Source organism: Sus scrofa, chromosome 8, assembly GCF_000003025.6.
Source record: "Sus scrofa isolate TJ Tabasco breed Duroc chromosome 8, Sscrofa11.1, whole genome shotgun sequence".
NCBI classification, from domain to species: Eukaryota; Metazoa; Chordata; class Mammalia; order Artiodactyla; family Suidae; genus Sus; species Sus scrofa.
In genome coordinates, this window is record NC_010450.4 from 37,973,178 (window position 1) to 39,104,363 (window position 1,131,186).

At 41.9% G+C, this 1,131,186-nt stretch overlaps 10 protein-coding genes, 3 long non-coding RNA genes and 1 other non-coding gene across 54 annotated transcripts; 7 read left to right on the forward strand and 7 right to left on the reverse strand.

The window, feature by feature from the left end:
- TXK (TXK tyrosine kinase) lies at positions 4,045 to 74,699 on the reverse strand. Of its 2 annotated transcripts, XM_013978653.2 has the most exons (15): positions 73,660 to 74,699; positions 53,162 to 53,216; positions 51,666 to 51,768; positions 50,403 to 50,608; positions 45,343 to 45,408; positions 41,904 to 41,958; positions 33,925 to 34,004; positions 32,854 to 32,981; positions 27,085 to 27,159; positions 23,690 to 23,861; positions 20,269 to 20,485; positions 16,784 to 16,848; positions 12,957 to 13,075; positions 10,763 to 10,920; positions 5,043 to 7,548 (listed from the first exon to the last, which is right to left on the reverse strand). In XM_013978653.2, exons 1-15 carry the CDS (start codon positions 73,745 to 73,747, stop codon positions 7,480 to 7,482), a joined length of 1,656 nt encoding a protein of 551 aa, XP_013834107.1. In that variant the 5' UTR covers positions 73,748 to 74,699; the 3' UTR covers positions 5,043 to 7,479. The 2 variants fall into 2 exon arrangements, with proteins under 2 accessions (XP_003129007.3, XP_013834107.1); XM_003128959.6 differs by lacking the exon at positions 73,660 to 74,699 and having other exon boundaries at positions 4,045 to 7,548; positions 53,162 to 53,803.
- On the reverse strand, positions 77,876 to 209,082 carry TEC (tec protein tyrosine kinase). 5 transcript variants are annotated; one of them, XM_021101172.1, is made up of 18 exons: positions 178,371 to 178,694; positions 160,608 to 160,793; positions 114,368 to 114,472; positions 111,223 to 111,304; positions 110,431 to 110,559; positions 106,850 to 106,896; positions 105,745 to 105,917; positions 103,562 to 103,627; positions 97,494 to 97,548; positions 94,412 to 94,491; positions 92,904 to 93,037; positions 87,391 to 87,465; positions 86,490 to 86,661; positions 86,148 to 86,364; positions 83,263 to 83,327; positions 80,449 to 80,567; positions 80,195 to 80,352; positions 77,876 to 78,546 (listed from the first exon to the last, which is right to left on the reverse strand). In XM_021101172.1, exons 1-18 carry the CDS (start codon positions 178,371 to 178,373, stop codon positions 78,463 to 78,465), a joined length of 1,950 nt encoding a protein of 649 aa, XP_020956831.1. In that variant the 5' UTR covers positions 178,374 to 178,694; the 3' UTR covers positions 77,876 to 78,462. The 5 variants fall into 5 exon arrangements, with proteins under 5 accessions (XP_020956831.1, XP_013834111.1, XP_003129008.1 ...); XM_013978657.2 differs by lacking the exon at positions 178,371 to 178,694 and adding an exon at positions 208,803 to 209,082 and having other exon boundaries at positions 78,252 to 78,546; XM_003128960.5 differs by lacking the exon at positions 178,371 to 178,694 and adding an exon at positions 208,621 to 208,693 and having other exon boundaries at positions 78,252 to 78,546.
- SLAIN2 (SLAIN motif family member 2) lies at positions 268,320 to 347,486 on the forward strand. Of its 2 annotated transcripts, XM_005666635.3 has the most exons (9): positions 268,320 to 269,071; positions 300,412 to 300,560; positions 306,671 to 306,835; positions 309,303 to 309,464; positions 313,029 to 313,388; positions 314,068 to 314,205; positions 322,877 to 322,954; positions 342,565 to 342,883; positions 344,485 to 347,486. In XM_005666635.3, exons 1-9 carry the CDS (start codon positions 268,683 to 268,685, stop codon positions 344,549 to 344,551), a joined length of 1,827 nt encoding a protein of 608 aa, XP_005666692.1. In that variant the 5' UTR covers positions 268,320 to 268,682; the 3' UTR covers positions 344,552 to 347,486. The 2 variants fall into 2 exon arrangements, with proteins under 2 accessions (XP_005666692.1, XP_003356965.2); XM_003356917.5 differs by lacking the exon at positions 322,877 to 322,954 and having other exon boundaries at positions 268,324 to 269,071.
- Positions 405,701 to 412,571, forward strand: SLC10A4 (solute carrier family 10 member 4). The gene is made up of 3 exons (XM_013978660.2): positions 405,701 to 406,543; positions 407,332 to 407,542; positions 411,558 to 412,571. Exons 1-3 carry the CDS (start codon positions 405,873 to 405,875, stop codon positions 412,068 to 412,070), a joined length of 1,395 nt encoding a protein of 464 aa, XP_013834114.1. The 5' UTR covers positions 405,701 to 405,872; the 3' UTR covers positions 412,071 to 412,571.
- Positions 413,343 to 418,441, forward strand: ZAR1 (zygote arrest 1). 2 transcript variants are annotated; one of them, XM_021100512.1, is made up of 4 exons: positions 413,343 to 414,317; positions 415,778 to 415,870; positions 415,934 to 416,026; positions 418,124 to 418,441. In XM_021100512.1, exons 1-4 carry the CDS (start codon positions 413,466 to 413,468, stop codon positions 418,265 to 418,267), a joined length of 1,182 nt encoding a protein of 393 aa, XP_020956171.1. In that variant the 5' UTR covers positions 413,343 to 413,465; the 3' UTR covers positions 418,268 to 418,441.
- FRYL (FRY like transcription coactivator) lies at positions 422,603 to 772,661 on the reverse strand. 14 transcript variants are annotated; one of them, XM_021101186.1, is made up of 66 exons: positions 772,532 to 772,661; positions 679,883 to 680,058; positions 651,428 to 651,558; positions 586,381 to 586,580; positions 577,980 to 578,033; positions 574,497 to 574,636; positions 573,306 to 573,402; positions 562,615 to 562,694; positions 562,152 to 562,232; positions 558,374 to 558,542; positions 557,993 to 558,085; positions 549,891 to 549,989; positions 548,551 to 548,652; positions 545,174 to 545,218; positions 542,715 to 542,818; positions 542,213 to 542,321; positions 539,710 to 539,796; positions 536,541 to 536,712; positions 535,873 to 536,005; positions 532,163 to 532,270; positions 528,163 to 528,400; positions 526,589 to 526,774; positions 525,493 to 525,579; positions 523,891 to 524,159; positions 519,246 to 519,441; positions 518,195 to 518,319; positions 516,391 to 516,448; positions 512,831 to 512,922; positions 509,321 to 509,493; positions 507,441 to 507,601; positions 506,802 to 506,912; positions 505,249 to 505,403; positions 504,294 to 504,393; positions 503,060 to 503,228; positions 501,647 to 501,906; positions 500,582 to 500,722; positions 496,978 to 497,146; positions 494,345 to 494,429; positions 493,427 to 493,539; positions 492,199 to 492,349; positions 491,148 to 491,251; positions 489,072 to 489,257; positions 487,101 to 487,305; positions 485,773 to 485,894; positions 484,435 to 484,625; positions 482,739 to 482,833; positions 480,806 to 481,413; positions 480,410 to 480,507; positions 475,514 to 475,684; positions 472,371 to 472,511; positions 469,354 to 469,551; positions 465,896 to 466,057; positions 465,710 to 465,784; positions 464,916 to 465,092; positions 461,192 to 461,200; positions 460,601 to 460,804; positions 459,357 to 459,524; positions 452,092 to 452,342; positions 448,539 to 448,746; positions 446,078 to 446,227; positions 444,656 to 444,754; positions 430,204 to 430,272; positions 427,194 to 427,211; positions 426,283 to 426,393; positions 425,098 to 425,288; positions 422,603 to 424,768 (listed from the first exon to the last, which is right to left on the reverse strand). In XM_021101186.1, the coding sequence occupies exons 4-66, from the start codon at positions 586,498 to 586,500 to the stop codon at positions 424,510 to 424,512; spliced, it is 9,102 nt and encodes a 3,033-aa protein (XP_020956845.1). In that variant the 5' UTR covers positions 586,501 to 586,580; positions 651,428 to 651,558; positions 679,883 to 680,058; positions 772,532 to 772,661; the 3' UTR covers positions 422,603 to 424,509. The 14 variants fall into 14 exon arrangements, with proteins under 14 accessions (XP_020956845.1, XP_020956844.1, XP_020956846.1 ...); XM_021101185.1 differs by lacking the exon at positions 772,532 to 772,661 and adding an exon at positions 723,858 to 724,085; XM_021101187.1 differs by lacking the exons at positions 545,174 to 545,218; positions 772,532 to 772,661 and adding an exon at positions 723,858 to 724,085.
- OCIAD1 (OCIA domain containing 1) lies at positions 772,238 to 796,078 on the forward strand. 12 transcript variants are annotated; one of them, XM_021101189.1, is made up of 9 exons: positions 772,239 to 772,260; positions 774,053 to 774,115; positions 774,568 to 774,648; positions 779,755 to 779,808; positions 785,937 to 785,984; positions 787,839 to 787,974; positions 788,797 to 788,972; positions 792,579 to 792,731; positions 795,337 to 796,078. In XM_021101189.1, exons 2-9 carry the CDS (start codon positions 774,058 to 774,060, stop codon positions 795,372 to 795,374), a joined length of 744 nt encoding a protein of 247 aa, XP_020956848.1. In that variant the 5' UTR covers positions 772,239 to 772,260; positions 774,053 to 774,057; the 3' UTR covers positions 795,375 to 796,078. The 12 variants fall into 12 exon arrangements, 11 of the variants coding, with proteins under 11 accessions (XP_020956850.1, XP_020956849.1, XP_020956848.1 ...); XM_021101192.1 differs by having other exon boundaries at positions 772,252 to 772,478; XR_002346628.1 differs by lacking the exon at positions 772,239 to 772,260 and adding an exon at positions 772,279 to 772,478 and having other exon boundaries at positions 787,716 to 787,974.
- Positions 798,104 to 820,334, reverse strand: OCIAD2 (OCIA domain containing 2). 3 transcript variants are annotated; one of them, XM_005666641.3, is made up of 7 exons: positions 820,187 to 820,334; positions 816,405 to 816,532; positions 807,399 to 807,495; positions 804,698 to 804,751; positions 803,139 to 803,186; positions 801,881 to 801,998; positions 798,104 to 800,349 (listed from the first exon to the last, which is right to left on the reverse strand). In XM_005666641.3, exons 2-7 carry the CDS (start codon positions 816,468 to 816,470, stop codon positions 800,268 to 800,270), a joined length of 465 nt encoding a protein of 154 aa, XP_005666698.1. In that variant the 5' UTR covers positions 816,471 to 816,532; positions 820,187 to 820,334; the 3' UTR covers positions 798,104 to 800,267. The 3 variants fall into 3 exon arrangements, with proteins under 3 accessions (XP_005666698.1, XP_005666697.1, XP_013834120.1); XM_005666640.2 differs by having other exon boundaries at positions 819,968 to 820,193; XM_013978666.2 differs by lacking the exons at positions 807,399 to 807,495; positions 820,187 to 820,334 and having other exon boundaries at positions 799,896 to 800,349.
- Positions 819,437 to 854,166, forward strand: LOC110262085. The gene is made up of 3 exons (XR_002346630.1): positions 819,437 to 819,874; positions 841,476 to 841,643; positions 854,117 to 854,166. It is a non-coding gene; the product is annotated as an uncharacterized LOC110262085 (long non-coding RNA).
- LOC110262084 lies at positions 834,947 to 895,839 on the reverse strand. The gene is made up of 3 exons (XR_002346629.1): positions 895,069 to 895,839; positions 891,518 to 891,714; positions 834,947 to 835,441 (listed from the first exon to the last, which is right to left on the reverse strand). It is a non-coding gene; the product is annotated as an uncharacterized LOC110262084 (long non-coding RNA).
- CWH43 (cell wall biogenesis 43 C-terminal homolog) lies at positions 895,979 to 971,668 on the forward strand. 2 transcript variants are annotated; one of them, XM_013978667.2, is made up of 16 exons: positions 895,979 to 896,098; positions 900,221 to 900,412; positions 906,185 to 906,305; positions 906,959 to 907,113; positions 910,104 to 910,305; positions 916,418 to 916,506; positions 922,960 to 923,217; positions 927,181 to 927,306; positions 931,295 to 931,374; positions 935,919 to 936,024; positions 938,201 to 938,336; positions 941,215 to 941,364; positions 955,071 to 955,215; positions 959,162 to 959,223; positions 967,269 to 967,424; positions 971,001 to 971,668. In XM_013978667.2, the coding sequence occupies exons 1-16, from the start codon at positions 896,056 to 896,058 to the stop codon at positions 971,374 to 971,376; spliced, it is 2,397 nt and encodes a 798-aa protein (XP_013834121.1). In that variant the 5' UTR covers positions 895,979 to 896,055; the 3' UTR covers positions 971,377 to 971,668. The 2 variants fall into 2 exon arrangements, with proteins under 2 accessions (XP_013834121.1, XP_003129016.3); XM_003128968.5 differs by lacking the exon at positions 971,001 to 971,668 and adding an exon at positions 970,228 to 970,496 and having other exon boundaries at positions 896,056 to 896,098.
- TRNAE-UUC lies at positions 918,719 to 918,790 on the reverse strand. Its single transcript has one exon. It is a non-coding gene; the product is annotated as a tRNA-Glu (tRNA).
- On the reverse strand, positions 991,701 to 1,009,432 carry LOC102159502. The gene is made up of 4 exons (XR_304839.3): positions 1,008,920 to 1,009,432; positions 996,411 to 996,468; positions 996,056 to 996,174; positions 991,701 to 994,717 (listed from the first exon to the last, which is right to left on the reverse strand). It is a non-coding gene; the product is annotated as an uncharacterized LOC102159502 (long non-coding RNA).
- DCUN1D4 (defective in cullin neddylation 1 domain containing 4) lies at positions 1,009,508 to 1,087,542 on the forward strand. 7 transcript variants are annotated; one of them, XM_005666642.3, is made up of 11 exons: positions 1,009,508 to 1,009,682; positions 1,035,320 to 1,035,390; positions 1,035,567 to 1,035,606; positions 1,045,035 to 1,045,149; positions 1,048,219 to 1,048,310; positions 1,053,810 to 1,053,880; positions 1,059,565 to 1,059,656; positions 1,067,325 to 1,067,433; positions 1,081,321 to 1,081,425; positions 1,084,048 to 1,084,150; positions 1,084,258 to 1,087,542. In XM_005666642.3, exons 1-11 carry the CDS (start codon positions 1,009,658 to 1,009,660, stop codon positions 1,084,311 to 1,084,313), a joined length of 879 nt encoding a protein of 292 aa, XP_005666699.1. In that variant the 5' UTR covers positions 1,009,508 to 1,009,657; the 3' UTR covers positions 1,084,314 to 1,087,542. The 7 variants fall into 7 exon arrangements, with proteins under 7 accessions (XP_005666699.1, XP_020956860.1, XP_020956859.1 ...); XM_021101204.1 differs by lacking the exon at positions 1,009,508 to 1,009,682 and adding an exon at positions 1,010,052 to 1,010,148; XM_021101205.1 differs by lacking the exon at positions 1,009,508 to 1,009,682 and adding an exon at positions 1,011,237 to 1,011,466.

A 1,131,186-nucleotide genomic window follows, 5' to 3' on the forward strand; every position in this document is an offset into this window, starting at 1 on the left:
CAAATCAGCCCCCAGCCCAAATGGCATCCTCATGGGGCTCCTTTTAAGGCAATATAAGCATATAGTTGTCAGGGAACCATTGGCTGAAATTGCCCATGTTGGCCAGGCATGAGAATAGCCACTTGCATGAGTTGTCTCACAACAGGAGGCCCTAATAAGGAACATAGTGCTTCCCTGAAGACCAACAAGGAAATTTTAGGAGGGGCCAATGGGTGGGAGGAGACATCCAACCTCCCAGAATCCTTGGCGCTGGAATCCATCTTGTCTGAGAGATGCATGTACCACCAAGAAAGACCCTGAGCCAGACCAAGTAGGGAACCAGCAAGACAATTGGCCAGAAACAACCCAGAAACTAACCCCATTCCCATAAAACCGATACTGCAAGCCACATAGCAGAGCAGTTCTCCTAGATTCCCTTACCCTGCCGCTCTCCACACAGGCACCCCTTCCCAATAAAGTCTTTTGTTTTGTCAGCACGTGTGTCTCCTTGGACAATTTATTTCTGAGTGTTAGATAAGAGCCCATTCTTGGGCCCTGGAAGGGGTCCTCCTTCCTGCAGTATAATCACTGTGGCCCAGCAGAGACAGACTTTTCCAAATGCAGAAACTCTGTTCAATCCAGGAGTTCTTAGTTAGATTATGCTATGAATCTAGTGGAAATCTAGTGAAGCCTTTATACTCCTTCTCAGCATAATCTTTGGAAATCTAATGAAGCCTTTGTACTCCTTCTTAGCATAATCTTTGGAAATCTAGTGAAGCCTTTATACTCCTTCTCAGCATAATGTTTTTAAATGAATAAAATAAAAATGCTCACAACTAATAAGATAACCAATTACATTGAAAGAAATCTAGTGAAGCCTTTGTACTCCTTCTCAGCATAATGTTTTTAAATGAATAAAATAAAAATTCACACAACTAATAAGATAACCAATTACACTGAAAGAAAGTTATCAAAATATTTTAAAAGCGTGTGTTCCTTAGTAACCTGTTTTATTAAGTGACAAGATCTAGTGGCAGTTCTAAAAGCTGAGATTTTGAAGTAGTGATGAATTCAAATTCTTTCTCAAGAAAGCAGAAAAAACTCCCGCATGATATTTAAAAAACAGTTTTTCACATTATGACAAAGTCACAGATGTTGCTAATATAAGGTATGGCAGTTGTCTGGGGGCGGGGGGGGGCTGGTTCTTTTTGGGGGATATCTACATTTAGAATTACAGGAGATTAAAGACTAGTAAAAATTTTTTTTCCCCTTTCAAGTTCAAGAATCTCTTTAATCTCAGGTCAAAATCCTTTTATAACTACATCAGTGGTTCTCAACCAAGGGTGACTTGCTCCCCAGGGAGGTTTCAACAATGTTCTAAAGACATTTTTGATCATCACCACTAGGGGGAGTGGGATGTGCTGTTAGTGTCTAGTGAGTAGAGGCCAAAGATGTGCTAAATATCCTACAACACAGAGCACATTCTTCTGCAGCAAAGAAATAGGCAGCCTGAAATGTCAGTAGCACTGAGATTGAGAAGCCCCAAACCAGAGGAAGATACCTGGAAAAACTAGAGTCAAGATGCAGAAGTTTCTCTAAAGGGAGTTGGGAAGTCTACACCTTGCCCAAACCACATATTCAGTCCTTAGGAAGCCTGAAAAAAATATCATCCCCTACCCTCACCCTAAGTGCTGCAGAGCTTGGAAGATGCTTCCAAGGGAACACAATTTGGGGCAGACACAAGGAAAGAGCAGAAGACAATACAGGCAAGGGAACAGGCTGAGCTCTTAAAAGGAAAGCAAGCATCTAACTGGTAAAAAGGCATTTGTGCTTTGGTTTTATTTTGGTTGTTTTCCCATAGGAACTTCATCAAGAAATAATAAAATTTTTTCCTTCCACACTCTCGTTCCAGGAGAAAGAGATAGGATTGTGATTCTAAAGGTGTGTGTTCCTTAGGACACCCAAACTTCCCAGGATGGAAGTGAATAGCATTTGAGGTTTAGATCCAGTGAGGACAATTATGTTAGATGACGCAAGAGGAGAGAAGGTAGAGGCCAGGGCTTAGAGTTGATGATGTATAGAAACAGACTGCAGACTGATCTAGGGCAAGAGGCTGGCTTCCCTGAGGCTGGCAGCTAATGTGATGGGTGGTGACAGACAGTCCCTTCTTAACCACATGTTAGTCAGGCACCTTCAAGTCCTGTTCTTGACTACACCTCATCCTCAGGACCACCCTTGGCTTGCCTTTAGCAAGAATCCCCCTAACCCCTTGATAGCTCCTCTTAGGAGCTGTCCACCTACTGGCACCCTTGCTCTGTCTATATATCCCCAGCTATCTTTTATTCAGAGCTAAGTTCAGTCTCTCTCCCATGCTGCAATAGTCTTGAATAAAATCTTCCCCACTGTTTTAACAAGTGTCAAAGTAATTTTCGCTAGCAATGAGGGCCCAAGCTTTGCAACACTGAGGATGGGAAAACGGCCATAGGGAGACTGAGCATGAATGGCAATGGCCTTGTAGAGAGTGGAACTGAGGCTCGCTATGGCTAAGCCCACTGTTAGCAGGGAAAACTCCCACATGGGGAACATCTATGCCTGACAGAAGCAGAAACCAGGAATAGTTTCATCCTGAAAGAGAACGAGCCACAGAACATAGAGAGCCTAGGATAGCCCTCCCTCCATGCCCACCCTCATCTGTCCTTTCCATGTGTCACATAAACTTCCAGGATTCTTATACCTCCTTAAAGAGTCAGGCATTTCCTCACAAAAAGCATTTCTCACCAAAGAGAGTAAGGGAGAGACACAGACCACATTTAATTTGATTCAGAAAAATAATGTTACACTTGTTACACTGAATGTTGGACAGTGAATTTACACTGGCTACATGTGTGTATCTGTGTCATGTGGTTCTCTGCAAAACTGAGGAAACTTTTCTCTGGGTGTAGCTCAGGGAAATGGATACACTCTGGTCTGATAAATGCTTTTCTTATTTCATTGCATCACTGGTTAATGCTCTTCTATTATATATTCTCTTCTGCATCTCATATCATTTGTGTTTGAGTTTTTTTTACTAATGCAACTATCGTCCAAATGTGAACTCCTTGATTCTGCCAGTTATCTAGGTTTCCGGGAAATGAAACATGGGTAACCTAGACATTAGATGAGGATTTTTATATTCTCAAAATCAAGTTAAATTGGGAGTTCCCTGGTGATCTAGTGGTTAGGATTCAGGGCTTTCAGCACTGTGGCCTCGGTTCAATCCCGGTCTGGGAACTGAGACCCCCACATCAAGCTGTGGCATGCAACAGCCAAAAAAAGAGTCAAATTAAATTAGCTGAAACAACCTCCACCCCATGCTGAGTGTAGCAGATTCAGACAAATTCTCAGGGGGTTTATGTGCTTATAGCTTCTTCTGTCTCCCAGGCTTCTGCATGTTTTCTATGGTCTCTGCCCTAAACCATGTAGAACCAGATGTGAAATATACACTGTACACTCCCCTCACACACAATGAAATCCACTCAAACACAGCATTCGTGAGCCCAACTGACCTTACTGAACAGCTAGAGGTATTGGTGACACAGTGGGATGGTCTCATCATTGGTAACATAACAGACATCCCTACATCCCCAAGTCTTTTACTGCCATCAGACAATGTCCTTCCTTCAGCTCTTTTATCTGCTTCTCTCCTCCCCCTACCCTTTTCTAGTTTCTCTATAAGTCAAGCAATGCATTTGTCTCCAAGGCCAATCCCCAACTTTCTCAGCCAGATCCATCAAATTTCTCATCAAATCACAGCTTTCTGTTTAAGAAAACCCCCACTACTTGGAAAGAAATTAGAGACACAAATCGTTGTGTGTGTGCACACGTGTGTGTCCATTCCACATATGATGAGAAAACTTCATCTTTCATAACATCTCCAGATTCAAGCTTTTGCTTCTGTCAAATTCCCTGTCTCTGCTCTGAATATTACATTTTTAATGTTTTCCTTTCGTATCACCCCAAATCACTTCAAACCTCTCAAAGATCATTTATGTTCACTTGTGACAACAAAGAGGTGGGTAGCACAGCTCAACAAACAACTTCAGTTTAATATGAGACATGTTTGCCCATAAAAATCCTTTGGCGGTTGTAACAGTAAAGACAATGCTAAATGCTGCTGGGGAGGGAAGCAACTGGAACGCTCTTACACTGCTGCTGGTTGTGTCCTTGGTTATGTCTGCTTGGGAACAATGGCACTATTTATCAAAAAATGAATATAAACATATATTTTGGCTCTGAATTCCACCCCTAGGCTTATACCTAACAAAAATGCATACATATTTTCACCAAAAATGTTCATAGCAGCATTCATCTTAAAAGCCCCAAACTGGAAATAACCCAAGTGTCCATGAAGAGTAGAATAGGTAAATAATTTATAATATAAATAAACAGTAGAAGGCTACACAGAAATAAGAACGAATGAAATACAACTATATACCACATGGTATATACGATCAAACTAACATATTAAGTGAAAGAAGCCAGGCACTAAAGAATACGTATCATAGGATTCCAGTTATAGAAAGTTCAAAAATAGCTCATACTAATTCATGGTGTTAGAAATCAGGATACTGATTATTATCCGTTTAATGACTTAAATAGAAATGAGAACGGATTTTGAAATTCTAGAATGCAGCATTTCTTCTTTCATTTCTTTCTTTATTTTTATTTATTTTTTTTTTTTTTTGCTTTTTAGGGCCATACCCATGGCATATGGAGGTTCCCAGGCTAGGGATCTAATCAGAGCTATAGCCACTGGCTCACACCACAGCCACAGCAACGCAGCATCCAAACCACTTCTGTGACCTATACCACAGCTCGTGGCCACGCTGGATCCTTAGCCCACTGAGCAAGGCCAGGGATAGAACCTGTATCCGCGAGGATACTAGTCAGATTTGTTTCTGCTGCACCACAATGAGAACTCCTGTGTGACTATTTCTTAAGGCAATTATTTTCTTCTGCTAGGCACAGAATGCTCAATCTCTGTCCATAGACATTCCAAATTCACACATTATACAGAGGCTCAATTACTTATATGACAGCTCCATTTATTCCTTTCCTAATTTGGTATCTCAAACTTTCCTGAATTATTAAAACAAAAGGAATAGTGCTGCCTTGCCACCACTAATATACACCCATAAAAATGCCAGCTGCTGCCATATGACCCCCTGCATAACTCTTTGCTCTGTTCTGCCTCCCTGCACCACATCTACAGTGACGGCAGATGCTCTGTGGTAAGTTCTAGCTTTTCAGCATTTGGGTTCATGTTTTTTGGTTGTTGTTGTTTAGTTTTTTTGGTTTGGGTTTTTTTGGCTTCGCCTGAAGCAGGCAGAAGTTCCCAAGCTATGAAACTTCAAACCCAAGCCACAGCAGTGACAATGCAAGATCCTTAACCCACTAGGAACTCCACTGGGAGGGGTTGAGGGGGAAAGCAAAACCTGAGAAAGATACCTTCCCGCCTGTATTGGTACTTCATTTCCTATATCATAACATTAATCTCCCCTCCCTTGGCTTTTGCTGTCAAATAGTCTCAACGCCTTCTGGAGCTAGACTCTCACATGTCTTACTTGAACTAAGGTCTCAGTAGAAGGAGCCCTCGTTCTAAGCTCCTCATAGCAGAAGTCATAGGAGAAGGAGTCTGCCAGCTTCAGAAATGGTGCCGTATCTCACGCAGAGTTCTGAGGCCACCACTTGGATGATCAGGATTGATAACTCTTGTGCCTGATGCTCATCATTTCAATGTACCCTGATTTCATCCCACTGATATTCAAAGATATCATTCCTGGGGTGGGGAAACATGACTTAAAATCACAACTACTAGAAGCCAGCACCTTTGACTCTCATCAGAATCACAAAACATGTTCTCCCAGAACCATGATGAAGGGTGGGACAACCCACAAATAAAAGGCTCCAACCTTAAACCCCAGGGTAATGACTCCTGCTTTTTGCAGACCCTTCTCCCTGTTTGTTTCTTTCTCCCTTCCTTCCTTTTTTTTTTTTTTTTTTTTTTTTTTTTGGTCTTTTTAGGACCACACCTGCAGCATGTGGAAGTTCCCAGGCTAGTGGGTCAAATCGGAGCTACAGCTGCCAGCCTACACCACAGCCACAGCAACACCAGCACCAGATCCGAACCATGTCTGCAACCTACACCACAGCTTGCAGGAATACCAGATCCTTAGCCCACTGAGTGAGGCGAGGGATTGAACCTTTGTCCTCACGGATACTAGTTGGGTTTTTTTCTGCCGAGTCACAATGGGAACTCCTCTCCCTGTGTATTTCTGAATCACTCAGGATGATAAAGATTGATACCCAATCATTCCTAAAAACAGTACATGAGAAATTAAGATAATTGTAATTACTAGTTATTGCATCTTGAATCCAAAACCTTGGGCTTCAGAAATAATGGAACTTGATATAATAGTTGGATATCTTTTTTTTTTTCTGTTCTTGTGAAAAAAAAGTCATCTTCTAGAAAGGTACAGGAGGTATTTCTATGACAGAATGCGGCTTCTTAAATTGTGCGATTTGACATGTACAAAGTGTGAAATCTTAAAACTGAGATTCGGGTTCTGAATTGTCCCAGACAATGACTATCACTGGAAATAGAAACATCACCAGGACCAAAGGAGAACTCACTCCTATAACAGAGTTCCATACTGGAAGCTGTCTACCAAATAATCAGATATGTGCAAAAATAACTCATTCAATAACATAGTGAAGATTATGAAAGACGGTTCCAAAATACGCATGTTCATGTGGTTTGTAAAGGTGTGCTTTTTCATAAAAATCTGTACAGCTCAAAAGCAGGAAATTCTGCAGAAGAGACTCCTTTATTCCAGGAGTTGGCAGGATTTGTTTTCATTTTCTATGCAGGGACCACCGCAGGGAAGAATTTTCCTTGGAGTTTCCACTGTGGCACAATGGGATTGGCAGCATCGTGGAGCACTGGGACACAGGTTCAATCCCAGCCCAACACAGTGGGTTAAAGGATCCAGTGTTGCCACAGCTGTGGCATAGGTCACAACTGCAGCTTGGATCTGATACCTAGCGCAGGAACTCCATATGCCTCAGGACAGCCAAAAAGAAAAAAGAAAAAAAAAAAAAGTTCCTCCTCTTCAGGCTCTTCCTTAGAAAAAGATCAGGTTTTCACACATCCCTGGGGACCCTCAGGCTCTTCTCATGAAGAGCAGCCACCGTGAAGACCACTATGCAGCATTTTTCCCTTCGTCACATATGGGACATGCAGAAGATGACCAGATGACCGAGAAATCAGCGTTTAGAAGTCTCTCTCAAATGCTCATGTAGAAAAATTGTCAGAATAGCCTTAAACTCTCAAAAGTTTGAAAAGCCTGTGATCTTTGCACTGTTCCCGAGAGTCGGCGACTCTCTTGGAAGATATTCACCATCGGTGATCTTCCGTGACAGTCTTGCATGATGATCCCCTGGGTTGGCATTCGCTTCGGGTCACCAGGTTTCTGCAATTTCCGTGAGAATCTGCAGCAGCTCAGCAAACGTCGGGCGGCCTTTGGGTTTCTGGAAAGGGAAGTGGAAGAGGTCAGCTCAGTTGAATACGTGCTTGTGTAGCTGGAGACAGACGGGTCCCAGGCTGAGCAACTGTAACCTGTTCCCTGTGGATGGATGGGATAAAAGCTGTGTGCTGCCTCAATAAAAGACAGAGAGCATCTATTTCTCACTCTTGAGGTCAAAGAGACCTCCGGAACCACATACTGGAAGAAAGGTGCCTCGGGGGTCAGAGAAAGGTGGGGCACCAGACCATAGTACTTCCTGTCAACTTCCCAGAGACCCTTGTGCTAGAGTCCATCCTGGCTAAAATAGGCTGCGCCCAGGGGAGGGCCCTGAGTCAGGCCAAAGCCAGATGAAGCAAGATGATTGGCCAGAGGAAGCCTGGAAGGATGCGCCCGTTCAAGAGCATCCTTGTCTCTTTCTTCCTCTCTTGCTCTTTCTGTTTCTCTCTCTCCCTCTCTAGCTCCAATCCCAGCCCACCTAAGCTTTCTCCACACCATCTTCTCTCTTTTCTCTCTTAAGAAACATTTATTTGCCTTATTACCCTCAGTCTCTTTGCAGAATTCTTTCTCCAAAGGGACAGGTGGTTAGGGTTCAGCATTCTCACCCCACAGCCACCCAAGAGCACTTGTACAGCAGCTCTGGGACTGGCTGGCAGATCCAGGCTAGTTCACCACAAACCGAAGAGAAAGATATCTTAGCTGATAGGGCATGAATGGCAGTTGATCGAGGCAAGAGTGTGAAAATATAAGGGTAGAGAGCCCTGCCAAAACAAAATGGCCAGAGATGCAAACACTAGACCCATGTGGCTGTTTAAATTAATTACAATTAAATCGATTTTAAAATTCAGTTCTCAGTCACGCTAGCCACTTTTCAATTCTTCACTAGCCGGATGTGGTTACCATAGTGTAAAGGGTAAACTTAGCACATGTCCATTATCGCAGAAAGTTCCACGGGACAGTTTTGCCCTAGAGATCATTTGGAGAAAAGGAAGCCTTGATATGCAGGGAGGAAAGGAATTGCTGGGAAAGGGGGGGTTCTAGAGTACCAAGCTCCCAAGTTCAGCCTCAGTTACTCACCACACCCGACTCCCTGTAGAAAGAATTTTAGTCGGAAAGCAAAAGTCATGTTTTCATGAGGGACTTGGCTGTTCTTAGGGCAGAGGCTGTTTTAAGGCTCAGTCCACAAAATCGCCAACCATGAAGCCAATGACTGGAGCATTTTTCCTATTTCACCATGGGCAGTGATTTGACTTTGGCTCCATGAGGAAGCTCCATGGCATGTTTGAAATCCAAGGGAAATGGGGAGTTCCCATCGTGGTGCAGCAGAAATGAATCCAACTAGTGTCCATGAGGATGCGGGTTCAATCCCTGGCCTTGCTCAGTGGGTTAAGGATCTGGCATTGCTGTGAGCTGTAGTGTAGGTCGCAGATGCTGCTGCGATCACATGTTGCTGTGGCTGTGACGTAGGACAGCAGCTGTAGCTCTGATTTGACCCCTAGCCTGGGAACCTCCATGTGCTGCTGGGGAGGCCCTAAAAAAAAAAGCAGAAAAAGAAAGAAAGAAAAAAGAAATTCCAGGGAAATGGAAATACTCATGGCAGCCTCATTCTCACAGAAGTCATTGGCAGCAGGGTTAGGGGGGAGACACACCACCCTTAGTGGCTTGTAAACAGAGGGCATCAATAAAAGGACAGAGGAGGAGGATATGTGAGCACACGTGAGAGTCCTCCTTGAGATTTCAAGAATAAATAGTGGAGCTTTTGGCTGGTGCTGAGGTTGTGCAGGTAGTAGAGCCTATGAAACGTGCTGATAAAATCATGTTTGAATCCAGAGGGGCCTAAGCACCTCATTTACTTGGTCTTCTTGTTAGCATCTTACTTATTCTTTTCTCTCTCTCTCCACAGACATGTAAAATCTCCATTAAGCACTATACTGTTTGCACGCTACAAGTATATTGCTTGATATACAATCTATACTCCTGAGCTATTTGCGCTGTTAGTGCAAAGATGCTCTTAAGACATGTTTGCTACTAACAGCTTACTTAACATTCTTTATGTCTTTCAGGATTCCTTGCAGAGCAGTTAATCATATGCAAAGTAGTGTCATATACCGGGGATCCTTAGAAAATGAATATATTTCTGGAATGGGAACAACCATGTCGCTCTTGAGATATTCAATTTTTTAGTGTTTGTGAATCGGGAGTCAGGTGATTTCTTTTTCAGCCGGGAGGAAACGCCTCATCCAGCTGTTGCTTTTCTGGGCTGAAACTGTCAGCTGGAAAGAGAGAGGAGCTGTCAAAAAACACAGAGGAGTCTGGTGAAGGGGGAAGGGGGTTGAGTCAGCACCTAGCAAAGACGGAGGAAGAATATAAACCCTTCTGGCTTTCTTGTTAAGCTTGGCATTTCAAGAAAAAGAGAAACTGGGCTCCTAAGAGATCATTTTCTGAGCGGAAATTCCTGGCACACTTTCTGCCTTCATTCCTCTTTGGGTTTAATCTATCAGGTGTCTTGAGTGCCACAGGAGAGAGGAAACCCATTACCTTCAGCCTTGGAAAAGCAAGACAAATAAGTAGGATGAAGTAAATAAAAACACCATTCTTCTCTTTCAATGGAGAAGCTCAACAGCCTAATTTTCTCCTTAGTTTCCACCCAGCCGATCTTAACAGGAGTAAAATATCTCATTCCTTAGGCTTTAGTAACATCAAGAGGTTCTGTAGGAATCAACCTCAGGAAAATAAGACTTGGAAAATGCACAGAATTGCTCAGATGAAAGGCCATTGCTAAAAAATGAAGTGGATAAGGGAGTTCCCCTCGTGGCTCAGCAGAAATGATTCTGACTAGCAACCATAAGGACACAGGTTCGATCCCTGGCCTCGCTCAGTGGTGTTGCCGTGAGCTGTGGTGTAGGTCACAGATGTGGTTCAGATCCCATGTTGCTGTGGCTGTGGCTGTGGTGTAGGCTGGTGGCGGCTACAGCTCCAATTTGACCCCGAGCCTGGGAACCTCCATATGGCGTGGGAACGGCCCTAAAAAGCCTAAATAAATAAATAAATAAAGTGGATTAATGATCTTGTACTGGGAATACTTCCTGTTCTCAGGGATGTTCACCAAGAAACAGACACCTTCTCCTGCCACAATGGAGTCCCAGGGTCATGTGGAATAAGCAGGTCCACCCTCAGATGCTGGACCAGCCAACCTCTGCAGGAAAGTAAGGGACACTCACCTCATGCCAGCAGCTGTACATGACTTCATATATGGCCATTGGTGCCAGCTGAGGCCGGTAGAGCCTGAAGCCTTTAGAAATAGCTTCTACAACTTGCAAATTTGACTTATTTTCAAAAGGCATTTTTCCTTCTGTAAAAACTTCCCACATCAAAACTCCTGCAAACAAAATGAAAACACGAAGTTAGAGGAAAATGGTTACCTGGAACTAAAACAGCTATTTCAAACTATAAGGCATTATTTTCCTCCTCCAGCCATTGGTACAATCATCCAGAATAACAGGAAACAGACACTGTGCATCTTAGTTTGAAGAGGCCTCTGAACTGAATATATTCCAGGTGAAAACAATGCCTTTCCTTTGCCATTGGTCTTGGCTGCCTCTTTATTAGAAGAAAATGCTGGCAGCATCTTCATTTTAAAGTACTGCTCGTGTCTCCAGACCCTGAAATCAATGCACCTTTGTGCTATTCCGTAGAAAATGTCAGCATTGTATGCTCCCCACTGCCTGCTAAGGCCAAGAGTTTACCAGCCAGTAGATGGTATACATTCCTCTCTTCCCACTGCAAGACAGACCGCTGGGTAGAGCCCCAGAAAATCTGGCCAGGGCTCTCCTTGTAAGTAGGTACTGAAAAATCATTGATGGATTGATTGGTAAATCTCCTTCAAGGCTCCCAGTTTGAGTTCATTTAATTAGTCGTTTATTCTACACATATGTATTAGGTGTTGATCAGAGGTCAGGTCTTTGCTAGAGCCAGAGGATTCTTAGGACTGAACACATGCTCCAAAGCTCACTGTCAGTGAGGAAGAAAGACAAGTGGTCACGTAAAACTCAAGGAGTTCTCGTTGTTCTGCAGCCACCTGATGAGATCCTTATGTGGCTCTCTATTGGTCTCACAGTGTATCTACTTTCCAGTAGAGCTTAAAACTCTGCCAAGACTACCACATGTTGGCAGAGAGCTAATGAGATCAGTGGTACAAACTTGACCTTATTGTGGGCAACAATATGTTCATACCCTTTGAGGGTACAGATGTCTCTCCAAACCCCAATAAGCCACCCAGCAAAGTCTAGGTGAAAGAGAATAGATTATTATACAGTTGTTGCCAATTTTTTTTCCTTTTATGGCCACATTTGCAGCACATGGAAGTTCCTGGGCTAGGGGTCAAATCAGAGCTGCAGCTGCAGGCTTACACCACAGCCGCAGTAACACCAAATCCGAGCCATGTCTGCACCCTACTCTGCAGCTTGCAGCAATGCCAGATCCTTAACCCACCGAGTGAGCTGGGATTGAACCCGAATCCTCACGGACACAATGTCTGGATCTTGACCTGCTGAGCCACAACTGAAACTCCTGTTGCCAATTTTGGAAAATCAACTTAAAGAACAAACTCCATTGGACCTGGTCTACAGTATCTCTTTCCTTTTTTTTGCCAGGGGGTGGGGCGGGTGCAGTTAGAAGAGTAGCTTTTATTGCTTTGCCAGGTAAAGGAAGCCACAGCAGGCTAATGCCCTAAAGACTGTGCCTCCACTTTGGGGAAAATAGGAAGGGGTCTTATAATTTGGGAGTGGAAAATAAGACCACAGATAAGGATCATGATAGACCCAAGCTTGCAGTCTTCTTCCAAGCTGACATTCAAAGGTCCCAGGACAGGTTCTGGTGGTCCTTGAGGCTATTGCACAGTGACCTTCTTTCTGGAATGAAGAAGCCTTCGTCAAGTAGTTCCATAGTATCTCGTCCTCAGTGAAGAATATCGTTCCTCAATATAAATAGCAACTGACAAATCCCAAGGAGGCCTATGTCTAATTTCACAAAATATGAAGGCAATAATGTAAACAAGATGGCATTGCTTGTAGTCAGACAGTGAAGTTCATTAATCACACTCAAAATTCAATGATGCTGTTAAGAACAGTTTTCCTTGCCAGTCTCTGTGGTGTGGAAAAGCTGGCTGGGCTTGTTTCCTAGATCAATCGACTTCATTATGGTTTTGCAGCAAGTGCTTCAATGGGAAAGGAAAAGATCCAAAAGGCAGACTTATGTAAGAAGGCGTATGACACCAGTTGCCAAAGACAACCTGTTGTGTTTAGAATATCGTTCTAAGAAGACGTTTAGCTACATCTTACCAAGAAATCAAAGTTAAACGAGATTAGCCCATTGTACTAAATTAAGCCCCAACTTATAAACATCAAACTCACTCACCAAATGACCAGACATCAGATTTGCTGCTATACTTGTTGAAATGGAAAACTTCAGGAGGGGACCACTTGACTGGGAACTTGGCTCCAGAAGAACTGATATATTCATCGTCCAAAACATACCTAAGGCCATTGGATTTCAGAGCACATTGTGTTAATTACCTACCTCTAAGTTCTGTTTATTTCAAATCCTTTTAGTTAACTCTGATTTCTAAAATACAAAGTACTTTACGTCAGAAAGGTTCTCTATACCTTCCAATCTTTCTTTGTTTTTTGTTTTTTGTTTTTTTTTTTGCCATGCCCACAGCACGTGGAAGTTCCCAGTCTGGGAATCGAACCTGCACCATAGCAGTGACTAAGCTGCTGCAGTCACAATGCTGGGTGTTTAATCCATTGTACCAAAAGGGAACTCCCTTCTCATCTTTTTTTTTTTTTTTTTTTTTTTTTTTTTGTCTTTTTAGGGCTTTACCCATGGCATATGGAGGTTCCCAGACTAGGGGTCAAATAGGAGCTGTAGCTGCTGGCCTACGCCACAGCGACAGCAACCCAGATCCGAGCTGAGTCTGCAACCTACACCACAGCTCACAGCAATGCCAGATCCTTAACTTACTGAGAGAGGCCAGGGATCGAACCTGCGTCCTCATAGATGCTAGTCAGATTCGTTTCTCCTGAGAAGGAACTCCCCCTTCTCATCTTTCTATCAAAGTGGGAAAGTATCCCTTAGAGAGTTTCCTTCCCAAACCATGCCTCAGTTGTGTTTCTTTGGGGTTCAGAAAACCACAGCAATTGCTCAATCTAAAATATGCTCCACTGATTAGGCAGTTATGATAAATTCTTAACTTCGCAAAGAAGCATGCAGATTGAGCTAAAAACCAAAGTTATTTTTAAAAAAGATAAATATATGTGAAAGAATAAATTTAGAGTTGGATGTCTTATTTTTTTTCTTTATACATATATTTTTTGGTAGGGCAGGGAAGGGAAAAAATAAAAGTATTTGGATGAAACGCATTTGATGCGTAAAATTTCTAATGCCTTTATTCAAACGGAAAGAAATCACGAATAACTGTCATCTCCTTTAGAAAATAACAACAACGGGTGTTTCCATTTTTGCTCAGTGGTTTAAGAGCAACACGGTGTCCATGAGGATGCGGGTTCAACCCCTGGCCTGACTCAGTGGGTTAAGGATCCGGCATTGCCTCAAGTTGTGGTGTAGGTCGCAGATGTGGCTCGGATCCCATGTTGCTATGGCTGTGGAGCAGGCCAGCAGCTGCAGCTCCAATTCACCCCTAGCCTGGGAACTTCCATATGCTGTAGGTGTGGCTATAAAAAGAAAAAATAATAATAATAAAACCTCTCTCTTTTTTGAGAATTGTATGCAGGAACATGATGTGTAGGAATCTGAAGAAAAGAGAAGATAGCTGACTTGTGCTATGTAGCCCCTTGAGTATGCCATCTAGCTTTGGGGTCTTTCTTTCTTTCTTTCTTTCATCTTTTTAGGGCTGCACCTGAGGCATATGGATGTTCCTAGGCTAGGGGTTCAATTGAAGGTAGAGCTGCCAGCCTACACCACAGCCACAGCAACGCAGGATCCGAGTCATGGCTGCAACCTACACCACAGTTCATGGCAACACCGGATCCTTAACCCACTGAGCAAGGCCAGGGATTGAACCCACAACCTCATGGTTCCTAGTTGGATTCATTAACCACTGAGCCATGATGGGAGATCCCACAATCAAGTATCTTTGAGGGATTTATTAATGCTTCTCCAACGCACCTGCTCATTTTCCCACATACCTTACCTTACCCCACCTTTAAGCCCTTTATTGAGCTTGAGGTCTTTCTACTCGGGGAAAGAATGAATTACAGAAAACAAAAAGAAAAAAGTCATTTTAAAAAAAAATAGCTTTTGAGTTTCAAAAGTCTAGACTTTTCCAGAGAAGGAGAAAACATTGGGGAGAATGGCTCATGAAGACGAGTGACATCTCCCTACCAGCACCAGCCATTCTGCTAGAGAAAGATTACCTTGCGCCGGGAGGTGGGAGAGAAGGAAAGGGAAGGAGTGTGGGACACTAGTGGGTGGCCGAGGAAGGGCCCTGTACCCTGCACTCTACAAGGTGCCCTGGTCACACAACAGAGAAAGACGGCCCCACTTCCCTACAATCAGTTCATGGAATGCAAGAGCAAAACTGCACCCATACCCGCTTTTCCAGGCCAAGCCCAGTAAAGGCAGAATGATTCCAGAGAACAAAAGGTGGTGGCTGAGCCCAGCTAAATGGAGCCTTAGCCCCATGGAGTGTTCTGGTCATAGAGAAGACCAGAAAGGAATTTTGCAGACAGAAATTCAAGACCAGTCGGCAACCCCTGGTGTGGATGGCCAGCCCAGGACAAGACAGGACGATGGTAGTGGCAGGGAAGCCATGTCAATGGGTAAGAGGGACCAGACAGGCCATCTCCAGTATGTGGTCCCATGAGACACACACAACTTGGATCTGGACCCTGAAGAGGGTCAGGGAGAAACCCTGAAATCACTGGGATTAAATTTCTAGCAACCTTGGAATTCCTGTTGTGGCTCAGCGGTAATGAACCTGCCGAGGATCCATGAGGACGTGGATTCAACCCCTAGCCTCGCTCCCTGAGTTAAGGATCCGGCATTGCCATGAGCTGTGGGGTAGGTCAAAGATGCGGCTTGGATTTGGGTTGCTGTGGCTGTGATGTAGTCCAGCAGCTACAGCTCTGATTCGACCCCTAGCCTGGGAACTTCCATATGCTGCCGGCATGGCCCTGAAAAGACAAAAAAAAAAAAAAAAATTTCTAGCAACCTGAAGGAAAGGGACTCAAAATGTAGACTGCACTGAGTTATTAAAAATAAGGTGAGACAATTCACACACTTGTGTTATAGACTTAGAGTCAGCTACTACACCTGATAATAGAAATGCATGATAGTGACAGAAAAATCAGAGCTGAGCAATTGAATTTATTCTTTTTCTCTTTCAGAAATATATATAAGGAAGGATTTTCTCTTAAATTTATATATATGATGAGTAGACTGAGAAAATTCTTTTCTTTTCTTTTTTTCTTTTTTTTTTTTTTTTTTTTTTGCTCTTTAGGACCACACTTGTGGCACATGGAAATCCCCAGGCTAAGGGTCAAATTAGAGCTACAGCCACTGGCCTACGCCAGAGCCACAGCAACGCAGGATCCAAGTCATGTCTGTGACCTACACCACAGCTCACAGCAATGCCAGATCCTTAACCCACGGAGCGAGGCCAGGGATCAAACCAGAGTCTTCATGGATAGTCATCAGGTTCATTACTGCTGAGCCATGATGGGAACTCCAAGAAATCCTTTTTAATTTTAAGATATGACATAGTTTTATCAATAATGCCCTGAAAGAAGAACAGAAGAATCACCCACAGTCCCCACTTCCCTCCAAGCCAACATCGGTACATGTCCTAAATTTCAAAGTCGGTCAGCAGACTATACGACCATAGCAGCACTTCCCTCAGAGAAAAAAAAGCTAAGCCAGTAACATCTTCAGTTTGTCTGTAAACGAATGCAAGTTTCCCTCTTATGAGTAAACAAAGAAAAAAGAATATATACTATATATAAACTAGATGGGCAACAAGTTTCCACTGTGTATCACAGGGTAATTAATCTACTCAATACGGTGTAATAACCTATACGGGAAAAGAATCTGAAAAAGAATGGCTCTATGTATATGGATAATTGATTTATTTTGCTGTCCCCCTGAAACTAATGCAACTTTCCAAGTCAACTCTACTCCAATAAAATCTATTTTAAAAAGAAAAAGAAAAAAGAATTATTATGTACCTCGTCATTCCAAAGTCCGAAATTTTTACTATGCTTGTAGAACTGACCAAACAATTCCTGGCCGCCTGTAGAAAGAAGGAAAGGATTCAGGTTTGAACACAAGTGTTTCTTTCAAACTTTTGCACCCTCCTTTTCCTTAGTTTCTTTGGGCCCAGGCACAGCTTCTCTGTGTGAGCAGCCGTGTTATTTTTATGGTGATTCCCGTCTATATGATTCAACACACCTGCCCTCATGCGATGGATTTTAATGATTCTTCAAAGAAATTTTAGAAATGAAAATAAATGTTAATACTTTCCTTTTCCAGGAGTTCCCATTGTGGCACAGTGGAAACAAATCTGACTAGGAACCATGAGGAAGTAGGTTTGATCCCTGGCCTCCCTCAGTGGGTTAAGGATCCGGCGTTGCCGTGAGCTGTGGTGTAGAGTGAAGATGCGGCTCGAATCCTGTGTTGCTGTGGCTGTAGCATAGGCCAGCAGCTATAGCTCTGATTCTAACCCTAGCCTGGGTTCTTCCATATGCCACAAGTATAGCCCTAAAAAGAGAAAGGGACTGTCACTGTGCTGTACAACAGAAATTGGTACAACACGGTAAATCAACTACACTTTAAAAATATGTATTTTAAAATTTATCTTCATACATAAAAAGAGGAAAGTCCAATATGCATGAAAAATATGGGGCAGTCATTATATATCTTTGGGATCCATAATTGCTAATAAAAATTACAAAATTGTCCTCTAAAACATATTTCCTTAAATGTAACTATTTACAACGATAATTTCACCTTTCTTAAATTATCGCAGTAAACCAAACATGGTGCGATATGATGCAGAGACTCTGTGAGGCCAAAACAATCCATTTTCAGTCAGTTTAGGAAAATCATGGATTTGGGTAGTTGGCCTCATGTGGGTCAATGATTTGATAGAATTGTTCTCTTTTGAGCGAATTTGTGGTCTAATGAGTCCCCAAAACAAAAGTAAACCACTTGAAATAGAGAGCCGAAGGAGCCAGCTTGGAAGATGCTGAGAGACGCCAGCAATGATCTCAAGGCCAAACCACAAGGCAAGCCCTGGACAAGGAAAAGACTCAGTGTTCGCGAGTGTACTTTAAGTGGCCTGTAGGGGGAGAAAGCAGAACACAAAAGAAAGCAATGCAGGCAGAAACCAAGGCTAGCAGCGGTCTGCAAGAAGCCACCGGGAGCAAAGAGACTGACCAGAACTGTCACCAAACTGAATTCTGAATTCTCATCCTTATCGGGAGGGCCAAACTGCAGAGACTTAGCAAAGTGAGCTAGGTGGAACTGATACCAAATCCATCGATTCAAAAATGTACTCAGTGGCTACTCTGGGCTGGACACTGGGGGATGTGCCCTGAGGCATGAGAAACAACGGTCGAGCTGTGCGCTACTTGCCAGGCATTGTTTTAAGTGCTTACACATATTAATTCATACTCTTCCCAGCAAGTCTATAGGAAGGAGGTGCTATAATTAATACCCCTTCTCTAGTTAACTACCTTACCCCAAATCACACAGCTAGTAAAAAAAATAAAGGCAAGATTTCAACTAGCTCTTGAACAGGGGTCTCAATTCTTGCTTCTTTTTTTTTTTTTTTCCTTTGTATTTTTGGTTTTTTTAGGGCCACACCAATAGCATATGGAGGTTCCCAGGCTAGGGGTCCAATCAGAGCTATAGCTGCCAGCCTACTCCAGATCCACAGCAACGTGGGATCCAAGCTGCGTCTGCGAACTACACACAGCTCACAGCAACGCCGGATCCTTAACCCACTGAGCGAGGGCATGGATCAAACCTGCATCCTCATGGATGCTAGTCAGGTTCGTTAACTGCTGAGCCACGACCAGAACTCCAGGGTTCTCAATCTTAACTGTACAGTGGACTCACTAGGGAAATTTTCAAAAAAAAAAAAGTTTCTGGCTAGTTTCTATCCCCAGAGATTCTGATTTCATTGGTCTGGGGTATGCGCTGGGTGCTATGATGTTTTAAAAAGCTCCCAGGTGATTCTGATGCATAGTGAGTTTGAGAACCATTGCTCTGCATTCTCATCACCCTGCAGTGCAGCTCAGGAGTCTAGACCTCAAGTCAAGGAGTCAAGAATCTAACTTTTGTGTAAACAATGTAAACTTATACAGGAAGTAGTAAATAACAAATGCCATGAGAGTTCTAAGTCACGTGTAGAACAAGCAATGGTGTGCTGAAGCCAATGAAATTATGCCTCCTTTCTCTTCCCAAAGTATTCCAGCCTGGAGTTCCCCTTGTGGCTCATCGGGTTAAGAACCCAACATAGTGTCCATGAGGATGCACGTTTGATACCTGGCCTTGCTCAGTGGGTTAAGGATCCAGTGTTGCCACAAGCTACAGTGTAGGTTGCAGGTGTGGCTCAGATCTCGTGTTGCTGTGGCGTAGGCTGGCAGCTGCAGCTCCAATTCGATCCCTAGCCTGGGAACTTCCATATGCCAGGAGTACAGCTCTAAAAAGAAAAGAAAATTCTCATTGGTGTTAATTTTGGGGACTTAGAAATGAGACATGGAAGGACACAGAAGGAGTAGTGTGATTATCACGAATAAATGTGGATCAGGTAGAAAATGTCCTTCAAGAGGAGGCAGCAAGGCAGGGAAGCAGAGCTATTTGCTTTTGAAGCAAGACAAGCATTGATTACTTTTGTTTGCTGGGAGGGCTGTTCGGAGCATTACAGAACAGAATGGTTTATCATTTCCAGTTCTTCTCAATAATGCCTGTAAGGCTGCTGGGATTAGAACAGTTCTGTTAGAACCAAACCACCTCCCCCGGGAGGCAGTCTCACCCCTAGGTGAGAACCGCTGGGGCTGGTTCTTCACAACTGTGCTCCAGAGCCTGGCAGAGTGCTTGGCATACACTAGGCATTCAATACATCTTTGGTTATCGGTTGAAAGAAAGGCAGAAGGAAGAGAAGGAAGAAGAAAGGGATGAAGAAGAAAGAAAAGTAAATTAGTTCCAATGAGTTGATTAGTGTGGTGATTCATTGGTTCAAGGCATATTTAGAGTAATACCTTACTTGGCATAGCATCAATGGGCAATTGAAAATAAAGTGATGGGGAGTTCCTGTCATGGCGAAGCAGAAACAAATCCGACTAAGAACCATGAGGTTGCAGGTTCGATCCCTGGCCTCGCTCAGTGGGTTAAGGATCCGGCATGGCCGTGAGCTGTGGTGTAGGTTGCAGACGCGGCTCGGATCCCGTGTTGCTGTGGCTGTGCTATAGGCCGGCAGCTGTAGCTTCGATTCAACCCCTAGCCTGGGAACCTCCATAGGTCGCAGGTGTGGCCCTAAAAAGACAAAAGACCAAAAAAAAAAAAAAATTACCTTTCCCAGAAGGGTACATGAATAGGAAAATGTTTAAAAACTGAATTGACAATTCAATGCATTAAAAGTCCTAAACTGTCATGCCCTTCTGAGTATAATATTGTAAAATCATCAGCGCATCTGCCCTGCACTTACTAAATCCCTGTGGATGAAGCAGTTTCTCTCCAGATACTCCATCCCTTCACAGATATCTTGGCACACACTGAGCAGCATCTCCTTCTTCAGCTTTCCTTTCCTCTCTCTGAGGTAGTTAAGCAGGCAGCCGTGTTCCATAAACTCCGTCACAATGTAAAGGGGCTTCCGCTGTATACATACTCCATAGAGCTGAACGAGCCTTGAGTGAGATAACTTCCTGTCGAAGACAAACACAGACCCATTGCAGAACTGTTTTGGCAGGTTACCGTGTCTGAATTCAACTGGTGATTTCTTGCCATCCCCAGATAATGTTCATCATCAGTACAAAGGAACCCAACCACAGAGAACGCAGAGCAGTTTCCTTTCTACTTTATGTGCTGAGAAAGTGGGGTCAAGAGTTTACCCAGTGCTTTCTAAGTCATAGACACCACAGGGTACATGCCCTATATTTGATTTTTCTCTTTTCCATTTTGTAAGTCTTTTGTCTCCTCGTTCCTTCTACTTCATACCCAGTTTCTGTTTCCTTTTTTTTTTTTTTTTTTTTTTTTTTTGCCATTTCTTGGGCCGCTTTCTGCGGCATATAGGGGTTCCCAGGCTAGGGGTCGAATCAGAGCTGTAGCCACCAGCCTACACCACAGCTCACAGCAACGCCGGATCCTTAACCCACTGAGCAAGGCCAGGGATCGAACCCGCAACCTCATGGTTCCTAGTCGGACTCGTTAACCACTGCGCCATGATGGGAACACCCCAGTTTCTGTTTCTTGAGCTTCAACTTCCCAACGGCAGCTGCTTAGAAAATTCTGGATGGACAAGAGGGAGGAAAGAGTGATTGATGTGTATGAAAAAGTCAAGTCTAAAGAATAAGGACATTTCAAGGAAAGTTTTAAGATTAAGGTGAAGACTGAAAAACATTTACCAACATGAGACACTGCTCTGTATTTAGTAATTACACACATAGACCCAGATACACACACACACACACACACACACACACACACACATGCACATATACAAGGCCTTGAATATTGTGTATTAAAATTCACATGGAACTTTTTAGTCATCTACACTTCAAAAGTTTATTGTTTTTTTCTGTTTTTTTTTTTGTAATACCCAGTCCCTAAAGGCCTTTTATGCCAACGAGTTAGCTTGAACATGAAAAATACATTCAAATTAGTGTTCATAATTTTAGAAGATTGTATAATAAGCCAATTTTTTGTTAGTCAAATGTAACTTGAAGAGTTCCTGTTGTGGCTCAGCAGAAACAAATCTGACTAGTATCCATGAAGACAAAGGTTTGATCCCTGGCTTTGCTCAGTGGGTTAAGGATTTGGTGTTGCTGTGAGCTGTGGTATAGGCCGCATATGCGGCTCAGATCCCACATTGCTGTGGCTGTGGTGTAGGTCGGCAGCTAACGCTCTGATTTGACTGCTAGCCTGGAAACTTCCCTATGCCATGGGTGAGGCCCTAAAAAGCGGAAAAAAAAAGTAACTTGAAATGTTACCTCTTTTCAGTCATAAAGGTAAAATAAAGCCAATGACTCAGGGAGATGGATTACCTTAAAACAGTGTATACGAGTGATGAATTGATACGTTTCCATATAATTAGCAAACAAAAACACTCCAGTTAGTGGGAGAAAGATAGAAAGGAAATTATACATGATTTTGATTTATGTATATATGTATTTATATACCCACATACACATAATATGTGTAGATTGTCTGATTTACCTAATTCATAAAGGGTACTTCCATTTAAGGGATGCAGCTTACATGTGTGCAGAATAATGGCAAGAAAGCAACTCTTGAAATAGAATATTAATTTGCCATGAGGTAGCCACCAAGTTGATACCCTGCATGTACACATTTGAAAACTGGAATGTTACACTGCATTTGCTTAGCAAAATCTCTAGCAAAAATCTATCAGAAAAAAAGGAAATAAGCTTTATTGGAAATAAGGCAAAAGCAAATGAATTCGACCCTTCCATGGGTAGTTTGGTCTAACAAACCCGACATATATTTCTCAAGGGCAGAGAAAAATGCAAACAGAAAAAGTTCATTGCCCTTTGCTGTAATTTTAGGACCTATTGATACACATATTTTTCTCACTGAAGACAAATGCACATGATTCATTGTAGAGTAACCATGTCATAGATATGTAAATTTGTTATTTAAATATTTTTAGATTGGCAGATTCTTCCTTTTTTTTTCTTTTTATGGATGTGGGCATGTGGAAGCTCCCAGGCTAGGGGTCAAATCGGAGCTGCAGCTGCCAGCTACAGCCACAACCACAGCAACACTAGATCTGAACCACATTTGTGACCTACATCACAGCTTATGGCAATGCCAGATCCTTAACCCACTGAGCAAGGCCAGGGACTGAACCTGCGTCCTCACGGATACTAGTTGGATTCGTTTTAGCTGAGCCACAATGGGAACTCCTCTCCTTTTCTAATTGTCCTTTTTCCCTAGGTGACCACATCACGTTTCAGGGTTGTAAATGTCATCTGCGGTGACCGCCCTAACCTCTCTTCTGAACTCTAGACTCACTTAGGTGCTTGCCTCTTGGTCACCCTTGGCTACCTAACACGTCTCTCAAATTCAACACATCCAAAGTAGAATCCCTAATTTCCCCCCAAAATTATTCCACAAAATGCTAAACTGGGAAATCCCAGAAGTTAAGAGCAGCATCCAATGATCGACCAAGAGCCACTTCTGTTAGAGCTCAAGATTCTTAAATTCTCTGAAAGCAAATATTTTATCTTTATATTACCATTTAAACAGAAGCAACATTTTTGCTTCTGGGAGAAGGGAAAGAAATGTACTCATTCATTAGGCACCTATTATTGAGCTGAAAAGAATGCACATCTGGTCACTTTCATGGATTATCTCATTCAGTTCACATGTTGGTTGAGTGAGTTAGGTATTGTTAACCCCATTTTGTTTTTTATTTTTATTTTTGTGTCTTTTTTTTTGGTATTTATAGGGCCTCACCACAGCATATGGAGGCTCCCAGGCTAGGGGTCGAATCGGAGCTGTAGCCGCTGGCCTACACCACAACCACAGCAATGTGGGATCCAAGTCACGTATTCGACCTACACCACAGCTCATAGCAATGCCAGATCTTAACCCACTGAGCAAGGCCAGGGATCGAACCTGGATCCTCATGGATACAAGTCTGGTTCGTTATCCACTGAGCCACAATGGGAACTCCTGTTAACTCCATTTTAGAGGTGAGGAAATGGAGGCATGGAAAAGTGGAATAACTGGCCCAAGTCACACAGAGGTCAAATAATTTGCCAGGTCCCAAAACCAGCTTGGGCAGAATTTAACACAAATCCATATGTGACTGACTCCAAAATCTGTGTTTGTCCCATGACACTAGGAGGTCATATGATACTTATCTGGGTATCATATATACTTACGTCATCACTTTAGCCTCTTCAATGAAATCCTCTTCAGACATGGAACCTTCGTTGATGGCCTTGATGGCAACTTGGACGTGTGCTCGCCACTGGCCTAAATAGACCACTCCAAACTGACCGCTTCCAATCTCCTTCACAAAAGCCAACTCAGATGGATCTATCTCCCACTTTTCTGGAAAAGTAAAACATCCATGAAGTTCCCGTTGTGGCTCAGAGGGTAACAAATATGACTAACATCCATAAGGACGCAGGTTTGATCCCTGGCTCGCTCCGTGGGTTGAGGATCCGGTGTTGCTGTGGCTGTGGTGTAGGCCAGCAGCTATAGCTCTGATTTGACCCCTAACCTGAGAACTTTCATATGCCACCAGTGTGGGCCTAAAAAAAAAAATCCATGTCACGAGTAAAGACAAACATGTTAAAACATTAGCGTTAAAAAAGATTTAGGAATTACCTCAACCTAATTTCTTCTTTTTATGGAGAGGTTCAGAAAACTTAAAAATGAGTAGGGAGTTCCCATTGTGGCACAGCGGAAGCAGGTTCCATTCCTGGCCTTGCTCAGTGGGTTGGGGATCCAGTGTTGCCATGAGCTGTGGTGTAGGTCGCAGACACAGCTCAGATCTGGCATTGCTGTGGCTGTGGTGTAGGCGGACAGGTGTAGCTCCGATTTGACCCCTAGCCTGGGAACGTCCATATGCCACAGGTGAGGCCCTAAAAAACAAAAACAAAAAATTATAAATGAGTAGAAAGGACCTATAACCATTTTGAATGCTCTCATTGTGGCTTTAAAAGGTAATTCCAGAATTCCAGTTTAAAAATACAAACTCTCCTTACTTGGAGAGGAATTATGGATTTGGAAACATATTTTTCTTTCCAGAGAGACCCAGGATGAAACATAGTTCAGTGCCTTTCTAAATTAAACCTACCAAAAGCAGACCTGAGACCTCAATATGCATGTCCTCGGTCTGTTTTTGTCCTGGTGAGTAAAGGCTGGGGCAGATAAAAATGTGGGCTCCCCCTATTTCTTGTACTGTTGCTCGCCCATTCCCACCCCTAAAGGGCCTTCCTGCCCTTTGTCCTTTGCGGGGAGTCTAATCAAGTCATCTAATAAAAATTTTCGGTATTAAGATTGACCCACATCTAAGTATATGTTTGAAAGGAGATTGGCATTACTGAATATTCCTTATTCTAAAGAAGCAAGTTAGGAGAAAAAGAACTGTTTTTAAAATAACCCTCCGGAAAACTCAGAATCAAATCTTAACTTTTCAGTATCTCCTTTTATATAGCAATATCACCATCTCCTGGAACTTTATAATAATGCATTTAAAAGAATTGCAGGGCGTTCTCGTCGTGGCTCAGTGGTAACAAACCCAACTAGTATCCATGAGGACACAGGTTCGCTCCCTGGCCTTGCTCAGTGGGTTAAGGAATTGCAAGGGCTGATGGCCTCTCATAACAGGTTTGCAAGGCATCTTCCTTCCCAATAGTAGGGCTGTTTTAAAAGTAACATAAGAGAATATATTCATGACTTTGGGATTGGCATAGAATTATTCAATAGAATATAACCATAAAGGAAAATACTGATAAATTATACTTTGTAAAATTCCTATTTATCAAAACACCATTAAGAAAATGAAAAGGTAAGCCACAGACTGGAAGAAGTTGTTTGTTAAAATGCGTAACCGAAAAGAATTCCTATGCAAAATAAGAACAAATTGCAGTTCCTGCTGTGGCGCAGTGGGTTAAGAATCCAAAAGCAGTGGCTGGAGTCCCAGGTTCAATCCTGGCCTGGTGCAGTGGGTTAAAGGATCCCTAAGGGTTAAAATAACTGAAAGAGTATTTTCTCACAAGAGAGAAAAACCAGAAGGCCATTGAACTTCTGAAAATTTGATCAACATAATTAGTCCTCAGAGAAATGCATGTCTAAACCAAAATGAGATACTGCTACACACATACCAGATCGGCTGAAATGAAAACCAAAATCAAACAAAAACCAAAAGAATATAAAATATTGGCAAGAGCAAAGATGTGGTGCAGCTGAAACTCCCATACACATTAATTTGACATAAGCGCCTTAGAAAATTGACTAAACCTGAGTGCATGTATACTCTGTGATCCAGCAGTTCTACTTGTAAGTATATGTCCCACATTGTCAGGGCACAAGTGTATATTAAATGTTGGCAAAAGACACACAAGAATGTTTATAATGCTATTATTTCAAAGAGCCAAAAACTGGTTACAACCCAAAAGGGCTTCTGAAAAAGTTTGGGCAAATCAACTGCAGGAGATCCATGCACTGCAACCTCAGACAAAACAACCACACCCAACACCATGGGAGAATTCACATGTGGAAGCATAAGAGAAAGAAACCAGACACAGATACAGTGTCTGATTGCATTTATAGAAAGCAGTCAAGGAGTTCCCATTGTGGCTCAGCTGTAATGAACCTGACTAGTATCCATGAGGATGCAGGTTCGATCCCTGGCCTTGCTCAGTGGGTTGAGGATCTGGCATTGCTGTGGCACAAGCCTGCAGCTCTGGCTCCGATTCGACCCTTAGCCTAGGAATTTCCATATGCCTCAGGTGTGGCCCTAAAAAGGGGGAAAAAGAAAAAAAAGGAGTCTAAACCAGGCAAAATTAATTGGGCTCTAGATATGAATATTAAAAAACTGAAAATGTATTTTTTTAACTTAAGAGGACCATGTTTAACTTAGATAAGATGCTAATGGTAGAATATTTTAATATATAGTAATGATGGGGCACCTATAACACCCTGCAATCACCTTTCCATCCCAATTCACAGAGGTAACCCTGGGTCCTGATTATCTGCTACACAATCATTTTGTTATTTTTTTTTTCATTATGTTTAAAATCCCCCCAATGAGAGAAATATAAGGAAATAAAGTGTCGCCAAGTTAGAAAATACAATTCTCTGGCTCTTACTTATCCTCAGAGATTGGCTCTTACTTATTCTACCACATTCACTAGAAAATAGTTCAAATCACACTTTGTCCAAGTTCTATTCAAAAAAGGTAAAGAGGGCACTTTTAGTAGCTCATTTTAGCAAGTTCTCTTGGGGAGCAGTCATTTCCCAGCCACCCTCATAACCAGAGGACGACAATCCAAATATGCACATAAAAAGAATTGTAATTTATCAGAAGGGTTCCTAACACTTTACAACAAAATTTGAAGAAAAAGTGAAACATGGTCCCCCAAAGTTTAAACGCCCTTCTGAGATGCTTGTATTTAAACATCTCAGAAGAGAGATTCAAACTTGGAGCAGAAATGTAGCTAGACAGATATCTCAAAAGAATCTGAGACGATAAGAACACAGAGGGGAAAAGAGGTAGATTCTTTACTGGATTTCATTTTCACTTGAGCACATGTGCATACTTTACCATAGCTAAAACCAGCCGTGGCTGGTAAACAGCTGCCCATCAGCCCAACTGGGTAACGGAGACGAGACATGAGCCCTAGGGAGAAAGAGAAGTCAGCATTTCCAGCCTAGTTACTAACACAACAACAACACAAATATACTAGAAAATAGTGCCATTCCTTAAATAGTTTAGCCAAAAAAGCATCCTACAGTGAGTCTCTTTGCTTATTTTCCCCATTAGAAACACACTTTTCATAAAGTAATATATATGCTCTTTGAACACAAAGAATCCAAGAAAACATAAAATGAAATTAAAGTCTCTTAACAAAATCTGAGCACCAAAGATACATTGTTATCATTCTGGTGAACATCTTTGCAAATATTTTCATATGTGTATTTGAAAGTATATACACATTTCACATGTTTCACAGAAATTTAAATGTTTTGCTATAAGCTTTTTTTTTTTTAACCTTGATTGGTTTTATTGGAAAATCCTTCTGAGGAGAGTAGCCAAATGGTGGAGGAGGAAGACTCTGAGCTCAACTCCTCTCAGGGGCACCCTCAAATTCCAACCATGCACAGACCAAATAATGATGAGAAAGACCAGAAGGCCAGCAGAAAAGATCTACAACGAAATATATAAGGAAAGAACCACAGCCACAATGAGAGGGGTAGAAGAAGCAGAGAAGCGATATAATCACAACGAATAACACTGAGCAAGCAACCCACAAACAGAAGATGATTACAATTGCAGAGATTCTACATAAGAAGTAAGGGCTCTGAGCCCCACATCAGGCTTCCCAGCCCAGGGCCCAACAGCAGGAAGATGAACCCCAAGAATGTTGGGCTTTTTTGAAAAATTAGAGTATAGTTGATTTACAGTGTTGTGTCAATTTCTGCTGTGCAACATAGTGACCCAGCCATACAATATATACATTCTTTTTCTCATAACAAATGCTGGAAAGGGTGTGGAGAAAAGGAAACCCTCCTGCACTGTTGGTGGGAATGCAAATTGGTACAACCACTATGGAAAACAGTATGGAGGTACCTCGGAAAACTAAATATAGAATTACCATATGATCCAGCAATCCCACCCTTGGGCATATATCTGGACAAAACTTTCCTTGAAAAAGACACATGTACCTGCATGTTCATTGCAGCACTACTCACAATAGCCAAGGCATGGAAACAACCTAAATGTCCATCGACAGATGAATGGATTAAGAAGATGTGGTATATGTACACAATGGAATACCACCCATCTATAAAAAGGAACAAAATAATGCCATTTGCAGCAACATGGATGGAACTAGAGAAGTTCATACTAAGTGAAGTAAGTCAGAAAGAGAAAGACAAATACCATATGATATCACTTATATGTGGAATCTAATATATGGCACAAATGAACCTTTCCACAGAAAAGAAATGCATGGCTTGGAGAACAGACTTGTGGTTGCCAAGGGGGAGGGGAGGGAGTGGGAGGACTGGGAGTTTGGGGTTAATAGATGCAGACCATTGCCTTTGGAATGGATAAGCAATGAGATCCTGCTGTATAGCACTGGGAACCATATCTAGTCACTTATGATGGAGCAGGATAATGTGAGAAAAAAAATGTATACATGTTTGTGTGACTGGGTCACCTTTCTATATACTAGAAAATTGACAGAACATGGTAAACCAGCGATAATGACAAAAATAAAAATCATTATTAAAAAAGTAAAAAATAAAATACACTCTTTTTCTCATACTATCTTCCATCATGCTTTAACACCAGAAAGCATCACCATAGGGTCAACATGGGGTCATTGGTAAAACTAAGATGATGGAGGCTGAAGCCAGGTTGCAGATGTTTAAAAAGCAATGGAAGGTGAGCAAGTGGAGAAAGTAGACGTGGACATGTTTTCCCCAAAGTGTGATTTAAATGAGCAATGTCTAAAGGAAGAGAGGGCCAAGGGAGGGCTTTGGTTTTTCATCTTTTGAATAAGAGAAACTTAAGTATGTTTATAGGCTAAAAGGAGAAGGTCAGAGGAAGTAGAATAAACACAGGAAAGAAAGGAAGAGAGGATGGTGGGTGGTCCCAAGAGAAGTGGAGTGGTGGGAACAAGACCATAGGCATCACCGCTACCAGAGGGAGGAAGGGGGGGTGAGAGCACCCATGAGATGGAGATAGCGCATGTCTGGTGACTTCAATTTATTTTAAAATTACATTAAATTTAAGTTAACTTTTTTTTTTTTTTTTGGCCACCCCTGGAGTCTGCAGAAGTTCTCAGGCCAAGGATCAAACCCAAGCTATGGCAGTAACCTGAGCCACAGCAGAGACAATGCTGAGTCCTTAGGGCTTAGCCGCTAAGCCACCAGGGAACTCCTGATTTAACTTTTAATTGAAGTATACTTGAGGTACAATATTATGTAAGTTACAGGTGTACAGGGAGAGACTGGGAGACTGGGCTTAGGAGATGCAAGCTGCTACATTTAGAATGGATAAGTAATGAGGTCCTACTGTACAGCCCAGGGAACTATATCCAATCTCTAGGGACAGAACATGATGGAAGATAATATAGAAAAAGAATGTATATATATATGTATGACCGGGTTACTTTGTTACATTGTAAATCAACTATTCTTTAAAAAAAAGCTGCAGGTGTACAAGAGTGTTTCACAATTTTTAAAGGTTATAGTCCATTTATAGTTATTATAAAATATGGTTATATTCTGTTTTACAATATATCATTGTAGCTAATTTTATACATAATAGTTTGTATCTCTTAGCCTTTGATTTTTCGAATAAAGAAGACATAGGCAATTTGCTGATGGGCAGTAGATAATTCTGGAAAGGAGGTCTTGAGGAGAATCATAGAAGTTTGAACAGAAAACAGGAGAGGATGCTTACCAGTGACTCTGAAGACCTACTTGGGGTTAGTTCCCTCATGGAGTTGGGACTTTATAACACATGATCGAAATAAATAAAGAACATAACTTCTTATGACCCTAACACTTTCTTCTAACTTCAAAGTTTTTGTTTACCAAAGATTTTTATTCTGTAATTATCTCTAATAGGAAAAAAAAAAAAGTCTGTCACTCCTGTTGCATTGTCCTTCCTTCTGCTAAGGAGATGGATTGTCATGAGCTAAACTAACCAGAAGTCAAAAAGTAGACAGATAGAGGAATTCCTGTGGTGGGTGGCTTAGTGGTAATGAACCTGACTGGTATCCATGAGGACATATGTTCAACCCCTGGCCCCCCTCAGTGGGTTACAAATCTGGCGTTGCCACGAGCTGTGGTGTAGTTTGTAGTTGTGGCTCAGACCCCACGTTGCTGTGGCTGTGGTGTAGGCTGGCAGCTACAGCTCTAATTTGACTCCTGGCCTGGGAACCTCCACATGCCACGGGTACAGTCCTAAAAACAAAACAAAACAAAAAAAAAAAAAGGTAGACCGATAGGTATCAGCTTCAATTCATAGCCTCTTCTACACTGGACCTTTCCATGATATAATTTGTCTCTTTCTGGAGGAAATGGCAGTCATTAAACACAGATGCTGGAGCTGGTGGGTTCCATGGCTCCAGGGGTTTCAAAGATTTCTGTGAGTTAAATCTCGCTGCAAATGCTTATGAATGGTGTGACCCTGAGCACAACTCATGCCCCAGGTTCGTCATCTGTAGGATGGAGAAATCAACCTCATCTACCCCATAGGACCTCTCTGAGGATTAAATAAATGAGTATCCATAAAAGCACTAAGAATAGGGTCTTGCCCAAAGTCAGCCTTCGATAAATATCAGCTATTTGTGGGTCTTGTGCTGTTCCTCTTAGCGTCTTTGTTTCTCTTTTTCTTACTTCTTTTCTGTCTTCTTTCTTCCCTGATGAACAGCAACCATCGTTATAAGTTTTCAACCCCCGTTTTTCATTTTTTCACTGTTTGGTCCAGCTTTAATTTTAAAAGTCATCTGTGTGATAGTTTACACATTCTGCGAATAATTTATACACACTGTTATTTTTAAAAACCCTAGGGTGATCTAAAAACAGGAAGTATGTTTTCCTCATCCCCATTCTCATTCCGCAGAGATAAACATTATCGGTTTGCAGTCTGTTATAATCTTTTCATTTTTTCTTTTTGTGGGCCATACCCAAAGCATATGGAGATTCCCTGGCTAGGGGTCAAATTGGAGCTTCAGCTGCTGGCCTATGCAGCAGCTTGTGAAAGAGCCAGGTCCTTAGCCCATTGAGAGAGTCCAGGGATGGAACCTACATCCTCACAGGGACATCATGTTCTTATCTTGTTGAGCTACAACAGTAATCCTATAATATAATTTTTTTTTTTTTTTGGCTGTGCCCATGGCATGCAGAAGTTCCCAGGCCAGGGATCAAACCCATGCCACAGCAGTGACAATGCCAGATTCTTAACCTGCTGAACCACCAGGGACCTCCTACTCTGTTATAATTTTTTTGGCCATGCCCATAGCATGCAGAAGTTCTGGGGCCAGGTAGAATCTTAAAGTTAGTTTTAAAATTATTATCTAAACTTTAATAAAATTTTCCTATGCACACATGCATGTGTGAACGTGACTACTCATTTTACAAAAGTGGGACTATAAAGATACTGTTTTGCACCTTTTTAAAAAACTGAAAAATTTATCACTAACATCTTTTCATGTCAGCACATCCTGATCTGCCAGAGTATTTTGTTGAACCTCACCACCATAACCACTCCATTTCTTAAATTTTTTCTTTGAAAGAAAAGGCAAGAAGACTGTGAAGAAGAAAACTCAGACCTGGTCTCCTAACTCTGAGGGTTTCTATCTCTAACCATAAATACATCCTCACTCTCCCCAGTCAGACACATTGCCACTTCCTCTCTAACCAGACACCCAGGAGCCATCAGGAATGTCCATGTGGACCCATCCCATAAATGGATAAAGATTTTCCCTGGATTTATTCCTGATATTTAGAACCAATGTCATGGAAAAGTGGCCACTTTCCAAAAGGGGTTTTTGGTTTGTTTATTTTTTGGTTTTTTGGTTAACACAACTCTTCATGAGAAAAATCTGAAAAAGTACTGTCTAGAAGTCAAAACAATACGAAAGTTACAGTGGGTTCCAAATGCTATAATGCTGAGCTAGAGAGAGTACCCCATGGGCTCAGAGAAGTCCAGTACAGGTTGGATGAGGGCTGAAAGGCCAGAGCTGTGATTGCAATTGTGGGGAACCTTCTGGAATCCTATTTCATTCCATAGATGATAGGCTAGTGAAAATAGCCATTATTGAAAACCACAGCTGGGGAAGGGGATTAAATATGTGTCTTGTGTATTCAAGTCAAATTGAAACTGTGAAAGGCTGTGTCCTGTGGAACTTTTTCTGTTCTCCAAACAAGAAAGAACAGAGAGTGAGAGATTGAAGGGTGATCTTTTACGGTCGGTTATTGTCTAAAGTAGAGAGCACATGTGTAGGGGCAAAGAGAAGGAAGCATGGTTCTTTAGGACCATCTGAAATTTTATTACATTTTACTCCATGAAAATTTCAAGAACGAGTGCATAATGATTAAATGGGCTTTTGCTTCTTTGTCATCTCCCACTTTTCTAACTTGGCAGAAATGTAAAAAGTCCACCTCCCCCACCCCCGACTAGAAAAACATAAAAAGCTCAATGTGGAGGAGAATTGTTCAGAAGACAGGCTATATTTCAAGCTCTTAAACATGTCTACAGGGATACTTGTTCCTGTTAACTGTCTGACTGACCAAAAATGCACTGCCGGCCTGAGGCCTGACTCCCAGCAATCCTAGCCTGAACTTTCCAACTTACCGGCTGCATTGTGCTGGTGATACCAGATCAGCTCAGGGATTGATTGAAAGAGGTGCCTTTCAGCCACGTACCACTGTCCTGAGTCATTCCTTTTAATCTGATAATGTTTGATGGTAGCCTCCATATTTCTACAATCAATAAAATGTGACTTCGTAAACATGCAAAAGATCATTCTGCAACCAAGTCAGTCCTTTAAGCAACAAGACTCCACCTCTGAGACTTGTATCCTCTCAGCACTTCACCCGGAAGAGCAGATAGGATTAAACCGAACCAGTGCCTCACTATTCCGGGGATGTTCCTCAGCTGTGGCCTTGGGGTCTTAGATTCAAACATAACTTCAGCCAAGGTTGTCTAGGTGACAGGTCTAGGGTCCAAAGAAGTAGAGCTTGTAATGGATACTTATGAGTATTTATTGAATCAATTATCAGTTCAATGAATGAACAGATGCACTGTGAGAGATGTGAGGAGGTGTGGGACAAAGAAGTGGGGAAACCAGTCTAGGGTGTATCGATGAGCAGGTCTGCTATGGGCAACTGGGGCTTAATCCACTTGGAAATGGATGAGAGACAGTGGGAAACACCTCAGAGTGGTCCCACTAAAGTGCAAAGGAGCTGAAGGGCTTCTCCTCTACTCCTTATGGGTGGAGGGTCACTCCTAGGATGCTAATGACCAGGCATTTCCGGTCCACCCCTGGGGACCACAAGAACCCACAGCTAGCGAACATCCTCAGGCAGAAAGAAACAGAAAGCTTTCTGAGTACAAGAGAGCTCTCGGCAGATAAACCCTGGGGTAAACCAAGAGTTACAAGGAAAGCACAGCAGTGTCTGCCACAACTAACGAAATCTCCTCACCTGATGGGTGAGACAAGGAGACAAGAGTGTCTCAGTAACTTATCCAATGTCACACAAGAGATTGTTAGGGACACCACTTTACCAATGAGCTACCCAGCTTCCAAGCCAGTAATTTTCTATGTTTGGCTCTCCCTTATATTCTCTGTGTGATGTGGTTTCCATAACAATGGCTCTTCCAAGGGTTGTTATTTCTAAAGTGACCAAAATCACAGTTGCTTACCTCTTAGCTTTTATAAACACAGAAATGGTGTAGGATCCCAAATGTCTTGAATCTCTGACAATAAATGCACCTTCTTTAGACTGCAAAACAATTCATTCATTGAACAAGTTTATTCCTTATTAGGAAGAAAGACAAACCTACATCTCAATAACAAAAGCCAAAGCTCTTCAGGTTTATGACAAAAGGATGATACTGTTTTACAAATGCAACATTATCTCTTAAAACCTTATAGGTTTAGGTGTCATACCTATAAAACAAAATATAATTGGGATAAGAATTTGTAACATGTGACTATGTAAAAACTTTGCTCCTGATTTTCCTAAGAAGAATTCTGCCATCAACAATGTGGTGCCCATTTTGTTGTTATTTTTGTTATACTGATAAAGCTAATAGAGACAAATAGCTGATAAATTAAGAACCCTGACAGGATTGTACTTTAGAGGAAAAGAAACATCATGGAAAGTAGGGGTGTGGGAAGCAGGGAGAAATATATCTGGAAAGATGAGAAGTGGGGAAAGAGACCAGGGTTCAGGATATGGATGGAATGAGAACAAACTTGGGGGAGTCTGGTGAGAAGAGTGAGGAGAGCCGTTTTGCTTGCTCAATGTGTAGAGGAGAGGCCGAAAGAGAAATGGCAAGAGGGAGGGAGGAATATTCTAATAAAGTTGATCTTAAGTTATAAGTTGTGTCCCCACTGACAGTCTTTGAGAAACTCCAATAATGTTGTGAATTGCTTTCAAATAAACTTGAAGGTTGGACTGTTTGTTTGACACTATCAAGTTTCACCTGTATTACATGTGCTTATATCCATGAAGAGGAAAATATCTGAGAATCTTGTCAAACCCATGAAGTGTTGGTAGGTTGCTTAAGGACAGCATGACCCAAAGACCGTGATGGGATCCTCAAGATGAACACAAAATATCTTCTTTTTCTCCTTCCAGATGCTTACCAAGAGATCAGTCTCATTTTTTGGTCAAACTTTTAACCAATGGAACAGAATGGAGAGCCCCCAAATAAACCCACATTTAAACAGTCAAATCATCTGCAACAAGAATATACAATGGGGGAGTTCCTTGTGGGGCAGTGGGTTAAGGATTGAACGTTGTCACTGCGCAGCTCAAGGTGTTGCTATGGCACACATTCAAGCCCTGGCCTGGGAACATCCATGTGCCATGGGTGTAGTCAAAAAAAAAAAAAGAAAAGAAAAAGATAGCCTCTTCAATAAATGGTGGTGGGAAAGATGGACAGCTACATGCAAAAGAATCAAGCTGGACTACTTTCTCATACCACATGCAAAAATAAACCCAAAATAGATTAAAAACTTTAATGTAACGAAACCCTAAAACTCCTAGAAGAAAACTTGGGTGGTAAGCTCTTTGACATTAGTCTTAGCAATATTCTTTTGGATCTGCCTTCTCAGGCAAGGGAAACAAAAGCAAAAATAAACAAATAGGACTACCCTAAACTAAAAAGCTCCTGCACAGTGAAGGAAACCATCAACAAAATGAAAAGGGGAGTTCCCATCGTGGCTCAGTGGTTAACAAATCTGACTAGGAACCATGAGGTTGAAGGTTCGATCCCTGGCCCCGCCCAGTGGGTTAAGGATCTGACGTTGCCATGAGCTGTGGTGTAGGTCGCAGACTCAGATCGGATCATGTGTGGCTGTGGCTACAGCTCCTATTCAACCCCTAGCCTGGGAACCTCCATATGCTGCAGGAACGGCCCTCAAAAGACAAAAAAAGAGAAAGAAAGAAAAGGCAGCCTACTGAATGACGTGTATATTTACAAAAGATATATCTAATGAGGGGTTAATACCCAAAATATACAAAGAACTCATCCAACTCAACATCAAAAAACCCCAAATGATTCTATTAAAAAATAGGCAGAGAACCTGAAGTTAAACCGATGCCCAAAAGATACTTGAGGAGTTCCCACTGTGGTGCAGTGGAAACAAATCCAACTAGGAACCATGAAGTCACAGGTTCGATCCCTGGCCTCACTCAGTGGGTTAAGGATCCAGCATTGCCCTGAGCTGTGGTGTAGGTCACAGACACAGCTTAGATCCTGTTGTTGCTGTGGCTGTGGTGTAGGCCAGCAGCTACAGCTCTGATTAGACCCCTAGCTGGGAACCTCCATATGCTGCATATGCGGCCCTAAAAAGCTAAATAAATAAATAAATAAATAAAAATTTTTAAAAAGATACCTGAAAAGGTGCTCACTATCACTAATTAGGGAAATGCAAATCAGAACCACCGTAACATACTGCCTTATATCTGTCAAAAGGGCCACCACCAAAAAGACAAGAAATAACAAGTGTTGGCAAGGATGTGGAGAAGAGGGAACACTTGCGTACTGTTGGTGGGATTATAAATTGGTGCAGCCACATGGAAAACAGTATGGAGAGTCTTCAAGAGATTTAAATAGAACTACCATATGATGTAGCAATTCCACTCCTAGGTATTTACCCAAAGAAAACAAAAATGGTTTGAAAGTCACAAGGATCTAGAAAAAATTAAAGCATGTTCTTGACTCTATACAATACATTCGAAAACTTGAGTAAAATGGATAATGAGCTAGCAAAACATGAAATTTATCAAAATTGATTCCACGAGAGCTAGAAACCTTAATCTACCTATCGAACTGAAAATTTGATAAAGTTTTAAAAGGGCTATAACATTAAAAAGCACTACAGTTACACACTGTGATGTTATTAAATCTTAAAGAAATGATAGATCAATTAAGTAATTCCAGAGCATGTGAAAAGAAGAAAAATTTCTAAATTATACCAAGTGAGCCTAACATCAACACTAACAACACAGCAAAGATTGTGCACAAAAGGGAAAATGACTAACCAGTCTTTTCTCATATCAATACAAAAATCCTTACTAAATATTAGCCGAATCCAGTAGCACAGTGAGAGAATAATATACCGTGACCAAGAGGGATTACACACAGGAATGCAAAAGGAATTTAACACTGGGGATTTTATTACTCTGATTCAGCACATTAATAGATCCGAGGAGAAAACATCTACAAACATCTCCATAGATCCTGAAAGAGCATTTGACAAATTTCAACCTCTAGGATCAGTTTTTTTCAAATTCTTTATAAGATGGGACTATATGTGTACTTCCTTAACACAATAATCGTTATGTACTTGAGTTCCAAGTCCAGCATCAAGCTTTATATAGAAACTATTCCAATTAAAATCAGGAAGAAAGACATACCCACTGTCAGCAATGGTATTTAACACCACTCTGAGATACTAGGCAATGCATTTAAATGAGAGGCAGGAATGAGGAACACTGAATTCAAAGTGTAAAAGAGGGTTGACATAATCACTATTTGCTATAGAGAAGATTATGTACCCAAAACCCAAGAGAATCCGTCGAAAAACTATTACAAACAAGTACTTGGATTTACCCATGTCATCAGTTACAAAATTAATTCACAGAAGTCAAGAGCTTTCGAAAGTAAAAATAATAAGTTATAACTATTTATAATAGCAACAAAGAGGTATTTTATCAAATACCTTAACCTTAAAAATACACGTGCAAGAACTAAATGAAGAAAGGCTTGAAATGCTCCTGCAACTTTGCTTTTTCTTAGGTCTTCAGTCCATCTAAGATTTACTTTTGCTTGAGGCAGGAATCTAATTTTAATTTTGTTCTATATAAGTAATTATTATATGGATCATGGAAAAAATTGGTCCCTAAACTCCACTAGTTTGTAATGCATTGTTCATTTGTAATGAGCAACCTTCTCTAAAATGATCTGTAGGAATTCCCGTTGTGGCTCAGCAGGTTAAGACCCTGACTAGTATCTATGAGGATGCAGGTTCGATCCCTGGCCTTGCTCAGTGGGTTAAGGATCGAATGCTGTCACTGCACAGCTCAAGTTGTTGCTGTGGCACACATTCAAGCCCTGGCCTGGGAACTTCCATGTGCCATGGGTGTAGCAAAAAAAGAAAAAGAAAAAGAGACAGCCTCTTCAATAAATGGTGGTGGGAAAGCTGGACAGCTACATGCAAAAGAATCAAGCCGACTACTTTCTCATACATACCACATACAAAAATAAACCCAAAATAGATTAAAACCTTTAATGTAAGACCTGAAACCCTAAAACTCCTAGAAGAAAACATAGGTGGTAAGCTCTTTGGCATTGGTCTTAGCAATATTCTTTTGGATCTGTCTCCTCAGGCAAGGGAAGCAAAAGCAAAAATAAATAAATAGAACTACATTAAGAACCTGACTAGTATCTATGAGGATGTAGGTTCAATCCCTGGCCTCACACAGTGGGTTAAGGATCTGGCGTTGCCGTGAGCTGTGGTGTAGGTCAGATGCGGCTTGTATCCCATGTTGTTGTGGCTGTGATGTAGGCCAGCAGCTGTAGCTCCAATTCAACCCCTAGCTTGGGAACTTCCATATGCCACAGGTGTGGTCAAAAAAAAAAAAAAAAAAAAAAAACTGTAAATTTAATGCAACCAACAGGAAGTTTTTTTAAAAACAAGGCAAAGTAATTCTGAAGTTCATATGGACAAAATATATACCTCCAGAATGTTTCTGAGAAAGAAGAGAGGCTGCCGTAAAAGACAAAGCTCTAGCATTTAAAATGTACAATAGCAGAACATGAATAGGCAGGCTGATCAATGAAAGCAAGTAGTAGGTCCAGATACTGTTTTTTATGTTTATGTTGAAAGTGACACCTGAAATTGATGCAGAAGAGGTCACTTGGTAAAGAAAAAAAATTAACTTGGATCCAAACCTCACTCAAATAACAGGTAAACTTATAAATGGAACAAACATGTATAAGTAAAAAAAAAACCCACTGAAGTAATAAAAAAAATGGGGGAAAAAATTTTATAATCTTGGAGTGGATGGGCAATTCTAATTGGACCCAAAATCTAAAGTCTTACAAAACTTTTGTCTTAAAAATTCAGGAGTTCCTGGCATGGCACAGTGGAAACAAATCTGACTAGGAACCATGAAGTTGTGGGTTTGATCCCTGGCCTCTCTCAGTGGGTTAAGGATCCGGCATTGCAGTGAGTTGTGGTGTAGGTTGAAGATGAGGCTCAGATCCCAAGTTGCTGTGGCTGTGGCGTAGACCAGTGGCTATAGCTCCAATTAGATCCCTAGGCTGGGAACCTCCACATGCTGCGGAAGCGGCCCTAGAAAAGGCAAAAAAAAAAAAAAAAAAATTTGCCTTAAAAATTCAAATATGTAAAATTCAAATATTATCCATGTTAAAAAAAATTAAGAGGATTCCAGAATTGGGAAAAGTATTGCCACATATCATGAAGAGCTAATTTCCTTAATATAGCTATATACAGGTCCTACAAATTGTGAGAAAAGCATGAAAAAACAGCAGAAATTATCACAACATTGTAAATCAATTATACTTCAATAAAACTTTAAAAAATGAAAAAGAAAACCATAGAAAATTTTACAAAGGTTATGAACAGCTACAGAAAAGGAAATAGAAATGTATAGACTTTGCGTGTGAGTCTTTTTAGGGCCACACCTGCAGCATATGGAAGTCCCCAGGCTTAGGGTCAAATTGGAGCTGTAGCTGCTGACCTACACCACAGCCACAGCAACACCAGAATTAAGTCACATCTGTGACCTAACCACAACTCACGGCAATACCAGATCCTCAACCCACTGAGTGAGGCCAGGGATCGAACCTACATCCTCATGGATACTAGTCGGAGTCATTTCTACTGCACCATAATGGGATCTCCCACCTAGACTTTTTAAATTGACTTTAATATAGAAAAAGTTGCTTAACATTCCCAGAGTAAGAGATAAATCCACACTGAGATGAGATGTCAGGGAGCAAAGTTCTAAATGTTTCATTAAAACACTTGCTGAGGGAGTTCCCGTCGTGGCGCAGTGGTTAAGGAATCTGACTAGGAACCATGAGGTTGCAGGTTTGGTCCCTGCCCTTGCTCAGTGGGTTAACGATCCAGCGTTGCCTTGAGCTGTGGTGTAGGTTGCAGACGTAGCTCGGATCCTGCATTGCTGTGGCTCTGGTGTAGGCTGGTGGCTACAGCTCTGATTAGATCCCTAGCCTGGGAACCTCCGTATGCTGTGGAAGCGGCCCTAGAAAAGGCAAAAAGACAAAAAAAAAAAAAAAAAAAAAACCAAAAAAACAAAAAACCTTGCTGAAAATGTTATAGGAAAATAAGCACTCTTTTACATGTCTAGTGGGTATATAAATTGATACAATTCTTATAGAGGGCATTTTAATATCTATCAAAATTAGAAATGTGCATTCCCTTTGACCCAGAATTTCCACTTTTGCGGACTTACCCTACAAATATTGTCACATTAAATAAGATGTATGTGCGGGATACCTATGGCAGCACTGTTTTAATAGCAAAGGAGAATATACTACTTAAATTTCTACAGTGAAGGATTGGTTAAATAAATTGTGATACACCCACACTAAAAATTACTATGCCGGTAACACATGACAACATTTTCTGTATAATGATGTGGAAAGATTCCTAATAGGTACTATTAAGCGGAAAAAGAAATATACTGAGAGGTACAATCATTGTTACACTTTGTGTAAAAATAACACAATATATGGTACTTGTTTGTGTACATATTAAACATCTCTGAAAGGACACAAAATAAACTAATAATAGTTTGCCTATGGAGAGAATGGATGGGTTGGGGCAAGGATGAAATGAACTTGAAAAACCTTTTGATTTTTGATCTGTTTGACCCATTAACTATTGAAATATGAAATAAAATAAGATACTTTGATAAATCATCAATGCAATAAATTCAAAAAAATAAAATAGGCAATTCTCTAGGTAAGTATAAATTATCTCCAAAAAAAAAAAAAAAATCTCACAAAGAAACGGAAATTAAATCAGTAGTCCTGGCCTCACCTCCATCCCCACCACTGGCTGAGGCTGGGTCTGTGCCCCTCACACTCAGCCTTCCCCCAGCTTTTAACAGGACTACTCCTGGGCCTTAAGCCATTACTGGCACCTAGCTTTTATTACAGAACTGATTCTTTCTCACCCATATTTCTAGATTTCCTCAACATCCGACATCAGGTCATAATGACACACGTACTTCTTACCTAGTTTCTAGTTCTGACTGTAAGCTCAACCAACAGTTGATATTTACCGTCAGCTGGAAACTTGAACTCTGTATAGCTGTGTTTTGTTTTGACCTAAGTGAGCAGTTTTGATCTGAGTTTGATATTTTGGCTATTCCACTCTTCCTTTTGTTCCCAAAGAATGAAAGTGCAGCCCTGTGTATTTTTCTGTATCTGTATCTTTAATGAGTCCAAGCCAACCTCAGAGGATAGGGCGTATGTTGGGTTGGCATTGTTGCAAAGGTGCAGGGGCAATTCAAATACAGACCCTTGGAGTCCCCCGTCGGGGTGCAGAGGAAACAAATCCGACTAGGAACCGTGAGGTTGCAGGTTGGATCCCTGGCCTTGCTCAGTGGGTTAAGGATCCAGCGTTGCCCTGAGCTGTGGTGTAGGTTGCAGACGAGGCTCGGATCTGGCGTTGCTGTGGCTGTGGTGTAGGCCGGCAGCTGTAGCTCTGATTTGACCCCTAGCCTGGGACCCTCCATATGCCATGGGTGTGGCCCTAAAAGGTCAAACGCCAAAAAAAAAAAAAAAAAAAAAAAAAAAAAAAAAAACAGAAGCACAGACTCTTCTGGGAGAATACACTTTGGAGTGAATGAAGGGGTTTTAGGACGTTAAAGTTGAAATCATTTCAAGAGAAAGACATTTCTGAAATTGTGGTGAAAATCAATGGAAAGTGATCTGATACAAACACATCTAGTTTGCCACTTACTAGAAAGTGTATAGTAAAGTTGTAATAATATTTCAGAACTAAAAAAAAAAAAGGAAGTAATACAACTTTTTAGTTGGGTAGCCTTTATACTGAACGTCTCTCAGAAATTTTGAAAATATTCACAAATTTATTCATGAATAAATTGACTTACCTCTTGTCTCAAAAGATGTTCTGCCTGATTTCTGGTAATATTTCTATGGTACCACCTGTAAAAGCAAGAAAAATAATTTTTAAATCTTATATTCCATTTCTTTCTAGAAAAAAAACACTTCCATTTCCTTCATTTTGAAGAACTTTCTCTAAAACTGATTTTAGAAAATGGAGTCATTTATAATTCAGATAAATAATAATGTACTATCATGTATAAATTAATATGCTTTAACAGTTTTATTAACTGCAAACCAATATCTTGTTTATTCTATCCTATTTCAATTCAATTTTCTGACACATGCTTAGTATATAATTTTGAATGACTTCACCTCCTGAAAATTTTCATGACAGATATATGATTATAAGAAGCCTACATCTTCAGTAAACACTGTCCTGAGCTTTGCTTAAACAAACTAAAAAAAATCCATTTCTTTTCTCTCAGGAACATCTCATTTGCATGCTTTTATATGTGCTGTGTTACTTTTCCAAACTTAAAACTCACAGTAACTTACTTGATGCTCCTACATATGCTACATTGTGGTAAAGTTAGTAGTTTAGTTGAATATATGAAACAACCAAATATAAATACTCTGCTCCACAGCCATATAGGCCTCATCTTTTTCCTCCTTCCCTCCTTGCTCACTAAGCTTTGGCCACATGGGGATTTTTTTGCTGGCTCAAATTCACCAAGCGCTTTTCTGCCTCCAGTCTTGCTGTTACCGCTGCAGGAAACAGAACATTCAATGACTTTAACATACCCAAACTCTAGAGTTCCTGCTGTGGTGCAGTAGGTTAAGAATCCAACTGCAGCAGCTTGGGTCCCTGCAGAGGCACAGGTTTGATTCCCAGCCCTGCATGGTGGGTTAAAGGATCCAGCATTGCTGCAGCTGTGACTTAGGCCACAGCTTCAGCTTGAATTCCATCCCTGGCCCAGGAATTTCCATATGCCATGGTGCAGCCATTCAAAAAAGAAAAGGAAAAAAAAAACCATAGCTCCACACAGGAATCATAATTAAATAACACTGCAATTTAAACATATGGTTTGGTAGAATACCTAATCGGTAAGCAAAGGTATGGGAAAGGGAGTGGAAACAGAAGAACAAAGGAGAAAGAAAGAAAAATGGAAATGCTTTCATTTCAAAACAAGATTTTAAAAAGGAGTTAACCTAATATTACCAGAAATACTATTTTTGTGGACAGCCAGAAGGAAGGGTGCAAATTTCACCATGCATTGAGTCAAGTGGGTGGGCCAGATGGTGGCTAAATGAAACTCATACTTGACTTTGAGGACGGAAGCTGTCTTATCATGTGGACTTCCCCTAACCATCCTCAGTCGAAAGCAGCCATTGAATTAAAATGGCCAGGTTTGAAAAAGACTAACGCCTTCAAATTGAAGGTGGGCTTTTAAAGAGATGAACCACAGAGGATAGGGGATGATGACAGTGGATTCAAGACAGAGTAATGTAACTATGGATCACTGGTGGGAACAAGAGTAACTAGGATATTAAACTGTGACTGTCACTCGGTACTTCTTAATGAATATTCATATTGCGGGAAGGGATTTCAAGATGAGTCTGAGACCTCTTGTTATAGAAAGAAGAAATTCTTTCAAAATAAATGAGGCAGGCAGAGTTACAGGGAACCAGTCAAAATACCCCCCCCCATCATTTAGCCACACACACTGGCTAAATGGTGAAATCCGGGTGCTAAAAGGAGAATGATTATGATTCACAGAAATACACTGAAGCTATGAAAAGCCAAGACTGCAAAATGATCCTGAACGAGGGGAAAGTTAACCTAAATTGAGTTTTTTTCTAAGTAAGTTTTTCACCTGCTCTCATGGTGGTATTCATTTTGTTGCTTTGTACTTAATTATCATAGTAATAAATAAGTAAATATATTACTTCTGTTTAAATGGAAGTTAAAAAATCCATCCATGTGGAAATCATACTTAGAATGACTTCAAAGTGGTATCAAAAGACCCAGTTGGAAGTTCGTGATGCGTAAGATCCTTTAAAATAATGCAGAATTCCATCTGCATTACAGTAATATATCTAAGGCAGGAAAAGATAGGATGAAAGCAACTTAGAGGAGGTTGAGACATGATATTTCAGAATTTCATCTGTTTGAATCAGATAGTAAAAGTTAGAAAACCTTTTTGTTTTGTTTTTTCAAACAGGTTAAGACTGTGACTCTTTACAGAAACAACACTGATAATAAAACTGATACAGAATGATGTAACGCAGGATTGGGGTAGGACTTTTACTAACATATTAAAAAAAAAAATTCAAGTATGAGGGAGTTCCCATTATGGCTCAGTGGTAGTGAACTCCACTAGTCCAAGAGGACACGGGTTCAATCCATGATCTTGCTACTCAATGTGCTAAGGATCCAGTGTTGCAGTGAGCTATGGTATAGGTCACAACACAGATCAGATCCCTCATTGCTGTTGTTGCGACAGCTCCAATTAGACCCCTAGCCTGGGAACTTCCCTGTGCTGTGGGTGCAGCCCTGAAAAGACAAAAAAAAAAAAAAAAAGAAAAACAAAAAAGAGAAAAATCCAGTATGTCCAACCATGGTTAAGTACAATTATCTTATATAATATGTAAGCCTCGAATCCCATGTTCCAGTCTTGGATTTCTGATCAATAAGTCACAGAATTGTGGTCTTGAGTTTTAGACCTAGAAGCCCTATTCTATATAAGAAAGTAAAGCTGCTTCTCTTAGTAAGTGACTTCATTTTTTTTTCTTTTTTTTTGGGGCAACCTTGCAGTTGATTTTTATTTTCTTTTAAAAAAAATTTATTGGCATTCCTATCATGGCTCAGTGGTTAACGAATCTGACTAGGAATTATGAGGTTGCAGGTTCCAACCCTGGCCTTGCTCAGTGGGTTAAGGATCCGGCGTTGCCATGACCTCTGGTGTAGGTTGCAGATGCAGCTCAGATCCCGAGTTGCTGTGGCTGTAGTGTAGGCCGGAGGCTACAGCTCCAATTGGACCCCTAGCCTGGGAAACTCCATATGCCGTGGGTGCGGCCCTAGAAAAAGGACAAAAGACCAAAAAAAAAAAAAAAAAAGTCAAAATATAGTATTGTGTCTATCTAGTAAGTCCAATTTACTACTCATAGAACAATTGTCATTTTAAAAATAATAACTTTCCATTTGGAACATGAAGTAAAACCAGTACGAGATGAGTGTTTGGTTTCATGCTGTCACTTTTAAGAATTTTTTAAAGTGGCCATACAAAACAAAACAAAAATAATTTTAAGAAAAAGAAGTTTCTGAAGCAACCATTATAAGGATCAAAGATTTCTTAAGCTAAAGCTGCAAAATGTGTTACTTTATTTTCCTTTTACAGACCAAAACAATATCTATACTTATAAGCTGCCCAAACATACCTGATTTTACAGATTACAATTGAACCTATTTCAGAGAACACTTACTCATATATTTCTAAATTGGTTGGTTTGTTTTCAGTCACATAGTTGCTTGGAATTAAGCCTTCATTCCTAAAACAAAAGACAAAGCAAAAGTCAAAATGCTTGGCAGATTTGTGAAATTCTTGTGGAAACAACCCTTTCAAAAACCTCAAGGATGTAGAGGAAAATCAAATTCATTTGGCTATTTAAATTGTTGAGGGAGCGCCCTGGTGGCCTAGTGGTTAAGGATCTGGCATTGTCACTGCTGTGGCTCAGGTACTATCCCTGCCCTGGGAAGGAACTTCTGTGTGACTTGGGCATAGCCAAAAAAAAGGTTGAAAGAAGAAAAAAGGGTTTTTTTATTTCAACATTCAATGAAAATCCCTGCATGATAAATATTGTTTCTGTCTTACTAATATAATTTAATATTTTTGGCCATGTCCACAGAATGTAGACGTTCCTGGGCCAGAGACTGCACTCACAGCATAGCAGGAATCCAAGCCACAGCAGTGTCAACTCCGGTTCCCTAACCACTAGGCCACTAGGGAACTCTAAGATATTTATTGACATGAAAATCTTTGCAAAGAGTAAAGGGGGCAGTTAACATGATCCCTGGGACATCATAGTGACTAGATTGAAAACACACAATTACAAAGATACTGACTTAATTCTTTTTATTTATTTATTTATTTATTTATTTTGCTATTTCTTGGGCCACTCCCCCGGCATATGGAGATTCCATATCCAGGCTAGGGGTTGAATTGGAGCTGCAGCCACTGGCCTATGCCAGAGCCACAGCAACGCTGGATCTCAGCCGCGTCTGCAACCTACACCACAGCTCATGGCAACACCAGATCCTTAACCCACTGAGCAAGAGCAGGGACCGAACCCGCAACCTCATGGTTCCTAGTCGGATTCGTTAACCACTGCGCCACGATGGGAACTCCTTAATTCTTTTTTTAAAAAAAAATTGTATTATTTATTTTGCTTTTAGGGCCATACCTGTGACATACAGAAGTTCCCAGAACTGGAGCTGCAGCTGCCAGCCTATACCACAGCCACAGCAATGTGGGATCCGAGCTGTGTCTGCAACCTATACCACAGCTCACAACAACGCTGGATCCTTAACCCACTGAGCGAGGCCAGGGATCAAACCCACATCTTTATGGACACTAGTTGGGTTCATTACCGCTGAACCACGGAGGGAACGCCTGACTTAATTCTTTTTAATTGCTACAGAGTATTCCATGGAATATATATTCTAGTTTAGCCACATCCCTATTACAGCAATGCTGTACGTACTTAAACATGCCTTCCATATCCCGCAGGGGCAGCCCCCAAAAGCAAAAAATAAATGAATATATATAAAAAATACATTTTATATCACAATACAACAAACACACATGTATATAATATGTACACCTATATGTAAGTGTATACCTATATACAAAATACAAGTAAGAGTATTTCTAAGATAGATACTAAGCAGGAAAATTTCTGGGTCGCTGAATATATGTATCCTTCAAGAGATACAGCAAATCGCTATTGAAGGGAAATATACCAATTTACATACTCATTGGCAGGGGAGGGGTATCTCTTCTCCTATACCTTCACCAATGAAATCTGAAATTTGAAATTATGAAGAGATCTTCAAGATATGTTACTGAGGAATATAAGCAAGCGGCGGAGCAGTGCATAAAGTATGGTAAGATTTATGTAAATTAAATCTTCAGAGAATACCAGGTATATCAGTATGTGCATGAAAGTGCATTGAAATTTATTTGGAGGAGTTCCTGTTGTGGCGCAGTGGTTAACAAATCCGACTAGGAATGATGAGGTTGCAGGTTCGATCCCTGGCCTTGCTCAGTGGGTTAGGGATCTGGCATTACCGTGAGCTGTGGTGTAGCTTGCAGACATGGCTCGGATCCTGCGTTGCTGTGGTTCTGGTGTAGGCTAGAAGCTACAGCTCCAACTCGACCCCTAGCCTGGGAATCTCCATATGCTGTGGAAGCAGCCCTAGAAAAGGCAAAAAGACCAAAAAAAAAAAAAATTATTTGGAGGGGTACTCACTAAATGAGTAATGGTGCTCCCTTTTGAGAAAAAAAGACTGGCTTTGACTCAGGATAGACTTTATTGGTTAAACCTTTGTTTCACTTACATATAGGTATACATTTTATATGTGTGTGTGTGTCTGTTGGATTGTGACATAAAATGTATTTTTATATTTATTTATTTATTTTTTGCTTTTTAGGGCCAAACCTGTGGCATATGGAAGTTTTCAGGCTAGAAGTCGAATCAGAGCTGCAGCTGCCGGGCTACACCACAGCCACAGCAACACAGGATCCAAATTGCACCTGCGACCTACGCCATAGCTCTCGGCAACACTGGATCCTTAACGCACTGAGCAAGGCCAGAGATCAAACCTGTATCCTCGTGGATACTAGTCAGATTTGTTTCCACGGAGCCACAACAGAAACTCCTAAACTGTATTTTTTAGATCAAAAAATTTGCAAGCCTATATTTATATTAGCAATGAACAGTACAAATTAACCAAAAATAAAATAAAATCTGGGTTTGGAGATGTGGCAAAGCAAAATTTTGATATGACTTATCATGTTTGAATATTATAAAAGGCTATTTTCATTTATGAACTTTGAAGTTAAAAATTGTATTTTCCTTAAACCTGAGTCATGGCAATAGGCCACCTGCAGGAGTAGCTACTTACACAGTCCTGAACCTACTGACACCTCTTTTCTTACCAGTCTCCACATGCTGCATCTCAACCAAAAACTGGTGAAATGCTAAATTATCAGGAAAAGAGAAGGAAAGAGCTATGTATGTACTTCTCATGCTTAGATATTTAGAATCTCCAAATATTGCCAGGGATCAGAAACCAATACCAGATCTTTCTCCCAAGAAAGCACAGATATTCCTCAGAATTCTTCTTTACCCAGGACTCCAGTCTGGTATTAATGATCAATTGCAACTGACAAGATCAAGTCTCTTTGTATCCCATTCCAGAGTCTTTTTTTCTTCCCAGTTTAATTCAGCAACTGTTGTAACATTTGCTTCCAAAACTAGTCATTGTAGAAATATGGAAATGAGTAAGATACAAGATACAGTTCTGTTTCAATCTTAGAGCTTAACAGGAAAAAAAATCAAATTCCTGAAGAAAGCATAAATCAGAATAAGAATCTGTATGGTAGGAATTATTTCCATTTTACAGATAAACAAAAACTCTTTAAAAATAGAACTCCCAGGAGTTCCCATCACGGGACAGTGGAAACGAATCCAGCTAGGAACCATGAAGTTGTGGTTCAATCCCCGGCCTCACTTGGTGGGTTAAGGATCTGGCATTGCCGGGAACTGTGGTGTAGGTCACAGATTCGGCTTGGATCTGGCGTTGCTGTGGCTGTGGCGTAGGTCGCAGACGCAGCTCAGATTTTGCATTGCTGTGGCTATGGTACAGGCCAGCAGCTACAGTTCCGATTGGACCCCCAGCCTGGGAACCTCCATGTGACTCTGGTGCAGCCCTAAAAAGGATAAAAGACAAATAAAAAAAAAAAATAGAACTACCAAATGATCCAGCAATTCCACTTCTGGGTATTTATCTGATGAATATGAAAACACAAACTCAAAAAGATACATGCATCTCCATGTTCATTGAAGCATTATTTATAATAACCAAGATATGGTAATAACCTGTGTCCACTGATAGATGAGTAGATAAAGAAAATGTGGTATGTATCTCTACATTGGAATATATTTCAGCCATAAAAAGAATGAAATCTTGTCACTGTGAAAACATAGAGGGACCTTGAGGGCATTATGCTAAATGACATAAGTCAGACAGAGAAAGACAAATCCCACGTGGTCTCATTTATATGTAAAATCTTAAATAAAAAAAAAAAGAAAAGAAAAGAAAAATTGCAGTTTAAAAAAAAAAAAAGCTTGGGAGTTCCTGTCGTGGCGCAGTGGTTAACGAATCCGACTAGGAACCATGAGGTTGCGGGTTTGGTCCCTGCCCTTGCTCAGTGGGTTAACGATCCGGCGTTGCCGTGAGCTGTAGTGTAGGTTGCAGACGCGGCTCGGATCCCGCCTTGCTGTGGCTCTGGTATAGGCTGGTGGCTACAGCTCCAATTCGACCCCTAGCCTGGGAACCTCCATGTGCCGTGGGAGCGGCCCAAGAAATAGCAACAACAACAACAACAACAAAAGACAAAAAAGACAAAAAAAAAAAAAAAAAAAAAAAAGCTCATGGATAGAAAGAACAGATTGGTGGTTGCCAGAGGCAGGGGATGGGGGTGAAATGGACGAACTAGATTAAAAGGTATGAACTTCCAGTTACAAAATAAATGTCTTGCCATAATCTACAGCATGGTGACTAGAGTTCAGCAGTACCGTATTACATGTTTGAAAGTTGCTGAGAGTAAATCTTAAAAGTTCTCACCATGAGAAGAAAAAATTTGTACCTATATATGAGGACACATATTAACTAGACTTGTGATTATTTCACTCTTTATAAGTATTGATTCATTGTTATACACTTGAAACTAATGCAATGTTATATGTCAATTTTACTTGAGTTTAGAAAGAACGAGACAGAGGAAAGAAGAAGGTAGGAGAGAAAGAGGAAGAGAGGGAGAGTGGGAAATGAAAGAGAGAAAGAAAAGAAAGAAAGAAAGAAAGAAAGAAAGAAAGAAAGAAAGAAAGAAAAAGAAAGAGAGAAATAAGGAAGGAAGGAAGGAAGAAAAAAGAAAGAAAGAAAGAAAGAAAGAAAGAAAGGAAAGAAAGAAAGAGGAAGGGAGGGAGCTCAGAGAGGGTTAGCGACTTGCCCAAGGACACACAACAGTATGCAGCAGCATGGGGATATAAAGCCATGTGTATCTAGTTCTGAGAGTCTACCTGAAACCATGGGCTGCAGTGTTCTCATACAGATGGGGAGGTGTGGGGAGCAGTTCCATTTCATTTACTAGGAAGTTATAAACTTGGAGAAAATGAGCCACTAAACAGAGTCTATGCTTCAGAAGTCTTTAGAGATTAAAAGAGGAGAGACTTGGTAAAGATCAAGCCATCAGTCTTACCCTAAGCGGTCTCTTGCCTTCCACCAATGAGGATTATACTTCTCCAATATCAGGTACTCTTCAGCTCTCTTCAATGCTAAGTCATAGGGCTCTCGGGGCAGGAAATCATATAATGCCTTGACTTTGATCTTCTCTTCCACAAACTCAGAGGGTGGAAGGGGAGGCAGCGGCTTGCGTTTTGATGGTTGCACACGGCCCCTGTTGGACTGTAAAAACTAAGGAGTGAGTGGTTGTACTATTGTCTTAGTAATCTGGACTAAAAATGTGTAGAGGAGTTCCCTTGTGGCACAGAGGGTTGAGGGTCTGGTGTTGCTACTGCAGAAGCCGGGGTTGCTGCTGTGGCACAAGTTCAATCCCTGTCCCTGGGGGTATCCATTAGCCACAGGTGCAGCCAAAAAGAAAAAAAATAAAAATAAAAAAGAAAGTATAGGGGAGGTCCCGTCGTGACTCAGCAGTAATGAACCTGACTAGGATCCATGAGGTTGTGGGTTCAGTCCCTGGCCTCGCTCAGTGGGTTTAGGATCCGGCATTGCCGTGAGCTGTGGTGTAGGTCACAGACACAGCTCTGATTCAACCCCTAGCCTGAGAACTTCCATTTGCCATGGATGCAGCCCTAAAAAGCAAACAACAACAATAACAACCCTCTAAAAAATGAAAGTGTAGGCGATAGAGCATATTTGCCTGCTGCCTGCCTCACCTTGAGCCACCTGCACCAAAGCAGAAGCCAGGGTGGGATAAACTTAGGAAATGACTCACCGTAAAACATTCAGATTCAGCAACACACTATCATTTTATAAATTCTCAGGATCACAAATTCTCTTGCCAGTAGTGCCCTGAATTTTTTCATGTCACAATTCTGAAAATTTTACTTTTTAATAGTTTCACTTGAAAAATTTTTCTCTCTCGGAAAAAGAAAAACAGCTTCCTCCTTTCATGTGCTATAAGCCTGTGTTTGGGTTTATCACACTTCCGAAGAAAACTGCTTCTCCAATGCTGAACTGAAAATTAGGACAATAGCCAGAATACATTTCTTCCCAATTTCAAGTTCTGCCAAAATATGGCAGAGTGGCTATTTTAATTGGTCTTTTTTTTTTTTCTTTCACTTTCCTCTAGGACATTGATTCGCTAAATGTTTATAGAGAACTTATTATGTGCCAAACATGATACTAGGCTCTGTGCATGGCAGCAAACAGCACCCCGTGAAGCACAGACCCTAAGAGTGCCACCTTCTTCTACCCCTTTTCCCATCAAAATGATACTCACATGCTTCTTAATTGGCAGTTCACTGAACCACGGTCTGCGACGCTGCGTGTATTTTTCTGAAAGTTCTTCATCACTGCTTAGGCTTATTTGTGTCCGTACTTGTCTGACATTGAAAAATAATCATGTTACAAATGATTATTTGTACTCAAGTTATCTATCAATCCCTTAGATTATCATAACCTCATAGAAATTGCTCCTTTCTACTGCTTTTTTATCCAAAAGAGGTCTCAACTCCAATTCCTCAGACAAGGTACTGCCTCTCAGAACTTCATTTTTCTTATCTGGGAACTGGAGATGCTAAGAGCACATAGAGTTGTTAATCAAATAAAATTTTTTTTAAAACTGGAGTTCCCATGTGGTGCAGGGGAAATGAATCCTACTAGGAACCATGAGGTTGCGGATTCGATCCCTGGCCTCACTCAGTGGGTTAAGGATCCTGTGTTGCCATGAGCTGTGATGTAGGTCCGAATTGACCCCTAGCCTGGGAACCTCCATATGCTGAAGGTGCGGCCCTAAAAAGACAAAAGACAAAAAAAAAAAAAAAGTATGTCAAAATAAAATTAAAAACAAAACGAAATGAAACATGTCACATGCCCAGTATAGAGTCTGGAGCATGTTAGGAGCATACAATTATAATCATAATCATGATGACCTTACTCTGTTTGTCGGGCACAATGTTTATCGTTTTACATGCATCACCTCATTCGATGGCAGCTGTTGTTGTAAGTATACATGGTATGTGATTAAGAACCCGTCTCCGGCTGTACCACCCTGAATGCGCCCAATCTTGCCTGATCTTGGAAGCTAAGCAGGGTCAGGCCTAGTTAGTACCTGGATAGGAGTTTGAATCCTAAGATCTACCACTTCATAAGGTGCCCTTGGGTAAGTGATGTAACCTCTCTAAGCCTCAATTTCCTCATCTGTATAATGAGTATTGTTTAAAAAGAAAAGAAAAGAAAAAAGGTGGTTTTGAGAGTTAATTGCAATAATAATAATAAAAAAAAAACCCACAAGCTTCTTATCCCAATCTGACATATAGGACAGTCCCATCCAGGGCTGGCTGTTACCATGGTCATGGTGCCTTGGATTTTAGCCTCACACAGCATTTGCTGAGCACCAAAGTGTAATCCACACGGGTAGTACGGGAGAGATACTCAAATAAATAACACAGAATTCTTGCCCTCAAGGGGTAAAAATTACAGCGTGAAACACAGACATATAAACAGCATATATGAAATCAACATTAAATAGAGAACCACGCTGCCTGCTCTGGGAACACAATGGAAGGAGCAATTAAACTCAACAGGATCAAAGAAGAATCACCGACCTGATGTTGGACCTATAACTGGCTTTCTACGAATGGGCATTCAACAGGGAGAGACTGGGAGAAGGGTTTCCCAAGTGGAGAAAACAACAGATACAAAGATGTGGAGACTCAACAGACAAGACACTGAGTAAAGGCATTTCTAAGAAATTGCCCTCGGAAGAAGACTTACCGCTTCTGAACGGAACAGCAGCAGCAGCAGCAGAAAATCGACTGGATGGTGTTATCTGAAAAGCAGATCATTCTCAACTGTTAGAAAGCCTTAATCCATGCTCTTGGAGAGATGAGGCTGGAGATGCTATTCCAAAGCAGGAAATCCGAGGGCAGGGGTGATAGAAAGGGTTACGAAGCACAGGCAAAGCCTTGACCTGCCCTTGTTCACTAGTAGAAGAGGATAAATTGTCAGTAACACAAAAACAAGTCACTGGCACCCTGGCCACTGTGGTTTCCCTTCTCAGGCTCTTGTCCCCAGGTCTGGTTTCAAGCATTTCCTCACTCTGTAAATGATAAATGACCATTATTGTCTATGCCATGTTGATCAGAGCGAATATCAGCAAATCAATGTGCAAAAGAATATGATTCCAAAAAGAGGGTTCTCCTAGGAATCGGTTAGCAGGGCTTTTGGGTTAGATCCATCATATTTCTTCAAAAATATTTGATTATAAGTATAATAAAATTCATTGAATTATTTTAAAAAATGCTTTACAAAAATCATTTGGGGAGCTCAGGGTTTGGGGAAGCATGAACCACACGTCTCCTTGCATGGCCCTGCCATATACATTTCTCAGCTCCAAAAACTATACATATTTTAATATATAATTTATATGTACATAAAATAATATAAATATATTAAAATGTGTAATATATTTATATCTTATATAATGTATTATATTATGCTTTAATATTTATTTCATTTTAATATTTTATGCATTAAAACTTTTTTGACTCTCAAATTTTCTATGGATTAGGTCCAAACATAAGGTATTTAAAGAAAGTATTACCTGGCTAGTAACTTTGGGTCATGCTTACACTTTTATTGTCAAAATTAGTCTTTCAGTTAGATCATTTGCCCACAGGCCTTGTTTACTGTAGGGAGGGTACCTATGCCCAGATGGACAATAATCTCTAACCCCCTGTGACCCAATCTATGGGAAGAGAAGGGCAAAGAAGCCATGAGACTCACAGGACATTTCCACCCCTAAGACTCCTATTGGACAAGGACTGATATAGGTAACTGAGCAAGGCCAATGGGAGAAAACCACAGCCTTCTGGACCCCATGTTGGTAACCACCCCCATTTTTAAGGGTAAAAACCCCTATAGGACAACAGAGAGCGGGGTCTCGTCTTCCCCCTCCCAGCTGTCCTGGGAGCTGTTTGCTTTCCTGGAATAAAGACTTTGCTTGCTTGGGGGAGGGGGGGAAGGTTAGATCATTTGCCTTGTTTTTTGGGGGGCTGCCCCATGGCTTATGGAGTTCCTAGGCCAGGGATCAGATCAAAGCTGCAGTTGCAACCTATGCCAAGGCTGCAGCAACACAGGATCCTTAATCCACTGAGCGAGGCCAAGGATAAAACCCACATCCTCATGGATACTATGTTGGGTTCTTAACCCGCTGAGCCACAAGGGGAACTCCAGGATTCTTAAGTAAGGTAGAGAAGGAAAGGAGGAGAAGGGTAACTGAGAACAGAGCTGCTCAATTCCCACCTCTATGGCTGTCCTGAGTCCTACATTGGTCAAAAATGCCCTTTGTCACCATCTATTCCTCTTTGCCCCTTGCCTCTGCCAACTCTTTGGCTGAAGGAGGTGCTGCATCTGACGGAACCAACCAAATGTTCATTCCTGTGGGATCTGGGTTCTTAGTTAGTCTTGTCTTAATGGAGTTGTTACAATTTTCTGCTGATTAGGACTAGTATGAATATGAAGAAATGAAGCCAGTGGATCCCCTGACTTTCAAAGTCCTCTTTGTCCTCATGGTGAAGAATGAGCCCAGTTCCTTCCTGGTATCAGGATACTCATCCCAGCTACATGGAGACCCTTCCTGTGCCTATCAAGTCACTGATGCAAGGGATCTCAAAATGGTTAAAGGGCTGTCTCAACTTCCCAAACTCACAGAGGAAAGGACTCTTCTCTTGAGCACTGGAATCTCCAAACTCACCAACCAAAGTCACAGGGAAAGAGAAAAACAACATTCCAGTGGGTTAAAAGATGGTGAGAGGGGCCCCTCCCATCTCTACTCCTTATGTCCCAGACTCATGCATCCTGGGTTAGGGTTAGGGTTAGGGTTAGGGTTAGGGTTAGGGAAACACCCTATCTGCTGCTGGCTTAAGACATTTATTGTATCCTCTAGAACACCAACCCAACTTGGCAAGATGCTGTCTCTGAGATGTCACAGGACTTAAGCCTTTAGCAGGCCATTCCCCTGTCCTATTAAGCCAGCTGCTCCTGAATACGACATGGTTAGAATGTTCAGAGAACCACTGAGCCACCACCAATGAAACTAAGCAGATGGGTCATCTTATAGCCCTTTGCTGACATCTTCTCATTCTGTCCCAATTCCAAGAGTTTCCACCACATTCCTCTCCCCGAGATCATTCCCCCAATCTCCCGATCTTATTCTTTCCAGGTTCCTGGCTAGCAGGCCAATTTTTTCTTTTGCCATTGGCTATGAGTCAACGTCGATCAATGCCCACACTAACTTTCCCTAATGAAGAGAACAAACTGATGTACTTCTTGAGGTTCAGGGGAGATTTTATTTCAACACTATTTTTCAGGCTGCCTCTGAACAGGGCTGTAGCACGATGGCTATTTATTTCCTGTTCATGTAGGCTCAGGAATCAGGCCTGCTGGGAAATTCCTCTTGAGGTCTCTGGTGTGAGTTGAAAGAGAAACAGAAAGAACAGGAACTGTCGGACTATGTCACCTGCTCAAGAAATTTTCTTGAGCCTTCTGGATCTATTGGAGCCCCCTTTTATATATACCATACATTATGATGGATTACTTCTACGCATGCCAAATTGTTTTGGTTCAGTGAATCAGATAACACTCAGCTCGTGACAGGCAGTTTGGACTGCATAGATATTTCATGGTCCACGGTTCAGCCTTCAGTCTTTACCAGTAGAAGGAAATACTTTTCAAATAAAAAGGTAGTTATCAGCACAGGGTCAAGTCATTATGCCACATTCCTGGGGGTTTGTGCTGTGATTCTCATATTGGGACTCTTCAGAAGCTTCATAGAGCCAACATTTTGCTCTTCCTTCCAGAAAATCACCCATGATAATTTGAGTAATTGATCATTACTCCCAGCAACAGAGCTAACCCTGGACCTCTAAATATACGACCGAATAAATCCCAGATCCAACATTGATTCTGTTTTCTAGAGTCACTTTTTTTTTTTTTTTTTTTTTTTTTTAGGGCTGCACCTGAGGCATATGGAGGTTCCCAGGCTAGGGGTCTAATCAGAGCTGTAGCTGCTGGGCTACACCACAGCCACAGCAATGCAGGATCTGAGCTGCGTCTGCGCCCTACACCACAGCTCATGGCAATGCCAGATCCTTAACCCACTGAGCAGGGCCAGGGATGCATCCTCATAGATACGTGTCGGGTTCATTACCGCTGAGCGGCAACGGGAACTCCCCCTGGAGCCACTTCCGATACCAATTACTGAACCTGTCAGAGTTCTAATATGAAACACGACGCACTTAAATTGGAAAAATTTTATAAGAGTTTACATACAAGGGACTAATTACAAACGTGTAGAAAGGGGTAAGGGGATTATAAAGAATGTGCTGGAACCTGGGTCCATCAGTGGAACTGTCAGCATCCCCAGGTCCCAAGGCCCAGGAAAGTGAGAGAGAGTTAAGGAGAGCAGAGGCCACTTTATAAAGCAATGATCTGCTGTCGAGGGACACAGTCAGCTCAAGGCAACCTCACCACAACTTCCTCCCAGGGCTTCCCATGGGTGTGACGCAACCAGAAGCCACAGGGCTTGGAAGCATATTGAACCAAGGCCTACAGATGACTTTTCCTGGCTAGAAGGCAAGGTGGAGAAGAATGGACACCAAGAGCCGCCACGGAGGCTGGCTTCCACTTTAATCCCTACAGGTCATCCTTCCAGGGCAGAGTAGGGTGGATAAGAATAAAGGTATCCAGCACCATAATCAACATACATGGGTTCCTTTTCCTCTCACCTTCAAACCCTAGATTCAGGCATCAGTTACTTGCCTTCCTCTGATTTAGACACGGCCATCACTCAATCTTTGGAACACAGACACATTGGCGATCCATTGGTAAATATCTCATTTCTACCCTGGAGATGAAATTCTAGCCCATGGGAGTTCCCGTCATAGCTCAGTGGTTAACGAATCCAACTAGGAACCGTGAGGCTGCAGGTTCGATCCCTGACCTTGCTCAGTGGGTTAAGGATCCGGCGTTGCTGTGAGCTGTGTTGTAGGTCACAGATGCAGCTCAGATCCCGAGTTGCTATGGCTCTGGCCTAGGCCATAGGCCAGCAACTACAGCTCCGAGTAGACCCCTAGCCTGGGAACCTCCATATGCCACAGGTGTGGCCCTAGAAAAGACAAAAAAAAAAAAAAAAAAAAAAAAAAAAAAAAAAGCCAAAGAAATTCTAGTCCAAGCCCAGGCAAGGATTCTTCTTTGCTCCCATGTTGCATCCCTCACGCGTGGTTGCATAACTTTTTGCCTTAGCCTGAACCAAGAAAACACCATTTTCCATCCTAAAGTTGATTTCTGCAGGTGAAGATAGAGTCCCCCAAATCTTCACTATGTTGTGTATTATTAGGTGTTTGGATCTCATGGCTTCTGACTGTCACTTTTCATCTGTTGGCCTCTGCATGAGCAAGATGCCGAAAACGCTTCCCAGAAAGAGGTATGTCGGTACCTGGGGCTCTTTCTACCTTGTTAGGAGTGTGTCTAATTTACCCTCTTACCAGCCTACTCCAGCATTGTTTCAGAGCCCCACATAGACATACCTCTATGCAGACCAAGATGCAAAGTCAAATGTAGGTTACACAGTGGGGTGAAGCAGGCCGGCGGATGGTGTCAATTGTGGCCAAATGCTGTGCCTATGCCCCGTGGAGAGGTACTCGAACTCAAATGTTTAAAATGCTCCTTCCCTCTCCAAATCACCATTTCCCCCTCTCTACTGGATCATTCCCAGGAGCACAGACATGTACTGCTACACCCATTCAAAATAAAACAAAGACAAAACTATTCTTGATCTTATTTCTTCCATCCGCTTTGCACCCCATTTACAGTAAAATCTAGAAATGAGTCATCTTTATTTGCTGTCTCCCATTCTTCCCTCCCACTTTCTCTAACCCATTCCAGTCAAGCTTTTGTCCCTATTACTTCCCCAAACTGCCCTTTTTACTGTCACCAATGTCCCATGCATTTCTAAAAACGATGGTCCCTTCTAAGGCTTCATCTTACCTGACCTTTCAGAAGCATTTGACATTTATGTCCTCCTGGTTTTCCTTCTTCTCAGTCTCCTTGGCTGCTTTTTTTTTTTTTTTTTTTTTTTTTTTTTTTTTTTTTTTTAGGGCCAGACCCACGGCATATGGAGGTTCCCAGGCTAGGGGTTGAATCTGAGCTGCAGCTGCTGGCCTACACCACAGCCACAGCAACTCGGGTCCAAGCTGCATCTGTAACCTACACCACAGCTCACAGAAACACCGGATCCTTAACCCACTGAGCAAGGCCAAGGATCAAACATGCATCCTCATGGATGCTAGTCATATATATATATATATATATATTTTGTCTTGTCTTTTTAGAGCTTCACCCGCAGCATATGGAGGTTCCCAGGCTAAGGGTTTAATCGGAGCTGTTGCTGCTGGCCTACGCCATGGCCACAGCAATGCAGGATCCGAGCTGCTTCTGTGACCTACACTACAGTTCACGGCAACCCTGAGTGAGGCCAGGGATCAAACCCACAACCTCATGGTTATTAGTCGGGTTCATTAACCACTGAGCCACGATGGGAACTCCTCCTTGGCTGCTTGCTTGTCTTACTCCTTAACCTCTTGGCTGACCCAGAGCTTCTGATTTCTTCTCTTCTTTTCTCTCATTCATTCCCTTGATTATCTCATTCCTTCTTGTGTCTTAAAAACTGTCTATCTGCTGGAGTTCCCATCGTGGCTCAATGGTTAATGAACCCAACTAGCATCCATGAGGACACGAGTTCGATCCCTGGCTTCAGTCAGTGGGTTAAGGATCCAGCGTTGCCATGAGCTGTGGTGTAGGTCACAGATGCAGCTCGGATCTGGCATTGCTGTGGCTGTGGTGTAGGTCAGTAGATATAGCTCTGATTCGACCCCTAGCCTGGGAACCTCCATATGCCTCGGGTGTGGCCCTAAAAAGACAAAAGACAAAAAAAAAAAAATCTATCTGCTGATGACACCCGGAGGGACACCTCTAGCCCAGTTCCAATGAATTTCAGACTCGCGTATCCAAATGCATTCTCAAATCCTCCACTTGGGTGTCTCCTGGACACTTCAAATTAACATGAAGAAATCTGAATGCCTTTCTTTCTTCCTCTGCAAAGCTGCTCTACCCATTCTTCTCTATCTTGTCAAAAGTAACTCCATTTGTCCAGTGGCTCAGGCCAATAATCTTGGAGTCATCTTGACTCCTCTGTCTCGCTCTCTCACTGCAGTCTAACCCATCAGGAAATCATGCTGACTCTTCCTTAAAGATATATCCAAGAGTTTCAGATTGAGATGACAAAAATTTTGGGAGGTGGATGGTGGTGATGATGGTATGATAATGTGCATGAACTTGGTGCCACTAGACTGTACACTTGTAAATGGTTAAAATGCTAAATTTTGGAGTTCCCTGGTGGCTCAGCAGGTTAGGGATCCAGCGGTTGTCACTGCTTTGGCTCGAGTCACTGCTATAGCACAGGTTCAATCCCTGGCCCAGCAACTTCTGTAGGCATGGCCAAAAAAATAATAATAATAATAATAATAAAGTAAACTTTATATTAGTTATATTTCACAATTAAAAACACCAGCACGTGTGTGCACACACAGAATCTCACTGCCCTTCCCCATCCTTCTGTTACTCCCAAGGTCTGTCTCCATCATCTTGTCTGGATTATACTGATTATACCGACATCTCATCTGGATTATTACAGCCTTCTAATTTCCTGCTTCGACCCTTAACTCCCCCTCTGGTTTATTTGCAGTGGCCAGAATAATTCACTTAAGACTTAGGTCAGATCATGTGTTCCTTTCTCAAAAACCCACAATGGCTCTCCAGGTCACTGGGCGTGACAGCCAATTTTTTCATAATAGTCTATAAAACTCTCCACGATCTGGCCTCCCCGTGCCCCTCATCTTTTCTCCAATGAGCACGTGCTCCCTTCACCCCAGCCACGCTGCCCCTGCCCTGTTTCTGGGTCAGGTCTGCTCGCACCAAAGCTTGTTCTGCTGGGATCATGCTTTCCCAGGCAGCAGCCTTCTTCCCTCGCTCCACTCCTTCAGGTCTGCTCAGATTGAGGAGCACCTGACCCTCTTACCATCACTTCCTGCTCTCCACTCCCTAACTTTAGGACTCCTGACTTTGCTGTATTCTTCCTTTTTTTTTTTCTTTTTTTTTTGGGTGGGGGGCTACATCCATGGCATGCAGAAATTCAGGGCCAAAGAGTGAACACATGCCACAGCAGTGACCTGAGGCACAGCCATGACAATGCTGGATCCTTAACCCACTGAGCCACTAGGAAAATTTTCTTTTTTTAATAGCATTTCTTTTTTTTTTTCTTTCATCTTTTGTCTTTTTAGGGCCACACCCACTGCATATGGAGGTTCCCAGGCTAGGCGTCCAATCGGAGCTGTGGCTGCCAGCCTACGCCAGAGCCACAGCAACACGGGATCCGAGCCGTGTCTGCAACCCACACCACAGCTCACGGCAATGCCGGATCCTTAACCAGCTGAGCAAGGCCAGGGATTGAACCCACAATCTCATGGTTCCTAGTCGGATTCATTTCTGCTGCGCCACGATGGGAACTCCCAATAGCATTTCTTACCTTCTGACACACTATGCAATCTATTATTACTTTTTTTTTTTTCTGCTGCCTCTCCTACTACAATATAAACAGGTATCTTTGCCTATTTTTTTCGTAGTTTTATCCCAAGAGATTAGAATAGTTTCTGATATCTAATATGTTCTCAACAAGCATGTGTTGAGCGAATAAGAATATAGGAATGAATTGGTTTGATGGAGCATCAAATTATCACCTTTTCAGAGCACCCACCTGTCTTAATTCGGTCCTAATAGGAAAATGAAAACTGAATCTGGGGACAGAATAAACAGACAGAACAGAATAAGCCAGAGAATAAGTAGTATAACAGTAAGAGTGAGGATGTAGGATTAGATTATGAAAGTCTTTGAAATAAGGGAAGATAGGATCTCGACTGTGTAGGTAGAAGGGAGTCTTATTAAACACCAAAGGTGAGAACAACTTGGCCACAGGCTACAGCAGAGTAACCCCTGTGCTCAGCCTTTGTAAGATGGGCCAGCAAAGTGAGCTATGACCATCTATGGCCACAGGTTTTGTTTGTTTGTTTGTTTGTTTGTTTTGCTATTTCTTGGGCCGCTCCCACGGCATATGGAGGTTCCCAGGCTGGGGGTCGAATCAGAGCTGTAGCCGCCAGCCTACGCCAGAGCCACAGCAACGCGGGATCCGAGCCTCATCTGTGACCTACACCGCAGCTCATGGCAACGCCAGATCGTTAACCCACTGAGCAAGAGCAGGGACCAAACCCGCAACCTCATGGTCCCTAGTCGGATTCGTTAACCACTGCGCCACGACGGGAACTCCTGTGGCCACAGGCTTTAGTATCAACTAAAAACGTTTCATATCATCAAAGCTAAGTACCTATAATGGTCACTTTACTCCTTGAAGAACCACTGGCATGTTATATTATTGTCTAGATTCTTCTATATGATCAAAATGCTTCAAAGCTAAAATGTATACATTAAACAAAAAAGAAAAATCCAGAAGATCAGGTAGGTCTGTGACTAGACAGGTGCCTAGTCTAGGATTGCACACTATTTATATGTACATGAGTTTTAGTGATAAATGTAAAAGACTTTTTATTTCTTTAATTCAGCCAATTGTCTCACCTTTTACCCAATCAGAATCATCATCTTCCTTTGCAGTAGCCCTAATTAGAAAACTATTCTATCGGTTCTCCTTCCTAATTTTCCTCTGTCGGTCTATAAGTCCATCATAGAAATCTTGGATTCTTCCTGAGCCCTGTCCTTTATATTCAATGTGTTCAATTGTTTGGCTTTTTCTTCCTGTCTCCTCTTCCACCAACCCAGTCCAAGCTGGCATCAGCCCACCCCTGTATTTCTCCTTTAGTTTATTTAATCTTCACAATGACCCCAGGAAGGAGAGGCCACTTTATAGAAAAGGAACCTAAGCCATAAAGAGGATCTTTTGCTGTGACCTCAAGGACTTACAAAGGGAGAGTCAGGATAGGAACCCCAGGCTGGCTGACTCCAGAGTCTCTGCCCTTAACTCTGGGCACCAAGTGCTGGTTGAGTGACTGAATGAACTGGCCAAATTCCTCACCTCTGAGCCCTGCCTCTGAGCCCTCTCCCCCTCAATCTGTTCTATATACTCCTTTTCTTAAAGGCTATCTCAGGAGTTCCCATCGTGGCACAGTGATTGACAAATCTGACTAGGAACCATGAGGTTGCGGGTTCGATCCCTGGCCTTGCACAGTGGGTTAAGGATCCGGTGTTGCTGTGAGCTGCAGTGTAGCTTGCAGACACGGCTCAGTTCCTGCGTTGCTGTGGCTCTGGTGTAGGCTAGTGCCTGCAGCTCCGATTCGACCCCTAGCCTGGGAACCTCCATAGGCCGTGGGAGCGGCCCAAGAAAAAGGCAAAAAGTCAAAAAGTCAAAAAAAAAAGGCTATCTCAGCCAACTGATCTCCATCTTCAGGGCCTAAAAAAGACTCCCTGGTGAGCAGAGTTAATAACCCTGTATTGCATATTTGAAACTTGCAGAGAGAGTAGATGTTAAAATGCCCTATTGCACACATAGTTACTTATAACTGTGTGTGATGTCTGATTTAACTAGGCTCGCTTTGCAATGACTCACTGAATCGCTATGTTGCACAGCTGATACGATTCTAATGTTATGTCAATTATACCTCACTAAAAATTAAATTAAATAGACTCTCACATATGGCATCAAGATGCTATCTTTGCTTATTTCTGAGGCCTTCCAGGACCTAGCTAGTGCCCCTCCGACGAGTAGTGTTCACCAATTCCTATTACTCCAGCTTCTTCTTTTCCTCTAGTCTCTAGTCTCAGAGACACCTGGCATATTTCTGTCTCCAGCCTGAAAAAGGCTTCCATGGCGATCCATTTGCATCTAATGTTCCTCCACGCTCCCAAAGCACTGGGATCTGTCTGGCCCTGTGTCTCTTAATTGGGCACCTTCTTTGATGGTCATTTACATTTCTTTGCATAGCCTTCATCTCTCACAGAGCTTCTGAATCGCGCCACTATTGACAGCTTAGACTGATTTTGTGGGTCTTTGTTGCGGGGAGCTAGCTAACCCATGTGTCTTAGGATGTTTCGCAGCATCCCCGGCCTCTGTGCATTAGGTGCCAGCAGCCACAGCCCTGTCACCCTCTCTTCCCCTGTCCCCTTCCCAGGCATGAAAACCAAAATGTTTCCAGGCATTGTCAGATGTCCCCTGTGGGCAAAAATCACCCAGTGTTAAAAACCACTGTGCTGGGTTTTAAGCTTTTCACTTTCAGGGTCCAAGTCTTATATTACTTTTGTCTCGTAAGTAGCATCCACCACCAGATCCTGGTACATAACAAAAACCCAATAGATGGCTGTTAAATTAACACCTCCCCGATATCTATACCATCGCACTTACGACGAGGCTCTATGCCGTAACCCCTCGGTTCTGCCACATGGTATCTCATAGCTCGATGCTGGCCGCAGAGAAAGCGAGGTTGACCACGACCTTTCAACTAAGTGGAACAGCAAAGTTGAAGAACACAGCTTCCGGAGCTTCTTAGTAGGTCATAAGTCTAACCTTTTGTTCCAGATATATATATATATGAAAAAAAAAATAAATTAAAGAGGAGAAGAAGGAGCAGCAGGAGGAGAGCAGGGAAGAGAAGAAGAAAAAGCAGTGGCAACTTCTCCCAAATCAAGCATCAATCCATGAGATGCTAAATGAAATGATTACAATCCGATGTTCAATTTTTTTTTTTTTTCTGCATTAGCACAGCATGTGGGGTTGAGGAGTCAGGGGACAGAGTAACCTGAAGTCAAATCATGGCTCCACTTTGTTGTAGCAACAATAAGATTTGAGGAGCCTCATCTGGAAAATGTTGGCAATAAAACCTGCCTTCTAGGAGAGGCCAGTTCCCCACTCCTATCGACAAAGCATTTACCCTATGCGGGCACGACAGTAAGAGCTTACTATGCTATACCAACTCACTGCCATCGCACGGAAACAAGGGTTGTTATTATCCCCCATTTTACAGACAAAGAAACTGAGTAGCAGAGATGTGCAGTTGTTTATTCAAAGTCACATACCTAAAAAGAGCTGGGCCAGAATTCTCTCTCTCTCTCTCATCTCAGAGAGCTTGGCTGAGTCCATGAACATAGTAACGAGACTATCTTTGTGGATGAGAAGATGACATAGCAGAAATGGAGTTCCCGCTGTAGCACAATGGGATCAGTAGCATCTCTGAAGCGTCAGGATGCAGGTTTGATCCCTGGCCCAGCACCGTGGGGGTTAAAGGATCTAGCATTGCTGCGGCACGACTGTAGCTCAGATCTGATCCCTGGCCCAGGAACTCTGTATGCTAAGACAGGAAAAAAAAAAAAAAAAAAAAAAAAGAGCAGTGATGAAATGCCTAGAACATAGCAGTCACGCATTTTACCTCCAATTGTTTCCCTCACTCAGTTCCCTAGAACTCATTCAGCAAGTACATACTGTGTATTCACAGGACAGATTTAAGGTAAAAACAGAAGCAGATGTGGTTTTCCCTCTGAAGACAAAACAGGAAGAAGTAAACCAAAGTTGAGCTTCAGCCCCCAACTCCTCCGTTCTGAGCTCATTCTTTACCCCCGTTCACTTCATTCAGGTCCCTGATCCTTTTTTTTTTTTTTCTTTTTGCCTTTTCTAGGGCCACTCCCATGGCACATGGAGGTTCCCAGGCTAGGGGTCTAATCAGAGCTGTAGCCGCTGGCCTACACCAGAGCCACAGCAACGCCAGATCCGAGCCGCGTCTGCAACCTACACCACAGCTCAAGGCAACACCGGATCCTTAACCCACTGAGCAAGGCCAGGGATCGAACCCGCAACCTCATGGTTCCTAGTCGGATTTGTTAACCCCTGAGCCACGACAGGAACTCCCAGGTCTCTAATCTAATGGCCTCTCTCCCTGCTATCCGCTCAGCTCTCTGTGTCGAGAGCTCAGAAGCTTGTTCTTGATAAGAGATGAAATGCCTAGAACATCTCTGCTACTTGGTATGAGAGTAACCTGATACAACAGTAAGCGCTTACTGCAGTGCATCTTTTAAAGGCATTCTCGTTTGTAGCTATGACACCTGTACATATGAGGGTGATCAGAGAGAGAGAAATTGATTGAAGGAAATGGTTCACACAATTGTGAGGGCTGGCAGGCTGGACTCAGGGAAGAGCTGAGGTCTGAGTCCAAAGGCAATCGGCTGGCCAAATTTTTTCTTGCTTACTGGAGGTCAGTCTTTGGTCTAAGAAGGCCTTCAACTGATTAGATGAGGCCCACCCATATTGTGTAGGGTTATCTGCTTTCCTCAGAATCCATTGACGTAAATGTTAATCTCACCCAAAAAATACCTTTACTGAAACACCTAGAATAATGTTTAACCAAATACCTGGGCACTGTGGCCCAGCCATTTGACCCATAAAATTAACCATTATTAGAACTTAAATTTAAATACATAGAACTTTCAAAGAGAAAGTATGCATGAGCAGGAATGATATCTGGGGACTAGAAAAAGGCCTCCCTCTGCTCACTGAACCCACAATGCATGACTACAAACTAGCCGAGTGGATTATGAACCCAACAATAAGGTCTTGTTATCTCTACTCTGTTCTGCAGCCTGGAATTTAGGAGAAAGTTTTTCTCAAAAATACTTACTTGTCCTGATTCAGAGTTCCCATCCTGGCTCAGCAGTTAACAAATCCAACTAGCATCCAGGAGAATGTAGGTTCGATCCCTGGCCTCGCTCAGTGGGGTAAGGATCCAGCGTTGCTGTGAGCTGTGGTGTAGGCTGGCAGCTGCAGCTCCGATTTGACCCCTAGCCTGGGAACCTCCATATGCCACAGGTGTGGCCCTAAAAAGACAAAAAGCCAACAAACAAACAAACAACAACAACAAACTTACGTGTCCTGATTCAATAGTGAAAACAACTGCCTTCCAATAAAGGTATAGCCTCATCTGCCATGCATTATGATAAGTATTTTGTTCTATCTCCCCCGAAGACCAAGAACAACTGTTAGCAAGAGGTCCATTCTCTGCCTTGCTTATGATTCCTGTTGTACAGCACCATTCTTAACAACTAGTTGCTGCCCAAGAAATAATTGTGGAGTGAGTGAAAAACAAGTTGTGACAGCCAAGCAGCTTCCTGGTGTTCTCTGCTTGGCATGACTCTGCAAGACACTAGGCATCTTTATTTACAGACCGAAGTATTGATTTGGTCCAAAGCAGACAACAATGATGAATAGCTTGACAGTCATTTTCTGTCAACAGCATCAAAGATTTTCCAGGTGAGTGGGTACATGGAGAGTCAGGGAGAAAGGCCTACTATGATTACAGAAGCCATTCTTTGAATTCTTTTGCTCATTAATCTGCAGAGAGAAAGCTCTTTTGCACCACTGGAAAAATTCCCAGTTTAGCAGAAACTCATGCATAGCTGGCCTTTGCAAAGACAATCTAAAATGCCCGAGAGATCGACAGTGACTATTTGCCTGCTGGAAGGTTATATTCAGGGTTGAGGATTATTGCAGGAGGGAGCTGGAGCTTCCTCCCACAGGTGTACATCTGCGCTGTTCTTTTCGTCTGTTTCTTATTCCCCAGCAAATATCTTTAATTATATATCCTGCACCAGCAAATCAGGAAAAGGGCATCGCATCCCGCCCTAATCTCTGTGACCTTTAAGAGTCCACATGTCTCTCATGGGTAAGGTGGTCAAACCTCTCATTTTATTTGGTATTCGACATCTTTCCTGGGAAGGCCTGCTCCCCCTTCTCCCACCCCCACAAGGCTTCTATTAGCATCCTTTCCTGGCCTGGCTTGTGTGCGCAGCTGCTGCAGGGCTTGGCTTGGGAGGTGGTTTCCACCAGGGGGCGCTGAAGTGAGCCAATGGGAGAAGTACCACTTAAAGCAGTTCCAGGGCGGCTCTCAGCCCAACAGGTGTACCGCAGATGAAGAGCTGTTGGGCCTCAGCCGTCTAGGAAGTAAAGCTGGTGGCCTTTCATCCATTTCTAATGTCTTCAGGTTTATATCTGCGTAACCTTGAGTACATCCCCTGGCATTTCCGATGGCAAAGTTTCATTTTGAATCAGTACCTCGAGTGAAATTCATTACTCCTGAGTTTGGTCAAAATAACTGGCCATTGGCTGTGATTTTTATTTGAACAAGAGCTGCCTGAACCAAAGACCAGACTAATCAGCCAACCCACACCACCCAGGTTGTGGTTTTAGGACGAGGAATTCTAGTGCAGCTGCACTCACAGCTGAAGGGCTCGAGGAAAAGCCTGGAAAACCCATGACTTCAGAAAAATGCCTTTGGGCCATTAAAGTTGATCCTCTAAGGTCACAGCAAGATGCACCTCATCTTTCCAGAAATTTACAGAAAGGCCAAAGCTTCTCATGACTAATATATTCCCCACCACTAGACCGCTTTCTTTTGTTTTTTGTCTTTTTGCCTTTTCTAGGGCCACTCCCACGGCATATGGAGGTTCCGAGGCTAGGGGTCTAATTGGAGCTGTAGCTGCCGGCCTGCGCCAGAGCCACAGCCACCCAGGATCCAAGCCGAGTCTGTGACCTACACCACAGCTCATGGCGACGCCGGATCCTTAATCCACTAAGCAAGGTCAGGGATTGAACCCGCAACCTCATGGTTCCTAGTTGGATTTGTTAACCATTGTGCCACGATGGGAACTCCACTAGACCTCTTTCTTAAGGGATTTTCGAAGACAGACATTGTAATGAACTTAACCCGTGTCTTCTGGAAGGTGTGACACATAGCTTGCTTCTTTTTTAGCCTGGATTTCTACCTCTGAGCAGACACCAAAAAAGGCTTTCTCTATCTATGCCAGACTGAGAACCCATACCACTGAAGGAAAGAAAGAAAAGAAAAAGAGAGAGGGAGAGGATGATAGGGGAGGGACAGAGGGAGGAAAGATGGATAGTTTTTCACAGAAACATTCAATTTAGAGTTATCCTTTACTTTCAGTTTGTGCTCTTTATATACTTGAAGCATTAAATTATCCTTGTTGTGTGTGTGTGCGCGCATGCACACGTGCCTCCTCTAATACTAAAAGGACACTCCTTTCAACAAAACTGCAGAAAGAACACTATTTCCTTTTGATATTAAAATGCCTGTTCTTCTAAGAAACGATAGCCACAAGAGATGAGTTTTTGAATATAATGACAAAATAGGTTCGCAAACCCACTGTGTTTTTTTGTTTTGTTTTGTTTTGTTTTTGACAGTATCCTGTCTGGCAAAGCTTCAAGTGAGGGGAACAGGTCCATTAGGGGATTCATTGGCCACTGACATTAGGAGATTTGCTGGTTCCTAACAGAAAACCGGCCACAAGCTTATGGGACAGTAACTGGTAAATCTGGGTGGAGGAGAACGGTGCTGGCCTCACTGGACCTCCAGGGTGCCGTTGGGGAGAGGGTACGGAGACCCTGGGAACCCGGCGAGCTGCATGGGGCACTAGGCACCAGGGGAGACAGCATCCCGGGAGCAAAGATGCTGAAGGGAAAGGCAGAACCTCCCTAAAGCCTGATGGCTCTGTTACAGCTTCCTTCCGAAGCCCCGGGCCCCTAGCATCCCAGCATGGAAGCCCTTGCTGGCTCTTCACAGTATTGCATTTCCTCCTGGTCCTGAGCTGGTGTGAGGGGTTAGGGTTAGGGTTAGGGTTGCAGGCATCGTGCACACAAGTCCGCCACCCCCAGGTCTCAGAGCGGTGTTTCATAGAAGACGGTGGTGTGTGAGCTCCAAGTTCAAGAGGACCTCGAAGACATCACACCACGACCTCAGGCCAGCTTGGGACATGCGTGCTCAGCCACCAGACCTACTGGCAGCCAGCAAGCACTGTGCTGAGCTCCCCCGCCCCACCCCTGAGGACAAGAAGGTGACAGATGTGGGCTGGCGGGCTTCGTTATGCAAAAAAGACTTCTGCAGGTCAAACAGAGAGGCGGGGCGGTGCAGTTCTAGACGTAATGGCAGTTAGCATGACTGCTCCAGGTTTTCGGCAGTTGCAGGATCAAAATGAAGTGATTTAGAAACAAAAGGAAAGACACACACCTTAGTGTCCATAGTAACACTGAACCTACTTTGGAGAAAGAGGACCAACTCCAGCCTGAGGCAAAGCAGTGGGAAACGTGGCCACGTCTGTTTTTGGCCCGTGGCTCACCTGGTTTTGCCGTGGAATCAGGTACCTAGAGTGGGAAACAAATTTGCTCCAAACCTAGAGGCAGAAAATATTTACGATCTCACAGTTTCTGTGGGTCTGGAGTCCAAGCCCAGCTCAGTCAGGCGCCTCTGAATCCAGCTGAGAGGTTTGTGAAACTCATGAAATTATAGTCCAGCTGAGTCAGCCTGACCGGGAGAGTCCACTTCCAAGTTCATGGGCACTGGCCTCGCTGCTGAGATTTCCTTGTGATGGGCTCCTCCGCAGGCTGCCTGAGAAGGAATGCTCGTGGCAAGGCCGCAGGTTACCCAAGGCAGGGGGCCTGGGAGCACTGAGACAGAAGCCATGGACTGTGGTCCCCTAATCTCCAGGTCACACTCCATGCATCCCTTTACCATGTTCCGTTCATACTCAAGGAGAGGGTTGTGTAGGGCTGTGAACAGCAGGAGGGGGACAATACCAGGGCCACCTTTGAGAAAGGTGGCTCAGCCACCTCCTTATCTTCATCTTCATTGTAAAAGAAGTAACAGAAGGAGTTCCCATTGTGGCTCAGCGGAAACGAATCTGACTAGCATCCATGAGGACACAGGCTCGATCCCTGGCCTCACTCAGTGGGTTGAGGATCTGGCGTTGCCGTGAAAAAACTGTGGTGTAGGTCACAGATGCGGCTCAGATCTGATGTTGCTTCAGCTGAGGCATAGGCCAGCGGCTACAGCTCCGATTTGACCCCTAGCCTGGGAACCTCCATATGCCTCGGGTGTGGCCCTAAAACAAACAAACAGAAGAGGTTGGTGTGGAACTCAAACACAATAAGGAAGAAGAGGAGGCTTTGAAAGCAGAGGCCCGAGAAGGCAGTGTGGTCAAGGGATCTGTAGACTGGAGTTTGGCACCTGCCGTCTGCCGCTACATGGATTCATGAGCCACTACAGCTGCTGACCCCTGTAGGTCCCCCTGAGTAGAGGAGCTCAGGGTGGAGACCAGGAGTGAGGTACTCTGTGCGCTTGGGAAACTGGAAAAACAGGTCTTCAGATAGTTAGATATTTGCAGGAGAAGATTTTATGAGCCCAAGTCTTACATCTCTTCATATCTAGAAAAACACTACAATTATTCACGGTGATGGCTGCTCCTTGTGCGTAGTAGGAACCTTCATGAGTCCAGCAGCAAACTTTTGAAAAACGTGTGCACGGCTCTACATACCTCCCCCTTCACCTTTATCACACACATCCTGATATTTCCTCCTTTCCTCTTTGAGGGGGTATTGCGGAGTGGTCTGATATACCACCGCCAGGCTGTAGTAAAATCAACAAAACAAAGGATCTTAGATCATCTGAGAACGTAGCCATCTCCAAGGGCGAGCCCGCGAGTCCTGAGAGAACTCGGGGAAAGAAATAAGAATACTTGTCATCTAGCAGCTATCAGACTGCAGCCACTCCGAGCACTGAGCCCTGAGCAAACTCAGGCTGTGAAAACGCAAGAGACGGGCCCTGAGGACTGAAGTGCATGTCAAAGGAATGACTTCAGTGAGCCAGAGCTTTGCATCTTCCCATAGAAAGGTGCTGAATTCCTTAATTCAGGAAGCTGGCTTTCTGTTTGCAGCAGGAACTCTTTTGTTCCCAGTACCTGCCCTTTGTTGCAAAACTCCTAGAAATCCTAACAACTCACTCACCTCCCCCATCTCCTCCTCCTCCTCTTCCTCCTCCTCGGAGTGGTTTTCTCAGGGTAATCTGAGATGCTGTCTCCCAGCCCTAAACCCTAATTTTATCTTTTTTTTTTTTAAGGCTATACCCAAGGCATATGGAGGTTCCCAGGCTAGAGGTTGAATCGGAGCTACAGCTGCCGGTCTACGCCACAGCCACAGCCACAGCCACAGGGGATCTGAGCCGGGTCTGTGACCTACCTCACAGCTCACAGCAATGCAGGGTCCCAGCCGTGTCTGTGACATACACCACAGCTCATGGCAATGCCAGATCCTTAACCCACTGAGCGAAGCCAGGGATCAAACTCAAGTCCTCATGGACACTAGTTGGGTTTCTTAACCACTGAGCCACGACGAGAACTTCCTAAGTCCAAATTTTGCCCCAAATAAAACTTAGCTCTCAACTTTTAGGCTGTGCATTCTTAGCTTACCTTCCAGACCCAGTGATGGAGATGAGTCCAAAAAACTGCATTTTAACAGTATCCTAGCCACGCTTCGGGCACACTAAGACTTACAAGCCAGTTAATTATTATTTGTCCTTCTACTTCATTCATTGGGAAGAAACGATGGAGAAATCAGGAGGGGAGGGAGGTGGTCAGCTTTTCGAGCCCCCCAGCACTTCTCCCTGGGCCCCATCCCCTAAATGATTCTCCCAGGTGGGGTCTGTTCTCAGAGCAGCTGTAAGTTGGGAGAGATGACCAGTTGTGTTTCACAACCTGACCTTCCCTGGAGCAGTCCCCTGGCACCTCCCACAGGCTCTGCCCACCAGTCAGTACCATCAACATCTCACATGCCACAGTGATCTCCTCCTGCCTTGCCACAGCCTGCGAGGCCAGACTTCTATGACAGCCCTTACAACAACCAAGGTATTTCCCAAATGACTCTAGCTGGGCAAACACCTATAAATGTTTTTGCATTAATGCACCGTGGGGCACCTCCTGGCTTTCTCTTGTCAACAGTAAACACTCACTGTTTCACCCAGAAGGAAACGGAGCCACATCTAAGTGCAATTTATGGCAGAAAGCAAACGAGTGATACTTAGCACTGAGTCAAATTATCAGAAGCTGGAAGGGACAGTGAGAGTTCATTAAGCCCCCACCCTTCCGGGCCAGAGAGAATGATGCTCAAAATCTCCCCACTAAGAGGTGGTCTCTTATTCAGTTCTTTGGGCAATCTAATCCTTGTCTCAATCCTCACCTTTACTTATTTTATATATAGCTGAATCCTTCCTGTCATCATTTACAGCCTTTTCTCTAGCTCTGACCTCAGGAGTTGGCTTTTCATGGAAAGGTTCTTATTATTAAGTCACTGCTCATCTTTGTTCTTATTAAGTCCTGCTGTTGGAGTATGGGCGGACAGGGCTTGCTGTGTCTTAGCTCTTTCTGCTCGGTTTGCCTTATATTTCTGTTTACAGGCAGCCCTATCTTTATTCATGTGTGGATCCAGAGTGTAAGCTCTAATTCAGGCAAGTACAAGTGGAAGAGCCTGCTTTATTTTTTGCAATAAATAAAAATTGGGTCTGATGAGGTGGTGAGGCTTAAACAGATGACATTTAAAAATTGCAATAAATTTTCCCTAACGCCACTTAAAAATCAGAACTGCAAAAACTTTTCTCAGCTGGCCTTGATGGCTTTAGTCTGACATGACTGAGCTTTGATGAAGCTTGGTCCCAGCGAGTCATTCAGAATTAGAATCAGTCTTTTTCTTCCCAATTTTAACTTATTTGCACGATAAAGCTCTCTGAATCACAGAGGTACACTGATAAGCATTTCTAAAAATTGTACAGGTGACTGAAGAGTCTTCCAAAGCAGCTCCAAAATTAAGCTCATGAAGGACCTGTCATGTTTAACGCATTGTTTCTCTATAAGATCTTGCTGCTGGGTTGGCCAAAAGAGTCCCCATTGTGCAGGTGGGGACCTGCTATAAAAGAAGTCACCAAAGGTGACCCACTAAGGTCGCAGCACATTCCCAACGAGAACTTGGTCTCCAAGACTTCCGCCCTCAGTTCTTTATATGAAATATTCTAAATACAAATCTTTTCCGATAGATCGCATTTCTATATACAAGTAGATTTAAGGGCACTATATCTCATTGTATCGTGCGTTCTTAATGCTGACCCTTTTCTAAAAGGACATCCCCACTATGTATGGTTCTTTCAATAACAATCAAAACCCTGTCGCAACATCTGGGGAAATGATCTTCCAAGTTTCATCATTTCTGGCATTCAAGAGTCAGCGCTGTGCCCAGAAGAAGCCCAGAAGATCAAGCACGGGGCCGCCTTACTTACAGGTGGAGAGAATCATGGCTGCACTTGCGCGGGGAGCAGACAGAACAGCCCTCAGGTCTTCGGCGGCGCTCCCGTCACAAAAACACATCTTTTAACTGAAATCATAGCTCGCCCAAGATGTTTCTCATGGGCCAAGTTAACCCCACCTATTTTCCTGTTCTGAAAACCTCAGAGAAGTGTGTGAATGGCAGCCCGATGGCCTATTTAAGAGGTAAACGCAGTAATCTCCATCCAGATCTCTGAAGGCAGCAGCTAGCAGGCTCCTCATTCCCAACTGTGTGGGTGACTCCAGCAACACCGTTTTCAAGAAATCACCAGATTTTGGTCAAAAGGGACCTTAAAAAAAAGAGCATGAATTCAAAGTGCTCTCTCTGGACCGAGAAGGAAACGGAGGCACAGATAGGTTAAGAGACGCAGTTAGCGGCAGAGACAGAAGTCGATGCTAGGTTTGGAATCGGCAAGTCTAGAATGCTCTGTCTTCCCACCCTCCTGTCCCCCCACCCAGCAGTAACACTTTAGGCATCATAGGAGAAAAGTTTGCTGGGGAGGGCGGGGAGGAGGGAGGACCAATCCATCCCCAGGTGACAGGGGCGTGGCCGAGAAATACAAAACATTATCAACAATAAAAATACACATAGGAGTTTCACTTCATCCCACTGAAAAATAACCAGAAAGTAACGAAAACTAAAGGCAACAGCTGTACTGAAGACACAGCAGATTCACAGTGCCCTTCCTACTTCCTGCCTTATTGATTAAGATCTCTTTTAAGCACTCTGGGTGGATACTATTTTTACTTCTCCTTTTGCCATAGCAATGGTTTTATACAAACACTTTTTTTCAGGTCCCAGTGAAATATTTGAAGATGTTTGAAGAAAATGTTTCCAAACATTGCCAGGAAACATCTGATCTTGTTTTCCCATCAAAAGTATATATAACTGGACTTGCCTGGTGGTCTAGCGGTTAACAATCCAACTTTGTCACTGCTGTGGCTCACGTTGCTGCTGTGGTGCGAGTACGATCCTTGGCCTAGAACTCCCACAGGCTATGGGGGGTGTCCAAAAAAAAAAAAAAAAAGTATAGGTAGGAGTTCCTGTTGTGGCTCAGCAGTGATGAACCCGACTCGTATCCCATGAGGATGTGGGTTCCATCCCTGGCCTCGTTCAGTGGGTTAAGGATCCGGCATTGCTGCCAGCTGTGGTGTAATTTGCAGATTCGGGTGGGATCTGGCGTTGCCATGAGCTGAGGCATAGGCCAGCAGCTGCAGCTCCAATTCAACCCCTAGCCTGGGAACTTCCATGTGCTGTAGGTGCAGCCCTAAGAAGCAAAAAAAAAAAAAAAAAAAAAAAATTAAAGGTAACTGTTAGGTCAAGGGCTATGCTTTCTCCTCTCTCTTCAAAGCCTCCAGCACTTTAAACAGGGTCCCAAGGTTGGAAGGGAAGGATGGTTGGAGGAGCGGGAGGCGTCAAGGTGATGGAGGGAGGGAAGGAGAAAAGTAGGACAATGACAGCAGGACACAGCTCGCACAGGGCCAGCTCCTTGAATGAGCAGCAATTCAGTGAGAAGGTGGGCATGTTTTTGTGATGGGGGTACACTTCAACAGGAAGACGAGGAGGAAGGTGACAGACTGTGACAAGACTTAGGATACATTTTTTTTTTTTTTTCTACTGCAAGGGGGGACAGGGAAGGACAGAAGACAGCCTTCAGGGGATGAACTGACCAGAATGGAAAGATGATTTTCCACAGTCATGTGAAGGTCCTGCTCGAAAGAGCCAGCCACAGCTTGTGTTCCTCAAAAGGTTTTGATTTTCTATAAATGCAGCATGTATACTTTTTTTTTTTTTTTTTTTTTTTTTTTTTTTGGCCATTTAAGCATTGATTGAAGGAAATGGCTCTGGTAGCACTGCTCCAGTATTCAGGCCAATGCAATCAACAAAAGAGGTAGATGGTCATTCACCTTGACGTTGCCTGCCCTCACCTCTAAATCCTCAGTGTAAACTAAGGAAAAGGACCGAGTTCCTGTCGTGGCGCAGCAGAAACGAATCCGACTAGGAACCATGAGGTTGCGGATTCGATGCCTGGCCTTGCTCAGTGGGTTAAGGATCTGGTGTTGCCGTGAGCTGTGGTGTGCATCACAAATGTGGCTCAGATCTGGCGTTGCTGTGGCTCTGGTGTAGGCTGGTGGCTACAGCTCCGATTGGACCCCTAGCCTGGGAACCTCCATATGCCATGGGTGCGGCCTTAAAAAGGGCAAAAAAAAAAAAAAAAAAGACGGAAAAAAAAAAAGGAAAAGGGAACGTCACCCTAGAGGACATGCTGTCTGCGTCCCAACAACCTGGTGTGTAACAGAGGAACCCCTCCCTTGTTAATGAGGCTTGAAGATGGTACAGGAAGTGGCCTTGAGTATGTCACATAAAAAAAAGGAAATCCAGTGTGGAGGCCTCAGTTCATTCTTGGAAAGCAAGAGCTGTAATAAATCCTGTGGGATCAAGTCCTGCTGTACCCAGCTTTCTTTGGGTCCCACATAAATGGATAAGACTCTCAGTGCTTCAAACACAGCCCACAGAGCTGCCTTTTTGATGTACTAAGGCCTGCAGGGAGTCTTGGAGGAAATAGGCAGCCAGGGAATAGTATTTGTGCTACCCTGAGGCCAGGCACCCATGTTCTGGCTTGTTCCTTGCTGGGGAGCCAGGGGGTTAAATTCCTGAACCCAGCTTTGCCCCCCTGTGGGCTGTTTCCTTGGCGCACTGTGGTTTAGCCACCTTAGCTGTTCCTGGGGGATGCTCGGTAGGATGCTGTTGACCAAAACAACCTGCTACTGGTCATTAAGTAGCTTTTTCACCTAAGAACTACTTATGGTGTTCACACAACACCCCACAGCGTGGCCGGGGAGGGGGGTTCATGGCCTCCAGAGCAAATGAACTTTTAGGGAAAAGTCCCATGTCTTCCTGGGCTTTCTACACCCACAAAACCAACAATACCGTGTGGCCCAATACGAGGCCTTGCTTTCCTGATGGAGATTGTGTGTCTTCGTCTGAGCTCATGAGTAAATGAAAGCTCTACCGCAGATGGCATCTCGGTCAGAAAGCACAAGGGTCAAAACCCACTCTAGTAAACTCGATTGCGGGATCTACTATGAAGCTACCATAGACAATCTCTCTGAGGCAGGAACCCAAGTCCAACACCATCTGGGAGTTGACTCAATCTGCCACGCTCTCCATTTTTCCTGGTTGCTTCCTGGACGAGGCCAGAACTTGGCTTGCTCCTGGGTCCCTCTTGCAGTGGGAGTAGCCCTTGTGTTGAATATCAGCTGATCCTTCTGCTCCAGAGCCCCACACACCTCCACTTATGCATCTGTGTCCAGGGACAGATTTTGGGACGGGGGGGCTTTTTAGGTCTGCACCCCCAGCATACAGAAGTTCCCAGGCTAGGGGTCGAATAGGAGCTGTAGCTGCTGGCCTCTACCATAGCCACAGCAGCGCAGAAACAGAGCCATGTCTGCAACCTACACCATGGCTCATGGCAACACCAGATCCTTAACCCACTGAGCAAGGCCAGGGATCGCACCCACGTCCTCACGGATACTAGTTGGATTTGTTACCGCTGAGCCACAACAGGAACTCCTGGGACAGATTCTTAAGATGTAAAACTGATGGACTGCCCCTAGTTCAACTTTCCATCCAATTCCAATTAGTTGTGGATACCTCGGGCAGAATCACTTGGCCCAAACATAGGCCCTGTTGGGGGCTTAAGCTGGATAGGCAGCCACAAACATGTCTGCTAACTGAGGAGAGAGCAGTAGCCACTGAAGGGTCCAGACATTTTTCTCTTCAGTAGGAAAAATTTGATCCTCAGGGGAAAAGGAGTTGAAAGCTATAAGGTACAACCTCTAGTTCTGAGAAGGCTGGCTCATATATTACAGAATTAAGCATTTCAGTTAAAAGACAGCTCATGCTTCTGGAATTTCCACTGTGCCTCAGCAGGTTAAGAACCCGACTAGTACCCATGAGGATGCATGTTCAATCCCTGGCCTCTCTCAGTGGGTTACGGATCCAGCGTTGCCGTGAGCAGTGGTGTAGGTCACAAATGGGGATCAGATTCCAAGTTGCTGTGGCTATGGTGTAGTCCTCAGCTGCAGCTCCAATTTGACCCCTAGCCTGGGAACTTCCATATGCCATGGGTTCGGCCCTAAAAAAACAACAAAAAAAGACAACTCATGTTTCATATAAATATATATAACTTTATATATTATATATATTTACAATATACACAGCATACAAATATGTTTTCATGTAATACTAATGGCAGTCTTGAAAGAGAGGTTTCAAAAAAAGTTGGGTACTTATCTGAGGTGGGTTCCTGAGTCATCCAGAACCCACCCACTAGACAATGCCCCAGCCCAGATTTCTGTAGAAGTCACAGGGAAGAGAGAGGTGGCTGAAATGTGGCTCTGCTATCCCCCCTCAACTACCCTGGCCTTCCACCGGCACCAACATGCATGAGCCCACCCCTAAAATGAGCAGACCCTGGGGCCTGGGCACAGTGCCAGCATGCAGTAGGCACTCCAGTACTTTCAGAATGAATAGAAGTGGGTGTCTTTATCCACCACGTCTAAGGCAGCATTTCCATAATCCAGAAGATCCAGTCACAGAGCTCAGGCTGGTCTAGAATCAAAGGCTTCAGGTGTTTCTACATTATAAGTAAAACAATCTGCAGGTCCAAGCACTAAATAAATTAAGGGTTTGCCGCAAAGTGCCATTTCTTGCTTGTGCTTTGGAATCGGGAAGCTGCCGGTTGCAGCAGCACTTATCTTCCAAGAGTTTCTTCGCATTCGACTAGCTCATCTATGGTGCGCAGCAGGTCTTCAAAGGAAGGCCTTCCCTCTGGTTTCTAGAAGTCAAAATCAGAGAGAAGCTGTGGGTTCCAGAATCCATCCCGAAGATCATTCCTCGCTGTTCAACTCTGAGGGCAGGGCACACTGGAGCAAGGGACTCCCTGCTTTGGGACTGGGACACGCAGGCATCTCCAAACACATTTCATGCACCCTGCCTCGGCTGCTGCGACGCCAGCCTCCCTGCCACGTAGTTTCTGCATCCCAAGAACCTAAGGGAAACTCTCATTCCCTGCAGAATCAAGTCCTGCTTCTCTGCAGGGCCCTCTAGCACCTGTTACTCCCCATTTCCTCATTACCCAGTTTTACTGCCCATGAAAACCCCCACATGGGTGCTATGCTCAATCAGAACAATTTCCACCTGTGGGTACACACCCCAAGGTCATTACCAGCAGCTTATCTTTTTTTTTTTTTCTCTTTAAGACTGTACCTGCAGCACATGGAAGTTCTCAAATCAGAGCTGCAGCTGAGGTCTACACCACAGCTGCTGCAATGCTGGATCCAAGCCACATCTGTGACCTATGTCGCAGTTTCGGCAACTCTGGATCCTTAACCCACTGAGTTAAGGGATCGAACCCGCATCCTCGCAGACACTATGTTGGACACTTAACCCTTGAGCCACAAAGGGAATTCCCACCACCTTACCTTGGCTCACACTGTCCTCTCTCCCCCTAGGGCACCACTCCTTGGCCATGAGGCCTCTGCCCATCCCAGTCAATGCTCTTGAGCAGGCACCGTAGCCAGTGGCCGGGAGCATGGGCTCTGGAGTCGGACGGGACTCTGCTTCTCTGTAGCTAAGTGGCCTTGGGCCATCATCACCTGGGTTTTCTCATCCACAGAGTGGTCACAGTAAAAGTTTCCACACTTCAAAGGGTTATTTCGAGAACTAAACGGAAAGCACTTAGCACAGAGCCTAGCGCCTAGTACCTGTGAGCTAATGTTATTATTTTCTGTCAAAAGTCATTTTGGTGTCTGATCTCTTCTACGAGGGGACATTTCAACACGTGGAGAAGGAAGACTCCCAAAGACGGTGAATAACGAGATCTGAGGAAGGTGAGGTTCGGAAAAAGAACCCCTCTCTGGTGAAAGAAAAATACTTTCACAACACGAGGCCCACTGAACAAAGAGCTGCTTCTCTGTGCTTCTTCGCTGAGTCCCCAGTGCAGGCAACTGCGGCAGGATCCCCACTTGGGAATTTACTAGCTTAATTATCAGTGTTTTCTACTTCTTTGCATCTTCTTCCCATTATTCAGACTGAGCTGAGAAGAGTGGTTTCCTACTTAGAATCTGAAATCACATACAACATGCACCCATCCTCTAGGCTATAAAGACTACACGCTTTTGAGAGTTCCCGTTGTGGTGCAGTGGAAACAAATCCGACTAGTATCCATGAGGATGGTGGTTCGATCCCTGACCTCGCTCAGTGGGTCAGGGATCTGGGGTTGCCGTGGCTGTGGTGTAGGCTGGCAGCTGGAGCTCCGATTCAACCCCTAGCCTGGGAACGTCCATATGCTGTGAGTGTGGCTCTAAAAAGCCAAAAAAAAAGAAAGAGAAAGAAAGAAAAAGACTATACGTTTGTAATCTCCCCTGTCCAGGCCTCTGAGTACTTGAGAGCCTCAGGAAGAAAGCACACAGAAGATGTTTTACCTCCTGCCAACATCTCAGCATCACTTCATATACGTATTTGGACGCCAGCTTCGGCTGGTGGAGTCGGTGGCCGCGAGTAACCATGGTTACCACTTCATAGTTGGTGTTTTTCTCAAAGGGCATCCTGCCTTCAGTGAATACTTCCCACATTAAAACACCTGGAAGGGTGGCAGGGGAGAAATACGGGTTGCCAAAGGATGCACCCCCCCTCCTCTTCAGAGCAGAGCTGAGGGAGAGGGGAGTCGGAGTCTTACCAAATGACCAGACATCTGATTTGCTGCTGAAACGGCTGTAATTAAACACCTCGGGTGGACACCACTTCACAGGAAATTTAGCACCGGAAGAACTCGTGTACTGATCATCCAGAACATACCTGGCGTGAGACACTGAGTTACGATCTGTATTTTGCGTATGTTCCTTTCATTTTTCCCCCCCTTAGGATCAAAGACACCGTTGACTCAAGGCCAACAGGCAGCCAGCTGAGGCGAGATGTTTGCCTCCGTGGCCACGCCTGGTTGGTGCCACCTCCCCCAAGGGCTTGAGATGGATGCGTGGGAACGTTCGAGCTGCACTTTCACTTTTCTGTTTTTCTTTGAGCAGGCAGTGGAGGCAGGATACAATAAAAGGGTTTTGCAAACTTTTTTTTATTTCTGGTAACCAATTTTATTCTTTTGACAAAATCTTACCCAAAGGCCCCACATGAAAAACATCTAAAAAGCAAAGCTGCTCTAAAGGAAGTGGTGCAAAGTGTTTGGAACCCACGTGCTTTATTTCACCCCCCATGTGTCCACAGAGCACGACTTGAAACGACAGCAAATAAAAAGAGCCAAGTGCAAAATGACGTATGCAGACGGTGGAGACTATATATGTATACACACCATGCCGTCCCCCCCACCACCACACACACACTCAAAACAACACCACATCATTTTCCTCTGGGAGCATATTTATGTCCTTCTGGAAGGACACACACCAACTGGTAACGCTGGTTACCCTGAAGGAGGATCCTTAACTGCGGGGGTAAATATGGGTTCCTCAGCCCTTTATGTAATGTGTTCAGTATGTATTTACGAGAGGAATATGTTTACGTATTATAGGAACCTATAAAGTCATTTTCCAAAAGCTCCATGAGAAAATATTCAAGTAAGTACACGAACTTCCTTTGCTGCCTAGACAAAGGTGGTGGCAATGCCACCATGGGCGTCTGTCCGTCTGAAATGAGCCTATAGTGAATACTTTAGAAGGGCCGACGCAAAAGCACAGGTTTTTTTAAAAACCCAGCCTGTGAAAGTCAAATGTGAAATTGGAGGCCTGCCGGTGAGACACAAAACATCTTCATAGACAGCAAACAAGGGCACTGGGTCTTTGCTGCCCTGAGGGCCAGCAGTTCTGGTCCCATTTTTGACAAATGGCTTTTCTTTTTTTTTTAAAGATCTTTTTTTTTTTTTTTTTTTTTGGTCTTTTTTAGGGCTGCACCTATGGCATATGGGCATATGGATGTTCCCAGGCTAGGGGTTGAATCAGACCTGTAGCTGCCAGTCTACACCACAGCCACAGCAATGACGGATCCAAGTTGCATCTGCAACCTACACCACAGCTCACAGCAATGCCAGATCCTTAACCTGCTGAGCGAGGCCAGGGATCAAACCCAGGTCCTCATGGATACTAGTCAGGTTCATTACCACTGAGCCATGACAGGAACTCCCACATGGCATTTTAAAAAGTTTTTTCCCAAATTAAAAAAGGTGAGCACCCCGTTTGGCTCACAGTCAGTACAGAGGTGGTGAATCAGATGTGGCCCAGGGACTGTGTTTACTGACCCCTGTTCCATCCCCTCACTCCGGGATTGCCCCTCTTAGCAGTTCTCAGGGCTTATGTTTCACTCTTCTGCTGAATTTAAGCTGCATGTGGGCAGGGTCTCCAATGCCTTATCCTCTGTTAGGGTTTAATCTCTAATGCTATGCACATAGCAGGCACCTATTTTTTTATGGATGGATGTACAGATGAATGAACGGACAGAGGAAGGAGAGAAAAAAAGGACAAATGAAATACCTTTTTTTTTTTTTTTTTTTGCTTTTTAGGGCCACACCCATGGCATCTGGAGGTTCCCAGGCTGGGGGTCGAATCAGAGCTACAGCCCCCGGCCTACACCAGAGCCACAGCAACGTGGGATCTGAGCTGCATCTGCAACCTACACCACAGCTCACGGCAATGCCGGATCCTTAACCCACTGAGCAAGGCCAGGGACTGAACCCGCAACCTCATGGTTCCTGCTCAGATTCATTCTGCTGCACCATGATGGGAACTCCACGAAATACTTTTTAAAGGTCTTTTCTAACACCCTATTAAAATTATAAAAATTAAGAGAATAAGAACATGACAGATTTGTGTATTCCAAAACCTTTACCCCAAACACATTTCTATCAAAAAAAGTCTAGAAATTTAATCCCCACCAGGGAGAAAAGGGAGCAGTGTATTTAACAGGCTATACTGCCACCTAGTGGAAAGAATGATTTATAACAAGACAATGTATATTGTTATTTTCATATATTTATTTTCTTTCTGGTTTTTTTTTTTTAATTTATTTTCTTTCTGAATGGCTAACACGATTTCCTTTCTGTTTCATCAGTGCAGATTATTTCCATGCTTATCAATTCTATGAGCGAATGCACACATCAACTGAAGTCACATAATAAAGCATTAAGTAGTCATAATTGCTCAAGAGTTTACCTGAGAAAAAGCCAAAGCTAACAGGAAAAAGGCAAATCCAGCAAAGAAACCTTTCAAAATATAGATGATCTAATTTTATGTCCTAACTTTATATCAAAACCACTAAGAAGCAGAAATAATTAGTTCACCTATACAAATATGATGGGTACTACTACTGCTTTGTTAATAGAATAAAAGATGACTCAAAACAGCTCTTAAAGAAGCTTCAGAGGAAGAAGCTGACACAGCTAGACTGCCAAGCAATAGTCAGGCTTTCTTTACCCTGAAGGGAAAGGTTACAGTTTTATATTAATTTAATCCAAAATTTATAGAAAATATTCACATTTACTTAGCCTTACCTGGCCATTCCAAAATCAGATACTTTCACAATTCCTGCTTCATTTACTAGACAATTTCTGGCAGCCTGGAAAACAACATTAAAATGGTATATTAGTTACAAAGTTCCATGATAAAAGTAGAAAAGCCTAAGTTATGTTTATATTAAATTTAGTGTAATCCAGTCACCATTTGCAGAGACGTCGCTTTATAAAATCCCCCCCCCCCCCGCCATGGGACTATCATCAACATTTACTTTAAAGAATGGGTAAAAATACATAAATAAATAAAGAAGGAATGGGTAAAAAGACAGGTAAAGCAAAGGAGGCAACAAAGGCACAGGTGACAAACACCAAAGCACAGGCAACAAAGGCAAAAATAAGTAACTAGGGCCATGCCAGCCAAAAAAAGTCTTTTCAAAGGAAACAAAATGAAAAAGCAAACTATAGAATGGGAAAAAAATGCTTGTAAGCCAGACACCTGAAAAAGGGTTAATATCTAAAATATATAAGGAATTCCTTCAACTCAACAGCACAAAAGCAAATAAGCCGACTGAAAAATGAGCAGAGGATCTGAATACACATTGTATCAAGGAAGACATACAAATAGCCAACAGATACTTGAAGAGGGGCTCAACATCACTAATCATCAGGGAAATGCAAATCAAAACCACAATGAGCCACAAAACCTCACACCTGTTAGAATGGCTACCAACAAAAAAACACAAGACGACAAACGACAAACGTCGTCAAGAAAGCAAAGGTAGAGAAAAAGGAACTCTTGTATACTGTTGGTGGAAATGTAAATTAGTATAGCTACTCTGGGAAAGAGTTTGGAGGTTCCCCAAGAAATTAAAAACAGAACTATCATATGATCCGGCCGTCCCACTTCTGAGTATATATTTGGGAAGGAAACAAAATCAGTATCTTAAAAAATATCTGCACTTCCATATTCATAGCAGCATTATTCACAACAGTCAAGATATAGAAACAACGTAAGTGTCCATCGATGCGTGAACGAATAAAGCCCATGTGGTGTATATAAACCATAGATTATTACTCAACATAATAAAAAGAAAATCCTGGAGTTCCCATGGATTAACGAATCCGACTAGGAACCATGAGGTTGCGGGTTCGATCCCTGGCCTTGCTCAATGGGTTAAGGATCCGATGTTGCCATGAGCTGTGGTGTGGGTTGCAGATGCGGCTCGGATCCTGCGTTGCTGTGGCTCTGGCGTAGACCGGAAGCTACAGCTCCGATTAGACTCCAAGCCTGGGAACCTCCATATGCCGCAGGAGCTGCCCTAGAAAGGGCAAAAAGACCAAAAAAAAAAAAAAAAAAAATCCTATCAGTTGCAACAGCATGGATGAACATTATGCTAAGTGAAATAAGCCAGACAGAGAAAGACAAATACTGTATGGTATCACTTATATATGGACTCTAAGGAGAAAAAACATAGAAGTTATAGAAAGAGCGAGTATACTGGTATACTGGTGGTTGCCAGGGGCTGGGGGATAGGCAATGGAGAGATGTGGTCAAAGGGTACAAACTTTCAGTTACAGCACAAGTTCTAAGGATCTAAGGCATGGCATGATAATTATAATTAATGATAGTCCGTGGTATCCTTACACAGGACTGATGGTCTAGGAACGTACTGAAAACAGACACATTTGGGAAGCTCAGAGAAGAAAAAAAGAATGGAGGAGAAAGGGAGACAGAGTTAAGAGAGAGGAAAAATTAAGAAGTGCCTCCATGACAATAATTTAAAACAGGTAATAGAGGATTGCTTTTTCTGGTATTTTCCAGAGTTAACATGAGCCTCCATCTCTTCCCAGTGATTTGAGACTTAAAGAATAGGAAACAGAGGATTTCCCTTATAGTGTCTGCTTATAGCGTGTGAAATGGAAAAGAGGTTGGGTCAAAGGATGAATCACTTCCCCATTTGACACCACATGCAAGTCATTTTACTTTCTGATGCAATTTTCTTCTCTATTAAGGCTATGGTGGTCAGAAAATCTGTTATGACTCGCTATCTCATGGCATTCTGATAAAGGTCAAATATTCGTGTATGGTGACTTACCGGTGTAACTATTACCTATATAAGTATGCATTATTGATGTGGGTGCCTATGTAATTATATATTATAGGCATTAGATTCAATAAAGATCGTTCTGTTAAAATTCTGGGGCAAGTTAATTTTTTTTCTAAATAAATTTATTTTTTAAATAATTTTTTTTTTCTTTTTGCCTTTTTGTCTTTTTAGGGCCATACCTGCAGCATATGGAAGTTCCCAGGCTAGGGGTCAAATCAGAGCTGCAGCTACCTGCCTATGCCACAGATACAGCAATGCCAGCTCCAAGGTGCATCTATGACCTACACCACAACTTGCAGCAATGCCAGATCTTTATTCCACTGAGTGAGGCCAGGGATTGAACCCACATCCTCATGGATACTAGTCAGGTTCTTAACCTGCTGAGCCACAGCAGGAACTCCAAGGGACAAGTTAAATTTGCCACGTTTAAAAATAATGGTGGAGTTCCCGTCATGGCTCAGTGGAAACGAATCCGATTAGGAACCATGAGGTTGCAGGTTCGATCCCTGGCCTTGCTCAGTGGGTTAAGGATCCAGCGATGCTGTGAGCTGTGGTGTAGGTCGCAGACACGGCTCGGATCTGGCATTGCTTTGGCTCTGGTGTAAGTCGGCAGCTGTAGCTCCACGTGACCCTTAGCCTGGGAACCTCCATGTGCCACGGGTGTGGCTCTAGAAAGACAAGAATAAATAAATAAATAATGGTGAAATGTTGTTGAGAACAAAAACTGGGTATGAACACATCATGGCTCATTTGCTGATGACCCGGATTACAAAGGAATCGGGCTAGTGAATGGGAATGCAGGTGGCGTGCGATTACCAGGTCCCTGTGGATGAAGCTGTTTCTCTCCAGGTACTCCATCCCCTCACACACATCTTGACACATGCTCAGCAACACATCTCTACTAAAATGGCCTTGTCTCTGTCGGAGGAAATTCAGAAGGCAGCCCCTTTCCATGAACTCGGTCACGATGTAAATGGGTCGCTGCTGGGTGCATACACCATAAAGTTGTACCAGCTTCGGGTGTGTCAGTTTCCTGGGAGGGAAGTCATGCAGACACACAGTTACTGCAGGGAAAGAAACTGCCCGGGGTATGAGCAGGTTGAGGGGCCAGTGTTTAATACAAAAAGGGGAACTGAAAAAAAAAATGCAGAAACTTACATCATCACTTTAGCTTCTTCTATAAAGTCTTCCTCACACATGGCGCCTTCCCTAATAGCTTTGATGGCTACTTTGTACTGAGCTCGCCACTTGCCCAGCCTCACCACTCCAAACAGTCCACTCCCCAGCTCCCTCATAAAGGTCAGCTCTGAAGGGTTAATCTCCCATTTTTCTGTGAGACAGAGGAGGGAAGTGATAGCATGTAATCAGGAGAACAGGGCACTGGTCCGGTGGGAAACAAAGACACTCCAACTCGGGTCAATCTCAAAGTTCCAAGATAATACAAATACTGGTAACCACAGAGCAGACTTGCAACCTGGGTGTAAACTATACAAGGTGGCTTTCCACCCTTTCTCAGCCGGCAAAAAAAAAAAAACGAAGGGAACTGAAGAAGGCAAGAAGATGCTATGTAACAGGCTAATGATAACGGAGCTTGAACAATAAAGGTACTTAAAAAAACAACAAAAAAAACTTCCTCCTTTACCAATCTTCCCTCTTAGGTTTTTTTTCTGTTTCAATTCCATCAAGTTGGAAAGAGTTTAACCTGTTTAAAGGCTGTAGCACAAAGACAATCAAGTCGGGTGCCTGCCCTATTACCTCCATCTTTATCTCAAGTGAGGTACCAACTGAGCCGGTGAGAACCAGGAAAGGCTTTGATTCATTTTAGAAGTAACAAGGCAATGTTCATTTTTCACTGACAGTTTTCTGCCAAATAATGAACAACGATGAATATGGAAAACTTAGGGTTACTACAGCTGTAAGTATAATCATATGACAACTCACACTGTAAATTTATAAAAGAAAACAGTTCCACCCACTGGAATTCTACCCCGCTAAACTGGTCTTGTGATCATGGGCTCCTTTCAAGGAAAATTAACCAGGCAACAACAAAAGGAGTTACCGTAGCTGAATCCTGCAGTGGTTGGTGCATTCTTCTCCTTTGCACTCACTGGGTACCGCAGCCTTGTGACAAGTCCTAGAAACCAAAGAGGGTATTGCAGTTGAATTCATGCTTAAATCATTCTGCATGGTAAAGTGCTAAACTAGAAACTCACTTGTCAAATACGTTCATTTATTCACTTAGTGCTCGTGCTCAGTGGGCACACACAGCTCGGTGCTGCATGCCAGCGAAAAACAAAAAGAGAGGAGGGCAGCAAGGAAGATGATCCCAGCGTTGTCAAACCCAAGTCCATGTGCTTAAGGCATGGTGAGCCCAAACAAACCAAAATGCCAGAGTTTGGAGCAGAGAAAGGTTTACTGCTGGACCAAGCAAGGAGAATGGGTGGCTTGTATTCAAAAGACTCGAACTCCCCCATGGCTTTCCAAAAGGGGTTTTAGAGACAGTGTTGGAGTTCCTGTCATGGCTTAGTAGTAATGAACCCGACTAGTATCCATGAAGATGCTGGTTCGATCCCTGGCCCCTCTCAGTGGGTTAAGGATCCGGCAGTGCCACAAGCTGTGATGTAGGTTGCAGACTCAGCTCGGATCCCGCATTCCTGTGGCTGTGGTGTAGGCCGGGAGCTATGGCTCCGATTTGACCCCAAGCCTGGGAACTTAATATGCTGTGGGCGTGGCCCTAAAAGGACAATAATAATAATAATAATAATAATAATAATAATAAAACAGTGTTAAGGGAGAGGATCATAGGATGAGTGATCAGCCTGTGGACCATCTTTTGATTGGCTGGTGGGAGTTAATAGTGATATTTCAGGGATCTTAATCATCAGCTTTTTGGTTCCAAACACCTGGGGTCTACATGCTTGTGGTCAGCACATGGTCACCAACCTCCACCTGGATGGGGTCTTAGTTTCTGCAGAGCAACTCAAAGACAGGCATCCAACTGGTATCTATGTCCCTTCAGGAGGAATTAGGGGTCCTGCGACTCTAATTGCTCACTGCCTGAGCCTGCTCTGTGGGACTCGAGGGAGGCCTGAAAGACTAAAGCCTTTGCAGTGGGGAACTCAGTTTCACTACTCTCTGAGTTGACAATTCCATATTTTATATAGCTTTTATAGACATATGCTTTTATTCACTAACACTATTTTTTTTAAAAAAGTGTATAACTATTTATACAATGTTGATTATTTCTGCTGTACAACAAAGTGAGGCAGGTATACATATACACAATTCCATTCTTTTTCAGATTCTTTTCCCTTACAGATTATCACATAATATTGGGTAAAGTTCTGTGTCTAGCACACACACAAAGGAAATACAGTGTTTCTCAGGTACCATGCTAGCATATTGTCTTTGCAAACTCTTTAAAGGATGTTCAAAGGTTTCCAACAATTATTATTAATTACTATATCCTATTCTTTTCCAGCATGAGATTTGTTCTGTTTCGTTTTGTTTTTGTCTGTTTGAGGACTGCACCCATGGCATATGGAGATTCTCAGACTAGGGGTCCAATCGGAGCTATAGCTGCTGGCCTTCGCCACAGCCACAGCAACACCAAATCTGAGCCGTATCTGTGACCCACGCCACAGCTCACGGCAATGCCGGATTCTTAACCCACTGAGCGAGGCCAGGGAAGGAACCTGAAACCTCATGGTTCCTACCTGGATTCATTTCCTCTGCGCCACAAGGAACTCCATGATTTGAATTATAAGGTGGAATTATAGTAGTCTACTAAAATTAAAGTGATTCACCTGACGTGACTCAGTATTTGTAATCTTAGCATAAAAACTGAGCTCTAGGATATTTACTGGCAATACCATCTACTGGAAATCAGTGAGATATATTAAATCCTTTAACTTAAGTTGCTTACAGCACTAAATATGAAATCCCAGGTATCTCTCCTATAAACACCCATAGCACGGTATATTTCCTCTCCTACAGCATATCACATAGTAATTTTTTTAATGGCCACACCCACAACATATGGAAGTTTCTGGGCCAGGGACTGAATCTGAGCCACAGCTGTGACCTAGGTCACAGCTATGGCAATGCGGGATCCTTTAACCTATGGCCCAGGGCTAGGAATCAAACCCGCACCTCCACGGTGACAGCTATAGTTGGATTCTTAACCCACTGCACCATAGCAGAAACTCCTATATCTCATAGTAATTTAATGTTATGTACTCCTCTGTCTCTCCCACCAGATGGTAAAATCTGGGAGAGAGCGATCAATAACCACAGAGGTCACCACAGTCTCCTTGAGCCTGATGCAGTTCCTGGCATGCAGTAGGCACTTAATACATGTTTCTTAAATGAATGAACTGAGGTAATGGTGAAGAACGCACACAAGAACAACAACAACAAAAAGATTTAGGGGAATGTGAACACTAAAAAAGAACAGAATAAGAGATAAGAAAAGGTTCTTTGGGGGATAAATTGATGATACTAGTTCCTCAAAGGTTAAACACAGAGCTCCTATATGATCCAGCAAAACCACTCTGAGGTTAAGTACCCAAGAGAAACAAAACTTGTTTCCATGCAAAAGCTTGTACACAAATGTTCACAGCAGCTTTACTCATAATAGCCACAATGTGGAAGCAGCCCAAATGTCCATCAACTGATGAATGACACAAAATGGATAAACGAAATCCACACAATGGGTTATTATTCATCAGTAAAAAGGAAGGAGTACTTATACAGGCTACAACATAGAGGAATGTAAAAAAATATTATGCTCAAAGAAACTAGTCACAAAAGACCACATATTGTATGACTCCATTTACATGAAACATCCAGGAGAGGTAAATCTGTAGAGACAGAAAGGAGATTAGTGGTTGCCTAAGGCTGGACTGCCCTAGTGGGTTAGTGGGTGATTGCTCTCTATACGTTCAAGATTTCTTTGAAGAGATGGTGAAAATTATCTTAGATTATGGTGATGGTTGGCACAACTCTGTAACTATACTAATTTACAGACCACTGAGTTGCACACATCAAATGGGTGAACTTTATGGTGTGTAAATTATATCTCAACAACTGTTCTTCTTATTATCTGAGAAAAGTGAAGAGTCACAAACAGCAACAGATTCAGCAAAAGCATTCGATAAAATTTCAAAAGTTAATTTTCCATAAATTGGGTTGGACACTTGGCCAACCCCTGCTGAGTTACATCTTTGAAGTCAAAGGCTAGAAATCTTTCTGTTTCACCCTGTGGAGCCTCAATTGGCATAAACGTGGTTTCTGGTTTTGGTTTTGGTGTTTGGTTTACTCCCACTCTGGTGGTAAGTGTAGTGGAGGTTTGGAAAGATAGACAACTTGTCTGGGACACTATTACTCTAGTCTTTGGAAGCCTATAACATAGGCTTAAACCTAAGCTGCTCGTCTGGCAGCATCTGTGACAAGTCTGACAAAGATATGGGTTGGATTTTTCAATGACACTTTTTTTTTTTTTTAACTATGCCTATGGCATGTGGAAGTTCCCAGGCCAAGGACTGAACCTGTGCCACAGCAGTGACCTAAGCTGCTGCAGGAACAACGTGGGATGCTTAACCCACTGCGCCACAGGATAACTCAATAACAACACTTCCAAAGATGGTTCAATAGGCAAAACATTCTCCGATATCAACCACACAAATGTTTTTTAGGTTAGTCTCCCAAGACAACAGAAATAAAAATAAAACAAACAAAATGAGACCTAATCTAACTTACAAGCTTTTGCATAGCAAACAAAACCTCAAAAAAACAAAAAGACAACCTACAGAGTGGGAGAAAATAGTTGCAACTGACAATGACTTAATCTCCAAAACTACAAACAATGCATAGAACTTAAACAGCAAACAAACAAACAACCCAATTAAGAAATGGGCAGAAACCTAAACAGACATTTCTCCAAAGAAGGCATATGGATGGCCAACAGGCACATGAAAAAATGCTCAACATCACTGATTATTAGAGAAATGCAAATCAAAACTACTATGAGGTACCACCTCACACCAGTGAGAATGGTCATCATTAATAAGTCTATAAATAACAAATGCTGGAGAGGGTGCAGAGAAAAGGGAACCCTCCTACACTGTTTGTGGGAATGTGGGAATGTAAGTTGGTGCAACCACTATGGAAAACAGTATGGAGGTACCTCAAAAAACTAATACAGAACTATCGTATGATCTAGCAATCCCACTCTTGGGCATATATCCTGACAAAACTTTCATTCAAAAAGATACATGCACCCCTATGTTCACTGTAGCACTTTCAGGATAGCCAAGACATGGAAACAACATAGATGTCCATCGACAGATGAATAGATTAAAAAGATGTGGTGTAATACACACACACACACACATACACACACAATGGAATACTACTCAGCTATAAAAAGAACAAAATAATGCCATTTGCAGCAACATGAATGTAACTGGAGATTATCATACTAAGTGAAGTAAGTCAGAAGGAGAAAGACAAATACGGTATGATATCATTTCTATGTGGAATCTAAACTGTGGCACAGATGAACCTATCTAGAGAACAGAAACAGACACACAGACATGGAGAACAGATTAGTGGTCACCAAGGAGGAAGGAGAAGGAGTGGAATGGACTGGGAGTTCAGGGTTAGTAGCTGCAAACTATTACATTGACAATGGATAACCAATGAGGTCCTGCTGTATAGCATAGGGAACTACATCCAATCACTTGTGACAGAACATGATAGAAGATAATAGAAGAAAAACTATGTATATATATGCATGACTGGTCACTTTGCTATACAGCAGAAATTGACAGAACACAGTAAATCAACCGTAATAAAATTTTTTTAAATAAATAAAGATGGTTCAGCAGACTTTATTCAGGACCACTGTGGTACGTATTGGGACCACTGCAATAGGATGTTAGCGTAGGGTAAAGAGATGGGCTCAACTCCAAATACAGCACAAGCAAGTTGGAATTTACAGCCAAGGAGAAGGGTGGGGATGAGAGGATGGAACATTACTAAAGGGAAAAATCACACAGGGATCGGGGGTGGGGGTGGGGGTTCTGGCTAAACCAATCTGACAAGGTTCTTGCTGAAGACAAACCAGAGTGACCAGACATCACCTGGATGGTGCAAGATGAGGAACCTGATCAGATGCTGAGGGTGTTCAGATGTCAGATGTCCTGTAAGGGGTCCTGGTTAAACTGACTCAGCAGGGTTCTAGCGAAAACCGGATTTTACAGGAAAGTACACAGATGGATCAAGGAGACGGTTCACAATCTTTGTCAGTACCAAGGATATAAACCACAGAAACGTGAACATTTGCCATATACAGTAAGAATAACTCATGTCTTAAGGTCAAGACAGAGCTTCTTTCAAGTTATCATTTCTGATTTTTCTTTGTCTATACTATTTCCTTAATAGGCAATAATTTTAAATCACATTCTACAATTAACTACAATACTAACCTGCTCGAGGAAGAATTTATCACAATGCTAATCATTTTAATCACTACTTTCTATTTGAAACAGGTTGTAACAGCTTACTTACCTGCTGCATTGTGCTTATGATATTCGATAATCTCAGGAATTGAAGGAAACGCATGTTTTTCTGCCAGATAATACTTCTTTGGGGATGTCATTGTTTCTTTTATGTGGTAATGCCTGAAACCTGATGAACCTTCTCTGTAACAAAAATCAAAATGTGTTAGAAACAACGTAACTTCGCTCTTAAAGTGTTTTCCACATATGGTCCCCTCTATTCTCTGCACATATTTTCTTTTTCCCCACGTTCTTCTTAGCTTCGCCTTTCAAATTAACAGATGGAAGTTATTAAATTGTCACTGATAACATACTTGGGCCCCCGCAGGCGACTGTGAAAGAGAACATTTACCAACTTCATTTACCAACAGTTAAAAGTCTCAAAATAACTATTAACTGATGACTTCTTTTGGTCCCTGCTGTTGATGTAAACATGCAAATGTCTAGAGGACCTCGAAAAGTGAAGAAACAAGACTCAAAAAACATGTGCAAATTCTATTTTAGACATCTTTCTAGAACACAGTTCATCTCAAGTCATCTCTTGCTAAAAACCCTTTGAAGCAAACTCTTGCTGCTGTTAAGATAAAGCTCAGACTCTTTGACTTCGATGTGACCTGCCCTCCACTTTCATCTCGGCAGCTTCTCTCTCCTCCCCACCCCGACCCTGCCCCTCACATTCTACAAGCCAGCCACGATACACTTTCACCAGTTCACCAAATGCTCCCTTACTTCTGGGTCCAGGTGATTTCCTGTGTCAGAAACCCTCTTTCCCCTTCCTCCAACTTCTGCCTGCCTCACCCGTCGGGTCTCAGAGCGGATGTCACTAGGCAGCATTAACGCCTAACTCAGATGTGTCTGGGATATGTATCTCCCATCCTCATTCACACACACACACACACACACACACACACACACACACACACACGCACGTGCGCATGCACACACACACTCCTCCCCAGAGAGCACCTACATACATCATCACTGCCTGTTTGCTTGTCTGAAAGAAGCCCCGCTAACCTACTGCAGGGCTGGGTCAGTGTCTCCTCGGCTCATTATGATATCCTTGGTGTTTAGCACAGTGCAGAGTAATTATCTCCTGAATGTTGCTTAAGGCTCTGTAGCCATTCTCAACAAATACATATATATATATATACATATATATATATATTTTCTCAACAAATATAAATATATATTTATATTTTATATACATAATATAATACTATATTCCATCACATCCTATAATACATAAATTATATTATAATATTATATTCTATTATAACATACATATTAAAATACATATAAATATATATTTCCATATATATGGAAAACTATGAGGAAAATTACTAGATATTAATATAACAAGAGTATAGACTTTAGAAATCAAGTACAGATTTTTTAACGCCAAATCACAGTTTATCTTTTAAAATTTAGGAATCTATACAAGCTATATAAGAACTTCGTACAAAGCTCTGAATTTCTTAAAATAAAAAGAGAATAAGAGAGACAGAGATTACTTACCCTCCAAACTTTGTATAAAGAGAGACCGTATACATGCCTGGTTGACTGGAATCCCTTACCATAAAACCACCTTCTTTATCCTAAAATTCAAGTTAAGGAAATTTTTTTTCAATTCAATAACAGATATCAATGCCCATAGTGAAGATCCCAAAACCCAATCTTATGATTTTGTGATTATGAGCCTTTGCCTAGAAAATCTGCTTTGGAAAAATCACAACTTACCAACAGGTAAGCCATACCCATGACTTTCTCCCATTCACGTGACCTTACACTCCTCATTACTGGGCCAAGGGACTAGTTCAAGAATGCACACTTGAAATTCCCCACAATCAAAATCTTCACACACACTAGTATGAGACATTTCAACAAAATATCTCTCAGGGCCCTGTCAGAACTAACAGACAAGGAATTCCCTTCGTGGCTCGGTGGTTAACGAATCTGACTAGTATCCATGAGGACACAGGTTCAATCCCTGACCTTGCTCAGTGGGTTAAGGATCCAGTGTTGCCGTGAGCTGTGGTGTAGATCACAAATGAGGCTCAGATCCCAAGTTGCTGTGGCTGTGGTGTCGGCCAGTGGCTACAGCTCCAATTTGACCCCTAGCCTAGGAACCTCCACATGCCATGGGTTCAGCCCTAAAAGGACTGGGAAAAAAAAAAAGAACTAACAGACAAGATTTTGTAATTCCTTATGTCCCGGCCATGGGGGGAAACAGTTACTAAAAAAAAAAATGTATTTCTTAAGAACTGAGTTTCATTTCATACATTTTTCATGTTTGCTATAAGCTCTGAATTAATATCATCTTCTATCCACACAGTATTTTTCTGGTAAGTTCAGTGCTCTTTATAAAGAACATTTTAAAAAATCCTTAATTCCCCTGGAAATTGATGTTAAATATCACTCTTTACAAGAGAAGATATGGAGGCCAAAGACACTTAAGCAGAGAAAAGCACACTGCAACATCACTGAATGACCAAAAGATAAATCCCTAGCAGGCTGGAAGCCAAAGATCGAGAAACAGAACCTCAAACACGTCTCCACCAATAACCCCACAGTCAACATCTAGCCCTGAAAATGCTTTAAAATGCAAGTGTGTGTGTGTGTGTGTGTGTGTGTTTTGGCTGTTCCCACAGCATGCAAAAGTTCCTGGGCCAGGGATCAAACCTGAGCCACAGCAGTGACAATGCTGTATCCTTTAACTGCTAGGCTACCAGGGAACTCTTAAAAGGGTGTTTAACAGATGAAAATAAAATAAATTTTCTTCCTATTCCTAGGGAAGACAATGGCATGAAAGCCTCACAAATAAATCTGATCAGAACAATTAGCGACAATGATCATAACCGTTGATCAGTCAGTAAAACACATATTGATGGAAAACTTATTCTGCCTGAATATGTTCTAACATGTGGATTTACTCAGTGCCCAAAACAGTCCTGCAAAGCAGGTACCTTCAGTATCCCCTTACCTGCTTACAGGTAAGGAAATGGGACAGAGAATGGTTGGAAACATACCCCAGGCCAAATAGCTAGTAAGCAGCAGAGCCAAGACTTGGACCCCAGGCCTTCTAGCTACCACCTCTCACTGAGGGGTCACCAGGGAGGCACGTAAGAATCCTGGGGAGTCGAGGATTTGAGTCAAGCAAAGTCACCTCGTATTGCTCTCTTAACATAAATTACAGAAATAAGTGCCCAACTAAATAGAACTCGACTGGGGCTAACAAGCAGGAGATTAAATGAGAAAGTACCGGTGTCACAGACTGGGAACTAAGACCAAATAGAATTACTAGATCCTGGGAATTCCCGTTGTTGTTCAGCAGAAATGAACCTGACTAGCATCCATGAGAACACAGGTTCGATCCCTGGCCTCACCCAGTGGGTTAAGGATTCAGCGTTGCCATGAGCTGTAGTGTAGGTTGCAGACGTGGCTCAGATCTGGTGTGGCCAGCAGCTGCAGCTCCAATTCAACCCCTAGCCTGGGAACTTGCATATGCCGCAGGCGTGGCCCTAAAAAGAAAGAAAGAAAGAAAGAAAAAGATTAACTAGATCCTAAATGCAGAGAACTGTAGAGATCATATTCTAATCCAAACTCCCTGTTTTACAGGCGTGAGAAGCAGGCTAGAAAAGTCACAGCTCGACTCGGGTGGGTCTCTTATCCAGTCCCCTGGGTTCCCTCTACACTCGAATTCATCCTTTTTTACTTCATTTCCTTCTAAAGTGTAAGAATTTGAGCACATTTCTAAAGGCAACTAAATATTTTGTTAAAACATCATGTATAAAAGATGGCACATAACATTGACATAAACTATTTAACAACTATCAACTCCAAGCAAAAGGAAAAAGCACATATAAGTACTAACATCAAGGTAGCAAATGATAAATCAGTGAAGAGAGTAGAGAAAATGTTACCCGTGTATAGCTATTACCTATGGTTATGGATTTGTTTTCCCCTCAAAATAGATACACTGGAGTCTTAACCTCAAGTATCCCAGAAGGTGACAGAGCTTCTATGGAGATTTTCAGAAGGAATCAAGTGAAAATGGGGTTACTAGGGTTGGCCCTAACCCAATATGACTGGACTCCACAGAAAAGGGAAATTTGGGAGTTCCCTGGTGGCTCAATGGAGTGAAGGATCTGATCTTCTCAATGCTGTGGCTCAGGGTCAATCCCTAACCTGGGAATTTCCATATGCAGTGGGGGTGGCCAAAAAAGGGGGGGGGATTTGGACATGGAGCCAGACATGCACAGAGGGAAAAACACAGGGACAAAGGGAGAGAAGCCTGAAACAGACCCCTCTCTAACAGCCCCCAAAGGAGCCAAGCCTGCTGGCATCTGGATTTCAGGCTTCTAACCTCCAGAGCCATGACACAATAAACTCCCATTGTTTAAGCCACCGGTTTGGGGTGGCTTTGTTACAGCAGCCCCAGGAAAATAACACACCAATCTCTACTCTGATTTAAAAAAAACCCAAACTTGTGGTTATTTTTTAGGCTTTCGAAACAGAAGTATGTGAAATTGCTAATCGGGGATTCATTACAATTCATCTGTGCTGAAACCAAACCCTCAAAACAAGTACAAACACTTACTTCACTTCTGAGGAGTTGCTCTGCTTTGCTTCTATTCATATTTCTGCAATACCATCTGAAAAGAAAAAAAAATAAGTTTAAAGCCTAAGGTTTTCAAAATATTCCTTTTTTTTTTTTTTAGGATTAGCAAGGTAATACCAGCCATCAGGAACAAATACAATAAATAAGAACATCATTCATAATCTCAACAACACAGAAACACACTATCAACATTTGTACTACCTACTTCCAGACTTTTTCTACCCATATTTTTATGAAGACACATACGCATGTCAATATTCTTTTTTAAAAAATTAAAGTGGGATCAAACTATACTTGCTACATTATAATCTGAGTTTTTCATATACTAGTACATGATAAACATCTTTTTGCAAAGCAATCTAGTTCTATGCATTATGGCCTGGATTGCCATAATTTAAGCTAGTCTTCATTATTTCACATAAAAATCATTTCCAATTTTTCACTATTATAACAGCAAGAATGAACTTTACCCCATAGGCTCGCATATGTAGGAAATGTCACTTTACATTATTGTCTTTAATTCAAGTTAAATCTCAAGCCCCCATCCAACCAAGAGGCAGTAGATTCATCTCAGGTCATTACAAAGGTTCCCCCATGAAGGTCCCAAGTGTTGAAAGAAACAGAGCAAATCAGAAGAGCTCATGGGTCTTCCAGACTTACTGGTTCTAGCACCACCCCAACCCCTGGCAGCCATTGGAAGGTCTATGGTGGAAAGTCCACCAAGGCCACTGGTTAAGCAGTGGCACCTGTGTTCCCACTGAGTCTGTGCCACCACTCTGTGCCAAGCCCCTGCATATCGGTGCCCCTTCTTTTTTTTTTTTTTTGTCTTTTTCTATTTCTTTGGGCTGCTCCTGTGGCATATGGAGGTTCCCAGGCTAGGGGTCGGATCGGAGCTGTAGCTGCCGACCTACACCAGAGCCACAGCAACGTGGGATCCGAGCGGCGTCTGCAACCTACACCACAGCTCACGGTAACGCTGGATCCTTAACCCACTGAGTGAGGCCAGGGATCGAACCCGCAACCCTATGGTTCCTAGTCGGATTTGTTAACCACTGCGCCACGATGGGAACTCCTCTTTTTTTTTTTTATTTTTTATTTTATTTTTTTGGTGCACCTTCTTAACCCTTGGGACATCTTTCTTAAGGAAAGATGGATACTGCCATCTCCCACAGCATCCTCAGAGCACGCCCCTATCCCTACTGCCCCCAGACCAATCTCTCCATGGGATTAGAAGCAAGCTGGCCAATAAAGATGGACTCAGACTGTCAGCTTTATTTTTTTTATTATTTTTATTTTTTATTTTTTTGTCTTTTTAGGGCCGCACCCACAGCATATGGAGGTTCCCAGGTTAGGGGTCTAATCAACACTGTAGCTGCCAGCCTACACCACAGCCACAGCAAAGTGGGATCCGAGCCGTGTCTGCGACCTACACCACAGCTCACAGCAACACCGAATCCTTAATCCACTGAACAAGGCCAGGGACCAAACCTGCAACCTCATGGTTCTTGTCAGATTTGTTAACCACTGCGCCACAATGGGAACTCAAGACTGTCAGATTTAATCTTGGGTTTTTGTTTGTTTTGTTTTATTTCAGATGGCCTTTAACGGGAGGCGAACCCTCTACCACAGTCACATTTCCTGAGGAGTCCAGTGTTATGAAACCAGCTTCTTTCCCACAGCACATGCTCTGGTCCTCTCCTCCCCCGTCTGTGACCTGGGTGCAGGGGCGGAACCAGGGCACGGACCGCCCTGGGAGCTGCAGGCTGGCAGTCCTGAGCCGAACCTAGTGGACCCTGAGCCCCACCTGGGCCTCTAAACATGCAAGTTTTCCACCATTGCTTTAGCCGTTTATAAAAACAAACAAACACAAAAAAAACAAACAGCAATGGCTTTTGGCCTAGCAAACACACAGGCTTTCCCTGACTGAGGAAGGGAAAAATACAAAGAACAAAATACAAGATCTTTGTTTAGTCTGGATTTTTTTACGCAGTTGTACTGGCCAAACACAAATTATAATCCCAATACCAGCTGATAACTGTTATTTTAATTGGACCCTGAAGTGATTAACCAGGTTTCAGGATTGTGGGTATTGAGATCTCACTGCTATGGTCCCCATTTTATAAACAGAGACCAAGTTTAACAAAGCTGCAGTTTTTTGGTTTTTTTTTTTTTTTTTTTTTGTCTTTTGTCTTGTGTTTTTAGGGCTGCATACACAGCATGTGGGGTCGAATTAGAGCTACGGCTGCTGGCCTACACCGCAGCCACAGCAATGCAGGATCTCAGCCACGTCTGCGACATACACCACAGCTCATGGCAACGCCAGATCCTTAACCTACTAAGCAAGGCTAGGGATTGAACCTGCATCCTCATGGATACTAGCTGGGTTTGTTAACCACTAAGCCACAACGGGAACTCCAAAAGTGCAGTTCTGATCAATCAATCACTTTCTTTCTTTTACTTTTATTTTCTTTTCTGGCTGTATCTGTGGCATGCAGAAGTTCTCAGGTCAAGGACTGAACCCAAGCCACAGTGACAATGCTGAGTCCTTAACCATTAAGCCACCAGAGAACTCGCTGATGAATCAACTTCTGAATGCAGTTGAGAAATAAAATAAATAAGGACAACAGGATGGACTCTATCCCCAAATCCTTTTCACTGATACAAGCACTATCTGTCAGGATACCAAAAAACCATCATAAAAATTAATTAGGAGAGGTAACTGGAGCTCTCATTATACATTATAAACCAACAGGACCTGAAAGACTGAAGAAAAAAAACTATTAATAACAGGTGATCCAAGCCCACATCTTCACAGTAAGAGTAAGGAATGGTGGTTTAGTCTCACGTTCACGTACAGCTAGACGGTGGCTCTCAAGAGGAGTTAGTTGTAAGATACTCAGAGAAAGAATAAGATCCTTTCCTCACTTGGTATATTCAAGCTCCTGGGAAGGGATAAAGCAAATAAGGGAAGAAGAGGAATCCATGGCACAAACCCTATTCTGAGTGGTCATTTTTATGGCTTTTGCAGGTTCCTCAGAAAGGATGCTCTCCCCTCTCTAGGAAATACACTCAGACCCTGAGGGGTAGGATACAGGAAGGAAAGAAGGAAGGCGGGAGAGACAAAGAGAAGATGAATCGACTTGTGCTATTTCCCAATGGTTCTCTGTGGCCTCTCTTGCTCTTCTACGATACTGACCACTGACCAAGGGGAAAAGACAAGAGCGGCTCTGCTGAATGCATCCTTCGGGAAGAAGACTCGCTGGGGTGAGATGGAGGGAGAACGTGGTGAGCAGGAGAGCTGTGGTCCAGATGCCAGCCCGTGTGCACCTCTCCTGAGCCCACCAGAGAAATGCCTGTTGGGGTCAGCTAGCCCCATGATGAAGGAACTATATACCTCTAGAAAGAATGCCTCGATTTGCAGGTAATTTGTCATTCTGTTCTTAGCTATCAAAACCCTCATGTGGGTGAGGCTTTCAGATTGGCTTGTCACTCCAAACACTCCAGAGGGACAGGACTTCAGAGCGGTGTCTGAACAGAGGGATAAAAGAGATTTGGGGACACTGAGTCCTTTCTAGAAAGAATGGATCCTGGCCAAACTTCCTAGGGAAGGTGGGTTGGGCAAATCCTGAAAAGGAGACGTCAGGTAAAAATGAATGAAAACTAGAAACGAACCAACCAACCCATGAGCTACAAATCTTCACTGGTTCTCAATCTAGCCCCTGCCTCCTGGATCACTCACTCAAAGCCTCATTCTAGACACTTCCTGTTCTAAGGGGCCCTGCACTGTCACCTTCTCCCTTTATCATGGTTCCACCAAGGACATCTGACTGCTCCCCACACTGAGCCCACTTCTTTCCCAAAGCACTTGCTCTGGTCCTCCCCCCTTCACTGTGACCTGGGTCAGAACCAGGGTACTGCCCATCCTGGGAGCTGCAGGCTGGCAGTCCTGAGCCCCACCCGGTGGACCCTGAGCCCCGCTTGCTGGGACTCCTTCTGCTCCCAAAACACACAGCAGAAGGGCTCTCGACTGAGCAGCTAGCAAAAGACTTTTCAACCCTGGAGACGTTTAAGATGTGTTGTAGGATTGTTAGCAAAATCCCACATGAACCAGGAACCACGGAGCATGAAGCAACAAAAGAAGGGAGGTGGCGGGGGGTGGGAGTGGGGGTGCTCTGAGGGCAGCACTGAGAACAGGTACCCCCCCACCGCCCCCGCCACTCTCATCCAGCCAGGCCTGGCACCACACCCTGTGGAATCCCCAACTCCTGGGCAGACCCCTGAGGGGACTCACATGGCCAAGTTCAAGTTCACTTAGTCACCCAGAGGTGGAGCCAGGCACCCATATGCACGGCAATGAATCACAAACTTCCTAAAACCCTTGTTTGTAATCCCTTGAGTCACAAGGGGAGTTCTCACATTGAGGTAAGGACTACCTAGTTTCCAAGCACCTCCGTCCTCAAATGACCAGTTAGTTCTCAGATCACTTTAAAATCAGGTCCACGTTTTCACTTGCTAGCCTCTTCCCAAATTCTAAGGATTTGCTATATTTTCCCAAAATGTATTTCAGGGCAGAAGCTACTTTAGTTACACATTTTTTACATCCTCACCTACTTTGAAAACAACTCTGAGGGGTCACACCACTGGCTGTTATGACTTCCGAAACTATTCACTCTTTTCCAGACGTTTAAGGTGCCCTCACATCACAGGAAGCGACATAGAGGAAATAGCTCTGTGTTGGTGGCAGTGGTGGTGACGGTGTTATTTTTAAAGAAGTGAATGGAGCATCAATACACCACCTCAGAATGACCACAAAAGAGCTTCTAAAACCTGGCCACACACTGCTAGTGAGCATTAGACAGTAGCCCCTTGCTTCCTCTGAAAAGTAACCTGACAGCACGCATTAGGATCTTAAGAAGTTCATAACTTTAGCCCAGTACATAGATTCTTAAAGATGTAGTTTACAGCAATACGTAGGAAGAGGTATCCCAGTACTTTGATGTCGTAAAGATGCCTAAATGAAATAATGGCACACAAAGAAGGAAATGATGGTATAAATTATTGCAGATCTATCCATGGGCCATATGCCTCGCTGTGCCTCCTAAGGCCCAGCATAGTGCCTGATGCCTGCTCAGGTCTCAGTGAGTGGCTAAAGACTTTAGGGCTGAATAAAATATAGTGCAGTTATGAAAGTATTTTTAAAGAATATTTAATGGCATGAGGAAATACACTCAGAATATACTGCTAAGTGAATTAAATAGGATATGAAACAGTATATAAAGCATAATTCTGTTTTTTGTTTTTGCTTTTTAGGGCCATATTCGCAGCATGTGGAAGTTCCCAGGCTAAGGGTCGAATCGAAGCTGTAGCTGCTGGCTTACACCACAGCCACAGCAATGCCAGATCCAAACTGCATCTGCAACCTACACCACAGCTCATGGCAATGTCAGATCCTTAAGCCACTGAGCGAGACCAGGGGTCGAACCTGCCACCTCATGGTTCCTAGTCAGACTCGTTTCCACTGCACTGCAACAGGAACTCCAATTCTATTTTTTTAAATAGTAAAAAAAGATTGAAAGAAATACAGTTGACAGAGGTCAACTCTAGTTAATTTATGAATAATTTCTCTTATTAACATTTTTCATATTTTCAAACAATTTTAAAACAGTAATCAGTCATGTGTTATTACTGTAATTAGAAAAAAAGAAACAATCAATTTTTTTAACGGCCACCCAGAAAGTGTATTCTGATTTCTAGAATGAATGAACAATGATCTGTATTTCAAAGGCATAAGCTGCAATTTGTTTAAAACCAGTTCAATTGTATTCGCTTCCATAACTCTATTCACACCTAGCACCTTCAGGTAAAGTGTATTGTACAAACTAATTCTCACATCTTTTACCACCCTAGACCACTGAGTTAAGGATAAGGTTGTATCACCTTTTAAAGAAAATGAAAGATTACCATTGATCTCCAAAATGTCTTACATAATCAGGAAAATAAAAACATTTTTTTGATTCTCCACATTCACCAAATAACCTTTTACTTACTCATATTGATCTAAGTTGTTGGATTTCTTTTCTGTCACATAATTACTTGGGATATATCCTTCACTCCTACAAATAAGAAAAATACATTAGGTAAACTGAAATTATTTTACTGAGAGCTTATTAAAAGAAAAATCACTGCCTTTCTGAAATAAAGTATAATATCACCTAAAGCTTATAAAAAAGACTGGCTGATCCCCAATAATTTAATATATCCATAGCATTTGATACTTTGCAAAGTATTTCCTCATTTGATCCTACAAAAAATCTGAGACAGGCAGGCATTATTGTGCTCACTGTGTAGTGAGGAAACCAAAGCTTAGAAAGGTTAAGAGACTTTCTCAAGGTCTCAGAGCCAATCAGCATCAGGGCCAGAACTCAGACTTTGAACTTGTGACTAAGTTCAGAGCCCTTCCTAATAGTCTATGATGCTTTTCTTGAATTTACAATTTCTCGGGATGTTTTAAAGAAAACACTACTGCAGAAAAGTTGAAGTGTGGGGTAAAAATACCCATCACTCCAATACCCCAACAATCTTTGCAGTACATTGTTTCAGAGAGGTTTCTGACTTCTACATCAGTGTCACCAGGAACACTTGTTAAAAAGGCAAATGCCAGGGTCATGCCCCAAGAGATCTGAATTGAGAAGGCCTATGTGGGGCCAAGGAATTTTTGGTTTTACCCCAAATGAGTCCTATGCCCATTAGAGTTTAAGGAGCCCTCACAGTAGGTAGAATCTTGGTTGGAGCCAAGAATTTTAGCATAAAGGAGATAAATGTACCAAATTTCTAAGTTGAGTAAAAACCCTGTAATCTTAAATGTGAATTTGAACTATTAGTAAGAACTCATAATACACACACACACACACACACACACACACACACACACACAGCGAGTGCATATATATAGCTCTACTGCACTGAGAAAGGCCCAGAAGCAAGGACAATCCAGCAGCAATTAGAATCCTAGCATCCCTACTGTTGTCTCTAAATAATATTTCTAACCAAAAAGGAGCCAGTACTCCTTGGCAAAATGGAAAATTCCAAGTTTGGCCAGGAAAAATACAGGAGGAACTTGAGCCATTTTATTTTATTTAGAAAGCAGGGAAGCCGAGAAAGAAGGATAAAAGGGGTCCCCAATCAAAAATAGCTACTACTTATCCCTGCAATTTCTTAAGATGGGGATTTATTCCCCTAAGATCCTTACATACTGGAATTATACTCTATAAATGATATTGAAATGTTGAACCAAATTAGCATGTAGAATCATTTCTATTTTGATAAAAATTTCATATAACATCCTAAAAAAAAAAAAAAAGCTACCACTGACCCAAGATAGAATGATTCAACCAAAAAGAATAATGACTGCAACTGACTAAAACCAAATCTATGAGCATCCATAGTAACACATTAAAAATTTACTGGTTACCACAGTTGTCAATAGAGAAAGCTCAGTCATCAATTCGTTATTCTAAACAATGGTAAAAGGAAAGAATCCAAAATTTATCTTGCCTTTCCTTCATGAACTAAAATAAACTGATTCATGAGGCAGTTCTTTAGAGAATCAACACATGCAGGTGGCATGGCAGAATTAGAAAATCACCATTTTGCAGCCCCTAATGAAATCATGGATTTAAGCAATAATCATCACGGATGCCAAAATCATTAGGTGAAGAACTTTATGATGGAGGAATAAGGTTGACACCTGAAGCACTGAGTAACCTTGGCATCATTACAAGTGGGACAACCAGATACTGACTTAATGTGATCAAGCCTATAGATTACAGTCTATAGGAAATACGGAACAAAGATACACATTGCAGGACATCGTGTGGAAGCAATTAGCTTCATCTAGATTGTGGATAATTTCATAGGGTAAATGATCTGGTTCCATCAATAAATCTCAGGAGGGAAAAATGTAAAATTTAATTTCTCCCTAGAGTGAAATAACCCAATTTAAATATGTAATGGATGAGAAAGAGACCAGTGGAATGGATTCGAATTTCTAGAAAGAAGTGGTTGATCCATTTACATTTACTGAGTAGGTACTAAGAATACAGTGTGTTATGGGAGAGTAATAATGTGTGCTTTCACTTACGGCTGCTGAACCCGATCTCATGACACAACAGTCACAGTATTGAACTCTGGGCCATCCACTGTGTACCATCCACAGAGAGGGAATACTCACCCATATTTATCTCTTGCTCTCCACCAGTGAACATCATTCTTTTCTAGGATGATATACTCCTGGCCTCTCTCTAATCTGAGATCATGTGCTTCCGTTGCTTGGAAGTCATACATGGCTACCACGATTTCTTCACTATTATCTTCTTCGGGTGGAATTGGTGGGGGAGGCCTTCGCTAAGGATAGGAGATACCATGTGAGAATTTAGTCTTCTGTTTGAAATCAGATGCGAGGTAAAACACTAACTGATATGCACATCACCAGAGAATCGAGTCTAAGACAATCTGGTGAATCCCCCCCCCCCCCCCCAATGAGTTAAATGATGTTGATGCTACTGGGCTGCTCATGGGTTTCAGAATATAGGACAAGGGCAAAAGCTGTCTTTAAACATCAGGAGGCTTCTGCTCAGTGTCAGGGCAGGTTTTCCAGGGAGAGGCAAGGGTAACATGTGACTACAAACTGGGAGGACTCAAGGCAACCCCAGCATTTAATGGCCAGAGCTGGGGAAAGGGGCACTATGGCATAGTCTTGCATCAGGTCTCCTCCTGCACAAAGGGATTTTCACTTCTTTGCACCTACTATGTGCAAGGTACACTCTTAGTACCTAGCACACTTTTTCTCATTTACTCTCAATTCCGATCCCATGAGGTAGAGTATGCAACTCTCACTTTACAACGGAAAAAACAGTGGTTTAAGTAACCTACCCAAAGTCACTCATATCAGATTTACATTGAACCAGCTTCTCTCTGAGTCCAAAGCACATGTGTTTTCCACGATAGCTCACTATTCAAAGGGACATCATTAAATCACTGACTGCACTCCCTTGTCATAATACTGTGGTCTTAAGATTGAAATATTCCTTTAAAGTCCCACACATCTTATGCAACTCTTGAATCTAAGATACAATCAAACTGTCAGATGATAAGAGGGCCCCCAATGATAATATCTGATTCAATTAAATGATATAGTTTGACATCAAGATAAAAATCAAGTAAGCCACAGTCTATCCATTTCTGATACGATCTTTGCAGAGGGGCAGCATCACACAAATGAATATAAATGTTCTTAATCAACTGCAAATGCTTCTGAACATTAAAGACCACTTTACCTTCTTTTTTTCTGGTGCTGGTGCTGGAGGTAGTGCTTTTCTTATACCTGAAAATAATAATTAAGATCAAAAAATGTCAAAACGCCACCTACCAATAATTGAAAGTCTTAAGGAAAAGTAAATGTGAACCCAAAACAAGAGGTCCACGTTGCACTATTTTCGAACAGAATCTTTTTTTTCCTTTTTTTTTTTTTTTTTTCCTTTTTGCTTTTTAGGGCTGTACCCATGGCATATGGAAGTTCCCAGGCTAAGGGTGGAATCAGAATTGCAGCTGTTGGCCTATACCACAGCCATAGTAACACCGGATCCAAGTCACATCTGCAACCTACACCACAGCTCACAGCAATGCTGGATCCTTAACCCACTGAGCAAGGCTGGGGATCAAAGTGTTATCCTCATGGATACTAGTTGGATTTGTTTCCACTGCACCACAATGGGAACTCCCCAGAATCTTAAAATACTACTAAAATCGGTTTGTATTTCTGCCTTCTTGAACAGATTATAAATACCATAGGGACTGAGGCCATGTCTTATTCATTACAAACCAATGGGACTACATCAAACCAAAGAGCTTCTGCTACGTAAAGGAAACCATCGACAAAATGAAAAGACAGCCTATAGAAAGGGAGAAAATGTTTGCAAACCTTATCTATATCTGATAAGAGGTTAATATCCAAAATATACAAGGAACTTGTACAACTCAACAGTAAAACAAACAACTCAAAAAAGGACAAAGGACCTAAACACACGCTTTTTAAAAGAAGACGTACAGATGGCCAACAGGTACATTAAAAAGTGCTCGACATCACTAATCACAGGGAAATGCAAATCAAAACTACAAAAAGATATCACCTCATTTGTATTAGGATGATGCTTATAAAAAACACACATGATAACAAATGCCAGTGAGCATGTGGAGAAAAGGGAACCCTTGTTCACTGTTGGTAGGAATGTAAATTGGTGCAACCACTACATAAAATAATAGGGAGGTTCCTCTAAAAATTAAAAATAGAACCACCGTATGATTTAGCAATGTCTGGGTATACACACAATGGAAGTGAAATCAGTAGCTTAAAGAGCTATCTGCAATCCCATGTTCACTGCAGCACTCTTCACAATAGCCAAGGTATGGACACAACCTACGCGTCCATCAACAGATAAACAGAGAAGATGTGGTACATATATACAACAGAATACTAGCCTTAGAAAAAGAAGGAAATAATTCAAAAAGATACATGTACCCCAAAATTCATTGCAGTGCTATTTACAAGAGCCAAGACATGGAAGCAACCTAAATGTCCATCAACAGAGAAACGGATAAAGAAGATGTGGTACATATATACTACGGAATATTATTCAGCCATAAAAAAGAAAGAAATAATGCCATTTGCAGCAACATGGATGGTCCTAGAAACCATCAGACTAAATGAAGTTAGTCAGACAGTAAAAGACAAACATCACATGATATCACCTATATGTGGAATCTTTAAAAAAGGATACAAATGAGGGCGTTTCCATCGTGGCTCAGTGGTTAACGAAACTACCTAGTATACATGACGACTTGGGTTTGAGCCCTGGCCTCTCTCAATGGGTTAAGAATCTGGTGTTGCTGTGAGCTGTGGTGTAGATCGCAGACGAGGCTCGGGTCCCAAGTTGCTGTGGCTGTGGCGTAGGCCAGTGGCTACAGCTCCAATTCGACCCTTAGCCTGGGAACCTCCATATGCCTTGGGTGCAGCCCTAAAAATGGGCCAAAAAAAAAAAAAAAGATACAAGTGAACTTATTTGCAGAACAGAAAGAGATGATGCACAGACTTTGAAAAACTTATGGTTAGCAAAGAGAACAGGTTGGGGGGTGGGAGGGATGGACTGGGGGTTTGGGATGGGCATAGGCACACTGAGGTCTATGGAATGATTAGCCAACGGGGACCTGTTGCATGGCCCAGAGAACTCTAGCCAGTATTCTGTGATAATCTATGTGGGAAAAGAATGTGAGAGAGAATGGATATGTGTATATGTATAGAACTGGGTCACTTTGTTGTACAGCAGAAGTGAAGTGTTGTATGCTTTACTTTATAAATTAACTATACTTCAATAAAACTTTAAAAAATTAAAAATAAAATAAAAGCAGGAGTTCCCATTGTGGCGCAGCGGTTAATGAATCCGACTAGGAACCATGAGGTTGCAGGTTCGATCCCTGCCCTTGCTCAGTGGGTTAAGGAGCCGGCGTTGCCGTGAGCTGTGGTGTAGGTTGCAGATGCGGCTCAGATCCCGAGTTGCTGTGGCTCTAGCGTAGGCCGGCGGCTATGGCTCTGATTAGAACCCTAGCCTGGGAACCTCCATATGCCGTGGAAGCGGCCCAAAGAAATAGCAAAAAATAAAATAAAATAAAATAAAATAAAATAAAAGCAGCTTCTACCCTAAAAGAAGAAGAGGAAGAAAGAGAAGAAGAGGAAAGAGGATGTGGTACATATATACAATGGAATACTACTCAGCCTTAGAAAAGGGAAATCCTGTTGTTTGCCACAACATGGATGAAGTTGGAGAGCATCATGCTAAATGAAATAAGCCAGAGGGAGAAGGACAGATGCCATATGGTATCACTTAGAAGCATAACCTTAAAAAAAAAAATTCAAATTCATAGAAACAGAGAATAGAAAAACGGTTGCCAAGGGCTGGGGTAAGAGAAATAGAAATGTCAGCAAACAGGTACAAACTTTCAGTTGTAAGATGAACAGCATAGGTTAATTATAACTCAATTCAAACTATATATAGCAGGAAAAAAAAAAAAGATAAATAAGATCTGAGGATCGAACGTATAATGTGGTGACCACAGCTGCTAAATAACACTCCTCTGTATAACTGAGTTTTTCAAGACAGAAAAACTTAAATGTTCCCATGTACAGATACACACACACAAGATAAACATGCAAGGTGACAGATGTGTGAATTAATTCAATGGGAGGAATCCTTTCCAATGGGTAAGTATATCCAACCATCTCACTGTAAAATTTAAGGATCTTAAAATTTTATCAACTACCTTAGTAAAACCAAAAAAAAAAAAAAAAAAAAAAAGAAGTAGAAGAAGAGAAAAGCTGCTGATGGTGTCACATTAGGGCCATGCTTTAAATACAGTGCTTTTTTTTTTTCTTCTCCATTATGATTTATTACAGGATATTGAACAAGGTTCCCTGTGTGATACTGAAGGACCTTGTTGTTTATCCATTCGATATATAATAGTTTGCCTCTGCTAATCCCCAACTCCCACTCCATCCCTCCCCGCTCCCCTCTCCTTTGGCAACCACAAATCTGTTCTCCATGTCTGTGAGTCTAATACAGTCACTTTTAGCAGGCTTTCATGTTGTCATAAATCAGATCGCTCTTCTGATTCCATGAGATGGCCCCACCGCTAACGAACTAAAATTATTCTCACAAAATGCACCTACCCTACATTTACCCTGTGCTACAAAGTGTGAAGGCCATACTGAGCCACCATAAAAATCAAAACCATGTCCCTTTCTCGCTATACCAATACCATAGACAGCCTGAGCACACTATAATTACAGAATAAAATGAATACTTACTACTCTCAAAAAGATTATATTTTTCACATCCAGGAGCTAGTTTTTCAGTTTGTCTGCAACACTGATAGCATCCGTCTGCCCAAAATTTAGGATGATACTTAATCATAATATTATTGTTGTTCTTTATTTCTGTAATTCATAGACACATTAAATGATTAGTGAAATAAAAGAGATGACAGTGTTTTGTTCAGTAACACTGCTGGTCATTTTTTCTTTCTCAGATATCATGTTTACCATCAGGATACCCTCATAACATCATCTAACTCAGCATTCAGAGAATCCACATGGTTTTCTTTCACTTCCTTTTTTCGGCGAGGCACCCTTGTTGGCAGAAGTGACCTCTGCTACACCATGATGGATAAACACTAAAGGCAGCCCACCACCATCTCGCTCTGCAGAAGAAGCGACGGGGATGGTGTGGGACAAATCACCGACTAACACACTTTATGCACAAGTCAATTCATCCACATCAGATGCTGATTAGACAGGCAATTTCTTAGAAAAGATCAAACCCTGTTATCATAGAAGCCCAGTGTTTAGTCATCTCCAAATGTATTACACATTAAATGAGAGCATGTTTTTCTTAGAAACTATGTATGCGCTACTTGAAGGAACCAGCTTATAAAACAGAAGTTATCTTCAATATGTGGCACTTACAGCGACACAACGTCCTTAGAGAAACGTTTATTGTAGATTGAGTTTATAAATGTAAGATATACTAACTGTATTTATGTTTCAGCAAGAACAATTTGAAATTATGTATAGATTAATACTTCACTATACGAGTTTTACCTTCTTTTAACTTCTTCACCCATCGGTCCCTGCTTTGTGCACTAGGTGCAAAAATGTAAAGTGTATTAGCATCATGCACCACCTGAAATAAAACAAAAGATGGAACAGGTGAGAAATGCTTAGCCACAGCACTTCTGCCTGGCACAGAGCCCTTGAGCTCTAAAAGACTGAGCAGAAGTCAACTACTTGCAATTCAAAGAAGCGAGATTCCCTTCTTAGAAAAGCACATTCATTTCTTCATGTCTACACTGGGATACACAGTTTGCAAAGGACTGTGATTTTACAGAAGAAAAAATTATATACAGAGGCCAGGATGCTTTGCCAATCTCATTATTTCTTATGATCTAATTAACTAAAGCTCCTTAAGTAAACTTGGTGTAGCAGGGATTATTCCAACCTGAATAACATTTTAGATGAAAGGACTGGTCTTTCAACATCACTCCTCTACCTTCCTTTTGCCACTGTAAATAACTGCAGCAGCCAGCTTTATTCAGCACTGACTAGCCCAACTCTATACTATGTGCTTTGCAGACATTACTGAATGAATCCTACCATCAAGGCATCAGTGTTTCCATTTTACAGAGGAGGAGACTGAGGCAGATCCACAGACCCTCCACTCCTACATGACTCCCGCAGGCACCATTCACTCAGGAGGCACTGCAAATGGTGCCCCGACTTCACCTGCCCATCGGCATCTGGCTGCACATCCAGAAAGCCAGGATCCTGGCTCCAGGGCCCCACCTTTCAACCACAGTACTCCTCTTAGAAATTAGATAGTCTATATTACACTTTTCCTTTTTAAGTTTTTTTTTAATTATAGTTGATTTACAATGTTCTGTCAATTTCTGCTGTACAACAAAGTGACCCAACCATCCATCCATATATATATATATATATATATATATATATATATATATGTATATCTATATATGCATACACATATATATACATATATACACACACACATTGTTTTTCTCACATTATACACCATCATGTTCCATCACAAGTGGCTAGGTATATAGTTCCCCATGCTATACAGCAGGATCTCATTGCTTATCCACTCTAGGCAATCTTATTCTTACTATTTTTAATATTAATTATACAATTAAGCATGGGAAACTAATCCAAGAATTTTGTCTCAGATCTGTCACTTTACCCTCAATGGTTGATCACAAGGCAGAAACACTTTGATGACTAAAAAGGTTTCTAGCTTGAAACCTCCCTTTACCACGTCAACAACCACGAGATTGAACACAAATAGCTCTCTCATGGATAAATGGCTGTTCCCGACCATATTCAATAGATAATCCCTTCCCATTTTTTTTTTTTTCTTTTTAGAGCCGCACCCACAACATATGGAGGTTCCCAGGCTAGGGGCTGAATCGGAACTGCAGCCTCTGGCCTACGCCACAGCCACAGCAATGCCAGATCTGAACCACGTCTGCAAGCTACACTGCAGCCTGAGGCAACACCGGATCCTTAACCCGCTGAACGAGGCCTGGGATCGAACCCACATCCTCATGGAGACAATGCCAGGTCCTTAACCTGCTGAGTGCCAATAGGAACTCCCCCCACTTATTTTAATCAAATAAATGCAGTTGCCAGCACAGAACAAACACTACTATATTCTACTCATTGATTAATTCATCCAACTAGCACTTTGCTGGGACTACATAAGATACAAAAATACTTGAATGAAATACTTTATTACAAGACAGAAAGTGAGACATGATAGAGAGGTAAAGATAAAGAGTTAAGAAGGATGTCGGGGTATATGTACCTCATTTGGCTCGTGATTTTCACAACTGTGATACTGTGGTTTACAAAAAGATGTATCTATTTGGTCTCTGTCCTGGTTCTTGGCACAGAGTTCCTAAGCCCTTGGGATTTCCTGTGCTGAGAATGACAAAGGTGTCTTCTATTCTGCTAATGAAGTGACATTTGAGAACATCTAGAAACAGAGGCCTGTTGCCAATGAAGCCAACCCTGGGATGAGAAGATTGGAACTTTCAGTCTCACTACCCTTCACCTCCAGGAAGGGAAGAAGAGCTGCAGACTGAGTTCAATCATCAATGGCCAATGATGCAATCGATCGTGCCTATGTAATGAAGACTCTCTGAAATCCCCAGGAGAGGGTTCTGAGAGCCTCTGGGTTGGTGAACCCATGGAGATGTCCACAGAGAGATAAACAGATAAAGACTATATCTATATCTATCTGTCTATCTACCTATCTATCTATCTATATACATATACAAGGATTTTGTTCAACTTTAAAAAAGAAGAAAATCCTGCCATGTGGGACAACATGGATGAATCTGAAGGACATCATGCGAAGTGAGATAAACCAAATACAGAAAGATAAACATTGCATGATCTTAGACATGGAATTTTAAACAAACTCAGAGAAGCGGAGAGCAAAAAAATGTGGCTGCCAGGTGCAGGTAGGAGGGGGAAATGGGGAGATGCTGGTCAAAAGGTACAATGTTTTAGTGATGGGAGATGCATGAGCTCTGGAGATCTAAAGAACAGCACGCCGGAGTGCCTGTTGTGGCTCAGTGGTAACAAACCTGACAAGGATCCATAAGGTCGTGGGTTCAAGCCCTGGCCTTGCTCAGTGGGTTAAGGACCCAGCATTGCCATAGGTGTGGTGTAGGTCGCAGACATGGCTCAGATCTGGCATTGCTGTGGCTGTGACCCCTAGTCTGGGAACTTTCAGATGCCATGGGTGTGGCCCTAAAAAAGACAAAAAATAAAAAATAAAACAATTAAGCACAGCATGCTGACTAGAGTTAACAATACTGTACCGGTGAAATTTGCTAAGAAAGTGAATCTCAAGTGTTCTCACCACTGCCCCCACCAAAAAAAAAGAAAAAAAAAAAAAAAAAAGGAAGAAAGAAAATGGTAAACTATGTGAAGTGATGGATATGTTAATTGGCTTAATGGTGGCAATCACTTCTCAATGTCTACATAAATCAAAACTTCAAAGTATATACCATAAATATATAAAATTCTTATGTGTCAATTATACTTCGACAAAGCTGAAGGAAAGCAACCAACAAAGCAATGACAGGAAACGCTGCTGTCAAAGAGTAAAGCACGACTAAAAGCCCAGAATTTTACTGTCATAAAAAATATGCCAGCTCACCTGAAATGGATATTTATTTTGACAGGGAATAACACCATCATCATTCTTCACTATTTCCACACACTTGATTTTTGACACATCAATAAATCCCTTTCTGTACTTTTTCTGTTAAAAGAAAAAAAAGGGAGGGAGGAGAACCATTACAATCACAAGCTAAAGGATAAAGTGTTAAGAATAATATATTTGTTTTAAAAAATCACCAATGGAAAACATTACAATTTCCTTAATAATTATCTAAATCATGTCTCCTTTCATTGTTAATGCTAACACCATGATGAATGTAATCAAAGGAATTAAGTCTTGGGGTTCCCTCTGGTGCAGTGGGTTAAGGATCCAGCATCACTGCAGCAGCTCAGGTCACTGCTCTGGCATGGATTTGATCCTTGGCCCTGGAACTTCCATATGCCTCAGGTATGGCAAAAAAAAAAAATTAAGTCCTTTAAGCCGCACTTGCAGCATATGGAGGTTCCCAGACTAGGGGTCCAATGGAAGCTGTAGCCACTGGCCTACACCACAAGACACGCAATGTCAGATCCGAGCTGCGTCTGCAACCTACACCACAGCTCATGGCAACACCGATCCTTAACCCACTGAGCAAGGGCAGGGTTTGAACCCTCAACCTCATGGTTCCTAGTCAGATTCTTTTCTGCTGCGCCACAATGGGAACTCCTAGTCCTTTAATTTCTAAAGAGGAAATTGCTCTGTTCTTGCCCTCCCCTCAAAAGCTGTGGAATTGAGAAAGAGACTCCTTTTGATTCTGTCTTCTCAGATATACAACTTTTTCATGACAGCTAACCCCCACGCAAAAAAAAAAAAAAAAAAAAAAAAAAAGGAGAAAGAGAGAAAGAGAAAGTATTGGAAACCAAACCAGGCAAAAGTCCATGCATTCAACATCAGCCAGTATCACCCTCCACTCCCGTGCACTGAACTAAGGAGGATAAGAAGTAGACACAGGCATTCACAGAAAGCCTCCATTAGACTCCATTATTGAATTTTCCTATTTTTTTTTCTTCCCCAGTGCCCTCCTTCCCTACTCACTGCAAATCTCCCTACGGGGAGTAACTAACAACATACCAAGATACACCCCTCCAAATCATTCATACCCTTGAGCACCATAATCCAAAAAGGAAAATCCAAAAGAATACAAAGTACTATGTACAAAGACAATTTGATACAGTCTATCCATTAAAAAATATTGCAAATACAATGTAGACATTTTAAAAAATTACTGAATAATATTAACTGATACATCCCACACAAAAATTTATATAAGGACTAAGGTTACTTTAGGGGCTGGAGAGAGGTGACCCAGCCATTCCCTGGCCCTGGGCATTCAAGTTTCCTTCATCTAAAACTGTGAAACTGGACTTTCTGTTGTGGCTCAGCGGAAACAATCTGACTAGCATCCATGAGGATGCAGGTTTGATCCCTGGCCTCACTCAGTGGGTTAAGGATCCAGCATAGCTGTGAGCTGTGATACAGGTGGCAGACGCGGCTCAGATCCCCCGTTGCTGTGGCTGTAGCTCCAATTGGACCCCTAGCCTGGGAACCTCCATGTGCTGTGAGTGAGGCCCTAAAAAGACCAAAAAAAAAAAAAAAAAAAAAAAAACCAAAAACTGCAAAACTCCGCTCTGGCCACAACCTTTGGGACCCCTATCTTGCTCCCAGTAACTAGCTCTGCATCCTCACTGTCATCATGTGACTTTCAGGCCTGCCAACCCTCGTAGGCCATCAGCTCCCATCTGACATCTGACTAGACTCTTCTGGCTGTCCTTTTACCAGTGCATCCTCTCTCTGTCCCTCTGTCTGTCTGCCTGTCTGTCTCTCTCTTGGCTCACATACACACAGAGGAATCCCTATACCTCCCTGCCATTTCTGCCAGTCCCCAGCTCCATCCACACTTTTTCCCACTCCTGCATGCCTAGCTGCAGAAGGTCACAAAACAGTCCTAACTATCCTCTCTGTGTCCCCTCCGGCCTTCACTGCTGTCCTTGGTTCTTTCGCATATCTCTAGCAGAAAGAACCTGGTGGCCTCCGTGGAGACCCTCAGCCGCATCAGAATTACAAGCTCTTCCCACTCCCCTCACCCTGTGGACATCTTCCCTTACTTCGCAGTGAAGACAGGAGCCGCCCCAGGGCCACACCCCAACTTCTTCCTTCTGCAGGTCAAACGTACCTTCAGATTTACTCTTTGTGCTTCCCTCTCCACCTGTTTCTACGAGAAGATTAAAAGGACCCAACAGTTAAGGACTCTGCCGTTGGTTGGCACTTAACAGATGTCATTTCTTTCGATGCTCACAAACTCCTCCTCATTTTACAGATGAGGAAACTGCAGCTCAGACAGGTGAAATACATGACCCAAGGATCCCAACCGACCCTAAAGCCCCTGATGCTTAGATACCCCGGCTGGAAAGGATGACAGAAGGCACGGGGCTAAGTCCCCGAGGGGTCAACATAGATTCTGAGCACGGCCGGGCTCTTCTCAGGCTTTTACTTCTCCTGCCAATAGACACACGCGGGCCTCCACCATCTCTACTAAGAACCTTCATCTGGCCCTGCAACTGCCCCAACGCTGCTCTGCTCTTTGTGAAAGAGAGAGGGTTACACCCTCAGCCTTCATTTCCTTCCCACCCACTCTTCCTCAACCACTTGCGATCTGCCCCCACCACCGCCCCAGCTGCAAAAGCTATTCTCAAAAACACCACCAATGACCAAACCCAACGGCCTTGACTCAGCTGTCTTCTGCTCTGGCCGTTCCAGGCATCTGGGGGATGCTGTCACTCTCTTCTTCCTCAGGAGCCCTGACTTTGCATCACCCCAGTTTTCCTTCTGTCCCTTCTCCTCCATTTCCCCCAGGACAACACCTGTCTTGTGCCAGCAACTGGGTCAAGGAATGCGCCATGTCTAGATGGGGGCAGTTCATTTCCTGAGCACGGAGTCCAAAGGTTGTGCCATTTATTCCTCACAGCTCCTCTGTGAGACAAGTGTTATCAGATACATCTTACAGAAGGTAGGAATGAAAATTAATTTACATAAGTTTATCTGTGGGAGAGACATATGCAGTAACTATCTATTATACAATGTAGTAAGTACCAGATATAAAAAAGACACTAAGAGAACACAGGAGAACCAAGGCTTGTATGATAATTTCAGAACAGAAATTCTGATAATACGATAGGGAATAAATAGCACATGAGAAGAAAAGAACATTTCAGACTAACTTCAGCTGTCTCCTCTATAAAATGGGAATAATAACAGTATCTACTTCAGAGAGCTCCCATTGTGGCACAGTGGAAACAAATCCGACTAGTATTCATGAGGATGCAGGTTAGATCCTTGGCCTTGCTCAGTGGGTTAGGGATCCAGCATCGCTGTGAGATGAGGTGTAGGTTGCAGACGTGGCTTGGATCCTGTATTGCTGTAGCTGTGGTGTAGGCTGGCAGCTGAAGCTCTGATTAGACCCCTAGCCTGGGAACTTCCATATGCCATGAGTGCTGCCCTAAAAAGCAAAACAAGGAGTTCTCGTTGTGACACAATGGAAACAAATTTAACTAGGAACCATGAGGTTGTGGGTTTGATCCCTGGCCTTGCTCAGTGGGTTAAGGAACCGGCATTGCCGTGAGCTGTGGTGTAGATCACAGATGCGGCTCAGATCCCGCGTGCTGTGGCTCTGGCGTAGGCTGGTGGCTACAGCTCCGATTAGACCCCTAGTCTGGGAACCTCCATTTGCCTTGGTGTGGCCCTAAAAAGACAGGAAAAAAAAAAAGGCAAAACAAAACAGTATTGGAGTTCCCATTGTGGTGCAGCAGAAATGAATCTGACTAGGAAACATGAGGTTGTGGGTTCTATTCCTGACCTCGCTCAGTGGGTTAAGGATCTGGCATTGCTGTGATATGTGATGTGGGTCGCAGATGTGGCTTGGATCTGGCGTGCTGTGGCTGTGGTGTAGGCCAGCAGTAACAGCTCCAATTAGACCCCTAGTCTGGGAACCTCCATATGCTGCAGGTGCGACCCTAAAAAAGACAATAACCCCCCCAAAAAAAACCAACAGTATCTACTTCATAGATACTATTAGATAGTTCTGAGAGTTCAATGAGTTAGTGTTTGCAAAGTGCTCAGAATGTTTGACTTGACTTGCAATATGATATCTGTCACTGTTTGCTACATACAATAAATGAGTAGCAAAAAAAAAGGTTGGTGTGGCTGAAGCACAGGGTACATGAGGCAGCATGGAAAGGTGAGCAGGGGCCAGCTTGTAAAGAACCTGGTACACAGTGCCAAGGGGTCTAGTCAGACAGGTCCACCCACCCTGCTCCTGGGCCAGTTAGTAGGCAGAAGAAACTGCCAGAGTGTCCCCCTTCTATTAATAAGCCACATGTGTTCATCACAGAAACCTTACAAAACACTAACAGCACAAAGAAAATCAAATGACCCTTAATCCACCACCCAACCCTGGATAAAATGACTGTTGACATCATGGAGTTTTTCCAGACTCTGCTCTGGGGTCATTTATCACCTGCCAGACCTCTTAGCCCCGGAGCAGCAGACTGGAGTCAGCTTCTAAGACACTCATCTCCACTCGCCACCTGCCTCTGCCACTAAAAGCAGTTGTCAGATGCCAGTCAACCTACACGGGAAAATGTAGGATGACGTGTATACTGGGTTGGTTTATGCTCCCTAAATGCATGTTCCATGTTACAGAATATGTTCATGGCCTATATTAATATCTGGGATTATTCATCCAAATACTTTGCTAAGAAGTTTGAGGATAAAATTTCACCTTTAAGTTGCCCATTCATTATTTCATCTATCTTGCCAGCAAACACTGACCATAGAACAAGCACAGAGCCATGTGCTGCAGCTTCGACATTAAGGAAGGAGGTTGAGGGTTCCCTCGAGTGGAGATCATGATGATAGGGTAGGCGGAAGGGGAAGAGATGAGTGATTTGTAATCAAATAAAGCTGAAATCTTGTGTGCACATAGTATACGATGGCGTGGAACACTGACTGGGCCCGGAGAAGCTGGGGAAGTTTCAGGGAGGAAGTAACATTTCGATTTGGTTTTTAAAGATTAAGCAGGAGTTTTCCTATAGAGCAAGTGGAGAAGAGAATTCAGGGGGCAAAAACAGCAAAGCACTGTTTTAGGGAACAGAAAGAAATTCACGGTGGCTAAAGTTCAGGGTGGGTCAGGGGGAAGTGTAAGGAAAGGACCCCAAAATGTCCTTATTTGAGACCAAATTTGGAAGAGGCTGATACACCAGACTTAGGAGTTTGGATTTATTCCAGGTCGTTTTAAGTGGGGAATGTGAGTGGCTGGGTTGAGGCATGTCTGTGGCAGTGTGAGGCGTGGGTGGAGACAGGACACTGCTCAAAGCTCAGGTGAGGCTGTGAACACAGCCAAGGGCAGTCAGCAAGGTGAGGACAGAAGGGATGCCAGAGTTTTTGAGATTGAGTCCACACAGCCTTGGGACCAATGAGATGTGGGGACTCGGAGAGCAGAAGTTCGGGAGCCACAGGGACTTGGAGTCTGAGTGGCCAGTAAGCACCCATCCCAGAAGCAATGATAAGGAACAGGAGGACCACCAGGCTGGGAAATGCTTGAGTTGCCAAGTGGATGACCAGTTGGAAATGTTTGGAGGGAGGTGAAAATACGGGGCTCAAACTCAGAAATACTTAGCACTTTCTTTATAGATAAAGAGAATTCTAACACATGCGTGTGTCAGAAAAGCAGGGCAACCCTGGGAGATTAGAAAAGGCCAAGAGAAGGTTTGGAAGGATTGAGAGACTTACTGCAGGGAAGCTAAGAGTTAATGAAAGAGCCATGTGCCCTCTTAACACCTGGTGTTTTAGCACCTGCTTTTCACACTCTGATTAACCAGAAGAGACATATATAGTTTGTTGTCCTCCATTTAGGCTATTTAGAATCTCTTCAATAAGAAAATTACTTGATGATTACTCAAGAATGCTATATATTATTGCTAATATTGTAGCCCCCAAAAGAAATAACTAAGGTCATTACCCTTTTCATGTGCAGTTTCCACTGCCTTCATGCTGCCCGCTAGACTAAAAAACATGATTAAGGTAACACCCCTTCTTATTCATCTTTGAATCCTCCAAGCTGAAAAAACTGCGTGGCTCTTAGTAGTTGCTCAGAGAGTCGGTAAAGAAGTATAAGCGACACTGTGTGTGTGGGTGTGGGTTGTGTGTACCCTCTCTTGTGCATCCACTGTATATTTCACATCTCTTGACAATGAAGTAATGGTCATTTCACCATATGTAAATCAAATCAAATGGAGAGACTAGACAGAGAGATGAAATGTAACTAACTTAAAATCACACATCAACTGAATGACAGAACTGGGAATGAGATGAAAGAGATTTTGCCTCCAGCACGTCTTACAAGGTACACGGCTTTCCTCTAATTTCCAGAACACTTTCTCCCTTCTAAAATATCAAATCATAACACTACATTAATTTTTTTGTTTTTTAATTTTTTTATTAGCGTATAGTCAATTTACAATGCTGTCTCTACTTCCACTGTACAGCATAGGAACCTAGTCATACACTTATACTCTTTTTCTCGTACAATCTTCCATCATCTTCTACCCCAAGAGACTGGCAATAGTTCCCTGTGCTGTAGAGGAGGATCTCATTGCTTATCCATTCTAAATGTAATAATTTGCATCTACCAACCCCAAACTCCCCGTCCATCCCACTCCTCCCCATCCCACTCCTTCCCCCTCCCCCCAGCAACCATTAAGTCTGCTCTCCACATCCAAGACCTCTTTCTGTTTTGCAGACAGGATCTTTTGTGCAATATTTTAGATTCCACATATAACTGATATCATATGGTATTTGTCTTTCTCTTTCTGGGTTGCTTCACTTAGTATGAGAATCTCTAGTTGCATCCATGTTGCTGCAAATAGCATTATTTTATCCTTTTTTTATGGCTGAGTAGTATTACATTGTATGTATGTACCACATTTTTAATAAATTTATACAAACATCCAGGGCTGGCTACTGGTGAATTTGAGAAGCCAGCCATTTATCTTAAGAACACCGACAGTACGGCAGGATATGTTAATCAGGAGAGACAAGGAAAAGCTCAGGATGGATATAGCATTTTTCTTGTGGATGCTGGGAATAATTTTGATAGAGACCTTTTTGGGATTGGGAGAAATAGAATAAATAAATGAAGTCATTTCCAACTTGGTGATTCTATGATGAAATGTCCCCTCTTTACCAAGTACAAAATTCTAGTGAAAAATAGAAGAAAGCAAAAACGAAACCTTGGCACCCTAATATTTGTCACTTACATTTTGTTACTTAAAGCTGCCTTCCTCCACCACCTGGCCTGCCTGGTGTATCTCCTACTTCATGAGTTAAGAGTACTCTGGGATTACTGACTTACACGAGACAAGAGTTGATCCAAAGGTATACATTTAGCTAGAACCCCATGGACCTAACACATAATGATTTGCAGCCACCTTTCCCCAGAGACAACTGTTTCTGCACAAACCCCAAGTGCCTACTTGTTCCCACCCCTACCAGGCAGGTTTCAATATTCCTTACTGATAAGATTCAGAAAATATAAATACAGAAACTGGATTTTTAGAGCAACATTTGGCTTCTGTACCTGGATATATTCCCTGCCTAGAGTAGGGAAGCATTTTACTGGGAATTAAGAACTTATAAGAAATTCAGTGTGGGGATTTGGGCTCTGAATCTTGCAGCATAAGTATAAAATGATGAGACTCCCTGGCATGGACTTAAATATACTAAATCAGAGCACTTACTTTAACCCCTATTTGAATAATAAACATAATAATAGGTAACACTCATGCATCACCGTGTGCCAAATACTGTCCCGTGGGTTTTCACAGATTAACTCACTGAAGCCTTCCAATAACCACTATGCCACCCCACTTCTCCAAAAATATCAGAAGCAAAAACACCAGTAGGAAATTTGAAACTGGGTCACAGTGGCAGAAAGGGCTCCCACACGCAGATCTGAGGACAGTCCCTGGCCAATATCTAGTATGTGAAATGCCTACTGTACACTTGGCACACCAAGCTAGACAGACATCATGGAAAATCAGGATGTTTCCCACCACTACATGCATTAATAGTTAGGTCTGCAAGCGCAATACCATGAAAATACGTCATTTCTCTTAAGTACTGTCCTATAATTTGAGTAGGTCTGTGGATATCTGGAGCTTTGTTTCATAGAGTCTAGAATGCTAGCTGAGTGTTTATTACATTGCTGCATAAACATTTCAGGTTTTTTTTTAACATAAATTAATACCACTAATTGCCACACCCAAGCACTAAGCCCTGGAACAGAAGGCCAGAGAGTCACATTCTATGCTAGATTATGATGGATGTGTCACCCCCAGATTAATAAAGCTCTCTTACTCTCACATGTCACTCAAATGTTCTTCTTAGGTTCATTTGGAAAAACAAATTTTTTTTTCTCTTTTTAGGGCTGCACCCACAGCAGCCTAGGGGTCTAATTGGAGCTGCAGCCGCCAGCCTACACCACAGCCACAGCAACACCAGATCCTTAACCCATTGAGCAAGGCTAGGGATCGAACCTGCAACCTCATGGTTCCTAGTCGGATTTGTTAACCACTGAGCCACAATGGGAACTCCATCATTTGGAAATTTTACTGAGAGACAAATTCCTACATAACTTCAAAATTTTAAGCTAATGTGATATCAGAAACCTCTTCAACAAGAACTAAAGAAATATGGGATACTACTCAGCCATAAAAAAAGAACAAAGGAGTTTCCGTCGTGGCTCAGTGGCTAACGAATCCGACTAGGAACCATGAAGTTGCAGGTTCGATTCCTGGCCTTGCTCCAGCGTTGCCGTGAGCTGTGGTGTAGGTCGCAGACGCGGCTTGGATCTGGCGTTGCTGTGTCTGTGGCGAAGGCCGGTGGCTACAGTTCTGATTAGACCCCTAGCCTGGGAACCTCCCTATGCCGTGGTTGTGGCCCTAGAAAAGGCAAAAAGACAAAACTAAACAAAATAATGCCACTTGCAGCAACATGAATGGAGCTAGAGACTCTCAGGCTAAGTGAAGTAAGTCAGAAAGAAAAAGACAAATACCATATGATATCACTTACATCTGGAATCTAATACATGGAACAAATGAACCTTTCCACAAAAAAGAAACTGATGGACCTGGAGAACAGACTTGTGGTTGCCAAGGGGGAGGCAGTGGGATGGACTGGGAATCCGGGGTTCATAGATGCAAACTATTGCCTTTGGAGTGGAAGAGCAATGAGATGGATAAGCTGTGTAGCACTGGGAACTATCTCTAGTCACTTATGATGGAGGATAATGTGAGAAAAAGAATGTATACATATGTGTGACTGCATCACTTTGTTGTATAGTAGAAAATTGACAGAACTCTGTATACTAACTATAATAGAAAAAAATAAAAATATTAAGACATGCAAAAAAAAAATAAATATGGGATATACTTCTTATCTGCAGAAATCTTGTAATCAAGGCAAGAAATAAGACACATGCACCAACCACTTTGATGCCCTAAGAGGACAAATGACAGTTCCCAGTCAATAGTTATTTTAAGTTTCTGGCAAGAAATAGAAAAGCAATCACAGACAAAGCATTATCTTGGGCCTGATGGATCAACAGGGTGCCAAACAGCCACAAATTCGAGAGACAATGGGGAGCAATTCCACTGTACAAGATAAAAAGGACTGGCTATTTCAATCCACCTAAGAGCATTGCCAACCCTGGTGATGGGAGAGAATAAAAAGTGACTTTAAATATAAAGTCAGTTGATTAACGTTTAGAAAAATATGTGTATATAATGTGTACAATCAACTAGACTCTCTTTACCTACATGGACTTTTTTTTTTTTAATTTTTTTTTTGTTTCATTTTTATTTTTTTGTCTTTTGTCATTTCAGGCCCGCACCCGCAACATATGGAGGTTCCCAGGCCAGGGGTCAAATCGGAGCTATAGCCACCGGCCTACACCACAGCCACAGCAACAGCAACACCAGATCCAAGCTGCGTCTGCAACCCACACCACAGCTCACGGCAATGTCGGATCCTTAACCCACTGAGCGAGGCCAGGGATCGAACCCGCAACCTCATGGTTCCCCGTCGGATTTGTTTCCACTGCGCCACGATGGAAACTCCCCTACATGGACTTTTAAAAAATGTATTGAATGCACCACAATACTTTGAGTATTATTTAATATTTTAACACAGCAGAGTCAAGAGGTCTCAACAGCTGAGAGTACACCTTCAATCCTCACACAGACCTGCACTGAAATGCCAGCTCTGAGGGCATATGCAAATTAATTAACCTCATTTAGTCTCCATTTCTTCATTTGTAAAATGGGATATTAAAATAACCTTTCTCCTAGATTATTAAGAGGTTTAATTTTTTTTTCTTCTTCTTCTTTTTTTTTTTTTTTGCTTTTTAGGGCCACACCCATGGCATGTGAAAGTTCCCAGGCTAGGAGTCGAATCAGAGCTACAGCTACCAGCCTACACCAGAGCCACAGCAAAGCCAGATCCAAGCCTCCACTATGACCTACACACCACAGTTCATGGCAACGCTGGATCCTGAACCCACTGAGCCAGGGATCAAAACTGCATCCTCATGGATCCTAGTCAGGTTTGTTAAACCCTGAGCCACAAAGGGAACTCCAAGGATTAATTCTGATATGCTCATAAAGCACTCAGCATAATAATGTCTGGCCCATTGCAATCACTAACATGTTACTTAGTATAATTTTTTTGGCCTTTACATAAAAGAGTTCTAAAATGTTTCAGCATTTCAATTCTTATTTCCCAAAAATAGATCCTTAATTTTTTTTCAACCACATAATTTCTAATTGTTATAGAATTCATCAAGAACAAAGGATTTAATAGAGACCTTTTACAAATTTTACTGGCTTTTACCTTGTGTCTTCAGGTAACATTACAACACTCTCTGAATTTCTCTAGATGAATAATCCAAGAAATCAAAAAATAAAAGCATAGATAAATTAAGCTTAACTGTAGTGCATAAAATACCACAGAACAAACTAGGGAAACACAATAGTAACCAAAGCACTCTTTCTCTTGAAACACAACAAAATTTTAAGACACTGTTTTTTAAAATAATTAGGTCCTATCTATCAATTATCACAGAAGTGCAGGAAAAGTCCAGTGACCACATAGGGCAATATTTGCTGAGTATGCACAACATGCTAACAAAAGTGCTAAGCACAGGAGATGCGGAGATTTTAAAACCTGGCCACTGTGTTTACCCAAGAGAAATGAAAGCATCTGACCACACAAAGATTTGTACAAGAATGTTCAGAGCAGCTTTATTTGTATTAGCTGAAAACTGGAAACTCAAACAGGTGAACGATGAAACTCACAGCAATAAAACAAAATGCAATATTGATACAAAAATGGATGTATTTCAAAATAATATGCCAGGTGAAAGAAGCAAGTTTTTTAAAAAGGGGGAGTACATGTAGTGTGAGTTTATTCTAAAACTCTCATCCATGCAAACTAATCTACGGTGTCAAAAAAATCAGATCAGTGATAACCTGGGGATAGTGGGAATGAAAGAGGAGGCATGAATTCCCAAAAGGGCTTGAGGAAACTTTGAGAGGGTAATTGATATGTTCATTATTTTATTATAGTGATGGTTTCACAAGTGTACACATATGTCAAAACTCCTCAAGTAGTATAATTCAAATATATGCAGTTTACTATATCTTCATTATAACCTCAATAGAGATAATATGTATAATACATAATATAATCATATATAATATATATTATATACCTTGATTATAATCTCAATAGAGCTAATAAATATAATATATACTATATACATATATAGTATATAATATAAACAACACAAATATATAATAAAATAATATGTATATTTTATTAACAGATAATATAATATAATATTGTATATTATATTATATATTTATATTGTAATTATACATATATATATGGCACCTGCCTTCAGGGACCACTAAGAAATTTTTGGAAACTAAGAAACAATTTAGTGTTCTAAATCATAGACTTAAAAAAGAAAAACCAACAACAACAAAAGAATAAAATAGGTATAAAAATTAAGCAAAATACCCTCAGTTTAAAATGGGCCGGAAGGAGGCAATCAAGCAGCTCTCATTTAAGTGAAGGCTCTCACTTAGGTTTAGAAACAACTCATCCAGCCACCCCATTCATCCAGTACTAAAGAATTGCTGGTTAATAAATACAATTAATTTAATACCTTCCCCCCAAGCTGGGACCCTCCTCTTTCTTCCTTTCTTCTCACTCTCTTCTTCAAGGCATGAATGGTAAAGGTCACCAAACAGAAGGTCAGTGAAGACACACCCACCTCCTCCCTGGCACCTGGGGCATGGCAGACGTGCAGTGACTTTTTAAATAAGTGCATGAATGAATGAGGACATGAGTGAACAGGAGGGGATGCCGCTTAGTGGAGAGGAGTATTTTCTTAGGTCTAATTTCATAACAGCCAGTCAGAGCCACCACTTTTTTGTGACTATGCTGTTTCAGAGAAAAGTTCCAGCTAGCTTTCTTTCTGCTGCTGCTCTCTCAGACATATGACACCCTAGGTGGGCACACAAATGCCACAATTCACCAGGACCTAAGACGTCCTTGTTCAATCAAAGTGTTTTGTTGCTTGTGTGAATACCAATGAAGAGAGCAGCTGTCACGTTACCATCCTCAGAGACACACACAACTGTGTCAAGGGACGCCCTCCTCAACCACAGAGATGATAATCACGAGATACGTCTCTGCAAATCTCTGCCATTTGTTTGACTGGTTACATAGCAAAAGAGAAGGGAAGAGGGAAAAGAAAAAGAAGGAAGGTCTCAGTTCTTGGGTTTCTATGGTTAAGAGGGACTAGTAGAACTTTGCTTCTATACCAGGGACTGTGTGTGCGTGTGTGGGTGTGTGTGTGTGCGTGTGTGTACAGTTCTGAGGCTTCCCAGTGGGCACTTTGTGTGCTCAGGTTTGTTTTTTTTTTTTTAATGACACTTGACATCTTTATGAAAGTGGAAATAACCAGAATCACACAAAGATGATTTCTTGTCAAAAGGAACTTGGGGATGATAAGCTTTGTGAATTTCTGGTGGGGGAGCGTTACAGATAGCAAACAGGGCAAAACGGAAAATTCAGTTACCAGGATAGGTAGTGGGTGACAGGGGCAGCTGGTAACGCAACCATACAAGGCAAACTCTGTGGCTTTTACACGTGGTGTGAACCTCCAACCGCAGCATAAGTAGGGGCACAATTTCCACCCCTAGGCCCAGTATCCCCGTCATGGCCAAATTGATTGATGAAGTGATAATCCAGAGAAATGACAGCCTGGGGAGTGAGAAAACCCTGTGGCAAGTGCCCCACAGCTTCACCTTTGGAGGCTGACCTGTGACTTAGAGGCAGGACTGGGTTTCCAGGCAAGGGAAAACTTGGGAGGCTCACACCTTCTTGCAAACGTCACCTCCACACTGTCCACAGCCGACCGGGTCCTCCACTAAGAAAAAACTCTCCTCTCTGTTTATCTGATGTCAGAGGGCTGCAAAGGTGTTTGCATACAAGTATGATTTGGAGATAACGATTTCTTTGAAAATGAACCGAGCTTTGCTAGCTAGGGTCCTGCAAAATCAGAGCATTAACCTGGTCTTTAAATAAGCTTCCGCTGGACCCTCTACAATATTTCTCTAGTTCTCTCCAGTGTTAAGGGAATCACCCTGCTGTTTGTTTTCTAAATACCTTTAAAATATTCAACTGCATGTTACGGCAGCTTCCCCAGACTGCTGGCTGCCCCTGAACATGAAACATCCCTCTTTCCCTGCCCCCACTAAAAATAACCAGTTGTGCTGGGAAAAATTCCTTCCTTTTGCCTCTAGTGGGACCTGTGGGAGTCAGGGTGAAGAAGGAGGGGGTGGGGGAGGACATGGAAAGAAGGAATCACCATGAAAACACTAGTAAGAAAGAGAAAAAGAACATATCTTAGAGCAAGGGCTCTCATAAGAGAAGATGAACGGCCCATCAATTCTGCCCACAGTAAGTTATTCAAAGAGAAATGTGCAGAACTGCCTAGTTCCATGGGTTTCTGGGTGCCAATCACTGCTTCTACTGTGGTTTCTATAGGAATATTCACTTTATGGTACAATGAATCAACTTACAAAAAACTCTGGTAGCACAACCTCTTATCTGGGAACATTCTGCAGATAAAATTATTTTTAAAATGTCTTCCACTAACCAGATATGCTTGATGATATCAACAAAGTTCTGCTGATATGTTTTGAGATGTGGTGACGGTATTAAGGTGAGGACTCTGTGTCAAATGATGTGATTTCTACAAGATAATGCGAGTGGGGCAGATGCTACAAGGCAGTGGAGATTGAGGGGGAGAATGACTCAGGATTATTTGGCTGAGTGCTGCATACATGGGGGTCACTGTACTATTCCTTCTACTCCAGTATGTTTACAACTTTCCATAATAAGAGTTTAAAAAATACCTCTTCCCATCCCATTTTTTTCAAAGTCCTACTTTATTATTATTGTTATTTTTTAATTTTTGTCTTTTGTGTTTTCAGGGCTACACCCACAGCATATGGAGGTTCCCAGGCTAGGGGTCGAATCGGAGCTGTTGCTGCCAGCCTACACCACAGCCACAGCAACACAGGATCCGAGCCGTGTCTGCAATCTACACCACAGCTCACAGCAACGGCAGATCCTTAACCCACTGAGCAAGGCCAGGGATCAAACCCGAAACCTCGTGGTTCCTAGTCGGATTTGTTTCCACGGCACCATGATGGGAACGCCCCCATCTCATTTTTTAAAAATCCTGAACAAAGTTGTAGTTGGATCCACTTGGAAAAAATTGGAGAGAGACTACAAGAAGGGCTTATTATAAACTGGCACAAGGTAGAGATGGGCACATTACTTAACTGCTACTAATCAAGCTGTAACTACCCTTATTTGGCAACGTGTACACTGGATTCAGCAGAAGAATACTGCACCATCCCTGATGTTCATACGGTGCTCTTAGAGGCCATGTTTACACAGCTCCCCGCATCCATCAATCTCCAGGTGCTCCGTAATTATAGAACTACTGATTCTGAAGGACTGAGTTATTTAGCATTTGCATTTTATAACTGGGTAAATGGGGAACTGACGTTAAAGCAACTGACCAAGGGCGAATGAAGAAGATACAGAACTCTAGGCTGCAATACACTTTATTGTCTCTCACAGCTGGGGGCCATAATTAAATCACTCATCCCTTCTTAGTCTGCTGTTGCTAATGCCATTAACTCTCAAGTAGTCTAGTTAAAAAAGAATCCATGTTAAAAAATAAAAAAATAAAATGTTTAAAAAAATAAAATAGGAGTTCCCGTCGTGGCGCAGTGGTTAACGAATCCGACTAGGAACCATGAGGTTGTGGGTTCGGTCCCTGCCCTTGCTCAGTGGGTTAACGATCCGGCGTAGCCGTGAGCTGTGGTGTAGGTTGCAGACGCGGCTCGGATCCCGCCTTGCTGTGGCTCTGGCGTAGGCTGGAGGCTACAGCTCCGATTCAACCCCTAGCCTGGGAACCTCCATATGCCTCGTGAGCGGCCCAAAGAAATAGCAAAAATCCAAAAAAAATAATAATAATAATAATCCATGTTGCAGAATATAAGGCCATTCCAAGAGATGCTCCCCAATGCCATATACAAGATCCCCACAGCCCAAAAGCCAGGCTATACTCACCACAAGCCCACCAGCACCTGTGACGGGGGCCTTCTCTGTTCAATTTTCCTTCCTTACCTCCCCCCATCCCTTCCGTATGGATCAGAACCACATCGCACCACATAGACAGCAAGTTGCCTTGGGAGGCTTTCAAGGAACTTGTAGGAGTTACTGTAGCAACTTCAGTGAGTATATCTGAAACCTCCATATTACCAAGCATGGGCTTTTAAGTGGATTCAGAAAGAGAGGTGGCTTTTTTCATCAACTCACTAAGGTAATAGTAGGTCAAACCAGAAGCTTTTGCCATTTTTGTAAGCAGAAATGATCAAATACTGGTAATTTCAGATGGCTCAATTTAATACCTTTTGTACCTTTAGAACATGTTGGTCCTGCTCATATACCTCACACTCTGAAATAAAGGCAGCCGGTACTCTTTCTAACTTTTATAATTATAAATGCAGTTATTATTTGTGAGACTCTTGTTGGATACCTGACACCTATAACAGGCAGAGGAACAGTGTCCCTTGGGCGTGATCACCACTAGCACCCAGCTCGGTGGGAACTCAATCAATATTTGGTGTAGAATTAGATGTAACTAAGCAAATTAAAACATCAGCCAGTTAACCTAGAAAAATAGCAATTAACAGCAATTCTTTTTTTCCTGCTTTTTAGGGTCACACTCAAGGCATATGGAAGATTCCAGGCTAGAGGTCAAATCAGAGAGCTACAGTTGCCGGCCTACACCACAGTCACAGCAACATGGGATCCATGCCACACCTGTGACCTACACCACAACTCACAGCAATGCCAGATCCTTGACCCCTTGAAGCCAACGATCAAACCCGCATCCTCACAGACACTAGTTGGGTTCATTCCAGCAATTCTTTTAAGTTATACTATTTCCATTGCCAAGTTGATAGTTGTTTCACTGTTGCACATTTCATGGATATCATGATTGTAAACTCTGCCCTTTGTAAATTTTTCATCCCTTGTTATGGAAGGAAATAGGTCACACTGAATAGTGTACATCCCCAAATCAAAAAGTCTTACCCTCCATCCAGAGAATATTAAACAATGTCTGGAATTAACTCACAGGTCCTTGTACCTTTCCATTCCCTCCTCCTCACCCCTCCAGCTCTTAAAGTCAACATTTAGGTAGCACCTGCTCCTGTTCTCAGGAGTTTCCAGCTGGCTAGGGAGAGATGATTATTCCTAAGGCAGTGTGGAAAGTTCTTTCTGGAAGAAAATGCAGTGGGATGCAAAGGAAGAAGTTAATTCTTCTAGAAGAAGAGACGGAGAAGGCTGCAGGGAGGAAGTGCCTCTCTGAGCTAAGCCCTGAATCACGAATAAGAGTTTTCCAAGAAAGGAGAAAAGAGAATGACCGACCACCAGAACATCATAAGCCAAGGTGTGTGGTCAAAAAAAGAGCATGGCAGCCAGGGAAGTCAGGGAACCAGCGTGTTCAGATGTACTGAGCAGGACAGGTGCAAGAGGCAGGAGAGGAGGCGGTGAGGGTAAGAAGGGACCATATTACGAAGGGGTCTGAACATAAGGCTAAGAAGTTGCATTTAATCTTCAAGGCAATGAGGAACCATGGCCTTAAATGATTATATTTTGGCATGTAAGGGCCCAGGCTGTTAAAAACAAAAAACGCAGCCAGGCTCTGTTCCTTGGTGTGCTATTCTTCTTTGGAGGAAGAAACCTGGGTAGCTTTTGGAAAATAAAAGGACAAACCATTTTCACTTTTTTTATATATCTTACATCTCATTAGACTAAAAAACAGCAGGACTCTTCAGAGAGCTGATTACTTAAGAGCAATGACTCGGGAGCCAGAACACCTGCATTCTAATCCCGGCTCTACCACTTAACGTGCTGCGTCTCCTTGGACAAGGTACTGAACCTCTCTGAGCTTCAGCTTCTTCAGCTACATTATGGGATGAATAAGAGCACTGCAACTTCCTAAGTTTGTTGTAGGAATTAAAGCGTCAATTTATATTTCACTCTTGGAAACATGACAAATGGTAAATGCTCCATAAATTTAGCTATCAATATTACTTTTTAAACAATATTAGTCCTTTGGGAAAATAAAAAACAAGCCCTTAGCTCTAGTAATGGAAAGACCCTCATACCTACCTTCTTGACTCCAAGAAAAATCTTCTGAGAACTGATGTCAAATTTGACTGTGCTGGGGAATTCCCTTTGTGGCTCAGAAGTTAAGGAACCTGACTAGGATCCATGAGGTTGTGGATTCAATCCCTGGCTTCCATCAGTGGGTTAAGGAGCCAGTGTTGCCATGAGATGTGGTGTAGATCGCAGGCGTGGATTGGATCCCTCGTTGCTGTGGCTGTGGCACAGGCGGCAGCTGTAGCTCCGACTCAACCCCTAGCCTGGGAACCTCCATATACCACGGGTCCCGCCCTAAAAAGCAAAAAAAAAAAAATTTGACTGTGTCAGAAGTTCCTGTCGCAGCTCAGCGGAAACAAATCTGACTAGTATCCATAAGGATGACGGTTCGATCCCTGGCCTTGCTCAGCAGGTTAAGGATCCGGCGTTGCTGTGACCTGTGGTATAGGTCGAAGACGCAGCTTGGATCCTGGGTTGCTGTGGCTGTGGTGTAGGCTGGCGGCTATAGCTCCAATTAGACCCCTAGCCTGGTAACTCCATATGTTGGGTGCATACCTAAAAAGACAAAAAAAAAAAAAAGAAAGAAAGAAAAGAAAAAAATGGACTGTGTCTTTGAACATAAAATGGCTTGAATGAGATTCTTCCTTGGGTCATGACAAATATTGGTTCCCTAAAATTACAGGTGGATATAACAGAAATGCTAGTATCTACCAAAATTCACTCTTTTCACCCCCCAAAAAGATTAACCTTTACTTCATGGGTCTGATAATTCTGTTGTTAAAAAAGATGGTTGATGCTTCATGTGACTGTACTATTTTTGCCCTTTGCGGCTATTTTAGCTCTGTCTTACAGTATAAAACCAATACTGAATCAGCAAGCAACTATATTAGCACTTCCTTTTTACGTTACAAAGAGTTGATCTCTGGTAACCCACAGCCTCAACACACAACAGCAGAGAGCACCTTGGCAAAAAATTTCTCTCCCTTCAAAGTATAAGAGTAGCATTACCAAGACACACTTTTACCAATTTCTTAGACTTTCTTTATGGCTAATTCTTGTTCTAAAATTACTGTCAGTCTGATCCTTACGCATGAATCAGATGGCCTCGGCTAGATTCCTGGCTCTGCCTTGCCCTGGCTCTACAACCTTGGATGAGGTACTCAACCTCCCTGTCCTCCAGTTTCCCCATTTATAAAATGGGAATGATAACTGCAGCTACCTGATAAAACTCAAAGGATTGAAGTTAATACTTGCAAAGTACATAAGACCATGACAGACAGTAAGCACTATAGAAGTATTTGGTAAATTAAAACATAACAACAACCTACCAAAACATCCCAAAGCCCTCTTTTCCTAAGTCCAGATGGCAATCTTTATTTTCACTGTACAAAAGGATGTGCATTCAGGATGACCAGGAAATGATAAAAAGGATAATGTTTTCCATGGTTTCTGGGGTTTTTGGCCACGCCCATGGCATGCGGAATTTCCTGAGCCAGAGATCAAACCCATACTGCAGCAGTAATCCACACCGCAGCAGTGACAATGCCAGATCCTTAACTGCTGGGTCACCAGGGAACTCCACTGTCTCTTTTTCAAGTAGAAGTATCTTCTTTCTTAAAGTGTTTTTTGGATCAAACAGAAGACTGAAATACTCTGTATTCATACAAATGGTCTTGCAGGGTAGGTATTTTGTCCATTTACAGATTAAAGAAACTAAGACTCAGAGTTTTATCCACTGCTCAATGTCAGAGCTGGGAAATGACAGGTTCAGGATTCCGAGAGGATCCATCTGGCTTCCAAGCCTGCTGCGTGTCCCCTCAGGAAGCTACCTCCTTTTAGAATAAACAGCGTTAAATGGATTAGCTCTGATGGTCTCAAATTTACTTCTCCAGTCAGTCCCCACTTCCCACTTGTGTCTGATTCAGTACCTCTGACTACCAAGCACAACACTTTTCTTTATGTCTTTTAGTTACATCTCTTTAATACGATTCAGAATAAATCCATCATATCCATCACTGAACATGGATCCCATTCACTCATTCAACAACCGCACATTATCTGCCACTGCTCAAGTATTGGCCTGAGAAATGCCTTCACCTGCCTTGTGACAGATTAGTTAAGAGAGACAGAAAAAAACAATTGTCCTAGGGGATCATTTACTTGACAGAGACAGGTGGTACGAAGTAAAAGCAAGGGATGAGATTATACAGGGAAAACTAGTCTAATCAGGACAATCAGAGAGGTTGTACTGAGGAAGTGATATTAGCCAGTCAAGGGAGGGGAGACACGATTCTAGACAGAGGATGCAGCTAAAGTACCTGCTCCAAGGTGAAAAGCAGCCAGGCGCCTTTAAGGAACACAAAACCTGCTGAGCTGGAAGGTTAGAAGTGAGGAAAAGAAGGAACTACAAATAAATGTAGACAGATGGGCAGGATGCTGGACCAAAGGTCTGTTGAGGACGTTTGAGATTTAAATTGGGAATAATAAGCTGCTCAAAGTTTTTAAGCAGGGGAGGAACACGGTTGTATTTGCGTTTTTAAGAGACCACAGTGGCGATTATACACCACAGACTGAAAAGGGCAAGAGTGGGAAGAGGTGCCTTTTAGGCTATGGAAGAGATCCCTAGCTGTCTATGCATAACATCCACTTCTTCTTCTTCTTCTTTTTTTTTTTTTGTTTTTTTTTGTTTTTTGTTTTTTGTCTTTTTGCCTTTTCTAGGGCCACTCCCGAGGCATATGGAGGTTCCCAGGCTAGGGGTCCAATCGGAGGTATAGCCGCCGACCTACACCAGAGCCACAGCAACACCAGATCCAAGATGCATCTGCGACCTTCACCACAACTCACGGCAACGCCGGATCCTTAACCCACTGAGCGAGGCCAGGGATCCAACCCGCAATCTCATAGTTCCTGGTTGGATTCGTTAACCACTCAGCCATGATGGGAACTCCAACATCCACTTCTTATCAATAAAAGAAGCCCTATTCCTCAGCTCCCTTTGCAGCTAAGTATAGCCATGTGGCTAAGTTCCGAGTAAGGGAAGGCTGTTAAGGGAAACTGACTCAGGCGGGAGAAATACCTTCCTGCTTTTTATCTTTCTTCTTCCAACCTGCAATTCTGAAAAGATGGCTGGAGCATCAATAACCATCTTGGGCTAAAATAAAAGATATAAGGAGTTCCTGTTGTGGTGCAGTGGAAACAAATCCGACTAGGAGCCATGAGGTTGCAGGTTTGATCCCTGGCCTCGCTCAGTGGGTTAAGGATCCGGCGTTGCTGTGAGCTGTGGTATAGGTTGCAGATGCGGCTCGGATCCCACATTGCTGTGGCTCTGGCATAGGCTGGCAGCTGTAGCTCCAATTAGACCCTTGGGAACCTCCATATGCTGCGGGTGTGACCCTAAAAAGACAAAAGACAAAAAATAAATAAATAAGAATTAAAAGATATAAGCTAGGATGACAGAAGAGTAAGACAGGATCCAAGATCCTTGGGTGGGATCCATCATATCAGTTCAGGACAGCCTGCCTCCAATTTTTGTGTTTTTTTCCACATTGAAAGAGAAAAAAATTCTAATGCATCAAGGGGTTTTGTGTGATAAATAGGCTAGCTCAGCTCTAACTGATCCAGAGGCACTGCATTCACCCAAGAAGAGGCAGGGGTGGTTTGGATCATAGTGGTGAGAGAGATGGGGGAAGTGGCCGGACTGAGGTATACTCAGAAGATCGAATCAACAAAACCTGCTGAGAGTCCAGACGTGAAAGAGGATGAGGGAGGTAGTAAGGTCAGACAGACGTCCAGGTTTCTGGCACAAGCAGCTGGGTAGATCATGGTACAATTACTGGGGCAGAGATGGTCAGGACATCGAGTTTCCCTCCAGACATTTTGAATTTGAGATGCTTATAGAAACTCTTAGACCTGGGACTAGACAGACATCAGGCTGGGAAAGGCAGAGGGGATGCCAGCAGCACTTCGATGCTAGCCCAGAGCCACTGGAGTGATGTCTCCTGAGCAAAGTGCACAGTGAGGAGCGAGGCCCCAGACAGAACCCTGAGGAACACAGACACTGAAGGAGACAAGAACGAGTAGCCAGAAAGGAAGCAGGAAAGCCGCGGCGTTCACACAAGGAGATAAGGGCCATTACTCATCGTATGAACAGGAAAGGCTGGGGCTGTCAAAGAGGCAGGGAGATCACTTCCGGCTGATGTTGCAAGAATGAGGAAGCGGGATCTAAGAGGCACAGATGGACCAGGGGGAGAAGGAAAGAGGAGAAAGGGACAGGGGAACCAGAATGTTCTGAGAGTCTGGCACAGAGGGAGGAAGCTTGGGGACTGCTTCGAGGCTCTGGAGATGCCTACATTCCAGGCAGAGGAGGAGACACCATCCCCGTGCCCCTCCCTCCCACCCCAGCCCCACCCTGAAAACCAAAAGCTCAGTTAGTGGCTCCAGGGCCCAGAGGTCAGAGTCACTGGTGGAGCTGCCTCCCTGATTCCCATGCACCAAGGCTTCTTTCACCGCATGGGAACTCCTCTCAGAAAATTATCTTAAATTTTCCATGGTGAGTTAAAGTTTTAAAGGAGTGTGAGGTAGAGGGTCAGGAATTTTATTTACTCAAATCAACACGAGCAGTTAAAAAGAATGATTTTTATACACCGAGGGTTAGTTACTGCAAGGTAACTAACTTTTCTTCAAGGCTCACTATACTACAGATTGCAGGGTTTGTTTTTTGGGTTCTTTTCATTGTTGTTGTTGTTGTTTTTGTCTTTTTAGGGCCGCATCCGCACCAATGCAAGTTCCCAGTCTTGGGGTCAAATTGGAGCTACAGCTTTCAGCCTACACCACAGGCACAGCAACACCAGGTCCAAGCCTTGTCTTCGACCTACACCACAGCTCATGGCAATGCCAGATCCTTAACCCACTGAGTGAGGCCAGGGATCGAACCCATGTCCTCGTGGATACTAGTCAGGTTCATTATCACTGAGCCACGTTGGGAACTCCCAGCAGATTGTGTTTTAATTCATTTAGCGCATTTTTTTTTTGAGGAATTCTCTCAATGATTCCCAGAACAGCCTTGTGAGGTAGGAACTGTTACCATCCCCATTTCACAGATGAGGAAACTGAGGCACAGAGTAGTTAAGTTCACTCGTCCAGGGTCACAGGAGGGAGTGAGGGACAGAGCCTGGCCATCTGACATTGGAACCAATATTTCTTGCTTTAGATAGAAAATTTGCTTTTCTCTTGCATTTTCTTTTCCTTTTCTGGCCACGCCCACAGCATATGGAAGTTCCCGGGCTAGGGATCGAATCCAAGCCAGAGGGGCAACAGCTGGGGCAACGCTAGATTCTTAACCCACTGCACTGAGCCGGGGATTGAACCAGCACCTCCACAGGGACAAACCAGGTCATTAACCCACTGCAGCACAGTAGCAACTCTGAAAATTTGCTTTTCTTAACTCCAAAAAGAGAACATTTGCAGCCATGACATTAAGGTAATTAGTGGAAAATAATGATGGAAAGCCATAGACAGGAAGAGAACTCTACTTCACCTGACAGCTGAGGGAAATGGTCAAAAAAAGGTAAGTTGTTGTCTTTCTCGGGCTGGTCTGTCTGGTGACTCAGAATGCAAGGAGTCGGGCTTTCGTCCGCTTGTGGCAGCCTGGTCTGCTGTCTCCCACAACTCTCCCTCTATGGCAGAATGCCCTTGAACGTGCTTGTGATAACTGGTTCCAGCGCAGATATTTCGGTCAGTATGTGCCCAGAAGAACAAAAGAAGGTGTGACACGCCCCCACCCCAACATGTGACCAAGACACGGAGGAAGTCAGGTGGAGGAAACCGTTCCACTTTTAGTCAAAGTTCACAGAAGTAAAAGTGAGTCTTCGGCAAGGTGTCCAGGGCACTGGAACAAAAGAACCAATATTTCCACTGGAGACACAAATAGCAGACCTGCGTGTTGCAAAGGAAGGCCTTGCAAGCGAGAAGGGTCACTGAGATGTGTGGGCTAAGTGGTCCTAATTAATCATGATCTGAAGGTTCTGGCTGGACCCAGAGAACCTCTCAAGCACAGAGGCCTTACAGAGACAGTACAGACACACACACACACACACACACACACACACACACAGGGGCTGAGTATCAAGGAGGATTTGCATAACTCAGTACACCACTATTAGAAACCCAGCTCATATCAAGTTCTTTGCAGGCGCTGGGGCGGGGAGGGGGATGTCATGATAAGCAGACATGGTCTCTGCCCTTTCTCGACTTTCTTTCCTATTTTTGCATTTGGTTAACGTGTAAAAAAGAGTTAACACAGCAGGCTCGAGGCTGCTCTTCTTAGAAAGGCCTACTTGCCCTTCTCTAGTTGGCCTGGCTGGCATCTAGGAACTTGGACTTTGGGAAGGTCCCATCCTTCCCAGCACTGGTAAGAATGGCTCACTGGACCTCCACTGTGTGTACAAACAATATGGTTTATGCTGAACACCTGCTATTCCTTCTGGGGTCTGGGGTTTTGGCTCATGGAGGCAGAGGGTGCCCATATAACCAACCAGTCCCCTTGTGAGTCTCTAAAGAGCTTCCTGGTAGGCGATAGCTCACAAGTGTCATCAACTCCTTGCTGGAGGTTTAAGCACATTCTACTATGTGTCTCCAGTGCGACAGGACTCTTGCCAGCTCATGCCTGGTTTCCTCTGGACTTCACCCCACGTGCCTTTTCCCTTTGCTGATTTCACTTTGGAGCCTTCTGCTGTAATAAATGACAGTCATGAATATGATAATATGCTGACTCCTGTGAGTCCCCCCGGCAGTTAAGCAAATCTCGCGGGGTTTTTGGAGCTCCCGCCACCTCTCCAAGAGAGCTGGTAAACTGGAATGAGCTTTAGAGTAAGAAAGACCTGACTTAAATCCCGACTTGGACGCTTAGTAGCTGTGAATCACTGAGTCAAACTTCCCTAAGCCTTGGAATTCTCTGAAAATAAGACAGTAAAACCTGCCTCAGAAGACTGTCGTGATGATTAATTATGTGGCAGACACTCAATAAATATTATATGCTTTTCTTTTTATTTATTTTTTGGTTTTTTGTTTTGTTTTGGTAACTTTTCGTATGCTTTTCTTTTTAGACTAACATGTGAATGGTACCCCTACAGTGCAGGGCCCAGCCTTTACAACACGGGGCAGCCCCACTGAGGTTCATTTACCGATTCCTCCCTTCCACTGATGTGCTGGAGTCAGCTCAGGCCCGCTCGTGAGAAACTACTACACACACTATTTCCCTGCTCCATTTTCAGTGTCATCTTGGTGGCTAGAAATCTGCCACAGTAAGAGTATTTAAACCATGGAAATAAGCAAACATTAAAAATAGGGCTTCTCAGAGTTCCTGTCATGGCTCAGCGGTTAACCAATCTAACTAGCATCCATGAGGACATGGGTTCAATCCCTGGCTCTGCTCAGGGAGCAAAGCATTGCCGTGAGCTATAGTGTAGGTCACAGATGCAACTCGGAGCCCACATTGCTGTGGCTGTGCCGTAGGCCAGTGGCTACAACTCCAATGGGACCCCTAGCCTGGGAACCTCCATATGCCACAGGTGTGGCCCTAAAAAGACAAAAAGGCAAAAAAAAAAAAAATAGGGCTTCTCCCTTGACCCCCAGTTGCTAAACATTTACATTTATAAACATGGATATTCACAGCAGCTCCATTCACAATAGCCACAAGGTAGAAATCAAATTTACATCAACAGATAAGTGATTAAACAAAAAGTGGTATTCCCTGTAATGTTATTTAGTTATAAAAAGGAGTGAGGCCTGGGTATATATCTGAAAAAAAAAAAAACAAAAATACTAATTCGAAAATACATGCATCCCAGTGTTCACAGCAGCACTATTTACAATAGTCAAGATATGGAAACAACTTAAATGTCCATCAACAGAGGAATGGATAAGGAAGATGTGGTACAGACACACAATGGAATACTGCTCCACCATAGAAAAAGAATGCAGTTTTCTCATTTGTAGCAACATGGATAGACTCGAAGGGCACTATGCTAAGGGAAATAATTCAGACAAAGATGAATACTATATGGTATCACTTCTATGTGGAACCTATAAAATACAACAAACAAGTGAACACAATAAAAAAGAAGCAGACTCAGAGTTCCCATTGTGCCTCAGCGGGTTAAGAATCCAACAAGTGGAATTCCTGTCATGGCTCAGCAGAAACAAATCTGACTAGCATCTGTGAGGACACAGGTTTGATCCCTGGCCTTGCTCAGTGGGTTAAGGATCCAATGTTGCCGTGAGCTGTGGTATAGGTCACTGATGCAGCTCGGATCTGGCATTGCTGTGGCTGTGGCATAAGCTGGCGGCTACAGCTCCGATTCAGCCCCTAGCCTGGGAACCTTCATATGCCAAGGGTGCAGCCCTTAAAAAAAAAAAAAAAGATTCTGACTAGTATCCATGAGGATACAGGTTCGATTCCTGGTCTCTCTGAGTGTGTTAAAGGATCTAGCATTGCCATGAGCTGCAGTATGGGTAGGATATGCAGCTCAGACCTGGCATGGCTGTGGCTATGGCATAGGCTGACATCTGTAGCTCGGATTCGACCCCTAGCCTGGAAACTTCCATATGCTGCAGGTCCAGCACTTTTTTAAAAAAAAGTAGAAGCAGACTCACAGATATAGAGAACAAACTAGGGGTTACTAGCGGGAGGTAATATAGGGATAAGGAAGGGAGAGATAGAAACTACTGGACGTAAGAGAGGCTCAACGATGTATTGTACAATATGGGGGAATATTGCCAATGTTATGCAATCACTGTAAATGGAAAGTAACTTTTAAAAACTGTCTAAAAATTGAAAAACATTTTAAAAGGAATGAGGAACTGATTCGTGCTACAACATAAATGAACTCTGAAAACATTATGCTAAGTGAAAGCAAGACACATGAAAAAAGAGGCAACACACTGTATGATTCTATTCATGTGAAATACCCAGAGCAAGCAAATCCGTGGAGACAGGACGCAGATGAACGGTTGCCAGAGGCTAGGAGGAGAGGGGATGGGGACTGACTGCTTAATGAGAACAAGGGTTGTTGGCTGGTTGGTTGGTTGGTTGGTTGGTTGGTTGGTTGGTTGGATGGTTGGTTGGTTGGTTGGTTGGTTGGTTTTAAAGACACATTGCTGGAGTTCCCGTCGTGGCGCAGTGGTTAACGAATCCGACTAGGAACCATGAGGTTGCGGGTTCGATCTCTGCCCTTGTTCAGTGGGTTAACGATCCGGCGTTGCCATGAACTGTGGTGTAGGTTGCAGATGCGGCTTGGATCCCGAGTTGCTGTGGCTCTGGCGTAGGCCGGTGGCTACAGCTCCGATTAGACCCATAGCCTGAGAACCTCCATATGCCGCGGGAGCGGCCCAAGAAATGGCAAAAAGACAAAAAATAAATAAATAAATAAAAAATAAAGACACATTGCTTTCCTCTCCTGGTTTTCCTTGTATCAGTCTTTAGGATTCTATAATGTTTATTCTATTCCTTTACGCTGGAAGTTTTGCCTTTGAATATTTTAACGACGCCCTCTTGATAGTTTCCAGCTATTTCCCAGGGTTTTTTTTTTTTTTTTTTTTTTTTGTCTTGAGGAATGACTAAAACTCCATGCAGTTTTTCAGATGTTAATTATATAATTTTGTGCCTCTGGATTTATATGACCTCATAGATTAGGACTTTTCAAACGACTTATGACAATCAATTCAGCATCATATAATGATGGCCATTTTTTTAAAAAAATGCAAAATGTTTTCACTACCAGTTTTTCATTAGATGTTCGCAAGTGTATGAAATAGCTAAGACAGATACTACTCCCCCTGCCCAAGATCTACCTTTTTTATACACAAGATTATTGAAGTTCAGAATAATTATGTGACTCCCTGGTCCCACAGAACAAATAAACACTAGATCCTGGGTGTAATGACTCCCCATTCTTATTTGATAATTTTATAGACTATTAAAAGTTAGAAGTGCAGGATATTATGTGTAGAGTTAATTAATTTAAATTCATAGACTAAAAGCTATTAGCAAAGAATCAAATTAAACTTCCTTCTAAATAAAAAACAAAACAAAAAATATTTCTGGTGGTATGCCAGTGTCCTTATAGAGGAAATGAAAGCTACAAACTGGATGTATGAAGTCAGCTTCATTTAGGTTTCTTTTGTGTAATGTTTGTGAAACATTAGTGTAGATTGTAATTTAGGAACCAATGGGTTATCCCAGACTGGATGAGAAGTAGCTCACTTGTACTTTCAAAAAAAGCTTTAATGAATTTTTTATGTAAAATAAGGGAAACTGTGTATTCTAAGTTTTATTTTAATTTTTTTTGCTATTATTATTTTAGATTTATTTAAGAAAGATCACACATGCACACCATATGTCACAGCAATATCTTCTTGGATCCACCTCCTAGAGGTGAATGAAAAAAATAAATAAATAAATAAATGGGACCTAATTAAATTTAAAAGCTTTTGCACAGCAAAGAAAACCATAAACAAAATGAACAGACAACCTACAGAATGGGAGAAAATATTTGCAAATGATGCCACAGACAAGGGAATGATCTCCAAAATACACAAACAGCTCATACAGCTCAATATCAAAAAAAAAAAAAAAAACCAAACCACCCAATCAAAAAATGGGCAGATGATCTCAAGAGACATTTTCCCAAAGAAGACATACAGATGGCTAAACAGCACATGGAAAGATGACCAACATGGGAGTTCCCATCGTGGCTCAGCAGTAATGAACCCGACTAGGATCCATGAGGTCATGGATTAGATCCCTGGCCTCACTCAGTGTGTTAAGGATCAAGCATTGCCATGAGCTGCGGTGCAGGTCACAGACGCAGCTCAGATCTGACATTGCTGTGACTGTGGCGTAAGCGGGCAGCTGTAGCTCAGATTCGAGCCCTAGACTGGGAACGTCCATATGCTGCAGGTGCAGCCCTAAAAAGCAAAAAATAAATTAAAAAAAAAAGATGCCCAATATTGCTGATTATTAGAGAAATGTAAATCAAAATTACAGTGAGATATCACCTTACACCAGTCAAAATGGCCATCATCAAAAAGTCTACAAACAATAAAGGCTGGAGAGGGTATAGAAAAAAAGGAACCCTCCTACACTGTTGGTGGGAATGTAAATTGGTGCAGCCACTATGGAGAACAGTATGGAGGCTCCTTAAAAAACTACAAATAGAACTACCATATGATCCAGAAATCCCAATCCTGGCATATATCCAGAGAAAACCATAATTCAAAAAGATACATGCACCCCAATGTTCACTGCAGCACTATTACAATAGCCAAGACATGGAAGCAACCTAAATGTCCATCAACAAAGGAATGGATAAAGAAGATGTGGTACACAAAGTAATAGTCCTCATTCATAAAAAAAGAATGAAATAATGCCATTTGCAGCAACATGGGTAGACCTACAGATTATCATACTAAGTGAAGTCAGAAAATCAAATACCATATGATATCACTTATATGTGGAATCTTAAAAAATGATACAAATGAACTTATTTACAAAACAGAAACAGACTCCCAGACATAGAAAACAAATCTATGGTTACCAAAGGGGACGAGGCAGGGGAAGGGAGAGGGATGGACTAGGGATTTGGGATAAGCACACTATTGTATATGGAATGGATGGTTAATGGGGACCTGCTCTATAGCAGAGGACACTCTACTCAATATTCTGTGATGACTTACATGGGAAAAGAATCTGAAAAAGAATGGATATATATATTTGCGTAACTGAATCACTTTGCTGTACGACAGAAATTATCACATTGTAAATCAATGATATACTTCAATAAAACTTTTAAAAATGAAAAAAAAATATGTACCCAACATAGGAGGACCTAAATATATAAAGGGAATATTAACCAACCTAAAGGGAGGAATTGCAATGTGATCATAGTAGGAGACTTTGACACTCTGCTTACATCAATGGATAGATCATCCAGACAGAAAATCAATGAGGAACCATCTGCCTTAAATGATACATAAATACAAGATGTACTTAACAAATACATATTGGTCATTACATCCAAAAAAGCAATAGAACACACATCCCTCTCCAGTGTACCCAGAACAGTGTCAGTCTGTGTTTGGAATGATTAAAAAAAAAAAAAAAAAGTTTTGGAACTAAATAGTGGTGGTTGTTGCACAACATTATTAATATACTTAATGCCACTGAATTGTGCACTTTAAAATGGTTACAAGGAGTTCCCTGGTGGCCTAGTGGTTAAGGATCTGGTGTTGTCACTGCTGTGGCTCGAGTTCGATCTTGGGCCTGGGAATTCCACATGCCATGGGTGCAGCCAATCAATTAATAATTAATTAAATGGTTACAATGGTAACTTTTACATCGTGTGCATCTGCCACAATGAGAAAAAAAAGATACCATTAAGAGAGTTAAGCCACAAACAAGTCTTTGCAATACAGATAGTGGGTTTGATCCAGAATACATATTTTATATCTTTTAAAAATAAATTTTAAAAGGCTGAAAATCTAACAGGAAAAAAAGGGGGGAAGAAAATATCTAAATGAGCATTTCGGAGTTCCCGTCGTGGCTCAGTGGTTAACAAATCTGACTAGGGACCATGAGGTTGAGGGTTGGATCCCTGGCCTTGCTCAGTGGGTTAAGGATCGGCATTGCCGTGAGCTGTGGTGTAGGTTGCAGGCGCGGCTCGGATCTGGCTTTTCCGTGGCTCTGGCATAGGCCTGCAGCTACAGCTCTGATTGGACCCATAGCCTGGGAACGTGCCTTGGGAGCAGCCCTAGAAATGGCAAAAGGACCATAAAAAAAAAAAAATGAGCATTTCAACAGACAGTAAATGCCAAGAGACATGAAAATAGGGAGACTTGCTCATCCTCTTTAGGAACCAGAGAAATGCCGGCTGAAAAAAACAGTGAAACACCATTATGCACACATCAGAACCCGGCTTCCCAGAGGCCCAGGTGAAGTTTCCAACTGAGAACAGGGAAGGTCCAAGCCTGAACAGAAAGTGGGGAAGGCGGGGGCAGGTCTCCTATTCTAGTCCACGCAGCCACCAACCACTGTCAATTCATGTTGCATTATCAATAACTAATTTACAATTTGACCATCATATTTAGCCATGAAAGGGATTCTAGGGATCACACAATCCAGTCTCCTCATTTTAGGGCAGAAACTGAGGCACTGCCTGCTGGCTGCCGTCCCCCAGATCATACCCACCAGTAGAGCTGGAACTAAATCTCACACCCTTTAATTGCCAATTCATTTTCCACTGTGCCCGGGGGTCTTGATACACATGAACATAAGGGGCAAAGTTTGTCACTTGCCATTCCTCACCCTCCAAAACCTTCCTATTACATTAAAAAAAAAAGGAACAAAATCCCAAGTCTTCCATGGCCCACAATGATCCATGTATGATCTTGCCTAGGTCTCCGTCCACCACCCCATGCCTCACCCCACTCCATTTCAGCCCCTCAGCCCCTCTGCTATTCCCGAAGGCAAGAAGTGCCCCTGCCACCCCTGCTCTGTAGGGACCTTGCAGTCCTAGATTCCTCTGCTCCTCTGCTGTAACATCCTCCTCCCGGCTTCCCCATGGCCTTCTTCATATTCCTGCTTATGATTTAAAATGCTTTTCTTTTTCTTAAAAGGTTTTCTAAAATTATTTTCTTCTCAGAATTTGGATTAAATTAAGTAGAAAATAACCCTTTACTGCAAAGTTGGTAAAAGAAAGTTGTTCCCCTAGGTAATATTTAGAAATAGCACAGTGGGAGTTCCCATCATGGTGCAGTGGAAACGAATCTGACTGGGAACTGTGAGGTTGTAGGTTCAATCCCTGGCCTTGCTCAGTGGGTTAAGGTTGTGGTGTTGCTGTGAGAGGTGGTGTAGGTTGCAGATACGGCTTGGATCTTGCATTGCTGTGGCTGTGGCGTAGGCCTCTGGCAGCTGTAGCTCCAATTCAACCCCTAGCCTGGGAACCTCCATATGCTGCGGGTGCAGCTCTAAAAAGTGAAAAAAAAAAAAAAAAGAAATAGCATAGTATACTGGTTGCTTGGTTGGTTGGTTACAAAATAGATATATAAACATCAAGAGCTTGATGATATATCGACAATATCTGATATATCGACAATATCTAACTACAACATACCATGAAAATTCACCTGCTTGCAAGGGTAACTAAAGCCATAAAATACTCAGGAATACATTTCGCAAGAAAAGTATGAGACGAAAACAACTCTTAGGAGTTCAATTGTGGCTCACTGGGCGAAGGACCCAACATTGCATTTGTGAGGATGCAGGTTGAAGCCCTGGCCTTGCTCAGTGGGGTAAGGATTTGGTGTTGCTGCAAGCTGCTGTGTAGGCTGCACATGTAGCTCAGAGCCAGTGTGTTGCTGTGGCTGCGGCTGTGGCTGTGGTGTGGTGTAGGCCGGCAGCTGCAGCTCTGATTCGACCCCTAGCCTGGGAACCTCCGTATGCCGCAAGTGTGGACATAAAAATAAAAATTAAATAAAAATTAAAAACAAATTTTTATTAAAGGAAAATTAACAGATTAAATAGATATTCTACTTTGTTCCTGAAAGGAAAACTTTTAAGAACATAAATAATTTATCAATGTGCTTCTCTTTTACCTCTTTTACACTGGAGGTGCCTGGGAGTATTTCACTGGCAGAATGTGTAGATGTTATCTAATTATCAGATATTGGAACAAATAAAGTCATACAAGCTCTGCAGAGGTAAGCAGATCCAGGTTTTGAGTGGCCTGAGGCTTACATACTTTGAGGAGAAGACTCGTTTTTTTTTGTTGTTGTTGTTTGTTTGTTTTTTGGTGCAAAATTATGAATGTGAAAGTGCTAGGGCACTTCCAGGAACCTTAGAAAGGGCTATGGAATTGAAAGCTTTAATGCTTACTTCTCCTAAACTTCCTGGAAGCCCCACCTCTGGTGTTATGAAATATAAAACTGAAGCAACACCCATTTATCAGAGCCAGCATGCTGACATGTGTCCCATGGACAAACATTCAGAAACATCCACAGCAGATCCAATGTGAATGACACCAACACAGGCTCAGAGGTGCCAAGAATGAGAACCAGCCCTACCCTGAGGTATGCGTTTCCACCAGCTACTAGAACTCCACAATGTAAAATGGACTGTAAGCAATGGCCATCCATTTGAAGAATAAATCACCTGGGATTAGTGGCGTACCAGGAGAATGAAAGGGTTATGCTTATTGCAAAAATGTCTGTATCTGGGAACAGCCGGATGCAAGAGCTGAAAATATGAAACATGTCATACAAAAAAGACAGAAGTGGGTGACAATGCAACCTACTGATACTGACAACCACTGTTACTTACAATGGCACTTCCTATATGCTGAACTGTCTTAACTTCACATAAGGGATCCATTTACTCCTCATAAAAACCTGTGAGGGAAGTAGTATTACTCGCCCCAGTAACTTGCCCAAGGTCATATAGCTAATAAGTAACAAATTTAGGATTTGTACCCAGGAAATCTGACTCCAGAGTCCATAGTCCACTCCCTAAATCAAAGAAATTCTAATAACTCAGAGATGGACCTTAGAGCACAGCAGCTGTTCCCCATAATGAAGGAAGAGAAAACTGCTGAAAAACTCATTCTAGAACATCGAGAAATGCATCATCTCATCCTGTGAATGTTGGTTTTGTTTCCTGCAGATATTTTAGTCACAATACCTGTCCTTAGAAAGTGATTGTGACGTTTGAAATAAAAGAATGACCCTGTTTCTAAAAAAAAAAAAAAAAATTCTGAATTACATATTTGATTTTTAGCATCAAGCTACTCAGCTTTTTCCAAGAAAATTCAAGTCTCTATCGTTTATTTGATATTGTACTATAATCAATGCCAGTAAGAACTGAATTAACCTAAGAACCAGCTTATGTTACTATTTTAAAAAGTGTTAGGGAGTTCTCTTGTGGCACAGTGGGTTAAAGATCCAGCATTATCACTACTGTGGCTCAGGGAGCTGCTGTGGCATGGGTTTGATCCCCAGCCTGGGAATTTCCGAATGTCATGGGGTGTGGAAATTATGAAGTATTTAACTTATTTACTATTTTAAGAAAGTGTTTATTTAATGTGGTCGATTTTAGGGGTTCTCTTCAGCTGTGACATTGTTCTCTACTTGGTGGATAGATTATGAACATGAAAAAATTCATCTTTTTAAAAAATGTTATTATAGTTGATTTACAATGTTCTGTCAATTTCTGCTGTACAGCAAAATGACTCAGTTATACATATATATATTCTTTTTTTCACATTATCCTCTATCATGTTTCATCACAAGTTATTAGATATAGTTCCCTGTGCTGTACTGCAGGATCTCACTGCTTATCTACTCCAAATGCAATAGTTTGCATCTACTAACTCCAAACTCCCAGTCCATCCCACTCTCTCCCTCTCTCTCTTGGCAACCATAAGTCTGTTCTCCATGTCCGTGAGTTTGTTTCTTTTCTGTAGATAGGTTCATTTGGGATGTATATTTGATTCCAGATATAAGTGATATCATATGGTATTTGTCTTTCTCTTTCTGACTTACCTGACTTAGTATGACAATCTCTAGTTCCATTCCATTCATGTTGCCACAAATGGCAGTAATTTGTTCTTTTTTATGTAAATTCATCTTTGAGTTACCTATGAATTTTCTCTAAGAAAAATCATTAAAAGTATTTATGGGAGTTCCCGTCGTGGCTCAGTGGTTAAGGAATCTGACTAGGAACCATGAGATTTCGGGTTCGATCCTTGGCCTCACTCAGTGGGTTAAGGATCTGGCATTGCCATGAGCTGTTGTGTAGGTCGCAGATGTGGCTTGGATCCCGCGTTGCTGTGGCTCTGGTGTAGGCAGTGGCTACAGCTCCAATTAGACCCCTAGCCTGGGAATCTCCATGTGCCATGGGTGTGGCCCTAGAAAAGACAAAAAAAAAAAAAAAAAAAAAGTATTTATGAAATGAACTATTTAACCAAACCCATTTTAGAGTTCTTAAGAGTGACAACTTCAGTATAACCCTTTCAACTTCTTTCATCTAAGCATCCACAGGGCTATGTTCTTTCTGTGGGTCTCTTTTCTGTATAACTCTCATTTACTGAAATGCATAGCTCGCTGGGGTTCAGTGAGGAAAAGACAAACGCAAAAAGAACAGCCTTTTTAAGGTCTGACATGAAGCCAAAGAAGGGAAGGAGGAAGGAAACGTGTGTATAGAGGTGGTCAGTGAACTTACTTGTTTAGGGAAGTCCCCTGGATAGGAAGTAGCACTGTGTGGTTTAACAGCACGCTAGCCAGAAAGATAAGACATCTTGGTTCACCTAATCAAAAGGGATGTCACTTCAGAGAAGGTATCGGACTTGGTCTTTGTCCCCCAGGGTCTTCACTTGTGAAGCAGATGGTGGACAAATGCATGGGTTACCTACAGATACGCTTTATGGAGATGCTGCAGAGAACAGAGGATTGCAAGTATGTACACAAAACCCCTGTACCTTTGTGAAATCTATGCCAGGCAAATTTTAAAAGAAGGAAATCCAAAGGCCAGGGAAGTTAAGAGTCACAGGTAATCCAGAAATGCATGGGCGAGTGCAAACAACAGCAGCACACAAGGAGAAGAACTCTAGGTCTCAAGGTCCCCTTCGAAATAGACTGGACGCAGTTTAGGAAAGTCTGCCATGATGAACCCAGAAAAGTAGAATTATAACCTAATCAAATCAGAATCATTTGTCTTTCAGTTCTTCCCCCCTACTATACTATGCATAATCACTAAATTTATACAAGTGATGAATAAACAAAAACAAGTGAGCTGAGCCCACATAACAAATAGGTTATGGACCCTCTTCTGATAGGAAGTATATAGATATAATAAACATATGAATATTATATATATATACCACACATATATATTCCCCTGAAAGGAGAAACATTCATGAGCACAGAATTACACTTTTCCATGTTACTTTTTGCAGTGGAAAATGAAATGAAGGAATAGCTATACCTATGTGATCACTTGGAATAAAGAGAGAATTTTTTCCAAAAGTCTTATATAACCAGGATGATCAGGAGGAGATTCCTTTCCTAAAATCGATTAAAAATTACTAGAGATTTCATCTAAGTCTCTTGCTTACTACTTTCAATTTATTCAACAACTATATGCCACACAATTTGTGCAATGTTTCATGCCAGGTGTTTATCAACATGGAATCACGCAAATATTATAGGCAGTTCTCTAAAACTAAAGAGAAAAAAAGGTAAACGAAGAGCTTTGGTGAGACAACTTTAATAATGGCTTTAATCTTCTGAAGGAGTATGCATCAGACTTGAATATTGATCTCAGAAGTACAGTACATCCACTAAACCCCAAAGCTAACAATGTTCGGTGTTCTCCTAAGAGAGCCATGAAATTAATGACTGAATAACACAAGTGTTTCTAAGTGCCCTTCTATAGTCATTTTCTCTGTGTACTTGACCAGCTGCAACCAGTGGCTAAACCATATGCTAAACAGTTTTAGAAACAACTCAAAGTGTAGTTTCACTTTCTCAAATGGCCATGTGCTTTCTTCTGACAGTTCATACTCTGGTTGATGATAGTAACGTCCACATTTTAGTTTGGGGGAGGGATTAATATTAATAAATACTGAAGCAAAATTTTGATTCTACATTTAAATAATGCAGCTCCTAAACAATGAAAATGGAACAAAACTGCATGGGAAATAACTATCACGGTGACTCCATAGATCTATTTGCTTACTTGAAATAACTACTGATCAGCACTACTGTAATTATTACCAACAAAAACCTTTTTTTGTCCCTTTTTTTTTTTTTTTTTTTTTTTAAGGACCACACCTGTGGCATGTGGAAGTTCCCAGGCTAGAGATCAAATAGGAGCTGCAGCTGCCGGCCTACACCACAACCACAGCAACACGGGATCCGAGCTGTGTCTGCAACCTACACCACAGCTCACGGCAATGCCGGATCCTGAGCCCACTGAGCGAGGCCAGGGATCAAACCTGTGTCCTCATGGAAACTAGTCAGATTCTTAACCCACTGAGCCACAACATGAACTCCCCAACAGAAACTTCTTTGAGCCTAATGGGTGCAAGATATTGTGTGATATGTTGAAATTATGAAGCAACAACCTCTGCCCTCAAGGCGATTATTATGTAGCTGATGATTTTAAAACGGCAATAATAATAATAATACATAAAAGCTTAAGAGTAATTCTGAAAGGGCTGGCATTTACAACCAGAGGGGTGGGGAAGTGAATAAGATCTCTCACTTAAGTCAGACAGAGAGAGACAAATATCATATGACATCACTTATATGTGGAATCTAAAAAAAAAATGATACAAACGAACTCACAAAACAGAAACAGACAAACACAGAAAACAAATTTATGGCTACCAAAAGGAAATGTGGTGGCTTCAGGGGGGAGGATAAATTATAAATTAGGAGCTTGGAATTAACAGATACACACTATTTATATAAAATAATAAACAACAAGGTCCTACTATATAGCACAGGGAACTATAGTCAGTATCTTATAATAGCCTATATTGGAAAAAGAATTTGAAAAAGAATATATGAATCACTTTGCGGGATACCACAAACTAACACAACACTGGAAATCAACTGTACTTCAATTAAATGAAAAATTAAATTTTTTGAAGTTTAAAAAAAAAAAAAGAAGGCTTGAGATGGGACTTGGATAAACAGAAAGAAGAGTGTTAGGCAAAGCAAGAGCAAAGCTTCAAAGGCAGAAAAGTGCCAAGGATTTTTAAGCAAAAGGGTCTGAAGAGTCACTAAATGGAGTCCATTCTGTGAATAACCGCATTATGTAAACTGCATAAGTGCCCTCACCTACCTGGGCAACCCACACACATCCTTTCCAGAACTAAGGCAGTGCAATCAGAGAGGCCGATCTGAGTTTTGGTCCAGGCCTAACAATCAGCTGACTTGGGTGAACTGGAGCAATCATCTCCTTATCTTCAGTTTCCACAAACGAAAAACCTGGGGGTTATTTTTTAAAGTTCCTTCAAGCTCTAAAATTGTATGATTCTTCTTCATTACAAACAAATAATCATCCCTTTGGATGGAGAAGTATCAGTCTATAAATCTATACCGGTCTAAATCAAAGCATTTCCACAAACACACCAAGCCCTCTTCTACCCCAGGGCCCTTGCACATGATTTCTCCGTATGAATGGGCTTTTTCTGCCCACCATTGCTCATGCTCCAACCCCTGGCCTTCCTCAATCCCTTCCCAACCTCACCAAAAACTTATAGAGTCTATACTTTAACCACTAAAGCTGTCTCCACTCATGAGTCTCTTTTTTAACTGTTCCTCAGGATAAGTGCTATCATACCCATCCTTAACAACAAGCACTCAAAAGAAACTACTAATTACAGAACTACCTTCAAAAAATTTTCAAGAATCCCCAGCCCAGCAGTTCAGGATGCAGAAAAAAACAAAACTCGGCTTACAAAAATCATGATGTCAAATACACAGTTCTTTAAAAAAAAAAAAACAAAAAACAAAAAACTACAACCAGTTACAACATACTTCCTATTAGGACAAGCTTCTTTGAAGATAGGCAGGTGGGCAAAGGGGGTGGGGAGAAGCTGTTTAGTTCAACTACGCTGCCATTGCCCCAACATGCTGGGAATCGTTCTTGTCGTAACCGCCTTCAGTGCTTACAGCACAGTCTTTTGAATATATGCAGTGCTAAAATAGCTATATACAACTTTGATGGAAATTTGACTTTTTGATGACACTAAAAATTACTGAAAGCTAAGTCTTATGAATAAAAGTAGGTAATACCATGTCTGAACAGAAACGCTGGTTTTTCTCTTACAGCCTTTGTCTCTCTCATCATGATACAAACAATCAGTGAACAAACCACAACTATCATAGCCAGATCCAAAAGGTTTTTTTGAGACCTAGCATCCTTTTTATTATTTCTACTTTTAAGTAGCACAAGGATCCAATCTTTGATTAAACACCCCCTTCATTTAGTCATTACTCCTACTGTACTGTTCTCCATAAAATGTTCTATATGCCTAATACCTGTTTAACACAGAAAAATAAAAAGTCAAAATTGAAGTGGGGGAGAGAGAAAGGGAAACAGGAATAAGTGACTCGCACTCGTCCTAAAAAGAACTTATTTTGTGGGAAGTGATCATCAGCTCCTAATGATGACCATGAGAACAGGAGAAGGAGGACAATTAGAAAGGTTTTCAAATCCAACATTATATTTGTGGACTCATACGCCCTAAGTATTCATGATATAGTTGGCATTTTCCAACAGCAAAGGACAAAGGATAGTCTTTCTTCCATACATTTCTCTTCCTTGCATCATGGACATTTACAAACTTTATGTCCTGACCTACTAAATGCAACTTGTGATCGATCAAGGATTAGATTCTGGATTTGGGCGAGGAGAGGAGGTTGAGAAATGGCTATGAAGACATCTGTGCAATGAGGAGTGAAATATGACTATGGACCACGGACCAGAAAACAGTGTTGTATCAGTGTTACGTGTCTTGATTTTGATCATTGTACTGTGGTTCTAAAAGAGAACCTTATTTTTAGACGATACACAACAACCTATTTAGTGGGAAAGAGGGCACTGTCTACAGTTTAGTTTCCAATGATTCAGAAAACAGCATGCATATAAAGAGAGAAAGAGACAAAGGCAGAGACCTAGAGAGTGACAAAGCAGATGACTGGATTAAGAAGATGTGGTGTATATATACACAATGGAATACTACTCAGCCATAAAAAAGAACAAAATAATGCCACTTGCAGCAACATGGATGGAACTAGAGACTCTCATAAGCCAGAAAGAAAAAGCCAAATACCATGTGATATCACTTATATCTGGAATCTACTATATGGCACAAATGAACATTTCCACAGAAAAGAAACTCATGGACTTGGAACAGACTTGTGGTTGCCAAGGGGGAGGTGGAAGGAATGGGATAGACTGGGAATTTGGGGTTAATAGATGCAAACTATTGCCTTTGGAATGGATAAGCAATGAGATCCTGCTATATAGCACAGGGAACTGTATCTAGTTATTTATGATGGAGGATAATGTGAGAAAAAGAATGTATATATATATGTGTGTGATTGGGTCACTTTGCTATACAGCAGAAAATTGACAGAACACTGTAAACCAGCTATAATAGAAAAAAATAAAAATCATTGAAAAAATAAAATAAACAAATAAAACTGTGGGTTTAAGTCCCAATCTAGGTTTAGGCTGGGTTCGAGTCCCGGCATGTGAGTTCAAGCCCCAGTCTGGGTTCTGGCTAGGTTCAGACCATTAGTACTGTCAGTTTCAGAGAGAGATACTGCTCCTGGCAGGCAGGCAGAGGAACATATCACCCCAAGTTGATAGAACAATATTAACAAAGGCACAAACAATGTGAAAGAGCAACTGCAGGTAGAAGCCAAGCTGCGGGTGGCGGAAAGAGAGAGGGAAGACAAGGAAAAATGGCATCAAGTACCTTATATCCCAAGCTAAGGAGCTGTAACTTGATCCCAGAGCATATGCAAGACTACAGGTTTTAAGTGTCTCTATGAATGCTGCAGAGCTGAAAGATGAGGGTCCAAGAGGAGAATCAACGAGGGCAGTGATCCACCAAGAGAATGGAGTTGGGAGCTTCAATAAGGTTGTAAGGAGGGAAGGAGAATTCATGGGAACTAGGTAACAGACCAGATGTGTGTTGAGTTGAAACAGTGAGGCAAAGGAGAAGTTAAAGATGTAAAGAGATAGGGGAGTTTCGGTTGTGACTCAGCAGAAATGAATCTGACTTGTATCCATGAGGACGCAGGTTCGATCCCTGGCCTTGCTCAGTGGGTTAAGGATCCAGTGTTGCTGTGAGCTGTGGTGTAGGTTGCAAACACGGCTCAGATCTGGTGTTGCTGGGGCTGTGGCGTAGGCCAGTGGCTCCAGTTCCTATTTTACCACTAGTCTGGGAACCTTCATATGCTGAGGTGCGGCCCTAAAAAAACACGACAAAGAAGACCAAAAAAAAAAAAAAAAAAAAAAAAAATATATATATATATATATATATATGTAAAGAGAGAGATAATATGTACAAAAGTAATTTCTAAACTATAAAAACAATTGAAGAACATTGTTTTATAAGGTCCAATTAGACAGTAGCAGAGCCAGGACAAAAACCCTATCTAGTGTGTTACTTTTTAATAATTAATAGTTAGTGCTACTTTTCTTCTACCACAAAGTAAATTTCTTTTTGGTCTTTATGGGGCCGCACCTGCAGCATATGGAAGTTCCCAGGCTATGTTCAAATCGGAGCTACAGCTGTCAGCCTACACTACGGCCACAGCAATTGCCAGATCTGAGCCGCATCCATGACCTACACTACTGCTCACAGCAATGCTGGATTCTTAACCCACTGAGTGGGGCCAGGGATCAAACCCTCGTCCTCATGGATACTAGTTGGGTTTGTTATCACTGAGCCATAATGGGAACTCTGTATCACAAAGCAACTTTTAAAAAAATAAGTTCCAGAGTTTCCATCATGGCTCAGTGGTTAACAAATCTAACTAGAAACCATGAGGTTTCGGGTTCGATCCCTGGCTTTGCTCAGTGGGTTAAGGATCCGGTGTTGTCATGAACAATGGTGCAGGTCACAGACGCAGCTTGGATCCCGTGTTACTGTGGGTGTGGTGTAGGCCGGCAGCTACAGCTCAGATTAGACCCCTAGCCTGGAAACCTCTATATGCCGAGGGGTGTGGCCCTAGAGAACACAAAAGGACAAAGAAAAAAATAATAAGTTCCCTGGTGGCTCAACAGCTTAAGGATCTAGTGTTGTCACTGCTGTGGCTCAGGTTCAATCCCTGGCCTGGGAACGTCCACATGCCATGGGTGTAGCCAAAAAATACAAATAAAAATCATAACTAAAAGTAACAAATAAAAATATATTCAAAAGGTTTAAAATAGGAGTTCCCATCGTGGCGCAGTGGTTAACAAATCTGACTAGAAACCATGGGGTTGCGGGTTTGATCCCTGGCCTTGTTCAGTGGGTTAAGGATCCCGTGTTGCTGTGGCTCTGGTGTAGGCTGGTGGCTACAGCTCTGATTAGACTCCTACCCTCGGAACCTCCATATGCCACAGGAGCAGCCTTAGAAAAGGCAAAAAAAAAAAAAAAAGGTTTAAAATAAAACTTGAGTATCTGTATTATGGAGAGATTTAATATTTTTTAATTTAATTTTTTTTTTCTAATTTCCCCTGGAGTTGTTTCAAAATGGGCTTTGAAGAAATAGCCCTGCAATTTATTAGCATTTGACCTCACTAAGTATCAAAACTTTCTGAGCCTCGTGTCACTCATTTTTGAAATGGGGAGTTCTAATAAGACTTTATATAGCATTGTTTTGAGGAATACAGAAAATAATACACGTACTTAAGCACAGTGCCTGGCCTGCATGTGGTACTCAATAATTTGTATCATAATTACTACCATAAAGAAAATGTTAACATAAGAGGCCTAAGGGACTGAAAAAGGTCTGCTTACAAGGTTGGTCCTTGGCTGGCATTTGGGAATTTAGACTTTTGGCAGGGTGGGGTAAGGGGGGGGGGGTTCCTATAGTCCCAGTGCTGATAAGAATAGCTCATGGTGCTTAACCTGTTTGTGCAAACACTGTGATTTATGCTGAACACCTGCTTTCCTCTCCAGTCTAGAATTCTGATACAGGCTTAAGGATGCCATTGTGACCAGCCTCCAACAAAAAAACCTTGCAGGTTTTTTGAGTGAGGGTCCCAGTTAGAAAACATTTCACTACTGTCATGATTCGATGCTGGAGGAATTATACACCCCATTTGGGGCTCCACTGAGAAAGGATTTTTGCAAGCTGGTGCCTGGTTTCCTCCAGACTTGCCCCGTGCACCGTTTCCCTTGCTAATTTGCTTTTCCTCCTTTCACTGAAATAAATCATAGCTCTGAGCTCAACAATATGCAGAGTTTCATGAGTTCTGGTGAATCATGGAACCAGGCGGTGGCCTTGGGGATCCCTGACACAACTAGTCTCCCTACTCCTCAACCTCATAAACTATTTGCCAGTTTCTATACCTGAGGAGTATTACCAGACAACAAGCCAACCAAGCTGACAATACCAAAGGCCAATTATTAAAATCCCCTGCTTTCTTAGCTAACAACAATTACAGATTTACATATGGCTTGACATATTTCTGTTTAACATTTAAACAGAGAAATCTGTCCATTGCTTGTTTTCTCACCATTATTCAATAGGTCTTTTTCGGGGGGGAGGCATATGGAAGTTCCCAGGCTAGGGGTCGAATCGGAGCTACAGCTGCTGGCCTACACCACAGCCACAGCAACTCGGGATCCGAGCCGTGTCTTCGACCTACACTACAGCTCATGGCAACGCCGGATCCTTAACCCACTGAGCAAGGCCAGGGATCAAAACCACACCCTCATGGTTCCTAGTCGGATTCGTTAACCCCTGAGCCATGATGGGAGCTCCAGGTCTTTTTTTTCTAATTAAACTTCAGCCCTACTCTTCCCTGGATTCCAGCTCAAAACGACGTGGAGGCTCCAGAGGAATGTCAGGTGGCCTAACCCATGTGTCATTTAGTTCCCTGACCAGAAAGCAAGACCACAGTTTCCTTTGTTCTCTGTTATTATGAGTTAGAGCAGAGCCTATAATTGTCAGGGAAATCTTTTCTCATTTCACTAGAAGATGCAGCAACACGAGCTAATTGGGAAAGAGCAGAGGCCCACAGTGGAAACTGAAACACAACTTTCCAACTTCAAACTTGGAAGAAACAGCTTGACTGAATTTATCATCATCTAGAACAGAATTCCTCAGCACACTTTAACAGGTACAATCAACTGTACTTAATAGGAAATTTTGCAATAAAAGCTTGTGGCCATGATACTGCAGGAGCTGGAGTCCAGGGAACCAGGAAAAGATTGATATCTGACTCATGCTGTGATTAACTGGCAATCTGAATAAAGGATAAGTATCACTTAATTGTTACAAAGAAACGAGGAATCGAGGAATCGTAGCTGCTAGATCAATCAGTAGCCTACCCACTGCTTTTCTTTTAAAAACAGAACTGTGAGCAACTAAAATAATTATCTTTGGGGCTACCCTAGAATGGCCCCATGGTTTTTCTAATTCACTTAGAGTCCTATATTTTTTTTTCGTCTTTTTTGTATTTTGAGGGCCGCACCTGCAGCATATGGGGGTTCCCAGGCTAAGGGTCCAATTGGAGCTGTAGCCGCCAGCCTACACCACAGCCACAGCAACCCGGGATACAAACTGTGTCTGTGACCTACACCACAGCTCACAGCAACGCTGGATCCTTAACCCACTAAGTGAGGCCAGGGATAGAACCCGCAACCTCATGGTTCCTAGTCGGATTTGTTTCCGCTTCGCCACGACGGGAACTCCTAGAGTCCTATATTTTTACGAAAATGTTATTTTAAAAATACCTATTGATTTTTATGGGTTACCCATATCACAGCACTTCTTGGATCACAGCTTCAAGGGAGAGGGAGATGGAAACAAGAACATTCCCTCATGGAAAACAAAGAAATGGGCCCATTAACCACCGGGAAGAAATACAATACAGGGAGGTGCTACTGGGCTTATTACCTAGAAGCCAAGCTGAGAGTTGTCACAAAGGAATTCAGGCCAGTATTGTCAGAACTTATATTTTCTCGAGAATTCATTCTTATTTTAAAATTCCTAACTTTGAGCATTCCCTGTTGGCCAAGCAGTTAAGGACTTGGTGTTGTCACTGCTGTGGCTCAGGTTCGATCCCTGGCCCAGGAACGTATGCATGCCATGAGTGCAGCTCCCCCCCCCCATTCCTAACTTTTTAATATGGTAACTATTTGGGGTGGGGGGAGCATGGCTGCAGCATGTTGAAATTCCCAGGCCAGGGATCAAACGTGAGCCACAGCAGTAACCCCAGCTGCTGCAGTGACAACGTTGGATCCTTAACCCACTGTATCACAAGAGAACCCCATAGGTAACTATTTATTTTTAACTGTGGCAGGCAAACAAATCTGCAGTCATATTTCCAACTGAAGGTCATAAGTATGTCAATGAACATCGGTCCCTGAGAAAAGAACCCAGGAAGGATCAAAATGTCCAGCCCAGGGAGTCCCCGTCATGGCCTAGTGGTTAACGAATCTGACTAGGAACCATGAGGTTGCGGGTTCAGTCCCTGGCCTTGCTCAGTGGGTCCAGGATCCGGTGTTGCCATGAGCTATGGTGTAGGTCGCAGACATGGCTGGGATCCCGAGTTACTGTGGCTCTGGCGTAGACCACAGATAGTTGTAACTCCGATTAGACGCCTGGCCTGGGAACCTCCATATGCCACAGGTGTGGCCCTAGAAAAGACAAAAAGACAAAAAAAAAAAAAAAAAATGTCCAGCCCATAGGAGGAGTCAGGGTTCCGGGCAGGAGTAGCTAATGGAACTAGGCTTCCTGGGCTAGTCATCAGTAGCCAGAACGGAGATGGATTCTTTTTTTTTTTTTTTTAACATTGAAATATACTTGATTTACAGTCTTGTGTTAGTTTCAGGTGTACAGTACAGTGATTTGGGTTTTTTGTAGATTAGATTCCACTATAGGTCATTATAAGATATTGGTTATAATTCCCTGTGCTATACAGTAAAGTGATGCTAAGCAATAGAGGCTGGGTTTCACATATTATGACAACCTCCTCATTCTGTCCTTTCTGTTTCTCATAGTGGCTGAAGCTGCTTCCAGGAAAAACAGTGTGTCAGGTTCTGCGTAAGCAAAAGCAATTAGGGAACTTTCAACTTTGTATCATCTTTGCAGTATCATTTATCTTCTTCAAAGTGTCTAAAGATTGCCACCTATGTCAACTGTATCAGTCCATATTTCTAGGCAGATTAAGGTTAGGTTAGGATATTTATATAAAGTGATGGACACAGACAAAGTTTGTGCTACAAAAGACTTTGACACATAATATGGCAGTTTATGGGCAAGAGTGATAAACACAATGTACTTAAATTCTAGAAGGATCTAAAACTAATGTAGGAATTTGTTTTCTCTAACAGATTTAGTACACTGACATAAAGTGTACACCCATATATACTAAACCCATATTTCAGACTCGTGAATAATTTTTATCCATATCCTAATCGCCATCTTTCGAATGGAAATAATAACAAATCACTCCCTTAGCTTCATTAACCTAAAGCTTATTCCATAGAATTCAGGGGTGTGGGGATTGTCAGTATCACAAAAGAGTATCAACATAGAAAGCAGCAAAGTAAATTTTGATGTCGCCTACCTCTGCTCGACCCTCATAGTAGGTTAACATGGACTTTGTTAGCACAAAAAGTCTCTCTTTGTAGTTTAAGGGTGATGTCTTCTTTTTCTGCTGTGACCTTTTAATAAGAATCTCTTCTAGAATAGTGTGAAAATTCATCTCGGTCTTCTGATCACTGTTTCTCCTGCCATTGACGATTCCAGTATTCTAAAGTGAGAAAACAAACAGTTGAAATAAAATGCAACATGGTAATTATCCAAGGATGCTGTCATTCCAAATAACCAAAGCAGACGTAACTCTGACCACAGCGGGTGCTGCTGAACGTCACTTTACACACCCGGGCTGAAAGGCTGAAAATGCCCGGAGCCTGAAAGCTCAGCTTCTCTTCTTTGCCCGCCCCATCCTGTTCCTCCAAGTGCCAGCATTTCACCGGAAAATCTAGTCAAGGTTTGCCACGATGATGATTCACTCCTTGGTCCCTCCCCGTCCTCCCCTAGCTTACTGGCACCCTCTTCTGCTATCTGATTGCAGAGAAACAAACATCTCAGATGGAAAGGTAGACTTCACGGCGAGCATGGCTGATTTAGACTGATATTTAAATTGCCTCAGGATCTTGGTCCACAAAACAGACAAGCACATAGGCACAGAGAACGAAATGAATTACCACAGTGTGGAAATGATTTAATCTCCAGCTTGAAAAAGGATGTAATCTTATTTTTTTTTTTTCCTGCATGTGTGGCATGTGGAAGTTTCCAAGCCAGGGATTAAACCCAAGCCACAGTGGCAATGGCATCATAGCTGCGGCAACACCGGATCCTTAACCTGCTGTGCCACAAGGGAACTTCCAATAAGGATGTAATCCTGATCGAGCATCCTGGTCACCAGAGCCACAAGGATGATCTCTGACAACTACACGACCACGCTCCACAGTTCTCTTCCCTACGGCTCCTGTCTCAGCCAGGAGAGGAAAGGAAACCCACCCAGTTACAGCTAACCCTGCTAGCTAACCTACCCTATGCAGCTGGTCCTCAGCTAACCCTGTATCACCCTACTGACTCCCAACCCAGATCATGTGTATAAGGTCTTCAGCCCCACATCTGAAGCCCCCGCTTGCAGCTCTCCATGCCTAGAATAACAGGCCTTCTAAAGTTCAACAAAACTGAACGCTCTGAAAACCAAAGATCCTCAGAAAAGGCCTGAAGATTCTTACCTGAGACAAGCTGAGTGACGACAGCCCTTTCTTCCCTTCCCTGCACCACACCCTTACAAGAAATCATTGCACATCCGACCATAGTGGCAACAGGAGTCACGTGAAAATCATAAGTGGTTATCAGAGAGGACAGCCAGGAACTTGACACTGACTTTGCCGGGGAGGAATTCCACCACCTTCACACCCAACCTGACACCTTGGAAACACTCCTGCAATTCCCTATGACTGATCTGTCACCATCCAATCAGACCCTTCATTTTCTGTAAGATTACTTTACAACAGCTGGACATCTGCTTCCTTCATTCATAAACATGGAGGTAAATACCACAAGGTCATTGCGAGGATTAAGGAGATGTGGGAGACAACTTACTTTTTATGAAAACATACGCAAATGTTTATTATTATTTTTTTAATTGCGATGCTCTTTTCCTAGGTCAAAGAATTACGATCTGGGCCACGACTGTAGCTTTCCAATTGGCTTTCTTTTCACCCCCAGCTCTGGCCTCATTTTATTCAAACTACATGCCTCTTATTCCCAGTGGAGCAACCTTCAATGATACTGCTTTCCTCATGCCATTTCGTTCGTCGGAAATCTTCAATGCCTCCCCAAAGTCCTCCCACCACCTGCAGGATCAAGTCAAAACTCCTAAGCCAAAACACTGGAGATTGTTCACAATCTGGCTGCAGCCTAACATCTGATCTTTACTTCCACTGCTCCCCAAACACTCCACCCCTAAGTCAAAACAGTGTTCATTCCCTGGCCTAGAAGACCCCCTCTCTCCACTACGAAAACTCCACTAGCTCAAAACTTACCTCCCTAATGAAACCTTTCCTGATGATTCCAGTTAAAACCTTTCTAATAATTGGACCCATGATCTCTGTTATCACCCACTGAAGAGCTCATCCTTGTCTTCCATGTTCCACAGAAGTTGATGTATGTATTCTAACTTCTCACCTAGATTTTGAGCTCCTACAGGATTAGTTCCCTATCCTAAGTACATATTAGAACCATGCAGGTAGTTTTGTTCTGTTTTGTTTTTTAAAGAATGCAGACATCCTAGGATTTCCTGTTGAGGCTCAGTGGTTAACAAACCCGATTAGCATCCATGAGGACGTGAGTTCAATCCCTGGCCTCGCTCTGTGGGTTAAGGATCTGGCATTGCCATGAGCTGTGATATAGGTCAAAGATGCGGCTCAGATCCCATGTTGCTGTGGCTGTGGCGTAGGCCAGTGGCTACAGCTTCAATTCAACCCCTAGCCTGGGAACCTCTATATGCTGCCAGTGCGGCCCTAAGAGACAAAAAGATGAAAAAAAAAAAGAATTCAGACATCAGAACCCACACCAAGATATTTTGAATTGGTCTAGGGTAGGGCCCAGGGCACCAGGATTTAATATGCAGGCAGATTTGAAAGCCACTATCTTTTGTGGGGGATGGGGGCCACACCCTCAGCATATGGAAGTTCCCAGGCTAGGAGTTCAATCGGAGCTGCAACTGCCAGCCTACACCACAGCCAGAGCAACATGGGACCCAAGCCACATCTGTGACCTACACCACAGCTCATGGCAACACTGGATCCTTAACCCACTGAGCAAGGCCAGGGATCAAACTCGAGTTCTCATGGACACTAGTCTGGTTCATTACCATTGAGCCACAGCAGGACATCCTGAAACCCACTATTTTAAATGAAGAGAAATTAGGCCCTTATACTCTTGGCATTTATGGCAGCCTCTCAATAAGCAGGAGGATAAGATATCTAAGCTGCTGTTAATGCTTAATGCTGTTAAGCTGACCCATTAACCAAAGCTGAGAAGTCAGAAAAAAGCTTTTGTTCCTCTGCATCTAAGTTGGTCTTCCTTATTGTAAATTAAAATTTTAGTACTCTTTTTGTTCCTAAGAAACTTGATGTGTGATATACAAATACCGCTTATGTGAAAATCATCTTTCCTTCTTTGTGCAACATATTTTGAATGTGGGGTAATAAAGATGATGGCTTCCAAGAACAGTGTGTTAGGGGAAAGCAGACCACGCCCTGGAAAACAGGCCATATGCAAATACGTAGTAGTTCCCAGCCCAGGGGGCAATACCATAGTTACCAAATGGAAGGGAGACTTTTGGCAAGCCCAGGAGGGTAAGTGGGGCTCGGCTCACCTGCGGTGTTAGAAGCAAAACGCCTCAACACCAGGGGCAGGGGGGATATACTTCATGTTGAATGCGCTGGGGAAAATAATGCAATAAAAAACACCACATCCGATTTGTATGAAAGATAAATAGTCTTCTACAGAATCATACCATTTGAGTCAAAAGGAATCTTAGCCACCACTTAATCTACCACGCTCATCACAAATTAAAGAAGCTGTGGTTTAGAAAGTTTAGTGCCTTGCCCAAGGTCACACAAACCAAGAGTGGAAAAGAAATTTCCTAGTTCCAAGTGAAGGGCTCTCTCCAGCATTCTGTACAGTACAACTAAAAGTTCATTGTTGGAGTTCCCGTCGTGGTGCAGCGGAAACGAATCCGACTAGGAACCATGAGGTTGTGGATTTGATCCCTGGCCTTGCTTAGTGGGTTAAGGATCCAGTGTTGCTGTGAGCTGTGGTGTAGGTCACAGACGTGGCTCTGATCCCCTGTTGCTGTGGCTGTGGGGTAGGCCGGTGGCTGTAGCTCCAATTGGACCTCTAGCCTGGGAACTTCCATATGCTGTGGATGTGGCCCTAAAAAGACAAAGAGACAAAAAAAAAAAAAAAATTCATTGCTGTTTTAATAATCTGTTGTCAAAGGGAAATCCTGGCCAAAGAACTTTTTTTTGGGGGGGTATACCCATGGTATGTGCAAGTTCCTGGGCCTGGGATTGAACCCACACCACAGCATTAACGACGCTGAATCCTTAACCACTAGGTCACCAGGGAATTCCCAAAGAATACTATTAAAGTTTATATAAATGAAGGAAAATTCTCTTCGTGAAGATTTCTAGTTAAAGATGGAGGGCTGAACATACACGTTAGCCTAGGCTCCCTCCTAAACTCCCGTTATATTTGTGGTTGACGCTATCAGTGTCATTAAGAAACTGACTCTCAAGGACAAAGAAAACAGGACAGGAAATAATGTAATTTTGGAACCTGGAAAGCAAATAAACATGCAGTCCAGCTGGGAAAAAGCCTGGAAACAACCAGTTCATGCTGCAAAACCTCCAAAGAGATAGAACTAGAGACTCTCATACTAAGTGAAGTAAGTCAGAAAGAGAAATACCATATGATACCGCTTATGTCTGTACTCTAATGGCCAAATGAGCCCATCTGCAGAAAAGAAAGGAACTCATGGACATGGAGAACAGACTTGTGGTTGCCAAGGGGGAGGGAGTGGGATGGACTGGGAGTTTGGGGTTAGTTAATGCAATTAGAATGGATAAGCAATGAAATTCTGCTGTATACCATAGGGAACGATATCCAATCACTTATGATGGAACATGATGGAAGATAATATAACTGGGTCACTTTGCTGTATAGTAGAAATTGACAGAACATTGTAAATCAGCTATAATAAAAACATTTGTTTAAAAGAAACCTCCAAAGAGCTCAGGAATCAGCAGAACCTGGTATCTCCAAAAGTGGTGAAGGACTTAAAAGAGTTGTTGGTGGGTCTGTTTAAGAGGCTCTCCAAACCTCCACTCCCACGTTCCCATGCTGTATAGCCAGGGGACTAACCCTCCCCAAACCTGGAAGAAAACTGGAGATTTTTCTCAAGGCCATAAAACAGAAGGTCTCTTTGATGCCTGGCTCAGGAACTTCTGCACGCCACAGGTGTGGCCAACAAATAAAATAAAATAAGACAAAATAGAAGGTCTCTGTACTGGGAGAAACTACAAACAGTTAAGGCTGGGAGTCCCATACCAGAAAGGGGGCCTTAAGAGAAACTCTGCAAGTGTATAGACTCAGTGTTGAGACCACTGCCACCCAACTCCACAATATCAGAGAAGGTCTATACTATGAGAAAAGACCTGAAGAAACTGACAGAGGAGAGCTCTCCAGCAGAAATGGCCCAGCCAGATCATCTTATAGGAAAGCCTGTAGTCAGCAAGTTCATCCAATGCATGAAGCTACCAACTGACTTTTTAGAGCCCCACTCCTGCATGATAAAGAATCAAGGATCAAGGACAACTAAGGAAAGACTCCATCATGAATTCAAACATGGGAAACCAATGAGGGGAAAAGCAACTTAGAGGAAACAAGACCGTGCAGAGAAAAGACAATGCTTTTTAAAAAAAAGACCAAAAACTCAGTAAAGTCAGAGTTAAGAAAAGATATTGCACCCATGAAACAAGGTCAAGGTACAACCAAAATAAAGAACAAAAAAGTCAAAAAAGAGGACAGAGAGAGTTCCCCTTGTGGCTCAGCCGTAACGAACCCGACTAGTATCCATGAGGATGCAGGTTAGATCCCTGGCCTCGCTCAGTGAGTTAAGGATCCAGCACTGCCATGAGCTCCAGGGTAGGTCACAGATGTAGCTTGGAACTGTTGCTGTGGCTGTGGCTGTGGCATATGCCAGCAGCTATAGATCCAATTCAACCCCTAGCCTGGGAACTTCCATGTGCTGCAGGTGCAGCCCTAGGGGAAAAAAAAAGAAAAAAAGAGGAGCATTGGAAAAATAAAATAGAAAGGAAAAGCTCAATAGAAGTGTTAGAATATAAAGTTGAGGAAATTTCCCCCAAAATAAAGCAAAAGATGACAAAAATTAAAAGTTGTAGAGGGAATATAAATTTTCTAGACCCATTCAGAAAATTTAGCATCTGAAAAATAGGAGTTCCACGAAGAAAAAGCAAAAAACAAACAAACAAACAAACAAAAACTGAGAGAGAGAGAGGAGAGAGGGAAACCAATCCAAGAAGAAATTTAGGAAAAATACCCTAAATCAAAGATTTTTCCAAGATTGAAATAGAACCAAATCAAGGCTGATCTCATAAAATTTCAAAATCATAGGGACAAGCAGGAGATCCAGAAAGCTTCAAAATAGGTTTCACAGAAAGGATCAAAATTCACAATAGCAATCATCAAAGGCAATACTAGAAGCTAGAAGATAATGGAGAAAATTTTTGAAGAAACTGATTTCTAACTTATAATTCTATACTCCACCAAACGATCAATGCAATGACAAGAAAATAAAGACATTTTTCAAATACGCAAGGCTTTAAAATTTTTATCTCCTATTCACCCTTCTCAAATAGCTACTTGAGGACATAGTCTATCTAAATAAAGAAGTAAACCACAAAATACATGGAATCCAGGAACATGGGTTTCAAAGCAAAAGCAGTAAGGAGATGCTCCCAGATGAGGTGACAGGAAATCCTAAGATGACACTGAGGAGCAGGCCGAGAGCAACCAGGTAAAATTTGACCAGGGGAGAAGGCTGGAGGGAATTCTTCCAGGAGATGAACCTGAAGGTGCTGGGAGAGGACTGATAATAAATTAGTTAATGGAGTTCCCGTTGTGGTGCAGTGGAAATGAATCCGACTAGGAACCATGAGGTTGTGGGTTCAATCCCTGGACTCACTCAGTGGGTTGAGGATCCGGCGTTGCGGTGAGCTGTGGTGTAGGTCGCAGCTACAGCTCTGATTAGACCCCTAACCTGGGAACCTCCATATGCTGTGGGTGCGGCCCTAAAAGCAAAAATAATAATAATAATTAGTTAAAATGTAGCAAACCTAGAAATAACACACCAGTTCCAAAGAAAACAAACAAAAAAGAAAAGTGTGGAAAAGGAAAAATAATCACAGTATGCTACAGAGTTCAGCTATAACTAACACCTAGAACATCAAAATAAGATAAACAATGAATAATAATCTTATGACCAGCATTAAAATCCTAGGGATAAGTGAGTTCAGGCAATGTGCTTGTGCGTGAATCAGAAAATGGGTTGTGAAAGAGAACCATACATACCCTCCTCGGTACTAGAAGTCATGAAAATTAACAAAGCAAGAAGTGACAACATAAGTAGGTGACTTAGTGACTGACAACACTAACCTGTTGTTTTCAAAAATAAAAGTGGTTGCCTCTGAGAATCAGAAAATTACTGGAAGATGGCAGTGGAAAGGTATATATTCTCTACTCTTCCCCCCACCAAAACTCTATGCAAGCAATAAAACACGAAAATCAGAGAAAGATAATCCCATCTTCCAGCGAACAAATGATAGCCTTGAACCCCAGGCTACAAACATGAAACATGTATGTGCTGAATACAATGAAAAGTAGATCATGGAAATTCCCGTTGTGGCTCAGCAGAAACGAATATGACTAGAATCCATGAGAACACAGGTTCGATCTCTGGCCCCACTCAATGGATTCAGGATCTGACATTGCTGTGAGCTATGGTGTAGGTTGAAAACGTGGCTCGGATCCGGCTGTTGCTGTGTTGTAAGCCAGCAGCCATGGCTCCGATTGGACCCCTAGCCTGGGAACCTCCATATGCCATAGGTGCAGCCCTAAAAAAGATTTAAAAAAAAAAAAAAAAGTAGACCAATAAGGTAGGAGGTGGAGTATCTTTCCCTTATAGCAAACATCATTGTCCTAAAAGGTTAATCCAATGACCTTTGGATAAGATCAAAAACTCCAGAGGGATAAGCAGACCACAGGAGAATCAGGGAGTCTCTCCAGGAAGTTACTATTTATACAGAAAAGTAATAAAAATTATCACTGTCATTTTCAAGTTTTTACTATTTTGCTCTGCACTAAGCACTTCAGAGGTAGGAAACCATTCAACAAACCTTCTGAAGTAGGTACTATTACCTACATAGTATGGATAAGAACCAGGGTTTAATACAGTGTAAGCACAGAGGCTGCACTATTAACCACGATTAACCACTACACATACAGCCTCTCCAGGGGAAAGGAAGGGGGAACTGAAGGAAAAAAACCAATGATGTGCCATGTTCAGCTTCCTATTTATAAAGGGAGATTGCCAAAAGCAACAGGACTCAATCTCCGGATTTCAGCAGAGATCATCTGTGATTCCAAGGCATCACTAAGAGGGATGCCACCCTCTCAGTATCAAAAACTGAAGGGAGGAGTTCCCATTGTGGTGCAGTGGGCTACGAACCAACAACAGTGGCTTGGGTTGCTGCCAAGGAGTGGGTTCAATCCCCAGCCCTGCCCAGTGGGTTAAAGGCTCCCATGTTGCTACAGCTGCAGTGGTGTAAGTAGCAGCTATAGCTCAGATTCAGTCCCTGACTTGAGAACGCTCATATGCTATGGGTGTGGCATAAAATTTTTTAAAAAAGTAAAAAACTGAAGGGAGATGGTCTCTCTGAATGAAAGAATAGGTTTGATTCTCTAATTTAGAAAACAAAGAGGAAAACAAAATTCTGGAGTCCTCCAGCTCACTCTCCCAGCCATTTTCCACACCACAAGGAGCTAACCCATTCAGAAATAAGAATCACAATAGAACCAAATATCTTTTTAAAATAAAACTCAGAGCTTCAACTTAAACCCCTTTCCTCTGTGTCTCCTTGGAGTTGAACACAAGAACGCTCTTTTCTTTACACTGTCTGCTATTACTAAGAGTGTGAAAAACATAACACCTTAGCCTTTGAACACAAATATCTTTTTTTTTAAGTCAAGTATAGTTGATTTACAATATTGTGTAGTTTCAGGTGTACAGCAAAGTGATTTAGTTATATATATTTTCTCAGATTATTTTCCATTGCAGATTATCACAAAATATTGACTAGAGTTTCCTGTGCTATAGAGTAGGTCCTTGTTGCTTATCTTGAACACCAATATTCTCAAGTAGGTAATGGGCACTGTTCACTGTCTCACCAATGAGAAACCTAAACCACCAAGCAGTTTCATTCTCTGTCCAGTGTTGCAAATCTGAGTACCAGATAATGGTTCTCAGTTTCATGGTTTCATGGTCTAGCAATTTTATACAAAAAGATCTAAGAACTCTTTTTCAACATAAAAGGTCCTGCCTGGGGAAGGGAGGGAGGGGTATATACATATAGGTGTGTGTGTGTGTGTATGTATATACATATGTGTGTGTATATGTATATACTTGTACATATATAGCTATCCAGCCTACCCTATACACCCTTTCATAACATTTTCGGTTTTATGTTTATTTTTGCTTTTTAGGGCCACACCCATGGCACATGGATGTTCCCAGGCTAGGGGTCAAATCGGAGCTGTAGCTGCCGGCCTACACCACAGCCATAGCAACACAAGACCCGAGCCCCATCTGCGACCTATACCACAGCTCACGGCAACGCCGGGTTCTTTAACTCACTATGTCCTCAAGGATGCTAGTCAGATTCATTTCCACTGAGCCACAACGGGAACTGCTCCTAACATTTTTAACCAAGGGAACAGAGGTTATTACGAGTTGCCAGATGACAGGATGGTAGAGGGTATAGTAAATAAGCAATAACCTAGTTATCAGGGTAGAGAAAGGATGAACTCCTTACAGGAAGGAGCAAAAAGTGATTTAAAACAAGAAATTCTCATCTTACTAGGTCAAGCCGTATGAAATTGACAACGTTTGGCAATATTTTACCTACAAAGCCAGCAATATTATCTAATCCAATCTATCTGTAGATTTTTTTAAGTTCAAAAGTACCTGAACTAGGTGGCTGCTATAAAGGAACAAATCTTACCATGCTCTCTTCTGCCACATGTACACCCTCAGCTTAAGCCCCAATTTCCTTTTGTAAAAGGGGAACTGAGTGGAAGAAACACAAACAAAAGAGGGAAAAAATGCTAGGCTAACTTCCCCACCAAAATAAAGGGTACTAGAGTTTCCTTGCGGTGCAGCAGGTTAAGGGTTCAGCATTGTCCCTGCAGCAGCTTGGGCCGCTGTTGTGGCATGGGTTCGATCCCTGGCCCAAGGAATTTTCACATGCCGTGGGCATGGCCATAATAGAGAGAGAGAGTACATTTTAGTCTCCCCACTTTTTTTTTGGCCCAAGCTGCTGCAGGGACAATGCCGGATCCTTGATGCACTGTGACACAAGAGAATTCATAGGCTCCCCATTTAACATCATGACTTGGAGCTGTTCTAAGCAGCTCTGTGGCTCTCAGATGAGAGTAAAACTTTATCCCTCAGGCCTTCCTCACCTATTAAACAAAGGCACCCACAGATAACCTATATTTTTTTAAAGGCCTCCTTTCAGCCAGTTGATATGTAACAGATTACAAAGTTTTCAGGATCTGTCTGTTGACCTATTGAACCTAGGTCTAGATAAGAGAGGAGAAGGTCAAATGGCAAAAGTTACAGAGGCCTCCTGGCTTACCTCATCTCTCCTGGTAATGCAGTCCCCACCCAGCCCACTGCCATAAAGTGGGGGTGATTATGGTGTTGGACTGGGAGGTGACCTGGAAACAGACCAGGCGGGGCTGCACTGAAGACAGTTGTTTCTTATTATCCATGTGATACAGGTATATGCATTGATTTAACGTGCGCTTTAAGACAAGTTTGGGTTGCAGACTAAAGGTCCCCACTGTGGTCCTTGGCTGTCTGTGACTGAGGTTGAGGGTTTCTTGGCTGGTAAAAAGAAGAGGAGGGAGTTCCCATTGTGGCTCAGCAGAAACGAATCTGACTAGTGTCCATGAGGACACAGGTTCAATCCCTGGCCTCACTCAGTGGGTTAAGGAGCTGGGGTTGCCAAGAGCTGTGGTGTAGGTCACAAATGCAGCTCAGATGCCACCTTGCTGTGGTTATGGCATAGCCTGGCAGTGATAGTTCCAACTGGACTCCTAGACTGGGAACTTCCCAATGTCACCATGCAGCCCTAAAAACAACAGAAGGGGGGGGGACAAAAAAGATATAAAAATAACAATAGATGGAGAAAAAAAGTTTTGAGAGAAGAAACCATGTGCAACACTGCTGCCTGAAAACTGGGTTCACCTCTTAGTGGGAGTCAAGGCAAAAGACACAACCAAGCCAAAGAGCAGAAGGAAGGATTTTTTATCTATAGCAAGTGAGGAAGACAACAGGGATATTTCCCAAAGCAGTGTGTCCCTGACCAGCAAGACTGGGGCTGGAGCAGAGAGAATTCAGCATAGAATTGGGGCAAATGTTGCCAGAGTCCAGGCACCAATGGATTGAAGTCAGGAGGGTCAGCAAAGGTCACCATCAGCATTCCTTAGGTTTCAGTTGATCAGATGGTTGAGCCCTGCAGGGAGTTTGCATTCAGCAAAACAGCTCAAGAATGTGCTCCAGGCTAATCCTTACCTTTGAAATAGTACCAGTGAAATATTATGGTTATCTCCCCGGCCTGGTCACAGCTCTTTGTTTTTACCTTTTTTTGCTCCCTTAAAATCATTAACTAACTGAGACCTGTTCTACTGCAAGGGCAAGCAAGCGTTGTGGCCTAGCTTGGATCAGAAATTAGCTTAGGCCTAAAATGGCTTCTCTTATGTCAAAAAGTTATGTCTGGTTCTCTACCTGCTTATAATACCTCAAAGCGCAAACAAATATATTTGCTCTACAGGAGATTCATAGTTAAGAGTAGCAAAAGTTGTCGTAACATAAAAACTAAAAATGACTCACTAATCATCTGACCACGTGGGTCCCAATCAAATATTCCTTCCACATTACTAGGTTTTGTTTCCTTGCTGGTCATTCTTTCCCGTTGATTAAAAGAACACAATACTCAACAAAACTAAATATTCAAAAGATGAAGCGTTTTTAAAAGTCCTGGTTAAACTTATTAATAAGCACAATATTGGAGAACTGCTGCCCTCATACTCAATGCCACTGGCAAGTGACCTCACAGAGAGCTGGTAAAAACAAAATAAAAAATAACACAAGTGTCGGAGATGACTTACGCTTAAAATGCTAAAACACACTATGGTGCCAGGCTGCTTTGCTCCCTACGCCTCACATAACCCCCAGCCCCATCCATTCTCCCCTTCTTCCTGGATGTCTGTGCTGGAGGTGATATTTCCCAGCATTCTTTGCAGTAAGATGGGGTCACCTAGGTTAAAGCTAAAGGGATGCACACAGAAGTGATACGTGGGCCATCTTCAACTTAAAGACAAGCTACTTGCCCTGGATTTACAGTATTTCCAACTCCCCAACAGCTGCAAAGTGCACACACAGACTCAACTTTCCTTACACATTCCAGACATCACCATAGAGAGCAGAGGAGGAACACAAGGGAATCTCATCCCTGAGTGACTCTTGACCCTGAGCAATCTCACAGAGCAGAGCTGCCCCCCCCACCCTCAAGCCTAGACTGACTACCTTAATATGTGAGATTAACATACCTTTTTTTTTTTTTTTTTTTTTTTTTTGGCTTTTTAGGGCCATATCCGCCCTAAAGACCAGGGATTGAACCTATGTCCTCATGGATACTAGCTGGATTTGTTACAGATGAGCCACAAGGGGAACTCCCCTTCTATCTTATTTACAAAGACTACTGGTTTCTTTGTTACAGTGGCTTCACCTTTATTCCACCTTACTGATACACCTTTGCAAAAATTGATAAAGCTTTCTAACAATGCTCTTGGGGAAAAAAAAAAATGGCCCTCTTTAGATCGGTGCTGACACATTCAAATATCAACTGAAGTCAAAATATTTTATCATGCATTTTCATTAAAAAAAAAATCTCAAGAAAGCAACTAATAATTGATTCCATCTTTGTTCTAAAAGTTAACCACTATAATCTAAATGGGGCCATATAAGAGATAAAATAAACATGTTTTCAATTTATTTTTCAGCATAAAGTCTGAATCATAAGGATTTTTTTTTTTACTACTTACTATGAAATGTAAGTGGATTCACTTCAAGTGACAATATTCTGGCACTAAGTCTCCTCCCATCAGGGAATTTCTGACACACAGCACACATTTCTCTGCTTCTTGCTAATTCAGAAGGAAACACTAACCAGGGAAAAATAAGTCATGACTAACAAGTATCTCAAATAAGTAAAGAGATTTTCAGCAACTTTTACTAGGAGAAAACATGAAAGTCATTTGGAAATTATATATAAAATAATCTAATGCCATTATGTGTTCCTTGACTACATTAATCTAAGATTTGTTTGGGTTTTTTTGTTTTTTAATTTTTTTTTTTTTTTTTTTTTTTTTTTTTTGCCTTGTAGGGTTGTGCCTTTTAGGCATATGGAGGTTCCCAGGCTAGCAGTGGAATCAGAGCTACAGCTGCCAGCCACAGCCACAGCCACAGCCACGCAGGATGTGAGCCGAGTCTGCAACCTACACCATAGCTCACGGCAACACCAGATCCTTAACCCAATGAGTGAGGCCAGGCATCGAACCAGCGTCCTCATGGATGCTAGTCAGATTTGTTTCCACTGAGCCATGAAGGGAACTCCCTGATGACTGTATTTTTAAGAGTTGTTACTTTTTAGAGATGCATAGTGAAAAATTTACAGATAAAATAATGTCTGTGATTTGCTTCATAATCTGGAAAGGGGGGTGCAGAGGTACTGACAAAATAAAATCATTCATGAGTTAATAACTGTCAAAACTGAATGAGGCCCACTGGAGTTGATCATACTTTCTTATTTTTGTTTGTGTTTGGAATTTTATGTAATAAAAATTTTTGGAAGTATGTCTAAGGGAATAACATGGTTCTCCATGTCCCTGTCATCCAAGACTGTGGAACTGGTAAGAAAAAGAATAGAAAAGAGATGAAAGTAGGAAACGGGTGGGGGAGAAATACCCAAGACCACCAAGTTCCTGCTGTGGCTCAGCAGTAACAAACCCAACTAGTATCCATGAGGACTCAGGTTCAATCCCCAGCCCCGCTCAGTGGGTTAAGGATCCGGTGTTGCCGTGAGCTATGGTATCGGTCACAGATATAGCTCAGATCTGGTGTTCCTTGGCTGTGGTACAGGCTGTCAGCTGCAGCACCGATTCAACCCCTAGCCTGAGAACTTCCATTTGCTGCAGGTGAGGCCCTAAAAAGACAAATGAATCAATAAATAAAAGTAAGAAGGTGGGTGGGCTCTCATTCCTCAAGGATATTATTTCCACACTACCCAGCTAATCATGAAAGCACTTCCAACGATCCCAAAGATTCCTTGAGTCAGCAGAGTTTCATGATCATGTAATGTGATACCATTTCTTTCCAGACAAATAGGAACATGTGGTTTCCAGAGCCGACAATAAAACCACAGTCTATGCAACATATGTCCTTGTTATATCTCCTCTTGTTCTGTTTCCTTTCTTTCCTCTGCTCAACTTTCATGAAAGCAGAGGTCAGCTTTTCAAGCCTACGGCAAAGGAATAGGAAAATTCTGTACAAATTAAGAAAGTACCAAAGCATAGCGGGCAGTCAAGTAAAGTGAGCAAACCCCAATTTCAGCCTTTTTTTAATAAAAGAATCATTAGAAAGCTCACCAAAGGTAAGCATCACAACTGAAACTACAGAGCATACTAAAACAGGAAGGCAGAGTCCCCATTGTGGCTCAGTGGAAAAGAACCCAACTAGTATCCATGAGGACACGGGTTCAATCCATGGCCTTGCTCAGAGGGTTAAGGATCCAGCATTGTTGTGACCTGTGGTATAGGTCGCAAACGTGGCTTGGATCCTGCATGGCTGTGGCTGTGGCTGTGGCATAGGCTGGCAGCTGTAGCTTCAATTCGACCCCTGGCCTGGGAACTTCCATATCCCTCACCTGCAGGCATAATTAATAAATACATAAATAAATAACAGGAAGGCAAATTTGATCAGAGTGACTTATTTACCCTTACTTCTAAGGCTTGGGGGACACAATTAATGAAGAATTTCCAAAACTGAAATACTAGTAGTTATATACCTGATCTCTAAAAGAATAAGAATAAACTTATAAAAATTATAAACTACATTCAAAAAGTATCATGAATATAAGCCATGATTTAATTACTGTTTGAAAAATGTCCAGTAGCTTTTTCTTTTTCTTTTTTTTAGGGCCACACCGAGGCATATGGAGGTTCCCAGGGGTCCAATCGGAGCTGTAACCTCCCGCCTACACCACAGCTGCAGCAACGCAGGATCCGAGCTGTGTCTGCGACCTACACCACAGCTCAGGGCAATGCTGGATCCTTAACCCGCTGAGCAAGGCCAGGGATGCTAGTCAGGTTCGTTAACCGCTGAGCCACAATGGGAACTCCTCCAGTGACCTTTTCTATGGGATTATAATTAGCATACAATATTATACTAGTTTCAGGTATACAAAATAGTGATTCAATATTTTTATACCTTAATGAAATGATCAATTACAAAAGTCTAGTTACTATTGTTAGCATACTAAGTTATTACGGTATTGCTATGTTCCTTATGTTATGTTTACTATATTCTTTATGATGTATGTTATTTTTCCAAATATTATTTCTTATACAGCTAGAAGTTTATACCTTTTAATCCAATTCACCTTTTTCGTCCATCCTCCCACCTGCCTCCCCGCTGGCAACCACCAGTTTGTTCTCTGCATCTGTGGGTTTGTTTGTTTTGTTTTTGTTTGCCCATTCGTCTTGTTTTTTAGATTCCACATACACGAAAAATCACATAGTATTTGTTTTTCTCTTTCTGACTCATTTCACTTAGCATAGTACCCTGTAGGTCCATCTATATTGCTGCAAATGGCAAGATTTCATTTTTTTATGGCCAAGTAGTATTCTACTGTGTGTATACACTGTATCTTCTTTATCCATTCATCTATCAATGAACACTTAAGTTATCTGCATATCTTGGGTACTGTAATCAGAGCTGCAATGAACAGAGGTATATATGTATGTGTGTATATGTGTGTGTGTGTGTGTGTGTGTGTGTGTGTGTGTGTATAATTTTGAATTAGTGTTTTCATTTTCTTCAGATAAATACCCAGAAATTGAATTGCTGGATTATACAGTAGTTCTAGTTTTAGCTTTTTGAGGAAGCTTTTTATTTTTCCATTGTGGTTGCACCAATTTACATTCCCATTGACAATGCACAAGGGTTTCCTTTCCTCCACATCCTTGTCAATATTTGTTGTTTCTTGTCTTTTCAATAAAAGCCATTCTAACAGGCATAAGGCGATACGTCATTGGGGTTCTGATTTGCCTTTCCCTGATGATTAGTGATATTGAACATCTTTTCCTGTGCCTGTTTGTATGTATTCTTTGGGAAAATGTCTATTCGGGTCCTCGGCCCATTTTTGAATCAGGCTGTTTTTGATACTGAGTAGCAGGAGTTCTTTGAATATTAACCCCTCTTCAAATATATCATTTGCAAATGTCTTCTCACATTCAGTGGTTGTTGTTTTCGTTTGTTGGCTGTTTCCTTCACTGTGCAAGGGCTTAGTTTGATGTAGTCCCATTTGTTTATTTCTGCTTTGGGGGCCCCTTTGCCGGAAGAAACATATCCAAAAAAATATTACTAAGACTGATGTCAAAGAGATTACTGCCTGTGTGTTTATGGTTTCAGGCCTTTCATTCAAGTCTTTAAATTCATTTTAACTTTGTTTTTGAATGCAGTGTAAGAAAAGTAATATAGAGGCGTTCCTGTTGTGCTCAGTGGTTAACGAATCCAACTAGGAACTATGAGGTTGCGGGTTCAATCCCTGGCCTTGCTCAGTGGGTTAAGGATCTGGTGTTGCCATGAGCTGTGGTGTAGGTTGCAGCCGCGGCTTGGATCCCGCGCTGCTGTGGCTCTGGTGTAGGCCGGCAGCTGTGTCTCTGATTAGACCCCTAGCCTGGGAACCTCCATATGCCGTGGGAAGCGGCCCTAGAAAAGGCAAAAAGACAAAAAGAAGAAAGAAAGAAAAGAAAAGTAATATATATAAGTCTGCTGCATTTCTATATTCTAACAAACTATCAGAACGAGAAATGAAGAAAACAATCCCACGTACAACTGGAATAAATTTAACCAATGAGATGAAAGACCTATACTTGGAAAATCCAGACACTGAGGAAAGAAACTGAAGATAAACAAATAAAGGGAAAGATACACCATGCTTATGGACTGGAAGACTCAATAGCATTAAGTTATCTATACTACCCAAAGCAATCTACAGATTCAATGCAATCCCTATCAAAATACCAATGGCATTTTTCACAGAACTAGAACAAATAATCCTGAAATTTGTATGGAACTACAAATGACCCCAAATAGCCAAAACAATTTTAAAGGAGAAGAACAAACCTGGAGGTATCACACTCTGATATCAAACTCTACTACAAACCTATGGTAATCAAAATTGGCACTGGCTCAAAAACAGACACATAGAACAATGGAACAGAATAGAGAGCCTCAAAATAAGCCTATACTCATACAGTCAATTAAGAGGCAAGAGTATTCAATAAAGGAAAAGACAGTCTCTTCAATAAATGGTGTTGGAAAAACTGGACAGCTACATACAAAAGAATGGAGCTGGACTTTTTTATATGCCCTATCCCTAATGAAGTAAACTGATAATGTATTTCCCTGTTCTTTACAAATTGAGAATGTACTTCCCTGTTCTTTGCTCTACCATCAATGTCATTATCTGGACCATTTATGATATGCAATGCTGTTTTTAAAACTAGATCAAATTCACTGACACTCCTCCCCTTGAATCTGAGTGGGCTTTCGACTCCTTTGACTAATACACTACAACAGAAAGCATACCATGCAATGCTAGGCCAGAAAAGGCCAAGGAGCTCCTGCTTGGTCTTCTGGACTTCTCATTCTTTGGACAGTCCCTCTTGGAACCTAGCCACCACACTGGGAGAAGCTCCTGCCAAATGAGGAAGCCACATATAGGTGTTCTAGCACAGGACCCAGGCTTCAAATCATCCCAGCCAAGGACCCAGACATATGAGTGAGAAAACCCTCAGATGATCCCAGGCTGAAGTTGTCCAAGTACTCCCAACTATCGAGTTTTCCAAGATAAAGGAGTTCCTATCGTGGCTCAGTGGAAATAAATCTGACTAGCTTCCATGAGGATGCAGGTTCAATCCCTGGACTCGCTCAGTGGGTTAAGGACCCAGCGTTGCCATGAGCTGTGGTGTAGGTTGCACACACAGCTTGGATCCCGCATGGCTGTGGCTGTGGTATAGGCTGGCAGCTGCAGCTCTGATTCCACCCCTAGCCTGGGAACTTCCATATGCCATGGGTGCAACCCTTAAAAAAAAAAAAAAAAAGTTTTCCAAGATATAGAGCATAGATATTGTGGAACAGACATTCCCACTGTTCCCTACCCAATTTTAAGCCCACAGAATCCATGAGTGTGATAAAATGGTTGTTGCTGTGTGCCCATAAGTTTAAGATGATTTCTTAAATAGCAATAGATAATTGGAAAGTATAATGAACACAGTATATCATTCTTGACCACCTCATTCTCATTAGATTCATCTCTAATCCCTCTCAACCCACTTCCTTCCCTTAAATGTTTCCTCTTTTTCACTCATCCATCTTTTCGCCATGTTCGGTTCATGAACTAATCTGTCCACAGGAATAGTTTCAGACATTCATATATAATCATTCTGGCATTTATTGCAATAACATGATGTATGAGGAACTGTGCATGAGGCCACTGAGGTGATTACAAAGATGAGCAAGACAGAATCTTTGCTCTAGGGAGGGACAGAAAAAAGGGACTTAAAAACAAAGAGCTACGGTAAATCTGTTGAGGGCTATAAAAGTGATACAGATAAGGTGTTTTGGAATACTAATGGCCCCAAGAAATCACTGATACATGATCACTAAAGAGGAAGTAATTACCCTTCTTCAGAATACGGTGGACCACTTGTGACAGATGAAAAGAATTTTGACAAATGGCTGGAGATACACCAACACATGAGTAAGAGTAGATATTAATGTTCTGGTCCGTATGAGCACTTCCACGTACAATATATATGAAAACTTTTTCTTGAAAGTTGCTTGATTTTCGTCAGAATCATAAACAGGAAATAAAAATTTTAAATGGCATGTGTTCACTCTGTCATTTTTGGAAATTGTATACTGGCTCTCCACCATAAGTGTTAATTATACGTATTTTTATTAGTGTAGAAAAGAAGTTAAACAGAAAGGCAATAGTCTTAGTTCCCGAAGAACGACTATTTTAACTACATACAGTCTTCATGTTACAGACCAGATGCATTCCAAGTATAGGGCTGAAATTAAAATAAATTTTAACTAGAATAATTTATCTTTGGCTTCAATTAAAGAATTAAAAATACATTCCCATGGGAATAAACATTTATTCAATACACACGGTACAAGTCTTTGGAAAGAGACAAGGCCCTTCTGTGTGTTAAGGAATTGAGATGTGGTTTCATAAAACCAGAATTTGCCAACAGCTTGCACTGAAACCTAGTATTTTACAGAACTTTCACTTCACCATCACTACTTTCAACTCCCTTCTCCAAAACAGCTGTTTCCCACTGGGAAGCATAACCTAACCATACAAAGATTTTGAAGCTTGACACTTCTCCTTTTGGGGTGATAGCCAAGCATTAAATCTCAACATCATGTCTTACCAACAGAGCACATATTTCAGTGCACCTGAAAATTCCATTTGAAAATCATGTTCTCTAAAATTAATGGATGCCCACTTTGTCCCAGTGCTGTGTGAAATTATGAAAATCAACTTCACATAAATGAGCAATACTGATACTTAGACAGGCACAACAGAATACATTTATTTATATGTTAATACACATGTGTGTATTCCCATGTTATACAAACATGTAAATCTCCACTCCATCCCAAAGCAATTTCTCAAATTGCATATTTCCAAGTATTTTCCTGCTCTGAACATTCTGTCTTACACAAATCAAGCAAAAGACAGTATAATTATTTGGCAGGATCTAGCAACCAGTACATTGACTACTTGAAACACAATAGGTATTTATTCCATTACTTAATGACTTCACTTTATTTAAGCCTCAGTGGCATTTACAGTAGAAGCCGAATCTGAAAAGTAATGGAAGCATCTACTTCGGACCCTTCACCACTTGGAGTTTCCCTTATGGTCACTGGACAGACTTAAAAGAAAAATCTCCTTCCAAAGCATATCCATCTGCATTTTAAGCCAACAGAGTCTTTAAATCATACATTAGCATTAGTTTATAGGATCATTTAGTCCTCTGAGCTGTTCCGGAGGATTAATTCTGCCCTGGGCAAGAAGTTCTTTGACGGGGCTGGCAGCTCAGAGCTTTCTCGCTGCAGAGGCCAGGCCAGAGGCTCACACATCCCTGATGTGGAAAATGCCCATGTTTCCCCCAAGCTCTCTTTAATGTGACAGGTCTTTGGTGGCCACTCTTCCGAATCCCCAGTTAATATGCAACAGTGAGCCGCATGGTACAAAAGAACCTTCTGTGCCCTTAACTGACAACGCAAGTGAAAGCAAAACTCACAAACTGCGAGGCCCTGTGATGTCATCACTAAGATTCATGCACTCAAAGTGGTGAGCTCCAACGCAGTCCTCAGCCCTAAAATTCCATGTAGGTCAACAATCTAGAAACCCACTTGTTCTCTTTTTTTTACCACTGTATCAGATGGAGAAAATTCAACCGTCTAGAACGGAGGCCTATACATTTTGATGCTAACTCAAAATTTTAACATGCCCCTCAAAGAGCTGGAGAAAACATGAACAATGGTTCTTTCAACAGTATCCTAAAGATTTCTCTCCATATGTCATCCTCCGTTATCTTATTTCATCAGATACTTACACTGGAACTTCTGGCTAAACAGCACGATTTAACAGAAGGAACCTGAACTTTTGAATCTAGCAAAACTGGCTCTAACTCTCAGCTTTGCCATTTATTAGCTGTATAACTTCATTCAAGTTACTGAACTCCTTTAAGACTATTTCCTTACTTATAAAACCAAGATAACAGTACCAACCTAAAAGGAGTATCATGAGGCATAAATCAGACAATGCACATAGGTTCTTACATACAGCAAATGCTCGGAAAAGCTACTGGTCAGTTGGCTTTGCCATATCTTTGTTCCAAACTGAAACACATCTACATATTCGGTAATGGTTAACTGAGCATCTGCTAAGTCCCAGACATGCGATCATGTCTGCGACACAAAATAAAGCATAAGAAACAGACAGTAAGGTACCCTCAGCCCAGGAGAAAGGATATATATGACAGAAGCTAACGACATCATTAGCCGTGTGCTAAGTGCTGCACCACAGATGGATGCAAGCTTCAGCTCTGCCCAAAGTTGGGAAGAGGGAAAATAAACAGAGAAGATGATGTCTGAGCTGGGCTAAAGGCTGAATTAGTTGTCATCCACGGAACTTGGTGGGGCAGGGGCTCATCACAGACCAAGGGCTCAGCCTCACAAAACGCAAGATGAGCTTGAAGAAAAACAAACATTAAAAACAGCTTCTATTAATGTAAGCATATTCTATTTCAATAATCCTCCCTCTTCCCTATTCCCACCTAAAAGCACACATATACTCCCAAAAAGAGAATGCTATCTCTACTATTAAAAAGAAATCAAGAAGCTCTCTGGTGGTTCAGCAGGTTAAGGATCTAGTGCTGTCACCACTGTGGCTCTAGTTACTGCTGTGGTTCGGGTTTGATCCCTGGCCCGGGAACTTGTGCATGTCACAGGTGTGGCCAAAAAAAACAAAACAAAACAAATACAAAAAAGCAAACAGGGAGTTCCCATCGTGGCGCAGTGGTTAGCGAATCCGACTAGGAACCGTGAGGTTGCAGGTTCGATCCCTGGCCTTGCTCAGTGGGTTAAGGATCCAGCGTTGCCGTGAGCTGTGGTGTAGGTTGCAGACATGGCTCGGATCCCGCGCTGCTGTGGCTCTGGCATAGGCCGGTGGCTACAGCTCTGATTCGATTCGACCCCTAGCCTGGGAACCTCCATATGCCTCGGGAGCAGCCCAAGAAATGACAAAAAGACAAAAAGACAAAAAAAAAAAAAAAAGGGCAAACAGGAGTTTCCGTCGTGGCTCAGCAAAAACAAATCTGACTAGCATCCATGAGGAAGCAGCTTCAATCCCTGGCCTCGCTCAGTGGTTTAAGGATCTGGCATCACGGTGAGCTGTGTGGTATAGGTCACAGACGAGGCTCAGATCCAGCGTTGCTGTGGCTGTGGTGGGGGTCAGCAGCTACAGCTCCAATTAGACCCCTGGCCTGGGAACCTCTATATGTTGTGGGTGCAGCCCTAAAAAGACCAAAAAAAAAAAGAGGAAAAAAAAAAAAAAAAACACCAAAACCCAAAATGATTCCTTTCTAGCCCTGTGTTTGTTTATTCATTTTTCAACCAACCAATGTTTATTTAAAATCAACTCAATATCAGGCACTGTGACAGGGATACTACAGTGCAATGGAAAACCCAGGTCTTAGCTTACACTCCAGTGGGGTTTCGATCTAATGCCTTAGAGAGCCTTCGTCTACAACATCCTTCTCAAATGCCACACAGAGGACTGGGATATACTGTACCTGGGTTATCTGATTACAGACAGTGAGGGCTGGGTACTCCAATAACCAGAAATCACTGAGTCCAAGTCTCTCAACAGAGATAAAAATATTCAAGTCCCATCGTGGGGCAGTGGAAACGAATCCAACTAGGAACCATGAGGTTTCACATTCAATCCCTGGCCTTGCTCAGTGGGTTAAGGATCCAGCGTTGCCATGAGCTACAGTGTAAGTCACAGACACAGCTCAGATCTGGCGTTGCTGTGGCTGTGTTGCAGACATGTGCTGTGGCGTTGCTAGGCTGGCAGCTATAGCTCCCATTCGACCCCTAGCCTGGGAACCTCCATATGCTGCAGGGTGTGGCCCTAAATAGCAAAAAAAAAAAAAAAAAAAATTCAAGTCCAAAAAAACTGAGTTGACAGACACTTACTTTTCTCGCTTTGTTCATTAATACAATTATTAGTATCTTAATTTTTAAAAACTACTCACCATTGCTATTCTTTAAGAACTCCAGGTTAAAATTAGTTTCTTGGAGTTCCTGTCGTGGCTCAGTGGTTAACGAATCCGACTAGGAACCATGAGATTCTGGGTTCGATCCCTGGCCTCACTCAGTGGATTAAGGATCTGGCGTTGCCATGAGCTGTGGTGTAGGTCACAGATGTGGCTTGGATCCCGTGTTGCTGTGGCTGTGGTATAGGCCAGCGGCTACAGCTCTTATTAGACCCCTAGTCTGAGAACCTCCATATGCTGCGGGAGCGGCCCAAGAAATGGCAAAAAGCCAAAAAATAAATAAATAAAATTAGTTTCTTTTATTTATTTATTTTTATTTAATTTTTAATCATTTATTTATATATTTTTTTTTCTACTGCATAGCATGGTGACCCAGTTACACATACATGTATACATTCTTTTTTCTCACATTATGTGTTCCATCATAAGTGACCGGTTTCTTTTAAATGTCATTCAAAAGGTAAGGTTTCACACACACACTCATACACAATCACACAGTCCTTTAACTTTTAAAATTGCACCCCACTCGGTATTTAATTTCATTAAATGAGTTAATATACATAAAGCACGCAGAAGAGTATACAGCACATAAGTGCCCTGTGTTTGCTATCAGTCTTATCACTGTAATTTAGTTTTCATAGTGTCACTATTAATCACTAAGAAATTAAAATGTGCAAGAGTCCCTTAGCAAGTACTACTTCATAAATGAATAAATAAAAGCAAAGAGAACATAACCAATACAATAATAATAATTATAGTAATAATGATAATGATAATAATAATAATAATACCTTTGAGACTAGAAATCCAGTGCCCCTACTCCCAGACTTCTATAGTAAAGTTACTATACATTACTCTACATTAAATGGCTGAAAAGCAACATTAAAAATTTATTTTGGGGAGTCCCCATTGTGGCTCAGCAGAAACAAATCTGACTAGTATCCATAAGGACGAAGGTTTGATCCCTGGCCTCCCTCAGTGGGTTAAGGACCTGGCATTGCCATGAGCTGTGGCGTATGTTGAAGACACGGCTTGGACCCCACGTTGCTGTGGCTGTGGTGTAGGCTGGCAGCTATAGCCCCAATTTGACCCCTCTCCTGGGAACCTCCATATGCCATGGTTGTGGCCCTAAAAAGACAAAAAATTTAAAAAACTTTTTTTAAATTGAGTTCTTTGGAGTTCCCATCTTGACTCAGTGGTAATGAACCCAACTAGTATCCATGAGGACACAGGTTCGATCCCTGGCTTTGCTCCGTGGGTTAAGGATGCAGTATTGCTGTGGCTGTGGCGTAGGCTGGCAGCTGCAGCTCAGATTTGACCCCTAGCCTGGAAACTTCCATATGCCGCAAGTGCAGCCCTAAAAAAACCAAAAAAAACATTTATTTTTGATTTACTAGTATAAAGTATTTACACTTTATGTATATCCAGAGAAAAATTGAGATACCTTTCAATAAAAATACATGAACAGAATTTAACCAAGGAAGTGTGAGACTTTGCACTAAAAACTAAAACATACTATTGAAAGAAATTAAAGATTCAGGTTCATTGACTGAAATTTTTTCTATTGCTAAAATCACAATATTTTCCAAATGGCTCAACAGATTCAATAAAATCTTTTTCAAAATTCTAATTGCCTTTTTTTTTTTTGCATAAATGGACAAGCAGATCCTAAAACTCATACAGTCATGTTGACTAGCCAAGTCGACCTTGAAAAAACAAGGTCAGAGGACTGACATTCTCAATTTCAAAACTTACTACAATATTACAGTAATCCAAACAGTGTGGGGCTACATAAACATAGATGCACAGACAAACAATACAGAATTGAGAGTCCAGAAAGAAACCCATACATTTATGGTCAACTGATTTTTGACAAGGGTGCCAAGACCATTCCACGGACAAAGAATAGTCTTTTCAACAAATGGTGCCGGGACACAGCTATAACATTTCATGAGTTTTAGATGAGGCAATGTTTTCTTAAATATGACACTAAGAGCATAAGCAACGAAAGAAAAATAAATACTGGACTTCAACTTAAAAATTTCCATAAATCTAAGGTCACCATCAAAGAAGTAAAAAGACAACCCATAGAAAAGGAGAAAATATTTACAAATGACCTACCTGGTAAGAGTCTAGTATACAGAATACATAAAGAACATTTACAATTGAATAATGTAAAAATAAGTCCAAGTTTAAAATGGGTAAAAGACTTCAATAGACATTTTTCCAATAATGTACAAACAGCCAATAAATACATGGAAAGATGCTCAACATCATTAGTTACTAGGAAAATGTAAATCAAAACCATAGTGAGATCCTACTACACACACACTGGGATGGCCATAATAAAAGAAAGAAAGAAAGAAAAGAAAAGGGAAAGGAAAGGAAAGGAAAGGAAAGGAAAGGAAAGGAAAGGAAAGGAAAGGAAAGGAAAAGAAAAGAAAAGAAAAGAAAAGAAAAGAAAAGAAAAGAAAAGAAAAGAAAAGAAAAGAAAAGAAAAAGGAAAGTAAGAAGCATTGGTGGAAGAACATAGGTGGAGAAACAGAAACCTTCACATATTGCTGGTGAGAATGTAAAACAGAACAGCCACTATAAAAAAGTTTTGCAGTCCCTCAAAAGTTAAGCATAGAGTTAAGCTATGACCCAATATTTCCACTCTTAAGTACATACCCATGAGAACTGAAAACATATTCATGCAAAAACTTGTATACTTTTTTTTTTTTTTTTTTTTTTTTTTTTTTGCTTTTTAGGGCCATACCCATGGCATATGGGAGTTCCCAGGCTAAGAGTCAAATCAGAGTGGCAGCCTATACTATAGCCACAGCAATGTCAGATCAGAGCTGCATCTGCAACCTACTCTGCAGCTCATGGCAACACCGGATCCTTAACCCACCAACAGGGATTGAACCAGCATCCTCATGGGTCCTAGTTGGGTTCATTGCTGATGAACCACAAAGGGAACTCCCTTTCTTTTTCTTAATGGCCACACCCATAGCATATGGAAGTTCCTGGGGCCAGGGACTGAATCTGAGCCTCAGCTGCAACCTACACCACAACTGCAGCAAGAGCGGATCCTTTAACCCACTGCACTGGGCTGGAGATTGAACCCCTGCCTCCACAGCGACTCAAGCCACTGCAGTTAGATTCTTAACTCACTGCACCATAGCAGGAACTCCACAAAAGCTGGTATACTAAAGTTCATAGTGGTATTAGAAGAGCCAAAAAGTGGAAACAACCCAAATGTATATACATTGATAAACAGAATACAATGAAATGCTATTCCCATAAAAAAGAATGAAGTACTGATTCATAACACAACATGACTGAGCTCTGAAAACGCTATACTAAGGAAAAGAAGCCAGACACAAAAGGCCACATGTTGTGTTGATTCCATTTATATGAACTGTCTAGAATGGGCATATCCATAGAGAAAGTAGATTACTGTTTGGGTGATATGAAAGGAGAACTGAGGGTGGAGAGGGTTGTATGGTTTCTTTTTTGAGGGATAGAAATCTTCTGGAATTAGGTAGTGGTTATGATTGCACGACATTATAAATATACTAAAAACAACTGGATTTTATTCTTTAAAGTGGTATAAATGGTGGATTTTATATTACCTGGATTTATTCTCAATAAAAGAAATTTAAAACAATACATGTACAACATGTAAACAATATACAGATGAAAATTAAAAGTAAAAGGAGAAATTAGAAACCAAAAGGAAGGAAAAAACCAGAACGGAACCAAAGCTTATGTGGGGGCTGGTTCTCATGTCAGCACATTTGGCAAAAACTGGAATATAATCAAAATAAGCCTTGAAATTTCCACCAAAGACACAGCCACGCTGTCTCTGGATATGTCCAACACAGCATCAGCAGAAATGTCTATTAGCCCTAGAAGTTATATCAATGGGCTTTTGATGAGAATAACCACCACCAAAAAAAACCCTTTCCATAATTACCAGCATAAAAACAATAAAAATGTATTATTTCTCATGATTCTGTCAGGTGGGCAGTTCCGGCCTAGAAGCCTGGGGTGGCCTCACTCACATTTCTAGCACTTGCAGGCTATGAGCCAGCGCACCTCAGATCCCTTCCACGTGGCCTCTTGAACATGAAAACTTAGGTGTATATACGTTGCCCTCAAGGCTGCAAGAGCAGTAAGAGAGAGCAAGACCCAGTGCACAACACATTTCCCGCCTCTGAAGGATTTACTTCTGCTATTATCTCATTGGCCAAAGCAAGTCACATGGCCAGGACCAGGTTCAGAATGGGAGGTGATTCCTTAAAGGTGGAGCAGATACAGGGAAAGGAATTATGGAGGCCTTTTTGCAAACCATCTAACAATCTAGCAGAGAGAAGAACAGATTTTTGGTTACTTGGGTTAGCACCAGATAAAGTAGTTGGCTTGGACTCAAGGAATAGTTTGTAGGAAAAACTTATCTTTAACCACTGAGATCACATTCAGCACCATGAGATGCTCAGGGAGGAACCTTGGCCGACGAAGACACACAAGCAAGTGGGAGGTTCATGCATCTCCAATGCACACACTCTCTGGTGCATATGCTCCCAGAGTGGAATGGTGAATAGAAGCACCTTACTCCTTAAATTAGTATTTCTTTCTCTCTTTTTTTTGGAGATGAATTCCTCTAAGTGAAATGCTATTATACAGTGATAACCAGAGCATTCAATTCAGAGCTTTTCAAAATCCAGGGATCAAAGGATTGCTTCACAGGATAGTAATTTTTTATCATAAAGTACACGACAATTGATCTAAAGAAAAACTTTCCCTGTCATTAAATTCCAGGGACAAACTAGCTTATGGGCTCATAAAAGACTGTGGAAGACATTACATGATGCATCTTCAATAGAAGTTTAGGCAGAAACTATAAAGCCCTTCCTCACCTGGCTATTTTTTATATTAACACTTGATAACAGCTTGGTCCACAATACCTTATGAAAGCATTTCTATGTGGGCTGAGCTAGATAGATTATTTTTTTCCCTCAAGAAATAGGAATAAAGGGAGTTCCTGTTGTGGCTCAGTGGTTAAGGAACAGGACCAGTATCCATGAGGATGAAGGTTCAACTCAGGTTGCAGGTTCACTCAGTGGGTTAAGGATCTGGCATTGCCATGAGCTGTGGTGTAGGTCGCAGATGCAGTTCGGATCCCACGTTGCTGTGGCTGTGGCGTGGGCTACAGCTCAGGTTTGACCCCTAGCCTGAGAACTTCCATATGCCACAGGTATGGCCCTAAAAAGACCAAAAAAAAAAAAAAAAGAACTAGGAATAAAATACAGAAAGAGGTCTGCAGATAATATGATCCTTGCTCTCTATCTGTTGAGTACTCTCTTACATTCATTTTTGACAAAAGCTGAATGAAATTCAGTTTAAGACTTCCTCTCCAATAAAGAAATGTAAATATTACTTTAATAATATAATAATCAATATATTTGCTGAAAAAAAAAACATTTTGAAGGCTAATAGGTAGGCCAAGTATTTCCAGATATACCCACCTGAAAGATTTAATGTAACTGAAAACACAGCAGTCCCAAAGAACAACTTCACACTAGAAGCACTTACATTTTGAGATTCCAACTCCTTCTGCCTTACACCTTCCTTCTTGACTTCACGATATTTGTGCTTTGAACTTACAGTCCTCAGATGGCTATATATAAGTCTACTGAGACCATAGCAGATGTCCTTTTCAGTTTTATTTCCACCAAATCAGAAAGCTATAAAAGGCAGGGTGGCGACAGACACAGTTCTCAGCACACAGTATGAACTGCACGAGCAGACCGTAACACTTTAGAGTGAAACAACAATGCAGATGCACAGCAATTGAACAAAAATCTTCCAAGGCCGAGAAGACCCTTTAAGACAGGATGATGCATTTTTTTTTTTACACCACCATCCTCACCCACCACGCACAGAGCAGAGACCCCAGGAAGGCTGATGAAAACAGCTGCTTAAATACCACCAAATGTACACTTGAACTTACATTTTAAATTACTAGTTATTTAATACATTTGCTTTACAGGATACTTTCAAATTGTAGTTACAATGGCTTAAAAAAGCACAGAAGGCAAAACTGCCATCTCTCAGCTGGAATTCCAGAACACATGCCTGGCCTGGGATCCTACTAACTTTCATTAGCCAATCACCCTAAAGTCTGCTGGTCTCTGAATAAATGTAATTCCTACGCTGCTGGATGCAAGTGGTACTTTATATTGATCAAAACACCAGGTCATCCTGGTATAAGAACCTGGACAAGATAGTGGCACAGTAGTTCACATTCCCTTCTTAGCTCTGCCCAGGACCTTCCCAACTTACTTACCCATATCAAAATCTAAAATGGGAGTTCCCCATGTGGTTCAGGGGAAATGAGCCTGACTAGTATCCATGAGGATGTGGGTTTGATCCCTGGCCTCACTCAGTGGGTTAAGGATCCAGCACTGCCATAAGCTGTTGTGTAGGTCACAGACTCGACATGGATCTGGCATTGCTGTGGCCGTGGCATAGGCCAGCAGCTGCAGCTCCAATTTGACCCCCTCACCTGGGAACTTTCATATATATGCCTCAAGCATGGCCCTAAAAAGAAAAAAGAAATCTAAAACTATTGCCACATCTGTAACTTACATTACATTGTACATCAACAATACTTTTTTTTTTTAAATATAAGAAACTGATTTCTCAGCTTTCCTATCATCTTAAGAAACACTAAGCACCACCTACAGAGACAATTAATTCCAAAGAGCCCTCCTCTACAATGGTAGCCGAGTTAGCCTAACCCAGATTCATTCAATCTGCCCAGTGTTACAACAGAACTCATATTCTTCCCTACCTTGGCTGATGGCTAAAACTGGGCCAATGGCAAATATTCCCCTTTAATCCAAAATCATAATTAAAACATAGCACCCAAATACTCCTGAAGAAGGTAACATACTAAGTTTAGTCTAAATTCTCAGTCCCATCCTCTCTTGCCATCTCAGTCCTTCCTTCTCTTGAGCACACCTGATCCCTCTCTACCGGGTCACCCCTTTTAGTACAGCAGCATCACTTTTATTCCCAGACACGAACCATTCCCTTGACCCACATTCACCTCCAACTCCCACAGCACTTCTTTTTCTTTTTTTTTTTTTTCCAGGGCCGCACCTGCGGCACATGGAGGTTCACAGACAAGGGGTCCAATCGGAGCTGTAGCCAACCGGCCTACACCACAATCACAGCAATGCCAGAGCTGAGCCTCATCTAAGACCTACACCACAGCCCACGGCAACGCCGGATCCTTAATCCACTGAGCGAGGCCAGGGATTGAACCTGCGTCCTCATGGATACTAGTCAAATTCATTTTCACTGAGCCACAACGGGAACTCCTACCATAGCACATCTGATCCCCTTACAGTAAAAGCTCCCTAAAGACAGGATTAGGGTTGCTGTCTCTGCTTCTCAGTTCATGTGCTTTCCTCAGACTGCTCCTGCTGGGCTTCTGTCTCCAGCATTCCACTAAGACTGCAATATCTCCAGGTCCCCAAAGACAGCCTTGTTACCAGACCCTGTGGTCACTTCTCAGTCCTTATCTCACGCAACCTCCCAGCAGAGTTCAACACAGCTGACCAGTCTCTCCTTGAAATGTTTAGTTTCTCTAGGTCCTCTGTGACAAGTCCCCTGGATTTTCCTCCAATCTTAGAGGCTGCCCCTTCTCTGCCTCCCTGTCTGGCTTCTATTGCTCTGCTTTACCTCTCAACACCAGGGCTCTATCCTGGGCTTGCTTTGCTCCTTCATCTATATGTTGTCCGCAAAGGTGGCCTCATCCAGTTCCATGGCTTGAAATGCCATCTATATGATGCTAACTCTAAAATCTACATCTTTAGCTCTGTCCCCAAGAACCTCAGATTTATATATCCAATTGCAAATCTGACATCTTTATTTGAATATCTAACAGGTACCTCAAACATAGCAGGGCTAAAACAGAATGCCAGATATTCCCCTAAAATTTGCTCTTTACTTAGTCTTTGCCATCTGAGCAAACAGCCTCACCACCTTCCCAGCTACTCAGCTAAAAATCTAAGAGCTATCTTTGATTCATTCCCCTCTTCTCAATTCTAACTCATCAGCATGGTCCCTGGACTGTACCTCCCCAAAATATTCTAAACCTCGGAGTTCCCGTCATGGTGCAGTAGAAATGAATCTGACTAGGAAGCATAAGGTTGTGGGTTCAATCCCTGGCCTTACTCAGTGGGTTAAGGATCCGGCGTTGCCTTGAGCTGTGGTGTAGGTCGAAGATGAAGCTTGGATCTGGCATTGCTGTGGCATAAGCCTGCAGCTGTAGCTCTGATTAGACCCCTAGCCTGGGAACCTCCATATGCTGCGAGGATAGCCCTAAAAAAGCAAAAAATAAAAATAAAAAATAAAAAAATAATATTCTAAACCTGAGTATTCAAGTCTCTGACTCATTCTTCTCTAGACTGATCGCACTAAATGGCCTTGATTTTTCCTACCTCTCTGCATCTTTTCACACCTCTCCGTATCCCCGCTCCTTGGCAACACCATCCCCTTCTCTAACTGTGGGTGCACTCATGTAACTTACCTTGACCAGTGGGACAACAGCAAATTTGATACAAGCTAAGGCTTAAAAATCTGCTTGCTCATCTCTACTTCCTTTATTGCTTCTTTGTGATCACCATGAGACTATGACTGGCCAGCCTGAGAAAAAGCCCAGGATAGCCTACTAGAGGGATGTAACAAACAGAGGAGAGCAGAGCTATGCCAGCCATCTCAGCTGAGGTATCCTAGACAGTCAGTAGCCAGCTGGCTCTCCCAAACATATCAGAGAACCCAGGCAATGTGGCAGAGCTGCATACCTGACCCACAGCGGATCACAGACACAGGCAAGCCCAGCCAAGATCAGCTGAGCCTAACCCAGAACAGAACTCCCCAGCCATCCTACTGACTCATGAGCAAAAATAAATCCTATTCCTGTATGCCACCAAGTTGATGCAGATGTGTGCTACTTGGCATTGGGACTATCGCAACATCCTCTTGTTAGGTCTCGCCACATCCTTCCTTAAAATCCTTCCTCCATTCATCCATCAACACAAACTTTTAAAAGCATAAACCAGCTCATGCTCTCATTCCTGCTTACAGCCTCTGATGGCTTCCCTGCCCTTAGACTAAAACCCAGTCTCTTAACCTAGTACACCTTCTTGTCCAACCTCACCTAGGACCCCTCTCTCCCTGGCCCATGATGTGTCAACCACACCAGCCTTCTTCCTGTCCTTCCCATGTGCACACCCATGGCACAGGCAGCTCTTTGCAAATCATGTTCCCTCTGGCTAGAAAATCATTCCACCTGTCCTCACTTGCTCCCCTCTAATCAATAACTTCTTATAACTCAAATTTCAGCCTCAATGCCACTTTCACGAAAAGGCCTTCCCTTGAAGACACAATCCAGCCACTCTCGGATCCCTGTTTTAATTCTTTGCATGATACTTATGACTATGAGGCATTTTTTATTGATTCTTTTTAATTGTGCAAGCCCCTCCCTCCCCCAGTTGTAAATTCTACACGAGCAGGAACCTAGTCTGTATATTCACCACTGGATTCTCAGCTCCTTACACAGGTCCTTCACATAGCGGGTACTCATTAAATTTGAGGAGTGCTCCCTGCCTTACAGAATAAATAAACCACCAGATCCTGAGATTAGGGTTTTACAAAGAGGAGGAGCGAGCATGCTGAAATGGCAAGGGAGAAAAGACAGACCAATTCGGAGAGAGAATTTGAGAAGCAAAGAAAAAAAAAACTCACCTAATATAAAATCAAGTTAAACATGTGGACTCAGAAAACAGCCTAGAATGGAAGCTTGGCTTTGCTCCTTCCCAGCTGTGTAAACACGGACACACCACTGACCTCTCTGAGCTTATCTCCTCATCTATAAAATGGGGTAGTAAGTACAACTTCACAGAGTTGTTGTAAAAATTAAATATATATAAAGTGCTTCACCCAGTACATGGATCATAGTAATTACTCAGCATTAGCGATGACAGCAATGGTGGCGGTGGTGCTATTTCCATCAATCCTGCTATTACTGATTAAATTGGTATAATCTACAGTATCGAACTCAACCTGTTGAGCCTACCTAATATTTTTCCCCAATTTTTAGACATTCAAGATTGTCCCTTCTCACCAAGAATGGAACGAGCATAGATCTAGAGCTCGAAGAGCTGGGTTCTGGCTCTGATTCTACCACTAACTAGCTCAGTGACCTTGGGCAAGTCGTCAACTTCCTAGACCTAAAAGTTCCTCATCACCTGCTCTGTCCACCCCCAAGGCAGGAGGTGCAAAAAACATTCTGTGAAGAAGCGGAGATACTGGTATAACGCACAGTTTGAGAAACATCTTAGGCTTATATCATTTAAGTCACTTTCGCCACCATGAAATAAACAGCTTACTCTTCATGCATAAGGTAATTAAAAGGCCAACTAACTTGATTCACATCTAATATGCAGCTATTTTCTCCCAGCATCTTACACTATCAAATGGTCCATCACCAGGCAGGGCCTCAATCTCTCCCATCTCCCAAGCAGCAGATGCTCTGCCTGGTTTCTCTGCTCCATGCTCTGCTTTCTCATAACCAGTCTGCTCTGCAAATCCTCCCATCTTTTCTTTCACAATCTCCTCTCTCTATATCCTTAGTCTTGTTACTCAACCCCTAGGCTGGGAACTTCCATACGCCATGGGTGCAGCCCTAAAAAGACAGCCAGACAGAAAGAAAGGAAAAACGAAGTTTCTTTAATTAATCCTCTTCTCCTTTTATACTCCACCCAACAGAGTTTCAATCCTGTAATTTACAATATCATCCCATGCCTTAAAACTTCTTTTTTTTTTTTTTTTTTTTTTTTGTCTTTTTGCCATTTCTTGGGCCGCTCCCGCGGCATATGGAGGTTCCCAGGCTAGGGGTCTAATCGGAACTGTAGCTGCCAGCCTACGCCAGAGCCACAGCAACGCAGGATCCGAGCCGCATCTGCAACCCTACACCACAGCTCATGGCAACGCCAGATCGTTAACCCACTGAGCAAGGCCAGGGATCGAACCCGCAACCTCATGGTTCCTAGTCGGATTCGTTAACCACTGCGCCATGACAGGAACTCCCCACGCCTTAAAACTTTAAAGCACTTCTCCCTTTTGAAATAAAGGCTGGTCCTTCTCTTGCCTTCTCCACATTAGACCCTCCTTAGGGTTATCCCTGAACTTTAAGTAAATATAATCACGGCAAATCCCATCTGGGTTCCTTCTTCCCATCCTACCATTTATTTCCGAGAGCTCAAAGCCAGTACATATTGTCATATCCCCATGGTTTTGCTTGACTTGTTCTCTCTGCCTAGAAGAGCATCTGTTGAAATCCTATTCATTTTTGAAGGTCCTCATCATGGGTAATCTCTTAGGAATTCTGCCTCCTATTGCACTGGAGAGGTGATTAGCCACTCCTTTTTCACCTCAAGGCAACTGCACAAGGTATCACAGCCATGGAAAGGTATCTGTATACATGAATGCAGAGATGGAAGAGCATGAACCAGCAGTCTATCAGGGAGAATAATGAAAAGGTTGGTGACAAAAAGGGGAAACCAGGAGGGTATCTGCATGAAAGGTTTGAACTCCAAAAGAGAAAGGGTTGGGCAAGACCTAGAAGCAGCACAGGGAAGCAGGAGAAGGCTAAAGCAGAGAGCTGCAGAGAAGGGGAGTCTTCTCACTCCTGAGGTGGCTGGGGTGTGGGAATGCTGATTCACAATGAACAATGCCCTCAGAGGGCCAACAGAAAGATTTGGGAAGGAAGCCAGGAGAAGGATGGAAGCTCAGAATCCCAGCGGAGTTGAGAGTACATAAGAAGATAGCTGATCAGAAAGGCTGGGAGCCAAGGAAATGGGATAAGAGGCAGAGCTTTGGCCTCATCTGGCAGAGGTCCCAGTGTCAGAGGCCAGAGGAGTTAAGCGTTCAACAGTCTTTGATCAACATTCAAAAGGAGGTTGATGAGTAATTTTCCTCAGGTCTACAAGGCACAGATTTCCCTAATGTTCCACTCACTACCCAATCCTTATCCCTGTGTGTGGCCTGTGCTGTGGGGGTAGCGGGTAGGGGTGAGTTCTGAGGAGGGGCTGGGTGTGGTATCTCCTTTCATTAGGGCAGGGCTCATAGTCCTAAAAGGGAAGAAGCAAACTGGCTGTTTACAGAGTCTACAGGGATCAAAGAGGAGGCACAAAGGCCCAAGAAGCAGTGAGCTCATCCAAAGGGTAGAGAATAGCAGTGGAGAATCCAAAATAAAAATATCTATCTACCAAAGAGTGATTATGCCTTCATGACATTATTTTGGAGGGAGGAGAGGTTGACTAAAGCTGCTTCCCTACTTTCAGCCACAGGCTGTGGGCCTGGGAAAGTCAGTATATACGGCAGGGTTTTCAATTGCAAATAACTACATTTAAGCACACAACAACAAAAAGGAATGTATTAGCTCAAATAACCAAGAAACCCTAGGATGCCTCAGGCACACGGGAATCCTAGAGTTCAAACGACGCTGTCTGTGCTCTCACCACCACTCAGTGCTACTCCTCACTGCCTGCCAGCCTCCTTCGTTCTCCCCTACTTCAAATAGCTTCCTCCATCTAGTGGAGCCACCAGGAGCTCCAGGTTACCTCACTCCAGCAGTCAAAAAACCCTGGAGGAGGAGTTCCTGTAGTGGTTCAGCAGAAACAAATCTGACTAGCATCCATGAGGACAGAGGTTCGATCCCCAGCTCGCTCAGTGGGTTAAGGATCTGGTGTTGCCGTGAGCTGTGGTGTAGGTCACAGACACAGCTCAGATCCCACATTGCTGTGGCTGTGGTGTAGACTGGCGGCTACAGCTCCAATTAGACCCCTAGCCTGGGAACCCCCATATGCCACGGGTGTGGCCCTAAAACACACACTCACATACACACACAGAGGAAAAGAATACCCCCTTTCCTAAACTGAGGCAGAAAAGGAGCCTGACGGAGCGAGCCAGGATTATGTGCTGCCTCTGAACCAATCACAGAGCCAGGCGGAGGAGGCACTACTCGGATTGGCCAAAGCTGAGTCACATGACCATCCCTGGTTTTGATGTCGATCCCACCCAAACCACATGAATTATGGACAGAGAAGTGCCCCAAAGGAAGGAAGTCCGGGCAAACAAATAAGTCCACTGTAAACAGTGTGGTCACTCATCAGGCCCCAGATACCAAAAGAGAAGCCCAGTCTTGTTCCTTAAAGCATAGAAGGGCTTTGAAGTCAGAACTGGTTTTAAATTTCAGCTTTGATACTTACTAGCTGTGTGACCTCAGGTAAATTAATTTCTCAGTGCCTGTTTCCTCCTTATAAAACAGGATACTACTTTTTAGAGATGTTTGAAAAGATTAAATGAAATGATGCACATCAAAGGGTTAAGCACAATGTGTGACATCAAGCGATCAATAAATGGCAGCTATTATGAGTAATGGTAACAAGCGTGATGATTATTTGGAACAAGGGTACCCCATGAAGGGTGAGCTGTGAGCTGGTGGAAAAGAGAGCCAGGTCAGCACGTGGATAAATCAACAATCAGTCAAGATTCATCAAAAGGCAACTCAGGATACAATAGAGGGGCTCTGGGTGAACTCTGAGATGACAATTCCAATCAACCCATGTTCTGAGCACCTAGTATGTGACAGGCACTGGGGATACAATGAGGAATAAGGCACATGGCTCCAAGGTAAACTACCGAAGTGAGACTATGGCTTTGTGATATTATTTTGGGGGGAGGAGAGGTTGGCTGAAGCTGCTTCCTTACTTTCAGCCATAGGCTGTGGGCCTGGGAACATGCTGAGCATATAAGAGAACAATGCCTGGGCCCCAAACGCTAGGACGATACAGAAGGACTGCAATCACCCCCCAAAAATGCCTTTGCATGAATTGGTAGGGGGAAGGGTCTTTTCCTTTAAAAACTTTACTTCCATCTTCCAAAAAACTCACGCTAAACAGATCTACTAGATCTTCCATGTGAATGACAGCCCAGAAGTGCTTTTTTTTTTTTTACTTGTAAATATTTCTTTTACTTGTTCATTTATTTTTTTAATTATAGTTGACTTACAATGTTGTGCTAATTTCGGCTGTACAGCAAAGTGACCCAGTCATACATAAACATTCCTTTTCTTATGCCAAAGGTTTGAAGTGTATAACCTGCACAATGTGGTGGCCCTGGCATAGGCAAGGAAGATGACACGGGGGCTGAGAAGGGTCAAAGGATGGGTGCAGATGGAGTAGCTGGGAGTCCCCAGGCCTTTGGGGACAGAGAATAACTTTTGGTCTAGAGCTGCACCATTCATTCCAGTAGCCACTCACCACAAACAGCTATGAAGCACTTGCTATGTGGCTGGTACAATTGAGGAGCTAATTTTTCTTTCATTTTAATTAATTTTAATGTAAAAATTTTAAACTGAAGCCGTTTAAATATATTTCCATGGACTTTGGCAGGGCTACATTTTACTTTGGATTTTGAATTGCATTGCATCATATTACATTGCAATGTATTGTTTTTTATTGTATCCTATCAAGCTCTTAAGTTGTTTCTGGTATTTCATTAATAATTTTTATATGATTACATAATGAAATTATAATATCTTTATACCTTGGCTTACACAAAATACACTATTAAGATTTACATTCTATTAAGATCAATTAAAGCTTACTTTTTTAATGTGGCTATTAGAAACTTAAATGACATGTGCGGCTCATAGAATATTTCTATTCAACAATGTTGCTATGAAGACATCCTAGGATTGATAGCATTAAGGGGCTCTCCTTTCTCATCTATAAGATGGACATGATACAGATGCCCTGTGCTAAACAGAGCAAACCATCTCATTATTCATGAATGTGTATAAAACACTCCCAGAAAAGCTCAAAGTCCTTTACAAGCATTAGGCCATGAATCTTTCTGAAATGGACTGTTAATTAGGTGTCATTATGCTTTGTTTAGTAGACGGAAAACCTGAGGCATGGGAACAGAATACCAGTTAATAGCTGACTTAGGAATCTAGCCCAGGCTTTAAACATTAAAGAGAAAGATGTGGGAAATCAGAAGAGGAATCCACTCTGCTCTAGTTCTTTACCAAGAAGCTATATTAATGCAAAATTCTCTCCTGTTACCGGCCACCCAGCCCCTCCTACTTCCCCATGCAGTCCAAGAATGGGGAAATGGGTGGAAGGGCTGGAATTCCCTACTGAATGTATCATGCCTTTCCCCAGCTTACAGGAAAGGTTCATGAACCCTAGACCAGGTTAAGGGCAAATATAGTTTCACAGAGAGCACAGCAACCTCTCCACCTTTTGTAATTAATCCATGGGCAATTTTCCTACCAGACATCCAATAAAATAAAATGAGGCTATAGACATTTACCAACAAGGACAAATGAACCTGCAAATGAACCTGTCAGATTACTCAGCTTTATTATCTGACCTACAACTGGATACACAGCATGGCCTCAGTAACCTCGGAGGAGATGCTGCAGATCCAAAAAGCTAAGAAAGAGGTACTGGAAACTTGATATAAATTTATACAGCCAGTGAGATTTTTCAAGTTATAATTTTGTGTTCTTCCTACAATGATTAACAAAAACGAGAGATCCTTTAATCCCAGAGTGGTATTTTGAAAAATACTTCCCAAGGAAACAATCCCCCCCAAGGGAAAATGATATAGCAATTCTACTTACTTAAAAACAAACAAGCAAAACAAACAAACAAAAAGAACACATGTCCAACAGTTAATTTTATATTAACATGACAGACTGTCACCTAGCTATTAAAAACGATCATCTGGAATTCCAGTCGTGGCACAGAAGAAACAAATCCAACTAGGAACCATGAGGTTTTGGGCTCGATCCCTGGCCTGGCTCAGTGGGTTGAGGATCTGGCGTTGCTGTTGAGCTGTGGTGTAGGTCGAAGACACGGCTCAGATCTGGCATTGCTGTGGCTGTGGTGTAGGCCAGCAGCTGTAGCTCCGATTCGACCCCTTGCCTGGGAACCTCCATATGCCACAGATGTGGCCCTAAAAAGACAAAAGACAAAAAAAAAAAAAAAAAAAAATCATCATTCCTACAAGAAAACGCCTGTTTGAAATAGTTACCCAAAGAACATTATGCCTGAACTAATTAAAACTTCATAAAGTAGGTGCATATATATGTATATATGGATGTGCACAAATATATCTAAATATAAAGATTATAGAATTTGGAGTTACATAAACAGTTGTACACAATATTCCTTAGGTTAATTATTTTCTAAAAAGTTGCTAAAGATTTTTAAAAAGTCATATGATGATCAAGATGACTGAGGTAGGTTCACCAAGATTGTCTCTGGAATAGTTTTGGGGTCATTTTTAATCTCTTTCTTGGAAGCTTCAGTACTGATTACATTTTTAAAAAATGAATCTATATAATGACCTTTTTTCTTTTTTTAATGATGGCAGGGAGAGTCCAAAGAGCACCCTAGAAGTTGGGGTTCTCAATGGCACGCAGAGTTCTGTCCTTGGCCTGGGGGAGGAAAGGGGATGTGTCACCAGCTCTGAACCCAAAAAACCTTCAGCTATGACTCCAGAGCCTATGAATAAGAATTCTTTGGAGTTCCCACTGTGGCTCAGTGAAACAAATCTGACTAGCATCCATAAGGACACAGGTTTGATCCCTGGCCTCGCTCCATAGGTTAAGGATCCGGCGTTGCCTTGAGCTATGGTGTAGGTCACAGATGTGACTGAGATCTGGCGTGGCTGTGGCTGTGGTGTGGGCCAGTGGCTGCAGCTCCAATTTGCCCCCTAGCCTAGGATCCTCCACATGCAGTGGGTGCAACCCTAAAAAGACCAAAAAAAAAAGAATTATTTGATTCACTGCTTCTATTACTACTTTAAATGTGTGACAAGTAAGTTGACAATCCTTTAAAAATACTAAAAAGTATTCATACCTAAACTTATATAGCTAACAGCATTCATAAGCTCAATTAAATTGTATTTCTGGGAAGTTCCCGTTGTGGCTTGGCGGGTTACAAACCCAACTAGTACCCTTGAGGATTGGGTTCAATCCCTGGCCTCACTCAGTGGGTTAAGGATCCAGCGTTGCTGTGAGCTGTAGTGTGGGTGACAGACTCAGCTCAGATTCTGCATTGCTGTGGCTGTGGTGTAGGCCAGCAGGTGCTGCTCTGATTCGACCTGTAGCCTGGGAACCTCCATATGCTGCAAGTGTGGCCCTAAAAAGCAAAAAAAAAAAAAAAAAAAAAAAATCATATTTCTGTTTCTCTGCATGGTAAAGGAGCAAGCATTTTTATCACCAAAAGCAAGAAAATAAAATAGAAAGCCAACTGCCTTCTATGAAACAAAAATAACCCTAATGGTAAAAACTAACTTTACTGAATGCTTAAATTATACTTGCAGAAAAATAAACATTGACATCACCCCTTTGTAGGAAAAAGAAAAGCCACAATTTGGGGGGGGGTAGTCATATGGAGATCCCACAAGTGGTGGTTGAAACCTAATATCGGGGGAAACATGAGGATGTGACGGTTTCTAAGGAAACAGTAACAGAAAGAAGTTGCTGGAACTCTATTCAGGATAAAGAGAAACCATTAAACATTGTTCCTATTAAATCAGGATGGAACTTCACAAAAATTAAAGATAAAGGGAATAGGAGATTTGACAGGGAGGTCTACATTATAAGTTATTTCATATAATATATAGCAATTTATAGTTCTCATTTTGATACTCTGCAGCTAAGCATTTCCAAAGCTCTTAACCTTAAAAAACAAACGGCAGCAACAAGGTCATACTGTATCATACAGGGAACTGAATCACTTTCTGCATAGCAGAAATTAACACAACACTGTAAATCAATATAATAAAATAAATTTTAAAAAAATACATGGCAGGTACTTACAAAAGAAAAAATAATTAAACTGCTGAAAAAAGAAATTATACTGCTGAAATCCAAAGAGATCTTTTTCTTTCAGAGACATGAAACTTACCAGACTAGACAATGTAATCAGCACACACTTTCCTCCCTCCTCCAAAACCACTCTTCTTAGCCATAAAAACCAAGACAACCACAACACTGTTAAAAAATAAATATTTGGGGGGAGTTCCCTTCGTGGCATAGCCAAAACAAACCTGACTAGCAACCATGAGGATGCAGGTTCGATCCCTGGCCTCACTGGGTGGGTTAAGGATCCAGAATTGCTGTGAGCTGTGGGGTGGGTCACAGACATGGCTCGGATCTGGTGTTGCTGTGGCTGTGGTTTAGGCCAGCAGCTGCAGCTCCGATTGGACCCCTAGCCTGGGAACCTCCACATGCCATGAGTGCAGCCCTAAAAAGACAACAAAAAAAGAAAGAAAGAAAGAAAGAAAGAAAGAAAGAAGGAAAGAGAGAGAAGAAAAGAAATATTTGGGTGGTCACAACATTGTAAATCAACTGCCCTTTAATACAATTTTTAAAAATGAAAAAATAAAACATAAAGAAATATGTGAGTGGGAAATAATAATAAATAATGTCCTTTCAAGAACATTTTGAAGAAGGATTATTTCTGAATAATATGAAAAATATTCTTGGGAAAATTTGAAAACTCTGTGGCTTCAGTCTACTCAGCCAAAAAGAAGTGAAAGTCTAATTCAAGAATTTAATGAATTTAGACTATTGGTTACAACTTGGATAATGAGCACCAAATATATGCATTTTTGTAACTTCCATATGCCCCCAATTATCTGGTACACTGATCTAGCATTTATTAGGCATGTGTTCTTCCTTAGGAGAGTTTACAATCCAGCTGAGAAGACAAAGGAACTTATATGAATCACTCAGCACGATAGAGAAAAACTATAGTGCTTGGGAAAAGAGATTGCAGTGGCTCCAAAGGTTCTGTTTAGAAAAGGGAAGGATGCGGGTGGAAGCAGAGGGAGGAATGAGCACAGCAGGTATTCCCATTGGCCAAGCTTTCATTTACAATGGTATCTGGTGGGTTCTAGCTGAATGAGTGTTTTCTAACCATCCTTCAGAAAGCAAGTCATTACTGTACCTGCTCCACTACAGCAATTGCCAGCACTGGTGTCTTCTGTATTCCCGATGCCTAGTCATCATCGTGGGAGTACAGAGCTTTGCAAATACAATAGCGTGGGAACAACACACCTCCTACTTCGGTGGAAGCTGATTCTTTTTTTTTTTTTTTTTTTTTTTTCCGTCTTTTTGCCTTTTCTTGAGCTACTCCCATGGCATATGGAGGTTCCCAGGCTAGGGGTCGAATCAGAGCTGTAGCCGCTGGCCTACACCAGAGTCACAGTAACGTGGGATCCGAGCTGCGTCTGCAAACCACCCCACAGCTCATGGCAACGCCGGATCTTTAACCCACTGAGTGAGGCCAGGGATCGAACCCACAACCTCATGGTTCCTAGGTGGATTCGTTAACCACTGCGCCACGACGGGAACTCCAGAAGCTGATTCTTGTCATCATTCCTCGGTGTACAAGCATAAAGTCTTATGGATGTTGTCAAGCCACCAGGACAGAAGGCTGGAAGGTCACACTGCACTAAGGGAGCCTGAGGAATGACTCAACTGGTTAAACAGGGTTGGAAAAGCTGTGATCACCCACGAGGAGCAGCAGGTCAGTCATCTGTGCTCAGCCCAGCCAGAAACAGGAACTTGGTGCACATTCCAAGAAAGGCATGAGCTTTGAAACAGGAAGAGGGGATGCCACGGCTGGGAAGGCAGCTGTGTGATAAACTGGCTTCCAAAGGAAATAATAATAATAGCCTGAGGCCACAGAGCCGCTGGGCCCACCTTTCGGAATAAAACATTAGGCTTACAGAAGCCAGGCTTCACTGAAAGGTAAACTATTTAGAGGCCAAGGTGACAGAATGAGCCCTCCTAGACAAAGCGAATTTGACAAGTAGGAACCAGGGCTCTCTGACCAGGAAGCAATACACGACTCAAGGAAAGGCTAGAGAGAGGTTTGGCCTCCCATGACCACTGTGATCATTTGGGGGTGGATGCTTAGCATACGAAGGAATCAGGGAGGAGTTTCTGTTGTGGCTCAGAGGTAACAACCTAACTAGTATCTATGAGGACACAGGTTGGATCCCTGGGCCCTGCTCCGTGAGTTAAGGATCCCGAGTTGCTGTGGCTGTGGCTACAGCTATGACTCAACCCCTAGCCTGGGAACTTCCATATGCCATGGGCACAGCCTAAAAAGACCAAATAAATAAACAGGAAGGAATCAGGGGCTTTAATTGGGCTAGGTGAGAGAATATACCCAGGCTGGTTAGAAAACATTCACTGTGGGAGTTCCCATTGTGGCTCAGTGGTTAACGAATCCGACTAGGAACCATGAGGTTGCAGGTTCGATCCCTGGCCTTGCTCAGTGGGTAAAGGATCTGGCGTTGCCGTAAGCTGTGGTGTTCGTAGGTCGCAGACGCGGCTCAGATCCCATGTTGCTGTGGCTGTGGTATAGGCCAGCAGCTACAGCTCTGGTTGGACCCCTAGCCTGGGATCCTCCATATGCCACGGGTGTGGCCCTAGAAAAGACAAAAAAAGAACAAGCAGGGAAAATGGCAGCACACTGCTGTGGCCGAACTACACTAGCCTCTCAGCAGAGGTTAGTAAGGAAAGCTACACTCCAGGCACTAAAGGCAGCTGGAACAAAACGTACTTCCTCTCCCTCCTGAAAGCCCAGTAACATGACAAGAAAGGGATAAACCCACAAGGATGGGGAAAATAAGAGGCAACAGTACAAACACTTGGGTGGGTTGAGGGGAAGCCAAGAAACAACCTGATATACGCCACAGAATCTCAAAATGCTAATTAATTAAAGGCGCTGACCCTCTGTGGGGGGAGGGCGAGCTAAAATAAAAATCGAAAGCCTCCTTGAAAAGCAATTGCATCTCCCAGGTCCCTCCAGCCACTCTGAGCAATTAGGGAAGTGCCCCTTCTCTACCCCATGGAAAACACCTGGAATTTCTTTCCTACCTCCTCCGCCCGGGGAGTTACAGGACCATATAACTACCCCAGAGAGGGTGAAAAAGATAAGGTCTCCGGGCTGGAGTATGTCAGGCACAGCCCAGGTGTTTTAGTGGAAATATCAAAGGGGTAAGACTCACCCAGATCACCCAATGGTGAAGGTCTCGGTCAAGAAGCCCTCACATCTTCAGCTTTATTTTTTGTCTTTTTGCCTTTCCTAGGGCCGCACCTGCGGTATATGGAGGTTCCCAGGCTAGGGGTCTAATCAGAGCTGTAGCCACCGGCCTATACCACAGCCACAGCAACGTGGGATCCATGCCAAGTCTGCCACCTTAACCACAGCTCATGGCAACGCCCGATCCTTAACCCACTGAGCAAGGCCAGGGATCGAACCTGCAACCTCATGGTTTCTAGTCGGATTCATTAACTACTGAGCCACGGCGGGAACTCCATCTTCAGCTTTTTAATCCCCCCCCTCACATGTGAGCACACAATCAAGAGTATGAAACACAAAGAAAGCCTCTAATTAAAAGGCAGAGACCTGGGAATTCCCATCACCGCTCAGCGGTAACAAACCTGACTAGCTTCCATGAGGATGTGGGTTCAATTCCTGGCCTCACTCAGTGGGTTAAGGATCTGACATTGCCATGAGCTGTGGTGTAGATGGCAGACCAGCTCAGATCTGGTGTTGCTGTGGCTGTTGTGTAGGCCAGCAGCTGCCCAACCTGGGAACTTCCACATGCCGCGGGTACAGCCCTAAAAGGGAAAAAAACAAAACAAAACAAAATATCAATTGTCAGTGGCAGACAGATATTTTTGTGTACTTACTATAAAATGAATAGACAAAATACAAACAGATAAAATAAAGAAAGATAAAAATAGACATTTACCAGGAAGCTCCTTAAGGATGGGCTATACCAAAATGAGGAAATCTACAAAGCAAAGACATACGCTATGGGTAAGAGAAGATCTAATACAGGAGAAAAATAATAGGGATCCCCAGGATGACAAAGAGAGGTCCTCAGGGTGACATCTGTGCCCCATATGTTGAGGGCAACCAGTCCAGACTAGAGCAAGCCAGGAGGCTCAGGGACAGCTTCTTCAGGGAATATGAAATTAACAGAATACCTGATGCATCTGACTTAGAAAACTAGCCCAAAGTTTGGGGTTGAATTAATGGTGAGTACATAAAAAAAACTAAGCCAATGCACAAAGCAATTACTGACTCCAAGGAAAAGAAAAAGTTGTGCTTGACTTAGCTACGAATATTGGTCTAACCAAAATTACTGTTTAACCAAGGATGGGAAAATAGGGAAGCTGTGGTTAGGTTGGGGGTTAGAAGGAAAAAGAGAGCCAAGTCATCATCTTCCACAGCGGGGAGTCGACAGATAATGCTTCAAACTGAAAAATGCAACTACAAGTATCCACTAGGAGCAATGAATGCCAAAATAACCCACTCAAAGAATCACAAGTGTTTGTTTCTGGAGACAGAGAACTGTAATTTGGATGAAAAGTCTAAAAAACAAACAGAACTAAACGAAAAATCTATTTGCTTCTATGCCCATTTTTACGTGCTTTTGCTTTGTTTCCCTAATAACAACTTGGGAAAATTCCATCTTTGTTTCCCCCAACAAAAGAGAACATCATTTTCTACATCTAGTTCACTGTAGTGGTAGTCATCTGAGCTCTAAGCGGTCAAATGCAGTGGGAAAGTTAATAGTTATAATCCAATCCAAGGAAGAACTGGTTGAGCTAGGGCCCAGACACAAAGGCAAGCCCAGATGGAGGCAGGTTTGAAGGCGGAGGCAACTTCTCAGCCTCTCTCCTCTGAAGTTCTTTTCAAAGCTATTCTCACAGCACAGTTACACAGGACAGGGAAATTTTAAGAACTGCAAATGACCATGGACTAATTTCACTCCTTTCTAACAGACTCCGATGCCCAATTTATGACCCTAATCCAACCAAGGCAACTAGCCCCCAAAGTGGTTGATCTGGGTTCAACCTCAATTACTCCACGTTGCCTGTGTAGACTGGATAAAAGGCGTGCACAGGAAGGGCTCCGAAACAAGTGACACTGTCACCAACAGACATTTACTGAGCATCCATGCACCAGGCTGAAGGGCAACAGCCCTGTCAACTCTGGGGAGCAAGTGTCCTGCCCTGCACAATGAGATGATTCTCCCCAGGGGTGGGAACCCAGGGAGGGGTGGAGTAGGGTGGAAGTCAAGGAGCTGGAAGAGCTGGGGTGGGGAAGGGAGGCACCAACCGGGTCAACCTGGAAGAACCTGTAGGCAAGAGGTGTGCTTGGAGGCCCAAGGCCCAGGCCCTCAGCGCTCTGCATACACAAAGGAAGGTGGGGAGACCAGGATTCTTCCCCATGCAACGAGTGGCCAGACACTGCCCACAACCCCACCAGCCACCTTATTAAAGGGTCAACTTAGAGAGCAAAGGTCACTATTCTCCGATACAACTGTAAACAGGTTGATAGTTTGATAAGCTATCTTGATAACAGGTGGACAGTGCTAGAGCATATAGTAACATTATTCTTTCCTATTTGGAAAGATGTGAAAATTCTAGTTCAAGGACCAATGTGGGGCAAACGTCTTGCCAACTAGAGCACTGCACAGATTTGCATGTGTTTGCAACACTTACCCTATAGGGCTCTATACGGTCCCACAAACCAAAAAGTACACACCCCATGGGAAGAATCAAGATCATTAACATAAACACAATGCAGTAATCATCTAAAGCTGGCGAGAGAAGCAATACATTGATCAGATTAATTGGAGTATTGGGAAAGTATAGGTCTTGCCTAAACAATGAAAATGTACCTTAAACTAAAAACTATTCTCAAATACGTAATGAGAAAATTACACACACTTCTTTTCTCCACAGAAATCATGACACTCCAAACTACATGTGACTCTCGCCAGCTGAGCTACTAGCGTCACACACTAACCTGCTAAATCCTAAACTTATCTGGGAAACCTACTGTTTGGTTGGGGCTGTTTTTTCCTATCCAGCTCTTTAGGGGAGAATCATCTAGAAGAGAATAAATTCTCAGAATTTCCTAACAGGAAAAATGGGCACTCTCTGGAAAAACACAGGGTATATGCTGAAAACACTTAACTATTTTGGACCAGCTTCAAACCCACTTAGCCACCAGTCATCCTGTTGTTCCGACTTAACATTGAGACCCAAGCTTCTAATCAAATATTCCAGTCTCCAAAGAATGGCAATAGATGAGGCTGTTTCTGAACCTGATACACAGCAACGTGTTATTCTTCCATGAAAACGAAACAAACAAAAAAATCAAACCAAAAGGAAATTTAGGATCCGAGGGAAAGCTCACGCTGCCGCCGCCCCCCCCACACACACCGAGTCAAGGCCCTAGCTTTTCCAATATATTTATTCACCAGACCCCTTTTTTCAAGGTTCAAACACAATTTCCCAGATGAAAAACGTAAGGCTAGTAATGTGAGGCACTTAGGATACGTGCAACTCTGGAAAGTCTCGGTGGATTCTGCCAAGCCTCGGCGGATTCAATCAAGCTGAGAGAAGGAATCAACCCCGCGGCGCAGCTGAGAAGCGAACCCAATGCCGAATTTGCCGAGGGGCGGCCTTGGTCCAGAGACCCAAGGGGAAAGGGGCGGGTGTTCCTCGGTAGAGGCCAGTGCCCGAGCCCGAGAGGCGGAGAGGCGGCGGCCGCCGGAAGGCGCGGCTACGCTGGGACGTGCACCTGTCCCTTCCTGGACCGCAGGAGCAGGGGTCCTCACCTGCCGCGGCACGTCCCCACTCACAGCGGCACAGAAGAGAGAAAATCGTTTTTAGTTCCACGTCTCTGGGTTTGTAGAAGACTCCTCTTGGCGCGTGCATCTCCGTCCCCACCCTTCCCCGCCCAGAGTCGCCCAGTCCCCGGGCCGCCCTCGTCGGTCCTCGGCGCCCTTACCTGGCTGGAGTGCGCCGGCTGCGCCGAGCCCGGGAGACGTGAGGTCTGCCAGCGCCACGGAGTCCCGAGTCCCCCCCGCCCCTGCTCTCCGACCCCGCCCCTGATATCCAGCCACGCCCCTGCCCTCCGGCCCCGCCCCTGCGCTCCCCGCCCCGCCTCTCTACCGCCCCGCCCCCGCTCACCGAGACCGGCGGCGACCTGTTCCCACCGCCCTACTGCGGGTCTGAAACAAATGGCCAGAGTGGGTCGGATACGCGCCAGGGCTCCCGCGACCCAACTGGAGTATGGGGAGAGTCGAAGAAACTTCCCTGGTGTTTCGGACGGCGCGCTGGGCCTCCTCCCCCAACCCCAGAACCGCGGTGCGAGGATGAGGACACCCCCAGGCCGGGAGAACCCCGCGCAGTGCCACCTGTGGGTGACCCGGGGCTCTGTCGGAATTAGGTACCGCACCTCCCCTTCAGCTAACTCGTGGCAAGCCAGGTGGGTGATGCGGTGCGGTGGAGCGAAGCAACAAGTTTTACTAAAAGAATAAGTCTTTTTACTGTCAAACCTGAAGCAGCAGAGCGTATCTGAAACACTTACAGGGTCACGTGGCCTCACTATTGTAGTTACACTTTATTCACTCACTGAAGGATAACAACTGCCCTTATATAAGACTTAACTTTGTGCCAGGCACTCTTCTAAATGTATTACCCGCATTAACATGTCTAATAAATTTATGTTTTATCAGAATCGCCCATTATACATAGGCTGAAAATGAGGCACAGAGAGTTAACCTGCCTAATGTCAGCTAACCAGTAAATTGAAAAGCTGGGATTCACATCCCAGAAGCCCTCCTCCTGATTCCAGGCTCTGAACCACTGCTCTCCTGACTCACCAAAATTTGAGTGTCCATCTGTCCCATGAGCTGTTAGAAGCCCGCAATAATACAAGACGAGGTCTCGGCCCTGTGGCATATGGGAGTTCCCAGGCTAGGGCTCAAATAGGAGCTGTAGCTGCCAGCCTAAGCCACAGCAACACCAGATCTAAACCGCATCTGTGACCTACATCCCAGCTGGTGGCAATGCTGGATCTTTAACCCACCGAGTGAGGCTAGGCATGGAACCCACATCCTCATGGATACTAGTCAGATTCTTAACCCACTGAGTTGCAATGGGAACTCCTGCCTTGGACGAGCTTTTAGACTAGTGGTGGGGGGGTAGTCAATCAGTCATCAATAAGCAGGTAAAAGTGAAGCCATTGCACACCTGAGAAGCATCCTGACTAATTTAAAGCAGGGTGATAGAATTGAGAGTGATGAGGAAGGAGAGATGGCTCAGAGGAGGTGACACTGTAGCTGAGAGCTAAATGGTAGGGCAAGCCGAAAGCCTGAAGATGAAGCAAAGGGAAAGGCACATACATTAAGCATCATTGTGCCTTGTGCTTACTGGAGACCTAGAATCATGTCTTCCTATGTTATCTCTCGTTTGATCATTCAGTAACCCTTAGAAGAGGTCTGATAAGATTCCATTTTCCAGAGGGGGAAAAAAAAATCTAATGAATAATGATTTGCCTAAAGTCATACAATGCATTAGAGAAAGGATTAGGGGGTAGGGGAGGGGTGGGAAGAGGGCACAGGTTTGAACCAAGGCTTTTTGATTCCAAAATCCTCTTCCACTGAGGTGAGGGCCTCAAGTATGATGACCTATCAGAATAAATCCTGTAAAATGTCCCTTTTGTGATCTTCTTTCCTCCCTGCCCCAGTCTCTTCTGCCTTCTGTTGACTAGTTGATATAATTTCCCTCAGGGCAGGTGTTCTTTGAGGGAACAGAGGTTAGGAACTTTTTTCCAAAGGTGCAAAAAATTGTGTGTGTGTGTAGAGGGGAAGAGTTGTAATCATATAATTATGGTAATAAAGTTGGTTTTCTCCCTAGACAAAATGCTCACACACATATATATGTGTAAGTGAGAGGACTTAGAATTTTCATCAAATTGACTGATCCAGAAAAGGTAAGGGAGTTCCTGTTGTGGCTCAGTGGGTTAAGAACCCAACTAGTGGATATGAGTTTGATCCCTGGCCTCTCACTTAGTGGGTTAAGGATCCCGTGTTGCCACAAGCTGCAGTGTAGGTCACAGATGTGGCTTGGATCCTGTGGCTGTGGCTGTGCTGTAGGCCAGCAGCTGCACCTCGGATGCGACCCCTAGCCTGGGAACTTCCATAAGCCACAGGTGCGGCCCTAAAAAGTAAAATAAAATAAAAGAGAGAAAGAGAGAGGAGTCTGTTTTGTCATTCTTAGTTCTCAAGAAAACCAGAGAGGACTGATGTGTGAACGAAACATCTAGATCAGCATAACTCTTTATCAGTGATAATTGAGGTAGTTTCCACAGTGCTATACTGTTTCCTGGTGAAAGCAGTCTCTGTAGTGCCAATCAAATAGTATAATTAGGTGGTTAGTACTGGTTTAATCATCTCCGAAGCCTGTGATGGAGAGTGTTGGCATTGGTTTTCAGCAGTGTTGTTAGAGAGACTGTAAGGGAGCTTGAGCTACATTGACAGAAAGGTGTAAAACTGAACTCAGGATGTGGTAGGCTAAAAAAAAGTTTCATCTCTACCATTTCCTATATGAAATGGACAATAGCTTTCATGGAAAACAGAATGCAACGTTTAGGCTTATGTAATGAAAACTTTTATGTTGAGCCCGTTCACAAGAAGGAATCTGGTGGTGGACCTAAAAAGATTTCTCCCTCTTTCTCCAAAGAGAAGATTCAAACAGTATTATTGCTGCTCTCCTTTTTTAATAAAATTGAGATACAGAAGGAAAGGGGCATTTATGACTTAATAAAATTGAGGTACAGAATAAAAGGGGCATTGATAACTTTATGATGAAGAAAGACAAGGATTCCTTTCTTATCAGATATGCACATGGCTGCTATAAAATTTGTATGTTTAGGAGTTCCCACTGTGGTGCAGCGGGTTAAGGAGGTGGCATTGTCTCTGCAGCAGCTAGGGTTGCTACTGAGGCACAGGTTCAACCCGGCCCAGCAGTGTGGGTTAATAAGGATCCAGCATTGGCACAGCTGTTGGGTAGGTTGTAGCTGCAGCTCAGATTTGATCTCTGGCCAGGGAACTTCCATATGCCTCAGGGGCAGACACCCCCAAAAGTTATATGTTTAAGTAAGCAATACCAGGTTGACATAATTTTAGTTCCTTGAGAAAAGAAAATACATCTTTTTAACTTGCACATACATTCCACACCGTGCATAAGAAGACACAGAGTCAATGTGAGAAGTTTGTAAATAAAGTGGTGTTTGGTATTTGGAGCTTCTCCTACTCTTTTTTGTACATCTCTGGCTTCCTTTTGTAACTTTCTTCCCACCCATGGACCAAGCCCATCCTAGATGAATGGATAGTAAATGTTTGTTGAATGAATGAATGATGACAACAATGATGCTAATAATGCAGGCATCAGTCTTATAATGAATCTGTTCCTACGTGAAGATTACTACTTCACTGTAGTGGTATGATGTATGTCTGCCTCTCTTTCCATCATGTAGATGAAAGTAGTTGCTTCTTTTGAACTAAATGGAAGAAAAGAGTTTGGGATGCAAAATGTTGGACACAAAATCAAAAATTATACTCTTGGGAACAATTGTGAAATAAATCATGCAAAAGCAAGAAAAAGCATCATATGCAAAGTACGTGTATAAGATCATCACTCTTAATAATAAAATAGAGGGTAACTCTTCTTCCCCCTCCCAGCTGTCCTGAAAGCTATTTGCTTTCCTGTAATAAAGACTTTGCTTGCAAAAATAATCATCATAATAATAATATAATTAAATCTCCAATAATAGGGAAGTGTTTAAAATATATCAGTAGTATGGAATGTCAGACTGTTGTTAAAAATGGTATCTATGGTAATAAAGTAGAAATGTGGAGGAAAACATTAAATTTTTTAAAAAGAAAAAAAATTAAAATTAAAAAAAGGAGCTCCCATCGTGGTGCAGCAGAAATGAATCCAACTAGAAACCCGGAGGTTGCAGGTTCGATCCCTGGCCTCACTCAGTGGGTTAAGGATCCAGAGTTGCCGTGAGCTGTGGTGAAGGTTGCAGATGTGGCTCAGATCCCACGTTGCTGTGGCTGTGGTGTAGGCCGGCAGCTGTAGCTCTGATTGGACTCAGCCTGGGAACCTCCATATGCCGCAGGTGTAGGCTTAAAAAAGCAAAAATATAAAAAAAAATTTTTTTAAAATATACAATGCTTTACATATCCTATCATTGTAACTAAAAATTTTATGGGAATAGAATTGATGTGTTGAAAATAAGAATTATGAACAGTTATTGAGGGAGTTCCTATGTGCCAGACTGTTTTAAGTACATTAGATTAATTCATCTAATTCGCACAACTGCCTGAGGTGCAATAGCTTTAATAGAAAACTGCACACAGTTCTTATTTTCATTTTACAGATGAGGGAATTGAGGCAGAGGTCTAAGTAATTTGCCCAAAGCCACACAGCCAGGATGTGGATATAAGAGTGTGACTCCAGAGTTTGCCGTCTTAACCATGCAAAACTATTAGATAAAATAATGTGTGACTTGTGGATTATGGGGGGTTTTTTTAAAAGTGCTTTCTTCTATTTTTGCTGTGTTAATATTTTAATATTAATTTAATAGTAAATAAAAAATATATTAAATTCCAGAGTTAGAAAACAAAGGCACAGAGATAAAACTAGATTACACGCTGAAGAAGAGACGGATGAAAAGGTTAAATGGGGAACATATTGAGTGAAACCGTATGGGTTTGGACAATTTATATTTTGGATTAGGATCTATGGAGTTCCCGTCGTGGCGCAGTGGTTAACGAATCCGACTAGGAACCATGAGGTTGCGGGTTCAGTCCCTGCCCTTTTTCAGTGGGTTAACGATCCGGCATTGCCGTGAGCTGTGGTGTAGGTTGCAGACGCGGCTCGGATCCCGCGTTGCTGTGGCTCTGGTGTGGGCCGGTGGCTACAGCTCCGATTCAACCCCTAGCCTGGGAACCTCCATATGCCGCGGGAGCGGCCCAAGAAATAGCAAAAGAGACAAAAAAAAAAAAAAAAAAAAAAAAAAAAGATCTAAATAGTGTTTCAAATGGGTCCAATATGTCAACAAATTTACAGTTTATGAGGATTGAGTTAAAATGAGCTGTGTCACATAGAATGTTACATTCAGTATGATTAGTATGACTGAAAGTATATTCTGACCTGATGGCTTTTACTTGCTGTTTTTTTCTACCTTGAATGCTCTATCTCGAGAAGGTCTTAAAGAACCTTCCCAATGGTGGCTGTTGGAAAAATGTGACCATCACTGCATTCGCAGGAAACTGAGAAAATAGTGGTGAACAGTTCAACAAGCTCCCCGTTACGGTGGAGCTTAAGTTCCGGTGGAAAGGTCAGTCACTTAAAAATAGGTTTAGCTAGGAGTTCCCACTGTGGCTCAGGGGGATCAGTGGCATCGCTGGAGTGCTGGGATGCAGGTTTTTCCCTCAACCCCACCTAGTGGGTTAAAGATCTGGCATTGCTGCAGCTGTGGCTTAAGTCTGATCCTTGGCCCAGGAACTCTGTATGCCGTGGGGCAGCCAAAAAAGAAAAAACAATTTAAATTTAAAAATTAAAAAAATAGGGGAGTTCCTTTTGTGGCGCAGCAGAAGTGAATCAGACTAATAACCATAAGGTTGTGGGTTAAATCCCTGGCCTCGCTTAGTGGGTTAAGGATCTGGTGTTGCTGTGAGCTGCAGTGTAGGTCACAGACAAGATTTGGATCCTGCGTTGCTGTGCCTGTGGTGTAGGCCAGCGGCTGTAGCTCCTATTTGACTCCTATCCTGGGAACCTCCATATGCCGTGGGTGCCTAAAAAGCAATAAAAAAATTTTTTTTAATTAAAAAAAATAAAAATAGATTTAGCTACAAGTAATGACATCCCCTCATGGAAGTCTGAATAAAGCCCTTCAAAGATTTTTATATCTTAAATCTCTGGAACTTATGAATATGTTAACTTATATAGCAAACAGGACTTTGTAGATTAAGTGAAGGATCTTGGGGAAAATATCCTGGCCTATCCAGGTGAGCTCAGTATAGTCATGGGAGTCTTATAAGGGAGGCAGGAGATTCAGAGTCAGAAAAAGAGTTGTGCTTAGAATTGCAGAGGACAGACAGAGAGTAGCAAAGATCTGAGCAAGCTACACAACTGCTTTGTAGATGAAGGGAGGGGTCACAAGCCAGGGAATGCTGGCGGCTTCTAGAAAAAGACAGGGAGCAGATCCTCCCCTAGAGTCTCCAGAATGAACCAGCCCTACTGACACCTGGATTTCAGCCCATTAAAATTGATTTTGGACTTCTGACCTCCAGAACTGTAAAATAAGACATTTGTGTTGTTGTTAAGACAATAAGTTTGTGGTAGCATGTTTAGGAGCAATAGCAAACTAACAGAACCCTTTAAAAAAATTGTCTTCGTTTGGATTTCCCACTATGATGCAGTGGTATCAGTGGCATCTTGGGAGCGCAGGAAGCAGCTTTGATTCTCCACCTGGCCCAGTGGGTTAAGAATCCAGAGTTACCGAAGTTTCAGCTTAGGACACCACTACGGCTCAGGTCTGATCCCGGCTCAGGAACTCCATATGCCACAGGGTGGCCAAAAAATAATTTATTTTCTTAGTATAAGAAGTCAGTGTCAGACTGAAATGATGTTCCATGGTGTCAGGACCTTAGCTTCTTCTATATTTTCATGTAAGTGGGACCTGGAGGGAAATATGAGTATCTCCAGGGACTCATGATGTGGGTATCAGGCCATGTCAGTAGTTCTCAAACTTGAGTAAAGTATAAAACCCTTTCAAACAAGAGGATTTTACCATACACACACACACACACACAAACACACACACACACACACGTATAGTTTTTTATGTATATGTATAAAACTAGTTCTGCATCATTTATGTCCATATCATTTTAAACATATTTAAAACCAAAATAAGTTTGTAAAAGAAATTCAGATAAGACTGCAAAACCAGTTATTGAGGCCATGTACATCCTCGCACCATGGTGTCACTGGAGGCCACTTCAGGAGCAGTAACAAGACATTCCTGGAGTTTCCTGGTGGCTTAGAGGTTAAGGACTAGATATTATTACTGCTGTGGCTTAGGTTCAAGCCCTGGGCTGGGAACTTCCACATACTGCAGGCATGGCCAAAAAAAAAAAAGACATTTCTATCCCTTCCAGCCAGTGAAGAAGTATCATTGGAGGCCAAGTGGGGAGCTGAAACTCCCAACCCCACCTGTCAGTATGAGGTCACCTCTGCTTGATTGAAAGTAGGGCATGGGACACCTGAATTTCTAACCCACTCTTGTGGAAGGTGGTGAAGATGGTGCCCCCACCTCCCCTGCCATAGCAGTGTCAGAAGAATCCAATTAAAACAGGATTCTTGGAGTTCCCTTTGTGGCGCAGTGGAAACAAATCTGACTAGGAACCATGAGGTTGCAGGTTTGATCCCTGGCCTCCCTCAGTGGGTTAAGGATCCAGTGTTGCCATGAGCTGTAGTGTAGGTCACAGGTGCGGCTTGGGGCCCACATTGCTGTGGCTGTGGTATAGGCCAGCAGCTGCAGCTCTGATTCAACTTCATATGGAAACTTCCATATGCTGCAGGTGCAGCCCTAAAAAGTGAAAAAAAAAAAAAATTCTTCAGAGTTCCCATTGTAAATCAGGTTAAGGATCCAGCACTGTCACTGCCGTTGCTGGAGTCACTGCTGTGGCACAGGTTCAATCCCTGGTCCAAAAACTTCCATATGCTGTGGGCACAGCCAAAAAGAAAACAACAGAATTCTTAAATAAAATGCAAATTTTGTAACATAATACCCCACATGTTCTGATTTCAATAGGAAATAACTCTCTATTCCAAGAAACAAGAAGATCTCAAACTAAGTAAAAAAAGATAATAGATGCCAACACCAAGATGTCTGGGATGTGAGAGTTACATGAGAAAGAATTTAAAGTAGCTGTCACAAAGCTGATTCAATGAGCAGTTACAAACATACTTGAAACAAATTTTAAAGAAAAATCTCCAGAAAGAAATAGAAGGTATCAGTAAATAAATAGAAGATGTAAAAATGAATCAAATGGAAATTTTAGAACTGTAAATTTTAAATATGTAGAATAATAACTATATATTTAAAACTACATGGAACACAACATTATAAATCAACCATACTTCAATTAAAAATTAAGAAATAAAACAAAACTACATGGATAGGCTTTAAACAGAGTAGATGGGATAGAGGAAAAAAAATCAGTGACCTTAATAGAGCAATACGAGTTACTCAATCTGGACCATTAATAGTCCTGTGGGACTATAACAAAAGATCTACCATTTGCATTATCAGTCTCAGGAAGGGAGAAAGAGACCCAGGCTAAAGTGCTCCAAGACATAATAGAAAAACACTCTCCACATTTGCAAAATCTATGAACCTGCAGATCAAAAAGTTAAGCCAACTGTGTAGAGGATAAAGGCAAAGAATTCCACAGTAAGACACACCATAAACTTCTTAAAACTAAAAAACAAACAAAAACCTTTTTTAAAAAAGAGAGAGCCATGACTCCTTACCTATGGGGGAAAACAATTGCAAAGATAGCTGATTTCCTATCAGAAATCATCCAGAAGGAATTAGCATGACAGTTTTTGAGTGCTGAAATAAAATAACTTTCCCCAGCCCACAATACTATACCCAGTGAAAAATATCCTTTAAAAAATAAAGGGAAATTCCAAGTAGGAATAAAAATTAATATATAAAAAATAAAGGGAAATCAAGTCCTTCTCAAGTAAAGGAAAATTAAGATAATTTGTCATCACCAGTCTGCCCTAGAAGAATGACTAAAGGAAGATCTCTGAACAGGAATCAATGATAGAAGGAATCTTGGAATATCCAGAAGGAAAAAAATACACAATAAGCAAAAATATTGGTAATATGATAGACTTTCCTTCTCCTATTGCTTTTTCAATGATAGTGGGTAGTTGAAGCAGAAATTGTAACATCGTTGGAGTTAATGAACCCAACTAGTATCCATGAGGACAAGGGTTCAATCCCTGGCCTCGCTCAGTGGGTTAAAGATCTAGCATTGCCATGAGCTGTGGTGTAGGTTGCAGACCTGGCTCGGGTTCCACATTGCTATGGCATAGCCCCACAGCTACAGCTCCAAATGGACCCCTAGCCTGGGAACCTCCATATACCTAGGGTGCGGCCCTAAAAAGACAAAAAGATTTTTTTAAAAATTGTAACATTGTCCAAGTGGTTCTAAAAGTATGTGAAGAAAATATTTAGGACAGTTATAAATATGGCAGAAAGTAAAGCTATGTAAAGTTTCCTTCAAACTGGTAAAATGATGACACCAGGAGAAGTATTTATGATGTAAGTATATGTAATGTGTATGCAGTGTAAATCACTAAACCACTAAAAGCTATACACTAACCACTAAAAAAGCTATACCAACAGATATACACGAAAACACTGTATTTAAAATGAAATAAAATTCTAAAACTATCCCTCAAATGTTTATGGAGCATATACCAAGATAATGATATCCTGGGCCATAAACAAACCACAACAAATTTTAAATAATTGAAATCATGCAGCATGTATTCTCAGATCACAGTGAAGTCAAACCAGACATCAATAACGATTTCCAGCAAAACTCCAAAATGCTTGAAAAATAAGCAGCTTACTCATAACTAATACATGGATCAAAGAGGAACTCATAAGGGAACCCAAAAAATATTCTGAATGGAATAAAAGCAAAAATCCAACATCTAAAAATTTGTGCACACAGCCAAATAATGTTGAGAGAAATGCATAGCAGTAAATGCATCCATTAGAAAAGAGGAAGCATCTCAAATCAAAAATCTAAGGTCCCACTGCCAAGAACTTGGAAAAAGAAAAGCAACATAAATCTAAACAGAATGATGGAACTAATAAAGATAAAAGCAAAAATCAATGTAATTCCAAACAGAAAAAAATAGAGAAAATCAGTGAAAGAGCTGATTCTTTGAAAAGATCAGTGAAATTGTCAAAAACACGGACAAAGACTGTTAAAGATAAGAGAAGACTCAAATTACCAGTTTCAGGAATGAACAGGGGAACATCATAAAAGACCATTCAGACACCAAAAAGGTATTAAAGGACTACTACAAACAACTCTGCACACTTAAATTGGACGATTTAAATGAAATAGGCCAATTCCTTAAAAAGTACTAATTATCAGGAGTTCCTTAATGGTCTAGTAGTTAAGATTCAGTGGTTTTACCACTGTGGTCTGGATTCAAACGCTGGTCTGGGAACTGAGGTCCCACATCAAGCTGCTGCACAATGTGGCAAAAATATATATTTTTTAAAGTAATAATTATCATATTTCATCCAATATGAAATAAATACATGAAAAAGCCCTATTACTATTAAGGAACATAAGATGTAATTTTAAAACTCCTCAAATAGAAATCCTCAGACCTAGAGTTCTCATCATGGCTCAGTGGAAATGAATCTGACCAGCAAACATGAGGAGGCAGGTTCGATCCCTGGCCTCTCTCAGTGGCTTAAGGATCCGGCATTGCCATGAGCCGTGATGTAGGTCGCAGACTTGGCTGGGATCTAGCATTGCTGTGGTCACAGTGTAGGCCGGCGGCTCCAGCTCCAATTTGACCCTTTGCCTGGGAACCTCCATATGCCTTGGGTTCGGTCCTTTAAAAAATAAATAAATAAAATAAAAAAAAAAACTTCAGACCCAGATAGTTTCAGTAGAGAATCCTACCAAACATTTATAAGAATGAATACTAAGTCTTCACAATCTTTTACAGAAAACAGAAGAGGGAAAGAACCTTTCCAATTCATTTTATGAAGCTAGTGTTACCCTATGCCAAAAGTAGAAAAAGACAGTACCAATAAAGAAAACTACAGACCAGTATCCCTCCTGAGTGTAGATGTAACTATCCTTAACAAAATATTAGCAAATAGAATTTAGTATTATATAAAAAGAATTATTTACTATGACCAAGTGAGGTTAATTCCAGGAATGTAAGATGGTGCAGTATTTGGGGAAAAAAAAGCAAAAACTTTTGCACTGTGGGAAATATTTTGCAGTTCCTCAAAAGTTAAACATAGAATTACCATATGACCCAGCAAGTAGATCTAGGTATGTTCCCAAAAGAACTAAGAACAAGTACTCAAACAAATACTTGTCCACAAATAGTCAAAGCACCATTGTTCAAATAGCTATAAAGTGGAAACCACCCAAATGTCCAGCAGCTGATGAATGGATAAACAAAATAGGTTATATCCATACAACCAAATATTATTTCACATTACAAGGAAAGAACTCCTGATCCATGCTACAACGTGGATGAACCCTGAAAACAATACACTAAGTGAAAGAAGCCAGACACAAAAAGCCATGTGTTATATTCATTTAATTTATATGAAATTTCCAGCATAGGAAAATTCATAGAGACAGAAAAGTAGATTACTCATTGCCAAGATTTTGAGGTGGGAGGAAATTTAAGACCAACTGCTAATGTGTACAGGGTTTCTTTTGGAGGGAATGGAAATGTGGGATTAAGCAGTAGTGATGGTTACACAACATAGTGATTATAATTTAAAAAAAAACCCACTGAAGTGTACACTTTACAATGGGGAATTTTATGTTACGTGAATATATATGTCAATTAAATAATATTTTTTCTTTGCAAAAGACACTGTTAAGAGAATGAAAAAGACAAGCTACAGACTGGAAATAAATATTTGCAAACTGCATATCTGACAGAGAACTAGTGGTTAGACTGTATAAAGAGCTCTCACAACTCAACAGTAAACTAACAATTCAGGAGTTCCCATTGTGGCTCAGCAGGTTAAGAATCCAACTAGTATCCATGAGTTTACAGGTTCAATCCCTGGCCTTGCTCAGTGGATTAAAGGATCAGGTGTTGCCACAAGCTGCTGTGTTGGTCTCAGATGCAGCTCGGATTCCCAGTTGCTGTGACTGTGGCGCAGGCCGGCAGCTGCAGCTCCGATTCAACCCCTAGTCTGGGAACTTCATGTGCTTCAGGTTAGGCCCTAAAAATAAAACAAACAATTCAATTAGAAAATGAGCAAAAGATATGAAGAGACATTTCACCAAAGTGCATGCAAATAGAAAATAAGCGCGTGAAAAAATCTTCAAGATGATTAAGTATTTGATAAATGCAGATTTAAATCACAGTGAGGTATCACTATACAACTATCAGAATTACTAAAACAAAACAGTGACAACATCAAGCACAGGTGAGGATGTAGAGAAATTAGGTCACTTATATTGCTGGTGGGAATGTAAAATGGCACAGCTACTTAGGGAAATGGTTTGGCAGTTTCTTAAAAAAACTATACATGTCACTATCTTATGACCAGAAATTGCACTTAGGCATTTGTGCCAGAGATATGAAAACTTAAGTTCACCCAAACGCCTGTACCCAAAGTTTATAGTAGCTTTCTTCCTAATATTCAAAACCTAGGAAAACCCATATGTCCTTCAACAGGTGACAAGTTAAACTGTAGTGTATCATACTAAGGAATACTACTCAGCAGTGAAAAATAAATAAAACTATTGAAACAACAGCTAGACAAATCTCTGGAAAATTATGCTGAGTGAAAAAAGCCAATAAAAGTAGTTACATACTATGTGATTCCACTTATATAATATTCTTGAAATTATAGAAATGGAGAACAATTAGTGGTTGCCAGGTGTTAAAAAGGGAGTGGGGGGCTGAACAAAGTGGGTACAGCTGTAAATGGGCAGTAGGCAGGATCCTTATGGGGATGGAAATGTTGTGTGTCTTTCCTGTATCAGTATCAGCATCCTGGCTGTGATACTGTACTATAATTTTGCAAGATATTACCAGTGAGGGAAGCTAGAAATATGAGAACTCTATTTTTTCATACCTCTACATTTGAATCTATAATTAGCTCAAAGTTAAAAGTTTAATTAAAATTTTAATTAACAGCTGATAATGACAGTAGCCCACAATTTTCGAATACTTGATGCTAAGAATGGTTCTAAGTACATGATTCATTTAATCTTCTCAACAACCCTACAGTATAGGTATAGCCTAAGGATCGGAAAATAGATAAGTGGAGTTCCCTTCGTGGTTCAGTGATTAACGAAGCAGACTAGGATCCTTGAGGGTGTGGGTTTGATCCCTGGCCTCGCTCAGTGGGTTAAGGATCCAGCGTTGCTGTGAGCTGTGGTGTAGGTTGCAGACGTGGTTCAGATCTGGCATCTGGCTGTGGCTGTGGCTGGCAGCTGTAACTCCGATTAGACTCCTAGCGTGGGACCTTCCATATGCTTCAGGTGTGGCCCTAAAAAACAAACAAACAAAACAAGAAAACTTGCCAAGTTAATTATTGCTAAGAGCTATGATTGAAATTCAGCATGAGCCTATGATCTAAACCACCATGTTGATAACCAGGCAATTTCACATCCTCAGGCTTCTTAGCTTTCCTTGAAGCCTGTATCAAGAGAGTTCCCTAGTGATCTAGTGGTCACCGCTGCAGTCTAGGTTCAGTCCCTGGTCTGGGAACTGAGACTGAGATCCCACCCACATTCAGGTGCTGCACATTTCAGAGGAAAAAAAAAAAAAAATCTGTTATCAACATTCCTACCCTGCAAGTTACCTAAGAATCAGTAGCTGCTGCCCTCTCCAGGCTGGGCATCGTTATACATTTATCAAAGTTTTCAATGGAGTCTTTTTTTTTTTTTTTTTTTTTTGCTGCATCCATGGCATGTGGAAGTTCCCAGGTCAGGGATCAGACCTGCCCAAGAGCAGTAACCTGAGCCACAGCAGTGACACCACCAGATCCACGGGGCCACCAGGGAACTCCAATGGAGTTTATTTTATTACTCCCAGTTCACTTCATTCATTGATGTTACCCACCAGGTGCTGTAGACCTTAAAAGTTTTTAGACCCTGGCAAACGACATTACCTTGTGCCTGCAAAATGAAAAAGTCATGGAGAAGAAAAAAAAATTAAAACTACATTGATTTCAACCAAACAAAGAAGAACATTAGAATCAATATAAAGTCTGAATTGTAGGATATTTTATTTGTTTGTTTTTAATGTTTTGTTTTTTTCGGGCGTGCTGCATATAGAAGTTACAAGACAGTGTGTGGAAGTTTGTAGGCCAGGGGTCGAATCAGAGCTGCAGCTGCCAGCCTACACCACAGCCACAGCAATGCCAGATCCAAGCCGTGTCTGTGATCTACACCACAGCTCATGGCAACACAGAATCCCTAACCCACTGAGCAAGGCCAGGGATTGAATTTTCATCCTCACGGGTACTGGTCAGGTTTGTTACCACTGAGCCACAATGGGAGCTCTTGAATTGTAGAATATTTTAAAAGTAACTGTACTCAAGCAAATGCAAGTAGGTACTGCTAATACTTGCAGCAGATTTGCAGATTTTTTTGAAAAATGACATCTTCCTATGGACCAGTTCTTCTCAAACTATCACTTCCTTTGTTCATCCCTCTTCCAAACTACCTGCTATTACTCTCCTTTCCCTGCCTCACCACAGTAGCTATCAGTGTTCCTCATGTATCCCCTTGGCATTTACCTTTTCCTTAGATGCACAGGTCACCCTCAGGCAACTTCTGCCTGAGAGCTTTCCCTTATGGGAAACAGGCCAGAAATGCCAGAAGAGTTAACATCTCCAGGGAACTGCCACCAGCCAATGACAGATGAAGACTGGAAGATAAATACCCTAGTTTCTCTGTCCTTGGGTGGGACAGCTCTGAAGCATATGCTCATGGATTGAGGGCTAGTTGCTCTCAGTGATAACCTGCTCACTAATACACCTTTCATTCATTCCTTTCTTTTCTTTGATCCACTCCCAAATAAACCATTTTCATTAAAATCCTTGTCTTAGGAGTTCCCGTTGTGGCTCAGCAGAAACAAACCCAACTAGTATCCATGAGGATGCAGGTTCGATCCCTGGCCTTGCTCAGTGGGTTAAGGATCCAGTGTTGCTGTGAACTGCAGTGTAGGTTGCAGATATGGCTCAGATCCTGAATTGCTGTGGCTGTGGCATAGGCTGGCACCTGCAGCTCTGATTAGACCCCTGGCCTGGGAACTTCCGTATACCTCAGGTTGCGGCCCTGAAAAATAAGCAAAAATAAAATAAAATAAAATCCTTGTCTTAGGTCTGATGAACACCCTTCCTAGCCCAAAACACTCATCCCAGGAAAAAAAGACCAGTATGTTATCTTTAAAAACATAGCTTCACCCAGAAGGAAAGTAAACATTGGCTGTGTTTCTAGTCCATTGAAAAGGATTGACCTGGCTGGTTTTAGATAGATAAGGACTAGTTTTGAACTGGGAAGGGAAAAGGTGAAGCAGAAGCATCTGAAATCCCAATTCATATTCTTTCCTCCTCACCTCTGAATTTATCCAAGTCTGAATTTCCTAGTGGTTCTGTTAATTCCTGCAAAGGCAACTGTTATGGACTGAATTGTGGCACCACTACCCCTGCCAAATTTATAGTTTTAAGCTCTAATCCCCAGTGTGACTGTATTTGGAGTTAGGGCCTTTCAGAAGGTAATTATGGTTAAATGAAGTCATAAGGGTGGGCCTTAGTCCTATAGGACTGCTGTCCATATGAGAAGAAGAAACACCAGGAGGAGTTCCTGCTGTGGCACAGTGGGTTAAGAGTCTGACTACCCCTTGGGTCACTGTGGAGGTGTGGGTTCGATCTCCACACAGTGGGTTAAAGGATCCAGTGTTGCTGCAGCTGAGGCTGGAATTCAAAACAGACCTGGGAAACTTCCATGTGCTGCAAGTGAGGCCATTAAAAACAAAACAAAACAAAACAAAAAACACCACCAAGAGTACCTGTGCACAAAGAAAAGGACAAGTGAGGACATAGCATGCAAGCCAAGCCAAAGAGAGAGACTTCAGGAGAAGCCAGACCTGCCCACATCTTGGTCTTAAACTTCCAGGCTCCATATGTTTGAGAAAATTAATTTCTGTCAAATTGAGCCACCCAGTCTGTGCAATTTTGTTATGGCATTACAGGCAAACTAATACACCAACCCTAGACAAGTAGGTGACAATAACTGATGTATGTATGAATTTTTCCATCTCCCATGCTTTGGGCAGACAGTTCTGGAAGGCCTTAGTATGCTGCTCAAAAGGTTTTAGCCAAATCAAAGCCCTGATGCCCCAAGCGTTGACCTCCAAAATAGACCCTTGTATTAGCTTTCCCTCCTCTACTTCATTCTCCCACTTCCTTAATCCTAATTTCTCAGTCATTCTAAGTATACTGCCTACATAAAAGTGCTCATCGCAGTTCTGCTCTTGCAGTAACCCAAGCTAAGACAGGGCCTGCCCCCAGACGCAAAGTAGGATCTGGTCCCAGGAATGGCAGCTCTCAGGGTCCTATTCACGTGCTGCACTCAGGGTGGGCATTGTAGCTCCTCCAAGTAAACTCAGGGATGCACCAACCAGAGGTCTACTTCATTCACCACAGTCTTGCCCACCAAGACTGAAGGTACCAGGGATCTGTACCTACAGAAGAAACAATGGAAGAAAAGTCAATATCCATCCAAGGACTAAGCATGGGCCTCTTGCCAAAGTTCCTGAGCCAATGTAAGAGATTGCGATTCTTGATAGGATTCCATGGAGGGAGGAAAAGCAGTTGATTAATAACTTCAGATTTGATTTCCTGCCATTTGAACAGATGAGGGCTCAACTCTGATGGCATTTGTTTCAGAAAAATAAGAACTATGATATATGTTATGACCTGGTGTTACGGCCTCATTAATAGCTGTGATTGGAGTTCCTGTTGTGGCTCAGCAGTAATGATCCTGACTAGTATCCATGAGGACGTGGGTTCAATCCCTGGCCTTGCTCAGTGGGTTAAGGATCCAGTGTTGTCATGAGCTGTGGTGTAGGTCACAGACACAGTTTGGATCCCACGTTGCTGTGGCTGTGGTGTAGGCCGGCAGCTGCAGTTCCAGTTAGACCCCTAGCCTGGGAACTTCCACATGCTGCAGGTGGGGCCCTAAGAAGAAAAAGAAATTTTTAAAAAAGCTGCAATTGGTGGCATTAGAAACCAAGATTGGGAGTTCCCATTGTGGCACAACGGAAACGAATCTGACTGGTATCCATAAGGATGCAGGTTCGATGCCTGGCCTCGCTCAATGGGTTAAGGATCATTGCCATGAGCTGTGGTGTAGGTCACAGACGCCGCTCAGATCTGGTGTTGCTGTGGCTGTGGCGTAGCTACAGCTCAATTTGACCCCTAGCCTGGGAACTTCCGTACACCGAGGGTGCAGCCCTAAAAAAAAACAAAAAAAGAAAGAAACTGAGATCAAGACATGTTCTACATCATCTCCCAGAGGTCCCCACCCAGAGGTGCTCCGCCAAATTAATTCCAAATTAAGGAGATTATGTACTACATGTATTTGTAAAATGGAAGAAACATTTTGGCCTCTTCTGTTCCCTTTTCCCTCAGGAATAATTTAAATACAAAAGAAATAAAGTTACAAAGAACTCCCTTTCCTGTGCTTATTTTTCTAACTTTGCACGTTATTTCTTAGCATTGATAGCACAATATGATGACCAAAAACAAGTAAGGCTTCCTTAGTTCAACTTAATGCTTGGCTTCTAAACAATAGTGGGAACGAAGCCCATTAGAAAATTTGGCCAGCCTAGACACATTGTTGTTAGGGAGCCTGCTAGAACAGAGGGTAGGCTTCTCAGTCTTTTTCAGGAGGTAAAAAATTAACATCTTTCTCTTTTTAAAAAGGAATTTCTTCCACGCTTCTCAAGTTTGCATATCTGTACTAGAAATGGTCCTCTGTGAGATTTCTTAACTGCCTGCCAGATTTCATGAAATTAGCACCTACTGTATACCTTCCCCTTGCCCCTAGCTGGGAGACTCTCATCAAATTGCCAGACGGGGGACTAAATAAATTTCTCTTTGTAAAAGAAGATGGTTAATGAGCTCAATTTCTACGTGCAAAACTGCTTTCATTCTCAGGCTATTTTTCTGCTCTTTTTTAATTTCCTGCATTATTAACTTTAATAGGAAAAAAATGTCTTCAGTAGAACTCTTGTATCCTGTTTAAACAGAATTCTTGGACATCCTCCATAATAATACAACTCTAGTCCTCAAGGGTTGATAGAAACATTCAAAAGGACAGCTTAACATATTACCAACTCCTCTCATGGGTCCTAACTGGAGGTCCTTGAAGTGTCAGTAGCAATGTAGAAAATGACCACTGCATGTATAAATAGAGAAGAAACTGTGTAGGGCAGAGAAGTTAGCTTCTCTTCTTCTTTGAATGGCCCAAAGTTAGCTATCTCTTGATATAATGGAGAAAATGAACCCTGTGTTATATTTAGTATAAAACAAAAAACTTGAGGATTCACAATAAAACCCAGAAAATCCTACTGTCATATACACATATCAATAGTTGTAGTCAAATAATCGTAAGGAAACCATCACCTTGAAGTATAAAACAAACTTCAATTGCCATATTTATGTATCTACAGATGCACCTGTTCTAATATATTTTTAAATTTACTCGCTTTTTTCCCCTACTTAAATAAATCTACTTAATAAGGAAACTCCAGGAAACCGAAAGTGCAAAGATCGGTTATTTCCTCCCTCGACCTCTTCCTCCTTCAGCCCCAGACTCAACCCCAGCACAGAGCTTCCAACACAGCCCCCTGCTGTTGGCCGTCAGATAAATCCTCCTGCTCCCCTGAGGCAGAGCCTTCTCTAGTGACCGAAGGTGTAACTCCCAGCATGCCCTGCGAGCCGAGTGCTGGGACGAATCAGAACTCTTCCCATTGGTGTCTGTCCAGGGCAGCACCATCCAGCCAAAATACAGCGTGTGCCACAAATGCAGGTCACACATATTATCAAAAATATTCTAATAGGGAGTTCCGTCGTGGTTCAGCGAAAACGAATCTGACTAGCATCCATGAGGACGCGGGTTTGATCCCTGGCCTCACTCAGTGGGTTAAGGATCTGGCATTGCTGTGAGCTGTGGTGTAAGTCACAGACACAGCCCGGATTTGGCATTGCTGTGGCTGTGGTGTAGACTGGTGGCTACAGCTCTGATTTGACCCCTAGCCTGGGACCCTAGCTTCGGGTGCGGCCCTAAAAAGATATACACAAAAAAAGTTCTAATAGCCACATTGAAAAAAGTAAAATGAAACAGGCAAAATGAATGTTAATGTCTTAACCCAATTTATTCAAACTATGATTTTTTCGATATATGATTCATACAAAAAATTATTAGTGAGATTTTACATTCGTTTTTCCTACTAAACTTGCAGAATTGGGTGGGTATTTTACACTTACAGCACATTTTAATTTGGATTAGCCACTTTCAAGTGTTCAGTAGCTGTTTGTGCCTGGTGGCCCCAGCATGGGTCCAGAGCGTACATTCACAGAGGGGCAGGCAAGGAAAAATGGTACTGCCTGCAATACCTCAGGTATCACACTTTGGGAAATGCTGCCATTAGAGATCCCACAGTCTGAGTTCACGATGTTAAGGGGTCCCTAGTCATCTTATACTGAAGTCATTCCTTGGTTAATCCTAAAACTGCCCACAGTCTCCTCCAGACAGTTTCAGGGACCCCCAGACTAGGGATTCATTAGCCCACCTTAACATAAAAAAATAAAAAGGCTCATCAGGATTCACTTTTGTCTGAATTACTACTACTTTGTGCCATTGCGGAAGCTGTACACAATTCTGGACCAGCAGCGGAAGAGCACCTTGTTAGTTAGTGGGGTTTATTTTTTTACCTTTCTCCAGGCAATTTCTGTGATTTTACAACTGAAGCTTTCAAAGCTGTTGATTGTCCATGAACTTGTCTCTGTAGTATTTCTGCTGTTCTCTAGTACTGTTTTATTTCGGGCCATGTGCATAGTCAACATGGAGTGTGAAAAAGACTGTATAAAGTGTAGAGCCATTTTAAAAATCTATCCTCATTACATGTAAAAATAGCCTAACTTCTGTCTTCTTGAGGGAGAATTTTTTTTTTTTTTTTTTTTTTTTTTTTTTGTCTTTTTGCCTTTTCTAGGACCGCATCCACGGCATATGGAGGTTCCCAGGCTAGGGGTCAAATCAGAGCTGTAGCCACCAGCCTATGCCAGAGCCACAGCAACGCGGGATCCGAGCCGCGTCTGCAACCTACACCACAGCTCACGGCAACGCCCGATCCTTAACCCACTGAGCAAGGCCAGGGATCAAACCCACAACCTCATGGTTCCTAGTTGGATTCATTAACCACTGAGCCACGACAGAAACTCCGAGGGAGAATTGTTTAGACCAGTCACGCAGTTCGGCTGTAAGAACCCACTAGACTAGATCAGCACTCTGTTTCCATTGACAATACAAGTCTGGCCTAAATATGCCAGATATAGATGTAGGTATAGATATAGGTATAGATATAGATATCATTTCCTAAAATAAATGAAACAATTTTAATATTAAAAAAAAACCTAGTTTTGAATTTCTTGGCATTTGTAAGCCAATGAATCATAAATTCATAGACTTACATACCTTTGTAGAGGGTGCAAGGGTTAGTCAGAGGTCCTGCAGGCAAAACCTCTTATATTTTAGATAAAGATAGTTAAAAAAAAAAAAAAAAAAAAAAGTGAGTTCCTGTTGTGGCGCAGTGGTTAACGAATCCAACTAGGAACCATGAGGACGTGGGTTCGATCCCTGGCCTTGCTCAGTGGGTTAACAATCCGGCGTTGCTGTGTGCTGTAGTATAGGTTGCAGACATGGCTCAGATCCCGTGTTGCTATGGTTCTGGCGTAGGCTGGCAGCTACAGCTCCGATTCGACCCCTAGCCTGGGAACCTCCATATGCCGCAGGAGCGGCCCAAGAAATGGCAAAAAGACAAAAAGCCAAAAAAAATAAACCAAAAACTAGGAGTTCCCATTGTGGCTCAGCAGAAACAAATCTGACTAGCATCCATGAGGATGCAGGTTCGATTCCTAGCCTCGCTTGGAGGTTTAAGGATCCGGTGTTTTCGTGAGCTGTGGTGTAGGTCACAGACATGGCTGGGATCTGACATGGCTGTGGCTGTGACATAGACCGGCAGCTGTACCTCAGATTCACCCCTAGCCTGGGAACTTCCATGTGCCATGGGTGCGGCCCTAAAAAGACAACAAAAATCAAGACATTTCAAATCACTTATCTTCTTAAGAAATGATCATATATATATATGTGTGTGTGTGTGTGTGTGTGTGTGTGTGTGTATATATATATATATTTTTTTTTTTTTTTTTTTTTTTTTGCTTTTTAGGGCTGCACTGCAGCATATGGAAGTTCCCGGGCCAGGGATCAAATTGAAGCCACAGTTGCTAGCCTATGTCTCAGCCGCAGCAACTCAGGATCCAAGCAGTGTCTTCAAACTACACTGCAGCTCACAGCAATACCAGATATTTAACCCACTGAGCAGGGCCAGGAAGTGAACTGGTGTCCTCGTGGATACTAGTCAGTTTCATTACCCCTGAGCCACAATGGGAACTACATCATAATTTTTAAAATCACAAAGTTTAATGTACTTAATAATCATTTATTGGAAGTCTCTCATATGCTAAGGCATTTGTAGATAAAAACAAATTATTTTATCCCTGTTTATAGTAAATATGATATATTATGATGGACTTTTATGTAATTTGTAATGCTTTCAATAAATATCTAATAGTTTAGCTAACATTATTGTTATTTATTATATATATTATTATTCTTTGTGGTTAACCACACTGATAACATTGGTTAAATAACAGACTAAAACTTTGGCCAGAGACATAAGAAACATGATAATATAGCAGAAGATATTTAATGACAGAGAGAAGACTTCCTGCCCAAGATTGTTTAAAGCGCTAAAATGGTTTACCACAGGTTAACGGGATCATTATTTATAAATGTAGGTTGTTTCTTCATTATTCAAGGCCTGTTTAAGAAAATGCACCTGCAAGCAATGAAAGACAAATTCTCCTTTTGTTTTGGTAAATTCATTTTTCTCTTAGTCATGAACGTAATCGCCAGCATTTTGGAAAACAGAGATAAAATCTCACCATGATCCTACTGTTTTAATGTAAACAAGATTAGCAATTTAGTATTCCTCATCCCTGTCTTATTTTCTATACAGATGTTTTCATATCGTATAGCTTTAATCAAGGTATAATAACGTTGTCCCTCTTAATTTCACTTATTACAACATAGCCATTTCTTTGTGTAAAACATAGCATTCATGAGATATGTAATAGGATGATTCTGTGGTGTATTAATCCATGTGTTTTGTTCCCTGAACATAGGATCATCTCTCCCCTTTGGTCTGCAAGACAAGAGACCACCATCTGGGTAGGGTTAGGACAGAGGTTAGTTCTGGGTGTGAAAAATAAAGACACTGAATTCCAGCTTTCTAAAAAGAATGTCTAGATGTAAGGCCATTTAAAAAATATATATTTTGAGGAGTTCCCATTGTGGCTTAGCAGAAATGAACCTGGCCAGTATCCGTGATGACCCGGATTCCATCCCTGGCCTTGCTCAGTGGGCTAAGAATCCGGTGTTGCCATGAGCTGTGGCAAAGGTCGGAGAGGCAGCTTGGATCCCGAGTTGGTGTAGCTGTGGTGTAGGTTAGTGACTGCAGCTCCTTTTTGGCTTCTAGCCTGGGGACTTCCATATGCCATGGGTGTTGTCCTAAAAAGCCAAAAAAAAAAAAAGAAAGAGAAATGAGATATATATATAAAATAACCCAGCCCTGAGAGATAGCATATATAAACATAAGGATATTTTAGGTATAATGATGTTTTATTTTATTTTATTTATTTATTTATTTATTGTCTTTTTGTCTTTTCTAGGGCCACACCTGTGGCATATGGAGGTTCCCAGGCTAGGGGTCCAATCAGAGTTGTAGCCGCTGGCCTATGCCAGAGCCACAGTAACGCCAGATCCGAGCCACGTCTGCAACCTACACTCCTGCTCACGGCAACGCCGGATCCTTAGCCCACTGAGCGATGCCAGGGATCAAACCCACAACCCCATGGTTCCTAGTCGGATTCATTAGCCACTGAGCCACGACGGGAACTCCCAGATATAATGATGTTTTAGAAGAATGTTTAGTGATACAGTAAAATGTTATGCCAAAAAAGCTTCAATGAAAAATAAACTTGTAAAATAGATGGATTTTATGATCTTATCTTTGGTTAAAATACATGGATCTATGCATAGAAAAAGATAATTGATATTTTAAAATGTTAATAATTATTACCTCTGGGTGTTTGCTTATAGATTTTTTGGGGGGGTAACACCTGAGGAAGTTCCCAGGCCAGGAATCAAACCTTCACTGCAGTTGTAGCCTGCGCCACAGCTGCAACAACACCAGATCCCTAACCCACTGTGCCACAAGGAAACTTCCTGCTCATAGATTTTTATGTTCTTTATTTTTATGTATTTTTAATATTTTCAACAATTAATATCTTTTCTTTCTATGATTTTTTCAAAGTTATTATCTTGAAAAAACTCTTCTTGTTAACAGTAACAGTTTTCCTGAACTTTAGTGATTTTTAATAAAAGTTCAGGAGTTTCCATCGTGGCTCAGTGGTTAGTGAATCTGACTAGGAACCATGATGCTGCGGGTTCGATCCCTGGCCTTGCTCAGTGGGTTAAGGATCTGACGTTGCTGTGAGCTGTGGTGTGGGTCGCAGATGTCGCTCGCATCTAGTGTTGCTGTGGCTGTGGCATAGGCTGGCGGCTACAGCTCCGATTAGACCCCTAGCCTGGGAACCTCCATATGCCTCGAGTGCAGCCCTAGAAGAAACAGAAAGGCAAAAAAAAAAAAAAAAAATTCAATAGGTTAAAAAAAAATGTCATTAATACAGGCTAGGGAATTTGTCATGAAAAATGAAGAAAGCCTCATGTATAAACATAAAAGAAAGCGTTAAAAAGAAGTGATCATTTGAAACAGTTTTCTCTACACTCCACCCTTCTGGAAGAAAAGCCTAGCTATGGAGAATCAGTGAAGTTGTGGTATAATTTTTAGTATTAGTAATGACTAATAGGTTGGGTTTTGGGGGTTTTTTTTTTTTTTTTTTTTTCTTTTAGGGCTGCACCCACAGCATATGGAGGTTCCCAGGCTAGAGGATGAATTGGAGCTATAGCCACCGGCCTAGGCCACAGCCACAGCAACGCCAGATTGGAGCTGTGTCTGCGACCTACACAACAACTCAGGGCAACACTGGATCCTTAACCCACTGAGTGAGGCCAGGGATCGAACCACAACCTCATGGTTACTGATCGGATTTGTTTCTGCAGCCCCACAACAGGAACTCCAATAAGGTGTTCTTTAATTTCGCTTTCTTTATTTATTTACCTTTTGTTTGTTTTTTTGTTTGTTTGTTTGTTTTTTGGCCACGCCTGTTACCTGCAGAAGTTTCTGGAACAGGGATTGAAGCCACACCACAGCTGTGACCCAAGCCACAGCAGTGACAATGCCAGATCCTGAACACACTGAGCCCCAGGGAACTCCTTCAATTTTGCTTTAAAAGAATTTTCATAATAAGGAAAATTCACCAAGGATTTTAAAGCTTCAGTTGCTCAGCTAGGTAGTCTTAGGTGGGGAAGTAACTTTTCTAGTTCTCATAGTCATTAAAAAGGAAGCTGTGTACTACTTTTTTTCTTCCTGGTAGAAGCAAAATAAGCATTATAATCAGCTTTGTATGCATCCTACTATTCAGACATTCAGCAAAGCAGAACTGGATGTGAGCTCTTTCATATGGATATGAAAAATGGCCACCCATCCAATCTTTCCAGGAAAGAAATTTCGGAGCAAATGGCAGAGCATTAGAAGTCAGTGTTACACAACCCCAGCTGTCATCCACAGAACTAGCAGGATGCTATGAGAAATAGCCTGGCAACTCTTATCCAGTAATATGACTTAAGACATGACATTTGGAGTTCCCTGGTGGCCATATGGTTAGGATTTGGCACTTTCACTGCTGCAGCCTGGGTTCAGTCCCTGGTCTGGAACTGAGATCCTCCTTCAAGCTGATATATGCAGAGGCCACACACACACACACACACACAATTTTTTTTTTCACCTGCACCTGCGGCTTATGGAAGTTTCCAGGCCAGGGATCAAATCTGAGTCACAGCTGCAAACCATACCACAGCTGTGGCAACACTGGGCCCTTAACCTGCTGTACCATAGCAGGAACTCCAGGGTTAGACTTTCTTCCTTATGTATCTGCGACCGCCGTGGGAACTCCTCTTTTCTTCAAAGAGTAGCGTATATCAGATTATTAATACCCCTCATTAAGAATAATGTGGGAGTTCCCGTCGTGGCACAGTGGAAATCTGACTAGGAACCATGGAGTTGCAGGTTTGATCCCTGGCCTCGGTCAGTGGGTTAAAGGATCCGGTGTTGCCATGAGCTGTGGTGTAGGTCGCAGACGCAGATCAGATCCTGCATTGCTTTGACTGTAGCATAGGCTGGCAGCTGTAGCTCCTATTGGACCCCTAGCCTAGAAACCTCCATATGCCTTGGGTGCGGCCCTAAAAAGCAAAAAAAAAAAAAAAAAAAGAAAAGAAAAGAAGAGAAGAGAAGAGAAAAGAATAATGTGGCTATTGAGTATTCTCTTGTGGCATATTGAATTAAGGATCCTATGTTGTCATTGCAGCAGCTTGGGTCGCTGATGTGGCTCAGGTTTAATCCTTGGTGCGGGAACTTCCACATGCTGCAGGTGCAGCCAAAAAGAAATAAACTTTTTTTTAAATGGAAGTTAAAAAAAAAAAAAAAAAAGAATGTGGATATTGACAGTTGTTAAGAAACAAAAGCTTATTTACCTGGTTTAATCTCTGTCTTCCCCAAAACAAAACAAAACAAAAACTGATATTAAAACTGGAATTTGTGAGGATCTCCCCCATTTACCCCAGGAAAACACTTGTCTGAAGGGCAACTTCTTATGGCCAGTAAGATTCCCAACAATGTTCAACCTCTAAGAATTTGTCTCAGTTTCTTCTGCTTCCATAGGCATTAGTAGGGATATAGAACTAGAAAATGTTTAGCACAGAGAACTAGGTCTCATCCAGGTATATTAATGCTAATATACATTAATTCTAAGTAATGCTGATTTTCTGGTCTTCAACACAAAACACATGAAACTATATGTAGCTAAATCTTAGCTACATTTAATTTAGAATGTGCAGGCAAAGAAGTATGAACAACATGACCAAATTACAGGTGGGAGAAAGTGCAAGGCATAGAACAAAGGATTAAAATCCATAATAATGATCTCTTTCAAATGAATAAGAAAATGATAAATAAATTAAAATGGGCAAAGGACATAAACAGATATATTATACAGAAAGAAAATCCTATAGCAAAAACATGAAAAGAAGCTCTGCCTACTACTACTTACAAATTCAAATTTAAGCAAAATTGAAAAGGATATAATAATTCACATACTTCTGGTTGGAAACAAAGTAGAAAGTCTGATGAAACCAAGTACAGAAGAGGATGTGAGTTGTTGATGAGAAAAACTGGTGCAACCATTTGGAAAACGCTTTGGCAATACTTAGTAAAACTGAAGCTGTGGTTATAACATGACTCAGTTTTTTTTTAAACTCCAGAGAAACTTGCCCACATGTACTAAGGAGGAATGTACAAGAATATTTATTATGTCATCCTTTGAGGCAGAAGTAAATAAAATAAAAATATTCTAACTTTCCATCAGTTGGGAAATTCACACAATAGATTTCCATATAGTAGTTAAAACCAGTAAATCATGTACATGTATCAAGATGGATAATTCAAAAATATTATATTAGGAAAAAACGAAAGTAAGTAGTAATAGAGGGAGTTCCTGTTGTGGCTCAGTGGAAACAAATCCTACTAGTACCCATGAGGATGTGGGTTCGATCCCTGGCCTCACTCAGTGGGTCAGCAATCCAGTATTGCCATGAGCTGTGGTGCAGTTTGCAGATTCGGCTTGGATCCTGTGTTGCTGCGGCTGTGGCATAGCCCGACATTTGCAGCTCCAACTTGACCCCTAGACTGGGAACTTCCATGTGCCCTAAAAAAAAAAAATAATAGAATACATTCAATATGATACAATTTATATCCAATATAATCTAATTGTATATGCATAAAGCAATGTTATATAGATTATATATATGGAGTGAAATATACATATATATATTTAAAGCATAAACTCATGATGATAGGTAATGGCTGACCTTGGGGAGAGAAAGAAAAGAGATGGAAGTTTGGCTATAGGTATATCCATAATATTTTATATATGTAGGGAAAAATATTCTGAATCAAAGATAGCAAAATGTAAACCTCGTTTAAATTCAAGTAGTGGGGAGATCCTGTCTGGCTCAGTTGTTGACGAATTTGACTAGGAACTATGAGGTTGCAGGTTCCATCCCTCGCCTCGCTCAATGGGTTGGGGATCCAGCGTTGCCATGAGCTATGGTGTAGGTCGCAGACGCAGCCCGGATCCCAAGTTGCTATGGCTCTGGTATAGGCCAGTGGCTATAGCTCCAATTAGACGCCTAGCCTGGGAAACTCCATATGCCACGGGTGCGGCCCTAGAAAAATACCAAAAAAAAATTTTTTTTTAAGTTCAAATAGTGGGTAAATGATTGTCTCTAGTACTAGTACAGAAGTATGTTTGACATATTTAATAATTAAAATAATTAACAAGGAGAACACATTATGTTTTTTGTATTTGGAGAAATACAAAAGCAAACATAGATCTTATGAGACTCAAATTCATTAATAGAGTTAATTTCATCCCTATGATAAATTCGTGATATGACAGTCTGCTCCAATTAATCCCATGAAAACGAAAAATATTTTAAGCCCTATATTGGGTAAGGGATCATTTTTATTTATCTCCCAAGAGAGGTGTGACAAAGAAAACTTAAAGGGTTCCCAAACTTTATTTGACCTTACATATATAGGTCAAAACATGATGACTGTATGGTGTTTTTGGAAGTTGCAAAGAAAGTAGATCCTAAAAGTTCTCATCATACAAGAGAAAACACTTCTTTTTATTCTTCTTTGGTTTCTTTGATTTCATTGTATCTAGGTGAGATGATGGGTGTTAACTAAACTTATTATGGTAACAATTTCATGATATATGTTAAGTCAAACCATTACGCTGTACACCACAAATGTAGACAGTGCTGTATGTCAATTATATCTTGATAAAACTGTAAGGAAAAAAGATATAGGAGTGAGAGACTTGCTCATTCGCACCTTTAATAAGTTTTTGTTGTTTATGTAGATTGCTTGACTTTGTCATTCCACATCTTTGGGTTGCTGATTTGAGCGGCACTCTTTACATTTTGTAGACATGCAAACAAACGCATTTTAAGGAAATCCAAACTAAGTGTATCTTTAGGCCACCATTTAGTAACCATCACAATAATTACTGACTCAGTCAAGAATCATCAATGGGGAGTTCCCTGATGGCCTAGCAGATTAAGGATCTAGCATCTTCACTGCTGTGGCTCAGATCACTGCTGTAGTTCAGGTTCAGTCTCTGGCCCAGAAACTTCTACATGCTAGGGGCACAGGCCAAAAAGCTACAAAAACAAACAAACAAAAAACAAACATCAATGGATGCTAAAAGTGGTGGGTGAAATTTTGATGACAAACAGGATATAGTCTAAAAGTATCTCCCCACAAATTGATTTTTAATTATAAAGGGAGAAAATAGTGACCTTACAATGGAGAGATCAAGCAGGTTATCTCTTTAACACAAGTAATCAAAGGACACATCACGGCTTCTGGGACACGTCGGCATCATGTGAACTGATGTGTCTGACGCAGGCGCTAAGAATATAGCACTGCTTCTGTATTAGTCCTGTTTCAAATGCACAACTTGAGGCTAAGCATGAGGCACCACCAGACAAACCAAAACTGAGAGACATTCTACAAAGGGACTGGCCTGATGCTCCAAAAACATCAAAGTCATGAGAAATAAAGCCTGAGGAACTGTTCCAGATGAAAGAAGACTAAAGCAACATGGCCATGAAATGCAGTATGTAACACTGGATTGGATTGGATGAGGCCCTGAACCAAAAAATTATTTTTCTTTTGTTATGAAGGACACCATTGGAAAATTAATGATTTTGAGTTGGATAATTGATGATTTTGGACTTGTGGCTTTTATTAAGGAGGCTTAGGACTTCCCTAGTGGCTCAGCCAGGTTAAGGATCCAGCATTGTCATGGGTGAGGCATAGGTCATTGCTCAGGCAGAGATTCCGTCATTGACCTGGGAACATGCCACAGATGTGGCAAAATATATATATATATATTCTTCAGAATGCAAATTTTTAATATATTCCTATAAATATATATATATATATATACACATATATACTCTCTTTCAGATTCTTTTCCCATATAGGTTATTACAAAATATTGAGTGTAGTTCCCTGTGCTACATATTAGATCCTTGTTGGTTTTCTATAGAATGCAAATTTAATATAAAATACTTTGTCTGCACCTTTTGATGAGAATAAAACTGTAAAAATTTGCAATCTCATCTTGCTACTCCATAAGAATGGCCCAATAAAAAAAGATAGTTCTCCATATTTTGCTTTCAAAGATTACAAACAATTCTATCATAGCGAGAAAGAAGAATTTCTAATATACATAGGCCTCGTCTATAGAGTCCATATCATAAATTTGGAAACTATTGGCAGAGGGTCATTAGCAGCTCTATTCAACTGTAACGTTGAAAAAGGATAAAGATGTTGAATAAGGCTGCCAGAACCAAGTGACATTGGGTTTCAGAGCTCACATCAACTTCCAGAATTGTACTTAAGAAACACAGCCACAGTCAGTTGAGTGCATTGAGTTTGATGCAGTTCATCAAATTTAAACTCATTAAATTGTTAATGAAGATGAGTGTTATGCCTTCTAGTTTTTGGATAGTATTCTTCATAATTTTTATGCAGTGACTGCACTGTTTTAGCTTCGGTTACAAGTGAGCTTATTTTTCATTAACCGTGTAACTTGAAGTTAATTACTTCCCTTCTTTGAACCCAAGAGTTTTAATTTGTTAAATAAGGTCAGACTTTCTTATGGCTGAGATGCTTTTAAATCCTAGCTGTGGATTGTTCTAGTTTTTAATCAATAGTTAGATTATCAATATAAGTAGTATATTTCTTCTAAGACTGAAATAGAAAACCTATCATTTATTTTTGTCTTTTTAGGGCTGCACCTGAAGCATATGGAAATTCCCAGGCTAGGGGTCTAATCCAAGCTGTAGCTGCTGGCCTATGCCACAGCCACAGCAATATAGGATCCAAGCTGCATCTGCAGCCTACACCACAGCTCACCACTGCTGGATCCTTAACCCACTGAGAGAGGCTAGTTTTCGAATCCACATCTTCATGGATGCCAGTCAGGTTCATTAACAGCTGAGCCTCAACAGAACTCTGAAAACCTATCTTCTTTAAAAGCAATTCCTTATACAGGGAAGCAGGCATTTTCATACATTGCTGATGGGAATGCAGAAATGGTATCAGGAGAATTTGGCAATATCTAGCAAAATTATAAATGCATTTAACCTTGGACATTATAATCACTTTTCTATAAAATGTATCTGGGGAGTTCCCGCCATGTCTCAGCAGTAACAAACCCAGCTAGTATCCAGGAGGATGTGGGTTTGATCCCTGGCCTCGTTCAGTGGGTTAAGGATCCGGTGTTGCCACGAGCTGTGGTGTAAGTCACAGATGAGGCTCAGATCCCATGTTGCTGTGGCTGAGGGGTAGGTCGGCAGCTGTAGCTCCGATTCAACCCCTACCCTGGGAACTTCCATATGCTGCAGGTACAGCCCTAAAAAGACAAAAAAAACTAAAAATTAAAAATAAAATGTGTTTTGGAGTTCCCGTTGTGGCACAGTGGTTAAGGAATCTGACTAGGAACCATGAAGCTGCAGTTCGATCCCTGGCCTTGCTTAGTGGGTTAAGGACCCGGTGTTGCCATGAGCTGTGGTGTAGGTTGCAGACTTGGCTCTGATCTCGCATTGCTGTGGCTCTGGTGTAGGCCGGTGGCTACGGCTCCAATTAGACCCCTAGCTTGGGAGTCTACGTATGCCACCAGAGCAGCCCTAGAAAAGGCAAAAAGACAAAAAAAAACCATAAAATAAACTAAAAATAAAATGTGTTTCAAAGATATGCAGGCAGAAATATAAGATGATATATGCACAAGGCTGTTCCTTGTTCTCTACCTTCTGTGCAGTATGCTACCTTCGATGTAAGCAAGGGGACTATAAATATAAGTGGGTATGTGTATTTTTTAAAATAACAATAGAAAAATAAACCAAAAGCCAATAAAAGATAACCTACAGTGGAAGGAAAAAACAAGGGATGAAGCAAGGGATGGTAAATAAGCATATGAAAATATGCTCAACATGGTACATCATTCGGGAATTGCCAATCAAAACAACAAGATACCAATACACAATGGCTGAAATCCAAAACAATGGCAACACCAAATGCTGGGGAGGATGGTGTGACAGGAACTCACTCATTTCTAATGGGAATGCAAACTGCTACTGCCGCTTTGGAAAACAATTGGCAGTTTCTTATAAAACCAAGCATGTTCTTACCATGTGACCCAGAAATTACATCCTTTGGCATTTACCTAAATGAGCTAAAGACTTATGTCCACATGAAAATCTCCGTACAGATGTTTATAGCAGCTTTATTCATAATTGCCAGCACTTGGAGGTAACTGAGCTGTCCTGCAGTAGGTGAACGGGTAAATAAAATGCGGTTTATCCAGACAATGAACAGTATTCAGCAATAAAAAGAAATGAACTATCAAGCCACAAAGAGACATGAAGGAAACTTAAATGCATGTTGTTAGGTTAAAAAGCAAATATGAAAAGGCTACATACTGCGTGATTCCAGTTATATGACCTTATGGAAAAGGCAAAACTATAGAGACAGTAAAAAGATCAGTAGTTGCCAGATGTCTTTGGGGAAGAAGAGTTTAGGGATGGAAAGTGAAGCATAGGTAACTAACATCAATGGTTGCTAAAATCATTAGGTGATACATTGATGAGGGACGCTATTATTAAATGTATTGATGGATCAGATTAACTACATTTGAACCTACTGGTTGAAAACTGGCATTGCTTTTTTTTTTTTTTTTTTTTCCCCTGAGCCCCTGGCATGTGGAAATTCCCCAGGCCAGGGATGGAACTCTTACCACAGCAGCAACCCGAGCCCCTGTAGTGACAATGCCAAATCCTTAACCAGCACCAGAGTTGCCTAGGCAATAAGTAGGAAGTATGTGGCAGTAGGGAGCATGTGGCAGTAGGAAGCATGTAGCAGTAGGGAGTATGTGGCAGTAGGGAGCATATGGCAATAGGAAGCATATGGCAGTAGGAAGTTGGTGGCACTGTGAAGTATCTTCTCCCAAGTAAATCTGAATCTAAACCAAGCCTCTAAAGCTACCCACATATTTATAGGAAATACCATTCCATATTCATCAGAATGATAACACTTGACAAGTCTGACCTTGGCAACCCAGTGAAGATGGGAAACTGCCAACTGTCACACACTCTGTTGGTAGGCGTGCAAATGGGCCCAAGTGGTTTGAATCTGACAATCCTTAAACTATGGGGGAAATCACCTTCTTGCCACTAGATGGTGCTTATTGGCTTTTAAGTCATTTATTGTCTTCTATTACATTGCTGCTTTCTCTAATTACTCCCCATGGTCACCGGAGAAAGGAACGAGGCACCAGCACCAGAAGAGTTGTAATCCAGGCCCCGGCAGCCGTATCTGCTTTCTGCCTGTCACCCGTGTTGGCACTGAGGACACACCTGAAGTTTGCTCTCTCCCCAAGCCACTTATTTTACTCAGTTCCTTGGCAATATCTATTTCGAATACTGTGTCAAGGGTGGTTTTTTTCAATATTCAATAGCTTCATTCCTATTTTAATTTTTGTTTTAGTTTGAGATCTGCGTTATAGAAAAAGGTACAAAGAAATTCTATATACTGTTCACCCAGACCCAGATTCCCTACTTATTAATATTTCACCATTCTCTCTCCTTTTCTCTCTCTCTCTTTCCCTCCCCTTCTCATTATCTCACATGTATAAAATATATGAGGTATCAATTATGTATAATTTTATTTTATTTATTTTTTTGTCTTTTTAGGGCTGCGCCAGCAGCATATGAAAATTCCCAGGCTAGGGGTCCAATCATAGCTGCAGCCACCAGCCTACGCCAGTGCCACAGCAACTCAGGATCCAAGCCGCGTCTGCAACCTACACCGCAGGTCACAGCAACACCATATCCTTAACCCACTGAGCAAGGTCAGGGATCGAACCTGAGTCCTCATGATACTAGTCGGGTTCATTAACCACTAAGCCATGACAGGAACTCCATCAATTATGTATAATTTTCTAAACCATTTAAGAGGAAGTTGCAGACGTGATGCCCCATTGGGTCTTATAAACAAGGGTACCTAGTCTTCAAAATAACAGCATATCTGTCAAAATCAGGACTTTTCTTGTCTTTTGTAATCCTGGTATTTTTTGAGGGGCAGGTACTTTGTATGACCTTCACTTTGGGTTTGGTTGTTGTTTCCTCATGATTTGATACAAGTCATGATTTGGGGGGCAGGAATATGACAAGTGCGATGTGTTCTCCGTGCACCCAATCAACAGGCACACAGTGTCCTTGTGTCTCCTTACTGGTAATAGTAACTTTTCTCACTTTGTTTCTCCACCTAGAGCTAATGAATACATATAGTGTAGTTATTAATTAACATCTAATTTATAAACATTTTGTGGGAAAATATTTTGGGACCATATAAATATCCTTTTTCTCATCAAACTTTCACCTGCTCTTTTGCCTGAATCAATTACTACTATGGTTGTTACTAAACATTGATTTTCCAATTCCATTATTCCCTCTACGTTAATTAGCTGGCATTCTATCATAAAGTGGAGCTTTCCATTTTATTTATTCATTTCTTTATACCAGTATAGACTCATGGATTCTTTTTAGTCTTTTTATAATCCATTATTAGTAGCATTTATTTCTGATGCTCAAATCCAGTAGGAGCCACTTCAGGTTAAACCCTGTGTTCTTTAACTTGTTCCCAATATACGTTGGGAGAGTCTTTATTTTCTGCAGCAAGATGTTCCAGACTCTATTTTTCTTGACCACAGCCCTAGTACTGGCAACTTAGCCAATGAACTCTGGTTCCTTTTAGTAACGTATGAACCAGGGATGGGCACTTGCCAGCTGCCTCTACACAGATTGAATCATGAACCACTGCAGCTCCCGACCCTCACCCCCTGAAAGGAGTGCAGGGTGGAGATCAGGAGTGAGGCACTCTGTGCTCTGGGACAACCAGCAGAACAGGTCTTCAGGCAGATTCTTCAGAAGATTTTACGAGCCCATTTCTTGCATCTCCTCTATCTAGAAAAGCACTAAAATCCTCCATGGTAACATCAGCTCCTTGTGACAAGCAGCTTCTGTAAAATGTGTGCTTAGTTGCATGTACCTCCCCCTTCACCAAAACCACATGTATACTGACATTTCCTCCTGCCTCTTTTTTTTTTTTTTTTTTTTTTTGTCTTTTGTCTTGTCTTTTTAGGGCAGTACCCATGGCACATAGAGATTCCCAGGCTAGGGGTTGAATCAGAGCTGCAGCTGCTGGCCTGCACCACAGTCACAGCCACATGGGATCCAAGCTGCATCTGCAATCTGCAGCGCAGGTCATGGCAACGCCGGATCCTTAACCTACTGAGTGGGGCCAGGGATCGAACACATGTCCTCATGGATACTAGTTGGGTTCACTAACCACTGAGCCACGACAGGAATTCCCTCCTCCTGCCTCTTTGGAGCAGTATCACAGAGCTATTTGACATGCTGCCTCCCAGGCTATAGTCCTCATTTTGCCCCAAATAAAAACTTAACTCTCAACTCTCAGCTTCTAAGTTGTGTGTATTTTTTAAGGTATTTAGAAACCAGAACCTAGGTGTCATTGCTTACAGGTCTCTTAACAAAAAGAGCCAGGATTACTTCTTTTTTTTTTTTTTTTTTTTGTCTTTTGTCTTTTGTCTTTTTTTAGGGCCACACCCAATGCATATGGAATTTCCCAGGCTAGGAGGCCAGTTGGAGCTGCAGGCGTCAGCCTATGCCAGAGCCACAGCAATGCAGCATCCGGCCCGTCTGCAACCTACATCACAGCTCACGGCAACACTGGATCCTTAACCCACTGAGCGAGGCCAGGGATCGAATTCCTAGTCGGATTCGTTAACCACTGAGCCACCACGGGAACTCCGAGCCAGGATTACTTCTATATATATCTATCTATTCTAACATTCTCTCTCTCTCTCATTTATTTATATAAACAACTCGAGTTCATAGCAATATCTACAATTCCAATCCAATACCTCGAAGTTTATTCTAGCCTTACCCCTTTCCATATTTGTTCCCTCTTCTCCCGCAAGAACATTGCCTCCTGTTATCATTAATGTATTTGTTTTCTCTATAAGTAACCAATATTCAGATTAAGTGAGCCATCTCCTCCATCTCCTTGACTGGCATTACCAAATCAAATCCACGATTACCCCCCAGCCTTGGTCCTGCCGGATACACCAGTTTAGTTCCTTTGACCCCAAATGGTCCCCCATCATTTATGATTCCTCCCTTCTTCTTGCTGTGCACATATGATAAACCACCAAGCTCTGACTGTCCTACCTCCTAAATATTTCTTGGATCTGTCTATTTCTCTTCAGTCTTTATGTGTGAGTGTATGACTGGGAAAACTATACCAACTGCCTAGCAAATTGTCAATGTAATTGAGGGAGCTAGTGCATCCTCTCTCTCTCTCCTTCCAAAGACTTTTTGGGGTTTTTGTTGTTGTTTTGTTTTGTTTTTTAAGGTTGCATCTGAGACACATGGAAGTTCTCAGCCTAGGGGTCCAATTAGAGCTGCTTCTGCTGGCCTACACTGTGGTCACAGCTACACCAGATCTGAGCCACATCCTTAACCCACAAAGTGAGGCCAGGGATTGAACCTGCATCCTTGTGGATACTAGTTGAGTTCGTTACTGCTGAGCCACAATGGGAACTCCCAGAACAGTCATTTCTTTTTTTAATGTATTACTTTAGTATTATAATTATACTAAATTATATTAATTATATTATAATATAATTATATAATATAATTATACTAATTATATTATAATTTTTAGTGATTTTTATTTCTTCCATTATAGCTGGTTTACAGTGTTCTGTCAATTTCTACTGTACCACAAAGTGACCCAGTCACAAACATGTATACATTCTTTTTCTCACATTATCCTCCATCACATTCCATCATAAGTGACTAGATATAGTTCCCTGTGCTATACAGCAGGATCTCATTGCTTATCCATTCAAAGGCAATAGTTTGTATCTATTAACCCAAATTCCAAGTCCATCCCAAACCCTTCCCCTCCCCCTTGGCAACCACGAGTCTGTTCTCCAAGTCCATCAGTTTCTTTTCTGTGGAAAAGTTCATTTGTGCCAAATATTAGATTCCAGATATAAGTGATATCATATGGTATTTGGCTTTCTCTTTCTGACTTACTTGGTATGGGAGTCTCTAGTTCCATCCATGTTGCTGCAAATGGCATTATTTTGTTCTTTTTTATGGCTTAGCAGTATTCCATTGTGTATATATACCACATCTTCCTAATCCATTCATCTGCCGATGGACATTTAGGTTGTTCCCATGTCTTGGCTATTGTGAATAGTGCTTCAATGAACATATGGGTGCATGTGTCTTTTTCAAGGCAAGTTTTGTCTGGATATATGCCCAAGAGTGGGATTGTTGGGTCATGTGGTAGTTCTATATTTAGTTTTCTGAGGTACCTCCATACTGTTTTCCATAGTGGTTGTAGAAGAGTCATTTCTAACTTCCGTCTTTTTATGCTAGGATATGATAGTGATGGTTTAGCCTTTTTGATTTTCTTGGGAGATTTTAGCTCTGTCTGAGGTACACATCTAGGAAAACAAAAGATCCTAAATTCTAAGATACTTTGGTGATATTGGACATTCAGCTCTATCTTTTGGTAGGAAGATGAAGGAAATTGAATGGCCCAGGCTGGACACCTTGGAGCATCCTCCATGCCCACTTTTCTCTCATCCTTCACATCTGATCCATCAACAAGTCCAGCCATTCTGCCTTCTATCTGTCATCACCACTTCACTTCCATTAGCTTCTCTAGTTCAGGCTGTTATTCTTCACTTGAATAAATGCAACAGCCTCCTAACAGATCCTTCTCCCTCCAATCATCCTTTACATAGAGTAGTCTGTCGAAAGCACAAATCTAGCCATCTCATATCCCTGTTTGAAAACCCTCAAGGGAAGTTCCTGCTGTGGCCCATTGGGATTGGTATCATCTCTGCAGTGCCAAGACCCAGGTTTGATCCCCAGCTTGGCATAGTGGGCTAAAGGATCCAACATTGCCACAGCTGCAGCATAGATAGCAACTGCAGCTCAGATCTGATCCCCGGCCCAGGAACTTCCTATACCACAGGCAGTCAAAAAAGAAAACAAAAATGAAAACCACAAAAAACAAACAAGCAAAAAAACCACAAACCCTCAAGCATGACTCATTGCCTACAGAATAAGGATCAAGCCCTTTATCCTGAAGGCAAGGGTCTGCGGACCTCTTCTCCACCTGCCACCACTATTTCCTCTCTTATTTTCTCCTGCCCTGAGCCTTTCACTTCATTAATAGCAAGCTATTTATAGCTATTAACCAAACGCCATTCTGTTTCTTGTCTCCAATAGGCTCAATCCTAACTAGCATCCCTTCCCCTCCTCCCTGATAATGGCCTTAATTCTTTTTCAAAAATAGTAATTTCCCCTCCTTGGTGGTAATGTCATACTTCCATATCCTACAAACATCAGGTTTGGCCACATGATTTGTTCAGGCTAGGAATATGTGAGCACAAGTTGTATCTGCTACTTCCAAGCATAAGCTTTAAGAGTCAGAGCATGGCTTGATGCACTCCCCCACCCCCACCTCCTGCTGTAAGATCCACAATGTTTCCAGGCAAAGGCTGCTTTACCAGCCTGAGTCCTCAACTGAGGATGATGTGGATAATCTGCAATGGACCTAAGTGAGAAGTGAACCTTTGCTGCTATAAATCGTGGAGATTCCGGAGTTAATTGTGACTGCAGCATGAAGAATCCAGAATCCTAACCTGAAGTTCCCATCGTGGATCAGTGGTAACGAACCCAACTAGTATCTGTGAGGGTGCATGTTCCATCCCTGTCCTTGCTCAGGGGGTTAATGATCTCGAGTTGCTGTGGCTGTTTCATAGGCTGGCAGCTGCAGCTCTGATTCAACCTCTAGTCTGGAAATTTCCATATGCCGGCAGGGGTGCAGCCCTAAAAAGACAACAACAAAAAAATCCTAACCTGGCTGATATCCTGGCCATCTCCTGATCTTCCTTTCCCACAGGGTACTGCCTCCACTGAGGTTTTATAGTAGTTGCGTAGCAGATGTGTGGCTGCCCAACACTTGATGCAAACCTCCTTTCTGGAGAAGCTGCCATTGCGTGAGTTTTGGCAGGAGGCAGTTTCTGCCTCCCACTGGGGAAGCCAAGAAGAACAGATCCTTGTTCTCCTAGATGCCTCACAGCTAAGGAATAGGCATGTGACTGAAGGTCAGCCGTTTGGAAACTCCACTCAGGACTTTGACACAAAGAAGCGAGAACAGTATATTACAGCATTATTTCTGCTGCTAGTGGCAGCAGCCAGAGTCTGATGGAGTGACAGCAGTGAGAGTGGAGTCCAAGAGTGTAACAGTGAATGTCCAGTAGTGACAAGATAAACAGACTGTTCCCGTGGCGGGAGCTGGCTGTCTTCCAGACTGTCAAGTCTCCACATTTCTGCTCATGGTTTGAGACTGCTTTTCCAATTTTCCTAACAATTCTTTGCTGTACCTAATATTCCTCCAATCAATCCATGTTCTTCTTAAATTACCCAGAGTTGTTTCTATTGTCTGCAACCCAAAATCTTATTCCTACTAATTCCAAGGACTCTAAGTGGTCTGATCTCCACACGGAGTCACATGTTAAATGCCCAGTCCTGCCTTCGAAAAGAACTTGAGGAATTCCCTGATGGCTCAGCAAGTTAAGGGTCCAGCATTGTCACTTCTGTGGCTCCGATCACTGCTATGGCTCGGGTTCCATCCCTGGCCCCAGGAAATGTCCACGTGTCATGGATGCAGACAAAAAAAAGAAAAAAAAAAACTTTAAAGTCCAAATCTCTATCTAATTTATCTGAAGAACATTAGAAGGGTTTCTCCCCCCCGCCCCACCTCGGCCTTTTTTTTCCTTTGGGCCACACCTTCAGCACATGGAGGTTCCCCAGCCAGGGATCAAACCCAAGCCATTGCAGTGACAACATCAGATCCTTAACTCACTATGCCACAAGGGAACTCCCATTATTATTCTTTTTTCTTTTTAGGGCCACACCTGTTGCATATGCAAGTTCCCAGGCTAGGGGTCGAATCTGAGCTTTAGCTGCTGGTCTACACCAGAGCCACAGCAACACCAGATCCTTAACCCACTGAGTGAGGCCAAGGATCGAAGTCTCATCTTCCTGGACACTAGTTGGGTTCTTATCCTGCTGAGCCAAAATGGGAACTCCTAATTTTTTGTTATTAAAATCCTTATGCTTTTGTGTGTGACTGAACTTTTTCATGATAAATTTTAAATCTCATGAATAAAGTTTTCTTTAATAACTATACACACAGTATAACCAAATTTCAAAAAAAAAGGAAAATAGAAGACAATTCACCCCAAATTACACCCTTAACCCACAATTTAAACAATCTAGTAATTCTTTCAACATCTGATTAAGGCTAGTGAATAAGAATGTTGTTTCTGCAGCATTATTCATAATAGCCAAAATCAACCCAAATAGCCATGAGCAAGCAAAAGAATAAACAAAATGTTGTGTATCCATACAATGGAAGGAAATTCAGCAATAAAAAGTAATGAAATGTGGATATACGCTACAACTTGGATGAAATTCAAAAACATTAGGCTCAGTAAAAGGAGCCAGACACAAAAGACCACATATTGTATGATTTCATTTATATGAAATGTCTAGAAAAGGCCAAAAAAGTGCTGAAAATAGATGAGTGGTTGCCTAGAGACACAGGGGAGGAAACAAAGAGTGGCTGCAAATGAGCACAGGATTTTTCAGGGGTGATGGAATTATTCCCCAACTGAGTGATGATGATGGCTGCACAACTTTGTATATTACTTTTTATGTTACTAAAATTCATTGAATTCTACATCTAAAATGGGTGACTGTTATGGTATGTAACTTACATGTCCAAAAAAGCTGTTTTAAAAAACAGGCTTTGGGGAGTTCCCACTGTGGCACAGCAGAAACAAATCCAACTGGTATCCATGAGGATCGGGTTCAATCCCTGGCCTCCCTCAGTGGGGTGGGGATCTGTGTTGCCCTGAGCTGTGGTGTAGGTTGCAGACATGGCTCGGATCCAGAGTTGCTGTGGCTGTGGCTGTAGCATAGGCTGGCAGCTGTAGCTATGATTAGACCCCTAGCCTGGGAACCTCTATATGCTGCGGGTGTGGCCCTGAAAAATGAGTAAGTAAATGAACAACAAACAAATAAATAAATGACAGTCTTTAAAGAAGAAACACTTATGCCTGGAGAAGGGGGAGGGAATGTTATTTTAGTTTACAGACACAAACATGGATGAGTATAAATCTGAGAAAGGACCCAGAACTCTACCCTCTTAGTACAAACCCTCAGGGTAGGTTGAGGTGGAGGCTAAAAGCAAAGACACCTTTCTATCTGGGTCTCTGAGAAGAGGCGACCTTGTAGGAAGTCCAATGCCAACCTGGAACGTCCATAGTAGGAAAAAATAGTAATGATGGCACCATTAGGAGGAGAGGAATCCGGAGATGGTGCTCCTGGTTCTTCATGTTTTGTGGGTGGTTGGCAGGAAATTCACACAAGTTCCTGCATGCCCCCATTTGGGGGGTTGTGGGCACCAAGGCCTAAGAAAGAGCATGAACTGAAAGAAGCCTGGACATTATGATTCTGGGACCAAATACCCGTGTATGTTGATGACCCTCAAATATCTAACTTAGACCTCACATCTGATTCAGATCCAATCTCCAGTGGCCAACTTGATATATTTCCTTGGGTATCACAGAGAAATAGCCACCCAAATATAGCCCCAAATGGCAATCTTGATTTCTATAGCCCCAACCACCTCCCCACTCCACCACTCTCCCAGGTTGCCACCCCACCCACATCCACTTTCTCCTCAGTGCACATAATCCATTAATCCACTTTCTCTGTCTCCACAGCCATCGTCATTTCTCTCCCAGACAAAGCAACAACTTCTTCCCTGGCCTTTCTGCTTTTACTTTTGCTTTTTTCCAGCCCATCCTCCACATAACAAGAAAACTTTTTTCCCTTTTTTTTTTTTTTTGCACCTGCTGCATGCAGAAGTTCCCAGGCCAGGGACTGAACACCTACCACAGCTATAACCAGAGCCACAGCAGTGACAACACCAGATCCTTAGCTCACCGAGCCACGAGGGAACTCCAAAACTTGTTTTCTTAAATGTAAACTGGGTCCTTTCATTTAAGTGCTTAGAATTCTCCAGTAGCTTCCCATTGTACACAGAGTAAATCCCTTCATAATCTGGCTCCTGCCTAAATCCCCACCTGGCATTCTTCCCATTATTCAAGGCATTTATTCACAGGTGCTGTTCTCTCAGTTTTCACATTTCCTAAGCTCTTCCCATCTCAAGGTCTTGGCACTTACTGTTCCTTCAATTTGTGCCCATCTTTTGCCCTCTTATCCTTCACATTTCAGCTGAAATACACTTCTCTCAAGGTCACCTTCTCCAATCACTCTTTGTAAAGCTGCATCTGTTTTTATTCTCTTCCTTCATCTCCTTTTTGTTTTCTTCACAACACTTCTCCCAGTTGGCAACTATTATGAGTTGCTTTACTTATATTTTAGGCTGCTTCTTTTATGAGAATTGAAACTCTATGAATCATATACTATTTGCTATTGTAGCCCCAGCATCCAGCATAATACCTGGGACAGCTCAACAAAGATTTGTTGAAAGAAAGCGCTTAGAAAACCACTTGACTATTTCCCCTGATTGTTCAATATTCAGAAAAAAAAATTCTAGGCAGTATCAGGACTATTTTGATTGCTAGTAATGGAAGCCTATTTAAATGTTAATAAAAGGGAGATTTATTATGCAGACACAGGGTTCTCTCAGGAATCTGAAGGGAAGAGCAAAGGTACAGAGTCTTAGGAAAGAGCTCAACACAGGAACTGGGGTACCGTAAGGAATCCAGGGGTTTCACCCTACTCGCATGCTAAAAGTTAGCCTGCCACGGTTTCATTCTGGCAGAAGACAGAGGTTACCTGGGTCAGAGACAAAGAACAATAAATATATCATTCATATCCACAGCAGTAGCCACAGTATCAGCATTTGCACGGGTTCTGAGCTCCAATTCCCACAGGGTGACCTGAAGAGAGCCAGGCGGCTCTTACACACCCATTGGGTTGTGTTACTGGGGAGAAAACCCAATTTCAGGGAACCCAAATCTTTTATAATGGGCAGAATGCATGCCCGAACTTGGCCCTGGGGGAAAACATGGTTTTTATTGTATTGGAGAGTAAACAAACTTGCTCTTTGCTACAGGGAGGCATTATCTCTATATTCCCAGGCTGTTTGTTGGATAAACATCCTTGGAAAGGTACTCCAGAACTAGGACAACCGGGCCTCACTCACAAGATATGCAGAAATACAAGAGATCCAGGAAGAAGCGTCTCCCACAAGGAAGGCAAGGGGGAAAGGATGAGCTAAGCAGAAAAAATAGCAGACACCCACCATGTTTATATCTCTGGATCATGGTAGCTTTTAGAATAGTTCTGGGGATAAGTTTGGCACCTTTTACAAATGAATTCAGGGAAAATTTACTAAGTTGTGTCTTATAAACTCTCACCATTAGACTTTGTTTTCCTTTTTAAAATTTTTTTTCTCTCTTCCCAAAAGGTACAGAATATTCTGAAAACAGTATTAATGTGTTTTCATAACCATTAGTATGGAGGAGAACAACTAAAATGTCTGGCAACAATGCATTTGAAACAAGTCTTTAAAAATAATTTCTCTCTTTTAAATTTGCTTTTTCTGGAAGTTCCCCTTGTGGCTTAGTAGTAATGAATCCAACTAGTATCCATGAGGACCTAGGTTTGATCCCTGGCCTCGCTCAGTGGGTTGAAGACCTGGCAGAATCTGAACTATTCTGATTCTGGATGAATAAAAACAAAACTTGAAATACCAATATATTTAGAAGAAATCCAGGAGTTCCCATCGTGGCGCAGTGGTTAACGAATCCGACTAGGAACCACGAGGTGGAGGGTTCCGTCCCTGGCCTTGCTCAGTGGGTTAAAGATCCGGCGTTGCCCTGAGCTGTGGTGTAGGTTGCAGACGCAGCTCGGATCCTGTGTTGCTGTGGCTGTGGTGTAGGCCGGTGGCTACAGCTCCGATTCAACCCCTAGCCTGGGAACCTCCATATGCCGTGGAAGTGGCCCAAGAAATGGCAAAAAGACACACAAAAAAGAAGAAATCCAAGGCAGTACTAAGGTACTGCCCTCATTTAATTCCCCACCATCATTTCAGATTTTAAAAATTACGTTTGTACATGAATTCGAAAATCTAGTTACCCAGAATTCTATGGATGAAGAAAGTCATATAACCTTAGGGAATCAGTAATTAAAGGTTACTTCTATCAGAGTAAACTTATTCTATTATTTCTCTCAGAACAGTAATAATAGAATGGTAGTTTGTAAACAAATCAATGATTTATTTGTTTCCTTAGCTATACTTATTGATACATTTGTCTTGGATGATGAAACCATAAAATACTTGGCTTCAATCAATCTAATTCACTTTATAGGGAACTTAGCATCGAATGGAGAGCTTACATACTTGCTAAATTAAGAAAATGGGGGAGTTTGTGTTATGGTTCAGTGGTTAATGAATCCGACTAGGAACCATGACAAAAATCCGACTAGGAACAGACCAAAAAAAGAAAAGAAAAGAAAATGGGGAGCTCCCGACATGGCGCAGCAGAAATGAACCTGACTAGGACCCATGAGGAAGTGGGTTTGATCTCTGGCCTCGCTCAGCAGGTTAAGGATGTGGCATTGCTATGAGCTGTGGTGTAGGTTGCAGACACAACTCTCAGGTCTGGCATTGCTGTGGCTGTGGTGTAGGACGGCAGCTATAGATCTGATTCAACCCCTGGCCTGGGTACCTCCATATACCTCAGGTGCAGCCCTAAAATGCAAAAAAAAAAAAAAAAAAAAAAGAAAATTGCTGACAAATCAATTACAGGACAAATATTTGCATTCTTTTTCTTCTTTTTTTTTTTTTTTCTTTTTTTAAGGTCACACCTAATGCAGATCTGAGCCCTGTCTGTGACCTATACCACAGCTCAAGGCAACGCTGGATTCTTAATCCACTGAGCCAGGCTGGGGGATTGAATCTACATCCTCACAGATACCAGTTGGGTTTGTTTCCTCTGAGCCACAAAGGGAACTCCCATGATTTGCGTGCTTAATGAAAGGTGACTTTTTTTTTTTTTTTGCCTGCGCCCATACATGCAGAAATTCCTGAGCCAGGGATCCAACCAGAGCCACAGCAGTGACAATGCCCAAAACTTCTAGGCCTCCAAGGAGCTCCAAAACTTGACTATTTAGAAACACCATTCCCTCTAATTCAGTGTTAGTATTTTTTGTTGTCTATATCTCAAGAAAATATATTTCCTTTTCCCCCTGGTTTCTCCCATTTCTAACCCAGGAGAAAATAGAACCTGTTTCAGCTATATTTAGCAGTAGAGTTCATCTGTAATAGCAAATTTAAGTAGAACAAATTACACATTGTTTTTCATAAAATTAACTATGATCTTAAACTAGAGAAATATTTCAATCAACAAAGATTCCTTAGAAGCTACATGCAGGACACTAAGCTTATTTACAGAGAAGAATGAGAAAAGTGAAAACTACATGAACGATACAACTCATATTTTTCAATATGCATTTAAAATATGAAATACCATTAATCTGCCATCACTATTGTAAAATTTAGCTACTACTTAGATAAATGATGTTTAGTACCGGGCTATTTAAAGCATGGAACTATTTGCAACTGGTGCGTGATAAAAACAGAAATTGAGACAAAGCATCTAGAAACGTTATCGTAATTTGTGTAATTTTCTGTCTGTTAAATCTACGTAATAACAATTAGGCTTTAACTTTATGTATCTTAAATTTAATTTTTCTAGGAATTCACTTTTATAAAAGTCTAATTCTCCAACAGATTGGAAATAAATAAGAAAAGTAGTCTTTGCCACAGATAGTTTAGGGAGCACTATTTTAGTATAAGACATTAGAAAGTCACTTGTTATTTCTATTTCTCTTAAGTCCTTACTCAGCACTCCAGCAATCTGATAGGATTATAGGCTGTTTACTAAATATGCTAGATTACTGACTGTTATGTATATTTTGAAAATGCCAAATATTTGAGGTACCTGATGAAGTTGATTTTTTAACCATTGCCTTTCTGCCCATATTTCTTCCTGGAAATGTTCTAGGATTCTGTTCACCTCTGCCCCAGGCTCAGCTTGTTTTCCCACGGTGGACTAATCTTAGTTAGCCTAATAATATGTGAGTCTAATATTATGTCACCCAAGAATCTGGAACTGAGACACTGAGAGACTGAGTGATTAGGTCACAGTAGGCACCCAAACTGAAATGTCAACAGTTGTTACAACACCAAAGGAAAAGCCACATGGAAACTGATGTTATGAAGGGAACACAGAAGCCATGAGTAAGCAGAAGTTTTGAGAGAGAATAAGCAGAATGGAGCGACTGGCAAACACACAAGAAGCAGAGAAGAGAGGGCACTTGTTAAAATGTATATCAGGTCGTGTCATTCTTCTGCTCAGTATCCTCCCTTTTCTTCTCATTTTAGTTAGAGTAAAAGCCAAAGTCTTTATAGGTGCCTTGTAGCCCTTCGAGAATCTTTCCTCTGTCCCTCTGACTTCCATCGCCTGTGACTCTCCCCCTGACTCACTCCAGTTTAGCCACATAGACTTTGCTTATCCTTGAAACCAGGTGCATTACTGCCTCAGGGCCTTTGCACTTGCTGTTCTGTGGGCATACTCTTCCCAAGTTACCTGCATGTCTAGCTCTCTTGCCTTCTTCAAACCTTTGCTCAAATGGCATCTTTTCTGCTGTGCTTTCCCTAACCACGCTATTGAAAATTGCAATCTCCCCCCACCACACACACACACACACACACACACACACACACACACACACACACACACTCCTTATCCTCTTAGCTAATTTATCTTTCTCACTATCATATGGCGTACTCAACATTTCACTTATGGGTTCAGTGACTGTCAGCCATCACTGAAATGTAAGCTCTGTGAATTCAGGTCTTTTCCTCTGTTTGATTCTTTGTTATAGGCCCAATTCCTGGTACATAGTATATACTCCCTAAATACGTTGAATAAATAAGTGAATGAATCACTAAAGGAAATAGAGGCCTTGCCTTGGTTTCTAACTTTGTAGTTCTGTTCCTCAGTGGCCTGGCCACACTGTATTACCTATCATCAGATGTTATAATACAACTTTTTAATAGCTCCCCTTTTTTACTTTCTGATTTTTTTTTTCTTTTGGGGGCTGCACCTGCAGCATATGGAAATTCCCAGGCTAGGGATCGAATCAGAGCTCAGCTGCTAGTCTACACCACAGCTCACAGCGAGGCTGGATCCTTAACCCACTGAGCAAGGCCATGGAGCAAACCCACATCCTCATGGATACTGGTCGGTTTCCTTTCTACTGAGCCAATCAGGAACTCCATAATTTTTGCTTTTTAAGCAAATTGAAAATTGAAATTATGTTTCAAGATAAACTCAAGATCAGTTATCTTTCATTGATGAAAAATTAATCAATCTAAAGAAGAAACGGAAAATTTTATTCAAGCCGAATTGAGGGCTATAACCCAGGACCAGCCCCTCAGAAATCTTCAAGAACTGTTCCACCTGCTCGAAGTCAAAGCCACAGTTATACAAAATGTTTTATATAGAAGACTGTGCATTAAATGATGTATTATGGACAGTTTACACAATCCAGATCTGCAAGTATGAAGTAGTGGGATTGAGAACCATTTACAAGATTAAGAAGGAATGTTATCTTTAAAGGAGTTGTCTTGTTGATGCTGGGAGAATGCTGCTCTTTATGGTTGAGCAGGTATTTCTGCTGTTGGCATAATGCAGATACACAGTGCACAGTAGAGAGGAGAGGAGGCCAAAAGACAGAATTCTTGTCATGTTTAAATTTTTCTTGTCTTGACATAAAATATGAATTTTATTTCACAATGTCTATACCATTCACTCTGTTTGCTCTTTCCCCATTGGGTCACCATTTTTTTTAAAATTGATTTTTGGAATAGACTTCCATTGTTTCTTTAAAATATAAGCATGTATGTATATATTTTATATCCCTCCCTGCTGTTAATCCTAAATACTATTCTGAACCAGTTATCTTGGAGCCCTATGGAGATCTTTCATTTTTTCTTTTTTTTTTTTTTTTTTCTTTTTGGCTTTTTAGGGCCTCATCCACGGCATAAGGAAATTCCCAGGCTAGGGGTCACATCAGAGCTACAGCTATTGGCCTACACCACAGCCACAGCAACATCACATCCAAGCCCCATCTGCCACCTACACTACAGCTCACAGCAACACTGGATCCTTAACCCACTGAGTGAGGCCAGGGATTGAGCCCACAACCTCATGGTTCCTAGTCAGATTTGTTTCGGAAGCGGCACGACAGGAACTTCTCACTTCCTTTTTTTGAGGCATAGTTCTCCATTGTGTGGATGCTTCAGGCTTTTCTTAACTAGTCCTGTATTGATAACTTTTGGTTTGCTCTCAGTCTTTAGCTATTACAAATAATGGCATACAAATAGCAAACTGCCTTGTGCAGATTTCTGTTCACACTTTTTTCCAATTTATTTTTAGAATAGATTCTTATAAATGAGATGAATGAATTACACTCCCCCCCTTTTTTAATGGCTGCACCCACGGCATATTGGAAGTTTCCCTGGGCCAGGGATTGAATCCAAACTGCAGCTGCAAGATATGCTGCAGCTGTGGCAATGCCAGATTTTTTTAACCCACTGCATCAGGCCAGGGATCAAATCCTTACCTCTGCAGCAAACCAAGTCACTGCAGTCAGATTCTTAACCCACTACACCACAACAACAACTCAGTCCACACACACACACACACACACACACACACACACACACACCTTTCTTTCCCTTTTCTTTTTTAGCCACCCTAGGACACATGGAGTTCCTGGGCCAGGGATAAGACCCAAGCTACAGTTTTGACCTGTGCAGAAGCTGCAACAATACCAGGTCCTTTAACCCACTATGTCAGGATTGAACCTGCATCCTGGAGCTGCAGAGACATCAACAATCCACTTAGGCCACAGTGGGAACTCCTCTAACCCCCTTTTTAATTGAGATGATTCAAGTGGTTTTCTGTTCATTAGAACTAACAAGTCAAGATTAAGATAGCAGATATCCTTTTTCTTTCTTTCTTTCTTTCTTTCCTTTTTTTTTTTTTTTTTTTGCTTTTAGGGCCGCACCCACGGCATATGGAAATTTCCAGGCTAAGGGTCAAATCAGAGCTGTAGCCGCTGGCCTACACCACAGCCACAGCAACAACAGATTGGAGCCACATCTGCCAACTACACCGCAGCTCACAGCAATGCCAGATCCTTAACCCACTGAGCAAGACCAGGGATCAAACCCACAACCTCATGGTTCCTAGTCGGATTTGTTTCCGCTGCACCACAGCTGGAACTCTGATAGCTACCTACCCTTGGAGGCCCATCTTAAATGATAATACTTTTGGGGAAACTCTATTTATCTCAGGCAGAAGGAATCTACTTCTCTTTCCTTAATACTCTCTCAAAAAAAAAAAAAATCGTAGGAAAAACAAACACACAAAAATGCCCTGTCTTCTTTCAAGTCCATGTGGCTCACATGATGCTTTTCACATGGTTCTTTTTATGCGTAGTTAACTGTGTATATTTCATCCCCTTAATTAGACAATAAGCTGCAGCAGAGCAAGGATCACTCTCCTTATAATCCTCATCATTCTCATCCCTTAACAGTACACCTTGAACTAGTAGCAATGACCTCAAGGCTATATAGAGTATAACCCAGCTTATGACAGGGTCCCATTTGAACCGTCCATTTAGAATGACACCTCCCAACCCACCAGAATAAATCCCATGTGAACAGAAGAGTTGAATGTAAAAATTCTAAGAAACTGTAAGAAAAATAGAAGTGATGTTTATCATTCGTTTGGAGGTCAGGGAGAGGACTGTCTGAACTTTGTGGCTTTAAGCTAGACCAGCCCCATAAAAATGAGCCTGAGCCCTCTAGCCCATTTGGGATCCTCTCACAGAGCCCCTGTCCATATTCTCTGCTTGCAGTACTAGTCTTGGCTGCTTCACTGCTGGGCTGACTCTTCAAGGGATGATGAAATGTTCTTGCCCACATCTAAGGCTCCAGAGCCAAGCCCAATTGCTACAGTCATGTGGAAACTCTGGCAACTACTTTACTGTGCGCAGGGAGCACATCAGCTTCTGTGTGGAGGTGGTGGCCTTTGTTAGCCTTTTGACTAAGTGGAGGAGGAGGAGATTTTTTTCTTCTGCCTGGACTCTACTAGGCTTCGCCCACTCTTAGAGGGGACCTTCTGCAACATTGTGATGTAGGTCTGAATGCATCCGAGGTGCGGACATAAAAAAGCATCTCTCTCTCTCTCTGGTATGTAATTAATTAATTTTTTGGCTGTGTCTGCAGCATACAAAAGTTCCCAGGCCACCATGCCACAGCAGTGAACTGAGTCATAGCAGTAACACTGCCAGATCCTTTAACTGCTAGACCACCAGGGAACGCCTATTTTATTTTTATTGAAGTACAGTTAATTTACAATACTGTGTTAGTTTCAAGTGTATAACAAAGTGATTGGGTTATATGCATATATATAAATATTCCTTTTCAGATTCTTTTCCATATAGGTTATTAGAAGTTATTGAGTAGAGTTCCCTGTGCTCTACAGTGGGTTCTTGTTGTTTACCTATTTTATATGTAGTAGTGTATGTATGTTAACCCCAAACTCCTAATTTATATCTCCGCCTCACCCCTGCTATCTCTTTTGGTAACTGGGAGTTTGTTTTCTATGTTTATGATTCTATTTCTGTTTTATAAGTAAGTTCATTTTTTTGTTTGTTTGCTTTGTTTTTTTGTTTGTTTGTTTGTTTTATTTTTTGGCTGCCCTGTGGCACATGGAGCTCCCTTGGCCAGGAATCAAATCTGAGCCATAGTTGTGACCTAAGCCGCAGCTGCAGCAACACCAGATCCTTAACCCACTGTGTCGGTCTGGGGATCGTACCTGCATCTCAGTGCTCTCAAGACTCCACCGATCCTGGTTGCACCACAGTAAGAACTCCATTAAGTTCATCTGAATAATTTTTTAATTAAAATTTTTTTTAATTTTCTGGCCACACCCACAGCATGCATAAGTTCATGGGCCAGGGGTTGAACCTGTGCCATAGCAGTGACCCAAGTCACTGCACTGACAATGCTGGATCCTTAACCTACTGAGCCACCAGGGAACTCCCTGGATCATTTTTTAACATTCCATATGTAAGTAATATATGATATTTGTCTCGAAAAACATTTCTTTTATCCCACCTGCTGGAGAGGTTGGAGAAATTCATTGCCTTCCACGCAGCCTGTAGTCACATCTTTGGACGCAACACACTGTCCTGCTGTCCAGTAATATGCATGCCCTCTCCCTGCCAGGATACCATCAACACCACGATCTTTCCTGCTGCCAGTGCACAGCAGAATTTTGGTGGCTTTCTCAAGAGCTGTTTACAAAGACACCAAGTCATAATTTAGATCCAATATTCAAGGGCTCAGAGGATGCTTAATCAGAAGTGCTGATAGGAGTTCCCATCATGGCTCAGCAGAAATGAATCTGACTATTATCCATGAGGATGCAGTTTTGATCCCTGGCCTCACTCAGTGGGTTAAGGATCCAGCCTTGCTGTGAGCTACGGTGTAGGTCATAGATGCAGCTCGGATCTGGCATTGCCATGAGCTGTGGTGTAGGTCGAAGATGAAGCTCGGATCCCGTGTTGCTGTGGCTGTGGTGTAGACCAGCAGCTGTAGCTCCAGTTTGACTCCTAGCCCAGGAACCTCCATGTGCCATAGGTGTGGCCCTAAAAAGACACCCCCCTCCCCAAAAAAAGAAGTGCTGACAGTTGTGTGTGACTGAAGATTGCCTAAATAGCTGGCCACACCTCCGGATCAACTGAGGAGGGTGGAAGTGGAACCAAGAGTAGGCAGTAGGAAAAGCACAGTTTGAGAGATGGTGATGGTAGAACAGGAGATGTAAGTCTTCTGGGAGTTCCTGTCGGGGCGCAGCAGAAACGAATCCAACTAGGAACCATGAGGTCGCAGGCTCGATCCCTGGCCTCGCTCAGTGGGTTAAGGATCGGGCATTGCCATGAGCTGGGGTGTAGGTTGCAGACGCGGCTTCGGATCTGGCATTGCTGCGGCTATGGTGTAGGCCAGCAGCTATAGCTCCAATTAAACCCCTAGCCTGGGAACCTGCATGTGCCGAGGGTGCGGCTCTAAAAAGACAAAAAAAAAAAGGTCTTCCAGTAATGCTAGCGGAGACAACCATGCCGACAGACAGAACAGCTCTTGGGAACTGAGAGCCACCTCTTCTCTTCGTGTGCAGGTGCCCCCTCTGAGGTAAACCATACCCACTGATAACAGGGGAACCACCTGTGCCATGCCCTATCACTCATCTCTTCCCTGCCCAACACCCTACCCTCATTTCTCTAGACTAGAGCGCAGATGTGAGATGAGGGCTATCTGGTTTCCAGGAACTTCGGGGAGATGGAATCTCTTTACAGATGATGGTGGACTCTTGTATATCAGCGAGCTCTGCCGAGTGGGCTCTAGTCCAGCATATCTGGTTACTAATGTTTCCCAAGGCTATAAACTCACAACCCAGCCAGACAACAGCATCACTGGCCCTTTATTTGTTTGTTTGTGTGTTTTTTCTTTTTAGGGCCTTACCTGCAGCATATGGAAGCTCCCAAGCTAGGGTTGAATCAGAGCTGCAGCTGCCCGCCACAGCCACAGCAACTCGGAATCCGAGCTATGTCTGTGACCTATGTCAAAGCTCATAGCAACACTGGATCCTTAACCCATGGAGCGAAGCCAGGGATCGAACCCACATCTTCATGGACACTATGTCAGGTTCTTAACCCAATGAGCCACAACGGGAACTCCCCCACTGGCCCTTTAAATGCAACTGTTCCTCCCACACCACCTGCTACAAAGCCTGCAGTGACTGGTTTTGCTAGTCATGTAATGACTGGTTTTAGCCCAGAGTTACCTTCTCATCTACTTTTGAGACCCCTCCTCCTGCTCTCCTCTGTTTCCCTGGCTCTATACTTTGTCTTTTGAGAGCTATTTTGTATCCTTTATTTCAGGACCCATTCAAAATTTCCTTCTCTCTGGAGTTCCTGTCGTGGTACAGTGGTTAACAAATCCGAGTAGGAACCATGAGGTTGCAGGTTCGATCCCCGGCCTTGCTCAGTGGGTTAACGATCCGGCGTTGCCGTGAGCTGTGGTGTAGGTTGCAGACGCAGCTCGGACCCGTGTTGCTGTGGTTCTGGCGTAGGTCAGCAGCTACAGCTCCGATTTGCCCCCTAGCCTGGGAACCTCCATATGCTGTGGGAGCGGCCCAAGAAATGGCAAAAAGACCAAAAAAAAAAAAAAATTTCCTTCTCTCATGTATAGGCCTAGGACTCTTGCCATTAAATTCCGACTCTTAAATCTTCATACTTTGTTGATTTGGGTGGTGGTATTATTGCCCTAGATAAAAGAATCCCTCTATCAACTTCTTCTCCACTAAACTCCTACAGGCTGGACTTAACCTACCAGCCTTTCCAGGAAGAAGCTCAGATGCTGAAGCTTCATCTTAGCAAACCGTTGACTGAAGCAGGCGTGGGTAAACTTCAGGACTCCTCCACTAACCTCTCAGTATCTGGAGTACTGAGTACACGGCCTACAAGAAAGTGTTTTGAGCAAGAGATAGAGGACTTGCCTCCTTCTCCAAGGAATAGATTGTTTCAATGAGTTGCACCCCAGAGGTGCTGAGATTTCAACCCTGGCAAGCTTGCTCTTAGAGCAAAGGGATTGTGTTGTTGGGTATCATAAAAGCAGTAACCCTTACTCCCAATCCTCACCCCAGGTGGTGACTGACTGAGGGATTGATATTCTTGTAAGGAAAACAATGGAGAATTCATCTTGGTCATGAATTACTGGAGGTTATGAGTACAGATTCTGAAGTCAGATCACCTGGGTTTAAAACCAGCTCTATTACTTCCTGGCGATGCGATCTTGGGAAATTATTTAATATTTGTCTCAGTATCCTTATGCATAAAATGGAGGTGATGATACTAATAGCTGATGTCTCAAAGGACAATTGTGAATTTTAAATGAATTATTACATAGCATAAAAGTGGTGAGCAGAAGTTCTTGTTAAGAACCTGACTAGTATCTGTGAGGATGTGGGTCCAATCTCTGGCCCCACTCAGTGGGTTAAAGGATACAGCATTGCTGCGAGATGTGGCATAGGTCAAGGATGCGGCTCAGATCTGGCATTGCTGTGGCGGTGGCCGTAGGCCAGCAGCTGCAGCTCTCATTCTTCCCCTAGCCTGGGAACCTCCATGTGGTGAGGGTGCAGCCTTAAAAAGATTAAAAAAAAAAAAAAAGTGGTCAGTAATTGTTAGCTACTATTATTATTGGACTAATTCAAAAAGACCTAGATATTTACAGAATTACACTTCCAAGGTACGTGTAACTTTGTTTACATGAGGATGATGATGAATAAGAAAGTAACTTCTAGATGTGCTTGGGCAAATTGGATAGTTGATGGTATTTTTCTGTTTGTGTTAGATTTCAGGAATATCCCAAAGACTCAGGAATGGAATTATCTACAACTTCTGAGATAGGAGAGTAACTGTATAAATATCTCTAGGACAGCTTACTTCACTTTAGCCTAATTCAACCCTCTATTCATAGTCTACTATCTCTGTAGCATCTCTAAGTCAATATTCAGAATAATGTAATTTACTTTTTAAAAAGTTATTTATTTATGTCTTTTTAGGGCTCTATCTGTGGCGTATGGAAGTTCCCAGGCTAAGGTTTGAATCAGAATGTAGCTTCCAGCCTACACCAGATCCAAGCTGCATCCGTGACCTACACCTCAATTCATGGCAACGCCAAATCCTTAACCGACTGAGCAAGTCCAGGAACAGACCCTCCATTCTCATGGACCCTATGAGAATGGGTCGTAACTGCTGAGCCACAATGGGAACTCCCAGAATGATGTATTTTAAATCCTAGATCAGATTACTGGCACTTGTATCAACTTGGATATTTGGATAATTCTTAGTAAATTTTCCCCTGCCTTTGAATGGTAGGTTCTTTAGAACATCATGCATATTCAGAAGTGGTTCATATGCTACTTTTCCAGCTTCACTGTTCTGTTGATATATTCCTTAAAAAGCGGGGGAAATAATACATTTTATTTTACAATCTTATCTTCCCTCTTGCTACCACAAAAAGAGTGGGAGATTAGATATTGTTTCAGATGGGGCTAAGACAGGAGCTTCCTAAAAGTTTGACAGCCTGCTCGCCTCTGCCCTGTTCTCATCTTTATATCAGTGTTACACATGGCCACCCTAACCGTGTGATGGGGACCACTGTTGGCCAGAGGACCTTCTTAAGGAAGTGATGCCTGCCATTGTGGTCACTTTTGAGGCATCCGATAACTGTAAGATCTGACCAATGCTGGTTGGAAAAATTTTAGGTTCAAATCCTGGGCTCCTTTTTGTCCCCAAGATTTCAATTCAGAATCACTTATACGCATAGCTTTTAAAGTTCATGGGATTCCTTCTTAAGTTTGCATGTGCCAAGACAGTAGAGAGGCCCCTGATAGACTAAAGGGAGGTAGATCTCAGGGAAAAATGCTGGTAAGGAATAGGTGAGAGAGAATGTGTAGGAAATGATTATTGCAGTGTGTGCCTGTGAAGATAAAATGGATATACTGGATAATAAAGGTTTCTTCGAAGAATATGAACTTTTTTTTTTTTTTTGCTTTTTAGGGCCGCATCTGTGGCATATGGAGGTTCCCAGGCTAGGGGTCAAATTGAAGCTACAGCTACCTGCCTATACCACAGCCACAGCAACGCAGAATCTGAGCTTCATCTGCAACCTACACCACAACTCATGGCAAGGCCACTGAGCTTGCCATGGATCCTTAACCCACTGAGCAAGGCCAGGGATCAAACCCGAAACCTCATGGTTCCTAGTTGGAGTCATTTCTGCTGTGCCACAACGGGAACTCCTGGGCATTTTTTAAACAAATGCAAATATTTCCGTAAATGCCTAGCAATTTCCAAACTCCTTTTGGGCATGTGTTTATGTGTGAGCATGCACACACACAAACACCTATTTTGGTTTAGGATTTTGGGACTACTAAATACCTTTCAGCCAACCGAGTAATAGTTTTTTACCCAAATATTTTCAGTGGTTTGTAATATTTTCCCCTTTGTCAGGCGTTTCACCAAAGCTAACATGCAAGTAGAAACAAGTTATGGGAGGGGCCACACCAGCTTAGAAAAGAAGCAACTCCTTCAGTGAGGAACAAAGCAAGCTTATCATTAAAAGACAACACCTGCAAGGCTAGTTGGAGTAACTATGATGCATACAGCAGACATTACCCAGCTTTACTCCTCTTATCTACACGAGAGTCACTTTTAGAGTAACTTTTAAAAATATGCTCCACCACTTCTGAGTCACCAGAGAAAACAGTATTGTAGTTAACCTGAAAGAGAAAGATAAGTCTGGGATAGAATGGAAATATTTCTGTCCTCAGTGAGAACCTAAGACTTTCCTGAGCAATTATTAATGGCTGTTGGCAGTCAGGATGTAGAAAATGACCTAGTTTTGAAGATGATATACGTAGAGTGACATGTTGCTCTTTTGAAAGAAGAAAGTATAATTAAGAAAATTAGCCATTCAACAGTGTTAGGAATCTCCACTGTAATGATTTAAGACATAACAAAGACGTTTATCTGAAATTCATCTGACCTAAATCTGTCCATTCATCCCACATTTCTCAAACACCTACCATATAATAGGTACTGTTCTAGGTACCAGGGATATATCAGTGAAACCTGTTTTCACATAATTCACATTTTACTGGGGAGAGATAGGCAGTAAACAAAGGAAGAAATAGACGATGTGACCGAAATGAAAATGCAGCAGGCTGAGAAGATGGGGAATGATAGGATGCTATCTTACGAGGGTCATAATAATGAGGATAATAAACGTAGGTGGCGATATTTGAACTGAGACCTGAACAAATGGAGTTAGTAATATGACAGTGTGAAAGAAGAAGCGATCCTAGATAGAGGGAATAGCAAGTGCAAAGTTCCTAAGGTAAAAGCATGATTGGCAGGTTTGAAGAACATCAAAAGGGTCAGTGTGGCTGGAGTAGAGTCATGGAGAGGAAGAATAGGGTAGTTAACGAGAAACCCCCAGAACTTGCCAAGTATTTCGTCTTGTTTTCCCCCGCTGCCTTGTATTTTTAGGGTCGTATCCACGCTGCCTTGTATTTTTAGGGTCGTATCCACGGCATATGGAGATTCCCAGGCTAGGGGTCAAATCGGAGCCGTAGCTGCCAGCCAACACCACAGCCACAGCGAAGCAGGATCCGAGCTGTGCCTGCAATCTACACCATAGCTCACAGCAAGGCTGGATCCTTAACCCACCGAGTGAGGCCAGGGATCGAACCTTCATCCTCATGAATACTATCAGATTTGTTTCCGTTGAGCCATGATGGGAATGCCCAAATCTTATAGGTCAAGGAAAGGACTTGGAATTTTAAGTTTGTTGGGATCAAGTGAAGGATCCCCAGCAAAGGAGGGACCTGACCTGACTTACACAAAGGCTCATCTGGTTGCTGTGTGCCATCACAAAGTGAACAGCCCATTAAGAGAGTATAACAGCAAGCTAGACAAGAAAAGATGGCAACTTGAACTAGAGTTGTACTAGTGGAGGTGCTAGGAAGTAGTCAGACTTTTTTTTTTTTTTTTTTTGGCCAGCATTTGGAAATTTCTTGGCCCAGGGATCGAACCTGTGCCACAGCATTGACCCCAACTGCTGCAGTAACAAGGCCAGATCCTTAACCTGCTGCACCACATGGGAACACCCAGACGTCTTTTGAAAATAGAGCCCTTGTGGACTGCGTGAGGATCAGAGATTGAGGTCAAGTACCACATTTGTGGTATAGCTGGAATCTGCCACCGGTCCTTCTGATGCTTCACTCATTTCTCCACATTACAGCAACCTCTCCTTCCTCCATGAATGTCATACGTTATACGAGCTATTCTTTTCAAGGAATATATTTGGAATATTCTTGTTCCAGAAGCGGGCTAGCTGGGGTCTATTTCACAAACTATTGAATCCAAGTGAAAAATGCCATGTGAAGCAGCTGTGTTGCTGAACTCTCTGGTGACCAGTTCAAATGTGTCAGAGACAGCAGTGATACTTAGATGTGCATTGTATAGATGATACATACTGCTTAACAATTATTGTGAAGCAAAGACATCCTTTGATGAGGTGTGAATAACTAGGAAAATATTTACAGTCAGCAAACATTGAAAACAGTATTTTTTTTTTTTGCTATGAATAAATATCTGGTCCTTGACCTGTCAGAATTTACATTCTTTTTTTATTCTTTTTTATTTTTTGCTTTTTAGTGCCACACCTGTGGCATATGGAAGTTCCCAGGCTAGGGGTTGAATTGGAGCTGCAGCTGCTGGCCTACGCCACAGCCACTGCAATTCGGGATCTGAGCCATGTTTTCAACCTACACCACAGCTCACAGCAAAGCCGGATCCCTGACCCGTTGAGCAAGGCCAGGGATCAAACTGAGTCCTTATGGATCCTAGTTAGATGCGTTTCCACTGCACTACAACAGGAACTCCCAGAGCTTACATTCTTCATAACTTTCAACAGAGCAGATTTTGAATGTCCACTGTGTCAGACACTCTACTAGACATGGAAAACAAAAATGAATGGTCTCTTTTCATCAGGTGTATAGACAAAAACAACTGAAAGCAACTGAGAAAAAAAGCAAATTTTTAAAAAGTGCAAACACCTGTTGAAAACTATTGCTCAGGTAACGTTAAACAGAACAACTAGATCTTTGTGGAATTGTGGGGAAAAGTTTTCCTAGATGGATGAGCACGCGTTTTCAAAAACAGAATCAGATTTGGTAGGTAAAATATTCTAAGTAAGGAAAACACATCACAGGAAGTTTAAAAGGTACAAGCAAGTAGGACTTGGCATATGAGTCCACACCCAAGTGTAATAGCACTGGATCATTATTAGCAAAGGGTGGAGGAGGCAATTAGAGGAAAGCTGCAAACACAAACCAGTCGTTCACAATTTGCTCTCTGAAGAGCGGTGAATGTGATCAAAACAAAGAATTTAGTATTTTTGTTTTCTTTTTGCAGCAAGAGTACGAATTATACAGGGGTGCCATTGAATACACATTTTTACATCTCTCAGCATTCATCAGTTTTTTTTGTCAAAATGTTTAAGTGCTTTCAATACACAACTTTTTAAAAAGACACACTATGAAAAAGTTTTTCAGAAGAAAACGATCTGAAGAACAAATTATGCCTCAATTAACATACAAAGTTTAGGCGAGAGAAGCGTTTTTCTATTCCCTGCTTCCATACAAGTGTGCAGTAAGCTGCAGTAAAGTCGAGAAAACTGATCTAATCAACGAGATAATCCCTGTAAAATGCAGTGTTTGGCCCGTAGTAAGCAAGCACTCAACAATTTACGGTTATTATTTTGACCTTAGACCTCTCTTAACAATTTGGGATTCTGTTTTCTCATTTTCAGAGAAAAACGCGTCACAGATGGTCTGAGGCTCCTGCCAGCCCGGACAATCTACTATTTTCAAGGAGGCATCTAATAAATATTTGCTGAACAAACAGATGAAATTAATTGTCTCTCCAAGGGGCCCAGCTGAGCGCCCACCCGAGAACCAGCAGAGAAGGAGGATTGGACCGGGCGCCGGTCCCACCAGCCGGTACACATCCACTGCCAATAGTCGGTGCTAAGGGAGCGCCTCTGAGAGCAACCTTAGCCCCACCCACCGCCAAGTCCACACTCCCCTCCGCTCTGCCTGAGACCGGAATCGCTCTGCCCAGCCTGAGGGGCAGCCGCCCACCTCCGCTGACGCATAGGCACCGCCCCTTCCGGTGTAAGGCCCGCCCCACTCGGGCCCTCCCCACCGGCCTCGCCCATGGCCCCGCCCCTCCACGAGATCTGCGCCAGGTCCTCTCAGCGTCCGCCCGCTGCCTGTCCACCCTCGACGCTCTGAGGTCACCGACGGGGCCGGGCTGAGGGGGGCGGAGGGACGGAGGGAAGATGGCGGCTGAGGCCGGATATTGGCGCCGCCTCCCCCAATCCTGGAGCCGGCGCAGATGAGGCGGCACGGCTGGGGCCAGCGGCGCTTCGGAACCGAAGCAGAGGGGACCCTGGCGGTGGGGCCTGGCCCTGCTATATGCCGGCGCGTCGGCTAGAGTGAGCGGCGGCGGCACCTTTTTCCTCCGGCTTTTTCCCTGTCGCTGTGAGTCCAAGCGGGTGGCGGGCGACAGAGGCGGCGGAGCCGGGATGGAGGACGTTAACTCCAACGTGAACGCGGACCAGGAGGTGCGGAAGCTGCAGGAGCTGGTGAAGAAGCTGGAGAAGCAGAATGAGCAGCTGAGGAGCCGCTCCGGGGCCGTGCAGGGCGCCGGCTCCCTCGGGCCTGGCAGCCCGGTTCGGACCGGTGGGTCCACTCCCTCCTCCGGTACGGCCTCCCCTCGGGGCTTCCCCTTGGGCCTCAGCGCCAAGTCGGGCAGCGGGGCCGGGACGGGCCCGAGGCGGACGAGTAGCGAGGAGCTGCGGGACGCCACCTCCTTGCTGGCGGCAGGCGAGGGTGGCTTGCTGGACGAGGTGGAGCCGCTGCGGCCCGAGGAGCTGGAGCGCCTGTCAGGCTGGGAGGAGGAGGAGGAGAGCTGGTGAGCGCGGGGCTCCGGGCCGGGCCGGGGCTGGGCGGGGATGGGCCTGGGGGCGGAGAGCGTCTTCCGAGGGTCCTCTGGTTAAGACACCTCGCTTTTGTGTGGCGGGATCCGCTCTCTGACGGGGGACTCGTGGTTTTGATTGGGTTGCAGAAAGGTCGGTGAGAGTTGAGGGTTCGAGGCTTGCAAAGGGAGCAGGGTTTGTAGCTAGTTCTCTTCTGGGTTGAGGACCCTCTGGGCTTTGGACCCCGTTGGGGTCTAGAGGCTGGCACAGCATAGGAAGGGCTGTTTGCTGTGGGAGGAGTCGGAGATGGGAAACCGCTTTGAAGAAAGAGCTCCTGCTTTGTGTGACATACTGGCTTTGGGATGGTGGTCTGGGCGTTTTGGATGTTGGGGAGGGGTCAGCCGATGTAGTATAACCCAGTGCGGGAAGCAGACCAGAGTGGCCCAAGTCCGTGCAGTGGTCAGTGTTTTGGATCAGTGGGAGATGGGTACCTTTCTGGCGGCGATGGGGAGATCTTATGAATCAGCACTCCCGGTTGGGTAGTGGGGTAAAGCTTGCTTTGTGTGAAGAGGGCAGGGGATGGTGCTGCTTTGTGTGAAGAGTCACGGGTGGAAACAAGAGCCCTGGCTCTCATTTTTAAAAACAAGAGTTGGGTCTGGCATTTTTTCGGAGCTGTGAAGTGACAGTTAATCCACCTTTCATTTCCATGTCATCCTAGAGGCAGAGAAAAAGAGCCCTCTTTAAAAATCTGAACCGAACTGTATTGTCAAAAGACACTTCTTTGTAAAATTGTGACCCACACTCTGATATCACTTCCATATATATGAAGGACGGGGGAGGCAGTTTCCCCCGAGTTTTATTGCAACCGCACGAAGATGTCAGTGGGAAATTCTTAATTTGTCTTCATTTATCCTGTTTTGAAATTTTAATTTTTAGCTGAAATAACTCTGCTCTTTGTTGAAACTTCTGGCTTGGTGCAGTTGAAATCATGGACGCTGGTATTGCAGGGCTGTAACTTTACAGAACTTAACTGAGGTAATTAGGTAGGAGCTTTGCTTGGATTCAAGCCCTGGCTCAGATACTTTGTAGCTGTTAAGACCTTGGGCAAGTTACTCTGAGCCTCACTTTCTTGCTCTGTTTGATGGAGAAAATAATAGTTCTTATATAGAGTTACAAAGATTATGAGATAATCCATGTATGCTTTTAGCATGAGCCTGGCGTATGAACTCTCCAAGACTAGCTGCTATAACTCTTAAGCCTTATTGTTTAAATCAAGAGATATTTAGTGAATGCTTTCAGGATCTTGAGATTCATAAATGTTGATCCCTGTTCATTAAGGCAGTTACAGTCTTACTGGGAGCCAAGTTTTATGCAGGAGTAAAATAAGCTAGGAAATACACCTTGAGTTGCTTAAAAAAAAAAAAAGAGTAATAGGGACAAAAAGTACTGAGAGTGCCCAGAAATTGGGAAGAAAATAATAGTCTAAAGTAGTTGGGGAGTTTCTGTTGTGGCTTAGTGGGTTATGAACCCGACTAGTACTCATGAGGATGCGGGTTTGATCCCTGGCCTCACTCAGTGGGTTAAGGATCCTGTGTTTCTGTGAGCTGTGGCGTAGGTTGCAGACTCGGCTTGGATCTGACGTTGCTGTGGCTGTGCTGTAGGCCAGCAAGCTACAGCTCTGATTTGACCCCTAGCCTGGTAACTTCCATATGCCACAGGTGCAGCCCTAAAAAAACAATAAATAAATTAATGAATAAATAAATAAAGTAGTTGGGGTAAACTTTGAGGAGAGGTGACTTTGGAGTCTGAGGGTGGGTAAGAAGTGGGAAGGGCATTTTATGCCTGACTACTGCTGGAGCAGAGTCAGGTATTTGTAAGTCCCAATTAGAAAGGTTTGAATTACAGCAATACTCTTGGTTGTATGATGTCAAGACTTTATTTTATTGCCAAGTGACACCAAATATTATTAGAACTGACTGTGGTAGTGACAGTTTTTCATATTACTGTGAAATCACGTCCTTGCAAAGGAATCCTAGGCATCTATACACTTTAAAAGAAACCAGAATCATCTAAATATCATCACATGCCTCTTCCAAGTGATGATGATAATGATTCTCTTAATAATAATGAGGATTAGCTGCACTCATCAGCCCATTTTAGATTATGTATTCTTAGAACACATTGACTCCACTTGGAGAAGCCGATTAAGTCTTTCGCTGCTTTAGTTTCTGAGCAGAGGGTTTATTTGTTCAGGTAGAGCACGTTTTAAATACTATGGCAGAAGTTTCTTTTGACTAGATGGTACCTGCTTATCACTACTCTGATCCTGATTACATATCAATATTATAGATGTCCTACACTTTTTCTGAAAAGATTTATGTGAATTAAAAGTTTGAAAATCATATTTAAAGTGCTTTGGAATATGTGTTTGGAGTATGTTAGGAGGGGTGGTGAGTTTTAGTGGAAGTTAGAGCAGGATTCACAGTCAGGAGTTTTTTCTTTGCAAGCAAGAAATCTACTTTATGTAACTTATACCCATTTCTTTCTCTTTCATCTAGAGAAATGTTTTTCCCCAAATGTATACCATGAAATGCTAGTACTGAAGGTGTTAATAGATATTATGTGAAAAAATAATTATGGGTCTGAGATCAAATATGGGAAAAACAAGGTTCAGCAACAACAGAAAAAACAGGTTTCTTTAATGCTGGACTTTTCGATGCCAATATGTTTTGAATATAATCTCTAATACTGTATGGTTTGGTTCCTAAATTTATTATATTGTGCTCCCAAGGAACTAAGATATGTAGAACACATTTAGAAAGTAGGGTTGTTCTTTGAGTAGTGGCTTTCACAGCTTTTTTTTTTTTTTTTCCGGACCCCGCTTCATGATAATTACATTTTATGCTATAGCGTAGTGCACAGGTATATGAATAATTGAAACAAAAGTTTCACAAAACTCTACTTAGTACCTGTGGTAAGCACTAATATTTTCTGTTCTGTTCTGTTTCTTTAGAAAAAAATGCTAGTTACAAACCACTGCTGAGCTGATATGCTAATCCATTAATGGGTGGTTCTCAGTTTGAAAAACACCCTTATAGAACAACTTGGAAAAGTCTAGAGAAGAGAACTAACATTTTGCATCACAGTGTGACAGGCTATGCCAGGCAGCTTATAAACATTTTTAACTTAATTGTGTTTAATTTTTTATTCATTTATGAGTTAGGTATCATTTTCCAGGTAAGGAAATTTAATCTCTTTCTAAGCATCAAATAATATATGGTAAATAATAGAGCCAGTATTTGAATCCAGGTCTTTATGACATCATAGCTTATGCTGTTCCCACTATATTTTGCTTTCTCCAAGTATAATTCCTTTTCCACATAAATGGCCCCTTATACTACTTGAATACTACTGTCATGACCCTGCTAACTTTTTTCCCACCACACACTCTGAGCATTCTCATCTCTTCTTCAGAGTAAAACAATCCCCATTTATTTAATCATTCCTTAGATAATGGTAATTCTCTGATCTTTCAGCCGTGGTCATTTTTCTCTTAATGAATTCTAGTTGTTTCTTGTCATTAAACATTGTACTCAGAACTGTACTCAGCATTTTAGATGATATTTGAGCAGACAGTGTGTGGTAGATATGTCTTGCTTGAGCTAAATGCTGTTATTTTGAAACCAAATATTTCATCAACAGTTTTAACTTTTGTTACTTATGCTTAATATGAGCCGTGTCAGTTACACTCCGTATCTTTTATACATAGGTTGTTAAACCAAGTCTCCCTAACCCTAATTTTCTGTAATGAATTTTTTGAGCTTAAATATTTTACGCTTTTACATTTCATTTTGTTAGTGATGGTTAAGGCATTTAATACTATCTACTTCCAGTTTTTTTGGTCGTTTTTATATTTGGTAGGCATACCTACTGGTTCTTCATTTAGGTTGTTGGTAAAAATATTAAAATGACAGAGTAGATGGCTCTGAATTGTGTAGCTCAACTAGATTCCCTACAGATTATCATTAGTCACCATACATTGTGGTTGTTGAGTAACTATTAGTTCTACTTATTATTATCAAGTCCATGTGCCATTTTGCCTGTATGGACATCATGGTAGATTTTGCCAAATGGCTTGCTATAATTAAGCTATATGGTGCTTAAAGAGCGCTTACCTGCAGTGAAGTAAATGTATCAAAATAGAAATTGCAGTAATTTGGTTTGGCTTGTTCATGGTGAATCCTCTGGCTTTTTCCTTTTCTAACTTTACAAACATTTTATTTTAGCTAGTTTTGAATTTTGCAAGGAATCCATCCGGTCTGAAATTTCTAGAAAGGCTTTTGACTCTGCCATAATATTTTGGATTGACAGCTTTTGGGTCAACAATAATTTGGTGATAAAATTTGTTATTTTCATTGTTTGGAAGGGTAGACCTAAGCCTGTTTCAAGCTACCTTTTGGTTTACTGTCTATCACCTTGCCTCGTCTGAACTTCAGTTTCCTCAATTTAGCCTCCCAACAATTCCAGATTTATAGTGCAGTAGTGTCAACTACTTTCACATTGTTGTACAGCAAATCCCCAGAACCCTCCCATCCTGCATGACTGAAGCTCTCCCCCCACAGAATAGCAGCTCTTTACCTCTCCTTCCTCCAGTTCCTGGCAACTGAGTCTATGAGTTTGACTACTTTAGATACCTGTAAGTAGAATAATGTTGACTTTGTCTTTTTGTGACCAGTTTTTTTTTTTTTTTTTTTTTTTTTTTAATGGCCACACGGGCAGCTTATGGAAGTTCCTTGGCGAGGGATTGACAAGGCTGCTGCTTCAGTCTCTGCCACAGCTGTGGTAATGCTGGATCTGTAACCCACTGCGCCTAGCCGGGGATCAAACTTACACCTTCACAGTGATCCAAGCCACTGCAGTGAGATTCTTAACCCACTGCTCCACAGCAGGAATTCCTTGTGCCCAGCTTATTTCACTTAGCATAATGTCCTTAAGGTTCATCCGTGTTGTAGCATATGATATAGTTCCCTTCTTTTCTAAGACTGGATAATATTCTATTTATTGTATGTATATGACACATTTTCTTTATCCATTCATCTCTTAGTGGACACTTGGATTGCTTCCATTTCTTAGCTGTTGTAAATAATGCTGCTATGAATGTGGGCTTATAAATATCTGCTCAAGGCCTTGCTTTCACTTCTTGTGGATATATACCCAGAAGTAGAATTGCTTGTTCAAATGGTAATTCTGATTTAATTTCTTGAGGAGCCACCTTATTGTTTTATACAGCAGCTGCACCATTTTTCATTCCAGCCTGGCATTATACAAGGGTTCCAGTTTTTCTCCATCCTTGGCAAAACACTTCTTTGATTCACTCTGAGTTTTAATGTGGTGTGAGTTAGGGGGCCAAATTCATTCTTTTTGCATATGGATATCTAGTTGTTCCCATACAATTTGTTGAGAAGACTTTTCTCTTCCCATTAAATTGTCTTGACAGCTTTGTCAAAAATCAGTTGCCCTTTAGAGTTCCTGTTGTGGCTCAGAGGTAACCAACCCAACTAGTACCCTAGAGGGCATAGGTTCAATTCCAGGCCTCACTCAGCAGGTTAGGTGTCCCGCATTGCCATGAGCTGTGGTGTGGGTCACAGATGCAGCTCAGATCCTGTGTTGCTGTGACTGTTGTATAGGCTGGCAGCTCCTGCTCTGATTCAACCCCTAGCCTGGGAACATCCGTATGTAGCATATGTGGCCCTAAAAAGCAAAAAAAAAAAAAAAAAAATCAGTTGCCCATAAAATATGGGTTTATTATTTTTGAACTCTCAATTCTGTTCCACTGATCTTTGATTGTCCTTAGGCCAGTACTACACATTCATGATTACTGTAGCTTTTTAGTAAGTTTTGAAATTAGAAAGTGTGAATCCTCCAGTTTTATTTTTTTTCAAAGTTGTTTTAGCCATTCGGAGACCCTTGTATTTCCATATGAATTTTGAGATCAGCTTGTAAATTTCACCAAAAAAAAAAAAAAAAGGCATTGTATTGAAAGGGGAAAGGGATTATATTGAATCTGTAGATCAATTAGGGATCTTAACAATACTGATTCTTTTTTCAGTCCATAGCCATTAGATGTCTCTCCATTCACTTAAGTCTTCTTTAATTTCTTTGACTGTGTTTTATAGTTTTCAGTGTATACGTCTTACATTTCTTTTGTTCATTTTATTTTTAGTCATTTTGTTCTTTTTTGATGCCACTGCAAATGGAATTATTTTTCTTTCATTTTTGGATTGTTCACTGCTAGTGTGTAGAAATACAGTTGACCTTTGTATGTTGATGTCATTGTCTCCTGCAATCTTGCCAAAGTAATTTATCAGCTGTAATTTTTTTTTTTTTGATGTGGATTTCTTTATGTATAAGATCATGTCATCTGCTGGTAGAGGTCATTTTATTGCTTTTCCAATCTGGATAACTTTTATTTCATCTTCTTGCCTAATTGCTCTGGCTGGAACATCAAGTGTGGTGTTGGGTAAAAGTGGACATCTTTCAATGTGACTTTTATTGTTTTTTATTTTTAATAATCACTAACAATTATTTGTTGCATTAACACGGGGCGTAATCTGTTAAGTACTTTATGATATACAGTATTTCATCTTAATAACCCAGTATGGTTAAACTATTATTAAACCCCATTTTAAAGATGAGGAAAATAAAGCTTAGGTTAAATAATTTGCTTCTAGTCACTCAACTTTGTGGCCAAGCTAAGGTTGGAACCTAGTTAGTCTATCAAATTGTCTGTATTTTTTATGTTATTCTTCATAAATTTATACTGTTATTCACATTTGGCTATTATATGTCCCCCAAATTCTGTGTTTTGATCATTTGTCTTTAACAACCTGGGTCCCGTGTACATTTCAATTAATTTCTTTATCTGAGGACCTCTTTTTGTGCTCATTATTCTTGTGTGGAAGGCCTTTGGAGCCCCTGGGAGTCAGATGCTAAGAGTCATGACTCTGGAACTGGATAGCCTGAGTTCAAATCCCTGCTCCCTCCTTTGTCAACTCTGTGACCTTGTCAACCACCTTCTCTCTGTGCTTGAGATTCATAATTATCTTTAAAATGGTTAGTTCTTGTACCAACCATATAGTTTAAATATAATATATGTAAAGTGTTTAAACAGTTCTTGGCACAAGTTAAATATATGTTAGCTTTCATCATTGTCGTCATCATCACTATCTTATTTTAGTTCTAGACTGGCCTATCTTTGCAGTGAACTTTAAAAAGAAAAACTATGAAAAATTTCAAACATGTATAAAAGTATAGTGAACAGCAAAATGCACCTCCACTTAATTCATCACCCAGCTTTAACACTTAGCAACTAATGCCATTCTTATTTCATTTATATCACTGTATCATTAAAACCTCAAACTCTCTGGACTAATTTGAAGCAAATTCCATCTCAAACATTATACCTTTTAATTATTAGATATAGTAGTAGAAGAGGAGGACTCTTTTTAAACATAACTACAGTACCAGTTTACCCCCCCCCACCCCAAATAAAAATAATTCTTTTGCATTTACAGCAACATGGATGGACCTAGAAATTATCGTACTAAGTGAAGTTAGTCTATACGGTGAAAGACAAACATTCTGCGATATCACTTAAATGTGGAATCTGAAAAAAAAAAGATATAAATGAACTTCATTGAAGAACAGAAAGAGACTCACAGACTTTGAAAAACTTATGGTTACCAAAGGGAACAGGTTGGGGGGTGGGAGAGATGGACTAGGGATTTGGGATTGGCATATGCACACTCAGGTATATATGGAATGATTGGCCAACAGGGACATGTTGTATATAGCACAGAGAACTCTATGCAGTATTCTGCGAGAATCTATGTGGGAAAAGAAGCTGAAAGAGAATGGATGTGTGTACATGTATAGCTGAATCACTTTGTTGTTCAGTAGAAGTTACCACAACCTTGTATATGAACTGTACTTCAATAAAATTTAAAAGAACTAAAAAAAACTTCTTTATATCATCAAATGTGCTCTGAATGTTTTTAGATCAAATTTTCTGAAAATTAGTTTGCATATTAATGTTTTGAATTTTTTTTATATTTTATTATAAACTGCAAAGTGAAACAACCTCTTCCAGTATTTTGATCATTTTGGTATCCCCAGTTTATTTGTTGATCATGAAACAGGTCCAGTTCTTTTCATTCCTTCTCCAGCCTTGTGAGAAATTAATTGTTGAGGCAAATCAAGAATTTCTTAGGTGATCTGTGTACAAGATAAGGTTTTCAGAAGATGTCTAAATATTTTAAGTGGTCTCACCACTATTACATCTTTTCTTTTATTAGAATTGAAATTTGTTTTAGATAAGTAACATCATTCTTATCTTCCTTTGACCTGCAGGCCTGCAGTAACTCCTGTAATACCATCCTTATTTATAGTTACCTAACATTTTTAGTTAAATTTAATTTTAGCATTGTTGTACCTTAATTTTAGTGTTGCTGTACATTTCTTCCATGTACTTGTACTTTTAGGCTCCCATGTTTTTGTAAAACAGAATACTCTAATTTTCCATAAATCTGCATTTTCTACATTAAATTTACCTAAAACATGTATACTTTTTACTGATGAAAGAAAGAGTCTTGATTTTCAAAGAAGGGACGCTTTTATTTTATTTCATTTTTGGTTGTGCCCTGTGGCATGCAGAAGTTCCCGTGCCACAGCAGTGACCCGAGCCAGAGCAGTGACAACTCGGGATGCCACCAGAGACCTTCCAAAAGAACCCTTTTATTTATTTATTTATTTATATTCTTTTTAGGGCCGCACCTGAGGCACATGGAAGTTTCCAGGCTAGGGGTCTAATCGGAGTTAGAGCTGCCAGCCTACGCCTCGGTAGTGCAGGCCAAGCCACATCTGTGACCTACACCACAGCTCACGGCAACACCAGATCCTTAACCCACTGAGCAAGGCCAGGGGTCGAAGCCGTGTCCTCATGGATACTAGTCGTATTAATTTCCACTGTGCCACAATGGGAACTCCCAAAAGGACCCTTTTAAAATGGTCTTTATGAAAATTTATTAAGGGCCTCATGTAAAAGAATGAAAAAGTGTATATAATTCATAAAAATCTTTATGTTACTATTTAAAATATTCATTATTGAGAGGGAGGCCTAGGAACTGATTCCTCCATCTTCTCTTCAAGTCCCCATATTGTTTTCTCCATTCCTACTGTGACTTGTGCTGATTGAAAAGGAATTTACGTGTGGGCAAAAGACAGACGTATGTGTAAAATACTTTCTAAATGAGTTTTAGATTGTTTATTTATCTACTCTGCTGCACCGTTGTAGACGAGAGTTTAGTATTGCATGTATATGCGTAAAGACTATATTATCTAATCAGTACTTGTTAAAATTATTTGTCAGTATCCAGAAATTTGTTGCTTTATTATTTTTGTTCCTTTTTCTTTGAGAGATTCACTATTGCTGACAAAACCTCCGTATATCTGTAGAGGAGACAACAGATTGAGAATAAAGATGTTAGAGAAAATTGAAATGAGTTGTCAGGCTCTTCGTGAGGCCCTTAGGAACTTTTGCAGACCATGAAATCATAAAAATATGGTAATGATTTCTCTTTTTCTTAAAAATTTTTGGGATTTGGGAGTTCCCGTTGTGGCTCAGTGGTAGTATTCATGAGGATTCAGGTTTGATCCCTGGCCTGCCTCAGTAGGTGAAAGATCCGGTGTTGCCATGAGCTGTGGTGTAGGTCCCAGATACAACTCAGATCTGGCATTGCTGTGGCTGTGGTGTAGGCTGGTAGCTGTAGCTCCGATTCTGCCCTTAGCCTGGCAACTTCGTATGCCATAGGTGCAACCCTAAAAAGACACACACACACACACAATGGGGGGTATTTGAAATCTGTTAAGTTCCTCAGATATCTTGTTAAATCCATTTACTGTAAATCAATTTTCTTTTATGTTTATGAAGACACTTTAAACTCAGATTGACTTCTTATCAGTAAATGTTATTGGTGTCTGCCCTAACTCAGAGATAGATAGGTATGTGGTTTTTTACTTACCATGTTTTTCACTCGTAACCCTTTTTTTTTTTTTTTTTTGTAATCAGCTCCTGTAATATCATCCTTATTTTTACATTTACAGCGACTTAATATTTTTAGTTAAATTTTTTTTTTTATGCATGTACCGGTACTTTTAGGCTCCCATGTTTTTGTAAAACAGAATACTTTTAACCTAGTTTTCTGTAAATCTTCATTTTCTTTGTTAAATTCACCTAAAACAACTATACTTTTTACCGAAGGAAGGAACTGTCTTTATTTTTGGCTGTGCCTGTGGCACGCAGAAATTCCAGGGCCAGGGATCAATCCACAGCTTCAACCCAAGCAGTACCAGTGATGGCGTGGGTCCTTAACCTGCTACACTACCAGAGAACTCATAGCCTTTCACTTCTGAAAATGGACTTTATTACCTGACCTCTTTGTTTTGTGTATGCTTTTTGTAGGGGGCCATTGGTAGAATTTGCCAATATGGTAAGGTTAATAAAGCATTCAGTTTGTGTAATCACCAATATTTATCTTATAATTTGGCAATCATTCACTGATTAACACTTTGGAGTTTTGTTTTCTAGACTCTTCTGTACCAAGGAGATGGTACTTTAAAGTAATATGGTTCGGGCGTGTTTTTAAATGAATCAGAAGTTATACATCTTAGATGAGCATTCCTTTTTAGCAGTGGTTTTCCCAGTGATTCTCACATGGCTTTACACTTTTTTTCTTTAGTGGAACAAATATTTAGAGCCCCTGTGTGTGAGCAGTGCAATGTCAGGAATACTGAGAGAAATGATAATACATTTTCTTGCCTTCTTAAAAAATGGAATTTGGCTAAGAAGGACCACATGATTGATAAAATATATTACAATCATTATTGTTTGAGAATGTTCTATATGCCAAGTATCGTATAAGGCATTTTGTGCATGTTAAATCATTTAATTGCTCAATTTTGAATTATAGTTAGTGTTATCCCTATCTTTAAAAATGGGGATAAAATATACAAAACAAAAAATAAGCATTTTAACCATTTTTAAGTGTACTGTTCAATGGCATATTAGATGCATTTACATTGTCCTGCAGTCATCACCATCCATTAGCAGAACTTTTTTGTCTTTATAAACTGAAACTCTGGATAAATAGTAACTCTTCATTCCCCTGTTCTTCCTGCCCCAGTCCCTGGCAACTTTTGTGTATATGAATTTGACTACACTAGGTACCTCATATAAATAGAATCATATAGTATTTGTCCTTTAGTGTCTGGCTTATTTATTTATTGTTGTCTTCAGAATTCATCTTTGTTCTAGCAGGTGTCATGTAATCCCCATTTTACAGGTAAGGAAACTAAACTCAGAGTCACCTAGCTAATATAGTGCTTTGAAATTCATACCAAGACTGAATGGTTGCCTGATAAAAAAAATATATGATCTTGATTTATTTAACCTGTAGATAGATTGATTGTTTAGACTTACTCTGTATAACTCTGGAGATCACTGCTAGGACAATAGGTATACATTAGAGGTAGGCAAATATTTATTTACTATAAGGAAGAGTTTTCTAATACAATTGTTCCTAGAAGAAATGGACTGCCTTGACAAGGTGTTGTGAATAACCTTCAGCAGTAAAGACTGCTTAATGGTCTTATAGCAAGGGATGTTGCAAAGAAGGAAAAAGTTGAATTAGGTCACTTCTACGAGTTCTTCTAAACTCTGTTCTGTGATTAAAATGTTGTAGTCTACTTGGGAGCATAAGATACCTTCAAGACAAAGGGCTAAGTAGGTATATGTAGCTAAGATCTTTAGCAATGTTAAAAACATTGTGGGAGTTACCATCGTGGCTCAGTGGTTAATGAACCCAACTAGCATCCATTAGAACATGGGTTCAATCCCTGGCCTTGCTTAGTGGGTTAAGGATCCGGCGTTGCCCTGAGCTGTGGGCTGTGCGGTAGGTCACAGACACAGCTGGATCCTGTGTTGCTGTGGCTGTGGTATAGGCTGGCAGCTGTAGCTCCGTTCGACTCCTAGCCTGGGAACTTCCATATGCTGCAGGTGCAGCCCTAAAAAGAGAAAAGACCAAAAAAAAAAAAAAAAAAAAAAAGCATTGTGGGTTTTTTTTTCCCCCTAACTCTATGACACATTTCTCTGAATGTCCTCAGTATTGGCTGATTCTTTCCTTTTTGAGGAGAGGTTTGAGTTTTGAAAACTGTTAGGTCGTTATTATGCCTAGTGAATAAAAATGAGTGAGATATTTGAAGTTCTCAGCAGTCCAACTCCACCTCACCTTTTCCCTAGATTTACTTGCTGTTGTCAGAAAACGTCATGAATATTCATGCTTATTACCTTTTAATGTTTGTTCCGCATGGAGTACCTTTTTTCTCTCCTTTGTGAAATTCTAAATTTCCCATTTGGTTTACTTCCTCTTCAACATTACCTGTCAATGTTTATATATGTTTTTAGAGTATGTGTAACACCGAAACCTTGTACTTTGGTTTATATAGTCCAGATGGTGAGCGTTTTTTTTTTGTTTTTTTTTTTTGCTATTTCTTTGGGCCGCTCCCACAGCATATGGAGGTTCCCAGGCTAGGGGTCGAATCGGAGCTGCAGCCGCCGGCCTACGCCAGAGCCACAGCAACGCAGGATCCGAGCCGTGTCTGCAACCTACACCACAGCTCACGGCAACGCCGGATCGTTAACCCACTGAGCAAGGGCAGGGACCGAACCCGCAACCTCATGGTTCCTAGTCGGGTTCGTTAACCACTGCGCCACGACGGGAACTCCGGTGAGCGTTTTTAAGAAGAGGGGACAGTTGTGTCCATCTTTTTGTGTCTGAACAGACTTTCAGTATCTTGTGTGTAGTAAGAGTTCAATTATATTAAATTAAATTGAATCAGTCCAATTGTCAGTGATGTTAAGTTGAAATGAGGTGAAGCTGTAAAATAATGAGACCAAATTTCTTGCATGACTTGTATGACCCCTATGCCAGTTACAAAGGAGGAATTTCACACGTGCTTTGCCTAATGGCAGTATTGAAACTGTACTTTTCCGTGAATGAATTAATGAAAATACTGTCTATATATAGTGTCTGATGTTAAAAATCATTTTTTGTGGGTGGTTTTTGTTTTTGTATTTTGTTTTATCTTTTTTGGCTGTCCTGTGGCATATGGAGTTCCAGGCCAAGGATCAGATCTGAGCTGCAATTATGACTTATACTGCAGCTGCGGCCACCCTGGATCCTTAACCCATTGTGCCAGACTGGGGATGGAACCGCTGTCCCAGCATTCCAGACACAGTGCCGATCCTTATGTGCCATGGTGGGAACTCCAAAAACCAGTTTTAAAATTCCCTTTGGGGAGCTCCCATTGTGGTCAGTGGTTAACGAACCTGACTAGCATCCATGAGGACACGGGCTCAATCCCTGGCCTCACTCAGTGGGTTAAGGATCTGGTGTTGCCATCAGCTGTGGTGTAGGTCACAGGCGTGGCTCAGATCTGGCATTGCTGTGGCTGTGGTGTAGGCCGGCAGCTGCAGCTCCAGTTCGATCCCTAGGCTGGGAAACTTCGATATGCCACAGTGTGGCCCTGGAAAGAGAAAAGACAAAAAAATAAATTAATTAAAACAATAAAATTCCCTTTGGTAGGATAACAGTTACACTTTGTTTTAAACTTCTTTGTACTTTCTATCCTAAATTTTCTGTTGTGAACATAAATTGATTTTATCGTTTTAAAAAAAAAATCCTGCTGATTTAAGTCACTTTCGTTACTCTGTGGTCGCATGGGGTGGGGATCATAATACAACATATACATTAAAAAGCCATTGATGTTATTATGTATTACAGATGAAAATTTTGGTTCCAGTAAGTTTATTTTTAAATTTTTCTTATTTTTTCTTTTTATGGCCACACCTGTGGCATATGGAAGTTCCTGAGCCAAGGTTTGAGTCAGAGCTGCAGCTGTGGTCTATACCACAGCCACAGCAATGTGGGTTACAAGCCAGGTTTGCAACCTACACCGCAGCTCACTCAACGCTGGGTCCTTAATCCACTGAGCGAGGCCAGGGATCGAACCCACACCTTCATGGATCCTAGTCGGGTTCTTACCACTGAGCCATGACAGAGAACTCCTTAATTTAGTGTTTTAAAAATGAAATTCCAAAAAAAAAATAAATAAAAATGGAATTCTACAAGTCTGAACAAGTTTATCAGATATTACCTGAAGTATGTAGTCCGTTTTTGTAGAGGAGAAAAAAAAAAAAAATCAGACTTCTGGAGTTCCTGCTGTAGCATTGTGGGTTAAGGATCTGACATTGCTGCAGCTGTGGTGTAGTTCGCAGCTGCGGCTCAGATTTGATCCCTGGCCCAGAAACTTCCGTATGCTGCATGTGTGCCCCCCACCCCCAAATCAAACTTCTTAATCTTCCAGGAATGTCAGATGAGAACTTCCACAGTCTGTATGTAGCTCATATTCTGTGAGCCCTGTGTGTCACTGATGTTACTGGTCTCCTCAGACATGTTTTGGGAACTACTCTGCATGCAGATCTTTATGTTACACTTTACAGGGTAACTGGTGGTGCTGATGCCCTGGTAGCCCAGAAGGGCTCCTTCTCTTCTTCACTTACCCAGATGTCTGCCTTCTTGCCCTCCTGCTAGGAACATTATCTATAACTATATCTGTAAATTAGTTTAATTTTGACATGGTTTTAAAAGTAGACAATTTGGAGTACCCTTGTGGCTCAGGGTTAAGGATCTGGTATTGTCACTGCTGAGGCTCTGGTTACAACTGGGGCATAAATTCAATCCCTGACCTGGGAATTTTCATATGCTATGGCAAAAAAAAAAAAGGAGTTTGGCATTAAGTAGTGTCATAATGTAAATGGATTGAATTATAATAATGTACTGTTCCTTAGAGTAATAACTTGAACTAATGAAAGCATACTACATGTTGTCATAGTTCAGTAGCAAAAATGAACTTGTGAAAGCGTTTAGGTTTTAAGGCTTTCAGTAATACATGTTCTTTTTTCTTTCTTTCTTTTTTTGACTGTACCTGGGGCATGTGGAAGTTCCTGGGCCAGGGATTGAACCTACGCCACTGCACTGACAATGCTGGATCTTTTACCTGCGGTGTCATCAGGGAATTCCTATATGTTCTTATTTCGCTTGAGCTATTTACTCAAAATCATATCTGCTGGGATCTTTGATTTAGGAATCTAAGTTATGGAGGAAATGGACCCCTTTGAGAACAAACTAGCTTGTTTAAGATGAAGGTTCAAAAAATATAAAATGTACAGGCTGCTTTGATCTTGGAAAAGGCTCACTCTAGAATAAATTTGAAATTTCTTGAGGATGTTAAAGGATTATAGAGAGGAAAAAAAGGTGATTGTATCTCCTTGAAATGTGAAATAGTAGAAGCAAGCTAATATAGTACTATAATATCTGATAAGAAATTTATGAAAATGTTTGGAAAGACAAGGGAGTTCCCGTCGTGGCTCAGTGGTTAACAAACCCCACTAGCTTTCATGAGGACCTGGGTTTGATCCCTGACCTTGTTCAGTGGGTTAAGGATCCTGCATTGCTGTGTCTGTGGTGTAGGCCAGCAGCTACAGATCCAATTGGACCCCTAGCCTGGGGACCTCCCCATATACCATGGGCGGAGCCCTAAAAAGACCAAAAAAAAAAAAAAAAAAAAAAAAAGACAACATTTGGAAAGATGAAGAGAGGAGAGAGTGTTTATTTAAAAATAGAGGTTTAGATTTCATGAGGATGAATCAAACTATCTCCCACTTCTACAGTTTACTAGAAGGAAATCCCTCCCACACACAGCCCTCCCACTGCTCCATTTTAGAGCTTCTGCTCATCTGCCTGTGAGAGAATCAAAAACATAGCACCATGTGTAGCTGCTAAAGGTGTTTGGTTGAAAAGTGTGAATAAGAAGCAGGGGTGGGCCAGACTAAGTTTGCAAATGACCTGTGAGTCTGATAAGTTTGAGGAATGGAATTTAATAGATGCTATCAAGTTAGGAGGTTTTTAAATATATGCATTTAATGCCTTATTAGTACTGTATTTTGTAATTATAGAGATTATGTCTTTATTAATAACTAGTAGATATAGAAAGAGTACTTTAATTTGGTAATTTTATTTTATTTTATTTTTTGTCTTTTTGCTATTTCTTGGGCCGCTCCCACAGCATATGGAGGTTCCCAGGCTAGGGGTCGAGTTGGAGCTGTAGCTGCCAGCCTATGCCAGAGCCACAGCAACGCGGGATCCGAGCTGAGTCTGCGACTTACACCACAGCTCACGGCAATGCCGGATCGTTAACCCGCTGAGCAAGACCAGGGATCGAACCTGTAACCTCACAATTCCTAGTCAGATTCAGTAATCACTGAGCCACGACAGGAACTCCTAATTTGGTAATTTTAGAATGTGGATATCTTTTGTGTAAGCCTGCTAATTTCCCCTCTAAGAGGGAGATAATGGGTCTTGTGTTGACTTATTGTAGTGAAACTTGTGTTTGCCATTGGTAGTTTTTAGCTAGAGCTGATCTGGAGAGGATTAAAAAATGAAAAAAAACTGATGGGGGAGGGAATTCCTGCTGTGGTACAGTGGGTTAATGATCTGGCTTGTCTCAGCGGTCTGGCTTGTCTCTGTAGTGTTACTGGTTCGATCCCTGGCCTGGTGCAATAGGTTAGGGATCCAGTGTTGCCACTGCAGCCAAAAAAAGGAAAAAAAAATAAAGTAAAAAATAAGGTTATAAAAAAACCCCCAAAACTGATGGGGAGTTCCTGTTGTGGCTTAGCAGTAATGAACCCAGCTAGTATCCATAAGGATGCGGGTTCAATCCCTGACCTTGCTCATTGGGTTAAGAATCTGGCATTGCCGTGACTGTGGCTTAGGTCAGCAGCTGCAGCTCCCATTGGACCCCTAGCCTGGGAATTTCCATATGCCAGGGGTGCAGCCCTAAAAAGACCAAAAAAAAAAACAAAAAAAAACAAAAAACCCAAAACAAAACTGATGAATTCTAGAAACCTGAATCTGCAGGTTGGCAACTGGATGAGCAGGCACTGTAGGGTTCAGTGGTAGTACAGCCTGTGACTGAGAGCTAACAACCATCACTATATGAGGTATAATCATTTAGTTTTGTCTTAACTCCTCTTTGAATTTCTGTCTAGCACTGTGTTTGGCCACTGGTAGCTGCTACACAATCATTTGTAATCATAATCATAAGTATAATAATCTGTGGCTTGATACTAAACCTTCAAGGTGGTTAAAGTTTAGCTTGGAGACAGAATAAACACAGAATTCCATTCTCTCTGAAATCAACAATAAGAGTTCATAGAAAAAAAGTTTATTTAGACTTGAATGTGAGAGTCAGGACTTAGAATTTAGGTACAGATGGAAAGGTATTTCTTGCTGTTTTGTCAGAATCAAAAAGTACAGGGAAAAGAATGAATCCTTCATTTGAGTAGGGTAAAGAGAAGCCTGTGAAAATAGTGGTTTGTTACAGAACGAGTGAGAAAGTTGAATCATTGGGTCAGAGACCATGCTGTGGATGGCTTATGAAATCTAGGAGGATATTTTTTAGTGTTAACAAAATGGTGGGGGGTGTTTTTGTTTTGTTATTTTTTTGTTTTGTCTCTTTGCCTTTTCTAGGGCCACTCCCATGGTATATGGAGGTTCCCAGGCTAGGGGTCGAATCGGAGCTGTAGCCACCTGCCTAACCAGAGCCACAGCAACGCGGAATCCGAGCCGCATCTGCAACCTACACCACAGCTCATGGCAACACCAGATCCTTAACCCACTGAGCAAGGCCAGGGATCGAACCCGCAACCTCATGGTTCCTAGTCAGATTCATTAACCACTGAGCCACAACGAGAACTCCAACAAAATGGTGTTTTGGGAAGATTAGTGTGGGGGTAGTGCATAGGTGGGAAAGAAAGTGTAGCTACTTTTGTGGGCTAGAAAGCTGAGCCTCTGGGATTTACCAGCATTTTATGCCCAGATGCACATAGCAAAACTGTAATTCAAACCAAAGCATTAAATCCATAGTTATAGTCTTTCCATTTCATCTTAACCACTTACAAGTGATTGCATAAAAACAATCATATGAAGCTAAATGATTAAAGATCAGATTTGTTTAGTTCCTCTTATAAAACATCTACATTATTTAAAAATATCATTTTGACCTTAGTAACTGTTATGTGAAAGTATTGACATTTTGTGTCAGATAATTATTTGTTGTGGAGGCTGTCCTGTGTATTGTAGAATGTTTAGCAACATCCCTGACCAAACAAAAATGTCACACATCGCCGGATGTTCCCTGGAGAGACAAAATCACCCCAAGTATTGTCTTAAGGTATACTTACGGTATGGTGTCTACTTAACCAGAAATATTTAGTGCTGTATTGCAGGAATAAGTGTCTTATGCCAGTAACTTTGCTCCATTTATGTTTCTAAGTCATAAATAATAATGTTCTGAAAATTAGGAAAAACTAAAGTGTGTGATCTTTTGTACAAACCCAGATGTTATTTGAGAGTCAAGGAAGTGCTGAGATGCTGAAACAGCAGGTTTAAATAAGGACCCGGGCAAACTGGGTTGAAGGATCACCCCAGGAATAATCAGACATTATTGAGTACCTGCTGTGAATAGAGCACTATGTTAAGATGATAAAGAGTAGTCAAAGAACTGTGGCAGTTGGAAAACCTCATGAAAAAGGAAGTCTTGAATTGGTCTTGAAGTAAGGCTTAGATTAGGAAAATGGAAAAGAAGTTATCCCCCCCCCCAATACTAAAAAGAGCTATAAACAAAAACATCTGTGGTTTAACTATCTATGGTGCATGAAGTGAATATTTATTTGGCCAGTTTGGCTGGACAAGAGGGTTTTTTACTGGAGTACTTGGAAGAGAAGATCAAGATCAAAGAATCTACATTGGATTGAATAACATAGGATCTTGAAAAATTAAGCTAGGGACTGTATCCAGTGGGAATGTTATTGAGCTGTGAAACAGTGTTTATTCTGACTTGTGTTTTAGAGAGCTAAGTGATATAGGATAGATTGGAGGGTTGAAAGTCTGGTAGGTGTGGGAAACCAGTTTAGTGAATTGATAGGATGTGTTGATTGAATATATGAAGAGAGAAAACAGTTGAGATTAGTATAAAAATTTTTCATTTCTGGATTGGAAAAAATAATGGTGCCATTTTAAGTTTTATTTGGGGATGTTTGATTTTGAGAGTATGTCTATAGTTAGCACTTATGGCTCTGACTGACACCTAGGAGAAAGATTAGGACTAAAACTATTAGGAAATTCATATGTCCAAAAAATGATGATTGGTTATGATAATCAAACAAAAGCCTTCTTCAAATTAAAATAAGTTTCTGAGAAGTTCCTGTTATGGTTCAGGAGATTAAGAACCCTACATAGGGAGTTCCCGTCGTGGCACAGTGGTTAACGAATCTGACTAGGAACCATGAGGTTGCAGGTTCGATCCCTGCCTTTGCTCAGTGGGTTAACGATCCGGCGTTGCCATGAACTGTGGTGTAGGTTGCAGATGCGGCTCGGATTCCGCATTGCTGTGGCTCTGGCGTAGGCCGGTGGCTACAGCTCCGATTCAACCCCTAGCCTGGGAACCTCCATATGCCATGGGAGCGGCCCAAGAAATAGCAAAAAGACAAAAAAACAAAAAAAAAAAAAACCCTACATAGTGTCCATGAGGATGCAGGTTCAATCCCTGACTTCGCTCAGTGGGTTAAGGATCCGTCATTGGCACTAGCTGCGGTGTAGTCACAGATGAAGCTTGGAAGTGGTGGTGCTATGGCTGTGATGTAGGCCTTGGCTGCAGCTCTGATTTGACCCCTAGCCCAGGAACTTCCATATGCCACAGGTGTGGCCATAATCATTTTTTAAAAATAAAAAAATTCTGATAAATATGGAATAAAATAGTAGGAAGCAACACTGTTTTATCCTGTGAGGCAGCAGTTGATAAAATAATAAAAATCATGTGATATAGGAAGTGTATGAAGAGCTCAGTTTTTATATTTACAATGTGTGTATTCAGATCCTCCCATCATCATTTCTAGCTTTGGTAATTAAACTTTAATAAGTGATAAGAAAAAAAGCTAATAGGAAAGGGAAGAAAGTTAGACTGAAAGAGAGTGGGTTAAATTTAACTTCTTAAAGACGCCAGGATAATTTATAATTACTGTCATTTGGGAGAGATGCTGGTTAGTTACAGGTATTTTGAAAGGAACAAATAGGGTAGAAATGGATATGAATTAAGTAGGAAAAGTTTAGTTCTGCTATTACAAGTGGAATAACCAGATGATACAGTTAAGAATACCTAAGAATTTCCATGATAGTAATTTTTCAAGAAAAAAATACAGTACTCTATTATGAATTCTTTATAGTTGTTTCCTTCATTCACTCTGTTTGTTTTCTGCTACGTGCCAGGCAGCTTTCTTTATGGGTGAGGGTGGGGCATAAGAGATAACGTGAAATATTCTTATTCCTGCCCCAAGGTGGAGTTCCATATGAGAGCTAAATAATTATATATAAATTATATATACATACAACTACAGACTTGAACAGTGGAGGACTAGATTGAGTTTTCTCTCCATAACAGTGCTAGTTCTCTAAATACTTTTCTTCATCCCTCCCAAATGTACTTTACACATTCTAACCATCTCAATATATAATATACTTTAATAATAAGGAATCCTGACATACTCACTCTTAGCTTTCTGTGTAACTCAAAAGAAAAAGAGAAGAGAAGATTTGGGCTGGTGTTAATAATAACCTTAATTCTAAAAGCAGAGTATAGTGTATTCCTGGCTCTTTCTACTCCAGCTTGTAACATAGAGATAATTGCCGGATTTTCTTTAGCACTTCAGTTACCTGAAATTTTAGGCTAACCTAGTTTTGAGGGTATATAATATATTTGAATAATGTATATTTAAATACATGTGTTTAGGTTTCTTCTGTTTTTATTTGGTTCATATTTTCACAAAGTAGACAAAATAATTTTATAATAATTCAAGAAACTAATTTCAGAACCTGTAGGAATATTGCAAATAGAAGTTTTTTGAGAGGACAGTTATTTAGTCTTTATTGTGTTGCTAAATTCTGTTTCCAGTGTTTAGTGAATTCTATCTTATGCTTTCACATCTTTTCTCAGATATTTTTGCAGAAACCTTCTCAACACTAAGAAAAATAAAAATTTTAAAAACCTTAGTTGACAGACCATTAAAAGTCAATATGCATTATTATTATTTGTGCTTTGAAGGTCATATTTATCATTTGCTACAAGTTATGACTTTTTAGGCCTAAGAATGGTTTCTACAGCCAAGTTCCTGTTTAAGGCATTTCAAAGATATAGTTTGCTGTTAACAAGCAAGATACTCTAAGAGAATCAATATGGATCATACACACATTACATATAATATGTGTAATACATCTATATGTATGTATCTGTATATGTGTTTGTATTTCACACAGACACACACATCCATGTATTCTGTGGACTAAAAATTCTATTAGTATTAATTGCTATCTATATATGCGATTGTGGCTGAGCAGATATGTTTTAATCGATATACATTGACCATCTCTTGCTTTGTAACAGTTGCTACAATTTGCAGAGTATGGTATAGTTTGAGACTTCCAGTCTTCCCAAAGCCCTTGCTCAAAAAGAAACAACTCGTTTTTTCATTGCTACACTCCTAGTTGGTCTCACTGTGACTATTGTTTCCTAGCAGTTCATGATTATGCGTCAGCACTAGATGTTTGTCTTTTTAAAGAAGGACTTTCCAACCTCCGTTTTGTGGCATCCCAAGGAATATCAGAATTGTTTTGATTTTCCTAAAATTAAAAAACCCGTGCTATTCCAGAACGATAATCAGTAGAGTCATAAACTGAAAATCAAAGCATAGGGTATTACTGTCTAAAGTTTACTGCTTTTTTTTTGGTCTTTTCTACGGTCACTCCCGCAGCATATGGAGGTTCCCAGGCTAGGGGTTGAATTGGAGCTATAGCCACCAGCCTACGCCAGAGCCACAGCAACACCACAGCTCACGCCAGATCCTTAACCCACTGAGCAAGGCCAGGGATCGAACCTGCAACCTTATGGTTCCTAGTCAGATTCGTTACCCACTGAGCCACGACGGGAACTCCAATTCAAGGTATTTTCTAATTTCCCTTGTGATGTATTCTTTGACCTGTGGTTATTTATAAGTATGTTATTTAATTTCCAAATAATTGGGATTTACGAAATTTCTTTCTATTGTGGTTTTTTGTTGTTTTTGTTTTTTTGTTTTTTTTTGTTTTTTTTTTTTTTGCTTTTTAGGGCTGCACCCATGGCATATGGAGGTTCCCAGGCTAGAGGTGTAATCAGAGCTACAGCTGCCAGCCTATAGCACAGCCACGGCAACACCAGATCTGAGCCGTGTCTGCGACCTACGCCACAGCTCACGGCAAGGCCAGGGATCAAACCCACATCCTCATGGGTACTGGTCAGATTCATTACCGTTGAGCTACAGTGAAACTCCAAAGATACTTTTATTAATGAAAGTTTAAAAACACATAAAATATAAATATAGAAACAAAATTACAATCTCAGAACCACTTTGATCTTAACTTTATAATATTTCTTTTTATCTTTTTTCATATACATTTTAAAAACTTTGTAATCATGGTTGTTTTGCTCAGTGTTCATTCAGATGCAAATACTTAATAACCTGTAACAGTCACTTACTATTGAAGGGAATATATATTGAGCTTTGTGAAGACAGAGGCACTCTTTTGCCTTGAATATGCTTTACTCAGTAAATAGAGAAGGATGGTTTTGAGGTATTAAGATTTCATGAATTTCCTCGGCCTGTAAAAGGTTTCCACACCAATCTAAAGCAGTTTATTTCATCAAATACTCTGTGCATTTGAGATTCCCTGAGAGTACACAGTGATACAAAGAGTGTAAGCTCATCTCATTTACATATTTCTAGCTAGAAGGCTTTACCAGTATTCCAAATAGTATAGTAATTTCAATGTAGTTTACATCATCCTTGGATAGAAAAAATAAAGCAATGATTGAGACATGCTTTAAAAAAAGCAATTTACTATAAATACAATTTATTTTTTAAAATATTTTTGGCTGCAGCATTCAGCATTTCTCAGACCAGGGGTTGAAACTGGCCACAGTGCTGAAAGCATTGGATCCTAACGACTAGGCCACCAGGGAACTCCCAAGAATAATTTTAATATTTTTATCTTTATTTTTAAATAAAATTAAATCCTTATTATTCTTAGCTTCATTGGCCTACTTTCAGTTCACTATGCCATGTGTAGTGATTACTGTGGTTACCATATATTCAGTCTCCCGTGCTATCTCCATCTTTTAATTATATGTCTGCTATGTATATACAGAAGTCAAGAGAGACGTAATTGGTAGGGGAGGGAGGTTGTTATCACTCTTTACCTTTATACATTTCTGTGTTACTAAAGTCGTTACTTTTGTTTTTTTAATTCAATGAATTTTGTCATATTTATAGTCATACAACCATCGTCTCAACCTAATTTTAGAACATTTTCATCCCAAACCCCCAGTCCCTCCCTCCGCCCCACCAACCTGTTTCTTTTGGTAACCATAAGTTTTTCAAAGTCTGTGAGTCTGTTTCTGTTCTGCAAATAAGTTCATTGTATCCTTTTTTTTTTTAGATTCCATATATAAGTGATACCATATAATGTCTGCCTCTTACTGTCTGACTTCACTTAGCATGATAATTTCTAGGTCCACCCATGTTGCTGAAAATGCCATTATTTAATTCCTTTTTATGGGTAAGTAATATTCCATTGTGTATATGTATCATATATCTTTATCCACTCCTCTGTTGAATGACATTTAGGCCGCTTCCATGTCTTAGCTATTGTATATAGTGCTGCACTTTGGGGCGCATGTACCTTTTCAAATTATGGTTTTCTCTGAATATATGCCCAGGAGTGGGATTACTTCTTATGGTAATTCTATTTTTAGTTTTTTGAGGACTCTCCATACTGTTTTCCATAGTGGTTTAAATTTACTTTCCCACCTTTCCTCCATACCCTCTCCAACATTTATTGTTGGTAGACTTCTTGATGATGCCCATTCTAGCTGGTTAAAGTTGTTACTTTTAAAGACTAGTTATATTCATGGTTTTTTTTTTTTAATCACCAGACATATTATATAGATATGTGTGATATATAGGACAAAATATGATTTGTAATGATCATTTCACAATATTGATATTCTTTTGGGGGGGGTCTTTTTTTGTCTTTTTAGGGCCACATTCGAGGCATATGGGGGTTCCCAGGCTAGGGGTCCAGTCGGAGCTGTAGCCACTGGCCTATCCCAGAACCACAGCAGCTCAGAATCCGAGCCACATCTGTGACCTGCACCACAGCTCACAGCAGTTCCTGATCCTTAACCCACTGAGTGAGGCCAGGGATTGAACCCAAGTCTTCCTGGATGCTCATCAGGTTCAATAACTGCTGAGCCATGATGGGAATTCCAATATTGATATTCTTGATTACATCCTTACTAGTACTTAGCAATATACATCATTTTTATTTTTTATTTTTATGTTTTTGGCCACCCCACAGCATATGGAGTTCCCCATCCAAGATGCAGTTGTGACTTATGATGCACCTGTGGCAACATTGGATCCTTAACTCATTGCGTCAGGGATCAACCATACATCCCAGCACTCCAGAGATGGCCCCGATCCCTTTTTGCCACAATGGGAACTCCTACATAAATCATATTTATTGTTGTTTAATTCCTTTGTAATTTTTTTCTAAGGGAAAAAGCAATATCTTGAAAGGCTAATTATGTCCAACAAATTTTTAACAGTTTTATTGAGATAGAATTTATTTATGTAAAATAAAATTCACCTGTTTTAAGTATGAGTGATTTCTAGTATATTTTATAGAACAGTACATCCATGACCATAATCTTTTTTTTCTCTCTCCTTTTTTCAGGCCATACCTGCAACATATGGGAAGTTCCCAGGCTAGGGGTCGAATCAAAGCTACAGTTGCTGGCCTGTACCACAGCTACAGCAATGAGGGATCCGAGCTGCAGCTTGCAGCAGTGCTGGACCCCTAACCCACTGAGTGAGGTTGGGGATGAAACCTGCATCCTCATGGATACTAGTTGGATTCATTTCCACTGTACCACAACGGGAACTCCACCTCATGGATACTATCGGGTTCAAAATCCCCTGAGCCACAGCAGTAATGCCCCATGACCACAGTCTTGATTTAGAATATTTTCAGTATCCCTAAAAGAAACCTTATACCCACTAGTGGTTACTTCTCATTTCTCTCTCCCCATCCCCTCTCCATTCCTAGGCAACCACTAATCTACTGTCTGTCTCATATATTTGCCTCTTCTAGACATTCCATATGAATGGTATCATCTAGTATGTGGTCTTTTGTGGCTGACCTCTTTTACTTAGCTTAATAGTTGTTTTTTGTTTTTTGTGGTTTTTTTTTTTTTTTTTTGCGTTTTTTTAGGGCCACACTTGTGGCATATGAAAGTTCCCAGGCTAGGGGTTGAATCAGAGCTGCAGCTGCCGGCCAACGCCATAGCCGTAGCAACGCAAGATCTGAGCCGAGTTTATGACCTACACCACAGCTCATGGCAACACTGGGTCCTTAACCCACTGAGCTGAGTGAGGTCAGGGATTGAACCAGCATCCTTATGGATCCTACCCGTGTTTGTTACTGCCGAGCCACGACAGGAACTCCTAGCTTAATGTTTTTGAAGTTCATCCATATTGTAACATTTTTATTGCCCCAACACATTTTTTTAATGTCTCTTTTCAACGTAGAAATACCAATTTTAAAACTTCAAACAGGACAAAAATGAATAAAGTTTCTTATAATTAGAAGAGGGTTAGAGGTGGAATTTCTTTTTTGATGGGGCATATTTAAGTGGCTGCTAAGAAGCTTTGTTAAAACATCTTGCTTTACTATGTAGTACACAGTGGGGGCACCTAATACAGTCTTATGATAGGCACTTAAGGAAAGTTTCCCTGAAGAAGTGACATTTAAGCTGCGACTTGGTAGATAGTAGGAATGGGCTGGCTGAAGTTGGACAGGGGAGGGTGAGGTAAGCAAGAAGTAGAATTGAGCTTGTTTAAGGCAAGGAGAACAGCGTGCACAAATGACCTAGAAGCAAAAGTGTTTGGCTTTCCATGAATAGAAATTAGTACCATATGGCTGTGATTTAGATTTGAGTGGTGAAGGAGGGTGAGAAATGTAACTTAAAAAAAGAAGCTCTGCAACAGTTAGATCATTGCTGTGTCTCAGGGGCCATGGGGTCTGGACTTTGGAATAGACCATCCTAAGGGAAAAGGTAACTGGCATAGAATCTTTAGCAGAGGAATATTTGTTTTTTTAGGTTTCATTTGTTTGTTTGTTTGGGACACATGTATGACAAGTTCCCAGGCCAGGGATTGAACCTGTGCTACAGTAGCAACCCAAGCTGCTATAGTGATGACGCTGGATCCTTAACCCACTGCGCCACCATGAAACTCCTGGCAGAGGAATGTTAATGGTCAGATTCATATTTTAGAAAACAATTTGGCTGCATTATATAGAATGATTGGAAGGCAGCAAGATCAGAGATTCTGAAATTTAAAAAAAAAAAAAAGACTTTTCTTCTTCCAAGTTGTTTTGGGCATTCTTTGTCTTTACATTTTCATTTATCTTTTAGAATCAGGTCCTCAGTTTCTGTAGAAATGCATGCTGAGATTTTTTTTTCAGGACTATATAATGTTGATCAATTTGGAAGAATTGACATCTTGACAATATTGAGTCTTCAGAACTGTGAACATGGTACATTTACTTAAGTCTTTTTAAATTTCTCTCAGCAATATTTTGTTTTCAGTGTATAGCTCTTAGATTTCATTTGTTAAATTTATTCGTAAGTATTTTTGATGCTGTTGTTAATGGAATTGTTATATTTATTTCATATTTGAATTGATGATATATGGAAATAAAATTGATCTTTTTTTTTTTTTTTTTTTTTGCCTGTTCTTATATCCCATGACCTTGCTAAACATAATAATTAAGTCTAGTTGATTTTGTTAGTTTACTTTTGGTAGATTCCTACAAAGGATTTTCTGTATGTAGGATCATATTATCTGTGAATAAAGACAGTTTTACCTCTTTCTTTCCAACATGGATGCATTTAGTTTCTTTTTCTTGCCTTACTGCATTGGCTAGACACTCCAGTACCACACTGAATAGAAATAATGAAGTATACATGCTTAACTTTACTTCCAGTCTTAGAAGCATTCAGCCTTTCACCATTAGCTCTGTTTTTTCTGAAAGAGTCTGTATAGTATTGGCATTATTTTCCTTAGTATTGATAAAATTAATAAGTAAAGGCTTTTGGGCATGGGCTTTTTCTTTGTTGGAAGATTTCTCATTACTAGTTCAATTCCTTTTTTTATCTCTTCAAAGTCTGTATTTCTTCTTGAGTCCCATTTGATAACTTGAGTCTTTTTAGGAAGTTGTCTGTTCTGTCGTCATAAAACTGTTCATAGTATTTCTTACAATTCTTTTAGTATTGGTAGTGTTTGTAGCAATGCTCACTTTTTCTTGGCATTTTCTCTCCTTTTTGTCTGGGTATATCTGACTAAAGTGTTTTTTTGTTTTGTTTTGTTTTAAGTATTTTCAGGAGTTCCCATTGTGACTTACCAGTAACGAACCTGACTAGCATCCATGAGGATGCAGGTTTGGATCCCTGGCCCTGCTCAGTGGTTAAGATCCAGTGTGAGCTGTGGAGTAGGTCGCAGACAGGGCTCAAATCTGGTGTCGCTGTGGATATGGCTGGCCCCAGTTCGACCCCTAGCCTGAGAACTTCCACATGCCACGGGTACAGCCCTAAAAAGACAAAAAATAAATAAAATAAAATTCAAAGAACCAACTTCTTTTAAACCTTTTTTTCATTGAGTTCTACTAGTATTTATCATTTCCTTTCTTCTGACTGCCTTGATTTTAATTTCCTCTTTTTTTTTTAATGCTTAGATTGTTGATTTGAAGCTTCTTTTCTTTATTAATGTGGGTTGAAAATGATAAATTTTCCTCTAAGTACTTAATTAGCTTCATTACATAGTTATTGGTACTGTGTTATATTTTTGTTTTTATCCAATTCAAGGTATTTTCTTTTTTCTTTCTTTTTTTTGGTCTTTTTGCCATTTCTTGGGCCACTTCCTCGGCATATGGGGTTCCCAGGCTAGGGGTCCAACCAGAGCTGTACTTGCTGGCCTACTCCAAATCCACAGCAACGTGGGATCCGAGCCGTGTCTGCGACCTACACCACAGCTCATGGCAATGCCAGATCCTTAACCCACTGAGCAAGGCCAGGGATCGAACCCGCAACTTCATGGTTCCTAGTCAGATTCGTTAACCACTGAGCCACGATGGGAACTCCAATTCAAGGTATTTTCTAATTTCCCTTGTGATGTATTCTTTGACCTGTGGTTATTTATAAGTATGTTATTTTTTTTTTTTTTTTTTTAGGGCTGCACCCATGGCACATGGAGTTTCCCAGGCTAGAGGTCTAATCAGAGCTACAGCTGCCAGCCTATACTACAGCCACGGCAACACCAGATCTGAGCCGTGTCTGTGACCTACGCCATAGCTCACGGCAACGCCAGATCCTTAACCCACTGAGTGAGGCCAGGGATCAAGCCCACAACCTCATGGTTCCTAGTCGGATTTGTTTCCACTACACCACAATCGGAACTCCTGTTGTTGATTTCTAATTTAATTCCACTGTGGTCAGAGGAGACTTTGAAGAATTTCAATTCTTTTAAATTCAGAAAGACTTTTTAATGGCCTAGATGATGACCTGTCCTAGAGAATGTTCTGTGTGCACTTAAGAAGAATGTATATTCTTTTTTTTTTTTTTCTTTTTAGTGCTGCATCTGCGGCATGTAGCAGTTCCCGGGCTAGGGGCCGAATTGGAGCCGTAGCTGCTGGCCTGCAGCCACAGCATCACAGAATCTGAGCTGCATCTGCGACCTATGCCACACCTCATGGCAATGCCAGATCCTTAAGCTACTGAGTGAGGCCAAGGATCGAACCCACATCTTCAATATGTCAGGTTCTTAACCCAGTGAGCCACAACGAGAACTCCTATTATTTTTGAGTGGAATGTCCCTTAAATGTCAGTTAATTAAAGTTAATTGATAGTGTTGTTCGTCTTCTGTGTCCTTATTGATTTTTCCCTGTCTTTTTTTTTTTTTTCTTTCAGTTACTCAGAAGGGGCTATTGAAAACTCCAAAAAAATTTCTGAATTGTCTTTTTTTTTTTAATTCTATTATTGTTATTAGGTGATACCTTCCTGATGATATGCTATATCCCTCTTTGTCTCTAGTAGTATAAACTCTAGCTCTCTTATAGTTATTGTTTTCATATCCTTTTACTTTCAGCCTATTTGTGACTTTGAGTCTAAGGTGCTTTCTTTTGTAGACAATATATAGTTGAGTCTTTTTTTAAATTTCAGTCTGACTTTTGAGTTAGGGTACTCAGTCCATTCACATTTAAAGTAATGATTTGTATGACTGGTTTTATGTCTGCCATTTTGCTGTTTGCAGTTTGACTCAATTGTTTCTGGTTTTTTTCCCCCTTCTTTAAAGTATGTTCTTGGAGTGATGAGTGATTTCCATTCATATCCTGGACGTTATGGGTGTTATGTCATGAGACTCATAATCTCTATCGTGATCAGAGCTAAGTAATTGGTATGAGTGACCAACCTAAGTCATGAATAGGGGAGATGAGAAAAGGGATGGAAAATGTACATATTGCCACTAGAAAGCAGCTTATCAGTTCCAGTACAGATGAGATATATTTAAATATTTATACCAGAACATACTTCATTTTACTTCTCTAACTCGATTAATGTGAAGTATGAAATTATTAACTCCTTGCCTTATTGAGACATTTAACTATGTAGATATATCAAAGCATAATTGTCATAATTTGGAAACTACTCTGGTTAGAATTCAAGAGACATAACATTTTTCATATAGAGTCACATTTGAAATAAATTAATACAGTTGATATCTGAGGAAAAACAAATGAAGTAGGAAATTTAAGTACACCCCTCTCCTATCTTCTCACCTTCTTGTTTTTATATGTGTTCCCCAGGAACTTATAAAATACTTTCTTCTTTACTGAGAGTAAAGTAATTTCATAAATTGATTCATATTGTTATTAAGGATTTTTTAAAATATTGCTTTTCTCTGATGTACCATTGTTTGAAAATAGGGCTACAGAGTGGGTACAGCTTAGCTAAAAGGAATGAATTACTAATGGTAGATTTTTGTGTGGTTTGTGGTGGGAAGGGAATTAAGAGTTGGAAAGCAAACTATTTATCTGCCTTCTATACAATACTTAAATGATAGGAGTTCACATTGTGGCACAGCAGAAACAAGTTTGACTAGAACCATGAGGTAGCGGGTTCAATCCCTGGCCTTACTCATTGGGTTAAGGATCCGGCATTGCCGTGAGCTGTGGTGTAGGTCGCAGAGGTGGCTTGGATCCTGTATTGCTATGGCTGTGGCGTAGGCTGGCAGCTGTAGCTCCGATTGGACCCCTAGCCTGGGAACCTCCATATGCTTCGGGTGTGGCCCCTAAAAAGACAAAAAGACAAAACAAACAAAACAAAAACAAAAAACAATGCTTAATGATATATTAGAGAGTTAATCAAGAACTGTCATAGAGACATGTTTCCTCATAGTTTTTGGAATGAAAGTAAAAGAGAAAAGGAGTTCCCATGGTGGCTCAGCAGGTTAAGAACCCGACTACTATCCACTTGAGAATGCAGGTTCAATTCCTGGCCTTGCTTAGTGGGTTAAAGATTCTGCGTTGCCGTGAACTGTCGTGTAGGCCAGCAGCTGCAGCTCCAATTCAACCCGTAGCCTGGAAACTTCCATGTGCTGTGGGTTTAGTCCTAAAAAGAAAAAAAAAAGAAAGAGAGGGACGACATCTTTTAGGACTGACATTTGGCCTTATTTGGGTTCATTTAATAATTGAGATTTGGGTTTGTATTGATGGTTATAGTATCATTTTCTTTTTGTGCAAAAAGTAAATGTGGATGATTTTAAACCTACTCCCATCATTTTTAGTCCCCATCTCTCAATTTACACCTGTTCAAAAGAATCTTTCTTATAACCTTGTGCTTAATAATTCATGCTACCCTTTTGTTTTTGTTTTTTTGTTTGTTTGTTTTCTTCTAGGCTGTATTCATCACCAAAGAAAAAACTTACACCAATGCAGAAATCGGTTAGTCCATTAGTTTGGTGCAGGCAAGTTTTGGATTACCCAAGTCCTGATGTTGAATGTGCTAAAAAGTCTCTTATCCACAAACTTGATCAAACTATGTCAGGTATGTCTGTAATTTTTCTTGTAAATTCACCTTTGTTTGCTTTAATCAAAAAACATAAATGTTGAGTGGTATTTTTTAGGAAGGCAGTTCTTTGCTTGCAGTGTTTTTCAAATCACATTGTGCGTGGTGTTGTGAGTTTTTTCCATATGCACCTAGCCCTGTTCTGTTATTTACTTAATAGATTTTCCCCCAATCTCTTTATTTTTATTTAACTTTGTCCTAAAAAATAATATCCATGAAATAATGGCTTTTGTGTGGGACTATTTCTTTTAATGCAAGCTGAAACAGATAATTACCAAAAAAATATTTTGTCTGATATCATCAGAAATCATCTCACCAGCCTCAGGGAAATTCTGATGTGGTAGAAGGGTACAGGTGGAGGACCAAATAGACCTCAATCTCAATATGTCACTGCAAATTATTTAATTCTTGTGCGTTCACTTTCCTTGTACGAATTATGAACCCTGTACGATTATTTAAGGAATACATGATAATGTTTGTGAAAGAGCCCAGTGTGTTTTTCTGGCTTATTGTGGTGTTTGATAAATGTATTCCTTGTCCTTTTTGTTTTTTAACTTGATGCTTTAAGCTTAAATTGCTTTTATGCTCTTTTATTTAATAGCATTAACAAAACTGACAAAATGTATGTGTCACTATTTATAATGTTCAGTGCAGCATGCTGTAGTCTTAGAAATGTAGGGAAAATATTATTGACTCTTTTTTGGAATTACTCTCAATCTTTTAAGAGTATCAATTTCCTGAAATATTCATGTAGTAAAAGATTAATGCATGATTAGTAATCGTAAATAGGTTTTTGTTTTTTGCTTTGTGTTTATTAACAGCTTTGTCCTTAAAATTGCTTATTTTGGCTTTGATCTTAAAATATGTACTCAACTTGTTAGAGTGTAAGCTACAGATGGTCAGAGGCGAGAGGGGGGCCTACGTAGTTAATATGGATAGTAAAGTGTAGTTTGACCGTAAAGAGAAATGGTTAGTATTTTTTTTAAATGTGCAGAATGGGCATGGGGAAGAAAATCAAAGCTGTTGCACTTCAAAAATAGCAATTGGAGTGAGCAGCTTTTTGCTTTATTATAGCAAAGATATTACAAATAGGGGAGCATTTATAGGAAGCGGTTACTATTGAACCAAAACTAGGCATAATCAAGTACTGGATCTGCTTAACAATGTTTAGATTTCATAGCTATGTGCATGGAATAACAGCTCTAGCTACAAATATATATATATATATATATATATTTTTTTTAAAGAAAGAAAATTTGGCTATTGTAAGTTTGAACCTTGTAGTCCTAAACCCTTCTTTTCCCAATTTGGAGGGGAGTGACGGTTTTTTTAAATGTATTTTTTGATAAGGCAAAGCTTTCTAGCTTCTGTATTCTAGCAGGACTGTTTCTGCTCCATCACACCTAGCTGCTCTGCAGTGTACTACCACATGTTCCTAAGATGTTCTTCTCTTGTGTTTTATGATAGTGCATTATTTTTTTTACCCTGTCTTTCTCTCCCTGCATTCTTCTTTAAAGGTTCTCCCTTCTCTGACCATCTTTTTTGGGTGTGGGTGTGGGGGTGGGGGTGTGTAAAGATTGGTATAAAATTTACCACTCTATTTTACAATACATAGGTTTTTTTTTTAAAAAAAAAAAAAAAGGAGTTTCCGTCATGGCTTAGTGGTTAACGAACCCGACTAGTATCTGTGAGGACACAGGTTCAATCCCTGGCCTTACTTAGTGGGTTAAAGGATCTGGCATTGCCATGAGTTGTGGTGTAGGTTGCAGACATGGCTTGGATCCCATGTTGCTGTGGTTGTGGCACAGGCTGGCAACTACAGCTTCAATTCTACCCCTAACCTGGGAACCTCCGTATGCCATAGGTATGGCTCTCAAAAGACAAAAGTATATAGTTCAGTGACATTAAGTACATTCACATTGCCATCATCACTGTCTATCTCCAGAACTTTTTTGTCATCCCATAGTAAGATTATGTATTCATTAAACTTCTCATTCCTCCTGCCCTCCGTCTGCCTAGGCCTCCCTTTGCCCCATTTCTCTGTTTTGATGATTTCCTCCAGCCATGTGATGTCCAGTATCATCTCTATTCCTTATTCATGCATATATTCCTTTACTATTTATTTATTTATTTTCCTTTTTAAGGCTGCTCCCATGTATATGGAGGTTCCCGGGCTAGGGGTTGAATCAGAGCCACTGCTGCCGGCCTATGCCACAGCAACATGAGATCCACGCTGTGTTTGTGACCTACACCACAGCTCAGGGCAACATCAGATTCCTGGAAGCCAGGGATTGAACCCACATCCTCAGGGATATTAGTTGGATTCTTTTCTGCTGTGTCACAATGGGAACTCCCCATAATATTTATTGAGAGCTTGTTATGTATCAGGGGTTGGGGAAAGGGTAGAGGATACATGATGAATAAAGACTAACACTGTACCTGCACTCCTGGAGTTTTATCATCTAGTGGAGGAAATATATCAATATAAATAATTCTTATAACTGGTGACAAGTAATAAAAGAATGATCTTTGAGCTTGGAGAAATTAGAATTTTACTTTAAAGTGTTGTTTGGCCTAAGTCTTAAAGATTCAGGAAAATTTAAGTGGGCTAAAGGGGGAGGCGAGAAAGGGAGTACAATGTTCCGGAGGAGAGAACAGCATGTACAAAGACTCTGTGAGAGGCCCGTGGGAGCGAGTTTGGCATATGTAAGGAACTGGAACAAGATGGATTGGAGGAGAGTAAGGAAGGAAAAATCTGAGATAAGGCCAGAAAGATATATAGGAGCCAGACTCTGTGGGGCCTTAGAGACAATTGTAAAGGTTTGGGACTTTATTTTTTTAAAAAATATATGGGCAGAGGACCAGATGGCCAGCAGGCACATGAAAAAGTGTTCAACATCACTAATTATTAGAAAAATGCAAATCAAAATTGTAGTGAGGTATCACCACACACCAGTCAGAATGGCAGTCGTCAAAAAGTCTACAAATAATAAACACTGGAGAGGGTGTGGAGAACAGAAAACGCTTATACAGTGTTGGTGGGAATGTAAATTGGTGCAATCACTGTGGAGAACAGTATGAGGTTCCTTAAAAGACTAAATATAGAGTTACCATGTGATCCAACAAGTCCACTCCTGGGTATATATCCAGAGAAAAACATAGTTTGAAAAGATACCTGCACCCCAGTGTTCACTGCAGCACTATTTGCAATAACCAAAACATGGAAACAACCTAAAGCAGATGTGGTACATACATACAGTGGAATATTACTCAGCCATAAAAAAAGAATGAAATAATGCCATTTACAGCAACATGGATGGACCTAGAGATTATCACGCTAAGTGAAGTAAGACAGATAAGTACAAATCTCATATATCACTTATATGTGGAATCTAAAAAAAAGATACAAATGAACTTATTTATAGAAGAGAAATAGACCCACAGACTATTTATTTATGGTTATCAAAGGGGGAGGAGGGCTGAATTAGGAGCTGGGATCAGCATATACCCACTACTGTATATATAAAGTAGATAACCAACAAGGACCTACTGTACAGCACAGGGAACTATATTTAATATTTTGTAATAACCTGTAAAGTAAGGAAATCTAAAAAGTATACACACACACACGCATATCCCACTACCTCAAACTAACATGAAATTGTAAGTCAGCTATATTTCCAAAAAACAAAGAAAAGAAAAAGAACCTGTATCACCTGAGCTACCAAAAAAATAAATAAAAACAATGGGAAGATATTGAAGGGTTTTATTCAAGGGTGTAGTGTGTGTGGGCAGGAAGAAATGAATGGATTTGCACTTTGATAAGGTCATGCTTAGCTGTAGTATGGAGAGGAGGTTGGAGAGAGCTAAATATGGGATGCTTTTGAGGAGGGTTGATAGCTGAGGTGTGTGTCTTGAGAGGAAAGGGTCACAGTAGAGATGAAAATGTGTGGAAGGAAAAAGGAATGAACCAGATATGAAGGAATGAGGGAGAAGAAAGTATCAAGAGTGATTTCTAGATTTACAGCTTTTGTGATAGGATGAAAGTTATTCTGAAATAGAGACCCCAGGAAGAGAATTTGTTTCAGGACAAAAATTACAAATTTGGATATGGACATGTTGGCTCTGGAATGTGTTTGCCATATCCTCAGGGGATACATTAAATGGACAGCCTATATGGGATAGACTAAAGCTCAGGAAAACTTAGGCCTAGAAATATAAATATGAGGATTTGGGGGAATATAGACAGTAACCAGTGTTGTGGGTATGAAAAAGGTTTCTTAGGAAAAAGAATATGGTTTGAAGTGAGAAGATAAAGAGTTGAGGACTTGAAATGCTACTGATTAAATAAATAACCAAATAGAGAATACTCTTCAAAGGAGATCAAATTATAAAGAGATAGGAAGGAATGAACACCCCATTTTTGCTCAGGTTGATATCTCTGAGATCTGCTACATACTAAATATGTTCAAGTGTATCTTGTCTCATGGTGTGAATAAGTATAAAACTATCCTGTCCAACTTACTCTGCACTGGCCAACTAAATAGAAAAACTGAACCGAAAACATGTGTTCCTCTTCCCCAAACCAGTGCTCTGCACTGGTAGGCAAACCAGAAACTTCAGAACCATTTTATTTTATTTTTTCCATTTAGTAATCCCTTCTAGCTTTTAATACTCTTCTCCTTCTTCTACTTCTTTCTTCTTCAGTCACCTTTATTGCCTAGTTCAGTCTAATCTATTTAACATCAGAATTTCCATCAGTTCTTTTTTTTCCCTAAGCTGATTAGAACATATCATTCTTGCTTAGAAGTCCCTGATAGTGTTAGCATTGTTACTGAACAAAATTCAGACTCCTATGCATAGTATTAGGGTTCCAGGCCTCCTGTCACCTGGCCCCAGCTGGTTTTCTTATTTTGTCCCTCATCCTGGCTTTACCTTTCTAGATACTCACTCTCATTCCCTGGACATCCTATGCATTTTCAAGACACTGCTTTTGTTTATGTTATAAACACAGATGAAAACTGTTTCTGGCCTTTTCAGTGGCCTGTCAGATTCTACTCATCCTCACAAGACTGCTCCAGTGCCTCTCCTTCCAAAAAGCCGTACCTAGTTTCTCTCAGTTGTAATGAATCACTCCTTTACATCATTTCCATTAGTCCCTTTGCACCTTTATGATAGTACTCATTTCATTCTGCCTTGAAATCACTGGGTTTTTTTCTGCCTGCACTACTTGGCTATAGGCCTCTTGAGAAACAGTGCCATGTCACATTTATGTATGTATTCTGTATGGTACTTTGCTGATGGTCATAAATATTGAATAAGCTGTGGATTTTAGAATATGGTAGAGGAAAGAAAAATACTTTGTGTTAATTTTTGTATGTAATTGCATGTGATATTTTAGCCTTACTTTTGCACTATTTTTATGATCTTATATGCATAGCGTAAAATTTTTTCCTTCTTTTGACAGTATTCTCCCTGGCCCAGAAAACTAGGAGGAGGTGGAGGGGAGAGAAAGGCTTTTTCTCTTTTTTAAAAAGAGGATTCTTGTATATTTGATCCTAACCTGGCCTAAATAATCAATATTGCTTTATTTTTTTCAAAAATCCAAACTTTGGAGAGGCTATTTTTAAAACTCATTATTTCAGTTTTTTGCTGTTGTTGTTTTAATTAGCAATATGTATTTGTTATAGAAAAATGAGAAAGCACAAATATGCTTTTATATTCATTTTATTTTTATCTGTCTATTTATTTATTTATTTTTGACCATCGTATGCATTGGCTAACTTTAGGATCTCAGTTCCTAGAACAGGGAACTTATTTAGTTTAGTGGCTAATAATTTATTGAGGAGATACTCTTGCTATGATACTGTTACTGTTTGGTTTGGCTACTCTTTTATTTGCATAACAAAACTTAAGAATGGAAATACTTTGTTGGCATTATTAAAGTGATATATTTTCCCCACTACTATAGAAATGTTTCTGTATTTAAATTTAGATAGATTATGACTTAATGGATTTACTAATAGGAAAATTTTTGGAATATTATTAACCTTTTCTTCTATTTGATTTTCCCCTTGTCATTAATGCAGCTCTCAAGAGGCAGAATTTGTACAATAATCCTTTCAACTCCATGAGTTACACAAGTCCTTACAGTCCAAATGCCAGTAGTCCATATAGCAGTGGTTTCAATTCTCCATCCTCAACCCCAGTGAGACCTCCTATAGTCAAACAGCTAATACTTCCTGGAAATTCAGGTAAGGAGAAAATGATACAAAGTAATTAAGAAATAGTTTTTAACTTACTGCTCTGCATCAGAACATAACTTATTCATTCGTAGTTCAAGTTCTTTTATTTATGAAACCTGCAACTGATTAAGAAGATATCATTGAGAAGCTATTTAGTACCAGATAGTACTGTACTAGGCATCAGGGATACAGATAAAGCAGGTTACATCCATAAAGTTTTCTTTGGTGTGTATGTAAAAGTTTTTTAGTCTGGCTTGATTAAATAGGGTCACAAGCTTGATTCTTTTAAGCAAGAGATGCTTATTGAGTATCTTGTTTGGGTTATAAAAGCTACAGAGTTAAAACTGTTTTAGCGGGAATTTTAATAAGCTTTGATATTGTATTTAGTAGTAAAAGATTGTGTATGAATGTACCTAAATGATATGGAAGGAGGGATAGATTGCTATAAATTGAGGGAAGAGTGTTCTACTGTGGTTCTGTAACTGAGACTGTTACTCTGTAGTTTACTGTTCTTTAGAATTCACCCATTCAGTTATTCTTATTCCCACTATAGTTACAATGAATTATTATAACTTACTAAAAAGTTAAAGTATCGGGAGTTCCCGTCATGGCTCAGCGGTTAATGAATCCAACTAGTATCCTTGAGCACACGAGTTCAATCTCTGGCTTCACTCAGTGGGTTAAGGATCTGGTGTTGCTGTGAGCTGTGGTATAGGTCGCAGATGTGGCTCGGATCCAGCGTTGCTGTGGTATAGGCCAGCAGCAACAGCTCTGATTCAACCCCTAGTCTGGGGACCTCCCCGTACCTCAGGTGCGGCCCAAAGTTAAAAGTACTGTTAACTACCTTAAACTTTTGAGGTGCTTACTCCCTAGTCTATTCAGTTTATTGACCTTGATGTTGCTTTGTACATAGGTTGTTACTCTTTTTTTTAAGGATTTTTATTTTTTCTATTATAATTGATTTACAGTGTTCTGTCAATTTTTGCTATACAGCAAAATGGCCCAGTCATTCATATATACATATATATATGTACACACACACACACATTCTTTTTCTCACATTATCCTCCATAGTATTCCATCACAAATGGTTAAATATAGTTTCCTGTGCTATACAGCAGGATCTCATTGCTTATCCACTCCAAATGCAGTAGTTTGCCTGCTTTCTACTTATTTCACCCATGTCTGTCAAACTCAAAAGTTTGATATGCCATATTTGTTTAATATAAAGAATTTTATTCGGGTACTTTTCAAGACTGATCTTATAGTACTTTTCCTATCATGTGTACTATGCTCTTTTTGATAATATTAACTATTTTGTATTCTTCTTGCTCTTCTTACATGCCTTTCATGTTGGAGCTGACTCTTACGGTGGAGAATTCTAGAAAGCAAGATTTCAAATAGATCTGCATTAGAAATATTAGTGACAGTTTTGGATTTTTAAATTTTTTGCTAGAAGTTGATGATCTGATGAAAGCATTTCCTTAGAAGAAAGTTAGACTCTTTTGGATCTGTATTATCCTTTATTCCTCTGACCTGTCTTCTTTCCACTTTTTGGTTTAGAGTTATGAAATGTATTTTGTTTTGTTTTTAAGTCAGTCATTTTCTTCATCCCATCTTTGTGCTTCACCACTAAACTTCAGAGAACTCCTTAGATCCCTATTACTAGTTTAACAAGAGATTTCATAAACATGGTGTAATGTAGGAGAAATGAGCTTAGTGTTCCTTTTTGGTTTCTTCGTAAGTCTCTAAGCAATCTTGGTTTTCCTCAAGTTATGATTTTCTTGTTTAGGAAAAGTAGATGCTTTTATTCAAGGGAAAAGATGATGGTTTTTGCTAATGGTTGAATTGGGGAGGAGGAAACACCACATTATAGAGCAGTTTCATTGGCTACCTTATACAAGTTGAAATCTTCTAGAATGTATTATTATTGAACATTAATTACTTACCAGATACTGTATTGAAAAGTTAATTGTTAATTGTTTCATAGGAATATAGATAAGCTATAGATAGAAAAAAACGTGTTTTGTATTTGTCATTGTATATGACGAAGGAGTTTCTTTAGCTCTCTTTATTCTTAATCAAGTCAAGTTTTAATTTCAATATTTGGGAATTTTATGAACAGAAAAGGCAGAATAACATGAACCAATACTACACTTGATCTTAGCCAAGAGGCTGAGTTATTGCCTTTGGAATGGATAAGCAGTGGGATTTTGCTGTATAGCACTGGGAACTCTAACTAGTCACTTATGATGGAACATGATAATGTGAGAAAAAGAATGTATATATGTATGTGTGACTGGGTCACCTTATTGTACAATAGAAAATTGACAACACTGTAAACCAGCTATGATGGAAAAAAATAAAAGTCATTAAAAAAAAAAACAATGAACTGAATCTAAAGCTGTAATATCAAGTTAATTGCAACAGTGTTTATTCAGTTTTGTTTCACCAAAGTTTGAATTATTTTTTTAAGGTAATTTGAAAAGTTCATCAGACAGAAATCCTCCACTCAGTCCTCAGTCCTCTATAGACAGTGAGTTAAGTGCTTCAGAATTAGATGAAGATTCAATTGGATCCAATTATAAGCTAAATGATGTAACTGATGTGCAGATTCTAGCTCGGATGCAAGAAGAAAGTAAGTATTTAATTGTTAAAGTTCATGTCTTTACTGCATAATTTTGTTGTGGTTATTAAATATGTCTTAAACAGTGTTGTTGAATAGTAATGTAAGAGTAGAAATGTTGAAATTTCAGAGGCTTATTTAACATGTGGACTGGTTTGTGCATTAACTTGTTTTTACGGTCCATTTTATGTAGAGCAGTTTGCTGTGTGAGGAGCAAAGAAAAGCAGGCTATGATGCTATGCTTCCGTGACTGGTGATCATACGCTCCATGTTACTCTGCACCGTAACTCACTACTGTAATCATTACTCTAGTGCTCTCTCTTTCCTGAGTGTAGACCAGGGTTTCTCAATTGTTCCTTCATTATTGCCCTCCTAAGGAGCCTATCTAGACATTTTCTTCCTTTTTACCTACCCCCACTCCCATTAAATTTTAATACCACAGATGATATATGCTCTATATATCTCTTTGTGCACTGTAACAGGCACAAACTATTACAATAGCTAAGATTTTTCACACACCCCCAAAACCACTTTTTTCTCCTTGGGGCGAATATCATCTTTCTTAAAATGTATGGTATAGTCTATATAAAGGACCTTTACGAGAAAATTGAAATTGTGACATAAATAAAGCATGTGGTATGCTTTGCGAAGTGGTCCTTGTAACTTTTTGGGTCACAGATACCTTTGAGAATCTGATAAAAGTGCTGTCCCCTGTCATTCACAAAATACGCATATGCACAAATTTTTTCATGCTATTTCAAGGGCTCATCAGTGCCCTGGCTCTCTTCAGAATGTGAGATAATGGTGATAGTATTATTTTTGCCTGTACATTTTATTGTAAAATGCCATAGGCTTAACGTGAAGGAAGCAGTCTCTCTAAAAATGGGAATTTTTAGGAGTTCCCACTTGGGTGCAGAGGATTACGGATCTGGCATTGTCTCTGTGGTCTGGGCCTGGCACAGTGAGTTAAAGATCTAACGTTGCCACAGATATGCAGTTGGTTGCAGCTGCAGCTCAGATTCGATGCCTGGCCTGGTAACTTCCACATGCTAAGGATGTGGCCAAAAAAAGAAGAAAAAAAAATGATCCCTTTTATCTTTACAATGAAAAGATCCTTAAGCACAGATTTTAGAATTTTGACAGTTGACTGAGGTAATGGAGCAGTGCTATAATTGAGTTGAAAAATTGTCTGTTTAGGCTCTTTTTAAAATTAAATATGTAGTAAGTCTTATCTAACTATAACATTAAGAAGTTACAGAATGTTTCTTACTCTGCTAATTTATTTCCCATTTTCACACAGCTTCCCTTAGAAAGATAGAAGGGCTTGGTGCTTATTTTGTCTTTAGCCCTAAAAACTAACATGTTACCGTTTTCTTCTATAACTTCGTGCAGATAACTCCTCATAGGAAGTACGGCATTGTCAGCTAGTGAGAGGCTAGTTATTGTTATGGATATGAAAAAAGAATAAAGTATGCTGCCTAATTATCACTTTGAGTAAACTCATTCACTTCTTTTAACCCTGACTTTTTAGACTGTGGTATTTTGTTGGAAATTAACTAGCTATGTGCTGTAGTTTTCATATTGTGTGCTGGTAACATAATAGAAATTTTAGCCTTATTTCAGTAATCCTTTTTAAGCCATCCACATACACACATATTTCTTTTCCTGACAAATTAAAAAAAAAAAGATGCTAAAAATGTGATACCTCCTTGAAAACACCAGTTTTTTTTTTTTTAAGAGAATGATTTTCCTTTTTACAATGTTGTTTCTCCAGTTTTTTTGATAGCAAAAATGGAGAGTAACAGATTTGAACTATTGCCTAGTTAAGCCCCCTCAATTTTCTTGGGGGGAGGGGGGCACACCCACAGCATGCGGAAGTTCCCAGGCCAGGGATCAGACACCACAGCAGCAACCTGAGCTGCTGCAGTGACAGCACCGGATCCTTAAACTGCTGCACCACAAGAGAACTCATTTCTTTCCTTCCTTCTTTTTTTTTTTTTTTTCTTTGTAGGGCCACACCTATGGCATATGGAAGTTCCCAGGTTAGGACTACAGCTGCAGGCTTACGCCACAGCAATGACATTGCAGAATCTGAGCTACATCTGTGACCTCTGCTACACCTTGCAGCAACGCTGAATCGTTAACCCACAGAGCATGGCCAGGGATCGAACCCACATCCTCATGGACACTATGTCAGGTTTCTAACCTACTGAGACACAATGAGGACTCCCAAAGAAGTCCTCATTTCTAAGATGTCAAACACAGCCTCATGATAGACGTGACTTCCCTAAGATCCCCTCGTTAGTGGAGAGCCTGCAGCAGGATCCAGATTTTTCTTTTCTAAAACAGTGCTCTTCTCACTGGGTGACTTAGGGCCATGTTTGCTGTATCGCGATACTAAGTAACTTGTCATTTACTACAGTGCTCCCCAAACCTGACTGAAGGGCTAGATGGGCCAAGGAATCTGTAGTTTTACAGATACCGTGGTATGATTCTCATCCACTACTTTGGGAACCTTATACCACTGTCATTAAACTTCCAATAGTTGGCAGGAGTTCCTCAAAATATTATCTATATTCTGTACTTTTTCAGTTGTAATTTTTTTCCTCATTGAATATGTATCAACATTTTTTTTTTTTCCCATTCTGGAAGTTTTTATACTGTTTGAAGGGCTCCTAAGGTTGCTTGGGTGTTTCTGGAGGTATCAAGATAAATAAGGGACGCCTTTGAAAATTCTTACTTGATGGCTTATAATGTAAGCCTTTTTTTTGAAGTCTCTTGGGTTATAAAGCAACTGAAATCATGTTTGTTCCCAAGTATTGAATTCCTGAGTGGAATAGAAGTTTCCTTTATTATCTTCGTAAGATTAATCCAAGGACTTTAGTATTCAAGGAGTTAATTTACTCACTGCTTTATTCTTTTTTTCTCTCATTTTTAAAAGTTTTATTGAAGTATAGTTTATTTACAATGTTGTGAAAATTTCTACTCTACAACAAAGAAATTCACGTCATACATGTGCACACATCCATTCTTTTTCAGATTCTTTTCCCATGTAGATCCTCACTGTTTTAGTCTTTACCCTGTTGGACAGCAGTTGTTTTCCTCCAGTTTACCTTTAATAGTAATCTCAAATTTAGGTTATTGTCTTTTGGAGTGGAAATATTTTTAAACTAATGGTTCTATTTTTAATATAAATTTTGGATTCAAGAAGAAATGTTGAAATTGGGCAGACACGTATGAATTTAATGCAATTTAAAAATAGCCTTTTAGGGAGTTCCCTGGTGGTTCAGCAGAGCAAGTTAAGGATCCAGCGTTGTCACTGCTGTGGCTCAGGTTTGATCCCTGGCCCAGGGACTTCCACATGCTGTTATTTAAGGGACACAACCAAAAAAAAGCCTTTTAGCTGTGATGTATGCATCTTTATCTGTGGGGAGGTCCAAGATAAAGGGGGTTTTCCTTTTACTTTATATCCTATTTGAATTTCTCAGTGATAATCTTTTGCTTTTAAACCTTAAAAATACTTAAATGTTTAAAAATATAACTAAAGAAATAAAATAACACGTTCATTATTATCAGGTCTCCGGCAAGAATATGCAGCCACCACGTCTCGGCGCAGTTCTGGTTCATCTTGCAATTCTACAAGACGGGGTACTTTTAGTGATCAAGAACTTGATGCACAAAGTTTAGATGATGAAGATGACAATATGCATCATGCAGTATACCCTGCTGTTAACAGGTTTTCACCATCACCACGCAATTCACCTCGACCCTCACCTAAGCAGTCACCCCGAAATTCACCTCGTTCTCGATCTCCTGCTCGGGGAATAGAATATAGTCGAGTGTCCCCACAACCTATGATTAGCCGCTTACAGCAACCTCGCCTTTCACTTCAAGGCCACCCCACAGATTTACAGACAACCAATGTTAAAAACGAAGGTAACTCTAATGTCTGGAAGAAAGTTGTTCTTCATATTTCAATATAAAAAAATTTTTTAACCAAGGTTTTGTATTTCAGATATGTAGATCAGGAATTTAGTAATACTGAGTTTTAGTAATACTGAGTCAGTTCAAAAGTAAAGGAGAAAGTAAATTTAATTGTACTCGATTATGTTAGCTTTGCTTTGTTACATTTGTAAAGTGATCTGTGTATAGATTTTGATTTAAATAATTTATGATTCTTTTTTTATTTCTTTTTGTAGGGCCGCACCCACGGCATACAGAAGTTCCCAGGCTAGGGGTCACATCGGAGCTGTAGCTGCCGGCCTGTCCCACAGCCACAGCAACATCAGATCAAAGCTAGACCTATACAGCAACGCCATATCCCTAACCTATGAGGGAGGCCAGGAATTGAACCGGCATCATCATGGACACTAGTTGGGTTCGTAACCTGCTGAGCCACAACAGGAACACCTATGGTTCTTTTTAAAGGTTCTCCTCATTTATAGAATCTGTATTGAGTTGTTTTTTTTTTTAATAAGACATGTACTTCCTGTTAGCTCTTTTAAAATATGCAGAACACTTAGAGAATTTGACTTTTGAATGTTAATATTTTAATTCTTTCTCCATCTGAAAGAATGTTTTGATTTTTTTTTTAATTAAAATTCTGTTGTCATAGAAAAACTAAGACGCAGTCTTCCAAACCTATCCCGGACATCTAATACACAAGTTGACTCAGTGAAAAGCAGCAGAAGTGACTCAAATTTTCAAGTGCCAAATGGAGGAATACCTCGCATGCAACCTCAGGCTTCAGCCAGTAAGTATCTTTCATGTATCAGTTATTTAAAGAAAAATGAAAATTATTTAATTTTGTGTTGAATAGCTATATTAAACTGTAGTAAAATGTTGTGATTATTAGTTAATATAAGATATTCATAGCTATATTAAAATATAAAATTTGTCCTTATAAAATACACAGTTGTTTCACTGCTTTACTTCTGTATGAAACAGTGGTCTCTCTAGAATTTTATTTTTTTATTTTTACTTTTTTTTGCTTTTTAGGGCCGCACATGCAGCATATGCAAGTTCCCAGTCCAGGGGTCGAATCAGAGCTGCGCCTGCCAGCCTATGCCACAGCCATAGCAACACAGGATCCAAGCCACATCTGTGACCTACACCACAGCTCATGTCAATGCTGGATCCTTAACCCACTGAGCGAGGCCAGGGATCAAACTCACATCCTCATATTAGTTGGGTTCATGACTGCTGAGCCACAACAGGAAAGCCTTCTCTAGAATTTTAAAATAAACAAGTTCTAGCTGTCTAATATTTAAATATATATGCCTTAAAAACCTCATAATCTGCAGTACTGCACATTAAAAATGACAGAATTTGGGGGAGAAATAGTCCTGAAACAGACCACTTAAAACCCAAGCAGCATTTTGGGGTTAGCAGATATAAGGTATTATACATAGAGGGGGTAAACAAAAGATTCCTACTGTATAGCACAGAGAACTATATTCAGTGTCCTCTGATAAACCATCATGGAAAGAAATATTTTTTTTAAAAGTGTGTATACATATATATGTATTGTATATCTTATACATTATACATGTATATATGTATAACTGAGTCACTTTGCTGTATAGGAGAAATTAACACAACATCGTAAATCAGCTGTACTTAAATTTAAAAAAAAAAATCAGTAGAATATTAATAAGAAAATAATGATCCTATAAAAAATCCTAGCACATTAAAGGCATTTATTTCATTTCTTAATGAAATAAATACTCCAGCAAATGTAGAATTTTATTTGTTTTTTTTTTAAAGCTGAAGGTAACAGTGGGAAGGAAGGGTTGAGACTATTGAACTAAGGAGATGTATGCAACATAAACAAAGACCAGAGAGAATCATGCAGAAGGAACTTCTAAGACAGAGTGGCCAAACTGAGCCAAGAAGTGATGTGGGAATAGGTAGGCGCTTTGTACTTTACTGTACAAAGTGATTAAAAAGGAATTGAGCACTTCCCCAAAAGTATTGCTTATTATCTAGGATAGATATGAGCATGCAGTCAAACTAATTTTGAACAAGCCATCAGAGTTATTTCTGCCGTCTTAGAAAGGCTTAATATGCGTGCCTTCTGTCGCACAGTTCACATCAGTTTTGTAGTCTGATGCATTCAGTTCCTGTATAGCATATTTACTGTCAGTGGTTAAAATGGTCACAGTGATGTGTTCCTCTGTTTCCTCAAAGCCATGAGGAAGAAGTGATACAAACATGAAGTTATTGACTGTTCATTTATAACTTGTTTATTGAGTAACACAACTTTGAAAAGCATTTCAACACTTTTCAAATTCCCTTATACTCTTCTTTGGCTCCCTTATGTGTAGCTGACTTTGTGTTAAGCTGCTGTTACTCAGTGGCTCAAAAATCTGTAGACCGGGGAGTTCTTGTTATGGTGCAGCAGAAACGAATCCGACTAGTATCCATGAGAATGTGGGTTCAACCCCTGGCCTTGCTTAGTGGGTCGGGGATCGAGCATTGCTATGAGCTGTGGTGTAGGTCGCAGATGCTGCCTGGATTTGGTGTTGCTGTGGCTGTGGTGTAGGCTGGCAGCAGTAGCTGCAATTTGACCCTGAGCCTGGGAACTTGCATATGCTGTGGAAATTGAGGTTTTGAAAGGTTATATAACTTATCAATGATCATACTATATAGCTTGTAAGTAGCAAGTTGGGATTCAAACACACGTTGATCCTGCTTGAAAGCCAAATTCCACTTAGAAAGATTTATCACGTCAGTGGTTTAGTACTAAAATAGAAAAATTATACAGAAATATCATTTGCCTTTTTCTAAGATAAACTCTAAAAATTTAAGGCCCTGGGGAAAATCGTTACCTGGAGATTTCATTTCTTTAGATAGATACATGCAAAAACATGTTTTTGCACCAAATTGAATTTTAAATTTAGTATTCTAGGTCTTGTGAACTGTGTGTTTAAGAGTACCATTATGATACTCATATGAATAGGGATTCACAAAACTTGAATAATGAAAATGAAGATGTAGTTTAAAACTCTTAATTAGCCCTGAAGTAGTGAGCGATAGGTTTTGTACCTTTAAGCCTGCAAATTAAGTTGATTTGATTTAAGACTATGTTGTTTCTAGGGTTTTCTTCCCCCTTGGGAAGAGTAGTCCACAATATTAAATATCATTCTAATACAATAGAAAAGAAAATTTTATGTCACTAAGATTAAATAACAAAACTCATGAATATTATAAGCTACAGTTTTACAGCCTACGCACAGATAATCCAAAACACCATTCATACTTGGCTTTCCAGAGGTGCTTTAATACTTAGTTTGAATTGTTAAATTCTCAAAACTTTACATAATATATCTCCAGACAGCTTCCCAGTACTTGGATGAAACCAGCTATAGCTATATCCTTTTTACCTCATTCCATTTTTCTCAGTACCAACTGTTTACTCAGGGCTGTCCTCTTAGGCCTTTGTACATGCTCTTTATTCATTTAAACTATTCTAAAATCTCAAAGCAGTATGGAAATGAAAAATAATTCTTCACAAAAAAAAGAAAAGAACAGGTTGAAAACCTAGGATAAAAATGTTAGTAATAGGAAAATGTATTGACCGTATCTTAAACTTTATGATAATTACTTGTTTTCTCTAGTACTATAATTACCATTGTATAATCACCTGCTGATTCTCTAGACTTTTTTTCTCCGTAGGTGAATTATTTTTCCTCCCCCAGAAGTTGATAATTTAGGAAAATATATAAAGAAACAATGAGAGTCTAATCACTAATTTACTTTTAAGTGGAAAATATATAGTTTCGTAATGGTTATATTTCAATATTTGTATAATGTATAGACAGGAGAAAAAGTATTGTCTTTTTTAAAAATTGCATTTACTTGTTTATTTTTATATTTGTAGCTCTAGTGAACCTTATTTTTGATGAAAAGGTCACAAATATTTAGTTTAGTGTACATTATTCACAAAAATGTATTTGGAAAGTAGTAAATCCAGAATATTAGGTTTAAAACTTAATAAAGTTTATTTTATAAACATATTTAAACTTTTTGTTTAGAGTTTATATATTATGAAGCAAAATGTTACCTATTTTTCCTAAAATTTTATATTTATCTTTGATACATAATGTACATATACATGTTCTTTTAATTAATGTGCATATAGATATACTGTTTTCATAATTGCCCTTTTATTTTGGTAGATAATTATGTATGGCAAGTTTTATGTTCTGTATGTGAACTAGCATTTTAATATTTTGTATAAACCAGTTTATATATTTGCTGCATTTTGTTTACTTTTAAGTACTTTTTCAGCTCTTAAGTGGTAAAGCTTTGATTCTTACTTGCTGGTTTGCATGAACTTAACTTTGCAAGGTTGCTGTTATTTCCACTTAAGGGGCCACTTCTTTTGCCTTGTCACTATGCCAATTACTATTTTTATATGCTTATTTGCTATGGCTGCATTATTGTGGATGCTGGCATTCAAATATGAACACTATGAGAGTTCTAATATATTCTCATTTTGATAGCTGTTACCAATTTTTCACTTTTATATTTGAAAAAATGTAACTTAAAAAGTTTAAGAAAACCAGAGCAGAAATCATAGATATATGTGATTTTCCCAGTTTCTCCAGTTAAAAAGGAAGGAATGTTTGTCAGGGACAGAGTTTTCAAAAGTCTAGTGCATTGCTTTCTAAGATAACTAAAGCACAGGTTTGGTAGAAAATTCAGTTTCCAGAAAAATAAAGGAATTACTGGTTCAGAAATAAGGAAAAGGAAGGGAGAAAAATTCAAGACAATCTACTGGTTAAATAAAAGTAATAACACTCAAACTTTAGTTAGTTTTTTTTTTTTTTTTTTTTTTTTTTATTTTTAGGTTCTCACACACGGCAAATGGAAGTTCCCAGGCTAGGGGTGGAATTGGAGCTGTAGCTGCTGGCCTACATCACGGCCACAGCAACACCAGATCCAAGCCATATCTGCGACCTACACCACAGCTCACAGCAACACGGGATCCTTAACCCACTGAGCAAGGCCAGGGATTGAGCCAGAGTCCTCATGGCTGCTAGTCAGATTTGTTTCCGCTGAGGCACGATGGGAACTCCAAGTTAGTATTTTTAAATGTTTTCTTTCACATGTATTATCTCATTTGAACCTCACAACACCCTATGTTTAATTTTTATAGAGAGGAGCAGAGATCCACATAACTTATAGGTGCAATGTCCTATAACTAGAAAAGTGCCAAAACTAAGCCAAATTTCTCCTCCCTGAGTCTCCTGATTTCTTCCCAGTAATTGTTTGGATTACATCATGCTGATCTAACTGCAAATGAGTAGGCATCTTGGAAAATATCCTTAGATGATTCTATTGGAACATGACTTGAGAGTAAACTATAAATACTTTGTGAATTACCACGGAAGAGTAAAATAGGTCAGTGTAACATTTATCCATTTGCTTGCATTTAACTAAGTGGAAGAATATTTTCACATAGGATACAGAGTATACTCTCAGAGAAGAGATGTATAGGATTAGTGTTCTACTCTAGGCCTCTCACTGAAGAGGGAGTGTACAAGGCAGTTGTCAGTTTATTTGCAGCCAGACTGCACTTAAGCCCAGGAGGAAGGAATTCTCATCCAGATTTCAGTTGTAACCAAAACACTAAAAGGTCACACTTGAATTTTACATAATCATGAAATGTAAACTGGAATAAATTAAGTTATGATAAATCTCTGTAATGGGCTAATCTAAGAATGAGTGCAATTACTTCAACTTTGGTTTAAGGAGAAGTAATACGATAATGTTGAGTCAGTTATAACAAAGAAATTTTATAAATGTAGTTTTTTCTGGCCTTTGCTTCCGGAAATTTTGATTGAATACATCTGGGATGGGGACCAGGAACTATTTTCTTAGAAATGTATCAGCTAACTCTGGGGCGTATTTAAGTTAGAGAACCACTGAATCAGACCTCAACTGGGGAGGATCTTGAATATTTAAATTTCTGGATTTCATCCGGCAGTCGGTCTCTTATGTGTTTCTTAATTATTTTAACAGGTATTTGATGGGGTTTGTTATATTCTAAGCACTGGGGACATAAATGTGAATGACACAGCTCATGCCCCTCAGTAGCATGATGTGAAAACAGGAGAGTTAATGCTTGGAGTATGAAGAGGTTTTCAAGAAAGGTATATTGAAGGGTATCTCAGCCAGCTCTGGAGGAGTTGTCAGATGAGGAAAGGAAGTATAGTTTTTCCCAACAATGGGATCAGTTACAAAGTCTTAAGAATGGCACCCTAATTATAGTGGTTTTATTTAACTAAAGTATAGGTCACAGGGTAGTTAGGTGGGTGCGGGGACCAAAGATGAGAGAATTAGGTGGGGGGTGGATTATGGGAATTTTTAAATACCATATTAAGGAGTTTGGATTTCATCCCGTAAGCATGGTGAACCATCATAGGCAGGATTACTTCTTAAGAAATTCAGGGAGTTCCCATCGTGGCGCAGTGGTTAATGAATCCGACTAGGAACCATGAGGTTGCGGGTTCGGTCCCTGCCCTGGCCAGTGGGTTAACGATCCAGAGTTGCCGTGAGCTGTGGTGTAGGTTGCAGACGCGGCTCGGATCCCGTGTTGCTGTGGCTCTGGCGTAGGCCGGTGGCTACAGCTCCGATTCGACCACTAGCCTGGGAACCTCCATATGCCGCAGGAGCGGCCCAAAGAAATAGCAAAAAGACAAAATAAATAAATAAATAAAAGATAGTTATTTCTTTAAAAAAAAAAAGAAATTCAGTCTGGTAGCAATGTGGAGAATGGATTAAAGTTCTAGAAGGGTTTGGAGACCTTCAGTTTGACTACTACAGATTTATTATTTAAGAAGTGATTTTGGAGTTCCCGTCATGGCGCAGTGGTTAACAAATCCGACTAGGAACCATGAGGTTGCTGGTTCGGTCCCTGCCCTGGCCAGTGGGTTAACGATCCGGTGTTGCCGTGAGCTGTGGTGTAGGTTGCGGACGCGGCTCGGATCCCGCATTGCTGTGGCTCTGGCGTAGGCCGGTGGCTACAGCTCCAATTCGACCCCTAGCCTGGGAACCTCCATATGCCGCGGGAGCGGCCCAAGAAATAGCAAAAAGACAAAAAAAAAAAAAAAAAAAGAAGTGATTTTGTCATTAGAAAACTGATCAAATTAAGATTGATAATTTATGGGTTAAGGATCTGGTGTTTTCTCTGCAGCAGTTTGGATCACTGCTGAGGTGGGGGTTCGATTTCTGGGCCAGGAACTACTGTATGCTGTGGGTGCAGCCAAAAAGTTTAAAATTTTAAAAAAATTTTTAATTTTAAAAGATTGATAATTCAGATAAAAATTTAGTTTTCTTATTTGGGAAACTCTATATGTTGTATCTTATGAAGATCATTTTGTCTGTATTAGGCAAATTTAGAGTATCTGTCTATCCTATTTGCAGTCTGACTCTTTGATTACTATGTAGTTTTCACTTGTCCACAGATGCTGTTCTTGTAACATCATCATTTATGAAACTTGAGGGATAGATATAAGGTCTATTGGAGTCATTGTAGTGATGAATTTAAATAAGATCGTTCCAGAACAGTTGATTATAGGTGATATTTTATATTAAACTTGTGTTTAAAAAAATTTAATGGTTAATAGATATAGTGGATTGCCAGTGTATATACAGTTAGTTGGTTATTTTGCCTTCATTTACTCCACTCTAATTACAGTGGCCTAATTTCTGTTCTTAAGATATTCTAGGCATACTCCTACCTCACATCCTTATCACTGCTTTTCCTTCTGTCTAGGATGCATTCCCTATTCTACATGGCCCACTGCCTCTCTTCCTTCAGATCTTTGGGCAGATGTCATCTCAGGGAAATATTTCCTGATCACCTTATTTATAATCACAACTTAAATCTCCTACTTCTTGTCCCCCTTTCCTACTTAATTTTCTTCTTAGCAGCTGTTACCATCTGGCAGGCCATGTATTTTACTCATTGTTTATTGTCTGTTTCCCCTTCTGTAGAATCTTAGTTCCATGAAAGTAGGAACTTGGTCTAGCTAGTTGGTTACAGAATCCATTATTCCTGAAACAGTACCTGGAATAAAGTAGATACTACTCAACTTTTGAAAGAATGAAAGAAAGTAGGAATGAATGAGTGAGTGAATGGCCAAAAATATCAATAATAGAAAACATATGTTAATAAATATGCAAATGAAGAATATTCAGTTATATTCTAGCATCCTGTATTTCTGTGAGATAGATATGAGGTAATACATTATAAAATTGGGGGTTTTTTTAGGCTTGGAGAATTTTTGGCTAGTCTGCCTACAATATAGTTAATCTAAATGGGTATATAATATTATTTAGCTGTAGTAATGTGTAGAGTGCTCTAGAATTTGAAATCAAATACATTTGATACTTAAAATGTTTACCATCAGGTAGTCAATCAATAGAGGGAAAGAGAAATTCTCATTAACTCTTTTTGGTGATAAATCAAGTAATTCATTTATCAACCCAATTGTTTTTTAAATTCTGGCTAGATTGATGGTTCTGAGATTTCTTTTTTGGTGGTGGAGGGGGAACATATCCTAGAGGTATATGAAGTCCAACTTTCAAGACAGTAGAATGACATTTTAGAATGACTTAAATAGGTGACTGTACTGGTTGGTGCGGAACTCATCAGTTCATTGGAGCCATAGTGAGCTTTAACTCTGGATGGCTCAGAACTGCTGCTTGCATACCAGTTTTGAGAGTGTCATTGCAGTTAATAGATTAGGAGTTTTGAAGAAAGCTTAGAACTCATTACTGATCATACCCCATATGCATATGTGCACAGCCCAGATGCGCTGCTACTCAAAGTCTAAAGTGCAATTAGTTGCATTCTCTAGCAAGATGATGTTAGACATATTAAAGCCACTAGATTGTGACTTCTTGAGGACCTGCCTGATTCTGAGTTTTCTTCTCCTTTTTGAGTATGGGGACTACTATATCATGTTAGAGCAATTCATCTAACAATAACTGCTTTGCCAAAGTCTGCTTTTTTGCACTGAACAAGTACTACATTTTTTTTTTTCTGTACTGTGTGCTTGTGTTCATCACTTTTACTTATTAGCTTTGTATTCTTTGCATCTTGTAGCATGTTTGCTGGTGGTTTGTTTTCTCTTTGATATTTGATTAGTTTACATACTGTAGCTTTTCTCATCTGTAAGAAATGATTTCTGAAAGTATGCACTTTGCACTGAGTTCCATTCCCTTTCTTTTCCAACTTAATGCACTAAGCATCACTTTAAGATTCCTCTGCTTCTAGGATTCTAATGTATTTTCACCTTATCTGTTCCTTGATAAAGTTTTCATTTGTATTAAAATATTCAAGTTTACGCAAGCTATAGCCTTTATCTTGTCCTTTCAGGCAAATATTACAGTTCCTTATTTTTCAACAGCTTCGCAAAGGCTGAAAAATTTGCCTCGTACTTCCCTCAAAGCCAAACAGTTGCTTCAAACTTCATCTACAAAAAGAGGTAACTACAACCTCTTACTAAGTTTTAAATTTCAGCAAATGCTCAAGTTAGTTATTTAACCTTTTGGCATACTGAGTCAGTGATGTCTTCAGGGAATTTTTTTTTTAATAATAATAAAACAGTGTGGATTCATTTTCCATTACTTGGATAAATCCAGAAGAAACTCATTTTCTACAGAGGTATGTATTGGATTTCAATTCTGAAAGGAATAAATAATATGTGGCATTTAATATTAGAGAATTTATCATTTTTCTTACTAACCTAAAACTGAAAGTTATTGCTTTAACTTGTTAAATAAACTAATAAAAGCTACCAAATGCTAGACATTCTGTATGTAATATTTTTTCTTGAGACTTTGGTTTTTAGCTTTAGTTATCTCTAAGATGAAATAGGAATGTTTTCACTTGAGAAATTGATTGACATTAAATCGGTGTTGCGGTTAATTGATGTTTGGAATATTTATGGAGTAGGGACTTTCATAAGAACTGACAGTTGAAAAAAATATGTAAAGGTTGGACACCAAAGCTGTCATATTGTTTCCAGAGATTGAATATATGGGCAGCCAAAAAGAAGTAGAATTGGGACAAACACTGTGGGATTGGATAGACCAGCAGTAATAAGAATGAATAGGAGTTCCCATTGTGGCTTAGCAGGTTAAGAACCTGACATAGTGTCCTTGAGGATGCAGATTCAATCTCTGGTTCAGTGAGTTAAGAATTTGGTGTTACTGTAGGTTGAGGCATAAGTCACAGATACAGCTTGGATCTGGTGTTCCTGTGGCTGTAGTTGAGGCTGGCAGCTACAGCTCTGATTCAAACCATAGCCTGAGAACTTGCATATGTCACAGGTGCAGCCCTAAAAAAAGAAAAAAGAATAGAAGCCTCAGAGGAAATGGGACAGAATACATACAAATGATAAGGAAAAATATTTCCGCTATCCAGGACTTGTAGATTTCCTGCTAGCTTCCAAACTCAATAAATAACAAAGATATATAAGAAAAAAGCACTAAAGGGCATTATGTGGAAAGAGGCGTTTTGAGATTTTTTTTTTCCCCCGGCTGTACAGCATGGGGACCAAGTTACACTTACATGTATACATTTTTTTTCCACCCTTTGTTCTATTGTGATATAAGTATCTAGACATAGTTCTCAATGCTACTCAGTAGGATCTCATTGTAAATCCATTCCAAGTTGCATCCGATAACCCCAAGCTCCCGATCCCTCCCACTCCCTGCCTCTCCCCCCAGGCAGCCACAAGTCTATCCTCCAATCCATGATTTTCTTTTCTATGGAAATGTTCGTTTGTGCTGTATATTAGACTCCAGTTATAACTGATATCCTTTGTATTTCTGACTTATTTCACTCAGTATGAGAGTCTCTAGTTCCATCCATGTTGCTGTAAATGGCATTATGTCGTTCTTTTTTATGGCTGAGTAGTATTCTGTTGTGTATATATACCACTTCTTCCTAATCCATCATCTGTCGACAAACATTTGGGTTATTTCCATGTCTTGGCTATTAGTGCTGCAGTGAACATGCGAGTGCATGTGTCTTTTTCAAGGAAAGTTTTGTCCAGATATATGCCCAAGAGTGGGATTGCTGGGTCATATGGTAGTTCTGTGTATAGATTTCTAAGGTATCTCCAAACTGTTCTTCATAGTGGCTATACCAGCTTACATTCCCAACCACAGTGCAGGAGGGTTCCCTTTACTCCACAATCCCTCTAGCAGTTGTTATTTGTGGACTTACTAATGATGGCCATTCTGACTGGTGTGAGGTGGTATCTCATGGTAGTTTTGATTTGCATTTCTCTTATAATCAGAGATGTTGAGCATTTTTTCATGTGCTTGTTGGTTATCTGTATATCTTCCTTGGAGAACAGTGAGTTTTGAGATTTGATTATTTGAAGGAAAAAAAAGGGTTTGGTTAATATGGTTTAAAAAAGTACTGAAATAGGGAGTTCCCGTCGTGGCGCAGTGGTTAACGAATCCGACTAGGAACCATGAGGTTGCGGGTTCGGTCCCTGCCCTTGCTCAGTGGGTTAACGATCCGGCGTTGCCGTGAGCTGTGGTGTAGGTTGCAGACGCGGCTCGGAACTTGAGTTGCTGTGGCTCTGGCGTAGGCCGGTGGCTACAGCTCCGATTGGACCTCTAGCCTGGGAACCTCCATATGCCGCAGGAGCGGCCCAAAGAAATAGCAACAACAACAACAACAAAAAAAAAAAAAAAAAAAAAAGTACTGAAATAGATATTTTTATTTATTTATTTTTGTCTTTTGTCTTTTCAGGGCTGCAACTGCGGCATATGGAAGTTCCCAGGCTACAGGTCTAATCGGAGCTGTAGCCACCAGCCTATGCCAGAGCCACAGCAACGCCAGATCTGAGCCGTGTCTTCAACCTACACAGCTCACAGCAACACCGGATCCTTAACCCACTGAGGCCAGGGATCGAACCCGCAACTCCACGGTTTCTAGTCGGATTCGCTTCTGCTGCGCCACGACGGGAACTCCGAAATAGATATTTTAGCAAATGCATTAATGCAGATGTTTTAGCAGTGATTTGGTAGTTTAAGGGAATAGTTTTAGATGACAGAATCCAAAGAAAACGAAACAGTCAAATAGAAAAGTAGAATGTGTGGATTTTTGTGTTTTGGATGTCAGAAGTTGATCATAGGCTTCCAATAGAAATGTCTTGTGGTGCCACAGTGAGAAATAGTAGACTGGATAGATTATGTTCTTCTGAAAAGGAGATGACTTAATAAAAAAGGATCATTATAGAGAGAAAATAATTTAAAGAAATTACTAGAAGGCCTTAGGCTTCCTTTTTGAGGCTTCCAGACATTTCTGAGTATTTCTAGAGGTAGGAGGTGGGTGAAAAAAGATAACCATAAAAGTATTTAGTGTCTATAGCAAGGTAAAGGATAATTTTTAAAAAGAGAATTTTAAATTTATATAAATTTTACTTTTTGTATTCTGTAAGGTGCTTAATAATTTTAGGAGGTGGTTAAGTAGGTTTAAATAATTAAAAATTTCTAATTAAAAGATTTTATGATACTCTTTATTAGATTGAGAAGATCATGCCTTCTGGCTTTCTTTTTTTTTTTTCTTTTTTTTTTTTTTGCCTACATTACATTATTTTTATGGAGGTTACAGGACATTGCTTACATGGAGGTTACATTATTTTTATGACTCTGAGCTACTAAACTGCCTACCCTCCATGATAAGATGATAGGAAAACCCAGAATCATAATTCTTGGTACCTCTATCTGTATAGTTGACATCTTAAAGGGAGAGAAGTTTGTGTCTGTGTGAATTTGGTTTTTTGTCCCATTTTGTTTAATCTCTTAGTTTTCTTAATCTGGACTCCCATATTTTCCAGTTGGTATTATGGCTTAGTAATTATCATTTTACATTACAAGTTCTGAACCAATTGAAAAATGGATAGTATATGATAGGATTAAAATACTAGTTTAATTACTGATAAAGCTGAATTGGAGAGTCCTCTTAGAGCCAAGACCAAAATGGAGGAGTTCCCTGCTGCCCTAGTGGTAAAGAATTTGGTGTTGTCACTGCTGTGGTTCAGGTTACTGCTGTGGCTACGGTTGGATCCCTGGTCCAGGAATTTTCACATGCCAAGGTCATGGCCAAACAAAAAAGACCACAATGGATTTTCTAATTTCCCCTACTATCTAGACTTTGAGAGAAAGAGGTCTGCATTGAACTATGATTCTCTGTCCTTACAGGACATGAAGCAGACAGGATTCAGACACCACATGTTCATGGCTGTCTTTTTATATTAAGCCTGTCCGGTAGAGAAACATGGGCTAGATAGTAGGTTGTCATAATAAATCGCTTGTCCCTCATCCTGGGGATAAGCCCATAACATTTCCTAGAAAGCTTATGTACTTACTTTAAGGGCTTATAGAGGCAAGAGGAAGAAGATGGTTTGACTGTTGAAAAAAATGGTCACTTGGATCCTAACTGGAGTTTGAAGATGAGAAGGAAAGTAAAACTGTTCCCTGACACAAAAAACACACCATAAACATTCCTAAATGAACACAGTAATACGAGTAACTTAAGAAAAGCAGAAGAACACAACCTCTTTGCATTTTCTTCTTGCAAAGTTTTTGTGCTTCTTCAGCCCATTTTTCTCTTTGAGGAAAAGAATTTTATTGTATGTTTTTAAGACTTAATAGAAAATAACTGCTTAAGCTGCTTTGATAAAAGTGTATTTTATTTATTCCCAGTTGTTGGGAACTTGGGGAAGTAGAAATAAACAGGGTAGAGACCTCACCAAGTCAGGGGAAGAAAATGAAGACTTATTAGAAAAGTGAATGCAGGAGTTCCCGTCGTGGTGCAGCGGAAATGAATCTAACTAGGAACCACAAGGTTGTGGGTTCGATCCCTGGCCTTGCTCAGTGGATTAAGGATCCGGCGTTGCCATGAGCTGTAGTATAGGTTGCAGATGAGGCTCGGATCTGGCTTTGCTGTGGCTGTGGTGTAGGCCGGCGGCTACAGCTCCGATTAGACCCCTAGCCTGGGAACCTCCATATGCCACAGATACAGCCCTAAAAGAACAAAAGACAAAAAAAAAAAAAAAAAAGAAAAGAAAAGAAAACTGAATGCAGAGATCAGGAGAAATTTAAATGTAGAAATATATCTCTATTTAGAAGGAAAGAAGCAACTAAGGAGAAGTTGGTGATGTTGGTGGTCTAATATTGCTTTAATTCACTATATGTCAAGGTAAGAGAAGATATTTAAGGTGAGACAAGCAATGTTTATTAGAGGATTTATTAATATGAATTAAATATATAGAGCCCAGGAATTTTGTCATTCCCTTGATCCAGAGTTTAAAATTTCTTTTGTTCCCTTTCTATCAACTAACAAGTATTTGTTGATTATTATAAATGCATTATATATCCTTTCCTCTTTTTTTCCTTTGTTGTAGCTCCTCTACTTTTTCCTCTATTATAGTTGTGATCAAAGCCAGGCTCTGCCATATACAGTTTTTAGATACAACTATGGGGAATTGCTCTCTCTCCTATGACTTTATTATGTGAAATTTGAGAGAATAAGAAAGGAGAAAGCATGCAGGCTGTTCTTGGGACTCCCTCCAAACACATAAATTTCTGTTAGACCATTTCATGCTCTTTTTGGAATGATTAATGAGATAGATTTTATTTAAATTTAGACTTGTTAAGGCTTTTATGATTTTCTAAGATTCTTTTTTCCTCTTTAGTTAAATCATGACTGCATCTGTTTATTTCATTTGCTGAGCAAGTCCTAGATCAAAATTTTCTCTGAAACTTGTGCCTTGATTTTCCTGATTAAATACTGACTACATTTTAGAATGTTAAAGACCTTTAACATTCTGTCCGCTTAGAAGATCACCTGATTCTAGCTGACTTCATATTTTTTTTCCTCCCTAGCCCCTAAATTTATAGATAAGACAAAATGCTGCAATCATTAGAGAAAACTTTTTTTTTTACAGTAATAAAACTATAACTTAGCGCACTTCTTATATCCTTTGCCTCAATTTATATGTTAACCTTGTTAAGGTATTTCCATGTCTTGAGATCATAGGACTTTTTTTTTTGCCACACCCACAGCTTGGGGAAGTTCCTGGGCCAAGGATCGAACCCGTGCCACAGCAGTGACAACACGTGATCTTTTACCCACTGAGCCATCAGGGAACCCTGAGATTATAGAACTTTTTGACTTGTTCTTTTATAAGCTCTAGTGCATTTATCTAAGAAGTTAAGGATTAATAAATTTAAAAGGATTTCTAATTTATAAATCTGTTTTTTTAATCTTTGTTATTTAAAAACACAATACAGGAGTTTTGTTGTGGTTCAGGTAACGAACCCAGCTGGTATCTGTAAGGATGCAGGTTCGATCCCTGGCCTCACTCAGTGGGTTAAAGGATCCAGTGTTGCTGGGAGCTGTATGTAGGTCACAGACATGGCTCAGATCCAGAGTTGCTATGGCTCTTTCATGGGCCAGCAGCTACAGCTCTGATTTGACCCCTGGCCTGGGAACTCCCATATGCTGCAGATGCAGCCCTAAAAAGACCAAAAAAAGTGTGTATGTGTGCATATATATATATACATATATATATACACACACACACACACACACATATATAGGAATGTGTATATACACATTTTATACATATATATGTATAAAATACAAATTACATATCTAAAATACAAATTCAGAAAATGATGTAGTACATAGAAAGCTTAATGAATTCTTATAAGGCAATCGTCTTATAACCACCATTGGTAACTGGAGGTTAGAACTTAACTACCCTAGATGCTCTATACCACCCGCTTCCAAACCCAATTGTGTCTTGACCCCCCTCCCCCAAGAATAGCTGGATCCTTAACCACAGAACTCCCCAGATTTTATAGCAGTCGCTTCCTTCTCTGTATAATATTTTTTCTTCTGAGAAGTGAATGTATAGTTTTGCCTCAATATATGTCTTTTTAAGTTTCTCTTAATTTGTAATTTTCCTCCAACTCTTTTATCCCCTCTCCCCCATTGTTTGTTTGAAGAAACTACTGTATCACTTGTCCTATAGATGTTCTCGCAGACTGGATTTCTCATGGTGTCATTTATCAGGTTCCTCTGTGTTTCCTGTAAATTGGTGGTTGTCTACATGCTTAATTTGATTCCATTTTGTTGTTTTGGCAAGACTACTTCATAGGTGGTGGTACTTTAACCAAAGGTGCATAAAGTTGGGTTGCCTCTTTTATGTGATGTTAGCAGTCATTGGCATGTAATGCCTGTATCTTTATTAGGTACTGCAGAATTAGGTTATTTCAATTCTAACATTCTTTCATTATCAAAAACCTTGTATATAAAAAAATAAATGCTGGAGAGGGTGTGGAGAAAAGGGAACCCTCCCGCACTGTTGGTGGGAATATAAATTGGTGCAACCACTGTGGAGGTTCCTTAAAAAGCTAAATGTAGGAGTTCCTGTAGTGGTGCAACAGGATCATCAGTGTCTCTGGAGCACTGGGACACAGGTTTGATTCCTGGCCCAGCACAATGGGTCAAAGATTCACTGTTGCCAGAGCTGCAGCATAGGTCGCAGCTGTGGCTTGGATCTTATCCCTGGCCTAGGAACTCTAAATGCTGTGGGGGAGGCCAAAAAACAAACACAAAAACCCCTGAATTTGGAACTACCATATGATCCAGCAATCCCACTCCCAGGCATATCCAGAGAAAACCATAATTTGAAAATATAAATGTACCCCAATTTCATTACAGCACTATTTACAATAGCCAAGACATGGAAGCAACCTAAGTGTCCATTGACAGAGAATGGATTAAGATGTGGTACATACATACAATGGAATATTACTTGGCCTTAAAAAAGAACAACATAATGCCATTTGCAGCAGCATGGGTGCAACTAGAGATTCTCGTACTAAGTGAAGTAAGTCAGAAAAAGAAAGACAAATACCACATGATATCACTTATATGTGGAAGTTAAAATGTGGCACAGATGAACCTATTTATAGAACAGAAACAAACTCACAGACATAAAGAACAGACTTTTGGTAGCTGAGGGGGAAGAAGTGGGATGTACTGGGAGTTTGGGGTTAGTAGATGCAAACCATTACATTTAGAAAGGATTAGCAAAGAGGTCCTGCTGTATAGCCTGGAAATTATATCCAGTCTCTTGTGATAGAACATGATGGAAGATAACATGAGAATGTGTGTGTGTGACTGGTTCACTTTGCTGTGCAGCAGAAATTGACACAATGTTGTAAATCAGCTATGCTTTAATAAAAAATAATTTTTAAAATAATAAATAATGCCATTTGCAGCAGCATGGATGGACCTAGAGATTATACTAAGTGAAGTCAGATAGAGAAAGACAAATATATGGTAACACTTACATGTGGAATCTGATTTTTAAAATGATACAAAAGAACTTTTATAAAACAAACTTATTTTCAAAATCAAATTTAGGCTTATCATAGAGGAAACCATGGACAGGAGGGATAAATTGGGAAGATGGAAGTAACATATACACACTATTGTATATAAAATAGATAATTAATAAGGACCTACCATATAGCACAAGAAGGTCTATTCAATGTTCTGTAATAACCTATATGGGAAAAAATAATGGATATATGTGTAACTGATTCACTGTGCTGTACATCTGAAACTAACGCTGTAAATCAACTAAACACCAATAAAATTTTTCAGTACCACGCTCTAACCAACTGAGCTAACTAGCCAGCTGACTACTCTAAAAAAATGGGGGTGGGGGGAGCTTGTATAAAGAGAAATTTTTCCTTATTCTTTGGTTACCCAGCAGTGAAATTTTATTTCAGTGCTTGTTTTTTCCCTTTATTTACCAGTATATAAAATAAGAAACTGGTGATCTAGTATCCTTCAAAAGTGACCAATGTTTTTCTTAAATATGTGTGTGTTTATTATATATTGTTATATATATCATATATAATTATAAATTTAGAGATTTAAACATACTTTTACGTGTTTTGATCTAGTCTGGGCATTTTCTCAACTTTAGTAGAAGCTTCTTCAAATTGACTTTCAAGTCTTTTTGACACAACCCTAGTAGTCTTTGATAATGCACTAATAATAAGTGATAGATTGGCTTATCTTACGCATTTTTTTGTCACAGACCCAGGTTTAGTCATTTCTCCAAAAGGTCATGGTTTATTTTGGTAGTAAATGGAATTTCAGAACCAAAGTCTGAGTTTTCAGTTATGCTCTTCGGTCATTGTTTCTAGGTCTTTTCAGTTACTAGAACTTTGTATGTGTAGACTTGTATATGTGTATTTTTTTAAGATTGAATGCCTTAATGGGTTCATGCTGATACTTCCTATTCAAATTCAGGGCTTGAGGGTAATTATTTAACTTCTAACTTAAATCTGTCTTAATCCTATCATCAACGCATAGAATTAGACTATCATTTAATAATTTGTTTTTTGTTTTTTAGGGCCGCACCTGCAGCGTATGTTAGTTCCTAGGCTAGGGGTTGAGTCAGAGCTACAGCTGCCAGCCACAGCCGCGCCAGATCCGAGTCATGTCTGCAACCTACACCACAGCTTACGGCAATGCTGGATCCTTAACCCACTGAGCAAGGCCCAGGATCAATCCTGCGTCCTCATGTATAATAGTCATCCTCATGGATGATAGATTCCTTTCCACTGCACCACAACAGGAACTCGTAATAATTTGTTTTATCCCGTGTTATACACAGAGTCTTTTGGGAATAACATTAGCATAATACTATAAAATATGGTTACTTAAAATCAGTTTATGAAACTTTTTCCATAAATAACTATTACATGCTGTCCTTTATGCCTCATTTAATCTTAATTCTGCATTTAAATAGTTTTTGATGCTTATCACCAGTCTGTTATTGTATCACCAGTTATTTTCTTGGTCGAATCTTATTCTGTAGTAAATTCCTTAAGGAGGAGTTAGGGGAACAATATCCCTTCCCTCAATTTTTACATATTGATGACAGTTTGTCTGCTGGGTTTTTGGGTTTTGTTGTTGCTGTTGTTGTTGTTGTTTGATTTTTAGGGTGACACGTGCAGCATGTGGAAGTTTCCAGGCTAGAGGTCAATTTGGAGCTGCAGCTGCTGGCCTAAGCCACAGCCAAAGCAACACTGGATCCAAGCCACGTCTGCAACCTACACCACAGCTTATGGCAACACCAGATCTTTAAGCCACTGAGCGAGGCCAGGGATTGAACCCACATCCTCAGGGATACTAATTGGGTTCTTTACCACTGAGCCACAATGGGAACTCCCCTGTCTGCTGTTTTTATGTTTGAAAGTCATTAGCTAGATATGAAATGTTTGGCTCACATTTTTTTCCTTGAGTATCTTAAACATATTATTCCCTTTTTTTGGGGGGGGGGGCTGCCCCACAGCATATGGAGTTCCTGGGCCAGGGATCATATGCAAGCCACAGTTGTGACCCGTGCCACAGCTTGGCAGCACTGGATGCCTAAACCACTGTGCCAGGCCAGGGATCAAACTTGCATCCCAGTGCCCCAGAGACACTGCTGAACCTGCTGTGCCACAGCAGGGACTCCCATTACTCTGTTTTTGTCAACAATAAAGAGTCGTTCTTGTTACAGTCACTTGGTCTTTTTGTCTGGATGTCCAAAGGAGGTTTTCTTCTTTCAAGTAGTCGTTATGAGTTGATTGCCCCCAGATTGTGGCATGTTCAGTTTGAAGCTGCAAAGTTTCAAAAATTTTAGACAAGTTCTTTTGAATTACAGTTTTTAGTATTGTGTTCTTTTGCTTTGGTTTTCTTTTTTTGTGGGGTCTCTTATACACATGTTGATGTTCTTTGCCTTTCTTCTATATTTGTTGCCTTCACTTGAATCCTCTTCATCTTTCTTAATTTCTTCTTGTTCTATAAAAGTTTCTTTTCATTGTTTTCTTAAAACAATGTTTATTGTGTATGGTAACTCTGTATTAGACTTCATTTTGAAGTGACTTTATGTCTGATTCTTTTCTCTGTTCCTTTACCTCACTTTTGAGTGTTTTTCATTCTGGTTATGTTCTTATAATTTTCATCTTTTTGTGTGTGTGCATGCTAGACAGTTTTTAGCAAATTTTCGCCATTAGTAGAAATATTATTCCATTTCTTACTCCTCTTTTCTTACAGCTGTGTGGGATTTGTTCTCTTTTTTGCTCATTTTTCTGTGAAATTGGTTTTTTTTAAACATTTAGAAATGGAGTTCTGGGAGTTCCCATTGTGGCACAGTGGGTTAAGAACCTGATTGGTATCCATGAGGATGTGGTTTGCTCCCTGACCTCTATCAATGGGTTAAAGATCCGGCATTGCTGCAAGTTGCAGTTTAGGTTTCAGATGCAGCTTGAATCTGGTGTTGCCATAGCTGTGGCAAAGGCTGGCAGATGCAGCTCTGATTCGACCCCTAGCCCGGAAACTTCCATATGCCACAGGTGCAGCCCTAAAAAGCAATAAAAAAAAAAAAAATAAAGCAAAGAAAAAGAAAGGGAGTTTTAAGATTTTCTAATTTATGGCTCTAGTGCTCCCTCTTCCTGTTGTTTTAGGGAACTATTCAGAAATATGGTAACTTTCTGAATTCTTGCTTTTATTCCCCTGTCCTGTTTTAAAATCCATCCTTTTAAAGTGTACAAATTAGTGTACATTTTAATTTATACACTCTCAGAGGTGTTTTTCTTTAGGTTCTCAGTAAATTGAGACACTTGGATTCAAGTCCTGACTTTCCCGTTCATTTGCTCAATTGATCCTTGTGGTTGTGGAAATTTTCCTTCTCCGAGTCCCTGTTGTGGCACAGCGGAAACAAATCCGACTAGTAACCATGAGGCTGTGGGTTCGATCCTTGGCCTCGCTCAGTTGGTTAAAGATCCGGTGTTGCTGTGAGCTGTGATGTAGGTCAAAGATGCGACTTGGATCCTGCATTGCTGTGGCTATGATGTCGGGTCGGCAGCTGTAGCTCTGATTTGACCCCTAGCCTGGGAACTTCTATGTGCCGTGGGTTCGGCGCTAAAAAGCAAAAAAAAAAAAAAAGGAAGGAAGGAAAGAAATGTTCCTTTTCTGTAAAATGGAAGGGTTCAAGTAGATATTTTTGATATTCCAGGGTCCCATCTTTTTATCATTTTCTTTCTGTTTACAGAAGTTGTTTAGCTGTTTTGGGGGTAGGGTAGGTCTGCTGGCCACAAATTGTCTTAGTTCTGTCAGAAATGTCTTGCTTTTCCCTTAATTCTTGCAAGATATTTTCCCTGGATATAGAGAGTCTAAAGTGACATTTCTTTTTCCTTCAACTCTTGAAAAATATTGTGCTACTTTTCAGCCTCTATGGGCAACGATGAGAAATCCATTGTTAGAATTCATTTTCCTCTATAGCTTAGGTGTTATTTCTTAATCTCATTTCAAGGTTTTTCCTTGTGTTTAGTTTTCAGAAGTTTGACTGTGATGTGTCTTGCCTTGAATTGCTTTGGGTTTTTCTAGTTTGGTGTTCTCTTGGTTTTTCGAATCTGTAGGTTTTATGTCCTTTGCCAAACATGGGAAGTTTTCCCCCAAAGAGAGGACAAAATGTTTGTCTAACTTTTTGTTAAGGACAAGAATTTTGTCTTCTCTTCGTCCTTTCCTCTCAGTACTCCAGTGACATGCAAATGTTAGATCTTTTCTTGTAGTTCCACAGGTCTCTGAAAGCTCTCTTTCTTTTTTCTTTTTTTTCCCCCAGTCTTTCTCTGTGCTGTTTAGATTGGGTGATTTTTTTTGTTGTTGTTCTATCTTGTAGTTCACCAATTTTGTTTTTCCCTCTCTTTCCTCTCCATTCTGCTGTTGAGCTCATCCACCAAGTTTTTTATTTTGGTTAATGCATTTTTTCAGTTTTAAAATGTATATTTGATTCTCATTTCTTTTATGACTTCTATTTATTTGCCAAGAGTTTCTATTTTTGCATATTTTAAGTGTGCAAAATTACTCCAAGCAATTTTATGATACCTGCTTTAAAATCTTTGTCAGGTAATTCTAACATCTCTGTCATCTTGTTGTTGATATCTCTTGATTATCTTTTTTAGTCAGCTTAAGATCTTCCTGGTTCTTGTCATGATGAATTGGGATTTTTTTTTATTGAAATCTAGACACTTTAGGGTTATGAGAGGCTAGGTTTTATTTAAGTCTACCTTTTATATCCTTTTATATGTCTCTCTCTGACAGCACTCAGGAATTCGGGGCAGGGGCATTTCATTACTACTAGGTGGGAATAGAAGCCAGTCCCTGTTGACACCCAAGGGGGAAGAACCATCTGGGTAGAGGTAGGAATTCTGGCCCCCAAAACATCTCCACTCCAAGGATGATGGGGGTACTCTTGTTACCAGTAGGCAACATGAAAGTCCTAACTCTCCATTAGGGCTCCTCTGACACCAACTCAAGAGGAGGGAAAAGAGCACCTTTTTACTGCCCTTTCTCTCACCTCCCTGGAGAAGGTGTTTGTGGGCCTTGTTATAAGCCTCCAAAGGTCCAGGCTCTACACTGGCCTTTGCTAGCCTGGGCGAGAGGAGTGCCACACATTTTTCTGTGATGTTTGGCTAGAGCAGGGTAGTTATAATGCAAAAGTTTTCTCTCCTAGTCCTTTGGCTAGAAAGAGAGCAGACTGTTTTTTGGTCTCTCATACCCAAAGGCCATTCTAGGTCGCTAGCTTCTTCGGCTTTAATCTGAGATATGTGATGCCATATAAAATCCTGGGAATTCATTGCCATATCATCCTTCAGGTGTCAGAGTTCCTTGACTGTCAGTCTTCTTCTCTCCATGTTTCAGAGTTTTCTTTCTTCTTTTTTAATTTTTTTAATATTTTTATTTTTTCTATTATAGTTGTTTTACAACAGAGTCTTCTTATGTCCTGTTATACATAGGGTTTTAAATTATACCTAGTGGGAGAAGTGGGGGAAAATTCATCTATTCCCTTTTCCCAGTGGAAGTCTGAGATTCACATCAAAAAATTTTTTTTGCAGTGTACAACCATTTCACTGTCCTAACAATTAATAGTTAATGGTTATGGGTGTTCCCTGGTAGTCTAGTGGTTAGGACTTGGTGCTTTCACCACTGCGGCCCAAATTCAGTCCCTGGTTTGGGAACTGAGATCCCACATCAAGCAGCCGCGTGCTGTGTCCTCCTCCACCCCCCAACAAAAAAAGTTTAAAAGGTGGCGAGAAGTTTTTCCCACATGAGCTCTTCAGAAAGCCTATTTTCAAGATAAAATTGGAGAAGACATTCAAAATGTTATAGATATATTCTAGTATTTATAAGGCTAGGCTGTAGAAATGAAACACTCCCAGCCTTATCAATGTATTCTGCCAAATTTCACCATACTCTCTACATCAGTCACCATAAGAAATAAGCTTAGGACTCCTTGGTCATCGCTCATCTACCCGATTGTCATTCATAATGTCTTAGTGAATCTCTCTCTCTCTCTCTATCTTTTCTTTTTCTTTTTTTTTTGTCCTTTTTTGTCTTTTTAGGACCACACATGGAGATTCCCAGGCTAGGAGTCAAATCAGAGCTGTAACTGCTGTCCTACTCCACAGCCACAGCAACATGGGATCCAAGCGGCGTCTGTGACCTACATCACAGCTCATGGCAACACCGGGTCCTTAACCCACTGAGTGAGGCCAGGAATCGAACCTGCATCCTCATAGACGCTGGTTACATTCATTTCTGCTGACATGACAGGAACTCCCATCTTAGTGAATCTCTTAATCTGACCTCCCTTCCATCTATCTACAGCTCTCCAGACTTTTCCAGTGCTCTTCAGAACTCAGTGATCTTCCTCTGGACTTAATTATTCTTGCTCCTATCTGAAACCTGCATCCTCACCAAAACAAAACCCTGGTCCAAAAGCTCCCTAGGATGCGTAGGCCTGAAGATGGCTTTACTGAAAGAAGCAGGTCCAGGCCCCACCTTTATGTAGTGGTTAGAAAAATTAGAGACGTGGAGCCTCAGTTATCCAACGAGCTTCTAGAATGACAGTGAAATAAATTGGGAGAGACTGGTCCAGCAAGGGAGACAAAGGTGGGACTGCACAGAGTGAAAGTGAGAAAACATTTTTATAGTCACCTATAGAAAGGGGCAGCTGGATTATGTAAAATAAAAAAAAATCTGTAAGATCATGGAATTTGCAATTCAGGGGCACTTGGGCCTTGTGGACCCTTTTTTTATTTTTTTGGAATTTTCTATTGGAAGAGACTCTGTAACTATTTGTTGGATTCGAGAACCATTATTCTTAATTATGGCTCTACTTTAGAGTCCCTTGTGGAGGTTTTTTCCTTTTCTTTTTTGGACGCCCCGCAGCATATGGAATTCCAGGGTGGCTTCGGCAACACCGGGGATCAAGCCTGCCTCCCGTCACTGTAGAGATGCCACTGATCCCATTGCACCACAGTGGGGACTCCATGGAGTTTCTTTTTTTTTTTAAACAGCTTTATTCAGGTGGAATTTTAAATGCACAGTTTTAATTACAGCAAGAATATACATTCATGCAGCCTCTAGCACAATATAATCAGAATATTTATATCATCCCCCAGAGTTTCTTGTATTTCCTCTCAGTCACTTCTCCTAACCTCAAGCAAATATCTGATTTGCTTTTAGTTACCATAAGTTAGATTTACCTGACTTTTGAGAATCATTCTTGCTGTATCAGCAGTTTTCTCCTCTTTATTGCTGAGTGGTATTCTTTTGTAAGGATATACCATAATTTGTTTACCCATTCACCACTGATGGACATTTGAGCTATGTCCAGTTGAATGGAGTGATTTTTTTTTTTTTTTTTTTGCTTTTTAGGACCTCACTCACGGCATATGGAGGTTCCCAGGCTAGGGGTCGAATCATAGCTACAGCTTCTGGCCACAGCAATGGCAGATCCTAGCTTTGTCTGTGACCTACACCACAGCTCATGTTAACTCTGGATCCTTAACCCACTGAGTGAGGCCAGGGATCGAACCTGCAACCTCATGGTACCTAGTAGGATTTGTTTCTGCTGCGCCACAATGGGAACTCTGAGTGGAGTGTTCTTTAAACATCAGGCCAACTTAATTAATGGTGTTCATGTCTTCCATGTCCTTTCTGATTTCTTACCTATTTGTTTCATCTATTACTGAGAAAGGGGTGTTGAAACATCTAATTAATTCAGAACTTTTTCTGTTCCCACCTTTCAGTTACATCAGTTTGTTTCATGTGTTTTGTGTATCTGTTTTGGGGGTATCCATAGTTAGGATTCTTATGTCCTCTTGGTGAATTGACTCCTTTAACATTGTGAACTGTATTCTGATGGTAATTTTTCTTTTCATGTTATTACAAACACTCCAACTTTTTCATGATCAGTTTTGTATGGAGTATTTTTTTTATCTTTTTACTTCTAACCTTTGTCTTTATATGTAAAGTGTGTTTCTTTTAGAAAGCATATTGTTGTTGCTTTTTTGTCCATACTGGCAATATTAACCTTTCAGTTGGAGTGATTACTATTCCCCTTTAATGCAGTTATTAATATAGTTGGCCTAAAATTTATCTCACAATTTATTTTCTCTTCATATTTTTTTTGCTTTCATTCTTCTGTAATATGGAAATATGGATTAGTTGGATTCTTTGTAAGAGGGATCAACTAATATTTTCTTAAAGGATTGGATGGTAAATATTTTAGGATTGTAGGTGATATTGATCTCAGTTGTAACTACAACTACTCCTGTAGCCGGAAAGCAGCCATAGACAATATATAAACACATAAGGATTGTCATATTCTAATAAAACTTTATTTACAAAAATTTTGATCTTCCCATGGGTGGTAGATTGCTGACCCCTGATTTAGTGGTTTGTTTTTAAGTTTTATTAGAGTAGATTTAGAATAGCTTTATTCTAGGAGCAGTTTATTCCTTTTGGGGTGTCTTCTGATTGCCCTGGATGTTTGACAAAGATTCTCTGCTCTAACTGGTTGGAACTCAGATGTTTCCTAGTCCTTTATGAGCTTTGGAAACTGTTCAGTTTCTAGTGTTCCAGTCCTCCTTTGCCCAGTCTCATGGAGCTTGGTGCACACACAGCTTAATATTCAAGCAAAGAGTCAAGTTGACCCCCAAGCTGAGTTACAGAGGTTTTCTGGAACACCTCCCTCCTTTTAAGGTACTTTGCCCCTCAGTTTCCAGTTTTTGTCTTCTCAACTCAGCAAGATAACTGAACTGCTCTGGATCTCCTCCTTGCTCTATAGTCCAAAAAAAAAAAAAAAGTCTCCCTTCTCATCCTCACACCCCCCAAAAGCTAGGATGCCAGTAGAAGTCACCACATTTATTTTCCTTCTCTCAGGAATTGCAGTCCTGTCCTGCCTGTTGCCCAATATTTGAAAACTATTATGTGTATTTTATCTGGTTTTATAGTTGTTTAACATGGAGGAGGTTAACATGGTTGGCAGCTTCTATGGTGGCTTTAAAATAAATATTTTGAGTCCCATTCCAGACTGGATTCTCTGGGGGGGTTATGCCTGGGCTTCCTTTGTTTGTTTTTAAGTTCCTTGGGCCTCTGATACAAAGTCAAGTTTGAGAATCATGGCATTGGGGTTTTGGAGCCAAGAAGAAATAATTTGAACACATCAAGCACTGGGCCTAGTATATCTTATGTATGGGGGTGCTGACATTTGAGACTTTGATCAGACAAAAGGCAAGGAAGATCAACTGGGAAGGAAAAAGGCTATGTACAAAAATGTTACTTAAAGAAAGGTAGGAGATGAATTTTCCCTCTTTGGGAGTTTTGAAGCTAAGGCTTATTCTCTCTTCTTTCTCCTAATCACCAGATAAAAATAGTTGCCAGAGTCATCCATTCTTTCCTCTCCCATCCAGTACCTTGGTATACCCTACTGTTACTTATATTCTTAGACAGATTAGTAGCAGTGAGGAGAATGAAGTTGTGTGTATCAATCCATTTCTGTGGTCTTAGGACCAAGTCCCTGGCCCAAGATTTCCCCCTCTTCCTGTCCTTGACAAACGAATGGAGGTTGAGAGAATAGGGTGAGTGAGATCCCTTTTTCCCCTTCCCTGCCCCTTTCTTGCCTTCCTCTTTCCCCTCATGCACTCTGAACTCCACCCCAGCATTCCCTGATAGGTAAAGCACATTAAGGTAATATTTTTTATTTACATTGTTATGTAGCCATCCATGGGCATTTGAAGAAGCTAAAATTGATGCCCTTTCAGAGGTGATTTATCTACATAGAATACTAACAGGGGGAGTTCCCGTCGTGGCGCAGTGGTTAACGAATCTGACTAGGAACCATGAGGTTGCGGGTTCGGTCCCTGCCCTTGCTCAGTGGGTTAACAATCCGGCGTTGCCGTGAGCTGTGGTGTATGTTGCAGACGCGGCTCGGATCCCGCGTTGCTGTGGCTCTGGCGTAGGCCGGTGGCTACAGCTCCGATTCGACCCCTAGCCTGGGAACCTCCATATGCCGCGGGAGCGGCCCAAGAAATAGCAACAACAACAACAAAAAGACAAAAAGACAAAAAAAAAAAAAAAAAAAAATACTACTAACAGGAAAGGATGAATGTATCCCCCAGGAGATCTGAACTTTTAATGACTAGGGACCACTGCAATGATAAAAATTTATTTGGAGGGAGTTCCCATTGTGGCACAATGGTTAACGAATCCGACTAGGAACCATGAGGCTGTGGGTTCGGTCCCTGGCCTTGCTCAGTGGGTTGAGGATCCAGCATTACCGTGAGCTGTGGTGTAGGTTGCAGACTCAGCTTGGATCTCGTGTTGCTGTGGCTCTGGCGTAGGCCACCAACTACAGTTCCGATTCAACCCCTAGCCTGGGAACCTCCATATGCCATGGGTGCAGCCTTAGAAAAGCCAACACACACACACACACAATTATTTGGAGTCTTATTTTGGCTTAAAATATGCAAATTGTACTTTTAATTCTTTATGTATCATTTGTTTTAATATAAGTGTCTTAACTAACCCCTTAATATAATTGACATTTCAGGAGTTCCCGTCGTGGCGCAGTGGTTAACGAATCTGACTAGGAACCATGAGGCTTCAGGTTCAATCCCTGGCCTTGATCAGTGGGATAAGGATCCGGCGTTGCCGTGAGCTGTGGTGTAGTTCGCAGACGCGACTCGGATCCCGAGTTATTCTGGCTACATCTCCAATTAGACCCCTAGCCTGGGAACCTCCGTATGCCGCGGGAGCAGCCCTAGAAATGGCAAAAAGACAACAACAACAAAAAAGAATTGACGTTTCAGCAAAATGTCTTTTTTTTTTTTTTTTTTTTTTTTTGCTTTTGCTTTTTAGGGCCTCACCTATGGCATATGGAAGTTTCCAGGCTAGGATTCCAATCAGAGCTGCACCTGCTGGCCTACACCACAGCCGCGGCAACGTGAGATCCAAGCCACACCTGTGACCAACACCACAGCTCACAGCATCACCAGATCCTTAACCCACTGAGTGAGGCCAGGGATCAAACCCATGTCCTCATGGATACTAGTCAGGTTTGTTATCACTGAGCCACTACGGGAAGTCCAGAATGTACCATCTTTATCCTGTGACTTCTTATATCTCTTGATATGCCCCCTAGGTTTATAACTTTCCTACTTGGTAAAGCAAAACAGTAGAAGCAGGTTTAGTTTCTGAATTTTAAGTTACACTGTGGATGATACAGTACTTGGAAGTATACCCACCAGGGACTTGATACATGTTTACATGAATGTTTCTTTGAGGGGAAAGTGTGTTTCAAATTCTAGACAACTATCTAGTAGTTAGCTTTTTTTTTTTCACCTCTAGAATATGGCTTAGGTTGGTTGCCACAATAAAACAGGATGCTACAGTGCCTTTTCTGGTATTGTGGATTCCTAGCTGACATAATGTTTTAACACTGTTGTTAAGGAACGTTGCAATCCTCTGAGTAAGTACTTGGTTATTTAAGACCTATTAGTGATCTTTTTTAAATATGTATATTCCCAGAAATATTCTTTATTTTTTGCATTTCTGTAGATGAATTTTCATGAATACAGACCAGTCATCAAGTGTAATATAAAGCAGTGGTTTTACTTACACTTGATTTTCTCTGCCATCCTACAGTACCTTCTCCAGGCAAATTCCGCTCCCCTGCAGCACCATCTCCTTTGGCTCTCCGACAGCCAGTAAAGGCATTTAGCAACCATGGCTCTGGTTCTCCTAGTAGCCAAGAAACAGTACAACTCATGCAAACCACCTCCTCCCCTGGGCCTCCCATGGTTCAGAACACAGTCCCAGCAAATCCTTCTAGCAATATCAACAGCACTACCCTAACCAGACCTGCAGGGACAACCATGATGAGAAGTGGCTTGCCCAGACCCAGTGCCCCTTCTGCTGGGGGTATACCAGTGCCTCGCAGCAAACTTGCACAGCCTGTTCGAAGGTAAGTGGCAAATGTTCTGTTTCAACATTCTTGAGCATAGGGAAGTGGTAGACTGCAATGACCTGCATGTCTGCATATGACAGTGAAGATCAAGGGTTCTGGTGGGCTCCCACTAGAATCTTAGTACAATTTTTTTTCTTTATCTTTTTGCCTTTTCTAGGGCCACCTCCTCGGCATATGGAGGTTCCCAGGCTAGGGGTCTAATTGCAGCTGTATTGGGTGGCCTACATCAGAGCCACAGCAACACAGGATCCAAGCCACGTCTGTGACCTATACCACAGCTCACAGCAATGCTGGATCCTTAACCCACTGAGCAAGACCAGGGATCGAACCCGAAACCTCATCGTTCCTAGTCGGATTCGTTAACCACTGAGCCACGACGGGAACTCCTCTTAATACAATTTGAATAAAACTTTACTGTCTTCAGAAATTCTCACTTGAGACATTAGGGTATCATATTGCTTTGGTTCAGATTAAATTTGCCCAGATACCTAACATGATTAAGCTCCTAGAAAAAAATTGTTAGAACCACTCCATTTGGTTGTGATATTTGTTTATTTTGAATATAATGTTATTCATTGAAGATAGTAAAAGCATATTAGAACCTAGAGGGAGATTTAAGATAAAGCTTCTAGCTAACAAGTCTGAATATATAATCTAGGAAGATGGTTTTTTGAACCTTGCCACAATTCAGACTCTTCTGTGGAATTTATCTAAATATACAGACCTAAGTTTTACCCACAGAGAGTAGATCTGGTATGAAGCCCCAAATCTGTGGGTATTTTTTTTTTTATTTGTTTGTTAAATCTTCAGGTGATTGTGAGCTTAGGCTGGGAACCATGTGTCTGTAATTTTCATCTACCCTTCAGGAATGTGATTACCATCATCAGTTAACTTAGGTGTCAAATATAATTAAACTTGAAATACTGATTTGTATGGAAAAAAATGCTTTTGTGCTGTAAGGGTTGACACCTAATTACTCTTATTTTTTTATTCTAAGATAAACACATTACATTTCTGAATCCAATAGTAGAGTACAACAGCTTTTGCTGCGTGCTGTGATAACATATATGCTCTTTATTTAATTTTTACAATAGCATTAAATGTGGAGGTACTCTTATACCTTTTTTTCACAGAAGATTAAACTTTAATGAGGTTAGGTAATTGTCTAAGACTTCAACTAGTAAGACCTTGTGTTCCAAGTGTGTCTGACTTCAGAGTCCTAAAAGCATTCTTCCATTATGCCTCTCTAGTGATGGTGACAGCACACCTCTAATATCACATCTATTTGCCACGCAAGTAAACAAAGTAAATAATAATTTTGGTGATCCATTCAGTTGGAAAAGATGAGACAGTCTTTTCTCTTACGCTAGTAGCTGTGTGTTAACAAAAAGAGGTTAGTGAAGTCACCTAATACTCAGTAAAACTTGAAAGTTGTGAGCATGCTGAGCATGGGATAATTTTATTAAGAGTTTTGATCTTAGTAGTCTCCTAGAACATTGGATCATGGTGCCACCTGCAAAGTGATCAGTATATGGAAGATAACATGGTAATGTTCCATAAAACCTTGCAAATCACTTTATAAAATTGCTTTATTTCAGATCCTTGCCAGCTCCTAAAACCTATGGTAGCATGAAAGATGACAGTTGGAAAGATGGCTGTTATTGACCAGCGGAAACAAGAATGCAGAGGTCCACAGCTTCATGGATACCCCTTCACCAGGCTAAAAGACAACTTTTATATGCAGACTGTTCAGATAAGACTCGGGATTTATAAAATCCCAACCCTCTCTGTCTTAATTAGCACAAACTGACAGAGATGATCAAGCAGCACTTTAATGACATTTAACATCAGACGTGTTTGGTAATCATACAATCACTCTCCATGAAATCACTTTTAGTTTTGTTTAATAGAAACTAGGTTGATTTTTAATAGTTGACAGAGGCCAATATCTGGGCAAAAAACTAATGGATGCCAAAGAGAAACGCCCATTTGTAAATGAGAGAATACCTTTGTGCACAAGAAAATGGTGAATTCAAGCTCTCCAAAACTTCACGTTCAACCTAATTTACTGTATAAATAGTATCAATAAATATTTGTGTTAATGACAACTAATATTCTGACTAATGATCTAAAATATTTCACTAGTGTTTCTCTAGTACTCCAAGAACTTAGACTGAGATGGAAGGGAGCAGGGTGGGAAGAAATCTGGGCTAGAGATTTAAAACACAATAGCTAAATTTAGGAGAATTCTATACTTTTTTTTAGATTCATTAGAGAAATTGTCATTTCATTTAATCTTAAGTTTTGGTTGTAGCTCACATATCACCACCACCAGACAGTGTCACAGAGTGCATCCATCATGTTGCATTGACACATCGAACTTCTGTGTGTTTGTTTTGATTGCCAAAAGGGCTCAATATCAGTTGTACAATCTTTCTAAACTTTATAGCTCTTGGCTCAGGAAAGATAGCCTTTGCTATTGAAGCCAACTTCTTCACGTGTTACAGAACTAAGAAATCTTGCTTTTATTAGCAGATTTCCATGATGGGAAAGAGCGAGTAGTATGTGTCTTTATTCTTGATATAAATAACACCACCGCAGTGCTTACAACCTGGAACAAAACCATACAAATAAGAAAGAGGGGGGAAAAGAAATCTATGCACTTCACTTACAAAATCTCTGGTAATGACAGTTACATTGTTGCTATTAATTGACCCAATGGTCTATTATGTGGTGGGAAATTACAGTCTGCTGAATTCTACTTCATTTGATCCACTTTCAGCTGAGTAACTGTATGAAACATCCTTTGAAAAAAAACTGTCCCTTTTGATTTAGATTCTGCCTGACATCAGTTTTTGCATTTTTGGTAACAAATGAAACCTACTACATATGACTCTAACCTGTTAAATACTTGCTCTGCCATGGCCCTTATGTGTATCCTGGAAATCACTTATTTTGATTTTATTCAACTATTATGCAGATTAAAACTTTCTGCAGCAGGCTTCTCTTTTTTTCCTGGGAGGTCTGTTTTTGAACAGCTCTAAAATATTGGTAGCCAGGTCACTAAAGGATTTTAGATATTTGAAGTTCATTTCCTGTTAGTCAAAGACATTCTGTAAGTTGGCAAAAGAAATTGAGAGGGAAATGGGAAGCTTAATGTTCAGGATAGCATTGAGGTTGATAGCTTGAAAGAATGATAAAACTTTTAAAACCAAGACCTCCGTTATGCCATGACTGACAGCATGGTAGCTTAGTCAGTAGGGAGTCATTCACTTAGCACAGGCAGCCAGAGATTGAAACTGCCAGTGCAAATGTATTTTGGTGTATGATGCAAGGAAGAAATTTTATCCTTGAATTTGAGGGTGATGGGGATAGGTCAGGAAAGGATGGCGCCAGAATTCCACATGATGATGAGCTGAAAAACTGTTGCTTTTCAGAGGAAGATAAAGCAGCTATTTTGGGTAGGGGGGTATCTCGTGTAAAAATCTAAGTAAGTAAAAGAAAGAACTAGCCACTGTCTCTTCTTTAAACCACACATACAAAAGAAAATAAGTCTCAGTTTTCAGTGCAACATTGCAAAAAAATATGCTGCAATCTAATAATTAAAAGGAATTTAACTCTATTATGAAACACCCATTACATTTTTAACTTAGATTATCAGTTGCAAAAGGAATATTCAGGTTATTTAACTTTGTTTTTAAATGGCTGCATCAGAAAAAAATGTCTATTTTTTTTTATTAAAATATTTCATCACTTGTTAAAAATGTATTTGGATCTGAGTTGGGTAAAGTGTTATTTTACCTGCTGTTGCACTACCACAGACTATTGGCTTTTAGTTTCTTAAAGAGAAAAATTGCCTTTTTACTAGAAAGCCTTTGTGTATTGCCAATTTTTCTCTTTGGGAAAATCTAAAGATTCACTGTGGTTAGTCTTACAGATGAAATGTGGATTTGATAAACTAGTGCCTATGATTTTAACTTATGTTTGATATATAGTAGTAAGGGTTTTATGAATGTTGATTATTTTTTTGTGCCAACAGCCCAGAATTGTCACTTATATGTAAGCAGAAAGCTATGAGCTCTGCTTCCAAAGTTATTTAATTTTCTCAGTGTTTGAATGTTATTTTTTTCTAAGTGTGTTAATAAAAGTGTAAAGAATTGGAAAAATATAAATATTCTTAACTCAAGCATTTGCTGGATCATTTTTCTACAAAACTTGTTTGTATAATATATAGCACTCTGAAGGGTTGACTTTTTTTGGTTTTCATACCCTGGAAATCACATTTTGTAATAGTGGGGACCATTCATAATTGTCAGGTACTTTTTAAAATTATTATCTCAGTACATCATTTTTATTAAAAAAAAGTTTTCTGAAAGGAAATTAGACACGTGTCCCCAGATGTTTGTATAACTCTAGAATGACCTAGGCTATGTATACTTTTTACTGAATGTACAGGTGTCCATTTTTGACATTACGCATGGTCCTTTTAGATCACATGAAGTTTGATTTGCAAACATTTCTATAGCCAAACTTGTATATGTGGTTGCCTCCTTAATAAACAACCTGACCATAATGTTTATTATTAAATTTATATTTGGTTTTTCAAGTGTTTTATTAATTTCTGGATATGGTAAGGTCGGCCCCCCTCCCCGCAAGTTGCCTACAGTTGTTTATGATAAGTTTCTCAGTTGACTTTTTTTAAAACATAAACCCAAATCATATTCTCCTTTCAGACTTGATCTCCATGAGGTTTGAATATATCATGTTATTTCATATGTGGATTACTTGGTGTAAATTTATAGTTTACTCAAAATTGATACGTTCTTGGAACTTTTTAACCAGCTGTGAATTGACACCTTGTTAGAAAAAGCTAGCATATATAAAACAAGCAGAAAACCATTATATAAGAATATCCAGGAGGGAAAATTAATATATTTTCAAACCAAATATGAATATGTTTTGTTGACCATGTGCATCTTTCCTTTATAGATGCATAGAAAAAAAATGAATTGTACAACGTTGTCTGTATCCCTTTAAAAAATTTTTGCTGTCCTCCATGTTACAGTTAGCCTCTCTGAATCCTAGGGAAATGACACCTTCATGCTTGAATTTTCTTTTCCTTTTTTTTTTTTTTTTTTTTTTTTTTTTGTCTTTTTGCCTTTTCTACGGCTGCTCCCGAGGCATATGGAGGTTCCCAGGCTAGGGGTCTAATCAGAGCTGTAGCAGCTGGCCTATGCCAGAGCCACAGCAATGTGGGATCCGAGCCGCGTCTGAAACCTACACCACAGCTCACAGCAATGCCAGATCTTTAACCCACTGAGCAAGGGCAGGGATCGAACCTGCAACCTCATGGTTCTTGGTCGTTTTCGTTAACCACTGAGCCACGACGGGAACTCCCATGCTTGAATTTTCTTAAAAAGCAACTTGAGAAACGTTTAAGAACCATGTAAAATTAATTGTTATTATACTTGTAAATTAATGAAAAGTTTACATAAACTTGTTACATAACCCAGTGCAACAGTAAAACCTCTATTGTGGTTCTTGTGAATTATTACTATATCAAAGTTTAGCTTTGAGTACAAAAGCAGAATAAATGATAGCGAAAACGAACTTGGAAATAGTGAGCAGTGTGGTCACATCAGCTTGAAGCCAAAGTTATCAACCACTAACATATTTTGAATGATCCCAAGTATAAGTCTGAGTAGATCGAATGTCCCTCTGGTTACTAGTATGAAAATGGAGTAGATTTTACTTATGGACTTTATGTAATACAACTCTGTTAAAACTGTTCACTGCATAGCACTTTCAAACCAGTTCTTTGGGTAACTTTAATGTTTTTAGGGGGAAAAATGGAGTTCCCTGGCGGGTCAGTGGGTTAAGGCTCTAGTATTGACACTGCTGTGGTTCAGGTCACTAGTATGGCGTAGGTTCAATCCCTGGCCCAGAAACTTCCATATGCCACAGGCACAACCAAAATAAATAAAAAGAAGGAAAAAAAAGTTTCATTTCTTCTGATTTTGAAAATAATAGATTCATTACTTTTTTAAAAACCAAAAAGATTGAGAAATATAAAAGGGGAAATGATCCCATACTTCACCTTTGGATCCTGCAATCCCACCATCCAGAAATAATTTTTTTTCTTTTTATGGCCACACCTGCGGCATATGGAAATTTCCGGCCTAGGGAGCAATTCAGAGCTACAGCTGAGGCCTACACGACAGCCATGACAACACCAGATCCCATCCACATCTGCAGCCTATGCCCAGCTTGCGGCAATGCCAGATCCTTAACCCACTGAGCAAGGCCAGGGATTGAACCTGCATCCTTACTGTCACTATGTCAGGTTCTTAACCTGCTGAGCCACAACAGGAACTCTCAGAAATAAATATTTAAGTACTGATCTTACATGGTTATAAAGTACAAGTGTCTCCTGCATTTTGAAGTTTCACTGTATGCCACTTTGCTTTTATCTTTATTTTTACTATTTTTTTTTCCTGGCTACTTAGGGCCACACCTGTGGCATATGGAAGTTCTTAGGCTAGGGATCGAATCGGAGCTACAGCTGCCAGCCTACACCACAGCCACAGCAACAAAGGATCCAAGCCACTTCTTCGACCTACACCACAGCTCATCGCAGTGCCGTATCCTTAACGCACTAAGCAAGAACATGGATCGAACACGCGTCCTCCTAGATACTAGTCAAATTTGTTTCTGCTGTGCCACAACGGGAACTCCTACTTGGCTTTTATGGAAGACTTATTAGTACCTGTTTTTCTAACCAAAAGAAATCCAAAGAGGATTTTTGCTTTTACCAAAAAAGGCGAAAGCAGAAATTGCATTCAGCGTTTGTTTTGCAGGGAACTGTTAAAGAGGCACTGTGCTCCATACCACCAAGCTCTTTCACCAGGAACTACTCAGCATCAAGCCACTGTAGCCGTGTCTGTGAGCGTCTGTGCTTTACCTGGATTTGTTCTGTGCGTCTGTTAGCAAGACGAGTCCGCAGATCATTGCTTCTTCACTTTATACCATTTCAGCTTAGGAAAGTTTTCATGGGAATATGCCTACATGCAGTAGCAGGTGGAAACCTGTATTAAGTGGAAGGGTAAAAAGTCTTCTGTTTAAGATGAGAACATACTTTTCACTTAAAATGCTAATGTGAGTTGCTTTTGAACAGAGGTGTGCATTAACTGCTTATTGAAAGCTTGACACATTTTCTCAATTCCTGATTGCAGATATTCCTTGATTAAAAATATATATTCTTTGTATCTTCATAACATCAGTTTTTATTATGAAAAAATTTATTGTAGAAAACTAGAGAAATAGAGTAAGTTATAAAGAAGAAAAAGCTTGATTCCATAGGTAATTGATCCCTTAAATTTGAGGATATTGTCTTTTTTCTTCCCTAATGAAATTGGGATCGTATTTATGACTTATAGTGTAACATTTTCTTAACTCTGAGATCACTGAGGACTGCCATCATTTTGATCGATTCTGTTACGGGGGGCCTATAAAGAGCAAACAAATATCCCCAAAGTTTACCAAACCTATATTTTCATAGTCCTTTATAGAACATCTTAATTATAGACACTTGAAAGCCGTGCCCCCTGCCAGCCACAGTCTCCCAAGCCATGAGTTGACAGTATTGGTTGAAAACAATTCCTGTTTTAAAACAAAATACCTTTGAAGAAACAGGTACAACTCCCAATAAAGAATCAAGATAGCCTAGATTAGAGTTCTTAAACTTTGGAATCTCTTGACAGGCTGCTAAAATGCAGGTTTCTAAATAGGCACACTACCCCAGGCAGAAATAGAATTCTGGTCTCAATAACAAAAACTCTAGGAATAGGATTCCCCAGCCCAGCTCAGGTGCCTGTTACTGGGCTCATTGACTGTGGCAGGTGTTTGGGGTAAAGTAAAAACCATGTCGCTGCTGTAAAAACCACATGGATGGCATGAGGGAAGACCATTTTCTCTGAAAGTGGTACTCTCCCCAGTAAGTGGACCTAGTCTTGGGCAAACAGAACAATAGGTACACACCTCAAATGTCTTGGTGCATATCATGTAAAATCGTGGTTTCCTGTCAATGGCCATGTTTTCCCGGAGGAAACATTTTGTGTTGAGCGGGGAGGTTCTGATAATGTTTGAGCCCTTGACTCAAATTGTTCATGCAGTCCAGTATCACTTGTGTCCTTGAATTCCATGAAACACCTCAGTGTCCTTTTTATAAATTCCCCTTAGTACACAGGATGATTTAAGCTAAAATTCTGCCATTTGCCACCAGAAGGAAGAGTTAATTTTCAAGTGTTTTTAAAATTGGTACATAAAATATATGTAGAAAAGTATACAAACGTTCAGTTGAATGAATTACTATGACTACATGTGCAAGCACCATGTAGGCAAGAATTATACTGTTCAGAGTACCTCCAAAGCTCGACTAATGCCACCTGCCAATCACTACTTCCTTCTCTGCAAAAATATCTTGACATCTATCTTGACTTCCAACATTATAGTTTTGCCGATTTTTTGTACTTTATCTAAATGGAACCAGACACTTTGTAATTTTTTTTTCCCATCTCATTTTGATTAAAGGCTAAAATAGGGTTTCTCAGACTCAGGCGCTAAACAACAAAGACAATATGAGATTCATCCATGTTGCTGATGTCAGTATAGTCTGTTCATTTTCATTGCCGTATTTTATGCCATTGTGTAAATATATTATAATTTGTCCATTCTAATGCTGAAGGACAGGTTGTTCCAGTTTAGGTCTCTTAAAAATAATGCAGATTTGGATATCAGGGATAATCAAGAAGGAGTAAGCCCTCAAAAGCCTTTCTCTTTCACCTACAACTAAAAATCTTGGGACAAATGCAAAAGGCACCTACCTGAGGACACAGAAAAATAAACAAAAGCAAGTAGGTTGGGAGGAGAGTCAAACCTGGAAAAAAGACCTGTACAGGGATGAGTTTTCCATTTTTCTCCTCTATTATCTCTTGGCCCTGAATTTGGAGAGGGCACTCAACAGAGCTGCCATAATGGCTCCTCTGATAGGTTAAACCAGAGGAAACTCTGAGGGAAAAACCTATGAAAGGAAAACTCCCCCCAAATGAGGGGGCAGGGGGACCTTTTGGAAGCTGGAGCATGGGGGCTTTTATTTTTACTTTTCTTTTATCATGTGTCACTGTTAAGTGCTCCAGCTAAGCCCTGGTGGCAAGCAGTGCCAACAGTTAAAATTGATGGAAAACTCTTTCTTACAGAGGAAATGGGAAAAGAGCCCTTGCAGTCTGGAGAGTGTGAAGATAATACCCATTTTTCTTCTATTTTTCTTACTCTCTTTGTTCTGAAGGTGAGTTGCATTGTGGCAACTGCACAGTAATGGCAATGGAGCTAAAATTCTGAGAGAAATTCCACATATCTGGTCAGAGCACAGAGCAAAGGTACCTTTGGGGGGACAGGGGGAACTAAGAAGAGAGCTGGAGTAGGGAGTCCTTTATTGTATTCTGAGTAGGACAAGCCCCAAGCTTACCCCTGAACTACACATACTCAAACCCAAAGCAGCACAGCAAGGCCTTTTTGAGAACTGAACTAAGTTAAAACACTGAACATGACACAGCCTAACTACTGAGCAGTGCATGTGTGAGATACAGACAACATAGCATAAAGCCTTTGTAAAGTAAACTGACACTGGAACCTCAGCCCACAGAAGGTGGAACAGGGCTTGCATTCTGCATTATATGGGTTGACTGTTTAAACAAAAACCAGCATTGTCCAGAACGTTTTAATGGGATCTAGAATCTAAAGTGTAATATTCAAGGAGTTCCCGTCGTGGCTCAGTGGTGAACGAATCTGACTAGGAACCATGAGGTTGCGGGTTCAATCCGTGGCCTTGCTCAGTGGGTTAAGGATCTGGCGTTGCCAGACATGGCTCGGATCCCGCGTTGCTGTGGCTCTGGCGTAGGCCAGTGGCTACAGCTCCAATTCGACCCCTAGCCTGGGAACCTCCATGTGCCGTGGGAGCAGCCCAAGCAATGCAAAATAATAATAATAAAATAAAGTGTAATATTCAAAATGTCCAGCATATAATCTAAAATTACTCAACATGCAAAGAACCAGGTAAAAGAGATTCTCAAGAAGAAAGACAAGACCAAGATGGTCCAGGTGTTAAAATTATCAGACTTTAAGGTAGCTGTTGTAAGTATAACATGAGATAAAGAAAAACACTCCTGAGATGAATGGAAATATAGATGTCCTCAAGAGAAAGAACCTTTTTTTCCAAAAAAAAATTGGAAGTTTTAAAACTGAAAAGATACATGAAATTTTAAAAACTCACTAGATGGGAGTTCCCGTCGTGGCGCAGTGGTTAACGAATCCGACTAGGAACCATGAGGTTGCGGGTTCGGTCCCTGCCCTTGCTCAGTGGGTTAACGATCCGGTGTTGCCGTGAGCTGTGGTGTAGGTTGCAGAGGCGGCTTGGATCCTGCATTGCTGTGGCTCTGGCGTAGGCTGGTGGCTACAGCTCCGATTCGACCCCTAGCCTGGGAACCTCCATATGCCGAGGGAGCGGCCCAAGAAATAGCAAAAAACAAAAAACAAAAAAAAACAAACTCATTAGATGGATCCAGTAGCTAACTGAAGAGGATAAAAGAGTTGGTGATGTTGAAGAGAGATCAATAGAATTTATTAAATTGGGAGAACAGAGGAACAATAGATTGAGAAAATGAGCAGAGCATCAGGAACCAGAAGCCCAGTATCAAAAGGTCTAACATTTGTTTCATTGAAGTCTAGCGGTAAACTAGCTCTCAAGCCTTTATGTGTAGTGTTTTCCAATGTCCAGAAGTAAATATCCATACCATGGCCATTTTCTAGCTATCAGCATGATGTCACAGAACATATTGTTGGGAAGAGATGTACAAAATCAACTTGTGAGCTGGTACAGGGTTGCTCCAGCATGTTAATGTTGGGAATCCCAGAAAAAGGAGAAAAATAGGTACAGAACAATTATTTGGAGATGTAATGTATAAAACGTCCCAAATTTGATGAAAGACATAAATTTACATGTTCAAGAATTTCAATGAACTGAACCTATCTGGCTTGTAGTAGGATAAATTCAAAGAAACCCACACTAAGACACATCATAAGGAAACTAATTAAACCACCTAACTCAAAGAAAACAGGAAAAACCCAATACAAAGCTACATCATTGTTGAAGTGCTGACAACTAAAGAAAGAATATTCAAAGCAGCTAGATTAAAACATTGTATGTAGTGGAACAACATTTCAAATGATCTCATCGGAAATCTTAGAGGCCAGAAAATAGTGAATAAAGTCTTTAAAGTGATGAAAAAAAAGAAGAATCAACTCAATTTTCTATCCAGTGAAAATTTCTTCAGTAATCAAGGTAAAATAAAGACATTTTCAGGTGAGGGAAAACTATAAATTTGTTGTCTGTAGACTTAAATGTAATGATGCCAGAGGCAAACGTAGAACTGCGAGAATGAAGGAAAAGCAAGATAAATACATAGGTAAACACATTTTTCTAAGTTCTTTTGTATGATGTTTGAAAGCAAAGACTATTAACATTGTCAGAAGTTTTCAGTGCATTTAGCAACAATACATATAAGAAGAGTGAAGAGACCTATATTGTTGTAAGTCTTCTCTATTAAAGCGGCAAATATTGAACTCTAAATACTGTGAAAGCTATGTATATTGTGATCCTTAGTGTGTGTATAGTGCAGTTGCAATTAAGAGAGAGAGAAAAATGGGTAAATTATAATTTAAGTTCAAATTATCCAAAAGAAAAAAGGTGGAACAGAAGAACAAAAATGGAAGACCAGCAGAAAACAAATGTTAAAATGATAGATCTAAATCCAACTATACCAATAATCACAATGACTGTAAACAGTTTAAACACACTAAAGTAAAAGAAATTGTCAGATTGCTTTAAAAAAGCAAGACTCGGGAGTTCCCGTCGTGGCGCAGTGGTTAACGAATCCGACTAGGAACCATGAGGTTTCGGGTTTGGTCCCTGCCCTTGCTCAGTGGGTGGTGTGGCTTGCAGACGCGGCTCGGATCCCGCGTTGCTGTGGCTCTGGCGTAGGCCGGTGGCTACGGCTCCGATTAGACCCCTAGCCTGGGAACCTCCATGTGCCGCGGGAGCGGCCCAAGAAATAGCAAAAAAGACAAAAAAAAACAAAACAAAACTCAACTATATGCTGTTTACAACTATATGCTTTATATAAATATGAAGGTGTAGCTTAATAGTGCAAAGATGAAAAAGATATACAATACACATCAATCAAAAGAAAGCTAGAGTGACTATACTATCAAAATAGACTTCTGAACAAAGATTAACCAGGAATAAATAGGCAAATTACATTATGATAAAAGGTCAGCTCACCAAGAATAGTCGTAAAAATATATGTGGCTAATAAGAGATCTTCAGGAGTTCCTGTCGTGGCTCAGTAGTTGACAAATCCAACTAGGAACCATGAGGTTGCAGGTTCGATCCCTGACCTTGCTCAGTGGGTTAAGGATCTGGCATTGCCGTGAGCTATGGTGTAGGCAAGCGGCTACATCTCCAATTAGACCCCTAGCCTGGGAACCTCCATATGCTGTGGGAGCGGCCCTAGAAAAGGCAAAAAGACCAAAAACAAAAACAAAAAGATCTTCAAATTCACAAGGCAAAAACTGATGGAGCTGAAAGGGGAAACAGACAAATTCACAATTATAATTGATAGAATAAGTAGACAATATTAAGATACAGAGGACTTGAACAATGCTATCAACCAAATTGATTGAATTGACTTTTAAGGAATACTCAATCCAATAACAGCATAATGCATATTATCTTTAAGAACAAATAGAATAGTCACCAAAGTATATATGCTGAATCATAAAACGAAAAGAATAATTTTGACACATTATTCTCTGAATTAAAGTTAAAGCAGAAATCAATTACAGCAAGACAGCTATCTGGAAAATACAACTATCTGGGCATTTTAAAACATGCTTTTAGGAGTTCCCAGCGTGGCGCAGTGGTTAACGAATCCAACTAGGAAAAATGAGGTTGCGGGTTCGATCCCTGCCCTTGCTCAGTGGGTTCAGGATCCGGCGTTGCCATGAGCTGTGATGTAAGTTGCAGACGTGGCTTGGATCCTGCGTTGCTGTGGCTGTGGTGTAGGCTGGTGGCTACAGCTCCGATTCGACCCCTAGCCTGGGAACCTCCATATGCCACGGGAAGCAGCCCTAAAAAAGGTAAAGACAAAAAAATAAAATAAAACATGCTTTTATATAACCCATGCATCAAAGACAAAGTTACCCAAGAAAAAGAAGGAAATATTTTGAGTTAAATGAAAGGGAAGGTATGAAACATTAATATTTGGGGAAAATAGCTGAAGTAACTTGAAGGAAATTTATAGTATTAAATGCATATATTAGGAAAAAATGTGGTTGGCAGAATACTAGCTCTCCCCAAGAAGGCCACATCCTAATCCCAGGAACCTGTGGCTATGTTACTTTACATGGCAAAGGAGCATTAAATTGCAGGTGGAATTCAGATTGTTAATGAGCTGGATTTGAGGTGGGCAATTACCCAGTGGTGTCTCCTGCAAACACAAGGGTCCTTACCTTCAGAGGAAGGAGACAAAAGAGGGAGAAGCAGAGGCACAGCCCTGTGATGAGGACCTAGCTCAACACTGCTGGAGGAATGGAGCCATGACCCACAGAACGCAGGCCATCTCCAGAAGCTGGGAAAGCAAGGTAACAGATTCTCCCTAGAGCCTCCAGAAAGGAGCCAAGCGCTGCCGAGGCCATGCTGTTAGCCCAGTGAGAGTTCTGGCCTCCACAACTGTGTTGTTTTAAGCCACTAAGTTTGTGGTAATTTGTTACAGCAGCAACAGGAAACCAATAAAAAGTCTCAAATCAGTGATCTAAGCTTTTGCCTTAAGAAACTAGGGGGAAAAAAAAAAAAAAAAGCCAAAGGATAGAAATAACAAAGAGCAGAAATCAGTGAAACTGAAAATTGAGGCAATCAATGAAGTCCAAGTACTGCTGCTATGAACTCCTTGTACCTGTGCTCCTCGCCCTTCTGTTGAGTGTATATGAAAGTGGAATTGCTGGCTCAGTGCTGTGCGTATGTTCAGCATCACAGACGTTTTCCAAGCTGTTTTCAAAAGTGTACCCAGTTCCCCTTGTGGCTCATTGGTAACAATCTGACTAGTATCCATGAGGTTGCAGGTTCGATCCCTGGCCTTGCTCAGTGGGTTAAGGATCCGGCATTGCCATGAGCGGTGGTGTAGGTCGCAGAGGTGGCTTGGATCCTGCGTTGCACTGACTGTGGTGTGGGCAGGCAGCTGCAGCTCCCATTCACCTCCTAGCCTGGGAGTTTCCACATGACTCGGGTGTGCCTCTTAAAAGCAAAAAAAAACAAAAACAAAAAGTGATGTCCCAGGTCCCACTCCTACCTACAGTGAACCAATATTCCCATTGCTCCACCTCCCTGCCAGTGTTTGCCATTGATGGGTCCTTTGTACTTCAGTCATTCTAAGTATGTTGTGATATCTTTGTGAATTTAATTTTCATTTGTAATCATTTATGATGGTTGAGTATTTTTCATATGCTTATTGGCTGTTTAAGCATCTTCTTGTGGTGTCTGCATAGCTTGCCTGGTTTTCTACTGAGCTGTCTCTTTGCTTACTGATTGGTAGTTCTATATGTATCCTGGATAAATAAATAGATATAGTTGTAGTAACATTTTCCGTAATTCTTTTTAATGAATGCATAACCTGAAGTGATGTCCCTTTCATTTCCATGTGAGAATATTTGATATTTGAGGATTGACGCATTCCCCACCCCACCCCCGCCTTATCAGTTTCACCAAGAGTTGCTCAATTTTATAATTGCAGCTATGAATTTTATGTGTTCCTTGGTCCACTTCTCTGTCATACTCACTCAGTGGTTCATGGCTTAGAAATCATGACTTGAGTTCCCACTTGGCTCAGCGGTTAACGAATCCGACTAGGAACCATGAGGTTACAGGTTCGATCCCTGGCCTCACTCAGTGGGTTAAGGATCTGGCATTGCTGTGAGCTGTGGTGTAGGTTGCAGATATGGCTCGGACCCTGCGTTGCTGTGGCTGTGGTATAGGTCGGCAGATTTAGCTCTGATTCAACCCCTAGCCTGGGAACCTCCATCTGCTACAAGTGTGGCCCTAAAAAAAAGAAAGAAGGAAGGAAGGAAGGAAGGAGGAAGGAAGGAGGGAGGGAGGGAAGGAAGGAAGGAAGAAAGGAAAGAAAGAAGGAAATCATTACTTAGAAATCCCATCTATGGCTGGGATTCCGACTCATCTCCTGAATTCCAGATTTATACACCTTCTGCTGATTTCAGTATCTTCTTGGATATCCAATAGAAACCTCAGGGCACGCCTGTGCAAAAACAAACTTCTGATCTTGCCAACCTGCTTCATCCATCTTGGCTAATGGCAACAAGCTGAAAACTTTGGAGTCATTCTTTTTTTTTTTTTTTTTTTTTTTCTCATTTTAGGGCTGCACTTGCAGCATATTGAAGTTCCCAGGCTAGGGGTCAAATCGGAGCTACAGCTGTCGCCTACGCCACAGCCACAACGATGATGGATGCAAGCCATGCCTGCGACCTACACCACAGCTCATGTCAATGCCGGATCCTTAACCCACTGAGCGAGGCCAGGAATTGACCCCAACACCTCATGGGTCCTAGTCGGGTTCATTAACCACTGAGCCATGAAGAGAACTCCCTGGAGTCATTCTTGATAACTCTGTCTCTGTCTGTCTGTCTCTCTGTCTGTCTCTCTCTCTCATACACACACACACACACACAGAGACATACACAGACACACACGCGAGATATAAGCTTCACAGGAGCAGAGATCTTTCTTTTGCTTATCATTGTACCTCAAGTGCCTGGCACACTGCAGACACTCAAATACTGAATGAAAGCATTGCTGGTGGGAATCTCTTGAGAGAGCAATTTGTTAACACTTAACAACATGTATAATGTAGATTAAAATGTAGATCCAGTGATTTCCCAGATTTTGTCTTACAGATACACCTGCACGTGTGCTTGTGGACCTGTGAATGATGTGAGCACAGGACAATCTATTATAGAGTTATTTGTGACAAAGGCTGAACTTAAATGACAACCAATAGAACCCTGGTTAAATTATGATTCACTGAAATATCATGCAGCCATAAGGAAGACCAAGATACAATAGCTCTATGTAATGATGTGGAATGACACCCAAGATACCTTGTTAAAAGTGCAAACAAAATGCCAAACAATGCCATTCGTGGAATAAAAAGGCTTGTGTGTGGTATTTGCTTGATAAGCCATGACTGTCTCTGGAGGAAAACAAAAGAAACTGGTGACTCGACACTAGGTTGACAGTAGCGGATTATTTTACCAGAATCTTTTTTGTACTGTTTGAATCCTTTACCATGTGCATAGGCACAGCCACTCGTTTTTTTAAAAAAGTAGAAGAGAAATGTGATCCCTCCTAATTTTCCTACCCCACACCAAACCTCTCTGACTTAGTTAAACGAGTAGAATCTGGCCTGTGGCACTTGCTCTTCTTTGTTTTGGCCTCACTTATGTCGTCTTAAGTTTATACATTTGGGCCACAAAAGGCATTTCCATAAATTTGACTTTCACATTATGCTTTGGGCTTTTTCAAGAGTTTTATGAAGAACAACCACAAAAGCGCCTTCTCTCTGGCGCAAAATTATCCAAAGCATCGCCCATTATGTTGCTCAGCATCCCCCATATAAGGGCCCACGTGAGAAGTCTATTCTTTAGACCAGGGCCCCTCGTGATTGCAAGACCTTTGTGCTTTGTTCTGTTTCCATTCGTCTCCCTGATGCCAGAAAGTGTGGATCTATATGTGATGCTTAATTGTAGTAACTGAATTTACTTTTTTTTTTTCCTTTTTACCACATCACTTGCCGCATATGGGAGTTCCCAGACTAGGAGTCAATTCAGAGCTGCAGCTGCCAGCCTGGGCCTCAGCCACCACAACACTAGATTCATACTCCAGTTTGTGGCAATGCAGGATCCACTGACCAAGGCTGGGGAGGGAACCTTCATCCTCACAGAGAGTATGTTGAGCTCTTAACCTGCTAAGCTACAGGGGAACTCCTCTGAATTTACTTTTTTTTATAGCCTGCTTTGGTCCAGAAAAGTTTGAGGTGGTTTACATAAATACAAGTAGTTTCCTTAGATGGAACATATCAGGAAGCTAAAGAAAATAAGAGAAATCTCATGTGGCCTATTTGCTTCCTCTTCCTTTTCAGAGTACTGATTGAGGTTTATTTTATAATATAACTATTCTCTTAGAGGTAAATGTAAGGGAATAATCCACATTCATATTTTTAACCTACATATTAAATGTTTCCACTTATTTTCATTCTTCAGGGAGCCAGAAAGTCTTCTGTGGGTTTAATTTTTTCCTACACAGCCCTAAGCTGTGAACTGAGAAAAAAGTATATTACCTGTTATGATAATAAAATTTATAATTAAGTAAATTATTTTGGTTTATAGTAAATAAAGGAGACTGATAATTAAATAAATGTAAGCAAAATCTGTTCAAGTCCCTTCCAAAAAGTTTTGCCGGAAGAATTTTTTGTCTTGATTCATTATAAATAACAAGGAAAAGTTTTAATTAGAAAACCTGATTTTCTATGGAAGACATCTTTCTTCTTCTTCTTTTTTTTTTTTTTTTTTAGCTGCACCCATGACATATGGAAGTTCCAAGGCCAGGGATCAAACCTGTGCCACAACAGCTACTGCAGTGATGTGGGATCCTTAGCCCACTGTGCCACAAGGGAACCCCTAGACATCCTTCTTTATTTAATACACACTTTTACAAAGCTGGGGAGAGGGGCGAAGATATGTTTGAGAATTAATAACTTGGCCAGCAGCTACTTAGAGTGGTTACACTTCAAACATCTTTTAGGAGTTCCCATCCTGGCACAGCGGAAATGAAACTGACTAGGAACTATGAGGTTTCGGGTTTGATCCCTGGCCTCTCTCAGTGGGTTAAGGATCTGGCATTGCTGTGAGGTGTGGTGTAGGTCAGAGATGCAGCTTAGATCCTACGTTGCTGTGGCTGTGACAAAGCCTGGCAAATGTGGCTCCAATTTGACTCCTAGCCTGGGAACCTCCATATGCCGTAGGTAAGGCCCTAAAAAGCAAACAAACATCTTTTAGATAAAAGGAAGCACCTATAGGTTATCCTTTTAGAGATGCCACCAAACCAGACAGACTTAGAATTAACTAGAAAGAGTTCTTAGCACTTTCTCTTTTATTTACCTATTTTTAAGTAATTAATTTTTTTTTTTTTTTTTTTTTTTTTTTGCTTTTTAGGTTGGAACCCGTGGCATATGGAGGTTCCCAGGCTAGTTCTCTAATCAGAGCTACAGCTGCCGGCCTATGCCACAGCCACAGCAATGCAGGATCCAAGCCAAATCTGCGAGCTACACCACAGTTCAGGGCAACGCCGGATCCCTTACCCACTGAGCAATGCCAGGGATCAAACCCACAACCTCATGGTTCCTAATCGGATTCGTTTCTGCTGCGCCATGACAGGAACTCCTATTTATCTATTTTTATTTAGAAGTAATTGACATATAGCATTCAGGTGTACAACAAACAATTTGATATTTGCATATATTGCAAAGTGATCACAATTAGTCTCGTTAACATCCATCACTATGCATGGTTACAAAAATAGTTTTCTTATGAAGAAAAGAAAAATCTACTCTCTAAACAACTTTTGAATATACCATACAGCATTATTAACTATTGTCCTCATGTTGTACGTAATATCCTTGTGACATTTCTTTTTTGTGTGTGTGTGACATTTATTTTATAGCTGGGAGTTTGCACTTTTTAACCCTTTCACCCATTTCACTCACCTCCTGCACCCCTTCCCACACCCCCTCCCCATCTCTGGTAACCAGCAATCTGTTCTCTGTGTCCATGAGCTTGGTTTGTTTGTTTTTATTTTGGGTGTGCTTTGTTTTGTATTAGATTCCACATATAAGTGAGATCATATAATGTTTGTCTTTCTTTGATGGACATTTCACTCAGCAAAATGCCCTTGAGGTCCATTTGTACTATTGCAAATGGCAAGATTTCCTTACTTTTTATGGCTTTTAATATGTATACCACATTCTCTTTATCCATTTATCCATTGATGGACACTTAGGTAGCTTCCATAGCCTGGCTATTGTAAATAATGCTGCAAATGGGGGTTCAGGCAGTTCCCATTGTGGCTCAGGGGTAGCGAACCTGACTGGTGTCCATGAGGACACGTGTTCAATCCCTGGCCTTGCTCAGCGCATTGAGGGATCTGGCGTTGCCAATTAGAAAACCTGATTTTCTGCAGTAGACCTCCTCTTTTTCTGAGCTGTGATGTGGATTGCAGATGCGGCTCTGATCCGGCGTTGCCGTGGCTGTGGTGTAGGCCAGCAGCTGTAGCTCCGATTCAACCCCTAGCCTGGGAATTTCCATGTTGCAGTGTGACCCTAAAAAGACAAAAAAAAAAAAAAAAAAAGAAAGAAAGAAAATGGGGGTTCATATATCTTTTCAAATTAGTGTTTGTGTTTCCTTCAGATAAATACCTAGAAGCAGAATTTGTAGATCATATCGTAGTTCTATTTTTAATTTTTTGAGGAATAGCCGTACTGTTTTCCACAGTGGCTGTAACATTCTTTTTTTTTTTTTTTTTTTTTTTTTTTTTTTTTTTGTCTTTTGCCTTTTCTAGGGCTGCTCCTGCGACATACGGAGGTTCCCAGGCTAGGGGTCCAAAAGGAGCTGCAGCCACTGGCCCATGCCAGAGCCACATGCAGCAACGCGGGATCCGAGCCGAGTGTGTGACCTACACCACAGCTCACGGCAACGCCAGATCCTTAATCCACTGAACAAGGCCAGGGATCAAACCCGAAACCTCATGGTTCCTAGTCGGATTCATTAACCACTGAGCCACAACCGGAACTCCCCGATTAACATTCTCATCAACAGTGCACAAGGGTTCCCTCCAAATCCTCGCCAACACTTAATATTTCTCATCGTTTTTGATGACTGTCATTCTAACAGGAGGGGTGGGGGTAATATCTCATTGTGGTTTTGATTTGCATTTCTCTGTTGATTGATTAGTGATTCTGAACCTTTTTATGGGCCTGTTGGAAAAATGTCTCTTCAGATCCTCTGTCCACTTTTTAATAGAATTACTTGGTGTTTGGTATTGAGTCATATGAGTCCTTTACATGTTTTGGCTATTAACCCCTTATCAGATACATGATTTGAAAATAATTTCTCCCATTTTGTAGATTGCCTTTTCATTTTGTTGATTGTTTCCTTTGCTGTGCAGAAGATTTTCAGCTTGATGTGGTCTCACTTGTTTATTTTTGCTTTTGTTGCCTTTGCTTTTGGTGTCAAATCTAAAAAAAAATCATCACCGGAGTTCCCATTGTGACACAGCAGAAATGAACCTGACTAGTGGCTATGAAGTTGTGGGTTTGATCCCTGGCCTCGCTCAGTGGGTTAAGGATCCGGTGTTGCTATGAGCTCTGATGTAGGTAGTAGATGTGGCTCGGATCTGGCATGACTGTGGCTGTGGCGTAGGTCAGCAGCTGCAGCTCAGATTCAGTTCCTAGCCTGAGAACTTCCATATGCCATGGGTACAGCCCTAAAAAGCAAAAAAAAAAAAAAAAAAAAATCATCACTAAGGCTTATGTCAAGGAGTCTGTGACCTATGTTTTCTTATTATAGGGGTGTTATGATTTCAGGTCATGTTCAAATCTTTGATACATTTTGAGTTAATTTTAATGTATGGTGTAAGTTTGTGATTCAGTTTCATTCTCTTTTTTTTTTTGTTTTGTTTTCTTCCTTTTTTTTGTAATACCCATGGCATGCAGAAGTTTCTGGGCCAGGGATCAAACAATGCCGCAGCAGTGACCTGAGCCACATCAGTGGCGCCAGATCCTTAACCTGCTGCACTACCAGGGAACTCCCAGTTTCATTCTTTTGCATGTGACTGTCCAATTTTCCCAAAACCATTTATTGAAGAGACTGCCTTTCCCCATTGTATATTTTTGGATCTGTTGTTGTAAATTAATTGACCATATATGTGTGGATTTTTTTTCATGGCTTTTTATTTTGTTCCATTGATCTATATGCCTGTTTTAATGTCAATTGTATCCTGTTTTGATTAATATAGTTTTGTTATCGTTCGAAACCATGGAGTATAAATGCCTCCAGCTTTGTTCTTTCTCAACATTGCTGTGGCTATTCAGGGTCTTTTATGGGTGCATACAAATTTTAGGATTGTTTTGGGATTGTTCTATTTCTGTGGAAAATGCCATTGGAATTTCATTGCATCTGCATTGACTGCTTTTGGTATATGGACATTTTAACAATATTAATTATTTCACTTCATGAGCATGAAATAGCCTTCCATTTATTTGCCTTCTTCAACTCCCTTCATCAATGTCTTATAGTGTTCAGTGTATAAGTCTTTACCTCCTTGGTTAAATTTATTCCTATGTATGTTAGTCTTTTGATACAATTATAAGTGGAGTTATTTTTTTTAATTTCTCTTTCTGCTAGTTTGTTATTAGTGTATAGAAGTGCAAGAGATTTCTTGTGTTGATTTTATATACTGCAATATTACTTAATTTATTAGTTCTAATAGTTTTTTTACAGTTGGTAGGGTTTTCTCTATACAATATCATGTCATCAGCAAATAGTGAGCTTGATTTCTTCCTTTCTAATTGAATGGCTTTTGTTTCTTGTCTTACCTATGCTCTGACCAAGACTTTCAATACTATATCAGATACAAATGGCAGGAGTGGGCATCCGTATTTTTTCCTGAGCTTAGAAGGAAAACTTTCAATTTTCCAATGTTGAGTATGACATTAGCTGTGGGCTTGTCATATGTGGCCCTTACTGTGTTAAGTTACATACTTCTATACCCACTTTGTTGAAGGTGTTTTTATTTTTTTTAAATCATAAATGGGTATTCATACTTTGACTTTTAAGTCTAAGATGTTTCCATGATAATCTGATACTCAGCAACTAATTTTTACTGAGTAATAGGTTTCTTTCTCATGAAACCTCAAAAGGAAATCTGTGAGTTTCCATGAAAAGACAAAAGTTGCTACCATTTGGAGTTCCCTGGTGGTTCAGTGAGTTAAGGATCTGGCGTTATCACTGCTATGGCATGGGTTAGATCCTTGGCCCAGTAATTTCTGCATGCTGCAGCAGCAACCAAAAAAAAAGTTGCAAGAGAGAGAAAGAGAACATGATTTTTAAATTTCTAAACTGCAGAGTCAGGAGAGAATTATTAAAACACTCATTCATTCAACAAATTACTATTCAGCACCTTCTATGTGCCAGGATCTGTGCTATGTGCAATTTTCATAGAATAAGAACCTCTTACATTATTACATATTAAGTTCACGTCCTAAGTTATTTCGGTTTTTTTTCCCTAATCACAGTCAAATGCTACAATCTCACTAAGGAATTGATTGTAATTAAATCTACCACATTATTTAGCAGCAAATACCACCCACAGTCTCCCTAACCTGAGAGAAGCAAGCCAGTTTTCAGTTATGTTTTATATAAAGGATCATACAATAATGACACTAAAACTCGAATCATATCCTCAAGCCTTGACAATACAGCTTCTCTGAAAACTGACTGGGAGGGTAGCCTTCTTCATAGAAATGTTAAATATCCCTTGACTGATTCATCCTATTGTCAATTTGATAGACATTCTAATTAAACATTGGAGTACATAGATTAATTGGTGATCAACAAAATGAATGGAAAAATCTCAAAGTTAATAATATATCACTTTCCCAAATTTATTTCACATGTTGAGAACATTCTAAGTGTTCTCAGTATAGTCATACAAACAGATTTTCAAATCCATTATAAAGGAGTAATTGTTCTTATATTACAGGACTAAAAGCCACCTGATAATAGAGTAGACATGAGTAAATCATCAGAACTGGTAGGGATAGATAGAATACCTGGATCTTAATAATTTTTTTTTTCTGTCTTTTTAGGGCCTTACTGGCGGCATATGGAGGTTCCCAGGTAGGGGTCTAATCAGAGCTGTAGCCGCCGGCCTACACCACAGCCACAGCAACGAGGAATCCAAGCTGTGTCTGCGACATACACCACAGGTCACGGCAATGCGGGATCCTTGATCTGCTGAGCAAGGCCAGGGATTGAACCTGCAACTTCATGGTTCCTAGTCAGATTTGTTTCCATTGGCCACAATGGGAACTCCTGGATCTCAATAATTCGTTTCTTTTGTTGAAGCATTTGCTCTTGCAGAATTTAGCTACTTAGTAAGGTATGGGGCATGGAAGGGCCCCATGTGTTAGGTGGTGACTAAGTGTGTTCTGGGCATGAACATGCATCATCATCTAATGTAATCTCTCTCTCTCTCTCTCTTTTTTAGGGCCACACCTGTGGCATATGGAAATTCCCAGGCTAGGGTTGAATCAGAGCTGCAGCTGCTGGCCTGCACCATAGCCACAGCAATGCCAGATCCAAGCTGTGTCTTCGACCTAGACACGATCCCAGGTCACGGCAACACCGGATCCTTAACCCACTGAGTGAGGCCAGGGATCCAACCTGTATCCTCATGGATACTAGTCAGATTCATTTCCACTGATCCATGACAGGACCTCCTCGCGTAATCTCAAAACCCTATGAGGGAGTTCCCGTCATGGCTCAGTGGTTAACGAATCTGACTAGGAATCATAAATTGCGGGTTCCACCCCTGGCCTCACTCAGTGGCTTAATGATCCGGCGTTGCCGTGAGCTGTGGTGTAGGTCACAGACGCAGCTTGGATCCTGTGTTGTTGGGCTGTGGTGTAGGCTGGCGGCTACAGCTCCGATTAGACTCCTAGCCTGGGAACCTCCATATGCCGCAGGTGCGGCCCTAGAAAAGGCAAAAAGACCAAAAAAAAAAAAAAAAAAAAGAACCCTCTGAGGTAGATCCTATTATATTTCCCTGCTTTTACTGCCCCCCAAAATGTGGCTTTCTTAGATCAAGGTTCTTGTCCCTCATAGTTGGAAGTTCCAAGCAGAGAATTGATGAAATAAAATGATGGCTAAAATGATGGCAGTTGGCTTGCGGAGGGGGCAGGATGCTAAGACAGAATTTTTTTAATTTTTAATATTTCCTTGCTTTTCGTAGATATTCCAGCAGAGACTTAAGCAGTGATCACCTAGAGTTTCATGTTTAAAAACATGGTTATGATTTTGTAACATCTTATAGTGGTAATTTCAAGTCTACCATCCTTGAGCTATCAATTGCTGATATACAAGGTCATTAACTATAAAAGTTGTACAGCACTAAGATCCTCAGAGTGAAAAATAATGAGCTGGAGTTTCTGTCGTGGTGCAGTGGAAACAAATCTGACGAGGAGCCATGAGGTTGGGGGTTCAATTCCTGACCTCGCTCAGTGAGTTAAGGATCCAGCATTGCCATGAGCTGTGGTGTAGGTGAAGAGCAAAAAAAAAAAAAAAAAAGAGAGAAAAAAAAAGAAAAGAAAAAGAATGAGCTGAGCCTGGGGATATGGTAAATGGAGTGATGAAAAAAAAATTTTTTTCGCCCTAGGAAATCACTGGAAAATAGAAAAACTGGCAGACCAGCCTGTTCAATAAAAATCTAACATTGTAATTCTCATTTTTAAGGGAAGGTTTGGGAAGCTATGAGATGAAAGACATAGAAAACTAGATGATGAAGATAAATGTATGTCCAAAATTATCAATAGTGATCTCCAGCACTGCTGTGGAAATAATACTGAGTGTATGGTGAGTGGATAAAAGCCTCCAGGGTCAGGCCTGTGTTCAATTCTTGCTCTACCACTTAGCCTCTGTGTGACCCCTGGCAGGTCACTCAACTTCATTAAGGCTCAGATCTTACAATCTCTCTCATAAATTCCATGTGCTGAGTGAAAAAGCTGAGGCATATAAAGACACATAGTGCTCGGGCCTCAGTAAACATTAATTACTGTAATTATTAATCCTAAAAATAATATTTCGGAGTAATATTAATTGATCAGTATATATTTGGCTTCCAGTAACAGAAAATTCTATTTTCAGAAGCATATAAAAGTATGCAAGAAGTCCAAATTAGGTTATTACAGATAGCAGTGTTGGTTCAGTATTCACCAACAATTTCAGAGATGCAAGCTCTTTCTAACTTTTTGATCCACAACCTTGGAGTTGAATTGGTCTTCATTCTTGTTGCCTTGTGGTCCTACATGACTTCTGCAGATCCAGCCATAGCATCTTTTTTATTTTATTTTTATTTTTTAATTTTTATTTTATTTTTTGTCTTTCTGTCTTTTTAGGGCTGCACCAGTGGCATGTGGAGGTTCCCAGGCTAGGGGTCCAATCAGAGCCATGGCTGCTGGCCTACGCCACAGCCACAGCAACGCCGGATCCCTAACCCACTGAGCGAGGCCAGGGATCAAACCTGCAACCTCATGGTTCCTAGTCAGATTCGTTTCTGCTGTGCCATGATGGGAACTCCAGCCATCACATCTTTACTCAAGGCAGGAATATGGAGAAAAGAGGCAGTGCCAGGGATATCTATTCCTTTCATCAGAACAAAACCAAAGCTTTGCAGAAGGCCCCACAGATTTCTGCTTGTATCTCATTGGCCAAAAACTGTGTCAAAGCAACTCCTAGCGAAAGGAAGCTGGAAAAGTGAGTATTTAGCTGAGTAGGTTGCCTTCCCAAATAAGTGAATTCTGTTAGTGGAAGAAGAGGGGCAATGGATGTTGGATTAGTAACTAACAAAGTCTGTCACAAACAGATGGATTTTCTAAATAACAGAAACTTAGCTAAGTTCCCAAACCCTTTTTAAATTTTAGTCATTTTTATGTATTTTTCTTTCTTTCTTTCTTTCTTTTTTGTCTTTTCGTCTTTTTAGGGCTGCACCCACCACATATGGAGGTTCCCAGGCTAGGGGTAGAATTGGAGCTGTAGCTGCCGGCCTACACCACAGCCACAGCAACGCCGGATCTGAGCTGCATCTATGATCTACACCACAGCTCATGGCAACACCAGATCCTTAACCCAGTGAGCAAGGCCAGGGATTGAACCTGTGTCCTCATGACCGCTGAGCCACAACGGGAAGTCCAAATTTTAGTCCTTTTTAATGAAAATCTTTTTCTGATGCTTTCATAAACAGAAGATGCTGATTATGATGTGAACATTGCTTAATGCCTTAAGCTCATCTGTAAAATCAATGACTAATCTGTGTTTGTTAGATTTGTTTCTTCTTTGGCTGCCAACTGTCAGTCCTACTGCCAAAAAGCCAGCACGGAAGCCATCCTTACAAAGGTGCTGTCTTTTTTACTGTGGACCCAAATCAAAGTGTCCAAATTATTAGAATTATATATAAGAATGACCAGGACATTCTGAGTTCTTAACTGTAGCTATTTCTACATGGATGCCAAGTTTCTGTTTATCTGTCTCTGAGACAATTATTTCACAGCCTCCTCTGTCTTGTTTCAATTGCTTTCACTATGTTCAAATGTCCAGTAGCCACACATCTGATACCCAATGATTGGGAATGAAGGAAGAGGGAAGGGGGAAAGTGCTGCTCACTCCCGTGTTCATCAAGACTAGTGAGGTAGAGGAGTTCCCCTTGTGGCTCAGTGGTAACAAACCCAACTAGTATCCATGAGGACACAAGTTGGATCCCTGGCCTTCCTCAGTGGGTTAAGGATCCGATGTTGCCGTGAGCTGTGGTGCAGGTTGCAGACGTGGCTCGGATCCTGCGTTGCGGTGGCTGCAGTGTAGGCTGACAGCTCCAGCTCTGATTTGACCCCCTAGCCTAGGAACTTCCATATGCTGCAGGTGCAGCCCTTTAAAAAAAAAAAAAAAAAAGACTAATGAAGTAGACAGACAGCAGAGGAATTGAACACCTTACCTCTTATATTCTTTAATCCTTGTTAATGAATATAAAGGATATAAACCCACAAAAAACTTCTCCCTCAGTCCTCCATCGCCAACTCTGCAGGCTCTTCTTCTTTTTTTTTTTTTTTTTTTCCTTTCACAAGAGTTATTTTTATATCTTAAAGACAATGAAAATTTGAGAAGAATGGTTGTTGCGGTTAAAGTGTGTCCTCAGGATTATAAATTACATTATGCAGTCATGAACTTCTGTATTAATGCCGTTTAACCTTTGGCAATGTTAGTCTAGAGAAGATCTTATGAAGGATGGTACATTAACTTTTAGAAGCGAGAGGCTGTGCTATTCCTGCTGTGATGGTGAATGGCATAGGCTGAGCTTCAGCATGGCCTTCTAAAGGCATAAAATTGTAAATCAGCTATACTTTAATAAAATTACTGTTTTAAAAAAGGCATAAGAGGAGTTCCCGATGTGGCTCAACTGTAATGAACCTGACTAGTATCCATGAGGACGCAGGTTTGATCCCTGACCCAGCTTGTTAGGTTAAGGATCTGGCATTACCGTGAGCTATGGTGTGGGTCGCAGACAGGGCTTGGATCCCACATTGCTGTGGCTGTGGCGTAGGCCAGCAGTTGCAGCCTCTGAGTTGACTCCAAGCCACAGATGTAGCCCTAAAAAAAATACAAAAAAAAAAAAAATAGGAGTTCGCATCGTGGCGCAGTGATTAATGAATCCGACTAGGAACCATGAGGTTGTGGGTTCGATCCCTGGCCTTGCTCAGTGGGTTAATGATCTGGCGTTGCCGTGAGCTGTGGTGTAGGTTGCAGACGCGGCTTGGATCCTGCGTTGCTGTGGCTCTGGCATAGGCCGGCAGCTCCAGCTCCGATTAGACCCCTAGCCTGGGAACCTCCGTATGCCGTGGGAGCAGCCCAAGAAATGGCAAAAAGACAAAAAAAAAAAAAAAAAAAAAAAAAGCCATGATCCCTATGCCAGGTCTGAAATTCCCTCTCTCTTCAAGGACGTTTTGTTGTTGGGGTTGATTGCCATTTTGGTTAGCAATTAACTGAGTGGATCTTTCTGTGGATGATATTTAAACTATGATGTTTATTATTATTTCCAAAAAAACACACTTCTTTCCTTAGGGCCACACGTGGATACCACCAGTCAGGTTCATTACTGCTGAACCACAACAGCAATACCCAAAGCCACACTTTTTAAAGATGGTTTGTATTATTAGCACTACATTGAAAAGGCAAGATGCTATTTTCCACTCTGAACACTAGGAGGGGATCTTGTTTTCTCTTGGAGTCTCTTAAATACCAACTCCCAGTCAGCTAGCTCTGAATTCAATTTATTTTCAGCACAAGTGAATCAGTGTAAGATTTTCATATTTATCAAAATAAAATGATGAGGAGTTCCCACTGTGGCGCCATAGGTTAAGAACCCGACAAAGTCTCCATGAGGATGTGGGTTCAATCCCTGGTCCCGCTCAGTGGGTTGAAGATCTGGTATTGCCACGAGTTGAGGGGTAGGTCACAGACGAAGCTCAGATCCAGTGTTGCTGTGGCTGTGGTGTAGGCTGACAGCTGTAGCTCTGATTCTACCCCTAGCTGGGGACTTCCATATGCGGCAAATGTGGCCCTAAAAAAATAAAATTAAATTAAAATACAATACATGAAATGCAGTGTGGTATCTTGGGTGAGATCCTAGAAAAGAGAAAGGGCATAAGGCAAAAACTAAGGAAATCTGAATAAAGTGTGGACTTTAGTTATTAATAACATCAATATTGGTTCATTAATTGTGAAAAATATACCATATTAAAGTAAGATCTTTTTTTTTTTTTTTTTTTTTTGTCTTTTGTCCTTTGAGGGCCCTACCCACCACATATGGAGGTTCCCAGGCTAGGGGTCAGATCAGAGCTGTAGCTGCTGACCTACTCCACAGCCACGCCAGATTGGAGCCGAGTCCGCCACCTATACCACAGATCGTGGCAACACCGGATCCTTAACCCACTGAGCGAGGCCAGGGATCAAACCCACATCCTCCTGGATACTTGATGGGTTTCTTACTGCTGAGACATGGCGGGAACTCCCAGATACATTTTATAGAAAAATGACCAAAACTCTTAATTGTCATTCTCTTCTACTTCCTTTGAATGTGAAAAAAAATTTTTTCTCTGAAAAAATATTTTCTGTGTTCCAAATCTGTTATTTCATGATTTTTTTTTTTCTTGGTTGGTCTTAAAATGTTGTTCTGGGCCCTTGATGGATCTTTTCAACTTGAAGATTCATGGTCTCCATTTCTAGGGAATGTTCATATGAATATACTTCACTGAATGAGAAGCTTTTTGAAGGCAGGGACCATGTATCTTGCTCATAGTTCATTGACGGTACCTAGTGTAGGGTAGTCCGGGAAACCAATAGCTATTTGAATGAGGGAATGAAGGAATGAATGAAAGCAGAAGGACGTGTATGCTTTGGGAAGAACAGGTTGTGCTGAGTTTTAGACATTTAACTTGAGGTGTAAGCTGTATGTAAGAGCCTAGAGCCCAAGAAAGGTACCAGGGCTATAAATATAACCCTGGGAGTTAACTGAATATATTTGGTAACTGAAGCCCTGCTCTTGAAAGGATTCCCTGGAAAAGTGTATGGAGAAAGATAAGAAAAGAAGGTGGGGGGAGTTCCCGTCACTGCTTAGTGGTTAACGAATCCAACTAGGAACCATGACATTCTGGGTTCGATCCTGGCCTCGCTCAGTGGGTTAAGGATCCGGTATTGCCGTGAGCTCTGGTGTAGGTCACAGATGTGGCTTAGATCCCATGTTACTGTGGCTGTGGTGTAGGCTGGCAGCTATAGCTCTGATTTGACCCCTAGCCTGGGAACCTCCATATGCTGCGGTGGGGCCCTAGAAAAGACCAAAAAAAAAAAAAAAAAAGAAAAAAAAAGAAAAGAAAGAAATGAAGGTGGATAGTAGAAAATTCTAATTCAAATATAGAAAAAACTTTGTTTCCCATATATTCTATACAGAAGTAAAACTTGAAGATGTCCCTTAGCCAATGGTTTTCTATACCTCCCAGCAGAATTTTCACATACTTTGAAAAGCATGGTACTAGAGCAGGCTAATCATTAGGATCTGCCATCAGAACTCACTTCTAGGAGTTCCCATTGTGGCTCAGCAGTTAATGAACCCAACTAGCATCCATGAGGACCCGAGTTTGATCCCTGGCATTGATCAGTGGGTTAAGGATCCAGCATTGCCCTGCTCAGATCCCATGTTGCTGTGACTGTGGCATAGGTGGCAGCTGCAGCTCCGATTCCACTCCTAGCTTGGGAACCTCCATATGCCACAAGTGCAGCCCTAAAAAGAACAAAAAAAAACCAAAAACCAAACTCACTTCTCTTTCTATACACAGTTCAAGTAAGCAGAGAGAAGGAGACCTACACAGGCAGGGAATAGAAATGGCAGGGAGGAAAAGCTGTTGACAGACGAGGTGCCAGAAGAGGAGTACAAAGGAACAGTGCCCGCCCATCAAGCCCTCAACCTCCTCTAACCAATTCAGACCCTCATTCCCAGGCCCTCTGCAACTAAAAACTCGACTGCTAAACAGTGCCCCACAAAGAGCCCCCAGTGATGCACCCCTGATATTAGCAAACATCTCCTGCAGACCCAGCTCTGTTCTCTCATCCACACCCATCCCACGTTTCCACCAAGTCTTACTCCTTCTAAGAAGGCTCAAGGCTCTGGCTTGTTAAGCTTAGCTTTCAGTGAGACCAGGCTCCCCAGTTCTGGCTGAAGGTAGCTCACTCCTCTCATCACTGGATATTGAGAGCCCCTCTACCTGCCTGTATCAGCAGCAAGATCACCTGCTCAGAGCTGACTTACAGTCCTGGTTGTGTCTCTTGCCTGCCCTATTTCTCTTGAAGCCCCACACTGTCTCAGAACGAAGCTCTCAGGGAACTCCCCACCTTGCTTGGTGTCTTCTTGCCATGACATGCTTACAGGCGAGCTCACAATTGAGTTTGTTTGTTTTAATGGTTGGGTTTGGGGCACCTGGGACCCAATTTTAGAAAATATATTATCTGTTGGATAAAATGCTGATGAAGTCCAGATCTAGCCTGCCATTCTAAGATTCTTCACTCCCAGGCTAGCTGACTGGGGAGTGTTAAGAGGAAGTTGAAATGTGGTTTATGGAGTTCCCTTCGTAGCTCAATGGTTAGCAATCCCGACTAGTAACCATGAGGCTGTGGGTTTGATCCCTGGCCTCGATCCCTGGCCTCGATCAGTGGGTTAAGGATCTGGCGTTGCCGTGAGCTGTGGTGTAGGTTGCAGACGCGGCTTGGATCCTGCGTTGCTGTGGCTGTGGTGGAGGCTGGCGTCTATAGCTCTGATTCGACCCCTAGCCTGGGAACCTCCATATGCCACTGGTGTGGTGCTAAAAAGATTAAAAAAAAAACAAACAAACAAGGAGACATAGGTGAATGGTCTATCATGGTAAGAGATTTTGATCACAGATTAGATTCAAAGTTCGCCAGAAGTTTCAAAGAGGCCAATGAGCACTTATGTTTATATGATTAGAAAATGACGAGGACATCTTAGTAACAGTTTTGGAATCAGGGAATAAAGAGTATATTTCACAAGAGACACAAATCATCTTGAGGGAAGGAAATTATGAGAAAATATCAAGGAAAACCTGAGAATTATTAACCCAACTTTGCGCATAGAAAATTTCCATTACATTATTAGAAATAAAAATAGGGATTTCCCATTGTGGTGCAGTGGAAACGACCCTGACCAGTATCCATGAGGACTTGGGTTTGATCCCTGGCCTCACTCAGTGGGTTAAGGATCCGGCATCGCCATGAGCTGCCATGTAGGCTGCAGATGCGGCTTGGATCCCATGTTGCTGTGGCTGTGGGATAGGCCAGCAGCTGCAGCTCTGATTCGACCCCTAGCCTGGGAACTTTTCCTGTGCTGTGGGTGAGGCCCTAAAAGGAAGAAAAAGAAAGAGAGAAAGAAAGAAAGAAAGAAAGAAAGAAAGAAAGAAAGAAAGAAAGAAAGAAAGAAAGAAAGAAAGAAAGAAAAAAACAGTCACAAGAGATAAAACACCCAGAGTGCAGAAACATCGTGATATAAGCTTCTCAAATATGTTTTGCCCAGATGTGTTTTGGATAAAAATAAGGAACTAAATATAGTGTCAAATGATGGCAAATGAAAACCACAGTAACACTCTGCCTTAGCGTCTACACTGGATGAGGCAAAGCCCAGAAAGAGCATGCACCCTGGCTTGAAATTAGCAGCCCTAGGACGTGGGTTCGAGTTCTCTCTTCCTTACCCCCAACGGCCAGTCATCAGCTCTAATGAGCTATGTAGCCTTGGGAAAAGCCCGAGTTCCCTGCCAGTCCATTTCAGCATTCTAAGGGGTTACTACTTATCCTATCTCGCTCACAAAATGATGGTGGCATCAACGTGACTTCCTAGAAACATCAAAATGGACTATGATCATGTCTCCAGTCCAAACAACAAAGAGGTACAGAAGATAAGCTGTTAGAAATTATTATCAATAGTAATTTGTAGAACAATGATGTATATAAGGCACATTTGAAAGTTCCCTGGAAAAATAAAATAAAATAAAATAAAAGTTCCCTGGAAGGGAGTTCCTGTTGTGGCACAGTGGTTAACGAATCCGACTAGGAACCATGAGGTTTTGGGTTCGATCCCTGGCCTTGCTCAGAAGGTTATAGTTCTGGCATTGCTGTGAGCTGTGGTGTAGGTTGCAGACGCAGCTTGGATCCCACGTTGCTGTGGCTCTGGTGTAGGCCAGCGGCTACAGCTCCAATTAGACTCCTAGCCTGGGAACCTCCATATGCTGCAGGAGTGACCCAAGAAACGGCAAAAAAAAAAAAAAAAAAAAAAAAAAGTTCCCTGGAGGGAGTTCTCATTGTGACTCAGAAGGTTAAGAACCTGACTAGTATCCATGAGTATGTGGGTTCAACCCCTGGCCTCACTCAGAGGGTTAAGGATCTGTCATTGGTGTAGGTAACAGACGTGGCTTGGATCTCTCAGATGCCTCTTGGAGCTGGCATTGCTGTGGCTGTGGCATTGGCTGGGACCTGCTGTTCCGATCAGACCCCTAGCCTGGAAACTTCTCTAGGCCATGGATACAGCTCTAAAAAAAAAATTCCCTGGAGACAGACCAAATGGTGTCCTGGGTAAAGTTCATATTGGGGTTTTTGGGGTTTTTTTTCTTTTTTGTCTTTTAGGGCCACACCCATGGCATACAGAGGTTCCCAGACTAGGGGTCGAATAGGAGCTGTAGCCACTGGCCTACACCACAGCTACAGCAATGCTGGATCCAAGCCACATCTGTGATCTACACCACAGCCCTCATGGCAACGCCAGATCCTTAACCCACTGAGCAAGGACAGGGATCAAACCCTCATCCTCATGGATGCTAGTCAGGTTTGTTAACCACTGAGCCACAACAGGAACTCCTGTATTGGGGTTTATAATCTTTCTAGTTCCCCTACAATCCCGCCTCACATCTGAGCACTTATGGACTCCAGAACGTCACATGCGAGAGTTGGCGGAAAGTGAAAGAGAAGCTCTGTGTGATGCAGAAGTGAAAGGCACAGAAGGGGGAGACAGGAGTTCCCGTCGTGGCGCAGTGGTTAACGAATTCGACTAGGAACCATGAGGTTGCGGGTTCGGTCCCTGCCCTTGCTCAGTGGGTTAACGATCCGGCGTTGCTGTGAGCTGTGGTGTAGGTTGCAGACGCGGCTCGGATCCCGCATCGCTGTGGCTCTGGCGTAGGCCGGTGGCTACAGCTCCGATTCGATCCCTAGCCTGGGAACCTCCATATGCTGCAGGTGCGGCCCAAGAAATAGCAACAACAACAACAAAAGACAAAAAAAAGACAAAAAAAAAAAAAAAAGAAGGGGGAGACAGGCAAACGGAGAGAAAGGCAGCCCCCAGGGCAAGCAGGCGTCAAGATCTGCCTGTGTCCATGCTTGGATCGTTCCCATCCCAGACCAGGTGACAGTCTGACCTCCCTCAAGGGTATCCCATTCAACTTCTCTGCCGGCACCAGTGCCACCACCCTGAGCAAGCAGAGACAACTGAGCCATCTTCTCTGGGTACCTCTCTGGGGAGGGGAGGATGAGGATAAAACGTCTCACCATTTGGGGGGATGGGGTGTCTGAGCATCGTGCAAGCCTAGGGGCCATTGCCTGAAGCCAGAGGGGAGGGGAAAGACGAGGAAAGGCAGGGCATGAAAGAGACAAACAGCCTAGGTTCATCTGGGCTTCCCAGCAGGGTCTTGTACCATTTTGGGTTTTGTTTGTTTTTTGTTTTCTGTGTTTTTCTTTTTATGGCCACCTACAGCATATGGAGTTCCCAGGCCAGGGACTGAATCTGAGCCACAGTTAAACTGCGGCTGCAGCAAGCCAGATGCTTTAACCCACTGTGCTGGGCTGGGGATTGAACCCACACTTCCGTAGTGATCCAGGCCACTATAGCTGGGTTCTTAACCCATTGTGTCACAGTGGGAACTCCTTTACTTTTTTTTTTTTTTTTTTTTTTTTTTTTTTTTGTCTTTTGTCTTTTGTTGTTGTTGTTGTTGCTATTTCTTGGGCCGCTCCCGTGGCATATGGAGGTTCCCTGGCTAGGGGTTGAATCGGAGCTGTAGCCACCGGCCTACGCCAGAGGCACAGCAACGCGGGATCCGAGCCGCGTCTGCAACCTACACCACAGCTCACGGCAACGCCGGATCGTTAACCCACTGAGCAAGGGCAGGGACCGAACCCGCAACCTCATGGTTCCTAGTCGGATTCGTTAACCACTGCGCCACGACGGGAACTCCTCCTTTACATTTTTGATTCTTGATACATAACCTACTCCTTGCAATCAACCATGACAGTGAACAGTGCTTCTTATAGGTCACTTACTGCTTTGCAAAAAGTCCTAGTATGGATCTCAAGAATTCTACAAGTTCCCTTTGTGATGATGACAAAAGTAGAGAGGGCCACAGGAAGCAACCTTGTAGACTCAAGGAGAAAACAGTATTGGAGTTCCCATCGTGGCTCAGTGGTTAACAATCCAACTAGGAACCATGAGGTTTCAGGTTCGATCCCTGGCCTTGCTCAGTGGGTTAAGGATTCGGCATTGCCATGAGCCACGGTGTAGGTCACAGACACGGCTCAGATCCTGCGTTGCTGTGGCTCTGGCATAGGGCAGTAGCTACAGCTCTAATTAGACCCCTAGCCTGGAACCTCCATATGTCGAGGGAGAGGCCCAAGAAACGGCAAAAAGACAAAAAAAAAAAAAAAAGAAAAGAAAAGAAAACAGTATTATGTGTGGCCAGAAGACTCTGCAGCAAAATGTGGGCTCCCTCTCTCACAAAAAGAGCAGTGGCATCATTGTGGGGATTTGGCACAAACTGTGAAACCGGTCCCCTGGGAAGTTTCAAAGAGTTATACAGGTTTGAACTGTGGAGAAAGGATAACAAGTCTTGAACTTCTGTCATTTATATTGCTGATTAGGGATCCTAGCAGGTGATCCAATAAACTATCAAACAAAAGATAATAGGAGATCCCCGATGGCACTGAAAACAAACTATGCTTCGTATAGGTTAAGCCACATGAAATTGCTGATATTTGATCATTTGTTACCTGCAAAAACAGTAAGTGTATGTGGTTCAATTCTTTTTAAAAAAAAAATCAGAAAAAAAATGCCTGTAAATTTTTTTTTATTTTTTCCTGATTTTTATTTATTCTCTTATAGTTGATTTACAATGTTCTGTCAATTTCTGCTGTACAGCAAAGTGACCCAGTCATATATATATATACACACATTCTTTTTTCCATAAATATTTTAAAGGGATTGGATGTGGTATATAGTATTTTTTTTTGTAATTTTTTTTTTTTTTTGTCTTTTTGCCTTTTCTAGGGCCGCTCCCACAGCATATGGAGGTTCCCAGGCTAGGGGTCTAATTGGAGCTGTAGCCACCGGCCTACGCCAGAGCCACAGCAGTGCCAGATCCAAGCCGCGTCTGCGACCTACACCACAGCTCATGGCAATGCCGGATCCTTAACCCACTGAGTGAGGACAGGGATCGAACCCTCAACCTCATGGTTCCTAGTTGGATTCGTGAGCCACAATGGGAACTCCTAGTATTTTGAACAGAGAAGAGAAAACCAGGAACCTCAAATAAAAGAGAGGAGAACCTGCCCCGAAGAAAATCTCACATCCAGGATGGTATCTTCCTTCACAGCAATATGTTCCAGGCAATTCATAAACAATTTCCCTAAGTTTAGAGTATATAAATGACATAGAGACACAATAACAAAAAGCCAAAAACAGAGTAATGTTCCTTGCATGTATGTTTGTATATATGTATTTAATGGCCTTTTCAGCAGCATATGGAAGTTCCCAGGCTAGGGGCTGAATCCGAGCCACAGCTGTGGCCTACACCACAGCTGGAGCAATGCCAGATCCTTTAACCCACTGCATCAGGCCAGGGATTGACCCTGAGCCTCCGCAGCAACCCTGGCCACTGCAGTCAGACTCTTAGCCTACTGTGCCACAGTGGAAACTCCAAATGTTCCTTTTTAAAGAAGCGCCATCAGGGAGTTCCCGTCGTGGCGCAGTGGTTAACGAATCCAACTAGGAACCATGAGGTTGTGGGTTCAATCCCTGGACTTGCTCAGTGGGTTAAGGATCCGGCGTTGCTGTGAACTGTGGTGTAGGTTGCAGACGTGGCTTGGATCCCGTGTTGCTGTGGCTCTGGCGTAGGTCTGGCAGAGACAGCTCTGATTTGACTCCTAGCCTGGAAACTTCCATATGCTGCGGGATGGGCCCAAGAAATGGCAAAAAAGACAAAAAAGACCAAAAAAAAAAAAAAAAAAAAGAGCCATCAGAGATCATTTCCAAAGTCATTTGAAACTATTTATTCTTTTCTCATTTGTTCATGTGGGAAAGAGAGACTAGATATTCACCAAATCCATTCATTTCTCTCAGACACACTACCAAGCCCCTTCCCCTGGCCCCTTGCCCCTAAGTAGAACCATGTGCTGTGCTGGTGAACATTTAACATTGGGCTCTCCAGATAGGAAGAGGCTTTGTCTGCAGTATTTGCCTATTTCCATGGTGTGAATCTTCTGCAAAGGCCTATTTCAAGCCACCGAAAGGATGTCGTTGAATGTGGAGCGGAGGGAAAACAAATGCCGGTAAGCAATTTTCAGAATCTAGGACCAGCTGGACACCACGGAGATTGTGACTTGTTCCTACCAAGTAGAGCAGAAGTGACATGTCACTTAACAGGCAAGGACTTAGTTGCAGGTGGCCTTCTGCACTCTAACTCTTTCACTCTCTTGGAACTTGGTGGCCTCCAGAGGAAGATGGTTCGAGATGCAAGAGGGAAGGGGGCTGAATTTTGAGTCTCTTCCTTGAAGGGTACTTCCTCAAAGGCTTAGGAACACCTGCCCCGACATCACAGGAGTGAGAAGTAAACTTCTATTGTATTAAACCATTGATATCTGGGTGTTATTTGTTAAAGCAGTTAGCCTGTCCTGACTAATACACTGCCTTTAGAGAAATTGCAAATGCACTCCAAAACAACAGATTTTCATGGATTTGTGGTTACCAAGGGGGAAGGGGAGGGAGTGGGATGGATTGGGGGTTTGGGGTTAATAGATGCAGACTATTTATTGCCTTTGGAATGGATTAGCAATGAGATCCTGCTGTGTGGCACTGGGAACTATGTGTAGCCACTTATGATGGAGCATGATAATGGGAGAAAATAGAATGTATACATGTATGTGTAACTGGGTCACCATGCTGTACAGAAGAAAATTGACAGAACACTGTAAACCAGCTATAATGGAAAAAAAAAAACTCATTATTTTAAAAAACAATAATAAATAGATTTTTATCAATTGCATGTCTTCCTTCAGCTCAAACTCTGACCAAGCATACAATCATTTAAGTTATATACTTTAGGTGATACTGTGATCTATAAGAAATGTAGATTTGGTTTTGTTCCAGTTTCTGGTGCTGAGTTTCTAAAACCGTTGGACTTTTATTTATTTATTTATTTATTTTTGGTCTTTTTAGGGCAGCACCCATGGCATATGGAAGTTCCGAGGTTGGGGTCATATTGGAGCTATAGCAGCCAGTCTACGCCACAGACACAGCAATGCCAGATCCAATCTGCTGCGTCTGTGACCTACACCACAGCTCAGGACAATGCCAAATCCTTAACCCACTGAGCAAGGCCAGGGATCAAACCCATGGCCTCATGGATATTAGTCAGGTTCATTACTGCTAAGCCATGATGGGAACTCCATTCTTGGATTTCTTGATGCATGTTCACCCCCTGGCTTTGCTCAGTGGGTTAAGGACCCGGCATTGCTGCAAACTGCAGTGTAAGTCACAAATGTGGCTTGGATCTGGTGTTATCGTGGCTGTGACATAGGTCTCAGCTGCAGCCCCAATTTGACCCCTGGCCTGGGAACTTTCATATGCCACAGGTGCAGCTGCAAAAAGAAAAAAAAAAAAACCCTTGGATTTCTCAGGTGATGGGACACAGAAAGGTGTCTTCTGTTATGCTAATGAGGTACCTTTTGGACCCACCTAAGGTTGGGGGCTGGTTAGCAGGGGAACCAACCATGTGATTGGAGGGTTGTAACTTTTAGTTCCACCCCTCACCTCCCACCCCCGGGGGAGGGGAGAAGAGGGCTGAGGGTTGAATCAATTGCCAATGGCCAATGATTTAATCTAGCATGCCTATGTAAATGAAGCCTCTATAAATCCCAAAGGGAAAGGGCTAGGGGAAATTCTTGGTTGGGAAACACATGGGGATTCCGGGAGAGCTGACACCCAGAAGCCATGGAACGTCTGGGCCCTTTTCCTCATACCTTGCCCTGTGCATCTCTTCCATCTTGCTGTTCCTGAGTTACACCTTTTCATAATAACCAGGTAATCTGAGTAAGATGTTTCTGTGAGCTGCTCATGCAAAGTACCTGAACTGGAGGTGGGGGATCGTTTGAACAATGATCAGAAGGTGGGTCAGAAGCCCAGGTAACAACCAGTACTACCTATTTGCATCTGAAATGGAAGATACTCTTGTAGGACTGCACCCTTAACCTGTGCAATCTGATGCTATCTTCAGGAAAATAGCTGGCAGAATTAAATTAAATGGTAGGACCGGCAGGGTCTGAGAATTGCTCGGTGGTGTGGGAGAGCCCCGCCCCCACCCTGCCTCCTCTCCCTCAACGCTGGAATTGGGGATCAGAATGATTACCTTACAATTTCTGATCCTACTTTTTAAAAAAAGTCTCATTTAAAAATAAACTGTTGGAGTTCCCATCGTGGCGCGGTAGTTAACGAATCCGACTAGGAACCATGAGGTTGCGGGTTCGATCCCTGGCCTCGCTCGGTGGGTTAAGGATCCGGCGTTGCCGTGGCTATGGTGTAGGCCAGCAGCTGTAGCTCTGTTTAGGCCCCTAGCCTTGGAACCTCCACATGCCGTGGGTGCAGCCCTAGAAAAAGACTAAAAAAATAAAAAAAAATAAAAGATAAACCGTTATCAGAGTTCCCGTTGTGGCTTGAACCCGACTAGTATCCATGAGGAGGCAGGTTCAATCACAGTAAGGATCTGGCCTTGCTGTGAGCTGTGGTGTAGATGGCAGACTCAGCTTGGATCTGGCATTTCTGTGGCTGTGGCGTAGGCTGGCATTTGCAGCCTGGATTCAACCCCCATCCTGGGAACTTCCATATGCGGCAGGTGAGGCCCTAAAATGACAAAAAACAAAACAAAACAAAAAACAAACAAACAAAAAAAAAAACATTATCATCATCAGGCACTTATTAAATAGCAAAGTGAATGTTTTATAATTTTAATAAAAAGACGTTAAGGAAAACATCAATGAGACATTTTACTTTCAGATTTTAAAATAACCCAATTTTGGGGAAAAAAACAATTTTGAAGCTATTTAAAATAGCTTGGTATTTATTCAACTTGAAATCATGATTCAACTCAGTTATGTAATCACCTTAATACCTGGAATGATATAGACAGAGAACACCAAGGACTTTATTTTCATGGCAAACTCCAACCTAAAGCATAACAATTGTGTGTGTCAGGGTCATATTAATTCATTTAAGACTGCGGGAGAGGAGTTCCCGCTGTGATGCAGGTTTAGAATCCAGTGTTGCTTCGGCGGTAGCATAGGTTGCAGCTGTGGGCTGGAGTCAGTCCCTGACCAGGGAACTTCCATATGATGTGGGTGCGGCTGTTTAAAAAAAAAAAAAAAAAAAAGATCAAGGGAGAATTTCTTGGCAAAATTTCTCCCAATGGTGTGGGTGCTAAAATAAGAAGTATCTGGTGAAATTTATGAGGTAACTGACCCCACCTGGCTTTGAACCACTGCTAAGTGCAGCCAGCCATAAGGAGGGAGTTGAGTGGTTGAGTGGCTGAGACAAGTGTCAGCACAAATTAACGTCATGAATCATATTTCCTGGAACTGCAGGAGAAAATGTCCCGATGAAAAGGTAGAAAGGAGAGGAGTTCCCGCTGTGGCGCAGTGGTTAAGGAATCCAACTAGGAACCATGAGGTTGTGGGTTCAATCCTTGGCCTCGCTCAGTGGGTTAAGGATCTGGCGTTGCTGTGAGCTGTGGTGTAGGTCACAGATGTGGCTCAGATCCCGCGTTGCTGTGGCTCTGGCATTGGCCAGTGGCTACAGCTCCGATTAGACCCCTAGCCTGGGAACCCCCATTTGCCTCGGGTGTGGCCCTAGAAAAGACAAAAAAAAAAGGTAGAAAGGAGAGACCTTGGCCATGATGACTAAGCAAAGTCCAGCCAACTGCCCCAACTACCCCTCCCCAACACATCTGCTTCTATAAACTTGCTTCTGCATCTACCACCTTGCCTGACCTCACTCTGATCCGCCAAGCCAAGCATGGGCCCAGAAGAGCTAGCCCATAAAAACCTTTTGAAACGCTTCTTCCTTCGGGGCTCAGACTCCAGAGAGCTATCTCCTCTGAGCCCACTGGCATAGTAAATCTGAGTTCTCCAACTCTCTGAGTGCTCGCTTTGTTTCTTGCCGGGTAAAAGAGCTGATGTACTGCAGCCACAGAGCTCCTGGAGCTGGTACACAACAGCCACAAGGCCGTCAGTAGAGCTGGTACCCTGCCGCACAGGGCTGCTGGGCAGCTGCCGCAACAGAACTACTTGAATCATCAAATTCTAAGTTGCCTATCAGGCAAGAGGAGGAAAATATCCTTTCAGCTGTATATTTTTTGAAACCTGATGGATACCTTGAATTTCTCAGTAAGCAATCCCCTGCCACTCCCCTCAAGGCAACCTTTATTTTGGATAGTGGAAATTCCCAGGAACAGAGCTGCTGGTAGGCCTTCCCTCCTGCTGAAGCCGGCTTGGCATTCAGCTCGGGGTGACATCACCAAAGGAAGGATTTCCAGGGCACAAGACAGCTGGCAGAGTGTTTCTCTCGTGATGTTTTCCTGCCGGACCACGCCTTGGCTCTCAATACTCTGGCTTCAGAGGGTGCAGCCCCTCAATGCATTTTTCAGCTGAAATGTATAGTGGAAAATTTTGTACTTATGTCCTCAAATCCAAGAGCTTAAATAACATGATACCTAGGTCATCTCCATTTACTTTCCCAAACAACTGGAGGATGGTAGAGTGGCATGAGTGTGGTTTGAAAAGGGCACCATGTGGCTGGGTCTCACAAGTCAAGTGTTGTGACAATCTTATTCATTATAAGGTCTGAATAAGTTCTGGTGAGATTATTATACATCCTTATATGGGTGGGTTACTTACATGTAGGTATGTTGGTGTTTTACTGTTTGATTTTAGAAAATGCACTGAGTTCTGGGAACTTTTAGGAAAAGACTGCATTCTGGAAAATGGATGACTGACCTCAGCTGGAGCATCTGGCAGGGCAGCAGGGCGGAACATGCAGATTGTCATAAAAAATAGTACCAAAGAAAGTGGGATGCCCTGTATTTCCCACTTCTGAGATCAGAGGACCAGCCTCCAGCTCTCAGGAGTAGGTCAAATCACCTGGGAATGAATGAGCTCCTTCCTTGATCCAAGCAACAAACAAAAAGGAGAGAACTGCAATTTTTATAGCAATAGTCAAAAAAGGTATATCTAAGATTATGTATTCATTCTATCATTCTGTCTTCAGGTTGGGAAAAAAAAGAGCGGTGGGATTCTCTTGCGGCACAGCGGGTTAAAGATCCGGTGCTGTCACTGCAGTGGCTTGGGTCACTTCTGTGGTGTGAGTTCGATCCCTGGCCTGGGAACTTTCACATGCCGGGGGGGGGTGCCCCCCCAAAAAAGAGAGGAAAAATAAGAGTAGGATGATGACAGAACTTTTGATGATGACGGCTCTTGATGCGTCTGTTTCTTGAATTTCACTGCTCCAGTAGAGATAGGTTTCCTCTGTGTGTGTTGCATGGGTATCACCCTGGTACTTCCTTTCTTATTTTTCGCTCTTTAGGGCCATACCTGCGGCATATGGATGTTTCCAGGCTAGGGGTCGAATTGGAGCTGTAGCCAATGGCCTGTGCCAGAACCACAGCAACGCCAGATCCGAGCTGTGTCTGTGACCTACACACCACAGCTCATGGCAACACCGGATCCTTAACCCACTGAGTGAGGCCAGGGATGGAACCTGCAATACACACCACAGCTCATGGCAACACGGGATCCTTAACCCACTGAGTGAGGCCAGGGATGGAACCTGCAATCTCGTGGTTCCTAGTTGGATTCATTTCTGCTGTGTCACAACGGGAACTCCCAGTACCTCCTTTCAACATCCTTCTGGAGATTCTCTTTGCTTCCCTCATAGGTGGATCTCCTGTTTTCTGTTTCCCATAACTTCTTGGTCTACGGTTTGATTTTGATGGACAAGACCGTACAGTAACCTCATCAGAAAGGGTGCATGGGAGGTAAAGTTTATTTTAAAGAATATTGCCTGTTGAAATTCTTTTTATTCTAGCCTGCTAACTTTATGAATAGTTTAGCTGGGTAGCGAATTTTAGATTAGCAATCAATTTTCCTTCTCCGTTATGAAGGCTTGACTCTACTGTCTTTTTTCTTTTTTTTTTCACTTCTATAAATTCTCTTTGGTTCCATTTTCAAAACTACTATGTCAGAGTTCCTGTCGTGGCTCAGCAGAAATGAATCTGACTAGTATCCATGAGGACGCAGGTTTGATCCCTGGTCTTGCTCAGTGGGTTAAGGATCAGGTATTGCTAGGAGCTATGGTATAGGCCAGAGGCTACAGCTCCAATTCCACCCTCTAGCCTGGGAATCTCCATACACCACTGGTGCAGCCCTAACAAGTCAGAAAACAAGAACAAAAAAACCTGCTACATCAGTCAAAGGAGTCCTTGTTTCCTGAGGGTGTTTTAAAGTTTAGTTCTTTAGTTCTTTAAAGTTGGTAGGCATAGTTTAAAGTTCATAATGCTCATTCCAACATTGGTTTTCATTCAGGTTTATGTTTGTTTTCCTGTGTGCTTCTGCTACTTGCTGGACATCACCCTAGAAAAATAATTAGTTGTGGTTCTTAGTCCTCAATCAGGTGCACCTTCCTGCAGGGCTTTGTGTGTGTTTCTGCCAAGAGCCTTTGGGCACGGTCAGGAAGGACCACATCGAGATTTGAGACTTCCTGCCCCCGCCCCAGGTTGTAAATATCTTTAAACAATTTCATATGAGGACCAATATGTTGGTACAACCTCCCTAGGACAGCTTCTTTTTCTTTGCCCCCTGCCCTTTTCTCCTCTGCTGCTCCTTAGCCAGCACCAAGACTGTTCTCCACCCCACCCCACCCCCCACCCCCCGGCTCCCCCCCAGGTCCCTGTAGCTCAGGGGATGGAAAGCAAATCCAGCTCAGATTTGCCATTATCACCCTGATATTCTGCTCGCCTCTCTGGCAACAAACTCCAGTCTGAAAAGTGACATTTTCCCCAACTGTCTTTTTATGCATTTACTGTTTTAAGGGTGTTTCTATGTTCATCCATTCAACTAGATTTAGCTGAACCAATGTTATTTAGAATTAGCTCCTATTTATCTGCCTCCAGTCTCTCCCATTTCTATCCATTTTTTGCAAACAAGTTTTTTTTTAATTGAAGTATATTTAGTTTATGATGTTGTATTAATCTTAAGTGTATAGCAAAGTGATTCCATTATATGTGTGTGCATATATATATAAAATGGAATATACATATACACATATATATTATTTTCAGATTCTTTTCCATTATAGGTTATTACAAGATAATTGACTATAATTCCCTGTACTACACAGTAGGTTCATGTTCTTTTCCTGTTTTATGTAGTAGTATATATATGTTAATCCAAAACTCCTCATTTATTTCTCCCCCACTCTGCTGTCCCCTTTGGTAACCATAAGGTTTTGATTTTTTATTTATTTTTTATTTTATTTTTTTTGTCTTTTTGCCTTTTGTAGGGCTGCTCCCACAGCATATGGAGGTTCCCAGGCTGGGGGTCTAATTGGAGCTGTAGTCACCAGCCTACGCCAGAGCCACAGCAACTCAGAATCTGAGCCACATCTGCAACCTACACCACAGCTCACGGCAACGCCTGATCCTTAACCCACTGAGCTAGATCAGGGATCAAACCCGCAACCTCATGGTTCTTAGTCGGATTCGTTAACCACTGAGCCATGACGAGAACTCCCTGATTTTTTATTTTATATCGAATATATTTGATATACAAGTTCATTTACAACGTTTGTTAATTGCAGGTGTACCACAAAGTGATTCAGTTATTCGTATACATATACACATTCCTTTCCAGATTATTTTCCCATATAGGTTATTACAGAATAGAGTAGAGTTCCCTGTCCTTGTTGTTTATGTACTTTCTGTATAGTAGTGTGTATCTGTTAATCCCAAACTCCTAATTTATCCCTCCCCCTGCTTTCCACTTCAGTAACCATTCATTTGTTTTCTATGTCTGTGAATTGATTTCTGTTTTGTAAATAAGTTCATTTGTATCACTTATTTATTTTTTATTTTTTTGCTTTTTAGGGCCGCACCCATGGCATATGGAGGTTCCCAGGCCAAGGGTCCAATTGGAGCTATAGCTGCTGGCCTATGCCACAGCCACCGCAACACGGGATCTGAGCTGTGTCTGCGACCTACACCACAGCTCACAGCAATGCTAGATCCTTAACCCACTGAGCGAGGCCAGGGATCAAACCCATAACCTCTTGGTTCCTAGTTGGATTCGTTTTCACTGAGCCACAACAAAGAACTCCTGTACATTTTTTTAGATTCCACATTTAAGTGATAGCTTTCTCTGTCTGACTTACTTTGCTTAGTATAACAATCTCTATGTCCATCCATGTTGCTGCAAGTGGTATTATTTTATTCTTTTTTTATGGCTGAGTTATATATATGGGTACACACACACACACACACACACACACACACACACACATATGTATATATACACACCACACCTTCTTTATCCATTCCTCTGTTGATGGACACTTAGGTTGCTGCCCGGCTTGGCCATTGTACATAAAGTTGCTGTGAACACTGGGGTATTTCTTCCTTTCAAAATGGAGCAAACCGAAGAAAGCCACCCTGTATTGTAGATCCCATCTTGTTTCCTTTGTTCAAGGTGACACTTGGACATACTCCTTTGAATAAAAATAAAATACAATGTGCCCCGCAGGGGTCCAACTTACCATAAAGATTTTTCAAGTTCTAGTTTTTCTGTATGAATAAGAACGATTTATGTTGATTCCCTAAAGCAGCAGCAGGCACTTTACCATCTCAATCATTTTCCATTTGCATGAGATAACGCACCAGAAATTTCCCTCTCCCGGCGCTAAACCCCGCGGTGCACAGAGCCAGGCTTTTTAAAAAGTAATTCATTAGTTTGGAAATAGGAAGTGACAAGAGGTAATTGATCTGTTTCAATTTGCTCTCGCAGGGGATAGCTTTTATTTCGTTGCCCCATGGCCCCTTTTGATTTAGCGTATGTATTTTCCAGAAAATTCTTAGCGTTTTTTTTCAATTCAATGGGGAGCAAATTTTAGCCTATTTTAAATCATAAATGTAGACCTCCCAGCCTCAATCTTTACTTTCCTCTTACAACTAAATATAGAAATCAGGCAATACCTATGTCTCCCTCCACTGCTTGGCTCCATCTCAGCATTCTGTCCAACCTTCTTTATTCTGTTTTCCCCTCCCCCATAGAGATTTTAATTTTGTTAAAACGTTTTTACTGCGGCTGTGACTCAAGCAGCTCAGCTAGCTGCAGAAACACAATGTCATTTAATATTCCAGCCCACAGCCCAGACAGTTTCACATCAGGTCATTTGGAGCAGAGCTGTTTCGACAGCTTTATGACAATGATTGGCAACCCCCTGCTGCGGAAATCAGCATGAAAACCAACAAGTGTGCTTTGCGTGCTGTATTTCCACTTTCACACCAGACTGCAAATCACAGCCAATTTAACCAAAGTCAGTGTGGTCACCAGATGACAGTAATTACACTGGAGCCACACTCTGGCTTCCCTCTGTGTTGGTTGGATAAGACATAACCATTCAGTAATTCACCCATTCATTCAGCTATATTCAAAGACAGATATTTCAAGATAGGAACCATGCCTGGAGTTCCCTGGTGGCCTAGCACTTAAGGATCCGGCATTGTCACTGCTGTGGCTAGGGCCACTGATCTGGCGAGGGTTGAATCCCTGACCCAGGAATTTCTGCATCCGGATGGTGTGCCCCCTCGCCCCGCCCCCCCCAAAAGATAGGAATAGTGCAAAGACAGTGCTCAGCATGCAGCACAGGGCTGGCACAGCCCCAGCTGCTATAGACCTGTGTCTACTGGAGAAGGTAGACTTCAAGGAAGTATTTACAGGTGGGGGGTGGCCTTGATGGGAATCTGGGGAGCCAAAGACCACGTGGGACTCAGGGAATCCAATGGCAAGTTATAGGACCTCACAGAGGAAGTGAGATTTGAAATATACTTTGAGGGATGAACTGGCTATTACCAGATGAAGAAAAGGAGTAGATGTCTTTCCATCTACATTTTAATGTAAAGGCAAGAGACTGATGATGGCACTGCCATTGAGGCCAGGAAGAGAGGACTGGGTTGAAGAGAATGAATTCTGCTTTATGTCAGGTTTACAATATCTGTGGTGTGATTTAGGGCTCAGCTGAGATTTGGGGGCGGGGTCAATCTCTGTAGTTCATGGCAGGAGAATGAATGAAGTCATCTAAGAGTGTGCAGGGTGAGAGGGAAAAAGAGCCTCTAACTGAATCCTAGGAGCAGCAACACTTAAGGATGTGAATGAGGAGTTCTCATCGTGCTCAGTGGTTAACAAACCTGACTAGTATCTATGAGGACATGGGTTCGATCCCTGGCCTTGCTCAGAGGATTAAGGGTCTGGCACTGCTGTGAGCTGTGGTGTGGGTCGCAGACGTGGCTCAGATCCCGTGTTGCTATGGCTGTGGTGTAGGCCAGCTGCTACAGCTCCAATTAGACTTCTAGCCTGGGATCCTCCTGTGCCGAGGGTGCAGCCCTAAATAGACAAAAGACAAAAAGGAAAAAAAAAAAAAGGACGTGAATGAAAAGACCAGGAACACCCAAGAGGGTCTGAAGAAGAGTATAGAAGGAGTACAAAAACTGACATGTGTGGTAGATGGAGAGAAGGCACCTATTTTTACAGAAGGCATCTTCCTCATGTTTACATGTCTAGTGCCTGACATTCACCCAGATACCTGCCAAATGAATGATCTTGGGTATTATCCAGCTTGATCCTATTTAAAAAATGAGAAAAATGAACCCAAAAGTTATGTAATTAAGATGTTCTTTTGTTCTGCAATTTTGTTAGAATGTGTCTAGGTATGGATTTATTTCTCTTTACCCTTATTGGGACTCCTTATGTTTCTTGAATCTGGAATCAAGTCTTTTTTTCAAGTCTGGAAATTTTTTTTTTTTTTTTTGTCTTTTTGTCTTTTCTAGGACTGCACCCAGGGCACATGGAGGTTCCCAGGCTAGGGGTCCAATCGGAGCTGTAGCCACCAGCCTACGCCACAGCCATAGCAACACGGGATCCGAGCCGCATCTGCAACCTACACCACAGCTCATGGCAACGCCAGATCCTTAACCCACTGAGGGAGGCCAGGGATCAAACACACAACCTCATGGTTCCTAGTCGGATTTGTTTCTGCTGTGCCACGACGGGAACTCTAAGTCTGGAAATTTTTAAACTATTATATTTTGAAATACTACTACTTACGCCCTCATCTCCAGCCCCCGTAAGTCCCTCTGGAATGCCTCTTAGATGTATATGGAGGTTGTCCATTACTCTATTGTGGACTTGTCTGTACCTTTAAAAGGATGTTTGTTTTCTTTCATGCAGCATATCTGGATATTGGTTTGTAAAAGGAGGATTTTCCACTTACTGAATCACTGCTATTATCAGAAAGTGGAGGTGGGTGTACCAGCTGCCCTAAGTCTGACTACATATTTGTGTCTGTTCCCAGTCTTAGGCTGCAGAACTAAAGTTCATTTGCATATTAGACTCAAACTGGACAATCCAAACATCATATACCCAACAAATCTAAAACCTGAGTCACAAACGTGCTACTTTGCCTATGTTCTGTAGCTCAGTTAATATGATTACTATCCATCCAGTGTTCCAAATTAGAACCTAATTTTGCTTCGCATTGTCTCCCTCCCTTGCCACAATTGTATCTTTCCTCAATTTCCATGCTTATTCTCCAGGATAAGCCGTCATTATTTTCCACTGGCATTATCATAATAGCCTCTGAGCCTGATTCTCTCACTGTGCTTTATGCCTCTTCCTGTCTCTTTACCCTCAGCTTCTGGAATTGTGTCTTTTTGAGTCCTGAGTCTGGATATGTCATTTCCCTGCATAGAAAATTTAGCTGACTTTCTGCCGTCCCCAGAATAAAGTTAAGATCTTTACATGGCCATAAAAACCCTGCACAATTTACCTCTCCTACCCACCTTTCCACATCTTGTTTCCTGTCCTTGCCACTTTGTATATTTCCTGTTGTACATTTCCTTTGTATATTTCCTTTCTCTGTTCCTCTGTGGACATAAGGTACTCATGACTTTGTTCAAGCTCTTCTCTTCTGGAATGTCCTTGCCTTTCTTCAGGCATTGGAAGTCTAGTGTGTGTTGGTTAATGAGGCTTAGAGCCACAGCCAGAATGCATCACCCCCCCACCCCCCGTTTCCACTTGAACCTGAATATGTAAAGTTCATCACAATGTGCCCTGCCTTGCAGTTATCTGTGTGCTTAGATGGAGCAGCAAGATATTTGAGAACAGGAACAGATCATATATTCTTCTCTGTCATCCTACTGTCTCAAAAAATGTTGGGAGATTAATACACAGTGAATTGAATTATGTCATTATAATACAATATTACAGAAAAGAACTCTGAAATTTTTGGAATCAATGTTGACCAATTATAGAAAACTCTAAAGTGTCTAGAGTAATAGAAGAAAGCACACACACATATATACATATATATGCACATACTTTACAAATAGATATCACATATATACAGATAATGTGTCATATATATAATAAAATATCAGATTTTTTTTCTTTTCTTTCCTTTTATTTTTTTTTTAAGGGCTGCACCTGAGGCATGTGGAAGTTCCCAGGCTTGGGGTCGAATCAGAGCTGCAGCTGCTGGCCTGCGCCACAGCCACAGCAACGCAGGATCCTTAAGCCACTGAGCAAGGCCAGGGATCGAACCTGCACCCTCATGCATACTAGTCAAGTTCATTACTGTCGAGCCACGATGGGAACTCCTCCTTTTTCTTTGTTTCTTTTTTTTGGTGCGGAGGAGCATGCCCTTTTTCTTTCTTTTTTTGGGGCGGGGGCATGCCCATAACCTGCTGAGCCGCCAGAGAACTCCAAGCTATCAGATTATTTGAAAAGTCATTTATATTTGCCCAGTTAGGAGAGAGTCTAAATACATCAGATAAAAATACTAGTACCAATTTTGACCCCACCCCAATTCCAGCTCCCATAAGTCTTCTCGGCACGATTTTGCAGAAGTTGGGGCGGGGCGGGGGAAGGGGAGAAGTGACCTTATCTACTATCCCCCAATCAATATTCTGGACAAAGACAATGGATAGCAATGACAGATACTGGAAAGCCAGCATCCACAGGTAATAATTTTCAGACCTATTGAATGACCAGACTAATTCAAAATTCCATGTAAGAAAAGTTTCTATGGAGTTCCCGTCATAGCAGTGGAAACAATCCAGCTAGGAACCATGAGGTTGTGGGTTTGATCCCTGGCCTTGCTCAGTGGGTTAGTGATCTGGCATAGCCATGAGCGGTGGTATAGGCTGGCAGCTGTAGCTCTGATTTGACCCCTAGCCTGGGAACCTCCACAAGCTGCTAGTGTGGCCCTAAAAAGCAAAAAAAAAAAAAAAAAAAGAATGTATGAAATATAAAATTATTAACAGACCTCAGTCTCTGCTTAGGATCATATGAAACCAGCATTCATTGTTATTCTACCAACACATAGTGTTACTTATCAAGGTTAAATGAGTAAGAGGTGTATTTATGGTTTGCATCTTGAAAAATGGGCAAGCCATTTTCAATTATTTCAAGAGAAATCCAGCTTTAAAGAATGTTCCAAAATAGCACTTCCTAAACTCAAGTATGTTCATATTTTTTTATACTTTCTATGGAGTGGTGGAAAACATTTTAAAAATGCAAATTGAAAGTAATCAGTGGTATCTAATTTCAATAAAACTTGAAAAAAATCTCACTTTTGCTATTTATTGTGTTCTCTGCTTACTTAACAAGAGGTCATCTTTTCGTTGGGAGACTTGAAAATAGCACTGGAGTTTTTTCATGTTTAGATCAAATAAATTCTCAGTTTAATATCCTGCTAGAGCTTTGTAGATATTGTTTATTTATCATTTTATCAGATGACAAAAGCCTTTTGATACAAGCCTTCATGCCATACAAAGACTGCTATGTGAAGTCTTCCATGCATCACAAACACATGGAAATATGAGCGCTTCAAGAAAGCAACAGATTTCTCACCTTTCAGGTTAGTTGACAGTGATAGGAAGGTTCAGGGATAGGTGACAACAAGGATGGGACTGGTTGGAGGATGGAACATTAGCAGAGAAAAGAAAAGGAAAACAGGAGTTCCTGTCGTGGCTCAGGGGTAACAGAACCCAGCTAAGATCCATGAGGACTCGGGTTTGATCCCTGGCCTTGCTCAGTGGGTTAAGGATCCGGCATTGCCATGAGCTGTGGTGTAGGTCACAGATGTGGCTCGGATCCCGCGTTGCTGCGGCTGCGTTGTAGGCTGGCAGCTGTAGCTCTAATTCGACCCCTAGCCTGGGAACCTCCATGTGCTGCAAGTGTGGCCCTAAAAAGCTAAAAAGCAAAAAAAAAAAAAAAGAAGAAAGGAAAAGAAAACAATCTCTTCATGTAAAGCAAGCCCTTATTGTGAAGTCACCGAGGAGGTGAGTGAAACCCTGAGGGTTCTTCTGGCACAGACTTTGAAAAAAACAAAACGAGGGACTTGGATTAAATCAAATCTCAACTTCTCAACAGATGCCTTCCGTAGGCACTAGGAAGTGCGCACTGAATCATGTGACTGGAGAGCGGATGAGATGGTATTTTTACCAAGATGACTGTTGGATGAGATCTGACGTGTTATCAGGGAGAACAGGATAGGCTGGAAAAAGTCATGCGAGGATACAAGGAATCAAAACCTCAAATAATGTTTGCAGACGGGTTAGAGGCAACAGCTACAAATACACCCATGTCAAGATCCTGAGATCCTTACAACACAGGAGCAGGGATAGGGGTAAGTCACTCTGTCTTCAATAATAGTAAGATCGCCCTTAGGTATAGGAAGCTGATGATACCTCAATGACAAAGTAAGCTATTAACAACTGCTTATTTTAGGGAGTTCGCATTGTGGCTTAGCAGGTTACAAACCCAGCTAGTATCCATGAGGAGTGGGTTTGATCCCTGGGCTTGCTCAGTGGGTTAAGGATCCTGCATTGCTGGGGCTGTGTTGTAGGCTGGCAGCTGCAGCTCCTGTTCAACTCCTAGCCTGGGAGCTTCCCTATGCTGCAAGGGCAGCCTTAAAACAAAACAAAACAAAACAAAAAACCCAAAAAACCCAACTGCTTATTTTGTGCAACAACTTAACACAGCCCATTCTTTCCCTGGCTGCATGACATTGGGCTACAATCCAGGAATCGGACTTACTCGGAAAAGAGCCAGATAAGGAGTTCTCTTGTGGCACAGTGGGTTAAGGATCCCATGTTGTCACTGCAGCAGCTTGGGCTGCTGCTGTGGCGCGGGTCCAACAATAGCTGTTGACTCCCAAATACCACCTGTAAAAATGACTGGATTACTGGTTCCCAATTTTTTTTTCCCTCTTAGAGAAAATGATCTGGACTCCTGCAAGGACTCCTGCAACTTGAACTAGCTTGGGTAAAAGTGAAAGGCAGATTCACCCATGTAACCGGGAAGGTGAGGACTTTGGCTGGAAAAGACCAGAACAGAGACCTCGTGCTGCCTGCCTTTTCTCTCCTCACCTCTCATCTGCTTTATTTGGTCTTTTGCTTTTGGCTTTATTCTCCCAAGCTGGGTGGTTTCACGGAAAGGAATCATGGTTAGTACCAGTTTCGGGGTTCGCAATATCCCAATTTTTTAACAAGTGAGGAAAGGGCTTTTCCCTGTGACTCTCCTTTAAAAAAAAAAAAACAATCATAGGGAAGAAGCCTAATTGACCTGGACCCTAAAGGACCCACCCCCTGGACCAGTCACTGAAGTTAGGCCCTGGGTTTCTGGAGTCACATCACATGCACACTTTAACAAATTCAACTCTGATTGTTAAATGGGGGAAAAATAGGAGGGAGCCCATGGATGTGCCTGGGTGATGCTGCTGACATCTGTCTGGTACAGTGGGTCAGAGCCCAGATACAAGGATCTGCTATGTCCAAGGTCCATCCAGCTCCTGGTGCTTGTCATGGCCTGAGACCCTGGAGCAAGTGCACAGAGAGTCATTTTCACATAACCCGGCCCCGAAATGCAAGCTGGCCACTTTATAAGTGGTACTCAGCTTTAGAAATAGCCATCTAGGGGTTCCTGTCATGGCTCAGTGGTTAATGAATCTGACTAGGAATCATGAGGTTTTGGGTTCGATCCCTGGCCTTGCTCAGTGGGTTAAGGATCTGGCGTTGCCGTGAGCTGTGGTGCAGGTTGAAGAGTGGCTTGGATCTGGCGTTGCTGTGACTGTGGTGTAGGCTGGCAGCTACAGCTCTGTTTCGACCCCTAGCCTGGGACCCTCCACATGCTGCAGGTGTGGCCCTGAAAAAGACAAAAAGACAAAAAAAAAAAAAAAATAGCCATCTATTCCAATAGTGTGGGGACACGTCACCATGGCCTTCTTGAAAAAAAGATAATTATACTGTTATGGGTACTTAAAGGATTTTTTTTTTGTTCTAAATGGCTGCACCCATGGTATATGAAAGTTCCCAGGCTAGGGGTCAAATCAGAGCTATAGACACTGGCCTATGCCACAGCCACAGCAACATGGGATCTGAGCCGCGTCTGTGACTGACACCACAGCTCACAACAGTGCCAGATCCTTAACCCACTGAGCGAGGCCAGGGGTGAGCCTACATCCTCATGGATACTAGTCAGATTCGTTTCTACTGAGCCACGACAGGAACTCCCAGATCATGTTTAATGGGCTCTTCTCTCTTCCTGGAGTCAGGCCAAGGAGAGGGAGGGGAGGAGGGAGGCTTTAGTGTCACCTCCTCACCCTTCTGCAGGCAGCACCCGTGGTCCAAGCCTAGCCTCTCCCCTTTTCTGTTTGGTATTCCCTGAGATTGAAATGTGCTTTCTTACTGCATGGAGCTCTTAGCTCCCCAGGTCTTCACTCCATTTCAGTTTTCTAATCACCATCTTTCTGCAGGGAAGCTTACCTGATAACTCTTTGGGACATCTTTACGCTAAAAAGCTTATTGTTTATCTGAAATTCAAATTTCGCTGGACACCCTAGGTTTTTATTTGCTGCATCTGGCAACTCTGCCAGTAAGTCTTCCATAAATATGACTTCTGCCTGCGGGGTCCAACAGGCCACCCAGACATTCCTGAGCAGGTTTTAAAGTGCCTGCTCTGCACCAGGAATGACAACCCAGGCCCCCCACCGACTTAATGTATTCAGACTTTCAGGCCAATTATATAAATGTAATACAGGGTATTTCCCACTTTTCCAAAGTTCATTTTGCACTCGCTTTTACAAATGGCTTACATCCGTACCTGTTTTCGCCAACTGAAAGAAATCCGAAAAGCATTTTCAATTTTAGACGATGCCAAAAAGCGAAAACAGCATTGTTTTGGGTTTTTTGGTAGCACCCCAAGCTTCAAGAGTGGCCCCCAATCTCCTTTCCTGGGAGCTACACTCAGCATCTCAGCATCTGCCCGCATTGCTTTGAACTGTAACTGAACCTCTGTGCTTTTTTGCCGCTAACTTTGTGCAGCTGTTAGCAATGTGTGCTAAGGTAATTGCTTCTTTACTTTATGCTGTTTGGTTTATCAAAGGTTTCATAGGAACCTCTGTTTTGGGAGATTGTGGAAACCTTTATTGCAGGTCAGCATTTTATTTTATTTGTATTTATTTATTATTATTATTATTATTTTGCTTTTTAGTTCCGCACCTGTTGCATATGGAAGTTCCCAGGTTATGGGTGGAATCGGAGTTATAGCTGCTGACCTACGCAATAGCCATAGCACCACGGTATCTGAGCCGAGTCTGGGACTTATACCACAGCTCCCTGCAACTTGGGATCCCTTGACCCACTGATCAAGGCCAGGGATCAAACCCATATCCTCGTGGATACCGGTTGGATTCTTTTCCATTGCGCCGCAATGGGAACTCCCCAGGTCAGCATTTTGAATGTGCCATGATTTGGGGCACAGAATATAATCCCTGCTTACAGCAGTCATTAATTAGTTATTGAAGTATAAGTAATGCTGGTAGAAATTGACATTTGTCCTGTAAAATAGGCTTAATTATATAAATCAGGCATAATCACTAGAGCAAGTCGCGTTTAGATAATAAACCAGCTGAGAGGACTATTCTAAGCAACTCTCCTGCTTGACAACTCTGTTGAAAATCTCACTTCCTTTCAACCCAAGTGGCCAAATGGTATTGTAATTTAGTTGTTTCAAGGAATTTAGAAAACTTACCTGTTTTATTACTTCAAACACAGTAAATACTATATACTCAATTTTCTTGTTTGACAATTTTGGTTTCTTTGAGGAGATGCTGGTAAGAGCAGGGATAAAGTAAATCATCCATCATCAAATGTATTTTGCATAAATTGGTCCAAGATACCGAATACTGTTCCCTGTGCTATACAGTAGGACCTTGTTTTTTTTTTTTTTTTTTTTTTTTTTTTTTTTTTTTTTGTCTTTTTGCCTTTTCTTGAGCCGCTCCCTCGGCATATGGAGGTTCCCAGGCTAGGGGTTGAATCGGAGCTGCAGCCGCCGGCCTGCGCCAGAGCCACAGCAACCCAGGATCCAAGCTGAGTCTGTGACCTACACCACAGCTCACGGCAACGCCGGATCGTTAACCCACTGAGCAAGGGCAGGGACCGAACCTGCAACCTCATGGTTCCTCGTCGGATTCGTTAACCACTGAGCCATGACGAGAACTCTGGACCTTGTTGTTTATCTATTTTGTATATAGCAGTGTGTATCGGTTAATTCCAAATTCCTGATTTATTCCTCCCTCACCCTTTTCCCCTTTGGTAACCTTAAGTGTTTTTCTATGTCTATGGGTCTATTTCTGTTTTGTAAATAAATTCATTTGTATAATTTTTGTATATTCCACATATAAGTGATATCATATGATATTTGTCTTTCTCTGTCTGACTTATTTCACTTAATACGACAATCTTGTAAGTCCATCCATAGTGCTGCACATGGCATTATTTCAGTCTTTTCATGGCTGAATAATATTCCACTGTGTATACATACTGTATTTTCTTTTTTTAATTTTTAAAAATTTTTTATTGTAGTTGATTTACAATGTTCTGTCAACTTCTGCTGTAGAGCAAAGTGACCGATTTATACATATATATACACTCTTTTTCTCATATTATCTTCTCTCATGTTCTATCACAAGGGATTGGATATATTTCCCTGCACTATAGAGCAGGTCCTCATTGCTTACCTGTTCTAAATGTAATAGTTTGCATCTACTAACCTCAAACTCCCAATCCATCCCACTCCCTCCCCATCCCCCTTGGCAACCATAAGTCTGTTCTCCATGTCCATGAGTTTGTTTCTGTTCTTTAGAGAAGTTCATTTGTGCCGTATTTTAGATTCCACATGTGACAGCATATAGTATTTGTCTTTTTCTTTCTGACTTAATTCACTTACTATGAGAATCTCTAATTCCATCCATGTTGCTGCAAATAGCATTATTTTGTGTTTTTTTTTATGAGTAGTATTCTATTGTATATATGTACTACATCGTCTTAATCCATTCATCTGTTGATGGACATCTAGGTTGTTTCCATGTCTTGGCTATTGTGAGCAGTGCTGCAATGAACATAGGGGTGCATGTATATATATATATATTTTTTTTTTTTGTCTTTTGTCTTTTTTTTTGTCTTTTTGTTGTTGTTGTTGTTGCTATTTCTTGGGCCGCTCCTGCATATGGAGGTTCCCAAGCTAGGGGTCGAATCGGAGCTGTAGCCACAGGCCTACGCCAGAGCCACAGCAACGCAGCAGGATCCGAGTCGCGTCTGCAACCTACACCACAGCTCACGGCAACGCCGGATCGTTAACCCACTGAGCAAGGCCAGGGATCGAACCCGCAACCTCATGGTTCCTAGTCGGATTCGTTGACCACTGCGCCACGACAGGAACTCCCTGCATGTATATTTTTGAATGAAAGTTTTGTCTGGGTATATGCCCAGGAGTAGGATTGCTACATCATCTGGTAGTTCTATATTTAGTTTTCTGAAGACCCTCCATACCGTTTTCCATAGTGGTTGTACTAATTTACATTCCCACCAACAGTATAGGAGGGTTTCTGTTGCCCTTTCCAGCTTTTGTTATTTGCAAGGCGTATTAATGATATACATTCTGACTGGTATGAGGTGGTACTTCACTGTTGTTTTGATTTGCATTTCTCTAATAATTAGTGATGTTGAACATTTTTTCATGTGCCTGTTGGCCATCTGTATATTGAGTTGTATGAATTCTTTGTATATTTTGGAGATGAAGCCCTTGTCAGTTGCATCATTTGCAACTGTTTTCTCCCATTCCGCAGGTCATCTTTTTTTTATGGTTTCCTTTACTCTGCAAAAGCCTGTAAGTTTGATTAGGTCTCATTGGTTTATTTTTGTTTTCATTTCTGTTGCATTGGGAAACTGACCTAAGAAGATGTTTGTGTGGTTGATGTCAGAGAATGTTTTGCCTATGTTCTCTTCTAGGAGTTTGATGATGTCTTATGTTTAAGTCTTTAAGCCCTTCTGAGTTTATTTTTGTGCATGGTGTGAGGGTGTGTTCCAGTTTCAATGATTTACATGCACCTGTCCAGTTTTCCCAGCACCACTTGTTGAAGAGACTATCTTTTTCCCATTTTATATTCTTGCCTCCTTCAAAAACATTAATTGACCGTAGGTGTCCAGGTTTATTTCTGGGTTCTCTATTCTATTCCATTGGTCTGACACACCATGTTTTCTTTATCCACTTCTCTGTCCATGGACACTTATGCTGCTGCCACATCTTTGCCATTGCCAATTGTGCCCCAGTGAACACTGGGGTGCTTATGTCGTTTTGAATTTGAGTTTTCATCTTTTCCAGACTCTATCTGCCCAGGAGTGGGTGGTTGGATCATATGATAACTTTATTTTCATTTTGACTCATATTTAGTGTAACTACAACGTACCCAGTTTAAGAGAACAGACTTTGGGATCCAAAAGCCTGGGTTCAGAGCCTGGTTCTATCCCTACTAGAGGGTGAATTGGCAAATTTGTAACCTAGTTAAGTCTATCAGAAAGATTAAATGAGATGATCCATGATTAAAAGCTTAGTAGATTGCCCCATACATAAGCACTCAATGTAGCACTCTCTTATTTATTTATTTATTTAATATTTATTTGCTTTTTAGGGCCACACCCACAGCATATGGAAATTCCCAGGCTAGAGGTTGAATTGGAGCTGTAACTGCTGGCCTACGCCACAGCCACAGCAATGCACTTAACCCACTGAGCAAGGCCAGGGATCGAACCTACATCCTCATGGATGCTAGTCAGATTCGTTAACCCTGTGCCAGAGGGGAACTTCACTGTCTCTTTTTTAAAATTTCCCTGATGATTTCCTTAGAATAAACACCTAGAGATCGAATCACTGGATCAAAGTAGATGTATGTTTTTAGGACCACAGTCATCTACTACCAAGTTTTTTTCTAGAAAGGCTACATCGCTGGTAGGATGAGGGGGTGGCCAGGTGATAGCATCCTTGCCAACATTGTTAACATAGTATCATTTATGTCAGTCTTTTCCAGTTGTGAAGAAACAGCATCTAATTGGTTCGATTTCATTTCTTTGGTCATTCCTTCTTGTTCTCTTGTGCGTCTATTCATATCATTTGCCTTTTTTTCCTATTGAATTGTTTGTTCTTGTTAGTTTGTGAACCTGTCTTATAAATTAATGACATTAACTCTTGGTTTCATACATGTTGCAAATGTTTCATCTCATTTTGTGATTCACTTTTAATTTTTTTTCTTTTTCTTTTCTGTTTTTGCTATGCCCAAGGCATGTGGAAGATCACCAGACTAGGGATCGAACTCATGCCACAGCAGCAACCCAAGCCTCTGAAGCAACAACACTGGTTCCTTAACCTGTGGCACCACAAGGGAACTCCCACTTTTAATTTTTAATGCTTTTTTATTATACCAAAGTTTAAATTTTTTTTTGTCTTTTTGCTATTTCTTGGGCCGTTCCCGCAGCATATGGAGATTCCCAGGCTAGGGGTCCAGTCGCCAGAGCCACAGCACCACGGGATCCGAGCCACGTCTGCAACCTACACCACAGCTCATGGCAACGCTGGATCGTTAACCCACTGAGCAAGGCTAGGGATCGAACCTGCAACCTCATGGTTCCTAGTCAGATTTGTTAACCACTGCGCCACAACGGAAACTCCAGCAGTTTAAATTTTTTATGTAGCCATGTGTACTCAGCTTCCCATTATAATTTCTTCTGCTATGTTTTTGCTCAGGAAAAATTTCCCTATCCAAAAATGAGATAAATACTAGCTAATATTTTTCTCCAGTATTTGGTTCCATTATTATTAATATTAATACTATTTTTATTATTATCACTATCTTTTTAATCCATCTGGAATTAATTTTGGTATATGGTATGCAAGAAGGCTCTAAATTTATTTTCTCCTAAATGGGTATATTTTCCATCCACCTATGTTGTCATCTCTCCCTTCTATGTGCTATCCCTCTGGTTGAGCCAGACCCTCCTTGGTGGCAGCAAGACTAAAGGCAAGGCATCCACTGTATAGCCCAGGATAATTTACTCAATGCTGAATAATAACCTATATAGGAAAAAATTTGAAAAGAAATGGATATATATGTGTGTGTGTGTGTGTAACTCATTTGCTTTGCTGTAGAGCTGAAACTAACAGGATTATTTATTTATTTATGTATTTGGTCTTTTTAGGGCCCCACCCTCAGCATATGGAGGTTCCCAGGCTAGGGGTCAAATCAGAGCTACAGCTCCCAGCCTACACCACAGCTGCAGCAACACCAGATTCGAGCCTGGTCTGCCACCGACACCACAGCTCACGGCAACTCCAGATCCTTAACCCACTGAGTGGAGCCAGGGATCGAACCCTGGTTCTCATGGATACTAGTCGGGTTCATTACCTCTGAGCCACAACAGCAACTCCAAAACTAACATGACTTTTCTAAGTCAACTCTAAGCCAATAAAATTTATTAAAAAAAAAAAAAAGATTAAAGATAAGGCACTTAAGGAAGCTAAGTGACCTACAGCGCTTGCCAACATCATTGCACCTAGAGAACAAGCTCTGTTTTCCTAATCCTACATGGGGAAGAAGATCAGAAAGAAGGGGGGGGGGCAAGAACATCACTTTCTTTCTTTCTTTTTTTTGAGGGGGGCGGTCTTTTGTCTTTTTTTAGGGCCATACCCTTGGCATATGGATGTTCCCAGTCTAACAGTCGAATTGGAGCTGTAGCTGCCTGGCTACACCACAGCCACAGCAACTTGTGATCTGAGCTGCATCTGCGACCTACACCCCAGCTCATGGGAATGCCAAATCCTTAATCCACTGAGCAAGGCCAGGGATCAAACCTGCATCCTCATGGATACCAGGGGGGTTTGTTAACCACTGAGCCACGACGGGAACACCGGAACATCTATTTTCTTTATATTGACCACACCAGCAGGAGACACCACAGATGTGCAGGCCCCAAGAAGTCCTCGAGGCTGCAGGTTCAGCATGATCCTGCTGATTTACAAGCCCATCTCTTTCTGCTTTTTGCTCTTCACCCACTGTACAAATTGCCTCCCATATCCCTCCCCACGCCCCAAGAGGAGCTGCTTGGATGAGTTGGCCTGCCTCTAATCACTGCTTATTTAATTTGATTGTGGATTTTAATATCATTAACACAAGGAGGGAGCAAATCGGAGTGGTGCCTGCAGAGATGGGCTTCAGCTCATCCTCTGCCATTCGTGTTCTTGGCTTGTCTCATCCTGTGGTTTCAAGAATATAAAGCTTCCGCAGAGCCTCCTCTTTATCTTGTCTGTTTGGCCACATGCCTCCCCTGCATATATTCACTTAGCCAAGGTATTTGGGTAGCATGTTTCATGGTTTATCTGCACCTCTTTCTTTTGCTTACATAAGCCTAAATGAAAATTTGGAATATTTTTGGTCACAGCTCACTTCCTTCAAAGCTTTACAGGTGTTTTTGCATTGTTCTCTCGGGTTTACTCTTTGGGGAAAGTATAAGGGTATATTATTTTCCTAAATGCTTGCAGAAACACTGCCCTTATGGAATTTATGGTCTAATGGAGAAGAAATAAATGATTTAGGAGTTCCCGTCGTGGCGCAGTGGTTAACGAATCCGACTAGGAACCAGGAGGTTGCGGGTTCAATCCCTGGCCTTGCTCAGTGGGTTAAGGATCCGGCATTGCCGTGAGCTGTGGTGTAGGTTGCAGGCGCGGCTCGGATCCCGCGTTGCTGTGGCTCTGGCGTAGGCCAGTGGCTAAAGCTCCGATTCAACCCCTAGCCTGGGAACCTCCATATGCGTGGGAGCGGCCCAAAAAAATAGCAAAAAACCCCCCCCAAAACAAAAAATAAATAAATAAATAAATGATTTACTTGCAACTAAGAGCGCAAGATGCTGTGAATTTAATCGTATTTTTTCACATGTTCTGTTTGGGGAGGAGAAAATACAAACACATGATCTCAGGCCACTGTTGGGAAATGGAAGTCACCCAGGCTCATCTGGTGTCAGAAAGGGGGTAGGGAGAAACTTCCAAGAGGAAGAATTCACTCCAGGATCTTGACTGCACAGAGACCAACTCTGAGCAAGACTTCAGCTTAGAAACTTCTACTGTTGGCTTTCACAGCTCAACTGGCTGTCACTTTATGGTCACTCCAGACAGGCAGATAGATGCCTTCTCCAAGGGCTCTGGGTATGCAGAGGTCCCTTTCCTTTGCAGGTGCACTAAGGGACTGACAGAGGCTTCTAGTTAAGAGTCCCAAGAACACTTCGTTTGATTTGTCTGGGGATAAACCTGTCTGAAGCAGGGAATCTCACTACTTTATTTATTTTCAATCCTTTAATCCTCATGCCAGAGCTATACTCAAAACACTGCATAAATCCACAGCCACCAAAGTATCCTCTACCCATCTGCCAGTAACTTCTAAAACACATTTTTCACGGAGACTTTTTTTTTTTTTTTAAATTAGCAGAGCTCTTCACTGCATGCTTTAACACCACATCCTAGTGCACATTCAGGCAGGCAGGCGCTTGTGGGTTTGACTGATGAGGCCGAGACGTCCCTGGCGCCTCGGTTTCCTCAAGTGGATACATCGAGCTAACGGTATCCCTCCCATGGCTCTGCCGTGAGAAAATCACATGAAATAATGCACACGCACTTGCGCAAGACCTGGCTCAAACCCCATCAGTGTTATCATTACTTTCTGCTTTAATTCTGAGCATAAAAATCTTATTTTAAAATTGTAAATTAAAGCCAGATGTCGAGTGTCTTGCTATCAGAGAGCTGCTGTTATTAAGTTAGGCACCCCTGGCGATGCTCGAAGTTGCAGGCTATTTGAACAGTGTATATGATGTATGTACATGCATAGATGAGCGCGCTCTCTCTCTCTCTCTCTCCCCCTCTCCCTCTCTCTCTCTCCCCCTCCCCCTCATGTGTGTGTCTGGGTCTCCAGATTTCATTATCAAAGAGGCAGAGCCCATCAGAGAACTTGATCAGCAGCCAGGCACGGTTTTTTCTTCTTCTTGTCCTTTGTCAGGTCTTTGTTCCGCCCCTGGCTACTCTCTAACAGAACCACTTACTGGTGATTAAAAGGAGGGGACTTGGCGGCGGGGGCGGGGCCTGCGGGGCGCGGGGGCCCAGCGATTGGGCTCACCCTGCCCGGCTGTGCTTTCTTAAGTGCCAGCCAGCGGGCGTCAGCAGGCCCCCAGCAGAGGACCGATCTGCCGCCCAGGGCGTCAGCGGCGCGCAGCCCAGCCTTGCCACCGACTCTCGTTTGGCGGCTGCGGACCAGCGGACACACAGACCGACGGCAGCAGCCACCGAAGGCGAGGCGCGCGCGGCGGGAGCGCAGGGAAATCTGCAGGGCCGACCCGAGCCAGGGCCGCAGCCTCCGGCCGACAGCGCCATGGACGGAGTCGACAACGCCACCCTGCTCTTCGCCCCGTCCTCTCTGCAGCCGGACAACTACACTCTGCCGCCCAACGCCAGCAGCCTGAGCCCCGTCTCGGACGTCCCCCTCGCTCCTGCCTCCAGCGCGGGCCCCAGCCCGGCGCTCAGTGTAGCGCCCGGGCCCAGCGTCAGTTTCGGCCCCAGCGTCAGTTTCAGCCCCAGCGTCAATTTCAGTCCCAGCGTCAACTTCAGTCCCAGCGTCAGTTTCAGCCCAGGCCCCACTTTCAGCCCTGTCCCGACTTTCAGCCCCGGCCCCACTCCGACCCCGGCGCCGACGGCCGGCAGCTTCGCAGGCGGTGCGACCAGCCCGGGCCCTACCCCGTTCTGGGACACGCCGCTGAACCACGGGCTGAACGTGTTCGTGGGTGCCGCCCTGTGCATCACCATGCTGGGCCTGGGTTGCACGGTGGAGGTGAACCACTTCGGGGCGCACGTCCGCCGGCCGGTGGGCGCGCTCCTGGCCGCGCTCTGCCAGTTCGGCTTCCTGCCGCTGCTGGCCTTCCTGCTGGCGCTCATCTTCTCCCTGGACGGGGTGGCCGCCGTGGCGGTGCTCCTGTGTGGCTGCTGTCCCGGCGGGAATCTCTCCAACCTTATGTCCCTGCTGGTGGACGGCGACATGAACCTCAGGTACGGAGCTGGCCGTCCCGCAGGCATGATTCTTATCCCAGACAACCGCGTTTATGGCGGTGCGTTCAATACCGAGGAGGGAGGAAGGCGAGGCGGTTAGGATGAGGTGTGGAAGAGGTGAGAAGAAAGTGGGGGTGTTGACGCCCGGGCTTTGGAAGTCCAGGCAGACGTGAAGAGGCAAGTGTTGGAGGGGAGAAAATCTAGAGGTGCTCTGAGGGTTTTGGGGCTTTATCCACCGCTCTCTTCTCACCCTCGCTGAGGGTTGGGCTGTCAGTGCAGGTCTGCGGGCACCGGAAGGCAAAGGGAACCGGGACGTCTGAAGCCAGAACTGGAGCGAGATGTCAAAGCAAAATATTGGACTATTGGCGCCAGTATTTTTTAAGTCGTCTCATATATAAGACAGTATAATCGAGCTCAATCCAACAAGTAGTATACAGCAGCTTTACCATGGCTAACAGTGTGCTTAAGAGGAGTGAAAAAGAAAACAAAAAAATGTTCCTAGCTCTCAAAATCATCCAGGCTATAACCAGCTCAATATGCCGTACAAACCACAGGGCAGCAGTCCTGAGATTCTTTTTTTTTTTTTTCCCTCCTGCCTGGGGCTCTTGCTTCAATGCGGCTTAGACAACCTGCTCTCTTTGGTGCTCCCCTCAGATATGAAGCAGGTTCTTCTTTGACTTCAAGCTGGGGGACCTGCCCTTTCCTCCTTTCTCCTCTACCCAATGTGCCCACGCGAAGCTCTTTGGCTCAGCGCCCATTCTGACTTCTGTTCATTCCCTTTTCTGCAGCATCATCATGACCATCTCCTCCACGCTCCTGGCCCTGGTCTTGATGCCCTTGTGCCTGTGGATCTATAGCCGGCCATGGATCAACACCCCTCTGGTGCAATTACTGCCCATAGGGACAGTGACCCTGACTCTCTGCAGCACCCTCATTCCTATTGGGTTGGGTGTCTTCATTCGCTACAAATACAACCGGGTGGCTGACTACATTGTGAAGGTAAGGTCATACCTCCCTTTACACGCTTCTCGTGAGTCGAGTCCTTGGTCTCTGACCCAGGGCTGAAATGGTGAAACTTTGCGAGAGCGGTAAGGAAGGAGAGGACTGGGCACCCATTGCATGGATACATTTTTTTGTTTGTTTATGCCACAAAGACAACTCCATTCCATCCAGTGGAATTTCTAAAGTAGTAGCTTTAATTAAGACACAGGTTAATTAAACACAGCATAAGAGAACTATCAGTAGTCATAGGAGGAAACAGATCATGAGGGAAAAACATGACAGTGCAATTAAACAGCCACATGTTTTCCCCTAACGAATTGTGTATTACTAAAAACCAAAGCTGGTGAAATGAAATTATTTAAATAGGATTTGTGTCGTATTTTAGAAACACATTACTCTAGTTTTGAAAAGTGCAACTCTAATTCTGAGAAACTCTGTGGAAGGTTTCTTTGAAATGTTTTATTAATTTTCTGAAAATAAGTTTATAAATAAATAAGACCATTTAAAAATGACATCGTGGAATATAATAGAATACAAAAAACATTGATTTTAAAGCACAAAACAGGAAATGCTATAACATTTGGTTGTGATGATTGTTGTACAACTCTCAATGTAATAAAATTCATTGAGTAATTAAGAAAAAAAATAACGCACAAAATAAAATTGGGTCCTGGATAAATAACGCAGAATATATTGCCATTCTAAATGTGTGTGTTTTGTTGTCCTTCCCCATTGCAGTATTTCTTATGGTTTTTAAAGCTAGTGAAAGGATGAGATTTCTATTATTTTGTGCAACACTTCCAATATTGCTTTATTTTAAACATTTAAAAAATTTGGAGTTCCCATTATGGCTCAACGGTAATGAACCCGACTAGCAACCATGAGGACAACAATTCCATCCTTGGCCTTGCTCAGTGGGTTGGGGATCCGGCGTTGCATGAGCTGTGGTGTGGTTCACAGACTTGGCTCAGATCTGGTGTGTAGGCCGGCAGCTAATTCATCCCCTAGCCTGGGAACTTCCATATGCCTTGAGTGCAGCCCTAAAAAACCAACAAAACAAAACAACACAAAAAACCTGATGCTGATGTAGCAGTAGAGATTTTCTAATGATTAGAGAAAAAATTTAAATATTTGAAAACTCAAAAAGAGTAGTAAATAGTAAATAAGAGTAAACCATAAACTGGATTCTCATTTGTGGAAGTTAAATAAAATATATAACTAATTACTGTAAAACTTATGTCCAAATTCCTTTAGACCGTGAAGGGAAAATGGGTCATCAGTGTTTCAATTATGTAGCTTTAAAAAGACATATTCTTTTGTGTTTTACTTATTCACTAAAGTAGTCTGATTATACAGATGTATAAATAAAATGTACATGTAAATATGTACAAATAAATATGCACAAGTAAATATTGTGTGTTATAAATAACATATGCATAGCATAATAGATCATCTTGACATCATTAAGAACTTATTAAGTTTGGCCATTAAGGTAATACTATTAGTGTGAAGGCATTAACTATACAGCCTTAGGCCTTCTAAGAGAAAGTCTAATAACCTATTTCTATGCTAAAAACAGAAAAGCATATGTAAATAACAGATAATTCAGTAAGATTGCCTAACTTTGAGCTTAAGCTGAACCTGTTCCTTAACCAGACACTCATAAGATCTGCCCACATAGGGAATTCCCGTCGTGGCACAGTGGTGAATGATATCCGACTAGGAACCATGAGGTTGTGGGTTCGAACCCTGCCCTTGCTCAGTGGGTTGACGAGCTATGGTGTGGGTCGCAGACGTGGCTCGGATCCTGTGTTGCTGTGGCTCTGGCGTAGGCTGGCAGCTACACTGTGATTCGACCCCTAGCCTGGGAACTTCCATATGCCACAGCAGCGGCCCAAGAAATGGCAAAAAGACAAAAAAAAAAAAAAAAAAAAAAAAAAAGATCTGCCCACATAACATTTTTATACTTTAGGAAACACTTTAAAATGAGCATTCAATAATATTGCTCACCCAAATGATTTATAATACTTCAAAAAAAAATGTTAGAGCCAGTATTTTCACAATGAACTTACCAGTTTCCTATCAAAGCTTTTGCTATAAACACACTTTTTTTTTTTTTTTTTTTTTTGTCTTTTTGTCTTTTTGCTATTTCTTGGGCCGCCCCTGCGGCATGTGGAGGTTTCCCAGGCTAGGGGTCGAATCGGAGCCATAGTCACCAGCCTACGCCAGAGCCACAGCAACGTGGGATCCGAGCCGCGTCTGCAACCTACACCACAGCTTACGGCAACGCCGGATCCTTAACCCACTGAGCAAGGGCAGGGACCGAACCCGCAACCTCATGGTTCCTAGTCGGATTCGTTAACCACTACGCCACGACGGGAATTCCTATAAACACACTTTGAAACATAATATAAGAAAAGTTTTGGAGAGTTCCTGTCATGGCACAGCAAAAATGAATCCGACTAGGAACCATGAGGTTTGGGGTTCAATCCCTGGCCTTACTCAGTGGGTTAAGGATCCGGCATTGTGTGAGCTGTGGTGTAGGTCACAGACGTGGCTCGGATCTGGCGTTGCTGTGGCTGTGGTGTAGGCTGGCAGCTATAACTCCAATTTGACCCCTAGCCTGGGAAGTTCCATATGCCCTGGGTGCAGCCTTAAAAAGCAAAAAAAAAAAAAAAAGTTTTGATTTCTAATAGTTTGGTTCCTGCCAATTGTACATTTGTATCACGAGTACCTTATCTAATCATTATTCAGCATCCTTTAGGGTCGACTTTTTGACCAGCCCAGATAATTTTTGGATAAAATTTTAAAGAGTACATTGGAGTTCCCATGTGGTGCAGTGGTTTAAGAACCTGACTACATCAGCTCAGGTTGCTTAGGAGGCACAGGTTCATTCCCCATCCAGGTGCAGTGCTTTCCTGAAGCTGTGGCTCAGATTCAAGTATTGGCTCAAGAACTTCCATATGCCTCAGGTGCGGCCCTAAAATTAAAAAAAAAAAAAAAAGAGTGTAAAGTGTATGCCAATCCCACAGACTCAAATGTGGTTTCCTTCCAGATATCCAGGGAATCAAAAGCAGCACTTAAACAGTTCTGGATCTATAGTCTCCCTCACAAACCCCAACCCCCTCCCCATTAAAAACAAAGCCAAACCAAAAGCAAGGTAACCACCTATTTGAAAGAAAACTAGGAGAAGAAATTTTAGGGTTCCACCGTACTATTTATGAGCCTATCTTACTTGTATGAGTGAAATGTACCAGTCAGACATCAAGTTGACGTACTTTTTAATACAGTCCGTTGTTTTGTATCTAAAATCTATTATATGTAATAATTCCTAAACATCATTAGAGATTTACAGGTGGAAGGTTTCTCATGAACAAATGAAAAAGCAGGGAGTTGCAGAATTACAAGGAATTCCCATACCCTATGTTTACATTGTTTCTTTTCTCTGACCTAATCTAAGAGTTGGCGTTGTCTTGGTACTGCTAACAATTCACTGAGATATTATATATGTTGAAGGTTAAAAACATCAGACACTCGGTTTCATAAATTAGCCTCTTATGTGTAAAACCAGAACTAATTTTTATGGAAAACGTGGGGTCCTGTTCAAGGAAAGCATTGTCTGTTTGTCCATTCTATTCATCAGACCTCTGTGGTGGGTCGGGCTCAATTCGAACTGCTCTGTTTTTTGTTTGTTTTTTTAATTTAATTTATTTATTTATTTTGTCTTTTCTAGGACCGCTCCGGTGGCATATGGAGGTTCCCAGGCTAGGGGTCCAGTCAGAGCTGTAGCTGCTGGCCTACACCAGAGTCACAGCAACGCGGGATCCCAGCCACGTCTGCAACCTACACCACAGCTCACAGCAACGCCAGATCCTTAACCCACTGAGCAAGGCTGGGGATCGAACCCGCAACCTCCTGGTTCCTAGTCGGATGCGTTAACCACTAGGCCGTAACAGGAACTCCTCCACCATCTCATTTTTAATGGCTTGTTTATCCCATTTTCTTTTCCTAGGTTTCCCTGTGGTCTCTGCTAATGACGCTGGTGATCCTTTTCATAATGACTGGTACTATGTTAGGACCCGAACTGCTGGCAAGTATTCACGCACCTGTTTACGTGGTAGCTGTTTTTATGCCTTTGGCAGGTTACGCCTCAGGCTACGGCTTAGCTGCTCTCTTCCACCTTCCACCCAACTGCAAGAGGACTGTGTGCCTGGAAACAGGCAGCCAGAATGTGCAGCTCTGTACCGCCATTCTAAAACTAGTCTTTCCACCACAATACATAGGTAGTATGTACATGTTCCCCCTGCTTTACGCCCTTTTTCAGTCTGCAGAAGCAGGGATTTTTGTCTTAATATATAAAGTGTATGGAGGTGGAATAGGGCACAAGCAAGATCCTCTAGATGAAGATGAAGATACAGATATTTCTTACAAGAAACTAAAAGAAGAGGAAATGGCAGATACTTCCTATGGCACAGTGAAAGCAGATAATTTAATTATGATGGAAACCACTCAGACTTCACTCTAAATAGGAAGATACACAGGAGTATCTCTCTTGCTGAAATATTACTTTGTATCTATGGTCTGTGGTCGTGTCCTATGGTTTACATAAAGAACAATTGGTTTACATTACTATACATGTAACAATTTTGATCTGCCCACCATAAGGTTGCATTGGTATATTAACCGAGCATTTTCATAAATTGCAAATCAATGTCGTAATATAACTTGCACCTGGGACTAAGCGATGCCTGAACAAGTTAAATGTGCTTTTTGGTTTTCACCAATGCCAATTTCTATGACTGTTTCAAACATTAACTCTTAGAAAACAGGGTCTTGGAAATGTAGAATTTTGATGCACTATCTTATATGAGCAAAATCGTGCTATATTTGTAAAGCATAATTGAGTTTAATGTAACTACTGTAAAAAAAGTGTACTCACTAGCTTATAAATACTTGACACTGTTAAAAGTTAACCTATATTCAGAAAAAATCCCCAAACAGGTCAATTAAATGATGAAAGAGAGTATTTTATGGTCAAACCTGTGTCAAATCAGAGAAAAATTAATGTATTTAATTACTTGATCTGATATGTATTGTAATGAACAGCCAACGTTTTTCTGGCAGACAAGGCATTTTCTTTTCAACTGGGTAATGATTTGGTCTTCTGTGCATTTATGTAAACACACCCTAAATCAGTTTATCTTTTGGAGAGATGAGCTGGTTAGGAAAATTTGTAGAATGACTGTACACCCCAGAGAAGAGCAGTAGTCATCAGACCCTCGTGGTACTCAACCCTTAGAGGTCGGGATGGGAGTGGGGGAGGGGGGAGGAAGGAAGTTGTCTGAGGGAGAAAACAATTAGCCTACATACGGATGCCCTAGGGTGCTTTCCCTACGCACTTGGCTGAAAGGGTCCAATGCGCAGATTATCTCACAGCTGCCCTGAGAAATCAAATAAACTCTAATCTGAGATCGTACGTATCAGACCCAAAGCAATTCCCCAAACCTTTGTATTTTTGCTCACTGGCCAGAGGCCGCCAGCCTCAGCTCAGCTTCCCGGGGCAGCGTCTACACCTAGAATAACCAGGGAATGGAGACCACCTGGCTCAGCTAATCCTGGCGATAGTTCTCTTGCTGGAATCCTGCTCACCTGGGGGCAAGTTCACTTACATAGCAGGTTTGCATGGCAAAGAAAGCCTTTGCGGATCCCCACCAAGGGGGTATCTGTGGAACATTTCCACACCCAGGAAGGCCGGGGGGCGCCTCGGCGGGGACGCGGGGATAACCCGCGGGTATCGGGAAGGGTGCAAGGCAGTGGGGGCTGCTCTGCAAGGTCAGCGGGGGTGGGGCGGGCGCCCGGCTGCCCCGGGGAGGCCGCCTATTTAGTGCGCGGCAGCGGCGGGAGCGGCAGAGGTGCGTTGATGGCTGCCCTGGGGGACGAGGTGCTGGACGGTTACATGTACCCAGCTTGCACCCTGTACTCATACCCGTACCCCTACCCGGCCGCCGCCAAGGACAAGCGCGCGGCGGGCGGGGGCGGCTGGCGACACCCGGACGGGGGCTACCCTCCTGTTTCCTCCTCTGACGGCGCGGCCCCGTCGTCTTTCCCGGGCTACGGGCAGCTGGCGGCCGCCGACTACCTCCACAGCTACCAGCGCGCGCAGCTCATGGCCCTCCTGTCGCAGATGGGCCCCGGCCTCGCCCCGCGACCTGGCCGAGTCAGCATTCGAGACGTGGCGGTGCAGGTGAACCCGCGCCGCGATGTCTCGGTGCAGTGCTCGTTGGGGCGGCGCACGCTGCTGCGCAGGGCCCGCGAGCCTGGATCCTGCTCCGAAGGGGCGGCGGGCGCGGGCGGCAGCGGCCTGGTCTCCCCGCAGCAGCCCCGCCGGGGCCCGGAGCAGGGTAGCCCCCCGAACGGCGCCTCGCGGCCCATACGCTTCCCGCGCACAGTCGCCGTGTACTCGCCCATGGCCACCCGCCGCCTCGACACCCTCCAGGAAGGATCCGAGGCCGTGGCGGGCGAGCAGAGGCCGGGGGAGCCGGGGGGAGAGCGAGGGCCAGCATCTGCCAGACCCCGAGGCCCCGAGGCAGGAGAGGAGTCGGCGAGGAAGACGCCCCAACCGCCGCAGTCCGCGGAGGAGGAGGACGAGGCCCAGGCTGCAGTGCGGACGAGCCCGGAGCAGCCCTCTCCCGTGGCCAGGGCCCCCGACGCCGTGGGCGAGGGGTTGTCGCCGCGGAGCCCCCAGCCCGGCAAGGAGCGCCTGCGCTTCCAGGTGAGTCCCGGCTGGGGTACCGGCCAGGGGAGCCCTGGGGCTGCGCGCCCTCTTGACTCGCATCCCGGTCCCGCGGCTGCTCGCGACACGTGGAGGCGCGCGCTCCTTTAGACGCAGACCGGTCTGTGCTCCTCGGTATCGTCCTTTTCCGACAGAAGTAATCGAATGTGGTTTGATTGTTGCTGCGATCGTAAAACGTCGGCTCCACAGGGGTGGCCAAGGAAACGAATAACATTCATATTCCGAGTGTATTTTGCTGTCTAAAGCCCTCTCCGCGGGCGTGTAGTGCTGTGTCAGTCCCTCCTCATTGGATGATCTAGGAGGAGTCTCAGAACGGCAGAAGGTGAATTTCCTGGCAAGGAGAGTTAATCCTGGGGATCCCGCTCACATTTTCGAATTCACTGTGATAGAAGCCGTAACAATCGACTCCTGGGGTCCTCGTCAGATTCTTTCCTCGCTGTTAAGAAGAGCCTCTAATAGAAAACCTAGTAGGACGGCTGGAGCATTTGGGCTGTCATGCATTGCTGTCTGAGAGCAGCTGGCTTGGAGGGCCCCTTGGTACTTGCCTGGACCCTAAAGGGCCGGAACACATTGAGCGAGTTGTGGAAAGGCAGAGATGTAGTAAGAGACCTCGAGGAGCGCTTTGGGGGGGGGGGGGTCTCTCTTCCGGGCTCCCCAGGGGTGTTGAGCGTGGGTGGGGCAAGCGAAGGAAGAGCCCATCCAGAAGTTTATACACAAGCCGGAGTTGCTCCAAACCATGTATGATCTTCAGTCTTGACCTTCCTGGACTTCAGTTTGCTCCCCTGTGAACTTGCTCTGTGATGGCCCCAGTTGCTTCCAATTCTAAAGGCCTAACTTTGAAAACTTGTGTATAGCTGGTTTCTTACTGGAGGGAGGAAAAACTTAAGGTAATAACTACTTTTGTTCGCATGAAGTATGAATTGCAGCTTATCCATACTTTTGATTCCCTCTTAGCACTGTTTGGTGGAAACTTAATTTGCATAGAGAATTTATTTCAAGGTGTTCATGCTAGATCATTCTACGATGCAGCGTCTTATTCCTTTTCATGAGTTTAACCACTTTGTTGGTTTTTGTCTTAAGATCAGACCTATTTCATAGAGAAATCCTCCTAAAACAAACCCAGGTTCAGGAACCCTGGATGTTTGGCTTTCCCCTTGCCTGTATGAGGAAAAACACCTGCTTGGTAATCTGTTAATTTGCTTCATGAACCAAGCCAATCTGGCACCTGAACTTTTGTGGGCCCATGCTTTTCTGCTTGATTAAACCATTAGCATCCCTAATTACTACATTGTAGCGACTAACTTGAACCTGATTCTACTTTCCTCCATGATTTGAAGTGGCCTTGCCAGTTTTAAGGGTCCCCTAGGTCCTTTCCAAGCTTCTGAGGTGAAGGATGATTCAGGGGTCCTGTTGGTTAAACTCTGCTATCCTTTGCTCAGTTCTTAGAGCAGAAATACGGCTACTATCACTGCAAGGACTGCAACATCCGATGGGAAAGTGCCTACGTGTGGTGTGTCCAGGGCACTAACAAGGTAAGAAACACCCTTTAACTGGCATCATTTGGACAAAAGGCTCAGAGGGTTTTGCTTTTTAAGTTTTCTCTCCCGTCACAGGTTTACTACAAGCAGTTTTGCAGAACCTGTCAGAAGTCTTATAACCCTTATCGTGTGGAGGATATCACCTGTCAGGTAAATGGAATGTTTGCATTTTTTGTGTCTTGTGTCTTCACTGGGTAGTGGTCAGAAGGTTTGGGGTATTTTTCTACCTGTAAAAATTTTATTTCTACGTCTGGCATAAATTCCTAGTTGAGATTTCAACAAAGGTATGATGCCAGAGGATGTACCTTATTTTTTTAATATCGAGGTACAGTTGACTTACAATGTGTCAATTTCTGCTGTACAGCAAAGTGATTCAGTTATACATATGTATACTTTTTCATATTTTGTTTCTATTATGGTATTTCTCAGGATAACTGATGATAGTTCTCTGTGCTTTACAGTAGGGTCTTGTTTACCCGTTCTATGTATGATAGTCTGCAATCTGCGAACCCAAACAGCCAGACCATTCCTCTTCCCCACTTTCCACCAACCCCCTGCCCCCGGGGGTAGTTTCTTGAATGTATTTTCTAAAAAGCCTAGGTTCCCAGTGATCTGAGGTTTTGATTGCTTTCTGGGAGGAGTTGTTGGAAACAGGGGCTTTGTGTTTAGTTTCCTCTGCCCTTGCAAACCTTGTTAACCTCTTGTTAGCATCTTTTAGAGACTATGACCTCACTTGCAATATGGAAGGAAGTTTGCTCTATGTGTGACTCAGCCTAATGTAGGAGAAAGCAAACTGGGGCTGGGGGAGGAAAGAATACATTTCTACTAACATGAGGTGGTAAAGATTGATGATTTTAACATGAAAATGCATTTTATGAAGCACATACCCAAGTTAAAGTACTTGGAGCATATTTTTTATTTATTTATTTTTTTTTAGGGCTGCACCAGTGGCATATGGAGGTTTCCAGGCTAGGGGTCTAATTGGAGCCAGAGCTGCCAGCCTACACCACAGCCACAGCAACACAGGATCTGAGCCACATCTGTGATCTACACCACCGCTCACGGCAATGCTGAATTGTTAATTCACTGAGGGAGGCCAGGGATCGAACCTTCAACCTCATGGTTCCTAGTCAGATTTTTTTCTGCTGTGCCATGATGGGAACTCCCTATTTTTTTTTTTTCTTTAAGTTTCCACTTTTGCCTGAGAGTTCAGAATGGAATTTGTTTCAAAGTAAACCTGAGTTGCCCAGCTTTATGGCATTAAGGGATTACATGCTGCTTGTTAACTAAACACTGCACTGTGATGAGATAGTGGAAGAGGGAAGAAGTGACTGAACTTGCCTGTTGGCACACAGCTAGGGGAGCTGGACTTGCTCGCGGAGGCGGCCTAATTGGTGCACTTGACTCAAGCTTGGCACTAGAAGCATGAATGCTGTAGGGTGGTGGAGAGAAACGAAGTATGGACGACTTAGACCAACCCAGATCTTGGCCATAGTAGGGGGTCTGAGATCTAAAAGAGAATGCGCTGCTCTGGGCTCAGCAGTGGCGCCTCTGCTTTCTGCCTCAGCTGGAGGTCCTTAGCAGGTGGAAGGGCCAAGGTCAGCCACGGATGCCAGGTCTGCTCCTGGTCCCTGGCCTCACGCCTTGGCTTTTGCCTCCTGTGTACTTGTTCTCCACCCTTCAAGGGCAGGAAAAGATTTCTTCTTTATTTTTTTATATTAAAAATTTTTCTTTTCTAGGGCTGTACCCCACGGCATATGGGGTTCCCAGGCTGGGGGTCCAATCGGAGCTGTAGCCAGCGGCCTATGCCAGAGCCACAGCAATGCAGGATCTGAGCCACATCTGTGACCTACCCCACAGCTCACGGGAATGCTGGATCCTTAACCCACTGAGCGAGGCCAGGGATCGGACCCACAACCTCATGGTTCCTAGTTGGATTCGTTAACCACTGAGCCATGACAGGAGCTCTCAGTTTCCTCTTTAAATTGTTTCAAATTTCACACTTCAGAACTGAATTCCATGCAACCTGGGACCGGGACTACGTGACGAAATGCCCTATTCCTCCTCTCCCTGTCGTTGCCAGGAAAGGATGCAGCCAGAACAAGATGAGCACAGGACCTGACTTAGCATGCAGTGCAGTCAGTTAGTATTTGAATGAACTAGAAAAACCACTTCAAGTTCCAGGACCTCCACCAAGGGTTTATTTTCTGTGTGTACCTGTAGCTGTGACTTTTTTTTTCTTTTCAGAATTGTAAACTGACTAGATGCTCCTGCCCAGTAAAACTTCGCCACGTGGACCCCAAAAGGCCCCACCGTCAAGATTTGTGTGGGAGATGCAAAGGCAAACGCCTCTCCTGTGACAGCACTTTCAGTTTCAAATATATTATTTAAGCGAAAAGCAACAAACCATAAACCCTGGTCCTACTGATCAGGTGCTAAGGGAGCAGACAAGTGAGCCTTTTTCCATGCTCTTCTCCTTTCTCCCTCTCCCTCCTCTAAATACTTCACGAAAGGCTGTATTTGACAAAGCTGTCAAATAAAAGCATTGCAAAACAATCACACATGTTGTGTATGATCCTTAAACTTCGAGCTTGTGTTGACAGTCTGGGCCTGTCACTTTAATACTTGTCCATTGCATGTGGCACAGCCAAGGCTCCAAACTAAGTCACTTGAGAAGAGAGTCTGGAGGGGCACCCAGATGTGAGGTTTACTGTTTGGGGGGCCGGTAGGGCTGTTGCTTTGAAGTTAATTGAATGAAAAGCCATCTATTAAAATGAGCATTTTTCTAGGGGAGGTGGAGGCAGAGCCAGGCCTTGCTGTCTGAGGAGGCTGGGGGTGGTGAGTAACCGGGTCAGAACCCAGGGTAGGGGTGGGAGGGTGGCTGGCCCGCTGTGGGGAGGCGCTTCCGTATCCACAGGTGACCTTGCTTTAGTAGGTAAGCTGAAGGAGAACTGGGGGCTTGTTAATCAGTGTCACAGATGTGGAATAGGTGGCTAAGGGCAGCTTTAAGATGTTAAATCACTTCAGGAGTTCCCGTCGTGGTTCAGTGGTGAGCGAACCCAACTAGCATCCATGAGGACTCGGGTTCGATCCCTGGCCTCCTGCGTGGGTTAAGGATCCGGCGTTGCTGGGAGCTGTGGTGTAGATCACAGATGCGGCTTGGAGCTGGCATGGCTGTGGCTGTGGCATAGACTGGCCGCTGTAGCTCCGATTGGACCCCTAGCCTGGGAACCTCCATATGCCGCAGGTGCAGCCCTAAAAAGACAAAAATAACAACAACAACAAAAAAAATGGACTTCAGCTGGCAACTCGTTAACAAAAACCCCACAGGCCTCCTAAATACATTAAAGACTGAGACCGCTTTAGCCTTCTTGTGGTTATGGACGTGCAGTTCTGTAAGTGGGAAGAGTTTGGCACCATCTAACACAGGGATTCTCCCCTGTGAATGCACCTAATAGCATCCTCCCAGATTACTGGGAAAACACTGAGATCCCGCACCAGCGCTCTCCTGGGGGTGGGGAGGGGTGTCCTGGGGGTGGGCGTGAGGATGAGGGATCTACTGAAATCAGTTGAGGGCTGTTGGTTTCCAGGTTACAGAAACCACATAATTGGAACCAGTGCTAATGATGCCTCCTTCCAACGTACTAACCCATTTAAGTTAAAATCTTAGGCCCTTACTATATATATATAATATATAGTCTAACATCTTAGAAGCTTGTCTGTAAACAAATTCAGAGAATACATTTGAGGTCTCTAGAACCCTGATAACAAGGGGAAAGGCCCCTATAACCAAATGGACCTCGTAAGGGTTTTGTAAAAATGCATCTTCTCAGGCCCCTATCCCTACTGAATCACTGTCTGGAGGTGAAGCATTTAATAAGCACCTCTGGTATTGCTTATGGAATTGACGTGTGAAAATCTCAGTGGGGTCGCCTTGCACTTAGTGCAAAAAAACCTGGCTCTGGCCTCCACCCTGATAAAACTTTGAGTGTAATGGGTGGCTGGCCTGTAATTCTCGCATAAAAGTTCTTCTATCTGGTATGGAAGAGCTACCTAGGTGCCTGGTAGAAAAAAAGGATCTGATTTGGGGAGGGCAGGGAGGGTTTGCCTAAAAAATGACACTACAGCTGCACTGAGGTTTGGATGAGTTGAATCAGGTGAAGAGGGGAAGGAAGAAAGGACTTTTCCAGATGAAGCTAACATATGCAAAGGCCCAGTGGTAGAGAAAGCCAGGAGGCCATGGAGGTAGGATACTCTGGAAGACAGGGATGGGCATGATGACAGGTGCAACTAGTAGGCTCAGGATGGGAGGACTTGTTGGACCTTATACTTAGGATGGCTGATTTTTTTTTTTTTTAATTTATGCTTTTCAGGGCTGCACCTGTGGCATATGCAAGTTCCCAGGCCAGGGGCCGAATCAAAGCTGCAGCTGCCGGCTACACCACAGCCACAGCAACATGGGATCCAAGCTGAGTCTATGACCTACAGCACAACTCACAGCAACACCAGATCCTTAACCCACTGACGGAGGCCAGGGATCAAACCCCTATCCTCATGGATACAGTCGGGTTTATTGCTGCTGAGCCACAGTGGGAACTCCAGGACGACTGATCTATTCATCAGTAAGAATCCTTTGAAAGGCTTTTTTTCAAGGGCTGAACCTGCAGCATATGGAAGTTCCCAAGCTAGGGGTTGAATTCAGTTGGGGCTGCAGGTGCCGGCCTACACCACAGCCACGGCAATACCAGATCTACGACCTGCACCACAGCTTATGGCAACGCTGGATCCTCAACCACTGGGCAAGGCCAGGGCTGGAACCCAATCCTCATGGATACTATGTCAGGTTCTTAACCTGCTGAGCCACAACAGGCACTTAAAGCTGCGATGGGGCACAGTGACAAACAGATTCACGTTTAAAAAATAATCACTGGCAGTATGGTGGATGCCTGTAAGCCAGTACAGTCTTGCAAAGATCAGGTAAAATGGTGGTGGGGGTAAAGAGAAATGAAGGATAGGAACTCTAGGTGTAGGTAATGGTGATATTTTGTTCCAACATTGTTAACCACTTATTCGGGGGAGGGGTAGGTACAGGGATTGGAAACTGATCTGACCTGCAGGGCACCCAAGTGGTACCTAGTACTCATGGTGATCATTGGCTGAGCGAATGAGGAACAATACAGATAGAACTGCACTGAGTCTTTAAGACCAATTCAATGGTTATTCATATGGCTATTAATCATTTTTACACTTAATTTATCATTAATGTTCCTAATAGAGCAGCTAAGCCTATTTCACAGTTGAGGAAAACAAGAATGAAAGTATGTTGTACTTAGAATCAGTGGCCATTCAGACAATGAAGAAAGTGGTACCGAAGCTCATGATGAGAGTTTGGGTGGGAGTTCCTGTCGTGGCTCTGGTTAACAAACCCGACTAGTGTTTATGAGGACATCCCTGACCTTGCTCAGTGAGTTAAGGATCTGGCGTTGCTGTGAGCTGGGGTGTAGGTTGCACACTCGGGCTCAGAGCCTGCATTGCTTTGGCTGCTGTGGCATAGGCTGGTGGCTATAGCTCCGATACGACTCCTAGCCTTGGAACCTCCTTATGCTGTGGGTGTGGCCCATTCTAGCAATAAGGCACTGTCCACCTGCATGTATAATTGGAAATTTACAAAATGTAATTTTCTGAGAGATCGATCCAGAGATTAGAAGGCAATACCACAGAATACTGAGCTGAGTGTCAGGGGATCCTTGTTTTCTCTTTAGTTCTCACATTTGCTAAAGTGACAGTGGATTACTTTGAAATTTAAAAAGAATGCCATAAAGTAAAATAATAACTTCACTGACTGCGCTTGCCCTTGGTGTAGGGGATGCCAGTGGACAAGCCGTTCCATGGACCCACTGGAGGGATGCTCACTCTGGCTCTGGTGAGTTTGTTCCAAGAAAATGCGTGACTATTTCCTAAATCTTCTATCACTTGAAGCAGAAAACACTTTCTAAATTGTGTGAAAACCCTTTGGCTTTCTGGTTGAGAAGCAGCATGGAGAATCGCTAGATCTCTTTTGCTATTTTGCAAGCTTATTGTACATAAATTTAGTGGGCAAAAGAAAAAGGTATGAGCAAAAACTGGGCCCTGATTGGAACGAAATAAGGTGTTTAAAATTAAGCACCTGGTCTATTTTATTAATAAATGCAAACTTTGGATCCAAAGGACAAGGAGCAGAGAAGCATGGGTTTTAAGAAAATGCGATTGCAGGAGTTCCCCTTGTGGCTCAGGGAAAATGAATCTGACTAGTGATCCATGAGGACTCAGGTTCGATCCCTGGCCTCAGTAGGTTAAGGATCCGGCGTGGCTGTGGCTGTGGTCTAGGCCAGAAGCGACAGCTCTGATTTGACCCCCTGGCCTGGCCTAAGACAAAAAAAAAAAAAAAAAAAAGAAAAAAACAGAAAACAAGAAAATGCAATTGCAAAAGCACAGCCCGAATGACTTTATATCTGCATCTTTCTCCAGATGTATTTGATTTTATTATTAATGGACTTAGTTGAAACTTCCTTTCTCCCATTTGCCTGTAACTATTTGGGAAAGTTTGGTCTGGGTAATTAGTCAACTAAATGTGTTGGCCCCTTTGAAGGAAAATCGTTTTTAAAAATAATGAAGGCAACAATCTTCTAAGGTCCTGAATTATGCATGCTCTAATCATTCGTTCTTTCTCAAAATACAACGCAAACCAACAGCTACAATGCTTTTTATTTTAACAAAAAGGATATAAGGAGGGTGAGAAAAAGAAGGGGTGGTAAGATAGGATGGAAAGGGTGGCGTGTCTCCGGACACCACCCCTCTCTTCCTGCCCCACACCCAGAAGTTATTCAATAATTTAAAGGACACCCTTTACAGTACCAGAACACCAGCAAAATAATTGTTTTTGTTTTTTCTTTTTATCAGGGTCAAAAAATACAGTGATTATGAATGTGCTGTGACCAGTTACAGAGTCTTACAGGTAACGTAGCTCTAGTCAGCAGTCCGACGGCGTGCACAGTGCCCTCATGTAATGCACTTGAGCATAATTACATTTCTGGCAGGGTCCGCACCCCCAAGGGAAGGCAAAGCTAAGCATTTCATGTCTACATTCTAAACTCTGGAACCCCAGAGCCCAGTTTCAGAGAAGAGTCACAGTGGATAAGAGATGCATATAAAAAATACAAGGTGTTCCTTTCAAATCCGAGGAATTGTGGGACTACATTCATTTCTTTTACAAAATGCTATTTTAAAAAAAGGACAGAGGATCCAGTTCATGTTTATGCTACAGGCTTGGACAGTGAATAAGTATATTGCATGTTTTGGTAGTCAGTCTTCAGGCTTCCTTTTTCGTCTTTCCCCCACAGCCCCAGGTTCCTTTAGGGTGAAACATGTCAGTCCTGGATAAACATATAAAAATGCCTTTGCATCTCTCTCCTTGAATTCTGCAGACTCCAGGGCCTGCCAGTCATATGTTCTACCATCAGTGACCACAGTTGTTTCTTTAGCTTTGTCCACCTCTTCTTGTATAACAGTGCATTGCACAAATGTACAAGAAAATACTGGTTTTAATCTATACAGTTTCTATAATAATTATGGAGTAAAATAAGTTAACTTTTCTAATGAGAAGAGCTGACAGGCAGCATACATCTTTATTTTACATTTTTAAAGTCTCTGCAGGCATCTACTTTGGTTAGTTATCAACAATCGTAACATAAGCACTGATCAGAGAACTGAGCAGCATTCCAATAACGTTAACAGATATATTATTTCTTTTCGAAAGGCTGGGAAAGCCCAGTTTTAAAATATTATTAAAATGTCCTAACATTTACACACTATGAAGAGTTAGATCTAATAAAATAAAATTTTTTCAAAAATAATCTTGCAGTGCTCTTTTAGGCATGCTCTGAGACGTTATCACCAAACATCCACACCTTGAAAATAGGACTATCACATATCCACGCATCTCAGCTCATACACACAATTCCTTATACAGACCAAAAAAAAAAAAAAAAAAAAAAAAAAACCCCAAAACACCCACACCCTTATCCCACATGTGGAAAAAAAAAAAATCAATGGTTTTTGCACATAAGTCTGTCTGTGTCTGTCTATCCGACTGGATGTTCTTCATCTAGATGATGAAGCATCCACTGTAGTTTATGCTCGTGACTGCTGGAAACCCAAGCAGCTTTTGCAGGTCTTCAGCCAAAATGAACCAGCCTCGATTTCAGCCTCATTTCACCTGCTTTCCAAAGTCTCCATATTAGAGGCCATTATTGCAGACATTCTTAGACTTCTTTTCTTTTTCCAGAAAGTAACGTATTTATATGCATCACTTTTAGCCCTTTTCTTTTCACGTAGTTAATTAAAAAAATTCTTTCCTCATACAGTTATTGTGGGAGGTATTGGCAGCTGTTAAACAATTAGTTTTTTTCCCCCCTTCAGAGCTCTGATTTTTGATGTTCTTACTTTTTTATCTTCCTAAAGTTTGACATTAGTTTACACGGTGGTTGTGGATGCTGCCAGAAAAAGTCATCAGTGAGTTGCAAGGGTCCATAAAAGGTGCTTCTTAATATTCTTAATCATTTTCGGTTTAGTCTTCCCTAAATTCCTGAAATTTCTCAGAATCCAGTGCTCACCAAACTTCCGATTGGTTTGCCCTGTGCTAGGAGTTGGTATGATTGCACCATGCGGAGAGACTCTCTGATTTCTAGATTGAGTTCCATCAATTTGTAGTTGGCTTCTGACATGTCCAGGTCAGAGCCTATGACCGCAAAGCTGCCTGTCTGGCCCAGCGTCTGGTGATGAAAATAGATGTGTAACAGTGTCTGGACAGGGTCATCTTCACAACTGCCAAAGATGTCATTGGGCCAGAGAGATCTGAAAAATACACAGTGTTTTTTAAGTCCTGAGATGCAAAGCAATTACTACTGAAGATTAACTACCTTTACGTGAATACGTATAAAAACAACAAAATTTCCTTATCAATCACTGAGGATCTGTTTTAACATTTGGGCAAATATTATTGAAGGTATCACCGAGTGTGAACAAACTCTAAAATTGGTGTTACTTCATTGATAACTGTACAAAATAAAGTCATGTTTTCCTTCCACAGACTATTGGAACATCAAATTGAAAACCCAAATCCATTCATTGTAAACTCCCCATTCAGCATAAAGACATCTCCTATAAATGCCTTCACGTTTTACCTGAAAGCTTTGACTTGTGCCACAGCTGATACAAATTCCTTATTTTTCAAAGTTTCAATTAAAGAATGAATGGCAGTTTCTATAGTAGTTTGTGCAGCTTTGGAAATGTCAATTTCTTCATTTTCGGAGGCAGACTCGGCTTCCTTGAGGATACTTTCCAGTTGGGCAAGTTCCTCTGACATGTTGAAGACCTAAAACACAGAAATAGACCTGAAAAGATCGATGTGTACATTCAGAGACAAAAAGAGCATGGACGCGGCTGTGAGGCTACAGCTGATGGTGGTGGTAGTTTCATTTAAAAATGATTTTTAGTTGTTAAACACAGTCTTTATGGGCAGTTAATATTTCAAGTTCTCTATTCAGTTGGAATAATTTCAGCCACTAGATAGTCGTCTTTAAATACGTGTGATAAAACAACAGATTGTCTTAAATATAATGAATGTTAATGGTAATAGGTAAAACAGGTCTCAACCAATGTTTATATTGGTGTTAATATGTGATATATATATATATACACACATGCACTTCATCTTGGATAGTAAAAAATAATTTCCTTTTTTTTTTTGTAACAGTAGGCTTAGAATTGTGGAAGGATCATGAAAAAAATTTTTGACAGTAAGAGAAGTCTTTGTATTATAAAAGATTATTTACCCAGGGTATTTTATATAAACCAGTATATGTATTTTTTTTTAAGTAAATTTAGCCATTTTAGAAAATGATCAACTCAGTGATGGTACCAGTGGTTGACAAGTGGGAAAAAGACTAAAGTCCCTACTTGTAACATGATTTCTAACACTTGAAGGGTTCTTGACCTGTTTATTCTTGTGTTACTAGAACTATAGAAATACTATGTGGCCCTCTAAAGGGGTTTCATAATACAATTTCGTCTTTATTGAAGGGTTGTGCTTTACTCGATTTTTGATTACAGATGATCTATCGCTGCTGCTGTGACCTTTAAGGGCTTGAACCTTTTAAGACTGCTGGATATCTGCTATCAGATTTACTACAAGGTCCTGAAATGGCACACCATTTCAAAAACCAATGAGGGTTAAGTGGAAGAAGAAAAAAAAAAAAAGATTCACCATAAACGACTTTTGATCCAAGCACTCCTACAAAGAAATAAGTATGTATATATTTTAATTTTCTAGACTCAGCTAGTAGTACCTGGTGCAACCGAATATTTACCTCTGCTTCGTTTTTTATTGTGTTTACTTGGTTGATAAGTTTACAGTAGGCTTGAAACAGAAGCAGCAATTGAAAATGCAATTTGTATAACCTTCGGCAGAGCTCCAGTTCCTAGAAATAAATAACGTTGAGTTAAATGTAGGTGTTATTTTCCATACATGACTAGACAACATATTTCCAATAAGAATTTACAAGTAAATAATTATGTTAAATTTTGTCCTGGCATTGGTTCTGCAGTAAGCAAGTTAATATGGTGTGAAGTTGATGAAAGTCAGGTGAAAAGGTGCTCTGAAGACTGGGATTAAAATAAACATTTAAAGATTATTAAAATCATTTTTAGTGTGAAGCACATTTTCATATTAGAGAATTTTTCAGCAGGCAGTAAACAGAATGCTTCAAAAAGGAGTCACGAGAACTTAAAACTTTAAATTCATAATGGAAAGAATTTACAAATGCATACACTCTTGCCACACTGAGATGTACACCTCAGCTGCATTTATCAACAATTGCTTGATAATGCAAAAAGTAAAACGCTAGATAACCTCTCGCCTAAAAAGGAAGAGCACTTTTGTCTTTAAAATGAATTCCTTTTGCTCAAAAAGCCACTTTGTAATCTCATTGGAGCAAGATAATGAAATTAACACACGCACTTGGATTTTTGAAATTAAGAAATCTGAAAGGAGATGAGTTAGAGATGTGCAAAAAGGGAACTGCTAGTTGTACGTGTTAATTGTAAGACCTCATTATCTTTGGAGGACCGAAACGTTTCATGAATCAGGGCTATGCGAAACTGAAGCACACGCTACTTTTAAAGCAGTCCATGACAAAACATTGCTAGGTCACAAATGGCAAATGAAAACCAGTTTGTCTGACACGGATAAGTAGTCTATAAATTAAGACAGGTCACTTACTGCTAGAATTTCCATTTGCTAAGCAAGAAGGTGATCAGGTCACAAAAAATACAAAGGAAGAAAAAGACCAAGAATTAGTGTAAGAAATCATTTTAACTAGGGTCACAGATGTCCCAGGCAAACTGAAGCACATTTAATTTGAAGAACATTTAATTACACCCTCAAGAAAAATGGATGATGCTGTTTCTGGACTCAAACGTTTTAGACATGTACTGTAACAATCCAGGGTGTTTTTAACTCTTTGCCAAATAATAGCTGAATTACATTTTAGGCAATGGTTTTATTTTTTTGTGTGCAGAAGCTACAAGGAATAAAATCAAAGTAGTGGGATTGTTGGAAAGTTGGCTATTGAAAGTGGTCTTCTATTTCGGTTTTTATAGCCTTTCCAGGAAAAAAAAAAGGAGGGGGGGTAAATGTAGTCAATTTCTAAAACTTTTAATTAGAAAATATGAAATGAACTGCAGGAAGGAATTGGCTTATAATTTTATATAATAAGAATTTGCCCAGGAGAGGATTATCTCTAGTGTGACTCATTCTAGGTCTCCTGCCATTTTACTGTCTAATTAAGTCCTACGTTGCCATAATTAGTGCTGAATCAGAAATTATTGAGAGCAGTTGTGTTTTAAATTACATTCCGAGTGTAATTTAGCTCAACCTCAGACATTCAGCCCAACTGGGTTTGAATCTAAGGAGATAATGTAAAATATACAGAGATACATCCAGGTTTCTGGACTATTTAAAAATTGTTTCATTAAAACATCTACTGCAACTTCGGCCTAGTCTCATTAATGGAGAAGAATGACTTCTAATTAAAACAGCAATGGCCATAATGTAAACATTGCTTCGAAGAGTCCTTTCTGAAATCTGCTTTTCTAAATAGGCTCCTCTGAAGAACTGTTTGTATAACGTTTATTCCTATCAATTTAGAAGGGATTTGCTGAGCAAAGGTGAACTTTAGCTCTGCACTGCTTACCATAAACTATGTAGATGGTCATTCTGCGAAGGTTAGTTGAACACAATCCCATGTCAAACATATTAGCATATCTACATTTCTGAGGTTCTACTTCATCCAGTTCTATGTGGAAACTAACAACTAGTTGAGTTTTCAGTACTTTTTTCACTGCTATTAGCATAAATTAAAACTGATTCTGCAGGCATATATCCAGAGCTTCTACTTTGAGGTGTAATGGAAATCACTGATAAAGTTTTATGACCACAACTGTAGGAAATAACACAAACATAATTGATTTCATAGCTCTGAATGATCAGAAATCACGTCAAATGTGCTAACACTGTACACTTAAAAATACTGCTTTTTAAGTGTATTGGAGTTTGCATATATAGTCTTTTATTTTTATTTATTTATTTTTTTTTGTATTTTCTAGGGCTGCACCTGCAGCATTTGGAGGTTCCCAGGCTAGGGGTCTAATTGGAGCTGTAGTCGTTGGCCACAGCCACAGCAAAACGCCAGATCTGAGCCGCGTCTGCGACCTACACCACAGCTCACGGCAACACTGGATCCTTAAGCCACTGATCGAGGCCAGGGATTGAACCTGCAACTTCATGGTTCCTAGTAGGATTCGTTAACCAGTGAGCCAGGACGGGAACTCCTTCACTTATTTTTAAATAGCTATCAGATTGCTTACTATGCAAAAGACTCTAGTGGTACACAAGGACAGAAAGTCCATAATGTGTAAAAAGGGACACCCCACTCTCAAGGAGCTGAGTGTGAAAGAAGAACTAAGTCATAAAAAATAAATGTGCAGGGCTTTTTCAGTTTTCACTTAGTGGAAAGCCTCAAGATATATTAATTGACATGGGCTCCTGCGGGTGGAACTCATTTTCTTCAAGGCAGAAGGGATATAAGAAATCACTTAGTCTAGCCACCTAATTTATATACGAGGAAAGCAGTTTGTTAACCTGCTTAAGCCAGAGTAGCAAAGGCAGAATTGGAACCAAAGGATCTAATTCCAGTCTGGGGTTTTTTCCCTGTCTTGCCTCGTTTCTTTCTTTACACAGATGATTTGACAACGTCTTTGTAAGAAGAGCAGGATTTGGAGTCAGCCCTCCTAGGTTTGAATCTTAATTCTATTTACTTACTGATTTTAGATAAACTAGCTTCTCTGAGCCTCAGTTTGAATTTGCATGTATTTTTAAATATTGATCGATTGCTTATTACTTATCCTCATTTGCATAATGGGAATAATGACAGCATCTACTAGACAGAGTTGCAAGGATAGAGATGATGAATGCGAAATGCTTAGCACAGTGCCCAGCAAATAGTTAACATTTATTGAGAATATATTGTCATTTTCTCAACATTTCAGTTTTGTGAAATTTCCAATTTTTATTACAACAGTACAATAACTTTTATAGTGACTAGAAGTCTTTAGCAATCTGACGCTGAAAGATTAGAATTGTGCTGTCAAATGCAGAGGTTGTTAATTGATTAATGCACCGTCCCCCATTGGAAGTTATGCTTTCTACTAGAGTAAATTTGCTGGTCTTAATTTTATTCTCTCTTAATGGAATGTTATACGTTCAATAATAGAAAAAATACATTTCTATTATTTTTACTGGATTTTATACTAGCAAACTCCATGATATATCCAATCAGAATTTCACCTTTGGAGAGGCTAGTATGAATGTATTTCACATTACTCAGGTCTGCTTTCCTGACCAGACAATTTATCTGTAGAATGAACACAATTTTTAAAGAGGCAGATGCAACTTAAAGTCAACTTGGACTGTCCAGATATCCATCGAGCTTATCTACTGAATGTTATTAAGCTTCAGTCACAAGCTGGCCGTTCATTTTTATTAAAGTGAATTTTTCATTACTAAGCCAATACTTCACTGAACCTAACTTTTAGAGAGATCGTTCTGATAACAAAAATGAAAAGTGTTACAGATATTCTTTATTTCTAGGAATATCAAATAAGGACGTTTGAGCACACACACTATTTCCCCTGATGCAGAGATACAGCAAAACGAAGAATAAGAAACTTACTTGTGCATCTGTGTTTATCCTATACATGTCTTCTTTGGCACCAAAGGTCCTCTTACAATTGTCTAACCACTAAAGAAATAAGTAACAGTAAATTTTAATACAGTACTTTGCCCCAAGCACAACAAAATTGGTGCTATAACAGCCTGAGCTATATAAAACAACAGACTTAAAAGGAAACTTGAATTTCTAGGACTGGCGACAAGCATAGACTTTCATCTCCATTTGAGCTGAATCATTGGTACACAGCAGACCAAAGCCGAGGATGCTGCCTGTGTGACCACACGCACGTACTAATGGAAACACAGCTGGTTGTCTTCTATTCCAGGGACTTGGGGCGCTCCATTTCCGTCAAGAATATTCTTCATTTTGTGGATTTTATTGGAAATCTTCACAACCTATCCCTGACCTTTGTCGAATGTAAGACGGGGAAATGAAAGATGTGCTTCCCCTCTGGTCAATTTAATAAAGGCAACTTCGAAAGAATTAACCAGGTCTGTTTGCTTATCCGAAGTGTCATTCTCAGAAGACTTGTGTCAATTTTAATTAGTGAAACAGAAAAGAAAATCCATTTTCAATCTTATTTTTATTTCTTTTTTCTTTTCAGACAGTCATGAACGACAAACGTGTTCTCTCTAAAGAATACGGGATACAGAAGCCAAATGTGGATTTTCCTTTTCCTGGGGCTATTCCTAAAGATGGATGTTTATTTAAGGTACATTTTCTCTTGTCAAGTAAGAAGAAAATAATAACATTGTGGTTTAGTTGGGAAAAAACAGTGGAGTCATAGAATTTCCAAGCTGATGTGAAAGCTAAGAGCCTTAAAGTTAAGCTCTGAGGTTTTGACAGTTTGATATTAATGTTATCAGTTCATTTGACTTTCTAGCTCTTTTTTTTTGTGTGTGATAAACATAATAAAACTAATACATGTATACATACACACACATATATGTATATATATAAATGAAATCACTAGAACATTTTTCATTAGGACTCTGAGGAAAGCTGCTAGCTACATTGTTTATTCTTTGAAAATATTTCAGTATTCGACACTGGAAATTCTCAACTGGAGCTTAACGTTCTGCATGCAGAGAATGAAAATTAGCCATCTCAGTTATTTCAAAACAATCTCTTTATTTCAAAACAATCTCTCTGACCTTACGTCCCTTTTATCCTGTCCCCTCAGCCTGCACGGGCCCTTAGGCTCTTTGCTTGACAGCATCTTGAAAGAAAAACATAAGCTTTGCTAGTGAGACATACGGCTGCTGGCAGCCATTGTCAAAAGCCACCCACCAGATTCTTCATATCAGTAAGATTCGGTTGACATCTGTTATGGAATTTGTACCTGAATCTTTATTCACTCAAAATGTTGAGATGTCTATACACTTCATCATCACTAATTTGGCCCAATTTGTTCAAGTATACTAATAAATTCAAAAAAAATAATTCCAATTGCTTATTATAATGGCTTATTCTTACAGAATGTAAATTTTTTTGTACTGAATGCCTAGTGACATGGCATTTGGGGGGCACTAGTCAACATAATTAGTTCTCATTTTCATTCTGTTAAAAGGCCGGCCCTAGAGTTCCCATGTGGCGCAGCAGGTTAAGAATCTGGTGTTGTCACTGCTGCGTCTCAGGTTGCTGCTGTGGTGTGGGTTTGATCCCTGGCCCGGGAACTTCTGAATGCTGGGGGTGCAGCCAAAACAAAACAAAAAGCCAGCCCCAACCCTGTTGCCCCATGCCTGCACACTGGCCTAAAAAGTAGAGGTCCACACCTTCCCAGCCAGTGTAGACAGTATACAGAAAACCCCCTAATTCACATGTAATCAGTCTTACTGTCATGATGGTCTTTTTTTTTTTTTTTTTTTTTTAACTCAAGCCTCAAATAAAGGTTAAAATTTAAGAGGAGAGAGTTCCCATTGTGGCACATAGGAGATGAACACGACTAGTATCTGTGAGGATGTGGGTTTGATCCCTGGCCTCGCTAAGTGGGTTAAGGATCCTGCAGTGCTGTGACCTGTGGTATAGGTCGCAGATGTGGCTGGGATTCCCTGTTGCTGTGGCTATGGTGTAGGCCAGTGGCTTTAGCTCTGACATAACTTCCATATGCTGCAAATGCTGCACTAAAAGCAAAAAAAAAAAAAGTACTCAAGGAATAATGAGTTATAACTACAAACTGAATAATGAAAAATACTTGGCTGATACAAAATAAGAGGAAAAAGTAACAGCATAGATGGGATAAGAAACAGTGAGATGGAGGCTTAGGCAGGAGTGAAGTACTTTTCTCTCCCATATAAATATTTATTTGATTCAATAGAATTTGTTGAAAAGAATATTCTTTCCTGGCTGCATTGCAAGAGCACCTTTGCTGTAAATTATGGTTATATGTGTGTGGGTCTCTTATGTTCTATTGGTCTATTTGTCTTCTGCCAGTACTACACTCTTTTGAGAATTTTTTTGCTGCTGAATTATTCTGATTATTTTTAAACATTGAAATAAAGTTGGAGTTCCCATTGTAGCTCACTGGTTAGTGAACCTGACTAGCATCCATGAGGATGTGGGTTTGATCCCTGGCCTCGCACAGCAGGTTAAGGATCTGGCGTTGCTGTAAGCTGTGGTGTAGGTTGCAGAGGCAGCCCAGATCCTGTGTTGCTATGGCTCTGGCAGTAGGCTGGTGGCTATAGCTCTGATTGGACCCCTAACCTGGGAACCTCCATATGCCATGGGTGTGGCCCTAAAAAGACAAAAAAGACCCCCCCCCCAAAATTGAAATATAGTTGATTTACAATTTAATTTCTACTGGACAGCAAACTGATTATTTTATATATATATATATATATAAAATATATATATATATATATATATATACACACACACACACACACACACATATATAGACATTTAAAAATATTTTCATTATGGTTTATCATAGGACATTAAAAATTTTATTAGTCAATTTATAATGTTCTGCCAATTTCTGCTATATAGCAAAGTGTCCTAGTTTTATATATTTTATATATATGTGTGTATATATATACATACACATTATTTTTCTTACATTATATTCCATCATGTTCCATCACAAGTGATTAGACATAGTTCCCTGTGCTATATAGCAGGACCTAATGCTTATCCACTCCAAATGCAATAGTTTGCATCTGCTAACCCTAAACTCCCAGTCCATATCACTCCCTCCCTCTCCTCCTTGGCAACCACAAGTCTGTTCTCCATGTCCATGAGTTTGCTTCTTTTCTGTAGATAGGTTCATTTTTGCTGTATATTAAATTCCAGATATAAGTGATATTTGTCTTTCTCTTTCTGACTTCACTTAGTATGAGTCTCTAGTTCCATTCATGTTGCTGCAAATGGCATTATTTTATTCTTTTTTTATGGCTGAGTAGTATTCCATCGAGTATATATACCACATCTTCTTAATCCATTCATCTGTCAATGGACATTTGGGTTGTTTCCATGTCTTATCTATTGTGAATAGTACTGCAATGAACACAGGGGTGCACGTATCTTTTCGAGTGAAAGTTTTGTCCAGATATATGCCCAGGAGTGGGATTTCTAGATCATATGGTAGTTCTATATTTAGTTTTCTGAAGTACCTCCATACTGTTTTCCATAGTGGTTGTACCAATTTACATTCCCACCAACAGTGTCAGGAGGGTCCCCTTTGCTCCACACCCTCTCCAATATTTGTTATTTGTAGACTTATTGATGGCCATTCTGACCTGTGTGTGGAAGGTACCTCATTGTAGTTTTGATTTGCACTTCTCTAATTAGTGATGTTGAGCATTTTTTTACATACCTATTGGCCATCCATATGTTTCTTTGGAGAGATGTCTATTCAGGTCTTCTGCCCATTTTCCACTTTGTTTTTTTGCTGTTGCATTGTATGAGTTGTTTGTATATTTTGGAGATTAAGCCTTTGTTGGTTATATCATTTCAAACTATTTCCCCCCCTTTTGAAGATTCTCTCTCTCTTTTTTTATGGTTTCCTTTGCTGTGTAATGAGCTTTTAAATTTGGGTAGGTCCCACTGATTTATTTTGCCTTTTTAGGGCCACACCTGCGGCATATGGAGGTTCCCAGGCTAGGGGTAGAACTGGAGCTGCAGCTGCTGGCCTATGCCATGGCAACTGAGGATTTGAGCCATGTCTGCGACCTACACCACAGCTCACAGCAATGCCAGATCCTTAACACACTGAACAAGGCCAGGGATGGCACCTGTGTCCTCAAGGATACTAGTTAGACTGTTTCTACTGAGCCATGATGGCAACTCCCCCATTGGTTTATTTTTGTTTCTATTTCTATTGCTTTCCATTTCTATTGACTAACCTAGGAAAATATTTGTATGGTTATGTCAGAGAATGTTTTGCCTATGTTCTCTTTTAGGAGTTTGATGGTGTCTTGTCTTATATTTAAGTCTTTAAGCCATTTTGAGTTTATTTTTGTGCATGGTGTGATGTGACCTAGTTTCATTGATTTACATGCAGCTGTCCCTTTCCCAGCACCACATGTGGAAGAGACTGTCTTTTTCCTATTTTATATTCTTGGGTTTATTTCTAGGTTCTCTATTCTGTTGCATTGGTCTGTATGTCTGTTTTTTTTTTTTTTTTCCTGTTTGTTTGTTTTGTTTTGTTGATTTTTAGTGCTGTGCTCACAGTATATGGAAGTTCCCAGGATAGGGGTCGAATTCTGCTGGCCTACAACAAAGCCCCAGCAACATGGGATCTGGGCCACATCTGCACCCTACTCCACAGCTCATGGCAATGCTGGGTACCCTACCTGAGGGAGGCAAGGGATTGAACCGCATCCTCATGGATACTAATCGAATTTGTTTCTGCTGTGCCACAATGGGAAGGAACTCCTGTATGTCTGGTTTTGTACCAGTACCACACAGTCTTGATGATTGTAGCTTTGTAATACTGTCTGAAGTCTGGGAGAGTTGTACCTCCTGCTTGGTTTTTGTTCCTCAGGATTGCTTTGGCAATTGTGGGTCTTTTATGGTTCCATATACATTTGTGTATTGTTTGTTCTAGTTCTGTGGAAAATGTTATGGGGAATTTGATAGGGGTTGCATTGAATCTGTAGATGGCTTTGGGTAGTGTGGCCATTTTAACAATATTAATTTTTCTACCCCAGGAGCATGGAAATTCTTTTCTTTCTCTCTTTTTTTTTTACTCAAAGAATTACATTTATAATTGTACAGAATATCTTTCCATTTCTTTGACTCCTCTTTAATTTCCTTGATTGTTTTATAGTTCTTAGCATATAAGTCTTTCACTTTTTTGGTCAGGTTTATTCCTAGGTATTTAATTTTGGGGGGTGCGATTTTTAAAGATATTGTATGTTTATATTCCTTTTCTAATATTTCATTGTTAGTATACAGAAATGCAACCAATTTCTGAATGTTAATCTTGTACCCTGCTACTTTGCTGAATTCATAGATCAGTTTGAGTAGTTTTTGTGTGCAGTCCTTAGGGTTTTCTATATATGGTATCATGTCATCTGCATAGAGTAACAATTTTACTTTTTCTCTTCCAATTTGGACACCTTTCATTCCTTTTGTTTGATAGCTATGGCTAGGACTTCCAATACTATGTTGAATAAAAGTGGTGAGAGTGGGCATCCTTGTCTTGTTCCAGATTTTAGTGGGAAGGTTTTCAGATTTTCTCTATTGAGTATTATATTGGTTGTGGGTTTGTCATAGATGGCTTTTATTATGTTAAGGTATGTTCTCCTCTATACTCACTTTGGTGAGAATTTTTATCATGAATGGATGTTGGATTTTGTCAAATGCTTTTTCTGTGTCTATTGAGATGATCACATGGCTTTTGACTTTTCTTTCTTTTCTTTCTTTTTAAAATCCTTTTGGGGCTGCACCCATGGCATATAGAAGTTCCAAGGCTAGGGGTTGAAGGGAGCTGTGGCTGCCAGCCTACACCACAGCCACAGCAATGTCAGATATGAGTGGCTTTTGCGACCTACACTGCAGCCCAAGGGAACACTGGATCCTTAACCCACCGAGTGAGGCCAGGGATCAAACCCATGTCCTCATGGATATTAGGATTTTTCTGCTGAGCGACAATGAGTTTTGCTATTAGGGTGATGGTGGCTTCATAGAATGTCTTCAGGATTATTCCTTCTTCAACTTTTTGGAAAAGTTGAAGAAGGATGGGTATAAGTTCTTTGTATGTTTTGTAGAATTCACCTGTGAAACCATCTGGTCATGGACGTTTTGTTTGCACAGAATGTTTTTATTACATATTCAGTATCATTTCTAGTGACTGGTCTACTCAGTTGATCTACTTCTTGATTCAGTTTTGGCAGGCTGTATGTCTTTAGAAAGCTGTCTATTGGGGAGTTCCGGTCGTGGCGCAGTGGTTAGCGAATCCGACTAGGAACCATGAGGTTGTGGGTTCGGTCCCTGCCCTTGCTCAGTGGGTTAACGATCCGGTGTTGCCGTGAGCTGTGGTATAGGTTGCGGACGCGGCTCGGATCCCTCGTTGCTGTGGCTCTGGTGTAGGCCAGTGGCTACAGCTCCGATCAGACCCCTAGCCTGGGAACCTCCATATGCTGCAGGAGTGGCCCAAGAAATAGCAAAAAAAAAAAAAAAAAAAAAAAAGCTGTCTATTTCCTCTAGGTTGTCAAATTTGTTGGAATATAATTTTTCACAGTATTCTCTTAGGGTTTTTTGTATTTCTGCAGTATCTGTTGAGATTTCTCCTTTTTCATTTCTGATTTTATTTGAGTTCTTTCTCGCCTATTTTTGGTGAGTCTGGCCAGAGTTCTGTCAATTTTGTTTATACTTCAAGAGAATCAGCTCTTGGTTTTACTGATTTTTTCTTCTGTGTGTTTCCTGAATCTCTATTTTATTGATTTCCTATGTGATCTTTATGATTTCCTTCCTTCTGCTGACTATAGATGTTGAAAAGAATGTATATTCTGATTTTTTTGGATGTAATGTCCTGAAAATGTCAATTAAGTCTAACTTTTCTATTGTGTCATTTAGGATCTCTGCTGCCTTACTGATTTTTGGTCTAGAGGATCTGTCCATCGATGTCAGTGGGGTGTTAAAATCTCCTCCTATTATTATATTTCCATCAGTTTCTCCTTTTATGTCTATATTTGTTGTATGTATCTGAGTGCTCCTTTATTAGGGGCGTATATATTGATGATTATAATATCCTCTTCTTGAAAGGATCCTTTTATCATTAAATAGTGTCTTTCTTTATGGCCTTCATTTTAAAGTCTATTTTTTCTTTTTTTTTTTTTTTTTGTCTTTTTGTCTTTTTTGTTGTTGTTGTTGTTGTTGCTCTGTTGCTATTTTTTCTTTTTTTTTTTTTTTTTGTCTTTTTGTCTTTGTTGTTGTTGTTGTTGTTGTTGCTCTGTTGCTATTTCTTGGGCCGCTCCCACGGCATATGGAGGTTCCCAGGCTAGGGGTTGAATCGGAGCTGCAGCCACCGGCCTACGCCAGAGCCACAGCAACGCGGGATCCGAGCCACGTCTGCAACCTACACCACAGCTCACGGCAACGCCGGATCGTTAACCCACTGAGCAAGGGCAGGGATCGAACCCGCAACCTCATGGTTCCTAGTCGGATTCGTTAACCACTGCGCCACGACGGGAACTCCCTAAAGTCTATTTTTTCTGATCTGAGTATTGCAACTCCTGCTTTTCTGTCTTGTCCATTGGCATGAAATATCTTTTCCCATCCCCTTACTTTCAATTTATAGGTGTCCTTTGCCCTAAGGTGAGTATCTTGTAGACAGCATATTTTAGGCTCTTGCTTTTTACCCAGTTTGCCACTCTATCTTTTGATTGGAGCATTCAGTCTATGCTGCTCCCATGGCAAATGGAGGTTCCCAGGGTAGAGGTCTAATAGGAGTTGTAGCCGCTGGCCTACACCACAGCCACAGCAACTTGGGATTCCAGCCGTGTCTGCGACCTACACCACAGCTCACGGCAATGCCAGATCCTTAACCCACTGAGCAAGGTCAGGGACCAAACCCACAACTTCATGGTTCCTAGTCGGATTCGTTAACCACTGAGCCACGATGGGAACTCCTGGAGCATTCCGTCTATTGACATTTAAGGTAATTATAGATAAATATGTATTTATTGCCATTTTAAAACTTGTTTTCCAGTTGAGTCTCCTTTGTTCCTTTCTTTCTTTGGTTGGATGATTTCCTTTTATTTGATGCTTATGACCTTTTCTTTTTAGTTTTTGTGAATGTAATATTTGGTTTTGATTTGTGGTTGCTCTGTTTTTCAAGTATGTGAACCCCTTCTTATATCTACTTGCTTTAGCCTGGCAGTCATACAGGCTCAAACATACTAGGAAAAAAAAAAAAAAAAAAAAAAAGAGTCTATATTTTCTTACTTTCCTTCCCCACATTCTATGATGATTTTTGAAGTCCTTTTTTTAACATCTTCATGTTTGTTCTTTTACTTTCCTTGTGTTTATAATCACTTTTACAACAGGTTTCTTTTTTTTGTTTCTTTTTTAGATCTGGCTTAAGTGATTGCTTTCCAACTGTGATTTCCTCCATCCTATTTCTTCTTACTTCTTTTTTATTTAGAGAAGCTCTTTCAGTATTTCTTTTAGAATAGGTTTAGTATTGCTGGATTCTTTTTGTTTGTTGGAGAAATTGTTTATTTCCCCTTCTATTTTAAATGATATTCTTGCTGGGTAGAGTATTCTAGGCTGCAATTTTTTCCTTTTTAGAACTTTGAATATATTTTGCCACTCTCTTCTGACCTGTAATGTTTCTGTAGAGAAACAGCTGATAGCCTCATGGGGGTTCTCTTATAATTAACGCTTTGTGTTTCTCTTGCTGCCTTTAGAATCCTCTCTTTAACTTTTTCCATTTCCATTATAATACATCTTGGTGTGAGCCTGTTTGGGTTCAACTTGTTTGGGGCCCTCTGTGCTTCCTGAATCCTGATACCTGTTTCCTTTAGATTTGGAAAGTTTGCAGCCATTGTTTCTTCAAATATATTTTCTTTTTTCTTTTCTTTCTTTCTTTTTATTCTTTTTCTTTCTTTCTTTTTTTTTTTTTTTTGTCATTTTAGGGCTGCACCCATGGCATATGGAGGTTCCCAGGTTAGGGGTCTCATCGGAGCTGTTGCTGCCAGCCTACACCAGAGCCATAGCAATGCCAGATCCGAAACGTGTCTGTGACCTACACCACAGCTCACAGCAATGCCATATCCTTACCCTCTGAGCAAGGCCAGGGATCGAACCTGCAACCTCATGGTTCCTAGTCAGATTCGTTTTCACTGTGCCAAGACGGGAAGTCCTCAAATATATTTTCAATCCCCTTTTCTTTTTCTTCTTCTTCTGGAATCCCTATTATATACATAGATTGGCCTGCTTTATATTATCCTGTAGATCGCTTATATTGCATTCATGTTTTTTCATTTGGCTTTCTGTCTGCTGACCTGATTGGGTGATTTCCATTATTCTATCTTCCAAGTCACTAATTCATTCCTCTGCATTATTTGGTCTGTTCTTCAGTGCCTTTAACTCAGCTTGCATCTTTTCAAATGAATTTTCTAATTTTCCTTGGCTCCTTCTTATATTTTCTAGTTCCTTTCTAAAGGAATCTGCATTACTGTTCATATCTGCTCTTAATTCCTTCAGTATTTTCACTATCTCCTTTTGGAACTCAGTGTCTATTTCATTGTTTGCTCCTTCAGGGGAATTGTCTTGTTCTTTTAACTGGGAATGATTCCTGAAGGTTTTTTTTTTCTTTCTTTCTTTCTTTTTAGGGCCACACCTGCAGCATATGGAGGTTCCCATGCCTAGGGGTTGAATTGGAGCTACAGCTGCTGGCCTACACCACAGCCACAGCAATGCCAGATCCAAGCCATGTCAGCAACCTACGCCACAGCTCACGGCAATGCCAGATCCTTAGTCCACTGAGCGAGGCCAGGGATCGAACCTGTGTCCTCGCCGATGCTAGTCAGATTCATTTCAACTGAGCCACAATGGGAACTCTGATTCCTGGGCTTCTTAATTTTGCTTATATTTTTCTCATTCTGTAAGTTTAGGGCAAACTACTATTGCATTCTTGGAGGGCTGTTTAAATGTGAGAACACCCCTGGGTATTTTGTGAGGGCTTACTATTTATTTACTATTTATTTTTGGCACAAGGGCTGCTTTTTCGGATGCTTACTGTTTCTTCCCTCAGTGTACACAGGCTGTTATTCCCTTGACAGGGTGCTATGTGTGCTTCCAAGGAGATGGAGGCAATGGGCAGGGCTAATAGCCAGTGCCTGGTTGCTGGGACTTTGACAGTGGCGAGGACACATGGGAAAGGTGGTACAGGCCACTCCTAGTTGCCTGGGAAGTGGCAGTGACCCTCAGGCATGTGTAGGCGGCACCGGAGTGGTTGGCAGTGGCAGCAGCAGGGCATGTGCATTCCCAGGGGAGTGAGAACAACAGATGGTGCTAGGTTGCCGTGCCCTCCTCTGTGCCGACCTGTGAGGTAACTGGGGCTATAGGTGGTGTCTATTCATGGATCCCTAGTGGTGGCAGGCCATGCACACCTCTGGAGTCTGAGATGACTGAGTTTGCCACCACCTGTAGACCACCCAAGAGGTGCCATGTTATGCTTAGCCTGTGCAGGAGGTACCACAACTCAGAGCTGGCACAAGAGGCACCTTGTCACTGTAGCCCCACCCTCTGTCAGTCTTCACATGAGAAAAATATTCCTATGGTGACCCATCCCTCCTCTTCTTGCCCTCCCCAAAAAGGTGTCTTGCTTCTCCAGAGGGCCCAGACCTCCTCCTGGGTTCTCTCAGCTATGGTGCTCCGCTCCCCAGCCCTAGGTGCACTGCTCCCTAGCTCCTCAGGCTGTCTCCACATAGCCAACCCTAGTCCTCTTCCAAGAACTGACCTCTGGAGATGGAGTCTCAGCACCCAGCCCCTTTCCTAGTGTCTCAGGCTGTGGTGTCCTGGAAGGTGGTACAGATGGTCTGTGTGGCTCTCCCTCTCTGCTTTGCCCTCCTTAGTCTAGCTACTCTGCCTTTCTCTGAGGCTTTGAGGTCCCTCTGTCTCGGCTGATCTCCCCTTCAGTTAGGTGGCTTCCCAGGGTGCGAGTTCCTTTCCTCTTTCACATCTCCCTCTTGGGTGTGCTAGTCTTATCCTGATTCCTCTCTCTTTTCCCCCCTTTTGTTCTACCCAATTATGTGGAGGCTTTCTGGCCCTTTTTGGAGGCTTTTGGAGGCTTAAGGTCTTTTCTTAAGCCTTTTGGAAGCTTAAGGTCTTCTGCCAGCATGCTAGTAGATGCTCTGTGTGAATTGTTCTACAGGTAGTTTTTTTTTTTAATGTGTTTATGGGAGAAGGTGAATGCCATGTCTTACACCTCTGCCCTCTTGATCCCGCCTCATCATAGGACATATAGCTCTCTGTGCCATACATAGGACCTTTTTGTTTATTCTTTTGAGGTTTTCAATAGGACTTACTGCCTGTAGGTCTAACTCTGTTGCTTAGAGCTTGTTGTTGCTCTTCTTGGACAAAGATTGGAAGATGTTTTTTATCAAGGGCAGACAGTACATATTTTAGGTGTTGCACACCATATATTCTCTGTTTCAATTATTTAACTCTGTGTTGCAGGCAAAAATAGCCGTAGATAATACGTAAACAAATGGAATGGCTGTGTTTCCACAAAGTGTATTTACAAAAACAGGGAGGGGGCCACATATGACCTGAGGGTTGGAGTTTCGAGACCTGTGTTTAAGATTCTAATCAGCCTATCAATTTCTATTAATGTATCATCTTAAATTTTGAATAACTCTACAGATCATTTTGGGGGGAAATGAGTTTTTACACTCTTGAATCTTCTGATTCATGAAGATGGTATAGTCTTCCATTTAATCAGGTGGCCTTTAATTTCTCTCAATAGCATTTGGAATTTTCTGTATGGAGGTTTAGCACATCTTTGACTAGACTTATTTGTAGGTATTTGCTGTTCTCTTATCATAAGCGGTATCTATTGCTAAAGCCAATGTATGTGTTTGCTGGGAGTTTCTTCTGGTCTTGCTTGGGGTCACTCATAAGTCTACAGTCCTAAAATGGCTTAAATGGGGCTGAAGTTCCAAGGTAGCCATCCTCATATGCCTGGCATTCTGGGAGTCAGCTGGGCTCTCATCCTCCAGAAGGTTAGAGATCAAATAGTTTCCCAGTGTTGGTCTCAATTTAAGAGCCTTACGGCATGATGCCAAAAAAAAAAGCTCCAAAAGGCCCCCGAGCACTAGACTCAGAAGTTGCATAGCATCACTTCTAAATCTGATTGCTCAGAGCAAGTCACAAAGCCATCCCAGACCTAAGGAGTGGGAAAATAGACTCCCTTTTCTCTCTTGCTGTCTTTCTGCATGGCTGCATCCAAGGCATATGAAGTTCCTGGGCCAGGGATTGAATCTGAGCCACAAATGCAACTTTTGCTGCAGCTGTAGCAACGCTGGATCCTTTAACCCACTGCACCGGGCTGGAGATCAAACCCAAGCCGCTGTAGTTGGATTCTTAACCCACTGTGCCACAGCGGTTTTCCAGACTCTAACTCTTGATGAGAGGACCAGCAAAGTCATATTGCAAAGAGGTGTGGACCTAGAGGGGCATGATTCATGAGGACTATTATTCCACAGCTTCTGGGGTAGGCAAAGAATTCTGAAGACAGAAGACTGCTTGCCAGACTTTACTGAAGTTGAACATATGTGTACCCTGTGACTCAGCAATTCCACTCCTAGATAGATACCCAAAAGGTACGTGAACATATATACATAAAATATGTACATGCATAAGAATGTACATAGTGACATTATTTGTATGATGACCAGATCTTTTTTTCTTCTCTGTCTTTTTGCCATTTCTAGGGCCGCTCCTGTGGCATATGGACGTTCCCAGGCTAGGGGTCTAATCAGAGCTGGAGCTGCTGGCCTACATCACAGCCACAGCAACGCCAGATCCGAGCCAAGTCTGCGACCTACACCACAGCTCACGGCAACACCGGATCCTTAACCCACTGAGCAAGGCCAGGGATTGAACCCACAACTTCATGGTTCCTAGTCGGATTCGTTAACCACTGTGCCACAACGGGAACTCCCTGATGACCAGATCTTGACTGATACTTTCGTACTGTTGACAGCTCTTTCCTCTTCTCCAATCTGTTACTACTCTTTCAGTCCAGATATAAGATCACTACCCCCTTTATACGAGGAGAAAGCCTTAATAGCTGTTTTCTCATACCATATTCTTCCCCTGGATAATCCACCAATCTGAAATTACCACCTGTCAAAGACTAAGGTTTGTATCTCTATTACAAGAAGTTGCTCTATTATCCAAAAGCGGCCTCTCCTCGGAAATCACAGATTCGGTCTGCAGCCATTCTCTGTGAGACCGACATGATTTTGGGAAGTCTCTTCTATTGCCAGAATCTTTATTTATAGCTATAATTTAAGTAACTCTCTACTTTTGTTACTAATTATTCATGCACAGTATTTGTGCTTCATATACCTAACTAGAACATTGAGGGCATAAGAACCAGGTTTTACACTTCATTTTGCATAGGCCTTACAGGTGAAAGATAAAATAGTGCTTATTTAATTAAAGACCTATCGCCTGTTTTAGGGGAAGGAAAATGCCTGTTATATGCAGTTCATGTGAAAAGGAGAAGTTCTTTTTGCCAATTGAAAACATACTGGATTTACCTTCAGGCTAAGAACTACTGTTAGGCAGTGCTAGACTGGAGTGAAAGAAACATTTCTTTGCAGGTGACATCTATAATCTATGACATGCTTACTTCTTTTGCTTGCCCACATACATACAAATCACGGAAAAAGATCTCAACTTTGACACAGGCTGCAGATTTTCTGGACCACAACATCATTATGCATTTCTCAGAGAAATACTGCCTTTTTTTTTTTTTGTCTTTTTTAGGGCCACACCTGTGGCATATGGAAATTCCCAGGCTAGGGGTTGAATCAGAGCTGCAGCTGCAGGCTTAGGCCACGGCAACTTGGGATCCGAGCCTCATCTGCGACCTACACCACAGCTCACAGCAACGCCAGAGCCTTAACCCACTGAGCAAGGCCAAGGATCGAACCTGCATCCTCATGTTACCACTGAGCCACAATGGAACTCCAAGAAATACTGCTTTTATATCCCCACGTGCAATGTTGACAGCAGCTACACAGTGTCCACACAGAAGCTTTTTTAAGGCCAATGTTCCATTGTGATCTTAGGTTCTAATAGGGCCAATTTCTAAAAGCTGAAGATGGGAATTTATTGGTCAGAGAGCACCGAGGCCCCATTTTCTCAGTATATCCCTGAGGCAAATGCTAGGAGGTTGTTTCTTCCATCTCAGCTGTTCTGCCAGGTTAACAATTCTGGTGTCACTAGCAAACGACTGGTTTTTTTTACATGGTAAAAAGGGACTGACCTGCTCAGCTGCTTCTCTTTTGGCATTGTAGGTATCCAGGTGTTCTTGCAACTCCAAAACACTGAACTTGAGTGTTTCCAGCAAATCACAGGACATCAGCTGTCAAATCAGAAACACATTGATCCAGGTCACCATTTCTAATTTTTTATTTTTTCGGTCTGCACTCAAGGCATATGGAAGTTCCCAGGCTATGGGTCGAATCAGAGCTACCACAGCTGCCGGCCTATACCACAGGCACAGCAATGCAGGATCTGAGCCACGTCTGTGACCTACAGCACAGCTCAAGGCAATGCCGGATCCTTAACCCACTGAGTGAGGCCAGGGATCGAACCTGCATCTTCATGGATACTAGTCAGATTCTTAACCCACTGAGCCACAACGGGAACTTCCCAGGCCACCATTTCTGATCATAATCACACAATGGTTTGCACAATGTTTTGCAAGGTCATTCTCTTGTTGAAACCTTAATTCTTTTGATATTTTAATACATAATCTACAAACGTGCTTGCAGACAGGTGGGGAAGACCAGGGAGTTGTGGGTTCTTCATGGGGGGAGGCCTGGCCCCCTCCTACTTGTTTTTATTCAGCTTATCAGGGAAAAGTGCACATTTCTTTTTTTTTTTTTTTTTTTGTCTTTTTTTTTGCCATTTCTTGGGCTGCTCCCACAGCATATGGAGGTTCCCAGGCTAGGGGTCGAATCGGAGCTGTAGCCACCAGCCTACGCCAGAGCCACAGCAACGTGGGATCCGAGCCGTGTCTGCGACCTACACCACAGCTCACGGCAATGCTGGATCCTTAACCCACTGAGCAAAGCCAGGGATTGAACCCGAAACCTCATGGTTCCTAGTCGGATTCATTAACCACTGTGCCACTACAGGAACTCCGAAAAGTGTACATTTCTACAGCATGACTCTTTAGCTCTCTTATCTAGGGCTCCGTGGAGGGTGAGGCCAGCATCAGAAATAGTCCCAAGTCACTGCGTGTAAAATATAGGAATTGTATTTTTCGCTGGATATGTATAATCAAGTTGAAAATATGAACTTAACACTTTTCTTAAAAACATCTTTTTGTCCTTTTAGGGCTGCACCTACAACATATGGAGGTTCCCAGACTAGGGGTAGAATTGGAGCTGCAGCTGCTGGCCTATGCCACGGCAACTCAGGATCTGAGCCGCATCTGTGACCTACACCACAGCTCACAGCAATGCTGGATCCTTCACCCACTGAGCAAGGCCAGGGATTGAACCTGCAACCTCATGGATCCTAGTCGGGTTCGTGAACCGCTGAGCCATGACAGGAACTCCCTACACTTTAAAATTCTAAATCACCTTTAAAAAAGACCATTGACTGAATGATGCCTTTCCAATTTATAATTTTATAAATTATAAATAATTTTATAATAAGCCCTCATGTAAGAACTTACTGTTTCAGCATCTACAAAGACCGTTGGGCACTCGGAACACATCATCATCACTTCCAAGGAACTTTTAAATTTGGTACCAATGCGTTGCAGACTCTCACCGAGAAAGCTGACTGCCTCGTTAGTTAGGTCCCCAAACTTTCTCTGAATTGACTATGGAGAAAACATAAGAAAAATGTTAGCATTTCATATGTGAGCGTTTTTTTCACCTTTAAGAAAAAAAGCATCATTTATAGTTAAAGCAACTTTTTATTTAAAAACTATTATTGTAGTGACATAGAGAATTCTCTAAACTGATCTGTCAATTCTTGTTTTTAGGTATTTCTTTAGGACACATGGTAATTTCTAAAAATGATGGAAGATTTACCAAACAGTATTCCTGAAAAAAGAAACTAATGATACATGCCATTCATCTTCCCATTCCTGCGATTCTTTTCATTAGGAAGGACAGGGAATACGTGCTCTGTGTTCTTGGAAATATAAAGTCCTCATACATCCTAGGAAGTAAGTACCTCCTCTAAAGTTCTACCTGGGAGTTCCTGTTGTGGCTCAGTGGGTTAAGAACCTGACTAGTATCCATGAGGATATGGGTTCAATCCCTGGCCTCCCTCAGTGGGTTAATGATCTGGCATTGATGTGACCTGTGCTGCAGGTCACAGATGTGGCTTGGATCCCACGTTGCTGTGGCTGTGGCTTAGGCCAGCAACTACAGCTCTTATTCAACCCCTAGCCTGGGAACCTCCATATGCTGCAGGTTCAGCCCTAAAAAAAATAAAATGAAAAAAGGTTTTACCTGGAACAAACTCTCAGTAAAAGCAGTTTACCTTCCTTGGCTATGGGCTGCCATCTGACTTGACTTAAAGCCATCAAAAATGCATTAAGAGTAATATCTTTTCAAAACCCAAGAGTATTCATTCACAAAACAATCAGACATTAACTGACCTATAGTGTGCATGCAGTGAATTAGACTATCGATAGTATAATTACTGTACAAATCCTTAATGTGTACCTACATGTATATATATATGTAGTACTGTTAGGGGGTCATTATGAATAATTAAAAAAAAAAAAAGCATGAGCCACAACCTCAGGGATCAAGAAATTTCTATCTCTGGAAAGAGAAGATAAATAGAAGACAAAGTGACAGTATAAAACCTACAGAATTAAATGTTCCAGTTAATAAGCATTAAAGAACTTCCAGGAGGGAGAGACTGCAGGTGGGAGTGGCGGGGAAAACTTCAGTGAGAATATGTACTTCGCTGGGTCTTCTAAGATGGCAAAATTTGCTCAGGTAGGAAGGAAAGGTGGCAGGTAGTTAAGAAAATAATGACTTAATGATTTCAATGATTTAATTTAGCATTTCTCTCTACCTTGGTTTCCTGGACTACAGAATGCTAAAAATATATCTATGTTACATTCTGTTGTAAGAATTATTTAATGTAAAACATTTAGCTTAGTGCCTAGCATCCAGTGAGGACTCAATACATGTTAGTTCATATTATTATTTTTAGGGTTGGAAGCAACTTTTGCTAAAATTCATACAGGAAAGAAAATGTCCATGAATTTAACACTTTATGATAAGCTGCCTTATGACACTGACTGTAAACTCCTTGAAGGTAGGAATCATGCTTTATATTTCCTTGGTGTCTTAGAAGCTGCTTATTCAGCACAGTGCAGGCAATTTTTCAGATATTGGTTTGAAATTTAATTGCCTTGGGGAGATAGCTGTCCTGGTCATTGTATAATGTACCAGCAGCACTACAATGTCAAAGTGTAAATCTGGGGAGTTCCCATTGTGGCTCAGTGGTTAAAGAATCCAACTAGGAACCATGAGGTTGCCGGTTCGATCCTTGGCCTCGCTCAGTGGGTTAAGGATCCAGCGTTGCCGTGAGCTGTGGTGTAGGTCGCCGACGAGGCTCGGATCCCGCGTTGCTGTGGCTCTGGAGTAGGCTGGTGGCTACAGCTCTGATTAGACCCCTAGCCTGGGAACCTCCATATGCGGCGAGTGTGGTTCAAGAAAAGGCAAATAAGACAAAAACAAACAAACAAAAAACAAAGTGTAAATCTGAGTATCATTATCTTAGGGGAAAAATGTTTTTAAAGGAAATCAGTGGGAATGTTAATTTTTTTTTTTTTTGTCTTTTTAGGGCTGCACCCGAGGCATAGGGAAGTTCCCAGCCTAGGGGTCGAATCAGAGCTATAGCTGCCAGCCTCCACCACAGCCACAACAATGCTAGATCCCAGCCGCATCTGTGGCCCACGCCATAGCTCATGGCGATGCCATATCCTTAACCCACTGAGTGAGGCCAGAGATCTAACCTACATCCTCATGGATGCTAGTCGGGTTCAATACCACTGAGCCACAACAGGAATATTAAAATTTGAGATACTGATTTTAGACAAAAACCTATAACTTTATCAGGGAGCTGTAATAACTCATTCAGAAAGCTTAAACCTCACTGACCTGAAAGAGCCGAGAAAACACGTGAAAAGTAAACACTGCACAGGACCCATCGGTGTCAGACAGCATCTGATTGACGTGGCAGCGCCAGGCTTCTTCTTCGTCATCGTATGCAACTGGCTGAAAAGCGGCGATGATGGCAGAAAGAAACGGTGACGGCAGAGGTGATGTCTGTACTTCTGGGAAACCGTCTTGCTCTTCTTCATCTTGACTGTTAACACAAAGAAAATCATTACAGTGCTATCTTAAGTTCTATTCCCATTATTACTGTGTAAGTAATGCAGTGTATTCTTTTTTAAGTCATCTAATAGATTATTTGTTTGTTTGTTTGTTTTGGTCTTTTTAGGGCTGCACATGCGGCATAGGGAAGTTCCCAGGCTAGGGGTTGAAATGGAGTTGCAGCTGCCGGCCTACCCAACTGCCACAGCAACTTGGGATCTGAGCCTACACCACAGCTCACAGCAATGCCAGATCCTTAGCCCACTGAGCGGGGCCAGGAATCGAACCTGCATCCTCATGGATACGCGTCAGGTTTGTTACAGCTGAGCCACGATGGACACTCCAAGATTATTTTTTAGTTACACACGTTGATTTAGAAAATGTACAACCATTTAAGCTTTGTAAGAAAGCATGAATATGCAGATTTTCGTATTCATTCTTGTTCTATGGAGCATCTTTGGAATTAGAAATCTAATTTCCCATGACTGCCTTAAAACAACCCAAGTCCTACAGCAGGCCAGGCCTATAGAATACTTTCAGTAACTTCTATGAATAATACAGATTAGAATGGTTTCATTTTAAATGGTCAATTTCTATTTGAACAAGCCCAAATTGACAATGATATTATTATTACCATTATTATTATTATTATTTTGTCTTTTTGCCATTTCTTGGGCCGCTCCCGCGGCATATGGAGGTTCCCAGGCTAGGGGTCTAATCGGAGCTGTAGCCACCGGCCTACGCCAGAGCCACAGCAACTCGGGATCCGAGCCGCATCTGCAACCTACACCACAGCTCACGGCAACGCCAGATCCTTAACCCACTGAGCAAGGGCAGGGACCGAACCCGCAACCTCATGGTTCCTAGTCGGATTCGTTAACCACTGCACCTCGACGGGAACTCCGACAATTATATTATTATTTTAAAGATGATTTTTGTCATGTACTTTTGTATCAAAGGCTATATATAGGATGCTTTATGTCTTTTTTTTAGGGCTGCACTCACAGCAGATGGAGGTTCCCAGGCTAGGGGTTGAATCAGAGCTACAGCTGCCAGCCTACACCACAGCCAGAGCAACATGGGATCCAAGCTGTGTCTGTGATCTACACCACAGCCCAAGGCAACCCACTGAAGGAGGCCAGGGATCGAACCTGTGTCCTCATGGATACTAGTCAGATTCGTTTCCACTGAGCCACAATGAGAACTCTTATTTGGTGCTTCATATGGGTTGTTTTCACTCAGTCTTCACAGCAACTCTGTGACAGTTAGGTACTATTAGGACTCTAGTTTTTTCATCAATGAGGAAGGAAAAAAGTTCAGTGAGGTTAAATGATATGCGAGACAGAGCTAGAGTTTGAACCCAGGACCATGGGTCTGTTATAGGCCATGACACATCCCATGTACTTAGCAGTATGGCAGTTAACAGATCTGACTCAAAGAAACACAAGATCTGTCCATTTTCTTTGAAGAATTTCTAATCCCAACAGCCAGATCATATATCCAAAAATGAGACAATGGAAAGAGATGTATTTGGGTTGGGCATCCTTTAAAGACACGTGTGACTCTGGGTCTTAAAGATGAAGAAGTGTTTGGAGTCGGATTTCATAAAAAAATATGTCAGGGTCTTAAAATTGCATGTGTTGGAATTTCTGCTGTGGTGCAGCGGGTTAGAAGAATGCTGTGTTGCTGCAGCTGTGGCTTGGATTCAATCTCTGGCCTGGGAACTTACATATGCTGCTGGTGCTCCCATTAAAAAAAAAAAAAAAAAAAAATTGCATGTTTCATATTACAGGGTGGCTCCACAAGGCTTGACAAAAATTACAGAGCAAGTCACATGGAAGAGAGGGATCTGAGATGACTAGGGGGAAACAATCAAAATGAAGCAGACACTTGAAAACTCACTTTGAATTCTACTTCAAGGAGTTCCCATTGTGGCTCAGTGGTAACGAACCCAACTAGGATCCATGAGGATGTGGGTTTGATCCCTGGCCTCGTTCAGTGGGTTAAGGATCTGGTGTTGCTGTGAGCTGTGGGGTAGGTCGCCGACATGGCTTGGATCTGGTGTGGCTGTGGCTGGCAGCTGTAGCTCCAATTCGAACCCTGGCCTGGGAACCTCCATATGCTGTGGGTTTGGCCCTAAAATAGAAAAAAACAAACCAACCAACCCCAAACTCTATTATCACTTGAAGTATAAATGAAAAGCTTTTACTGTAGGAGTAAAACTCTGATATAGCTGATTACTAAACATTTTTTATATAACAATAATTATCAAAGGGCTTCAAGTTGTTGAATAGGGAAATAGACACACCAATGGAGAGTGCATTAAATGAGATGCCTTTGTAAGGAACATTATTTTGAGCCATAAATATTTATAAAATAATAAAAAAGCAAAACAGTAGGTACAGATATATCATAATCCTAATTATAAAACTGTGGTACGTAAGTTATATAACAGCCATCAACACTTTCACAGTTTTATGTAATAATTATTCAATTTCCTTAGCTCATGAGTGAAAAAAAAGTCCTATTTGAGAATTCTTCATACTTTGTGATAATAAATTTTAAATGTGTGATGCATAAACATTTTAAAGGAGCCTGCTCACATCTGAAGGCTGTGAACATAAGAAATGATCACTTCCGCCCATTTTATAAAGTCAAACTTTAAAATGATAAAATGACCACTGATAACAAAACTATAAAATAATTTTCGGACTATATTCCAGATTTGTTCTCTTATCACAGATGTTCACTCTATTTTTTTTTTTTTTTTTTTTTTGGTAGGGCCACACTCATGACATAAGGAGGTTCACAGGCTAGGGGTCCAATTGAAGCTGCAGCTGCTGGCCTGCACCAGAGCCACAGCAACACAGGATCCAAGCTGCATCTGCAACCTACACATGGCAACGCCGGATCCTTAACCCACTGAGCGAAGTCAGGGATCGAACCCGCAACCTCATGGTTTCTAGTCAGATTCGTTAACCACTGAGCCATGACGAACTCTCAACTCCGTGATTTTGATGCTTGGCTCTGGCCAGGACCCAGTATCAATGGGAACATTTGGCCATTTGGCCTTCACTCAGCATAGGCACTTGGCGTACTTCTAAATGCAGGCTGCCCCTCACTATGCTCTGAGAATGGCCTGTTTGTTTTGTCTTTCAGTGAATTCATACACCCACGGCAGTAACTCACTTTATCTTTAAAGATAACGACATTATGATTATAGACTAGAATACAGAGGAGGGGGAGTCGGGACTCCGGCACAGAGGAGCATACATGTGAGATGACAGGAGAGAACGTGCCATGTCATTATTGAGTCTGTGACACACTGTGTCCTCACCTGGACAGGCCGGAGAAATCCGCTTCCTCCTCTTCACATCGTTCGTCAAGTTCTTTCAAAGCTAAGGTGACGTCTTCTTCGCAGACTGACCCGGGGTAGCTCTCGGGAGCTGGAGGCTCCGGCGTGTCAGTTTCCTCTAAATCAAGAATCCCTTGACACACGAGAGAATCCTGCTGTTCTTGAATAATATACGATCCCTCCTCTTCGAAGGCTGTAAGAACCTGTTCCTCCTTTAATACTGAGCTTGTATCCTGTAAAACAATTGCATTTTTTCCAGACTTTAAAAACATTGAAAAAAGAGAATTTTACCAACACACAATGAATGGCTCTTGGCCCTAATCTGCATCTGTCTTATTAGCCAGTCTTCATTTACACCGTTTAATTCTTGGAATTTTTGGAACCCTGATCATATAAAAATTGTTTTTTACAAAGTAGTTCCTCGACATTATCGAATTAAAATATATATCACCTATTACCAAATAGAAACATCAAGGAGATCTTTATGCCTTAATAGGATTTAGGTGTTTACGTAGAAATATATCCTTTGGTGAACACCCTCTCTCATCTATTTTAAATAGGTGTGGAAGGCTGTGGTGTGCAGCATCTTCATGTGGTATCTCAGTTCCCAGACCAGGGATGGAACCCCAGGCCCAGCGGTGAAAGCACTGAACCCTAACCACTAGACCAACGGGAAACTCCTTCTCATGTATATTCTAATTCTACATAAGTAGAACTTTTTAAGTTTTCTCGTATTTGAGATGTCATTTCCTTCATTACGCTAGACCCTTCTATCCAGGGAATTCTGGATAGAAGGGAGATAATTCAAAATAGTTAACCCAGGGGTCCTTTGTGGCTACCCGTGAATCAAGAGGAGGTCCCGCATTGCTGTGGCTGTGGTGGAGGCCGGCAGCTACAGCTCCACTTTGACCCCTACCCTGGGAACTTCCAAATGCTGCGGGTGCGGCCCTAAAAAGCAAAAAGCAAAAAACCAAACAAAACAAAAAGAGGAAGTCCTGACCAATGAGGAGGTTGCTGAACTGAAACAGGGAGGGCAGCCTTACAAGTACCTGTGAGCTGAACACTTGACGTAAGGTTTGCTCTCAGGTTGTAAGACCACAATGACTCATTCAGGTTTGAGTACTAACAATGCTTCATCACCGAGTCAGGATTCAGAAAACACTGGGAAATTTTAGACTGTTGTACTTCTTCTTATTGTTATTTTTTAAGTTATTTCCCCAATAGAATTTATTTTCTACTGTACAACATGGTGACCCAGTTACACATACGTGTACACATTCTATTTTTGCACATTATCATGCTCCATGTTAAGTGACTAGACATAATTCCTGGTGCTCACAGCAGGACCTCACTGTAAATCCATTCTGAAGGCAATAGTTTCTATCTATTAACCCCAAGCTCCCCAGCCACCCTGCTCCCTCCCTTTCGGCAACCACAAGTCTGTTCTCCAAGTCCATGATTTGTTGTACTTTTCAGAATGAAATGAGCTTCAGACCCATTTATCTAAAAGAATGATTGCATTCTCCTAATCCTTAGCAAATGATGATGGAAATGTGCATTTTAAAGTACACTGGTGGTGTTTCCTGCCTATCCACTGTAACATTACTGAAATAATGTTGCTGTGTGTCTGGCACAGAGTAAAAATTCAACAGATATTGGTTGAATGAAGGAACTACTGCTATTGAAAAAGAAAAATATTTCTGGGTGTATATCATGATGTTATCAGCATCAATGTGAATTTGCATGGACATCAGATTTTAATCTGTTTGAAAATAAGCACAAATGGTCTCAGAGTTTTAGGAATAAAAATCAGCTTCTTTCTGTACTTAGACTTCTTTCTGTTACTACTTCCTTGTACAGTAGTTTCTCTTAATTTTTTTTCTTTTATTAAAGCACAACTGATGGACAATATTTTTTTTTGAGAGTTGCAACGTCTATTTCAGGTTCTCTCTTGTTTTTTTTTTTTTTTGTTTTTTTCTTTTTTGCCACACAGGCAGTATGCGGGAATTCCTGGGCCAGGGATTGAACCTACGCCGCACAGCAGCAACCAGAGCCACAGCGGTGAGAACGCAGGAGCCTCAACCTGCTAGGCCATCAGAGAACTCCCTGATGGACAATATTGTACCAATTTCTGCTGTATAGCAACTTATCTCTTTTTCACGGATTAAAAATAGAATTTTCCTTCTGAGTTATGAAAAGTAAGTGAAATCCAGAGCCCCTGACCTTAGACCAGCCTGGGTCTTAGTTTACTCATCTGTAAAATTCCTGTATAAAATAAAGGATTTTGACCAGATCCTGGCCTGGGGGCGCTGGGATAAATTAATAAGTAACCATAATTGGTGTGCAAACCAATAATGGGGTAGGCCAATGGGCAAATGATAATAATATATAGTAGAGAATGCTAAGTGTAGGGTAAATAGAAGCAAATACAGAGGACTACTGGTTCTCAAAGATGGGAAAGGGGAGTTCCTGTCGTGGCGCAGTGGTTAACAAATCCGACTAGGAACCATGAGGCCAGGGTTCGATCCCTGGCCTCGTTCAGCGGGTTAAAGATCCAGCATTGCTGTGAGCTGTGGTGTAGGTTGCAGACTTGGCTCGGATCCCGCATCGCTGTGGCTCTGGTGTAGGCCGGGAGGCTATAGCTCCGATTTGATTCCTAGCCTGGGAACCTCCATATGCCGTGGGAGCGGCCCTAGAAAAGACAAAAAAAAAAAAAAAAAAAAAAAACAGACAGGAAAGAGCACATCTGGTCAAGGCAATGGAGACTCATCTCTGTGAAGAAAACAGCACATCATGAGGTTTGACAAGGATGGGGGAGCAAGAGTGTTATGGACTGAATGTCCCCTTAAAATTCACATGTTGAAACCCTAACCCTAAGGCCATGGTCTTAGAGGAGGGGCCTTTGAAGGTGTTTAGGTCATGAAGGTAGAGCCTCCACGGATGGGTTTAGTGCCCTTGTAAGAAGAGGCCTGGGAGCTGGCTTGTTCTTTTTCCACCTCCTGAGAACACAGCAAGGAGAGCTAGCAGGAGGAGGGGCCCTCACCAGACAGGGATCTGGCACCTTGGACTTCCTGCCTGCAACTCTGAGACACACATTTCTATTTCTAGCTAAGAAAGACAGGGTTTCGGAGTTCCCGTCATGGCTCAGTGGTTAACGAATCCGACCAGGAACCCTGAGGTTGCAGGATCGATCCCTGGCCTTGGCTCAGTGGGTTAAGGATCCAGCACTGCCGTGAGCTATGGTGTAGGTCACAGAGGAGGCTCGGATCTGGCGTTGCCATGGCTGTGGTGTAGGCCGGAGGCGGCTACAGCTCTGATTAGACCCCTAGCCTGGGAACCTCCATATACCAGGAGTGCGGCCCTAGAAAAGACAAAAAAAAAAAAAAAAAAAAAAAGACAGGGTTTCAGGGGAAAGGACTCAGAAGATATGGAGGGCACAGAGACATGGCAGGAGGACACAATGTGTTCTCAGGGAACACTGGTCTGGAGTCAGTCACCCAGGGAGAGCAGCAAATTCTAAGTCTTCAGAGAATAGTACTTCATAAATAACAAAGTAACCATTCCTTAATCACGCCAATAGCTCATGTCTCCATCGGAATTTTTTCCTTAAGGATTGGGCCAAAAAAAAAAAAAAAAAGATTTGGCCATTAAAGGGGGAAGCGTTAATTAATTATCTGGAAAGACAGTTTGAGTAATAGTGCTCAAGGTATTTCTATGCCTAGAATGTTTATTGGTGTTAGCTTTTCCTTCTACCTCAGTTTGAACATACCGTGTTGAAATAACCCAGACTTCTCAGTTTAATGCCTTCACTTTTCATCAGTGTACACCTGTTTTGTTGTTGAATAATAATCTGAAAACAGATGTTTTACCTAAAATTATGATTTGTAGTTTATGCTGAAATTTTCTAATAACACTTAGATTTCATGACAGCACTTTTTGGCTAATGGAATGGATTCCATTGTTGTATGTGGATTGTTGAAAATCAAATTTTCTTGTACTTTACCTTATTATATAATGACATTCTCTCTCTCTCTCTCACACACACACAATCAAGGGTTCATTTCCTATAAGGAATAATTTCTGTTGTGTCTGAAATGGTATCTAAACTATTATAAATTCGAGAAGAAATCCCTCTGTGGAGGTTTCTTTGATAAACACAAGAACATAAATCCTGCCCAGAGCTCAAAAATATTTCGATATGTTATAGAGAAGGGAGGGACAAACTGAGCTCTGAAGTTTTTGTCATGATGTAGAATGCTTTAGCCTATTCTGTTTTATCTTCCTGATATTAACATAATTTAAAGGAAAAAATTCAAACATTTCTAAGGTTTTTTCCCTATAGTTCAAAAATATTTTGTCTATTAAAATTAATTGTATTCTTCATCTTAAATTGCTTTATAGCAATATATATTATACGAAACTCATATATAACTCTATATAATAGAGTTATGGTTTTATTTCAATATCTCAGTGTTTTCATACTTTTTTTTTCTTCTTTTTTGGCTTCACCCACGGCATAGGTAAGTTTCTAGGCCAGGGACTGAATCTGAGCTGTAGCTTCGGCAATGCTGGATCCTTAACCCACTGTGCCAGGCCAGAGATCAAACCCATGCCTCTGCAGCAACCTGAGTCGCTGCAGTTGAATCCTTAACCCACTGCGCCAGAGCAGGAATTCCTTCATACTTTTTTAAAGGGGCAATTTGAGTCACTTGACACTATTCTACACATTAGGGAAAAGCAAATTAGGCCAACACATCCAATAGATATAAACTTAATTATTCTCTTGTGGATAGCCATTCTTTTACTGTCAATAATAAGAATTTTCATGTCAATGGAACTATTTCTAAATGAAATGATATGTTTTAAGAATATCTCCTTCACTCGCATTTGCCAGTGTCACAAAGTTTAAAGTGATAATGAAATGCACTGCTGTAAAAGAAAAAAAAAAAAACAACATAGTAAATTAAAGTGTTTTTCCTTTACTTAAAGTATCCTTAGGAAGTTTATAGTGCCTTAGAAGTAGGTCCATTAGGTATTGCTAGACGAATGAATGTCTCATCTGAAATACATATGAATTTCCAATTTTATCTCCAATAAATGTGAATGACTTCCAGGAGGTAGTTTACTCACTATTATTACAGCTATTTTAATAACCAAAAATAAAAGATTTCCCTGGGAGTTCTGTCATGGCTCAGTGGTTAAGAACTTGACATCGTGTCCATGAGGATGTGGGTTCGATCCCTGGCCTCGCTCAGTGGGTTGAAGATCTAGGGTTGCCGTGAGCTGTGGTGCAGGTTGCAGATGTGGCTTGGACCCAGCATTGCTGTGACTGTGGCATAGGCTGGCAGCTACAGGTCCAAGTCAACCCCTAGCCTGTGAAATTCCATATGCTACAGGTGTAGCCATAAAAAGAAGGAAAAAGAAAAAAAAGAATTTCCCTGTTGGTTAACTAAATGAAATTAACATATACAACCATTAATCATTCTGCTTTTGTTAAAAGGTATTTCTAGCATCAGTCTGCTGTTTTCTCTTGTTTCTAATGAGACTGTCTTTTTACCCATAACATGCCATAAGCCATACCAGACACAGTAGATTAGATTATTAACTAGTAGCTAATACTCAGGTAACAAGCCTTCCAACCCTGAAAGGAATATATAATCTACTTAAGGTGCAGTTCTAAACACCGTCAGCCCCTCCTGTAAACATTTTCCTCTCTAAGCACTCGGTCAGTTCAGGCCCTTCCTCTCCTGGTAATATTCTTCTGGTTTGTTTCCTCATCTCAGCCTCCTCCAATCCTCCCTCCACACCTTAGTTGGAGGCTTTGCTAAAACAGTTGGACCGAAACCTTCCTGATGACAGATAGTAAGCTCCACGTGCCAGGTATAGGTACCAGAACCAACTTTCCCTTTGCCACAAAAAGAGCAAGATTGAAACACACAAACAAATGAAAAGCACTACTATTATCTTCTCTGTCTCCCTTAAGAGACAGTGGACAGTCTGAAGACAGGGTCACGCCTTAATCATCTTTCTAGCACCTAACGGAATGCCTAGCATCTAGTGAATCTCAATACTCTCTCTGTTGAATTGAATTCTCTAAACATCAGCCATATCAATATGAGCATTTAAAAAACTGCCCAGAAGTTCCCATTGTGGTTCAGTGGGTTAAGAACCCGACCAGTATCCATGAAGATGTGGGTTCAATGCCTGGCCCCGCTCAGTGGGTTAAGGATCCAGCGGTGCCGTGAGCTGTGGTGTAGGTTGCAGACTCAGCTCAGATCCTGTGTTGCTGTGGCTGTGGTGTAGGCCAGCAGCTGTAGCTCCAATTCAAACCCTAGCCTGGGAACTTTCATAGGCTGCAGGTGTGGCCCTAAAAAACGAGAAAAACAAAACAAAACAAAACCTGCACAAATGCCTTCATTTCAAAACACATCTGCTTACTATAAATATGTACACTGTATCATCATCATAACAGGAATGTGAGATTGCAACTTAGATAATAAGATCTAATAACTAGGTTGGTCTAGATCTAATAACTGCATTAATTTGGTTAACAGTGAAAAAATATAGTATTTTCTGAATACCAAGGCATAATAGTACATATGACAGAGCTATAGCATTAGTTTTTTGAAAAGTATCTATAATAAAAAAAATTTTTAAAAAACTAAGAAAACTAATACTTACTTATTTTTGGTCAGTCATTAGCTTGGAATCTGGCTTACTTCTCACAGGCCTTTCCAAAAAACATAATGCTAGTAGTTCCAGAGGCTTTCTAAAAGGTTTCGTTTAACCAACTGCTAACACAGCTGGCCTGAGGTTTTCATCCCAATTACAGCACCAATCACAAAAACCCAAATACAAAGCAAAAAGAGAAGAAAAAAAAACCCACACAAGCGGTCCTTCAAAGAAGGCACAGCACCACAGAAGATGCTCCCCATCCCCAGAGAAGCGCCTGTACATTAACTAAATCACATTCTGCAGCACAAAATGCTCATTACAAACACTCAGGGTTATTTTTAACCTGTAGGTTATTCCTTTAAGCCATCTTTTTTTTTTTTTTTTTTTTTTCCTTCTCAATCATCAGATTTGACTATTGCACTCAGAGCAAGCCAACAGGTTAGAAATACTGGAAACAAATCAAATAAGTAGCATATCAGACAAAAACCCTTTCGAAAGAAACAAGCAAGGGGTGTAACGGATTGCTAAAAAGAGCCAAGATTGGCCATGCACCAGCCCCCACGGCTCCCCACCTCAGGCAGCTGGCTGTTAGCATTATCTAGAGAAGCTTCCAAACTTGGGGTTTCATCTCTGATTTGCAGCACTTCTTCTGTGGAGATGCTGCCAGTGGACTCTTGAGCCTGAAGAAGTAAATCAGGGTGCTCTGGCAGGGTGTCATCTGCAGCAGAATCATTGTTTAACTAAAAGGAGAGATGGTTCAGTAAGGAATTCCTTTATGAGTCAGTGACGGTCACAAAGGTCATAAGAAACATTTTATGTCGTAAGATGCTGGGGCCATAGTTCTAAAGAGCTTCTCTGACTTCCTAAAATGACCTTTCCCCCTCAGTTCAGTCTATGCCAGAATTGGTGCTGTGAATGCAAGCAGCTAACCCAGTGGCAGAAATGAAATAACCATTAACGTGGCTCTGTTTTTCACTTTTTTTTTTTTTTTTGCTTTTTAGGGCTGCACCCACAGCAGTTGGAGGCTCCCAGGCTAGGGGTCCAATCAGAGCTACAGCTGCTGGTCTCCACCACAGCTCATGGCAACACTGGATCCTTAACCCACTGAGTGAGGCCAGGGATTGAACCTGCATCCTTATGGATAATAGTCGGGTTCGTTAACTGCCGAGCCATGATGGAAACCCTCCCGAAGTCCTGTTTTAAAGAAGAGGGTTGGTAATGACCACAACCACACGGCGTGTTGGTGGCATGAAAGGAAATAGTACACACTGTCTAAAGCCACCTTGGCCTGGCCATTCAACAGCACCAGCACTGCCAGCACTTTACCAGCAGACCCAATGCAATTAGCTGGGCCAAACTCAAGAGAGGCAGGTCAAAAGCACTTAGGTAAAAGTAATTGCAGCTGCTGTCTGGTCTTCACTCCGATCAGACCCCTAGCCTGGGAACCTCCATATGCCATGAGTGCAGCCCTTAAAAGCAAAGAAAAAAAAAAAAAATTAAGCAGTGCTGGTGTTTGCACTGATGCAGAAACCTGTGTCATTCAAGGCAGGTTGGGGGTGGGGGGTGGGGTGCTCTAAAAGCGCCCAGCCCAACCCAGCATTACCTGGAGAGAAGCAGCTAAGGAAGCAGCTAACTATCAAATGCTGGTTCTGCTATAAATAATAAAATGCTCCACTGCCACTACAAGTTTGTATTTCTGTTTCAGGGTGTGCATCCTACCCTCACGGAAATGAACATCGGAATATCGAGAAAGTCATTCCTAAGTTGGCGGTAAAGAGAAAGAGGAGACCAACTGTGTAGGAAAAGGTCATGGTACCATCTGCGTGCGTGAGAGTATCTGGCTTGCTGTGAGTGCCGCTTCTTCTTCTGAGGACTCATCCGTGTCCTCCTGGTTTGTTAGGTTCAGGCTAGGGGTGCTGCTGGAACACTGGTACTCCTGGAGCGATGGGGTGTCCCCTTTGTCAATACTGTCCAGTGAGCGCCTGCGGACTCCCCAGTTGAAATTGTCCATACTTTCACCCTGGAAAAGCAAGACATCATTTCTAAGACCTCAAATGCATGCTCATAAATATAGGAAATGTAACTACACCGGGAGAACACACACCAAGATGAAAATTACTTAATGCATCGTCATAAGCAGAGTTTCAATCAGCCCTTCAATTTCTTGAAACGTTTAAAACATCATTCAATAGTCCTAATATTTAAAGAGATCAAAATATTTTGGTTGATGACCTGCTTTAACCAAAGAACTCTCTTGGCTTTCTCTCTTGTATGACTGGGGACCAACTAGAGCTACTACCTAGGCCATTTCTAGGCTAACACACAGACACAGATGAGACCACAAGGGCGACAAATACGTCACAGATGACAACAAATAAACACTCCACAACACCAGGCTGCAACTTACCTGCAGCTCCTGGTTGGCAAAAAGGAAAACACACAGAATTAGAAAGAACGAAGACAAACATTTAAATATACACTACACTTTTGGGGGAAATTCTTTGTGATTTCTCAGACCCAAAGACTGATTCAAGCTCTGGATTAAGCTCTGTGCAGGAAGCCAACACGTGATTCAGCTTACTTTTTTATGCAAGATATATTGTGAAAAAGTCAGAGACAGACACTTAAAACAACATTTCTATGATACATTCTGGCAACACAAACTTTTAAGAAAAGCTCCGAAGTTTACATAGATTTAATACTGGATACAACTGACTTAAAATACCCACATTCAGTTGACGACATATGGGTTCACAATTATTTTAGCCTCTAGGATGGTTCTGGCTAAATCCAATGGTCATTTTTTTTTTGCTACAAAGTACTTTAAAAATCAAGATTATAGTTATCAAAACAACCTTTGCCAGCTGCAAAAGGTCAACAGGAAATATGACAAATTTCAATTCCCTGCCACTTACAGATTTATATAAATTATGTTTCTGCGATTCCAAGATGATCCTCCTTTTGTAAGGATATAATTCTTACACTCTTTCTTAAGCCCTGATGTGACGAATTACAGTGAGTTGGCTAGCAAAATATGACTGACGTGCATTTCTTTCCTCAAGAGGGATTGTCCAGAGTAAGAGGTGTTTAGATCTCTTTTTTTTCTTTAACAAAAGCAGGGAGATACTCAGTTCAAATTAAATTTAAAATAAAATAAATTTAAGATGGCAGTCGACTATGCAAAACCGATGAACAAAATCAGAGTTGCTCTGGTTGGAAAAGCTGGCTAAGAGCTCGGCTCATTGGCCCTTGGATCTTTCCATTTCTCAGGTACTCTAGAAGCCCTAATGCTCTGAAGGTCAGAGTTCTAAAGCCATCTTCCTAAAACATCATTTCAAATGTCATGCTGTAGCATCACACATAATAATGACAACAGCCCTCCATATACACTTGGTGCATGGATAAATGTGCACCCTGGGCTTTCAAGGTTGGGGGATTATTTGAGAAGTTTCACATGATGAACTTCTTTGCAGAACAGATACTGACTCACAGACTTTGAAAAACTTATGGTTTCCAAAGGAGATAGTTTGCGGGGTGGGGGGATGCGCTGGGGGTGTGGGATGGAAATACTATAAAACTGGATTGTGATGATTGTTGTACAACTATAAATGTAATAAATGCATTGAGTAATAAAAAAAAATGCATTATTTAAGGGGAAAAAAAAAGTTTCATCAGCAGTTGTGTTTTGCAGCCAAGTATTTCCTGTTACCATGTTCAAAGCCAGACTATCTTTAGGTTTTAGAAAATCTCTCATTTGATTTGGCCTACTTACGAGGCAAAAATTAGCTTCACCCTCCCCAAATTACTGTGACTTGAAGCAAAGACAGAACTACAATAAACAATTTTCATTTATTCTAAGGTTCTATTCAAAAGCCACATTTATTACTAAGAACACTTTAGAGTACTGGGTGAACTTGAAGGCATTTACAGTGTTCTTAAAATTAAAAAGAAGGCAAACAAAAAGAAAGGACCTGACCATTACACAAAATGTCAAGAGCCTGTCTTTAGAGATTCTAAATTCTGAACTGAAAAAAAAAAGCAAATAACTACAGAAGAATTTATTCGTGGCTCATGCCCATGAGGTAGGGCAGGGAGTTTTTTGAATCCACCGCACTTAACTGTGCAAGTCTGTGCTAGCTCCTACAGCGTGTTTTTTAAATTGTGGGAGTGACAGCAATTTTAGAGCGTGGTGACCTGCTCTTTTTGGGGAAAAAAAAAAACCAAAAACTGAAATGAAAGGAATAGAAAATATCAGTGTGCAGAGCATAGAGGAAGGCTGCCTATTCTTGAAACTTTTATTTTAGAGGTCTCTCTCTCTCTCTGTATATATATAACTGGATGTGATATAAAATGCGTGGGCAATGACCACAGTTAAAAAAAAAAGTTGAAAAGCCACTGCCCTATAAGATGCTGAGTGATACTAGTTCATTGGCTCCTGTGAACTAGACCCGTGGTATCTTCGGGAACATGGACATGGAGAACTATGACACAGAGCCTGTGCTGCGCTTCAGCCAGCAAAAGGGCATCTGCGGGACTGAGGCACACAGTCAGACTGCATGGCTGCAGGGGAGGCTGAAGAAACAGGAGGACCTCCCGAAAAAGGCTTCCTGTCAACAACTAACGGGGTGACGTGGCAGAGGCCATGAACTCTCATGCCTCCACTGCACCTATTTGAGCCCAAGGAAGCGTCCCTGCAGATGAATGGCATGTGCATTATGTGAGCGCATGTAATGTCTTTGCAGAGAGACAGAGCAGCGACATGGAAGGAATCCTTGATAGCAAGGCCTTTGGGGCTCTTGAATATAGATATTTATGACAGTTGTATTTATTTACTTATTTATTGGCCGCCCATGGCTTATGGAGTTCCCGAGTCAGGAACTCTGTCTGAGCCAGAGGTACAACCTATGAGGCAGCTGCAGCAATGCTGGATCCTTTAACCCACTGTGCTGGGCTAGGGATCAAAACTGCATCCTGGCGCTGTAGAGATGCTACTGATCCCACTGCATCATAGCGGAAACTCCTTTTTTTCTTTTTTCTTTATAAAAATTGTAGAATAAATATTTTGTGATCTGTTTGATGTAAACTTTTCCGGTTTAGGACATGGTTGTTTAGCAAACTGATGTATCAGTTGCAGGAACAGGTCTTGAATAGACTAACACACCAGGGCAATGGGCAAGCCTATGCTCTTTGCCACAATGATTGTTCTAGAAACTGGCAAATGTCCCCACTAGGGCCAGTGAAATGTGACAAGAAGTGTGCTGAAGCATTCAGGAAAGGGGCTGCTTCTCTTTCAGGAGAGCATTTTTGGAAGCGACCCTCGCTTCTGCTGAGCACTGCTGTGTGTGGACATAAGCTGACTTGCAGAGAAGAGCAGAGCCTGGACAACTGCAGAGAAACAGTCAGAAACCTCCCCACATCTTACCGAAGCACGCTCTAACTCTGGGCTAGCTCCGCTCTGAGCTAGTAAATCTACGTTTTGAGTTGGATTTTCCATTTAAGAACTATCTAAACGGACACAACTATCAATTTTCTCTAACTGAATCAATGGAAAAGAGACAGCCCTTGGTACTGGCTGAAATGAGGCATCTGAGGGAGCTGGCTTCATCCTAGACAAAGCAATGACCAGTGTCACAGGCAGAATCTCAGCCACAAGAAAGAGATCTAGAGAGCTGAAGCTGCCTTGTCAGTGAGTTTCAGGGCCACCCTCTTTAAAACTGTTTGATAAATTTTAATAGACTTTTTACTGTTCTGCTGCACATTAATGTATATAGCCTGTGCACACATGTGAGTCTAAGCATGCTCAAAGATAAAAAAAAAAAAATACTTTTTTACAGCAGAAATTGACACACCACTGTAAATCAACCATACTCTGATGAAAAGAAATACTCTTGAAAAAAATCCATTTTTACTTCATATTTTTAAAGATGAAAAATTAGACGATTCTTTAATTTCAGACGTCGTCTGCTGGTGACTAACTGTGCTATTCATATTTAGATCCCAAATTCGATTTTTACCTTTGACCTTATGCTGACCTTAACAAGGAAAGATCCTGAGGTTAAATCCTTCATTCGCATGATCCTTAACTATAATGATCCTATACATACTGTAAAAAAAAAAACCCAAATCCTTACCTCTGCATCTTCCAACTCAACATCTAAAAAGTCAAAATCCTTGAAAACGCCAAACTGTTGTTCACTGCTGTTATCTTCCACAGCGACTTCTTCCTCATGAATTATGTCCTCTGTTGCAGAAATGAGGCTAGTCTGCTGGTCACCGACTTCCAAATCCTCGTTAGAAGAAAATACAACCTGACTCCCAGCCAAAGACAAAACAAAACAAGACAAAAGGCCATCCATCAGCTTTGTCACTCTGAATGTGGGCCATCAGTGGCCCCAGAGCCACCCCAGGCCTCATCTGTCCATGGGCTGAGACTCTAACTGGGTCTCAAGTTTAACTGGGTGAATACTGAATTAGCAGAGTGGTCAAATGTCACCAAGACAATAGGTTTTTCATTCTTCGTTAACGCCACTAAGTTTTGGGGAAGTGAGACAAGGCAAGCAAGGAGACAATCATTTCTGTTTCTTTTCTTTCTTTTTTTTTTTTTAATTTTTTTTGGTCTTTTTGCCATTTCTTGGGCCACTCCTGAGGCATATGGAGGTTCCCAGGCTAGGGGTCGAATCGGAGCTGTAGCCGCCAGCCTATGCCAGAGCCACAGCAACGCGGGATCCGAGCCGCGTCTGCAACCTACACCACAGCTCACGGCAATGCTGGGTCTTTAACCCACTGAGCAAGGCCAGGGATCGAACCCGCAACCTCATGGTTTCTAGTCGGATTTGCTAACCACTGGGCCACAATGGGAACTCCTGTTTCTTCATGGTCTAACAGGACTGTTCAAAGCTTCACACAGCTCATCACGATTACTCACTGATGGATTCTTCGGGAGGCCAGATTCTGGACCACAGAGAGAAAGCACATTCATTAGCTTTTCCCTTGTTCTTCGCTAAACAGAAAGAAAAGTCAAACATTAGGGTTACCGATAAAATAAGGCAAAATTCTGAAGTGATCACACGTAGAATAAAACAGATCCTTCTGTTCTATGAACTTTATGTACCTGTGACAACTGTGGCCTCTTCCAGCTCACAGGCACCAAGGCATTGGAGTTAGAACCCGAAGAAGTGGAAGAAGTGCTCCTGGTCACGGCGATCACCTTCGGCTTCCCATTTCTTCCGGCCGCGCTATGCTGATCGCCGTATTTATTCCCAATGATTGGTGTCTACACAGAAATAAAATGCCAGTGTTTGACTCAAATAATTCAATATAAACAAATTAATGGTGTCTCTATAATGCTTTTTTTTTTTTTTTTGCCTTTTAGGGCCACACTCATGGCATATGGAGGTTCCCAGGCTAGGGGTCAAATCAGAGCTACAGCTGCTGGCTTACGCCACAGCCACACGGGATCCAAGTAAGTCTGCGACCTACACCACAGCTCCTTAACCCACTGAGCGAGGCCAGGGATCGAACCCACATTCCTCATGGATACCTGTCAGGCTCGTTCCTGCTGAGCCGTGATGGGAACTCCCAGAATGACATTTTTTTACAACCAACTAACCAACAACAACAACAAAAAAAGCATAAGGAGAAAGATTACTTAGCATAAGGCATATGTTACCAAAAAAAAAAAAAAAAAAAAATCAAAGATAATGATAATGTCTTTTTTTTTTTTAACTCAAAAGTTTTCGCTTTATTGGAAACAGGTCTCTAAGGAGACTATTGGTGAGCTTATTCTTACTTAATTTTTTATTTTTATTTTCTTTTTATGGCTGAACCCATGACATACAAAAAATTCCCAGGCTGGGGGTTGAACTGGAGCTACAGCTGCAGGCCTAAGCCACAGCCACAGCAACACCAGATCAAGCTGTATCTGTGGCCTGTGCCAAAGCTTGCAGCAATGCTGGATCCATAACTCGCTGAGCGAGGCCAGGGATCAAACCTGCGTCCTCACAGTGAGTTGGGTTCTTACTCCTCTGGGCCACCACGGGAACTCACTTATTCCTACTTTAAATATAGATCTGCTTTCTTTAAAAACCACCATCTTCACCTTTCCCCCCATGGCTATACAATATGTCCTCTTGAAAGCTCAGAAAATATAAAAATGATTTAAAAAATCACCTGTCATCTCTCCACTCAGATTTAATGTCTCTTAACATTTTGGTATTTTCAATAAAGTCCTGTAAATATTCCAGCTAAGTTAACAACTTCAAAGAGAAAGATATCTATACAGTGTCTTACTGCAAACCTGATGTGTAATATATCCAAAATGTATTTTGGCAACATACCATGATCTAAAACTTGTGTGTATGTATTTGGTGTTGTGAAGTGTCTTGAATTTGAATATAGGATTTAAGCCCATGTGCATGTCATACAAGGCCCCTTATGATCTGGTTCCTGCTTATCTCCCCAACTTCAGCTTCCACCACTCCCTCCTCAACTTCACACTACATACAGCAAAGCTGAACTTGTTCTCTAGGCAAATGGTGCCTTTATGGACCTATATGTTGTCACCTCCTCTGCATGGAATATACACCAAGCAAACCCCTAATCACTTTGAACACTGCCTCCAGACTTCCAAGGAGGCCTATTATAATACCGCCTGTGATTTGTTTATGTGCCTGCCTCTCCCTGCTCTGCAGGAATCCTTGGACCGTGTGGGATTCATCTCTGTTTCTCTAGGATATCTCCAGTGCCTACACATAGCCGGTAACTAGGGATTTTTGATGAAACAAATAGAAATTAAGTATTTGATATCTATCAAATGTTCTGGGGATGCATATCACGGCTTCAAACAAAATAACAGTTACATCATCAGTTTCTGATTTGGAAGAATAGCAAACCCCAGTTTCTCTGTCATATTCCCATGCTATGTACTCCATGTTAGAAATTCTCAGGTGATATTAACTAAAACATTGGCAGGAAACATACTTTCTATCTAAAAAGAACAAACAACAACAACCAAAAAACTGAGTTCTCTTATGGTGTATCAGCAGGTTAAGGATCTGGCCTCACTGCAGTGGTGCAGGTCTCTGCTGTGGCTTGGGTACAATCCCTGGCCCGAGAATTTCCATATGCTGTGGGCACAGCAAAAGGAAACAAACTATGACAAACAATACATGGGATTTGTATTAATATGTGACATAGGGCTCAGGTTTCCTCTGGGGCTGGCAGGCCCTGCCTCGGTCTAGCCTTAAAACATCAGGCTTCTCAAGTCTAGGTTTATTTTAGCCTTGTTTTTTCCTCCCACAATTTCAACCACCCACCTATGTGACACTGAAAACGCTTAAAATTTTTTCTTCCACTCAAGTTTCCCTTTACTCTCTTCAGCTAATTAGAACCGCTGTCAGTATGTCCCCAGGTCACTTCAGAGCCAATATATCCAAGACTGAACTCATCACACCCTCCTTCCCACTAAGATCTGTGCTTCCTGCATTTCCACTCCCTTTGAAAGGCATCAACTTTCACCAAGTTGTCAAAGCAACTGCCCTTGTCTCTTCCTCACTCAGTACCTCCTCTCCTTTCCATCAAACCCCATCAATTACTTCCTCGGACCTTCTGAAAACCATCCGTTCCCTCCTTGCTTCCTCTGTAATTGCCTAGGGATGGTTATTCTAACAGATTCCTTACTGATCCACTTCCTCCCCAGTTCCCCTGGTCTGTTTTCTGTCCGGTTGCCAGAGTGACCTTCCTAAAATGCAAATCCTGATATTTCCTACTCAAGCTGAAAATCCCTCTAAGAGCTGCTACTGCATCAAGATAAAACCATCCAGTTCCCTGTCAGACAAGATCCCCATGAGCTTGCTGCTCCTATGGCTTCTGATTCTTCTCTCATCACACTCCACCTTTATCCTCTGTACTCCATGCTCAAGGCATGCCATTCTAATTGGAAGTTTCCACGGCACCATGCTTTCTCATGCTTGCAAGCCTTCATTCACAGGCTGCCTTTTCTTAGGTTAATCTTCCCTCCCTAAACTTCCATACCTACCTGTCTAGGGTTACTGACTTCTCAACGTTCAGCTCAGAACAGGTTAGGTACACTTGCTATATACGCCTACAGGGCTTTAAACTTACTTCCAACCAAAGCACTTGTCACAATGTGTTTTTTGGTTGTTGCTTTGTTTTGGCTACCCTGTGGCACATGGAATTCCTGGCTAGGGGTCAGATCCAAGTTGCAGTCCATGACTTAAGCTGCAGCTGTGGCAATGCCAGATCCTGAACCCACTGTGCAGAGCGGGGGATCGAACCTGCGACCTAGCGCTCTCAAGATGTTGCTGATCCCGTTGCGCCACAGCGAGGGAACTTCACCTGTCACGGTGTTTATCTGCACTTCTCTCCAAGATCTCCAAGAAGCTGTAGGTGTCCCGAGAGTGGGCTTTCTCCCTACTCCCACCCCGTTTTGATAGCACAGTGTCTACTGTGGAGTATGAGCTCAATCAATGCTTGTTGAAGGACAGGAAGAATAAATGAACAAATGAAGATTTCTCATAGAGCATTTTTATCAATTCCTGAGCATCTTACCTCTGATATATCAAAATGAAAATCTAAGGTCTTCCCAGGCAGCTCCTTAGAGACATTATTAAAAATTTTCGTGAAGGATATTTCAGGAGAACCTATATCTCCTCCATAGGTCTTGGGGATATCATTGGGCACAACAAGGCTTGCCGAGCGAGACACCACCAGTTTTAAGATGTTAAGGGCTTCCTTCCAATAAGGACTCTGGTTTCAAAAAATAATAAAACACGCACAAGTCACAAATACACATTGAACTAGAACTTAGTGTGCACTGTAGACAGTGAAAATATTATTTCTACAAAAACTCTTGTAAGATTTTCATTTATACTTTGAGGTCCTTAATGGAGGGTCTGAGTTTCAAAAGCAAAGAAAGTTACTATTTGTACCGTTAGATTTATGAGCCATCATACACATAATAAATAATACCACCAACTTAGAATATTTCACATTTTCCCCAATAAGTGCTTTATAAATATTATTTTTTTCCATCAATAAAATGTATTTTTATTATGCCACTATCTCTGGTGGGTTTTTTTCCTCTGCTTTTACTTCAAAGAATACAAAATTAGCATAGTCATCATTTCAAGGAATGGGATAAGGTAGATGCTCAAAGTGAGGATTTTTCCTCCAAAGAATAATCCTCAGTAAGAAAAATATTATTTTTTCTTTTTTTAAAAATGATTTTTATTTTTTCCACTCTAATTAGTTTACTGTGTTCTGTCAATTTTCTACTGTACGGCAAAGTGACCCGGTCACACACACGTATATATGTTCTTTTTCTCACATTATCCTCCATCATGCTCCATCACAAGTGACTAGATATAGTTCCCGTTAAATATTATTAATTGAGGAAGCCTAACACAGTAATCTGGCAGTAGGGGTAATAAACAAAGGGGCTGGATATATGTGAACTTTCTAGATGAATAAAGTATACAGCTTTAGATATTTTAAGTCTTAGAGATAAACAATTTTAATGCATTCTTTAATAGGTATAAAAATATTCACACACTAAAAAATTTAGATTTTTCTTGATGACCTGAACCCCAAATAACAAGCGTGAATACTGTGCTAAAACAGTGCTCTCAGTAATTACTGAGTTGTATAGAATGAGCTTTTCCCCTATACCTGGTGGCTATGTTTTTGAGTTATTTTTCTACTCTTTAGTTTTGTTTTTTGGTTTTTTTGTCTTTTGTCCCTTTAGGGCCGCACCCGTGGCATTTGGAGGTTCCCAGGCTAGGGCTCTAATTGGAGCTGTCGCTGCCAGCCTATGCCACAGCCACAGCCATGCCAGATCCGAGCCGCATCTACGACCTACATCACAGCTCATAGCAACGCCGGATCCTTAACCCACTGAGCGAGGCCAGGGATCGAACCTGCAACCTCATGGATCCTAGTCAGGTTCATTAACCACTGAGCCATGACAGGAACTCCAAAATTAAGGAGATTTTAGAGGAAAACTCTGATTTCCAGCTTCTCTTTATAAATTAGAAAATAAGGAAGTTCTGGCCAGAGTGGATCTGTACTCCAATATGGCAACCATTATAAGAAGCTGAATTGTGCAGTTCCTTTCAGATGGGGAATGTGCAGCCCTCTGACTTAGTCATAAACCTATGCCCTCTCTTGGCTACTTGCTTGCCCTGTGGGCTATAAACTCGAACAAAAGGAAGGTATATTAATTAGGAATTCAATGTGCTATGTATTTCTGCAGGAGATCCAGCAACTCTTTGATGAGTTTGCTTCTTTAAGCTTTAGAAAAAAAAAAGAAAGATGCTCCAGATTGTTAGGCAGTGAAGCCTTACTTATCACTTCCATTTGCAGGTTTTGCTTTAGTGAATGCAAATATAACTAGAGTAGAAACATGCTGTATTGATCTGTTTAGGCTCCCAAAGAGTTTGCTCTCTTTGATCAGTTGTACCCATAATACAGATCTGCTCATCAAGGCCTTTCTTACAGATAGTTCAAAAGTGAAAGTCAGTCCAGTCCAGGTTGACTTGTCATCATTTACCTTTAAACTAAGTCCGATTTTTGGCATTCCTGTCATGGTGCAGTGGAAATGAATCCGATTAGGAACCATGAGGTTGCAGGTTTGATCCCTGGCCTCTCTCAGTGGGTTAAGGATCTGGCATTGCTGTGACCTGTGGTGTAGGTCGTAGACGTGGCTTGGATCCTGAGTTGCTGTAGCTGTGGTGTAGGTTGGCGGCTACAGCTCCAATTAGAGCCCTAGCCTGGGAACCTCCATATGCTGTAGGTGCAGCCCTAAAAAGACCAAAACAAAACAAAACAAAACAAAAACAACCAACAAACAAACTAAGTCTGATTTTTTGCTTCCTAAATATCTGGCACTTTTGCCAGACACAAAAAGTAATTCTAAAATGCAGAGTCTCCAAAGAGTTCTCTGTGTCTAAAAGTAATATTTGTTCATTATTTAAAAATAAAAGGTAGAGTCCCAATCATCTTGCCTGGAAATGGGTAACTGCTGCCATCTGTGTGTACTTTTTTTTTTTTTGGCCTTTTTGTCTTTTTAGGGCCAGATCTGGGGCATATGGAGGTTCCCAGGCTAAGGGTATAATTGGAGCTTCAGCTGCCGGCCTACACCAGAGCCACAGCAACGCCAGATCTGAGCCGAGTCTGCGACCTATACCACAGCTCATGGCAACGCTGGATCCTTAATCCACTGAGCGAGGCCAGGGGTCAAACTTGCAACCTCATGGTTCCTAGTTGGATTTGTTTCTGCTGCGCCATGGCAGGAACTCCCTTGTGTGTACTTCTTCCAGTAACGACTGAAATGTGTATTTATAGATGCGATCGTTAACAATAAAAAATCAGGAATCATACCAGTCCTATCATTTGGACCCTGCCTTTTGTCACCTGCATGGAGAACACCCTTCCATGTTGTAAATATTCCTGAAAACATGATTTATGAACTAACCACATCCCCCATCTTAAACATGTAAGGTGTTTCCGACATTTGATGACTGTAACTTGTTTTGAGGTGAATACTTGTAAGTTCTGTGGTCACTCACCTGTACATATTTGCCAATGATCTTGATGATCTCCAGGTTAAACTGCTTGACTGGGGCAGCGGAGAGGTCGATGTGACTCAGAAGACTATAGATGATCTGTAGTAATGATTGTTGCATACCGGACAAGCCTTTTTCTAACAGCTAAAAGTAGGATTAAAAAGCATACTTTGATCAGGTTAAAGAAAACGTAATAGTATTTACATTAATGATGTTGAAAACCATAACAGATTTAACCTAAGAGTTTATGGCTAGATTATCAGGAATCTAGAGAATATGGAAGGTACAAGCGAATGTCTATTGCTGTTACTTTCCTCACTTCAGAAAGAATTAGGTCATTATTGGAGTTCCTGTTGTGGCACAGTGGTTAACAAATCCGACTAGGAACCATGATGTTGCGGGTTCGATCCCTGGCCTTGCTCAGTGAGTTAAGGATCCAGTGTTGCCTTGAGTTGTGGTGTAGGTCGCAGATGTGGCTCGGATCCTGTGTTGTTGTGGCTCTGGCGTAGGCCAGTGGCTACAGTTCTGATGAGACCCCTAGCCTGGGAACCTCCATATGGCCGCAGGAGCGGGCTAGGAAAATGGCAAAAAGACCAAAAAAAAAAAGAATTAGATCATTCTTCATCTGGTTCTTCTTTCTTTTCCTTCTTCTTTTTCTTCTTCTTCTTCTTTTTTTTTTTTTTGCTTTCTTAGGGCCACACATATTGCATATGGAAGTTTCCCGGCTAGGGGTAGAATCAGAGCTACAGCTGCCAGTCTACACCATAGCCAGAGCAACTCAGGATCCGGCCACATCTGCGACCTACACCACAACTCATAGCAACACTGGATCCTCAACCCAATGAGCCAGGCCAGGGATTGATTCCGCATCCTCATGATTCCTAGTTGGTCGAGTTTGTTAACCGCTGAGCCCTGAAGGGAACTCCCAGTGTTTTCTTTTATATCCTTAACTAATCTAGTCAAACACCCTTTATTTTAGGTTAAGAGAAAAATCGATATATCTCTGTCATCAGAGAATAACTAACTAACCCCAGGTCAATCACACCAGCCACTTCCTACCTATGTGATCTTAGACAAGTTTCTTAACCTTGAGACTTGATTTTTAAAAATAAAACAGTGATACCTCTTTCTTCACAGGGTTTGTAGGAGAAATAAATTATATACATATAATTTTAAATACATGTAACTAATTTTTTTTAATGTTTTTTATTTAATTTTTTTTTTTTTTTGGTCTTTTTGCCGTTTCTTGGACCACTCCCATGGCATATGGAGGTTCCCAGGCTAGGGGTCGAATCAGAGCTGTAGCCACCGGCCTACACCATAGCCACAGCAACGTGGGATCTGAGCCGCGTCTGCAACCTACACCACAGCTCACGGCAACACCAGATCCTTAACCCACTGAGCGAGGCTAGGGATCGAACCCGTAACCTCATGGTTCCTAGTTGGATTTGTTAACCACTGAGCCACGACGGGAACTCCTACATGTAACTAATTTCAGTACTGTTGTTAGCAATAATTTGAGAATTATTAATAATCGTAAAACAAGGATAACTTATACTAATAAGAGTAACGTTTGGCACAAAGCTTTCTCTTTGTAGAGTAAAAATTAATTGCCCACATGCTGTACCAGCAGGCTGTATCGTGCCACTGCCAGACCTTACAATCCCATGAGGGGGTCTTCAGGGAGTACTAGTCTTACTTTAGTGATGAACTTCAGTGGCATAAAAGTGAAAGCTGGTCCAAGGTACTAAAATTCAAAGCCAGGAGTTGCCGTGAGCTGTGGTGTAGGTTGCAGACGCGGCTGGGATCCCATGTTGCTGTGGCTCTGGGGTAGGCCAGCAACTATGGCTCCGGTTCGACCCCTAGTCTGGGAACCTCCATATGCTTCTGGAGCGGCCCAAGAAATGGCAAAAAAAGACACACACACACACACAAAATTCAAAGCCAATGAAGGAGATATGTCTGGCTTTATGTTGCTTCCCCTTGTCCTAAAGGTAGAGGTATAAGATAAACCTAGTGATGTGCATTCATGCAGGTTAGTCAGCTATCAGGCAGAGAGCTCACACTGTCAGCTCATTTAAATATCAAGTTGGTGGCAACAAATGTATCAAAGACAACACCTTTTAAAAATTCCCAGTAGTCCTGAAGCACTGTACGGTGCTCACTATCCAGGACTTAGCTAAGTTAAACAGTATTAGAAGCAATACTTAAAATGTTTATTGAGTTATGAGGTCAACTTTTTCAAAAGGAAAGTATCCCTTTTTCATAAACTGACAAACATTTTTGAAGGTCTCTTTGTGGCTGTCTCCTTCAGTAATTTACTTTTCTAAGCATGAAGTTACCTCTTCAGCAAATAAATACAGTCGATCCTTGAATGACACGGGTTTGAGCTGCATGGGTCCACTTAACATGCAAATTTTTTTCAATAGTAAACACTGGCAGCATCATGTGATCCACAGTTGGTTGAACCCCAGATGTTAGAGGGTTGATGGTAAATTACACGGGATTAGACTGTGCGGAGGGCTGACACACTTAATCTCTGCCTTGTTCAAGGGTCAACTGTATTATCTTTTTGTGCTCTGCTAGGACTGGATTTTAAAATTTCATTTGTCTCCCTCAACTCATATTTTAGATTAGGAAGCAAATATATCATCAAAATAAAAACTTGCCCAGCAGAAATGACTTTGCATGCTGTATTATTATTCTAGAAAAGATTTCAAAGCCAAGAGCTAATTCTGCAGAAAAAAAAAAGGTAACCATTCTCTAGAATCAAGGCCATGAAAAAGCCCATTTTCCAGTTGAAATGAAGTTGAAATTTATAGTATTTTGATTTTTATGTCACTTAAAGACAGTGAACGAGGAAAGACACTCAACCCACTTTCCATTTTAAATAAAGCTGAAGTTTACCTTTAAATTTATATCACTTACAGACAGAAAATGAAGAAATAAATACTGAAAATAAAAAAGTCCTTTATATTTAAACGATATTACCTGTATTTTTCTCTTAAAAAAGATGTTCTCTATATTCCCTGACAAAGATGATTTACAGATTAATTAGTATCAGCACTGCTTCTAGAAATAAATATATCTACTTGAAAATTTTGCCACAGAGCAGTGGAAAAATCCTTTTTGGGGAGTGAATTTACCTCTGCAAGGTAAGTCACAAGACTAAATGTAGCATCTGAGAAGGAGTCATGCAGGTATCTACACACTACATTGATCCAGTTAGCACAGTCTCTGGAGTACGTGTGTGTACTATACAAGCTCATCATGTGAGCCAGGTTGACGAGTGTTGGGCATTTTTCTTCTGCACAAACCTAAAAAGACAAATAAAATAATTTCATTCACTCAAAGACGCTGAAGTTTAAACTTTACATTAAAGGCATTTATGTAATGCAATAACTTAGATATATACGTTGAAGCATTAATGCATTTTATTGCAGTAGAGTAGAGAAGTTAAACAGAAGAGGGACAAAAAGCACAAGACATTCTTAAGAGAATAACTTAGATAACACAGAAAGGTGATTAATATGTCAAGCACTTCTGTGGGTATTAAATGCATGGCTGTTTTGCAGGCTGATGCTCTGTAAAAATGACTTTGGTAAAAACCCAAAGGTTTTTTTAAACCCTATGTATCATTTTGTCACTGTTTTGTAAAACCTATATGTGGTTCAGTGCTTAAGTAACCAACAGGCACTTTCAACCCTGGAGATCATCTGGGAGGTTCAGAGCTGCTGTGCCAAAGAAGAAATGCTTTAGTCTCAAGCTGTTCATGGCATTTCACTAGAACAGTCAACTGAAGGAGCCTCAACACGTGTGACATATTCAAAGGACTTCATTGGCGAGCCAATAAAATTCTTAAGTCCTGCATCTCCAGTGAATGGCAATCTTTAAGGGGGACCCCAAATTACTCGTCAGGAAATCACCTAAAGCTCTTAAGGTCCTTGGCCAATCATTTATAGGATACTACAAAGTGCACTGACTTACTAGGCTTTGCTTGATACAGGACTACAGAATGTGACTCAACAAATGTTTGGGAGAATCTTACTGACCAAGTGCATCTTCTTTGTCTGTTCCCTGAGTTACTGGTGAGGATGGTTCCTTAACCTCTTGCAGGGGACACCTAAAGAACGCAGAACTGAAAAAGGACCATGCAAGTCTTCCATCCTCATCTATCATAAAAGGCGAGCGTCCTTGCAATTTCTTTTAGTTTTCCTTTTTTCATTTTCCTCACTTATTGTTCCATCTTACTGATGTTTTCTATGTATTTTCACAAACTGCCTAGAGCATTTGATAAAGGAGAGTATTACCTTTTCAAATACATATTTTCTCAATTTTCAGATGACTATAACTGATTTTTACTTGGATTCATCATGTGGACATTACCATTGAACAGGCCCAAGATATGAAGGCATGCAAGACTGTGCAGAGACTAATACAGTACTTTGGAAATTATTTTATAAAATCATTAAAAGCAGCTGATTTTCATGCGTTAATTAGCCTTTTACCCATAAAACAGACACCAGGAAGAAAAAAGAAAAAGTTGTTTGATGTTTCTTATTTGTACTTCAAAATATAGTAATTGAGCACACTGTTTTAAAAAAAACACATGATTTTATAATTTCACAATTTGTTATTCTTCAGCAAAAATTATTGTAGTTTAATGTAAATTCTTTAATCTTATCCTGAAGAATGAGACATTCCTAGAAAATTCTTGTAAAGAATATTTTTTGAAAGAGTGATTTTTAAAAACTATTTTTGAAAAGGAAAAAAGTTCTTTGGAACATAGGCTTGCAATTTTTGTAATAAAGCATATGGCTTAGCTTTAATTTTGGAATTACCAAGTTAAAATATGAGTCAAAAAGGGTAGGTTTTATACACTTTTTTAGCATCCTATTTTAGCTGTAATGAATAGCTAAAAGGGATAATATTTGTCCCAAGTGTTGCCTCATTTTGAAATCCTGTGCTCTCCAAGGGCACAGACAGTAGAAATAGCAACATTTGCATAATGAGGAAGCTCATAATGGCAGAAAATTACTCTCCACAGTTTAAGGGAGAGAACAATTAAGGAATCAATTTGGTTCACATCCTGCAGGTTGCTGAAAGCCCACAGAGGGAACTTTTATGTGCTGCTCAACAGGAAGAAGACAGAATTAACAGTTAACGACTTATAAAAAGCCATACATTTGATTTCTCAAAAACACCAAAAAAACAAAACAAAACAAAACCCCTTAAAACACCCAGAGTTCCCTGGTGGCACTGTCACTTTTGTGGCTTGGGCAGATGTTGCGGAGTGGTTCTGATCCCTAGCGGGGAGCTTCTGCATGCTGTGGGAGTGGGGAAAAAAAAAAAAAAAAAACCCACCATAAAAGGTACTTGGGAATTTCCTGTGCTTCACCAGGTTGTGCCAAGCAGAAGCTTGGTGTTGGGGAGCTTCTCTGGCCTTCAGGCTATGCTATGCCCCCACCTGTCCCAGCACTTAGCATGTTACTTGGCCCACTTTAGCTGCCCATCTCAAATATTTCTCCTCCCCTTTATCTGGGGATTTATGCTTCTCATTTTCTTAAAATCTCAAAGTAAGCCAATATATCTTTTCCCCTTATATTTTCTTTCTTACCCCTCATCTAGAAAAAAAAGAAAATCCTTGTTTACATTTTGCTAATGGTGTGTCATTGGCTATTAAAATAGAAGTTATTTTAATAAATTCTTTTAAAATTACTTTCAGACCTCATTAATGCAAACACATGGTTTTTTAAGGCAAACCATCCTTTTCAAAATGAAGATGTGGAGTTCCCGTCGTGGCGCAGTGGTTAACGAATCCGACTAGGAACCATGAGGTTGCGGGTTCGATCCCTGCCCTTGCTCAGTGGGTTAACGATCCAGCGTTGCCGTGAGCTGTGGTGTAGGTTGCAGACGCGGCTCGGATCCTGCGTTGCTGTGGCTCTGGCGTAGGCCGGTGGCTACAGCTCCAATTCGACCCCTAGCCTGGGAACCTCCATATGCCGCGGAAGCGGCCCAAGAAATAGCAACAATAACAACAACAACAAAAAAAGACAAAAGACAAAATGAAGATGTGTTTCCATTAGTTATAATAATAGTTCTTCTGTCTAAATACGTGCTTTTCATTTGGTTAAGAATCTCTCCATATCTGTGGAGAAATTTAAATAGGGATGGATTCAACAACATATTTTGTTAAATATTTCCTTGTCATTTATTAAATGTTACCTATCAAGGTAATGAAAATGTTCTTACTCTTATTACTGTGTATGTGATTAATTGGGTTGGGTTGGTGGTGTTTTTTCCCTACATTGGTGTTTGCTCTTTTCATTTACTGCTGTGCTTCTTGCTAATTGAATCTCAGATTTGAAAAAAATGTGCCTATATGAAAAGCTCTTCCAGAGAATTTTACTTGTTTGTTCCCATCTGTTGCAAATTGCTCTGACTTTTCTCCTAGTACTTTAGCTAGGTCATCTTACTTAGAATGAGTCACCTGCTCCATCCACCTAATTTTCCTGTATGTATCCTGTATATATATTACTTGCATGTTACTGGCAATGAACTATATTCCTGTATGTATCCTGTATGTATATTACTGTATCCCTGTATGTATATAACTGTATACAATATACAGTATGACTGTATATTACTGTATCCTATATGTATATAACTGTATTCCTGTATGTATATTACTTGTATATTGCTTGTAATTAACTCCTTGTAACTGTTTATATATTTTCAGCTTGAAAAGTCTTTTCTCCAGGACTCAAGGTGACCAAAAGCACCCATAAAATAAAATCAAGATTTAACTTTAAGCAGAAGGCAAGGTATTTGTGATTTCTTCATTGTTCTTCAGAGAGGAAATTAGTAAAGTTATAGAATGTCAAAAGTTATATTCTTTCACAATTAAGACTGAGAGCTCGAAAACTTTGTATAAGCAAGTGTTTACAGAATATTTAGAAATAGCTACACATCTGTTTCAGAAATGCACTATAGGAGAGAAAGAACCAAGTAAGGAAGAACTAAGAATGAAGAATGAAGGGAGGAGAGAGAAGAGATGAAGAGACTGTTAAGAGGAAAAAGGCAAACATAAAGGGAGGGGAGAACTTTCAGAATCACAAAATATGTTATGCCCTCTTCTTCCACAGGGCCTTTGCATGTGCTATTTCGACTGCCTAAAAAACTTCTACCCTCAGCCCTGCTCTTGGGTCTTACCCCAGGGATTTTATTTTGGTTACTCCTTTTCAGCCTCAAGTAGGTTTTTTTTTTTTTTTTTTTTTTGTCTTTTTGCCATTTCTTGGACCACTCCCATGGCATATGGAGGTTCCCAGACTAGAGGTCGAATCGGAGCTGTAGCTGCCAGCCTACACCAGGGCCACAGCAATGTGGGATCAGAGCCTTGTCTGCACCACAGCTCATGGCAACACAGGATCCTTAACCCACTGAGCAAGGCCAGCGATCGAACCTGCAACCTCATGGTTGCGAGTCGGATTCGTTAACCACTGAGCCATGACGGGAACTCCAGCCTCAAGTAGTTTAGATGTGACTTCTTCTAGGCTGACTTACTTGATGTGCCCCAAGATTATTTTGCCCTCCCACTGCAAAGTCACCAGACTCCATAGTGATTGTCTACTTTCTTGACCACGCCCCTGCTCTAAGGCCCACAGGGCTAAGTATTCGGTCTCCTTTGACCACCACTGTATTTCCAGAATCTGATCCAGGTTCCAGTATATATTTGGTGGTAAACAAATGAATGACTTGGAAACTAACAGACAGGGAGAGGAAAACGTAGGGAAAGGGAGCAGAAAAAGACTCAGATTCAGAGGAGCGTTACTCTAAACAAGTAATTCTATTCACTGTCACTTGAGCAGTTGTAACTTACATCATTACTATATTATGCCTTCGGATGCATAAAAAACTACAAATTTAGCTGCAAAGTCCACATGGGGAGTGACAGGAAAAGGATTTTTCAGAGATTTCCCCCTTAAGATAAACTCCAGAGAGATTTCTCTCTGGTGCTATCTTTTAGCATACCGTTTACTTACCTTTGCTATTCGACTAGCTGTTTCTTTGCAAAACTGAGTTGGGCTGTCAAAATGCTGGATTAAGTGAGGCAATAAGCAAAGGATGTTAAGAGGAAAGCCTATCAAAAAAAAAAAAAAGCAAACAATAACCAATTTTATTGCACATTATTTTCAAAATTAAAGGTGTTTTTCAAAATGGGTCACAGAAACCATTTTCTTTTTATTTCCTGGAGTACTTGATCTTTAAAAAAAAATTTTTTTTTTTGCTTTTACCAAAGACTTTAAGCTGTCTTCCATATAAAGAAAACCCTAACTGTTGGTGGACAAGCAGAAATTAGTAGATTTCAAAACAAATGATTAGTTTACATCTCATTACATTAAAAAGCAAAGAGTTGGCTGCAATTCTCTTCACATCACCTGACAACTGGGAAGGATCCACCAATGTGTGTTTGGAGACGGCGATGAGTTTACTCAGGAGATGCACTGTCATTTCTTGCGTAGATACTGAGGTAAAACCTTTAAGGAAAAGCTGTTGAAGGCCTGGGAAATTGTTCCACTTCAATTTGCTTTGCACGTTTTCAATCTTCTCTCGACTCTCCGATTTATCCAAAGGCAAGTGGATCAGCAGTTTGTTGAGAAGCCTGAGAGCCAGGAGGTATTCGTATTCATAATCTGATTCTAATAAAGATGCTGCTATCCAAAAAATGGTGGCCATCAAGCTGGCAGGCTCAGTAGTGGACTGCACATCATACATTGCTTTCTCTCGCAGAGAGGAAAGGCTTCGAGTCCTCGCTAAACTACTACTGTGGTTTATCCGTCCATCCATTATATCCAGTGTGTTGCTCCGCCGCCGGTCACCTCTTCGGTCACCAATTAAACTTAACCTCAAAGAGTTACTCCTTGTATTACTGTTATATCCCAAATAACCGCTACTAGTAATTGGACTTGTGCTTAGATTGAGTTGTCCAGTGCTTTTCCTGTTAGCTGCATACTTGTTTCCCATTAGAGGATCATGGTATGAGGTTCTTGGAGGAAAAAAAGAAAGAAAAATAGATGAATCCATGCACAATCACTTCTGTTGCAACATTAGCTGCACTCTTGAAACCACTGAAAAATGGTCACTGTTAGCAGGAAACATCATTTTTCAAGTATACCTGACTGTGCTGAATCAAATTTCAGTTCTTTCCTCCATGCGAAAACAAAATGTTCAACTGTATCTTTTCTGTCACAGCTAATTGTTTCCTTTGAGTTGGATGAGATTTGATTTGATGCGAAACTTCTGCTCTAGTTATCATCCTAACTTTCAGCTCTGGGATTCAGGAAACATTATGTCCAAAGCAGGATTCATTTGGCTCATCCCCAGATCTGAAGGCCCTGTGGCACCTGTTGCTGTTACTTCACACTTTTTCCAAAAGAACCAAGCTCAAAAAATTTATTTTTGATTTTTTCCTTCTCCCTCACATCTACGTATCACCGACTAAAAAATAATCACAAAATACTTTCTACATGTGACAGCAGTATGCAAAATGCTAGGAATATTAACATCCATGTAAATGGATAAATGATGCCCTGTTAGTTACTGTTATTAAAATGCTAAGAAAATACTGTGAGAATGAAGAGGATGGAATGATTAGCATCCCCTGGGGGCAGTTAGAAAGGCTTGGCTAGGAGGGGATATTGAGATGGGACTTGACGGATAAATCAATTGGGGATTTGTAAGGTGGAGAAAGTTTGAAGACAGGTCCAGGAAGAAGGAACAATACGTGGAAGGTGGGAGTCCTGAGGTATGGGGACCACGGATGCTGAATGTGGCAGGAACAGAGTCCATCACTGGGGCTGAAGCCAAGTAGCACAGCTGAAAGGTCTCTGATCAGGATGTCACATGAACAGCATCGCCACTTACTAGCCCTGTGACTTTTCACACATCTTCACTGTCTGAGGCTCATTTTCCCACTAGTCATTCGTCTGAATTCTGGAGTGTTATTCTCACAACTAATATTAGAACAATTTAATGTTACACATATATATATATTTTTTTTCTTTTCCTAGGGCCGCACCCATGGCATATGGAGTTTCCCAGGCTAGGGGGCAAATCAGAGCTACCACTGCCAGCCTACACCACAGCCACAGCAACACCAGATCCGAGCCGTGTCTGCAACCTACACCACAGTTCATGGCAACACCGGATCCTTAACCCACGGAGCAAGGCCAGGGATCGAACTCGAAACCTCATGGTTCCCAGTTGGATTCGTTAACCGCTGCGCCACGAAGGGAACTCCTAATGTTATACATATTTAGCTATTTAGGCTCTATATACATATCTACTGGTTGCCCGGTTTTAAAGTCTTACTGAGAAAGGGCAGAAAGAAGATCATAATGCTTCATGGTTTCAGCCAAAGTATCTATTGCAGATTCCAACGTGAGAAGCAGCTCAATCACAAATCCCTAGGGGAAAAAAGGGCAGATTTTAATTAATTAGGTTCTGGAAAGAAGAAACTGCAATGCACTTCCTGATGAGATTTTAACAGAGGACAAACTCCACATTAATATTACAAAATAATGAAACTCTTGAGCAACATGATCTTGCTGATTGATGAAAATGCATCAAACTAATGGTACAAATTGATTACGACCGCAACACAATTCACTCAAAATTGCTTAAACCAGAAATCTAGGAGCCAGCCCTTTTCCTTACACTCACATCTGAATTGAATCCATTGGCAGGTCTTGAAAAGAATACTTTGAAAATATACCCTTACTCTGGCTTCTTTTTTCTGCCTCCATAGTTTTTCCTGATCTAAATCATCACCATTTTGGCCTGGACTCCTACAAATGACCTCTTAACAGACCTCTCTTACTTTCCTAAGGACTCCACTTAGCCTGCAGGGTGAGGTTTTTTTTTAAATTTAATTTTTAATTTTTTTTTTTTAGGGCCGCAACTGTGCCATATAGAGGTTCCCACGCTAGGGGCTGAATTGGAGCTGTAACTGCCAGCCCACACCACAGTCACAGCAGTGCAGGATCCGAGCCGCGTCTGCAACCTATTTCACAGCTCGTGGCAATGCTGGATCCTTAACCCACTGAGCGAGGCCAGGGATTGAACCTGCATCCTCATGGATGCTAGTCAGATGCGTTTCCGCTGAGCCACGATGGGAACTCCTAGGGTAAGTTTTTAAAAAAGCAAATCATATCATCACCCTCTTTTTTAAACCTATGGGTGGTGTCCCATCAGTTCAGACTAAAATCCCACCTCACCTCTCACCAGAACCTCTCAGACTTCACATGATGAGAACCTGCCAACATCATCAATCTCTTGTTTCTACATGTTCCCATCCAGTATACTCTAGCCACATAGGTTTGCTTGATGTTCCTCTAAAAAGCTTCTGCCTCAGGGCCTTTGCACGTGTTAGTGCTATGTCCCTCTAGCCGCTTTCCTAGGTTATCACAGGGCTCACTTTATTTAAATGGGTTCCAAACTCATCTTCTCCGATGATCATATATAAGACAACCCCCTTCCCCCATCACTGTAATCCTACCTATTTTCACAGCATTCATCACTAAGTAAAAGAGTCCTCTACATTATGGGTGGATTCAAGGCTTGTTTCCCCCAATGAAATATGAGCTCTACAATGCAAGGAACTTTGTCTTGTTCACGATTGTATCCTCAGCGTCTAAAACAGTGTTAAAAAAAATCAGGCGTCTGTACAGACCTACCTAAGTTCTCTTCTGCAGTATTTCCCCTAGTTTCTCTTTAGAAATGAAATTCAAACACTCCGTTTTACATCTAACTTTAATGTCCTCTAGATAATATCTAGGGGCGTGTGTAGAAAGCTGTTTCTCATAGGCTGTTTCTGATAGGCACGATCGAATTCAATTAGTAATATTACATATTCATCACACAATGTTGTAATTTAATTCTTTGTCCACATGTTAGCACCTGACACTAATAATTCTATACGACCACTATCTTGCTCTGCCTGCTGTGATTTATATTGGGCCCTCAGTCCTCAACAACAAGGAACTGCTCAAAGAATTTCATGACCTACCTGTGCATCTTCTCCTGGGTCCCCTACAGTTTCTACAAGCCTGGAGAGAACATCAGAAAGTGTAGTTGCAGAAAGAGGCTGCTTTAGGGCCCTGAAAATCTGAAAGGATCTCCCAGCATAGTGTCGAGAGGAACAAGAAAGTGCCGTCTGCAGGGCAACCTCGCTAAGATGACGTTCCAAATGAATTCCTTCTGGGAAAACAAAGGAAACCAGTAAGTGCTTCTTGTTTTGCAGAATACAGGGGTTAGGATCAGAGACTGTTGACCATTTTATTTTATTTTTCCTCTTATGGCTGCGCCCATGGTATATAGACGTTCCCGGGCCAGGAACGGAAACGGAGCCACATCTGTGACCTATGCCGCAGCTGCAGCAAAGCGAGATCCTTAACCCATTGCAGCAGGCTGGGGATCGAACCAGCATAGCTACAGAGACAAGATGGATCATTAACCCACTGTGCCACAGTGAGAATTCCCGATAGCTCTTTTATTTTTTTTTTTTTTTTATTTTTTTATTTTTTTTGTCTTTTTGCTATTTCTTGGGCTGCTCCCGCGGCATATGGAGGTTCCCAGGCTAGGGGTCTAATCGGAGCTGTAGCTGCCAGCCTATGCCAGAGCCACAGCAACGCGGGATCCGAGCCGTGTCTGCGACCTACACCACAGCTCACGGCAACGCCGGATCGTTAACCCACTGAGCACGGGCAGGGACCGAACCCGCAACCTCATGGTTCCTAGTCGGATTCGTTAACCACTGCGCCACGACGGGAACTCCCCGATAGCTCTTTTAAACCCAGTGTCAATCAGTACAGTATCCAGCACACGGGACAGGCATTAACATTTTATAAGTTATTAAATGCTTTTTCCTTGCCATTAAATTCCATTTGCATTTTATTTATTTATTTTTTTGTCTTTTTAGGGCTGCACCCGTGGCATATGGAGGTTCCCAGGCTAGGGGTCTAATCAGAGCTGTAGCTGCCGGCCTACACCACAGCCACAGCAATGTCAGATCCAAGTTGCATCTGTGACCTACATCACAGCCGGATCCTTAACCCACTAAGTGAGGCCAGGGATCGAACCTGCATCCTCACAGATAGGAGGCTGGGTTCCTAATCTGCTGAGCCACAGCAGGAACTCCAGTATTCTCCTTTTTAAGTAGTAACTTAATTGTGCTTCAACCACATCTGTCCCTAATAAGTTCAAAAAACAAACCTGTCTAAAACTTTTGAACTTAGACATGTCAGCTGTCAACTTTTGGCTAAACATTATCAGAAAGAAGTTTTGACATCACATTAAAATATCTCCCTGAAAGTAAGTATCATCAGAAATGTTTATTAAAAGATACCTGAGCTTGACTGCTTAAAAACAGAAACCACATGTTTCAAAAATGTAGTTAACTGCTCAGCACTCTTTATGCTAGGATTCTTGGCAGAAACATCCTCATGGTTCCAAAGAGGCCCTCTTTTTCTGAAAACAGAGAACAGATTAATTCCCTTGGTTTTTAACAGATATTCAAGTTTTACTCATACTCACCTAACACATGCTTTTGCAATTAGAAAGGACAGCAGTTGAATAAATCAAACAGCATGTCACACAGTCTACGATTATTATGTACCTGGATGTGCAATGAGCTAGAGCAAGCAGAGGAAGATACACGTTACCCATAATTTCAAAGTCTTCCATCACCACAGTCAAACTGTCACAGAGGTAGCAGGAAAAGATGACAGATGTGACCAGGTGAGAAGAGTACTGGTTACTGCTTATGTATTATGGGTCGAGACATTGTAATTTGTGGAGGCTAGACTGTATTTAGACTGTCATGCAAAGAAAAGAATTTATAAGCTGAAACTACAGGAAAAGTTTAGGCCAGAATAACATCCTGTGGATTCTTTCTTTAAAAGATCTTTGTGTTCTCAAGGCCACCACCTTGGTTAAAGAGAGTTAAGCTCATTACCACAGGCCCAAAGTATCCTGAAAAAAATATGGTCACACTGCCTCTAGTCCCTAATGTTTCTAACTTATTATCTACTTTGCTATGAGAATGATTGTTTTCTCAACATATTTATTTAACTGGACCCCCACCCTCTCCATCCAGCTCAAAGATTTTTGATAACATCTCCTTTCTTGAAAGATCTATAACCTTGAAAGATCTATAACCGGGGGCCAGGTTAGGGCCCCCCAGTTTGAATTCTCCCAAGCTTTCTCGTCTAGAAACTCTTCCCTTAGCATCACATTCAGACTGGATTACTCACCATTTCCAAGGACACCTGTATTCTCAACCTTTGGAGATTTTGCTCTTATTGGGGAAATACCAGCCTCTTTCTCCCCATCTATGTTTCATCCTTACTAAGAGTGCTTTGCAAAGAGTAGACCAGAAATATTTGATACTGATGGGTAACACAGCTAATGACAGCAGACTATAATATTTTCATATAATACTGTATTCTCTTTGGCACTCAGTATCCAGACATGACTAAGGCTCTCCTCAGGTACCATTGTGAGCAAACGAAGAAAGTCTCCGGTTGCATCAAGTTTTCTAACTACTGCACGATACAAACTGTCTATTCCAAGTCCAGGACACGTGGGGGAAAAACAAGGTTCGCCGTAGCTGACAAATGAAACGATGCCTTAACACAGACATGTTGCGAGAACAGTGAGAGCCACCAAGATTACCTTGAGGTAATGAATTCCATGAGGGTTTTGACTTTTCCATCCTGCTCTACTGAGAGGTCGACCTCGTTGAGGATGGTGGTGTGCAGATGCGAAATGGCAGCGCTGTTATTTCCTAAGCTGATACTAGAGGAGGTAGAACTTGAGCTGAGCCCTGAGTCGGTCATGGGGGAGGGCTGGTAATCAGGTATAAAATCACTAACACCTGCTGGGAGAGACCCAAGGCTGTGAATGCCCCATGACAGAAAACAAGCTCACGCAATATTTAAAGGTCCCTTAACAGATCCCATGTGACACCTGAGGGAATCTGGAGGTGCTGATGCAGATCCGCGAGCGTGCGCGCGCGCCCTCTGCTGGAGCCTCACAAGCACCAAACTTTATCAACGGAGTTTTTGAGCAACCCCTGTTTTCAGAGCCTCTTATTAAAACTCAAATTACTTAGATTTGCAGTCCTGTGCTGCCATCTGCTGAACCGAGTTGAAACTGGAAGTTTCCCGATATTTGGGCATATTTCTCCAACATCCTAGGTCATTCCCATTTCTATAATGTGACCTGATTTTTAATTTCTTAGGGAAAGGATTTTTATCCTTTCTGCTTCATTTTACTTACAATTTTAAAGTCTATTTGTTAACATTTATGTTATGCTAATTATTAAATAATGCTAAAGGTTATTCCTAATGCCCATACTTATAAAATGGCAAAAGAGGCCCCTAAAAATAAATGACAAATACAAACTATGGAATAGGATAGAAATGCTTTAACATAAAAAAGGCAGCAAACTTTATTCCATTCATCTTGTTTTGTGTGTGTGTGGGGGTGCTATTTTTAGGGCCACACCCATGGCATATGGAGGTTCCCACGCTAGGGGTTGAATCAGAGCTACAGCTGCCAGCCTACGCCACAGCAATGTCAGATCCGAGCGTGTCTGTGACCTATACCACAGCTCACGGCAATGCCAGATCCTTGACCCACTGAGCGAGGCCAGGGGTCGGACCTGAGTCCTCATGGATACTAGTAGGGTTTGTTTCCACTGAGCCACGACAGGAACCCCTATTTCAGTTTTTAAAAACAATTATTTTCTAGATCATCTATTATAAATTGATGATACTGATGAATGAAATACCTAAGTTAGGGCTATTTAGGGAAAAAGACAATATAACTTGAAAAGTAAAAAAATTCACATCCGCAGTGAAATAAATTTTACATTAAATTCATTAATTTGGACCTCACTACTTCAAAACATATAATTTGTAACTCACTAGACTTTAAGATGTATAACATTTGAAATGCCATCAGTATAACTGAGTCGATACAAAATTTTAAATGTCTTCCTTTGTCAATTTTTCAGATCTTGACAGCAGAAGGAATCTAAGACAAGTTCGCCAGCTTTTTCACCACCAGTGCTCACCAAATTGAGCCACTCTTTCATTGTACCTTAAACTGACACGTTGAGAGTTTAACATTTTTATGACGAAGATCTCTAGAAGCAATAGAGATTCAAATTCTCCAAATTTAATGCCTTCTTTTATGGGCTAGTAAATCAAAGTCCATGGTGCTTAGAATAATAAAACTACATTTAGGAGTTCCCGCCGTGGCGCAGTGGTTAACAAATCCAACTAGGAACCATGAGGTTGCGGGTTCGATCCCTGGCCTTGCTCCGTGGGTTAAGGATCTGATGTTGCTGTGAGCTGTGGTGTAGGTCGCAGACGCAGCTCGGATCCCGCGTTGCTGTGGCTGTTGTGTAGGCCGGCGGCTACAGCTCCCATTAGACCCCTAGCCTGGGAACCTCCATATGCCACGGGAACAGCCCTAGAAAAGGCAAAAAGACAAAACAAACAAACAAAAAACAACAACAAAAATTAAACTACATTTAAAATAATGTTCCCTAATGTTTCAACTGTAGTTGACTTTCTCTAATGCAGGACATGAAGGAAGTACGATTCCACTTGCAAACGGTACTTTTAAAGCAAATACCTGTGAAAGTATAATCTAAGTGTGCAATTTGTTTGACTGTAAGCACCCTGGGCTCATTAAACTCCTTGTTCCTGAGAAGGACAGAAGCAACAGTTCGGATGTTACTGTTGGATCCCATCACTATGAGTAAGTGCAGAAGCAGGCGTTTGCAATGTTCATACACCTCAGGGTGGCAGTGGTCAAACCCTAAAAAGAAGAGCAGAAAATCAGCATCAGTAAAGAGAAAGAATGCGTGTTCTTGCTACCATCGCATATGTTAAAAAGAGAAGCAGAAATTACGGAAAACACGTTGGGGAGCATGACACACGGCATCAAGTTTTTTTATCGGCCTCGAGTTTGTGTCCCCTTTTGCGACAGCCTGTGGTCCCATTGGACTGGGGGGAATCAAGACAAGTTTCTCATGCATTTTATGTCTAAAATGTAGTCATCGCTGAGAAACTGTTACTCTGTTACATAACACAAGATGGAACTTTTTAAGGCAAGCCTATTTTTTTTTTCTGCCTAGAATATAACAGAAAGTCAGTAGATGCTTCCTTACTGAAGGAATGAAACAATATATACACAGTACATATCAGGAATTTTTTTTTTTCTTTTTAGGGCCACATCTGTGGCATATGGAGGTTCCCAGGCTAGGGGTCGAATCAGAGCTACAGATGCCAGCCTACACCACAGCCTCAGCAATGCCAGATCTGAGCCACATCTGAGACCTACACCACAGCTCATGGCAATGCCAGATCCTTAACCCACGGAGCGAGGTCAGGGATTGAACCTGTGTCCTCATGGATACTAGTCAGATTTGCTTCTGCTGCGCTATAACGGGAACTACTATATCAGGAAAATTTAAGAGAAGGTAGCCATTTCCTGAAGTCACTTGCTTCAGGAAAGCAATCCTACAAGCGTGGAAAGTGTTGGCAATATAATGGATTCCATGTGTTTGTTTCAAAGGGCACAACAGAGTTTTAGATGTGATAATCAGACTGTCCCCAATCTAAATCTTTTGGGAAACTGACCCCTTTTCAATTATCCATTTACTCTGAAAGTTTCCAGTCCCAGAGGTAAATTAAATTTACTCTTGTTATAGCATTTTTCCTACTGGAGGGTAAGTGTGTTTTTGTGTACAATATGACAGACCATATGATAGGAATAGGAATGGGCATAATAGACTTGTTTGTAGTTAAAGAGAAGCTAGGAATAACTCCCCTCTGGACTGTAAGAATCACAGTAAAAAGTGTCATGGAAATAACATATAAAAAATAGGCAAAGAAACATATTGAAACTTCCTTGAAATTGCATTGTCTTTCCCACTGTGGAAAACAATATGGAAGTTCCTCAAAAAATGAAAAATAGATCTATTATGTGATCCAGCAATTCCACTCCTGGCTATACATCCAAAGAAAACAAAAATACTAGAAAAGATACATGTACCCCAATGTTCACAGCAGCATTATTTACAACAGCGAAGAAATAGAAGCAACCTAAGTGTCCATCAATAGATGAGTGGATAAATAAAATGTGGTGCATACACATACACACAGGAATACTACACAGCCATAAAAAAGAATGAAATAAGGCCATGTGCAACAACATGGTGGACCTGGAGGGAATTATGCTTAGTGAAGTAAGCCAGACAAAAAAAAGACAAATACTCTATGTTATCACTTATGTGTGAAATCTAAAAAACAAAACAAACTAGTGAATACAGCAGAACAGAAGCCAACTCACAGAGATGGAAAACAACCTAGTGGTTTCCAGTGGGGAGAAGGAAGGGAGGAGGGGCAAGATAGGGGTTGGGAACTAAGAGCTACAAACCACCCTGCATAAAATAAATAACTTAAAGGATATACTGTACACCACAGGCAATACAGCCAATATTTGGCAATAAATACGAATGGAGTAGGATCTATAAAAATTTTGAAGCACTATTTATACACTTGAAACTAACACTGTGACTCCACTCTACCCCAACAAAAAATAAGTAAAGAAATGCAACCGGTTCAAACCAAATGAACAAACCACACTGCCTTGCAATTATCCCAAAAATAAAAAATGAAGGAATAAGACCCCCATATTTATTACCTATAAAAATGGCATGAAGCAGAAGATGGAGGTAGCTTCCCCATTCCACCTTCACACTATGATCAATGATCAGATCCGTCAAAAGGATCATGGCTATGTTACACCTGTGACAAACAAGAGCATTATTTTTATTTTTATTATTATTATTATTTTTTGTCTTTTTGCTATTTCTTGGGCCGCTCCCATGGTATATGGAGGTTCCCAGGCTAGGGGTTGAATCGGAGCTGCAGCCACCGGCCTACGCCAGAGCCACAGCAACACGGGATCCGAGGCATGTCTGCAACCTACACCACAGCTCACGGCAATGCCAGATCCTTAACCCACTGAGCAAGGGCAGGGACCGAACCCACAACCTCATGGTTCCTAGTCGGATTCGTTAACCACTGCGCCACGACGGGAACTCCAGCATTATTAATCTTTCACTAGAGGAAACCCAGAGGAAGTCTTGTGCAAATGACTTGAAGATTTTAATATTGTATTTTACAGAAAAATACAACGTTCTCAAGAAAAAAAAAGAAGAAAGAGAAGTACAGCAGAAGAAACCTTGTTAAGTGATAGTTCTAGAAAAAAACGTATCTGCTAAGGGCACCTCAAAATCAAGGGCCATATTTTCTTCATCTTCAGCCCTAATACCTAGCACACTGCTTGCCACATAGTAGGTGTTCGATTCACGTTTGGTACATTAATAAATTTTGAAAGAACACAGTTAACGGTGCGATGGGGATTTTTTTGCTAGGCGGAAGTCAGCTTAATTCCAACTACTAGTGCCTACGCCCAGAACATAGTATTTTGTTCAGATGTAGTAACTGGGTCCCAGAAAGGTCAAGTAACTATGCCAGACACCCAGAAAAGCAGCAGCAGCAGAAATAGATTCCATAATGTTAAGGGTAAACAGAATTTTGAGTTTTTAGATCTCTTAAAATCTAAACACACTGATCGAAGTTGAAAGCAAGAAGGTTGCTCGTACTCTGCGTTGTCAGATAGCGTAAAGAAAGCCGAAAGTGTTAAGCAGATTTGGCTCATATGAAATAGGAATGACGCTGGGGTCCACCTGTGAAGAGGTAATCCAGGTGATGACGTTTCGGGCAAGTAATCCACCAGTGGTGACCAGCAGCCTCCAGCTGGTGGGAAGGGTAGTGGCTCTCCTTGATTATGCTCCATCACTTTCAGGCGCCAATTAGAATAAAGTGGCATTGAATCACCTATCAAAATAAAATGATCTCATTGTCTACACCATCTACGTTCTGCCAATATAAGCAAACTCTAGTAAGACACCAACTATGTATAGCATTGGCAAGTGATACAAAGGATTTCCCACTATGTTGACATACGTTTGCGAGGAAGACCTGGGTACTAGAATATTATCAGAGTAAGCAAATCAGAGCGAGAAGAGAGCTATCCAGTCAGGTTCCATTCTTTATATCAAAACAAAACTCCACGAGCACTTGGTCGTGAGCCCATCACTGATGTCCAAGCTATGAGACCACATTGTAGGTAAAGCTGCCTTGTAACAAGGGCCTTCTGGTCAGTTACTCAGTTCTAAATTTCCTGAAACAGGGCCGATACAAACCCATCTTCAAAGGAAATCTGCTCTACCGCAGTGGGGCTGCAGGGTGCAGTAAAAAAGCCCATCAGGACATGTGAGTTCTGTGTGACGTGGGTAAGTCACTTAACCTCTCTGGACCTCAGTTCCATCACATGCAAAATGAGGAGATTGGACCAGATCATCTTCAGGGTCCCTTCCCAGTCTGAAGGCTTGTTTGTGTTCTTATTCCACCCCACCACAGTGTTACAGTGAGACTCAGATTATTCATTTTGCAACTGCAAGGGAGACATTTTAGTAAAGCATGAATCCGTGGTGAAAGATCATACCTACTCGAAAAAGCAACCTGTTGCCACTGTCTGTTCTATGATTCTTCTCGAGAACTAATTCATTTTTTTGGCCTTACCCACAGTAAGTGGACGTTCCCGGGCCAGGGATTGAATCTGTGCCATGGCAGTGACAATGCCAGATCCTTAACCCACTGAGCCACCAGGGAACTCCTTGACAACGAATTCTTATATGCCTTTTGATTTATTTACAGAGAACCTGTGCTTTGAAAACATATTTCCCCCACTTTCATTGCTTCTTAACATTAAGACATTTCACATTATGTTGGAACACCACTAGTGGCAGTTCAATACTCGTCTTAAAAACAATTAACTGGAAGAATATATTTATTAACATTAATACACCTGGCCATGGTAGGTATAAAAAAGAAACATTTGGAATGTATTACTTTTTTCTTCTTCATAAGATCCTCCAGAGCTGCTACTGTATCGAGATTCTAGTCTGTGATGTTGACGATTTAAATGACTGTTTAGTCCACTGTAGATGTCTAGATGCACATAGCTAGGGGAATGATCGTTGAAGTTAGTCACAGTTCATGGCAAAAGAGTATTTGCACTTTATGGTGCATTTTCTATGTTTAAAAAAGAACAGTACACAAAACACTCAAGTTTACTATGATATATATGAATTTCTACCACCCAATTCAAAACCTTAAGCTTTGAGGGCAAGTATTTCTATGGGATGAGTTTTCTTAAATTGGTGTGCTAATAACATGCTGGTGAAATCTATTTCATATAAAAAAGGCAGAGTAAATATCCACTTTGGAAAGTTTAAAACATGCAGGAGCACAAAAAGCGAGCGATCATACTCATCATTGCTACATTTTAAAAAATCAAGCATGCCAGCATCTTTGATCTTAAGTAGTTAATGGGGACGATTTCTTTTTTTTTCTTTTTTCCTTTTTTTTCTTTTCTTTTTTTTGTCTTTTTAGGGCCGCACCCACAGTATATGGAGGTTCCCAGGCTAGGGGTCGAATCGGAGCGATAGCTGCTGGCCCACACCACAGCCATAGCAACGTGGGATCTGAGCTGCATCTGCAACCTACACCACAGCTCACGGCAATAGTGGATCCTTGACCCACTCACTGAGTGAGGCCAGGGATTGAACCTGCATCCTCATGGATGCTAGTCAGATTTGTTTCTGCTGAGCCACGACGGAAATTCTGACAGTTTCTAACATGGAAATATATTTTGCTAGAATTTCAACACAATGACATATATATTCAAATGTGGAAATGATCATTTATTCTGATGACAATCAATATCTGAGAAACTGAAAGGCTAAGGGAGAGCAGAGAAGTACTTACCTCTCTTCAATATTCTCTTTTATGGGCTTATTATCGGAATTGCCATCCATGGGAGCCACCATTGTATTGCTACTAGAAGTAGTTCCTATAATCAGAAATAAAATCAAATTGGTGAATTTAAAGCCTGAGATAACTCAATAAGAACAAAAGATTTCAAATTGTAAATGTCAAAACTCCTTGAAAATGAGAAGGTGATTTTTTTTTTTCCTTTAAATAGCCATACCTGCAGCATATGGAAGATCATAGGCCAGGAATTGAATCCAAGCTGCAGCTGCTGGCCTATGCCACAGCTGCAGCAATGCGGGATCCTTCACCCACTGTGCCAGGCTGGAGATTGAACCCATGCCTCTGCAGAGACCTGAGCAGCTACAGTGACAATGCTGGATCCTTAACTCACTGCACCACAGTGGAAACTCCCAGAGAAGATGATTTTTAAAAAGAAATGTACTCTGAAGGGCCATGAAGGAAGGATACAGCAACAAATGATGGATGTTGGAAAATAAATGGACAAGAAGTAATCAAGTGCTAAGATGCCTGAATCCAGAGCTCTTAGGGGAAGAAACCAAGAAGCTTCTATATCTATATGGCTGAACCTCCAAAAGGCTCAGGAATTAGCGGCCTCAAGTTCTTCCAGGAAGTAGGGATTGAAGGAGGTGCTAAAAATGTCAGGATTGGTTGAAAATCTATTTCAGAAGTAGCTGGTCCCCAAGACCTACCCCCACGCCTCTTGTAAGTGGCTGTCTTCCCTCTCTTCCAGAAGTCTTTTCTGAGGACAGTAGGTCAGAAGGTTTCTGTACTAGGGCACACCATATACAGGTGAAAGAGGCAGTACTTTATTGAGAATATGAGGACTAAGAAAAAACATACAGACATACTGAAATTTGAGATCAGACCCCCTTGCAACCTTCTTACCCCAATGAGCCACCAAAGGCTTGAGGAATGTGTGTGTGTGTGTATCTATGGATTATATGTAATTGGACACACATCCATACCCCTATATCCTCTACTCTAGGGAGATGACTGCAAGAGTTTTCTCTCAGGAATCTAATCAGTACAAGAGAAAAGACCTATAGACACTTAGATCAATGAAATCATCATGCAACAGAGGACAAAATCAGTAAGTTCCATATATACCTACAGAATATCCAATCAACTTTTCTTTTAAAATGATTTTAATTTTTTCCATTATAATTGGTTTACCAATTATAATTTTCAATGTTTCACTGTTTATGAAAAGATAGGTCTAGAGTTGGTAGGTTTTTGAGGAAAGCTATAATTAAGACAAATCAGGAGTTCCTGTTGTGGCTCAGTGGTAATGAACCCGAATGGTGTCCATGAGGATGCGGATTTGATCCCTGGCCTCACTCAGTGGGTTAAGGATCCGGTGTTATGGTGAGCTGTGGTGGAGGCTGCAGATGCAGCTTGGATCCTGTGTGGCTGTGGCTGTGGCTGTGGTATAGATCGGCAGCTGTAGCTCTGATTTGACCTCCAGCCTGGGAACTTTCATATGCCATGAGTGTGGCCCTAAAAAGCAAAAACAAAAAACAAAAACAAAAAAACAAAAAACAAGACAAATCAAAACAAACAGCAACAAAAGAAAAAAGAACTTTTACTGGGAGAAGGGTAGTTCAACCATGAAAGACGAATGGGACACTACTAAAAAAAAATCTAATTAAAAAAACACTCTCATACTTCAATTTTAAAAACCATAAAAAAGATATAGCATAAAAGATTTCTAATTATAAAACAATGGTATTAACATCACCAAAACATTTAATATAAACTGAATGACAAAAACATTCACAGAAATTTAATCTTTAACAGCTCAGATATCATATCAATTTTCAATGGAAATGATTCCTTAAGGGATGCACTTTCTTCAACTCAAAATACTGCAATAATTATATGTATATACATAAAAGTATATACATTTACATCAATGGATATTTTGTATAATAGATACCCACATAATTATAATATGAAATTACATGGTAATTTCAATAGTGAGCATTTTCTATATTTACATCCTACTTATACTCGTTTTATAAAAGCATTTGTTGTCTAGGGATATATAAATGTATATTCTGGTTCAGAACAAGTATGCAAATATGTTTTCCTCTATCATATCATGAACACTTACATTTGAGGATTTACCAAGTTTTACTCATATGAGGATTTATAAAGTTTTGTCAAGTTAGATGCTTGACTCACATTTGCTTATTTTCTTTATGATGACTTTTCAAGCAAACACTTGCTAAAATGAACAATCATGGAAAACTTTCTCTCTTGATCAAAATTAAACAGTGTGGGGAGTTCCCCTTGTAGCACAGCAGAAACAAATCCGACGAGGAACCATGAGGTTGCTGGTTCGATCCCTGGCCTTGCTCAGTGGGTTAAGGATCTGGCATTGCCCTGAGCTGTGGTGTACGTCACAGATGTGGCTCGGATCTGGCGTTGCTGTGGCTGTGGTGTAGACCAGCAGCCATGGCTCCGATTCAACCCCTAGCCTGGGAACCTCCATAGGCTGAGGGTGCGGCCATAAAAAGCAGGGGGGAAAGAAAAAAGAAAGAAAGAAAAAAAAGAAAAAAAAAAAAAACCAGAAACAAAGCAAACAGTGTGAACCAAGTTCTCACCTGAGGTGACGGAAGGGATTTTGTAACTGGAAGTGATGCGGTAGTAGGGGGGATTATCCATGTGGGTGACGCCCGAACTGACAGGGTCCGTCAGCTGAAGTTCACTCACCAGTTCTTCCAGCAACTGCATTGTTTTGTCTCTACCTAAATAGACAATAACTTTCTTCACCTGTCACAGAAGAAATCGTTTGGAAGAGAAAAAGCACAAGTTTTATCTCACCGACTTGAGACAGATTTTATCAGAGTTCGTTCAACTTTAAGTGGTAGAAGAATAAGCACAATCTCAATGCAAAGAGACATCAATCAGCAATCAGACATGGATCAGCCTTATAAACACTGCTCTGCCCGCCCTCCAATCCTCAACATCTTGATGGGATGACCTGACTGTATTGTTTCATGGTGTCCATAAAGTTAGCTGCTTCCTTTATGTGTTGCTTTTTTTTTTTTTCCTTCGGAAAAGCTAATGTGCCTTTCCTATACATCAGTTTCTTTTTTCAATAGGAAAGCTTTCAATTAAAACCATCCTAAGAGTTTCCTCATATTGTTATTCAGTCAGCCTTGAAGCACAGGATTTTATCTTTTCTTCTGCCGTTGCCATTCTCTGGATTCAACCAGCAATATCAAGCGGTGGTGAAGAGCAAGGGTCTAGAACTAAGCTACAACTCGAATGACAGTCTGGATGGGGGTGTGGATGGCACTTTTACTAGCTATGTGACCTGGGACATTCCCCTCTGTTCTCTCTTCTGCAATTGGGGACAACAGCACCTCCTTCGTACAGTCGTTGGAATGAAATAAATTAAAATCTATAAAGCGCTTAAAAACACCTAGCACCCAGCATGAGTTAATGAAGTGAAAAAAAAATTTCAGCATATACTCTTTAAAAGTCTGTTTTAGTAATGTGTATTATTGAAATAGGTTGATTAGTAAACAGTCTCTTTTTTTTCCCCTCCCTACTTCAATCCTCATTACTCAGAATGTGGTCCTTGTAGAATAGGCTTCATCATCTGGAAACTTCTAGAAATACAGAATCTCAGGCCCTGCTCCTAACTCTAGAATCGGAACCAGAACAAGATCCCCAGATGACTCATGTGCACGCAGATGTATGAGAAGCTCTGCCTTAGATGGCCCCTTGCCAAATCTTAAAACATGCTTTATCATATCATAAAAACCTGATTGCCCTTACCTGATGCTAACCGACTTTCCACAGTCAGCTCTTCATCTACCCAACCCACTGTATTTGCTAATTCTCTGTTCTCAAGTTCAATCCCTTCTGACCAGTTCAGTGCATTTCTGCCTCTGCACCTTTGCCCTAATCGTGTCAAGTCTTCAAGCCCCACGCCCACCCTTAGCTACACTGCCTGCCCAAGAAGAAGCTTCCACTAACTTTTTACCAAACGGGTTGGGTTGGAATTCCAGCTCTATTATAAAGACAGAGCTAAACGGCTGTGTGACTTTGAGGAAATCCCTCTTCCCTCTGCCTTATTTTCTTCATCTATAAAACTGCAGCAATGTTACCAGACTCACAGATTTCTTCTGGAAATCAAATAACACGTACGAAGTGCTTGTACCATGCCTGGCCTATAACAATGATATTTAAGAAGAAATGATAACTAAGAAGTTACTATTTTTATTGTTGTCATTAAGAATAGCTCTTAAACATTTTTGGGGGGTTGCATTCATGGCATGCAGAAGTTCCCAGGCCAGGGCCTGAACCCAAGCCACAGTAGTGACAATGCTGGATCCTCAACTTGCTAGGTCACCAGGAAATTTACTCATTCAACCAATTAAGGGGACTTTCTATGTGTCAGGCATGAGCCCAGGCTCCAGCAAGACGGCAATGAACCAAACGAAAATTACTGCTCTTTAGGAGTGGACTGACTGAGGCAAAAAGCTAACAGATATAATAAGTTTGATGACAAGTGCTAGGAAAATCAATGAAAAGAAGGAAAGGAAAAGAAGAGTGTGGGTGGGGCATTTACAATTTTAGACAAGATGACCAGCAAAGGTGTCAATGAGGACTGACATCCAAGGAAACACGAGAAGGAGGTACAGGAATGAGCCACGTGGCTGTCAGGGGAGAGAGGAGAGTAAGCGCCAAGACCCGTAGGTGGGATGCTTGGTGTGAGGGCAGGGGTCAGTGTGGCTGGGGGTGGGGTGGGGCTGAGGGAGACTATCAGGACGTGGTCAGAGAGGTATTGTGGGGTCCTGCTGATTTGTGCCATACACTCACCTTCCTCTGAAGGCCTCTCCATGAAAAGTAATTCTGTGACATGCCTTCAGAACAATGCTTTCAGGAATCAAGTTAGCTGGGGAAATGCTGGGTAAAGCAAAGCTATATGCTGGTTCAAGTATATGCAAACTAGTAAATCTAGGATGCAAACTAGTATATCTAGGATGGACAAACAAGGTCCTACTGTTGGCACAGGGAACTACATGCATATCCTATGATAAACCACAATGGAAAAGAAAATATATTTGTATAGCTGAATCCCGTTGCTGTACAATAGAAATTAAGACAACATTGTAAATCAGCTATACTTCAATAAAATTAAAAATGAAACAGTAGATGCAAACTACTGCATTTGGAGTGGATAAGCAATGAGATCCTGCTGTATAGCACAGGGAACTGTATCTAATCACTTGTGATGGAACATGATGGAGGATAATGTGAGGAAAAGAACGTGTATATATGTATATATATTTATCTGGGTCCCTTTGCTGTACAGCAGAAATTGACAGAACATTATAAATCAACTATAATAAAAATTTAAAAATGCATAAATAAAAAAATTTTAAAAAGTAAGATCTGCTGAAAGAGCTTGCAGCCATATTCTGTAGAGCTAGTCTTCTGTGGAATATACTTTAAGGAGATGCTACCATGTGAGTGAGAATTCTATCTACACGTATACAATGTGTGTGTTTACATGTATGTATATATATATTCAGTTTAATATTCATGTTTGATAGTTTCATATTGTTCTCTTAACTTGAGCAGATTTAAGTACTGCTTCCCCCCCTAGAAGGCAAAGACTACTCTATTCTTCACTGTTTATCTCCTAGCATGCCTTTCCCTGCTTCCAGAAGCTTTAGGGCATAATTCCACAGGCACTTAACTCTCACTTCCCTTCCTGCTCTAACATCCCAGCGCCAGCTCCTAATAGGGACAATTATTAAAACCCTAAGTTTTGTGGTCTCTACTTCTAGATGGCGTTCTCTCAGTGTCATCTCTAATCTGCCCAGACAGTGGTGGTTCCATGGTTACCCACTCTCGGGACAACTCTGCAATTTTCCTCTGTGGCTCTTATCATGACTGTACTTTCTCACCTTACTGATGTATTCAGGAAATAAATTAGGTACAGGTTCAAAAAAGTCTGCAACAGCCATCAGATTATAAGGCTCAGAACCTAGAAGAGCACCTGGCTTGTAGTAAAGCCAGATGGAATTTGTTAAATGAATCGGTGAATACACCCTTTGCTATTTCCTGACTGTTTTCCTGGTCCTTGCTTTGCCTCTGCTGGTCCACTGCTGCCCAGACTCTGATATCATAAGACACTGGATAAACATATATTTAAAAAAAGAGGAGTAAAGGAACTCAAACACATACGTAAGGCAAAAGGCTTGGTTCACTATTCACTCCGCAAATGCTGATCAGAAAGTGCAGAATTATTTTCAGGTTTTTCGGCCAGCCGTCTGCAAGTGTGGTCCACACATTCTCCACCTCTGACCATGCCAGCTCATCACCATACTGGATGCAGGAAACACAGCACACACTTCAGTAATGACTGTCTATTCACTACCAAACTTGCCACCTCAAGAAATACTAGAAAATCATGTTTTTTGTTTTGTTTTTGGGTTTTTTTTGTCCTTTTTTTTTTGCCATTTCTTGGGCTGCTCTCGTGGCATACAGAGGTTCCCAGGTTAGGGGTCGAATCGGAGCTGGAGCTGCCGGCCTGCACCACAGCCACAGCAACTCAGGATCCGAGCTGTGTCTGCGACCTACACCACAGCTCATGGCACCGCCAGATCCTTAACCCACTGAGTGAGGCCAGGGATTGAACCCACAACCTCATGGTTCCTAGTCGGATTCGTTAACCACTGTGCCATGATGGGAACTCCTAGGAAATCATGTTTTTATAGATAGCTTTAATCTTTAGAGGAAGAATCATGTCTTTCAAAAAATCTGAATGCAAATATCATTAATCACCTATGATTTTAGCTGCTCCTCAGAGAGATATTTTATATCTAATGAGAAGTTTTTTTTTAAAGAAAGGAACTTTTTTATAATTCATGCTTGTTTGGTTATCACAGGATTATCTAACTTCTTCCCCCCCCCCCGTTTTTTTTTCTTTGTCTTTTCTAGGGCTACACCCGTAGCATTTGGAGGTTCCCAGGCTAGGGGTTGAATCAGAGCTGTAGCTGCTGGCTTACACCACAGTCACAGCAACATAGGATCTGAGCCTCGTCTTCAACCTACACCACAGCTCACGGCAATGCCAGATCCTTAACCCACTGAGCGAGGCCAGGGATCAAACCTGTAACCTCATGGTTACCAGTTGGATTCGTTTCCACTGGGCCACAATTATCTAATTTCTTCATCTATTTCTAACCTGTTTCTTCCTCCTAACTCGTTAATTCTGGGCAGCAACTGCTAACACAAAATCCCTTTTACCTTTGCTGTCATGTACATCAGATTATTCAACACCATGGCCGTGGCTTGCGGGGATCCCCAGCCTTCTCCTCGTAACCAGCGCCTGCTAGTCACCATAAGTTCTCGGTCTTTTAAGGAATCATCTTCATCTTCCTCATGTCGCCTTGCTGTGGGCAAAGGTTTTAAGTCCACCAACTCGATGTTGTTCATCCACGGTAACAGATAGTGCAGCATAACTTGCCTCCCAGCAGGATGTGCTGTCTGAATTCTCTGGCTTATCTCTGAAATTATAACCAAGTCAAAGAGGCAATAGCTGATATAACTTTGGTTTCCTTTGATTGGTAATGAATTTAAATTGTAAAGCCTTTTTAATTCTTAAAAAACAGCCACCAGATCTTACTCCTTACACTTGTAAAGATTTAATAAGAAATTGCAGGAGTTCCCGTCGTGGCGCGGTGGTTAACGAATCCGACTAGGAACCATGAGGTTGCGGGTTCGGTCCCTGCCCTTGCTCAGTGGATTAACGATCCGGCGTTGCCGTGAGCTGTGGTGTAGGTTGCAGACGTGGCTCGGATCCCACGTTGCTGTGGCTCTGGCATAGGCCAGTAGCTACAGCTCCGATTCGACCCCTAGCCTGGGAACCTCCATATGCCGCGGGAGCGGCCCAAGAAATAGCAAAAAGACAAAAAAAAAAAAAAAAAAAAAAAAAGAAATTGCAGTATCATGGTAGGTCAGGATTAAGCATTTACATGAGAAGAAAAAAAATTCTAGGAGTTCCCGTCGTGGCTCGGTGGTTAGCAAATTCGACTAGGAACCATGAGGTTGTGGGTTTGATCCCTGGCCTTGCTCAGTGGGTTAAGGATCCGGCATTGCTGTGAGTTGTGGTGTAAGTTGAAGATGCGGCTCGGATCCTGCATTGTTGTGGCTGTGGTGTAGGCTGGCAGCTACAGCTCCGTTTGGATCCCTAGCCTGGGAACCTCCATATGCCTCGGGTTCGGCCCTAAAAAGACAACAACAACAACAACAGAAATTCTATAAAGACATGTTTTGTCTCAATTCAAACTCAAATTTCAGATAGTTAAAATTTCTTGGAATTCCTGTCGTGGCTCAGCGGAAATGAATCCAACTAGTATCCATGAGGATGTGGGTTCGGTCCCTGGCCTCATTCAGTGGGTTAAGGATTTGGTGTTGCCATGAGTTGTGGTGTAGGTCAGAGATGCGGTTCAGATCCTGCGTTGCTGTGGCTGTGGGGTAGGCCGGCAGCTGCAGCTCCGATTCAGCCCCTAGCCTGGTAACCTCCATATGCCACGGGTGCAGCCCTAAAAAGCAAAAATAAATAAAATAAAATACAAAAAAATAAAATAAAATTTCCTAAAAGTAGTTTTTGAGAAATGGTTGCTAAAGAAAAACTACTAACCAGTTCAATGATCCTACCTGAGAATATGGCGAGAGTTAGCTCAGGATATGCCCTTGCCAATTCCTCCGACAACTGATAATATGAGACGGAATACAGATGCGGCAGAGGAGACAGCTGGCTGAGTGCTCCGTCTGTTCTCTGAACCTCCAGTTTGTGAGCGTAGCGAAACATCTTCGGTTCCAGGATCTACAGGAATGTAAGCCATCAACTTAAAATTTTGCGTGGCCTCTAAATTTCAGCTATAACTAAAAACGTACAATCTTCTCGCAAGAAATATTACAGTTTAAAAGTTATGCAGTTATATATATTGTAAAGGTTTTCAGACGCTAATTTCTAAGATTTGTTTGAAAAAGATCTATTTACATTTCTTGTGTTGAATGCCAGTGACATGGGTTAGTAGCACAGTTTGAAAATAATTTCAATTTTCATTGAATTTTAATATACAATTACCCGAAGATTTACCATTTTTCCAGTTCAAATCTATATAACTATATAAAAACATGTACACATGAAAACAATTCTTCAAACCTATCTTGGTTAATCACGGATTACAGATGGAATATAAGCTAAAAATTCTTTTGACATTATACCATATAAAAAGCTACACCATTCAACTTTCTTTTTAATTCATAAAAACATTAGGGTATAATTCCTAAGATGGTCCCTACCAGCCTCAGTACCACTTCAAACCCTTTGGGAAAATCAGCATCTACTTGAATCCCATTCATAACCTTTGGTTAAGAGTAAACACCCACATCCCACCATCAATGGATATAATTGTACATCCATGCGCAGTAAGTTAACTTTTTAGGTTATTTTTCTCAGTCTAAAGAAAAAGTAGAAAAGGTAATCATAAAAGAGCTAAAGACTTTTCACTTGATTCTCAAAAAAAATTTTTTTTGAACTCACATAATTCTTATCCGCTGAACAAAATAATAGTTAAAGGCACACAGAGGCCTGAACCTCTTTTAGAAATATGCACACACACAGAGGCACATACACAGGTGAGTGTTTGGGGGGATATTATACATAACCCCCCAACAATGTACTTCAGAACAGTTTGCATTATTTATAGACTTAAATGACTCATATTATCTTAGTCATCTATTTCTAATGATAATCAGGAATGCATACCATACCCGACTAATGGAAAAAAAGCTGAATATTAGCTTACTTTCAAAGCAAGAATAAGTTGTGTGCTCTATTACATCCTGAGTAAAAAAAGATTTCAATTTACATTTGCTTACAAACCTGTAAAAGCTGCATAGCAACTTCATAGATACTTCGAGAAGAATCAGCGGCTTTAAACAGTATCAGATTGAGAAGCATCACTGTGTCACACTGATAATCCCTAGGGACAAATTTTACATGTCAGGTAAAGGATGATTAGAGGTTTTCACACCAGTTAATAAACACGATACAAAGGGCATGGCTGCAGGCAGGTAGCTGCTGAGCCTATGACTGCTTTTATTTTATTTTTTTTTTTAAGGCAAAAGGTACAACAGATGCCTGGTGATCATTATCCTCATTTGGTTAAATGTTTTCAGAGCTTAAGGAAAGAAAATACTGGTTTCCCACTATTTTTGAGTTCAAAAGGAAACATTTCCTATTTTTTTTTTTTGTCTTTTGTTGTTGTTGTTGCTATTTCTTGGGCTGCTCCCTCGGCATATGGAGGTTCCCAGGCTAGGGGTCGAATCGGAGCTGTAGCCACCAGCCTACGCAGAGCCACAGCAACGCGGGATCCGAGCCGCGTCTGCAACCTACACCACAGCTCACGGCAACGCCGGATCGTTAACCCACTGAGCAAGGGCAGGGACCGAACTCGCAACCTCATGGTTCCTAGTCGGATTCGTTAACCATAGCGCCACGACGGGAACTCCACATTTCCTATTTTTAAATTTACTTTTACTTTTGATTTTAGGGCTGAACCGACAGTATATGGAGGTTCCAAGGCTAGGGGTCCAATCGGAGCTACAGCTGCCAGCCTATGCCCCAGCTACAGCAATGCAGGATCTGAGCCATGTCTGTGACCTACACCACAGTTCACGGCAACACCAGATCCTTAAGCCACTGAGCGAGGTCAGGGATAAAACCTGAATCCTCATGGATGCTAGTCAGATTTGATTCCGCTGAGCCACGATGGGAACTTCTGGTTATGATTTTGAGAAGCTAAATAAAATACGAAAGCATGTCACATCGAGAGTACCTGTTCTGGAATACATTAGCTATGGCTTTAAAGCAGCCAGCTGCCACTCTCTTGGAACCGGTGTAACAGCGATCCACGGCCCAGTACATCAGGTTGCTCTGATCCGGGTTCAGCTCCAGCAGTAACGTGACTGCTTCACAGCCCAACTGATGAACCTACATAAAGGTCACGAAATTGCCCAGGACAGAGAAGAGTGAGATCTTATTTAATTGTCTACTCCTCTACCTTTTTATTAAAATAATACAGTTCATACAATAGTGTATTTCGTCACAAAACTCAAGTCTCCTTTTGTTCAACCCTTTCTTATGTTATTCGGCCAGCAGAAAAAATGACACGGAAAAATTATACGTGGCCTCCTGCTTTTTATGTAAGAGCAGTAGAATTCTCTCCTCCAGCCGAGCCCTGGAGGTGGCTGATGAATATGAACAGTGATTAAGTGCTCTCAGCAAAGTGAGTTATTAACCTCTCCAGTTATTTTTATCAAGCTTTATGCTTATTTTTGATAACCCAACAGAAAATTTATTCTGCAGGGGAAAAAAAGTAGGCCTATTTTAAATAGTGAAATCTGTGTGCATAGAATATGAGAGTAAGGAGGGCAAGAAAGCATGATTAACTGGAGCGTGGTCAAAAAATTAAACATAGCAAACAACATATTTCTTCCTTGGAGCTCAGGGTATTACACACTAATATTCTTGTATTGACTTAGAACCCTACTGTGAGATATACACACACACTGTATTAATCCTATAATATAAAAGGGAAATTAAATTATTCAAATGAGGACCAAATAGGAATTAGAAATGTCTTAGGTTGTTGTATCCTGTTTAATTAATTAATCTTGTCTTTTTAGGGCACACCCATGGCATATGGAGGTTCCCAGGCTAGGGGTCCAATCGAAGCTGCAGCTGCCCGCCTATACCACAGTCACAGCAATGCCAGATCTGAGTCACATCTGCAACCTACACCACAGCTCATGGCAATACTGGATTCTTAATGCACCGAGTGAGGCCAGGGATTGAACCTGTGTCTTCATGGATACTAGTCAGATTTGTTTCCACTGAGCCACGACAGGAACTCCTACCGTATTTAATTTTACACACTATGTTTGTTGCCTATAATTCTAGCCTATCTTATTTTATAATTCTTTTTTTTTTTTTTTTGTCTTTTTGTCTTTTTTTGTCTTTTTTTGTTGTTGTTGTTGTTGTTGTTGCTATTTCTTGGGCCGCTCCCGCGGCATATGGAGGTTCCCAGGCTAGGGGTTGAATCGGAGCTGTAGCCACCGGCCTACGCCAGAGCCACAGCAACGCAGGATCCGAGCCGCGTCTGCAACCTACACCACAGCTCACGGCAACGCCGGATCGTTAACCCACTGAGCAAGGGCAGGGACCGAACCCGAAACCTCATGGTTCCTAGTCGGATTCGTTAACCACTGTGCCACGACGGGAACTCCGCCTATCTTATTTTAAAAAGACATTTTCAATGGGCCATGCAGTAACTTCAAATAATGCAATGGCAATTTACTGTAAATTTTTAAAGGGAATTTTTGTAATTACCTTTTTGTCCAGAGAGTCCAAAATGTTATCCAGCCATTTGTACAAATAGCCATCTGATGAAAGTCCTACATTATCTGCAACAGGGCCACAACATAGTACAGCAGACATAGCCTTCAAACAATAATATTAGAATTACATTTAAAACATTTAAGAGGTTAAATGATGGTTGCTTAACGAGAAGAGGCAGGATATTTTACTCATGCGTAGGTAGCCACAATATCTTTAATTTTTTTCTTTACAAAGAAAGGCATAATAGTAATTTTTGAAACTAAGAAATTTACTAGGAGTAAGAAATAAATATCATGATATCAGAATAAGCATGGAGTCTGAACAGTATTGGAAGAGAAGGAAAAAAAAAAAAAAAAAGACCAAGAGAAAGTACTTAAGTAGAAAAATAGGATTGGGGGATGGAATCCTTAGTTCTTTAACCACATGGCTTCCAATTTTGATAGATTCTGGAACCTTTTTGCATTGCATTTTATATTTTCAAAAAAACTTATAATATGTTTGTATACAGCAGGCAAGTACATGTCTTAATGCGTCTGAAGAAATCCCAATCTTTTTTATAATTCCAGGCACTGAGAGACAAAAAACAAAATTTAACATAAGAAAAAAGAAATCAGATTTCTAAGTAAATACCTTTAGAGCACAGTACTGATGTCTGTTAATTTGCATATTTCTATCACTGTATCTGTCCAAAGGCGTAAACATGATGCTAAAAGGACCAGCCCAGTGACTGAACAGCATAAACAGACTGTGACGAAGGCTTTGTTGAGGAAAAATACTTCTTCTCTGGTGCACTGTAAAGTAAAAATAGGTGGCAAAATTATTTCCATTTCCTTTTTCCTTAGGAGGCATGTCACTTACTTGGTATTGAATATGTAACATTGTTTAAAAAAAAAAAGAAAAAAGAAAGCAAAAGTTTTCATCTTAACCTAGCCCTAACCTCTACAGTAACAGACATTATTTACATATATGCAAATCACAGGAATGAAGTTGCAGACTATATGTCAGCACATAGTGCAGTGCTCTGTGAAATATGGCAAATTGGCAAGCAGAATTTTATGGCACTTACAGTGCTGCCTGGAGGCTGGCATAGAGCTGGGAGTCAGGACCTGCTTCTCCCTGGGGGGTTGCTGGCTGCATGGTTATCTTGGCCACAACATTAACACAACCTACTTGTAGATTGTGGTTCACTGGTAACCACGAGAGGGTTTTGGACTATATATGTTCAGCTATGTAAGAATCATTACACGGAATCTTGAAATACACAACAGACAACAGGGGTGCTGATCTATTTGCAGTGAAGTGTGCAGCCCAGAGTCCAAACCCATTCTGCTGCCTTTGCTGCTGGTTTAGATGATCTCCAAGGATTCTTCCCATTAAAAAAAAAAAATCTATTCTACAAGTTCTCTGCATCAGTCCTTGCTGAAGAAACTCAGTATCATAAAGAACCAATGTGTAAGTTGTTGACAAGTGTTGAATAATGGGGTAAATTATATCTTTAGACCACTGAACTTCAGCTTAGAGAATCTAGAGAAAAAATGTTCTTTCCCTCTACATAGCATCATTTGCCCCTCAAGTTCAAAACAGGGTCCTGGCAGTTGAAACTAATGTACCTGCTATGACTTCAATAGTCAACTATTTGAATATACTTTTTTTTTTTTTGTCTTTTGTCTTTTTAGGGCTGCACCCACAGCATATGGAGGTTCCCAGGCTAGGGGTCTAATCGGAGCTGTAGCCGCCGGCCTTTGCCACAGCCACAGCAACCCCAGATCTAAGCCGCATCTGCAACCTACACCACAGCTCACGGCAACACCGGATCCTTAACCCACTGAATGAGGCCAGGGATCGAACCCACAATCTCATGGTTCCTAGTCGGATTCATTTCTGCTGTGCTATGCCAGGAACTCCTGCATATACTTTTTAAGGTAATGAAATAACTTTAACTCTTTCCCAGAAAGAAAAAGAGACATTTATATTTACATTGTATATCGAAGGCAACAACTACATTTTTATACAGGTAAAGAAAGAATTTCTGACTTTTCAAAAAGCAATTGCATACATTAATCTTCCTGCTGCCTAAACCAGTGCCTGGCATGTAGTATGTGCTCAATAAAAGGTACACTTTGTAAAAGGAATCAGTGAGTCACTGTGGTCCTTATTCATGCCAACACCCTTCTCCCATCAGTCAAAGGTATCTTGTTAGTTCTATTCTCAATTAACACTTGGAGCATTATGCTCTTTGCACAAAGCATCTGGAACAAGTTTGTTCAAAGAGCTTATTCTACTGATTTCTTCAATTTTTTGTTCATGTTTTGGTTATCATTGAAAATCCATGTTGGGTTGCTTTTGGATTTCTAGTCACTGACACTAATTCAAAGATATGTTATGCTGACATACTTTTTCATACGTTCACAAGTTGCTTATCAACTTAGATTACAAAACCCCAAGGGGAGAAAAAAAAATATGATGGTCCCTTAATATTCATGAACAGTTTGAGGCACTGAAAACCATACCTGGAACATTCTGAATGATATTCGCCACTAAGGCACTAAAATGGCATCGTATATCCTTCAGGGTGTCAGAGTCTTTTTCATTTTCTGCTTCCAGGAGTTGTCTAGTTAAATCTACATATTCCAATAAAGTGTTGTTGAGGAAGTGTGTTTCACTATCAAGGCCACCACTTGCACTGAAAATATTGAAGAAAACACATGGTAAAAATAATGTGATTTTAAGTTATAACTTAAGTCAAAATAAATTCCTAATAATCAAAATCAGAGTAATATATATTAAACTCTGCATAGTCAAATTTAATTTAATATGCAAAAAAAAAGAATGAACAGGATTTTGGCTTACTGAAATATAGAAACACACAGTGCTTCATAATTAAGGAACTGCAACTGAATTTGTATTATTCATTTCCATATCCAACTTTAATCACCTATGGTGAGTTGTAAATATTATTCTCTCTCCATCAAAATATAGTGCTTTTTTGAAATAAAGAAATAAGAACACATATAGGAAAGGGAGGATCAGTTTATAAGGTAGAAAGAGGAAAGGCTAATTCTATATATTTGCATAGTTGCCCTGCAAATTCATATTATACTTTTAGCATAATCAATTAAATACCCATTAGGTACTTATTCCCAGCAAGATTCTGGGATAGATATTACTGGGGATACAAAAGTATGAGAATTCAAGTAAGAGTGCTGGTTTAAAAATCTGCCATCTAGAGTTCCCGATGTGGCTCAGCAGGTTACGAACCCAACTAATATCCATGAGGATGTGAGTTCGATCCCTGGCCTCGCTCAGTGGACTAAGGGTCTGGTGTTGCCGAAAGCTGTGGTGTAGGTCAGACATGGCTCGGATCCGGCGCTGCTGTGGCTGTGGCATAGGCCTGCAACTGCACAGCTTAGATTTGACCACTAGCTTGGGAACTTCCATATGCTGCAGGTGCAGCCCTAAAAAACAAAAAACAATAAAATCTGTCTACACCCTGGTACTTGCCTCAAGTACATCTACAATAAGGCTCTCTTTGGAGAATCCTGGTGGCTCCATGGGTTATGGACCCAGCATTGTCACTGCTGTTGCCAAGGATTTGATGCCTAGCCCAGGAACTTGCACATGCCACAGGAATGGTGGGAAAAAACCTCTCTTTGAAGCTGGGCTCCCGGGTCTGGAGCCCAATGACTGCATGAAGGTTATTTGGTTAAGTCACAAGTCTGGGATTCCAGTCTTATTCCATTGGTGAGTAAGCAGGTGTGACCCATAGCTACTTTAGAGCACTTTAGTTATTTGGTTAATTTTTCCTTGTTTTATTTGTAAAGTACCTCTAAAATATATAATTTTTAAAGTAAAAATATTCTTTTAATACCTGTGAATAGTTTTTTATACATATCCTAAATCCATGAGAATAAGAATAAGGGATCACAACGATACAGCATGATAAAAATAATAGTCAAAAATAGGTTGAATGAATTCACAATGAATTTTTTCCTTTATTCCTTAAACAAATGTTTTTAAACTCTGGGTCATGATTTCTTTCTTTCTTTCTTTTTTTTTTTTTTTTTTTTTTGGTCTTTTTGCCATTTCTTGGGCCGCTTCCACGGCATATGGAGGTTCCCAGGCCAGGGGTCTAATTGGAGCTGTAGCCGCCAGCCTTCGCCAGAGCCACAGCAACGCGGGATCTGAGCCGCGTCTGCAACCTACACCACAGCTCACGGCAATGCCGGATCCTTAACCCACTGAGCAAGGCCGGGGATCGAACTCACAACCTCATGGTTCCTAGTCAGATTCATTAACCACTGCGCCACGATGGGAACTCCTGGGTCATGATTTCTTAGTTGGCTGGGAAAACGATTAAATAGACTGTAACAGAACAAAACAGCCACTCATTTAACAAATATTCACTGACTACCTACTATGTATCTGGCACACAGGACCACCTGGGTGAAGAAAAACAAAGACCCCTGCCTTCTTGCCATTCAGAATTCATCCTTTTTTCCTTAACCAAGAAGTACAAAGTCCATAATAGTGATAACTTCATATTGATTTCTCTTGAAAAAGAAAATCCAAAAACAAAACATGCAACTGTGTTCAAAACCATTACTGCTGAAAAGTGAGTCCACCTTTTGTAGTTAAGTTTCAAAATTCAACATCTTGCAGTTCCCCAAACAATAACATTCAGATTCCTCATTCGCTAATATTACATTAGAAGCAGTCAAAAATGGAAAAAAAAAAATTCAGATGTGTATTCGGTTAATTTTTTGCATTGAGCTCACCAAGTGTCAAATTTGCTTTGGCTAACTTCTAGTTTGATTTTTGTGAAGGATTAAAAAAAGTGATGTTTCCTTTTTATTTTCATTTGGTTTTCATTTACTGTAAGAGAATAGTAAATCAAGGGTTTAAATTCTCCTTAAAAGCACTATATTTTGAAAGCACTTTTCAAAAGCATTCTATGCCAATTCTGAAAGATGTTAGGCACACTTGAGAAATAAATGATTGGGACAAATGGCAAAGTAACAATAAATACCACACTTGTTGGATTATTAATACTTTTTCCCCAGGATCTTTTTACAATTACCTTTTTTCAAAATGGTCAGGTTCATTTTTTTTTTTCTTTTTCTTTTTGCTTTGTAGGGCCACACCTGAGGCATATGGAGGTTCCCATGCTAGGGGTCAAATTGGAGCCACAGCTGCCAGCCTACACCACAGCCACAGCAATGACAGATCTGAGCCGTGTGTGCAATCCACACCACAGCTCGCAGCAACGCCGGATCCTTAACCCACTGAGCGAGGCCAGGGATCAAACCTGCAACCTCATGGTTTCTAGTCGGATTCGTTTCCACTGCGCCACAATGGGAACTCCAATGTTTGTTTGTTTCTTTATCGATGGCCAGGCAACATCATTACTTTCCCAGAGAAATAGTTATATCTCAACATAAAGCTGATGAAATTATCCTCAAGGGGCTATTCTTAGTGTTGAGATGCCTTTACTCCAACAGTCATCTTAGGTTCTACATTTTTATTTGTGTAGGGTGGAAACAGTGAGGAATTATGTTTATGGTTTTCATAATTTTCCCCAGCATGATAGATTAACAGTTGATTGAAATAATTTGCAGACTTTATAATGCTTAGCCTTTAAATACATGACTTTAACAACTCCAGAAGCAAAAGATCCTAAGGACAAAGTGAAACATAGTTAACTCAGTCACACACACACACACACACACACACACAGGTTACTATCCACTAGCCAAGATTACAACATCCCAGGAAATAGCAACACCATAGGAACATTATACCCAATTTTTGTCTAAAGCAAAAATCTGTACCAGTGGCAGATCTTCAGTACATTTTTTAGCCAAGGTTTCATGAACCACATGCATCTTTGGTAAACAATGTTTATAGTGGCGCAGGTTTTTGCTGTTGCTAAGGTGTTTCTCTGTTTTTATATTTTTCATAAGAGAAAAAAAACATGTTCTTTAATCATCCCAAAATTTTAAACATCAAAATCCAGTACTGACCTGTGACTGATGACACCAGCATCTGCCAGCAGTTCAAATATTCGTACCAGCTGTACTCGTAAAATATCTCGACGCCTGCGCCGTTTCATGTTCTATCCCAAAGAGACAAAGATGTTAATGAAAGATCTTTTGAGAAAGCTGACAGGAAACTTGCTGGTGGAACTTGTAAAGAATGATGTGAACTGGAGTTCCCGTTGTGGCTCAGCGGTTAACGAATCCGACTAGGAACCATGAGGTTGTGGGTTCGATCCCTGGCCTTGCTCAGTGGGTTAAGGATCCAGCGTTGCCGTGAACTGTGGTGTAGGTGGCAGACGTAGCTCAGATCCCGTGTTGCTGTGGCTCTGTGTAGACGGGTGGCTACAGCTCCGATTCAACCCCTAGGCCTGGGAACCTCCATATGCCAGGGGAGCGGCCCTAGAAAAGGCAAAAAGACAAAAAAAAAAAAAAAAAAAAAAAAAGAATGATGTGAATGTCTTAATTTGAGGGGGGCACTCATTATTTTGCTTAATGGACGGAGATTTCAGGCACTCTGGTGGCTTATCGTGTCAATAAGGTTATGTGTGGATAGTTTGACATTAATGAGCCTAATAAAATCAGATGACATTTTATGCAGGAATAACACTTATGAGGGGAGATGATAAAAGGAACTAAAACATTTTAGGTTAGGTTTGCTAATCCGACAACCTCAGAGGAATTGAAACATTTCCTCTTTGGATGATGAAGGGTCCCTAAGACACTCCTAAGAGTATGACCGAAGAGCAGGGACAATATCACAAAGAAACAGAAACCCCACAGATTTTGCTCAGGCCATGGTTTTTTCATTCAACAGTGAATTCTGACACACAAAAATACAAACAAAACCAAACTTCTTGGAGTTCCCATTGTGGCTCAGCAGGTTAGGGACCAGACATCGTGTCTGTGAAGATGCAGGTTCAATCCCTGACCTTCCTCAGTGGGTTAAGGACCCTGCATTGTGGCAAGCTGCAGCGTAGGTTGCAGATGAGCTCTGATCTGGTGTTGCTGTAGCTGTGGCCTGCAGCTGCAATTCCGATTTGACCTCTGGCCTAGGAACTTCCATATGTTGCAAGTGTGGCAGTTAAAAAAAAAAAAAATCTGTATTTCTTCAATTGTTATGGTAGGAATAAATATGTTTTCTTACTAGGGCCAAAGTACTAATCCTTAGAATAATAGCTGTGACATCTCCACTTGATTCTGCTTCTAACAGGAACTCATATAAAAGTAAGACAGAATTCATCTCTTAAATCCTTTCTTCTGGAACTCATTATTTCACGATATAATTTTCATAACACAAGGCCATTAAAAATTAGTCTTTCACTTTCGTGTCCACAATCCAGTTTTCTGCCTTCGAAAAGCAGGTCAATTTGTGGATAAACCAGTTCATTAAATTTACTGTTTCTTTTAGCTCATGAAGTTTACTGCAATTCATCTTGAATGAAATGGTTCCTCAACAATCTCTGTGGATTTCTCAAAGTTTTGGTTGACCTGTTTTCAGTTTGTCTCCATAGAAAGACTGTGCGTCTAATGCTCTCAAAATAAATTTCACATTTAAGGCATGTCACTGTACACACCTACTCACTTACTATGATGATTTTTCCCCCTAAAATTCACTGCTACTCTAATAAATCATTTTGCACTGTAACCAATATGACAATTCTGAAACAAAAATCTAATCAATTATAAAATGGAGATAACATCAGACTCATTTAAGGTGCTTAAAAAAAAACAAAAACAGATTTCTGGGCTCCACTTCAGAGATTCTCATTTCATCAGGCCCAGAAAACTGTAATTCTTTAGCAAGCTCCCAGCTAATTCTTAGATTCCACTGCCATACAGGGAACACTAGTGTGCTGGATAAAATAAAACCAGGATCCTTTCATGAAACAGTTCCTTTCTTACCTTCCAGCCTAACATTGAATCAGCTTCCCCATAATTACAAATAAAAATTTGCAATGTCCAATTTTTTAAAGTTTGCAAATGCTGTTCCTCTACTTAGACTGTATTTCTCTTGCTTGTCCACTGGGGACGGTGCTTCAAAAATTCACTGCTAGGAGGTCTCACTGTGGCTCAGCAGTTAATGAACCTGACTAGCATCCATGAGGACATGGGTTCGATCCCTGGCCTTGCTCAATGGGTTAAGGATCTGGTTGATCTGATTGCCATGAGCTGTGGTGTAGGTTGCAGACGTGCCTTGGATCCTGTGTTGCTGTGGCTGAGGTGTAGGCCGGCAGCTACAGCTCCGATTGGACCCCTAGCCTGGGAACCTCCCTATGCTGTGGGTGCGGCCCTAAAAAGACAAAAAGGTCAAAAAAAAAAATCACCACAAATGTCAATGCTTCACCTACAAAGTGTTCTCTTACTCCACAGGCAGAATCAGAGGCTTTCTTCGTATACCTTATATAACCCTTTACCTATGACTTTAAATAAATATTTAAATACATGATACATTGTTATAATTATAGTTTATATATCATTTGTCTCACAAGGCCTGTGGTTTCTGAAAGTTGCTCAGAACCAGATGTGTAGATATGGGGATCCAGACCTGGGGTTGGCACAACACAGCCCTTAGGCCAGATCTGGACCACTGCTGCCTGGAATTGCAAAATAGAGCTTTACTGGAATATAGGACCACACCCACTGGCATAGTTGTTTATGCAGCAAAACTGAGTAGTTGCCGTAGAGAAATGATGGCCTGCAAAGCTGGAAGTTCTATTTGGTCATTTACAAAGGTTAACAGACTTCGACCCAGATGCTGAGCATTCTGACCATTCTCACTTCAGCTACATCAATGTAATATCTGTATTGCAGAATGGGTTTCTAAGTAAGACCGCTAATGGGGGGATAAAGAGTTTTATTTGTTTTAATCTTTTTTTTTTTTAACAATGTCTGCCCATTATTCTACTGGGTTGTTCATTTTCTTATTGATTTTATTTTATTTTATTTTTTTTTTTGGCCACACCTGTGGCATGTGGAAGTTCCTGGACCAGTGATTTAACCTGTGCCACAGCAGCAACCTGAGCCACCGCAGTGACAGTGGTGATCCTTAAACCTCTGTGCCACAAGGGAATATTATATATATTTTTAAGTGGAAAATATTTTCAACGTAATATATATTTTTATATATTTATATATTTTTAAATGTTGAAAACTGTACTAGACTTATTTATTTACTTCTGAATGCCTAACTTTTGTTCCTATTATATAGAATATAGAAGCCAATTTTAAGTGTTTGCCAAAAAAAAATTTTTTTTTTTAAATCTTTTTGCCATTTCTTGGGCTGTTCCCGTGGCATATGGAGGTTCCCAGGCTAGGGGTCTAATTGGAGCTGTAACCACTGGCCTAGGCCAGAGTCACAGCAACTCGGGATCCAAGCTGAGTCTGTGACCTAAAACACAGCTCAAGGTAATGCAGTATCCTTAACCCACTGAGCAAGGCCAGGGATCGAACCCGCAACCTCATGGTTCCTAGTCGGATTCATTAACCACTGAGCCACGACGGGAACGCCAAATAAATATTTAATGATAGAAACCTAAACAGCTTACCTCTGGCCTTCGTTCAAGTGCTTCTTTAATTATGGGATGTAATTCTTCTATTAGTTCCCTAGAAGAAAAATGATATACATTCTTTTAATTAACAGCTAAAAAGATATAACCTGACATGTGGGAAATTACATATAAATATTAATATGATGATCTAAACTGACAAGGGTTAACCCTAGTACTACTGTTTTAAACACAATTTTTATTGTTTTGTTTTGGTTGTGAAATAACACATGTACTCTGTAGAGTATCTGGAAAAAAGGAAAAAATGGTATAGGCCACTTACTCTAATTTGAAGAGATAAATACTATCTGTTCAATCATTTTCCAGCCCACATGCATTTTACATGGTTTAAACCTTAACATATATGTCTCCTTTGTTTCCTTAATATTAGCACAATCATTTTCACATGTTAATTAATAATACTCTAGTATTAGGTTGGATGTGATTTCCTAACCATGTCCAGTTATAACTGATTCAATACATTTTATCTAATTTCTGGACTTTCCGACATGGTTCAGTGGTAATGAACACGACTATAATCGTGAGGATGTGGGTTCGATCCCTGGCCTTGCTCAGTAGGTTAAGAATCCAGTGTTGCCATGAGCTGCAGTGTAGGTCGCAGACCCAGCTCGGATGTGGCATTGCTGTGGCTGTGGCATAGGCTGTCAGCTATAGCTCCGATTTGACCCCTAGCCTGGGAACATCCACATGCCACAGGTGCAGCGTAGAAAAGACAAACAACAAAATTTTATCTAATTTTTAAAATTATACATACTGCCCGGTAAACACTTTTGTAAATTAATCTCTGACTTCATTTTTTATTATCTCCTTAGTATTAATTTTTACCAATAAAATTAATGGGTCAAAAGGTATGAACCACATGAAAATAATCCTTCTTTTTTTTTTTTTGGCTTATATCCTGATTTTAGGTTGCAAATGTACTCACTGTACAAAATTTGGAAAATACAAAAAAAAAAAAAAAAAAAAAGAAAAGAAAATCCACCCACAATTTCATCATGTATAGGAATTATTGCAGAAATTCAAAGTATATGCCTCAGAATTGTTTCTATTTATTCTTTATTTTTTTAAAGAAATTGAGATCGTTTATGCATCTCACTTTTTTCTGTTAGCACAAGAGTGTATTTATTTGTCATAAAATAATCTTCTAAAACTTCATTTATAATGAACACCATCCCACACCTATAGACATAGTACAATTCATTGGCCTATTTTCTATTGTACATGTTATTTTGGAAACAAAACATCAAACATCACCTCATATCAATATAGGACAATCTCAAAAGAATAAATTCAGTGTCCAGCAGGCAATAACAAAACAGACCTTCAGGTAAAAATGAAGTATTTGCTTTATGGCTCTCAAAAACATCAAGAATGATATAAAATATGTATATACATTTCTTTTAAGAAAAGACATTTCCTTGAACAAGAAGGGGAAAAACTATAGTTTTAAGCAATACATTAAGATTATAAATTAATAGAACCACTGCATAATCTAAATAAATTGGATAGGAAAAAATTAAAGCTTCCCATGGCATTTTATAATTTCTAGAACAAATTTATGTATAATTATATATTTGACTTTCATAATTGTTCTTTGAAGAAAATAGGGTAAATCTTATTTGCTCAATCAAAATGAGGAAATAAAGGCTCAAATAAAAGAAATGTTTTCCTAAATGTACGTGGCTAATTAACTATCCTAATAATAAGTGCTCTACCTCACCTGCTCTCCTAGTAGCCACATTTACTCCTGGAGCACATAGAGAAGACATAGAAAGATAATTACCTAAACGCTCCTGGGTTGGTCCTGCCAAGACCTAGAACAAGGGATTCTGTGATTTCCATGCTCTCAGAGCGCATCATTGGAACTATGTGCTTAAACAAGGATGAAGGGGATGGGACGCCAATAATCTGGAAAAGATAAATTATATTTTTAGCAGCACTAATGAGAGTACAGCCAACTAAATAATTTGACGTTTTAACAGTATCTGTCAAGGACAATGGATAGATGAGCTTAGAATGAATGGTGCTTCAAGATTTGCCTGTGGTATACATAAGCTAAAAAGGTTATGTGATTTATCCAGTGGTTCTCGCTCACTGCCAGTTTGTTAACAGAACAGGATTTGCAGGTCTCTTAATTTCTTACAGAAACTCACCATTGTTTTATAGGCCACCTCCCTCCATTAATCTGTTTCTTTTGATATGTAAAAATGAGTTAAAAAAAAAAAAAAGCTTCTAAAAGAGTTATCAGTGGAGTTCCCATTGTGCCTTAGTGGTTAACAAACCTGACTAGTATTCAAGAGGATGTGGGTTTGATCCCTGGCCTCGTTCAGTGGGTTAAGGATCTGGTGTTGCCGTGAGCTGTGGTGTAGATCAGACTCAGACCTGGCAGTGCTGTGGCTGTGGTGTAGGCTGGCAGCTGTAGTTCTGATCTGACTCCTTACCTGGGAACTTCCATATGCTGTGGGTGCGGTCCTAAAAAGACAAACAAACAAAAAACCCAGAAAAATTTAAATAAATAAAAGAGTCATCAGTATTAAAGAATTTGTCAATTTCCTTGAACCACCAGGTGATTCTGTGTCATATCATGAAGACTCTATTGCTGTTTTTAATCAACTTATTTGGACCACTACATAATTTGGGGAAATTCTAAAATCAAAACTTTATATACCATTGATTCCAATGAAACCCATAAAGATTGTAATGGGACTTCTTGAACTATAGTCAAAATCAGTCCAAGTAACTAATAAACATTTCAATCAAGTGACTTCGTGGTCCGGTTAACACATGACATTTATAAGGCCATTCAGACTCAGTGGCAGACCTGGAAAACTCACTTTCGAATCAATGCTGTAGCCGCTATCGGGGGTGGACGCCAGCGTCTCGGGAGGAGAACACCTCACAGAACCTGCAGATGCTGAAGATGATGAGGATGTGGCTGCACTGCAGCAAAGAAGCAGGTAGTTTCTCCACAGGCCAATGTATGAGTCACTGCTTGTGGTAGTATTTACTTTCTTAGCATTGATGGGGCTACTGAAAAGAAAAAAAAAAAAAAAAAAAAAAGAAAAACAAGTAGATATAAATAACACAACCCATTTTGAAGTTTGTTTTTTTTTAACTAATGCTAAATTTCTATCCATTTAGGGGAGGTATTAGTTTATAGTTTTTATTATTACTTCTACGAAGTCTTTGTGGAATGAGATACAATGAATAAAATATTGGATTGAAAATTAAAACACATTACAGGATCATTTTGATATAGCTATTATTTCTATCACTACAGTTTAAAATAGTATCTCAGGTTGGGTGAGGGGAGAGGAGTGGGTTGGACTGGGAGTTTGGGGTTGGTAGATGCAAACTATAGCCTTTGGAGTGGCTAAGCAATGAGATTTTGCTCTATAGCACAGGGAACTGTATCTAATCACTTATGATAGAACGTGATGGAGGATAATGTGAGAAAAAGAGTGTGTGTATATATATATGGATAATTGGGTTACTTTTCTGTACAGCGGAAATTGAAAATTGATAGAACATTGTAAATCAACTATGATTAAAAAAAGAAAAAAAGAAAAAAATTTTATCTGGTCACATTTATATTATAAATGCTCAATGTAGGGCAAAAGTGAAAACAAAATGAAAATTACCTTTACCTACATCAAAATAAGCAGTGAATATTCTTCCACACAACTTCAATTTAATACATAAAGGCATGAATCTATCTCATTTAAGTTATAAAAATCTAATCATACTGTTTCTTTAGTTTTGTACCTGCTTTTTATACTTAACATATGCTTTAAATATCGTCCATGTGCTTTAATACCCTTTCATGACATTTTTTTTTTTTTTGGTCTTTTTTTTAGGGCCATACCCACGGCGTATGTAGTTCCCAGGCTAGGGGTCCAATTTGGAGCCGTAGTCTCCAGCCTACACCACAGTCACAGCAATGCAGGATCCAAGCCAAGTGTGTGACCTACACCATAGCTCATGACAACGCTGGATCCTTAACCCACTGAGCAAGGTCAGGGATCCAACCCGCGTCCTCATGTATGCTAGTCGGGTTGGTTACCCGCTGAGATGGGAACTCCATACTGTTTCTTTTGTTTCATACCTGCTTTTTATACTTAACATATGCTTTAAATATCGTCCATGAGCTTTTAATACCCTTTTATGACATCTTTTTTGATGACGGAATGCTATATCACAGAGATTATCATGAGGTATACAGCCACACTTTTAGAGTTGGATATTTTAGCTAATAGAAAATTTTCCATAATACACACAGCACTATGCATTTGAATATATGAAAAATTATAATGAAAGTTTATATTCTTGGGTAAATTCCTGAAACAGGAATTGCAGTCAAAAGAATATCTGTACTTTTAAGGATTCTGTTAGATTTCTGTCTGGAAAGATTAGACCAATAAAATTCTTCAGAACAATTCCATAAATCTTTACAAACACAAAAATTCCATTAGGATCGAGGACTGAGAGCAAACAAAATTATACTAAATTATAATCTCAGTCTTCAATAGATTTATAGTATATTAGGATAAGCAATCCCTACACACCACTTCATTAATTCATCAATAGTCCCTTAAGTATTTTATTTTTTTATTTTTTGTCTTTGTCTTTTTAGGGCTGCACCCGTGGCATATGGAGGTTCCCAGGCTAGGGGTCTAGTCGGAGCTACAGCAACACCAGATCTGAGCTGCGTCTGCAACCTACACCACAGCTCATGACAAATCTGGATCCTTAACCCACTGAGCGAGGCCAGGGATCGAACCCGCAACCTCACGGTTCCTAGTTGGATTCATTTCCACTGCGCCATGACGGGAACTCCATCTCTTAGTATTTTAAAGAGCACAGTGAGAACAGTACAAACAAACCCAAAAACCTATAAAAAAAAAAAAATCACTGTCATCCTGTGTGCTATGGGAGATACATGATACAGAAGTAAAATAATGTCCATGGTATTAGGCTTGATGAAGAAAAATAGAGAAGAAAGGTGATACAGGGAATGGAGGTAGGAAGGGGCTTATAATTTCAAATATGGTAATTAAGGGAAACTAAATAAGTTCATAAGTGTTATGCAAGGTGGTGAATGTTCATTAAAAGTATAGCATCCACAACCCAACTGAAAAGTGGGCAGAAGACCAAGACATTTCTCCAAAGAAGACATACGGATGGCCAAGAGGCACCTGAAAAAATGCTCAACATTGCTAATTACTAGATAAATACAAATCAAAACTACTATGAGGTACCACCTCACACCAGTCAGAATGGCCATTATGAACAAGTCAACAAATAACAAATGCTAGAGAGGGTGTGGAGAAAAGGGAACCCTCCTGCTCTGCTGGTGGGAATATATATTGGTACAACCACTATGGAAAATAGTCTGGAGGTACCTCAGAAAACTAAATATAGAACTACCATATGACCCAGCAATGCCACCCCTGGGCATACTATCTGGACAAAATATTCATTCAAAAAGATACATGCACCCCTATGTTCATTGCAGCACTATTCACAATAGCTAAGACATGGAAACAACCTAAATGTCCATCGATAGATGAAGGGATTAAGAAGATGTGGTATATATACACAATGGAATACTACTCAGCCATAAAAAAGACAAAATAATGCCATTTGCAACAATGTGATTGCAACTAGAGATTCTTATACTATGTGAAGTCAGAAAGACAAAAACAAATACCATATATCACTTACATGTGTAATCTAAAATATGACAAAAATAATCCCATCTATAAAACAGAGACAGACAATGGCAATGGAGAACAGATTTATGGTTGTCAGGGGGAGGGAGTGGGATGGATGGAGAGTTTGGGGGTGGAGGATGCAACCTGTTACATTTGGAATGGATGAGCAATGGGGTCCTACTGTACAGCACAGGGAAATGTGTGTGATTGGGTCACTTTGCTGTACAATGGAAATTGCAGAAACATTATAAATCAACTATAATTTAATTGAAAAAAGCATCCAATACACAATATCTGAGAATCTAAATAGATATATAATTCTGGTTTGGAATTATGAGAAGGGCATAAAAATAAAGTGGAATTTGCAATATGTCAGATGTGGGCATACAGAGGAAAAGGCATTCTAGGTTCATGTGGAAAAAAAGGTCATGGAATAGATGTGGCAGATCACATTTAGTGAATTTTGAGAGGTTTTTGGTTCCAACACAGAGTCTATGGATGTCGATGACAGAAAGTAAGGGGAACAGACTGGAGAAGCCAGGTTTGTGGCACCTTTAACTAATTAATTAATTAATTAAGTCTTTTTAATCCACAGCTATAGCTGCTGGCCTATACCACAGTCACAGCCACAGCAACATGGGACCTGAGCCACGGCTGCGACCTACACTACAGATCATGGCAACGCCAGATCCTTAACCCATTGAGCGAGGCCGGGGATCGAACCTACAACTTCATGGATACTAGTCAGATTCGTTTCTGCTAAGCCATGACAGGAACTCTGTGTGGCACCTTTAATGTGAGCCTAAGATGTTAAGTTTATCCAGATGTTGGGTTTATATGAACAAAGTTATATGATGAGACGACTCATTACACGCCATTAGATCAATGGCATATTGGATAAGGTGAAATCAGGAACCCCAAATCAGGGTCACAAATTCTCGCCTATATTTAAGAGCAAGACAAAACTGCAGCTTATAAAGCCACGGTCAACTCTCCATCACATCACCAGTTACTCTGACTCTTTACCATTAGTCTGAGAACCACAACTGAGTGACATTATCAGCAGATGGCCTTCCTTTCAATGTTGTCATGAAAAGTAAGGTCAACGAGCTTGGTTTGTCTTAACCTCTCACTTTTTTTTTTTTTTTTTTTTTTTTTTGCTTTTTAGGGCCGTACCTGCAGTGTCTGGAGGTTCCCAGGCTAGGGGTCAAATTGGAGCTGCAGCTGCCGGCCTATACCATCACCTCAGCCATAGCAACGCAGGATCTGAGCTGAGTCTGCAGCCCACACCACAGCTCACGGCAACCCCAGATCCTTAACCCACTGAGTGAGGCCAGGGATCAAATCCACATCCTCATGGTTCCTAGTCAGATTCATTTCCACTGCATCACAATGGGAACTCCCTTTACTTCTCACTTTTTAGCTACAAACTTATCTATATCCACATCCATACTCCATATTCCTCTTCAGACCCTTTCCTCATTAATTCTTTCATTAAAAACAGATTCACTGGACACCAACTATGCACCAAGCAGTGCAGCTTTAAGTAAATTAACTATTACAATTTGGTGAGACCACATTACCTAAAAAGAATGGAAGGATTATGATACTATAATCTCTACAAATTTCATCTCACCCCTTTGCACCCCAGTACATTATGGCATGTCATTTATGGGATTCCCAATTTGTAGAACTTATCAAATGCACACAGTAGGAAGGCTGGCAGCCTATACATTTTCGGATTTATGCTAGGAAAATAACTTACTTTATATCAACTTGTGGGGATAATAACTGAAGTCTTGTATAGGCGAACATCCAAGCATAGCTCACAGCTGTAGGGCAGTGTTTTGGAAGATTTTCTTGCTTTAAAAAACTGGAGAGACTTATAATCCATGGGTCTTGGCCTTGGGTCACATGTGCAAATATCCATATGTGTGATGGACTAATCACATCAAACTGGTGGCTAATAGGAGAGGAGTTCCATTCTGCTAATGTCAGTAAATCTATTGAGCTAGGGCAATATAACAAAGTAGTCTATGAAGAGAAAAAAACAAAACAAATCAAAAACAATTAATTATTGCATCATATTTCAACAACTTTCAAAATTTTACCATATAAATTCTTTAAACTATATGTGGCCTATTGGTAGTTTCTAGAACAGAGGGTCTTAAACTGGGGTACTATGAGGGCCAAGGTACATGTAAGGGAGAATTCCTGAAATTGCAAATAAGGTTTGTGCGCACACAGGTACATGCAATTTTCTGGAGATTCCATAGTTTTTATTAGTCTCAAAAAGATGTATAAATCAAAGAAGGTTAAGAACCACCACTTATATAAATCATGTAGGAATATGCAACTTTCATAGCCACACTGAAACCACCAGAGAATTCAAAAATGAACCATTAACTTTCAGGCTGATGTACCCTATCTATGCAGATGTGGAACAGACTGGAAAATGGGAGCCTCCCCAAAGGCACAAATTCTCACTATTTTCTCAATATTCAAAGCTCTTAAGCTAAAGAGATAAAGACGTACTTTCAGAGCAAATTATTAATGATTTAAACAACAGAATGACAATAAAACAACAAAAAATGGAGTCTTAAAGTAAACAGGCCCAATTCACTCAATTATTCAACAAATATTCATAAAGTATCCACTCTGAGCCAGGCACAACTTTAGGTACAACAAGAGAGTCATCCATTTCTCTTCTTGTTGGCCAATTCACAATTAATAACCTAAAACAGAATTCTTCAAATTGCACGGATTTATAACCGTCTCTTAGGTTTATAAAATTCTGTTATTATCTCTCTTGGTCACACATAAGTCAAGAATTGGAAGAGCCAAGTGTTACATGGAAAGCACAGAAACCTCTTGTCCAAGGATTCCAAAACAAGAAGAAAAGTGATTTCAAGTAGTAAAGCTTCTTAGTTATCCTTCCATCACTTTTGCAATCTTTCTTTTTTTTTTTTTTTGGTCTTTGTTTTTTTAGGGCCACACTCACAGCATATGGAGGTTCCCAGGCTAGGGGTTGACTAGGAGCTGTAGCTGCTGGCCTACACTACAGCCACAGCAACATGGGATCTGAGCAGCGTCTGCAACCTACACCACAGCTCAGGGCAACGCCGGATCCTTAACCCACAGAGCGAGGCCAGGGATTGAACCTGAATCCTCATGGATCCTGGGCAGGTTTGTTACCACTGATCCATGATGGGAACTCCTATTTTTTTTTTTTAATCTTTAAAGAACTTTACCATTTTCAAAAATATATTCTAAGGAATGACGTTTGTAAGAAGAAAATTCACATATGTATATACATATGTCTTAGGTTCCAAAACAAGACTGAATAGCATGAAATCCTTATAGTTACCTGATCGGCCCCAGTGAGATGGATGAAGCTCTCAAGAATGGATGGGCTCAGCCTGTCCATCACATCTATGGCTAATTCATCATCACCCTACAAAAAAAGACATCGCATGTCTAAAAAAGTTAGGAATGTTTAAGGAAAAATAATGTCATTTGCAGCAACATGGATGGAACTAGAGATTCTCACACTAAGAGAAGCAAGCCAGAAAGAGAAAGACAAATACCATATGATATCACTTATATGTGGAGTCTAAAATATGGCACAAATGATCTATCTACCAAACAGAAACAGATCATGGACATGAAGGGCAGACCTGGGGGGTAAAGACAGAGAGAAATGGACAGGAAGTTTGGGCTTGGTAAATGCTGACTGTTACATTTACAATGGATGGGTGATGGGGCGCTGATGTACAGCACAGGGAACTATATTTAGTCTCCTGGGTTAGATGATGGAAAATGGAAAAAAAAAAAAAGAAAAAGAATGTATGCATATGGGTGGTGGCTAGGTCACTTTTCTGTATAGTAGAAACTGAAAAAAACACTGTAAATCAACTATACTTTAATACAATTTTTTTAAAATAAAATTTTTTTTTTTTGCCTTTTCTAGGGCTGCTCCTGTGGCATATGGAGGTTCCCAGCCTAGGGGTCGAATTGGACCTGTAGCCGCTGGCCCACCCCAGAGCCACAGCAATACCAGATCCGAGCCACATCTGCAACCTACACCACAGCTCACGGCAATGCCGGATCCTTAACCCACTGAGCAAGGCCAGGGATCAAACCCGCAACCTCCTAGTCGGATTCGTTAACCACTGAGCCACAACGGGAACTCTTAAAAAACATTTTTAAAAATTAAAAAAATTAAAAAAAAAAAACAAAAAAACCAGCACAACCTAGGTAAACATTAAACACTCACTTTAGCCCTATTTTTCTATTTGTTACAAATGGAAATTAGGGCAGGTGGGTTAGCTTAGATACACTATCAAAATGATCTTGTTATAATTAAGTTATACCTGGATAGTAAAAACAGAAACAGAATAAGGGACAAAAGGAGAGAGCTGAAGTGCTTTCGTTAGATAGCTGAATGAAATAGCCAGTCTTACCTTAGGTATTTCCAAAAGTGCAAATAAAGCCCGTATTTCTCGAAGGACGCTGACGGCTAACCTCCTGGTGGCAGGTCGACTGCTACAGAGAGTGACAAGTGCAAACCCTTCGACCACATGGAACACACTGGAGTACGGGCTCCTTTCCAGAGGAGGGGGATGAGACGCTCCATTAACCACACCATGCTTGAAAAAGAAACACAAGTTAAAAAATGACATACGTAGAGACATCCCAGTAGAACAATAAAGATTAAAGCAAATCATCAAAATTATGGCTACAGTTCTACCTCAGCTCAAGCCATTTTTAATTTTTTTTTTCTTTTTAGGGCCGCACCTGCGGTACATGGAGGTTCCCGGGCTAGGGGTCAAATCGGAGCTGCAGCTGCCAGTTTACACCACAGCCAGAGCCACATGGGATCCGAGCTGCATCTGCAACCTACACTGCAACTTGCAGCAACACTGGATCCTTAACCCACTGAGTGAGGCCAGCGATCAAATCGTCACGGATACTAATCAGGTTTTGAACTCGCTGAGCCACAATGGGAATTCCTCAAGCCATGGAAAATGCATTTAATTTATAAAAATGTCATAGTTACACAGTGAAAAAAGCATTTACTTGGCAGTTTAAACAGGAACTCTGTACCTGTTCTATCATTCTCTGGCTACATAAAAGCCTTAAAGCTGACAATTGCCATTGGTCTAACATTTCTAGGTGGAAAATGAAGGGAGTGGATTGTATCTTTTGGATTCAAAGTGTGGACCAGCAGTGTGGCATCACCTAGGAGCTTGTTAAAGAGAGAGAGATTCCCAGGTCCCTGGTGATTTGTAGGCTCATTAAAGGCTGAGAAGCTGGGCTGGCTTAGATGATCCAGTTCTAACAGTCCAAGGTTCTAAGGCTTTACATAACCATAAATCAATTTGAGGATGGTTAAGAAGCACACATACTGTATAAGTGAAACAGGGACTGGTGCCTTTGACAAGACAATCAAATAACTCAACTGGAAGACTACCAAAATTTTTCTATTACATCAGCTTTAAATATACTGGACACAACCTAAATATGAGCTAGAATTGCCTCTACTTTCTAATGTGTATTCAAAATCATAACCAGGAGTTCCCATCGTGGCTCAATGGTTCACGAACCCGACTAGGCTCCATGAGAATACAGGTTCGATCCCTGGCCTCACTCAGTGGGCTTAAGGATCTGGCATGGCCATGAGCTGTGGTATAGGTGGCAGACGTGGCTTGGATCTGGTGGTGGTGTGGCTGTGGCATAGGCCAGCAGCTGTAGCTCTGATTCAACCCCTAGCCTGGGAACCTCCATATGCCCTAAAAAGCAAAAAATGAAACAAAACAATAGAATTGTAACCAAAGCAAGAAGGTAGGAAAGATTAGACACACAAATGCAGTATATTTAATATATAAACTATAGGAAAGTTTAAGGGATTAGGAACACCTTGAAAGGGAATGAAAATTATCAAACTTTCAATTTTCGAGAAAGTCAATCTGTCTTAACATTAGTGGTCACAGACCACTGACCACAGGCAGAGGGACATCATGACGGAGTTTGGTACCTGTGAGTCCTGGGTTTTGTTATGCATTTGGGTTGCTTGTTTCCATTGATTTATTAACTGTACCAACATCTTTACAGCATTATCAAGAAGCGTGGGATGGACATCCGTCACTTCACGAACAATAAAATAAACAAATCCTGAAAGAACATCTTCCCGCCAATCTGGAAAATCAAGCATTAGTGCCTGCAGAGTATTGAAAGCCAGAGCACGCAGTTCTTCATCCATATGAATTGTGAGCCTACCAAGAACAAAATTCCATTAGCGAACCTCAAAAACCTTCCCAATAGTTCTTTACCTAAAACTGAAAACTAAGTCCTTGAAAATATGTCCTCTCAATTGATTTGTAAGAAGTATGAGGATAGGAACCAATGTTCACCTTTGATGCTATATATTCGCCCTTATGCTAGTCCATATTCACTTAATTTCATATATCAATCTATTAATATTATTGCTATTTTTACTATAAATCAGAACATGTTTGATCTTAATTCATATGTACTTTAGAAAACAGAGTGACAAATCAGAACTAAAGAAAATTCTTTAATCCTTAAAGTACTGTTATGTTATCCTAATAATTAATCAAAAATTATATCTAATCATATAATACCTCAGCACTAGCTCACATTTATTTAGTGCTTCACTAACGCTGGATAGGACATGATTTACCTCTATCATTCCTTTCACGCTGCGGAAGTTACAGTTAAATATAAGATGCCTGTCTGATTGTAAAGTGAGAAATACAACACATCAAGATGGCATCAATTTAAAAGAAGTAATTTCTGAAGGTGAGAATGAGGATAAATTTAAGAGAAACATCACAAATGCCGTGAGTTTAGAAAAAAAGGTGGGAAAAAATGTGTTTAACACGTAAGACTTTTAAAAGAGTTTAAATAAATTATAGGAGAGGCCATATGGAATTCCCTTTAAAGACAACAAAAGAGTATGAGGACATGAGCGTAGTATTAGCAAGAGGATTTCAAGAAAATTATAAAAGATGGCTGTGGCGGTGACACTACCAATATAAAATGCTTTGTGAGTAAGAGTTTCTGTTGGGGGCTGAAGAGGATTCTTTTTGTGATTGACCATCAAGACCCATGCATCAGAGTTGGAAACAGCCTGGATGAATAAATAGGTAATATTTAAGATATGCCACAATTACATGCTTGGGCAGCTGGGAAGATAGTGATCCTCAGCGACAGAGGAGGAAACCAGTGATTTAGGTGAGAAGAGCTATCAAAGGCTTCGCCCTGCTGGACTCAGTTCTGGTCTCCACTAAGCCACCCTTCAAGGGACAAGTAGACCAAAGAGAAAAAGTACTATAGCAGACAGACTCGGGAGCAAGCCACGAGGCAGCAGCAAAGAATATCAGAAATATCATATGGGGTCAGTATGATAAGGGTCTCTAGCTCAGTATTCTATCTCTGATAGCGGCATCACGGAAATAATGTGGGAAAGGAGAGTGGCTGACTCCTTGCTGCTGGCTTTATGGGTCATTTCAACATTGCTTAAATCCATGAATTTAAGTGTGGGTCAGGGGATAGAGGCAGGATGAGAACAATAGGGGCTGGCTGATCTAAGGCAGGACAACTAATTAACCTTCCTTAGAGAAAGTAGACAGGTCTGCAAATTTACAATGTATGTTTGCTTGCTTTATTTCTTTTTTTTTTTCCTTTTTTTTCTGAGGTGCTTACAGGTTAGAGGTACTTGAGGAATTCTTTTTTTTTTTTTTTTTTTTTTTTTTTGGTCTTTTTGCCTTTTCTAGGGCCGCTTCCGTGGCATATGGAGATTCCCAGGCTAGGGGTCTAATCGGAGCTGTAGCCACCGGCCTACGCCAGAGCCACAACAACAAGGGATCTGAGCTGCGTCTGCAACCTAGATCACAGGTCAAGGCAATACCGGATCCTTAACCCACTGAGCGAGGCCAGGGATTGAACCTGCAACCTCATGGTTCCTAGTCAGATTCATTAACCACTGCGCCACGACGGGAACTCCTGCTTGCTTTATTTCTAAGTAAAGAAGATTTAGACATCTATCATTTGGAATTGTGATGTGAGTAGGAAGTAGGAGTAGGAAGTGAAATAAGCAGACCCTAGAACCTTTCCTCCTATGGAAATAAATTAATGAGTAGTGAATATCACAGGGGAAATAAGCAAAGTAAAGAGCAAAGCAAACTGCTGATCACTGTTCAGAGGTCTGCTCTTCTCCTAGGCTCCTCCATCCCACGCCTTGGTAGATGCAATTTCATTTTGGTGAGGGATACAGATTGTTACCCACAAAGATGTAGGTGACTTATATGGAGGTGCAGGGAGTAAGAGTAGAACTGAATAATAGTTGTTTCCTGCTTTCCCAAGGAATAGCACTGTAAATAACAACTTATTTTCCCTTCCTAATGCTGCCAAGAAGTTTGTAACCATGCAGTCTAATTTATAGCAAGACTTAAGAGACGGAGTGGAAGGGGATGAACTTATCTCATGGTGCAAAGTTTTAAAGTAACCCCTTTCTTCTCAAAATCCTTAAAGAGACCACTATCATTCAGCCTCTGATTGCAACCTGCAACAGATGAGGATAGGAAGTGTGTGCGAAATGCTAGGTGTTTTCAGGAAGAAGGTGGGAGTTCACGCTGTGGCTCATAGTATCCATGAGGGTGAGGGTTCAATCCCTGGCCCTGCTTAGTGGGTTAAGGATCCAGTGTTGCTGTGAGCTGTGGTGTAGGTCACAGATGCAGCTTGTATCTGGTGTTGATGTGGCTGTGGTGTAGGCTGGTGGCTGCAGCTCGGATTTGATCCCTAGCCTGGGAACGTCCGTATGCCACAAGAGCAGCCATCCAAAGCAAAAAAAAAAAAAAAAAAAGGAGTTGGAAAAGGTTGGTGGTTAACTGTTTATTCATTGTGAATTTAACTGAAGACTTAGTAATAAGTGCCTGGCAAGCTGGAAACATCTTTCAATGTCAAGTATCACTGATCTATAATAGTCTTTGTACTTGGTTTTCCATTTAGGGTGGGGGCCATCATGGCGCAAGGGCCAAATCCAGGCTTCACAGGTAGCTACTTTTTACATCCAGAGATAAGTAGCTGTGACAAAAACCACAGAGCTTGCAAATCTTGAAATATTTACTATCTGGCCCTTTCAGAAAAAAGTGCTAACCTCTTACCTAAAGTGAATCCCCAACTGTATCAACACAGCAGTTTTTCAAAAGGCCATCACTTCAACCTAGAATTAGTTTTGGCAGCTAGTATTTAAGCCTGATGTCATGTTATTTATTCTTTTTTTCTTTTTTCTTTTTGCTTTTTTAAGGGCCGCATTCGTGGCACATGAAGGTTCCCAGGCTAAGGATCGAATCGGAGCTGCAGCTGCTGGCCTACTCTACAGCCACAGCAACAGCAACCCCAGATTGAGCCACATCTGTGACCTACACTGCAGCTTGCGGCAATGCGAGATCCTTAACCCACTAAGTGCAGAGGCCAGGGATCAAACCCCCATCCTTATGGATACTGTTTGGGTTCTTAATCTGCTGAGCCACAATGGGAACTCCAATTTATTCATTTTATAGAGTCTAGCAGAGGAATGAGATAAAGACTTGAACCCTACAGGCTCTATAATAAAAGAAAAAAAGTGAGACCTGGCGACCAAGCTCGGTTCCAAAGAAATGACTGTGGAAGTTAATACAGTAATTAATTGCCTAATGAGTATTATCACATATTGATTATGCTCATACATTAAGGGACATAACGTGTTATATAAATCCCAAGAAACAGTACTAGATGGAAAGGCAAGCGATTTAAAAATGGGATTTGTAGGAGAATCCAGAAGAACTTTAAAAGTTAAGAAATAAGTGGGGAGAATAAAAGACAAAAACAGGAGTTTGGAAAGTAATCAAATAAAGGATTAAAAATGTCTTTATCACTACTTTTTTTGGCGATAATAGTAACAGAGTGTATTAGAAATGGAAAGAGACTGAAAGAAAGAAAAGTTAACATAGTGAACAGGAATTCTCATTTACCTTGCTAACAATTCAATGAGGTCAGTTCTGCTCATACCATCAGGAATCAGCCTTGGAATAGCAGCAATACAAGTTCTAAACAAATCAATTTTGGGTTTTCTTTCCCCCCTAAAAAAAAAAAAAAAAAAACCACAAACAACAAACACACACACATAAGACTCAATTAAGAAGTATCTTACGTACATCAAGACAATGAAAGTAAATGTGAAAAAATTATTACAGAAAGTATGAGCCCACCTCCAAAAGTTTAATGTATTTAGTGTAAAAGGAGCACATATAAATTCAGTAAATAATTATCAGTTTATACATGAAGAAAATGATAGACAGCTAATTCAGGAAAAAAACACAGCTAGCGAGCCAAAAAAAAAAAAGGTTTTCAGTAATTAGAAAAGAAGCGGAACAGCAATTATGTTTAAATAATAAACATTATTTAAGTAAATTATTTATAGTTGTTTCAAATAAAATTACATATAATTTAAAAAGTTAACCTTTGATAATATTTAATTATTAAAAACAAAAATAACATTGCCCTTATTAAATAATCAAATAGTTATTTGGGGGAAACCTCTAAAATTAACAAAAATTTTTCTTTTGTTTAGTATCATCTAGTAACAAGGTCTTAGAAAACAGACATTTTCATATACCACTCCTGACATTGTTTGTTCTTGGATTTTTATTTTAATTCAGAATGCACACACATTCAAATAAGCATTATTTGTATTTTATATGTAATAGAATATGTGAAGTTTTGAAAACCTTGGTTCCTCAGGAGGCTAGATACAATTTAATTCCTCTGTATTTTCAATGATTTTTTTTTTTTTTTTTTTTTTTTTTTTGCTATTTCTTGGGCCGCTCCTGCGGCATATGGAGATTTCCAGGCTAGGGGTCTAATCGGAGCTGTAGCCACCAGCCCACGCCAGAGCCACAGCAACGCGGGATCCGAGGCATGTCAGCTCACAGCAATGCCGGATCCTTAACCCACTGAGCAAGGCCAAGGAGCAAACCCGCAACCTCATGGTTCCTAGTCAGATTTGTTAACCTCTGAGCCACGACGGGAACTCTGATTTTATTATTTATTTAAAATAGCTAACCTTTTATATCCTGGTTTTTATTTTGGTCTCTATTTCAAGATGAAGCTGTTAATTTATTTTTCCCAAATTGGTCTCAGTTGGCCCAAGAAAATATTTCTTATGTAGAGAAGAAATTGGGAGTTCCCGTTGTGGTTCAGTGGTTAGCAAATCCGACTAGCATCCATGAGGACTTGGGTTCAATCCCAGGCCTCGCTCAGTGGGTTAAGGATCCGGTGTTGCCATGAGCTGTGGTGTAGGTCACAGACGTGGCTTGGATCCCCCGTTGCTGTGGCTCTGGTGTAGGCTGGTGGCTACAGCTCCAATTCTACTCCTAGCCTGGGAACCTCCATATGCTGTAAGTGTGGCCCTAAAAGACAAAAAGACAAAAAAAAAAAAAAAAAAAAGAAAAAAGAAAAAAAGAAAAGAATTTGGATGTTCGAAGACTTTGGGGGTGGGTATTCATTATAGTGGCAATGGACTTACTACTTACTTTTAGCGATTTTATATACAGTCAGTCTTCCCTTTGCTTGGTTCCAGAGTGCATGAATTTCGGTTATACAATGTAGCTAAGTAATACCAGGCCCCAACAGTGTGGTGGTTCAGTTTTCTGTTACCACATATTAACTATAAGTAATTGTATAGCCAAGCTTCCCTGTTAGCTTTTCGGTTCACTAATCAGTACATAAATGACAGATGTGCATCATAGCCAGTGATTCAATCACATCAATTTTTTTTCAAAGTCCACAGTGATTGGTCCCTGCACATTTGTTATTCAGTTTACACATACATGGCAAAAGGGTGGAGTTGTGTTCATTCCTTGTCTCCGGTGGTAAACTCGGGTGACATTTGACAAAAGTGGATAATCAAAAGAGGAAATCGGTCCACAAAGATTGAAGTACAGCAAAGATTAAAGTATAGCAAAGAAAGGAATATGGGAAGTGAAATTCACATCAAACAGAAGTCTGGGGTTACAGGAAGAAAGAGCTGACCCCCAGGGAATGCTGCCATGGCTGGCATCGAAGACGCTGCATATGCAGCCAGAGGGACTAGGTGAGGGCAAACTTATGGCATAAACGAGAAAAGTGTGACAAAAAGGATGAAGATTTCCCAGAGGACGTAATGCAGGAGAAAAGCTTCACCGTAGAGAAACTCTCAGAAATAGTAGCAAATACTAGGATATAGTAATTATTAATTAATTGAGGGGTCCAATATCCAATTTGGTAAGCTAAGTCCTATGATTCAGATGTTAATATCATTTACTTATTTATTCATTCATTCATTCTTGTTAGGGCCACACCTGTGGCATCTGGAAGTTCCCAGGCAAGGGGTCAAATCGGGGCTGCAGCTGCCAGCCTACACCACAGCAACACCAGATCTGAGTCATGTCTGTGACCTATGCTGCAGTTCATGGCAATGCCCGATCCTTCACCCAGTGAGTGAGGCCAGGGATCGAACCCACGTCCTCATGGAGACTAGTCAGATTCGTTTCCGCACTGGGAACTCCCAGATGTTAATATCTTTTAAAAAGTCCTCATATAGAGAATATGTCAATGCTTCCTAGCAAATAGAAGAAGTTGTTGACATAAATACACCGTCCTGAGAAGGAAGTGCTTAATGACATGGAAAAAAAAAAAAAAATGGGGGTTGACAAGCAGTTGCTGGGGTGGTGAGGTGGGGATGAGAGGAGGTGATTGCTTCGAAAAAGCTACTCAAACATCATTCCCCTCTGTACCCTTGGTTCTCAGAGATTTTCAGATTTTCTTTCTTTCTTTTTTTTTTTTTTTTTTTGTCTTTTTGCCTTTTCTAGGGCCTTTTCCCACGGCATATGGAGGTTCCCAGGCTAGGGGTCAAATCGGAGCTGTAGCCACTGGCCTACACCAGAGCCACAGCAACGGGGGATCCAAGCCGCGTCTGCGACCTACACTACAGCTCACAGCAATGCCGGATCCTTAACCCACTGAGCAAGGCCAGGGATCGAACCTGCAACCTCACAGTTCCTAGTCAGATTCATTAACCACTGCGCCACGACGGAACTCCAGGTTTTCTTTTTTGTTGAAGAAGGCTCTGGAAATAAGAGCATCTGTTTGACTTAATAAACCAATCCTGTCCACACACATCTGGGGTAACTAGGATTTATCTATCACTCACCAAATAAGTATAAGGCCTTGTCACTGACAACAAACTAGGCGGATCTGGGATGATCTTTGCTATCTATACTGGTTTGACAGTACTTGAGAGAGCAAAACTGAGCATGTGAAAGGAATCACTGTATTAAGAACTGCAGCAGGAGTTCCCGTTGTGGCTCAGCAGGTTAAAACCCAATGTTGTCCCTCTGAGGAGGCAGGTTTGGTGCTTGGCCTGGCTCAGTGGGTTAATGATCTGGCGATGCCATGCAGATGTGCCTTGGATCCAGTGTGGCTGTGGCCGTCAGCTACAGCTCCAGTTTGACCCCTAGCCTGGGAACTTCCATATGCTACAGATGCGGCCATAAAAAGGTGGGAAAAAAAAAAAAAAGAACTGCAGCAGATGGCAATAGGCGAGAACTCCAGAAGAGAAAGTACGAAAACAAGCAAGCAAGACTCAACCCTCTATACTTAGGAAAATGGAAACGGCCGTAAAGAGAAATAATTGACTACATACGTAATCATATCTTCAGGTTCCTTATTGGACATCTGCACACTAGTCATACACATGGGTCTCCCAACTTCTTTGTCCAAATGTCTGAGGATGCTATCTAATGCTTTTCTCACTTGAGGATAGTAAACGGACATTCCTAGGGGGGCAAAAAAACCTCAGCTATAAAATGTCAAAAATTAGGTAAAGACTGGTTACTTCCTGTAAGAAACAAAAGCCCTATCAATCTTTAATTAACATTAACTTTATCATTACCAAAGAAGGAGTTCCAACTTTAATGTACTCTTCTCCCTGATAATGAGCTTCAGAATACTGGAGAAAAGATGTAACAATTATGCACAGAATTGAAGTTAATTTGAAGGAAGGGCAAAATGCAGTGAGGAGTAGCATGTAAGAAGATCTTATTAAAAAAAAAAAAAAACAGCTATAATGAAAAAAATAAAAATCATTATATATATAAAAAAATCTTTTACCGAAAGACTTCTAACATGAAAACTTACAGATACTATTAAAAAAGTATTCATTTTTGCATTTTGTGTGAAATAACCACACAAATATATACATGCATAGATAAATCTATGCAAATATATACATGTTAGATTTGATCCCAAACTTTCAGAGAAGAATATTAAACTGTATCACAAAGCAATTTATTTATTCCAGGTAGCACTAACCTATGACTTTTGCTTCTTCATCTGTCAAGGTTTTATTGAGAAAAATTTTCTTTACACGCAGAGTGTTTCCTGAGGGAAGACTAACGCCTGTTGTTGGCATTGGCGGCTCACCGTCTTTCTGCTGCAAACTGTCCGCTATTACAAGGAAGACTCTGAGGCCTATGTTCATTCTCTTCAGGGAAAAAAGTGGCAAAATAAAGAAGTCAGAGTGTCAGAAAACTCCATTTTTTTTTTTTTTTTTTCCATGTTAGAAACATCTCATCAAGTAACGCTTGGGGTTGGGAGAAAGGAGGACACAAGAAAATCTAACCTGTAAGTCCAACATTTTATTTTATATTTTTTTTATCTTTTTAGGGCAGCACCCGCAGCATATGGAGGTTCCCAGGCTAGGGGTCTAATCGGAGCTGTTGCCACCAGCCTATGCCAGAGCCACAGCAATGCCAGATCTGAGCCATGTCTGTGACCTACATCACAGCTCACAGCAATGCCGGATCCTTGACCCTCTGAGCGAGGCCAGGGATCGAACCTGCAAACTCATGGTTCCTAGTCGGATTTGTTTCTGCTGCGCCACGATGGGAACTCCATGTCCAACATTTTTTAACTAGTCCAGGCACTGGAGTTTAATATCGGATTCTCAAGTGCCACCCATGCACTTCTGAGGTCAACTGGCTCTCCTATTTCCTGGCTTATTTGAAACCTCTCTGTCCCTTCCTCACCTCTCCAACCCTAAGGCCATACCCTCCCTTATCCAAGCAGTTGATGTGTCTCCCACCTCATAGTAAGGAAAAAAACCCATCAACTCTCCTCAATTTCTTACTACCAAACACACTGATCTATTTATATCTGCACCTCTCCTTTGCTCCTGTTACAAGAGAAGGGATGCTGGTATTCCTAGTTGTCAGAATCCCATCTGCTCTTGCATTATCAGAAAATTACACTGTCAATCATTCCTTCTCTTTCTTACATTTTCAACATTTCCCTTTTAACTGAATATGCCTGAGTCTTGTTAACTATACTCAACGATCTTAATGGAATGAGCCATCCCTGTAACACTTCCTTCTTACTCATTAGTGACCATACTGCTCAAAACAGTGGGCATTTTTCCTGGGTATTATTTGACTTTTGATGGGATGCTATCAATATCCCTCCTTCTCTGAAATACTTCCTTCCTTGGACACATCTGTGCCACTGTTGGCAGTGTCATCTCTGTCCACATTTCCGATGTACCCTCCTTTCCCTTGGTATGATATGTTACCGCTTCAAGGCAGGTTCCTAGGCTGCATTTTCCTATCATTATGTATTCCCTCCCGAAATCACTGCATGTATTTACACGGCTTCAATTACCACCCATACCAGATCAACCACAAATTTTATGCCTCACTTCTCCTCTGAACTTGGACTCTCAAACCAGTTTGACACTTTTACTTGGATGTCTAAAAAATGCCTCAGATGTGCCATGTTCAAACCAAATGCACCTCCTCCCCCTAGACTCAGTATCTTCTCAATGTATCTTTTCTCAGTAATTGATCTTCTTTCTACCTGCACTGCACCATCTCCGCCCAAGCTGTCATTATTTGTGACCTATACCAGTGGTCTCTGAAATGGGTATATGCATTCCAGTGGGTGTGAAAGAGTGTTCACTGGAATACAAGGAGAAAATAAAACTTTCATTTATATATATATTTTTTGTCACCTAAAGAAGATCAAAGTTTTAAGCTTTACTCCCATTTATATATTAACATAATAGTGGTGTCCTCTCTTAGTTCAAATAGCAGCTGCTCACCTCACATAGTCATATTAGGCATTTTGAAGGGACTGGGAAAGATCCACAATGTACTGGGGTTTACAGGGGTGTCCTCATTTATTCACTCTTTCAATGTACTGCAATTTGCATAGTTTGATTAAGTGGATTAATGAACAATTTTATCTGGCTTTAACTACACTAGCTCTCACAAGCTTAAAAATTTTTGTGAAAAAAAAGTACAGATTGAAGATAATCCTCAGGTAAGCCTGTAGAAAAACAATTAAACAGCATAATCGACTTTTTTTTTTTTTTTTACTATTAGTATAAGAGTTTCAGTGATGAAAAAACTTAATTTCAGAAATGAACTTGTACAATGGAGAGAATATTTTTGAAAATGGATGATCATGAAAATGTCTTTCATTATGTGATTTCTTTTGGTTGCGGAAAACCATGTTACGTATGTCATCTATAAAAACAATTCATTTCTGCTCACTTAAAAAAAATCTAGAAATAATAACTTATTTTTTGCTTTTTAAGGCTGTACCTGCGGCATATGGAGGTTCCCAGGCTAAGGTCTGAATCAGAGCTGCAGCTGCTGGCCTACATCACAGCTCATAGCAATGCCAGATCCAAGCTGCATCTGTGACCTACACCACAGCTCACAGCAACCCCGGATCCTTAACCCACTGAGCAAGGCCAAGGATCAAACCTGTGTCCTCGTGGATGCTGGTCAGACTCATTAACCGCTGAGCCACAACAGGAACTCCAATAATTAACTTATTTTAAAAAATTTTACAGGAGTTCCCATCGCGGCTCAGTGGTTAACGAATCCAACTAGGAACCATAAGGTTGCAGGTTCGATCCCTAGCCTTGCTCAGTGGGTTAAGGATCTGGCTTTGCCGTTAAGCTGTGGTGTGGGTCGCAGACACGGCTGGGATCCCGCATTGCTGTGGCTCTGGTGTAGGCCGATTGGATCTCTAGCCTGGGAACCTCCATATGCCGTGGGTGCTGCCCTAGAAAAGACAGAAAAAAAAAAATTTTTTTTTACAAATGAAAAGCTTCAATAACTTTCCAACTCATTTGTAAACTATATATCTGAGGATTTTATAAGAAGCAGCACAGTAATTTAAAAAAATTAAGAGAAAACAGAGCAAGTGTTTTGCCTTTTTACATTCTCCAGTACCATTAGATTCTGACAAACAATTAGTTTGCAAAATATTTTTAAAAGATCTGAAAATTTGATGTCTAACGGTTGAGTAGGAGTTTACTAGTGAATAGCAGGGCCAAAGAGGTAGGAAATAACATTTATTTTAATTAGTCTTTAACTAGAGATTTGAGCCTAAGGGTTCTGATTCCAGAAACTGTGCTCTTAAAAAGAAACTTAAATTATACTGTAATAGTATATTACATCATAGTTTTTTTTACCTCTGGATTGATGGTGAAAGTTTTAGCAGATTTTCCAACACTAAGAAGATCAAATATTATTTCTTTCATTGCAAAATCCAAACGTTCCTAGAAAAAAAAATCAATAAATTTTTATAACTTTCTACTACTATGGGCATACTTTGGGGATATTGCAGGTTTCATTACAGACCTCTGGAAAGCAAAATTGCAATGAAGTACGTCACACAAATTTTTCCGGTTTCCCAGTGCATATAAAAGTTATGTTCACACTTACTGTAGTTTATAAGTGTGCAATAGCATTATGGCTAAAAAAAAAAGCCAAAACTGTACAACCTTAACTAAAAAATACTTTATTCCTTAAAAAAAATGCTAACCATCATTTGGCAACACAGGGCTGCCACAAACCTTCTATTTGTTAAAAAAAAAAAAAAAAAAAAAAAGAGCCCTTGATATTTGTAAAGTTCAATAAAGTGAGGTCTGCCTGTATCTGTTGGGTATCACGTTAAGAATTATACAAATAATGGCAAAAACACAGGTCTGTGCCCATAAGAAGTTCATGACTCTCGTTGAACAAAAGGAAAATACACATGAATTAATGTTAAAAATATGATTACAGATGTTTTATTTAATTATCAAATGATGTATTTAATACCCAAACCAACAGGATAGAAGTTTTGAATACTCAAGTAGCCAAAATTGTATTTAAGACCCAAGTGAAAGAATCCCCAGAATAATGGTCAAAGGAGGCCCTGTGACAATAGGTATATGGCAGCATAAGAACAGGTAGTTCATCCTGGGGCAGAAAGAACCGGGCTGCAGGAAGAAAATCTCTAAGAAAAAAAGTTAACTAATAGGAGTAACTGATGCTTGAGAGGGGCTTAGTCCTGGTGGAGTGTTGGTATGAGATGACCAACCCAAGGCAACAGGTACAACCCTAGGACAAGGGGTGCAACCAAATGGCAAAAGTTTTCTGAACACTAGATTAAAGCACAATTCTTCATGGACACATTGATATTTACCTGTCGTTACTTCTGGGCTCCTGGAAACAGAAACATACAATTTTATTTAAATAGCCCTCATGTCTTCACTGTCAAAAATAATTATGTTATGGGTCATCTGTGTTGTCAAAGTTTTGGTTCAAAGAGAACTCAAGGAATATTCTGGAACCAAAGTGTTTTTCCTAAATTGGGAAGGGAAACCCTATCTACGCTTCTCCAGGGCTGATGTCCCAAAAGAGAATGGGACCAACACCATGGATTTGCTTACCGAACCCCCATGAAATGGCTTTCCAATAAACCTCCCTTTACTGCAGAGGTTGGAAAACTAAGATGATACTTCCCAGGATGCCTTTGAGCTCCAGGCTCCAGGATGTGACGCAACCCAGCCAAGGAATACACTGGCAGGAGTCTTTGGGAACTGGGGCAAAGAGGAGGAAGCAGAGAAAGAGGACAGGGAGAAAGGAATCGATTTTGCTAGTGGAGATGGTGGTAGCAGCAAACTTCTGAAGCACCTGTGGGGACTTCCTAATGGGCAGCTTTTTAACTGTGGCAGAGGCAACAGCTTCCTTAGAAGCCCAATGCTGTATGTAGTTCCTGCTGGTGTTGCATTTAGACTAGAATCTGTTTCTCCAGTCCTACTAGTGATTCTATGAACTCTACCTATTCCTTAAAAGACCTCTTTTGGGGGAGTTCCCATCATGGCTCAGGGGTTAATGAACCCAACTAGCATCCATGAGCATGTGGGTTCCATCCCTGGCCTCACTGGGTATGGAGTGGAAGTGGGTTAAGAATCCAGCGTTGCAGTGAGCTGTGGTGTAGGTGGCAAATGCGGCTCTGATCTGGTGTTGCTGTAGCTCTGGCGTAGGTTGGTGGCTACAGCTCCGATTGGCCCCCTAGCCTGGGAACCTCCATATGCCACGAGTGCAGCCCTAAGAAGACACACACACAAAACAGACCTCTTCGGTTCAACTAGCTGTAGTGGATTCTAGTGTTTGTACCTGAGAACCTAGATTAATGCAGGTTATGAAAACAATGTTCCAAAATTCAAGATACTCAGGAATTAATTAATAAATGGATTAAGTATAGGATTATGAGACTCTTTCTTGACCCTTTCTAAAGGAAGTGCTCCCACCTGTGGGCTCCTTTCCTTCTCCAAGTGTGTAGATCAACGATTTAAACTTATTTTGCATGTATACAAAAAATGATCAGCATATCTGTCTTTTACTTTTTAAGCTTATGTTTATTTTTCACTTTTCAACATTAATAAATGTTTTATTATCATGCTTGTATTAATTAATTTTTTTTTTTTTTTGGTTGTGTCAGTAGCTTGATGTGGGATCTCAGTTCCCAGTCCAGGGATTGAACCCAGGGAGGTAGGGGGGTTTGCAGTGAAAGTGCCAAATCCTAACCATTAGACTGCCAGGGAACTCCCTCTTATCATGCTTTTAGATGTGTAACAAATTCCATGACTCTAAATTACTCTCACAACTTACACGCATATATGAATTATGAGGTAAAGTACTCACCTGAGCAATGAACTGAATAATCTTCACAAATATATTGAGAGGTGTATCACGAGGAACCACACTACGTGAACCTTTTGGAAAAAGTGCCGACACTATGCTCATAAGACGACTATCGGGGAAAAAAGATAGAGTCATAGTGAGATAATGAAATCAACAAAACGTTAGTAAAATATCTTTCCCGCTCTTCGACACGTTAAGAGAATTCATATTCTTCCTCAACGTATTTATAATGTGAAATAAAATTGCTTAGTGTGGTATTTTTCACCAAGACGTTATTTTTTGTTGTTGTTTTTTAGGGCCGCACCAAAGCATATGGAAGTTCCCAGGCTAAGCGATCGAATCGGAGCTGCAACTGCCGGCCTGCACCACAGCCACAGCAATGCCAGATCCTTAACCCACTGAGTGAGGCCAGGGATCAAACCTGTGTCCTCATGGATACTAGTCGGGTTCATTTCATCTCTAAGACGTTATTTTAAATACACATTAAAACAAAGGCACTCACCTTTGAGTTACAGTGTTGCTTTCACATTTTATTCTAATTACATAGACCCACAACAATCTGTACAAAGATTCCAGTGCAACTCGAGACATTTTAGGATCTTTATTCTGTTTAGAAACAAAAGAGAATAAAAATAAGCTTATTAAAGTACTTGCAATAATCTAAAATGAATTACATTCTCTGTCAAAACTAAAAGGCCTCTCCATTCCCCTTTTTATTCAATCTAAATGTTACGTATATATTTGTTATAAGTCTAGAGAGCTCAAAAGAACCATAATATAGAAATTCTGAATCATTCCTTATATTCTCAGAAAATAGTAAAATACTAGAACTATATTAATATTTCCAAGAACTCTAAATACACACTTCAACTTACCTGAATGCAACAATATTGACATAATGATGGAAGGATTATTCATCTTTCAGTAACTCACTGCAGTTCATACACCATTAAAATTTAGAACCCCAAATGTCACTACAGATATTTCAACTTATGAAATAATGCAAAATATATTGAGAGGTTATCTTCAAAAGAAGGAATATGGGATAGCGGATTAAGAGCATAAACTCTGAAATCAGGAATGACTGGCAAAACTCCAGCCTTGAGCATTGTTTTATCATTTGGTGACATAATTTCCTCATGTTTAAAATGGAGATAACACAGTACCCACCTCATAGATTAAGGGATTTATTATGTGAAAGAAAGCACTTGCAACATTGCCAAGTGCATGTTAAATGCTCGGCGCCAGGTGTTTACCTTTGATTTTTTATTTACAGTTAGAACATTATTATTTCACATCAGAAGTATCCCATTTCAATCACAGTTTGATCAGCAAACAAACCTTTCCTTCACACTAGCTATTATCAAAAGTGAAATTCTCAAATGACAAGTCATATAATGAGATTTAATTGTAAAATGTGAAAATTAGCTTATAATCACCTTAGGAGAAACTCTGTATGCACCTGTTAATTGTAGGATGCGTTTAGTGCCATAAATTAGCAGTTATTTAATTTAGCTTGAGGGATTTCTTATTATTTAACAATTATTTTACATATAACAATGGGCAAAGGGGAATTTTTAAATACTAAGTAATTTAGCCATTCTATTTTATGTTCTCTTAGATTATAGAATAATAGACATCTACTATGTATGATTAAGGACAATGCAAAAAGGTTACTGGGGATTTTTTTTAAACCCAAAAGTACAATTGTGCACATTTATGTATATGAAGATTTGATATAATTCAGAATGGAATATCAATTACTCAGCTGGTCAGAGCCTCAACATCAATCTCTCTCTCTACTGCCAAATCCACGATTCCAAGTTTCAAATATACTCCCCAACAAGTTTTCCATTAATGTGTTTCTAATATTAGAAAAAGTAACACACAATGTACACTACTAATATAACAAGCTTTTCGTAGTACTTTCTTTCCTAATATATATCTCTCTTTTCTATCGCTTAAATACAAGGTTTCAAATAACAAAATATGAGTCCAATTAGTTTTATGTACACTTCAAAGAATACTTTCACACTGTTAAATTATATTTTCAAAATATGAATTCTACAAATATTTGTAAATTATAGATTAAAAATATTTAAGTCCAATGACACCTGAAATTTCTTCTCATATAGTAGTTAATAAAATATTTGGATTATCTTATCTCATGTGTTGAGGTATCTGGCATGAAATAAAATTTGACTTTCAAACTTTCCAAGATAGACTACTATGTTTTACCAAGCTGACTTATTTCAGGATGAACAATGCTTAAAACCGAGATAAAAAGTGATACAAATAATATTGTTTATTCAGCCACTGAATAAACAATATGTTGCTATACATACCCCAATAATAAAAACATTCTAAAATGATCTGATCCTTAAACACAGATACATAATTCCCTAGTTACAATTTCCATCTACTTGGAATAATTAGATTACGTTAATCAAATCTAGTAATACTAACATATGATAAAGTTTTTGATGTCAATCTCATATACTCTTTGGCAGCATTTTAATGTTTCTTCCCTTTTTTCTTACTGTGAGCAACAACAAAGATTCAAAACTTGCATTGATAGGATTAAAGTTTTAGAGTGTTGCATCAAAATCATACTCAAAATCTGAGCTACCGTCTCCTTACTTTCACTGGAAAATGTTTTTAAAAATTATCATTTATGATAGCTAAAGAAAATTAACAGCATATTTAAAAATTGATCATTTTGGTTAAAAATCAACATTCCACATCACTTCTCTCTCTTAAATTCATCTCCTTGGAGGCACATGAATATTAAACCTTGAGTAAAATGTTCCTGCTGTGTGCTCTTCTTGCACAATACAAGAAGCGGGTTTAAATAAATACCTTGGACATGCGATGCAGCAATGGGTAAAGGGGGAAAAAAAGCCACACTTGAAGGAGATAAAGCAATACTTCACTTTGTCACATCGACACGACACGACTCACCTGGAGTGTTTCTATTTGTTTTCTGATACTGTTGTTAGATGGCATCTAAATAAAGCAATGTGAGACAGCAAACATAAACATGAGATGCAGCACATGCATGTTAGATGAAAATAAGCACAAAACAAGACAGCTCTTCACCAAGGTCTCTATTTAGAAGAAATTTGAAATTTCCAAGACAGTGGCTAGAGACACTGAGGAAAAAAACTTTCTATAATTTCGGCCTCATGGGATACATCTATAACACTCAAACTGTGAGAAAATAGGTGAAATTTTTACTAATTTTTCCTCTAAAAGCACTGCATGTGATTTCAAACAAATTTCTCTCTCTCTCTTTTTGCTTTTTAGTGCCACCCGTGTGGCATTATGGAAGTTCCCAGGCTAGCTCATGGTAACGTCGGATCCTCAACCCACCGAGTGCAGCCAGGGATTGAGCCCACATCCTCATGGACACTAGTCGGGTTTGTTACCGCTGAGACACAACTGGAACTCCACAAATTTCAATTTTTAAAAGGAAATAAGCATAGACTGTAGAAAAAAACCTTCCAAATTATTTTTACATGGCATCTACTCTTACTCTCTTCTCTCTCTTGCTCAATTTTATTCTTCAGAAATTTCAAAATAATTTTTCACAAAATAACCTCAATTGGTATAAAGACAGGGGAATGGGAAACTACCAAACTATGTGCCAAAATTGCAGATTTAACATTTTCAGTGAAAATGCTAAACTGAGGCTCTCTCATGCTGTTTGTGGACCTACAGACTAATGCCCATTTTTCATGGTCATCAACTTCAAAAAAAAAAAAAAGATAATTTTTTAAATTGTGCAACATCTTAAAGTGCCTTGAAAATGTATCATATTTATTTTGATGACTCTGGTGAATAATAACTTTTTAATAACTCAGAATTATAGCCAAAGTATTTTTTGAAATATTCAGTATAGCAACATCCCTTATGGTACATTAGACCAGAAAGAACAAAAGTTATGAAGCTGGATGGATTTAGACGCAAATCCTATCTCTTATCACTTTGGGGCTCCCTAAACATGTGGTACCTATTTTTCTTCTTTTGGCCTCAGTTATAGTAAAAATTATTTAAGATATTGTAATTAGAGAACCTACCCCATAGTAAGTATTAATAAAAATCTATTTTAAGAAGTAGTAGGTCTGATCAATAGAAAAGTGTTATAGATTTTTTTGAAATCAAGAGATTACATGAATCTCAAAACAAAATCAATTTAGATAAGAACTTTATCTTAGACTAATTTTTCCTATATACAAAGTAAATAAATCATACCTTTCACAGTAGATAACTAGCATAATGTTCCCCTGAATACTCAACTCCTTACCACAACTATGCAGCGTAGCCACAGTACCTAAAACTTAATAGGAACCAATTCATAAAATTTCTGCTGAATAGAGCCTTAATGTAAGTTAAGGGTTAATGGTCAAGACAAGTATATTCCAAATATTCATGCTAAGTGGCTCTTATCTCCTTTAGCCTGGCAGATTGACACAGCCATTAATGAAAATAGACAATATGCCAGAGATATTCAACAGGAGGTAAGGGGTCAAAGAAAACAGAGCATTTTAAATGAAAGCCTTAAGACAAAAAAAAGTTAAAGTGCTGCGCAAGAACTGCAAATATGTTAGGTGGAAACGTATATATATAAAAACATTCCAACAAGCAACAGAAAAGTATGAATTGCCATGAAATAAAGCACCCTTCCAGAAACACTTAAATGTGTGTCTTAAAATACTTTAATAAAGTTTGAAGAATCATACTACCCAGAAAATGATCAATTCTCTTTCAGTATCAAAATCTGTATGACTTATCAAACTAAGGACAGAAAATATAATGTATTTAAATAAAACTTATTTTCTGGTTGTATGGCATAAAGAATTTAACCAGCTTATTAGTCCTGGAAATTTTCATAAATAAAGCAAGCAGAACATATCAATTCTCATCCAAATATGAATAATATCAATGTATGTATATATCTAGGAGGAAAGGAGCCAAAAATGTTTTTCAAAGACATAGTTCAGTGTACCTCACTAAGAAATCAAGGTATTTTTCAAAATGATATGTAAAATCTTATTTTTTAAAAAAAGGATATAAAGGGAGTTCCTGCTGTAGTGCAGTGAGTTAAGGATCTGGCATTGTCATGGCTGTGGCACTGGTCACAGGTGCACCTCAGATTCGATCCCTGGCCCAGGAGCTTCCATGTACTGCAGGTGCAGCAAAAAAAAAAAAAAAAAAAAAAAAAAAAAAGATACATAGGATAATGTTGCCCATTGCTGTCCTAGTTCTCACAATATCACAATATCACAGTGAGCTCTTAAGCCAAAGACAAGTCATTTCTCTCTCTCTGCTTTGCTTTCCTTGTCTTTAAAGCACAAGGTTTTCAGACTTTTTCCCTTTGGCTGCACCCATGGCACGTGAAGCTCCCAGATCAGGGATCAAACTCAAGCCACAGCAGTGACAATGCCAGAGCCTTAGCCCACTGAGCCACCAGGGAACTCCTAAGATTCTCAATCTTAACCCTAACTTAGAGGAGTAGCACAAAATGAAATGCCATGTCTGCCATGCATTTCTAACAAAGGGCAAATATTCAAATATATTCATTTGTGTCTCAAAACTATTCAAATCAAGCATTCATGTGACATGCAGATGAGGAATAGCCCCACGTTCTGTGTCAGATATTAACTTCCACAGAAGAACAGGCGATCCTGTTAGATCCTCCCAGCAGAGGGACCTGGGACGATAATGATCCTTCTACCTCAGTTTTGGTTTCAATACTAACAGACTGGACACGGATGTGGCAAATCGTGTTAATAACAATGAATTATCCCTTGATTCAAGTCAGGATCATTCCAGGAGCTTTCACATCCATGTGGACCAAGTACCACACTTCCATATTTGCCTGCGCATACTTACATTAAATGTGCTTTTGGCAATATTTTATTATCAAAGCTTTTTTCATATTATTCAGACTTGAGCCAACATTATTGAATTTTCCCCAAAGAAAACACAAATTAAGTATCTGGAGAGTTTTGTAAGATTAACTAACACTCTGAAATTTTAAAGGAATGTACTCATTAACAAATATTGCTGGATCCAAGATAATATAAACAGTATTATGAAAAATGTATAACTTTGCATTCATTAAGACCAACTAAATTTTAGAGCAAAAGTTTATTCATGTCTACAACATGATTTTCCTATAGAAGGAATAAGTATGTCTAAGAAAAGGAATACGGTGAAGTGTTAATATTCAAAGGAACTATATACTAAGAGTTTTATTATACTGTTCAATGTATATGCATAAGTGAATATACCACAGACAATATTTATAGGTCAGAAATGAGATTAAGTCTTACCTTTAAATGCGACAAACAGTTCTGTAGGAAAATATGCCAGTTATTTAAAAAAAACTGTTTCTGACTGACACATAAAAGGCAGGTAATTAATGGATAGAGAGCCTATAGGAGACAGAAGAAAGAGAAGTATTTTTCATGAAAAAGCACTAGACTTGTCAATTACATTTCATTCATTCTCATAAATAAAAAAATCATTTTAGCAGTCTTCCCGTTTGTGCTAAGAAATAGTCTCGTGGAGGAATCTAACAAAGGATGATAAAGCACAAATTTTTCTATGAAAACAATTTCTTGATCACATTTCCCTGAGTTAGAAATATGTTATTTATTTCTGCATAGAAATAACCAGAACCATGGCCTCAGGATCAGAGGATATGCTGGCATTAATGGCTCCGCTTTCTAGACACTCAATGTGTGACTTCAGGGATGACAAGTGCTTGAAGCTTCACCTTCCTGACATGTAAAGTGGAAAATGGTAACCACACATACATGTTACAGGTTGTGAGATAAAGAATGCAAAGCACGGAGTTCCCGCTGTGGCTCAGCGGAAACAAATCTGACTTGTGTCCACAACATGGACGCAGGTTTGATCCCCGGCCTTGCTCAGCAGGTTAAGGATTCAGCGTTGCTGTGAGCTGTGGTGTAGGTCAAAGATGCAGCTCAGCTCTGTCGTTGCTGTGGCTGTGGCTGTGGCCAGCACTACAGCTGATTTGACCCTAGCCTGCGAACCTCCATATGCTGCTGGTATGGCCCTAAAAAGACAAAAAAAAAAAAAAAAAAAAAAAAAAAGAATGCCAAGCACTCAGCTCAACGCTTGACACAATCAATGTTTATTATTACACCTCTAACTTAAGTGGTCAAGTATTTGTCCAACGCTCCAAACTTTCTCCCAGCTGCCTGCACATTTGTAGAAAAACCCCTCAAAGTTACTGAAGCGGCTAGTTAAATGGGGAAAAAAAATGCCTTAAGTCTCTGAATGGAAAAGATTTAATTAGAGAGATAATAGCTCCTAAATAATTATATGGTTCAGGATATAATTTATTACCATGTAAAATAAAGGAAAAATACACTGAACTTTTCGTCTGGTATATAACTTCTAGCAGCTGTTAATACAGGTAAAGATCTAGAATGAAGTCTGAATAACCCAGCAAATACACAGCTAATAAAATTAAGAATATAAAGTTTCTTAAAAAGCAGGAGAAAATGGGTAAAAATCTGCCCTTGTGTTGAACGCTGGGTATTTTATACTTCCAATTTTTACAATTCTCTTAAAACTACTAAATTCATAAATCAATGACTACAACTCCTATTTAATATGTGAAGGTTTGAAATGGTCTCAATACCAATGAATGCTTCTTTCTGGAACTCAGTTCAAAAGTAGTCTGATAAAGCATCTCCACAAAATTTTTCAAGCAGGGCACATTCACTTCATTTTTAACAGCCTAGGTAAAAAGATGACACACACACAAAAAAAAACAAAGAAAATGGTTACAAACATTAGCTCAAACTACACGAGGATTACAAGATGTTTCTGCAAGGTTTGAAAGTAGTTAATAATTCACTGAGTAGTGGATGGAAAGTACCATAGGGTACCAAATGACCACATGTTAATTCGATGCCATAAACCGCATCCCTGCCCTGGGTGAACAGGCAGAGACTAGAGACAAGTGGATAGGGAGTGAGTCTGCGATGTAAGAGCAGCTGTAGAGGAGATTCTCTGTTCTTAGAGCCCTCAGAAGGGGCTCCTATGCGAAAACCTCCATAAGGAAGCTTCATCCACGCTGAATCCAGCAATACTGAAAGCCTCGCATGGGACCCCTCTGGCCTAATCTTCCACTGCTCTGGCCCCCAGCCCTGGGATCCAGCCACGTTAGTGTCCTTATTACTCTAGGAATACATCCAACAGGCACTGGTTCCTTCCGCCTAAGAAGCTCTTCCCTCCAAACAGGGCATGGTTGACGCTCTCATTTCTTTAGTTTTTGCTCAATTGTTACCATCTCTTTCAAGGTGGCAGTCTCTCCTAATCACTCTATTTAACATTTCAAGTCCCCGATCCACCTTCGGCAATTTGTGTATCTCTACCTTGCTTTATAGTCCTCACCACCACAGGTGGCACACTACGTATTTTACAAAACTGTGAGTTTTCTTCACTAGACGTATAGTAGCCTCTCTAAGAGCAGGGCGCCTTTCCTACTTTGATCACTGTTGAATTCCCTGGGTATAGAAGAGGCCATGACACACAGAAAGCACTCAATACATACAATGAATAAATACATAGTAGAGTCCAACCAGGAAGAGAGGCTGGGGGTTATTAGAGAGGCAAGAATGTTCCTTCAGGGGAGCTCTATGGGCAGAGGCCAGTGGTATGAGCTGAATTGTCCCCAAATTCACATATTGAAGTCCTAACCCCCGCACACCTCATAATGTGACCTTCTATGAAAATAGATCACTGCAGATATAATTAAGTTAGGATGAGGTCCTATTGGAGTTGGGGTGGGGGGCTACTCCGACATGATTGGTGTCCTTAAAAAAGTGGAGAAATTGGAAGATATGCACATAAGGAGAACACCACGGGAAGATGAAGACAGAGATGAGAGTGATACTTCTATAAAGCAAAGACTACCACAGGTTTTCAGTAAACTGCCAGCAAGCAAGAAGCATGGAACGATCTTCCTCATAGCACACAGAAAAAAATCAACCTGCCAACATTCCAATCTCAGACAGCTAACCTCCATAACTGTGAGACAATCAATTTTTGTTGTTTAAGCCACCTAATTTGTGGTACTGTGTTCGGACAACCCTAGTAAACAAACTGGAGAAGCAAATATGGCATAAAAGAAGAATCAGGCAACGCAGTAATAATGGATCATGGTGAAGGGTCTTTCTTCCTACAATCTGCTCCTTTTGATGAATTAACCTTAAAAGCAACATAATGCCAGTTAGGTATCTGGCAAAAACAGATTTTTAGACAAGGGGAGAGCACAAATGACAATTCAGGATGGGTAAGCAATAATTCAAATCATTTCTAGGAAAGAGAAATTGAAGTATATACACTAATGATAATAGACCAAGCTGATAATGGTTTTATAAATGAGGCTATCTATTTTCTTTATGGTAAAATGAACCTATTCACATGGTTAAAAACTGAGGTGGGAGTGGGGGTGGGGGCTCGCTGACCCAAACTCTTTACAAACTGCTATTTCATGACTTCTGTCCTTTTTTTTTTTTAGGGCCACACCTGCGGCATATGGAGGTTCCCAGGCTCGGGGTAGAACTGGAGTTGTCGCTCTGGGCCTACACCACAGCAATGTGGGATCCAAGCTATGTCTTCGACCTACACCACAGCTCATGTGGCAATGCCGGATCCTTAACCCACTGAGTGAGAACAGGGATAGAACCTGCATCCTCAAGGATACTAGTCAGATTCATTTCCACTGGGCCACAATGAGAACACCCATGACTTCTGTTTGTACTCATGTGAAAAACCTCTCAATATTCAACTATAAGTTAATATTCAAAACAGGTTTAAAAACAAAAGCATGCCAATGAGGTCCTGCTGTATAGCATAGGGAACTATATCTAATCACTTGTGATGGAATATGATGGAAGATAATAATAAGAAAAAGATTGTGTATGTGTACATAAATATTTTACATACACATGTATATATATATGAACTGGGTCACTTTGCTGTATAGCAGAAATCAACAGAACACTGTAAATCAAATATAAATAAAAATTTTAATAACAAATAAGTCATAGGGATGCATAGCAAGTGAGTAGTTAATAATACAGTATTGTATATTTGAAAATTGCCAAGAAAATACATCTTAAAGGTTTCAGCAAAAAAAAAGCATGTCAGTCACTATTATTGCTATGCCATTGATATTTTAAATTCTTAACTTTCCTTACAACTCCCTGTACATCTTTTCTAAACATGTTCTAAAGATAGGATCTGAATACCATAAACCAATCCACATGAACGCACAGATCATAAGTCAATTAATTCAATCATTTAAAATGAAAGTCAAACCAGTTAAATCTGATTTTCAATGTGAAAATAAATTTCATTTTAGAATATTTTTATTTATTTTTATTTTTTTATTTTTATTTTTTTAGAATATTTTTAGACTGAAAATATTTTTGAATGAAATTTGAAGTGAATGCTACTTATTTCCATTTCTAGCCATGATGCTGTAAGGGGAGGACTAGATTTATGCCACCAACCAAACCAACCAAAAAATGAACAACATATATGAAATGATGTGCAAAACATCAGACATCAGTCAACAAAAGAAAGTAAGCCCTGAGGAATGGAAAATAAATGACACAAACCCTTCAATGGCCCCAGCTCACTGCTGTGTGAGATTTTTCAGGGAAGAAATGGAAGTATACCATTGCACACAGTTTTTACGCTACACATGAATGGCATAATATCACCTGAGGTAAAAAATGATAAAGATGTATACCATAAACAATGACAAAACAATGAGATATAGCTAATAAACCAACAAAAGAGATAAAAGAATCACAAAAATCTTCAATTAATCAAAAAAAAAAAAAAGGCAGAGAAAGGGAACAAAGAACAGATGGGAAAATAAAAGATATAAGACGACGACGACAGATTTTTCTTTTTTCTTTTTACAACAGCACCTGCAGTATACAGGCGACTCCAGGACAAGGGGTCTTACCAGAGTTGCTAACTCCCAGCCTATGCAACAGCCACAGCAATGCCAGATCCAAGCTTCATCTGCAACCCATGCCACAGCTTGCAGCAATGCTGGGTCCTTAACCCACTAAGCCTGGTCAGGGATAGAACCTGCATCCTCATGGATACTAGTCAGTCAGGTTTTTAACCCACTGAGCCACAATGGGAACTCCCCTACATTGTGTTCTTAACCTGATGAGCCACAATGGGAACTCCAGAAGATGACATATTTAAAATAACTGTATCAACAATCATATTAAATGTATGTGGTCCCCAGTTAAAAAGCAGAGATTGCTAGACTAGATAAAAAAGCAAGGTGAAACCATATCCTGCTTACAAAAACAATATGTACTTTAAATATAAAAACACAAGTAGATTAAAAGTTTAAAAATGGAAAAAAGATATGCTTTACTTACATGATCAAAAGAAAGCAGGAGTGGCTATATCTATATATTTTTTTTGTCTTTTTAGGGCTGCACCCACAGCATATGGAACTTCCCAGGCTAGGGGTTAGTTCGGAGCTGTAGCCACTGGCACAATGACAGCGATGCCAGATCTGAGCCACGTCTGTGACCTACACCACAGCTCAGAGCAACACTGGATCCTTAATCCACTGAGCAAGGCGAGAGATCAAATCTGCTTCCTCATGGATGCTGGTCAGATTCATTTCCACTGAGCCACAATGGGAACTCCCAAGGAGTGGCTATATTAATATCAGGCAAAATTGATTTCAGAACAAAGAATGCTATCTGGGATAAGGAAGGTTATTTCAAAATGATAACGATGTCAACTCAAGGGGATATAACAATCCTAAATGTATGTGTGTGTCATAATAGAGCCTAAACATACACAAAGCAAAAACTGACAGAAACAGAGAAACAGAAAAATCTATACTTAGAGATTTTATTTATTTATTTATTTATTATTTATTTATTTATTTTGGTCTTTTTATTGTCTTTTGAGGGCTGCACCTGCGGCATATAGAGGTTCCCAGGCCTACGCCAGAGCCACAGCAATGCAGGATCCGATCCGCGTCTGCGACCTATACCGTAGCTCATGGCAACGCTGGATCTTTAACCCACTGAGTGAGGCCAGGGATCGAACCCACAACCTCATGGTTCCTAGTCAGATTTGTTTCCGCTGCGCCATGAATGGGAACTCCTATATACTTAGAGATTCAAATACTTCTCTTTCAGTAACTACTAGAACACATAGATAGGAAATCAGTAAAGCTATCACCAGGTTGAAGAATACTATCAACCAATTTTTCCTAATTGATATTTAGAGAGCACTCTATCTGACAGCAACATACACAGTCTTTTCAAGTGCACATAGAACATTCATCAAAATGAATGATATTCTGGTCCAAAAAAACAAATGTCAATGCATCTAAAGGGATTCAAGCATACAAAGTATGTTCATAACCGCTGGAAAATCCCCAAGTGTTTAGAAGCTAAATAAAATGCTTCTAAATGATCTGTGGATTTCACAAAGGACAGCAGACCGTACTGTGAGCTTTATGAAAATAAAACACAAAATATTAAAATCTGGGGGCTGCCACTGTAGAATTACTTAGAGGAAAAGACACAGATTTAAATTTTATATTAGAAGAGAGAAAATGTCTTGATGGGGCCTTCACTCCTACCTTAAGAAAATAGGGTGTGACTGGAGAGAGTAGGTAGAAGAAAAGAAATAATTAAAATCCAAGCAGAAATCAATGAAGTAGAAAAGTGAAAAATGACAACATCAATAAAGTCAAAAGCTAGTTCTTCAAGATCAATAAAATCAATAAACTTCTAGCCAGACAGATGAGGAAGAAAGGAGAAAAGTCACAAACACCAATATTTGGAATGAAAGAGGTCAACTACAAATCTTGTAAGTATTCAAAGAAAATAAAGGAATATTATGACCAACTTCATGCCAATAAATTGGGTAATCCTCAGAAAATGGACAAACTTCTTAGAAAGAAATGAAATCTTACTCAAGAAGAAATAGTCTGAGTAGCCCTATGTCTTCTGAAGAAAATAATCTTAATATTCAAAAAGTATCTCACAAGGAAAATCCCAGGCCAGATGGCTTTGCTGGTAAATTCTACCCAACTCCAAAGGAAGACATGTAGCCAATTCTACACATACGTCTTTGACATTACGCTGTGCCTAAAACAGACATTACAAGAAAAGAAAACCACAAGGCAATAAATAGCCCCCATGAACATAGGGAGATGCAAAAATTCTCAAAAAAATTGTAGGAAATAAAATTTAACAATATTTTTAAAAAACCTAACTGTGATCAAGAGAAGCTTAACCCTAGGAATATAAGGCTGATCCAACATTTGAAAAATCAATTAATAGAATTCACCATATTATTATTAACAAAAAAAAAACTTGTATGATTGTTTCAGTAGACAGAGGAAAAAAGCATTTAACAAAATCATAAGCTGCGAGTGTGGCCCTAAAAAGCAAAAAAAAAGAGAGAAAAGAAAAGAAAATCAATGGTTACCAGAGAAGTGCATGGGGTGGGGTAGGGGAAGGGTTAAAAAGGACCATGAGGAAATTTTTGGAGTATGACAGATATGTCTGTTATCTTCGCTGTGGTGAAGGTTTCACAGGCATATATACAGGTCTAATTGTACACTTTATTTTTTTTTTTAATAATTTTTTTTATTTTCCCACTGCACAGCAAGGGGGTCAGGTTATCCTTACATGTATACATTACAATTACATTTTTTCCCCCACCCTTTCTTCTGTTGCAACATGAGTATCTAGACAAAGTTCTCAATGCTATTCAGCAGGATCTTAATTGTACACTTTAAATATATGTAGTCTATTTATCAATTTTACCTCCACAAGAGAGTATTAAAATGAAATTTTGTATACATATGTAAGGAATATCATTTACACAGCAGGGTGTAGTATCCTGAAAGTGAATAGCATATTGCATACCACAAAACAAAAAGCCAAGAAACAAAAAAATCTAGCATGTCTGAGTATTCTAAAATCCCTGAATCCTATTTATAGAATGCTGGGTACTAGTAACTGCAAAATTATTTTTGAATAACACGATAAATTTACACCAAGAAAAGCTTCTATAAATCTGGCTTCTTGGAGTTCCCGTCATGGCTCAGTGGTTAACGAAACCGACTAGGAACCATGAGGTTGCAGGTTCGATCCCTGGCCTCACCCAGTGGGTTAAGGATCCAGCGGTGCCGTGAGCTGTGGTGTATGTTGCAGATGCAGCTCGGATCTGGTGTGGCTGTGGCTGTGGCGTGGGCCAGCAGCTATAGTTATGATTAGACCCCTAGCCTGGAAACCTCCACATGCCATGGGTGTGGCCATAAAAAGACAAAAAAAAAAAAATCTGGTTTCTTGGAAGTTACTGCAGTCATGCTTATAGCAATCATATTTTCTAAATTATTTAGAATACATATTTTTATTTTTTATATATAATTATTATTTTTTTCATTATAGCTGGTTTACAGTGTTCTGTCGCTTTTCTACTGTACAGCTTGGTGACCCAGTCACACATACATATGTACATTCTTTTTTCTCACATTATCATGCTCCATCATAAGTGACTAGACACAGTTCCTAGTGCTGCACAGTAGGATGGCACTGCTTATCTATTCCAAAGGCAATGGTTGGCATCTATTAAGAATACATATTTTGGGAGTTCCCATCGTGGTGCAGTGGTTAACGAATCCAAAGGAACCATGAGGTTGCGGGTTCGATCCCTGGCCACTCTCAGTGGGTTAAGGATCCTGCGTTGCTGTGAGCTGTGGTGTAGGTTGCAGACTCGGTTCAGATCCTGAGTTGCTGTGGCTGTGGTGTAGGTTGCAGATGCAGCTCGGATCCCAAGTTGCTGTGGCTGTGGCGTAGACCGGTGGCTACAGCTCCGATTCGACCCCTAGCCTGGGAACCTCCATATGCCGCGGGAGTCGCCCAAGAAATGGCAAAAAGACAAAAAAAAAAAAAAAAAAAAAAAAAAAGAATACATGTTTTGACAGGTGTGATGACTGCCACACAGCTACAGAAATGAACATTTAAAATCGAGGCAGTCTTATAAACTCCAGGATATATGTCATAGTATTTTTAAGTTTTTTGGAGGCATTAAAATGGCTGCCATTTTCAGAGGAGTAAATGCCACGAGGAAATGAAGTATTTACATGGAGCTACTTGAGATAAGCATCACTTTTGGGCCGAAAATCCTCCGCCTTCCTAAATGTCTCTAAATCTTACGGGCCTGGGCTTATTTTTTTTGTTTTTGTTTTTTTGTTTTGCTTTTTTCTTTTTGTCTTTTTGCCATTTCTAGGGCCACTCCCACGGCATATGCAGGTTCCCAGGCTAGGGGTCTAATCGAAGCTGTAGTCACCGGCCTACGCCAGAGCCACAGCAATGTGGGATCTGAGCCGCGTCTGCAACCTACACCACAGCTCACGGCAACGCTGGATCCCTAACCCACTGATCAAGGCCAGGGATCGAACCTGCAACCTCATGGTTCCTAGTCGGATTCCTTAACTACTGAGCCACGATGGGCACTCCTGGGCTTGTTTTTTAATTAAAAGACTTATCGATGCTTTTCTGCTATATGTCTAATAACCATTTTCCCCACCCCCACATTACATTCAAAGTTTCCACTTAACTGCCTAGGAATTACCAGAAAGTAAGAATATTTCATGTGGCAATGGCTTTAGTGAAAAAGTACTTTTAAAATAGAACATAAACATAAAAATATACTTACAGCAGCTACAGGGATAAGAATCTCCACAAATAAACCAGCAAGGGCGTGTTTTATATCTTTATCTTTTACTTCCAAGAAATACTGAGCACATTCCTTGAGAGGGAAAAGGTACAGGAGATTTACAACAGAGGAAGATTAAATACATTTTTAACATTGCAATAATTTTGTAAGCACTGTAATTTTATCAGAAAGCTAAGATCAAATCATGCTCAAACGTAACGAGAAAGTTAATTCACACTTGTGACAACAGTTTAACACTTGAAATAAAGAGCTAATAACAATGTCACTACTTTATTTTTGTTTCTTTTAAAAAGTCATGAAAAGCAAAAAACAACTAATGTTGGGCCAATTCTAATTACTGCAGTTGAGATGGTAGATCACCTGCATGAACTGAAATGATGCTTCAAAATCTTCTACAGGATACATTTTCACTCGGAAAAACTTCATTCCCATGATTAAGCTGATGACACTTTGAACCACATGTGGACTTTGTTCCTTTTGTCGCAGTTCCTTTAATTCTGTCACAAACTTCTTCCTCACAGCCTGAAACCTTTAATAGACATGGTACACAAGATGATATGAATTTAAAACACTCATTTCCCACAAGATACTTAAGGCTGAGGGAGTTCCCCCCATGGCTCAGTGGAAACAAACCCGACTAGTATTCATGAGGACGAGGATTTGAACCCTGGCCTTGCTCAATGGGTTAAGGATCCGGCCTTGCTGTGAGCTGTGGTGTAGGTCGCAGCTGCAGCTCAGATCTGGTGTTGCTGTGGCATAAGCCAGCAGCTACGGCTCTGATTCGACACCTAGCCTGGGAACCTCCATATGCCACGAGTGTGGCCCTAAAAACACAAAAATAAAAATAAAGTTGCTGTTCATTTCTTTGTCAAATCAGAAGTTTCCTAAGGAGAAATGAGTTTCTTATTCCGTCAATATAGCAACATTACCATTTAACCGTTGTTAATCAACATAAAAATAAGATCTAATAACCCACCATAAAACATCCACATGTAAATCAGAGAGTGTCTCTAATTTTAAGGCTTTTTTTCTTTTCTTTTCTTTTTCTTTTTTTTATGGTATGCACAAGCTCCCAAGCCAGGGATCAAACTCACACCACAGCAGTGACTAAAGTGACAGCAGACAACATCCGATCCTTATCCTGCTGAGCCATCAGGGCATTTGCAAGGCTCCTTCCCATAAAGTCTGCAATTTGAATTACATGGCAAGCAGGCTGGAGATCTCACATTTGTTCAAAGAAATAAACCAATCAATTGTAAACCACTAATTATCACTTAACATTAATACCTCATTACGCTGTAGAGAAACTGAAGAAGATGAATGAGAGCACAATGGTCTCACGATGTGAAGAAGCTAGAGAATCAAAGCGCTCTCACAATGCAAGAACCATCCTGGATTCAAATGACCACAACTGCTAAGGCTACTAAGTTTTTCTTTGCTTACACTGGAAAAAGATATCTAGGAGTTCCCGTCGTGGTGCAGTGGTTAACGAATCCGACTAGGAACCATGAGGTTGCCAGTTCCATCCCTGCCCTTGTTCAGTGGGTTAAGGATTCAGTGTTGCCATGAGCTGTGATGTGGGTCACAGACACGGCTCGGATCCCAAGTTGCTGTGGCTCTGGCGTAGGCTGGTGGCTACAGCCCTGATTCAACCCCTAGCCTGGGAACCTCCATATGCCTCGGAAATGCAAAAAGACAAAACAAACAAACAAACAAACAAAAAACCAAAAAAGATATCTAATAATCTGTTAATAATAATTCCACATATTATGAAACAATGAAAGATTTTACTGCTAGTGTTATTTGGGGAAACCAGTTCTTAAAAGTTAAAATTGACAAAGCATACTTCCCAATGGTCACTGAGTACATATTAATTAAATATGGACATTTAATCACCTATTAATGGAATAGGGATACATAATAGGACATATAACTTGTCTACTTCCATCTGAGTCTTGAAGAAAACAACAGCATTTTCCATGAAGGTATTTGTTTGTATTTTATAAAGAAATTATGAAGTGGATAAAAATCTTCCCACGGAAGTGTTAGCATTCAAAGGGTTTCTCTTTTGTTAAATTTCCCATGAAATTATTAGTCACTACAATCAAAGGAAATGCACAGACAAGATTCTAAAATACCACTGGCCTTCCTCTCCCCCCGCCTCTTTCCCACCTCACCACCTGTCCTCTGCATGTCAGAGCCATTGGCTTAACCTGATGTGGCTCTATCCACATTTTTTCCCACGCTCACTGTACGTACAGGTGGAAATACCTCAATACTGGTTTGAGTGGCATTTCTCTTACAACTAGATCAGTGAGGCTGAGCATCATTTTCATAAATCCACTGTCTTTCCCATCCTAGATTTAGATTTACTGTCCTTCCCATCCTAGATTTATCTTAGCTATGATGTAGTTTTTTCTGGATCTAACTTGTTAATGTATTATTTAGAATTTCTAACCTATATTCCTGATAGAAAAATCACTTTATTTTTCTTTTCTTTTTTTCTTTTTTCCTTTTGCTTTTTAGGGCTATATCCATGGCATATGTAAGTTCCCAGGCTAGGGTTCAAATCGGAGCTACAGCGGCCAGCCTACGCCACAGCCACAGCAATGCAGGATCCAAGCCACGGCTGTGATCTACACCACACAGCTTATGGCAACGCTGGATCCTTAACCCACTGAGAGTGAAGCCAGGGATCAAACCTGAGTCCTCACGGATATTAGTTGGGTTCGTTACCACCAAGCCACCATGGGAACTCCAGGAATCCATTTTCAGTAAAAATTAAAATAGCCTGAATATATATGTACCATAAAAAATATATCATTGCTCATGTTTTTATATCTATATTTCTGAGACAGAGATTCATTGTTGATTCAATATAAATGCCTTGTTAAAGTATTACTGTCTGAGTCTGTCATTTCAAATAGTCCAACTATGTTCTAAGTTCTATAGCACTGGGTATACCAGGGCCCCTGGTGGATTATAAAGGATAAAAAATAAATAATAATAAATAGATACTAAATACCAAATACTAAATAAGACATATTACTTAATATTAATATCTATACTACCAAACATTAACAATAAATGTGTTTGCTTTCGTAGTATTTAAAAAGATTGTTATATGAGGATTTCAGAGCCAAAGACTGACTCTTTAAATGGAACACAAAAAAAATCTGAATTGATATATATATATTTTTTTTTTCCTTACAAATTTCTCAGAAGCAACAAAGGAAATTCAAAATCTTCCCGAGTCAGAGTTCCCGTCATGGCTCAGAGGAAACGAATCCAACTAGTATCCATGAGGATGCAGGTTTGATCTATGGCCTTGCTCAGTGGGTTAATGATCTGGCATTGCCATGAGCTGTGGTGTAGGTTGCAGACGTAGCTTGGATCTGGTGTTGCTGTGGCTGTGGTGTAGGCCAGCAGCTACAGCTCCGATTTGACCTCTAGCCTGGGAACCTCCATGTGCTGCAGGTGCAGCCCTAAAAAGATAAAAACACACACAAAAAAACCCCCAAATCTTCCAAGGTCTTTAGTGTAAGCACAAGATACTAAAAACAAATGCCCATTTTATTGTTTACTGTAACAACAGTTCAATACAACTCAATGAGGGTAACTCCTAATGAATAACCTCTTTTATGGTATAATCCAGTATCTTTTATCTTCCTTTCTGGTATGTCTTGTACTGATTCAAAACTCGGTTCATTACTAATAAGATGGTTAGAAGGAAGACACTGCATTGCTATCTCAGAAATAAAAGCACTCGACTAGAAAGTATTTAAAGTAACTATTAGCTAAGACGAGTTCTAAAAGAAAGATTTTTAAAAACACTTCTCATCGAAATGTGAAAAATAAGGAATAAGGTAATATTTTGACTATTCTTGGTAATTTCTCACTTCCTCAATTCAGGTTTTATGGAAAACCCCAAACAAATGGAAACAAGTTGTAGAAGTGAAGTATGAGTGTCACTTAAAAATCCTCTAAAGAACAGAGTGTGAAAGAATAAAAGGTGGAGGAGACTGAACAGTAACTCTATGAAAAAAATAGCAGACATAAAATTGTCAGTGTCTATTCTGTTAGTGGTGAAGCTTTCTAAAACATAAAACAAATCAAAATCAGTATCTATAAAACTTACTTTGATTGGGCAAGAACGCCTATCACTTCTGCATATAAATCTGCAATAATATGCACATTCCCAGTGTTGGTTCCTGAATATCTAAAAGAACAAAAAAGAAAATGTATTATTTCACTGCATTGTTCTACAAACTCACTTTCTAAATAAATCTGAAAATTCCCTATCAGGGTATGGCATAAATTTTCTCTGAAGATTCACTTGGAGGATAAAAAAACCACATGAATTTCCATCTATCTTGAGATTTAACTTTGTCAGGAAACTTAACCTGATTCTTAAGAATCCAATCAATGGCTTTAAGAATTAATTTTATAAAATCTTTCTCATAAGCATCTTGTGTGGATTAGAAAAACTAGGGAAGATAATTGCTTTGAATTCTAGAAACAAATGATCCATGAGAGGTTAAATGAACAGTCTAAAACTGGACTGCAGAAAAAAGCAACAATCCTTTAAGTATTTTACTTACCCTTCCTTGTGTTTAAAGTGCTTAAAAGCTAAGTTTAGAACTTCATGAACTAAGGGATCGGGCACAGGATGAACAGGAATCTAGAAGAAAAAAAAAAGATGTGGTATTATATACAATTGAATATTACTCAGCCATGAAAAAGAATCCAATAATGCCATCTGTAGCAACATGGCTCGACCTAGAGATTATCATACTATGTGAAGCCAGACAAAGACAAATATCATATGATATCACTTATATGTGAAATCTTAAAAAATGATAAAATGAACTTATTTATAAAACAGACTCACAGACTTTGAAAACAAACTTATGGTTACCAAAGGAGAAAGGTGTGAGTGAGGGATAGACTGGGGATTTGGGATTGGGCATATGCACACTCTTGTCTATGGAATGGATGGGTCAGCAGGGATCTGCCATAATAGCATAGGAAACTCTACTCAATATTCTGATATAACCTTTACGGGGAAAGAATTTTAAAAAGAATGCATATGTTTACATGTATAACTGAATCACTTCGTTACAGAGGAAAAATTAGGACAACATTGTAAATCAATTATATTTCAATATAATTTTTAAAAATGAAAAAAGACCCCAAACATCAAGTGAATGCTACACAGGTTATGTCTTTAGTGAGTAGTCGCATCATTTCAACCACATCGATAATTAATTTTAATTTTCATGATAGGATCTACTAGTAACCTGTTGATATTCCCCTTTCCTAAGAATGTTATTATTTTTTCTTGAAGAACTTAGTTGAACATCTAAATTTACCAAGCCCTAAATTCAAGAGTATTAGGTTCATAATCACAAAAATCATTGACCTATGGACTATACAGATGAAAAAAATAGTAGCTGTTACTACCATTGTCGCTGTCAGAAAGTTAAAAACAACTCATGTGTAATTCTCTACAACACCTATAGGAAAACAATCTTTGAGCCCAGCACATATTCCATAGAGTTTGATTTTCTATCCTAACAGGATCCAAAAGGGACAGCAACTTTTCCAACTATTTAAAACTACTTATGGCTTTATTAATAAGTATTAGAAACCCGTCACTCAAATATGTTTGTTTTGTTTAGTTCTTTAAAAATTACACACTGGTTCCTAATTCAGAAAACACATCAGAACATTTAAACTAGAAAGTACCTGCCCCATCCCCCACATATAATCACTACTGAGCACTTCCAAGCTGACACACACACACACACACACACACACACACACGGTTTTTTGTTTTTAAATGGCCATACCTGCTGCATATGGACATTCTCAGGCAAAGGACTGAATCTGAGCCACAGTTTTGACCTATGCTGCAGGTGTGGCAACGCTGGATCCTTTAACCCACTCTGCCAGGTGTTCAACTCCACAGGAACCCAAGCCACTGCAGTCCGATTTTTTTCTTTTTAAATATGGAATGCTTGAGAGTTCCCATCATGGCTCAGTGGTTAACGAACCCAACTAGTATCCATGAGGATTCGGGTCTGATTCCTGGCCTTGCTCAGTGGGTTAAGGATCTGGCATTGCCATGAGCTGTGGTGTAAGTCGGAGATGCAGCTTGGATCTGGCATTGCTGTGGCTGTGGCGTAGGCCAGCAGCTACAGTTCTGATTCGAGCCCTAGCCTGGGAACTTCCCTATGCCATGGGTGAGGCCCTAAAAAGAAGAAAAAATAAAAAACAAAATAAAATATGGACTGCTTCACGAATTTGCATGTCATCCTTGAGCAGTGGCTAATTGTCTCTGTATCATTCCAATTTTAGTATACGTGCTGCTGAAGCGAGCACTGTAGTCGGATTCCTAACCCATTGCACCACAGTGGGAACTCCTACACCTTACTTTCACTTATCGGAATGATGCATCCTTCCAGGTCAGTACTTAAGAGCTCCTCCATATGCTATTTAGCAGCCATATAATAGTGTGTGTGTGTGTGTGTGTGTGTGTGTGTGTGTAAATATATGTATGCATATTACATATGTATGTATATAAGTGTATATATATACTTATATGTACATAAAAATTTATACACATATAAAAATTACAGTGTACTTAATAAGCTCCCTATTAATGAACAATTTCATTCCAGATTTTGAAAATTCAATGTATATGTTATGCAATGAACATCTTGTGAATTTATTTACTTTCATAGCTCCATGGAAAAGAGTCCAAAAGGAGGAACTGATGGGTCAAAGATTATACAAGTCACCACAGCTAGAGATTCCAGGTCTAGATGGCTGTGCCTCTCTTTCTGAGTGTTGTATTCTACCACTTTACATATGTCTATATTAAAATCATGCCATCTTAATTATCAGAGCTTACTAACAATTTCTGATGTCTGGCACTGTAAAGTCTTCCCTTTTCCTCAGTGAAAGCTTGGCTACTGTTCTGTCCTATTCAATCTAGAGCCATCTTTTCAGGTTCCATAAAAACTTCAGATATTTACTGGAGTTGCAATAAATCCATAGATCAATTTGGGAATCACTGTGTTCTGACACATTTACATGAGATAGCTTCCCACCTCTTTAAAGGCTTTCAGGGAAGTTTTATAATTTTCTGGTTTTGCACTTTGCCATCCTTATTCCTAGGACAATAAACATGTACGACAAGATGCTTGATGCCACCAGGAATAAGGAGAATGAAAATACACAAGGTATTATTTGATACCTGTTTGGTGAAGAGAAAGATAAGTGTGACGGTATCAACCAGGAGAGGTGATGGGAATAAACGGGGTCTCACATGCGTTGCTGGTGGAAGTCTAAATCCATGTTTCTTACAGCCTGCGACCTAGTGACGAGCAGAGTTTGCCACCACAAAATGTGGCACATTGGCTTTAAGGATCATTTGGAGCTGAAGGCAACTGAAAAACAGCAGATGCAGGAAAAGCCCTCTATCCACTTCCTTTCTCCCTAAAAGTGGTCTCTCCTCCCCTTTCTACACCAAGAAAAGAACAACCATTTTCACTAGAACCACAGTTGGCCCTGAGATGGATCTACAAAGAGAAAACAGCCCTTATCTTCCATCAGTGTTCCCCAGATAATGTACCTTCTCACAGTTTACCACCTCTAGGAACCCACACCCCTTTTCTTTGTCTTGTCACTTCTCCACAACATGTGGCTCTTTGGTAAAATAGGGTCTCGGGTCTAATCCTTCTTTGGGTCTTCACTTTTCGTCTGTGAAGGCCTCCAGATGCGGCCATAAAAAAACCTCATTTCCTGTTACTCTGCCCTCTGTCAGTTTCACTGGCAGAACCCCGGCTACCAAACCTATGAGTGGGGAGCTCGGCTGCCCTAGCAATTACACACATTGTAAGAAAATAATGATGTAGAGCTATACATTTCATTGATTCATCTCAGTAACATAATGTTGAGTGGAAAGGCAAGTCCCAGAAGACAAGAAACAGTATGATACAATTCTTGAGAAAGTTCGAAAACAAGAAAAAACTATTTTTCAGACACATGAACATGTTTTGTAAAGTGAAGGGGATCATTAACATAAAAATCAGTATGATGGTTAGGAAATAGTCAGGGAGTGACCTAGAGAAGATTTACACGATGAGGCTTAAACTTTAGGTAGCAGTCAAGTGCTCAGAGTCTTGGGTGGGAGGCGCACAGGGAGCTGTTCTACTGCAAATGAACAAATACAAGGGAAGTCACGCAGAGATTAATGAATAAGTGCTGTCTTGAAGCAGGATCATGATTTATTCCATTCTGTATACCTGGGTTCAATGAGAACACAATGCACAGGAATTCTACACTTGCTTAAGACGGTTAGCAATATACTTTACAGAACCCCTCAGCAACCGGATGAAATTGTCATAAAAATATTAAATATAATCAAGAAAGCCACCAACTAGACTAGGGAACATACAAGAGAACTATAACTACTCAGAGACGGTCAGAATGCTTTTCTTAAGGATCTGATGAAGGAGAGAGACTTTTATTTAAAATGAAGATAACTTGGAGTTCCCATCGTGGAGCAGCGGAAATGAATTCGACTAGGAACCATGAGGTTGTGGGTTTGATCCCTGGCTTTGCTCTGTGGGTTAAGGATCCCACATTGCTGTGACTGTGGTGTAGGCCGGCAGCTGTAGCTCCATTTGGACCCCTAGCCTGGGAACCACCATATGCCAAGGTGCAGCCCTAAAAAGACAAAAGACAAAATAAATAAATAAATTAGATGGAGATAACATTTCTTACAAAGATTAATCAGGAGCTTATCAGGAAGAGGGCTGAATTTAGGCCTTCATAATTCAGGAACCAGTTCAAAACCAGTGAATGTGAGAGAGACATTAGATAAGAGTAATGATAATGACATTGTAATGAGGAGCAAAGAGATTCAATACCGAACATTTACCTTCACTCATGTCATTGAGAAGGTGACTAGATTCACACAACACTGAGGAGAGGGTACCACTTTTGAAAAAAACAGTCTGAAGTAGAGGGAGGCACATAGCTGACACAGCTTGATGTTTTTATTTATTTATTTATTTATTTTTGGCCTTTTTGCCATTTCTAGGGCCTCACTGGTGGCATATGGAGGTTCCCAGGCTAGGGGTCTAATCGAAGCTGTAGCCACTGGCCTACACCAGAGCCACAGCAACGCGGGATCCAAGCCGCGTCTGCGACCCACACCACAGCTCACGGCAACGCCGGATCCTTAACCTACTGAGCGAGGCCAGGGATCAAACCCGCACCCTCATGATTCCTAGTTGGATTCATTAACCACTGCACCACGATGGGAACTCCAGCTGACACAGCTTTAAAAGGCTCGTGGGGAACCTTTACTCCAGGACTTTTGGCTACAGCCTCATCTTGGTTAAGCGGCTCAGTATTTATTGTGAACCAGAGGAAATCAGAAGGAACATTCGTTTCAGACTTCCTAGAAATTGGGATTGCCCTAAAGGCCTGTATCTGAAATTCATTTAGGAGAAAATGCACGATGAGGGAGATTGCTACACTACCCAATCACGAAATCAAAGAAGGAGTGAGCAGCTGTGATCCAAACTCTTTCTAGGTCTCAGATAATCTTTAAAAAAATAACCCAAGGATACGATGAAGAAATGAAGTTTATGCATCAGTTTATAGAAGCTGAGACTTTTTTTTTTTTTTTTTGGCTGCACTTGCAGCATGTGGAAGTTCCTGGGTCGGGGATCGAACCCACATCACAGCATCGACCCGGGCTACAGCAATGATGCTAGATCCTTAACCCACTGAAACATGAGAGAACTCTGAAGCTGAGATTTTTAAATCCTAGGTTAATAAAAGAGCAAAAATCTGAATTTATTCTACAAAGTAACATTGGAGAATCCAGAGACTCTAGAATAGTCTTAACCTTTGTCCCTGCGTTGGTAAACTGAAACTTTAAACCCAGGATCTCCCAGCAACTAGAGATACTTTTAAGTAGGAATTTTATGATTGACTGCCTAATTATAAGCTTTTCAATCTTTTATAGGCAAACACATCCCATCATTACAAAAGTATAATAATCATAGGAATTCCTGTTGTGGCTCAGCGGAAACAAATCCATGAGGATGCAGGTTCGATCCCTGGCCTCGCTCAGTGGGTTAAGGATCTGGCATTGCTGTGAGCTGTGATGTAGGTCGCAGATGAGGCTCGGATCTGGTGTTGCTGTGGCTGTGGTATAGGGACATATATGGGAGCATTTTGGGGATGCTGGTTTTAGTTTCTTCTTAATATGAGATGAATGGTCTCCTAAAAAGAGGTACTCAAGGTACCACATAAAAGATTGCCAGGCCGTGATGGTGTTTAATTGATCAGCCAATATTCTGAAATTCCTTCATTAGTAAGATGTGATTGTTATACTTTTTTTTTCTTTTTCTTCTTTTTAGGGCTATACCAGCGGCATGTGGAATGTCCCAGGCTAGGGGCTGAACTGGAGCTGCAACTGTTGCCTACACTACAGCAACACCGGATCCAAGCTGCATTCATGGCCTGCACCACAGCTCACAGCAACACCAGATCTTTAACCCAGTGAGCAAGGCCAGGGACCAAACCCGCATTCTCATGGATTCTAGTCGGGTTCTTAGCCTGCTGAGCCACAAACAGGAACATCTAGGACATAACTCTTACCTCTGAGGAGTGTAGGGCTGATAAAGGAACTAGAATATGAGATGGAGATATTTAAGGGCAAGGCTGGTAGGGAAAATGGCAGTGACCCAAAGCCTCCAGACTTGTGGCTGCCAAAGCAGAGAGAGGAGCGAGTGGGATGGACTGGGAGTTTGAAGTTGGTGGATGCAAACTATTACACTTAGAATGGATAAGCAATGAGGTCCTGCTGTACAGCACAGGGAACTATATCCAATCTCTTGGGATAGACTGATGAAAAAGCATATTTAAAAATATGTATATATATACACACATACATATACATATATGTATATATGACTGAGTCACTTTGCTATACAGCAGAAATTGGCACAACATTGTAAACCAACCATACTTTAATTTAAAATATATATATATATTAAAAAAACAAAACTAAAAACAAACATGCAAAAAAAAAAAAAAACAAAAAAAAAAGGAAAAACAAAAAAAAAAACAAGCCAAGAACATGAAGTGGCTCATAAGCCTGTTTTCCCAATCTTGTTGGTTTCAATGAATAAATGTATGGCTAAAATTCAATATAAAAAGAACAGTGCTTCAAACATCCTAAATGCTATAGTGCTGTTTAAGCATGCTTTTATCATGGATTTTAAAGCCTCTGCACTAACAGGCTAATATTTATAGTTGGCCATGACCCCAAAACTAGTCTTCTGACTTTCTTGAAAAAAATAAAAGCAGTCCTTAATCATCTTGAATTAATGTAGTTCCCATAGTGAACCACACTAATTTCATCATATTTACACAAACTCAATTCTAACTTGTTATGATTTAAACTTTAAGTTTACAAGATGCTGGCCATTTCACCTAATTTTGTATCACCAATTTCACCAATAAGAGTAACTTTCTTTAAAAGAGGGAGTTCTTGTTGTGCCACAGTGGGTTAAGAATCCAACTATAGCATATTGGGTGGCTACAGAGGTGTAGGTTCGATCCCTGGCCAGGGTTAAAGGATCTGGCGTAGCTGCAGTTGCAGCATAGGTTGCAGCTACAGCTCAGACTCAATCCCTGGCCTGGGAATTTCCATATGCTGCAAGTGCAGCCATTTAAAAAAGACTTTTTTTAGGGAGTTCCCATTGTGGCATAGCAGAAATGAATTAGACTAGTATCCATGAGGATACAGGTTCGAGCCCCGATCTTGCTCAGTGGGTTAAGGATCCGGTGTTGCTGTGAGCTGTAGTGTAGGTCATAGATGAGGCTTGGATCCTGCACTGCTGTGGTGTAGGCGGGCAGCTGTAGCTCCGATTGAACACCTTGCCTAGGAACCTCCATATTCCGAGGGTGTGGCCTTAAAAAAGAAAAAAAAAAATTTTTTTTTTTTTTAATCAAAAGAGAACTAGCTTTATAATCTTCAGCAAGTCACTACAACTAAGAACATTTATCTATAAGACAAAAACTGTAGACAGCATTTAGTGGGCACTTTCCATGTCTCAGGCATTATTGGATTTAATTCTCATGATTCTATAAAAATGATATCATTATTATTCCTCTTTTACAGAAGGGGAAAGAATTAGCAGATAATAACTTCCCCAAGTTACATAGGAAGTAAAGACACAGCTGGGATTAAAAACACTTGCTGTGCCTAGCTCCCAAAATCTATTGTAATGACCAGCTGGTACCAGGGATACAGAGTTCTTTGTGCATTTTGAAAAGTTCTAAATATGTGATTGTGACACATAACAATGTATGAGAAAGATATGACAAATTATTCAAGCAAACAAATAATTTACAACATATGAGGTCAAGGACTAAGCCATGAGGAATATTTACTCCTCTTTAAGGCTGACTCAACCATGTATTGATATTTCAATATGCCTGGGGCTGTCCATCTCAAGAAAATAAAACTGAATCACATTCTAATATATGTATATTATGTGGGACAAAAGTAAAAGTACTATTAAATTCAAGATATATTACATTGATTACTCTCTGGATCTATTAAAACCCTACATTATTTTGACATGGGAAAAATTGGGTTCGTTTGTCATGATATTTCAGAGAGTTGTATTGATTTTTACTTCATTTTCTGCAGTTTTATTAGTTTTGAAGAGGCTAAAAAGACTTGCCTTTTTACTAGGAAAGAAAAAAGCTATATAGGATTTTAAATAATGTGTGTTGTATTCTTGGTGATATATTTTATTCTTTGATGGATGCATCTGAATGAAAGTCTGAGGCAATGGTACAAGAGAGAAAGGGTAAGTGGAAAGGGAACAGGAGGTCAGAACAATACGGTAACAGAACCAAAACCAAGGATGAGCTATCAGAGCCACTGCATCTCCCTTTTCACCCTCTGAGTCCACAAGAACCATGGATCAGGGAGTTCCCTGGTTTGGTCGTTAATGAATCCGACTAGGAACCATGAGGTTATGGGTTCGATCCCTGGCCTCACTCAGTGGGTTAAGGATCTGGCATTGCTGTGAGCTGTGGTGTAGGTCACAGATGCAGCTCAGGTCCCACGTTGCTGTGGCTCTGGCGTAGGCTGGTGGCTACAGCTCCGATTTGACCCCTAGCCTGGGAACCTCCACATGCCGCAGGATCGGCCCTAGGAAAGGCAAAAAAAAAAAAGCCGCATGAACCATGGATCTGAAAGGATTTTGTGCAGGGACTCAAAAAGAGCCTGGTGAAAGGCTGTTCTTAGAATTTATAAATCCTGATTTTTTTTTTTTTTTCTATTACTATAGCTATGTGGACTTTTTTTTTTTTTTTTTAAGGAATAGGAGGAAAAGGAAGATCAAGACAAAGACAATGGTGGAGTTCCCTTGTGGCTCATAGGTTAAGGATCCAGTGTTGTCACTGCAGTGGCTCAGGTCACTGTTATGGTTTGATCCCTGGCCCAGGACCTTCCACAGGCTGCTGGTGTGGCCAAGGAGGGGGAAAAAAGACAAAGACAGTGGGGAGGGGAAAAGGACAGGAGAGGAGGAGGAAAACCTCCAAGGGGTAGTGTCTGCACTGAAGTTCTGAGACCAGCGCAATTACAAGCAACTTTTAGATAAGAAGAGACACTGGCTGCTAAGTGGAAGAATGTCATGGGAAACACAAGAGAAAAGGCACAACGGAGCCAGATCAGGGAGGGGCCTGAATGTCGGTGCATGGAGCTTGCAATTTCTTTTGCTAGAAGGAGAAACCCTGCTATGATTTAACCAAGTAAAGAAGGGCAAATGCTGATTACGAAACCACTCGCAAGACCTACATTTAGCACATAGGAGACATTAGGGAGCAACCACAATGAGCCGTAGCCCTAGTCCGTTCTTGGTATGGTGTTTCTGGTCCTCGGCTCCTCCCACGTCCCTACTTATTTCAGCCTTAGCACCTTAGGATGCCAGCTACACTGAGAGACCACAGAAAGAAATCTGCCTTTCATTTAGAACAACTTTCAGAGGAAATTTCTTTTCCAACACACACCTACTAAATAAACCTTCATGAAAGGTACAAATTCTAGTGATTTTATCTTTAATTAATGCATCTCTCTATTTCACATATTCACGGTTTTAAACAAAAGAAAATAATTATTTTGATTTGCAGATTTCATATGTTCAGATTTCAACGTCTTTTCACATACACTGTGAAAACAAAGTATAGGAGTTCCCATCATGGCTCAATGGAAGCGATCCAACTAGGAACCATGAGGTTGTGGGTTTGATCCCTAGCCTTGCTCAATGGGTTAAGGATCTGGCGTTGCTGTGAGGTGTGGTGTAGGTCGCAGACACAGCTTGGATCCCATGTTGCAGTGGCTGTGGTGTAGGCCGGCAGCTGTAGCTCCAATTGGACCCCCAGCCTGGTAACCTCCATATGCCACAAGTGCGGCCCTAAAAAGCAAAAAAATAAATAAACAAAAAATAAAAACGAAGTATAAATAATTATGTAATTCAAGTATTTTTATATTGGCTATGTTAAAAAAGACAAATCAATTGCTCTTTATAGCTTACATTTTCTGTTTCCTGTTACATTATATAGTCTATTCCATTTTGTACACAGGAACAAAATTCCCTGCCCAAATATGTCATATGCAAAATATAATTTTTTTTTTCTTTTAGGTGGCCTTTTTTTCCCCCAAAACACTAGAGTGCGCATGGTTGAAAATATATGGACCATCTTTGAATGATGTTTACGTTTTTAAAGATTACAAACTACAAAAACATACTTTTGAATCAGTACAAGTATACATAATACTGATTTTGAATAATAAAAATATATAAGATATCTGACGCTATTAGAAAATCTCATTTCTTTGAAGTGGAAGTAAGAAGGCATTGAAGTAGGTGAATGACAGGTAGACTCTATTTGCTGCTAAAAGCCCATATTTAGCAGTTTCTATCCATCATTTTACTAACATGATTTCATGTCTTATACAGCAAATGATGGTAAAAAGAATGGCTAATGAAAAGTACAGGAAACAAAAGCCTCAGGTAACTGAAAGTATAATTAAGTAACAGGAATTTTGTTACTGTGGGGGAGAATTTTAGATATAACAACCCAAACAAAGTAACTGAAACATGAAGGCAAAAGAAGTCAAAAAAAAAAAAAAAAAACAAAAAAAAAAAAACAATACAGACTTTGCAGAAATAAAAGAGCTTACCTGCTTCAGAACTTCAACTAAAACTAAACAAAATATGAAATCTACTGCTAAGTCTCTCCTTTCAAGAAGATAATCTCTTTCACGTTGTTGTTCATCCCTGAAACGAGAATCCCAAATTAGGATTGCATTAGACTATTCATTTGAAAATAACTCTTGGTCAGCAGTTCATGTTAATTACTGAGGCCTCAGTACATATGGCTTCCACAGCTATTGTTACAAGTTTTTGTAACAATCCAATTACAAGTTCTCATGTTCTTTCTCTTTTTGTACATTAGGAACTGATACACACGTCTCACGATTATGTCTGTCAGAAATTAAACCCCACCTAGAAGAATTAGGAAGAGGGAGAAAAATATCAAACTATAGTATCAGATCACTTTCTCCCAAACCTAAGTTGAAAAATCACAAGTGGCATCTACTGAAGTTCAATTCTAACCACAGACCATCACCTGAACACAAACAGATGCTACTTAGAGCTACAGTCTCGCTGGAAAACCTGAAAGAGGAGAAGACGAATTCTGGGATTTGAACACCGAGAAGTGTCTCTTGGTATAAGAATACAGGATGTTGGCAATTTTTCTGCTTCCCTTCAGAAACCATGTGAGCAGGACTTTAAGTATTTTCGTAAACTTTTGCTAGGACTGTTAAAGCTCCTCACTGACCTACTGAGGTGGCACGCCTGAAATTTCAGTTTTGCACGTCTCGTCCCAGGGGCGACTCCTATATGGCAGCACCTTCCCTTGATTTGCAACTTAAAATATGTCATCACTTCATAACAAAAGTAATTGGTGTTGTTGCGTTTAAAAAAAACCTAAAAGGAGTTCCCGTCGTGGCTTAGTGGTTAACGAATCCGACTAGGAACCATGAGGATGCAGGTTCAATCCCTGGCCTTGTTCAGTGGGTTAAGGATCCAGCGTTGCCGTGAGCTGTGGTATAGGTTGCAGACATGGCTCGGATCCCGCGTTGCTGTGGCTCTGGCGTAGGCCAGTGGCTACAGCTCCAATTTGACCCCTAGCCTGGGAACCTCCATATGCCACCAGTGCGGCCCTAGAAACGGCAAAAAGACAAAAAAAAAAAAAAAAAAAAAAAAAAAAAATCCCAAAAACCTAACAGTAACAATCTTCCATTGATAATACCTTTCCCTGGAGGTGTTTCCATCCCAGGGAGAACAGGAGAAAGCGAGCCACTTACCCTTTAGATTTTGTGCTCGACCGAGGCCTATATTCATAAGATTCATCTTCAGTTCCATTCTGGCGTCTGTACCAGTCGAACAAGGTGCGAAGTAAGGAAGGGAGACAGTGCTCGGCTACTGAGCTCATAGAGCTGATCAACTGAAAGTACAAGATACCACCAGAAGGTCAAATGCATCATCCAAATTCATGCACCTAATTCTATGACACAGAAGAGAGAATTGTGATCACACCATTTGTGACTCACAAGTTCACATATTAGAAATGTGCCACATGCATGTGTTTAAAGCTCAGAATATATAAATGGACAGCATAAGGCTAAATGCAGTGGGATGGACAAGTGCTACTCAATGGAAGGCATCCCTGAAACTCTCTGAATTTGTAGGTGAATTATCGGATTCGTTTGATGAATGAACCCAACTTGCTTGTACTGGTGGTAAGAGGTACACCAGCTACCATTAGTCATCCCTAAAGTAACTCTTTTATCTTGAGGATAGAGAAGAAAAAAAGAGTTCTCTTTATAAGAAATCCTGAATGTGATTGAACCCGTTGCTTGTAAAATTAATATTTTTAGATTAGCATAGAGTAAAACATGCTTCATTTTGTTTTTCTTCACTAAAAAACTATGGGTTGTAGAAATAGTCTTGTTCTGTTCCCAAGACAATAGGGAGTATCAGTTAATGAGGATAAATTGATACCTCTAGGAAGTAAAACATTTTTCTGAAAGTTTATATTCTTTGTATAGCTTCAAAATGTACTTGCATCCAGGAAAACAGAACAGAATGAAACAGTTTATGTGAATGTATGTGCTATTCTTCTCCTTTCATGATCTCAGCCTTCCTTTAATCATGTTTTTATTTATAAATTACCATTGCGTGACAGGTGAATAGCTTCTCATATAAGGAATTAAAGTAAAAGCAAGATTCTAACTTCATTTGACTATTTTTGAAAATATGCATTTAATTAACAATGAACAATATCACCCAAAGGAAATTCCTTTTACTATCTGAAGAAGGAACAAGGAGTTCCCGCTGTAGCTCAGTGGTCAATGAACCCGACTAGTATCCATGAGGATGAGAGTTTGATCCCTGCCCTTGCTCAGTGGGTTAAGGCCCGGGTGTTGCTGTGAGCTCTGATGTAGGTCCCAGACATGGCTCAGATCCTACATTGACATTGCTGTGGTGTAGGCCCGGCAGCTACAGCTCTGATTCGACCCCTAGCCTGGTAACCTCCATATGCCACAGCTACTGCCCTAAAAAAAGACCAAAAAAAAAAAGGAAGAATAAAACACCATCTGCAACTGCAAATATATAATTAAAGCACTTTATCCCACAGATAGTTTTTTATTGCAAAAAAAAATAAGCTATGAGCATAATCATTTATAGTTTATTAATCATTTACATAAGAAAAGAAATGGAAATTGTCCTTAAAATGTTGTTTAATAGGATTTTAAATTCTGGTGGTTTAGTCATCATTAGTAAAGTGGATTTAATATGTCAACAATCTAAATACCTTTAAAAATAATATATTAATAATGCATTAGTAATAATTAATGACTAGTAATAATTGGTATATTTTATAATGGCATGAAGATTTTAAAAGGGTTATATGAGGTGATCTTATTATTATGACAGAAGACTAGTCTTATTTATGGTTTCTTCTTAGACTAGTCGCTATTTACTAAGTAAATGCATCAAAAACACCTCAGGAGCTACTGTGAATTACAGGTGCCAGAGCACCACTCTTGGTGATTCAGAGTCAACAGAACTGCGGTGAGATCCAGAAACACCGTATTTTGGTAAGCCTCCACCAAGTAATTCTAATCAGTCAGCTTTATCTAATAAAAGCAGACTAATCTGAACATTAACTTCCATTTTCTAGATACATAATTATGAGGAGGAGTTCCTATCGTGGCTCAGTGGTTAAATGAACCCATGAGGATGTGGGTTCGATCCCTGACCTTGCTCAGTGGGTTAAGAGCAAGTAGTGTTGCCGTGAGCTGTGGTGTAGGTTGCAGACACGATTCAGATCCAGTATTGCTGTGGCTGTGGTGTAGGTGGGCGACTACAGCTCTGATTGGACCCCCTAGCCTGGGAACCTCCTTATGCTGTGTATGCAGCCCTAAAAAGGCAAATAATAATAATGACGATGATGAGAAAAGTTGCTCAGGAATATTAGATGGCAATAGAAAGCTAATCTGGGATACTGGGTTTTGCAAACAATTCAACATGTAATAAAATAATTCTTGAGCAAACATAATTACGATAAAAATAACACTTCATCAAACATTCAATCTCAGCAAGAGGAAAGAGTTAACAGTAGAATACCACTGAATTTCAGATACTGGTATTCCATATAAAGGTCTTTGGTTTTGTTTTATGTAGGGCAGAGAAGGGAGAGAGTTTGGCCATTGCATATCATCTTTTAAGCTTCTTTGGCTATTTGACATACACAGTCTACTTGGCCGTTGCACAAGCATAGCTAGAAGTACAAGTGTGAGCATGGGACACCTCTTAGGGCAACCCTCAACTACTGGAGAGGGGGAGCTGCAGATTAATGCACCAACCTAGCCTCAACCCCCCCCCATTTTTTAGACAATTAGGGGTGACATTCTGTGTAATACTCAGAATGGGATGAATCCTTCCCCATGCCTAGAGCTGTGATCAGTTCCTCCTTCTCCCGGCTGCACTCTCTCGTCTGCTCCTGGGCTCTTTCCAGGACCAAGTCCTTGTCTCTGGCTCTGCTCTCAGAATAAGGGATGAAAGCTAGATGCAGGCTGGATGCCTCTGTATAAGAGTTCTGATAGAAGTTCCCATCATGGCTCAGCAGTTACGAACTCGATTAGTATCCATGAGGATGTGGGTTTGATCCCTGGCCCCCCTCAGTGGGTTAACAATCCTAAGTTGCCTCAAGCTGCTGTGTAGGTCACAGATGTGGCTTGTATCTGGCATTGTTATGGCTGTGGTGTAGGCCAGCAGCTGGAGTTATGATTTGACCACCTAGCCTGAGAACTACCACAGCTGCAGGTGCAGCCCTGAAAAAAAAAAAGACTAAATAAATACATAAATAAATGTTCTGCTAGCCCCAACAAGAAAAAAAAAAAATGTTAAAAGTTCAAACACTGTCATGTAAAAATTGTGAACGAGGAAAGACGGAGCAACATAATTGGAAACATTTTGAGAAATTTTCAAAGGGCCCAGTAATGAGATTACCAATGGAAACCAAAAAGTTTTAAAATGCTTAATGAACAGAAACCAATCATGTTCACAGCTCATGCTATGAACTTATAAAGTTCACAGTTCATAGCTCATTCTATTTCTTTTGCTAAAAAACAAACTACCAGTTCCAGGCTGTATCTAGCATATAAAGATATACAGGACCACTACACAAAATTAATTTCTTAAAATGGATGTATTTGGATCAAGCTGTTAGGATACACATTTTCCTTTCAGGAAAAATACCCCCCACCCCATAATGGCAATACCTGGTCAAACTGAAGATCTTCACCCCTCTGAAGAGATCTAGACAATGGCTTCTCCTGCAGTTGAAGAAGAAAAAGCAAAAGCACATGTGCAAAATATTAGATGTCTCACTTATGATAAACAGTTGAGATTTAGTGAGCTGGTTTTGGTTATTCTCATTTGTAATTACATTGCTTTAAAGAATGCCTGGAACTCCTGTTGTGGCTCAGTGGTAATGAACCCAATGAGTATCCATGAGGACGTGGGTTCGATCCCCGGCCTCGCTTAGTGGGTAAGGATCTGGCATTACCGTGAGCTGTGGTGTAGGTCACAGATGCAGCTCAGATCTGGCATTGCTGTGGCTGAGGTGAAGGCTGGCAGATGCAGCTCTGATTCGACCCCTAGCCTGGGAACTTCCACATGCCATGGGTGTGGCTCTAAAAAGACAAAAAGAAGGGAAGAAGGAACAAAGGAAGGAAGGCAGGAAGAAGGAAGGCAGGATCTAATCTGCTAATTCAAAAAAATTTACTGTTTAATATAGAGTAGCATACAGAGTGTGTGACCCCCTTTTCCAGGCTACTTGTCTACCTACTTGCTTTGCTGGCTGCCCCGCATATAGTTACCTAACTTACCGAATATGAGAGATATCCTGGATTATGTTCAAATACATGATGACTAATTCTCTGGTTGAGATTTTTTTAGGATGATTTTCTAAACTTTCTACTTAAGCTTTTTATTTTTTTTATTTTTTACTTTTTTTTTGTCTTTTTGCCATTTCTTGGGCCACTCTCGCGGCATATGGAGGTTCCCAGGCCAGGGGTCGAACCGGAGCTGTAGCCACCAGCCTACGCCAGAGCCACAGCAACTCAGGATCCGAGCCGCGTCTGTGACCTACACCACAGCTCATGGCAATGCCGGATCATCGACCCACTGAGTAAGGGCAGGGATCGAACCTGCAACCTCATGGTTCCTAGTCAGATTCGTTAACCACTGTGCCACGACGGCAACTCCCTATTTAAGCTTTTTAATTGAATTTTTATCTGAAATAAATATATATATCATAGAAAAGCAAATGCCATTTTTCTATGAAGAAAACTAAAATCGGAACTCCTATCATGGCGCAGTGGTTAATGAATCCAACTAAGAACCATGAGGTTGTGGGTTTGATCCCTGGCCTTGCTCAGCGGGTTAAGGATCTGGCGTTGCCATGAGCTGTGGTGTGGGTCCCAGACGAGGCTTGGATCCTGTGTTGCTGTGGCTCTGGCGTAGGCCAGTGGCTACAGCTCCGATTAGACCTCTACCATGGGAACCTCCATATGCCGAGGGAGTGGTTCAAGAAAAGGCAAAAAGACCAAAAAAAAAAAAAAAAAAAAAGGAAAGAAAGAAAGAAAACTAAAATTGAGAAATATGTATATTGTGAAGTTTCTCTATCCAACAGAGTCCCAATTTCCTTCTTTCACTTCTGACTAGTCTTCGTGAAAAGAAACTCACAAATGCATTTGCCACTGAAATGTACAACATTCTAATTTATCCAAGAATTATGTTTCTAACTAATTTAATGGGGGTCAGAAAAACCCCTGAATTTCAAAGCACTTGGTTTTCTTAATTGGGATCAGTTTTTGGCATGTCCTTGGCACTTGAGCCCTTACAGGCCAAGCACACTTTGGTGATTATTTTGTAGAAAGGTCTTTTTCTCTAAAACCAACTATCGGACACTAAAAACATGCAACATGATCATGTCCAATAACACATATGCCCAATTACAGAAAACTTAAGTAAAACAGTTGAGTCCCATAGTGAGTCCAATAGAACAATGGTTCTAAAAGTATCTAAAAGTTGGAAAAATACTGAGTAATCCTAATGTGTATTATGCAATTAAAACCTGGGGTGGGGGTGGTGTTAGGGGAGATAATAAGCAGGCTCTTCCATGGAGTTCCCGTTGTGGCGCAGTGGTTAATGAATCTAACTAGGAACCATGAGGTTGCAGGTTCAATCCCTGGCCTTGCCCAGTGGGTTGATGATCCGGTGTTGCCGTGAGCTGTGGTGAAGGTTGCAGACGCGGCTCGGATCCTGCATTGCTGTGGCTCTGGTGTAGGCTGGTGGCTACAGCTCTGATTAGACCCCCTAGCCTGGGAACCTCCATATGTCATGAGAGCGGCCCTAGGAAAGGCAAAAAGACTAAAAAAAAAAAGAAAAAAAAAAGCAGGTTCTTCCCAGCTAATTTCACTTATTTGATTCCCCCCATCTTGACCCTCATTTTCACTGTAATATTAAATTTAAAGATCTTCAGTAATATTTTGAGGGATGTTGATCTAAGTGGTTTATGAATATATTCATATACTGTGTTTATACAATAAAGTAGTGGCAGCAGAATAAGAGAGAGCAATAACCTTTTCATAGACACACTGTTTTCTTTTTCTTTTCCTCTGCCTTTTTGTCTTTCTCCAGGGCCACACCTGCAGCATATGGAGGTTCCCAGGTTAGGGGGTCTAATCTGAGCTGTAGTTCCTGGCCTACACCAGAGCCACAGCAAGGCCAGATCAGAGCTGTGTCTGCGACCTACACTACAGCTCATGGCAACGCCAGATCCCACTGAGCAAGGCCAGGGATCGAACCTGCAACCTCTGGGTTCCTAGTCTGATTCGTTAACCACTGAGCCACGACAGGAACTCCAACACACTGTTTTCTTATACTTAGCACCTTTCATTTCTCAACGAACTCTTGCTTCCTCAAAGATTTCTAAAGATCTGACGTCTTCACAGAGCTTTCCCTAAAGCAAAAAGTAAGGGTGAGCTATTTTTTCTACCATAAGCACTCAGAAAGGATTTTTGAATGCAAAAGAATATTCATGTTACCATTCAGTACAAAAATGTGAAATAAATGTACTGCCCCAAATGACTAATCAAGGACTTTGTATTAATTGCTCAGTTTTGATTGCAGTATGGTTGAGGATGACCTAATCATCACTCAAGCAGATGTACTTTCAATATGAGATTTTAAAAAGATAAAACTGTTTAAAAATAAAACATGTTTATAGCACATGCAACCCATTATCACAACAATTAAAAAGAACACAAATTATTCCCCACATTCACATAAAGATGAATGCAAAGACTTATGTACAGGAATATTTATTTATGGTAGCTTTTTTTTCCCCACTGTAGCTTCAAATTGGGTTATGTGCCAAACTTCCTATCCATAGAGACTGGTAAAACAAACCAAAACAAAAAGCAGTTTATAGCATTTTCTTTTATTGAAATAATATACAACTGTTAGAAGGAATGAGACAAATCTATATGGCTAATAATAGAAAAATCTCCAATTACATTGTTAAAATAAACATATCTAGGTACAGAAAAAATATAGAAACCCCCATTTGTGTGTTTTCTTTTTTTAAAGGTGGAAGGGACCACAGAGATTGATAAATAATAGACATGACAAATGGTAGACCAGGGTGGGTGGAGGAGTGGGATAGACTGGAAGTTTGGGTTAGTAGATGCAAACTATTGCATTTGGAGTGTCTAAGCAATGGGATCCTGCTGTGATATAGGGAACTACATATCTAGTCACTTGTGATGGAACATGATGGAGGATAATGCTAGAAAAAAGAATATATATACATGTATACATATATATGTATAACCGAGTCACTTTGCTGTAAAGCAAAAATTGACAGAACATTGTAAATCAACTATAATAAAAAATAAATTTAGGAGTTCCCGTCGTGGCGGAGTAGTTAACGAATCCGACTAGGAACCATGAGGTTGCAGGTTTGATCCCTGGCCTTGTTCAGTGGGTTAAGGATCTGGCATTGCCGTGAGCTGTGGTATAGGTTGCAGACATGGCTCGGATCCCGAGTTGCTGTGGCTGTGGCGTAAGCCGGCGGCTACAGCTCCGATTGGACCCCTAGCCTGGGAACCTCCATATGCCACAGTTACGGCCCTAGAAAAGACAAAAAAAAAAAAAAAAAAAAAAAAAAAAAAAAAAAAAGACCAAATAAATAACTAAAATACATTGTAAAAAGGAAAAAAAAAAAAGGTAGACCAAAAACTGGACTGGACTGAAAGGTCATTATTTTTATTATATAATCTTTAAAACTATTTTTACTTTTTATAATACTGTTATTTAATAGTAATATTGTAGGTTAATAATGATCCTAAGGCTCACAAGCCTTTACATTCTAATTTATTTTTATTGATTGATTGATTGATTGATTTTTGCTTTTTTTAGGGCCACACCCGTGGCATATGGATGTTCCCAGGCTAGGGGGTGAAATTGGAGCTACAGCTTTCAGCCTACACGGTGGCAATGCCAGATCCCTGACCCACTAAGCAAGGCTGGGGATTGAACCTACACCTTCATGGATGCTAGTCCACACCAGAATGCCCTTTATATTCTAATTTAATTTTTTAACTAGTATCTTTATATAGAGCATAAATACATCAGCAGCATGTCACCTCCCGGGAAAGCAAGAGAGTTTATCAGAAAGATTTTGTTAGCATAAAAATGATACTGAAATAGTTCAATAATTTGCACTTAAAGATGACATTCTCTCCTAAACAATCCTTGCCCTCATACAGCTAAAAGTCTAATGATAGAGCAAAGAAAATATACATTTTCTTAAATAGACTTTTTTTGATTTTAGGGCTGCACCCACGGCATAAGGAAGTTTCTAGGCTAGAGGTCTAATCAGAGCTGCAGCTGCAGGCCTACACCACAGCCACAGCATCATGGGATCTGAGCCACATCTGTGACCTACACTACAGCTCATGGCAACACTGGATCCTTAACCCACTGAATGAGGCCAATGATTGAACCTGTGTCTGCACACTGTGTCTGGTTCTTAACCCACTAAGCCATAACAGGAATTCCTAGTTAGACTTTAGGATAGGAAGGTGCAATGGAGGTTGAGATTTTAGGTGACCAGGAGAAGATTATATCTGAGTCACAGTCAGAGGGGAGTGACTGAGCTTGCCACATAGAGTAAAGAAAAGATAATCTAGTTAGCACCTTGGAACTTCCAGAAGGCCTGAGAATTGGAGAACTTCAATACCCTAATAGTGTAGGGGAAGGTGAAGTTAAAATTAAGAGGGCCATGGAGTTCTGTTGTGGCTCAGCGGTAATGAACCTGACTAGTATCCATGAGGATGCGGCTTTGATCCCAGACCTTGCTCAGTGGGTTAAGATTTCAGCATTGCTGTGAGCTGTGGTGTAGGTCACAGCTGCAGGTCAGATCTGGCGTTGCTGTGGCTGTGGCGTAGGCCGGCAGCTGCACTCCAATTTGACCCCTAGCCTGGGAACTTACATGTGCCTCGAGTGCAGCCCTAAAAAAAAGGGGGGGGGAGGGTGCTGCTTGAATGGTTCTTTAGGAAAGGTTTGGACCTTTCCTCTCATTTTCTTTACCCACTCAACTCAGCAGGTTGGCCGTCCCTCCATCCCACCCTCAGAGCAACAGCCCCTCTTAGGAAACGGCACAGCAGAGACATGTGACAGAGGGACCCTACAGTTAAAGACAAGGTATCCTCTGGAAGACAGGGAGTATAAGTAAAATGTATGTACAAAACATTAAAACCCCCAGTCATCAGACTCCCAAATGATTTTTTTTTCTAGTACTTTCACCAACACTGAATATTACCACTGTGTTTGAATTTCGCCAACTATGACGTCTTTTTATTTTTTATTTTTATTTTTTTATTTATTTGTCTTTTTGCCATTTCTTGGGCCGCTCCCACGGCATATGGAGGTTCCCAGGCTAGGGGTCCAATCGGAGCTGTAGCCGCCGGCCTGTGCCAGAGCCACAGCAACGCGGGATCCGAGCCGTGTCTGCAACCTACACCACAGCTCACGGCAACACCAGATCCTTAACCCACTGAGTGAGGTCAGGGATCGAACCCTCAACCTCATGGTTCCTAGTCAGATTCGTTAACCGCTGTGCCACGAAGGGAACTCATGATGTCTTTTTAAAATTAACTCTCAGTGTGGTTTTAGTGAGCATTTCTTTCAATCTAATGCAGGAGAACATTGTTTCCTATTTTATTTATTATTTGACTTCCTTCTCTTGTGGAGTCATATGAACTGAACTTGTGTTCATACCCTTTATTTTTTTACTGGTGTATGTTTATCTTCTGCATTGACTAACATATGCTCTTTATATAGTAGAACCTTTGTTTTGTGCTTGAAAAAGAACCCCAGTTATCTTCTGCCTCTTGATGCCCAGAATGCTGGCAGACAAGCCTACATCCTCCATTTGGGCTACTGAGGGAACTCTCTCAGGAGACTCTGGCTCCCAGCAAAAAATCTGACATCGAGGGTTCAGTTGTTTACATACTGAAGACCACAGTCAAAAAAGCCCCTACAGGAGTTCCCGTCGTGGCTCAGTGGTTAACGAATCTGACTAGGAACCATGAAGTTGCGGGTTCAATCCCTGGCCTTGCTCAGTGGGTTAAGGATCTGGCATTGCTGTGAGCTGTGGTGTATGTTCCAGACGTGGCTCGGATCCTGCATTGCTGTGGCTCTGGTGGAGGCTGGTGGCTATAGCTCCGATTAGTCACCTAGCCTGGGAACCTCCATATGCCTCGGGAGTGGCCCTAGAAAAGGCAAAAAGACAAAAAAAAAAAAAAAAAAAAAAAACCCTCCATGTACACTGGGCTTCCAATCAGAGCAAATAATATTCAACAGGTTACAATAAACATGTGGGGAGAAGGGGAAACTAACAGAGAAATGAAGTTTGAAGGAAATAAGAGATCAGAAACTCTTTAAAATACGTACATATTTAATATTATCAAGAAATGGTGGATAGTGCAGAGTTGTAAAAATACTGAGCCTAAACCAAATGCATCAAGTATAAATCAGCAGGTGACTGGTTAAAGCCTTTTTTTTTCTGTCTTCCTAATCATCCTGCTAAAAACTCTTCTCAGGCTGTTTAATTTCCAAATCCAATAACCTCTTCAGCTTTCACTGTATTCTGCCTCTCTATATTATTTGACAACAATAATGCTATTCTATACACTCTTTCCCATGCTATTATCATCTGAGCTTCTGGCTTTAATTATTACCCTCATGTAGATGATGCCAAAATCTACATTTCTGGTTACATCTCTTACGAGTTCCCCCACAGAATCTCCAGCTACCAATCAAATAGTTTCACATGGCTAAGATCACCAGTAGCTCAAGCTTAACATACACAAAGGAAAAACTACCTTATTCATCTTTACTACCCAAATAATATTCCTGTGCTTCTTTACCTAAGTGAAAACATTATCTTTGCTAACACTTCAAAAAGTCTTTAGCCCTTCACTTTCACTCAAAATGCCTACTCCTCCTTACTTATGGGTCATGTTCTACTGATTCTGCTTCTGCTATTTTTCTCACTTTTTTCTGCAACTTTTTTCTTCAAACTTCACTGTTAGTGCCCTAGTTCAAGACTCTTTGTTCCAGCCTGAATTGTATACAGCGGCTATGTAGTCTCTGCCTTTCATCTGTCTCCCTCTTCCTGTCCAACCGCTGTATTATCTATCATAATAGCCACCACAATTCTTCAGAATCTGCCCCCAAACACTTGTTTTTGATCTTTCTCTTACTTTTTTCCTCACCATAACCTTGAATCCTCCCACTCTTTAAGTATCCTGCTGTACTACAAGTTCAATGCTGTTCACTTATTTATTATAAGTTTGGCTACTGTCCTATCATCCACTCATAGACTACTCTAGGTTTTCCTTTACTTTCTTTCATGTTTTCTCTGTCTCAACAATTCCGATTGGTGTAACCCATTTTTGTTTTGGGGGACCTGCAGTAAACTTATCAAAATGAATTCTAGAGTCATGACAGCTTTTTAGATCACCACTTTAGTACTGGCCTATCCCATAATTTTTTAAAAGACTTTATTTTTTAGAGCAGTTTTAGGTACACAGCAGAACTGAGCAGAAGGTACAGACTTCCCATCAATAGCCCTTGCCCACATATGCATAGACTCCCCCGCCCCATCAACATTCAGCACCAGAGTGGTGCATTTGTCCTAACTGATGAAACTATACCAAAGCATCCCGGTCATCCAACGTCTACAGATTGCACTATGGTTCACAATGGGTGTCATATATTCTATGGGTTTGGACAAACGTATAATGACATATATCCATCGTTACAGTATCATACAGGACATACTCACTGCCCTGAAAATCCTCTGTGTCTGCCTATTCACTCCACCTCCAAACCTGCCCAATCTCTAGCAATCACAGATCTTATCTTATCTCCACAGCTTTGCCTTTTCCAGAATGTGCAATGGCTGGAATCATACAGTATGTACTCTTTTCTGATTGGCTTCCTTTCCTATTCCTTCAAGTATATTCTTTTCTTTGGAAAATCTGTGATATAATGGTTAATACACGTCAAGAAAATATTTCAGATTAATAGGTCAGCTCTACTCACCAAGGGTTCAGCCATTACAACTTCAATTTTCTTTTCAGCTTGAACAGCAAATTCTGCAAAGAGGCTCTTGATGACATATTCACCAGGCTTGACATCTGGGTCAATTGTAATGCTTGACATGATGATATTCTTTTTCCCCAAAGTGGAATGAAAGTTGGAAGAAGTGCAGCACTTATTCACTTTGCTGACGGGTGCTGAAGCTAAAATGAAAGAAAAAAAAAGGAACTCTAATAATCAATTCAATTAGGCCAACTATAGCCACCTTTTTAAATATACATCCTGCCCCTAAACCCCATCTAGATTACCCAATCTCTATTACCAGCCTCTATATTTTTTGTCCATTGCCTTCTAACTTATTGCTTGATATAACTATAACTTATCTATGTATTATTTTTATCATGTGTTATTTTTCTCTCTATCCAACTATTGCAAATTCTATAAGAGCAGAGATTCTATTCTCTTTTGCCCTTTTTATTGATGAATCCCAAGTGCCAAAAATAATGCCTGGTATACACTAGGTATACAATAAATAGACATTGAATGAATGAATGAATTCTAAACAAAGTTACGTACAACGAAGAAAATAAAACGTGGATAAATGAAACACAAATGAGGTTAAGAGGCCGAAATACACTATTTTGGAGAGAATGCTCAGGAAAGTTCTCACGTGAAGAATGAGGAACAGTGTGGCTGGAGCTCAAGGGAGGGAACAGGGATGGAGGACAATGTGAGATGAGGTGAAAATCATCAGTCAGGGATCGAAGTGTTAGAACTTTGTAAGGAAACCACATTTTACTCTCAACACAATTAAAATTTAGTAGAAAGTAATAAGCAATGAGATCCTGGTGTATAGCACTGGGAACTATATCTAGTCACTTGTGATGTAACATGGTAGAGGATAATGTGAGAAAAAGAATATATACATGTATGGCCGTGTCACTTTGCTATACAGTAGAAACTGACAGAACACGGTAAATCAACTATAATGGAAAAAATAAACATCGTAAAAAAATAAAATAAAATTTAGTAGAAAGTGTTCACTTGGAAAGGGACAGGATCTGGTGCCTCTAGAGAATGGACTGGTCAAGGGCAAATGTAGAATTAGAGAGGTCATTACAGAATCCAGGAGAGACTACTGTGGCCTGGGCTAAGAGGATGGTGATGGCAAAGGGGAGAAGGACAAGGATTTGAGATTTGTCAGACGTCAGCAGACTTGATATCGAGGTGAGGGGAAGGAATTAACGATGACTCATACATCTTTTCTTTGAATCACTCAAAGAAGAGATAGGAATGACATTGTGCCTGGCAAATAGTATGCCGCACCAAGTGTGGCACAAGAAGGGCACACACCACTGCTGGCTGATCTTCACCTCTTCTGTTCTCTGACTGCCTGGGCAGCCCACTTGGCTTTTATCTACAATTTATCCAGTCACCTTGATCTTCTAGGCTGTTGTATAATACAGACCCTTCCATTCTCTAACTTCAGCTTGTGACATGTCCTTTGGCCTAGAATATTCATGGAGAAGCCATAAGAATCTACTTCTCTACCTCAGCCTGACCACTAGATATTGCCCTTTCAATATGTTATCTTACAAATAACTCCCTCCTTGAAACAGGAAGCAGAACACAATTTTTCAAACACTGAATTTCCAACTACGTGTACATGTGTATATAATCGTAGGACAATACATTTATTCTAAATAAATACACTCTCACCCACAGGAAATATAATACTCCATGGAGAAAAGCTGAAAGCCTTCCTACTAAAATCTGGAACAAGAGAAGGATGCCCACTCTCACCACTTTTATTCAACATAGTATTGGAAGTACTACCCACAGCAATCAGGCAAACAAAAGAAATAAAAGGAATCCAAATTGGAAGGGAAGAGGTAAAACTGTCACTGTATGCAGATGACATGATAGCATATTTAGAAAACCCTAAGGACTCAACCCCAAAACTACTCAAACTGATCAACAAATTCAGCAAAGTAGCAGGATACAAGATTAACATTCAGAAATCAGTTGCATTTCTGTATACTAGCAATGAAATATTAGAAGAGGAGTACAAAAACACAATACCTTTTAAAACTGAACCCCAAAAATCAAATACCTGGGAATAAAACTGACCGAGGAGGTGAAAGACTTATATGCTGAGAACTATAAAACAGTAATCAAGGAAATTAAAGAGGATTCAAAGAAATGGAAAGATAGTCCATGCTCCTGGGTTGGAAAAATTAATATTATAAAAATGCCCATACTACCCAAATCAATCTACAGAGTCAATGCAATCCCTATCAAATGACCCATGACATTTTCAATGCAATCCCTATCAAATTACCCATGACATTTTCAATGCAATCCCTATCAAATTACCCATTTTCATAGAACTATTTTCATAGAACTACAACAAATAATCCAAAAATTTATATGGAATCACAAAAGACTCAGAATTGCCAAAGCAATCCTGAGGAAAAAGAACCAAGCAGGAGGCATAACTCTCCCAGACTTCAGGCAATATTACAAAGCTACAGTCATCAAGACAGTGTGGTACTGGTACCAAAAGAGACACACAGACCAATGGAACAGAATAGAGAACCCAGGAATAAACCCAGACACCTATGGTCAATTAATCTTTGACAAAGGAGGCAAGAACATAAAATGGACAAAAGACAGTCTTTTCAGTAAGTGGTGCTGGGAAAACTGGACAGCAGCATGGAAATCAATGAAACTGGAACATACCCTCACACCATGCACAAAAATAAACTCAAAATGGCTTAGACTTAAACATGAGACAAGACACCATCAAACTTCTAGAAGAGAACATAGGCAAACAGTCTCTGATATCAACCTTACAAATGTTTTCATAGGTCAGTCTTCCAGGGCAACAGAAATAAAAGCAAAAATAAACCAATGGGACCTAATCAAACTGACAAGCTTTTGCAGAGCAAAGGAAATCACATATATATATATAAAAAAGACAACTTACAGAACAGGAGAAAATAGTTTCAAATGATGAAACTGACAAGGGCTTAATCTCTAAAATATACAAACAACTTATTCAACTCAATAGCAAAAAAGCCAACAACCCAATGGAAAAATGGGCAGAAGACCTGAATAGACATTTCTCCAAAGAAAATACACAGATGTCCAACAAGTACATGAAAAAATGCTCAATATCACCGATTATTAGAGAAAAGCAAATCAAAACTACTATGAGGTACCACCTCACACCAGTCAGAATGGCCATCATTAACAAGTCAATAAATAGCAAGTGCTGGAGAAGGTGTGGAGAAAAGGAAACACTTCTACACTGTTGGTGGGAATATAAATTGCTACAACCACTATGGAAAACAGTATGGAGGTACTTTAGAAAACTATATATAGAACTGCCATATGACCTGGAATCCCACTCTTGGGCATCTATCCAGACAAAACTTTCCTCGAAAAAGACACCTGCACCTGTATGTTCATTGAAGCACTATTCACAATAGCCAAGACATGGAAACAACCCAAATGTCTATTGACAGACGAATGGATTAAGAAGATGTGGTATATATACTCAATGGAATACTACCCAGCCATAAAAAAGAATAAAATAATGCCATTTGCAGCAACATGAATGGAACTAGAGACTCTCATACTAAGTGAAGTAAGTCAGAAAGAGAAAGACAAATACCATATGATATCACTTATATCTGGAATCTAATAAATGAAGCAAATTAACCTTTTCACAGAAAAGAAACTCATGGGCATGGAGAACAGACTTGTGGTTGCCAAGGGGGAGGGAGAGGGAGTGGGATGGAATGGGAATTTGGGGTTAATAGGTGCAAAATATTGCCTTTGGAATGGATAAGGAATGAGATCCTGCTGTATAGCACTAGGAACTGTATCTAGTCACTTATGATGGAACATGATAATGTGAGAAAAAGGAATGTATATGTGTGTCTTTGACTGGGTCACCCTGCTGTACAGTAGAAAACTGACATAACACTGTAAACCAGCTATAACAGAAAAAAATAAAAATCAATCAATCAATCAATCAATCCACTCTCAGCATATAAGGAATTGTCAACTAAAAATCCCTACTCTACCAAACAAAGTATACTGCAAAATAGTCAGACATGACTGTGATAACTCCAAAAGAAAATTCTAGAAAGGAATACAAAGTCGAGTTGTAGCAGTCACTTCAGAAAAAATAATACGTAAATTTTAAAAATGTGTGAACAAGAGAACTTCCAAAAATCAAAGAATGGCTTCCTTTTATCTCCTACTCATTATGTTTGTTTATTTACTTATTTTGCATAGAATTGAATATTTTCCTCCAAGGTTAAGAGTAAAAATTAGACATACATGATGCTTACACATTTAAAATAATAATAATCATTATTATTTATAGAAGCAATTATTATTGTACCTAAAATAAATATCTTCGTATTACATAAAATTAAAATACAATATGTATTGTATTCTGGAACTAAAATTATGTAATAAGAACAATTCAAAGCAAAAATTCACAGTCCTTTCAACACAGTGCACACTATTTATTTTAAACAATGGACTTGTTTGTTTACTCCGTTTCAAGATCCAACATTGTGTATTATAAAGGAGAGAATGTGTAAACAAGTGTCTTTGTGGAGAAAGGAGATCTTAAATTTAAAAAATGTATTTTGGATCATTAAGTATATTCTATATTTTACACCCACATTATGTTGGATAAGCCTAGTGAATCATAAAATAGTGGAAAAGGCTACTCAGTTTCCAGAATTTTAATTTATATTTTAGAAATAAAAAATGAGGATGAAACATTTTCAAGGTTTTGACTTAATGGTAACGGATACAAAATATATCTTTTCCTTTCATTAAGATTCATAAAATCCTAAGAGAGTTACAAAGTTACTTTGGCTTTAACTTTACAATACAATAAACGTTTTAAACAAGAAACCTATAGCAGACCTTGGTACTTTGATGAGGTATATAAACTTAACGACATTTTGGCCTTGATGGTCTCCTCAAAAAGAAAAAATAAAACCCAACCAAACAACCTTTAATTCAAAAGTCCTTTCAGGAGTTCCTGTCATGGCTCAGTGGTTAACGAATCTCACTAGGAACCATGAGGTTGCGGGTTCGATCCCTGGCCTTGCTCAGTGGGTTAAGGATCCAGCGTTGCTGTGAGCTGCGGTGTAGGTGGCAGACGGGGCTCGGATCTGGCACTGCTGTGGCTCTGGCTGTGGCTGGCGTCTACAGCTCCATTAGACCCTTAGCCTGGGAACCTCCATATGTCGTAGGTGCAGCCTTAGAAAAAACCAAAAAAAAACCAAACAAACAAACAAAAAAAGTCCTTTCAAATAACTCAGCCTTAATATCTTCTAATTCCTAAAAAGCTTAAACGTAAAGTAAATATAAATATTACTAGGTATCATAATTGCATATTTTAAGAAATTTGGCAATAAAGCCAAAAGTTTTAAGAGAACCTGTATTTATCTTCCAAATCTCTAAATCATCTTCAAAAATAAAAACAGCTCAATTTTGAAAAAAATCAATTTTTTTGAAAATTACCTTTTACCTCCAGCCACAAAGCTCTATAAAATCAGTAAGAAAAAGACCTGCATCCCCAAACTGAAAACTGGACAAAGGACATGAAGAAACAAGCTACAAAAGGTAAAACAGAAGAACCAATAATTGTGAAAATAATGTTTAATCTCGATAATATTTTTCAAATAAAAATTAGATAATATATATCTAGTCACTTGTGATAGAACATGATGGAGGATAATGTGAGAAAAAGAATGTGTGTATATACACACACAAACACACACACACGTGTATAACTGGGTCACTTTGCTGTACAGCAGAAATTGACAGAACACTGTAAATCAAATACAATAAAAAAAATTTTTAAATTATATACCATTTTGCAGTTATCAAAGTGGTTTCCCTCAATTGTGTATTTCACTATAATGTTCAGCTTTTGGTGAATTTTTCTCATATTCTGTTAGTAGTTAAGAAAAAGTGACAGTCACTCTAAGCTGGGTAAGAAGGATAGTTTCCACATAACCAGGTTAACTTAATGCCCCCTGACTATTTGAGTTAAATATGTTATAAAGTTAAATAGTACTTTGTCTCTACATGTGATTAAAAATATTTGAAAGTTTTATATAAGCCTATGAGAGAGTAAAGAGTATAATTCATAACACAATCCAGGCATTGAATTACAAGTTGTAAAACCCCAATGTCATATTAAACAACCTTGGAATATAAATCTCTTAAACTCTAAATTATACTACATGCAAGACCTGAATAATTAACATATGTAATTAAAATAAAATATGAAAATTCAAAGCTAGCATGTATACTCTTTCTCTTACATAGGTACAAATGACAAGTAAATATTTTTAGACAGCTCTATATAGCACCACACTTACCATATTTCATAAAACAATTAGCTTTTCATGCCCATAAGACTTCTATACTCTTATGGGATAAATTTTAATGGAGAACAGAAAAGCAAGAAGAGATGCAAAAACCCTAAATTGATGCATGTGGTTCTCAGTGTTTTCTGCCTCCACTATATTCTTTTTTCTTTTTTTTCTTTTTTTGCCTTTTTGCCATTTCTTGGGTTGCTCCCACGGCATATGGAGGTTCCCAGGCTAGATGTCAAATCAGAGCTGTAGCAGCCGGCCGATACCACAGCCACAGCAATGCGGGATCCGAGCCGCATCTGCGACCTACACCACAGCTCATGGCAAATCTGAATCCTTAACCCACTGAGCAAGGCCAGGGATCGAACCCGCAACCTCATGGTTCCTAGTCGGATTCGTTAACCACCGAGCCACGATGGGAACTCCCTGCCTCCACTATATTCTTATCCACAATGCTCTAAACAGTAACATCCCCCCCAAAAAAAACAAAATAAAATAAAAAATAAACAGTAACATCCTTCAAAATTATGCTCAATGTTTTAGATAGATGGATAGGGATTGTGGATGTACTTTAAAAAGACCCCAGCAAAGTCTGTGAAAGATGCCTACAGTACCAAGAGCCCCAGGGACAGGTCTTTAGGGATAAAAATTACATCTCTGTAGTCATAGTCTTATACATACACGCCTATTACATGCATATATTTATGTACAGATTTAGATAACCTAGAAGATAGCAAAATAGCACACAATTGCTTACCTACTATGGCAATCATTATTTACTTATATTGGCTAATAATAAGCATGTTTATGATGAACTGAAAAAGAAAAGGTATAAAGTAAATGGCCTCCGAGCAAGAACAAAAGTCAAAAATATCTCAGAATTTAAAGTTCAAAAGCCAAATTCTCAGTTTAAAAAGGCTGGAATTCCCATCATGGCTCAGTAGTTAACGAATCCGACCAGGAACCTTGAGGGTGTGGGTTTGATCCCTGGCCTCCTCAGTGGGTTGAGGATCCAGTGTTGCCACGAGTTGTGGTGTAGGTGGCAGACACGGCTCCGATCTGGCGTTGCTGTGGCTCTGGCATAGGCCGGTGGCCATAGCTCTGATTAGACCCCTAGCCTGGGAACCTCCATATGCTGAGGGTGTGGCCCTAAAAAGACAAAAAGACCAAAAAAAAAAAAAAAAAAAAAAAAAAAAAAAGGCAAGCCTATCTGGAGTTCCCATTGCAGTGCATTGGAGACGAACCCAACTAGGATGCTAGTTTGATACCTGGCCTCGCTCTGTGGATTAAGGATCTGGTGTTGCTGTGGCACAGGCTGGCAGCTGAAGCTCCAATTCAACCCCTGGCCTGGGAACCTCCATAGGCCTCCGGTGAGGACATAAAAAGCAAAAAAAAAAAAAAAAAAAAAAAAAAGCAAGCCTATCCCAGCAAGTTATTTTCTGACTATCAACAACTGATTCTGAGGTTTATATGAAGAAGCAGACCAGCCACCACGATATTAAAGAAGAAGAACAGAGTTGGAGGACTCAACACTACTCGACTTCAAAATTCACTTTAGGAGTTTCCATTGTGGCTCAGTGGAAACAAATCTGACTAGTATCCATTAGGACACAAGTTCGATCCCTGCTCTCATTCAGTGGGTTAAAGACCCAGCACTGTCATGAGCTGTGGTATAGGTTGCACACATGGCTCAGACCCCATGTTGCTGTGGCTGTGGTGTAGGCAGGATGCTACAGCTCTGATTACACTCCCTAGCCTGGGAATTTCCATATGTTGCAGGTGTGGCCCTGAAAAGCCAAAAAAAAAAAAAAAAAAAAAAAAAAAAAAAGATTTACTTTAAAGCTACAGTAAACAAGACAGTGTGAAACAGGTACAAGAATACATAAGTAGATCAGTGGAACAGAAAAGAGAGCCCAGGAACAGACCCACACAAATGCAGTCAACTGAAACTAAACTTTAACCAAAGAGCAGAAGCAATCAATGGGAAAAGGAGACTTTTCAACAAATGGTGCCAGAATGACTGAACATGTGCATGCAAAAAAAAAAAAAAAAAAATCTAGACCCAGAACCTACACCTTTTACAAAAACTATCTCAAAATGGGTCATAGGCTTAGATGTAAAATGCAAAACTATAAAATTCTTTTTTTTTTTTTTTTTGTCTTTTCTGGGGCCGCACTCAGGGCATACGGAGGTTCCCAGGCTAGGGGTCTAATCTGAGCTGTAGCTCCTGGCCTACACCAGAGCCACAGCAACGCCAGATCCGAGCTGCGTCTGCGACCTACACCACAGTTCACAGCAACGCCGGATCCTTAACCCACTGAGCAAGGCCAGGGATTGAACCCATAACCTCGTGGTTCCTAGTCGGATTCGTTAACCACTAAGCCATGACGGGAACTCCCAAAACTATAAAATTCTATCGCAGAAGGAGAAAATCTAACAGTTCTTGGATTTGGTGATGGATGACTTTATAGATAAAACACCAAAGAAAAACCATGGAAGAAAAATTGATAAACTGAGCTTTATGAAAAATTAGTAACTTCAGCTCTGCAAAAGATATTGTTAAGCGAATGAAAAGACAAAGGCTGGGAGAAAATCTTGGCAAAAGCCACATTTTTTTGATAAAGGACTATTATCCTAAATATATAAACAATCCTTAAAACTCAATAAGAAAGTAAGCAATCCAGTTAAAAAATGGGCAAAACATCTAAAGAGACTCCTCACCAAAGAAACAGATGTCAAGTACACACATGAAAAGATGCTCCACATCATATGTCTTCAGAGAAATGCAAAGACAACAATGAGATACCCCTACGGACGAAAAATGTTGCAGGCCACATCAGTAAACAAAGGATGCTGTAGCTATCAAGCCATAAGCCACTATAGCCACCCCCAACTATGTACTCTAAGAGGATTCAGGATGGAGAAGAACAGGATACTGGCCCTGGAAAGGTAAGGTGCCTATCAAAGGAATGATTTTAATAAGCCCAGACTCTTGCATCTTCTCATACACAGAAAGTCACTAAATGCATTAACTTGAGATGCCAGGTTTTTCTTTAATGTCAGGTTTTTCTTTAATGAACAGTAATCTTTTGATATTCTGACCACCTGGTTTTTGCTGCGAAATTGCTATATATCCTGGCTCCTCTCTTAGCCCTTAGGAGCAGTCCTTCAGATCCATCTGAGAGACGGATCCATGCACGCATGAGAAGGACCAAACTCCTCAACACTGACAACAACAGATGCTGATGAATCTCAGCCATCACTGGTGGGATTGTAAAAGGAAGGCCATTTGAAAGTTTCTTCCACAACTATGTTCTGACCACACAACACAGCAACCGCGCTCTTTGGTATTTACTCAAAGGAGCTGAAAGCATAAACATGCAAAAGCCTGCACAATGCTGTTTATGGCTGCTTTATTCATAACTGCGAAAACTTGAAAGCAACCAAGATATCCTTCAGTATGTGATTGGATAAACACACTGTAGTACATCCAGACAATGGAATATTATTCAGTGCTGAAGTGAAATGAACTATCTAGCCATGAAAAGGCTTGCAGGAAATGTAAATGCATTTAACTAAGTCCAAGAAGCCAATCTGAAAAGGTGACATACTGATTCCAACCATTTGACATTTAAGAAAAGGCAACGCTATGGAGAGTGTAAAACGATGAGTGATTGCTAGGGGCTGGAGGGAGGGAAGTTGGAGCAGGGGGGATTTTTAGGGGCATGATTCAATTCTCTAGGATACCGTAACAGTGGATACATGCCATTATACTTTTGTTAAAACCTGCAGAACGGGGAGTTCCCGTCGTGGCTCAGTGGTTAATGAATCCGATTAGGAACCATGAGGTTGCGGGTTCGATCCCTGGCCTTGATTAGTGGGTTAAGGATTCAGTGTTGCCGTGAGCTGTGGCGTAGGTTGCAGACGTGGCTCGGATCCCGTGTTTGCTGTGGCTCTGGCGTAGGCTGGTGGCTACAGCTCCAATTTGACCCCTAGCCTGGGAACCTCCATATGCCACAGAAGCAGCCCAAGAAAAAGACAAAAAAAAAGAAAAAAAAAAAACCTGCAGAACGCACAATACCAAGAGTGACCATGTTGCAAATGACAGACTTTGGGTAATTATGATGTATCTATGTAAGATCCCCAATTGTAACAAATGTATCACATTAACATAAAATGTCAGTAGACGGGGATATTGGGAGGGAGAGGGCAGGAGAAGGTGGTACATGGGAACTGAACTTGAACTTGCTGTAAACTTGAGACTGAAAGAACAGTTTCTATTAAATTCTATCCATTTTTTTTAAAAAAAGAAAGAAAAGCCTATTCTATTCCTGTCTGTCAGAGCCAACGGTGCCTGGGAAGAGGTGCAATAAACAGCTCGTGCTAAAGCTTAAAACAACAATGTCCTTGGATCAAGCTCAGAAAGAAAACAGCTTATAATTAAAATAAAATGTCAAAAAACACAAATCGAGTTCCATGGTAGACAAACTGAAAGCAGAAACAAAGGTAGCAAAATCAGTATTAGGGAATAAAAGAAAATTTCTGGGGAGGCCAGTTGGGATGCTATAACTTCCAATTAACTATCCAAAGGAAAATTGTGCACTTGAAAAAGCAACTATTTCTGAAGAGGAACAAAGGAAATGTAAGCAATTGCACGTTGCACATGTTGAGAAATACAATATAAAAGCATCATTTGATGGGTTCAGAGCAAAAACACAATTTGCTACACAAGGCAAGGAATACCTCAAACTTCATGAATGTAGGAATTACATACCACACATCATTTATATCTGATGAAAATCAAACACCGTTTAATATTTATTAAGGTATTTTGCATATTTTCTTATTTTATAGTAACAAACCAATTCTTCCCCTTTCTCCTTTGTTTCTTGGCCACCTCGTGGCATATGGAATTCCCAGGCCAGGGATCAGATCTGAACTGCAGTTGCAACCTACTGCTAGATCCTTAACCCACTGTGCCAGGCCAGGAAGCCAACCTGTGTTCCAGCACTGCAGAGATGCCGCCAATCCCACTGCACCTCAGCAAGAACTCCTTAACAAACCAATTCTTATTTCAAGTGATACGCTGCCAAATAACTGTCTTTGGGAGAGGGGGGAAGTGTCCCGATTTGTAGCAATACTTATTTCCATCATGGCTGACTTCAATCCATCTATAACGTAACAACCAGCTGGTAAAATTCCTGCCAGACACTAGATCCAAAACACCACTTCAAGTAATTGTTCATTTACGACAAGGAAACTGGCTTCTAATTAAAGTCAATTGTCAGATGAGAATGGAATGTGAACTCAGGTCCTCAGTTTAAGAACTTTCAGATCAATGGCTTTATTTTCTCCATAACAGACAGATTTTGATATATTTGGGTTTTTTTCCTCCTTAAAAGTCCGTATTATTAACATACTATTTGCTTGGAATAACTATTTCCCAAATGAAATATTTTGGTTGTATCTTCAAATTCATTTACACAAAATGGGCTAACAAGAAAAGGCTTCACCATTTTGATCAGACATAGATTTATCTATATTTTCTTTTAACTCTTTTTTACCTAGTTTTATTTAGTCCATTTACCATCTGTCCAGGAGTTGCCATTGTGGCTCAGTGGGTTAAGAACCCAACATAGAGTTTGTGAGGATGTGGGTTCAATCCCTGGCCTTGCTCAGTGGGTTAAGGATCTGATGTTGCTGTGGCTGTGGTGCAGGCCTGCAGCTGCAGGTCCTATTCGACCCATAGAGCCCAGCAACTTCCCTATGCCACAGATGTGGCCATAAAAACATAAATAAATAAACAAGTAAATATCTCCAGTTGGAATATGGGGTGTTATACAATAAAGATTTTATAATTTTTCCTCAATTCTGAATCAATTCTTCTTGGTATCTTTACTAAAATTTAGTCATTGGTCTTATTTACTATCATAAACTAAATTCATACTCAAATATGTTTTCTATGCTACTCATTAATAATCATTTTTGTATCAATATCATTTTTTAATTATTGTAGCTTTATAATAGATTTTCTTATCTGTTGGTACAAATACTCCTGGGTTTACTCATTATCTTCAGTAATTTCTCATCTACTGTCATTCACTTATACTTCCAAGACTATTCACACCCTCACAAAATAATTAGAAAACTGACATCTTAATTAAAACTTCTTAATCTAGAACCTAGCATATCCTCACTAATTTGTCTTCTTTCAGGTACCCAAAGAAAAATGTACACTTTCCTTTATAAGGGAATCTATCCAATTCTTATTCATTCTATTTCTAAATACTTTTAAGTTTCCATCCTGTGTGAATGTAATCATTTTCCTCACTACCCAGTCCAACTTTTTTCCTTCTGGATGAATTTCAATGGGTAGAAAAATTAAGACTTTTGCTTGTTCTTTGGACAGCTGTTCCTAAAATGTTTATTTATTCTAGTCTAAATTGTTCCCATTGAAAACAATTTCTAAACATAGAAGTCTTATGACATCTTTGGCACATTTCCAATGTTTTTTTTACTTGAAATTCACTACAGAAATATTGCTTATTATAAAGTTAAAGACAAATGACCTATCAAGTAAAATACTCCATCATTCACTCAGCCAGAGTCTCCCTGCGGTTATCATTTTCCTGTGCTCTTTTGAACCCACAGAAGCTCAGCTAAGAAACTATTCTAAGAATTTAGAAATAATGTGGTATTTTAAAAATGGGCAGGGACCCAGGAGTCAGAAGATAAGCGTCTTAGGACTTGATTTGGCTACTTAGCATCATTATACTCTTGGTCAAATTAGTGAACCTCTCCAAGCTTTGCTTCTGCTCCAGAAAATGAACAAGCTATAGCTCAACCATGGGTATGGTATACGAAGCATCAGAAAGGTTGTTTTCATTTCTCTTCTTCATTCTTCTGCCCATAAAAATATTCACTGCCAATGAAAAACCTATGGTGGCAAGCTTTTCTTCTCTGGCCAGACGTGAGCCTGGGTATTAGCTCAGGATCGCCCTAAAGTGAAAATATGACCACCAGAATCCTCCAGCAAACACACCCAGCTGTTTTATCCAGCAAATACACCTAGATCCAGGACCCGGTGGAGGTAAACAACCACATATGGTTGTGTAGCCATTTTTCTTTGACTTCTAAGACAGCCAGCAGAATCTAAGTGGGCTGAGCCCTCTCTACCCCTGAGGCTAAGGTGACGTCAGAAGCCCAAGAGCAAAAGGATTTCCTATTAATATCTTAACTGTTTACTAAGGAGGAGAGGCTCACAGAGGCTGAGCCTGCTTTCCCTTCTATTACTCTTGGGATTACACTTCAAAACTTAAGCTGTATGGCCCACACTTAATGAGGTGGCCAACGAATATAGCTGCATACCTACTGGTCCCAGCAGCCAGAGACAAAGGAAATAAAAATTTACCAAATACCAAGAGCAAATATCATTATAAGTTTCAAAATGCCAAACTTAGTTCAATTAAAGTAGAAACTAAACAGGGAGTTTCCCTGGTGGTCTAGCGGTTAGGACTCAGTGCTTTCATGACCGGGGTCTGAGTTCAATATCTCATTTGGAAACTGAGATCCCACAACAAGCCACTGCACATTGTGGCAAGAAAGGAAGGGAGGGAGGGAGGAAGGGAGGAAGGAAAAAAGGAAAGAAGGAAGGAACTAGAGATTGATTCTTGCCTTATCATTCAACACCATCCTGAAGGTTATGGGATAATATACGTAAATGCAGTAATTCAAGAAATACAAATTATTGTTACAAGTACTGGAAATAAGACATGAAATTTCCTTTTTTTTTTTTGGCTGTGCCCATAGCATGGAGGGACAGGTTTCAAACCCACACCACAGCGGGAACCAGAACCACAGCAGTGACAATGCCAGACCTTTAACCCACTGAACCACCAGGGACCTCCTGAAATTTCTTTGTTAGCTAGCAATTAGCCTGTAGAAATGAAAATGAGTAAAAACCTATTCAGAAATATAAAATAGATAGGAATAACTTTATTTTAAAAGTATTAGGATGTATATAGGGGAAATTGTAAGAACTTCTTAAAGGACGTAAAGCGAAGATATGAATGAAGGGAAGGACATACTTGTAGATAAAAGCACTTGTTATTATGCGTCAGTTCTCACAAAATTAATATATTAATCTGTATAATTTCAATTAAATTTAAATACTATTTCGTTTGGGTTGTACTGGATAAAATTATCTTAGTATATACCTGGAGGAATAAATACCAAAGAACTGCTAAAAAATTTATTTTAGAAGAATACATAGTACAGGAGTTCCCATCGTGGCTCAGTGGTTAACAAATCCGACTAGGAACCATGAGGTTGCGGGTTTGATCCCTGGCCTCGCTCAGTGGGTTAAGGATATGGCGTTGCTGTGGCTGTGGTGTAGGTTGGCAGCTGCAGTTCCGATTCGACCCCTAACCTGGGAACTTCCATATGCCAGGGGTACAGCCCTAGAAAAGACAAAAAGACAAAAAGACAAAAAAAAAAAAAAAATACATGGTACAACCACTACGGAAAAAGTATGGCGGTACCTCAGAAAACTGAATATAGAACTACCATCTGATCCTGGGCATCTATCTGGAAAAAACTTTCATTCAAAAAGATACAGGCTGAATATCAACTATAATAGAGAAAATAAAAATCTTTAAAAAAGGAGTTCCTGTCGGGGCACAGTGGAAATGAATCTGACTAGGAACCATGAGGTTGTGGGTTGGATCCTTGGCCTCGCTCAGTGGGTTAAGGATCTGGCATTGCTGTGAGTTGTGGTAAAGGTTGAAGATGCGTCTAGGATCCTGCGTTGCTGTGGCTGTGGAGTAGGCCAGCAGTTGTAGCTCCAATTAGACCCCTAGCCTGGGAATCTCCATATGCTGTGGGTGTGGCCCTAAAAAACAAAAAAAATAAAAAATTTTAAAAAATAAAAAAAAGAAGACATATGCACCCCTATGTTCATAGCAGCACTATTCACAAAAGCTAAGATATGGAAACAACCTAAATGTCCATCAACAGATGAATGGATTAAGAAGATGTGATACGTATTTATCATGGAATACTACTCAGCCATAAAAAAAGAATTAAGGAACGCCATTTTAGCAACATGGATGGATCTAGAGATTTTTATACTTAGTGAATTAAGTCAGAAGGAGAAAGAGAAATACCATATGGTATCACTTACATGTAGAATCTAATATATGGCATAGATGAATCTATCTGCAGAACAGAAATAGACTCACAGACATGGAGAGCAGACTTGAGGTTGCCAAGGGGGTTGGGGAGGGAGTGGGATCGACTAGGAGTTTGGGGTTAGTAGATGCAAACTATTACATTTAGAATAGATAAGTAATGAGGTCCTGCTATTCAGCACAGGGAACTATATCCACTCACTTGTGACAGCACATGATATAAGATAATATGAGAAAAAGAATGTGTATATATATATATATATATATATATATATATATATATATATAACTGGGTTGCTGCTATACCGAAGAAACTGACAGAACATTGTAAATCAACTATGATAAAAATTTTTTAAAAGAATACAAAGACTATTTTTTTTTGTCTTTCTGTCTTTTCTAGGGCCGCTCTTGAGGCATATGGAGGTTCCCAGGCTAGGGGTCTAATCGGAGCCGTAGCCACCGGCCTATACCACAGCTCACAGCAACGCCAGATCGTTTAACCCACTGAGCAAGGCCAGGGATCAAACCCGCAACCTCATGGCTCCTAGTCGGATTCGTTAACCACTGTGCCACAATAGGAACTCCCAAAGACTATTTTCTAAATCAGAAGATAATATAACTATTATTAGAACAGTTTATAGCTATAATCAAAACTTTATATCAAAATATAATGTATGACATCATTAACCATCAGGAAAATGAAAATCAAAACCACAACAAGGGATCACCTCCCACCTTTCAGAATGGCCATTATCAAAAAGCCTACAAATCACAAATGTTGGCAAGGATGTTGAACAAAGGGAACCATTGTACACTGTTGGTGGGAATGTCAATTGGTGTAGGCACTATGGAGAACAGTATGGAGGTTTCGCAACAAACTAAAAATAGAACTACCATATGACTCCAAAATTCCACTCCTGAGCATAAATCCAAAAAAACCAAAAACACTAATTCAAAAAGATACATGAATCCCAATGTTCACAGCAGCATAATTTATAATTGCCAAGATATGAAAACAACCTAAGTGTCCATCAACGGATGAATGGATAAAGAAAATGTGATACCCACATGAATACCACGCAGCTATTAAAAAAGAAATGTTGCCATTTGCAACAACATGGCTGGATTTGGGAGTGAAATAAGTCAGGCAGGGAAAGACGCACTATATGATATCACTTATATGTGGAATCTAAAACACAACAAACTAATGAATATAACAGAAAAAAAACCAGACTCACATACATAGAGAACCAGTGAAGAGAAGGATGGAGGGAGGGGCAATGTAGGAATAGGAGTTTAAGATGTCAAACTATTACGCATGAATAAGCTACAAATATATATTACACAACACAGAGAATATAGCCAATATTTTATGACTATAAATGGAGTATAATCCTTAAAAATTATGAATTGCTATATTGTACACTTGTAACATATAATATTGTACATCATATACTTCAATTAAAAAAACTCTTGTGGGGGTGGGGAATGGAAGAAGCCTATATGCTTAGATTTTGTACTTCTTAAAAGAAATCTTTCAGTAAATGGGTGTGTGTGTGTGTGTATATAAATATATATGTATAATGACTATATTAGGACATATTATAAAAGTAACTAACCCAGTAAATAGTGTAAATTAGGTTAATTAGGTTAAAGATTAAAGACCCTCCCCCAAACCCCTGAATAAGAATTCCACATAGACAAAGGGAGAGGACAGTGGTGATTTATTCAGTTATAACATTGAAATATCTCACCGTTCATCTGGAGAAAAGTAAATATAACATATTCAAAAACCAAATTCCAGATGGCTATGAAGTTAACTTTTTTAAAAAACTTTGAAAAAAATTTCAAAGTCAACATGCATAATCCAGAGCAAAAGAGACCTTTAGCCAAGAAAGCCCAAAATGATAAAAGAAAGGTCAACCCAACCAAACTTTTAAATATTTGGCAAATGACACCATAAACAAGAAAGGACAAAGCTGAGGGGAAAAACAGAACGTAGATGATAGAAAATATCTATCACCTGCAATATTCAAAGAGCTTTTACAAAAGAAAAAGACAACACCACAGAGAAGAAATGGCAAAAGATGCAATTTGACAATTCCCACAGGAACCGATCTAAAGAGATAACAAACATGAAAGAATATTCGAACTTGGTAATGCCCAGAAAATGCAAATTAAACTGGCAGGGAGCTTTCATTTTATATACAAATAGTACACTTGTAGTAAATATGAAAAAGAATAGGCATTGATCACTGGCAAAATACAGGGAAAGTAACACTTAACACATTGCTGATGGAAATGTAATGTCCACTTACATCCTGTCCAGTAGGGCGAACGAAAAGCGGAGCATTCTGGCCCCTGCAGCAGAGTATCACAGATGTAAATCTCCTTGATCAGTTTAACTTTGTAGGACTTACCCCACAAGGAGGGCAAAGAATGGCCTGCCAGCTCTAGCATTAGCATTAACGTTCATTCCCTTGGCCTATTTCTCACTGTAAATTAGCAAATTGGCAAACATCAAAACTTGTCTCTGTCAGACTGTTTACAGTGATTCCACCCCCGGAAAAAGATTTCATATCCATTCTCAGTATTCTGGCAAAGTCAAGTTTTCTGACCTGATGCTGCTCTTTGTTGGCCTCCTCTCTGGCAATCCCTTAAATCAGAATCAAACACTTTGGAGAGAGGCCCAGGCATCTGTATGTTTTTGAAAACTCCCCAACTTGACTCCGCTGTGCAGCCAGGGCGGAGGACCACTGCCTTCCATCAATCTTCTAAAGCAGAACAGTTGGTTCTACACAATGATTTTATTTAAAACTCATTTTGATGATTAAAAGTTTCAAAACACCATAAATGAGGAAATTCACTTATATGATACAGCAAATAATATCCATCAAGCAATTCAGAGAGGTAAATAAATGCATGTCAGCGACAAGGCTCTAGAAGCGAAGTGTCATTATGAGATAATTCAAGAATCTAATTTTAACAAGGAGTTCTCATGTGACACAGCGGAAATGAATCCTACTAGGAACCATGAGGTTGCGGGTTCAATCCCTGGCCTTGCTCAGTGGGTTAAGGATCCGGTGTTGCTATGAGCTGTGGTGTACGTTGCAGACGTGGCTCGAATCTGGCGTTGCTGTGGCTCTGGCGTAGGCCGGTGGCTACAGCTCCAATTCGACCCCTAGCCTGGGAACTTCCATATGCTACAGGCGCAGCCCTAAAAGAGACAAAAAGCAAAAAAAAAAAAAAAAAAAAAAAAACGAAAAAACAAAACAAAAAAAATCTAATTTTAAAAAGTCGCATATAATTCTCCCAATTCATGCTAGAAATCTTGATGAACTGATTTCTCTCTCAGGGTTTCAGCCACTTCACTCTACTCACTGTCCACGACCCAAACCACACATCTTGGGGCCCAATCAACCTCTGTCTTTCATGATCTATGATTCCAAAGGGGGAATTTTCAATGCCCTCAACTTTAGAACTGTCACTGATTCCTCCCTGTGCCCTATATTCCATTTCTGGTCTAGCTATCAAACCCCATGAGGACTAAAAGTAATGCCCTTTTCCATTTTCTGCCTAATGAAATTTTAATTTCAGGTCCTAATAACAGTCTAGGTAGCCTTCTGAAAAAAATCTTCCTGCCTCACAGTTATCCCTGCCTCTTAGCAGATTTAATATCGACTTCACATAGCAGCCAAAGGGACTACTTTATATCTGAATCATACCAGGCCCTCAGACAGCAAACCATGGCAATCCATTGCCTCTGTACCCTGCATAAAATGCACACTAACCTTACCTTTAAGGCTATTACTAAGGGCACAACAGTGTAATCAACTAGACTTTAATAGTTTAAAAAAAGAGAGAGAAAGATAGAGAGAGGAGCTCCTATCATGGCTCAGCAAAACCAAATCTGACTAGTATCCATGAGGACACAGGTTCGACCCCTGGCTTCGGTCAGTGGGTTAAAAGATCCAGTGTGGCCATGAGCTGAGGTGTAGGTCGCAGATGCAGCTCGGATCCGGCACTGCTGTGGCTGTGGTGTAGGCCAGTGGCTACAGCTCCGATTCGACCCCTAGCCTGGGAGCCTCCATATGCTGTGGGTGTGGCCCTAAAAAGACCAAAACAAAGAAAAAGAGAGAGAATATTACAAAGGCCATTTTGTTGGAATCATCATTTTCTTTTCTTCCGTAGTCTCCCAACAAAAAGAATGACTCATTCATACAATGCTCCAAAATTTTATGCAAATTTTTTCATCTTTGTTCTCAAAACACTTTTTTTTGGGAGCAGTTTTAGGCTCACAGCAAAACGGAGAGGAAGGTACATAGATAGCCCAATATACCTCTGCTCCTACACATGCACAGCTTCCCCCAATACCAACATCACCTAGTACGTCTCTTACAATTCATGGTGAGTGACACCAACACGTCATTACCACCCAAGGCCCATCGTTTACCTTAGGGTTCACTTTCTGTGCTGTAAGTTCTATAGGTCTGAACAAACAGAGCCATTATTACATTATCACAAGAGGAGTTTCATTGCCCTAAAAATTCCTTGTGCTCTGCATACGCACCCCTCCCTCTGCCCAACCTCTGGCAATCATCTTTTCATTGTCTCCATGTATTTGCCTTTTCCAGAATGTCACACAGTAGCCTTTTTTGACCGGCTTCTTTCACGTAATAAGATGCAATTAAGCTTCCTCCATGTCTTTTCATGGCTGGATAGCTCATTGCACTGTAGCACTGGACAATATTCCATAGCCTGGATGTATCACAGTTTATTTATTCATTTACCTACTAAAGAACATTTTGGTTGCTTTGAAATTTGGCAATTATGAATAAAGCGGCTATAAACGTCAGTGATGCTTATTTTAAACAAAAAAGATCCATTCAATGCATCTAATTTAAATCCATATTTATTACGTTACATTGTTACTATATTGCATATTAATGGATATGAATTCATTCTTCATTTTTTATGAACGCCTTTGCCAAGTACTTTCTGTATCCCATGGATCAACAAATATAACTGAAAACAGGGCTTCTAAAACAAGTCTTATGGTTTTCTACTATGAACTACCATCATATGTATTATCTTCTAGTGGAAACACAGCTAACAATTCAAAATTTGGTTTCTATAACCTCCCCCATTCAAAGGGATTTCTCTTTCTGTAAAAACTCTAAAATTTTACTCACTTTAGCAAGGTGTTTTAACATAGCATGCTTAATAAAAATCAGCAAGTAGACCCAAAATAAAATTGTCAGAAATTCCACTGAACAGGCAGTGTCCTGTGACATCATGCCTTAAGCGATTAGGAGGAGGAGATAAGCAATGAGCTCCTGCTGTATGGCACAGAGAACTACATCTAGTCACTTATGATGGAACATGAGGGATGATAATGTGAGAAAAAGACTATATATATATATATATGTATGTATGACTGAGTCACTTTGCTGTACAGTAGAATGACAGAACACTGTAAATCAATCATAATGGAAAAAATAAAAATCATATAAAAAATGAACAAGAGAACACAGCCCATTCCATCCTGCAAAAGGCTAGCAACTATGTCTTTTCAATGTGATAATGAAATTGTAAACATGGTTACCTCGAGGAAAAACAGTCTAAGAGTTTAGGCAGTAATGAAACAGGCCAGAACCCAATGATTTGGGGTCCAGACACTATAACAGGAGTTCCCATCTTGGTGCAGCAGAAACGAATCCGACTAGGAACCTCGAGGTTGCAGGTTTGATCCCTGGCCTCGCTCAGTGGGTTAAGGATCCGGTATTGCAGTGAGCTGTGGTATAGATCACAGATGTGGCTCGGATCTGGCATTGCTGTGGCGTAGACCGGCAGCTATAGCTCTGATTTGACCCCTAGCCTGGGAACCTCCATATGTCATGGGTGTGACCCTGAAAAGACAAAAGACACAAACAAACAAAAAACCCCACTATAACAAGCCAGATACCTGTCATGTTTTAAATAATTAGCAATCAGAACCGAGGGATAGGCAGAATAGCTTCTGGCTATAAATACCAGTCCAGCCTTAAGGATGCATTATAGCTGAGTATCAGCAACATTGAAGGTAAGGAGAAATCTAGTAATGGAGACAGAATGTGGTATCTCAAGAGTCTGATAATGGGTGAAAAGGACGGGGGAGCTCCAAGAAAGAACAACAGATATGGTAGCAAATAGATGCGTAATGCAGAGTCTAAGAATAGGAAATAAGCGTGGCCATGCACCTAGGGAGTCAGTTTAATCATTAAAAGGCCATGTCAGCAGAACTTGATTCTCACTAAGTTTGGCCTTTGTTTTTGGATGAGACCTTCATTCTCTTAGAGGACAAAGCAGGCTCCCATATTTGGAGGAAATGGAGTACCAAACAGATTGACAATGGAAGGTTCAGGAAGGAAGGACCATTAACAGAGGTGGAGGCTTGGAAATAAGAATGGGTAGCAGCCCAGACACAGACACTGATGAACAAAATCAGGACAAAACTCACAGGGAGGTTAGGCTGATGCTGAGTTGTCTAGGCCAGTGAGCCAGGGTTCTCCCAAACAAACTCCCCATCTTAGCATAGGATTTGACCCAGGATCTGATATAAGACTGAGTCTACACGTGACTACAACAGAAGGTACAAAGGAACAAAGGTTGTGACATCAAGGTTTATGGAATAGTGGGTCTGAAACTTACCATAGATATTTCACTGACATTTATGAATACTTTCAGACGCCTATAAATACTGTGACCATCTTTGTAGAGTTTCCCGATTTTGATTTCTCTAATTATTAGACTATGGATCTTTATTCTAATATTTACTAAAGAAGAATTTTTAAATCATGAAGCAAAATGTTTAATGGGTTTGTCAGCTGTACTTCTCACAACGCAAAATGTTTACTCTTAAAGATAAAATATCTCCTTGGGAGTTCCCGTCGTGGCTCAGTGGTTAACGAATCCAACTAGGAACCATGGGGTTGTGGGTTCGATCCCTGGCCTTGCTCGGTGGGTTAAGGAGCCGGCGTTGCCATGAAATGTGGTGTAGGTTGCAGACAGACTCGGATCCCGCGTTGCTGTGGCTCTGGCGTAGGCTGGTGGCTACAGGTCCGATTCGACCCCTAGCCTGGGAATCTCCATATGCCGCAGGAGCAGCCCAAGAAAAGACAGAAAGACAAAAAAAAAAAAACAAAAACAAAAAACAAACAAAAAAACTCCTCTGTCAAATGAGGTAAATCTAGCTCAAAGAGTTAGAATATTTAAAATAAAATCGGAAAAAGCAGGCTCACGATTCCTAAATTCAGTGATATCTGCAGCTAGGAACTCCAAATTCAGGGACCATCACAGAGTCCACACTGTTCCCTTAACAACACAATGAGTTGGCTTCCTTGTCAAGGCTTCATTTTTTAAAGCAGACAGATGTCTCTGAGGGATGAGAGGGTATTTGGCAATAAGCAGTAAAAGATTCTTTCACACTATGGCCAACATTAACTCTCAATGGATACATCTCTGAGGTTAATGTCAATGAGAACATAAATTGCTCTGCCAAATGCACTTTATAAAAGCCAAGTTAAAAATCTCCTTTACCTCCCATATCTAACCCAAGACCTACTGTTCCTACCTCTTAGAGAGGTCCCGCACCCATGATTAAATGAGTTAACATTTTGTAAAGCACTGGAAGAGTACCCACCTACCCATGGGGCAGGCATTAGATACATGTTTGCAAAAGGTGTAACATTTGTTCCCTCCTTCACCCTCCATCTAGATCTGGTCTACTGCAAAAGCAACCTAGTACATCTCCCTATACATGCCGCCCCCCTCTCTCTTCCCCCTTTTCTGTCCCCATCCCATGAAAAAGGGAAGGCTAATGAAATCACCCCCAACCACTGTCACAAAGTCCATCAACAGCTTCCCATATATTTTGAGACCAAAATCCCTAAGATCTTCAAGATTCCACATGGTCTGGCCCCTGCCTACCCTCTCTGGCTCATTCCCATTGCTGCCCCCGTACCTCTCAGATCCTGCCAAACCGCCGTATTTCCTCCCACCCCCAGTACATCATCACATCATCGTATTCTTTCTGCCCACCACTCCTTCCCTGAAACTGTCAACTATTTCTTCCTTCGTATTTTGCTAATGTCTCACTAGATCAGGGAAATCTTTAAACTGAAGTATGAAGAATCAAAAGAAGTGAGTTGGATGAAAAGCTTGGGCATGTGCATTTGGTTTTTGGTTGCGGGGAGCCGTGTTCACTTTAAGTTAGTTCACTTTACCTGAGCCCCAATTTACTCTTCTATAAAAATGGCCATTTTTCAATTGATGGATATATAAATAAAATGTGGTACATCCATACAATGGAATATTATTCACCAGAAAAGTAATGAAATAACAAAATTTGCTATAAATGGATGAACCCTGGAAATACGGTAAGTGAAAGAAGACAGGCACAAAAGAACACCTAGAGTATGATTCCATGTATATTAAATGTCCCGAAGAGGCAAATCCATAGAAATAGAAGTTAGACTATGGGTCTGAGGTTTCCTTTTGGAGTGAGAAAAATGTTCAACAATTAGAAAGGGGTGGATGGTTGTACAACTGTATGAATACACTAAAACTACTGAATTGTATACTTTAAAAGGATAAATTTTATGCTGTGTGAATCATATCACAATAAAGCTGTTATTTTAAAAAAATGGTAATAATAATAGTTGCCCTCAGATTTTCAGGATTACATGAGATTTCATAAAATTATGTATATGTGTGATTATATACACATACATGTGCATATACACATATTTACAATATGTACTTAACATAATCACCAGACCTGTAAATACTTTAATAGATGGTATTATTTTAAGCAAATAACACAGATTTTAACTGAAATTTAGATGAATGCATAATTGTGCTTTTGGGGTTTGGCTTTTACTATTTTTGCAATCCAGGAAAAACATCTGAGCATTAAAAACTCTTTATGAATTTTTTTCCTTTTGAAAAAATCCAAGTAAATTATGCAGATTTAATTTCTTAACACATTGTATCTTATTCACATTTTAATTTATAAAATTGTGGTTAAAATAAGTCAATTTATTTCTTCTATGTCTATGATAAAAGCCAAATTCTTTGAAATACTAGCTATCCTAAGACTGTGTATGCAAAACAAAATCTATAACTATATTTATAAGAAGCCAGTATACTACAATAAATGCACCTGTGACCTTCCATTGAAGATACATAACTAGATAGCTCTCAGTATGGAATCTTGCCTTGTCTCATCAATTTTACGAAATTAAGCCAATCTTTAAAATGATATCCTCACTACACAGCTGGTTTAGCAGAATGTTCCCGATTCCGTTTTTAAAAGAAGTAATGCCTAAAACTGTTGGCGCAAAGACAAAATCCTGAATTTAGGCCATATGAATGTCACTTCATTGTTGTCACTGAAAGAAATAAGCTCAACTATAATCAAACTTCAGCAGCACTGCATCAACATTCTGCCAGCTAAGCAGGCCTTGAAGCCAGAGGGCCGCTAGCAATTAATATAAAATGTAGCCTTTGACATTAATAGAAATCACGGCAACGCACCTTATAAACATGAAACATTATTAAATTTAATGATAAAGCATTATTACACTGCCATTAAGTTATTTTCAATTAAAAAATCATATTTTTCCTTTTCCTTTTTTTTAGATAGGGCAATATCTGAAACATAATTTATTTAATGAAAATTAATTTCCCCCCCTTGTAGCTATTAATAAATCAAGTTTTTCTCAGTTTTTTCCCAGGAAATTCACCAAACAAAATGCTGTTTTTTGTTTTTTGGGGATTTTGTTGGTTTGTTTTTAAATCACTGGAGTATCATTTATGCATTCCTGCTTCAGGAACTGCTCCCCTGAGAGACATCGCTGGTATAATAATAACCACATAGTCTAAGAGGGCCCGTATATTATCCTCCTACCTTCTTTCCTATTATTAATCCACTCCCCCCCAAAAAATGACTGCATCCCTAAGCTTTATTAGTTGCCTGCACAGTTACCAAAAGTTAACTAAGCATTAAGTATACAAAGAACAACAAAACCACAATCAATCTATGCCCTCCAGGAGCTTATATTCAAGTAGCAAAGGAGGAGTTCCCATCGTGGCTCAGTGGTTAACGAATCCGACTAGGAACCATGAGGTTTCGGGTTTGATCCCTGGCCTTGTTCATTGGGTTAAGGATTCAGATTTGCCATGAGCTCTGATGTAGGTCGCAGACGCGGCTGGGATCCCAGGTTGCTGTGGCTCTGGTGTAGGCCGGCAGCAACAGCTCCGACTGGACTCCTAGCCTGGGAACCTCCATATGCCACAGGAGCGGCCCAAGAAAAGGCAAAAATACCACAAAAAAAAAAAAAAAAAAAAAAAAAAATTTTTTTAGAACACTCAAAAAAAAAAAAGGAATTCACCATGAAACAGACTAAGAGGTAAGGTGATAAGAGGTGCATTCTAGGCAAAGGGAGCCACAAACATGAAGGCACAACATGCTCCAGGACCTGGTAAATGCAGCCAGAGAGGAGACTGGGAGGTGAGCAGGGGGCTAGATGACAAAAGGCTTCATCGAAGAGGGGACAGGAAGCCTGTGAGATAAGGAAGGCAGAGATTCTAGGAGCAGACATTTAGAAGGAACCCTTGGCAGCAGCATGAAAGATGCAGGTAGGACCAAAAGGAAGCTATGCAATAATGCCGATGATATTGATGTCTGTACAGAGGCCTGAACTAAGGCAAGGAAAGTGGCTGTGGAAACGGAAGACAGGAGAGACTAGGGACACTTGAGAAGGCAGGATGACAAGTCTTGGCGAATGACTGAAGAGGGTGAGAGAGGGGTTATTGACTCACCCCCGGTTTCTGGCTCAGGGAGACAGTGGATGGCTATACTGCCTACCACCACAGGGAGCATCCCGTCCTTCAAAACTAAAGTCCAATAAACTCCTGTCCTGTTAAGTCTTCTCTGACCCCTGTGGTTCAATACGATTCCTTCTATCCCTGTCCCCCTGAGCCTGTCATTTATAACAGATATTTGGTTAAGTCATAATGCATATACAATGTCTTTCATTTAACTTCATGACTGTGAGCTTTTCATGTGTATATCCTCTCTGTGACTAAACCAGAAGTTCCTGGGAGTTCCCTGGTGGTCTAGGTGTTAGGATTTGGCACTTTCAGCCTTGTGGCTCAGGTTCAACCCCTGGTCTGGGAACTGAGATCCCACATCAAGCCGCTGCATGCTGCAGCAAAAACAAACAAAAAAAACACAAGAACACAAAAAGAGAAATTCCTTATGATCAAACATCACATCTATTGTTTACAGAGCAGGATATGCTCAATACAATGTTGGCTGATTCGAGTGTTTGATATCATGAAAACATCCCTAGGAAGAGACAGATACCTACTGTTGCTCTCTTGAGTCTTAAGAGTATTCTCATCCTCTGTCTCTTAAAAAATATAATAGGGGTAAGTGAAGACAAAAAAAAAAAAAAATGCTGGTGAAATAAAAACATTCTCCCACTTTCCAGGGCTGGAGCTGACATGGTTATGACCTTGATGAACAGTCAGACTTGTCATTTCTTTTCAATACTAATCTACTGTTTAAAACCTTAAAAACACCATCAAGAAATTTGTACTATGAATGCCCAAGGGCAATGGGATGCCCACAAAGTGAATCATTATCTTACTAACAGCTAACGAAGGCTTTGCAAACATCTGTTTTTGGTTCACTCTTGGACTCAGGGAATATGACTAAGTGAGATTTGGCTGTGGCTGGTTACAGGGTTCAGGCAATGACATGGAGAAGTGTTTAAATGGTCACAAAACACAATAGCCACATAGTTTGAAAGTATCTAAGCAAACTAAGTTTTTACAGGACAAGCTGCTGTGATATAATCTAATACACTGTTCCTCTATAAGAAACCATTTTTAGCTTCATTCTCACTATAACAGTGTCTTACTATTTTTAAAAAAGTACATGGTGAGGATGGGGAAGTAGGAAGAAGGAAAAGGAAAAGGAAAAAAGATGATTAGAAACCAGAGTCTAGTTTATTTTAATAAAAATGTATTCTATAGTATCCTTTTAAGGAGTAAAAGTATTCCATTTAAATTAGTAATTATAATTCTCCCAATATTTTAACGATGTATATTCACTGGGAAACTTTTCTCATACTAAGATAATTCTCTGCCATCTGGCACAACAATATCTCCATATGGAAGCATTACTTACAGATCAAAAATAAAAGAAATACAGAGATTGTAAATGCAGTCTGTGTGGCATAATACAAATCTCCTCAAATTATATTCTATAAAAAGTTTTATTTTAAGAGGTGCCCCTCATATCAACATTTGCTCTTTTGTATTATTTGATTACAAAGCAAAACTACACTAAATATTTTGGTTAGAGAGGTAACTGGAAAAAAATTAAATTTAGTCCCTCATATTTTATTCATTAGTTTGCTCAGGCACTGGCAGCACAGTTGGGAGCAAGAACAACTGGGTTCTAATTCCAGTTCTTTGCCACCATATGTATGACCTTGGAAAAGTCACAGTTTTCCTATAGTTCAGTGTTCTTTGGGCAAAACAGACATTGTAGCAGAATCTTTGTTTGCTTCCTTACTTCATTTAGTTTGGTATTGTTTTATTCAGGGTAATTGGCAAAAGAAGAAAAGAAATGGTGATTATAGTAATTATTACTATCATAATATAGCAATTATTTATAGTGATAAATAATTGCCATAACTGCTTTGAGAGCTTCAGAGAGAGATGCTGTTGGAAATTACTGGAAAGACTGAACAAAATCCGTATTTCTGCCAACTCTACATATTAGGTAAGGAGTTAAAATAAGAGCTCGACCGTATAGTTTTATTGACTAACCAGAACTTTGAAGCACAAGCGTATCATCCTGAGCATTCTTTATCAGAAAATTCACGACCTATGAAAATTACTCAATGTAATTTCAATTACCGGACTAGGGGAAAGTTACGATCGGTGTATTACATTGTCTGATGCCTTAAACCAGCTGATGTTGCTTCAAACATTTTGTGCTAATGGAACTGTGGAATAGTACTGGTACCGATAATCCTGCAGACAGAGATCAGAGTCTATTTGTCATCTTTTTCCCCCATTTTTGACCCATGGAGAGAAACTTTGCCAGAATGACACAGATTAACAAGCAAAGCCAAGGCTGGCCAAAGAATATTTAACTACCATTATTACAGCTGCCCAGCGTGTGCATGTCTAGATTTTCTATCTGACTGATAACCATTCGAAGAAAATATCCTTCGTGTTATCTTCAGCAGCTTTAATTCTCTTTGGATTGGGCTAAGGAGTTAGCATGCAAGGAATGGCAATGATCATACCTCAGCATTTCCTCTGTGTAGGCAAATATACTTACAGCTGCTGCTCCAGGACTTTAACAAGGACTTTATGCTAATTTCAAAAAACACAGAATCCTGTAGACTCAACATTGTGTCCCAACTGGCTGCCACAACAGCAGCAGCAGCAGCAGCAGCAGCAGCAACAGCAGCAACGGATGTGTTGATCTCGCTCCGAGCCGCTATCCCTTCTCCTCTCACAGGCAGCAGAGTTTTGGCCCACGGTGCCTCGGCTTCATTACCATGCAGTCTCGCAGTGACGCACAACTATAGTGGAAACGCTGCTGAATGCAGATGAACCATCCAGCTGAATCAAAGCTTACAAGTTTATCGCAAGTGCCTTGAAGGACACCCTCACCTTTCCTGCTGTGGCTATACACGTGGCCACAATTACTGTCCCTGTTTACCTCCCCGGGATCAGTTTCGATGAGCTGTGTCTCCGGCTGCTTTCGGTGCAGTCACTACTGCTAGTAAACAGACAAGGGTAGAGCTCTGCCCTTGGATGCCAACTTTTCTCACTAGCTAAGAGCCTTAGAAATTAAAAAAAAAAAAAAAAAAAAAAAAAAAAAAAAGAAAGAAAGAAAAAAGAATGCCGATGTAGCACAAGATCTTTAAGTCTCTTCCTGAAATAGCTGATGCCCCGCTTCCAAAATAAAAACTAAAAAGCCGTCGGGGGTCTTTAGCCCACTCCAGTGAGTTTTCTTTAGGTGATTTTAGTAGTAAATGCTCTCCACCCCTCTCCACGCCCAGGCAGTAAGCTGGGAATTTCTCAGCACGCTTCTGATGATGCAGAGTCCACTGCCTCACTTAACCCACCGGAGAGCACGCTGGCTAATGCAATGAAAGGATGATGTAATGAACACCGTGGCTGGGCTTCCATCAGCCCTCTAAAAACTGCTCAGCTCAGGACAAAGTTTCCTCTGCTGCAGGCAACTTATTCAAAAGAGAGAGCGCTATTATCATAATGGGATTATTTTAAAACACAGGGTCTTCGATTCCGTAATACAGCCCATAATTCCCCTGAAACCTCTTACAGTCAGAATATCAGTGAATAGCAAGAAATCCTCTGGCCAAATTCAATGCCCATTAAAAAAAAAAAACTTTATTCTACTTTATTCTTTAAGAAGCAATCTTAAAATGGAAAACTAACACTACTGAAAGCCTGACTGTTCTTCAAAATAGCAGGAAAATTCTAAAATCAAAGCCGACCAATAATATTTTCTGTTAATATCAGAAGAAAAATATCTTGGCCTCACAATTAGTTAACTGTGACTTTGAAGGTCGGGGGGGGGGGGCCATATGTTTTTCCATAGGTGGGAATACATTTGTGTTGATCCATCTATACTTTTGTATCCTTTAAATATCACAGGAATAAGTAAATTCAGTGATCCTAGTCATCCCAAATGGATTAATTTATAGCCAAGTGGCTAGGCACTGTATCAAAAGCTATATGAATATCCTTCTCTGCACACGTATCATGTACTAAGGGGGAAAGATAATCATATTCATTAACACATATTCAGTGGTGGAGTTCCTGCTGTGGCCCAGCAGGATCAAGAGCATCTCTGCAGTGCTAGGATACAGGTTCCATCCCTGGCCTGGCACAGTGGGTTAAAAGGATCCCGTGCTGCTACAGCTGCGTGGTAGCTCAAAACTGCAGCTCAAATCTGATCCCTGGCCAGGGAACTCCATTTGCCATGGAGTGGCCAAGAAAGAAAGAAAGAAAGAAAGAAAAAAAGGACATATTCAGTGATAACAGTATTACTGGAAATGTCATTTAAAGCTTGTATTTCTTCAGAAGAGTGCAAGAAATCTGGAATAAGATAGCAGTCATTCCGACTCCTGAACGCGACCAAAATCTAAATTCAAACCAGGACAAGGGCTAACCACAAAGAACCCCAACAGCACAATATCATTGTTCAAGCACATCTTCTTTATTTTTTTATTTTTTCTCTTTTGTCTTTTTAGGGCTGCACCATGGCATACAGAGGTTCCCAGGCTAGGGGTTGAATCGGAGCTACAGCTCTGCTGGCCTATACCACAGCCACAGCCACAGCCACACGAGATCCGAGCCGCATCCACAACCTACACCACAGCTCAGGGCAATACCAGATCCTTAACCCACTGAGCAAGGCCAGGGATCAAACCCTCACCCTCATGGACACTAGTCGTGTTCGTTAAACACTGAGCCACGATGGGAACTCCTCAAGCACGACTCCTTGTTCAGAGATCTCTCAGGATCGGGGAAGATGGAGGTTTCCCCCAGTCCAATGGAACACAAATGCCTCAAGGAGTTGCACGAATAAAGGGTATTCCACAGACCAAATATACTGCAACCTACATCCATCCTAGTACATTAACCATTTAACCATATATGTCAACAAACAAAAGGCTCCTGCTTATACACAAACCCTTTTTACTGTTCTTTTTAATCAAAGTATTCCCCCAAATGACTCGACAATACAATCCCCACTTCAACAAACAGCTCTTAACACATTCAGGGAATAAGCTGATCTTGATCCAACAAATGACACCAGTAAAAGTCAAGATTCAGAACCGAACCATGTCAGCAGATGAGAGGCATACACACGATATATTAGCACATTTTTTCTATCACTACTGAGCTAAGCCTATTAGTATCACCCAAACCATAAAAGCTATTTAACACTGTATGTCCCACCAAAGTAACCAGAGCTCTCTCTCTCTCTCTTTTTTTTTTTTTTTTTTTTTTTTTGCTTTTTAGGGCTGCACCCGGGGCATATGGAGGTGCCCAGGCTAGGGGTCGAATTGGAGCTACAGCTGCCAGCCTATACCACAGCCATGGCAACGCAGGATCCGAGCCGCATCTGCGACCTACACCACAGCTCACAGCAACACCAGATCCTCAACCCACTGAATGAGGCCAGGGATCGAACCCGCAACATCATGGTTCCTAGTCAGATTCATTTCCTCTGCGCCACAACGGGAACTACAGATCAAGGCTCATTCTTAGTAAATCTTTATAAACTAGAACAAGCAAAACTAACTGTCAGACAGAATGTCAGAATAAGATAATTTTTTAGGGGGTGAGGGTTAAACAATAGGTGTTTTTCTCACAACCTTAAAAAAAAAAAAAAAGGAAATTTCTTCTGCTTAAGTTTTGCAGACACCAATCTAAAAGAATAACATAAAATTTCTCTCGCATCCAATTAGTCTGTTTCTATGTAAAAACAGCCAAAGCAAATCAACACTTTCTATGAGACACAGACACAAAAAAATATTTCCGAGCTTCTTTTAGAAGTTCTGATCTACACTAGGACTTCCCTGAGGACAGATGGTGAGTGAAAATGGCATTTTCCATAGTTCAATAGGCCCATGTCAGCAAAGCCTGGGTTCGAGCTTTAGTGTGAAATGTAAAGAATAAAACAAGCAGTATTATTATCCCAACTATTAATCACAGCCTTGTGGTGTTGCCATGCTGTGGCTCAGGTCGCAACTGCAGCACGGGTTAGATCCCTGACCCAGGAACTTCTGTATGCTGTGGGTGCAGCCACAAAAAAAAAAAAAAAAAAAAAAAAAAAAAAAAAAAATCACAACTTCAATAATGGAGTGTTTCCTTTCAAACTCTTCCTGAATGTTCACCACCCAAGTTACTAAAGTATTAATTAACCAGGAAAACTGCATATGTACCCAATAAGCCTTTGTTTTTTTGGCTTTTTGCCTTTTCTAGGGCTGCTACCGTGGCATATGCAGATTCCCAGGCTAGGGGTCCAACTGGAGCTGCAGCCCCTGGCCTACACCAGAGCCACAGCAACGCGGGATCCGAGCCGCATCCACAAACTACACCACAGCTCACGGCAACGTCAGATCCTCAACCACTGAGCAAGGCCAGGGAGCAAACCCGCAACCTCATGGTTCCTAGTTGGATTCGTTAACCACTGAGCCACGATGGGAACTCCAGCAACAAGCCTTTTAGAAGACCAAGGTAGAGTCCTACTGTACTCCAATGCTTCTGCAATCTGTCAATTACTAGTCGATTAAAAACTCCACAAATAATAATATTCCTATCATTCTTCAAGTGAGTTCTCTACTCTTAACCTATCAATTAATCACAGAAACACATAGCCTAGAGCTTCCTATAAGCTTGACAAAAGAGCAGTCAAAATGTCAGTCTTCTATTTTATTCTTTCGATAAATGCGATTCTCCAAGTTGTATCATACATAGATACTTTTTTGTCTCATCACTGTAAAAAGATAGCCGCACAAATCATTTCTCAATGGCATATCCTTGGCAAAGCAGAATAATCTACTTTGGATAATTTCCTTCAACAACTCCTCGCCACCTTTTAGACCATAATATGAAAGAATGCTTTTAAAGTGATAAGATTTAGAATATTTTAAGGAAATTCTCAAGTTCAATAGTATTGGCCTTTGTGGACATCCTCTTGGCACAGGCGAGGTAAAGCACTGGGTACAAAAGGTGACTGTGCCAGTCCTCTTGCCCCTAAGGAATTAGAAAGCAGGTGGCCTTCTTTCTTTTAATCAATTTCCATTTGATTCTATGCCCTTTTCACTGGCATTTTAAGGATTCATGAAATTAGTTACCTGCTTTACATTTCTAAGAAGGAGGTAGGTAGGGGTATACCCTAATAAACCAAAAGAATGTGTACGGGAAAAATTCTCAGTAAATCCTACACAAATACTGCCATTTAGATGGAGGATCCAAACAAAATGTTCTTCAATAAAAAGGGAAGTTTGGATTTAACTGAATCTATCATACTATACAATACAACAGAATTGAATGTCGCACCTACCCCAAAAGAAATAAAAGTCTTCAATTATTAACATCCTTAGGAAGCGTGCAAATATATGATTATTCCTTACGTATTAAAATATCTTAGAAATTATTAAACTGGTATCCAAAACAACCAGAATACAGAAAATATAGAAACTTGGGAAAAATTTCCTATATAAGGTGTCAAATATTCTATTGCTCCACTATAGCCCCCGCAGATTCTAGCTTCTTTAGAAAGTCCTCATCTTTTCTGGGGTTTAGAGAAGAGATCAAAAAGCTTTACGCGGAGTTCCCGTCATAGTGCAGCAGAAATGAATCCGACTAGGAACCATGTGGTTTCGGGTTCGATCCCTGCTCAGTGGGTTAAGGATCTGGCGTTGCTGTGAGCTGTGGTGTAGGTCGCAGACGCAGCTCGGATCTGGCATTGCTTGGCATAGGCCAGGAGCCGTAGTTCCGATTAGACCCCTGGCCGGGGAACCTCCATATGCCACGGGTGAGGCCCTAAAAAGGCAAAAGAGGAAAAAAGAAGAAGAAGCAGCAGAAGCAGAAGCAGCAGCAGCAGAAGAAGAAGCAGAAGAAGAAGCAGAAGCAGAAGAGGCAGAAGCAGAAGAAGAAGGAGAAGAAGAAGCAGAAGCAGAAGAAGAAGGAGAAGCAGAAGAAGCAGCAGAAGAAGCAGAAGAGGCAGAAGAAGAAAAAGAAGAAGAAGCAGAAGAGGCAGAAGAAGAAGCAGCAGCAGCAGCAGAAGAAGAAGAAGCAGAATCAGAAGAAGCAGAAGAAGAAGAAGAAGGAGAAGGAGAAGAAGAAGCAGAAGCAGAATAAGCAGCAGCAGAAGAAGCAAAAGCAGAAGAAGAAGAAGCAAAGCAGAAGAAGCAGAAGCAGAAGAAGGAGCAGAATAAGAAGGAGAAGCAGAAGAAGCAGGAGAAGCAGAAGAAGCAGCAAAAGAAGCAGCAGAAGAAGCAGAAGAGGCAGAAGAAGAAAAAGAAGAAGAAGGAGAAGAAGAAGCAGAAGAGGCAGAAGCAGAAGAAGGAGGAGAAGAAGAAGCAGAAGAAGAAGCAGAAGAAGAAGGAGAAGCAGAAGAAGCAGCAGAAGAAGCAGAAGAGGCAGAAGAAGAAGGAGAAGAAGAAGCAGCAGCAGAAGAAGCAGCAGAAGCAGAAGCAGCAGCAGCAGAAGAAGAAGCAGAAGCAGAAGAAGCAGAAGAAGAAGAAGAAGAAGGAGAAGGAGAAGAAGAAGCAGAAGAAGCAGAATAAGCAGCAGCAGAAGAAGCAAAAGCAGAAGAAGAAGAAGCAGAAGCAAAGCAGAAGAAGCAGAAGCAGAAGAAGGAGCAGAATAAGGAGAAGCAGACGAAGCAGAAGAAGCAGAAGAAGCAGCAAAAGAAGCAGCAGAAGAAGCAGAAGAGGCAGAAGAAGAAAAAGAAGAAGGAGAAGAAGAAGCAGAAGAGGCAGAAGAAGAAGAAGAAGAAGAAAAAGCAGAAGCACAAGAAGCAGAAGAAGAAGAAGAAGAAGCAGAAGAAGAAGAAGAAGCAGAAGAAGGAGCAGAAGAAGAAGAGCTTTACATATGGAAGGAAAGATGCTCTCAAGTCTATCAAGTAATTAACATCATACATGAAATAGAAAAAAAAGCCTATAAAAATCACTTCATATTTTGCTTTGAAACTTCATTAAATAATACAACAAAACATTAACAGTAATTATCTATATCAGTAATTAACATTTACTTTTTAGTACATTGACTTCTACTTTCTTCTTTCAATAGTCCCCCAATTTTTCTACAATGAATTTGTTTTAACATTTTAAAACTTCATTACACCAGTTCCTTTTATGGTGCAGTGGAAATGAATCCGACTGGGAACCATGAGGTTGCGGATTCAATCCCTCTCCTCACTGTGTGGGTTAAGGATCTGGTGTTGCCGTGAGCTGTGGTGTAGGTCGCAGTTCAGGCTCAGATTTGACGTTGCTGTGGTTGTGGTGTAGGCTGGCGGCTATAGCTCCAATTAGACTCCTAGCCTGGGAACCTCCATATGCCACAACTGGGGCCCTAAAAAGCAAACAAAAACAAAAAACCTTCATTACAGAAAGAAAGCAGAGCTCCTTGGAAAAATGGCTGATTCTAGAGCAAGGATGTGGAACACACAAAATAAGCCTGGAATATCTTGTTTAGCCAGAAAGTGGGAAAGGGCTCAAAACACAAAATAATATGAGTATGTCAAAGGGATATGGGAGCCAACTGATAGAGCTGCCAACAGGCAAAACTAACACTCTGAGAAACAAAACAAACAATGCAGTGTTTGAATATAACCCAAAGTGTAAAACAAATATCTATGAGTCTATAACTATATGAATAAATGATTAAGCAAATAATGGAGAAGACACACTGCAAACATGGCACCATAGTCTTTGAAAGGCCTGCTTGCATGATTAGCCCTTAGCTAGCAGTGAAAAACTTAAATTTTAAGAGGGGCCCACCATTCCCAGAGCTGATAGGAGTGGCTCACCGTGCCTAAATTGTTGGTACAAACAATACAGTTTATGCTGAACAACTGCTTCCCCTCAGGAAGTCTGAAGTTGGGGATGTGCCATGTCATCAGCCCCAATAAAAATTCTGGGATCTCAGTGTCTAAGGAGCTTCTTTTTTATGATGAGAAAATAGAAGATATAAAAATAGAGCTTTGAAAGGTAAGATATACAATATCTAAAACAATAAATTTTAATGGGTGGGAGAAAAAGACTATAGATTCTGTGGAAGAAAAGATCAGGAAACTTGGAAAATGGAAATAGTAACTCTCCGAAGTGAAGCCTAGACAATAAAACCAATGGGTAAAGTGCACAAAGCCTCAGTGGCCTTTGGAACAATAGCAATAGTCTAATGCACCTGTTGTTGGAATTTCAGGGATGAACCAAAAGCACTATTTGAAGAAGTAATGGTTAAAAAAAATTTCTAAAATTGATGAAGACTGCAAACCTACAAATCCAAAACACTCATCAAACCTCAAGCAAGAATAAATACACATACCAAAAAACACATGCCAAGGCACAAAATAAGTAAACTGCAGGAGCCAATGACAGAGAGAAAATCTTAAAAGCAGTTGAAGAAAATGTTAAGTTACATACAGAGGAAGAAAGAAAAATGAATACAGATGTTGCATCTAAAACTATGTAAAGCAGAAGTTGGAATGGGATCACTGAAGAGCTTAAAGCATAAAACCGATGACCTATAATTCTATATCCAGTAAAAATATCTTGAAAAAATCAAGCAAAAGCTGGAGTTCCCATCGTGGCTCAGCATGAGGATGCGGGTTCGATCCCTTGCCTCACTCAGTAGGTTAAGGATCTGGCATTGGTGTGAGCTTGTGGTGTAGGTCACAGATGTGGCTTGGATCCCACATTGCTGTGGCATGTGGTGTAGGCTGGCAGCTACAGCTCTGATTCAACCCCTAGCCTGGGAACCTCCACATGCCATGGGTGTATCCCTAAAAAAAAATAAAATAAAAAATAAAAGAGAGGGAAAAAAAAAAAAAATCAAGCAAAACCTTTTCTGAAACAGACCAAAGCTGAAAGAATTTGTCATCAGTAGATCTGCATACAAAAAAATGTTAAAGAAAGTTCTTAAAACAGATAGAAAAGTACACAGGATGAAAACTTAATTACAAATAATACCGTAGAAAACAAATGATGAAAAGTGTCAGAAATGGTATATTTACAGGTAAGGAGAAGAACTTTTATAACTTATCTTAAATTTTATTTACACTAATTGACTGCTTAAAGCTAAAATGGTTAAAAATGTAAGATCAGGTTTATAACATGTATAGACATAAACATTTGACTACAATAGCACTAAGGATGGAGAGAAGAAACATAAGTATAAGCTTTCAAGTTCTTTTTTTTTTTTTTTTTGCTTTGCTTTCTTTTTTTTTAGGGCCGCACCTGCAGCATATGGAGGTTCCCAGGCTAGGGGTCGAATCGGAGCTGCAGTGGCCGGCATACACCACAGCCACAGCAATGCAGGATCCGAGCTGCATTTGTAACCTACATCACAGCTCACGGCAACGCTGGATCATTAACCCACTGAGCAACGTCAGGTATTGAACCTGCATCCTCATGGATGCTAGTCAGATTCGTTAACCACTGAGCCACTATAGGAACTCCATGTTCTTAAATTCTACATGAAATAATTGCTTTTATTGGAAAGTTAACTGTGATTAAGTCTAAAGTGATTTTGTAAACCCCAGGGCAACTAATTTTTAAAAGAGAAAGCCAATAGTAGAATAAATTAAAATACTAAAAAAAAAAATACAATTAATCTAAAAGAAGGAGAGAAGTTCTTTTGTGGCACAGCAGGTTGAAGATACAGCGTTTATCACTACAGCAGCTGAGGTTGCCGTTGTGGCGTGGGTTGGATCCCTGACCCAAGAATTTCTGCATGCTGCAGCTTGGCCACAATAAATAAATAACTGGAAGGCAAGGGAGGAGGGGAAAAGAAAACATAACAGATGAGACAAATAGGAAACAGCAACAAGACAGATTTAAACACAGTCATGTCACTAATTACATTAAGTATAAATGGCCTAAACACTGTGTAGAAGCATCATGCCAGGTGCTAAAAGGATAATTGATGAATAAAACAAATCTTTGTGCAGGGAAGGTTAGGATACAATGGTGGCAATAAAGAGTATGTGGTAGGTGTGGGTGTGTGTCCCCACATACATACATCCAAATGTACAATACACAAAACAACCAGCTGTGAAAGCAATAAAGAGGGTATAGCGACAGAGCAGAGAAAACCAGAGGAGGCCCTAGTGAGACAGAGTGTTCGGGGGTGGCCATGCTGGGGCAACAGGATCAAATGCAAAATCTGTTCTGCAGAGGATCTTCCTTTGAAGAATGGATCTTTGTGCTTAATCCTCAAAAGGAAAACAGAGCAAAATCAAAGTTAACTCTGGCTGACCAGGGTTAGACTACCAGAGTCCTACTCACTTGCCTGAGGAGATTCTCAACCAATCTTTGAAATACCCATAGGGCTCCAAGAAATATTGAGGTCAATAATTAGATACTATAGAAGAGCTCTGGGCAGTAACAAGGTCAGAAAGACCAACCTGACTGGTTAGGTGGACACAATGAAAGTTAACGGGCTATTTAAATTGCTGAAGGTAGAGAAAAGGACTAAAAGATAAGAGTATACACACTTAGAATAATTCAGAAAAGGGCAATAAAGATGGGAATAAGAAGACAGATTCCATTTTTTCCTAATCGATATTTTTTATATATTTGGTAACTGATAGTATCAAACAAACAAACAAAAAAAAAAAAGGTCAAGCTGAAACACTCAAAAATGATGCCTAGGCTTAGGTGACTCGGTGGACAGTGGTACTAAACATGTACTAACCAGGTAGAGTTCACATCTAGTAGTTTTGGAAGCAGAGATCTAAAGTCAAAAGGACAGCAGGGAGTTACTGTTGTGGATTGGAGGAAACAAATCTGACTAGTAACCATGAGGATGCAGGTTTGATCCCTGGCCTCGCTCAGTGGGTTAAGGATCTGGCGTTGCTATGAACGGTGGTGTAGGTTGAAGACACAGCCTGGATATGGTGTTGCTGTGGCTGTGGTGTAGGCCAGTGGCTATAGCTCTGATTTGACCCCTAGCCTGAGAAACTCCATATGCCATGGGTATGGCCCTAGAGAGACAAAAAAAAAAAAAAAAAAAAAAAAAAAATCAGCATGAGATAATAGGACATAGAGACAGAAGGAGACAGACAGCCAACCCACAAGCTCTCCAGCTTCTTCTCCATTTATTAGAGGAGAAAACCGGACTCATTGTTTTTAAGTACATGCTAGCCAACAATAACCACAAATTAATGAATTCAGCTGAAATGAAGAAAAAACAAACAAAAAGAAAAGAATTCAGATATGGCACTGTGAAAGAGCAAATGAAATGAACAACTGAGTAATGATGGGACTCTGCTCCTGAAACACAAAGACCTGAATTCCATTTAGGCTTCTGCAGAAAAAGGTTTCAGGTCCAAATTAACTGCTTATTTCAGAAGTATAAATCAAGTTTCTGAATTAATGGTCATAGCTAAAAAAGGATCTCTAATAAAAATAAGTTTTAGACAAATGTATACATCAATATATTCACAAATTAGCAACATAAAACCAATAAAGAAACACTTTAAGCTCAATAATTTGGGGAGTAGTTACCTAGGCAGCAATTATATCACTTCGCATGCCATCAGGTACAATTACTGTTACCTTCCTGGAACAGGGTATTTATTAATAGTTCAATTTATTCCAAGCTTTTGGTTTAAGTTATTTTTATATATTTCACACGTAAAACAAAAAAAAAAAAATTGCTTCCTCTGCTTAAAATGAAACCGTCCAGACCCTATAATTATACTTTCTTCTTTGCACTCACAGACCATACCCATTTGCTATCATTTAGCCCGGTACTAAGACATCATTATTTCTTGAATGAAAAAAAAGATCTGCTCTTGAATATATTTAAAATTTATTCTTGAGACCTTAAAACTCTAGCCATAAGATTTTTTTTTTTAATTCCTGAAATAGTTTTTGATGATACTGGTGATAAAAATCCAAATACAAATTTTCTGTTCAAAAGGCTAGTTATTGGATTTGTATTTTTACAACACATACAATGTATATTCATTGCCTCCAAAGAACTGTCAACACTAAGATACTTTCACAGTCCATACAGGCTATACAGAGTATATGCATCACAATTGGTCAGTTCTACTGGGAAAGAATAGGTAAAATTCTATGAACCATGAATAAGAGTGGACATAACACACTGTCTAAAGCAGAACTTTTCTGAGTGTGAAAATAAGCATTAACTATTAACAACATGACAGAACAGAGATATAAACCATCCACTGGCCAAGCTCAATGGAGACCAATGTTCAATTTTGTCCATGAAGCGCCATCACAAAGGAAAGGCTCACTACTTCCTCCCAAGGCTTGTCTTTCTGAATTTTTTCTACATTATCAATAGCACAGGCAGTTATTAGTCAACTAGAGGTTTTTATTGTTAGAGCTACCTTTTGTATCACTCTTAGTTTTAAAACAAAGGGGTGAGTTAGCAAGGCTGTAATAAAGTATAAGAGGAAGAGTCTAAGTCAGGAAGGGAAGTGTCAAATGGCAGAGACGACCAAATATAAAGACAAAAATTACACTTAGGAAATAGAGTACCAGCAGTGTTAGGGGAAAAGAAAAGAAAAGAAAAGGATTGCCCAATGCAATTAAATGGGCAAGCCCAAAATGCAGAAAAAAAGTAAATTATGTGGCCAAGCTTAATAATGTATAATAGTAAAACTAATTTGGAAGAAACTACTTTCCTAATCTTAATATTCTTGAAAGTCCCACTCTAAGCCTAGTAAATCAGAACCCTTTTTTTGTTTGTTTGTTTTTAAAAATTTTACTGAAGTATAGTTGATTTACAAAGTTGTGCCCATCTCTGCTGTACAGCAAAGTGATTCGGTTATACATATCCACATATCCATTCCCATATAGGTTAAAGAATGAATATTAAGTAGTTTCCTGTGCTCTACATCAAGTCCCTGTTGACCATCCCTTCCATATTCAGTAGTGGGCATATGCCAGTTCCAAACTCCCAATCTATCCCTCCCAGTCCCTTTCTCCTTTGGTAACAGTAAATTTGTTTACAACTTCTGGAGAATTCACTTCTCTAGAAGATCCACTAGGTCATTCTTAAGCACATTAAAGTTTACGAGCTACTTTTAAATTATACTAAAATATCGCAGGATACAAAATACACAGAAATCGACAGCATTTCTATATACTAACAATGAAAGATCAGAAAGAGAAATTAGGGAAGCAATCCCGTTGACCATCACATCCAAAAGAATGAAATACCTAGGAGTAATCCTACCTAAAGAGACAAAAGACCTGTACTCTGAAAACTATAACACACTGATGAAAGAAATCAAAGATGACACAAATAGATGGAAAGACACACCATGCTCTTAGACTGAAAGAGTCAATATTATCAAAATGACTATACTACCCAAGTAAATCTACAGATTCAATGCAATCCCTATCAAATCACCAAGAATTTTTTTTTTTTTTTTTTTTTTTTTTTGGTCTTTCTGTCTTTTTGCCTTTCTTAGGGCCGCTCCCGTGGCATATAAAGGTTCCCGGGCTAGGGGTCTAATTGGAGCTGTAGCCACCAGCCTACGCCAGAGCCACAGTGACTCAGGATCCGAGCTACATCTGCAACCTATACCACAGCTCATGGCAATGCTAGATCATTTACCCACTGAGCAAGGCCAGGGATCAAACTTGCAACCTCATGGTTCCTAGCTGGATTCGTTAACCACTGCACCACAATGGGAACTCAACTCAGGACACTTTTCACACAACTCAAACAACATATTTTAAAGTTTGTTTGGAAGCACAAAAGACCCAGAATAGCCAAAGACATCCTGAAAAAGAAAAATGGAACTGGAGGAATCAGGCTCCATGACTTCAGACTATACTACAAAGCAACAGTCCTCAAAACTATATGGTACTGGCACAAAGACAGAAATACAGATCAATGGAACAGGATAGAAAGCCCAGAATTAAACCCACACACCTACAGCCAACTAATCAATGATAAAGGAGGCAAGAATATACAATGGAGAAAAGACAACCTGTTCAATAAGTGGTGCTGGGAAAACTGGACAGCCACATGGAAAAGAATGAAAGGAGAACACTCCCTAACACTATACACAAAAGATTAAAGACCTGGATATAAGACTAGATACTATAAAACTCTTAGAGGAAATACTCTCTGACATAAACAACAGCAACATCTTCTCAGATCCACCACTTAGAGTAATGACAGTAAAAACAAACAAATGGGACTTAAAAGTTAAAACTTAAAAGTTTCTGCACAGCAAGGGAAACCCTAAACAAAATGAAAAGACAACCCACAGAATGGGGGAAAATATTGCCAAATGAATCGACTGACAAGGGATTAATCTCCAAAATTTATAAACATCTCCTACCACTCAATACCAAAACAAACAAACCCATCAAAAAATGGGCAGACGATCTAAACAGACAATTCTCCAAAGAAGACATACAGATGGCCAAAAAACATATGAAAAGATGTTCAACATCACTCATCATTAGAGAAATGCAAACCAAAACCACTATGAGGTACCACCTTACACCAGCCAGAATGGCCATCATCAAAAAGTCTACACACAATTAGTGCTGGAGAGGGTGTGGAGAAAAAGGAACTCTATTACACCGTTGGTGGGATTGTAAATTGGTGCAACCACTGTGGAAAACAGTATGGAGATTCCTCAGAAAACTTTAAAAACAGAACTACCATTTGATCCAGCAAACCCACTCCTGGGCATCTACCCAGAGAAAACCATGACTTGAAAAGACAAATGTACTACATTGTTCACTGAAGCACTATTTTCAACAGCCAAGACATGGAAGCAACCTAAATGTCCATCGACAGAGGAGTGGATCAAGATTTAGTACATATGCACAATGGAATATTACTCAGCCATTAAAAGGAATGAAATACCAGCATTTTTAGCAACATGGATGGACCTAGAAACTATCATGCTAAGTGAAGTCAGTCAGACAATGAGACACCAACATCAAATGCTATCACTACATGTGGAATCTGAAAAAAAGACACAATGAACTTTGTTGCAGAAGAGATACTGACTCACAGACTTTGAAAAATTTATGGTTTCCAAAGGAGACAGTTCGGAGGGTGGGGGGATGCGCTGGTGGTGTGGGATGGAAATCCTATAAAACGAATTGTGATAATCATTGTACAACTATAAATGTAATAAATTCATTGAGTCGTAAAAAAATAATAAATTATATTAATATAAAAACTTCGTTATCTTATGTCATTTTTAGCACACATCTGTACTTACTGAAAAATTAGAGATTAGGAAAATCCAGAACATAAAATAATAATAAATTTTCTGCATTCCTTACAAAGAACTTTTCAGAATTTTGTTTTCTTTAAAGTTTCTCCATCATAAATACTAGAAATATATATCAGCTTACACTTCTTGAGAAAAGTATAAAAGCTCATTGGATGGCTTACCTAATCTTAAAAAAAATCTCTCTTCAGAGAGACGGAAAAACCTATCAAAAGAAAAACCTATCAAAATTTCAAGTAAAAAAGATAAGAAATTTAGGTAAAGTGACAATAATTTATATCTGTAATATATAAAATTATTTTGAATTACTGTTTAATAGTTTAAATAAATCAATGATGGAATGTTGGCATTGCTGATACAGCATTTAGAAAAACATAATTCTTTCTGTTTAATTTTTTATTATATTTGATTTATAATGTTCTATCAATTTCTGCTGTACAGCAAAGTGACCCAGTTACACATATATATACATTCTTTTCTCACATGATCCTCCATCATGTTCCATCACAAATGATTAGATATAGTTCCCTGTGCTGTACTGCAGTATCTAATTGCTTATCCACTCCAAAGGCAAGTTTGCAGCTACTAACCACAAACTTCCAGTCCATCCCACTCTCCCCTCTCCCCCTGGGCAACCACAAGTCTATTCTGCATTTGCATAAGTTTGTTTCTTTTAAGTAGATAGGTTCCTTTGTGCCATATATTAGATTCCACATGTGATCTCTGGGATTTGCCTTTCTCTTTCTGACTTACTTCACTTAGTATGAGAATCTCTAGTTCCATCCATGTTGTAGCAAATGGCATCATTTTGTTCTTTTTCATGTCTGAATAGTATTCCATTGTGAATATATACCACATCTTAATCCATTCATCTGTCAATGGTTGTTTGCATGTCTTGGCTATTGTGAATAGTGCTGCAATGAATACAGGGGTGCACATATTTTTTTCCCAATGAAAGTTTTATCTGGATATAGGCTTAGGAGTGGGACTGTTGCATCATATGGTAGTTCTATATTTAGTTTTCTGAGTAACCTCCATACTGTTTCCCATAGAGGTTGTGCCAATTTACAGTCCCACGAAACATATAGGAGCATTCCCTTTGCTCCACACTCTCTCCAGCATTTGCTATTTGTTGACTTATCAATGATAGGCATTCTGACCAGTGTGAGGTGGCACCTCACTGTAGTTTTGATTTGCATTTCTCTAATAATTAGTGATGTTCGACTGTTTTTCATGTGCCTGTTGGCCATCCATAAGTCTTCTTTGGAGAAATGTCTATTCAGGTCTTCTGCCAATTTTTCTGTTGGGTTATTTGGTTTTTGGCTGTTGAGTTGTATGAGTTGTTTATAGATTTTGGAGATTAAGCCCTTGTTGCTTACATTGCTTGAAACTTATTTTCTCCCATTCCATAGGTTGTCTTTGTGGGGGGTTTTTTATGGTTTCCTTTGTTGTGTAAAAGCTTTTAAGTTTGGTTCGGTCCCACTGGTTTATTTTTGTTCTTATTTCTATTGCCTTGGGAGAATGACTTAAGAAAACATTTGTACAGTTGATGTCAGAGAATATTTTGCCTATGTTCTCTTCTAGGAGTTTAATGGTATCTCGTCTTATGTTTAAGTCTTTAAGCCATTTTGAGTTTTTTTTTTTTGTGCATGGTGTGAGGATGTGTTCTAGTTTCACTGATTTACATGCAGTTGTCCAGTTTTCCCAGCACCACTTGGGGAAGAGACTGCCTTTTCCCCATTTTATATTCTAGCCTCCTCTGTGGAAGATTAATTGACCACAGGCGTCTGGGTTTATTTCTGGGTCCTCTATTCTGTTCCATTGGTCTGTATGACTACTTTTGTACCAATACCACACTGTCTTGATTACTGTATCTTTGTAATATTGTCTGAAGTCTGGGAGAGTTATGCCTCCTGCTTGGTTTTTGTTCCTCAGGATTGCTTTGGCAATTCTGGGTCTTTTATGGTTCCATACAAATTTTTGGATTGTTTGTTCTGGTCCTGTGAAAAATGCCATGGGTAATTTGATGAGGATGGCACTGCATCTCTAGATTGCTTGGGTAGTATGACCACTTTAACAATATTAATTTTTCCAACTCAGGAGCATGGACTATCTTTCCATTTCTTTGAATCCTCTTTAATTTCTTTGATTACTGTTTTATAGTTCTCAGCATATAAGTCTTTCACCTCCTTGGTCAGGTTTATTCCTAGGTATTTGTTTGGGGTGTGATTTTAAAAGGTATTACTATTTTATATTCTTTTTCTAATATTATTGTTTATGTACAGATATGCAACCAATTTCTGAATGTTAATCTTGTATCCTGGCACTTTGCTGAATTCATTGATCAGTTTGAGCAGTTTTGTGTTGAATGCTTAGGGTTTTGTATCTATAGTATTATCTCATGTACATACAGTGACAATTTTATCTCTTCTCTTCCCATTTGGATACCTTTTGTTTCCTTTATTTGTCTGACTGCTGTGGCAAAAACTCCCAATGCTATGTTGAATAACAGTGGTGAGAGTGGGCATCCTTGTCTTGTTCCAGATTTCAGCAGGAAGGCTTTCAGCTTTTCTCTGTTGAGTATTATATTGGCTGGGGGTTTGTCATAAATGGCTTTTATTACATTAAGGTGTGTTCCCTCTATACCCACTTTGCTAAGAGTTTTTATCATGAATGGATGTTGGACTTTGTCAAATGCTTTTATGCATCTATTGAGATGATCATGTGGTTTTTGACTTTTGTTAATGTGCTGTATGACGTTGACTGATTTGCATATGATGAACTGTCCTCATGAAAGTGGGATGAATCCCACTTGGTTGTGTTGTACAAACTTTTTTATATATTGTTGGATTCGGTTGACAAAAATTTTGTCGAGAATTTTTACATCCATATTCATCAAAGATACTGGCTTATAATTTCTTTGGTAATTTCTTTATCTGGTTTTGGTATTAGAGTGATGGTGCTTCATAGAATGTCTTTGGGATTATTCCTTCTTCAACTTTTTGGAAAAGTTTAGAAGGATGGGTACAAATTCTTCTTTTGTATGTTTGGTAGCATTCACCCGTGAAGTATTGGTCCTGGACTTTTGTTTTTAGGGAGTGTTTTTATTACATATTCAATTTAATTTCTAGGGATTGGTCTGTTCAACTGATCTATTTTTTCTTGATTCGGTGCCCCAGTATGTGATCAATCCTTGAAAATGTTCCATGTGCATTTGAAAAGAATGTATAGTATGATTTTTTTGTAATGTCGTGAAAATGTCAATTAAGTCTAACTTTTTTATTGTATCATTTAGGATCTGTTGCCTTGACTGTCTAGAGAATCTGTCCATTGATGTGAGTGGAGTGTTAAAGTTTCCTACTATTCTTGTATTCCCATCAATTTCTCCTTTCATCTCTGTTAATATTTGCCGTATGTATTTGGGTGCTCCTGTATTAGGGGCATATATATTGATGAATGTAATATCTTCTTCTTGAATGGATCCTTTTATCATTAAATAGCATCCTTCTCTGTCTTTATGGGCTTTGTTTTGAAGTCTTTTTTGTCTGAGTATTCCCACTCACGCTTTCTTGTCCATTCACATGAAACCTTTTTCCACCCCCTCACTTTCAATTTATATGTGTCCTTTGCCCTAAGGTGAGTGTCTTGTAGGCAGCATACTGTAGGTGCTTTTATTTTTATGCAGTCCGCCACTCTGTCTTTTGATTGCAGCATTCAGTCATTGACATTTAAGGTAATTATTGATAAATATGTATTTATTACCATTTTAAAACTTGTTTTCCAGTTGATTCTATGTTTCTCCTTTGCTCCTTTCTTTTTGTGGTTGGAAGATTTCCTTTTATTTGACGCCCGTGTCCTCTACTTTTTAATTTTGTGAACATATTGTTTGGTTTTGATTTGCGGTTGCCCTGTTTTTCAAGTTTGTTAACCCCTTCCTATATCTGCTTGCTTTAGCCCGATAGTCACATACGTTCAAACACAATCTAAAAAAAAAGTCTAGATTTTTCTACTTTCCTTCCCCACATTTTATGATTTTGATGGCCCTTTTTAACATCTTCATGTATATCCTTTTGCTGTTCCTTGTGTTTATGGTCACTCTTACAGTAGGCTTCTTTTTTTTTTCCTTTTAGATCTGCATACTGGCTTATTTAGATGGTTGCTTTTCAACTGTGATTTCCTCCATCCTATTTCTTCTGACTTTTTTATTTAGAGGAGCCCTCTCAGTATTTCTTTTCGAATGGGTTTAGTATTGCTATACTCTTTTAGTTTTTGTTTGTTGGAGAAATTATTCCTTCTTCTATATTAAATGATATTCTTACCAGGTAGAGCATTCTAGACTGCAAATATTTCCCTTTTAGAACTCTGAATACATCTTGCCACTCTCTTCTGGTCTGCAGTATTTCCGTAGAGAAAGCACCTGATAGCCTTATGGGGTTTCTCTTATAACTAACTCTTTGTTTTTCTCTTGCTGTCTTTAAAATCCTCTTCTTTAACTTTTGCTGTCTTTTTCATAATGTCTTGGTGTGGGCCTGTTTGGATTCAGCTTGTTTGGGACCCTCTGTGCTTCCTGAACCTTGATATATTTTTCCTTTAGATTTGAAAAGGTTTCAGACAAAATTTCGTCAAATAGATCTTCAATCCCCTTTTCCTTTTCTTCTTCTTCTAGAGTACCTATTATGCATAGATTGGCCCACTTTAAATTGTGCCATAGATCTCTTATATTGCTTTCATGTGGTATTCTGTCTGGTGTACTGATGGGGTGATTTTCATTATTCTAACTTGCAAGTCACGAATTCATTCCTTTGCTCTGTTCATTCTGCTCTTCTGTGCCTTGAACTCAGCTTGTGTCTCTGAAAATGAATTTTCTAATTTTTTGTGGCTCCTCCTTTTATTTCTAGTTCCTTTCTAAGGTAATCTGCATTACTGTTCATATCTGCTCTTAATTCCTTCAGTATTTTCACCATCTCCTTTTTGAACTCAGTTTCTATTAGACTGCAGAGGTCTATTTCATTGTTTGCTCCTACAGGGGAATTCTCCTATTATTTTAACTGGGAATGATTCCTGAGCTTCATTTTGCTTACATTTTTCTCATACTGTTAGTTTAGGAAAAACAACTACCATAGTCTTAGAGGAATATTTATATGTGAGAGTGCCCTGGATATTTTGTGAGGGCTTACTATTTATTTTTGGCATGATGGTTGCTTTTGGTTTGGATGCTTGCTGTCACTTTCTTCAGTGTGTGCAGGCTGTTATCCCCTTGATAGTGTGCTGCACGTGCTTCAAGAGAGATGGAAGCAATGGGCAAGGGGAGTAGCCAATGCCTGGTTGCTGAGCCCTTGACAGGGGCAAGGACCCGTGGGAAGGTGGCATAGGCTGTTCCTTGTTGTAGGCACCTCGGAAGTGGCAGTGACCCTCAGGCAATTGTAAGCGGCACCAGGAGCCTTGGCAGTGGGCAGTGGCAGAGCATGTACGTTCCCAGAGGAGTGAAAGCAATAATGGGTGGTGCTTGGTTGCAGTGCCCTTCTATGTGCCAACCTCTGAGGTAACTGGTGCTGCAGAGGGTGCTCTCTGAGAGTCTGCGTGTGTGCAGAGAAAAATATTTCCATGGCAGTCCACCCCTCCTCCTCTTGCCCTCCCCAACAATGGCGCTTTGCTTCTCCTGCAGGCCCAGACCTCCTCCCAGAATCCCTCTGCTGTGGCACTCCACCCCCCAGGCCTTGGGGCACTGCCCCCTAGCCCCACCGGCTGTCACTACACAGCCAACCCTAGTCCTCTCCACAGAAATGAGTCTCAGTGCCCAGCCCCCTTCCAAGAATCTCAGTTTGCGGTGTCCCAGGAGGTAGTACTGATGGTCTATGCGGCTCTTTCTCTGCTTTGCCCTCCTCAGTCCAGCTACTGTGCTTTTTGCCAGGGCTCTGAAGTCTCTCTATCTTGGCTGATCTCCCCGTCAGTTAGGTGGCTTCCCAGGGTATGGGTTTCTTTCCTTTTTTCCCTTTTTGTTTTACCCAGTTATTTGGAGGGTTTCTTGCCCTTTTTGAAGGTTTATGGTCTTCTGCCAACACTCAGTGGATGTTCTGTCTGCATCATTCTACATGTAGGTGGGCTTTTTGTTTTGTTTGTGGGAGAAGGTGAGTGCCATGTCTTACTCCTCTGCCATCTTGACCCCACCTCTCCATTAAAAACATAATTCTAAAAGACAGACTGGGCGTTCCATGGTGGCCTGGCAGTTAAGGATGCAGCATTGTCACTGCTGTGGCATGGCATGGGTTTGATTCCTGGCCTGGGAACCTCCATATGCCATGGGCATGGACAGAAAAATAAATAAAAGGCAGACTGATTCTCATCTGACCGTCATCTTTCTATAAGGAATCATCATCTTTCTACGAAAAAACTCTACAAAGAATTACTTTTAGAGCTAATTTATTCTATTTTTTTTAATGACTAGGCTTAATAAATTTAATGATTAAAGTAAGGCAAAGTGTGTATTCTTTCCACATATATGGCAGGATGGGGCGATAGAAGTGGTGGAAGGTACCAGTCAATATAGGCAGTGGACAATGAGTTCTGTTGCAGAAAGGTGCATAAAACAAAATGATTGATAAAAAGCAACCATGTCAGAATTCCACATTAGGATGCTAAGGGCATACAAGAAATGGGTTAAGTCAACGATCATTATCTTTTTTTGTTGTTGTTGTCTTTTCTAGGGCCGCTTCCACAGCATGTGGAGGTTCCCAGGCTAGGGGTCAAATTGGAGCTGTAGCCGCCGGCCTACGCCACAGCCACAGCAAGGTGGGACCCAAGCCTCATCTGTGACCTATATCACAGCTCACAACAAGGCCGGATCCTTAGCCCACTGAGCAAGGCCAGGGATTGAACCCACAACCCCTGGTTCCTAGTCGGATTCGTTAACCACTGAGCCACGACGGGAATTCCAACAATCATTATCTTTAAAGAATAAACCATCTGGCCTTCCATAGTCAGGGAAGCACAGATTATGTTAACTGGAGAGACTTTAAAGATCATGTAACATAATCCCTTAAATTTTAGATGAGACAGCCGAAGTCCAGAGAGGGTAAGTGATATCGCTGGATCCCAAGTCAAGTTAATATCTACTGAACACATGCTATGGATAAAACACCATTCTAAGAGTTACAGAAGGTAAGTTCAAAGCTTCCATTCCCTATATCCCAGGTAAATTACCTCCATCCACCTCTCTCTGATCTCTGATGTTAGCAATATCCTTTTCTACATTTTAGAAAATTTCTACAACTTGTAGAATTCTACATTCTACATTTCTAGTGGCTGGAACACTTAGGCCCCTCTGGTTCATCACCTGATTTGTATATAAAATTTTACTAAACCTCCTTTTGCTCGATGAAGTCAGAGCTGAGCAGCTGTGGCAGAGACTAACAGTCTACAAACCCTAAAATATTTTCTATCTGGCCCTTGAGAGAAAAAGGTTGTCAACCTCTATTCTTGATCATCTTTTGCTTGATGTGAAGGGTATGTGTTTTGGTTTTCCTTTTCAAACTAATGGAAGCCTGGTTTTGCCACAAAAACCAGTGCCCACTGAGCAATGTGATAGATGATTTTGAAGGAAAAAGTCAGTGGGCTAAATATGGCAACTGGCAGCAGCTCTCTGTAACAAGCAAAAACTTGCTCTGGTCCATAAAGGACAAGAATCAAAGGACAGAAGACTCTAACTGCTTACTAAGTGCCTGCCATTGGGCTGAGCTCTGGGGCTACCCACATAAATAGGACCCACTCAGTTTTCAAAGAGCTCACTATCTGGAGAAAAAGAAACAATACCTTTATATTAAATGGAATAATAGAAGCTAGTGGACAAAAATAGAGAATAATTAACTGAGTTTGGGAGTGAGGCAAACTATTCAACCCCAAGCACAGGCATACAGAAACTTCTACTCCCCCTGCAGAGTTCCAGCTTCAGAAGAGGACCAGGGATTGGAAGCGGAAAACTGTGTATGGCCACTATGTGTAGCTGGGTGGAGTTAATCCCTGGACTGTGTGCTGCTTCCTGAATTCCTTTTACAGTGCCCTTTATTTTTGTTCAACTTTTCTAATATATTCTTTTATTTAAATTACATTAAATGTTTAAATTTACATTCAGCTTTAGTCATCTTAACCTCTTTTCCTGTGCAGTTTTTTTGTTTTTGTTTTTTTGTGGGTTTTATTTATTTATTTATTTGTCTTTTTAGGGTCACACCCACAGCATATGGAGGTTCCTGGGCTAAGGGTCAAGTCAGAGCTGTAGCCACTGGCCTATACCACAGCCACAGCAACGACAGATCCTTAACCCACTAAACGAGGCCAGGGATCAAACCTGCTCCCTCATGGATGCTAGTCAGATTCATTTCCACTGAGCCACGAAGGGAACTCCTACTGTGCATTTTTAAATCATTATTTCTTTTTTTTTTTTTTTTTTTTTTTTTTGTCTTTTTGTCTTTTCTAAGGCCGCTTCCCACAGCATATGGAGGTTCCCAGGCTAGGGGTCAAATCGGAGCTGTAGCTGCCAGCCTATACCACAGCTTACGGCAACACTGGATCCTTAACCCACTGAGGAAGGCCAGGGATCAAACCTGCAACCTCATGGTTCCTAGTCGGATTCGTTAACCACTGTGCCATGATGGGAACTCTGTAAATCATTATGAATTTTTAGAGCCTCCTTTTACAGATATTATCATTTTATTCATCTTTTTCACATTATACTTCAGTATTTTTGTCTAGTATTTATTTATGTGTTTGTATTCTTTCTTATTCCCTTTTGTTTCAATGATTTTATCTTAATAATGCCTTCCTTTTGCTTTTCTAAGTGAGACTAAGCAGGGGTGTTCATCAAAACAGTCAACCACCAGGAAAGCATGGTAACTGAGCGAATTAATAAGCCCAGCCTCAGGGCAGAGGTGGTTCCTAGGGGCCCCAGTGTGCCTAGGACTCACCCTTTAGTTGATGAAACCTGGTGGTGGTCGAAGAGGGTCCTGGGATAGGGCAGGAGGGCTGCCTCAGCAGTAGCTAAATATCAACTGATACGAGAAACTGTTATATTTTAACAACCAGTATCACCATACCAGTACATACTGGATAAATATCAGTTCTATGATGAGGAAATAGCAGAGTAAGTAGGATAGACAGGAAGCTATTCTACGCCTCTTAAAAAAAGGGAGACAGATGCGTCTTTATTTTGATTAAGTTTTTGCAAGTCCTTTTTATTTTTATGGCCATACCCACAGCATAGGGAAGTTCCCAAGCCAAGGACTGAATCCGAGCCATGCCAATGCTAGATCTTTTAATCCACTGCACAGGGCCAGGGATATAACCCATAACTCCACAGCAACCCAAGCAGCTGCAGTTGGATTCTTAACCAACCACCACAACAGGAACTCCCTAACTTTTTTTTTTTTTTTTTGGCTTTTTCAGGGCTGTACCCACAGCATATGGAGGTTCCCAGGCCAGGGGTCAAATCGAAGTTACAGCTGCCAGCCTACACCACAGCAACGCCAGATCTGAGCTGCATTTACAACCTACACCACAGCACATGGCAATGCCGGATCCTTTACCCACTGAGCGAAGCCAGGAATCGAACCTGCAACCTCATGGTCACTAGTCAGATTCGTTTCTGCTGCACCACAACAGGAACTCCCCAACTTTTAAAAATATACATTCATTTAACTTGAGGAGACAATCTAACATGTCCCCTTTTATTTTATTTTATTTTTTTTGTCTTTTCTTGAGCTGCTCTCGCGGAATATGGAGGTTCCCAGGCTAGGGGTCCAATCGGAGCTGTAGCCACCGGCCTACACCACAGTCACAGCAATGCGGGATCCGAGCTGCATCTGCGACCTACACCACAGCTCACAACAACGCCGGATCCTTAACCCACTGAGCAAGGCCAGGGATCGAACCTGCAACCTCATGGTTCCTAGTCGGATTCATTAACCACTGTGCCATGATGGGAACTCCTAACATGTCCCTTCTTAAGAAGGGTTAGACTAACTTCAAAAACAGCCAAGGGAATCCACTAAGAAAATGGTATTGCACTAACTTCTAAAAAGCTTTGTATATGAAGTACGTGACCATTTGGCAGCAGTTATTTGGAAGAGCACATGCTATGGACAAAGAAGGAAAGCACAGGAGAAGGTGTTGCAACTCAAGCTCCCACGAACTGTCATGAGGCTATAAATCACACGCTAAAATGGTCTGGAATTATGCACAATGATTTAGATCCAAATTCCTAGAATGTCTTCTATGATGGAATGCTCCAAAGATAAAGTCTAGTTAAATTTGACTCATTTACCTCCAAGTCAGAACCCAAAACTCTTTGTGAAGGATAATGGCCACTACATATTGAACCATGTATCAATTTTGTTGCCATTTTTGGTAATCTTGAAAGGAATGCTACAAAGAAAATATAATTCAAATTGACAGGTGAGGTCAACTGGCCAAGAGAGATTAAGTGGCCTGTTCAAGGACACATAGCCAGTCACACCAGTGGAGCACAATTCAGTTGGGATCAAAGCCCTGCTCACTCCACTCTGTTCTTGATACTTCACTGCCTTTGTCCCATCACACCTGTAGGTCTTCCAAATATCTATGAGAATTCTCAAAGACTCAGAAAAGACATGAATCTAACCACCCATAAGGCTTCTCCTATACCCAAAGGCCCTCTTAAGTAAGGGATCCTACTTGATTTCAAGACACTATGAAAGCCCAACACTTCCAAATACCATTTGTATAAGCAAGAAGAATTCCTGAACTCTTTCACACATTTACACAATGAGAACAAGGTATCATTTGCATCAAGGTAGAAATCCCATAGCAGACTCTTTATTTATTTATTTATTGCTTTTTAGGGCCACTCTTGTGGCATATGGAGGTTCGCAGGCTATGGGGTCGAATCAGAGCTGTAGCTGCTGGCCTACACCACAGCCACAGCAACTCCAGATCCAAGGCAAGTCTGCAACACACCACAGCACACGGTAATACCGGATCCTTAACCCACTGCGCAAAGCCAGGAATCAAACCTGCAACCTCATGATTACTAGTCAAATTTGCTTCTGCTGAGCCACAACAGGAACGCCCAACTTTTAAAAATATACATCCATTTAAGTTGAAGAGACAATCTAACATGTCCCTTCTTAAGAAGGGTTAGGTTAACTTCAAAAACAGCCAAGAGAAACTACTGAGAAAATGGTGTTGCACTAACTTCTAAAAGGCAATGCCAGATCCTTAACCCACTGAATGAGGCCAGGGATCAAACCTGTGTCTTCATGGATGCTACTCAGATTCATTAAGTGTTGAGCCACACAAAAGGAACTCCCAGACTCGTTATTACTTAGAGCTCAAGTTCTTCCTTGACACTGCCCTACCCAATAACCTTTTAATGACATCTGAATTCCAAAAGATTCTCCATTTCCTTTGGTCTATTATCATTATAAGTATATTATCATTATAAGTATTTAAAATGGCAAAAGAAGCCCCATCGTGGCTCAGTGGCTAAGGAATCCAACTAGGAACCATGAGATTGCGGGTTCAATCCCTGGCCTCGCTCAGTGGGTTAAGGATCTGACGTTGCCGTGAACTGTGGTGTAGGTCACAGATGTGGCTCAGATCTGGCGTGGCTGTGGCTGTGTCTGTGGTGTAGACTGGCGGCTACAGCTCTGATTTGACCCGTAGCCTGGGAACCTCCATATGCTTCAGGTGCAGCCCTAGAAAAGACAAAAGACAAAAACAAAAAACAAAAAAAAAGTCATTTCAGTTTTCTCCTGGGACCTTCTCTCAACCCCCTATTAACCGTCCAGCCTCGGGGGTTTCCTGGTGGCCTAGTGATGAAAGACTCAGCATTGTTACTGCTGTGGCCCAGGTTTAATCCTTGGCTTGGGAAATTCCACATACGTGGGCGTGCTCCCCCTGAAAATAGTCCAGGATCTGATGAACACTTAAATCATTCCTTACTCATCTCATTCCCTTATAAAAAGAAACGCCTGCCCTGCTATTCCTCTACCCAATACAAGGTATACCAAACAAAAATGAGCTATTCAGGAGATACAAAATCTAACCACTTGAGAGCGATGGTTCTGCAAAAACAAAACCGAATGATCACGTATTAAGGAAATCCACTTAGTAACAATTAGCATCCTCCCTCTCTTCCCCAGTCAAATATAGATGGTAGCCTTCAAAACTCAACTGAAAGGCATTTGGAATTTCATGCAACAAAGGCTATGTTTTGGTTTGTCCCTGCTAGTAAGCTTTGCTGAATACCTACCTCAAGAGAGGTATACCAGTATACTCTTTAAATGTTTATATTCCATGGAGTCCTTAATATTTTGTAATGAAATGAAAATTGTATCTTAATGTGAGTCTCAATTGGTTTTGTAAAACTCCTGTGAAACAGCTATTTACTCACTTAATCGACTTTCCCAAACCAGAGTGTTATAAAAATAATTATTAACTGCTCATTAAAGTGCAACACAGGATCTCAAAAGAGATGCGATATATTGGAATTAAAGTGTTTTCCTATTGAAATATAGCTCAATTAAAATGAAAGCACTTCCTCAAAAGGCATATGTTCTTTAATGGAACAATTAAACTAGATAAATACACTAGTCTTTTTAAAAAATATTTTATATATAAAGATTCAAAAGCATCAAACACTGCAATGAGGTGGAGTAAGAGGACAAAATTCCTAACTTTAAAACAGTGGCACGGCTATATCGCTTAGTCGCCACAAAACATCAAATAATTTGGTGAAGTCTCTCTGAACTTTTAAAACTTTGTATTACAACCTATCTCACAGGGTTTTCATGAGGACTTAGATAACATCTGCTCACTTGACCAATATTTATTTAGCAACTATTATGTTCCAAACCCTGAAACAAAATACACATCAGTAGACAGAGCAAAGTCCATGCTGAACTTCTATGCTATTTGAGAAGGAAACAGGACAGCTATGTCCTGCCTAGGAAGACAAATGAGACCTTTAAGTTACTGGCAATTCAAAACAAAACAGTGCCCAGAACGCAGAAGGTGCTCAAAAGTTTCTTCCAACCTTCATGCTGATATATATTTAGTTCTGTTCGATGTATCACTACCTCCGTTCTCAATAAATTATACAAATCAATCATAATATATTTATACCCACTTATTCTTGACTCCGACCAGAATGAAAAACAAAATTAAGGTTGATTCCATCAGAATAAAAATACCAAGGACTTTGCAGCTGTCCCAAAAGAAGCCTGTGGAAACACACTGCCCAATTCTTAGGATCTGACACAAAACTCTCCCTAACATTCATTCTTCTTCAATGGTCAGACAATACTGTAGTATTTTTTTTTTTCTTTCTTTTTAGGGCTGCATATGGAAGTTCCCAGGGTAGGGGTCAGATTGGAGCTGCAGCCCCCACCCACGTCACAGCCACAGCAATGCCAGATCAGAGTCTCATCGACGACCTATACCACAGCTCACAGCAACACCGGTTCCTCAACCCTCCGAATGAGGCCAAGGATCGAACCCACGTTCTCATGGATTCTAGTGAGGTTTGTTACCCACTAAACCACAATGAATCAGTGAAGGGCATTTTCTCTCCACCAACTTTTACGCCTTAAGATAAATATTAGTAGAGTTGGCACAAATAACATCTATCAGTGAAATCGGTCTTTGATCATGTAATTAGGACTATACCAAAAATACATGGATATTTAAGCATTTTAGGAATAAGATGACTTAACATGAACACGTCAACATTTTGATTCCTTTTTTTAAATTAAGAAAGTAGGAATAGCAGATAATTTATTTCTTTAACAAAATTGCAACTATACAACTATATACAGTAGAGTCCCTTCACTGTTAAGTTCTAACAGTTGGTTAATCATTTCATCAAAAAGTTCCATGAAAGTAAGAATGGGGGGGGGGTGAACAATGTTTACTAAAGGTTTTATTTTAAAATATAAAATCCATAAAATCCATGTTTATTCCCTAGCCTCTCCCTCCCATTTTTTTGGCTGCACCTGCAGCATGCACAGGTCTAGGGGTTGAGCTTGCACCAGAGCGGTGACCAAGCCACACCATTGACAATTCCAGATCCTTAACCCACTGAGCCACCAGTGAACTCCTATTCCCTAGTCTTTTGATGTAGTGCCAAGTCCTTGTCTCTTAAGGTAAATTTGCTGATTATACTACTGTCTTTCTCGCCTAAAATCCAGCCCAAGTACATCACCTATGACTTCCAGTTTCACTATCTTTGAAGTGCGGTGGGAAGTTAAAAGTATCTGAGGGTAAAGTCCTTCCAATTTTGTACATTTCTCTGGCCTACATGTAATTTAGAAGAAAACATTTTTAGGAATTCATTTTTAAGGAGTATGACCAAAGTATTCAACATTGTTTTCAGTCTTATACTTTACCAAATTATGTGATACCTAATTTAATTACATGATCACAATTACAAGTATAGCTGGCATAAGCAAGTCTGGTTTAAAACACAGCTAACTCAGAGTTCCCATCATGGCACAGTGGTTAACAAATCCGACGGAACCATGAGGTTGCGGGTTCGATCCCTACCCTTGCTCAGTGGGTTAAGGATCCAGCATTGCTGTGGGTTGTGGTGTAGGTTGCAGACTCGACTCAGATCCCGCATTGCTGTGGCTGTGGCGTAGGCCGGTGGCTACAGCACCCATTTGACTCCTAGCCTGGGAACCTCCATATGCCACGGGAGCGGCCCAAGAAATGGCGAAAAGACAAAAAATAAAAATAAATAAATAAAACACAACAAACTCTTAGTAAGCCCACAACTGAACCTGTTGGGAGCAGAAGCGGTGGCAGGGGATTAACAGTGTGCAGTGTAGTACAGGCATTTGTTAATACATTTTATGGAGAAATAGAAGGTTTCTGGTAAATCCAGTGGGTTAAGAATGTCTATCAAAACTTTAAAACATTGCGTTACCTAATATTTAGAGAAAGTTAAAAAATGAAAAAAAATCATCAAAAGCGGGAAAAAAAATGTTTTCCAAAATATCAACCCTTGCAAATATATCGGAATTCCATGCTTATTTTTGTGAAAGAAACCATAAGCATCTATAAATACTTCTGGAGCTAAATGTAGCAGGTAAATTTCTATATATTGCAAACTTATTCTCAATTTATCCCCACATGAAAGTACAACTATCACTCCATATTACAATCTTGTCCAATCTTGTCTAACATTCCTTAGAAATAATTCTGAATTAACAATTAAAGAAGTTGGAAACAATGAGCCAAGTACAAAGCTATGAGATGACATACTAGTTTTTCTCTGAAAGAATACTTCCTTCTTCGCACTACTGATACTAAATCTCTTCGTACTCTTGATTTCTTCTTTCCTTAAGTGAGCAAAACTGTAACACCCCTTAGAAGAACTATACCCGGTTCTTTTTATGACTTCTTGATAACGACTGCATTATCTCTATCCCAGCACCTCCGGCAAACAGGAAGTAAAATTCGTTCATGCTGAGTTGCAAGTTATTGATATGTAGACTGGTGCAAACCCCATGCAGTTTATATTCTTGTATATAATATAAATTTAGTATCAAAATTTGAGATTCAAGAAAAGGACTTTACCAGTAAATTGAAATTTAAGAAACCAAGTCCCTCTACAGATTTTGCCAAAGAAGTCCCTTAAATTAATTCTAAAAGTCATTCCCTGGATTTTTTTTTTTTTGGTCTTTTTATGCCTGCACTTGGGGCATATGGAAGTTCCCAGGGTGGGGGTTGAATTGGAGCTGCAGCTGCCAGCCTATACCACAGCCATAGCAATGCAGGATCCGATTCATGTCTGCAGCCTACACCACAGCTCACAGCAACGCCAGCTCCTTAACCCACTGAGTGAAGCCAGGGATCAAACCTGCATCCTCATGGATACTAGTTGGGTTCATTACCACTAAGCCACAATGGCAACTCCTGAATTTTACTTTTGAAGAGAAAAATTGGGCAAGAATTATTCCACTAAGAACCTGTAGCCTCTGAAATTTCAAATAACAGATTCTGCTTTCTTTTAACTGATTGGTAAAAAGATATACATTAAATCTTAATCATTAAATTGAGTGCTTATTTGCAAATTAATGTTATAAAATCTCATTATTATACTTTAATAACCTACGCTATGTCCAAAAATATGTAAGGTAGTCTTACAAAAAGAGCTATATTAAACTAATGATGCGCATGGCATATTACATTGAAACACCAAGTCCCTTATCTATGTTATGGTACAATGAAGAAAACAACTAAATGATTCAAGACAAAGTTAAACAGTAAATTTTTAATAACTGAGATAACTGTACATATTAATCTATAGTATTTTTCACCTATGCACATATATATATATATACACTGGTGAACACAAAACTAAATGCTAATTGATTTGCAGAGTTTAAGTGAAATTAAGAAACACTAACCCAGTGTTCCCATCTTGGCGCAGTGGTTAAAGAATCTGACTAGGAACCATGAGGTTGAGGGTTCGATCCCTGTCCTTGCTCAGTGGGTTAAGGATCCAACGTTGCCCTGAGCTGTGGTGCGGGTCGCAGACGTGGCTTGGATCCTGTGTTTCTGTGGCTCTGGCATAGGCTGGCGGCTACAACTCTGATTTGACTCCTAGCCTGGGAACCTCCATATGCCACAGGTGCGACCCTAGAAAAGACAAAAGTCAAAGGAAAAAAAAAAAAAGAAGCACTAACCTCTCAGTGGCCTCACTTCCACTTTATCCACCCAAATGCGTGAAGAGTGTTTAAAAAAGTGACTTCTAATACCAGTACTTTCTAGAGGTTAATATTTATTTCCTTTTAAAGCTTAAAAGCTCCTTCTCCTCTCTTTTACATAACACAGAAAAGTATGGTTTCGTCTAAACATGACCCTATTTTTTAAATTGACAAGACAGAGTGTTAGGGAGAATACAAAGAAATGGGGATACTGCCCTGGAGAGCTTAAATTGAGAAATTTTTGAAAGATAACTTGGCATCGCTATCAAAAATTTTACATGTACACAGAAATTTATACAAAGACGCAATCAAAGTATAAAGTAATACAATAAATGGATAATAAAGTAATAAAATAAATGGATATTACATAATTATTTTTAATAACTAAAAATTAAAATCCCTAAGTGTTTGTCAATAAAGGAACTGACTGAAAAAACTTATACCCACACAATGGAGTGAATTTTAAATGAGAGAAAGATGCTTATGATAAATTAAATTAAAAAGCAGAACAGCTGGATAGTAAATCTCATTTTTAAATTCCATAAATAAGAATGTATATGTACATATTAAAATATGCATAGAAAACAGATATAATATATATCAAAGTTGAAGAGAGTTAACCGAAAATCTCTTCTTTCTACTAAATATTAGTTTATCTGAGCAGTTATATATTCCTTAAAATTTCAAAAAAAAAAAAATCATAAGCACACAGATCGTTTTAACATTTTAAAGTGTTCTAGTCAACATTTTAAAACTTAGGCATTTTTCCATCATCTTCCCAATGGACTTTCCTTTCTTTTAATATTTGCTAGTTACTATACATATAAGTCTGATTTTTCTCCAAACACATAATGGATATGATCCTCATAAACTTTAAAAGGCATCATATTCAACTTGGCAGAATTATGTGAAACAAAGTTACTGTGACACAAACAATCATCATTATTTTTAAAAACATCACTTTTTAAGTATTTCACCCCAAATATTCTCTATCTTTGGAACAAACGAATGGGACTTTTTAAAAACTTTAAGTGATCTCTGTTGTGACAGATAAAACTCTTATCTTATTTTTCACCTACATACCCTACAGGTTGTAACAGTAACATTTTTTTTCAATAAGTGAACCCTTCATCATAAAAATATTTTCCAAGGTTATCAAACTGTTAACTTTATTAATGGCTTTACCTTGATTTATAGCAATCACAATTTCTCCATCTAAACACAAAGAAAAAATTTTGATACTGAAAAATTTAGGCCAACTCCCTATTTCTCATATTTTTAAATTTAATATTTAAACTTAATTTTCAAAATAAAAGCTTTGCTCACTAGAGTTCTTACTTCTAAAAATAATTATACTTTCCTAAAATACTTTTTAGTGGATCGAAAATACACGCTTACTTTACCTAGTTGTTGATGTTGGTGTTTATCATAACGACTAGGGCAGAAATTAATTCCATCTTCCTCATCTATCGTCTTCTCTGATGAAAGCAAACTAAGACGTTTCAACTTCAGTAATCTTAAAGAACTTTCTGGAAAACTCTCTTGAGTGGCCAAAACCCCATCTCCCGAAAGAATGGGAGGAACAACTCTCTTCAAAAAATCCATTTTAGGCTTCTTCTATGTTACTGGACCCACGAGCACACAGAGAGGTGCTTGTGCCAACTTCCTTGGTGAGCAAGTAAGGTGCACTCTTTGTGTCAAAGAGCAGAGAAACGTCATGTGAATTTAGGTGGTGCTAACACCCCCGGGTTGACTGCCAGCTGTTTCGAAGCTGATTTTTAGGACATTTACTGTTCGCGCTGATAACAAACCAAACAGCTATAGGCTATGCAAGTGCCCTTCATGTATATACATTCGCGTATGTGTACAGTGGGTGTTAACTGCAATATGAAGACTATAAAATGCTCAGAATCCACCTAGTTTAACATTTAGACTTTGAAAACCTACACTGTGATAATGGTAAGATAAATTTACTTTGGTCTGAGGTGTGTCTTACTTTTAAATATTCTTAACATGTCAAACAGTAACTTCTATTCAAAAGATAATTCTTATCATTCTGAAAATTCACTAACAGACTGCAGGAACATGAAGTTTTAAAGCATGTGAAAAGGAATAATTTAAAACTATACTGTCTTATGAATATCCCAGTGTACAAACACAGACCAAAAGGAAAAAAAAAAAAAAAAAAACCTCTTCATTATAATCAATTATAAGTATCAACAGGAGCAAAGGAAACCTTAGCATGAATTACAAAAAAAAAAAAAAGATAATTTAAAATACATGAATCTAGGAATATAAAGCTGAAGAGTTTAAAGTATAAATATTTAATTCAATAAACCCAGTCATCGGCCATACATAATTTATTTCCAAATAACTGAGCATTCTACTAAAATCTTAAAATAGCAAAAGCAGCTGATCCTACTGCCATACTGTGATCCAGAAGCATGACAAAATATGCTAGTGAAAAATGCCTACATAAGACTTTGTGAGTTTAAATTAATATCTTCTTCTCTCCCTTCCTTTGCCTGCCCTCTGGCAGGGGTACTAAGTGACCAAGAAAGAAATGGGGGGAAAAAAAAGGAACAGATAAGGTGTAAACTTGCCTAAGTAATCAAAGTGATAATTCTGAAGGATCTACATGTTAATAATAAAAATCTAATTCACTTAGTGAAACACAAATACAATCTCATTCTTCCAACACGCAACATGAAGAAAACAATTTACATATTTTAAAAGATGATGTATAAAACTGTCTACACAGATACTAGGGAAAATTATTGTAAAGACAAGTAAATTTCTGGTCTGAATTGCTGAGTTTTTAATCTTACTCTTCTGCCACATGAATGATAAAGTCAATTATTCTTTATTTCATTCATTTAAAAGATGATAAGTGAAGGTCCTCTACATGTAAAGCATTAATACAGTATTAGGGTTCAGAGAAAATTTAGAGGATTTATTAATGCAAATCCTATCTCATGGAATCCTACAGTAAAAGGGGGGAAAAACAAGGAAGTAAAAGACTTAAATTTTTTGCCTAAAGCTGAACAGAACCAACTAGGAAAACAAACAAACGAACAAACCAACCAACCTTAAAAAAATATCCATTTCAAAAGTAGATTCTCTCTTAACCCTGAAGCAGAAAAGGATAAAATTCGTAACTGATGAACCTACTTCCTACACATAGAAAAAACAAACTAGTTAGCACCATAATCCATATCTGCTATATACAGCCCTGAAGTTATCACTGTATCTTCCAGGGATTTTTGCTTTTTGTTTTCTCCATCTTAACTCATACATTCATCTTGTTAACTCATGTACAATTGACTATTTTTTTGGCTGCACCTGAAGCATACAAAAAGCCCAGGGCCAGGGATTGAACCCACACCACAGCAGTGACAATGTCAGATTCTTAACCCACTGAACCATCAGGGAACTCCTAACTTACAATATTATATTAGTTTTAAGTGTACAACATAGTGGTTCAATATTTTTGTAATTATAAAATGATCACCACAAGTCTAGTCACCACCTGTGACCATACAAAGCTGTTACAATATTGACTATATTTCCTATGCTGTACATTACATTCTCAAAACTTACTTATTTTCTAACTTCAAGTTTGCACCTCTCCTTCACTTATCTCACCCATTTTCCTACCTCCTCCCCTCCCACAAGCACCTATTTTTTCTCTGTTTCTGTTTTATAGATCATCCTCGGTTTTGTTTTTCAGATTCTACATATAAGTGAAATCATGTGATATTTTTTCTTTGTCTGACTTATTTCACTTAGCAATAATACCCTCTAGTTCTGTGTTGGTTTTTTTGTTTGTTTCCTCTTTATGGATATGGTCTCATGTTCTTATGTGTGTGGTTTTCCTCAGGTCCCTTTGCAGGTCTTCCTTATCTGTGGCGCCCAGGAGCACAGTGAGTGGTATGCAACACATGCTGATAATGAAGGGCAAGTTAGTTACCTTTGTGTTTGCTCCTGAGATACAAGACAACCACCTGTGTCACTGTTAACCTCATTGTTGTAAACTGCACTTTTAACTGGGGAAAGGACGGTAAGGATAAGGTGTTATGAGAGACACCACAAGATCTTTCTCAGATTTCCTTCATCCAACAAATATTTGCCAAGCAACGTCTTTAATGACCTGCGCACAAAGGCAAGGATATGCTTCCAACAAGAAGCTTACTTTTATGAAGGAGAAAAAACTCTTGCAACTCAAGACTCCCTGCTGCGGTTGAGCCTGCCTTACACTTCAGTTTCCTCTACCCAATAATCTCTTCTCTCTTTGTAGGTGTTGCTTCCTAATAGACATTCTAGCAGCCCAACTCTTTCGGAGGACTCACTCTGAGATATACAGCAAGGGGCAAAGCTTGGCACTCCACTATCCATTGCTAGGCTCAATCTATAAGGAGGAAATGCCAGAAAGCCTTGTTTGCGTGTTGATATTTCTAAGATCTTTGGTTGACCATCACAGTCTTGAATTCCTGGTCTAACAGTTACAGGATTAAGAAATTATAATCGAAGGTAGTCCCTCAAAGACAGCATTTACAAATCTTTTTAGACCTCACAGTCACTATTTAGCCTTTAGAATACATATCATAATCTTACCGTAGAATTCAAGACAGAAATTCCTTGGTGGTAAATTGGATCATCTAATCCTGGCTGTGGGACTCTTGAGCAGTTTTGAGAATTAAGCATTTAGGTGTTAATCATCCAAGATTCAATAAATGGCTTCAGCTCTAAAGAAAAACAAAATACAGGATTGACATTAGATATGTTTGTCATCTGTGTGTGACTCTATCCACTCTTACAGTTTATATTACAGTATCACCTGGTGCTAGTTCTCCTCTTTTAATTAATGTTGCATTACATTTTTCTACATTTTTATTATGAAAAATTTCAAACCAGTGCAGAATTATTGAGATTAGTATAATAAACTCACCATTATTAACTCATGGCAAAGCATGCTGTAGTTGTATCTCCACCTACCCACCCCCAACACCTAGCCCACCACTCTGGATTATTTTGAAGCAAATTCCAGGCATCATACCACTTTATCTGTAGATAATTCTGTATGTATCTAAGACAAAGATTTGCTTTTCAAACCTAAGGTAATACCATTATAATATCTATAATAAATTCACAATAATTTCTTTATGACATCAACTATCAATCAGCGCTCAAATTTCCCCAACAGTCTTATAAGCATTTTTAAAACAGTTTTTTCTAATCCTAAATCCTTTTCTTTTTTTTTTTTTTTTTTTTGCTATTTAGGGCCACACATGCAGCATAGGGAAGTTCCCAGGCTAGGGGTCAAATTGGAGATGCAGCTGCTCGCTTACGCCTCAGCCACAGAAACACCAGATCAGAGCCATGTCACCACTGAGCCACAAGAGCAACTCCTGAAATCCTTTTTAATCTATAGTTTTTTTCCTTCCTTTCTTGTCTTTGCAGTGACAAGCAATGCTTTTACTAGTCAGTGGTTGAATAAATACATCAATACTTTAACTGTTCAATAATATATTGAATCCATTTTTATTCACTAAAATAATCAGATTTTTAGAATAATCTATATATCCTATCTACTGACAATGTTTAGGATGTATATTTTTCAAAGTTTCATTACAATATTATAATAACTGAGAGGGTCATGGACTGTCAACTACTATACTTTTTTTTTTTTTTTTTTTTGCTATTTCTTGGGCCGCTCCCACGGCATATGGAGGTTCCCAGGCTAAGGGTCGAATCAGAGCTGTAGCCACCAGCCTACGCCAGAGCCACAGCAACACCAGATCCGAGCCGCGTCTGCAACCTACACCACAGCTCACGGCAATGCCGGATCGTTTAACCCACTGAGCAAGGCCAGGGACCGAACCCGCAACCTCATGGTTCCTAGTCGGATTCGTTAACCACTGCACCACGACAGGAACTCCCAACTACTATACTTTATATGCAATAATTTGATGGCTCCTCAGAATGAAACCAGTGACCAGAGTGGGTTATCTTTTTAGCACATAAAAGGCCCCACATGTAATCCTGCACATTTCATATTTTTATTACCATGAAAAGTTTATACATTTTTCAATAAATAGGCCACATTTTTAATTTGTGATTGAAACTCGAATCAATCTTCTCTTATTTACTTACATGGGGGAAGGGAGGGAGCACCTATAGTTTATGGAGTCCCCAGGCCAGGGATCAAACCAGGGCCACCAGAGAGCTGGTTCATGAAACCATAGCAGGAACTCCATTATTTTTTTCAATCTCATTTTAAATCATATTTAGTTTCTTACTATTTTTTGTTTAATGAATGTAATCCCCAACCCAAGAGAAAAAAGCTACTTTTGAAAATACTAATTTTGTACTTAAAAACTTCTTAGTCTGAAATTCCTTTAGCCAAGTGGGAAAAATATAATGATAGGTCATTTATTCACAGGTCTAATCAACTATGTCATGACTAAAATCACATCTTTCAAGCCATAAAACTGGTAAATATGAACAAAATGCTAATTCAGACGTACTTGTTTATAATCCATATCATTCAGATTTATGGAATTTTAGACTGCCCCACCAAATATTTCTGAATCTATTAACAACACAATAGCCACAATTCTGCCACAACTACTACTTCTTCCCCCTTTTTTTTGTTTTGTTTTGTTTTGTTTTACAGCCTCACCTGCAGCATATAGAAGTTCCCAGGTTAGGGGTCAAATGGGAGCCGCACCTACAATCTACGCTGCAGCTTGTGGCAACGCTGGATCCTTAACCCACTAAACAAGGCCAGAGATTGAACCCACATCCTCAAGGACACTATGTCAGGTTCTTAACCCACTGGGCCACAACAGGAATGCCTTGTTTTGCTTCGTTTTTGAATATCCTTCTGTTCAGACACAGCAAGAGCTAATGCTATGCTTTTTACATGGGTTTTCTCTTCTTGTAACCACACTGTCAGAGCCCTGTGTCATTTTCAGCTTTCCCAATGTTTGCCGAGAAGTTTGAATAGCTCTGTAATACAGATACAGCCTTCCCATTTTCCACTTTCACTTCTGATAAAATAAACATATGTCTGTAGTTACCTTGGAAAATATTTGGTTTCTACTTCTCTGGCGTGCTATATAGGTTATAAATATTTTTAGCAAAGATGGGTTTTTGATTTTTGTTTTGTTTTATTTGGGTGTGGTTGGGGGAGTTTTTGCATGTCAATTGCATTTTCATTTTTTCTTCCTATATATTATCTAACATAGAACTCATTTTTACTGCCTTGATGAATTTGTAGAATATTTTATCTCCAAGAAGAGTAATTTTTATTTCTACATTTATACTCTGACCTTTGAGATGGTCAAGGTCAGAGAGGTTAGATAATTGTGGTCATGGTATACACGTGACCAATGCTGTTGTTTCTTATTTTTAAAAAAAGGTCATATAAACAAGAGTGACTTGAAGAGGTCAGCTGGTATTTGACAACACTGAAGAGAAGGCTGTAAATAGTCAAAGAGCATAAGCTTTAAAGGCCCAAGTCTCTAAACCTGCATCAAGACTTAATGATCTAGAAGCTTCCATGTGTGATAAATAAAGAGAAGAGTGGCCTAGCTCTGGCACTTTGGAAGAGTCCCAGATCAAATGAGGTCCTTCAAGGATAACCTTGCTTCGATTTAGTCTAGAAAGTAAAAGAGAAAGTTGAATGGGTGCTCAGATAACACATTAACCTCATTTCCTTTCCGAAGAGAATCACAAGACTAATAAAGAACAAAACAAAAATATCACAAATCGAATGTATCTCAATTGCAGTAGGACATTTGACATATAAGTCTCTGATATACACTGATACAAAAAAATAATAATCTCATGCAGAGCAGAAATGAAGAATAAATGAATCTCAGTGATTTTAATCTTCTGTGACTCTTTTTAACCTTCTACCAAATTTCAACTTTAAGAGTATGCAAACTTATGATGCTGATGTAATCACAGATTATACTAGATCACCTGCTAAAAATGCTGGGTAATAGCAATGAGCTAAAATAATTGGGCTTCATGGCAAAAATCTTAAAATCTTTTGCTGATAAAGCAGTGTTCTCTGCAGGTAGGTTTTTCAACATTTTGTTGATTTTACATTTTTAGCCGCAAGAGCAGTTATTGCCACGCTACTTGGTTTAATGAAAACACTTAACAAACTTTTCCATTGACAAATTTAAGGAGAGATTTTCTTTAACAGTTTCATTTATTGAAATCAAAGAGAACAGCACCATCGCTTCTCAGCCTTTTGGCTAAGATCAGGTGCAAAAAGAACATCACCAAAGTACATTTTCTAATAGACTGATAAAAGTGTATTATTTAGAATAATTTCCCTATTATATTTCTGTAGTATTTCTAACCTATTCTACAGCATTTCTGTTGGCACCCAGGGAAAAGAAAAAAAAAAAGGAATTCAACCACAAAATTATCATACAAATGCCCTATCTACTCATCTAGATTTAACAAGAGAAAAATTTTGGACAAATGTAGAAACAGCCCAGTAAGCTGACAACCTTACTAAATCTGGAATTTTCTCCCTATCCCAATTTCTTTCTTTCTTTTTTTTTTTTTTTTTTGTCTTTTTGCCATTTCTTGGGCCGCTCCCTCGGCATATGGACATTCCCAGGCTGGGGATCGAATTGGAGCTGCAGCTGCCGGCCTACACCAGAGCCACAGCAATGAGGGATTCGAGCCTCGTCTGTGACCTACACCACAGCTCACAGCAACACCAGATCCTTAACCCACTGAGAGACGCCAGGGATCGAACCCGCAACTTCATGGTTCCTAGTCAAATTCGTTAACCACTGAGCCACAATGGGAACTCCCCAATCCCAATTTCTTAAAATCCACTGCTGGAGTTCCCATTCATGGCTCAGCAGGTTAAGAACCCAACACAGTGTCTGTGTGCATGTAGGTTCAATCCTTAGCCTCACTTAGTGAGTTAAGGATTCAGCATTGCCACAAGCTGTGACATAGGTCAAAGATGCGGCTTGGATCCCGCATTTCTGTGACTGTGGCATAGGTTGGCAGCTGCAGCTCCAACTTGACCCCTAGCCCGAAATTTCCACATGCTGCGATTATGGCCCTAAAAAGAAAAAAGAAAAATTTTTTTCTTAATTAAAAAATAAAAATTGGAGTTCCCGTTGTGGCACAGCAGAAACAAATCCAACTAGAAACCATGAGGGTTGCAGGTTCGATCCCTGGCCTCATTCAGTGGGTTAAGAATCTGGCATTGCTGTGAATTGTGGTGTAGTTCGAAGATACGGCTCAGATCCTGAGTTGCTGTGGCTGTGCTATAGGCATAGGCCGGTAGGTATAGCTCCAATTTGACCCCTAGCATGGGAACCTCCATATGCCGTGGGTGCAGCCCTTAAAAAAATAAAAATAAAAACAGAAAAGAAAAATAATCTATTCCTGTAACTGTGCCATGTATAAATTTACAAAAATTATACCTTCGACAAATGTTTACTGCACAGAAATATATGCCAAGAACCAAGGGAGGTGTAAGTGAACAAAACAGACTAAAATCCCTAACCTCATGGAGCTTATTTTCTAGAAGGAGCTTGAATTTTTTGGAGTCGCTCTTTGAGAATCTGAAAAAAGTGTTGGAAGCCTCTCCTTCCAGAATGCACATACACCTTATTTTGCAAGGTTATGAACATTTATATCTGATTAATAATTATGGATATGGGCCCTTGATAAAAATCCTTATGTTTACTTTCTTTTTTGTTTGGTTGTTTGATTTTTTTCTTTTTTAGGGCCACACTCGCAGCATATGGAGGTTCCCAGGCTAGGGGTCTAATTGGAGCCATAGCTGCTGGCCTACACCACAGCCACAGCAACATGGGATCTGAACTGTGTCTACAATCTACACTCACAGTTCATGGCAACGCCGGATCCTTAACCTAGTGAGCGAGGCCAGAGATCGAACCCACGCCTTCATGGGTAATAGTTGGATTTGTTGCCACAGGAACTCCTCATGTTTACTTTCTGTCTCTACCATTTATAGCTGATAGTTTCATAACTGTACTACTCATAGCATAAGGAAGGAGTACAGTATCCAGTGGGTGTTGATCCCAGGAACCCTTGTGGAAACCAAAATCATCAAATGCTTAAGTCCCTTATATATAATTGCATAGTATTTGCATGTAACCCACACGATTCCTCCTATATGCTTTCAATCCTCTTTCGAGTCCTTACAATACCTAATACAATGTAAATGCCATGTAAATAGTTATAAATACAATGTTAATGCTGTGATGAGCTACAAATTCAGTTTAGCTTTTTGGAACTTTCTCAAATTTTTTTTTTTCCTGAAAATTTTGGATCAAAGTTTGGTTAAATCTGTGGATGTGAAAAGTCTCATATATAGAGGACTGACTGTACTTTTTTTCCCATTAAAATATTTAAGGCCTTCAAATATTCAATAGAATGTTTTCTCTTTAATCCATTCGTACCTCTCACAAATTGCTAGACTGTCAGATTACCCTTTATCAATCTTGGCCTTTCCAGAAATAAAAAAAGATCCTAACCTCTTCTGGGAGCTTCACAGGGAACTTTTTGATTTCATTAATTATTCTCTGGACCTTCTTAAGTTAAAACACTCCTCCCCCTGCTCTAGTCGCCAACTGAAACCTCTGCAGAAATAACCCAGTCTCTGGAGAAAGATATATGCTCAAAAGAAAGCAAAATAAAACCTTAACCTTAACAGAAGCCATCAATTGTGCTCAAATTTTTTTCTTACTTTTCACAAAAGGAGAGTAACTCCTTAGAAAAAAGCTTTTTAAAATACAACATCTAAAACACTTTTAGGGTCGGTAACCATCTCTAATCAACATCTTATGCCTTTTATACCTATAATTTTTAAAAATTATATGCTAGAAATTGCTCTAATTATGATCCTGAGGTCCTATAAGATCAAACATCAAAGAAAATTCATGATAATTTTATACATATATTTTATGTTTATATGAAACAAATTACAATAAAAAGGTTGAGGCTAATCTAGATTTTAAGTTAGACAGAAAAATGAATAACTAGCTGTGCAAGGTCTTAGAGCAAGTAATGGCCACAATTTAATCCCCTAAATTTGTCTCTTCTCATTTTCTCTATGTGTATAGTCTCCAGCAATCTTACTAGCCTCACTTTTATAAGAGCAACGATGAAAGCACAAATTCCCACTGACGTTTAGGTGACCTATTTCTCCCAAATGTATAGCATCAAAACAATTTCTCTAAGTTTAAGGAAGAATGATCATTTGTTACCTGAAGTCTCATAATTTGTATCAAAGGCCTTTAAAATGTTTATGCTCGTTGACCCAATAATTCCACTTCTAAGAGTTTTTTCTAGGAAGATAATCAGAAGTGCACATACAGATTTATTCACAAAGATATCATTGTACCATTATTCCTATGAGCAGAAACTGCAGGGGAGGCACAGAACAAAAACAAAGGACCAGTTGAAAAAAATGCATGGTGTATTCACTAGATGAAATGATACCCATCAATTAAAAAATCACTTTTTTTTTTACACTAATATGCCATAATATTCACCATATGTTTTTAAGTAAGAAGTAGAGACAGAAAATGGTATTTATAGTATCTTCCCAATTATTGAAGATAAAACTGCATTTAGAAGCAAAGAATAAACTTAGAAGAATAGACTCAAATTGCCAAGGTATTCAATCTCTCTGTGCCCATTTCCTCATCTATAAAATAAGAACAGAACCTCTTAGGGCTACTATGAGAATTAAAAACACAACAACAATAACAACATGAAAAGTACTTAAATAGTATTTGACATGGTAAGTACTCAAATGTTTACTAACTCATATCACATAGGCTAATAAGACGAAATTGCAGTGTTTCAAAAAAAAAAAAGTAAAAATCACTCATAATTCTAACACCTAAAAATTGCCACTATTAATTCATGTTAATATCTAGATTAATTTCTTACAGGTCTTTTAATATGCGTTTGACGTTTATACATGCTTGACCATTTCTACCAGTTACAAAATATTTCACTATTTTATAAATGTACTATGTGCATTTCATTATTCCACTGGTAGCGAATGCTAATTAAGTACGATTCTTCACTCTATAAAGAATATTGCAGTGAATATCCTGATTGGCAGTCTTTGCACACATCTTTGATTTTTCAGAGTCTAGAAACAGTATTTCTGTTTCAAATGACATGAAACATACTTGGCCTGGAATTCCAATTGTGACTCAGCAGAAACAAACCTGACCAGGATCCATGAGGATGTGGATTCGATCCCCGGCCTCACTCAGTGGGTGTAAGTCTCAGACACAGCTTGGATCTGGCATTGCTGCGGCTCTGGCATAAGCCAACAGCTGCAGCTCAGATATAGATTATATACACATATATATTTGGCCTTACTCCTTACTGAACTATATAGAAAGTAAACATACATCAAGCATTCAACAAAAATGCCAATTTCTCCCTTTTTGCCATGGGTATTTAAAAGCTAAAGCTTTTTCACTGTAACTTTTCTGTTGTTTTTCGGTACAACTGCTTATCAGGCATTTCTCTTCTTCCATTTATTCTACGTAAAAGACCTCACTTTTTCTTTTCATCACTCTAACATCCCAAGCACAATTTGAGTGTTCATTACTTCAGTACATTCCTCAAAAAGATTCCACTTTTTTTTTTTTTTTTTTTTTTTTTTTTGGTGGTGCCCACAGCATTCAGAAGTTCCCAGGCCACAGTAGTAACAACACAGATCCTTAACCCGGTGCACCACCAGGGAAATCCAAGATTCTACCTTTTATGTCTAGAAATGGGAGTCCTTGTCCATCAGAAATGCATCCTGAAATATTTATAGATGACGTGTTATGACAGAGGAACTGCATCAAAATAAGTGGGAACCAGGGAAACGGAAAGGGTAGGAATAACAAAGAGTTGATCAGTACTGAAGCTAAGCATGGCCATGTGAACATTCGTTCCTCTATTCTCTCTGTTTAAATATTTATCATTAAATATTTAAATATTAAATTTAAACATATAATATTTATATAATCTATGAATATATATTTATTCAAATAGATTTCTCCATAAATACAAATATTAAGTATCTTTAGCAGGAGGAAATGTCTACATAAATATTTAAAAGACGTCATTATTAAAATCTATAACACAACTATGGTTAAACAGCTACCGTGATAATTCAATGATTATTTTTAAAAATAACAAGACCAAAAATATTTAAGCCCAATTCAAAAGCAGGGTAAACAACTACAGTATTTAGAAGCTCTCAATTACACTTGCCAGTAATTCCCACAGATAAAAACATACTACAATGCTTTTCTCCAAACCATGGCTTCAGCATACCATGCCGATTCTCCAAAACAATATTAGTATTTATATGGTGAGTCACAAGAATACAATTATGCCTCTGTATGTGCCCACATGAATATGCGATAAGTAGTTTTATTATGCCCTAGTTTTAAATAATCCAAATTCTCTTGGTGCTTAAATCACATCTTGGTACCCAGTTAGGCACATCAGAAATAATACTTACAGATTTAACAGTTAGATCCACCAAAGTGTTTATCTGTACCCAGAGGCATGCCAGCAAGACCAGTGTAATGAAAACCCTCCCAGAATGCACATCACCGTGGGAAAATATCACCTGTGTATATTTCTAACCATGTAGAAAACACTTTATCTTGGAGTCAGGTCATGATGACAAGAGAGCCCAGCAAAAATAACAAGTAACTTAGGGATCAGGGGATCAGTGGCCGTTCCCCAGTTTAAAGCAAGGATGAAAAGGACAGACTAAGAGGAATGTTTTCTAAACTCTTTTCACTGCAGTGAAAAAAAAAAGATTTTACATAAGTGAACTTATAATACATTTTATGTAACAACCCAGTATATACACAGCCACATGATACGTTTGAAATAATCTGCAATACACTTTGATACTCTCCTACCTATTTTTAAGAAGTGTTACATTCTAGCCACTACCCACTATAATGATTTCTTGACTTCAGAGTTTTAAATACCTGAACTAGGAAACTGACCTAGGGGAAAAAAAAAAAAAAAAGAAAAGGGTCAGTATCTCCTCCCGCTTACCAAAGGAGGTGAGTTTCTCTCTACCCTGCATAGAAGTGATATGGTGACATGTCTGGGAGGATGGGGAGCTGGGGACAGGAGACACTGAAGTGGGCTGGATTCAATGGACTGCTGCTTAAGCACACAGACACCCCTAAAAGAAGAATCTCTTAAATCTCTTCCTGCTCTAAGAGTTAGCACGGAAACTGAGTCCCTAAAGAGCAAGAAATTCGTGGCTACCTCTCCCACAGTGCCTAGCAAACCAGATTTCACAAAAATAAAGCACTAAATAAAGATTAAATTAAAGTAATAACATGCAAAATAAATATCAGTGTAAAGGTTTCTGTCCTTTAAATGTATGTTTTACATTTCTCTATTAAATGTAAAATCAATGCAGGGTTCCCGTTGTGGTGCAGTGAAGACGAATCCGACTGGGAACCAAGAGGTTGTGGTTTCGATCCCTGGCCTTGCTCAGTGGGTTAAGGATCCGGTGTTGCTGTGAGCTGTGGTGCCGGTCGAAGACGCGGCTCGGATCTGGCGTTGCTGTGGCTCTGGTGTAGGCGGTGGCTACAGTTCTGATTCGACCCCTAGCCTGGGAACCTCTATATGCCGCAGGTGCTGCCCTAGAAAAGGCAAAAAAAACAAACAAACAAACAAACAACTTCAGTGACATTGAAGATTCTTCCTATATACATTAACTTTCAATCAACTATTATGGTTTAATTGAAGTGAGGCTAAAATGATAAAGGAGTCTATGTAAAAGACTTCTATGAGGTTTTGTTTTTTGCTTTTTAGGGCATGAACGGCATATGTAAGTTCCCGGGCTAGGGGTTGAATTGGAGCTGCAGCTGCTGGCCACAGCTGCGCCATGGCCACAGCAACACTGGATCTGAGCAGCATGTGTGACCTACACCACAGCTCACAGCAACGCCGGATCCTTGACCCAACCCAAGCGAGGCCAGGGATTCAACTCGAATTCTTATAGATACTAGCTGGGTTCTTAACCTGCTGAACCACAATAGGAACTTCAAGACTTCCCCTTTTAAAGCCCAATAAAACCTTTTACAAATATGGAAAATAAGGTCAATTCTTATATATAATGTTATAAAATGCCATATAATGCAATAAAAGACACTTTTCTCACGACAACCTCAAAATTATAACACAACCCTTTCTTTCCATAAGCTTTACCCAAAATTCCCATTTCTCTGCAATTCTGAATTAAATTATTTGGAAAAAAATCTAGAACTTTACCAAAATTAACATAACTACTGATTTTTAAGAGGAAAATGTTTACAAATATGTTTTGGTTACTTAAAAGGCCAATTCCCAATGTCCAGTTCTAGTTAACACTTCCCTCTTTTTTCGGCTTTCTGAATTTAATTAATGCTACCAAAAATTAAACATAGCTTTAAAAAGTTTCATGGAAAAAAAGATGTGAATTGTTCCTTGAAAGAAATAAAGGAAATCAAGAATTTGCATTGGAAGAAGAGAAAAAGAAAAAAAAAAAAAAAAAAAAAGAATGAGAATACAGGATACAGGGCAGAATTAGCCTTTCTAGAGAGAGGTTTTTCATTAAGGAATTGGAGATGACGTCAAACCACATAACTGGACCAGTTAATGTCGAGGCGCCTCCACAAGTCATAGCGAGACATACACTTAACACAGACTGAGGATCAACCCTGAACTCAGAATCTGCACTAAGCGACACTCACACAGACACAACCACCACCAACCAGGAGCTTACAGCCCAGCTGGGAGACACAGGGGACAAATGCTTTTTAGATGCTTTGAGAGACGTTACCTAAACATATTCAGGCTAAGATTGGGTACAAAAGACACGGTCACCAACGTATGTGGCAGGAAAGACCTGCCAAAGAAGTGGTGCTCCAGCACCTACAACTACATGAATGGATTTTTGTCTCTTTGGGGAGCTGGCTGACTGGTGATAGAAGAGCCTTTATTTTCATGACTTTTTTTTTTTGGCTGCAACGGAGGCATGCAGAAGTTCCTGGGTCAGGGATCGAACCTGAGCCACAGCAGAGACAACGCCAGATCCTTAATCGCTAGGCCACTAGGGAACTCTGATAGAAGAACCACTTAAGTGTCATATTAAGGATTAATAAACACGACTAATTTCGCTGCAGGCTTCCGAGCCATGACTTCCCACTGCGACAGGGTCCAGGCCGGGAGCCATCGAATACCCTCTGAATTGCACAGCAGCGCCTGGCTTCATCCCCGGACCTTATCATGGGACTGCGTCCTCCCCTTGTTTATGAAAGAAAGTATTGTGTTGGGTAAGGTTGACACCGATTGACATGTTGCTTCATTTAAGAAGGATAATAAGCAATTTATTCGGATCAACATCCTCTGTACAGCAAGTAACGCATTTCAAAGTTAGTCACAAGACAACATTCCAACTCACTGTGGTCACTATGGATGACCATATAGAACATGCCACAAAGCTTAATCCTTCACATTCCAGAACATCCAGTAACTCTAAAAGGACTTACACACACAAGTCAAAAAGCACCACCCCACCAATAGGCTTTTTTCTTCACAGTGGGTAAGGCAGTCTAAAACTACAAATATGGGAGGGTAGAATTCATAATTGGTTCAGAGCACCCGAAGAAATGGTTGCCTAGGAGTCCAAAAGTCTGGACTTGGAGAACAGACTTGTGGTTGCCAAGGGGGAGGGGGAGGGAGTGGGATGGACTGGGAGTCCAGGGTTAATAGATGCAAACTATTGCATTTGGAATGGATAAGCAATGAGAGCCTGTTGTATAGCATTGGGAACTCTATCTAGTCACTTATGATGGAGCATGATGGACGATAATATAAGAAAAAGAATGTAAGTGTGACTGGGTCACTTTGCTGTACAGGAGAAAATTGACAGAACACTGTAAACCAGTTATAATGGAAAAATGAAAAATCGTTTAGGAAAAAAACCACAAAAATAAGCACAAGGGTGAAAAAAAAAGAAATCTAAAATTAAGTGCCCAATAATAATAAAAATAAAGACCACTAATTACTAAGGGCCTACGTGTGAAAAAACTAGGTAAGGGTGCTTTACACATGTTACTTCATTTTAATCCAAACAAACCCATAATGTCTGTAAATGAACAAGTTTGCAGCTGTGGAAACTGACAAGATTAGTAAATAAACTGAGAACACTGCGCATCTGGTTTCCTTCTATATTTTCAAAGAATAAGCTGTTACATAGAGTTGTAGGAGATCAAGGTCTCAAATTAAAATGCAATTATGATTTCAATGTTTTTATATTAATTCTGAACCTCAAACAAAAGCAAGGGACATATCAAAAAAGGATAATTAATTCACTATCTTAAATATTTCATGAAGAAAGAATACATTCGTCTTATCAAAAGTAATAGTAGGAAAAGCAGAAATCACATTATGGCTAACAAATCAGAGATGCTTATTCAATTCAATCCTCTTCAGTTAATATCTCACTATTTTTTTTTTTTTTTTTTTTTTTTTTTTTTTGCATTTCTTGGGCCACTCCCGCGGCATATGGAGGTTCCCAGGCTAGGGGTCGAATCGGAGCTGCAGCCACGGGCCTACGCCAGAGCCACAGCAACGCAGGATCTGAGCCACGTCTGCAACCTACACCACAGCTCACGGCAACGCCAGATCGTTAACCCACTGAGCAAGGGCAGGGACGGAACCCGCAACCTCATGGTTCCTAGTCGGATTCGTTAACCACTGCGCCACGACGGGAACTCCCAATATCTCACTATTAATTTAAAAGTCCAACAATATGGAATTCCCATTGTGGCTCAATGGTAGGGAACCAAATTAGTAATCATGAGGACACAGGTTCAATCCCTGGCCTCGCTTAGTGGGTTAAGGATCCAGCATTGCTGTGAGCTGTGCTGTAGGCTGCAGACACAGCTTGGATCCCACATTGCTGTGGCTGTGGTATAGGCCAGCAGCTAAGGCTCCAATTCAACCCCTAGCCTGGGAACCCATATGCTGACTATTTGGCCCTAAAAAGCAAAGAAAGGAAGAAAAAAGAAAAGAGAAAAAAAAAAGTCCAAGAACTACACTTTATAAATGACAGTGACATTTCCCTGTTTCAGCTAGAATTCTTACAATAATCTTTAAACTAAAATGTAAGTTTCCCAAAGATGGATGCTGATGGTTTAAATAGTGATAATTCAGTCTGGTGCAAAACTGTGTCCACAGTTTCTACACATCAGGGAAAACCTGACCAATATGCAAACATCAACTACAGTATCTGTGGCTTAACTGAAACTTCCCTCCACCCCACTTAAACGATCCTTTTTCTCCTGGATCCTTGCTTCCCTCTTTTCCTTTATTCCTGCTCCCTGTTGAGAGAATTTTTGTCCCTGGCTCAGTTTAGTGGATTCAAGGTCACTGGAATTACACTTTTTGAATGTTTGACTCCGGACCAACTTTCCAATTCAGGTTATGCTCTTACTGCTAAGAATTTTAATATATGTTAACACATGAATTTTAATTTAGTGTTAGATGTAAACACCAACAGGAAGACGTCAAAGCAAAAAGGCAAAAAAAGAAAAAAAAATCTTTAACTTTTCTAGAAACCTAATACCAGGTACTGTATAATAAATGAAAACAGGCGTTCCCATCGGGGCTCAGCGGTTAATGAACCTCACTAGCAACCATCAGGACGCAGGTTCGATCCCTAGCCTCGCTCAGTGGGTTCAGGATCTGGTGGTGCCATGAGCTGTGGTGTAGGCCGCAGACGCAGCTTGGATCCCAGTTGCTGTGGCTATGGTGTAGGCCGGCAGGTACAGCTCCGATTAGACCCCTGGCCTGGGAACCTCCATAGGCCTCGGGTTCGGCCCTAAATATCTATGCGCATACATAAATAAATACAGACATAATTCTACTACCCTCACTGAGCCCAAATGTACATCAAACTAGGTGGTGAAGAACACAATAAATAAGACCTACACATTAAGTTATTAGAAGTGTGGTATGACTCATCCAGCTTGAGGACCGCCTCTAAACTGTCCTAGGAGGAGAGTGTTCTAGAAAGTTCCAATATGGGAGTTCCCGTCCTGGCGCAGTGGATGACGAATCCGACTAGGAACCATGAGGTTGCGGGTTCCGTCCCTGCCCTTGCTCAGTGGGTTAACGATCTGGCGTTGCCGTGAGCTGTGGTGTAGGTTGCAGACCCAGCTCGGATCCCGCGTTGCTGTGGCTCTGGCGTAGGCCGGTGGCTACAGCTCCGATTCGACCCCTAGCCTGGGAACCTCCATATGCCGCGGGAGCGGCCCAAGAAATAGCAGCAACAACAACAACAACAACAACAACAAAGACAAAAGACAAAAAAAAAAAAAAAAAAAGTTCCAATATGACAATGGAGCTGTTATAAAACAACAAAAGCATATCTTTTAACATAATGGCGTCTGAATTAACGTTGTGATTATATTTGGCACTGTAATATTCATGCAGAATTTTAATGAGAAAGGAAATAAGATGTGGAGAGTGAAAAGGGAGGTGCTGAGTCATTTCTCCGACCTTATCAGGTTTTTTTTTCACCTGCACTTACCAGTTACATAAATCCTATGTGGAATGCAGTATTTCATTTATGACAATTTTATCTTTCAAGCCTTTCATAAACCTGTCACACCATGAGCTACATGAAACAATTTTCATTGCATATATACTTAGTTTTAAAAATACAACTTTCATCACGCCAAACTTAATGCATTATGACTTGATATCAATGCAAATGACTTGATATCAATGCAAATGATAATTTGATTCTTACCTATAAGCACCTGCCCTAGTTAATATTTCAAAGTGATTTTTAAAAAATCATATTTGAGAAACTAAGACTTGAAGTCCTAACTTAATCTTAAGCAAGCTCATTTAAAATCTTCATTAAGTTTTTTTTTTTTTTTTTGCATTTTAGGGCCACACCTGAGGCGTATGGAAATTCTCAAGCTAGGGCTCAAATTGGAGCTGCAGCTGCCAGCCTACACCACAGCCATAGCAACACAGTATCTGAGCCACATCTGCAACCTACACCACAGCTCATGGCAACACCAGATCCTTAACCCAATGAGTAAGGCCAGGGATCGAATCTGCATACTCATGAATACTAGTTGGGTTCATAATCCACTGAGCCTCCATTAAGAGATTTTTACCTGGAGTTCCCGTCATGGCACAGTGGAAATGAATCCTACTAGAAACCATGAGGTTGCGGGTTCAGTCCCTGGCCTCGCTCAGTGAGTTAAGGATCCAGTGCTGCCGTGAGCTGTGGTGTAGGTCACAGATGCAGCTCAGATCTGGTGTTGCTGTGGCTGTGGCATAGGTTGGCAGCTGTAGCTCTGATTGGACCCCTAGCCTGGGAACCTCCATATGCTACAGGTGCAACCCTAAAAAGACAAAAGACCAAAAAAAAAAGATATTTTTACCTTAAGATAATACAACCATAATACTCTCATTGGTTAACATTGCAGAAACACCAAAATTTTAAAATGTGACTTCAGAAAATTTAATTTAAAAATAGGTTTAGGAGTTCCCAACGTGGCTCACGGGTTAACGAATCTGACTAGCATCCATGACGACATAGGTTCGATAGCTGGCCTTGCTCAGTGGGTTAAGGATCCAGTGTTGCCATGAGCTGTGGTGTAAGTCAGAGACATGGCTCAAATCCTGCGTTGTTGTGGCTGTGGCATAGGCTGGCAGCTACAGCTCTGATTCGACCTCTAGCCTAGGAACCTCCATAGGCCGTGGGTGTGGCCCTAAAAAACAAAAAACAAAAGGTTTAAGAAGTTTAGTTTCTACTGCATTTCCAATGACAAAATTAAATCCCATTTGGTATGGAAGCCAAATTGTTACATCCCTTTTATTGCATCAATATGTATTAGGAAACAAAAACAATCATTTAAGTCAAGAGGTGAGCCAAAGAGACTTAAAATTAGATTAATACCCAAAAAGTCACATGCAAGACCAATCTGTATAAACCCTATTTCCACTTTAAGTTCAGAGAAGTGACCTCATATGAGAAGGCAGGACAATGCACCTAGTACAGTTACATAATACTAAGCTATATTAACTTAAAGTGATTTAAACCCATTTATAGGAAGAAAGAGAGAGAGGGAATAAGAGAGGAAAAAAAGAAATGCTGTGAGAATTTTAAAAGCTAGATAGAATACATAAAACCATTTTTGCAAGTGTATCGAATAATGATAGTACACAAAACAAACAGGCTGGCCGGCCCTGACAGACCAATAAAATCACGGGTGAGAATCAAGCATGTGAAACTTAGTCAACATGCAGACCACCTTTTTTTTTTTTTTTTGCTTTTTAGGGCCGCTGGTGCAACATATGGAAGTTCCCAGGCTAGGGGTCTAATTGAATTGAAGCTGCAGCGGCTGGCCTATACCTCAGGCACAGTACTGCAGGATCCAAACCACATCTTCGACCTACACCACAGCTCATGGCAATGCCAGATCCTTGACCCACTGAGCGAGGCCAGGCATCGAACCCGCAACCTCATGGATACTAGTTGGGTTCACTACCACTGCGCCGCAACGGGAACTCCCAGACCACCACATTTAGCCTAGCAAGATACCTGGTCAGAAGAAAATGGCCAAGTGGACAATGAGTCTGCAAGATATCTCAGATAAAAGCAGAGATACACTGAGATATGCCACATATGGTGATTTTATTACTCACTCCCCACCACCATAGAAATTGAGTATTAATGCTCTAAATACCCCCCCAGTAAGTCATAAGAACTCCCTGATGTTGCCATATAAACATATTTTTGCCAAACTCGTGTAGCGAGTTTAAGTATTACCTGATATTCACTGAACGGTAAAGAGTGTCTCAAAAGCCAAGTCAGATGTTACTATCTCTAAATGAGGTCACTCCTGGAAGGTTCAATACAAGATATTTATAAACTTGTACTTGAGACCTGCCTCTTTTATAAGAGGTGACGGTGAGGGATCTAGCACATGGAATGCTCCCTAATCGCCTATAATTCAATAACTAGCTATTGAGTCCTTATCAGTTACAAAAAAGAAATAAACACAATTCTTTGCACTCCAAATAAATACGGTAATATTTCTAATACAACACAGGCTCTGATGACTCTTAGAACTGACCTATCAACAGAGGTTAAAAGTCACCCTGGCTGAAGGGATTTAAGAAGGACTACAGGAATAGTTAGGATCTGAATGGAGACTTTAGAGGAAATAAAAAAAAAAAAAAAAAAGGCAGGGGAGTGGAGGATAGGGTTCAAGAGGCAGAGATGTCATGACAGAGGTGGAGATTAATTAAAGAAAAGAAGTAACAAAATATCTATCTTGGCTGCCTAAAGAAAAGTTGTCTTAGGGAGTTACCGTTATGGCACAGCAGAAATGAACCCAACTAGTATCCATGAGGTTGCAGGTTCAATCCCTGGCCTTGCTCAGTGGGTTAAGGATCCGGCATTGCCCTGAGCTGCAGTGCAGTGCAGGCACGGCTTGGATCTGGCATTGCTACGGCTGTGGCGTGGGCTGGCAGCTGTAGCTCCGATTGGACCCCTAGCCTGGCAACTTCTGTATGTGGCAGGTGCGGCCCTAAAAAGAAAAAAAGAAGCGAGGCAGCAAGAAAGGAAGGAAGGAAGAAGAAAAGCTGTCTCAGAGAAGGAACCTTGAAGCTTAAAGAAAATGGTAAAGCTCTCAACCTCAGGTGGGCTTTCATTTTTCAGCAATGAGGGAATGTGCTAGGGTTCAGAGTGGGACCAGAGTTCCCATCGTGGCTCAGTGGTTAACGAACCCGACTAGGATCCCTGAGGATGCCGGTCAATCCCTGGCCTCGCTCAGTGGGTTAAGGATCCAGCATTGCCATGAGCTTCGGTGTAGTTCGCAGATGCAGCTCAGATCCCGTGTGGCTATGGTTCCAGTGAAGGCCAAAGGCCACAGCTCCGATCTGACCCCTAGACTGAGAACCTCCATGTGCCTCAGGTGTGGCCCTAAAAGACAAAACAAAACAACACACACACAAAAAAAACCCAAAAAACAGAGTGGGATCAATTTGTAAAAACCTACTGGCAGAGTCCAGAGCTTACTTTCTGAACTAGAGCAGTGGATATAAAATGACAAGAGTAAACAAAGCACTACAGTAGAACTGAAAGAATTTCACAAGTGAATGAATGGGCCGCCACCACCTTCCACAGTTACCACCGCAGCCTCCCCACGAGGCTCCTGAGCAACCTCTACCTGCACCCCCGCCAATGTACTACCCCACCAGAGCCCGAGTGACCACGTCTCATGGCCCCCTCCTCCTTCCCCAGCCAAACTGGGCTTTGCACCTCCTACAAGTTCAACTTCTTCTCTGCCTCACGATCCTTCCACACACTGTTTCCTATATTTGGAAGCCTGATTTTTTCACCAAGTGAATCCCAACAGGCCTTCAAATCTCAGCTTAAATGTCACTTTCTCCAAAAGGCTCCCCCCACCCCCACCTTCTCCCATCTAATGATGTGTCCCAGCCCTTAAATTCTCTCTTGAAATACTTAGCACGCTTTTAGATATGGGTTTGTACATATATTTAATACTTATACCGGCCTCAGACTGGTCCCTGAGAGCTAGGATTGTGTCTATTTGTTACTTACTGGACCTGGCTCTTGGTTGGTGCTCAATAAACACTTGCTGAATTAACAATAAATAAACCACAAAAGATCACTTCAAGTTCCCAAGTAGGAAACTGGTAATACCACACGACAAAGGGAGCATAGGAACATCGGGTCTATAGATAAAGTTGAATTCCAGCTGGGGCATATGGAGTTCGAAGAAAGAGTGGAATAGATTTGCAATGTAGAAGTGGAGACATCAAATACTAAATAATCATTTAGCTAGAAGAATAAATATAACATCAATGAAAAAGGACGAAGCAAAACAAAGCAGATTAGGAGTTCCTGTCTAAGTGGCTCAGTGATTAGCAAATCCAACTAGGAACCATGAGGTTTCGGGTTCAATCCCTGGCCTTGCTCAGTGGGTTAAGGACCCGGCGTTGCCGTGAGCTGTGGTGTAGGTCTCAGACGCGGCTTGGATCCCGCGTTGCTGTGGCTCTGGCATAGGCCGGTGGCTACAGCTCCGATTTGACCCCTAGCCTGGGAACCTCCATATGCCATGGGAGCAGCCCTAGAAATGGCAAAAAGACAAAAAAAAAAAAAAACATGCAGATTAGATTGTGAATACTTCAATTTAACTGGCAGGTAGAAGAAAACAAATGCACAAAGGTTGATATTCTTAATATGTAAAGACCTTAGAAAATACCAACAAACAGAGAAAAAAGAGCTAAAGAGATGGACAGTTAACAGAAAGAAATTCAAATACTTCTTAACCATATAAAGATACTCAGCCTAATGTGTACCAAGATAAACATGGTATATTATGTCTAAAAAAATCTGTAGTTGATATAAATGGTTCTGAGATGTCTATAAATAAATTTAAGTTAAAAAAAGATATTTAACCTCACTCATAATGACAGATGAAAATTCACACTACAATTAGATTCCATTAGGACAAAAAAAAAAAACCAAAAGTCTGACAATATATTCTCTTGATAAGGTTATGTAAAGAGCCACTCGTGTACATTACTGATGGGAACACGAAGAGACCTAATTCTTATGAGGATAAATCTGGAAATATCTAGTAAAATTGCATACTCATTTGCTCTTTGACCCTGCAATTCCACATCTAAGAATCTGTCTCAAATATACAATGAAAAAATATAAAATATACATAGCCACAAAGTTTTCCATTGCAATACTATTTACAAAAAAATTAGAAGCAACCCAAATGCCCATCAATTGGGAATTGGTTAAATTATGTTTTGGGTTTGTGTTTTGTTTTGTTTTTGCTTTTTTTTTTTAAAGCTGCACCTGCGGCATATGGAAGTCCCAAGGCTAAGGGTTGAAATGGAGCTGCAGCTGCAGGCCTACGCCATGGCCACAGCAACCCGGGATGCAAACTGCATCTGCATTCTACACCACAGCTCATGCAATGCCAGATTCTTAACCCATTGAGTGAGGCCAGGAATTGAACCTGAGTCCGCAAGGATACTAGTCGGCTTTGTAATCCACTGGGCCACAACAGGAATTCACAGCTATGTTTTTTAATTAATGCAATGAAATATCATGCAGCTATAAAAATGAATTAGTAATTTATCACTAAGGAATAGTCTCCAGGATATTTTTTCTTTTTTTTTTTTTAATGATTTTTATTTTTTCCATCATAGTCTCCAGGATATATAAAGTGAAAGAAGCAAGGCCTATAGTATTTTACCATTTGTATAAAGAGAGATACAAATATAAACCATGTTTATATCAAAAAAAATGGAATGGAAGAATAAAGATTTTAGAATATAATTACCTAGAGAAGAGAAAAAAGCAGAGAAAACAGAAATAGAAGGGACTCCTTTGAATAAACCTTGTTTTGCAGATCAGATTTCAGAAACATGAAACTATTATACGTGATTGTAAAACAAAACTACATTTTAGAATAATGAGGTCCTTTGTGCTGCAGCAGATTAAGGATAAAGTATTGTCACTGCAGAGGCTTGGGTCACTGCCAGGTGCAGGTTCAATCCCTGACCCAGGACCTTATACATGCTATAGGCGTGGCCAAAAAAAATTAACTTAGATGTATATCCTGTTGTGCCATAACCACACAGAGAACAATTAATAAGACTGACTTAAACAGTGCAGGGGCAGGCACTGGAAGGGGCTCCTTGACCCCCACTTCCTGGTATTTATATATAAGCACCTCCTTTTTAGATAAACTGGATTTGAAGACGGGCTTGTAAGAACAGACTGTAGCAGAACACCAATATTCACATCAGTATTATTCACAATATCCAAAAGGGGGAAACAAAGGTCCATGGATGGATGAATGGGCAAACAAAATGTGGTATATACATGCAATGGAATATTACTCAGCCTTTAAAAAGGAATGAAATCGTGACACATTCTGCCATGTGGATGAACCTTGAGGACACTGAGCTGAGTGAAATAAACCATTCACAAAAGGAAAAAAATACTGTATGCTTCCACTTATGAAGTACCTAGAGTAGCCAAATTCATACAAACAGAACGTAGAATGGTGGTTGCCAGGGGCTGTGGAAGGGAAGGAGAGATTTTGGCTTGGAAAAGGTCCTGGAGATGGATGGTGGTGGTGACTGCACAATGTCAATATACTTAATGTCAATGTACTTAAACTATACATTTAAAACTGTACATTTAAACTATACATTTAAAATGGTGAAAAGGGCATTTTTTTTCTTTGGTCTTTTGTCTTTTTAGGGCCCCACCCACAGCATATGGAGATTCCCAGGCTAGGGGTCCAATAGGAAGTGAAGCCACCGGCCTATGCCACAGCCACAGCAACACGGGATCCGAACTGCATCTGCAACCTATTCCATAGCTCACGGCAATGCCAGATCCTAACCCACTGAGCAAGGTCAGGGATCAAACCCGCATCCTCATGGATACTAATCAGATTCTTAATCCTCTGAGCCACAACAGGCACTCTTTGACTGCAGCTATATGAGAGACCCTGAACTAGAAGCACCCAGTTAAGCTGTACCCCACAGAAACTGACCCACAGCAACGGTGAGATAATATTGTTTGTTGTGGTGAGCCACCAAGTTTTGGGGTGAGTTGTTACACAGCAATAGATAGATAACTGATACGCACAGGACTTTGAGTAAATATTCCTAGGGAAACGTGCCCCAAGTCCAAAAAAGATTACATGGCTGGGTATAAAAAAAAAGTGCACATGCCATCTAAAAGATATGCACAAGAGTTTCCATAGTAACTTAATTCCTAATAGCCCCTAACTAGAAGCAACTTAAACTCCCACCAACTGGAGGATGGATAAAGTGTGATATTTCACACAATGGAACACTTCATTTCAGAGCAATGAGAAAAAAACAGATTACTGTTTCATATAACACGAATAAATCTCAGAGACATAATACTGAAAAGAAGGCAGAAATGAATCGCTGGTATTGTTATTCTGAGACTGTGTGTATGAGGGTACTATAAATGAGTGATTATGAAATATTCTAATTGTATTATTTTTAGTGTCATTGAGAACCAGAGCTCTCAGTTGAAAGGAAGATACAGAGGTAGAATAGAAAAGATTAACAAAAACTCTTATAGTATTTTTTCCCGTCATGGCTCAGCAGTTAATGAACCTGACCAGTATCCATGAGGTCCTGGAGACCTCAGTGGGTTAAGGATCTGGCATTGCCATGAGCTGTGGTGTAGGTTGCAGACGCAGCTTGGATCTGACATGGCCAGGGCTGTGGTGTAGGCCAGCAGCTACAGCTCCCAATTAGACCCCTAGCCTGGGAACTTCCAAAGGGTGCGGGTACGGCCCTAAAAAGATAAAATTAAAAAAAAGAAAATTCTTATAGTATTAAAACTGATGTGCAAGAATCAATATGAATTCATGAGGTACTCTACCCTAAAATTCATTTTTCCCTAGTTCTGACTACTGAAAAGATCTAGAAACGATGGTCAACTCACTAGCAATAAGAATCCCTAGAGCCCAAACTGTGGTCTTCAAATTCCAATCCCCAATAGAGGAAGCAGGGCTCCTCAGAGAAACTGCTGACACCAGGTGTAGGAGGAAATGTACATGATGAACCTGGAACTCCCTGTCATACCAAATAATCAAGAAGCTATCACAAACTCCAAGAGGCATGTCAAAATAATTGGGTAAGCAACTTTAAAAGGCTCCCACTGGCCAAAGGTCAAATAATTTAAGCCATCAATAAGGATAATTACCATAGTGAATTTTTTAAAAATCTAATATGTCTAAGAGCCTATAATGAATCAGGAGGAGAAGAGCAGACCCTAAATAGTCACTGTTGGAGAAAGTTAAAATAACTAAATCATTATTTTGAAACTGGTAAAACCAAGGGAAATTGTCAAGCTTTCGTCCAAAACTTCCTATACAAACTGTATCATCATATAACAAATAGTACACACGGAACAGCTTCTCTTCATAGAACACAGTACTTAAAAAATGAACAGTGAAGTTATAGTATTTTTATTTATTTATTTATTTATTTATTTGCCATTTCTTGGGCTGCTCCCGCAGCATGTGGAGGTTCCCAGGCTAGGGGTCGAATCGGAGCTGTAGCCGCCGGCCTACGCCAGAGCCACAGCAACGCGGGATCTGAGCCACGTCTGCGACCTACACCACAGCTCACGGCAACACCAGATCCTTAACCCACTGAGCGAGGCTAGGGATCGAACCCACAACCTCATGGCTCCTAGTTGGATTCATTAACCACTGTGCCACGACGGGAACTCCTATAATACAATCACTATTTTGTAAATCGTAATGATTTAATAGACCTCAAACAGGAAGCCCATCACCTGTTTTTGTAAATCAAAGTTGTATTGAACACAGAATGCCCATTCATTCACATTGTGTCCATGGCAGCTTTCTCATTACAATTGCAGAGTTTAGTAGCTGCAGCAGAGACCAGATGGTCTATATGGCCTAGAATATATACTATCTGTGACCTTACTTAAAAAGTTTGCCAACCCCTGATCCAAAGCATTGAGCACAAATGGCAACTAGTCATTGTTGAAAGAGAGAGACCACTAGGCATCATGTGCACTAGACGGATACTTGCCAAAAGACAAAGATTCAATTCAAACTTGAATCTGAGGTCTCTAGAGCCAACTACCAACTAACAAAAAATACAAAGATCAGATGAGTATGTTTAAACACGTCACAGGGATGTAATCAGAAACATCCACCATCTACAAAACAAAGATCCAAATTGTTCAACAAATAAATTTTAAAGACAAAAAGAGAAGAGGTTGAAACCTTAGGGAAAAAAAACAACCAACTGCAATGGGAGGAGAATTTATCTAGATCCTCATAGAATCAAGAAAACTGCTTTTAGGAGTGAGCTGTGGTGTAGGTTGCAGACGTGGCTCGGATCCCGAGTTGCTGTGGCTCTGGTGTAGGCTGGTGGCTACAGCTCCAATTGGACCCCTAGCCTGGGAATCTACATATGCCAAGGGTGCGGCCCTAGAAAAGGCAAAAAGACAAAAGAAAAAAGAAAACTGCTTTTAAAAATATATGAAAAAATTAAAATTAACACTTTCATTGGAATTTTTTAAAGCTGATAATTATATGGTGGTGATGTATCATTTTAAAGGATTTATACTAAAGGATACATATTGAAATGCAAATAAATTATTATTATTTTCTTTTTTTGTCTTTTGTCCTTTTAGGGCTGCACCAACAGCATATGGAGGTTCTCAGGCTCGGAGTCTAATCGGAGCTATAGCCACCGGCCTACACCACAGCAATGCCGCATCCTTAACCCACTGAGTGAGGACAGGGATCGAACCTGCAAGCTCATGGTTCCTAGTTGGATTTGTTCCCACTGTGCCATGATGGGAACTCCTACAAATAAATTATATGATACCTAGGATTTTCTTTAAAATAATAATATAGGACCAGGAAATAAATCAGTAAAAGACAGACAATTTGGCCATGACATGGCAATGAGCAATGAATACAAGGGGTTTCATTACAGTAGTCTCTTTACTTTGGTATGTCTTATAGTTTCCATAATAAAATTTTTAAATAAGGCATATAACATTTCTTCATCAGACACAGAAACAGAAAAAATCTGAAGTAAAAAGAAGAAGAGGTCAGGGAGTATTCTAGATAGTTCCAAAAAGGCAAGTTAACAAGGTTTGGGGTCTTTCAAAGGAAAGGTAAGAAACCAACTTTGAAACAAACCAGTGTAGGAGTTCCCTGGTGGCCCAGCGGGTTAAGGATCCAGCATTGTCACTGCTATGGCTCAGGTCACCGCTGTGAAGTAGGTTTGATACCTGGCCTGGGAACTTCTGCATGCTGTGGGCTTGACCAAAAAAAAAAAAAGAGAGAGAGAACCTGTTTAGAGATCAAGTAAATGACTGCTTAGTAGAAACCTTTGTATGACTTTTTCCAATTGCATCTAGCAGCTAGAACTAGGAGAAACAGAGAGAGAGAGAGATGGCACATTAACTTGAGTTTGAGACTTGAACAGGTTCCTTAGAACGTTAATGGCAACAGCACAAAAGATGCTGCTGCAAATATGCTCATGGGGTTTGGGTGAGTAAAAAGCTAATGAGACTATGAAATAGCTAACTTAATTATAAAGACAAGGAAGTATCAAGAAACTAACGACAAGTCATAATAAAGACAAAGAATAGATTTTCAAGTATGAGATGACAGAGGGTTATGATCATGCAATGAGACTTTCCAAGACCTCAGAAATCTAACTGTTCCAAGTGATAATGAGGTTCAATGCAAGACAAGACAGGGAGTGAAACTTTGGGGCTCCAAACCTGGTAAACCAATAATGCTGGTTTACCAGTTAGTTTCAGCTATCTGCCAAAGAATCACACCCTCATTTTAGAAGGTATCTGTCCCAGGATGAGAATCATTTGTCTAAGATGTAGTGAGCCTGGAAAATTACTAAGTGAGAACAATGGATGCTAGACAAGTCAAGGAACCATGATGAGAGCCACTGATAAAATACAAGAGATGGAAAAGGAACAAAGAGTCAAATGAAGGAAAATCCTAGAGGTCAAGAGAAGAGAAAGATAAGAATGTGTAAAGAAAAATAGAAGGAATAAAAAGAAAGACCACCTTCAAAAGAAAATGATGAACTGAAAAAGTTCTTTTAGCGGGAACCTTATTTTAACCCTACAATTCAAAGAAAGAGGTCTAAAAATACCTCTATCATATAGTATAGGGAAGAAAAGGTATCCTCAAAAAAAACAAAAACCTAAAAATTTGTTCATTACAGGCATAAAGTTAGGTGTATGAAAGCACCAAAAAAACCTAATAAATCATTTAGTTAATTGACTCATTTCATAGATGAGAAAAACCAAGGTCTACCAAGACTAAATAACTTGCACTCAAGAACAATGCACAATTAATGACTAGAATTAGAGCTAAATATATCCCATTCTTCACTCAACTGCCCTGCCTTGCATCTTCATCTAATGCCTTGGTTTCCATTTAGTGACTTCACTCTTTACAATGTTAAATGTCACTGGATATATTCATTCACAATTAGCAGGTGTTTGGTAACTATTCATTGAGTGATACTCGAAAATGAGTCTTCAATATTTTACCTCAGTGATTTTCTTTTAAAGATTTCCTATATCAGCAACTTGTTCTGGTCAATTTTACTCCTCTGAGCCACCCTAAAAATGTTTTTGAGTAAATCTCAGAGATGTTCAAGAAACGTATTGGTTAACTAGCACCTATGCTTCTAAAAAATGCTTGAAAAGGCACATACAGTGCCATGCTATAAAAAGAAAAGCTGGGATTATACACCCATCAATTCCATAAATGTGCACATCATTAACAATTATTACAAAAGCGATTTTTTTTTGTTTTTTGGGGTTTGTTTTGCTTTTTAGGGCCGCACCCATGTCACATGAAGGTTCCTAGGCTAGGGGTCGAATCAGAGCTGCAGCTGAAGGCCTACACCACAGCCACAGCAATGCCCGATCTGAGCCATGTCTGCAACCTACACCACAGCTCATGGCAACACCAGATCCTTCAGTAAGGCCAGGGATCGAACCTGCATCCTCATGGATGCTAGTCAGATTCGTTAACTGCCGAGCCATGACAGGAACTCCAAAAAAGAATGTTCTTGACCCAAAGGACTCAAAATACCTATATAGGTAGGAAAAGATAGCAACAGGATAAACTATCTCAGCCTTACAGACCTAAAGTTGGAGTCGGTGGCTCTGGCAGAACAAAAAGAGAACCAATAACAAGTTACAAAATACTAACATTTATAATTCGCTAACCATGCAAGTTCAAGTTCAGCAGTGAGATTACTCTTTTTGTTTTCACAGCTTTTTTCATTTCTTAAACACAAAATTGCATCATTCCACAAACAGCTTTCTTCCTAAATCAAACTACTTTTAGTAAGCTTGGTTTCATTTTTTTCTGTCCCCACCCCCACCCCCCACCGCCACCTTCCCCAGCTTTTTAGGCCCACACCAGTGGCATATGCAAGTTCCCAGGCTAGGGGTCAAATCAGAGCTACAGCTTCGAGCCTACAAAACAACAACAACAAGGGATTCCGAGATGCGACTGCAACCTGTACCACAGCTCACGATGACACCAGATCATGTAAGCTTAGTTTTAAAACAAGTTCACCTATTGTAACAACCACTGAAAGTCATAATCACCTATAGCAGTAAATATATACATAAATTTAAACCATTATTAAAAAACACTTGGAGTAAAAATCTCTAATGAAGTAAATATAAACTATAATCTTGTGACATCAATAAGTGCCATTTGCATCTCAAAAGAAAAATGAAATTTACAAAAATCAATATATAATACAGAGCATATAAAATACACACATAAAGCTGGTTACGTATTTTTACATTTCTTCTTTATAAACATTACGTATTATACTATACCCAGATTATGACATGGAAAAATATTTGGAAGTCTCCAAAAACCTGATGTTGCTGTTATTCTTAGATGCAATTTTTTTTAATTACTGCACACACACGAAGAGTAGTTATTATTCATGTGTAAAAAGAGAAGGCAGCACAAAAAGGGGGAAGGCAATCCAAACAAAAATTGTTTTACAAATGTTATTACGCCTTTTAAAAAGTATGTATTGGGAGTTTTAGTAGGGGCACAGCAGAAACAAATCTGACTAGTATTCATGAGGTTGCAAGTTTGATTCCCGGCCTCTTCGCTCAGTGGATTAAGGATCCGGCGTTACCGTGAGCTGTGGTGTAGGTCACAGATGAGGCTCAGATCCCACGTTGCTGTGGCTGTGGTGTAGACTGGCAGCTGCAACTCCAAATTCAACCCCTAGCCTGGGAACCTTCATGTGCCTCGGGTGCAGCCCTGAAAAAAAAAAAAAAAAAAAAAAGGTATGTATCACATCACTTACCACTTAGAAAGGGTTGTTGAGGCACAGAGTTTGTAGAAAAGATACCAAATTTGGAAAGGATCCATCTAGAAGCTCTTCCGATCTGGAGCTTGTACTTTATAGGCACTCAAGTGGGCACCCTGGTGCAGAGCAGTAGTGATTCACCATGTACCAAGCGGAATACGGAATGTTAAAATCTGGAAGACAAAGGAAAAAAGAGAAATACATATATATATCTATATATGGTTGGTTATTAGTAACAGCCATGTTTAAAATAAAAGTTGTAACACTGCAGCAGTTTTCATAAAACATCTACCATTATTGAAATTAGTTTTTATAATAGAAAATTTGGCCAAGAAGAGCTTACTTATTAAAAAAAAAAAAAAATCTCAACTGTAATAGGAAAGAAAATATCTGGAGAGAAAAAACAGGAAAATGAGAATTTGTCTTCTAAAGGTTCTAGTTTAAATATTCTTTAAAATATTTAATATTTTTAAATTAAAATATTTAAAATTTAAATATTTTTCACCATTCGTAACATCTGTCTCAAGCATATTATGAATTTCCTCACCATCTAAACATAATTATCTGGTTTTTGGTGACCCAAGGGCCATCATCCTAAGAGTTCTTCTATAATACTTGAAGATACATAGCTTATGGAATTTGGGGTAATGACCCTAGAACTACCATTTTTCAAAAGGTACCCCAAGGCACCCCAAGAAATGAGTACTATCCATTGCTGAGGTAGTGTCAATATCTAAAAAATTAAGGAGTTCCCATTGTGGCTCAGCGGAAATGAATCCGACCAGGAACCATGAGGACATGGGTTCGATCTCTGGCCTCGATCAGCAGGTTAAGGATCTGACATTGCAGTGAGCTGTGGTATGGGTTGAAGACGAGGCTAGGATCCTGCATTGCTGTGGCTGTGGTGTAGGCTGGTGGCTATAGCTCCGATTAGACTGCTAGCCTAGGAACCTCCATATGCCGAGGGTGCAGCCCTAAAAAGCAAAAAATAAAATAAATAAAAACAAAAAATTAAGAATAAATATCCTGCATCTGGGACATTCTCCTACAGATATTATTGCACATTCGCAAAATAAAGTGTGGAGCAGGATTATTGTAGATTATTTGTTAAGGTGAAACACACTGAAAACAACCTAAAAAGACCAGTAAAATTACCTATAATGCATCCATAAGAAGGAATACAATGCAGCTGTAAAAGTGAATAAGGAAGCACTCCATGTACTTCCATGCAAATATCACCAGAATATGTAAAATATTCACCAGAACATGTTACATAGGCAAGGTACAGAAAAGCAAGGTATACTCCTCAGCCATATTTTAAAAATTACATTAAGGAGTTCTTGCTGTGGGACATCAAGATCAAGTGTCTCTGCACCTCAAGGACTCAGGTTCAATTCCTGGCCCTGCAGGAAAGCCCAAACTGTGGCTTGGATCTGATCCCTGGACTGAGAACTTCGATATGCTATAGGTAAGACCCTTAAAAAATAGAGAAGTGAAAATGATAAAATAAAAAGTATAGGGAGTTCCCGTCGTGGCTCAGTGGGTAACAAATCTGACTAGGATCCATGACGTTGTGGGTTTGATCCCTGGCCTTGCTTAGCGGGTTAAGGATCCGGTGTTGTCATGAGCTGTGTTGTAGGTCGCAGATGTGGCTTGGATCCTGTGTTGCTGTGGCTGTGGTGTAGGACGGCAGCTATAGCTCCAATGTGACCCCTAGCCTGGGATCCTCCATGTGCCATGGGTGTGGCCCTACAAAGACAAGAGACAAAAAAATATAAATAAATAAATAAATAAATAAAAACAGTGAAGAAACACTAGGATGGCTATAATTAAAAAGACAGTGGAGTTCCTGTTGTGGCTCAGTGGCTAACGAATCCAACTAGGAACCATGAGGTTGCAGGTTCAATCCCTGGCCTTGCTCAGTGGGTTAAGGATCCAGCATTGCCGTGAGCTGTGGTGTAGGTTGCAGACGCGGCTCGGATCCTGCATTGCTGTGGCTCTGGCGTAGGCCAGTGGCTACAGCTCCAATTCAACCTCTAGCCTGGGAACCTCCATATGCCACGGGAGTAGCCCAAGAAAATGGCAAAAAGACCAACAACAAAAAAAAAAAAAGACAGTGACAAGCACAGGTTTGATCCTCAGCCCAGGGACTTCCACACACCATGTGGCCAAAAAACAACGACCAAAAACCCTCACATATATAGTTGGAACCCTCATGCACTGCTGGTAGGAATATATAATGGTATAGCCACTTTGGAAAACAATCTTCCAGTGTTAAACATGACCTATTATTCCCCTCCCAGGAATGTATCAGGAGAAATAAAAAAATACATCCACATATAAATATGTGTACAGATGTTCATAGTAGCACTATTGTAACAGCCAAAAGGCAGAAAAGAAACAATACAAATGTCACCAACCGATGAATGAATAAAATGTGGTATATCCATCCAATGGATTCTGCCATAAAAAGTACTGAGATACGCTACAGCATAGATAGATCTGAAATGCATTATGCTAAGTGACAGAAGCCAGTCACAAAGGGCCACCTAGTACATGACTCCATTTATATGCATAGACAAATCTACAGAGAGAGAAGAGATTAGTGGTTGAGTTGAGCCAGCAGAGAGGAGATGAAGAGCCAATGAATACAGGGCTCTTTGGGGGATGATAAACATATTCTAAAATAAATTGCGGTAATCATTCTACAATTCTGTCAATATATAAAAACCTTAAATTATACACTATACACTGGTGATTTTTCATGTGAACTCTATCTCAGTAAAGCTATTCTATTAAAAAAACATATACAGCAGCAATTGGCACACTGTAAATCAATTATACTTTAATACAAGATAAATCTTAAAAAAGAAAAAATATATTCAGGGAGTCGATAACTTCACTAGCCAGTATTTCACACTTTATTCCTTATCACCTTGCAACACTGTATAACAGGGAAAGCACTGGATTCAAGATTAAACCAGACTCTTGCCAATCCCCAAACCATGGACAAACCACAACTTCCAAGTTTTCATAGTGCCTTTTGGGGGACGCGGGGAGTTCTCTCAGGTACACCATCTCGTTTTGCTCCCAATAATTGAGTTGCACGCCAAGAGTAAATTAAATTGTATTTGTTCTAAAATCTGTTTATACCAGTTGCATTCACTATAATCGTGTAATTTAGTTAAATTTTATATCAAAAATGAATGAAAAAAGGAAAGAAAATGCTGTGTCTCTGCAAATTAAACAGTATGATTTGAAAAAGGCAAGTTACTTTATGATTATTTTTTCCATTATAGTTGATTTACAGGATTCTGTCAATTTCTACTATACAGCAAAGTGACCCAGTCATATATATATATATATATACACATTCTTTTTCTCACATTATCCTCCATCATGTTCCATCACTAGTGACTGGATACAGTTCCCTGTGCTATACAGCAGGATCTCAAACACTCCAAACACAATAATTTGCATCTATTAACCGCAGACTCCCAGTCCATCCCACTGCCTCCCCCTCCCCCAAGGCAAGTCACTTTTAAAATATCCTGTAGAGAAGGCCTCAGTCATCCATCAAAAGATAGATGATACACAAGCATTTGCACACTTATCAATTATAAAATACATTAAGGTATGTATCCTATGACTCTTTATTTTAAGCAAATTTTCTGTTTAAACATGCCAACCGCTGGTTGATTATACAATCAATATCATGTAAGAAATTCAGCTCTGTATCAACGAATAAGTACAACACCATTATATTATTCTATCTCATGCTCTAAAGACTAATGGTTGACCCTATTGAGTTGCCTCTTAGAGAGGTTGCTGCAACTTCTCTACCTTTCAAGTTCCCAGTTCACCCACAGTCCTGTACACTCTACAGATACCCTCATCCCTTAAACTCAAAGATGCCCACTCTGTAAACTCTTCAAATTCAGTTCGAGGCTACTGAAGTCCCTTTTCTTGTGTTCTTAGTCCTAAATTCTCCCTTCCTTCCTTTTGAAAGCAACCTACATCTGACCTGTATACTCAGATGACCATTAAGGAATAAAAAAAAAAAAAAAAAAAATCTCAACACTCATGCACCATAGACTGACTTCTCTTTATTTCCTCTACTTTCTCATCTCTGAACTTATCCTCAAGTCAGGCAGTCAGGCATTTACACTCTGACCCCAACCATGGCGATATGAAAATACTTTTCCAACCAAAGAATTCTAAGTGGTCTCTGAGCTCCCCTCTCACTGCTCTGATGCATCTCAGATACTCCTGCCAAATGCACCTTCCCAATGCACAGCTCTGACCACAAAACCCCCTGCCTTGGTAATTCAGTGCTCCAACTCCCAATGCCCACAGAATCAAGTCTGGAAATTCCTTAGCCTCAGGGTCAAGGTCCTAATGGGAAAGAATAAACTTCTAGCCCATCTCTCTAAGGTTCTTGAGACTAGTCAGGCTCAACTCTGCTCCATGTTCATTCTTAGGCACGAATCTTTCTTCCTTCTGGAATGCCTTTTGTTTCTATGCATTAAATTCTTCTAAAATCACTTTTTCAAGCAGTGCCTTGGGTTTCTCAACACCTCCAAGGGCTTTTTAAGAGGATTATAAAGTGTTAGAAGTATTATAAGAATTATTAAGTGTAAACTTAGAACAATAGCCAAGAGCTGGCACTCAACAAAGGCCATGACTCACTGTTCATTCAATACAATGAGGGTTCAATAAATATTTGTTAAACAGACATGCAAAACAAAATAGTCTTTGCCAGCCATACTATATTGCGATATATACTCTTTGCTCTAAAAGCAACCACTTAAGGTCTGAAAACTCTGGAAGTTAAGACTGATGACATTTCTGATCACCAATAGTTTTCAGTTCATGGGACTCCCACACAGATTTATGATGTAAGAACAGCAACCCACTATTTCATGATTTAGTCAAGAGCAACTCAATTTATAATAATTTCATGACATATGTAAGCCATTATGCTGTACACCTTAACCTTAGTGCTGCATGTCAGTTATACCGCAAGAAAATGGAAAGAAGAAAAAGTAACTGAGGAGTTCCCGTCGTGGCACAGTGGAAGCGAATCCGACTAGGAACCATGAGGTTGTGGGTTTGATCCCTGGCCTCGCTCAGTAGGTTAAAGATCTGGCATTGCTGTGAGCTGTGGTGTAGGCCGGCAGATGTGGCTCCGATGCCACCCCTGGCCTGGGAACCTCCATATGCCGCAAGTTGTGGCTCTATAAAGACAAAAAGACAAAAAGACAAAAAAAAAAAAAAAAAAAAACAACCAACTGAATTCACTAATAAGCTACCAAAAACGGGCAGGGAAGGCAAGTCTTACCAAAGCAGAGTAGTTTCATCATTGACTTTTTTAAAAAACTGTGGTAAAGTACACACAGTATGTAATTTATCATCTTAACCATCTTTGTAGTTCAGTGGCATTAAAAACATTCGCACTGTTGTACAAACACCACCACCAGCCATCTCCAGAACTCTTTTCATCTTGCAAAACTGAAAGTCTGAACACACTCAACAGCAACTCGCTCTCTCCCCTCCCCCAGGCCCTGGCATCGAGCATTCTGGTTCCTGTGAGTTTGACTACTCTGGGTACCTCATTCAAGTGGAATCCTACCATATTTGCCCTTTTGTGACGGATTTATTTCACTGAACACAATGCCCCCTTCAGGATGCATTTGTGTTATCATTTCCTTTTTCAACAAGAACTTCTAAACCACACAAAGGACATAGTTGAAACATCTCTAGTTTAAACTCATGGTTTTAACACACGCTATATGATATGGCACTAGCCAGCAGATTTGGATGACTCAAATTACAGAGACTGGGAATTTGAGGTTAATAGATGCAAACTATTGCCTTTAGAATGGATAAGCAATAGGATCCTGCTGTGCAGCACTGGGAACTCTATCTGGTCCCTTGTGATGGAGCATGATAATGGGAGAAAAAAGACTATATACATGTATGTGTGCCTAGGTCACCCTGCTGTGACAGAACACTGTAAACCAGCTATAATGGAAAAAATAAAAATCGAAAAAAATAATTAAAAGAATAATTACAGGAGTTTCCGTCATGGCTCAGTGGTTAACGAATCCAACTAGGAACCATGAGGTTGAGGGTCCAATCCCTGGCCTTGCTCAGTGGGTTAAGGATCCAGCATTGCTGTGAGTTGTGATCTAGGTCGCAGATGCGGCTTGGATCCCACATGGCTGTGTCTCTGGTGTGGGCCAGCGGCTACAGCTCTGATTTGACCCCTAGCCTAGGAACCTCCATACGCCGCAGGAGCAGCCCTAGAAATGACAAAAATAAAAATAATAATAATAATTACAGAAAGAAAGGGAAAGGAGAATAACACATACTCAATGATCTGGTATGACATCAGGTATTAAACTAGGTGCATTTCACACACAATTAAGTCCACACAACTCTAAAAAGGTAGGCTATTATTATTCCTAGCTGGTCAGAGAAAAAGGAGGTTAAGAGGACCTTATTTCTATTTTCTTTTCATCACAGGATTATTACCTAACATATGAGCATAACTTTATTTCCTTATGTACAAATTACACATTGACCAAAAAGAAAAAAGGTTGAGAATTACATTTATGCAGCAAAGTTGTACCTATAATACAACATAGCTTAGAATCAGAACATTCTATAATCTCTAGCTTTTTGGAGATGCTTGTCCATTTCTCAGAGTCAGAAGTTGGTAGACATTATTACTGTCAAAGGAAGATTTTTGTTTTTCCTTCGAGCAGGAATGGCAGGGAGGACAGAGGTAGGGAATAAAACCCCAACTGAAAAGTCCAAGAGGGAGTTCCTGCTGTGGTGCAGTGGATTAAGGATCTGACTGCAGCAGCTTGGGGTGCTTTGCAGGCGTGGTTTCAATCCCCAGCCTGGTGCAGCGGGTTAAGGATCCATCGTTGTCCCATTTGTGGCTCAGATTCAATTCCACATGGTCCACACACGGACAAAAAAAAAAAAGGTCCAAGAAATCAAAAAGGCTGGTCTCCAGTAAGCCTATTATAACATCCTTGTCTTCTGTGAATTTTATTGTTTTATTTATTTATTTATTTATTTTCTTTTTAGGGTGGCATCTACAGCATATGGAGGTTAGGGGTTGAATCGGAGCTACAGCTGCCGGCCTACGCCACAGTCACAGCAACATCAGATCCGAGCCGTGTCTGCAACCTATACCACAGCTCATGGCAACACCAGATCCTTAACCCACTGAGTGAGGCCAGGGATCGAACCCACAACCTCATGGTTCCTAGTTAGATTTGTTTCCTCTGAGCCGCAATAGGAACTCCAAATTTGGTTGTTTTTTAAATCAAATTTCACCTGAGGACTTCTCTACCCAAGCAAGAATTTACAACAGGAGGGGAGATCCTGGGAGTGACAGATGGTCTACTTACCCCCTGAACATACTAATAGTAGCTCACTATAATACTGGCTATGTTAGCTGTATTTATAGTTCTATGGTTTTCTTCCTTCTGGCTCAGACTGGAAAAATAGTACCCCCACCCTGTAGAGCTACATTTTCTTCCTTAAAATTAGTTAAAACTTTTTTTTTTTTTTTTTTAAATGGCCACACCTATGGTATATGGAAGTTCTCAGGCCAGGGGTCAAATCATGGCCACAGCCACTGCAACACCAGATCCGAGCCACATCTGTGAGCTATGCCACAGCTGACAACAACACTGGATCCCCAAGCCACTGAGTAAAACCAGGGATTGAACCTGAATCCTCATGGAGACAGCAGGTCCTTAACCCACCAAGCCACAATGGGACCTCCTAAAACTTTTTAATTACATTTCAAAAAATTAAGACCTTGATACCTAACTTCTCAATTGTTTAAACTACATTTTTTTCAAAATTTAAACAAGTATCTCCACCACCAGAAGAATTTTAAATGGTTTGAAGAGAAAAAAAAAAATTGAGGGAGTTCCCTTCATGGCTCAGCGGTTAACAAACCTGACTAGGACCCATAAGAATGCAGGTTTGATTCCTGGCCTTGCTCAGTGGGTTAAGGATCCCACATTGCTGTGTAGGTCACAGAAGTGACTTGGATCCCAAGTTGCTGTGGCTGTGGTGTAGGCCAGCAACTGTAGCTCCAATTCACACCCTAGCCTGGGAACTTCCATGTACTTTGGGTGTGGTCCTAAAAAAAAAACAAAAAACAAAAACAACAAACCAAATGAGGGAGACAGAGAGAGAAATCTTAAGGGCTCCTACTAAATAAATCCCCACTTGTAACAAACAAAAATCTACATTTCCCATTAGCTTACTGTTTTCATAAAATAATTTCTTTTGATCACGGTATGAAAAAATGTTACTCACAAAAGGAGTACTGTGTTCACAAAATAATTTTATCTTCACTGATGTAACAAGAAGTCAGTGGTTTCCTTTTTGTGGTAAACAATGGGCCTTGGCAAACACATTCCCTGTTAAATGTCTTTCACATTTTTTTTTAAATACACAATTGGTTCCACTTCCTAATAAGCACCATTTACCAGAAACGTGAAAGATAAAAATCTATGGAGATACACAATAAGACTAAGCAAGCCAAGAGGAGAAAAAAAAAAAAAAAAAAGAAACTTTCAAAGGCTCCCTGAAGAAGGTGGGTTGAGAACACTTCCAACCCAAGTCAACCATCTCCGGACTGCTTTGTAAAACTGGGACTATCAATGTCAAGGTGACAACAATGTCACACTTTTTTCTCCATTCCTAAGGGATCATGCCCAGCAGCCTACAAACATACCATGATGATCACTCACTGTAAGGAGCCCTCCTTGACCACAAATCCCCCATCCAAACTGCCCTGTTCTCTGCACACAACTGTCTCCAACAAGCACAGCAGTATTTCCCTAGCGCCCCTTCTTCAGCCCATTCCCCATCTCTCTTCTAGCTGCTGGACCACTGGTCAGTGTCCCTGATGCCCTCCAACCTCGTGAAATCCCAGGGTCAATAATCAGTCTTCATCTTATTTGACACTACAGCAGCATTCCTCTCCCTCTTTTTTTTTTTTTTTTTTTTTAATCTTTTTAGGGCCACACCTGAGGCATATGGTGGTTCTCAGGCTAGGGGCCAAATCGGAGCTACAGCTGCCAGCCTACAGCACAGCCACAGCAACACAGGATCCGAGCCGAGTCTGCGACCTACACCACAGCTCACTTCAACACCAGCTCCTCAACCCATTGAGCGAGGCCAGGGATTGAACCCGAATCCCCATGGATACTAGTCACATTCCTTTCCACTGTGCCACAACAGGAACTTTCTCTTCTCCTTCCTCTTTGAAATGCTTGGATGGCAGGATGCCACACTCTCCTGGTTTTCTTCCTCAGGAGCTGTTTTTCCTATGCCTCTTTTCCAACTCAAAATGTTGGAGGGCCCAGGGTCAGTCCTTGGCCCTTTCTCCACTGACATTTACCTCAGGACCTTATCCAGGGTAAAGGCCTTGCATTCAAATCTGGAATCTGGAGTTCCCGTTGTGGTGCAGTAGTTAACGAATCCGACTAGGAACCATGAGGTTGCGGGTTCAGTCCCTGCCCTTGCTCAGTGGGTTAAGGATCTGGCGTTGCCGTGAGCTGTGGTGTAGGTTGCAGATGCGGCTCAGATCCCGAGTTGCTATGGCTTTGGCATAGGCTGGTGGCTACAGCTCCGATTGGACCCCTAGCCTGGGAACCTCCATATGCCGTGGAAGCGGCCCCAGAAAAGGCAAAAAAAAAAAAAAAAATCTGGAATTTGTCAGTGCATAGATGGTATCACTCACTAGCCCAGGCCTCCCTCTCCTGAGCACTAACCTCACAAACTCAAATACCTGTGGGCACATCTAATGAGATGTCAAACACAACACTTAACACAGCCCCCTAAATCTTCACCTACTCCCAGCACTGTCCCTCAGTAAATACCCCACCATTCTTTTGGTTGCTCAGGCCAGAAATCTTTATTTGGGGCGGGGGACAGACAGGCAGGGGGGGGGGTGGTGCCATGTAGTTCCTCGACCAGGGAAGGAACCTGGGCCTCAGTGGTAAAGCCGAGTCCCAACCCCTAGAACACTGGGGAACTCTCTTTTTATTCATTTTACTCCTTGCTTTACCTTACATCCTCATAATCTAATCCATCAACAAGTTCTGTCAACCCCACTTTCAAATCTCTCTGTATCTTAAATGTAACCACTTCTCTCCCATCCACTGCTACTCCCTAATCAATCAGAGCCATCATCATCTCTGGCCCAAACAATTCAAAGTAGCCTTGTAACTGACAGTCTTGCAACTACTCACCCCCTAATTCTCCATGTAGTCACCAGAGTGATTTTTTTTTTTTTTTTTTGCTTTTTTAGGGCCGCACCCACAACATAAGGAGGTTCCTAGGCTAGTGGTCCAATTGGAGCTGCAGCCACCAGCCTACGCCACAGTCACAGCCACAGCCACGCCAGATCCAGATCCGAGCCACGTCTGCGACCTACACCACAGCTCACAGCAACGCCAGATCCTTAACCCACTGATTGAGGCCAGGGATTGAACCTGCGTCTTCATGGATGCTAGTCAGATTAGTTTCCACTGAGCCATGATGGGAACTCCTAGAGTGATCGTTTTAGAAAATATATTTATGCATTCCACTTATGCTCAAAAATCCTCTACTGGTTTCCCATCAAATGCAGAAAACCATTCATGGTCTCCTAACATTTCCTTTCCTCTATTCTAGCCACAAAGCTTTCCGCCCCGCCATTCCTCAGGTTCAAGATGCTTATTCCCGCATCCGAGCCTATGCACTTGCTAATTCCGCTGCCTGCAAAGTTCTTCTCCTTGAGTGAGACATGCTCCCACCCTTCCTTCAAATGACTTAACAACCGCTACCCCTCCCCACAGCCCTATCTGAAATCATCGACACCTATCACACTCAAGTCAAGCTTAATTTTGCATCCTAGAGTTTCTTATCCAATATCCGTTTAATGTTTGCCTACCCGACTAAAAAGCAAGCCCCAGTTGGAAAGAGACGGTCTTGTTTACCTTTATAAACCCCAGCACCATCTCCAAGCTCACAGGTACACAATCAACATTTACTGACTAAATAAATGATGTCAAAGATAATACATGATACACACAACAAAAACAGAAACCCAATATACACAGACTTTCCAACATTTTCTTAGACAAAATGAATACTGACAACTCCCTAAATCTACCTTTTACAGCCTTTAGAGGAGATAAAGAATAGCAGCACAGAATGACAGAGGAAAAAAGGTGAACTTGTCTTCGGCACATAAATCCAATATATTTGCATATACTATCTGATATACATTTTGAGATGTAACCTAATGTTTCCAGGGAAAAAAGGGGGGGCGGTTTTGGGGGTTTTTTTGCTTTTCAAGACCACCCCTGTGGCATATAGAAGTTCCCAGGCTAGGAGTCTAATCAGATCTACAGTTGCCAGCCTATCCCACAGCCACAGCAATGCCAGATCTAGCCACATCTGTGACCTACACCACAGCTCATGGCAACACCAGAACCTTAACCCACTGATCAAGGCCAGGGATCGAACCTGGGTCCTCATGGATCCTAGTCACATTTGCTACTGCTGAACCACAATGGGAACTCCAAAAACAGGGTTTTTTTAATTTCATTTTTGCTTTTTAGGGCCACACCCAAGGCATATGGAGGTTCCTAGGCTAGGGGTCTAATCAGAGCTTTAGCTGCCAACCTACACCTCAGCCACAGCCACACAGGATCTGTGCCGCGTTGGTGACCTACACCACAGCTCACAGCAACTCCAGATCTTTAACCCACTGAGTGAGGCCAGGGATCAAACCCACAACCTCACGGTTCCTCGTCAGATTCGTTTCTGCTGCACCATGACGGCAACTCCCCAAAACAGGTTTAAAACAATTTCCTTTCTTGTTAAATATCTGAATCAACTTATATCCAAACAATTAGTTTCCAAGGAGGAACAATACTTAGATGATAACCTAGAAATACCTATTTGACTAGCTCCCTGTTCCAATAGCCTCTAAGTAGCTTAACAAAAAGGTAAAATTCAAACATTAGAAACTACAAAGGGGTATCACCCGACCCCTGAAAGTTCTGAGCTTCTGCAAAGACATTTTTAAAGTAAGAATAATGGGAAAGGAGAAGCAACTTGCCCTGACATCAGCCATAATCAGCTGTGCTCTGAGAGCCGGCTTCAAGTCTACTATACTGAGGTGCCCCCCAGAAGAAAATACTCAGTCCCTCCCTCCATCAATCACTGAGCTGAACACTAACTACAACCTTCAACAGACTGACGATCCTTTAAGAGAAGCAGAAGAGAAAACGAAATCTCCTGCCAGGCTGCGACAGAGCCTGTGCTATTCATCAACACAGAATAGCGTGTATATGAAAAAAGTCACCAGTCTTAAGAAGACAATTGGCAGAGAGAAGACTGATCCAAATGTTCCAAATTCCAAGCATAATGATCTTGGCAGACTTCTAAACAAAGATGTGAAAGGCAAAACCATTTGTTTTTCTAAGATGTTCTCTCTTTTGGGGTGGGGTGGAGCTGTAGTCAGGCTTACCAAAGAAAGGTCTAAAATCAGGGTTAGAGACTTGAGGAGACTCTCTCAAAAAAAACCCAACAAATTAACCAGTAAAATAATAATACAATAATTATGCTATTGAGAGTTCCCATCGTGGTTCAGCAGTTAATGAACTGGACTAGTATCCATGAGGACGAAGGTTTGATTCCTGGCCTCGCTCAGTGGTTAAGGGATCTGGCGTTGCTGTGAGCTGTGCTATAGGTCGCAGACATGGGTCAGATCCCATGTTACTGTGGCTGTGGCCTAAGCCATCAGCTACAGTTGCGATTGGCCCCCTAGCCTGGGAAACTCCATATGCCATGGGTGCGGCCCTGAAAAGACAGAAAAAAACAAAAACAAAAAAACAGGAAGATGTGCAATGCCAGACTTATATAGAGACAGACCTGACATGAATGAAAACATATTTTTGCCTTTTAAAGCACTAATAATTTGAGAATTATTTTCATTGCAGCATAGGCTAAACTAACTTGATTTTAAAATCCCAATGAAATTAATGAAAATTCAGAAAATCCAGAAAGTCAGACAAGGGGAAAGACAGAAAAACATACTGACATCATAATGAGAAATGGTTTATAACCATAGAAATCAAGGATTTTAGGGAAATAGTCCTTCAAAAACCATTAATTTCATCTTAATTTAAAAATTTTAAGAATAGCAGCCTTTCTAGAATGAGAGGTGAGAAACTGATAATACTGCTTGCCTCCAGGAGAAGAAACCATATGGTAATAAAAAAAATGCGAAGGAGGAACCTCTGGTTTTCAGTCAGACATGAAAGACACTTAGAAGTCACCACTTCATCTTTAAAAAAAAAAAAAGTGAAAAGATAAACTTTAAGAGCAACAACTCTTCTGAGGTCCTTAAGAGAAGTGAGATCTTAGGGCAAACCACTATTCCCAAAACTGGAGACAGGCAGATGCAGAGAATCACAACTTATGAGAACAGAAACCCATAAGCAGAAGCTTCCATGGGAACAAGTGCCAGGGTAAGAAACTGAACTTTAATTGACAAATTTCTAGAAGCTCAGTGTGGACAACTCTTGAGAGTTAAAAAAATCCAGGGGGGAAAAAGAAAAACAAAACAAAACACAAGAAGTTACCGTCATGGTGCAGAGGAAAATGAATCAACCAGGAACCATAAGACTGCGGGTTTGATCCCTGGCCTCGATCAGTGGGTTAAGGATCCAGTGTTGCCATGAGCTGTGGTATAGGTTGTAGATGTGGCTCGCATCCTGCGTTGCTGTGGCTGTGGTGTAGGCTGGCAGCTGTAGCTCCAATTGGACCCCTAGCCTGGGAACCTGCATATGCTGTGGGTGCAGCCCTGAAAAGACAAAAAAGAAAGAAAAATAAATCCTCTCAGGTTTCTGGCAGGGGAAAAACTTTTTGAAATACTTCAAAGCATTCTGCTCTTCTTAACAAGTCTGCCCATAGGAGGAACTAAGAGACTATTTAGCCAGAGCCTAAATGACCTAAGAGAAGGGAAATACCCAACTCCAGGTCGTCTAGCCATCATGTGCCACTTCAAGGGGGGAGAAAATTGAGAATCATTTGTGAAATTCACAGTCTAGAGGCACCGGCAGACCGGAAGACTGCAGTCTAATCATGGAGTTACAGCACACCTCCCTGCTCTCCACACTGTACCCCCACATTACTGAAGACCTATTTAAATCGGTACTGGCACTCTAAGTCCATGATCAGCTACCAAGAAAGGAAAACAAAGAGTTTCCATCGTCGAGCAGCAGAAACGAATCCAACTAGGAACCGTGAAGTTGCGGGTTCGATCCCTGGCCTCACTCAGTAGGTTAAGGATCTGGCGTTGCTGCAAGCTGTGCTGTAGGCTGGCAGCTAAAGCTCTGATTAGACCCCTAGCGTGGGAACCTCCATATGCCATGGGTGTGGCCCTAAAAAGCAAAAAAAAAAAAAAAAGAAAAAAGAAAAGGAGAGAGAGACAAAGGAAAACAAAACAAAACAAAACAAAACAGTTTGAAGAGACAGAGCAAGCATTATAACTCAGAGAAGGCAGGATTTGAAGTTACTGGGAATTCAAAACAACTATGATTAATACACTAAGGATTCTAATGGATAAAGTAGAAAGCATTTAAGAAAAGATGGGCAATATCAACAGAGATGGAAATTTTTTTTTTTAATCTTTTGTCTTTTTAGGGCCACACCTGTGGCATATGGAGGTTCCCAGCCTGGGGTCGAATCACAGTTGTAGCTGCTGGCCTACACCATAGCCACAGCAATGCGGGATCGTGTACCACTGAACCACGATAAGAACTCCTGGAAATTCTAAGAATCAAAAAGGAACACCAGTAACCAAAAACCCTGTAACCGATGGGCTAAGGAAAGAATCTCTGAGCTTGAGGATAGATCAATAGAAACTTGAAACAGAACACTGAAATGCAAAGAGAAAGAAAGACTGAAAAAATAATAGAGAAGAATATCCACAAATGCTGGGCAGCTGCAAAAGATCTCACATACATGTAACAGGACTAGAGAGAGAGAAAGAAACGGAAGAACGATCTGAACCAATAATGGCTGAGATTTTCCCCAAATTAATATCAGATACAAAACTACATATCTGAGAAGGTCAAAAAACAACAAGCAGGATAAATAAATAAATAACCAACCCACCCAGGATATTATATTCAAAATCAAAGATAAATTTTAAAAAGGTCCTGAAAGAAGTTCCCTTGGGACCCATCGGGTTACGGAGCCAACACTGACACTGCAGTGGCTCAGGTCACTGCTACGGTGCAGGTTTGATCCCTGGCCCAGGAACTTCCACATGCCACCCAAAGTGTGGGAGGGGTGGGGTTGCTGAAAGAGAATAAAGTCTTTCTCAAACAAAGGTTAAGAGAATTTGTTGCCAGCAGACCTGACTTACAAGAAATATTAAAAAGTTCTTTAGAGAGAAGGAAAATGATACAGGTCAGAAATTCAGATCTTCATAAAGAAAGAGCATCAAAGAATGAACTTCTCTGAGAGAAGGTAAAATATGAGCTTTTACTGTTCTTATGCATAATTGATCTACTAGACAACCATGTGTTCAAAATAATAACAGCCACAATGCATTCAATTATGTGTGCTTGTAAGTGAAATGAAGGACAGCAATGGGGAGGTAAGAATTAGATTTTATTATTAGATACTCATTCTATTCATCAAGTAGTATAGCCATGAAAGTGATCTTGGATTAGTTGAAAATGTATATTGGACACTATAGGGAAATGACCAAGTTTAAAAGGAAGTGTAATTGATGTGCTAACAAAGGAGAGAAAACAGAATTAGATAAAATACTCAAAACATTGCTGTGGCTCTGGCATAGGCCAGCGGCCACAGCCCCGATTCGACCCCTTGCCTGGGAACCTCCATATGCCGTGGGTGCGGCCCAAGAAATGGCAAAAAGACAAAAAAAAAAAAAAAATGCTCAAAACAATAAAAGGCAAAAAAAGATTGGAAGGCAAAGAAAAAAAAATGAAAAAGAAAGAAACAAAGAACAAGGGGCAACAACAAAAAACAAATGTGCTAGAAATTAATGTAATTGTATCAATAATCACTTTGAACCTCAATAGTCTAAATGAATCAATGAAAACAAGATTGTCAGAGTTCCCTGCTGGCTCAGCAGGTTAAGGATCCTATGTTGTCACTGCTGTGGTTCAGGTCGCTACTGTGGCATCGGTTCAAGCTCTAGCCCAGGCACTTCCACTTGCCATGGGTGCAGCCAAAAATATTAAATAAATAAATACATGACAAAGGCTATCAAAGTGGACCAAATCCAAGACTCAAATGTATTATTTATCAGAAACTCACTTTAAAGACACATAGATTAAAAGTCAATGGATAGAGGAGTTCTCACTGTGGCCCAGTAGGTTAAAAATCTTACTGCAGGAGTTCCGGTCGTGGTGCAGTAGTTAACGAATCCGACTGGGAACCATGAGGTTGCGGGATCGATCCCTGCCCTTGCTCAGTGGGTTAATGATCTGGCATTGCCGTGAGCTGTGGTGTAGGTCACAGACTCGGCTCGGATCCTGCTAAGCTCCGATTAGACCCCTAGCCTGGGAACCTCCATATGCCATGGAAGCAGCTCAAGAAAAGGCAAAAAGATCCCCCCCCCCAAAAAAAATCTTACTGCAGTGGCTCAAGTCACTGAGGAGGTGCAGGTTTGATCCTTGGCCCAGCATGATGGGTTAAGGATCCAGTGCTGACCCGGCTGTGGCATAGATTGTAGCTGTAGTTCTGATTCAGTCCCTAGCCTGGGAATTCCCATATGCCACAAGAGTAACTACTCTATTTTCATACACAGCAGATTTAAGCAAAGGAAGTTGTGAGGGAGAAAGAGGGGCATTACAGAATGATAAAAAAGGGTCAGTTCTCCAAGAAGACATAGCAATCCTCAATGTGCATCTACCTAACAAGAGAGCATCAAAGTACATGAAGCAAAAACTGACAGAACTACAAGGAAAAATAGATGAACCCATTAAATGGTCGGAGACTTCAACACCTTTCTATGAGAAATGGACAGGACAGCAGTCAGAAAATCAGCAAGGACATAGCTGAATTCAATAAAAGCATCAATCAAATGATTATAATTGACATCTATAGACTACTTTAATAGCAGCAGAATATACTCTCTTCTCAAGCTCACATAGAACATTCACCAAATTTAAAAGAATAGAAGTCACACAACATGTACTTTCAGACCACACTACAATTAAGTTAGAAAGCAATGGCAGAAAGATAACTAGATAATCCCAAAATAGGAGTTCCCATCATGGCTCAGTGCGAACAAAAGTGACTTGTATCCACGAGGATGCAAGTTTGATCCCTGACCTCTTGCTCAGCAGATTAAGGATCCAGCATTGCCATGAGCTGTAGTGTAGGTTGCAGATGCAGCTCAGATCCCAGTTGCTGTGGCTGTGGCATAGGCTGGAGGCTACAGCTCCAATTCGACCCCTAGCCTGGGAACTTCCATTTGCCACAGGTGTGGCCCTAAGAAGAAAAAAGAAAAAAAGAAAACAAATAACTCAATTAAAAACTGAGCCGAAGACCCTACCAGACATTCCACCAAAAAAGATATTCAGATAGCCAATAAGCATAGACAAAGATGCTCCATAGCATGAAATCAAGTAAATGCAAATTTAAACAACAAGATAGCCCCACACACCTATTAGAAGGACCAATTCAGAGCAATGATGATACCAAGTGCTAGAGATGACATGAAGCAACAGGAACTCTAATACATTGCATTGAAAATGCAAAGTGGGAGTTCCCATCATGGCTCAGTGGTTAATGAACCAGACTAATATCCACGGGCCTCGCTCTGTGGGTTAGGCATCTTTCCTTGCTGTGACTGTGGTGTAGGCCAGCAGCTGGCAGCTAAAGCTCCAACTGGACCCCTAGCCTGGGGACCTCCATTTTGCCATGAGTGCAGCCTTAAAAAGACCAAAAAAAAAAAAAAAAGCTAAGTGGCATGGTCCCTGTGGAAAATAGTCTCCTACAAAACTAAACAAACTCTAACCTTAAGACTCAGCAACTATGCTCTCTGGTATTAACCCAGGTTAATATGCAAAAACATGCACATGGATGTTGACAGCAGTTTTATTCGTAATCGACAACTAATACGTCCTCCAGGAGATGAAAAATAAACTGTGGTACATCCAAACACCAGCATATTATTCAGCACCAAAAAGAAATGAGGGGAGTTCCCATCGTGGCTCAGTGGTTAACGAATCCGACTAAGAACCACAAGTTTGTGGGTTTGATCCTGGCTTTGCTCAGTGGGTTAAGGATCCAGCGTTGCGGTGAGCTGTGGGTAGGTTGCAGACACAGCTCAGATTCCAAGTTGCTGTGGCTCTGGTGTAGGCGGTGGCTGTGCCTACGATTAGATCCCTAGCCTGGAACCTCATGTGCCACGGGAGCAGCCCTAGAAAAGACAAAAAGACCAAAAAAATAAAAAATAAAAATAAAAATAAAAAAAAGAAATGAGCTATCAAGTCATGAGAAGAATGGAGAATCTAAAAGCATAAGCTAAGTGAAGGATGCAATCTGAAAGAGCTACAGGTTGTACATACTGACATTATGGAAAAGGCAAAACTATAGTCATGGTAAAGGATGAGGGTTGTTGAGGGCCACAGGGTGGAAGAGAGGCAGTGATGATTAGGCAGAACACAGGGCATTTTTGGGCAGAGAAAATACTCTGTATGATACTACAATGGTGGATACATGTCATTACACATCTGTCCAAACCCATACAATGGGCAACACCAAGAGTGAGCTGTGATGTAACCATGGGCTTTGGGTGATTATGATGTGTCAGTGTAGGTTTATCAACTGTAACAGATACACACCCTGATGGGGGATGCTGTTAACAGAAGAGGCTAGGAGTTTCCACCATGGCGCAGTGGTAACGAATCCAACTAGGAACCATGAGGTGTGGGTTCGATCCTGGCCTTGCTCAGTGGGTAACGATGTGGCATGGCCATGAGCTGTGGTGTAGGTCACAGATGCAGCTTGGATCCCGAGTTACTGTGGCTCTGGTGGAGGCCTGTGGCTGTGGCTCTGATTAGACCCCTAGCCTGGGACCTCTATATGCCTTGGGAGTGGCCCTAGAAAAGGCAAAAAGACAAAAAAAAAAAAAAAAAAAAAAAAAAAAAAAAAAAAAAAAGAGGCTATACATGAATGGGAGGATATATAGGAAGTCTCTGTACTTTCCTCTCAGTTTGGCTGTGCACCTAAAACCACTCCCTAAAGCCACTTTCTTTATACAAAATGCAGTCTATAAAGGTTTTTGAGTGTTTTGCTTTTTAGAGCCACACCTGTGGCATAGGGAAGTTCCCAAGCTAGGGTCAAATGAGAGCTACAGCTGCCAACCTATACCACAGACACAGCAATGTGGATCCAAGACCATCTGCAACCTACACCACAGCTTAGAGAAGCGTTGGATCCCTGACCCACTGAGCAAGGCCAGGGATTGAACCCACATCCGCATGGATACTAGTCAGATTCGTTTCGTTCTGCACAATGGGAACTCCCAAAAGTTTTTTTAACTGGAAAAAACAAAACCTCCTCTTATGTGATCTGGCTCTAATTCCCATTATTTCTACTATCTTCAAAATCAGATTTCAGCTTTGGTTGTCACTAAAATGATAATTGTTCAGAAATTTTTAAAGGACATATATATTGCTATATCAAAGACAATGCTACAATTTTGACTTATTATAAACCTGTATTCCAGTTATTAAAATCAACTTTTAAAAACAATTAAAGCTTAATGTTTTATCAAATATTGGATTTTTTCTTGGATATAGAAAATAATTTTACACAAAAACAAAAATGAGACCTTAGAGAAATCTTTCCAGAGTCTGGTTTTATATGGTCTGCAATGGAAATCATTTACAATACAATAAATTGTATAAAATTTTTAAAGGATGTGTTTATAAGCATTTTCCAAGTGAGAGGTCCATCGGTTTCATTAGATTCTCGAAGGGGACCATCACTCAGATAAGACTGAGAATGGAAGTTTTTAGGTTTCAGTTAAATCAAGACATTCACCATTATTTAACACTGACGCTTCTACTACGATTAATCATGAAATCCTTCCTGACCTCCATCCTGTGACCTCCATCCCTTTCCAAGGACATAAAAGGAAAATAATTTTGTCTCACCCAAGTATTTCAGGAAGTACTAGGAAACATCTCATGAGTTCATTATTAGATCAAAGAGGACAATAGGAAGTCAATTAAATGACCCCAATAATCACTTTTTCTTTTTGGTCTTTTGGGCCAACCTGTGGCATATGAAGGTTCCCAGCCTAGGGATGGAATTAGAGCTGCAGCTGCTGGCCTACACCACAGCCACAGGAACAAGGGATCTGAGCCTCGTCTGTGAACTGCAACGCTGGATCCTTACCCACTGAGCGAGGCCGGGGATTGAACCTGCATACTCATGGATGCAAATCAGGTTCTTAACCTGCTGAGCCACAACAGAACTCCAAAAATCACTATTCTAAAAAGGATACAGGGAGTTCCCGTCGTGGCGCAGTGGTTAACGAATCCGACTAGGAACCATGAGGTTGCAGGTTCGGTCCCTGCCCTTGCTCAGTGGGTTAACGATCTGGCGTTGCCGTGATGTGGTGTAGGTTGCAACGCGGCTCGGATCCCACGTTGCTGTGGCTCTGGCATAGGCCGGTGGCTGCAGCTCCGATTCAACCCCTAGTCTGGGAACCTCCATATGCTGTGGGTGCGGCCCTGAAAAGACGGTAAGACTAAATAAAGAAATAAATAAAGAAATTAGATACACTCACATATGGTTGATGGGATCTAGAAGACAACTGGGCTACCAGTGTCAAGACATTAAATGTCCATAACCTCTAATTCATAAAAGGGAATTTACCAAAAGAAATAATCCCAAAGCAAGTATGTGTGTATGATATGTATATGTGTGTGTGTATTTATTTATTTTCCAAAAGAGGTAATATATATATATATATATATATACACACCACACACACACACACATATATATAATAAATAAAGATGCTTTAACTAATATGGTTAAGAATACAGGCTCCAGAAGCAGCTTGCTAGGATTTGCTTCTGAGCTTATGAAACATGAAGCAAGTCTCCTAATCTCTGTCCCACGCTATTTTTAAAATAAAAAGGAAATCAAAGGGTTCATGGAGATAATGAATTAGTGTGTTAATACCAAGTATAAGATTTGTCTGTGCTCACCTACTAGGAGTAAGCACAGAAACATATTCAACATGTAATACCTTTAAGGGAAAATAATGGGGAAAAATAGATACAAATGTATATATAACTGAATCACTTTGCTGTACATCTGAAACTAATGCAACACTGTATCAGCTATACTCAATAGCGGAACTACTTCTAGTATCAACTACAGTTAATTTTTGGATGAATTAATTTTACCACTTTTTACTATAAGAGCATTCTCAGTTTGAATACAATAATATTCATCAAAAAAAAAAAAGCCTAATAAGCATAAAAGCCATCAACGTATGTCGGTACTGTCTTAAGCAGTAAGACCATCAATGACAAAGAAAAGAAAAATCCTGCCTTTTACGGCTTGCATGCTAACAAGGGAGACAATAAGTAGAAATAATAGAAAATGATGGGGCATGAAAAGGAGAGGGGAAGCTATGGGGGAACAAAGGAAAAAGGAGAAAAGAATCACGGAATGGCAATGCCAGGGGTGGTAGGGATTGTAACTTTAAATCCATCAGACTCATCTCATAAGTCATTTGAACAAAGAGTCAAAGACTCAGCCAGGTAGTATCAGGATAAGGATGTTCCAGCCATGGACGAGCATCGCAAAGGCCTAAGCAGAAACATGCCTGTACTCAGAGCGAGAACAAGGAGGATTCGAACAGATGAGCAAGGGAAAGAGTAATAGGGAAAAAAGGATCAGAGAGTAATGACATACGAACTCAGGTAGGGCCAGTGGGCAACTGTGCTCTGGGGAGCCTGCCGCAGGCTTTGCAGAAAGTACCATGAACTGGCCACCCGTTCGAAAGGATCGCTCTGGCTACTGTGCTGAAGAACGAAAGTACAGGGAGAGCAGCACGGGATGCAGGGGAATTCTCAGCAGGGAGACATTTATGTGACTGAAAGTGCTTGGCAAACCCGTTGTCTTTCAGGCATGGAAAGAAATTGCCCTTAGGGATTTTGTTCAGGACTCCTACCAAAGAGAAAATCTGATGCTTCCTTGCTGGTAAGCTGTATTTCCTGTCCCATAGTCTCTTAAGTAAATCTGATGTCAATTATGACCAATGACAATCATCTGTCCAGTTGAGCCCTAAGAAAACCCCCTGGGTGGCCACTGCTCTGTTGCAGTAACCCAGGCAAGAAATGCAGGGACTTGGACCAGGATGGTAGTGGTATCAAAAGGAAAAAGTAGTAAGGGTGCAAATATAACTTGAAAGGGGAGCTTAGAGGATCTTCTAATGAATAGAATGTGGGATATGCACTTTCTACGTGCATAGAATAAAGTTAGTGATAATGGCAAGATTTGGGGGCCTGAGTGGCTGGAAAGATGGAGTGAAAAATTGGGGTGAGGGAGGACTGGAGACCAGGAGTTCAACTTTAGACAAGTTAAATTTTGAGTTGGGGGCCATTCATCGTATTACTTTCTTCTCAATGACCCAAAGTGGCTGCAGCAGCTCCACATACCATGAGCTCACATGACCATGTCCACAGAAGGGATGTGTCTTCATAAACTGAAAGGATCCCAGACTCCCAGCAGACCTCCTTTCCATGTCATCCAGTTGCAAAGAGAATGAAACTAACACGACTGACTTTAGGCTGAGCAACATTTACAAACTGCCCCTTTGAGTTGGGGAGGAGCCCATGAAGCACATGAGCACGAAAAAATTGACTTAAGAAAGAGAAGAACAACACTAGGTACAGTGTCTGATCAAGTTCCCATCATGGCTCAGTGGTTAACGAATCTGATTAGGAACCATGAGGTTGTGGGTTCCATCCCTGGCCTTGCTCAGTGGATTAAGGATCCTGCATTGCTCTGGCTCTGGCGAAGGCCAGTGGCTATAACTCCGATTGGAACCTCCATATGCTGCAGATGTGGCCCTAGAAAAGAAAAAATAAATAAAATAAAGAAAGAAAGAAAGAAAGAAAAGGTCTTGTTAAAAGGTTGTGACTGAATCATCCACCCTGATACTAAAATCACTTGGAAAAGGAAGTTCTCATGTGGCACGCAGGGGGTTAAGGATCCCAAGTTGCCACAACTGTGGCACGGGTTCAATCCCTGACCCAGGAACTTCCACACACTGCAAGAGCAGCCAAAAATAAATAAGAACACTCAGAATAAAAGATCAGCAATAAAACAGGGAGCCAAGTGATGAATGAATGAACTGACCTACCCTCTGTTTATGAAAAAGGCATCTAGAAGAATCCTGTGAAATTTCATAGCCAAATTATTCCAAATGATTTGAGGAAAAAAAAGAATTAAGAATCTGACTAGATCAGGAGTTCCTGTCGTGGCTCAGTGGTTAACAAATCCGACTAGGAACCATGAGGTTGCAGGTTTGATCCCTGGCCTTGCTCAGTGGGTTAAGGATCCGGTGTTGCCGTGAGCTATGGTATAGGTCACAGACTGGGCTCAGATCTGGCGTTGCTGTGGCTGTGATGTAGGCCAGCGGCTCCAGCTCCGATTGGACCCCTAGCCTGGGAACCCCATATGCTGTGGAGTGGCCCTAGAAAAGACAAAAAAAAAAAAGAAGAAAAATCTGACTAGAATCAAACTCTCAACTAGACGATAAAGCAATGTCTTGACATTTTCCAGAGTGAATTGACCTAGGCTTTTAGATCCAAATGATTAAGTGAGAAGGTAGAAGACATTTTTCAGGCAAGTAAGGACATTACTTGAGGGCGTTCTTTAGCAACAAGAATGAAAACCAATAAATAGATGTGCGAACACAAGAAAAAGTGGAAATGATCAAGAGTGAAATGAAAAGAAATCCAAGAATGGCAGCTGTGCAGCAGGACTTGGGCAATAATTCATCCTATTAAAACAGAAAATTAGTGAACTCCATGAAAAAAGAAAGGAATGAAGTCTGTTCAAAAGACACAATAACTACGAAACTGGCTTAATGATAGGAATGCATGTGTTTTTTTCTCGACAGGAAAAAAAAAAATATGCAACAGAAAACCCGCAGAATGCTGTTTACCCACAGCTTCTCCTTATTCCTTGCTGAAGGAACCTAATTTTTTTTTTGTTTGTTTTTTGTTTTTTGTTTTTTTTTTTTTGGTGTTGCTTTTTAGGGCCACACCTGCAGCATATGAAGGTTCCCAGGCTAGGAGTTCCCAATAGGAGCTGTAGCCACTGGCCTACACACAGCATCATGGGACCGAGCCGCATTTCCACCTACACCATAGCGCAAGGAAACAAGGCTCCTTAACCCACTGAGTGAGGCCAGGGATGGATGCATCCTCATGGTTACTAGTCAGTTCGTTTCCGCTGAGCCGCAAAGAGCTTTTTTTTTTTTTTAAGGTACAGGTGAGAAGCAGAAGATTAGGGAAGGCAGCCCCTCCCCCAGACCCATGGAATATCACTACTGATCTAAACCTAGCCCTGGAAAGCCCATTCTCATTTGCCAGCAATTGCCAGAGCAACGGAGTGAACAGCAACTCAGTTTAAGGCCGATGAGACAGGAAAATCATCCAGGGAGCTTCTTGAAAGACCTTTTCCAAGATCAAAAGAGAGATCTGATGAGGATGGGAAAATAAAAGAAATTACTGGCAACTAGCGAATTTGAATATGGACTGACTAGGTAATATACTGTATTGTGTCGACGTGGAAATGACCACTCACATCCAAGAACTCACAGGAGGAGTGTAGATAAGCAGTTAGCTTCATCAGGGCTGGCTTTTGTTTTCAAGTCTTCAAAAGAGGGTCTCACAATCTTTGGAAAGCTCCAGCCCAGAATTGAGAAAGGCAAGGTACAGGCCCAGCAACTGCTGCCTGCCCTCCCCTAAAAAGGCACCATAACTCCTGATCCTGTGTTGGCAGACAGGGTGTCATTACAATCTGACCGCTCCCCTGCCAACCTGCTCCTCTTTTACTTTTTTGGGAGATGGGGTTCTTTTAGGGTTGCAACCCAAGGCATGGTGGAGGTTCCAGGCTAGGGGTGGAATTGGAGCTGCAGCTCCAGCCTACACCACAGCCACAGCAACGTGGGATCAGGAAAAACAGCTCATGGCAATGCTGGACCTTTACCAATGAGCAAGGCAGGGATGAACCCAAGTCCTCATGGGTACTATTGGGTTGGTTATTGCTAAGCCACAGCGGGAACTCCTCCTTCTTTTACTTTCATGCAATCTAAATTCTGGCTCCTGTCTGCTTCCCAGAGATCTACCTGTGACAATTAAATTTCCTGAATTTGTCACTGTTCCATGACTAAACTTTTCTAGGTGCTATGTGGTGAGGGATTTAAGGGTAAAGAATCATGATCTCTGCAACCTTCTCTCAAAAGATTCACCAAAATTAAGATAGCTTGATCTAAATACATACTTAGAGAAAGGAAAGAGCAAATACAGCAAAATATTTATAACTGATAAATCTAGATGAAAGTTCACATTACTATTCTCACAATATTTTTATGTTTTTAAAAATGCTTTAAAAATATGTTTCAAAAGGGGGAAGATTAAAAAAAAAAAAAAAGCACACCCATCCTATCCTACATGAAAAAAGGATGCTGGAGCTACAGCAGGCAGGCAGTAGAAAAAATCAAACATAAAAAAAAAATGATACACCAGGAAAAATAAAAAAAGCTATTCAAGGAAGTAATGGTTCAAGTGTGAAAACCTATGCATATGACATGATTGAGTAATTGACAGATTACAGGAAAAGAGAATCCACTTGTTTTTGATACTAGGCATCAGCCTTGTCTTGGCATGGGACCATGACATTGGCATGCAGAGAAGGAAATGGACCATCAACTCATCCGTTCTGCAGTTAATATTCGCATTATAATTAAAAGATGTAGGACCAACATAAAAACCAAAGATTTCATTCAGGTTGCAGAACAGATGTGTTTACAACCTTGTCAGTATAAAAGGTACAGCTGACATAAGTTGGGAGCTGGGGTAGGGGAAGGCAAAAGGCAAACCAGTGAGAGAGCAGGATTTCAATTTTGACTCCCGTAAGACTAGAAATCGCAAATACTCCCTCGGCTGTTTTTTTTTGGGGCCACATCTCAGCATATGGAGGTTCCAGGCTAGGGGAATGAGAGCTCAGCGTCAGCCTACACCACAGCAGCGTACAGGATCTAAGCAGCTCTGCAGCTACACACGCAATCATCGCAATCCTTACCCACTAATAAACCAGGGTCAAGCCGAAATTTCCTAGTCAGATTCATTCTGCTGCCCGTGATGGAACTCCCATGGCTCTTTAAACAGTTTTTATTGAAATCACATACATAAAATTCACCAATCTTTATTAGGTTTTTTATATAATTTTAGGAGTTCTTACATATCTAGATACAAAACTTCAATATTTTGTGGGTTGTCTTTTTACTTTTTTTTTTTTTTTTTTTTTTTTTTCCTTTTCTAGGGCCACACTTGTGGCATATGGAGTTCCCAGGCTAGGGGTTCGGCTGTAGCTGCTGCCTACCCACAGCCACAGCATGCGGGATCCGGCCCGTCGCACCTAACAACTACGGCAACGCCGGATCCTTAACCCACTGACGAGGCTAAGGATCAAATCCGCACCTCATGTTCCCGGTAGATTGTTAACCACTAGCATGACGGAACTCCCTTTTCCTTTCTTGATGTATCCTTTGAGGCACAACGTTTCTAAAATTGGGAGTCCAGTTTACTATTTTATCTTGTTGTTTGCTTTTAGTGTATACTAAAGATGCTTTGCCTAACCCAAATCGCTAGATTTATATTTTCTTTAGGAATGTTATAGTTTTAGCTGTTTCATTTGGTCTATGATCCACTTTTTGTTATTTTTATGTGTGGTTGAGGATTGGTTAAATTCATCTGCAAGGGATCTCCAGATGCCTCAGCACTAGGAAAGGCTCTTCTTTCCCTATGAATTGTCTTGGCACCTTTGTCAAATTATTAAAAAAAAAAATTGATATAGGGTTTATTTCTGGACTCACAATACTATCAATTTATTTATAAGTACTGACACTTTTAAAAGTTAAGGTAGAATACAAATAAAATGAACCTTTTAAAGTGTACAATTCAGGAGTTCCCGTCGTGGCTCCAGTGGTTTAACGAATCCGACCAGGAACCATGAGGTGGCAAGTTCGATCCCTGGCCTTGCTCAGTGGGTTAAGCCATCCGGCATGCCATGAGCTGGGTGTAGGTTACAGACATGGCTCAGATCCCACATTGCTGTGGCCCTGGTATAGGCTGGTGGCTACAGCTCCGATGGACCCCTAGCCTGGGAACCTCCATATGCCACAGGAGCGGCCCAAGAAATGGCAGAAAGACAAAAATAAAAATAAATAAAATAAATAAAGTGTACAATCAATGGCATATAGTACATTCACAATGTTTGCAACCAAAATTACTTCTATCTAGTTCCAAAATATTTTTATAACCCCAAATGAAAACCATACCCATTAAGCAGTCAGTCTCAAGCCCCATACCCCGGCAATCACAAACTGATTTATGTACCATGGATTACCTGTCCTGGTGTTTCATATCACAGACTGACATATGTGATACTGTGTCCAGCTTTATTCACTAAGCATAATATTTGAGGTTTATGCCACTTTTGAAGCACTTATCAGTACTTCATTTTTTTGGCCCACACCTTCGCCATGCAAAAGTTCACACCTGCGCCATGCAAAAGGTGCCAGGCCAGGAATCAAAACCCAAACTACAGCAGTGACGATGACAGATTATTAACTGCTAGGCCACCAGAGAGCTCCAGTACTTCATTTCTATGACTGAATGAAATTTCATTATACTCATATTTTTGGGTTATCCATTCATCAGTTGATTACAATTGGGCTGTTTCTTCATTTTTGATAACGTAAATTGCTATAAGTTACTATGAACATTCATGTACAATGTCTGTTTTCAGTTCTTTTGGGTACCATATACAGGAATGTAATATCTGGGTCTATCGTGATTTTAGGTTTAATTGCTTGAGGTCACTGTTTCCATAGTAGCTGTACCCTTCTAAACTCCTACCAACAACATACAAATATCCAATTTCTCCACATCCTCGCCAACACTTGTTATTTCTGTTTTCTGGACTCATTCCAAATGTCACACCCGGAACGCAACACAATACCCTAGGTATAGTCTGGATGTAACAAGAATATGTTAATAAAGCTAACACTTTGCCTCTTCCAAACCTTTCTCCCCAGTCATCCAGCTGATGATTCTATGAAGCTTTCCTGAAGGCACATTACATTTCTATCCATACGGAGTTCATTAAATAATTAAATACTAACTTGTTCGTATTCAACCACATCTCCCTCATCCCTAAGACTATGCCAGCTGTTTTCTGAACCCTTTCCTCAACCCCTTACAGGGCTTCACATAAGCTCCATTGAGTATTACATTAGCCTTGGCCTACCATGTCAGTCAGAAATGTTTTCAAAAATTAACCCCCAAATTTCATCCCATCGAAAACTTGACAAGCGGGTGTCAGTGTTTTCATTCACATCAGACAAAAAGATGGACAATGACTTTCAGCCTATCACTGGAAATGTTTCTCCAGTTTGTCAATTCATTACTCATTATCAGAGATGCTACTCAACCAATCATCTAACTTCATGGTCATCCAGCACAGCTCTCCCTTGTCAACACAGAGAAATGTTATAAAGCATCTGGCTGAAATCCAGTTATGCTGTAACATTCTGCATTCTGTCAACCCACAGCCCTAACAATCTTATCTAAGAAGAAGTAGGGGTTACTCTAACATAATTATCTTGATGAGCCCATATCTTCTTTAAAAAATGCAATCATGGTCAATGTTTTTAGGTCTCATTAACACAATAAGCTCAGATTAGATCATGTGGGTTCCACTTTTTGAAATTTAAACATTAAAATATAATACAATGAAATAGCAAATAGGTATCACTCAAGGCAACACAGGGAAGATGTCTCATATGCTCTACGTCACATTATCAAGACAAATGTGTCATCAATTTACTGTGATTTACAAGTTTTTTAAAAAATCTACCAATCTTCTTCAACCATAAAAAAGTTCAATAAGGAAAAAAAATAGGAATTCCTGTCGTGGCTCAGTGGTTAACAATCCGACTAGGAACCATGAGGTTGTGGGTTTGATCCCTGGCCTCACTCCAGAGGGTTAAGGATCTGGCATTGCCGTGAGCTGTGGTGTAGGTTGCAGACGTGGCTCAGATCCCTCTTGCTGTGGCTGTGCCACAGGCCAGTGGCTCCAACTCCGATTAGACCTAGCCTGGAATCTCCATATGCCGCAGGAGCAGCCCCTAGAAAAGACCAAAAAAAAAAAATTTCTCCCATGTTTCAAAAAATAATTAAACTAATAAACTGTAAGCTTTGTTTCTAACAACGTAAGATTATTTTACTGAAACCAATTTCCCCCATTCTTTAAGAGCATCAAAAGTTCTCTTTTACAAAGCCTTATTCAAGAGCAATTCCAATCTAAAATACCCCTACTACCTCTACCACTCACTTTGCCACTTAATCATCTGATGCTTGATAGTTACTGTTGTTAACTGTTTCATACTTATTACCTATAATCAGACCCACGCTTCATTCTTTTCCTTAACTTCATCGCAACCAACACAGAAAAAGGTAATGGAGTTTCCGTCGTGGCTCAGCGGAAACGAATCTGACTAGGAACCATCAGGCTGCAGGTTTGATCCCTGGCCTCAATCAGTGGGTTAAGGCATTGCCCTGAGCTGGGTGTAGGTCGCAGATGCAGCTCAGATCTGCATTGCTGTGCTCTGGCATAGCCCAGCAGCTGTAGCTCCAATTAGACCCCTAGCCTGGGAACCTCATATGCAAGAGTGTGGCCCTTAAAAGGGCAAAAGACAAAAAAAAAAAAAAAACATAGAAAAAGGTAAGCCATCCAAGTTCTTTTATTTTGCATGTATTATAACCTCTAAAGAAATAAACTGGGAGTTCCCGTGGTGCTTAGTGGAAATAATCTGACTAGCATCTATGAAACACAGTTCATTCCTGGCTCACTCAGTGGTTTAAGATCAGGCGTTGCCGTGAGCTATGGTGTAGTTGCAGACCCCAGCTCCTTCTGGGCGTTTAATGGCTGGTGTAGGTTGGCAGCCACAGCTGCAATTGGAACCCTAGCCTGGGAACCTCCATGTGCCATGATGTGGCCAAAAAAACGAAAAAAGGAAGAAAAAAAAAAAAAAGGCCAAAAAGAACTAAAGTGAAATTGGCCTGATAAATCTGAAGACATCTGAGGATCCTCTGGCTCCTCCCTTTCCGAAAAGGGAAAATTAGGTACAGAAAAGGCGTTGGATGGAAACAGGTAAAATTCAGCGAGTAAAGAGAGAAAGAATGTTTACTTAACTCTTAAAAAATGTATTAAGTAAGCATGGTAACAGTTTCCTATTATTTGTTGCAGTGACCAAATTACCACAACCTTAGTAGCCATGAATTATTACACTTAGAGTTCTAGAAAGTCAGAAAGCCCAAAACAGGTCTCCCCGGCTAAAATCAAAGTGTCAGCGGAGCTGCATTCCTTTCTCTTTTTTTTGGCATTCCTTTCTGGAACCATAAGGAGACCCCATGTTCCTGCTTTGTGGGTTTAGAGAGCTGCTCACGGCCCAGGGCTACAGTTCCCCTTCTATGCTCCAAGGCAGCAGCGGCTGGTCAAGTCCCCTTCTCACTCATCATCTCTCTGGTTCAGACCTGTTTGCCTCTTGCTGCTTCTTTTAAAGACTTTTGCGATTGCATTAGGTTCCCACGTGATAAGCCTAAGCCGTTTTCCATCATGAAGTCAATGACTAGCAATCTTAGTTCCCCTGAAACCTAACTTCCGTTTACACGTACACATCATGGGTTCCAGGGAGTAAAATATGACATGTGGGGGGCAGGGGGATGTTTACTCTGCCTCCACCAACAACGATGTCATGGTGTTTCATTATGTCTTTTTACTGATTCCTTACAGCAACTCTTTTTATTCCTATTAGACACGAGGAATCTTGAGGCTACCCATGGGCACTCCTAAGAGACTTTAAATAACGCTAACCTGGGAGTGTCTGGTCGTGGCACAGCAAAAATGAATCCGACTAGGTACCATGAGGTTTCGGGTTCGATCCCCTAGCCTCAGCTCAGTGGGTTGAGGATCCGGCATTGATGGGAGCTGTGGTGTAGGTCGCAAGGGCGGCTTTGATTCTGATGTGGCTCCGGCTGTGGCATAGAGTGGCAGCTGTAGCTCCGATTGGACCCCTGGCCTGGGACCCTCCATATGCCACGAGTGCAGCCCTAAAAAGCAAAAAATAAATAACAAATAGCCTAACTCAAACTGCTTGGACTTATAGGAAGATAAATTTTCATAAGTGTTTGTGGAACCAAGTAAAAACCAGGATTCACATAGCAGAGCCTCCCACTGGCCAGTCTCTAAAGCCATACTACTCTCTTTTGTGTGTGTATGTGTCTTGGAGGTGAGAGAAATGTACAAAAGTAAGGCTTTTCTGCTCCTACATGACCCAAACGATTCCTTCACCACTTTATATTAGAGATCTCTGTGCATGATTTTGGGTAAAAAAGTTTTTAAATCTCTAGAAACCATGCTGCATTCCATTTAGGCTTTGGTGTATGAGAAGAGGCTGTAAGTTAAGAAATAAGGCTAAAACTATGTGAAAAAGTGGCATATCAGATGTGAAAATCCAACATTTATGTATCTCGGAATCACATCTTATCTATTTTAAATAAATTACAAGTTTAAAATTGTAGATTTCTTCTAAAATTGTACAATTTTAGGTTCCAGATTTGAACATATAATTTTTTATAACTATTTCAGGCATTCAGAGAAGACCCCAAGGTGTATTAGATTAGAGATTATCCAACAGTCTAATAGGTCTTGACACATATAACACATTATTTTTCAAGAGACGATATGGGAACACACCCTCTTTATAAAACACACACACACACACACACCACACACCAAGATTGAATTCTCTTGTGGTGTATTGAGTAAGGAACTGGCACTGTCACTGCAGTGGCTCAGGCGATGCTGTGGCACAGGTTCAATCTGTGGTCCAGGAACGTCCACAGGCCACAGGCAAGGCCAAAACAAATGAATAAAAAAGCAGTTTATTGGGATGATATAATTGACTTCCAGGTGTCCCTTCTCATCTAATAATGAACTTGTGATGCTCACTGGCCCTTCCTCAAACACTTGGGTAACAACAATTTTCTTTTTTTTTTCCTGTCCCGGGATAAGGTTACAGATACAAGATGGAGCAGGGAGGGGGGGTCTGTGATGGCAGCAGAAGCCTTGGTGTTAAGGGCTGGCAAATGTCTTGACTGAACTTACACATCTAGAGCAGCCATTTCTGTTGGTTTGTTTTTTTTGTTTGTTTGTTTTTGTCTTTTTAGGACCGCACCCCACAGCATATGGAGGTTCCAGGTTAGGGGTCTAATTGGGCTGTAGCTGCCTGCCTACACCACAGCAACATCAGATCCGAGCCACGTTGTGACCTACACCACAGCTAATGGCAACACTGGAGCCTTAACCCACTGAGCAAGGCCAGGAATCGAACCCGCACCCTCGTGGTTCCCTAGTCAGATCCATTAACCCACTGAGCCATGATGGGACTGGCCTAGCACAGCCGTTTTTAATCTTTCCTGGGCCATGGCCTCTGTTTGGGGAATCTGATGAACCTCTGGACCTCTCACTAGAAAAAATGCACATGAAGGCATACTCAAAATTTTTCATCCAACTTGTTTTATTACATTTGAAATTGATGGCCATTACAGACCATATAAAACCAGTCTTTGCAAAGATATCCACATGTCTGATTTTTGGTTTGTGCAGGAATAAAATTCAAAGTATGCAATAAACACACTAGATGCCAAATAGATATTTTTCACAAATAGATACCAAAGCAGCGATGGTTGTCGGCTGTAGTGTCTCTGGTATCAAAGGACGGTTCTAGGAAGAAATCCACCTCTTTTCAGTTTTCTTCAGAGAGAGCTCGTGTCCCGACAGCAAGAGAAGAATACTATTGACTGAATTCATTGTTCCCCAAGACAGTAACATTTCATACTTGAATATATTTATAAAAAAGGAGAGACAGGAAGTTCCCTTGTGGCACAGCGGTTAAGGATCTGGTATTGCTGCGCTGTGGGGCATGTGCAACCATGGCACACGTTCGATTCCTGGCCAGGAACTACCACATGCCACAGGTGCAGCCAAAAAAGGGAAAGATAAAGTTTCAGAAATTCGGAGATATTAAGATAAACTTAAATATTTGGGGGAAAAAAGCATACCAGACCTACTGTGTTCTTACCATTTAAGTCATACAAATATATTAAGTTCAAAGTGGAATAAATGCACCCTCAAAGAAGGGGTCTCAAGCCAACAAGATATGAAAATACCAGTAGATTATACATGTGTGTTATCATAAATTTGAAATTGAGCTTTACTAATACTGGATGTGTGAGACTGACACCAGCACCCTCTCTTAGTTCTGTGTTGGGCTGTTTCCATCTTGTGGCTTTTATGTGAACTATGCTGGATATCACAGATCTGCTCACCTGACCTCCCATCTACCTACAGGCAATTAAAAGGAGCCTTTTTAGTTATCTGGGGGCCAAGCACAGTTGTGGAAACATGAAATCCCTCTACGGCATCATTCCAGTGTCCATCCCCACCCTGAACCCCCAGCTTCTGGGTGATGCGAAACAGGGTGGGATCAGCAGCAGCAGCAGCAGCAGAGCAGCAGCAGCAGAGGTGTCTTGATAGACTTCCTAATCCTGGATTGCAGCTTGGGGGTTTGTCCTGCAGTTTGGAGAGTGTCTGGAGGCAAATGCAGCAGTGAGGGGCAGAGGTGACATAAGCCTGGATTCCAGCATAGCTCCTGGAGTGCCCTGTGGGTTGTCCTGGGGTTACTCCTGGACTGCCACCCTAAAACCTGCTCTGAGCACCTTCTCACAATTCTGTAAGCACCTAATACATGTGAAATCTCTTCTAGCTTAAAATATTAAAAAGGTTTCTATTTGTGACACTGACAACACACCCAGTAGTGCAGTAGGTAAAATTCTCCCTAAGGGAAAAGCAAGAGTTTCGTACCCTGGAGGGTTGTTTGCGATGTCCTCACCCATCCACTTTCGGCAGATCACAACACGTTGTGGCAGCCCGCGTGTGCCCAAGAAATCAGATCTGCAGATCTCATTAGAATTATGATCTCATGAATGGATTTTTAAGATTTTGCAAAGAAATGCAGGTTAAACATAATATTCATAAAGCAAAATACAAGCAAGCCACAAGAAACGTGATTATCTGGTAAAATATAAACTATTAAACTTTTAAAAGAAACATAGGGAAAAGTCTTTCAGACCTAGGACTGGGTGAAGAGTCCATAGACATGACATCAAAAGCACAATCATAAAAGAAAAAACAGTGACTGGAGTTCCTGTCGCGGCGCAGCAGAAACGAATCCGACTAGGAACCATGAGGTTGCAGGTTCCACCCCTGGCCTCGCTCAGTGGGTTAAGGATCTGGCACTGCCATGAGCTGTGGTGTAGGTCACAGATGCGGCTTAGATCCCAAGTTGCTGTGGCTCTGGCGCAGGCTGGTGGCTACAGCTCTGATTGAACCCCTAGCCTGGAAACCTCCATGTGCCGTGGGTGCAGCCCTAAAAAGACCAAAAAAATAAAAAGAATAAAAAAATTTAAAAAAGAAAAGAAAAACAATGATTAAAGGCACCACATGAAAATTTTAAACTGTCTTGCTCTGTAAAAGACCCTTCTAAGAGGGAGTTCCCATCATGGCGCAGTGGTTAACGAATCTGACTAGGACCATGAGGTTGCAGGTTCGATCCCTGGCTTGCTCAGTGGGTTAAGGATCCAGCGTTGCCGTGAGCTGTGGTATGGGTCGCAGACTTGGCTAGGATCCTATGTTGCTGTGGCTCTGGTGTAGGCCAGTGGCCACAGCTCTGATTCGACGCCTAGCCTGGGAACCTCCATATGCCTCGGGAGTGGCTCAAGAAAAGGCAAAAAGACAAAAACAAAAAACAAAAAACAAAAACAAACAAACAAAAAACAGCTTCTAAGAGGATGAAGAGACAAGCTGTGGATGGGAAGATTTTGTGCCAACCACATATCTAACAAAAGATATATCTAAAATGTATAAAGAACTCTCAAAACTTGGCAATGAAAAATAAACAATCCACTGCTCATTAGGGAAACAATTCATTGGTCCACTAGGGAATTATAATGCATTATCACTATGCAACTATCAGAATGACTAAAATTTTAAAAAATTAGTGAAAAACAACCACGTTCTGACAAGCATTTGGAGAAGCTGGATCTTTCATACATTGCTGTTGGGAATATACAGCTACTCTGGAATATAGTCTGGAATATAGTCATGCACTTTACTAAACATGCATTTACAATACGACCCAGTAATTGCACTCTTGGGCTTTTATACCAGAGAAATGAAAACTTATGTTCACACAAAAACCCATACACATATAGTTTTATGTGCACATCAGCTTTACACTTAACAGCTCAAAACTGGAAATAACACCTATGCTCTCCACTAGGTGAATAAACTCTACTGTGATATATCGATAGACCAGACACCACTCAGCAATAAAAAGAAAGAAACTACTGATCCATACAACAACCTGGATGGTTCTCAGGGCACTGGGCTGGGTGAAAAAGGTGATCTCAAAAGGTGACATACAGTATGATTCCATTTACGTAACATTCTCCGAGTTCCTGTCGTGGCGCAGCGGAAACAAATCTGATTAGTAACCATGAGGTTGAGGGTTCGATCCCTGGCCTCGCTCAGTGGGTTAAGGATCCAGCGTTGCTGTGAACTGTGGTGTAGGTCGTAGATGCAGCTCGGATCCCGAGTTGCTGTGGCTATGGTGTAGGCCGGCAGCTGTAGCTCTGATTCAACCCCTAGCCTGGGAACCTCCATATGCTGCATGTGTGGCCCTAAAAAGCCAAAAAAAAAAAAAAAAAAAAAAAAAAAAAAACTCACAGTTACAGAGGTTGAGAACAAGATACCAGTAAATAGGGTTGGAGAGGGTGGGGAAGGAGAGACCCTCAAGCTGTGTTTGGGAGCCTCTTGGCAGTGACAGAACAGTACTGTACCTCGATTGATGTGGCAATGGTTAAATAAATCTAGACATGAAATGCTATCAAATTGCATATAACTATACACACATACACATGAATGAGTGCAGTAAAAGCCATGAAATTTGAATATGTCTACGTCACAGTATTATACCAGTGTCAGTGTCCTGGTTTAATGTTGTTATAAATATGTTATATAAGATATTACAACTGGGGGACACCGAATGAAGGTTACACAGGATGCCCTGTACTATTTTTCCAACTTCTCGTGAGTTTCTAATTATTTTTTTAAAAATTTAAGTGATGTCATTCAATCATACTTATTTTTTAAATTACTAATATTTTAGGTGGAATCAAAAACATAGAAATAATACATTTTAAGTTGTTCTAAAATATTTTTCATCTTTATTTCATTTCTGTTGATGTCTTATTATATACATAATATTACATAATTTACCACAAACATACACATATGGGGGTACAGACAATTTTTTATACTGCTAAAGAATGACGAAATTTCTGCAGACCTCAATAATCTTTTTTTTTTTTTTTTGTCTTTTTGTCTTTTTAAGGCCAAACCTGCAGCATATGGAGGTTCCCAGGCTAGGAGTCTAATCGGAGCTGTAGCTGCTGGCCTACACCAGAGCCACAGCAACACGTGATCCAAGCCATGTCTGAGACCTATACCACAGCTCACAGTAATGCCAGATCCTTAATCCACTGAGCGAGGCCAGGGATCGAACCCGCAACCTCATAGTTCCTAGTTGGGTTCGTTTCTGCTGAGCCACGACGGGAACTCCAGAGGCTACAATAATCTAAAACTCTTATCTTTTACATTTTGTACTTGGGTAAGCATATGCTAGAGCAGAAAAAACATGATTGAAAATCAAAAAGAACTCAATTTTATCCATAGGTCAAACAAGTCAGAATCTCATCCTTGTCTACACAATACAGGAGCTGCATTAGATCATTGCCAAAGACAGAACAGCTCTAAAAACATTACGATTCCTGATTTCTACAAGAGGAAAAAGTGAAACAAGCATAAAGAAATATATGACTAAAACCAGTATCTATTGAAGTATACTGTGGGTTCAGTATTGCCAGGAATATGAAGTACAACACACAGTCTATATGTTATCATCAACACACACACAGAAAAGCCTATCTACAAAGATAATTTTAGCTCAAAGAAAACAAGATCCGAAACCATCAAGTTTAAATATAAATATCTAGATAATAGGCACATATGGCTATTTCACATGGAATCTCACAGTTCTTTAAAGCCTCTAATTTCTGTTCATGATATTACATTAGGTTCTGAATTGCAGCAAACAATATACCAGTGCATATACATATTCTGTGCCCAAGCCTGGGGTGGGCTCTTGAAAGCAGTACACTACCAAGATATCCAGAAAAGAATTATTTTCCATCCACTTAATTATTCTCCATCTACTTGAGTTATATATTAAGTGTAACTTAATAAGATAGAATTTTTAAGAAAGCCATCATTCAGGGGAATTTAAACATCATCAGGTAATTATACCACCTCACGACACCACCTTCTGCTATCAAGAAACATCACCTACCAGAAACAGGGTCCAAAATCAGGAAAGAAGCAGGTGTCCTTTAAGCAATAAAAACCAACATAACAAGGGCCTATCACTAAAGCTCCACACACAGGAAGTTCTTTGGTTTCTCACCCAGAACCTTCTACCATTTTTATCCACCATTTAACAAGTGTAGTTATGGGCTCTACTCTCCTATCATGTGGAAAATACCAAATCAGAAAGGTGAGGAAACTACTACAGATGGAGCAAATAGATTCATTTTTTTTTTTTTTTTTTTTTTTTATTTTCCCACTGTACAGCAAGGAGGTCAGGTCATCCTTAGATGTATACATTGCAGTTACAGTTTTTTCCCCCACCCCAAATAGATTCAGATAACAGTGAAGTAATAAGCACATCTACTCCCGCCCCCAAGCAGACATGACTTAGAAAGGAATGGTTTCATCCATAAATGAACAAAATATGGTCATCTATATATTGCTGACTGAGACTAGTGGCTGGAGCTTCTGCAAACACATTGTTAGGAGTTCACCGACACCCAAGACACATGAATGGAACCACCAAAAACATGGGGCGGGGGGGTTGGTTTTGTCTTTTTTAGGACCGCATCTGTGGCACATGGAGGTTCTCAGGCTAGGGGTCGAAGCATCTGGAGCTGCAGATGCCAGCCTACACCACAGCCACAGCAATGCCAGATCCGAGCCTCATCTGCAACATACACCACAGCTCATGGCAACACCGGATCCTTAACCCACTGAGTGAGGCCAGGGATTGAACCTGCACCCTCATGGATACTAGTCAGGTTTGTTAACCACTAAGCCGCAATGGGAACTCTGAGAATTTACCAAGTATTTTCAACTTTTTTCAAGGTACTGTCCTTTATTTAAGTCCAGTATGCAGAACTTGAGACATAAATTATTATTATTATTATTATTTTGTCTTTTTGCCTTTTCTAGGGCCACTCCCATGGCATATGGAGGTTCCCAGGCTAGGGGTCTAATTGGAGATGCAGCCACCAGCCTACACCAGAGCCACAGCAACACGGGATCTGAGCCGTGTCTGCAACCTACACCACAGCTCATGGCAACACCGGATCCTTAACCCACTGAGCAAGGGCAAGGGTCAAACCCGCAACCTCATGGTTCCCAGTAGGATTCGTTAACCACTGAGCCACGACAGGAACTCCGAGACATAAATTATTAAGTCATAGAGAGTTACCAAATGATGAACTGAATATAAAAAAGCATCACCAAAAAGGAGTCTTAGAATTTTTATGGGGGGGAAGGATTTCTTTTTCCATTTCTCCCCAGGATTAGACAGAATAAGGATTTAGATCAATTGCCTCTTAAAGAAAATCTTTCTAAACTTGGAGCTACACACATCATGAAAGGACTCTCTCTACTCCTAGGATTTATGCATCAGAGGGACTGATTCATCAGGAATGCACATGTATTAAAATGTTATCTTTCATTTATATAAAATATCCAGAATAGGCAAATGTATAGTTTTATTTTATTTTATTTATTTATGTTTTGCTTTTTAGGGCCACACCTGCGGCATATGAAGGTTCCCAGGCTAGGGGTCTAATCGGAGCTGTAGCCACCTGCCTACGCCAGAGCCACAGCAACGCAGGATCCGAGCCTCGTCTGCGACCTACACCACAGCTCACGGCAACACTGGATCCTTAACCCACTAAGTGAGGCCAGGGATCGAACCTACAACCTCATGGTTCCTAGTCAGATTCTGCTATGCTACGACGGGAACTCACAGAATAGGCAAATGTTTGAAGATGGAATGTAGACTAGTTGGAGCCTCGGCCTGAGGAGGGAGGTAGGGAAGGTGGTGAGTGATGAAAAAATTCTCAAACTGGCTGCAAGGGAGGTGCATAACTCCGGAATATACTAAAAACCATCGGCCTGCACACTTTAAAGAGGTGAATTGTATGGTATGTAAATTATACCTCAATAAAAAGCTGTTATCTTAAATTTTTCAACTCTTCACAAAATTCCACAAATCACACTTGCTATTTTATGGTCAAACTCCATAGAAAGTGTCCTCTGTCAGAATCCTTCCTGGCCTGGTCATCTCCATCACTGACCATCCTTACAAGGCCCCTTTCTTAACAATCTGATTCTTTCCCCACAAATAGAAAGACTGAGCAACAGAACAGGTGTGGGGGTGGGAGAGGGTGTGGGAGAGAGTCTGGTTCGTAAAAATTACAAATACTAATCATTGTACAATTATAAATGTAATAAAATTCATTGAAGTAAAAAAATTAGGAATACTGGTGATTTTTAAAACAATTATTTTCACAACATTAAAAAAAAAAAATCCTGACCAAGGTTTTTATTATAGCATTTTGAATTTAAAAACAAACTGTGATGGAGTTCCCGTCGTGGTGTAGTGGTTAACGAATCCGACTAGGAACCATGAGATTGTGGGTTCAATCCCTGGCTTCACTCAGTGGGTTAAGGATCTGGCATTGCTGTGGCGTAAGCCGGCAGCTACAGCTCGAATTAGACCCCTAGCCTGGGAACCTCCATATGCTGCGGGAGTGGCCCTAGAAAAGACCAAAAAAAAAAAAAAAAAAAAAAAATAGAATGGATGAGCAAGGAGGTCCTGCTGTATGGCATAGGGAACTAAATTCAATCACTTGTGATAGAACATGATAGAATATGAGAAAATATGTTTATATACATAAATATATAAAACCGGGTCACTTTGCTGTACAGCAGAAATGGACAGAACATTGTAAATCAATTATAACAAGTTTTTTTTAAATAGTTCAAGTAGTGAATACATCCCAAACATATTTAATTTTTAAAAAATATAAAATTTGCTGTATAAAGAAATGAAAACTTTTCCATATCACCTAAGTTTCTTCTTTCATTCCACTATGCCTTTACCCCTTTGGTTTGAATCCTGGTCACTGTTACTTTGCACCTGTTCCAGCACTGGCATACACGCTATCTTTCCCCAAGAGATGATAATTTTGCATCTTCCCATTATACTCCATAACTTTGAGAGCAATGACTGCTATCCATTTCTACTTTATCTCCCCGTAATACTCCTCAAATAAATGGGTCCTCAACAGATATTAACAGATTAAATCTAATTCTAATAATTGGGACAGGAGCTCTCATGGTGGCACAGTGGTATAAATCTAATTCTAATAATTGGGACAGGAGCTCTCATGGTGGCACAGTGGTTAATGAATCCAAGTAGGAACCATGAGGTTGGGGGTTCGATCCCTGGCCTTGCTCAGTGGGTTAAGAATCCGGCATTGCTGTAGCTGTGGTGTAGGCTGGAGGCTACAGCTCCGATTCGACCCCTAGCCTGGGAACCCCCATATGCTGCAGTATGGCCCCAGAAAAGACAAAAAGACCAAAAAAAAAAAAAAAAAAAAAAGAAGAAGAAGAAGAAGAATTGGGACAACAAGCAATCATCATCACAAAAGATGTCTGTGGAACAGGTATTATAAACAATTAAATCACTTTTTTTTTTTTGTAGACAGAACAAAAAGCACCTGGATTAACACATCTTTCCCCAGACACTACACCATTGTGGTTCTCTGGTGTAACTTGTTCAGAAAGGTGTTTATTTAAAAAATAATCCTCTCTAGCAGCTTCTATAGAACATTACCTTGTGCTGTTACAAAGACCTAAGTCAACACATTGATTGGGTACTAGAAATGTACCAGGTGACCCACTGAATTTTCACAGAAATAGGGGACGGTTCTAGTTCCCAGGGATCTCAAGGGACAGTTCACAATTGAAGAAATGCCTTGGCAATGTGTATATTTAAGACAATGTGTTTAAAACAATGTAAGAAGCACGCAGGAAAAAATATGTTTTCCAGGAAACACAGCCTGGATATTTCAAAGATAATTCTTCCTGAGTGTTTGCTTTATATGTGATCTTTGAAAAGTCCAGGAATTCTCTCCTCTATTGTTTAAATACGCTGGAAAGTAAACAAAAAGAGAAATTTGGAAAATTGTTTTAATCTTCTACTTTCTATCATGAGATGGAAAGGAGGATTTTGCCTGCAATGTTGCCTGACATTCTTATCAAAGAGGAGGTTCAAAGACAAGATGAGGAAAGAGAATATTAGGTGTAACTATGCCAGATATCAAGATTACTACAAGAGATCATGTTTTTGTGTGTCTACACTTCCTAAATTCTATGGGAAGAGTGAAGCATCTCTCAAGTATTATTATCTGAAATTGGCTTTTAGTTTCCTGAGTAGTTTCTCCTCTATTTTTATTCCCGTGAACTTAATTTATAATGCTCCACACCACTCTTAAAGTTACCAAAAAGTTAATCAATGAACACTTTGGGAAGTTGTTAGTATTGCTTTAAAAAAAAAAAATTGGACTGGAGTTTCCAGCAAAATGCACTTTTCTAAAGAAGTAATTTTACAAAATAACTCAGAATGCAAGAGAAGATAGGATGGAATGCTGTCTTTGATAATGAGTAGCCAAAAAAGACCACAAAATAACACACCCACTGCAACTTTGTTTATAGGCTTGTAACTTGCACATGCAAGTACTCTACAAAGTATTGCACAAGAAGAAACTGTCAAAAATGAATGCTCATGAAAACATTCCTTTTCTAAATAAGGTCTTTAACAAGGATGCGTTGTTTCTAATTTCTTTAGCAAGCGTTGACAGGTACAGCATAGCACTAATGCTCAAGACGGGGGGGGGGGGACCTTACATTCATTTTATCAATAGTAAAAGTTGCTGTTACTTAGTATAATGCCTAAAGATTCAGTAGCAGAAATTAACTTAATGGAAGATAGCTGCTAGGCAGAACTGTTACAAAACTAACTTTATTTCTATCAAAAGTCTATTTTTTTCCCCCTAATTCGATAGACCCTAGCAACTTGGAGTTTTTTGTTTCGTTCTGTTTTGCAGTTTTCTTTCTTCGGAAAGAAGCTCCGCCAGTAAGTAGAGGCAATACTTTCTATAGTTCAAAGGTTAAGGCAAATTCAGCTCTAGGCAGAGCTCTGGCTCCTCATCAGCACCCCTCTTTTTTTTTTGGTCTCAAATTATCTTGACCTGAGAGAGGTTAATGCCCCCTTACAATTGCAAATCCACTAGGGTAGCGATTTTAGGTGAAGAGGAATGAAACTGAGGGGGGAGGCAGCGATCAAGAACCATTTCACCCTAGAAATCTGCCTCTCCAAGACGCAAGAAATGAGGTTATGCCCAAAGAACCTGTCGCCCGGAAGCCACAACTTCCATCAATCGCCAAAGAAAAGTTGCAAAGAAGAGCTCAGCGCCCAGACAGGCGACGCCAGTGCGGAGACTGAGAGCAGCAAAGGCACTCACAGGCCCCGACGGCCCGCGGGCGGTGGCTGCGGCGTCCGTGGGGCCGACCTCTGCTCCGGCCAGTCTCGGGGTCTGGGGGTGCTCGCCGACCAGGAGCGGGGTGGCACGGCACCCGAGTTCTCACCCCTCCCCACGATCGCAAACAGTGGGCGGAGTGACGAGAGCAAAGGAAAAGACTGACAATGCTGGGCCGGGCTGGTGACTCCGCGCGCTCCCTTCTCGCCCAAGGCCGCCAGCTGCCGCGCTAAGTTTGCTCCTTAGCCCTCCCTTCTCCGCCCCGAGCGGTGAAGCAGTGGCCGCCGACCTCCCTCCTCCTTGCCGCCACCGCCTTCCTCCTGGTGGGGCGGCTCCCGCGAGGACGCGGCGCGCGCTAGCAGAATGGGGCGCGCGAGAAGGAGGCGCGCAAGGAAGCGGCGCGCGCGGGGGAGCGAGGCGCGCGGCGCTCCCCAAGGACCCGCTGCTCCTCCGGCGGGTTTTCGGTTGAGGCGGGGGCTGCGCCGCGGTTTAGCGTCCGTTAGGAGTCTTGGCCCGGGCCGCGCAGCTTGCCATCCTGGCCCGCCTCCCCCTCGAGCTCCTATCAGGAAGGGCAGCGGGAGAGCGCCGGAGACCTAGTCTCCCGCCAGGGTTGTGGCTGCCGATCGGCAGGCATCCCGGCGCCTGCCTATGGGACTGGAAAAGAAAGTGAAATGAAGCGCCTTTCCCCAGGCAACACCTACCCGTCCCCAGTCCAAGTGCAGCTGCCTCGATCCTCAGGCGCCGCCGGTCCCCGCCCTCGAGCCCAAGGCTCCGTTCTCTTGACAATGGCGCGTCCCCTTTAAGGAATAATCCGATCGGAACCGATCTGTGGTTAAACCTCCCTCCGACTCTGATTTTAACCGGATTTCTCTCTCTCGCCCAGAGCCCGACGGGCGCCCGGCGGTGCTGCGAGCTCCTCCCACCTCTTCCCCGCCCCACCCACTCCCTGGCCTTCCTGATTGGCGAGAAACACTACAACAGGAACAGCAATTCTCGCACTTCACTGGCCAGCCCCGCCGCCGCTCAGAGTTACCCCCACCCACACCCCGCCCCCTTTCCTGGGTTGGTCCTACCCTTAATCACTCTCATTCTTCTACTCCATCGTTGCTTTGGAGAACTGGCAGTCAAAGCTAACCCTCCCGCCCCCGGAAAGCGAACTTTATTTTTATTGGTAAAAGGACATCTTCCTGTGCACCTGATTGGGCAAGGAAGGAGTCTGCACGCCTTCTTACCCATTATTGCTCTTTACGGGTTTGAGAAACACAGCTTCAAAGTCCTCCTCCCTACTTCGCCTTGTTCTAAGCGCCTTTCCCTTTAAATATTGATAGGGGTCGTAGACAAATTCACAGCCTGTATTGGGGAAAAACGGGAAGGGAGAAGTGAAAAATTCAAAATCCTCTCCAAATGAGTAACAACCGGAGCTGGAGCTGGGCTCCTGTGAAATCTCATCCTTTAGTCTACTAAGTGGAGTGGTTAGAATGAGTTCCAATACCTGAAATTCTAGTACTAACTCCTTCTGAGATTTACTTAAGTTTTCGGTCACTCTCTATTCTACTCCTACTGTTGATCCCAGGGGCATTAGCTACCCCCAAAGAGCTTTATTTAATAAAGGTATCTGCAAACCTAGGAGTGTCCTTGTTTCTCCCGCAATCGTTCATTTAAGAATTCATTTAAATCGCTTCCATTAAAAGCTCCGTTTAATTTACGTCCTCTGTGTTCCCTCCGGGTTTGTCTCGAGAGCTATGTTACTCTTTTGAAAAGATTGAATAGATGCCCGCCCACCCCCAACGATGCCAGCCTCCAAAGTTGAGGATGCCGGTCTCCCTTGCTAGAATTATGATAGCGGGAGCACCAGAAGGCTGTTCCTTGAGATAAAGGAGAGTCTGCCACCGGAAGCTCAACCCTGCAGCAAAACCTCACACGGAAAGAGGAGGAATTCTGCGGCAGCCTGGTAGGGTCTATGTTAGGAGTTCCCCAGTTTCCCATGGGAACTGTAAGAACTGAAAGGGTTATAACTTCTCAAATCGGGTACTCAAGTGCTTTGGTACCCATCTACGAATGTGAGGGGGGAATGGTTAAATGTCCTGCCCCTCTTTGCCAATGTACTTTGAGAGACTTTGGACCTCAGGATGTTTAGTGCATTCGCAGTTAGAGAACAGAAGAAACCAGAGGTGCCAAGAAAGTGACAGCGCTCAGCAGTACTCTGGAAAGAATTTAGTACCAGAAAGGGGGGAATAAATATTGGTAGTCCATAGGGCTTTCCCATGGGTTCAAGTCAAAAATCTCCTGGGGATACCCATAAATGTGGAAGAGTGAGAAAATGGAAAAGTAGGTGGTTTCGGTGTTTCTAATAGGAGCAAGAGACAAGGGAGTATCTAGATTATATTTATATGGCCTTCACAGATTTTTTTTTTTTTTTTAAACTCAAGATCCAGGCGATGTTTTCAAGTTCTTTGTAAAACACTTGCTTTATGATGCCCAGATTATTTGGCTACACTAGCACATTGGGCTCAAAACGCCAAAAGGAATCTCTGGATTCTCTTCCTTTCATCTAACCAACTATGTTGAGATCATCACCTTACAAATATAATTTATATTATTTGTCTATTTCACATAGACAAATAGGATTATTTTTTACTTTTTAGCCCACACACCCAATCCCCTGGTACTAGAACTGCTATTGGTATTTCACGAGGGAGAATTTACAAAATCTGCAAACCTGTACATGCAGGGCATTCTTAAGAAGGTTCAGTGTTATTGAACACAGCCCCAAATATAACCCTAAAGAAATTTTCAATTTGCACTTCTCCCTTCAGAGGGACTTTATCTCCTAATTTTGTTTCCCATCTCTGACCCACATTCCCATTCTTAAAAAGAAATATTCTCCCATTGCGTCAATATGACCAAAGCTTTTCAACATCCTAGTATATAGATCTTTGCCCAACTCTTTTAAAGGTGAAATCTCAGAGGTCCCATCGTGGTGCAGTGGTTAATGAATCCGACTAAGCACCCTGAGGTTGTGGGTTCAATCCCTGGCCTTGCTCAGTGGGTTAAGGATCTGGTGTTGCCGTGAGCTGTGGTGTAGGTTGCAGACATGGCTCGGATCCCGTGTTGCTGTGGCTCTGGTGTAGGCCGGTGGCTACAGCTCCGATTCGACCCCTAGCCTGGGAACCTCCATATGCTGCAGGTTTGGCCCTAGAAAAGACAAAAAAAAAAAAAAAAAAAAAAGTTTTTTTCTGTCTCTTGCACTAATCTGGTTTGTTTCCAAAGAGCAAAATCCATGCTTATACATCTTTATGTGAGTGTCACTTAGGACGAGGTCTGAGCTAACCAAAGTTTTTCAATATATGCATGCCAAATTGAAGGAGAAAGGCTGAGACAAAAAAGTTAATCTAGAGTGTGAAAATCTTATTAACCAGAGCATTATTCTAGGAGTATTCTAATTACTTAATATTTTATTACAAATCTATCTTATCAATTAGTTTAGATCACCGGATCCCAGACCTTTTTATTTCAGGGACTGGAAAAATTTGCAAGGAATTTCTGGGAACTGACACAGGCTTAACAATTTTTTTGTTTTGCGAAATAAAGGCACACAAATAAATACAAATAAATCCTCTCTTCTCCCCATTAATCTGAAAACCAAAAATTGGGAGGGTTATAACTTCAGAATGAAAGTTCTCTAAATAAATTTGACAATGTAAAGAAGTTATATAGGATGCCCGTTGTGGTGCAGTGGTTAACAAATCCGACTAGGAACCATGAGGTTGCGGGTTCGATCCCTGCCCTTGCTCAGTGGGTTGAGGATCCAGTGTTGCCGTGAGCTGTGGTGTAGGTCACAGATGCAGCTCAGATCCCATGATGCTGTGGCTGTGGTGTAGGCCAGCAGCTGTAGCTCTGATTTGACCCCTAGCCTGGGAAGCTCCATATGCCACAGGTGCAGCCCTAGAAAAGACAAAAAAAAAAAAAAAAAAAAAAAAAAAAAAGAAGTTATACAAACCTCCAACCGAGTCTAGAATACTCATTGTACTTCACATTACTTGATCTGAAGCTTCTTTCATCTATTTTTAAAGAATTGCTTAGAGGAGCTCCCTGGTGGCCTCACAGGTTAAGGATCCAACCTTGTCACTGCAGTGGCTCAGGTTACTGCTATGGTGCAGGTTTAATCCCTGACTGGAAAACTTCCACATGCCAAGGGCATAGCCAAAGCGGGGGGGGGGGGGGGAGGCTTAGAAAGGACTAGTGCAAGATTTTTTCCCATCCATAATGGTTTTTTTCTTTTTGGTCTTCCCTCCATAATGTTTTCTATGGGAAGGAGAAGCTATTTGACTTTTTGTTAATTTTCATGCTACCCATGAGTAAATATTAGAGCATCACTAAATTAACTTGGTAGCTTCCTTCCAGAATATTTGTAAAGAAACTCTTACTATTTATGGAGGTCCTTGCAAAATGATTCTTGAATTCCTTTTTCACATCTGCCATATCTTACAGAGTTTCCCTCCTTTCCTTTTGGGAAGTTTACCCCTCTTAAAAAACCATTGTTTAGGGAGTTCCCGTTGTGGTGCAGTGGAAATGAATCCTACCAGGAACCATGAGGTCGCAGGCTCAATCCCTGGCCTCACTCAGTGGGTTAAGGATCTGGCATTGCTGTGAGCTGTGGTGGAGGTCACAGACAGGGCTCGGTTCTGGCATTGCTGTGGCTGTGTAACAGGTTGGCAGCTGTAGCTCCTATTTGACCTCTAGCCTGGGAACCTCCATATGCCTCAGGTGCGGCCGTATAAAGCAAAAATAAATAAATAAATAAATATTTTAAAAAATGAAAACCATTGTTTAGTCCTAAGAAAGTTTCCCCTTGTTTGTCAGTGGTCAAACAATAAAAATTCAAGTGCTCTTTTTAAAAATTTTTAATATATTTAAAAATATTAGAAAATTTAAATATATTTTTGAGCTTCCAAAAATTTAGATTAAGTGCCAGATAACCATCAATAAAATGCACAGTATAGCACTGAAAATTATGTCTGGATACAATGCAGCACGACACTGGGAGAAAAAACTACGTATACATGTATGTGTAACTGGGTCCCCATGTTGTACAGTGGGGAACAAAAAGTGTATTGGGGGAAATAACAATAAAAAACAAATTTAAAAATAAATTAAAAAATAAATAGCACAGTATCTATCCTGTGTCACAGTTACCCATAATGATAATATGAGCTGTATTAATGCACATGGAGACATGTTTGTGTCATAGCAATACAAATATATATATGAAAATATATATTTATTTATATATAAAATGCTTTTTTAAATCATGCAACCCAAAAGGATATAAATTCTTTATGATGAGATAGTTCATAGTGGCTAAGCATCCTATAGAAGAAATCTGATGTCACAGTAAGTCTAGAAATAACACCTTCCAAGCTGGGTCAAATAATTGATTTCTTGTTTCATGGACTACATAATTAATGTATATGAGTATATCTTCCATTAATAAAACATTATATTTATTTTACCTTACCTCAAATTCTGTATTTTAGATCATTTAGGAGCTTTACATTTTAATAGCATTTTTATTAATTGAGATGCCTTCATCAGTAAGATCTTAACTTTATCCAAAATACTTTATTGCTGGTATGTTAGTAGTCAACGTTTTTCTTTCCTTTTATTATTACAAGGAGACTTCCATTCTAAACAGATTCATTGTGTGAAAATGTGAATTCAAAGAAAAGACAAATCAAGGATGAAATACTAATTTTAGGAGTTCCTGCTGTGGTGCAGTGGGTTAATGATCCTACTTGTCTCTGTGGGGTTGCCTGTTTGATCCCCGGCCCCACCAAATGGGTTAAGGATCTGCATTGCTGCAGCTGTGGCATAGGCTGCAAATTCGGCTTGGATTCAGTCCCTGGAACGTCCATACACTGTGCATGGGGCCGAAAAAGGAAGAAAAAAAAAATATATTGACCTCATAAGTGAATTACTCTGAGGAGATTTTCAGAATACTATTCTACTGAGATCTACCTCCACTTACAACTTCTCATAAGTAAAAGGCATGATAAAAAGAAAGACACCTATAGTCCGTAAAATCCTCTTTATCTACTCTATTACTAAAAGTATCTTTAAATTTAGTAGCTAAGGGAGTTCCCATCATGGCTCAGCAGAAACAAATCTGGCTATAATCTATGAGGAAGCAGGTTTGATCCCTGGCCTCACTCAGCAGGTTAAGGATCTGAAGTTGCGGTATAGATCACAGACCCAGCTCAGATCCCCAATTGCTGTGTCTGTGGTGTAGGCCAGCAGCTACAGCTCCTGTTAGACCCCTAGCTTGGGAACCTCCATATACCACAGGTGCAGCCCTTAAAAAAAAAAAAAAAAAAAAAAAAAAATTAGCAGCCAACATCATAAACAATGGTTATTTTTCAGATTAGATTTTTAAATTAAAAAATTTAAAGGAATGAACAGTTCATCTGTCCCTGTTGGATGAGTACCAAGTACTACGGTGAAATCACTTCGAAACTATCTTAAAACCTTGTTAGATTTTAATGTGTATCATTTTATTTTAATGTGTGTTTTAAAGTGTTGCTCTGGTAAGTATGAATTTGTAACTGGAAAGGGATATAAGAAAAGAGAAAGTGGTTCTTAATCCATTCCCAGTTTAGGAGTTGAAGGAAAGCCATGCTACAATGCAAACACCCTATTTAAATTCATTGCTACCACCTATCAACTCATTATCTGATTTGGGAAAGGAATTCATGAATTATCCGAAAAATCTGAGCAATCTGATGGGGGGGGGAAGTTACATGATCATAACACTGGCAAAGGAGTTTACCATATGACTGACCGCCTTTGGGGGCTCCTGTCTGTTGATAGAAAAGCAGAAAAACAAAGGACAAAGGAAAGTCTCTTTAATAAATCCTTCCAACTTAGCAAAATAAATAGATCACTTGTTTCAGCAACAGAAGCAAACTGTTAACAATTGAGAAAAGCCACCTGCAGGTGATTTTGAACACAAAGTGCTCCAGAGTCCAGAATTACTATTGTTTAAAAGGGCAGCAAAATTTTTCTGTAAAGGGCCAGATAGGAAATATTTTTGGCTTTTGAGGGCCATATGGGCTCTGTCGCAACTGCTCAACTCTGGTTGCTGTAGCACAAAAGTGGCCCTAGTTCACAACCCTGTAAATTCTCTATACTTCAATAAAAACTTAAAGTGGCCATAGAGAATAAATGAATACAGAGGGCTATGTATCAATACAACTTTATTTATGGACACTGAAATGGAAATTGAAAAAAATTTTTTTTCTTTTTAGGGCCACACCCTCAGTATTTGGAAGTTCCCAGGCTATGGGGTCGAATCAGAGCTGCAGCTGCCGGCCAACACCACAGCTACAGCAACCGGCAATCTGAGCCTCATCTGTGACCTATGCCACGGCTCAAGGCAAAGCCAGATCCTTGACCCAACTAAGCAAGGCTGGGGACCAAACCCACATCCTCATGGATACTAGTTTGATTTGTTTCCACTATGCCACAACAGGAACTCCATGAAATGGAATTTTATTTAATTTTCATGCGTCAATATATATCATTCTTCTTCCCCCCAGTCATTTACAAATATAAACACCACGCTTGGCTTGCAGGCCATGTAAAAAGAGGTACTGGGCCAGGTCTGCCAGTGGGCAGTACTGCTGACTCCTGGTCTAACAGAACATTAATTCATTTTTTTAAAAAATGTTTTTGGTTGAGTACTTAGTAAGGGTCAGGTACTATGCAAGGCCTGGGGACTAGAATGGCTAACAAGATAGATATGGTCCCTGTCCTCATGGAGCTTATGATAGAATAACCGCAAAAATATATAATTAGAAACTGTAATTAGTGGTTACGAAGGAAAAGTACAGGGTACTCTAAGCTATGACTAGTAATCTAGACTAGGTGGTCAGGGAAGGCTTCACTTCTTTCAAGGACTGGAAAATGAATAACAACTGACATGGCCAAGTGGGGGTGGAAAGAACGAAAATATTTCAGGCAGCAGGCATAGTAGGTAGGGCACCTTGACAGCACCGAAAAATCTGTGGGCCTGGCAAGTACAAAGTGAAAGAAAGGGAGACAAGGAGTTAAATTGGAGACATGGGTGAAAGGAAAAGCATTCAGGGCTGAGTAGGTCTTTATTCACAGTCCTAGAAAGTCTTGATAGCTTTAAGTCAAAGCCATGACCTGGTTAGAGCTGCATTTTGAAAAGATCACTAGCTATCAGGTGGAAAATGCATCAGCGAGGGGGAACTGTGATGCCTACAAGAGTCAAAGCCTTCTAGATCTTAGACTGTAGGCCCTAGAGGCAAACATTAGTATTTTATCTATGCCAGTATGTTCTTCTTCTTCTTTTTTTTTTTTTTTGTCTTTTGTATTTTTAGGGCCACACCCACAGTGGAGGTTCTTAGGCTAGGGGTCGAGTCGGAGCTACAGCTTCCAGTGTACACCACAGCAACACGGGATCCAAGCCGTGTCTGCAACCTACACCAGAGCTCACGGCAACACCAGATCAGTAACCCACTAAGGGAGGCCAGGGATGGAAGCTGCAACCTCATGGATACTAGTTGGATTCGTTAACCACTGAGCCATGATGGGAACTCCTATGCCAGTATATTATTAATACTTTATATGTATTAACAAGTTGAATTTCAGAACAACTCCATAAGCAGGCATTATTCCCTTCCCTTCAGGGTGGAGACTTAACTACAGGCTGTGTATCAATTCAGCCCTTAGTGAAGCCCCAGTTGCCTCCAGTTTACAGAATCAACAGAAAGGAATTGTAGGAGAAGAAAAAGTAAGAGTGAGAAGGAAAGGGGTGGGGGGCAGAAAGAAATGAAGCAAGTGTGTTCTAGGGGACCATAGCCTGGGCTCAGACCCCAGTCTCTTCCCCAAGAGTTTGTATTTTTCACTGGCGATGGGCCCCCAAATGCAAGGAGGTGACTGCCCTTGTAAGAACACGCATTGCTACAGAAACCAAGGCAATGTTTGGTCATTACTTAGACTTTAAAAAGCCCCCCTTCTGTTTATCTTAAATTCAAATCTAACTGGGCATCCTGTTTTGTATCTCCCAAGCCTATACTAAGGAAACAAATACACTCCCTTCTGTAAAATCGAGTTGTCTGCTGGTGACACCTCACTCCTTAAGATTTAGAAAATCAGGAGTTCCCGTCGTGGCTCAGTGGTGTAGGCCAGTGGCTACAGCTCAGAATCGACCCCTAGCCTGGGAACCTCCATATGCTGCGGGAGCAGCCCAAGAAAATGGCAAAAAGACAAAAAAAAAAAAAAAAAAAAAGATTTAGAAAATCAGCCTGAACACATTTTACTCACCCAAAAACCTTCCAAGGACTCTGAATTACCAGGGAGAAGGTATGAGATGGAGAATTCTGTTATCACATTTATATCCAGGTTCATTCTTTGACCTCAAAGGCTCACTTCTCAACTTTTTCAATATCAAGAAAACCAACAAAGTATGGAAATATTGTGAGAGTGGTAGATTTCACAGGAGAGCTGGAAGTAAGCGGTCCCATCAGGCACAGCCTCGCAAACAGTTCAAAGTAGTATTTGATTATACACTTCTTTTTTTTTTCTTCTCGTCTTTTTTCTTGAGCCGTTCCCATGGCATATGGAGGTTCCCAGGCTAGGGGTCTAATCGGAGCTGTAGCCACCGGCCTACACCACAGCCACAGCAACGTGGGATCCAAGCCGTGTCTGCAACCTACACCACAGCTCACGGCAACACCAGATCCTTAACCCACTGAGCAAGGCCAGGGATCGAACCCGCAACTTCATGGTTCCTAGTCATTAACCACTGCACCACAATGGGAACTCCTGATTATACATTTCTTTAGAGCCCTTTCTACCACCTACCAGCAGTGGTTTTTCATGGTCTTCTGCCATGATCCCTGGGTCAGGCTCGCCCTCTTAGCACGGCCGTTTCCCTCCTCTGTCTTCTTCTCAACATTCTCTCAGTAGCTAAGAATTTCTCTCCTCCTATCCAGCAAATTCCCAAACAAAGCAATTTTGACTCCTCTGTAAAGCTTTGTCACCAGCTAATGACCAAGACCTCAGGATTTCAATCTTTTATTGAGACATTCTTGCAAAACAAAGACAGTTTGAAATTCTCCCTAAGAATTCTGATGCCAGCATTTAAGACAATAATCACTTCTTAAGTGGTTGCAATATATATAAATATATATATATGTATTTTTTTTGCCAGCAGTCAGGTAAAAGAAGTCTATCTCTTTTGGTTGCATCCAATGGCACCCACTTTTGCCAGTTACATAATCACTTTCTTAGGGCAGTTCAACTGTTTGTGCCCTTGTAACTTTTTTTTCCTTTTTATGGTCACACCTGTGGCATATGGACATTCACACGTTAGGGGCTGAATCGGAGCTGCAGCTTCTGGCCTATACCACAGTCATAGCAAAGCCAGACTTGAGTTGCATCTGTGAACTACAATGCAGCTTGTGGCAATGCTGGATCCTTAACCCACTGAGTGAGGCCAGCAATTGAACTGCATCCTCACAGACACTATGTTGGGTTCTTAACCTGCTGAGCCACAAGGGGAACTCCCGCCTTTGTAACTTAGTACATAAAAAGTTCAGGAAGAACCTGCAGTTCCTGTTGTGACTCAGTGGTTAACGAATCCGACTAGGAACCATGAGGTTGCAGGTTTGATCCCTGGCCTCGCTCAGTGGGTTAAGGATCCAGCGTTGCTGTGAGCTGTGGTGTAGGTTGCAGACACGGCTCGGATCCCTCGACACTGTGGCTTTGGCGTAGGCTTGCAGCTACAGCTCTGATTAGACCCCTAACCTGTGAACCTCCATCTGCCGTGGGTGCAGCCCTTAAAAGGACCAAAAGACAAAATTAAAAAAAATAAATTTGATTAAAATCAAAGCTGATTACTTTTTCCAAAGCAAAGAGAACTTTCGGTACACATACCACAATTTGCTACAGATGGAAGCACTACCTGATTTTTTTTCTTTTTTTTTAAAAAAGAATGACATCAGGTAAAAATCCCAGGAAAGAGTGAGGAGAGAGAAAGATATGAAAAAGCAGGCTCTGTGGAACCATAGCCTTGGCTTGGCTCTATTCCATTATCTATTTCCAAGGTTATCTTCGAAATTTAGCTTTACTTGCCTATTTTCCAAGTAGTTACTCGATACTGCAAAAACCACATAAAGATACATAGATGTAAGTAATCCTGCTAGCCAATTAGAATAATAAAATATAAATGTTTATGAGTACATATTCCTGTGAGGTCTTCTATAGCAAAATGAAATAGCTAATTTGGTCAGTCATACTGATACATTTAAAAATGGCTTTGGAGTTCCTACTGGGGCACAACTGGATTGGTGGCATCTCGGGATGGCTGGGATGAATGTTCACCCCCTGGCCAGGCACAGTGGGTAAAGAACTAGCATTGTCACAGATGCAGCATAGGTCACAACTATGGCTTGGATATGACCCATGGCCCAAGAACTCCATGTGCTGTCGGGCAGTCAAAAAGAAAAAAATAAATAGCAGTTCCCATTGCGTCGAAGCAGAAATGAATCCGACTAGGAACCTTGAGGTTTCGGGTTCGATCCCTAGCCTCACTCAATGGGTTAAGGATCTGGCGTTGCCATGAGCTATGGTGTAGGTTGCAGATACGGCTCAGATCCTGTGTTGCTGTGGCTGTGGCATAGGCTAGCAGCTGTAGCTCCGATTTGACCCCTAGCCTGGGAACTGCCACAGGTGTGGCCCTAAAAAGCAAAAAATAAAGAAAAGAAAAAGAAAATCCTCAACTCTCCATGTGCCAACACTTTAGCAGGTTCCATTTTCAATAAAACAGGTTTTAGAAACCATATGTGGATATCTGATGGCTGCTATGAAACCCCACTCAACACAATCTACTATTTTTAATCTATTTATAGAAGTCCTATTATGTGAACATTTTCAATCTGTACGATGTCACGATGTCAGCCTGGTATTTTTCTTTTTTCTTTCTTTTTTTGCTTTCTTTCTTTCTTTTTTTTTTTTTTTTTTTTTTTTTTTTGCTTTTTAGGGCCACACTTGCAGCATATGGAAGTTCCCAGGCTAGGAGTCAGAATCAGAGCTACAGCTGCTGGCCTACCCCACAGTCACAGCAAAACCGATCCGAGCTGTGACTACAACCTACACCACAGCTCACAGCAACGCCAGATCCTTAACCCACTGAGTGAGGCCAGGGATTGAACCCATGTCCTCAAGGAAAGGGATACCAGTGGGTTTGTAACCCGCTGAGCCACAACAGGAACTCCCAGTCTGGTAATTTTCATGCAAGAAAGAAAACAATTTGTTCTGGCCTCCAAAATGGCACTGACATCAAAAGTGTCCTTCACACTGGAGAACCTGTGACCGAAGAACCTTCGGTAAAAGCAGTAAAAATGGTGGCAATAGCAAGTCTGAAGTGGCGGCGCTCACGAGAGAGCTCCCCCTGCCCAGCATCATGCAGCCAGCAGTCATTGTTGAGTGATGGCAACAGAGAAAGCACCTGGCCTTCAAGTTCACTGCTTTCCTGACATGGAGATTCTGCCAACTTCAGCGAGTCCACATGGTTGTTTTTAATGGCAATTCCATTACAGACCCAACCTATTTTTCTTTCTTTTTTTTTTTTTTTTTTTGTCTTTTTGCCATTTCTTGGGCCGCTCCCACGGCATATGGAGGTTCCCAGGCTAGGGGTCAAATCGGAGCCGTAGCTGCCGGCCTATGCCAGAGCCATAGCAACTTGGGATCCAAACCACGTCTGCAACCTACACCACAGCTCACGGCAACACCGGATCGTTAACCCACTGAGCAAGGGCAGGGATGGAACCCGCAACCTCACGGTTCCTAGTCGGATTCATTAACCACTGCGCCAAGATGGGAACTCCCCAACCTATTTTTCTAGCACCACCTCCCACTCTTCTCTAATCTGTGGATCAAACTGGTCTATATGCTATTCCCTAGATTCCTTCATGGTCCTTGCCTACATCACAGAGAAAGATCTCAGAAGAGTGGGTCCAAGACAGTTAACAGAGAAATCAAGAGAGCTGTGTTTAATTGTGATGGCATTGAGAGCACCTGAACTACAGAAGCCTGGCTACAGCCCCTATGAATTGCCCTAAGAAACCTACAAACAAATCTGAAGAAGGAAAAAATAAAACAGACAACAGAGTGGCTAAAACCTCTTAGCTTAGGAGTTCCCGTTGTGGTGCAGTGGTTAAGGAATCAGACTAGGAACCATGAGGTTGCAGGTTCGATCCCTGGCCTTGCTCAATGGGTTAAGGATCTGGCGTTGCCATGAGCTGTAGTGTAGGTTGCAGACGTGGCTCGGATCCCACATTGCTGTGGCTCTGGCATAGGCCGGCGGCTACAGCTCTGACTGGACCCCTAGCCTGGGAATCTCCATATGCCGTGGGAGCGGCCCTAGAAAAGACAAAAAAAACAAAACAAAAACCTCTTAGCTTAGTCAATACCCATGAACAGACAAGTCAAGCGGGCCACAAACTATTGCCAGTGTTTGGAGACTGCATGGAGATGTCTTCAAGGAATTTGGAAATGAGAGAAGTCTAAAGGTCTTGTTGGGGTTCACTGGAAAACCAACACATGATGCATCAAAGAGAAGTCTGAAGTCACCATAAAGAGAATGGCACCCAGCCCTAGAAGACTTGTCTGAAGAAGATAAAACATGCTATCTTATCTAAAAGACAAGAGTTTAGGGAGTTCCCTGGTGGCCTAGCTGTGAAGGACTCAGCGTTATGGCTCAGGTTTGATCCCTGGCCTGGAAACGTCCACATGCTACAGATGCATCCAAAAAATAAATAAATAAAAATAGAAAGCAATCGTCCAATAGAACGTGGATGGTTATCCACAGATGCAGACAAATAGGAGAGTCACAGAAAACTGCAGGCAGCCTTTATCTAAGCCCTTCTGGAGGCAGGACACCACGATAGAAGGAATCAATTTGTCTACACATGTTTCACATGTCTTAGCTTACTGATTTCTTAAAAATACCATGTAGTGCTGTACTGGTCAAGGTTCTTTTTTTTTTTTTTTTTTTTTTTGGCTCTTTAAGGCTGCACCCTTAAAGATACCCCACCCTGGAGATACCCAGGCTAGAGGTCCAATCAGAGCTGTAGCTGCCACCCTATGCCACAGCCATAGCATCGTGGGATCTGAGCAGTGACTGTGACCTACATCACAGCTCACGGTAACGCCAGATCCTGAACCCACTGGGCATCCTCATGGATGCTAGTCAGGTTCTTTAACCACTGAGCCACAACGGAAATTCCTAGTCAAGGTTCTTTTGTTGCAAATGGCAGAAACCAACCCTTACTAGCTTGAGCAGGAAGAAGAGCTTTATGGGAGAACAGAGATGTCTCCAGAAAAGGTAAAACCAAAGGTAAAGTCTCTGAAGGATCTGGAGCAGGGAGACAGCAGGCCCTGCCGCAGGCTCTCTCTCTGGTGCCCATAGTCCTAGTTTTGTCTTCTTTTAGCAAGTCTGCTTCATTCTCCTCTCCCTGTCTTGCAAGCCAGCCTCAGCTAGCTTTGGCAGCAAAGGGACAGGCACCATTACTCTACGGTGGTAGCGTCCAGTCCCAACTTTACAGGACTTCATTCATGAAAACAGGCCAGATTGTATAGAAATCTCTGGGTCTAAACTGCAAGTTTCTAAGAGAAAGAATCTGATCAGCTACGCCTAAATAAGGAGTCCTTCCCTCATTCTTTTTTTTTTTTTTTTTTTTTTTTTTTTTGTATTTTTAGGGCCACACCCAGGGCATATGGAGGTTCCCAGGAGAGGGGTTGAATCAGAGCCATAGCCACTGGCTGACCCCAGAGCTACAGCAATGCCAGATCGGAGCCTTGTCTACAACCTATACCATGGTTCAGGGCAACACCAGATCCTTAACCCACTGAGCAAGGGCAGGTATCAAACCTGCATCCTCATGGATACCAATCAGATTCATTTTCACTGAGCCACGAAAGAAACTCTGTTCCTTCTTTTTTTTTTTTTTTTTTTTGCCTTTTTAGGGCCACACCTGCGGCATATGGAGGCTCCCAGGCTAGAGGTCCAATCAGAGCTACAGCTGCCGGCCTATACCACAATAAGGCAGGATCCAAGCCACATCTGCAACCTATGCCACTGCTCACAGCAACACCAGATCCTTAGCCCATTGATCAAGAGGCCAGGAATCGAACCCGCAACATCATGGCTCTTAGTCAGATTTGTTTCTGCTGCGCCACGATGGGAGCTCGGTTTCCTTATTCTTCACAGTGGTATAAGGTCATTCTATAAAACATGGAGGGGTCCCCTGGTGGCACAGGGGGTTAAGGATCCAGCATTGTCACTGCATTGGCTGTAGTCACTGCTGTGGCACAGGTTTAATCCCAGGCCCAGGAACTTCCACACACCATGGGCCCAGGCAAAAAATTAAAAATTTAAAAAAAAAAAAAAAAAAACAAAGAAACATGGATATGAGAGGCCCACATTTATGGAAGGAGGGAGGGAGGGGGTTAAGGTGGTTATTCTTAGAAGAAGTGAACCAGTGTGAATACATCCTAAAAGACATCTTCTACTGATAGGAACCATTATTATTTCCATTTTACAGATGAGGAAATTAAGGTGTTTAGAGCTTAAGTAACTTGCCCAAGGTCACAGAGCTACTTAGTGGCAGACGCAAAAGTCAAGTCTGTCGGAGTCTTTCCTTTTTTTTTTTTGGTCTTTTCAGCCCCACACCCATGGCATACGGAGGTTCCCAGGCTAGGAGTCCAATGGGAGCTACAGCTGCCAGCCTATGCCCAGAGCCACAGCAACGCCAGATCCGAGCCGCATCTGCAACCTACACCACAGCTCAAGGCAATGCCGGATCTTTAACCCACTGAGCCAGGGACCAAACCCGAAACCTCATGGTGCCTAGTCAGATTCGTTTCCGCTGTGCCATGATGGGAACTCCTGTCTGAGTCTTAATCACTATGTTGTAATGATCTCCAATTCCTGTGCAGCAAGTAACTTTCTTATTTGATAAAGCCTCTTATGGGGGTCTACCTTGAAGCATGAACTGATTATAAAGACTTCATCATATATTCCAATTCTTATGGTGATTATAGTGCCTACTATATATAAATTAATAAATTGATATTCTGATTCTTACATCATTATTGTGACTTGAGGTAATGTTAGGCCAGTCCTAAGAAATTGATGTATTCTTTGTATGTTGGCAATATTGGCTTTTAGAGCCTGTAAGGCTAAGACTAAGGCTAAAGCCCTCAAGTATTATGGCTGCAATGGTTGTACACTGAACCATGCAGGTAATTCACCCTCTTAGGAAATTTTTTTTTTTTTTTTGGTCTTTTTAGGGCCGCACCTGCAGCATATGGAGGTTCCCAGGCTAGGGGTCAATTTGGAGCTGTAGCCACCAGCCACAGCCACAGCCATGCCAAATCCGAGCCATGTCTTTGACCTAAACCACAGCTTACAGCAATGCTGGATCCTTAACCCACTGAGAGAGGCCAGGGATCAAACCTGCATCCTCATGGATACTTGTCAGGTTCAATAACTGCTGAGCCATGACCGAAACTCCCCACCTAGGGAATTTTTTAAGGGAACTTGGCTTGGCATTCTATCATGACAATCTTTCCTGACCACATGAAACATTTTGAATTCTACAAAGATCAGGGCTTTTTCCCTATTAGGCTCTAACAACAACAATAACAACAAAATGCTAGGTTCCTGTTTGCAGACCAAGCAATTTCTATTTTCCATTCACTCATGCATTCTACAATTATTGTTATTGCCACTTATGTGCCAAGCAACGTGCTAGCAAACCACACAGCACTGTCTCTGCCCCCAGGTTGCTTTCAGTGGAACTAGGTTAGAGTTTGAGGCAAGTACAATTTCTCCCAACAGATTCTGAAAGGAGAATGAGAATGAAGGGAAGAGAGAAGATAGTAGAACAGAGATAGGTGGGCCTTTTCCCACAGGAGAGATGAAGAAAGAGGAAGTAGAAAAGAAGAATCCTGGGTTGATTAAAAAATAATCCAGAGACAGATTTCACGAGTACTTATTAATATATTAATCATGAAAGCAGTATCTTCCATCTCACATCCCATTGGGAAAAAAGAAATACATTGTGACATAAGTAATCCAAATCAAGTCAGTCCTGCCTAAAGCGATACTAGCATCTGTAACAGCCAAGGCACCAAATGATTATAGGTTTTCTGACATGTCTGTGGGGTTCACTGCCTCATCAACAATCAATCCCCAAATATATATATGATTACAAATGCAATTTGATTCAACTCATAGATCCATCTGAGCCCCAACATGTTTAAATAACCAGAACACTGCTAGGTCTTTATCATCCTAAGAGCAAGATTCTCCATAAGCTGTATTTTCCCCCATGAGTGGAGCAAGTTTGGTATGTTCAAAGAAAAAGGAAGTCCTTGGAGTTCCCACTGTGGCTCAGTGGTTAACGAATCTGACTAAGAACCATGAGGTTGTGGGTTCGATCCCTGGCTTTGATCAGTGGGTTAAGGATCTGGCATTGCTGTGAACTGCAGCGTAGGTCACAGACTCGGGTCGGATCCTGCGTTGCTGTGGCTGTGGTGTAGGCCAGCGGCTATAGCTCTGATTAGACCCCTAGCCTGGGAAACTCCATATGCTGCAGTTGCAGCCTGAGAAAACACACAAAGACCAAAAAAAAAAAAAAAAAAAAAAAAAAAGGCAAAAGCAAAAAAAAAAAAAAAAAAGAAGACGAAGAAGGAAGTCCAATTTGCTAAATCAGAGTGAGGGGGGTGGGAGAGTTTCACAGGTGGGCCAGGGCTTTGGGGGCCTCTTATACATGGGTAAAGACTGTGCTTGTATTCAAAAGACACCAGGAAGCCATTGTAGGGCTTTACTCTGATGAATGACATGAACTAATTAAAAAGAACATCCTGGATTCCATGTAAAGGTGAGTTTGGGGAGGGCAAGAATTGAACAAGGGATTTTTGTTAGAGGAATATTGCAAAAGACTAGAGATGATAGCTTGGACTTGAGGGGTAACAATGGAGGTGGTGAGATTTCACTGAATCCTGGATATAGTATGATGATAAAGCTGACAGTATTTGCTGATGGACTGAATATGAGGGAATTTAGGAAGGAGTCTAGGATGACTCTCAGATCAATGGGGTCATAGGTGAGTGGTAAATATTGAGAAGGGGTTTGGAATGGATAAGCAATGGGATCCTGCGGTGTAACAATGGGAACTATGTCTGGTCACTTGTGATGGAGCATGATAATATGAGATAAAAGAATGTAGACATGTATGTGTGAGTGGGTCACCTTGCTGTGCAGTAGAAAATTGATAGAACACTGTAAATCAGCTATAACGTAAAAAATAAAAATCATTACAAAAATATAAAATAGGAGTTCCTGTCATGGCACAATGGTTAATGAATCCAACTAGGAACCATGAGGTTGTGGGTTCGATCCCTGGCCTTGCTCAGTGGATTAAGGATCTGGCGTTTCTGTGAGCTGTGGTATAGGTTGCAGACGCAGCTCAGATCCCTCGTTGCTGTGGCTCTGGTGTAGGCCAGTGGCTACAGCTCCGATTAGACCCCTAGCCTGGGAACCTCCATATGCCATGGGAGTGGCCCTAGAAAAGGCAAAAAGACAAAAAAAAAAATATATATATATATATATATATTATATAATATAAAATGTAAAAAAAAAAATAGTGAGAAGGGGGACACAGGGAAAGGAGCAGGTTTGGAGAAAGAAATCAAGAATTGGAAGTTCCCGTTGTGGCACAGTGGTTAACAAATCCAACTAGGAACCATGAGGTTGCAGGTTTGATCCCCTGGCCTTGCTCAGTGGGTTAAGGATCTGGCGTTGCCGTGAACTGTGGTGTAGGTTGCAGACATGGCTCGGATCCATTGTTGTTCTGGCTCTGGTGTAGGCCAGGCTACAGCTCCGATTAGACCCCTACCATGGGAACCTCCATATGCCTCGGGTGTGGCCCTAGAAAAGGCAAAAAGACAAAAAAAAAAAAAAAAAAAAAAAAAAAGAATTGAAGTTGGAGATACCAAGTAGCTGTACCAGTCATATACGAGGAGTTTGCAAATAGCTGGGAGATGAGCCTGGAGCTGAGGGTTAGGGCTAGAGAGATAAATTGGGAGGCTTCAGTATATAAATGGTATTTAAGGCCATGGGACTCAAGCATCCAGGAAATGAACATAAATAATTATGCATAAATAAAAAAAAGGCCAAGGACTGAGCCCTGGCATGCTCCATTTAACAGTCTTAGAAGCAGTGGTCAATGAAACAGGAGAAGCAGGGAAGAGATTTGCTCTGCAAGCCAAGTGAAGAAATGTTGAAGGGAAGAAGATCAATTCAAATGCTATTTAGAGGACAAGCAAGATGAGAACTGAGACATGACCCCTGGATTTGGCAAGACATAGGTTATTATTGGATCTTGACAGGTGTAAATGCCAGAAATGGAGTGAATTGAGTTGAAAATATGAAGAGACAAAGTGGAGACAATTTGTGATGGACAATGGCAATAAAAAAATGGAAAATGTGATATTAGTTGAGAGGAACAAGAACACAGAGAGTTTATATCCTCCTGGTATGTGGATGGGAATGAAGAAAAGGAAAGGAGTTTCCATGGTGGCTCAGTGGTTAATGAATCTGAGTAGGAACCACGAGGTTGTGGGTTCAATCCCTGGCCTCGCTCAGTGGGTTAAGGATCCGGCCTTGCTGCGAGCTGTGGTGTAGGTTGCAAACATGGCTTGGATCCCACGTTGCTGTGGTGAAGGCAGGTGGCTACAGTTCCAATTAGACCCCTAGCCTGGGAACCTCCATATGCCTTGGGTGTGGCTCTAAAAAGACAAATAAAATAAAAAAAGAAGAAGAAAAGGAAAAACTGTGGATGCAGGAGGTGGGGGGTTATTGCCGGACTGAAATTGTTGATGGGCCAAAAGCACAGGATTAGTAGATATACGTGTGGAACCGCTGGCTTCAGGTGGGATCACTGGTTAAGCAGGATAAGAGAAGGGAAGGCTACCTCCTTAGGTACAGATGCTGGCAGGCTGATAGCTGTAGTGAAGGAAAAAGGAGGTGCTTTTCCTCCCATTCCTTCTATTTTCTCAGTCAAATCAGAAGAGAGGTCATTTTCTAGGAATGAGACGTGAGGCAGGGGGATGTTTGAGGTTTGAAGGTGCAGGGGAAGCTGTGAAATAATTATCTAGGAGAGTGGAAACAACCAGGGAAATGAGCAAGACTGTTAAACAGGGAAAGGGCTGACTCGAAATTTGTGGTTAAAACTTTTTTGAAGTAAGAGCCGTCGGCATGGTTGCATACGGTTCTTGAGCCATGTTCAATGGCTCAGTGCTGATGTGAAGCAGATAAAGAATTCTAAGACAGGTTCGGGTTTTTCTAGTGAGTAAGATGGAAAGTGAGAGGGGACAAGGCTGTTGTGGGTGTATGCAGTGGAGTGATTGGTTATAGTAAGCCACTGACACAGAAAAGACAGCAAAACAGGAGGAAAAATAGCAAAGAAGTGGTAGGGCACTAGATTGGCTGCCCCAAAGAGGTTGATTGGGGATGGAAGTGATGGTATAGATAGAAAGTTAAGAGATGATTGATCAGAAGCATATGCAATGCTGGAAATCAAGGTTTTGAGAGGTGATAGAGTGATAGGATAAGTTCTTCAAGGTATATAACCATGATAGTGTTTGGCTGAAATATAAGGCAGGAAAACAATGTAAGCATTGGAAGGGAGAAGACAGGAACTCAGAGGCTAGGGTGTTTGCATGGATAATTTTTGTGAATGCTAAAAGTCACCCAGCAGGTGTTCCTGTCATGGCACAGCAGAAACGAATCTGATTAGTGTCCATGAGGATGAAGGTTCGATCCCTGGCCTCGATCAGTAGGTTAAGGATCTGGTGTCCCCATGGGCTGTGGTAAAGGTCGCAGACGTGGCTCAGATCCCACATTGCTGTGTCTGTGGTATAGGCCAGCAGCTGTAGCTCCAATTTGACCCCTAGCCTGGGAACTTCCTTATGCCACAAGTGCAGCCCTAAAATAAATAAATAAATAAAATAAAGTCACCCATGTAGTTTCCATTGTGGCACAACAGAAACAAATCTGACTAGGAACATCATGTTGTGGGTTGAATCCCTGACCTTGCTCAGTGGGTTAAGGATCCGGCATTGCCATGAGCTGTGGTGTAGGTAGCAGATGAGGCTCGGATCTGGCGTTGCTGTGGCTGTGGTGTAGGCCGGCAGCTGTTGCTCCAATTAGACCCCTAGCTTGGGAATCTCCATATGCGCAGATGCAGCTCTAAAAAAAACAAAAATAAATAAATAAATAAATAAAATAAAGTCACCCAGCAAAGGAGTGTAGAGTAGTGATGGAGATAAAGAAGACTAGAATCTAAAATCTTCACTGATTATATTGATTTAAAAAAAAAAGCTTGCCTTGAAAAAGACCCATGCGCCCACATGTTCATTGCCGCACTATCCACAATAGCCAAGACATGGAACCACCTAAATGTCCACTGACAGATGATTGGATTAGGAAAATGTGGTATATATACACAATGAAATACTACTCAGCCATAAAAAAGAACAAAATCATGCCATTTGCAGCAACATCAATGGAACTAGAGACTCTCATACTGCGTGAAGTAAGTCAGAAAGAGAAAGACAAATACCGTATGATATCACATATCTGGAATCTAATATAAGGCACAAATGAACCTTTCCAAAGAACAGAAAATCATGGACTTGGAGAACAGACTTGCGGTTGCCAAGGGGGAGGGGGAGGGAGCAGGATGGATTGGGAATTTGGGGTTAATAGATGCAGACTATTGCCTTTGGAATGGATAAGCAATGAGATCCTGCTATATAGCACTGAGAACTATATATAGTCACTTATGATGGAGCCTGATAATGTGAGAAAAAGGAATGTATATGTGTATCTTTGACTGGATCACCATGCTGTACAGTAGAAAATTGACAGAACATGGTAAACCAGCTATAATAAAAAAAATTTTTAAACATTATATTGATAAAAAAATAAAATAAAATAAAATCTTCACTGAATAAGAAAGAGGCTGGTAGGCAACTGAATAAAGAGAAGTCTGATAGCATGTACTTCAAAAAAGCTGAGTTGGTTGTGGTTGTTGTTTAGAGAGGAAGAACGATAAAGATACCTAAAAGTAGCGATAAGAATCAAGGACATCACATCTAGGTTCTCTGTAAGTGGGGTGAAGCAAAATACACAGCTGCTACTTGAGAGAGCTGAAATGGATGCAACGTCTTCAAAGCCAAGCTTCAGTTAAAGAAAGAGGAACTATAAATTCCGAGGCACACAGTGGAAGGATCCTCCTCTCTGGGGAGGAGTGGGTGACAGATTCAGACCAGTGGATGTACTAAACTCTATGAATGGTAATAAATGATCCAGGAGCTTATGAAACTGACAGTATTAACGGCCTGAACCTAGCCAAAAGCCAGATTGGGACTTGAACCCACGTTTTCACTCACCTGATGTCTGGACTTACTGAGGTTCAGGTTCTTCAAGTCTCTGTGCAGAAGGAACTCAACGAGAGATAAAGTGATAGGCAAGAAACAGATTTATTAGGATAGGACACTTCTGAGAGATGCAAGTGGGCAGGCATGGAAGCTCTGCCCCCTGGATCTGGTGGGCTACAGTTTTATCATCCAAGGGGAGTGGGAGTTGGAAAAGCCTGCCTCTTCCTTTCTGGGAGTAGCTCCTCCTTAGTATCTGGTGAGGTGTATTCAAAGCCGCAGAAGGGTGGTCCTCAAACTCTTGCCCTTGGTCTGAATATGACTGCAGACCTCATCCATACCCCACCCAGTGACCTGAGGCAACAATTCTCAAGGCTCCACTAACGAAGCAAACCTGCCTTGTTCTTTTTTTATTTTTATTTTTGGTCTTTTTGCCTTTTCTAGGGCCACACCTGTGGCATATGGAGATTCCCAGGCTAGGGGTCAAATCGGAGCCATAGCCACCAGCCTACGCCAGAGCCACAGCAACTCAGGATCCAAGCCGCATCTGCAATCTACATCACAGCTCAGGGCAATGCTGGATCATTTACCCACTGAGCAAGGCCAGACACCAAACCGGAAACCTCATGGTTCCTAGTCGGATTCGTTAACCACTGAGCCACGACAGCAACTCCAAACCTGCCTTGTTCTGATGGCTTTTTTGAGCAATTTATTTACTTGCAGCAATCTCCCAATGTCTCCTAAGTTTCCCTCCTTATCTGTGGTCTGTGGGACTTCAATAACTACCTGTGTCTACTCCATCCCTATCACTTACACTTCTGTGTGTGCTGCTGGACTACATAAGGCATGTGATATAATGAGATTAATTCTGATGGTGGCTTAAGAGAAGGTGGTTATCAGGAGTTCCTGTTGTGGCTCAGTGGAAACAAATCTGACTAGTATCCATGAGGATGCAGGTTTGATCCCTGGCCTCACTCAGTGGGTTAAGGATCTGGCATTGCCGTGAGCTGGGGTGTAGGTCAAAAACTTGACTTGGGCCCACATTGCCGTGGCTGTGGTGTAGACCGGCAGTTACAGCTCCGATTTGACCCCTAGCCGGGGAACCTCCTTATGCTGAGGGTATGAGCCTAAAAAGACAAAAAATAAAAATAAAAAAATAAAAAGAGAAGGTGGGCATCAATCTTCATTGTAGCCTCTGCTTTGGGCCTGATTTCTTGGCATGTTATAAGAGAAAGACTAGTGATATTGTGACATTGGGAACTGGCGGGCTTGCCAGATGTGTACCCTGTCCTTCGATCCTGCTAAAGGTGGTGTGACAGTAGGGAGAAAGCTGATTTTACCAAGGCCAAAGAAATCCTCACGGCTTTTCAATAGATATATTCCATTAAGCCACCAAGAACACATTTCCTTGGAAAATTCCTTCCTTCAGTGTCCAAGGGCATATGCTTTGGCTCCCAGGCACATCAATCAAGGGCTTAATCAGTTCTATGTAGCCTGTTTATCCTCTGAGTCCTCTAGCATTGAGATGAAAAAGCATCCATCTAGGAGTGGCATTGGCCTTTCCTAGATTATGCCAATGAAAACTGGTGTGATGGAATGGCTCTGTCACAAAGGACTTAATAAGAAAAAAAATTCGTAACTGATGTTTATGAAACTCCTTAAATTCCATGACTAAAAAATTAGCATATATGGGAGTTCCTATCGTGGTGCAGTGGAAACAAACCCAGCTGGTATTCATGAGGATGTGTTCTCATGGTTCTCATTGAACCATGTTCTCAAGGTTCAACCCTTGGCCTCACTTAGCGGGTTAAGGATCTGGTGTTGCCATCACGTGAGCTGTGGTGTAGTTAGCAGACATGGCTCGGATCCCGTGTTGCTGTGGTGTAGGCCAGAAGCTGTAGCTCCTAGCTGGGAACTTCCATATGTTGTGGGTGTGGCCCTAAAAAGAACCCCCCCAAAATATTAGCATATATGGAAATAATAACTGTTTAAAATATATTATTTTCTTTTTGACAGTTGTGATCTTACTTCCTAGCCTCCTTCACTTACTAAAGTTCACCATTTGTCTGAATTTAGTTTTAAAATACAAAGTAGCTTAGTGCTACTTAAATTAGCAACAGTTTGGGGGAAAAAAAAGAAAAAAAAAAAAACAAGGGAAAACCTGCAGGCGTTTATCCAACAATGAACTATTCTGGATAAATAATAGGAGGACTAGACTTCAAAGAATTCAACTCATGTCTGAACCAGCTAAAAGCTATTCAAACAGCTTGAGTAACAACCTTTCACCCCTATTCCAACACCTCCTAACATAAATTCATGACACAGAATGATGTTTGAAACAATGAGTGTTTTGTTTTAAAATTTCAAGTCCAAGGTGTTCATGCTTCCTACTGGAGTCTGGAAGGCCCAGATGGTTGGGCTTGACAACTGATTCAACACGCCTGGGTCTTGTTGGGACACCACTCAAGGTTAATGCAGGTGGTCAGAGCCGACAGTCAAATTTAAAATACCCTGTTGTAATACTGATTTTGAGTAGGTCTTGATGAAAGCTAAGTGTAAAAGTATAGTGGAGAGACAGTGAAAAACAAGATTTGATTCAAAAGACTTGAAAGTTTCCATGAACGTTTAAAACAGAGGACTCCTTTGTATGCTCAAGCTTTTCCATTTTTATAGCTTCACCTATGTTTATTGTATAGTCATTACTCCCCTTGAGAAAAGCTTCTTCTCCAGATTTTTTTCCTCAAGTCCTTTCCCAAAGCTGCTGCCAAAATCAACTTCCTCTGTTGCCATTCTGACAATGTCACTCCCTTCCTAAAATTCCCTTTAATGGCCTTTACTGGTGTTTGTTGAGTGGCAGGCTTCTTGCCCTGCCCTTAGGACAAACACACTATTTCTGCCCAGATTATTTAAGGCTCCTACCTATTTTTACAAACCCACATGTCATTTTCTTCTCCATATAGACTGATTACCCTTCAGTTTCTCAACTACTTTATGTTCGTTTAGAACATACATTTACATTTATAATCTACATTTAGATTATAAATATTTTAATCAGGTTTGGTCAATATGAGTCCCTCATTTTACCTCAGCCTTCCCCCTTCAGCCCCACCCCAATACAGATACATACACAGTAAAAATCTCTAGAGCTATTTGCCTCGTTAACATCTCCCCTGAAATTTGATCATTTTTGTAAGAACGATGCAAGTAACCATCCACACTGAAAATGTGTGTCCAACAAAAACCAAACAACAGCAAAAACAAAATACTCTTAAAAGATGAAAATGCCATTGTGGAATTTCCCTAAAAGGCAAGAAGATTTTTCAGAATGAGTCACGGGAAAAAATATCTAACATTTTTATCATTGGCAACTTCTAGGAAAAGGTTCTTCAGATTCTGAAACAGCACCAACACTGTATACTTTTTCTTCTCCTTTTTAAAAAACAAAACAAAAAGCTCAAAAGACCTGAATTCACATCCCAGCTTGGTTATTTGCAAATGCTGTTATTTTTATCATTTAATCTCTTTGAACCTCAACTTCTTGTTTGTTAGGTGGAAATAACAATATCTATATGAGCTTTTCTGAGGATTCAATAGCATTTGTAAAACTGCTTTGTAAAAAAGTGCTACACAAATACAAGACATTATTATAACTTCCTTCAAATGTTCCCTTTTGACTGAGAATTTTCCCAGGGTTTCCCCTTTCCCGTGCTTTTTTTTTTTTTTTTTCTTTTTCTTTTAGGGCCACAGGTGCGGCATATGGAAGTTCCCAGGCTCGAGGTTGAATCCAAGCTACAGCTGCCAACCACAGCCATAGCAACACCAGATCCAAGCCTCGTCTGCAACCTACACTGCAGCTCCCTGCAATACTGGATCCTTAACCCACTGAGCGAGGCCAGGAATCAAATCTGCCTCCTCATGGGTACTAGTCAGGTTCGTTTCCACAGAGCCACAACAGGAATTCTCCCATGCATTTTTATCTGGAGACAAATCTGGCAGTTCAGTTATAAACTTACCTTCTAAATGAGAAACCATGCTAAATCTTTCAGAGATATTAAATATTATTGCCAATAATTTCTTGCATCATTATTGGATTTTATAGGAAACTAGAGACACCAATGCCATTTTTATGATTATAATTTTTAAACTATAGAAAGTATATTAAAAAAAAGAAAATTTATCAGTAACCTCACAACCCCAAACACAACTATTAAAATTTTGGTGGAGTTCTCTGATGGTTTGGCAGGTTAAGGATCTGGTATTGTCACTGCTGTGGCATGGCTTCAATCCCTGGCCACACGGACTTCCATAAGCCATGGTGTGGCCAAAAATATGGGTTTGTTTGTTTGTTGCTTTTTAGGGCCGCATCTATGGCATACGGTCATTCCCAGGCTAGGGGTCTAATTAGAGCTGTAGCCGCCAGCCTGTGCCACAGCCACAGCAACGGGGATCCTTAACCCACTGAGCAAGGCCAGGGATCAAACCCGAATCCTCATGGATACTAGTCAGGTTTGTTAATCACTGAGCCACAATGGGAACTCCTGGTGTTTTTGTTTTTTCGTTTCATATTTTTTCCTAATGCATATACATATATCCTTATAGACTATTTGTACATGCTAGTGGCTTTATGTGTATTATCTAATGTATTCTTCACAACAACCTTGTGAGGCAGGTACTATGAGCCTCTTCTACCTTTCACAGAGGAAAAATCAGTCCAAAGAGATTAACTTAAACTTAGGTGGCTGCCTGATGCCAAAGTCCTTACTGTGAAGCATTCCGTTATTCCACATGCAATACTGTGACCCTACTGTGCATGCCACTTTCCTTACTTGTAAAATAGTGGCCATTTTACTGTGTTACTATAGACTAAATAGAAACATGATTTTTAATAATATTTGTTGTTCGGATGGGTCATAATTTATTTAATTAGCCCCCATTGAGGAATAACATGTTACTTTCCATTTACTAAACATTCTCTTCTTTTTAATGATAAATATATGCTCAATATCATATATATATTTGGGGGAGGAGCTGAGCCCATGGCATGCAGAAATTCCCACATCAGGGATCAAACCTGCACCATAGCAGTAACCAGAGCCACAGCAGTGACAATGCCAGATCCTTAACTGCTAAGCCACCAGGGAACTCCCAACACTTTTTTAAAATAAGGAAATAATATTATGAAGAAAGTACAAGTCTTCTGTGCAATCCTTCTTCAAAGAGAAATTCCACCCCTCTTTACCTCTCTCTTTTTTTTTTCTTTTTATGGCTGCCACCTGCAGCATATGGAAGTTCCTGGACTAGGGGTCAAATTGCAGCTGCAGTTGCTGGCCTACACCACAGCCACAGCAACACCAGATCTGAGCCACATCTGTAACCTATGCCTCAGCTTGCGGCAATGCTGGATCCTTAACCCAATGAGCGAGGTCAGGGATTGAATCTGCCTCCTCATGGATACAACTCAGACTTTTAACCCACTGAGCCACAATGGGAACTCTCTCTCTCTCTCTCTCTCTCTCTCTCTCTCTCTCTCTCTGAGATAACCACACCTAAAGTTTTGTATATATTTTTACAAGATTGTTTTCTTTTTCTTTTTTCTTTTCATTTTTGGCTGCCCTGAGGCATATGGAGCTCCTGGACCAGGGATCAGATCCTAAGCTGCAGCTGCAGCAACTCCAGATCCTTAACCCGCTGTGCTGGGACGGGGCACAAACCCATGTCCCAGTGTTCCCAAGATGCTGATCCTGTTGTGCCACAGAAGGAACTCCAAGATTGTTTTTCTTGTTTAAACTCTCTTTTTTTAATTGGTTGGCCACACCTGTGGCATGTAGAAGTTCTAGGGGCAAAACCAGAGCTATAGCAGTGACAATGCTGCCTGGTTATGATGAAGGCCACAAGGGAAGTCCTTTCTTATTTTAATTTTATTTAATTTTTTATCAAAAAAGTTGGAATCATCCTATATGTGTTTTGTACCTTACTTTTTTGTCTTTGCAGGATACATGGGCATCTTTCCATGTTGGTCCATGTGTTTATTAGGACTCTTTCTTTCTTTCTTTTTTGGCCATGCCTGTAGCATGTGCAAGTTCCTGGGCCAGGGATCTCAAACCCACACCACAGCAGTGACCCGAGCCACTGCAGTGACAATGCCAGATCCTTAAACCATTGAGCCACAAGTGGACTCCTATCCAGAGTCTTTCTGTGGCAAGACTTAGATACCAATTCAAACCAAACTAGAATAAAAAGGGATTTCTTTTTTTGTTCATCGAATCGCAAAGTCCAGAGGTAGGTCTCTATCTCGTATGCAGTTGGGTCCAAGTACTCCAAAGACAGCAGCAAAAAACCCTCCCTCTTCTACTCTGGTCTCTGCCTTCCTCCGCAATGGCTTCTTTCCCAGGCAGACACCAGCAGCTTTGCAAGCCCGATAGAAGTGTTCCTCTTTCCTCATACTTTCAGCCAAAATCCCAGAATGGACAATTAACAGCCCAGCTTGCCTGGTGAGTCCATAGCTGGAACTGAGGGGTATAATCAACCTCAGCTCACCACACTCATTGAAAATGAGCAGCACGTGTTTTCACAAAGGAAAATTAGAGCACTTCTAACAAAAGAAGAAAGGCTGGGCAGGTGCAACAATAAATGCTGACTTTGGTACACATACATCTGTCTGATAATATGTGATCATTTATTTTTTAACTTGGTGATTGGATCGTAATTTGTTCCATAACTAATCTATTGACAGCAGTTTGGCTATTCTTACCAAAGAGTCTAGACTAACACATTTTATACTTACATTGTCTGAATTTGTAAGTTTTGAGTGTCTTTAGTACTCAACTGACTTCATATTTGTTATGTAATACATCACAACCTTCTTATTAATTTGGCAGTAGTTCACAAGGAAATAAATATGCCCTGTGTTATGGATGATTTGCATACTCTTCAAAATATGCATAAGTCCCAACACTCAGTACCTCAGAATATGACCTTATTTGGAAATAATGTCTTTACAGAGGTAATCAAGTTCACATGAGGTCATTAGGGCTGACCCTAATCCAGTATGTTAGGGGAAATTTGGACCCAGAGACAGATACACAGATGGAAGATGGCCATGTGACTGGAATGATACACCTATCAGCCAAGGGGCACCAGGGATGCCAGCAAACACCAGAAGCTTCAAGAGGCAAGAAAAGATTCTTGAATGGAATCCAAATAATTTAGCAACTAGAGGCCACTACTGACCTTTGGAGTAGAGGTTCTGAAGACAGTTGGGGGTAAAAGACGAATGAATGGGAAGCAAGACACTGGAGATGTGGAAGGTAGACAGCTTTTTCCAGAAAAACACACAATCATCCACTTGATAGACAACCCTGATCTCAAGCTATGATCCTTTCAAGTTGTAATTTTACATGACAGGGACTGTGATGGATTTAAAATGTGTCCTGGAGTTCCCATCGTGGCTCAGTGGTTAGTGAATCTGACTAGGATCCATGAGGTTGTGGGTTCGATCCCTGGCCTTGCTCAGTGGGTTAAGGATCTGGCGTTGCCATGAGCTGTGGTGTAGGTCGCAAATGAGGCTCAGATCCTGTGTTGCTGTGGCTCTGGCGCAGGACGGCAGCTACAGCTCCAATCCGACCCCTAGCCTGGGAACCTCCATATACCTCGGCAGTGGCCCAAGAAATGGCAAAAAGACAAAAAATAAAATAAAAAATAAAATGTGTCCTGAAAAACTTTGATACTCCTTCTTTCAAGAGGTGGAGTCCAGGACTTCCTGCTGTGGTGCAGTGGGTTAGGATCCAGTGTTGGCACAGTTGTGGTATAAGCTGCAGCTGCAGCTTGAATTTGATCCCTGACCCAGGAACTTCCATATGCCCTGGGTGCAGCAAAAAAGAAAAAAAAAAAAAAGAGGTGGAGTTCAGTTTCCCCTGCTCTTCTGTGTGGGCTAGACTTTATGGGATTTAGCTCCTTTACTGGATTTATTTGCTTCTAACAAATAAATATGGAGGAAGAAGTAGTGATGGCTTCAGATGCAGCTTCCTCCTCTTTCTCAAATATTCGCTCTGCAGAAGCAGCTGCCTGATCACAAGGACACTCAACAGCCCTATGGAGAGGGACTAAGGACCTTGACAGTAACCATGAGAATAAGCTGCCTTGGAAATGGAGACTCCAGCCCCAAGTGAAGCCCTCAGACGATTGTAACCCCAGACTATACCTTGACCAAAGCCTTATGAGAGACCCTGAGCCAGAACCACACAGGGAACCCACCCCCCAAATTCCTGAACCACAAAAATTATGACACAGTGAACGTATATCATTTTAAGCTGCTAAGCTTGAAAGTAATTTGTTACACAATGATGGATAGCTAATGTACACACGCACTACAAAGATAGTAAACAATCCAAATCCTGGTATGGTGAATACTCTGATTTATCTCAGAGTTGAAAAAAGACATATGACATAAGATTGATCAGAAATCTCCCTTATCTCTCTTATTCAAATTTGCCTATATATCCATGCATGTTTAGCTTGCAGTTATTTAGAAGAAAATTACATCATTTAAATTTAAGCGGCAAGCAATTTAATTTTTTTATTACATGAGTATGTGGATGTACACATTTTATGCTTGTTTTATAAATTAACGGTCTCTATAAAAAAACAATCTCCCTGTCTTCTAAAATTACAGCCATGTACATTTTATTTACTCACAGTTTCATGTCTGGCTTTAGCATCTGTCATTTAAATTTGGGAAAATATTTGAAAGTAATCAATTTTTATTGCTTTGATTAGACTATTTTCTTTGTCAACGTTGGGAATGGCTTTTATACTTGGTTTTCAACCTTTCCCTACATTGCCTTTATAGCTTTATCTTTGCTCAGAAAGACGCTACTTTTCCTTTAGAGTGTGTCTTTAAAAAATCATTTCAAATTGTGTCTTTTTTTTTCTACACCACAGATACACAGAATTAGATTGATTTGACTAATCACAGTTTTTGGCAGATGGCCCAGTATCATCACTGCCTTCCCCCGACCCCATTTAAAACATTAATTTTAGTCACTTTTAATGTTCCATCCCTACCCCCAGCTTTTTCCTTGCCCAGATCCCATATCCAAAGATTCGGCTTGAATTAGTTTGGGGTGGAACCTGGGTCCCATTACTTTTAAAAATCTGACTCAGAGATTCTAATAAATATGTTATCCAATTGAGAACCAGTGCTGTGCTGGACCCTCATTATTCAAAGGCAATCCTAATACCAGCAGAACTAGGTTTACTTGAGAGTTTGTTACACAGGCAGAGTCTCAGTTCCCACCTTGGACCCATTCAATCAGAATCTGCTTTTTAACTACATCTCTAAGGTGATTCATAAGCACTTTAGCATTTGAGAGGCACTGATATAGAGCATGGGCTAGATTAAAATCCTGCCTCTATCACTAACTAGCTATGTGATCTTGGATAACTTACTCAACTTCTCTGTGCCTCAAATCCTTCATGTGTAAAGTGAAGATAATAATAGTACCTACAACCTATAGGCTTGTCTTGAGGATTTCATGTGATATTGCACTCAAATGTTTTTTTTTGTTTTTTGTCTTTTTGCCTTTTCTAGGCCGCTCCCACGGGCATATGGAGGTTCCCAGGCTAGGGGTCTAATCGGAGCTACAGCTGCCGGTCTATGCCACAGCTACAGCAATGCAGGACCCAAGCCGCACCTGTGACCTACACCACAGCTCACGGCAACGCTGGATCCTTAACCCACTGAGCAAGGCCAGGGATCGAACCCACAACCTCATGGATCCTAGTCAGATTCGTTAACCACTGCACCAGTTTGAGAACTCCTGCACTCAAACGTTTAGAACAGTGCCTGACTCATAAGTGTATAACAAATATTAGGTATTAGTTAGTAATTACCTCCTTTTTTTTTTTTTAATGGCCACACCTGCAGTGTATGGAAGTTCGTGGGCTAGGGGTCAAATCAGAACTTCAGCTGCCAGCCTACATCCGAGCCACAGAAACGCTGGATCCTTAACCTGCTGAACAAGACCAGGGATCAAACCTCCATCCTCACCGACACTAGTCAGGTTTGTAACCTGCTGAGCCACAATGGGAACTGCCTATGCTACAGCCACAGCAACAAAGGATCCGAGTCTCCTCCACAACCTGCAACAGCTCACAGCAACGCTGGATCCCCCACCCACTGAGTGAGGCCAGGGATAGAACCTCATGGCTACTAGTCAGATTCATTTCTGCTGAGCCACAACTGGAACTGTAACTACCTAATACTTCTTGGACTCTTTTATCCATCTTTTAAATCACTGGTTTCCAGTTGCTTTTTTGGCATGCCGCAGGCTAGCTCCAGCAGAATCAACCAGAAGCTTTTAAAAATCTATAGAATCCTTGGTTTCATCAATGAAGATTTTGATTCAGTAGGTTTGGGAAGGGGCTCCAGAGAATCTGTATTTTTAAATCCTCCCAAGGTGATCTTATGTTTAAAGGCCTCGGATTGTTAATCACTGCTTCACATGCTGGTGCAGCTCAGCATTCAGCCCACTCATCCACTACTGTAACATCAACTCCATTGATGGCCCCAGGACTCCAGCCCAGATCATTTTCTGAGCTCCAGACCAATATCTAATTGCCCACTATATGTATATGAGTCTGGAGTTCCAGAGAGAGAGGGGTCTGTACTAGGAAAAGGAAAAACTAAATTTGGGAGTTATCAGAGCACAGATGTTATTTAAACCTTGAAATTATATGAGATTATCAAGAGAGTGACTACAGAGATATCCAAAGCCTGAATTTTTAGGGCACCTAAAAATTTAGAAATCACGGAGGTGAAAGGGAATCAGCAAAAGATATTGAAAAAGAGCAGCCAGTAAGATTTTTTTTTAAAAAAAATGGAAAAGCGAGCATTCCCGTCATGGCTCAGTGGTTAACAAACCCGACTAGCATCCATGAGGACTCGGGATCCATCCCTGGCCTTGCTCAGTGGGTTGAGGATCTGGCATTGCCGTGAGTTGTGGTGTAGGTCGAAGACACAGCTCAGATACTGCATGGCTGTGGCTGTGGTGTAGGCCGGCAGCTGTAGCTCTGATTGGACCCCTAGCCTGGGAACCTCCATATGCCTCGGGTGCAGCCCTAAAGTGACAAAAAAGACCAAAAAAAAAAAATAAAAAAAAAAAAGAGAGAGAAAAGAAAATGGAAAAATGGGATATTTTGGAATCAAATGAAGAAAATGTTTAAATTGGGAGTGATCAATTATGTCAAATGCTTTTCTTAGAATAGGCGAAGTAATACAAGGATTGAGAATTGAAGGATTAGTCATGTGGAGGTCATGAGGAGATTTACATTGGAAGAGTAAGGAAAAGACATGCTCGGAGTAGGCCTAAGAGAGACTGTGAGAAGAGGAACTGGAGACAAGTATAGAAAAATCTTTCAAGGAGTTTTGCCATAGAAGAGCAAATAAATAGGATGGGGGTGGGTCAGGAGACGTTCTGGGGGTGCTGTTGTTAAAGGTAGGAGAATTATACCTTGTTTAGAAGCTGATGGCAATTTCCCACCAGTGAAGGGAAATCAATGATGTGGGGGAGAGTAGAACTGCTGAGGAGATATCCCTAAGCAGATGAGAGAGGAGGGGATCCACCTCACAAGTGTAGGGCTGGTCTTGGATAGGAGCACAGGCTGAAGATCACAGTAACAGGAGGAAAGACAGACTACGTGAGCACAGACACAGGTAGGCAGGCAGGTGTTGTGATAAAAGCTAGAGGCTTCTGATTGCATCTCTTAAAGGCCCTTCTGAAAATAGCAGAACACATATTCTATTACATACACAAAGGACTTTTATTTAACTAAAATTTTTTTCTTTAGGGCCACACCCACAGCATATGGAAGTTCCCAAGCTAGGGGTCAAAGGCAGCTGCAGCTGCCAGCCTACACCACAGCCACAACAATGCCAGATCTGACCCATGTCTGTGATCTACACCACAGCCACAACAATGCCAGATCTGACCCATGTCTGTGATCTACACCACAGCTCATGGCAACGCCAGATCCTTAACCCACTGAGCAAGGCCAGGGATGGTACCCACGTCCTCATGGATGCTAGTCCAATTCATTACCACTGAGCCACAATGGGAACTCCTAACAAAAAAATTTTAAAAGAGCCTAGTATGCAAGACACTGTCCTTTTTTTTTTTTTTTTTTTTTTTGGCTTTTTGCCTTTTCTAGGGCCACTCACGTGGCATATGGAGGTTCCCAGGCTAGGGGTCCAATCAGAGCTGTAGCCGCCGGCCTACGCCAGAGCCACAGCAACTCAGGATCCGAGCCGCGTCTGCAACCTACACTACAGCTCACAGAAACGCCAGATCCTTAACCCACTGAGCAAGGCCAGCGATCGAACCCACAGCCTCATGGTTCCTAGTCTGATCCGTTAACCACTGAGCCTCCACGACGGGAACTCCAAGACACTGCTGATACAAACATGGAGGAGGGGAAGTCCCTTTTCTTGCAAGAACTAGTATTGTGAGTGAAACAGGTAAACAAATAATTGTGGTGATGTGTTATCAAAAAGGCATTTGAAAACGCTGCAGGAGCCAAGATTGAGAAAAATATTGAACAATTTCAGAGTATATAAGCATGAAGCGAGGACGAATTTCCTCTTATTTAATATTCGGGGTCAGTAAACTTTCAACATTCTGTTATAATATCTTAAGAATGCGAAAGTTCTCATTTCCTGCATAGATGAGTAAGTAAATACTTGTATCTCTCTTTTGGTCAATTTGAGGTTGATATACGGAAACTGGCCTGAAGCTGTTGACACTTTAGGTTTCTAGTCTGCAAACTTCTAGAATCTTTATAGCAAACCTCGAACTTGCTTCCACATCAGAAAGTAATTGGCTTTTTTTTTTTTTTTTTCCTTTTTAGGGCTGCACCCGCAGCATATGGAGGTTCCCAGGCTGGGGGTCGAATCGGAGCTACAGCTGCTGGCTGGCCTACACCACAGCTACAGCAACACCAGATCCTTAACCCACTGAACAAGGCCAGGGATTGAAGATGCGTCTTCATGGATGCTAGTCAGATTCGTTTCCGCTGAGCCACAATGGGAACTCCAGAAAGTACTTGGCGCTTGAGTTAAAGTTTTAAAAACATTTTTTCTACATAATTATTTTTCTTAAAAGTAATTCATGAACAATCATTCATATATTTACAGTTGTCTTGAGTCTTAAACATTTGGTGGGAGTTGTTAAAATATGTATTTTTTAAACTCTAAAAGAAGTTGAAAGCCCTCTCAGGAGTTATTATTATACAATGAATTATTCACTTGTAATCTCATAAAAAAAAATGACTTCAAAACTGAGATGGACGTGTAGGAAGGACCCAGCTGCAAAAATTCAAAATCAGCTACATGCAGCTGTACTCTGGTTCCCTTAATTCATCTAACAGCTTTTAGTGGGTTCTGTGAGTGACATGAGAAAAGACACAGCAGATGTGCAAGATGGCTTCTGAAATTTAAAGTGGGACAGATGGTTCTCTGGTTGATTGACAGCATGGGGAGCACTGCAGCCACAGTCACCTCCTATGGAGGACTCGCCCTTGCAATGCCCACGCCTTCTTCTGCTGGCAATGAAAAGCAGGGATGGTTATTCAGAAAGTCTTTGTTTACAAATATTCATTGCAGAAAAGATTCTCAGCAAAAAGAATCACTTATATGTGGAAAAAATTATATTCCAACCTTTGATAAAGAGTTGACTCCAGGAGTTCCTGTTGTGGCACAGTGGTTAACAAATCTGACTAGGAACGATGAGGTTGAAGGTTCAATCCCTGGCCTTGCTCAGTGGGTTAGGGATCTGGCGTTGCCGTGAGCTGTGGTGTAGCTCAAAGACGCGGCTCGGATTCCGCATTGCTGTGGCTCTGGCATAGACCGGTGGCTACAGTTCTGATTCGACCCCTAGCCTGGGAACCTCCATGTGCTGTGGGTGCAGCCCTAAAAAAAGCAAAAAGAAATTTAATTTGCCTAGAACTATGCTTATTTAGAGCAAGCTACCAAGTGTTCCAGTGAATTCACATTCTTCTGGAAAGTCTGTTTTTTCAAGGGTCTTCAAGAAGTGTTGCACTTTGATAAAAATCTGAAAACCATAGTGGACCTTATATGTGAATACACTTAGATTTTTTTCTTTTTATTTCTTTTTTGGGGCCACACTTGTGGCATATGGAGAAGTTCCCAGGCCAGTTGGGTCAAATTGGAGCTGCAGCTGCCAATATACGCCACAGCCACAGCAACATCAGATCTGAGTCACATCTGCAGCCTTAACCTGCTGATCGAGGCCAGGGATCGAACCTTCGTCCTCACAGACACTGTGTCAGGTTCTTAACCTGCTGAGCCACAATGAGAACTCCTAGATTTTAACTCTGAAGTTCATGAACTAAGTGGGTTCTGACCATATGGGCAGCAGATTCCCAGGTACCTCTTTCCATTCTCAAACCAATCTAGAAGCAACAAAGAGCCAAGTGGACCCAGAAGAACACACAAGTGATCTTACAGAATAATGGAAATCACTCAAGCAGAAGCACATGTGGAAATACAAATAAGGAGTTCCCACTGTGGCTCAGTGGGTTAAGAACCCAACATTGTCTTTGTGAGGATGCGGGTTTGATCCCTGGCCTCACTCAGTGCATTAAAGATCAGCATTGCCTCATGCTATGGCATAGGTTGCAGATATAGCTAAAATCTGGTGTTGTCATGGCTGTGGCATAGGCCTCAGCTGTAGCTTGGATTCAACCCCTGGCCTAGGAACTTCCCTATGCATCAGGTTCACCCATAAAAAGGAAAAAAAAAAAAAAAAGAAAGAAAGCAATATAGGAGATCTATGGTATGATATAAAGTGTGCCAAACCTATGCATAATAAGGGTTCCAGAAAAAGGAGAGAAAGGGGTATCAAAAATATATTTCCGGAGTTCCCTTTGTGGCACAGTGAGTTAAGGACCTGGTGTTGTCTCTGCAGTGGTGTGGTTCGATGCCTGGCCTGGGAACTTCCATATGCTGTGGAGGTGTTCCCAAAAGATGTATTTCATAAATTTATAGCTGAAGAGTTCCCATGGTGGCTCAGTGGAAACGAATATGACTAGCACCCATGAGGACACAGGTTCAATCCCTGACTTTGCTTAGTGGGTTAACGATCCGGCGTTGCCATGAGCTGTGGTGTAGGTCACAGAGGCTGCTCGGATCTGGCATTGCTGTGGCTGTGGCAAAGGCTGGTAGCTACAGCTCCGATTCAACCCCTGGCCTGGGAACTTCTATATGCTGCAGGTACAGTCTTAAAAAGACAAAATTAATTAATTAATTAATGGCTGAAAATGACACAAACCTAAAGAAGGAGACAGATGTCCAAGTAGAGGAAGTATGAAGGGTCCCAAATAAGACGAACACAGGCTCACACTAAAACATATATAATAATTAAAATAATAAAATTTAAAGATAAAGAGCAGACTTTAAAAGCAACAAGAGAAAAACAAAGAGTCAGTTACAAGGTGACGCTCACAAGGCTATCAGTGGATTTCTCTGCAGAAACTTCACAGGCCAGAAGGGAATGGCATGACATATTCAAAGTCCTGAATGTGAAAATCTGTAACCTAGAATAGTATACCCAGCAAGATTATTATCTAGAATAAAAGAAGAGATAAATAATTTCTCAGGCAAGCAAAAACTAAAAGAATTCAGGAATACTGACCCTGCCCTTGAAGAAATATTGAAGAGCCTTCTCTAAATAGAAAAGAAGCAAGACTCTATTGGAAAGAGAAAATCATAATAAAAAAGGCAAATACACAAAAGGATTGAAGATCACTTAAATAAGCTAGTACGCAGATTACAAAACAAAAAAAATTATTTTCTGAAAGTCCCTGTTGTGGCACAGTGGAAACAAATCTGACAAGTATTCATGAGGATGCAGATTAAATCCCTGGCCTCGCTCAAGGGGTCCGGAATCCAGCATTGCTATGAGCTGTGGTATGGGTCACAGATGTGGCTTGAATCCCATGTTGTTGTGGCTGTGGTGTAGGCCAGCAGCTGTAGCTCCAATTCAACCCCTAGCCTGGGAACTTCCATGTGCCATGGGTGCAGCCCTGAAAAAGCAAAAAGAAAAATTATATTCTGGAGTTCCCATAGTGGCACAGTGGTTAACGAATCTGACTAGGAACCATGAGGCTGCGGGTTTGCTCCTTGGCCTTGCTCAGTGGGTTAAGGATCCGGCGTTGCCGTGAGCTGTGGTGTAGGTTGCAGATGCGGCGCGGATCCCAAGTTGCTGTGGCTCTGGCGTAGGCCTGCGACTATAGCTCCGATTAGATCCCTAGCCTGGGAACCTCCATATGCCACAGGAATGGCCCTAGAAAAGGCAAAAAGCAAAAAAAAAAAAAAAAAAAAAAAAAAAGCAAGCCAAAAAATTATTTTCTGGCCACACCTGTGGCATGTAGAAGTTCCTGGGCCAAGGACTGAACCTGCACCACAGCAGTGACTCAAGCCACAGCAGTGGCAATGGCAGATCCTTAATTCATGGCACCACAAGGGAACTCCTAAAAAAATTTTTTGTGGAGTTTCCATTGTAGCTCAGCAGGTGAAGAATCCAATATAGTGTCTGTTGAGGATGGGGGTTTGATTCCTGGCCTTGCTCACTGGGTTAAGGATCCAGCATTGCCCCAAGCTGAGGCATAGGTCACAGATGTGACCTGGATCCCAAATTGTTGCGGTTGTGGTGTGGGCTGGCAGCTGCAGCTCTGATTTGACCCCTAGTCTGGGAACTCCATATGCTGCAGGTGCAGGGCCCTAAAAAAGAAAAAAAATTTTTTTTTGGTAAAGGCAATTATAACTACATTTAACAGCAAAAGGATCAGCATGAAGATGTAAAAGAGAACAGCAAAATCACAAAATGCAGGGGAAGGAAGTACTAAAATGCAGATCATGGAGTTGCCGCTGTAGCACAGTGGGTTAAAGATCCAGCATTGCTGCAGCTGTGGCTTGGAACATATTTGATTCCATATGTTATGGGTGTGGCCAAAAAAGAAAAAACGTGTAGATCTTTTAGAATGTGTTCGAACTTGTACAACTATCTGTTTAAAGCAAATAGGCGTAGTAATGGGTCAACATACTTGAACCCCACGGTAACTGCAAATCAAAATCATACAATAGATTCACAAAAAAACAAAAAGAAAGGAACTCAAGCATAATACAAAAGAAAATCATCAAACCATTAAAGGAGAAACAGAAAAAGAAATGAACAAAGAACTGTGAAAACAACTAGAAAACAAGATTTTATTTTATTTTATTATTTTTTTGCTTTTTAGGACCACACCCACGGCATATGGAAGTTGCCAGGCCAGGGGTCGAATCGGAGCTATAGCTGCCAGCCTATATCACAGCCACAGCAACATGGAATCTAAGCCATGTCTGCAACCTACACCACAGCTCACAGAGATGCCACTTAACCCACTGAGCAAAGCCAAGGATTGAACCTGCATCCTCATGGATACTCAGATTTTGTTATCACTGAGCCACGACAGGAACTCCAAAAACAAGATTTTAAATGGTGATGAACACATATCTATGAGAACTTACTATAAATGTCAATTAATTAAATGCTCTGATTTTAAAAAAATGGAGTGGCTAAAAAAAAACAAGATTGGATAAAAAAACAAGAATCTATAATATTCTGCCTATAAGAGACTCACTTCAGGGTGAGAGACACACATAGAATGAAAGTGAGGGGTGGAAAAACATGTTTTATGCAAATGGAAATGACAAGACAGTAGTGATAGCAATTCTAATATCAGACAAAATGGACTTGAAAACAAAGTTATAAAGAAAAACAAAGAAGGACATTACATAATTTTAAAAGGGCGACAAGAAAAGGATATTATACTCATTAACACACATGCACCAATACGGGAACAGCTAAATATATAAATCAAATACCAACAGACATACAGGGAGAATTTGGCAAGAGTACAATAGTAGGAGACTTTAACATCCCACTGACATCAATGGACAGATCATCCAGAGAGAAAATCAATAAGGCAACAGAGGTCCTAAATGACACAAACACGTGGAAACTAAACAGCATGCTGCTAAAAAAAACCAATGGCTCAATGATGAAATCAAAGAAGCAATTAGAGAATATCTCAAGACAACCAACAATTAAAATACAACCTTAACAGCAGTTCCTGTCTTGGCTCAGTGGAAAGGAGTCTGACTAGCATCCATGAGGACACAGGTTTGATCCCTGGCCTCGATCAGTGAGTTAAGGATCTGGCATTGCCATGAGCTGTGGCGGAGGTCACAGATGTGGCTCAGATCTGGTGTTGCTGTGGCTGTGCTTTAGGACAGAGGCTACAGTTTCGATTTGACTTGCAGCCTGGGAACCTCCATATGCCATGGCTATGGCCTGAAAAAAGACAAAAAATAAATAAATAAAAACAAAATAAAATACATCTTATAAAATCTATGGGATATTGCAAAAACAGTTCTGAGAGGGAAGTTCATAGTGATACAAGCCTTCCTCAGAAACAAGAAAAATCTCAAATAAACAACCTAATCTACCACTAAATGAATTAGAAAAAAACCCAACAAAACCCCAAGTCAGCAGAAGGGAGGAAATGATAAAGATCAAAGAGGAAATAAAGATAAAAAAATAGGAAATAACAATCAAACCAAGAGCTGGTTTTTTGAAAGGATAAACAAAACCAACAAATATCTAGTCAGCCTCACCACACAGAAAAGCAAGAGGATCCAAATAAAATAGGAAATGAAAGAGAAGAAATATAAATAGGTACCATAAAAATACAAAAAATACTGTGAACAGTTATAGTCAACAAATGTACACCTAGAAGAAAAGGACAAGTTTCTAGAAACATACAACCTGCCAAAACTGAGTCAAGCAGGAACAGATAATTTGAATAGACCAATCACTAGAAGTGAAATAAAATCCATAATTTAAAAAACTCCCTGGAGTTCCTGTTGTGGTTCAGTGGTTAATGAATCCAACTAGGAACCATGAGGTTGCAGGTTGGATCTCTGGCCTTGCTCACAGACAAGGCTTGGATCCCGCGTTGCTGTGGCTCTGGTGTAGGCTGGTGGCTACAGCTCTGATTAGACCCCTAGCCTGGGAACCTCTATATGCCATGGGAGTGGCCCTAGAAAAGGCAAAAAGACAAAAAAAAAAAAAAGAAAAAGAAAAAAGAAAAAGACAAAAAATAAAAAAATAATACAAAAAACCTCACTGCAAACAAAAGTCCAAGACTGGATGGCTTCAATAGGTAATTCTACCAAGCACACAAAGAACTTATACCTATCCTTCTTGAACTATTCAAAAAACTGAAGAGGAGGGTACACTTCCAAAATCATTCTATGAAGCCACCATCACCCTGATACAAAAACCAAAAAAACTATACAAAAAAAGAAAAGTGTAAGCCAACATCTTTGATGAATATAGATACAAAAATGCTAAACAAAATATTAGCAAACTGAATCCAACAATACATAAGAAGAATCATACACCATGATCAAAGTGGATTCATTCCAGGGTCACAAAGATAGTTCAACATATGCAAATCAATCAATATGCTGTATCACATTAACAACAGGAAAGACGAAAACCACTCAATCATCTCAATAGATACAGAAAAAGCATTTGATGAACATCCACTCATGATAAAAACTCTCACCCAAGCAGGTATAAAGAGAACATATCCCAACATAATAAAAGCCATTTACAACAAACCCATAGGCAACATAATACTCAATGGTGAAAAACTAAAAGCCTTTCTGCTAAATTCAGGGACAAAGCAAGGATGTCCTCTCTCACAACTTCTATTCTACAGAGTATTGTAAATCATAGCAACAAAAATCAGACAAGAAAAATAAATAAAAGGTATCCAAGTTGGAAAAGCAGAGATAAACTACTTGCAGACGAAATTACACTCTATACAGAGAACACTAAAGTCTCAACACAAAAACTATTAGAATAAATGAATTTACCAAGGGAGCAGGACACAAGATTAATATAAAAAAGTCTGTTGCATTTCTTTACACTAACAATGAAATATCAGCAAGTAGGGAAAATCCATTTAAAATTACACCAAAAAATAATAAAATACCCAGGAATCAATTTAACCAAGGAGGCAAAAGACCTGCATGCCATAAGCTATAAAACACTGTTAAAGGAAATTGAACATGGTTCAAAGAAATGGAAAGAGGAGTTCCCGTCGAGGCGCAGTGGTTAATGAATCCGACTAGGAACCATGAGGTTGCGGGTTCGGTCCCTGCCCTTGCTCAGTGGGTTAACGATCCGGCGTTGCCGTGAGCTGTGGTGTAGGCTGCAGATGCGGCTCGGATCCCACGTTGCTGTGGCTCTGGCGTAGGCCGGTGGCTACAGCTCCGATTCAACCCCTAGCCTGGGAACCTCCATATGCCGCAGGAGCAGTCCAAGAAATAGCAAAAAAGACAACAAAAAAAAAAAAATGGAAAGATATCACATGTGGTTGGGTTGAAAGAATTAATATTTTTTAAATGGCCATGTTACCCAAAGTAATCTATAGATTTCCCACCATCCCTAGCAAAAGACCTATGACATTTTTCACAAAACTAGAATAAATAACCTTAAAAATCATATGGGATGACAAATGACTCATAATTCCCAAAGCAATCCTGGAAAAAAGAAAAAAGCTAGATACATAACCCTTCCATACCTCAGACTATACTACAAAGCTACAGTAATTCAAACAACATGGTATTGGCACAAAAACAGACTTTTTTTGTGTGTCTTTTGATGGCCACTCCCATGGCATATGGAGGTTCCCAGGCTAGGGGTCATATTGGAGCTGTAGTTGCTGGCCTACAACACAACCATGGCAATGCGGGATCCGAGCCATGTCTGTGACCTACACCACAGCTCACTACAATGCTGGATCCTTAACCCATTGAACGAGGCCAGGGATCGAATCCATGGCCTCATGGCTACTACTCAGGTTTGTTAACCACTGAGCCACAACAGGAATTCCTTTTTTTTAAGTTAATTTATTTTTTCTCTTCTTTTGGTCTAAATCAGACATATACATCAATGGAACAGGACAGCCTAGAAATAAATGCACATACCTATGGTCAATTAATCTATGACAAAGGATGCAAGAATATACAATGGAGAAAAGACAGTGTCTTCAACAAATTTTGTTAGGAAACTGGGCAGCTACATGAAAATTAATTAAATTAGATAACTCTCTCATATTATATACAAAAACAATCTCAAAATGGTTTAAAGACCATGACAATATAACTCCTAGAACAGAATATAGGTAAAACATTCTATGACATAAATTGAAGCAATATTTTTTTTTTTTCCCACTGCACCACGACGGGAACTCCAGAAGCAATATTTTCTTAAATCAGCCTCCCAAGGCAAAGGAAATAAAATAAAAAATAACAAATGGGGAGTTCCCATTGTGGCGCAGTGGAAATGAATCCAATTAGGAACCATGAGGTTGCGAGTTCAATCCCTGGCCTCGCTCAGTGGGTTAAGGATCTGGCGTTGCTGTGAGCTGTGGTGTAGGTCTCAGATGCAGCTTAGATCTGGCATTGCTGTGCCTGTGGCATAGGCCGGTGGCTAGAGCTCCAAATTGACCCTTAGCCTGGGAACCTACATATGCCATGGGTGCAGCTCTAAAGAGACAAAAAAGACACTCCCCCCCAAAAAAGGGCAAAAGATCTAAATAGACATCCCCAAAGAAGACACACAGATGGGCAAGAGACACATGAAAAGATGCTCAACATAGTTAATTATTAGAGAAATGCAAATCAAAATCACAGTGACGTATCAACTTACATCAGTGATAATGGCTATCATCAAAAAGTCTACAAATAATAAATGCTGGAGAGGGTGTGGAGAAAAGAGAACCCCCCTACATTGTTGGTGGGAATGTAAATTGGTGCAGCCACTGTGGAAAACAGTATGGAGCTTCTTTAAAAAACTAAAAACAGAGCTACAATATGATCCAGCAATCCTACTCCTGGTTATATATTTGAAAAGACGAAAGTTCTAATTTGAAAATACACATGAACCTCAATGTTCACAGCAGCAGTATTTATCATAACCAAGACATGGAAACAATCTCAGTGCCCATCAACAGACAATTTCCATAAGAAGAGTGGGACACACACACAGAATGGAATATTACTGAGCCATAAAAAGGAAATATTGCTATTTGCAGTAACATAGATGGATCTTGAGAATACTATATTTAATGAAGTAGGTCAAAGACAAATATTACATGGCATCACTTATATGTAGAATCTAAAAAATACTACAAATGAATCTATATATAAAACAGAAACAAACTCACAGACATAGAAAACAAACTTAAGGTTAATGAAGGGAAAAGAGAGGGGGATGGATACATTAGCATGAGATTAAAAGATACAAATTACTATATATCAAATAGATAAACATCAAGGATTTACACAGGGAACTATATTCAATATCTGTAATAACCTACCGTGGGTGAAAAATATTGCCTGCCATTTCAGCAAACAAAGGATGCTGCAGACATCAAGCCATCAGCCACTACTACAGCCTCCAACACTGAGCCTGAGGGCACTCAGGATAGAGACAAATGAGCTGCCAGCTGCCCACTGCAGTCACCCCCAAGGATGGGAAAGAATAGGATACTGTCCCTAGACAGCTAAGGTGTATATCAAAGAAATAATTTCAATGAGCCCAGACTCTTGCACCTTTTAATACATAGAAAAGCACTAAATACATTAACTTGAGATGTCTGGTTTTCTTTAGTTAACATAATGTGGAGTTCCCTTGTGACTTAGCAGGTTAATCTGGCACTGTCACTGCGACAGCACATGTCACTGCTGTGGCATGGCTTTGATCCCTGTCCCGGGAACTTCCACATGCCACAGGCGAGGCTCAAAAAAAAAATCCTCGGAGTTCCTGTCGTGACGCAGTGGTTAACAAATCCGACTAGGAACCATGAGGTTGCGGGTTTGATCCCTGCCCTTGTTCAGTGGGTTAACGATCCGGCGTTGCCGTGAGCTGTGGTGTAGGTTGCAGACGCGGCTTGGATCTGGTGTTGCTGTGGCTCTGGCGCAGGCCAGTGGCTACAGCTCTGATTAGACCCCTAGCCTGGGAACTCCATATGCCGCGGGAGCAGCCCAATAAATGGCAAAAAAGACCAAAAAAAAAAAAAAAAAAAATCCCCAAAACCCCAGTAATCCTCCCCACACCACCCCCACACCCACAGCATGCAGAAGTTTCTGGGCTGGGGATCGAATCCATGCCACAGCAGTGACCAGTGCACAGCAGTAACCAGAGCCACAGCAATGGCAATGTCAGATCCTTAACCTGCTGAGCCGCCATGGAACTCCTTAACAGTAATTTTTTTTTAATGATTTTTATTTTTTCCATTACACTGGTTTACAGCTTAACAGTAATCTCTTGAAATTCTGACTACTTGGTATTTTGTTTGTTTGCTTTTTGTTTTTGCTTTTTAGGGCTGCACACGTGGCATATGGAAGTTGCCAGACTAGGGGGGTCGAATGGGAGTTACAGCTGCCAGACTACACCACAGCCACAGCAACGCCAGATCTGAGCCGTGACTGGGACCTACACCACAGCTCACGGCAACCCCAGATCCTTAACCCACTGCCCAGGGCCAGGGATCAAACCCATATCCTCATGTATCCTAATCACACTCATTACCGCTGAGCCACAATGGGAACTCCCCTGATGACCTTGTTTTTGTGGCAAAAACTCCCAAGTATCTTGGATCCTACCTTGCCTCTTCTGAGCAGTCCCTCAAAGCTGAGAGAGTGCCTCCTAGGCCTGAAGTCCACAGAAAGTCCACCAAATGAAACATTAATTCTCAATTTTTACTTTGTGCATTTTTTTCAGTCAGCACTATAATGAAAATAATCTGGAAAAAAAAATAAAACGATCACTTCCATACACCTGAAACTAACACAATATTACAACTCAACTATACTTCAATAAAAAAAAAAAAGTCAAAGGTAAATCAATTTCCAGAAAGGCTTTGGATTTGATCCAATTTGTTTATTTGGTTGTTGCACTGCCAAAATTACCAATGAACTCAATAACCTCTAAATGTCAGAAGAGAAAGAGACAGTTTATCTTGAGTGTTTAGAATCTTGTTTTTTTTTTCCCCCACAGAAATAGCACCATACACTTTTGCCAAAGAACCAATTTTTCAATTAATTTGATTGCTTAAAAACATGTGGGCAACAGAATGTGTATTCATCAATATCTACCATGTGCCACATGTTAAGCCTGGCTCAGTAAATACAAAGAATATGAAAAACTGGATTCTGTACTCTTTCAATTTAGTCAGAGAGCAAAGATAAGAGCAAATTTTACTTTAACGTAAAGCTCATGCAGTATGTCTTCTAATTTTCCCATTTTTATTTCTTCTCTTATAAAAATGTACTCAACAAATTCATTTAAGAAGCATTGATTTCAGGAGTTCTTGTGGCTCAGCAGAAACAAATCCGACTAGTAGCCATGAGGATACGGGTTCTATCCCTGGCCTCGCTCAGTGGGTTGGTGATCTGGTGTTGCCTTGAGCTGCAGTGTAGGTCACAGACAAGGCTGGAATCCTGCATTGCTGTGGCTGTGGTATAGACTGGCAGTTACAGCTCCAATTCCATCCTCAGCCCAGGAACTTCCATATGCCTTGGGTGTGGCCCTAAAAAAAAAGTATTGATTTCATTCTATGTGCCAATCGCTTTGATGCAAAACAGGCTCCTACTATCATGGATCTTTCATTTTAGTAACTGGAAAAAGAGAAAGAGGGAGAAATAATTACTTTAGATCATGATTGATAAGTGCTATGAAAACATGGTGAGTGACTGGGGAACTATTTTAATTGGGTAACTGAGGAAGGCCCTTTTGATGTGGTGACACCAGCTGCAACCACAGAGAAGAAGTCATGTGACCATCTGGAGGAACAGTGTTCTAGAAGAAGGAGCAGCAATTACAAAGGCCCTGAGCCCAGAACCAGCTTATCATGTTCCAAGAGCAAAATGAATGTTAATTACTGTTAATGACCTTAGGGATATATTTGGGAGTATAAAGGTTTATGAGCCAAAGACTCTGTCCCAAAGAAGCTCTAAGCAAAAAGATCACAATATAGTGGCAGAACATTTGTAGTGACAGAAGTTCTCACAAAAGAAAGAGGTACTAAAAAGGAGGCATAATTAATTTTCTGAGGTGTATTTCAGAGAAGGGTTCACATGGGAGGAAATATAAAAGCAAGATTTGGAAATATCAATAGCATTGACAACACAGGCAGAAGGGTTGTGCTAGGAAAAACAACATACAGGGAACTGAGTACAAAGGGCTGCAGGCTGTTTCTTACAGTGAACACAAAACAGAAGAAAAGAGTTCCCTGGTAGCTCAGTGGGTTATGACCTGGCATGACAATGCGACACTGCTGTGCTACCATCACTGTTGTAGCTCCAGTTCAATCCCTGGCCCGGGAACTTCCACATACCACAGAAGTGGCCAAAATAAATAAATAAAACAAGAAAGTGAGGCTCAAGGGGACAGATGCCAAGCCATGAAAAGACACTCACAGTTTGTGCATGATCGAAATGCTCTAAGGAAGGAATCACGGGAGTTGATTTGTGTTTTAGATGGATCGCTATACCCTGTCTCTCTCTAAAAAATATTTGTGGGAGAATAAATTTGAGGCAGTGGAAAAGATAGAAGGATAGTGACAGCGGGCTCAGTAAGAGCTAAGAAATCTGAGAGGTTTGCAAGAGTTAATCAAAGGGGTAGGGGTTGATTGTTCACCGTGGAATCACCAATAACTTTTCAGTAACTGGCTCCTATCACGCACGCATTATCTGTAGAACGAATAATAACTGAATGGTGGCTGAGGACAGCAGCATGACATCTGACGAACAGAAGACATGAGCCCCCAAACTCTTCCATTAATAGAGAATGTAAGCCTCGTTTAAGGTGTGTTGCTTTACTCCTCACAACCGTATGAGGTAAATCTTATTTTCACTTTGCAGAAAAGAAAAACCCGAGGCTCAGAAACAGCAAGGTTGTACTATGCCTGAGGTACTAGAATTGGAAGTTAAAGCTCAAAAAGTCTGAGAGCCAGCCAAGTGCGCATGCTTAGTAATTACCTGCTACTGCTTAGCCTAGAGGCTCAAAGAATGAAATGAATTATGTAAACCGTAAACAGAGAAAGAGCCAAGAAAAATTTGTAATTGAACAACGGCCTAAATGCGGGGCTCCAAAACGTTCCTGCCAGCCGGTCCCTGGAAGATCACAACTACCCATCACAACAGCCTCAGGCCAAGCTTCCCGCGCCCTGAGGAGAGCCGGTGGGCGGAGCTCGGGTCCGCAGAGGCGGCTGGCGCAGCCGCAGTGCAGCTCGTGAGCGCCTCCGCCTGGACCCGGAAAGGGAGGAGGGGCGAGCCGAGGAGGACGGCGCTGACCGACGCAGGCGCACCTGTCTATTCCGAGGCTGCGTGCCTTGACACTCGGAGGGAAGGTCTTGACGTCATTTCCTTCCGTAAGCCCCGAATGCTTCCGGGTTGTAGTCATTTTGTGCCCGTATCTGGTTGATTTCTGGACGGTTGCTGCGGTGACCGCTCCCCACCCCCAACTTTGCTGCTGTCTCGCGCATCTCCCTCCCTCCCCCCACCCCCGACCCTGCTCGGGTTCCCTCCAGGCCTTCTGCCCCTGGTCGCTCGGGCTCGCCGCGCTGTCACCCGCTGCTGTCGTCGGGAGGTGGGTGAGGTGACGCAGAAAGCCCCGTTCAGCCCTCCTACCTACCCACTTACCATCTCCGCGCGGCCAGCCGTTCCCCTGCACCTTCCGCCATTTTCCCGTCTGCGAGGGTGGTCCGATCGCGCTTTTGGTCTAGGGCCCCTGCGTGCGGGTGACCAGGCGGGTGACCAGGCGGGTGACCAGGGCTGGTGAGGGAGCGTGTCTCGGGGGGTGTGGATGGGAGAAATTCATGGTGACGGATGTGTGTAGGTGTTGCGGGTGGGAGACGCAGTGGGTGGGGGATGGAATGCGGAGTCAATGGTCGTAATTCAGGTTTTTTCTTCGGGGTAAAGGGATTAAAATGAAGGCGTCTAAAGGGCCCTTTTCAGCCCTGGCAGTCTCTTTGTAGGTAGGATCCTGTTAACGAGAAAGAAGCGGTTTTCATTTTTTTCTTTTACTGTTGTTTTAAAATATAAGTAGTTCATTAAGCAACCTCCATCAATCCCTGAGTTCATTTGCCCTTTCCGTTTTTTTGTTTTTTTGTTAACAAAACAAAACATGCTTTATTTAGTTCTTTTATCCTTGGCCAAGGGATTGGCATGTAGTAGGCCCCCTGTTTTGATTTACTGCGTAAGTGGAAGGGCCCAGTAGCTATGGTCGTCTGACGTTTCCGTTTTCATTTAAATTGTTTTTAAGATGGGAGTAATCATGATCCTACCTGAACATTCTGTAACGCACGTAACTCTTTAATCTCTTGGTCGCTTAAGTCCGAAGGCATCGGTTAAAAAAATAGTGTTCTTGAAATACTATGAATTTTTTTTTTTAATCGAAAACCTAGGGAGGAAAGTTTACAGGATGCAGAATATGCTGTTAGCTTCATACCACAGGGAGAAAAATGTGACGTCGTTCTTATTTCGAGGTTTTTTTTTTTTTTTTTTTTTGGAGTACTGCTCTGTGGAAGAAGTTGTATGTTTCCTGATGATTATTTTATTTTTAAAAATGAAAGCCCAGAAATGACTTGGGGTTTTTCCTCTGTTTTGGAGAATTATCCTAATCATTGGGCATATATTTCTGAGAGGATCCAAACATAGGATCATGTGAAATAAACCAGCCTCTGGAGGGAAAATATGTTTTTTTAAAACATTGATAAATTTTTGTTTCTTAACTTGATGTAATCAATTGGTAAACACTAAAAAGCATCTATTCTGCATGATAATGTGAGAAAAAGGAATGTATATGTGCACGTGTGACTGGGTTACCTTGCTGTACAGTAGAAAATGGAACTCTGTAAACCAGCTATATGGAAAAGAAAATAAAAATCGTTGAGTAAAAAGACATTACAACTTAAAAGCATCTATTCTTTTTAAAGCACCTAATGAATAGTCAGTTCTAAAATAGTTAATGAATAAATAAAGTACTTAATAGTCTGACTTTTTATTTAGGTACTTGCTAAGTCAAGTACTTCAGAGGTAATGTTTAGTAAATATTCATTGATTTGTTGCCACGTGGACTAGTAATTTTTCTGTGCTTTGTGTTGATTAACTTTGGCCAATCTCAGTTGTTTCTAATACTTAACGTAAATGTTTTTGATGCAGGAAAGATGAGTGGGAGGGCTGAGTTTCGAGAGCCGAATGCAGAAGTTCCAAGACCAATTCCCCGTAACTATCATTTAAGTATTTATAATTAGAAGCGCTTTCTATCTAGTGACATTTTCACTGCCTTGAATAGCTGTAGCCACTGGTCTGGCTTCATGGGTGTGACCTGTGCGGTCACACCCACCCGCCCTTGGTTTAATGCTCTACTCTTGCCATCTTTACATCCTGAATGATTTGAAAATAAATAGATTCTTAATAGTTTGAACAAAGGGTCCCAAATTTTAATTTGCACTGGACCCAGCCCATTTTGTAACCAGTCCTGACTATAGCCAGGGAATACCACAGATTTTATGTTCCAAGTCAAAGTTTGTTAAAAGTTTATAAGCCACTTGTTCATTATTTCATTTATGAACATAAAATTATGAACATAATGAATATTTAGATACTAATGTAATTTTTTAGATTCAATTTTTCCCTGGGTATTTTAATGTTTGCTGATTTTCTTTGGTAAAAAGACATAGGGGCTGATTACATTCCAACTGAGGAAGAAAGAAGAGTCTTTGCAGAATGCAATGATGAAAGCTTCTGGTTCAGATGTAAGTTAAATTTTCTTTTTCTTTTTTTTTTTTTTTTTCCTTTTTTCTTTTTAGGGCCACACCCAAGGCATGTGGAGGTTCCCAGGCTAAGGGTCTAATTGGAGCTACATCTGCAACCCATACCACAGCTCAGGCAACTCCGGATCCTTAACCCACTGAGCGAGGCTAGGGATCAAACCCACAACCTCATGGTTCCTAGTCAGATTTGTTTCCTCTGTGCCGCAACGGGAAATCCGTAAATTAAAATTTCTAATCAGCAAAATCTGACCTTTAGTACCTGAAATTATAATGACTTCATATAGGAAAAAAAGGGCAGAGTTTTTACAGTAGTGTGGTTATTGCTACAAGAGTTTGATTAAGAAAGATGATGAAGTATTTTTGTTGGTAATAGTAATAACATTTATTTAGTATACATGGATTATATAAAAACAGCTGAGGCAGTTCCCATTGTAGCTTAGCTGAAACGAATCTGATTAGTATCCAGAAAGATTTGGGTTCCATCCCTGGCCTCGCTCAGTGGGTTAAAGATCTGGTGTTGCCATGAGCTGTAGTGTAGGTCGCAGACGCGGCTCGGATCCCAAGTTGCTGTGGCTGTGGTGTAGGCTGGCAGCTGCAGCTCTGTTTCAACTCCTAGGCTGGGAACTTCCATATGCTACAGCTGCGGCCATAAAAGCAAACAAACAAACAAAAAAACTGCTTAGTCTCTATTTTATCATTGTGAAATGTTATTAAACTACTACCTCTTGATTTCTGACAAGAGACCTTATATAAGATTTTATTTTAAAAGTACAGATAATGTTGAAAGCAATACAAAACATAATCTTCCTCTTGAACAGAACCCTGTCGTCGATTCCCTAGGTTACCGAAGTCCGATAAGGTAATTCTAACAAAAGAGCAGGATGGAATTATAAAAAGAGTGGAGGTGACAAGTAATTAAAGAGGATGTACATTTTCATCGGTCAGCCTGGTCTTTATGTGTACAGTAAGATACTGTGCTTAGAAGACATATTATGAGACATAGTCTTCGTCCTAAAGTAATTTTATAATGTATTTGGGACAAAGCTAACTTACAAAACTCTTAGAGAAAGATTAAGTGGGTAATAGCAATAGAAATTTTAAAAAGAGATAAATTGGTTGGAATTGATGTAGCTAAAAAAGGCTTTAGTAACCAAATGAGACCTAACAACTAATAGAGCTTTAAGTAAATGCAGAATAGTGGAGGAACATTTAGGTGAAAGCAATAGTGAGCAAAGGCAGAGTCTACAATAAGTTGATCTCTGCTGGAGCCTCAAGGCTGGACGATTGGAGTCTTTTGTTGGGGATAGAAAATGAACGCAATACCAAGGAGTAGGTTCTTGGGCTAAAGGGGTGATATGTAGAACTTTTAAAGGAGCATTAGTTAGCAGTGTGCAGGATGGGTTGGAAGGGTGAGAAGGTGTACAACTACTTGTGTCTGTGCCCAAATAATACACGTAATGAAAGAATCTACATAAAAGGGTGAGTTTAAGGTGTATTATATGTTACAGTAGTGCTCAATCTCTGGAATTGCTGAAAAGGTGTGTGAATTCATATTTGTTTCATGCATATTTTCTAGATTGTGTGACTATTTGATACATGTGTGCTACTGGTTTTCTAGGGAGATGGTATAGCAACTTAGAAGAGCATAAAGTCTGAGGCCTGACTGTCTGGATTCAAATTTACAGTACCATCACATTAGCTGTGAGACTTGGAAGAATTTCCTGATATGTCTGTGCCTCAGTTTCCTTATCTGTTAAATGGAGAAAATATTAACTATCTCATGGACTTGTTGAGATGAATTCAATTTAATTTATTATTATAAGTGTTAAGCTGTTAGTGTTATTGTGATTAATGGAACAAAATTTTCAATTTGAAAATTAGGAATTTAGAGAAACATTTTCCTAGTGTAAGAGGAATTTTAGAGAGCCTTGTGTTGAATATGATTGGAACCACGGTCAAAATACAAAATAGCATTTAGTCTGCAGTGTTACAGATTTGCTGAAAGAAACTTTATTTAGTAGACTCTGAAATGGGAGTCATGTAGTACAGTGGAAAAGGCCCCTGACATGGGAGTTAGGAGACTGGAATTTCCATCTAAGCTCTACCACAAACTAAGCATCTGTGTTACTTTGAGCAAATGACTTGTATTTTCTGGTATCAGTTTGCTATGATTAGGCTGAAGACTAGATAATCTCTGAAGTCTCTGAATTTTGCCTTGCTCTTTTTCTGTGACAGAATACATGAGTAGGAAGGAGACCTTAGTTCTAATCCGTTACTCTTTATTAGCATGAAAAGAAGTTAAGAGCTTTAGGCAAAGACATAGTGGTGAATGGCAGAACTAGTACTAGAATCTCCTTAACCGGAGTCTGCATTATACCATCTTGCCTTAAAAGGGGGGGGGTGGAGATGGGGGAAAAATACTATCCATTGTAGAGATAGCCAACTAATTCATTGCCTTTTATCCTTATATGATTCTTCAGCGCTTCATGTTGCAATCCTTGAACCAAGCTGAAGGAGAAAAATGATTACAAATTGATGCTGTAATTTAAAAGGATTATCCTTTGAAAAACCTTAAATAATAGTATTTGAAGGCATTCTAACAACCAACATTAGGTCATTTTTCCAGCAAAGGTAAAATCTTAGTAAGTGATAAAGCAAGTATTCAGTCCTTAGGGTTTCTACAGATCGTGTCTGGTGGCAAAGCTAATGCCCTATTCCAGAGTTGGAGATTTTAATCATGAAATACCTCTAATAATTCATGTGTCTTAATGACTTTGGTTCTTAAATTGCCCATGCGTAGTCTAGACCAGAGTTGAGCAAACTACAGCCCAACAGCCAAATCTCTCTGTATGGCTATGAGCTAAGCATTCTTTTTACATTTTTCAATAGTTGAAAAAATCAAAAGAAGAAAAATATTTGGTTCCACGTGGAATTTACAGGAAATCTCTATTTTTTCATCCGTAAGTGCATAAAGTTTTATTGGAACACAGCTGTTTTCATTTGTTTACATATTGTCTCAGTACTTTGACTTTAAAATGGCAGTTGAGTAGTTGGGACAAAGATTGTCTGGCGAGAGTTCCCATTGTAGCTCGGTGAAAACAAATCTGACTAATAATCATGAGGACTCAGGTTCGATCCCCGGTCTCACTCAGTGGGTTAAGCATCTGGTGATGCTGTGAGCTGTAGTATAGGTTGCAAATGTGGCTCGGATCCCTCGTTGCTGTGGTATAGGCCAGCAGCTGCAGCTCCAATTCGACCCCTAGCCTGGGAGCTTCGATATGCCATGAGTGTGGCCCTAAAAAAGAAAAAAACAAAATACAAAAAAAAAAAAAAACTGTGGCCCATAAAACCTAAAATATTTAGCACATGGCTCTTTGTTCAGTATTTCCCAACCCTTGTCTGGAACTGCACTGTCCAATGTGGCAGCCACATGTAGCTATTTCAATTTAAAATAATTTACAGCAAAAAGAATACAAAGGAAAATCAGCAAAGGGAAAGAAGTGTGGGTGAAATCAGGAGGAGACCAGGCACAAGTCCTCTCCTGGTGGAGTCAACACACAAAGAATATGCTAAATTCCTCCAGTTGCATATTGTAGTAACACAGGTGAAATGTTATCTCCCAGGGAATCTCTTTCAAGGCTTAGCACCCACGGTAAAATTTCGGGGTCTGGTCACGTAGGCACCCTCAGCCGAGCAAGTAACAAAACCCCCTACTCCCAAAAGAAAAGGAGGTGTTCAGTTTGAACTGCATTTATACAAGCAGTTTGGGCATAGTGAGACACTTATTATTCAGATAAAGTTTTATATCAGTTTACTAGGAAAATTCCCAGATATAAGCTAAGGACCACCCTTGAAAGCAGGCCTTTATAAGGAAAGCAGTCTCAGAGCTGCTGTTTTAAATCTTTCCTGCACACTACCTAACCGGAAAACATAGAGTACTCATTGACAAAGAAAATTCTGTTGAACAGTGTGTGTGTGTGTGTGTGTGTAGAAGATTGATTTCTTGAATTCAAGCCCCTTTGAGATTATGACAACTTTGAATTTTTCACTCTGGGTTAGTATGCATGTGTGTATTATATATTTTCATTTAGTTTTATGTAATTCACTGGTTTAGAAGAGCATTTGTATTTAAGATACATGCTGTCTTATTCTTGCCTCAATCACCATATGATTTGGGGCAAGTAATACATCGGTGTTTTGGTTCAGTCAGTGTAATACAGAACTTAAAAACTTGAGATCTTGTGTCACATGGAATTCATTGGACTATGGAACCTGCCACTGAAGTAGCTGTATGACTTTGAGCAAATTACTCGCTATCTCTAAGCTTCAATTTCCTTATCTTTAAAAGCATTGCAGTAGTAATAATACCAACGTTAAAGGGATGTGGTAAAAAGTAAATGTGATAATGTACCTAAGGTACTTAGAATGGTGCATGAAATTTAGTAATTACTCAGTGGTGGTTCTTGTTATTTGTGATAAGCTTCTCGTTTATCTTATCACTGATTTTTTTCCCCTTTACCTAACTGTGTTGTTTTAAGTGGTAATATTGGATGGCTTTTTTAGAGCCTAAATCTGGTGTTTTAAAAGTTATATTGTTTAATCATTTGTCATATTTTCTTAAATTTAAAAAGCTTTTTGGGAGTTACCATTGTAGCGCAGCGGAAATGAATCCGACTAGGAACCATGAGGTTTCGGGTTTGATCCCTGGCCTCACTTAGTGGGTTAATGATCTGGCTTTGCCATGAGCTGTGGTGTAGGTCGCAGATGTGGCTGGCGTCTTGAGTTGCTGTGGCCGTGGTCTAGGCCAGAGGCTGAAGCTCCAGTTCCACCCCTAGCCTAGGAAACTCCATATGCTGCGGGTGTGGCCCTAAAAAGACAAAAAGACCGAAAATAAATAACAAGCTTGTTATATTTCCCTGAGTGTATACAGTACAGCTTTTCAAAATGGAAAAAAAAAAATCTCTTTTGAAGTTTAATTTTGCAACATACTGCCTAACGGTTTTACTGATATACATGAATCTATCTTAACGAACTTAGGCGAAGTCTTTTCCTTTTGTTGATGTTGACAAGTTCTTTTTCCCCCTATAGCTGTACCTTTGGCTGCAACAAGTATGTTGATTACTCAAGGATTGATTAGTAAAGGTAAATATTTTAAACTTTGAATTTGTTTAGCACTTCTGTTATCATTTTTTTTTTGTGTTACTGATCTTTAGATGAAGGACATATGGTAATGTGTCATATTAAACATTATTACTGATAACTTTATACAACATCAAAAGAGTTTTATTTTCAAGGACCACTGACTCGAAGTAACACTTGAGAATTTGATGCACTCCTGCACTGTAGCAACATTAACATTGCAAGAGCAAGAAAGCTAGTGGCGGTTTACAGGAAAGCAGAGAGAAAAACCTGGTCTACGGGTCTAGGTAGACTGTCTACATCACTGTCACCTAGGAGCAAATTCATGGGCCCCATCCCAGACCTACTGAATCAGAGTCTTTGAGTTAGAGTTCCAGGTGATTCTTATGTACCCATTTAAAGATCAGGACTGTTCCTGGAGTTTCCATCATGGTACATCGGAAATGCATCTGACTAGTATCCATGAGGATGTGGGTTCAATCTCTGGCCTTGATCAGTGGGTCATGGATCTGGCATTGCCATGAGCTGTGATATAGCTAGCAGACATGGCTCGGAGCCCCTGTGGTTGTGGCTGTGTTTTAGATGGGCAGTTGCAGCTCTGATTCAACCCTTAGCCTGGGAACTTCTGTATGCCTCAGGCTTGGCCCTAAAAAGCAAAAAAAAAAAAAAAAAAAAAAAGATCAAGAGCTCCCAGAGTTGCACAGTGGATTAAGGATCCAGTATTGTCACTACTGTGGTACAGGTCACTGCTGTGGCATGGGTTTGATCCCTGGCCTGGAAATTTCCACCTGTGGTGGGCACAGCCAAAAAAAAAAAAAAAAGAGAAGGAAGAATATCTCAGAAATATTTCAGGAGAGAGGAACTTGGCTATAAGCATGACTCTTGGGAGGGATGGTCAGGAGACTGACATGGCTAGAGTGGCAAAATCATGCAAGGAGGAGTGAAAAACTTACAGCTAAGGTAGAACCAGGAGAAATGGAATTTTGAAAAGGTTACAAAGAGCTTTGGGGCTTGGGTACAGTAGGAGTCTCTGACAGCTTGAAGTTAAGGCAGAAGCGGTTCAGATTGGGAGGGTTAGACTGCACCTACTCACTTTAACCTCATATCTTCAACAATAAAAATCACACCAGTGCTGGGGTTTTTGTTTCTTTTTTGTTTTTTTTTTTTTATTTTTATTTTTTTTAATTTTTTTTTTTGCTTGGCTTGGGAATGCCTTGCTCCTACACATAGCTAATTATAACTGAAGCAGACAAATTCACTTCTTCTAGTTGCACGTACCTCCTAATAGGACTGTTGTCACATAGTTAGAGTGAATCCTACTGAGAGTATCTTGACCTTAGTGGTAAATTATGCCTCTGTAACTTCAATTCCAAAAGTCATGCCATGAGGAACAACAGTGTTCAACGTCTTTCTCTGTAATTCTTCGTAATAACTGACCCTGGAGCCTTTCAGTGGAATGTAGTAATCCGTTCTTTAGAAAGGATAAGCCGTTGAAGAAAATGATTTAACCTGCTATGTGGAATAATATTTTCTCTTTAAAGTTTAGTTGATGTACGATGTTGCTGTCATTTCTGTTGTACAACAAGGTGATTCAGTGATACATATATATACACACATCTATTCTCTTTCAGATTCTTTCCCACATAGATTTATCGTGGAGCGTTGGGCAGAGTGCCCTGTGCTATACGGCAGGTCCCCATTGGCCATCATTCCATAGGCCTCAGCGTACATATATGCCAACCCAAACCCCAGTCCATCTCCTCCCCTCACCATGGAATAATATTTTCTATTGAGCATGTCACATGTCATCTTCCTACTTTTGTCAGAGTTGTTTTACTGTTGGGGCTTTGATACTTTGAGTGAAAAATACAGGAAAAAATTTAAGTGATATGTCACTCATATACCTATTTCCCAGAATTAAGGGCTTTTATTATTGTGGAGATTGAATTGAGGTCTTATTTTTCAGGAGTGGGGTAGTCTAATTTAAAAGTCAATCTTGGAGTTCCCGTGGTGGCTCAGTGGTTAATGAACCCGACTAGCATCCATGAGGACTCGGGTTCAATCCCTGGCCTTGTTCAGTGGGTGAAGGATCTGGTGTTCCCGTGAACTGTGGTTGTGTGGCTCTGGCATAGGCGTATGGCTATAGCTTCAATTCGACCCCTAGCATGGGAACCTCCATGTGCTGCCGGTGCAGCCCTAAAAGACAAATAAATAAATAAATAAATAAATAAATAAATAAATAAATAAATGTCAATCTCAGGAGGTTCACTGGTGGCTCAGCAGGTTAAGGATGTGGTGTGGCTTCAAGTCAGTCCCTGGCCAATGTCAAAAAAATGGGAGAGGCTTTAGAAGAGGAATTCAGAATCCAAGGCATTTTACATTTAATCAAAGTGCCTAACATTCGTGTATGCTTTTATTGTCTTAGCTGCTCCCTCTCATCTTATTTCAGTCAAAACATAAACATGCTTGGATCTTTCTAACTTGAGAACATAAAAAATAAAAATCTTTTGTTATATTCCTTTGCATCTGCTTCCGGCTGTTTTGCATTTGAAGCCAGACTTCATGAATGAGCACTTCACTTTTTATTTTGTTTACTGCACTGCAGTCTATGTCATCGATTATGTGTATATTCTGAAATATACTAAAACTGTTATAGCACAACCTCTTTGTTGCTTAAATTTGGTGGACGGTTTTTGTTCTTGACTGTTAAACAACTTTAACCAGTCCTTCTTTAAACAGTCTCTTTCCTTGGCTGTCATTGTAGGACATTCTTCTGGTTTTTCTCCTGTCTCAGGCAACTTCTCCATCTTTTCATACTTGTTTTTGGGTGTCTGATATGTACTATACACTGTGTTTAGGATGTCATACTAAAAGATGAAAACTCATGACTTCTTGGTACTTAACATTCTTATGTGGGTTTTCTTCCTCCGCTTGTGTTGTTCTTCAGAGTTTTACTTTGAGTTTTTAGTCTGTATGCCATCCAGCAATAATGTGGGCATTTGTTGCACTAAATCCTCACGATTATCTCTAGCCTAGGTAACTGCACCAGAACTATATTTTGCATCTCTCCACACGATGGCCCTCCTGTAGCCTTCTCCTTTTGAGCTCAAGTTCAATCCCAAACTGAATTCGTTTCTCCAAAAAATCAGTTCCTCCATTTTCCCTCTGTCTGAATGGTATCACTCTCGATCTAGGAATCTAAGGTATTATTTTTCACTTCTCTCCCTTACCTGCTTTGTCCAACACATGTCCATTCTATAGTCTAGCTCTTAAACTGTCTCCCTCCATCTGCACTTGGAATGAAATCCATGAACCATTTGTTGCCAAGAGTAATTACATTAGCTCTAACAAGTGTATTTGCTCCTTGCCTTTAGAATATGGGCTGTCTCTGGCACCTGACAGAGAGCATAGACACTCAAAGACTGGCATGCCTCATTTTATTGCACTTCACGGGGGTTTTTTGTTTTCGTTTGTTTAAACTTTTTCATTATATTTGTTATAGTGATCGGGGATCTTTGATGTTACTGTTGCAAAAAGATTACAGCTTACTGAAGGCTCAGTTGATGGTTAGCATTTTTAAGCAAGAAAGTGTTTTTTAATTAAGGTATGTACATTGTTTTTTAGACATAATACAATTGCACATTTAATAGGCTACAATATAGTATGAACAAATTTTATATGCCCTGGGAAACCAAAAAAATTCATGTCATTTGCTTTATTGCAATATTTGCTTTATTCTGGTGGCTTAGAGCTGTAGCTGCAATGTCTCTCAGATTATGCCTGTGTTTGAGTAGGTGAAGAGCAAAACTATCACACTGTATTATTCTGTTTGTCTTCTTTCACTCCCTAGACTGTAAAACTGAGGGTAAAGAAGTGTCTTGTTTACTGTTACATTCCTACCTCTTAGCATGTAGTGCCCATATGTTGTAACTATTCTATTTGGTGACAGAATAAAGGAACAACTTTTTCTATAAAAATGTACATATTGTTATCATCCTCCCTTTCTTCATTATCTCAGTTGTATAAATGAAGGAACTGAGGCTCACAGCATCAATCAGTTGTTTGGTTTTATATTTTATAGAAAAATTAAATCATACAGTTATATATACATGATACAATCTTTTGTGTTCCTTCTTTGAACATTGTAAGATCCATCCAGTTGTATGCTGGAACTGGCTTGTACCAGCTCAGGAGAGCTTATTGTTAAAATTTCAGGAACTTGGCAAGCCAATATTTAAACCATTGGTAACTTGAAACTGGTCATGGTGCGAGTATTTACACTGTAGAAATCAACTAGCATTACAAATCAGGGCTTTTTATTTGGAAAGCTGGTTTACCAGCACATCACTGAATTCATCCACATTGTTGTATGTAGTTAAATTATATATCATCATTACATATTGTTCTCTGCTGTGTGACTATGTCATGGTGTTGTAGAATGATTATTGTGTAGTTTCCAGTTTTGATGTTACAGATAGTTCTGCAATAAATATGCTACCTCTTGGTAGACCTTTGCTGAGCCATAGTTTTAGTAGATACTGCCAAACTTCCCAAACTGTTTAGACCAATTTACATTCCTACCAGTTTTTTAATAGAGTTCTCTTTGTGTCACATTATCACCAACACTTGCCATTTTTGGTGTTTTCGGAATCTTAGCCATTGTGGTGAATGAGCAGTGATAGTGATTGCATTGTGGTTTTAATTTGCATCTCCCTGATGGCTAATGAAATTGAAGACCTTTTTTGTTTATCCCCCTTTTGAATATATTCACTTTTGTAAACTATCTGTCAAAGTCTGTTATCCATATTTCCATTGGATTGCCTTCTTTTCCTAAATGTTTTGTTAGATGTATTGCAATTATTTTTTTCCTACAGCTATGGCTTTGCTTAGCTGTGGATCCTAATAAGAGTCGAATTCATCAGATCTGTCCTTATGATAAGGGCTTTTTGTGGTCTTTTGAAGATCTTTGTCTATTACAAAGACATGAAGAATCTCTTATGCTTTCTTCTATGAGTTTTATCTTTCATACATGAATATTCAAGTCATCTGGAATTGTTTTTGAATAGTGTATGAAGTAGGATCAAGGTATTTTTCCCCACACTCGGATATGAGGTTGACCCAGCACTCTATCTTGAAGACTATTCTTTGTTCACTGCAGTGTTGCCTCTGTCATAAATCAAATAACTGTATGTGTGGGTCTGTTTCTGGACTTCCTTCTGATTTTGATCAATTATCTGTTCTTATACTTACACTGTCTTAATTACAATAGCTTTATTATAGATCTTGGTATTTGGTGGCAGTCAGTTCTTCAGTTAGATTGTTCTTCATATCACCTTGGTTTTTCTTGACCATCTGTGTTTCCACATGAATTTTAGGATAAGCTTTTCAATTTAGGGGAAAGCTTTGTTTTAATTGGGATTGCTTTGAATTTATGGATGAGTTTATGGAGAATTGACATTTTTTCAATATTTAATCTTTCAGTTTATAAACATGGTGTGTTTCTCCATTTACTTAGCTTTCATTTCCCTCAGTAAATTTTATAGTTTTCAAGATCCTTCATATAGTTCATTAAATTAATTCCTGGCTCTTTGATGTTTTTTTGGTGCTATAACAGTATCTTTTAAAAAATGGTGGATTTTTTTTGTTTGTTCCTGGTATATAGAAATGTGAATTTTTGTTTTTGTTTATTAACCTTTTATCAAGTGATCTTGGTAAATTCACTTATTCTAATAGAGTAGTCTTGATTTCTTTATATTTCTCTTGATGTTGAACTCCCTTTTAAATAGCTTTAGACTTCTTTGGTGTTATAAAAAGAGCTAGTATCAGGAAATATTTAGAGATAGTCTGTACTGACTGTTCTTTATATCTTTGGGTTGCTCAAAGCTGCTGAGAGATAAATCTTACTTTATACTGCATTGCGAAACTTATCACTGCTTTCATCTCACATTGGAAAAGATCAGATAATGACTAGCAGAAGCAGTTTCTTTGCATTTTTTACTATAATTTCTGTGCCTTTTTTTGATATACTCTTAGCATAAACTTGGTATTAAGGTTATTCTTTTAATTAAAAAAAATCTTAATTATGTAAATGTAAAGGTGTTACTCAGGAATATTTACTGTTTTATCTCTAGGAATCCTTTCAAGTCATCCCAGATATGGTTCTATACCTAAACTTATATGTAAGTATGAACAATACTAGTTCTTTTAGTTTTTTTACATAAGTAAAATAACTAGCTTTTATCAAATGTTTTGTCTTACTAATGATAGTTATTTGGTTATTTGCTTTGACAAATCACTTTAAACTTTTCATTAAATGGACTACTTGGGGAGTTCCTGCTGTGGTGCAGTGGGCTTATTAGGATTCGGCATTGCCACAGCTGTGGCATAGGTCACAGATGTGGCCCGGATTCGATCCCTGGCCTGAGAGCTTCCAATATGCTTCAAGTATGGAGAAAAAAATAAAAATAAAGACTACTTGGGCATTTTATTGTTAGTATTAAATATCATGAGTTGGGAGTTCTCTGGTTGCCTAGTGGTTAGGATTTGGTGCTTTCATCACTGTGGCCCAGGTTTAATCCCTGGTGTGAACTGAGATCCCACATCAAGTCTCTGCATGCCATGGCCAAATACAATAAAGTAAAATCATGAGTTACTTGAAAGAGGCATTTTTTCCTCTTTTTATAATGTAATGGAACTATTCTAAATATTTTTGTAAAGTTAGGGACTATTTGAACATAAGTTCTCCTGATCTGTCTATGAGGAAAGAAAATTATCCAGCCGTCTGAGTAGTCAAAGTAAAATATATTTTATAATTAAGATTAGTTTTGGAGTTCCCGTCATGCTCAGTGGTTAACAGACCCGACTAGTATCCATGAGGACTCAGGTTCACTCCCTGGCCTTGCTCAGTGGGTTAAGGATCTGTTGTTGCCATGAGCTGTGGTATAGGTCAAGGATGCAGCTCGGATCTGGTGTTGCTGTGGCTGTGGTGTAGGCCATCAGCTGTAGCTCCGATTGGACTTCTAGCCTGTGCACCTTCATAGGCTGCAGGTGATACAGCCCTAAAAAAAAAAAAAAAAAATTAAGCCTAATTTTTAAAAAATCTCTTTCATTTATATAACTTATTTACATTTATAAGCATAGATTCTTGTGGTTAATAGAAAAGATACTAAATTGCCCTGAGAAACAGTACCTGAGGCTTTTTAAGAGTCTTTTCAGGGTAATAACCTCTCTTTTTTTTTGTATCAGAAGCAGATACAAGATGCAACTATAGCCACATTTAGGTGGCATTCATAATTCATTATTTTAAGGGATTGTTTCACCTGATTTAAAAAACAATCTTTTGAAATTAGCTTGCAAATGGTAGGATTCCTGTGACTAGTCTAGAAGTGTGGGGTTTTTTTTGTTTTTTGGTCTTTTTTGTCTTTTTGTCTTTTCTGGGGCCATACCCACGGCATATGGAGGTTCCCAGGCTAGAGGTTCTGTCAGAGCTACAGCTGCTGGTGTACACCACAGCCACAGGATCTAATCGGAGTTATTGCTGCCGGCTTCCGCCAGAGCCAGAGCAATGCCAGATCCGAGCTACATCTGCGACCTGCATCACAGCTCGCAGCAACACAGGATCCTTAACCCACTGAGTGAGGCCAGGGATTGAACCTGAAACCTCATGGTTCCTAGTCAGATTCATTAACCACTGGGCCATGACGGGAACTCCTAGAACTGTGTTGTTTTGATTCCTCATTCCATTATACTGTTACCACATCTTTCCTACTTATATTAATGAAGTAATTAGTAAAGTAGAATTATAGCAGCTTTATTTTAGCTGATTTAATTTTGTAAAAATGAATTTATATGCACCAAATCTTTGTGACCTCTGAATGTGATTTAATGTGTTACTTTTACCATTATTTCAGGAAATCTGTTTTTCCACACCAAAGACATTTAGAACCACATTTTTTAAAATGTTCTTTTAGAAAAGATTTTTGTTGAAAGAGGCACATTGCGTTTTACACTTTTTGTTTATTTTTACAAATAAGTTGCTTGCATCATGGGATACTTTGCTGGAAAGCTTTCTTATGTGAAAACTTGCCAAGAGAAGTTTAAGAATCTTGAGAATTCCCCTCTTGGAGAAGCTTTACGATCAGGACAGGCACGACGATCTTCACCAACTGGGTAGGCCATTCAGATCTTTATTAAAGGTTTTTCATTTTAGCTAAAAATTCATAATTAGATATCACCATAATTCAGAGCATGAAACATGCCTTACTGAAGGCCCATTGGAAACTTGCCATTTTTATGCAAACTAATGCTAATTTTGTTTTTTAAAAGTAGAACAAGATTTGTTTACTTTTGTTTTAAACATAAAGTTGCATGCTATTGGGAGTGCATGTCCCAGAATGAGAGATTTTAATTTAGCAAACACGTATGGTTTCTATGCTTTGGATTTTTAAAAAAATTCCCAAATATTATCAATCCCATCTTTTAACAGATTTCAACTTTTTAATCCTTCCGTTGTTTAAAATTGTAGGGAAATTGTGTAAGTATAGATAAATGAATCTCTTTTGATAGGTAGATAAATACCAAGGTAATTAAGTAGATTTGGTAGGTAAATTGTCCTGTCATAACAGACAGGCAATATAAACTCCACGAGAGTATTACCTATATCTCTCCTTTAGCAAAATAGTCTTTATATGGACTGCTAACTGTGGAAGTAAATTTAAAGATATTAAAATGATCTCTGAAGCCTATTAATTAGAAAATTAGATACACATTTTCTCTCTTTGTTGAGAGTGACGGTTTTTAAGTTGTCTCAGTGGCTCAGAACATATTTTAAATGTTTTTGTGGTAGAAAGAAACAGACTTCATTTTACTCTTTTAAATAACCGTTAAAATTACAAGATTCCTTTAGAAAATAAGATAGTTTTCATTTCTTAACACTTTTTAAAATAAGATACAGGCAATAACCCATGTTTCTTATATGATTTTCTTTTATAGGCACTATTCTCAAAAGTCAAGATATGACTCAAACGTGAGTGGTCATTCATCTTTTGCGACATCCCCAGCAGCAGACAACATAGAAAAAGAGATGCTTCCTCATTATGAGCCGATTCCATTCAGTGCTTCTATGAACGAATCTGCTCCCACTGGTATTACTGACCATATTGCCCAAGGTAGAAACTTCTCTTGAAATGAATTTCAGCATTTTATGGTCCAACGTATGTATAAACTTTATTTGATGACCTTTTCTGCTGGATATCACTTGTACGTTCCACCATCAGCCTAAATTCAGCATGTTGTTCATTTGTTCATTTGAATTCATTCTTCCTTCTTTCAGCATTTTTTGAGGTCCAGTAGGTGTCTGGTATTTCTGCTAGGTATGGAAGTAAAGGTGGATGAGACCTGGTTCTTCTCTCTGAGAAGCTTTCAGTTGGCTAGAAGATTTAGAAATATAAGAATAATTAATATGTCACATTAATTGAAAATAACCAAGTTTAGTGAAATAACAAAGAAGAAATGATAAATGGTCCTTAGGGAGGCTTTAAAAAGGTCACATTTGTTAGGATAGTCTTAAATACCATCTTTATTTCTTTGTAATGTGAGAAAAATAATAATTACCTGCCTTATAGAACTGTTGTCAAGTGAGAAAATCCATGTGAAAGTGCTTTGTGAAGTTTGTCTAAATAGTAGCTTTGAAGATCGTGTAATGTAAGTGAAACATCAATTTTGGATTAAGGCCTGGATTTGAATCATAATTGACATTTGCTAGCTGTGTGACTTTAGGCAAGTAAATGTAATTTTTTAAAATCATTTTAGGGGCACACCTACAGCATATGGAGGTTCCTAGGCTAGGGGTCCAGTTGGAGCTGTAGCTGCTGGCCTACACCACAGCCACGCCAGATCCAAGCTGAGTCTGCGACCTACATCACAGCTCATGGCAACTCGGGATCCTTAACCCAGTGAAGCCAGAGATCAAACCTGTGTCCTCTTGAATACTAGTCAGATTCATTTCCTATGAGCCATGATGGGAACTTCCAAGTAAATGTAATTTGTGGCCCCTTCAGTTTCTTGATCTCTTGAATGGAGATATTAGTAACTCCGTTAAAGAACTTTTGGAATGAGATGAAATAATCAGAGGTAATGCCTGGAAAGTAACAGACCTTAACATGTGTTAGCTAGTTGCTTCTTCCCTCCCTCCCTTCCTCCCTTCCTTCTGTTTAATTTTCAGTGAAAGATGAGTTAGAAACAGAAAGAACAAGTTTGTAATTCCCTGTCTAAAATCCTAAAATCCAAAATGCTTTTTAAAAAGCTCAGGTTTAGAGTTTTCATTGTGGCGCAACAGAAACGAATCCGACTAGGAACCATTAGGTTGCATGTTCCATCCCTGGCCTCACTCAGTGAGTTAAAGTTCCGGCATTGCCATGAGCTGTGGTGTAGGTCAAAGATGCAGCTTGGATCTGGCATTGCTGTGGCTGTGGTGAAGACCTGCAGCTGTAGCTCTGATTCGACCCCTACCCTGGGAACCTCCACATACTGCTAGTGTGGCTCTAAAAAGGGGGGAAAAAAAAGAGGGAAGGAGGTAGGCAGCAGATTAGGAGAGAATGGTTAAAGTCATTATTTATCTCTGAAGTCATCTGTCCTTGTCCTTCACTGAATCTCCCATTTTCCCAGTCTCTGAAGTTCAAATCCATTCTGCTTCTCTTCTAGCCATGCACTAACTCTTCCTTTGCAATGTCTTGCATCTTTCTTTGCATTTGCATTAGAAAATTTCACTCCATGTTACATGATTTCTTTGCCAGATAAAAACAGACTACAGTTTGGTATCTGCCTACAGACTACAGTAAGGCCCAAATTTTAATAAATTTCAAGGCCTCCACCACAGCCAGCCAGCCAGCCATGCTCTGGTGTCCTAACCCCTCCCCAAGTCAAGATTGCCACTCTTTGCTCCCCACATGGGCCCAGAGTGGCCTCCTTTGATTTGCCCCAGCTGCAGTCCGCTTTTAGTAGGACATCTCTCCTTTTAAGTCCCATTTGTCCTCTGCTTTCTCTTATCAGGAATGGAGAGTTGTTATATTTGTTATGAGACTTAATATAGATCATTTATTACAGTTAGATTTAAATCCAGCTCTTTTACATTTTCCTGTTCCTTCCAGCTCTTTACAGTAAATGATGCTCTCTACACAATGCAGAAATTTTCATTTGGCTTTTATAAGTGGAAATAATTCTTAATTTTCTGTCTGATTCAGGTTTTCATTACTCGTCACAGAATTTTAGAACAATGACTGTTTTTATTTTCAGTAAGAACAAATATTAGACCTGGAAGGAACTTCAGTGATAGATCATTTAGTTCAAACTTCTATATTTCACAGTTGAGAAAACCAAGAGTCAGAGAAGCTTAGTGATTTGCCCAAGGACATTCATTAAATGTCAACAGAGTGGGAATGAGAACCTGGAGTTCCTAACTGCTAATGTAGTATGTACACTGTCTACTTCAGAATTTAAGAGCTATCATTCAATAATTGCTTATTGCTAATGGAATGCAGAGTGCTTTTTAACCCAATGTAAAGTTATAGTATCTTTCTTTGTATTCTTTTTAGCAAGAAATACTTGGTTTTCAACCGTGGTATATGACAGTAGAACCAAGTAGAAATGTAAATCCTTTGTGCTTTGTATCACTGCAGGTATACTTTGTAGCAACATAAAAGATTGTAGTTGAAAACATTCAGTGTATAGTTACGTTACTTTGAAAATTGTGATTGTTCACTGGGACCTTACCATTGAGTTCCAAAACAGTAATGTAAAATTTTTTTAAAAAATTATTTTAATTAATATAGTTATATTATTAAAATATGCCTGATTTCTATGTCTCATTAGAAACCTCTGAAAAATATTACTTTTGGAGTGGTTTGTAAAACTGTATAAGTTAAGTAGTTCACTGAATGTTATGTTAGCATTAGTTAATTGCTTTAAAAATGTTTATATGGCCTTTCTTGCTGACTGTATGTTTAATAAACTATGTTCAGTATTTGGTCCTGTCAACCAGTACTAAGTATAACCATTTTCTTATTTTTATATTAGTGTTTGACCCTTTGATAATACATATTCATACTTTGATTTTCTTGGGGGAATAAATGCTGGTTCCCCAGGGCAAAAGTTGCCACTTCCTTCTGCATCAGTATTGCTTCCATTAGACCTACTGGAAATGATGCTTAAATTGAGTAAAAGCTGTGTTTTATACTTTTCACTTGCTACTTTTTAGGTATTTTTTGCTTAATTTGTTTAGGTGAATTTTGCTTAAATTTAATAGCTGCAGTTGTTTGTATATGTAGACTCTGATAAAGGAACATTTAACTATGGAAATAATGCTAAATAAAATCTGCACTATGTCAAGTTTTGTTCACTTGTCACTGGTAAAATATATTTCTCTTCATTTATAAAACTGTATGAATAATTTTCCAGTTTAAAACACTAGCATTTTAATGAGTGAATTGTGCTAGTATCGATTATATTCATTCTTCTGGCCATGGGTCAGTGTAAGACTTTTTTTATGTCGATTTTAAATTTTAGAAACAAAAGCTTGAAAGTATAAGAGAAAGTAGATTTTAGTTTTATAATTATCTTGGGGGAAAATACAGTACATTTAAAATGCTGATAATAATTTGATCTTTCATTTTACTTTATTCTTTTTTTTTTTTTTTTGTAAGTAAGGAGCATTATAAAATTTAGTTGCTTTTGGATTTATTCTTTTATCATCATTTATTAACTGTTTGTTCTTTTAGGACCTGATCCCAACATTGAAGAAAGTCCTAAAAGAAAAAATGTTACATATGAGGAATTAAGGAATAAGAACAGAGAGTCATATGAAGTTACTTTAACACATAAGACTGACCCCTCAGTCAGGCCTATGCAGGAAAGAATGCCAAAAAAAGAAGGTATGATAGTCTAGTCTGAATCACTTTACTCTTTAGGCTTGGAAACTGTAGCATTAGTTAAAAACTTTAACTGTACTAACATGTGATTTAATGCCTCAAGCAATTAACCAAGATAACATTTTTTAAAAAAGAATAACTACTTAAAACTATTATCAGTTCTTCCTTTTTAAAGTGTTCCAAAGGCCATTTTGCATTAGAAAATAATGAAGTCCAAATAGTAGTATAACTTAAGACAGTAAGACTAGTTTTATTACAGTGTAGAATACTAACATTTGACTGTTTTCCCTTATGAGAAGATGCTACCTTGGGAGTTGATACCATTTTTTAAACGATGCATCTATTACATAAAACCAGATCTGGTGACCTAGGGTTGATAATTGGTGTGTAATGCCACTTTCAGCAGAACCATAAAATCATGATTATAAAATGATTTTCTTTAATTCCTCTGAAATTGAGATAGAGTTATATGCCTTACAAACCAGCTTTTAGGGCATTGCCAAAAAAGGAGTTTGATCTTTTCTTCTTTGTTTGACCTGCAGCATATGGAAGTTCCAGGGCAGGGATCAAATCCGAGCTGCATCTGCGAAGCTGCAGTAATGCTGGATTGGATCCTTAACCCACTGTGCCACAGTGGGAACGCTTGACCTTTTTTTTTTTTAAGAGTACTTTTACTCTATAACTAATAATAGATTTTAAAATCATGGTTTCTTTTAAGTCTTTTTGGAACAGCTTTACCCAAAGTAAATTTTCTGACACAGAAGTTTATCTCTAATAGGAGAGGCTATTTTGAATTGAGGTTTGAGCTGTTTCAGTATAGAATTTTATTACGTCTTAATTTTAAAACTGAGGAATTTTAGAGGATGTATCATTGTTTCCAGGTTTTCTATTTACTATTTTAAAAATCAAAGGAAGGAATAGGTTCTTGGTCCCAACTTGAGAGTGTCGGTATGCCACAGAAAATACAAAAATACATAAAAAAATCTTTAGTGTTTCTATTACGATCATTCTTTTATTATTTCTATTTGTTAATGGCTGTTTCATTTAGAATTCTGTTTTATAGCAGTGATCTTTCATATTGATGTAAAAAAATCTAGCTTTAAAATAGATTTGTAATCAACAATACTTTTTAATGTTCGTCATAAAAAATTTAACGTAAACCTTATGCATTCAGTGGTTATCACGCTGTAATATGTAAAAACTTACTAGTACTTCGTTTTGCTAATTAATTTGCAGTTTTAGATTGTAAGCTCCATGAGGGCAGACAGTAGTAGTTCTTCATTTTTGTAATCTTTTCAACTGTACTTCTGCATGGCGTAATACCATGATTGGATATGTCAGAAATGGTGTGTTTTGCCTGGGCCCTCTATAGTAATAGTAATATAGGTTAAGAAACGGAAATACGGTAGAGGTGTGGCATTGCTGGATTTGGACATTTTGTGGTTTGGTTGTGAACAGTCTTAAGTTCTCTTATGTGACACAGTAATGTGAAAGAATTTTTTTCTTTGTAAAAGAAAGCTGATTCTGTATGTGTGTGCTTTTATATACTTTAAATAAAAAGAAACAGTTTGATTTTTTCTAGAATGTTCTAGAATCTAGACAGAAATTTGACAATACAGTATACATTCACTGTATTGAAGTGTCACTTAAAGTTTTCAGCTTTAGTTTATGTGGATTATATTTATTGGTATTTATCTAATTAGAAATTAAATGGCAAAATTTTAAACATATTAAGCAAGAGGAAAAGGCAAAATATGAAGGGAAAGGGTATATAATATCCTGGTATAGTAACAAAGTAGTTTTGACTTAGAGACTCAGTGAGAGAGTCTTGGGCAAGTGATCCCTAGTACTACTTTGATAACTGCTTCTTTATGTTGTTATGAATACATGGGTCTTCTGAATAATTGTAACTCACAGATGAAGGCTGTATAGGAGAGGTTAAAAAGTAAAGAGTAGAAAAGACAAAGCATATTTCAAAATATAATTTCATAGAAAATGCAAGAATATTGGAAAGCATTTCCTTCTTGTACTGCTATTACAGTTCATGGGAGAGAAGATTAAATTACAATCTGAAGACTTGATCATTTCTATTACTGTATTTTTTGTGAAAAAATTCAAATGTTTTTATTATTACTGTTTTTTGGGTTTTTTTGTTTTGTTTTGTTTTGTTTTCATTTGCTGGCAACTTTTTTGTATGTACTATAATGTATACTACGCTTACTTAAGTAGTGTGGTAAAACTGTAAAGGCACCCAGGCTTTGGGCGTAAATAGACTTGTGTTCAAATTCTGTGTGTTTTATGAGGCTTGTACCTTGGGCAAGTTACTAATCTGTTTTCCTTAGAATGGGGTTTGTGTTAACTTTATAGGGTTGTCATGCAGATCAAATGTTTATGTAAAGGTCTTGATTACAGCGCATTAGTATTTATGTCCAGCCTCCAGTTCACAGAAGTCGAGCCAGCCCCTTTTTATACTTTGCCTCTCATGTACATTTAATCAAATGAGAGAGAAACATAAGTTTATAAACATAAATCATAATAGCAAACATAAAATAGAGCCTTTTACTTATTCCAATTTGGAGTCATCAATTATTTGTACTTTTTTTCCTAGTCAAAGTAAACAAATATGGAGATACTTGGGATGAGTGAAAAATTGCATCATTTGGACCTACGGAAGGAGTTTGAATATCCAGCTTCATCTGGGTGATCATGAACATCTGCATGCTTTGAGCTCAGCAGCAGTCTTCATAAACACATTTAAACCTAGAACCTGGGGTTTTGTGGTTTGGCTTATTAAAAAATAATGTTTCGAAAATACAGACTTTAATGTTAATATTGTGTGAATGTATTCATTTTGGGAAACAAATGATTGAAATAACACCATGATTGTACAGTTAGTGAAATTGTTTTAAGTTATAGGACAAGGCTACTCTGTTATAAAACTATCAAGAGAGTGTAATACTCTGGAATCACCTTATATGGAAATAAATATGCTACCTGCATGTTGAATTGGGGTGGGAGGGGGGAAGCAAGCGTTAAACTTTACATCAGAAATTATTAAAAAGCCTTTCTCTGGTGTTTGCTGTATTCTCTTAATGTCTGTGGTAAATAAAATATAAAGGTACATGCATCTTTATTGATTTTCTGGTTTTCTTGTTTGCAGTCCATTTAAGTACAATTATAACTGAGTAGTGTTTTGGAGGGATAGGAAATAAAGTCATCTGACCATTTAATAATATGATGAATGTAACTGATGTAAATAATCCAACATATAATGAATAGCTCAATGTCTTAAAAAAGCATTGTTTGAAAAATTTGCATATTCCAGGGGAATAAAAATTTGGTAAACTTTACCCACTAGTGACCTAATATTTGTTTCTGGTTCGGGTGAATGGAAAATGAAATTGTGGTCTCATCTAAATTACACTTATTTGTGTTTATTTCTACCACAAACCTAGTGTTTGATTAGCTACTGCTGCAGCTTCTTCCCAGACTTTGTGGGAAGTAACAATCACTGTTGGTTTTTTATGCATCAGGAAAGATTCAAGAGAGTGATTTTTGAAACTGCAGAATGCCTTTCCAGACTCATAAAACATAGGTTTTGTCTATGTCTTGGCAAAGAAAGGATTCAGCAAGAGGCAGAGTGACAGGTAAGGAAAGAGTGTGTCAGTACACAACACTTGTGAGATGCAGGTGGGCAGGCAAGAAAGGGCTGCCCTGATAACTTAATGGGCTGCGTTTTTATAATCCAAGGAAAAGTGTGAGGGGGAGAAGTCCCCCTTCCTTAATCCTCCGGTCTTTCATCATTAACTCCTGCATGTTGGGCAGGGGAGTCTGACCCTATACAGTTCAGCCAGGATGTTACACTATTCAGACCAGCAGAAGGATGGTAACTGTTAAAATAGGTAGATCTCAGGTGTTGGTATGTCACCTTTCCCCTACATTTCTGCTCTCAGGTTGTGGTTTTATAATGTACAGCGTTCATGGTAGGCGTCCAAATCTTTGTTAGCGGAAGGATGGTCTTGAAGGATTTATTATAAAATACAAACCTCAAATAGTAGTTTGGGGAATTCCATTCCTGGCTCAGTGGTTAACAAACCCGACTAGGATCCATGAGGATGTAGCTTTGATCCCTGGCCTTGCTCAGTGGCTTAAGGATCCCGCATTGTTGTGGCTTTGGCATGGGCTGGCAGCTGTAGCTCCAATTTGACCCTTAGCCTGGGAATTGCCCGAGGGTGCAGACCTGAAAAGCAAAAAAAAAAAGTTTGGATTATTAAAGAGATTCATCTCTAGATGTGGGTGGGGCAAGAAAGAGGGCCGGGAATGGGAAAGTGATAAAACAAGAGGGACCTGAGAGAGAAAAGTTAATGATGGTAGGGAAAGAAATAGCAAAAAAGGATCTCCCTGAATGAGATTTTGAAAGTCAGGGCTGTCCCCACAGACCTTATGACTTGGAAGCCCCAAAATGGCTTCATTCACTGATTCCACAGATATTTTTCAGTACCTATAATACGGAAGGCAATACGATAGAAGAAACAAACACATTCATACATAAGATAGTCCCTGCTGTCAAAGAGGTAAATGAACTGAAAGATACGTAAGACACAAAACAAACAATGCCCCTTTAGAATTCAGAAGCAGATTGTAGTAAGGAACCCACTCTTATCTCTCCTTGTATGCAGGCTTTTTGTCATGTGATTGTGCATTTCCTTCCCACTGTGAGTGGGTACATGGAACCATCTCTTGACCTTGGGCCAGACTATATGAGGCAGAATGTGAGGCAGAAATGAGGTGTGCTAGTTCTAAATTTAGGCCTAAATAGACCTGTGTGTTCCCACCTAGGTCTCTATGATCATAAGAACATGCCTGGTAGTAGTTATAGAGTTAGAGCCCCATAATAAACCTCTTACTCTACCATTCAGAGCAATTCTGCTTTTCTATCAAACTCCAATACAGAAACTGGGCAGCTGCTGTAACAAAAACCTGAAACATGTGACATTGGTTTGGGAAACAAGAGGCAGATGGATACTGGCAGCACCTTGAGCGGGTTGTTAGTGAAAACCTAAAGGGCCTGGAGGAGGGTGTTACAGAAGCCTAAGGAGCTTCCAAAGAGGCTGTCAAGAAGGGAATACAGGAGTTCCCATCGTGGTGCAGTGGAAATGAGTCCGCCTAGGAACCATGAGGTTTTGGGTTCGATCCCTGGCCTCACTCATGTGGGTTAAGGATCTGGCGTTGCCGTGAGCTGTGGTGTAGGTCGCAGACACGGCTCGGATCTGGTGTTGCTGTGGCTGTGGGATATGCTGGCAGCTGTAGCTCCGATTAGACCCCTAGCCTGGGAACCTCCGTATGCCATGGGTGCGGCCCTAAAAAGACAAAAGAGGGAATACAGGAAAGGAAAATGTTATTGGAAGAGACTGTGTAGTAGAGCTTAGCAAAACTGTTACCTGCGGTAAAATGGAAAATAAAACTACCTAAAAAATCTAATCTAGTCACAATTTCTGGGCAGTGCTGAGTGCCACCTGGCTTTTTTTTTTTTTATCATGAAAGTACTCTTTCTTATGCACTTAGGACCACCTTGGTGATGACTGCTGGCAACTGCTAAATGCTAACAGACCAATGTTGCTCCTTTAATGTCTTCCTGCAAAACCCTGCTTCCTGATATATACAACAGATAATGCAGCAAACTCTTCAAGATTTCTTGGATGACATTGCAGCTTTTTTTTTCTTTATTGATTTTCTTTCACATTAAGATCACTGTGATAAACTACTTCAATAAAAAACTTATCCACTTAGGAAGATCAGAGCACAAACCATAAACCCAGTGGAAGTCAGAAGGACTATGAAGCTGTCAGCAATAAAAACAGTGTTCCCTTTTCAACAGTAATAGCTTCATCTTTTCCCACTACTGAGATGCTGATTTTTTTTTTTTTTTTTGCCTTTTAGGGCCGCACCCACGGCACACAGAGGTTCCCAGGCTAGGGGCCCAATTGGAGCTGCAGCTGCCAGCCTACACCACAGCCACAGCAACACAGGATCTGAGCCGTGTCTGCGACACGTATATGTATTTGTGTGTGTGTGTGTATAAAAGTGGTGACACATATCTAAAGCATTTTCCTGAGAAAATGCAAAGATGCAAGAGACGTTTTCAGATAGGGCTCAGACAACGTGTCACAAGATGAAATGTCCCCAGTGGCAGAATTTGTTTTCATTCCAAAAACCTAGCAGGAGACTAGGAATTCAACGCTTGGGGTTGGATTGGCTGCTTCGAGCTCACTTGGAGCCCTGAGCTCTATCTACCATTCTCTGATTAATTCTTCCAGTGATTCCTTCCAGAAGTATGTAAACTGTTCCTTGGGAGGAGGGACGTTTTGGGAAGCTGTTTATTCTTTCAGGCCACCAGCAGAATATAAAAGAACCCAGTTCCTGAGTGCTGACCATGAGCATGTACCCATTAGCTAAGCACATAACCTAAAACTACGGGTTTTTCTAAAACTTTACCATACTGATAAGCCAGTCACCCGGATCACCAAGAGGACATGATTCATACTGTGACTCCTTCAAGTGAAATACCTTTCATTAGGTTCAAAAATGTTGGCCCCTATGTTTTAGAAAGCACTTGTCATAGACGCAATCTTTCTCGCTTTGTATTTTAACCTCCATACGTGTTGGTTTTCCTCGAGGCATGACTTCCCAAGTTTCTCGACATTCATTCCTGTCTTCTATCTGAGATCTTAAAACCTGAACAAAAACAGAATGAAAGAATGGCTGGGGGGAATGGATGGATAAAAGAAGACTCTAAATTCTTTTTCAATTTTTTATTAAAGCGCAGTCGATGTACAACATTGTGTCAATTTCTGCTGTAGAGCAAAGTGACCCGGTTGTACATATATACACATTCTTTTCCTCATATTATCTTCCATTATGTTCTATCACAAGGGATTGGGTATAGTTCCCCGTGCTGTACAATAGGACCTCATTGCTTAGCCACTCTAAATGTAACAGTATGCATCTACTAATCTCAAACTCCCAGCCCATCCCACTTCCTCCCCCTTCCCCTTGGCAACCACAAGTCTCTTCTCCATGTCTGAGTCTGCTTCTGTTCTATAGATAGGTTCATTTGTGCCATATATTAGATTTCACAAATAATGGTATTTGTCTTTCTCATTCTGAACTACTTCACTCAGTATGAGAATCTCTAGTTGCATCCATGTTGCTGCAAATGGCATTCTTTCATTCTTTTTTATGGCTGAGTAGTATTCCACCGTGTATATGCACCACATCTTTTTAATTAAATTCTTTTACTTAGCTGTAAGCAAGTTAAACTGCAACATGATTTCTTTTGGTGTGTGAATATTCCCAAGATAGTCTTAAATAGCAGAAAAACATGTAATGATCAATTGAGAATCAACAGGAAAGCATTTCAGGAGAGAGAATCACAATGTTTCTGTTCCATTATAAGTATATTATTTTAAAGAATACTTGACATTTTAGAGGTGTAAAAATTCAGAGATTTTTAGAAACTTCAAAGCCCATAGACAGTATTTAGGAAGCTGAGGGCTGTGAACTTCCCTCCTCACTTAATCCATGCTTTATTTTACATTCCTCACAGGTAAGCAGGCAGTGCCTAGAATAGAAGCAAAAATGGTGATTGGTACTTTGACATTGAAAGCTCTAGTCTGAATACAGTATTATTTAGAGGTATTTTCTAAGCTAAAGTTGTAAAGCCTAATGTTTTTCTTTTTTGGCCATGCAGCAATACATGGAGTTCTCGGGCCAGGTATCAGAGCAGAGCTATAGTTGTGACCTAAGCTGCAGCTGTGGCAACACTGGATCTTTAACCCACTGTTCCGAGCTGGGGATTGAATCTGCATCCCAGTGCTCCCAAGATGCCACCAATCCACAGTGGGATCTCCAAGCCTAATTTTCTTCAGGCATAACAGGAGCTGTTCCCTAGTTTCAGACTCCCTGAATTTCATCCACAAAAAGGCCCACAGTGATCTTCTTGTTTGATGTGGTTTTCACCATGTCATATTGCCTCTCAAACAGAAGCCACTGTGACAAGTGAGGAGTCTTTAGAGAAATGTGTCCCAAGACTAGTCCTATAATACCATGGTAGAAATAGCTATTATTTACTGTGTATTTACTGTGTGTCATAAACAATCATTTCTATTCCTTACGACACTCCATGAAAATGATTCTGATCATCATTTTATACAGATGAGAAAACTGAAGATTCAAAAGTTAAAGAAACTCAACCAAGATCACACAGCTTCATAAGTAAGCAGCTAGAACTGATTTTGAACCCAGAGACTCTAACAGCAGAGGTAATGCTGCTGCCTCCCATGTCCTACTGTATCCCCTAATGAGAATCACAATTTATATTAATGGTGTAAAGGCTATTACACTAAAGAACTAAAGAAGTCCTGTAATAAAGAGCCCTGTTTAAATTTGTGTAACCCCGAGAAGGTAAAAACCGTGATTAAGGCATCCTTTAGAGACTTGCACAATGCCTTGAACATAGTAAGTGCTTCCAGAATGTTTGCTGAGCAAAAGAAATAGGTAACTAAGTTTAATCATAAATAATTGGAGTTCTCATTGTGGCTCAGGGGGTTATAAACCCAACTGCTATCCATGAGGATATAGGTTTGATCCCTGGCCTTGCTCAGTCAGTTAAGGATCCAGTGTAGCTATGAGCTGTGATGTAGGGTCGCAGACATGGCTCAGATTCCTCATTGCTGTGACTGTGGTGTAGGTTGGCAGCCGTAGCTCCAATTAGACCCCTACCTAGCCTGGGGACTTCCATGTGTCACAGGTGTAGCCCTAAAAAAAAAAAAAAAGAAAAAAATTATTATTGAAATTGAATAGCAGCAACTCAAACTTGGAGGTTATTTTCCAACATATGAATGTTAAAACTGTTCAATACTATAAATGGTGAACAATCTTTTGTTTACTTGTTTTTTGTTTTTGTTTTTTTTGGCCATGCCTATGGCATTCGAAAGTTCCTGGGGCAGTGACTGAACCCATGCCACGGCAGCTACCCAAGCCATTGCAATGACAACACTGGATCCTTAACCCACTGTGCCACAAGGGAACACCATTGTTTACTTTCTAATAATTATCTTTAGTACAATCCCTCAGTCAGACAGAGTACACACCTGTTATGCCCTGGACCAAAACCAGCACCACGCAGCTGACCTTCAAAGGAATGGAATTTACTCTGGCACACTCTTATGTATGATGCCTTTCCAAGGCCAAATCCCAAGATACCAGCAACTGTAAAAGCAGGTTAGGAAAGATAAGTCATTTAAAGGTTTGGAATCTCCTCCTTTAATTATCTTTTAGAACTTTATTAGCAGCAGTAATTTTTCTTCAAAAGGACTTTGATAAATCAATGAACAAAAGCTCTGGAAATGAAGCACCCTATTAAAGAACAGGATTAAGCAGGATTAAGAACTGGAGACTTTTCGACCTCTTCAGGGTTTTTTTGGTTTTTTTTATTTTTGTCTTTTTAGGACCACACCGGAGGCATGTGGAGGTTCCCAGGCTGAGCATTAGGGATTTCGCTTAGTCCTCTTTAAAGCCTGGGCGGGAGTTCCTTTTGTGGATTAGCAGTTTAACGAACTGGACTAGGATCCATGAGGATTTGGGTTTGATCCCTTGCCCCACTCAGTGGGTTAAGGATCTGTCATTGCCATGAGCTGTGGTGTAGGTCGAAGATGCAGTTCGCATTCGACCCCCAGCCTTGGAACTTCCATATACTGTGGGTGTGGCCCTAAAATAGACAAACAAACAAAACCAGAACAAAACATTCATTTATTTATGTCCGTTATAGAAAATATTTGGAAAAGACTGAGAAAGAGTCTCAGTCTTTCTCAGTCTCAAAAAGAAGAGAATTAAAATCCCTAGTGGCCTATCATTCAGAGGCTCTGCTGTCAATGTCCTTTAGAACATCCTGCCAGGCCCTCTTCGGCCAAGCTTTTTTTTTTTTTAATGGCCGCACCCGAGGCATATGGTGGTTCCCAGGCTAGGGGTCAGATCAGAGCTGTAGCCACTGGTCTACACCACAGCCACAGCAACACAGGATCTAAGCCATGTCTGCAACCTACACCACAGCTCACAGCAATACTGGATTTTTAATCCCACTGAGTGAGGCCAGAGATTGAACCTGCATCCTCATGGATGCTAGTCAGATTTGTTTCCACTGAGCCACGACAGGAACTCCCATCCAGGCTTTAAAGAGGGCCAAAAGCTTAGCTTTCTATCAGAAAATGTTGAAGGAACTAAAACCTGTAATGTGGCAAAAAACAGAGAATGGCTTTTCAGAGAGTCAATGCAGGCAGTCTGGCTAACCTGCCATTCTTATCTCCAGTTGCTGTAAACATCTGCTTTTTAAAAATTTTGTCTTTGACTTACGTGCAACTTTAGGCAATGATCCAAACCTCGGGTTAGCTGCCAAATAACCTAAGAAGTAATGTATAAATATAGTATTAATTCAGTTTATAACTTAATTAAATTTATAAAGTAAAAAGAAGTCTTCAAAATGTGTTTGTTTTTTTTTTTCTTTTCTGTTTTAGGACTGCACCCTTGGCATATAGAAATTCCCAGGCTAGGGGTGGAATGGGAGCTACAGCCGCCGGCCTTTGCCACAGCCACAGCCGCACCAAATCTGAGTGGCATCTGAAAACTACGCCGCAGCTCAATGGCAACACTGGATCCTTAACCCACTGAGCGAGGCCAGGGATTGAACCCGCGTCATTGTGGATACTAGTTAGGTTTGTGCTGAGCTACAACGGGAACTCCATGGGCCTCTTTTATAAGAGCACTAACCCCATGCCTGAAGGCTTCACTCTTATGACCTAATCACCTACAAAGGCCCCACCTCCTAATACCATCACCCTGGGCTTTAGGATCCCAGTATGTGAATGGGGAGGGGTACAAATATTCAGACCCCAGCACAGGGCTAAATCCAGGGGTCAGCAGAGCTGATTCCTTCCTTTCTGGAGCTCTGAGGTTTCTTGCCTTTCTAGCTTCTAGAGGCCACTCGTTCCTTGCCTCATGGTCGATTTCTCCACCTCCAAAGTCTGTAATGTTGAGCTGAGTCCTTCTCAAACTACCATCTCTTTGGTTCTATCTTCTGATCCACTCTCACTTTCAAGAAACCTTTTTTTTTTTTTTTTTTGTCTTTTTGCCTTTTCTAGGGCTGCACCTGGGGCATATGGAGGTTCCCAGGCTAGGGGTCTAATTGGAGCTGTAGCTGCCGGCCTACACCACAGACACAGCAACACCAGATATCCTTAACCCACTGAGCAAGCCCAGGGATCGAACCCGAAACCTCATGGTTCCTAGTCAGATTCATTAACCACTGAGCCACGACAGAAACTCCTTAAGGAACCTTTTGATCACACTGGGCCCATCTGGATAATCCAGAATAATCTCCTTATTTTAAGACCAGTTGATTAATGACCTTAATTCCACTGCAAATTTAATTTTCCTTTACTCTATAACCTGACATAGTCACTCATTCTTGGGAATAGCACATTTCAGGGTCGGGTGGAGGGGAGGGCATAGGCTAGAAATAGGTAAAAAACTGCATAAGTAAATCCTTCACCAAAAAATAAGTGATGTGTACCAAAAACTTGCAGGAGGACCACAGAGAACTGGATTCTCTTAAGTTAAATGATTATTATTGTTATTTTTGCTTTTTAGGGCCATACCCGTGGCATATGCAGGTTCCCAGGCTAGGGGCTGAATTGGAGCTATAGTTGCCGGCCACAGCCACAGCCACAACAGTGCCAGGTCCGAGCCGCGTCTGTGACCTACACCACAGCTCACGGCAATACAGGATCCTTAACCCACTGAGCAAGGCCAAGGATCAAACCCGCATCCTCATGGATCCTAGCCAGGTTTGTTAACTTCTGAGCCACGAAAGGAACTCCCTAAAGTTAAATTATTGAACAAATATTGAATCTTACCTTGGTGGACCAGCCCTTGGGTGATAAGCATGCTTACAAGAGAAAAAGGCAGAGCTGCGAAACAAAAACACCATCAATATTGGTATTTTACTTTATTTTTTTTTAATTTTAATTTTTATTTTTTTGGTCTTTTTGCCTTTTCTAGGGTGGTACCTGTGGCATATGGAGAGTCTCAGGCTGGGGGTCTAATCAGAGCTGTAGCTGCCGGCCTATTCTAGGACCACAGCAACGCGGGATCGGAGCCACGTCTGCAACCTACACCACAGCTCACGGCAACGTTGGATCCTTAACCCACTGAGCAAGACCAGGGATCGAACCCACAACCTCATGGTTCCTAGTCGGATTCGTTAACCACTGAGCCACGACGGGAACTCCTAGCAATGATTTTTAAAACCAGGCAAGTTAGCCTGGCAAAGGCAGTTTCTAGTTCTGTCAGAATGTGTCAAATGACTTCTTCCAAAGCACAGAGTAGTGAAAAGCATCCAGTTCTTCCTAGCAACCAAGCCAAATGAAATAGCAACCAATTTTTCCATTCAGATGTACCTGATGGTAGGCAAATGGGTCCTACTGAGATGTTAAACTACTAGGGCTTAATTAAATTACTCACTCATAGGTTGAGGAAATACTTCTAGCAGCACAATCAATAATGAGTAATGCATAGTGAACATCAATTTCTAAAGGGTGTTACTTCCAGGAGTTCCCTTCGTGGCTCAGTGGTTAATAAACCCGACTAGGATCCATGAAGATTTGGGTTCGATCCCTGGCCACTCTCAGTGGGATAAGAATGCGGTGTTGCTGTGAGCTGTGGTGTAGATCCCAGATGCAGCTTGGATCCCAGGTTGCTGTGGCTGTGGTGTAGGCTAGTGGCTGTATCTCTGATTCGACCCCTAGCCTGGGAACCTCCATATGCCGCAGGTGTGGCCCTAAAAAGGCAAAAAAAAAAAAAATAGCGTTACTTCCAAAAACAAATTATACTGGATTTGAATGATTTAAGAAATCAAAACTAGGAGTTCCCTTGTGACACAGTGGCTTAAGGATCTGGCCTTGTCACTGCAGTGGCTTGGGTCTGCAGGGTTCGATCCCTGGCCGGAGAATTTCCACATGACGCAGATGTGGCCAAAAAGAAAACAAAATAAAAACAAAAAGGGGGGGTTAATTTAAAAAAATCAAAATGAGTATTTCAAAGTATAAATTATCCCTATGCCAGCAATACTGCGAAACATTGGGACAGTATCTATAGGCTCTATTATGATATTTGCAAGTGACAAATCAGGAAAAAACTGGATGGGACCTTAATGCACAGCCTGAATGCATACCCTTGTCTTATATAAAGCAGGCCCAGAAAGAAGAGACCTGGCAGAAAAGACTATTTCAAGACATTGGAAGGTAAATATTAACAGAAAGCTGCCACTTTTCATTCCATTCCACAAATATTTAACCGCTATTTTTTTATGCATGAAGCTCTGTGTTTGGCTCTGGGAGGGAGCAATGAACCTGACCCTGATGATGATTAGAGTCCAGTGGGATTTAGGCAGGTTTACTCTTTCAAGAAATTCTAAATAACACTCTTGGTACACGTTCTCGGTGAAATGAAGAAAAGTGCTATCTATGTGTGCATCACTTTTGGCTAAAGGGAGTAAACTCCTAAATCAGATATTATCCCTGCCCTTTTTTTTTTGTCTTTCCTAGGGCTGCACTCTGGGCATATGGAGGTCCCCAGGCTAGGGGTCAAATCGGAGCTGTAGCCGCCAGCCTATGCCAGAGCCACAGCAATGTGGGATCTGAGCCTTGTCTGTGACCTACACCACAGCTCACAGCAACTCTGGATCCTTAAGTCACTGAGCGAGGCTGGGGATAGAACCGGCAACCTCACGGTTCTTAGTCAGATTTGTTAACCACTGAGCCATAAACGGGAACTCCCCTATCCCTGCCTTTAAAAGGGTCTCAATATGGATATAAATTCCAAGTAGCCTTGAAGGAATTATGTTCCTTCAAGGAATTATTTAAAGTCCTGTAACCAAGCTTGTGCCCTGTGGGTCTCTTGGACACACCAGCATTTCTGGGTCCTCCATTTCTTGTTTTTAGGGAATAAGCCTCAGCCTCCATGACCTTCCCTGAGTTCCAAAGGCCAGGGGCTAATCAGGGGAGGGAGGGGATGCAGAGACCAGGGAGCAGCAGTCCAGAGACAATACTGCAGCCTTGGGACAGGGTCCCGGTTCCTTTTCAAGGAATATACATAACAACAGCTTTGAGCCTTTCTGCGGAACTAAAACCCCCAACAAATGGAAGATCTACTTGATGCAGCATCCTTCATTCTGGGAAGAAGGAGGACCACCAGAACCAGTCCTGGGGCCACGAGACACCAGCTTTGAAAGACAATGCAAGCTTGCCTCCGACGTGAGCCTTATCTAGGGCCCTGTTTGCCACTCCCCAAACTATAAAACCACCTCCTAATCTCTCCCAAGGGGGGCACAGTCTTTAAGGCATTAGCCTACTGTGGCCCCCCTTTGCCTGGCAAAGCAATAAAGCTATCTTTTTCTTCTTCACCCAAAACTCTATCTCTGAGTTTCTATTAAGCAACAGGGGACAGAGGCCGAGTTTCAGCAAAAGGCCCTACTCAAAAATAGATCATTACCGTAATTACACTATGATACTTAGGCAGAATTAGAGTGTTAACAAAGACTCAGAGGAGTGAGATTACCTCTCTTCCAGAAACTTTCCTCTTGACATTCCCGGATTATCTTTGAAATCTCTGCTCTGTGGATGTGCAGCTTTGATTTTGGACAAAACAACAGACTCTGCAAAGAAAGTCACGTGGTGAGTTGGCTGAAATCATCAGAAAAGCATCTGCCCTGCTTTTCCAGGAGGAGGGCAAGGAGGTCTCTTCACTCAGGTCGCACAGCGTGTGTTCTGTCCTGGCCGCCCGCACAGAGTGATGGCCAGTTTCAGCCAGTGCTTTCTAGCTGTGAACGCTGGATGGACTTAAGCAAGAGAAGAATCACAGCTGGAGAGGCAAAGATTCACTGACTATGGAGCATGAAGCAGGTATCTGGTTGGACTGCATTACTGATAGGGATGGAGTAGGCATTGGCAGTTGCGGAAGTCCCAAAAAGGGACCACAGATAGAGAGGGAAACCTAGGGGACTTTGGGAGACCACTGTAAGTTAATAATTAATCAAGAGGGCCATCAGAACAACGCAGGTTTGCTTGACTAGTGGGGCACAGGATATGCCTCAGGTCACTGGGTGGGGGATGGGGTGAGTTCTGCCTCCAGGTTCAGACCAAGGGCAGGGGTTTAAGGACCACCTTTCTGCTGATTTGAAAGCACCATGATGGCCCTAGTTTGACTTTATAGGGTCAAATATGGATACTAAGGAGGAGCTGTTACGTGAAGAAAGAAGAAGAGGCTGTCTTCCCCCCACCCCTCCAGACCCCTTGGATGATAAAACTGTAGCCCACTGGATCCTCAGGGCAGAGCTTCCTTGCCTACTAGCTTGCATCTCTCACTAGCGTCCTATCTTAATAAATCTGTTTCTTGCCTATCACTTTGCCTCTTACTAATTCCTTCTGCGCAGAGGCATAAAGAACCTGAACCTCAGTAAGTCCAGACACCGGGTGAATGATTCTAACTTAAAACTGTGGGTTCAAGGCCCAATCTGTGTCCTGGCTAGGTTCAAGCCATTAGTGCTGTCAGTTTCATTACTGCTGAGGCCACATTTCCTTTCTTAGCTCCAGCCTCTGCAGTTCATGATGCCTGAAGTGCTACTCACTCCTTTTGCCTACCTGGACTCCTTAAGGATGCTTCCTGGAGTTCCCACTGTGGCTCAGAGGAAACGAATCTGACTGGCATCCATGAGGATGCAGGTTCAAACCCTGGCCTTGCTCAGTGGGTTAAGGATTGGTGTTGCCGTGAGCTGTGGTGCAAGTCGCAGACATGGCTTGAATCTGGCATTGCTGTGGCTGTGGTATAGGCCGGCGGCTGCAGCTCCAATTCAACCCCTAGCCTGGGAACCTCCACATGCTGCTGGTACAGCCCTAAAAAGACCAAAAAAAGAAAAAAAGACTTCTCCTACAGCATAATATTTACACATCTGATCACATTCAGAGCAGTGTATTATAAGTTATATATTTATAGATCTGTATTCCAATTTACCTATTTATACTTCAGTATGCATTTTTAGACTGTGAAGTTAGTCTAAAAATTTATAAAAATTATATTTATATATTTATTTATTTATTGGCCATGCCCACATGTGGAAGTTCCCAGGCCAGGGACTGAACCTGCACCACTGTAATGACAACATCAGATCCTTAACCCACTTAGCGAACAGGGAACTCCTTTATTTTTTAAATTTTACTGATGTATACTTGATTCGAAATGTTGAATTAATTTCTCCTGTAGACCAAAGTGACTGAGTTATACATATATTTATATACATATATATACACACACATCCTTTTTCATTATGGGTCATCACAGGATATTGAATATAGTTCCCTCTGCTATACCATAGGATCTTGTTGTTAATGCATCCTACACATGCTAGTTTGCATCTACTAATCCCAAACTCCCAGTCCTTCCCTCTCCCAACCACCCTCCCCTTGTCAGCCACAAATCTGTTATCGGTGAACAGACTACTTTTTATTTTTCTACATAACTTTACTTTTTTTTTTTTTTTTTTTTTTTTTTGTCTCTTTGCCTTTTCTAGGGCTTCTCCCACGGCATATGGAGGTTTCCAGGCTAGGGGGTTGAATGGGAGCTGCAGCTGCCGGCCTGTGCCACAGCCAGAGCAACTCGAGATCCTTAACCCACTGAGCAAGGCCAGGGATCGAACCTGCAACCTCCTGGTTCCTAGTCAGATTTGTTAACCACTGCGCCACGACGGGAACTCCATAACTTTACTTTCTATCTTAACAGGGTTTTTTTAAACACATGAATAAATGGCCTGTGAATAATTTCTGGTGGAAGTATTGACATGGTTGACATAACTATTTTTACTAGTTCTATGGCATTTTTCTCATGTTGAAATGCTATAATCTGGACTAACTCCCATCTTTTATGATCCCTCCTGTTTTGTAGGTACATATGTATTCACTTCCTCTCATTCACATTCTCATTCTCTGCCCATCACTGCCATTCGGGGTACTGAATGTGCATCTTTCGTTTGTATATATGCTTGCAAAATGGTCACTCTTTGGGGTGCACGCACCTTTGACTTCAAATGGCATTGTTCTAAATATTTGATTTTATTTTAAAAAATGTTTTCAAGTCAGCTCTATGCTTTTAAGATCCATTCATGTTCATTGTAAATCAACTACAATAAAAAAAATTTTTTTAAAAAAGATCCATTCAGGAGTTCCCGTCGTGGCTCAGTGGTTAACAAATCTGACTAGGAACTATGAGGTTGCAGGTTCGATCCCTGGTCTTGCTCAGTGGGTTAAGGATCCAGCGTTGTTGTGAGCTGTGGTGTAGGTTGCAGACGCAGCTCGGAACCCACATTGCTGTGGCTCTGGCATAGGCTTGGCAACTACAGCTCCGATTAGACCCATAGCCTGGGAACCTCCATATGCCGCAGATGCGGCCCTAGGAAAAAAAAAAAGGCAAAAAGCCAAAAAAAAAAAAGATCCATTCATGTTGTTATATTTAGCTAATCCAGTTTCTAACTGCTGCATGATTCTCCAGGATGCTTCCACGTCCCTGCCACCAAATGTCTCTTTACAGACCCATATGAGAACATTTTTCAGGCATATGCATCCAGAAGTAAAATATAAGGCATGCATATTCCCAACTTGACAAAGTCTTACTAGAGGATGCACCAGTATCCACCCCCACCAGCAGCGTGCCTACAGCACCTGCGTAAGAGCAAGTCACGCTGGATTCCATGCAGGTTAGAGTAAAGAAAGGATTATGTATATTTGCTTTTGCACAGCAAAGGAAACCATTAAAAAAACAAAAAGACAGCCCAGAGAATGGGAGAAACTCTGCCAGTGATGCAACAGACAAGGGCCTAATCTCCAAAATATACAAACAACTCATGTAACTCAACAGCAAAACAAACCAAACAACCCAGGAGTTAACAAACCAGACTAGTATCCATGAAGATGTGGGGTCACTTCCTGGCCTCACTCAGTGGGTTAAGGATCCAGCATTGCCAGGCTGTGGTATAGTTCATAGATGCGGCTCGTATCCTGCACTGTTGTGGCTGTGGTGTAGCCCAGCAGCTACAGCTCCGATTGAACCTCTAGCCTGGGAACCTCCATGTGCCCTGCGGGTGCATCCCTAAAAAGACAAAAAACAAAAAAGCAAAGAAAAAAAAAATCCCAAAGAGCCCAAGTGAAAAATGGGCCTAAGAATGAAATAGACATTTTTCCAAAGAAGACATATGAATGGTCAACAGGCATAAGAAAAAATGCTCAATATCACTAATTATTAGCAAAATGCAAATCAAAACTACAATGAGGTACCACCCCACACCAGTCAGAATGGCCATCATTAATAAGTCCACAAATAACAAATGCTGGAGGAGGTGTGGACAAAAGGGAACCCTCCTACACTGGCAGTGGGAATGTAAATTGGTAAAACCGCAATAGAAAACAGTAAAGATGTTCCTCAGAAAACTAAATATAGAACTACCATAGGATTCAGCAATCCCACTCCTGGGCATATATCCTGACAAAACTTTCACTGAAAAAGATACATGCACCCCTATGTTCATAGCAGCACTCTTCACAATAGCCAAGACATGGAATTAGCCTAAATGTCCATCAACAGATGAATGGACTAAGAAGATGTAAATATACACAATGGAATACTACTCAGCCATAAAAAAGACAAACGAATGCCATTCACAGCAACAGGGATGGATCTAGAGACTCTCATACTAAGTGAAGTAAGCCAGAAAGAAAAAGACAAATACTATATGATATCACCTACTTGTGGAATCTAAAATATGGAATAGATAATCCTATCTTAAAAAACTCCAGGGAGTTCCCGTCATGGCGCAGTAGTTAACGAATCCGACCAGGAACCATGAGGTTGCGGGTTCGATCCCTGCCCTTGCTCAGTGGGTTAACGATCTGGCGTTGCCGTGAGCGGTGGTATAGGCTGCAGATGCAGCTCGGATCTCGCGTTGCTGTGGCTCTGGTGTAGGCCAGCGGCTGCAGCTCCAATTAGACCCCTAGCCTGGCCGCGGGAGCAGCCCAAGAAATGGCAAAATAAAAAGACAAAAAAGTAAATAAATAAAAATAAAAATAAATAAAAAAAAAACCCAAACAAACCAGAAACAGATTCTGGCCAAGAAGAGCAGACTTGGGGTTTCCAAGGAGGAAAGGGAAGGGAGTGGGATGGATGGGCATTTGGAGAGTTTTGTGGATGGAAACTCTTATATGTGCAATGGATGGGCACTGGGATCTTTCTGTACAGCACAGGGAAGTGTGTGTAATTGGGTCTCTTTGTTGTATAACAGAACTTGACAAAACATTGCAAATCAACTATACTTTAATAATAATAATAATAAATAAATAAATGTGAAAAAAAAAGAAAGGATTGTATAGGGAGTTCCCATTGTGGCTCAGTGGTAACAAATCTGACTAGTATCTATGAGGATGTGAGTTTGATCCCTGGCCTCACTCAGTGGGTAAAGGATCCCACATTGCCATGAGCTGCAGCATAGGTTGCAGATGCAGTTTGGATCTGGCATTGCTATGGCTGTGGTGTAGGCTGGAAGCTGTATCTTCCATTCAACCCTTAGCCTGGGAACTTCCATATGCCGCAGGTGTAACCCTAAAGAAGAAAAAGAAAAGAAGGGAAGGAAGGAAGAAAGAAAGAGCGAGAGAGAGAAAGAAAGTAAGAAAAAAAGACGGAGTTCTCATTGTGGCTCAGTGGAAATGAATCAGATTAGTGGACCTAGTTCGCTCCCTGGCCTTGCTCAGTGGGTTAAGGATCTGGTGTTGCTGTGGCTATGGCGTAGGCCAGTGGCTGCAGCTCCTATTAGACCTTGGGAACCTCCACATGCAGCAGGTGTGACCCTAAAAAAAAAAAAAAAAAAAAAGACAAAAAAGAGAAAGAGAGGTAGGAAGGGGAGGAAGGAAGGAAGGATTGTGTCACACCTGGCATTATCTGGTTTTCTAAAATTTAATAGTCTAATAGTTAAAAGCAATGTTTTATCATCTGATAACTAATGTGTTTGAGCATCCCTACATAGTCTTCAGCCAGACTGCCTTCTCTAGTGTTAGGCAGTTCCTGTAACTGGACCTGGGTTTTGATCTTTTGTTATTTAGTGGCTCACTCATATTTACTGTGGTAAAATACACATAACATAATATTTACTGTTTTAACCATTTTAAAGTACACAATTCATGGCATTAAATATATTCACAGTTATTGTGCAGTCATCATTCTTATCTAGGCCTAGAACTTTTTCATCATCCCAAAAGGGGATTCCATATTAATTCCCTCCTTCCTCCAACCACCTAGAACCACTAATCTGCTTTCTGTCTGTATGGATTTGCCTATTCTGGACATTTTATATAAATGATATAGCAGGTAACATTTTGTGGTTGGCTTCTTTTCCTTTCCACAATGTTTTCAACATACATCCAGGTTGTAGCATATATCTGTGTTTCATTTTTTCATGGCTCAATACTATTTCACTGTAGGACTAGAATGCATTTTGTTTATCCATCATCCGTTGATGGCCATTTGAGCTGTTTCCATCTTTTGGATATTGTGAATAATGCTGCTATGAACTTTCCTATACAAGCGTCTTTTTTTTGGGGGGGGGAGTCTTTTTAGGGCTGCACTGGTGGCATATGGAGGTTCCCAGGATAGGGGTCAAATTGGAGCTGCAGCTGCTCGCTTATGCCACAGCCACAGCAATGCAGGATCCGAGCCACATCTGCAACCTACACAGCTCATGGCAATGCTGGATCCTTAACCCACTGAAAGAGGCCAGGGATCAAACCTGCAACCTCATAGTTCCTAGTCGGATTTGTTTTTGCTGCACCATGATGGGAATTCCTACAAGTTTTCTTTTTGAACACCTGTTTTCAGTTCTGCTGGGCCATGTGGTAACTCTGTGTTTTACTTATTGAGGAACTGCCGAAGTGTTCTCCACAGGAGCTGCACCATTTTACAATCCTACCAACAATGTATGAGGTTTCCAATTTTTCCACATCCTTGTCAACACCTGTTATTTTCTGTTTTGTTTCACTGTTTTGTTTTTTTTTTTTGTCTTTTTGTCTTTAGTTGTTGTTGTTCTTGTTGTTGCTATTTCTTGGGCCGCTCTCGCGGCATATGGAGGTTCCCAGGCTAGGGGTCGAATCGGAGCTGTAGCCACCGGCCTACGCCAGAGCCACAGCAACGCAGGATCCGAGCCGCGTCTGCAACCTACACCACAGCTCACGGCAACGCCGGATCGTTAACCCACTGAGCAAGGGCAGGGACCGAACCCGCAACCTCATGGTTCCTAGTCGGATTCGTTAACCACTGCGCCACGACGGGAACTCCTGTTTCACTTTTTCAAATGAGCACAGTAAATGCTTAATTTATTTAAACTGAATAAACTAAATTGTTCCTGCCTTTGATTATGGTTGTACTAGTTGTTATGAAATGGTATTTCATTGTGGTTTTGATTTGCATTTGCCTAATGACAAATGACATTGAGCAACTTTTCATTTGAAGGCTGGGCATCTATACATCTTCTTTGGAGAAATACCTATTCAAGTTCTTTGCTCATTTTTTTAAAAAATTTAATTAAAAATTTTTTTTTACTCAATGAATTTATCACATCTGTAGTTGTACAATGATCATCACAATCCAATTTCACAGGATTTCTACTGCTTTTTAGGGCCACACTCGTGGCATTTGGAAATTCTCAGGCTAGGGGTCGAATTGGAGCTTCGTCTGCGACTTACACCACAGCTCATGGCAACACTGGATCCTTAACCCACTGAGTGGGGCCAGGGATCAAACCTGCTTCCTCATGGATACTAGTCAGGTTCATCACCACTGAGTCACACAATGGAACTCCTAAAAATAAATTTAACTTATATTTTCCTTACTATTAAAGTCACATTTGTGTTTCCTTGTTTGAGAATTACTTATGTAGGTCCTTTACTGTTTAGCTCTTGGAGTTTTAGTATTTTTCTTATTGACATGCAGCTCTTTGGCTTTTGAAGTTCACCTTGCCGATTTTGCCAATATTCTCCTTGGACTCTGTTTGTAGTAGATGTCAAAGTGGATGGCGATTACCACTTCTTTTCCCTGGGCCGGGCACTGTGTCAAGCATTTTACGTGTATGATGGTCAAGTGGAAGGACCGTGTGGCACCTGTGCCTTCAGCGCTCTATAAACAACCCAAGCAGGCACCCTCCGTCTTCTTTCTCTACAACTCCCCACACAGTGCACAGCACACGAAGCAGTGCCCAGGGTGAGTCACAGTGACCAGGGCAGGGGCTCTTCTTACTCGCCACTTATACTGGTTACCCCGCAAGCTTTCCTCCATACCCCAGTGTAAATATCTCATCTTGGTTTTGCCTGTGGCTGCGGCAGAAATAAGGAACACCTCTCTCCCTCCCCTCCCCCAAACTTACACACATGCACACATCCAGGGTCAGGGACAGTGACTGTCACAACTGCTGTGAGCCCTGCAGTCAAGACTGACACCCCTGCAGAGTGTCCCCAGGGAACTCAGGCGATCCTTTTCTGCAGAGCCATGAATGTTTTATGGCTCTCCATTTCACAGAGGCAACTCGGGTGTCTAAATTCTTTTCCTTGTGACCTGATATCATTTGTCTATTTGCCACTCCTCAACTTTGCTTCAATATCGTCTCCCTGATAAACCATTTTTCGCTTGAAAAGTTGATCCCAGAGAACATGAATTCTATTGACCCATCACAATACTTTCTCTTTTCTTCATGATGTGTCCCGGAAACACACAATATCTATTCTTAACAAGCTGAACAACTGTGCACCTATTAACACTTGGGTTCTCAACCTGGTGGCTAATTTAGGAAGCAAGGATGCTGCTATTCCAAACTGAACACTTGTCAGCAGCAATATCCTTAGTGTGATTAGTCTTGGTAACGGAAACATAAAAAATATGCCTCGTGGAACATAGATTCAATTAAGAGTTTTGCTCTGCTAAAGGAAACCTTTTCAGTCACTGATAACCTATGTAACAGTTAGTTATGCTGGATTCTATTTTTTTATTTTATTTTTTTTGTCTTTTTGCCTTTTCTGGGGCCGTTCCCGAGGCATATGGAGGTTCCCAGGCTAGGGGTCAAATCGGAGCTGTAGCCACCGGTCTACACCACAGCCACAGCAACTTGGGTTCTGAGCCTCGTCTGTGACCTACACCACAGCTCATAGCAACTGGATCCTTAACCCACTGAGCGAGGCCAGGGATTGAACCTGCATCCTTGTGCATTCTAGTTGGGTTCGTTAACCACTGCGCCATGAAGGGTACTCCCTATGCTGGATTCTAAACGGGGGAGAGTAAAGAAAGGATTTTGTAAATAAAAATTTTAAAGGCTCCTTTTCAAGGCAGCCAACAGCACATTTTTTCCTTTTCCATTCTATTTTCCCTGAACCCATCCAACAAAGTGCCAGACCAAAAAAATTAAGATGATTGGTCAAGAATGAGGTTTAAGGAAAGTTCTGTGTAACGTTCCTCTTCAGATGGCAGACTTTCAAATGAGAAATATACCTGCTTGCTAAGTGGTGGCAAATGGGGAGCTTTGTCTTGGTTTCCATCAGTAGATACTGCAGCCATGGTGACTTTGTCTTCGATTCTCTTCTGGTCAAGTGGACTCAGTTTCCTTGTTGACCCAACGTCTAAGGAAAGTAGAAGAGGGTCATGATGCTGTGACTGAATGTTTATGTCAGCTGTAAAAACCCCCTTAGGACCAGTTCACCTATTTGGAAAACTTATTTCCTCTTTCTTTCTTTGCTGCACCCATAGCATATGGAAGTTCCCCCGGCTAGGGGTCAAATTGGAGCTACAGCTGCTGGTCTACACCACAGCCACAGCAACATGGGATCCAAGATGCATCATGATCTACACCACAGCTCACGGCAACACCAGATCCTTCACCCACTGAGTGAGGCCAGGGATGGAACTTACATCTGCATGGACACTATGTCAGGTTCTTAACCCCCTGAGCCACAACGGGAACTCTGGAAAACTTACTTTCATTTTGTCATTAGTCTTAATCTCCAATCTCTTGCAAACTGGCTTTCTAATGCTCTTTCCCACCAGTATACACACATTAACTCACTGAGGGTGACAGATCAGAGGTATAGTGGAGTGAACTGTCACAAAAGGTGCAGCGAGGAGTTCCCGTCGTGGCGTAGTGGTTAGCGAATCCAACTAGGAACCATGAGGTTGCAGGTTCAATCCCTGGCTTTTCTCAGTGGGTTAAGGATCCGCCGTTGCCGTGAGCTGTGGTGTAGCTTGCAGATGCAGCTTGGATCCTGTGCTGCTGTGGTTCTGGTATAGACCAGTGGCTACAGCGCCGACTGGACCCCTGGCCTGGGAACCTCCATATGCCACGGGAGCGGCCCTAGAAATGGCAAAAAGCCAAAAGAAAAAAAAAAGGTGCAGGGAAATGTTTTACAACTTATAAATGTCCTAAAAAAAAAAGTTGCAATTCATTACAAAGTCATCAACTATACAAATATTTACTGAGTGTCTATTATGTGCCAGGCCAAAGGATACAGGGAGAAGACAAAAATCAGTGCTAAAGGAACTCACAGTCTACAGAGAAAGACAAGTCAGCAGTTACATGACATTCAAGGGATTTCCCTGGAGGCATGTATGGGTACTGAGAAAGGAAAGGGAGACTTGTTCTCTTTGGTCAGGTCCAAAGACGCCAAAGACTAAATAAGACCCTTGAACTTTCAAGAGCGTCTGTGGAGGGGTTCTCATTGTGGCTCAGCGGGTTCAGAACCCAACCAGTATCCATGAAAATGCAGGTTTGATCCCTGGCCTTGCTGAGTAAGTTAAGGATCCAGGGTTGCTGCTACTGTGGTGTAGGTTTCAGCTTCGGCTTAGATTTAATCCCTGGCCTGGGAACTTCCATATGCTGTGATTTCAGCCAACAAATAAAAATTAAAAAACAAACAAAGAGGGTCTGTGGAGGGTGGTTGGACTCCAGGGTCAGGAAGACCAGTTTGGAAGGTGCTGTAATAGTCCAGAGAAGGAAATGAAGCAACCTGAACCCAGAGACCCTTGTGGGAAGGCTAGAGGTGATAAATTTGCATCTGGAAATATTGGATTTGGATGCTTGTGAGGCACACACTGGAAACAGCCAGTAGGGATTAGAGTATTTGAGGTCTGGGGCCTGGAGTTACATACTAAGGATAGACTGGAAAGATGAATTTGGGAGTTGCCATCATTGAGATATAAATGAGGAAACATGAATACAATTGTCTAAAAAAAGTACTGGGGGAGTTCCCATAGTGGTGCCGCAGAAAACGAATGCTGACTAGGAACCATGAGGTTTCAGGTTCCATCCCTGGCCTTGCTCAATAGGTTAATGATCCAGCGTTGCCGTGAGCTGTGGTGTAGGTTGCAGTTGTGGCTCGGATCCCGCGTTGCTGTGGCTCTTGCGCTACAGCTCTGATTAGACCCCTAGCCTGGGAAACTCTGTATGTTGCAGGAGCGGTCCAAGAAATGGCAAAAGGATGGAAAAAAGAAAAAATGAAATAAAAAGAGTACTGGAGAATGTGAGCACTGAGGTCAAGGGAATTGCCAACAAGAGAAGAAAAACAACAAGCATGGACATGACTGACTAGGAATAGCTGGTGCAAAAGGGAGGGAGTTCCGGAAAGAGGGAATGAATCATCGATGTCACATGACTCAGAAAAGTGACTTGGCATTGACAGGCCTAATCCAGTGGACCATGCCCCCTACTCCATCCCCCAAACCACCAATGGCCACAGCCCTCTGGAGCTCTGTACTCTGTGACAACTACTGATTTCCCTGCAAAATGAGTATCTTTTCATACACGATTTTGTTTCCTTTACTAAGCTGCCAGGAATATGAGCCAAGGAGACACATATTGGTACCCAGTTTCACTTAGGGTGCCTAATAAATATTGTGGAGCAGCATGATGCCCTACGGTGGAAAGTTCTGGAATCAAAAAGACCTGAGTTGGGATCCTGGCTCTACTCCTTGCTAGCCCTTGCTTGGGGGCAAATGATTTAAAATTTCTGCGCCTCAGCTTTCTCAGCTGTTAAGTGCAGGGTATGGTCCTTGAGGGGCTGTTGCAAGGATGAGGGCTGAGGGCTGAGGATGAGGTCCCTAAAGTGGCAGCTCAGCACCGGGCAGTGTGTGAGTGGCAAAGGGCAACTGTCAGAGTCCTGGGCATCCTGTTTCTTGAGGCCCTCCAGGAAGTCGTTGCTGACTTAAGGCCAAATTAGATTCCCCTTGCTAATTAAGTTAGGCCATTTCGCAAATCAGGAAGCAGAGACACACCACAAATCAGGTTTGGTGGTCAAGTCCCCTCACGTGCAATTAGTCCACATCTATTTTTTTATTTTTGCTTTATTATTATTATTATTTTAGGGCTGCATGCGGCATATGGAGGTTCCCAGGCTAGGGGTCTAATCGGAGCTACAGCTGCCGGCCCAAGCCAGAGCCACAGCAACGCAGGATCTAAGCGGCGTCTTCAACCTACACCACAGCTCACGGCGACGCCAGATCCTTAACCCACTGAGCAAGGCCAGGGATTGAACCCTCAACCTCATGGTTCCTAGTCAGATTCGTTTCCACTGCGCCACGACGGGAATTGCAGTCCACATGTAAAGCAGGCTTCTCCCGGGTTTTGTCTTCTAGAAGCTGATCCCACCTCATACCCAGAGGGAGTCCCTCTGCTTCAACGGTAGTTGGGGGTGGGGTGACAGGAGTGCGGACAGGCGGGCAGAGGGAAGGAGTCGCTCAGTAGGACTGAGGGGGAGGTTGCTGGTGATTGGACCCACAACCAGAGCGGGGTGGCGGGACGGGGGTCGGTGAACTTTCGGGTCTAGGAGCAGGGGTAGAGAGGGGGAAGCCCGGAAGCAGCCTTCAGGAATCCGCTGCCATCCGCAGCCAGAGGCTGTCTGCGTGACCCTCGCCTGGGTCCAGCGAGAAGCGGTTGGGAGGGCCAGGCCGAGGACCTTCGTCCTGAGGAGCCTGTAAGTAATGCGGGCGGAGGAAGCCACCCCCTCTCGCCGTCCCTCCCGCTGTCACCGTGGTGGTGGTGGTGGGGGGGTGGGGGGGCATCTCACCTGCGGGTCTGAGGACCACCTAGCAGGCCGCGTCTCCTCAGCCAAACCAAGCTTATCTCACTGCGCGGCGGCAGCTGCAGACCGGATGCTCCCGCCCCCTGAAGCCCGCCTCCCGGGTTCCCGCCCCCGTCCCTCGCGACCCGCCGCCCCCGCTCCCCACCCCCTGCCCCTATCCCATGGTCCACGGTCCCCTTACTGCGCTGGCTTCCGAGCCCTCACCTGTCCCGCACGAGCGCCGGCTCCGTTCTGCCTCGTCCTCCTCTTGCTCCGCCTGCAGCGCCTTGCTCACTCGAGTGAGTCACTCTACAAGTGCATCCCATCCCCCACCTTGCAGTCCCCTTCTCTGTTGGTGGCATCGCACCCACACCCAACTGCCCAGGCTGAAACTGGCTCTTGTTAGAATCTCCCACCCCATCCCCAGTTCTTGTCCTGACACCTGGTAGGTTCTACCTCCTCTATGCCGTTCTAGTAACTCCTTTCCTCCGAAAAAGATCAGCGATAACCATTTATTGAACACCCTCCCTGGGCCAGGTGGCTACATCCACTTATCTGCAGATTTGTCTTTTATTTTATTTATTTATGTGAGGTATAATTGACATGTAAACTATATTAGTTTTAGGTGCACAGCATAGCAATTCAATAATTGTACACGTTTCAAAGTGATCACACAAGTCTAGTTAACTAACATCCCTCACCATACATAGTTGCCAAAAAAAAATCTCCCCCTTGGGATGAGACTTTTTTTTTTTTTTTTTTTGCTTTTTATGGCCACACCCAAGGTATGTGGAAGTTCCCAGGCTAGGGGTGGAATGAGAGCTGGAGCTGCCAGCCCACACCACAGCCACAGCAATGCCAGATCCTTAATCCCACTGAGCAGAGACAGGGATGGAACCTGCGTCCTCAAGGATAGAAGTCGGGTTCGTTAATGCTGAGCCACAATGGGAACGCCCAGGATGAGGACTTTAAAAATCTACTCTTAGCAACAATATACAATATAGTATCATTATCTATAGTCACCATGCTATAAATTACATCCCTGTGACTTATTATAACTGGAATTTTTCACCTTTGACTCCCTTCACTCATTTTGCCCACCCCCATGCAATGCTTTGTACAAGCTTTTAGGGTGAGTACTGTTATCTTTGTCTTAGGAAAGATAAGGCACCCGTGGCATATGGAGGTTCCCAGGCTAGGGGTCTAATGGGAGCTGTAGCTGCTGGCCTACGCCACAGCCACAGCAACTCGGGACCTGAGCCACATCTTCAACCCACACCACAGCTCACGGCAATGCCAGATCTTTAACCCACTGCGCGAGGCCAGGGATCAAACCCGAAAAACCTCATGGATTCTTTTTTTTTTTTTTTGTCCTTTTGTCTTTTGTCTTTTGTTGTTGTTGTTGTTGCTATTTCTTGGGCCGCTCCCGCGGCATATGGAGGTTCCCAGGCCAGGGAATCGGAGCTGTAGCCACCGGCCTACGCCAGAGCCACAGCAACTCGGGATCCGAGCCACATCTGCAACCTACACCACAGCTCACGGCAACGCCGGATCCTCAACCCACTGAGCAAGGCCAGGGATTGAACCTGCAACCTCATGGTTCCTAGTCGGATTCGTTAACCACTGCGCCACGACGGGAACTCCCGAAACCTCATGGATTCTAATCGTGTTCATTAACCACTGAGCCATGACGGGAACTCCTCTACTTTCCACTAGAATGTTCTAGTTAATTGTCTTCTTTTCTTTCTTCTTTTCTTTCTTTCTTTCTTTCCTTTTTTTTTGTTTTTTGTCTTTTTTTGTCATTTTTTGGGCTGCTCCCGCGGCATATGGGGGTTCCCAGGATAGGGGTCGAATCGGAGCTGTAGCCGCTGGCCTACGCCAGAGCCACAGCAACATGGGATCCGAGCCGCGTCTGTGACCTACACCATAGCTCATGGCAACTCCGGATCCTTAGCCCACTGAGCAAGGCCGGGGATTGAACCCGAAAACTCATGGTTCCTAGTCGGATTTGTTAGCCACTGAGCCACGACGGGAACTCTCTAGTTAATTGTCGTAAATAACTAGCAGTTACCAATATGCAATATGTATGAATTATATGAATTCACTACTTGGTACTGGTTGGACAAATCTGAGGTTCTCATGTATTGTTCTGTGTGCTTTCAGAGATAAAAGAGAAAAGACGTGGGTCCCTCTCACAGAGAATTTGTCACTTCTCAAAGAATTAGAATAAAATAAAATATCCTTGGCCCTAGAAGTAGATAACACTGAACAGAACCTTCCTAGGCTGTGTTTCAGCAGCCTACTAGGCCTTGGGATGGTGATCACAAAGTTGATTATTGCTGGCGAATGCTGTGAAAAATGTGGCTGATTTAGAAAGTGCCAAAATGTTCATGGCAGGCTCCAGCTTGAATAACTTCCATTGCTCCCCACTGTCCTCAGGCAAGATCCCAATTCATTAGCAGAGCCCTGCAGGATTCAGCCTCTGCCTGTCTCTCCAGCACATTGATCTTGGGCCCTCCAGGGGCCCTATGGAGTGACTGAGGTTCTCTCTTCTCATGCTTTTGCATGTGTTGGAGCTTCAGCTTTTCTGCCCATCTCTTGATCTTCTTTTTTTTTTTTTGCTTTTTAGGGCCGCACCCACGGCATATGGAGATTCCCAGGCTAGGGGTGGAATCAGAGCTATAGCCGCCAGCCTACACCAGAGCCACCGCAACGTGGGATCCGAGCCACATCTGCAGCCTACGCCAGAGCTCATGGCAACGCCGGATCCCTAACCAGCTGAGCAAGGCCAGGGATGGAACCCACAACCTCATGGTTCCTAGTTGGATTCATTAACTACTGAGCCACGATGGGAACTCCTTTTTTTTTTTTTATTGAGGTGTATTTGATGTACAATAGTATATAAGTTACAGATGTACATTTAGTGATTCGCAATTTTTAAAAGTTATACTCCATCTATAGTTATCCTAAGATATTGGCTATATTCCCTATGTTATACAGTATATTATCCTCATAGCTTATTTTATTTTTTATTTTTATTTTTTTGTCTTTTTAGCTATTTCTTGGGCCACTCCCAAGGCATGTGGAGGTTCCAGGCTAGGGGTCGAATCGGAGCTGTAGCCACCGGCCTATGCCAGAGCCACAGCAACGCGGGATCCGAGCCGCGTCTGCAACCTACACCACAGCTCATGGCAATGCCGGATCGTTAACCCACTGAGCAAGGGCAGGGACCGAACCCGCAACCTCATGGTTCCTAGTCGGATTCGTTAACCACTGTGCCATGATGGGAACTCCTCATAGCTTATTTTATACATGAGTTTGCACCTCTTAATCCCCTACCCCTAAATTACCTCCCCACTGGTAACCATTAATTGGTTCTCTATGATGGTAAGTCCTTTTTTGTTATTGTTGTTTTGTTCACCAGTGTTTGTTGTTGCTTTTTTTTTTAATGGCCCTGCCTGAAGCATAAGGAAGTTCCCAGGCTAGGGGTTAAATTGGAGCTTCAGCTGCCAGCCTACACCACAGCCACAGCAATACCAGATCCAAGCCGGGTCTGCAGCCTACGCTGCGGCTCATGGCAATGCCAGATCTTTAACCCACTGACCAAGGCCAGGGATAGAACCCATGTCCTCATGGATTCATAAACTGCTGAGCCACATGGGAACTCCTGTTGTATTTTTAATTTTTTATTTTATTTATTTTTTTATTTTTTTGACTTCTTAGGGTGACAACCACGGCATATAGAAGTTCCTAGAGTAGCGGTCAAATTGGAGCTATAGCTGCTGGCCTATGCCACAGCCACAGCAATGCCAGATCTGAGCCACGTCTGCAAACTATACCACAGCTCACGGCATTGCTGGATCCTTAACCCACTGAGCAAGGCCAGGGATCGAACCCGCAACCTCATAGTTCCTAGTCAGATTCATTTCCACTGTGCCACGACGGGAACTCCTATTTTTTGTTTTTTGAGAAATCTTCACACTCTTTCCAGAGTGGCTGCACCAATTTACATTCCCACCAACAATGTACAAGAGTTCCCTTTTCTCCACATCCTTGCCAACATTTGTTTTTGAGTTCTTTTGGATGATAGCCATCCTGAAACGTGTGAGGTGATATCTCATGGTTTTGATTTGCATTTCTCTGATGATTAATAATGTTGAATGTCTTTTCATGTGGCTGTTGGCCACCTGCATGTTCTTGTTGGAAAAATTCATATCCACTTCTTCTGCCCTATTTTAAAAATAGGGTTGTTTGTTTTCGATGTTGCGTTGTTTGAGGTGTTTATATATTTTGGATATTAATCCATTATCGGTCCTACCATTTGCAGATATTGTCTCCATTTCGACAGGTTGTGGTTTCATTTTGTCCATGGTTTCACGCATTCTTAGAGACTGGGCCTAGGGGTCTTTAAGTCTCGGCAGCTTGGCCAAACTTAAGTTTGCTTTTCCACCTTCCAGGCTGCCATTGCACTTTGCAGTGGCTACTTAGCATGCATATGTGTGTTTGCATGCATATATGTGTATATAAGTTTAATATTTATAACTAAAGTTCTTAAACACTATGCTCTCTTCTGGTCTCTCTTCACCTTCTAACTTCACACAATAGTCTCAAGAGGGAGGTGCTAGTAACATATTCAGTCGCATAGCCAGGAAGTGACAGGACCTGTTTGGAACCCAAGCTCTGGAGACTGTTTCATTGCTGTCCCTTGGCTGTCACCACTCTGTGTTACAGTCTCTGATGTCATTCATTGTCACCTCTCTTGATTGTAAGCTCCATGATGGCAGGGACTAATCTTGCTTAGTCACTGGAACATTGTATGAACCCAAGGATGAATAAATAGGAGTTCCCATCGTGGCTCAACAGGTAATGAACCAGACTAGTTTTCATAAGGATTGGGTTGGATCCCTCGCCTTGCTCAGTGGGTTAAGGATCCAGTGTTGCCGTGAGCTGTGGTGTAGGTCAAAGATGTGGCTCAGATCCTGTGTTGCTGTGATTGGGGCGTAGGCTGGCAGCTGTAGCTCTAATTGGACCCCTAGCCTGGTAACTTCCATATGCCACGGATGCGGCCCTAAAAAACAAAACAAAACAAAATAAAAAACCAAGTGACAAATGCAGAGGCTTAGGCAGCAAGGGAGGCAGAGGGACCCAGACAAGCAGTTTGGAGGAGCCTGCAGTGTGGCTGGCTGAAGAGCAGCCCCTGGAGGGGAGGGGAGATGAGTGAAAACCAAAGGCTGGGGGGAACCTAGATCAGTGCTCCAGGGAGCACTGGGCTGACTCACGACCACCTCTTCCCTGTTGGGTGAAAGGGGCTGTAACTGGATTTCTGTCGGGGCAGTTTCCTGGGGTGTGTGCTGGTGGGGGTGGAGGGTGGAGGGGGGGATGTGGGGGGATGGGCATCTCGGATGACCTTGGAGCAGCCAGAGCAGCCTGCACCCTCCAGCCTTGCTTTTTCTGGTCCCAGCTCTCCACTCGCCATCTGCCTTGTTCTGTGAGAAGCTCCCTTCGTTTATCACGAGATCTCATGAGTCATTCATTTCCCCTCTGAGGAATAAATAATGTCAAGTCTCACAAAAGCCAAGCCGTCAGGTTTACAGGAGGTGTCACACAAAGGTCGAGCACAAGTTCTGCTTTCCTTTATAAACTTGAACTGGCATGGCTGTCAGGGGAGGCGTGTTGCCAGGCTCTCAGCTTGAGATTTTGGGCCATCGCCCCGGAGCCCTGGCTGCTTTACCTTCATCTGGATTTGTTGCTGAGATTGCCAGACTCGGCAAGAGGCAAAGCTGGCCCCAAGAATCGGAATATTGGCCCAAAGGGGGGAAATCTGAAATAAGAAGATGAATGAACATCCATCTGGCTGTGTCTCCGGTTTTCCTAAGACAGGCCTATCATTTATTTCACTGATGAATGCTCATGATGAACATCCTGAAAGTTAATGTTGTGTGTTACTATTCCAGAGCTGCTTCCCATAGCCTGTGACATGCAAAGCCCTTTGAGTGCAAAACCCAGGATGCTTCTGACATAGCAGAGAGAGTATGGGGTCAAGCAGAGGCCATTAAGATCTCGTGGCAAGTATTTTGACCTCATTCCAAGGGTGCGTTGTCATCTTTATATGGTGGTGTCTGATCCAAGCTTTTCTCTAGAATAGCCTCCCTACCTGGCTCGAGTCGGGATACGAGAAAAGCAATTTGAGATTATGATGAAAAGTAACTCACAAGGGGGTGTAAATAGAAGAACTGATTTAGCTCCTTGCAGGGCATAATTCTATTTTAGAAGAGGGACTTATTAATCAAAATCTAATTGATAGAAAGTTGGGTAAGACTTTTTTCTTTTTTGAGGGCTGCACCCATGGCATATGGAGGTTCCCAGGGTAGGGGTCGAATCGGAGCTGTAGCCACCGGCCTATGCCAGAGCCACAGCAACATGGGATCCGAGCCATGTCTGCAACCTACACCACAGCTCACGGCACCTACATATCAGCCACCTATACCACAACTCACGGCAATGCCGGATCCTTAACCCACTGAGTGAGGCCGGGGATCAAACCCGAAACCTCATGGTTCCTAGTCGGGTTTGAACCACAACAGGAACTCCCTAACCACTGATCTTTTTACTGTTTCTATAGTTTTACCCTTTCCAGAATGTCATATAGTTGGAATCATCCGTATGTAGCCTTTTCCAATTGGCCCCTTTCACTTGCTTAATTGCATTAAAGTTCCTCCATGTCTTTTCATGGCTTGACAGCTCATTTCTCTTTAGAATTGAATAATATCCCATTGCCTGGGAGTACCATGGATTACATTTCCGTTCCCTTCCTGAAGGGCATCTTGATTGCTTCCTAGTTTTGGCAATTATGAACAAGGCTGCTGAGAACATCTGTGTGCAGATTTTTGTGTGGATATTAAGTATGTGTTAGCTCCTTTGGGTAAGTACCAGGGAGTGTGACCCTTGGGTCGTGTATTAAGAGTATGTTTACTTTTATAAGAAACTGCCAGACTGTCGTCCAAAGAGACTGTACTGTTTTGCATTCCCACCAGCAGTGAATGAGAATTCTGTTGCTCTACACCTTGCCAGCATCTGGTGTTGTCAGTGAAGATATACTTTGAGAGGAATTTTCTAGAATCCCTCCATTACTCACGTAGGCCATCCTGAACTGATTCACTTTCCTCAGCATCAGAGAAACAAGGTCAGGGTCTTAACTGCCCCCCTGACTTTTTTCTTTTTTTGTCTTTTTGCCTTTTCTAGGGCTGCACCCACGGCATATGGAGGTTCCCAGGCTAGGGGGTCTAATTGGACCGGTAGCCGCTGGTATACCCCACAGCCACAGCAACGCGGGGATCCGAGCCGCGTCTGTGACCCACACCACAGCTCACGGTAACGCCGGATCCTTAACCCACTGAGCAAGGCCAGGGATCGAACCCGCAACCTCATGGTTCCTAGTTGGATTCGTTAACCACTGCCACAACAGGAACCCCTCCCCCCTTTTTTAAGGGCTGCACCCGTGGCATAAGGAGGTTCCCAGGGTAGGGGTCGAATTGGAGCTGTAGCCGCCAGCCTACTCCACAGCCACAGCAAGGCCAGATCCGAGCTGTGTCTGCAGCCTACACCACAGCTCATGGCAATGCCGGATCCTTAACCCACTGAGCAAGGCCAGGGATCGAACCTGCAACCTCATGGTTCCTAGTCAGATTTGTTTCCTCTTTGCCACTGAGGGAACTCCCTTAATTGTCCACTTCTGAGAGTGGCCAGAGCCTTACTTAGCTCTACCTGTTTCAGGTTTGGTTCAACTCCAATTTCCCTCTTCAGGGCATCCCCTAGGGCACCTTGGCACTATGTCCGCCCTGCCCCCGTCCTCAGTCACCTGCACTCTGCCGTGACAAGCTTGAACTTACTCTTTTTCTTTTTTGGGCCGCACCTGTGTATGGACGTTCCCAGGCTGAGGATCAAAGGGGATTTGCAGCTGCTGGCCTACACCACAGCCACAGCAACGCCAGATCTGAGCTGCAGCTGCGACCTATGCCTCAGCTTGTGGCAATGCTGGATCCTTAACTCACTGAGTGGGGGCCAGGGATCGAATCTGCAACCTCATGGATACTCATCGGGTTCTTAACCTGCTGAGCCCTGACAGGAACTCCTTGGACTTACTCTTCAAGTACTACATTGGAGATATCCCCAGAGCCTAGGAATTTAGGGCACCAACTCCAGAGCCAGATGGCCTGGGTTCCAGTTATGGCCCCAGTTATCTCTAGTTATATAAGTAACAGCTTGGAACAGTGCCTGGCATGTAGGTAGGGCATGCAGTTTAAGAAAAACCTTTCCTAGCCTCTGGTGCAGGGATCCTTCTGTGAGCTATATTTTAATGACCTCTTTAAATGCCTCTGTTCTTTTTTTTTTTGAAGGGCTTCACCCATGGCATATGGAGGTTCCCAGGCTAGGGGTCTAATCAGAGCCGTTGCTGCCGGCTTACACCACAGCCACAGCAACGCCGGATCCTTAACCCATGGAGCGAGGCCAGGGATCGAAGCCACAACCTCATGCTTCCTAGTCAGATGTGTTTCCGCTGTGCCATGATGAGAACTCCTTACCTCTGTTCTAAGACATGAGAGTCCTTGAAGATAGGGACAAGCTTTCTCAGCTTCATGCCTGTCTCTAGAAAACCACCTGGAGGAGGAGTTCCTGTCATGGTGCAGTGGTTAACCAATCCGACTAGGAACCATGAGGTTGCGGGTTCGATCCCTGGCCTTGCTCAGTGGGTTAAGGATCTGGCGTTGCCCTGAGCTGTGGTGTAGACTGCAGACACAGCTCGGATCCCGCATTGCTGTGGCTCTGGCGTAGGCCGGGAGGCTACAGCTCCAATTCGACCCCTAGCCTGGGAACTTCCATATACCACAGGAGAGGCCCAAGAAAATGACAAAGAAAGACCAAAAAAAAAAAAAAAAAAATGCAAAAAAAAGGAAAGAAAGAAAAGAAACGCATGGAAGATGGCCTTATCTCCAGGATTGTTGATGTCTTTTGCGGCATGGGTGTTAAAGGAGAGTTGGTAAATAAAACATGAAACAGACATCCAGAATATCACTCCTATGATGAGCTTTGTTGTAGGGAAGAGTGCCAGCTGAGAGGGAGAAGTGGGCTCATCCTAGAAGGAAGAATTTGAGCTTTTTGAGAGACCAGGGTGGGAGGAGAGGTGTCAGGATCCGTGGTCCTAGAGTCCAGCTCTTGTCTCCCTCCTATAGCTCTGGTCTGTGGAAGGACCACCAAGTGCCCTCCCAGAGGAGGTTCACCAAGCATTGAGATTCCCCACCGTCAAAAGATCCGGGGCTGAGCAGGGGCCACCGCTTTCTCGGGACCATGTGGATTTTGACATTGAACATGTCAGCAGTGGCCAGAGGGGATCAGAGAGCCTCCTAAAATGTTCTGGGAGTTCCCGTCGCGGCTCAGTCACTAATGAGCCTGACTAGTAACCATGAGGTTGAGGGTTGGATCCCTGGCCTTGCTCAGTGGGTTAAGGATCCAGCATTGCTGTGAACTGTGGTGTAGGTCACAGATGGGGCTCGGATCCTGAGTTGCTGTGGCTGTGGTGTAGGCCGGCAGCTATAGCTCCAATTCGACCCCTAGCCTGGGAACCTCCATGTGGCGAGGGTGTGGCCCTCAAAAGACAAAAAGACAAAAAAATAAAATAAAAATAAACATAAAATGTTCTGGACTGTGGCAGGGCTCCATATCCCTCTCCCCACCCTAGGAGAAGGATTTCCTCCCCTCCCCCACCCCTGCTCCACCAAATTCTCAAGATTGAATTTCCTGAGTGAATGGGGGCTCTGAACAAATGTAACTTTATTTAGAGACACAGGAACATGGACATTTTGGAACTCTAGTGAAGTGAGCTCAAATTCACACCTGCAATGTGCCTGTGGTCCTGGCCAAAGACCCAAGACTATTTGGGGAGTCTATGAACGCGGGCGGTATCTTGAAATGTGTCTAGTCTATTTTAATAAAACCATAGAAACAGCAGTTTCTGTTTACCTACTTCGAATAAAGGTTTTCCAGGGCAGTTTCCTGAGCATTTAAAGCACATTCAAAGGAGCTGTCTTTGAACAAAGATTCAGAAGACTTTCATGACTGCACGTTAGCAACCAGTTGAGTTTGTAACTCACCAGTCTGACACAGTTGGTTGCCCAGGCAACTAAGCCTGGCTCCTTTACACTTTGATTCTGAAAAGATTGGCATCTCCAATCAGAAGTTGTATCTCAAAGCCCCATCTAATCTGATAAAGCCTGCTAGGCAAAAAACCAAAATCCTGCTTTGCATATTGGCATCCATTTCACAAAGCTGCCCTATGCCTGCAGGTCCTGGTCTTTGCTCAGAATGAAAGTTGTTGAGACTATTGTGCTGTTGATGACTTGCAGTCATTCATCCAGGAATTACTAAAATGAATTAAATCCAGAGATAATCGTAATAATGTGAGAAAAAAGAATGTATACATGTATGTGTAATTGGGTCACCTTGCTGTACAGTAGAAAATTGACAGAACACTGTAAATCACTTATAATGGAGAAAATAAAAATCATTATAAAATAAAAAAAGATCATTTTATAGCTTTCAACAAAAAGAGACAATCAGAGTTCCCATCGTGGCTCAGTGGTTAACGAATCTGACTAGAAACCATGAGATTGTGGGTTCGATCCCTTGCCTTGCTCAGTGGGTTCAGGATCCAGCATTGCCGTAAGCTGTGGTGTAGGTCACAGACTCGGCTCAGATCCCGAGTTGCTGCGGCTCTGGCGTAGGCCAGCAGCTATAGCTCCGATGAGACCCCTAGCCTGGGAACCTCCATATGCTGCAGGTGTGGCCCTAAAAAGACAAAAAAAAAAAAAAAAAAAAAAAAAAAAAACCAAGAGAGAGAGAGAGATAATCTAAAAAATGTTCCTTTGGTCACTAGTGTCTGCTCGTTTCCCTCTTCAGTCTTCAGAGACTTCTCTCTAGGCTGTTCTAACAGCCTGCAGACTTATTTTCTTGTCCTTCTAAGTATCAGAAGAGTTTCTAAAAACAGAAAATAAATGGAATAGTAGGAGCAAGCTAAACACTATGACAAAGCACTCAGGGGGATCCTGACAGCGGGACACCCAGTAGACAACTATTCTGGACTCTCAGCAAATCAACACCATAAAAGCAGAGGTTGTTAGAGAGGAAAAGAAATTAAGGGATCCAACCATTGGTGTATCCTGTGATCCTAGAGGTTTTTTGGGGGTTTTGTTTTTGTTTTTGCTTTTTGTCTTTTTGTCCTTCTCCCCGCGGCATAAGGAGGTTCCCAGGTTAGCAGTCCAATCAGAGCTGTAGCCGCTGGCCTACACCACAGCCACAGCAACACCGGATCCTTAACCCACTGAGTGAGACCAGGTATTGAACCCGCATCCTCATGGATGCTAGTCAGGTTTGTTAATCACTGAGCCACAATGGGAACTACAAGATCCTAGTTTTTATTTTATTTTACTTTTTTGTCTTTTTAGGGCTGCACCCGCAGTATATGGAAGTTCCCAGGCTAGGGGATGAATCAGAGCTGTAGCTGCCGGCCTACGCTACGGTCACAGCAATGCCAGATCCAAGCCATGTCTGTGACCTACACCACAGCTCACAGCAATGCCGGGTCCTTAACCCACTGAGTGAGGCCTGGGATTGAAACTGTGTCTTCATGGATACTAGTCATATTTGTTTCTGCTGTTCCATGACGGGAACTCCTAGATCCTAGTTTGAATAATGTGTACAGCTATAGAATCTCTCTGGAGAACAATATGGTAATTAGAATATGACGAGTCCAAAATATTAAAACCAATTAAGGTGATTAATGTCATGACTTGTTGGGCAAGATAAATATTTTGGTTCCACAGTGCTCAAGTACTTTACATGACATGTCTCATTACTTCTCAAACACCAAGGGTCTTTCATGCCTCTGTTTCCCTTGAGGGAACCCATACACTGACAGGTTAAAAACTGGCCCCAGAGTTCCCATCATGGTGCAGTGGTTAATGAATCCGACTAGGAACCATGAGGTTGCAGGTTCGATCCCTGGCCTTGCTCAGTGGGTTAAGGATCCGGCATTGCCATGACCTGTGGTGTAGGTTGCAGACACGGCTCAGATCTCGTGTTGCTGTGGCTCTGGCATAGGCTGGTGGCTACAGCTCCGATTCGACCCCTAGCCTGGGAACCTCCATATGTCGAGGCAGTGGACCTAGAAAAGGCAAAAAGACAAAAAAAAAAAAAAAAACCAAACCAAAAAACTGGCCCCAAGAGGAGTTCCTGTTGTGGCTCAGCAGGTTAAGAGCCCAGCTAGTATGCATAAGGATTCAGGTTCGATCCTGGCCTCGCTCAGTGGGTCCAGTGTTGCCATGAGCTGCAGTGTAGATCACAGATATGGCTTGGATCCCATGTTGCTGTGGCTTGGTGTAGGCTGGCAATTGCGGCTCCAGTTTGACCTCTAGCCTGGGAACTTCCATAAGCTGTGGGTGCGGCCCTAAAAAGGAAAAAAATAAAAATGGCCCAAGATCACGTTGGCAGCTGTGGCAAAGGCAAGATCAAAATTTACAATCAATGACTTATCTTTCATCCACCCAAAATTTATTGAATGTTAGGCTCAGATCTATGTTCTGGGGATCCTGAGGTGATTGGAACATCAAAATTCCTGCTGTGAGAATTGAAGACACAGTTGAATTTAGCAGTTGGAATTGATAACTAGGAATTCCAGTTGTGGCTCAGTGGGTTAAGAACCTGACATAGTGTCTGTGAAGATGCAGGCTTGGTCCCTGGCTTCACTCAATGGTTAAGGGTTTGGTGTTGCCTCGAGCTTCAGCATAGGCTGAAGAAGCAGCTTAGAGCCTGCGTTGCTGTGACTGGGGTGTAGGCCTCGCTGCAGCTCTGATTCAGCCCCTGGCCTGGGAACAGCCATATGCCACAGATGCAGCCAATTTAAAAAAAAAAGAAGAAATGAATTCCCATCCTGGCTCAACGGAAACGAATCCAGCTAGCATCTATGAAGATGTGGGTTCCACTCCTGGCCTCACTCAGTGGGTTAAGGATCCAGTGTTGCCTTGAGCTGTGGTATAGGTCACAGACGAGGTTTGTTTTGGCATTGCTGTGCCTGTGGTGTAGGCCAGCAGCTGTAGCTCCGACTTTGACTCCTAGCCTGGAAACTTCCACATGCTGTGCCTGGCCTAAAAGGTAAAAAGAAAAAAAAAACTGATAACTACTTCTTCCATGGTTAGGCACTATTCTAGACTGACTTTTTTTTTTTTTTTTAAATAAGTTTAGCTCTATAAGATAATTTGTTTTTCCTGACAGAAAAATACTCAAGTCTGAAAAATGGAACTCTGGACTAAAACTTGACCCTTCCAAAAACAAACAAAAAACAACCCCCCCCCCGAACAAGTTAACTTAAAAAAAATAAACAACACACACACACAAGGAACATTCCTCCGTATCTTTTCAAATCATCATCCATTCCTGGACAAATGTTACAAACATGGGCAATACCCTTTACAATTCTGGGTTGCCTGGCCACTGGACTATTTTTCTCTGTTATAGACATCTGGTTGCAACAATTTTTGTACAGTCCAACCAAAAAGGACACTGCAGTGCATTTTCATAATACAGTGACCTGAATTTGCCAGGAGACTGTAGTGCATCAGGTGAGGCTTTGACTCCCTTATCGACCAAATTGCCCTTGTGCTGCAAAACAGAACAATCCCTGCAGTAGCCTGACCTACTTGGGGAGTCCAAAGTGTACACAGAAGCACCTGCCTCCACGAACACCATGGCCTTGTGTACACCTAACCCATAGCTCATGGTTCAAGGTTGCTGCTTGTTATGTTACATAGGCAAGGAGTCTCAATAACAAATTTTAAAACAGTCAATATTTCCCTCTAGACAGTTTCTGTACCTATCTAAACTTTCTATAATTTAAAATACAGCACAGGAGTTCCCGTCATGGCTCAGTGGTTAACGAATCTGACTAGGAACCATGAGGTTGCAGGTTCGATCCCTGGCCTTGCTCAGTGGGTTAAGGATCTGGTGTTGCCGTGAGCTTTGGTGTAGATCGCAGACGTGGCTCGGATCTGGTGTTGCTATGGCTCTGGTGTAGGCTGGTGGCTACAGCTCTGATTAGACCTCTAGCCTCGGGTGCGGCCCTAGGAAAGACAGAGAGACAAAAAAATAAAATAAAAATAAAAAATACAGCACAATCTTTTCGTATTGAAAAGTGTTAGAATAGGAAGTTCCGGTTGTGGCTCAGCAGAAACGAATCTGACTAGGATCCATGAGGACGAAGGTTCGATCCGTGGCCTTGTTCAGTGGGTTAAGCATCCAGCATTGCTGTGAGCTGTGGTGTAGGTCAAAGAGGCAACTTGGATCCCACCTTGCTGTGGCCGTCCATGGTGTAGGCCAGCAGCTGTAGCTCTGACTGGACCCCTAGCCTGGGAACCTCCATGTGCCTCAGGTTCGGCCTTTAAAAAAAAAAATGTGTTAGAATAAAGAAATGAAATGGAGCCTTCAGCAGTAATCATGAACACATAAAATTTTAAAATCATCCATATGATTATATTATACATATTTATAATGATGAATGCATTTGTTATTTCTGTTTTCAACCATGGTGATTGATGATCTTTATATTTCAGGTCTATTTTACAGTTTTAACACATATATTTTGTAGTAAAGGAAGTGAGACATCTTGAAATAAGATTTCTCTCTCTTCCAGGTTTCTGAAGATAGCATTCCTTTCTTTTCCCATTCATTGAGAAAAACTCATAATTCACAGTAATGTAGGGGTTTTGGTTTTGGTTTTGTCATTAGTTTGTCTGTTTCTTTGTTTTTGTCTCTTTTGGGGCTGCACCTGCAGCATATGGAGGTTTCCAGGCTAGGGGTCAAATCAGAGCTGCAGCTGCTGGCCTACACCTCAGCCACAGCAATGCCAGAACAAACCTCGTCTGTGACCTATACCACAGCTCAAGGCAACAATGGATCCTCAACCCACTGGATGAGGCCAGGGATGGAATCCACAGCCTCATAGATACTCATTGGATTCATTACCCCTGAACCACATCGGGTACTCCAATGTGGGATTTTTTTTTTTTTTTAAAAAACGATGCCCAGGAGGTTTGAGCTGTACATAAATAATTTAAAACAGACATCATTAGGATGCTGGAGTTTATATTTGCACGAAAAACAAATTTCAAATTTTGAATCTTCGGTATCCACAGCACCACGGGCTAGGGGAGATGGGGAACTTCAGTGGGAGGTACCATATCATGGAAGGGACAGTAGGAGTTGATGAGGCCCTCATTTGACGTCCCTTAGTGAATGTTGGCTGTCTTCTCCTTAAACACCTCATCCTCTTCCCTCTTGGCTGTGAAGTAGACGTATTATGTTTTTGTTTCTTATTATTGGTAGAGGGTTCCTCTTTCCTCTCCTTCTTGGCACCAGGGACAATTTGATGACAAGCTGAAAAACAGACCATTGGATAAGGGCTTTAGAGTGAGAAGAAAGAGGAGTTCCTGTCATGGCACAGTGGTTAACGAATCCGACTAGGAACCATGAGGTTGCGGGTTCGATCCCTGGCCTTGCTCAGTGGGTGGAGGATCTGGTGTTGCTGTGAGCTGTGGTATAGGCTGCAGATGCAGCTCCATTCCCGCATTGCTGTGGCTCTGGCATAGGCCGGTGGCTACGGCTCCGATTAGACTCCTAGCCTGGGAATCTCCATATGCCATGGGAATGGCCCTAGAAAAGGCAAAAAGACAAAAAAAAAAAAAAAAAAAAAAAAAAGAAAGAAAGAAAAAAGAAAAAATAGAGTGAGAAGAAAAAGAACAAAGGTTCCGCTTCTGGTCCTGCCTAATCTGTGTACAACTCCTGTTATAGGACAGAATAGATCACCCTTTGGGCCTTGATTCCATTATCTGTGAAAAGGAGAGCAGCAGAGATATCTTTAAGTTTCACTTTTGGCTGCAAAACTCCTATGATTTAAATCGAGTTTTAGCTGTGGTAACTAAGAAGCAAAATAGTAGCTGCAAGAGACTAAAGATTGATTATCTATCCTGTAACACCAAACTCCTAAAGCAAAAATGTAATTGAAATTTCTTCCAGAGTCATCCAGTTGCCCAAGGGGCAGAGCTGTCACAAATGTAATATTATTCCCTACTCCAAATGTTCCCTTTCATTGAAGGGAATCCATCATGCCACACTCCTGGCATCTCTCTGCACCATCACTCACTCTTTTCTAGAGGAGATACAGTAACTTGTCTAACGAGTGGGTTTAGAAGGAGAATCAGGACAGAGCCCCTCTCCTGGAAGCCTCTTGGGAGCTGGCGTACCTGCAGAGAAGGCGTGTCCTGCTGTTCCTTCATGCTATTGGCTTATAGGGCCAAGGCCCTGCCTGGGGGACTCAGTAGTCACCGTGTGTTTGTCTAGTTCTAGGGTCTAGTGTTAGGAAAACATTTGGCTTTTAAGTCCAAGCCACATTCTGCAATGTCAGCTTTCTTAGAAGCAAACATGATTTTTTTTTTTTTTTTTAATAGCTGCACCTGCAGCATATGGAAGTTCCCAGGCTAGGGGTCAAATTGGAGTTACAGCTGCCGGCCTACGCCACAGCCACAGCACCTTGGGATCTGAGCCGAGACGGCAACCTACACCACAGCTCACGGCAACACCAGATCCTTAACCCACTTAGCGAGGCCAGGGATCAAACCCGAATCCTCAAGGAGATTATCTCTGGCCCTTAACCCACTGAGCCACAACAGGAGCTCCTTAAATGTGTTGTTTTGATTTCCTTGTGTTTTGTTTTTTTGCGTCGGTTGCTAAAGTAGTTTAGCACTTGGATGATGTGCTGTTCAGGGGGTGCGGGGGAGGGGTGGTTTTCCCTAAAGTCCCAGTGAGTGGTACTGGACTATAATAACAAATGACTTTGGCCATGAACTTTTTTTTTTTTTTGCTTTTTAGGGCCATACCCAAGGCATATGGAGGTTCCCAGGCTAGGAGTCAAATCGGAGCTGTAGCTGCTGGGCTACACCACAGCCACAGCAACGCAGGATCCGAGCCACGTCTGCAACCTACACCACAGCTCATGGCAATGTGGGATCCTTAACCCACTGAGCAAGGCCAGCGATCGAACCTGCATCCTCATGGATGCTAGTCAGATTTGTTAACTGCTGAGCCAGGACGGGAACGCTGGCCATGAACTTTCAATTTAGATTCATACAAGTCTTCTCTCAGCCTTGATTGTCTCTGGTAAGGCCTCAATGACATCATTGCCAATTCTGGCACTTGGAATACCCGAGATCATTATCTTAGGCAACAATTACACAGCTGCACCGCACTCACGGTTCTAAAATGCTTCCATTTAAAAATATTTCAAATGCCAAAAATTTAAGCAATCACCGTGTGCCCTAAATATCTTGCATCCAACTTATTACAGAGCTGAATCAAGATGGGAAGGAAGAAGCATCTATTACATGACGTGGATGCTTGGCTAAAATGCAAATAACAAACCTACCCTTCTTACCATGTGTTTTGCCCTTGAATCCAGGAAGTAGAAGGGCTTGGAGCCACAGAAACTATGTAACTTAATCAATATTTAATAAATAAATAGAATAATACCTGGACTTCTTTAGGTACTAGGCGATATAGTAGTGGACTAAACACACAAAGATCCATATCCTCCATGAGCTTGTATTTGAGTGGGTGGAGACACACAATAACCAAAGTAAACAAAATGTAAATTAGTAAACAATGTAAATAAATAAATCAGTATGATAATGTTATGTGATGGCACAGTGTCTGGAGTCAAACACCTTGGGGTCAAGGCTCCACCACTTACAAGCTATATGACTTATTTAACATTTATGTGCCTCAGTTTCCTCATCTGTAAAATGGGGTTAATAAAATCTTTGTAGGTTTATCAGGAACCAATGCCCAGCATTCTGAAAACTGCCAAGGGACCATGTGGCTGATGAGGAGACTTCGAGAGAGAGGGGTCATGGATTGGTACTCTTTACAAGGAAAGCCTAAGACAGGAACTCAGGTACCCATGATTTATTTGAGGATGTGCTCTCAGGAAAAAGGGAGAGAGGAAAGTGGAAGAGAGCAGATGGAGCCTCAGCAGGTGCAGCCTGGCCCATGGGAAGCTCTGGAGCATGAATTGCACTGCAGAGGCATCCCCTCCTTGAGACCAGTGGGCTGGCCTTTTGTACCCTCAAATCAGTGAGTCATTGGCAGCAGACTGCCAGGGAGATAGTTTCTCCATCCCCTTGCACTGCTCTTATAAAAAACACAGATCGGGTAGCTTATAAACAACAGAAATTTATTTGTCACAGTTGTGGAGGCTGGAAGTCTGGGATCAAAATACTGGCATGAAAGGGGAGGGCCTGTTCTGGGCTGTAGATTTCTCCTTGCAGTGTTGGCATCTGGTGGAAGGCTTTGGGGATTTCTGTGGGGTCTCTTTTATAAGGGCACTAATCCCATCCACGTGGGCACCACCCTCATGGCCTAATCATCTCCCAAAGGACCCACCGTTGCATCATGGGTAGGATCTCAACATATGAAGTTTGGGGAGATGCAAATGTTCAGACCAGAGCACTGGGCCAAAATCAAGGTGACAGCAGGGCTGCATTCCTCTCCGGAGGCTCCAGGCAAAGGCTGAGAAGAGGAGCTGCAGGAAGCTCTTTCTGCCTTATCTCCACATCCTCCGTAGTTCAGGTCTGGCTCCAAACCAGCATGTCCCACCTATGAACCAACGGCCTTGCAGGAGTTCCCTGGTGGCTCAGCAGGTTAAGGATCTGGTGTTGTCACTGCTGTGGCTCAGGTTGTTGATGTGACATGGGTTTGGTCCCTGGCCCTGGAACTTTCTCATGCCACCCATGGCCAAAAAAAAAAGCGAAATCCTTGCAGGGAGACATGATGGGACAGTGACAGCCCCATATCCTCAGAGGCAACCACAGGAAAAATTCGAGCAGTACTTTGTGTGTGTTTTTAGGGCCACACCTGTGGAAGTTCCCAGGCTAGGGGTCAGATTGGAGTTGCAGGTGCTGACTTACACCACAGCCACAGCAATGCCAGATCCAAGCTGTGCCTGTGACCTACACCATGACTCACGGCCATGCCAGATCCTTAACCCACTGAGCAAGGCCAGGGATCGAACCCACATCTTCATGGATACTACTCAGATTCGTTTCTGCTGCACCACAATGGGAACGCCCGCACATGCATGTGGTATTTAAGAGGCAGAAATGCAGCACCAGCCATTTGAAGGTTGGTAGAGGCAGATGGAGCCGTTACCGAGGTACCAGTGGGTTCTCATTTGCTCCCGATTTTCCCCACTGCAAGTCCAGCTCTTCTTCATAAATGCTGGCTTACTGACCAGCAGTGACCCAGACCCATCAGGAAATGTCTTGCTGGGAGCTCACAGAGGTAGGAGCCACAGTAAGCCTACAGCCTTCCAGAGACCTCTCTCTGCCAGCCTCTCCCGCCACAGCTTTTACCTCCATCCAACTGGTCCACCTGCACCACGTATTTTTCGGACCTTTTCCTCCTCAGCTCCTTCCCAAAGTGTGTAAGGTTTGACTCCGTAATAAATTACCTATCCCATAATACTCATCGGGTCTTGCTTCTCTTATTGAACTTTCCTAGTACAGGAGGGAAACATAATTAACTTCATCTTATTGCATTTGTATCCTTCCTTCCCGATTGCCACACCAGATACCTTTCTGGCTGGCAGTCCCTGAATATAATCAACATGCATCAGTATAATCAATGTGACATTAAATATCATGTCCCCGACTATCTGGCAGGGGAAGCACGAGAGAACTCTTTTCAGGAGAACTGTAATCAATATAAAGTTTGTTGTCAGTGAGACAAACAGAAACGGGGGGCCCAAAAGCAAATTGTCCCTTCTCGTATCTTGCTTGCAGGGAACTGAAAATTCCCCCTTCTCCAGGGCTGTCACCACCTGGTTTCTACTCCTGTTCTTGGCTTGAGTCCCCTCTCCCCCATCCCACAGCATGATGCTGAAGAGAGGCCGGCAGGACTTAATTCAGTCACGAAATTACTAAATTTACTCGTTCATAATCTCATGGTGTTACCCGGAAGCGTGTTAGCCTGAGGCTCAGAGGATCTGATTTCTGGTCTTATTTGCCAAGAACCCTCCGTGGGGTCAAGGGAAAGTCATCCAGCCTCTCCAGGCTTTAGGCTCTTTGAAACGTGTTATATAACAGCCATGCTAATTGAATAGAATATGGGTCTTCTGCTACATACATAAATTCATGGCTCCTGTAAAAGTCCTTTTAGAAAACTGTATTTTGGTGATTTATATTAGAGTTCTACAGAGTAGGGCACATGTCTCCTGGCAGTAATGGAAGAATGAATACATGGAGTTCCCGTCGTGGCTCAGTGGCTAACGAACCTGACTAGTATCCATAAGGATGTGGGTTCGATCCCTGGCCCCAATCCATGGGTTAAGGATCCGGCATTGCCGTGAGCTGTGCTGTAGGTTGCAGACAAGGCTGGGATCCTGAGGTGCTGTGGCTGTGGCTAGCAGCAACAGCTACGATTGGACCCCTAGCCTTGGAACCTCCATATGCTGTGGGTGCAGCCCTAAAAAGCCAAAAAAAAAAAAAAAAATGAATGAATACAGGGACTGACACTGACACAGCACTCTCACCTGATCCCAGTGTCACATGGTCTTGTGTCATGGTGGGATCACACACACAGAACCATCCTCAGGGAAGAGTGGGCCTTCCAGAACTCAGAGGGGCTGATGGTGGTTTCCTCCCTGTTTTATTTGCTTTTAGCACAGTATGACACACTTATGCAGGCCCGGCTGTATTATCGCACCTGTTTTTTAGAAATGCACTAGTTTTAATTAACTCTCATAAAATAGACAAATGATTTTAAAAGATTTCCTGCAAAGAAACCATGGACTGAAGTGTAAACAATAATACAGTCACAAGGAAATAAGCAACAAAAATGACAGAGCAGGAGTTCCCTGGTGGCACAGTGGACCAAGGATCCAGCATTGTCACGACTGTGGCTCTGGTTGCTGCTATGATGCAGGTTGGATCCATGGCCCAGGAACTTCCCAATGCTGTGGGTGTGGCCAAAAAAAAAAAAAAAAAAAAAAAGAAAAAGAAAAAGACGAAAGAAAGAAAAAAAGAAAAAGAGCAAACATTTTTACTTCCAGAACAAACTCCTTTGTTAGCCACATGAAAGGGTAAAAATAATGGGGAGAAAATGAAATCTGTTAAAAATTCTGACAAAAACATTCAAAATGATCAAGAAGATGGTTTACAATTTGGGTTTATGTCTGTTAAATTCACATCTACTGTCGTTAATCAGGAGCCTCTGCTTAAGGGCATATTGTGTCTTGAAATATTAACTAATGGAGTATAATGCCATAGTGATTGCAAGGCATTTAAAAACAGTACTTATTTCATCTTTATCTTTTTATTTTATTTTTTTGTGTGTTATAATGCTCATAACACCTGGGCAGGTATACATATTGGAAGCAGGTGCTACAAATGTTTTATTGATTAGAGGGATGTGACCAAAACGCTGCAGGCTACCAATTTGGACTGAACCTGACATGTCCACATGTCCATCTGACTCATGAAGAAGAGACGTGGATGGGGACCCAGCCCGGATTCTGCACTTCAAGATGGTAAGACACTGATCACTCTACTCTTTATGACCTGGGACCTAATTATAGGAGGGAAAGTAATCACTGTACTTTAGAAATTCACATAAATGTTTTCATTTCAACTGTCTGGACCCTAGCTCCCCAGCCTCGACTCTTAGGAAAAACAAAACTAAATGTAATAATCTTTCTGAGTTTGTGTCATGGCTCCAGGGAGATGAATCTGACCAGCATCCATGAGGACGCAGGTTCGATCCCTGGCCTTACTCAGTGGGTTAAGGATCCGCTGTTGCCGTGAGCTGTGGTGTAGGTCACAGATGTGGCTCCCATCTCACGTTGCTGTGCCTGTGGTGTAGGCCAGCAGCTACGGTTCCGACTCGATGCTTACCCTGGGAACTTCCATATGCCTCGGGTGTGGCCCTAAAAAGCAAAAAATGGACCAAAAAAAAAAAATGTCTTTGAATAAGCTGTTTATTTTCTCTCTTACCTGGCTCAACATCTAAGTAAATCAACATTGCTACCCTGTTAATTTTTTGGAACAACAGGAATCTGTGAAGATTTTTTGGATTCTGGAAAGAATCTTCTTAAGGTGTCGAATATGTGCAACATTTATTTTTAGGTCTACTCGAAAGATCTAGAGTTACTTTTGTTCAGGAACAACAACAAAAACCCTTGGGTTGCTCATAGATTGATCGTTATGGCACAATATTTTTAAAGTGTACTTTGTGCAGAAAATAGTCAGATTTAATACTTTAAGTTATTTTAAAAATTTTCAAAGTACAGATAGAAGACAGAAAAGAAACAAGATACAAACATGGACTAACTTTTGCATCAGTAACAGACTACTCCCTAAATCTGAGAGACTCAGTGCCATGAAAGTTAATTTTTTACTTATATTGCATGTCTCATGCAGCTTGGCATGAGGGGCTCTGCTCACTGAAATCTCAGGGACTATGGTAGACAGAATAAGGGTCCCCAAAAATGTCCAGGTCCTGAAACCTAGAACCTGAGCACATATTACCTTACACATCAAAAGGTGCTTTGCTGATATGATTAAGGATTTTGATTCTTTTTTTTTTTTTTTGGCCATGCCCATGACATGTGGAATTTCCCTGGGCCAGGGATCCAGGAATTGAATCCATGCCACAGCAGCAACCAGAGCCACAGCCATGAGCTGGATCCTTAACCCACTGAGCCACCAGGGAACTCCAAGTTAAGGATTCAGTGATGGGGAGATGAGCTTGAATTATCCAGGAGGGTCTAATGTAATCACAGGGGTCCTTGTAAGAGGGTGGCAAGCAGGTCAAAGGCAGTGGTATGAGATGTGACCACAGAAGGAGGAGGTTGGAGTGAGGTGAGAGAGGCCACAAGCCAAAGAGTGCAGGCAGCCTTTAGACACTAAAAATAGGCAAGGATATGGATTCTCCCCTGAAGCCTCTAGCAGGTACCAACCTTGTTGACACCCTGATTTTAGTTTAGCTCAGTGAGACTGACTTTGGACTCAGTCCTCCAAAGTTATAAGATGATAAGTTTGTTTTTTTTTGTTGTTGAGTTGTATGAGTCATTTGTAAATTTTGGAGATTAAGCCCTTGTCAGTTGCACTGTTTGCAAATATTTCCTCCCATTCTTAAGTTGTCTTTTCTCTCTCTCTCTTTTTTTTTTTTTTGCTTTTTAGGGCCAAACCTTCAGCATATGGAAGTTCCCAGGCTAAGCGTTGAATCCGAGCTGCAGCTGCCGGCCTACACCACAGCTCATGGCAATGCTGGATTCTTTGTTTGTTTGTTTGTTTTGTCTTTTTGCTATTTCTTGGGCCGCTCCCTCAGCATATGGAGGTTCCCAGGCTAGGGGTCGAATCGGAGCTGTAGCCACAGGCCTACGCCAGAGCCACAGCAACGTGGGATCCGAGCCGCGTCTGTAACCTACACCACAGCTCAGGGCAACGCCGGATCCTTAACCCACTGAGCAAGGGCAGGGACTGAACCCCACAACCTCATTGTTCCTAGTCGGATTCATTAACCACTGTGCCACGACGGGAACTCCCTTTTTGTTTGTTTGTTTATTTTTTTGTCTTGCAATGCTGGATTCTTAACCCACTGAGTGAGGCCAGGGATTGAACCCATGTCTTCATGGATACTAGTCAGGTTCGTTAACCAACAAGCCATGACGGGAACTTCCTCTTTTTTTTTTTTTTTTTTTTAATGGTTTCCTTTGCTGTGCAAAAGCTTGGAAATTTGATTGGGTCCCATTTTTTTAAAATAAATGAAACGTTTTATTTAAAAGATAATACATGTCTAGTCACTTATGATGGAGCATGATAATGTGAGAAAAAAGAATATATAAATGTATGTGTAACTTGGTCACCATGCTGTACAGTAGAAAATTGACAGAACACTGTAAACCAGCTATAATGGAAAAAAATAAAAATCATTATACAAATTAAAAATAATAGATCCCATTTAAAAATTTTTTTTTCTATTGCCTTGGGAGACAGATGACTAAGAATATGTGGTACATATATACAGTGGGATACTATTCAGCTATAAAAAGAGCAAAATAGTGCCATTCGTAGCAACATGGATAAACTAGGGATTCTCATACTGATTTGAACACCCTCTTTTTCTCCACACCCTCTCCAGCACTTATTGTTTGTAGACTTTTTGATGATGGCCATTCTGGCTGGTGTAAGGTGGTACCTCATAGTGGTTTTGATTTGCATTTCTCTAATAATGAATGATGTTGAACATCTTTTCATGTGTTTTTTGGCCATCCGTATGTCTTCTTTGGAGAATTGTCTGTTTAGATCTTCTGCCCTTTTTTTTTTTTCGTCTTTTTGCCTTTTCTAGGGCAGCTCCCTCGGCACATGGAGGTTCCCAGGCTAGGGGTCTAATCAGAGCTGCAGATGCCAGCCTATGCCAGAGCCACAGCAATGTGGGATCCGAGCCGTGTCTGTGACCTACACCACATCACGGTAATGCCAGATCCCTAACCCACTGAGCAAGGCCACCAAACCTGCAACCTCATAGTTCCTAGTTGGATTCGTTAACCACTGCACCATGACGGGAACTCCGTTCTGCCCATTTTTTGATGAGGTGGTTTGTTTTTTTGGTATTGAGCGGTAGGAGGTGTTTATAAATTTTGGATATTAATCCCTTGTCAGTCAATTCATTTGCCAATATTTTCTCCCATTCTGTGGGTTGTCTTTTCGTTTTGTTTAGGGTTTCCTTTGCTGTGCAGAAACTTTTAAGTTTAATTAAGTCCCATTTGTTTATTTTTGTTTTTACTGTCATTACTCTAAGAGGTGGATCTGAGAAAATGTTGCTGTCATTTATGTCGGAGAGTGTTTGGCCTATGTTTTCCTCTAAGAGTTTTATAATATCTGGTCTTATATCTAGGTCTTTAACCTATTTTTAGTTTATTTTTGTGTATGGTGTTAGGGAGTGTTCTAATTTCATTCTTTTCCATGTGGCTGTCCAGTTTTCCCAGCACCACTTATTGAACAGGCTGTCTTTTCTCCACTATATATTCTTTATTTTATTTTATTTTTTTGTATAAACAGAATGTTTGTTATTATTACTATTTTTTAAATAGTTATTTCCCCAATACAAATTTTTTCTACTGTACAGCATGGTGACCCAGTCACACATACATATATGCATTCTATTTTCTCACATTATCATGCACCATCATAAGTGACTAGACATAGTTCCCAGTGCTACACAGCAGGATCTCATTGCTTACCATTCCAAAGGCAAGAGTCTGCATCTATTAACCCCAAGCTCCCCACATTGTATATTTTTGCCTCTTTTGTTATAGATTAGTTGGCTGTAGGTGCGTGGGTTTAATTCTGGGCTTTCTATCCTGTTCCACTTAGTGATTCTCATACTAAGTCAAAGAGGACAAATACCGTATATGACTGCTATGTAGAATCTAAAATATGGCACAAATGAACCTACCTACAAAACAGAAACAGATTCACAGACATAGAGAACAGACTTGTGGCTGCCAAGGAGGGAAAAGGGGGAGATAGACTGGGGATTTGGGGTTAGTAGATGCAAACTATTACATTTAGAATGGAGGCGTTCCCGTCGTAGTGCAGTGGTTAATGAGTCTGACTAGGAACCATGAGGTTTCGGGTTCCATCCCTGGCCTTGCTCAGTGGGTTAAGGATCTGGTGTTGCCGTGAGCTGTGGTGTAGGTTGCAGACGAGGCTGGGATCCTGTGTTGCTGTGACTCTGGCGTAGGCTGGCGGCTACAGCTCCGATTCGACCCCTAGCCTGGGAACCTCCATATGCTGTGGGAGCGGCCCTCGAAAAGGCAAAAAGACAAAAAAAAAAAAAAAAAAAAAAAAGAATGGTAAGCAATGAAGTCCTTTGATGTAGCACAGGGAACTAGATCCAATCTTCTGGATATTCTTTTCCATTATGGAAAAGAATGTTAAAAAGTATGTATATACATGTATAATTGAGTCACTTTTCTGTACAGCAGAAATTGGCACAATATTGTAAATCAGCTGTACTTCAATAAAAAAATTTGTATTGTTTGAAGACAATTTGTGGTAATTTGTTATAGAGGCAATAGGAATCTAATATAGGGACCTATATTCAATCTTGACAAATTCTTTCATGGGCTGTTCCTAAGGCAGAAAATGGAAAAGCAAATTATATGCCTTCTCGTAAAGCTTCAACTAAAGCAACACATGTTGCTTCTGCTTAAACGTCATTGGCCAGCACAGGTCACATGGTCACACTTGATCTCAAAGGAGGCAGGGCGTGCAGTGCTGCCAAGTGCCGGCAAGTGGGAGCCAGAGCGTTTGTGAACAGCTCTAGGGACTAACAAACAGAAAGAGCTGAAGTGGGGAGACTAGGACTTAGTGAAAATGTGACTCATCCCGGGAAAACTGATGCACACAATCAGAATTAAAAAAAAAAAAAAAAACCCTCAAAATTTCTCATGGATCAGTTTGGAGTAGGCACTGGTGAGTGAGACAGTGGTTAGCAAGACTTTACCTGAATCCTAACAATGGGACCATTCAACCGCTCTGGTTCCATGGAGCTAGAAGAGACAGCCCAGCCTTGGCAAGAGCAGACTGGACCCTGAGGATCGGTGTCCGTGAACTCACTGCTTTAGACTGGCCGAAGTTCCCAGGTCTCTTGGTGGCTGGTGTTTGGAGGGTTTGGCCACTGGGAAGCACTGATAGGAAACTGATTGGTGGAGGAGCCAGGGTACTTCTCCCTCTGCTCTTCCTCCTCCCCCTCGTTTTTCCTCTCCCCTCCTCCTCCTCCTTTTTTTGGCTTTTCATGGGGCATATGGAAGTTCCCAGGCTAGGGGTCCAATTGGAGCTGCAGCTGCCAGACTAGACCACAGCCACAGCAACACAGCATCCGAGCCACATCCAAAATCTACGTCGCAACTTGCAGCAACACCAGATCCCTAACCCACTGAGTGGGGTCAGGGATCAAACCTGCGTCCTCATGGATCTTAGGTTCGTTACTGCTGTGCCACAATGGGAACTCCTGCTCTTTCTTCTTGAGTGGACACAGGAACAGTCTCTTTTCTTGTGTCCTGCTTCTGGTGGACCAGCCTGTTTTCAAATTCCAGCTTCCGTGACCCAGACCTGAGCCTCCTTTCGTCCCTCCAGCCTAGGGATGGGAACAAACTTAGGCTTTTGCTAATCTGCAAGTTACATCATTGTTTCCTGTTTTTCAAGCCTCTTACATCACTTGTGTAACCAATTCACTACGTTAAAATTCCAGTTTGTTTCTGGTTTCCTGGTTGGACCCTGGATGAAACACTGAGTAAACCTGAATCTGACAAGCACATTATCCATGAGGGCACCTCTGGATAAGGGATTGTTCTTGTGGGTCTAAGGAGTTGGTGGGGAAAAACTAGTGAAAATGGCACAAGGCAACAGGATTCAAGACAGTGGTAGAGGAGTTCCTGTCGTGGCTCAGTAGTTAACGAATCTGACTAGGAACCATGACGTTGCGGGTTCAATTCCTGGCCTTGCTCAGTGGGTTAAGGATCGAGCGTTGCCGTGAGTTGTGGTGTAGGTTGCAGACTCGGCTCGGCTCTGGTGTAGGCCAGCGTCTACAAATCCGATTAGACCCCTAGCCTGGGAACCTCCATATGCCTAGGGAGCAGCCCTAGAAAAGGCAAAAAGACCAAAAAAAAAAAAAAACCCAAAAAACAAAAACCAAAAAAACAAACCAGTGGTAGAGATAAAATGTTGCCTGGTAAAATGCATGGTCATCTCATGCAATACATAGACTGCATAATTCTTTTTTTTCCTTTTATTATTAAGTCATAGTTGATTTACAATGTTCCTTCTGTTTCCGTTGTGCAGTAAATGGACCTAGTCACCCATTTTTTCCATTTTCCATCAGGTTCTTACCCAAGAGACTGGACACAGTTCCCTGTGCTGTACAACAGGAGCCCATCACCTGTCTGTTCTAAATGTAACAGTCTGCATTATCAACCCCAAACTCACCACCAGCATCCCTCTCCCCCCTTGTCCCCCACCCCTGGCCACACACATCTGCCCTCCATATTCGTGATCTGTTTCTGTTTTGTAGGTAGATCATTTGTGCCACATTTTAGATTCCACGTACAAATGATATCACATGTGTTTGTCCTTCTCTTTCTGACCTACTTCACTTAGTATGAGAATTTCTAGTTCCATCCATGTTGCTGCAAATGGAATAATTTTGTTCTTTTTTATGGCTGAATAGTGTTCCATTATATACAATATGTACTTCATCTTCTTAATCCATTCATCTATTGATGGACATTTAGGTTGTTTCTATGTCTTGGCTACTGCAAATAGTGCTGCAACGAACAAACGGGTGCATGTATCTTTTTCTTTCTTTCTTTTTTTGGCTTTTCCAGGGCTGCATTTGTGGAATATGGAGGTTCCCAGGCTAGGGGTCCAATCGGAGCTGTAGCCGCCAGCCTACACCAGAGCCGCAGTAACACAGGATCCCAGCCACGTCTGCAACCTACACCACAGTTCACGGCAACGCCGGATCCTTAACCCACTGATCGAGGCCAGGGATTTAACCTGCAACGTCATGGTTCCTAGTCGGATTCATTAACGGGAACTCCCATGTATCTTTTTTGATGAAAGTTTTTTCTGGATATATGCCCAGGAGTGGGATTTTTGGATCATATAGTTCTATATTTAGTTTTATGAGGTACTTCTGTACTGTTTTCCATAGTGATTGTACCAATTTACGTTCCCACCAACAATGAAGGGGGGGTCCCCTTTTCTCCGCACCCTCTCCAGCATTTGTTATTTGTAGACTTATTAATGATGGCCACTCTAACTGGTGTGAGGTGGTACCTCATTATAGTTTTGATTTGCATTTCTCTAATAATAGTGACGTTGTGCATTTTTTCATGTGCCTGCTGGCCATTTGTATGTCTTCTTGGGAGAAATGTTTATTTAGGTCTTCTGCCTATTTTTCTATTGGATTGTTTGTTTTGTTGTAGAGTTGTATGAGTTGTTTGTGTATTAGATTGTATAATTCTTTGTGGTCTGGGCTGTCTTGTGCATTGTAATAGGTTTAGGGTTATTTGGGACATACTTAGACGAAGAGATTATTCATTGTCCATCTGAAATTCCAACTGAACTAGGTGTCCTTCATTTTTATTGGCCCCAGCTGGCAACCTTAATAGAGAATGAGTTTGGCTGGAGAGCTGGCTTCAATGCTGGGCCAATGTAGAAATAAATATTGGGGCAGGCAGGATCAGTTTTGGATAAAAAAATGGGTACCGGAATCGGACCTTGATTGAATCTTTGTTATCAGCTGCAATTATGGCGACTTAGGCAATTATGAAATATGGATTAGTCCAATCAGAGGACTCAGGAGAGTCGAGGCTCAGAAAGATGCCTGTGTGTGTGTGTGTGTGTGTGTGTGTGTGTGTGTTGTGTGTGGTGGTGTGTCGTGTATAAATGAATTACAGGAGTTCCCGTCGTGGCGCAGCAGAAACGAATCCGACTAGGAACCATGAGGTTGTGGGTTTGACCCCTGGCCTTGTTCAGTGGGTTAATGATCTGGCATTGCCGTGAGCTGTGGTGCAGGTTGCAGATGCAGCTCGGATCTGGCGTTGATGTGGCTGTGGTGTAGGCGGGAAGCTGTATCTCTGATTTGACCCCTAGCCTGGGAACCTCCATTTGTCATGGGTACGGCCCTAAAAAGACAAAAAAAGCAAAATAAATAAATAAATAATAAATAAATAAATTAATTACAGATACTGACCTGGATTAATGGCCCCAATTCAACTGTTGCTAGTGAAATGTTCTCAATTATTTGGGAATCTGAGGATATATAGACAATGAATAAGCAGGTGTTTTTTGAGGACAATCATGGAAGACAAAACTATTCTGCAAAGGAGTTCCTGCTGTGGTGTAGCAGGTTAAAGATCTGCAGTGTTTCAGGTTGCTGATGAGGCACAGGTTGGATCTTTGGCCTGGCACAATGGGTTAAGGATCCAGCCTTGCTGCAGCTGTAGTGTAGGTCTCAGCTGTGGTTTGGATTTGATCCCTGGCCTGGGAACTTCCATATGCCGTGGGTGTGCCAAAAAACAAAACAAAAAAATGCATCTTGCAAAGACCTAATGTCCAAAGCTGGTGATCTGCCTAAACTGGGGGTTTTCAACTGGAAGCAGTTTTGTCTCCCAGGGTATCCTTGGCAAGGCCTGACCACAGATTTGTGTTTGTTTGTTTTTTTCTTTTTCTTTTTAGGGCCATACCAGTGGCATATGGAGGTTCCCAGGATAGGGGTCAAATCAGAGCTGCAGCTGCTGGCCTGCACCACAGCCACAGCAATGCCAGATCTGACGTCTTTCACCTACACTACAGCTCACGGCAATGCTGGATCCCCCACCCACTGAGCAGGGCCAGTGATCGAACCCACATCCTCATGGATGTTAGTCAGATTTGTTTCTGCTGTGCCACAACGGGAACTCTTGAACACCCAGTTTTGACTGCACCAATGTAGGAGGTGCTACTGGCATCCAGTAGGTGGGGGCCAGTTAACAATCCTACAATGCACAGGACAGCTCCCCAAACTCCCAGACTGCTCCCAACAGCCCCTAAAAGGATCATCCAGTCCAAAGAGTCAACAGAGCCACTATTGAGAAATGCTGGTGTTTATACATAAGGGAAGTTAGTAGTCAGCACGCATTCCATAAAAGCATATACAAAATATGCCATCCTGAGAATGAAACCAGATAATAATGCTGAAATTCCATGAGGACAGATTCCAAACTGAAATAGAAGCAGCTGGCACCACAGAGTCCCTCATTTGTCATCCTATATCTGGGTTTAGCCACTTCTGCAGATAGACACTAAAGTAGCCCTGTGGGTGGTGTGTGCCTGGCCTTGCTATCCTGTGAATAGTTAATCAGTATCCCTACTTTAAAAAAAATTTTTTTTTTTTTTTTGCTTTTTAGGGCCACACCCGAGACATATGGAGGTTCCCAGGCTAGGGGTCGAATTGGAGCTGTAGCTGCTGGCCTATATTACAGCCACAGCAACACGGGATTGGAGCCAAATCTGCGATCTATACCACAGGTCATGGCAACGCCGGATCCTTAACCCACTGAATGAGGTCAGGGGTCGAACTTGCATCCTCATGGATGCTAGTCGGGTTCATTTCTGCTGTGATATGAAGGGAACTCCAGTATCCCTATGTGTTTTCACCAGAACACAGTGCATTGTTTCTTCAGGGTGATTTATTGCTACATGATTCAAGAGATGGATATCTGTGTGATGATATGGTTCAAGTTCAAGGGGAAGGTTGTGAGCTAAACCAGGTCAAGGAGACCTAGCTGAAAACTAAGGGAGTTCTCACTTCCTGGGACAGGTGACCAAGAATGTTTACTGAAGTTCTATCAATTCTAGGGGACCTAAAGCCAACCCCATCGGCTTAAGAACAAAACAGGATATTGCTTCATAAAACTGAGACTGTTCCGGAGTTCCCGTCACGGGGCAGTGGTTAACGAATCCGACTAGGAACCATGAGGTTGAGGGTTCGGTCCCTGCCCTTGCTCAGTGGGTTAAGGATCTGGCGTTGCCTGAACTGTGGTGTAGTTTGCAGACTCAGCTCAGATCCCGCGTTGCTGTGGCTCTGGCGTAGGCCGGAGGCTGCAGCTCTGATTCGACCCCTAGCCTGGTAATCTCCATATGCCGAGGGAGTGGCCCAAGAAATAGCAAAAAAGACAAAACAACAACAACAACAAAAACAAACAAACAAACAAAAAAAACCAAAAACTGAGACTGTTCCTGGGGTACCTCACAGGACCAGAGAGGAACTGCAGGCACCATGCCTGTTCCTGGGCATTCCTGAAATGATCTGATTCCATCCACTTCTCATCTCTGACCTCATGATGCAGGCAGGCTTTCTCCACAGAGTCATAGTGGAGAAGATGGCTAATGGTGGCCTAAATGTCACATCCTCCCAACTGAAAACTCCTCTTTCCTGTTATCTATATGTCAGACTCAGAAAAGGTCTCTGTTTGGTTCCATGTGGGTCATTGCCCACTCCTAGATCCCTCGTTATGGCCAGGGAAAAGGATACGGTGATTGGCCAAGTCTATGTGGCAGGCCCACGCTTGTCATCAGGAGTGAGGTTACCCTTCCAAACAGAGGAGATGCTTGGCTGGCCCAGGGGGGTGTCTCCAGGGTAGCCCCACACAGCGAGGGATGAAAGCCCTCGCCATCTAGCTCCTTCCAGCCGTTGAGTGCCAGAGTGATGTGGTCCCAGGAACGTGATTCTAGTTCCCCCCCTCCACTGACAACCACGGTTTCTCTACAAGGGTCAAATTCTGCTTTCACTCTGAAGTGTCGAGATACCTATAAATTTATTTCTCCTGGTGGCTGAACCACCAGTGCGCTGTACCTGCCGTGCCAAAGGCTAACTCATTGGACTGTCCGAGCACCATCCCAAGCGCCCAAGAATAAAGAACATAGAGCTTTTCTAGAGCAGTGTCATTCAAATCAAAATTCTGAGAAAAGCACTTTGAAAACTGATCGTCTTTCCCAAGATTTACTGATCATTTCTCCCAGCATGAGCAAGAATGGAGATTTGTATTTCAGAATAAATGGATGGGAATTCCTGTTGTGGCTCAGTGGAAACAAGTCTGACTAGGATCCATGAGGATGCAGGTTTGATCCCTGGCCTTGCTCAGTGGGTTAAGGATCTGGCATTGGCAATGCCAGAAGTTGTGGTGCAGGTTGCAGATGCAGCTTGGATGCAGCATTGCTGTGGCTGTGGCGTAAGCCAGCAGCTGCAGCTCCAATTTGATCCCTAGCCTGGGAACCGCCATATGCTGTGGGTGTGGCCCTAAAAAGACAAAAAAAAAAAAAAAAAAAAAAGAATAAATGGATGATGTGTCCTAGCAACCTGAAATTTTCAACTTTTTATTAGGCCTCCCCTGCAGTTGGCACATCAAAGGGGAAAAACACAAACATCATTAAAGAGAGAGTTTATGTGTGAGGTATGAGATATAAGAGTGCTTAATTTTTCCTGCCGCTGAGTAAATCTTTGGCGTGTTGGCTGGCTTATGCAAAATGAAACATATAATTAAATTACGGCTTGACAAGTTTATTTGCCCAAGGAAGGTCTTAATTCTCCTTTTTTTTTTTTTTCTTTTTGAGGGCTCCACCTGTGGCAAATGAAAGTTCCCAGGCTAGGGGTCGAATCAAAGCTATAGTTGCCGGCCTACGCCAGAGCCACAGCAATGCCAGATCTGAGACCTATGCCACAGCTTACGGCAATGCTGGATCCTTAATCCACTGAGCAAGGCCAGGGGTGGAAATTCCATCCTCATGGAGACTATGTCATTTTCTTAACCTACTGATCCACAACAAGAACTCCTGCATCTTAATTCTTCGTTGATTTTTTTTTTTGCTGTTTTAATTAGCTTACTTAAACATTTGAGATACTATGTTTCTGCAAGTATGTTGAATTTATGAAACTTATTTCTCTTTTTATCACCTGACTTCAAAAGAAGAAAGCAAATATACAAAGAAATGCATACAAGGAGCTTAATTATTTAATTGGGCAAGAGTCGACATGGAGTATTAACTTGCAGGAATTACCTAGAACTTTTCACGCCTTCCTTGCAACTGGGATACATTTCTCCTTCTAAGGAAAACTGTCTCTTTTTATCTGAACTGAAGATGATTATGATGATTCAATTAGGTGACATATGTTCAGTATTGGCACAGAACAAATGTTCAATAAATGCTGCTTCTCTTTTCAGCTCCTTCCAATACTAGTCATCATGCCTGATGATTTAGCAGAACAAGTACTTCTCAAATTTCAGAGCCTATCAGAACTATCTTGGAAACTTGTGAAATATTCCACACTTTGGTTCTTGGAAACCAGAGAATTCAGATTTCCAGGACGGTTTAACATGCTCTGATGGACATCGCATACTGGAACTGCTGATTAGGAGCTTTGTTTATTTTATGTTATTTTTTGTCTTTTTAGGGCCATACCCATGGCATATGAAAACTTACAGACTAGGGGTTCAATGGGAGCTGCATCTGCCAGCCTACACCACAGCCACAGAAATGCTGGATCCTGAACCCACTAAAGCAAGGCCAGGGATCAAACCCGAGTCCTCATGGATACTAGTTGCATTCGTCACCACTGAGCCACGATGGGAACTCCCAGAAGCTTTGTTTAAATCAGAGCCTGCAACAATTTTTGGCTTTGGCTCCCAGAAATTGAACTATCCCCCTATCTGTTTTAAAGAGAAAATTGGCACCTCCTGGGCATCTATCCAGAGAAAACCATGACTCGATACATGTACTCCAGTGTTCATTGCAGCACTATATACAATAGCCAAGACATGGAAACAACTACATGTCCATCCACAGAGGAGTGGATCAAGAAGATGTGGTACATATACACAGTGGAATATTACCCAGCCATTAAAAGGAACGAAATAACGGCATTTGCTGCAACATGGATGGACCTAGAAATTATCATGCTAAGTGAAGTCAGTCAGGCAATGAGACACCAACATCAATTGCTATCACTTACATGTGGAATCTAAAAAACGGACACAATGAACTTCTCTGCAGAACAGATACTGACTCATAGACTCTGAAAAACTTATGGTTCCTAATGAGACCATAAGTTTTTGTGGGGTGGGAGGATGCACTGAGGGCTTGGGATGGAGATGCTATAAAATTGGGTTGTGATGATTGTTTTACAACTATAAATGCAATAAAATTCATTGAGTAATAAATAATCATAAACAATAAAGAGAAATTTGGAGCTGGAAAGGACCTTAAAGAGTATTTATTCCAGCTCCACCTATTGTAGTTGAGGCTGAAGCCCAGAGAGGCCAAGAGACTTGTCCTACGGGGACACCTAGTCAATGGCTGTGCAAGGTGTGTTTGTCCCTGGGCCCCGTCCCACAGCAGGGCTGACTTTAAGCAGTAAGTCTTCCTTGGCTTCATGTTCTAGAGACATTGACTTAGGGATCAGATTTATCTACTTCTGCTGCTCATCCATAAATGGCTCCATCCTGAATATGTCACACGGATCCTGTGTTTTGTACTTTGTACAAAAATAGCTTCCCGGGTCTAAATGGCTGGCTATTTCTCAATTTTATTACCTGATATAATTACCCTCTGCCCAGTCTTCTGTGGGGTGATGTGATTCATGACTGTTATTAGCAGAGACCTGGATGCACTTTGAAAGGAGCATTATGAGCAAAAGTCATCGATCAAACATCCTGCGATCCCATTTGATTATTGTAGTGTCTCAGGAGCATGAGCTCTTTAGGTCGATAACTTGGGAAAGGATTATTTCCTTTTTACAGCTTCAAGTTAGCTTTTGGGAGTATAAAATTATCCCACTTTTCAAATTTAGGGACAGATTTTTTTTTTCTTTTTAGGGCCGTACCCTCGACATATGGAACTTCCCAGGCCAGGGGTCCCCTTGGAGCTGCAGCTGCCAGCCTACACCAACCACAGCCACAGTGACACAGGATCTGAGCCACATCTGTGACCTACACTGCAGCTCACAGCAACGCCGGATCCTTAACCCACTGAGCAGGGGCAGGGATTGAACCTGCATCCTCATGGATAGTAGTTGGGCTTATAACTGCTGAGCCACATCCGGAACTCCAAGGGACAGAATTTTTAAGTGCCCACCCACCTATTTTAGCACTGCCCAATATGAACATTGGATGAAAGACCATCACATGTGATGTAGAGGCATGTTTTTGAAGTTCGATTCCTAAAATGGAATGAGTAACTCACGATGAAGTATCATCAGGGTCCCTTTCTGACCTATCCTACCTGTAACTCAAACTACTCTTCCTGGAAATGAGTCCCTCTCAGGCTGTGGCTCAGTGATTGCCGAGCCCTCCCCAGGATGTACGTCACGTCTGCCTTCCTGTTCCTCCAGCTGTCACCTGTCTGTGTCTGACCCCCAGGGGCATCCTCCCGGATGGCCGATGCAGTCTCCCTTGCTAACTGATGCTATTCCCACCCACGTGCTCTTCTGGGCCCGGCTGAAGGGACACCGCTGATGCTCCTGCTTCTTCCTTCCCTATACCTCTGTTTTAAGGACTGTCTCCTGACGATTTGACAGTGATGAAAAGGATGCACGATACTAGCAGAGAAAGACCAGTTCAGCACTCAGGTTCTCTAAAACGTCTAAGCCCCAGTTTAACCTCAGGGTTCCCTTTACCAGGCTGTGGCACCTCCCTTCCTCCTGGAAAGTTCGAAGTGCTTCCGGGTTTGTGCCCATCATCTTCCATCCCTAGAAAGAAAAGGGTGTGTCTTCCTTACTTCTGTCTGTGGTCTACTGGCCTCAGGTAATTAATCTCTTGTCTGAACTGTTGAGAGGTGGCAATGTCCTTTTCCCCGCTGGAAATATGCAAGAACAGTCTGGCCCAAGGGTTCCAAAGGCAGCATCATACTTCTGCCTGATGTTAGTATATTTCCCCAAACCGGGGTTAGTCAGCCCCCCAAGCGTGCATGGAATATACGCATTGGAGTTCCCGTTGTGGTTCAGCCATAACAAACCCAACCGATATTTGTGAGGGCGCAGGTTCAATCCCCGGCCTCGATCCGTAGGTTAAGGATCTGACTGTGGTGCAGGTCGCAGAAGTGGCTCAGATCCCATGTTGCTGGGGCTGTGGTATCCAGGCCAGCAGCTGTAGCTCTGATTTGAACTCTAGCCTGGGAACTTCCATATGCCGCAGGTGTGGCCCTAACAAGACAAATAAATAAATAAATGTATGAAATATCCAGGATCCAACCAAGTTGGGCTGTTTCAAGCTCAGTTTAGGTAATTGCAGCTCTTGGTCAAGGTTCATCAACGGTAGAGGGAGAGGTTGGGTCTTTTTTTTCATTTGTCTTTTTAGGGCTGCACCCCCCGCATATGAAGAGTCCCAGGCTAGGGGTGGAATTGGAGCTGGAGCTGCAGCTGCTGCCACAGCAATGGGGATCCAAGCTGCATCTGCGCCCTACACCACAGCTCAAGGCAAAGCTGGATCTTTACCCCACTAAGCGAGGCCAGGGATCGAACCTGCCTCCTCACGAATGCTAGTCAGATTCGTTTCCGATGAGCCACGCCGGGAACTCCGAGGTCCGGTCTTTCTTGATGTATATCTTGTTACACGGAGAAGCAACACCTCCAGGCGGTACTTTGCTAAATGTAGGTATAAATGCGCTTCACTGTGAAAGCCAGACCTGGGGATCCCTCTACAGTATGGCTGATATCTGAGCGCCCTTGCTGCCCTCACCCCCAAGCTGCAGTCCTGGCCAGACCAGGAAGCCCCGTGGGGAAGGTCTGGGAGTCAGCCTGCTGGGATACAGCCCAGCAGAAGAAAGCAGAGAGCAGCTATGAGGAGTAAACAGAGAATAATTGCAGAACCCAAGGTAAGAGTATTTGGGGAGATTCTGATTCCCTGCTGGGAATTCTAGAACCTCATAATGCAGTAAGACTTTGGGTTTTCCAGAAGGTTTGGTTCAAAATTGTAACCTGGGAGTTCCCCTGGGGACACATGCCGTGGGTGTGGCCAAACAAAACAAAACAAAGCTGCAGCCTGGCTGTGTGTGTCAGCGTGTGCCCGTGTGTGTTATGTGTATGTGGAACTATACGTGTGTATGTGTGTACATGTGTGGGTGTGTTTCTCTCTGGGTGTACGTACATATTTGTGTGTATATGTGTTTCTGTGTCTGTGTGTACATGTCTGTATGTGTCTGTGTGTCTGTGTGTGTGTGTTTCCCTGAAGGCAGGGGCTTGGGCTGGACAGAGAAGAAAGGACCCAGAACTCACACACTTTGATGGTTCTGAGTCTGGGAGAGGCAGTGGATCCCCAATGCCCAGGCATCTTGGGGGATCATGGCACCTGGGAAAGGGATCTTGGGAGTCTGAATGGCTGTGACTTGCATTATGCAAGGCCGATTTTGACATGGCACCATAGGATCACCCTTCTTAGAAGAACCATCAGGCCAGGACTAATATTTGTTTATTCATTCCTTTATTTAGTTATGTATTTATTTGCTTTTTAGGGCTGCACATGAAGCATATGGAAGTTCCCAGGCTAGGGGTCGAAACAGAGCTGCAGTTGCCAGCCTACACCATAGCCACAGCAACTCAAGATACGTAACCCACGGAGCGAGGCCAAGGATTGAATCTGCATCCTCATGGATACCATTCGGATTCGTTACCACTGAGCCACAACAGAAACTCCATGCCCCTAACATCTGAGGGCTCCAAGGCAATAAACAAGCAAAAGCCTGCATACTGTTTGTCCAGATCTTCTCAAGTTACAAATCAAGCTGCATCTGGAATTCCCATCATGGGGAGCGGAAATGAATCCCACTAGGAACCATGAGGTTGTGGGTTTGATCCCCGGCCTTGCTCAGTAGGTTAAGGATCCGGCATTACTGTGAGCTATGGTGTAGGTTGCAGACGAGGCTCAGACCCTGCATTGCTGTGGCTGTGCTGTGGGCTGGCAGCTGTAGCTCCAATTAGACCCCTAGCCTGGAAACCTCCATATGCTGAGGGTGCGGCCTTAGCAAAAAAAAAACAAAAACAGGAGTTCCCATCGTGGCGCAGTGGTTAACGAAGCCGACTAGGAACCATGAGGTTGCGGGTTCGGTCCCTGCCCTTGCTCAGTGGGTTAACGATCCGGCGTTGCCGTGAGCTGTGGTGTAGGTCACAGACGCGGCTCGGATCCTGAGTTGCTGTGGCTCTGGCGTAGGCTGGCAACTACAACTCCGATTCGACCCCTAGCCTGGGAACCTCCATATGCTGCAGGAGCAGCCCAAAGAAAGAGCAAAAAGACAAAAAAAAAAAAAAAAAAAAAAAAAAAAAAAAAAAAAAAAAACATGAACAAACAAAAACACAAATCAAGCTACATCACTGTTTAGCCCTCGTTCCCAAAACGACTTCAGCCCTCCCCAGGGATTATTCTTGCAACCTGGAGGCTAAAGGAGGCGTACCTTCCCTTGCCTGCAGGGGGAGCCCAGCTCTCCTGGGACTGACAGGACAGACAGGCCAGGGCAGACCCAGGCTGGGCTCAAACCCCTGTGAGTGAATCTACTTGCTTGAACCAGGGACAGGGACTGGACCCAGCTTCCTGGGAAGTTCTCGCATTCAGTGCCTCCACCATCAAAACAAAAGAATTCTATTGTCGTAGTTCCCGTCGTGGCGCAATGGTTAATGAATCCGACTAGAAACCATGAGGTTGCGGGTTCAATCCCTGCCCTTGCTCAGTGGGTTAAGGATCCAGCGCTGCCGTGACCTATGGTGTAGGTTACAGACGAGGCTCAGATCCCGAGTTGCTGCGGCTCTGGCGTGGGCCGATGGCTACGGCTCCGATTAGACCCCTAGCCTGGGAATCTCCATATGCCACAGGAGTGGCCTTAGAAAAGAAAAAGAAAAAAAAAAAAAAAAAAGAATTCTATTGTCAAATAGCTTTGGAAAATTCCACGAGCCAGTATCCCTGTCCACTCTCTTGGAGATTCACAATTCACATTATGGTAAAGGTTTTGACAGATCCTATGAGAAGAAAATCTGCTTAATTTTGTTTAACTCAGCATTCCCCGAATGGAGGACTCAGGGCCAGGGGGAGAGGGGGAACCTTCTTTTTTCTCCTTAAGTCTTATTAATATCCCAAGGCACCAGAGTTCTCCAGCACACCTAAGGAACTGCTTTTTTTGGAATGGTGTTTGGACCTCGGATGCATAGCATGGAGTGTGAATCATGCTCCTTGGCCTGTAGCACATGCTTGTCACTGGTTCATGCTAGGCCTCTCTCTCCTTCATTCTTCAGTCACCCAGAGCCAATTACCCCTGGGCTCAGTAAGCAAAATACTTTTAGGGCCCCATGAAATGTTTTACTTTCTTTTAGATCAGAAGTAAAAAATGTGCTTTCAGGTCAAAGATGATGAATTTTGTACATAATATTAATATATTTGTCTTTACTCCAACACAGTTGTAAAATATTATTTATTTATTTATTTATTTATTTTTGTCTTTTGTCTTTTTAGGGCTACACCCACAGCATATGGAAGTTCTCAGGCTAGAGGTCAAATTGGAGCTGCAGCTGCTGGCCTACACCACAGCCACAGCAACGTGAGATCTGAGCTTCGTCTTCAACCTGCACTACAGCTCATGGCAATGCTGGATCCTCAACCCACTGAGCAAGGCCAAGGATTGAACCCGTGTCCTCATGGATACTAGTTGGGCTCCTTAACCACAGAGTCACGATAGGAATGCCCTAAAATATGATTTTTAATATATATTTTTCATTGATGAAATGATTTACAAATGCAAAAGGACCAAGGGCATCTGGAAATCAGACGGGCCCTGCATTTACTCATTCTCTTTATCTTGCAAACTTCGATATGCCTCATGTGGTGCCCTGAAAAGCAAATAAATTCATTGTCCTTATCCCACCAAGCACTGTTTTGTTTTGTTTTTTTTCTTCTTTTTGTTTTTTGGCCACACTGGTAGCATATGGAAATTACCTTGCCAGAGATCAAATCCAAGCCACAGCTGCAACCTGTGCCACAACTGTGGCAATGCTGTATCCTTAACCACCTGCACTGGGCTGGGTGGGGATCCCAAATGCTGCTTTTAATGTGTATATTTCTCTTTTTTTTGCTTTTTTTTTAGGGCCGATCCTTCGGCATATGGAGGTTTCCAGGCTAGGGGTCGAATTGGAGCTGAAGCTGCCAGCCTACACCACAGTCACAGCAATGCAGGATCCGAGCCTCGGCTGCAACCTACAACACAGCTCATGGCAAAGCCAGATCCTTGACCCACTGAGCAAGGCCAGGGATCGACCCTGCAACCTCATGGTTCCTAGTCGGATTCATTAACCACTGAGCCATGACAGGAACTCCTTAACTGTGTATTTCTATTTGAATGTTTTTGAAAATGTAAATTCTTGCTTTGTGTAATGTATTTTTCCTGTACATAATATTGTAATGTTCTTTTTCCTGCAATCTTCACTGAGCACTTTGCTGTTGTTGTTGTTTTTCTGGCAACCCTTGGGGCATGTGGAAGTTCCCAGGCCAGGGATCAAACCTACGCCACAGCAGCAATTCTAGCCAGGACAGTGACAATGCCGGATGCTTAACTCGCTGAGCCACCAGGGCACTCCAGTACCTTTTTGTGAAGATCAAGCCATGCTTCTACAAGTATGTCCAACTCTATGCCATTGCTTCTACCTGCTGCAAAATACCCTGTGTTACCTATGCACGTTTTTCTGGTTCACTCTCCCAGCGATGCAACCCAGGACTCCCACCTCATCTCCGTGCTGCAGTGACCTGCTGTGTACATTCCTCTCATGGTCCTGGATGGGAGTGTCCCCCAGATATATGCTCAGCAGTTAACTTATGCATCAGAGGACACATGCAATCTTTTTTTTTTTTTTGGTAAACTTCTTCACATTTCTTATTACAATATCTAACAAAATAAAACTTAAATTCCCTCATTTTACTCCAGTAGCACAGTCACTACCTTTAGTTTGTATTTTGATCACTATCAGCTACAACTGGGCTTTATTATTATTATTATTATTATCATTTTTGTCTTTTGTCCTTTTTAGGGCTGCACCCAAGGTATATGGAGGTTCCCAGGCTAGGAGTCTAATCAGAGCTATTGCTGCCTGCCTATGTCACAGCCACAGCAACGCCCGATCTGAGCCGTGTCTGCAAACCACACCACAGCTCATGGCAACACCGGATCCCTAACCCACTGAGCGAGACCAGGGATCGAACCTGCAACCTCATGGTTCCTAGTCGGATTCATTTCTGCTGGGCCACAGCGGGAACTCCCTATTATTTTTTAATGATTTTTATTTTTTCTATTATAGTTGGTTTACAGTGTTCTGTCGATTTTCTACTGTACACCAAAGTGACCCAGTCACACATACATTCTTTTTCTCACATTATGCCCCATCACAAGTGACTAGATATAGTTCCCAGTACTATACAGCAGGATCTCATTGCTTATCCATTCCAAATGCAATAGTTTGCATCTATCAACCCCAGATTCCCAGTCCATTCCACTTCCTCCCCTCCTCCTCCCCCTGGCTAACCACAAGTCTATTCTCCAAGTCCATGAATTTCTTTTCTGTGGAAAGGTTCATTTATGCCATATATTAGATTCCAGATTTAAGTGATAGCATATGACATTTGTCTTTCTCTTTCTGACTTACTTCACTTAGTACGAGAGTCTCTAGTTTCATCTTTCTTGCTGCAAATGGCATTATCTTGTTCTTTTTAATCTCTGAGTAGTATTGCATTGTGTATATGTACCACATCTTAATCCATTCATCTGCTGATGGACATTTAAGTTGTTTCCATGTCTTGACTATTGTGAATAGTGTTGCAATAATATACAAGTGCAGAAACATGCATTCTTAACTTGACTAAGTAACAGCAAAAGGCTCCCAGGAAGAAATGTTTTCATATTCTTCTTTTTTTGAGCCGGTCATGTCAGGAGGTGCTATCCATTATGCTAGTGTCATAAAATAAATTGGGGAGTTCTTTTTTTTTTTAACATTCTGGAGCAATCTATATTACACTAGAATCAATCGTTCTTTGGAAGTGTGAAATATGGGCAATATGACTGCTTGGGGTTAAAACCCACTTATACAGGCAAGTCCTGGAAAATGTTTCAGTTTCTTTCTTGGCTATTGGTTCTAATAAATTTTAATGGCTCTCAATCTGATGTTGGCACTGAGGCAGGAATAACTTGGTCCCGCACGACAAGTGCCTGGCAAGTGGGAGCCAGAGAGTGTGTGAACAGCTCTAGGGACTAACAAACAGAAAGAACAGAACTGGAGAGAGAAATATTTCTGTTATTTATGACTTTGTAACTTGGTATAACACCTGAGGGCAATGCTCTGTGTACAGCGGATGCTGAGTAAGCGCAAGCCTATTGATGGGCTTGCAGTTGGTAGCCTCCTACCACAGAGCAGAATTTCATCTCTGTGTGTCACTTCAAGTCTGCTCTGGTCAATGAATTCATCTTTCTTTTGTGAGCTCATAGTTTTGCTTTTGAGTTGACAGTGATGTCATGTACTTTTTGGCATTCATTTTTACATATACATAAATTAGCAAAAAAAATCTTCTCTCCTAAGGAAGCCAAGGCTGGCAGATGATGACTTACAAATCATGCGACTCATTCTGATTACCCGGAGAACATTATTTTCCCCTTAATAATAGTCGTTCCAAACTTGCACTTTTGTATCACAAAACCATCCTTTCTGATTCCGGTTTCAGGAACGACTCGCTAGGTGAGTGTGTCCCCTGCTTCTCTCAAATCACTGCAGTTAAGATTAGAATGTTTCCTAGAAGGAAATGATCAGTAAAAATTATTGGAGTGTTTTGCTTTTTTTCTTTTCTTTTTTCTTCTTTCCTTCGTTCGTTCGTTCGTTCCTTCCTTCCTTCCCTCCTTCTTTCTTTCTTTCTTTCCTTTTTTTTTTGGTCTTTTTAGGGCCCCACTGGTGGCATATAGAGGTTCCCAGGCTATGGGTCAAATTGGAGCTGTAGCTGCTGGCCTATGCCGCCACCACAGCAATGCCAGATCTAAGCTCCATCTGCAACCTACACCACAGCTCGCAGCAATGCTGGATCCTTAACCCACTGAACCAGGCCAGGGATCGAACCTGCGTCCTCATGGTTACCAGTCAGATTCGTTTCCACTGAGCCACAATGGGAACTCCTGGAGTATTTTTCATTTCTCAAATTCATTATGCAGATATGCTCCAATTTTGGGGGGCCGTGGCCATGGTACGCAAGAGTTCCCAGGTCAGGGATCAAAACCTCACCACGGCAGTAACCAAAGCCACAGCAGTGACAATGCCAGATCCTAAGCCTGCTGAGCCACCAGGGAACTCCTATCCTACATTTTATTTTGTTTATTTTATTTTATTTTACTTTATTTTATGTATTTATTTTTGCTTTTTAGGGTCGAACCCATGGCATATGGAATTTCCCAGGCTAGGGATCGAATCAGAGCTGCAGCTGCCAGCCTATGCCACAGCCACAGCAATGCCAGATCCAAGTTGTGTCTTTGACCTACACCACAGCTCACGGCAATGCTGGATCCTTAAGCCAGTGAGCAGGACCAGGGAATCAAACCCAAATCCTCACGGATACTAGTCGGGTTTGTTACCGCTGAGCCACAACGGGAACTCCCTATTTTCATATTAAAATGTATCAAGGAGAGTTCCCATGTTGGCTTCTGGGTTAAGAACCCCACTAGTATCCATGAGAATGTGGGTTTGATCCCTGGCCGTGCTCAGTGGGTTAAAGATCTAGTGTTGTGGTGAGCTGTGGTGTAGGTCACAGATGTCGCTCAGATCTTGAGCTGCTACAGCTATGGTGTAGGCTGGCAGCTGCAGCTCTGATTCGTCCCCTAGACTGGTAAATTCCAAATGACTCAGGTGCAGCCCTAAAAAGACAAAAATAAGTAAATAAAATGTATCATGGAACAGGGTGCAAAATTTACTTTTAGCACTAATATATAGGATGTCAGGGAATTCCCTGGGGTCTCAGTGGGGTAAGGACCTGGTGTTGTCACTGCTGCTGCAGTGTGGGTTTGATCCGTTGTCCGAGACCTTCCACATGCATGGGCACAACCAAAAAAAATTTTTTTTTAAGGATGTCAAAGCAAATGTATGTTTGTGGTAGACCATATCAACTATCACCCATCCTTCCAGAATCTTTGAAAAAATTTGGGAAGTTCTCCTAGTCATTACAATCAGTCACCTGAATTTTGAAAAAAAAGTCTATCAAAGATTGTTCAATACAGTAACTAATTAGGTTTTCAGTGAGATGCTAAAATTGTTTCAAATTGTGCTTGAGTAACTAGATATTTCTAGGTAATGAATGTTAGAATAAGATTGCTGGGGTTATCAGTTCATCAGACAGAAATTATTTGTATCTCTACTATAAATTCTTTTTTTTTTTTTTTTTTGCTTTTTAGGTCACCATCTGCAGCATATGGAGGTTCCCAGGCTAGGGGTCAAATCAGAGTTGCAGCTGCCAGCCTATAGCACAGCTCATGACAATGCAGGATCATTAACCCTCTGAGTGAGGCCAGAGATCAAACCTACATCTTCATTGATAATAGTCTAGTTGGGTTTGTTACCACTGAGCCGCAGCAGAAATTCCTAAATTCTTTTTTTATATAAGTTTATTGGAGTATAGCAGACTTAGAAATTTCTTTTTTTTTTTTTTTTTTTTTTTTTTTGTCTTTTTGCCATTTCTTGGGCCACTCCCACGGCACATGGAGGTTCCCAGGCTAGGGGTCCAATTGGAGTTGTAGCTGCCGCTGGCCTACGCCAGAGCCACAGCAACACAGATCTGAGCCGTGTCTGCAACCTACACCACAGGTCACGGCAACGCCGGATCCTTAACCCACTGGGCAAGGCCAGGGATCGAACCCGCAACCTCATGGTTCCTAGTCGGATTCGTTAACCACTGTGCCACACGGGAACGCCTAGAAATTTCTTAACGCTCAAAGAGGGGTCTTTTTGACTAGATGTTACAAACATTTCCATTGTAAAAATTAAAACGGTTTTCTTAAGACTTTATGTTAAATTTAGACATTTTGTTGGGCTTTTTACAAACCTAATAAAACAAGAACAATCATCTTTAATTGTTCTCAGATTACTAGTAGACTAATTAGTAATTTGAACAGATTAAATCCCCCACATATTGCTCACACTTATAAACTTAATTAAATTTCCTTAAATATTTCAAATTGAATTTATACATTTAATATACTTAATTTCCTTAAGTGCTTCAAATGCTCAACAAGGCAAATTTATGACCTAACAAGCAAAACCTTTCTAAGTACTTCCATAATTCCTGTACATTAAATGAATTAAATGTATAAATCTAGTTATCTTTTGGTTGTCTTAATATTAATACTGTTAAATATTTCTTCAAGGTTCTTTTGTTTTTTAACTTAAAATTAGAAGCCAAAAACCTATTACACCTTTCACAGGCTAAGCCACCAGATTTTCTAACCTGTCATGTTCGCTAACCATTTAAATAACCTAATGATTACAAAACTGATTCCAAAAGTGAATATAAAGCTAACAGTTTATGGCTTTGATTGTGTCTGCATCTCTATTCAATCTTAATTTTTTCCACGGTTGAAAAGAGATTTTTCCAATTATAGGAAACAATTGTACCATCTTGGGTGGATCTGTATTATAGGATTAACCATTCTGGACTATGACTTGGTTGGGATTTTGATCAGAGCACAGACCTGTGGCTCCATGCATCACAAATTATCATGCTGGATTTTTTTTTTTTTTTTTTTTTGGTGTTCTTAGGGCCGCACTCGTGGCAAATGGAAATTCCCAGGCGAGGGGTCCAATTGGAGCTGCCCTGCCTGCCTACAGCACAGCCACAGCAATGCCAGATCAGAGCCACATCTGTAACCTACACCGCAGCTCAGAGCAACACTGAATTCTTAACCCACTGAACAGGACCAGGATCGAACCTGTTGAGCCATGGCGGGAACTTCTGTGTTGGATCATTTTTTGCATCATGTGTGAAGATGGAGTTTTGCAACCCCCTCTTGGGTTCCATTTAACGCATCTCTTTTCTTTTTTTTTTTTTTTTTTTTGTCTTTTTGCTATTTCTTGGGCCGCTCCCACGGCATATGGAGGTTCCCAGGCTAGGGGTCGAATCGGAGCTGTAGCCACCGGCCTACGCCAGAGCCACAGCAACGCAGGATCCAAGCCGCGTCTGTAACCTACAACACAGTTCACGGCAACGCCGGATCGTTAACCCACTGAGCAAGGGCAGGGATCGAACCCGCAACCTCATGATTCCTAGTCGGATTCGTTAACCAGTGCGCCACGACGGGAACTCCTAATGCATCTCTTCTCTAACTCTTTCTATTCTATATTCTTTTTTAAAAAATTGAAATATAATTTGCACATAACATTGTGTAAGCTTAAGGTATACAAAGTATGGATTTGATAATTTATATATTGCCATGTCATTGCCACCGGCAGCACTGGCTAACATCTTCATCACGTCACAGAATTACCATTTCTTTTTTGTGGTGGGAACAAGGAAACTCTGTTTTCTTTCATTTTCTCCTCTTGGCTGATACATCAGTGCCTTCTCTTGTCTGGGTCTGGTCACCACTTAAAAGACATTTTCATTTCTTATCTTCTAGCTTTTCCAGCAGAGCGTTATGCTGCTGCTGGTGGTAAGATGGCAGGGGTAGGTCCCTGTGGGAAAGAGCCCCTATCGCTCCCTCTGGATACAACCTCGGGTGCAAAAAATCAATGCTCACTAATGGAATGAACCAATGCATTGACAGGAGGAGCAAGAGGAAGCCAGAGTCAGGACTGCTCTCCCATTCTCACTTTCCTTTCTGTTGTTGCCAGGGAAGGAATGTCAAGTTTGTGCTCAGCAGACGGGAGCAGAAGAGAAGCAGGCTCTAAAAATGCCTCTTGATCTATCCCAGGAGGACTAGGAACTTGGAGTTCGGCTTTAAACAGATCTGGGTCTGAATCTTGCCTCCACAATTTAAGAAAAGCGTGATGGAGTTCCCTTTATGGCTCAGCGGTTAACGAACCCGACTCGGATCCATGAGGATTCGGGTTCGATCCCTGGCCTCGATCAGTGGGTTAAGGATCTGGTGTAGCCATGAGCTGTGGTGTAGATCACAGGTGTGGCTTGGATCCTGAGTTGCTGTGGCTGTGGTGTAGGCTGGCAGCTGCAGCTCCAATTCAACCCCTAGCCTGGAAACTTCTGTATGCAGAGGGTTTGGCCCTAAAAAAAAAAAAATGGCTATGGAAAAGTTATCTGACCTCTCTGATCCTATTTGCTCAACTTTGGAGTCCCCAACTCACAGAGATATTGCTGTAATTGTTGAAATTACCTTCATCAAACAGCACTGTGCCTGCCACATAGTTCACTACGATTGCCAGTTTATTGATGCATATTTATAGCCCATCTCTATCTTGCTCGGTGTGTTCTCTCTGGCATTTAGCACAGGGTCTGGCACCAGGACTATGCTGCATGGATGATTTCCTGTTCGTGACAACCTTTGATCATTGCTCCTGGGCTGCTAGAACTGTCAGTGTTGGATGCTCCTTGTACTGAATTGACTTGCCTGGGCCGTGCATGGAGCATGGGTGTTATATGAATGCTACGGTGACTGTTTGACTGTTTGACGTCCTGCGTGTTTATGCTGTTGATTATCAGGGTAAAGCCACAGTCACGAGTGTAGGGAGTAAGGTCATATCTCAAGGGTGGGAGAGTTTATTGTGTCATCAACTAGGTAAGTGGCCTCTATTACAGAATTGGCTGGGAGAAGTGTAGGAGGGTAAGAGACCGGGGATCTTTCTTTCTCTTGGACTTGACCATGGAGATGTCAAAATGACCGGGGAGAGACTGTGAGAGGACATTCTTCACACATGGCGGCCACTTTCCAAGTCTCAGAACTACCTTCCCCCCCCTTTTTTTTGGCTGCCCCACAGCATACTGAGTTCCCAGGTCAGGGATCAGACCCAAGCCATAGTGAGACCTAAGACACAGCGGCGGCAACACCTGATCCTTAGCCCACTGTGCCAGGCTGGGGATCGAACCTGCGTCCCAACGTTCCCAAGAAGCCACTGATCCCATTGCGCCACAACAGGAACTCCAGTCTCAGCCCTATCTTATTCTAATTGCCCTTTAAGATAGCTATACTCTGACTCCAAAAGGCTGGGGTCTTTTCTTCCTCTTAGTTCTTAACCTGTTACCAGGGATTCTCAATTTCATCACTACTGACATTTGGCTGGGATAATTCCTTGCTGCAGGGGGCTGTCCTGAGCATTGCAGAAGGGTCAGTGGGATCTTACTATAGGTACTGTGTGTGTAGAGGGGGCGGGGACAGGAAGGAATGCTCTACTCACCAGATGCCAGTAGCATCTCCTCAACGGTGACAGTAAAACTATCTTCAGACATTGCTGAATGTCTCCTAGGGAGGCCTGTTTGCAAACCACTGAATTAGACTCTTTTTTAGGTTTTTGTATCTACTTCCTTCATGTGCTCTTTGGCATTCTATACATTCTTCTTGAAAATTCTGTCCTGAGCCAAGAGGTAAGGAAATATTTTTTTGGATATGCAGAAACCACATCCTTTAAAAGAGGAGCTAGCAGACCTGGGAAGGGATCAAAGGAGTTCCTGTCGTGGCACAGTGGTTAATGAATCCGACTAGGAGCCATGAGGTTTCAGGTTCAATCCCTGGCCTTGCTCACTGGGTTGAGGATCCGGTGTTGCCGTGAGCTGTGGTGTAGGTTGCAGATGTGGCTCGGATCCCGCGTTGCTGTGGCTCTGGCGTAGGCCGGCAGCTATAGCTCTGATTAGACCCCTAGCCTGGGAACCTCCATATGTCTAGGGAGCAGCCCTAGAAAAGGCAAAAAGACAAAAAAAAAAAAAAAAAAAAAAAAGAAGGAGGGATCAAAGCAAAAGCTTCCCGTCTCCTACCTGGAGCTTCTCCTCAAAGCACTGGACATGTTGAGAGAGATGGTAGATTTGCTTGTGCTGTTCTTCCCACGAGTTTTTGGATTTTTTTTCCACTCTGAGGCAGGTATACATCTTTTTTTAACTCAGTGAATTGTATTATATTTATAGTTGTACAACGATCATCACAATCCAGTTGTATAGCATTTCTATCCCAAACCCCCAGCCCATCCCCTCACCCCCCAACCTGTCTCTTTTGGAAACCATACATTTTTCAAAGCCTGGGAGTCAGTATGTGTTCTGCAAAGAAATTCATCTTGTCCTTTTTTTTAGATTCCACATGTAATTGCACATGTAATATGATGTTGGTGCCTCACTGTCGGACTAACTTCACTTAGTATGACAATTTCTAGGTCTATCCATGTTGCAAGACAGGTATATATTTAAGAAGTTCTGAATAAATGTCATCCCCTTTATGGAGTCCTCATTAAAGCTGAGTTTTGTAGATTTGTACAGGGAAGGGAAATTACAAAGGGTAAAAGTTTAACATGGCTGAAAGCCCAAGAAATAAATTTGCAAAGCACTTTATGGCCTTTCCAGCTCTATCAGAAATTAAGAGAGAACGACGGTGCCATTTCCTGGTGCCTAAGCATCTGGAAATGTTTTTCCCTTGTTTTCATGGGCACCATGGTTGACTCACAAGGGACTCTCCCTCTTGGCATCTTTTACAGGGAGTGGTAGTTGCAACTTGTTGCCACAGATTAAGACGGATGGATCCTTCCGTTCCCCACACTTTCCTTGCCTTTTGAAACAGTCCATCCAGGCTCAGAAAGGCAATTCACTGGAACAACACAACGGGGTACCCTGCCAAGCAGGTGCAAAAAAATTTTTTTTGTCTTTTTGTCTTTTCCAGGGCTGCTCCTGTGGCATATGGAGATTCCCAGGCTAGGGGTCAAATCGGAGCTGTAGCCACCAGCCTACACCAGAGCCACAGTAACCCCAGAGTCAAGCCGCACCTTCGACCTACACCACAGCTCACGGCAACACCAGATCGTTAATCCACTGAGCAAGGCCAGGGATCGAACCCGCAACTTCATGGTTCTTAGTCAGATTCGTTAACCACTGAGCCACGACGGGAACTCCAAGGTGCAAAATTTTGGAAAGCATTCCAATACAGGTCTCTCTGGACAAGTGACAAGTCCATAGGTGTATGTTCTAGGGCTAATTTGCATTCTTAAAACCTGAAATACTGTGGAATAGGTAGAGACAGTGCTAGGGAACAGTTTGCACACTAAATTGAGTTCCAGAGACATTTCTAAATGACGCAAGGGACAGAGCTGGACATTGGACTAGACATGGGATGGTGAGGGGAGGTTGTTCAGGCAAAATGGCTTTTGGAAACAATATTTATGTTGTAAGGGGTACAGTCAGGCAATTATATAACTATGATATTCTTTTTTTTTTTTTTGCTTTTTAGGGCTGCACCTGTGGCATATGGAATTTCCCAGGCTAGGTGTCGAATCGGAGCTACAGCTGCTGACCTATACCACAGCCACAGAAATGCCAAATCTGAGCCTCGTCTGTGACCTACACCACAGCTCATGGCAACGCCGGATCCTTAACCCACTGAGCGAGGCCAGGGATTGAACCCACAACCTCATGGTTCCTAGTCGGATTCATTTCGGGAACTTCAAGTTTTGTTTTCTTTTGTTTTAAATAAGGAAGACAGCGCTTTCTTACTATATGCCACAGTGTGGGCTAACCTTGAAAACATTATAGGAGGTGAAAGAAGTTGGTCACAAAAGGCGATACATTGTATGGTTCTATTTATATGAAGGGCCCCATAGAGCCAGAAAGTAGGTCTGTGATTGCCAGGGGCCAGGGGAGGAGGAATGGGGAATGTTGCCTAAAGGGTGTGGGGTTGCTTCTGGGTGGCGTAAATGGTATGGAATGAATGTTGATGATTGGTTTATTTTGTGAAAATACTCAGAAAAACCCCTTTGAATTGTACATTTTAAGAAGGTGAATTTTGGAGTTCCCACTGTGGCTCAGGGGTAACAAACCCTACTAGCATCCATGAGGAGGCAGGTTCGGTCCCTGGCCTCACTCAGTGGGTTAAGGATCCAGCATTGCTATGAACTATGGTGCAGGTCACAGACGAGGCTCAGATCCCACCCGCATTGCTATGGTTATGGCATAGCTCTGATTAGACCCCTGGCCCAGGAACCTACATATGCCCCAGGTGCGAAAATGAATGAATGGATGAATGAATGAATAAATAAATAAATAATTCTTTAAAAATCCAACATTAGGGATGATTAAATTATGGTACATCCCTCTAAAAGGAAAAAATATTTTTGAAGGAATATGGAATAACAAGGTAAAATGCTTGTGAAACTATCATAGATGGCCAAAGAAAGTACCAAACTGTTTACAAAGGATGATCCCAACTTTATCAAATACATGCATGCGTAAGTAGAGAAAAGACTAGACGGAAGTGCTCAGAACTCTTTACAGAAAGTACAATTCAGGTTTAGCAAACTTTAGGATATGCTTTTTGGAAAATCCCTTTACCTGGAACAGAGCTTCTCAAAACAGTAAAAAGGCTAAAAATGTACGTGTGGGGTGGGCTCAATACTAAAAACTTTTATTCTACAGGTCAAAGGCTGGTCATCATCTACTGACTGCACAGACAATCCATCAAATGGCCTTTTTTTTTTTTCCTTTTTAGGACCACACTGCAGCATATGGAGGTTCCCAGGTTAGCAGTTAAATAGGAGCTACACTGCTGGCCTACACTACAGCCAGAGCAATGTGGGATCTGAGCGGCATCTGTGAACCACACCACAGCACATGGCAACCCCAGATCCTTAACCCACTGAACAAGGCCAGGGATTGAACCTGCGTCTTCATGGATACTAGCTGGGTTCTTAACCCACTGAGCCATAACGGGAACTCCCCAAATGGCTATTAATCATTCCTCTGCCTCTAATCTCTTGCGCCTCTGGCCTAGTGTTTCCCAAACTACAGTCATTCACCTGCCATCTTCAGGATTTTGTTTATCCCCTGTTTTTTTATTTAATTTTTCTTTAAATTAACTCACTTTTTCTTCCTAAATAAATGTATTTTAATAGAAAATTTTATATCATACAGCAGGTTTTGAATTCACAGTTGAATATTAACTCTTAACACTTTAAAATGTAACAATGTACCTAGGGGTTATGTATGAAATATTTAACTGTCCAGACCAGCAGAGGGACAATGAATGAGCAGTAATGCTCTGTTGGTTTTTGCCACCTGAGGGTCACCTCTGCATAGCCCACCTAAAATCATCCTGTGGGAGGTCCCACTGTGGCACAATGGGTTCAGCAGCATCTCTGAAGCACCAGGATGCAGGTTTGATCCCTGACCAGGAACAGTGGGTTAAGGATCCAGCATTGCTGTAGCCTTGGCTTAGGCTGCAACTGTGACTTGGATCCCTGATCCCTGGCCCAGGAACTCCATATGCTGTGGGTCAGCCAGAACAAAACAAAACAAAAAAAGGATGTTTAAAAAATAATCACAGCAAAAAAACCAACAACCCACTTGAATAGACATTTCTCCAAAGAAGATATATGGATGGCCAACAAGCACATGAAAAAATGCTTAACATCACTAATTATTAGAGAAATGCAAATCACAACTACTATGAGGTACCACCTCACACCAGTCAGAATGGCCATCATTAACAAGTCCACAAATAACAAATGCTGGAGAGTGTGTAGAGAAAACGGAACCCTCCTACACTGTTGGTGGGAATGTAAATTGGTTCAACCACTATGGAAAACAGTATGGAGGCACTCAGAAAATTAAATATAGAACTACCATATGACCCAACAATCCCACTCTTGGGCATATATCCAGATAAAACTTTCCTTGAAAAAGATACATGTACCCGTATGTTCATTGCAGCACTATCCAATAGCCAAGACATGGAAACAACGTAAATGTCCATCGACAGGTGAATGGATTAAGAAGATGCGGTATATATACGCAATGGAACACTACTCAGCCATTAAAAAGAATAAAATAATACCATTTGCAGCAACATGGATGGAACTAGAGACTCATACTAAGTGAAGTAGGTCAGAAAGAGAAAGATAAATACCACGTGTTATCTCATATCCGCAATCTAATATACAGCAGCAAAGAAACTCATGGACTTGGAGAACAGACTTGTGGTGGCCAAGGGGGAGGGGGAGGGGGAGGGAGGGGGATGGACTGGGAGTTTGGGATTAATAGATGCAAACTATTGCATTTGGAATGGATAAGCCATGAGATCCTGCTGTATAGCTCTGGGAACTATATCTAGTCACTTGTGATGAAATATGATGGAGGATCATGTGAGAAAAGGAATATATATGTATGTGTTTGACTGGGTCACTTTGCTGTACAGTAGAAATTGACAGAACACTGTAAATCAACTATAATGGAACAAATTAAAAATCATAAAAAAAGAAAAAGAAAAGAAAAAAGGCAAGGACTGCATTCCTGTGGGTGGAATAATAATAATAATAATATCATGCTTTGTACATTTGCCATATTGGAAATTCTGCTGCAACCCATGCTAACTTCTGCTAGTTTAATCTTCCTAAAATGCGAACCTGTTGTTACTTTTTTGATTAAAAATTTTCAATGCCCACTGCCCCATATTGCTTACAACAGAAGATCCAAACTCTTTAATTTGACCTTCAAAGCCTATGTAACATGATGTCGACCTAGGTTTAATGTATTCATTTAATGGATATTTATTTACTGTGTGTATCTTTTCCGGCTTTATCTCCCACTACTGCCTTTAACATTTCTTAACCCCCAGCCATACTTTAACCCCAGAACCTGTCCACTCCTTTGCTCCTACTGTTTCATTCCACAGCCAGCCACTTCAGCTGTCAAAATCCCACACAGATCAAATGCTTTCTCCACGAGGCCCTCCCACATCCTTCTGGACCAGAAATAGTGTCTCCCTCCACTTCCCTCCCTGAGACTTTGGCATCTACAGGGTATAAGAATATTATAGTTAGGAGTTCCCATCAGTGGCACAGCGGAAATGAGTCCGACTAGTAACCATGAGGTTGAGGGTTCGATCCCTGGCCTCGCTCAGCAGCTTAAGGATCCAGCATTACTGTGAGCTGTGGTGTAGGTCACAGATGTGGCTCGGATCTGGCATTTCTGCGGCTGTGGTGTAGGCCGGCAACTGTAGCTCTGATTTGACCCCTAGCCTGGGAACCTCCACATGCTGCTGGCGCGACCTTAAAAGGACTAAAGACAAAAAGAAAAAAATAAAACCAAACTGGTTTGCTTCACACCCTAGGCATATGGAGGTTCCCAGGCTAGGGGTTAAATCGGAGCTACAGCTGTCAGCCTACACCATAGCTCACAGCAAGGCCAGATCCTTAACCCACTGGGTGAGGCCAGGGATCGAACCTGCATCCTCATGGATGCTAGTCAGATTCATTTCCACTGAGCCACCCTGGGAACTCCCTCCTCTCCTTTTCTTTCCCCGTTCTATCCCTCTCCCTCCCTCCCCCCAACCTTGATGTTCCTTCCTCCGCCCAACCCCCCCGCCCCCTGCCCCCACCCCACTTTCTTTCGGAAACTATATGCCTGCCCTGGGTTCTCCCAGTCTTTGCACATTTTTTTTTAAATTTTTTTTAATTTTTTAATAATTTTTTTAATTTTCCCACTGTACAGCAAGGGAGTCAGGTTATCCTTACATGTATACATTACATTTTTTCCCCCACCCTTTCTTCTGTTTGCACATCTTAACAATGATGTCTTTCACCTCTTTCCCCTTTTCTGCTCAGTCCCCATTTCTTCCAGACTAATTGTAAAAAACAAGAAGGAACAGCCTCTTTTTTTAGCACACAGCTTTCTCATCTGTGTCTGCTGACTGATCATAAGGAAACTTACCTTATTTGGGGAGTGATGGTGGAGGACTTCCTTTCTGGACAATGTTGTATGAAGGGCAAGCAAGCTTTTTTTTTTTTCCAGAAATTTCTTAACCTAGAAATATGCGTTTACTCAATGCATGGCACCACAGGAGATGCTCTGTGGAATACAAAGATTGGAAAACCAAAGACCTGCTTTAGGTAGCTTATATTCTGTAAAGGATCTAAAACATCCTTGATATTGCTTCATAGTCATCCCCTGGACTGTGCTCCTTCAAAAGCTGGAACCATGCTCACAATGCTTTGCACAAAGCAGGCTTTATTTATTTATTTGTTTGGTTATTTATTGACTTGCTTTTCAGGGCTGCTCCTATGGCATATGGAGGTTCCCAGGCTAGGGGGCAAATCGGAGCTACTGATGCCGGCCTACACCACAGCCACGGCAACACCGGATCCGAGCCAAGTCTGAGAGCTACATCACAGCTCACGGCAACTCCGGATCCTTAACCCACTGAGCGAGGCCAGGGATCGAACCTACAACCTCATGGTTCCTAGTCAGATTCGTTTCCACTGCGCCATGATGGGAACTCCAAGAATCTTGCCTTCTTGAATATTTACATTCTAGTGAGAAGGGGTGAGACCAACAAAGTAAAATAAGTAAAAGAAAGGTGCATAATAATAACAGAGGCTAGCATAGTTCATCATCATCAGTTCAAAACTATTCAAAATAAGACACAAACAAGGGAGTTCCCACGTGGCTCAGTGGAAGCGAATCTGACTAGGATCCACGAGGACAAAGGTTTGATTCCTGGCCTCGCTCAGTGGATTAAGGATCCCTTGTTGCCATGAGCTGTGGTGGAGATCTCAGATGTGGCTCATCTGGTGTTGCTGTGGCTGTGGTGTAGGCTGGCAGCGGTAGCTCCAATTCAACCCCTAGCCTGGGAACCTCCATGTGTCTCAGGTGTGTCCCAAAAAAGCAAAACAAACAAAAAAACCCCCAAACATGAACAAAGGCTGTTTTCCACCTAACTCTTCCCCGTTTCCAAATGCAAACATGGTTCATTCATGCCTATTTTCTGAAGCACTTCATATGTCAAATCCACAGGGTCTTATTGTGCCAAAGCAAAATGTTATTTAGTACAATATGGAAGGCAATTTGAAAAACGCCTGGGACATTTCAACAGAGAGAATATCTGTAATTAATTTGCAGCGAATCACGCTGAGTCACAGACTCTTGGTAACAATAGACAAGACTGTAATTTTCTCCTCTTGAATGTATTTATGTACATATTTAGATGCTTAAGATGCAAGGATACAAAGGATAACATTCCTCCTTTCAAAGCGCTCCAGATCTGGAGGAGGAAAGACCCCATTAGAAAGACAACAAGATACACAGTAAATAACTGGACCATGTACAGAGGGAGGTGTGCTGGGCCTTGTCTTCAGCCTTCACTAGTGCCACAGAACTTGGCCTTGAAGGATGCGGGGAGGGGGTGGGAGAGGTCTGTTTAGGTGGAAAGGGGTGTTGTCACTGCAGTGGCTCGAGTCGCTGCTGTGGTGCGGGTTTGATCCCAGGCCTGGCAACTTCCACATGTCACAGGCACGGCCAAAAAAAAAAAAAAAAAATAGTTTAGAGGAAGTAGGTATAGCAAAAGGAACTATATTGAGTTCTAAGCACAACCTTAGGTACATGGTAGACATCCTGTAAATGTTCATTCAGGGACTAGGCATCCTTGCTGCAAAGGGATCTTTTTTTTTTTTTTTTTGGTCTTTTTGCCATTTCTTGGGCCACTGCCACGGTATATGGAGGTTCCTAGGCTAGGGGTCGAATCGGAGCTGTAGCCGCCAGCCTACACCACAGCCACAGCAATGCGGGATCCTTAACCCACTGAGTAAGGCCAGGGATCGAACCCACAACCTCGTGGTTCTTAGTCGGACTCATTAACCACTGAGCCACGATGGGAACTCCCTGCACAGGGATCATTATAGCCACTTTGGAGATAAAGAAACGGAGGCTCAGAGAGATTAAATCACAGTTCTACAGTCACAAAGCCAGAAGTGGGAGAGTCAGGTGTGGACCCCTGAGCTGTCTGCTCAATGAGCTTGTGTTCTTGGCCCTGTCCAAATGGGTGGCTGAAGTCTAGGGTGTGTAGTGGGCACTGTAGCCAGAGGTGAGCTTAGACACATGAGCTGGGACTGGACTACAGCCATCCCTTAAGTGACATTCTAAGGAACACACGCAGTCCTTAGTGGGAAGCCACCAAAGCTCTTAAAGCAGAAGGGTAATGTCTTCAGTCTTTATTTAGGAGCAAGGTCAGTGTTAAATAGTGTGGAAGTGTGGGGGTGGCTGTGGAAACAGACTGACAAGGGTGACAGGTTAGGAAATGCTATTGGTCAGAGCTGATGAGGAGAGACAGGTATGAGACAGAGCAGGAGCTGTGCAAAGGGAGACCAGGCGGGAAGCAGTCTGAGACCTGTCAGAGGAAGTCACCACCACGCACTGACCCGGTGGATTCAAGGATGAGATGGGATGCAAAGTGGTTCGGGATGTCTACCTTTGGTTAAGGAGGATGCCATTAGCTGAAATAGGGACCCTAAGAGAACGAATGCAGACGGTGGGCAGAAGGTAACATGTTGGACATTTTTTTTTTGCCACACCCATGGCATATGGAAATTCCTGGGCCAGTGATTAAATCCAAGCTGCAGCAACGCTGGATCCTTAACCCACTGCATCAAGCCAGGGATTAAACACATGCCTCCACAGGGACCGGAGCCATTGCAAATCAGATTCTTAACCCACTGCACCATGGCGGGATCTCTGGACATTTAAAATAAATTTTTTTTATTATGGTTGATTTACAATGTTCTGTCAAGTTCTGCTGTACAGAGAAGTGACACAGTCATACATACATACATACATATATTCTTTTTCTCATCTTACCTTCTATCATGTTCTATCACAAGTGATTGGATATAGTTCCCTGTGCTGTACAGCAGAACCTCACTGCTTATCCATCCTAAATGTAATAGTTCACATCCACTAACCCCAAACTCCCAGTCCATCCTACTCCCTCCTGCCCCCCCCCAGCAACCACAAGTCTGTTTATGTTGGACATTTTTGCGTAGAAACGTCCAAAGAGAGATTAGGACTGACAGCAGGAAATCTGGGCTGAATACAAAGGAGAGTAGCTGGAATAAGAATATCTTGGGGAGTTTCCGTCATGGCTCAGTGGTTAATGAACCCAAAGACATGGGTTTGATCCCTGGCCTTGCCCAGTGGCTTAAGGATCCAGCGTTGCCGTGAGCTGTGGTGTAGGTCAAAGATGCGGCTCGGATCCCGCGTTGCTGTGTCTGTGGCTGTGGTCCACGGCTACAGCTCCGATTTGATCCCCAGCCTGGGAACCTCCATATGCAGCAGGTGTAGTCCTAAAGAAAGACCAAAAAAAAAAAAAGGAACATCTTGGGAATCATCAGTCTTTAAAGACAGGCCCAGAAGGATGGGAGGGCTGAGCAGGGGTGTAGCAGGAAAGAGGAGGAGAACAGGGCAGAGGAGGGGAAGTCAGCGAAGGAGGAAAGGGCAGAGAGTTAGCAGGAGATGGAGAGGGAGAAGGGTTATGGCAGCCAAGGGAAGTGGCTGGCAGAGGTGGAGTTGGCTGGTTGAAAGTTCTCAGCGACCTCCCTGAGATCAGCTCCCCAGGAATGGGTGGGGCAGAGGCTAAGTTGAGGGTTGAAGGGTGAGCGAATGATTAGGAAAAGTTGGCACAGTTGATTCTTCCAGAGTTTCAGAGCAAGGGGAGGAGATTGGATAACTTGGGAGGAGTGTGAAGTAGAGAGAAAGCTTGGTGCAGTGCCTTGGGAAGTTTGTGATCTGGCCGCTGAGTTGATCAGTCACCAGAGAAGAACGTGAGTGAAGCAGAATTCTCTCTCGTCTACTCCTGGGCAGTGCGGCGTTCCTATCACAGAGGGGAGAATCTCAGGAGCAGCATTCTTTCCATCATCGTTAAATGACCAGAGTATTGCAACATTGCTGTTCTTGAGATATGTCCTACTGATCACCATATAATGATGTTTTCTTTGGGAGGATAAAGATAGGACTGGACTTGTAGCAAAAGACTGTAACAGGTGGCCAAGTGCCTCAAGCCTCGAACCAGGCTGCCTAGACTCAAAACCTGGCTCTGGCATTGGCTGTGTGATCTGAGTCTGTCATAGCCTCTCTGTGGCTCAGTTTCCTCATCTGAAAACGAGAGTAATAGCAGTACTACTGTGGTGGTGGGTTGTTGAGAGCATCACTTGAGCTATTAAGACAACATGCAGAATTTGGAACAATGCCAGGCACAGAGGCAGCCTCGAGGAAGTATTCGCTGTTATTGTTCAGAGTTACGCCAAGAATCTTGGGCATCTGCATTGCAAAAGACCCTGGGGTTTAACTGATTGTGACCTTTCCACCTGCCATGGGCCCATGATACTGCTATGAGTCTTTAATTTTGCATGAAACAGACCCTGCAAATTAGTATTTGCTTTCCGAGATTAGAAGAGGCTGTTCTTCAGTGGAAAAGCAATGCCCTCTCCTGCAAGGTAATAAGGGAAAAGACATTCCCTAGGAGAAACTAGTTTTGGTGTAGTAAAACTCTGAAGCTCAGGGCTCCTAGCAGTATAACCAAATAAATAATTACAATATGGGGGCATGCCTGTGTGCTATTAAATATCTGACTCGATTTATTTTAAGTGGTTAGGGAAGCTATATTTATGCTTCATATCTTTCTTAAAAGATTCTTCCTCTAAAATTTTCCAAAGCACCAAAGTAAAACATTTGCCACCAGGCAGTATGCAAAAAACCCCTTTTATCTTGCCTTTGTTTTTTTTTGACAGCAATGCAGGCTCTTATTTGGAACTGCTCTACCTTACTGCCACCTGCTGGTCAAGGCCCAGTACAACCACAGTCCCATGACCACACCAGTGAGCTGCTGATTGAATCCTCCCTAAAGATACTCCCAAAAGACACCCCGATTTCTTCCTACTCAGAAAATACATTGCCATTTTAACTTATATCTGACCAGGTCATGGTTTTGTGGGACCCGTAGCATATTCAATTTGAGGGGGCCCTCTTTAAGGTGAAAGAATACATTGGAAGTTCCCGTCGTGGCTCAGTGGTTAACAAATCTGACTAGGAACCAAAAGCTTGCGGGTTCAATCCCTGGCCTCACTTAGTGGGTTAAGGATCCAGTGTTGCCGTGAGCTGTGGTGTAGGTTGCAGACGTGGCTTGGACCCTGCGTTGCTGTGGCTGTGGTGTAGGCCGGAGGCTACAGCTCCGATTTGACCCCTAGCCTGGGAACCTCCATATGCCACCGGACTGGCCCAGGAAATGCCCCCCCTCCCAAAAAAAAACCCCAAAAACAAACAAAAAGAAAACAAACAAAATTACAAATACAAAGTCAGATGTGGAAGAGAAAATCTATTTTTGAGTGAGAAAAGAAATGGCAACAGATTACATACACATCTGAAAACGCTGACAGCCACCACAAAACACCGCATAATCCAGAAAAATAAAATGCTTTTCATTAACTAGCTATCTCACACACCTCCCTAACATTCTTTTTCCCTACATCAAAAAGTTCTTTGTCTCTTCATAAAAAAAGATGTGATATTTTCTACAGTGAGGATAGAAAGATAAATCGGATCTTCCTCCATCGTGATTCATCAAAAATTTTCTACTGTTGATAGTTGAGAAGAATTTCCCTCAGCTTCCCAGTCCATTTGCAGTGTTGTGTGTTTAGGATGGTGGTCAAATTTGGGGAAATTTCTGAATCATGTATAAGATTTTAGGACATTTTGTAGTTTTCTTGCATAACATGTAATCTTTAGTACGATTTGAAGTCGATAGCACCTATTAACCTGTTTATCTATGTGTGTTCCCCTTGTAGTGGTATGATTTCTGTTATTTTTTTAAGATGGTAGCTTTTCAGGCCAAATTAGCAAGAAATTTAATATTTTTTCCAATTAAATGTATTTTTGCTTCTTTTCCTTAATGAAAAGAATCATCCAACAATTCAAAGTTGATTTATTACTTCTATTTGAAATTTTTCTCTTGCTTTAAAAAAAAATTTTTTTTATTGCCACACCTGCAGCATATGGAAGTTCCCAGGGTAAGGGTAGAATCGGAGCTGCAGCTGCTGGCCTGTGCCACAGCCGCCGTAACACCCGCCCCAAGCCACATCTGCTACCTACACTGCAGATTTCAGCAATGCCAGATCCTGAACCCACTGAGCAAGGTCAGGGATCAAAACAACATCCTCATAGACACAGTGTTGGGTTTTTAACCTGCTGAGCCACAATGGGAACTCGTCGTCTCTCACTCTTGAGACAAAATCTTCCTGCCAGGGACAACTTATTGATTCCATTCTGCTATTCCTATCTGTGCAGAAAACTGCTTTAATTTAGATCAGGTGGATGGAAAGTCAGTCTAAAAAAGAGAAAATTCAGAATCAGGAAATATGTTTAAATGAACACTTAAAAAGGAGCTCCCTGGTCACTGAGTGGATTAAGGATTCATCATTGGCACTGGTATGGCTCCAGTCGCTGCTGTGACACGGGTTTGATCCCTGGCCCCCCCTCGGGGGTGGGGGTGTTGTACCTGCTATGGGTGCAGCCAAAAAAAAAAAAAAAAACAATAAAAAGAATAGAAAATTCCACAATTATATTTGGTGATTTCAACTCTCAGTAGTTGACAGAACAAGCAGAGAGTCAGGAAGGGTACAGCAAACTTGAGACAACATTATGAATGAACTTTTCTTCACTGATATTTGGCGAACACTGCCTACCTAAAAATGCAAATTTTAAAGTATGATTTTGAAATCAAGAGATGGGTCTAGTTTTGTCCTTGCAACAACTTGACCTTGGATATGTCACTTATTCATCTGTAAAATGCAAGAATTGGGGGTACCTGCTTAACTAAATAACTAGATGTTTTCTAAGACACCTTTTAATTTTAAAACTATGAACGTGACATAATATGTAATATGCACTAGGCTTTTTATAAGAAGGGAGCAAATCAGACATTAAAAAAAAAAAAAGAAACCAAGGAGTTCCCTCTGTGGCATGGTGGGTTAAGAGTCCAACTGCAGCAACTTGGGTTGACACTGAGGTTCACATTTGGACCCCTAGCCTGGGAACTTCCATATGGCTAGAGTACGGCCCTAAAATAATAATAATATTAATAACAACAGTAATAATAATAATGATAAAGAAAACAAGCTTGCAATAATTATTTGTAGTTTAATGTGATTATTTCTTGTGTGCCACCAGGCTTGAAAATTTTGGTTTTAATAAATGGGCTAAAGTTTGATCTCTCTATATTATTATATATATTATGTCATATGTATTATTAAATGGCTTGGAATCTCACATTCTTCTGTAATAGAATAGAATACAATTTACTTACAGCCCAGTTCTACAGTGATTACCACTGATTTAATATTGTCAAATTAACATTAAATATATTTCCAGGCAAAGCATCATTGGGTCATTAAGTTTTCTTTTTTATCCTTGAAAATATGCCATCTAGGGAAAAACAGATGTATTTAAAATAATTTAGATAAAAAATAAAAGCCTTGTTGCTATAGTCTGCCCTGCCTTCTCAAATTTTATTATCTCTTGGAAAGATCGATGCTATTTCTTCCTAGCCAGCCAGTTTGCAGGGCTTCAGATTACTGAAAGCAGGAGGTGAGGCCTTAAGTGCTGGGACTCTGGTTCATTCTCCATCCTCGCCACCCCCACCTCCCTACCCCCAACGCCTCCCAAGGGCCTGGGATCCCTGTGCAAATTCATTCCAAACCTCCCTAACAACGTGCTTTGCACCCTAGAAATCTCCAGGAGGAACAGTGTGGAATTCCTTCTGATACACTCTTTGCCCTCCTCCACTGCCTCCAGGACGATGCATCTTATAGGTAAGGGGCTGGTCAATTGATTCTTTCCAGAACAGAAAGAAGCACTGCAGCTTCCACCACTGGACAGAGGACCAAGTGAGCACCTGAGCATCTTTGCTCAACGGGCCTCTTGTTTCAAGTTGGCCCCAGTAAAGTCCCCATCACATAGACAATCTGGCACACTCATGCTTAGTAACGCCACATATGGGGGGGGGCGGTCGTCTTAGCCTCTGGGGCCCTTTATTTATTTATTTTTTTGCTTTTTAGGGCCGCACCCAAGGCATATGGAGGTTCCCAGGCTAGAGGTCAAATCAGAGCTAGAGCTGCCAGCCTACACCACAGCCACAGCAATGCAGGATCCAAGCCACGTCTGCAGCCTCCATCACAGCTCACAGCAACACCAGATCCTTAACCCACTGAGTGAGGCCAGGGAGAGAACCCGCAACCTCATGGTTCCTAGTCAGATTCATTGCCGCTGTGCCATGATGGGAACTCCTCTAGGGACACTTTACAGGATAACACTTCTGTCCTCTCTGGCCACCTTGCTCCAGTCTCCCTCCAGGAGATGCTGGTGGTCTGGGAAGGAGTGGCTAGCATACAACCCTCAGGACTTCTTCCGCCTCTGCTCACTGGGATCGCTGCAGAAGCACGTTCTGCAACTGGCCACCCAGTAAAGACTCTGCTGGGTGGATGAGATCTTCGGTTTTCTAGGCCTGCCAGGGGCTGAGTGGGTGAGTCTGCCTGATCCTTGGGTTCGGATATTAGGACACCCATTGTTGCAGCACATTGCAGGCACGTCCTCCCATTCAGTTTTTACCAGTAATTAAGCTGCTCGGTTTTGATCTCCATCTGCTTGCTCCCTTTATATCTCAGATGGTTCAAAGACTGGGGAGAGTGGGAAAGAGGGGTGCTCTCACGGACTCCCTCAGATCTGACACTTGGGAACTAAACTCCTCAAGACACAGTTCCTTCCCAGGGCAATCTAGCAACCATGAAGATATAAACGCTGCCCTTGCAGGGGTCAACCTCAAAGCAGGCAATCCCACCCCTGTCCCATGGCATCTACCAGCATAAATTATTCCCTCCCTGGATGACTCATTCCACAGGACTACTCCTGGCTTAATTGCATGTCATGAAGCTAATGGTGTGGGTGGTGTCGCAAAATGTTACCTCTGTGTGTGTGAGTTGGAATGGGACAGGATGGAGGAGAGGGAAGAGGCGGAGGAAGCAAACTGGAACCATTTCAAGCCGACGGGTGCTGAACTCGTTTTCACATGCCAGAGAGCTGTGGAGCTGTTAAATCAGCAAGCTTCCCTTGAGCATGAGCCAAGTGGCAGGTACATGGCACATTCTTTGTCCTTGGTTTCCAGGTCCCCTCACTAGGCTGCGCTGGCATGCTTGGTGAAACTTCTGTTTTATTTTATTTTTTTTTTTATTTTTCGTCTTTTCTAGGACTGCTCCCGCAGCATGTGGAGGTTCCCAGGCTAGGGGTCTAATCGGAGCTATAGCCACCGGCCTACACCAGAGTCACAGCAACATGGGATCTGAGCTGCATCTGCCACCTACACCACAGCTCATGGCAATGCCGGATCCTTAACCCAATGAGCAAGGCCAGGAATCAAACCTGCAACTCATGGTTCTTAGTCAGATTCGTTAACCACTGCACCATGATGGGAACTCTGAAACTTCTGTTTTAGACCAACAGACTACTCTCAGAATCCAATAGAATTTTACTTTTCCTACTCTGTCCCCTTTCTAGACATCAACTCCATTTACCTGGGATGGCCTTTCCCCCATCACTGCCCTTTGTAATCATCTCCATCCTTCTGAGCCCACCTGCCTCGATCATCTTAGCAGGTGTGAGCTTGTGCTCTTTGGAAGAAGGACCCATCCTTTGCTATTTCTGAATCTGTTTCCTTAGTGAGTTATCTGCTGAATTTCATTTTCTTTTCCAGGTTTCTCTAGTGGGGATTCTGAATTGGTTTCTTATCATTCTGTCACGGCAGGAGTCTAATATAAAATGACTTCACAGGGAGTTCCTTGATGGTTAGTGGTTAGGATTTGGCACTTTCAGCCCGGGTTCAATCCCTGGTCTGCGAACTGAAATCCCACATCAAGCCATTGCACATGGCAACAAAAAAAAAAAAAAAAAAAAAAAAAGAATTCACAGACGCAGAAGCAATCTCTCTCACACTTCTCAAAAAAAAAAAAAAAAACACGTATGTGCGTATATGTATATATACACTTGTATATATATGTGTGTGTGACTGGGTCTCTTTGTTATACAACAGAAACTAGCATAACATTGTAAACCAATTATACTTTAAAAGATAAAAAAATATGTATTCTGAAAAAAAGATACACATGGATATAGACTTGATTCATTTGTTCCTGTAATCTTGTTTCAGTTCAGATTACATACTTTCTGAAGGATGCATATTTTGAATCTTCTAAGATCCTTATTTAACAACTGATATTCAGGAGTTCCCGGCGTGGCTCAGTGGTTAACGAATCCAACTAGGAACCATGAGGTTGCAGGTTCGATCCCTGGCCTCGATCAGTGGGTTAAGGATCCGGAGTTGCCGTGAGCTGTGGTGTAGGTCGTAGACTTGGCTTGGATCTGGCGTTGCTGTGGCTGTGATGTAGGCCAGCGGCTCCAGCTCTATTAGACCCCTAGCCTGGGAACCTCCATATGCCGCAGGAGCGGCCCTAGAAAAGGCAAAAAGACAAAAACATAAAACAAACAAACAAAAAAACAAAAACAAACTGATGTTCAGTTAATGGCAGAAGAGAAGAAACACATTCCCCCTGAATTCTGAAAGACATAAATCAAAGATGTCTACCATAGGAGTTCTCATCATAGCTTAGTTGTTAACGAACCTGACTAGTATTCATGAGGACGTGGGTTTGATCCCTGACTTTGCTCAGTGAATTAAGAATCTGGAGTTGCTGTGAGCTGCAGTGTAGGTCGAAGATGCAACTCAGATCCTGTGTTGCTGTGGCTGTGGTGTAGGCCAGCAGCTGTAGCTGTAATTAAACCCCTAGCCTGGGAACCTCCATATGCCGCAGTGCAGATCTAAAAAGACAACAACAGGAGTTTCCGTCGTGGCGCAGTGGTTAACGAATCCGACTAGGAACCATGAGGTTTCGGGTTTGATCCCTGGCCTTGCTCAGTGGGTTAAGGATTAGGCATTGCCGTGAGCTGCGGTGTAGGTTGCAGATGTGGCTCGGATCCCGCGTTGCTGTGACTCTGGTGTAGGCCATCGGCTACAGTTCCGATTCGACCCCTAGCCTGGGAGTCTCCATGTGCCGAGGGTGTGGCCCAAGAAGTAGCAAAAAGACAAAAAATAAATAAATAAATAAAATAAAATAAAATAAATAAATAAAAAAAAACAACAAAAAAGTCTACCACAAGCCCCTAAAGGTTCATCTTAAAACTTTGTGTGCTTTTTACATCCCTGTAGCACACCCCTATTTGCTTTATCATGAAAATGTTATGAATTGCTTACACTAGGTAAACCTAATGCCTTGAAAAGATGTGCAATAGAGAATTTCGGAGTCTACACAGCCTCTGATACACTGCTGCTCAGCCCTGTGTGTATTTCAGTTAAAAAAAAAATACCTAGTGTGGGAGTTCCCTTCATGGCTCAGTGGTTAGCAAACCTGACCAGGAGCCATGAGGATAATGTGTTCGATCCCTGGCCTTGATCAGTGGGTTAAGGATCTGGTGTTGCTGTGAGCTGTGTGGGTCACAGACGTGGCTCAGATCTGGTGTTGCTATGGCTCTGGTGCAGGCCAGCAGCTAATTCAAACCCTAGCCTAGGACCCTCCATATGCCGCAGATGCAGCCCTAAAAAAAATTAAAAAATTAAAAAAAAAACCTTGGTGAATAGAAATTAAATTAATATTTATTAGATGAATAAATGAATGAAAAATCTGACAATACTAATGGAAATCTTGGATTTAGGTAACTCCTTCCAGAAATTTCCATGTCGGGTCACGGACTTCCAAGGGAGTTAAGTCACCAGCAGGAATCTGATCTTTATTTCTTTCAAGTCAGGTCAGCTAGTTCAGGGATGTACTCCTTTCTTTCCATAATTAGCTTCACTTTACAGGTGAGAAAGTGGAGGCTCAGGCATTAGTGATGAGTAAATAGATCATAACATCCCTGTGACCCAGGGCCCCCAGCACCCCCAGCTTATGCCTGCAGGTAGCACTTTCCCTGTGGTGTTGAGATTATTGGGCACTTGGGACTCTACCCCGGGCTGAGAGCTCCTCCTTGCTGGGACCACAGATCATCCTGTGCACTCAGCCTCCCTGAGAAGGCTCCCAGAGAGTGCGAGAATCAATAAGTAAAAATGTATAAACCCGAGGAACTGCTGAAGGAGTCTTTTTAGGGCTGTACCCGCAGCATATGGAGGTTCCCAGGCTAGGGGTCTAATCGGAGCTCTAGCCACCGGCCTATGCCAGAGCCACAGCAACACCAGATTCGAGCCATGTCTGTGACCTACACCACAGCTCACAGCAATGCTGGATCCTTAACCCACTGAGGGAGGCCAGGGATCGAACCCACGTCCTCGTGGATACTAGTCAGATTCGTTAACAGCTGAGCCACGACAGGAACTCCTGCTGAAGGATTCTTGATTATTCTCCAGGCGTCTCCTAAGTAAGCCCTTCTCTTTTTAACTTGTGCTAACATGTCATGTCTAAACAAAATTGAATCTAATCCTTACATGATTACATGAACTCAATGTTTCTCAAGCTGTTCTTATTCTGTTTTCACTGTATTGAAAATGTTCACTCGAGCAGATTGTCTTTACTTTGGACGGATGCCCTTTCGACTCTTTGGGAAACCTTGAGGCCCCGGACACAGCGATTGTTTCCGTCCTGAGCAGGCATTTCCTGCTCTGCAGTTGTAGGAACACAGCTTACCTGGCGTTGGTGGGGATGACATGGAACATGTGGGTCCCCACTCTTATGGGACCCCACATTCATTTGGCCTCAGGGAGATTTAAGGAGACTCCTTTGGTAACTATTTTATAGGTACAGATGGTAATTCTATAACTTATAATGGTTTTAAAAGCAAACCCTATGGAATTCCCGTCGTGGCGCAGTGGTTAACGAATCCAAGTAGGAACCATGAGGATGCGGTTCCATCCCTGCCCTTGCTCAGTGGGTTAAGGATCCGGCATTGCCGTGAGCTGTGGTGTAGGTTGCAGACGCGGCTCGGGTCCCGAGTTGCTGTGGCTGTGGTGTAGGCCGGCGGCTACAGCTCCGATTAGACCCCTAGCCTGGGAACCTCCATGTGCCTCGGGAGCGGCCCTAGAAAAGGCAAAGCAAGCCCTATTGAGATACAGTTCATGGACCATAAAATTCACCTACATATACCATTCGATGGCTTTCAATGTGTTCACAGAGTTGTGCAACCATCACCACCCTCAATTTTGCAACATTTCCATCGCTACAGAAAAGAACCCTCTACCTTTTGGCCATCACTCCTCAACTTCTTCCCGGGGGAAGCTGGCCCTGTGCACAAGGAGTAAGCTCCTTGGCAAGTACAAGGATCTGCTTTGTTGGAAGAGGAATTCATCAAGATCACTGTGTTCTCAAGGGACAGAAATCTGAATCAAACTGGCTTGGGCAAAAGGAAGCATTTATTTATTTTTACACAAATTTTTATTATAGTTGATTTGCAATGTTCTGCCAATTTCTGCTGTGCAGCAAGGTGACCCAGATATTTTTTCTCTTTTTTTTTAAATGATTTTTATTTTTTCCATTTCAGTTGGTTTACAGTGTTCTGCCCAGTTGCTGGGTTTTTTTTTTTTTTGTATTTTCTAGGACTGCACCCACGGCAGCCCAATCAGAGCTATAGTCACCAGCCTACACCACAGGCCACAGCAACACCAGATCTGAGCCGTGTCTGTGATCTACACCACAGCTCATGGCAATGCCAGATCCTTAACCCACTGAGCGAGGCCAGAGATCGAACCCGAACCTCCTGGTTCCTAGTTGGATTCGTTAACCACTGTGCCATGACGGGAATTCCTAAAGTATTTATTATTCTAATAATTGCTCAATCTCAATGCATTGTACAAGAGTAGGGCAATGACATTTGCAGGTAAAACCTTAAAAAAAAAGAAAACACCCTTACTTCCTATGTATTCTTTCTCAGGAAGTCACTGGAATAAACCCAGGTGAGAAAAAGACATAGGATTCTGGCAGTGGGGAGTCCAACACAGAAGACACGGGAAAGCATCTCTCAAAGGGGGCTGGAGGGAAGCCCCAGAACAACAGGTGTGTGACCATCTGGAGAGCCACCTGTCCTGACGGGAACAGAAGAGTAGATTCTTCTCCACTATCGATTCTTTTCCCTTATAGGTTATTACAAAACCTTGAGTAGAGTTCCCTGTGCTCCAAGTAGGTCCTCTTTAGTTATTTATCTTAGTTTTTGCTTTTTTTTAGGGCTGTACCCTCGGCACATGGAAGTCCCTAACCTAGGGGTCGAATCAGAGCTATAGATGCCAGCCTACACCATAGCCACAGCAACGCTGGATCCAAGCTGCTTCTGCAACTTATACCACAGTGCAACGCTGGATCTCTGACCCACTGAGCGAGGCCAGGGATCAAACCCGCGTCCTCATGGATCCTAGTCAGATTGTTTCCACTGGCCACAACGGAAATTCCCAGTTATCTATTTTATATATAGGAGTGTGTATCTGCTCATCTCAAACTCCTAATTTATCCCTCCCCCCTCTATCCTTTTGGATAAGTTTGTTTTCCATGTCTGTGAGTCTGCCTCTCTTTCATAAATAAGTTCATTTGCGTCATATGCACCCATGGCATGCAGAAGGTTCCAGGCCAGGAATTAAATCCACGCCACAGAAGTGCCCTGAGCCACAGCAGTGACAACACCAGATCCTTAACCTGCTGAGCCCCCAGGGAACTCTAAAGGCCCCACTCTTTTTTATTTTTATTTTATTGTTTTGCTTTTTAGGGCCACACCCATGGCACATGGAAGTTCCCAGGTTAGGGGTCAAATCGGAGCCATAGCTGTCAGCCTACACCACAGCCAGAGCCATGCCAGATCCGAGCCACATCTGTGACTGACACCACAACTCACGACAACACTGGATCCTCAACCCAGTGAGTGAGGCCTGGGATCAAACCTGTATCCTCATGGGTACTAGTTGGGTTCATTGACTGCTGAGCCATGAAGGGAGCTCCCCAAAGGTCCCACTCTTAATAGGTGCATTATGCTCTTCATTTTGCCAGTTCAAAGCACATGGTGATCCCACATGTAACTTTACTTGAAAATTTGACAGAAACTGTGGGAGTTGAGGAGACTAGCTCTCTGTCTGTACTGATTTCCCTAGATAGTGTTTACTGAACAAATATTCATTTGGGGCAGCGTAATAGCTCCTAAAGGAGAAATTATTTCAAGTACCACGCTCATATTATGTAACCTGAGTATTCCTCTTTCCTCTTTCTTGTGCCCAGAGGGGCCTAGGATGAATTCTCAAAGCCATTTATTTTTCGGGGGGGGGGCTTTTTTAGGGCTGCACTCTCGGCATATGGAGGTTCCCAGGCTATGGGTAGAATCAGAGCTATAGCTGCTGGCCTACATCACAGCCAGCAATGCCAGATCCAAGACGCATCTGCAACTTATACCACAGCTCATAGCAATGCTGGATCCTGATTGAGGCCAGGGATCGAACCTTCGTCCTCATGGATGCTAGTCAGATTTGTTTTCACTGAGCCAGATGAGAATGCCAAAGCTATTCGTTTTTATACCCCCTTAACCTCTGTGGAAAACATTGGATGTGGGTGTCCTAGTTACGGCAATGCTAGTTCTGTAATGAATGAAACCTCCATTGGTGACGGCTAGTCACTCCAGACCCCATGGAGAAGGCAGGGGAGCTGAGAAGAGCAGCCTCTGGCTGTAGCTGCTTTCCAGTTAACAACTCTGTTGTGGCACAAAGAAGGAGGAGCAGAAGATTTGGTAGGTCGTTAACCATCCCTGCCATTCGGAGAGTCCCTGTTTTTCCACCAGGGAAACACACTCACCAGTCCAAGCTGGAGAGAGGCAGGCAGAGTACTCATCCTCTTCCTCAAAGATGCAAGTGGAAGTCTGATGATTGCAAGCAAAGCCCTGCACCTTGATGACTTGGGCTAAAACAGAGCCAAAGGCCATCAGCTTCTTAGAGAAGTTCATTACTTTTTTCATTTTATTGAAGACAAGCAACCTCTCCCTTTTGAGTAGACTGTATGAAAAAAAAAAAAAAAAGATGTTCATGTTTTCTAGGTAGGGAGCCCATCCATTTGATAACAAAGCCATCTAAATATCCATCAAAAGGGGAACAGTTAAATAGCTATGATCACACTATGGAATAATGAACAACTATTAACAGTCATGTGGCACGAGATAGTTTATCGTAATATACTATGTAAGAAAAGCAGGTAAGCCAAGATAACTAAATAGCTACTAATCAATTACTAACTAAAATTAAAAGAACTAACAGAACTACACATTCCTCTATTTTAAAAAAGAGAGTTGGAGTTTCCTTTGTGGCTCAGCAGTTAACAAACCCAACTAGTATCCATGAGGACATGGGTTTGATCCCTGGCCTTGCTCAGTGGGTTCAGAATCCAGCATTGCTGTAAGCTGGGGTGTAGGTTGCAGATGTGGCTTGGATCCTATGTTGTTGTGGCTGTGGCTGCAGCTCTAATCTGACCCCTAGCCTGGGAACTTCCATGTGCCTTAGGTGCACCCCTGCCCCAAAAAAAGAGGGTTATAATAGATTGCATTACTGTTCCAAAACCCTTCCTGCCTCCTTTGTATAGACTCTGCCCCACTGAGATCAGCTTGGCCACAAATCTGCTGCGAGGTGGTCCTTGAGACCCACAAGCAGGCACTGCTGCTGAGCCCAAGTCCCAGATGTGACTGCAGCTGACCCACCGTGGACATGTGATGACAGCGAGAAATAAAACATTTGTCATCATAAAACATGAACTGAGCTCATCCTAAAGTAACTAAAGAAACTGAAAAAAAATTAATGAGCACAATTGAGACCTTGAAGTGATATGCATGGGTTTCTCCTTAGTCACTTCTTTGAAGAAAAACATTTCTGTTTTTGCTAGATCAGTACATCTTGGAGTTCCCTCTGAGGCTCATCGGTAACGAGCCTGATTAGTATCCATGAGGATGTGGGTTCAATCCCTGGCCTTGTTCAGGAGGTTAAGGATCCGGCGTTGTTGTAGGTAGGTTGCAGATGTGGCTTGGATCTGGTGTTGCTGTGGCTGTGGCATAGGTGGGCAACTACAGTTCCAATTTGATCCCTAGCCTGGGAACCTCCATATGCCTTGGGTGTGGCCCTAAAAAGACAGAAAAAAAAATTGAAGTAGCAGCCTTGATTATGAATTTACATAAATGGATACATTCACAGAGCAGGGCGAACCAAATGATGCTGTATACAAGTGACCCATATCTTGCATGGGATGGGTAAAAATTATACAGTAACAGTAATTAGATAACAATGAGATTCAATGGAGAACAAAGTAGTTAAAAGTTCATATGAGCATTCTGTTTGACTTATATGATAATTGGGAATGAAATGAAAGACATTTTCATAGTTAACTGACAATAATATTATTGATAGGAACAATAATAATTCACCAGTTATAATGGAAAAAATAAAAATCATTAAAATTAAAAATAATAATAATTCAAACTTAAAAACTACATAGGAAAGGACCAGGAAAACTGCTCAAATTTCTCACAATGTGCCATGAAGGGACAAAATGATAATTCAGAAAAATTATTATAAACACAGCTAAAACATCATTATGTCTTTTGGAGAAGAGGAGGGGAAAAAAAACTCTGATGAAATTCCCCCTAGCATCCTGAGGGTCATTTTTGTCTCTGCAATTGGAAAAAAAATCAGAATTAGTTAGAGAAAACCTAGAGAAGGCTATTAACATGATCTTAGGATGAAGTGAGTTCCCATTGTGGCTCAGTGGGTTAAGAATCTGACTAGTATCCATGAAGATGTGGGTTCGATCCCTAGCCTCGCTCAGTGGGTTAAGGATCCAGAGCTGTGGAAAGCTGCGCATAGGTCCCAGATGCAGCTCAGATCTGGTGTGGCTGTGGCTGTGGTGTAGGCTGACAGCTCCAGCTCCAATTTGACCCCTAGCCTGGGAACTTCTTTATGCCATAGGTGTGGCCCATAAAATAAAATAAAAAAGATCTCAGGATGGAGAGGCTACCGATGTAACTGCCAAACATGTACTTAACATACAATATGCCTAGCACAAGGCCAGCATGATGTATAACGCAGTTTTTATAGCAAAAATAGGCAGCAGCTCACCAAAACTTGTTTTCTTTCCTTTCTGGGCTCACCGTTAGAGTGCATTTTCCTGTGGTTATCTGTGAGCAAAGTATTACAGAGAAAAGGAAAAACAAAAACAAAAACAAAAAAACCCACCAAGACAAAAATTGAGCTCTGAGCAGAAAACACATTGCACCCTTGGTAGACGCAAAGCTTTTCCAGCACTTAGCTTTGAAAAGGGATAAGCTGTGAAGAGCACCAAATAGGCACACACGGCACAGAATTAGATGCTTTTCATATGGGTGCACGGAAAAGAAACATACATGGCCAAAGAGGAAGGAAAATGCAGTGGCTGATGTCTGCAGGCGCCTAGCACACATTGAAGAATGCCTGATACTAAAGGACTGAAATCCGATCAAAATATTGTTTTACAAGATATAACTTCAATGAGTTGCATTTTCAAAACTGTCTTATTGAGATATAATTCACACCCCATATAATTCACGCTTTCAACATGAGCCATGCAGTGTTTTTAGTCTCTTCACAGAGCTGGGCAACCATTGCCACGATCTAATTTTCTTTTATTTTGCTTTTTAGGGTCACACCCGCAGCCAGAATATATTTTGTTTATTAGCTACTTGTAGGTGTTCTTTGGAAAAAGGCCTATCAAATTCTTTGTTCATCTTTAAGGTAGATATTATTGATTTATAATTTTTAAAAAATATATTCTTGACACCAGTTCCTTACCAGATGTACGATTTTAAAATATTTTCTCCCCTTTTGCACATTGTCTTTTTACTTTTTAAATACTGTCCTTTGAAGCACAAATGCTTTTAATTTCCATGAAGTCCAATTTATCTATTATTTCTTTGGTTACTTGTGCGTTTGCTCTTGTATCTAAGAAACCATTGTCCAACTAAAGACCATGAAGACTGACTCCTGTGTATGTGTTCTTTAAAGATTTTTATGGTTTTGTCTCTTACATTTAAGTCTTTGAGACCATCTGAGTTAATTTTTTATATGGTGTGAGATGAGGATACCTGTCCTATTTATTCTTTTTCAGTTGAATATGGATATTTATCTGTCCTAGAAACATTAGTTGAAAAGACTATCCCTTCTGTCCTGTAACTGTTTTGGCAAACTGTGAAAATCATTTGACCCCAAATGAGAGGGTTTATTTTCCGACTCTCAATTCCATTCAATCAATCTTTATGTCTATCTGGTGACAATGAGTACTAGTCACTAATTAAGCGATTTAGAACTCCTTGCTCAAAACTGCAAAGGACTTACCGTAATAACTGCTCTTGATTCTTATACTTTTAGGCCACTCACCATTGTTTGCTTAATTTCAGAGCAAACCTTCCCGAGGTGGTAAATGACAAAGTGTTCCAACAAATTAAAGCGAATTAAAATAAACTGCTTTGAGAAGGTACTAGAAAAATTCAAAACATGCTGGGCTGAGGTAATGCTTGAGCAAGAAATGACTGGCCTAGTTCACTGGATTCATTGTTCACGAGAACGGCTCAGCATCGATCTCAGCGACGGGCACTCTGAAAGGTCGTTATTCATAAAGTAGAAGAGGGCGGAATCTCCACTGTCATCAGTTGTTTTCTTTCCCCTGAACAGGTGTGGTGAGGTCGCTAAAAGCCATAGAAAATTCTGTCATCTCTGGAGTTTTTCAACCACCTTTCCAGAATGCGATCTGTTTCCTACCAAAACTGAGAAGAAGCGTACACAGGTGGCTGTCGCAGGTGCCCGCTTGCCCAATAGCTTCACCCAGGCCTTAAGGACGCGGAGGTCTCATTTGAACCTGCTCACCCAAAGCTGCGCCCCCGCCGCCGCCACCAATCCGGGGGGCTCAGACTTCTCCTTGCAGCGCGCCCACTGGACCTGGTTTAAAGGGCACCGCGGGTCCGGAGTTGTAAGGATGCGGTCCTCGGGGGCGCTTGCTGCGCGCCATCCCCGGGGCTGTTCTGCTGGCGGACCCGGGACCCGCTTTTTGTCCGTCTGCGGGCCCGATGCCCCCGGGACTTGCGCGTCGGCGGAGGCGGTGGCGCAGGGCGGCTGAGCTGCGCTGGGCGCGGCGGGGCGGGGGCGGCGCGCGGCGGCGGCGCGCGGCGGCCCCACCCTCGCCTGGGCCGGGCACGGGGGCGGAGGCAGACTCGGCGCGGGCCCGGGGTGCGGACACCGCCCCGGGAGGTCGCGGCGGGGCGGGTGCGGGGTGCTGGCGGTGCGGGGCGCGCAGCTTCCCTGGACAGCGCGCTGCTGGAGGCTGCCATGCCCTCCCTGTGGAGAGACGTGCTCCTGGAGACCCTGCTGGGTAAGCCGATGCCGCCTGCCGCGCGCGTTTGCGGTGCCGGGCGAGGTAGGCTGAGTCCGGGAGGGAGGAAAGCGCGCTCAGTGTTCAGAATAGAGATGCTTATCGCCCCCGGGAACTTCTGCTGAAGGAATATGTTAAGAAAAAGAAAAAGAAAAGCCCGAAATTGAGGTTCCAGATCCGAGGATTCGGTGTTCCCATGAGTCCTCCTGAGTTCCCGTGCCACCCTGGGGCTGCGCTCAAGGGGCGCGACTTCTTCACCTGTCGCCTTGAACCACGAGGCTGGTACGAACCAAGAGGCTGGTATCGACTCCGAGTCCCCTCACCCGTGACGTTTTGACTGGATAAATTTCAGTACCGAACATTACCTAGGGGAAGGATAGGGGAACCTGTCCGTCCCCACCCTCCCCCCACCCCCTCAGCTGTAGGTGAGCTTCCAGGGCGGTGGCTGCTGCTTGGGTTGGCCTGGGCGGAGGCCTTGGGTGGTGGCTGCACACTTGAGCATTTGGCGAAGAGCATCAAATTCGAGTCCCGTGTGCTTACTTAGCAGCTTTGCAAAAAGTCCCAAGAACAATTATTGTAATTGTCGCAGTTGTTTGATTGAACTCAGACTTTCCAGGCAGACGTTTGGGAGATGGCTAGAATCTCGCTGTTGGTGGTGAAATAAGCGTTCCTCTGGCCTGGAAGGGGTGCCCTCCTAAGAACTTGATTTTTCTGGGAGCCAGTAATGCTCCGGGGGCTTATTTTTTGGCTCATTAGACTGCAATGTAAAGCGAATCACATTCTGTAAGTACTTAGGGTGCTAGGTACTCTGTATATCTGATCTCATTTAATCCTAATAACTCTGTAAAGTGGTTAAAAGTAGTATTTTTTGCTGATTAAGAATGGTTTGAAATCCGACTGCCCGGTTTTAAGTTCACTCTGCCATTTGCTACTTTTGTGACCTTAGGCAATTACTTAACTTTCCGAGTCTCAGGAATTTTTTAAAATTATAGTTTGATTTTGCATTTGTAAGAGGGGAGTGGAAATAGGGTCAGTTTCATAGGATATGCATTATATGAGCAGTAAGAGAAGATTGGAGTAAATCCTTAGCACAGAGCCTGGCACATAGTAAATGCCCATTGGTGGGTTATCATCTTTGTAGAAGATTATGCAGGCAGTAGTTGGCAGAGGTGAAAGGAATTTCAAATCTGAGTATTTCCCTACCCCGCACTGTCTCCTAAGGGTTAGGTTTATTTTTTTTTTATTTTTTTCGTTTTTATTAAGAATTTATTGCATTGAAGTATAGTTAATTCTCAGTGTTGTGCTCTACAGTAAAATGATTCAGTTACACATATATTCTTTTTCATATTCTTTTCCATTATGGTTTATCACAGGGTATTGAATATAGTTCCTTGTGCTACACAGTAGAATCCTGTTGTTTATCCATTCTCTAGAAAAGGGTTTGCATCTGCTAGTCCCAAACTCCCACTCCACCTTCTCCCTCACCCAGCCGGAGGCAAACACAAGTCTGTTCTCTATGTCTGTGCATCCCTCTCTACATCCAACGCTGGCTTGCTCGTGGAGGCATTTATAAATTCTCAGGTGGAACCTCCTGGAGGTTCTCCCTGTATAACTCTCCGATTAGGGTTTCTGACCGAGGCTCAGCTTCTTCCTCCTCACCCCAGGGCCAACCCAGGGGACCCACTCCCCATCCCTTTACCTCCTATAACCACTGGGGCACCTGGGAGGGAGCAGTGATTGAAAAAAAAAATCTTGGCGTTCCCTTCGTTGTGGCTCAGCAGTTAACAAACCCAACTGGGATCCATGAAGATGCAGGTTTGATCCCTGGCCTTGCTCAGTGAGTTAAGGATCTGGCGTTGCCACGAGCTGTGGTGTAGGTCGAAGATGTGGCTTGGATCTGGCATTGCGGTGACTGTGGTATAGGCCGGCAACTACAGCTCTGATTAGACCCCTAGCCTGGGAACTTCCATATGCCTCAGGTGGGGCCCGGCTTGATGTGTGGCCTCTTCTTTGTCTTCTGGAGTAGGATATCTTTTTGAAAGTTTCCAGTCCACTTGGTTGAAGGTTGTTCAGCATTTGGTTGTAATTCTGTTGTTTCTATGAGAGAAGGCGAGCGCCAGTCCTTCTATTTCACCATTTTAATCCCATCTCTACAGGGTTAGGTTTAAAATAGTCCGCTCACAGGAGTTTCCAATGTGGCTCAGTGGGTTAAGGATCTGGCATTGTCACTGCAGCAGTTCCGGTTGATGCTATGGTTAGATCCCTGGCTGGGGAACTTCTGCATGCTGCAGGTGCAGCCAAAGCCAGGGGGTGGGGGGGGAGTCTCTGCCTTTGACTATAATCTGGAGTGGGAATGAAGCCTGACAGGGCCTTGTGGGGCTTCTGGGTGCCTTTCTGTGTCCTCCATTTCTTGTTTTAGGAAAAAATGGGCCTCATTCAGCCACCATGACCTTCCCTGAGTTCCTAGGGACGTGTTTAGACAGTTGCTGATCAGGAACGGGAGGAACAGTCAACCGACAATGGTACAGCCTCGGGACAGGGTTCTGGTTCTCTCTCAAGGGATGCACATAATAACACAGGCATCTTATGCGCCTAAGAGAAAAGTTGCATTCCTTATGTTTCTTGTAGAAATGAATACTTTGTTTTTTTAATTAATTTATTTTTTTCGTTTTTTTCTAGGGCTGCACCCGCAACATATGGAGGTTCCCAGGCTAGGGATCTAATCGGAGCTGTAGCTGCCATCCTATGCCAGAGCCACAGCAACACGGGATCCAAGCCACATCTGCCACCTACACCACAGCTCACGGCAACGCCGGATCCTTAACCCACTGAGCGAGGCCAGGGATTGAACCCGCAACCTCATGGTTCCTAGTTGGATTCGTTAACCACTGAGCCGAGACGGGAACTCCAGAAATGAATACTTTAAAACTGAACAGCTTAGAGTCCTTCCTTGTCCTTCTCCCTGACTTAAGTGCACCCTAAACACAATCACCCCTAAACTAAAGATTAGGCACCCTGAGCGTAACTACCTGTGGGTTAAAGACAATTAGCACATAATGTTTTTCAGGAACTTTCCTAGTTTGTTCTAATCTCTGATCAATATGCCCTTTTCGCAAGAACTGCTATTCTAGGCAATAACCCAGAAGGCCACCATGGTGAACATGTCCTGACTGCAGCTTTGATGACTAGGATTCCCCCAAAGAAAGAAGAATGCATGTTTGTCCCAATCCTGATTCCTATCTGAAAACCTGTTTTTCTCCTTTTTACTATAAAACTCCTCACAATTCTTTCTAAGTTGGGGGGCAGGGGGGGAGGACAGTCTTTAAGGCATTAGCCTGCTGTGACCCTCCTTTGCCTGGCAAAGCAATAAAGGTATTTTTTTTTTCTTTCCTTTACCCCAAACTCTGTCTCTGCATTTCAGTTTGGCCCTGGCAGACAGAGGCCCAATTCCGGCAACAGGAAGGAGTCCCGATCTTTGTTCCTCTTTTTCTTTTTCTTTTTTTTGAGAGCTGCACCCATGGCACATGGAGATTCCCAGGCTAGGGGTCACATCAGAGGTATAGCTACGCCACAGCCACAGCCACATGGGATCCAAGCCACACCGCGACCTACACCACAGCTCAGGGCAACGCCAGATCCTTAACCCACGGAGCAAGGCCAGGAATTGAACCTGTGTCCTCAGGAATACGAGTCAGGTTCATTTCTGCAGAGCTACGATGGGAACTCCTCTTTGTTGCTCTTTTTGATTTTCATGGTATTTCTCATTAAAAAAGAGTCAGTTTAGGTCAGGAAATTGGATCAGTCAGGGTCCTGACAGGAAACCAGATTCAACCCAGGTAGCCCAATTGAAGAGCCTTTATGAAAGGGACCACCTGCCAACAGGGGGACAAACCAGAGATGCTGAGGGACACAAAACAGCAGGAAGCCATTCTCATCCTGGGCCTGGCAGGGGAAGGGGAGGAATTCTGTTTCTAGATCCCAGGGAAGGCCAGAGTCTGGAACGGGGCAGCCAGCCAGAGCAAGTGTAGTGGAGGGCAGGGCCACTATTGGAAAGAATGACAAAGTTACACTTTCTTTCCGAAAAAAATTTCTTTTCTTTTCTTTTTTTTTTTTTTTTTTAAGGATATGTTTCTTGGTCTCTCTGCCATGACCTGGGACCGATGATCTATTACTTCCCGCTGCAAACACTGCAACTCACTGGGCTTGAAGCTTTTGCCACAGCGTTTCTTTCTCCAGTGTTCCTCACAATTGCTCCTTTCTGGAAGCTGGTTAACAAGAAGTGGACGCTAGCCCTGCTGCGGATAATTACCCTTGGTAAGATTTGAAAGTGATTCCCTTTTTTTTTTTAAGTTAAAAATCCAAGTGAAAATACATAGACTATTCATTGAATGCTAAATGATGAAATAAATAAAATATTTCTCTTTCTCTCACTACTCCCTTGAAAAATTTTAGTAGAATTGGAAGACTAGATCAAGTCAACATATTTACTTTTTTTTTTTGGCCACACCTGGGGCCAAGCAGAAGTTCCTGGGCCAGGGATCCAACCTGAGCCACAGCAGTGACAATGTAGAATCTTTAAATGCTGGGCCACCAGGGACTAGCATTTACATTTTTCACTTTTCGGTCAGATTGGAAAAGCTTAAAAATCCGTGACATGAAGAGGGGAAAGGCACCTTGGAGAAAGGTCGATTCTCACACATATTTTTGTTCTTATTTCCAACTATGACACAAGACTCAGGAGTCATTGAAAAGTTGGTAAATGATACTGCCTAAAAATATGAAAATTATGCATAATGAACAGCATAGGCAATCAACAAATCAGGAGACGTATTCCAAAGGGCCAGTTTTGCTGATACATGGAGTTTTTACAAATCAATAATTTAAAAGGATCAATAACTCAATAGGAAAGAAAGCAAAGCATATAGTCAGTTTATTGAAAAGGAGCTATAATTGGCTCTTAAAAAGATACTAAAATGTGGGAGTTCCCATTGTGTCGCAGTGGAAACAGGTCAGACTAGGAACCATGAGGTGCAGGTTCAATCCCTGGCCTCATTCAGTGGATCGGGGATCTGGCAGTGGTGCAGTGAGCTGTGGCGTAGATGAAGACACAGCTCAGATCTGGCATGGCTGTGGCTGTGGTGTAGGCCAGTGGCTACGACTCCAATTCAATGCCAGCCTGGGAACTTCCACATGCCATAGGTACAGCCCTAAGAGGCAAAAAAAAAAAAAGTACTACAATGTATAACATACAAATCACATACACACATAAAGTTATAGACAGATTGGCAAAGAATAAACTCCAATAAAGAGCAAACTATTGCAAGTGTGGGGAAGCAGGCACTCAGACATTGCTGTGTAAATTGTAAATTGGCACAACTTTTGCAAAGGATTACTTAGCAGTATTTATCAAAATTACAAATATGCATATACTCTTTCACCCAGCAATTCCATTTCTGAGAACATATCCTACGGGTATATGCACATGTGTAAAATGATAAAAATAGGTTATGTAACCATTGCAACAATGTTTATAATAACAATGTTAGAAATAACCTAAATGTCATCTGTAAGGGATAGGTTAAGTTAAATAAATTTAGTTATGAAATTTGGAGTACTATAGAATACTATGCAGCTGTGTTTAAGAATGAGAACACTTATGTAAGGAAATGGAAAGTTCTTCAAAATATATCATTAAGCTGGGAAAATAAAGCACTAAGCAATATGTGCAGAATACTGACTTTTATGTAAAATAGATTAGATGAAAATATATTTAGTAATTAATTGAATGTGCATTAAATAGCTCTAGAAGTATTTTAAAAACCTCAACTGATATCATTTTAGTTGCTTCCAGGGTGAAGAATTTGGTACCTAGACACAGGTACAAATGGGAAACTTGGCACTGTATAACTTTTGTAGCTTTTGAATTCTTATTTTTCTTTTCTTTTTTTTTTTTTTTTTTGTCTTTTTTAGGGCTGCACCAATGGCATATGGAGGTTCCCAGGCTAGGGGTCTAATCGGAACTGTAGCTGCCAGCCTACGCCACAGCCACAGCAACGCCACATCCAAGCTGAGTGTGCAATCTACAGCACAGGGCACAGCAAAGCCAGATTCCTAACCCACTGAGCGAGGTCAGGGATCGAACCTGCATCCTCGTGGCTACTAGTCAGATTTGTTTCTGCTGAGCCATGATGGGAGCTCTAGAATTCTGGACTTTTCAATATGTTATATGCCAAAACAGAGCAGTTAAAAATTTTTTTACCTGTACACTTATCACAAAGATTTGAGGTTATTAATATTAATAAATATTGAGAGACCTTGGAGAAGTACTGGTAGCAAAAAAAGTAAGAAAGTGAGCTCATGGGAAAAGGTTTAAAAACCAAAAATACCAGGCTCCAGTCTGGTTGATTCTGTAGCTGAAAAAGTCCAGCTATCTTGCTCTTCTGCTATAACCTAGTTGTCTTCTTTTGTTTTGTGTTTTTGTTTGTTGCTTTTTTAGGGCCTCACCTTCTGCATATGGAAGTTCCCAGGCTAGGGGCAGAATCAGAGCTGCAGCTGCTGGCCTGTGCCACAGCCACAGCAACACAGGATCCAAGCCATGGGTGCAACCTATACCACAGCTCACAGCAACACTGGATCCTTAACCCACTGAGCGAGGCCAGGGATCAAGCCTGCATCTTCATGGATACTAGTCAGGTTCATTACCGCTGATCCACAACGGGAACTCTGTTTTTGTTTTGCTTTGTTTTGTTTTTTTGCTTTCCAGTTGGTTTCTGAATTTCTGAAGTGGCATTTATTCATTAACCATGTTGTATGTTTCTTCAGTCTGGGGACGGTCACTTGACTTTTTTCAGAAACAGTGACAGGAATCACTAGGAAATTGCCTTCTGCTTTTCTGTGTGTCTGTCCCCGAAGAAGGCAGAGACACACAGAAATCTCACAAAGTTCTGTAGTTATCCACAAAGGTCTAGAGCTTTGGTTTTTAAAGAGCTTGGGCTCAGAAACAGCAGGGGTAAAGAATGGTGTCCACTGGACACCAGCAAATGATTTTGATACTTTCAGCTTCAGAAATAATAGAAATGAAACATTGTATTCTGAATTGAGTATATATAGTAACTGAGTTAAAGGGATGCCTTCTGTATCCTTCTATGAGTGACTGTGGCCTCATCACACTTCTCTGGTAGAGGGATGTCACTGGTGGTACTTCCTTGTTACCTTTGGTCAGTGCTGCCTGTGGCAGCTCTGCCTGCAAAGCCACCAACCACCAGTTACTGGGACAGTTTTTTATTTCTAAGTCCAGTTTGGGCCCAATAGCTTCTGGTGGCTGTAATGTGATAGTAAATAACTTTGAGGGCAGTGGTGTTTGAAATGCTCCCTCTTGTTCCCCTTTCGCCTCCTTCCTCCATAAAAACTTATCATCTTGAGTAGAGGTAGAATTACATTTGAGAAGGGGTACGAAAGTGGCTCAGAGCTGAGGATGAAGAGGCTAGTTTCTACCAGATCCTCTTCCAGGTAACCACTGAGCTTTGCTGATGATAAACAGAGGCTGAAGCAAGCCATGATTTGCCTTAAAACTCCCTTTTCAGATGCTGCTGCTGCTTCTCCTCCTCCTCCCTCCTCCTCCCTCCTCTTCCCTGCTCGTCTCTCCTCTTCCTTCCTCTTCCTCTGGTTCTTCCTTTTTTTCAGGACCGTACCTTAGGCATATGGAAGTTCCCAAGCTAAGGTTCTAATTGGAGCTGTAGCTGCCAGCCTACACCACAGCCACAACAAAGTGGGATCTGAGCTGCATTTTTGACCTACACCACAGTTCACAGCAATGCCAGATCCTTAATGCACTGGGCAAGGCCAGGGATTGAACCCGCATCCTCATGGATACTGGTCAGGTTCATAACCTGCAACAGGAACTCCTCAGATGCTTCTTGAGGAAACCAAACAACTTTGTTTTTGAAGAATCCTAAGGTATTCTTACCTAACTACAAAGAAGATCTGAGTGTTCCATGCTGTCTCACCACTGATACCTCAGATATTTTAGGTTACTCTGTAGTTAGGAACCTAAACTAGTACATATTACAATTGATTTAGGTTATTTTTTTTTTTTTTGTCTTTTTGCCTTTTCTAGGTCAGCTCCTGCGGCATGTGGAGATTCCTAGGCTCGGGGTCTAATCAGAACTGTAGCTGCAGGCCTACACCAGAGCCACAGCAACGCAGGATCTGGGCCTCATCTGCAACCTACACCACAGCTCACAGCAACACCGGATCCTTAACCCCCTGAGCAAGGCCAGGGATCAAACCCGCAACTTCATGTTCCTAGTCGGATTCATTAACCACTGTGCCATGACAGAACCTCCTGATTTAGGTTACTTTTGACCTTAAATATTTTGCCTCACAAATATGGCTATGATCAAAAAGATAGGCAGTAGCAAGTGTTGGCAAGGTATGAAAAAGTTGAAATCCTCATACGTTGCTGGTGGGAATGCAAAATGGTGCAGCCGATTTGGAAAACAGTTTGGCAGTTCCTCAAAATGTTAAACATAGTTGTCATGTGACCCAACAACTCCACTCCTTGGTATAAACCACTCCCCCCCAAAAAATGGAAACATAGTCACAAAACACCTAGTGCACGAATAGTCGTGACAGCACTATTCTTAATAGCAAAAAAGTGGAAATGACCCAGATGCCCATCAACTGATGAATGGATAGAGAAAATACAGTATATCCACGCAATGGGATATTATTCAGTCATAAAAAAGGATGAAGAACTGGTAAGTGGTACAACATGGATGGACCTTGAAAACGTCATGCCAAGTGGGACAAAAAAAGTCACAGAAGGCTACATATTGTATGATTTCATTTATATGAAGTGCCCAGAATAGGAATAAATCCATACATGCAGAAAGTAGATTAGTGATTGCCAGGAGCTGGGGGTGGGTGTGGGGGGAAGAGAAGGAAAAAGGAGTGACTGCTAATGGGTATGGGCTTGTTCTTGGGGTAATGAAAATATTCTGGAATTAGTGGTAATCAGAACTTTGTGAATATATTAAGAGCCATTCAGTTGTATACTTTAGGAGGTCCCAATGTGGCACAGTGGGTTAAGAATCTGACTGCTGAGGCTTGGGTCACTGCAGAACTGCAAGTTTGATCCCCAGCCTGACACAGTGCGTTGAAGGATCTGCATTGCCAGAGTTCCTGTCATGGCTCAGCGGAAATGAATCTGACTAGTATCCATGAGGACACAGGTTTGATCTCTGGCCTTGATTTGTGGATTAAGGATCTGGCATTGCTGTGAGCTGTGGTGTAGGTCGCATACTCGGCTTCGGATATGGCGTTGCTGTGACTGTGGTGTAGGTGGGTGGTTACAGCTCTGATTTGACCCCTAGCCTGGGAACCTCCATATGCTGTGGATGAGGCCCTACAAAGACCAAAAAAACCCCCCAAACCCACAAAAAACAAAAACCCGGAAACAACAGCAGCATAAAAAGAAAAATGGGCAGAAGAAATAAAGAGACATTAAAAAAAAAAAAGGATCCAGCATTGCCAAAGCAGTAGCTTGGATTCAGTCTCTGGCCCAGGAACTTCCATATGCTGTGTGAGTGGCCATAAAATTAAAAAAAAATTGTACACTTTAACTCAGTGTTTTTTTTTTTTTTTTTTTTTTTGGTTTTTTAGGGCCACACCTGCAGCATATGGAAGTTCCCAGGCTAGGGGTTGAATGGGAGCTATAGCTGCTGGCCTGCACCACAGCCACAGCAACAGCAAGCAACTCAGGACCTGAGCCACATCTGCGACCCACAGCACGTCTCATGGCAATGCTGGATCCTTAACCCACTGATCGAGGCCAGGGATCAAATGTACATCCTCATGGATACTAGTCAGGTTAACGCTGAGCTACAAAGGGGAACTCTAAACTCTGAATTTTGTGGTGTGAATGATATAGCAATAAAAAATTTTGAAAAGATTTATACATACACATAATTATGTATTAACTCTACCTTCCCAAGTGGTGGCAGTCACAACAGTTATCAAATGCAGATCAATGAAAACCAACGCATGATTGCCAGAAATGTTCAGCTCTCTTTAATTTGTTTGTAGGCGGCATAGCCTCCTTCCAGGCTCCAAATGCCACACTTCGGCTCGCGGTCCTTTCTCTTGGCCTGTCTTCCTCGCTGGTGGTGCAAGCTGTGACATGGTGGACAGGAAGTGGTGTGCAAAGGTATGGTTTGTATGGAGTTCCCATCAAGGCTCAGCGGTTAGCGAACCTGACTAGCATCTGTGAGGATGCAAGTTCGATCCTTGGCCTTGCTCAGTGGGTTGAGGATCAGGCATGGCCATGAGCTGTGATGTAGGTCGCAGACTCGGCTTTGGATCCTGAGTTGCTGCGGCTCTGGTGTAGGCTGGTGGCTACAGTTCCGATTGGATCCCTAGCCTGGGAACCTTCCTATGCTGTGGGGGTGGCCCTAAAGGACAAAAAAAAAAAAAAAAAAAAAAAAAGGTATGGTTTGTATTTTATGCCTATTGATAAACAAGTGTGGTCAGTTACCAAAGGGAACGTTGGGACCAGGATTTCCAAATTAGAGTATCTATCTTGCCTAAGGCCTGTAGAAGTCTCATTTTTTTTTTTTTTTTTTCCTTTTCACAAAACCAGGATGTGACTCTTTGCCATGAGTCTCGATAATGCTGTGAGAGTTAAGGAATTGTAACCAGTCGCTTAGGTCACAGGCTGTATAAAGGCTCAGTTATGTACCTCCCTGCAGGTCACCTGCAAGACCACCACGTGTCCCCCTTCTGTGACCCTGAGAAATTCACGATGGATGTAATACATTGAAACCACATAAAAAGTCGTTGACAATACTTTCGTATTTACAGGTACCTCAGAGTCTGGGGATTCATTTTAGGACAGATTCTTCTTCTTGTTCTCCGCATTTGGTACACTTCACTGAACCCAATCTGGGTTTATCCCATGGCCAACAGAATGATACTGACGTTAAGTGCCATAGCCACCATGGATCGCATTTATTCGGGTAAGTGTAGGCCCAATTTATGGAGGGATTTTTCTCTCTCGCACAGTTTGTCTGAATGGAACACATCTTGGAAGAATACAACTACCCTTTCTCCATTCTCTCCCCATTTCAATTTTTTCCTCCCCCTGTAAAGTAGCAGGTGCAGGCCGTGGACTGTCACCTAAGCGGGAGGTGCCTTTTCCTCACCAGCACAGAGGGTGACGATAGCAAGCCATCTCAGGCTTGTCTCAGCTAGAACCAGGCTTCACATGCCCCACTGGCTTTCAGCTCTGTCTTTCCCTCTTTCCCTCTGGACAGGGCTTTCCAGGAGGGGACCCTTCAGCCCTCTACTGCCACGCTGACCCCAGCAAATCTCTGACACTGGAAAGTTATTTGTGAGCAAGGCTGTGGGAACTGTGTGTCTTTTTTTGGTTGTTGTTATTTGTTCTGCTTGGTTTGGTTCTCTCCCTGACCTAGGCGTCTGAAGGTATTTAAGCTCCAGATCTGAAACTTAAAGGAAAGCCCATGTCGTCATGCCACCTTTCAAATCACCTGTCGCTCTCTGGAGCTAACTCTCCCTGAGCTGCACATACCTAATATGGACATTTGCTTCATTCAGAAAAGAAGGGAGACATGGTCCTAGATTCTGCCTAACTCGCTCCTGACTTTCTGTGTGACTCTCAGTGAGTCACTCTTCTTTCATAAATACAGGCAGAAATCTCACGGATTAATGGAATATTAGAGGGTTTGGCTTGCTATGAACAAAGGGCTGGTATAATTCCCCTTTGGCCCCAATTTTGGAGTGAAAAGAGGGTAGCAAGAGCAGGGGAACATCATGCACCCAAATCAGTCAAGAGACATTAATATTAGAACCCCTAGCACTCGGTCTCGTGCTCTAACACCCTGATATATGTTTTAGATTTCATAAAACACCAATGTGTAAAGACGGGAACTCGGGCCGCAGATTTCACAGGGACGGCCTGATAAGGATCTGGATTTCAGGGTATCACTTACATTTCCTGACTTGAGTTTTCTTCTTTCTCGCCACTGTTTGAAATGTGTGTGACCCAGTTGTCGGTCCCTTCCTGCTTTTGCCCTGTATCCCATTTACAACACACAGCTCCTCACCACCTTCCCCAGGATATCTGATCATCCCAGGCATTTTGGCGGCGGTGGGGGGAGAGGGGGGGTAGCCTTATTGAAGATTTGCTGGGTCTTGGAAGAGGGTCACCCACCGTGGTACCCCCACAGTGGTACTCAGCAAATTCAGCTTAAGTGTCTCCCTTCTCCAAAGACTGTCTGCGTAGCCACAGGCTTGGCGCCTCTCTTCCCCGCCCTCTCCCCCATCCTCATAGCTTTCTGATCTCTTCCTCCTTCTGAAATCGGGCTGCCAGCCCCACAGGCGGACCCTAAGGCTCCCTGTATCCTGCACAGGGCTTCCCAGTGCCATGAAGCATCTGCCCAACAGGTTGTCTGTCCCTATAAAGAAATTCTCCTGCGGCTTTCCCATCACGGCGCAGCGGAAATGAATCTGACTAGGAACCATGAGGTTGCAGGTTCGATCCCTGGCCTCGCTCAGTGGGTCAAGGATCCGGCATTGCTGTGAACTGTGGTGTAGGTCACAGACATGGCTCAGATCTGGCGTTGCTGTGGCTGTTGTGTAGGCCAGTGGCTACAGCTCCAATTCGACCCCTAGCCTGGGAACCTCCATATGCCGCAGGTGCGGCCCTAAAAAGCCAAAAAAAAAAAAAAAAAAAAAAAAAAAGAAAGAAAGAAAGAAAGAAAGAAATTCTCCTGCCAGCATTTTCTCCAGCTGTTACATTTCTGCATGTGAAGTCATTAATGCAAGGAATTGAGACCTTGAGGTTCAACAGGCTTGGAAAGTATAGTATAGTCAAGAACACAGGCACTGGAGTTCCCGTCGTGGCTTAGTGTTAATGCATCTGACTAGCATCCATGAGGACGAAGGTTCGATCCCTGGCCTTGCTCAGTGGGTTAAGGATCCAGCATTGCCATGAGCTGTGGTGTAGGTCCCAGGTGTGGCTCGGATCCCATGTGGCTGTGGCTGTGGCATAAGCCAGCAGATACAGCTCCGATTGGACCCCTAGCCTAGGAACCTCCATATGCCATGGGTGCCGCCCTAAAAAGACAAAAAAAAAAAAAAAAAAAAAAAAAAAAAAAAAAAAAAAAAGAACACAGGTGCTGCCTAAGCTCTCTTTACCAGCTGTATGATCTTGGACAAGCTGCTTGTTTTCTCTGGGCCTCAGTTTCCTGATCTGTGAAGTGGAATTAGTAATAAAGCCTACCTCATAAAGTAGCTGTGAAGATTAAATGCATTCAGATAAAGGGCTGGGAACAGGGCCTGGCCCACAGTAACTGCTCAGTCGTTGCCCTTTTACCACTCTGGGGTCTCCGAGGGTTAGATGAAAGCCCTGTTCTTTTTGAGAGAAGCAGCCTGATATACTGGAAATGTACCACTCAACGTGGACTGCATTTGTTCCCCCAACGTACCTTACACTTTTTGTACATGTATTTTAGCTTCACAGGAGGTAAGTACCTTTCTGCATTGTCAGTTGTCAAATTCCAAAATGATCTTTTCTCTCTGAGCCATCCCTGATCTGACCTGCCTGAAACAACCTCTCCGACTGTCTGCCTTCCAGCACATTCTGCTGTGTCCCGAAGTTGCCTGTCTCATCTCCCCTTCTAGAGTAAACTCCTTGAAGCCGGGTACCATGTCTCACTTGTTAAAAGGCTGTTAGGAGTTCCCACTGTGGTGCAACGGGATCAACAGCATCTCTGCAACCCCAGGATGCAGGTTCAATCCCTGGCCCAGCACAGTGGGCTAAAGAATCTGGCGTGGCTGCAGCTATAGCAGAGGTCACAACTGCGACTCGGATCTGACCCCTGGCCTGGGACCTCCATATGCCGCAGGGCAGCCAAAAGAGAAAAGAGAAAAAAAAATCTGAGGGTATATTTCTGTAGAACTGACCCTTTCCCATTTTTCATTCTAGACAGTGACTGCCGTCAGCCTGAGGGCAAGAAGACTGATGAGGCAGCCAAGGCCATGGCTTCTCGGCCGAACTGGGTGTTGGCAGGGGCTGCCTTCGGCAGTCTCACGTTCCTCACCCACTGGGTTTTTGGAGAAGTGTCCCTTGTTTCCAGATGGGCGGTGAGCGGGCATCCCCATCCGGGACCAGATCCTAACCCATTTGGGTGAGTCTGGGTTTGGAAGCCATCCAGACATTGGCTATTGTGGTTGAAGAAGCTCTTCCTCTGTGTGAGCAGCTAGATCTGTGCCAGCTGGATGTGTCATAGTCCCCTTTCCCTAGATGTCACAAATGTGGCTTGAAATTACCGTGTGCTCAGAGATGAAGGAGCTAGAGGTCTTTGCCTGGTGCTCAGGGACCGCTGGGAGGTGGCCGAGGAATTGTTCACGGCCAAGGCACGGTCCTGGGAGCTCCTGGGTGGCCTGCTGAGGGACCCCCACAGGGAGAAGCATTCTCGGGAGTGGGGAGGGCTCAGCATCCCTGCAGATTCCCTATTATACCTGCAGGCATCGGGTAGGACAAGACCAGAGAGCCCTGGTGAGAGACACCAGGTCGGCAGTTGGCCATAGAGCTTCAGTCTCTGTAAAGGAGGGGAGCCCGGGGCTGGGGTGGGGGGATCTCTGCATCTTCTGTACTTTGGGCTTGTTCCAACCATGGAGCACACACGGAGTTAACAGTCCTGAGTGTAAGTGTTGGTTTACGTGCCTGGTCCTCCTCCGACCCTCTCTCTGCTCTTCCTGTCGCCTCTCTCCTCCCATAGTCAGGTCCAGCCTTGCACATAAAAGGATCAGAGGATCCCTTAAAACATCTGCCTCTGAGGTCTGTTTTCTCGTAAAGTATTAGAATTCCCACATTTGGAGACACGCTGGCTTTCTGCCCCCCGGACATCTGGGCACGTCCCACAGGTGTCGCACACTCAGTGTGACTGAGTCTGGGCTCAGTCATCCTTTCTCTCCAGATGTGTTCTTCCTCTTCCAGGCCTCAGTTCACTCTGTCTGTCGCTCCACTGTCCAAGCGGGGAACCAAGAGTCATCCTAGAAGCCTGTTGTCCTCATTTCTGCATCTAAGTTGGCATTAAATCCAGTGGATTCTGCTACCACTCTTGAAGTATCTACCCCTCCCTCTGTCCCCTGCCCCCCCTCCACCACCCGGCTTATCTCCTTAATGGATCCTCCTATCTTTTATCAAGCTGTTGCTCTTGGTCTCTCTGCCGAGAGGCCAGCTCCACACTGCTGCAGGGGGAGCTCTCTAAAATGCACATCTGACTCTAACTTGACTCTTTGCTTAAAACCTTTCAGCAGTTTCCCACCCCCGCTCAAACCTGGTCTTATGAAACAAGATCTGCACCCTCACTTTTTTTTTTTTTTTTTTGCCATTTCTAGGGCCTCTCCCTTGGCATATGGAGGTTCCCAGGCTAGGGGTCAAATCGGAGCTGTAGCTGCTGGCCTATGCCAAGCTGCAACTGTGACCCACACCACAGCTCATGGCAACGCCAGATTCTTTAACCACTGCGCCACGACGGGAACACCACCCTCACCTACTTTTACAGATGCTCCCTGCCTTACTTATCCCCATGCTTCACCTGGCCTGAAATCACTTTCAGTTCCCTAGACATGTCCTGGCAAGCTTTTACTCACCCTTCAAAATCCAGCTGGGGCATCTCCTCTGAAAGCCTTCTCTGATCATCCCAAGGATTCCTTTATGCCACAGTCCACCTTGAATCCCTATGCCACCCCCACCCACTTACATCTTTTCTTTTCTTTTTTTTATCTTTTGTCTTTTCAGGGCCACACCAACGGCATGTGGAGGTTCCCAGGCTAGGGGTCAAATTGGAACTGTAGCTGCCCACCTATGCCACAGCCACAGCAACACCAGATCCAAGCCGCGTCTGCGACCACAGCTCACAGCAACACTGGATCCTTAACCCACTGAGTGAGGCCAGGGATCGAACCTGCAACCTCATGGTTCCTAGTCGGATTCATTTCCACTGAGCCACAATGGGAACACCCATCTTTTCTTATTATTCTCCATTAAATTGTTTACGTTACAGTTATTTATGTTCTTCATCCTTTCTAGACACTAAGCTCTGTGAGGACAGGGAATGGGGAAAAGGAACTAATTAATACTTCTGACTGCCTCTGTATCAGGCCCTAAGTTGGGAAGTGGGCATATGTTATCCAGAGTCTGTATCTTTTTTTTTTTTTTCTTTTTATGGCTGCACCTGTGGCATATGGAAGTTCCCAGGTTAGGGATCAAATTGGAGCTGCAGCTGTCAGCCTACATCACAGCCACAGCAACACCAGATCTGAGCTGCATCTGCGACCTACGCTGAATCCTTAACCCGCTGAGCAAGGCCAGGGAGTGAACCCGCATCTTCATGGATACTAGTCGGGTTCTTAACCCACTGAGCCACAATGGGAACTCCCAGAGTCTATATTTTTTGGTCTTAGATGCTCTGGCATATTTGGGAGGAGGGGAGAGGAGGAAGAGAGGGAGGAGGGAAGGAGTTGATTTTCATGTGGTAAAGCTCCTGTGAAAATAAGCATTAAGTTGTGAGGAGAACAGGAGAACTGAACCAGCAAACCCAGGCTGGGCTTGAGGGCTGGAGTCCTGGCTGGCTGATAGCACATCACCAATTAACTTTGGACCAGTCACCTGACGTCCCTGGCCTCACTTTCCTCACCTTGAAAATGAGGGTTTTTGGAGTTCCCGTTGTGGCACAGCAGAAAGGAATCTGACTAGAAGGATGTGAATTCGATCCCTGGCCTTGCTCAGTGGGCTAAGGATCTGGCATCGCTGTGAGCTGTGGTCTAGGTTGCAGATGCGGATTGGATCCTGTATTGCTGTGGCTGTGGTGTAGGGTGGCAGCTACAGCTCTGATTCAACCCCTAGCCTGGGAACTTCCATATGCTGAGGGTGTGGCCCTAAAAAGCAAAAAAAAAAAAAAAGAAAAAGAGGGTTTTCTTTTTAGACATTGTGTAATTCTGTACTCGGGAGTAAGACTTAGATGGAGCTGTAACACGCGAGACCAGCATTTCCCAAACTGTTTTGTGTGGTGCACTGGTTTCTTGAGATGTCAGCAGGTGCGCGGAGAGGAAACACACACAAACAAAACACAGCCCCTTTTAGATCAAGCGGGTTTTGGAGGCACAGCACTTCATCACCCTGGCTTTGTGAGTCTCAAGGCACATTAGCATCATAGACTCTCGAGAGTGTCTGGAACTCATTTGAACATGGAATTCCTTTTTTAGGATCCTCATCAATGTTTCATGAAACTGATTTCTCTGAACCTTGCTTGAGAAATGCTGCATTAGTCCCTTGTTACCTATGGCTTCAGGAAGGGGGACCCCTTCCAGGGCCTGAGCGTGGGCTCCTTTCTAACATTCAGAAATGAATGTCTGGGGAGACATACGTGCTGACAAAGCAAGAGACTTTATTGGGGAGAGGCGCCCGGGTGGAGAGCAACAGGGTGAGGGAGCCCAGGGAGAACTGCTCTGCCACGTGGCTTGCAGTCTCAGGTTTTATGGGAATGGGGTTAGTTTCCGGTTTGTCTCTGGCCAGTTGTCTTGTTCAGCCCCTACTTGGTCTGGCCCAGGGTCCTTCTTGGTGGCGTGTGCATCTCTCAGCCAAGATGGATTCCAGCGCCAAGGATCCTGGGAGATTGGTTGTCTCCTTCCTCCTGTTGGCCCCTCCCAAATCCTCTGGTTAGTCTTTTTTTTTTTTTTTTTTTTGCTTTTTAGGGATGAAGTTGTGGCATGTGGAAGTTCCCAGGCTAAGAATCAAATTGGAGCTGCAGCCACAGCCACAGCAATGTGGGATCCTTAACCCACTGAGTGGGGCCAAGGATCGAATCCACATTCTCATGGATACTAATTGGGTGTGTAACCTGATGAGCCACGATGGGAACTCCCCAGTTAGTCTAAGGGCAGCACCTGGTTCCTTTTCAGGGTGTCCTGTTGTGAGACAACTCATGCAAACGGCTATTGTCATGCTTGGCCAAGGTGGGCAGTTTCAGGCAAGGGTCCCCTGACACTGTGACCATCATAGTAGGAAGTGCTCTCTAAAATTCTCTAGATCCTGCTGGGAATGGGTCCTAAGTCAGTTTGCATGGGATGGAGAGGTGAGAAATGGGAGGAAGGCGAGAGAGGGGCAGCTTGTGCCAAGCAGACTTTGGGAAACAGGATCAGTGCAGACCACAGAGTCTGGGAGGGCCAGGGAACAGGACACACTGTGTCTCAGTCATATGTCCCAGTGTCCCATCAGTGCCCCAGTGCTCCCAACTCCATGAGTCTCCTCTTCTGTAAACCCTGCGTTATGTGCTAATCGTGTTTGTCTCTGCCTCTCCCCCACTGGACCGCGAGGACAGGAAGGAAAGGGATCTTCATTCATGTATCCCAAGCCCCTAGAACAGAGCCTGGCACACAGTAGGTCCTCAGAAACATTTATCGTTGACTTGGGGATGGCCAATGATGGACAGCGTCCTCCACAGCCTTTTCTCACATTGACCTTCTGTAGACCCAGAACCATCCTTACCCTTGGAAGGTGGGGATGGGCAGGAGAGCGGCTGAGAGCCTCACCCCAGAGCCCGGGGGCCTTTGGGGGATTCTGAGACCTACGTGGGTGACTGTGTATAATCTCAGGCTGGTTACTTAAGTGTTCTTCCCCCCAGTGTCCTCCTCTACAAAATGGGGATGATTATAGCAGGTACTTTACAGACCTGTGAGGGTCAGATGAGCAAATATATGTAAAGATCTTCAAACAGCTCCCAGTATGTAGTAAGTACTGTGCCTTTTTTTTTTTTTTATGTTTATTTTTTTGGTCTTTTTGCCTTTTCTAGGGCTGCTCCTGCAGCATATGGAGGGTCCCAAACTAGGGGTCTAATCGGTGCTGTAGCCGCCGGCCTACACCACAGCCACAGCAACTTGGGATCTGAGCTATGTCTGCGACCTACACCACAGTTCACGGCAATGCCAGATCCTTAACCCACTGAGCAAGGCCAGGGATCGAACTCACAACCTCATGGTTCCTAGTTGGATTCGTTAACCACTGAGCCACGATGGGAACTCCAGTACCGTGCTTTTTAGTTTGTTTATATTACAGCTACTTCATTGAGTGCCAGGTTGTAGCTATTATTGCTGCTGGATTTTCTCCTGAAGTTTAGTTAAATTCTTTTTTTCCTCCTACAAATTTTTGCCAAAATAGCAAAAGAATGAAACCGTTTGTGGTGCTTTTTCAAAAACACACAACTGTTAATTATTTCTCAAACTCGCATCGGTCCCAGGAAGATGGAGACTATTGATAAAAGCAGTATTGAGGTTGAGAAAAGAATGAAACGGCACACTGAATAGAAACTTTTCCCAGTGGCTTTTCTTTTTGTCTTTGGCAGACATTTAAAATGTCACACGGGGAGTTCCTTTCATGGCTCAGTGGTTAATGAACCAGACTAGGATCCATGAGGATGCAGGTTTGATCCCTGGCCTTGATCAGTGGGTTAAGGATCTGTCATTACCATGAGCTGTGGTGTGGCTCACAGATGAGGCTCGGATATGGTGTTGCTGTGGCTGTGGCTGGCAGCCGTAGCTCCGATTCAGCCCCTAGGTTGGGAATCTCCATGTGCCGAAGGTGTGTCCCTTAAAAAAAAAAGAAATAAAAAAAAAAATGTCAAACGGCCAATATGAAATACGGCTTTTTTTTGTTGTTGTTGGCCATACCCACGCCACAAGGAAGTTCCTGGGCCAGGGATCCAACCCACCGTGCAGTTGCAATCTATGCTGTAGCTGTAGCAACTCTGAATCCATAACCTGTTTTACCATCTGGGAACTTCCATGAACGATAATTTAACAGTCTGAGAAAACTCGGTTACTGTGTTTAATTACATTGACCATAAAAGAGTGCAAATATCATTTAGGTCAAGTCAGAGGTGCTTTTACATCAATATTCTTTTCTTTTCTTTTTTCTTTTTTGCCACACCTGTGGCTTGCCTAAGTTCCCAGGCCAGGGATCAAACCCATGCCACAGTGGCAACCCAGGCAGCTGCAGTGTTAATGGCAGATACTTAACCCACTGCACCACCAGGGAGCTCCTTCATTGTTCTGAACATGTATAATATCCATTCCCAGGGGGCTTTCATGATCTCTCTGGTTGTTTCCCACTCTTATTATCTCTTGGATATGCCTGGAGGTAGGAGATACATTTCTATTTTATGTCTGGGACAATGGGATGTTAACAATGTCAGATGTCCTGTAACATGTCATATATATATATTTTTTTTTTGGCAGAGGTGCAGTTCTGCTGAGCTTGGCAAGTGGATTGATGCTTTCACCGTGTTCGTGGTTTCCTGGTTCCAGTTTCGCTTGGTGGATTACAGGTATGTGGAGTTTCCCTGCAGAAATGCTTGGTTGTCCAGTTTACTTGCGAACATGTGCCCCTAGAGTGGAAGGAGATGACCATACAAACATATGCTTTTGCCAGGTGGGCTGTTTTTATTTTGTTTTGTTTTGTTTTGTTTTTGTCTTTTTAGGGCCGCACCCATGGCACATGGAGGTTCCCAGGCTAGGGGTCCAATCAGAGCTGTAGATGCCAGCCTACACCACAGCCACAGAAACTCGGGATCCGAGCGATGTCTATGACCTACACCACAGCTCACGGCAATGCCGGATTCTTCACCCACTGAGAGAGGCCAGGGATCGAACCCAAAACCTCATGGGTGCCAGTTGGGTTCGTTAACTGCTGAGCCACGACGGGAACTCCCAGGTGGGCTGCTCTGACCAGCTCTAGCCCCTGCAACCCAGATGTCACCACGGTTACCAGTGACCACTGGCTCCAGGTCCTTGCCTCCTCCTCCTTCACCTTCCTCTCCTCCTGCGGTTGTCTTGTCCCACGACTGTGCTCACAGAATCACCCCATCTCCTAAACAACTCCAGGCACAGATGTCAGGAGCAGTTTTCCTGCCAGTCTGGGGAGATGGAGGGTTCAACACCACCGTGTGACCAGACCTCGTCCCCTCCAAGAGCCCATGCTTCTCTGGATTTCAGCAATGTTCTCCTTTGGGACTCCACTATGAAGCTCAATTTCCCTTTCTTTTCTGTGTGTAAGTTTCACCCCTCACCCAGCGCTGGGGTCCATGTTTGCTTATTCAAAGGCTTGGCCCTCCTCTTCCCAGTCATGCCCTTTAGGATTACGGAATATCATACTTCTGGAGCAATCAACTTATTTTTATGATTGTAACTGTCTCATTACTGTGACTGAATTATGCCACTCTTCTCCCTTCCTCTTTTTTTAAAAAGTTTTTTTATTATAGGTGATTTACAATGTTCTTTCAATTTCTGCTGTACAGCAAAGTGACACAGTTATATATATATATACACTCTATATACATATATATACATACACACACACACATATATATATACACACACTCTTTTTCTCACATTATCCTCCATCATGTTCCATCACAAGTGACTAGATATGGTTCCCTCTGCTATACATCGGGATCTCATTGCTTATCCACTCCCTTCCTCTGGAAGGGTAGAAATGGGAGTTCCCACTGTGGCACAATGGGTTAAGGATCTGGCGTTGCCACAGCTGCAGCACAGGTTGCAGCTGCGGCTCAGATTCGATCTTAAATAAAAAATCCAGATTAAAAAAAAAAAAAAAAAGGAGTTCCCGTCATGGCTCAGTGGTTAATGAATCTGACTAGGAACCACAAGGTTTCGGGTTCAATCCCTGGCCTTGCTCAGGGGGTTAAGGATCCGGCATTGCCGTGAGCTGTGGTGTAGGTTGCAGATGCGACTCGGATCCCGCGTTGCTGTGGCTCTGGTGTAGGCCGGTGGCTACAGCTCTGATTCGACCCCTAGCCTAGGAACCTCCATATGCCATGGGAGCGACCCTAGAAAAGGCAAAAAGACTAAAAAAAAAAAAAAAAAATCCCCACTCTGCGAGAGGACATAGACTACGTTTGGTTTCTGTGAGGAGAGACGTCCTTATTCATTTTACTTAAACTCGTGATTCAGAATTTTGTACTAGATGCTGGGTGTGGGTTTGGAGATTACATGGAATAGTCATAGAAGATGAGGGTTGAATAACATCCTTGGTACCTTTCTGTACACCTGAAGTGCCATCATCCTTGCATGGAAATGTACGTGTCATCCAAACAGACGATCATAATGAGATTAACCAGCTCCTTGTCTTCCTGGAGCTGTGTGAGCGAATGGTCACAGTCACATTGAGCTGTTTTTACTTGCTTGTCTATTTTCGGGTGGGCCTTCCTTGTGGGGTCTGTGGAAGCTTGTGTGAGGATAAGGTAGGAGTAACCTTTCTTCTCATTGGAGAGATGCCTCCTGAGATCCTGCAAGAAAAATATCAGATAACTCTGCAAAGGCTGAGTGTGCAATGAGCATGCGTAGCTTCTTAATCTATATACAATTAAGAAAGGGAACATGCAACGCATTGAAAGTTGTTCAGCATTTTTGTCATGTCTTTTCTCATGGAATAGAAACAATAATTCTTGGGCAGCTAATTAGCAGCTTCATTTTATTTGTTTACATTTGGCCACCACGTGGCTTGATGTGGGATCTTGGTTCCCAGACCAGGGATTGAATCTGGGCCACAGCAGTGAAAGTGCTGAGTCCTAACCCCTAGACCACCAGGGAACTCCAAGCAGCTTCATTTTAAACATAGGAAAAAAACTGAGGTCCACAGAAACATAAAGATCAGAAAAGCTGTGAACTTGGAGTTTTATGCTAATACTTTTTTCCCTGATAAAGAGTCAAACCTAATTTACTTTGGCTAGCTCTCTGAAGTGTTAAATAAAAGACCCTTGGGGCAGGCAGATGTAAAGCTTCTAATGGGTTATTTGCAGTAGAGAGGAAAGCGGGACCATAACCCATGAGCTCCATCTCCTTCTCTGATCACCTCCTCATCTAAGTCATGTGGGACCTCATACTTAATTATCTGGAGATGGTGCCCACTTTTCAGTGTGATTCACCTCTGGAAAATACCTCATAAAGCAGAACGTAGAAAAAGAAATCATATTTTTTCCTTGTACAATTAGAGTGTGCAGTACCACCTGGCTCTCAGCGTGAAATTACCCCAGTGACCTATAGAATTTCCTAAGAGCAAAGATACAGGACCTTTAGATGTTGGTGGCAATTAAATGAATAAAATTTAACTTTTATTAAAAATATATAGATGTTACTAAATGCATTGATAGGACCCCAGTGTACCATACAGAGTGCTTACAATTTTATTGTATGAGAAATTTGATCTGTTGAAAATGAACATGTTATTATAACTATTATTGGGATATTCAATTACTGTTGAAAAATTGCAAGATCTTATCGTAAAGACTTTGGGGGGATTGTTTGGAAGGAACCAGTCTCAAATGAAAAATATGTACAGTATACAGTTAAGAGAAAAGGCCAAAGTGACAGTGTGTGTCACCTGCTACCACTGGTGTATGAAACAGGAGGGAAATGTACATGCAGTGCATATTTCGGAGTTGCCATCGTGGCTCAGTGGTTAGTGAACTGCACTAGTATCCATGAGAATGCGGGTTCGATCCCTGGCCTCGATCAGTGGGTTAAGGATCTGGCGTTGCCATGAGCTGTGGTGTAGGTCCAGGCGAGGCTCAGATCCTGTGTTGCTGTGGCTGTGGTGTCGGCTAGCAGCTGTAGCTCTGATTCAACCCCTAGCCCGGGAACCTCCATATGCCACAGGTGCAGCCCTAAAAAGACAAACAACAACAACAGAAAAACCCACAATGCATATTTCCTCTTGTGCACAGATTATCTCTACAAGGATGCAGAAGAGGATGCTAGCATTGGTGGCCTTCACTAAGGGGATCTAGTCGGTGACAGGGGTCAGAGGGACTCTTTCACCTTTTCGGTTTTGGATTTTGAATTTATAACCTATTGAAAAAGTACAATTTTAGTACATTAGCACATATGTAGCCTGTTTAAAAATAAAAACTAAAGTAAAAATGAAAGCGCTGACAGTAAAGGGAAATGTGAAGAGATGTTTTCTCTCCCTTCAGGTAATTCTTTTTAGTAAGGCAGAAGCAGCAAAGTCATTTTGGTATCTTTAGAATATCCAGTTAGGGCTCATTCTTTGAAAAATAGTCGTTATAGGCTGGTAAACAGGAAAAAGTCACCCTTGCTAATCAAATAAATGAAAATCAAAATATAATATGGCTTTCGTCATTAATTTGGTAAAGATTTTTAGAAAGAAATGCTTTTGGCGGGGTTCCTGCAGGAAATGAAAACTGGTGTATGCCGTCAGGAAAGCAACTGACCACAAGTAATGACTGTTTAAAATGCTTTTGCCTCTTGACTTGATAGTTGTACATTTGAGAAATCTGAGAATTTTTTTTTCTTTGTTAGGGCCGCACCCATGACATATGGAAGTTCCCAGGCGAGGGGTCAAATCAGAGCTACAGCTGCCGGCCTACACCAACCACAGCCACAGCAACTCGGGATCGAACCATGCCTGCCACCTACACCACAGCTCAAGGCAACACCGGATCCTTAACTCACTGAGTGAGGCCAGGGATGGAAACCGCCTCCTCATGGATCCTAGTTGGATTCATTTCTGCTAAGCCACGGTGGGAACTCTCAGAGAATCTTTCTAAGAATTATTTTAAGGAAATGATCAGAGATGTAGTAAGAGATTAATTGACAAAGAAAGATGTTCCTCGCAGTGTCAGAAGCTTCCTGAATGGCCAGTAGGAAAATAGTTGCGCACGTTCCCCTGTGTTGCAGCAGGTCTGGCATTGCTACAACTTGGCGCAGGTCACAACTGTGGCGCAGGTTCTATCCCTGGTCCAGGAACTTCCACATGCCATGGGTATGGCAAAAAAAAAAAAGGGAAAATGGTTGTGGTGTATTTATCCAGGGAAATAGTCTATGTACCTAAACAGAAGAAAAACATTCATAACATGAAAAAACATTCTTGATATAATGTCCCGTAGAAACAGAATAAAATCCTCAGTATGTGATATGATTCCATTTATGTAAAAATACTTCTGCATATACACAAAAAGACATAAGGGAAATACCTAGGAATATTAGCCATGATCTTCTTGTCTCAGTTGCAGGCGATTTTTTTTTTATTCCTTGCGTTTTTAGGGCTGCACCAGCAGCATATGGAAGTTCCCAGACCAGGGGTCGAATAGGAGCTGCAGCTGCTGGCCTACACCACAGCCACAGACACGTCGGATCCTTAACCCCCTGAGCAAGGTCGGGGATCAAACCTGCATCCTTATGGATACTAGTTGGGTTCATAATCTGCTGAGCCACAGCAGGATCAGGTGATCCTTAACTGCTTCATTACTGTTCTGTTTTAAAAGTTTCTACAGTGCGTAGGCCTGATGTTTGTTTATTTACAAATGAAAAATTGTTTTTGTTATTAAAATAGATATTGTTGAATCTAAGACGTTGGGGGTCTGACTACGGAGTTAAAAAAATCTGTGGGTCGTCGAGGGCCCTGGAATCTGGTTCTTCTGTCCATCTGAGTAACGTGGGGAGGACGAGGCAGTCCCATGCATTGCCCTGTGGTGGGTGGTGCAAAAGGAACTGACTGATGGGGGGAAAGCTGGCTGGATCCGCTTCCTGGAATTCATGCCCCAGGCAGTGAGGAGTCGGCTGTGCACATCCTTGAAGGGTGGGTCACTTTTATACAACACTGGCATGTCTAATGTCTAGAAAATGTCATATTGTCTGGAAAGGTATTATATTGCTGTCTCCAGAATGGGGAGCTGTAAGACCCTGCTATGCTGCTGTCTTGAAGCCAATCTCATAGGAATGTGGAGAAACGTTATATTTCCTTAGGTTTGGCTCAACAAATTAGCAAACAGTGACTTAGCGCCTCCTGCAGACCAGATTGCCTGGCCCCTGTACACCCAAAACTTTCATGTGACCAAATGACCTGTCAGCAGAACTGTAAAGCCATGTGTGAATCTATAGACGCTGCCTCAGTCGCAGCTTCTTTTGGGACTGTGTGGTTGGGAAAATCAACTTATATCTTGTGGGATACGGGGCAAACATTTAATGCTCTGTTAGTAAGTTTCTTAACAAAAATAGTCTAGCAGTTCCTATTATGGCTCAGCAGAAACAAATCTGACCAGCATCCACAAAGACGCAGGTTCGATCCTCGATCCTGCTCAGTGGGTTAATGATCTGGCATTGCCTTGAGCTATGGTGTAGGTCGCAGATGTGGCTTGGATCTGGCGTGGCTCTGGCTGTGGTGTAGGCTGGCAGCTGTGGCTCCGATTCCACCGCTAGCCTGGGAACTTCCATATACTATGGGGGTGGCCCTCGAAAGACAAAAAGACAAAAAAAAAAAAAAGCTTCTAGAAACCACATTGATTCTACATGTTTTTTTACTGTCCTAGATCCAGCTGGTTAAATTAAATTAACATATTTTTGGTCTTACAGATAATTGCCTTTTTTTTTTTTCTTCAGCTTTTGCTATAAGGATCTTAACACAAATAACCTGAAAATGCCTTCTCTCCCCCTGGTCTTCCCAAAGAAATAGCACTGGACTGAGATTTCCTGGACTCGCATTCCACCTCCAGTTGCACACATAACTAACTGCGTGACCTTGAGCAAAGCATCTTAACCTTGCTAAGACCTTAGTTTCCCGTGGGTCTAGAAATTGGACCAGTAGCGACCAGAGTTCCCTTCTGGCTCTAAATAGCTATGAATTGGTTGTCCTATAAGCTTAGTATTCCTTTTTTTTTTTTTTTTTAACTTTTAAGGAAAAATGAAAGAGACTATTACTGCTTCCTCGTCTGATTCTTTTTCTTTCTGTCTCTCACACACAGGAGCAACCTCAGCTGCGGGTCTGCTTTATCTGCCCACGTGGGCAGCCGCTGTCTCTGGCTGTGTGCTCGCTGTCTTCACGGCATCCGTGTGGCCTCAGGTGCTTGGACACCTTATTAGCTCAGGGTCAAGCCCTGGGAAAGCCATGACCACTGCTATGATATTTTATCTTCTAGAAATATTCTTCTGTGCTTGGTGCACAGCTTTTAAATTTGTCCCAGGAGGTGTGTATGCTAGAGAAAGATCTGATGTGCTTTTGGGTGAGTACATTTGAAAGGTAACTACTCAAAAATACCCTTCAGGACTAACTAGGATTTAGCACTTTACATGGTGGATTTATATAGATAGGGTGTTCTTGCCTTTCTTATTAAAATAAACTGTTTAAATAGTTTTTTTTTTAATTAAAGTGTGGTTTATTATAGCGTTCTGCCAATTTCTGCTATATAGCAAAGTGACTCAATTATACACACATACATTCTTTTTTATATTTTTTTTCCATCGTGGTCAAAGTAAACTCTTTTGATTTAAAAGAAAAACCAGAGAAATATCTAAATTACTGTTTAAAAAGAAATTGTTTTTGGTTTGCTGATGTGAATGAATTTTTAATAGCTTGTATGATACAAAGGAGTGGGAGGTAACAATGACTTTATTTAAAAAGAAATTTCTTACTTCATTAATGAGTTTCAGTAATATTTATAATTGCAAAGAACTTCAAAGTGAATAGCTGTGAAAAAACCAAGTTTAATCCATCATAGCATAGAAAAGAGATACTATGTAACACTTGTATTATATGATATGTTAGGAAAGGATATATGAATATGATGCCCACATTGCTGGTTTTTTTTCTTTCTTTCTTTCTTTCTTTTTTTTTCTTTTTGCCTTTTCTAGGGCCGCTCCCGCGGCACATGGAGGTTCCCAGGTTAGGGGTCTAATCGGAGCTGTAGACACTGGCCTACACCACAGCCGCAGCAACTCGGGATCTGAGTCATGTCACATCTGCAGCCTACACCACAGCTCACAGCAACACCAGATCCTTAACCCACTGAGCAAGTCCAGGGATGGAACCCCCAACCTCATGGTTCCTAGTCAGATTCTTTAACCACTGCGCTCGACGACACTACGCCCACATTGCTAGCTTATTAAATATTGCAAATATATATAGGAAGTGTGACTTTTTTGCTTCCCTTGAATCTTTTTTTTTGTCTTTTTAGGGCCACACCCTCAGTATGTGGAGGTTCTCAGGGTAGGAGTTGAATCAGAGCTGTAGCCACCAGCCTACACTATAGCCACAGCAACACCAGATCTGAGCCGCAACCTATACCACAGCTCACGGCAACACTGGATCTTTAACCCACTGAGGGAGGACACGGATTGAAACCTGTGTCTTCATGGATACTAACTAGTCAGATTTGTTTCCACTGAGCCACAACAGGAGCTCCAGTTCCCCTGAATCTTATGTATGGTTTTTATTTACCATGTTTTTACCAACGAAGATATATTTTGCATGTATAAATTTAATGTAACCGAAAAATTCTCAAACATGGAGTAGGTATTTTACATTTCAGTGGTTATGAACTCAGGTACCAAAGTTAAAATTTCACGAACTTAGCCCAGTTTAATATTTCAGGAATTAGCTTTCAGCAGTAATGAAATTACTGCTGTATACCAGACATATGCATATTAAATGCTGCCTGTCATTCTAGTGTAAGTGAAACGTCAGATGTCTCCAGGATCAAAATCTTTGAGAAAATCAGGGAGACAAAGTATGTGAAGAGGGGATTCAGTTCTTGTTTGTTCACACAATCATTTTTTTTACCTTCTTCATTTATTTATTAAAAAATTGGAGTTCCCATTGTGGCACAGTGGAAACGAATCTAACTAGTATCCATGAGGTTACGGGTTCGATCCCTGGCCTTGCTCTGGGTTAAGGATCCGGCATTGCCCTGAGCTGTGGTGGAGGTTGCAGACACGGCTCGGATCCCATGTTGCTGTGGCTGTGGCCTAGGCTGGCAGTTGTAGCTCTGATTGGACCCCTAGCCTGGGAACCTCCATATGCCATGGGTGCAGCCATAAAAAGACAAAAAATTATTGTACACCTACTGTGGTCCAGGCACAGTGCCAGGTGTGGAGGATTTAAGAGATGTGGGGTTCTGCCCACCTGGAGCTTCCGTGTAGTCGAGGAAACACACTTATCAGATTAGACAAATACTTAGGGAGTCTCCTACAGTTGGGGTGAGTGCTGCCGAGAAGTCTGAGGCTCTGCAGTGCCCAGAGGTGCCTTTGGAATGCCTCCAGCCGCTCTGTACATTTTCACAAAAACTTTTCTACTCCACGAGCTAGACTTCTGTCAGGATGGGCTGATTTGGAAGAGATATTTTAATTTTTTTATTTTTTAAAATATTCATTTGTTTTTCATTTATTGGGTATTTTGTTTTGGTATTTGTTTTTCTTTTTAAGGCCACGCCCGCGGCATGTGGAAGTTCCCAGTCCAGGGGTCAAATCGGAGCTGCAGCTGCCAGCCTACACCACAGCCACAGCCATGCCAGATCCAAGCTGCATCTGTGACCAACACTGCAGCTCACAGCAACACCAGATCCTTAATCCTCTGAGCGAGGCCAGGGATCAAATCCACATCCTCATGGGTACTCGTCGGATTCCTAACCTGCTGAGCTATGGTGGAAACTCCAAAGATATTTTTAAATTCTGTGAAATATTTTAAAATAGCTTTTGAGGATTTACTGTTTCTGGCAGACATCCAACCTGTCATCTGATCAAAGACATACACTGATGCTTTTCCTCTGAGATAATCTTGGCTTTGCAAACTTCATGTTTCTTCTGGTTTCTTTCAGGTGTGTGTACTCTGTCCTGCTCTATCTTCCTGTCCAGTGCCCTGCTTTTCTCTTACTCCAGCTTGCTTAGGGATCTGCCATGAGGAGCAAACACAGGAAAGTAAGAGCCATTCTGAGCGTATGTTTCTTTCTTTCTTCTTCTTCTTTTTTTTTTTTTTTTTTTGGTCTTTTTTTAGGGTCACACCCAAGGCATATGGAGGTTCCCAGACTAGGGGTCGAATCGGAGCTATAGCCGCCTGCCTATACCAGAGCCACAGCAATGTGGGATCCAAGCCTCGTCTGTGACCTACACCACAGCTCATAGCAACTGGATCCTTAACCCACTGAGCGAGGCCAGGGATTGCACCCACAACCTTATGGTTCCTAGTTGGATTGGTTAACCATTGAGCCACGATAGGAACTCCGGTTTCTTTCTTTAGAACGTTATAGGTGGTGGGCATTTTGAGTTCTTTCTCACTATACTTATGGGATTGCAGTAACAGTGCTTTATTACAGCTTCAAACAACTAAGAATTCTTTTTCGTAAGAGTGACATTATATTGTTAAGGCTCCAAAAGCTAAGGAATGCCGGTAATGTGGAGTAGCTTTGACTAAAGATGGAAGAGAATCTGTATGAGATCAGAAACGAGTTCTCAATGTATTGTGTAGGTTTTTCTTGCGATTTCCTGGAAATGACACATAACTTTAAGGGAGGGGGGTTAGCCTTGCATGTAAGTGTAACTTTTACTTGGCATTCACTAATGGTTCTATTGTTCCATCATGCCTCTGTTTCCAGTCTTACTAAATACAACATTACAAGTACGTAGGCTTCACCTATAAGCTAAATTGGAATGCACCCCAGCTGAGCTCATCTTTCTCGGCGCAGTGTGAGTTCGAGCACGCATCCTCTCTGTGGACCCACACTCCAGGGCAGAATTATTGCCGCGGACACTGCCGTGTTAAGATCTACACATCCTGCTCTTGTGCTCCTTAGCTCTGTGCACGTGGTCCCTGTAGTGAAGCCTGTGTCCCTCACGCTGTCCATAAGGCTCCTTTCTCTTGTCCCACCCCAACCCTGTTCCTTGCACAGTCAACAATCTGTGACTGATGTCATTACCAGCCTAACAACTAGGAAACACTCAGGAAATCAAAAGAAACCTCTTCCTAGGAAAAGGCCGGGGTCTTTTAATGTAAAGCATACTTTCTAAAACGCTGGTTTCTTATGTTCATCCCAGTTGATCAAAAGTCATACTGGAATAATTGCTGAGGTCTAGAGATGACTCAGAAACTGAATTTTCAGCCAATGTCCATTGAAATGAAATACAGGCTCCTGGAATTTACCTTTGGAAAGATTTGGGGGCTGAAATGTAATATATTCATCTTTCTTTTTTAACAGGGGCAGTGATGCTAATTATTGGGCTGGATATGTTATTTGGTCCTAAGAAAAGCCTTGACTCTCTTCTTCAAACAAAAAACAGTCCTAAGGTGCTTTTCAGAAAGAGTGAAAAATATGCGAAACTTTGTGAGTATAGTTTTGCTTTATTTTTCAAAGTATTTTGTTGTAAATATAATTTTTCAAACATATGAAATTAAAGAGTTTAACAAACCCTCATGTACCCTTCGACTCAGCTCCAATGTTATGAACACCTATCTTCCTTCTTCTTCTTCGTCTTTTTTTTTTTTTTTTTTGGTAAAACACGTTAGAGCATATCTCTGATATTGTGTCATTTCAACCACATATCCTGTGTATTCATTTTGTTTCATATCTAGCTTAGATTTAACAGCTAGAATTTCCAAACTTCTTTGGTCTAATAGTTGAGTCTGTTTGTTTCATTTCTTATACTCCTTTTTGGGAGATGAAATATATTAATGTTTGGACTGTTGATGAACTAGAAACTCAAACATGAAATTAGTTTGCTATTTAATCTGACTTATCTCAAAATATGCTAGGTTAAATAAAAATGTTTATTGAATGTGTAACATTTGCAGATAGTATATTTGGGATACAAATTGCGGCCTAATTACATATAATTATGTAGTATTATGTAGTAGAGTATTATGTAGAATACCAAGACATGTAAAAACTGGTCTCCACCTTCAGTGACTCGATGCTTTACTAGAGAAGACAAAATATTAAGATGTAAAGAGCTACAAAACAATTAAGAAGCTAAAAATTGCAATATATTTTGAAAAGAAATATCATAAAGCAGTAAGATCATTATATAAACACCTTTATGTATGTTCCATCATAATTTGAAAAGGTTAGATTAAACTTTTGGGAGGAGTTCCCTGGTGACTCAGTGGATTTAAGATCTGGCATTGTCACAGCTGTGGCTCAGGCCACTGCTGTGGCATGGGTTTGATCCCTGGCCTCAGATCTTACACATGCTGTGGGCATGGCCAAAAAAATTTAGGGGAAAATTTGTGTGTGTGTGTTTTCGTCTTTTTGAGGGCCGCACCCATGGCATATGGATGTTCCCGGGCTAGGGGTCTAATCGGAGCTGTAACCACCAGCCTACACCACAGCCACAGCAATGTGGGATCCAAGCCATGTCTTCGACCTACACCACAGCTCACAGCAACGCCAGATCCTTAACCCACTGAGCAAGGCCAGGGATCGAACCCGAAACTTCATGGTTCCTAGTCAGATTTGTTTCCGCTGTGCCACAATAGGAACTCTTAGGGGTAAAAATTTTAATGTAGATGTTTTTGGATGTTCTTTTGTTTCAGGTGTGTCCCTTGAAACCAGAATCGGGGAGCTTTTGTCTTTTGGTTTACAGTCTTGACAGTCTTTTTTACTACTGCTGCTATCAATTCTTTAGGAGTTCCCGTCGTGGCTCAGTGAAAATGAATCTGACTAGCATCCATGAGGATTGCAGGTTCGATCCCTGGCCTTGCCTAGTGGGTTAAGGATCTAGCGTTGCTGTGAGCTGTGGTGTAGGCTGGAGGCTGTAGCTCCATCTGATTCAACCCCTAGCCTGGGAACCTCCATATGCCGTGGAAGCGGCCCTAGAAAAGACCAAAAAAAAAAAAAAAAAAAAAAAAAAAAAAGTATCCTACAGAGTAGTTTTACTGCCTTGAAAATTCCTCTGTGTTCCCCTTGCTCATCCCTCCCAGTCCCCACCAAGGGCAACCACTGTCTTTGTCTTTAAAAAAAAAAAAAGTGTGTATATATATATATATATATGGAATTCCCATTGTGGCTCAGTGGTTAACGAACCCGGCTACTATCCATGAGGACGTGGATTTGATCCCTGGCCTCGCTCAGTGGGTTAAGGATCCAGCATTACCATGAGCTGTGGTGTAGGTCTCAGACGTGGCTTGGATCTGGCATTGCTGTGGCTGTGGTGTAGGCCAGCAGCTACAGCTCCGATTCAACCCCTAGCCTGGGAACCTCCATATGCTGAAAGTGTGGCCCCAAAAAGATAAAAAAAAAAATTCATAGATTTTACTTTTCAGAGCAGTTTTAGATTGTACAGAAACATTAAGCAGAACGTGTAGCATTCCCATACACCCCCTCTCACACTCCCATCTGCTCAGTTTCCACCATCATTAACTTCTTACATTAGTGTGGTACATTTGTTAGAATTGATGAGCCCACATTGATACAGTATTATTAACCAAAGTTCCCAGTTTACTTTGGAATTCACTCCTTTCATTTATGCATTTTGTGGGTTTTGACAAATGTGTGATGATATCGATCCACCATTACAGTATCAGAGAAAACATGGGATGTTTTCGCTGTTGTAAACATCCCATGTGCTCAGCCAATGCATCCTTTCCTTATTCCTCCAGACACTGGCAACTACCAATCTGCTTACTGTCTCCACGGTTTTGCTTTTTCTAGAGTGTCAGTCTGTCTTTAACTTGAAAATGCAATCTATTTTTGTAGTGATTTCTCATGCATTATGATTTATTTCTATCGTCTTATTTTGCTTTTGCCTTTTCTACTTTCTCGAGGTGTATTTTTCCTTTCTTCTTGCTTTTGCATTGATTGGCTTTTCTTTGTCTTTTTTCTCCTCCTCAGTCTTCTTTCTAGGTTTGAAATTATACCAATAATTTCTGTTTTTTTGCTAGGTGGTTTTTTTTTTTTTCTCAGAACATTCAAGATGTTCTTCCCTTGTTAGCTGACTTCCATTTTTGCATTTGAGAAGTCAGCCGGAAGTCCATTCTTTGCTCTTTTGAAGCTATGCTGTCTTTTCTCTCTGGCAGCTCAGTATTTCTCTTTGTTTCAGTGTTCTGGAGTTTCACTGTGGTGTATCTGATTGTGGATCCAGCCCCTTCCTTGCTTGGGAGTGTTTGGGCTTTCTGAATCTGGAGAGTTATTATTATTTTTTTTTAATCAGTTGTGGAAGAGTCTCAGCATTATTTCTGCAAATATTGCCCCTTTCCCATTCTTTCTCTTCTCTCCTTGTTGGCTCCAGTTAGACATGTGTTGGATCTTTTCATTCTCTTCTTCGTGTCTCTTCACCTCTTGCATATTCTCCATCTTTGTTTTTAAGCTGCCCCTTACAATTTTTCTCTATTCAGTTTTGCCTAATCTGCTTTTTATCTTGTCCACTGAGTTTCTAATTTCAATTATTATAATTATTATATAATTGTATTTCTAGAAGTTTGCTTAACATCTTTACAAATTTTCCTGCCCATTAATTTAATCTCCCATTCCTTAGCTATCTTTTTTATAATGATTTTTATTTTTTCTCTTATAGCTGGTTTACAGTGTTCTGTCAATTTTCTACTGTACAGCAAAGTGACCCAATTACACACACATGTATACATTCTTTTTCTCACATTGTCATGCTCCATCATAAGTGAGGCCTGCAGCATAACTACTTGGCGTTGCTGCTTAGTTATCTTATTGAATAATCTCTTTTATTTTTCTAAACATGTTAAGCATGCTTATTGTATTCACTGATTCTAAAAATTTAAATAGCTGAAGTATTTGGGGCTTGATTCTGCAGACTATTTTTGCACTCTCCTTGTAGAGACTTGTTTTCTTATATATTATTCCTTGTATATATTTATGATTTATTTTTAATTTAGTTCATGGTTCTTGGAAATTTTGTTTGTTTGTTTAGGGCCACAGCCACAGTATGTGGAAGTTCCCAGGCTGGGGGTCAAATTGAAGCTACAGCTGCCAGCCTGCACCACAGCCACAGCAACACAGGTTCCAAGTCATGTCTGTGACCTACACCACAGCTCATGGCTCTGACTTACTAAGCAAGGTCAGGGATCGAACCCCCATCCTCATGGATACTAGTTGGATTCATTTCCACTGTGCCACAATGGGAACTCCTTGGAACATTTTTAAGGAAGATTCTTTGAAACCTGAGTTTTGAGTATGGGTAATATATATGCATGTTATACATGAAAATTAACCCAGGAACCAGAGATTTCCCCTTTACATAATACCCTTGGCTAATAAATTCAATAATTACATATAAATTATTTTTTAAAAACCCAAACTTACTTTCTTCTAAATAATTATTTCTTTTTGTTTGTTTGTTTAGTTTTGTGGCTGCTTGTTGGCGTGGGGTTGTTGGGATTAGGACTGCGGCTTAAAGCCTACGAGAAGAAATTGGGCAAAGGGGTAAGTAATTAAAAGTTTTCATATGGAATTTTATATTACGTATATGTGTGTACATTTGTACACTTCACCATTATGCCTGAACCCTAGACCAGAGTCTAAGGACTTCAGAGCCGTGGATCCCATCTCTTTAACCTTTAAGTCACAGGCTGACAGCATGGTGGGATTATTTGATGAAGCTGGGTTCTTGGGGCAGGGTAAACCCATGTTAGAGGTAAATGGCTCATGATTTTATTGTATGAAGTTATTTTTGTCATTCAGTGATTTAACACATCCAAACTATGACATAAGGAACTATTTTACTTTATTTTATTAATTTATTTTTTTGTCTTTTTTTAGGGCCACACTCACGGCACATGGAAGTTCCCAGGCTAGGGGTCAAATTGGAGCTGCAGCTGCCAGCCTATGCCACAGCCACAGCAACACGGGATCCGAGTTGCATCTGCAACCTACACCACAGCTCACAGCAATGCTGGATCCTTAACCCAGTGAGGCCAAGGATCGAACCCACAATCTGATGGTTATTAGTCGGGTTTGTTAACCACTGAGCCACGACATAAACTATTTTATAATGAGCTTCTTTGTACTGTTTGGTAGGTATTTCTGAAAGCAACAGTATGAGATTCTTTTAAGAAAAATCTTACAGATAATTCTTGGATAATTGTAGATTATGGGTAGCTCGGTGTTGATAGATCATGGAATTTTTCTTATCTCTTCCTTTCCCATCTTGTCTGCAGTTTTTTTTTTTTTTAATTTTATTTTTATGGCCAAATCTTTGGCATATGGAAGTTCCCAGGCTAGAGGTCAAATGAGAAGTACAGCTGCTGGGCTACACCACAGCCACAGCAATGCCAGATCCGAGCCACATCTGCAACCTATACCGCAGTTCACAGTGATGCTGGATCCTTAAACCACTGAGCAGGGCCAGGGATCAAACCCTCATCCTCGTGGATACTAGTTGGGTTCTTAACCCACTGAGCCACAACAGGGACTCCTCAATTGCAGTTTAAAATGTCTTATTGTCCCTTTCGCTTCTAGGTAGGTAGGCGAAAGCAAGAGTAAGTCATTGCAATGTTGTGCTTTCCATCTGCCGTGATAAAAAGTTTGATATGTTTCATAATGCAGTCAGAATTACAGTTTGGCTACAACAGACTTTGGTGGTGAATTCTGAGTTTTAGCAGTCTGCATTACTAGGCCCTTTTTTCCTATTAATTAAACAGCTCTAATGAGGATGGAGCCCAGGCTTGTCTTGTTTCCCTCTGTACTTCCAGCACCGCACAGAATACTTGGCACATATCCAGAACTCAGTAACTATTTCTTAAAAAGTAACTAATTCATTACATAGTCTCTTTCCTTTGCCGTCTTATTATTAGTTATTATTGCAACCAGATGTCAGTCAGAAGAAGATCCCTAATATCCGCCAGGGATTCTTTTAAAAAGGAGTCGTTTCATTTAGATTTAATACCTATTATTTTGTTTATTTGTTCATTCATTCATTCCTTCATGTGATAAATGAATGTCATTCAATTAATACTTATTGACTGTCTTTTGTGTGCCTGGCGTCAGGGATACAGAGGTAAACAAGTTGGAGAAGATCCCTGTCCTCAGGGAGTTTACATTCTAGCAGGAAAGAAAGCTAATACTCAGAAGAACAAGTAAATAAAGAATATCACTTTTTTATGATGATGATGATTTTTTTTGGTCTTTTTTTTTTTTCTTGCCTTTTCTAGGGCCGCTCCTGTGGCATATGGAGGTTCCCAGGCTAGGGGTCTAATCAGAGCTGTAGCCGCCGGCCTACCCCAGAGCCACAGCAACCCCAGATCTGAGCTGCATTTGCGATCTACACCACAGCTCACAGCAACGCTGGATCCTTAACCCACTGAGCACGGCCAGGGATAGAACCCTCAACCTCATGGTTCCTAGTTGGATTTGTTAACCACTGTGCCACGACGGGAACTCCTGATTATTATTTTTTATGGCCACACCCATGGCATATGGAGGTTCCTGGGCCAGAAATGGAATCCGAGCTATGACCTACACTGCAGCGGCAGCAATGCCAGATGCTTTAGCCCACTGTGCCCATCCAGGGATCGAACCTGAGCCTATGCAACAACCAGAGCCGCTGCAGTTGGATTCTTAACCCACTGCACCATAGCGGGAACTCCCAAGGATATCACTATAGATCAGGCTACTCTGAAGCAAATAAGAGTGTGGAGTAGAGCATAACTGGCTCTGGGTGGTTGGAGAAGTCTGCTCTGAGGATGTGACATTTGCATTGAAAACTGAAAGCAGAGAGAGAGCCAGTCATTCTGAAAGGTACGAGTAAAGGACTCAGGCAGAATGGAAAGGGTACAGGCTGGGTGTGTTTGAGGAGCACAAGGTGAACAGTGTGGCTGAAGCCTAGTGAGCAGAGGAAGAGTGGGGGATGATGAGGATGGGGAGACTGGGGGCTCCCCTCATTTGGGGCCTACGGAGCACAGAAGTGAGTTCCGATTTGATTTTTTTTTTTCAATGAAAGCCAACAGAATATTTCAAACAGGAGCATAAAGATACATGATACACATCAATTTGGCTGCACCATGAAGAGTGGATTGTAGAGTGGGAGCAGGGAGATGGGTCCTGAGGCCTTTTCACTTGTCCAGGAGAGAGACACCTTTGGGTAGGTGCCATGGCCCTGGATTTGGAGAGGAGTTGATAGACTTAGAATATATTTCGAGGAGTTCCCATCATGGTGCAGTGGTTAACGAATCCGACTAGGAACCATGAGGTTACGGGTTTGATCCCTGGCCTTTCTCAGTGGGTTAAGGATCTGGTGTTGCCGTGAGCTGTGGTGTAGGTCGCAGACTCGGCTCGGATCCCGAGTTGCTGTGGCTCTGGCGTAGGCCGGCGCTGCAGCTCCTATTCGACCCCTAGTCTGGGAACCTCTATATGCCGTGGAAATGGCCCAAGAAAATGGCAAAAAGACAAAAAAAAAAAAGAATATATTTTGAGAGTAGAAATGATAGGATTTGCTGATGAATTATATGTTAGTAGGCGAGGAGAAGGAAGGAATCAAGGATGACTTCTGTTTGGGGCTTGAGCAACTGATGGATGGTGGTGGCCTTTATGACATGGGAATAATGAGGGAATAACAGATTTTGGAGGGATGAGAGCCAGAGTGAATCATAGGTGTGTACATCCGCGAGAGGGTACCACTTGATGAATATAATCATGTCTCTTGAAGTCTGTGTTGATGGTTGCCTTCTCTTTGCAAGGTATTTCACTAAAGGGAGTGATCTTTCTTGTAGAGATAAGATGTCCAGCTCACTGCTGTTGCATGTGGAGCTGTTTCGGTTAAGTGGTAGCCCTCTTATGCCAAGAGGTGGTGCTTACCTCTCTCTCAACCTCAACGTGTATGGTCCACTTGGAGCTGTTTTTTCCAGTTGGAGTTGGAGTTGTTCTAATCTAGCCATACTCTTTCGCAGGATCCCTGTTGTTGACCCATTGGTACTAGTTTGAAATGGAGGGTTAGGGCTGGGCACTGTCTTCTCTAACTGGGCCCATGGACTCAAGAGGAACTTTTGGAGGGTTCTGGGCTCTTGAACCTTGGCCTCGCCAGTGTGGTGGAAAGTAACACCCTATATAACTTAGAAGTGAGAGACCACTCTACAAATATGCTCAAGGACTGTGTATCCCTCCGTGATCTCATTCTTCTCTGACACAAGAGTAACTCCTACCCTGCACACGCTATTGATCATTTTCATGCATTTTTGGGTGTTGTTACTACACATGACATGTACCTCGACGATATTGTTTTTTTTCACGTTTTAACTTTCTGTTAATAACATCTGATATATATATTTTGCAACTTAATTTTTATTTAAAGTCATCTTGGTGGGATTCAACCATATGGAAATATGTAGCCCTAACTCATTTATTAGGGCTGTATAGTATTCCATTATATGTATGGTCATTTTAAAAATTCATTTTCCTATTGAAACAATAGCCAGGTTGCTTCTAAATTTTTTTTTGCTATTACAAACAATGCTTATTTTAAATACTTACTTTCCAGGAGTTCCCGTCGTGGCGCAGTGGTTAACGAATCTGACTAGGAACCATGAGGTTGCGGGTTCGATCCCTGGCCTTGCTCAGTGGGTTAAGGATCCGGCATTGCCGTGAGCTGTGGTGTAGGTTGCAGACGCGGCTTGGATCTGGCGTTGCTGTGGCTCTGGCATAGGCTGGTGGCCACAGCTCCGATTCAACCCCTAGCCTGGGAACCTCCATATGCCATGGGAGCAGCCCAAGAAATAGCAAAAAGACAAAAATAAATAAATAAATAAATAAATACTTTCCAAACACTTCTCCTAACTCCCAAGCCTAAGCTAGAAATTTGCAGATTTATTGTGATATTGCCAGTTAGCAAATACTTCTTTATTATTATGTGTTGAGTATGGACAAATGCCTAAAAAATTCCTTCGCTGAATTTTGGCAGAGAGAGGTAGAGAGAAGTGGGTCACTGAACTGCTCTTGTTCAATCATCCTAAATTATCATTAAAACAATTCTTCAGGCACCAGCCACAGAGGTCTCTGCCGCCATCTGGCCTTTCAGATTTGGCTTCGACAATGACGGATGGTCTAATCTAGAAAGATCAGCTCAACTGCTCAATCAAACAGGTAAGTCTTACTGGAATTAATTCCAGGGTTTTGTTTGTTTGTTTGTTTGTTTGTTTGTTTGTTTTTGGCCGAGCCTGTGGCATACAGAGGTTTCCAGGCCAGGGATAGAACAGCAGCGACCTGAGCCACAGCAGTGACAATGCCAGATCCTTATCCCACGGAGCCCACAGGGAATTCCTAGTTCCAGGTTTTGAGCAACTGCTATTGTTAACTTTTATTTTGAACAAAATCATCAGTAATAGGAGTAAGGGAGATCCCCCGTGGTGCAACAGGATCGGTGTTATCTTAGGAGTACCAGGACACGGGTTTGATCCCTGGCCCTGTGCAGTGGGTTAAGGATCCAGTGCTGCTGCAGCTGTGGCTTAGGATGCAACCGTGGCTCAGATCTGATCCCTGGCCTGGGAACTCCATATGTCACAGGGCAGCTAAAAAAGAAAAAAAAGGGGGGGGGTTTGTGGGTCGTAAACTAATCTCTTCAAAAGGCTGACTCTCCAGGGCAGCTGGAGGAGGATTAAGCTTCTGTAACCACATCTGTGTTTTACCTGAGAGCAATTCATTCAGTTGATTGGAAACAAAGTCTCATACTGGGTCTCTGCAGGGGATTCTTGTCATGCTTTTGCTCTTGGAGATGCTCCTTCTGGTGGTTCCTATCACTTGGGAACCCACCGTTGGGGACCAGAACACTGTCAGGTTAAAAGGCAGACTGGGTTGGAGTGATGCTCATTTACACAGCAAATTGCTTTTAAGAGCCTGGGGACCAATTTTATTTGATTCCATGCCCTGGTGTGCTCATCTTCGTATGAAGCATCCTTTAAAATATGTGGGTGTTTGGTTTTTTAGATCAGCTGCATGCTGCATGGAGCAAGGTACTTAGAGGGATGAACGGTTCTAGTTATTACTGATGATAAGCATATCTCCTAAGAAATAGCCAAGAGTCCGATTCTAATGCCATTAGGAAACGTCTTTGGTCTTTAGTCCTTTAGTCCTGATTACAGGCCTCTGGGGCAAGGTATCTGAATAAATGTACTTCTGTGCCAACACCATGGAGGTGTTCGCCTAGGAATAAAACACTGTCGTACACTACTTTGTGGCTTCTGAACATTAAAAATTGGATGTTTGTGGCATTAAGCAACATAAGGCATTCAAATAAGGCATTACACTTATTTGAAAATTTGGGAAAGATGTTAATATTTGAAAATTTAGAAAAGTTCTGGGAGTTCCCATTGTGGCTCAGTGGAAAGGAGCCCGACTAGTATCCATAAGGATGAGGGTTTGATCCCTGAAATCGATCAGTGGGTTAAGAATCCAGCATTTCAGTGAGCTGTGGTGTAGGTTGCAGACTTGGCTTGGATCTGGCGTTGACTGTGGCTCTGGTGTAGGTTGGCAGCTGTAGCTCCGACTTGACCCCTAGCCTGGGAACTTCCATGTGCCATAGATATGGCCCAAAAAAGAAAAAAAAAAAAAAAGAAAGAAAGGAAGCAAAAGCAAAAATGTTACGCTTTTGAAGTTCCCGTCGTGGCACGATGGTTAACGAATCCGACTAGGAACCATGAGGTTGCGGGTTTGATCCCTGGCCTTGCTCAGTAGGTTAAGGATCTGGCATTGCCGAGAGCTGTAGTGTAGGTTGCAGACGCAGCTCGGATTCTGCGTTGCTGTGGCTCTGGCGTAGGCCGGTGGCTGCAGCTCCGATTGGACCCCTAGCCTGGGAACCTCTATATGCCGTAGGAGCGGCTCAAGAAATGGCAAAAAGACAAAAAAACAAACAAACAAACAAAAAACCGCTTTTATCCTTTCCTGCATGCCTCAAGGTGTCCCATGTTTTAATCACATTCTAAATATGGTAAAATTTCTTTATAACTCAGATTTGAAACAGTTCACTTTATTTATTTATTTATTTATTGGCCGTGACCACAGCATATAAAGTTCCAGGGTCAGGGATGGAACCTACACCATAGCAGCGGCCCAAGCTCCTGCAGTGACAATGCCACATCCTTAACCCACTGCACCTCAGGAGAACTTTGAACTAGTTCATTTTAGTAACTCATTAGGAATTACTTTGGTTTTTGATTTATGAGTAAAGGCAAAGGGTTAAAGAATCAAGCTTTGCTCATTGTTTGTGCATTGCCGTGGTTAATCACCACGTCCACTTTTTTTTTTTTTTTTAACTCCTGAACAGGTGCAGATTTCATAACCATTTTGGAGAGCGATGCGTCTAAGCCCTATATTGGGAACAATGACTTGACTATGTGGTTAGGAGAGAAGTTGGGTTTTTATACTGACTTTGGCCCAAGCGCAAGGGACCACACTTGGGGGTGAGTGTCCTTTGGGAATTAATCCTGAAAATATCCCTGAAAGACTAGGCAGCATAGGCTCAGAGTAGAAACTTGATATTGTTATACCTTAATCCAATGAATGAATACATCCCAGTGATGCTTCTTGGGAGTGGCGGCGTTGAGGAGGTGCTGAAGATATGTAGGTTCCATCATTGTTTTAATGGTTTCCCTGTTGCTGGATATTTTTAATTCTTCACTATTATCAGCCATTCAGTATAGGATAGCTGAGGTTACAGTACTAAACGTGTCTGCTCTGGAGGTTCTATTCTAGGTGAAGAGACAGAAAATAATCATGTATGCATAGAAATAAATAAAATCATTTGAGAGAGTGGCAAGTGCTAGGGTAGAAAAGGAGTGGCCTGATGGGCAGGGCGGTGGTGGATGCTGCTGTAGGTGGTATGGTCAGGAAGGTCTCTCTGCTGTGTCGTCATGATGAGGAGGATGCAGGACCAGCCAGGGAGGAGCCAGGGTAACGACCTGAGGCAGGGTCAAGCTTGGTGTGCCTGAGAGCAGGGACTGTGGGGGGACCAGTGAGACATGTGGTCGAGGGTGGCCACCTGAGCTTGATCTCAGGGCCACCTGGCCCTGATCTCAAGGGCCCCTTAAGCCATACTTAGAACTGATTTAATTCGATTTTACTTTTTTTTTTCTTTTGTCTTTTTAGGGCCGCACTCACAGCACATGAAAGTTCCCAGGCTAGGGGAGTCGAATCGGAGCTATGACTGCTGGCCTATACCACAGCCACGGCAACGCAGGATCTGAGCCCCACCTATTATCTACATCACAGCTCACGGCAACGCCGGATTCCCAACCCACCAGGTGAGGCCAGGGATGGAATTCGCATTCTTATGGATACTAGTTGGGTTCACTAACTGCTGAGCCACAACGAGAACTCCAATTTTACTTTTTAAAAGAGATTTTATTTATGCAGTTTTTTATTTATTTATTGGCTGTACCTGGAGCAGGGATTGAACCTGAGCGACAGCAGCAACCCAAGCCTCTGCAGTGACAATGCTAGATCTTTAACCTGCTGAGCCACCAGGGAACTCTCAATTTACTTTAGTTTTCATGGGAAACCGTTGGAGGATTTTTTTTGTCTTTTTAGGGCTGCACCTGTGGCATATGGAAGTTCCCAGGCTAGGGGTGTAATAGCCTATACCACAGCCACAGCAACTCGGGATCTGAGATGCATCTGCAACCTACACCGCAGCTCACGGCCATGCCGGATCCTTAACCCACTGAGCAAGGCCAAGGATCAAATCTGCATCCTCATGGACACTAGGTCCAGTTCTTAACCCACTGAGCCACAACGGGAACTCCTTTTGGAGGATTTTAAACAAAGGAGCAGTCTGATCTGATGCACCTTTCTGAAAGATTGTTCTGGTTGTTCCTAGAAGAACAGATTTTTGGGGGCAAGACTGGGAGCTGGGAGACAGGTAATGAGGTAAAGGCACTAGCACAGGTGAGAAATGACAGTGGGAGCCGTGGAGATGGAGAGAAGGAGCAAACTTGGGAACTGTTAGAGCAGAACTGACAGGACTCACCAATGATTTAGAGGTCAGGGGCCTTCAAGTGATGAGGGCAACATCTCGGTTTTGTGGTTTTGTTTTTGTTTTTTGTCTTTTTAGGGCCATACCTGCGGCATCTGGAGGTTCCCAGGTTAGGGGTCGAATCGGAGCTGTGGCCTCTGACCTACGCCAGAGCTACAGCAACTCAGGATCTGAGCTGTGTCTGCAACCTACACTGCAGCAACGCTGGATCCTTAACCCACTGAGCAAGGCCAGGGATCGAACTTGCATCCTCATGGATCCTAGTCCGATTCGTTTCTGCTGGGCCACGATGGGAACTCCAACATCTTGGTTTTTTACCTGAGTCCCTGAAAGGGGACAATGCCATTTACTGGTACAGGAATGACCAGGCCAGCAGCAGGCTTGTACTAATTTGGAGATGCCCCTGAACAGCCCAGCAACATCCAGTAAGCAGTCGTCTGTGGCCTGGAGGCCGAGTGGGACCGTACAGGCTGGACATGTACCTTCAGGGATCATCACTTTGGAGGTGGTTCTGTCAGAGGAACCTCAGGGGGGTCAGAGGCAGAGTGCATGCAACCAGGGAGGTGGGGCTGGCTTAGGTCTGAGCTCTCATCACCTTTTCCATTTGTAGTTCCTTGACTTAGAGTGAGGTACAACATGTTTTCCTGCCTTTACTGGACCATTTGTAATTTCTAATTTTGTAAATCGTGTCCTGGCTGGCAAGATTTGTACATTCCCAGATATGTTGATTAATATTAGAATTGTTCAGGCAGCTATGTTGCCAGAGTAACAGTGCCACTAAAATGGAGTTCCCATTGTGGCTCAGCAGGTGATGAACCCAACTAATATCCACGAGGATGTGGGTTCGATCCCAGGCCTTGCTCAGTGGGTTAAAGATCCAGCGTTTCTGTGAGCTGTGGTGTAGGATCTGGCATTGCCGTGGCTCTGATGAAGGGCAAGCAGCTACAGTTCTGATTCGACCCCTAGCCTGGGAGCTTCCATATAGCCCTAAAAAATAAAAAAATAAAAAAACAAAATAAAATAAGATGGAGCTTGTAGAAGTTCTACCTTTTTCATGTTTCCATGGCACTTATTAGACAGCGTTGATAGCGTTGTGCTTAGTGACACAGCAAGACATGACGAATAGCCCAGATGCAGTGAATTGTCCAGCTGACTGCCACATACGTCTCCAGTAGGGTATTGCTCTCAGGGACCCCAGCAGGATGCTTTAAGTGTGCCTCATCCCTCCTGAATGCATATTCTTAGCTCTGTCTGTATGATATGGGGGGATGATAATGATGCACGCATTTCTTTCCATTCCAATATAGAATTATGGTTTTGTCAAGATACCCGATTGTGAAATCAGAGCATCACCTTCTTCCGTCACCAGAGGGCGAGATTGCACCAGCCATCACGCTGACTGTCACCATTTCCAACAGACTGGTGGACTTTGTCGTGACCCATTTTGGGAATGACGAGTGAGTTTCTTTGGTCTCTCTCATAGTACCCAAATGCCAGGAAATATTTTTTTTTTTTTTGGTCTTTTTGCCTTTTCTAGGGCTGCTCCCACAGCATATGGAGGTTCCCAGGCTAGGGGTCCAATCAGAGCTGTAGCCGCCAGCCTACACCAGAGCCACAGCAACTCGGGATCCGAGCCACATCTGCGACCTACACCACAGCTCATGGCAATGTCGGATCCTTAATCTACTGAGCAAGGCCAGGGATTGAACCTGCCACCTCATGGTTCCTAGTCGGATTCGTTAACCACTGCGCCACAACCGGAACTCCCCAGGAAATACTCTTAACACATTGCTTTGATTTCCATGCACTGATCTTTTGTACTTTCTTCTTTTTTCTCCCAAAGTATTTTCCCCGGTGTTCCTGGTTTTGAAAATGAGGAATAGAAACACTGGCGATGCAGGCAGTCCTTAGCGGTTGGTACAAGGCAGCCGTGATGAGGTCTGAGCTGGCAGTTACTGAGCCGATGCTGTGCTAAGCGCAGTACTTAATCTTTAATCTTCATTGTGCATGACATTAATACTGTTGCAGCGCCATCTTACAGATAAAGAAAGGAGAATGAGAGGTTAGATGGCTTGTCCAACCAGGGTGACACAGCCGGGAGTTAGGTAGACCCAACTCCGAGCTCGCAAGAGCTTGGAACCCTGTGATAATGCAGACTGCAGAAAGCTGAGCGTCCTTGTCCTTCAGGACTACTCCCATGGGAAGTGCTATTGGGATTTGAGGGTAATAAGTGGCATTCCCTTAACCTTCACGTTTTCACAGTCAACTGAGAGGTAGGCAGAGGAATTTGGCAGGGAGCTCAAAATATGTCTTGATTCTAATAAACTTATTTGGACAACACGGCTTAAGTGTGTCCACATGCACCTGCTAATCCATCGTCCAACAATACATGACCCTGGCTCCCCCAAAGCAGCAGACCTGCCTGGCAGAGGCAGAGTCTGCCCTGATAGGGCAGAGGATAACATGAGAAAACACCTTATATGCAGTCTGGCAGGTTCCAGGGAGAAGAGGGAGGAAGAGTTTGAGACAAGCCTGCCCACTTCATTCTTCCAAACTTAATTAGAAAAATCCTCACAGGAAGGAAGGGGTGAGAAAGAGAGGCCAGAGATGATTTTCTAAGAAAGTTCCCTTACAAGGACATGGGGAATGGGGAATGAGTTTTATTCCCAAAGAATAACATTCACGGAGTTCCCATCGTGGCTTAGTGGTTAATGAACCCGACTTGTATCCATGAGGACTTGGGCTCCATCCCTGGCCTCGCTCAGTGGGTTGACGATCCAGCATTGCTGTGAGCTGTGATGTAGGTCACAGATGTGGCTCAGATTTGGCATTGCTGTGGCTGTGGTGTAGGCTGGCAGCTACAGCTCCAATTCGACCCCTAGCCTGGGAACCTCCACATGCCTCAGTGCTGCCCTAAAAAGACAAAAGGTAAAAAAATTTAAAAAATTAATAACATTCACAACCAGTGACATTACTGTATAGATCACAAATAATGCCAACAATGTGTTGTAAAAGCAAAGTTAAAAGTATATAATTTAAACTCTACCGTGCTAAGCAGTTGCTAATGATAACTGAAAACACACACGTAAAGTGCTTAGCACTATAGAATATGGCATTTGGGGAGTTCCCTGGTGGCCTAGTGGATAAGGATCCCAATGTGTCTGCTACCCTGTGTTCAGAAATCAGTCCACTGAGCTTAAATTGCACTTGAATGGGGTTTGTCTTTTTTAAAAGTAGGCACTTTTGTGTTCAAAGCTTGCAAGGTCTCAACCTAAGAAGCAGTGGAATATATTCCATCCTGTTTTTTCTTGGCTTTTCTGCCCCTGCTCCCTTTAACTTTCTCCCCTCTCCCTGAAAGTCTAGAGAGGAGAGATGAGAGGGAGGAGAAGAGTGAGTCAGCCCTCGAATTGCTTAGGAAAGAGGAGGGAAGGGTTACATTTTCTTCTTCTTTTTTTAGATATTTATTTATTTACTTATTTTGCTTTTTAGTGCCGCACCCTCGGCATATGGAGGTTCCCAGGCTAGGGGTCAAATTGGAGCTGTAGCTGCCGGCTTACACCACAGCCACAGCAACGTGAGATTCGAGCCAAGTCTGTGACCTATACCACAGCTCATGGCAATGCTGGATCCTTAACCCACTGAGCAAGGCCAGGGATCGAACCAGCAACCTCATGGTTCTTAGTCAGATTCGTTAACCATTGAGCCATGACGGGAACGCCTCCTTTTCTAACTTTCTGTTAACCACATATTTAAAGCTCTCTAACAACATATCATTTACTTGCTCTCTTACTTAATAATAATGATGACAACAGCAGCAGTAGTGATAATAGCTGACACTTATTGAGGAGGTGTGACTCCAGGGAAGGAAGCAGTATAGTTTAATGGTGAAGAGCATGAAACTCTAGAATCTGGAATCTGAAATCATGAATTAGGTTTAGATCTTAATTCAAGGCATAGGGTTCACTGAATTATTTACCTTGAGCCTCAGTTTTCTCATCTGGAGATCAGCAGCAATTCTTCTACTTGTTTCATAGGCTTCTTGGGGGAATTAAATAAGATATATTATCTCATGCCAAGTATGTGACAGGAGTAATTGCTCAATTAATACTGGCCATTATCATTAAACCAAATCAGACACCCTCCACCCATGAGATACATTGGCAGCTTAAAAATCATTCATCACACATGAATCAAGTACCTGTCAAGTCCCAGGCCCAATGCAAGCTGAAGTCCTTTCCCTTCGCTCTTGTCTGACTCCTTTGAAGCCCTGTCCTTGAGCTCTCTTGCCTCCCAACCAGTGACATGAGAAAGCTTATGCTTTGAATAATTTGCAAAGCCATCATTACATATTTCCATGGGCCCTTGCTTTCTAGCATACTAGATAAAAAATTCTTCCTGGGATTAAATATGTAGAGATTTCATTTTCTAATGATTAGGGCACAGAAACACAAAACTGTATCAGGAATGAATTACAGACTGTTCATGCACGATATTCCCTGATGCACCAGGATTTTTTAAATTCCTGGCTATGCACATATCTCTTTAGAAGCAGTAAATCGAGAATAGCATCATTCCTTAGAAGTTACTTAGGTATACACCATAACAAAAATTGATATTGTTTAGGTAGTTAACCGAGCCACCGGTTAATCACCATTTTTTTTTTTTCTTATAACACTCATGAATGTACAAAGGAGAAGGAATACAGAACCTGTAGTCTGGGGTTATAGTTTTGGTTCTGTTGTAAGATAAACTCAGCTCCAGTTCCCTTGTCTTTGAAAATCAGATAGAATTATTTTTTCCAGCCCACACGTAAGGCCATTGGGCTAATCAAATATTAACAGATAAGGAAACGTGAAACGTGTATTCAATCTCTCTCTTTCCCCCTCTCTCCCACTCCCTCCTCCTCCTTTCTTTATATCCATATACATTTTATTTTTATTATTATCACTTCTCCTGAGAAAACTGTAAAGCCAAATTCATAGACTATCTTCCAATAATACATTGCTAAAACGTAGTTCAAGGAAAACTGTCTGTGGTGCAGTGATGCTGGAATTCTCTAGACTGGATTTGAATCCCAGCCATGTGTATCTCTGCGGACCCAGTGAAGGGGCTACTTACCACGGTGTTGGAAGGGTCAAAGGCACACGTAAGAGAGGCTCATGCACTCGCATACTCGTGATGTGGGGACCACTACCATCCTTAGGGCTGAGGGGACAGGCAGAGGAAACAGTGCTCCCAGTGCCCCGTGAGACCTGGCACCAGGAAGAGGGGCCAGCAGGCACGAGGAATGCAGCTGCTGGGGAAGAAATGCCTCAGCGTCTCTCTCTCTTCCTACCTGTTCGTCTCCCGCTGGTATCTCCAGTTGGCCAAATGTCACTGGAAAATAGCAGACAAAGGAGCCCCAGAGATGAAATCTGCAGGGGTCAGCCTCCCAAGGCATAGAGAAAAGCCAGGAGTGGATCTGGGCAAAGATGTTTAGCAAAGGGTCATTCTTTTCACTCATCTCTCTCTCTCTCTCTTTTTTTTTTTTGCTTTTTGGGTCCACTCCCGCAGCATATGGGTGTTCCCAGGCTAGGAGTTGAATTGGAGCTACGGCTACCAGCCTAGACCACAGCCACAGCAACACAGGATCTTTAATCCACTGAGTGAGGCCAGAGATTGAACCCGCAACCTCATAGTTATGAGTCGGATTCGTTTCCGCTGAGCCATGATGGGAACTCCATCATTCATCTCTTTCTTGAGACTTTTTTTTTTTTTTTTTTGTCTTTTCGTCTTTTTAGGGCTGCACCCGTGGCATATGGAGGTTCCCAGGCTAGGGGTCAAATCAGAGCTGTAGCTGCCAGCCTACGCCACAGCCAGAGCAACGCAGGATCCGAGCCGCGGCAATACAGGATCCTTCACCCACTGAGCGAGGCCAGGGATCGAACCCGCAACCTCGTGGTTCCTAGTTGGATTCCTTTCCGCTGTGCCACGATGGAAACGCCTCTTGAGACCTCTTTTAATAGAGCTCGGTGGTCCACACGTAAGAATGGATAAGCTTATTCTGTGTTCTGGTCCTACCTCAATGAAGTTTCTCCATCTTCTTAGACCTTGGTGATCTCCCTCTAGGTCCTTTTGTCATTAAACAGGCATTGATTAGTGATCTTGCTTTGTAAACACCTGGGTTGGTCTGCTGCCTGTCTGCTCTTGGATCCATTCCAGGTTCATCTGCCTTCTGGCTACAGATGGCAGAAAACCACTGTCCTAGAGCCTGTTGCCTTCCAGCTTCTGAGTAGGTTCAGCCAATGGAAGGCACGAGTGCAAGGCTGGAGGGCTGGGCGCGGGAGGAGACAGGGTAGCTGTCATTCTCTCTGCTTTTTCCCTTGTCTCTGGCAGCGGCTGAGTCTCTTCTGCAGCCCCAACTCCTCCTTGGATGGATCCAAAGCTTCTGAGTGTCCTCCTCCTCAGCACCATTTCCCATCCGTTAGGGCTGGCCGGGACTCTGGGACTAGCACCCCCGCCTGTCGCCCACATGGCCTTAGAGGTGGCAGTGGTTTCTCACCGTGACTAAGCTCTGGTCACTTCACTGACCCCTGTTTGGCTTCCTATCACCTAGTAGCCAGTTCCCTGTATTAAATTCACTTTATCTGAAACACCTAGAGTGGTTTCAGTTTTCCTCCTGAGTCATGCCAAATATGATGTCCCTGTTTTTACCTAACAGACTGTCTGCAAACCCCAGAGGCTTGATGTACTTGCCTGGTTGTCTCAGTAACACACTTTTAGCGCTTAGCGTAATAAAAGCAATGCTCTTACCCAGTATTTGACCAGAAGAGCCAGGGAGGCCTTTAGAAAGTCTTCAGTTGAGGGAGCGAGCTAGGTAGGTTAATAAACCTGGTGTGTTCTGCAAATATTAGGATTCTTCCCCCTACCAGTGTTAACTTGCTTTTTAAAAATTTAATTTTTTTTTTTTTTTTTTTTTTTTTGCTTTTTTAGGGCCGCACCTGGAGGTTCCCAGGCTAGGGGCCAATTTGGAGCTACAGCTGCTGGCCTACACCACAGCCACAGCAACACCAGATCTGAGCCATGACTGCGACCTACACCACAGCTCACGGCAAGGCCAGATCCTTAACCCACTGAGCGAGGCGAGGGATCGAATCCACAACCTCATTGTTCCTAGTCGGATTCATTTCCACTGCACCAGGACTGGAACTCCCCCACCCCACTTTTTTTTTTGATAGTCTTTAGCTATAATACTAATAACCTGGTCTCAGATTATTGATATAATATCTTATTCTTTTTTTTTTTATTTTCCCACTGTACAGCAAGGGGGTCAGGTTATCCTTACATGTATACATTACAATTACAGTTTTTCCCCCACCCTTTTTTCTGTTGCAATATGAGTATCTAGACATAGTTCTCAATGCTATTCAGCAGGATCTCCTTGTAAATCTATTCTAGGTTGTGTCTGATAAGCCCAAGCTCCCGATCCCTCCCACTCCCTCCCCCTCCCATCAGGCAACCACAAGTCTCTTCTCCAAGTCCATGATTTTCTTTTCTGAGGAGATGTTCATTTGTGCTGGATATTAGATTCCAGTTATAAGTGATATCATATGGTATTTGTCTTTGTCTTTCTGGCTCATTTCACTCAGGATGAGATTCTCTAGTTCCATCCATGTTGCTGCAAATGGCATTATGTCATCCTTTTTTATGGCTGAGTAGTATTCCATTGTGTATATATACCACCACATCTTCCGAATCCAATCATCTGTCGATGGACATTTGGGTTGTTTCCATGTCCTGGCTATTGTGAATAGGGCTGCAATGAACATGCGGGTGCATGTGTCTCTTTTAAGTAGAGTTTTGTCTGGATAGATGCCCAAGAGTGGGATTGCAGGGTCATATGGAAGTTCTATGTATAGATTTCTAAGGTATCTCCAAACTGTTCTCCATAGTGGCTGTACCAGTTGACATTCCCACCAACAGTGCAGGAGGGTTCCCTTTTCTCCACAGCCCCTCCAGCACTTGTTATTTGTGGATTTATTAATGATGGCCATTCTGACTGGTGTGAGGTGGTATCTCATGGTAGTTTTGATTTGCATTTCTCTTATAATCAGCGATGTGGAGCATTTTTTCATGTGTTTGTTGGCCATCTGTATATCTTCTTTGGAGAAATGTCTATTCAGGTCTTTTGCCCAATTTTCCATTGATTGATTGGTTTTTTTGCTGTTGAGTTGTATAAGTTGCTTATATATTCTAGAGATTAAGCCCTTGTCAGTTGCATCATTTGAAACTATTTTCTCCCATTCTGAAAGTTGTCTTTTTGTTTTCTTTTTGGTTTCCTTTGCTGTGCAAAAGCTTTTCAGTGTGATGAGGTCCCATGGGTTTATTTTTGCTCTAATTTCTATTGCTGTGGGAGACTGCCCTGAGAAAATATTCATGATGTTGATGTCAGAGAGTGTTTTGCCTATGTTTTCTTCTAGGAGTTTGATGGTGTCCTGTCGTATATTTAAGTCTTTCAGCCATTTGGAGTTTATTTTTGTGCATGGTGTGAGGGTGTGTTCTAGTTTCATTGCTTTCCATGCAGCTGTCCAGGTTTCCCAGCAATGCTTGCTGAATAGACTTTCTTTTTCCCATTTTATGTTCTTGCCTCCCTTGTCAAAGATGAATTGACCATAGGTGTCAGGGTTTATTTCCGGATTCTCTATTCTGTTCCATTGGTCTGTCTGTCTGTTTTGGTACCAATACCACACTGTTTTGATGACTGTGGCTTTGTAGTATTTCTTGAAGTCTGGGAGAGTTATGCCTCCTGCTTGGTTTTTGTTTCTCAGGATTGCTTTGGCGATTCTGGGTCTTTTGTTGTTCCATATAAATGTTTGGATTGTTTGTTCTAGTTCTGTGAAAAATGTCATGGGTAATTTGATAGGGATTGCATTGAATCTGTAGATTGCTTTGGGTAGTATGGCCATTTTTACAATATTGATTTTCCCAATCCAGGAACATGGAATATCTTTCCATTTCTTTACATCTTCTTTGATTTCTTTGATTAAAGTTTTATAGTTCTCGGCATATAGGTCCTTTACCTCTTTGGTCAGGTGTATTCCGAGGTATTTGATTTTGTGAGGTGCAATTTTAAAAGGTATCGTATTTTTGTATTCCTTTTCTAATGTTTCATTGCTGGTATACAGAAATGCAACTGACTTCTGAATGTTAATCTTATATCCTGCCACTTTGCTGAATTTATTAATCAGTTCAAGGAGTTTTGGGGTTGAGTCCTTAGGGTTTTCTATATATAGTATCATGTCATCTGCATACAGTGACAGTTTGATCTCTTCTCTTCCTATATGGATGCCTTCGATTTCTTTTGTTTGTCTAATTGCTGTGGCCAGGACTTCCAAAACTATGTTGAAGAGCAGTGGTGAGAGTGGGCATCCCTGTCTTGTTCCAGATTGGAGTGAGAAGGCTTTCAGTTTTTCCCCATGGAGTATTATATTTGCTGTGGGTTTATCATAAAGGGCTTTGATTATATTCAGGAATGTTCCCTCTATACCCACTTTGGGGAGGGTCTTGATCATGAATGGATGTTGAACTTTGTCAAATGCTTTTTCTGCGTCTATTGAGATGATCGTATGATTTTTGACTTTTTTTTTGTTAATGTGGTGTATGATGCTGATTGATTTGCGTATGTTGAACCATCCTTGTGAACCTGGGATGAACCCTACCTGGTCATGGTGTATAATTTTTTTGGTATGTTGTTGGATTCGGTTGGCTAAGATTTTGTTGAGAATTTTTGCATCTATATTCATCAATGATATTGGGTGATAGTTTTCTGTTTTGGTGGTATCTCTGTCTGGTTTTGGAATGAGGGTGATGGTGGCCTCATAGAATGTCTTTGGGAGTATTCCTTCTTCTTCAACCTTTTGAAAGAGTTTAAGGAGGATGGGCCCCAATTCCTCTTTATATGTTTGATAAAATTCCCCTGTGAAGCCATCTGGTCCTGGACTTTTATTTGTAGGGAGTGATTTTATGACCTCTTCAATTTCATTTCTAGTGATCGGTCTGTTCAGTTGGTCTGTTTCTGCTTGATTCAGTTTTGACAGGCTGTAAGATTCTAGAAAATTGTCCATTTCTTCCAGATTGTCAAACTTGTTGCCATACAGTTGTTCATAGTATTCTCTTATGGTTTTTTGTATTTCTGCTGTATCCGTTGTGATTTCTCCTTTTTCATTTATAATTTTGGTGATTTGGGTTCTTTCTCTCCTCTTTTTAGTGAGTCTGGCCAGGGGTTTGTCAATTTTGTTCACCTTTTCAAAGAGCCAGCTCTTGGTTTTATTAATTTTCTCTATTGTTTTTTGAGTCTCTATTTTATTGATTTCTTCTTTGATCTTTATAATTTCCTTCCTTCTGCTGACTTTAGGACTTTTTTGTTCTTCTTTTTCTAATTCGTTTAGGTGGAGGGTTAAGTTGTCAATTTGGGATCTTTCTTCTTTTTTGAGAAAGGCCTGGATTGCTATAAATTTCCCTCTGAGCACTGCTTTCGCAGCATCCCATAGATTTGGAGAGGTTGTGTCTTCACTATCATTTGTTTCAAGGTAGTTTTTAATTTCCTTCTTGATTTCCTCATTGACCCATTGGTTTTTTAGTAGCATGTTGTTGAGTCTCCATGTAGTAGGTTTTTTCTCTTTGCTTTTCCCATGGTTGATTTCTAATTTCATGGCATTGTGGTCAGAGAAGATACTTGAGATAATTTCTACGCTCCTAAATTTATTGAGATTCGCTTTGTGTCCCAATATGTGGTCGATTCTTGAGAATGTTCCATGAGCATTTGAGAAGAATGTGTATTCTGATTTTTTTGGATGTAGTGTCCTGAAGATATCAATTAAGTCTAACTTTTCTATTGTTTCCTTTAGGATCTCTGTTGCTTTATTGGTTTTCTGTCTAGAGGATCTGTCCATTCATGTGAGGGGGGTATTTAGGTCTCCTACTATGATTGTATTCTCATCAATATTTCCCTTTATGTCTGTTAATATTTGTTGTATGTATCTGAGTGCTCCTATATTTGGGGCATATATGTTGATGATAGTAACATCCTCTCCTTGGATGGATCCCTTAATCATTAAATAGTGTCCTTCTTTGTCTTTCTTTATGTCTTTTGTTTTAAGGTCTATTTTGTCTGATATGAGCGTTGCGACTCCTGCTTTTCTGTCATGTCTATTGGCGTGAAATATTTTTCCCCACCCTTTCACTTTCAATCTATATGTATCTTTTGTCCTAAGGTGAGTTTCTTGTAGGCAGCATATTGAAGGTTTTTGCCTTTTTATCCACTCAGCCACTCTGTGTCTTTTGATTGGGGCATTCAGCCCATTGACATTTAAGGTGATAATTGATAGATGATTATTTATTGCCATTTGAACCTCATGTTCCAGTTGATTCTATGGTTCTCCATTCTTCCTTTCTTTTTTTTTTTTTTTTTGGTTGGATGGTCTCCTGTTATTATCTGCTTGAGTGTATTTTTTTTTTCATTTTTTGCAAATGCAATATTTGGTTTTGGCTTGTGGTTGCCCTGTTTTTTAAATATGCTAACCCCTTCCCATAATTGTGTGTTTTAGCCTGATGGTCCTGTAAGTTCAAACACTTCATTACTATATTAAAATTAAGAAGAGAGACATACAAACAAACAAAAAGGGTTATTTACTTCCTAACATCCCTTGCCCACATTTTATGGTTTTGACTCTTTTTTATTTTTTTCTTTTTAATTTTATTTTGTTTGAAGCATGTTCATGATTAAATCTGTATGCTGGCTTATTTGAGTGACTGCTCTCTGATTTCAGTTTCCTCAGTCCTAGTTCTTCCTCTTCTTCTTCTTTTTTTTTCTTTTCTTTTTTCTTCCCTTTCCTTCCTTTCTTTTTGGTTTAGAGAAGCCCTTTCAATATTTCCTTTAACCTGGGTTTTGTGTTGCTGTATTCTTTAAGTTTTTGTTTGTTGGGAAAAATTTTTATTTCCCCTTCTATTTTAAATGATATTCTTGCTGGATAGAGTATTCTAGGTTGCATATTTTTTCCTTTTAGCACTTTAAATATCTCTTGCCATTCCCTCCTGGCCTGTAGTGTTTCTGTAGAGAAATCAGCTGATATTCTTATGGGGGTTCCCTTGTAGGTAACATTCTGTTTTTCTCTTGCTGCCTTTAGGATCCTCTCTTTGTCACTAACTTTTGCCATTTTTATTATGGTGTGTCTTGGTGTGGGTCTGTTTGGGTTCAGTTTGTTTGGGGCCCTCTGTGCTTCTTGTATCTTGAACCCAGTATCCTTTAGATTTGGGAAGTTTCCATCGATAATTTCTTCAAATATATTTTCCATCCCCTTATCTTTTTCTACTCCTTCTGGAATTCCTACTATGTGTAGATTGGCCCACTTTATATTATCCCATAGGTCTCTTATATTGCTTTCCAGTTTTTTGATTCGGTTTTCTGTCTGTTGACCGGATTGAGTGATTTCCATTATTCTATCTTCCATATCACTGATTCGTTCTTCTGCATTATTCATTCTGGTTTTTACTGCCCCTAGTTCAGTTTGCATCTCTGCAAATGAATGTTCTAGTTTTTCTTGGCTCCTCCTTATATTTTCTAGTTCCTTTCTGAGGGTATCTGCATTACTGTTCATATCTTCTCTTAATTCCTTCAGTATTTTCACTATTTCTCTTTTGAACTCCAGGTCTGTCTGACTGCAGAGATCTGTTTCATTGTTGACTGTTTTAGGTGAGTTCTCCTGTTGGTTTGACTGGGGGTGGTTTCTCAGCTTCTTCATCTTGCTTGTTGTTTTCTTTCTCCTGAGGGAGTTGTACTCTCCGTGATCGGGCAGTGTTTGCCTTGTCACTGCCATGGAATATTTCCTGAGGGCTGGCGTTGTTGGTCAATCTTTTTTGAGGCAGTGTGGCTTTTCTGGAGTGTTGATGGGGCTAACAGTGTTTCTTTGAAGCAAAGGAGGACTTCCTGAGGGCAGACAGGGCTGGGAGGTCCACACCACGATGGTAGCAGATTTCACTTGGTCATGCAGAGCTTGCTCTGGTGTTTTTAGGCTGTGGGGTTCTTGCAGGGGGTTGGTGGTGTTGGGCAGCTGCTCCTCAGGAGTGCAGCACCCTCTGGGGGCTGGAGCAGCTATCTGGGTCACTGAGAACCTAAGAGGCTCTTCCCTAGGGCAGCCCAACTCAGAAGGACAGCCTGAGAATGTAGGCAGATCTTTTAACAGTCTGGCCGAGCTTGTTGCAGCTTTTCTGGGCTGCAGGGGCTCTTCCAGGGGGCTGGTGGTGCTGAGCAGTTATTTCACGGGAGTGGGGCACCCCCTGGGGGCTTGGGCGGGTAGCAGGGCCGTTGGAGACCCAAGAGGCTCCTCCCCAGGGCAGCCTAACTCAGAAAAACCATCTGAGATCTTTTCCCAACTCGGCCAGGCTTGTTGCAGCTTTTCTGGGCTGCAGGGGGTCCTGCCTGGAGGTGGAAGTCCTATGCAGCTGATCCACTAGAGCACCCCCTGGGGGCTTGGGCGGGAGCAGGGCTGTTGGAAGCCCAGGAGGCTCCTCCCTGGGGCAACCCAACTCAGAAAAACCATCCGAGAATTATGCCAATCTATTCAAAGCCTGGCTAAGCTTGTTCTAGCTTTTCTGGGCTGCAGGCCTTTTCTCGGGGGCTGGTGGTGTTTGGTGCTGCTCTGCGGAAGTGTAGCCCCTCCAAAGGGCAAGCAGGCCTGTGCAGGGACAGCCCCTGCGGTGGTAGGCTTCAGGCAATTGTTGAGGCCAGCCCTCCTGGATGGCAGGCCGCCCCAGGTCCGGTGAGAGCGTAGGGGGTGGTGGGGGTGGGGGGAGGGGATGCACTGGGAAGCACAGCTTTCAGCTAGCTAGCAGGCCTGTAAGCTAGCTGTGGCATGGGGGTTATTCTATGGGGACCCACCCCTTCTTCTCTCCCCTCCCCAGCACGGGCGCAGACCAGGCTCTTCTCCCAGGTTCCCTCTGATGTGGCTTTCCCCTTCCCCACTCCTGGAGTATTGCTCCCTTCCTCTGCGACAGCTTTGTTTTCTAGTCTCCCAGGCAGTCTCTGCCCCGTCAAATGGTTTCTAGACCTCCCAAGCAGTTTCTGCTCTGCCCCGCCCCCCCAGCCCGGGGACTAACCTCTGGAGACGAGGTCTCAGTGCCCAGCCCCCACCCAGGTGTCTCAATTTTTGGTGACTGTGCCCGTAGTTCAGATGGTCCGTTGGGTTCTTGATCGGCTTTTCAGTACTCCAACTTACTGCTACACTCTTCTCTGCATCTGGAGATTCCTCCGGTTCGTTTGATCTTTCCCCCGGTAGGTGACTTTCCAGGGTGCGGGATCCCTTTCTCCTCCGCAGTTCCCTTTCGGGAGCGCCCGTCCTGCTCGGATTCACCTTCTCTCACTCTCCTCTTTTCTCCCGTTCTGCCCAATAATGTCACGAACTTCTTGCCGTTATTGGAGTTTAGGTTCCTCTGCCAGTGATTGGTTGCTGTTCTGTGCGAGTCATTTCTTCTGTAGATGTGCTTTTTTTGTTGTGTTTGTGGGAGAGGGCGAGCGTGTCCCCCTACTCCTCCGCCATCTTGTCCTCCTGATATAATATCTTCTGATGAAAAGTTGAGCAAATGCAGGGTTTTGTTTTGTTTTGATTTGTTTTGTTTTGCTTTTTTATTTAGGGCTGCACTCTCGATGTATGGAAGTTCCCAGGCTAGGGGTTGAATTGGAGCTACAGCTGCCAGCCTACACCAGAGCCACAGCAACTCGGGATCCGAGCCGCATCTGCGACCTACACCACAGCTCACGGCAATACCAGATCCTTCACCCACTGAGCGAGGCCAGGGGTTGAACCTGCAACCCAATGGATACGAGTCAGGATTGTTACTACTGAGCCACAAAGGGAACTCCATTTTTAGAACAGATACTTAGATGCACTTGACTCCAAGTGATTTGTGGACGCAGGTCATGTTCTTGGTCAAAAGTTTGTCAGCCTACTCTGTTGTTGTATTATAGTGGTCTTGTTCATTTGCATAGCATTAAATCTTGTGTCCAAGCGGGACGTATTCTGGGTTTGTGCTCTGTTTGAAGATATTCCTTGAGAATGTAGGTACCTAATATTTTTAAAAAATTGTTTTGCACATACATTAATGAGGTATGGTTTTGCATGTTTTAAAGAGATGACCTCGACAGAAAACTTCAAGCTATTGCCGTCTCAAAACTACTGAAAAATAGTTCTGAGCAAGTGATATTTCTGGGATACATCACTTCAAAACCTGGTTCCAGAGATTATCGACAGCTCATTGAACATGGCAATGTGAAGGTAACACAATCTTAATTGAATTTCTGATTTCTTAGGTAAAGTGTTTCTTCTTTATTTCTTAAACCCAACCCAATATTTTAATATTTATCTTGATTATTTTATGCTGCACAGAAAACTCCCAAAAAGGAGTTGCCATCATGGCTCAGTGGTTAACGATCCCGACGAGGATCCATGAGGATGCAGGTTCGATCCCTGGCCTCAATCAGTGGCTTAAGGATCTGGCGTTGCTGTGAGCTGTGGTGTAGGTCACAGACGCAGCTCAGATCCCATGTTGCTGTGGCTCTGGCATAGGCCAGCAGCTGTAGCTCTGATTCAGTCCTTAGCGTGGGAACTTCCATATGCTGCATGTGCAGCCCTAAAATGACAAAAAAAAAAAAAAAAAAGGCATTTGTTTCTTTCAGTTGAATGTGAGCAGGCACCCCTGGCATATAGTTTCCCAGGCTAGGGGTCGAATTGGAGCAACGTGGGATCCAAGCTATGTCTGCAGTCTACACCACAGCTCATGGCAATGCCAGATCCTTAACCCACTGAACAAGGCCAGGGATCAAACCTGCGTCCTCATGGATCCTAGTCAGATTCGTTTCTGCGGAGCCACAATGGGAACTCCAACAATCTTGGTTTTTGCCAAGGTGATTGCTCATGGGTAGGCCCTGCATGGTTTCAGGAATGTGCCCCTTCCATCTTGTGGCTCCATGTTACAAGGCTTCCCTTCCCAAGTTTGCCTCATGGTCCAAAACAGCAGCATCCGTGTTCTGGTTTGCAATATGGAGGGAGGGGTAAGGGAGGGGCCAAGACCACCTGCAAGTTATCTGTAAGGCAAATTCCAGGAAGCCGACTCCAGCGCTTGTGCTTATGTTTCATTGACTGGCACTTAGTCATGTGGCCAGACCTCACTGAACAGGAAGTTGAGAGATACAATATTTAACCTTGATGCCCTTACACCAGGTTCATGTCCTATGGCTTTGAAAGAAGGGGGAGGCAGCTACTAGGGAGATGAGTCCATCTCTGCCTCCATGGACAAGGCAGAGGTAGAGTCAAGACAGACTCCCCATGTTGGCTCTGGTCAGAGAGTTTATGATGGTGACATTATTAGGGAGAATACATAGGGAAGAAGAGTTTCACAAAGATGTGTTCAGCTTTAGGCTGAGTTGAGACATCATGTGGAATATGAGTGGAGATGCCCGTGGGCCGCTGGTTATAGGGTCTTGGAACTCAGAGCAGCAATCAGAACTGGAGGTTAAGGAGCTGCCACCATCTAGGGGATCATGAAAACTGAGGACGGGAGGATGTTGCATGTGGACATAGGGAATTGCAAGAGGAAGACCAAAGGAAACCCTGAGAAAGTTACATTTAATGTGACTCTCATGGGGTGGTGGGTGAGGAAAGAGAAGGAGATTATCTCAGAAAAGAGATTAAGCAGAGGTCAGAGGCATAAAAGGCGGACGTGGAATCACAGAGGCTGCGTTAGTGACTTATCACAGTGCAACAAACCACTTCAAAGGTTCAAAGCTGGGCTCGAAACAACCGTGGTTGAATATCCTCATGATTCTATGGGTTCACTGAATGGCTTTCTGTTCTTGCCTGGGGTCCCTCCTGTAGTCAGCTGCTGGCTGTGGCTACCGGGTCTGAGATGATGGGGCCTCGGCGCTGGTGGTTGGCTGGCCTCTTTCTTCATAGGGTCTCTCATCATTGACTAGCCTGGCTGGTGCCCCATTTACCAGCTGTGTGACCTTGGGGCAAGTTTATTAACCTTTCTGGGCTTCAATATCCACATCTGTAAAGTAGGGATAGTAATCTCTACTGTGTTGTTCTAAGATTTTTATAAGATTGTTATGAAGATGAAACATAAGGTGATACCTGAAAAGCCCTCGGCTTTGTTTGTAGGAGGCACTTGGTAAGGGGTAGCCATCACTGTGTACCGCTCTGTACATAGATGTATTGTATACATCTGGCTGGACGTATAAAATCAAATTAGATACAAGTGTAAGTATATGGTCTATAAAGTACAGAAGAATGTTACACAAGATATTTGGCAAGTCTAACCAAAAAGTGGATTGTATCCTAATAAGAGAGAGAATTTTTATTTGTGTGTGCATGTGTTTGTATGTATAGAGAAGGGGATTTTTTTTTTTTCCTTTTTTTTTAGGGCCACACCCAGAAGTGCCCAGGCTAGGAGTTGAATTGGAGCTGCAGCTGCCAGCCTACACCACAGCCACAGCAACACCAGATCCAAGTTGCGTCTGCCACCTACGCTGCAGCTTATGGCAATGCCGGATTCTTAACTCACTGAGCAAGGCCAGGGATTGAACCTGCATCCTCACTAAGAACGAGTCAGGTTCTTAACCTGATGAGCCACAAGGGGAACTCTGGGAAGAAGAATTTTATTTGATTTTTATTTAATACTCTGTTGATTTCCATTATCATGGTCAGAACCTGTGTCAAGATTGACGGTAGATTCTTATATAACTTTTTCTATTAGCAAGTTTATTAATGCAGAGAGGAGTTTTAATCATAAATGCATGAGGGAAGAGATATTTCTCTTCAAGAAATGAGTGTTTAAACTCTGCAGTCTTAAAATTTGAGAACATCTTTTTAAAGCCTAATAAAATAAAAAGAGAGTTAAACATATTCATAGTTTATTATTCCCACTATTGCAGCTGAATGACTAAATTTTTATCTTTTCCCAAGGCAAAGCAGAACAGCACTTTTAAAGTTTATTTGCTTCTTTCATCATTAAAATGTTTAAATTTAATTAAAAAAATTTTCTACAATTTTTCCATGAATACAAAAGTCATGTAGTGTGTGCATGGGTGTGATATATAGTAATAGTAAAGATTAATTAACAAGCATTCATGTGTCTACTGCCAAGCTTGAGAACAAAATTAAGAACTGCATAATAAATTGTGGTGTGATCTTTTAGTGATTTAAAAATATTTTAAATTAAATTTTAATAATAAAATTTAGGGAGTTCCCATTGTGGTGCAGCGGAAATGAATCTGACTAGGAACCATGAGGTTGTGGGTTCGACACCAGGCCTTGCTCAGTGGGTTAAGGATCTAGCATTGCCGTGAACTGTGGTGTAGGTCGCAGACACGGCTCAGATCTGGCATTGCTGTGGCTGTGGTGTAGGCCAGCAGCTGAAGCTCTGATTGGACCCCTAGCCTGGGAGTCTCCATATGCTGCAGATACAGCCCTAAAAAGCAAACTAATAATGATAATAATAATACGTAGTCAAATAGTCCAAAGTCAGGTATACTTTTGCAAAGGAAGATTTCTTTAGTATAAAATTTCCATTGATAGAGTTTTCCCCACACATAGAAAAAACTATTTATGTTCTGATTTTCTGATGGAAAATAACACTGATCTTAAGCTTTCAACATCACAGAGTCTCATGATTACTCCTGAAACGTGTTTGTTCCAAAAGACTCAGTTTGACAAACACAGATTGAGCTCCTGCCAGAGGTCAGACTTCGTGCTAAGTAGCAGGGAGCCATGGTGCTTAAGAGGCTCTCCGCTCAGGAAGGGGAGCGTGGGGACATCAAAACGATTAAGTGCATGGTGTGGTGTCACTGGTGCGCCTGAAGGACCACACAGGTGACCGATGAGCATGGGGTCCCTTCCACGTGGCATGAGGGGCGTGGGAAGCTGTAGGGAGCCAGGTACTGTGATGTAATTGCTGACTTACCTGCTCAGCTCCCTCTCTTGGCCACCTTCCTGTTTTATCCCTGGCATCTCTGTAGGGGCTAGATGGGTACATGGTGAGGTGCTCCAGAAACATCCATAGAATGACTCAATAATTTGGACCTTAAAAAATCAGTAGGGATCAGGCAGAGAAAATAGCATGCACAGAGATAGGCATATGTGGCAGGTCACACATTTTCTTGGCTGTTCAGAATAGAGCACTGTTTTTAACGCTTGAAACACCCTCTTCTCTCGTCATTATTAGGATATCGACAGCACAGACCGAGACAGATGGTGTGAATATATTATGTACCGAGGGCTGATCAGGTGAGCATAGATGTTTCATTGTTGTTTTTATTAATCTATGACTACTGTGCTCTCTTGGGTCTATCCTGGAAGGAAAAACTTTATGAAAGCAATTTATTAATTTTGTGACTTTTCATAAACATTGTTTTGGCCTAGTTACCCAGCTTAACATTTTTTCAAGGCATGGCCTCATGGTTGAAGTAGTAAATGGTGAAGCAAATTATGTTTAATTGTATAAAGAGGAAACTGTGTAAGTTAGTAAGCCTGATAGTTATGTAACATGTTAAGAACGGCACATGTTAGGAGTGGCACCATTTTTAAAAATCTCATCTTTTTTTTTTTTTTTAATATGGCCACATCTGCAGCATATGGAAGTTTCCAGCCCAGGGACTGAATCCGAGCTGGACTGTGACCTATGCTGCAGCTGCAGCAATGAGGGATCTTTAACCCACTGTGCTGGTCTGGGGATTGAACCCTCACCTCAGCAGCAACCAGAGCCACTGCAGAGCCAACGCCGGATCCCTAACCTGCTGTGCCACAGTGGGAACTCCTAATCATGTATTCTTTTGGAACCAGTACTATATTGTGGTGAGCTCTGTAGGTGGATTATATTTTTTAAAAATATCATCCTATATCAAAAAGTGAATATTAGCCCAATATATATATGTATAATTATTCAAAAATACCATAGCTGAAAGATCTCAAAATTCAAACACGTAACTGTGTAAAGCTGTTTCGAAGGTAACGTTTCTTTAAACAAAGTGAAGACCAGTTTACTACAGAAGAAAAAAGAACTAACCATTCATTCATTTATTCAACAAGTATTTATTAAATACCTATTACATGCCCAGCATTGTCCTCGGCATTGGGGATATAACGGGAACAAAATAAAATCCTTGAACTCATAGAGTCTACACTCCAGAGGAAGGAGACAGAAAATCAGCATAGAAGGAGTAGACTGGGACAGGTGGTGATGAATGCCATGAGAAAGATGTATAAAGCCAGGTGAGCAGGATGGGGAGTGCGGAGGTGAGGTGGCTGCGTTATGTTACATAGCAGGGAGGGTAGCCGATCTGAGGGATGCTGTTCAGATATCAGCCTGGATGAAGGGAGGAGGTCCACCTGTGTGCATCCTGGGTAGAGCATCCAGGCAGAGGGAACAGCAAGTGCAGACATTTGAGGGGGGCATGCTTTGTATTTTGGGGTAGCAATGAGGAGGTCGGTGTGGCTGGAGAAGAGTGAGATGAGAGGTGACGTGAGAGAGGTGAGGAGGCACAGACTGTGTCGACAGTGATGGATTACAGGTCCCTCTATTATAGGGTTCGTCAGTGGATGCAGTGTGCTGGGAACCATTCCTGAAACTCATCCTGAAATCCTCCTAGTACAGAACCTGGCTGGAGGTGTTTGACTTAAGGTCTCTAATTATGCTCCTTGAGGCAGTGCTCAGAACTATGATACACTGTGGGCTGCTACGACAGAGTTCTTTGGGTCTTAGTCCTATTTATTTATTTACTTATTTAGTCTTTTTAGGGCTGCACCTGTGGCTTATAGATGTTCCCAGGCTAGGGGTCAAATCGGAGCTACAGCTGCCAGCCTACACCACCCACAGCAACGCCAGATCTGAGCCGTGTCTGTGACCTACAGCACAGCTCATGGCAACGCCAGATCCTTAACCGACTGAGTGAGGCCAGGGATCGAACCCACATCCTCATGGATACTAGTTGGGTTCATTACTGCTGAGCCATGATGGGAACATCTGTTTTTGCCTTTGACATTGTTAATTATTTACCTTACTGGTTTCAGAAAGAGAAATAGATTAGCTCAGTGTAACATAATTGGCAGTTGGCAAAATGTAGTGAAGCAAGTATTCTGATTGCTCGGGATTTAATTTGGATGCTTTTAAAACTTACCCATCTAATACTTCAAACATAATCCAGAATAAAGGCATCTTCTCCCTCCCTTTCACTTTAATTCTCCACCATAGAGAGCAGTTCATCCCCTGGAGACATGTTGGCATCAGCTGCCTGAAGAGGAGGGCTGGTGTTGAGCTGATTCCACCTTAAGTACCTTCTGGTCTGAGATCTGTGGTCTCCAGTGATGAAAGAAATGGTTGCCTTGTAGGGATGACATAGCATCACAGGGTCAAACTTCTTCCCACCTGGAGATATGGCTTGTTCAGGTATGAGTTATAGCCCCGTGAGAACACACCTGTTGCCATTGAACAGGTGTTGATGGGGCATAATGTATGTCAGCCACCAGGGGGTATAGCAGTGAGGCTTCAGAGAGGGAGCCCTCACCTGCTGCAGGAAGGGTAGGCAATGATTAGAATGATGGATTCAATGATTCCATTATGTCAATCCCACTCCTGGGCATATATCCCGTCAAAACTATAATTCAAAAAGATACATGCACCTGCATGCCCATAGCAGCACTGTTCACAATAGTCAAGAGTGGAAACAACCTAAATGAACATGGACAGATGAATGGATTAAGAGGATATGGTACATACACACAATGGAAATAATGCCATTTGCAGCAACATGGATGCAACCAGCTAGAGATTCTCACGTTAAGTGAAGTAAGTCAGAAAGAGAAAGACAAATACCATATGATATCACTTCTATGTGGAATCTGAAATATAGCACAAGTGAACCTATCCACAAAACAGAAACAGTCTCACAAACATAGAGAGCAGACTTGTGGTGGCCAAGGGGGAGGAAGAGGGAGTGGGATGGGTTGGGAGTTGGGAGTTAGTGGATGGGAACTATTACATTTAAAATGGATAAGCAGGAGTTCCCGTTGTGGCACAGCAGAAATGAATCTGACTAGAAAGCATGAGGTTGCGGGTTTAATCCCTGGCCTCGCTCAGTGGGTTAAGGATCTGGTGTTGCTGTGAGCTCTGGAGTAGGTCACAGACGTGGCTCGATCTGGCCTTGCTGTGGCTGTGGTGTAGGGCGGCAGTTGTAGCTCCGATTAGACCCCTAGCCTGGGAACCTCCACATGCTGTGGGTGCGGCCCTAAAAAGACAAAAAAAAAAAAAAGAAAGAAAAAAAAAGAAAAAGATAAGCAATGAAGTCCTACTGTACAGCACAGGGACCTATGTCCAGTTTCTTGGAATAAACCATGATGAAAGATAATATAAGAAAGGGATAATATAAGAAAGAGATATGACTGGGTCACTTTGCTGTACAGCAGAAATTGGCACAACATTCTAAATCAACTTTACTCAAGAAATTTTAAAGAAATCAAAAATTTCTTTAAGGTGTTCCCGTCGTGGCGCAGTGGTTAACGAATCCGACTAGGAACCATGAGGTTTTGGGTTCGGTCCCTGCCCTTGCTCAATGGGTTAACGATCCGGCGTTGCCGCGAGCTGTGGTGTAGGTTGCAGACGCGGCTCGAATCCCGCGTTGCTGTGACTCTGGCGTAGGCCGGTGGCTACAGCTCCGATTCAACCCCTAGCCTGGGAACCTCCATATGCCGTGGGAGCGGCCCAAGAAATGGCAAAAAGACAAAAAAAAAAAATTCTTTAAAATTCCATTATGTCGTGTTTTAGGAGGTGATGAGGATGGTGGGGAAAACTTGAGCAGGGTAAGGAATATCGGGAATATGGAGGTGGGGTGCAGTGTAGGTAGGTCCTACTGAGAAGTTGATGTTTGTGCTAAGATTTGAAGGAGTGGACTGTGTGGCTGGCTGGGCGAAGAGCCTTCCAGGTAGAAGGGCCAGCTAAGTGCAAAAGCCCAAAGGCAGGAGTATTTGAAGAAAAATAATGTTAGTGTGGCTGGGGCGTGCCTATGCAGACGGGCACACCTTAAGGAGGTAAGGGGGGAGTTTCCACTGTGGATTAGCAGGTTAAGAACCTGACATGGTGTCCGGGGGGATGTGGGTTCAATCCCTGGCCTCACATGCTGGTTAAGGATCCATTGTTGCCACAAGCTGCAGCATAGGTCACAGATGTGGCTTGGATCCTGTGTTGGTAGAGCTGTGGCATAGACTGGCAGCTGCAGCTCCAATTCAGCCCCTAGCTGGGGAACTTCCATATGCCATGGGTTTGGCTGTAAAAAGAATTTTTTTAAAAAGGAGGTAAGCAGGGAGTGTGGGCAGGGAGGGAGTGGAGCAGGAATTGTAAGGTTCTGTGGCCTCTTATGAAGGACTTTGGATATTACTTAGTAAATTGGCTCCTGGAAAATTTCGTTGGTTCATACACTTACTGAGGTGGCCAGGGAGGCCCCTGAGATGCTAAGATCATTCTGGGAACACTAATAATTCAGAAACTCTAAAGGCCCAGCATATGCCCACATGGCTGCAGGACAGATCACTTGACTATTATTTTGGTGTTTCAAGAACATTAAGGTGGGAGGGAGCATGCTAATTTTGTGAATTATTTGACATCTCAGATGGAAAACACTGCCTCTGTTACAATTCATATTAAAGTGGTTGTATTCATGGGGATATTAGAGTTTCTAGAAAACAGTCTATGATGTAGGCGGACATAGGTATAAATTCAAGATGTAAAAATTGTTAGTTGCAAGTCATGATAGTTAGTGGTCAGCGCATGACAGCTAATCACTGGGCTCTGTACACTTGTGGCCCAGAACCTTCATTGCCTCTCCTTAGTCGAGTGGGGTGGCAAATATATGTATTTATTTAGATGTATTTGGACATATATACATATAGTGGATATGACTGTCAGGGAAGGTATATTAGTCTGCTCAGGCTGCCTTAACAAAATACCATAGACTGGGTGGCTTTAACAACAGAAATTTATTTTTTCATAGTTCTGGAGCAGAGAGAAAGAGTGTGCATGCTCTGTGATAGCTCTTCTTTTTTTTTCTTTTTTTTCTTTTTTTTTGTCTTTTTGCCTTTTCAGGACCGCACCTGTGGCATATGGAGGTTCCCAGGCTAGGGGTTGAATTGGAGCTGTAGCTGCAGGCCTACGCCAAAGCCTCAGCAACACCAGATCCAAGCCGCGTCTGTGACCTACACCACAGCTCACGGTAACACCGGCCACACTGGTGGGTCCTTAACCCACTGAGTGAGGCCAGGGGATCGAACCCCCAACCTCATGGTTCCTAGTTGGATTTGTTAACCACTGAGCCACGACAGGAACTCCTGATAGCTCTTCTTACAAGGACACTAATCCTACTGGATCAGGGCCCCACCCTTATGATCTCTTTTAACTTAATTACTTTCTTAGAGGCCCTGTCTCCAAATATGGCTACACTGGGGGGTTAGGGCTTTAGCATGTGAATTTGTGGGAAGGGGACACAAACATTTAGTCTGTAACATATGGGAAAGTAATTTTTTTTTTTTTAGGACTGCACTAGCCCAGCATGTGGAGATTCACAGGCTAGGGGTCAAATCAGAGCTGTAGCTGCTGGCTTACCCCATGGCCACAGCAATGCAGGATCTGAGCCACGTCTGCGACCCTCACCACAGCTTGTGGCAACGCCAGCTCCTTAATCCACTGAGCAAGGTCAGGGATCGAACCTGCATCCTCCTGAATGCTAGTCAGATTCATTTACCACTGAGCTATGATGGGAACTCTGGGAAAGTAATTTTGAAAATACCAAAATCAATCAAGTTAGAGAGTGCTGTTATGAAGGTTCTGTCCACAAAACCAATTCTGTAAAATTTACCTCAGTCATCTAATTCAATCCCCTGCTCTCAGGAGGCTCTTAATAACTACTTATTGGATAACACTTAATGACTACTTACTGGTTAACCACGTGGAAGATTTAGATTGTCACGTTCCTTACCTTCAAGGACTCTTTGAAGGTAGTGTCTGTCAAAGAGGTTAGAACTTGCATCTTAGAGTTCTGGGAAATAACCAAGATTTACCAGTGACGTAGAATTACAGGGAACTGCACAGACTTGGGACCTGAGCTTAGACAGGTGCATGAACCTGTCAGAGAGCTCAGAGCCACATCTGAGGCCACCACAGCTCTTCTTTTGGGAAGATTTGCTGTGGTGGGAAGATTTGCTGCCTCTGCTTTTTCCAGCTATGGGTTTCTGTCTCTATTTTGTCTGAAGTTACAGGCTTTAAGTGTTCCTCCTACTGCCACTGTGGCCCAAGCCCCCACTGTCTTTTTTTTTTTTTTTTTTTTTGCTTTTTAGGGCTGCACCTGCGGCACATGGAGGTTCCCAGACTAGGGGTCGAATTGGAGATATAGCTGCCAGCGTACACCACAGCCACAGAAACATCAGATCCGAGCTGCATCTGCAATCTACACCATGCAATCCAGCTCATGACAACACTGGATCCTTAATACACTGAGCGAGGCCAGGGACTAAGCCCACAACCTCAAGGTTCCTAGTCGGATTCATTTCCGCTGTGCCACAATGGGAACTCCAAGCTCCATTGTCTTTTACCTAAAGTGGCCTCCTCACTGGTCTCTCTGCTCTGACCCTTCCCCTGGGGGCTACCCTCTACACAGTAGCCATGGCATCTCTGCCCCAAACCCCTTGATCCCATCTCACGCTCAGAAGGGAATCTGAATTCCTTATTGTGTCTGCCAGGAAGGCTTTGCATCACCTGCCCCCGCCCCAGGCACATTCAAGTTCCCCAGTGCACTCTGCTCGTCCTGGCGGAGCTGGTTCTCAGGAGAGTCACACACCTTCTACCGCAGGACCTTTGCATTTGCTGTTCCCTTTCCCTGGAACACCCTTGCTCCAACAGCTGTAGGGTTTTCTCCCTCACTTCATTTAACATTTTGCTCAAATGTCACTTTGTCAGAGAAGTGTGCTCTGACCACCCACTATGAAATAGGAACTTCTGGGAGTTGCCGTTGTGGCGCAGTGGAAACGAATCCGACTAGGAATCTTGAAGTTGTGGGTTTGATCCCTGGCCTTCCTCAGTGAGTTAAGGATCTGGCATTGCTGTAGCTGTGGTGTAGGGTGGCGGTTACAGCTCTGATTAGACCCCTAGCCTGGGAACCTCCATATGCAGTGGGTGAGGCCCTAAAAAGACAAAAGACAAAAAAAAAAAAAAAAAAAAAAAGAGAGAGAGAGAAATAGGAATTGCTGCCACCTGGAGTTCTCTCTCCTCTTTTCTCTGCTTGTTCCTCCACAGGACTTGGGCCTTTATCACTGTATGTATATACTTATTACATTTGTCCTCCCAACTAGAATGAAAGCCCTATGAGGGCAAGAGCTTCGTTTTGTTCACTGTTTATCCCTATACCCTGAACAATGTGTACATGTAGTAAGGGCTTGATATGTATTTGCTCTTTGAATAAATGAATGACTGAGGCTGTCTTAAATTTTTTTTTTTTTTTTTTTTTTTTTTTTTTTGCTTTTTAGGGCCGCACCTGTGGCATATGGAGGTTCCCAGGAAAGGTCTGCCTACATCACAGCCACAGCAACGCCAGATCCAAGCTGCTACACCACAGCTCATGGCAATGCTGGATCCTTAACCCACTGAGCGAGGCCAGGGATCTGAACCTGCATCCTCATGGATACTTGTCAGATTTGTTTCCACTGCGCCACAATGGGAATGCTTTAAATTTTTTGAGAGGCAAAATATAAATAAAACGAATCATGGTTCTGCCATTTTTCCCGCTGAGCTTCTCAGTAACTATTTGGATAACATCTGTAAAGTGCTTTGAATTTCCTGGAGAACTGAAAGCTCTAAGCAAAAACAAGATGTACAGTTTTTTTTTCAGATGTTAAAAATATTTTTGATGTTTAAGTGTGAATGAAAATATGCATGTGGTATTTGGATTTTTAAAGGTAAGAAAGAATTTAGGCATATGTTCCTGTCATTGTGAAGAATTCCTGTCATTGACTCAAAACATAATGGTGTGAGAGGCAATTTGTTTAGATGAAATATTCATTCGTGTAAAAAAAAATAGAGTAAGGTTGCTGAGTATGTTTAGTTAATTAAGTCTATGTGCATGCTCCTTATTCACTTATCAAAAGCAATATTTTGATCAATCAAGTTAATTCAAGTGATAAACAGTAGTGTGGGAAATTGGAAGGTGGCTTAATAATGAAGGTGTTACCTACTAGATCTCACCCGATGTTGGTGCGATGATAAAATCTTACAAACCATTCTGTTTCTGCCTCAGACTGGGTTATGCAAGAATCTCCCGTGCTGAACTGAGTGACTCTGAAATTCAGATGGCCAAATTTAGGATCCCTGATGACCCCATTAATTATAGGGACAACCAGAAGGTGGTCACAGACCACAGGAAAGTTCCTGAGAAAATTCACTTCAATCCCAGGTGAGTGAGTTCCTGTAATGTTGTGATTTACAGTGAGGAGCTCGTGCACGCCCCCTCTAGGGACTTAAACATGGACTCACAGTGAGTTTCAAATTAGATTTGGTTTTAGACGTTTACTCACATAAGGGAGCTCATAGCAGAGATGAAAACATCCTGTCTGGGTTGGAGTGAGGGTCCCCGCTTTCTGGGCTAGAGCAACATGTTGAAGTCCCAGCCACAGGCAAGAAGGATCGCATGGCACCATTATCATCACCTAGGATCATCAGCTAGATCCCGAGCCTGGGAACCTCCATATGCTGCGAGTATAGCCCTAAAAAGAAAAAAAAAAAAAATCTTCCCAGGAAATTCTAATGTGCAGTTAGAACTGAAACTACAGAGAGTGGACCATGCATTTCTACCCTGCGAAACAGATATTCTACCCTGTGAAATATACTGGGTTTTGTTTTATGGTAAATGGAGGTTATCTAAGGTTAAATAAGGCTACTTATTTGCAGCAAAACATGTGCTTTGGAGTAGGTGCTCTTTTCTTCTGCCATGACTGCATAATGAGAGGGAATGTCTGCCTAAAACCAGACCCAGAACATGTCATACCCATTCTTTGTGTTATTTGACATTTCTGCTACTTTTACCAGCTAAATAGCTCTGGAAACTCCTCACATATCATTTTGTTTGGGGGAAAAAAAGAAGCTTTATCCATTCTCTTTTTTTTCTTTGTCTCTCTCTCTTTTTGCTCTTTTTATTTTTATTTATTTATTTTTTTTAAGGCTGCACCCGAGGCACATGGAGGGTCCCAGGCTAGAGGTCGAATCGGAGCTACAGCTGCCAGCCTACGCCAGAGCCACAGCAATGCAGGATCTGAGCCACACCTGCAGCCTACACCACAGCTCATGGCAACTCTGGATCCTCAACCCACTGAGCAAGGCCAAGGATCAAACCCTCAACCTCATGGTTCCTAGTTGGATTCCACTGTGCCACAACAGGAACTCCTTCTTTGTCTCTCTTTATAACAAGAAAAAACTGTACCAAAGTGCAGCAGTGAATGTAAGGAGAGCTATAGCCAAGTCTTGATTTGCTTCAATCATTGTATTTGGTCCCACGCTTTGTAACTGCAACGTGATTGTGAAAAGCACAGGCTCTGGGGTCAAGCTGCTTAACTTCTCTGAGTTTCAAATCTTATCTGAAAAATAGTAACCCCTGACTCTTAAAGTTATTTGAAGTTTGAATCACTCATGCATTTATTAAAACAGTGCATAGTGGAGTTCCCATTGTGGCTTAGTGGGTTAAGAACCTGACACAGTGTCTGTGAGGATGTGGATTTGATCCCCGGCCTTGATCAGTGGGTCGAGGATCTGGTGTTGCTGGGAGCTGCAGCACAGGTCACAGATGAGTCTCAGATCCAGCGTGGCTGTGGCTGTGGTGTAGGCTGGCAGCTGCAGCTCCGATTTGACCCCTAGCCCGGGAACTTCCATATGCCGCAGGTGCAGCTGTAAAAAGAAAAAATTAGTGGTGCATGGTAAATGCTCCATAGCCAGTAGCTGCAATAGTAGCAAAACTATTTGTAGCAGTAACAGCAGAAGAAAATAGGATGCTTCCCTCCTTTTGTTAACTGAGGTGACTTCTTTTTTTGTTGTTGTCGCTTTTTATTTATGGTCTTTTTAGGCCTGCACCCATGGCATATGGAGGGTCCCAGTCTAGGGGTCGAATCAAAGCTGTAGCCACTGGCCTACGCCACAGCCACAGTCACACCAGATCTGAGCCATGTCTGCGACCTACACCACAGCTCATGGCAATGCCAGATCCTTAACCCACTGAGAGGGGCCAGGGATCAAACCCGTGTCCTCATGGTTCCTAGTTGGGTTGGTTACAACAGGAACCTCTACCAAAATAGATTTTATAGTTGCATAAATAGAACATTGAATAACATCCCTTCACCTATAAAATGGGTATTATTCTAACTGAGGACTAGAGAGAAAATCCAGACTTATTTTTCACAGGTGTTATCTGCCAATAACTTTTTTTTTTTTTTGTCTTTTTGCCATTTCTTGGGCCGCTCCCGCGGCATATGGAGGTTCTCAAGCCAGGGGTCTAATCAGAGCTGTAGCCGCCGGCCTACGCCAGAGCCACAGCAACTCGGGATCCAAGCCGAATCTGCAACCTACACCACAGGTCACGGCCATGCCGGATCCTTAACCCACTGAGCGAGGCCAGGGATCGAACCCACAACCTCATGGTTCCTAGTCGGATTCGTTAACCATGGAGCCACGACGGAAACTCCTGCCAATAACTTTTATTTATTTATTTATTTTTTATTTATTTTTTGCTATTTCTTTGGGCCGCTTCCGCGGCATATGGAGGTTCCCAGGCTAGGGGTCCAATCGGAGCTGTAGCTACCGGCCCACGCCAGAGCCACAGCAACGCAGGATCTGAGCCGCGTCTGCAACCTACACCACAGCTCACGGCAACGCCAGATCGTTAACCCACTGAGCAAGCGCAGGGACCGAACCCGCAACCTCATGGTTCCTAGTCGGATTCGTTAACCACTGCGCCACGATGGGAACTCCCCAATAACTTTTAAACAGCTGTGCTTTTGGAATCATCCATGATCATGGAATGAGGTCTTTGAAGGTTAAAATTTTAGTCTGTCCTTTTCATAGGCATGAGTCCTTTTTTATTTCTTCATTTGCTGTTTCATAAGTTAATCATGTCTCGAGATAAGTAAAACCACAATAGATTATGGTTGAAATTTTATGTAAGAATATGCATCTCTGAATGGTTTTTATATATCAATTATTTTTTTTTTAAGGTTTGGGTCCTACAAAGAAGGACACAATGCTGAGAACAATCATCATTTTCACATGAGTACTCCCAAATACTTTTTATGAACTATTTAAAACAAGGATTCACTGACTGAACAAGCCTAAGGAAAACAAAACTGTAAGATGAAAAGAACAGATGGATTCAAGTGGGAAACTGCACACAAAGAACTGCAATTTTGAAAAACTCTGATATCTGCACAGTGGGAAATTCTATCAATTCCTAACATCTATTGCTAAATAAAATAATTTCTCCAAATTGTTTTTCTTGAATTTCTGAAAAAAAAAAAAGAATCACGAGGTAATATAAGAAAGTTTTACTCAGAGATAAAAGAACAAACATGTCTTGCCTTTTTAATGCTTAAAAACAGAAAATGGATTTTCTGATGAGCTAAAGGACCACTTACAAAAGTGAAGCAGCCTTGGAGTTCCTCATGCGGCACAGTGGGTTAATGATCTGGTTTGCCTCTGTGGGGGTGCCAGTTTGATCCCCAGCCCTGCTCGGCCTCGCACAGTGCGTTAAGTAAGGATCTGGCATTGCTGTAGGTTGCAATTGCGGTTCAGATCTGATCCCCAACCTGGGAACTTCCATATGCCATGGGAAGAACCGACAAAAAAAAAAAAAAAAAATCAAGCAGCCTTAAATCCCTCTTGGGACAAAGTGGAGGAAAAGGTTTAAAGATTAAGTCTGTTGTGGGCATGGCCAAAAAAGAAAATCGTTGGAAGAATAATGTGTACCTGTAACTAACTATTTCTGACTCAGTACGTGCAGGTACCCATCAGCATCCTTCCCTGAGCCACGATGGCGTCACGTCTCTTCCCCGAATTCACCTCCCTCCGGGCTGTACACGACACGCTCTGTTGATGTCTCCAGTCAGGCCACCCGCTGGCAGGAAGCACACCTCTGCACACAGAGAAGTCCCCCAGAGGGACTTTCCTTTCCTGGCACCACACAGGTAGGTGATGGGAAGAAATCAGCCCAACAGCAGGGTCTCTGCAGGGAATGGGGATTCGAATGTTGTTCAGGGCGGCACACATTAGATTGTAGAATTGGAAAGGGCCCTGAATGTCCTTCTGTCTTTGGGGGCAGAGATAAACATAAGAGAATTGGGAGTTCCCATTGTAGCTCAGTGGGTTAAGAAACCGACTAGTACCCATGAGGATGCAGGTTCGATCCCTGGCCTTGCTTGGTGGGTTAAAGGATCCTGCGTTGCTGTGACTGTGGCATAGGTCAGCAGCTGCAGCTCTGGGAACTTCCATATGCCACGGGTGCAGCCCTAAAAAGACAAAAAAAAAAAAAAAAAAAAAATCGTAAGAGAATTTCCAAAGGTTTTATGTTACAATCTAAGGAGGTCCTTGGGATCTATTTAATAAAAACCCTATAGAGCACATTGCTGGATGCAAAACATGATGTGGCCATGGTTTCAAAAATATGTCCTCAAGTGATTTGGGGCTGCCTTCAAAAGGTGGGACTAATTGGAACTTTTTCTCAGTGAGGGCTAGACTTAGTGACTCACTTCTAAGTGAGCAGAAGAAACTGAAAGACAGGGCATGTGACTTCCAAGCTTTCGTTATAAAAGAAAGTGGCTTTATAACCATGTTAGCCTCATCCTCTTGGATCTGAGAGAAGCCAGGTGCCGTGTCATGCGCAGCCCTGTGGAAAGGAGGGAAGAACTGAGGCCTCTGGCCAAGAGCCATGGGATGCACCACCTCCAGTCCAGCCCAGGCAAGTTGCAAATTATATTTCAGCCTCAGCTGACATCTTTTTTTTTTTTTTTTTTTTTTTTTTTTTTTTTTTTTTTTTTTTAGGGCCACACTTGTGGCACATGGAAGTTCCCAGGCTAAGGGTCGGATCAGAGCTGTAGTGCTGGGCTACACCACAGCCACAGCAATGCAGGATCCGAGCCGCATCTACAACCTACACCACACTCATGGCAATGCTGGATCCTTAACCCACTGAGTGAGGCCAGGGATCAAACCCCTGTCCTCATGAAACTAGTGGGGTTCATTACCACTGAGCCACAATGGAAGTTCCCTCAGCTGACATCTTGACTACAACTCAGGGATCAAACCTGCAACCTCACAGTTCCTAGTTGGATTTGTTTCCACTGCACCACGAGGGGAACTCTGAGGTAAAGGTTTTTTTTGTTTTTGTTTGTTTCTTTCTTTCTTTTTATGGCGGCACCTGTAGCATATGGAAGTTCCCAGGCTGGGGGTCAAATTGGAGCTGCTGCTTCTGGCCCACACCACAGCCACAGCAATGCCAGATCCAAGCCGCATCTGTGACCTATGCCACAGCTCATGGCAGCACTGGAAACTTAACACACTGAGAAGGGAGCCAGGGATTGAACCCATATCCTCATGGATACTAGTTGGGTTCTTTTTTTTTTTTCTATTTTTTTTATTACTCAAATGAATTTATCACATCTGTAGTGGTATAATGATCATCACAATCCAATTTCACAGGATTTCCATCCCACAGCCCAAGCACATCCCCCCACCTCCCAAACTGTCTCCTCTGGAGACCATAAGTTTTTCAATGTCTATGAGTCATCATCTGTTCTGCAAAGAAGTTCAGTCTGTCCTTTTTTCAGATTCCACATGTCAGTGAAAGCATTCGATGTTGGTGTCTCATTGTATGGCTGACTTCACTTAGCATGATAGTTTCTAGGTCCATCCATGTTGTAAAAAATGCTGGTATTTCGTTCTTTTTAATGGCTGAGTAATATTCCATTGTGTATATGTACTACATCTTCTTGATACACTCCTCTGTCACTAGTCGGGTTCTTAACCTGCTGAGCCACAACAGGAACTCCAGGTGGTAGGGTTTTTGAAAGATAATTAGGTCATGGCAGTGGAGCCTTCATGAATGGGATTAGTGCCCTTATAAGAACAGATAAAAGAGGGAGTTCCCTGGTGGCCTAGTGGGTTAAGGATCTGGTGTTATCACTGCCGTGGTGCAAGTTCCTGGCCCAGGAATTTCTGCATGCTGGGGGTAAGGGCAAAAAAAAAAATTACTTAAAAACAACAAAAAGACAAAAGAGCATGCTCTCTCTCTCTCTTTCTCTGTTCTTCACCCATGTGAGAATACAAGGAGAAAAGGCCACCTGCAAACCAGAAAGAGGGCTGTCACCAAGGTGCATCTGCAGGCATCTTGATCTTGTACTTCCCAGTCTTCAGAACTGTGAGAAGCATTTGTGGTTTAAGTCACCCAGTCTATGGTATTTTGTTTCAGCATCCTAAACTGCCCGAGATCATGTCTGATAATCCACTGACTCCCAACCTGGTGTCTGTGGGACTACAGGCCAGTAGGCAGAGAAGACAGAGTCAGAGGCAGAGTCCTTGGAGTTCCTGTTGTGGCTCAGTGGAAACAAACCTGATTAGGATCCATGAGGATGCAGGTTTGATCCCTGCCCTCGCTCAGTGGGTTAAGGATCTGGCATTTCTGTGAGCTGTGGTGTAGGTCAAAGATGTGTCTCGGATCTGGTGTTGCTGTGCCTGTGGCGTAGGCCAGCAGCTACAGCTTCGATTTGACCCCTAGTCTGGGAACTTCCATATGCAGAGGGTGTGACCCTAAAGAGCAAAAAAAAAAAAAAAAAAAAAGGCAGAGTCCCATGTAGGGAAGGAAACCTCCAACTCTCTCCTTCGACTTTACAGTGGACATTTTCTTAACAGCCAATGTCTCCTTCCATCCCGGAGACCAGCCTCTCCTTTCTTCCCTGCTTGCTTTCTATCCACTTTTCTACTTAGTGGACTCTGGCAATTCAAGGGATGCATCTTCTTGCTTCCCATTTCTCATTCGTGTTTTGAATTCTAGTACACTTTTTTTTCTTTTGTAAACACATGTTCTCAGGATGGGTTACCAGAAGATGCTATTGTGTACTGTAACTTGAATCAGATAAAATTGACCCTTCTACTTTGCAAAAGTGGGCAAATATTCTGAAGTGTGTTCCCGACAGTGTGCCATGGATGTTGCGTTTTCCAGCAGTAGGAGAACCTAATATTCAAGACTACACACAAAATATGGGTCTTCCCCAGAACCGCATCATTTTCTCACCCGTTGCCCCTAAAGAGGAACATGTCTGGAGAGGCCAGCTGGCTGATGCCTGTCTGGACACACCACTCTGTAATGGGCACACCACAGGGATGGATGTCCTCTGGGCAGGGACACCTATGGTGACTATGCCAGGAGAGACTCTTGCTTCCTGAGTTGCCCCTTCCCAGCTCACTTGTTCAGTTTGTCTTGCGCTTATTGCTAAAAATAGACAAGAATATGAAGACATAGCTATGACACTGGGAACGGATCTAGAATACCTGAAGAAAATTCATGGCAAAGTCTGGAAGCAGAGAATAGCTAGCCCTCTGTTCAACATCAAACAATACACAATAGAACTAGAGCAGCTCTATCGACAGATGTGGGAGCATTATGCAGCTGGCAACAAACCCGATCACATGATTAAGCCTGTTGAAGTCACTGAGTCGTCCTAAATAAAGACTGTGTGCACAGGAAAATTACCCCTATACCTGAGCTTCAACCCTCTGGGGAAAAGGGAACTAGATAATGTACTTTTTACTTATCAGTACAGTATCCTGTTGCAGATGGGTGACAAATAATGATAATAGAACAGCCAGTCTTGCTTCCTGCATGATAGGGAGATTCAGAAGAGAATGGAAATTGCTGTTCCACAAGGCGTCTCCATAGCATTTTGCAGCAACCAGGTGGTGCATCGGTCTGGAAGGTCTGATCTCCCTGGGTCTTCCATGGGATGGTCAGTGTGGAGGGGAGATAGAGATTGTCCAGTCGTCTTGTGATTCCATGGATTGATCGTGTCTTCTGAATTCGTTTTTTTCTTTATATTTTGGGTATTGGAGCTTTTAAAGATGTTTGGTTTCAGGTATTTTTATGCATGTGAAGTGTATATGATTCTCTTGAGATAAGGTTTTAAGCTAAAATGTTTCTTATTTTTGTTTCTGAACTCTACAGATCACTGGGGACCTTGCTGGTGTGGTCTTTTTATAGGTTTTATAAATTGCTTGCGCCTATATCAGCTGTTTTAGTGTCTGACATAATATTTGGAGCTATGAGGGCTTTGTTGGTTAGGTGATGATCTTTTTTCTGGTCCATTTCCTTCTCCCCGCTGCCCCCACCACTTTAAAATTTCTCCTGTAACTTGGCTAACAAAACCAAGTTTGATTCAAAACCTTCCAGAGTGTTTCTCTTAAACACATCATCTGGTGCCAAATGAAAATTCTCAGGAATGATTATTAATGATGAAGGGCACCGTTGTGGTGCTGTCGTTGATGATAATAACATAGATTTTCTGGCCTAGTTTTTGACTTATTTCACCAGTGTTTTCCCTTTGACTGCCCCTCTAAGCTGCTTCCAAAAGTGATAGTGAGTGATACGATTTCCACCTTCATTTCTAAAGTTTTTTTTTTTTTTTAAGTGAGTCCTGTTCTTCCTATTTCTTTCAGCAGAAATGAAATCCCAGGTAAGTGTAAGTATTCAAATATTTGATCGGTAAGTCTCCAATACATTAAATAACTTGCTTCAAAAAACATGTCATAAATTAAAAGCTCTGAAGGACCAGCTATGTATATGACTAATTATTTTTCAGATCTTCTAGGGTAGCATAAATAATAACCGTCTTCTGGAGTTGGTCTTTTTTTTTTTTTTTTTTTGTCTTTTTGCTAGTTCTTGGGCTGCTCCCGTGGCATGTGGAGGTTCCCCGGCTAGGCGTCCAATTGGAGCTGTAGCCTCCGGCCTATGCCAGAGCCACAGCAACGCGGGATCCAAGCTGCATCTGCAACCTACACCACAGCTCACAGCAACGCCGGCTCCTTAACCCACTGAGCAAGGCCAGGGATCGAACCCACAACCTCATGGTTCCTAGTCGGATTCGTTAACCACTGCGCCGCGACGTGAACTCCCTGGACTTGGTCTTGAAGTCTGTATGGATTCAGTAGTATCGAACTGCATTGCTACTTGTTTTGGAGTACAAATTAGACTGTAGCCCTCCTGGAGCATGAGTTCTTGGTATTAAAAACCATAGGAATTAAATTACTGAATTTCAACAAAGGATCAAGGGCTTGAGGCTTAAACACACCAAACATAAGCATCTATGTTTTGTGCTATAAAATTTGGTTGTGATGATTGTTGTACACCTATAAATGTAATGAAATTCATTAAGTGATAAAAAAGAATATATGTTTTGTTTGCTGTACTGTACATAATGCTATCCAGTAACAGATACTTTTTTGTCTGCTAGTAGTATTCTAGATTATGTCTTTCCAAAGCGCTGAGGCAGTGCACCTACTCTGTAGTTGCAGCTGATGCCTGAATGTATCCTAGCTGACAAATTATGGATTAATAAGAACTTGAATTTTTGAAGAATTCTTATTATTAACCAAAATCTGAGTAAGAAGTCTTACATGTAATTCTTAGCCAGAATTACATGTTAATGAACTGTGTACCTTTTAACAATGTAAATCAAGAAACATCAGTTTAAGAATTTTTTTTTTTTTCGGTCTTTTGCCATTTCTTGGGCCGATTCCGCAGCATATGGAGGTTCCCAGGCTAGGGGTTGAATTAGAGCTGTAGCCACCGGCCTACACCACAGCTACAGCAACGCAGGATCCAAGCTGTGTCTGCAACCTACACTACAGCTCATGACAACGCTGTGATTCTTAACCCACTGAACAAGGCCAGGGATTGAACCCACAACCTCATGGTTCTTAGTTAGATTCGTTAACCACTGAGCCACGATGGGAACTCCATAGGGATTTTTTTTTAATTTATTTTTTACCTGATTAAAATATCAGTTAAAGGTTGCCGGCTTGGTTGTAGATAAACAGATGTTTGAAATTCACAAAACTACTTAATGTAGAATAGGATAATATGCTTCCAGCGCCCTCAAGGCTGTGATCTTAATAGCCATTTTACATAGCACATCATTCCTCCTATAGGGATGAACTTTTTCCTGGCATGAAAAGTAGCAGCTCTGGTTGAAGCTTTGCTTATTGTAACAGGCATTTGTTTCCAGGTAACATGTCTGTGGAAGACTTAATTCTGAATAGAGATATAGATATTACTGGAAACTCTTTTTTTCTATTATACTCTGCTTTATCAAAAAGAATAAAACATTTAAATTGTGCTACAGAAATTCAGGTGTTGTCTTGAGATCTTTAAACAATAAATGAATGATGTGCCCTTAAAAAAAAAAAAAAAAAAGAATTCTAGAACACTTTCTTTTTCTTTTTAGGGCCACACCCACAGCATAAGGAAGTTCCCAGGCTAGGGATCGAATTGGAGCTGCAGCTGCCAGCCTACACCATAGCCACAGCAATGCAGGATCCGAGCCATGTCTGCAACCTACCACCACAGCTCACGGCAATGCCGGATCCTTAACCCACGGAGTGAGGCCAGGGATTGAACCTGTGTCCTCATGGATACTAGTCGGGTTTGTTACCATTGTGCCATGATGGGAACTCCTGATTCTAGTACACTTTTAAAATAATCAGATGGATTCGAGGACAATGGAAGAGACAAGAAAAAAAGGAAGGGCTGATCTGCTCTACTGTGGAGCGGTGAATTTACTTATTTCATACGGGTGCATCAGGTCGTTATTTTGACTTCAGTGTATCTGGAAAGCAGCTGATTATTTTCGCCTTAGCTTCTTATGTACTAAAAATTGCAACCTCACTCTCTCTTTCTCTCTCTTAGTTAGATTACTTTAATCTGTACCAAGGAGTTCTGGAAGAGTTAAAGCCTTGCGCTACCTTCATTATGTGAGCAGCTATAGGAGCAGTAACATAGTCAAGTAATTTCGAGTGAAGACATTAAAGAAAACCCCAGAACAGGGACCCCCTCAAATGGTGAGTGATAACACAAATAGTAGTTTATTAACACCCTTAATAAACCTTAATTTTTCTCTGCACTCAATTTGTAGGCATAAGATGCAATTTCTAAGAGAATTCAAGCCCCTTTCGGAATCCTGAAATTCACGATCACGGGGCTGGAAAGGAACCTAGCGATCACATTAATTAGCTCTCTTGTTTTGCACAAAATAAACTGAAATCTGGAGTTCCTGTTGTGGCTCAGTGGTTAACGAAGGTTGCGGGTTCGATCCCTGGCCTCGCTCAGTGGGCTAAGGATCTGGCGTTGCCGTGAGCTGTGGATCCTCAGTTGCTGTGGCTGTGGTGTAGGCCGGCAGCTATAGCTCTGATTAGATCCCTAGCCAGGGAACCTCCATGTGCCGGGGGTGCGGCCCTAAAAGGACAAAAAAAGGACAAAAAGACAAAAATAAATAAATAAATAAATAAATAAATAAATAAATAAATAAAAATAAACTGAAATCTGAAGCTAGGTGCCTACACAAAGATGTAGCTAAACAAGAGAAAAGAACAAGAACACAGTTTTCCTGACCCCTTGGTCCAGCAGTCTATGTTCCACATGATATTGCCTCTTTTAAAAATTTGGGGAGGTAACATTTCCAGGGCATATCACGAGGCTCTGATTATCTGTCCATGCTTCTATACCATAAAGACTGGTGCTCCAGGAGCTTCTGCGTGGCTCTCGGCTCAGCAGGGTTAAGTATCTGACGTTATCACGGCATCGGCTTGGGTCGCTGCTGTGGTGTGGGTTTGATCTCTGCCCTGGGAACTTCTGCATGCCAAAAAAAAAAAAAGAGCATGCACTCTCAATATATTTATTTATTGAGACAGATATGTACTACTTTTTTTTTTTTTTTTTTTGTCTTTTTGCCTTTTCTTGGGCCGCTCCCGTGGCACATGGAGGTTCCCAGGCTAGGGGTCTAATCAGAGCTGTAGCCGCCGGCCTACGCCACAGCTACAGCAACTCGGGATCCAAGCCGCATCTTTGACGTACACCACAGCTCATGGCAAAAGCCGGATTGTTAACCCACTGAGCAAAGCCAGAGATCGAACCTGCAACCTCATGGTTCCTAGTTGGATTCGTTAACCACTGCGCCATGACGGGAACTCTGACATGTACTAATCCAAATGTCAAATATAAGTAATTTATCTCTAATATTTTAGGGTAAAAAGAAATAGAAATAGAAGTTGTCACAAATTCTCTTTGCACCCTCTCCTCTGCTCTCCACCATCCCCCAGAACTGCTGGGCAGCGGATGCTCTGGGAGGTACATGTGGGATAAGTCTGGGTTCAGTAATAGTAATCATGATTGCTGCCACTTTTTGAGCCCTGTGTGCCAGGCGAGATACCAACCCTTTATATAAAATGCTCCCCCGTGGTAGGCTATTGCTTCTCATTTTATGGTTGGAGAACTGAGGCTTAGAGATGCTGAGCTTTGCCCACTGTTGCCACAAGCAAGAGGCAGGGCAGAATCAAAGCCAGGTCTCTCTGACCTGAAGCATGTCACTGTGCTGTGCAGCTTCTGGATGACAGCCAGCATTTGAGGGCTGAGAACTGTGTGGAGCCCTGGACACACACAGGGAACAGGGACTCAGCCTTTGTCCTTGTCAATCTGCCATCCTACTGGGCTTTCACAGCCTGGGGGCTCCCCAGATCTTACAGAAAAGGGTTTGATCAGGTTGAGTATATGTTATGAGGCTTTAAAAGAAAAAGATCACAGCGTGGAATTGGTTGCAGGAATTTTTATAGACCTTAAAATGTATAATTATGCAGTATTCTAGCACCTTTGGAATGCTGTTGCCTCTGACTCTTGGGATCTTATTATCATTTATAGCATTATTTCAGTGGGAAAATGCATTTTAAGTTTCAAACACTCAATAAATTAACTTTTGTTTCGTTTCTGTTTTGGCTGCGCCTTTCTGGGCCAGAGATCAAACCCATGCCACAGCAGCAACTTGAGCCACAGCAATAACAATGCTGGATCCTTAACGCACTGAGTCACCTGGGAGCTCCTAAATTAACTTAAAATTTTTTTAATTTATATTTTTTTGGCCGCACCCAGGGCATATGCAAGTTCCCAGGCCAGGGATCGAATCTGAGCCGTAGCTGCAACCTATGCCGCAGTTTCAGGAATGCTAGATCCTTAACCCACTGCTGGGCCAGGGATCAAACTGGCGCCATCACAGAGACAAGGCCAGAGCATTAACCCACTGCACCACAGCAGGAACTCCTACTTTTTAAATAAATTAATTTTTCACAATTTTTTGAAGAGTTTGGATTTCCTGAACAACTTACTAAGACACGAAACTTACCGCATTTTGGAAAGATTGATGAGAAGCCCTGATGAAATTTTCAGACAATTAGAGTACAATGTTCTTTGACTATTCTGGTTAATTGAGATTGTTTCAAAATACTCTAAGGTGAATACAGTCATAGGAAAAGAAATCACTGCCCCAAATTCCTTAATGAAATAAATAACTTAAAGCCTGATGATATATTCTTTTCTCAGCTGGAGATCTCTTGCTCACAAAGCCTTGGCCCCCATCAAAGTAAAGAACTAGAAGCTCAATGTATTTCTCTTCACGTCTACCACTGTTATTTGATGGCAATTGACTTTGCGTCCCTAAACAGTAATGGCAGATGTCACAAAAGTTAATAATTGTAAGTACCTGTATTTAGAGACAATCTCTGTTCTTTTGTATAACATTGACAAAACATGTTGCTTTGCAGTGTACAAGTCCTTTTGTAGCCACAGTTTCATTTTGACCATCAGAGCCATCCTTTAATTTATTTGTTTATTATTTTTTGTCTTTTTTAGGGCCGCATCTGCGGCACATGGAGGTTCCCAGTCTAGAGGTCAAATCAGAGCTACAGCTGCCAGCCTACACTGCAGCCACAGCAATGTGGGATCTGAGTCTCGTCTGTGACCTACCCCACAGCTCATAGCAATGCGGAATCCTTAACCCACTGAGAGAGACCAGGGATTGAACTTCCGTCCTCATGAATGCCAATCAGATTCATTTCTGCTGAGCCATGATGGGAACTCCCATAGCCATCTTTTTAGATAGTATTCTAATTATCTATTATTGTATAATAAACCATGTCTCATGATTTTGTGGTGTTGACCTAAAACAATTATACTGCCAGATATTTCTTCAGCAATGATGGGCATATTCTGGATCAGCAGAGAACAGCAGTTTGGGGTGTGCAACCATGACAAGCCACAAGCAAGTCCCCACATGGGGCAAGGGAGGGAGGATGCTTCTATAAAGGGGAAAAAGAAACAGGAAGACTATGGTAAGCGGAGGCCAAGGCTCAATCCTTGCCAGGAAAGGAGTCTTGTCTTCCTGGTGGGCTCTGCTCTCATCATGGGGCGTGAGTGCTCCCCCTTTTGGTCTCCCGACTTTAATTGAGGTTTCTGTCTTAATTCTTTACAGTGGTTTAGAAATTTGGGCAGATCTCAGCAATCCTTCTGTTCCCTGTGGCATTGCCAGGGTCACTGGTTGGCATGCAGATGGTGGCTGGGCTGGACCAGAGGGTCCTAGCTGGCTTTACTCATGTGACTGTGCTTGATGAGGAAGGCTGGAGAGGACTCATCTGAGTTCCTTAGCTGTCTTCTCTGTGTTGTTGGGTAGTTGGGTCCCAAACCAATATTCTAGAAGAAAGAAAATGGAAGCTTCGGCGTTCCCGTCATGGCTCAGTGATTAATGAATCCGACTGGGAACCATGAAGTTGCGGGTTCGGTCCCTGCCCTTGCTCAGTGGGTTAACGATCTGGCGTTACCATGAGCTGTGGTATAGGTCCCAGATGCAGCTCAGATCCTGCGTTGCTGTGGCTCTGGCGTAGGCCGGCAGCTACAGCTTGGACTAGATACCTAGTCTGGGAACCTCCATATGCCACAGGTGTGGCCCTAAAAAGACAAAAAAAAAAAAAAAAAAAAAAAAAAAAAAGGAAGAGAAAGAGAAAGAAAAAGAAAATGGAAGCTCCCATAAGAGTAAGACCTAGGCTTAGAAACTGGAACAAGGTCACTCCTGCCATATCCTATTCACCAAAGTAGCTGCTAAATTTAAGGACAGGCCACCAGGGAGTTTCCACCATGGCACGGTGGGTTAGGAATCCTACTGGGGGATTGGGGCAGTGGGTTAAAGGATCTGGTGTTGCTGCAGCTATGGCTTGGATTCAATCCCTGGCCCGGGGAACTTCTATGTACTCCGGGTGCAGCCATTTAAAAAAAAAAATGGGGGACAAAGATCCCACCTCTCCATAGGAAATGTATCAAAAAGTATGTGGCCATTTTTCATCTGTCACAGCTAGATTTTAAGAGGTGTTATTTGCATTTTCTAGATGAGGAAGCTAATACTCAGGTTAACTAAGTTGACTCGCACATGTAGTCAGTGGGGAAGGCAGGTCACTGCCCAGGACTGCGGATCCCAAGGCCAGTACACCTATATTGCTGGAGACCTCACTGGGCTCAAATAAATTTTTTCTTGTCTTTTTGCCTTTTCTAGGGCCGCTCCCACGGCATATGGAGGTTCACAGGCTAGGGGTCTAATCGGAGCTGTAGCCGCCAGCCTACACCAGAGCCACAGCAACTTGGGATCCAAGCCGCGTCTGCAACCTACACTACAGCTCACGGCAATGCCAGATCCTTAACCCACTGAGCAAGGCCAGGGATCGAACCCGCAACCTCATGGTTCCTAATCGGATTTGTTAACCACTGAGCCACGATGGGAACTCCCCTCAAATAAATATTTTCTGAAGAATATAATATGCAACACTGCTTCTTTTTTTCCCTTTTGCTTCTCAGCATTTAAAAGTTATTGGGAGGAAGGTCCTGTCGTGGCTCAGTGGTTAATGAAACTGACTAGGAACCATGAGGTTGCGGGATCCGGCGTTGCCGTGAGCTGTGGTATAGGTTGCAGACTCGGCTAGGATCCCGAGTTGCTGTGGCTGTGGTGTAGGTGGGCGGCTGTAGCTCTGATTTGACTCCTAGCCTGGGAACCTCCATGTGCCTTGGGTGCGGTCCGAAAAAGACAAAAGACAAAAGACAAAAAAAAAAAAAAAAAAAAAAAAAAAAAAATCATTGGGGGAATTCGGGACCCTTGAGGGCCCAGACGAGCCGTTAAGTGTCTGTGTTTCTGACGGTACACATGCCATTTGCCCTATTTCCTTCCTGAGGCAGGAAGGAGGTGAGGGCTGAGAAGGAAAAGGTGGAAGACGTCCTGTAAGAATGGGGGGTCGGGATAATTGCAGTAGCCTCAGATGCTGCCCCCTAGTGTAGGCTGTTGGTTCCATCACCTTGAGTTCTGAGCAACCAAGATGCTTGACCCATGGAAAAAGGACCGTGTATCTGAGATTAGTGGGGGCTGGGAAGTAGGAAATAAATAGCGGTGGGGTGAGGAAATAAGTAGGAGCTGTTTCTTTGACCAATGAGAATCAGTCCTTTGGAATCTGGCTTTAAATCGAGACATTACTCAATAAGAGCCAGATTATGCTCCCCAGCCGTTTTCCTGTACAGCACAAACGGCTTTTTTGAAAAGCACTGCCCAGTACATGGCATTTGCTCTATTGCTCAGATTTGGTCGAAAGAAATCCTGGAGTTCTCTCTGGTACTAACAAGCTATGCTTTCACTTCCCTTTCTCTCAAAATTTCAAACGAAGCTTCTTTTCTCATCCAGTGAGGCAAGGCTCTACTAACATTTTCCTCTTTTATTGCTTTTTTAAGGGCCTGATCTGTGGCACATGGAAGTTCCCAGGCTAGGGGTTGAATCAGAGCTACAGCTGCCGGCCTACACCACAGCCACAGCAACGTCAGATCCAGGCCTCGTCTGCGATCTACACCACAGCTCACAGCAACACTGGATTCCTTTTTTTTTTTTGGCCTTTTCTAGGGCTGCTCCCACAGCATATGGAGGTTCCCAGGCTAGGGGTCCAATCAGAGCTGTAGCTGCTGGCCTATGCCACAGCCACAACAAGGCCAGATGCGAGCCACGTCTTCAACCTACACCACAGCTCACGGCAATGCCGGATCTTTAACCCACTGAGCAGGGCCAGGGATTGAACCTGCACCCTCATGGTTCCTAGTCACATTTGTTAACCACTGCGCCATGACGGGAACTGCCAGCACTGGATTCATAACCCACTGAGTGAGGCCAGGGATGGAACCCACATCCTCATGGATACTAGTCAGGTTTGTTACCACTGAGCCACGATGGGAATTCCTCCTTTTTTTATTACAGTGAAGCTTATTGCTATGTGACCTAATATTATTTTATATTACTAATTATATATTATTTTCTAGTACAGTTATATTTGCTAATAACCTATTGCTATGCCTACTGTAGCCTACTGCTATAGTATCCTTTATATTTAAATTTATGCACCAAGTCTTTGCAAATACCTCATTTCTCCTCTTCTAAGAGTGCTGGAATTTGTTTTATTTACTGCATAGAAACCTACCCTATTTTTTTTTTTTTTTTGGCCAAACAGCAAAAGCATTGAAGAAATCTACAAAAGCACCTTGTAAATCTCCATCAGACGTAAGCAGGGAAAAATTCCCCTCCAAGTGCCTCTGAACGAAACCGTGCTGAATAACACAATTGCATATGCATGGCGCAGGACTTCAAAGTCGCAGCAAAATTAAAGCTCGATCAAAGCATCTTTGCTCAGAACATTTCTGCTTTGTGGGTATCAAGTACCACATATACTTGCCGTGGCTGGGATTTCCATAAAAGGAACAACAGGAGTGCTGGGTTGCCTTACCTAAAATCAATGGCAGCTGTTATCACAAAGGGGAAAAATTACAGCAGAGGAAAGATGGTGGGAGTAGATTTAGCTGAAAATGAAAGGTCGAGTGCTTCGGGCACTGCCAGGGAATATCAGTGGGATCGGGAGCTGTGCCCACCTGATGCGTCCCTTTATTATCTCCTTTAACTCGCAATGTCTGAGGCTTGGGAAATTTCTGTGATGTGTGAAGTGCCTGCCACCAAGCTGGCCTCTCTGGCAAGGAAAGCCACTGCAGCTCAATTTCGTGCAGTAGTTTCCAAAATAGGATCTTTTGCTCCTTGGGTGCAGGAAAAAGATTAATTAGAATGACTATTTTTATGCCATAGTATTTTAGTGTTTTAATTTCGATGTGGGGTTATGTTTTAGCAATGCTACTGCAGCGAGGGCCATCACAGATAGTATGTGTCACCTAGGAACCTGTTAGACATGCAAATCCATGGGACGCATCTCACACCTATGGCATCTCTGCTGCTCTGGGGGTGGGACCCAATGAGCTGTGCTTCAACAAGCTCTCTAGGTGATTCTTTTTTTTTTGTCTTTTGTCTTTTGTTGTTGTTGCTATTTCTTGGGCCGCTCCCGCGGCATATGGAGGTTCCCAGGCTAGGGGTTGAATCGGAGCTGTAGCCACCGGCCTACGCCAGAGCCACAGCAACGCGGGATCCGAGCCGCGTCTGCAACCTACACCACAGCTCACGGCAACGCTGGATCGTTAACCCACTGAGCAAGGGCAGGGACCGAACCCGAAACCTCATGGTTCCTAGTCGGATTCGTTAACCACTGCGCCATGACGGGAACTCCCTCTAGGTGATTCTGATTCCCAAGAGAGTTTGAAGAACAAACTGTTTTTTGTTTGTTTGTTTGTCTTTTTGCCTTTTCTAGGGCCGCACCCACAGCATATTGAGGTTCCCAGGCTAGGGGTCTAATCGGAGCTGTAGCTGCCGGCCTACACCACAGCCACAGCAACACCAGATCTGAGCCACGTCTGCAACCTACACTACAGCTCATGGCAACGCCGGATCCTTAACCCACTGAGCAAGGGCAGGGATCGAACCCACAACTTCATGGTTCCTAGTCGGATTCGTTAACCACTAAGCCACAATGGGAATTCCCAAACTGGTTACTAATGTACACATTTATAAATAAATAGACACAGATGGGAGATGCACTCAGACGTTTTTACTGATGGGATGCTCAAACAAAAATGTTGGGAGATGATGCTCTGAGGGAACCCTGCTGACTCAGAAACTAGGTATTCTTCTTTTCCTTTTTTTCTATTTTGCTAATTAACCCTGGGCTAGGAAGGGCCATTTAGGCTTTTACTTCCTGGGTGAGTTTTTTTTTTTTTTTTTTTTTTTTTTTTTTTGCCACACCCATAGCATATAGAAATTCCCGGGGCCAAGGGTCAAACCCACACTGTGACAACGCTGGATCCTTAACTCACTGTACTACATGAGACCTCCTTCCTGGGTGAACTTAAACGAGTTACTTAGTCACTCTGGAAAATGAGAATAAAGTGAAACATTATTTTCCCATAGGACTGTTCAGTGAGTCTGTGTAGAGCAGAAGCACTATAGTCAACTACGAGCACAAAATAGATGCCTGGTTCCTCTCTTCCCATATGGCTGTGGATGCCACAGCATCAGCAGTGTAAGTTCTTTTGCCTGCTAAGGGTAGATCTGTTGGTCCCCAAATGTATCAGTATATGTACGGAAGCGGAAAAAAAAAAAATCTCTTTCAGTCTATAGACTATAACTTTGTATATTACACTTCGTGACACCTTGCCCATACAGAGAGATGGAGAGGGCAACAATTAAGTTTATTCAACTCATTTACCTCTTCTAAGAGTTGCAAGTAATTTTCCACTGAAACTCCAAGCTGCAAAGAAGAGCAGCATTGGTGACCCTGCAGACCATAACAGTTCAACATCTTACTATTGTGAAGAACAGCTCGTAAGACCCCTGACTGATTAGCCTCTAGAGCAATAGCCTCTGACCCAAGCTGTACATGCTTCAGCCTGGCAGCCGGACCAGGCTGAGTTAGTTCATGGGTGATGGCGAAAGATATTAGCCAAAGCTTTTCTCTAAGAGACTTGGGATATGCGCCTAACCTTTAGGGGTCCGAAGAATAGCCTGGAGAGATTTTGCAGGTGGCACATTTCTGGGCCTCACCCCCAGAGATCTTTATTCTATTGGTCTGAGGTGGGCCTAGGAATCTGTATTGTTCACAAGGTTTCCAGGTGATTCCTTTGCAAGTGGCTCAGGCACAGGAGGATTTATATACTCTGAGTGGCAGGTGCTCTAGAACGGATTAGCACTTTAGAGCTCATATGGTGTGCGATTTCTTAACTTTTTTTCCTTCACGAGCGCCAAGATAATTGCCATTAAAATAAATGCATGACACTTTCTCATTTATATATTCATATTTCACAAAACCACAAAGGTTGGCAAGGACTAAAACATGCCACAACTATTAGCAGCAGTGATTCACAGCAGACCAAGGCATTGATAAAAGACTGTGTTTTACTCATCCCTATTGTTGAATTTAACACTACCTCTCAAGAAAATGTAAAAAAAAAAAAAAAACGTGGGGGAGAGAGAATAAGTATTAACACAGAGATGACCTTGGATCTACTTCTGTTATAGAAATAGTTCATGAATAATCTGAGTACTTTATTAGTAATAGATTTCCTGGTGAACCAAATCACAACTGAGTCACACCAGGGTAGCGGAGTCTGCTAGTTGTTTCCTGATATTTCTTTTCCTCCATTCTCTGTAAGAACCTCCAAGTTTTAGCTCGCCACTTGGGCATCCAGGGAAGAATGGCTACATTTCCCAACCTCTCTTGTGGCTGGGGATGATCATGGGTCCAAGTCCTTGACAGTAGGATATAAGAGGAAGTAGCATGTGAGACTTACAGGCAGTGTACTTTTTTCTTTTTTTTTTCCGTCTTTTTAGGGCCACACCTGTGGCACATAAACATTCCCAGGCTAGGAGTTGAATCGGAGCTCCAGATGCCGGCCTACACCACAGCCCCAGCAACACCAGATCTGAGCCGCATCTGCGACCTACACCACAGCTCATGGCAATGCTGGATCCTTAACCCCCTGAGCGAGGCCAGGGATCGAACCTGCATCCTCATGGATCCTAGTTGGGTTCATTACTGCTGAGCCATGACGGGAACTCCAGGGCCAGTGTCCTTGAAGGGGCAGGATGCTCTTCTCCTTTCTGTGGCTAGAATGGGAAGTGAAAGCTAAGGCAGTCTTCCTGGACTAGGATGACGAGAGTATGTGTAGAGGGTCGCAGAGGAAAGACCCAAGGAGAAGGAGCTGGAGATTTGCCATACTAAGCTATCAGGACACTGGCCTTGAGACCTACCTTTGAGTGTGATGATGAAAGAGGGTCTGGGTTGATGCGTCGTAAAAATGACTGTGGCATGCAGTGATGCACTGAGGAGGCTTCAGGAGGAAATGCAGTGAGGTCTTTACTTCTGGTCTTAGTCTGCTCAAGTTACCATAACAAAATACCAGAGTGTGGGGGAGCTTAATTAAGCAACAGACATTTATTTCTCACAGTTCTGGGGGCTGGAAATCAAAGATCGAGATGCTGGCAGATTCAGTTCCTGCTGAGGGTCCTTTGCCTGGCTTGCAGATGGCTGACTTTTCACTGTATCCTCATAAGGCTAAGAGGACAGTGATCCCATCAAGAAGGCTCCACCCTCATGACCTCATCTAAATCTAATTACCTTCCAAAGGCCCCGCCTCCAAATACCATGACATTGGGGATTGGGGGCTGGGGCTTCAACATATGAATTTAGAGGACATAAACATTCAGTCCATAACCCCATGTCAGAACCTGACTCAGGGATATTTGAGAAGATATAATAGCCATAAAACAAGAGGAGAAAACTCTTCAGTAATGGGTTATTAAATAGAACACAGGTTAAGGCTGAATTAGTGAGCAGGAAGATTAAGCCTGGAGGTTTCCTCATGATTCAGTGGAAATGGTTAGAGAGAACCAGTAAGGGAAAAAAGTCAAGACACATGGTGGAGACATCTACAAATTTATGCATTTGTGTAAAAGTGAATAATAAAGAGAATGGGGGGCGGGGAATCAGATAAATAATAGAGAAAATTGTCCAGGGCTGAGAAAAGGTGGGATCTTCTGATTGAACATGTCCTTCAAATCCTGAATAGGCTGAAGGAAACTAAATCCACATCAAGAGACACTCAGGTGACATTTCAGAAATCCCAGCCCTTGTCAAGGATACAGAGAGGTTTCAAATTGTTTAGGACTATGGCATTTGCAAGTTGTTGCTTCGGTACTGTAAGGTCTGAAATAACTGCTCCTATGCTCTGTTCCCAAGGTATAGAACAAGCTTCCAACGAATGTATCATGATCAACGTGCCTCAAGAGGAAGATGCCCAGATGGAGATGGCAGCGTAGGAAGACCCTGAGCTCACGTCCTCCCACAGACACACCAAAGCTACAGCCACATATAAAAAACCATTCTCTCTGAGAATGACCTAAAGACTAGCAGGACTGGAGTTCCTGTCATGGTGCAGTGGTTAACGAATCTAGGAACCATGAGGTTGCAGGTTCGATCCCTAGTCATGCTCAGTAGGTTAAGGATCCGGTGTTACTGTGAGCTGTGGTGTAGGTCGCAGATGCGGCTCAGATCCCATGTTGCTATGGCTGTGGCGTAGGCTGGCGGCTGCAGCTCCATCTAGACCCCTAGCCTGGGAACCTCCATATGCCATGGGTGCAGCTCTAGAAAAAGTCAAAAAGTAAAAAAAAAAAAAAAAAAAAAAAAAAAAAGTCTATCAGGACAGCTCTTCTACAACTAAGGATGAAAAGAAGAAAACCATGGAGTTCCCATTGTGGCTCAGCAATAACAAAAACTGACTAGTATCCATGAGGATGTGGGTCTGATCCTTGGCCTCCTCAATGGGTTAAGGATCCGGTGTTGCCATAAGCTGTGATGGAGGATGGCAGCTGTAGCTCTGATTCAACCCCTAGTCTGAGAACTTCCATATGCCTCAGGTGTGGCCCTAAAAAGAAAAAAAGAAGAAGAAAGCCACATTGAAACAGTTAGGAGGGGCAGAGAGGGGATTAAGCCAGAACTCACAGCCCTGGCAAGTGACCCCAAAGCACAAGGGGCTATCACCAACTCAGGAGTCCTCCCTAAGGAGCGAGGGGTTCAGCTGCACATTGGGCACCCCAGCTGTAGGGACCAGCACCAGGAATATGAGTTCCCTTAATGGGTTTTGAAAACCAATAGAGGTCTCTGACTGGGAGTCAGGGGCTGGTAGGAAACTCTCACTCCACACTTTAAGGGTATTCACACAAACTCACTTGCTCTGAGTCCCAGCCCAGGAGTCATAGATTGGAAAGTGCCTGGCATCCTAGCTGGCCTGCCAGGACCAGCACAGCACACCCTCAGCCTGCATCAAGCTCCATCTCTAGCACTCCCACGAAGGTAGTGGCTCTCAGCGGGCCCAGGAGAAGCACTGGTCAGCACCAAGCTCTGGCTACATCCCCCTCACCATGGCAGGTGACCCCCAACATGCCCCAGGTGAAGCTTCAGCCTGTGCCCACTTCAGCTCCAGCCCTCCTCTTGTCAGAGCCACCAGGTACCTGCAATCTGCAGAGGGACACTCCTACACAAGGACATGCCTTCAAGAATGGGAGAGGGAACTGTTTTGCCTAATTCCTAGAGACAAAGAAAGAAAATCAAACAAAGTGAAAAGAGAGAGGAATACATTTCAAACAAAAGAACTGATAAAACCAGAGGAAAACCCCTAATGAAATGGAGATAAGGAATTTACTGTATAAAGAGTTGAAAGCAATGGTTATAAAAATGCTCACCAAACTCATGGAGGAACACAGTGAGAACTTCAACAAAGCATTACAAAACATAAGAAAGAACCAATCAGAACCGAAGAACGCCATAACAGAAGTGGAAGATGCCCTAGTGGGAATCAACAACAGACTAGGAAATACAGAAGAATGCATAAACAACCTGGAAGACAGAATGGTGGAAATCACCCAAGCAGAACAGAACAAAGAATTTAGGAAAACAAGGATAGTTTAAGGGACCTCTAGGGCCACTTCAAACATACTAACTTTCACAATATAGGGGTACCAGAAAGTGGCATGGGGAGCAGAAAACATATTTGATGAGATAATGACTGAAAACTTGCCAAACCTGGGAAAGGAAAGGCAAGGAGGTCCAGGAAGCACAGAGAATCCCAAACAAGATGAACCCAATGAGTTCCACACCAGAACACATCATAACTAAATGGCAAAAGCTAAAGGGAGGATTTTAAGGCATCAAGAGAAAAGCAAAGAGTCACATACAAGGGAACCCCCATAAAGCTGTCAGTTGATTTTTCAGCAGAAACTGTGCAAGCCAGAAAGGACAATATATTTGAAGTGCTGAAAAGAAAAAACCTATAATCAAGGATACTCCACCCAAGAAGGTTATCATTCAGAACTGAAGGAGAGATAGAGTATTCCAGACAAGAAAACACTAAAAGCATTCATCACCACTAAAGTGGCCTTACAAGAAAGGTTAAAGAGCCATCTTTAAGTAAAAAAAAAAAAAAAAAAGAAAGGCCAATACAAGAAATAACATACATGAAGAGTTCCTGTTGTGGCACAGTGGAAATGAATCCGACTAGTACCCATGAGGATGTAGATCTGATCTCTATCCTTGCTCAGTGGGTTGGAGATCTGGCATTGCCATTAGCTGTGGTGTAGGTCACAGATGTGTCTTAGATCCCACTTTGCTGTGGCTGTGGTGTAGGCTTGACAGCTATAGCTCCAACACAACCCCTAGCCTGGGAACCTGTGGCCCTAAAAAGCAAAATAAATAAATAGAAAATATACGAAGGAAAAAAAAATCTCACTGGCAAAGGCAAATTTACAGTAAAGGCAGTGAATCAACAACTTAAAAAACTAGTATCAACTTAAAAAAACTTATGAAACAATAATACTCATTTATATGTTGCCAACAAGGAACTTCAGAGCTAAAGACACAGAGAGACTGAAAGTGGATGGAAAGATATTCCATGTAGATAGAAATTAAAAGAAAGCTGAGGTAGCAACACTCATATCTGATAAAATTCATTTTAAAACAAAGTCTATAACAAAAGACATAACAAAAATATGTAAAATATGATATCAAAAACATAAAATGGGGAGGGGTGAAAAATATAGAGCTTTTAGAATGTTTTAAACAACTATCAGCTTAAACTATCTATCTACCTACCTACCTACCTACCTACCTACCTATCTAATCTCATGGTAATCATAAACCCCAAACCTATAGTGGATACACAAAAGAACAAAAGGAAGCTAAACATAATGCTAAAGAAAACCATCAAACCACAAGGGAAGAAATCAAAAGAAGAACAGAAAAGAACTATGAAAACAATCAGAAAACAAATAATAAAATGGCAATAACCACATACTTATCAGTAATCATTTTAAATGTAAATGGACTGAATGCCCCAATCAAAAGACATAAGGTGGATGAATGGGTAAAACAATATGACTCATTTATATGTTGCCAACAAGGGACTTTGGAGCTAAAGACACAGAGAGACTGAAAGTGGATGGAAAGATAATCCATGCAAACAGAAATTAAAAGAAAGCTGAGGTAGCAATACTCACATCAGATAAACTGATTTTAAAACAAAGTCTGTAACAAAAGACAAAGACCAGCACTGCATATTGATAAAGGGGTCAGTATAAGAAGAGAATATAATATTCATAAACATGCATGCACCTAATAGGAGCATCTAAACATATAAAGCAAATATTAAGAGGCATGAACAGAGAAACTAACAGTAATACAAGAGTAGTAGGGGACTTTCATATTTTAGGGTCCTGGCAGATATTAACCACAGAGTAAAAACCATCTTGAACATTCAGCTGCAGACTGTCAGATCTGGAAGATGCCTCAGCTTGAAGATGGCCCACTGGTACTCAGCACACAGAGACAAAATAAAAACTTCCGACTCCTCCTTATGAAATAAATCCCACTGGCTATCCACAGCCAGATGCTAAACAAATCAAACCTATCTATTAACATAAGTATAAACTGGAGACTGCATACACTCAGGGTCAGTAGAAACCATGGATGAACTTGGTGGGTAATGAAAAAAGTAAGAAAAGCCACTCTGTCCTCTAATATCTCAGCACTTCTTTCAGTCTTGGTGGCCACAATGATCACCAGCAAAGAGTTAATCAACTCTTGCTGGATGAAATGTTTACTGAGTTTCTGTTATGTGTTGGAGACAGGGTTGGGTCCACCAAGACAGGGCTCCCACTCTGAAGGAGAGGCTGCCAATGCAGAGTAGAGGTTCCTTTTCTTTTTTTTTCTTCTTATTTTTGTCTTTTTGCCATTTCTTGGGCTGCTCCCTCGGCATATGGAGGTTCCCAGGCTAGGGGTCGAATCGGAGCTGTAGCCACCGGCCCAGGCCAGAGCCACAGCAACGCGGGATCTGAGCCACATCTGCAACCTACACCACAGCTCACGGCAACGCTGGATCCTTAACCTGCTGAGCAAGGCCACGGATCAAACCTGCAACGTCATTGTTCCTAGTTGGATTCGTTAACCACTGAGCCACGGCGGGAACTCCAAGAGCATAGAAGTTCCTTACACAGGAGGATGGGGACAGCGGAGTGGGGAGGCCCACTGGCCATGGGAGGAGGAGAGCAGAACCAGCTTTGCTCTGAGCCAGGACTATCCTAGTAGCAAGTGACAGAAACCGAATGTGAATTTCAAAGAGGTCATGTGTTGCCGTGAAAACAATCCTCTGCCAGACTTCCGAAATGATTGGGACCAGGGGCTCAATAGTCATCAACACAAGGTCGCTGCGGCATTCTCTGTGGTGCCGCAGGTTAAGGATCTGGTATTGTCACTGCAGTGACTTGGATTGCTGCTGTGGCATGGGTTCCATCCCTGCCCTGGGAACTTCCACATGCTGCAGGCATGCCCCTCCCTCCCCTCCACTGACTGCAGGGGCTGTGTGTGGAAATCTCTTCCCTCCCACTTAGTTTATCTACAACTCATTATTCATGTGTCTAGTCGCCTCCTTAGGAAAGCCTCCCCTCCCCCACTGCTCTCCCTGTCTGACTGAATCACAGGCAGAGACCTGGGTGGTCTATTCAAGACTTTGGGGCAAATTAAAAAAAGATGACCCTTTTGAGTGGACAGTGCCAGTGTGTGAAGGATAGGGTACCCCCACTTCCTGGGGGCACATACACCTTTGTGCCAGGCTTCAGGGCTTGGTGAGGAGGCTCTAAGTGGGATTTCAGCCCACTTACCCCTTAGCTGTGCTCCTTTGTGCAGTGTCCAGCCTGGGCCACCTGCAGCCTCAGCCAGCTCAGAAAAGGGTTTTCCCTTTCTTTTCTTTTCTTTTTCTTTTTTTTTTTTTTTTTTTTTTTTGTCTTTTTAGGGCCGCACCCTCGGCATATGGAAGTTCCCAGGCTAGGGGTCGAACTGGAGCCACAGCTGGTGGCCTATTCCACAGCCACAGCAACGCCTGATTCCAGCCAAGTCTGCAGCCTACACCACAGCTCACGGTATTGTCAGATGCTTAACCCACAGAGCAAGGCCATGGATCGAACCTGCATCCTCATGGATACTAGTCGAGTTTGTTACTGCTGAGTCACAACGGGAACTCCAACTACTGTCTTTTTGTCCAGCCTCTCCTTCGAGACTGGCCATCTTTGGAAAGGGGCCACACAGTGGCAGCAAGGTGAGAGACTGACTTTGCATTGTCCGGGAGCGAAGCTGGAAAAAAAAGCAAAGAAATCAAATGAAGAGGAGCTCACACACATAAAAGCTGTGTATTCTAGGAGTTCCTGTCATGGCTCAATGGTTGACAAATCTGACTAGGAACCATGAGGTTGCAGATTCAATCCCCGGCCTTGCTCAGTGGGTTAAGGATCCGGCTTTGATGTGAGCTGTGGTGTAGGTCGAAGACACAGATCAGATCCTGCACTGCTGTGGCTCTGGCGTAGGCTAGGCCGGTGGCTACAGCTCCGATTTGACCCCTAGCCTGGGAACCTCCATATGCTGTGGGAGCGGCCCTCAAAAAAAGGCAAAAAGACAAAAAAAAAAAAAAAAAAAAAAAAAGCTGTGTATTCTATTGTATATTCTCAGAAGACTGTACCTCATCTCTTTACTACTTGTCGAAATAGCACTTTTACGTTGCTTGCATGACTATTAAAGGACTGTCTCCCCTGCAAACTTGTACGCCCCACAAGGACAGCAATTGGGCCTGTTGTTGCTCCACGTTATTCTCAGAGCCCGGCAGTATCTAGCACATGGAAAGCCCTTAATAAATAATGGTTGTTTCATGAATAAATGAATGAGCGTTTATTTCTTCATTTCTCTTGGACTGGTTTTATTTTGGCTATGGTAAGCAGTGGCCTGATGTGGGATCTCAGTTCCCAGCCTGGGGGTCAAACCCTGGCCCACAGCAGTGAAAACACCGAGTTCCAACCTCAAGACCACCGGGAACTCCCCTGGACTGGCCTTTTTTTTTATAATGGGGAAGACATGGTTGTTGGCAGCTGATAAGCCCTCAGACAGAAAAGGCTGCTTTGCCTTAATTCTGTTTTTTTTTTTTTTTTTTTTTTTTTTTTGTCTTTTTGCCTTTTCTAGGGCCACTCCTGCAGCACATGGAGGTTCCCAGGCTAGGGGTCTAATCAGAGCTGTTGCTGCTGGCCTACACCACAGCCACAGCAAAGCAGGATCTGAGCCACTTCTGTGACTTACACCACAGCTCACAGCCACGCCGGATCCCCAACCCACTGAGCAAAGCCAGGGATCGAACCCGCAACCTCATGGTTCCTAGTCGGATTCGTTAACCACTGAGCCACGACGGGAACTCTGCCTTAATTCTGATTTTTAAAATTCCGGGGAAGGATGCTAACTGGTCCCTTTGAGATGCCATGTCTGCAGTTCCTCTGGGAGCTCTGTTTGATGAATGCTGGGGTGAGCAGTGCCCCCCAAAGACGTGGAAGCTCTTTCTAGTGAAAGAGGGACACTGGGCACAAACAACTCCAGATGGTCCCCACGCAGCCACTGGCTTGCCCTGGGCTGGTCACTTCTTTGTTTCCTCACCTGGGATACGAGGGAATGAGCTGAGCTCATCTCTGAGATCATCCAGCCCAATGTTCCATTCCCTTATGTTCTGCTTCTGGTTCTGGTTCTGTCTCCTCCTGCCAAATTCTGTTGAAGTGCTGCAGGTGTTAAGTGGAAGAGACATGACCGTGGGCAGCCTCAGGCAGGGAAAGCTTAATGGAGGTGAGCTTTATGCAGAGGGGGAAAGGTAGAGATGGCACTGTGGGCAGAGAGAGGGAGGAGGGGCTGGCTGGGCAAGGATGTTAGTATACTAGCCATTCATTGACTAGAAGTCTTTTTTTTTTTTTTTTTTAAGTGTAAATATCTTTACAAGGGGGGTACCATGATAACTCACCCATTTTTTCTTCTGAATTAGCTCATCCAAGAACAGCAAGCCAGTCATCCACAAGGATCTGAAGAAATGAGACGGTGGACAGGTAAGCTTTGATATTCAATATAGGTCCCAAGTACAAGCATCTCTTGTGTGTGTGAATTAGGCTGATCATCATGGAGTCTATACACTGCAATTGACCCTTGAAAACACAGTTTGACCTGGGCAGGTCCACTTCTATGTGTTTGTTTGTTTGTTTTGTCTTTTTGCCATTTCTTGGGCCGCTCCCCACGGCATATGGAGGTTCCCAGGCTAGGGGTCCAATCAGAGCTGCAGCCACGGCCTACGCCAGAGCCACAGCAACGCGGGATCCCAGCCGTGTCTGCAAACCACACCACAGCTAACAGCAACGCTGGATCCTCAACCCACTGAGCAAGGCCAGGGAGTGAACCTGAAACCCCATGGTTCCTTGTCAGACTCGTTAACCGAGCCACAACAGGAACTCCCAAAAGTGTATGCTTAGAACATCATCAGCAACACTTGTACTGAAGTGGACAGCCTATCCTTACATAGGCATATGTGGGTGGAACTTATAAAAGGTAATGTAAAATTATAATGTATTAGTTTTCTGTTTTATAACTGCTTTCAAAGAATTACATTACCTTAAAATATGCTTCTCTCTCTCATAATTAGAGGAAGCACATATCAGCCTATCATTACAGGTGGTTTTTTTTTTTGTTTTTTTTTTTTTTTTTTGCTTTTTAGGGCTGTACCCGAGACATATGGAGGTTCCCAGGCTAGGGGTCCAACCGGAGCTACAGCTGCTGGCCACAGCCACAGCCACACAGGATCCGAGCTGTGTCTGCGACCTACATCATAGCCCATGGCAACACCAGATCCTTAACCCATTGAGCGAGGCTAGGGATCGAACCCCAAAACCTCATGGTTCCTAGTCAGATTCATTTCCGCTGCGCCACGATGGAAACTCCAGGTATTTTTTTTAAAACAATGTTCCCAACACTGCATTATAAATATGACTGTGATACTGTAGCCTTAAGGATTTTATAATGATTCATTAATTAGTGTATAGGCTGGGCTACTGGGAGGCAATCATATTGATTACATGACACTACTACGAAGCAATAGTATTGCTGCTTCTGTTACTGATGAATGAATCATTATACCTGTAAATAAATATGAATTTCTTTTTCACATTACCTTTTCCTTTTTGATGACTAATGTTAGTGATATATATAATGTCTATAGTGTTTTGTATCATATAGGACAATACTAATATAGGAAAAAACAAACTCATCTTGTAGACAGATGGCATCAACTTATTGATACAGTACTGTAAAGGTATTTTCTCTTCCTTATGATTTTCTTAATATGAATTTCTTTTCTCTAGCCTACTTTATTGTACAAAGACAGCATGAACATGCAAAACTTGTTAATCAACTGTTTATGTTATGAGTAAGGCTTCCTGTCAACAGTAGGCTATTAACGGGGAGTTCCCATGGTGGCGCAGTGGTTAACGAATCCGACTAGGAACCGTGAGGTTGTGGGTTCGGTCCCTGGCCTGGCTCAGTGGGTTAACGATCCGGCATTGCCATGAGCTGTGGTGCAGGTTGAAGACTTGGCTCAGATCCCGCATTGCTGTGGCTCTGGCGTAGGCCGGTGGCTATAGCCCCAATTAGGCCCCTAGGCGTAGGCCGGTGGCTATAGCCCCAATTAGGCCCCTAGCCTGCGAACCTCCGTATGCCGAGGGAGTGGCCTTAGAAAAGGCAAAAAGACAAAAAACAAAAACAAAAACATAAACAGTAGGCTATTAGCAGTAGAGTTTTGGGGGAGTCAAATTATATGCAAATTTTCAACAGCATGGTGTTGGCAAGGACAGGGGGCCATGGCGTTGGTGGGGACAGGGGGCATAATTCAAGGGATGACTGTACTTTTCATGGGTGCTAGTGGTGGGCGTGGGGGACAGTTTTGCTCCAATAGCGGGAAAGTGACTCAGAGAGGCAGGGAAAAAAGAAATGCCTCCCTTTTTTGATGCTAAAATGCCTGAGGTTCTTACACACAATTGACCCTAAACCCTTCCCATGATCATTAAGTACAATAACCTCTTGGTGCCTGTCTGCTCCCCTTCCAATTGTTTTCTTTTTTTTTTTTAACTCAATGAATTTTATTACATTTATAGTTGTACAATGATCATCACAACCCAGTTTTACAGTATTTCCATCCCAAACCCCCAGCCCATACCCCTGCTCCCGAACCTGTCTCCTTTGGAAATCATTAACTTTTTCAGTCTGTGAGTCCATATCTGTTCTGCAAAGAAGTTCATTGTATCCTTTTTTTTTTTTTTTTTTTTTGTCTTTTTTTTTTGTTGTTGTTGTTGTTGCTATTTCCTGGGCCGCTCCCGCGGCATATGGAGGTTCCCAGGCTAGGGGTTGAATCGGAGCTGTAGCCCCCGGCCTACGCCAGAGGCACAGCAACGCAGGATCCGAGCCGAGTCTGCGACCTACACCACAGCTCACGGCAACGCCGGATCGTCAACCCACTGAGCTAGGGCAGGGACCGAACCGCAACCTCATGGTTCCTAGTCGGATTCGTTAACCACTGCGCCATGACGGGAACTCCCCCTTTTTTTTTTTTGGATTCCACATGTAAGTGATAGCATATAACCTTGGTGTCTCACTGTCTAACTTCACTTAGCATGCTAATTTCTAGATCCATCCATGTTGCTGCAAATGCCGCTACTTCTTTCCTTTTAATGGCTGAGTAATATTCCATTGTGTATACGTACATCTTCTTTAGCCACTGCTCTGTCAATGACATTTAGTTTATATCCATGTCTTGCCTATTGTATATAGTGTTGCAATGAACATGAGTATGGTTTCCCCTTCCAATTGTTCAAGCAACCCCTCTGTGGTTTCCTTAAGGATGTGGTTTAAGCTCAGTTCAATCTTCACCAGTCTTGTTCCTACTGGGGATCAGTGAGGTTTGCCTTTACTCCCTAAGGATGAGCTTTGTCCTGAAGGTGGGAATGGTCTGCCCAGGAAGGTCATTCACCAGGTACCACAATGGGAGCTCCGGGTACCTGGGGGCGTTGGGGGGGGGATAGAAGAGGGAGAGAAGGCTTCCAAGGGGAAGTGGCAGGACAAGTGGCACAGTTTGGAGGCGATTCTATAACAATGCTCTGCTACTTTGGGCCCTGCTCTTGCACGGCCCAACATGTGGTCCTGTTGCTGGATCCTTAGATCTGTTTCACAGGGAAGAGAATAAAATTCCATACCCTAGAAGTGGGGACACTGTGTTTCATGTTACCATGAATGATGGACAGAGAGGACACAGGACATTTGCCTAGACCCTTAGAACTCTGCTAGGTGTGACTGCCTGCTGGTAATAGAAAAATACGTACAGCTTCCACATCAAAGGTCCTAGAGTGTGTGTTGGGGGAGGAGGTATAGGGTGGGTAAGTGGCCCCCTGGAAAACACTATACAAAGTTGCAACACAGCATAGTGATTAAAAACATAATTCTGAGAAGTTCCCTGGTGGCCCAGTGGGTTAAGGACCTGGCCATGTTACTGCAGCAGCCGAGGTCACTGCTGTGGCATGGGTTCAATACCTGGCCCAGGAACTTCCACATGTCTCAGATGCAGCCAAAAAAAAAAAACAAAAACAAAAAACACTCTCCCCCAAACACAATCCAAAGCCAAAGCCAGTCTGTGTGGGTTTAATTCTCCTGATTCTGCTGCTCACTAAACTGTATGACTTTGGACAAGTTACTTTACCGGCTTGTGGCTCAGTCTCCTCACCTGTAAGATGTGTTTAACCAAAGTTTCTACCTCATGGGATCTTTGGGAGGGTTCAGTGAGTTAATACAAGCACTGGAACAGTACCTGGTGCCAAGCAAGTGGTACTTAAGTGTTTGCCAGTATTTATATTCCTCAATGAAATGTTTCCCAAAGCTGAAGTTATAAAATTTGAATGAAGGCTTTGAACAGACTAGGAGTGTAGTCAGAGAGCTCTGAAGCCAGAAAAAGTGCTTGTGAGATGCAAGGATGAAGAATAAAAATGGAAACAGTTGTAGGGGCTCAGGGTTGGACTTGCAGGAGAAACCGACCAGACCGTGGGGTGGGGGCAGGGTGGCTGGGAGGCCTGGTGCTCAGTGGGTGCTGATGGGGTCTGGGGTGGGGATATGGGGGAGGAGGTTGGGAGAGGGGAGAGAAACAGTGACAGGGGAGAAGAGGCACAGGGTGACTGAGTCAGGGTAGGGCTGAGTCTGGGTGTGGGCAGCTACAGAAAGAGCAGTTTTAAGGGCAACCCAGTTTGGAACCGGAAGTGAGCAAACTTTGGAAAGAGATGAAGTTTATTTTTGGCATCTCCTCTTCTGCTCGGATACCTCCACACTGCCTTGAAAATGCTGTCCCCCATTGCTGCACAGCCTGAAACCCGCTCACCTGGCCTTCCACTCCCCTCACAATCTTCCCATCATCTGAGTCAGCCTGCCTGGAAGAAAGCTAACAGAGCAGAACGAAATTACTGAAAGCCACGGACCAGTCCCTAAAGGAAATACTTGTCAACTCAGATGAATCTCTCATCTAGGAATGCTGGATTTGGGGGCTGATGGGGTAGGCATAGGTGGATTTCAGGCCTTTGAGAGAATCATTTGCCATGATTCTTTTTCTTTTTTTTTTTTTTGGCTGTGGTGTGCGGCCAGTTTGATGTGGGACTGAGCCCAGGCCCCGGGGGTGAGAGTCCTAACCATTAGACCACCAGGGAACTCCCTTCAGTGACTCTTAAAGGGAGTCTGTGCTTCCCAAAATGTTAAGGACATTTGTTTTAACTGATTTTGGCTAAGACAGTGGGACAAAGGAAATATAAGTATTCAGATTAGTCAGAAGCAGAGTTTTGAATTTTGTGTCAGTGGTGTGTGTGTGTGTGTGTGTGTGTGTGTGTGTGTCTCCAGATTCTTTTCTATTTTGGAACCATAGTTGTTTTTTGTTTTTTTTTGTTTGTTTGTTTTTTAAAGTGCTTGGATTCATTGCTTTCTTCTCACCAACATGGCTCCTGTGGAGCCTCAGGAGGGGTTCAGGTGTGACTATTGGGAGGTGTGGGGCGGCTGAGGAGGTGTGACCAGGTTGTAGGGGCTGGAATCTGCTTAGTCACAGGTTTTTGACATCCTCCATCCTCTTCCTTTCTAAAAAGGAAGTTAGTACTTCCACAACATGTCATCACCCAGGAAGTGGGCATGTTTTTTCCACAGTGCCCACCCTCCTCTTCCCTCCCCCATGTCCTACCGCTGTCTGCCTCTCCATCCACTCTCCCAGAATGCTTTGCTTTGCCATAATGAGATGCTCGGCTCTCCAGCAGCCACGACGCATGGAGATGGATGGGGCCTCCTGTACTGCCCTGAGAGGGATGGTAAAAAGACACTGTATGCATGGAAGCAGCCTAGAAAAGGCGAGGAGAAATGAAGAGTCTGACAACACACAGAAGCCCTTGTCCCAGAAAAATGGTTATCCTTTCTGTCCATCCCCTGCTAGCTAGAGTATCTGAAGCAATACTCTATTTATGAAAGTCCCTCTAAAGGTCATCCATTGTTTAGATTCTATTGGTAAATGATACCTCCTGTGATTGAATTTAACGCGACATCATTAGGACTTGATTAGCCCAATGAGATTAAGGCGAAAATACCTGATGCAGAGAAGGACATGTGGTAATGAATGAATACATTTTTATTCAGATATTCTGCTCAATCCCTAGGCAGGTGTGATTGCCATAAAATAAAAGGCCCTGGATGAAAAAAGAAAAGTGTCCGTTTAAGCATCCTACAGTTGGGCTAGAGAAAAAGGTTAAAAAAAAAAAGCTAATTAAGCCCACTGTAACAGTCATGTGTCAAGGAATCTTGGAGGTTAGAAATAGGTTTAAAAATAAATGAAATTTTCTCTATATTTAGGAGAGGCAAAAAAAAAAAAAAAAGGATTGTGAAAAGAAATGGAAACACTGATGTCAAATCTCAGTGTACATGAAAAATTCTTAGTTTTTCCGAGACCTCTCTATGATGGCTGCTACACAAAGAAACCAGGATTTTCTACAAATTTAAAAACACAGACTCATTTTTACTTGAAATAGTCTCAAGCATAAAAATTAACCAACTGCACCGCACAAGACTGCATTTGGTTCTCATAGAAATAGGAGATCACATCACATAATTGGTGCTCAAGCGTTCCTTCCTGTTTCCCTCCTCCTTTTATAAACGCTTTTATGCACTTTATCTTATTTAGCCCTTTTTTTACCCCTTGAAGGTATTACTCCCATTTGTTACAGATGATGGAACTGAGGCCCTGACAAGTTTAATGCCTATTCAAGGGTTTAAGTGGTAGGTAGGGTTTGAGTCTTCATTCAGGCTGGTCCCAGGGTCACACTTAAAGACAGGTGTGTCTTTGCCTCTAGTATAGCTGATATAAAAATTTTTTATGCCAGTAATTGTGGCTCTCGGGAAAGGCAGTATTACATCTAAGTACATGACAGAAAAATTATTCATTATGGGAACACAGCATCTTGTTTCTATCCATGTAGAATCCCCTGTAATTTAGGACAATCTGTTTACCTGTTTCAGGCACTGTCTTCCTATAGTCACAGGAATTTCCTAGATAGATTTTGAACTTCCAGTATCAATTTTCATCAAGCAAGTTTTTTTTTTTTTTTTTTTTTTTTTTTTTTTTTTTTTGTCATTTCTAGGGCTGCACCCACGGCATATGGAGGTTCCCAGGCTAGGGGTCCAATTGGAGCTGTAGCCACCGGCCTACACCACAGTCACAGCAACTCGGGATTCCAGCTGCGTCTGCAACCTATACCACAGCTCACGGCAACACCGGATCCTAAACCCACTGAGCAAGGGCAGGGATTGAACCCGCAACCTTATGGTTCCTAGTCGGATTCATTAACCACTGCGCCACGGCGGGAACTCATTAAGCAAGTTTTTTAAAGAGTCTGAACAAGGGGCACTGATAACAGGTGCTCATTTTTTTCTTTACTGTATAAAGTCTCAGATGTCAGTTCCAAAAGCGGCTAACTGCGCATCAGTGGCCTGTCTTAGCGAAAGACATTCTTCTCTGCGAACTCAGTGTTCACTGCAGATTCTAGAAGGGAGGAAGGAAGCCCATATAATAGAGCATAGTGACTATGGAGTAAGGGACTCGAGGAAAAGGCAGATTCGGGATGACAAGCTGGATGGGACGGGGAGAATGTGCTGAGTCCTGGAAAGTGTTACACCCACCACGGTAACTAACGTTTACTGAGCATTACTATATGCCAGGTTCTTTTAAGTTCTTTACTTGAATTTATTCATTCATTTAATCCTCCCAACATTCCTATGAGGTAGATCCTACTATTTTCACTGTTGGGCACACGAGGAACCAATAGGATTTTAATCCAGGCCATCTGGCTCCAGAAAGCCTAAATTCTGCTTCAGAAAAATAAAATGGCACAAGTACTCCTGAGGCTTAAAAATTGTCCACTGTAGGAGTTCCCCCTGTGGCTCAGCTGTAACAAACCCAATTAGTATCCCTGAGGATGTAGGTTTGTATCCCTGGCCTCACTGAGTGGGTTAAGGATATACAGTGTTGCCATGAGTTGTGGTATAGGTTACAGATATGGCTCGGATCCTGGTGGCTGTGGCTGTGGCTGTTGTAGTCCCGATTCAACCCCTAGCTTGGGAATCTCCAAATGCTGTGGGTGCAGCCCTAAAAGGAAAAAAAAAAAAATCCAATGTAGAGGTGGTTCCAGAAAGTTCCATCTGTTTAGTTTTTTTTTTTTTTTATATTGGGAGACATGTTACAGCTCTGATGGAGGCTGATGAAAAAATGGAAGTCTCCTAAATGTGCATTTTAAGTCACACAAGCATATCAATCCTACGAAGTAACCTGTAGTGACTATTGCTTGTGTTGAATAGTTAATGTCCTGGCTGCCAGTGCAAGAGAGGTGGGGGAAAAAGAACCTGATGTGAGGAAAACTGCAGTAAAGTAAGACAGAAGGCAAATTCCACCACATTTCTGGCTTGTCAGTTACTACCAGTTTTGAGGAGAGACTCCTTTTTCCTGACAATGAGGAAAATGCCTCCTTCTATGCTTTTTCTTTTAACCTGATAATTGGGATCTGAGGACACACAGGTATAGAGAGACAAAAATAGACATTTTTATTACTCTAGTAGCATCTGGCAAGTGGCTATTTGCAAAACTGTTCTATGTATATATGTGGAAAGCAACATATGTTACTGGACACATGTAATTAATACTGAGAACTGAAACTGCTTCTCAAGAGTACAGGCCTCAGTGGTTACAAGGTTCATTCCAGCAGGCTGAAGACAGGCTGCCCCCCATCTCTCCCTGATACATCAGAGCAAAGAATTTATTACATTCAGCAGAACCTCATCTGATACTCTGGAAAATAATCTCATTAATAATATGCCATGAAGTAGATCGCTACCTTTGAAATAAGATCAAAAGGATAACAGATAAGAAAGACGTAATACCCAGAAATAATCTTTCTCACTCATGTGTTTCATAATACAGATCTACAAAGGCAGCTTGAGTGGCTAGGTATTCAACTCTAGAAAGAGGCCAGGTTTTACAACTATCTTTGAAAAGCACATTCATATCTATAGTATAATATCCTCCTACATACATCTCTCAGGTATGGAGGACATATATTAACCCGACTAGGAAGAGAAAAGGATGGAAGCCCAGCATGCAAACATTATAACACAGCGAGTTTGGTTACTTAGGGGCATTATTACTTATTAGCTGAGTGGCAAGTTACTGAAACTCACTCAGCCTCAGTTAACTGATCTGTAAATTGGGGACAATATTTGTATGCCATTGGGGTGTTGTGAAGTCACGTGGAGTAACTGACAACCAAGGCACGATAAGAGTAGAGCCCATCCCCCTGGAAATGCTAAAAGTCGTTATCATTTTTTTTTTTTTTTTGTCTTTTTGCCTTTTCTAGGGCCACTGCTGTGGCATATGGAGGTTCCCAGGCTAGGGGTCGAATTGGAGCTTTGGCCACCGGCCTACACCAGAGTCACAGCAACGTGGGATCCGAGCCACATCTGCGACCTACACCACAGCTCACGCCAACGCCAGATCCTTAACCCACTGAGCAAGGCCAGGGATCAAACCTGCAACCTCATGGTTCCTCATCAGATTTGTTAACCACTGCGCCAGGACGGGAACTCCCAGTCGTCATCATTTAGATCAACAAACTGTCAGTTGGTTATCAGGTTGGAGAAATGAACCACCCTAATCTCTTTGGATATGGTTACTTTCTCATATCATGGAAACCCATTTAGTTGGACATCACGTAACTAGCGGAATTCTACATTCTGCCACTGTAATTAATTCCTCCCTGAAATGTTTTCCCATTCTCTTCAAATCTCACAGGGGCACATGTATCTATTTGTCTGAGCAGATCCATCTTTCTTTCAGTCTCGAGGACTAGGCTAGTCTCCATTCTGTAACCCCAACCCTAACACATGCAGGAAAAGCAAGCGATCATGGAATATGTGAGAAAGTTTTAAAATTTTATTAAAGAGCACGGCTGTTCTTTCTTACTAGTCCTTTCCACGGCAAATTTTTTCCATATCAGATTTTAATCTAGGAGTTCCCACTGTAGCACAGTGGGTAAGGAGTTGGCATTGCTGCAGCTGTGGCTTGGAGCTGACCCCTGGCCTGGGAACATCCATGTCCCATGGGCGTGACCGAAAAAGAAAAAAAAATTTTTTTTAAATCTAGGCTTCAGGTACTTAAAAATATATGATTAAAATTAATATGGTATAAGAAATTCCAATTAAATTAGGTATCAGTCAACACAAAGTAACTTGCTTTAATACTACCTTAGAAGAGTAACTGGGTGAAGCCAAATGGCATAAAGACTATCTTCCCAAATACCTCTACTCACTACAGTCCCAAGACCATTATTAACTTGTTTCTCCAAGGAGTTGAGTATAAATGCATAGAAGTGTAATATTATTATCTCAGTAAACATCTCCACAGGGATTGAGTTATTTGGGAAAGCCACCAATGAGATAAAATGGAAATGTATTACATATTAAAAAAGATTCTGTACTGAACGTCATCCAAAAGGAAGCAATATTTTAGCTCTGAAGCATAGAATGTGAAGTGGATTGACATAATAACGCTCAGATGGAAAGAGAGAGTTGCCTACCCATCTTTGGAATTGAAGCTTTGCTATGGGATAATGTGGTGCTAGGTAAAGACCTGGTCTGGGAGCTGGGAAACGAGTTTAATTAATGCTTTGTTATTAGCTTGCTGAGTGATTGGGACTATGCGTTTAACCCTTTTGGACCTCAAGTCTCATATTCTTAAAATGAAGAAGTTGGATCTGATAATCACCAAGATTCCTTCCAGATCTAAAATTACACCTTACAGTCGATATTCAGTTCACTTTAAGTAGGCATGAGTTATAACTATTTGAAAGCACTGCACGAGGTACTAGGAACATAAAGATAAATACAAGTTTCCTATGCTCAAAGGTTTATAATCTTGTGGATTATTAAAATGATAGGGTAATATCTGCAGAATATTATGCAGCCATTTATTTATACCTGTTTCATTATTCATAAAACATGGGGGGGAGGGAGGCTTAGTGGACCACGAGCTTTGCCTCTCAATTGTCAGGCTATAGCCAACTCACTAGAAAGATTTGTGTAAATTACTCTCTAGATCTGTTTTCTACTTGAAAATAATCATACTGACCCAGCTGAAAGTGATGCTGGAAAATAACTAAGGTTGTATATTCTATAAATATTTATGGACACCATGTGCCAGTAGAGTGTTGGGAACTGACGCAAAGCACCTGGCAGGTCCATCATGTAGATTAATCTTTATATACATTATTATACAGTTTTCTGCAAATAAATTAAGATAGCATATAACTACCTAAAGCAAATTAAGTGTGGCCTTTTTTAATGTAGAAATGTTGGAGTTCCCATCGTGGTGCAGTGGAAATGAATCCGACTAGGAACCATAATGTTGTGGGTTTGATCTCTGGCCTCGATCAGTGGGTTAAGGATCAGTGAGCTGTGGTGTGGGTCACAGACAAGGCTCGGATCTGGTGTTGCTGTGGCTCTGGCGTAGGCTGGCATCTGTAGTTCCGATTAGACCCTTAGCCTGGGAACCTCCATATGCAGTAGGTGTGGCCCTAGAAAAGACAAAAGACAAAAAAAAAAAATGCGGAAGTGTCAAGAAGCAAGTCCATTTTTGCGCAAAATAACATGTGTCTCAGCCTTGAAGTAGCATAAGCAGTAAAAAAGCCATACAAATATTATATACACAAAATATTATGAACTTGTATGAATTACAAATAATTTTTCCTAGACACAGAATAGGTTGAACACATAAATGGGATAAAGAAAGCAGGAGTAACTTCTCTGCTCCAAGGACAGACATTCTTAGAATTAGACCTGCCCAAAAAGGAACTACCTATTTCAGAGTCCAGAGATACCTACCCATCCCTGTAGGGCCCAGCTGATGCTCTGTCAGGGTGAATGTCACCAGTGATGAGATGAGATTTTTGTCTTGCCTGAATTGAACCAGAAGTGGATAAATTCGGGTTCAATTATGAGATTCTATGACTGATGAAGTGATTCATAAGTGTATGAATAATAGAAATGTGACAGGTATAAAATGATAGGGATATAACGTATTAATGAGACATTAGGAATTAAAAGGGATGCAGCACATTATAAAGGGAGTGATGTGTGGTGGAAAAACTGGTTCTTGTTCTTTCAAATATCTTGTTTTGCCCACAACATTTAAGGCTATGATCTGAAACCGAAATTTCAGAACCCTGGAACTCAAAAGCCTTGGCTGTATAAGTCTAAAATCAAAACGACTGTTTTGTTATCAGTTATTTGTGGTGTCATCTATTCTCCGAGGCGGGAGGAGTAGGATGCCCTGGCCGCGGGATGGCACACAGAGAAGTGGTGTATGTGTTGTGGTTGGGGTTGGAGGGAAAGGTCCTCCATTAATATCTCAAAATATTTTTCTGCTACAATAATACGGTGAGTATGACGAGTGGGTTTGAAAGTCTTAAAAAAAAATGGTCGGCACTCATGAAAATGATGCGAATTCCTGACTTAATAAATTCAATGGTCAGAAGTCTTCTAAATTAACGTCGTCCTCCACCAAATAACAGCCAGTTTTGCTTTTCCGGACCGCTTCTTAGCGTCAATGACTTAGGCTCACTTAGCTAACGCTTATTTGTCCTTTGAGGGCTAGTGACTTGGCCCCTGAACCAGCCGCTTGCCAGACTGAGCCCAAAGCGTGGCCCTTGGTTTCCTGCCTGAGTTCTGGGGCGCGCGTAAGTGTATCACCGACAATGAAGCATTCGAAGCCTTTAGAATAGCCCATCTGTGATGAAGAAAGAAGTGTGTTGACTCTGGAAAAGAAGTGCATTTCGAAAAAGGGGAGAGGATGGATTGTTGTACAAGAAAGAATTTGTTCCTCACCAGAGGGTTTGCTGTAAATGAAGATGCGTCGATTCTTTATCCAGGTTCTAGCTGTAGGAAACAGCAAGAGAAGTCTCAGTCGAAGTTCAGCGAGGACTCAGCTCCTGCAGAAAGCCGTTCCGAGGCGTGCGCGACAAACAGGAGATCCCGACGAGTAGCGTGGGGCGCAAGGGAAGAGCTGACTCTCCTACTCCTTGCAGCGGGACACAAGCTGCCCCAACTGCTTTTCCCCTTCTCGGTTCTTCGGAAAACACTTCGCGTGCTTTGTTTCAGACGCGGACCCATCTTTCTCGGTTGGTCTGGGCTCCACCAATCCCACCCGCCACAGGGCGGGGCTTCAGGGTCAAGGTGGGCCAATTCCCCAGCCTCGCCTTTACACGCGCTTTCGGACCCCCGGGGCTGAGTGACAGCGGCCGGGTCCAACCTGCTATTCCAGAGCATGGCCTCCACCAGGGGCGTTACGGGGACGAGGCGCCGGGACCAATCGCATTGGAGCTCAGGGGGCGGGGCCTCTTTGCCAGCTCTAGACCGGCGCTCTCCGCACTCCTTTTGTCAAATGAGAGCGGAGGAGGGGCGGTCCCTCAGCTGATGTTCAGCCTATGGAGGAGGCGAGGTGGGCGGGCCGGGAGTGCCTGGCGGCGGGTCCTCAGCTCCTAGCCGAGGTGCGGCGAGCCGGTGGGGGGACCGCGAGGCGAGCGCGGGAGCCGGGGCGGCGAGCGGGGTGTGAGCTGCCCGAAAATGCACTCGGATGCCGCCGCTGTCAGTGAGTAACAGAGAGCGAGCCGGCCGGGGCCGGGCGGCTGCTAACACTCTCCGCTAGTCTCCCGCAGTCCCCGCCCCGTGCCTCCTGTCCCGAAACCAGCCGGGAGCCCCTGCCCGGGAGCCACCCCTTCCCCTCCCGGGGCCGGGGCGGGCGGTGACGCTGCGGGCGGCGCGGGGCGGGGGCAGGCGTGGGGGGAAGGGGCCGGCCTGCCGGGGGAGGGCGGAGGTGAGGGGGTGGGGACTGGCTCCATTACAGTGTTGGGGGAAGGGGGGGCGGGACGTGCGATGAAGGGCCGGGACCAGAGTGTCCGGGGTGAATGGAGGTGGAGGCGGCGGCGGGCGCTAGCGAGCAGGGCTGGGGGTTGGTACCGGCGGGGGCAGAGGGGGAGGGAGCGAGCGAGAGAGCGGGGCGCAGGGGTGAGGATTTCCTAGGAGCTGAGCGGTGCGGGCGGCTGTGAGAAAGGCGGGTGAGTGCTAGGGGAGCGCGGGGCGGGGACAATGGGAAGAAGGGCTGGATGGCAGGGGTGGGGGGGGAAACAATGGGGTGGGGGATTGGGGGCAGCGGCCGAGCGGGGCAAGAGGGCGGGCTAGCAAATGAGAGCTGATGTAATGGGAAAGCGAGATGGTGGGAGGGATTGGGGTGTGATGGGATAGTTGGGGAGTCCAGCGGGCGGGAGGGCCATAGGAAGCGTGGAGGGGTAATTGGGAGTGGTGAGAGGGGGGCAAACGTTGGGATAATAGGATGGAGCAGGTGTTGGGAAGATAGGGTAATTGAGAGTAAGAGAGGAAGGAGGTGGGGAGGGTTTGGGGTGACCGGATGGGGGCAGGGGTAGCGGAGGTGCAGTGGGGGTGAAGAGCTACTTGGGAGGGGCCGGGGCAGGGAGAAGACTATCTTGTCCAGATTCGGTCCGCGCGGGGCTGAAGGGGAAGATGTGAGACTCCGTGACTGGGGGAGGTGTATCCTCCCCCAGATTATGGGCAGGGTACCTTGAGGGGGAGCCCTAAGCTTCGGGATGCGAGGAGAGGAGGGGGCGGGGCGGAGGGGGCGGGGGAGGTGCGCTGGCCGCGGTTCCCCCGGAGCGGCGGGAAGCGAGGTCAGCGCTGGCGCGGGCTCTGCCTGCGGAACTGGGAGGCGGGGCAGAGGCGCGCGCTGCGGGCTTTCCGCGGCTGGACCCGGAGGGGTCGGACCCTGAAGGCCAGGGGCGGTATGTGGGTGGTGGTGGTAGGGTCCCTGGCGGTCCGTGGATTTGGCAGTCTGTGACGCAGTTGTCTAATTTCTGGTCGTCAGGTGTGGAGGCTGGTGCCCCGGGACCCGGTTCCTTGTCAGGAGAGTCGGACCACAGGCCCAGCGCAGCGCCCTAGGGGCGCGACCTCTCCCAGGCGTGGAGGGAGGGCGCTTTAGGGGTTTCCTTTAGGGTCTGGCTCCAGTCGCCGGGTGTGAAGGGGAAGGCAGTCCCGCAGAATTCTGGGACTTGTAGTCCGGGCCGCGGTTGGATTGGGTGCACGTGGGTAACTGTGGAAACGAGTCCCAGAATGCAGCTCGGCCCTCGGAGCCTTCCAGCTCTGTTAACTGGTGCCTTATTCCCGGCGGATCCGAGCGCGCTCTGAGGAGGCGCTCCTGTTCCCTGGGGCTTTCTCCCTGTGTCAGCGGGTGGGGGAGAATCAAGCCAAGCTCAGCCCTTTCACACTTGGGCTCTACATTCCCCCCTCACACCCCAAGTTGGTTATTTCCCCCTGCATTTGGTGGCCTTACTTGCAGAATAAATGCTTATCTTGAACCATCTAGTACGTAAGTTATGGAAAAACATGCAAGATGCAACACAGTCAAAAGGATGGTGTGTGTTTGTAGCATCTCATGTATGTAAACACTAGGTTAAAAGGTTCAGTCTTTTATAAATCTGAGAAAGCAGTGGAGACCCGTGTAAACCTTGTGGAGGTAGTTTAAATTATGTGTTTGTAGTTCTTGAGCCGTTTGCATTGCCGAAGGATAAGGGAACTTTTTGAAAAAAGATGGTCTTGAAATGAGTGTTGGAGGTGGATTAATAGAATTGAGAGTGGACTTAAAACCGTTCATTTAAACCAGCGTGAAAATGTGAAAATGAATGAAGGGAATATATGATGTTCTCAGTTTTCAAAGAAGCATGGGAAGCAGATGAGATTAGAGGAAGGTAAACTCAGTGGAGGACCTTAAGTTTTCGTGTGTTTTTGTTCTTTGATATTAGAACCAATCCTGTCACTCTGTAGACTCTCAAGACATTATTGCATCCTTTGCCAGTTCCCTTTACCATTTGTATGCCATGACTCCAAAATCTATAAGCAGATGCCATCAGATTAGCTCAGAGATGACAAGACTATTTTTATGTGATGTATTAGGTATGAAACTACTGGTAGCATGGTCACTAGAAGAGTATTATAATGACCCTAATGATAAAAATTTTACCAAGAAGTCCAAAGATTTGGAAACTATCTAGTATGGTTACAAATATACTGAACTTGAGTACTTGATTGAATGATCATTCTTTTCATAATGGCTGAAAAATTGGGCAATGTGTGGTTTTATCAGGAAAAGATTTACATCTATCTTATATTTTACTTAAGCTTTTGGTGGAATATCCAGGACACTCTTTGCGGTATGTGAATATGTAACATGATCATGTTTTTTTGTTTTTTGTTTTTTGTTTTCTTTCTGATGTGTGTTTATCACTGAAATTTGTCCCTGGAAAAGGTGAATTACTGAGATTGAAAGCAAGACAGCCAGACGGTGTTTTTGTTTTTTGTTTTTTTGGCTGCGCCTGCAGTATGTAGAAGTTCCTGGGCTGGGATGGAACCTGTGCCGCATCAGTGACAATGCGGAATCCTTAATCTGCTAAGCCACCAGGGTACCCCCAAGATGGTGTTTTTAAAGAAAATATTAAGTTAGTCATTTCTTTCCATTTTCTTTTCTTTTTTTGCAGTTTCAACCCAAAGGGCAGACATACACACACACACCCCCCATTCCCTCTCCCCCAGCCCCCAAACCCTTGGTCTTATACATTATCACCTTATACTTTCTGCTTTGGTTTTTTGGTTCCTGTTCAAATTTTGGCCTCTGGAAGGTTCTTTATTTTCTTATGAGCTTAGCTATGCTTTTAAACAGATGTTTCTTAAGCTTTACCCAGAATTTTTTGACTATTTTAAACAGGCGGTCCCAACTTCTTGATGGATGGTTTGATTTTATGATAGTACTAAAGTGACATGCATTTGATAAAAACTGTGCATCGTGGTGCAGCGGAAGCAAATCTGGAATCTGACTAGTATCCGTGAGGATGCGGTTTGATTCCTGGCCTCGTTCAGTGGGTCATTGGTCTGGTGTTTCTGTGAGTTGTGGGGTAGGTCGCAGATGTGGTCAGATCCTGTGTGGCTGTGGCGTAGGCTGGCAGCTGTAGCTCCCGATTCGACCCTTAGCCTGGGAACGTACATGTTGTGAGGGTGTGGCCCTAAAAAAAAACAAAAAACAAACAAACAAAAAACCTGTGCTTTCAGTTTTGGATTTTCAATCTTTTTCTGCGTTAATGATATATGGTAGTTGCTGAGCAGTAGCGGCAGCCCCAGCAGCTCCCTGTCAGATACATGATTGGTGGATATACGATTAATACACGTATAACTTTTGTACTCAGCCATTCTGTTTTTCACTTTCTTTTTTTTTTTTTTTTTTTTGTCTTTTTGCTATTTCTTTGGGCCGTTCCCGCGGCATATGGAGGTTTCCAGGCTAGGGGTCTAATTGGAGCTGTAGCCACTGGCCTACGCCAGAGCCACAGCAACGCGGGATCCGAGCCACGTCTGCAACCTACACCACAGCTCACGGCAATGCCGGATCATTAACCCACTGAGCAAGGGCAGGGACCGAACCCACAACCTCATGGTTCCCAGTCGGATTCGTTAACCACTGCGCCACGACGGGAACTCCTGTTTTTCACTTTCAATACAGGTTTCAGTAAATCGCCAGAGATACTCAACATTTTATTATACAATAGGCTTTGAGTGAAATGATTTTGCCCAACTATGTGTTAACGTAAGAGTTCCCACTGTGGTGCAGCAGGTTAAGAACCTGACTGCAGTGGCTCTCATTGCCATGAAGATGGCTCAGTGCAGTGGGTTAAAGGATTTGGAGGCGTAGATCGCAGCTGTGGCTCAGATTCAGTCCGTGGCTCTGGCTCATCCATATGCCACAGGTGTGGCCGTTAAAAAAAAAAGTTCTGAGCATGTTTAAAGTAGGCTAGGCTCAGCTGTCATCTGTAAGTTAGGCATATTCACTTTTTTTTTTTCCTCTCTTTTTGTTTGTAACCGTAGCATGTAGGAGTTCCCAGGGTCTGGAATTGAGCTTATGCTGCATTTGTGGCCTGTGCCACAGCTGCAGCACGGCCATATCCTTCCCAGTTCTTAAGTGGGTAAAAAGCCTTCTCTTTCATTCTAGTATCGTGTCCAGGTCAAGCACATGGTCTCTGGAAATAGACTGCCTAGGTTTGATCTCTCACTCATTCTGTGATTTGGGTGCAAGTTATTTAAGCTCCACTCTCTATGCCCTGGCTTCCCCATCTATAAAATGGGCATGATTGCTAAGGGTACCTAGGATTACGAGGAGTATGAAATAGTACATTTTAAATGCTCAGGACAGCACCAAGGACATAGTAAGTACTCAATAAACACAATAATAACTATTATGAGAGTTTTTCTCAATTTTCCAACAATTTCACCCTTTTAGTTCAAAATTCAGCTTGGATTGGTATTGTACCTACAGTATCTGTCTTGTACCACACTGAGAATTATTTCTCTAATCACTCTCATTTTCTTGTTTTCACTGACTTGATTATTTCACACGTATGATAGAAGACCTACTTGTTGCACCACACAGGAACCTGTAAATGCATTTTCGATTTAAGATATTTTCGGTTTACAATGGGTTTACTCAAGACATAACCCCATCTTAAGTGGAGGAATATCTGTATTGGGATATTGGGAAGGATTTTCAGGTTATTGTGTCCATAATGTTAGCAGAGAAGAAAGTCCCCCTCATTTTCTCCACTTTAGAAGATTTCTGTACTTTTACTCTTTTCGTCCTTTATTCTTGCTTCTAAGAAGTACCTCTATTGGGAGTTCCATTTGTGGCTCAGCGGTAACAAACCTGACTAGCATCCATGAGGACTCGGGTTCGATCCCTGGCCTCGCTCAGTGGGTTAAGGATCCAGCATTGCTGTGAGCTGTGGTGTAGGTCGCAGACATGGCTTGGATCCTGTGTTGCTGTGGTGTAGGCTGGTAGCAGTAGCTCTGATTCGACCCCTAGCCTGGGAATTTCCATATGCTACAGGTGTGACCCTAAAAAGACACACACACACACTACCCCTGTTAACACTTGGTCACATTTTTTCAAATGTTGTGTGTATCCTTTTTTCTTTCTGTCTTTAGTTGCTCCTAGATGCCCTTAGCCCTTACCCTGACTATAATATATGTTTGCATTATTATCATCTCAATAATAATAATCTTGCTTAATCAGCAGTTACAAATCATTTCAGAAACTGACCTCATGATGACCTCCGTTGTAGCAGTTAGGATGCTTCTGGCAAGTAACAATACTCAATCAAAAACGGTTTAAGTAGGAGCTCCTGCTGTGGTGCAGTGGGATTGGTGGCGTCCTGGGAGTGCTGGGATGCAGATTTGATTCCCGGTTGCAGTGGGTTAAAGATCTGGCTGGCGTTGCTGCAGCTGTGGCTTAGGTTGTGACTGCAGCTCGGATCTGATCCCTGGCCTGGGAGCTCCATATGCTCGGGGGTGGGTGGGGAGACACCAAAAATGAAAAAAAAGAAAAAAAAAAAGAAGGCTTAAGTATTGTCTAGTAGCAAGAATTTTAGAGGTAGATGGTTCTAAGGCTGGTGCAGTGTCTCGATGTCCTTTAAGCATCTAGGCTTTTTGTATCCTTTTGTCCTTTCTTCTTTGTATTTTGGTTTATTAAGAACCTCAGCTCATTGCCTCATGTTTGCAATATGGTTGCTGTAGCACCAGACATCATGCCTATGTAAGAAAAGGAAGAGGCATATTTCCTTAAAATTCCCTTGTAACAGAGGGGTCTTTCCCAGAAGGTCACCTTGGAGACATCCCCTTTAATCTCACTGAGTCGAATTGACCTCATGCCACTGCTAGTTGTGAGGGGGGTAGAGAAGGTGAAAGTTCTGCCATTTTCAGCTTCTCTTGTGGTATAGAGACTTTGCTGGGGTGGAAGAAGGGAAAGGAGAATGCACTGGGTTGGCAGCCCACAGTTATAGCCCTGAATCAGTGACTTTGTTCAACTGTCTCTGTTTTGGTCTCAGTCTTTTTATTTGTTGATTTTTTATTTTCTGCCTCATTCTAAAATAATTAGAGGTGACTTACTAAATGTACATAAAATCCTGTTGAGAGAAAGAAAATAAATTATAGATTTACAGGCTGTATATAAATATCTGCCATATGTTAGAAATGGGCCGTATATTTGGTTCTGAGCTTCCTGGTAGCCAAGATAAAGAGGAAAATAAGACCAATTGATTTTAGTCATTTGGTTAATGAAACTGCAGTGCATTTAATAACCCAACCTGGAAGCTTATACATTTTTCATCCCCTCTTTCCCTGTTCAGTAGCAAGAGAGAGGCTGCATCTTTTACCATGCCCGTTGCCTTTTCTGTATGTATTGCCATTGCTCTAGGTCTGATCCATCTTTTCTTTTATAGTAATCCTTTTGCCAGGCTCAGGCTCCTCTTTATCTTCTCCATCACCAGTGGAATATCTTTGTTCTCATAATTCCTGTGCCCCCAAACCTCGAAGGCTGCCAGTTGCTTACTGAAGTACAGACTCCTCAGAACTGGGGTTGAGCCTGTTTTTAAGCTCAGTTTCTTCCCCCTGGACTACTCCCTTCCCACTGCTCTCAGTGCTGCCTCTGGACAAGTTCCCTTCCCTGTGTTCTTTGTTCCCTCTCTAGCAGTCTCTCTCTCCCTCCATTGAATATCCAAAGACTATTTACTTCTATTCTCAGTTTTATCTTATGTAACAATGGCTACTTGTCTCCTTATTCATCCCCTCCCCATTTAGGTTATTTTTATTTTTGTCTTTTTTAGGGCCGCACCCGTGGCATGTAGAGGTTCCCAGGCTAGGGGTCTAATTGGAGCTGGAGCCGCTGGCCTACATCACAACCACAGCAAAGTCAGATCCGAGCCTCGTCTGCAGCTTACACCACAGCTCACGGCAACACTGGATCCTTAATCCACTGAGCAAGGCCAGAGATCAAACCCACAACCTCATGGGTCGTAGTCAGATTCATTTCTGCTGCTCCATGAAGGGAACTCCCCTCCCCCCCAATTAGATCATAACCCCTTTGAGATGTGGGACTCTGTCTTAGTACCCACTTTATGGTCCAGCATGATGCTGTGCTTAGGTCCTCAAATATGTAATGAATTGAACTTAACCAGTCAGCTCTTAAGTAGGTAGTGAATTATCTGGAAAATTTTAATGCTTCCTCCTGCTGTCCTGCTCTGAGTTGTCTTTCATTGTCTTTGAATTTTTCTTCCAAGAATACACACTTTCACTTATTCAGTCTCTGTGCCCCCCCCACCCTTTTTTTGACAATGTCATCCTATGTAAACCAGTTTAGATAATGTTTTTTTTTTTTTTTTTAAAATACATGCAGATATCAGTTTTGAAAAATGTCTGTGGCATGGAGAAATTCTCAAGGAGAGAGTAGAGCATTGGCGATTTGCTGAGGGACTGAGCGTGTGATGGTACCCATATCTGTTCCTGGCCTGGTGTGTAACAGACCCAGGTGGGGAAGGCTGAGGCAGGGCTTGGCAAGTCTGATGGTAAGGGGCCCAGAGGCCTCGTTTTTTCCCCCTCTTTTTGCATCATGACCAAATTCTGATCCTAAGGGTTTATTTCTTAATGTTAACAATACATCGAGATCACTCAAAGGCTTTCTTCATGTAGAAAGTAAATTTTGTTAGTTGGAGGTGAATTTTCTGAGACTCTGACATTATATATGCTGATACATCTTTTTATAGGCAGTCAGCTTGAATTAGTGTTAATAGCTTTCCATAGTTTATTTTTCTTACTCTGAGATTCAGTTTAGGAGAATATTTATTTATTTATTTATTTTCTGTGGCATATGGAAGTTCCTGGGTCAGGGATCCAATCCGAGCCGTAGCTGAGACCTAACACCACAGCTGTAGCAACGCCAGATCCCTAACCCACTGTCCCAGGCTGGGGATTGAACAGGTGCCTCCACAGCAACATTAGGCCACTGTGCCACAGGGGAAACTCCCCGATAATTATTCTTTTAAGCAGAACATACATTTTAAAATATTTGTGGCTATAATTTGTAGCTTATGTTTTAAGGAGAAAACAGTATTGAAATACATTTTAAATGGAATCATGTATTTTAGCAATCAGTGCATGACTGTTTTGGATCTAAGGATCTTTTTTTCTGTCATGTCTGGTATTCTAGTAGACAAAATATCTGCCACTTTAGATTTGGGTTGTTTTTCTTTTAATCAGAAGATGCTGTTAATGAGTTATTTTCAACAGGAAGGTAGGCTTGTAGTTTTGGAAAATACTAATTCATATACTGAGTAAAATACTAAATGATGTGAAAAAGACTCCCATCCTCTAAATAGCATTATCTCTGGGTATGATTCTTTTTAGTTTCATCTTTGAGGATTTTTTGTTTGTTTGTTTTCCTTTTTTTTTGTTTTCTTTAAGGCTGCACCTGCAGCACATGGAAGTTCCGAACTACATCTGTGACCTGCACTGCAGCTTGTAGCAATGCTCGATCCTTAACCCACTGAGTGAGGCCAGGGATTGAACCTGCATCCTCATGCAAACTAGTCAGGTTTTTATCCCACTGAGCCACAGTGGGAACTCCTGATGATTTTTCTTTGTGAATATTTTTGACGCCTTTCATTCTTTACTGGCCTGTATCAATAGCATCCATCGAGATGGGGTGCCATCCGTTTGTGTCTGTGATGGCCGTTAGTCTTTGGGGCCCTGGCTCTTCCTCTGATTGAGGAGTTCTTACTGTCAAAGCCAGAGCTGCCCAGACACACCCACCCCGGGTTGTGACTCCAAAGATGAAGGTAAGAGGTGGGAGGAAATGGAAAATGCCTGGAGGCCATTTGGAGAGGATGGGTAGTGGTGGCAGCTGTTTCTAGGGGCCTTGGAGCTGCGGTCCCAGTGTGGGCAGGTCTGGGCTGTGTCAGTGCATTCTGCAGTATGCCCTTAGGCATTGTTTTGGTTGTGAAGCTGATGTGCTTGCTCCTCTGGTTTGTTTGCCTAGAGATGCTGTGAACTATCCAATAACCTTGAAAAAAAAAAATTAGGAGTCCTCTTTGCTGCTCAGTGGGTTAAGCACCCCACATAGTGAAGATGCAGGTTCGATCCCTGTCTTTGTTCAGTCAGTTAAGGATCTGGCATTGCTGTGGCTGTGGCGTAGGCTGGCATCTGCAGCTTTAGTTCTCCTACTAGCCTGGGAACTTTCAGATGGCGCACATGTGGCTGTAAAAAGAAAGGAAGATTACTGTTTAAGTTAGCTAGTTGGTTTCTGATGCTCGAGACTAAGAATTTGGACAAATTTAACATCCAGACCTGTCACTGGTCGATACTTGGCAGAGGCCTTTGTGGAGAAGAGCAGTGGTCTGCCTTCCTATCCTGGTTGGACTCTGTTCAGAGTCCAAGAGTCCTGGCTCAAGGTGACCCAAAAGACTGAAGGGGGGACACAGGCGATGTCAGTGGCGGGAGCTGCTTTGCCCGTGGTCAGGCAGGACTCTGAGGCACACATCAGTCTTCCCACTGATGTTGCTATAGGGAGCTCTTCACTGCTGTAATCTCATCACATCTTGCCCCTCCACCACTCCCCCCAATTTTTGGAAGTATTAGATATGGAAATAATATTGGTAGAGTATTGATTTTGTTTAGCCAGAAATCATATCTGAAAGTCCTAATTGCTTTTTGGTTGACTTTGAGTATATTTCGCATTCTGTATAATTGTACCCATTTGACAAATGTGTGTGTGTGTAACCACTACTAAAATCAGGATATAGAATGCTTTCATTATCCCTTGAGGTCAGTACTTCCCTACCTCCCACCACAGTTTTTTTATTTATTTATTTTCCCCCAGGGCCACACCTGCAGCCTATGGAAGTTCCCAGGCTAGGGGTCAGATTGGAGCTGTAGCCTGTGGCCTACACCACAGCCACAGCAATGCCAGATCCGAGCCGCATCTGTGACCTACACCACAGTCCACGACAATGCCAGATCCTTAACCCACTGAGTGAGGCCAGGGATCAAACCCGCATCCTCATGGATGCTGGTCGGGTTCGTTAACCACTGAGCCATGACGGGAACTCCAGTTTTTGGCTTTAAATATATATCATCTTAGGCTTAGTTGATTTTTCATTTTACTGTTCATGGGACATTACAGTATAAAAAGGTGTAATCACCTCTCTTTATTGAACTATTAAATTAAAAAAAACCTATCATTGCTGTATAAATTATAGATCGGATAATTAATACTTTACCGCATAGAATTGGCTTGAGTTAGATGACTTGTTCCCTTGAAGGATTTTCTGGTGGATGACTTTTCTTGCTTCTCTTTGGCCGGAGGCATATACAGTGCTAGGATTTGCTCCTTGGATGCGATGATGTCTTTTAATCATTATCAGGGTCAGGTGGGGAGGCAGGAAAGCATAGTAGTTCAGTATGGGCCTTAGAGTAAAAAATACCTGGGTTCAGATCCTCTTCTGCCTCTGTTAGCTCTATGACTGTGGATACATTACCCAACCACGCTCTGGAAGCCTCAGATTCCTCAGGCGTAAGAAGTACCTACTGCAGGGTATGGAGTGTTTATTGAACACCTTCTATGTGTCAGGCTGCTGTGTTCTTCATCTGTCTTGAAGGTCTCATTCTTGGGGGGGGGGCAGGGAGAGGCAGATAATAAGCAGGTGAGTCACGTAGTACATCAGATGGTGATAAGTTCATTAGAGGAGAATTGAAGCCAGGAAGGGGAGAGCACAGGTGCCCCTGTGGGGGCGGGCAGGGGGTGTGATTTTTCTACAGCTTGGTCAGGGGAAGGCCTCACTAAGAAGGTGTTAAGACAAGGCCTGATGGAGGTAAGGGAGCCTTCCAGGGAGTGGGGACACAAATGCAGAGGCTCTGGGGGTGGGCAGAGGGGAGCGGGGCTGTATTTGAGGAATAGCAAAGAGGCTGGTGTGCTTGGAGTGGAGTTGGGGGTTGAGTAGAGAGGAAGAAGTGATCCTGGGGATTAAATGAGATAAAACACACGTCTTTGGAGAAATGCTTGGCACTTTTTTTTTATTGCTAATGATTACCATGGAATGACAATTTCCACATTAGGCTTTAAAGGGAGACCCTCGAGAGGAAAAGAGGTTGTAAGAAAGAAAGGAACCTGGTGAGTCATGTAGTCATTCACCAAACCTTTGAGGTTTCTCGTATTGCCAGGCGCTGCTGTAACAAACACTGAGCCTGGTCCTTGTGTTTAAGGTGCCTCCTTCCAGTGGGTTTGGTAGTGGAGGTAGAGAGGTACTGGGCAGTTGAACAGGGGACAGGGCACAGGTAGGTGGGTGCCCGGAGTGCTTTGGGAACAAACCGGGAGTCACTGAAATTAGACCAAGGTTAGCTCTTGTCATGAAGCTTTAGCTTTGGAGTTGTATTATGTGAAGAAAGGGGGTATGTGCCTGGGGGGTGGGGGGGGTGGGAGGGGGCTTCCGAGCCAAATGGGGAGGGCTGAAAAGAGGCACCAGGGAGGGTTTCTGAGCGGGAAGAAGGGGAGGGGAGAGAGAGGAGTCGGAGGGGAGAGAGAGGAGTCGGAGAAGGTGGGGTGCAGGGAGAGAGGAGGAACACGGGGCTGGGGAGCGGCTGACACCCACAGATCCATGCTGTGATTATCCCAGGGCAGCTGCAGCTGCCCTGCTTGCACTGACCCATAGAATCCTCACCCCCGCCCTCTGAAATAGGTGGTGTACAAACTGTTAGCATCCCCATTTTACAGACAAGAAAGCTGAAGTGCAGCAAGGTAGCTGACCTTCTCAAGGTCACATAGATGGTAGGCGGGGCATTGAGACTCTAACTCAGGCATTCTGACTCCAGGGTTTAAGTGCCCCACCACTGCTTGCGAAAGAGTCCTATTTTATTTGTGCTCTTCATTTAATCCTTATGGTAACCGGACAGGTGTATGGGAATTCTGTTTGTCACTGGCCCATAAATGATGACAGCTGAGCTGGTTGATCCAATTTTCTCTTTTTGCTTTTGATTCTTTTCTTCTTGGAGCGAGTCGCCACGGATTGGGGTCTATGAATTCCATCTTTCCCACTCCTCTTCTTCCCCTCATTGCTGCCTTCTTACAGTGACGGTGGGCACTTAAAAATGGATTCTAGTTGGACAGCTGATTGCGGCAAAGACAAGTATTGCCATACTTTCCCTTTTTCTTTCTTTGTTTTTGTAGCTGCCCCTCGGCAGATGGAGTTCCCTGGGCTAGGGATCAGATCCAAGCCACAGTCGTGACCTAAGCTGCAGCCAAAACAACTCTGGAACCTTAACCCCCTTTAATCCACCAATGTGGGCCGGGGATCGAACCTGGGTCCCCACAGTCATGACCTAAGCTGCAGCCAAAGCAACGCTGGAACCTTAACCCACTTTAATCCACCGTTGTGGACCAGTGATGGAGCCTGGGTCCCAGTGCTCCCAAGAGGCTGCCGATCCTATTGTGCCACCACGGGAAATCCGAAATAGTCATGTTTAATCTTCGATTTCATTTTAAACAGATACCTGATCTCTATTAAATACTTTTTAAACACATACTTTTCATATTATTTTTAAATATAAAAGATAGCTCACATCATTGCAGCAAAGCCAGAAAATGTACCATTTACCTTTTAGTGGAGCTACCAATGTCGTTTTTGTGTATGTTAAAGACCTGTCACCTTGCTATCCCTTCTGCCCAGTCTTAACGTTTTGATCTTCTAGGTTGAGCCTTAGTCTCTTCTATGTTCTTAATAGTGAGGATGAAGAGTGAGCCTTTCTTAGCGTGTATGTAGCGTGGGCCGGCGCTTGGCACACACTGTCTCATTGAATCCTCACCATAGCCTTGTGAAGAGGGGCCTGCTGTTCTGGCTCCACGGGTGAGACACTGAGACACAGGGAGGTTGGGTTACAGGCAGGGCGCCTCAGCCAGGATGCTGCAGAACTGGGACTCTAACCCAGGGCTGCGCTCTTTAACCTAAATCTGGGCCCTTCTAACATTAGATTAAAGGGCGAATTTTACTCTGAGCGATGGAGTGGATCAGTGTGCTTCAGTGGGTAGGGCAGGGTGAAGAGAATGAATCTAGGGCCTTTTGTACCCTGTCACGTTGGGAGAGCAGCCAGACTGGCTGTCCCAAAGTAGCCGACTCCTTTGAGATGGCTCCAGCAGGCCCAGGCTGTGCTAGGTGTCCTGCCGCCTGTCTCGTGCGGTGGCTTCTCCCAGCTTCCTCTACAGGTCCTGGGAGAGGTAGGAGGAAAAGGCCAGCAGCAGGGCCTGCACGGATGGTTTCCCTTTGGATCCTGTGTTCGGTGAAAGCGCTGAGTCACCTACGATGACCTGCCTCCCTTTCCAGGCTCACCTTTCCGGCAAACATTTATTGATGAGAAGGATGGTCTAAACAGCTTCCTCACTGCTGCTCTGTTGCTTCCCTGAAAAGCCTGGATTTGGGTCTTTTTTTCACCAGCTGATTGTTCTGGTGAATGAGTTGGACCCCACTCTGGCCTGGGCTGAGATAATGAGCTCCAATGTGGATTGGCTGCCTGCCAGCCGGGATTGAGTCGGGAGAGTAGAACTCTCCTCTCTGGTGGCACTTTAGAGTTACCTGGGCTGCTTGAGAAGCCCTGTATTTGTTTGTTTGTTTGTTTTAGGGCCGCACCCACGGCGTATGGAGGTTCCCAGGCTAGGGGTTGAATCGGAGCTGTAGCTGCCAGCCTCCACCACAGCCACAGCAACACGGGATCTGAGCCTCATCTGCAACCTACACCACAGCTCATGGCAACACCAGATGCTTAACCCACTGAGGAGGGCCAGGGATGGAACCTGCGTCCTCATGGATGCTAGTCAGATTCGTTTTCGCTGAGCCACAGTGGGAACTCTGAGAAGCCCTGTTTGTATTTGATTGATCTGGATTGGGGCCTGGGCACTGGCAGTTATTCAGACTCCCCAGGTTCTAATGTGCAGCTACTGGGTGAATTTTCAGTATCTTCCTGTATGAGCGAAGTTTGGTTTGGAGTGTGGGGGGAGAGGCTCAAACCCTCACGCCCAACCCCCTGGGCCCTGCAGTGGGCAGAGAGCTCAGGCCATCCCCACCCTGCAATGCACAACTGCGCTCAGGTGGCACCTGCCAGGTGCCAGGTGCTGTACTAAGCACCTTGCAGCATGAATTCTCTTGGTCCTTGCAGTATCCTTATGAGGCCGGCACTGTTACTATCACTTTATAGACCAAGGAGTTCCTCCTTCTAACAAGGCCAGGCCTGTAGTATGAAGCTGACCTACAAACCCAGCTTTTTAGTTTTTTCTTGTTTTGCTGTGTGGAAGACTTGTCTTTTCTAATAATTCAGCCTTAGAGTTCCTGTCATGGCCTCAGGAGAAACAAATCCAACTAGGAACCATGAGGTTGTGGGTTCAATCCCTGGCCTCCCTCAGTGGGTTAAGGATCTGGCATTGCTGTGAGCTGCGGTGTAGGTCACAGACTCGACTCGGATCTGATGTTGCTGTGGCTGTGGCGTAGGCCTGTGGCAACAGCTGTAGCTCTGATTCGACCCCTAGCCTGGGAACCTCCGTATGCCGCGGCCATGGCCCTAAAAAGCAATATAATATTAATAATAATAATTCAGCCTGAAATGTGAATAAATTTGATTTTACAAATGAGATATATACTTGTGGTGCCATCTCACATAGCTAACTGACTTGTCATGGAAAAGTGTAAATTGCTATCTCTAATACCAACTGAAATCAACTTTTTATAGTGTCAAAAGTAGACTTCATTTTTTGGTAGATTTTGAGTTATCTCATGTTGAGATAAAATTCATTTTTTTTGGCCACCCTCACAGCATGTGGAGGTTCCTGGGCCAGGGACGAACCTGGGCCACAGGAGTGACAATGCCGGATCCTTAACCTGCTGAACTATCAGGGAACTCTTAAAACTCATTTTTAATGATCTTTTTTACTTAAAATTGCATTTTGCACTTTTAAAAAATCACATATACTGTGTATCTTTGAGCTCATACCCTGACTTGCAGTCTGACCTACTCTTTACACCCTAGCTTCTGTAACTTCCAGGCTGCTTAATAAGCAAATTGAACATTGCATTTTAAACGCGCTCAAGTCTCACCATCATAGAGTCCAAGCTCAACACTCCCTCAATCCCACATGCATTTCTGTGAAACTTCTGGAACAGTTGTTTGTGCCTGACATAGTCTAATCCCTCACCTCCTGCTCCATCCTTGGCCCATTCCATCCACGGCCTCAGTTCTGTCATCACAATCTTCACCGCAGTCACAGAGTAACGTCCACATCACTAAATCCAGTGACTGCTATTAAAGCTTTTATTCCCCTGTTTATTGGTACCTGTTACATGCTAGGCTTGTGCTGTTCTGGGTCTTGGGATACAGTGGTGAACAAAGCAGAGTCCCTGTCCTTGTGATTCTTGGGCTCCAGGGGGAATGACAAAGGATAAAGATAGGAATATATGAAATATGGTGATTTAGGCCTTAGGACTTGCTGAAGACTTGGAGCTTTTCCTTCCATGCTGCGTCCACAAATCCCAAATCATGATTGCCATCTAAAGTCATTGTATGTCCTTCGTAGTTGGAAAGGGTCTGTCTTCCTTTCATTGACATTTGTATCCTCAGAGTATCAGAAACCTGTATAAGAAAGAGGGCTTCTGTTTCCAGAAGGAAGGGCAAACCTAAACAGCAAACCTCAACAACAGTACACCATTGGCTTTAATGGCGACTTTTTTTTTTTTTTCCTTTTCTCATATCGCTCGAGTAACACTCAGGTTTCAGAGGATGGGCCATGGAACCCAGGCTTTGGAGAACCCCTGAGCCTTCCATGGTGGGGGGTGGGGGTGTCCCAGTTAGAGAGATGGAGTCCTCTAGGTCATGCTCCTGTCCTGCCACAGCAACATTTAGGATGAATGCTGATAACCTTTAATTTTGTCCAATTCTGTTTCACTTTTTTGGCAGTGACATGATAATGACCCCCTATTCTGTCCCCCACCCCAAAAGCCTTTACTGAGCTCATCATTTTAATTGTCATCAAAATATATTTATAAATGTGTGTGTGGATAGTGCCGTATTCAAAACTTTTGTACCTGGGAGCATCGCTCACTGGTTGACTGGCTGAAGTTGAGCTAGTAATAAGGTACTTTCGGGAATCTTTAGTGACGAGGAAAGATGTGTACGTGAAAGAGAAATAACATTGGTGTTAGGTATCTTTTTTGCATCGTCTTTTCTCTTAAAAAAAAAGAAAAAGTTGGTAGATGGTTTTCGAGTTCACCAGTTTTACTGTCTTTTTATCCAATACCAAGGTCCTCTAGCTTTGTGTGCTTAATTATGAACAACCTGGCATGGGAAGTGCTCCTGCTTGTTTCCCGCGCTGGAGTGTGAAGATACCTAGACACTTGCTCTCATCAGAGATAAGTTAGAAAGGAGAAGGAGCTTTGGATTGGAATTGAAAGATGTGAATTATCCCCATCTTGGCCACTGCTACTTGTCTGACCCTACTGGAACCAGCTTTCCTAGCTCCAGGGGAATTTTTTTTTTTTTTTTCCTTTTTCTGTCTTTTTGCCATTTCTTGGGCCCCTCCTGCAGCATATGGAAGTTCCCAGGCTAGGGGTCCAATCGGAGCTGTAGCCACCGGCCTACGCCACAGCCACAGCAACGTGGGATCCGAGCCAAGTCTGCAACCCACACCACAGTTCACGGCAACACCAGATCCTTAACCCACTAAGCAAGGCCAGGGATGGAACCTGCAACCTCATCGTTCCTAGTCGGATTCGTTAACCACTGAGCCACAACGCGAACTCCCCAGGGGAATATTTGAGGCGAAATAGACAAAAGGACATGAATGTTAAGCTTCCCTCTCAGCTCCTGAAAGCAGTCTTCTAGTTTTCCTCCCAGTCATGTTTTGTATAGAGGTTAGTTCTAAAGTTCGTATGTAAGGTGAAAATCGCCAGTGTTAAAAATGCTCCTGGCTGGGCGTTTCCGGCGTGGCTCAGCAGTAGTGAATCCGACTAGTATCCATGAGGACGGGGGTTCATCCCTGGCCTCGCTCAGTGGGTTGAGGATCCAGCATTGCTGTGAGCTGTGGTGGAGGTCACAGATGCAGCCCAGATCTGGTGGCTGTGGTGTAGGCCAGTAGCTGCAGCTCCAATTCGACCCCTAGCCAGGGAACCTCTATATGCTGTGGGTGCAGCCCTAAAAACAAACAAACAAAAAATACCAGTGGAAATAGTTTCAGAAGGTGCCTCTCATTGGAGATTGTCTCCAGTTTTACAGCAGTCCTTTCCTCCTGTGTTAGAACAGATCTTGGGTCCTCAGCCAGGTGCCATCAGAAGCAGCTGGCTTCTGTGTAGGTTATGAAAAATACATCTCTTTAAATCCTTGCCTCACACCGGGTTGTGCAATGCACGTGTATGACAGGCACATGGAAACTGAGCCAGCCCAGTGACATTCAGGCTCTCATTGCTGTCTCCTGCTCTTTAAGCAGAGGCCTCGAGGGCAGGTACCAGGACAATTGACTTTTCTTCTCTCTCTCTCTTCTTTTCGTCCAGCTAATTTTGTGTGTGTGTCAAATGCGGATGTCCTGCGATCCCATTGTACCCTCAGAACGTTGTCTGCACGTTTATTGCCACGGGCTGCCTTTCCTGCCACAGGCTGCTGTGGGCTCTCATCATTTCACACCTCCGTCACTCCCAGGGACTTCGTGAAAGGCCACTCTAAAGCCAGGCGGCGCACTTGCTGTAGGGCAAGTCTTTCTAAACAACTGATTAAAACACTTCCTGTGGCACCCAGACTTGAGCAGTGCTTCTGAAACTTCACCGGTGTCCTGCTCTGGAACAATTAAGTACTCCAGATTCTGGGAGTGTGACCCAGGCTGGTGAAATTTCGTTCAAGTCTTGTGCCATGTTTTTGTTTTCATGTAGAACAGTTGTAGAAAAATTACCATTGGGTAATGACTGTTGAGCTGCTGCTTGACTGTGCCACGTTTATCTATTATATTTGCACACCCTCTGATGGCCAGTTGGAAATACAAGTCCTTAGGAGATGAAACTTGTAAGCAGGATGCAGAGCCGCCACTTTCCGACCTTGCCTGCCTTTTGAGTCCCCTCTGTTACCATGCTGCCCCTCACATAGGAAGATATTTTGGTGTGAATGCGCTGAAATGTCCTGAATGTATTGATTTTAGGTCTTGATGCCTTTGTACCTGCATTCATTTATTCCTTGAGTATTTATTGAGCACCTGATGTGTGCCAGGTATTACTCTAGGTACCAGAGATACAGCAGTGGACAAGATCGAGTTCTGGATTTTGTGAAGCTTACATTCCGAGGCAAGACGAAGATGACAGACACATATGACATAGCACCAAGTGGGACAAGTGCCATAAAGAGAAGTAAAGCATGGCAAAGTGATAGTGAAGAAGGGGTCCTCTTTGTTGGGTCTGGCAAGGTTCTGTAAGAAGATGAAATTTACATGACAACCTGGTGGAGTGTGAAAGCAAGCCATGTTCTTTAGAGGAAAGAGGGCTCAGTGCAAAGAGTACGGCATATGCAGAGGCCCTGAGGTAGGAGTGTGCTTGGTGTGTTCACAGAACAGTAGAAAGCTCACTGTGACTGAGAAGAGTGAGCAAAGGGAGGATGAGTAAGAGAGAAGATTGGATAGATGGGTAGAGGTGGAGTGTGCAGGGCCCCAAGTCCATGGTAAGCGCTTTTCTTTTGCCTTGAAGACCTTCCCCTTCCATCTGTAACTTTCGCATGAGGTTGGAATTATTGTATTTACATATGTATGTATGCATGCATGTGTGTATGTATTTATTTTTAGGGCTGAACCCTAAGCACATGGAGGTTTCCCGGTTAGGGGTTGAATGGGAGCTGTAACCGCCGGCCTCTGCCCCAGCCACAGCCACGCCAGATCTGAGCTCCGTCTGCCACCTACACTATAGCACAGCAACGCCGGATCCTTAACCCACCGAGCGAGGCCAGGGATGGAACCCACATCCTCATGGATACTAGTTGGGTTTGTTGCGGCAGAGCCACAATGGGAACTTCTGGAATTAATTTTAATTGTTCCATGTGAGAGCTGGTTGCCCCTGTTTCCTGAATAAGTCTCTCTTCCCCGTTGATTTGAAATGGCATTTAATCATATGAATTGTACGTGTTCATATAGACAAGCGTACAGACATGCATGCAGACATGTTTCTTAGCTCTCTTCCACTGACTTGTCTTATTGCACATGTACCGTACTGTAGTAATCATTGTACCTTTATACCAGGCTTTGGCAAACTGAAGTCTGTAGGCCAAATTGGGCCGACACCTATTTTTTTATAGTTAGATTGGAACAGCCACACTCGTTTGCTTATGTATTGTTTATGGCTGCTTTTGAGCTGTAATAGCAAAGTAGTTGCCACAGAGATTGAATGGCCCAGAAAGCCTAAAATATTTAAAATCTGGCTCTCTTCAGAGAGTGTACCAACCTCTGCTTTATATTACGTGTTGCTATCTGATGGGGCAAGTCCTTCCTCATTTCTTCTTTTTCAGCAATTTCTTGGCAACTTAAGCGTGTTTGTTCTTTCAAATGAACTTTAGAATCAATATGTCAAGCTTGCTCGACTCCCTTCCGACTCCCTTCCTTTTTCCCCACCCCTTTTTTTGGGGTAGGGAAGTGGGAGGCAAGGAGAATAGGAATTTGAATGCATTTAATTTGCAGTTTAGTAAAGGGCAAAGTGAGCACCTTAAAATACTGCTTCTTTCCGTTTGAGGAATATGATATGACTGCATTTATGTATCAGTAAACTTTTATTGTTTCTTCATTTGGGTGTTGCATATTTAAGTTTATTCTTATATATATGATTGCTTTTTGTTGCTGTTAGAATTGAAATCACCTCCCAACTATATGCTATTTTATTTTACTTCCTTACTTAGATTTTTTTTTTTTTTTTCTTTCTAGGGCTGCACCTACAGCGTACGGAAGTTCCCGGGCCAGGAGTCCAATTGGATCTGCAGCTGTTGGCCTACACCACAGCCACAGCAACACCAGATCCGAGCTGTATTTGCGACCGGCACTGCAGCTCAGGGCAGTGCCAGATCCTTAACCCACTGAGCAAAGTTATGGATTGAACCTGCGTCTTCATGGATACTAGTCGAGTTCTTAACTTGCTAAACCACAACGGGAACTCCCTCAACTATATTTTTCAAGTGACTCTTCATGGCATAAAGGAAAGGTTAGGATTTTTTTGTATTTAAATTGTTTCTGACCCCCTTATGGAAGTGACCTCCTATTAGGACTATTGATTCTTAAATTTGATTCTTTTGCTTGATGGTCATTGTGGAATTTACCAATAATTGTTTCATTCCTAATATTTTTGTTGCTGTGTATATTGTGGGATTCTATACCCAGGGTAGTTTGGAGGAGGTAGACTTTGACCCTCTCATATTTTTGTGTTTTGTTATGTAGGTCACAGCAAATGATAGTTATACACACACACATACACACACACACACACACACACACACACACACACACACACACACACACCTGGAAAAAAACAAACCCCAAAACAAACAAACAAACAAAAATTGGAAAACTTTTTGCCCAGTCAGCATTTGTTGATCATTGTAAGAATACACAGAAGATAATACAGGCCAGCTGTTTATGAGGCTGGCTGTGTCTTTTTGCAGAGCCGTTTGTCACTTTTAATTTAGAGTGTAGGGTTTGCATGTCACACGGGAGAGTCAGACCCAGTGGCTGCTTAACTGTGGAGGGCCTTTGATCATAGACTGCAGTTGACTTAACCGAGCGCTTATCCTTTGGAATTGAAATATGAGCAGAAGGAGATTTTTATGAATCAGTTAGTACTTTTCTAAATATGTTTTCTGTAAAGCATTTGATCTTTACCCTTTCCATCTAATCCTTAAGGATGTGAAATCTATTTAGATTTCAAGGTCTGTTCCTTGCCCTGAGCACTGAACAGATGAACCATAAATTCAATATGTGTTAACCTTTGTGGATTTGTCTTTTAATGCCATTTTGGTCTTTTTTTCCCCTGAATTTGTGCCTACTTTTTAGCTTCTTACCTTGGTGGAACCATTCTATTCAGGCTGCTGGTTCCTTCTCTTTTTCCTTTTTTTTTTTTTTTTTCTTTTTTTTTTTTTTTGTGGTGACATGGTGATGAAGTGGTTACGGTAGTAGACACTGGGTATTGAATAGAGAATTACTGACACAGGTGATGTGTGAAATGAACCTTGTTACTCCCGTTGCCTGTGAAGTGAAACTTCAGGTACAGAACCGGATCTTAAATGCCCTTGTGTGTTTTCTCCACTGTTGAGGTGATTGCTCTTCCACCATCATGCCATCAGTTGGTGGTAGATGGACCTAGAAATGCCATCATAGGCTGCAGAGATGTTGCAGGCCGCACGCCTCAGTCAGAGGGAGCACCGGCGTTGACATCTTTGATGTGGGGCTTGGCTTGGACCTACAGAAAGGAGAGACCGTTTTAGTAGCTGTGTGGTATGGAAGATGGCACAGTGATAATTGATATCCTTTGTTGGGCACTTACTATGGTCCAGGCATTAACACTGGCTGTCTGCCCCATCCAAGGGTTGTAATCTTACTTTACAGCTGAAGATGTTAAGATTTAGGTCAGGAGTTCCTGTCGTGGCGCAGTGGTTAACAATTCTGACCAGGAACCATGAGGTTGCAGGTTCGATCCCTGGCCTCGCTCACTGGGTTAAGGATCCGGTGTTGCCATGAGTTGTGGTCTAGATCGCAGACATGGCTCGGATCCACCGTTGCTGTGGCTCTGGCGTAGGCTGGCGGCTATAGCTCCGATTCGACCCCTAGCCTGGGAACCTCCATATGCCTCAGGAGCGGCCCTAGAACAGGCAAAAAGACAAAAAAAAAAAAAAAAGGGTTTAGGTTAAATAACTATTAGATATGAGATTCAAACTATCTGTTAGTCTGCCAGGTGGTAAAGCACCGTGGTTTTGGTTCTTGGTAGAGGCTGTGTGTGTGTGTGTGTGTGTGTGTGTGTGTGTGTGTGTGTAAAGATTTAGCGATTTAAATCCTTTTAGATTCTCCTGTATTAATTTTTTTTCTTTTTACAGCCACACATGCAGCATTTGAAAGTTCCCGGGCCAAGGGTCAAATCGCAGCTGCCAGCCTACACCACAGCCATGGCAACACTGGATTCTTAACCCACCGAGCCAGACCAGGGCTCAAACCTGCATCCTCACAGAGACGTCGGGTCCTTAACCTGCTGAGCCACAAGGGGAACGCCTCCTATGTGAATTTGACAGTTGAATTAACATCAAGGTGGTATAGCATGGGGAAGGTGTCTGGAGACTTCATTGCTGCAGTGATCTTTGCAAACTGCTTTCTCTCTTTCCTTTTTGTGTGGCCTCAGTGGCGAGAGAATCTAGACCTTTAAGTTTTCTGTTTTTGTTTTTGGGGGGCCCAGAGTTTGATCGATATTTTAAGATGTTTATATAGTGTATTATTTGTCGTCTGGTTTTTAATAGAGAGAGTACAGAAAGGGGCTTTATGGCTTGGTAGTAGATGCCAGGGGAGAGGGCAGCGGGAGATGAAGCTCCCTAAAGCCTTTGCAAGTCAGGAGGGCACTGTGATTCTAGCTTTAGAGCCCCTCGTCCAGGTTTATGAACTATTAAGCATAAGTAAATAAATGCACACATAAACACCCCAAATGCTTTTTAATTCTTTTCTGTGCAGTTGCACTAATTAAGATGGAAAATCAAGGTTTTGCACACATTATGTCATCATTTACCTTAAATTTGGCTAAATCATTCAGATGCCGAAAAATTAACACTGGTCTATATTTGAGGTCCTGCTCTGGTTGTCTCTCAGCCAAAACCTCTGATTCTTTGGCTCATTCTCCATGGCTGTGCCCGTGGTGTCAGGCCATGGGCTGTGCTGGGTGGGCTGGAGCCATGCCCCTGTAGGCGGACATGGACAGCCTACTGCTCCTGACAGTGATGGGTGAATGTCAGGGTTCTGCCGCCTGCTGGCTTCCCTGCCCTCCAGGCCAGCCCAGATCTGGATTCCTGGTGTGAATGTAGAAAAGAAAGTAAAGCTTTCTTAATACTGGCAGGCAGGTCAGCTTGCTTTCCAGATTCTAAGCAGCAGCCCGGAGAGTTCAGCACCAGTAGAAACAGCTTGTATTGTAGTGTCTGCTCTTTGCATCTGTCATGTGTCCCAAAGAAAATATTCCAGTGAAGTGAGATTTTTTTTTTTTTCTTTTTTATCAGAATGGCATAACTTGGAAAGTTACAGTATCTTTTCAAGGTCACTTTCAGACTAATCTCTACTAATCTTTATGATAGTAAAGACAAGGAACTAATGTAAATCCTTATATCTTATGAAAATGCATCTCCTGATGCTTGTTCCTTCAGTGTTTACTTTTAAAATTTAACCTGGAGTTCCCGTTGTGGCGCAGTGGTTAACGAATCTGACTAGGAACCATGAGGTTGAGGGTTCGATCCCTGTCCTTGCTCAGTGGGTTAACGATCCGGCGTTGCCGTGAGCTGTGGTGTAGGTTGCAGACGTGGCTCGGATCCCGAGTTGCTGTGGCTGTGGCGTGGGCCGGTGGCTACAGCTCTGATTAGACCCCTAGCCTGGGAACCTCCATATGCCACGGAAGCAGCCCAAGAAATAGCAAAAAGACAAAAATAAATAAATAAATAAAATTTAACCTTAATACAGTATAATTTAATTTTTTATGGCCTTACCTGAGGCATGTGGAAGCTCCTGGGCCAGGGATTGGATCTGAGCCACAGCTGCAGCAATACCGGATCCTCTGACCCACTGTGCCAGGCCAGGGATTGAACACACACCTCTGCAGTGAACTGGGCCACTGCAGTTGGATTCTTAACCCACTGTGCCGTAGCAGAAACTCCTGATGCTTATTCCAATATGAGACTCTTCACAGACATTAAAAAACATTTAATTTTTTATTAAAGTACTATTTCCAATGTGCCAATTTCTGCTGTACAGCAGAGTGACTCATATATGTCTATATATTCTTTCTTTTTTTAGCAATCTTATTTTCTATCATGATCTATCCCAGGAGCCTGAATATAACTCCCTGTGCTGTGCAGTAGGACCTTATTGTCTGTTCATTCGAAATTAATAGTTTGCATCTGTTCATAGACTTTTTTTTTTTTTTTTTTTTTTTTTTGGTCTTTTTAAGGCCGCACCCGAGGCATATGGAGGTTCCCAGGCTAGGGGTTTAATTGGGACTGTAGTCGCCAGCCTACAGGCTGCGTCTGCGACCTGCACCACAGCTTACAGCAACATGGGATCCTTAACCCACTGAGCGAGGCCATGGATCGAACCTGAAACCTCATGGTTCCTATTCAGATTCGTTAACCACTGAGCCACAACAGGATCTTCTGTTCATAGACTTACAGTTTGTATTCACATAGCCTAATATGTAGGCAAGCATACTTAACTTAATGAAAAACATTTGAAACTGGAGATGCGAAAGCCTAAAAGTTTAACTTCGAGTTGTGTATTGTGCAGGATTGTAATATAGAGCAGCTTATTTTGTCTTGTGTCTATGATTGGGTGTGCAGTTCTGAAATGATTAGAGATGATCAGTGGAGGAAGTCTTTGCTTTGGTCGTGTTTCTCTGTGAGTGTGAGTTCTGCCTCTGTGTTTCTGATCCTTTGGTGCATTTTCCTATTGCAGCGGCAAGTGACTGTAGACTCCATCCCAGGGCCCTGCCTCTCACCCAGAGCTTGCAGGACAGGCTTTTCATCTGTTGGTGTTTGTTAAATAGGAGGGGGAGGCCCTTAGGCTCCGTTTCTGTTCTGTGTTGTATAAGAGCCAATAAAATAAGTATCTTGTGAGAAATGCTGGATGATTGAGATGCTTTCCTGTTCCTTTCTTGCCAAGAGCTTGTTGTGCTGGTAATTCTGGGGAAGAGAAAGAAAGTGCACACATTTCATTTGCGATCTGTCTTCTATCTGTGTGACTTGATTAATTTGTTAGCATTATTGCTATTTTTCTATGAAGCTCAAGTTCATTGCTGATAAGATATTATAACTGCTGAAGTATTTTTGTCTTACTTTACAGTTTACATGAAAATTTCATGAACTTGAACATCTGGTTGGGAATTTAATTTTATTGTCACGTGTTTTTTCTAGGAGATGGATTGATAGTTGCATGTTGTGTCTTACTAATAAGTATCAAATTAATGGAGATAGTATTCAGTTGTGTCAAAACATTTTTATGTCTTCGCTTCTGAGCTTTTAAAATAGTCTTTGCAGTATGGGAAATAAATGACACTGAATTTTCCCCTTTTTCTTTTAAAGACTTTCAGCTGAACTCTCATCTCTCAACACTGGCAAATATTCATAAGATCTACCACACCCTTAACAAGCTAGTAAGTTGATCTTTTGAAGACAAAACTACCAGCTGTTTAAAGTACTTGTTTTAAGTGTATTTGATAAAAATTTAGATTACAGAAGTTACGATAACCGTTGTTTAGGAAAGTACTGCATTTTAAAACTTACTGTATGGTCTGTGACTTCTTGGTAATAATGAACATATTTCTTGCAGAACCTAACAGAAGACGTTGGCCAAGACGATCACCAAACAGGTATCTATACATGCTAACACTACTTAATTTAAAATAAAATTCCTATGAAGGAGAAGTGCTACCTAAGTGTGTAGGCTAAGAATGTATGTTGCATGTGTTTGTTGACTTGAGATGTAAGATGAGTTGATGGGTAGGTGGGGTGTGTGTGTGTGTGTGTGTGTGTGTGTTGTATAGGTCCTGAGGATTTCTGAATGGGCAAATTGAAAGTTGATTACTGTCAATAATTCTCTCTTCCTGTGCTTCTCAAACTCTAGCTGCCATTATAATCACCCGAGGAGGGCTTCTTCAAATGGATTGCTAGGCTCCACCCTCAGTTTCTGTAGGTTTGGGATGGGGCCCCAGAGTGCATTGCTTTTTAGGGCCATACCCACAGCATATGGAAGTTCCCAGGCTAGGGGCTGAATTGGAGCTACAGCTGACAGCCTACACCACAGCCACGGCAACTCAGGATCCAAGCTGCTTCTGTAAACTACACCACAGCTCAAGGCAGCGCTGGATCCTTAACCCACTGAACCAGGCCAGGGATCGAACCTGTAACCTCATGGTTCCTAGTGGGATTCGTTTTTGCTGCGCCACAATGGGAACTCCCCAGAGTGCATTTCTAACCAGCTTCTAAACGATGCTGATGCAGCTGGTCTGGAGACCACACTTGGATGACACTTCTCTATAAACTGTGGCTGATCATTTAAGTTCAGAAACTTGCACTTGATCTGTAGTTATGAAAACTTTCAGCAAAAGTTATTAAAATATATTTTACAGTTTTTGAAAATTACCACAGTAATATATGAATACATACTTGTTAGAGTCTTGTGCATAGCACACAAGCAAATGGAATAGAAAGCCTTCTTCATGTCTCCCAATCCAGCCTTCCTCCAGTATGCTGTTTTTTGGGTTTTGGGGGGTTTTTTAGCTGTAGCATGCAGTGATAACACGGGGGCTCTCAATTCCCAGAGCAGGGATTGAACCTAGGCCACAGTGGTGAAAGCACCGAGTCTTAGCCACTAGGCCACCAGGGAACTCCAGCATGCTATTTAATGTTTTTTCTTTCAGACACTTTTGTTACCTGCATGTATTTCTGTAGTAGCGGGTTTTTTAAAATGTAGCATTGATGAGCTCATACTGTACTATGTAATATAGTACTATCCAACTGTATAGCATCACTCTTTTTTCATTTAATTTTTTACTTAATGGTGTGTCTTGGATGTTGCTGGGGTTGAGAACTCTCCCCCTACCTTCCCAGATTGGTTCAGAATCAGTTGAACATTAGGCACAAGGTGGAGATTGAAGTAGCAGTTCTGTTGGAAAATGCAGCTTAGGTGAGCAGCAGGAATGCAGAGACTTGTCAGTATTTTTCACCTTGAGTAGCTAGCCTTGCACACAGTCCAGCCACAGCTAGTTAAGTACAGCACACCTTCCGGCCCCTCTCTAACCTCCTCCCTGCCTATGACAGTGCAGGGGTTCTAGCTTCTGCTGGCAGGCTGATCTGAAAGGGCATTCAGGAGAGGCTGGGCCCCTCTGCTCAGTTCCTATCCCCCGATCACTGCTGAGGTCAGACCTTCCTCCAGGGAGGGAATGAGAGAAAGGGGAGTGTGTCCTAGAGGGCCAGGCCACAGACGGTCCCTTCTCCTCATCTTTCTGTTTTCGTAAATATAGGTCAGTCAAAGGCAGTCAAAAACAGTTCCCTTAATCGTTTTAAAAGCAATGTGTGCACATGGTTTTACAGCAAGTGTCAGGAGTTCCCATCGTGGCACAGTGGTTAATGAGTCTGACTAGGAACCATGAGGTTGAGTGTTCGACCCCTGGCCTTGCTCGGTGGGTTAAGGATCTGGTGTTGCTGTGAGCTGTGGTGTAGGTTACAGATGCGGCTCGGATCTGGTGTTGCTGTGGCCCTGGCATAGGTTGGCGGCTACAGCTTCGATTGGATCCCTAGCCTGGGAACCTCCATGTCCTGTGGGTGCGGCCCTAAAAAGATAATAAAGAAATAAAATAAATAAATCAAGTGTCAAAAAAGTGTAAAAAGCACAGGTTTCCATCCCATTTTATGAGCCCTAGCTCCCATCCCCCACTAGTACTCTACCCTTGACTCTCCAGAGGTAACTCTTCTACTCTTGTATTTGTTTCCCAAATGATGGTGATGGTGATGATGATATATTTTTCTCCCACAATACAGGTATACATTTCTAGGTGCCTCATGTTTTTGTCATTCATTGTATCTTGGAGGTCTTTTCACAACAGCACAAGAACTTTATTTTTTAATGACTGCATGATTTTCTGTCTCATGGATGTATCATAATATGTTTCTATTGACAGCACATTTAAGTGTGTTTAACTTTTAGCTACTATCAGTAATGCTGAGTACAGTTTTTAGGGCCAGTTTGAATAGTTCAGGGAAAAAACACTTTTCTCTCTCTCATTCTGGAACAATATACATTGGTAGGCATTGGAGATTTTTTAAACTAGAGTTAGTGTGGTTTTGATTTTTTTTAGAACTGAATTCTGTGTTTGTAAGGTTGTCTTTCCCTTGGCTAAGGTAATAAAATATCTTAGTTCTGAGTCTTAAGTTTTATGTAGTCAACATTGAACTTTGGAGTTAAAGGAGTACTGTTCCTATAGTTATTTGACATCAAAATATTGCACCTGAAGGTGGCAGTTTAGTAACTGTAAGCTATAATTAAGGAAGACCAAAGTAGGGGGTGTATTTGGCCTCACGGCTCCTCTTTTGGAGCCGTGACAGTGGATGTGTTTGCTTTTTGGTGTGTGACTTGCTGGCGCAGTGTCTGGTACCCCGGACGTGCCAGTCAGGGTCAATCAGCGTTCGTCATTTCTCAGAGTAGTCCATTTCATTGACATTTCCCCATCTGGTTGTAGCATCACTTGTGATTACCACATCTGACAGAGTACACTTTAAAAATTAAACAACAGAAAATCTGTAATGTCGGGAAATCTGAGAAGGTTCATCACTGTAGTGCCTCTTCGAATCTCTTAGCCCACCGGTAGTCTGAGCCGTTTCTATAACAATTGTATATGGAAGAGCCAAACTAAGGGCAAAAGAAGCCAGTATCTTCCTGCTCTGTTTCCTTTAACACTTTTCTGTAGTGCTTTCAACCTTCCTCTTACCAAAAAAGAAAAAAGGAGAGAGAGAGAGTATATGTCAGCATTGGAGAAGTAGCTCACAGTACTGGGAGTGAGTTTGAAAACCCAGAGAGGATTTAGAGAGAAAGGAAAGGAAGTGTTTTGGTCTCAAGTAGTAGGATAAGAATTGTGCTTTGAGACACTAATAGTTTGACTGAAGCAAGCAAGTAGTTCAGTGATCTGTTCAAGAAAATGAAATAAAATATTAGGTACTGGTAAAATGTCTTAAAATGCCTCAAGTTGTCTTATTTGTCAACTTGATTGCTTTATTTTTGTGACACTGCTCAGTGAAAAGTGAGGTAAAATAGCTAGTAAAAAGTATTGATGGGAGTTCCCATCGTGACTTAGTGGTTAATGAATCCGACTAGGAACCATAAGGTTACCGGTTCGATCCCTGGCCTTGCTCACTGGGTTAAGGATCCATGTTGCCGTGAGCTGTGGTGTAGGTTGCAGACTCGGCTGGGATCCCGCATTGCTGTGGCTGTGGTGTAGGCCAGCGGCTACAGCTCCAATTAGATCCCTAGCCTGGGAACCTCTGTATGCCGCAGGAGCAGCCCAAAAAAAATGGCGAAAAGACAAAAAAAAAAAAAAAAAAAGTATTGAAGTGGTGGAATGAACCATATAAAATGTTATTGAGTCAAGGCTATGTGATACCACAGCCTTATTAAAATGAAAATGAGTGAAATTTTTGTCCTGGAACGTGCAGTTATACTAAGTTTGGAAAAGTCAGAAAAATTCTCTAATTGTATAGACCTCTTATTTGGGGATGACTAGGAACTGGGCACACAATTTAATATGTCTTAGAAAAAAATGAATGACGTTTTTTATTTGAGTCTCATAAGAAAAAATATTTTTTAAAAAAGCAGTAGAGCACTACTTAGATACCATTTATTGAGCATAGCATGCTTGGAAAGTTCTCCTGTGGCGCAGTGGGTTAAGTATCTGGTGTTGTTACTGCAGCAGCTTGGGTCGATCCCTGGCCTGGGAACTTTCACATGCTGCAGATGAGGCCAAAAAAAAAAAAAAAAAAGAATAACTTGATTAGTTAAATCATTATCAAAACAGCCAGCGCATAGGTCTTTGGTCTCTTCCAGGTGAACTCGTATTGCTCTTTAAAATTGATTTTTTTCCTGGGACAAAAAAAAAATCTTGGCGGTATTTCTGATTTTTTAACGTAGGAAGAATAGCTGTATTCATGGACTCCTGATTCATCTGAAAATGTTGTCAATAGAACAGTTTATTTGTTCTCTTTAACATTGAACCAAAAAGAAATGAACCTGAACTCAAATCATGGGAGTTCCCTGATGGCCTAGCGGTTAAGGATTTGACACTGTCACTGCTGTGGCTCAGGTTCAATTCCTGGCTTGGGAAATTCTGCATGCTGTGGAGGTGGCCCAAAAAAAATAATAAGCCTGAATCAAATCATAACCTTTGGGTGAAAAGCTATAATCAATTTTTATTGTCTTTTGAGCTCACAAACATCTCAGCATCAAGACAGAGCTTCTAATGATGGGAGAGTTGAGAGGGTTGATTTCAGAGTCACTGTCCCTCTAATGTAGAAACATTATAGATGGGACCCCAGAATACTTATTGTGATAAGGAGCCTTTTGGGGATTACTAGTTGAGATTATTCATCTCTTCCTCCTCCTCCTTCTTTATTATTATAATAAAAAGGCTTTTCCTCTTTCACAAATACCTGCCAGATGTTTCTAGTGAGATTTAAGGTGGAGCCTTAAAATCTTTGTCATCACTTTTTTCTTGAGTAATTGGCAGAGATGGAAAACTTGTAGCTCTAAACATTTCAAACGAAATTCTGGGTTTCTTAAAGTTAGTTAGGAAGTTGCTTTTACTCGTTAAGTATTTATCGAATAAGTGCTCAACTTTATCAGCCAGTTTTCTTCTTTGTAGAATTAGGGTGGTAACAGCAGCTCTCAGATTTGTGAAGATAACTTTGAAAGTACTTTGTGGCTATTAATTTAAGACATCAGCCTTGATGTTTTGCCACTACCTGTAATGTCAGATTATTTGTATCTAAGTAGATACTTGTAATGGGTAAAAATAGCCAAAGCTTCTTTGAAGTGGATAAGCATTCCATAACATTCGCATTTATATTATTTGCTTACTAAATTTCCTTCTTAGTTTAAAAATAAAGTTTAATTAAGAGAGGCGAAGTGATACAAGTTCTAAGTAAAGTCTAAATTTAATGATTTAAATAAATACAGATTTGTAAAACATTCATTTAGATTTCAGGGGTTTTTTTTGTTTTTCGGTGTTTGGCTGCGCCAGCAGCATGTGAAAGTTCCTGGGCCAGGGATTGAACTCATGCTACAACCCTGACCCGAGGCACTGCAGTGATAAACGCCAGATCCTTAGCCTGCTGTGCCGCAAGGGAATTCCTAGATTTCAGTATTTTTATTATAAAAAGACATCACAGAGTTATTTTAAGAAGCAAACATTCTTGAATATTTGTGTTTTAGAAAAGCTCCTATCACGAAACTTGGAGTCAAGTGCTTGTCTCAAATGACAAATGGGGGGAAAAATCCGAAGTGGTGGTGTGTCTATTCATAGGTATTTCAAATCTCTGGAAATTTACTGATTTTTAAGAATTTGACTTACTAAAATACTGATTTTTTTTTTAGAAGCGTGTTTTAGAATATATTTGTTCAACAAATATTTATTGAGAGCCTACTGTAGGACTCTCAGTAATGTATATATCTTATTATTACTGTACTAAGATGCTGTCTTAGCTCCTTTGTGCAGGGGAACCAGCTGATACGCTCCAAACCAATGAGACCCTGCAAACTTTGGGGTATGAACTTAAAAACCTGAAGTTGTTGCTTTTGTTCCAGTAGGATTCCTGGAGCCATGCTGGGGTTAGGGGAGCAGGTTTGGGGCCACCACACCTTGAGTTGTGTATTCTCTGTGTATTTCTGTTGCCCTGGTTCGTGTTGGCCAGTTATTTTAAGTAGACTTGTTTTCCTCAGCATTAAAACATTGCTTTTGAGATAGATAGCCTGAAACTTTCCACTATGATCATGGGTTCCAGGGTTCTCCCTGTGGAGCTCTGCTGTGTTGTCCTTTGTTGTTTCACTGGGGTAGGAGTTGGACTTATCGTTCCTGTGAGGTGGGGAAGAGGGTCAGTGAGCCAGTGGGTGCCTGAGGTGTAATGGGCACAGGGACGAACAGACATGTTTCTTTGGGAAGGATGCTAACAGCCATTCGCTCATGCTGATGATTGGAATGGAGAGGTCGGAGCAAATGCCACATGAATACATGAAAGGATAAAATGCCACATTTGGGAGGATTTGGGGCTAAAATACGAATTAGGTTTTACACCTGGAAAAATGATTCGTGAAGCTTTAGCAGAAAGCATTCATCCGCAAGGAGAAAACAGCAAGAGGAAGTTGAAAAAGTTAGTTTACTTATGATGTTTGTTTACCAGAGCGCGATACTCTTGTCAAGTAGGAATCAGCGAAAGCCAGACCTTAATACCAGTGTTTCTGTGAAGAGGCAAATAGTAGAGGAGCTGGTGGGTTGATCTTAATTGGTGAAGACATTTTAAATAGTGTTTCTCTTCCCACAGGCTGAGGAGATAAGCGCATTTCCTCTGTGTTCTGCAGAAGCTGGTGGGAGGGAGAGGTCATTGCCAGACCAGCTGCTCGGAGGGAGAGGTCACTGCCATGACCAGTACGGGGAGATACTGTCTTTCCTTCCCACATGCACACCCGAGGCAGGCGAGGCCAGCCTGGAGGGGAAGGCAGCCTCATTTCTGAGCAGCGTGGTCAGCTTGCCCACAAGGCAGGACATACTTTTTCATTCTGCAAGTGCCTCCCACCCCCCTGCAAAGCATTAATGGACAAGAGCAAATGTTGCCCTTTGTCAGTCTGCAGAAGCTTGGGTCTCTGCAGCTCTTCAGGCCTTCCTGTGCACTTCAGTGAGGATAGGACTGCCGTTTCAGGGAAGATGAGTGGTGGGCAGCACTCTCTCTGGCTCCTGCTCTCCCCGTTCTTGCTGCTGTTGTAGGGGGAGAGTCATGGGGGTACCATGTATCTCTGAAGAGCCTTCTGCTCCCTTGTCAGGTCCAGGAAGGGTGGCCGAGGGTCATCTTTTCAGTCTCTTGGGCTGTGCTGCTGCACTGGCGGAGCAGGCAGGATCCAGTTCCTGGCCCAGCGCTGTCACCTCCTTGACACTCTCGTCTTGGTTTGTGGCAGAAGAAGTGCTTTGGGCGAGTCTGTTCCCGAAGCAGGAACTTAGGGTAGTGATGGAAGCCTGAGTGCCCTGGGATTTAGGTTTCAGTCCCGACCACTGCTCTCACCAGGTTGGGCCTGCTCACTATTGATACCTCTCTCCCCACCTTCCGAACAGCTTTCTAGGAAGAGGTGTCCACATTGGCTGGGCTCGCTCCCTCTGCTCACGTCCTTTCCCCAGCCTGTGGCCACCCCCTCCCCAGCTGGCCGCCCTGTGCGGCAGACCTGCCCTCCTCCTCCTCTGGCTTCTGGGACTGTGCCCTCACCCAGGTTTTCTCCCCACTCAGGTCTTCACCTTCTCTGCCACACCCTGAATATCCCCCATCCCCTCCCCCCCCACACCTGATCCCCCCGGGGCTCTGGCCTCAGTCCCCTGCTTCTCAGTCTCTGCTGTCGTGGAGCTTGGGTTCCATCTTGGACGTCACCTGCTGCTTTCCAGCTGCTGCTTCCTCTCTGTCTGGTTTCCTCCTTTGTGGGACTGGGGATGCTAACGATGCTCCATCGTAGTGTGGCTGTGTGGTTCTGAGGTCCAGCCTGAGCACGCCCCTCCCATGGGGCAGTCGGATCCCAGTCTGTCTACACAAAGTGCTTGGCACCTGAGCACTTGGCAAATGTCTGTTTTCCCCTCATAAAACTCCTGAGGGTGGATGACACAGTTCTCCTTCTTCAAATGATAAACCAGAGACCTGGAACGGGCTGGTGACTGACCGATCCAGTGACGAGATGAGGAGCTGGAGCTCAGACCCCAGCGCTGGGCTCTCCTGTCCCCGAGGCTCACTGAAGCCCAGGACCTTCTACCAGGGCGCCTGGGGAAGGAGGAGGAGGAGGCGTCGTCCAGAATCCGCCACTAAGCATGTCACAAGAACACCCCAGCCTTAATTATCGCTGCCCTGCGTGTCATTCAGGGTCATTGAGGGAACCAGATGACACAGTATCTCTGATAGGACTTGTGCCAAGGTGGGGTATTTCAATTATGTTAAAATTGTCTTGTAACTTATAATGGTTTACGACCATCTGAAGTGAGACCGTTTGGGTTTGAATTCCAGTTTTCCACTCACCTGACCTCTCTGCTTCAATTTTCTTAATCTGTAGAGGCAGTAATGAGGTTAAGTGTGTTCATACATGTAAGTGTTAAGAACAGGACCTGGCCCACTTTTAAGGTCTCAGTAGGTGTTCCATGTTGCTGTTACATTGTAATATCCTTTTTTTTTTTTTTTTTTTTTTTTTTTTGCTTTTTAGGGCTGTACCCGCAGCATGTGGAGGGTCCCAAGCTAGGGGTCAAATTGGGGCTACAGCCACTGGCCTGCACCACAGCCATAGCAATGCAGGATCCAAGCTGTGTGTCTTGTGACCAGCAACACAGCTCACGACAACGCTGGATCCTTAACCCACTGAGCGAGGCCAGGGATCGAACCTGCTGCTGTGCCACAGTGGGAATGCCAACATTTTAATATCTTTTACTGAATGAAAGTCATGCCTCAGAAGGTGGCAGAATCTTCTTCAAGTGGCAGAAACAAACTAAAAATTTTTATGGAAGTTTTGCCCCCCAAATCCAAATCCTGTTTTTTAAAAATCAGATATGCCCTGAGGCATAAGACTGTTGTGGTTGATTTGAGTGTGTGTATTTTAGATCCAGGGTCACCAGACAAGCTGGCCTTGCCTAATGAAGTACAGAAATGAGATAGCAGCGTGATTCCTTTTGAAGGAACATTGACATTTAAAAGAAGCTGGAAGCTTAGGTGATTTATATCAGTATTTTTGGAAGAGTAAACTGAAGTTATGATAACTTTGTTTCTGGTGTGGGTTTTTTTTGGGGGGGGAGGATGTTAATGTACTTGTGTTACTGCTCAGTTTATTCCTTGACTGTAACATTTTCTCAAAGAGGAACTGAAAACCATTTTTTCCCTCTACTTTATAACATTTGCAGAGAACATCTAAACCCTTGGCAATACAAGACCCACGCAGCAAAGCTCTTCATGCAGTGGTGATATTTTCGGAAGGTTTGATGCAGCATTCCTTACTTTTGTCCTCTTCGACTCTGTTTTGTAGGAAGTCTGCGGTCTTGCAGTTCTTCGGACTGCTTTAGTAAAGTGATGCCGCCGAGGAAAAAGAGAAGACCTGCCTCTGGAGATGATTTATCTGCCAAGAAAAGTAGACACGATAGGTACGTCGCAGAGGCGATGGATCCAAACTGATGGCATACGTGTTGGAGAGGCACCTTTCTGCCCAAGCCCAGTGTGGAGCTTCTAAGTGCAAATATTGTGTTAGTTCTGCCAGACTTTCAAAGTGTAATTATTTCATGATACTTATTTAATGTGTGGGTTCATGAAACAAAAACAAATTAGGTAATCTGAGTTCTAAGAAAGTTCAAGTTTTGTCTTAGTCCATTGATCCACCAAAACTGGTGTAGAGTTTCTTTCTTTCCTTTTAAGGGCTTGCCACCTGTGCCTGTTGGGGAACTCAGGATTGGTATGTATCTGCTCCTTGAGAGGGTCTCACTCACTCCCTACAACCGTAGGAGTCCTGTAGCTGCCTTTGTAAGGACCTGGGCCGAGTGGCTGGAGAGAGATGCCTGTACCGAATGCTCTGAGCCTGCCTGGAGCATTAGCCTCTCAGGAGAGTGACAGTTTACTAGAAACCATGAAAAACCAGACTGTTGAAACCACTTCTCTTTCAGACAAGTGAACTCTTAACTTTGGTAACTCCCAAGGTCCATTAGACTTACTTTTTTTCTTAGGCATCTTTACTGTTTTTCACCTAGATTTTAATAGCCATTTTACCCCCTCTTTTTTCTTTCTTTAAAAAAAAAAAAATGAACAAGCATCATACTTTTTTTTTTTTTTTTTTTTTTTTTTTTGGTCTTTTTGCCGTTTCTAGGGCCACTCCCGCGGCACATGGAGGTTCCCAGGCTAGGGGTCGAATCGGGGCTGTAGCCACTGGCCTACGCCAGAGCCACAGCAACACGGGATCCAAGCTGTGTCTGCAACCTACACCACAGCTCACGGCAATGCCGGATCGTTAACCCACTGAGCAAGGGCAGGGACCGAACCCGCAACCTCATGGTTCCTAGTCGGATTCGTTAACCACTGTGCCACAACGGGAACTCCAAGCATCATAATTTTAATCTTTTTTTGCCTTTTTCCATCTTCCTCCATTCTGACCCTGGAGGTCACTTCCCTTCATTAATGTGGCCTGAATTGCCCCATGGATAAATCAAGAGGATTATATCAGATTGTTTTGCTTCTTTCTTGTGATACTTCACATGCTGCAACTCTTGGAGGGTTAGTGAAATGGACCCTGGAAATGTGAAAACGTGTCACTATTCACATCCCCAATCAGTGTGAATTATTATCTGAAAGAAGAAAACGGTCCTTTAGAAGATGGTCACCAACAGTGTTTAGACCAGCGACTGAGCTTTGCAAAGCCAAGTTCCTCGACACTTTGGTGGAGGAACATTGGAATTGTTAGATTCTAACACTCACAGAGCATGATTGTGTCTATAGCACCTGCTATGTTTTCACCACAGGCTAATGTCATTAGTGTGATGACGCCAGTTTGAAAATTGGGAGTTGAGCTCCAGAAGGGTGTGAGCTACTCTTACTGAGAGCATGTCATTGGTCACCCCTGCGATGGGGAGCTACGGCATTTCCTCAGTTTCATTCTTGGTCTTTTTTGGAAAAAAAACTGTATTTTCATCCCACCACGTGTACAGCCTTAAGTGTACAAGGCAGTGATTCTTACTAAGTTGTTGGTGTTGTTCAGCTGTCACTACAACTCAGCTTTAGGTTTCTGTCGAACCACTTAGATCCTCGACGCCTGTTTCCACTCAGTCTCTGTTCTTATTCCCAGCCTCAGGCAACCATGAAGTCACTTTCTGTCTCCACAGATTTGCCTTTTCTGGACGTTTTGCGCAAGTGGTCTTTTTGTGCCTTGATTCTTTCACTTAGAATGCTTTTGAGGTTCATCCATGTGATAGCATGTATGGGTATTTTGTTTCTTTTATTTGCCGAGTCTTATTCCATTGTCCTGTTTATGCAGAGCATTTTTAAGTAATTCAGACATTACAGGGTCATATATAGGTCCCCTGGTTATTGACCTGCAGACCTTGAGCTGAGGTAGGAAAGTGCAGGCCCAGGATTGGAGCGTGTCTGTTTGAACCCCTGGCCAGTATCCACTTTGTTTCCAGGTGGCATGGCTCCTTTTCACTGAGGAAATGCAAAACTGGTGGTTTACAGTTTCAATATCTTAATGCCATGTAACCATGTTTGGGGGGCTACGGGTTGTATTAAAACCCAGAATCGCTAATCGGTGGTATAGACAGATATTCTGGTGAATATCTAGATCATGAGTAAATGCTCATTTAAAAAGAAATAGAAATGATTTTATATTATATGCCCCTTAAACAAAAATGTATTAATATTTATATAACTATTTAGACAGTATATATAAATAAGGGATAAAAAAGTATATACTCATAATTTTCCTCTCGAAGTCACTATTTTAAAGATAGTGCCTCTTCTCCCCTCCCCAGGTAGGGACTCTCTTGGTTCTCGGCCCAGGTCATCATGATGGAAGGAGTTCCCGCAGGGGGTCACAGTGTTGCAGAGGTGGCCACTGTGCTTGCTGTTGCCAGAGTGTTAGGGCGTGATCAGAGAAGAGTAGAAGCCAGGGTTTCTCCAGACTCCTTTTTCCTGACTTTTTTCCCCCTAGAGGCTCAGACATAATTCGATGTTTATTTCTATTTGCTTAATGTTCCCTGGAGGCGTCTTAATATTGCTAGGTTCTTCCTTAGACTATGCTGTGTGCCCAGCCTGACTCCTATGACCCAGGAGTCAAGAGAACTTAATTCAGAAACATGAATGAGTTCTAGGATCATCAGTTGAAGAAAACACCACAAAGACATTTCTTGCTGTATCTCACTATTGTTCAGTAGTTCTGGCAAGAAAGGTAGAAAGGTATATCAAATGTTTGTTCTCTTTGGTTCTTAGCAATTATTTGTTCATCAGAGAAAAACCTGTATTAAGTCCTTACTATTTAATTCTATACAACATATGACTGTGTTTAAAACTATAGTCATGAAAGCTGAAGCTTCCAAAAGCAAGAAGTGTAATGTTTTAAATACACATGAAGCACTGACTGAATAGATGGCTGGTTAGGTAAAAGAATAACTATTTGCTACTTTAAAAAACTCTTGTATCTTTAAATAACTGAAAACTCCTTTCTCAATTTCTAGCATGTATAGAAAATATGATTCAACTAGAATAAAGACTGAAGAAGAAGCCTTTTCAAGTAAGAGGTGCTTAGAATGGTTTTATGAATATGCAGGTAGGTCATCACTTGTAACGTCTGAGACTTAGTCTCCTAAAAATAAGGAGTGCCTTGGAGGAGATGACAGCATTAAAAAATGAATACTTTTCGAATTTGGGGTGTGTGTGTGTGTGTGTGTGTGTGTCTGTCTGTCTGTCTGTCTGTCTGTCTGTCTGTTTTCGGGAGGGAACACAGTTGAAACAAATCACCAAATGTCCTATTTATAGCCAGCAGCTATGCCAAAAAATTCAGAACGCTAGAAGGGCACTGAAAAGATGAAATGTACTTGGGAGAAATACTTTGGATTGCTAGGAAACCTATTGAATGCTGGTAATGGGTGATTATTTGGTTTACACATTGAAGTTAAAATAAGCTTTGTTGCTTTGAACCTTTTATGTGGCACAGTGGAATTTCTTCTATTAAGTGTCTCTTTTAAAAGATCATTTAGCAGACGGTGTTTGTTTTGTCATTTAAAATGTCTTAAATCCAGTTCCATTTTTGCAACTTAGTATAATCGGTTGGATAATGTTAATACTGAAATAAAGGATTTATTTGTTTTTGTGACTGTGGATGATAGAAAAAAGGGGGAAAGATACATTTTTAGACAAGTTCGAGCTGACGGCTCTTTTCGCTTTCCTCTTCCCCACTGTATTTCTGGCCCTGTCATAACCTATCACCTTGACTTCAGCCAGCAACCTTCAAACCAATTTTCCTGTGATCATTCTCTGTCCCCAGCTAGGTCCTATGTGCTTACTGAACAGATCACACATGTCATTCCCTAATGGTCCCCTGTCCTTTTGCCCCCCACTTAAAAATCCCCGCTACCTATGGGATAAAACACAACCAACGCACTGCTCTCGCCTTGCCTGGAGTGTTTTTCTCCAGTTTTCCATGTTTCAAGCTGCTGCGGTACATCTTTTGGCTTAATGAGCGTAATAGCCTTCTTCGTACTCTTAGAGGAAGGGCGTTTGTCGTGACTGGTTTGATACCTTTTATTTATTGTCAAAATGAGGATTCCTCCTGGGACCTATATACCCTTTTTCTGATAAAAGTCTTGTCCCTTTGACCACAGAAATTGTTCGAGGGGCTAGCAGGTAACCCAGGCCAGGCCAGTCAGGTAAAATTTCCTGGGGTTTTCAGATTGAAGCTGGGAAGAGAGCATCTTTCTCTTCTGGTGGTCGCCAGGAAAGGAGGTGATCCTGATTCCTGCAGTTTTTGGACTTTTGTAAGCGACCCCAGTATCTTTCTAGTGAATCCTCTTTCATTACTCCATCTAGTTTGAGCTGGATTTTTTTTCAGTGCATGAACACACAAAACAAAACTTACATAGTATTAGAGTTTATCTGTTTTCATGTTTAGGTCTTGAACATGCGACTCTTTTTTTTTTTTAAGGGTCACACTCGCAGAATATGGAGGTTCCCAGGCTAGGGGTCCAATCACAGCTGTAGCTGCTGGCCTACGCCACAGCCACAGCAATGCCAGATCTGAGCCACATCTGTGACCTACACCACAGCTCACGGCAACACCAGATCCTTAACCCCCTGAGCGAGGCCAAGGATCAAACCTGTGTCCTCATGGATACTAGTCAGATTCCTTAACCACTGAACCTCAATGGGAACTCCAAGCACATGACTCTCTTGAAGACGTCTTGGGTTCCTAGTGACAGTGATTGGCACATTTCCAGTTGCTCAGTACTCAGGTCTGAATGAATGGAGAATTTTCTCATATTCATATCACTTTGATTATGAAGATCTCTTGCTTTCTTATATTGGTTCATGTTTGGTGTTATGGAATGTATTATGAAAAGGAAGGTTTAAACAGGAAAAGTATACTTATATCCCACCACCATAGCACAGCTCTTTTGATTTTTTTCCCTTTATAAGCAAATATAAAATTTTTCCATAGTAAAAGGTATACTTCTGTTTTCTTTTAAAAGGAAGCAAGCTACAGTTTTCCTTCATGTTTGCTTTTCTCTGGCTCAGAAAGGTGACATTTGGGGTAAAGATTAAGCCACCTTCTTAAGGTTCCGTGAGGCCCTCTGCCAGGTGGTTCCATGCATTTTTATCTCTGTGAAAAGTCTCTGTGGGTGTGGCTATCCCTATTTTTATTGAACCCTGTGTTTTTTACTCCCCCCCCCCTTTTTATGTCTATAATCAGTAAAGAAAATGGCTTAAGATTGGGAATAATTAAAAGCCCCAATGGCAACTTTTGTTAAAGTTGATTTACAGTGTTCTTTCAATTTCTGCTGTACAGCAAAGTGACCCAGCCATACATATATGTACATTCTTTTTCTCACATTATCCTCCATCATGTTCCACCACAAATGATTGGATATAGTTCCCTGTGCTGTACAGCAGGATCTCATTTCTTATCCATGCCAAATTCCATAGTTTGCTTCTACTAACCCCAAACTCCCAGTCCATCCCACTCCCTCCGCCTTGGTAACCACAAGTCTATTCTCCAAGTCCATGAGTTTATTTATTTATTTTTTTTTTTCTGTAGATAGGTTCATTTCATTTGTGCCATATATTAGATTCCAGGTATTAAGTGGTGATATCATATGGCATTTGTCTTTCTGCTTTCATTTTTAACACCCCAACCACACAAATAAAAGCCGTAGGTCAGTTTGATTAAAAAAAAAGTCGGGGTGAGAAGTCTCAGGAAGGCTGACAGGCTGTGCTCTCCGCAGTCTGTGAGAGCAGCGCTGAGGCCACAGCCCCTGATGCTAGGGTGAGGGCCTCTCCCACCGAGCTGTGCTCCTGTTCCCCCCGGGGAGAGCCACCTGCTTTGGGCTGATTCCCTGCCTGGAATCCTAAGTGGAGAGGAGGGTGGTAGGGGCCTTGGTGGTGCAACTGTGCCACACAGATGGACCTTGGTTCTTTCCAGAGTTCTTAGTTCTGCCCCTTGCCCTGCCTTCTGCCCTCTGCCCTCTGCGGCTCCTGCAGCCGGAGCCCAGCTCCTCCCAGCTTCTGTCTGGCCACTTAGCCTCAGCCCTCCTTTGCCCGTTCTAGGATGCAGCTCTCACCTTTTAAAATCCCTGTCCACTCAGTTTCTGATTCTCAGAGATGTAATAAATGAAACCTGCTCCACCGGGCTCTTGTCCTGTTCTCTCTCTGTGGTCCTGCCTCTTGTACTTTGGTACTTCAGTTGCCTGTGACTTTAGAAAGGATTGGCAGGAGCAGGGAGGGGACAGTGTGTGGTTTAGACCTTCTGAAATTAGAATCCCATTTCTCTTCATTAAAATAACCAGTTCTACATGAACGAGTTCTCTAATAACTTCCACTTTTTGAAGTATATCTAAGAATAAGAGATGAGGCCAAATCCACAAGTGCCAACATTGATTTCAAGAGTCACACTGAAGTTCACACATGTAGGTCATAAAAATTCTGCAGGTCCCGACTCTAGGCCCTGCATCTCCACTTTGAATTAGATTCTGTAGCAGAACTGTGTTTTGGTTTACTAAAATGAGATCGGGGCCCAGGAGCAGGTACTAAGTGACAGAGTGGCCTGTCAGCAAAGGAGACAGTGTGACCCCGTTCGCCTCAGTGAGGCAGCACAGTGTGATTATGGAAATTTGACTCTGAGGGTCTTGGGCCATCCTGAAGAGGTTAAATATATTCAGTCAGGGACCCCTGCTTAAAATGGCAGTGAAAGGAGGAGGCCCGCTTTTTTCTAGATTATGGGCAGCATAGCTGCCTTCTGAACGGAGCTCAGGTATCTCGTCACCAGCTCATTCCAAAGCTGGTTATTTTAGCTATAACTTTTTTCAGTGACCTCCCTCCATCCCCACTTTTCATCCACTTTGTTTTAGCCAGTGGCAAATTTATTAGCCTAAGATTGCACAATTCAACAGGTGGACTGATTGATCTGGTGTAAATACACCCATAAGCCCAGTGAACAGTGGGATTACAACTAGATTTCTCAGTTGGAACAATAATGAGAAAAAGGACAAGTGTACCTAGCAGGACAGTGGCTGGCCTTCAAGTATTGTGGACTGATGAGCCGTCTTTTCATAAAGCAATAGGAGTCGTGCTGTTGCACATCATGCTGTTAAAGCTTTGCTCTTTTAAAACACACAGATGCAAGTGTGTATAAGTTCTGTGACAATGGCATTGCATAAAGTGTGGGAAAAGAAAAAAGCAAGCATGGCCAACTTAATATTACCACTGCCCAGCGCACCTCGGCAGACCCTTCTTTAGTGGCTTGCCATGTGCCAGGCTCTGGGGGTGCGGACGACAGAAGCGCTGTTGTGGCAAATGGACAAGCAAATGGGGAAGCATCGTTGCTGCAGTGAGCGCAGATGGGGAGAGGAGGCTGGGTTGGAGAGCTGTGAGTGGGACAGCCAGCTGGGAGATCGCGGGCCCTGTGTGCAGGCAGGCGAAGGGCAGGTGGCTTGCTAGGCTCTTGAATAGGTTGCAGTGAAAGAGCCTTTTTAAATCGTGAAGAATAGCAAAGACAAAAATTTTTAAAGATTATAAAGTACTTTTTTCCCCCTCGGCTCTGTGCAGCCACTTCCCCCATGAGTCCTTTGAGGAGATAAAAGCCGTCTGTCTGCTCCTACAGATAAAACCTCTTAGCAAAATAGTAATAGATGGAGACTTTCATGTGAGCATAGTCATTCTTTAATCTCGCAGCCTCAATGCAGTAGTGAAATGAGGACCAGAACTAGGAAACAGAGACACATAGCACATAGTCACCCCCAGTGGAGTAATGGAAAGTGTTCCAGCCAGGTGTTCTCGCAGGGAGATTGTCTGTCCATCGTCAGGACGGAGCAGAAAGCTCTGGGGGAGGTCACGCCTACCTGGGAAGGAAGGGAGGAGGCAGGCTCTCTCTTTTTATTCTATTTTGCTTGGACTTCTCTGAACATTTTGCCACGTGAATGTATTTGTTATCCTTTGTGTAAATAACATGAGTGCCCAATGCGGGGATATGCACTCTCAAGCCAAATGGTAAGATGCTAACTGTATTCCCGCTTGAGTTGAGAATGAGGCAAGGATGCCCACTCTCACTTCTTATTTGCTGTGGTTTGGGGAGTTATTAGCTAGTGCTGTGAGATAAGTGAAAGAAAGAAGGGGATCAAATATAGGAAAGGAGGAGGCAAAATGATCATCATTGAAGATGAAATGATTGAATCGTTGTATGCCTGGGAAGCCAAAGAGAATTGCATGAAAAACTTAGAAACTATGATTGTATGTGTTGAAATTCTTACCAAAATAAGAATAGCAATTTAAGCTACTTTAAAGAACAGGAATTGAACTCACGTAACCTTATCTTTAAACATAAATTATATGTACATAGAAGCGGTTGAAGGACTTGGTGATAAACTGACTTAAATGATTGTGCAGGGCAGAATCCTTTAAAGGTAGAATTGAAATTCCAGCCTATTGGGGTCTTTTAAGTATTATTCAATCTAGGGGTACTTTAATAATAATAAGTATTTTGACAATGTAGTAGTGCTGCAGTAGCAATGGTATACATGACTACATTTAATTTTATATAAACTGCATTTTGTCACAGGTACTGATGATGTTGTAGGTCCTGAAGGCATGGAGAAATTTTGTGAAGACATTGGTGTTGAACCAGAAAATGTAAGTCTGATTTACTAAGTCGGACAAATCGGTTGCTCTGATTTTGTCCCTCAACAAATAAAGCAACAACAAAGAAGTGAGAGTATACTAGTTTTTATGAGGCAGTCCAAGAAGTTCCAACACTAATTTGATTTATAAGCAGAATTTTTTGTTACAGTTGGCATGGTGTACCTGCAGTCATTTTTTCCCTCTCATTTAATTTCTTGTCTCGTAAAGGTACAGTAATAAGGTAATTAAACTAAATGTTTAAAAAGTAGTATGGGCGGAGTTCCCTGGTGGCCTTGTGGGTAAGGACTCAGTGTTGCCCCTGCTGTGGCACAGGTTTGGTCCCTAGTCTGGGAACGTCCACATGCCACAGAATAAAAATAAGTGGTATGGGCATGTGTACCTACAGTGACAGATCATCTGGGGGCCTGAACGCATTGTGTGTCTTTGTTCCCGTCTGTAGTTGTTCCAGCCTAATGTAGAGTTTGTCCAGAACTTTGAATTATTCATGAGGGTTTTGAGTAGCTTGTAATGATCAAGAAGTTTTCACAGTTCTTTTCCTTCCAGTTGAATTTAGCTTAGAAAGTGATTGCTTTCTAGTGTAAAGGCCCTAAGTATTTCCTTTAAAAATTTAATTACAAGTTTTTTATATGCTAATTATTTTTGCCTAATTCTTATCTTCATGTTATTGTCGAGTTTTTTTCCTATTCCCCTATCTCTCACTCTAAAATGAAAAATTATCCAAATGCCCTTGCTCATTAACTATGCAGTTTAATATCACATCAGCCTCCAATTTAACAACTGCATCTTGCCTCCTCAATGAATTTATGATCTGGAAGAGCTCTCCAGGGATCATCCCTTTCATTCAGACTGTTGTTAAGATATCTGGTGCCCAAGCATGTAGGTCATGCTCTTCTTTGAGAATTCACACTTTTTTATTTTATTTTTTTATTTTTCCCCTTTCTAGGGCCGCTTCCTGCAGCATATGGAGGTTCCCAGGCTAGGGGTCTAATCAGAGCTGTAGCCACCTGCCTACGCCAGAACCACAGCAACGCGGGATCCGAGCCGAGTCTGCGACCTACACCACAGCTCAGGGCAACGCCGGATCCTTAACCCACTGAGCAAGGCCAGGGATTGAACCCACAACCCCACGGTTCCTAGTCGGATTCGTGAACCACTGCGCCACGACAGGAACTCTTTTCTTTTTTTTTTTTTTCTTAAAAAAATTTTTTCTTTAAAAATTTTTCCTAAAAAAATTTTTGTTGCTATTTCTCATGCCTCCATCCTTCCACTTCCCCCTAATAACACTTCAAATTTTCTAAAGCGTCTTTGGATGTCCTTAACGTACTAGGAGGATTTTTGACTTGTAAGTTTTCATTTTAATGGGATCTAGTTCAGGTATCTTGACAAATTATTCATTTTGGTACGAAAGTTTGGGGACAACCAGGTTGGTAGTAGTTTGCCTGATCTAGACCCTGGACGGGTCATAGACACGAACATGTCACTGACTTTAAGAACAAAGGTTTCTTGGAGTTCCCGTTGTGGCGCAGTGGTTAATGAATCCGACTAGGAACCATGAGGTTGCGGGTTCGGTCCCTGCCCTTGCTCAGTGGGTTAAGGATCCGGCGTTGCCCTGAGCTGTGGTGTAGGTTGCAGACGCGGCTCGGATCGCGCGTTGCTGTGGCTCTGGCGTGGGCCAGCGGCTACAGCTCCGATTCGACCCCTAGCTTGGGAACCTCCATATGCCGCAGAAGCGGCCCAAAGAAATAGCAAAAAAAAAAAAAAAGAAAAGAACAAAGGTTTCTGACAGAGACTGGGCCAAGGTTGGCAGGGTCTTCTGGGTAGGAGTAGAAGCGGGTGAGAGTGAGCCGGGCCTGAGAGGAGGTCCAGAGGTTCCACCCAGAAGCCAACAATCAGCCGGTGACCAGAGGGCTGGGCTGCTGCAGACTGGGAGGCGTCAGGCTGCAGGTGCCAGAGCGTCATTTGCCGTCCTAGGCGGAAGGTCTGTCGAGTGGAGGGAGAGGTGATGGCCTAGCCCAAACAGGGGCCAAACACCATCGCTCAAAAAAAGAGCCGTTCTTACCATCCTTTTTTGACAGTTAGGAGTCCTTTAGTTTTCTATTTCTGTAGGGGCAGAAATAGTCTTAAAATATTGCATCACATTGAAGACTGAATTTAGACTACTATTGCAAAGTAAATATTACTGCATTTCAATTCTACACCACTCAATAGAAGTTTTATTATTTTATATCATGACAAAAAGGGGAAAATGTTACCAAATAAATCCTGATAGGCCATCAATTGTGGATGCATCCCAGTTTCAGAAATTGTATGAAAAACAAGTCTAAAATAGTTTTTTAGAGGCTTATCTGCATTGATGACTAAGGGCTTTAATTTAAAACCATCACCTTGCCTGATATTTATAGCTTATGAAATTTAAGGAGGCGTGTTAAATTCAGGTCAACTTTCATTTACTAAGGTAACAGCAAAATCTTTTAAGTGGTGAGCTTCCTTATTAACTCTCCTAAGAAAAGGTCCGCTTTGTGTAAAGAAATACCCATTGCGAATATAAACCTAATGATTTAAAAAAAAAAAAATGAGTTCCCATCGTGGCTTAGGTGGAAACGAATCTGATTTTATCCACGAGAATGCAGGTTTGATTCCTGGCCTCGATCAGTGGGTTAAGGATCCTGTGTTGCTGTGGCTGTGATGTAGGCAGGCAGCTATAGCTCCAATTCGACCCCTAGCCTGGGAACCTCCATATGCCATGGGTACAGCCCTAAAAAAGCAACAAAAAAAAAAAAAAAAAAAAAATTGCGTACTGATTTGGTTGATATTTGATGAAAGGTCATAGAGATTTAGCGAATTCTCACTGATATTAATTTCCAAAGTGGAAAACCATAAAGTCAGCATCAAGAGAAAGCTTTTCATTAATCTTCCAGTTATAAATTAGACAAAGCTGAAGATGTGTAGTCTGCACACTAGCTTGTTGGCAATTAAAAAGCCAGGCCTTCTGTACCTCCTGAAAGCTGTTCTGGAGTCCTTAAAGTGCCTCTTGGCACTGGTGGGCTAATTAAATCATCTAAAGTGATTTCTGAATGGCTCCTTCCCTCATTTTTTTTATGTTTTATCATCCTGATTCCTTTCACCCTCACCGCGCATGGATCGTGGTTTACTGTTTTGGGACAGTTTCTCTAGCAGTCGAAATGAAGCCTTTAGGTCCTGTGTAAAGAAATCAGATTAACTGCCAAATGCAGCCTATGCTTATCCCTAGCCAACTGTATTCCAGAAACATTTATTTTCTTCCAGTTGCCTTTGTGTGTGTCTTTTTGTCTTTTGTAGGGCTGCACCGTGGCACCTGGAGGTTCCCAGGCTAAGAGTCTAATCGGAGCTGTAGCCGCTGGCCTACACCACAGCCGCAGCAACGCGGGATCCAAGCCTGATCTGTGACCTACACCATAGCGCATGGCAACGCCAGATCCTTAACCCACTGAGCGAGGCCAGGGACCGAACCCTCAACCTCATGGTTTGCAGTCGGATTCATTAACCACTGAGCCACGATGGGGACTCCACCTTTTTTTCTTTTTAAACAACAAATGGCAATACAGCTATTCAGTAGTGTCTGCGTGATCTCCAGTTAGCACTCCAGTTCCCTTGTGTATGAAGGGTCCAGAGATGGCCAGTCCTGCAGAGAAGCAGGAAGGCCCTGCCCCTGTCTTCACCTCTCTAGGGGTGGCAGAGCTTCTTTTTTCACTCACTCACTCCTCATCTCGTCTTGGGCCTTCAAGGTGGCTGAGATGGGAGGGCTTCCTCTCCACCCCCGAGTCTTGGACGGCCTCCGTGCTTTCCTCTGCAGAGCCCTGGAGAGCTCGCAGCCGGAGGCACCTCTGAAATGTAGCATTGTCTTTTATATCTTCAGGTATTTAGTAAACACACCGTCACTATCTCGGTGCCACCTTTTCTCTAACGCAGCAAAGTGAAAAAGTGACGCGCAGTGCCAAAGCCCAGAGCTGTCGCTGTTCCTGATACCTGCAGTTTCAGAAGATCCACCGAAAGCAAGGATGGTGCCCACTGTGAAGTGATCGGGCTGCCACTCCCCCTGTCCCAGGCTCAGTGCTGCTGAAGTGGAATGTTGGGCCACTTTAAAATCATTGCTTCCCAGGAGTTCTCATTGTGGTTCCACGGAAACAAATCCAACTAGTATCCATGAGGATGCGGGTTTGATCCCTGACCTCGCTTAGCGGACTGTGGATCTGGCATTGCTGTGAGCTGTGGTGTAGGTAACAGATGTGCCTCGGATCCTGTGTTGCTGTGGCTATAGAATAGGCCAGCAGCTATAGTTCCAACTCGACCCCTAGCCTGCAAACTTCCATTTGCCATGGTGCAGCCTTATAAAAAAAAGGCCAAAAACAAAAAAATTGCCTCCCAATGTATATAGTTGAATTCACAAATGTGAATGTATTTGTGATATAACTCCACTGTCTATGCCCGCCACCTACCTTTTGGGTTTTTTGCTTTTGTTACATTTTTTGTATTTTTTAGGGCCACGCCTGTGGCATACGGAGGTTCCCAGGCTAGGGGTCAAATCGGAGCTGTAGCTGCTGACCTACAGCACAGCCATAGCAACTCGGGATCCGAACCGCGTCTGCGACCTACACCACAGCTCACGGCAACACTGGATCCTTAACCCACTGATTGAGGCCAGGGATCCAACCTACGTCCTTATGGATGCTAGTCACATTCATTTCCACCGAGCCATGATAGGAACTCCCCTTTTGGGTTTTTATCACCTTGGTCTTTTCATTTTCACTTAATTAATCTTAGAAACCTTGCTGTTTTCTGCACCCTGCGGTGCACCTTGCTCTTTTCGTTTTAACTTAGTAAAGTCTTGGAAACTTCCATGTTTATACTGATGGCCCTTCTTCCTTTGTCTTAATGGTGGCATCGTATGCCTTGGTACGGAATGTGTTTCACAAAGGAGCATTTAACTAATCCCATATTAATAGACATCTGGTTGCTTTCAGTCTTTTACTACTACAAATGGTACTCTAGGTAATCTTGTTGAATAAACATCTTTGTGTACATGTGCAGGTATAAATATAAGATAACTTTCCGTCGGGGGTGGGGGCGGGGGGTGGGGACTGCTAAGTCAGCAGCTGGTTTCAGTTTTGATGGATACTGCGGAACTGGCCTTGGGAGAGGTTAATCGCTTTGCACCTGCACCATCACACCTACTTAAGAGTTCATGTTTTTCCAAACCCTTGTCGGTGGACAGAATTATCATTTAGGTGTTTGCCAAACTAGAACTCTTTTTTTTTTTTTTTTTTTTTTTTTTTAAATGGCCGCACCCACAGCATATGGCTAGGGGGAGAATCAGAGTCACATCCGCTGGCCTGCACCACAGCCATGGCAACGCTGGATCTGAGCGACCCACACCGCAGCTTGCGGCAACACCGGGTCTTCAACCCACTGAACAAGGGCAGGTTGGAACCCGCATCCTCACGGAGGTTATGTTGGGTCCTTAACATGCTAGGCCACAGTGGGAACTCCTAGAACTCATTTTTGGAGTTACCCTATTCTTCTTTCAGTAACAAGACTCTAGCGAACAGAAGCATTCAGCATGTTTTAATGTATTTGATGGCTGAGATTTGTCCTCCTGATTTGATTGGTCTTTCTGTTCTGTTTTGTTTTTTAAACAGGTAGTTATGCTTGTCCTAGCTTGGAAATTGGATGCACAAAACATGGGCTATTTTACTCTACAGGAATGGTTAAAAGGAATGACCTCTCTACAGTAAGTCCTGAGGCTGCCCTGTGGGGGTGGGAGGGCCCGCTCCTCCCCTGGCTGCCTCCCCCCAGGACCTCCGGGGGACCCCGGGTGGGGTGACTGGAGGAGATCTGGGCAGGCTTCATCTGTGGCCCTGGGTGTAGAGACGAGCCCCATTTTTGTGTGGTGAGGACGGCTATTATGGAGGAATTTTAGCAATTGACGTTTTTAAATAATGAGTATTGTTTATTTCAATATTCTTCTACAGCAGCTCAGTAGAAGTAGGCCACACTTTTCTCAGATATGTAATTTAGAAGTCTCTAATGGCCATACTAAAGTAAAATGAAACAGGTGAAATTCATTTTCATGTATTTCATTTGACCCTAAATATCTATTATTGCGCTAACGTAATCAATGTTTTAAAAAATCAATGAGGGGAGTTCCCGTCGTGGCGCAGTGGTTAACGAATCCGACTAGGAACCATGAGGTTGCGGGTTCGGTCCCTGCCCTTGCTCAGTGGGTTAACGATCCGGCGTTGCCGTGAGCTGTGGTGTAGGTTGCAGACGCGGCTCGGATCCCGTGTTGCTGTGGCTCTGGCGTAGGCCGGTGGCTACAGCTCCAATTCGACCCCTAGCCTGGGAACCTCCATATGCCGCGGGAGCGGCCCAAGAAATAGCAAAAAGACAAAAAAAAATTAAATAAATAAAAAATCAATGAGCTATTTTACCTTCCTTTTTCATACTAAATCTTCAAAATCTGGTGCATATTTTACTTTATGGTACATTTAACTTGTGGTACTTTATGGTACTGCATTTCAGGTGCTCAGAAGCCACGTGTGTCTAGTGGCTGCTATACTGGATAGTGCAGCTTTATAGCTTTAAACAGAGTATTAACATCTGATACATAGTTAGAAAAAAAATCGAGTAAGTATAACTTAAAAGTGGAGATATTTGCTATTTTTTATTTATGTTAGATCTTCATTACCCAAGTGATTAAAAAGGAATAATGGGGAGTTCCCACTGTGGCTCAGCAGTAATGAACCCAACTAGTAACCATGAGGATGAGGGTACGCGATCCCTGGCCTCACCCAGTGGGTTAAAGATCCAGCTATGAGCTGCAGTGTAGGTCACAGACACGGCTCAGATCTTGCATTGCTGTGGCTGTGGTGTAGGCCAGCAGCTGCACCTCTGATTCAACACCTAAATAATAATAATAAAGATTCTGTTTATGTTACCTGGCCCAGAATTGAGGGAAAAGATCACTGGTTTTACATGTTCTCTTTGTGCTTGCATGCGTGTGTGTCTGTATGTGTGTACGTGTGCTAAGAGTTTCATTCAGGAAAACCTAAGTTGCTGTCCACTCTTTTCCACTGAAAGATACACTTGAGGTGGATGATGAGACATTTCAGATGCTGTTGGGACGTGAAGTGCTAATTCTTTTTTTAATTTTTTTTTTTTAAACTAATTCTTAATATAGTCACTGAAGTACTGGGAACGGCTTCTCTTTTCCTATTCACTTTAACTAGGGATGATAGACTTCAGGTTTTTTTTACTGGATTAACATTGGAATCGAAATGGTTTTATGGCTTTATTTAAATAATTGTGGAATCCGTCAACTTGCAATATCCTTGTCTGCGTGTTGTTGGTAATAATGCTTTATTTGCATTGGGCTTTATCCTGAGGCCTTTTCACTGTTCTCTCCCTTGGGCTTCCCAGCTACCCAGACAGAGCAGGCTTCAGCCTACACTTTGTACACACCAGGAAATGAGGCCTCGAGGGCCTTGGAGATGGGCGGGAGCGAGTGATAGGGCTGGGAAGAAAACCTCAGACCTCAGATTCTTCAGTCACACTCTTCCTGTAACAACTGTTATCTGATGACAGACGAGTTTCAGGTAACAGTCAAATCACACTTTTACAAACACATTTTCCTCTCAGCATGCTCTAGAATTTTAGGATCAAGCCTCTGGAATCTCTTAAGATGGTGTTTGTCGTGTTAGGGAACATCTCCTTATAATTGTAAGCCATCTGACTCCTGCACTGTTTTCCTCGCTGCCTCTCTTTGATCCTTTCTGGATAGAGCACGCAATGGCTGCTCCTTTTTTAAGTACCCTTGTAACGATGGATGCTTGGCTAAATCAAGACTTTTTTTTTTTTGTCTTTTTAGGGCCGCCCCTGCGGCACATGGAGGTTCCCAGGCTAGGGGTCAAATCAGAGCTGTAGCTGCCAGCCACAGCCACAGCCACAGCCACGCCAGATCCAAGCCTCACCTGTGACCTACACCACCGCTCACGGCAACACTGGATCCTTAACCCACTGAGCAAGGCCAGGGATCGGACCTGCATCCTCATGGATACTAGTCAGATTCATTTCCGCTAAGCCACCATGGGAATTCCTAAATCGAGATTTCATTTAAGGCTTTAGAGGAGGCAACATCCACATTTTCCCAGGCTCATTTACGTTTGTCTTAGGAGGGTATAACATCCATTTTTGTATAGTTCTAGAGTCCTTTTTATGTTTGCCTTTACAAAAGACTATTACACAAGACTAAGTCTTGCCTGTGTTTTGAGTATCACATCTCCTGGGAGTTGAAATACACAGTTTCCTGGAAGAGGTCTCCGTGTATGTTTACTGGGTGTGGGGGACTTGGTCAGCTCTCTGTTGGGAGCTCTGCTGGCCACTTTATGTGACGAGCTGGTGGATTCCTATAGGATGCTGCCACTTGGTTCTTATTCATGATGTAGTTGAGCCGCTGTAAAGGAATTAAAGACTCGGCTTTCTTTTGTGCTATGAAACTCTGAGATTAGTTTCCTCATCAGTGAGGTGAAGATCATTATTCAGAATAAGCTTTAAGGTTCTTTGTAGTTTAAAAATAGTGCCATCTCAAGTTTTAAGAACTTCCACCCCCTCTCCCTCCTCCCTCCCTGGATTTGTCATTTGTTCAGCAAATATTTGAAGGGCAGGGCTGTTCCAAGCACAGTATTCTGGGTCCTGGGGAAACAAAAGCCACGAACAAGACAAAGTCCATTTGGGGCACAGCAGTGTTCAAGCAAAAACATCCAAAAGTAATATCACTTCTCTTTATACTACTTGAATTAACTAAATAAGTACTTGTATTTATGAGTACGTAAGAAAACCCATCTAGTACATAAGAAAACTCAGAGGCTAATCATTTATATGCTCTAAAGATGGAAAGTAGTCCTTGGTTTGAATGACCTGTCGTGTCTTCTTTTGGATTTTTTTTCTTTTTTGCCCATTTTTGGCTTTGTTAAGCCTGTCCGGTGAACTTTTTTGGACTCAAGCTGGAATTAAAGTATATATGACAAAGCCTTTTTTAAAAAGTTGTTACTGTAAGTGGGAGCATGCTAGACGTAGGAAGCCCATGAGTTTTGGAACCGGTTTAGAATTAGTCCTGCCACTTCCTGGGTGTCCTGGTAGCGCCCATAAAACTAGGGAGGTGAAGTGATGAAATGTGGCTTCCCCATCCCCTGGAAATCAGTCTGCATGGCACTGTCCAGGGGAGCTGGGAGCTCGGCTCCTGGGGCTGTGTTCTGCCCAAGTCTAGGACGAAGTGCATGCAGCAGCTATGGGAAACATCTGTCCCCAGGCTCCCGAGATCGATCTCAGCCAGAAAAGGCACCGCTCTTGTTTGAATTGACTGTTTTATTTATTGCCTTGTTCCAGCATGTGGGTTTCAGGTTGTCTCTGATGAATTAAGCTTATAGGGTGTTTAAGTGAAACAACCCTCTCCCCCGGAAAAAAGGGTATTAGAGTTGTAGCTAACTTTGCACAAGAACTGATGATGGGCTGGGGAAATACCCTGGGGCTAAGTGAAGGGGTAAAGGCTGTCCCAAGGTCATTGGGTAGGGGCGGGGGGTACTACCTTTAACTTTAGAACCATTGAGGATTATGATCTGATTCCTCTTGCTTCTGAGTATGTTAAGGCAGCAAAACAAAGAAAGGATTCCCCAATATGTGTATATTTTATTGTGGGAAATGATGCCCCCTAGCGGTGGGTGCTATCACTCTGACTGCCACAGGTTTTCCTTATACATGGTACCCAGAAAAGCAGAGGGGAATGGATTGAATCCAGTGGCTGCTTTCTGAAAGGTCTCAGGCCAAGCCTGCTTTTCACAGGCCCTTGGTTAGAACCCAGTCCCTCTGCAGAAGACCTTGTCGAGGGGCACTAGGTGGCAACCTACGGTTCAGACAGGGTGACTCAGTGGCCTGTCTCCCTGGTGGGGTCAGTCCACACACTCCATGGGGACAAGGCCCCTTTTAAAGCAAATTAAACCCTTTATTGACAGTGTCATCTCTAACCCATGCAACCGTCCTTCATAGATACACAAAGGGAAAAACTGACTTTGGGGCATTTTATGCTTGACACCGCAGACAAGCTCTCTGAGCATCTTGCGGACGGAGGCGCGTCTTTTGCCCGTGCGGCTGGACTCACTCCCAGGCATGCAGCAGACCTTGGCATTCCATTTGAAGCAACTCTGTTTTCTTTTAGCTCTGCAGTGGCTGCCTAATGAGTGGTTCCCACTCTTGAATCTGTTGATACAAACAACTGTTCTTTCTTTCATTGGGCAGGATGAAACTAAGCCACTGGCCCAAATCTGGCCAATTTCCTGTGGTTTTTGTCCTTAATCTGCTTTTCAAGTGAAGAGGGGAACCTCAGCTCTTAGATGTTTTGGGCTTAGCTGGTTTTCCTCCTCTTGGACCCTCCCCCATATGATTACTAATAAAATGGTGTTTGTTATTTATACCCATGGTAAGAAAATCAAGCCACGCACTAGAATGCCCTAGTCCCTGCTCCCACTCCTGCCTCACGACTCCCACTTACTCTTGCTTGTGCATCCTTCTAGCCTCTGTCACCCCTCATTTAGGTTCTGGCACTAGATCTCTAACTGCCTATCTGTCTAACCTTCCTCCACAGACATCCTGATGGCAGTCTTTCCCATGGTCAAGGAGAAGGCTTCCACTGTTTCTAGAATTCACCACCCCTCCTCCCCAAACCACTGGGGACCACAAAACCCTTTATGGTCTGGCCCCACTTCTGTCAGCTTCATCTTGTACCACTTCCCCTCTTAACTCTACCCAATCTAGTCCCTCTGTTTTTCTTTTAGGTTCTGGGCCTGACGTGCTCACTTCTGCCACTGGGCCTTTGCACATTCTGTTTCTTTAATCTGAAAAGTCTTCTCCAAAAACATCTAGTTTGTGCTTTCAGCCCTCAGCTTGCACGCCAGTCCCTTAAACAAGCCTTTTCTGCTAAAATATCCTGATTTTAATCTTAGTCTTCCAACATCATGATGAAATAAAGGACATTCTAAATTGTTGTAAACTCATAGAAATGAGACATCTGCTCTAACTTTTGGTTGTTAGATATTTTATCATCTCAGTAGATCAGTAGATCATCTCAGTAGATCTATTTTGTAAATAGTTACAAAAAAGAAGCTTGCACATATTTATTGCTAAAAAAATCAGTACATTCTGTTATAAACCATATTTTGGTTTATAAAGTATGTAAAATATTTACATTGATAATACCTGTGACATGTATTATCTATATACTTAGTAGGAGGTAAAGGCTCTACAGAGGAGCACAAGGGAACACATCCCACATTGAAACGCTTTAATATGGCCAGTGAAAATGGTGACTCCTTGTTCTCATTTTTAAGGGCTTGACATTATGAACAGAAAATTAGTTTGTAAAAATAACCAGTTAGTCTGCTTCCTTAAGAAAAATAAACATTGTGTCACTTACACGTGAAAATAGGTCATAACCACCAGGGCTCCCTGGAGAAAGAGCCGATTTCAAGTCTAGAGTAGCCAGAGGACAAGGTGAGCTGGAATATCTTGTGCCAGAAAGTGAGGACATGCTCAGAGACTGATGGTGACATGTCAGAAGGACACAGGAGCCAGCAGAAAGGGCTGCTGCCCAAATGAGGATAATTTGTGCATCAAAAAGAATGAAGACAGTAGCAGGTTATAGCACTGAATAAAAAAGCCAAAATCCTTAAGTCCAGAAAATAAAGGTTTCAGTGAGTAGAACTCTTTATAGAACACTTCCCAACTGGTAAATGTAAAAGTACGATAGAATTAGAAAAATCCGGAGTTCACATCATGGCTCAGTGGTTAACGAACCTCATTAGTATCCATGAGGATGCGGGTTCCATCCCTGGCCTCACTCAGTGGGTTAAGCATCTGGCGTTGCCATGAGCTGTGGTGTAGGTTGCAGATGCAGCTCGGATCCCGAGTTGCTGTGGCTCTGGCGTAGGCCGGCGGCTGCAGCTCCAATTCAAGCTCTAGCCTGGGAACCTCCATGTGCCAAGGGATCGGCCCTCAAAAGACCAAAAAAAAAGAATTGGGAAAAGCCACCATCTTGCATCTTCAGGTATGAAATCATTTCAGGCAGGGATCATCAACAGATGCGAAAACCACCCGGTGAAAGGTTGTTGAGGAACGGAATTCACAGTCTCAAGGTCTCATCCCCCAGGTTACATACTGTTTCAGAGCAGGGAAGGGTACTGTTCAGTGGAGAGTCTGGTGGGCGCTACCTTAACCAAATGAACGCGCTGAATATCACCAGGATTGTGACAGACTGGTGTCAGGAGCGTCCTCATGGACTGTGCTGAGAAGGACATCACGGGAGTATTTATTTATTTTATTTATTTATTATTGTTATTATTTTTTTTTTTTTTTTGCCTTTTCCAGGGCCTCTCCCAGGGCATATGGAGGTTCCCAGGCTAGGGGTCTAATTGGAGCTGTTGCTGCCGGCCTACACCACAGCTACAGCAACACGGGATCCGAGCCTCGTCTGCGACCTACACCACAGCTCACGGCAACGCCGGATGGTTAACCCCCTGAGCAAGGGCAGGGACCAAACCCGCAACCTCATGGTTCCTAGTCGGATTCGTTAACCACTGCACCACGACAGGAACTCCGTCATGGGAATATTTAAATACAATCATAGGGAAATCCTCTGATAAACAGATTCTGCAAAACAGCTAGTCTGGTCTCTTAAAAAATGACATTGTCAAGAAAGACTGAGAAAAGGTGGGACACCCTTCTAGAGACAAAGAGAATAGACCCCTGAAAGCAATGCATGAGGCTTGCCTGGATCCCCAGTGAGAAAAAGCGGCAGCTATAAAGACAGTTGGGAAATCTGCACATGGGTCATGGATTAGTTGAGAAAGTCAGCGTTTCTAGAACATGAAGAGTGATAGTGGCATTTAGGTGTTTAGGAGTAAAGTGGCATCGCTGGCAGCACGCTTGCAAATGGCACAGAAAAAAGTGGACTCTCATGCTCCAGGTCTGTTTCTTTTTTAGTTTTTTTGGTTCTTTGCTATTTTTTCATTTAAATTTCCTACATGCTAACTCGTTTGTGCAGTTGAAATAAAACTGCAGTATATGCATGTTGAAAAAGAGAAAGAGTGCAGATAGGTGAGAGAACACAAAGGTACCCCCGCTCCTGGTGAACCAAGGGGATGAGTATTTGGGTGCTTACTTACCATAATTCCTTCAGCTTTTCTGTACCTTTGAAATTTTCAAAAATAAAATGTGTAGACAAAAAAGAGCTCGTCATGGACATGTTGCAACTCCAAGGTTTTTATCCTGTCTTTTGGTATTGTGTTTTCTGTTGCTGCCCCACGTAAGAAAAAAACTCAGATTTTAATTTGCCTTTATTCTGTTTTTCTAGATGTGATACAACAGAAAAACTCAGAAATACCCTGGATTACTTAAGATCATTATTAAATGATTCTACAAACTTTAAACTTATTTACAGATACGCGTTTGACTTTGCTCGGGTGAGTTCTCTGGAGCCTCTCCAGCTGTTTCCCTCTCCCCCTCCCCTTCTTCCTGCCGCTTGAGGTTTGTTTTACATGCTACAGCAAGGAATTCGAATAAGCTACTCCCAGGATGCTAGTTAGAATGTCCTTCTACACAAACGCCTTCCGCACAAACTGATTCTGGGTGAGAATGTGGTATGTCAGCAAAAAAACCTCTCGCGACAGACCTTTGATAGCTCTTGAGCTTGGCTTGGAAGTACCTGATGGACGGGTGTGTAATAGACACTGTTCTAAACGTCTCTTAGGCCAACTTGGGAAAGCTTTGCCTTCTCAAAAACCGCAAACCTTCCCCCATCGAGGTTGCTGGAATAAGCCACTCAGATGCAAGCCAGTTTCCTTTGGGGCGCTGTATGGTATCTGGAAATCATTTGAATTTCAAACGTAAGCTGCTTTCACTGGGCATAACTCAACTGTCCTTCCTAGTCCTCATTTTGAAAAGTGGTCATCTTGCTTGTCACATAGTGAGCCAGTCCAGGTACGTGACACTGGTTCTTCTGGGGTGAAATAAAGCTGTATTTCTCAGCCTGGTCACATGGCTAGTGCATTCTGAGGTACAGTTGGTACTGTATTCATTCACAGCCCACAGCCCATATGGACTATTATTCTTTATTGCAGAGTGATGGTTTCTGTGATGTGTCTGTGTTTGATTGGTTCCGGTGACTAGGCTTTCTTCATTGATGATTCTTTTAAATTTTTTTTTTTTTTTTGGTAAAGCAGAGAACTCAGGGACAAATAATTCTTTTTTTCTTACCACCATGTTGGTCTTTGTCACTTTTCCCTCACTTTGGCTCTATTAGTTCAGCACCAAAGGTTTATTTGCTGGTGAATTCTGGTGCATCTACAAGAACATGTTAGTTTCCGGTGGTGTTCCCCTTCGTGAGTTTTTGCATTGCATTTGCAACTTTCAAATAAAATCCGGACATGCATGAAAATGTATAGATGTTAGCAATGGTATGGTGAAATGCAGACGCAGTGTTTCACTAAATGGCATTTATCAAATTGTATGTCGAAGTTGTTTCGCCAGAGACTTTTAGAATAGATGCATAGTTTCTAGGATTAAATATTTTCTTTCATAAGATTTTTTTCCTTCCAAAGTCCGCTGTTTCTTACTGTATGGGTGAAAGTTTGTTTAGAAGCATTATGCCTTCTCACCAAAATAAGCTGAATTTTCAAACTCTCTTGTTTGGGGGTGAAATTTTCCCATGTGATATATGCTGCTTTAGAACCAGGGTCCGTTTTACTCCTCCCTGGCTTTCTGTCCCCTTCTCTCTCGGTCACCGAGGCCCGTCTGGTTGCCTCGGGGTTGAGGCCGTGCTCCTCCTCGCCTGCACTGCCACAGCGGCCTTGGCTCCACGCGCTCTCTCCCACCCATCAGTAGGGTGGTACCTTTCCCCTCCATGTGAATGGAGTGCTTCACCGTGTGATGGTTCGCTTGCTCCCCCAGCATCTCTGACAGGTGAGGAGGAGAACGGTGGGCCCCAGAGGAGTGGAGAAATCGGGCCAAGGCCACTGGGTTGCTCAGCAGTAGGTCCAGGACTCACATCAGGTCTGGCTCCAGCTCCCGAATGCAGGTCACCCAAGGCCCTCGCAGTCCAGTCCCCAGCGCCCTCTCCCAAGAGACACCTGTGCTGTGCTGACAGCGCATTAGCTCTTCCCCAGCCGCCGCCCGCCTCTGTGCCTTTTTGCTCCCTGCCTTCGGTCATGCGAGGCTCTCCCTGGAGCCCAGTCTGTACCCGACAGCTCTCTCTGGCATTGTGCTTCCTGCTTCCACTTCCACGCAGCCCTCCTGGATCGTCCCATCCTGGAGAGACCCTGTGCCTTCCCTTATGTAGCCCTCATATCCCTCTAGCTTGGCTTTGGAGTTTGGGGACAGCCCTTAATTTGTTTCTGACAGATTAAGGGGCTGTGTGTTTTCTTTCTTCATATCCCTGGTATCGGGCTACAGAGATCTTTGCTTTTAGGAGAGTATCAATAAATAGCAGTGAATTAAGCCCTTTTATGCAGTGACGAAGAACAGCCACCCATATTTAGTCATTACCAAACAGATTCAATTCAGCTAAAATATGCTCTAAGGATGAATTTGTTGTTGAATCCTTTCGTTTTGTTTAGCTGTATCCCACAAGTTTAGATGTTATATATTCATTTGCATTCAGTTTCCCTTGTGACTGTTTTGGACGCATGAGTTATTTAGAAGTATGCTGTTTGTTATTTTCCAACTGTTGAGGATTTTCCAAGTAATCTTTCTGTCATTAATTCTGGTGTGGTCAGAGAAGATACTCTGTACAATTTCAGTCCCGCTCAATGTATGGAGACTTGATTTATGGTCCAGAATATGGTCTGCTGTGATGAATGTTTTATTTATACCTGAAAAGAATGACCATTCTGCTGCCGTTCAGTGGAATATTTTAGAGATGTCGATTAGGTCAAGTTGGTTGATAGTATCGTCAGGTCTTCTGTATCCTCATCGATTTCTGACTGCTGTTCTGTCATGATGAGAGGAGTGTTAACCTCTCCAATTATAATTTTTCCTGTTGCTCGTATCATTTTTCGTTTCATGTATTTCGAAGCTCAGACATTAGGTTTAGAAATACTTAGTATTATCTTGAAGGATTGACCCTTTAGCATTATGAAATGTCTCTCTAACTCTGATAATATTCCTTGTTCTGAAATGTACTTTGTCAGATATAAATATAGCCATTTCTGCCTTTTTTTTTTTTGGATGGAGACCAATTTTATTTTTTTATTTTTTTTTTTTTTATTTTTTTTTTTTTATAATTTTTTTTTATTTTCCCACTGTACAGCAAGGGGGTCAGGTTATCCTTACATGTATACATTACAATTACATTTTTTCCCCCACCCTTTCTGCTTTTTTTTTTTTTGTCTTTTTGCTATTTCTTTGGGCCGCTCCAGCAGCATATGGAGGTTCCCAGGCTAGGGGTTGAATCGGAGCTGTAGCCACCGGCCTACGCCAGAGCCACAGCAACGCGGGATCCGAGCCGCGTCTGCAACCTACACCACAGCTCACGGCAACGCCGGATCGTTAACCCACTGAGCAAGGGTAGGGACCGAACCCGCAACCTCATGGTTCCTAGTCGGATTCGTTAACCACTGCGCCACGACGGGAACTCCTGCTTTTTTTTTTTTTTTTTTTTTTTTTTAATTAAAGTCTGTGTGATACATCTTTTCCATCCTCTTACTTGAAACCTAATTTGTGTCTTTATAAAGTGGGTTTCTTACAGATCGCATATGCAGAGTTGGGTCTGACAGTATATATCTTAATTGAGATGCTTAAAGTATTTACATTTAGTGTATGTATTGGTATGGTTAGGTTTATATCTCCTGTGTTGCAATTTTTATTTCCCTTTTTGTCCATCTGGTTTGGTTCCTTTGTTCCTCTTTTATGACCTCTTTTGGATTGAAGTTTGTTGTATTAGATTCCATTTTAATCATTCCATTCCACTTTTGTCCTGTTAGCTTGTATCTCTGTGGTTTTGTGCGTGATTGTTCTGGGTTTTACAGCCAACATCTGTAAATTTTCACAATCCATTTTCTAGTAATGTAATACCGCTCCATGTATAATGCAAGAACCCTTCCAACAGCGCACTTTCATTGTGCCCTTCCGTACGTTTTGCTGCTGTCATACATTTTACTTACGTATGTGCAGCGTAGCTCGCAATATATTTAGTCTTCTTAGGTTGCTGTCACAACATACCAGACCAAACAGCTTAAAAGTAACGGAAATTTATCTCTCACAGTTCTGGAGCCTGGGAAGTCCAAGATCGTGGTGCCAGAAGGATAGGTGTCTGGCCAGAGCTGTCTTCCTGGAGGATGTCTTTGTGCTGCAGCCACACACACGGAAAGGAGGAGGGATCTCTTCCAGTCTCTTTCAGGGGCTCTGCTCCATAACCATCCAGGCACCTCCTGTTAGCATCACCTTGAATGTTATGATTTGAGCATAGGAATTTGGGGACACAGTCACTTAAATCATAGCATATATTGACGCCATTTTTGCTTTCAATAGACAAAAATATCTTCCATATTTACCCAAATATATACCACTCTTGTGTTCTCCTACTTCCTTTTGTGTGGATCCAGACTTCTCTCTTGGCATCATTTACCTCCTGTCTAAAATATTTCCTTCAGCATTTCTCATAATACAGATTTTCTGGTGATGATTCTCTAAGCTATTATTTTCCCTTCAATTTAGAAGGTTTTTCTCTGGAAAAAAGAGTCTAGTTTGACCATTTGTTCTTTTTGTACTTTGATGATATCCTTCCATTGTCTTCTGTCTTACAGAGTTTTTGATGGTAAGTCTGGCCTCATTCATTATTCCTTTGACATAATATTTTGTTTTCTGAAGCTTTTATTCTCTACTTATTGCTTCTCAGCAAATTGACTGTGATGCACTTTGGAATAATTTTCCTTATGTTTATTCTGGTTAGGGTTTCTTAAGTTTCTAAGTTTTGTGGATTTATGTTTGTAGGAAATTGGAAATTTTCTCAACTGTTATTTCGTCGAATTTTTTTTTCTGTTCTCCCTCTTTCCTCTTTCTGGAACTACAGTTATCCTTAGGTTAGATGCTTGATTTAGTCCCATGAACTTCTGATGCTTGTTCAAGTTTTTTTGTTTTTTGTTTTCCCTTTGGATAATATTTATTACTATATCTTCTAATACCGATCTTTATTTTGCAGAGTCCAATCTGTTGTCAGTCCTAGCCAGTATATTTTTCATTGCAGGTACCATGTTTTCATTTCTCTGAATTCCATTTGCCTCTTTTTTTATACCCATTTCTCTCATCCTGACATTTTCTTCTACCTTCTTGAATATCTAAAATGTCTTTTATATCATGTTTTTAACAACGTTGTCCGCTGGTTCCACCATCTCTGTGATTTCCGTATCTCTTTTTCTTGGCTAAAATTTTATCTTGGTTATGGGTCATATTTTGTAGCTTCTTTGCATTCCTAGTAGTTTTTTTCCCCCCTTTTTTATTGGATGCTGGAAATTGTGCATTTTGTTGGTTGCTGAGGTTCATTGTATTCTTTCAATAATGTTGGATGTAAATTTTTCTGCTGGCGTATAGTTGCTACTTGGAATCAGATTGACCCTTTGAAGGGACCGGCCCAGAGCAGCCTCAGTCTAGGGACCACTTAGCCCCACTAGGACGACAGTACCCTTTTGAGGATACTACCCACGATCCTGTGTCTTAGGAGATTTTCCACTGTTGGCAGTGGGAATACAGACTATTGCCAGCCCTGGGTGAGCTCTGGGAATTTCTGCATACCCTTTTGCAGCGATTTTTTTTTCCCAGACTCAGGTGATTTCCTCACACATGAACAGAGAAGTCCTCGGCCAGTGCCTGGGAAGACACTCTGGATCCCAGGTCCTCTGCGCAGCTCCCACCTTGCTGGCATTTTGCCCCACGAGTTATATGCCTCCTTGAGCCCTGCAAACTCTGTCTTATCCAGCTCAGCAAGTCGGGGTTCTGCTGGGCTGGGTTTGGGTTCCCCCAAACCACCTCCGTGTAGCACGCTGGTGTCACTAGAGGGCTTACGCTCTTTCTCAAGGGTGGCATCCCTGTGCTGCATATTGACCAATGCATGAGAGCCTTTGTTTCTTACATTTTGTCTAGTTTTCTGGTTGTTTGAGGTGAAAGGGAGGGGGAAAATCTGGTTTCTTTGACTCCATCTTGGGTGGGAGCGGAACTCAACCGCCCCCCCCCTTTTCCATCCAATCTTTTTTTTTAAAAAACTAGTACAATGACTCCTTAAGACAATAATGCATAATTCCACAGCAGACCTTCTGAAGTAAACTTTAAAAAAAATTTTGGCCACACCCACGGCATGCAGAAGTTTCTGGGCTAGGAATTAAACCTGCACCATAGCAGTGACCCAGGCCACTGCAGGGACAAGAGCAGATCCTTAACCCACTGTGCTCCAAGAGAACTCCCTAAAATTAAACTTTAATAGAAGCTAAACTTTGTTATAGATCCTAAGTATTTTCCATCACAAATAACAATGGCATATGTCAAATATTCTGAATTACGCTTTAATATACCAGGAAAGAGACTATCGTACGTTACCAGAAAATGGTAAAATACCACTTTAACAACTCTCTACCGAAAGTATAGACTTAGGGTGTGATCGTCTTTTCCCTCACCTTCGAACCTTGTAGCCAATTTAAAACTTACATATTACTTGGTATTACTTGATATATTATTTAATACTTAAATGTAACTTGGTTATAGAGTTATATTATTTTTCTCCTAATTTTACTTTTAACCTGAACTTATATATAGTCCTATGGATGTCATAGAATCGTGAAACTGTACAGATGAAAGGAACCACAAGACGACACTTGGTCCAGTCTTGGTCATCATGCAGGTGATGAGACTGAGGGTCAGAGAGGAGGGCACAACCCTGGGGGCAAAGCTCTGCCCCCGTGGTGCAGACCAAGGCCTGTGCACGGAGCCACACTGCCCTCCCTACTCAAAACTGTTACCATCCTGTGGTGTCCGGTTAGAGGAAGGTGGTGGGATAGAAACTCAAGGGCCGGGAGTTCCCGTCGTGGCTCAGTGGTTAACGAATCCGACTAGGAATGATGACATTGTGGGTTCGATCCCTAGCCTTGCTGGGTGGGTTAAGGATCCAGCACTGCCGTGAGATGTGGCGTAAGTTGCAGATGCGGCTCGGATCCCCAGTTGCTGTGGCTGTGGTATAGGCCAGCAGCTACAGCTCCAATTAGACCCCTAGCCTGGGAACCTCCGTATGCTGCGGGAGCGGCTCAAGAAATGGCAAAAAAAAAGAAACTCAAGGGCTGACATGGCCAGTGCCTTCGTACATGAGGAATTTTGTCTGAGTATTGTTACGTTTAGGGTTCCCCCCCCAATGTAAATTATATGTGCTATGTAAACAAATATTGTTATATGGATTCCTTTAAGTAAAACAGCCATTTTTATCTTGATCCCGTCAAAAGGACCTAGTGAGGATAAGATTGGACAAAGAATGAGATAAAAGATGTATAAATATGGTGATTTTTTTGTTGACCTGGGACTGGTTTATTCAATATCAGTTAAGTCCAGCTTTTCTACATTCTCTGGGGCAGAGACAAGGTACTGTGGTGAAAGTCACGGGGAGAGTTGCCACTTTGGGTTCTGAGCAGGATGCAAGCTGGGCTGAGTGAGGCGCCGACAGCAGCAGCATCTTAGCCTGGCTGAGAGACGGCACCAGAAGTGCCAGGACACCGCTTTCGGATGTCTTTTTTTTTTCTTTTTTCTTTTTAGGGTTGCACCCGCAGCAAATGAAGGTTCCCAGGCCAGGGGTTCAATTGGAGCTGCAGCTGCCAGCCTATACCACAGCCACAGCAATACGGGATCCGAGCCACATCTGTGACCTACACCAGAGCTCAGGGCAACTTGGAATCCTTAGCCCACTGAGCAAGGCCAGGGATTGAACCTGCGTCCTCATGGATCCCCAGCCAGGTTTGTTTCCATTGAGCCTCAACGGGAACTCCTCAGATTTCTTATAGCAGGGCAGCACTGCCTCCTGCAGCCTTAATGCAGCAAGGGGAGAGTGATGCAGAGGATTGAGAGAAGTTTGTGGGCTCCGGGTAGCAGTGTGGGTAGGAGTCGAGCGGAGCCTTCCTAGAGTGACTGGAGTGGATCCAGACAGAATCAGAGAGGAAGTGAGTTAGGTAGGAGAAGCTGCTGGATGGAGAGAGGGGAGGCCCTCACGGTGAGGGAGAAGGAAGGACGGGGAGCAAGGAAGAACGGGAGATTCCTCTCTGGGGGGTTTGGGGGGCGAGGGGTGAGTCCTTATTACATTTCCATTCCTTGACGTTGTAACGGAGGGTTTTGTGGAGGCAGAAGACACCAGAGGGAATCCCCCTTCCTGAGAGGTGATCCTGTGACAGTGATTCTGTTGTTACAAGGTGATCCTCACAGCCTGTCCCTTGATGAACCCACTTTTCCAGCAGTGGAAGATATTGGTGCTTTTTTTTTTTTTTGTCCTTTTAGGGCTGCACCTGTGGCACATGGAGGTTCCCAGGCTAGGGGTCTAATCAGAGCTGTAGCCTCCGGCCTACACCAGAGCCACATCAATGTGGGATCCGAGCCTCATCTGCAACCTACACCACAGCTCAGGGCAACGCCGGATCCTTACCCCACTGAGCGAGGCAGGGGATCGAACCCACAACCTCATGGTTCCTAGTTGGATTCATTTCCACTGCACCACAATGGGAACTCCACCAGGGCTTTTATTTAGTTTCGGAAGAGGCGTGCCAGGAAGGTATAAGAGCTCACAGGGATTAAAGCTATGTCCACGTGGCTTCCACTTAATGGGATGGCTGTGAGTGGGACTCCTAGAATTTGCTCAGGAAATGTGTGCTAGGTCTTGTGTGCAACGCCCCTCTTAGCAGAGACTTCTGCCTAGTTCTAACCTAAAATCCTTTGTGACAATTTGATTCATTTCCTCTTCTAACCTGAGTCAAGTTTCTTACTTCCTAACCAGTATGTTTGTCTGATTTCCCTCTCCATACAACCCCTAACACACCACACACATACACACACACACACACATGCCTCTGCTTCGTCCTTATACGTCCGAGGTAAATGATGAGGAAAACAGAGGTGGCCCTGGGTGATGTCAGAGGTGGGAAGAACACATGGTCACCTAACCCCAGCTGCTCTCCGCACACGTCGTTAGCTTTACCTTTAAGGTTCCCCTTTGGTTAGGGCCCAGATTTGCTCAGCAGGTGTTTGCAAAGCGAATTGGCCTGTGGGTCTCAACAGTGAGAGCTCCTGTCCCCACTTCCTTTTCAGGGAGGCAGCTCCACACACTCGGAATTGCTCAGGCTTAGAATCAACCTCTGGTTCAGAGCCCAGCTCACTGCTGGCCTACCATCATTTAGCTCCTGTGCCTCAGTCTCCTTATTTATAAATTGGGGATTATAATAGTCCCTCTCCTTATAGGGTTGTGCTATTAAAGGGGTTTTAAGCATAAGGCACTTAAAAGAATTTCTGGCTCAGTTTAGGTTCTCAGTAAAAGTTAACCATAGGATTAGAATGTGTCGTTGAATTCTTCTTCACTGACATTACCTAGGTGTCTGTAACCCTCAGGTTTCGAATAATAACTTACCTTCCAACAGTCGTGCTTAAGGTATTAGAATCTACGCCAAAGAAAACAACTGTGGAAAGACTAAGCCTATTGGCAGAACTTTTTTTCTTTTGTTTTCAAGGCAGTGTCAATAGCTGAGCTTAATCAAGTAATTGCCTTGCAAACATTGTTATTTGAAAATTATGCTGGGTGAGTTCAAAGAGCTCCATTTTTTAGTTTCACTTTTCCCAATAGGAGAGCACTCATGGATTTTTATGGCCTTTTTGCTTGTGTTTAATGTGTATTTAAAAAAAAAAAAAAAGAGTCATGGTGCAGTGGAAATGAATCCAACTAGGAACCATGAGGTTGCGGGTTTGATCCCCGGCCTCGCTCAGTGGGTTAAGGATCCATTGTTGCTCTGAGCTGTGGTGTTGGCTGGCGGCTAAAGCTCCAATTAGACCCCTAGCCTGGGAACCTCCACATACCTTGGGTGTGGCCCTAAAAGGACAAAAAGACAAAAAACAAACAAAACCAACTCCCTTTCAAAAAAATGTAGCAAAAATATTTTGCTACATTTTCAGCTTTATAAACATGTAATAGCATTTATCAACATTATGATTCAAATTCTTTAGTGCCCTCTATTTTTGCCTTACATTTGCTGAACTGAACTGTGCTAAGGAGGACTGGATTTTCTTTTTCTTTTTTTTTTTAAATGATTTTTATTTTTTTCCATTATAGCTGGCTTAGCATGTTCTGTCAATTTTCTACTATACAGCAGGGTGACCCAGTCACACGTACACATGTACATTCCTTTTTCTCACATTATTCTGCTCCACCATAAGTGACCAGATATGGTTCCCAGTGCTACACAGCAGGATCTCATGGCTTTTTCTCTTTGTATTTTGCAGTCCCTCTGGTCTCAAATGAGAACCTGTGACCATATTACAGGTCTTCAGTTAAGACCTTTTAATTTCGCCAATTTCTGACTTGGTTGTTGCCACATAAAATGTTTGTGATCACGGGCACTTTTTAGTGTTTCTTAGTTCATCTAGGCTCACACAAATCTCACAGATTTCATTTTGAATGCTGAAGATCTTTTTCTTTATAGTTTTAATAATTCAGAGCTCCCCTTGTCAAGTACAAGTCTTTAAGCCATTAAAACTTTGTGAAAATTGGAAGTAGATCATTTGCTCTATTATATGGCATATCTGGCTGGATACCTAGATGGTTGAAGATTCATTTTATAATACCAAATTTATATTTACATATTTACAGTTAACTAATTACTTTGTTTCAGTTTGTGTCATTTGCCGTTTAAGGGGAAAAAATGCTTAATTTTCATATCTTATAGGAGGACGTGTATTAGAACAGTCCCTACATAAACAAAGGTGCTATTTGCTTTCGTATTTGAACTTCAAAAACCAGAACTTAATGGAGTTCTGTCGTGGCTCAGCGGAAATGAATCTGACTAGCATCCATGAGGATGCAGGTTTGATCCTGGCCTCGCTCGGTGGGTTAAGGGTCCAGTGTGGCCACAAGCTGTGGCATAGGTCATAGATGTGGCTCGGATCTGGCGTTGCTGTGGCTGTGGTGTAGGCCAGTGGGTTACAGCTCTGATTCGTTTGACCCCTAGCCTGGGAACCTCCGTGTGCCGCAGGTATGGCCCTAAAGAGACAAAAAAAAAAAAAAAAAAAAAATCAGAACTTAATAAAAGTGCATTATTCTTTACAGTAGTGGTCTTGAACTTGGGGAGTACATTTATTCCATATATGAAGCCTAACTTCAAATATACAGGGTAGGTTCCTTTGGTTTAGCAGCTGCAAATAAGAGGCCTGATCTCATTTGTACCTGGTTTTTAAAATCTGTATTTTAAGGAAGACCACAAGGCAGAATCCAGCTGTGTATTGTTAGCCCATCTGTGGTGTCTAGAACCTGTTCGGTGCCTATTATTATTTGAAAAATAAAATTGTTTTTTATTCTAATACCTTAGAAAATGAAAGTTTGTGAAATACATACCCACATATCTTAAGTCAGGAGATGGGCAGGGAGAAAAGTTTTCCTTTCTTCACCCTTAACCTTGATGGGCCTTCTGGGGCTGCCGATTGACTCTGGATGGTCTGTCTCAAGGTGTTTCTGTTTAGATTCTGACCTTGAGATGCAGAAATCTGCCCCTTGCTCCTTGCGGCTCCCCAAGCCGAGAGTCACAGGGCTGTGTTGACAGGGTATCATTTGAATTTCCTGCGAGGGATTTTTGGATGTCTTTGCTGTATTCCTTGAACGTGTTAAGGTGCTTTTTTTTTTTTTTTTTTTTTTTTTAACACCATGATGTTGATGGCCGCTTCAGAGCATCCTGGGAGATTCATTCACTTCACTTCTAATTGGGAGGCCCTTCGAGAATGCCCTTAGCATCCTTGTCAGAGAACCCCCGGCGAGTCTCCACTTCGTTCTGTAGGAGATGTTGCTCCGGGGTCCCTCAGCCGTGCTGTTTCCCGGAATTCTGAGTGTTTCCAGCTTATGGTCATTTGCACTTAGCCTCACACCCACCCACAGGCAACGTTGGTGATCAGCGAGATGCCACTGTTCCGATCGCGAGTGCATCCATAATATCTCTCTCTTATTTGCTAGGCAGAAGATGGTGTTAGTGATTGCGAGCTGCTGGCTGGCACCCTTGCAGAGCAGGAGTAAGTGAGTGCTGTTCAGCTTCCGGTCCTGTGAGTCTGATGCCGTTCCTCCATGTTTTGGCATCACTGCCAAACACATGCATTGAAATCCTTCATGATCATCAGTTCGTCAGATGATTGCACTGTTTCAAAGAGTCTGTCCAGGTCCTTTGTTACCTTTTTTGTCACCTTAGTGTATGTCCATTGTGATGGGGACACTGATGCTGTCGGAAGAGGGCACAGTATGTATATCCGGGCAAGCCTAGCGACTTTAGGTTTAGCGAACCGGTTACAAACTCCTCGAAGACAAAGCCTTGCCCGCGCGCCCGTGCCCTCAGCCCAGTCCTGCCTGAGCTGGAGTTCAGCAAGTGATGTGGGGCCCAGGCCCGTGCTGCCGTGTGTGTTTTGCACAGTCCCTCGTTTTGCTTGGGGATGCTCCTTAGCGGGGTGCGCTGTTGCTACCTCATCCGCCCCCCACCCCACCCCACCCCACCCCCGCCCCCCAACAGGGCATGAGGAAGTTCTCCTTGTCCTCGCCCAGTTGCACTGAAGAAGCGTGAGCCGTGCAGTGCACCAGACCAGTGGGGCTTGGTGGCAAGAGCTGGGCGTCTTGAGAGTGCCTTTCCCGCTGTTGTCCTCTGCACAGAGTGGATGCTGCAGCCCTGAGCAGGACCATATGCGTGGCCGAGGGACAGGCAGGGAAGGCTGTGGAGAGGAGGCCCCGCTGTTGGCACCGCACTGTGGAGTTGGGATCCCCACCATCCTCCCGTCAGTTGTGTGGCCAGAACAGAGCAGGGGGACCCGGAGCCGTCTGACCTGGTCTGTTTGTCGTGCTCTGCCCCTGGGACCAAAAGACCAACCCTGGCCCATCTTCCCGCATCTTCATCCACCTTGTTGGCTATTGTTGAGTGAGACCCTTACCTTTGCTGTATTGTTTAAGTCCTTCACTTTAAAGCTGAGTGTCACGGCCAGAAATTCTCTGTGTGCCCAGGAGCACCTCACTCTTAGCATCTTTGAGGTAACTGTTCTACTGAGGGGCGTGTGTGACTGTGCACGTGGCTGATAGTTAGTGGTCACGGCGTCATCCCTTAATTTGATGAGCGCTTGGGTTCCACCCCGCGTGACAGCCAGGCCCTTCTTCCCTTGGAGAAGAGTCCTTTCGCCACTTTCCTTTGAAGTTCCGATGGCTAGCTCTGGATACACAAGGGGACCGCCGAGGGTCCCAGGTCTTCGGTCCTCGGCTGTAGAAACTGCCCACCGGCAGTTCCCCAGCTGAAACTTGTGAGGAAGACCAGTGAGGAATGAGGATTCTGAATGGCAGATGTAGGTGGGGTGAGCCTAGTCATGAGCCCATGTTGAGGTTTACGTAATTGTCTTTTCTGGATTCCTTATGAAGTGTTGTCCTTCCCTGGGCTCTTGGTTGAGGGTGTTCTGCTAGGGCGTCTCACATCGGCAGATCCAAGGTAAGAAGGACTGGACGAGGTGGACAGGCGGCCTCCTTCCCCCTGGGGGTGGGTGGCGCGTCCTCTGACCCGGGCAGACTCTCCGGAGGGGTCCCCCTCCCCCCCGTGTTCATTAGGAGCTCAACTTAATTCCAACATTGTCAGGTACAAGGAAAACACAATGAGATAAAAGTGGTGGGCGAATGATTTTTATTGGGGAAACCCGACTCCCAGGCCTGGGAATCGAAACCTTTCAGCTCCTTTTAGTGAAGTTCTGGGCTTGAAGATGAGTAGTTAGGATGTCGATGATAAGCATAAATGTCAAACAGCAACTGACTGACTCATAGATTTTTATTTATCCCACGAAATAGTCATAGATGCTGTGACCGTATACCGAATGGGTGTCGCCTGAGGGTGATCATTCGGTTGACACGAATCTTTCTCACCGTAAAATTACCGAGTACGAAAACGTTTAAGCTTTCTGCTGTGTCTGACTATCTCCCCTCGCCGTAGTCTTGATTCAGGGGTTTGTTTATGGTGTACGATAAATGAGCTGTTTACTGATTTCTCATTGAAGGAATGTAGAAGTTTGGGTTATTGGAATTTATGATTTGGGGGCACCTGGCTCATCCTTGTTTTTTGTTTGTTAAACAGGAAAAGGACCAGCGCAGCCTAGACATAAACACTGCCAAGTGCATGTTGGGACTGTTATTAGGAAAAATCTGGCCCCTTTTTCCAGTTTTTCACCAATTCTTAGAGGTACTAAATTGTCATTTTATTGAATGCATGTTTGCTTGCTTAGAACTGCCAGCTATACTGTATGTAACCATTTTATGTGATTTTCTGTGTGTTGCACTTTCCTGCCTGTAGGACCTGCGGCAACACCATTGCTGCAGCGAGCACTTCCCTCTGTCCCGTGTGGCCCCTTGCACTGCAGGGGTCCCACGGCTCCTGCGCAAACTGCCAAGGCACTGAAGCCAGCCGCGGCACTGTCCCCTCCTTTCTGTCCCTATTCTAAAAGCTCTGTTTCTGTTTAGATTTCCTGCTCTTTATTGCAAGGGTGAAACAAGATGTACTTTCTTTTGTGGCTTCAGATAAAGTTCCACTCTTAGGAAGCAAAGGTTAAAGAACAGCCATCTGCCTTCTTCCTAAATTACATTCGTAATGTGTCCTTATCTGCTCTGTCCATGTAACTCAGGGACCAGATCAGTCTGAGTTTGGCAAACTCCTTCAGACAGTGTCCTTCTGCAGTTTAAATTTTCTTCACGTTTGCGTTAGAAACAGTCCAACACTTTCCTCCATCATCATTTGCTTTAAGTATTAATGATTGAAATTTTGAACTGCAGGTGACTGTGGCTTTGAAGCCGGTGATAATACTACTACTGTAGGACCTGGAAGAGGCCGAGACCTAATAAGTTTGAGTTCCTTGGGTTGTCATATAAAGCATCCTTCTTGCCCTCCAGTCCCAAACCCCTTTAAAAATGCTTTCTGCTCGAAAGAATGTTGGTGTTGGGTCTTTGAGAACATCCTGGGCCTTGCTTAGCCTGACTGTAGCTTCGCTCTTGAAATAATCTTTACGGCTTACTTTGTACAACAGTCCAGAGAAACTTCCAGCTGATCAGATTCTTTGAGGACTGTTATTAAAAATTGCCTTTAATATTTCTAACAGGAACTCCTGAAGAAAGGCACAAAAAATGAATTTTTATTTATTTATTTACTTATTAATTTATTTATTTTGTCCTTTTGCCTTTTCTAGGGCCACTCCCGCGGCATATGGAGATTCCCAGGCTAGGGTTCTAATCAGAGCTATACCGGCCTGCACCAGAGCCACAGCAACCTACACCACAGCTCAGGCAATGCCAGATCCTTAACCCACTGAGCAAGGTCAGGGATCGAACGCACAACCTCATGGTTCCTAGTCAGGTTCGTTAACCACTGAGCCACGATAGGAACTCCAATGAATTTTTAATATGAGAAGTATTTGTTTACCTGACAATCCATATTTACCAACAATCTGTCCCAGTTCCTCTGACAACCCTAAGAAACATTAGCTTTATTTGGAAAATAAGTAGAAATGGGTTGTTGTTCTCAGAGAGGTGAGCAGCCTTAGAGCCCGGGTGTGAAGGTTCTGCAGCTCAGCGACCTTGCTGCCAGCAGATTGGACTTTGCACCATTCCAGAGCACCATCAACTGTTTCGATGACTGGGTTTTGCTTTTAGTTGCTCAGAAAGTTAAATTTGTAGACTGCTTTGTTCTCTCTCTTGTATTAGTTTGCATTTTTCTTTCTAAAGGACACAGTCATCCTTTCATTTGAGTTTTTCTTGTGTTTGCGCTCTCCCAACCCTTGGCTCAACCCTCCTTGCTTTTTATGTACTTGCATTGTTTTCTAATGTTCCCAGTTTTAGTGGGAAGAATTTAAAAATTGTTGGACTAGGTTTTATTTTTAAATCTTGATACAGGAATACTTCACTTTAAAATATGCATGTGGTGGAGTGCCCATTGTGGCGCGGCGGTAACGAATCCGACTAGTATTCCCGGAGGATGCGGGTTCAGTCCCCGGCCTCACTCAGTGGGTTAAGGATCCGGTGTTGTTGCCGTGAGCTGTGGTGTAGGTCGCAGACGCGGCTCGGATCCCGAGTTCCTGTGGCTGTGGTGTAGGCCGGCAGCTGTAGCTCTCATTCGACCCCTAGCCTGGGAACTTCCATGTGCTTTGGGTATGGCCCCGAAAGGCAAATGAATAAATGAATAAATGATACATATATATATGCACGTGGCATATGCTTGACTGGGAAGAAAACTATTTCACAGCTACTGCAAGTTCTTTTGTGATCAGATTCAAATTCTGAATGATTGGAACAGTCACTCTCTTCAGCAGCCAGAGCGCCTGGTCCGAGACGGCTCGCAGCACTCAGCAAGGTCAAGTTGAGTCAACCCACTGCTGCGTGTGCCGTCAGGCGACAGATGGCTTGACAGCGAGCAGGCTGTTCCCATCAGGGGCTGTTAATGGGAGCGCCTCTTTATTTAGCACTTACTTTGTGCCAGGCTCTAAACGAAGGGCTCTCCATCAATTGTCTCTTTTAATCCTTGCCACATCTCCGTGAAATAGGTGTTAGCCCCCCTTTATATAAAAAGGCTTTGGCCATACTTAAAATTGGGGTGCTTTGATGGGCTTGTCGGTTTGTGTTGAGCCCCCCAAAATGTTTACATCCTGAAAATCGTCTTCTGAAGTTCTCCTCTTGCTCGCGCTCTCTCTCACCCTTGTCGGCCGGTGAGAGAGTGAACCTTCGTGCGCTTTATTAAGTCGATGGTTACCAGCACTTGCAACGGTCCCGTTTGCTCATTGTGAGCGTCAGTAACGTCTGTTCCTTTTCCCTCTGTCAGCAATCAAAATATAAAGTGATTAACAAAGACCAGTGGTGCAACGTGCTAGAGTTTAGCCGAACAATTAACCTTGACCTCAGCAACTACGACGAAGATGGAGCGTGTAAGTACAGCGCCGGCCCGCTCCTCCCGCGTCGCCGCCCCTCTGCTCATCTGCCTCGTGAGAATCCTCATGGCCGTGTTTTTTTCTCTCTCCCTCTCTCTCTTCAGGGCCAGTTTTGTTGGACGAGTTTGTGGAGTGGTATAAAGACAAGCAGATGTCCTAGGACTTTATGCATAGCAGCGAGAGAGTCACTGTTACCACAGTTCTGTCAACCATTAGCCATAAATTGCTGTTTGTATCCAAGCGCATGCTGCTTTTCTTGCACTGTCTCCGTTTGGCAGGGACATGTTGGTGTTTGCCATGAATGGGCCAGCTCTGCTTGCTGTGTAGCATTGTTCTCTTGGAAGGCTGCTTTGCAGTTTGTATTTACACTACAGATTGGTGAATTTGCCAACGTCCTCACTGTGATGATGTGTATATTGCTGTTTAAATTTTGTATATGTGTATAAAAAGAAAAAGCTTCACCTAGAGATTATTTCTGCAAAAATGTAAAATAATCTTTGTGGCATATTTCTAGTCCCTTTTTTCAAATGAACCAGTTATACTTTTATTTGGTCTCAAATGTAGCATTTCAGAAGACAAGACAGAACAGCGGTTACCATATGCAGGTGTTGCCAGAATTCACCTTGTTGTTTAAGAGGCCAACTTGTGGAAGGAGGTGGGAGTCATAACTTTTCAGAGGCATATGCCAAAAGTAACTTGGTTTACCTAAATATTAGCATTTTTAAATGATGAAAGTTAGAATAATCGAACCACATAGACACATGCCACGCCACCAATCATTTCCGCCACGCAGGGTATAGGTTTTGATTTTCTAATGTTAAACCTGTCATAGTTTGAATATAGGTACAGATGAACAAATTGAAGTTGCACCTTCTCCCCCCCCCCCCCCCCGCATTGGTTTTAAACTCTTATAAATTTTTTTTTTAGTGTTTTTTTGTTTTTTTCTTTTGCATTCTTTTAGTCAGTGTTTGGTCTGCTGATGCTTTCAATGCCATTCTAAGTAAAATTTATTTTGCTGCCTCCATGAAAACCTAATGGTTTGCTGGCAATTTGTCACCGCAGAGCACTTTTAGTTGTGGCTTGAATTTTTAGTTAAGTTTTCATGGTGTCTAATTTGTGAATTTTGGGAGGCGGGAAGAACTGTACTATAAGTGAGAGGTGTTTTTTTTGTTTGTTTTCCTTTTTTGTGTCTTTCACGCTAGGCTTTTCCTGGCAGAATGTCCATTGCAGGCAGTGGACACGACACCACCAGCATTGAGCTAAAAACTGTATTACACGGTAGGACCTTTCCTGGAGGGGTCACTCGTCATTACCTGAGAAAGGTGTACAGAGAGGTGATAGCCTTTATTTATGTGGATGAGGAAATAAGAGCTAAGCAGGAGGGTATTTTTAGGTTTGTATCTTACGTCTTTTTTTTTTTCCTTGTCTCACCCTTCTTGAGCAAAATGTATAGATAACATGTTTCTCCCTCAACTATTTGGTGCTATCGAATGACTAATTTAGTCCTCAAAGTTTTGTGAACACACAGAAGTCTAGCGACTTTAAGACAAAGCTAATGGTGCATTTGAACGAGGAAATCCTCACTTGTAGGCAGAATCCATATGACTGAACATGAAGCGGTTGGAGCAGGTTGGGACTATTTCTGAACCTTGCCCCCAAATCTTTTGGGTCAAATGTGAACCTTTTAATGGCATTAAATGAGTAAAGCACACAGACAATGCTACTCTTGACCACGATTTCAAGTTTCTTGGCAGTGTTCAGATTTTCATTTTTTTTTTTCCCCCTAACTGAACCACCAAAGACAGAAATGTTGTGTGTATATACAGTGTGTGTGCGTATACAAAATCATGAGACGGTAGACTGAAATTACTTCCTTTTTCTACCAAATAGAAAGGTTTGGTTTGCTGTGAAATAAACCAGAAGTTTGAAAAACTCTGTAGTGACGAAGCATACTTACTTAATCATTCCTTATTTCGAAGTCACGGACTCCCTTCTACACCTTAATGCATTCATGCCAGTTTGCACAAATCACTCATCTGCAGAGAATAGGCGGTGTTGGAAGGGCTTCCGATCCATAATCCTGTGGTGGTTAGGCTGTAGGCTGGTTCAAATCCGTGGAGAACTGGACTCACTTTCAAAAGTATCCCATGAAGTTAAAAACTCACACTGTAAAGGCAGCAGTTCTTAAATTCAATCAACTCTCGTTTTGTTTAAAGCAAACACAAATCATAGATGAAATCATTTTAAAAGATGTTGTGAGAAACTGGAGAATTTTTTAAACACCAAGCACAGTTAATTCTAAAATAAAAGAACTGTTAACAGGGAAGATGTTACCTTTTCACCACCAGGAACATTTTGATGATAGGGGTTTTGGAAAAGCTAAGTCAGAACGACTTCCCGATGTATATAATATGGAAGTCGGTATTCCAGAGGGATAATCTCACCTACTTGGAAAAGTCCAGGTCATCTTTGACCTCCCTTGAAAAATAAATCTTTGTGAGCAGACAGCTTGCCCTTGGTTTTCTTGACTTGATGCAGTTATTTCTAAGGGAAGGAAGAGGGACCAGCGTAATAAGACACTTTTTCTTAAACACCTCCCAGAGTTACATAAAATGGAGCCCTCCCCAAGCACTTACGTATGGGCTGATGCTAAGTGAATGAGGGTGCCTTCTCCTGGTGTTTCTTAGCAGCCACGTCTCCACCCTTTCTCTCTTTCCATTGTGTGTTTTGACTCCATGTTGCAATACTGTGTCGTAACGGAACACAACGTGTAGATGTTTACTGCTGCGGTAGGTCGGAAATTTCATTATTTGATTTGCACCCTGTGTCGACGTTACCTACGGCTTATTGGAAGCATGACCTCCGAATTCAGTTTTCGTAAATCTGACTAAACAGACCTCTAGATCCTGGTTTAACCACAGGCTTCTGCTGCCTCTCCGCCTCTATCTTAACAGTGCTTTTGGAGTCGATACCGGAAGCTTTAAGAGTTAGTTTGTGCCCTTGGTTTTTATTCTGACAACTGCTAAGATACCTCTGTAAGCCTTACCTTTTATTTTTTCACACATTGTATAATAAATGTATAGAATTCATTGACCAACTAAAAGGTTGGGTGTCTGTAAATGAGACCAAAACATGGGTTGCTTTTTTCCATGAAGTCGTTTCTCTCGGGGGTTACTGTGCGTGAACAGCAGCTAACCTGTTACTGTGAATGCCTCGCGTCGTCAGTATTTGCATCACCTTCATGAACGTGTGCAAGTCCTGTGACTCCCAGCTTAACTGAGATCCTGTTATGCCACCTAACTCGAGTACTGCAAACTGGTTTTAGGTTTTAATGGAATTGATGTACAATGATATCCCATAATAAAAAGTATTTGTGTTTGGTTTCAGAACGGATTTGTCACTTCTTTCTTCTCTTGTCAGGCTTTCTCTTCGAAAACCACTTCAGGCAGTTTTAAAGTGTTTTATTTTTTACTCTTTTTTGTTTTTCCCCAACTTTCTATATGGAAAATTTTCAAAGCGACGCAGAAAAATGCAAGAAGAACACGTTAAACACCCATATCCCTGTCACGTAGGTTTTCCAGATGTTTGCATTTTGCCACATTCTCTGTGCCACTCTGGGTGTGTGGGAATGAGCGTGTGTGTGTGTGTGTGTGTGTGTGTGTGTGTGTGTGTGTGTGGCGCGCATGCGCAGGGAAGCAAGTCACAGAGTTCTCCCTATAGATACGTAGATAGAATTTTTTCTGAACCTTCCTAGAGTGAGGTGTGACACTTCATATTTTTAAACAAAGACATTCTTATAACTAGTATAGTGAACACACTTAAAAAGTATAACATTGGTGCAATACTATTACCTCATACACAGTCCAGATTAAAATCTTGCCCATTGTACCAATAATGGCTTTAAGAGCTATTTTATTTTTAATCTGAGGATAAGCAGTGCATTTAGTCATCATGCCTCTTTAGTTTCTCTTAACCTAGTATCATTCCAGATACAGTATTATAAGATGTTTTGATTAAAGATAGTATAAACTCACCTCAACCAAAAAAAGGGAAAATAAAAATTTACCATTGTATGTTGTGTATTTCTAAACATTGAGCTAATAATTGTATGTTTACTAGATGCCAGGAGCCAGATTAAAATGGCCATTTTTACCGCCTTTAAGGCTACCACCCATTTAGCCTCTGGGAGTGTATCAGCCTTGGTCACGACTTTCTAAAACTGTCTTACACTAGAGCCTTGGCTCCCTGAGGGCAGAGTGGATGCCTGGAAGATAGACGTGGAAGGAAGCAAGCGATTCCTCACTTGGGCGAGCATTGTCAGGACCTGAGAAAGCTTGTGTAAAGATCAGAGGATCCAGGAACAAGCTAGATGGAGGGAGATGGAGTCAAGAAACCCAGCTGCAGGGCACTGCAGCCAGACCTACAAGGAAAGAAGTCACAGCTCTAAAGGAAGGGCACTTTTAAAGATAGCTTTTAGAGGGCTTCCCGTCGTGGCGCAGCAGAAACGAATCCAACTAGGAACCATGAGGTTGCTAGTTCGATTCCTGACCTCGCTCAGTGGGTTAAGGATCCAGCATTGCCATGAGCTGCGGTGTAGGTCGAAGACGAGGCTTGGATCCCGTGTTGCTGTGTCTGGCGTAGGCTGGAGACTATAGCTCTGATTAGACCCCTAGCCTAGGAGACTCCATATGCTGCAGGTGCAGCCCTAAAAAGACCAAAAAAAAAAAAAAAAAAAAAAAAAAAAAAAGCTTTCAGAAATAATGGGATAGGAGTTTCCATTGTGGCCCATCGGAAACAAATCCAACTGGTATCCATGAGGATGCAGGTGCCATCCCTAGCCACAATCACTGGGGTCAGGGATCCAGCGTTGCCATGAGCTGTGGTTGCAGGTTGAAGACGCTGCTGGATCCCACGCTGCTGTGGCTGTGGTGTAGGCCAGCAGCCGTATCTCCGATTCAACCTCTAGCCTGGGAACTTCCATATGCCACCAAGTGCGGCCCTAAAAAACAAAGGACAAAGAGGAAAGTGAACCAAAATAATATGAACTAGCTTATTACCCCCCTCCCATTCCCGCCTCAAAAAAGAAAATCGTTGGGTCAGCCCTGGGCCTGCAGGAGTGAGGAGGAAAACAGTTACATCTGGACAGCAACGCTCTGCATTGTTTGAACCTACAGGAAGGCAGGACCTGTTTTCCATGGTGCTGTAACGTGAGTTAACGTCATACTGAAATGACTCATTTGAATGTTATCCCCAAATCCTGATGTAAAGAATAGCTTTTAGGCAGGAGATTAGAGGAAAGCTTTTCTGATTCCTTTAGAATAGAATTGCCTTTGGAACTTGTTTACAGCTAGAAAGAAGAAAAAAAAAATCACGTGAGGAAATAATACATCAAGCGTTCTGGCCCTGTCTACTTAGCTAAGCTTGTAGGGCAAAAGAAAATCCAAAATAAGGCACGGTCACCGCTTTTGGCACATTCAGCAGAAAATAGTTGGGCTTTTTTTCCCCCCTTGATCTTGTTCCTAACATTTATCTTCAATTGCCTTAAAAAACAAAATCATCTCATGTATAGAATTACTTGCTTAGAAGTGATGGTGCATGAGTGAAGGAGGCTGTGCTGAGAATAATAATTGGAAACCGAAAAATGAAAATTGACTATAGTAATTAAATGGAAATTTTTTAAAAACCATCATTTAAAATGTAAATCTCTTCTCCCAAAGAAATGCATTCAGTCCTTTGAAGGAAATTCTTTTGCAATCACTCCCTGAAGAAAGTGGTTTGTGAAGAACCCTGGCCTGAGAGAAAGAACCCTGAAGAGGTTTGTTGTTTTCTCTCTGACACTTTCCAGCAGAGACGGCTCAGAATTGTCTAAATTTGAATATCTGAAATTCAGACTAGGGTTTTCTAGAAGTCTTAGGATAAATACATGATGATTAAAGAGAGCTGCAGCTGTACGCGTTACCAGTGAACTAACCAAAGAGTTTGCGGCCAACTTCTAATAATATATAGAAAGTTTTGCCTCTATTTGTTTATTATTTATTTTGGTTTCGTTACCTGTCATGGCTCCTACATAGTCCATCTTAAGCGTAGGACTTTTGGACAAGGGTTATAATCCTATCATATATATTCCCAGAATCACTGAAAAAAATAATAGTTGCCTTTTAGCAGCCTATTATGCGTGTCTTTTTTTTTTTTTTTTTTTTTTTTTGGTCATTTTCAGGTCACACCTGTGGCATATGAAGGTTCCCAGACTAGGGGTTGAATCGGAGCTGTAGCTGCCAGCCTACACCACAGCCACAGCTATGCCAGATCTGAGTTGAGTCTTCTATCTACACCGCAGCCACAGCTATGCCAGATCTGAGTAGAGTCTTCCACCTACACCACAGCTCATGGCAACACTGGATCCTTAACTGACTGAGCGAGGCCAGGGATGGAACCTGTGTCCTCATGGATTTTGTTGCCAATGAGCCATGACGGAACTTCCCTACTCTGCATGTCTTAAAGCGCCCATAAATCCTTCCAAACCATCTTCCTCCATCAAGGTTGATTTTCAGATTCTCAGTATAATCATCATCTCTATTAACTTTAATAGTATGTTTAGGAGTTCCCGTCGTGGCGCAGTGGTTAACGAGTCCGACTAGGAACCATGAGGTTACGGGTTCGGTCCCTGGCCTTGCTCAGTGGGTTAACGATCCGGCGTTGCCGTGAGCTGTGGTGTAGGTTGCAGACGTGGCTCGGATCCCGCGTTGCTGTGGCTCTGGCGTAGGCCGGTGGCTACAGCTCCGATTCAACCCCTAGCCTGGGAACCTCCATATGCCGTGGGAGCGGCCCAAGAAATAGCAACAACAACAATAATAATAACAACAACAAAAAAAAAAAGAGAAAAAAAATAGTATGTTTAGACAGAATTCCTATGTGAAATTGGGAGTATAAGCATTAAAACGTATAAGCGTGCAGAGAGGGGGGTGGGGGTAAATGGAAAATCAAAGAATTGAAGAATTAGGAAGGACCGCTGGAGGAGAGAGCTCATGTTGATTGGGTGTAAGTGGCATTAGCTGCTTATAAAGGGTAGACCAGAAAGACTGACTCAGTTGGTGCCTTTTGGAGAACTGGGCATTATAGAGGTAGATGGGGACTCAGTCTAGGACTGTCCTTGAGGAGGTGGAGCTGTGAAAGCAAAGACAGCAATGGACGAAGCAGGGAGGATGGGCTTTCCGGGACTGAAGAGTCTGTGGTTATCATCAAGAGATAGCAGTATAATTGATGCAACGATGCCCAAGAAGCAGCATCCTTTAATAGCAAAGGATGAGGAATGTACTGAGGCAGGTACAGAAATCAGATGATGAAGCATGTTCCCCGGTGGAGGAGCTGCTTCACAGATCCCAGAATTCCCCGTGGGGATGTCCAATGACACGAAAACTCCCATACAATGCAAGGAGTCTATTGGGATGCTCTCTCTGCCCTCTCATGCGCGGGAGGGTATATTAACCCTCTGCCACCCTCTGGAGCCCCTGGCTGTAAGCCTGTCCCCCGACCTGATAGAGGTCCTGGTGCAGGAGAGCCCAGCACATGTCCCATGGGAGGGGGTGGGAAGATCGGCTGCCCAGGAGCACCCTTCCCAGGCCCAGCTGCTCTGTGTAGAGGGAGGACGGATGTCCCCAAAGGTTCTGGAAGGGGCGTGGGGGAGCGGAGATTCCGGGAGGTGAGAGGGGCGGACAACACAGCTTGGTGGAGAGCTCCATGGGGAGAGGTGGGGGGCGAGCTGGGCAGTGGTGTGGAAGGGCGTGCAGTGCCGCAGGGCTGTGGCAGAGCCACAAGTTCACGGGAGACCAGAGCTTGTGTTGTGCGTGGGCCAGATCTCCCACAGAGGCGTTGGCCACCAGCATTCTGTTACGGGGAGGGCATGCAGGTCAGCGGAGATCCTATGCTGTTTCTTCCTCATCGGGAAAGACAGTTTTCAGGAGTACTGGTCATGGCTCAGAGGAAACAAATCTAACAACCACTGAGCATGTCGGTTCAATCCCTGGCCTCGCTCAGAGGGTTAAGGATCCGGCGTTGCCGTGAGCTGTGGTGTAGATCACAGATGCAGCTCGGAGTCTGCGTTGCTGTGACTGTGGTGTAGGCTGGCAGCTGTAGCTCTGATTGGACCCCTAGCCTGGGAACCTCCACATGCCTCGGATGCGGCCCTAAGAAGACAAAAAGAAAGAAAGAAAAGACAGTTTTCAGACAGCATATTTTTCCTGTGCAGTGATTGTTAAAATGTGTTTTTCCTTTGCAGTCAAGCAGTTGCATTTCTGAGGACGCCCCCTGCCCCTGGTCCCATCCTGCTAAAAGAATAGGTTGCTGAATGCACCTATAACCATCTCACTTGCTCCAGCAGGGAAATTTGAAGATAAGGGAACAGACTTTCATGGGTCATTTATTAATATTACTATTATTATTATTCCTTTTTACAGCCGCACCTGCGGCATATGGAAGTTCCCAGGCTAGGGGTCAAATGGGAGACGTAGCCCCGGCCTATACCACAGCCACTGCAATACTGGATCCCAGCAGCATCTGTGACCTGCAACGGCAGCTCATGGCAACGCCGGATCCTTAAGCCACTGAGCAAAGCCAGAGATCCAACCCACATCCAAATGGATACTAATCAGGTTCCTAACCTGCCGAGTCACAACGGGAACTCCTCGTGGGTCTTTTTAAGCAGAGTATTTTAAAAATTCTGACTGCTCTGAGATAACATTGCGGGATGCTGAACAAGAGAAAAATGAGACTTTTTATCTTCCTGGTTCAACGTGGTCATTGTCATGACCTTAACACACTGATGTCAGGTGCATACGCATCGATTTTGCTTGAAGAGCTGGTTGCCCGAGGGTTGTCATGGATTTGAGGGATGCAGTCAAGAAGGCCAGTTATGGGAGTTCCCGTGGTGGCACAGCGGTAATGAATCCAACTTGTATCCATAAGGATTCGGGTTCAATCCCTGGCCTCCCTCAGTGAGTTAAGGGTCCAGCGTTACCGTGAACTGTGGTGTAGGTCGCAGACACGGCTCGGATCCTGTGTTGCTGTGGCTGTGGTGTAGGCTCCAGCTATGGCTCCCTCCGATTTGACCCCTAGCCTGGGAACTTCCATATGCCATGGGTGCGCCCCTAAAAAGACAAACAATAAAATAAAATAAAAGTAGAAGCAGAGGCTGAGGGGCTCAGAGGATGTTTTGAAGTCCTCACTGGGATGGGGGTGACAAAACTAGAGTTCAGACTCTGACAAGGAAGATGGGCTTTGGTTACCAGAGTTAAGGTTAGGATCCTGAGAGGCTGAAGGGTCTACACAGAAGGATGAGCTCAAAATAGACCAGCACTCATGGGACTAGAGCTCAGTTCCAAGTCCGTTCAGTCCATCATGGGATCAGGGTCATTGCCTGAGTCTAACTGGTGACGGGACAAGTGGTCAAGTCTCTCTGGAAAAATATGTCATCCATGAATGACACACATATAAAGTAAAATTCTGTTATGAAAACAGAATTCAAATGGAAAGCAAAGACATATATTTTATCTTCAGGAAGACTAACAGATGAAGAAAAGAATACAAAATCTGGGAGTTCCCATCATGGCACAGCAGAAACGAATCTGACTGGGAACCATGAGGTTGCGGGTTTGATCCCTGGCCTTGCTCAGTGGGTTACGGATCTGGTGTTGCTGTGAGCTCTGGAGTAGGTCACAGACGTGGCTCAATCTGGCCTTGCTGTGGTTATGGTGTAGGGCGGCAGTTGTAGCTCCGATTAGATTCCTAGCTTGGGAACCTCCACATGCCATGGGTGCGACTCTAAAAAGAAAAAAAAAAAAAAAACCCACAAAATTTAGTGCTGCTGATATGAATGTTTTCATACTAGATATCTTTGGTTTCTGCTGAGGTTTACCTTGAAGCTTGACCTTGCTGGCTTTTTTGAGTTCATAGCCCTTCAGCTCTGGCTGGCTGAGCCTAGGTGTGCACCTGTCCTGATGGGTACCAATCCTCAGACGTGGCTGAGTCTTTCACTCTCTCTTCCTCAGGAATTTGAACTAAGATATACTGAATGCGTCAGGAGGAAATAGGTGAGTATGAGATCTATAATGTCCTGAAGATTTGGGGTAGGTTGACATTTTACGTTGTTTACGTGTCAGTAAGTCAGAAGTCAAAGCTGATGAGCCAAGAGCAGCAGTAAAAAGCAGGTGTAAGATGTGCAGTTCCCCAACAGATTCAGGTCCACAACCTGTTTTGCCAGCTCTCTGTTCTGCTTTTTTGTCTGTTTTTGGATATCTTTATAGACTACTGAAACCTTGAAATAAATGTCCCTTTATTATTTAAGAAAGTATCATATAGGGGGAGTTACTGTCGTGGCGCAGTGGTTAACGAATCCGACTAGGAACCATGAGGTTGCGGGTTCGGTCCCTGCCCTTGCTCAGTGGGTTAAGGATCCGGCGTTGCCGTGAGCTTGGTGTAGGTTGCAGATGTGGCTTGGATCCCGCATTGCTGTGGCTCTGGTGTAGGCCGGTGGCTACAACTCTGATTAGACCCCTAGCCTGGGAACCTCCATATGCCGAGGGAGCGGCCATAGAAAAGTCAAAAAAAAAAAAAAAAGACAAAAAAAAAAAGGAAAATATCATATAGAACCTCATTCTATGTCTACAAACTCTTTTTCTTTCTTTTCTTTCTTTCTTTTTTTTTTTTTCTTTTTGACTGCACTCATGGCATATGGAAGTTCCCAGACCAGGGAATGAATCTGAGCTGCAGCTTCAACCAATGCTGTGGGTCTGACAATGCCAGATCCTTAACCCTCTCTGCTGAGCTGGGGGATCGAACCCGCACCTGCACAGCAACCCGAGCAACGCTGGATCCTTAACCAGCTGTGCCAAAGCAGAAACTGCCATCTACAATTTCTTGTATGTGATATTAGAAATTATTTAAAAATAAACAAACCAAATAAATAAATAAATAAATAAAAATAGACCTACCAAAAGGACAAGATTAAGGGGGAAAAATCAATAGAAAAAAAAAAACCCACAGGAGATTCACATCTTATGGTTATCTGACATGGAATTTAAATAACTATTAATGCGTATTTGTAAGACAGAGAATTTCAGCAGAGAACTGGAAATTATAAAAAAGAAATGGAAACGCTGGAACTGGAAAACTCAAGTAGGTGAAATTAACAAGTCAGTGGATTGGATTTAACAGAAGATTAAACATGACATAGAGGAAATCAGTGACGAAAAAAGGTGTCAGAAAAAGTTAGATGAAAGCACAGAGAAACTTTTTAAAACTGTAGAAAATATAGAGACAAGTCAGGAGATTTGCGGCATATGAAAAGGGCCAAAAGACACATAATTTGAGTCCTGGAGAAAGAGGAGAGAGAAAGTAAAAGAAGCAACATTTAAAGAAATAGTGTTCAAGGGGTTCCCTTCGTGGCGCGGCAGAAATGAATCCAACTGGGAACTATGAGGTTGTGGGTTCAATCCCTGGGCTCAATCAGTGGGTTAAGGATCCAGCATTGCCGTGAGCTGTGGTGTAAATCACAGGTACAGCTCAGAACTGGCCTTGCTGTGGCTCTGGTGTAGGCCAGCAGCTGTAGGTTCCATTCAATCCCTAGCCTGGGAACCTCTATATGCCACAGGTGCGGCCCTAAAAAAAAAGAAAAAGAAAGAATGTTCAAGAATTTTTCCAAACTAATGAAGGACAAGCCCCACTTAGAGTCTTACAAACACCCAAACAGGACAAATATAAAGGAATCAAACTTAAGTACATACAAGTAAAACTTCCGGGAAAAAAACAGAAAATCTTTTTTCTTTTCTTTAATGGCCACACCTGTGGCATATGGAGGTTCCCAGGGTTGGGGGTCGAATAGGAGCTGCAGCTGCCAGCCTATGCCACAGCCACAGCAACACCAGATCTGAGCTGCATCTGCAATCTACACTGAAGCTCACAGCAATGCTGAATGCTTAACCCATTGAGCGAGGCCAGGGATGGAACCTGCATCCTCAGGGACACTATGGTGGGTTAGCTGAGCCCCACCAGGAACTCCAAAAATCTTAAAAAGTTGTCATACAAATAGGTAGCAACCAGAGTTCCCATTGTGGCTCAGCAGATTAAGAACCCGACCAGTATCCATGAGGATGTGGGTTCCATCCCCGGCCTCACTCATTGAGTTAAGGATCCGACATTGCCGAGAGCTGTGGTGTCGTTCGCAGATGTCACTCAGATCCTGTGTTGCTGTGGCTGTGGTGTAGGCCGGCAGCTATAGCTCTGATTAACCCCCTAGCCTGGGAACTTCCATATGCTGCAAGTGTGGCCCTTAAAAAAAAAGAAAAGAAGAAAAGTATGTTACTGGAAAGAAAAGCGTACTGGGCCAATGTCATAAAGCCACCCTCAGAGTTGTCAAAAACAAAAAAAAGAACAAATACCATATGATATCATTTATATCTAAATGGGATCTAAAGTATGATGTAAGTGAACTTATTTATAAAATAGATTCACGAACATAGAAAACAAATTTATAGTTGCCAGTGGGGCAAGGGGGTAAGGAAGGGATACATTAGGAATTTGGGATTAGGAGATATAAACTACTATACAGAGAGCAGATGAACAAGAAGATCCCACTGTGTAGCACAGGGAGCTATATTCAATATCTTATACAAATCATAATGGAAAAGATATGAAAAATAATATGTATGTATGTGAGTCGCTTTGGTGTACATCAGAAACTATCACAACATTGTCAATCAACTATACTTCACTTGAAAAAAAAAAAAAAGGATAGGAGTTCCTATCGTGCCTCAGAGGAACCAAATCTAACTAGTATCCATGAGGACGCAGGTTCAATCCCTGGCCTCACTCAGTGAGTTAAGGATCCTGCATTGCTGTGGCTGTGGTGTAGGCTGGCAGCTGTAGCTCTGATTCGACCCCTAGCCTGGGAACTTCCATATGCTGCGGGTGTGGCCCTAAAAAGACAAAAGACAAAAAAAAAGATAAAAAATTTCAAAAGCAGTCAGGGTGGAAAAACAAGAGACACTGCGTATAGGGGAAATCATTTCAATAACCACCGCTTCTCAGCAAACACAATGAAGTGGAGAAGACGCTGGACCAATAGCTTCAATGTGCTAAAATTAAAAATAAACTAGTTAAACCAGAATTTTAACATCCAGTGAAAATATCCTTCAAGAAGGGAGGCAAAATAAAGACAATTTCAGACACCTGGAAATCAAGAGACTATGTTCCCAGCAGTTTTGCCGTACAAGAAATGTTAAAAGAAATTGTTCATGCTGAATTGAAATCTTATCAGAAATAAATGGCAAAGGATGTAGGACAAGTTAATAAAAGGGAAGAAATAGAGTCACTTAATATAATTAAAATGAGACTAAGAAAAGAGATACAATGAACTCATAATACAAGAATAATACAAAAGTACAATGGTGCATGTAAACCCCAATAGATCAGTCATTAGATTTTTTGCACATGGTTGAATTACTCCACTTAAAAGATCAAGGACAACAGCACCCTGACTATATGCTATCTGCAAAAGACAAATCTGAAATAGCAAAATATTTAAATGATGAAGACAGGTCATCAACAAGAGAGAAGACCAGGAAAGCAATGCTAAAGTCGAACACAGTAGATTTCGGAGTTACCGTCGTAGCGCAGTGGAAACGAATCCAACTAGCAACAATGAGGTTACAGGTTCGATCCCTGGCCTCGATCAGTGGGTTAAGGATCTGGCATTGCTGTGAGCTGTGGCGCAGGTCGCAGACACAGCTCGGATCCCGTGTTGCTGTGGCTGTGGTGTAGGCTGGCAACTATAGCTCCGCTTAGACCCCTAGCCTGGGAACCTCTATGTGCTGAAAGTGTGGCCTTGAAAGGATGAAAGACAAAAAAAAAAAGGAAAAAAAAATTAACATAAGCATCCGAGATTCATTAATGAAGCATCTGATGATTCATACAGTTAATCATCTGAGAAAAAGAAATTAGGATCCCGGTGAGATGCTTTTACCCAAACCCTAGAGAGGCTACAACAAAAATAAAAGTAATGACAACCCCCAGTTTTAGTGAGGCTATAGAGCCACTGAAACTCTTCTCCACGACAGGTGTGAGTTGACTGGTACAAATGCAAAAATCGTTGTCATCATCTACCTAATTTGAACATCCCCAGTCCCTGCGATGATCCTTTCCAGCCAGGTGTATGCTTGTCAGAAATGCTCACATAAGTGCATCAAATGACATTGAAACAGACATCAGAGCAAACCACCCCTACGTGCCTCAACACAGTGATTATCCCAATTCTACTACAAAAAAGAAAGAAACAAGACGCAACTCATTCTCTGCAATGCCCTTCACAGAGGGCTCAAAACCAGGAAGACTGGGTGTTGTGTTAAAAGTCCACACAGTGGTTGCCTCTGAGGAAGAGGCAAGGAGTCCTCGTTTGCAGGGAGAGTAGGCAGAGCCGGGCAGGGATGAGGTTCTGAGGTTCTGAGGTTCTAATATTCTGCTAGTGACTTGTTTGTGTTTACGATGATGGTTGTGCAGGATTTTAAAATTTTTAGAATGATTTTTATTTTTTCCATTATAGCTGGTTTACAGTGTTCTGTTAATTTTCTACTGTCCAGCAAGGTGACCCAGTCACACGTACATGTGTATACATTCTTTTTGCTCACATTATCATGCTCCATCATAAGTGACTAGATAGAGTTCCCGGGGCTACACAGCAGGATCTCGTTGCTAATCCATTCCAAAGGCAATAGTTTGCATCTATTAACCCCAGATTCCCAGTCCCTCCCCCTCCTCCTTGGCAACTACAAGTCTGTTCTCCATGTCCATGATTTTCTTTTCTGTGGAAGGGTTCATTTGTTTTGTATACTAGATTCCAGATATAAGTGATATCATATGGTATTTGTCTTTCTGACTTATTTCACGCAGTATAAGTCTCTTGTTCCATCCACATTGCTGCAAATGGCATTATTTTGTTCTTTTTTATGGCTGAGTAGTATTCCATTGTGTATATGTACCACATCTTCCTAATCCAATCATATGTTGATGAACATTTAGGTTGTTTCCATGTCTTGGCTATTGTGAATAGCATTGTAATGAACATGCAGGTGCATGTGTCTTTTTCAAGGAAAGTTTTGTCCAGATATATGCCCAAGAGTGGGATCACTGGGTCATATGGTAGTTCTATATCTAGTTTTCCGAGGTACCTCCATACTGTTTTTCATAGTGGTTGTACCAATTTACATTCCTACCAGCAGTGTAGGAGAGTTCCGTTTTCTCCTCACCCTCTCCAGCATTTGTTTTTTGTGGACTTGTTAATGATGGCCATTCTGACAGGTGTGAGATGGTACCTCACAGTAGTTTTGATTTGCATTTCTCTAATGATCAGTGATGTTGAGCATTTTTTCGTGTGCTTGTTGGCCATCTGTATATCTTCTTTGGAGAAATGTCTATTCAGGTCTTTCGCCCATTTTTTCCATTGGTTGCTAGCTTGGTTGTACAGGATTTTTCATGTTGGGATAACTCACGGAGCTGTTCACAGTGTTGAGACCTTTTGGGGTATATATATTCTACCTCAATAAGAATGAACATCATGGCACTGAAGATTGTCCATTTTACTGAAGTTCTAAGATCTTTGCATTGCCATTCAAATACTGTCCTGGTTTCTTTTTCTAAAAGGCAGCAATGATTCCTCCTGTGAATGTGTCAACCCCAACACAGCCAAGAATCAGGCCAATGGACCCATTGTGTGTGGTCTGTGAAGCATCCAGATAGATCCCTAGGCTGCCTCAATGGAGCCACAGAGGGCCGTCAAAGAGCAGATGATTTAGGAAAACCCTATGGGGTAAGGGCTTCAAAGGAGGCTTAGTTAACAGCTCTCCTCCAGAAATTCTCCTCTGTTGACTGGTGGTCATGGATCACAAGCAATAGAGGCTTGAAAGGTTTGCCACCAAAATCAACACACACAGTATCTCCTGAGCCCTTTCTAAGACCCAGACCCCACTTTGCAGGCAGTAATTTACTTAGACCCTGCTATACCCTATTATTCTCCTTTTATGGATGAAACTATCAGAGGCACAGTCTGGTGTAGCAATTTCCCACAGGGAAGAGTGAAAAGGCAGGACCCGAAGCCAGGCAATCTGGCCACAGAGACTGTACCCTTAACTTTGTCCACACAGCTCCTCCAGGCTAATTAGCAGTTTTACAAACCACTCTTGCACACTTGAGGCCTTTTTTTTTTTTTTTTTTTTTTCTTTTAATGCGCTGGAAGAATGCTTTTCCCACCCAAAGAAAATATTATTATTTTTCCTCCGTTGGCTGTGGTTAGAACCTCATCTGCGTGGAAAGCCCTTGCTTTGGCAACTTTGCAATAGAAAACTCTTCCTCCTGCCTAGTCAAGGGGGAGGCTTGGAGTTAGAAGAAGCTGCTGACCAACTAGAAGCTGCAAGCCTCAGGAGAGCTTGGCCATGACAGTGAGTAATTCTACCCATTTCTGGAAGCAAAAGAAGCCACCCCTCCTCTTCCGCTTTTTTTTTTTTTTTTTTTTTTTTTTTTTTACAAAATCCTGTTTTGTTCAGAGCCCTGTCAGGGTCAAACCCTAATTCTTTAGGAAGAAGGGAGCTTACAGACTCCATTTCATTTTGTAACATCCTAAGTGGGACACCCTTCCATTTTGTTTTGTTTTGTTTTGTTGGTCAGAGCTTCTTGGAGGGGGGAGTGGCCTTTTTTTTTTTTTTTTTTTAGGGCCACACCTGTGATGTATGGAAGTCTAGGGGTCGAATCAGAGCTGTAGTTGCTGGCCTACATCACAGCCACAGCAATGGGGGATCTGAGCCGTCTGTGACCTATGCCGTAGCTCACAGCAATGCCGGATCCTTAACCCACTGAATGAGGCCAGGGATGGAACATGCATAATCATGGATACTAGGTTCATTACTGATGAGCCACAATGGGAACTCCCACTTCCTGGTTTTTATTTATCTCTTTATTTGGCAATACATGAGATTCTTATGAATTTGTTTTTTGTTCCTCTGATGAGCAATTGGGCTAGTGTGGGAACAAGCAATCCTGATTTTGACACTTTTGCTCCTCCTTTAAGCTGTTAAGAACATTCTGTGTTTCTAAAGTTTTACCTGATCTGACTTCATCTTATAGTAACTGAAAGCTAGTTACTTCTTCAGATTAAGTTCTAAGGAGTTCCCTGGTGGCCTAGTGGTTAAGGATCGGGCTTTGTCATCGCTGTGGCGAGGGTTCGCTCCCTGGCCTGAGAACTTTCACATCCCGAAGGTATGGCCAAAAAAAAAAGGTTCTAAGCAACTAAGTGTCCAAAGGACTAATTCACTAACAGCTAAAATATTACACTTCCTGTCCTTATGACTCATTTCTTTCTGTGAATGTGTTTCTGGAAATGCTTGATTAAGAAAGTGACTTAAGAGAAGACAAGTCCGGGCTGACATGGCTCAGATTGTTGAGGGTGCCAGGCTGTCTGGGAACTCTGATTCCAACCCAGGGAACTGTTGGGTGTCAGCAGATGGCAGCGTGTTTGCTGGGATGAAGCTAGTCAAAGCCAGCAGGAATTGAAACTGCTGTGGTGTTTCTGCTTGTTGGGCAGCAATCTCAGTTTGTGAGACCTGCTAATGTGGCTTATCTCAGGCAACTTAATTATACCATGACTAATATTATGGATTCTCTTAGATGCCTACTGGGTGCCACAAACAACTCAATTTTTTTTTTTTTTAAGTCATCATAAAGGTTAAGAAGAGACATAGAGGAGTTCCCATGGTGGCTTAGTGGTTAATGAATCCAAGTAGGAACCATGAGGTTGCGGGTTCGGTCCCTGCCCTTGCTCAGTGGGTTAACGATCCGGCATTGCCGTGAGCTGTGGTGTAGGTCAAAGACGCAGCTCGGATCCCGGCTCAGATCCCGCGTTGCTGTGACTCTGGTGTGGGCCGGTGGCTACAGCTCCAATTAGACCCCTAGCCTGGGAACCTCCATACGCCGAGGAAGCAGCCCAAGAAATGGCAGAAAAGACAAAAAAAAAAGAGAGAGAGACATAGAAATGCTAAGTTTACGATGAGCCAGAACTTCATGGACTTTGAGTTTCTGTTTCTTGAGAACACTGATCCTGATCCACTGATCCACTGTTCTCAATGGGACAGATTTGGGCTTTGTCCTTTTCATGTCGTGTCCCCAGCTTGCAGCAGCAACCAACAACATAGGACTGGTGTGCTTTGCTCATTGCTCATGGCTTAGTGATAAAATGGGATATCCCTTACCTAACTTGAAATATTTTTAAATAATGAATGAGCATGGTTATGAATTATTTAATTGAGAGAGGATTCTAATGAAAACCAAGAGTCGCCTGCATCACTCATTCATTCCCAGCTCAGTTCAAGCCAAAATGCGAGACTTTGCAAAAGCAGCATGTTCCCAACAGCTCAGTACACAAGAGTTAATATGCAAGGATTTTCTCTTGCTGTTTGGTTTCTTTTCCAGTTCTTAATGAACTACCAAGTCATGTTATTCTGTTAGTTTGGCATGTCTTTCTTTTAAAGAGGTGTTCAAATACGCAATGATCTGCCAGAAAATCTGCAAGTTCACCACTTTTCTTGAACTTAGCAGTTGCAGGTCAACCAACTAACTTGAAATCTAAGGAAAGACAGGCACCTTCAAGGGGAGATGGACTCTGAGCATTTGCTAAGCCAGGGCAGATGCTTGTAGATGCAGTAGAAGTTGGCCAGAAGAATTCCACTAAGATTTTTAATGAATTGCTAAATGCTGAATGTGACTAGCATAAGAATAAAAACCTCATGCAGCTAAAGAATTTGCACCAATTTGCAGGTTCTTCCCTGGAGCTCCCAGGCACTCACAGGCTGGGGACGGGCTGGGGACAATGGTTTGGGGCATGACCAAGGAACACGGAGTGTAGGGAGGCACCTCTTTCAGAGCAAGCCTATTCTTTTTGTTGTTTTTTAAAGACCACACCCTTGGCATATGGAGGTTCCCGGGCTAGGGGTCCCATTGGAGCTGCAGCCGCTGGCCTACACCACAGTCACAACAATATCAGATCCGAGCCGCATCTGCCACCTGCACCACAACGCCACATTAACCCCCACTGAGCAAGGCCAGGGATTGAACCTGCATCCTCATGGTACTAGTCGGGTTCGTTTCCACTGCACCACGACGGAAACTCCCAAGCCTGCTCTTTATCTTCAGGAAGATGCTACCCCCTCCCTCGGGCTTCTCCCTGTAGACACCACCCTGAGCAGCGCCCTGGGGAAGGGGTGAGAGCCTGCGTTCCCGGCACACCCAGGAGGAACTTGCAGGGACCCACGAGGCCCATCACCTCCCCCAACAGGGGCAAGAAGCAGCCCTGGAGGACCCAGCCCAGCGTGCTTCCCCTGAACAGGGACGATCCCTTTCCTGCCCACCAGGCCTGGGCTGGGCTGCTGAGCACAGGAGGATGTGAGATAGTGGACACTTCTCAGGGGGTCAGAACCTGCCCCTCCAGCCTTGAGGGGTTTAGGAGGTGCTGGGAGAGGAGGCAGGGGGGAAGTGAGAGGAGGAGGGAGGGACCTGGGTCAGAAGAGACCAGGGGGAGGCTGAGGGCATCGGGTAGGACTGGGGGAGGGCGGTCATCTCAGACATTATCCCTCCACCCACCCACCCACCTCCCAGCGACCTGGGGCCACCAGAGCCAAGCCAGCTCAGCCCTGCAGCAAGGCCAGGAGGCGGGGCCGGAAGTCAGCTGCTCTCTGCACCCCTGGGTGTGGCTCAGATCCAGGCAATCCCGCAAGGCCCCAGCAGGGGGTGCACTGGACCTCATTTCCTTGCCTCCTGGGATTCCTCTGAACCTGTGCTCCTGGGCCAGTCCTGGGGACCTCTTCCATCCTCTGCTGAAAGCTGGCAGCACATCCTTGCCTATATGCCTTTGATTCTTCAGTCATGGAGTGAGGATAAGTATAGCACCCACCGGGAGTTCCCGTCGGGGCACAGCAGTTAACGAATCTGACTAGGAACCATGAGGTTGCAGGTTCGATCCCTGGCCTTGCTCAGTGGGTTAAGGATCCGGCGTTGCCGTGAGCTGTGGTGTGGGTCACAGAGGCAGCTCGGGTCCCACGTTGCTGTGGCTCTGGTGTAGGCCGGTGGCTAGAGCTCCGATTAGACCCCTCGCCTGGGAACCTCCATATGCTGCGGGAGCGGCTCAAGAAAAGGCAAAAAGACAAAAAAAAAAAAAAAAAAAAAAAAAAAAAAGAATAGCACCCACCTCATAGGCTTGCAAAGCCGTTTTGTGCTTCAGTTTCCTCATCAGCAAAATAAAAAGACTGGCTACTCCTGGGCCCAGTCATGGGGCCCCTGGGCCAGCCATGCTGGACCCCTTCCATCCTCTGCCACTCATTCCTCATGGCAGTCAGCCTGAGCCAGTAAGGCATGGCTTGAGCGTGCCATGCCTATCAACCCCACCCTCTATCTGCTGAAATGTGGATCCCAAGGGAGCCATTGCAGCTGAATCCACAACCCCACCATTTTCCAGCTCAGAAGCAGCGCAATTGGACTTGGCTTTTCTGAGTGCTGCACAGAGGCGCCCGGAAACACAACCCAGAAATGTAGGAGAGTTTTAGCTTGTGGGGTGATGTGTGAATTGGAAGAGACAGGAAGGAGCCAGAGGATGCATTCCTAGCCCTTCCTCCTCCCCTTCTCCCCTCCGCCACCCTCATGGACAATTTCATGATTCCAAGATCCTTGCAGCCACAAGAGACGTCCAAGTGCCTGGGTGACCAGTTGTGTTTCCTTGAACTTTTCCTCTTATTCTAGCTTCCCTGAGACTGTTCCCTATCCCTCCCTGCCAGTAATACACTGGTCTTTAGTTTTGTTTTGGTTTTTTTTCTTTTTAGGGCTACAGCCGAAGCATATGGAGTTCCCAGGCTAGGGGTCTAATCGGAGCCATAGCTGCCAGCCTACACCACAGCCACAGCAACGCTGGATCCCAGCCATGTCTGCGACCTACACCACAGCTCATGGCAATGCTGGATCCTTAACCCACTGAGTGAGGCCAGGGATCGAACCTGCGTCCTCATGAATGATAGTCAGATTCATTTTTGCTGAACCACGACGGGAACTCCTGGCTTTCAGGTTTTACTGCAGACATCTTTCTAGGGACCCCAGGCTCAGGCAGCCTCTATAGGGTTAGTTAAGGTTTTGCCGGGGCACCCTGTGCCAAAGATGATCATAGAGACGGGGTTGGGTGCCAGGGAGCAGGTGGCAGTGAACAGTGGCAGAGGCAGGTGGCAGTGGAGGGCTTTAGAGCTAGAGGTGCAGGGGAGACAGGCTGACTTCTGCGTTTGTGAGCCTGAGTGGGGGTGAGCCAGTGAGGGACAGACCTTGACAAAGCCGAGGCAACTGACAGCCAGAAAACGACAAAGATGTACAGCCACTGGGTGGCCCAGGGACTTTATTTGAGAACCCTCTCTTCCCAAAGCCTCAGAGATAGAATGGGGTCCTCATACACCCAGCCACTGACTAGAGGAGAAAGAATGGAGAGGAGACAAAAATCAGAGAGATGGAGTCATTCCAACGAGGCTGCTCAAACCAATCCTGTGAGAGAGTTCCGTGACTTTTCAACAGACTAAAATTTTAGGCAGAAAGAAGACAATTTAGATCGGAAAAGATATGCATATATTTTTATTGGCAGGGTCCAAGTTGTTCCTGCTATCCCAGGAAGAATATCAGTTGCAGATGAAAGAAAGAAAATTGCATTTACTCTGCAAGTCTGTGTACCTTTTGAGTGATTCTGTGACCCCGAAATAACTCACTGGACTACTAGGTGACAATCAAGATTAGAGGCCTAGGAGCCCTGGAAGTAGCCCTGGACCTGCAGGGTTAACCCACTTAATAAGTGGGAAGTAATTCATTCTTTCTCTTTCTTTCTTTCTTTCTTTCTTTCTTTCTTTCTTTCTTTCTTTCTTTCTTTCTTTCTTTCTTTCTTTCTTTCTTTCTTTCTTTCTTTTTCTTTCTTTCTTTCTTTCTTTCTTTCTTTCTTTCTTTCTTTCTTTCTTTCTTTCTTTCTTTCTTTCTTTCTTTCTTTCCTTCCTTCCTTCCTTCCTTCCTTCCTTCCTTCCTTCCTTCCTTCCTTCCTTCCTTCTGTCTTTTTTTGTCTTTTATGGCCACACCTGCGACATATGGAGGTTCCCAGGCTAGGGGTCCAATTGGAGCTGTCTCTCTACCGGCCTACACCACAGCCACAGCAACGCAGGATCCGAGCAGAGTCTGTGACCTACACCACAGCTCAGGGCAATGTCAGATCCTTACCCCACTGAGCGAGGCCAGGGATTGAACCCACAACCTCATGGTTCCTAGTCGGATTCGTTTCCGCTGTGCCACGATGGGAACTCCCTTTTAAAATTCTTTTCTTTTTTTGTCTTTCTTTTTCAGATTCTTTGTTTTGTTTTGTTTTGCTTTTTAGGACCGCACCCGTGGCATTTGGAAGTTCCCAAGCTATGCCACCGCCACAGCAACGTGGGATCCAAGCTGAGTCTGCTACCTACACCACAGCTCACGGCAATGCTGGCTGCTTAACCCACTGAGTGAGGCCAGGAATCAAACCTGCATCCTCATGGATATGAGTCAGGCTCGTTACCACTGAGCCATGACAGGAACTCCCTTTTTCACATTCTTTTCTTGTATAGGTTATGGCAAAATATTGAATATAGTTCCCTGTTTTATACAGTAAGTCCTCGTTGTTTATTTATTTTTCCCCCTTTTTAAAAAATTGAAGTATAATTGATTTACAGTGTTGTGTTAATTTCAGGTGTACAGCAAAGGGATTCAGCTAGACATATACATATGTATATATGTGTGTCTATATGTGTGTGTGTGTGTGTGTGTGTGTGCATGTATATATATCTATGCACACACATAGGTAATTCTTTCCTTATCTTGAAATGCGACTGTTTGGCCAGACCCATGGATTGAAGGCCGAGGTTCAGACTGCAGATGCCCACAAAGGCCAGGCAGGTAACGTGATGGGCGACATGGACTCCATGGGAACTTTGTGAATGGGAGGGTGTTCGCCCGTATGATCAGGCTGGCCACCGCTCAGCGCCTGCAAGAAAAGAGGGTGCGGTGTCTCCCGGTAAGACCTTCCACTTATGGAGGCAAATAGATGATCTCATTTTAAGCTCATAATAACCCTCTGCCAGAGCTATTATTACTTATCTCGATTTTTCAGATGAGGACACTGAGCTGGAATTGCTTTGAGTCCTGAGGCACAGAGAGGTTTAAGTAGCCTGAAGCTCAAACACATAGAGGGGTGGCCGGGCTGGGCTTCAGAATCAAGCAGTTTGGCTGCAGAACGTGCCCCGGAAATGGAAGCATAATTCTGCTGATTTTCCATGATGAGTCGGAAATGGAGAAGTTAAAAAATTGTTTTAATCTCTCAATTTAAATATTCAGAGTTGTTGTTTTTTTTTTGTTTTTTTTGGTTTTTTTTTTAAAAAAAACCTTACCCACGGCATATGGAAGTTCCTAGGCTAGGGGTGGAATCGGAGCTGCAGCTGCTGGCCTACACCACAGCCACAGCAACTTGGGATCCGAGCCGTGTCTGTGACCTACAGCACGGCTCACAGCAAAGCCAGATCCTTAACCCACTGAGTGAGGCCAGGAATCGAAACTGCGTCCCCATGGATACTAGTTGAATTCGTTTCCACTGCACCATGACTGGAACTTTGTTAAATATTCAGAGTTTTTAAAAAAATATTCTGCCAGCAAAAAAACAAAAAAAACAAAAAAGCAAAAGGAGTTCCTGTTGTGGCCCAGTGGAAATGAATCCAAGTAGGAACCATGAGGTTGAGGATTCGATCCCTGGCCTCGCTCAGTGGGGTAAGGATCCGGCGTTGCCGTGAGCTGTGGTGTAGGTCGCAGACGCAGCTCGGATCCCCCCGTGTTGCTGTGGCTGTGGTGTAGATTTGACACCCTAGCCTGGGAACCTCCATATGCTGCGGGAGCAGCCCTAAAAAGACAAAAAAAAAAAAAAAAAAAATTCTGCCAGCCAAAGAAAACCAAAGTGGGGGCCAAGATATGGCCTGTGGGTTGCCAGCGTGTATTTGGCATTACCAGAGGGTAAATTAGGTGGTATCCTTGGCTTTGTTTTGGTTTTGCCCAAATATTCATGGCAAAGTTTAAACTTGCGGGGTTTCCATCAGAGTGGGCAAGTTGGGTACCTACACACTTTTCCTGGTAATGTTTCCATCTCTCAACATATTTCCAGAATTCTTCTTTGGGGATTGCCTTCAGAATGGTTTACAAACCAGCTACATCATTTTGTAGCCATATCTCCTTTTTTGGTTGAAACTAGCATTTCCCTGTGTGATTCTAATCATTTTCACCAGACGTGTCTCTGAATCACTTTTAGTTATTTCCAGAAATCACGTCCATTCTGAGTGCACAGCAATTTACAGCCTGGCGAATCATTCAAAGGAATGTGTTTCAAAAATCTTTACAATATGTTTACAGCCTTCAAGATAAGGGCATTTAAAAGGACACACCAATTCATCTCTTCATGTTCATGTTGGTTTAAAAACCAGCCCCTAATAGCAGGCTTCATCTCATTTATATTAGCTGGGTTGATATTCTGGTCAATGACGTGATATTACCCCTTGTAAATTCTGCCATAGGAAATCAATCATGTCTCTCTTTTTTCCTCTCTTCGGTGCTAAGAATTATGACAAGGTATAGAAAATTAAGTGGTTTAGGTCTACAATAGGATAATATCTGAAATCTTGCAAAGCTGAGCAGTGTGCATTAGATGACTTTTTCTAAACTTTTTGCTGTGTACAAGGTGGCTCTGTGTAGCATAGCATTTCTCAGTGCACCTGTTATGTGTCGTTTTACCTTAGTTCCTGTGATCATAAACAAATTCCAGTGTGGTTCTAGCTGCATAAAGAGGGCAGTTTTCCAGGAGTTCCTGTTGTGGCTCAGTGGTAACGAACCCGACTAGTATCCATGAGGACAAGGGTTCGATCCCTGGCCCCCCTCAGTGGGTTAAGGATTCGGCTATGCTGTAAGCTGTGGTGTAGGTCGCAGACATGGCTTGGATCTGGGGTTGCTGTGGCTGTGGTGTAGGCTGGCAGCTGTAGCTCCGAATGGATACCTAGCCTGGGACGTTCCATGTGACAAGGGTGTAGCCCTAAAAAACAAAACAAAAACAAAAAAAAAAAACAGTGCAGTTTTCCATAAGTTATTTAAATAGGGAAAAAAGCTGAAGGAGACTACCAGCAGTGGCCAGTAAAACAGATCATCCTGTCTCTGTTGCATCCGTTCTCAAGTCCTGGCCTCCCCTAGAAGTGGGGTGGGGGAGGCAGGGGGCTACTCCAATGCCATCTGCTACCCCTCCAAAGTTAATGGGTGCAGGGCTGGCTAGATGATGTTATTCTGTCTCTATTGTTTCTCTGGTAGAATCCATTTATTTCCTTTTTTTCTTTTTAAAAAATTTTTATTGCCGCATCCATGGCATACAGAAGTTCCTGGGCCAGGTATCGAATCTGAGCCTCAGCTATGGCCAATGCCAGATCGTTTTAACCCAGTGTGCAGGGCTGGGGATGGAACCTGTACCTCCGAGTGACAGGAGCCACGGCAGTGGGACTCTCAACCCACTGCGCCACAGCGGGAACTCCCCTTTTTGTTTTTTAAACACACGCTCTTCCTACCTCAAGCAAGTATTAGTGCATTTATTGCTCTTTCCTGCCCAATCGTTTCTAGACTTGGATTTTGTGGCCTGAAATTTTTCTTTTAATGGCAGGGATTGACATAAACAATGTCGACTTTTAATGTTTTCTGTGTAAGGACATTAAAAAAGATGTCATCTATGATTGCTGCCATTTGATGAAAAAAAGGAGATTTTAACCTTTCAAAAAAGTGAAAAAGGACACGATCCTAGAATAAGGATGATGGAATAAACGTACCTCTTCGCACCCTACATGATCACAAACATTCCTGAAGAGAAAATAACAAGCGTTGATGAGAATATGGAGCTATTGGAACCCTTGTTCCCTGTTGGTGCAGCTGCTGTAGAAAACAATACAGTGATTCCTTAAAAGATTAAAATTAGAATTTTCATATGACCCAGCTATTCTACTTCTGGGTGCATATGCATAAGAATTGAAAGTAGGAGTTCCTGTCGTGGCGCAGTGGTTAACAAATCCAACTAGGAACCATGAGGTTTCGGGTTCGGTCCCTGCCCTTGCTCAGTGGGTTAACGATCCGGTGTTGCCGTGAGCTGTGGTGTAGGTTGCAGACACGGCTCGGATCCCGTGTTGCTGTGGCTCTGGTGTAGGCCAGTGGCTACAGCTCCGATTCAACCCCTAGCCTGGGAATCTCCATGTGCCGCGGGAGCGGCCCAAAGAAATAGCAAAAAAAAAAAAAAAAAAAAAAAAGAATTGAAAGTAGATTTTTTTTTGTTTTGTTTTTGTTTTTTTTAGGCCTGCACCCACAGCATATGTAAGTTCCTGAGCCAGGGGTTGAATCAAAGCTGCAGCTGCCAGCCCACACTGCAGCCACAGCAATGCTGGATCAGAGCCATGTCTGTGAACTCTACAGAAGCTCATGGCAATGCTGGATCCTTAACCCACTGAGTGGGACCAGGGATCGAACCCGTGTCCTCATGGATATGGGTTCATTTCTGCTGAACCACAACAGGAATTCCCTGAAAGCAGATCTTGAAGAGATATTTGTACACCCATGTTGAAAGCAGCACTATTCACAATAGCCAAAGTGTGGAAGCAACCAAATTGTCCGTTGACAGGTAAATGGATGACCAAAAGGTGATATATACATGCTAAATAACATACATGTTGAAAAAGAATGAAATTCTGACACATGCCAATACATTAATGAACCTTGAGGACATTACGCTGAGTGAAATAAGCCAGTCGCAAAAAGATAATTACTGTGTGATTCCACTTACATGAGGGACTTAGAGGAGTCAAATTCACAGAGACAGAAAGTCGAATGGTGGTTTTCAGGGGCTGGGAATGGGGATGTGGGAGTCATTGCTTAATAGGTACAGAGTGTCAGTTTTGCATGATGAAAATATTGTGGAGGTGTATTTGTTGCAGAATAATGTGAATATACTAAATGCTAATGAAGAGTCCACTTAAAAATGTTGAGATGGAAAGTTTTATGTTTTATGTATTTCATCACAATGAAAAATCAAATAAAATAAATGAAGCTATCTTTTTCCTCTTCAAAACGAAACCAAACCCACCCTCCATGCATGTATCGCTTGCATCCTCAGATCTCAGCAGGCTGGTAAAACTTTCGCACAGAAAGGCCCTGATCCTCAGTGGCTGTTGGAGAGGCATGGGCCAGGTGGCTTCTTGCTTCTAGGAGGGAGCCCAGGTTCTGGGCTAGAAACAGAGAGGCAAGGAAGTGTCCCTGCCTCCAACCAACAAGGGAGGTTACCTGGGACAAGTCAGCTCCGTGGGTGGAGACTTGCCTATGTGCCCCCGGCAGTAGAAGCCTGCCAGTCTCTGGCCACTCAATTTCAAATGGGGACTTTGAGCCCCAGAATGTCTAACTTTGTTTATTCCCCTTGGCATGGGATAACCCTCAACTATTTTAGGGACAAGCATTAATCAGTGGAATGGATGCTGGCTGAGGGTCCGGGCAGGGATCGGGAGCGCCCCCTGCTGCTTTGCTGGGCGCTCTGCCTTTGCCAGTGGATTTCAGGAGGCTTGGGGAAGCTGAGGAAGAGCAGTATCTATCCCCCACCCCCAGCTTTATTAAGGTATAATTGACAAAGATTATAAATATTTACGGTGTACAATGTGACGTTTTGATATATGGATACACTACGAAATGATAACCACAATCATTTCAACATATCTGTCACCTGACAGAGTTACCGTGTGTGTGTGTGCGTGTGCCTGTGTGTGATAAGAACCTTTAAAGATTTACTGCCTTGGCAAATTTCAAGTATGCAATATAGTATTATACCGTATAGACACCACGCTGTGCATTAGATCTTCACAATTGCTTTATCCTGCATAACTGTAACTTTGTACCCTTTGAGCAGCATCACCTTGTTTTTCCTAGCTGCTCCCCACCGCCACTCCCTGGCAACCACCATCCTACCCTGGGCTTTTGAGTTTGACTTTTTTAGATTCCACATATGACAAAATCATGCTGGAGTTCCTGTCGTGGTGCAGTGGTGAACGAATCCGACTAAGAACCATGAGGTTGCAGGTTCGATCCCTGGCCTTGCTCAGTGGGTTAAGGATCCCGCGTTGCCCGTGAGCTGTGGTGTAGGTTGCAGATGCTGTGGCATTGTTGTGGCTCTGGCGTAGGCAGGTGGCTACAGCTCCAATTAAACCCCTAGCCTGAGAACCTCCATATGCTTTGGGAGCCGCTCAAGAAAAGGCTAAAAGACAAAAAAAAAAAAAAAAGGCATGCAGCATTCATCTTTCTGTGCCTTACTTATTTCTCTTAGCATAATGCCCTCTAGGTTCATCCATGTTGTCACAAATGACAGGATTTCCTTCTTTTTTAAAGACTGAATAATATTCCATGGTGTATATACACATGGCATTTTCTTTATTCATTCATCCATTGATGGACACTTAGATTGATTCCAATCTTGGCTATTGTGAATAGCACTGTAGTGAATATGGGTATGCAGATATCTCATCAAGATCTTGATTTCATGGAGTTCCCATCGTGGCTCAGTGGTTAACGAATCTGACAAGGAACCATGATGTTGAGGGTTCGATCCCTGGCCTTGCTCAGTGGGTTAGGGATCTGGCGTTGCCAGTGAGCTGTGGTGTAGGTTGCAGACTCGGCTCGGATCTGGCGTTTCTGTGGCTCTGGCATTGGCCAGCAGCTACAGCTTCAATTGGATCCCTAGCCTGGGAATCTCCATATGCCATGGGTGTGGCCCTAGAAAAGACAAAAAAAAAAAAAAAAAGAAGATCTTGGTTTCATTTCCTTCAGATACATACAGAGAAGTGGGATTTCTGGATCATAAAATAGTTTTATTTTTAATTTTGGGGGGAAACTATACTGTTTTCTGCAATGGCTGTACCAATTTACATTCTCACCAACAGAGTAGGAGGGTTTTCTTTTCTCTACATTCAAAATACTTCTTCTGTCTTTTTGATAAAACCAGTCTGACAGGTGGAGGTGATATTTTAGTGTGATTTTGGTTTGTATTTTTCTATGATGTATTTTTTCATTTATATCTTTTTTCTTTTTTTGGCTGTGCCCATGGCATGTGGAAGTTCCCAGGCCAGGGATAAAACTTGTGCCACAGCAGCAACCCAAGCCTCTGCAGTGACAACGTGTGATCCTTAACCTGCTGCACTACAGGGGAACTCCTATATATCTTCTTTTGTGAAATATTTGTTTAGTTTCTTTGCCTATTTTTTAATAGAGTTGTTTTCTTGATATTAAGTTCTTTGAATTCCTTATATATTTTTAATATTAACTCCTTACCAGATACATAGTTTGCAAACATTTTCTTCTGTTCTGTAGATTATCTCTTTACTCTGTTGATTGTTTTCCTGGCTATGCGAAAGCTTTTTAGCCTGATGCAATCTCACTTGTCTATTTTTGTTTTTGTTGCCTGTGATTTCAGGGGTTCTAGCCAAACAATAATTGTCCAGAACAATGTCAAGAGGCTTCTCTCCTATGTTTTCTTCTAATAGTTTTGCAGTTTCAGGTCTTATATTTAAGCAATCCATTTTGAGTTGACTTTTTTGTGGGGGTTATTTTTAAATTTTTTTTGCTTTTTAGGGTTGCACCTGCAGCGTATGGAGGTTCCCAGGTTAGGGGTCCTATGCCACAGCCACAGCAACTCGGGATCCTAGTCGAGTCTGCTACCTACACCACAGCTCATGGCAACGTGGATTGTTAACCCACTGAGTTCTGCAACCTCATTGTTTCTAGTAGGATTTGTTTCTGCTGAGCCACGATGGGAACTCCTGTTTTATTTCTTGTTTTTCATTTTATGGCCACACCTACAGCACGTGGAGGTTCCCAGGCTAGGAGGCGAATCAGAGCTGCAAGTGCTGGCCTACACCACAGCCACAGCAATGCCGGATCTAAGCCCATCTGTGACCTATGCTGCAGCTTACGGCAATGCTGGATCCTTAAACCACTGAGTGAGGCCAGGAATTGAACCCTCATCCTCATGGATATTAGTCAGGTTCTTAACTTGCTGAGCCACAGTGGGAACTCTGAGTTGACTTTTTTTAATGTGGTATGAGATAAAGGTCTAGTCTCATTCTTCCGCACGTGGATATTCAGTTTTCTCAACACTGTTCACTGAAAAGATTATTCTTTTCCCATTGTGTTGTTCTTGGACTCTTGCCAAAGATCAACTGACCCTAAATGCATAGATTAATTTCTATAATCTCTATTCTGTTTCATTTGCCTATATGTATGTTTTCATGCCACTACCATACTGTTTTGATTGCTATAGCTGTGTAGCATATTTTTTGAAATCAGGTAGCATGATGCCACCAGTATTTTTCTTTTTGTTTAAGATTGATTTGGCTATTTGGAGTCTTTTGAGCTTCCATATAAATTTTAGGATTTTTTTTTTCTATTTCTGTGGAAAATGCTATTGGATTACATGGAGTTTGTAGACTGCTTTGGTTAGTACAAGCCTTTTAATAGTATTAATTATTCTAATCCATGAACATGGGATATCTTTCCATTTACCATGTCTTTTTCAATTTCTTTCATCAATGTTTTATAATTTTTAGTACACAGATACTTTACCTCCTTGGTTATAGTTATTCCTAAATATTTTGATTTTGATGCTATTGTAAATAGAATTTTTTTACTCATTCTACACACATTTATTAGGCATCTACTGTGTGCCACACATGGAGACAGATGCTGGAGAATGTCAAAGTCTGCACAGCAGCATTGGCTGTCACCCTGGTGGGCAGCAAACAAGCACCCAACAAAGGGATGAGGGTGAGGAGGTGTCCCAAAGGTGGGGAGAGCTGGTTAGAAGCAGTCCTACAGGCAGCTCTGGGCCTCTGGGGAGCTGCAGATGCTCAAGTCCAAGATTGGGGTGGGCTCCCCAGGTGGTGGGGAGACACTGGAGGCTGGGAAGAGCAGGAAGACAGATGGGTTTCTCCTTCATGCCTGTGGGCCATCATGGGGTGGCTGACTGGGCGGGACCTCCTTGGGGGGAGCAGCAGATGATGTACTCGGGCTGGCCTTTCCTTTTCTTTCTTTCTTTTTTTTTTTTTCTTTTTTTTTTTCTTCTGCTTTTCAGGGCTATGCCCGCAGCATGTGGAGTTACAGCCACTACCTACACCACAGCCACAGCAACACAGGATCTGGGTGACCTACACCACAGCTCATGGCAACACTGGATCCTTAACCCACTGAGCAATGCCAAGGATTGAACCTACGACCTCATGGTTACTAGTCAGATTCATCTCCACTGAGCCACAATGGGAACTCCTCCCTTTCTGACTCCCCTCGTCCTACTTCCTGAGCACTCAGGCTGTGGGCACAGCTCTCCTCAGAGCCTTCATGTAAATTGGATTTTTTTAAAAAAACTTATTTAGATAGTTTGTTGTTAGTGTACAGAAATGTGACTGCTTTTTGTTTGTTGATTTCGCATCCTACAACTTCACTGAATTTGTTTATCACTTCTAACAGTTTTTTGGTGGAGTCCTTGGGGTTTTCTATGTATAAGATCAGGTCATTTTACTACACAGCTTGGGGAAATCTATTTAATACTCTGTAATAGCCTATATGGGGAAAAATCTGAAAAAGAATGGATATACATGTATATGTATGGCTGATTCACTTTGCTGTACATCTGAAACTAACCTAACATTGTAAGTCACTTATATTCCAATAAAATTTATGTTAAAAAAAGATCAGGAGAGTTCCCCTCGTGGCTCAGGGTTAACGAACCCGACTAGCATCCATGAGGATTCAGGTTTGATCCCTGGCCTCACTCAGTGGGTTAAGGATCCGGCATTGCCGTGAGCTGTGGTGTAGATTGCAGACATGGCCCGGATCCCGTGTTGCTGTGGCTGTGGTGTAGGCTGGCAGCTACAGCTCCTATTCGATCCCCTAGCCTGGGAACCTCCATATGTCTCGGGTGCGGCCCTAAAAGGAAAAAAAAAATAGATCAGGACATTTGCAATATTTCAATATCTTTATAACCAGTAAGATCATGCTGGTGAATGCCAGCTCCATACTAGCTTGTCCTTTTTGTTTTTAATAAAAGTCTTTCAAAAAATTTCCAAAGTCTGCTGCACTGAACTGAAGAGGGACGAGATTTGTCTGTATCTGGAACAAGTTAGCCAGGGGAAAACAAAGTGGCTTAGATCAGGTGCATGGGTTTAGGGGGGAGTCAGAGAAGAAGGATGGCCAGCAGCCGGCCAACTGGAAAATCAGGCAAGAGCCAGGTAAGCTGTGGTAAGGATGTGGGCAGAAAGAAGTTGGAAAGAATAAGTGGAAAAACACCTCTCCCTTCCCTCTTTTCAAGGGAGCATGCAGAAGCCTGGCATGCACAGTCAACCTTGCAAACTCTCAAAGTGAGGACAGCTAATCCTTCATCTTCCTCCCATCACTCTGTTGGAGCTCAGAGCAAATCGCAAAGCAGATTGGGAGTTCCCGTCATGGCTCAGTGGTTAACGAATCCGACTAGGAACGATGAGGTTGCGGGTTCGATCCCTGGCCTCGCTCAGTGGGTTAAGGATCAGGCGTTGCTGTGGCTGTGGTGCAGGCCGGTGGCTACAGCTCCGATTAAACCCCTAACCTGGGAACCTCCATGTGCTGCAGGAGCGGATCAAGAAAAGGCAAAAAGACCAAAAACGAACAAACAAGCAAAAAAAGCAGATTTACTGAAGCCAGCAAACCAGGGACATAGCTGGTTAGCGCAGGAACAGGTTAGTTTTTGTATACAATTGGGCTCGATAGCTTTTTGGCATCTCGTGGGCACATCTCAGTGTAACCTCTTTTCCCATCTTCCATCGGGAGGTGACGACATTGACAGAGAAGAAAAACTGACAGGAAAAAAGTCAAACAGGAAATAGAGAAAACAGCAAAGGGCCTGGAGAGCACCCATGGAGACTGAGTGGCAGGCAGCAACTTCCATTGGAGAAGCTGGACCATCCCAGTTTAAACCTTAGACTCCTCCCATGCCGGGGGTGGTGGTGAGCCCCCAAGTGGGAAGAGATACCCCTAGTCTGCTCCCATGAGCCGACTTGAGCCAGGACCAGCACATCTCTACTTAGAGGAATGAAGCAACTTCCCCCAAAGCACTTCCCTGCACGCTAATGGCAGAGCCAGGGTTCAAACCCTGGTCTCCCCCCAAAGCTATCCTCTTCACCAATGCACTAGAGCACCTCGTGACAAATCACCCACAAAGTAAAACTGGCCCACCTTGGAGAAGTGACAGTGGCACAGGAGAGGAAAGAAGGGATGCCAGAGATTGTTTTGCAGAAAGCACTCCAAAAACCAAATGCGATTCATTTTTTTTTCTCTCAGCCTAGCAGTCTGAAAAAGCATAGTTCAAAGATCAAGGACCAATTAATATCCAGCTGCTGAAAGAGAACACTGCTTTGACTTTAGCAGAACGTTACATAAACTCTCCCTGGAGCAAGACTTCTTAGGGAGAATTAAGAGTTAGCCCAAACAGAGCCCATTTAGGAAGAAATAGGAGAATGTGGCTGTTTAATCCCTAGATTTCCATTGAAGGCCACAGTGGGCAGAGCCCTCGGGGTGCTCTGTAATAGCTCTGGAGATGCTGGGATTAGGGAATCAGGTTTTTGGAAGTAGCTCAAAGCCCAAGAGGGTGGGATGACGGTGGTGTCGGGGGAAATTGCCAAATCCTTCCTTGACGCTTCTGTGTTGCTTTTTGGACGCAAGATTTTTTTTTTTTTTTTTTTTTTTGTCTTTTGTCTTTTGTTGTTGTTGCTATTTCTTGGGCTGCTCCCGCGGCATATGGAGGTTCCCAGGCTAGGGGTTGAATTGGAGCTGTAGCCACCGGCCTACGCCAGAGCCACAGCAACGCGGGATCCGAGCTGCGTCTGCAACCTACACCACAGCTCTCGGCAACGCCAGATCGTTAACCCACTGAGCAAGGGCAGGGACCGAACCCCTAACCTCATGGTTCCTAGTCGGATTCGTTAACCACTGCGCCACGACGGGAACTCCGTGGACGCAAGATTGATCGTTGCAATAAAGGCTTGGGCTTCATCAGGCCCGTGGTCCATAGTGTTTGTTTGATAAGCATGGACACAGTGTGGCATGTCAGAAAGAGTTCTGAACTGGATTCTGGTCCCGGGCACCTGTAATGGGTTGGCTGACCTTGGCTGTGCTACTCTGAGCCGACTTGAGTCATTTGAAATACAAAAGCGTTGGGCTTGATTGTTGTTATTATTTTTTGCTTTTTAGGGCCACACCTGCAGCATACGGACGTGCCCAGGCTAGGGGTCAAATTGAAGCTACAGCTGCCAGCCTACACCACAGCCATAGCAATGTGGGATCCGAGCTGCATCTGCGACCTACACCACAGCTCACAGCATCGCCGGGTCCTTAACCCACTGAGCGAGGCCAGGGATTGAACCCAAATCTTTGTGAATTCTAGTTGGATTCATTTCCACTGCACCACCAGGGGAACTCCCCAGACATTCTTTTAAATGCTTTACAAATGTTGCATCATTTAATTCTTATACCAATCATTTGAAATGGGTAATACTATTATCTTCATTTTGCAGATGAGGAAACTGAAGCACAACCTGGCTTTGCAAGCCTATGAGATGGGTGCTATTCTTATCCCTTCTCCATGACTGAAGAATCAAAGGCATATAGACAAGGAGGTGCTGCCAGCTTTCAGCAGAGGATGGAAGAGGTCCCCAGGACTGGCCTAGGAGCACAGGTTCAGAGGAATCTTAGGAGGCAAGGAAATGAGGTCCAGTGCACCCCCTGCTGGGGCCTTGCGGGATTGCCTGGGTCTGAGCCACACCCAGGGGTGCAGAGAGCAGCTGACTTCCAGCCCCACCTCCTGGCCTTGCTGCAGGGCTGAGCTGGCTTGGCTCTGGTGGCCCCAGGTCGCTGGGAGGTGGGTGGGTGGGTGGAGGGATAATGTCTGAGATGACCGCCCTCCCCCAGTCCTACCCGATGCCCTCAGCCTCCCCCTGGTCTCTTCTGACCCAGGTCCCTCCCTCCTCCTCTCACTTCCCCCCTGCCTCCTCTCCCAGCACCTCCTAAACCCCTCAAGGCTGGAGGGGCAGGTTCTGACCCCCTGAGAAGTGTCCACTATCTCACATCCTCCTGTGCTCAGCAGCCCAGCCCAGGCCTGGTGGGCAGGAAAGGGATCGTCCCTGTTCAGGGGAAGCACGCTGGGCTGGGTCCTCCAGGGCTGCTTCTTGCCCCTCTTGGGGGAGGTGATGGGCCTCGTGGGTCCCTGCAAGTTCCTCCTGGGTGTGCCGGGAATGCAGGCTCTCACCCCTTCCCCAGGGCGCTGCTCAGGGTGGTGTCTGCAGGGAGAAGCCCGAGGGAGGGGGTAGCATCTTCCTAAAGATAAAGAGCAGGCTTGGGAGTTTCTGTCGTGGTACAGTGGAAACAAACCCGACTAGTACCATGAGGATGCAGGTTCAATCCCTGGCCTTGCTCAGTAGGGGTTAATGTGGCGTTGTGGTGCAGGTGGCAGAAGTGGTTCTGATCTGGCGTTGCTGTGGCTGTAGTGTAGGCCAGCAGCTGCAGTTCCAATTGGACCCCTAGCCCGGGAACCTCCATATGCCAAGGGTGTGGTCCTTAAAAAACAACAAAAAGAATAGGCTTGCTCTGAAAAGAGGTGCCTCCCTACACTCCGTGTTCCTTGGTCATGCCCCAAACCATGGTCGCCACCCTGTCCCCAGTCTTTCTGTGAGCGCCTGGGAGCTCCAGAGAAGGAGTTGGATAGGGGACTGATGTATAATATTTTCCTCTTTTCTCCTGTAGGCAGCTTAATCAGTGGCTGCTATGGAGCCTGAATGTGTACAGTGCCAGGGGGCTAAGTGCTTCCAGAAACAACCAGCTATTTTTTGGCTTTCTGGCTCCAGATAATCTGATGTATGATTTGATATGAGCTCCAACAGAGTAGTGGGAGGAAGGTGAATGATCAGATATTTTTATTTTTTTATTTTTTGTCTTTCTAAGGCTGTACCTGCGGCATATGGAGGTTCCCAGGCTAGGGGTCACATCCGAATTACAGCTGCTGGCCTACACCACAGCCACAGCAATGCAGGACCCGAGCCGTGTCTGTGACCTACACTACAGCTCACAGCAGTGCCGGATCCTTAACCCACTGAGCGAGGCCGGGGATCAAACCTACGGGTTCTCTACCGCTGAGCCACGACAGGAACTCCTGATCAGATATTCTTACTTTTAAAGTTTTTAACATAATTTTTGAATGCCAAGGTCCTACAAATGTCCTTGAAATGATTTTTGATGGTATGAAGACAGATGAAAAGATCTCACAATTAGATGCAGGGCGGCCCTTGGTGGGTTGGCTGTACTCAGAATTGTAGATTGAGGCACAGAGACCGTGGAGGAGTGTAGAAAGCCGTTCTTCGGGAGTTCCCATGGTGGCACAGTGGTTAACGAATCCGACTAGGAACCACGAGGTTGCGGGTTCGATCCCTGGCCTTGCTCAGTGAGTTAAGGATCCGGCATTGCCGTGAGCTGTGCTGTAGGTTGCAGACGCAGCTCAGATCCTGCATTGCTGTGGCTCTGGTGTAGACTGGCAGCTACAGCTCCGATTCGACCCCTAGCCTGGGAACCTCCATGTGCTGCAGCAGCGGCCCAAGAAATAGCAAAAAAAAAAAAAAAAAAAGAAAGCCATTCTTTTCCCTTGAGGAGGAACTCAACATGCCCACACTGAAGGTACCCATGGAAGACTGTCATAAAAGACTTCCACTGAGGTGTGACCGCATGAGGCACACCGGTCGCATAGAAATCAAAGCAGGGCCTAGGATGGGTGGACAACCAGGACAAGTTCAGGGTTCTGGTTAAGGCATTGAAAGAGGCTGAGGAAGGCTTGGTAGGCTCAAGAGACCAGGGTACATACCAATGGGGACCCGGAAATTCCAGACATCTTTAACCAACTCTTTTTTTTTTTTTTTTTTTTTGCCTTTTGTCTTTTTAGGGCCGCACCCACGCATATGGAGGTTCCCAGGCCAGGGGTTGGATCGATGCTACAGCTGCCAGCCTACACCACAGCCACAGCAACGCTAGATCCGAGCCATGTCTGCGACCTACATACACCACAGCTCACGGCAATGCTGGATCCTTAACCCACTGAGCAAGGCCAGGGAGCGAACCCGCAACCTCATGGTTCCTAGCCGGATTTGTTTCCACTGCACCACAAAGGGAACTCCAACGTTCTTCTAATTTTTAAATTTTCTAGAATGGGGGCATTCTTCCCAAGAGATCACATAAAGTCATTATTAGAGAGGACTGTTCTTAATGATTTCTAAAAAGTGAGCAGTCTGGGACGGCCTTCCCATCACTAATATCTGTGACTTTTCTGATAGAAGCATGTTGAAAAGCACCATTTCTGGCTTATCTGGAGTTGAAATTCCTTTGTTCAGTCAAAAATATTTCTCAAGCAGCTACTCTGTGCCAGGCACCGTCCCCAGCCCTTGCCTTGGTGAATCTTTCGCCCTGGATTGGAAGTGCTCTGAGGGCATTGGCGTGGTCCAGCCCCAGCCCCCACCTTCCTTGCACCTAGCATCCAATCCTCAAAAGCATTTTGCATATGAGAGGCTTTCCACTGAATGGAGCGGTAAGTCCAAGCACGTTTCCGTGGGTATGTGTGTTCCATTTAGCGAGCCAAAGTCAGCCGACCATAAATACCATAAATACCTGGGGGATGTCTAAATGTGCCACCGAGTTAACTGAAATGAGCTCCAGGCTGCTGAGTTAGCCAAACTAAATCTGATGCGTTTTGAAGCCATGAGGTCAGGGGGTAGGTGGACTGTATGTGCGCTGGTGGCAGGATTTACAGAACAGAAGGATCTTGGAGCCTCTCCTATGGAAACTGCAAGCTTTTACATAATCCACTCTCCCTACAAGTAACTCTTTGCTTCTGTTCAAGGAAACGCTTTTGCAGGTATTTGCTTTTTGTCATGGTTTATTTTATTTTATTTTTTTTCCCTTGGCAACTGCAGGCAGGACTTGATGTTCTGTGTTTTCTGTCCCCTGGATTTGGGTGTGAGTTAATTTCCATTTTCCCCCCACCTGCAAATCATTGTCTAGGCTTTGAGAGGCACTTCTGCAGGCATGTGGTTAATGCCTCTTGCAGGCCGTACCAGACATCTCTTCACTGCCTTGTGATGAGATGTGGCAGCAAACTCTGCAGTGTTCACAGTTCCGCAGCCTTGCTGGAGCTGCAGACCCTCTCAGGACCTTGGGTGGAAGATTTTTTACCTCCTTTTATTTGGATGTTAAGATAGAGTTGCCAGGTAAGACACAGGCCACTCAGTCGAATCTGAATTTCCGCTAAACAACGAATAATATCTTAGTATAAGTCCTAAATATTGCATGAGACATACCTATGTACTAAGAGAGAACTCATTGTTTACCTGAAAGGCAAGCTCAGCTGGGCGTCCTGTATTTTTATTTGCTAAACCTGGCAGCCCTAATTAAAATCACAGTCGGTCGAGGCCAGCTCTGTGGGTTCATAGGCTCCCTTGGTAAACGGGAGACAGCAAACGCAGTGTTTCTCTAGTTCAAGGTCTTCTGCGTTTCTCCCGGCACATGCATGCGCCCTGGGGAGGAAGGCTGGGTGTGCAGCCGCCAAGCGGGGCTGGCAGGAGGTGGGGAGGCTGCTCTGAGGGCACTTGGCCTCTGCCAGTTGGATCGATGGCTCGTCTGGAACAGGAAGAACTCCAGAACAAACAAACTCCAGCTGCTTGAGTTAAAGCGAAAGGGTGCGGTAGCGATCGAGGGCTGTTTTAGCGGCTACTGCTCTGGCGGGTGTAGAGGGTCCCTGCGCCCAGCCCACCTGAGGGAGGGCAGAGCCGGGATCCATCCGGAGTGGGAGAACTGCAGGGCTTCCCTGGATCCTGAGGGAGTGATGGAGATTCAGGGAAGCCCTGACCCTGGAAGATGGCTCCGTGTAGCCCATTGCAGAAGGCAGGAAGGCGAAGTTCAGGCTGGAACTGTGGAAAACACAGGGCTATACCCAGCCACCAGGTACCACCTGGTTTGGAGCGTGGGGCAGCGAGGAATCAGACGTGGCATTTGCTGCAGCACGTGCCCAGTCTTCTTGGGAAGGAGCGTCTGGAAGGTGCTGTGACATCCTGGAAAGAAGGTTTCCTAAATCTCTAGATGGCAGGACCTCCCTGTCAAGCAAGCCAGCAGTAGGGGAGGCAAGGATCAGGATTGTCCCCATTGATGCGGAACATCCAGAGTGAATTCTGGTTGGAGACAAGGACTAGCTGGGTGACGCATCAGATTCCTAGTCTGTGCTTCAGTTTCCTCATCTGCAGCGTCAAGTTGGGATAAATGGCAGGCTCTGCTGGCTCTGATCTGGTTATTCATCTGGAAATTGCTCCAAATTGGAACAATGCCTCCTCAAAGTTCAATGACCACATCAGCTATAAGAAAGAACAGGGAGTTCCACCTGTTGTGCTTTAGCAGTAATGAACCTGACTAGTATCCCTGGCCTCACTCAGTGGGTTAAGGATCCGGCGTTGCTGTGAGCTGTGGTGTAGGTTGCAGAGGTGGTTTGGATCCTGAGTAGCTGTGGCTGTGGTGTAGGCTGGCAGCTGTAGCTCTGATTGGACCCCTAGCCTGGTAACCTCCACATGCCGCAGGTGTGGCCCTAAAAAGAAAAACAAACAAACAAACAAAAAACAACAAAAAACCCCAGAATGACAAATCTGGAAAAAGAGGGGGGGAGTGAATTTATTTCCTCCACAATTATCCACATTATTTCTTGTCACCCAGCATCAGAAATTCATTCCCTTTGCTCTGAATGGGACTAACATTAATACATTGATGCTGAGACAAAACGAAACTATCCATGGTGACCTCTTCCAAGACATGAGTAGGTCAGAAAGATCACGAGAATTCTAAGGCAGAGTGGAACAAAGGCTAAAGAGAACTGCAAGGTGTGCGTTCATTTGGGGAGCACAGAGAGAGGAATGAGGAGGGTTGATTCTGGAACGATCAGGAGAGGCCTTGTAAAGAGGGAGCAGCTTTTTTTTTGTCTTTTCTTGGGCTGCTCCCATGGCATATGGAGGTTCCCAGGCTAGGGGTCCAATCGGAGCTGTAGCCGCCGGCCTACACCACAGCCATAGCAATGCGGGATCCGAGTGGTGTCTGCAACCCACACCACAGCTCACGGCAACGACAGATCCCCAACCCACTGAGCAAGGGCAGGGACTGAACCCACAACCTCATGGTTCCTAGTCGGATTCGTTAACCACTGCGCCATGACGGGAACTCCTAGGGGAGCAGCTTTTGAGCTAGATTCTGAAGGGTGGGTGGGATATTCAGGGGCCAGTAAAGGAGAAACAGGATTCCCCCACTCAGCGATAGCAAGAATTCCGAATATGAGATGAAATAAAATGATACTCGGGGAGTTCCCATTCCTGTATTTGATTACTAATTATTCAGTACTCACTGTGTGACAGGCACTGGGCTAGTCCATCAACTCTGTGGATCCTACGCCCATAACATCTCTCTCTGCTGGGTCCTTTCATTTCTGCTCCCTCCAATCTTTTCCATAACCTGTAAAGCTCCCTCCAACCTTTTCCATAACCTGTAAAGCTAATATAAAAGTTGATCTGGGAGTTCCCGCTGTGGCACAGTGGGTTAAGAACCTGACTGCAGTGGCTCCAGTCACTGTGGAGGTACGGGTTTGATCTCCAGCCTGGCCAAGTGAGTGAAAGGATCTGGCATTGCCGCAGCTGTGGTGTAGATTGTAGCTGTGGCTCAGATTCAGTCCCTGGCCTGGGACCTTCCATATACCGTGGTGTGGTCATAAAAAAAAAAAAAATTGATCTGGAATCATCAAATCTCACAGATCCTGGACAGAGGTGTTGACTGAGAAAAAATGTACAATGTGAGAGTTCTGAGTGAAGTTTTATTGGGGCAAAATGGGGACTATAGCCCAGGAGGCTGCATTTCAGATGGCTCTGAGAAGCTGCTCCAAAGCGGGGCGGGGAGGAGGGGGTCAGGGAGGAAGGTCAATATTTATGTGATTTTGGTGAAGGGGGAGCTACATGCACCTAAGCACACATTTTGCAGAAGTTTGCTGCTTGTCTCATGAAGCTCACTGCTAGTCACAAGAAGCAGACATCACCATGCTTTTCTAGATACAAGGAGATGCAAGAATTGGGCTCATAATGGGAGTTCCCATTGTGGCTCAGTGGAAATGAATCCAACTAGCATCCATGAGGACGAAGCTTTGATCCCTGGCCTTGCTCAGTGGGTTAAGGATCCGATGTTGCTGTGAGCTGTAGGTTGAAGACACAGCTCAGATCTGGTGTTGCTGTGTTTGTGACTGTGGCCTGCAGCCGTAGCTCCAATTCATTCGACCCCTAGCCTGGGAACCTCCATAAACCATGGGTGCGGCCCTAAAAAGCATTAAAAAAAAAAAAAAGGAACTGTAAACAAACTCTTGCATCTAAATGCACATTCATTTAATTGGGTATTATATGCAAATAGTACCTCTTTGTGGAAAAGAGAAGGTGCTGCCACTAGGGCATGTTTGCTAAATAATAGGCTTGAGAAAAAGACTCAGATAAATGAGACTGCATGTCTCTAGTGACTTTTTTTGGTTGTGTTTTGCAGCCATTTGGGGTAAAGCCATCAGAACTCTCTTGTTATCAAATCGTTTTATGATAAAAGTTTCTTTTTACTCATGTGAAATGAAAACCTTGGAGTTCCCGTCGTGGCGCAGTGGTTAACGAATCCGACTAGGAACCATGAGGTGGCGGGTTCGATCCCTGCCCTTGCTCAGTGGGTTGACGATCCGGCGTTGCCGTGAGCTGTGGTGTAGGTTGCAGATCCGGCTCGGATCCCGCGTTGCTGTGGCTCTGGCGTAGGCTGGTGGCTACAGCTCCGATTCGACCCCTAGCCTGGGAACCTCCATATGCCGCGGGAGCGGCCCAAGAAATAGCAGCAATAACAACAACAACAAAGACAAAAAGACCAAAAAAAAAAAAAAAAAAAAAAAAAAAGAAAACCTTTTGTTTGGATGTCCATAATCATGTCTTTTTTTTTTTTTTTTTTTTTTTTTTCTTTTTGCCTTTTCTAGGGCTGCTCCTGTGGCATATGGAGGTTCCCAGGGTAGGGGTCCAATTGGAGCTGTAGCCGCTGGCCTACGCCAGAGCCACAGCAATGCCAGATCCGAGCCACGTCTGTGACCTACACCACGGCTCACGGCAACACCGGATCGTTAACCCACTGAGCAAGGCCAGGGATCGAACCCGCAACCTTGTAGTTCCTAGTCGGATTCGTTAACCACTGAGCCACAGACGGGAACTCCTGAACGTCCATAATCATGAAATGGATTTTAGAGAAGTTTTAAAAAGTCACAAAATACAGGTAAGATAGTAATAGGTATAAATGGTATTTGTTAACGACTGCAAATGTAAGTACATTTAAAACAAGTTGTATTTTCTCCTTTCTCTACTAAAGGCTGTTCCTGGCTCTACTGATACTTTAGAAAGTACATTATAATTTCTGGTGTTTGAAACAGCAGCATTGTAAAAATAAGACTTTTCATGATCTCAAAACCTAACCACAATGGGGAAGTTTTGTTTACGTTTCAGCTCCAATACATCAAAACAAAGCAATTTGAGTAGCAATCAGTAATGGGATATTTCCAAATATGGCTGCCAAGCACTGCAATGTTAAATCTTATTATTCACCCAGGGGTCTTATTATCTGTGTGAAGAGTATCATTTTTACTTTGGACGTATTTTGTGTGGAAGGGTAAGGCAAATAAGTAGTTATATTATTTGTTTTTAAGTTATAAATAATTCTACAGCTCAGCAAGTGCTATAGCAATTATGAAGTTTAGAATAGGAACTAAAATTTTTAGAAGGCATATTACAGAGCAAATGCAACACTAAACCTTAAGAGTGTTAAGGTGGGGAGAGTTCCCTGGTGGTCTAGTGGTTGGGACTTGGTGCTTTCACCACTGCGGCCTGGGTTCACTTCCTGGTCTCGGAACCGAGATCCCACATCAAGCCGCTGCATATGGCGGCCGGAAAAAAAAAGGAAAAGTGTTAGTGTGAACTTATGTATACAAAGGAGATCCTTTCTAGCTCTGCCCCTGAATAGCCTGGCTACAGTTACCCACTACACTCGACAGATAATCTATTCTCCATCCCCATGCCTAATTTTTATATGTTAGTTCAGTAGATTCCTCTCTGTTCTGGTTAACTATGCATCACAGAGCATCCTAAAACTTAGTAGTCTAAAAGGACAATCTACTATTATGCCTCACAGTTCTGGAGGTTGATGAGTTGGGTTGAATTGTTCTTGCTTTGCGTTTTTTTTTTTTTTTTTTTTTGGTTGTTGTTGCTATTTCTTGGGCCGCTCCCGCGGCATGTGGAGGTTCCCAGGCTAGGGGTCGAATCGGAGCTGTAGCCACCGGCCTACGCCAGAGCCACAGCAACGCGGGATCCGAGCCGCGTCTGCAACCTACACACCACAGCTCACGGCAACGCCGGATCGTTAACCCACTGAGAAGGGGCAGGGACCGAACCCGCAACCTCATGGTTCCTAGTCGGATTCGTTAACCACTGCGCCACAACGGGAACTCCCGCTTTGGGTTTTATAGGTTGCAGTCAGGTGGTGGTTGTGGCTGAAGTCAAGGTCTTTTTTTTTTTTTTTTTTTCTTTTTAGGGCTGTACCTGCAGCACATGGAAGTTCCCAAACTAGGGGTCCAATCAGAGCTGCAGCTGCTGGCCTACGCCACAGCCACAGCAACAAGGGATCTAAGCCTCATCTGCGACCTACACAGCACTCATGGTAATGTCAGATCCCCAACCCACTGAGGATCGGACCCACATCCTCATGGATACTAGTCAGATTTGTTTCCACTGCGCCACAATGGGAACTTCTGAAATCATGATCTTTATATGTTCAGCATCCAGGAAGGGATGTCTGGACCAAAGGGGAGCTGGCTGGGCATCTCTCCATGGGCCTTCTCCATGTGGCTAGCTTGGGCTTCCTTACAGCATGGTTACCTTAGGGTAATCAGACTTCCTACATGGGGGCTAGCTATGTCTAGAGCAAGCATTCCAGGTGGAAGCTGCAAAAGTTCTTATGATGATCCCAGAAGTCCTTTGGTGTCACTCCTGCTGTCCCCTCTTGGTTAAAGCAGTCCCAAGACAGCTCAGATCTGAGGAGGGGGGAGAATAGCCTCCACCTCTCAAGGTACCCTGCTTGTACAAAGAGGGAAGAAACTGGTGGTTTCACAAAGCATGATTCTAGCATTGGAATTAGATAGTGTGTGATTCGAGAATGATATCAGTCTAACCTAGAAGTCAAGTTTGATCATATCAGTTTTTCTCTAGGCCTGGGGAACCAGGCAAGCAGGGGTAGAATTATAGAACTTCAGCAGGAAAGAAAACAATCCCACAGCTTGCTGCTGTACTGGGAGTAGGCTTCCTCTTGCTCTGCTTTGCAAAAACGGAAAGCGAGCACCTGCATAGGCTCTCTGGGGAGGCCCAGAGAGGAGCATCCAAGCCTTGTGCCACTTTTGGCTCCTGTGTCTGGGAAGTTCCTGGCTCAGAACTGGTTTTGCCCAGATTGTCCCAGAGCCCCTAGCTCTGCTCTAACTAGACTGTGGCCACATTTCCACCCAATGTTTATGTGAATTTTTAATGTCTGCTGTTGGAGCCTCTAGCCATGTCTGGCTGCCTGCTTGGGTCAACCAAGGTGATTTCCAAGGTACCAGTATTTGTTTTTCATCGTGCTTTGGTTACAAGATTACCCATCTGTTGAGCTGTCTCCCCAACTTTATTCATCCCATGGCTTGTAATAGGTGATTTTGTAGAATGTGAGGTTTTTCAGTAAAGCACATTTCACATTATAGCAGACAAACCAGAACTATTTTTTCTCCACTAAATGAAAGCAGGTCTCCTTGGAGAGATGCTAATTCCATTCTTGGGGTGATATTCTAAACCGAGTTGGAACATTTATTGCCAGAAAGTAATCATCTCTCTGGAGAAAGAGACAGAGACCAGCTTAATGGAGGACCTACTGGCTCAATTGCAACAAATGGAATATAAAAAATAAAAATAACACAAAAACTTATAGTTAATTAAAAATATGTTGAGTCACAAAAAGCCAGAGTCAGTGATGATATTCAGAGAAAGGTAACGAGAATTTTCTTTTCAAATAGCAAGTATTATATTTGAGTTGTATTCACTCAAATGAGCAAAGATGTCATTTCAAGTTTAACGGTACGCATTGCTCCAGGAGTGTAGATCCGTAGACACACAAACGCAAATGAAATACATGTCAGCAAAAGATTGAAAAGATTTTGTGTCCAGGTTTGGGACATCTTTGTTCATGATGTTCATTATATGCTGAATTATAAAGAGTCTGCAGAAACTTAACATGGAATAACGCTTTCATTGGCCATATCACGTAGAATTTTCAGATAATAGTAGAACATTATACCTGGGCATATGGAAAATATAAACTGGCTACAGGTTGTGCAGAAACTGTTCTGATAGCCGCAGTTCTTGTGCTCAAGTTCTCCTGCATTTAAGATTTTCAAGCAACAGAAAGACAGTATTCTCCCCTTACTTAACAGACCTCCTGCCCTAAGTCTGTGGTCTGCCCCTTACTTGATCTGATGACACAGTAATCTTGTATAAAACACTAGCGAAATGTATAGGCTTTAAGAACCCCTTCTCTCCCTCTCATCTCCCTTGGGTCTGGACATTCTTCAAGGAAAACTCGTTGCCTGAGTTGAATGACTTTGTCTTTCAAATAGACTGGAAATACAGCAATATCTCTTTGCTTGCCTTTATTTGCTGTTTAGTGGTTCTAGCAGTAACTCCTGGTGACTTCCTTGATTTTTTTTTTTTAATCTTTTGCTTTTTTAGGGCTTTTTTAGGGCTGCACCTGTGGCATATAGAAGTTCCCAGGCTAGGGGTGGAATCGGAGCTGCAACTGCTGGCAACCGCCGGCCTACGCCACAGCCACAGCCCCAGCGATGCCAGATCTGAGCCCCATCCCCAGCCACAGCCACAGCTCATGGCAACACCGGACCCTTAACCCACTGAGCAAGGCCAGGGGGATTGAACCTTCATCCTCATGAATGCTAGTCAGATTCATTTCCACTGAGCCACAACAGGAACTCCTCCCTTGATCTGCCTGCACGGCCGCTAAAGAGGACTGGACAGATCTTCTCCGAGAAAAGAGGGAGAGAGAGGCTTGAGGCCTTGTATCTTGAAAAATTCTAGAGGATTATGGGAAATTTTGTCAATCAGAGTGAAAATGACTTTATTGAACCTAAAGGGTAGAAAGTAACATTAACAAGAACCATTAAATTCGGCACTAGTTGCTCTTAAAGATTTTCATGTTTCATATGTTGTAATGTGTAGCCACTAATCCAAGACGTATTTAATAATTTTAGAAACATGTACAGATAAATGATACCATGGAGTTTTCAAATTTTTCTTAGATGAAAATAGGACATCATGGAATTGTCAGGCCCGTAAAAATTTGAGATACTCTGTTAAAGCAATGATAAAAGGAACTACAGCCAGTTGCTAGGGATAGACTGTGATAGAACTTAATATATATTAAGAAAGAGAATGCATATAAATGTATGACTGGGTCATTTTGCTATACTTCAGAAATTGGCACAACATTGTAAATCAACCATGCTTAAAAAAAACGTAAATGCAAAAAGACTTTTCTTCAGGAAAAGTGAGGGTTTTTTTTTTTTTTCTTTCTTTCTTTTTAGGGCCACACACGCAGCACATGGAGGGTCCCAGGCTAGGGGTCAAATCAGAGCTGGCCAG

Coding starts and splice junctions, on each gene's coding strand:
- OCIAD1 (XM_021101189.1), top strand. CDS start 774,058: ATGAGTGGGAGGGCTGAGTTTCGAGAGCCGAATGCAGAAGTTCCAAGA. Junction 788,973..792,578: donor TACTGACCATATTGCCCAAG/GTAGAAACTTCT, acceptor TTGTTCTTTTAG/GACCTGATCCCAACATTGAA. Junction 792,732..795,336: donor AAGAATGCCAAAAAAAGAAG/GTATGATAGTCT, acceptor TTTTTTTCCTAG/TCAAAGTAAACAAATATGGA.
- ZAR1 (XM_021100512.1), top strand. CDS start 413,466: ATGGCTGCCCTGGGGGACGAGGTGCTGGACGGTTACATGTACCCAGCT. Junction 414,318..415,777: donor AGGAGCGCCTGCGCTTCCAG/GTGAGTCCCGGC, acceptor TCCTTTGCTCAG/TTCTTAGAGCAGAAATACGG. Junction 415,871..415,933: donor GTGTCCAGGGCACTAACAAG/GTAAGAAACACC, acceptor TTGCTTTTTAAG/TTTTCTCTCCCGTCACAGGT.
- TXK (XM_013978653.2), bottom strand. CDS start 73,747: ATGTGTTTTTGTGACGGGAGCGCCGCCGAAGACCTGAGGGCTGTTCTG. Junction 45,409..50,402: donor AAGGCAAGAGACCGCTTAGG/GTAAGACTGATG, acceptor CTTTTGTTTTAG/GAATGAAGGCTTAATTCCAA. Junction 34,005..41,903: donor AACATCTTTTGAGACAAGAG/GTAAGTCAATTT, acceptor ATTGTTTTGCAG/TCTAAAGAAGGTGCATTTAT.
- SLAIN2 (XM_005666635.3), top strand. CDS start 268,683: ATGGAGGACGTTAACTCCAACGTGAACGCGGACCAGGAGGTGCGGAAG. Junction 269,072..300,411: donor GAGGAGGAGGAGGAGAGCTG/GTGAGCGCGGGG, acceptor GTTTTCTTCTAG/GCTGTATTCATCACCAAAGA. Junction 300,561..306,670: donor ACTTGATCAAACTATGTCAG/GTATGTCTGTAA, acceptor TCATTAATGCAG/CTCTCAAGAGGCAGAATTTG.
- FRYL (XM_021101174.1), bottom strand. CDS start 648,418: ATGGATTTTTTGAAGAGAGTTGTTCCTCCCATTCTTTCGGGAGATGGG. Junction 532,271..535,872: donor GAACCTGAAGATATGATTAC/GTATGTAGTCAA, acceptor TTTTTTTTTTAG/GGGGGAAAGAAAACCCAAAA. Junction 506,913..507,440: donor ATCAGTACTGTGCTCTAAAG/GTATTTACTTAG, acceptor TATTGTTTGAAG/GCTATGTCTGCTGTACTATG.
- CWH43 (XM_013978667.2), top strand. CDS start 896,056: ATGCCCTCCCTGTGGAGAGACGTGCTCCTGGAGACCCTGCTGG. Junction 896,099..900,220: donor GCTCCTGGAGACCCTGCTGG/GTAAGCCGATGC, acceptor TTTTTTTTTAAG/GATATGTTTCTTGGTCTCTC. Junction 931,375..935,918: donor AGAAGAAATTGGGCAAAGGG/GTAAGTAATTAA, acceptor ACAATTCTTCAG/GCACCAGCCACAGAGGTCTC.
- TEC (XM_021101172.1), bottom strand. Junction 111,305..114,367: donor AAAATAAATATCCATTTCAG/GTGAGCTGGCAT, acceptor GTTTTATTTCAG/GTGGTGCATGATGCTAATAC. Junction 87,466..92,903: donor TCATAAGCACAATGCAGCAG/GTAAGTAAGCTG, acceptor TTTGGTTTCTAG/GACTTGTCACAAGGCTGCGG.
- SLC10A4 (XM_013978660.2), top strand. CDS start 405,873: ATGGACGGAGTCGACAACGCCACCCTGCTCTTCGCCCCGTCCTCTCTG. Junction 406,544..407,331: donor GACGGCGACATGAACCTCAG/GTACGGAGCTGG, acceptor CCTTTTCTGCAG/CATCATCATGACCATCTCCT. Junction 407,543..411,557: donor TGGCTGACTACATTGTGAAG/GTAAGGTCATAC, acceptor TTCTTTTCCTAG/GTTTCCCTGTGGTCTCTGCT.
- OCIAD2 (XM_005666641.3), bottom strand. CDS start 816,470: ATGGCTGCAGTATCTACTGATGGAAACCAAGACAAAGCTCCCCATTTG. Junction 804,752..807,398: donor GGAAAGTTTCTGGAAGAGAG/GTAATCTCACTC, acceptor TTTGTTTCGCAG/CTCTGCCTTTTTCTCTTGTA. Junction 803,187..804,697: donor CCAAGGGCTGGTCCACCAAG/GTAAGATTCAAT, acceptor ATTACTTCTTAG/GTTATTTGGCAGCTAACCCG.
- DCUN1D4 (XM_005666642.3), top strand. CDS start 1,009,658: ATGCACTCGGATGCCGCCGCTGTCA. Junction 1,059,657..1,067,324: donor AAAGGAATGACCTCTCTACA/GTAAGTCCTGAG, acceptor CTGTTTTTCTAG/ATGTGATACAACAGAAAAAC. Junction 1,081,426..1,084,047: donor TTTTTCACCAATTCTTAGAG/GTACTAAATTGT, acceptor TCCCTCTGTCAG/CAATCAAAATATAAAGTGAT.